Raw genomic sequence first — 1,153,433 nt, forward strand, 5'->3', positions numbered from 1 at the left:
AAAAAGAAAAGTGCGGAACCAAATCCCGGCAATTCGTTTCGTTACCGCCTTTTCCAATGCTGAGATTCCGAATTCAAGAAGACTGACCTGACAAATACATCACCGATGCGCCGTATTTCACGCCGGCCTCGGCCCGCGCTTCCGGACTGTGATAGCTGCCGCCAGTCGGGCGCGCTTTCGCAGGTATCGGGGGAAATGGAATATAAATTCCCGCTTTGACGTATTCGGCCCGGTAGCCAGGTGCGTCCCGCCCGCGGGGGAAGTGAGGCCCTGCAGGAATTATACGGGCAGCGGCGGCTGCACTGTGCGAACACGTCACTCGCCGAGTTACGGCCTCGAGTACGTCACCCGGCTGCAGCGCGAGTGATGCGGCTGTCGACCTCCTCCGGGAGAGGCAGTGCATCTGCCGCGCGTGTCCTCCCGCAGATTTCAATCAAGCATGCAAATTCGGGCCGCGGTGCAGTTATAACGGGCCGCCGGCTCTCTGCGAAGCATACGTGTAGTACGCGACGGAACAGTGACACCATATACGTGTCCCCTGAGTTTTTCGCGGAGGCATATCTGAATAAGACATCCTCGGTCTCCTAACCGCGTCAGTTTGAATAAAATTCTCGGTCGTTCAAGTGCTGTCTTCATCATCGTTGTCATAAAAATACGCTTCTAAAGATGATGGCGAAAGCTGAAGAGTTTTATTCAAACTGACTCTGGATGAGGACCTAGGATCTTTTTCACTAGCAGCATAATTAGCACTGAGTGTATTTTGTTTATTTAGTTATTTATTAAAGTGGTCAGATTAGGGGTTTAAGGCCGTCGAGGTGGCTTTAAATCTGATTGCTTCATAAATAGTAATGAAATGATAGTAGTAGAGTTAAAAATGATACCAATTTGTCTAATGCCATTTGAAATAATTAAGAAGTGGAAATGTGAAACCTTCGAAGTGCCATTTCTTCACAAAACACATTTTCAGTACTATTGTACCTAACTAGACTTGTTCCAGACGCAAAAATCGTGTAACAAAATGTTCCAAATAGATATCGTCTTTGAGCAAAGCACGGCTCCGTTCAGGAGTTCCGAGAGACATGCGCCAAGGTGCCTCCATTTAGTCCGAATGTGTGTGAATTCCCAAGGGACCAGATTGCTGAGGTCCTCGGTCCCTAGGCTTACACATTACTTACACTAAGAACAACATACACACCCATGCCCGACGAAGGACTCGAACCTCCAACGGGATTGGTCGCGCAATCCGTGACATCGTACCTCTAACTGCGCGGCCACTCCACGTGGCCTTCCCTATAGTTCATTCCTCAGTTTATGTCGTAAGCAAAGTGCATGTAAGTTTTTGTTTTCTGTCAGTGAAACGTCTTGGTGACTGAAGGAGACAAAGATGTCAAAAATAGTAAAAAAAACTTGAAGGCTGGAACAGATAAAAAAACTTGTGTCTGGGAAATATTACGTAAAGGAAAAGAAGAGAGACATAGTTAGTGATCAACAGCCATACAAAAATGAATTAGTAGTTCTTATCAGTGGTTCAATAACATGAACCTTCTGGTTTTACTTCAGTCAGATAACACAGTAGTAGTATTCATTTATCATTACTATTACGGGGAGCAGTTTCTATAGCTGGTTTATATTACTGTTTTAGGCTTCCTGCAAGTCTAGTTATAAATGAAATTATATACCGTTTACTGCAAGCTCAAATATCTGAATTGTTGTTACGTTATAAAAGAGGAAAATGATCAAAATATACAATGAAATGTGAAAAACTACTTTTGTTGACTACAGCTCCACTAGTTAGAATATTACAGCCGTATTTCTCTACTTGTGTTACCATAAACAAAAGGTATTACTTCGTATTAATTGCACTAGTAACGAATATTTTCTTATCGGCATTTAGAACCAGGCATTTTTCTGGTATGGCATCTAGAAAATTCTTAACAATCATTTCTATTTTCTATATTTTGCCTCATTACTTCTGCAGAAATAACGATAGCAGCATAGTACTGTGGTATCAGAAAAACTTGTCAATTTTTATGATAAAATCAAATTATGTTCAAAAAGTGACATATATGTTTTTGATTCTGGTGACAAATTTGAGATTTGGCTCTTAGAACGTTTGACATTTCTACTTTTCACTTATATTTCATAACAGTCTTCTCTCACACACTATCTTCGGATACGAGCTCCGAATTATTAGGTTTCCCCTTTTTCCTGTTTCTCAGGTCAAGGAGAATTTTTCAGTTTTAAATTATATTTTTTTATGTTTCAAATTGACAAATGTGGATCACGTCCCTTCGCTAATTCAATCCCTTTCTTTGTCCCTTCTCGCATTCCCTGTATTCCTTTATCTGTTCCCCATTATATCGTTCTCTCTCCAAACCATAATATAATGGCTGGCTTTATAGCAATAAAGAAGATGTGCACCTTACGTAGTATGCTATACTTGCGAGAAACCCAGTGACTGTATGAATATTAGGTTAATTCTTATTTAAAAAATGAATTCGGTTGCCAATCACTTCGTAATATACGTCTCATTTTTATAAGCTTGATAAGATTTTCAAAATGTTTCACGTTGCAATAAAAAATTCGGAACAAAAGGTAACGCTGCACATCGCTAACAAATAACAGATAACTAGACGATCACATATGGAAGTAAATGTACAAGAACAAGAACCTGACTGTGGTGATACATTCTGGAAACACGTCGTACTGGTGCGGTGAAATTTATCAGCAACACTAGCTGGAGTGTGAATGTGGCTGTGCATTGTGAAGGAGTAATTATGGTACTGATGCCATTTGTAAACAACGTTACTATCGAACGCTAATTATTATAAAACAATTATTTTAAAAGAGTAAAATAATTACAAAAGATCTTACTGTTTCCAAGTCATTAATAAAAATATCCAAAATACAAACGACGTTCTGTTAGAGAAAGAGCATTTCTCACAGTACGCTTATAGTGTAACTAAATCACTGTTCAACCTATCTTACAGAGCCTCATAATTCATCAAAGTGCCGAAAAAGCAATGTGCATTACTTGTTACTTAATTATTGGTTATATTATCTGGGTACGTCTATGAGCATAGACTTCAAGATCTTCCAAAATGTTCGAATCCATGCCCTTTTGTTCAAGGTATAGAGTATTTAAACTACTTTCAACAGGACATAATTGGTTGTTATCGTCCTCAGATGACAGCCTAGGGCACCGTTATTACTTGCACAATTGTGCTCCCTGAATCTTGTTCTAAAATCACTTTCCATTTGTCCTATGTAAGTATTGTCACAGGATCTGCATCTAGTCCTATAGACGCCTGCTTAACTGAAAGTATCTAATTTTTCATCCGAATTATAGTGTAGAATTATTCAAGTATTTTGCTTTGCACGGAACCCAACCTGAACTTTAACCCTTCCGAAAGCATTGGCAATTTTGCGGCACCAGGAGCCAAAAGAAGACATGGAAATGTGAGAGTCCTTGTCCGTAAGTGAAACTTTTCTACTTTATTGAAAAGCTTTTTACCAAATCTCGCATTGTTTTTCTCTGTAAAACCGTTCGCTAAACCAACCTGTACTATTTTATTAATTTATTTCTTAACTGTAACTAACTTTGCCACCCGACAAGAAACTGATGAAAAATACTCGCGTGGAGGTATGGCCCGTCAATGATACTAACTGAAGGCAGTTTGTTTATTTTCATACGCGTTTCGCTGCTTTTATTGGAAAGCATCTTCAGTGGCGATTTCGAGCACTGTTAACTCATGTACGTGGTCCTGGAGATGTATTCGTTAATTTCGATGCTCCAGCTGACCGATTTCTGGCTTTCTTTCGCCCACATTTGTCGCATCGCGAAAGAAAGCCAGAAATCAGCCAGATGGAGCATTGACACCAACGAATACATCTCTGGGACCACGTGCATGAGTTAAAAGCGCTGGAAATCGCCACTGAAGATGATTCCCAAATAAAAGGAAAGAAACGCGTATGGCAATAAACAAACTGCCTTCAATTAGTTGCATAGACGGACGACACCTCCAAGAATTTATAGCAACTAAGAGAAAGACGGAAAACAGAAAAAAATGACAAAAATACGCACGTTTATATGCAGATGGATGATAGGAAGCACCTGCAATAAATACATCTGTTATAGTTGGCTTATGAGAAAAATGTTTACATTCAGCTTTGAGTTCATCTGTGAAACTTGAAGATCTAGGAAATTAAACAAACTCTCATTTTCAAATTATGGCGTGAATCGGACTTTTTCATTCATGCAATTAAAAGCTTGAAAAGTTTGTGCTAAAGCCCGAAATCCGGCATAATTACCCAGATAAATAATGAAACTACTGGCATAAAGAAGACTATTTTATAAAGATCTTTGTAGGCGCCAGGAAATGTATTCTCTAAATAACTATTAAAAGTATCTGCAAGAATGTCGGATGACTAGAGCTCATTCCGAGCCCATCTTTACGTTGTAAATGTTTTTGATTGGGTGTGAAGTACTTAAAAGGGAGAGACAGTCTAATACGCCTAATGAATTTTATTGCTTTGGCATAGTCAGGTTTCCAAATTTAAAAAAGATCTAAAACAATTTCTAAAGTTTCTTCAATGGGAATATTTTGTAGAGATTCTTGATATGCAATGAGGCGAGTACGGTAGGTACGTGGAAGTTCCTAGCTTTTCAAAATATGCAATTTCCTAACGATTTTCTTCGAGTGATAAAAGTAAACAACTCTTTTGTCTTGCTATTACGGGAGCTATTAAGTAAGTAGATTATATTCTTAAGTATTCTTAAGTGAGTCGAGGGCATCCCCAAGCCTGCACTCTACATGGGTGCGGAATGCCCCATGTCTACATCTCTGACGGTCGCTGTATGGGGTCCGACTTTCCCCTCCTTATGAGCCGTTTGCGCCGGGAGACAGCAATAGTATCCACCGGCAGAGGTATTTCACAGTTTCTTGGCATGACTCGTAAGTTTTTGATACGGGAAGTTGAGCGTCTTGGCAAAGTGTCGCACCTGCGTTCACTTGGCCCGTCACACTCACACTGCAAACAAGGGAAACTAACTTCACTCCCTAATAACACACACACTTCACTCAGTAATGTGGGGTTTCGTGGGGATGGCTCTGAGCACTATGGTATTTAACATCGGGGGTCATCAGTCCCCTAGAACTTAGAACTACTTAAAACTAACTAACCTAAGGACATCACACACATCCATGCCCGAGGCAGGATTCGAACCAGCGAGCGTAGCGGTCGCGCGGTTCCGGACTGAAGCGCCTAGAACCGCTCGGCCACACCGGTCGGCCTTCGTGGGTATGCTACATTTTTAATTGTGCCCTTACATGACAAGCTTAGACGACTATTTCCACAAATCGTTGCCTTTGACAAATCGATACACACACAAATAAACAAAGATCAAAACAAGTGAACAGTACATGAGGAACACAAATTACACTGAACGTGATGATAAAGTAGCAGATGTAAATAAGACCTACACATAACAAGCATAGAATTATGATGTGAAAATAAAAATAAGCCATACACTATAATACTGTTCATTACAGAGATATACGTCTCAAATGATAATTGTACATACATACATGATACATGGAGTTAGGATGTGTACAGTTAAAATGAACTATGCCCAGTAATGATGTTCATCAACGAGTTACATGAAACAAATGCCGACATGAGACACAATACACATAGAGTTAAGATAGGTGTAACAAAAATGAACCTTGCAACATAATAATGCTCATTAACAATTTATATATCGTTAACGCCAGCTTGAGAAACACACAAGACATTGAGCATTAAAATATATGATACAAAAATTTACCTTGCAAAGTAATAACGTTCATCAACGACTTCTGTAAAATGGATACAATGTGGATTTCAGTTCGAAAACTTGGTCATACGAAACAATAAATACTGGTGACACTCTCTTGCACTACCATGGCCAGACCATATAGAACTGGATGGGTGAATCTCAATGATTTCACCAACAGTGAACCACGTTTCTTGTCATTTTTTTTTGTTACCCATCCCCAAAATATACAAAAATGAGATCCGTTGCTTGCTCTCCACCACACTCTCCACAGTCATTAAGAATAAAGTATGCATTGGGATGCATCTCTCTTATTCATTAGACTTCATAGTGCCACCTCGGCGTGCTGTGCAGACGGATTCGAATATCTACAATAGAAGCGTCATGAACGTACCTAACTCTGTACCTTACAGCGATTTTAACGTACCCTTAACTTCTAACATGCAAGATAATCCTAACATGCCTCAATCCATGTTCCATGCTCTACTTTTAAAAATGAAAAGCTTACTTCGCCGACTGGAAGGTACTTTTGGCGCGTCTCTATACGCTGCAGCAGAAATCTCACCAAGTACGAGTATTTGTGATCGTGTCTGGTTCTCAACATGCACACTCATTCAGTTCGATACACCGTATGTCAATATGATAGAACATGTACATATAATATTAAAATTAAGTATACAAAATAATAAAGAATCAGTAACACACCTAGAAATAGCATTCAACTAGCGTCAGTGTGCGCTTTAATCCCGTGCAACGGAATGTCTCATGTTATCGAATGCAGACAGCTTTTCCCAGCCTCGCACTCTGCAGTGCATCGCCGCACGGAATTCTTGTTTACACACATGTAATCATCGTATCGCCTCTCCACATACACAACACGTGCCACAGTCGACGCACACACAAAAAATAACTAAGCACAATAAATACATACTAATTACTGCAAGGGAAAATAGGTTTACGAAATATAAGATGTTGTTAACTGTTACCTGCAATGGTCTTTACCATTACCGCTGTACACTACTCTGCTGAGACAACTTTTTCTCTCAGGCTCTGGGCGTTAAATATCCCAACCTGGCGCTCGTCCTCATAAATACACACACCAAAAATGTTTTGCATCACGTCGGTCCCGAGAGTTCCGGAACCAGTACAGAAAATTGGAATAGAGATCAACATAAACATCATTTCTCACCTTTTTATTGCTCATCAAATCCGCACATTGCATGTTGTACCATCATACAGCGAGACCTTCAGGGGTGGTGGTCCAGATTGCTGTACACACCGATACGTCTAATACCCAGCAGTGCGTCCTCTTGCATTGATGCATGCCCGTGTTTGTCGAGGCAGACTATCCACAGCTCATCAAGGAACTGTTGGTTTAGATTGTCCCACTTCTCAACGGCGATTCGGCGTAGATCCCTCAGAGTGGTTGGCGGGTGACGTCGTTCATAAACAGTCCTTTTCAGTCCATCCCAGGCATGTTCGATGGGGTTCATGTCTTGAGAAGATGCTGGTCACTCTAGTCGAGCGATGTCGTTATCCTGAATTAAGTCATTCACAAGATGTGCGCGATGGGGGTGCGAATTGTCGTACATGAAGACGGATGCCTCGCAAATATGCTGCCGATATGGTTGCTGTATCGGTTGGAGGATGGCATTCACGTATCGTACAGCCATTATGACCCCTTCCATGAACGCCAGTGGCGTACGTCGGCCCAACACAATGTCACCCCAATACAGTAGGGTACGTCTATCCTGCTGCACTCTCTGGACAGTATGTCTAAGGCGTTCAGCCTACTGGGTTACCTCTAAACACGTCTCCGACGATTGTCTAATTGAAGGCATATGCGGCACTCATCGGTGAAGAGAACGTGATTCCAATCCTGAACGGTCCATTCAGCATCTTGTTGAGCCCACCTGTACCGCGCTGCATGGTGTCGTGGTTTTAAGGATGGACCTCGCCATGGACGTCCGGAGTGAAGTTGCGCATCGTGCAGCCTATTGCGCACAGTTTTAGTCGTAACACGATTTACTGTGGTTTCAAGAAAAGCATTATTCAACACGGTGGCGTTGCTGTCAGGGTTCCTCCGAGCCATAAGTCGTAGATAGCGGTTTTCCATTGCAGTAGCAGTCCTTGGGCGGCCTGAGCGAGGCATATCATCGACAGTTCCTGTCTCACTGTATTTCCTCCACGTCCGAAAAACATCGCTTTGGTTCACTCGGAGATGCCTGGACACTTCTCTTGTTGAGAGCCTTTCCTGACACAAAGTAACAATTCGGAGACTTGATTTTCAAATGCGGTTACTGCAGCCTGGAATACATCAGATAAGGTAATATCCGGCTATACATTAGCGTGCGTTAATATTGCTGGAAACGTAAATAATGACATGTTTCTGGAGCGTTTTCAGTTTAAGCTTTTTCAAAATTCTAACTTCTTTGACTTTTAGAATATTGTCATAATATGCATGAACTCAGAAAAGCATCTCATCGCTCTTTTTGCTTTCTTTTTAAAGTAATTAATGTGAGAGATAGTCTTGTGAAAAGTGTTCATTTCGTAAGCTTTCTGGTCTGTATCCAAATTACAGTAATGGTTAATAACAATGGTCATCAATGTACATGTGTTCATATTTTCAAATTGCGTTCGTGTTAGTCGATCATTATTAACCTGTTAATATGCAACTGAATCACAGTGGATTTCAAGTTATTTTCTACCGAGCCTTCACATCCCACTTACCTGTTCAAAAGTTTTTACTTGTGATTATCGGGACATGCATTGCATTTTGCGCGAACCGATTATTAGTGAAAGGTTTAATGGCTCTTGACTTATTTACATTGCTCTGAAGTGGATTATTTTATGAAATATCAAAGGCAGCCGATTTCTTCCAGCTCGTCTGGTGGCAGATGACTGTAGCTATGGTAGACATACACTGCAGAGCAGAGCTACATTTCCTTTGTCGCACAGGCAGATCACATTATTCTTAGTGACAGGTTCAGGCATTGTTCAGTACGTTTAGGGAACAGTGAATATTTATACGTTTTGCACAGATTCAAGTTATCTGCACCTACAGTGTATGTTCATCCTGCAAGTCTATCAATTACAGTTGTCACGCCATATGTACTGTCCACAGCTTGTGGTCTAGTGGCTAGCGTTGCTGCCTCTGGATCACGGATTCCCGGGTTTGATTCCCGGCCTGGTCGAAAATCTTCTCCGCCCACGGACTGAGTGTTTGTGTTGTCCTCATCATCATTCGGGTAGTGGTGAGACTGGAAATGGAAAGATTGGAACTGGTACGGGCGCCCCACAAACCATCATCATTACGTCATAAGTACTGCCGAATTCAGAGCACTGTGTTAAAAGAAACTGTGGTGTTCAATACCAAAAGCAGTGGATAGGTACATTTTACATGCAGTGAATAGTTCAGTCTTGATGGAAAGTGTGTGAGCTCCATAACTGTAATTACTCTCTTGTTTACGTTGAATATAAGCGAGGATATACCCCATAATAGTATCCCAAAAGACATCAATCAATAGAAATATGAAAAATATGTTAACTGATTGACTTCTATAACCCCAAAGTAGGCAGTTATCCTTACGGCAAAAGTAGCTGCACATAAACGTGTAACCAGGTATACTGCCGGATGTTTCCAGTTTAAGATTCCACCAATATGCGCAAGTAAGAACTTAATATTTTTGTAACCGGCGTATTACTCCTCGTAGAAATACTAGGTTAAAAGGAAATCGGATATGGTATACATTTTACAGTACAAAACTGAACTAACTGCTAACCCATTCGTGCTAAGCCATTCAGTAACTTTCACATTATTTACTATTTTCTCTATTGATTCTTAACTGCAATGCTTGTACCATCTGGAAACAGTACTGATTCTGCCTTCTCATTGAAATAAAATTATTGGTGATAATGATCTAACCCTGTAGGACCCAAACTGTAATTTCTGCTCTTGCAGAAAATGCGGCGTCCTCTTTGTATTGCTCGAGCAGCCCAGTGTATCTTTCTGGATGCTGTCTCTTAAAAAAGGACGAATCCAGGCATTTGCTGAACTATTTACCCGTGAAAGTCTAACTTCTCTAATAGAACATTGTGACTGGTATAATTAACCGCTTACGATAAGTCGCATAAGATCCCACCTGATGCCAACTTATCATTTAAATATTTTATTATGTGTTCAGTTAAATATATAAGCAACTAAAACAGCTGAAAGGCGTTTTTGAAAGGGTGAATATGATTGACGAAGTATCTCATAACTACATAGGTGGGTGGTGTACATCACCTTCTCAAAAATTTAGTAACATAATGTAGGGAGTGACAGTGGGCTTTGAATGACATCCGTGGTATCACACTCTTTCATAGAGAAGCTTAACAATAACATATTTCTATCAATGTGGGAAAACTCCATGAGTTAATCATGCGTTATGTAGGTCGCTAAGAAGGCGACATATGATAGGGGTCTCATCTATTTAGTGTCTTGTTGGAGATGTTATCCATCACGTAGTAGCTTTTACATATCAAGTTCCCGCACTAGAGTTCACGCCACAAGGGGCTTGAGGGATGTATGGACCCCTGAAAAGCCTGCCGCGATCGCAGATTAGTGACCAATAGAGCGGGACTGTGATGCGATAGGAAGACATGTACTCGCACACCAATACCCAGCCCGCAGTATTGAAGAAGTGACATGGAATGTGTTACACGCACAGCAAGAAGTTCCTCAAGCTATCATTCAGAAGCTGTTTGTTTCCATGTCACAGTGAACAAGAGTGTGTATTGAGGCCCACTGCGGTGATTGCTACGTTTGTGGAGGACCTCAATTCGGAAGTGAATGAAACTTGAAGCAACTAATTCTCCTTATGAAACGAACATGTTCATAATATCTGATAAATACCCAAACAGCGTTTCATAGTGTAACACTCCCCAATTAACTAAATTATATTTTCATTTGTGTCAGTTAATTTCTTATGATGGCTGTCACTGAGGCGATTTGACGCTCAGATCCCTTTGTCCTTTTAACCTCTGGGCAACATCACTTGCTTTTCTGAGATGGCATGAAGAAACGCTGCGGAGCTAATTATCAACTTTACAGGAAAAGCAACTTCAGATCTGTACTAACAGGTAACAGCGTGCGGGGTTGCTGTCACAGGACGTCCCACTCTTTATCACGCAGGCCAGATGTTCCCACCTCAACTTCTTTAAACGTACTATCCCAACGACGCACAGTACTCATATCAACACAATCACCATAAATTGCTTTCACTCTCTGATGAATCTCCTTTGGGGTGACACCTTCTGCTGTCAAGAATTCAGTGACTGCACGTTGCTTAAATCGCATTGACCGACCGTCTGCGTAGTCTTCCATACTTTAGACTGTTACAACACTACCGTACAGTGCTAAGGCTTCCCGCCAACCGGAGCTGTAGAGAAGAGGCTACAAGCCAGTACCTGCTGCATACCAATTGTGCCAACTGTTGAAGAATTGCGAAGGTGGAGGTATTACTTTTCAGTCAACCCACGCATCCTCTCTCGTGGTCGTTCTACATGACACAGGCAGTTGTTTCTTTTACCCACCCACCGATGGTACGTGTGTATTGAAAGTTACACTGACCTCCGACCACGTAGTCTGCGCTCTTCACATTTTTTTGTCACGCAGTGTAATTGTCGATATGTAGTGGCCATGATTTGAGGGATGGTTCTTTCTTCTTTTTGCATGCCGAAATCAATAGTTTCATACTGATAATGAGGGATTTCAGCTGTGATATTTAGATCGGTGTTGCAGATTGAGAAGCGTCGTAACACAGGGGCGCATATGTAATTGTTTTACATTACTTCCTACACAACAATAAGGAGAGGTAAGCTACATATTAGTGGCTGAACAAGAGCATAAATGAATAGCAAACATGTAAATACAGTAAACAGATGTTTTACTTAGCTTAGATTGGCTAATTGCTTTAAATATTCAGAAATGTAAAACTGTGTACTTCATAAAAGGAGAGAACATAGTATCCTATGTTCCTCAAAGCATTGAGATGGAGCTTTACAAAAGAACAGACAGCACTGAAGATCACCTATTGTAAAGAGCATCGGGTAGTGTGAGGCTCCTATCATTAAAGCACGAGCGGGCTGACAAAGGCTTGCTAAGACTGAATACTGCCGAAGACTGTGACAGACTGGCCGTGTAGCCGCCGGCGGCCATCATACATCGCGGCTGCAGAGGACGCTGAAGGCGGGGCTCAATGGGAACGCATCATTGGATCTGCTGGATCACCGCGCTAACGCTATTGGCGTCTGTCGGAAACATGTACTTCCGTTGCCAACCTGGAGACATCGGTGGGGGTGGTATCAATTTATGATATCACAGGAGTCACTGCAGAAATAAGTCGAGTGATTGTCGTGAGGCATATTGAAAGAAGAAAAAGCATCACTTACCAGCAACGTTTCTTATTGATTGTTGTAGGCTTACTTTCCAGTGAACCTTCATAAATTAAATTGTAGTTTTTCAGCTGACTCAGCAAAACTGTTGCTGTAATCCAAGAAATCACTCCTGAATCTCTAGAAGTGACACTGTCACAGAGTTGCTTAAGTTATTTATTCTTTCTACCAGTTTCAAGTATAATCATCATTTGGCAGAAAACTGCAAAGCTGGAATATTCCATAGAAATGAACACATCTTTGAAGTAGATGTATTCCATGTGCTACTTTAAAATATACGTGCACTTATGTTAAATGTTTTGAATTGCGATTTTTCCCCGGTGATAACTTTATACTTCGTGCAACTTTACAAAAAATTGTGATTGGTAGCCTTCTCTGAAATACCTGTTCACCAACTTTAACGAATATTCACGGTCGAAAGACAGCCAGTATAGCTTTGAAATCAGTTATATGAATTGAGGAGAAGCTGTTTGTGGCTATGTGGCTATCGCTGCATGATTTTACAAACGATGTTAAATTCATAACATTTCTGTCATTTTAATATCCACCAACGAACGGCTGTATCATTCAAAACACTGTACACATAATAATAAAATATCAGAGTGCCCGTGAGAGAACCGAAATTCTTACAATATTATTTCGTGACCGGCATCGGAGCTAGTTTACATAGTTGTGTTGTAAAGAAGGCTCGTACTGCTGCCTATTTCAATAAAGGATCATGGAGTCGTTCAGTTACGAATTCTACGAATTCCCATTTTTTTCCACAGCTGACTTGTTCGTCGTCATTTCCTCTCGCTGACGTGAGGGACCTGTGCCACGAAAGAGTGAACAAAGAACGGACATTTCCGCGGGTCCTGCGTGCACGCGACGTTGGCAACGGTCCGGTATGAATGTGTGTGGCAGTTGTTTACGGCGTCACAAATGGGCGGCGAAGACAAACACGGATCCGCTGTCGTCAGCGGACAAAGCCCGGCGGCAGGAAATACAGGCCGGTGGAGCGCGCGTTCCTAATTGATGTGGGCGCTCGCCGCGCGGCCGCCGTTTTGCTGACTTTGGCAGCCGCGCGACATCCGGCGGTGCGGGTCGTTGGCCTCTGGCGCGCTTTACGCGCACTGGCATGCCACAAACTCGCGCACCACACCAACGGGACATGCAGAGATGGAGACGCGTTAGCGGGTATAGCACGACTAATTATATAGGTCGTAGGCATTCTGCGAACTGCTGTTGGATTAAAAATGTTTTCCTGCCGTTTCAATAATATGAAGAAGAAATATTACGTATTCATTTTAAGTTATCAGTCATTCGAATCGCTGAATCTTGCCTATCATCTTAGCCAACACCCTACTTCCTTCTGTACTATGCATGTCTGTAACGGATTAATACAAGGCAATTATTCATCAAAACATGACAATTAAGGACATGGACAAGACACAAAAGATACAAACTTTGCAGCCATCTCTCTATCATTCGCAATATTTGTACTAAAATTTTTGCCACCCACACAGAAAACAAATATTGCCTTTAGATAACTCAAATCAACTAGCTGGAGATAGAAATGGATACGGCACAAAGAAGCATTTCCGGCTTGTAATTAAAGCTACAGAACGCACCAAAGGACTACTTTGCCTGGATTCCATCGATGTTGAGAACCTTTTTATTGGCTGCAGATTCCTCGACTTTCGCCATAGGGTGGTGGGGTTTCGGGTTCCTCTGGATAGGTCAGGAGTCCACTACACGCAGCAAGCGGCTACACGGGTAGCAGGGGTTGTGTGGCGTGGACTGGGCGGTTTTTTTAGGTTAGATGGCCTCGGGCAAGTACAGAAAGGGCTACAGCCTCAAAGGGTGCGGGGCAAAGTCAGGACATGCGGGGACCAAGCAGCAATCGGTATTGTAATTGTAAACTGTCGAAGCTGCATTGGTAAAGTACCGGTACTTCAAGCGCTGATAGAAAGCACCGAAGCTGAACTCGTTATAGGTACAGAAAGCTGGCTGAAACCAGAGATGAATTCTTCTGAAATTTTGACAAAGGCACAGATGGTGTTTAGAAAGGATAGATTTCATGCAACCGGTGGTGGAGTGTTCGTCGCTGTTAGTAGAAGTTTATCCTGTAGTGAAGTAGAAGTCGATAGTTCCTGTGAATTATTACGGGTGGAGGTTACACTCAACAACCGATCTAGGTTAATAGTTGGCTCCTTTTACCGACCTCCCGACTCAGCAGCATTAGTGGCAGAACAACTGAGAGAAAATTTGGAATACATTTCGCATAATGTTTCTCAGCATGTTTTAGTCTTGGGTGCAGATTTCAATTTACCAGATATAGACTGGGTCACTCAGATGTTTAGGACGGGTGGTAGGGACAGAGCACCGAGTGACATTATACTGAGTGTACTATCCGAAAATTACCTCGAGGAATTAAATAGAGAACCGACTCGTGGAGATAACATCTTGGACCTACTGATAACAAACAGACCCGAACTTTTCGACTCTGTAAGTGCAGAACAGGGAATCAGTGATCATAAGGCCGTAGCAGCATCCCTGAATATCGAAGTTAGTAGGAATATAAGAAAAGGGAGGAAGGTTTATCTGTTTAGCAAGAGTAATAGAAGGCAGATTTCAGACTACCTAACAGATCAAAACGAAAATTTCTGTTCCGACACTGACAATGTTAAGTGTTTATGGAAAAAGTTGAAGGCAATCGTAAAATGCGTTTTAGACAGGTACGTGGCGAGTAAAACTGTGAGGGACGGGAAAAACCCACCGTGGTTCTACAACAAAGTTAAGACACTACTGCGAAAGCAAAGAGAGCTTCGCTCGAAGTTTAAACGCAGCCAAAACCTCTCACACAAACAGAAGCTAAACGATGTCAAAGTTAGCGTAAGGAGGGCTTTGCGTGAAGCGTTCAGTGAATTCGAAAGTAAAATTCTATGTACCGACTTGACAGAAAATCCTAGGAAGTTCTGGTCTTACGTTAAATCATTAAGTGGCTCGAAACAGCATATCCAGACGCTCCGGGATGATGATGGCATTGAAACAGAGGATGACAGGCGTAAAGCTGAAATACTAAACACCTTTTTCCAAAGCTGTTTCACAGAGGAAGACCGCACTGCAGTTCCTTCTCTAAATCCTCGCACAAACGAAAAAATGGCTGACATCGAAATAAGTGTCCAAGGAATAGAAAAGCAACTGGAATCACTCAACAGAGGAAAATCCAGTGGACCTGACGGGATACCAATTCGATTCTACACAGAGTACGCGAAATAACTTGCCCCCCTTCTAACAGCCGTGTACCGCAAGTCTCCAGAGGAACGGAAGGTTCCAAATGATTGGAAAAGAGCACAGTTAGTCCCAGTCTTCAAGATGGGTCGTCGGGCAGACGCGCAAAACTATAGACCTATATCTCTGACGTCGACCTGTTGTAGAATTTTAGAACATGTCGTTTTTCGAAACCCAGAATCTACTCTGTAGGAATCAACATGTATTCCGGAAACAGCGATCGTGTGAGACCCAACTCGCTTTATTTGTTCATGAGACCCAGAAAATATTAGATACAGGCTACCAGGTAGATGCTATTTTCCTTGACTTCCGGAAGGCGTTCGATACCGTTCCGCACTGTCGCCTGATAAACAAAGTAAGAGCCTACGGAATATCAGACCAGCTTTGTGGCTGGATTGAAGAGTTTTTAGCAAACAGAACACAGCATGTTGTTATCATTGGAGAGGCGTCTACAGACGTTAAGGTAACCTCTGGCGTGCCACAGGGGAGTGTTATGGGTCCATTGCTTTTCACAATATATACAGGGTGTTACAAAAAGGTACGGCCAAACTTTCAGGAAACATTCCTCACACAAAAATTAAGAAAAGATGGTATGTGGACATGTGTCCGGAAACGCTTAATTTCCATGTTAGAGCTCATTTTAGTTTCGTCAGTATGTACTGTACTTCCTCGATTCACAGCCACGATTTCATACGGGATACTCTACCTGTGCTGCTAGAACATGTGCCTTTACAAGTACGACACAACATGTGGTTAATGCACGATGGAGCTCCTGCACATTTCAGTGGAAGTGTGCGTACGCTTCTCAACAACAGATTCGGTGACCGATGGATTGGTTGAGGCGGACCAATTCCATTGCCTCCACGCTTTCCTGACCTCAACCCTCTTGACTTTCATTTATGGGGGCATTTGAAAGATCTTTTCTACGCAACCCCGGTACCAAATGTAGAGACTCTTCGTGTTCGTATTGTGGACGGCTGTGATGCAATACGCCGTTCTCCAGGGCTGCATCAGCGCATCAGGGATTCCATGCGACGGAGGCTGGATGCATGTATCCTCGCTAACGGAGGACATTTTGAACATTTCCTGTAACAAAGTGTTTGAAGTCACGCTGGTACGTTCTGTTGCTGTGTGTTTCCATTCCATGATGAATGTGATTTGAAGAGAAGTAATAAAATTAGCTCTAACATGGAAAGTAAGCGTTTCCGGACACATGTCCAAATAACATATTTTCTTTCTTTGTGTGTGAGGAATGTTTCCTGAAAGTTTGGCCGTAGCTTTTTGTAACACCCTGTATAAATGACCTAGTAGATAGTGTCGGAAGTTCCATGCGGCTTTTCGCGGATGATGATGTAGTATACAGAGAAGTTGCAGTTTTAGAAAATTGCAGCGAAATGCAGGAAGATCTGCAGCGGATAGGCACTTGGTGCAGAGAGTGGCAACTGAACCTTAACATAGATAAATGTAATGTATTGCGAATACATAGAAAGAAGGATCCTTTATTGTATGATTGTATGATAGTGGAACAATCACTGGTAGCAGTTACTTCTGTAAAATATCTGGGAGTATGCGTGCGGAACGATTTGAAGTGGAATGATCACATAAAATTAATTGTTGGTAAGGCGGGTTCCAGGTTGAGATTCATTGGGAGAGTCCTTAGAAAATGTAGTCCATCAACAAAGGAGGTGGCTTACAAAACGCTCGTTCGACCTATACTTGAGTATTGCTCATCAGTGTGGGATCCGTACCAGATCAGGTTGACGGAGGAGATAGAGAAGATCCAAAGAAGAGCGATGCGTTTGGTCACAGGGTTATTTGGTAACTGTGATAGCGTTACGGAGATGTTTAGCAAACTCAAGTGGCAGACTCTGCAAGAGAGACGCTCTGCATCGCGGTGTAGCTTGCTGTCCAGGTTTCGAGACGGTGCGTTTCTGGATGAGATATCGAATATATTGCTTCCCCCTACTTATACCTCTCGAGGAGATCACGAATGTAAAAATAGAGAGATTCGAGCGCGCACGGAGGCTCTCAGACAGTCGTTCTTCCCGCGAACCATACGCGACTGCAACAGAAAAGGGAGGCAATGACAGTGGCACGTAAATTGCCCTCCGCCACACACCGTTGGGTGGCTTGTGGAGTATAAATGTAGATGTAGATGTAGATTCCGTATTCAAAGACAAGGCATTCACAGGATAACCAACATTCAGTGTAATGACAGGAACGATCATTCAGAGTAAAAAAGTGCAATAAACATGAGATCTAAGATGCATAGCTCCAGAGCTGTGAGCTCTCATTCATCTTCGATACTGTGAAGCAAGGCTCTTCTACTGCAAGCTCTTGGCTTTCCATATTTCGGGAATAGGTAGTGTGGTCCAAAACAAGAAAAAATTGTCTATTAAAGTGGGCTGTTAAAGGAATAACTTTAGAGATATGAGCAGTTCTGCAGAAGAAATGTGTTTCACAGTAGTGAAGATGAACAAGTGCTCATAGTTTTCAAGGTTAAGCACTTCGTAATGCATGTCTACTAGATTTTCTCTCTTTGAATCATCGTTCCTATCATACCCTGATTACTGACCATTACTTGAATACTGACTATGCATTCTTGACCATCCTCTGTAGTTTGTTAGTTTTCTCACAAAGTTTTGATTGAAGACCGTGCGGTTGTGGATCGACTGTCGGTCGACTAGGATTCACGAATGTTTTATTTCTGTCCGCTGCCAACATTGGCGATCTAGCAATGCAGTACTTCTGACTATCGGATTCGTTACGAAGTTTTTGTCGCTACCGACGGTTCATAACTAGTGAGCAGTCAGTTTGTGTCAGAAGTGGGTGAGGAAAGCTCAGCTTGTTCCCCCCTGAATCGCATCACTCTGCCTCTCCCTGACCCGACCCACTACCACGGATGGTGTATGCCTGAAAACCAAATACTGTTTATGACTAGAACATCGTAAATGAAACTGTACAAATTAGCAACTAAGTCACAGATGTACGTCACTAGTTTTTAGTGCACAGGGTGATTTTCATTAACATCGGTTCAGCCTAAAAATGGGACTGCGATTATTGATCACCATCTTGTGGGACCAGTCACCATTCAACGACGCCTCACGAGCGACGCGTATCTGCATTTTCTGCGTGATACTCGGTCCCTCCTATTGGAAGACGTGCTGTTGGTGATACGAAAGGTAATGTGGCTGCCACATGATGGTTCACAGCCTTCTTGAATTGTCAGCTAGAAGACTAGTACAGACAGAACATTCACAATTACCGGGCGTGTTCTGATGCGTGCTTTCAATCATTGAAAGCTGCGCAAGCGAAGATCTTATACCTCCATGCCCAGTTGGGAATACCTCCTCTGGAATGCGGTCCAATATGCTTGTCATCTTCTCGGATATAGTTTCCTGCAGTTTTTCCCCGTTTAGCGAAAGAGCCCTGTATAGAGCAGATGGAGATCCCGACAGGATGGAATATAGCACGAGGATGATGCGTACAATACTTTTCGTCAGTAAAAGCAGTTTTCAAAATGTTCAAATGGCTCTAAGCACTATGGGACAACATCTGAGGTCATCAGTCCTCTAGACTTACAACTACTTAAACCTAACTAACCTAAGGACATCACACACATTCATTCACGAGGCAGGATTCGAACCTGCGACCGCAGCAGCAATGAGGTTCCGGACTGAAGCGCCTAGAACCACTCGGCCACAACGACCGGCCCAGTTTTCAAAACCAAGCGTAGGGGTCGACAACTTATGGACTGGAAACTGCTACAGTTTCTTCGGAAGAGGGCCAAGGAACCTATGTGGCAGTACCTGACACGGTAAAACAGAGTTAATTACACTGATGAGCCAAAACATTATGACCACCTCCTTAAAAACTCATTTGCCAGCCTTCGGAACAGAATACATCACTGATTCTATGTGTCACGGATCCGACATTTTATTTGTAGATTTGTCGTCGTATGTGGCACTAGATGTCCACCCACAGGTAATGTAATTCGCGTCAATATGATCTGCGTATGCGGTGATGGCGTCCGACAGCGATCGATTGAGATCCATAGGATATACAACAGGCGAATTTGGTCGTCGAGATATCAACGTAACTACGATGCTCCTCAAAGCACTGTAGCATGATTCTGCCTCCGAGACACGTCCAATTATATTAGTGTAACATGACATCACTGTCGGGTAAGGCGTCAGACATGAAAAGATGGAGGTGTTTCACAGCTTGCAGCGTGTCGCCTATTACTACCACGGGTTCCCTGCAAGCGCAGGAGAACGTCCCGCATAGCATAGTATTGCTCCCACCAGCTTGCTTCCGTGATGCACTGAACGTTTGGAGCTACCGTTCACATCGATGACTGCGGTGTGGAGATGACCATAATCCTAGAGTGGGAAAACTGTGATTCATCCGAAGAGCCGAAGATTTTCCACTGATGAATCCCGATGGTCCCGTGCCCACTGCAATCGTAACTGACAATGTCGTGTGGTTAACATCTGAAAACCTACAGGTGGTCTGCTGCGGAACTCCATGTTCAACAATGAACAGTGTGCTCCAAAAAACTTGTGCACGCACAATCCTACTTTACAGAGCAGACAAGCCTCCGATGCTCCCGTTCTGCGAATCTGGACGTCCAACCATTTAGGGCCTAGCGGTAGTTTCACTGTTTTTCTACCTCTTTCCTTAGATGCTCACTACAGTAGCACGGGAACATTCGACAGCTTCGCCGTTTTCGGGATACTCGTTCACAGATACCGCATTATAATAATCTGCCCTTTGTCAAAGGTGCGTATCTCAACAGTTCTCCCCATTTTCACCCCATACCTTTGCAAGGGTGTTACCCCATCCGTGTCTGTTCCGCTTATACACTTTAGTTACCGCGTCACGTGTGCGCAACGGCACCATGAGGCATCCAACGTTGTGGAGAACAGTGGTCGTAATATATAGGTTTATCAGTGTATTGCTTCATTTATTTCTCTCATACATCTCGTCGCCGTATCTTCGTCGGCGGCTGGAAGCTTAGCAAGTCGGCGAGGAATCTGCTGAATTCAGTAGCTGGCTCAGGCTGCCGTGTCTCTCTGTGACAGCCCTGTGCTATGGCCGATGACTTCTAACAAGTGGGATCCTGCCCGTTATGGCTAAAGTGTGTCCCATCGGAAGCTTTTGCCCGCCGTTGGGACTGGCTTCCATCATACATGTCTACGGATCAGCCGTCATCTCGTAATGGGGCAAGAGTATGACCGTATTGGAAAAATCTCGTACAATAGATGTTACAACACAATAATCAGAGAATTAAATGCGAACCACATGACTTCCATCGATCCTACTGATCGACTGACTCTAAGTCTAGAGGATATGAACGATGAGGTCTTGCTGATCGCTTTGCTGTCTTCTGTGAAAATGAATAGTCCAATGAACTGAGAATAACAAAAGCAATGATTTCCATCCCTTCTGTGACTATTGCCACCGAGTGCAATGAGATAATGCTTAGTCCCCTTCCATCTCTGACCATCATCAACATTAGTGCGTAGCTAAACTTTAGTGTGGACAAGAATTTTCTTTCAACATTTTTATCTACAAGATGACGAAAGAAAACTGATATTAAGCTTTTATAAATGTTGTATTAAATAACGAAATAATGTGACAATGAGACAATTTGTACTGTATTTTTTCTAAAAATATTTTCTTACAGCTTGATGAAAAATTCTCAGCGACCGCGAGTCCTTCCTACAACTCATCTTCAGAAAAGAAAGTGGTCAGAGTAAATTACTCTTCCAGAGTCGGCAGCTCGTGGTCTTGCGGTAGCGTTCTCGCTTCCCGCGCACGGGGTCCAAGGTTCGATTCCCTGCTGGGTCAGGGATTTTCTTTGCCTCGTGATGACTGGGTGTTGTGTGTGTCTTTCATCATCATTTCATCATCACTGACTCGGAAGTCGCCGAAGTGGCGTCAGCTAAAAAGGACTTGCAATACGGTGGCCGAATTTCCCCGCATGGCACCTCCCGCTCAACAATGCCATACGATCATTTTTCACTCTTCCAGAATGTATACTTCCTATGCAGCAATTCACTCCCCGGCGACATTTAATTCTCCAAAATTCTGGACTCCCATCTACAATCAACCAAATTAAAATGTGTGTACTGTACTCAGGCCTATTGTTTGTAAATCACTTGATTTCTGGACTGCCATGCTTAGTGGCCGCGCGGTTTGAGGCACCATGTAATGGATTGCGCTGCCCCTCTCGCCGGAGGTTTGAGGCCTCCCTCGGGAATGGGTGTGTGTCTTGTCCTTAGCATAAGGTAGTTTAAGTAGTGTGTAAGTCTAGGAACCGATGACGTCGGTAGTTTGGTCACACAGTAATTCACACACACACACATTTCGGGACTCCTTACTTCTGAAAAGACAGGCTTCATACTAGGTGACTTCAAGTTGCCAGTACTGTTTGACTGACCGCTGCAACCGACAGTGATATTAACTATTGCAACAGAGTCTAGGTCCTAGAGGAGTGAAGTAGCCACTGTGAGTTAGAAAGTTTATTGTTGCAAAGAGAGGCAGTTTCTAATCCAATACAAGTCTTGTGCCGTACGAAAATACACTCACCAGCGCAACGGTGGCTTCTTTGGGTTGTTCATGGGAGTTGACTGAGCGTACCTGTAACACATGAAAGATCAATATCCACTTTATTACAATAAGTTTTGGTAAACAGTGTGTAACCCAGAATGAAATTTTCACTCTGCAGCGGAGTATGCGCTGATATGAAACTTCTTAGCAGATTAAAACTGTCTGCCGCATCGAGACTGGAGCTCGAGACCTTTGCCTTTAGCGGGCAAGTGCTCTACCATCTGAGCTACCCGAGCTCGACTCAGGTCCGTCCTCACAGCTTCACTTCCGCCAGTACCTCGTCTACTACCATCCAAACTTCAATGAAGCTCTCCTGCCAACCTTGCACAACTAGTACCCCTGGAAGAAAGGCTACTGTGGAGACATGGCTTAGCCACAGCCTGGGGGATGTTTCCAGAATGAAATTTTCAATCTGCAGCGGAGTGTGCACTAATATGAAACTTCCTGGAAGATTAAAACTGTGTGCTGGACCGAGACTCGAACTCGAGACCCTTGCATTTCGCGGGCAAGAGCACTTGCCCGCGAAATTCAAAGGTCCCTTATTCGAGTCTCGGTCCGGCACTCAGTTTTAATCTGCCATGAAGTTTCGATGAATAATCCATTTCCACAGCAATGTTATAAGAATTTACAGCTGTCTCTGAATAGTAAAGTACCACCTGATACAGACAATTTTACAAGACTCTTCAATTGAAGAATAACTCTCATAATGTTCACAATAATTTCTGACTCAGACATCTAACACTCTAGTGGCCTATCTAAGACGATGCTGGGGTAATCATTCCTATGCTCAGTCGCAAGTAGAAGAGCCGTTATGGCGACACTGAGAAGTTCTAGGAGGCGTAGCTACGCCGGCGTTTCTCATTCGTTGGTGTGGCGTGCAGCAAGTATATTCCCTCTCGGTTTCCTTGCGAGGCGCCGCGCTTGCTTTAGCAGCCCGCTGTTCGGACGACGTCACAATAATGACTACCTACAACCCAGTAAAGGCATTTTCAAAGGAAATTTACTCGCCACATGAAGTATATGTTTCAATTTTACTGTCATAGATGTAAGTATGTGTGTAGGGCGTAGGATAGATGTAAGTATGTGTGTGGTGCGTAGGCTATGTGAGGAAGATAACGTTCAAAATTTCGTTTCACAATCTCTAACCTCCACCACAAAGTGTCAGACGCATTTGAAACGAATACAATTATTTGTAACCTGTACTGCAGTGACAAAAGCCATGAGATACTCTTAATATCCTGTCGGACTTCCTTTCGGGTTTAGTGCAGCAGATCGAGGTGTCGTGGACTCAGGTCGTTGGAAGTACGCTGTGGAGTGTTGGGCCATGCTGCCTCTACAGCGGTCCATAGTTAGGAAAATACTTGCGGTGCACGATTTTGTGCACGAACGCACCTATATAATACTCCCCATAATGTTCTATGGGATTCATGTCTGGCGATTTGGGTACCCAAGTCATTGGCTCGAACTGTCCGGAATGTTCTTCGGACCAATCGCTACCAATTGTGGTCCATCGACATGGTGAATTGTGATCAACAACATTTCCATCGTTATTTGGGAACACGAAGTCCATGAATGGCAGCAAACGATCTCCAAGTAGCGGAACATAACTATTTCCAGTCAATGATAGATTCATTTGGACCAGAGGACGCACTCCATTCCACGCAACCACAGACCACCCGTTGGAGCCACCACCAGTTCGCACAGCGCCTTGTTGATAACTTCAGTTCATGGCTTCGTTGGGGCTGCGCCTCACTCGAACTCTGCCATCAGCGCTAACCAACTGAAATCGGGACTTGCCGAACCAGGTCACCGTTTCAGTCGTCCAAGCCCAACCGATAGCATCACGAGCCCAAGAGAGGCTTTGAAGGCGATGTCGTGCTGTTAGCAAAGGCACTCGCGCCAGTCGTCTGCTGCCACAGCCCATTAAGGCCAGATTTCACCGCACTGTCCCATCGGACACGTTCATCGTATGTCCCATATTGATTTCTACGATTATTTCACGAAGTTTCGGTTGTTCTGTTAGCACAGACAATTCAACGCAAACGCCGCTGCTATCGCTCGTTAAGTGAATGCCGCGAGCCATTGCGTTGTCCATGGTAAGAACTAATGCCAGAAATTTGGTATTCTCGGCACACTCTTGACCATGTCGCTCTCGGAATATTGAATTCCCTAACGATATTCGAAGTGGAATGTCCTATTGTCTAGCTCCAACTACCATTCCGCTTCAGTCTGTTAACTGCCGTCGTGCGGCCATTGACAAGAGTCACATGAGTACAACTGACAGTTCTACAAATGCGATCCCCTTTTAACCCTTGAGTACGCGATACCATCGCCATCTATATATTTGTATATCGCTTCCCATAACATTTGTAACCTCAGTTTATGTATTCAGTATTACATTCGTACAAAATAGTAATAATAGTGATCATCTTTTAAAATAATCTAGTTTCCTACCCGAAACACAATGGAACCCTTTCGTTTCTACCACTCACAAAATTACATTTTATCCCTCAGAGGGTAATTACACCCAGGTGTGAACCACAACCGGAAGAAAACGGAAGCATCGAGGAAGAGTAAAAGTGAGATCAGCGACGGAACATTTAAATTAGGGACCTCGTAGTAGATGAACTGAAGAAATTCTGTTACCCTCGAAGCAAAATAACGAGTGATGAGCAAAGTACCGAGGAGATTTCTAACAGACCAATACAAACAAACACAGCAATCACTTCCGAAATACGTCTCCTAGAATCGAACATAGGACTAAATTTGAGAAATAAGTTTCTCATTATACGCCCCTATAATACAGCATTGTTGGGAAGTGAATCATGGGCTGTGGAAAAATCAGGAAAGAAGAGATTCAAAACTCTTGAGATGACGTGTTACAGAAGGATCGGGGAAGTTTATTGTGCTGATAAGATAAGAAAAGAGGAGTTTCCCAGCAGAATCGGCAAGAAAAGGAATATCTACAGAATAATAACAGGAAAAAGTGGCGGATAATAGGACATGTATATAGACAGCACGGAATAATTTCACACTACAAGAGATAGCTGCAGTGGCCAAAAATTGAATGAGAAGGCAGATATTAGAGTATATCTAAAAATTTACTCACAGTATTAGGACGATGAGAGTATGTGCTATTTCTACATTTACTAAGAATGTCAAAACGCGTTTAACAAATGCTGACCCCGTAAGGAAACGGGAAAAGGCAACAGAGAAAGAAGAAAAATAAGTGGTAGACACAGCTACCAAACAGGCATTTCTGATGCACACTTTTAGATATTTTACTAACCGCTTCGGCACAGATCCGAAACAGTGATTACCTTACTGTTACAACAATAAAAATATTTTATGAAACGAAGTTACTTTCGCCCATTCCAAGTAAATCCTTTAAAAAGAACTCTTCTCTGATCCAGTATAATTTCGGACAGTTCTTGTTATTAACTGCCTCCTCTCATGCAACGGCAAAGATGCAGAAATAATCTTCAACTGTGAGCACTGATATCCAGTGAAGCTGCGACCAGGGCTATCGGAAGCAGGCCATGTCCGTGGTGGCAGCGGGACAGAGGGTGGGTATTCATTGCTCCCTGTGATTAATAACGCAGTGAATTTCACGCTCTTGGCACTTTAATTAAACACGCTAATTTTTGATGTGACTGTGATAAATTGTACTTTGGCGTTTGATGGAAGACGCAGTGTCGCGTCCAACAATAAGCTACCAGTGTAAAAGGGAATTCCTCGAAGAGACAGAGGCAAATATTGCCATTGGAATGACAGTTCACAGGTGTGAGGTAAGTGTTACCAACGGCGTAATAGCTACAACGGCGACAGGAATTACGTACACCTCTCTGGTGGTAAGTAAAATAAAATTCATCGGTACTGGATGAGACCTTTCAAATCTAAATCTACTCGGTGAGTGGAGTAGGTATTGCCCACACTACATAGGTGGAGGGTTAGCCAATTCCTCAATTTTTCTTTCTTTCCTATTTCTCTACTTACGTGTTATATATTTTTTGTACCCCTCTTCTCGTGTTCTAAAACCCACTGAATTCGTTAAATTGCATGAACTATATTGTTTCATTCATTGCATGTAGGTTCGGCCTTTTAAGCAAGACATTGATTTTTCAGGTTACCCAGACAAGTTTCGGCACATGTGCGCATTCATCAGTGGGTCTGTTTATTGAAAACTTCAATTCTACATAATACCGTTCTGCAGGACCATCTGTATAGCGTCCTGTACTAAAAGCTTGTCTCGTTTTGTTGCGTCTCTTCTTTCGTGTTGTGATACAATCGCTTACACCACATTCTGCGAACTATAGAGGCGTTTTTTTAAACCAAAATTATACAAAGTACATTTGGTATATGTGTGCAGTGCGCTCAGAACTCAAGAAGAAAAATGTGTCAAAACAAAACATGACAAGCTGCCAGTGCAGGGCACCGATCAGATTGTCCTGCAAAACCGTATAATTGTAAAATCAAATTTTCAATAAACTAAAGCCACTCATGATGGTACAGAGGTGGCGAAACATGTTTTGTAACAAGAAAAAGAGTGTTTTGTGTAAAGGTTGAAAACTATATCCAACAATTTTAATTACAAAGACGGAAAAAACGCAAGAGCTGCAAGTTCAAAATATGAATATGTTTGTTTCATTATCCGGAACAATGTGCTAATACTGAATAAACTAACGTTGCTAAGAAAAACTTTGTATCACACCGGCAACCTCAGATTAAATCCATGCTTAGTGTAAGAGAACGAGAAACAAACGACAAATTTCGGGCCTTGTGAATAGGTACAAATCGAGAAATAATGTTAGACAAGCAGTTTGTCTGTAACGATTTCAGTCAGACAATTCTCGGCGGTGCTGTTAGCCAAAGCGTTGACGTTGAACGTCGGTGCCGTTTGATGTTCAGCGTTTGTAGCAAATCTCGGAGAAAATTAAACATTCACGGGCATGGGTCGAAATTATTAATTTCTGATGACACTGTTTCGAGGAACTTGAAGATGTGTTGTGACATAAGTACGTTTTGCAAGAGCAACATGAAAGTTGTCGTACACTAAACAACTGACAGATATTCATCCACTGTCTGAAGGGAAATTACCTAAAAGGTAAACCTACTGCATTAACGTTTGGATCATACTTTTTTGTTGTTGCTGTTCATATGAATATTGATGACACATATTTCATAATTTAATGGCCTAAAATTACATCATCATATGCTTAAACCAAGCGTATCCAGAAAGTCAGGTAGTGTAGCTAGAAAATATTCTCAAAATATGTTTATATCTATATACCAATAGCATCATGGTGACATTGATAATTAAAAATAGGAAGTAGAAATACAGAGTACATCTTGCTGGATATCTACAAAATTATATGGCAGAAAATAACACAGATTTATATTCGATACAATGGAGAAACAAGATATCCAGTTTAAAAATGGCCTATACAACTGGTGCCATAATTAACACTTTGTTGCTTACACTGAACCTTGCGAACGGATTTATTGTGTCCTTAATAAGTCATTTTAACAACCAACCAGGTGCAATCCTCAAGGAAGAAACTGATCTATAAAGTATAATGTTTGTGTAGTTTTAATAACACTCTGCTCATAGCTAATCGAAGATAAACTGGCAGCTCTTTTCGTATTTTCCACTACGACAGATAATATTATTTGTCTTGTCTATACACTAAGTAAATCTTGTAAATATTCGAATTCTCTCGCTTTGTACCACCATATAGGTTTAACAATTTTATCTTTTATTGTACAATATTTGGGTGTACAAATTGACATACGTTCAGAGCTATTTGAAATTGTTAGTTCATCCACAGTTTTGTTCTCTTGTCAAGTCATATATTGCATATGATACCCATTCCAGTGCACCACCTGTCAATCCATTATTAATAATAATACAGTATGTAAGCCAACACGAACCCACATTTTGTGAATACACTGTCGTTTTCACACTCGTGGCATCTCCTCGTACATAACTATTTTTCCAAGTTACGTTCACAACACTGCGTTTTCATTTTGTGTCAGTAATACAGTGTGCATTTTATTCAGCAAAACAGTCAATAATGTTTTCAAAAAGCGGAAAATAGTTGTGGAAAGCAGCAGAGATTTAAGTAGGTACAGTCCATGTGGAAAAATGTCAGCTCCATTAAATAATGTCAAGGTGGTGGTGTCCACTATTAGTAAGAAGGAACTGAGAGTTTTACATAATTACTGTCACATATTGCGATGCTGCTATTTGTGGTGATATTTCATTTCGTTAATATAACTGAACGAACAGACCACTTAGCGAGACCACGTCTGTATTTTCTGATTGCTTAATTTATTGTTCCTTCTGTTGTTATCATTCGTTAAGCTCAGGTATGAAGGTTGGATCGTCAGCAGCCTGCACTAGTTCTGCTTTATAATTACAGAATGAAGAATCACAAATAGAGCGATAAAGCAAGCAGTCCTGAATTGAACATTATGGGACACCAGTAGCATACATCAATCGCTGCACGTATGCTAAATGCTGGTGGATTCAGGGGAAAAAACTGGCAATTATAGCGAAAAACGATGAAGCAATAAACTCTGTGCCTGCTAGTCAACGGAAATGGATCCTGTCAGGGGTATATCAACTGCTATACCGCCGTTACGGTTCGACGCCAGCACCTAATTGTAGAACTTCTGCATGCTATAGCTGAATATGCGCCTGCAAACTATCAAAAAGCGTTTATAAAATCACTGGTCGCAGTTATCTGTATCTACAGGGTGAAAAGTATTTAAACCGACAAATTCTGGGCGGTTGTAGGGGACATCAAATCAAATATTTTTCCCTAATGTCATTTTTTCCTATGAGGATTATTTAAACCGGTGGAGGCCGTATTACGCTCTTCAGTTGTTAGAGGCCGTATTAAGATCTTCAGTTGTAGGCAACTGCTGTCCACCAGTGTAGTAGTGCATTGTCTCTGTTTACTAATGGAGCGATACACCTGGAATGAGTACACTGATATGTTTGGTGCGTACTACGTAGCGCACCACAACGGACGAGCTGCACAGCGGGTTTATCAACAACAATATCCTAATCGCCGTATCCCGCATCATACGACCTTTGCTGCTGTGTACCAACATCGGCGTGAGACCGGGTCATTTAGCAGATTACCTCGACAGGGACGCGGTCGCACGGTAAGAACGCTGCAGTTTGAGGAATCTGTCTTGCAGCATGTGGAGCGGGATCCTTCAATCAGCTCTCGTGCAATTGCACGTAACATGGGGACGAATCAGACGAATGTAAGAACAGTCCTTCGAGAGCAATTGTTACGTCCATTTCACTTACAGCGTGTCCACAACCTGGAACCAGTTGATTATCCACCGAGAGCACAGTTTTCGCAGTGTTACCTGGAACAGTGTGAAATGCATCCTACATTTCCATCTTCTGTGTTGATTACCGATGAAGCAACGGTCGGGCGTGATGGAGTCTTCAACATGCACAGTTTGCACGTTTGGTGTGAGGATAACCCACATGCCACAGTTACTAGCGCTCATCACGTGCGGTTCTTCGTTAATGTGTGGGTCGGTGTTGTTGGGGGCTGTTTAATTGGGCCGTATCTGCTACCTAGGCCATTAAATGGCGGGCACTATTACAAAATGGTTCAAATGGCTCTGAGCACTATGGGACTCAACTGCGGTGGTCATACGTCCCCTAGAACTTAGAACTACTTAAACCTAACTAACCTAAGGACATCACACACATCCATGCCCGAGGCAGGATTCGAACCTGCGACCGTAGCGGTCGTGCGGTTCCAGACTGTAGCGCCTTTAACCGCTCGGCCACTCCGGCCGGCAGCACTATTACAATTTTCTCGCCAGAACATTGCCAGAATTGATGGAAGACGTCCGGCTCCTTACAAGACAACACATGTGGTTCCAACATGACGGGGCACCGGCACATTTTAGTCGTCGTGTGAGTCGATTCCTGGATCGACGGTTCCCAGAAACGTGGATTGGCAGAGGTGGTCCTGTACCATGGCCTACTCGATCCCCAGATATGTCCCCTCTGAACTTTTTTGTGTGGGGAGAGGTGATCAATCTTGTTTACCCAACTCTTGTTGCATCAGAAGAGGATCTGGTTGCCCGGAGAGTAGCAGCAGCAGGAACAATTCAGGATACTCCTGGTGTTTTTGCCCATGTCAGACACAACATGATCCGTCGGTGTAACCTTTGTTTACGTGTCAATGGAGGCATTTTTGAAAACCTACTGTAATTGAAATTGGATTGTGTTAATGTGTTGTCCCTTGGTCATAAAAAAATGGATAAGTTTTGTTGGTTTAATTAATTTGCCACCAAAGAAACCTTCTTCTACCGGTTTAAATTCACCTCATAGGAAAAAATGACATTAGGGAAAAAGATTTGTTTTGATGTCCCCTACAACCTCCCAGAGTTTGTCGGTTTAAATACTTTTCAGCCTGTATTCAGTTGATACAATGCTTTGTTCTACAGTATCCATAATGTATGAACTTCATCATCTTCAGATTTATAAAAAATATATTTCTCCAAACGAGTGTTGTGATTGGCACAGTCGAACGCCTTAGCTGGATCCCAAAATGTTTCCTTGGTGAAACTTCGTCATTCTGACATTTCAATACATGGCTGATGACTTGGTCGACGGCGTGTTCAATAGAGAGACATGGCTATAATACAAACAGTGACAAATGCAGGATCTCATACTTGCAGATACACTCAGTGTTCTTATCTTCGTACATCAATAGTTGAAATTGAGGACAGCGGGACGTCAGCTGGTATAAATTTGTATTAAAAATGAAGAAGTTCCTTCAGCTATATTTAAGGTGTCGATTTCATTTTGGCAACTAGTTTCTACGTTGTAACAACGTCATCTTCAGGTCCATACACGTGTTGGTGACAACTGCGTGTGGCTGAAACTAGAAGTCGGTGGTGAGATACGGACGTGCTCCGAATCTTCTTATGTAGACTCTACGTACCAAAAGATTGTAGAAGGAAGTTAACAGTGAAATGAATTGAGCAGGTTCAAAATGTTATTCTCTGTAATCTGGAAAGATATCTTGTGAGAACTATGCAGCACATATTGTTCAGTAAAACATCAATATTAGAGGTATATGAATATAATATTTTGCTTGAAATGTCGTCAACCCTAAGTTAATTGCTCTTAAGTTAGTTAATTACCCTCGTGATGTTCTAGGATGAAGTTAGGGTGACATCAGATTGACTGAAAGCCTGTTGAACTGAATTTCGATCATATGGTAAATTTTTTTTAACCTCACGATACTTTGTTTTCTTGCTATATACACTCCTGGAAATGGAAAAAAGAACACATTGACACCGGTGTGTCAGACCCACCATACTTGCTCCGGACACTGCGAGAGGGCTGTACAAGCAATGATCACACGCACGGCACAGCGGACACACCAGGAACCGCGGTATTGGCCGTCGAATGGCGCTAGCTGCGCAGCATTTGTGCACCGCCGCCGTCAGTGTCAGCCAGTTTGCCGTGGCATACGGAGCTCCATCGCAGTCTTTAACACTGGTAGCATGCCGCGACAGCGTGGACGTGAACCGTATGTGCAGTTGACGGACTTTGAGCGAGGGCGTATAGTGGGCATGCGGGAGGCCGGGTGGACGTACCGCCGAATTGCTCAACACGTGGGGCGTGAGGTCTCCACAGTACATCGATGTTGTCGCCAGTGGTCGGCGAAAGGTGCCCGTGCCCGTCGACCTGGGACCGGACCGCAGCGACGCACGGATGCACGCCAAGACCGTAGGATCCTACGCAGTGCCGTAGGGGACCGCACCGCCACTTCCCAGCACATTAGGGACACTGTTGCTCCTGGGGTATCGACGAGGACCATTCGCAACCGTCTCCATGAAGCTGGGCTACGGTCCCGCACACCGTTAGGCCGTCTTCCGCTCACGCCCCAACATCGTGCAGCCCGCCTCCAGTGGTGTCGCGACAGGCGTGAATGGAGGGACGAATGGAGACGTGTCGTCTTCAGCGATGAGAGTCGCTTCTGCCTTGGTGCCAATGATGGTCGTATGCGTGTTTGGCGCCGTGCAGGTGAGCGCCACAATCAGGACTGCATACGACCGGGGCACACAGGGCCAACACCCGGCATCATGGTGTGGGGAGCGATCTCCTACACTGGCTGTACAGCACTGGTGATCGTCGAGGGGACACTGAATAGTGCACGGTACATCCAAACCGTCATCGAACCCATCGTTCTACCATTCCTAGACCGGCAAGGGAACTTGCTGTTCCAACAGGACAATGCACGTCCGCATGTATCCCGTGCCACCCAACGTGCTCTAGAAGGTGTAAGTCAACTACCCTGGCCAGCAAGATCTCCGGATCTGTAACCCATTGAGCATGTTTGGGACTGGATGAAGCGTCGTCTCACGCGGTCTGCACGTCCAGCACGAACGCTGGTCCAACTGAGGCGCCAGGTGGAAATAGCATGGCAAGCCGTTCCACAGGACTACATCCAGCATCTCTACGATCGTCTCCATGGGAGAATAGCAGCCTGCATTGCTGCGAAAGGTGGATATACACTGTACTAGTGCCGACATTGTGCATGCTCTGTTGCCTGTGTCTATGTGCCTGTGGTTCTGTCAGTGTGATCATGTGATGTATCTGACCCCAGGAATGTGTCAATAAAGTTTCCCCTTCCTGGGACAATGAATTCACGGTGTTCTTATTTCAATTTCCAGGAGTGTATATTGGAACTGATAAAGAGGGTGCTACATGTTTGTTATGAACCATTTGTTCATTAACTTTGTTGTCTACAACGTGTTATTCTCTGAAAAGCCTCCAAGGTCAGCTTTTACTATTTCCCACATTGTTTTGATGATATTGTAAGAATTACAATACTTATGATTTGGAGATACCATCTATAAATCACTAGCTCATAGGTATTGACCACATGCAGCCATAGTAGAACTGTGTGCCACGCCTGTAGTCTTAGAACGATCCTTTGTAAGCATTTTATATCAACTAGTTCGTTTTAATTCTGAAGATGTAAGGCAGTACGAAGTACTCGTTTGTTCAGTTCTTTATAGTGACCAGTAGGGATATGTTATAGCTCTTCTTAACTAACAATTATCACAGAGTCAATACATTCGTCTGCAAAACTTAGGGTCTTTCTGATGATGTGACACTGCCGAGTAATATAGCAAGACGAAATTTGAACCATACATATAAAGAACCGTTACATTACAGTGTAGAAGGTAACTGAAAGAAGTACGGAATGAGATGATTCGGAATGACGCTTTTATTCAGAGACAATAAGCACACTCGTGTAACCGCGAGTTATGATGGTGCCATGGAAATGGGAAAAGGCGGCACGTGGGCGTTAATAATATGTTTGATCCCCACGGACAACAATGCATGCTCTGCAATGTGTTTCCATGCTGACAACAAGGTTAGTAAGGAATTCTTGTGGTGGGGCGTTCCATTCCTCCATCATTGCAGTTGACAACTGTTGGATAGTCGTTGGAGCATATGAAGCTGCTCCCAAACGCATCCCACACCTGCTCGATGGGAATTAAGTGTGGGTAACTGGCAGTCCAGTCCATTCGATGAATATTCAGTAGTTCCAAGAGCTACTCCATCTGCGTTGATCAATGCGGTTGTGCGTTGTTATTGAAAAATTAGATCAGGGCCGATTGAAGTCTGGAAAAGAGGCACATGTGGAATGAGTACCGTGTCACAATCACGTTGATTGATCAGTCTAAGTGTTCAAAGATCTGTATGTAAAACTGCAAATCTCCCCACACCATAAGAACTGGACCGGTTTCAACCTCCCGCCACATGAGGGCACATCTCACTTTGTCGAAAGTAATAAACAAGTCGAAGTGACTTCGCTGTAATTATTCTTTGAATAAATGTGTTACTTCTGTTCATATCTTTTCGTATTTCTCTCAGTTACCTTCTGTACTACAGAGTGGTCGAGCGGATGACGCCTCAGCACGATGTCAGGAATTATCTGGAAGGGCTATTGGTGCTTAGAAAACATGATCGTTCAGTGAATCGTTTACTGTAATAACATCACAAAGCGTTGTGCACTGTTGGCCGTTGTTGCCTCCAGTCCTGGTCGCAGACAGACTCTCGGTGTCGGACGCTGCACCAGTCCTCGCGCCTGCGTCCTAGAGAGATGGCGTTCCTCTTGCGTCGATACGGATGCTTAGCCCAGCCTGGTACCGGCTGAAGGAGTGTACTCGATCCCACCCCGTGCCTCTTCTTCCCTGGACCACCCCATCCGCAGTGTGGTGTAGGCGGTAGGCGTTGAACCCAGTAGTGCGGGCCTGGTAGGTCCCGCACCTAGAGGCACTTAGACGCACGGGTCGGTATTCCGTCGTCTCCGTCCCATACTGAGAGACTGCAGCGCCTGGTACTGCACGTCTGCTGGTACTTCATCAGCTCTCCCATTAGTAGTGGTTGGTATAACAAAGCATGTAGTTCGTCAGTGGAGTTCAGTTCTGCAGCAGTCAACGACTGGCTGATACTGCGCTGGTTGATCTGAGGCAAGACTTACTACAACACGGTCATGGAACGGAATGTCGTAGACACAGACTCCATTGTTCCCATTGACCTGAACCGTTCTCCCTTACTAGCGGCTGGGATTCCGGTATTTAAAGAGTTCTCTATAGTTCGGCGACGTCCGGTGTACTAGCGATGACCGCACGTAGCCTCGTTACTCTGCTACCCTTGCTTTAATTGTCTCTCAGCAGCTACTTAAATTGGTTTGTGAGTGTTTTCCCTAATCGTGGCTATTGCTTCTTGCGGCACCCCACCACGCGATTTCCACTGCGTGTGCTCTCTTTCACTCAGCCGCCGCACAGTAGCTGACTGTGCTGCCCCTCTGTGTTGCATTACCATGCTTCCTGGTCCGCCGCTAACCGTGGCGTATCCAGCCTATCTTACGTCAAGGTGGTTCAACTCCGTTAAAAATTTTGTAACTTGGAACACAGCCGTCCCCTTTATTAAATTCGTCCCGGCTTTTCAGCTTCTCTGGTTCTTAGTTAGCCCATATATTGTTAAACACTAATTTACATTTCTCCTTGTGCTAAGTTACAATGGGATATTGGATCTTGGTTGATTCCGCTATGCTTATCTAACTACAGTGTGTGTTTTCTGCTTCCATCTCATGACTAGTTTGTATTAATTTTACTGGCATTTGTTGGTTGCTGTTTCACTTGAGTGTACCATTTTACGTTTCAGACAGAAGTAGATTACACAAATAAATATGGGAAACAAGATTACGTTCATGCTTGACTAACTGTAAATAGTTGTCTTTTGCCTATACTTTTCACTATACCATTTCACATGCTGCAGTATTTGGTCTATTGAGATTTATTGGTTTTCGAAAATTATCAAGTTGTCTATCGACTAATAAAGTTGAATCCAATGAGTTTTTGATGACAGTAAGGTTTTGTTTGGATGGAGTGTGTGGGGTTTATCCTGTCCAATAGAATTTTGTTCTGAGCACGTTGATTCGTATAGTACCCATAATGGTAGCTGGAAGGTCAAACTGTCTTCCTGCTGTCTCGCGTCTAGTCCCATTTATTAGCATTCCGCTACCTTGTAATTTTATTTACGTAATTCCAGTAGATTTCCCATTTTCGTAGCAAGTAATGATTACTGTTTCTGACATAAACATACAATAAAGCCAGTGGTCTCCGATTCTTCTGAATTCCGTTTGTGGCCCTAAAACTTTTTTTCACACTCTGCCGCTTCCAGGTTGCCTAAAAACAATTGCATTTCACATGACTTTTTGTTGGCTTGTCTCGCCCTTGCTGGTTACTGGACAAATAATAATTCTTTCCTGAATGCAATCGTTGAAATCCGCTACGGACATGACAACATGAGCATCTCTTTTCTTAGAAACTAATAATATTTCTCGTGTTTGTAATTGTACCCATTTCTGAATTGTACTCCACTTTGTAGGATATGATGTACCGTGTAAAATTGGTATTGTGCATTCATTCCTTCTACTGGAAATTTAATTCTAACATGCATCTTAGCTTCATCACTGGTTACTTCTACAGTAAATTTACGATAAAATAAAGGTATATTCCTTCTTGTTATTAGTACAATATGCTGCAACCCCTCGGGATAGTATCTTTGTGCGTGTTGTAATGTTACGAGGATTTGCTGTGGACTTACTAATGTTGAACTGAACTGTCCATGAGTGGAATGATGTATTGCCTCATGTAATGTCTCTACCTCTACTCTTGCGTCGTTTAATGTGTTCGCTAGAATGCGTAGTGATGAGGCTATTAGCATTTTATCTCCTATACTACTCAACTGAGTTGGAATCTTCTCGAGATTACTATTCAAAACATTTCTGGATCTACGTGCATACCGCTCTAATTCAACTGTTGAATTTCTCACTGTTCTAATCACACTGAGTATTCCTTCCTCCATATTCGATATTTGTGTCGAGTGTCAGTCCCTCTTTTGTTCTGGTATCCTCCTCCTATTCCCGTACACTCTCAATCTTATTGTGGGTGTTCCCAACAACCTCATTGTCTGCTGTCACTAACACCGTTTTTAAGAGCTTTCCTCCTGCATCTAAACAACCTTGCTTCCTTTGCACTGATGCTCCCGGCACAATTTCGGTTACCTGAAGCAACTGAGTCCTCAGTTTTTCATGGTACCTACTTTTCATATCCCCCAACAGTCCTCCTCCAGCCTCCTCTTTCTGTAATGTTGCAATCCTGTCTTGTAGTCTTCGTATTTCATATCTCACTTCCCAAACATCAAACGCAAACTGTTATCAAATTATGGGTTGTTACTAGGACATCTGTTTTTCTAACGAACAGGATACAATTGTGCAGTAGTTGATTTTGCATTATATCCTGCTCTGCAACAATATAGCAGTGCTACGCACAGAAGAATTTTTCTGGCCAGCATCTCGGCACGTAAACTTACAGAAAGGTAAACATCATCACTTCCCTCCCACCTTTACAGAACTAACTAAAGACAAAACAGTATAATAGAAGCAAATGATACTAACGTAATAACAACAATCGTGATACTTGGATTACACTGGAGAATCCTACTTCCCTGACTCCTAGATCTATGTGTATAACGTATATCCTCCTTATGTAGTTGCTTCTTTCGTTCTTCTGATATTTTGGGATTGGTTGAAGAGATTTTTGGCAATGCACCACCACGTCCTTAAATACACTATCGAAGTCCTTGTTGGTAACTGCAATTTTACGTTGACTGTCAACAACTTGGTAAAATCCTTGATACTTAGTCAAAAATTTCTGAGTTTTGGCTATCGGAGTATAAGGGTTAGTGAACAATATCCAATGTCCTATTCTATACTATGGTAGTTTACTTGATCTTTGCCCAATATGCTCTTGCTTTCCTAACGCTTTTGTATTGGCACGTTTCACCATTTTACAAATTTCTTTTAACTTTTTTGCAAATTCTGTCACTGGTTCACCTTGTGGACCCAGTTAATGTTGGAGCACATCTAAAGGTGATGGCATTTTCCTGCTATATATAACTTCGCATGGCGAGAGACCCATTCCCGAATGAACTTTTGCATTGTAGTCACAGATGACTACGTTCAAGTAGACACCAAATTTAAATGCTGTGAGTTAATGTAGTGGTTTAACATATTAGATAACGTATAGTGAACTCGTTCAGTTCGCCCGTTTGGTTCAGAATGAAATGGACTGCTATATAACTTCTTAGTTTGTAATAACCGACATAGTTGTCTCAGTAGTTACTATACAAATAATTTTTCTGGTCTGTAATAACAGTTTCACGTATACCGTACTTCAGTAGCCGATTGTTCACCATTGCTTGTGCTAATGTACTAGCCGTTTGGTCAGGAATAGCTAACATTACCAAATAATGTGAAAAATGGACCAAAACTGATACAAAATATCTGTTCCCAGCAAGCGTTTTGTGAAAATTCCCCAGAATGTCTAATCCTAAAACAGAAAATGATCTATTTGTTTCAGGTAGTCATTGTAACTCAATCTTCTGATGACTTAAATCCGATCATTCCACCCACCGAAGACAGTTTTTTTACACATTCCGCTACATTATTGCGACGTGTCTTCCACCAGAATCTTTCATCTACTCTTCTATCGGTTGTACGTTTACCTCCGTGACCTGATAAAACATGGCCATGAGCCTGACGTAACACTTCCTGTCTCGGTGCTGCAGGAACGACAGTTCGTGGTCCGCAATTTGTAGTACTGCATAGCAAGCCTTCTATTTCAAACTGTGGCTGTGTGCAAAACAATGCACACTGTCCGTCCGATAGTTGTGATTTTATCCAGTCTGTCCACTCAAAACCTATTACTTGTAAAGCTGCAACCTTTCTGCTTAACGCGTCAGCATTTTTATTTGAAGCTCCCAATTTATGAATCACTTCATAATCGAATTCATTTAATTTCAGTGGTCATCTCGCCTATCGGCTTCATAGATCCTTTAACCCTAGTAACCACCTGAGAGAAGTGTGGTATATAACGACTTTGAATTTCTGACCATACAAATAACAACGAAAGTATTGTATGGAATTCCATATATGACAGCTAGGATTTCCTTCTCTGTCGTGGAATAATTTGTTTCTGCTTTATTTAACTGCCTGGAAGCATACGCCACTGGATGTTCATTTCTAACTATATTTTGACCTAATGCACAACCAAAATGCCAATATAAATTCAAGTTCAAAATCAGGAAACCCTAACACAAGATCTGACACTAAAATATTCTTACGTTTCTCGAAAGTCTCTTGACACTGTGGTGATAATTGGAAACCAGCTTGTTTCTTAAGCACCCTAGTTGATGGTCGTAAACTTTTCAACAAAACCCTTTACAAATTCACGGTAGCAGTTACATAAACCAAGATAATATTTCAATTGCTTAGTAGTCTTTAGCACTGGAAAATCACGTAATGGTGATGGAAGTCTAGGATCTGCTCTGCCTCCATCTCTTGTAACAATATTACCTAGATACTTTACTTGTGCTTGCGCAAAATGACGTTTCTCTACACTCCTCATAACCTACTAAACACTTCATTTAATCTTTTAATGTGTTCTCCCATTGTTTTGAATGTACTGTTACATCATCCAGCTAGACCCAACAAATTTTGTGTTTTAAACCATGAAGGACACCATCCAGTAGCGTTTGAAATGTAGCAGAAGCATTCTTCAAATCAAACGGCCCTCTCCGATATTGGTAATGTCCAGAATTGACTGTGAATGCAGTCTTATGTCTATCATCCGGAAACACTTTTACTTGGTGGTAAACACTTTGAAGGTCTGTAATTGAAAATTATTTACAATTTCCTAGGTTGTCTAATGTATCCATAATGTTAGGAACTGGATATGCATCCGTTGTAGTTCGGGTATTTAAAAACCGGTAGTCGCAGCTAATTTGTTTGTACCATCAACTGATTTTTGGGGACCGCGACTAAGTTGCTGGACGAAGCACTAACACTATGTTCTATGATACCGTCACGCAGCAGCTGGTCAATGAACTCGTCTACTAGTGGTTGTAGATGCTTTGCAATCCTATATGGCTTCTTATGCACTGGTGAACCATCCCCTGTTGGTATACAATGCTGTGTGATCAGTGTTGCTGGTAACCATTCGAATCAAACAAATCTATATGCAACAACAATAAAACTTCCATGCCTTCCCGTTCTCCATCCTTCAAGTGACTAATCTTGTTCCGTAGTACACCTACATTAACGGACTGTTTGATGCCACGATGACCGTGTGATCCGTCGATATCCTCTTCGTCGTATACCTCAAAGCTCGCTATGTGTAAACCTTCGGGAGATCCACTACATCTGCCCCGAAGTTATCCACGCTAACCGGAATCATCAGTTCCCATTAACATCTGATATCCGTGCAAGACTTCACCTTATAGAACAATGTATTTCATCCAATGTCTCATTTTTCTGCAGTGGCTCAACCACACATAATCTTTCCTGTGGAACATCGGTGTCTACTGATACCCAACTAACTTCCCTGTACCAGCAGGTACTTCGTCATGCGTAACTATCCTTAATGCATGTGTACGCAGTTAATTTGGTAACCCCTTAGCTAACGGTGCACCTTGCGTCATTGTAATATTTAAAATGTAGACTTTCACGGCCGGAAATATCATGTCCATTATAATTATCCAGGCTGTTATGCCGTGGTCGGTTGACGAATTCCGTGTCGATTCCCAACGTTTCGTCTCCGACTGAGGGACACATCTTCAAGGGGGTCCGTAGCTCAATGGAAGGTCCAACACACCCACTGGCTCGCTACTACTAGCGAGCCAGTGGGTGTGTTGGACCTTCCATTGAGCTACGGACCCCCTTGAGTATGTCTCCCTCAGTCGGAGACGAAACGTTGGGAATCGACACAGAATTCTTCAACCGACCACGGCATAACAGCCCGGATAATTATAATGGACATTGTAATATTTACAGCTGTCATACCTAAGTTTCTGCCAAGTTCGACTGTTCGCTGCGAAAGATTAATTTTACCATAACGCCTACCCAGGAAGTCAGGTCCAAAAATCACAGACGGAAATACTTCCATTTGCTCACAGAATTCTGTATTTCCACTGCAAAAACCGAGTCTTTTTGTCCCTAATGACACTACAGTATTTTCTCCTACTTTACGTAAATTATACCTTGGAGTCACTAATCTTCTCCTACACATGATATCTAGATTAACCACAGAAATACTTGCTTCTGTATCGACAAAAATCTTATACTGTTTAGAATGCCCATCAAACAACAGTCCCTCTCTGCCTTAAATTCTGCAGGATTTTGATTTACTGGGAATGATTTCCGACGGATGAAACATCCCCGTTGCGGTTTAACTCGTCCTGCCGTTTGTTTCCGCCATTCCGCCTTCTGCTCCTACATTCGTTCACTTTACGGCCAAAATGCCCCCACCCGTAACATTGTACTTGGCTGCTTTGTGCCCTGACGTGCCCCTTCTTTCCACAACGATATCAAGTTTTCTCTGTAACAAACAACCGTTTCTCTTTGCGTCCTCGTGTCGCACTATCTACTTCCTGGAAATGCATGGCAATACACAATGCTGCAGCTAAATCATCTGGATCTCCCATCCTATCTCGTCGTGACAATTCCACAGGAATACCCCTCAAAAACACATTTAAAGTCTTGTTCTCAGATTTCCGCACGATCGGCGTCTGGATTTCCCGTTATTTCATATGTCCGAGCGTTCACCTTACGTATTCGGTTCGAAAAAATTTATACTGTTTCATTTGCTTTCTGAGTTAACCGACTCAGTGGTTCTCTAAACAACCTAGCTGTTTACGGTTCCTCTGCCGCAAACCTTCAGCTAATTGCTTAAATGAGGCTGCTTTACCAAGTGTTTCATGGTATATGACGTACGTCTTCGCTTCCCCAACGCGGCGTAAATTCGCCATCCGTAACACAACCTCATCTGACCACTTATACATTCTGGCTGTAACAAAGACATCACTAATAAATACTGTGACATCCTCAGTTGTCTATCCTTAGAAATGTGTAATCAAATGAGCTACAGAAGGATCTGTTGCAAAGTGAAACTGCTCTACTAAAGATTTTGCTTCAACTGAACCTGGCTGTGAAATTTGTGCAGCTCGCAAAGCCTCTTGATTCCTCATGACCCACTCTCTTCTGTGCATTCTCTTCTAGCAAATGTGATACTCGATTTGTTAATTCTGCTATTGCCTCACTGGTAAATTTGACATTAATCGTAAGGTCTTATGGGACCAAACTGCTGAGGTCATCGATCCCTAAGCCTACACACTACTTCATCTCATTTAATTATTTACGCTATGAACAACACACACACCCAAGCCCGAGGGAGGACTCGAACCAGCGACGGGGGAGCCGCACGGACCGCGACAAGACGCCTAACAGCGCGCGTTTAGCCCGCCCGACGCCTCACTTGTAGAAACCGACATTGTGTCTGGCATTCTTGTGCAATTCAGTACCACAATACGTATCAGATATATGTGACTCTACACGAGAACAGACAACAAAATTTAATACTATAATAGGTAAATGGCAATGAATTACTCTCCACCCGACGCTGTAACCACTCTAGATCAAACTCCTTTCGCACCGTAACACTTAAACGTGACAGTCATTGGCACAACAACTCATATGGCTTAAACCAGCTTGACACTTGCTAATGAGCACACCTTAAAAATACATTTACGTAGAAGTACTATTTCCGCGATCCTATATCTACATATTACTATAATAATGAGAACATATGCCTACAACAAACTCACCCCGTGAGATAGCCATAAGAACAGGAAAAATGTTTTTATGATGATCACCATGTTACAGCTGCTGTTGCGAAGTCTGTATTCTTGCTGCGGTGCAAGCGTTGAGGTGGAGCATCTCCGACAGCCAACCTCCTGATCAAAATAGCGGAGTCGACACTTCTGACGCCAATTTACAGAGGGGCCAAGTGGATGATCCCTCTGTACAATGTCAGAAATCGTCTGGAAGCACTCGTGGCGCTAAGGAAACATGATCATTCAGTGAATCGTTTATTATAAAACAAAGCGTAGTGCACTGTTGGACGTAGTTGCCTCACGACTGACTCTCGGCGTCTGACGCTGCGCCAGCCTTTGAGCCTGCGTCCTATTCAGACGTCGTTCTTCTTGCGTTGATACGGATGCTTAGCCAAGCCTGGTTCAGCATGGATGGCTGCTAACGGCTGAGGGAGTGTAATCGATTCCACCCCGTGCCTCTTCTTCCCTGAACCACCCCATCCACTGTGTGATGTAGGCGGCAAGCGTTTAACCTGGTACTGCCAGCCTGGTAGACCCCGAACCCTGAGGGCCTTAGGCGTACCGGACGGTGGTCCGCCAGGAAGCCTGCTCGTAGTTTTCCGTCTCACACTCAGAGAGTACAGCACCTGGTAGTGCAGTTCTGCTGGTCGTTCATCAGTTCTCCCACCAGTAGTGGTGGTGTGACACAGCATGGAGTTCGTCAGTGGAGTTCTGCTCTGCGTCACTCAACGGCTGGCTGGTACTGCGCTGGTTGGTCTGAGACAACTTACTACAACAACATGGTCTTGGAACGGAATGTCGTCGACACAGACTCGAGCGTTCTCATTGACCTTAACCGTTCTCACTTACTTGGAGCTGGGGCTCCGGTATTTAAAGAGCTCTCTGTATTTCTGCGACGTGCGGTTTGCTAGCGATGACCGCATGTAGCCTCGTTATTCTGCTACCGTTGCTTTACTTCTCTCTCAGCAGCTAGTTAAATTAGTCTTTGAGTGTTTTCCCTAGTCGTGTCTATTGCTTTTTGCGGAATCCCGCCACGCGAACGAGCCTGCGTGTTATTTTGCTTAGTCTTTGTTCCACGTATTTCCCACTGCGTGTGCTCTCTCTCAGTCAGCTACTGCTCAGTTGCAGACTGTCTTGCAGACTGTCTTGCCTCACCATGCTTCCTGGACTCTGCTAATATTGGCGTAACCAGCATATCTTACGTCAAGATGGTTGAACTCCGTTAAAAATTTTATAACTCGGAACCCGTATTACTCTGTGCCGAACAGTACTACTGTAGCCCAAATTACATCGATCTGTGTTACTCTGCAGTGAAGTATCATCCGTAGGATACTTTCGCCCTTAGGTTTTGCACACATTGTATTGTGGTGCAATAGTTTCCAGAAACATAAAAAGAATCACATTTCTAAAGATAGCTGAGAAAGTTTGTTTGAAACATGGACATCGTGTAGAAAAAATGATGTCCAATAAATAAAGCATGAAAAAACGTAAGTAAATAATTTACTTTCCAACTTCATTCATAAGTGTAATAGACCCTTATTTGCGGATGAAAATTGTATTTTGTAATACAATTATTTTGTGTTGCAGTGTAAATGGGGCAATGATTGGAAGAAGAAGCTCTGAGAGTAGAAGACGAAAGACTCATAGAAATTCACTAACGGAGCTACAAAAGCTACTCTTGTCTTTAATAGAATGACTAATACGGAAATTATCTAGAGAAAAGAGAGCTCATGGAACTTTATTGCGTATTAATACTGTGTGCAGAGAAAGCGAGCTCAACTTCTGAGTTTGAGTCCTGGACCAGTTCACACAATTAATCTGCCACGGAGCTCCAAAACGGTTCACACTCTCCCATGGAGTGACAAATTCTTTCTAGACGTGAGGAGCTCAGACTATTGTACAGACAAAGGATTTGTGAGAGTATATGAAGAACACACGATAAAATAAAAATAAATGCACAGGATTATTCACAGATACAATCAATGTATCAGAAGACGACTGCACGAAATCTACAGGCACAAGATGTACAGGAAATAGACACAAGTGGGCGGAGCATCTAACATTATAGTTGCTCAATACTGACACACTTCACGATACAAAAAAGGTCAGTACGTGCTTGCAATCTAGTGAAGTCTTTGACTCAAAATGTCCAGGAAAGCGGGAGACAGCAGCTCGCTTCGGCAACCTGTTTAATTGGTTGCCTATCTGCAGGCGCAAACTAAATGATGTGGCAATATGTAGTGGATTATTTTTATACAGGTTCCGACACACCTGCCCTTAATGTAAGTACGACTCGGGGCATATTACTAACCCATACTTGGAAATATGCTCTATCGACTGAAATGTGACATTTTTCTGTATGTGTTGTAGTTTCCACGCGGTCGTCTTCTGAATTCCAGGAAATATTCGTGAATAACACAGTACTACACAGCGTTACAGAATTTAGTGATCACATTTTTGAATTCCCGTCATTCCCAAGCATTCCGATGTTTATGTTTAAAATGTGGCTCAAAGGTGCGTAATATCTTCCTCTAATTATAAAAGTGCGAAATCGTGGCGCACTGTGACGTCACCTTCGGGATCAATGATGCTTCAAAGAGCGAGGTGTCCACGCATGTGGAAAAGAAGAAAGAAAACACTGTTCAGAATTTTATGTAACATGTACGGTGAGTTATTGGAGCCCCATTGCCACCGAACTTCACCACTGTTCCACTCAACCTCGGGCTGGAAGAATCACATTTTTGGAAGGTAGTCACAGCCCGCTTACCCACATTTCACCCCTTCTTTTGACGCCTCTGTGATGGAGGTCAGATCTGTGACACACAACGTAAACATCACGTGGTTTTCTTATCAGGGGCCGAGGAAAACATTCAGGTCGCTCAGAATCGGCAAGGAAAGGGCTTAGAGGGTGGCATAAAGGACCTCAATGAAACAACCACTTTTCCCTGGGTGTTGATTTTCACAAATTTCGCTGTCGGAAGTTCACAGTGCGGTGAACAATAGGAAGACTTTCTTGACAACCTACGACACCGCTCACGCCCTCGTTCACTTCATCCTACTCTGACCCCTTTGCAGCGCACCACAAGCGCGATTTTTATTTTCGTGTACACATTTGAACCACTAAGGACCGTTCGCCACCATTCTACGATACTTGAACGTGATCAAAAGCAGCAAAGGGTTTCGGTTTCAGTAATCAGGTTATTTAAGAAGGGCGGGTGATTGGCCCACCGCTTTCGATTGCCTTGGTGGGGCTGCCACCTTATCGCCCAGGCACTGACGATGTGCCAGATGTTCGACATATGGAGTTGGCATTTCCTCCGTACCCCTATACGTGGTTTAATCGCGAGCAACGGTTAATTGGGGAGAAATGGGAAGGAAAAGAAAAGGATGGACTGGAGATGATATGCGCGAAAGTAACGCAAAGGGTTTTTCTAAGAATCCCCTTTTCATCAATACCCTCGGTGCCATCCACTCACCTTCCTTGAGCAACCTTAAAAATGTACCTGTACAGATAGAACCTGTGATGAGAGACTCAGGTGCCTGCCCCTAGGGTATGCTGCTGTTCTTGTGCCTGATAGTAGGCCATCTGGAATTTCAGATTGCTGAACGGGTTGCAGGTCAGCAAGCGCCTACTGCTTCATCGCAGGTTGCGTGTGTACAGGTAAATCTTCAAAATTTTGAGTCAAGCTTTAAAGGTCTCCCGAATGTTTTGACAAACTGCGAGATCTTAGAGGCAGCCATTGCCTTTTAATTCAGGCACGTTTCAGTGTCGCATCCTGCCATAACAACGCCTCAGGAGGACAGAAAACAGGAGTCCTGAAAAAGAATAACATCCTTCGCTGCTTCAGATCAGGTTCAGAATTCGTCGAACTATGTTTAAGGTCCTGAGTTTTTACAACCTGTACACGAGAACAAAAATTGTGGTTGTGCCGCATTCCAAAGAGGAGAGGTCACGTTTGATGGAGATGTTGACCCAAAATGTCATTAGAGAAGAATTTAAAAGCCAAGTGCGTCAGCAGTCTCATAATTTTTTAGGAACGTCTTTCTGCTGCTCATAGCACTGCGAACTGTCGTTATTGACTGCGAAATATATGGAAATCAACTCACCAAAGAAAGAAGTAGTTTAACTGACGCAATCATTCCACCGTCGCCCACACCCTGATAAGTAGGAATTTGGAGGGGAGGATCTCGGAAGGATTTGGGACACCACCTAATTGCTTGAGTGTTCATCATCTTTAATACAACAGTTGGGGTTACTGATGTCACACGAGCTTTAAAGACAATCAACAGTATAATTGACTAGGCATACTATTAACTAAATGACTAATTATGAACCCACCGTTACTGAGTAGACAGGAAAGGTATAGAATTTTTTAAAAAAATTAACAGTCATTGAATAGGTAGCAGGAGTTAATCAAACTTCCTTGATCAGATATTAAGCAGATAGTGTTGAAACAGTTATTAATTATGAATACTCTGTCATTCAGTACACAGAAATGTACCGAATTAAAGAAAAATTAACAGTTACTGAACAAGCAGTTGCAGTTAGCCTAAATTCACTGATCTGATTTTTAGCATATGATCTTCAAACAGCTGCTATTAATTATGAACACACTGTCATTCAGTAGACAGCAAAACGTAGAATATTAAAAAACATTTAAGAGTCAATGAACAAGCAGCTACAGTTAGTCAAAATTCACTGATCGGATTTTAAGCAAATGACCTTCAACAGGCTGTTATTAATTATGAACAGAATGTCATTCGGAATACATACGAGGTACAAGAGTTAAGAAGCAATTGAAAGTCATTGAACTGCCAGCTACAATCACCTAAGTTCCGTGTCAGATTTTAAGCGAATTGTTACTAAACAGGTGCTATTAATTATGAACCTAGTGTCATTCAGCAGATAGCAAATTCCAGAATTTTAAAAACAATTAACAGTCACTGAGTAGGCAGCGACGGTTAACCAAATTTCACTGATCAGCTTTTTAAGCAAATAACTTCGAAACAGTTGCTATTAACTACGAGTGGTGGTTGCATAAATCCCACCGGGGAGGGGAAGGAAAATAGTGAGAGATAAGGACATACACAGAATTAACTTGGACAAGGTTGCCACCGTCCATCCACTCCTTAATCCTACAAGTGACTGGACTACTGTCACTAAAATCGAACCGGCCAGATAACCTCCAAGACGCTAGTGTGTTATCGAAAATTTCAAGCCCACTCACGAAAATCCTGTGTGTTTTCCAAAATATCATGCTTACTCACGAAAACTGCTTCGAGGGGCAGGCGATAACCTACAAACGAACCCACCCTCGGCGTCTTCACAGAAGCCAATTCGTTCTCTCGTGCACCATCCAGAATTCCTAACCTCTCGCACCGCTGGGTGACACGCTCCACACACCACAGACTCACTGAAAAAATCTTCCGACTTTGCGGCTTTTGTTCCCATAGATGGTGCCACCAGCGTACCTCCAAAGTTATCCAGACAAAGATCGTCAACACGGGGTGAAATCAGTAGGGTCAGCTGGCATGGCTCAGCCTCCCCCACTGAAACTCAAAGACGCCTCACCAGGGTTCGGCACCAACGACAGACGGTAAAGATGGAGTTAGCTACCCACCTTAACCTGACTAACATGTACTCTAGCGTCTTCCTGTTCAATTCATTATGGGCCAAGGTAGTAACTGGAATCAGAAACCTTCAGCAGCCTACAAAATGGAGAGCCAGTCTATTAGAAGGGGCTGCTCCAGCCCTGGCTCTGATGTTAAACTTACCCACAAAAATATGGCCTCCAACATTCTCTTGAACTCGCGTCTCCCAAAATTGTATCTACACGCCTGGTGCCCGTTTGCGAGCTGTATATTGCGTCTGGTTCTCTCCCATTTGTACTGGATAGTTTGGGGGAAAGGGGCAACTTGCTCAAGTTGTAGCTCGTCAACGGTCCAAAGATTACTCAGGGGGAGGGGGGGGGGGGGGGAGTTTAATCGTACAGGCCATTGTTAATGTGGCCAGAGTAACTATTGTGGCCGCAGGCTGAGCGGCATTAAAAGCAAAATACAGCCACGGAATAGGAAGTTCTCAGTGCCTTTCGGACCCAGCACGAAGTATTAACAATGCAGCCTTCAATTCCTATTCATGCTCTCTGCAAAGGATAGCTGGGCTTGTGAGGAGTAGTGGTAATGTGCTAACGCCATTATCGAAACAAAATCTCTGGGATTTCCTAGATGTAAATGCCGGAGCATTATCATTTACTAGGTTGCTCAGTGCTCAGTGGCCGAAAGATGGTAAATATTTTGGTGGGCTATTGTATAGAATGACCACAAGTGACCCGGCAACTGGGAATTAATCAGCTAAAACGTGAAACCCGTCCACCACCACCAAGATGTGATGTTTGCCACTCCCCCCAACCATTTCGCGTACGTGGGAGGACTCCTACATAATCCACAAAGAAGGTCCATGGTTCTGCTCTCACTAGTAGGCTCGAGAAGACGCTTGTGTGAGAAGGAATTGTGTTTCCCTTGTTTGTATCGTAAATCATTACACTCAGATAGCCAAACATCATATTGACTAATTACAATCAAAGGTCTTACATAAACCTAGATGACTGAACACCATGGAGCTATAAAAATATCTAAAAGCAAATACCGAATGTGCGGTAGCACTAACACATTTGACACATGATGTTTTTATTAAGAACATACCAATCCATGTGCTCGCCGTTTAAAAACATTTTTCTTGTTTGGAAAACACGGGAATCTACTTCCCCTCGTCCCTCGAGGTCGCAAATGAGTTCAGGAACTTCAGTCAACACAACGCCGACCAAGGTAGTTTGGCTACCGTCCTCCATATGTTGCAGAGGCTCACAAGCTTCATACATGCTATTTAAAGCGCCGGTCACACTGTTGTCTAAACGCCTGATACGATGAACTTCAAAAGGAACTGAGGAGATGCAGAGGGTCCCTCGAGCAGCCGTACCAGATTTTCTGGGCAGGCCATTACTCAACTCATCGCCTCATTATGTCACGAGCAGAAATTCCCTATGCTCTAGGTAGAACTTAAACTTCTACTAGACGCAGAGAACTACTAAAGATTCCCACTCATACACTGAACATTTTAATTCACGGAAGATAAGCAGACGATGCGTAGGCAATAGGATGCCGCTCCCCCTGATGTTCTTAGAGGAGTACCGCTGCTACCCCAGAACTGAGTGCGTCGGTCTGGACAAATTCGGGATAACTGACACAAGAGGGTTGCTATGGGCGGCTTCAGTTGCCTCAAAGAAACCTTGATTCCTCTCCCCCAAAGGAAGGGCTCACATGTCTTGCGCAAGCTATTCAAGGACGCCGCCAACTGGGCGAAATCGGGAACAATTTTCTGGTCATCTTGAAGGCTTGGCAGGACGCTCGGCCTTCATAAGATGTACCTAAACTTCTTCGAGGTGGTCTAAACGATCCGCGAACGTGACACTGTAAACCATCACATCATCCAGATAGTTATAAACGGTTGTAAACTTAAAATCTCCCCAACAAGGTCCGAAAGACGAGACAACACGCCCTGGCCCATAGACAGTCTGAAAGAAATCCGATTACTCGTAAATGTAACTATCAGCTGTTGTTGTTGTTGTTGTGGTATTAAGTCCAGAGACTGGTTTGATGCAGCTTTCCATGCTACTCCATCCTGTGCAAGCTTCTTCATTCCCAAGTAACTACGGCACACTACATCCTTCTGAATCTGCTTAGTATATCCATATATTGGTCTCCCTCTACGATTTTTGCCCTCCACACTGAACTCCAATGCTAAATTGGTGATCCCTCGATGCCTAAAAAGACGTCCTACCATCCGTTCCCTTGTTCTAGGCAAGTTGTGCCATAAATTCCCCAATTCTGTTCAGTACCTCTTCATCAGATACATGATCCACCCTTCCAGTCTTCGATATTCTTCTGTAGCACCACATTTCGAAAGCTTCTGTCCTCTTCTTGTCTAAACTATTTATTGTCCACTTTTGAAATCTATACATGACTACACTCCATACAAATACTTTGAGAAAAGACTTCCTGACACTTAAGTCTATACTCGGTGTTAACAAATTTCTCTTCTCCAGAAACGCTTTTCTTGACATTGCCAGTCTACATTTTATATCCTCCCTACTTCACCATCATCAGTTATTTTGCTCCCCAAATATAAAAACTCATCTACTACTTTAAGTGTCTCATTTCGTAATTTAATTTCCTCAGCATCACCCGATTTAGTTAGACTACATTCCATTACCCTTATTTTGCTTTTGTTGATGTTTATCTTATAACCTCCTTTCAAGACTGTCCATTCTGTTCAACTGCTCCTCCAGGTCCTTTGCAATCTATTACAGAATTACAATGTCATCAGTAAACCACAAAGTTTTTATTTCTTCTCCAAGGATTTTAATTCCTACTCCAAAGTTTTCTTTTGTTTCCATTACTGCTTACTTAATATACAGATTGAATAACATCGGGGATGGGCTACAACACTGTCTCACTCCCTTCTCAACCACTGCTTCCCATTCATGCCCCTCGACTCTTAAAACTGCCATCTGGTTTCTGTACAAATTGTAAATAGCCTTTCGCTACCTGTATTTTACCGCTGCCACCTTCAGAATTTGAAAGAAAGTATACCAGTCAACATAGTCAAAAGCTTTCTCTAAGTCTACAAATGCTTGAAACGTAGGTTTGCCCTTCCTTAATTTATCTTCTAAGGTGAGTCTTAGGGTCAGTATTGCCTCACGTGCTCCAACATTTCTACGGAATGCAAACTAATCTACATCAAGGTCGGCTTCTCCAGTTTTTCCATTCGTCTGTAAAGAATTCGTGTTATTAATTTGCAGCCGTGACTTATTAAATTGATAGTTCAGTAATTTTCATAACGGCCAACAACTGATTTCTTTGGGATTAGAATTATTATATTTTTCTTGAAGTCTGATGGTATTTCGTCTGTCTTATACATCTTGCTCACCAGACGGTAGAGTTTTGTCAGGGCTGGCTCTCCCAACGCTATCAGTAGTTCTAATGGAATGTCGTCTACTCCCGCGTCCTTGTTTCGACTTAGGTCTTTGAGTGCTCTGTCAAACTCTTCACGCAGTATCATATCTCCCATTTCATATTTACCTACGTCCTCTAGCCATCCCTGCTTAGCCGTCTTGCACTTCCTGTCGATCTCATTTTTGAGGCTTTTGTATTCCTTTTTTCCCGCTTCATTTACTGCATTTTTATATTTTACATTCAACATCTCTTCTGTTTTCCAAGGATTTCTACTAGCCCTTGTCTTTTTACCTACCTGAATTTCCTCAGCCTTCACTACTTCATCTCTCAAATCTACCCATTCTTCTTCTACTGTATTTCTTTCCCCTGTCCTTGTCAATCGTTCAGTAATGCTGTCTTTGAAACACTCTACAACCTCTGGTTCGTTCAGTTTATCTAGATCACATCTCCTTAAATTTTCAACTTTTTGCAGTTTCTTCAGTTTTAGTCTACAGCTCATAACCAGTAGATTGTGGTCAGAATCCACATTTGCCCCTGGAAATGCCTTACAATTTAAAACCTGGTTCCTAAATCTCTGTCTTATCTTCCACTGTCTCCAGGCCTCTTAAATGTATACAACCTTCTTTCATGATTCTTAAACCAAGTGTTAGCCATGATTAAGTTACGCTCTGTGCGAAATTCTACCAGGCGGCTTCATCTCTCAATCCTTACCCCCATTCCGTATTCACCTACTACTTTTCCTTCTCTTCCTTTTCCTACTATCGAGTTCCAGTCCGCAATAACTATCAAATTTTCGTCTCCCTTCACCATATGAATAATTTCTTTTATTTTATCACACATTTCTTCAATCCCTTCGTCGTCTGCGGAGCTAGTTTTCATATAAACTTGTACTACTGTGTTAGGCGTGGGCTTCGTGTGTATCTTGGGTACAATAATGTGTTCATTATGTTGTTCGTAGTAGCTTACCCACGCTCCTATTTTTTTATTCATCTTAAACCAACTCCTGCATCACGCCTATTTTACTTTGCATTTATAATCCAGTGTTTACCTGATTAGAAGTCTTGTTCCTCTTAACACCGAACTTCACTAATTCCCACTATATCTAACTTCAACCTATGCACTTCCCTTTTTAAATTTTCTGTGTTATCTGCCCGATTAAGGGACCTGATATTCCACGCTCTGATCCGGAGAACGCCAGTTTTGTTTTTCCTGATAACGACGTCGTCCTGAGTAGTCCCCGCCCGGACATCTGAATGGGGGACTACTTTACCTCCAGAATATTTTACCCAATAGGACGCCGACATCATTTAACAATACAGTAAAGCTACATGCCCTCGGGAAAAACTACGGCTGTAGTTTCCCCTTGCTTCCAGCGGTTCGCAGTACCAGCATAACATGGCCGTTTTGGTTAACGTTACAAGGCCAGATCAGTCACTTATCACGACTGTAGCTCCTGCAACTACTGGAAAGGCTGTTGCCCATCTTCAGCAACCACACGTTTATCCGGCCTCTGAACAGAAACCCCTCCCTAGTGGTTGCACCTACGGTACTGGTATTTGTATCTCTGAGGCACGAATTCCTTCCCATCCATGGCAAGGTTGATGGTTCATGGAGGAGGGGGGGGGGGGGGGTTCCAATCAGTACAAAAGGCAATGAATCTTTGGTCAATGGTATGTGAGGGGGGGGATCCACTGAGGTGCACTACAGAGAAACAACGGGCATTCGTGAAACAGGTGAACTAACTGTGAAGGCCTGGCAGCGAAAACGATTCCAAGACGACCTTCTGGTTAAGTGCTCTGTAATCAACGACAAGTCGATAATCGCTACTCCGTCCTTCAGAAACATGAAAAATGGATGAAGCACACGGAGATGGTGAAGGTCTGATGACACCATCCTAGAGTATGTTATTAATTAGCCTGTACAAATTCTTCGTCTTAGTTGGGGATAATCTATAAGGCACTTGACGAAAAGAAATGTCGCCAACCAAAGGATCTTACGTCCGATCTTACTAGCGACGCGTAATTTTTGAGTGAGGACATCGGGAAATCGAGAAAGCACTCTCATCAGTTGCCCGTCCTTGCCAGGTTCTAAACGATCGGTGACAAACTTCAGATGACTCCGACTGCAAACCAATAACCAGTTGAGAGGGCCGATACGAACACAATGTTATCGTCTCATTAGGTAAAAATTTGAAATAAAAGGCGCCAGCTTCATAATCAGGAACAAGACCGATAAGCTCAATGAAATAACTCCCCAGAATCAAGTTAACTGATAAATTATTAGCAACTACAAGGTGGAAAAACCATGTAAAATCCGGCATGGATAACTTGCTCCGAAACTCACCTAGCAGAGATAACTCTTGTCAGTTAACTACACGACATCTCTGATATGAGGCACTTAGAGGAGGCATTTTAGATAAATTCCCAAATTCGAGGTACGGATCATAATCATTTAGTGAAACACAACTCCCAGAATCCTAAAGAGCACATGAAGGCTCATTATTGAAATGGGCATACACACAAGGAAGCAATAGATTTAGCACTGTTCTAAAGTTGGAACAACTGCTTACGCCAGTGTCCAATGGCTTGTGATGTTCGGACGCGGACCCCGCTTCACCAGACATGATCGCACTAAATGTATACTATCATCAAGCCTGAAACTGACCTTCGGTTTAACCTCACCGAGCGCAAAGCCGAAGGCCTCCTGTTGCTTCCCCTCAGGTGGAGTAACTGGGCGACTGCCCGCCTCCCGTTGCTCATTAACAAATCTTAACCTTTCCATCTCGGCAGCCAAGGTATCCAATTTCATGAAGGTGGTAGGTTTCCCAGAAAAAGACACACATAACCGGTCCTCAGGCTTTATGCCTTCTAGTATGGTCTTAACCACATCAAAAAAAATGGCTCTGAGAACTATGGGACTTAACATCTAAGGTCATCAGTCCCCTAGAACTCAGAACTACTTAAACCTAACTAACCTAAGGACATCACACACATCCATGCCCGAGGCAGGATTCGAACCTGCGACCGTAGCGGTCGCGCGATTCCAGGCTGAAGCGCCTAGAACCGCTCGGCCACACCGGCCGGCTAACCACATCACCTTCAAATATTTGCGACCACAGATCTAGCACAGGAGTGCAGATCTCATCAGTGTATTTATGGTATTGCAAACACCAAAAACGAGAGTTAACGGGTAAGGAAGTTGAAGAACACTGATATGTGAAATGCATTAGCATGAATTTCAAACCAAACCGTTAACCATAACACAAATTCAACCTGTTCAGCCTGCTCGATAGAGAGCTCGTTAATCCGATGTAGTAGGCTCGTAATGGGGTTTTCCAACCTAGCAAAAGCATTAGAGGAGATTACATTTACTGATCCCTCCGTGTCCTCCCCATTCTCCTGACGGAGCAGATTATCAACTACACCGTCTCTCGGGCTTAAATTAGCTAATTCGTCTAACACGAGAAGTCTCAAATCTATCTTTAGATTCTTAAATTTACTAATTAAGCTACCAACTGCAGCACTTTCGTCGAACTTCAGCGACGCCTGCTTTAAATCGCGAAGACGACTCACCCAATGTGTGGCCTGCGCTTGAATCATACACATTTGTTTGCAGGTGGGCTGACTGTCACACAAGAAGTTCACTTTTTCCCACAGTCCTACCAACGCCGACGGACCATCACTGAGAACAGCACCTATCTCACTAGAGGAGCCGCGCTTGAGCACCAAGGCTGTCCTCATGACAGGGCACAAACGAGCAACAAATTCAGGCACTGCGCCCTCGCTCGATGGCTGCTTAATTTGTAACTTTGTAAAGTTCTTTTAAAACTGATTTTGGTTGTTTTGACAATGAATGTGCAATGCGTAATGTTTGTCTTACGCAAATTTAAAATGTACTGGGTGATGTGTCGGTGAGCAGATGGTGTCCTTAATTAGTTTCATGTAATCCCAAAAAGAAAAAAAATTAATTCTGAAAACCGGTATGCAATGCCTATAACGAAATCAGTCCCCTTGAAATTTACTCAGTCTCATAACCACCGAGTTCTATGGCCTTGTGCAATAAACTGATAAAATTCCCTACCCAAATAAACAATTAAATAAATTTTCTCTAGCTCTTGAGTCGCAACGGATGCTATCTTGTTATTCTGTTCCCTCCACAGTAGGCATAGAAGATATTCAATCTTCGCACGGTGAAGTGCAATGCAGGCCATAAATAGCTTCATAAAAATAATATCAAAAAGTTGGTTGATGAATGAATAACCTTGCAAATGTTCAGTGAAAATACTGGATATTGCCTCAGTGCTCTCCACATAGGAACTGTTGCAAATATTAATACTTCCCTGATTCCAGCAGATAAGTGTTTTTCTGATTCTGATTCAAAAAAGATTTCTTTAATTCAATATTCATTGGATTGAAATAAAGACGGCATGAGAGAGGATGAGGTACTGATAAGCGGATAGCCTAAGACCAAATATTTCAGTTAGAAAATTGTATTCAAAATAAAGTTTCTCCTTCACAAAATCTGATATGAAACATTTTACATAAACTTCAAAACCAGTGAACTTCTAAATTGTTGTACAATTCTCACTTACTGTCGTAATTTAAAAACACCTGAATTTATACAAGACAAAAATCTGGCATCGCTTGACCAAATAGATTCCAAAATTTAACGTCTTTGTATCAGGATTACAAAATACAAAAAAAAAATATTAGAAATCGAGTGTACCTAATCGACCTATACATTAAGTCTGATGGAAAATACTTGTTTCCTACATTCAAGGGTCAGTACCGTAAAATTACAAAAACCACACTGCGATGCTGCATACTTAAAACTAAATTTACCAGATTTCATTACTTCACAAATTTGTTCCATTTCCTTTTCCTTTAAGTTACAGTATCATTCAACACATCATTTCATAAAAACTTAATTATGCCGCGTCCATAGACCAGCAACTGAATTCTCACAGCTAGCCACTAGCTTCAAGTCTTACATCCTACCTTTAACAGAGTGCAACGGCAACTGCTACTGCGCTCCGCGCGCCCCTGCTTACAATGGATTATCAGGTAACATCTTTGGTTGAGTGGTGTCAAAGATACAATCTCTTATACATATGACAATCGGTTCAGGTCATTTTTCATTAATCATATTACAAAATCGGGCTCCACGTACAAGTGGGCCCCTCACAACTTGTACAAAATGTGGTCCACCTTGGGGTAGCATTGCCAGGCTTCCATGCTGTCGATTACTACCTGGAAAACAGTGCATAATTAAACAAATATAGTTTACAGTTAACATGAGTAAGATAATAACTGAGAACACTGTTGGAAAACGGGAAAGGGTGGCGACTCCCTCCCTCTGGGTGATTCCACAAAAAGGAAAATAATCCCACTCTGGGTTACTAATTGATAACTAGGTATTCGCGTGAAAGTATCTGAGATCGAATCACCCTTATGGAATATTGAGGTTGCAACATAACTGCTTCAGCGTTCATCATCTTCACTGCATAACTTGCCCTTATTGAAGTGAAACGAGTTTTAGACACAGTCGGCAATAAAACTGACTGAGCAGACATTTAACTAATCGACCTTTAAACTAGTGCCATTAATTTTGAAACCACTGTTACTGACCTGATGGCAAAGATACAGAATGTAAGAAACTAAGAACAATCAACAGTCTCTGAAAAGTTAGCTACAGTTAATCAAACGTCCCTGATCAGATTTTAAGCAAATGATTTTTAAACAGCTGTCATTAAATACGAACACACCGTCATTCACTAGACAACAAAATACAACAATTGAAAAAAATTAAGAGTCACTTAATTAGCAACTACAGTTAGCCAAAACTCACTGATCTGGTTTTTAGCGTATGTCCTTAAATAGCTACTATTAATTATGAATCCACTGTCATTCAGTAGACAGCAAAATACAGAATTTTAAAAACAATTGACAGACACTAAATAAACAGCTAGAGTTAGCTAAAATTCACTGATATGATTTTAAACAAATGGCTTGTAAACACCTGGTATTAATTACGAACCCTCTATCATTCAGTACACAAACAAGGTACAAGATTAGGATACCTGTTAACCGTGACCGAATAGGAAGCCACAATTAACCAAAGTTCCCTGGTTAGATTTTAAGGAAATCATTTTTAAACAGCTGCTAACAGTCATGAACCCACTGTCATTCAGCAGTCAGCAAAATACATAGTTTTAATAACAGTTCACAGTAAACGAATACAGTCAGCCGCCGGCCGGAGTGGCCGTGCGGTTCTAGGCGCTACGGTCTGGAACCGCGAGACCGCTACGGTCGCAGGTTCGAATCCTACCTCGGGCATGGATGTGTGTGATGTCCTTAGGTTAGTTAGGTTTAAGTAGTTCTAAGTTCTAGGGGACTGATGACCTCAGAAGTTGAGTCCCATAGTGCTCAGAGCCATTTGAACCATTTGTACAGTCAATTAAAATTCGCTCATAAGCGTATGACTTATAAACAGCTGCTGTTAATTACCTGAGGTGGTTGCAAAAACTCCACCGCTGGGGGATGGAGGAAGGGGTTGGTGAGGGGAAAGAGCGAGAGGAAAGGGCATCACGGAAGTTTCTTAACTTCGTCAGGGTGACCGCCGTTTTTCCACTTCTTAAGCCTTCAAGAGACCAGACCGCTTTAACTGTTTCGAACCGGCCAAATAACCTCCACGTCACTGGTGTTTAAGCCGAAAAATTATGCCTGCTAACGAAAACCGCTTCGGAGGGCATGCAATTCGTTCTGTCGTATGTCGTATACCTCTCAGAACTGCAAACATATGTCCCCCCCCCCCCCCCCCCCCCGCCCGGGCTTCTCGTTCATCACACCACACACACACACACACACACACAGACACACACAGACCCACGCACACACACACACACACACACACACACACACACACACACAATGGTAAAATATCCCTACTTCACGGATTTAGTCTCCACCGATGGCGCCACCGGCCTACGTCCAAATTTATCCAGACAAAGATCGTCAAGGAGGGTCGAAATTGATTGAAGACCGAGCCTACACGGCTCACCTACCTCGGCCTTTTCGTGCAGATTCTGTGCGGCGGTGAGTGTGGAACGTTTTCGTGGGCCACTTATAAAAAAAACTGTATGATTCCAAAGCTGGGAGCTGCGTTTCTGCCCATTGCAGAGTCGTCAAAAGAACGAGTTAACTGTGCGTAAGACGAGCTGTGACGATCATCCGATCATGTGTGACGTCAAAAATGACTTTGAGCAGATTTGTGGTCAAATGTAGTGCCAGTATGACGTCATTAACCCACCTTACGCGTCACAACAAATTGGGAGCTGTGTTTTTCTTGTTTCCTACTCGTGTTACGACAGCTTGCTGTTTGAAACGACACCGAACTCGAAGGTGACGCCGCTGAGCGCCATGTTTTAGCACCATTACAGAGGAAGGTTGTATGCCTCTTTGAGCTAAATTTCTAACTTAATGAGGCGGCCGCGGGGGCGAGCGGTTCTAGGCGCTTCAGTTCGGAACCGCGCTGCTGATACGGTCGCAAGTTCGAATCCTGCCTCTGGCATGGATGTGTGTGATGTCCTTAGGTTTGTTAGATTTAAGTAGTTCCAAGTCCAGGGGACTGATGACCTCATATGTTATGTCCTCCTGCTCTGAGCCATTTGAACCGTTTTTTTTTTCTTTTTTTTCAAAACTTAATCGCCAGAATGGATGGAAATTACGGTTTTTCGAAAAAGTGATCTTCTGATTGTGTTGCACAGTGTGGGTACCACAGCATAAATATTCGAATGGACGTTCATTAAAATTATTAAACCGTGCCATGTTGTAAGAACACCTTATGTTTGTTGGGAGAGATGCGTACATTGTAAGAAGAATGTCTTTGGTGCTAATTTTGCTTCTGTTTCCAGTTGCTGTTTCTTTGCTCCTGAAGATTGGGAGACGGAGCTACCGTTTTCTTGCGCCTGTAGCCCGTGAGAAACCCGCAGACCTCAATTAAAGTCGCGGAAAGACCGCCATGTGTTGGGGGAGACGCAGCGTTGGTGGTGCCAAGTGGCGGAGAGGCGATTGCTCTTCCCTCCGCCAGGCCAAGCCGCAAAGTGGAAACAGATGAAGACGTAGCGTGGCTGCAATTCACTGGCGGACAAGCGCACCAGATAAGGCCGCCGAGAGATCTATTATGGGGCGAGCCGCCGCCTTGTCCAGATAGTAGGCGCCCGGGCCGCTCGCTGATATACGGCCCCTGATTCCTCCGATCGCGCCCAAGAACAAATTTCCTCCCGCTCTTACAAAAAAAGAGTTAAAGGAGTGCTCAACACTCTGCTTGAAGCTTCTCGTAAATTAAACTTAGGATGCTAAGCTCGGTTCTTCCGGTGTGCACTGTCTGTTGGCATCTACAAGTATATCGTCTTACTCATGTATTGGAAGCCTTTAGTAAAGTTGAATCGAGCTGTCATAAGCAGCTTCCGATGTGTTTGAAATTATAAGACTACTGTGTGTTACCAGTCTCGCCTTATGGCAGTGATACCATGTGCATTTGCATAAACATATGTTTCCGATGAGACAGTAACTTGTTGTAATACTTTTGTTTGCTGCTGTCTCCCTCCGTAGGGTTGCTGTACGGTTTCTTATATTTGTAGACTTTGTATGCAGTAATAGCTATAAGTCTATCCCTAAATGAGAAAAAAAAATTTATATTTTTTCTTTTTTTCAAAGAGAAAAAATAATGTGTCTGACGTTTCTATGGCTTTGTGTTACGCACTGAGAGGAGTGGAAGCCGTGTGAATACATGAATTACGGTTACACTTTTCATATTAAACGTGATACATTCAATATTTCAAGAAGGTCACATTGCATCTGAGGAGCGACACGGTGACTGTGTGGACGTGTAACATATTCTGTTGTTACTGACTACTAATTTGTCGTTTTCCTTTCTTTTTTGTATAATCGTGTACAATATAAGGATGTCAGATTTTTTCCCATGTACTTACAGATAATGCTATGAACATCTGAAGTATCAAGATATGCCATCAACTGCTCTTCTTAAAACATATTTACTAGCTTAGTGACCGAACAGATATATAATGTGGGGCTCAAAAATATGACTGTAGACCTTGTGAAACGTCCCCTTCGAAAAATTTCTGAATTACTGTGCTGATAAACCTCTTACGTTGTTTGATTTTCAGACAGCTGAGCAAAACTGAACGTACTCAGACATTTCTCTCTTTACTTATTCTAATCAACACTAAACTGACACACAATATTTTTAGCGCAACGCAATCTGACTTTCAGTAATCCCTACAAAATAATGGCCCTGACTAAGAATAACCTACACCTTTCATGAATCACTTACCTCACAAAAATCTTCGTTACTCGAACTACTGCAATACAGCGAGCGCCAATACTGCCAGCTTAAATAAAAGTTTCTAACTACTGAAGGCACTAACTACTGACAGGCATAGTTAGCAAATGAAAGATTTTGATATAGAACAAACAATGTATTTACCTTAATAGTGTTCAAAAGTCATAATATGTATATCAGTTCATGACATCCAGTCTTACAAATGTACTCTCTCTGATGGACACATGTCCAGATCATCCGCTCTCAAAACTTCGCCATCTCACTCCCCACATCCACCACTGCTGGCGGCTCACCTCCAACTGTGCAGCGCTACGCGCTGCTCACATCCAACTGCCCAAGACTAGAATATTCCAACAATGCAAACCAGCCACAGACTGCACACAGCACAATCAGTGATTTTTATACAGAGTGCTAGGTGACGTTACCAACATAAAAACCTAAACAGCCTTCTTACGCTTGTGGAAGTTCTTTTGTGGTCCTGTTAACACGAGGACGGTGTGGCTGAACAGTCTGATCACGTGTGTAAAACTTTTGTGGAGTAGTAGCAGTATATACGTACTAAAATTCTAATAAATGTTTATTGTATCGGGAAAGGAAGTAGCTGAGTGGTTAACGCGTCTGAGTGCCATGCACGGGACCTGGGTTCGATTCTCGTTACCACCAAGTATATTATTTCTTTGGTGGGGGCACTAGTACTGAATGTACTCAGCGTCGTGGAGCCAACTGAGGAGTTTCTTGTCCGATTGCCAGCAAATCCAAGGTCAAGAAACCCGCCATCGACCTTGACAGCTGTGTGATGACCACGTCCCCTTCCTTACCGCATCGAATGACGCATTTGGCAGACGATGACAGGGCGGTCGGGCAGGTCCGACTGCTCTTGTAAGACCAGAAAAACGGAACTTTAACTAACTTTCTAATTTCGTTTGCTAGTGATCAAATTCAGACTCAATGCCATTACCAGGTACTTATCTATTAACACAAAACGGACAAATATGATTCAAACATGTAACTTAAAAAGTTAATCTTAAAAAGGTGTTAGTTATATGTAAATGGTCAGAAATATACTGCTTGTACACTTCTTTTTTTTTTGTCATCAGGGGTCAGAGTGGTTTGATGCGGACCGCCACGAATTCCTCTTCTGCGCCAACCTTTCCGTCTCAGAGTAGCACTTGCAATCTACGGCTTCAGTTATTTGAGAGGTGTAGTCCAATCTGTCTTCCTCTACAGTTTTGCTCTAGTTCCCCATCTAGTGCCGTGGATATTATTCCCTGATGTCTTTACAGATTTCCTGTCATACTGTCCCTTCTGTCCCTGTTTTCCGTATATTCCTTTCCTCCTCGATTCTGCGGATAGCCTCTTCATCCCCTACCTTACCAGCACACCTAATTATCCACATTCTTCTGTTGCACCGTATCTCAAGTATTCCTATTCTCTTCCGTTCCGGTTTTCCCACAGTCCTCGTTTCACTACCATACAGTGCTATGCTCCAAAATTACATTCTCTGAAATGCCTTCTTCAATTTAAGGCCTATGTTTGATACTAGCAAACTTCTGATGACTTGGAATTCCATTTTCGCCACAGTTAGTCTGCTGTTTGTGTCCTCCTTGCTCCGGCCAAAATGGGTTATTTTACTGCCCAGGTAGTATAGCTCGTTGACTTCGTGATCTACGTTTCTGATGCTCAGTGTCTCTCTGTTTTCATTTCTGGTACGTCTCATTACTTTCGTCTTTCTTCAGTTTACTCTCAGCCCATATCCTGTACTCATTAGACTGTTCATTCCATTCAACAGATCCTGTAATTATTCTACACTATCGCTAAGGATAGCAATGTCATCAGCGTATCTTATCATTGTGTCTTTTCACCTTGTATATTAAGCCCACTCTTGAACCATTTTGTACTGGTTTTTCGACGTATAAATGTGAGGAGGATATAAGATGAACATCAACAAAAGCAAAACGAGGATAATGGAATGTAGTCGAATTAAATCGTGTGATGTTGAGGGAATTAGATTAGGAAATGAGACACTTAAAGTAGTAAAAGAGTTTTGCTATTTGAGGAGCAAAATAACTGATGATGGTCGAAGTAGAGAGGATATAAAATGTAGACTGGCAATGGCAAGGAAAGCGTTTCTGAAGAAGAGAAATTTGTTAACGTCAAGTATAGATTTAAGTGTCAGGAAGTCGTTTCTGAAAGTATTCGTATGGAGTGTAGCCATGTATGGAAGTGAAACGTGGACGATAAATAGTTTGGACAGGAAGAGAACAGAAGCTTTCGAAATGTGGTGCTACAGAAGAATGCTGAAGATTAGATGGGTAGATCACATAACTAATGAGGAGGTATTGAATAGAATTGGGGAGAAGAGGAGTTTGTGGCACAACTGGACTAGAAGAAGGGACCGGTTGGTAGGACATGTTCTGAGGCATCAAGGGATCACAAATTTAGCATTGGAGGGCAGCGTGGAGGGTAAAAATCGTAGAGGGAGACCAAGAGATGAATACACTAAGCAGATTCAGAAGGGTGTAGGTTGCAGTAGGTACTGGGAGATGAAGAAACTTGCACAGGATAGGGTAGCATGGAGAGCTGCATTAAACCAGTCTCAGGACTGAAGATCACAACAACAACAGATGTAACAGCAAGGGCGAAAGACTACATTCCTGTCATATACCTATTTCAATCTGAGAACTTCATTCTTTGCCGTCCACTCTTATTATTCACTCTTGGCTCTTGTGGGTATTGTATATTACCCGTCTCTCACCATAGCTTACCCCTGCTCTCAGAATTTCGAACATCTTGCACCATTTTGCATTGTAGAACGGTTTTTCCAGGTCGACATATCCTATGAAAGTATTTTAGTTTTTCTTTAATCTTGCTTCCATTATCAACCGCAACGTCAGGATAGCCTGTCCTTACATTTTCTGAAGCCAAGCTGCTCGTCATCTAACTCTTCCTAAATTTTCTTTTCCATTCTTCTGTATATTATTATCTTGTAAGCAAATTGGATGCTTGAGCCGTTAAGCTGATTGTGCGGTAAATCTCACACTTGTGAGCTCTTGCCGTCTTCGGAGTTGTGTGGATGATGCACTTCCGAAAGTCAGATTGTATCTCGCCAGACTCATACATTCTAAACGTTCGGTTGCCACTTCCGCCAATGGTTCTAAAAATTCGGATGGGATGTTAAATATTCCATCTGCCTTATTTGATCTTAAGTCCTCCAAAGCTCTCTTAAATTCTCATTCTAATACTGGATCCCCTTCCTCTTCTAAATCGACTCCTGTTTCTTCTTCTATCAGATCAGGCAAATATTTCTCTTCATAGATACTTTCAATGTATTCTTTCCACAAATCCGATCTCTCCTCTGCATTTAACAGTGGAATTCCTGTTGAACTCTAAATGTTATCACCCTTGCTTTTAATGACACCGAAGATTGTTTAGCCTTTCCTGTATGCTGAGTCTGTCCTTCCGACAATCATTTTTTTTCCGATGCCTCCACATTTTTCCTGCAGCCATTTTGTCTTAGCTTCCATGCACTTTATTTCATTCCTCATCAATTTGTATTTCTCTATTCATGAGTTTCCCGGAACACTTTTGTAGTTCGTCCATTCATCGATCGATTGAAGTGTTTCTTCTGTTACCATAGTATCTTCGCAGTTACTTTTATTGTACCTATGTTCTTCTAGCGAACTTCTGTAATGGCTGCTTTTAGAAATTCCCATTCCTCTTCAACTGTGTTGCCTCCTCAGCCGTTCCTTGTTGCTGCATCTATAGCCTTAGAGAACTTCAAACTATCTCGTCATCCCTTAGTACTTGCGTATACCACTTCTCACCATATTGATTCTTCCTGACTAATGTCTCAAACTTCAGCCTATTCTTTATCAGTACTATATTGTGATCTGAGTCTGTATCTGCTCCTGGGTACGACTTACAATCCAGTATCTGATTTCAGAGTCCTGGTCTGACCATGATGTAATCTAACTGACCTCGTCCCGTATCACCCGGTCTTTTCATATTATACCTCCTCCTCTTGTGATTCTTGAACAGAGTATTCGCTATTACTAGCTGAAACTTGTTGCAGAACTCAATTAGTCTTTCTTCTCCATCATTGCTTGTCCCAAGCCCATATTCTCCTGTAACCTTTTCTTCTTCTCCTTCCCCTACAACCGTATTCCAGTCTCCCATGACTATTAGATTTTCATATCTCTTTACATACTGTATTACGCTTTCAATATCCTCATACACTTTCTCTATCTCTTCATCTTCAGCTTGCGATGTCGGCGTGTATACCTGACTGTCGTTGCTGGTGTTGGTTTGTTGTCGATTCTGATAAGTTCAAACCTATCACCGTACAGTTCACAGTAACACACTCTCTGCCCTACCTTCCTATTTATAACGAATCCTACTCCCATTATACCATTTTCTGCTGCTGTTGATATTATCCTATACTCATATTACCAGAAATCCTTGTTTTCTTCCCGTTTCACCTCACTGACCCCTATTATATCCAGGTCGAGCTTTTGCATTTCCCTTTTCAGATTTTTCTATTATCCCTACCACGTTCAAGCTTCTGACACTCCACACCCCGACTCGTAGAACGTTATCTTCGGGTGATTATTCAATCTTTTTCTCATGGCAACCTCCCCCTGCCGGAGATCCGAATGGGGGACTATTCCGGAATCTTTTTCCAATGGAGAGGTCATCATGACCCTTCTTCAGTTACAGGCCAAATGTCCTGTGAATACACATTACGTATCTTTAATGCAGTGGTTTCCATTGCCTTCTGCATCCTCATGCCGTTGACCATTGTTGATCCTTGCACCTTTCCAAGGCTACACCCCAGATAAGTATCTTCAGGAAAGCTTTCCAAACACTAAAGTTTATAGTGGACGTTAATAAGATATTCTATTTCAGTAATGATTTTCTTGTTGTAGCCAGACTGCATTTCACATTCGTCTCCTTTAGTGGCAAATCTTACGTTCTACTCTTAGTGTGTCATTTTCTAATACTGTATAGTTCACCCAGCGTCGTCTAGTTGAATGACTACATTCAGTTTTTGTGAACGACAAACTGACATATCGGGCATTGCGCTGGTATTCATTTTGCCTGTTTTCTATTAGAAACGAAACATCTTAAGCACTCCTTCAGTGGACGAGATGTGAGACGATTCCAGACAAATCCTGTAAGCTGGGCGCAGCTGTCTTGTGTGTATACAACGTGGTTTTGTAAACGTCTCCACGGTAATGCGTCTTCATAGTTCTATAGACGGCTAACTGTATTCGCCCAAAGCCGTTCGTGTGTCGCAGTTGAAAGGTCTAAAAAGCGCTGCTAGATGAGGGGGGTTTCCTCGACACGATTCAAGAGAGTCTTAGTAGTACAGAACAAATGCATTAATAGTTCATGCATGGTGTGGCATTTCTTCACGCATCTCAGTGTTTACTACTTCAACTATCTTTCAACATTGTGTCGTATAATCAGATATTTGTGTACATACATTCAGCGGCATATGTGGATACTGTCTAGAAAACTTGTTGGGAGTAGAGTTCGTAGCAAAGAAGTCATAAATTTAAACGTTACGCACAATGCGGCAGTTTTTCACGCATCTAATTGTTCATGACGTCATGCCTCCTAAACTCTGATGGATAGGTAGTTCTTAGCACCACAGCGATAGTTCCCTGACAGAAAGGAATACGTGTACCAAGTTTGGTAGAAATCGATCCAGTGGTTTAGAAGGAGATATGGAACACACACACACACACACACACACACACACACACACACACACACACGCACACTCACAAGTACTCACGCACTTTATAGTCCCTTCTCTCTCTGTCCCCGAGATACACGTGTGAGAGGACACGTGCCGTATATGAAGCACCAACTCCTGTTTCCCATCCCTTCCCAATCTACCCCTGCACAAGGGCCAGCATGATATTTGTTTTTCAGACTCCATGAGGCAGAACCGTAGAAACGTATATGGCAACATAATACCTCCATTATCTCAGTCATAAAATATCTGAGTTGCGGAGATGAAAGTCTTTTCAAATCGTAACTATGTACGAGCTGTATTAACATCGCTGCGTAATAAAACGTTGTTCCGTGGAACACAGAAACAATAGCACTCTGCCGAAGAAGCTCTCTCAAAGAAGAGACATTACTGATTGTCGTAAAATGTTATGTTCTGTGAGAGCGATAAGCCTTCTGGATGATTTGTGACACGATGTGTATCTCCTTAGGTTCATTGGTGGATTTAGAGAACCGTTTATTTTCCAGTCCATTCAGCCGTGAAAAGGGTTCCGAGGACATATACACTGATGGGAAAAAATCGAAACTCCAAGGATGCAAATCAGGTTCGCGTTAAATACACGATGTATTGGTCGTGAGTGGTAGTTACCTCAGAGACTGAACATGGTGAGATGATGTTAGTCAAGAATCCCTTTAAGACGACAAAGATCTCATTATCAGCACCTCGCTGAGTTTGAACGAGGTTCATGTAATACGGGTACGAGGAGCAAGATGTATCTTTTGTGATGCTGGAGAATCACTTAGAAGAGATGTAGCCACTATACATGACTGCTTGCAGCGGTGGTCGCCAGAATACACGGCCGCAAGAAGACCGGACTCTGCACGGCCAAGTGGCACAGCCAAGACCATCCTGTTCGGCGTATGGTTCTCGCACATAGTACTGCGTGTGCAGCAGCAATTTGAGAGGCAGTTGGCACCACAGTGGGGTAAGGAACTGTTACAAATCAGTTCCTTTAAGGGCAGCTCCGAACCAGACGCCCTGTAGGGCGCATCCCACCGACCTCAGACCACCATAAGTTCAGGCTTCAGGGCTGTCAACCGAGAGCCCATTGGAGCGCCAGGTTAAGGTCAGTTGTCTTTCTGATGACTACAGGCTCCGTATCGGTGCCAGCGATTGCCCTGTGTCGTCATTTGCGTGAAAGAACCACTGGACCTACACCTGGAGTTTCGGTCTGGGCCGCGATTTCGTATGATACCAGGAGCACTCTCGTTGTTATCACCCGCAATCTGACGGAAAATTTGTGCGCAAATGTGGCGATTCAACTTGTTGTACTGACATTCATGAACAGCATTCCCGGGGTGTTTTCGAACAGGATAACGCTCGTCCAGACGCAGCTTTTGTAACCCAACAAGCTCTCCAGAGAGCCGATATGTTGCCTTGGCCTGCTCAGTCACTAGATCTATCTCCAATCGAGCGCATATGACACGTCATCGGTCGACAATTCCAGCATCCACAAAAACGTCATCATCAATCGTCCCTATACTGCCCGACCAAGTGCAACAGGTATGAAACTCCACGCTCAATGTACCGGGTGATCAAAAAGTCAGTAAAAATTTGGAAAATTAATAAACCACGGAATAATGAAGATAGAGAGGTAAAAATTTACACACGTGCTTGGAAAAACATGGAGTTTTATTAGACGGGTGAGAGGTACGCCGATATGTTTCAGAATGGCATCATCCCCAGCGTGGCTGATAAACACCTACTGGAACGTACGATGTTTATGCAGGATGGCGTTCCACCCCATATTGCTAGACGCGTGAAAGACCTCTTGCACGCGTCGCTTGGTGGTGATCGTGTGCTTAGCCGCCACTTTCGTCATGCTTGGCCTCCCAGGTCCCCAGACCTCAGTCCGTACGGTTATTGGCTTTGGAGTTACCTGAAGTCGCAAGTGTATCGTGATCGACTGACATCTCTAGGGATGCTGAAAGACAACATCCGACGCCAATGCCTCACCATAATTCCGGACATGCTTTACAGTGCTGTTCACAACATTATTCCTCGACTACAGCTATTGTTAAGGAATGGTGGTGGACATATTGACCATTTCCTGTAAAGAACATCATGTTTGCTTCGTCTTACTTTGTTATGCTAATTATTGGTATTCTGATCACATGAAGCGCCATCTGTCGGTAATTTTTTGAACTTTTGTATTTGTGTGGTTCTAATAAAATCCCATGTAATTCCAAGCATGTGTGTAAATTTCTACCTTCCTATTTACATTATTCCGTGATTCATTCAGTTTTCAAATTTATACTGACTTTTTGATCACGTGGTATTTCAGTTTGTTGCTTCCTCCTTATAGCTGTAATAAAAGCTACCTAAAGACAACGACGATGTGCCGGCAAGTGGAGTTTTAAAGAAGCATTTAGTAATTCCAGAAGATGTGTCGTCGAGATCCTGAGGACTGTTAATAGAAGACCTCTGGTCTACATAGTGTTTACTATTTATGAGACATAAACACAGTTGTCCGCTTACGAGAAGAGTAAACACTGAATAAAAGACTTTCTAGAAAATAACAATTGACAGGAAAGTAGCTATCGGCGTAACTCCGGCAGTCATGATAGTACGGGAGAGTATTGTAGTTTCTTACACTTTTCAGACATTCGCCTCTAGTCGGCCCTGTAATAGTAGTACGTTTTCTTATTTCAGTTTTAAATGATACCATTTCCTTGTTATGTGCTGCAGTAGCTGCTTGAAATTACAGAAATTACTTTGGAAAATTAACGTTTTTCAAAATGCGAAAAGTTTTCCCAAAGCACAAAATGATCATGTACCCAATATTCGATTGAAATTTTAAAGCGTTGCACTCGAGAAAATCCTGCCTATCTCTTACTTTATCACTATACTAAACACAAATAATCATTAGGTAAACTCAAATTAAGCCGAAGTATCAAATGATGAACATGAACAAAAGCAAAACGAGGATAATAGAACGTAGCCGAATTAAGTCGGGCGATGCTGAGGGAATTAGATTAGGAAATGAGTCACTTAAAGTAGCAAAGGAGTTTTGCTATTTGGGGAGCAAAATAACTGATGGTCGAAGTAGAGAGGACATAAAATGTAAATTGGCAATGGCAAGGAAAGCGTTTCTGAAGAAGAAAAATTTGTTAACATCGATTATAGGGTTAAGTGTCATGAAGTCGTTTCTAAAGGTATTTGTACGGAGTGTAGCCATGTATGGAAGTGAAACATGGACGATAAATAATTTGGACAACAAGAGAGTAGAAGCTTTCGAAATGTTGTGCTACTGAAGAATGCTGAAGATTAGTGGGAAGATCACATAACTAGACAGGAGGTATTGAACAGAATTGGGGAGGAGTTTGCGGGACAACTTGACTGGAAGAAGGGATCGGTTGGTTGGACATGTTCTGAGGCATCAAGGGATCACCAATTTAGTACTGGAGGGCAGCGTGGAGGGTAAAAATCGTAGAGGGAGACCAAGAGATGAATACACTATGCTGATTCGGAAGGATGTAGGCTGCAGTAGGTACTGGGAGATGAAGAAGCTAGCACAGGATAGAGTAGTATGGAGAGCTGCATCAAACCAGTCTCTGGACTGAAGACCACAACGACAACAACAAGAGCAGCTCCGAACCAGACGCCCTGTTGGATGCATCCCACTGACTCCAGAGACCACCATAAGTTAGGGCTTCAGAGCTGTCAAGCGAGAGCCCACTGTAGCGCCAGGTTAAGGTCAGTTCTGTTTTCTGATGACTGCTGGTTTCGTCTCAGTGCCAGTGATGGCCCTGTGTGGCCAGCTGCGTGAAAGAACACCTGGAGTTTCGGTCTGGGCCACTATTTGGTATGATACCAGGAGCACTTTCGTTGTTATCCCACGCAACCTGACTGAAAATTTGTACGTAAATCTGGTGATTTGACTTGTTGTACTGACATTCATGAACAGCATTCCAGGGGTGTTTTCGAACACGATAACGCTCGTCCACATGCAGCTGTTGTAATCCAACATGCTCTCCAGAGAGCCGTTACGTTGCCTTAGCCTGCCCAATCACCAGATCTGTCTCCAATCGACCGCATGTGGCACGTCATCGGTCGACAATTCCAGCATCCACAAAAATGTCATCATTAACCCTCCCTATACTGACCGACCAAGTGCAACAGGCATGAAACTCCACGCTCAATGTATTTAAGCTTGTTGTTCCCTCCTCATAGTTGGAATAACAACTACCTAGAGATAGGATGTGCTGATGAGTGGATTTTTAATGAAGTTACCAAATATGCAGCAACCAGTCGCAAAATCGCGTTTTATTTATTCACTTTTGCAAATCGATTTCAACTGATTAACAGCCATCTTCGGTGCTTTCAACGAATATGTGCACTGAGTAGTAATACTGTGTTAAGCAGCATTGCTACTCAGTGCACACATTCGTTGAAAGCACCGATGATGGCTGTTAATCAGTTGAAATCTATTTGCAAAAGTTAATAAATAAAACATGATTTTGCGACTAGTTGCTGAATATTTGGTAATTTTGAGGTTTACGGTCACTGCACGACTTTGGAACCACATGGAGCCCACCATTTTAAAGAAGCGTTTAGTAATTCCAAAAGATGTGTCGTCTAGATCTTGAAGACGGTTAATACAAGACCTCTGGTCTACGTAGTGTTTACTTTCTGTGAAACATAAACACAGTTGTCCGCTTATGAGAAGAGAAAACACTGAACAGAAGACCTTGTAGCAATAAAAAATGGACGGGGAAGTAGCAAACGGCGTATCTCCGGCAGGCATGATAGTACGGGAGAGTATTGTAGTTTCTAACACTTTTCAGACATTCGCCTCTAGTCAGCCCTGTAATAGGAGTTGACTAAGTTTTCTTATTACAGTTTTAAATGATATCGTTTACTTATGTGCTGCAGTCGTTGTTTGAAATCACAAAAATTAATTTGGAAAATCAAGGTTTTTCCAAATGTGAAAAGATTTCCCAAAGCACAAAATGGTAATGTACGTAATATTCGACTGAAATTTTAAAGTGTTGCAATCGAGGAAATTCCGTATTTACCGTATTTCCTAGACTGTCTCTTATGTTATCATTATACTACACACCAATAATCAGTAAGTAACATCAAATTAAGGCGAAGTGTCATCAAGTTGAATAAATTTAGAAACAGGAGCTATTGGAAACTACACCTACTTCGATTGCCAAGACAGTTAAAATTGTTAATACGAGAGCATGTTGAAAAGTAATGTCTCTTCATTTTTTATGTGAAAACTAATAAAGCTTTTTCAATAAATAAACATTATTAACTTACTTTCTTTCATGCCCATATATTTGCTTCCCTCTGCCGCTAGAGAGCTCTGAAATGCTTCGTGTAACGTGGCAGTGGGTACCGTAACTGTGTCAATGAGTGAGAAATAGCGTGCTGCAACTGAGTTTCGAATTCTATGAGTTCATCCACACATGGAGCACACTCTCCTTCAGCATGCCAGACCACAGACAAGCACTGTGACATCTGCTACAATTCGGCGTGTAGTGATCACTGTCATCGATCGTCCTCCATATAGTCCCGACTTAGCCGCAACCCATTTTCATCTGTTTCCAGTATTTAATGAATACTTTCGACGACTTTACTTGGATAGTGAAGAAGTGGTGGAAGCAGAGGTGAGATCGTAGCTCCGTCATCGAAGTTATAAATTGTACGGTAACAGTATCAACAATCTGGTCTCTCGTTAGGAGACTTGTGTTCTTTTCCAGGGTGATTATATTGAGAAATAAATATGTGAACATAAAGAAGCACGATTCAGGCTTATTTAAAAGGCTTTATGAGATTTCACATAAAAATTGAAGCATTATTTCTCAGCACGCCTTCGTACATTAAAGATACTTAGGTCATTTGCAAATATCACATGTTCTAGAATTAAAGACCTTCTGTTTCGGGGGACAAGATGGTGCACGACCAACGAAATACAGTTTAACTGCCTACATGCTATATAAATAGTTCTAAAAATATATAGTACTGTACTCACGATGAAATTATCCATCTGAGGAATTAACAATACATTCCAAATAGCTTTGATAAGCTGTACAGTACTTAAATGTGTTGAATACAACGTCTAGAAATGCTTCGCAAAACACAAGCTCATGTCTAACAACAACAAATAAACTGCAGTAAATAGGAGATACTGTTTATGGTGGTCTCTAGTGTGCATATCGTCAAAAATGGTTCAAATGGCTGTGAGCGCTATTGGACTTAACATCTCAGGTCATCAGTCCCCTAGAACTTAGAACTACTTAAACCTAACTAACCTAAGGACATCACACACATCCATGCCCGAGGCAGGATTCGAACCTGCGACCGTAGCGGTCACGCGGTTCCAGACTGAAGCGCCTAGAACCACTCGTCCACTCCGACCGACGTGCATATCTTCATCTGATTCTAAAATCGGTCACTAGACATAAGTAGCGACCAAAAACCATTGCTTGTACCTACAAACAGCATCCTCTAAGTACAATTCTCTTCCCTATCATCACACGAAGTCAATGCGAAATCGTTAACAAAAATTGTAAACATGTTTTAGATCAGCTAAGAAGTTTTTCTTTGGCTACTTTTGGTAGCCTTGATGAAACATTTTGTTTGTATTGGTGTCGTAAGGGATTTTTGTTGTAGATTCGCGCAAAGGAGACCCAAAACTTTTATCACACCAAAGAAAGCAATTATAAATATCTGTGGAATTCACTACCGTATCTGCAGCTATATGTTGAAGCAAATGAGAAGGTAAAAGCGGCACTGCTCTGGTAATATTTCAGATTTGAAGATGATAGTGATATTCTCGAATATACGAGACGCTAAAAGACATATACATGCTCTGTCCCCTGTTAAATGAGAGTGAATTGCATAGCTGCGAATGTCTTCAATTACGAATTTACAGAGCGAAAATATTGGACTGTGGACTGCAGCAGAACGAATTCAAATGATTAGGAGGTTCCCCTTGACAACACCCTCTCTCCCAGTGATATGTTCTTGAACAGAAACGAGTAGACAACTACAGTCCAGATAGGGGCCATCATATTGCCACATTTAAATACTAGTCTAATAAGGGTGTGTAATTATTACACACTACTTTTATCATTAAATAAATTTCCGGGAGAAATAGATGACTAACTAGGTTGACTTTGTCGCAGTCCCAAATGATGATATCTTTCATCATCCTACTTGTGAAGTCGTCCTAAACTTTTTTTCCCAGAGTAATCGTGATTGACATCACACAGATTCTTCATGCAACAGGTTTACCAACTCGTCGAAGAGTATTCCAGACGTTTCTCTTCTGAACGCACACACGAAACGACTTCCTTTCCCAGTTAAGAGCCTTATTCACCCTTCATTGGATTCGTACTGATTCAGTATGCTTTTGCTGTTTCCTGTCATATTACCTATGGGTACTGGAAAATGCTATGTCTTTACTGTTTGTGTACTTACACACAATGTTTTTCGAAATTGTTCAAATGTGTGTGAAATCTTACGGGACTTAACTGCTAAGGTCATCAGTCCCTAAGCTTACACACTACTTAACCTAAACTATCCTAATGACAAACACATACACCCATGCCCGAGGGAGGACTCGAACCTCCGCCGGGACCAGCCGCACAGTCCATTACTGCAGCGCCTAGAACGCTCGGCTAACCCCTCGCGGCGTAATGTTTTTCGGTTCTCGTGGTACTCTGCTATTTCTGATTACGTATTTCGGCACTCAGCCATTCTTAGTAATATCTAAGGAAAAAGTTTAAACATGGGATACATCGTAATAATTTGTATCCCACGCTAAGATTTGTTATTAATGAGCTTTCCCTGTTTATTCTGTTTGTCTTACGACAGAACCGACGATTGCTACATGGCAAAACACGTAACCAGAAATATTAAAGTGCGACCAAGGTAGAAAAATTATACATGTAAGAGCTAATCTCCACAAAGATTTATAGTTCATGATGACTTTCACTTGTCTGGAACTCGAACCCAGAAACTTTGTTTTCTAGGACATTTCTGTTCCAAGAGAATCATCCTAAAACGTCTCACGGATTCACGGACCGACTCAGAGCGTGATCCTGCCATTGTATGTTTTCTTTCCAAACTGCTCTCTCCATCGCTTTCAAACTTTACGGAACACAAGAACATCACCTTAACTACAACTCTGAGGCTGTGCTGAAACCGATTTTGTCCAAGAACTTCTTTTCATAGGAGAATTAGTCCACCTTGTATATCTACACTTACGGCTGAACCGCTCAAGGCGCCTTGCGGTTTGTGGCAGAGGGTACTACTATCATTTTTCTCCGCCCCTGCGCCTTTCTCGACTGGTTCGTGTCACTGTGTCCTCTTCGTTCAACTTTTACTTTTTAGTGCGCGACTCTAACATATGGAGGGGCTTGCAGTCAGCACACCACTTTCCCGACCGTAAGTCAGTTTACGAGACTGAAGCCGCTACTTCGAAATCAAGTAGCTCCTCAGTTTGCCTCACAATGGCTGAGTGCACGCCACGTGCCAATTGAACTCAGCAGAACGGATGGTATTAGTCGTCGTCACATTAAATATAATCATTCTAACTTTACAGAAAATTATAATGAGACGCGAACTAAATGATTGTTATGATTAAACGTTACTGGCTACTTATTTCCTTAATTGTGGATGTAATTGTATTGCGTACACTTATTCGTATCGAACTGCGTCTTCTTATTAAAATACTACCCAAGCGATCCTAATCTGTTTTCTACGTACGCAATATTTTAAAAAAATCCTAGTTATTTACTTCTACATCTACAACAGCCGGTGGACAAAAATGTGGAACCACTGCGAGAAATGCATACGTGCATAGATGCGGGTGGAAATAATCAAATATTAATTTACACTGTTCCATAATTGTGTCGACACCGTGTATTCTAATTCTGGATTTATGGACTTATTCCGTGAGTATTTACTATGGTTCTTGTATCATTTCTGTGAGCGATTTTAATTTTAATGAGCATTCATTTGTATCGGTTTTTACTATATTTATTTAAATATTTGGGGGTACGTAATTTCCTAATATTTGCCATAGCGTAAGTCTTGATTTGTTCATAAACTTTTCCATGAGCTATAAACAGAGTATATAGGGTTCCAGTTTAATTCTTTCCTTTTCTCTATTAACTGTTTTGCCGTGAATATGATATCTGTCAGTGACATCTAAATCAGCGTTGTTTTTCTCCAAATTTCTGTCTCCCTATTGTCTGTAATTTTCTTTTAGTTTGTTACAATTACTTTAATTTCTGTTGGCAGTAGTAATATTACCCTACAGTTTTCAGTGCAAATTAAAATAACAAAGATAAATAAAACGTTAATTCGTCGTCATGTGTCATTCTGTAGACCCCGTGAACAGACAGAGAGAGATGCACGTATTATGGTCATCATGATGATGGCCGTTACGACTCCGACGACAAATCACTGCGTATAATCGCAGCGTCGCTGGAGCGATGAGGGGACCGTCATTCGTCCCGAATCATTCCGCCTGAATAGAGATGGAGGACGTCAACCAGAATAACCCACGCTTGGCTAAGCTTCGTATTAAGCGACTCTCATCTGCGAATGCAGTGCGTCCGTATTCAGCCAGAATCGTATAGGCGGACAAGAACACAATAGCGAGTTACCGCTATAATGACTGAGTTAGTGGGAATTTGCTTCTCTTTATCTCCGTCAAATAGTCATCTGAAATTACCCGAAGATCATGATAAGAACATTTGGCAGTACTATATTACGCTAGAAAAGTATTTTCCTCTTTTTACGTGACCGTCAGATGGGAAGTTACAGTTCACAGGTTATTTCACAGCGTGTAGCATACTGAAGATACGTTATAGCTTGTATATTGTTATCATCCATAATACTGCGTTAGGGGCCACGCAATCTAAAATTATTTTTGCTTCTGAAGTATAAAAAACAACACCATAAACTACCTGGACTTATAACAACGACTGATTATAAGTACAAATTCGGGATATGCAGGAAATTCACACCTCGCACTGATGCCATAATGAATAGGAAAAGGTGACACTAAATGTGACATAAAAGAGCTGTCTTCACAAGTACGATATTAGTCTAAATCCGCTTCATGCTATAGTGTAAATAGGTAAGGAATTGAAAATTATTAAACAATTAGATAGCCCTAAAGAAGAACTGAGTACGTAAGAAATTAACTGAGTAGCACATAATTAACAAATATAGCCGGAATGAATTCTAGTTACGTTCACTGTCAAAAGATCACAGTATCTGAAGAAACAACTTTATAAAGACACATTAAGTGAAGGTTGGGAGTATGCGATATGTTAAGACTGCAGCTCGGACATGAAACAGGAAATAATAGAGACACTTACAAAATCTGGAGTGTACAAGATTACTTGTAACAAATATGGCGTGCGTTATACTATACACGAAAATGAATGAGCCCCAAAATTGAACTATTTTTTCTTTTGTATAACATGAACATGTACTTACAGACATTCAGGGACAGGAGTTCATACTACGCTTACGTAATACACAGGAATCTAAGTATACAAGACAGAAACATTCCGACTAAATTCTTAATGAAAAGGACATATCTAATGCCTTGCCTTTAATATGGAAATGCGCTGTATCTTCTTCAACCCTATTTCAGCAATTTTTGAAATTCGCTACATTAAGGAGTTACACAAGCGGCTGTTTACCTCCTATGAGCCCAAACACAAGTTGCCCATTCTATTGATACGTTGTTTACTCCCCGTTCAAATACCATTGACGTTCTATGTAAAGAAAAATGTACTTATCAGCAGAAAACCTAAAGCTATTTTTGGTTCACTTGCCACTTACCTCCTAAAACTTCTTTCAGTTCTTTAAATAGACCGTAAGGAATCATGCATAGATGTTATTTGTATTAACATACCCCCACCATACAATTTCTCTAAAACTTGTTCCATTTAATTTCAGAACATTTATAGTCAGATGGAAGAAATCATCCAGTTCTTCAGAGGAAGCATTCACAGTATATTTATTGGAGGGGAAAAGTATGTATCAGAAAACTTCACCAACGTAGATTACAGCAGTATCCACACGCACTCCCAGAGCTGATGATGGAGAGACTGTGTGGAATAACATTAAACACTGTATACGAGAAGTAGCGCTTCAAGCAGTCGGAAGAAAGAAGAATAGGATGAAAATGGATTGAGGATATGGAACTCAGGGACAGAGGTAGCCATGAAAGCAAAACAAAAGCTTATGAACTACTGCTACTAAGCAGAACGCAAGAAATAGAGCATCAGTATAAAAATAAGCGAAATCGCGCTAAAAATAGTAATACGAATAGCACACCAAGATTATTGAAATGATATGATTACAAACATTGTCCGTAACGTATATGGAAGGCTGAATTTTGAATAATGAAATGTTGAAGAAAAATCAGTCGGGAAGAGACAAAGCGAGAATTAATGTAACCAATAGAGAACAGTGGATAAACGTTACATAAATAATATTACAATGAAACTGGTGCAACAAGCAGGAAATACCTGACTCACCAATACAAGAAGAAGTTGACTCAGTAACATTGGACGAGCTCCAACAGGTTTTAAAAAGCCTAAGAAATCGTGAAGCATGAGGCCATGTTGCAATAAATATCGAACTTATTAAGCATCGACAGAAGCTTTGTGGCTTAAATATCGAACGTATTGACCATGGAGGGGCGCTGTATGAGTATGAATTCGCAGAATTCTGGCGAAGTTATCAAGTCCCTACTGAGGGAAGACCTCTGGGAGTAAGGTGTAATTTTAAAAAGAGGTACGGAAATGTATGTGACAATTACAACAATACAAGTCTTTCAAATGAAGTTTGTATAATTTTCCTGGAAAGGTTGTTCTGCCACGGAGGAGAAATGCTGACTGGTATGCTCTGGTCCACTTCATGGTTTAGTTGGATTATGTATCCGGCTACCTTGGTGTCAGTTTAACTTTTTATGTGGTTTTATGACTGATGGGTCACGTACTACTTTTAATATTTTCAATTCATGTGGTTTTATGACTGATGGGTCGCGTATCCAGCTACTTTAACGCAAATTGATGATGCCCCAAAAGTGCGAAACGCGTCATTGACATTAAATAATTTCACAACCGAGACTATTTTTGTTCTTAAATTACTCAAAAGCATTAAATAATCGCTTAAGAGGAATTGTAGATGTATGCATAGGAGAAGAACGAACTAGGTTTAGGAAAGGACGGATACTAAAAGATAATATTTTCAGTATTAAAGGAATATTAGGAAAACGACGCAAAATAAATCTGGAAACAATGTTGCTTTTATTGACATCAAACAAGCTTTTGACTCAGTGGGGAGAAACAGACTATAGACGATACATCTTATGCAGAAACCCAAAAAGTAATATGGTGGATCCAAAGTAATCGCAGGCCTAGGCACAACAAAAACAGGAAAGGTGAATCAAGGCGTCAGGCAAGGTTGTAGCCTGTCACCGTCACTCCTAATATCTACCTTAAGGATCTCATCAGAAAATGGAAAAATGAAGTTCGTGAAATGCGTGGATGTATACAACTGGAAAGAAGCTATTATTTGCACTCTTCATAGAGAATAAAGAAGTAAACTTACAACATTTGCTTGACACATTATATGAACTAGGAGAATATTGTCAGGACCTGAAAATATCTACCACCACAACTAATGTTTCGGTTCACTTTTGGAAACACCCAGTCCGATAAAAATTGTTATTGAGGGATTATCACTGGAGGAAGTCTCCGAATTTGTATAAATGAGGTACGATATCAACTTAATTAATGTTAATGATGCACAGAAGAAAACCAATAAATTTCTGCTTATTTGTGGAACTACAGATAAGACATTAAGGAACAAAACGAGTAAAGACACAAAACTAAAGTTTTCAAAACAATGACTGTGCCTGTCTTGTTCTATGGCAGTGTATTTTGGATTGAAAAAAAGAAAGACAAAACAAGCACACAATTTTCAAGTTGTGTGATTGATTGCTCGTGGGTGGATGCTATTAGAAACGAGAATTTAGGAGAAGAATTAGGAAAATGTAACTAAAATGACAAATTAGAGGAACGTGGGAAGAAGTGGAAGTAACTTGTTGAGCACATTGAAGAAGACCGAATTCCAGTAGATGTAAATGTGAACAAACTATAAGGAAAAAGAGAAATTGAAAGACCAAGAAAAGGAAGATCTTTCTAAAGTGAATTCAGAATAGGCATATTGCCTAAATCTAGAAGTGACGCTGAGGGAGAGAAGAACCTTCAGAATTCATTATAAAAACAAAAGAGGGTAAAATATTTTGAAAATAAATTGTGGTTACGAAGGCACACTACGAGCACAGCTGAGAAGTTGTGAAGGGTGGTGGCTGCATGGGTGAAGCGTATGCTGACCTTAGCAGCTGAAGAGTTATGGATTTTTAGGTTTGTATTTCATTCCTTTTGGTTTTGAAGAACAGTTCTTCATTCCTTGCAGTTATCCACAGAATCTCTGTATACGCACTGAAAATAGTTTATACAAAAGATTCATGAAACATGCAACTGTTAGCCCAGTAAACTAGAATACTATTACAGGACCTAATGAGAAGTTGATACCGTCTGCTTCTAGGGATATGATGTCTTATCCTGATTCTAATCACGAAACATGAAATGTTTGTAGCAGCTCTACAACTTCCGAGTTGTGTGTACTAAACGGAGTCTGCCCAATAACTACACTTTTAGGATGAACATCTTGATGACCTCAACAAGATGCTTTCTTATCTCATTTCACGAAATAGATAAGCAGGTTTTACTTGTGTAATACTCCTAGAATAGTTGCGATCAATTTCAATGTACAGCGTGTTTGAAAATTACATCGACTGACTTTGAAGGGATATAGATGGTGTCTTGAAGAGAAACTTAAGGACAGGGACCGGTGTCCGCATACGTTAACCAACGGTATTAAAAAGAGCCTGGCACCATGTCTCCGTAAGGCAGTAGGCTTGACGCTGTTCACGAACAGACCGCGGAAACGACGATAACTGTGGTTTCTTACGCGAAGGTTGGAACTTTAATAGTGACAACTATTTATTTACAGCTCGTACGAAATATATACCTGTTTCAAAGTTTCACTGACCTTCAAACAGTCACCAGCATTGTGTATAACCCATTGCCAGCAATGTGGAAGTCGTAGGATACTCTTAGCAGTGCCAGTTGTGTTGACAGTTCGAGTGGAGATGTCTATTGCCCGAAGAATTTGTAGCAGATCTGAAGTGAATGCCGTGAAGTGTTTCCTTCAGTTTAGAAATCGAGCTGAGTTAGGGGAGTGCAGTAGGTGGTATACCACTTAGCAGCCCCATCAGTCAAACAAATTAGTAACAGCTTGCACTGTACGTGCTTCAGCATTCTTCTGCAAAATGATGGCCATGTCCTGCAGAAAGTGTCATCAAAAACGGCTCTGAGCACTATGGGACTCAACTTATGAGGTCATAAGTCCCCTAGAACTTAGAACTACTTAAACCTAACCAACCTAAGGACATCACACACATCCATGCCCTAGGCAGGATTCGAACCTGCGACCGTACCGGTCGCGCAGTTCCAGACCTAGAACCGCTCGGCCACTCCGGCCGGCGAAAGTGTCATCACTTCTATGCTGTTCATTTTTATAACACAACCTACGGCCAGCTCAGAGACAGAAGTGATGACACTTTCTGCAGGATCATCATTTTGTCGGACAATGCTCAATCACGTACAGTGCAAGCTGTTACTGATTTGTTTGACTGATGGGCCTACTAAGTGCTATACCACCTATTGCACTCCTCTGACTTAAGACCTCGTAAGTTCAACTCGATTTCTAAACTCAAGGTATATATGTAGGGTATATATTCGAACACTTAGAAATAAGCGGGGATAAGGAAAATGTGATTCTCATTTGGAACCCATCCACAGTTGCCTTGACCGCATCCGTATTCGTAAGTATTTTATCCCCTTCCAATATGTTTACCAGTTTAACCCGTTGTCGGAACTCTAGTGGTGCATTTTCTGCTGACTTCAGTTTTTATCTGCTGAAGTAGCGCCTCCTAATCCACTGACTGGGACCATAGAAACCGACCGTGGCCGTATTTTAATACAACACAGAATATCATGTTTTCGAAAAGTTTCGTAAGGTACAACTTTATCCCCTAATCCATGAAACGGATTAGGCGAAAATTTCTATAGAATAATTCCGCATCATTGAAAAGTCAAATGATATCGAGCTACGAGTTCTGCTCTGATATCGGACAGTCTTTACTGGTAGTCCTATACAATGATCAGCCAGAACATTATGACCACAGACCTACTATTGATGTAACCCGTACAGGAGACAGCCGCGTCACCTGGTGGATAGTACCTGCTAGCCAGACACACGCATGGTGCGCGAAGAGTCAGTGAGCGTACAGCCAGTGCGTAGCATAGGGAAGGCGCAATGTATCTGAGTTTGACCGAGGACAGATTGTGATAGCCCGGAGGCTTGACACGAACATTTAGGAGAAGTGGACGACTTATCGGGTGTTCGAGGGGTGCTGTGGTGAGCGTTTTCTACATGTGGCGAAACCAAGGTGAAGCAACGTCCAGACGTCAGTGGATGGGCGGCCACGCCTCATTACAGGTGTCGAAGATCCTAAGCGTGGCAGACTGGTAAAACAGAACACGCGGCGAACTGTTGCGGAGCTAAAATTAGTCTGTAATGATTGGCAAAGCACAAGTGGGGCTGAACACACAGTGCACCGAAGACTCCACACGATGAGCATCCGCAGCCGACGACCTATGCATGTGCGACATCAGCCGCTACGACTGAAATGGGCAAGTGACTATCGGCAATAGACTTCGGTGCAGTGGCAGAGTGTTGCATACTCTGACGAAACCCGATACCTTCTTCATGATGCCGATGGGAGGATGGGAATCCGTGGTCTTTCATGGGAACAGCCCCGCGACGACTGTATTGTGGGACAGAGACATCACGAGTAAAGCGGTACCGTTTCTACAGAAGTCAGAAAACATATGATATTTACTGCCAGTTCCTCAAAAATGGGAATGGCTGTTGCATAGCATATCGTTACTCATTTCAGCGTCGATTCTACGTTACACAGTGGTGAAATGAGCTGCACTGAAGGACCATAGAAACAGGTACAGGCAAACGTATTCAAATAAGAAGATACGTAAATAGGCAGAATACAGTCAGACTGTCTACAAGTCCCGCGCGCTGTTGTTACATCGGTTGCTGTAGCTACAATGAAAGGTCATCAAGATTTAATTGGGTGGGAACGTGGTGTTATAGTTGGCGCACGAGCGATGAGACGCGGCATCTCCGAGGTGATGATAAAGCAGGTATTTTCCCGTACAACCATTTCACGAGTGTACCGTGAATATCATGAATCCGATAAAACATCAGTCTCCGATATCGCTACGGCCACAGAGGGATCCAGCAAGAACAGGACCTACGACCACTGAAGAGAATTGTTCAACGTGACAGAAGTGCAACCCTTCCGCAAATTGCACCAGATTACCATGCTGGGCCATCGACAAGTTTCAGCGTGCGAACCATTCCTGCATGTGAGCAGGGGACTGTTCAAGCTGGTGGAGGCTCCGTAATGGTGCATTTGGAGTCATATCGGACCCCTGATACGTCAATGTACGACTCTGACAGGTGACACGTACGTAAACATCCTGTCTGATGACCTGCATCCATTCATGCCCATTGTGCATTCCGACAGACTTGGTCAATTCCAGCAGGACGATGCGACACCCCAAACGTCCCGAATTGCTACGGAGTGGCTCCAGGAACACTCTTCCGAGTTTAAACACTTCCGTTGGTCACCAAACTCCCCAGACATGAGCATTATTGAGCATATCTGGGATTCAAATGCTGTTCAGAAGAGTTCTTCAATTTCTCGTACTCTTACGGATTTATGGAGAGCCCTGCAGGATTCTTGGTGTCAATTCCCTGCGGCACTACTTCAGAGATTAGTCGAGTCCATGTCACGTCATACTGCGGAAATTCTGTGTGCTCGCGGCGGCGCTACACGATATTAGGCAAGTGTACCTGTTTGTTTGTCTCTTCAGTGTAGTAACACATGGAAGTCAGTGAAGTTTCCACCTAAGTAAATGCTAACCCCCTTTCCAGGTGTAATCTTATGCTTTTAAAATGGATATTCTACCGACAGCGCCGAATGTTTCCAAATTGGTCCACCTCTCCACCTCTTTTCGCATGTAATAAATTGTCGCGATTCCGTGTTACATGGTTTGAACAAGCTCTTCAAAGCTTGAAAGGGATCGAATACATGTTGTTGTTACTCTGTCTCCAGAAAGAGTATAGGATGTTTTCGAAAACTAAGAGGCGGAATACCAATAAAGACGTTTTGTTGTGTGCGTCAACTCGATGATACTTCGCACATTACAGGGTGTTTCGAAAAGGACTTCACTGATTTGACAATTGATATAAATTAATTCATTGTACCCTCAGAGCTTATTGTAGTGTCACTTTGTAGGGAAATAAATAAAATTTTGTCTCGTGTAATTCGCTAGTGTGCAATCGCACCGTAAGGAGCGCTAGCGGCAGTTACGTTAAAGATGAATGCCTTCACTGGGCCCGAGCGTGCTAGCTGTGTGTTTTGGTTTGAAGAATCGAAGTCGGCGACAACAATTCAGCGTAATTTCTGTACCAAGTACGCTAAAGATCCTCCTTGCAGACCAACAATTTATGAGTGGCATAAATGTTTTGTAGAAACAGTGAGCTCGGTAAGACATAGGAACCCATCAGGTCGTCCAAGCACATCTGACGACGTCGCTGAGCGATGAGACAACAATTTGTCAACAGCGGGGCGTGCATCTCGCGAACTGCAAATCTCACATACGACTGTTTGGCGTGTGTTGAGAAACAGTTTGCATTTGAAACCGTACAGACTGACGATCGTACATGCAATAAAAGTCACTGATAAAATTGCCTGCCAGAACTTCTGTGCGGATATGTTAAATCCATTACATGAGGATGAACATTTCTTCGACAAAATCATCTTTTCTGACTAGTCGACTTGTCACTTAAGTGAGAAGGTTAACATACAGCACTGTAAGATTTGGGGCAGTGAAAAATCACAGTAACCATTGCAATACGTTCGTGATAGCCCTAAACTGAACGTTTTGTGTGCATTGAGCCAGAACAAAGTTTACGGCCCCTTTTCGTGCCCTGAGAGAACTATCAACGGGATAGTGTGCCTGGATATGTTATAACAATTTTTGTACCACAGATGGATAAGGAAGACCAAGAACGAAATGTTCTCTTCATGGAAGATGGTGTACCACCCCACAACCTGGATGATCTTCGAGATTTTCTCAATGACCTCTTTCCAGGTCAATGGATTGGCCATGATGCGTCATTTGCATGGCTTCCACGTTCCCCAGACCTGACACCACTCGATTTCTTTTTATGGGGATTCATAAAGCAGTCGTGTTTGCACCTCCTGTTCCGGCTTCTCTACCTCAACCTAGAGAAGGAATTTACGCCGCCACTGAGCAAGCTACACCTGCAATTCCACAGCGAGGTTGCGAAGGAATTGACTTCTGATGGGATGTGCGCAGGATAGCCAATGGAAGCCACATACATATTTCAATTATGCTAAAAAACTTGATGTGTTTCCCTACAAAAAAAAAACACTAAACCCAGCTCTATATCTTACATCAATAAATTTCTATGAATTTTTGAAGTTGAAAAGTCGTTTTTGAAACACACTGTACATTTCACATTTTCACTGTAACTTCAAACTCGTAGAACAAGTGCATTTCAGACAAATGGTACTACTATCCATCGAATTTCTAGCATAGACCCGAAACCTCCGAAACTATAGAACTGAAATTTCTATACACATTTCTGATGAGCAGAGCAATTTTTGAACTGGAAGACCATTTTCGTCTTCCATGAGAATCAGACAAATGCACACAAGATGGGAGTACATCACACACAAATTGCGAACTGTTAATAGTTATTTAACGCCATCCAACTGTCCCTAAACATAATTTACCTGGAGAGTTCCACACTCTGTGCTCACAGAGGGTTAAATTACCTTGAACACCAAATAAAACTTTGATTACGTTGGACATAAGCTATTTATATGTTATTGCAGGTGTATAACATCAGCTTTTTACGAAATTTACGTCCAATTACGCTTTGAAAAGTATGGTATATTCCTATAAAATTATCGTCAGTGACAGTTTTATGTACGTGACGAAACCGCAACATCTTACGAGAGCCATACTCTACTGTCTTCATATCCATAACATTTCAACATGGAAAGCAGTCGCTAGTGTCAGACACCATTCTACAGTGCACGCTTTATTTAACGCCAGGCAGAAGTTAGGAACTTTGATTTCCAATATCTACCTGACATCATAATGAAAGAGTAGTTAAGGTATATCCACCATAGACTGTCTCTCTACAGCGATCTTTATTGCAGGGTACAATTCACGCAGATTAAATACAATTGAACGCTTAAAGATGACAGAGACACATATTTGTTCCCACATTGCGCCGGCCGGTGTGGCCGAGCGGTTCTAGGCGCTTCAGTCTGGAACCGCGCGACCGCTACGGTCGTAGGTTCGAATCCTGCCTCGGGCATGGATGTGTGTGGTGTCCTTAGGTTAGTTAGGTTTAAGTAGTTTTAAGTTCTAGGGGACTGATGACCTCAGCAGTTTAGTCCCATAGTCCTCAGAGCCATTTGAACCATTTTTCCCACATTGCTCCATGTGAAAGTGGAACAGCAGAAGGGATCGACTAGCAGCGATGTAAGATATTCTTCACAATGTGTTGTATGCAGATTCTGAGCGTATACATAGTCGTCTTTCTAAGGTTTGAGACTTAGCAGAAGCAACATAAATGTCTTTAACTACACCCACACACTCACACGCCAGAAACCGCACGTTCCACCTCTCATTTCTGATGATTTTTAGAGGCACACGTGCAGGAAAATGTGCTACAGTAGTTCATACAGACATGTGGGTCGCTTTGGCTCAGTTGGTGTAGTACCATACCAATGGTTGTAGTGTAACAGTGGATTCAGTAAAGTAAAACAGTAGACAATGGTGAATTCATACTGCAGTAGGTCCCCAATTAGCAGTAGGATTTATAACCGGTTGTATTACAACGACTCACATACTCTTTCGATGGGTGGCAATATAACTTTTTAACTAACATCGATCTTCGCTGTAGGTACGCCTTGATGATATGGAAAATTGATATCAATGTAGACGAAATGTTCCTTCAACCATCATTGCTATAAACAGAATGTGATCTAATGTCCAGGCTGGTACTGCATTTTTAAGCGGTTCCTCACATACGTTATGTGTGTTTTGCGTTGTACATATGATATATGACATTCATAGCACATTTCTACCCATCACTCACCTGGCTCGCTACCCATCAAGAATATATTAGTCAGTTTGACTAACCTGATATAAGACTCCATTGCATTGGCTGAACTCACAAACCGCCAACTAGCACTGTAAAGACTGGAACACTCATTTGGTGGTGAGAATGTTGAGAGCTCTAATGATGACGAAAATGAAATGATCGTGAGTTCTTGATGGCCAGGAAGCCGCAATAAGGGAAGTTCGGCAGCCGAGCTGCAAGTCTTCTTTCAGGTGACGCCAAAGTGGACGATTTGCGTATCGGTGACGATGAAACGGTGATAAGGACAACACAACACCCAGTCCACGAGCGGAGAAAATCTCCAAACCGGCCGGAAATCGAAGCCGGGCCCGTTGCATGGTAGGCAAACACGTAACCACTCATCTAAGCAGGCAGACAAGATGATTATGGAATTTTTAGTTTGGGAAGTACTTTGCTATGGAATTTAGGTGTACTTTTTTGGGCAATGTGGCACATTTCCGAGACATTCTGGTACAATATGTTTTTCTGTTATATGTATGGGAAAGTACTATTCACTTATTATTGCTATCGGACTTCTGAATTCATTGGTCCATTATTGATACTGGAACATGCTGAGTGCATGCCACTTGCCTACAGCTGTCGCTAGACCCCGACGTTAACCCAGCCTAGTGTTGGCCAAGCCCGACAACACTTAACTTCGGTGATCTGACGGGCCCCAGTCATACCAATGTGGAAAGGCTGTTAGCAAAGCACACTGTCACTGTAGGTAAATTATGAGGTCGGCACGTGTTCTTCGAGGTCCAGAAACTCTGAATAAGTAAGTGTGAAACTGCCGGGGAAGCTATGTAGAGTCAGTTGGAGATAGGACGGAAGCTATGTGTCTCGTAGGCCAGTGGTCGAAACTTCTCATTTATCTGAGAGCAGTCGGCCTGCTTTTCGGGAGTAACCAGTAATCGAAGGTGGAGACGTTTGCCCCTCCTGTCATAGAATAAACTCAAGCTGGCGATCCTTACTGTACACATTTTCACTGTTACATCATTACATAAAGTTCACTTACGTCCACAGATAAAATTTTCCTCCACTTTCTGTGGTGCAGTTATATCACGTAGTGGAGGTTCCATGTATGTCATAAAAGTCTGAAGCGCGTAAATTGTGGCAAATACTTTTTTTGAAAAAGAAGAAGAAGATTGTGGTTAATCGCCCCGTCGACTACGAGGTCATTAAGGGTGGAGTAGGAGCTGTGATTAGGTAAGGATGAATAGAGGAGGTGAAGCGCATTGTTGTGCAGTACAGTGCTGTACTACTGCACCGACTTTAACCATCAACTTGTAGTCCCCTTCCAAGCAGAATTCTGACCGTGCTTTTGTCTTAGAATTTTATTACGTGCTGGTCCTAGCACGAATATTGTCCTTCTCTCCTTCAAATGTATTTTACCGGTGTCTATCCTACAAGCCGTCAGGCGAATTTCCTCTGGTGAATGAGCAGATATTTGCCATTTCGCTCTTGCAGTGCGCAGTTGGAATCAGCACAGACATTAAGCCTCTCATGCAACACCCATTTCAACGGGTGACGTTGGTTTGTATCCCGCTACAAGCGAAACTATTTTTAAATCGGAATACTACGTGCCTCTTCGACAAGGCTGTACCAAATTAGTCTTGCGCGGAATCCGTTTTGTTTGAAATGTATTAACAGGGACATTATAACACAAAAAATAGTCTAGAACTCCATCAGCAACGGGTTTTAGGCACATCGACAGGAAACGTTTTACTTTCTGATGTTTTCATCACTTCTCTCATTGCCCTCCTTTCCCTCATTTTCTTCCCTTTTTTTAATCTTTTATTTGTCATTTATGTAATGAATTTGCTTAAATCTGTCATGAAGCTCTCTCTGCTTCCGTAGAAACGTTCTACTGCGGTTATGAAACGTCGGTGCGTCTTTCCAGTCTCTTAAAACCTTGCTAGGGACCTACATGTCTAAGTCGTACTGAACAAAGCTTTAGAATTGTATCCGTGAACCATATCTTCACCCTTACGACTGAATATTTAACTTTGGTTTCAGTTACTGTGATTTCCAGTTTGGGAAAAACAACCGTTTCTGTAATTGCTGATACTCTGTCACCCTCCAATGTAGCGCCGTCAAATTTTACCCTAATAATGACGATTGCATGTGTGCGCTAGAAAACGTACGGGAAACAAACGTAATCAAATAAAACACATTTAGTTTCCAAGGTGGTATTCCAAGTTTCAATAAAATTGTATACCGTTGCGCTTAATAGAGTTTCCTCGTAACAAACACACCTTTGGCTTGGAGTGTACCTACTGAGGATATAATAATATCTCACATTTGTGTCATACAAATTTATTTCGTTTTCTTCACCGTCACTTCGTGTATGGTGTCGCCATACCGCCATTGCAGTGGTAGGCGAGTGTTCCACGTCTGTATGGTAGTACACAAAGCCTGCAGCTTATTTACGCAGGAAGGAGCAGCCGTTAAGACCAGAAGCTTCTCACTGGCCTTTCTTGTTCCGAGACCCGCTGTGTCGCCGCAGTCTGACTCCCAAATGAGGCTGGTTGGCCGCCAGGCGTGAGTAAATGCAATGCCTGGGTCTGTCGGGTTCTCTGCTGGATGCGTTGTCGCCGCGAACTCTGAGGGTACGAGTCAGCCAAAGCAACATACCTCAACAAAGAGGAATCTCTCGTATTGCATTTTGTTGAATTCTGTATCAAACGGACTTAACATTAACAGTGTTTCCAAATTCGCCGGTCCGGATAATATACAGCGATTTATATTAAATTTTCGCTGCTTGAGAAAGACACCATAAAAAAAGAGTTTTCATAGGACAGTGGAACGTTCTGGAAGCATTTGTAACGGCATGCAGAAGATAAGTTATGAATGAACCATCGAATGAAGTACATTCTGATTTCCACATGACAGGTAACATTTGTTAACTGCGTAACATACCGGGTGATCAAAACGTCAGTATAAATTTGAAAACTGAATGAATCACGGAATAATGTAGATAGAGAGGTGCAAATTGACACACATGCTTGGAATGACAAGGGTTTTTATTAGAACCAAAAACTACAAAAGTTCAAAAAATGTTCGACAGATGGCGCTTCACCTGATCAGAATAGCAATAATTAGCATAACAAAGTGAGACGAAGCAAAGATGATGTTCTTTACAGGAAATGCACAATATGTCCACCACCATTCGTCAACAATAGCTGTAGTCGAGAAATAATGTTGTGAACAGCACTGTAAAGCATGTCCTGAGTTATGGTGAGGAATTGGCGTCGGATGTTGTCTTTCAGCATCCCCAGAGATGTCGGTCGATCAAAATACACTTGCGGCTTCAGGTAACCCCAAAGCTAATAATCGCACGGACTGAGGTCTGGGGACGTGGGAGGCCAATCATGACGAAAGTGGCGGCTGAGCACACGATCATCTCCAAACGACGCGTGCAAGAGATCTTTCACGCGTCTAGCAATATGGGGTGGAGCACCATCCTGCATAAACATTGTACGTTCCAGCAGGTGTTTATTAGCCAGGCTGGGGATGATGCGATTCTGTACCTCTCACCCGTCACAGTGGCAGGTACAAAACCAGAACCACGCATTCCCTCGAAGAAAAAAGGCCCGATAACGGTAGATGTGGTAAATCCAAACCATACCGTGACTTTCTCGTCGTGCAATGGAGTTTCTACGACAGTTCTAGAATTTACGGTAGCCCAAATTCTGCAGTTATGGGCGTTGACAGACCCTCGGAGCGTGAAATGAGCTTCGTCGGTCCACAACACGTTACTCAACCAATAGTCATCTTCCGCCATTTTTTGAAACGCCCACGCCGCAAATGCCCTCCGCTTCACTAAATCGCCAGGTAACAATTCATGAAGCCAATGGATTTTGTGCGGATAGCATCCGAGGGTACGCCTAAGTGCCAACCAAACAGAAGTGTATGGAATGCCGGTGCGACGAGCGATTCCACGAGCGCTGACTTCCCCGTGCATAGACGAACCCGCTACAGTCTCCATTTCTTCCTGAACTGTCTCAGCAGCATTACGCCTTGTGCTCGGTCGGCCACTACGGGGTCCATCGTCTAAACAACTCGTGGCTTCGAACTTCGAAATCATTCTCGCCACAGCTGCATTTGTCAACGGACCTTTACCCGTTCGAATCCCCTTCCTATGACCATAGGATCGTAGCGCTGAACTAGCACATTCCCCTTTCTGATAATACAGCTTCACTAAAAGCGCCTTTCCAGGTAACGTCAACGTGCTGCTACTGCTGGCACATCTGATTCTCTCTCTCATTACATCTCCTTTTATACACAATTGTCATGCGCAGTCACTGACGTTTTGCTGTCTAGCGTCATCTGTCGGACATTTTGTGATTTTTTTTGGTTCTAATAAAACCCCATGTCATTCCAAGCATGTGTGTCAATTTTTACCTATCTGTCTACATTATTCCGTGGTTTATTAAGTTTTCAGATTTATACTGACTTTTTGATCACCCTATATTTACGTTCCAGGTTACAAACGTTGCTCAATGTGACAACCATGTGCATCCAAGACAGCCTCGCGCCGCTGTATAAATACCATCACACAACTGTTCGCAGCACTTTTCAAGGGTGGACCATGGAATTTTCAGCTGACGTGACGTAACTAGTACACTGCTTGAAGATGGCACACTGCATCCAGCATGCTCAAGCGTGGCAACAGTAACTTCTTCAACAATTTACGGTTCAATAGGCCTTCTCTCAGAAACAGTTCCGTAATCGCCAGTTAATTGTAACTTTCGAATCATATTCCTCAATCCAGGCGCTGAAGGGGGACCTCTACGTGTTCCTTTAGTGCGCCGATTTTCCTGTTGTGACGCAGAAGTTTGAAATTTGAGTAAGAGGTGCCTGCAGCCCTCCTCTGTAATGGTGCAAACGACATGTGCCCTGAGATGTCACTCTTAGGTTCGACTATGCTTCAAACATCAAGATTTCGACACACGCGAAAAAAAGGTCGGAGCTCAGAAGTTGATGTGAATCATAGAGTGGGTTAATGGTTCACATTGGCTCCTAATTTTACCATAATTCTTCCAAAATCACCGTGCACGTGTCAAAAGTTGGGAATATCGTCACACCCCTTCCTTACCACAAATCACGCCTTTCTTTGACATGTCTGTGATGGAAGACGGAACAGCGACGCTCAGCGTTGAAATCACGACATTTTCTTGTGGGTGGCCGAGAAAAGCGTTTCAGACTCATCGACGGTCATAATAGACACCACGATACTATCTCATGCGAGGTAGTATATGAGGACGGACGAAGTCTGTGAACAACACTGTGCCGTCAAATATCCCACAATCTCCACCTTCTGCGAGGTGAAGCTGTGATCGATGTTTCCCCATACCATGACGGCAGAATTAGCTCCGTCGCGTCTCTCCAAAACATTGTAGGAATAGGACTTCAAGCCAGGTCAGGCAGTGATCCTCCGTGGTTCTGAACCGCAATTCGTCGCTGAATATAGTACGACGTCATCCATCAGCGGTCCACCGTTCCAGACGCAGCCGTTTGTGTCGTGGCGTTAACGGCAGTCTGCGCCCTAGATAGTAGTTCCCAAGACCGGCTGCTGCTGGCCTATGACCGGTGGTGCAGGATGACACAGTGTTTCAGGAACTTTACTCCTTGTTCTCGGATGGTAGACGCAGATTTGAAGGGGCTACGATGTGCCTGGTGGATAATACGACGACCCTCCCTTGTGGTGACCAGACGTGGCAAACCAGAACCTTGGTGGCTGATATGCCCACCCTCACGTTTCCATCCAGTCCAGCCCACCGCCACATCGGAACACCCCACTATTCTGGATCGTACACTTCGACCAGCCGGCAGTATACATACTCACAACGAACCTCGTTCCAAACTGATAACGCAGTCTTACGCTAGTAAGTAGCATCTTCGCGACCTTTACAGTGATCATCCAACGTCTGAGACTGTGAACGCCTCGTATTTACCCTGTCACTAATGCACTCTCGTGGCCTTTCTACCTATCACAGAGAATTGCGAATACTAATCATTTTTACAGAAGCCGACTGGGTTCATGTGCGAAGTATTCGACCATGTCTTTTCTGATAGGCAGTGCAGACGCGAAATTGTGTTTCTGCAGCACATTCTTTCCCAAATAAAAACGTCTTGACGAGCGATTTTATATACCTGACGTGTCAAAGGCCAAGAGACGTTTCTCCGAAAATTTTCAAACGTGCAGCTCCAGAACTGTTAGTATTTTATGCTCTTGTTTGATCCTTATGAATGTCATGTATTATTCGCAAACTAGGAGAAGATGGAATAAATTACTTTCGTAAACACACTAACGGTCATTGTCACCTAACAGATCACTCACCATTTGATCTTAAGTCCCAGGCCTCGGACTTGGTCTCCTACTACAGGTGTTTCCTCGCCTAGTAATGAAAAAATGGAACAAAGGATAGCAAAGATGTTTCAGAACAATGAAAGTTAGTGGTGCTGGTAACTAAATAATTTACTCTGAAATCAGCATGCAAATGAGAGGTAGCCCTCCAAAAGGCCTTCCTGGCGACATCGCTCAAAAGTAATAGCAGACACGTTCAGAAACAGCAACGGTGCGGGTCTGTGTGTGCTATGTGTATCCTATAATGTCACACCGTCTTCTCTGCAGTTAACAAACAGTTTACCGTAGCAGACATAACAGAGATTGGAAGCGATAACGTTCCTGCAGCGTCGGCCTGCCGGGATAGCACCGACCTTCGACACCCAAACTGGGACACGTGTCTGGTCGCGAATTCTCAGATCGAAGGATGGAACTGGTAAGCCTCTGCCACCGCCTGCCTGCAACATAAATTTGAAATAACGGCCACGGCACTTTGATGGACGTTTCCATCATTAATTAGTTTGGGAACGTCAGAATGATCCTGCCCCTCCCCCACCCCAACTGATTATCATCTATTCATACAAAAGGCCATAGGTTTCTACTGGCCCGGAAAAATTAATTTGACGGTATAAAATAGGCAATTAAGTCTGGTGACTTCTTATTTAATCAACTGAATTGTCTGAGTTTAGTCTCAAATTATCCGTAATTCTATCTGGAGTCGGAATCTGTGATCAAAATTACATAGGTGATTTTACTTCTCCCTCTAACTCTGTGGTAGGGGCTGGTCTGGACAGTAACTGTGGCGTCGCCACTCGCGAGATCTGTGCTTACTAAACCCACTGCATTACAACTAAAGCTGTAACATAGGATTGTTAAAGCAATTCAGTGATAATTTCATAAAAAAATATTTATCTGTCGTATCCATAACGAGAAAAATCACAGAAAGTGCATAATTATTGTTAACATTGCTTGTATAGCAGGTGTTTCTTTTAATTTTTTATTTTAATGTATTATAAGACATAAATAAATTATGCAACTGTTGAATTTCATGTTCGCTTCATTTTCATCTTTCTGAGACAGCTTGTAATATCTCCACAGCTTTCCACTTTTCCGCAAGTAGCTAGTGACTGGATTCATGTAATAACTCTGACCATCCCATCAACCACTGACTGGTGAAAAACATCTTATATAAAATTAATAACTGTCAATGATTTAACTTGTGACATTTCTTTATGATTTAAAAAAAATCTGTTTATTTCCACTTGTGGATTTCTGTCGATTTTCCAGCACTTTTTTATAGTTGCCCCAATTACTAGTACAAAGCTTCTGATGTCTGCGATTAAACCATCATTTTCCAGTGACCATTATTTTACAGACAACTAGTAATTGAAAACCATGAATGTTTTTTTCACAGACACGAGTGTTATCTCGTGTAAATGAAGTGAAGACGAATGCGGCGTACTTGCTACGACTGCTACCTTCCTTTGAAAGTGAAAAACTACTGAGATGGTAAGGGTTGAGTCATAAAACAAAATAGCTCAATTCGCACTTCTCTCTCTCTCTCTCTCTCCTCTCTCTCTCTCCCTCTCTGCGTTACATAACCAATGTGATATCTGAAATCAGAACGCATCCACTTAAGGAGTCTTAATTAAGCAATGTATTAATTTATTATGCGGATGTAATATTTGGCGAGTGCGATTGGTTCCTTTCTTCTGAATTTTCCGCGTTGGATTGCCCAGGCCAACATCTCCTTTTGCGCAACTAACCTTCAATTTCTCACAACTCATTGTTACTGGAAATGTTTCGAAACTAGTGCGTATAAAAAGAGATAAAAGCGTTCCCAAAGTGTAATGACAGAGCCACTCTGGTGCACTGCCTACGAAAAGTTAGATAGGCAGCCATCCCGCATCACTATCATTGCGGGTTTGCAGCCATCTTCAGGCGCTTCCTCGTTTTTTCGCTGCGGCGTACCAATACTCCGGTTGTCACAAATTTTCTGCTTCCTCACAACAGCCAGCTTCAGATATGAACCGCCATGCCTATTGGTCCAGCAGCATAGCGCATGCCTGCTTACCGAAATGTCGCAGCATCGGCCCGCAGATGGACCAGTGTTTTTTCAGTCCGACTTTAACCTAGCATTCACCTCTCTGTGGTGTGGACATTCGCTAGGAACGACACCTAATTCGCATCCCATGTTAAACTGTAGGTCCCATTTCCCTGGATGGATAACTAGGGTACTCTAGCAACATGCAAGTTTCCTAGGTGGAGACGAAATAAAAGAGCTTAACACAGCCATTGAGCAACCCGAAATCATTGGTGTTACTCGCTGTGAGCCATACACGGAATGCTGGGCTGTCTCAGGCCTTAAGCGTTACGTATATGGTACAGAATTTTATTTTAAAACTAGGAAGGTTGAAACTGCTTAATCACTTTAAATGTATCTTTTTGAATGTAACAAATAAGGTCAGTCAAATAAATGTAAACAAATTTTAAATAATTCATTATGGCACTATTGGGATGAACATCCAACTGACGATCTGGATAAATGTGTCATTAGCAGTTTATGTGACATTAGAAACAATACAAAGGAATACATATTCTCAGAAAATTTCACAGCTTTTTTCGCACAGAAACGAACTTCTGGCACAATTTTTCTGAAATAAAAAAGTTTTTCTGTCCGTCGGCAGAATAAACCAGTCATTTGTGAACGAAACGACATGGTTTAAAAAAATGTACACTACATTTGAAATTGAGTGAACAGTGAAGATCCGAATTACATTCGCCAGTGATTTATTCAAGCGAAATGTGGACACATAAATGTTATTCTGTGAGTAACTGTTACAGTGCTTGTGTACGAGACGTACTCTCAAAAAAAAAAAAAAAAAGTATTTGCCCATTTTTAATTGCTTCTTATGCAGGTAACTGACGTATAGACGTGTAGCATACTAAGGCGTTCCAAATGTGGAAACACTGCAATATACACTGTTACTACTTCCTTTCCCTGTTTCCCAGTCACAAACACGATAGTATCACTCCTCTGTCCTGATCCTCGGTTATTCTGTCAGGTAATAATTACACTGAACAACAAATCTGAAGTAAAAGTGTGTATATTACATGATTTTGATTTAGTTATATTTATTTCAGTACAAAAAGATACAAAATTATTATCTTAATAAATATTTAGCTCTAGTTTTCTTTAAAAAATTAATCTACAATTTTGTATAAATAACTCACTAACTAAATATTCATTCATATTCCAAGATACAGCGTTACAAATTTTAAGTGAATAATTACTTGAATTATGCTATGTGTTATTCACTGATAAACTTCAATACCATTCTGGAAGTACAAAAGTAAAATATTAAGAAAAAAGAAGATAATATTACATGAATGGAAATACGTTGTAACTCTTCTTTGTAATAGAACTATATAAAGCACAAATGAAAATATATTCATTAACTGGTCACAAATATATATAAAGGATTACAAATGTTAAATGTCCATATGCACAGTATATACAATTACATATTTTGTTCAGAGATAATTTCAGAAGATGACCGTTTTCGTTTGGCTTGACATTTAAACACATACAAGGGAACATCCCTTATGACAGGCCAGCAGTAATTTTCCAACATACCTCTTGTCAAATGTGGCAATAATTTGATGAAATCGGTCCCTATGTTCATCACTTACTGCACCACTATCTTTGGGGAAGAAGATAAGACGAATATGTAAGAAAGGCATTTTCAATGACATGTTGCAACCAAGTTTTTCATAAGATGACAACATGTTATCTACAATCTCTTGTATTTTATTGCTCGTTTGTTCCCTAAGAACTGTAAACAGACTGTCTCAAAACATTCCCACGCATGCTCCTCATCACCATGTATGTTTCCATCAAAAGTATGGGCTCCAAAAATCTCTCGAATGTACGAAGATTCCCTACTTTACTTTGGCATCACTTAAGTAAGGGAATTTTAACCGTAAGTTCTTAAATGCGTCATCATGTTTGCTCATTCCCTTAACAAAGTTTTTCATGAGACCCAACCTGATATGCAAGGGCACGAGCAGAATCTTTTTAGTGTCTATTACAGGTTCACTGTTAATGTTATTTATACCTGGCTGATTTTCTGGTGGGTCATTAATGTTTACTGTTATGAGATGCATGATCTCGGCTATCCCATTCACAGAAAAAGCAGCAATATTTAGTAATACTCTAACTGCGTACGTAACAGCAGTGCACCCACTTTCAAGTCACCACGAACCTGCCATTGAAAGTCATTATACTTGATAGCTTCTAATAAAATTTTCCATTTTTTGGTAAGACTCTTTCATATGCACGCTATGCCCAACTGGAATGGAAGGAAGCTCATTACCAATATGTAAAAGCACTGATTTTAAGCTCAACTTTGACGAATCAGTAAAGAATCTCCACTCATCAGTGTTGTAATTAATTCCGAGAGCCGTCATTAGACCAATTATGTCTGCACATGCTACAAGCCTATCTTGTATGTTAAAAAAAGAAGTGAATTGTTGCACTCCTCTACGATAAGATGAAAAATTTACACTGCTTTCCAGAAAATTGAACTGCTGCAATCTTGATGCTAAAATCTCAGTCTTAGCTTTAGAGAGCTCCAAATCTCTAATGAGGTCACTTAACTCACATTGAGACAATTTTTGTGGATCATCAGTTGATTATATATTTGGAAGGAACTGTGGATCTTGTGACGTACATGTTTCAGGACATTCGTTATCCCCATCTGAAGTAATCTCGTATTCTGTCGATGGCTCAGGTATTGGCAGTCCTTCCCCATGTATAACTGGACGTATGGCAGATGAAAAGTTAAGATAGACCACTGTCCACTTCTTCTTCTTAGATATTCCCTTCTTGATAGAGGGAATCATACAGAAGTAGCAATCACTGACATGGTTAGGTGGCTTACACCAGACCATGGGCACTGCAAAAGGCACTGAACGTCCTTTCCCATGCATCTATTTCCTGAGGCGGCTGGCACAAGTGTTGCAGATCACATGTGGAGCCTGATCACCTATGTTGTACCCAGAATGACAACTGTAAGCTTTTTTAAACAATTGAGTTATTTGCTGTTTTTGTGAAGCAAATGTCCCTTCTCCACAGACATAACAAAATGTGTCAGCACTATTAACACATACTTGTGGCATTTTTGTTCACTTCACTAACAGTCAACTTGAGCAACTGGTAGTTAATCTGGAAACAAATGTGCAAAATTATTACATGCATTAATAAAGTCACAGAAGTTGAAGAGGAGGGAGACAAAAACATCACTAAAATTGGTTTTAAAATGTCTATATCCAAAATATTGCACACAAGTAAGACCAGGGACAATAATGTAATCCATTGTTACTAGTTATTTGACTTTGACAAACCGTTGTAATATCTGATTTGAAATCTAACATAAAAATCCGTATGGTAACTAACTCACCGTAATAAAACAGTGTAAAATCAAAAGTAAAACTAATTTTGAATTGTCTTTGTGATATTCGCGATCAGCACATTAGAACTGATAGGAATTGGCTATTTTCGTTCGATTAACAGTTTCATTTTAGCACAGTGCTATCAATCAGTCATATATTTGGATTGTCGTCGAGTTGTCGAAAGTGACACAGTCTCGTAGAGCAATTGGTGTTCCATTAGACATCCGGCCAAAGAATCTTCCGTTATTATTATTTTTCCAATAAATACAATGGACTGTTAGGAAAGTAGTGCAACCCGCTTAATGCCACTGGATACGAGTATGTGACTGTGATGCCAGTGAGTCATTAACACGCTGCAGTAGGAAACTGTTGTTAAAATTAATCATCCCATCAACAAGAGGTCATCAGAGACTGATGGCTGATTTGGACACTGATGTCGGACGAAAACGGGAAAGGAAGGGATATTAGGATTTAACGTCCTGCGTACAATATGGTTATCATTAGAGACAACTATGTATTATGCAAGAAGTGGACAGATAATAAATCGTGGGTTATACAAAAGAATTATACTTGCCCGTCAGACAAAGATAGGACAGCGAAAAAAGGAATTCGTGAAGTATATGAGAGCCGGATTAACTAACGAGAGCATTACTTTCTGTTAACACTGTATGTCCCACACCACGTTATTGCTTTGCTTTAACCATGCCACTAATCTAATATACAAAAATGACTGGTTGTTCGTTCGTGTTCTGTGAATTCTTATATAATTCAACCGATTCTGATGAAACTGCAGACAGTTGTGTGCCGGCGGAGAAGATTTCTGTGGTGGTAAAGACCATTTGCCGTCCGTATGGCATGAGGTGAAAAAAAGATGACATAGCAGTTTCAAATTTAGTATGTACATGACTAAATTGTATAACTGTTTCCATAGAAAGGCTGTCTGATTGTCCGCAGCTCGTGGTCGTGCGGTAGCGTTCTCGCTTCCCGCGCCCGGGTTCCCGGTTTCGATTCCCGGTGGGGTCAGAGGTTTTCTCTGCCTCGTGATGACTGGGTGTTGTGTGATGTCCTTAGGTTAGTTACGTTTACGTAGTTCTAAGTTCTAGGGGACTGATGACCATAGATGTTAAGTCCCATAGTGCTCAGAGCCATTTCCTTCTGTGGGATTAACGACCGGTGTTTGTACCTAATCATAGTTTCTAGAGTCGCTACATTTATACTTGACAGTCATGTTTCAGCTATAGAGTTGGGGTGGGGGGGAGAGGCATGTCCTTGTAACGTCTGGAGCAATTACTGCCAAAATTGGCACGTTTATCGCTTGACATCTGGAAAAATTTATTGTAGCAGTAATACGCCCATAGCACCCTTGCGACTGAGAGTTTAGTGTGAAAACGGTTGACGCAAAAGAACAACTCAGAGGCACCTGGAAGAATGTCAAGCACATTTGCTATGTGCTGTACATGGCACGTTATTTGTATAAAAATTGTTTTGGTTGGCAGGAGAGCTAACACCGTGTTACTAGAGGAGGCCGAAAGGCACGCGTTTTAGCTCACGCAGGCTGGCGTGTGGTCTGGAACAGGACAAGGAAATTAGAATTTAGAAAAACGGACGTAGCTGGTGGAATACTTAACTTTAAGCCGTTAATGAAGAACGTGGGTCTTGTCGGTACATGATTCACAATATCAATGGTAACTGATACTGGCGCCTTGCTAGGTCTTAGCAAATGACGTAGCTGAAGGCTATGTTAAACTATCGTCTTGGCAAATGAGAGCGTATTTTGTCAGTGAACCATCGCTAGCAAAGTCGGTTGTACAACTGGGGCGAGTGCTAGGAAGTCAGTCTAGACCTGCCGTGTGGCGGCGCTCGGCCTGCAATGACTGATAGTGGTGACACGCGGGTCCGACGTATACTAACGGACCGCGGCCGATTTAAAGGCTACCACCTAGCAAGTGTGGTGTCTGGCGGCGACACCACATTCCTCCCCCGCAAATCGGCGTACGGTTGTGGCATAAGGCTTCCGCCCGCCGTGGGGAGGACCCCATGTTGATGTATGCGACGAGGTGGGGAGCCTAACAACAGGCGAGGCTGTGCCACCCGCACCCTGCCATTCGGACCGCGGGGAGCTAGGAAACGCCTGAAAAACTGCTCCAGGGTGCACGCCAACATGCGGTGTATGCGCCCGCAGAGAGACAGGAGGGGCCGATGGGTTGACCTCCATCGGGCCGGGGCAGCCCACGTGCGAAGACGACATATGGTCCGGAGCGGGCAAGAGTTCCATGTCGGAGGACAACTGGTCACGGGAAGCAATCGGCAGCGCGTGACCCAGGGATGCGCCCGTCGGTTGCAGCGACGCGTCCCTGCGGGCGTCGCCGGCGGGAGAACAGGCGGCGGCCGCGGTGGCGGCGGCGCGTCGCCATGGGGCAAAACGGAAGGCAGCGTCGGTAACACCTGGGGCTGAGGCGAGCCAGTAGATGGGTCCCCAGGGCGCTGACCAGACGGCACCTTCGCTGAAAGCAGACAGTGAGCGGCAGATCCCGTGCGACGACAGAGGCGCAGCTGGTTGAGATGCCGGCGCACCTCACCGGAGGCCCTCAAAACCAGATACATAGCGCGTCCCAGGCAGCGAAGAATGCGCCCTTCGAGCCAACTCCGTGAACCTCGGTAGTGACGATTGTAGACAACGCCGCCTGGAACAAATGCAGGTGTCTGCCACTGCACAGGAACTTGATGCGGCGGATGTAGCAAAGACATCAAGGTTCGATGATGACGACCGTGGAGCAATTCAGCCGGCGAGCGACCATCTCGGGGCTGAGAGCGATACCAGGACAAAAAGAGCAATAACGCGTCCTCCCGAGAATGCGACACTTTCAACATCTGTGACTTGAAAGTCCTGACCAATCGTTCAGCGGCACCGTATGACTGTGGCGAAAACGGCGCGGACGTCAGATGTTGAATACCATTGCCCTTGCAGAATGACTGAAATTCTGCGGACATGAATTGTGGGCCTTTATCGGAAACAATAGTCTGTGTAAGACCTTCGATACAAAAGATAGCAGATAACGCTTGGATGGTGGCAGATGACGTCGTGGAAGACATCCGGACAACAAAAGGAACATTACAGAATGAATCTACCACAACCAACCATCGAGCATTCCAGAATGGACCAGCAAAATCGATGTGTAAGCGTTGCCCAGGGGAAGTGGCTTTTGGCCATGCAAAGAATTTCCGCGGTGGTGCTGATTGTTGTTCGGCACACACCATGCAAGAAGAGCACATATTCGTAATCGCGGCATCGATTCAGAACCAAGTACAGTGCTGACGAGCAAGTTGTTTCGTTCTCACTATACCCCAATGTCCTTGGTGGAGAAGCTGTAAGACAGAGGACTGTAACGAACGTGGGACCACGACCCTGGACTGATCATTATCAGAACGCAACAGCAAAACACCACTTCGAACAAAAAGTCTCTCCTTGTGAGCAAAAAATCGGCGAACCAACGGATCCCCGATCCGTGACTTTGACAAGGGCCATTGCGTAGCAACAAAACGCAGAACGGTAGCAAGGACAGGGTCGGCAGCTGTCGCAGTAGCTACACGACGAAAATCAATCGGAAACGATTCGACCACGTCATCCGTTTCCGAATCAATGAACATGCAAGCAAGTTCGGAGGAATCGAATGCTCTATCCTCAGCAACAGGCAAACGGGACAACGCATCGGCGTTTCCGTGCTTAGCAGTGGACCGATACAAGATATCGTAGTGGTACTGCGAGAGGAAAATAGACTAGCGAATGAATTTCTGCGCTGTACGTGGAGGTACAGGCTTGTTCGGATGAAAAAGCGATGTCAAAGGTTTGTGGTCTGTGCTGATGGTAAAGTGACGACCATACAAGAAATCATGAAACTTTGTAACACCAAATACGAGAGCCAATGCTTCTTTCTCGATCTGTGAATAATTTCTTTGCGCAGACGAGAGCAATTTGGACACAAAGGCAATAGGGCGATCGTGCGATTCATCTTTGTGCTCAAGCACCGCACCGATCCCGAAATCCGATGCATCCACCATCAACAAAAGGGGCTTCTGGGGATCGAATGGCGTAAGGCAAGTATTGGAAAGCAACGCCGATTTCAACTGGCGAAAGGCGCGTTCGCATTCCGTCGTCCAGACGAACGGAACACCTTTACGGCGTAAGCGATGAAGCGGAGCCGAAATGGAAGAGGCGTGTGGTATATAACGGTGATAATAATTAATTTTTCCCAACACACTCTGTAGCTGCTTCAAATTCTGCGGCGAAGGCAAATCTAGTATGGCACGGAGGTGCTCTGGAGTGGGATCTATGCCTTGTGCATTGAGTACATGTCCCAGATAGGGTAAGTCACGAGCAAATAACACACATTTGTCCTTCCGCAGGCGAAGACCATTTTGTCGCAAGACCTGAAATAATGTTCTGAGATTGGCGAAATGTTCTTCTTCCGTCTTTCCGGAGATCACAATATCGTCCAGATAGTTTGCTGCAGTAGGGACCGACGCACAAACAGTTTGTAGATATTGCTGAAACAATGCAGGGGTGGATGCACACCCAAATGGCAGTCGTTTGAAGCGATACAAACCAAGATGCGTGTTAACCACCAAAACGCGCTGGGATTCTTCGTCCAGCGGTATTTGCAAGTACACATCTGCTAGGTCCAACTTCGAAAAATATTTACCCGGGCACAGTTTGTCAAAAAGATCTTCCCGGCGGAGTAAAGGAAAAGTAACATTTGCAGCATGCAACGGAGGTGTGCTCAGCTGTTTGTAAGTGTCTTGATTGATCAGTGAGCCTGCAGCTCCGGTATCGAGCTGGATTGGTATCACTTTTCCGTTAATGTCCAAGTCTACAAAAAGTTTACTGTCCTGCTGATGACAAGAGCGACCGTCTCGTGCAACGTGAACTGACACTGGTACATAATCACTTACGACTTGACAGGATTTCCGGCGATGTCGACGCACACTATTTGTGGGACGAACACAGTCACTGTTAGAGAAAGTGGCACTGAGCGGAGTGGAATGAACTACATGAATTTCTGTGGGCGAAGTTTCGCTAGCCTGAGTACCCTTGGTTCGAATTCAGTGCGAAGCAAAGGGCCTGGAATGGTTGTGAGTTTCTGATCTGAGCTTTTTCTGGCAAACACACTGAACATGTCCTTTTTTATTACAGAAAAAACAAATAGCCTGGCAGGACGGGCAATTCTCATGAGAATGTCTAGTAGCACACAATGGGCATGATTTTAGCACTGCATTTGCTTGCCTGCGCGGCACACGTGGCTGAGAGCCTGGCGGCAGCTGTGCGGCCGGGCGCGAGGGCTGTTTATTGCTCCGTGCAGCTCGCCCGGCGGGCCAGCTAACCTGACACACGGCTGGTGAAGTTTCAAATGATTCCTGAGCAAAGTCAAGTGTGTCCTGTTGATCCATTATGTACATCACTTGTTGAAGTGAGGGATTGACTAGTTTCAAAACCTGTTCCCGTATACGAACATCAGAAACATTCTGTTCAATTGCATCACGTACCATAGTATCTGAATAAGGGAGTCCACATTGACACTCAAAAGCACAATCCCTAGTAAGGCCTTGCAAGGTTGCAACCCACTCCCAATTAGTTTGACCTGCCGTACGTTTTGTACGATAGAACGTATACCTTATCGCAACTACATTGACTGATTCTTTGAAATATGCATCTAATGCAGACAAAATTTATTCGTTGGGCAGAGTTGCTACGTCGCATGGGGGAAATAATTTGACTATCACACAGTACGTGTTCACCCCGACTGATGATAACAAAAAAGGCTGCCGCTCATTACCTTGAATTCTGTAGGCGGCGAAATGGAATCCAAGTTGGCGTGACCACTCCGTCCAGCTTTCCAGTGCAGCATCAAAAGGTCGAAAAGTCGGTGCAACAGCGTGTTGTGGCTGTGTTAGCAGTGGAGCGGCGGCTGCCGCATCGTTTTGCATTGCCCGTTGACCCTGGACGAGCTGTCCAAGGACATCCAGTAAGGCCTGCGTCTGCTGATTCTGTAAGCGATAAAATTCGGACAGTACATCTGGAGATTGTGGCGAAGCTATTACACACGTAAATCAGGGCAATATCGATAAGAACGCAGTTGTGCCTCGTCGCCAATGTTTTGGTTGGCAGGAGAGCCAACACCGTGTTATTAGAGGAGGCCGAAAGGCACGCGTTTTAGCTCACGCAGGCTAGCGTGAGGCCTGGAACAGGACAAGGAAATTAGAATTTACAAAAACGGACGTAGCTGGTGGAATACTTAACTTTAAGCCGTTAATGAAGAAGCTGGTACATGATTCACAATATCAGTGGTAACTGATACAGCGCCTTGCTAGGTCGTAGCAAATGACGTAGCTGAAGGCTATGCTAACTGTCGTCTCGGCAAATGAGAGCGTAATTTGTCAGTGAACCATCGCTAGCAAAGTCGGCTGTACAACTGGGGCGAGTGCTAGGAAGTCTCTCTAGACCTGCCGTGTGGCGGCGCTCGGTCTGCAATCACTGATAGTGGCGACACGCGGGTCCGACGTATACTAATGGACCGCGGCCGATTTAAAGGCTACGACCTAGCAAGTGTGGTGTCTGGCGGTGACACCACAAAAATACCGAGGGAGAAACGTACGCCTACTACCGCTAAGCGCGTGATGATGATGGGAAGAAATCAAATGTAAAAGTTTGTTCCTGTAAGTCGACTTGGAATACTTTAAAGTATGTAGTGCTATCTGTCTCTTATTTTCGTTGTTCAGTGCATGAACCATATCATGAGAATGAGCACTGCAGCTAAGCAATAATTTTGTCACAGTATTTCGACGCCAAATATCATGTCGCACAGCTCGACACCAACAATAAATTTAACGTCCTCTCCAGAATTGTGGTGCAGAACAGCGGAGAATCAGTTGCCAACGACGGTCCTTTTTCTCGATATGACCATCAGTTACTGGTAGGATTGCAAGTTTCCTTTTTTAGGATGAAATTGCTAGGCGAAATTCATTTGATAGGCGCACGAGATATGTGCACTTATATGTGTGAATTGTATTAAATTCATATAAAGTAAATGTATCATGGCTGGCCGCATCAAACCCTCAGAAGACTGATAAACAAAAAAAAAAAAAGAACAAAAAAGTGTCTTAAGCATATACGTGGATACGTGATACGTGATATATGCGTACACGGGCAAACCCGTTTTCCAGAAGCTAGATAATAAAATGCTTAAAAATCATGGTCTTTCACTCATTTCGTACATATAAAAATGTATCATCTGTGTAGGTGTATCCCATCTTAGAAACAAAAGAAGCATTTAACGCATTCCTAGCACAGCTGGAAGGATATAAATGCATTTAACGGTTCTTCCCCTACTGCATGTCAAGGTGAAAGTTCCAAATTTTTTTTGCCATTTCTCTTTTTCAAGTAGTGTTCCTTTACTATCACCAGGGTGAACCCGACGTAGAGCGACAGAATTTTGCAATTTTTTCAGATGTATTTTTTAAGTACTTTGGTGTTAGGGAAAGGTAGTCCCCGGTGACTACATGCAAAGCAGTAATATAGATATGATTTATTCTGCCTCTTATGCCAGTCACCTTTTTCGATGTGAAAATACTGCCACCAGTATGAAAATACATTCACAACAATGAAACAGTTCGTAATATGCAATAACCCTAAAGGTACAACACAAGACACACAATAATATAACAACCCTCAGGCAAAAAACGCATAGAATGAAATTTTTACTCTGCAGCTGTGTGTGTGCTGATATGAAACTTCCTGCCAGATGATAACTGTGTGCGGACCGAAACTCGAACTCGGGACCTTTGCCTTTCGTCGACAAGTGCTCTATCCACTGAGCTACTCAAGCACGACTCAGGCCCCATTCTCACAGCTTTGAACCTCTCCTACCTTCGAAACTTGAAAGAAGCTCTCCAGCAAACCATGCAGAGCTAGCACTCCGGAAGAAAGGTTATTGCGGAGACATGGCTTTACAGTCCGGAACAGCGCGACCGCTACGGTCGCAGGCTCGAATCCTGAGTCGGGCATGGATGTGTGTGATGTTTTATGTTAGTTAGGTTTAAGTAGTTCTAAGTTTTAGGTGACTGATGACTTCAGATGTTCAGTCCCATAGTACTCATTGCCATTTGAACCATTTGTCGTTTCGGTGAGGAATCGTTTTCAGGAAGAGTAACCACAGAACAGAAAACCCCTTTTATCGTTGGATGAGGAGGCTTGCTTAATCATCTAAGTATTATAGAAAGTGTGCTGAGCAGCTGTTTAGATAGAATTCTACGTTATGAAGTGGTGAAGCATATTTTTTGTTGTAATAAAAAAGTGAGCCTAGTGATGTGACACTTTTTTCATTTTTCTTATATTATTATGTAATACCAGACGGAGTGGTCAGGTAAAAAGGTTCCACAGGTGATGGTTCGCGAGTCCAGGTGCCGTAGGCAAAACATTACTATTTTACTTCGTTTCAATCTGAAAACTTAAGTGTTCGTCTCGTTAACCTATTTTGCTGTCACGGAAGGAAACTGAAAATGTTGTCTGACGGCATTCTGTAGCATAAACCTGTAGTTAAGACGCGGAAGTAAAACGACGGAAAGTAGGTATTCAGTCCTAAGCCTGACCGATTAAGAAAACCTTTCAAAGATAACGAGAAAATCTATTTCATGAATAGGCACATAGAACGCACAAAAAGAGAAATTAAAGTTTGCAGTCACATAAATAAAGTTTTCAGAAATTTTATTTAAAGAAAATGGTTCAAATGGCTCTAAGCACTATGGGTCTCAACGTCTGAGGTCATCAGTCCCCTAGACCTTAGAACTACGTAAACCTAACTAACCTAAGGACTTCACACACAGCCATGCCCGAGGCAGGATTCGAACCTGCGAACCTAGCAGCAGCGCGGTTCCAGACTGAAGCGCCTAGAACCGCTCGGGCACATTGCCCGGCAATTTTATTTTCAAGAGAATATTTGCAAACAGTGTTAACAGTAATTACTAAAGGAAATTAACACACTAGAGGTGTGATCTAATGTCAGGCTATCTGCCACAGTAATAAGGTAATATTTGTCAATTTATTCACCTCTCCTATGGGCTTCTCACATCCATTACCCCGATATCTTCGTTTATTACGACTGAAATATCTACGAGAGGAATGGAGGTATGAGCGACGTGAAATTTAGAATCCTCAACCCACTCGCAAAATGCAATCACAAGGAAACGCAAACACAGGTTTGTAGTTCACAAAGATTTATTACACATGCCCCCAAAAACAGTTTTACAAAACCTTTTGCAAAACCGGCCTTCCAATAGTCACCAATAACAAATATAATTAAAAACCTTATTCAGTCCTTAGAAGAGTATGTGGAATGAAACAAGATAAATAAAGGTCCTTCCTTTTAACTAAGTAACAAATAGCCCCAGATAAACATAGATGACAAGCATAACCGACCACAAATTTAACAGGAATTTACCGGGACTAAATCCCCACTGGTAAAACAAGTAACAGTACAGAATATTAAATAACGAATTTTCAGTAAAAGAGCTCATTCCCCAACGGGAAACTTAGACCATTAATCAGATCATAGAACAACGGAATTTCAGCAATTATATAGTGACTTATTCCACTGAACTCACTCGTGAAATCAGTTTCAAGAGTAAAAACAATATTTAGGCAGAAAAGACAGTTATTTTAATAGTCAGTTTAAGTTCCACGCAAGAGTGGGCACACCCCAACGGATGACCCACCCTAATACAAGTGTGACCAAACTACTAGGAACAGAGGACGCACCTTGGCGCAGCCCGAACACATTAACGAGAGAAATCTCCAAATAATTACACGAGAGAATACTCAACTTCTGTAACTACTGGGGCGAGTAGCGACTTTGACACGAAATAGCCAAGTCCGAAAGAACAGATACCATCTTCATATATGGCTCACCGGCCATTTGACCATCTTCTTCTGTGCTGATCCACAAACACTGCCCGAACTCTTACGGGAATCGGCGTTAAAGCCGCGAGTAATGAGTGTGATGGGCAGGGGCACTATGAATATAGTGCAGGGCAATAATTTGCGAATGTAGGTCTCACGGGAGACGTACCAGAGATAAGGCCCTGCAGTTGCACTATCCTCTGTGTCCTCGGTGGCTCAGATGCATAGAGCGTCTACCATGTAGGCAGGAGATCGCGGGTTCGAGTCCCGGTCGGGGCACACATTTTCAGCTGTTCCCGTTGACTGATATCATCGCCTGTACGAAGCTAAGGGTATTCATTTCATTGTATTTTCATTCTAATGAGCTGCATGGTCACCGATGGTATCTGTTCTTTCGGATATATCCGAAAGAACAGATACCATCTTCATATATGCAAACAAAGCTTTACTCCTCACCTGGGCCCGTCTACGGCGCGATTGGACTGTTTATGATTGGAAACATGTTACCTGGTCGGACGAGTCTCATTGCAAATAGTTTCTAGCGCATGTACGTGTATCCCTTGACCTTGCATGTCAGCAGGGGACTGTTCAAGCTGGTCGAGGCTCTGTAATGGTGTGGAGTGTGTGAAGTTGGAGTGATATGGGACCCCTGACACGTCTAGATACGATTCTGGAAGGTGATACGCATCGTGTCGTGATCACCTGCATCCATTCATGCCCATCGTGCATTCCGATGGGCTTGGGCAATTCCAACAGGACAATGCGACACCCCGACGTCCCGAATTGTTACAGAGTGGTTCCAGGAACACCATTCTGAGTTTAAACAGTTCTGCTGGTCACCAAACTCCCCAGACATTCGTCTGTTTATCAGGGTGGTGAAGCTGTTTTATGAATTTGGTATGCTCCGCATATAGAAAAGGCAAAACAACCTTCAGTGAAACTAAAATTAACAGTTGTAACATTAAGACCGCAATGGGAGTTCCACTGTTAAATGTTGAGGAGAGAGCAGATAGAGGCAGAGAGTACACTGAAGGCCTCTATGAGGAAAATGTTTATCTAATGACGTAATAGAAGAAGAGATAGGGCATCCAGTATTACAATTAGAATATAAAAGAGCTTTGGAAGACTTAAGCTCAAACGAGGCAAAAGGGGTAGATTACATGCCATTATAGTTTCTGAAGTTGGTGAAAGTGAAAACAAAACCACTATTCTCGTTGGTACGTAGAATGTATGAGGTTAGCGATATACCATCTGAATTTCGGAAAAATATCATCCACAGAAAAATATCATCCACACAATTCCTAGACTCCAAGAGCTTACAGGTGCGACAATTATCGCACTCAGCTTAACAGCTCGTGCATCCAAGTTATTGACAAGGATAATATACAGACGAATTTTAAAAAAATGAGGATGTATTCGATGACGACCAGTTTGGCTTTAGGAAAGGTAAAGGAACCCCAGAGGCAATTCTGACGTTGCGGTTGATAATAGAAGCAAGACGAAAGAAAAATCAAAACCCGTCAAGACATCAGGGAATAACTTCCATGGTACTAGAGGGAGCTGTAGAAGGTAACCACTGCAGAGGAAGACAAGGATTGGAATGCGTCCAGCAAATGGTTGAGGACGTAAGTTGCAAGCGCTACTCTGAGATGAAGATTAGAGGGATTCTTGGCGGACCGCAGCCGTCCGGTGGCAGGAGCGTTACATCGAACCACGACGTCTTCGTATCGATGCCTGAAGGCCAACACACTGATGAGAAAGAGCGCATTTCCAAAGCCCTGAGTAGCACCTGCAGGGCAATGGTGGCCAACTGAAGAGTGCTTAGCATCCTTGCAGGCCGGAGAGACAGAAGTTACCACAGCAGGTGGGGAATCCACAAAAGATTAGTACAAAGACGTGTCGATGTGCTGTTACGAGAATCTTACCTTACGATGTGACGTGTAGGGCAGTGTGCAATTTGGTTGAGCCATTAGCCGGAACGGCATGCAGATCACTGTGTCTGAAATCTTGTTGGTGGAGCTCATACTCGGCTCCCAGAAAATTAATGTTTATTACGCAGTACTGAGTATTACGCCACAATAATGGCCGCCTGATAGAGGTATAGACAGTTCGCGCAATACGTTGCATATGACTGCAGAGCTTCAAAAATATCGACACTCGTTCAGTATATTGCACAGCATATTTTACCGTGTTAGCGCGATATTGTGCAGTACATGGCAGTTCCTGAAAAGTGATGGATGGACGTGCAAACAACTACACCATGTAAATATTGTTTTTATCAGGAAAGTCAGAAGAAAACAGTCACCTGCTGAAGTGTATTCGGGACAGTGGTTTCATTATGTATGTAATACTTATTGAATAAATAGCTGTAGAGACAACTGGCAAAACATTTAATTACAGGGAAATAATACTGAAACTTTGTAATTGCTAGTTTGAGTGGCTCGATTTATGTATTACGGAAATACGTAACAGCACTACCTGAAGATCCTCTACTATAATGTACATTACCCTTTCCAGGTTTTCAAATCGCTTCCACAAATGTAGAAAGGAAAATCTGATAATTACAAGAGGAGTGACTTTTCTGTACAAAAGATGTAACGTAGTTCACCAATTCATTGAAAGATTCCTAATTCATCATTAAAAATTTCCAATAGTCGCCTGGGTCTGCTGCAAGTTTTCTTAGCACGTTAGCATGGCCGTGAGTAGAACGCCTTCCGAGTCACATTTTCACCCATGGGTGCTTCCTCTTATCATTCTTTTTGCAGCACGTAGTTCTATATGATACGTCGCCGTCAACTTGGCAACGAAAGCAGAGTTCTAACTGACGCGTGTCGGGCACAAATATTTCTGAATAAATTGTGCCTTTCTTGATCTCGCGCTTTCGTGCAGTATATTGACATAGTACTGTTGCTCAGTAAATATTGAGCATGTTGATAGACCCTTAATACAATTACTGATAGTTTTCTAATAACATCAAGAGCCCAAACTTTACGTGAAATCTAAAATAAAGGATCTTTCATTGTTTTAGTCTTATATGAGAGGCAGGTTGGTTTTATTCAGCATTTTATATTTCTTTAGTTTTGCTTATTCTCCATCACTCTCTTGGCTACGAAACCCTTTTTTTCAACATAAAATATAATCATCGTTCAGTTCCACCTTACTAGTAGGACCTACATGTCTACCATTCTAGTGGTCAACGTAGGATCCAACATGTTGCTGCATCAGTAACTTTCCATCGTCCGTGTACTGCTTTCCGTGGAGCCCCTCACTCATTGGGCAAAATGGAAATCAGAAGGTGTGGGATACTGGTTGTAGGGTGGATGAGGAAGAACAGTCCGAAGAAGTTCTATAAGCTCCTCTCTGTTGCTCAGTCTTGTGTGAGTACTTGCGCTGTCATGGAGAAGTTTGTTTACTTTTTTGTGGCGACGAACACGCCGAAGTCGTTTCCCGGGGGTATCACAACATACTTCGGAGTTCATCGTTGCACCATGAGGAAGGATATCGGACAGAATAACCCCTCCAGAGTCCCAGAAGACTGTCGCCATGACTTCACCGACTGAGGGTGCGGCTTTGAACTTCATCTTCGGAGGAGAGGTTATATGGCGCCACTCCATTGATTGCCGTTTTCTTTCCGGTCTGAAGTGACGATTTTTCATGGACTGTGGCGATGTTCGACAAAAAATAGTCACTATCAGCCTCGTAACTCACAAGTAACTCCACACACATGGTCTTATGTGTTTAACTGTGATTCGTTGAACATCTGGAGTGAGTGTCCGTCCTTTACAACATTGCAGGAGTCACAGCTGTGTGTGGCCCGCCGGCATACGGGATATCGGCCAGGTTTGTGAGACCATGTTGCGGTGATGACAAACTCCTCGCCCAACGACTCATTGTGTTTTTGTGCACTGACATGTCTCGCGTACATTCTGCAGGCGATTATGAACATCTGCGATCCTCTGGGTTTTCGCGAAAAGAAACTCAATGACAGCTTGGAACGCACGTCCGTTGCAGGCGCCATTCTGAGTGGTACGTATAGCGTCGCTACCTATCGTAACTTGGTAAAACTATAGGGGCTGCAGCGAGAAGATTCCACCATGTCCCAAAATAAATTTCACATTTTTCAATGGAACTTGGCTGATGAAGATATATGGTGCCTTACTTAGTGAAATCTCCTTGTTGTAGGTATGGTATACTAAATACTAAATAAATGAGGAAAACGTGTAGTTTCTGACGCAGAAAAGTTACAGTCCACGTTCTTTCGACATAAAGAAGGAACTTGCCCCCCTTCTTGCAGCGGTGTACCGTAGGTCTCTAGAAGAGCGTAGCGTTCCAAAAGATAGGAAAAAGGCACACGTCATCCCCGTTTTAAAGAAGGGACGTCGAACAGATGTCCAGAACTACAGCCCTGTATCTCTAACGTCGATCAGTTGTAGAATTTTGGAACACTTGTTATGTTCGACTATAATGACTTTTCTGGAGACTAGAAATCTACTCTGTAGGAATCAGCATGGGTTTCGAAAAACACGATCGTGTGAAACCCAGCTCGCCCTATTCGTCCACGAGACTCAGAGGGCCATAGACGCGGTTTCCCAGGTAGATGCCGTGTTTCTTGACTTTCTCAAGGCGTTCGATACAGTTCTCCATAGTCGTTTAATGAACAAAGTAAGAGCGTATGGACTATCAGACCAATTGTGTGATTGGATTGAAGAGTTCCATTTTCAATGGAGAGAAGTCTTCCGAAGTAAGAGTGATTTCAGGTGTGCCGCAGGGGAGTGTCGTAGGACCGTTGCTATTCATAATATACATAAATGACCTTGTGGATAATATCTGTAACGAATTGACGCATGGTGCAGGGAATGGCAATTTAATCTCAATGCAGACAAGTGTAATGTGCTGCGAATACATAGAAAGAAAGATCCTTTATCATTTAGCTACAACATAGCAGCTCAGCAACTGGAAGCAGTTAATTCCATAAATTATCTGGGAGTATATATTAAGAGTGATTTAAAATGGCATGATCATATAAAGCAGATGCCAGATTCAGATTCATTGGAAGAATCCTAGGGAATGTAATCCGAAAACAGAGGAAGTACGTTACAGTACAGTTGTTCGCCCATGGCTTTAATATTGCTCACCAGTGTGGGATCCGTACCAGATAGGGTTGATAGAAGAGATAGAGAAGATCCAACGGAGAGCAGCGCGCTTCGTTACAGGATCAATTAGTAATCGCGAAAGCTGCAGTGGAAGACTCTGCAGGAGACACGCTCAGTAGCTCGGTACGGGCTTTTGTTGAAGTTTCGAGAACATACCTTCACTGAGGAGTCAAGCAGTTTATTACTCCCTCCTACGCATATCTCGCGAAGAGTCCATGAGGATGAAATCAGAGAGATTAGAGCCCACACAGAGGCATACCGACAATCTTTCTTTCCACGAACAGTACGAGGCTGGAATAGAAGGGAGAACCGATGGAGTTACTCAAGGTACCCTCCGCCACACACCGTCAGGTGACTTGCAGAATATGGATGTAGATGTAGATGTAGAAAGATAAAGGCAGAACAGTATTGAGGGAGTAAAGAAAAGAATACGAACTGCTGTTGAGCTCGAAATACAAACTTCAGTGGAGATTGTGGACATGTGGGAGAGCTAGTATGGGACGAGAGCGTCACGAATGCGCATTACGCTATAGCCATGGAGCCATATCGTAAATACAGTAGTAGGTTAGAGCTAATGCCGAATAACGTCAGTTTCGCCAACAACTACGAGTACTGCCGGGTGTCCCATATTACCGAGAAATGCGCGCGTGGGGAGAATATTGTCACAAGTGTTTATGCTAACAGTGCTCTATTAAAGAGAACTGCCATTGATAATCATCCTTCACTACTATTCACAAACAATGCGACAGATAAATAATTACAGTAACGTTAATTCAGATGCGGAGAATAATGAGAATTTGCATAATGGTCCATTATAAAAATAATACCGAGTTTTGGTAGCGATGCCGGCCGCAATGAAACTGACAGCTGGCATCAACACGTGGAGGCGCAGATGAGCGACAAAAGCTCTGACGTTTTAACATGCCACGGACAATTGTCGTTTTGACGCTGGTAATGGGACCGCTGACGAGAGCTGACGGCTGCAGAATAATTCCATTATTCCAAACACCGCCGAGAGCAATTAGGTCAGTAGAAAATGCTCTGACCGTACGTAGTGTGATGGTAAACGTCGATATCTCCTGACCTGCATATCTAAACATTGTAGTTCACACTGTACACCCTAGAACTATATGACTTTTTATAACAAACAAATTCCTAACGATTCACAGAGAAAACAATCGTACCAGAACGTGTTCTGATAACATAGCGAAGTGTTGTCAGCGACTGCTAAAATGTAAACGTCACCATGCATTTTATGTGACCTTGTGTGTCTTTGACGGTAATTACATAAAACCATGGAGACAAAACATTCCTTTTTGATGGAAAACTGAACAACGACAAATTTAATATAACATACAGAAGACTAATGATATCGAGGTATCAGAATCTGCTGTCATATACCAAAATTTAAATAATTCTTTCGCTTAGTACCTGATGATGTGCTGTCTTAGTCATAAAAACTGACTTGCTCCCGACCGCCACAGAGACTAAGTCCGAGTCGTTCACTTAAGATGGCCAATAAAAGCGACCGCTGCCGACAACGCTAAGTCCGGCAATCTGCAAAATCTAGCAACACTGTAAGATGGGGAAGAGTAGGGGTGGAAGTGTTCTCTGCTTCCGCGATGTCATGTTGTGTGAGTGCGTGGTCTAGTGGTAATCGTTGTGCAATCCAAACTAAAAGTCGCGTGTTCGCGTCCAACTACATTTCGGCCCTTATCTAAAGATACGGGTGTGAGTCCTCGGAGATAATTCGCTTCACAGTTTACCAACCAGTGTTAACAAATACTTCCACAAACTATTCCGCAGGACAGCTCGTGGCTGCATCGCGATCAGAACAGCTTACGCTCGAGCATTTCTTCGAGCTGCAGCGGCTACCGGCCACCGGCCAGACGCCACCCTCCGCCTGAAATCCGGCGCCGCCCAGGCGAACGCGGCGTATGTATCAACTATAATTTTCGAATTTCAAGTTCTACTTATCATCTTGCAGCCAAGCATTGGATTTTCCATACTTAAAATTCATGAAGTATGGTTAAGGGTTGTAAAATTGGGTCGCAGGTGGAAGAAGGTGTAACATCTGCACCACAGTTTTTTACTTTTGGTATAATAGAGGGGTGGATGCAGAGGAGGCAGCTCGAAAGATTTGAACTGCGTGTGGAGTGAGTGCTTTTGGAGAAAATACGGCAAATAAGCCGCGCGGGATTAGCCGAACGATCTAGGCGTTGCAGTCATGGACCGTGCGGCTGGTCCCAGCGGAGGTTCGAGTCCTCCCTTGGGCATGGGTGTATGTGTTTGTCCTTAGGATAATTTAGGTTAAGTAGTGTGTAAGCTTAGGGACTGATGACCTTAGCAGTTAAGTCACATAAGATTTCTAAAAAAAAAAAATTCGGCAAATAAAGTTATTCTTGTTTCAACAAACATCGTTCTGGCATGAATGATTTTCAACATTATAGAAGTCTCGACTACTCTTGTAAGTGATGGATTACCATTTAACCACCATGCGACATTTGATTTCGACAAGCAAGGTTCAGAAGTCTCGTGTAGGAGTACTGCATACTCTAATTCGAAATAACAAACACCAACGGAGTGTCTCTTATTGCAGTTTTGCTTGAACGTCATGAGGTCGCTCATTGAGCATTCCTGTGCAACACTGTTACTGGCGACGAGTTATAATGTCTTTATCGTTAACTTCCTAAGAAGAAATGATAGGCTGATCTCCACCAAAGGATGTAAACTCGAGCAAAGAATAGTGTGAACATAATTTTTTTCCATCTGATGGCTCCAAAAGTGTGTTTTGCACTACAAATTCTTCCCGAAGGGTGTGTCCATCACAACTGGAATTTCTTGCCAACAACTGAGACACCTTTCGGTCGCAGTGCAAGAAAATCGATCGACAAAACTACATCACGTTTGCTACTGCATTACAACTCATTCTGTTGATTTGAGAAACAAAGCTATCCTGGCGAATCATATGAAGTCAACTCTTAGGCACCTCTCCTTCCGATCGTATACTGGTTAAATATTACTTTTCCCACTCATGATCGATGAAATGTCAAGACAATTCATTTTTAGATGAAAATGCTCTTCAAACTACTCCTGTTTCATGACATTGTTAGAAGCAGTAGGTTACTACAGGCGTAGAATTTGTAAACTACTTTAGTATTGCCAGATTCTTTTAGATATTGTGAATGAATATACTCTTGCTGATTAAATTCTCTTTGATGATTTCTGTTGTGTTCAATAAACAAGTGGGAAAATCAATTAAATTATCCATTGCATTAATGCTAATTAAATTCAACTTACTACAGAAACATCACGACACCAGCCTATCTTAAAGCATTGAGTTTCTGTAAGAAGATTGTGCCTATTTGAACAGAAATTAGTAGGATATTACCGACTTTTGAGTTCGAAACACTTTGTAAAATTTTTGAGAGGAGTAGGAGGCTATGTAAGTAGCCTGTTTCAATGTTGGTATGTTGACAGCGCTTCAGACTGCATTAATATCACTAACAGTGGGTTTTTTAAAGGCAGCTAGTGTTCAGCCGGGCACAGCAGAGCATTTCGTCAAGGTCACCCATACACTTCACGAAAATATTTACGAAAACAGTTTCAGTTACAATGACAGTTTCATACAAATAAAAAATTTCACAGGTTTAAAAATTACAGGAAATCTCATAAATAACAGTGTCCAAAGATTGCCGTCGGCATTGTGGTATTTACATTCACATATATACTCACTTTTCATAATGATCATGACCATATCTCGACGTCATAATACAGATTGTCGTCGTAAAAATATTGTTATAGCAGATGAATCAAATCTCAAAATCGTCGCAACATCCGCCAATAATCTCAAAATCTCTAAAAAAAAAAAAAAAAAAAGAGAAAAAATGCGAACAGGTCACCAAAATGTAGGCAAAGTGCAATTTCATAAGCGCAAAGTAATCAAACTGTGTAATTACTTAAATATGTGCCAAAGGTGTAGTAAGAAGTTTATTTCTCTCAGTTAAATGACCAGATAGCTGTGTAATTTTGTGTCAGAGAAATATGGTACCGATGTATAATATAGTATAAGGAAATATCATATTAGCTAGGGGCCCTTGCACTTGCCACACGCATGGTACACGAAATAGGTGTACCCCCTTTGAGGGATAACGTAATTGTACCTCAGATGTAACAGATTAAAACTGCGGAATGAAATGTGTCGCCAATGCTCAGTAGATTAAGGTATCTTAAGAGGGGGTATGCTATATAAGAAAATGAGTGATCATGATTTGGGAAGAAATGCATTGAGAAGCTATAAGGAAAAGATTTCGCCAAAGAGTATTTTATAGTGCGGAACAATTATTTTGAAATAGTGACAACTGGTTTAGGTAGGATTTTCCTGGAAAAGAATGATGTGAGAAGAAATATGTGAAAGTATAAATGGAGAAAGCTTTTTTAGATAGGATTTTTCTGGGAACAAATATTGAACTAAGGGAGATCTCCAAGAATTATATAAAGTGGATTTGGCTGAAAGTTAAAGACGGATCAGCAGGATGGATATTGTTGAAAGGAGAAAAATGAAAAAGAGGTATACAATGCTTACCACAAATACTGAAGTACCAAATGTTACACTGAAAACAGACCCTGTCCTTACCTTCTGTGTTATTCCACTATGCGTATATGTGTACCTTTGTGTGTTTGTGTTCTTCCTGCCTCTGTGTGTTTGCCTGATAAGATAAATTTGGTACAATTTTTTCTTTATAATACTAAGATGCATTCAGTATGATGAGGAATACTGTTACCCTCAAATCTAGTATGTTCAGACATTATTTTTTCTTTCATATTTTATTTTAATGCTCATGTGTCAAGTTAATGTTTCTAAGGATATTCTCATTTTTAATTTATTTACTTATGTCACAATTCCTGCAATACTCGTATATTTGCTTATATCTATTCTTTTCTAAAGCTTTTATTAAGACAAATGTCATCTCCATTACCATGTTCTTTACGGTAACGATGTTTTCCTTAACTTTGTAAGTGTATTCTTATGCTGTAAAACTGTAATTGCTTAGACACCAGTTCTTGAAGTTAAGTAAATAGTAGCGATTCATTTTATTGCACACATTTGCCTATTGGTCATACTTCATGTACAAAATCTCAAAGGTTACATGACTGTGTTAATGCTTACACGTTTGTTGAAATGCTGTTAAGCAGTCCTTTGCTGAATTATCTACTTCTAAGGATACTGCAAAAAAAAATTTGTCAGTGCACAAGTGGTCGTTCATGTGCTTACTACATTATTCTCAAGACTCTTCAGTTGTGGTTTTGCACCCGCACAGCCACAACGGATGGCTGCTGGCTATCACTACAAGGACTACAGTGGGTCTGAACCTTTGGTGGCCCATTACTACCATAATCTCTACAAGGACTACAGTACGTCTGCAACTTTGGTAGCCCAATACTACCATAATTTCTACAAAGAACACTGTAGATCTGATCTGTGCTGACCTACCAGTTCTATCAATATACTTCAAGACTTCGACTGACTCTGCTGTCGGTCTTCTCTGTCGTGGCCCATTACCAATCTTCATATCTTCATGTCAAGAGTCAGCAATGTGTTTCCGTTGGGAGGACAACACTACTTCTTCAAGACTACAATGAGGTCCAATAATTACGTGTGCATTTCCTGTTACTGCTCAGACTTTGTGCATAAAACTGTCATATACTACTCTTCTGATGAATGATTAGGACTGTCTTAAGGGACTGTAAGGACAATTTTTGCTTTATTGAGCAACAGTATATTACTAGTTGTGTGCATCTGATCTAATTTATATTGCTAATACAAAAAAAATCTCTCAAATTGTTCTTGGCTACTGCCGAAAAATGTTTGTAATTTTTTTTTAGAGGTGCAGGGTGCTATGTAATTAGCCTGTTGATGTGTTTGTATTATGGCAGCGCTATGCAACGCTATTGACTGCATTAATATCTCTAACAGCGGAGTGTGCCCTCTGTAAGAGGCTCTGTAGCTGGTCGGACTCGCAGTTAGAAAGTTAATACTTAGAAGTGATGGAGGTCGGAAATGTTAGCGCGAGCGGACGGTCTCGACGTGTATCCGTCATGGAGATTTAATATTGGTTGGAAATGGATTGTAAAATGAAGATGGATGTTTTTACTACGGTGTGAATGATGAAATTATTGATGATTATATAATCTTTTGAACTTGTTGTCACATGATTAAGGTAAAAATCTGCTAAATACATTGTTTGCTAGGCAACAAAATCTTTCCTTTGCTAACCACATGCCTATCAGTAGTTAGAGTCTACAGTAGTCAGAATCTTTTTATTTGGCTGGCTGTATACTTGGTGTATTTACTGTAGTTCGTGTCATGAAGATTTTCTGTGAGGTAAGTGACTTATGAAATGTGTGGGTTATTATTAGGATTTCTTGTAATTCAAGGCCGTTCTTTTGTGTTAATTAATGCTCAGATTGCGTTGCGTTAGTATATTGTGGGTTGTTAACGAACTGAATAAGTTTGACATGTATTTGTCAGGAATAATTCTGTAGGTCAAAAATGAAATGATAAAAAAATAGCAAAGTGACAGTACGTTCAGTTTCGCTCAGCAGTTTCAGAAGGTTCAGTTGCATTAAGCAATTTAAGTAAAAACGTACAAGTTTCAACATCTCAGTTATGACAGTTCAAGTCAAATAAATATTAAGAAGTTTCAACAACGACTGACAACCTGTACCATTCTCATCACACGGTTGTTACTCACAGTGATTAAAAATTGCTGATGTTTGTCAAGAACAGCGGGAAGCGCCTCATAAACTTGAACTTCCATTAGGATTACGCCTAGGACAGGGAGAACCCTAAATAACATTAAGAGGCTACCTAGCGAAGGGAAAAGTCCATATATTGTCTCGAGTTCTTGCAGTCTGATTTTAATTTAGTTCGCGATGGTTTCACACTAACGGATTCTTTTGGCTAATGGAATACTCATACGAGAATTAACAAAGTATAACTGCCAGAATTCTCAACTACCTTCGTAACGCCTCATTTTGGACTGAATATGACTCGTAAAGCCAGCCGCGGTGGCCGTGCGGTTCTAGGCGCTGCAAACCGGAACCGCGGGACTGCTACGGTCGCAGGTTCGAAACCTGCATCGGGCATGGTTGTGTGTGATGTCCTTAGGTTAGATAGGTTTAAGTAGTTCTAAGTTCTAGGGGATTGATGACTTAAGATGTTAAGTCCCATAGTGCTCAGAGCCATTTGAACCATTTTGACTCGTAAACCGATGTTAATTTGACGCTTCCGTCCGTCTCCTGGCGACTTACTGAATGAAGTCTGAAGTGCACTCACAGCTGTATTGCCCGCCGCATGAATTCTGTAAAGTGTTGTGGCATGAGGCAGTCAATGCTTAAATGTCTTTACTGCTCTAGGGAAACTCATCTTTGTTGCAATTTTTACATACAGTAATTAGCACAACAGCATAACGCTCATTCTGTTGAAGAACTTGACGCCCGGAAGTCCTTAAATAACAATCTACGACCGGTGGTAATGCATAAATGGAAACAGACTGTAGGACAAAAGAATGGAGAGCTTCCTGCTATTTGCGTTTCCGATACGGCCTACGATACGAATCTGGCGTCATATTACGCTTCTGAACCCTTAACTGTTTACTAAAGCAAAAGCTGTGACAAGAGGAAATGACTTATGATCTTCTCAGAAACATTAGTCTTTTTCTTTTTCCTTTTTTTCATTTCATACTGAAACAGGGCGTTTATATGAGAGGTGGAAATGAAGCACACGCTTCCAAGACATGATATTTCCTTGTGTGCTACTACTGCGTGCAAGAAAGCTCTGCAGTTAATTTTTGTGTCTTGAATACATTTTGATACGAGGGGCGTTCAGAAAGTAAGCTCCGATCGGTCGCGAAATGGAAACGACTATGAAAATCCGATAAAGCTTTGCACAGATGTGTTGGGTAGTGTCTCTAGTATAACCCCAATTAGCATCACGTCGCTCTTCTCATTTCTGAGCTCGCAGTGAGTGCGTAAAGATGTCTAGAAAATAGTGTCTGCCGCCAAGTACGAGGGCCTGGTGAGAAATTTCGCCTGAAGCTATGCAGCTAACATTACATAACTGTCGTGCTGTTTCTTCTTCAAGACAATTCTCAGCCGCATTCTGCAGGGGCAATGAAGATGCTCCTACATCGTTTTCAAATGGAAATGTGAGATAACCCACAATACAGTCCGCAATTGTCTCCCCCTGAGTTTCATCTCTGGTCACATGAACCGCTGTCTTTGAAGACAACATTTTGACACAGACAACGAGGTGTAGGCCAGCGTGGAGAATTGGCGGAAAGCACTGGCGGCTGCCTTCTATGATGAGGCTATTGAAAAGTTGGTACAACGCTATGACAAAAGTCTATGTCAGAACGGCGACTACGTAGAGAAGTAGCTGAAAGGTGTAGCTAATTGTTACAAGTAAAACATTTCTCATGTTCACTGTGGTTTCAATTTGGCAATCAATCGGAGCTTACTTTCTGAACAGGCCTCGTATCACCTCACATTACATTGTGAAAAGGTTCCTATTTTCTTGGGATTCCAGTAGAGTGGACTTTTCATCACTAGTTAATATTCTGAGTACTAATGACTTGATACCCGTTCCAGTTGTTCCATGGCACCTGTGAGTTGAGTCTCACGTTGGTTACTGTAAGAACATGCAGGCAGTGACGTCCGCTCACCGCAGTCAGAGTCAAGGTGATTTCTTTCTGTTTGTTGAGAAATGTCTGCTGCAGTGTCCACTGCAGTGGGCACTGCTAATCGCTGTACTTATCACCAGGCGCGACAACAGCGCACTGTCTCTGCTAACGATATTGTGGAGTTGATACACCTTACTTACTTAACGTAATACGCAGAACATGGGTTGGGTAAAAATTCAGTTTGTAACTCTCCGTCGCGTTAAAATACTCCACAATGCCGATTTGTAGTACCTCATTTGTTTTATGTCCTAAAGTTATTTATTTACCCAATATTGTTATTAGTTTCGTTTTTCATCTCTTTAGCCAGTTAAACTTGTGATTTCTTGTTTAGTACATTTGTGTTCGTCATTGTAACAATAAACTGTGTTCAGTTTAAGTAAGGGTGCTGATAACCTCGCCTTTGAACACATACACATGGTATATAAGTTGTGCTTTTCATCACAAAGGCACCAGTCATAATACATGCTCAGTGGAATCAACAGACAAAGGTTCGTGTTATCGCACTAATTGAGGACGGAAATTACCGTCTTAAGCCGGTGTGAGGGTCGGAGTACCGAAGAAGACAGCTAGGTGTTGGTGGAAAAACTATATCCAAACAGGCCGTATCGGGCGAAAAAGTGGGAGTGGGCGACCCAACGTCTGTTCGACAATATACACACCAATCCATTGCTCAGTTGCCGTCAACTGAAACAGGTTTCTCCGTTTTCTGGTAGTGCAAGAGCTGTGAGGAGGAGACAGAAAGATCATGGACTTTTATGCCGAAGAGCTGCTACAAAGCAACGCTTGACGGAGTAGCAGGATCGACCGTAAGGCTTTTGCGGAAGAGTACGTCTGCAGTAGAGTCATATTTTCCTACGCGAAAATATTTTCTACTTTTACCAATGCTCCGGTTCCGGTGAGATATCAGTATGGTGAACTAAACTGTTTTCGATAGAAGTGACTTTACGATATTTAAATGCAGAACAGGTGTAAAATACTTTTCTCTTTTTGTCGATAAATTTGTTTGGTACTGCCTTGTTACATACGTGGATGTGTTGAATTTCTCAGCGTTTTTATTAACAAATAAACACTTTTGATATTGTAGGTGTACCGGCCACGAGGAGAGCGTTTCAGTCCAAGCATCTCGTGGAAAGAGAGAGAAGTGGACACTTTTCTGTTGGAGTTTGGGGCTGCATCTCGGCTCGGGGGACAGGGCCCCTATGGCATACTGAGGGGAATCTCAACAGAGAGACATATTTCATATAGTGAAGCCAAGCGCTGTATCCTCAAGAAGGCATCTATTTCCTCCAGGTATTAACAGCAAGTAGCGTGAAAGCTCTTTCATAGTTCGCAAATACTGCTTCACTCTTTTCCTATGACCTACAGTTTATCAAAGAAACCATTACATGCTGTCGTTTGGTAGTCTCTTGATGTTCCCGATATCGTAGTTGCATTTTTTTCTGATCATGAAGTTCTGAAAGCAGAGATTCCGCTTTGCCCTCGTAACCCCTAACCACACACGTTGTCCGTTGATGAGGATGAAGATGTATATAAAAATGTGCCAAATGATTTGCATCTTCCTTCTGTTTATTTTCTCCGTTTGCCTTTCCTTTCATCTCGTAGTACTTTCAGGTTTTTCATTGTTTCCAGCCATATTGTCCAAGTCGCTGGCCCTTGTATGTAAGCTACTGTTGGTTCCAAAAAGTTCTCTGCTTGATACCCCAGAGTTATAGAGATGTAAATCACGTACAGCTGATTTTGCATTGCATTTATGTATTACCTCTTTGATGTGTTTAATTGTTGAAATATCTTGGCTGTAAATGATTGCTTAGTTACTACAACTTGTACTAAGCTTCTGTTACCGTTAACTAAAGACCACATTCACCGTGGTTGAATAGCTCGCTGTGATTAACTTTTAGTACCCAATGCTTTCCCGTCTGCGTTGATCTCATTAGTATTTTTCCTCATTGCCGTCCATTCTGAAGCGCCTAGGACCGCTGGGCCACAACGACCAGCGTATTGTACTTGGCATGAATATCACGTGCCCTATTAGAGCAGAGCTATCGTGCCTTGCGGATTCTGATGGATCTTGTGTATTTTATTCCCTGTGCAGCAGCAAATGTTTCAGCCAGAAATACGGAAACATTGGCTAGTAGTTGACACTTTGTGTCTCCTGCAGATTGCGAACAGAATAAAACGCATCCTTTACGATTTTCTGTGTACAGTCCGCAGCTCGTGGTTGTGCGGTAGCGTTCTCGCTTCCCGCGCCCGGGTTCCCGGGTTCGATTCCCGGCGGGGTCAGGGATTTTCTCTGCCTCGTGATGACTGGGTGTTGTGTGCTGTCCTTAGGTTAGTTAGGTTTAAGTAGTTCTAAGTTCTAGGGGACTGATGACCATAGATGTTAAGTGCCATAGTGCTCAGAGCCATTTTTTTTCTGTGTACAGGTCTGAGTCATATGTAAATACAGGGTGTTATGGGTATAATTGCAGATATTTTCATCATTGGTACATTAACACGCACCTACTGCAGTCTGTTAGTTGTTTTCTCCCTGCGTCTAACACTCAACCCACAAACACATCACATAATTTACTACCTGATGTTTTCTGCACTGTCGTAACAGCAACACTACGTGGACTACGCCTGCCAGTACAGATTAATCGTTTGGCGTGCACCTGTCCACACTTCATTAACTTGACCCGCCGCCCAGTGGAAAATAAGCATTAATGGCTTGCTCTTGCCGCAAATACTTGGAGGTACTAACCAATCGATAAACATGGTGCCCCTAATCGCTGTAATTATTAGTTTGTAAACGTTAGCACTGGTATAATGTTGTTCAGTACACCACCATCAATGACCAATAAAAATATCTGTACTTATATTTCTAAGACCCTCGCCGGACAAAGCGAGAGGAGGAGGACAGTCAGAGTGTGAGAGAGAGGCCGGTAGTCAGTCACAAGTAAAGTTCTATGCCTACATCTACTCTGGAAGCTCTGTAAGTAACTATGATCACTGACAGGGAGCATGGCACCGATTAGCTGTCCCTCTGAACACACAGCCAGAGGGCAATGTGTGGACTCTGCGACAGGAAGCGAGGCGGCAAGGGTTGTGATGGGAGCCTCGTCCGTTGGTAGCAGCGCCACCGTGTATGCATTTCGAATGCATCTACCACGTGTGATAAACATTGAAGCCTGTGTTCGACTACGCTGTGTAACCAAACGGTAAATTAATCTTGGGAATTTTCATAAGGCATTGTGAAGATTTACATTTACATTTACATTTATACTCCGCAAGCCACCCAACGGTGTGTGGCGGAGGGTACTTTACGTGCCACTGTCATTACCTCCCTTTCCTGTTCCAGTCGCGTATGGTTCGCGGGAAGAACGACTGTCTGAAAGCCTCCGTGCGCGCTCTAATCTCTCTAATTTTACATTCGTGATCTTCTCGGGAGGTATAAGTAGGGGGAAGCAATATATTCGATACCTCATCCAGAAACGCACCCTCTCGAAACCTGGCGAGCAATCTACACCGCGATACAGAGCGCCTCTCTTGCAGAGTCTGCCATTTGAGTTTATTAAACATCTCCGTAACGCTATCACGGTTACCAAATAACCCTGTGACGAAACGCGCCGCTCTTCTTTGGATCTTCTCTATCTCTTCCGTCAAACCGATCTGGTACGGATCCCACACTGATGAGCAATACTCAAGTATAGGTCGAACGAGTGTTTTGTAAGCCACCTCCTTTGTTGATGGACTACATTTTCTAAGCACTCTCCCAATGAATCTCAACCTGGTACCCGCCTTACCGACAATTAATTTTATATGACCATTCCACTTCAGATCGTTCCGCACGCACACTCCCAGATATTTTACAGAAGTAACTGCTACCAGTGTTTGTTCCGCTATCATATAATCATACAATAAAGGATCCTTCTTTCTATGTATTCGCAATACATTACAAAGCAAGGATATCGATGTTACGTCACATCAGTAGGGAGTGTATATTTTCAAGAACGTAACTGAATTGTTTTACTGCCGTATTTCCATACAAGTGTAACCTATCTGCCAAATAACTAGTGCGCTCGGTCTAATAACACTTTGTAATTGAAACTGGCAGTAAGACGTGCTGCTCCGAACTTTGAGTCTTACTCACCTCGTTAATGTTAAGACCAGAGAGAGACGATAGTGTCAGAAACCTGGCAGGTCAATAAAGGAGGATGGATACTACGAAGAGAGCTTAGTTATCTTTATTATAAGATTAAGCCTAAAGGCAGATTGTATTACACATGTGAAAATTGTCATTGTACTTAAGGTTATTCATAACAAAGGTCCTTATTGAACCTTCTGCAGTATAGTAAATGTTTTTACTTTAACTTCATCTCTTTAAAGACAACTTCATCCTCTATATTTTTAAAAATATTACCGCAGTGGTAACACCGGTTCCCGTCAGATCACCGAAGTTAAGCACTGTCGGACTGAGCTGGAACCTGAATGGGTGATCATCCGGTCTGCTGATCTCTGTTGGTTAGCGGGCTGCACTCAGCCCTTGTGAGGCAAACTGAGGAGCTACTTGATTGAAAAGTAGCGGCACTGGTCTCTTAAACTGATGTACGGCCGGGAGAGCGGTGTGCTGGCCACATGTCCCTCCATATCCGCATCCAGTGACGCCTGTGGTCTGCGGATGACACGGCGGCCGGTCGGTACTCGTTGGGCCTTCCAAGGCCTGTTCGGACAACGTGCAGTTTCAATCTTTTTAAAATGTTGGATAAATGACTATAATACATTTTTAACTAGCAAGAGGTTTTTATATTTGTTAAGGTTACTAATTTAATGTGATTTCTTTTGTGTACATATAGCTTCAAGTGAGCTTTAGTACCTTTTCTCATGCAGTCTGTGTTGCAAAATGTTAGTGCACTTAGTAAAGTATCAAATGAAATTCATTAAATTTAATGTGCGTTAACAGTGATGTGGTAGGACACAGGAGGATAAATTATTTTTACACGTTTTTAATTATGAAAAGTTTTGTATGTTCGTGATGGTTGGCAGTTTAATGTGATTACATTTGTGTTCACACAATCTGCAGTGAACTTTAGTAGTTTCTCATGCACTCTGCGTGGCAAAACATTAGTGCACTTTGTAAGGTATCAAATTAAATTCATTAATTGTTATGAGCTTTAACAGTGATGTGAAAGAGTACGGTGTAACAGTTCAGCGATTGTATACTTACGTCAGGCTGCTTAGTGTGAAATAGAATGTTTAAAATATTTCTTTGACTCCCCGAAATCAGCCTATACGTTGTTATTTTCTAAATCAGTATGTATTCCCAAATCAAATTGAAACCAAAGGGCTATTACCTACACCCTTGACCTAGTGACCCACTATCATCAAGCAGAGAACACTGATCTAATTATAAAATTTATATGGGGGAATTCTCATTCCATGATGAAATACAGTGATAAAGCAGATCTACTAGCGAGAAATGCAATTAGCTGTGGAAGACATACTGACATATAGCTCCCATACACAGATTAGATTCTGAAAATAAAACAACAAACGATTCTTTCGTTGCAAGAGAAACAGAAAGGATGTCAAAAAACTAGATGTAAAAGCTATATAAGGCCACTGCGATAAAAGACTAAGAGAAATGGTGGTCACTGAACTTAATTCACGAACTGAATTAACGGCTTTAATCTACTTGTAAATGTTAAATACACATACGATTTGTTTTAAAAAAGGATACCAGTACTAAAATATCACATATCTGTCTATCCACTGATAGTGAGTCAGCCGCACATAGCCGGGATCTTTCGTCTTTTACCCACATAAAAATAACTTGTTCATCTTCTGCAAGTATTGGCATTAACAACAAGGGGTAATTATGTCACCTTTTGCGTTGGCTTTTCAGTATAGTTAATGATGACTCAGTGCAACAACAGCGAAAATTACGGGTGTAGCCGCTGCTGAGTGCCTGAGGTTGAAGCAATTGTTTTGTCTCATAAGCACTGTTCTCTGGTTTAAGTAACGTGAATTCAAAATGGAGCCTGTTCGTGTAACAGGGCCGGTGGGTTTTGAAGACTTCAACGTTGCTTAACGATGGCCCGTTATACAGTTTCTCTCTGATGTCATAAATGATTGTGCTAGCATGAGCTATGCTTAAGACAAGAAAACCTGTAAATATCAACGAAAGAGAAAGGTTAAATACTTGTGACCGGGGTTCATCAACGCAGCCATGGATATGAATAGACCTAATTTTTTCTTAGTTCGAAAGGTGATCAGAGATGCTACTTAGAGAAAGAGAACATACAGCTTCCCAGATTTTTAAACTCGGTCTTTGAGATCTGAAGAGATTGTAGTGAAAGAATGGAGGTACTATAAAGTAAATATCTAGGTGTACAGAATATTGTGCGCATTATGTATTTAATTACCCTTAAATTTTTTAAACATATGAGACACTACCATGCTAATTTTGCTGCAGTATTGAGTTGCAAGTTGAAGTTATTTCTTCTGTTTCACTTATGAAGAGAACGAGATCTCTAAAAGAAGTAGCTTTCAACATTTTCTAGTGTCGCCAGCGTTGAAGTCAACGCCCTGTGGATGTGAAAGACTGACTGTAAGAAAAGGGCGTATAATGAGATTACCCAAAGTTCCTCTAGCTTGTTAACAAAGTAGCTTCAACTATGTGGGATTTAGCCAAAAGACAAGGCAATGATTATGGAATGTGGGGAATTTGCTACATATGAAGACATAGGGTGTTTTACCAAGTTAAAAAAAAAACAAAAAAAAAACAAAAAAAACACATTTACTTGTGGCGAGGACATTATGTGCACCACCAACGTTGTCCTTCACAAACCCCGATGGATTCTGCGAAATGTTCCGTTCCTAACTACGACTGTCATATCTTTTCCTGCCATCTTTGAAGGGCTCATACCTACATACCCATAAAAAGTCGTAATTCCGTTGTAGGAAACTGCATTTGTTTCTGTGTCATGATGGAGGATAACTTGCGAATTAACAGTACAGCATAATTTTCGCCAGTTTGAGTGCTGTCATTTGTGTAAAACGTTATTCTCAGATCTGCGTAACTATCAGAAGTACTTGAGATGAAAGATGAAATCTGTGACGCGCACGTATTGACGTTTGCCGCGTCACAACCGGGCATCGTACTGAGCTCTTGTAGTGTGAGTTTAAAACGTGGAGAGGTGCTCTACCCGCAGATTTTTTTTCTGTTTCCTGTACGTCTTGTAGTTATAGCGCAGTCGTCCTCTTAAACCGTGCAGGTGCTTAAGAATAAACCTGCATATACTAGCCCCTGGAAAATGAAATGGAGGTAAACAGTTTTTCATATTGTTACTTCTGAATCCAGCAGTAATAAAAACAATCATGTATTCATGTCCTTGACTCCGAAAGAAATGGTAGTCTGACAGTTAAAATGGTCAACTTCGATGACAGTTTCTCCTCCTTGGAAGAACAAAATTTCGCTTGTACAGGAGTACTGCGTTTTGTTGCAGTTAAACTTCATTTTCTGAATGTTGCGTCATTTATATTAAACGACTTTCACAATAACATTAGTGTCATTTCTAAATACAACTTTTTTTAATCATCTGTCACATTTTGTGACAGACCATTGATAGATGTCAAGAAAATCGACAGACGAAAAATAGAACACCGTGATATCCCTTATTTTTCATGATCTCAATCAGATACCAATTTCAGCATTATTTGATGACACTGAATGACGACGTTCTGCTATTTGCTTCCCAGATATGAAGTGAAATATTTTTAATCTTTTTCCTTAATCGGCTCACACACGACAGCGCACGCTACCAATAAGTTCAAAAAAGCCACGCGAGAAATTTGTGATTTTTCAACAGGTCATATCTTGGGTTCTGTTGATTGCAGAGATAACGGGTCAAGGGTGTCACACAGCCTTTGGCCTAGCAAACATACGTGTACCTATCGGAAGAACGGTCATAGTGTAGTCATCCAACACTACGTGGGCAAATTTTAACATTTCACATTCCTTCGACATAGAGGAATTGAGCTGATAGATTCGCCCCTTTGCATCCGGGGTGTGATCTAGGACAGACCTTAGGTAACCTGGAGAAGGATGTTTTGTTAGTGGATGGTTCTTGAAAAATGATTGAGATTGTATGCAAATTTTCGAGTTCTAATAACATTTATTTTTCAAAAGAAAATACAGACACACAAATTATGCTAAACAAGTTATTGATTGACTACCATGAACAACTAACAGGTGGTTTAAGACTACAATGGACGGGGATCCTGGGTGGCAGAAGTGAGTCAAGTACTCTGGCCCTAAAAATGTGGATAACGCAATCTGAACTGATCTAACACTGAGCAGACTTTGACTGATCAAATCTATTGTAGATCACTGGAAAGGTGCAGCTGAGAGCAAGTGGTGATTAAGATCTGTACGACCTGACAATGCCAGAGCAGCAGAACGTTACCCTGTTTGCTTCGTGCGGCGATGTAACTTGCAGCTGGCGAGATAGACGTGATGGAGGTGAGACGCGAGGCGGCAGCTGTGAATCGATCGCTGCCATGATCTGGCGATCAGGCAGACGGATCGCAATTTACTCTCTACCAGAGCCTGAGATCACGGTAGATTTCAGTGTGTGACACACCCGTTCGCTGGTCGTACCGTATACGAAAAATAGGTGAGAGAGTGACTTGTCCTCTCTCAGTACCAACTGTTGGGATTAATAGCAGATCGTCGAAATTATTACCATACGTTTTTAGTATGATACACTCTGGGAGCTTCGAAAGGTTTATCGATGTCACTATCCGTTACTGATATGCACAGGATCCAAGTTACCATACTTATGCAGGAAGTTGCAAAAACCAGTTCTAGCCATTTCTGCACGGTTGGCTCCAATTATCTAAACCTTTAATAATAGTAAATAGCTCAAATTTTAACTATGCATTCTGTAGACATTCATCTGGAAACACAATTTCCCCATTTTCGAAAATCTGTATCCATTATAAAGATACACCAGAAAAATTATGATTTTTGGCTTGCAAAAGTTCCATTTATGGAGATGTCCACATCTCTGCTTTCAACTAATGCCATATCGTTGAAATTTTTGTTATATGTTCTTAAGACAATGTTCTTGGGGAACCATGAAACATTTTTCGATACCATTTTCTGTTACTGAGGTCAGAGGTTCCAAGCTGCCGTAGGCCTGCGCATAAAAAATGTACGTAATATGCGGTGTGAGACGTAATAGTAAGTTTTAACTGACTTAGTGAGCAAATGGCAAGCGTTGTAGGGTAATCGAAAGGGTTAATAGTATACAAAACTATGTTTTAAGTCAGCATTTTTTCACAACGGGCACCTCATACCTACAGAGATTTGCTCATACCGGTATGACAAAAAATGTGCTAAAAGTTGAGTTAACATGCCTGAAAGGAACTTGTAAACACTGCCGAAAATAATATAAATCTAGGAAGACTGAAAATTGAGCAAAATATCTGTAATAACATTTTTACTGTTTTAAGGTACAGTTTATAAGCTTGGCGTTTTCGAGGAATGATGATCGAAGAGCAGAGTATCAAGAAAAAAGTAAGATAGGCAATTCTCTATTAATATTAAATTATGCTTCCGTGTTTGTTAATTATATGTGTCAAGATTTATGCACTGATGAGCCAGAACACAATGACCACTTCCCACCGGGAGACTGAATGACACCTAGAAGCGTTGCGGATGCATGACACATTAAGGACAGTATATAACTGGAGCAAAAACGAATAGAGAACCATTTACAGCAACGAAACTAGTTAAAAATGCGGGAATTCAATGGCTTAAGCGTCTCTGGCCAAGTGCAGATTGATGTAGTCTGGCGCCTGGGAATCTCGCAAACCGAGAAGCTGGTCGTCTGTGGATGTGCTACTGTCATGAGCATGTATGAAATGTGGTTGGAAAACGGCAATATCACGAAGAGGCAGCCAGGTGTCGGACGTCTGTGCCTCAGCAGGGAACCTCGCTGTCGGAGGCTTTTTCGCTCTGTAAAGTAGGGTAGGCGGCAACCCGTGGCAGACATGGCAGCAGAGTATAATCCTGGTGCAGGAACAAATGTTCTGGAGCACACCATTAAGTACACCTTGTTGAACATGAACCCTACAACGTCGTTAATCGTGATTGCAATATGTAACGGAAAATGGAGATTCGACTATGGATCTATGGAAACGTGTCGCCTGGTCGGATGATTCACGTTTCTTCTTACACCAGCGCAATATTCTTGTACGGACATGCCGTCAACCAGGCGGATGGCTGCTCGAAGCACACTTCATTCAAGGGATGCAGGCTACTGCGGCAGTATTAGGCTATGGGGCGACATTCACCTCCACTCCCATGGGACCTGTGTCAGTAATCCAAGGAACCAAGATAGCTGCAGACGACGTGAATATTATTGTGGATCACCTTTATCTCTTCACCTCGGTGTCTTACCCAACTGCGGTGGCATCGTCCGGCATGATAACTGTCCATGTCACGAGGTCAGAATAGTGCTACAGTGGTTTGAGCTGTGTGGTAGTGAGCTGACGCTGATGTCTTGATCACCGAAAACGCCTAATCTGAACCAGATGGAACATATCTGGGATGTTATCAGGCAGGTTCCCACCCATAAACCTACCTGCCTATAGTAAACTGTGTGACCTATGCATGAACATCTGGTGCCACATGCCTCTGGGAGACAACCACGGACCTTTCGGATTCATACCAGGCAGAGTCACTAGTCTAATACATTCCTAAGATGGACCAACACGATATAAGCCAGGTGGTCATAATGTTTTGGATCGTCAGTGTAAATGTGTCTAAGTACATAAATTGAGAGGCACCCACATGCCTTGCTCATACTGTGGCATCAAGCAGTCAGGCCTGCAAGATGAGTGGTCTGCCAAGCGTGTGGATTTATTCTTATTTATCGCAAAGCATCAATGACTGATTGTGAGCTCTAGTACCCACAATTAAGCTACAAATTATTCTCCTGTTTGAATATTACGGATAACGCACATCTGACTATTAAAATTTTACACTACTCAGATTGTTCACTACGCACTGGCAATACCACATTTTCTTTCTCACCCAACTGCTTTGATCAACACGTGGCCATCGCACTGAATATGAATGGCGCACACGTTATAAATTCTGGATATCATGACCACACACTGTTCGAAGAACAAGGCCACCAATCATTTTCTTTTCACTATCTTTTTTATTCAGATAAATTCTATTATGATTCACAGATAACCTAAACACACCATTACATTTTATACTACAATTAGACATGAGAAACTCCGCCCAGTGGGCATGGCTTTACATTGGTGATTATCTTATGGTCTCGTAATGATCTAACGGTACAGTGCACTTTCTGGATAGCATGGTGGATCTTTTGCTGTATCTCACACTTCGACTCTCACACGCGTCATCACGAAAATTTCCTCCAGGCCGAGCGGTACGAAAAGGAACATGCATAACACATTGCCTCTGAACCTATCTTGCTACTCTCCCATGCAAACCACACATACTTAAATTACATGAAGTACATCACCCTGGCAACTTAGAATACAACACAAATAATAGTCACAACGTTAGAATCACATCACTTTCAGCTTTCCCTCTTCAATTAGTATTCCTCCCAGTTTCACACGGCACTGCCGCACTTCGTAACTTTTCATTCCTACTACGATCTCTGGAGGATATATGCACGTCTTCCTGTGCAATGCAAGCCAAGCGGCGTTGCTGGATAGGCGGCTGACTCACCTTGCTTCTCTCTCAGAGTATTAGAGTTTGAATTTAGCGTCACTCGGAAACAGAACTCGCAAAGGTAATACTAAGATCATATTCATCTTTCCTACCACGAACTCTGGAGGATACATGCACGTCTTCCTGTGCAATGCAAGCCAAGTGGCGTTGCTGGATGGACGGCTGACTCACCGTACTTCTCTCTCAGAGTATCAGAGTTTGAATCTAGCGTCACACGGAAACATAACACGCAAAGTAATATTAAGATCATATTCATCACACACGCGAGTCCTCAACTGATACCATGGACGAGTACTTCTCTTTCTACTTTGTCTCATACACAATAGAGACTCACGCAGTACTCACTACGTGGAAGTACTCATCTCTAATTTCAAGTCCTGCACACGCCAGTTCTTAAATGTTTCCAACTTATAGTACACACGCTAGTAATTCAGCTTAACTTAAGCACTCAGAAGTATTTCAACTTATTGCTACACGTGGTTTCATTGCGACCATTGGTCACTTCCGAAGATTACTACGATCCCCTTAATATTACCTGCCTGACATTAAATTCTCCCCAAAAAAGATCCTGAAATAGAGAAATTATTGTTCCAAACTACTCTTAAGTATCTCACATGCATACCACGACTCCACTCTTTTGTCTTTACGGAGCACACCTAAGACAGGTCTTACCAACACTAGATCCAGCGCCAGAGTGCTGAAACATGGCCGTTCTTCAAGTCATCTCGCCCCTCCGCCAAGGTGGGGGAGCACCATGCTACCGTATTGGCGAGTCACATTTCAGGCGCTCAAAGCTAAAGTAAATTTCGTCTCTTTGGTTCCACCAAAGGTGACCAAAGGACCGTCTCAAAGATGATCATATATTGTACATTAACTATCTGCAGTTAGCAGACGACCATACACTCATTCATTTCACAGATCTCACCAAATTGGATGTGGGGATTTATTTTGTGGGAGTGCACATATGATCAGTTAAATAAATAGTCATTCTTTCCTACACTGATATCCGGCTTTGGTATATTAAGTGAAACTGAGTTATTATTACAAAAAATATGTTGTTCTGACAAGAATAATGAAGAATGCTGTACCTATTTTCAATGTCGGGCGTTACTGTACCCTTTCAAAACAAAATATCAAAACTTTACTGACCTATAAAATTCGTTGTATATAACCAACAGACCATTCTGTAGCAGAAAGAAGAAAGGAACCAGCGAAAAAAGTCAATAGTCGGATCACAGAAAAGTAGAATATATTCCTCTTTAAAATAATCTGAGGAACGAACCAACTGACTCTATCTTCATTCTGACCTCTTCAGAAAAATTTGTGAATGCGAATATATTCGCCCTTTTCTGTAGTGAACGAGAGTAGCAGAGAATTAGGGCCATGGAAGAGAGAGGTGGCAGTGCCAGTGTGAGAGGAAGACAGATGGATGAAGACAGTAGCAATGGCAGTCACAGAGACAGAACATAATGGTGGTCGGTGTGAGACGGTGGCAATGGCTGGAGATTGAAGCAGTAGCAGCAAAAGAGAGAGGAGACAGGGTAAACAAAAAATATAATGACTGGAGACCTTTCACTGTCAGTGCATTTTGAATAGAATTTTTAAACATGTGGGTGTGGGAAAAAAGTAAGTTGGACTCTCCAGAATTTCTGAGCTGCCGATATATTGTAGACTGTAGTAGTGGGAAAGAAAAAGGATACGCTTTTGTTAAATTGAAGATAAAAATCTGGTGTCCTCAATCTATCATCGTATCGAGCTAGTACTTCACATGCAAAAGAATCAATTTCAATTTCTGTAGATAATCTTTTTCTAAAGCAAAATGGGGCGTGTGACAGCAAATGACGCGTTCTGAAATGTGCAACTACTGCGTTTTACTTTGCTCTTTAAAAAGCGCTTACAGTATTGGAGCCGGTCGTTAATTGTTTATATTATCTCCTTCTCTTTCTTTATAAAATGTTTTCATTAATGCGCGTTTCAGTCTGTCGGGAAATTGGCTTCGTCTGAAATATGTATTATACAGCCGACTGAGTATAACGCCTTAGTAGAGCACCCTAGCTCCCATGAACACGGAACCATTACATTCTCTAAGAAAAATTGTACAAAATCATTTACTTTACCACATCTAACATATTTTCATGGGAGCTAGGTTGAAGAATTAGATCATTAGGTAGTGACCTGTAGATGAAGCTAAGTCTCCGAAACGTAACAGATAGAAACTGCAGCGACATGTTTGCTGACTGCCCTTACGATAAAGTTGATACAACTTCCACAACTTTTCATGGTTTTTTTCCGTCAAGTCAGGTTTAACACCCTATACTCTCCAGGAGTGTCCGTCGAAAGGTTTCTCAGGCAAAATTCGAGGAGTGGTGGCTACATTTGTATATCGTCAGAACTAAACTCGCCGTATTCCTTAAGCCACGATCCCTTTAGAGCTGAGAACGTGTATCGAAGAGGTATTCGCAGCTGCCAACGCCGCATCCCTCCAAAATTTGGACGGTCGGCGGACGCGAAGGTATTGCCACACAAGACCGCACCGCTACAATAACCCAACGGCTGCTTGAGGACGTAAACCGCAATCCGACAGGGAAACTCTCGGCTGGATCCGAACACAGCTGCCACACAAAAGCCGAAGCGGAGGGAGCGGGCAGCCGTGGATGATACACTGGCAGGGGCTGTGGGGCAGGGGAGGGGCGGCTGGTCGGAGGGTGGCGAGGCGTGGGCCAAGGAGGAGTGGCAGCGGGCTCCTCACAGGCGGGCGGCCCGCAACAGCTGCTGATTTCTGGGGGATGAAAAGAAGCCTCAGAAAGCCCTGGCGTGCGAGGCGAATATTCCTCCGGCCACCGACCCCCGGTACGCGCGTCGTTCTCTCGCCCTCTTTTGTGCCATAGCGGTATGCTTCAGTAATTTTTCCTTACAGGTGATAGAAGGTATTCTTCTGTAGGAGGTCATTGACATATAATACTCGGAAGCTCCCCCCGCCCCCTTCTTCGTTCTCTTAAGAGATTTACTGGTTTCACATACTAGAATCGTCAAGAGCGTAAATCGATTGTTTCAACCTATCTATCTACCAACATAAATAAAAAATCAATTGCCGCATCTATGAAACATCATCGCCTGAGAACGGCCTCATCGATCTGGTCGATTTTCATCTTTCATTTCGTTACTGTCAGGATGAGCTTCGTAGCAAAAAGTATTAAAGGGAAATCCTACGGAGAAGACGGAAATTAAAATCAGTTGTGAAACATCATAATTTGAGAACGTCCGGACCGATTTGGTTGATTGTGTGTGTGTGTGTGTGTGTGTGTGTGTGTGTGTGTGTGTGAGTATGTGTTCGTAATTGTGGATAGTGATAGTATGTTTTCGTAACAAAAAAATCACTTTCACAGTTACGTGAGAGTATACGACTGCATAATACGTAAATACGTATAGTATAAAGACGAAACGTTGTCACCGAAAATCTCGGGAAGTTCTTGACTTATTTACTATAAATTTTTTCACGACACACACACAGGCTGCATATTTTTGTAATATATATATATATATATATATATATATATATATATATATATATATATATATATATATATACGGGGTGAAGAGAACTTTGCGTACTACTCGGACTTCGCACGGCGATTTCTCATATAATAGCAACACAAAAATGTCCTGTGCATATTTTCGGCAGTAAATGGACGTTAGAAATTGTCAGTCTGGCAACACTGAAATCGCATGTAAGGAAACTACGTCGGCCAGAAATTACTACTAGCGGTGTGCAGTTGGTGTATTGGCTAGCGTTTTGGGTTTGCATGCAGGAGGTCGAGGGTTCAATTCAGGGCCGAGGAGTATTAGTATTTATTTTTCAAATGTAGTCTGCGTGATACGGTTTCTGGCGTCTATATAGTGATACAGCGATTTCCGTGGGTCTTCTACAAAACATATTCACCTACTTACTACGAACACAGAAATTGAACTACAGTCGTTTCCATTGGTCAGCTTTTAAAGGAGCATTTTGCACGCCATGACGTGTATAATTTCGCACCACTGTATCTACTAGATTCCAAACCTGTTTACTGAATACCCTCCCCCAGTGGTCCCATCGGTTATTATAAAATGTCTTTTGACTAGGGCCGCCCGTCGGGTAGACCATTCGCCGGGTGCAAGTCTTTCGGTTAGACGCCACTTCGGCGACTTGCGCGTCGATGGGGATGAAATTTTGATGATTAGGACAATACCAAGTTCCTGAGAGGAGAAAATACCCGATCCAGCAGGGAATCTAACGCTCGCCCTTAGGATTGACATTCTGTCGCGCTGACCACTCAGCTACTGGGGGCGAACATCGGTTATTATAAGTAGAAATGTTATTCTAGTCACGTTGTACTTGGGAACATGTTCCATTGTGTTAGGCAAATAGACTGAGAGGAACGCATAATATCTTCGTGTAGTCAGCCGGTCAGGCAACAAGTAGGGACCCAAACTCCTGGCTCCTAATATTCCGGCAGAGATGTTGATGCCAAAGCGAACTTGATATCCATGATCGCGGATGACGTACGGGTTAATGTCACGCCAATGGAGGGCATAGTGCACATTGAAAACACCCTCAAGAGTGAACAGTGATTCATATGACCACAGTACAGTGTATGGCATTCCGTTGTTGTTGGAATCATTTACAGAATACGCCGGTCTGCAGCATGAAGTTGTTGCGTTAAGGAAAAATGATTGGTGTATGATCTGCAGAATAGCTTCCTGGAGTACTGCTAGTCCGTGGATGACCTCTGTCACGCGATAGTGGAAGAAGAAAAGCTGTCTCCCGAAAGCTAACCTCCAGGTCACAACCACAATTTTATGTGGATGATATCGACCAGAATGTCCGTTTATTTATTTATTTATTTATTTACATGTCAAGTTCCGTAGGACCAAATTGAGAAGCAAATCTCCAAGGTCATGGAACGTGTCAGTACATGAACTTACAACATAAAAGTAATAACAGATAAAAATAAATATTCATGAACCTGAAAGGAAATCAGTCCATAAGTTTAAGCAAACGCTATCAGCAATACAATGAGAATCAGCTTAATTTTTAAAGGAACTCCTCGACAGAATAGATGGAGTGACCCATGAGGAAACTCTTCAGTTTTGATTTGAAAGCGCGTGGATTACTGCTAAGATTTTTGAATTCGAGTGGAATCTTATTGAAAATGGATGCAGCAGTGTACTGCGCACCTTTTTGCACAAGAGTTAAGGAAGTCCGATCCAAACGGAGGTTTGATTTCTGCCGAGTATTATCCGAGTGAAAGCTTCTTCTTGTTGGAAATAAACTAATATTGCTAACAAGAAACGACAATAAGGAATATACATATTGAGAGGCCAATGTCAAAATACCCAGACTCAGAGGTCGACAAAAGGTTCGTGAACTCACACCACTTATTGCCCGAACCGCCCGTTTCTGAGCCAAAAATATCCTTCTAGAATGGGAAGAGTTACCACAAAACATAATACCATACGACGTAAGTGAATGAAAATAAGCAAAGTAGACTAATTTACGTGTCGAAGTATCACTCACTTTCGATACCGTTCGAATAGTGAAAATGGCAGTATTAAGTCTTCGAACGAGATCCAGAACGTGGGCTTTCCACGACAGCTTACTATCTATCTGAACACCTAGGAATTTGAACGGTTTCACTAACCATATCCCCGTTCTGTGAGATTAAAACGTCAGGTTTTGTTGAATTGTGTGTTAGAAACTGTAAAAACTGAGTCTTACTGTGATTTAACGTTAGTTTATTTTCTACAAGCCATGAACTGACGTCATGTACTGCATTACTTGAAACACAGTCAATGTTGCACACACCATCCTTTACTACCAATCTGGTGTCATCAGCAAACAGAAACATTTTAGAGTTACCCATAATATTAGAGGGCATATCATTTATATAAATAGGGAACAGGAGCGGCCCCAACACTGTTCCCTGGGGCACCCCCCACTTGACAGTACCCCACTCAAATCCCACACCAGCCGTTATCAACATTGTGAATAATGACCTTTTGCTGCCTGTTGCTAAAGTAAGAGGTGAACCAATTGTGAGCTACTCCCCTTATTCCGTAATGGTCCAACTTCTGGAGCAATATTGTGAGATCAACACAGTCAAATGCCTTTGTTAAATCAAAAAATACGCCAAGCGTTCGAAACTTTTTGTTTAGCCCATCCAGTACCTCACAGAGAAAAGAGAATATAGCATTTTCAGTTGTCAAACGACTTCTAAAGCCGAACTGTACATTTGATAGCAAATCGTGTGATACAAAATGATCAATTAACCTTACATACACAGCCTTTTCGATAACTTTTGCAAACACTGATGGCATAGACATAGGTCTAAAATTATCTACATTATCCCTTTCTCCCTTTTTATAAAGTGGCTTTACTACTGAGTACTTTAAACGCTCAGGAAACTGACCATTCCTAAAGGAGAAATTACAAATATGGCTAAATACAGGGCTAACATGCGCAGCACAGTACTATAATATTCTACTAGACACCCCATCATAACCATGAGAGTCCTTAGTCTTCAGTGATTTAATTATTGACTCAATCTCCCTTTTATCTGTATCACAGAGGAGTATTTCAGACGTCAATCTCGGAAAGGCATTTGCTAAGAAATTTATATGATTTCCTGTTGAAACTAAAATTTTATTTAATTCACCAGCAATTCTCAGAAAATGGTTGTTAAATGCTGTACATATATCTGATTTATCAATAACAGAAATATTATTACTGCGAACTGACTTTATATCATCAACCTTGTGCTGCTGACCAGACACTTCCTTCACAACTGACCATATGGCTCTAATTCTATCCTCTGAATTAGCTATCTATTTGCATACCACATACTTTTGGCCTTGCTAATAACATTTTTAAGCACCATACAATACTGTTTGTAATGGACTACTGTAGCTTGATTGTGACTACTTCTAACATTTTGATATAATTCCCCTTTTGTTCTACATGATATCCTTATACCACTAGTCAGCCAACCGGGCTGTCCATTACTGCTAGTACCCCGTTTAGAATGTTCTAATGGAAAGCAACTCTCAAAGAGCATGAGAAATGTGTTATGGAAAGCATTGTATTTAATATCTATATTATCGGCACTATAAACATCTTGTCACTCTTGTTCCTTGACAAGTTTTGAAAAACTCTCTATTGCTGTTGGATTAACTTTCCTACGTAGTTTGTAATTAAATACGACATTGGTTTGAGTACAAAAACCTTTTAGTGTTAAAATTTGTGCATCATGGTCTGAAAGGCCATTCACCCTTTTACTAACAGAATGCCCATCTAGTAATGAAGAAAGAATAAAAATATTGTCTATGACTGTGCCACTGTTCCCCTGCACCCTAGTTGGAAAAATCACAGTTTGCATCAGATCATATGAATTTAGGAGATCTACCAACATCCTTTTTCTTGCACAATCATGTACAAAATTAATATTGAAGTCACCACATATAACTACTTTCTGGTACTTCCTACAAAGTGAATCAAGCACCCTCTCTAGCTTAAGCAAGAATGCTCTGAAGTCGGAGTTAGGGGACCTATAAACAACAGCAATTAGAAGTTTAGTTTCACTAAATTCAACTATTGCTGCACAACTTTCAAATACCTGTTCAGTGCAGTGTCGTGATACGTCTATGGACTCAAATGAAATACTGTTTTTTACGTACAGAGCCACTCCCCCACCCCGCAAGGAACTCCTTGAGAAACAGCCAGCTAATCTGTAGCCTGGTAAAGCAGCATACACACGAATGGCAACGCCAGCCTGGTTATCAGATGCACCAAGGACCACAAGCATGTCCACATATTCGTCGTATGTGTGTGCCATACTGCTGCCACACTGTTTTAGAATAACAGAAGAAACCCAGCGAAGTACACGTAGCGTAGCAAGGCAGCTGCGTGTCTCGGAACGCACAGTCGTTGACGTGCTGCACGAGCATGGGATGGATCACTGCCACTATGCTTTAACGCAACACCTGCGTCTTACAGACCGCCGTCCGCGGACACAGTTCCGTGAATGATTCCAATAAGAATAGGAAGCCAACGATGACTTCATAAGCATTCTGATATGGTCGGATGGAGCTGCGTTTTCACGTGAGAGTTTCTTCAATATGCACAATTCACACCAATGATATGACATTAGCCCATACGTCATCTGCGACCATGGATATCAAGTTCGCTTTGGCATCAGCGTCTGTGCTGAAGTATTTGGAGACAGGAGTTTTGGTTCCTACTTGTAGCCTGACCGGTTGACTGCACGAAGGTATCACGGACTCCTCTTAAACTACTTGCCTGATGCACTAAAATATGTTCCTTCGTGCAACGTGGCAAGAATAATACTTGTTACGAATATATGGGGCCGCTGGGTGAACGCATAGTGAAAACAGGTTTGGAATGTAGTACATGAAGTGGAGAGAAACTATTCGCGCCCACGGCGTGCAAATAGCTTCTTTAAGAGCTAACCAATGGAAACGACTGCAGTTCCATTTCTGTGTCCGTAGTAGGTAAAACCAAATGTTTTGTAGAAGATCCACTGTACTTGCTATATGACGATTAAGACAGCAGATACTAAATACAGAAAATATCCTGAAGAGAAACTGGTGCACCTGCCTACTATCATGTAGGGTCCCCGCTAGCACGCAGAAGTGCAGCAACACCACGTGGCATGGACTCAACTAATGTCTGAAGTAGTGTTGGAGGGAACTGACACCATGAATCCTGCAGGGCTGCCCATAGATCCGTAAGAGTGCAAGGGGCCGGAGATATCTTCTCAACAGCACGTTGCAAGACATCCCATATATGCATAATGTTCATATCTGTGGAGTTTGGTGGCTAGCGGAAGTGTTTAAACTCATAAGAGTGTTCCAGGAGCCACTCCGTAGCAATTCTGGACGTATGGGGTGTCGCAGTGTCCTGCTGGAATTGCCCAAGTTCGTCGGAATGCACAATGGACATGAATGGATTCAGGTGATCAGACGAAACGTGTCATCCGTCACAAACGTATTTAAATGTATCAGGTGAGCCATATCACTCAAACTGCACACGCCACACACCGTTATAGAGCTCGAACAATTCCGTGCTGACATGCAGGGTCCATGGCTTCATGACGTTGTCTCCATACCCGTACACAACCATCCGCTCGATACAATTTGAAATGACACTCCTCCGACCAGACGTGCTAATGATTGATACGCCAATTCACGTATCATATCGGTGACAGTCTCTCTCCCATATCTCTATAATACAAAACGAGCTACCCTTCTTTAAACTTTTCCGACGTCGGTCAGTCCCATCTGATGCGGATCCCATAACGCACAGCAATACTTCAAAAGAGGACTGACAAACGTGGTGTAGACACTCACTTTAGTAGAAATGTTCCACCTTCCAAGTGTTCTGCCCATGTATGGCAGTCTTTGGTTTTCTTTCCCACCAATATTATAAATGTGATCGTTCTAATTTAAGTTAATCGTAATTGTAATTCTTAAGTATTTGGTTGAATTTACAGCCTTTAGAGTCGTGTAATTTATCATGTAATCAAGCGGATTTCTTTAAGCACTCATGTGGATGACTTCACACTTTTCAGTGTTTAGGGTTAGCTGCTACCTTCACAATACACAGATATCTTGTATAATACGTTTTGCGATAGGTATTGATCGCCTGATGGATTTACATCCACATTACTTCTCTGTAACTCTCACTTATGCCCAGAATTTTCTTGAGGACTGCATCCATCCTTACTATAATTATTGAAAGTATACATTCGCTTTTGACTATTAATATTTTTACTTATTGCAATAAAGAGAATTTTAGACAGCCAAAAGCAGAGGGTCTACATTCAATATCCACACTTAAGCAATATGCAGAAATACTTTCAAACTTTTTTTCGACCATTCTGCACACTCATAGCACGTAGTTTAAACTGAACACTTTAATCTCTGTGCACAATCACTGACTTCTTTTCTTTTATTACAAGGTCATTTATAGCCGTTTATGTCTGAGAGAACAAAATAATTTCGCAGTTTGAGGAGAAAGTTGGTGACTGAAATTTCGTGAAAAAAATTCACCACAGCGAAAAAGACGTTTCTTACAATGGTATCCACCCCAACTGCTGTGTCATATCGATGGCACTCTCTTCCCTATTTAGGATACTGCAAAGCGAGCTGTTCTTCGTCGAACTTTTTCAGTTTTCTCTGTCAATTCTGTTTAGCAAAGTTCCGAGAAGTATAGCAACACTCAAGAAGAGGATGGACGAGCATACTGAATGCAGTCTCTTTTATAGATTTGTTGCATCTTCTGTTCTGCCAATCAAACGCAGACTTTTTTCTTTGCCTTCCCTATAAAATTATCGGTGACATGGTATCAGTTTAAGTCGTTCGTAATTGTAATCTATAAGTATAATGGAAAAACTGGCAGAAGCCGAACTCGGAGAAGATCAGTTTCCGTAGAAATGTTGGAACACGTGAGACAATACTGACCCTACGACTTATCTTAGAAAATAGATTAAGGAAATGCAAACCAACGTTTCTAGTATTTGTAGACTTAGAGAAAGCTTTTGACAATGTTGACTGGAATACTATCTTTCATATTCTAAAGGTGGCAGGGGTAAAATAGAGGGAGCAAGAGGCTATTTGCAATTTGTACAGATACCAGATGGCAGTTATGAGTCGTGGGGCATGAAAGGGAAGCAGTGGTTGGGAAGGGAGTGAGACAGGGTTGTAGCCTCTCCCCGATGTTATTGGCTCTGAGCACTACGCGACTTAAATTCTGAGGCCATCAGTCGCCTAGAACTTAGAACTAATTAAACCTAACTAACCTAAGGACAGCATACACATCCAAGCCCGAGGCATGATTCGAACCTGCTACCGCAGCGGTCGCTCGGTTCCAGACTGTAGCGCCTAGAACCGCATGGCCACTCCGGCCGGCCCGATGTTATTCAATCTGTATACTGAGCAAGCAGTAAAGGAAACAAAAGAAAAATTCTGAGTAGGTATTAAAATCCAAGGAGAAGAAATAAAAAATTTAAGGTTCGCCGATGACATTGTAATTCTGTCAGAGACAGCAAAGGGCTTGGAAGAGCAGTTGAACTGAATGGACAGTGTCTTGAAAGGAGGATATAAGATGAACATCAACAATAGCAAAACAAGGATACAGGAATGTAGTCGAATTAAGTCGGGAGATGCTGAGCGAATTAGATTAGGAAATGAGACAGTTAAAGTAGTAAAGGAGTTTTGCTATTTGGGGAGCAAAAAACTGATGATGGTCGAAGTAGAGAGGATATTAAATGTGGACTGGCATGGCAAGGAAAGCGTTTCTGAAGAAGAGAAATTTGTTAGCATCGAGTATAGACTAAAGTGTCAGGAAGTAGCTTCTGAAAGTATTTGTATGGAATGTAGCCCTTCAAAATGTGGTGCTACAGAAGAATGCTGAAGATTAGATGGGTAGATCACATAACTAATGAGGAGGTATTGAGTAGAATTGGGGAGGAGAGGAGTTTGTGGCACAACTTGACAAGAAGAAGGGACCGGTTGGTAGGATTTGTTCTGAGGCCTCAAGGGATCATAAATTTAGCATTGGAGGGCAGCGTGGAGGGTAAATATCGTAGGGGGAGAGCAAGAGATGAATACACTAAGCAGATTCAGAAGGATGTAGGTTGCAGTAAATACTGGGAGTTGAAGAAGCTTGCACAGGATAGAGTTGCATGGAGAGTTGCATTAAACCAGTGTCAGGACTGAAGACCACAACAACAACAACAAGTATTTAGCTAAATCGACAGCTTTGAAATTTGTATGATTTATTGAGTAATCAAAATGATATCTGATTCTTTTGCAATCATTTGAAGGACCAAAACATTTTTTATTTTTAGGGTTGCACCATGTAGATACCTCCACTAAATCATTTTACTTCACTGTAAACGACGACAGGGCTCCTCAGATTGTCTCCTAAATCGTTTATACGGATGAAGAAAAACAGGGTGTCTATATCACTTCCTTGGGAAATCCATCTTAAGGGCATGGCCTCTCATCAGCCACCTGCCTCGCAGGAAATCATGAATGAAGTCTGAGACCTGTGTGTTTCCCCTGACGTATACAACTTTCAGACAACTTACGGTAATGTAATTCTGCAGGCTTTCGTGGCCATTGTCACTGTAGTTAAAATCTGCTGGGTTACTAGGCCGCGTCGTATTTCTACTAAAATGATCGACGTTTCGATCCCTTTGTTGGATACTTCCTGAGGACGAAGATTTTATCGGCAACTACAACTTACAGGAATTGAGTTAGGTAATGTTTACAGTGACCACCGAAATTTCGGCGGAAGTACATCCCGCCATTTTCAAAGCACTTGTACATCGCCTGTCCGCTGCAGTTTGTACCTTGAAAATGGCGGGATGTACTTACGCCGAAATTTCGGCGGTCGCTGTAAGCATTTCCTGGCTGAATTCCCATAAGTTGTATGAAATCAGTCGTACAACTCAGATGATATTTCATAGACACGCAGTTTGATTAAAAGTTACTTGTGGGGAGCGGTGTACATAGATATATGAAATCTTTGTGATCGCTTGTCGATATCATTAATTACTTAGTGTGCGTAGAGGGTCACTTGTGTTTGGCATGAACGACACTTTCTGAATCTCAGCTGGCTGTGTGTCAATAGACCATATTTATCAACATCACGTTTATCATATTCTTCACTACACTAAGCATAAACTGAATTTTGTTTTGGACTCAAAGTTTCATGTGTGAACACGTACTTCTTGTGGGATGTTCTCGGTCTTCCTCTGCTGGAATTTTTACCACACTACCTAATGTATGAAGGGCTAACAGTTATTGATTATTGAAAAATCTAGTTCGTAAAATTTCTAAGTGATCATTGCGATTTTCGTGCCGTGTTTTGTCGCTTCACACTCACTCTTGTTGATATTGCAGGTCCTCAGGGTGTTCTTGGCCAGGTGCACACGCTATGCTAATGTGGCTGTAATCATAGCACTTCGTAAATTTGATTGACGCATCACATAATCTCTTTACTGTAATACTGGCTACCACAATCAACTTAAAATGGAACACATATGACTCGAAAATAGCTTGGACTTCGGAGACGATACATATTCACGCTCTTATGTTTTTACAATGCAGTTATTTTCTGATTTTGAAAGTTATATTAGCATATGCCAACATTAAAATTCCATCTACATTAAAATGGATGTTTTAAAATTTTATGCAGAAGAACTTATTTTACATAGAAAATACAAAATTTTGGAGGTGTTTAGTACCATTGATTTGGTTTACCTGTCAACATTTTTAAAACGCATGTAGCCTTACATAAATATTATTTTTTTCTGATATGACCCTTTATCGTTAAACATGGGAACTGATTTACTCCTAAAATGGCTATGGTTAAGAGACCTTTTTAAGTAAATACCTATGAACAGTTCAAGTACAACATTTATTAGGTCGCGTGTATTGTCATGTTGTGATCAGTTTCGTTTCATCTTCAGAACACCTCTGTTTTTACTTAGAAGTTTTCTGGAAAAATATTGCAAAATACATTTCAGTTTGGCCAGACATGTACCGTAATCGGTACCACCACTCATTAATTCCTGACTATACTACAACACTGTAATAAGAAGTAAATACACTATAAACGTGGTCTAGAGTAGCGTCATGGGTCCATGGTTTGAATAAAACTTGTCAGTAATGGCGGTCGAAGATTTCCAGTATAAAGAGTCACTCTTGTTCTGCCAACGGCCTCGTCAAAGAGGACGGAAGAGATGTCTGATTCTCGGGGCAATGTCTTGCCATATGGAAGAGAAACTGCCCCGAAAAAGCGGAACAAAGGTAATGATCTCGCCAAGAAGTTGCAGAAGGCTATGGAAATATTAAAGACATACAGTGTGTACCCATAGGACATGTGACTAGTAAACGAAGAAGTGTCATGACGATGTCTGCATTGGAAAACAAAATTTGAATTGGCCCCCATTTCGGATCTCGAGTTGACTGCCAAGGAGACGAAAACTACGAGAAACACTGAATAACCTACAGAATAGTAGCACTCCGCTAAATGGAGTCTGGAATGTCACACGTGCGGATGTGGTAGGGAAACTAGGAAATCTGAAAAGCGACGTACAAAGGCTCCATCTAGATGCAGTAAGTTCAATGAAGTGAAATGGAAAACAAAGCTGGAGACGAATATGAGGTAATATCAACAGCAATGGAATAGAATTCGTCATGAATAGGAGAGGTAGGTCGCATTGTGGGTTACTGAGAACAGTTCAGTAACAGAATTTTATCAACAAAATAGACAGCAGACAAACACCAACAACAATAGCTCAAGTGTACATGCCGGCGTCAGAAGAAGAAAATTAAAAGTTGGGGGATGTCTATGAGGATATTTAACGTGTAATTCAGTATGTAAAGAAGGGTAAAATTCTAATGATGATGGATGACTGGAACGCTGTGGTAGGTAGGTAATAGAAGACACTTTCGCTGATGAATATGGGCAGGGTAGTATGAACGAGAGAGGAATAAAACTAATTTTCTACAACAAATATCAGCAAATAATAGCGAATATACTGCAGGTGTGACGTAACATTCCAGTAGAAGGTATACTTCAAAAAGTTGTGAAGACATTGAATGATCCCATCTGGACGCTACCATTATCAGAATAACTGAAATCTTATTGGGCTGTAAGGCATACACGGGAGCAGATATAGACTCGGATCACAATTTAATAATGATCAAGTGTAGTTTAAGAAAGTCATCCAGAAAGATCTAACTGTCTGTGCAAAGTGCAAAGAACTGGGATAGTGAAGTACTGAAGAGTTTGAAACTGAAAAATAATGATCTGCATCAATGAATACCACGAATGCAGTTTATATGACGAAGAATGCCCAATTCTGAATGGGTAGCCACAGAAGTTGTATAGGTGAATTTAGGTGCAAAGAAATTGACTATGAAGGAAACTTAGGTGACTCGAGAAACACCTTGGTTAATCGACGAAAGACGAAAGTGGCAACATTTTCAGGAGCAGACAGGAATGCTGCAATATACGTAATTTAGAAATCAAATGAAAAGGAATTTCAGCGAAGTAGGGTGAAATGGCAATACAAAAAATGCGAAGTAAAAGAAAGCGAAATGTTTGGTGGAGTCTGACTCCGCGTGTAGATAAGTCAAAGAAGTTTCTGTGAAAACAAAACCAAATGCTTCACAGTAAGTGTGCAAGAAGAATTTTTCTATTAAATGGAGACGAAAGAGTGGATAAGAGGAATGAGTACATTAAAGATCTCTAAAAGGAGGAGGAACTGCCTGATGACCTAATAGAAGACGAATGGGGAGTCAATGTGAAAAACACAGAGGATCCAGTATTAGAATCAGAGTTCGACAGAATTTTTGAAAACCTGACAGCAAGTAAAGCGAGACTTGAGACCAGGTAAAGTGAAAATTCCTTAGAAATTTCAAAACTCATTGGGAATAGTAGGAAACGAACCAGCCATTCAAGTTCGTTTGTAGAATTTATGAGTCTGGAGGCATATTGAGATGTGACATGCCGTTCTCTTACTTTAACAATGTTGTCAGTCAAATTAAACTTCATATTTTAAGTCGTATTCTTGGCGACTTTTGAAGATGAGGAAATTGTGGGCAGAATGTTCTGCATGTGTAACCTGTGGAGAACGGGCCATATTAAAGGAGCTAGAGAACAGGGAGGGAGAAGGACTTGGGGCCATAAATGCTGAGGTTACCAGGCTGTGTGAGTGATTCTGGGAAGCGGCACACAGTGGATCGTACCTGCAGAGGGACTCCTGGGCATGGTACTCTCCTCCTTCTACTTAGGGTCGGACAGGAGGACACTGGTTCGCGAAAACGTTTACCTGGGCCAGGCGGTAGTCCAACACAAAGGCAGTCAGTTGGCAGAAAGTGGATGGAGGAAGCCATTTAAGAGAGACTGCTGCACACTGAACCTTTGTGCAAATGGCGGTAAAGTCATAAAAGTCCATTACTTCCTATGTTAGAAGTTGCGCCAGTAAGGACAGGGCGGCTAGCGCACACGTTTAGTGAAGGCAAAGCTGTAACTCCCCTGATGCCGGGAAGTCGCCAGGATATTTTAGCAAGCGCTAAAAAACATACATACTTCACGGGCATGACTATATGGGAAGCTTAACAGCCTTCTAGCAGAAAAAGGAAATGGTCAACCTGGGGAGATTAGAACTCACCGTAAATGAAGGACAGCGGTGCCACCTAGGTGGATGTTTTTTGCCCAAACATGGCCATGTTTACCTTCAGAACGGTACTTCTCTAGTCTAAAATCTTCTTTCTTCAGAGAAGAGATATTAGGTGTTGCTGAGTGCTTCTCTCAGGATTTGTAAAGAGAAGGCTTACTCCCCTAGCGTGGAAGCAAGGTACTGTATCTGGACAGGCTGCCAGGCGAACAGAAGTCAAGAGGCTAGATTTAGTGAGTAGAGGATACTTTGACTGGTTTGTGCAATGTAGGAGCGGTTTCACCTTTTCTAATTCGGTTCCTATAGCGAGGCTTGGTGGAGAGTGTTTGTGATTCTTTGCCTTCTTTATCTTCTGGTCCTTCCCTAGTGGATGAGATTGATGCCATTTGTAGTCTATGTCTTGTGGTGGACTAAGAGCCAGTGGAACTTTCCAACCACACTAACATCGGAACTGAATATTATGTCAGACATATTGTGTGTCACGAAGGTGAACTTGCTGGTCCTGAGTCGGTCATCTGACGTTTGACAATTGCAGCTCGCACTGTCGTGTCTGTGGCCAGACCAGTGAACGGGTGCACCTCACACTGAAATTTGCCACGATTTCAATGCTGTGATAGGGAAGTTTCCCGCGTTCTGATAGTTACAACGTCCGACCGCGTATTCGCAAATTTTCGTTGTCATGTCAGAAAATTACGGTTACCACAGAGCGCCACTTTCTGCTGTCGCCTGAATCAAGGTGAAAGGGTAAAGTACTGGTGCACCCGCGTAGGGTTTCTAAATGATTTCACAGCTTCCTGCTCCCAGGTGCATCTTATTTTGTGGTACAGTTAGTCGTAGTTGATTCCATTTGAACGGATTCATGCATACAAATTCTGATTGTCTTCTAAAAGGGATTAATTCAGGGGAGAATTTATATTGCTTCCACCCCAGTGAATGCTTTGCCAGTCGAACACCATCTCTTTTCTCCTTTGTGTTTGTCATTTTTGTGTAAGATTTATTAGCTCATTGCAGTTGTAAAACGATTAATAAGACTTATCATTATTCTGTGAACTTTAACATTCACACTTCGTCAGCCTTTCACAGATTTTATTTTACTGTGGTGGTACATGGGTACAATAGCAGTTTAGGCTTCAATCTTATTAAATTACTACGCAATGAAAATGCCTTGAATCAGTTCACTAATTTCAGATATATGAATTAAGGGTGTAGATCACGACTTGAACGTTATTGAGCAGATAATACTTTTCTGTAAGTAAGGATAATAACGTTTAGCATCTCTGAGGTATATATTTATGATTAAAGCAAGTGATTGCTTGCAATAGCTCCAGAAGTTCGGCAAAATGTCATCGACGCAATTTAAAAAAAAAGAAGTAAGGCTGATAAACGAGGCAATTCTCACAGCACCAGTTTCCACTTTCATGCATCCAATGCTGACAAGAATAATATACAGACGAGTGGAAAAGAAGATTGAGGATGTGTTATGTAACGACCGGAAAGGTATAGACGCCAGAGGGAGCTCTGACGTTGCGCTTGATAATGAAAGCAAGAATTATGAAAAACCAAGACACGTCCATAGGTTTTTGTCGACATTGTACAATGATGCAAAATGTTTGAATGTCCCAGGGAAACAGAAATAAGGTAGAGGGAGAACGGGTAACATTCAATTTGTATAAGAACTAAGAGACAAGTATAAGAATGGAATTCAAACAACGAAGTGATCGGATTAAAAAGCCTGTAATCCAAGTATACAATCTTTCTCCCATACTGTTCCATATATGCATCAATAAGCAATGACGGAAACAAAAGAAAAATTCGAGAATAGGATAAAAATACAGTGCAAAAGCTTATCACTCATAAGATTTGTGGATGAAAAGGTAGTCCTCGGTGAAAGTGAAGAAGATTTGCTGGATTCAATAAATGGAACACCACTCTATTGAGCACACCCTATGAATTGGAGTAACTGAAGAAAGGCGAAAGCAGTGATGAGTAATAGAAATGAAGTGAGCAATAAACTTAACATAAAAACTGGGTACCATAAAGTATATGAAGCAGAATAAACCATGACAAACGTCGCAAGGAGAGCATAAGAAGCAGATTAGCATAGATATAGGGGACGTTCCTGGCTAAAAGATGCCTACTGGTATAAAACACGGGCATAATTTCAGAAAAAAATCTGAAAATGTACCTTTGGGGCACTTCATTATACGGTTGTGTAGCATGGACTGTGAGGGAACTGGAAAAGAAGAAAATTTAGCGTTTGAGATCTGAGGGTATAGAAGGCTGTTGAAAATTAGGTGAAGCGATGTGTTGAGAAAGAAAGCTCTCTGAAGACTTGAGGTGGAGAGGAGCATGTGTACAACAATGGAAACTACCTCTCACACACGAATTTCGCGGACTGAGTCTTATCAATTAGGACGTTGGATTTGACAATATATCAAACATCAGAAACGAAGTTTGTGATACCACTGCAATACTGGCAGAACACATTTTCAGTCGCTTGTTTGTTACAAAGTACTTCTCAAGACAAGTTTTGTTCATCAGATATAATTGCCCAAAATATGTTATATATGTAAGACGTTACACAACAAAAATTCGTAGAACTATAGTTTTGGGAGCTATACTCGACGGGGTATTCCGTAAGTAATGCAACACATATTTTTCTGAAAGCAGGTTAGTTTATTCAGAATGTCAATACACAATATTATCTCCCACCCAACTACAAAACTCTGTTTTAACTCAATTTCTGTTCAATACGACGGCACTACACCACCGTACTGGGTGGAGGTGTATCCGCTCATGCTACGACTCTACTGGTCGACGCCGGAGCTAATGACCTGCAGCACCTATAAGCTCCACATCATCCACGTACTGCTTCCCGCGGAGTTCATTCCCCACAGACGATCCTACGTTGCTCTTTATGCTCCTCTGTTAGGCGGCGGGGACCCAAGCGACCAGGCGCCTTTGAGTACCCCCAACTAAAGTGCGCGTCATTTATGACGGCGGCCGAGTTTAGGTTCGTTCTGCGCATCTGACATCACAAAACAGAGTCAGCCAATGAACAGAGAACGACGTTGCCAGAGCTCGACTGCAGTGCTGAGCATGGACGAGTGTCTTCAGTTTTAGAAACGTTCAGTCATAAACAAAGTAATTGAACAAAAGCAATGTCTTGATAGCAGACTTACTTTTATAGAAAGTTTGGAAAAAGCATTCTTTATACCAATTGCTTCATATTCCATTAATTAATGAAACCAATCAGGCGATAGCAAGGAAAGGTGTTTGTATCATTCTCACTAATCGCTTTTTCGCAATAAAGAACAGCGGTAGTTGTTTATTTCCTATTGTACTTCGTCGAATCGTGAGTAATTCATAGTTATACCAACAGTGTTTGTCGGTATTTTGCGTGATAACTTAAAGTCCTCCGGGTGATTTATTGAAAGACAAGCAGTGGTAGTGTAGTGGTTAAAGTGTATGGCTGCTATGCGAGAGGTTCTGAGTTCAAACCTGCGTTGGTGTTGAGACTATTTGCAAAAGTTTCGTGCGTCTCACCCTAGGATGTTGCTCAGTTGCGTGCGACCCGTAAGAAATGGGATTAACAAGCAAAGTAGGACATATACACTAGGAAACGACAAACGTTGCAGATTTGTTTGACTTATGGGAGAGTATCGCGGAAATCTTGAGAAACATTAAATACCACAAGACTGAAGATAGATGCCAAATGGCCGGCCGGAGTGGCCGTGCTGTTCTAGGCGCTACAGTCTGGAGCCGTGCGATTGCTACGGTCGCAGGTTCGAATCCTGCCTCGGGCATGGATGTGTGTGATGTCCTTAGGTTAGTTAGGTTTAATTAGTTCTAAGTTCTAGGCGACTGATGACCGCAGAAGTTAAGCCGCATAGTGCTCAGAGACATTTGAACCATAGATGCCAACTATATCGAAAAAGCCGACTTATAGTTTCAAGACCCAGTATTGTGCGAGAAATCAACCAATATATTACAGCCTCCAACGTATCACGCCACCGTGGAGGAAAGATTACAGTAACTGCAGTGCACAGAGATCACTCTTGCCGCACTGCGTATACGAGGGAATATCCTACGCCATGCACTTCATAGTCATCGCTGAGAACTAATGTAGATGTTGTTAACTACAGCTTATTTCGGAAGCTAATCTCTCTGAACCGATTTTGTGCCGATCCATGAATAAAGATATGTGGTCTCATTGCCTTCCGAATAATCATGGTGAACTCTACTGCATAAGGTGAATTAGCGATGCAACGTAACGACAAACGCACTGGATTCGAACTGGGAGGGACAGGGTTCAAATCATCGTTCTCTCTTGATGATTTAGGATGAAGAATTTTACAAAAGCTGCTATAAATGGTAGGCATATCCGAACATGATTTGGCATGACCCTGCAGTTCCTAAATCTCATCCTATTTAACTCCCATTTACGTTTTTCCCTTCTGATAACATCATCGGGTTTCGCATCATGTTGTTTTGTAGTAATGTCTTGAAATACAGGGTGAACGTTAGTACAACCGACAAACTGCAGGGACAGATTCCTGACTGGAATTGGAGGTTCATATGGCTCTGAGCTCTATGGGACTTAACATTTGAGGTCATCAGTCCCCTAGAACTTAGAACTACTTAAGCCTGACTAACCTAAGGACATCACACACATCCACGTCCGAGGCAGAATTCGAACCTGCGACCGTAGCAGCAGCGAGGTTCCGGACCGAAGCGCCTAGATCCGCTCGGCCACAACGACCGGCTAGGAAATGGAGGAAAAATGTTCTTGTGAACATGTGTTCAGAGATGCATCGTTGCCGTAGTAGATGGCGTTGACGAATGGCAGTTCCTCTGATCACGTGCCGTGTGTTCACTGAGTGTAGCAGGATGTGTGATTGACGCAGCGTATCGTAAGCAGCAGAATGATCCGGTATTTACGCCGGGAACAAGCCGAGATGGTATTCCCGTACGGTCAAGCAGATGGAAACGGCTGAGAGGCAGCACGGCTACACCAAAGTAAGTACCCTCCCAGGGACCGACCATATCACACAAAATTTCAAGCTGTCTTTGGCCGTTTGTGTGATCATGGGTTCTTTCAAATACATTAACGTGAATGTAGGCGGTGCGCTGTACGTACACCAGATTTGGGGGACCGGACCCTACAGGATATGCCACCTCTCGACCATTTCCATCTGACTGGCCATACACTCACACCATCTCGGCTTGTTCCTGACATGAATACGAGACCACTCTGCTGCTTACAGAACGCTGCAGCCATCACACAGCCTACAATAAGCAAGGAACACACACCACACGGTCAGAGGAATTGTCATTCGTCAGCGCCATCTACCATGGCTACGACGCATTCCCAGAGTTGTAGAGGGTGCTTTGGAGAACAAATCTAGGATATGAACCCATATCCGGAAATATCATCCAGCGACGCTAAAGTGTCGCAGTTACAGGCACTGGTGCCTGGCACTAAGCAACCTGTTCGGTAGGAAGCGTGACTCTGTACGCTGACGGGCCGTAGAAGGAACACCTCGGAAAGTTGCCTGTAATTCACTGATCGCAACTGATTGCCACGACCGCCAGTGGAGAAAATGAAGGGAGGTGCGGCATGGAAAGGTTTAGTCTCCTATGAATGCGATGCTCTGTTGCTTCAGCGGATGATGGTTTCGGACACGGCTTTCCATCCGCAGCATATTTTTGTTCAGGGAACCTCTAAAATCTCCATTGATTTTGGGTACAATGCTGCTGGAAGGGTCGCCGAGCGGCAGGATGAGGTCACAGGACGCCACGCTGTCGCATCCCTATATTGATAGGCTGTAGGCATCTGTGAGCCAAATTTCAAACATCTGCCCCACAATGGAAGGTTTAAAAAAAGTGACCCTTTTATTGTGTATTAGACATACATCCACGTGCCATCAGGAACACGGCGAAATTCCTTGGTGATATACAGCAGATATTGAGGTTCTCATAGAGTAGAGTTAGTCGCGATTTTTCTAACTCGTTAGTTCATTAGCCAGTTTACGGAAGATGACTTGTCAATCGAAGGATGGGTAATAGGCGATCGAAAAACCTCTTAGAGTGCAAGAATACTTTGAACCATCGCAGAACTTTGCAAAATCTCTCATCCTCAAAAATTTTAGTTTTAACTAAGGATTAATTAACGATTTAATTTTAGAGGTCACTAATGGGAGAAGTAACAAGCGTCAGGAAGTGCATCCGGCCAGCAACTGTCACTAACATTGCCACAACCGTTATAACAATCCAGACTCAGAAAGAAAGAAGAAGAATCGGAAGACCGAATGGTCGGCGTAACATTTTCTAAATGTCACTCATTGTAATAAATATGAATTTAAGAGCGTTAAGGACCGTCTTACCTCTATTAGGATGTTACCTAATGTTTACAGTACAATAGTGTTAATTTACATATAAAATGGTAACCATACGGAGCAGTGGTCTTTACGGGATGCTAATATTAACCATATAATTACTATTACTGTATTATTATTATTACATCCTTATTGTTATTATTATTCCTTTTTTATATATATGTTGTTGTTATAGTCTTCAGTCCAGAGACTGGTTTGATGCAGCCCTCCATGCTGCTCTATCCTGCGCAAGCTTCTTCATCTCCCAGCACCTACTGCAATCTACATACTTCTGAATAAGTTAAGTGTATTCATCTCTTGGTCTCCAACTATGATTTTTACCCTTAACGCTGCCCTCCAATACTAAATTGGTGATCCCTTGATGCCTCAGAATATGCCCTACCAAACGATCCCTTCTCCTAGTCCAGTTGTGACACAAACTACTCTTCTCCCCAATTCTGTTCAATACCTCCTCATTAGTTATGTGATCTACCCATCTAACCTTCAGAATTCTTCTGTAGCAACACATTTCAAAAGCTTCTATTCTCTTCTTGTCTAAACTATTTATCGTCCACTTTTCACTTCCATACATGGCTGCACTCCATACAAATACTTTCAGATACGACTTCCTGACACTTAAATCTATACTCGACGTTCACAAATTTCTCGTCTTCAGTAACAATTTCCTTGCCGTTGCCATTCTACATTTTATATCCTCTCTACTTCGACCATCATCAGTTATTTTGCTCCTCAAATAGTAAAACTCCTTCACTACTTTAAGCATCTCATTTCCTAATTTAATTCCCTCAGCATCACCTGATTTAATTCAACTACATTCCATTATCCTCGTTTTGATTTTGTTGATGTTCATCTTATAGCCTCCTTTCAAGACACTGTCCATTCCATTCAACTGCTCTTCCAGATCCTTTGCTGACCCTAACAGAATTACAATGTCATCAGCGAACCTCAAAATTTTTATTTCTTCTCCATGGATTATAACTCATACTCCAAATTTTCCTTTGGTTTCCTTTACTGCTTGATCAATATACAGATTGAATTACATTGGGGATAGTTAGAAACCTGCCTCACTCCCCTCCCAACCACTGCTTCCCTTTCATGCTCATCGACTCTTATGACTGCCATCTGGTTTCTGTACAAATTGTAAATAGCCTTTAGCTCCCTGTATTTTACCACTGCCACCTTCAGAATTTGAAATTGGCTATTCCAGTCAATATTGTCAAAAGCTTTCTCTTATGCTAGAAACATAGGTTTTCCTTTCCTTAATCTATTTACTAAGAAAAGTCATAGGGTCTGTATTGCCTCACGTGCTCCAACATTTCTACGGAATCCAAACCGATCTTCCCCGAGGTCGGCTTCTACAAGTTTTTCCATTCGTCTCTAAAGAATTCGTGTTAGTATTTTGCAACCGTGACTTATTAAACTGATAGTTCGGTACTTTTCACATCTGTCAACACCTGCTTTCTTTGGGATTGGAATCATTATATTCTTCTTGAAGTCTGAGGTTATTTCGCCTGTCCTATATCTTGCTAACTAGATGGTAGAGTTTTGTTAGGCCTGGCTCTCCCAAGGCTGCTAGTAATTCTAATGGAATGTTGTCTACTCATTGGGCCTTGTTTCGACTTAGGTCTGTCAGTGCTCTGTCAAATTCACGCAGTATCTTATCTCCTAATTTATCTTCATCTACATTCTCTTCCATTTCTATAATGTTGTCCTCAACAACATCGCCCTTATATAGACCCTCAACATACTCCTTCCACCTTTCTGCTTGCCCTTCTTTTCTTAGAACTGGGTTTACATCTGAGCTCGTCATATTCATGCAAGTGGTTCTCTTTTCTCCAAAGGTCTCTTATTTTCCTGTAGGCAGTATGTATCTTACCCCCAGTGATATGCGCCTCTAAATCCTTCCATTTGTCCTCTACCCATCGATGCTTAGCCATTTGGAACTTCCTATAGATCTCATTTTCGAGACCTTTGCATTCCTTTTTGTTTGCTTATTTACTGCATTTTTTTTATATTTTCTCTTTTCGTCAGTTAAATTCAATATCTCTTCTGTTACCCAAGGATTTCTATTAACCCTCGTCTTTTTACCTACGTGATCCTGTGCCACCTTCACTATTTCATCTCTCAAAGCTACACATTTCCTTCTACTGTATTTCTTTCCCCCATTCTTGTTAATCGTTCCCTAATGCTCTCGCTGAAGCTCTCTACAACCTCTGGTTATCCAGGTCCCATCTTCTCAAATTCCCACGTTCTTGCAGTTTCTTTAGTTTTAATCTACAGTTCATAACCAATAGATTGGTTAGAGGCCACATCTGCCCCTGGAAATGTTTACAGTTTAAAACCTGGTTCGCCCGCATCTCGTGGTCGTGCGGTAGCGTTCTCGCTTCCCACGCCCGGGTTCTCGGGTTCGATTCCCGGCGGAGTCAGGGATTTTCTCTGCCTCGTGATGGCTGGGTGTTGTGTGCTGTCCTTAGGTTAGTTAGGTTTAAGTAGTTCTAAGTTATAGGGGACTGATGACCATAGATGTTAAGTCCCATAGTGCTCAGAGCCATTTGAACCAAAACCTGGTTCCTGAATCTCAGTCTTACCATTAAGTAATCTGAGACCTTCCAGTATCTCCAGGCTTCTTCCATGTATACAACCTTCTTTTATGATTCTTGAATCAAGTATTAGCTATGGTTAAGTTATGATCTGTGCACAATTTTACCAGGCGGCTTCCTCTTTCATTCCTTACTCCCATTCCACATTCACCAACTACGTTTCCTTCTCTTCCTTTTCCTACTATCGACTTCCAGTCACCCATGACTATTGAAATTTCGTCTCCTTTCACTATCTGAATAATTTCTTTTATCTCATCATACATTTCATCAATCTCTTCGTCACCTGCGGACCTAGTATGCATATAAACTTCTACTACTGTGGTAGGCGTGGGCTTCATATTTATCTTGGTCAGAGTAATGCGTTCAATATGCTGTTTGTAGTAGCTTATCCGCATTCCTATTTTCCTGTTCACCATTAAACCTACTCCTATTTGATTTTGTATTTATAACCCTGAATTCACCTGACCGGAAGTCTTGTTCCTCCTGCCACCGAACTTCACTAATTCCCACTATATCTGACTTTGGTCTATCCATTTCCCTTTCTAAATTTTCTAACCTAGCTGCCCGATTAAGAGATCTGATATTCCATGCTCCGATCCGCAGAACGCCAGTTTTCATTCTCCTGATAACAACGACGTCCTGAGTAGTCTCCGCCCGGAGATCCGAATGTGGGACTCTTTTACCTCCGGAATATTTTACCCAAGAGGACGCTATCATCATATAATCATACAGTAAAGCTAGTAAAGCTGCATGCCACACACACACACACACACACACACACACACACACACACACACACACACACACGTGTGTGTGTGTGTGTGTGTGTGTGTGTGTGTGTGTGTGTGTGTTTGTGTGTGTGAAGAGAGAGAGAGCGAGAGAGAGAAAATAGGTCAGATGGAAGCAACAAAATAAATAAATATTCCTGTTAGACGTTTGCTGTCAGCGCTTTCGACGCAGTGAACAATTACATAAAGTCCAGTATTTCATTGCTGTGAATTAAGCAATGGAGTTCCGTCAAAATTATAAGTGGTTATTAGCTTTGTTATTAAAAAGGTTCCTTTATTGTAATAATGATGTGTGTCAATTACAGAGAATCAATATTCGTTTTCTGCACAGATGTGTTCCATGTATGGTGTTGAATATTTCCGTCGTCACTGTTAATGTCTCGACAAAGGGCACAAGAGCAGCAGAATGTTGAACAGTTTCGTAAGACAGTAGGTATTCCACCATTTTGGTTGTTTGGCAACTACAGTTATAAATGCCATTTAGATAGGCTTGCCACATCTCCCGATTAATCTGTAATGTTCCGATATTCCACTTTTCGTTCAAATGGTTCAAGTGGCTCTGAGCACAATGGGACTTAACATCTGAGCTCATCAGTCCCCTAGAATTAGAACTACTTAAACGTAACTAACCTAAGGACATCACCCACATGCAAGCCCGAGGCAGGATTCGAACCTGCGACCGTAGCAGTCGCGCGGTCCCGGATTTAAGCGCCCACAACCGCTCGGCCACCGAGGCCGGCTCACTTTTCGTCCCACTGTCCCAAAAAAGCTCAACCGGGAGGCTAAATATCCTGATTTTCAAAGAACTGCCATCTGTTTACACGCATACTATGTCTAGTTGATTTGCTTGTAGTTGACAACGCTGTACAACTACCACTATTCAGTTGTTCATATTGTTGAGTAACACGTGTTCTGTAAATTTGTTTACCGTTCCAGTGCCCATGACGCTGGAAGCCTTCTCTTGATTTAATCATACATGTAGGTCTGAGTGAAGTCAAGTGTTAATATCTTTACATAAAGAAAGATATTATCTGGGCAATAGCCTCCAAAGCGTGTGCTACCCACATGAGTCTTGTATTTGAACTAGTGAATTTACTCATGGCACATTCGTTGCCCTATGCATGTAATCACTTTCAAGAGTCAAATTAGTGATCCTGTTACCTAATTGAATAATATTGAACTTTAAATTCCTGGTGTGCCCATGTACCACCACAATAAAATGTATAAATATTGAATAATACAGGGAGTATGAATGAAAACAGTGGAGTATTTAAGTTTTCAAAATAATGACAAGTCTTATAAAACCTTCATAATTAAAACACTCTGGTTAACCAGCTGATAAATCTTTCACAAAAATGACAAACACAAATCAGTTAATGAATGGTGTTTAATACGCAATGCGTACGTTGGGGTGGAAGCTACACAAATTCTCTCCTGAATTAATCCTTTTCACGACGCTGTCTGACTTTGTATTCGTGAATCCACCGTGAGGCTCGACTCTATTCAGACAGAATCAACTACGAGCAGCTGTACCACAAACCATGGTTTACCTTAGAACAGGAAACTGTGAATGTCATTTTAACAACTATATGGCGGTACAGCAGTACTTTACCCTTTCACTAGTCCGCCCCGGTAGCTGAGTGGTCATCGTGGCAGACTGTCAATCCGAAGGGCCCGGGTGCGATTCCCGGCTGGGTCGGAAATTTTCTCCGCTCAGGGACTGGGTGTTGTGTTGTCCTAATTATCATCATTTCATCCCCATCGACGCGCAGGTCGCCGAAGTGGCGTCAAATCGAAAGACCTGCACCAGGCGAACGGTCTACCTGACGGGAGGCCCTAGCCACACGACATTTCCATTTTTTACCCTTTCACTTCGATTCAGGCGGCAGCAGGTAACGGCGCACTGTGGGCAGGGAGCGGTGTGCTGCGGCAGATTTAATGTTCTGAAGCGATCACAAAAATATGCAAACTACGCAGTGTGACGTTCTGATTATCAGAACGCGGAATATAATTTGTTTCCCAATTATTCAGGACATGGTTTCTGAACGCCGTGGTTTTGTGTACCATATGACCACTTTCTTGAAATTTCCGGAAGATCATAAACGCGAGGCCAGAGCAGGACCTCTCCATGACCATACAAAAATACTCTGCTAGATTGAGGTGAGAAAGAATTGGTGCATTAACGAGCACTGTTTTGAGTGTTTGAAAGTCATCCGCAGTACATCGCCCCATACCCCTGTTCATTTCTTTCCGGTGAGTTGGCAAAGCCTTGGTATTGCCAGTTGTTTTATGTGTATGAACCTCTTGTATTAACTGACAGCACCAATAAATCCACGTAATTACTGTTTTTGATGTTGAGGTAGAAAATTTCGTTATTTCTTCTGTTTTCTATAGATCCAACGAGATTCCCTGTGCCGTAATGATGTAACATAGGAATGTTATTTTGGACCTCCCTACGCATGATTTGGGAACATCTGCTGTTACACCACACTCTCTGAAGGTACAGTGGATTTACCATAACATCATATTACATTGCCTCCATGTCGGCTCTGATGTCACTGGATCATCCACATAGCTGGTGATGTTTTGATTAGTAGAGCTACTGAGGATACTGTCTAGTCCCATAATTAAAACAGCTGAAGAGACATACAAACCAACATTCATTTCTTTTTTTAGTCTAGTCTTCTGACTGGTTTAATGCTGCCTACTATGAATTCCTCTCCTGTGACAACCTTTTCATCTCAGAGTAGCGTGCAACCAGCGTTGTCTACTATCTGCTATTCCAGTCGCTGACTTCCTCTACAGTTTTTGAACTCTACAGCTCCCTCATGCACCATGGAGGCCCTTCCCTGGTGTCTTAGCAGTTGTCATATCATCCTGCCCGTTTTTCTCGTCAGTGTTTTTCACATATTCCTTTCCTCTCCGATTCTCCCCGGAACCTCCTCACCCTTTACCTTATCAGCCCACTGAATTTTCAACATTCATGTGTAGCACCACATCTCGAATGCTACAAATCTCTTCTGTTCCGGTTTTCCCACAGTCCATGTTTCATTACCATACAACGCTCCAAACATACATTCTCAGAAATTTCTTCCTCAAATTAAGGCCTATGTTTCATACTAGGAGACTTCTTTAGGCCAGTGCTAGTCTGCTTCAATGTCCTCCTTGCTCCATCCGTTATTGGTTATTTTGCTGTCCTGGTCTTACACCTATTTTTCTCAGAATTTCGGACATCTTTCACCATTTTACATTGTGGAACGTTTCTTCCAGGTCGACAAATCCTATGACTGTGTCTCGATTTTTCTTCAGTCTTGCTTCCATTATCAACTGCAACGTCATAATTGCCTCTCTGGTAACTTTAACCTTCCGAAAGCCAAACTGATCGTCATCTAATACGTCCTGAAATTTTTTTCAGTTCTTCTGCGTATTATTCCAGTCAGCAACTGGGATGCATGAGCTATTAAGCTTATTGTTCTCGCACATATCAGCTCTTACAGTCTTCGGAATTGTGTGTATGATATTTTTCTGGAAATCTTACCAGACTCATACGTTCTACACACCAAAGTGAAGAGTCTTTTTTTTCCACTTACCCCAATTTAGAAACTCAGGTAGAATGTTATCGATACATTCTGCCTTACTTGTTCTTAAATCCTCCGAAGCTCTCTTATATCTGAACTGATAGCAATTACTGAACAAATGAAGTGCGATATATTTCAGGAATTCAGGTCGAAGGGCTTAAATCGATCCTGGAGGAAACGGTGACTCCATGGAAATTTTGTAGCAGCTCTTCTAGCTTTTTTGGTCGATCCGTCTCCGGCTCAATAACCGTACTGATTTGACGTGGATCTAGCATTAAGCGAATCGAGTCGCTTTGTCTCTCAGCCACAGCGATTGGATTATTGTAAGTGGAGGTCGCTGGTTCGATAATATCGTCGTCCAGCATTTTCTTAATCTCCACAACTCTCTGCCGGCATGCCAGTGGTATCTAGTAGGTAGACAAAAAATATTTGTTGTGTTTCTGTACCTGCATCGCATATTCGAAATTTCTAACTGCACCTGTCTTTGGCAAAGATATATCTGCGCTCTCGCTTAACAGACTCTCCAGATCCACCTTGTCGCATGGTGGGATATTGCCTATGTATTGTGCACCTCTTCCTGAATTTATGTCACCTCTTGTGCTGTCGATGTACGTCCTTGACGACGAGGTGCTGGTAAGTCTTTTTCCTACTGGTAGTGTAGTTCAGGTTTAAACACTCTGCCGGAATCTGTTTTCATATTGCGCGATCTGCAAATGACAAACTAACCGCGCCCTCTTTTTTCAGGATAAGTTGATCTTGCCCTACATCCAGAACGGCCTGTTGTTTGCTTAAGAAGTCCGCTCCAAATGCTACCTGAGTAATAGAGAGAGTGGGGATGACAAGGATGTTTGTTTCTAGCATATGGCCTAGGCAGTTACTATTGCAGGCACTCTAATATGGTCAAAGCATGGTTCCCTCTGTCGACAATGCCCGTCAGGCAGACGTCACCTGCGGTTACATGAATGACGGGGTGTAGATCCTGTCAGGTAATCACATCTTTTCTCTTCTTTTTTCAAGCAAAAATTTCTCTGTGTCCTCATACTCTAATAAGTTAATTTGTCCGCGCCGATAGTATGTTCGGCATTGTTTTGGCCTAAGGCCACAGTGGTCAGCTGTCAATTTCTAGGCGGATTTCTGCTGTGGTTTCTGTTTGTAGAGTTAGATGACCTCATTTCCACAACACCAGTCTGGTGATCATGTTTCAGACATCGCCTGCAAATCCTCCCATTACTCTTTATTTGCCCTGAGTTCCAGGCAGGCTGCATGAAGTGGTTAGAATTTTGCAATTTCTTCCTGTAACTATTTCTGTTTTCTTGAGAGTTACCACCATAAGTTCCCCGCTTGCTTGTGTCATACCACTGAGGCTCATTGTTAAAACTTTGGGCTTGGTTTTGATTTCTCGTCGTCCTGTTTCTATTTGTGTTTCGCCTGACATTATTTCCACCAGATCCATCTTGCGAGTTTCGTTCATTATATTTATATATATATATATATATATATACGAAGCATAGGGGTACCGTAGTTCGATAAAGTTTTCCGAGACAAATGTCAACAAGAACTGTTACCTGGATCAACTGTGCAGTTATAAGGAGATAATGCGACATTGCTACATGAAATTGCCATTGAGGTACCAGGAACTGGTCATCGCTAAACTTAATGACACAATGGATTCATTCAAAAGCGTTCTGCAAGAGCCATACTTTGTCAAGGAAGCACAAAACACGAGGAACCGCGGTAATGACACAATGGATTCATTCAAAAGCGTTCTGCAAGAGCCATACTTTGTCAAGGAAGCACAAAACACGAGGAACCGCGGTAATGACACAATGGATTCATTCAAAAGCGTTCTGCAAGAGCCATACTTTGTCAAGGAAGCACAAAACACGAGGAACCGCGGTAATGACACAATGGATTCATTCAAAAGCGTTCTGCAAGAGCCATACTTTGTCAAGGAAGCACAAAACACGAGGAACCGCGGTTCCTCGTGTTTTGTGCTTCCTTGACAAAGTATGGCTCTTGCAGAACGCTTTTGAATGAATCCATTGTGTCATTAAGTTTAGCGATGACCAGTTCCTGGTACCTCAATGGCAATTTCATGTAGCAATGTCGCATTATCTCCTTATAACTGCACAGTTGATCCAGGTAACGGTTCTTGTTGACATGTGTCTCGGAAAACTTTATCGAACTACGGTACCCCTATGCTTCGTAATCCTTCCCTAACATAATTTCCTGTCTATCCATTCTTCGGTGGCCTGTGAGCTGTAGGCCTTTAAGAAAGACTCTCTAAATTCACCGTAGCTGTGGCAGTTTTCTGCAACTCTACACATGTGCTCTGCTGTGTACCTTCCAGGTATCAAGAGACTTGTATACTAGTGTCCCTGACTCGGGTAGTAGCCTGTCATACTACCCAACACATGACTTGGGATGTAATGAATCGTGGCTCTCTTTGTACACTTGAAATTTGTAAACTGAGAGAAATTTTTTTTAGTTGAAATGTTCATAGATTTACGCCAGAGGACTGTCTATAAATTCCCTAAGATTTCATGGCTGACCGATCCCTGGACGCTGCTGTACCCTTGTCTCGCGTCATCAGAGTAATTTAGTAATGTTTCCGTACGTCTGAGTCGCGCGCAGTTGTGGTCTGGCTCGGTACTTGGTGCGCTACGTGCCACAGACAGCGCGAGCTCCGCCGAGCGCTGCACCCCGTATATCGGCCTGTGCCAGGGTGCGACTATGGGTTGGGTTACCAAATTTTTTCTTTGACGTTCCTGGTGACTAAAGAACTCACGGCGATGTGTTGTTTCTGGCTGAATTTCTACATGGGTGACCCGTTCACACATTTGTCTCATCTCATCCGCCAGTTCATTCTATCGGGAAGTGAGACGGGTTTTCTCGTTTTGATTGCTAACATTTTGCCTGTGTCTTTTCAACTTCTCTCTGTCCCAGTTTTTTTTCAAGAGCACTCGCTGTTAGGAGTCTGTCGACAATTCTGTCGTCCCATCTGACTTTCCCTAAAGCCTTCAACCTCTCATTTTACATCTTTAACTTCGTTCCCAAACTGATTTACGTTTTCGACAAACCAATTAGTCGTCCTTTGAAGTTCCTTTATTTCTTTCATGGCTATGTCCTGTCTCTTTTCTCCCTAGTTGTGTCATTTCTGAACTTCCCTACTTTCATTATTGATGATTTCCTCTCTGTGGTCTTCTTCCGGCCCTTTCTTTTCGTCCCTTCCCTTCCTCTGTTTTTCCTCCTCCTGTCGTCTATTCTTTACCTCTTGCACATATTGATTGATCGTTTCTAACTGCGTGCTTCCAACAACGTACCATGCAGACTCAACTATTCCATGGTACCTTGTCCGCAAAATTGGACCGTTGCCTTCCTGACTCTAGCTCTCTCAGTATTTACGGAGCCTACATGACCTACCGCCTCGGCATCGTATTCACTGTCAGTTCGTGAATGACCTGTACCCTCATCGTCGGAGTATTCTGCTTTTGACATTAGCACCCTGTTTGCAGACAGATTTAAAAAAACTTATTCCACCGTTATATCTTGTTCTGGCTCGTTTTCCATTTTGGACGGCATTAGTATGCAGCCTTTTTCACTATACAAACGAGCTTTGCTTCTCGTAAGCATTCAGGTCGATCGCTAATTCCGCCAGTTTCCGAATCAAACGCATCACTCTGATCTTCTTTTAAATAATTCACACGTTGATGCCTAACCCAATAAAAACAAAACCTGCTGCAAAATATAGTACGCATCCTCACAAATAATATTCTTCTACAAAAGCTTGCACAACGCTATTAGCAGCGACGCAACATCAGATAATAAGTGACGCAGAAGTCAGTGACCAAACACAATGACAAACAAAAAGAAGAATGATGCTAACAGTACACGCACTGAAGTGAAACGACTACAACGTATTACAAATTGCTGAGATACTACGAATAGCGCCAAATCCGAGTCTAAATTTACTTAGTCCTTTGAAAAAAAAGGAAAGACACGTGCCTGTTCCGCACCGCAACAGCGCCGTAATTCGAGACCCTGGCCAAACGACGCCAATGACAAGCCTTCTCTTGCTTTAATCGTAAATATAAGTCTGAGTGAAGCTAAATGTTATCATATTTACATAAAGAAAAATATTTTGTTGACAGTAACTTTTAAATTGTGTACTACAAACATTAGTCTTCTATATGAATTAGTAAATTTATTAATGGCACATTTGTTGCGCTATGCACGCAACCACATTTTTGAAAAGTCACATTACAGATTCAATTAATTAATTTAATAATACTGAACATTAAATTGCAGATCTACCCAAAAACCACCACAAAAAGATAAAAACTTTAAATAATAGAGGGACTATGAATGAGAACAATGGTGTATTTATTTTTACAAAACGAGGTAAGTTTTATTATACCTTTGGTAACTAGAACTTTCTTGAGAATCAGCTGATAAATCTTACACAGAAATGACAAACACAAATCAGTTAAGCAATGGAGTTTGACAGGCAATCTATAAATTTGGGTGGAAGCTATAAAAAATACTGTCCCGATTTCATCCCTTTTACAACGCAATCTGACTTCGCTTATATGAATTCCGTGTGAATCTGAACTCTGTCCAAATGCAATCAATTATGGCCAGTTTTACCACAAACCATAATTCACCTGAGAACAAGAAGTTCTTAATATCACTTTTCAACCCTACGCCAGAGCAGCAGTACTTTACTCTTTCACCCTGATTCAGTCGGCTGCAAGAAACGGGGCTCTGTGAGCGAGGAGCGGTGCTCTGCGGCAGCTGTAATGTTCTGGCGTGTCCACCGAAATATGCAGACTATGCGGTCTGGCGTTCTGATTATCACAATTCGACAAACTGCCCTATCAGATCAGTGATATATCAGCGTATTTCAGTGTGAGGTGCACCCATTCGCTGATCTGGCCAAACCAATTTGATTCATAGCCACTACAGTGCGTGCTGGAACTGTCAAACCTCAGAGGCCGACTCATGACGAAAACGTTCACCCTCCTGACACATGACATGTTCCAGATGATACGCAGTTCCACTGTTGGTACAGATGGTAACTACCACATGCTCTTAGTTCACCACAAGACACAGACCATAAGTCACAACCACTCTGGAAGATCTGAAGTTCTCCACCAAATGAGGACCAGAAGACGTAGAAATCGAATAATCACAACCACTTACCACCAAGTCACGGTACTGGGTTGAGAGTAGCAAAATGAGAGCGCCCACTCTCCTATTGCACATACTAGTAGAACTATGCTCTACTCATTGAATCTCCCCTCTTCATTGTCTGTTTTGGCCTGGTAGTCAGTCCAGGCTCAGCGCCAGGCTTTCCACATTGGGTAGCAAGCCTCTACTTTATATATACTGCGAGGACCCAATCAGCGATTCCCTATCTGTCTTGTATCAAAAGAGAAGATTTTAGATTAGGGAACGTCGTTCTCACTGTAAGCATGGCCATGTTTTGGCAAAAAACATCTACCTAGACACGACCCCAGCCCTCATTTATGAATGATCTTATCTTTCTGAGATGACCATTTCCAATTTCTGAAAGAATGCTGTACAGCTTCGCACACAGTAGTGTGAGCGAAATATATGTTTTCCCCGCTTACTAAAAGAACCTGGTACCTTCCTGGTGTCAGGTGGTGGGGGGGGTTAAGAACTAAAACAATTAGACACGTACATCAGGCACTCTGTCCATACAGTTCCCGCTTATAACAAGAGAATGCATGGAGTTTTATGACCTTTCCACCATTTGAACAAAAGCTCAGTTTACAAAATATCTCTTAAATGGTTTCCTTCATCCAGTTACAATCATTTGACCATCTTCTGTGATGGACTGGGGCCTGGCCCAGAAAAAATGTTTATCCTGTAGTGAAATAGAAGTGGATAGTTCCTGTGAGTTATTATGGGTGGAGGTTACACTCAACAACCGAGCTAGGCTAATAATTGGCTCCTTTTACCGACCTCCCGACTCAGCAGCATTAGTGGCAGAACAACTGAGAGAAAATTTGGAATACATTTCGCATAAATTTTCTCAGCATGTTATAGTCTTAGGTGGAGATTTCAATTTACCAGATATAGACTGGGTCACTCAGATGTTCAGGACGAGTGGTAGGGACAGAGCATCGAGTGACATTATACTGAGTGCACTATCCGAAAATTACCTCGAGCAATTAAACAGAGAACCGACTACATCTACATCTACATCTACATTGATACTCCGCAAGCCACCCAACGGTGTGTGGCGGAGGGCACTTTACGTGCCACTGTCATTACCTCCCTTTCCTGTTCCAGTCGCGTATGGTTCGCGGGAAGAACGACTGTCTGAAAGCCTCCGTGCGCGCTCTAATCTCTCTAATTTTACATTCGTGATCTCCTCGGGAAGTATAAGTAGGGGGAAGCAATATATTCGATACCTCATCCAGAAACGCACCCTCTCGAAACCTGGCGAGCAAGCTACACCGCGATGCAGAGCGCCTCTCTTGCAGAGTCTGCCACTTGAGTTTATTAAACATCTCCGTAACGCTATCACGGTTACCAAATAACCCAGTGACGAAACGCGCCGCTCTTCTTTGGATCTTCTCTATCTCCTCCGTCAAACCGACCTGGTACGGATCCCACACTGATGAGCAATACTCAAGTATAGGTCGAACGAGTGTTTTGTAAGCCACCTCCTTTGTTGATGGACTACATTTTCTAAGCACTCTCCCAATGAATCTCAACCTGGTACCCGCCTTACCAACAATTAGTTTTATATGATCATTCCACTTCAAATCGTTCCGTACGCATACTCCCAGATATTTTACAGAAGTAACTGCTACCAGTGTTTGTTCCGCTATCATATAATCATACAATAAAGGATCCTTCTTTCTATGTATTCGCAATACATTACATTTGTCTATGTTAAGGGTCAGTTGCCACTCCCTGCACCAAGTGCCTATCCGCTGCAGATCTTCCTGTATTTCGCTACAATTTTCTAATGCAGCAACTTCTCTGTATACTACAGCATCATCCGCGAAAAGCCGCATGGAACTTCCGACACTATCTACTAAGTCATTTATATATATTGTGAAAAGCAATGGTCCCATAACACTCCCCTGTGGCACGCCAGAGGTTACTTTAACGTCTGTAGACGTCTCTCCATTGATAACAACATGCTGTGTTCTGTTTGCTAAAAACTCTTCAATCCAGCCACACAGCTGGTCTGATATTCCGTAGGCTCTTACTTTGTTTATCAGGCGACAGTGCGGAACTGTATCGAACGCCTTCCGGAAGTCAAGAAAAATAGAATCTACCTGGGAGCCTGTATCTAATATTTTCTGGGTCTCATGAACAAATAAGGCGAGTTGGGTCTCACACGATCGCTGTTTCCGGAATCCATGTTGATTCCTACATAGTAGATTCTGGGTTTCCAGAAATGACATGATACGCGAGCAAAAAACATGTTCTAAAATTCTACAAGAGATCGACGTAAGAGATATAGGTCTATAGTTTTGCGCGTCTGCTCGACGACCCTTCTTGAAGACTGGGATTATCTGTGCTCTTTTCCAATCATTTGGAACCCTCCGTTCCTCTAGAGACTTGCGGTACACGGCTGTTAGAAGGGGGGCAAGTTCTTTCGCGTACTCTGTGTAGAATCGAATTGGTATTCCGTCAGGTCCAGTGGACTTTCCTCTATTGAGTGATTCCAGTTGCTTTTCTATTCCTTGGACACTTATTTCGATGTCAGCCATTTTTTCGTTTGTGCGAGGATTTAGAGAAGGAACTGCAGTGCGGTCTTCCTCTGTGAAACAGCTTTGGAAAAAGGTGTTTAGTATTTTAGCTTTACGCGTGTCATCCTCTGTTTCAATGCCATCATCATCCCGTAGTGTCTGGATATGCTGTTTCGAGCCACTTACTGATTTAACGTAAGACCAGAACTTCCTAGGATTTTCTGTCAAGTCGGTACATAGAATTTTACTTTCGAATTCAATGAACGCTTCACGCATAGCCCCCCTTACGCTAACTTTGACATCGTTTAGCTTCTGTTTGTCTGAGAGGTTTTGGCTGCGTTTAAACTTGGAGTGGAGCTCTCTTTGCTTTCGCAGTAGTTTCCTAACTTTGTTGTTGTACCACGGTGGGTTTTTCCCGTCCCTCACAGTTTTACTCGGCACGTACCTGTCTAAAACGCATTTTACGATTGCCTTGAACTTTTTCCATAAACACTCAACATTGTCAGTGTCGGAACAGAAATTTTCGTTTTGATCTGTTAGGTAGTCTGAAATCTGCCTTCTATTACTCTTGCTAAACAGATAAAACTTCCTCCCTTTTTTTATATTCCTATTAACTTCCATATTCAGGGATGCTGCAACGGCCTTATGATCACTGATTCCCTGTTCTGTACATACAGAGTCGAAAAGTTCGGGTCTGTTTGTTATCAGTAGGTCCAATATGTTATCTCCACGAGTCGGTTCTCTGTTTAATTGCTCGAGGTAATTTTCGGATAGTGCACTCAGTATAATGTCACTCGATGCTCTGTCCCTACCACCCGTCCTAAACATCTGAGTGTCCCAGTCTATATCTGGTAAATTGAAATCTCCACCTAAGACTATAACATGCTGAGAAAATTTATGTGAAATGTATTCCAAATTTTCTCTCAGTTGTTCTGCCACTAAAGCTGCTGAGTCGGGAGGTCGGTAAAAGGAGCCAATTATTAACCTAGTTCGGTTGTTTAGTGTAACCTCCACCCATAATAATTCACAGGAACTATCCACTTCTACTTCACTACAGGATAAACTACTACTAACAGCGATGAACACTCCACCACCGGTTGCATGCAATCTATCCTTTCTAAACACCGTCTGTACCTTTGTAAAAATTTCGGCAGAATTTATCTCTGGCTTAAGCCAGCTTTCTGTACCTATAACGATTTCAGTTTCGGTGCTTTCTATCAGCGCTTGAAGTTCCGGTACTTTACCAACGCAGCTTCGACAGTTGACAATTACAATACCGATTGCTGCTTGGTCCCCGCATGTCCTGACTTTGCCCCGCACCCGTTGAGGCTGTTGCCCTTTCTGTACTTGCCCAAGGCCATCTAACCTAAAAAACCGCCCAGCCCACGCCACACAACCCCTGCTACCCGTGTAGCCGCTTGTTGCGTGTAGTGGACTCCTGACCTATCCAGCGGAACCCGAAACCCCACCACCCTATGGCGCAAGTCGAGGAATCTGCAGCCCACACGGTCGCAGAACCGTCTCAGCCTCTGATTCAGACCCTCCACTCGGCTCTGTACCAAAGGTCCGCAGTCAGTCCTGTCGACGATGCTGCAGATGGTGAGCTCTGCTTTCATCCCGCTAGCGAGACTGGCAGTCTTCACCAAATCAGATAGCCGCCGGAAGCCAGAGAGGATTTCCTCCGATCCATAGCGACACACATCATTGGTGCCGACATGAGCGACCACCTGCAGATGGGTGCTCCCTGTACCCTTCATGGCATCCGGAAGGACCCTTTCCACATCTGGAATGACTCCCCCCGGTATGCACACGGAGTGCACATAGGTTTTCTTCCCCTCTCTTGCTGCCATTTCCCTAAGGGGCCCCATTACGCGCCTGACGTTGGAGCTCCCAACTACCAGTAAGCCCACCCTCTGCGACTGCCCGGATCTTGCAGACTGAGGGGCAACCTCTGGAACAGGACAAGCAGCCATGTCAGGCCGAAGATCACTATCAGCCTGAGACAGAGCCTGAAACCGGTTCGTCAGACAAACTGGAGAGGCTTTCCGTTCAGCCCTCCGGAATGTCTTTCGCCCCCTGCCACACCTTGAAACGACCTCCCACTCTACCACAGGTGAGGGATCAGCCTCAATGCGGGCAGTATCCCGGGCAACCACAGTCGTAGTCCGATCAGGGGATGTGTGGGACGAGCTGGCCGTCCCCGACAAACCCCCATCCCGACCCCCACAGTGATGCCCATTGGCAACAGCCTCAAGCTGTGTGACCGAAGCCAACACTGCCTGAAGCTGGGAGCGAAGGGATGCCAACTCAGCCTGCATCCGAACACAGCAGTTGCAGTCCCTATCCATGCTAAAAACTGTTTTGCTAAGAACGTCTGAACTAATCTACAGAGAGCGCAAACAAATCGACAAAATTTAAACGGTTATTAAAATACAAGATTGCCTAGTAAATGCAGTAATGCTGCTACTTGCGCACTGCTGACACTGCTCGGCGGCGGAAGGAGACTAAGCGAAATTACACTATTCAGGTACTAAAACACGATGCTACACTCTCAAATACTATAATACGCTCGAAATTTATGAATTAAACAATGCAAGAACCAAAAACACGCAAAGAAATTAAGAATTAAACTATGTAACAAATGAGTGAGCTAGGAGTATACGACTTGCTGCTCAGCTGCTTATCCAACGGCGGCAGGGAGCACACTGACTGCGACCAACCGACACTGGCCGTTCAAAACAAAACAGTAGACAAACGACTACGCGAATTTACACTATTCAGGTACTAAAACGCGATGCTACAACTCTCAAATACTATAATACGCTCGAAATTTATGAATTAAACAATGCAAGTACCAAAAACACGCAAAGAAATTAAGAATTAAACTATGTAACAAATGAGTGAGCTAGGAGTATACGACTTGCTGCTGCAGCTGCTTATCCAACGGCGGCAGGGAGCACACTGACTGCGACCAACCGACACTGGCCGTTCAAAACAAAACAGTATACAAACGACTACGCGAATTTACACTATTCAGGTACTAAAACGCGATGCTACAACTCTCAAATACTATAATACGCTCGAAATTTATGAATTAAACAATGCAAGTACCAAAAACACGCAAAGAAATTAAGAATTAAACTATGTAACAAATGAGTGAGCTAGGAGTATACGACTTGCTGCTGCAGCTGCTTATCCAACGGCGGCAGGGAGCACACTCGTGGAGAAAACATCTTGGACCTACTGATGCCAAACAGATCCGAACTTTTCGACTCTGTATGTACAGAATAGTGAATCAATGATCATATGGCCGTTGCAGCATCCCTGAATATGGAAGTTAGTAGGAATATAAAAAAGGAAGGAAGGTTTATCTGTTTAGCAAGAGTAATAGAAGGCAGATTTCGGACTACCTAACAGATCAAAACCAAAATTTCTGTTCCGACACTGACAATGTTGAGTGTTTATGGAAAAAGTTCAAGGCAATCGTAAAATGCGTCTTAGACAGGTACGTGCCGAGTAAAACTGTCAGGGACGGCAAAAACCCACCGTGGTACAACAACAAAGTTAGGAAACTACTGCGAAAGCAAAGAGAGCTTCACTCCAAGTTTAAACGCAGCCAAAACCTCTCAGACAAACAGAAGCTAAACGATGTCAAAGTTAGCGTAAGGAGGGCTATGCGTGAAGCGTTCAGTGAATTCGAAAGTAAAATTCTATGTACCGACTTGACAGAAAATCCTAGGAAGTTCTGGTCTTACGTTAAATCAGTAAGTGGCCCGAAACAGCATATCCTGACACTCCGGGATGATGATGGCATTGAAACAGAGGATGACACGCGTAAAGCTGAAATACTAAACACCTTTTTCCAAAGCTGTTTCACAGAGGAAGACCGCACTGCAGTTCCTTCTCTAAATCCTCGGACAAACGAAAAAATGGCTGACATCGAAATAAGTGTCCAAGGAATAGAAAAGCAACTGGAATCACTCAACAGAGGAAAGTCCACTGGACCTGACGGGATACCAATTCGATTCTACACAGAGTACGCGAAAGAACTTGCCCCCCTTCTAACAGCCGTGTACCGCAAGTCTCTAGAGGAACGGAAGGTTCCAAATGATTGGAAAAGAGCACAGGTAGTCGTAGTCTTCAAGAAGGGTCGTCGAGCAGATGCGCAAAACTATAGACCTATATCTCTGACGTCGATCTGTTGTAGAATTTTAGAACATGTTTTTTGCTCGAGTATCATGTCGTTTTTGGAAACCCAGAATGTACTACATCTACATCTGCATCTACATTGATACTCCGCAAGCCACCCAACAGTGTGTGGCGGAGGGCACTTTACGTGCCACTGTCATTACCTCCCTTTCCTGTTCCAGTCGCGTATGGTTCGCGGGAAGAACGACTGTCTGAAAGCCTCCGTGCGCGCTCTAATCTCTCTAATTTTACATTCGTGATCTCCTCGGGAAGTATAAGTAGGGGGAAGCAATATATTCGATACCTCATCCAGAAACGCACCCTCTCGAAACCTGGCGAGCAAGCTACACCGCGATGCAGAGCGTCTCTCTTGCAGAGTCTGCCACTTGAGTTTATTAAACATCTCCGTAACGCTATCACGGTTACCAAATAACCCAGTGACGAAACGCGCCGCTCTTCTTTGGATCTTCTCTATCTCCTCCGTCAACCCGACCTGGTACGGATCCCACACTGATGAGCAATACTCAAGTATAGGTCGAACGAGTGTTTTGTAAGCCACCTCCTTTGTTGATGGACTACATTTTCTAAGCACTCTCCCAATGAATCTCAACCTGGTACCCGCCTTACCAACAATTAGTTTTATATGATCATTCCACTTCAAATCGTTCCGTACGCATACTCCCAGATATTTTACAGAAGTAACTGCTACCAGTGTTTGTTCCGCTATCATATAATCATACAATAAAGGATCCTTCTTTCTATGTATTCGCAATACATTACATTTGTCTATGTTAAGGGTCAGTTGCCACTCCCTGCACCAAGTGCCTATCCGCTGCAGATCTTCCTGTATTTCGCTACAATTTTCTAATGCAGCAACTTCTCTGTATACTACAGCATCATCCGCGAAAAGCCGCATGGAACTTCCGACACTATCTACTAAGTCATTTATATATATTGTGAAAAGCAATGGTCCCACAACACTCCCCTGTGGCACGCCAGAGGTTACTTTAACGTCTGTAGACGTCTCTCCATTGATAACAACATGCTGTACTATGTAGGAATCAACATGGATTCCGGAAACAGCGATCGTGTGAGACCCAACTCGCTTTATTTGTTCATGAGACCCAGAAAATATTAGATACAGGCTCCCAGGTAGATGCTATTTTTCTTGACTTCCGGAAGGCGTTCCATACAGTTCCGCACTGTCGCCTGATAAACAGAGTAAGAGCCTACGGAATATCAGACCAGCTGTGTGGCTGGATTGAAGAGTTTTTAGCAAACAGAACACAGCATGTTGTTTTCAATGGAGAGACGTCTACAGACGTTAAAGTAACCTCTGGCGTGCCGCAGGGGAGTGTTATGGGACCATTGCTTTTCACAATATATACAAATGACCTAGTAGATAGTGTCGGAAGTCCCATGCGGCTTTTCGCGGATGATGCTGTAGTATACAGAGAAGCTGTAGCATTAGAAAATTGTAGCGAAATGCAGGAAGATCTGCAGCGGATAGGCACTTGGTGCAGGGAGTGGCAACTGACCCTTAACATAGACAAATGTAATGTATTGCGAATACATAGAAAGAAGAATCCTTTATTGTATGATTATATGATAGCGGAACAAACACTGGTAGCAGTTGCTTCTGTGAAATATCTGGGAGTATGCGTGCGGAACGATTTGAAGTGGAACGATCATATAAAATTAATTGTTGGTAAGGCGGGTACCAGGTTGAGATTCATTGGGAGAGTCCTTAGAAAATGTAGTCCATCAACAAAGGAGGTGGCTTACAAAACACTCGTGCGACCTAAACTTGAGTATTGCTCATCAGTGTGGGATCCGTATCAGATCGGGTTGACGGAGGAGATGGAGAAGATCCAAAGAAGAGCGGCGCGTTTCGTCACAGGGTTATTTGGTAACCGGGATAGCGTTACGGAGATGTTTAATAAACTCAAGTGGCAGACTCTGCAAGAGAGGCGCTCTGCATCGCGGTGTAGCTCGCCAGGTTTCGAGAGGGTGCATTTCTGGATGGGGTATCGAATATATTGCTTCCCCCTACTTATACCTCCCGAGGAGATCACGAATGTAAAATTAGAGAGATTAGAGCGCGCACGGAGGCTTTCAGACAGTCGTTCTTCCCGCGAACCATACGCGACTGGAACAGGAAAGGGAGGTAATGACAGTGGCACGTAAAGTGCCCACCGCCACGCACCGTTGGGTGGCTTGCGGAGTATAAATGTAGATGTAGATGTATCAGAACCTCAAAAATTGCCGAATTTTGTGTATTTATGGATTACTGTTACAGAGAACTTTCGTCATGCCCCACAACCAGGGAGCTGCCCTTAATCCCTGCAGTCGAGAGAGTGTTACAATTGCGGGAAGCTCTGAAATCTTTTTTATTGTGAGGAGAAAAACCGTCTTAGGTCTTGACAGAATTTTTATTTGCTCCTCTAAGCGATTTCAGTTTGTTTAATAAGCAAATAAAGGAAATTGAGAGTAGTAACGTGTCGATTATTGAAGATCATTGAGAATACAATAATTTCACTACGACCCAGTGAAAGAAAAATGTTGCTATTCGGATATAACATTATGGAACTTTTAAAAATGAACTAGATCATTGTTCAGATCTAACCATCAAAAGATTTTAGAGGGACTGAAAGGAATTACCATTACTTATCTTACAAACCGGTCTCATCAACTACCAGATTTTGACAGTTTTGAGTGGATATCTTTGACTAAGTTGAATGAGAAGACACAGTAAGGCCTTAGGTTTATCTAAATAGAAAGTAACTAGGTTATTGTCAGTCAACAATTTTTGATCAGTATATGCATTTGAAGAATTTTTTGGCTTCAAAAATTACAGAGGATAACTGGAACTTAGTACATAGTATCGGCCCTGAACAAATGACTGGAATTTTTGAAAAATACGGAGCTCAGCGTTCAGAAATCAGAATTGCTAATAAAGATGTGCCAGTATCCGTTTTCAGTTGTATAACTTAATTTTAATTTTGAGAGTATGTTTTCATTATGGAAAGCTCGATGGGCTGAGGAACAGAATCGTTTGGATGTACCAACAACTGAGAGCATTTTACAGTGTTCCTCTAACTTACAGATTAGCTGCACAGAGTTTTATAATTATGCAACTAAGCAAAGTAAACTTCTAAATGCTGTCAAATCGTCTGAGAATATGACTGGTCCACGAAATTATCTGTGTAAATTCTGTGCATGTAAGTAACTTATGTTATATTTTCTTCTTTTCAAATATATTTATACAAGTATTGTGCTGGTGTCAGCTGTCGCCAACACTCCGGTTGGCATAGATGTAGCAAGAAAATCGATAGTAGCCGCTGGATCAAGCACGCCCATTAGAAAGCAGACCAATAAAATACTCACAAGCAACACACTGCCAATGTTATCTCAATCCCAAGTAATTAGATCGTCGCCGCTGACCGGAGGGTTCAGTCTGTCTCAGTTACTAACTCACTAGCTCAGTCACTATCCTAGTTGGCGTCTGTCCGCTTCACATCACCGGCTACGAGAGTATATACTGACCGGAGTAGTGTTCATAGCGGGTCTTTTACTTCACTGCAATGGCGATGAAGAGACTACAAGTATTATTCTCATTGACAGTATTGACACATAGGTTAATTCTTCCGGGCGTTTAAAGTTTCTCGTCAGCCTCACCTTATGATTTGAATCTGTGGACTTCGTCCCGATTTTAGTACCAACATTTGTGGCATCCCTACATTTAGGTACAATGTCAAGTCTAAATTTCCCATTTACCGTCATTAAAACTCAGGACCAAGGCGTAAAGAAGTAGGAAGGACGGAGGAAACCTTGTTTGAAATCAATTCAATAACTTTCCAAGCAGCGGAGAGTCGATTTAAGTGGGCCAAGTGAAAATTCACTGGCGTTAACACAGGAATTTTCATTAAGAACTATCGTTTTAAAATAGCGGCACTAGGCCCTAAATCTTCGGAAAAACCGCGCCATTTTTAACTTGAAAGCGTTTCGTTATGAATTTATGAGCTATGTCTTGGTACTACAAGTTCAAGTGACATCAAAGTATGTTCGAAACCAAGAATGGATGTGTCAATAGTTAAATTTTGAAATAACAATAAAAAGAATGCTTCACGACGAAATTAATAATAATTACGGATGAGCACATGTTTTTAAAGGAGAAATATCACTGAGGAAGGAATAACGGCCAATGGCGATAGTAAATAAAATATTGAAACCAGTGGAAGCAGGAAGACCGTGGTAAACGGCAGTTCTACACCTTGGTTTACTGGAGGGATGAGTGTGAAGGGGGACCGGAGATTGAGATTATTTTTCACGTTTCCTCACTGCCTCTTTCCCCGCTTACTGTGCTTGGCTTCAGTGGCGACGCAGTCTCAGCGAGTGCTGGAAGCGGAACAAGGAGGCTGGGGCGGGGGGGGTAAAGGGGAGGGGAAGGGAGATGCCAGAGAGTACGGGTGAAGCGATATATCTTCATTAATGCTCCACAAAAAAAAGGACAGCGAATAACACGGCTCTCATATCATTTTTTGTTCCTTTATTTAATAATAATGGAAATTTCTTTGTTTGATGAAACGAGCAATACATGTCGGGATGGGCACACTTTGTTTTTGAAAACGAAGAGAAAAAGCCAGTTCATGAAATATTAAGTTGCGAGTACACATATTTAAAATAGAAAGGTCATGTGAATCGTACTTAAATGGTACTATATAGCACACCCCTCGTAACGTGTATTCCATTCACTTTTACAGGGCTGGCATAATAATACAGGTCCGGAAAAAATTGTAATAAAACTGACGCAGGATCGAACCTTGTTAATAAAACTCGCAGGGCATCCTGGAACTGTCCATCGTTGGCGCTGAAGCAGCGCTGTGTTAGATTTATCATACTGTTTACTCATGTGCAGTAGCTCTGCCTGAGGGATTGGAAGGACGTTACGTTCAGTGCGTCAAACTCATGTCACGCCACTGTGACGTGTAATCATTGTATCCACTTTCGCAATCGTTCGAGGCGCTAAACTGCGGCAGCCGTTCTTACAAGAAAATTAATGGTGCAGCTTATTATATATCGATTTGATTGCAATTTTGGAAGGTACTGCCTATCTTTCCTTTCTTTGAGAGCAAGTTCCTACCAACTTTACAAACAGGACATAACGATGTCTTAGTTGAAAGTTAAATAGCGACTTACGGTGTTACATCGCCGTGGGTCAGTCGTTTAAGTGGCGCTATGCGAAGGTGGGTGTGCTACGTTCTAATCGTCAGGAAGCCTAATTTCTTTCTTCGTTTTGCGAAAAATGTCGAAAACTTGCTCTGTGGTAGGGAATCCACGTTCAACTCGACGAGGACAAACTATCGAAATCAGAGTACTGAGAAGTTATGTCTGTAATGTACGACATGTTGGGCCGTTTACAAATGCCTTTGAAGTACATACGAATGCGCACTTGGCGCGGGAGTTTATCTCTGCTTTGAACTGCTGCCATTCAGAGGAGCTATATCAGTTGTGAATGTACGACTGGCATGCTGCTAGTGGCATCCACTCGCTGGTTCCTTACGTATTATAAAATAAAAAGTAAAATTGCTCGAAAGAACGCCTGTTGGCTTCTTCTTCGTTACTTTGCTGCAGGGTACGAGTGGGCGAGTAGTTCTTTGCTGTTCTAGGCGCTTCAGTATGGAACCGCGCGACCGCTGCGGTTGCAGGTTCGACTCCTGCCTCCTTAGGTTAGTTAGGTTTAAGTAGTTTTAAGTTCTAGGGGACTAATGACCTCACATGTTAAGTCTCATAGTGCTCAGAGCCATTTGGACCATTTCGAACCAGCCAGTTCCTTGCTCGAAGTTGGCGATGGAGTGGGTGAAGAAGATAGCCATTCAGTTGACAGAACACTTTACTGATGAACACCAACTGTCACAGTTCAGCGCATCTGAAACACACAGACTGCAAGCGACTGGAGGTGATCCTCGGACCCTCCACAATGGTACGGGCATGCCGACGCTTGCGTTTCCCGTGGACGGTAGCGATGGCCCGGCTTCCAAAGCGTGCTGGTAGATAGTGGCTGACGGCTGCGATCTGGTGGTGCGGAAGCGAGGCTACATCTGTGTCTACGCTGGACCTTCAGGTAGCAGTCGTTGGTTCGCGTCCCGACGGAGGCAGAGTCATAGATGCGACGACGACCGACACAGGTTCTGCGTCATCGCAGAGCCCAGCTGTGACGACTTGCTGACGGGCTGGTCCTGCTGGTTTAAATCCAGTTTCCACCTGCTGATAGTCGCGGAAGGCAATGAGGACGCGTCGAAACATCTGGAGCGTGGTCGATGGCCTGGTGTGGCGTAATTCGTAGGTCGATCGGTCGTGGGATGCAAGTCACAGCTGAGACGTCCGACGACGCAGAGCCTGAGTCGGTCGGCGTCGCATCTATGAGTCTGCCTCCGACGGGTAACGAACCAACGACCGCTGCCTGAATGCCCAACCCGGACACAGGGAAGCGGCCTCGCTGCCGCACCGCCAGCCCGCAGCCGTCAGCCGCCATCCACAACTGCGCTGTCGTAGCCGGTCCGCCGCTGCCGTTCACAGAAACGCCTACTTTGGCAAGCCCGTACCAGTGTGCTGGGGTCTGAGGCCCACCTCCGGTCGCCAGCAGTCTGTCTGTTTCATATGTGCTGAACTGTGGCACGTGGTGTTCATCAGTAAAGTCTTCTATCAGCTAACTGGCTGCTTACTTTGCCAGCTCCATCGCCAATCTCCAGCAGAGAACTACTCGCCCACTTCTACACTGTAGTAAAAGTATCCCAACCTCACCCCATGCCACCCCTTCCCACCCAACCGCCCCTTCTCACCCTTCCCTGTCTCACCACTCACTGAGTTTTGGCACATACCCCTTTTCATTCCTCTTGGTTTGTTATTTACCTTGTTCTGTTGACTTTTTCTGTCTTGTATGGTTCAAATGGCTCTGAGCACTGAGGTCATCAGTCCCCTATAACTTACAACAACTTAAACCTAACTGACCTAAGGACATCACACACATCCATGTCGGAGGCAGGATTAGAACCTGCGACCGCAGCGGTCGCGCGGTTCCAGACTGTCGCGCCTAGAACCGCTCGGCCAAATCGGCCGGCAGTTTTGTATGTTGCTTTATGTTCTTATGTCGAGGTGTACCATTGTTTCTGTTAGTTATGTGATGAGTGTTGCTGTTCTATGGTTCCGCATATTCTGTAATGTGTTTGTGTTCTTAATTACGTACCAATGAGTGACACAGACCAACAAAATGAAATCGATATAATTAAAACAGTTGCTCGTAATAAGGAATATAAACCCACAATAATAGAAAAGCTCCACAACAAAATGCAGACAAAAACCACAGATCCACTTCACAGCAGTCACTTCAAGCCAAATCAGTGTGCCACTGAAGCCAAACCTAAATGTGTTACTCTCACATACATAGGCCACCTTTCATACCAAATAGCAAACTTATTTAAAAAGTAGAAAAATATCACAATCAGCGTTTCCACAAATAATAGATTACAACAGAAAGTAATCCATGATGTAAATACCTCCAAGAGTCCCTACCGTAAATCAGGAATATACAAACTCAAATGTGATACATGCCCAAAATTCTATATTGGACAGACAGGCAGAAGTTTTTAAATTAGATACAAAGAACATATTGAAGCTCTAAAGACTTGGTAACTTGAACAAATCAGCATTTGCAGCCCATATTTCTGAAGAAAACCATTCAGTGGGAAACATTAAGGACAACTTAAAAATTTTGCATCTAGCAGGAAAAGGAGCCACTATGAATATATTAGAAGAATTAGAAATACACACACACAAAAACAGCACCCCAGACTGTACTGGTAGATAGGACAGCTTGGCTGTGGAAGTGGAAGGGTAGCCTACAACTTAGACAGACAAAAGTATTCACAATTACAAACACTCAAGCTTTAATGATCTTTCAGCAATAAAGGCTCTTAACAAATCTCAATTAATCAAGGACATAAACTTGGTTACAAACATATGTTAACCTTCAACCAGTGAATAACCCCAATAAAGAATTACCAATCAATAAAACGTAGATAAAGGACTGCTTTAAAAGAATGCTTAAATTAAGTAAAATCATGAAAGCTAAGTTACAAATTTTATGTTAAGCTTCAACAGGTGAATAACCCCAATAAAGAATTCTCATTTAAATAAAACAGATAGGAAAATGCCTTACCAAAATGCTTTAATTGTGTAAAATCATGAAAAGCTGAGTTACAACTTTTCTCACAAACTACTTAGGAATTTACAGCAAATAAACAAGTTTGATCTGTTTAACCAGAAGGTAACTGCCAAGTCCAAGCGACCGACGCCACTCAGAGCGGACGACCGCCCCAACGCTGGTCATCAACCGACATCGTCACGGCCCAGTGGCCACCGTGCTGAAACAGACAACGTTTCGGTAAGCGACCGACAGCATCACAGGAGTAACAGTGACATAGTCGGCGTACGCCTTACGAAACACGGCACACCCTGAAGCGGGAGCAGGCACAGCTGACTAGCGGCCATACAACCGCGAGCAAACAAATCACACGCCGCCCGTACTAACGCGGGAAATGATAGCGAGCGACAAGACGCCACGCGCAAAGCAGCAACCGTGCCTACCCCTCGACCACAGAATGTGCCCTGTCTCCTTGTCTTTGGGAATACAATTTGTAGCACACAAGAAACGATTTAATAATGGCATTAGTTCTACCCAAGAACAGTTAGCAGTTAGATCCAGTAAAGATTTACCAACGGATTTACCTTTAAACCAACTTCCGGACCACAGGCGGTAATTAGTAAACTTGGCATATGTTTTCACCAGACCGATAAACAAGAAATCTAAACAGTTGCCAAACATACAGTCACGATACGCAAGCCCTTCAAGACCTTGCTATCTTACCCACAGTTATCATTAACGGCGAAACATACACAAATGAATGACAAGAAATTCACCATTGAAACCAAAAAAACAACACACCACAAAGGTTAAATTAATTAATTTGCAGACGAGCCAGTCACTGAAAGGTCAGTTCCACATGATTAGGACTAACCCCACACGGCAGCAATACATTTGTCAGCGTGATAACTAGGTTGCCCAAACAGGACTCCAACACCTGTCACACGTTAGTTGTCTTGTTCTCGGATACTAGGCACCACCGGTCTAAGGCAATCAAGACGAAAAAACACTCTGAAATTACAGATGCCTGCAGCAAAACAAATGAGTCAGGGTGCATGAACGTAAAGCACAAGCCACTGTTCCAGCCGGAGCGTAACCTTTCCAATGCACGTACGGACAGAACAACACACGTGGGCATAAAGGGAGCAGCAGATGCGTACCAAGCAAACTATACTGCGCCAAAATGCGACCCACGTCACGTCCACAAACCGGAGCACTGCTCCCGGAGCTGGTGTCTGCTCGCTGTACTGCCGCAACTCTCTGTCCCTCGGAAAGCGATGCTGACTGCCGCCTTGCCCAACGCTCCCTTCTCGGCCGTGCACAACAACTCTTCTCTTGTCGCCTCAGAGTGCAGCCGCAACGTCCGTTCTCCCCTGCTGTCCGCCCCAGACTCTCTTTACTCGCACTCGCTCCCTCGTTAGGACCCGCTCCGACAGGAGGCGCTCGCGATCGCACGTAGTGCCAACCTCAACCAGAGGAGTAGTCGATAGCGTCTTGCGCCCGAGAGCCGCGCCACGGCTCACAGACTATATCTTTAACGAACAAACAGAGTTAGCTAACACCCCTTTCCTGAAAAATTTCCAAAAATTACTTTCCAGCCTCCAAAGCAAATAATATTAGTACACTTATCTGCAGATCAAGTAGCAAATTTATATGTTCCTATAATTCTCATGACGCTAAATGCAATTAAATAATATAATATATTACCTATACAGTTCTAAATATATATAAAAAACTTTATAATTAATTTAGCAATATCAACTCAAAAATTCAATGTCTCTGTACTAATGTAAAAGGCATTACAGTTGTGTAAATGAATATATGATCCTTTCCAAACATAGGACATCATCGTCAAATGTTACGATACATCATAGCATCTGTGATACATGTTTGTAAGCTCTTTGTATGCATCAAAACATGTGGTGCGTGGTAGAAATGACCTCAGCGACAAATCTAAAGTGTTCAGTGAGAAATATGTACGTCTGCAACAACGAGGATGCAGTGGGAATGCATTTATATCTGTTGGACGAATGTTATGAAAACAAACACTTGAAACCGACGTTCCACGTAAGTCACATGCAACGAAAATCTTTAACGCAACCATCTGTGTGTGGCGTGTTTATAATTATGTATTATTTATATTTTAGGACAATTAATCTGTAAACACACACCACATGTCATAAAGAGAGCGTGTAAACCGTCTGAGGATGAATCACAACGATTCGAAACCGGTAACGGTATCCTTCGAAAAAGGGAACTGAAAGCAAATTTGTGGCTGGTTGCTGTCCAAACACCATCAATACAGCGTCTGATCAAAAGTATCTGAACATTAATATGGGGTGCGTCAACCCTTCGCCTTTACGACGACTTCGTCTCTGCTGAGGACACTTCTAATGAGCTGTCAAGACGTCTGTGGACGAATGGCAGCCCGTCCATCCTCAAGATCTGAAACGACAGAACTTAGTGATATTGGACGCCACGATCGGGAGCTAAACAGACGTTTCTAAACATCAAAATGTGTTCCTTCGGGTACAGGTCGGGACTTTGGGCACACTAGAATGTTACTGCACACGCAAGAATGTTATTGCCAACAAGCCGTTGCCTCACAAATGCTACTTCATGACAGCGTTCATTGTCAAGCTGATAGAAACAGTCATCGTCTACGAATTGTTCCTGTAGCAACAGCAGTAACCAATTTATCGTTTTCTTAAGTGCAATAAAGGGACCACACTCTCACCACCAAAGCACCCCTACACCGTAACAGCATCTCCTAGTTGCTTCACCATTGGCACTGTGGTGTCACCGCCAGACACCACACTTGCTAGGTGGTAGCTTTAAATCGGCCGCGGTCCATTAGTACATGTCGGACCCGCGTGTCGCCACTGTCAGTGATCGCAGACCGAGCGCCACCACACGGCAGGTCTCGGGAGACTTACTAGCACTCGCCCCAGTTGTACGGACGACTTAGCTAGCGATGCACACTGACGAAGCCTCGCTCATTTGCAGAGCAGATAGTTAGAATAGCCTTCAGCTAAGTCAATGGCTACGACCTAGCAAGGCGCCATTAGTAACATTGCATGTATCTACAGAGTCTCACTTGTATCGTCAAGAGCGATGTACAACTATGGTGGATTAAAGTTAAGTATTCCAGCAGCTACGTACTTTTCTTTATAGCATTCATTACGTATCCTGTTTCAGACCTATCTCTAGCCTGCGTGGGTTAACGCGTGCATATCGGCTTCCTCACTCAGGTAGTGTTCGTAGTGTTGGCTAACTGCTAACACTACAGGCACTACTCATGAAGGCAGGTAATGTTCTATAGCATTTCGCCAAACCCAGACCCTTCCATTGGATTGCCACAGCATATGACGTGATTCATCACACCAGGTCCGTCCTTTTCCAGCCATTCACTGGCCAGCTGTGTCGCTCTACATACCACCTCAAGCGCCGCTCAGTACTGAGTACGGAAATGTGTCTCTTATGTGGAGCCGCTCCATCACTGTACTCCGTTCTTTTTAACTCCCTATGCACAGTGTTCGTACTAGATGGACTGCTGGTACAACATTGGAACTCAAGAGTGATTCCTTCCGCTTGTTTCATGCCAGTTTTTACAACCACCCTCCCTAATGTTCCACGGACCCTGTCTACATCTACATCTACATCTACGCGATTACTCTGCTATTCACAATTAAGTGCCTGGCAGAGGGTTCAATGAGCCACCTTCAAGCTGTCTCTCTACCGTTCCACTCTCGAACGGCGCGCGGGAAAAACGAGCACTTAAATTTTTCTGTGTGAGCTCTGATTTCTCTTATTTTTCCGTGATGATCATTTCTCTCTATGTAGGTGGGCACCAACAGGATGTTTTCGATATCGGAGGAGAAAACTGTTGATTGAAATTTCATGAGAAGATCGCTTCGCCACAAAAATCGCCTTTGTCTTAATGATGGCCACCCCAATTCATGTATCATGTCTGTGGCACTATCTCCCCTATTTCGCGATTGTAAAAAACGAGCCGCCCTTCTTTGAATTTCGTCAATATCATCCGTCAGTCCCACCTGACACGGATCCCACACCACACAGAAAGACTTCAGAATCGGTCGGACATGTGTAGTGTAAGCAGTCCGTTTAGTAGATCTGTTGCACCTTCTAAGTATTCTGCCAATGAATCGCAGTCTTTGGTTTGCTCTACCCGCAACAATATGTATCTGAGCGTTCCAATTTAGGTTATTTGTAATTGTAATCCCTAAGTATTTAGTTGAATTTACAGCCTTCAGGTTTGTCTGACTTATCGTGCAATCGAAAAAAAGCAGATTCCTTTAGTACTCATGTGAATAACTTCCCACTTTTCTTTATTCAGGGTCAATTGCCATGTTTCGCACAACACGGATGTCTTATGAAAATCAGTTTTCAATTCATTTTGATCATCTGATGACTTTCTATGATGGTAAATGACAGCATCATCTGCAAATAACCTAAGAGGGCTACTCAGATTCTCTCCTATGTCGTTGATATTGATCAGGAACAATAGAGGGCCTTAACACTTCCTTTGCAAACACCGGGTATTACTTATGTTTAACTCGATGACTTTCCGTCTATTACTGTGAACTGTGACATTTCTGACAGGAAAACACGAATCCAGTCGCCCAATTAAGGCGATATTCCATAGGCACACAGTTTGGTTAGAAGAGCCTTGTGAGGAACGGTATCGAAAGCCTTCTGAAAATCTAAAAATATGGAGTCAATTTGCCATCCCCTGTCGATAGCACTCATTACTTCACTAGTATAAAGAGCTAGTTGTGTTCCACAAGAACGTTATTTTCCGAATCCGTGCTAACTATGTGTCAGTAAATCGTTACTTCGAGTTACTTCGTCATGTTCGAATACAGTATATGTTCCAAAACCCTACTGTAAATCGACGTTAGTGATATGGGCCTGTAATTCAGCGGACTACCCCTATTTCCCTTTTTGGGTATAGGTGTGATCTGAGCAACTTTTCCAGTCTTTAGGTATGGAACTTTCTGTGAGCGAGCGGTCGTATGTGGCCGTTAGTACATGGGATCTCTCTGGCCTTAGTTTAACTGTGGTTCTAGTTCGCGTTTTCACTTCAAAATGACATTTAAATGTCTGAAGATGGCCTTGTAAGCCGAAAACCGGTTAGGAATAAAAGTAATATTGCAGACGAAAGCAAACTGGTGCTTTTCATTTATTATTATAAAGTTGTTCTACCAAGAACCGACGGAAGGTTCTGTTAATATGAGCTATAAAAGGCTTGTGATGTCGCTGATGGATTTGTGACTATTTTGACAGCCAATGACCAAGCCACGTTTGACGTCACTGTGGTCTCTTGACCGACCCTTTCGGCTGTTAAGTTACTCCCAGCCTCAGTTTATACTTGCGAGCACGCCTCTCGTGACATGAAGCCTAGAGTTCAATGACTTGATCTCAAATTAAAATTTCCTTATTATTTATAAACTGGAAGAAAAAATCCTTTTGCAGTACGCTCCTAAGTTATCTATAAAATAACGTACTAAGTAAGAGAAGTAAACCGAAGAACATTGCAAGTCAAACAAATTAGCCGGCTGCTAGATAATAGAGGAACAATTTATGTTTTAAAATTTCGATCCGTCCAACAAGTTTGGAGGAAGCTGTTGCGCAACGGAAAATACACGGAAAATATTCACAGTTCGAGTGTGTTGTTATCTGTAAATATGAGAGTTACTCTCTTCTTATATATATATATATATATATATATATATGAAACTCGAACGTGTTAAGGGTCTTAAAGGCACCAGACTCTTCGGCCAACGACAAAAAAAGTATTGGTGCGTTTTGAAGATGCAAGCATATGTGTACCCGTTTTAGCGAGGGTGCCACCGAGGAGGTAGGAAAATAAATTTCTCTCCGAAGGCAAGAAGCAGCCACCCAGGAAATGAAGAGATCAGTGGCTGGCCTGGCTACTGGCCCACTTCTTTCGCGAGGAGCGCAGCCAATCTCAGCGCCCCTTCCAGCAGAGGTATCATATTTCCCCATCTATTCGTTATCCACTACAGAGGCAACAGAGGAGAAAATCAGTGGGAATCGTTATCTCGGCTGGCTCCTGGTGTCACAGCAAAAGCCAGCTACGTCGGAATTGGTAATCCTTGTTGGAGACTCCGTTTTTATCTGCTCCCACCTCGGAAGCCACAAGTTATGATGAACTGGAAGCAACAAGGGAGAATGTGGCTGATGCGTAACATTTTATTCTTCCTCGAACCAAATTAGAGAAATATTTAGCTCGCATTCAACGAAAATATTACAGACATTCTAACAGTGACTCCTCCTATTTCTCCATTTGTAATGGAATTTGTTTCTTGCACTCATATGAATCAAAATTGCTTCTACCGCCATCTCCCACATTAATGTGGAACTGTGAAAAGCATGTATATAACTTTGTGTTATTATGAACGAAGATCTTGTAGATTTAATTCATCGACGTCATCAGTTAAAGGCGGCAACCTATCTTGGACCATGGTCTGATGCTCATAGAAGTTAAATCACAAAATTATCAACTGTGAAATGTTATCAAGTCATCCGGTTACCTTAGCAGAAACGGTTTTATAGCTGTTCTGCAATGCTTTCTTCTAAAGCAAAAACAGCTTTTCGGTTTTTTATATGACAGCTGACTGTTGCAACCACATATAAAGTGATCACATAGCATACAGAGAAAATGAGTACTGGTACAGAGCGGTGGCCCTTAGCTTGCCTCAGCATGGAACAAATCGTAAAAAGCAGCAAACGATTTAACTTTTCCTAAGCATTTCCTTTTGGAATGGTACCCAAATATTTTCTCGATTCACTTAAGAGAAGAAAAAAAGTGTTTCTATTTTCGACATTGTAACTACCTTCATGGTAGGAGAGTTTCGTTTTTCAATTACCTGACAAGAAAGTGATTGGAAAGATTCGATAGTTGAAACTTTGTCCAGGTTTTAATTTAAAAAAACAAAACGAAACAAAATTCGAACCTATTTCTCAGAAATGGAAACATACTTCCAAGAGTTAGTGGACGCAATGTATGGCATCATGAAACGCGACCCTCCAGAGAGGAAACTAGTACGCAGGAAGACTAGGGTTTAGTGTGCCGTCGACTACGGGGTAGTTACAGACGGAGGAGAATTTCAGAATGAGAGGGGTAGGCGTAGAAATCGGCCGTGAGCCCTAAAAGAAACCATCTCGCCATTTGTTTCATGGAATTTAGGGATACCCCAGAAAACGTATGTCTGAATCGTCGGGTGCGAATTAGAACCGCCACCTTACCGAATGGGAGTTCTGTGTGTTTATCAAAAATGGTTCAAATGGTTCTGAGCACTAGGGGACGTAACATCTGAGGTCATCAGTCTCCTAGAACTTAGAACTACTTAAACCTAACTAACCTAAGGACATCACACACATCCCTCCTCGAGGCAGGATTCGAACCTGCGACCGTAGCGGTCGCGCGGTTCCAGACTGAAGCGCCTAGAACCGCAGGGCCACACCGGCCTGCGTGCTTATCATTCTGTGTGCTTATCACTGGAAAGAGACTTTATGGACAACACAGTTTCCATTTATAACTTAAGAAGAATGCAGTCAAGAATGAGCCGAAGAATGGAAGCAAGCTCACTGAAATAGAATGCTATAATACTGAGCTATTGTTGAAGCTACGGGAAGAATCAAGAATTGAATTAATGGTCTTCGTATCAGTTTAGAATGCAATCGAAAAAACGATTCTGATGCGTTGACAGTATCAAAGAAGTTTCATCAGACTTACTTTCAAGTGGCTGTTGAGAGTTATTTTAATAAATAAAAAGATAAAAAAGTTTATGTGAACGTGCACCTGTTTGTTTTACTTCTAGACTGTCTCTTTCTGAACGTATAGTCTCTTTATGAACGTAAGTTATTGCATACCGAAAAATTCCATTCACAGAAAAGAAATATGTTAAAAACTAAATTTGTGTGCAAGAATGAGAAGTAAATCTGACTGCGGAAATGTAATTAAAATTTAAATCAAAAACACTTTTACAAACAAAAATTACTCTGTACTTATTGAGAATAATTAAACACTCTTAATTGACCCCTGAGACTAGAAAGTGGTATCGCATGTTTTTGTCTTACCTGTGTCTCATTGAAAAACGGCACTCAATGGCTCTCATAGAGAAAAAATAAAAGGCACATCTCAGTTTCTGAGCGGCAACTAACTGCAGAGAATCACGGTACTGCAATGCGGTCTCTGAAATACTTTCAATGCAAACTTGGTTCTCACAAAGTATATCTCTCATGAAAAAGAATATTCATCAGGTAATGGGAGCTGGATAATGATGCAGAATAATCTAGTTACTCTCTAGACAGAACTTACTCTCAAGAAACTGTATTATAAAAGTTGTGGGCTGATTCCCTACAAAGTCACCTCTAGAAAATATCTTGATACTACTCTGTTTACAAAATATCACTGTTGAAGGTCTAGCAAGCAATAAGGAAATATTTTATTACAAATTACAACTACGTTAAAGCAACACTAGGGAAATACAGAAATGTAACTTCACATGAAAATGTATTCTAACACAAAAGTCTTTAAACCAATGATTAAATTCTTTTCGTCTTTTCAAATCCATCAGCATTGCATGTGAAGAAAATTTATAAAAATAGCAAGAAATTCCTGATTTGGATGTGTGTGCTGAACCAACAATGCCTAAATAAATTCTGTCGCAATAAATCAAAATATGTTCACTCTTTACCTTAAATACCAGTCCTCTCAAAATAGTATCAACCTTGGTAAATCCACCTGATTCAGTGCATAATGATACAACTCATTTTGTAATAATAATATCTTCCATCAGTTCAATGAAATAGTTCCCGAGAGCGCCATGTTCTAATTCCTTCGTGTACGAGCTCACTGACACGACATCCCAGCTACAAGTCCCTATCTCCGTTCCTCGTGGTCGACACTTAACATCTTCAAATCTTCGCTGAAGAAAGATTACCTATCTAGCCTCCGGGCAGCGCAACGTCTCTAGCGAGGCTGCGTGCGCATAACTAAGCGTTACAAATATTACATGCTCGTTTTAAGACATCCGAAAACAGGAAAATTACCTATATAATTATTTACACGTATCTTTCACAGTCTCCGAATCACACCTTTGGAGACGGTAGCATCGTCATCGTGATACAGAAGTGACGCGGTTGCACATAGTTCTCTCAGTGTGGGAAACAAGATGTTCTCTACAGTTTATCCGTAAACATATTCGTTTTATATCAGCCACAAAGTCTGAACGGAGCCCAAATCAGGACTGCTCAAAACCACCGCACTTCGTCCAACGAAATTGTTATTAGGTGATTGGGTACCACATCAGTAAAAAAACCGCAGATTCATTGGTTCGATTGTGGTTAGCGCCAAACTTTCCTCACTTCTCTCTATATTCCAAATTTCGTCTCCTGGAAAACCTATAACAATATCGCGGACGCCTGCGACACACAGGGATGCAAGTCAGTACCAGATCAAGTCTGCCTCGCGGGTTAACGAAGAGAGCTGGTGAGTCTGTCATCCTGAATGTGTTTTTTAGGCAGTTTCTCATACTCACCGGTATAAATACCGGGCTGGTAGCAACATACCACCTCAGACACATGTTTGTGTAAAACGTTATCACACTTTAAAGAAGTATTTGTGGGGGGGGGGGGTTTCATAAATAGCATCTGGCCACAAAATGTCATTAGCACTGCCAAAACCGATTTATTACAGTACTGACCCTTAGGAAAACGAAAACAGGGCGGAAGGAAAAGAAGAGAGAAAAGATTTAGTATCAAATGGCAATGTTATTTAACAATTATAGATTAATAATTGGTTCCTATTAAGAAACTTTACTAGGTCTTAAATACTAATGTCAAGAGCAAGTAAATATTCGCAATAAATTAAATTTTTGTTCAAAAGTAAGAAACATCAAATAGAATATATGCATTTTTATTTCTAGGAACACAACAATACCACCAATGTGTATAGTTTCTTTGTTTAACAGTGAAGCATTTCGTATGACTGTCAATTTCCATTTTATTTTGGTGCGATTAGTAATTTTAAGAGATAGGTGGGTAATTTCATTAAAGACTCTGATTCAGTATTTATTAATTAACGTTTCCTTTTGATATCTGAATGTAGTAACTGAATGCTGCTAATAATTCAGCCCAACATCATCGGTAGCAGAAAACTGTTTCCCTGCTGTGCTTCGTTAATGATGATTATGTAATCACTTGATTGATGCCAAGTGGTTCCAGGCGCTACAGTCTGGAACCGTGGGACCGCTACGGTCGCAGGTTCCAATCCGGCTTCGGGCATGGATGCGTGTGATGTCCTTAGGTTAGTTAGGTTTAAGTAGTTCTAAGTCCTAGGGGACTGATGAGCTTAGAAGTTAAGTCCCTCATAACCATTTGAACCATTTGAACTTGCTTGATGAGATGGCGCTATAACAAATATGCGGCAACTCAATAAAAAAATAAAATATAGCCTCTGTTAAAAGAATGTTACAAAATGGTACTCAACTTTTGTACTATTTGATGTGTTGCACTTGATGTATTAACCTAACTGTCAGTGCCGTGGTGCACTAGGTTTCTCGTTTGAGGATCCATGGCGCGAACAGTTTGAAAGATGGCTACACTGAGTCACAGAGCCAGAGATTGCGCCAAAGATTATCATTCCGCCGCCTCCACTGGTGCAGTAGTAGGTCAGAGGCTGCTGTGGGCAGTACTTGTTGAGAGGCTGTCGAGGGCAGTACTAGTTCAGAGCATGTCGTGTGCAGTTGTTGTTGTGTTGGGCGAAAGAGTGGATGCTGTTCGGTTGGTGTAATGTATAGATGGAAGATGTTGCAATGATCACAGTGTATTTTTCGTCAATATATATGGAGGTAAAAAAAAGGTTTATTTCACCTTTCCCTAAAGATAATGCCTCTTGGTCACAGGTTCAGTCAACAAAGCATCTGGCTCGTGTTCATGTATTAGACTTGTAATTCTGGTTTCTATGTGGAATTATAGTATTTCTGGTTTTTCAATTACTTCATTGTAAATGGTGTTTAAAATTTCTTGTCGTATTGAAGAAGAACCGTGCCAGATACATGTACGTTGAATCACACTACCACACACAGAACAGTTACACTTGTGCTTTGTTGTTTCGTAGCTTTTATAGTTGCAGGGGTCTTAATTAATCAATTGTGTTAATGGAAATTTCCTTTCATTCTCTATTGTTATTTTATGCAGTCAGATTGCGTAGTAATATTACTTAGGGCCAACCGGTTACGAGACTTCGTAACCGAACACACAGCTACTAAAATTATTGCATAATAATTAAGCCCCCATGCAAGTTAGATAGAGGAGGTCCCACAGATTCTTGGTTTCATTTAAATCCCGGGAATCAAGTGGCCTGGGATGTACGGTAAACTCATCCTAGTGCTCTTCGAACCACGCATGAACACTGCGAGATGTGTAGCACGTTGCATTGTCCTGCTGGTAGAAGCCATCGTGCGTAGGGAAAACAAACTTCCTGTAGGGGTGGACATGGTCCCCAAGGATAGATACATACTTGTGTAGATCCTTTGTGCCTTCGAGAATGACGAGACCGTAGGGCACGCGACGAAAATATTCCCCGGACGATAACATTGGCTCTTACGGCCTGGACACTTGCGAAGGTTGTTGCAGGGCTATACACGCCAACAGCCATCTGTCCTACCACACATAAAAAATGATTCATCTGAATAGACCACCTGTCGGAAGTCAGTGGACGTCCAACTAAGGTATCGACCTGAAAATTCCAGCCTTCGTCACCAACGAACAGCACTTGCCTCGGCGTCAGTCTTGGATAGTACCATTTTACTATGCACTGTATACTTTAACCACTGCGGTACGCGAACGATTTGCAGACTTAGCCATTTCGGAAATGCTTCCATCCTTGTTCCGAAAGGAAATGACCACGATCTTTTGGATGTCAAATATATCATTCCGTTTCTTCATTAGCACAACTGCTGCACTGTTGCCCGCGTCACCCAGCCATGCTTTGTGTACTCTCCACTGTTCCTGCTGCCATCTGCGGTCTGTGAGTTGTTATTGCAGGCTAACGCCGAACGTAGGCGGTGGTTATATTAACGAGACTGGACCACATAAATCTGTGAAGAGAGCAGTATGCGTGCCGCAGCATTAAATTATCGTGGATCACAAGTTTAAAAAACTCGTTGCCTTTGTCATAGTATTAGCCATCGTGATTCAGTGAAATCTAGATTCGTTACCAGCAGTACAATTTTTGTGACATTCCATTCCGAAATTCCTTCACCAGGGAAGACGAATGGAATTTTACAGAATTTGAAACACGAACAGCTGCTAGCATGAGTTTCTTAGAAGTAGATACCTTAGGAATTGCGAAGCAACTCAAATCGCTTGATACGGGCAAGTCTTCAGGTCCAGATTGTATACCGATTAGGTTCCTTTCAGATTACGCTGATACAATAGCTCCCTACTTAGCAATCATATACAACCGCTCGCTCACCAATAGATCTGTACCTACAGATTGGAAAATTGCGCAGGTCGCACCAGTGTGTAAGAAGGGTAGTAGGAGTAATCCATCGAACTACAGACCTATGTCATTGCCGTCGGTTTGCAGTAGGGTTTTAGAGCATATACTGTATTCAAACATTATGAATCACCTCGAAGGGAACGATCTATTGATACGCAATCAGCATGGTTTCAGAAAACATCGTTCTTGTGCAACGCAGCTAGCTCTTTATTCGCACGAAGTAATGGCCGCTATCGATAGAGGATCTCAAGTTGATTCCGTATTTCTAGATTTCCGGAAAGCTTTTGACACCGTTACTCACAAGCGACTTCTAATCAAGCTGCGGGGCTATGGGGTATCGTCTCAGTTGGGCGACTGGATTCGTGATTTCCTGTCAGGAAGGTCGCAGATCGTAGTAATAGACGGCAAATCATCGAGTAAAACTGAAATGATATCAGGTGTTCCCCAGGGAAGCGTCCTGGGACCTCTGCTGTTCCTGATTTATATAAATGACCTGGGTGACAATCTGAGCAGTTCTCTTAGGTTGTTCGCAGATGATGCTATTATTTACCGTCTAGTAAGGTCATCCAAAGATCAGTATCAGTTGCAAAGCGATTTAGAAAAGATTGCTGTTTGGTGTGGCAGGTGGCAGTTGACGCTAAATAACGAAAAGCGTGAGGTGATCCACATGAGTTCCAAAAGAAATCCTTTGGAATTCGATTACTCGCTAAATAGTACAATTCTCAAGGCTGTCAATTCAACTAAGTACCTGGGTGTTAAAATTACGAACAATTTCAGTTGGGAAGACCACACAGATAATATTGTGGGGAAGGCGAGCCAAAGTTTGCGTTTCATTGGCAGGACACTTAGAAGATGCAACAAGTCCACTAAAGAGACAGCGTACCCTACACTCGTTCGTCCTCTGTTAGAATATGGCTGCCCGGTGTGGGATCCTTACCAGGTGCGACTGACGGGAACATCGAAAGGGTGCAAAAAAGGGCAGCTCGTTTTGTGTTATCACGTACTAGGGGAGAGAGTGTGGCAGATATGATAAGCGAGTTGGGACGGAAGTCATTAAAACAAAGACGTTTTTCTTCGCAGCGAGATCTATTTACGAAATTTCAGTCACCAACCTTCTCTTCCGAATGCGAAAATATTTTGTTGAGCCCAACCTACATAGGCAGGAATGATCATCAAAATAAAATAAGAGAAATCAGAGCTCGAACAGAAAGGTTTAGGTGTTCGTTTATCCCGCACGCTGTTCGGGAGTGGAATGGTAGAGAGATAGTATGATTGTGGTTCGATGAACCCTCTGCCAAGCACTTAAATGTGAATTGCAGAGTAATCATGTAGATGAAGATGTAGATGATTTACACTGTGAAATTACTTAACAGTGGCGCTCATGAAACTACACAATACGTAGAGCTAATTAGTTCTGCAGTGAGACTGATCCATTCGGATTTGCGATCATTTTCTTGTAAAGCTGTTCATATTCGTTTGTAAAATTTTTTCGTAGGCACTTTCGCAAAGAACGTGATCAGCACTACAATAATATCCAACTGATTAGCACAATCATTGCATCATGTCTGCGTAGTCGCGTGTGGAGTCGTTATCATTCTTGGCACTTCCACATCTCCCTTTACTGGTTCAGCATTATTTGGAACCGATTACGTTGTCCTCATATCTCTGAGTGCATCATAACATGGTCTCATGATTAACCAATCGGACCGTGGGGACGTCACATGTTGTTAACTTAAAATATGTATAGAATGATGATGACGCATTGTACTTTAATGCATATGCTCTAGTATGCATAGCGTGATAACATCCCAAACCGTCTACTGGGGTTGCCAATAGGCTATTGGCTTCATTAATGTATCTGTGCACTAAGAGCGTGACTATGAAACATCCATGTGACAGATCAGCAGGTTCTGCAATAGCCCTTGAGCATGCTGCTGATAGATTCTATTAACAGTCTGTTACATCTAACACTGAAGTACTGAGAGACTTTGAAACATCAGTGTTTCAAAAGTTATGTGACGAAACGTCACTCCCCAGTGCACAGTCGGAATACTGAACCCACTTATGGTACATTACTCATGTGGTTTTTCTCGACAACAACTGAGATGAATAGCTGATGCAATCAGCCCTGCTACGGGTGGTGCCACTGCTCCAAACATGACAGCCAAGAAAGGCAGATTCAATTGGCTCTAAGCACTATGGGACTTAACATCTGAGACCATCAGCCCCCTAGACTTAGAACGACTTAAACCTAACTAACCTAAGGACATCACACACATCTATGCCCGAGGCAGTATTCGAAATTGCGACCGTAGCAGTCGCACGGTTCCGGACTGAAGCGCCTAGAACTGCTCGGCCACAGCGGCCGGCAAGTCGTAACAGATCAGCACGTGTATGAAATGGAGAAATATGACGGAGGAAACCAGGAAAAGAAAAGAAAGGAATAGGCTACTACGGTAAGCATGATGGATAGGGAGTGTTTTACGGTAGTCCCATGTCCACAGAGATATGCGCAAAAGTTCTCTCGAGTCGCTGTGGTAATGTAATAGGAAAAAATGTCAGGAAGAGGAAATGGATGAATCCGGAACTGCCTGTAAGGTAGAGCACGGGGAACTGTTCTGTTGTAGATTTCATTTTAGAGTAACTCGGCGCTCTTTTATCTGTGTCACCTGGCCAGATAACTGCATTTGTGCTGAGGTTAATTTAATCAGTAAGTTTCCTTTGACAATCTGCAATCATATTTAGAGTTCAGGGACTGTCAACAAGATCGATATAGTAGGAGAAACGCATGATATACACTGTGTTGTCTTAAAATACATTTATTCACTGCCGATTTCTATTACGAACCATCTTCACACTGCTAACACAAGCATGAAAACATCTACATGTACATTGATCTCTGTAAGTCACACTTAAGTGCCTGGCAGAAGGTTCATCGAACCATCTACACAATAATTTTCTATTATTCCACTCTGGAACAGCGCGTGGAAAAAACCAACACCTATATCTTTTCGTGCAAACTCTGATTTCTCTTCATATATTATGGTTATCGTTTCTCATTATGTAAGTCGGTGTCAACAAAATATTATCGCATTCGGAGGGGTAATTTGGTGATTTAACTTTCGTGAGAAGATACCGCCGCAACGAAAATGCCTTTGTTGTAATGGTGTCCATACCAAATCCTGTATCATGTCCGTGACGCACTGCCCCTCATTTCGCAATAATACAGAAAAGTGCTGCTCCTAGTTGAGCTTCTTCGATGTACTACGTTAATCCTGTCTGGTAAGGAAATCACGAATCGAGTCAAATAACTGAGATGATATTCCATAAGCACTCAATTTCACTACATGCCATTTACGTGCTACAATGTCAAAGTGAAAACTGTGAGTCTCAAAATCCATTACATTTTCATGAGAATTATTAGTCAGCAAAATTAAGTACACTTACGAAAAGTATCTGTTATCAACCTCGCATACCATACATGCTATTTAAGCAGGAAGGCATACGTCATAGCTGACTTGAAAACGTAAGAATATTTATTCGTAACCGCTAATATAGGCTTAACCAAGCAGAAAACTACGTTGGAAACATGTAAGAGCAGGCAGTGCACAGCACCATTGCTCGAGCACAAGAAGGTCCAGTACGCTAACACAACTGTTGATCAAAGAAGTTACAAGCTAAGTCGAAGTGCATACGCCATAAAACAAATTACAAAGTATGTTTACACAGTAGTACAACCACGAAGAGTTACACAGGCACTTAAATTACGACACCAGTATACAATAAAAGAAGATACAGGTGTGTCTTAAATTTTTCATCTTGGACGAACAGCGGTCACAAGATACTAATGTATTTATAGTGTTATACCATGTGATATTATAATACTATCAAGTGATTATTATATTACATAAAATTGTACGGGATAAAAAAATAATTTAACATACATATGTATGTTATTTTATTGTAATTTGAACGCATATGTAGCTCTCTGTGACTTTACTATACTGTACACTTATTTTGTAATTTGTTCTTTGACCTATGATCTTTGACTTTGCTTGTAGCTTCTTTGATCATTTCTTGTGTGTTAGCCAATTGGGTCTTGTTGTGCTCGAGCAATGGTGCTATGCGCTGCCTGCTCTTACATGTTTCCAACGTTGTTTCCTTCATGGTTAAGCCTGTATTACTGCGTTGCGAATCTATATTCTTACTTCTTAATTCAGCAATGACATATAACTACCTGGTTAAATAGTATATGTACCACGTGAGGTTGATACAACAGATAAATCTCGTAAGTGTACTTAATTTTGCCGGCTAATAATTCTCATTAGAATGTAATGCATTTTGAAATTCACAACTTTCACTTTGTTACAAACAATCATGTCGGAGGAACATCCGCAACTGAGCATTATAGCAGGTTGGAAGGTTCTTTTTATTTAAAACACGACCGGTTTCGGGCTCTTATATGCCTCTCATCAGATGTTATACTGAAAATAAACAAGAGACCGGGCTAATAATAGTTTTTACATGCTGCAGTACTCATAGAAAAGCAAAAAAAGATTTCCATATTACAATTTTAGAGACCAGCGGTCGGTTTAGGTGCTGTGAAACCTACGTCAATGGCAAAATGACATCAGACAGTACTACGGGCGACTGCCTGGGTAAAGAAATGTGCTATAAACACCAGGACACTTACACCTTGTGCTGTGAGCCCAAGCGCCCTGCTGGACGAGTACAGGACGCGGTGTATCACCAGCGAGCGCACAGCACGGGCTGGCGTACACTAAGGGGGGAAGCGAACTGCAGCGTTCTACATATTCAACGCAAGGGGTCGGTTTTAAAAATTTGAGAAGAAATAGAAATTATCTACCACATTAACAGTGATCCACTGGTCATTTCGAACGAGCAAAATGCGGTTATACAGGCAGTCTTGGTAATAACTTCTCTTTTTTGAAACAGCGTGAAGCCTCATCTCTTTCTCCTTCTGGTTTCTGATTATTGTACGTCATACCTCTTTATTGGGTCAGTGTTTTTCGCAATTACTTTGATGGCCCTTAATTAGGCTTAGCCACCGTACGGTGTATGCTTGTCTCCCGTAGTAGGTCCACTCAGTTTATTTTACATAGCTGTAAAATGTCCTCTTTCAATAGAAGTTTATATATTTTTAATATTTTTTGTGGTGTCACCGCCAGACACCATACTTGCTAGGTGGTAGCCTTTAAATCGGCCGCGGGCCATTAGTATACGTCGGACCCGCGTGTCGCCACTGTCAGTGATCGCAGACCGAGCGCCACCACACGGCAGGTCTAGAGAGACGTACTAGCACTCGTCCCAGTTGTACGGACGACTTTGCTAGCGAAGCTACACTGACCGGTACGCTCTCATCTGCCGAGACGATAGTTAGCATTGCCTTCAGCTACTTCAATTGCTACGACCTAGCAAGGCGCCATAATCCTTTGCTATATATATTGTGGTTATAACATGTACCGTCAAGAGAGATGTTCTACAATTGTGGATTAAAGTTAAGTATTACATCATCTACGTACTTTATTTGCAATTCTCAAGATATTGTCCTGTTCCAGACCTCACGCCAGTCAGCGTGCAATTAAACACGTGCATTTCGGCCTCCTCTAGTGAAACAGTGTTGGCTCTTCTGCCAACACTACATTTTTCTTATGACTAAGGAGCGTTATTTTGCGTCATTATCTGTGTCCTCACTAACTCAAAATTTACTTGTCTGTCATGATGTAATATTTGTCTCAGGTCTCATTTTATGTAAGCCTCGTTTAGTAATCGACTTTTAGTATGCTGGTTTTCAATTGATCCAACTTTCGATGCGTCGCTTTAGTACTACTGCTGGTAACTATTAATTGGCATACTAATTTTTGACAGTGTGTACTGTAAGCTTTTGCTACCTTCCATTGTGTTCCGTAGCGAGATGCTTTTTAATAACAGGGGAACATGTGTATGTTCTCTAACACTTGAGCATGGCGCGTTGTTCCACGTCGCTTTATATATCCCATCGAAATTAAAAACGTCGAAAGGGAAAAAATTTAATTGTGTTTTATGGTTTATACATAAGCTTTAAGTCGCCGGCTTCTAGTTAAGTTTCATTGCCGCCGGCTTCTAGTTAAGTTTCATTGCCATGGTGTACTGCCTATATTCAGTGCCCTTCAAGGCATTTCGTGCAACTATCTTTTAACGTTTTTTTCCCTTTTGCATGTAAACCTCTCATTCAGCTTGCGAACGGCCCGGCTAATTGTTCCCCCGTTATTCTTCACGTCAACAGACAGCAGTACTGTTGCCTCTCTGGTTTACCAGTTTGCTTCCGCCATCGTGTACGCTACTCCGTGCTCTGCGCTCGCTGATGATACACCACGTCCTGTACCCGACCACCGAAACCCATGGGGTCGCAGCACAAAGTGTAAGTGTCCTGGTGTTCATTGCATATTTCGTTTCCCAGGCAGTCGTTCGTAGTATTGTCTGTTTTTTTTTGCGAATGACGTATGTTTCACAGCACCTAGCCCGACCGCTGGTTTCTAAAATTGTTATACGGAACTTTTTTGCTCTTTAGGAGCACTACTGCTTGTAAAAACTATTATTAGCTCCGGCCTCTTTGGTTAGTTTGAGAATAACACTTGATGGTGGGCATATAACAGCTCGAAACCTCCCGTGTTTCAAATAAGAAGAACGTTACACCTGAAGCGATATTTTCAACCTCTGCTTTCACTTTGTTTAAATTTTTATGTTAGCACTGTGAAGATGGGTCATGATCGAAACTGGTAGTGAATAAATGTATTGGAAGACAGCACATTGTGTATTATGTGTTTATCCAAGTATATTTAAAATTTTCACTCTTCCTAGCTTCCTTTTCTGGCGCTCTACAACTTTATATGTTTGTTATGTAACATTCGACGGTTACTGAAGAACGAATAAAAGAGTGAATTGTGTCAAACTTTCCGCCTATCACTTTTTCACAAAAAGCGTTTTCAGTCCGTAGTTTTCTCCGTGCTCCGTTACTAGACTAGACTAGTTCCAAGAGCCAAATAATGGTGAAAATTTTTCAGACATTGAGTGCTAGATAGGTATAGGTTTTGTGCCAAGCAGTGCTTCCCTATTCAGTTCCAAGATGTCTCAAGGTATCTTCTTTTACATACTGCAGAGTTCGTGTCATAAACAGAGTACATGTAAGGCTTTATTTATATCAGTTAAATATCTCCGTAATGGAAGGTTCTGCAATTACAAAGAACGAAGAAAAGTAAGAATTTGTTCCGCTAGAATACACAAAACTGTTGAGTTAGCAAGAGCCATGATCCCGTTCCATGTAATTCTATTGCTTACAACTACTTCGGTTTTAATAATGCTGCCGAAACATTGCTGTCAATGCTGTCGTGAAAGATTTCGAAATTTGGATACTAATCAGTCTCAAGTAACTATTAAAAATACTTACTCTGAAATAGCAGGATGGAGAAATATCAATGTATTCGAAAGAGGACCGACCATGGCTGATGCGTGCCATTCCGTACCTCCCCTGAGTAACCAGTCCTGTTTATCGTTTGCAAAGCAACATAAAGACCTATTGACGATGTTGCCCGTTCTTCCTCAACAATAACGTAAACTTTGAAAATCCTGATCTCAAAAAAAGAAGCCTTTTTCGTTGAATTTAATTTTGTTATTCTCTTGCAAAAATTTAAAATACGTGAGAAGTGAAGTTTGGCAATTACAGTTTCCCTAGTTCCAAAATTACTGTTGCATTCCTGTAATTGCATAATCACAAATAAAATTTTGGCATTTAGAACGTTGGAGAATTCCACCCTTCAAATGTGTTCGAGAGTGGATCGGTAGCTTGTTCGGTGTGATTTGTACATTTTGGATTCGTTCGTTGTGTGTTAGAGCATAGGCTCTGACATTAAACTCCAGTAATAACGTTGAGTTATTACTTAGGGACTTCAGAAAGCAAGTTACACACTTCGTTCCACGCTGAGACCATTTGGGCAACAAAAGTTAGGCATTGTCAGAGAAGAGCACAAGTTCGGGGTTTACTTAAAACCCTGTTTCCATTGTGGTATGGATAGCAGGTGCAGCACAATGTACAATTGAAATGGTGTGGTAAATGGAAACATTAAGTCCAAAGTAGCGGACTGTAAGACTCTTCTGCACAATACATCTGAACTGTGTGCAGGTTCAATGTATTGGTGGTATATGGACAAAATGCGCAAGAAGTCCGTATGTTGCACCATACGATACCCAACTCCTCGGCAAACTGAAAGACCATCTGGCGGCATAGAGGTTTTTCAACAATGGCGACGTACAGACACCGGTTTTCGAGTGGCTCCGTGACCAATGTTTGAAGTTGTATCGTTGAAGAGCTGAACGATTGGTGCAACGCTCCGACGATTGTTCCGAGAATTTTGGATGACTATGTTCAAAAATAGTGTCACGCGTCTGTGTCACTTTGAAGTGTAATGCGGCATTCAATAAAACTGACTTGGCCTTTGATAATAACTTGTAATTTATATATGAAACGCGTTCGTAACAGCTACACCGTTTAATTTTTACCTGCTCTTGCATGTCTTTTGCAGTTTACTCTTGGAGTGCAATTACGCAATAAATGTCAATTACATCACGGGCTATTTATTCTGAATTCTATTATTCAGGCCGTAGTTTGTCTCGCCCATTCCTTCTGCAATACTACTTTTTTTTTCTTTCATTCATCAGACTGGTTTGATGCCGCCCGCCAAAGGTTCCTCTCCTCTTCAACTCAGAGTAGCACTTGCAACCTACGTCCTCAGTTATCTGCTGGAAGTATTCCAATCTCTGTGTTCTCCTACAGTTTCTACCTTTTACAGATCCTTCCATTATCATGGAAGGTATTCCATAATGTCTTAACAGATGGCGTACCATTCTGAATTTCTTCATCTCAGTGTTTTCCTTATATTCCTTTCCTCTCTGATTCTGCGCATAACCTCCTCATTCCTTACCTTATCAGTCCACCCAGTTTGCAACATTAGTCTGAACCTTTCTTTTACTTCCGTCATTGCTTCTTTGAGCGTAGATGGAATAGTGGGGCGAAAGGCTACATCCCTGCCTTACACCTTCTTTAATTCTAGCACTTCGTTCTTGGTCGTCCACTCTCATAATTCCCTCTGGGCTCTTGTACATGTTGTATGTTACCCGTCTCGTAGTATAGCTTACGTCTACCTTTTGCAGAAAATCGAACATCTTGAACCATTTTACATTGTCGAGTACTTTTTCCAGGTGGACAAATCCTAAGAACGTCTCTTGATTTTTCAATAATCTTACTTCTGTTACCAACCATAACGTCAGATCTGCCCATCTGGTGCCTTTACGTTTACTGGAGCCGAACTGGTAGTCTCTAATGCATCCTCAATATCTTTCCATTCTTCTGTATATTATTCTTGTCAACAACCTGTATACATGAGCTGTTAAGCAGATTGTGCGACAATTCTCGCACTTGTCAGCTCATGCAGTCTTCGGAAATGTGTGTATGATATTTTTCCGAAAGTCGGATGGTACATCGCCAGACTCATACATTCCACACACCAACGCGAATAATGGTTTTCCTGCCACTTCCCTCCACTGAATTTCGAAATTGTGATGGAATGTTACCTATCCATTCTGCCTTATTCTATGTTAAGTCATCCAATGCTCATTTAAATTCCGATTCTAATACTGGATCCACTATATCTTCCCTATTGGCTCTTGCACTCTTAATATTGCCATCCCTGCTTTTCATGTCACTGGAGGTTGTTTCGACATTTCTTCCGATGGTCATTTCTCTTTCGACTTTTCAAGATTTTTCATGCAGCCATATCGCCTTAGCTCCCCTACGATCTCTATTTATTTCATTCATATGCAACTCTTACTTTTGTATTCCTTAATTTCTCTGAGCATTTTTGTACTTCCTTCTTTAATTGATTAACTGAATTTACTCATGGTTTCTTCGCAGTTACCTTCTTTGTACCTATGTTTTTCTTGCCAACTTCTCTGATTGCCCTTTTTTAGAGATGTCAATTTGTCTTCAATTGAACTCCCAAATGAGCTATTCCTTATCGCTGTATCTATTGTCTTAGAGAACTTTAAACTAGCAGGTCGAAATAACGTCTGCCTCCTTACCACAGTGGAAAAAAATGGTTCAAATGGCTCTGAGCACTATGGGACTTAACAGCTGAGGTCATCTGTCCCATAGACGTAGAACTACTTAAACTTAACTAACCTAAGGACATCACACACATTCAAGCCCGAGGCAGGATTCGAACCTGCGACCGTAGCAGCAGCGCGGTTCCGGACGTAAGCGCCTAGAACAGATCGGCCACAGCGGCCGGCATTTCTGTCATCGCTTCTGCGACCTATGGGATGACAATTGGGAAGGAGGTCTGTATTCCTGCCTTACGTGATTCTTAATTCGAGTTACTATCATTTAGCCTTCCATTCTCAATACTCGAACTTCCTTTTAGGTTGACTACTTCTTGGGAGTATCTAGATTTTTTCTTAAATCTTGCCTCCATTATATAGCGCCACATCAGAACTGCCTCTGTGGTGCTCTTATGATGATCATAATAGCATTAATGTCAGCAACTTTGATACATAAGTTCATCATTTTGCAGCTCTGTCGTTTGTCAGCCGTACCTTCCTTCGAGATTCTGTGGCTGATATTCTTCTGAGTCTGTTGAAATGTCTACTCTCTCGTACACACTACAAACTAACCTGAATAAAGATGTAGTTGCAATTTTCCTCAACGGTCTTAGAAATCCCGAAGGAATGCTATCTATTCCTTCTGCCTTGTTAAATCGCAGATTTGTCAAGCTCTAAATCTAATACTAGATTCTATGTATTATCCTAATCGACGCCAATATCCTTTTCCTCCTCTGGTAAAGAGCCTCAATACACTCTTTCTTCCCATCCGTTCCCCCTTCTCGCGTTGAGTAGCAGAGTAGATAAATGTGACGCCTTCGCTTTTAATTCCTCCGAAAGACATTTTGACCTTTCTGCAGGCTGAACCTGTCATCGCCATGACCATTTGCCTTTAGATTTCCTCAGATTTCTCTTGCAGCCATTTCGCTTTTGCTCCCATGCCATTCCCACTGATTTCATTCTTAATTGACTAATATCGCTGAATAATGTCTTCTGTCGTCCATTGTTTCTTGGCTGTTACCTTTCTTGTACTTATATTTGTCTGTCCAACATCTACTATTGTCCTTTTTAAGGATGTTCATTCTTCATCAGCAGGTCATCGTATTGCGGTAATAATTATCACATTATCTACAGTCTCTGGAACTCCAAACGCACGTCATCGTTCCTCGGCATTCTAGTGCCCAACTACTTCACAAACTAATTCTTCTAGACGATTTTCTTAAAGTTTAGTCCACTGTTTCTCATTACAGATTTGTGATGTTACTCTGAAACTTCTGCTCGGTACACATTGCAGTCCAATTTCTTATTTCGGAGTCTGTCTGAGAACGAAGTGATCCACATTCACACTTCTGACCTTCCACTGTCAGTCTCGATGATTTTTACTCTGCCGCTATTTTTCAATTTTTTTTCTCGTGGGCAGCCCTCCCTTCGCAGCCCCCTCATAGAGATCGAAAAAAGCCATCAATCTGGAATCTTTTCGCAGTGGAGAAGTTATGAAGACATGTTTTCAACGGCCATGTAGTGGTGGATACGAAATTAAGAACAGTCGGGCGTGATCAGTAAATGAATGGGTGACCGTCCGGCTACGCCGCGCGCTGTTGACAATTTTCCCGTTGGCATTTCGGCAGAGAGGAAAGGAGCGGTGATGGCGTTAACTCCATGATTACCAGTCTTTGCGCCTATGTCCTTCATTAAGTTACAAACTTCACTACGGTGTTTCACGAAGTGAGGTAATGCGACACGTTTGAAGGCGATCCTTCCGCAGAATGGGGATGTTAAGTTCGGCAGCGCCCTGAGTGCTCTTGTAGAGAAGTAGGCTATGTGTCGGCACCTGGTCCCACTTCTTTCTTCTCTCATTATCTCCACCACGAACAGTACACTACAATACACGAGCACCCATTACGGCGGTCACCGCCGGCCGTGGTGGCCAAGCGGTTAAAGGCGCTACAGTCTGGAACCTCGCGGCCGCTACGGTCGCAGGTTCGAATCCTGCCTCGGGCATGGATGTGTGAGATGTCCTTAGGTTAGTTAGGTTTAAGTAGTTCTAAGTTCTAGGGGACTGATGACCTTACCAGTTAAGTCCCATAGTGCTCAGAGCCATTTGAACGGCGGTCACCTACGTTTTACAGATACACCTAAAGCACGCAGATCTGCTACTTTTCGCTGGAAAGATACCTGCAGGCTCGAAGGACAAAGAACACGTTTTCAGTTAGACGGCTGAACCTACCCTTCGGCGTCTTCCAGATACTCAAGCCATGTTGCTCTACTTTTTACAATTAGAAACATATGACGCACGTTTAGTGTAGTGATTTCCACTGCTTTCTACATGCTCATACCGTTTATTTTTCCCGTGTCTTTCAACTCCAGGCGCACTTTAGAATCCCAAGGGCAAAGAGCTGCCCTGAACCTCTATCTATACCTTCACATGAGGGCGACTTCTAGAAACTGAGCTCTACAGCCGCAATATCTGACGTTAATTGTTAATGAAAATACACTCCTGGAAATGGAAAAAAGAACACATTGACACCGGTGTGTCAGACCCACCTTACTTGCTCCGGACACTGCGAGAGGGCTGTACAAGCAACGATCACACGCACGGCACAGCGGACACACCAGGAACCGCGGTGTTGGCCGTCGAATGGCGCTAGCTGCGCAGCATTTGTGCACCGCCGCCGTCAGTGTCAGCCAGTTTGCCGTGGCATACGGAGCTCCATCGCAGTCTTTAACACTGGTAGCACGCCGCGACAGCGTGGACGTGAACCGTATGTGCAGTTGACGGACTTTGAGCGAGGACGTATAGTGGGCATGCGGGAGGCCGGGTGGACGTACCGCCGAATTGCTCATCACGTGGGGCGTGAGGTCTCCACAGTACATCGATGTTGTCGCCAGTGGTCGGCGGAAGGTGCACGTGCCCGTCGACCTGGGACCGGACCGCAGCGACGCACGGATGCACGCCAAGACCGTAGGATCCTACGCAGTGCCGTAGGGGACCGCACCGCCACTTCCCAGCAAATTAGGGACACTGTTGCTCCTGGGGTATCGGCGAGGACCATTCGCAACCGTCTCCATGAAGCTGGGCTACGGTCCCGCACACCGTTAGGCCGTCTTCCGCTCACGCCCCAACATCGTGCAGCCCGCCTCCAGTGGTGTCGCGACAGGCGTGAATGGAGGGACGAATGGAGACGTGTCGTCTTCAGCGATGAGAGTCGCTTCTGCCTTGGTGCCAATGATGGCCGTATGCGTGTTTGGCGCCGTGCAGGTGAGCGCCACAATCAGGACTGTATACGACCGAGGCACATAGGGCCAACACCCGGCATCATGGTGTGGGGAGCGATCTCCTACACTGGCCGTACACCACTGGTGATCGTCGAGGGGACACTGAATAGTGCACGGTACATCCAAACCGTCATCGAACCCATCGTTCTACCATTCCTAGACCGGCAAGGGAACTTGCTGTTCCAACAGGACAATGCACGTCCGCATGTATCCCGTGCCACCCAACGTGCTCTAGAAGGTGTAAGTCAACTACCCTGACCAGCAAGATCTCCGGATCTGTCCCCCATTGAGCATGTTTGGGACTGGATAAAGCGTCGTCTCACGCGGTCTGCACGTCCAGCACGAACGCTGGTCCAACTGAGGCGCCAGGTGGAAATGGCATGGCAAGCCGTTCCACAGGACTACATCCAGCATCTCTACGATCGTCTCCATGGGAGAATAGCAGCCTGCATTGCTGCGAAAGGTGGATATACACTGTACTAGTGCCGACATTGTGCATGCTCTGTTGCCTGTGTCTATGTGCCTGTGGTTCTGTCAGTGTGATCATGTGATGTATCTGACCCCAGGAATGTGTCAATAAAGTTTCCCCTTCCTGGGACAATGAATTCACGGTGTTCTTATTTCAGTTTCCAGGAGTGTATAAGCAGTAGATACGTTAAAGCCTCGTACCCATGACTTTTTAGTTAATAGACATAAATGGTGACCTATAACATGATGGGAATCTTTCTACCTTTTTTTTCCTGACCGTTCTTCTTGTCAGTGTTTTTTAATGTCCTTACCGTGTCGATTCTACGGAGAACCACCTCATTCCTTATAGTTCACCTGCTTTTCAACATTCAGACGCTTCGGTTCTCTTCCAGTTTTCCCGCAGTCAGTGCTTCATTTCAAGACAATTTTGTATTCCAAACGAACGTTCTCGAAAATTTCTCCGTCAAATTGAGGCCTATATTTCACACTACAGTAGAACCCCTCTAATCCGACCTTGGATGGTCTGTCACTCCGGTTAGTCCAACCATGCTCAGGCTTGCGAGCCTGTGCCGACTCGTCACTGACTGGACGCCTGTCAGGCCATTGTTGGGGTGTCCATCGGTGTGCGTATGTTGTACGTTATTGTGCAGTTGTATACTTTGTTGGGATTAAAAAACGTCGTTGTTTGCTTTATTCCGTGTTGTCTACAGTACTTATTACTGTAGATTCATTGTGTGTACAGTTGTCTGTTTTTCAACATGTATGGATTAAAACGTAAACACGTAACTCTTTCATTAAATGAAAAATTCGCGGTGCTGCAAAGTCTGGACGTTTAGACTCACTTATAAAACTTGCAAAGGAACTGAATGTAGGTGTTACGACAACTAAGGATTGGAGGAAGAATCGGAAAGACATTGAATCCTATACAGTTACGATTGATGGTGAAAACACTCTGAAGAATCGCAAAACATTAAAATAGCCTAAACTTGAACTGCTTGATAACGCATTGTGGATGTGGTTTTGTAAAGAAAGAAGGAAAGGAACTCCAATATCCGGGACAGTTCTCAAAGAAAACGCGACAGTTTTGCACAAAAAACTGGAAGCCGAAAGTAAATTTGCTGCCAGTGAAGGCTGGATTGATCGATGGAAAACTCGTCATCGTGTCCGATTTGTTTCTGTTTCAGGTGAAAAACTATCTGCCGATGCCGCAGCTGCTAAGGAGTTTTCTGCTAAGTTTCAAGAAATTGTAGAAGAAAATGAACTGTTACATTGCCAAGTGTATAACATCGATGAGACAGAGCTGAACTTTAAAATGTTGCCAACGAAAACGCTCGCAGCTTCAAATGAATCCACGGTAGGAATGAAACTTATAAAAGATTGAATAACAGCCATTCCTTGTAGCTACGACGATGGTACCCACAGGCCCTCCTTGTTCATCATTGGCAAATCTAAGAAGCCAAGTGCATTCAAAAATATAAACTTGCCGGTTTATTACCGCAATCTAAAATCTGCTTGGATGGACTGCAACCTTTTTAAATCCTGGTTTTGCGACGAGTTTGTGCCATCAGTCGAAAAAAGACTTGAAGCAAAAGAGTCAGCCTGTTCGTGCTCCACTGCTGATGGATAACGCAATATCACATCCGTCTGAGGAAGATTTGGTGAAAGGGGACATAAAAGCTCTTTTTCTGCCTCCTAATGTGACCTCAACCAATGGATCAGGGCGTTATCCAATGGTTAAAAAGGCGATATCGCAGAAAAATATATCAGCTTAATCTTCGAAAAATCTGAAGGAGGTCATAACTTATTTGAGGCAATGAACTTCCTGAACATCAAAGATGCTATCTACACAATGGCTGCAGCAAGGGATGAACTGAAACCTGACACACTGCGGAAATCGTGGCGTAAGCTTTGGCCACAAGTTGTGACTGAAAATGAGCATACCGAAGATGAGCAAAACAACGACCCATTGGAAATCGTTAAAGATCTACAAACTCTGGAGCCGAACGTCCCTGCCAATGAAGTTGAAGAGTGGATCAACGAATGTGAGAAAGACTATGATACTTTTCAAGAGCTCAATGACGACCATATTATTGCCGCTGTTAGCCAGGAAACTGTGAATGAGGACTCGGACGGCGAAGACGAACCCCCCACCCGGATTTCACACAACGATACAAAAAACGCTATTGACATTGCCCTTCAACACATCGAGCAGAATTCAGCTTCCTCTCCAATGAACGTTTTGTGGACAAAAAAAAAATAATGGAGGGACACTGCAGCAAAATCTGGAATGGCATCTGCTAGACAAAAATGTACCACTGACTTTTCTTCCAAGTGATTTGTTTTCGTTTTTACTGTAAAAACAATGCATAAAGTATAATCATTTCTTATTTATACATACACTAGTTTATTTCTTTGTAAAAAATTTCTTTTTTAAATACAGTGCTATAAACAGTTTCTAGTTTACAGTATATATCGCTAATACGTTATTAGGTACAGTACAGTACTGTAATTTGTTTGTCGTTTTTCCTTTTAAAACCAATTCGTATTATAGTGTGTGTAGACGTTTTTTAGTTAATATATTGTTAACACTGTGTAAAAAACATCTTTTTATGTTACTGTAGACGTCTTTTAGTTCTTAATTCGTTTAATGTTTGTACTAAATGTCTGTTTATATTTTTTGTAATAAATATTAGATTTTTCGGATAATCCGACCTTTTCTTCTTTCCGACCATGGTCCCGGTCCCGGAGGTGATGGGTTACAAGAGTTCAACTGTAATAAACTTCTCTTCACCAGGAATGCCATTTTAAGCCAGTACTAGTCTGTTTTCTGTGTCCTCCTTGCTCCACCCACCATGGGTTATGTTGCAGTCCTTTACTTCATCTACTTTGTGATCACCAATGTTAAGTTTCTCCTGTTCTCATTTCTACTACTTATCATTACTTTCGACTCATTTCGATTTACTCTCAGTCCATATTATGTACCCGTCAGACTGTTCATTCCATTCAACAGATTGTGTATTTCGGTTGCATTTCCACTGAGGGAAGCAATGTCATTGAATTTTAATCCCACTCTTGGAAGTTTTTCTTATTTCCGTCATTGCTTCTTCAATGTATAGACCGAACATTAGACGCGAAAGACTATCCTATGTCACCTGAAATATGTTGGTTGCAATAGTTCTATGATTTTGTCGGTCGAATAAATATTTCTAGCTCTTTATTCACATGAAGTGCTGAGTGTTATTGACAAGGGATTTCAGATTGATTCTGTATTCCTGGATTTCCGGAAGGCTTTTGACACTGTTACACACAAGCGCCTCGTAGTGAAATTGTGTGGTTATGGAATATCGTCTCAGTTATGTGAGTGGATTTGCGATTTCCTGTCAGAGAGGTCACAGTTCGTAGTAATTGACGGAAAGTTATCGAATAAAACAGAAGTGATATCAGGCGTTCCCCAAGGTAGTGTTACAGGCCCTCTGCTGTTCCTTTTGGGAGACAATCTGAACAGCCGTCTTCGGTTGTTTGTAGATGACGCTGTCGTTTATTGACTAATAAAGTCATCAGAAGATCAAAACAAACTGCAAAACGATTTAGAAAAAATATCTGAATGGTGCGAAAAGTGGCAGTTGACCCTAAATAACAAAAAGTATGAGGTCATCCACATGAGTGCTAAAAGCAACTCGTTAAGCTTCGGTTACGCGATAAATCGTTCTAATCTAAAAGCCGTAAATTCATCTAAATACCTAGGTATTACAATAACGAACAACTTAAATTGGGAAGAACACACAGAAAATGTTGTGAGGAAGGCTAACCAAAGGCTGCATTTTATTGGCAGGACACTAGAAAATGTAACAGACCTACTAAGGAGACTGCCTACACTATACTTGCCCGTCCTCTTTTAGAGTACTGCTGCGCGGTGTGGGATCCTTACCAGATAGGACTGACAGAGTAAATGGAAAAAGTTCAAACAAAGGCAGCACGTTTTGTATTATCGCGAAATATGAGAGAGTGTCACAGAAATGATACAGGATTTGGGCTGGAAATCATTAAAAGAGAGGCGTTTTTCGTTACGACGGAATCTTCTCACGAAATTCCAATCACCAAGTTTCTCCTCCGTGTGCGAAGATATTTTGTTGACACCGAACTACATAGGGAGGAGCGATAACCACTATAAAATAAAGGAAATCAGAACTCGCACGGAAAGATATAGGTGTTCGTTCTTTCCACGCGCTATATACGACATTGGAACAATAGAGAATTGTGAAGGTGGGTCGGTGGACCCTCTGCCAGGCACTTAAATGTGATTTGCAGAGTATCCATGTAGATGTAGATGTAGAAGCAATTCAAGACAATTTTTTGTTATTTTAGTCCTTTTTAATTGTGTTTAATCCTGTTCTTCAGTTTTAGTCTCATTTTATACTGTTTTTGTGTTTATTTCTTCATATGCCTACTCCCCATACTTTCAAGACTAATATCATTTTTTAAAAACTTGGACTTAATGGTGTTTGAAAATAATGCTTTATTATCCGTCAGTACTACAGCGTTGTCTTGTTTAGCTCTCTTTCGCAGGAATGGAGTGTTCGCTCTATGATGTTAGTATTGTATCATGCGTAATTCCAAACCTCTATTTTTTTGTTACATTGCTCAAAGCATGCCGTCAGGATGTAGTGTTACTGGCAGCATTCAGATCTGAAAAAAAAAGAACAGTATACGCTAAAAGCGACTAACGTAACTCCGAGTGACTCTATACAAACCGACTGAAGCTGTTTCCATAGAGCTTAAGCGACCATCAAAAGGATACTTAAACAAGCTGGAGTATTTTCGTTTATAAAAGTCGAAAGAACGTTTGTATGGCTTAGAACCAAGGCCTGACATTGGCTTACGCTTAATATGAGTTCAAAATTCGCAGTCGAGGCCATTGCCAGTGGAATAATAGCGCTGAGCGGTGCGGACTTAACGGAGGCCGTGCGAGGGGAAGGGGCAATATTTCGGGAGGTATTAGCCAGCGACACAAAGGGGTGCGCCCGCGGGGGTGGCTTACCGGCACGATAACCTGCCGCGCTCTGAATAATAGCTCGCCATTGCTCTGCGCCAATGGATTCCCCAGCGCGCAATCCCAGCAAAACAGCAGATACAAGTGCGGCTTAACAGTAGGCACTAGTGCATTTATCAATGGACAGTAATGCGCTGTTAATATGCCACAGAATAGGCAGGTGTAATGCCTCATAAATTGAAAATGATTTCCATTACTTTGCTGATCTTGAGTGGTAAGGGGCGATCTCTTATAACTGTTTCAGAGAAGGTCAATTTCTGAACCAAGATCGTTTGTAAAACAGCCTTTATTGTCGATTACAGGTTTCGGTGATCACGGTTACGACCATCAGGTCTGCGAACGCTTTCATGCACCGTGAAATTATACAGAGATAAACTCAGGTGTAAATAAGCAGGTACATAGTAATAACTAACCCGTATTGCAAAATACTTCGATAAAAGGTTATTACATGTCTCCTACACCAGTTGTACTCCGGAAGAACGAGATGAACGATGCATAGGCATCGCAATATTATTCGTATGCGTGGTAACTAGTTCGATTGTCTTCAGTAGCGCAGATTGTTATCAATATGACACAGCGGAAACGCATCTTGTAACAAAAAAAAAAAAAAAAAAAAAAAAAAAAAAAAATGGCTCTGAGCACTATGGGACTTAACTTCTGAGGTCATCAGTCCCCTAGAACTTAAAATTACTTAAACCTAAGTAACCTAAGGACATCACATACATCCATGCCCGAGGCAGGATTCGGACCTGCGACTGTAGCGGTCGCGCGTTTCCAGACTCAAGCGCCTAGATCCGCTCGGCCACTCTGGTCGGCCATCTTGTAACTTAACGTCTGCCTATTCCTATAATTTTTATAATTCTACAGTTGTGTCTGCAGATTTTTCTAAATTACTAATTTAATTTATTGTATCTCAGTCTGTAGATATTGCACCATGCTCTTTTTTTTTTGATTGTTGAGGTCATCGGCCCCGACACTTACACACTACTTAAACTGATGCTAAGAACAAAACACACACACAAACACACATATGCCAGAGTAAGGACTCGAACTTCCGGCGGGAGGGGCAGCGCAATCCGTTACATGGCGCCTCAAACCTCGCGGCCACTTTGCGCGGGCACCATATTGTAAAGCAGTTTCTACACAGGCGCACTTTTGCTACCGAAAGTAATAAGAATACATTGTAGATTCCGTTTTAATAATTATTTTTCAATAATTTTACAAAAGTGTTTCGGGCTCTGTTATCGACACGTAACAGGAATCATGCTGTATCTGAAATACATAAATATTTGTAAGTACGAAATGCATGAATGCGTGAGCGACACCAGTACCGATCACCACCTGCCAGTCTAGCGGTGCCTTGGGTTGCAAATAAGTCCACTACAGTGTGTGATAGGGGACACGAGGATTTGACGAATTACACTGTAAGTGTTGTGGTTTTAAGCTTGATCTGTCGCTGCATCGTTCATCTCGTTGCTCGTCACCTGTCAGTGATTTAGAAAGAGTTCTTGTACAGCTGGTATAGGAGACTTGCAATAGCCGTTTCTCGAGGCATGTTGTAACGCGATTTTGCTATTGCTGTGCAACTGCTATTGTATACTTAATTTTATCTCTATATAACGTCACGTTGTATGAATGCATGCACTGATCTGAAGATGGTAACCATGCTTAGCGAAGCAGGTAATCTGCGGTACAGGTTGTTTACACTCTTGGCTAACAAGTTCACCTTCTCTCACGTGAAAATAACATGTTACATCAAAATAAATTAGCACTTGTCAATGAAACGATGGCTTCTATGTTACGCTCCACGATTCTTGTTTCACGTCGTGACTCCACTATTACATGTACTGAGTTGTGTATTATAATCACTAACCGAGGGGACAGTAAATTCTCTGAAATTTAATTTTTTTAAATAATATTTTTATAGCCTTGCGGCATCATTTTGCAACGTGATGTGATAAACAACCACCGGCAAGCTGGGCTGTATTCGAGTGGAGCAAGGAAGTTAAGCAAACAGGCTATTTGTATTAAGGATAAGGAGCCAGAAGGGTAACTCTTCACAACAAAGATTTAAAAATATTAGTGAAGTAGTCAAGAATAGAGATCCGTTAACAAGAACAGTCGAAGATGGTTTATTTAGGACACGACCGGACCTTACCTTGTACCCATCTATAGGTGACTGATTTTCATTTTCCCACATTCAGTGTAGAAATTCGCGGTTTAAATAAAAGACAAATTGCGTGATGCTGACTAAATAGACGCAAGTAAAAGAATCGAAGTTGCGCAGTAGCGTATGTTAATTATATTAACGTACTTACATACAGCAGTAACGTCCAAATCGTCACTACATATTTGTCACACTTTATACAAACACATTTCATACATTAATTACACATCTAATTATCTGAACTGCCATATCACACCTTTAACACAATAACAGAACTTCAGATGTTAACTACTTTAGACATCTAAAGTGAACCCCAACATTGAATGTGGAAACGAAAATGAATGTATAATCGCCTGAAGATAACCACGCCACCGAAATCAGTTCTGTGTTAAATAAATCACCATCAGTTGTGATAGACAGCGAATCTTAGTCTACGCCTTACAAAGGAATAGTCACGGAGTTCAATAGCATCAAATATGGACAATATTCATATTAGTAAAGTGTTATGAAAGTGAGAAAGTAGTCGAAACTCCTACTTTCTTCTCCACTACGAAGTAGAGATCATGTAAATGGTCTGAAACTGATGAATTAATCCCAGATTTACAGAATTTTCCCAAAGCTTAGGAGAAGACGTCCACTGCTGACATTTCGAGGTAATATATCCTGCTAAAATTTAGGAGCAATATATCACTTGCTTGTCATCGTCTCACAAGTTCCATAACAAAATATCTACCATCTCAGTAGAATGACAACTAGTGGCTACACTATATAAGTCTATAAAAAATATCATGAGAACATTAATCCCGCTTACACACGAAACAGTTGCTTCGGTATTTCAAACCACATATCATGTGTAAAAGTAATAACTCAGCCTAGCCTGAGCAAATGAAGCATCCAGTACTAACAATTGACTTGTAGTTTGTCTTGTGTCTTAAGAAAATAGAATTCCAGTCAGATGAAATTTGATTCTTTTCTCTCAAGAAGCTTTAGACTGTGCTATAGGTTCCAGCTCCCATAATTAACATCTCCTTCAACGTCTTCCAATACTCGTCCGCTCCACTATGAACTACACTGAAGAGCCACAGAAACGAGTACACCAGCCCAATATCGTGTAGGGCCCCCCACGAGCACACAGAACGCCGCAACGCGACGTAGCAAGAACTCGGCTAATGTCTGAAGTAGTGCTGGATGGAACTGACACCATGAATCCTGCAGGGCTGTCCGCAAAACCGTAAGAGTACGAGGGGGCGGAGATCTCTTCTGAACACCACGTTGCAAGGAATCCAAGATATGCCCAATAATATTCACGTTTTGGGAATTTAGTGGCTAGTGGAGGTGTTTAAGCTCAAGAGAGTCCCTGGAGCCACTCTGTAGCAATTCTGGACGTATGGGGTGTCGCAGTGTCCTGCTGGATTTGCCCAAGTTCGTTAGAATGCACAATGGACATGAATATGTGCAGGTCATCAGACAAGTCGCTTACGTACGTGCCACCTGTCACAGTCGTATTTAGATGTATCAGGCGACTCATATCACTCCAACTGCACACGTCCCACATCATTACAGACCCTCCACCAGCTTAAACAGTACCATGCTGACATGCACGGTCCATGGATTAATGAAGTTGACTCCATACTCGTGCACGTCCATCTGCTCGATACAATTTGAAACGAGACTCGTCCGACCAGAAAACGTGTTTGCAGTCATCAACAGTCCAATGTCTGTGATGACGGGCCCAGACGAGGCGTAAAGCTTTGTCTCGTGCAGTATCGAGAGTACACGAGTGAGCTTGCAGCTCCGAAAGCCCATATCGATGATGTTTCGTTGAATGGGTTCGCATGGAAACACTTGTTGATGGCCCAGCAGTGAAATTTGCTGAAGCTTGCGGAAGGGCTGCACTTCTGTCACACTGAACGAATCTCTTCAGCCGTCGTTGGTCCCTTTCTTGCAGGATCTTCTTCCGCCCACAGCGATGTCCGAGATTTGATGTTTTACCATATTCGTGATATTCACGGTACACTCGTGAAATGATTGTACGGGAAAATCCCCACCTCGGAGATTTTGTGTCCCATCACTCGTGCGCGGACTGTAACACCACGTTGAACCTTGCTTAAATCTTGATAACCTGCCATTGTGGCAGCAGTAACTGGTCTAACTAATGCACCAGATACGTCTTGTATAGGTGTATCCGACGGCAGGGCCGTATTTTGCAGGTTTACTTATCTTTGTATTTGAATACGCATGCCCACACCAGTTTCTTTGGCGTTTCAGTATATTTCCGTTGTTCTGCTATTTTACTTACTAGTCACATGATGCTTCCACATCTTTCTGCCACATTTAGTTTTATTGTTTAATATAACGTCCTGTATGACAACTTTTGCACCTTATGTTACAGTATCTTTGATATCGAAGTGCATTACACCTGTGTCGCCTCTACGGATTTCGTATTTCTTAGCGTTACCCATATTCTATTTTCATAAAGTGTCGGCACAAAAGCAATATTACAGAATTTTAACTCATTTTCTGTATTTGTTTTTACTTTCCGAGATTGCTTACTTATTTTGTACATGGTACCCGTTTAGCTGTTCTTTTATTCTTGTCATAGGTATAAATGATATCGCAGAGCAGATATCTTGAAAGAGAAACTTTTTCGACTGACTTATTGTCAATAGATACTTCTGATCTTTTGAATACCATTACTTTATTTCTTGATATCAGATTGCTGGTAGAGCAGATTTGATTCATTTAATGATTGGCGAGCTACAACCTATCATTTATGTCCACTACTACTGAAATATCGCCAGTTAAAGTAGGCATCTGTAACGTCCTGCTGTTGTCAAGTTCTACTCTTTTGAGTTCAAACTTTTTCCCTGCTATTTTCAGGTATCATTTAGATGCATGGTGAGAGTAGGTTGACGTCCGGCTCACATCAGACAACTGGAGTGTAATTGTTTGAGCACCACTTACGGTGGCCGACCGGTTCGCAGGTTCGAATCCTGCCTCGGTCATGGATGTGTGTGATGTCCTTAGGTTAGTTAGGTTAGTTAGGTTTAAGTAGTTCTAATTTCTAGGAGACTGATGACCTTAGATGTTAAGTCCCATAGTGCTCAGAGCCATTTGAACCATTTGAACAACGATGCATCTTGTTTCAAATATTCATGTTCTTGCAGGACCTGTGTAGGTATTTTATGACCATCCGATGAAAGCTTTTTCGAATTATGTCAATGCTCTCCGAGGAGCTAGATTAAATGCTATGTTTTTTAACTAGCTGTTTCGCACTAATAACATGATCTGCAACATTAATAAGAAAATTAGATTGTACTATAATGCCCTATATGCGGCTCATGAATGAAGTTCGGCTGTTGAAAGATACAGAGACAGCAAATGTATGCGAATGCACTGTTGAAGAACCAGAAAACATCACGAAGAAAGTGGACCCACTTGATGAGAAAGAATCGACTGTAGATCGACGTTGTACAGTTAGTTACAACCACAAGAGTAAGTCGATACCTGTGGTAGGAACTGAGTGAAGTTTTATCTAACTGTGGAGGGTGCTTCCTGGGAGGGAGGGGAGGAGGGGAGAGGAGGAGGTATGACAGCTCAAACATCTAAAAAGGAAGCTGCCGGCAGCTGTTTGGAGGGGTGCTACTATACCGCTGGAGTAGAAAAGATTCGACAATTAATGACGAATCCAACAACTATTTTTAAGACAGTCAATAGTGAAAACTATTCTCTCTAGAGAAGTTGGGGAAGGGACATGTTGGGCGGTGGGTGGAATAATAGAATAAATGTTTTGTATTTATGCTGTTTGCCGTTCTCAACACTGGCTCTCTAACTACAATATTGGCAACCAGAAAGTGATTAGCAAAACGTGAAGCCTGTAATTAGAATTCCTAGTGCCTACTTCATCTGAGAAATACATTTATCGCTACAGCTTACAGCTCTGAAGAAAAAGGAGGTTGTATGGGATTCATAATTAAAAACCATTCTCTCTAAAGTGTTCACAATATTCTGAAAGTCGCAGACCAGAAAGAATCCACACAATCCAACTACCAGAGCAGTTCAGAGTCTAATGCACTGATCCCACTATAACTGTTCAAATTAAATGTTTAAGTGAATGGTCGCCATAATTTGATGATAATGTTCATCAAACGCCACGCTAAGTAATGGTAGAATGTCTGTCCTGCGGCGGCACGTGAAAATACGACATACGCAAACTAAAGATAGATCATTAACGTCCTCCCAAAATTAACACTTCACTCGAAAACGATTTCATGGTTACGCGTATCCCGAGTAACTTATTACTGCATCCGAGGCTGTTTATATCAACGATACCGACGCGACGCGACTCCCGGCACAGGTGGTGCGCTAATCATCGTCTGCAGAGAACTGGGGCCTTCCTTTTTCTCGCCCAGCGTTCTAACATATAAAGCCGCGGTGTGGACGGCTAAGGGAACGCCTGATCAAATCCGTTCTCCCGACTAGCCGCTGGGCTAGTAATGCACCACTTTAAGTTATCGAATAAATCATTGCTTCCTTTGCTGAAGGCCGATGAAGCTTTCAATTTAATTGTGCAATCAGCACACAAGTAAGTAATCATAATAAAAGTCTGACGTGGCTAAGTCAAATATTTTGGGCGAGAGAATTAATTTAATTACACTAGACGCAGTAGACGAGCTCTGAACTGGCCCTTTGGAGATATGCTATCGCTATAGATTTATAGTTATTCTGCTGAAACTTCTCACATTTTTATGATTATAGTGGATCTCCCTTCTACTTAAATTTAAACATCCTAGCTTTATTTATTCGCCTACTTAATTTATCTTGCTTTCTTAATTTCTAAAACAAAAACCAGAAAATCATGAATTTCAACTAAAATTTTAATTTGTGAGATCCAGAATATTGTTTATACTAAATTATTATGCAAAAGGAATCTAAATATAAATTTTTAAGTTTCTAGCTCTTTTCTGTTGCACCAATGATTTTTACAGAAGAACATCCATATTTCGAAAATGGTTAAAGTTATTGAACTGATATCCAACACATATTGATTTTGTACTACTCCTGACATGCTAGAAAAGTTTCAGGTTATTTACGTCACTTTAAAGTATTGCACAATATTTATGACCTCAGAGCTCCCCTACATCACCATCTACTTAATTTTTTGAATGTAAATGAAAAAAATTAATTACAAAAAGGAAAGCAAGAGTACAGCTTAATGAAAATTGAAATGTAAACATATAGAAATATTAAAAGAAAACTTACTACCTACTTCAATTATTTAAATTGCTGGCATGTTCGCCGCCTCTTAAGCAACATTATCACTCAAAATTTAAGCAAAATCAATGAAACACTTTGGCATACATATTGCCTTAGACAGACAAACACATAAAAATATGTAAAATTATGAAAGTCTTAAATCCATCAAATTGTCTGTAAATATTTTCACATACACAAATTCAAAGAAAATAACACAGTTATTCTTGATACATAAACAAATAATTATATCTTAGCAGTCTTTTCTAAACCCGAAACAAAATTTCACAAATGAAGACAATTTCATTTTAACACACTTGGTTGTAGCCGCTTTGGCTGGCGTTCTACACTTCCATTCACAAGGGTTGAGGAGGGGAAGTTCCTATGGTGTGCGTCCTTCACGTCCACTCTAACTTACATGGGGAAAGGGGAGGGGTCACTATGAGTAGTGTCCAAGTCACTCCACACTTTCACGCAACTACCAGGCTGCCATTATCTGGTTTGTCCTGTAGAACAAACAATAAGAGTGTCTCGGACTCTGTTCATTTAAAATCTAAGGGTGGGTCACAATGAAATGGGGATATATATACATTTTATCTTTCAGTGTGTTGCTGAAACAAAGTTAACAGAACTTTTTCAATTTTACTCTCGCGGTTACTTAACTGTCATAAAATCGGTAAACAAACGGCTCAAAATTTCGCTAGTCACGTACTTGAGAAAATTTATGCTGAAGGCATACAATCATAAATCCTATTGAATCTCAATTTATTATTTCTGGGCCGGAACACTGAACTAATGCTCGGTACATTCCTGACAAATCTGTATTTTATTTACTTAACTGACTCATCTTCGATTACCTTACTCTTAAAGATAGTATGAGTATATTTGATTAGCAGTTGTCTTCTCAGCCTCTTTGTACATGTGAGTAACTTGTGGTAATAATACAGTTCTGAGTGTTCAAAACACACTACGTTTACTTGACTACTAAATCCACTTATTGGTCCTCTGCTGCTGTGTCAGTTTCACATCTGCAATTATGTACTTACTTTATTGAAGTGTATTAATGCTGAGCTATAAATAATGTATCCCGTCTGCCATTATGTACTTATTTACTTTGTTAGTGTATGAACTTAAGTAATACTCACTCCATTAGAATATAAAGCATAGGATAGCACAGTTATTTCATATCAATAGTGTATTGCAGCAGATCAGTTTGCTCACGTGGCAATCCATTTCCACTCGATCGGACGCTGGAACCACAGGTAGTCTCTCTCGACCTACCACTAAAGTGCATTAAGTAATTATGGACGAGCGTAATGCTAAATTCCTTAAACCTATAGGACACCATGAGCTGCTCTGTCTCATCTAACATAAGGGTATCAATGGTCGCATTCACGCCTCCAACTCATAACCTCAATACGTGTAGGTGTGTCCTGTCACACACTACACCAAATAACGGCCAGCTCCAACCTTATAAATATTTCAAGGACGCGTCCTTCACGTCTCAACCACAAACACTGTTCAGTTCTATTACACTGCCATTCCTTGCTACACAAGGTGAGTTCATTTTTACTACTTGTCTATTTTTCATAACACTAAGCAATCTCTTTTACTACTAATTAGTTAGCTCTACAGCACACAATAGGTTTCACTGCCACTTCAGATCCTGCTTGTACACGAATTTGTATATCTTTTTAAATTACTGTTGGTGGACCATTTCCAATAAAACAACAACTTTGTACTTATAATATTACCAGGGTTCTATACGTACTTGTTACTCAAATACCATTGTATCTTAATTACATCACACTTCTCTGTTGTTTATGTCACTGTTAGGTTCGTCACATTAGGTATTTTCTTCACTAATCATTGGATAGAATGGTTACAGAACTCATGGCTTGATAGCCATGACAGAAAATTTTTGTATTGCAAAGAAGGAGTCGAAACTTTGGTGGATAGGGAAGATGAAGATAGAGTGTGACCTGAAATGGGAAAGAGGATCTCACCCAGCTGGTACTGCACAGCTGCCACACTGTGTAGAGGTTACAGAACAACCTCTTCCCTACAGAATTCATTCACTACCTACGAACTTCTTTAGGTAGATCACGTTCCTGAGACTGAATAGCTTTTTACTCGTAGGGTACTCTATCCTATATGCATTGGCATATTATTTTTTCTATGATCCTGAAAGGTACTTGGTATACCAACATGAATTTCTTTGTTTCTGCATTTATTTTCTTTGATTTTTCCTTGGTTTTGACAAGGACTAACTGACCTATTCCAAAAGTAGTGGGTACAGCTTTTGCGTCATGACACTTCTTCCTTTCCAATGCTCTTTTTCTTATATTTGCCCTAGCCTTTAATTTCTTCTCGTCTGTGGATATTTGCGTTAGAATAGGGAATTCTACCATATCTGCAATCACATTGTGTGGTTCTTGGCCAAACATCAATTCGCAAGGTGCAAAACCTGTTGCATCATGCCTCTTTAAAACCTGTCTCAGTTCTTCCTTCTGATTAGCTGAAATTTTATCGATTTCCTGCAATTTAGCTTCTATTTTGTCCAAAATAATTGCTTCTTCTTTTTCTGTGTTTGCCTTACTTTTACTAAGATTAACACCTTCGTCCCAATATCTCCTATTTTTCAGAACTCGTATAGGCAGCTCCCAAGTTTCATCATTAGTTACTACATGTTTATCAATAAAAGTTACCGTAATTACTCCGGTTATCGGCAAGACCAATTTATTTGGCTTCTTTCAAAGTCAACAACACTCTGATATTTCGACAAGAAATCTATGCCAACTAAAACCTCAATACTGAGATTGTTTACAATTAAGCATGGATGATAAATTAAATTACCATTAATATCAAAGGGCAGTAAAGCTTCTTGCTTTACCGTTTTTGACACCTTGCCAGTAGCACCTATTATTCTTAGTCCTGATAACCTCATTACGGTAAGCTTGTCTTTACTAGGTAATGCATCAAAGACGGACTGAGATATCGCACTCACCTCACTTCCACTGTCTAAGAGACAACGTACATTGATACCCAACATATTCACTATTATTATAGGGTGGCCTATTCTAGGTGGTACAGGTGGTTCCTCAAACTCATCCAATTGTTCCTTTTGGATTTCTCTCCAACTAAAGTGATCGATCTCTGTCTTCATTACATTTAGGTCAAAGTGTGTATGGGTTTCCTGAACTACATTTTCAGCTGCCTTTTCCCGTCGGTCTATTAATTTCAAATCGAAACACCGCACGACTTCATTACATTTAGTTTGCTGAACATGACCCAAATTACTGTAGTCTGAGCAATTCTTCGCCTCCAGACTGGGCAGAACCCTAGTTACAGCTAAACCACTTTCACTATTATCGTCGGGTTCCTGCTGCGCCTTCTCTTTCTCTTCCCACTTAGAAAGCGTCTCTAACATGGTATCTATGAAATACTGTGAGTGACCTAATATTTCTGCTGTATGCTTAGATGCTACCGTCCCCTCATCCACATGTTCAGTCTGAGTATTCTGATCTGTCTTACCAATTACTGTAATTACTGGCTTAGGAAAAGTAACCGCCTGGTGAGCACCAGTGTCCTCATAGACGGGAACTAGTTTTCCTGCCTCGGCCTACTACTGTTTCCTTTATTTCCATTATAGTTAACTGGCACAGCATTGCTTTCCGCACTGTTATTTACTTGCATAATTTTGTTCAGAACAAAATTACTATCATTTGGATGCCATAGTTGGTTCTGATAATTATTTCTCCAATTCCTACCTCTCTTAGGATGGCGAACAGCTACTGTTCTGATGTTTACATTGCCATTCTGCTCGTTCTTAATATTACTACTAGTGTTATTACCATTTCTGTTAATATGTGCTTGCTCCTCATTGGCAGCAACACGCTCTACACGTTCCAAATACTCAATGAAAAGATCAAGATTGTCTCTAGGGGGAGATATAATTCTAGTTTGCCAATACCACGGCAGTTTGGCTTCAAGACCTAGTATTATCATTTCAGGATTCAGCTTTTCCGCCAAATGTGATAAACGTGAAATCCATGACCTAGCAAACTCTTTAATAGATTCCTTGCCTGCATTGAAGCGTTTTCCACTCCAAAATTCTCTCAACACTACATTTTGCTTATTGCTAGACCAATACTCATTACTGAAAGCTGTTTTAAATTCCGCTAATGTTTTACACTTCAACATAACATCAGCTGACCAACGCATGGCGTCACCTGCTAAATGGCTTCTAATAAATGAGATTTTCTCTCGTTCAGACCAAGTTGGTGGAATCACATCTTCAAAATCGTTCCAGAAATCTAGCGGGTGGATATTTTTATCTGGATCGAACCGCAAGAACTGCCGACATCCGATAAATGCGGCGTTTGCAGCTACAACTTGTTGTATATTACCATTACCAGAAATTACTGAAGCTACTTTACTCTCAATGTTAGCAATGTTAGTACTAATATTTTCTACTCGCATTTCAACATTATCTACTCTTTGCACAATATGAGTAGTATCAGTTTGATTGCATCTACTTCTGCTTGACATATGTTTACTTTTATATTAACATCGTTAAACCTATCTGAGCACAGTTCAGATTCCGCCTCGATCTTTTCTGTTAACTTGTGCTTCAGCTTCGCATCTTCCATTTGGAAGTTTTTGCGAACCGCAGCAACTTCGGATTTTACTGTTTTATACATTTCAGAAAATTGTTGAGCAACCATTTTCTTAATATCGTCATGATTGTAATCAATTTTATAATTCAAACTGTCCAGATCCTCTTAAAAGTTATTGCAACCAGCCTTGAAGGTATTGTCCATTACCTCCAATCGTTTATTAAAATTAGTTGGGCTGGCCACAATCTCATGCTTTAATTCGGCATTACTGCTTTTGACCTCAGTTATTTCAGACTTTAAATCAGCTGTCATTTTAGCATTACTGGTAGCTATTGCTTTAACATTTAAATCAATAGCCCCAGTATCTTTGGGTTGCTCACTAGCTTGTTTTCTATCACACTCAGGTGACGAAAAACTAGCTCCAATACCAGAATCATCAAAACGAAATAAAACATCTGATTGATCAGTCATATCTAACTTCTCCTTTTTAAACTCTACCACCTCTGATGAGTGTTTCGTTTTTAACTCATCAGATAAATTATCATCCAATATATTATCAATTTCTGACTTCTGCTTTACTACGGGGGTCTCTGTTATTGAATCATTGCCCCTTTTCACACCACTGTCAGGAGACAATACTTCATATTTCACTTTAGAATTACTATTTTCATGCATATTTACACTTGAACCGTTGTCTGGATTTACAGTTCGCTCAACAGACATAGGTGCTGATTTAAGTTTAACCTCAGTTTCTTCTGGCGGTTCCATCGCCGACAGTCTTTTAGTACAGGTTAGTAAAAATTTTAACAGCTTTTCACTTAACTTAGTTCCTTCTGCACGACGTATGGCGTTGCCGGCGCGGCGTACCAGGATTACTGATGCGACGTGGTGCGTTGAACTGGAGAAGGCACTTCGGCGGCTGCTGTGTGTTTGTGTGGCCCGCAACTGCAGGCGCAGCTCCAGTTGCTCCGGCGGACGACTGCAGTGAGGCAAAACTGGCTTCTCACGATGCCGACAGCGCCGCTATACTCAGTGCCAGCTCCGTCAATCCAGATGCGTTGTTAATCCAATTGCGTCGTCCACATGCACACGTAACACTATCACTGTTCTATTACTTAGTTGCGTAACGCATTTCACTCCTGAATCCGAATATTTAATAATCCCTTTCACTTTTACTCAGTTTCTTTCCCGGCCGATTAGCAACAACGTGGGGCGGCGGGTGGAATAGTAGAATAAATGTTATGTATTCATGCTGTTTGCCATTCTCAACACTGGCACTCTAAGTACAATATTGGCAACCAGAAAGTGAATAGCAAAACGTGAAGCCTGTAATTAGGATTCCTAGTGCCCACTTCACCTGAGAAATACATTTATAGCTACAGCTTATAGTTCACAATCAAAAACCATTCTCTCTAAAGTGTTCACTATATTCTGAAAGTCACAGACCAAAAAGAATCCACACAATCCAACTACCAGAGCAGTTCAGAGTCTAATGCACTGATCCCACTATAACTGTTCAAATTAAATGTTTAAGTGAATGCTCGCCATAATTTGATGATAATGTTCATCAAACGCCACGCTAAGTATTGGTAGAATGTCTGTCCTGCGGCGGCACGTGAAAATACGACATACGCAAACTAAAGATAGATCATTAACGTCATCCCAAAATTAACACTTCACTCGAAAACGATTTCATGGTTACGCATAGCCCAAATAACTTATTATTGCATCCGAGGCTGTTTATATCAATGATACCGACGCGACGTGACTCCTGGCACAGGTGGTGCGCTAATCAGCGTCTGGAGAGCATTCTTACATATAAAGCCGCGGTGCGGACGGCTAAGGGAATGCCTGATCAAATCTGCTCTCCCAACTAGCCGCTGGGCTAGTAAAGCACCACTTTAAGTTATCGATTAAATCATTGCTTCCTTTGCTGAAGGCCGATGAAGCTTTCAATTTAATTGTGCAATCAGCACACAAGTAAGTAATCATAATAAAAGTCTGACGTGGCTAAGTCAAATATTTTGGGCGAGAGAATTAATTTAATTACACTAGATGCAGTAGACGAGCTCTGAACTGGCCCTTTGGAGATACGCTATCGCTATAGATTTATAGGTATTCAAATGAAACTTCTCACCTCTTTATTATTATAGCGGATCTCCATACTACTTAAATATAAACATCCTAGCCTTATTTATTAGCCTACTTAATCTATCTTGCTTCCTTAATTTCTAAGACAAAAACCAGAAAATCATGAATTTCAACTAAAATTTTAATTTGTGAGATCCAGAATATTGTTTATACTAAATTATTATGCAAAAGGAATCTAAATATAAATTATTAAGTTTCTAGCTCTTTTCTGTTGCGCCAATGATTTTTACAGAAAAACATCCAAATTTCGAAAATGGTTAAAGTTATTGAACTGATATCCAACACATATTGATTTTGTACTACTCTTGACATGCTAGAAAAGTTTCAGGCTATTTACTTCACTTTAAAGTATTGCACAATATTTATGACCTCAGAGCTAGTTACAGCGGACTAGGCTGGCACACAATGGAAAGACTGATGTGAATTTTATAAGGCGTGAGTATGCTGCTTCCCTACAGACAGAAAGGGAGATATATTGGGAGAAAAAGACTTCTTGTGATGTATGAACTGTGATGCAGAGGGCAGAAGATACTGGGTGTACCAGTGATATAGAGAGACGGGAGAGCGAAAAGGTTGAGAATTTCATTGTCACCTCCGCCACCAATAGCTACACTTTTCTCCACCTTACTTTATATCCTTTATTAGCATTCTGGGATGTTACCTTGTCCCTTATCGTATTTGTTAAGAAGATAACTCAGGTATAACGATTTTCCGAGGGATTGTACGCTCAGTAATCAAGCCAAATGTCAACCTTAACAGAGGAGAGTCGTCACGCAGAATTAATGAGGTGCACGGATTCTAATTTTGTAGTTATCGGAGTCCAAGCGCAGAAGATTAGAGTTTTCTAACAGAAAGTTTAACCCATTGTCAGTATCCGGTAAGCACGATGGCGTTCAATATGTAATGTAATACATTTTTTCTTGGTCATTTTAGGTTCAAAAATTTCTTAATTTGTTGTGGGACGTCGTGGAATATTCCCACTTTAACCCCTATAGTGTCATTAAGTTCCGCTAGGTGGCAGCGCTATACGTAGCCCTCCAAATAGCATCTGCAACGGAGGCGCATCCCAAGCACAGAGATGTCATTGATTTTGATTTGGTGGAAAACAAGAGCATCGCAGGTATTCATAGGCGCTTGCAGAATATGTATAGAGACCAGGCAGTGAACAAAAGCACTGTGAGCCGTTGGGCGAGGAGTCTGTCATCACTGTTGCAAGGCAGCACTAAGCTGCCCAATCTCCTGCGAGCCGGCCGGTCGCACACAGCTGAGAGTCCCGCAGTCTTGCAACTTGCGGACACTCTCTTTCGAGGTGATCGGCGTATCATAATCAGGCACCTTGCTGGCCAAGTGGACGTCATTGTTGGTGATCCTGACACTCTTGTCCATCATCTATGGTACTCAAATGTATGTGCGTACTGGGTTTTTCAGTGTTCAACGGAGGACCCTAAAAACCAACGTAGAACCATCTGCGAGGAACTGATGACGCGGTACGAAGCTGATCGTGACTCGTTTTGTCGAATATCGTCACAGGCGATGAAACATTGTTTCATCATTTCGAACGGGAAACAAAACGGCGGTACATGTAGTGCCGTAACACCACCTCTGCTCCGGAGAAAAAGTTCAAAGCTGCGCCCTCAGCCGGTGAAGTCACAGCGACGGTCTTCTGGGACTGCCGACCGTTGTGGCCGAGCGGTTCTAGGCGCTGCAGTCTGGAACCGCCCTGCTGCTACGGTCGCAGGTTCGAATCCTGCCTCGAGCATGGATGTGTGTGCTGTCCTTAGGTTGGTTGGGTTTAAGTAGTTCTCAGTCTAGGGGAGTGATGACGTCAGGGATGTTAAGTCCCATAATGCTCAGAACCATTTTCTTCTGGGACACTGAAGGGGTTATTCTTATTGATGTCCTCGCTTACGGTGCAACGATCAACTTCGAAGTATACTGTGCTACTCTCAGGAAATTGAATAAACGACTTCAGAGTGTTTGTCGCCACAAAAATGTAAATTGCACTTCCCATTCTCCCTGAAAAGGTCTGCGCGCCAGAGAGGACCTCAATAAATTTTCTTGCCCTATTCTTCCTCATCCACCCTACAGCCCGGATCTCGCTCCTTCTGACTTTGATCGGTCAGGCTCAGTGAAAGATGCACTCGGTGGGTAGGATGAAAGGGGGCGGGGGGGGTTGGGGTTGGGTTATTGATGGAAAATACTTTGCCTCCAACGTCGACCAATAGAATGGTACCATCCTGAATACATGCCTCACCCATAAGGTGGCGTAAGCCCGCCACAGTGAATGGAGACTATGTTGAAAAATTGAGTTATGTAGCAAAAAGTGTAGTGTATGATATGGTGTACTGGAATCCTGCACAAAACCAACGTGCATTGAGAAAAAAAATGTGCTGCATTTTCCGGTGAACGCCTCTCGTATTTGATGTGCATCTTCATGTTTTCGCGGCGTAAAGACTGTTCTATAAAATTTCGAGCGGTAGCCTCTCGTACTATCTACTTCAGCCAACATTGTAGATCAAAATATGAAACTGCCCTGCAACTTGAATACGCCAAACAATCTGTTCTCAGTACAGTATTCTGTATTCCATTTTATCTTACGGTAATTAAGCGCCGACCGAGGTCTGTTAAAAATGACAGCCAAACGTAAAAACCGTAAACAGTCGTATGTGACATTCATAGTTAAATGATTTGTACATACGCTACTATAATGCTGATATTGACTACGTTACAAACTTTGTGGTTCAAATGGCTCTGAGCACTATGGGACTCAACTGCTGTGGTCATAAGTCCCCTAGAACTTAGAACTACTTAAACCTAACTAACCTAAGGACATCACACACATCCATGCCCGAGGCAGGATTCGAACCTGCGACCGTAGCGGTCGTGCGGTTCCAGACTGTAGCGCCTTTAACCGCTCGGCCACTCCGGCCGGCTACAAACATTGTGTTCGTCCTTGACGGCATTATGTGAATTACAGTGTATCTGATGACGCGAGCATAAAGGCATCTTACACGCACTGCCAGGTCATGTTGCATCATGGAGGTAGCAATACAGTAATTACTCGTGGAAAGTGCCGTTAGACGGCTTGTTGTAGACGCTTCTTCCGTCTGAGAGAGTATCAGTTGTCGGCTAATTAAATCCCTGGGGTCAGATAAGGAAACGACGCAATAAAAATAGTTCTCGAGACACTCGTCGACGTAACCAGAGCATTTCAGACACACACAACAGAAATAATGGCTCTGAGCACTATGGGACTTAACATCTACGGTCATCAGTCCCCTAGAACTTAGAACTACTTAAACCTAACTAACCTAAGGACATCACACAACACCCAGCCATCACGAGGCAGAGAAAATCCCTGACCCCGCCGGGAATCGAACCCGGGAACCCGGGCGTGGGAAGCGAGAACGCTACCGCACGACCACGAGATGCGGGCAGAAATAATGAAAGCACGCAATACTGGCCCTGCAGAATATGTGGAGCAGTCATAAACTGCTACGTATCAAATCGAAAAATTTAAGTTGCTGCCATGTAACTTGGTGATTGTGTTAGTTCTTCTGCAGATATTCACTCTTCAGTGCGACACATGTTTCCCAATTGTGGATCACTCGGTGAGTCATTAGTTATAGTGGTGTCCATTTCCCCCTTTGGGAGACGTTTCACATCGAGAATCATCTCGTCGTTATTATGGAATACATGACACGAGTGTGCTCATATCAGATGAACAGAGGGGTGGAGGGAAGAAAAAAAACTGATATTCCAGCAAAGCTACGAATGTGTCTTCTGTGCAGAATGATCTGCTATTGTGGAGGTAATACAGGAGTTGGAGACACGCTAGCCACGTCTGCAGGTTTCGATGTTGTATTTTACCACTAATAGTACCTGGCTAATCTCCTCTGTACGTTGAAAATGTCAGTGTGGGCAGAACTGTGTTCTGTGTAGTTGTGGGTGCGTTATGTGGGAGCTAAGTGAATTCGAAAGTGGGGACAATATAAATGCCATAGGAGTAGCTAGATGAAATTCTACGATTTTTGACTACTTGCTTCGTACTAACAACATAACCTGTAGTTGTAATAAGGAAATTAGATTTTACTCTAATGCCCTATAACTGGAACAAAAATTAGGTTCGACTGTTGGAAGATACAGGGACAGCAGCTGAAAAACCGAAAGATCATGAAGAAAGTGGAACCATTTGTTGAGAAGGAATCGAATGGTATGGATTCGTGCAGATCGATGTTGTACAGTTAGTTACGAACCTCAAGAGCAAGTCGATATCTGCCCTAAGAAATAAATTGGGTGAAGGTTTATCTGGCTCTGTATGGAGATTTCAAGCTGGATTTGAGCTTCGGGGGAGGGGGGTAGGGTAGTTAGGTTGATGATGGGAGCTTTACAACTAAAGAGGATGCTGCTGTAAGCTGTTTGGATGTTATGATGCTGCTGGAGCAGCTACTGGGAAAACGGACTCGACAGTTCACGACAAATTGAATAACGTACAGTGGACGCTACGGTAACCAAGGTAACGGCAGTGTTTGATGTTTCAAAAGCCGCCATACTGATGATCTACACCGCATTCATAGCATCATAACGCTGACGAAAGTGTATTTGCGTGATAGTGACAAACGGTCATCGAGGAGGGTAGTGAATAAAAGTAAGAGGACTACAGCTGCAAAAGTCACTGTAGAACTGAATGTCGCGATCGCGAACCCCGTCAGCACCAAAACAAAACGAAGACAGCTTCATAATTTGGGAATTGCAGGACGAGCTGGAAGTACAAACCTGCACACCAGTGATGAAAATGCCCGTAACAGGATGACTTTGTGCCGAAGGCAGAAAACCTTGACCCTGGAGCAGTGAGAGAATGGTATTTGGAATGTGGCAGGACAGGTCTTGTTTCGCACTATTTCCAACTTCTTGCCGAGTTTACGCAAGAATAATAAAGAACGTCTTAGGTGCGATGATGATTAGCGAGCTATATCGTCGTATTCTGTGGGCCCCATACTTACTGCAGAGAATCAGTGGTAATTTTGGCTGATCGGGTCTATCCCATTGTACATTGTTCGTTCCCAGATGTTGAAACTACTTTTCAATACGACATGACTCTTATTCACAAAGCTTGCATCGCCCAGGATTGGTTTCTCCATCACCTCTCAAGGCGATAACATTCACGAGATCTCAACATTCTTGACCCTTTGTAGTCTACTTCGGAGAGAAATGTCAGTGGTCAAGGTTCCTTCAACTTGCCACTGTTTTGCAGCAAGAATGGTATAAGTTTATGTGTTTTGAATGCCAACGGGTTTCCTACACCGTATTAGGTAGGTATATTTTTGTGCACCTCCCTGCACATCCCCACGGACAGCTTTCCGCCAAGCTTCGTCTTGATATTCTTCTGTACCCTGTCACGAGATTTCAGTATTACTCTACTTCGACGTTTGCCCCTTTCGAGCATCACACAGTGGCATTCTCAAAGTAACCTCGGCATCAACTTGCCCTCATGGTTTCGTATTCGTCTTTTTCAGGAGTGGAAAATCCATGTGTTTACACTGATTTCACTCTTTCTTTACGTCTGGGACAGTAATACACCCAGCACTCGTCCGTGGTGAGTAGGTGACACAGTTGCGACGTTTCGGCCGATGGTTCGGTTCGGTGTGGTTGTTTAGATCTACATCTACATGGATACTCTGCAAATCACATTTAAGGGGCTGGAAAAGGGTTCATCGAACCACCTTTACAATTCTCTATTATTGCAATCTCGCATAGCGCGCGGAAATACCACCTATATCTTTCCGTACGAACTCTGATTTCCCTTATTTTATCACGTTGATCGTTTCTCCCTATGTAGTTAAGTGTCAACAAAATATATTCGCATTCGGAGGAGAAAACTGGTGATTGGAATTTCGTGAGAAGATTCCGCCGCAACGAAAAACGCCTTTGTTTTAATGATGACCACCCCAAATCCGTATCATTTCAGTGACACACTCTCCCCCATTTTGCTATAATACAAAACGTGCTGCCCATCTATGAACTTTCTCGATGCACTCTGTCAATCCTATTTGTTAAGGATCCCACACCGCGCGACAGTATTCTGAAGGAGGGCGGACAAGTGTAGTGTAGGCGGTCTCATTAGTAGATCTGTTACATTTCGTAAGTGTCCTGCCAATAAAACGCAGTTTTTGGTTAGCCTTCCCCACAACATTTTCTATGTGTTCCTTCCAATTTCAGTAGTTCGTAACTGTAATTGCTAGGTATATAGTTGAGTTTACGGCCTTTAGATACGACTGGGCGGCGAGATCTGTCACCTTCAAAATGTCGTGCAAGGTGTTGAAAACTGATTTTACGAAAAACAGATTTTACTATTGCCACCATTATCTCGATTCTGATAAGACGGTCTTCTACAGATGGCGCACGAGAAACCGACTTCTATTACTATGCACATTGTCGCCAGCCAGTTGTCATCTACTGTTTCTAAACTGTTGCGACTACGTTTTGCATTGTCAGGACGAAAGCCGTTGCGACTTGGTTACGCCGTACGAAGTAATACGTATCTTAGCGAGACGTATCTCTTCAAGAAAGAATCGGAATGGTTGAGGCGTACGTGTCTGCCGGTGCATTTAAGGAAACGCGGGACATTCTTGCAAAGAAGTTTTCTAGCCCACTTCATGCGAGTAATGCTCTTGAATTCATGAAAGATTCGCAGAAGAAAAAGTTGTCTGCAAAGGGCTGTGGCCGTCGACTTCGCCGAACATAACGACTTGTCTCTTGTGTCTGTGGGCGACTTCAAAAGGGAAAGTGGACGCAAACAATCCAACAACGTCAGAAGACTTTTAGGACTTTATTCGCAATGAGATTAAGAGAACTGATGCGGCAGAATTGTTTAATGTGTTTATTAACATGTTAGAACGCATGAAAAACTTCGTTGAAGGACATGGTCGTCATTTACAGCACCTAATGTAATGTTATTTAAAAGACAGCATCAGTTCAGTAAATACAGACATTGGGATTAGCTTATCTGTTACTTATTTATTATCTGATTACTACATGTTTATCTACTTGTTGTTTATGCTCGGCGCGGGCAGCAATTCGTGCGTTATTGACGAGCACTCTGTATTCGCGACTGGTTTATCGAGCGCCATCCTGTAGCACCAATGCATCCACTCCTCTTGCATTTGCCGCCTCTTCACAGAGGTATGATGTTTCACTTCTCTCTTCGTAAAACGACCGCAACGGAAGAATCTATGCCATTTAATCACTGTGTCATATTATGTTGCGTTGTTGACATACATTTTCACCAGCTGATCATGGATTGTGGCAGCGTTGTTCCCCTTCAAATGCAGGAAACGAAATACCAAAAGATCAATAGGCTGCTGTATTTCGGTTTGGTCCTCTAGTGGCGTGCTACGGAACTGTGCACCAGAGCTGTAGTCATGTTCTTCGAATCAGACCAGAAAGATAATTATGTACCTTTTTCTTAGAGGCGATAAAACTCACACAATACCGGAACATCCCTATTCCACTAATTTTCACAAACGTAAACGCTAAAAATGATGCTGATTTTGTTGTTGTAGAGAAGTAAACAATACGTTGTACGTACTTCACTGTGAAAACGCTATGAAGCATAGACTTAAACAGCTCGGAAAAGGGAAAGGCTTCTGACAATCCTGAGTACACAGTTGAACAGCTGTATGAGTTAGAAAAAGTGTCGTTATATCTCATGTCACTTAATTGTAATTAGTAATATGCTGCATGACACAGTCACATCGATTGAATACCTTTGTGCAAAGTTGCAAAGAGATATGAAATGGAATGAATTTGTCAGGTTGGGAGTCGAGAATGCGAATGCTAGACTTCGTTTTAGTGGGATAATTTTGCGAAATCATAGGTCAACTATTAAAGAGCGGCATATACCCTGAACAGCCAAAGAAACTGGTACACCTGCCTAATATCGAGTAACCCCCGCGAGCACGCGGAAATGCCGTTATACGACGTGGCATGGACTCGACTAATGTCTGAAGTAGTGCTGGAGGGAACTGACACCATGAATTCTGGAGGGATGCCCATAAATCCGTAAGAACACGAGGGGGCAGAGATCTCTTCTGAACACTACGTTGCAAGGCATCACAGATATGCTAAATAATGTGCATGTCTGGGAAGCTTGGTGGACTGCGGAAGTGTTTGAACTCAGAAGACTGTTCCTGGATCCACTCTGTAGAAATTCTCGAAGTGTGGGGTGTCGCATTGTCCTGCTGAATTTGTCCACGTTCGTCGGAATGCACAATAGACATGAATGGATGAAGGTGGTCAGACAGGGTGCTTACGTACGTATCACCTGTCAGAGTCGTCTCTAGACGAATCGGGAGTCCCATATCACTCCAACTGCAACGTCTGACACCATTATTGAGCCTCCACCAGCATGAACAGTCCCCTGCTGACATGCAGGGTCCATGGATTCATGAGGAGGTCTCCATACCCAAACACGTCCATATGCTCGATACAATTTGAAACGAGACTCGTCTAACCAGGCGACCAGTCATCAACAGTCCAATGTCGGTGCTGACTGGTCGAAGCGAGGCGTAAAACTATGTGTCGTGCAGTCATCAAGGGTACACGAGTCGGCCTTCGACTCCGAAAGCCCATATCGATTATGTTTCGTTGAATGGTTCGCACTCTGACACTTGTTGATGGTCTAGCAGTCAAATCTGCAGCAATTTGCGGAAGGATTGCACTTCTGTCACGTTGAACGATCCTCTGCAGTAGTCGTGGCTCCTGTTCTTGCAGGATCTCTTTCCAACCGCAGCGATTTCGAAAATTTGATGTTTTAATGGATTCGTGACATTCACGGTACACTCGTAAAACGGTCGAACAGGAATACCCCCACTTCATCACAATCTCGGAGATGTTGTGTCCCATCACTCGTGCCCCGACTATAAAACCAATTTTAAACTCGCTTCAATCTTGATAACCTACTATTGTATGGCAGCAGTAACCGATCTAACAACTGCGCTAGACATTTGTTCTCTTATATAGGCGTTGCCGACCGAAACGCTGCATTCTACCTGTTTACATATCTCTGTATTTGAATACGCATGCCTATACCAGTTTCTTTGGTGTTTCAGTGTAGAATACTAGAGCGATGCTTCCTTCAACACTCCTCGAGTGTCTGATATCCCCACCAGTTTGCAATAAACAAGACATTGAAGTTTTTCAGAGGCGTGCCACTAGATCTCTTACCGGTAGGTTCGATCAGCACCTAGGTATTACGGAAATGCTTCGTGAACGCAAGTGCGAATCCCTTGGGGGAAGAAGACGCTTCTTTCGCGATGCACCATTGCGGAGATTTACAGAACTGGTATTTGAAACCGGCCGCAGTGCCGCATAAGGACATCGAAGGTAAGATTAGAGATATTACAGCTCGTACGGAGTTGGAAATTTGTGGTGAGATCTATGGGACCAAACTGCTGGGGTCGTCGGTCCCTAAGCGCACACACTACTTCACCTAGATTAAACAAACTTACGCTGAGGACAAGACACACACACATGCCCGAGGAGGGACTCGAACCTCCGGCGGGGAGAGCCCAGCGTACTGTGCATCGAGCCTCAGACCGCGCGGTCCGTACGGAGTTCTGCGAGTGCAGCAGAAGGGGAGTGGCACGTGGAACCAACCTGTGTGGTAGCTTGCGGAGTGTATATGCAACAGTAGATGTAGTTTGATAATTTAAATTGCAAAATCTGGACGTGTAGAGCTCCTTAATAACGACTGTAATCAGATCGACATCACTTCAAGCATTAGGATAGCGTACTTACGTCAAGGCTCTGTACATATTTCGGAACGGAAATGATGTTACGCTACAATCTAATTTGTCTCATTTTACACACTAATTTTGCTTGTTTTATTATTGTGATGCTCATGTGAGTGGTGTTTATAATATATTCATCTCCACTTGTTGGTGATGGTGCGCCGTAGTCTGGGGCGCGGAGGCGGCTGTCTCCATCGGGAGGGTGGTGTGGGACCCGGCACGTGCATTTTGGGGGCATTTTCGTGCTGTTGGTTCGATGCTGGCAGACTCTATTATTAATAAATGTGGATTTTCGTCTGCAACTTTAAGTTTGCCTTGGGATACTGGGCTTACCTACGTGGTAATTTATAATAAATATAGTAACTAATCCAACTACGGGAGAATTTATTATAGTTGCTAATCCAACTGTGGCAGAATTCGGTTACTGAGCTTACCTACCTGGTAGTATAAAAGAACTATAGTTATTTATCTAACTACGGGAGAATTTATTACAGTTACTATGCCAACTGTGGAAGAATTTACTGCACTAAATGCATATTACAAATTATTGTTGATAAATTTGGATATTCTTCAGTACGGACATTTACGTGTTGTTCGTTTGATGCAGCCAGTCCCGATTGTAGTTAAATGTAAAATTTTCTCTGCATACGTGGTAATTTATAACAAATACATTTACTAATCCAACTGCGGGAGAGTTTACTATACTAACAGCATCCGTCTGAAAATGCACTGCTATTATCGGCAATCTATGTCATCGTATATACTCCGCAGGCCAACATATGGTGTGTTTTTGAGGATACATCTGGTACCAAGATATTTATTTTATGAAGTACAGCAACAAGTTTTTATTACCTATCCCAATATGCGTTTAAGACTTTCGCTGATCTTCATTTGGCGTATATTTATTTAATTCCTCATTAGTACATCATCAATACGTCGACTGTAAATTGTATGCCATAGCTCCCCTGTCAAACATAAAAGCTTGCTTAGCTAATAAAATGGCTCTGAACACTATGGGACTCAACTGCTGAGGTCATTAGTCCCCCAGAACTTAGAACTAGTTAAACCTAACTAACCTAAGGACATCACAAACATCCATGCCCGAGGCAGGATTCGAACCTGCGACCGTAGCGGTCTTGCGGTTCCAGACTGTGCGGTGTAACGACGTATTAGTTTTCGTTTGATATATGTATGACCATGTGCAGACTTCGTCACCTACGTCAGTTACAACCCACTTCAAAAATGATTCATATTCTTTTAAATTGTCATAGGATGGTTCTTGAACGAAACTGTAAAACATCCGTTGAGTCGTGTGCAAAGAATTACATCACTTGGGCCAATTGGTTTTCGTAACTTTTTCGAATTTAAATTTCGTTTGTTTCTCCTCAGAAATTATATTGACACACGTTATCTTGATCTAATCGATATCAGAATCACACATTAAATAAACTTTTTAGATTCAAAGTTTCGGTGAACGACGTAAGAATTACTAATCTTGTCAAATATATTATTAATCCGTTCACACAATTCTTCATAAATAAATCTTCAAGACACGTGTTTCAACTTTAATAGCATACACTATTTTATTAGCTTCCTACACATACAGATGTGAACTTGAGCGTTGACAGACAGTGACTAACATCTCAATAAGATTAAGCTCATTATGACGTCATTGTTGTACAAAAAGAGTATAAAAATTCATTTTTTAATTTTTTAGAAACACGACGCAACAACTCGGTTCCAGGATCTTCTGTTGCTCCTTGGCTGTCGACCCGCGACGTATAGCGGCCAGCAATTTCCTCTCTGGTCGCGGCAACGAAGATGCTGTCCCCGTTCGTTGCGCCGATCTCTCCGTACATGAAACACATAAAAAAAATACAAAACTTTTAGATAATTCACATTTATTACAAATAATAAGAAAACACATAAACAAAACTAAATTAAACTTATAGTCACCTGCAAACTGGGCTGACTTTGGTGGATGGGTGACGCTTAATTTCGTCCCACTACATACCCCACCCACAAGCTCAGTTTGTCAGGTTTTAACCGAATTAAAACTTTTCAATATACAATATTTAACTGTTAATACATTTTTCTCACATTTTACGTAACCTAGAGCCCTTGCTCTTAGATAGATTTAATCCTTTTAATACGATATTGTTGTGACTATTTGTCATTTACTCTTAATTGTGCTATTATGGTAATTCGTAACCGAATATAGGGAGATTGTTCCTCTTCAGTTAATAGTTGCCAATAAATACTAATTTAGTACGTTCTTTAACGTTGTACATTAGGACAGAGCGTTCAAATTGTGATAGATTAGTTTCAGTTTCATTTATTTACTAGAGTTATTCTTTTCAAGAATGTATATTACTAATAAGTTTCTCACAATAACTAATAGTACTATTTACTTTACATCATTCTCTTCCCTAATGCCTTATTTATGCCTGAGGTCAAGAAGAAATCAAGCAAAACTCTCTTTAGAATCTCGGCACGGCTTTCTTTACCTTCGGACACCTTGTTGGGTAATGGCCATTTATTTAGGAGAAACAAGCGAGAGAGCCCCGTTTGGTGTGTTCTATATTAACACTATTGCAAACCTCTATTAAAGGCACTCTGCTATGTTCTCGTGAGCCATATAGCTCTGGACGCCCATGGTCCCTAAACTATTAACCATCCCCTTTGGTTCCTACTATCCGAGTAAATTTAAAATATGCAAAATTCCTTTTGACCTAAGAGCAAAGTTTCCTCCATATAAATCCCCCTTTTGGTTATCTTTCTCTTTTTGAAGTACCAGTAGATTATTGTAGAACACATGTTTAAGCTTTCTGTCATTTATTTAAAATAACACGTAACTATCACGAAAACTTCACATGAATAAACTATGAACGCTCTTCCGTATGTAACATATACTAAATATTAACTTATTTAGGAATGAAGAGTTTCATTTGATCAACACTATATAATCCTTTAATTACACCTGATGAAGGTTCCATAAGAAGTAATGCTTTGGGATGTACAATCTCATGTACAACATATGGACCTTCAAAGATAAAGAAGAATTTTCTACATTCCTTATCGATCTTAGAACTTTTAGGATGAGATCGTACTAACACAAGATCTCCTACCTGAAATGAGGGTTCTACAGCCTGTTGATTATAACTTTTAATTCTCCGTTCGGCATTTTTTACAATCTGTTCGCAAACTTTTTCGTCTGGAATATCTTGTTGTATCTCATTTACTGGTGGCCAAGGTAAAGCAGCTAGTAAAGGCTCACCTATAATTCGTTTGCCTAAAATTTCTATAGGTGATAATCCCGTCGTTAGGTGAGGCAATTCATTTAATATCTTTTCGAATTCAGGCATTAGTTTGGCCCACCGAGTATGTTTATGTGCACAATAAGTTCTACATAATCGTCCTAATTCTTTCATGACTCTTTCTACTAAATTACTTTGAGGGTGATATTTCGAAATTAAGATATGTTTGATTCCATATTGTCTTATCATATCTTGAAATCTTTGACTAATAAAGGCACTACCGTTGTCAGACATAAGTTGTTTAGGAATGCCCCAGTTAACAAAGTAATTTCGGGTGAGGCAGCGTATAACGCTTGCTGTATTCGCTCGTTTCAAAGTATATAGTTTCACATGTTTGGACCAACATTCCATTACAACAAACACATATGTTAATCCTCCTGAACTCCGAGGCAGAGGGCCGAAAAAATCTAATGATAGTAGATCCCACAAACCTCGAGGAATTACAGCATATAAGTTATAACGCTTGGATTTGTTATTAACTTTAACCTTTTGACAGGTTTCACAAGCCCTAATAATACTTCTCACAATACGTGACATATTTTTGAAATAATAATACTTCATTAAATGTTTAATACATTTATGAATTCCAAAATGCCCGTAACCTTCGTGAATATAAGTAATTAACTCGTCCACAACAGTTTTCGGAATGCAGATTTTCCCTCTGTGCTTTCCAATACAACAAGTCGTTAAAATATAACCACACACCCCGGGTGTTAACTGTTTCGTCCCCATTATTAAGGTTTTGTATAAGGTCCCTATATTGATCGTCATTTCTTTGATTGCATCTAACAGCAGTTACTATCCGTTTAACCTTACGTTCGTTCTCCTTAGTTAAAAGGAAATAAACATGATAATTTGTTCCTGGTTCTTCTGCAATATTAATATTCTCCATTCCTACGGGAAGCCTTGACAGAGCATCTGAAATTACATTCTGAGATCCTTTTATATACCTTATTTCGTACTGAAATTCTTGCAAGTATAATACCCAACGTAATAGCCTACGGTGAAGTAACCGGCAATTGTTCAAAAAGATTAAAGCCTGATGATCAGTATATACAATTGTTTTTCTTCCCATTAATAATCCTCTAAATCGTTGAAAACCCCATACCACTGCGAGAGCTTCCTTCTCGGATACAAAATAATTTCTTTCATGTTTATTTAAAGTTCGACTAGCGAATCCAATAGGCCGATATAATCCCTCTTCATTGGTCAGATCACCTTGGAATATTACACAAGACACACCATAATCAGAGGCATCCGTACACATACCAAAGTCCTGATCGAAATCTGGGTGGTATAACATTTTGGCTTTGGTTAACGCTCCTTTTATCTTATTAAAAACTTCCTCTTCCTTTTGTCCCCAGAGCCATACTGACTTCTCTTTCAATAAATCTAGTAATGTAGGATTAACAATATCCTGCCCTGGAAGAAATCTTCTCAGAAATCCTACCATTCCTAAGAATGATTTCAATTGTTTCCGATTTCTAGGACTCGGGCATCGAGCAATAGCTTCAATACGTGCTGGGTCTGGCCTAATACCTTTACTGTCCACTATATGCCCCAAAAATCTCACTTCCTCCTTTCCGAAGTAAGACTTAGATAATTTTAAAGTAATTCCTCTGTCAATTAAACGGTTAAACAATTCCCGTAATATCGTTACGTGTTCTTCCCACGTTTTAGTAGCTACCAAAATATCATCTACATATAAAATAATCTTTTGTAACAATTGCTGACCCAAAGCAGAATCTAATGCCCTAATGAAAGTTGACACTGATATATTAAGTCCAAAAGGTAAAACTTGGAACTGATATGATCTGCCTTCAAAAAGAAAAGCCGTATATTGCCGTGAATCCGGGTGTAATGTTACTTGATGGTAGCCAGAGGTTAGATCCATTGTACTCATATAACGAGAACCAGCGATCTTAAGAAGTACGTCCTCCATAGGAATAGGTCTGTCTCTTTCCATCTCTATAATTTTATTTAATTCACGGGCATCCAGAACTAGTCGTACCCCACCAGTGGCTTTCTTAACTACCCACAACGGACTGTTAAAAGCGCTACATGATCGTTCGATAATGTTTTGCTCTAGCATCTTACTTATTTCTCTACTAGCCGATTCTTTGAATTGCACTGGAATGGGATAAGGTTTCTTAAAGAACGGTTTTTTATCTTTAATCTTAAGTTTACAAACGTAATCTTTAATTCTCCCCGGTTCATCTGAGAAGACGGCTCTAAATTCTAACATCAAAGATTCCAACTCTTCCTTTTCTTGCTCGGATAGACAATTCGTAGATAAACATTTTTCTTTCACTTCGGTTTCGATACTATTACTAGCCTGACATTGGTATACTGCATACCCAAGATCACTAAAATCTGTTAATAGATTCACGGTCGGTGCGTACTTAATCTGTAAGGATTCGTAGCAATTTTCAGGTACTTGACTATTAGAGAACCTCACTTTAAAAGTACATGCCTCCTTATGGATGATTAAGGAAGAATCTTTAAAATCTAATATAGCTTTATATTTACACAGCCAATCTATACCTAAAATTATGGCCACATTTAAGTTGGCTACGACGAGTACAGAGTGAGCAATTAATTGTTTAGCAATTTCAAAAGTTACATAAACTTCTTCAGTAATATTTTGACTTCTTTTACCAGTAACTCCTACAATTTTCACCCCAGTTACAGGTAAAGTCGGGAAATTCCAATATTTTCTTTTAAGCTGAAATAATTCTTTGGATAAAATACTTACTTCGCTACCCGAATCAACTATAATATTTACTTCGGTATCTTTAATATAACCTTTAATAACGGGTTTATATGTTACATTCTCCCTTATCTGATTGTCTTCCTGAAGTAAATCTTGTTGCCAGTCACCGTCCTTTTGGCAGCTTAATGATAAATTGCAATTGGGTCTTGGATAATCTTGACCAATAGTTCCCTTTAGTTGACCCGTACTAAAGGACTTTACTAGTTTTCCGAACGTTCTATGATGACGTCACCTACCACTTGACCTTCCTTAATTACTTGAGGATGATTTATCTCATGATCGTTATTGTGTAATTTCCGCACTTTAGAGTTATTACCACGATTTTGCTGGCTCTCTTTATCTTTAGATTGACGTTTTATATAACAGAACCGACTATGATTGTTGTTATTAGCTTTTCGTGGTTCTGAATCATTATTATTATTTCGAGGATTGTCATTTCTACCAAATCTAAACTTCTCGTCTTCCCTTTCTCTATTAAGTATATCTAACTGCTCTAAATATCCTAACAATTCGCACGGCTGTGACCATTCTCTTTCTATCATTCTTTCCTTTACGTAATACGGTAACCTACTAATTAGGACTCGTATTAAGTGACTTTCAATAATTGGTTCTTCAATTAATTTGGCACGGTTTAAATGCCATTCAAAATAATTCCTATAACCTCCCCACCGTTTAGAATATGGAGGAGGGTCTAACAACTCTAAAGTTAAGTGTTGTTGTTTTCCTCTTGACCAATAATTTTGTTTAAACTGCTTAACAAAATCATCCCAATCCCTGAATTCAGTTCTATGCAGTACTGCCCACTCCGCAGCTTCTGCTTCTAAATGTCCTATTACAAATTGAATGCGTTTTTCATTACTCCATTTAGGAGATAATGATGTTTCAAAAGCTTTTATAAAGATTATAGGGTGCAGTTCGCCTCCTGGTTTGAATACAGGAAATCGACTTGCTACATTTGAATTTGTTGTTATGTCATCCAGACATTCTGCGAGAGAAATAGTCGGATTTTGTTTAGCTTGCAGAGACGGAGTTGCATCGGATTGGCTTGCCGTGATTGCCTTATTCATATTGTTGTCGTCCGTGCTAGCAAATTCGATGCGACTGTTGTCTCTGATTATGTTATTACCTCTGCTACCTGAAATGTTCTCGTTATTATCTAATTCCGATAACCGTTTAGCAATTTCCTGTACCCGCATTTCTGTATTGGATACGCGATTAGCTAATATCGATTCTTCACTGTGTTCACGATGTGAACGCTCTGTACCTTCGTCAATATTATTATCTTTGGCAGTCTCAAGATTACTGCATATCTCAGTAATTAAAAATTTCATGTTTTCGATTTCGGTATGGTCCTTTTCTACTTGATGAGTTAATGTCTCTAATTCTACATTATCTATTGAAGAAATCTCTATAGGTTTGGTAGAGACCTCTTTAATAGATTTCAATAATTCTCTGCGAACAGTTTCTGTTTGCATAGAAAATTCATCTCGTAACATATCGTTATTTTTCTGTATTTCATTTACAACTAAGATATTGACACTATCTAGTCTCTCGGTTAAGTCAGTGATATCGTTTCGCATGCGAGCTTTTTCCTCGCGCGATTCCTGGATATGTTCTTCTAACCTTTTACAATTATCAGCAATCTTATTACTAAGTCCTACTAGTTTTTCCTGCATTTCAACTTTAGAAGCCTCTATTTTATCACTTAATTCTCGACTGGTTTCATTAAGATGCTCCTGTAACCTGTCTGTCGATTTTGTTAGCTCCCCTTTAAGTTCCTCTTTTAATCTAGCCGTCGATTCGTCGTTAGACTGTTTTAATTTAGCCATAGATTCTTCGTTAGACTGTTTTAGTTCCTCTTTTAATCTAGCAGTAGATTCTTCGTTAGATTGTTTCAATTTAGCCATAGATTCTTCGTTAGACTGTTTTAATCTAGCAGTAGATTCTTCGTTAGACTGTTTTAATTCAGCTAGGAAATCCCCGTTAGATTGTTTTAATTTAGCGATCGCCCTAAAAAGGGATCTCATGCTCCTATCGGACATGGACTGCTCTTCGTCTGACATTTCACTTCCCGACATTATTGTAAGATATTAACTATCTACACACGCAGACTTGTAATCAACAATCCTGTAAAAGCACACTCCCTATATACAACACTCCACTTCCAACTTGAAACAAACTCACCGGACACTTAATATTGTAATTTGTAGTTCTCGATGATCAGTGTGCTGCTATGGGCTGCAGATGTAACAGCCGTCGATGCAGCCGCTGAGATGCTGCGACCCCGTTTCCGCAACCGGCAGGACGCTGAGTCGAACACCGGAAACGTCGCTGACTGCAACCACGCCCGGCACCGCCGTAGACAGGCGAAGCCCTCAGCAACACCTCTAATACCAGCCGGAGGAACGCCCCGCAGCTGACGTACTGGGCCTATTAGTTTAGGGAGAAAAAAGGTTGTCGGGGTTTGCAGCGTTCAGCTGCTGCCCAACAGATGCGCCTTCTCGTGGAACAACTGCGTGACCGTACTGCTTGGCTGCGGCTCCGTCAGATGCCCACACCCACGAAGTCGCCGCTGGCTGGTGCAGGCTCCACGAAAACTCGCGTTGACTTCCGAAGGACTCTTGATGTTTTGTTTCGTACCTGTGTGCCTTAGTTGCACACAAGTCCTGTTTCTAAGGTCGCCACGGTGCGGTGTAACGACGTATTAGTTTTCGTTTGATATATGTATGACCATGTGCAGACTTCGTCACCTACGTCAGTTACAACCCACTTCAAAAATGATTCATATTCTTTTAAATTGTCATAGGATGGTTCTTGAACGAAACTGTAAAACATCCGTTGAGTCGTGTGCAAAGAATTACATCACTTGGGCCAATTGGTTTTCGTAACTTTTTCGAATTTAAATTTCGTTTGTTTCTCCTCAGAAATTATATTGACACACGTTATCTTGATCTAATCGATATCAGAATCACACATTAAATAAACTTTTTAGATTCAAAGTTTCGGTGAACGACGTAAGAATTACTAATCTTGTCAAATATATTATTAATCCGTTCACACAATTCTTCATAAATAAATCTTCAAGACACGTGTTTCAACTTTAATAGCATACACTATTTTATTAGCTTCCTAACATACAGATGTGAACTTGAGCGTTGACAGACAGTGACTAACATCTCAATAAGATTAAGCTCATTATGACGTCATTGTTGTACAAAAAGAGTATAAAAATTCATTTTTTAATTTTTTAGAAACACGACGCAACAACTCGGTTCCAGGATCTTCTGTTGCTCCTTGGCTGTCGACCCGCGACGTATAGCGGCCAGCAATTTCCTCTCTGGTCGCGGCAACGAAGATGCTGTCCCCGTTCGTTGCGCCGATCTCTCCGTACATGAAACACATAAAAAAAATACAAAACTTTTAGATAATTCACATTTATTACAAATAATAAGAAAACACATAAACAAAACTAAATTAAACTTATAGTCACCTGCAAACTGGGCTGACTTTGGTGGATGGGTGACGCTTAATTTCGTCCCACTACAACTGCAGCGCCTTTAACCGCACGGCCACTTCGGCCGGCGCTTAGCTAATACCCTTCGTGAGTTGTTGCTTGTAGTAATCCGGTGGTGTAATCATCAACAGTTCTGCCTAGCAAGCAAGAAGAATTTTAATTCATTTCTTCAACTTCCATGATTACCGTAGATAAAAATGAGAAATGACTCGGGGAAAAGTTAATCGACTTAAAGAAATTGTTAACATATAGTCAGACAATCGGAAACATCATCCACACAATTCCGAAAATAGCATAGTGCGAGAATTATCGCACTGTCACCTTAACAGCTCATACATCCAAGTTTCTGAGACGAATAACATACAGAAGAATGGAAGAGAAAATTGAAGATGTTTGATGACGATCAGCTTGGATTTAGGAAAAGGTACTAGAGACACAGTCTTGACGTTGCGCTTGGTAATGGAATGAAGACTGAAGAAAAGTCAAGACACATTCATGGGATTTGTTGAGCTGGAAAAAGCATTCCACAAAGTAGAAGGTGCAAGATATTTGAAATTCTTAGAAAAATAGGAGAGAGTTGTGGGAAAAGACGTACAAGATACGTACAAGAATCGAGAGGCAATAATAAGACTGGAAGACAAAGAACGAAGCTCCCGTATTAACGTGGTGTTGGCAGGAATATAGGCTTTCACTTCCATTGTTCAACCTATACATTGAAGAAGCCATGACCTAAGTACATATTCAGGAGTGAGATAAAAATTTAGTGTGAAAGTGTATCATTGATATGATTCACTAGTGACATCGCCAGTGAAGGAGAAGAGGAACTACAGAATCTTTTGAATGCTATGAACACTCCAGTGGATAAGGATATGGCCTGAAAGGAAATCGAAGAAAGATGAAAGTAATGATAAGTGGCAGAAATGAGAATAGCGAGAAGTTGTGCATCAAAATTGGTGGTAATGACTAGTGTGAAGTTAAGAAACTCTGCTACCTTGGTAGCAAAATAACTCGCGACGGACAAAGGAAGGGGGCCTAATAAAAAGACTATCACAGGCAAAGAGGGCTCTCCTGGTCAGAAGAAGTCTACTGTTATTAACTATAGACCTTATTTTGAGAAAGGAAGTTCGAAAAACGTACGTTTGGATCTCAGCAGTGAATATTGGGCTGTGGGAACTCCGGAACAGAAGAGAATCGAAGCGACTGAGACGTTGCGCTACAGAAGAATGTTGGAAGTTTGGTGGATCGATCAAGTAAAAAAAGGTAAGATTTTCCTCAGAAGCCCCGAAAAATGGAAAATATGGAAAACACTGACAAGAAGAAGTGACAGAATGATAAGACAAGTGTTAAGACATCAGGGAATAACTTCTATGGTACTGGAGGGAGCTGTAAGGGGTAAAAACTGTAGGGCGACAGAGATTGAAACACGTTGAACAACTAACTGAACATGTAGGTTGAAAGAGCTATCCTGGAGGGTTGACGCAGGTGGGGAATTCGTGTCGAGCTGTATCACACAAGTCACAGGATCGATGCCTTCCTCTAGATATGTTTGATAGGGTTCATGTCGTCGGTCTTATGAAGACTGAGTTTGAGATGTACAGGGTGGGAAACGTGTTTGCGTTCTCAGATCATTCTTGGTAGTTCGTTTGCGTAGCTGATAAATAGGATGATATTACCTGCAAAGTGAAAACAGGAAACTGGTTAAAACGTTTCCCACCTCTGTTGATAGCTTCTGCTCTGCAGGACAGACACTTGAACATATCCTCCAGAGACAAGGTCAATAATTTGGATGACACTGTCTCTTTATCCAACGCCTCTTCTTATGCGGATCTTTCCAGCGACTCATTCTTTATATTCACGTGTAGACTGGCATTCGCCTAAATGTGGTAGATTCGGTTGGTATACCTGTAGTTAATGAACTCCACTCTCATTACCACCCAGTATTCGACAGTGTCGAACGCCTTTTGGAAGGCTACGAAATTGAAACGATGACATAGATTACTATGACATGAAGACTGCGATTTATCGGCATAACGCTTAGAAAATGGACCAGTTCCACTAGAGAGACTGCTTACACTACATTTGTACAGTACGTCCTCTTATGGGGTCTTGCTGTGCGTTATGGAATCCGAATCATATAGGATTAACGGAGGCCATAAAAAATGTTCAAAGAAGAGCAGCTAGTTAGATACAATTGCAAAATGTGGGAGAGAGTACCAGTAAAGCAAAAGCGTTTTTCATTGGAGAGGGTTTTCTCATGAAACTTCAATCACCTACTTTCTCATCAAAGTGTGAAAATATTTTGTTTTGTGCCATCTACATATGGACAAATGATCATCATAATGAAATAAGATAAATCAGAGCTCGCACGGCAAGATTTAGGTATTCCTTTATCTCCCACGCTGTTCGAGAATGGAATGGTAAAGAAATAACTTCAAAGTACTACGTTAAAACCTCTGATAGGCACTTACTTGTGAATTTCGAAGTTATCATGTAGATGTAGATGAAGGTCATGTGAACTGGGATATTAGATTTCGTACATTTCTGTATTTGTGCTCGTACTGCTTCGATAAGGTCAGTTGTACTGGAAACTTCACTCACTCCCGCCTGTTCGGCTGGCTGGTAAAAGTGAAATTTAGACTCAGGCAGTTCGTAATGTTTTTTGCTAGCCGCTTGTAAAATGAGGTAAAAGGCTAACAGGCTTTTAATTCTCGCTGTTCGTGTTGTCACCTTTTTTGAAGAACAGTATGGATTCTGTACATTTTTCTATGACTCTGAAATTCTTTCTCCAAACTGTCTTTTAATAGAATTACGAGTGCTGCATCAAATGTCTGTCCTCCAGTTTTAAGCATGATAGTAGTGGTCTGGTCGTCTCCTGGCACCTTACATTTCCTGAACTGTTTCAGAGCTACTGCCATTTCATTTTCATTCATAATGAGAAAATTATTTAATAATATGGGTAAAAAGGAAGAACAGGAATAAAGCCATGCATCGTGCACTTATTGATCATGGTGCTTTCTTCTGAAATTTCTAGCACTGTGGAATAAGCAAACACCTATCGTCCCTTATTGTAATGTGATATTTCGCAACCACTCCGCCACCAGGAAACTGGGGGAATGAAGAGTGAAAGGTAATGGCCAGGGGCGCCCTAGTTCATACTCGCTGGGGAGGGGGTGGCGGTGTGTTGGGTGGTTGGGGGACTTGGGGGAGGGGTGGCTTCAGAGTTCCGCAGAGGCGGTCCCTAATGGCCCGGAACTCTGCCGTGGAGTTGCTCTGCTGGCGGGATTGCCGGGTTATTCCGGTACCCACCGCCCTGGGGGCGCTGTTTGAGACGTTCCCGATCAGCCGCAGTGGCGCCCCAGGGAGCAGTTAAGCGAACTACGCCCTGGCGCCAGGAATCGCCCCCGCTCTTCCACCTGCCGGCGCCAGTTCCCTTGAATCTATGGCGGCTGAATTAATGCGAACGATTCGCCGCTAGTGAAAAGCTACCTCCCTGTATCTGGACGACAGCGGTAGGAGCACTTTATTTTCCTGACGTCTACCTCAGCCCGAACGGTAACGTAATTGGTGCTACAGTTTTTACTTTTTGAAGCAAACACAAGTGTGAAACTGAATAAAGATACGCATATCCTAGCATCCATGAGCATACGGAAAGGACAGGGAGGAGGGTTTATTGGTTCTACAACTACCTCTCCCCTCCCCCTCCCAAAAAAGTTTCTAAATAAGAGATGGGTTACCCATTATTGCATATATCTACTTTGCCCTAGCAAAATATCTGGGTCCTTCGTGTTCTCACAGTGACATTTACCGTATTTAAACAGCTCCCAATCCATTCCTATTACGAAAAGGCAGTCGCGTTGCCTACCAGACGAGAAGTAATTGACCAATGACATAGCGCACGCGATCATGGACTCCAGTGTTAGTGTTGTATGTTCCTTTGTTCACATGTGGCAGCTAAAGGTCTTTCTTTTTCGGGGATTTACTCACTTTTGTTAGTGAGCAACATGGAATAGGGCCTGCTCGGAAGCGAGGTGTAATGAGGACAAACCTAGATTGGTTGTTTAAAAGACAGGCTGTACTACATGTGTCAACTTTGTGCATAAACTGTTATGTGGGATGACTTAAAGCAGGGTTCATTCTATTTGATATCACTGAAGCTACTATCTGAAACAAATTCTAGGCAATAATGTCGGTGTTGTATTCTCACTTTAGTAATAGAGACGCTGGTTGCAACTCCATCATAACACACAGTTCCTGATGCAAAAGGATACATGCAAATAGATGTCACTAATCCGTTCACCTACAAAGCACATTCTCTCTAGTTGTAAGTAGGCTGTTTATGTTTTCTCTATGTAAGTAGGCTGTTTAGGTTTTTTTATGGTAACGCCACCTCTGTATGAAAATCACTGGCTGTGCTGTGTGCAGTCTGTGGCTGCTTTGCATTGTTGTAATACTCGCCATTGTAGTGTAAGGCAGCTGGCTGTGAACAGCGCGTAGCGTTGCGCAGTTGGAGGTGAGCCGCCAGCAGTGGTGGATGTGGGGAGAGAGATGGCGGAGTTTTGAAATTTGTCATGAACTGCTATATTTATATATGATGATATCAAGGTAAATACATTGTTTGTTCTCTATTAATATCTTTCATTTGCTAACTATCCCTATCAGTAGTTAGTGCCTTCCATAGTTTGAATCTTTTATTTAGCTGGCAGTAGTGGCACTCGCTGTATTGCAGTAGCTTGAGCAGCGAAGATTTTTGTGAGGTAAGTGATTTGTGAGAGGTAGTTTAATGTTAGTCAGGGCCATTCTTTTGTAGGGAATTTTGAAAGTCAGATTGCGTTGCGCTAACAAAATATTGTGTGTCAGTTTAAGCACAGTCATGTGTAATTGTTCAAAGGGGACGTTTCATAGTGTAGAACTAGCGACCTGCTGCCGAAAAAAATGCAGCTCTTGTCTCATAAAAAGGTATTAAGTTCACCTCATTGTTATCAGTTTATATGCTCAAACAAAAGTAAGCATTTCAATATCAGCATCTACATACTCCACAAGCCAATGCATGGTGCGTGGCGGAGGGTATCTTGTACCATTGCTTGATCCACTCGCGAATAGAGCGAGCCTTAATTTCTCTTATCTTTGTGGTCCTTACGCGAAATGTATGTTGGCGACGGTGGAATCGTTCTTCAGTGAGCTTCAAATGCTGGTTTTCTAAATTTTCTCAACGGTATTCCTCGAAAATAGCATCGCCTGTAATGTGAGTTCCCAAAGCATCACAGTAATACTTGCGTGTTCATCGAACCCACCGATAACAGATCTAGCATCCCGCCTCGGAGACATTCTTTAATTTGATCCGGTGGTGATCCCAAAAACTTGAGCAACACTCAAGAATTGTTCGCACTGCTGTTCTGCACGCGGTCTCCTTTACTGATGATTAATACTTTCGTGAAATTCTCCCAATATACCGAAATCGACCATTCACTTTACCCGCTACATTCCTTATATGCTCGTTAAATTTCATGTCGCTCTGCAACGATAGGCGTAGACATTTAACTGATGTGCCTGTCTGAAGCACCACATTACTAATACTGTGTTCGAACATTACGTGATTGTCTTTCCTACTTAGCTGCATTAACTTATATTTCGTATACTTGGAGCTAGCTAACGTTCATCACACAATCAGAAATTTTGTATCCTCCTACAGTCACTCAACTATGACCTTGCCGTTCACCACAGCCGGCCGGGGTGGCCGAGCGGTTCTAGGCGCTACAGTCTGGAACCGCGAGACCGCTACGGTCGCAGGTTCGAATCCTGCCTCGGGCATGGATGTGTCTGATGTCCTTAGGTTAGTTAGGTTTAAGTAGTTCTAAGTTCTAGGGAACTGATGACCTCAGAACTTAAGTCCCATAGTGCTCAGAGCCATTTGAACCATTTTCAACGTTCACCACAGCATGATCAGTCAACAGCAGCAAATTGCTGCTCACTGAGCCCGTCAGGTAATTTACGTATATAGAGAATTATAGCGGACCTATCGCTCTTCAATAGGGCACTCCTGACAATACTCCTGTCTCTAATCAACATTAACCGTCGAGGACGACGTAGTGAATTCTATTACTTAAGAAGTCTTAACATTATTCACATATCTGTATGCTACTCACGTATCTCAGATGAAGGGCTTATTTCAGTAGTGGTATAAGTCCATTACCTCCAGTTTTCTGCCTATAATGCTTCTGAAATTAACGATCCCAACAAACAGAAGGAAAGGTTCGTCTCTAGCAAGAAGCCATATGCTTTAATATTTCTCGTATCTCAACTGCAGATTTTTCAGTGCCCATTTAACTTTATGACTCTGTATCTCAAAAGGAACAAAAATGGACTTGTACCAATACTGAAATAAGCTCTTCGTATGTAACTGTATGTTTGTTCCCCGTCCACAGTGTTTTCGGAAGTGTAGGAATATGTAATCTGCATGTTGCCCTTCACCCATGATTCGCAGATGTCATGCGAGGAAAGAGCATGCTGGGTGTTGCTCAAGCTATCCTTTCTAAATCCGTGTTCATCTGTGGCAAAAGCTTTTCCTTCACGAGATAATTTGTTGTATTCGAACTGAGAATATGTTCTAGAAACAGCATACCGATGTTAAGGATACTGGTCTATAATTTTGAGAATACGTTCTTCTACCCTTTTCATACATTCTAGTCACCTGTCTTTTGGGATCTTCGGCTAGGCGAGGAATTCGCGATAAATGCAAGCTAAGTATGGGGCAGATGCCGTAGGGTATTCTCTGTAAACCATAACTTTCCGTTGCGTTGAAGACAGACGCCTCGTCCGATGAGTCATCGTGATTTGTTTCACTGCCCTGTCCCCGTAGACATTCTGCAAGCTCCCAAGAATATTTGTGATTCTCTGGTCTGCCGCCAAAAGAAACTCAAGGACAGCTTCCTACTCGGAACACAGAGGCTATGTATAGTGCGTTCAGCTATACAAACTTCGTCTGCATCTACATGGATACTCTGCAAATCACATTTAAGGGTCCGGCAGAGGGTTCATCGAACCACCTGCACAATTAATTCTCTATTATTCCAATCTCGTATACCGTGCGTACGAACGTACATCTATATCTTTAGGTACGAATTCTGATTTCCTTTTTTTGATCATGATGATCGTTTCTCCCAATGTAGGTCGGCGTCAACAAAATACACTCCTGGAAATTGAAATACGAACACCGTGAATTCATTGTCCCAGGAAGGGGAAACTTTATTGACACATTCCTGGGGTCAGATACATCACATGATCACACTGACAGAACCACAGGCACATAGACACAGGCAACAGAGTATGCACAATGTCGGCACTAGTACAGTGTATATCCACCTTTCGCAGCAATGCAGGCTGCTATTCTCCCATGGAGACGATCGTAGAGATGCTGGATGTAGTCCTGTGGAACGGCTTGCCATGCCATTTCCACCTGGCACCTCAGTTGGACCAGCGTTCGTGCTGGACGTGCAGACCGCGTGAGACGACGCTTCATCCAGTCCCAAATATGCTCAATGGGGAACAGATCCGGAGATCTTGCTAGCCAGGGTAGTTGACTTACACCTTCTAGAGCACGTTGGGTGGCACGGGATACATGCGGACGTGCAGTGTCCTGTTGGAACAGCAAGTTCCCTTGCCGGTCTAGGAATGGTAGAACGATGGGTTCGATGACGGTTTGGATGTACCGTGCACTATTCAGTGTCCCCTCGACGATCACCAGTGGTGTACGGCCAGTGTAGGAGATCGCTCCCCACACCATGATGCCGGGTGTTGGCCCTGTGTGCCTCGGTCGTATGCAGTCCTGGTCGTGGCGCTCACCTGCACGGCGCCAAACACGCATACGACCATCATTGGCACCAAGGCAGAAGCGACTCTCATCGCTGAAGACGACACGTCTCCATTCGTCCCTCCATTCACGCCTGTCGCGACACCACTGGAGGTGGGCTGCACGATGTTGGGGCGTGAGCGGAAGACGGCCTAACGGTGTGCGGGACCGTAGCCCAGCTTCATGGAGACGGTTGCGAATGGTCCTCGCCGATACCCCAGGAATAACAGTGTCCCTAATTTGCTGGGAAGTGGCGGTGCGGTCCCCTACGGCACTGCGTAGGATCCTACGGCCTTGGCGTGCATCCGTGCGTCGCTGCGGTCCGGTCCCAGGTCGACGGGCACGTGCACCTTCCGCCGACCACTGGCGACAACATCGATGTACTGTGGAGACCTCACGCCCCACGTGTTGAGCAATTTGGCGGTACGTCCACCCGGCCTCCCGCATGCCCACTATACGCCCTCGCTCAAAGTCCGTCAACTGCACATACGGTTCACGTCCACGCTGTCGCGGCATGCTACCAGTGTTAAAGACTGCGATGGAGCTCCGTACGCCACGGCAAACTGGCTGACACTGACGGCGGTGGTGCACATATGCTGCGCAGCTAGCGCCATTCGACGGCCAACACCGCGGTTCCTGGTGTGTCCGCTGTGCCGTGCGTGTGATCATTGCTTGTACATCCCACTCGCAGTGTCCGGAGCAAGTATGGTGGGTCTGACACACCGATGTCAATGTGTTCTTTTTTCCATTTCCAGGAGTGTATTTTCGCATTCGAGGAGGAAGTTGGTGACTGGAATTTCCGCAACGTAAAACGCATTTGTTCTAATGATGTCCATCCAAATCCTGTTAAATTTCAGTGAAACTCTCTCCACTATTTCGCGATAATACAAAACGTGCTGGCCTTCTTTGAACTTCGTCGATGTACTCCGTCAATCCTATCTGGTACGGATCCCACACCGAGCAGAAGTATTCTGAAAGACGACGGACAGGCGTAGTGTAGGTAGTCTCCTTAGTAGATCTGTTACATTTTCTAAGTGTCCTGCTGATAAAACGCAGTCTTTGGTTCGCCTACCCCACAAAATGTTGTGTGTGTTCCTTCCAATTTAATTTGTTCGTAATTGTAATTCCTAGAAATTAGGTGAATTTACGGCTTTTAGATTTCACTGATATATCGTGCAACCGAAGTTTAACGGATTCCTTTTAGAAATCATGTGAATGACCTCACACTTTTCGTTATTTAGGGTGAATTGCCAATTTTCGCTCCATACAGATCTCTTTTCTAAAATGTTTTTGCAATTTGTTTTGATCTTCTTATGAATTTACAAGTTGATAAACGACCCCGTCATTTGTAAACAACCTAAGATGGCTGCTCAGATTGCCTTCAAAATCGATTATATACATAAGAATCTGAAAAAGGGCTCTAACACAATCTTGGAGAACGCCAGAAACCACTTATGTCTTACTCGATGACTTTCCGTCACTTACTACGATCTGTGACACCTTTGACAGGAAATCACGAATCGAGTCACATAACTAGACGATATTCCATAAGCACGAAATATCACTACAAGCCGCTTGTGTGGTACAATGTCAAAAGCCTTCCCGAAATCCAGAATTATGGAAGCAATTTGAATCTCTTGTCAATAGCACTCAACACTTCATGCCAGTAAGAGCTAGTTGTGTTTCACAAGAACGATGTTTTTAAATGCGAGTTCACTGTGTGTCAGTAGACCGTTTTCTTCGAGGTAATTCATAATGCTCAAACACAACATATGTTTCAAAATCCTTCTGCATATCGACATTAATGATAGGCGACTGTAATTTAGTGGATTACTCCTACTATCTTTCTTGAATATTGGTGTGTCCTGTGCAACTTTCCAGTCATTAACCTGTATAGAGGCTGAACTGAGATCATTCCACGATGTTCCATGATAAATCCTGCATATTTTCAACAGAAACTTGCCGAGGAAATTAAGTGTTGCGTTACCAATTGAAGACCCGTCGTTCATTTTAAATAATGAACTATTGGCTTTGAGTGCACGAAATACCCTCAGTACACTTCCAGGTAGAGACTGGAGCAGAATGTGGGAGCGAGGACTTCATTAAGGCCTTATGAGAGCAATTAGCAACTCTAATATTAAGAAATCAGGAATTAACGGAACCTTTCCAAGCAAGACGGAAGCCGCTGCCAGTTCACAAAGTTGTTTGATTTATGCAAACCACCTCCGATGGGGCTGCAAGTGATAACACACTCTCCCTCTTTTGTCACACCCTAATCTGAAGACCAGTTTCCCTGCAATAAATTTCATCAGCTCTTTCTCTGAAAAACGCATTGAGAAAGTGAAAACCTTATGACAGAACGTTTGCTATGTCGATCGTATCTGTTTGTGGCCAGACAGCCATCTCCTGGATGTGACTCGCCTAAAGTTATAGGCACTTTTTTTCAGTTTCACTTTAGCGCCATAATCCATCCTATCCCTTTGTCTATGCCGTTTCGTGGCACCGAATGAATTAGAATTCTGCCTTGCAGGCACTTTGCTCCACAAACTGAGAACTTTATGGACAGTGCAAAACGATTTTCTGTTCAAAAACGCGTCTAGCAAGAAATTTCCGTCATTTAAATGTTAATTATTCATTTAGTTTACACAGTCATGATTTCGGCTTCGTAGCCATTCGCAAGTGCATGTTGAAATGTCAAAATATACCTGACGTGCCTGTGAGATGTCATCGCCCAAAAAAATATGTGTCTGAACTTGTACACCAGTTGCATTACACGATACGAGTACATATCCAAGACACATAATATGGCTGACATTGTGCACACTGCCAGCCATATTATGTATATTCCATATGCACTCGTGTCCTGTAATGCAACTGAGGTATGAGACAATAAATATGTTTTAATCGACGCTGGTATGTCACAGACTGGTCGGACATATTTTAAAATTTCAACATGCTCTTGAGAATGGCTACAAACCCGAAACCGTGACTGTGTAAAATAAATGAACTATCAACATTCTTTCAAGTAATTCTTTATTAATGCGGATCACCACGAAGAACAGATCGTCAATTTCTAGATAGAAACTGAGACCATTGGTGTAGAAGGAATGATTCGAACAGAGAACCTTGTTGGGAGTGACTTATTATTTCAAGGCTAGACACAGACGTCTAGGCTTTGAAAGATGTGCTCCGTATCATAGTTTCTGACGATCCTAGCAGAGTCTATCAGCTTACTAGAAGGAGTAGACGTCTATAGGCCAACAGGGCATTGTACAGTCATAAGAAGACTATTAGTATTAGCTAGGACGATCTGTGACATGCCGGAGTGTGGAACAAAAGGATTTACTTTTCGCTCTTCCATCGCCTTGTTTGTAACATGTCATTTTTACGTGATATGAGAATGAGAAATACTTTTATTCCGAATGGTGAGAAAATTTGTATGAAATGATATGGGACTTAACTGCTAAGGTCATGAAGCTTACGTACTACGTAACCTAAATTATCCTAAGGAAAAACACATACACCCCTGCCCGAGGGAGGACTCGAACCTCCGCCGGGACCAGCCTCACAGTCCATGACTAAAGCGCCTTAGACCGCTCGGCTAATCCCGTGCGGCGAACGGAGTGAGAGAGGGGAGAGAGAGAGAGAGGGAGGGGGGGGAGCAGGGGCGAATTTCTGACTGGAAATGGAGGAAAAAATGTCCCATGGACAAGTGCCTGGAAATGGCCGGTGTGCGTGCAACGACAACAAATCGTACCAGAACACAGTATATACTATCCACTCATAAGATATGTTCGAAGTGGCCTCCATAGGACTGCAGATGATAGGGGTAGTACCGGTTGTCATCCCCGATAGACATAATCGTACTTTGGTTTTCACCATGTTGGCGGGCCACTTGCCTGGAGCTCGTACTAAGGTTCATCTCAATATCCTGTGGAACCCCGTCCTCCAAATCTGGTGTACGCCCAGTTCTGAAAGGATCCATGATCTTACAAAGGCACAAAAAGGCTTCAAATGTTATGTTATGTGGTTGGTATCTGCGAGGGTACTATTTTTGTATAGACTCGTTGCCTCTCGACCTCTGCTTGGTTGTACACAAATATCATCTCGGCTTGTTCCCTAATACCGACCTTTCTGCTGTCTACAGTACGCCACGTCAATCACACAGTCTGCAGTATGCAAACAACTCACGGCACGTGGTCAGAGGAACTTTAATTCGTCAGTGCTGTTTACCGTGCAACGATGCTTTTCCAAACACATATTCATATGATCTTTTTTCCTCCATTCTCGCCGGCCGGAGTGGGCGTGCGGTTCTAGGCGCTACAGTCTGGAGCCGAGTGACCGCTGTGGTCGCAGGTTCGAATCCTGCGTCGGGCATTGATGTGTGTGATGTCCTTAATTTAGTTAGGTTTAATTAGTTCTAAGTTCTAGGCGACTAATGACCTCAGGAGTCGCATAGTGCTCAGAGCCTCCATTCTCAGTCAGGAATCCGTTCCTGCAGTTTGTCGGTTTTTTTTAATGTTCACACTGTATATACAATTTATGAAGTATACAGGGAAATAAAGTGAGGATGGTCAGTGCTGAAGATGAACTAATGTGAAGAAATAGAGGCGAATCCCTCTCTGGAAATATTATGGAAGTGTCGCGCACAAGTATTAGGACGGCTTTTTTTATGTTGGTATCTTTTCCCCTATTACCGTCAGTAGGAGCAGCGAGGTAATGGGAATGGTTATGTAGCGAATTACCGGCACAAAACGCCAGCCTCTGCCACCTATGAACACTTCCCACATGTGGCGGAGCGCACGGTGAACATGTGTATACAACTGTCGCATATGTTAAAACACCGACACACCAAGATGCTCCGCTACACCATCGACGCCATGTACACAGCCCCCATCGCTGCAGCCACTGATGTTATAAACCCTGCCTTCTCCACCGTCTACACATGGTTCACAACTGTGAAATTTAAAGCACACCAGGGATAACTGTGCCAGCTGAGTGCCCCACTGCCTCATACCTCAAACCACATGTCTCGTACCTCAATGCAATAGGAGCTATAATAAATGTTTTAACTGTTCTGAAAGGATCAATATAACTGTTAATGATGCAGAATCATGTGACACGAACCTAAATATATCACACTGTGTTAGAATAGTGTCTATTAAGTAAACTCTGCACTTAGTAAGACGTGGATATACACTCAGTTGACAAAAGTCATGAGATAGTCACAGGCATATACACAGATGGCGGTGGTATCACGAACACAACCTGTGAAAGGGCAGTGCAATGCGGAGCTGTCGTTGGTACCCCAATGATTCATGTGAAAAGATGATTATGATCGCACAACGGCAATTAACAGACTTTGAAAGTGGAATGTTAGTTGAAGCCAGACGCATGAGACATCCGATTAGTCAAGTACGTCAGGGAATTCAATACTCCGAGAACCACAGTGTCAAGAGTGTGCCGAGAATGCCAGATTTCGGACGTTACCTCTCACAACGGGCAACGCAATGGCAGAAGGCCTCCACTTAACGACCGAGCACAGCGGCGTCTGCGCAGGGTTGTCAGTGCCAACAGATAAACAACACTATGTGAGATAACGGCAGAAATCATTGTGGGACGTACGACGGAGGCATCCATTACGACAACGTGGCGAAATTTGGTGTTAATGTATCTTTGATAACAGCAAAACGTCGCCTGCAGCGACTCTCCTGGGCTCGAGACCACATCGTTTGGCCGCTGGACGACAGGAAAACCGTGGCCTTCTGAGATCAGTCCCGTTTACAGTTGGTAAAAGCTGATAGTTGGGTTCGAGCGTGACGCAAACCCCACGAAGCCATGAGTCCATAAAGACAGTCCAGATTGTTCATCACAGTAAAAATGCAGAGTTTTTCTCAAAGTCTGAGCAGTAAAAGAAAATGCACACGGAAGTAGTGGATTTCCATGCAGTCTTGAAGAAGTAGCGTTGTCCTTCCAACGGAAAGACAGTGCTGACTCTTGACATGATGACAGATAATGGGCCAAAACAGAGCAAACCCACAGCAGAGTCAGTCGTAGTTTGGAAGAATATTGGTAGTTAGGTCATCACAGAGCAGACCCACTGTAGTCCTGGTAGAAATTACGGTACTGGTGGGCCACCAGAGGTGCAGACCCACTGCAGTCCTTGTAGCAATTGGTGGGCCATCAAAGATGCAGACCTACTGTAGTCCTGGTAGAGACGGCCAGCAGCCATCTGTTGCAAATGTGCAGGTGCACAATCACCATCGAAGAGTCTTACGGACAATATAGCAAGTCCATAAACCACCACTTGTGCACTCACAAAGTTTCTGGAATTGTCCTTAGATCCAGCAATGCTGTTATCCAGTCCCTTGCTGAATCATTAACACACGTGCAAACACTATCAGTCCCTACTTCTCACATATTGTCCATGTACTATGACCAACAGAAATGTGTGCAGTGAAATGTTACTTAATTTGAATAACTGGTAACAATTACAATTTGGTAACATAAAAATACAATAACAAACGTACAAAATACATCATTAAAGAACATAATAATACAGATAACATTTGTAGTACAGGCATTACAAAAGAATAGAAATAAACAGATACATCAGTGTTACAGGAATTATGACATGAGTACAAAAATAAAAGATCAGAATCACTTTCGAAACATCAACTTCACACATGAGCATTAAAACAAAACAGAATAAATAATGTGTAAGCATATTTATAAGGTAAATAACATATTATTAATGCCAATTATATTCGAGGATAACAGTATTCCTCATCATAGTGAATGTAGCTTAATATTAAAAGAAGAAAAAATTCTATGAAACTACACAGAGACAGGAAGGAAACAAATACACAAGGGTACACAAACATATAGTGGGCTAACACAAAAGGGAAAGGACAGGGTTTGTTTTACTGCAGTATTTTGCATGGAGATCTCCCTTTGTTCATCATTATTCCCAAAAAGTCCTATCTAAGCCTGCTTTCTGTATTCTGTTCATATCCTCTTTCAAAAATAGTTTTTCTCCACTATACACTACTTCATTTATTTGGCCAAACCATTTTCCTATAGATTCTCAATGCACTTCTTCCAGTTCATCATAGTTAGTTTCTTATATAGTCTACCCCCTCTTAAGCTAACTTAAATCTACTGAGCTCAGATGCTAAACTAAGGGACGAGGCAATGCAACAGCACATAAAACAATTAATATAAACAGCAATGAAAAAAAAATGGAAAATCGCAAAGCAAGCTACAGTAAATCTAAATTACCAAGCAATTCAACATTACAACTAATATGAGGCAATGTGCAGCAAACAAAAAAATAAATCTGGCTTAGCAGAGTAACACAAATTAAAGTTCAGTAGCACTATGCCTGGCAAACAGCAGCTTATATCTAAAGATGACATAGCTCAAGCAAAAAAAATATTACAGTAAAGATAACAATGCAGATAAGGGAAATGTATAATCACATCTTAATGTCTAAGTAATTAAAGTGGTGCACCACTACAACTTATTGTAAAAGAAATATTACCATGTACTGGAAAAGAATATTATGTATGCAGTTACTGTTACTAGTCCCTTCTTATTGTTCTTTCCTTTCCAAGTGCTCCTTTTTTAAAGAATGTGGATCATAAAATAATTATTTAATACATCTGTTGACAGAAAGTGTTCACATTAGCAATTGCATTTCATTTTATAAAAGCAATGCTGCAACACAGCTGGAAACCAGATATCAAATGAAATAAGCAACTATGAAAAGCAAAGCATAAAAATATCATTCAATAGTCATTTGGCATTTCGTAAGTCAGTAGCTCTCAACTCTCATAGAAAGACACTTGTCATAATCAGGTGTGCAGATGTACGAATATTTCCCATCAATTCATAAGCATTTCAGTAATTAGCACAAAGTATGAGTAATCATATGTTTTCAGGTAATGAGTGTGTAATATTTGCGATGCTTTCTACAAGGGAATGTCAATAGCAAGGTTAATGGAAGTAATGAGGGTGTCGCATTTGCAATATTTTCTCTAAAGGAATGTCAATGGCGAGATAAATGCCTGCCTCTTTTCTTTTTTTTTTCTACCTGTGCTGGAAAGGCACACCCTAATGGCTTGTTCTCCAGGTGTTTGACACAGCTGCGTGCCCACGATGCATTACGTGCAGGTGGTCACTTAACTTTCTTACGGAAATATTTACGACACCAGTTTCCGCTACAGTGACAGTCTCATATAAAAATATTTCACAGGTCAAGAATTAGCGTTGCAAATCTGTAGAAAGAAAATCCTATAAATATAAGTGTCCAAATAAAATATTCGTCAGCATTGTGATACAGTCACGCATTTACGCACATTTCAAAACTCTTAAAGTACGAATCTTGGTTTCCAACAACCTTTTTCACAAACCAGAGTCCCTAAACACTACTCATTGTTCCTTACCATATTCGTCGATACTTCTTCAATATTTCATCATAACAGCTACGTGGCTTAATCAAATAACTCATATAGCATCAGCCTATTAATCATAAACATACCTCAGCAGCATAATACACATCGTCGTCGTAATAATAACATCATAACACCTCAGTCAAATCTCAAAATCGTCGTAGCTTCCTCCAATAATTGAAAAAATTCTCTGCTCATGCCAAAAGTGTCATCTGCCTCAAACGTACTTTAAAAATCATGAATCCATACCAAATACATCATTCAAAGCTCTCATAGTATCACAATGGTTCCAAAAAAAAAAAAATGAACAGTTTACAAAGTACAGACAAAATACAATTTCATAAGTGTGAAGTTATCCAACTCTGTAATTGCGTAAACATCTGTCACTGACGTAGTAAACAAAAATGTTTGTTTCTCTGTCAAATAATCAGGTAGCTGTGTAATTGTGTGTTAGAGAAATATGGTACCGAAGTGTAAAGTTGTATAAGCAAATACCGTATTAGCTAGGGCTCCTTGTGCTTGCCAAACACATGGTACATAAAGTGAGCGTGTACCCCCCTGAGGATAAATGTAATTATACTCCCAGGTGTTACAAATTACAGCAATGGAATGAAATGTATCACAGAAAACTTTCTTTGTAATTAAAAAATCTTTAAAAATAAATGTTTTAAGTACAAAATTAATCACTCAAATACGTGTCCTGTAGCGCTAAACTGTGCATCTTGTCGCAACATAATCTCTGTGGAAGTGTCGTAGTTATCGTCCTCCAAAAGCTAAGTTCTGCAGAAGTCAATGTACTTACCACATGATAAACAAAAGTGAAATGCTTTGCGTATAGATATCTTAGTTATTACGCTTATTGTTGAGGTGAAGAACGTACTGTGCTGTAACGTATTGTTGTGCTACGGAAAACCCTGTCCCATTGTAGCTATACTACAAAAGTTACTACTAAAACATGTTTTACTTTCCAGAATAAAACAGAAAAACTGTGCAGATATAAAACAGAAACACCGCAAAAGCAACATTGTATATTGTCACTCATTAGTAGCGTCGTGATAAAATCGTGTAGCTGTCACATAAACTAACCACTGGGTCATCTGGTATCTCACAGAAAGTACTTTAAATCCAGAATATATTTTCAAGTAAACCAAAATGTTGCATTAAAATCTCATTAGCAGTACTGGTAAATGTTCTAAATATGTAAGCCTTATAGTCGTTCCATAATCGTGCAACTAACAAGCAAGAATGTACACATACAATAACACTGTGACGTCTGTTCACTATAACAATGCATTCGTCATTTCTGTTTAAATAAGTTCTCTTGATTCTTGATTGGATATTTAACTTCAAACATTGTTGTATGTTAACAGATTCTAAGTCTGACAAAGCATATTAGTAATGTGAAGCGAAAAATTTTATGACAAAGACTAAGTTAAAAAGCAGATTATCTTTCAATAAACGGTTTTACATGTGAAATGTGGTGTAAACCTTTACTCTTCCTAGTACTCAGAGTTTGAACTTGAATGCAATTGTCACATGGTATTCGTCGGTAAAGAATATTGGAATTTTTTTCTCAAGGTAAGCGCCTATGTTGTTTTTCTCTGAGCCAGCCGGCGCACGCGGCTGCCTGCGGTGCGAGTCATTGTCTGTTCCTTTGTTGGCGCGCATCGTTATTGGGATTAGGAGACCTAGCTTCTACAAATTCACTTTGACGGGAAGGCCCTGCCCTGTTTGAAGCTCGCCAGTTCTGATGGAATTCAGGTCTGTCGTTTTGTCGGTAGTTTACACAGTTTCTTTCTTGTCGGCCACGTGGTGGAAAATTTCTCCCTGAATCGTAACTGCTTGCTGAACTGTTGCGTCTGAAATTATTCTGCCTCCCTTGACTATAATAGTTCTGGTTACCATATTGTCTATTTCTATGGTTATCTCTGTCATATTCATTTCTACGGAAATGCGATCTTTCTCTGTAACTATTATTCTGCCAGCGGTTGTCATAAGGGTGGTGTCTGTTTTGGTCACGATTTGTGTTGTGAGAATAGCCTTGTCGTGTCCTGTTATTACTTCTGTCGTCACGGAATTGTGACGGATGTGACCTGTAGTGATTGTTTTCCTGTTTTCGCATCCCGCGACTGTCTGTGTCAATTTCTAATTCTTGTAAGAGTCCTTGAAAAGCTTCAATGTCGTCTTTGCAACGCCCTGCCAAAATAATATGTCGTAAATGTTCAGGCAGTTTGAGTAAGCAAATGCGGATGAGTTCTGAGGGGCTGTATGGGTTTGAAAGGTACTGATTCTTATGCAACATGTCTCCAAAATATTTCACAAGACTGGAAAATTCAGATTGTTCGAAATGTTTCATCATTATGATGCCATGTTTTACTCGGTCTTGTGTGGCTTGAGACCAATATGCTGAGAGGAAGGCATGGTAAAACTCTCCTTCACTGTGGCAATCGTGAATTACCGATCGCATTCTTACAGCTGGTTCATTCTCCAAGTAGCCACACATAAATTCTAATCTGTGTTCTAACGACCAGTTGGGAGGAAAACAATGAGAGAATTGATGGAGCCATGCTTGTGGATGAATGTCGTTGCCAGAATTCTTAAATGTTTTGAATTTACGTGTAGTAATGAACAGCTTATAGTCAAAATCGTCATGTCGGCGAGTCGCTTGTCGGTCATTGTTACTTCGTTTCGGCGGTTCCATCTCAAAATCCAATGCGCCTTGCCAATTTCTTTCATAATTTCCGAAGTGTCCTGTGTTATTATTTTGTGGTTGTTCCGTATTTCTATGTCCCTCTTCCCGTATTGGAGCGCGAGTGTCCTCTGAAATACGTAATTCTTGTATTACCTGCGTCAACTGATCTTGTACTTCCCGGATTTCTCTTTTGTACTGTGTATTAATTTGATTTTGATTTTGTTTGAATTTTCTTATTTGTTCATACTCTTCTGTGTCAGTCAAGGCTACGGGTCTTGTGTCATTCAGATCATCATCTACCTTTGTAGATAAGTTATTGACCCGATCCGAAAGTTCGGCTACTTTCTCCGATAGTGTACTTATATCCTCCATGTGTCTTTCTGAACCAATTTTCAGGGTATCTACTGTGTCCTTTAAGTTTTCCTGAGTTCTTGCAAGTTGCGTAACCGAATCGGTAGATGCAACTGAGTCAATTTTAGCTTGCAAGGTCTCATGATTTTCATGAACAATGGTTTGCAGTTCTTTTATGGCTGCTTCGTGATTCTGTAATGCATTTTCATGCCGCGAAAAAATAGGTTGACAATGCTCACAAATTTGTGTTTTTACGTCATTACAGACTTTTTGACATTTCGATTCAATGTTATGTAACTCAGTAGTTAAATCTTCACGTGTTTGTTCAAGTGTGGTGTCTAACTTTTGAAGATTTTGTTCCATTGTGTCTAACTGTTGCTGTGTTTGTCTCTGGTGTTGTTCCATTGTGTCTAACTGTTGCTGTGTTTGTCTCTGGTGTTGTTCCACTGTGTCTACCTTTTGAAGCTTTTGCTGTGTTTGTCCCATTTGTTGTATTAATTGTAATAACAATGCATTGGTGTCTGAAACATGTTCCTCAGTGCTTTTCGGCAGTGAATTTACACCGGAAACATTCACATTTTGACAAGCAGAAAATGCGTCTTGACTTATTTGAGAAAACGATAATAACCCAAAACCTGAATCTACAGTATTTGCGAAATTGTGTCCTGTCATTTCGGATTCCTGAGGCGAGCTGTTGCCGACCGATCGATCGATAATGCTTCCTTGTTCACTACCTGTTTCACTGTCTACACCATTGTTTGCAGCCCGCTCCATTTCCCTATGCACAATTACCAAATTACTACTTTGAACATCAGTTAATTCATTACTCGCTGGCGCTAACACACTGCTTTCATTTTCACTGTCATTTCTCAGTTTACTTTGGAGCCTAGTATTACGTTTTTCACACGCCATTATTGTCACAATATTTCACACGACAACACAGAAAAGCACAATTTGAAGAGCAAAAATAAGAGAACACATTAACATAACACTGAAAATAATATCTAGTTAATTGCAGCTGCGAAATACTTGGTGCAAATCTACATGCATGCCACAACTGTTTTACTGTACAACAATGAAAGGCTACAACTACAAAGGAGATTCTCTCTACAATTACGCGCTAGCAATAAACAAAAGCTACACTAAATACACAAACTACAAGAAAAAATCAGAAGATTCCAGTGAGGTATCCTAGGCTAAGGGTCGACATATGAAACGTCCCCTTTGAAGAATTATACATGACTGTGCTTAAACTGACACAATATTTTTAGCGCAACGCAATCTGACTTTCAAAATTCCCTACAAAAGAATGGCCCTGACTAACATTAAACTATACCTTTCACAAATCACTTACATCACAAAAATCTTCGCTGCTCAAGCTACTGCAATACAGCGAGCGCCACTACTGCCAGCTAACTACTGATAGGGATAGTTAGCAAATGAAAGATATTAATAGAGAACAAACAATGTATTTACCTTGATATCATCATATATAAATATAGCAGTTCATGACAAATTTCAAAACTCCGCCATCTCTCTCCCCACATCCACCACTGCTGGCGGCTCACCTCCAACTGCGCAACGCTACGCGCTGTTCACAGCCAGCTGCCTAAGACTACAATGGCGAGTATTACAACAATGCAAAGCAGCCACAGACTGCACAGAGCACAGCCAGTGATTTTCATATTGAGCGCTACGTAACGTTGCCAATAAGAAAACATAAACAGCCTACTTACATAGAGAAAACATAAACAGCCTACTTACATAGAGAAAACATAAACAGCCTACTTACACTAACTAACCTAATGACATCACACACATCCATGCCCGAGGCAGGATTCGGACCTGCAACCCTTGCTGTTGATCGGTTCCAGACTGAAGTGCCTAGAACCGATCGGCCACTCCGGCCGGCTGAAAGATAGTGGTGGCCCTGGGCTGTGTTTGCAAGGAATGGATTGTGCCTTCTGCTCCAACTGATCATTGTCTGAAAATAGTTATGTTCGGCTACTTGGGGACCATTTGCAGCCATTCATGGACTTCATGCTCTCAAACAGCGATGGAACTTTTGTAGATGACAATGCGCCATGTCTGCAGCCGGCAGTTGTTCGCGATTAGTTTGAAGAAAATTCCGGATAGTTCGAACGAATGATTTGGCTACCCAGATCTCCCTACAGGAAACCCATAGAACATCTGAGGGACATAACCGAGAGGTCTGTTCGTGCACAAAATGCGGGGAAAATGTACCTATAGCAACAAATGCAGCCAACAGTAAGTGAAAAAATGATGAAATTTTATATCTAAAAAAATTTATTTTGTTACGTTTTTGCACTTCCACTGCTATGAGTGTGAATTCTGAATCCGTCCTGGTCATGCTGATAAAGTTTTATGAATTTATTTGTAAAAGTATAGACAGTAGAAAATAAAATGTCCTGTGGTGCCTCTCCTGCTCCAAGTCGGCCCGTTTGATGTTCTACCCCCCCTTAAGGTCGACTATAGGGGGGCAGCATGGCTCAGTATTTCTGTAGGGGACGTAACGCCTCCATATGCATTTGGAAATTTCGCTACAAAATCATGGTTCATGAATATTGCATTGGTCAGTGATAATTAATACTTCTATCATTTTCAGAAATATGATTTGTAATTCTATGAAAATTGAAGGAAGGACAATAATGTGATTGCGTATACAAAAATATTTACATGGTGTATAATGTGATTTATCTAGTACCATTGAACACTCTAACATCTTCGATGTACAATAAAAAGCTATTACCGAGTATTGTTCTCTCCCCTTCAGTATCTTGAATCAAGCATGTAAGCATTTGTTTTCATCCACTAGTGTAATTTCATTGGTTGAATAATAATTATTTCACATAATAGCTTGTTTTATTTCAAAGAGTTTGACACTGTATCCTGTTGATAAATATTACCAAGAATCTCTTTGTACTTCATCAGAATTTGGTAGCATTACGTTTACTATAACAGTCGATTAACGCCAAAAGCCACAGATCGAATTTTCTTAAAGTATAAATCTTATTTTAAAAGTAAATTTACTTTTTACGGAACAGATAACAATCAGATCTTTCCTAATCCAATGTTCATTCAGCACGGCAGTTGAAATTTCCCGCGTGTTGTCATTTATTGACATACTGATAACGATATGTTTTATACCCAGGCAGGAATAACTGGATAGAAATTATAAAGAGTTTTCATTCTGACTTTCAATGAAAATAATCATTTGAGGAATTTTTTCAAATTTTAGCACTTCTGTGTCTAACTAACCTATGTACCATTTCCGCCCTTCCATATCCGAAATACATAATTAAACTTCAGTCAAAGAAAATTTTGTTTTCATATTTTCCTACTTATGGAAACGTTATAACTTCCAGTGGCACGCTGATTCCATACCACATAGAGTTGCTGCACCACGACTGGAAAAAGGATGTCTGACACAATATTAGGAGGTATCCCGTAACCTGTGCCATCTCATTGTACATTAGCATTGTCATTCTGCCATGTGAAACTCCGAGTATCTTAACCGTACAGAATGTGGCCAACAAGAAACCTTTCGTACACATCTGATGTAATAGGACTATGCACTTTGTCGTTGAGTGTATAAGAATACTGTTTTGGGTGAGAATTATGGGTGATTCAGCGGTACTTAGCTATTGCTACATTTGAACTTCTATTTTACGGAACTAGGAAGAGGTATCGGTCCGTCCTCTGGCTCTCTGACCCTCGACGGCCAAATCCGGCCTGACTGACCGCCGAGTCATCCTCTACAATGTCGTCATTGGATGCAGAATGCATGGGACATATGGTTAGAACACCGCTCTCTGTCACTGTCGAGTTTCATGACACAGTTCTCCCCGTCACTGTCGCATTCCTTGACCTTGGAAACGCCATCTCTGTCAGTACCGGGAATTTAACTTGATGTTCTGCCTGGCAGTCAGCCAAGCTGATCTCTCAGGTACGGAGGCGAAATTAGGGCAACTGAAGGCAGCAACTTTGTGTTCATGTGATATAAAGAAACATTTGTATGCGGCGGTATAAGAGTGTCTACTTTAATGGAGCACTATTTCCTGCTCTCTGTCTGAACTTCTGTAGTATAAGGAGGTGAATCTAGTCTTTAAATAAGCTTGAAGAAATATTAACCTGCAATTTTCCACATAGTTTGGTCTCCCTATGAGAGCTGACATTTTGTCTGATTGGAAACACGCAGAACACCAGTCTGTGACCATACATCCCCATTAGTAATTGATTTTCTTCGTATTTTACTTATGACATACTATTAATTAATCTTGATGTCGTGTATGGCCCCCGCGAGCACGCAGAAGTGCGACAACACGATGTTCGCATGCATCTGACTAATGTCTGAAGTAGTGCTGAAGGAAACTGACACCATGAATCTTGCAAGGCTGTCCATAGAGCCGTAAGAGTACGAAGGGGTGGAAATCTCTTCTGAACAGCAGGTTGCAAGGCATCCCAGATATGCTCAATAGTGTTCATGTCTAGGGACTTCGGTGGCCAGCGTATGTGTTTAAACTCGGAAGGATGTTACTCGAGCCACTCTGTAGCAATTCGGGACGTGTGGGGTGTTGCGTTGTCCTGCTGGAATTGCCCGAGTCCGTCGGAATGCACAACGGACATGAATGAATGCTTACGTACATGTGACCTGTCAGAGTCGTATCTAGACGTATCAGGGGCCCCATATTACTCCAACTGCACACGCCCCACATCATTACTGAACCTCCACCAGCTTGAACAGTCCCCTGACGACATTCGGGGTCCATTGATTCATGAGGTTGTGTCCATACCCATATTCATCCATTAACTCGATACATTTTGGAAGGAGAATTGTCTGACCAGGCAACACGTTTCCAGTCATTACCTGTTCAATGTCAGAGTTGAAGGGCCCAGGCGAGGCGTAAAGCTTTGTGTTGTGCAGTTATCAGGGGTAGATGAGTTGGCCTTCAGGTCCAAAAACCCATATGGAAGATGTTTCAAAATGGCTCTAAATACTATGGGACTTAACATCTGAGGTCATCAGTCCCCTAGAACTTATAACTACTTAACCCTAACTAACCTTAGGACATCACACACATCCATGCCCGAGGCAGGATTCGAACCTGCGACCGTAGTGGTATCGCGGTTCCAGACTAAAGCACTAGAACCGCTCGGCCACACCGGCCAGCGGATGATGTTTCGTTGAATGGTTCGCACGTTGACACTTGTTGGCGGCCCAGCAGTGAAATCTGCAGCAATTTGTGGAAGAGTTGCACTGCACTCCTTTCACGCTGGACGATTCTCTTCAGTCGTCGTTGGTCACGTTCTTTCAGGATCTTTTTCCGGCAGCAATGATGTCGGAGATTTGATGTTTTATCGGATTCCTGATATTCACGGTATATTCGTGAAATGATTGTATGGGAAAATCCCCACTTCATCGCTACCTCGGTGATGCCGTCGCTCGTGCACCTACTATAACACTTCGTTCAAACTCACTTAAATCTTGATAACCTGCCATTGTAGCAGCGGTAACCGATCTAACAACTGTGCCACTCACTCGTTTTATATAGGCGTTGCCGACCGTAGCACAGTATTATGCCTGTTTACATATCTCGGTATTTGATTACGCATGCCTATACCAGTTTCTTTTCCGTTTCAGCGTATTCGCCCTTGTATTTTGGTATGCTTATCTTCGGGTAATTACAACCTAATATTTGACTGAAACCTAATGATTGGAGTATTAACACCTTTTAATTTTACAGTACACACTTTCATATTTTTTTCGTGCAAGAAGCCAGGATTTTTTGAACATTTTTGAGTGGTACGCTATCCTCATGCTACTGAAGTGGTGGGAACACAATCATCAGTCTGCCGATGTGCGCGTGGTTTTATATTTGTGGGCGACTGCAGTCCGACACTGCCCAGTTAATTTTGAGTCCAGCCCTGTTTATTCTTAGACTCTTACTCTGACACTGACTGTTTTACTGTTCCGTCAAATAAGGATCTTTGAATCTTCCCTACAGCACTAGATTTTTTTGTACCTTTGCTTTCAACTCATAATAAATGAAGCGTGTGCATCCCTGCTCACTGAGCTCGACTGGCGCACTTTCTTATCCATGTAATATTCAATTAAAACTAACATTTTATAGGTGGAATACTGTGTGCGTGCTTGATCTTAACTTCATCTTATGAGTTAAGTAAGCCTTCAGTTTTCTGATTGTGGTGAAAGGCATTTTATCTCCTCCACTGCTGATCACTATCACTGTGCTCTGTTCTGTATTAAGAAGTAAATCTTATTTAACACCACTGAGAACAGTACTAGGTTAGTAGATCGCAACAAGCCAACTATAGTGGCAATTACATTTGGGATTGTATGTGGTAGTCACATAAACGATTTTACATGCATTTATTTAGAATCAGAAACTGATGTGCTGTTACTTAACGGGATTTGTATCCATTCAAACAGAGAAGGTGTTTTACAGGTCTTTGGAAGGCTACATCAATGTATATATACCGAGCGAGGTGGCGCAGTGGTTAGACACTGAACTCGCATTCGGGAGGACGACGGTTCAATCCCGCGTCCGGCCATCCTGATTTAGGTTTTCCGTGATTTCCCTAAACCACTCCAGGCAAATGCCGGGATGGTTCCTCTGAAAGGGCACGGCCGACTTCCTTCCCCGTCCTTCCCTAATCCGATGAGACCGATGACCACGCTGTCTGGTCTCCTTCCCCAAAACAACCAACCAACCAATGTATATAAATACGAATTTCGATTTTGTTTATGTAACCGCTTCGTATTTTGTGAGGAAATTTGGATTTTACTATATTATTTACTGTAAAGTATAGTTAAGTGTTGGTGCTGGAAATTAAGTTCTGAGATATTAGAGCAACTATTTGTAGATAGAGATTTTTGAACTGTACCGTATCATCCAACAATTTCATCAACAAAATTTGGGTAGCTCTTAATAATAAGCTTCTCCCTTCAGCACCAAAGACGTAAAAATGTAAAAGATGCCAATCTAGTTTTTAAGTGTCCAAAGGGTCATCCTCCCACTAACATGGGTCACATGGAAGACTATGTACAACAAGATGTCTGAGCAGTCTGGGTTATCAGGAATAATCCATTAAAACTTAATCGACCATCTAAATTTTCTTTCGTGTTTGGAACCGTGAGAAAGCCCCCAACATGTGATCCCATAGTGTACTACGTACCTGATTGAACCTGTAACAGTAAGCATTACACAATGTACCTGATAATTTCAGATCAAACCAGCATCACCCCACCGCCACCACTGTTCTGAATCATCCACACACCTCTTAAGTGATAGCTTCAGAAGGTAATCAGTTACTAGCTGATGGCCATGTCTTGGGGAACAAAGGACAGTCGAATAGCTTTCTTGCAACAGAGCTTTGGGCAGACAGCTTCTAGCTGCTTGATCCTGTTCTCTTTGACCAAACATCAGCTTGCTTGAATGTGAACCACTCCCTCGCCTTTTCCTTTTGTATTACTCCATTATAGCCAGAGTGGAATGCACGAGCCTCTTATATGCCCGTCCTTCTAAAACCACAATGATGTAACAAAAGTCGACCCGCCTCAGTGGTCGGGGTCGAAAATGCATGCTTGTGAGGTGGCTCTCAAACAGGGAGTCTTCTTGTTCGAATCTTAGTGATGGAATTTTTTTTTACTGTCAAAATTTGGCCACCAAGGGAAGGTGAGGTAGTGGCGTATAGTTCCTGACTGCCACACTTGGCACTAAGGTACTGGTTTGAAAAGCAAACCTTTCTGCCGTGTCTCACGAACTGAGGGCATGTGGCACTGTTGATAGTGATCCGTGCGTCGGATGGGGTACGTTAAGCTCGGCGGTCCGCTAGGCGCTATTCGCGAGGAGTAGGCTATGTGTTGACACAGGGTTTGCCCCTTTGCCACGTCTCATCACCATCTTGCGCCACAAACAATACGCAAAACATACACATAAACCTACGCACCATACACACACACACACACACACACACACACACACACACACACACACCACATGGATGGGTACTGCAAATACTGTAATAGAGCATGTTGTAAATAAATAAACAAAAATGTGACAAAAGTCATGGAATATCTCATGATACCATGTCGGACCTCGTTTTCCAGGCTTAGTGCATCAAGTCGACGTGGCATGGACTCAACAAGTCGTTGGAAGTCCGTAATTCCGGAACTGTTATCGATGCAGAATTTTATGCACTAACTGACTTCTAGACTGTGTCCCATTTGGGGGATTTGGGTGGTCAAACCACTCGCTCCAAATGTCCAGAGTGTTCTTCAAACCAATTGCCAACAGTTGTGGCCCGGTGACATGGCGCATTGTCATGCATAAGAATTCCATAGTTGTTTGGAAAGGTTGTGAATGGTTTCCAAGTAGTGAAACGTAACCAATTCCAGTCAATAATCGGTTCAGCCCAAGAGATGCGCTACGAGCGATGTAGTGCTTTTAGCAAAGGCACTCGCGTCGGTCGTTTACTGCCACAGTCCATTAACACCACATTTCGCCAGACTGTCCTAAGGGATACGTCCTTCGTACGTCCCACATTGATCTCTGCGGTTATTCCACGCAGTGTTGCTTGTATGTTAGCACTAACACTTCTACCCAATCGCCGCTGCTCTCGGTCGTTAGGTGAAGGCCGTCTGAGATTGCACTCTCCGTGGTGAAAGGTTATGCCCTGAAGTTCGGTATTCTCGGCACATTCTTGACACTGTTGATCTCGGATATTAAATCCCCTAACCATTTCGAAATAAAATGTCCATTCGTCTAGCTCCAACTAGCATTCCGCATTCTAAGTCTGTTAATTCCCGCCTTGCCTCCATAATCACGTCCGAAACCTTTCCACACGAATCACATGAGTAGCAACAAAAGCTCAGGCAATGAATTGCATTTTTATATTTTGCGTCCACTATATTAACGGCATCTGTTTATATTACTATAGCTATCCCATGGCTTCTGTCCACTCAATTCATATTCAAAGTTCAGTTTATTACTCTCTTTCATTTCTTCCCTTTCAGCGTTCGCCTCTTCCATCCTTGACATGTGCCATCTCCATTTCTGGTACACATGCACAATTCAATGAGCATTTCAGCCAGGGGCCGAGCTGTTCTAGGCGCTACAGTCTGGAACCGCGTGACCGCTGCGGGCGCAGGTTCGAATCCTGCCTCGGGCATGGATGTGTGTAATGTCTTTAGGTTAGTTAGGTTTAAGTAGTTCTAAGTTCTAGGGGACTGATGACCTCAGAAGTTAAGTCCCATAGTGCTCAGACCATTTCAGCGTGGAGTAGACACGTTTATAGTGAAATTCAGATGAATTGTGATATTTTGTTGATTTAGTGGTTGGAACTTGTTGACTGTAAACAGTATCGTGCAAGTAGTATATTTGGAAGTGAGGGTAGAGTAGGTGACCAGGAATGCCACTGCAGTTCAGTCGGTAACCACACATACGCGGTGGTACCAAGGGTACAGCAGTTCACAACTACGCCAGGACACAAGCAGAAACGTCCGCTGGACGCTCTAGGTGTCCACCACTGACGAAATCTGCACGGGCTGGCGCGTGGCTCACAAGGACAAAAGTGGACGACTCCTATGTAAGCTCACAATCTGTTCTCTAATGACCAACGCATTTTGTTTTGTTCTACAAGCGCCGCAAATGTATATTTAGTTTTTTAGAGTTGTGATCATGTGCGCCGAGTGTCGACAATCTGATGAGGAGCTGACTGTCTCCCGAAAACGCGTTATTATATTAGGTGAAGTACAGTTAAAGTGGTTGAATGCTGCCAGTTATGACTAACAAAATATAACAACCTCATCTCACAACCGGAAATATAAAACACACAAAGGTAGCTTAAAAGAGTAATTAATTTGATCAATGTGTCATATACCCAGTAGGTACAGCAGCTTAGGAAAATATTACCATGAACACCTTTATACAATATTATTTGTCTTTTTTCAATTCACATCGAAAATTGGAAGTACAAGGTGTGTTCAAAAATAATTTCAATTCTATTTATCTTGGAAAGAAATTGCTTTAGTCTTCTACACGATGGTCATTCTCATAATAATAGCACTTGTTAGGTAATTTACGCTAACGCCAGCGCCTTTTTCAAACCACGAAAAAATTCAGTAACTCTATCTGAAGGATAATTTTCAGCTTTGTTAGAGGCGAGTTTTTAATCTAATATTTTCTACTAAAACGACAGCCCTTTGGGACTTCCTTTATTTTTTGTAAAAGAAACAAGTCACATGAGGCCATGTCTCGTGACAAGGCTGGCTGGGGTACAATTGTAGTGTTGTTGCCGGCCCCGGTGGCCGAGCGGTTCTAGGTGCTTCCGTCCGGAACCGCGCGACTGCCACGGGCGCAGGTTCGAATCCTGCCGCGGGCATGGATGCGTATGATGTCTTTAGGTTAGTTAGGTTTAAGTAGTTCTAAGTTCTAGGGGACTGATGACCTTAGATGTTGAGTCCAATAGTGCTCAGAGCCCTTTGAACCAATTTTTATTTTTATTTTTTTTTTGTAGTGTTGTTTTCGTCAGAAATTAAAGAAAAGCAGTTAGTGGAAACAGGTGATTTATAATGGAACAAAATCCGTTAATATTTTCGTTTGAAACCAGGAGGTCTATTTCCAGATTGCTTCACGCAGACAGCATTAAACTAGTAATTACTAATCCTTATTAATCGTCAATCACCCGATCTTGTAGGAGGAGCTTATCCACTTATCAAAAAAGTTTTGCATCACCTCGGTACCGAGAGTTCCGGAACCTGTACAGAAAACTGGAATAGAGATCAAAATAAACATCATTTCAGCCCTTCTTATTCCTCGTGAAAAACACACATTGCATGCTGTATCTCCATACAGCAGGACCTTCAGAGTACGTCCTCTTGCATTGATGCATGACTGTATTCGTCGTGGCATACTATCCACAAGTTCATCAAGGCACTGTTGGTTCATTCAGATTGTCCCACTCCTCAACGTAGATTTGGTTTTATCTCTCAGAGTGGTTGGTGGGTCACATCGTCCATAATAAGCCCTTTCCAATCTATATCAGGCATGTACGATAATGTTCCTCTTTGGAGAATATGTTGGCCACTCTAGTCAACGTTGTCATGAAGGAAGTCATTCACAATATGTGCACGATGGAGGCGCCAATTGTCGTCCATGAAGACGAATACCTCGCCAGTATGGTGCCGAAATGGTTGCACTATCCGTACATTCATGTATCGTACAACCGTTAACGCGCCTTTCATGACCACCAGAGGCGTACGTCGGTCCCTCCTGGTGCCATCCCAAAACATCAGAGAAACTCCACCTGGCTGCACTCGTTGGACAGTGTGTCAAAGGCGTTCATCCTGACAGGATAGCATCCATACACGTCTCCGGCGATTGTCTGGTTGAAGGCATATGCGACACTCATCGGTGAAGAGAACGTGATGCCAAGCTGGAGCAGTCCATTCGGTGTGTTGTTGGGCCAATCTGTACCACGCTGCATGGTATCGTGGTTGCAAAGATGGACCTCGTCATGGACATCGGGAGTGAAGTTGCGCATCATGCAGACTATTGCGCACAGTTTGCGTCTTAACACTAAGTCCTTTGGCAGCACGAAAAGTATTATTCAACATGGTGGCTTTGCTGTCAGGGTTCCTCCGACCCATAATCCGTAGGCAGCAGTCATCCACTGGAGTTGTAGCCCTTGGATGGCCTGAGCGAGGCATGTCATCGACTGTTCCTGTCTCTCCTGCATGTCCGAACAACATCATTCCGAGATGCCTGGACACTTCCCTTGTTGACAGCCCTTCCTGGCAGAAACTAACAATGCGGACGCAATCGAACCGCGGTATTGACCGTCTAAGCATGGTTGAACTATAGACAACAGGAGCCGTGTTTCTCCTTCGTGGTGGAATGACTTGAACTGATCGGCTGTCGGACCCCCACCGTCTAATTGGCGCTGCTCATGCATGGTTGTTTACATCTTTGGGTGGGTTTAGTGACATCTCTGAACAGTAAAAGGGACTGTGTGTGTGATACAATAACCACAGTCAACGTCTATCTTCAGAAGTTATGGGAAACGGGGTGATGCCAAACATTTTTTGGTGTGTGTAGTAAGGTAAGTCGTTAAAATCAGACAAGAGAGTGAACATAACCTTTACGTTTGTCTGCATTTTACATCTTGGTGATACAACTGCTTCCTCTGAGGATTCAGGTTTAGTAGCTAGCAATGTCGATTTCATAAATCCATTTTTCATCAGGTTTTGACAAGTTTCAGCAGTTCTGCGTCGTTTTTGGCTTCATTTAGAGCCTACTGAACAACTTACACTCTCCACAGTTTTGCTTTCAGCTTCTACAAAAATTTTGCTGCTAGACTTATTGTATACAAAGCATCTCATAAAAACTCAAAGTATTAGCCAGCTGATATGGAAACATCAGCAGCGACTTCTCTGATTGGGCGCTCATTTTCATTTTTCTATGAAGTCTTTGGTTGATGATGTACTTGGCGCAATAACTTCACGGCCTTCTTTGAAAAGCATATATCGTTGTAAGTCCTTGTTTTACACATAGCAGTTTCGTCAATCGTCAAAAGCAGTATTTTTAACATGCTGAACCTTACACGTTTCTTATAGCAAAATTTAAAATGAATTCTGTAATCTATTTTTACTACACATAAATAATCAAAAATGGTTCAAATGGCTCTCAGCACTAAGGGACTTAGCATCTGAGGTCATCAGTCCACTAGAACGTAGAATTACTTAAACCTAACTAACCTAAGAACATCACACATATCCATGCCCGAAGCAGGATTCGAACCTGCGACCGTAGCGGTCACGCGGCTCCACACTGAAGCGCCTAGAACCGCTCGGCCACATCGGCCGGACATAATTAATCGCCGACACTATCAAGACACATGGTAAACCTTTTGACAGCTGACAACAGGCTGAATATTCGATATGACCGACATTGCACAGGTACACTCCTGGAAATTGAAATAAGAACACCGTGAATTCATTGTCCCAGGAAGGGGAAACTTTATTGACACATTCCTGGGGTCAGATACATCACATGATCACAATGACAGAACCACAGGCACATAGACAGAGGCAACAGAGCATGCACAATGTCGGCACTAGTACAGTGTATATCCACCTTTCGCAGCAATGCAGGCTGCTATTCTCCCATGGAGACGATCGTAGAGATGCTGGATGTAGTCCTGTGGAACGGCTTGCCATGCCATTTCCACCTGGCGCCTCAGTTGGACCAGCGTTCGTGCTGGACGTGCAGACCGCGTGAGATGACGCTTCATCCAGTCCCAAACATGCTCAATGGGGGACAGATCCGGAGATCTTGCTGGCCAGGGTAGTTGACTTACACCTTCTAGAGCACGTTGGGTGGCACGGGACACATGCGGACGTGCATTGTCCTGTTGGAACAGCAAGTTCCCTTGCCGGTCTAGGAATGGTAAAACGATGGGTTCGATGACGGTTTGGATGTACCGTGCACTATTCAGTGTCCCCTCGACGATCACCAGTGGTGTACGGCCAGTGTAGGAGATCGCTCCCCACACCATGATGCCGGGTGTTGGCCCTGTGTGCCTCGGTCGTATGCAGTCCTGATTGTGGCGCTCACCTGCACGGCGCCAAACACGCATACGACCATCATTGGCACCAAGGCAGAAGCGACTCTCATCGCTGAAGACGACACGTCTCCATTCGTCCCTCCATTCACGCCTGTCGCGACACCACTGTAGGCGGGCTGCACGATGTAGGGTCGTGAGCGGAAGACGGCCTAACGGTGTGCGGGACCGTAGCCCAGCTTCATGGAGACGGTTGCGAATGGTCCTCGCCGATACCCCAGGAGCAACAGTGTCCCTAATTTGCTGGGAAGTGGCGGTGCGGTCCCCTACGACACTGCGTAGGATCCTACGGTCTTGGCGTGCATCCGTGCGTCGCTGCGGTCCGGTCCCAGGTCGACGGGCACGTGCACCTTCCGCCGACCACTGGCGACAACATCGATGTACTGAGGAGACCTCACGCCCCACGTGTTGAGCAATTCGGCGGTACGTCCACGCGGCCCCCCGCATGCCCACTATACGCCCTCGCTCAAAGTCCGTCTACTGCACATACGGTTCACGTCCACGCTGTCGCGGCATGCTACCAGTGTTAAAGACTGCGATGGAGCTCCGTATGCCACGGCAAACTGGCTGACACTGACGGCGGCGGTGCACAAATGCTGCGCAGTTAGCGCCATTCGACGGCCAACACCGCGGTTCCTGGTGTGTCCGCTGTGTCGTGCGTGTGATCATTGCTTGTACAGCCCTCTCGCAGTGTCCGGAGCAAGTATGGTGGGTCTGACACACCGGTGTCAATGTGTTCTTTTTTCCATTTCCAGGAGTGTACTTTTCAGGCAACACAACAACGAACTTGAGAGAATCGGACTAATGCGACACACTAAATTACAAAATACACATTCCTTTTTAAACACACCTCGTATATTTGCTGGCGAATTTTACTTTCGAATTGCGATAATGCCCCTGAAGCGGTGTGGTTTACTTGGTCTTGCCAGCCTTCTATGTGGTCAGCTATGGCAGTGGAATGTACGGTATAATTCGCACTACCGACTCACGTGTTCCACGCACAGTGTTCGGTCTCTCGGCGAGCGCGTTTCGCCCCATTGTCTTCCAGCACCCATCAGCGAGAGCGGGGCGGCTTTGGAGGCGGCGCCGCGCCGGCGAGTTCCCACGGCCAGAGTGTTGCGGCGACGGGCGATGCTTCTCGACGCGTGACGGCCCTGTTAGTGAGAACGGATGGGGGCGCGGGCCGGATTTACTGCCTGCCGGCGCCGGGCTAGCGAGAGGAGCGCGCCGCCCACATGCGTTACGACTGCCGCGTGCGTGAGCCACTGCGTGTGGGCGCCACGCGCTAACGGTCCCCGTCCAAACAGAAGACACCATACGTGTCCCTCGACAGGTGCCACAGCTCGCTCAGACGTGCTGCAGCCAGCGTTTGAACAGAATTCACGAGTCCCATCCACTCTGCCTGACAACTTTTTTCTCTTTTGTTTGATGCGGCCCGACACCAATTTCTCTCCTGTGCCAACCATTCCATTTCAGAGTAACAATTGAGCAATTGTAGACTACGACCTCAGTTATTTGCTGTATGCACTCCACTCTGACTTCCACGACAATCTTGCCCTGTACAGTTCACTCTAGTACCATGGGAGTCATTCCCTGATGTCTTAACCGATGCCCTATCAACCCGTCCTTTCTTCTTGTCAGTGCTTTCCATATATTCCGTCTTCGCCGATTCTGTGGAGAATCTCCTCATTCTTTACCTCATCACTTCACCTAATTCTCAACATTCTTCTGTAGCACGTAATCTCAAATGCTTCGATTCTTTTCTGCTCCCGTTCTGTCACAGTCCACGATTCACTACCACGCAATACCGTGGTCCAAAATTATATTCTCACAAATTTCTTCCTCTAACTAAGGCGTATAATTGACGCTTACAGACTTCTCTACGCCGAGAATGCTCTTTTTGCTAGTGTTACGTTGCTTTCCATGTCCTATTTGCTCCATCTTATGCTATTTTCATTTCTGGGTAACAGAATGTAATAGCTTTTGGTAATTTCATATATACACTCCTGGAAATGGAAAAAAGAACACATTGACACCGGTGTGTCAGACCCACCATACTTGCTCCGGACATTGCGAGAGGGCTGTACAAACAATGATCACACGCACGGCACAGCGGACACACCAGGAACCGCGGTGTTGGCCGTCGAATGGCGCTAGCTGCGCAGCATTTGTGCACCGCCGCCGTCAGTGTCAGCCAGTTTGCCGTGGCATACGGAGCTCCATCGCAGTCTTTAACACTGGTAGCATGCCGCGACAGCGTGGACGTGAACCGTATGTGCAGTTGACGGACTTTGAGCGAGGGCGTATAGTGGGCATGCGGGAGGCCGGGTGGACGTACCGCCGAATTGCTCAACACGTGGGGCGTGAGGTCTCCACAGTACATCGATGTTGTCGCCAGTGGTCGGCGGAAGGTGCACGTGCCCGTCGACCTGGGACCGGACCGCAGCGACGCACGGATGCACGCCAAGACCGTAGGGTCCTACGCAGTGCCGTAGGGGACCGCACCGCCACTTCCCAGCAAATTAGGGACACTGTTGCTCCTGGGGTATCGGCGAGGACCATTCGCAACCGTCTCCATGAAGCTGGGCTACGGTCCCGCACACCGTTAGGCCGTCTTCCGCTCACGCCCCAACATCGTGCAGCCCGCCTCCAGTGGTGTCGCGACAGGCGTGAATGGAGGGACGAATGGAGACGTGTCGTCTTCAGCGATGAGAGTCGCTTCTGCCTTGGTGCCAATGATGGTCGTATGCGTGTTTGGCGCCGTGCAGGTGAGCGCTACAATCAGGACTGCATACGACCGAGGCACACAGGGCCAACACCCGGCATCATGGTGTGGGGAGCGATCTCCTACACTGGCCGTACACCACTGGTGATCGTCGGGGGACACTGAATAGTGCACGGTACATCCAAACCGTCATCGAACCCATCGTTTTACCATTCCTAGACCGGCAAGGGAACTTGCTGTTCCAACAGGACAATGCACGTCCGCATGTATCCCGTGCCACCCAACGTGCTCTAGAAGGTGTAAGTCAACTACCCTGGCCAGCAAGATCTCCGGATCTGTCCCCCATTGAGCATGTTTGGGACTGGATGAAGCGTCATCTCACGCGGTCTGCACGTCCAGCACGAAGGCTGGTCCAACTGAGGCGCCAGGTGGAAATGGCATGGCAAGCCGTTCCACAGGACTACATCCAGCATCTCTACGATCGTCTCCATGGGAGAATAGCAGCCTGCATTGCTGCGAAAGGTGGATATACACTGTACTAGTGCCGACATTGTGCATGCTCTGTTGCCTGTGTCTATGTGCCTGTGGTTCTGTCAGTGTGATCATGTGATGTATCTGACCCCAGGAATGTGTCAATAAAGTTTCCCCTTCCTGGGACAATGAATTCACGGTGTTCTTATTTCAATTTCCAGGAGTGTATATATTACATCATTTTACTTCCTAGATCTAAGTTCTCAAACAAAAATGTTGATAAAAAAGACTTCATAATGCGTATCAAAAAATTTTGCGGACCAGCTTTTTAGGTTTCTATATGTGCAACACCCTTGCACTTCCTGTGGCTAAGTTCTTTGACCATAACCTACATGTTTCTGTGTGAGCAACATCTTTATGCCTGCTACGTCTAAGATCTTTGACCGTAGCCCACATGTTCTTAAGTAAACACAGTGTATTTCACGAGTGCACATCGTAATAGTGAAATTTGCAACTGAACTTTATAAAACTGAAATGTGGATGTGAAAATGATAGTAAGTGTGCAACTAAATGAAAAACTATAACCACAGCGTAACTATAATAATGATGCTTCATCTGTATGTAAGTACAGATATATTTTCGACAAATGCTGCATTGCCACTTACAGTTGTCCCACTTGTATTGTTTAGTCACTAGCAAATAATTCTTTTTTGTATTTATACAGTGATCTCCAGAAACATAAACGTGTACGTGAATGTATAAACACCTGAGGATGGGCACAAGCCCGAAACCGGTGGTGTGACAAGTAAATAACCTTTTATTGTGACTGGTAGCGGAAATTTTTCAACACTCTAGAATTCCTTAAGTCCATCTACTTCTTGATCCACAAATCCGACGTAAAGCTTCTCGTTTTCTCATTTCTGCTGCTTCTCACTACATTCGTCTTCTTTGATTTTCTCTCACTCCATCTCTTCTACTCATTAGAGTGTTCATTGTATTCAACAGATCTTGTAATTCTACCTCACTCTCACTGAGGACGCAATGTCAGTAGCGAATTTTTCCGTTGATACACTTTTACCTTGAATTTTAATCCCACTCTTGAACCTTTCTTTCATTTCTTTCATTACTTCTTCGATGTATACACTGAACAGCAGGGGCGAAAGACCACATCTATGCCTTACACCCTTTTGTAATACATGCACTTCGTTCTTAGTCTTCCTGTCTTATTGTTTCCTCTTGCTTCTCGTGCATATTATACATTAACCGTTTTCCCCTATAGCTTATATCTATTTTTCTCAGATTTTCGAACATGTTGTACCATATGCCGTCGTCCATCGCTTTTTACAGGTCAAAAATCATACGACCAGGTCTTCATTTTTGCTCAGTCTTGCTTCGATTATCAACCTCTACATGACAACTGCCTCTATAGTGCCTTTACCTTTCCTAAAGCCAAAATAATCTTCTTGTTTTCTTTTCCATTCTTCTGTGTATTATTCTTGTCAGCAGTTTGGGTGTATGAGCTGTCAAGGAGACTGTGTGCGATAATTCTCGCTACTGTCGGCTCATGCAATCTTTGGAATTGTTTGGATAATATTTCTCCGAAAGTCTGATACTACATTGCCACTGTCGTACATTTTACACACTACTTCCCGCAAAGAGTTTAGAACTCCGGATGGAATGTTATCTAGCCATTCTACCTCATTTGATTTTAAGTCGGCCAAAGCACTTTCAAATTCCACAACTTGCGACATGGGTGGCGAATAAAACAGTGACCCGAATACAGAATAAATTTCCTTTACTTTACGTCTATGGTCAGAAATGGCTGCAGTACACTAGGACCTGTTTTTATAAAACAGATGTAAAGATGGTCACCATAGACCGAAATCGGTAGTCTGATGACAAAAACTTTGTCACCATAAAAGAAAAATAATGGAAATTTATTGCACCTTTAAATTCTGATTCTCATACTCCCTTCCGCGGCGACTCCTGTTTCTCCTTCTATCACGTCATCAGACAAGTGTTTTTCCTGATGGTAGTGCCTTCAATGTACTCTTTCCATCCATCCTCTCTATGTTCTCCATTTATCACTGCGATTCCCATTGTACTCTTAATGTTACCACCGTTGCTTTTAATTTCACCGAGCTTTTTTTTTTTACTTTCCTGTATTCTGATTTAGTGCTTCCGACAATCATTTCTTTTTCGATATCTTCACATTTTTCATTCAGCCTCTTCTGTTTCGCTTCCCTGCGCTTCCTATTGATTTCACTCCTAAGTGATCTATATTTCCCTATTCCTCAATTTCTGAACATTTCTGTACTTCCATTTTTTGCCAATCAGTTGAAGTGTTTCTTCCGTCAACCATGGTTTCTTCGCAGTTGCGTTACTTGTACCTATATTTTTATTTTCATCTACTGCAACTGTCTTTTTAGAGCCGTCCATTGCTCTTCAACTATACTGTCCGCTGACCTACTCACTATCACAATGTCGTATGGTCTGCGATCGCTGGTAGCACACCGCGTCTTGCACTCGTCCACCGCGGCGCTCGGAGTCACAGCACCAAGTTACGACACCTGAAGGTGGGCGGATAAGAGCCCGAAACCAGTCGTTTTCTAAATAAAAGAACCTCACAACTGTAGGAGTATTTTTAACCTCTAGCTTTTTCTTGTAGACACGGCAGTGCGGTAGTTTCCATTGCCTTCTGATTCCTCATGTTGTTGATCATTGCTGATTGTTGCGCCTTTTAGTGAGATTTTCACACTCCAATGGCAAGGGAGTGCCCTGAACCTCAGTCCGCTCCTCGGTTCTCTCTAACAAAGCCGTTGACAGAAAGAGGATATCTTCTTATACTGGAAGTCTTCGGTCGCCATTGCTGATGATTTGTATTCAAAATTTAACAAGAGGTGAAATTCGAACCCGGGACTGAGGACGTTCTGATTACTAGTCAAAGATGCTATCCTCAGATAACGAGTGTGACCCTGTGACGTAATTTGGAGACCTCACAGCTATCTTTCAGGAACAATGTGATGACTCTCTTTCTTTTGTTATTTTTTTTTAACGTCTGTGGAAAACAGTGTCCTGACGTTCTCAACGACGTAGTTCGCAATGATGTGCTACCTCCGACACTTTAAATGTGATATACACTACCCAATCAAAAATATCAGGACACCTATTAATGGCCGGCCGGATTGGCCGAGCGGTTCTAGGCGCTACAGTCTGGAACCGCGCCACCGTTACGGTCGCAGGTTCGAATCCTCCCTCGGGCATGGATGTGTGTGCTCTCCTTAGGTTAGTTAGGTGTAAGTAGTTCTAAGTTCTAGGGGACTGATGACCTCAGAAGTTAAGTCCCAAAGTGCTCAGAGCCATTTGAACCATTTGAACACCTATTAATGGATTTAAAATGGCGTGTGTCCACTCTTTGCCTTTATGGCGGCTTATACACTGCTGGGGATATTGTGACTGGGGTGTCTGATTGTCTGCGGAGCCGAAACCAAGGAAAACTGTGATGTCGGACGCTGAGATCTAGAGTGATGTCATATTCTAACTCATCCCAAACGTGTACCATTGGGGTCTGGATACGACACTGGGCAGGTCAGTTCATTTCGGAAATGTTATTATCCATAAGCCATTGACTCATGGATGCTGTACTGCTCAACGGCAGCGGGCATTGTCATCACTAATGGTTCAAATGGCTCTGAGCACTTTGGGACTTAACTTCTGAGGTCATCAGTCCCCTGGAACTTAGAACTACTCAAACCTAACTAACCTAAGGACATCTCACACATCCATGCCCGAGGCAGGATTCGAACCTGCGACCGCAGCGGTCATTCTCATCACTGACTGCGAACTGTTCCTCTGCTACATGCAGTAGGCATTGTCTTCCACGTTTAGCATATTCTTAAGCGCAATAAAGAACCTACACCATAACCGTGGAAAACAGACCCATTCGCTGACACCACCTCCTCTGCACATCACCGTGGCATTACAAATGACGCTGGTTAACGTTCTCCAGACATTCTGCATACCCAAATCATCCATACGACTGCTACAGCGTATAACGTTATTGATCACTCCAAAGCACGCGTTTCCAGTCATCCACTGCCCAGTGATGTCGCTCTTTACAACAACTCAGGCGAAACTCAGAACCGATTACAGCAACATGTGGCTACCAGCAGGTCAACGCAACGTACGTGGATAGAAGACTACGAAGACGAGTTTACCTTCCTCCTCTGGCCACCAGACTACCCGGATTTACATCCAATCGAGAATCTTTGGGACACTTCGATCGGGCTGGTTGCTAAACAGAGCCTCATCCGAGGAACCTACTGCAGGCCACTACTGCACTGGAGTTGTCACGGCTTCTCATCCATGTCGGTACCTTCTACAATCTGAATGTCTCTCTATCTGCGCGACTCGCAGAGGTCCACGCTACAGAATGTGGTTATGGCGGCTTTTGACAGTTGTTCATGTTAATATGACTGGAAAGTGTAATTCTACGGTGCTGTGGCTATGGAAAATATATCCTGGAGGTATTCTTTACTTAAAGTACGATAAAGCCTGTAAAGCTTGGTACGGATACTACAGCGGATGCATTTAATAGCTACCACGCGCCAGCCGACACAGAATGAAGACTTGTTCAACACTTCACTGTGGGTGATATCGTATGAGTGGAATTCAAAAAGTAAGTTACACATGTCGTCCAATGCTAAGCTCACTGCGCATCAGGAGTGTGATATTATAAGAAGGAACTGCATGTTCTGGGTTTTCTGCAGACACGGTTATCCTGCAGTATGAATAAACGGTGCATGACAGCGTGGTGGGGAGGGGTAGGGTGGGGGGATGGAAGGGCGCGTCAACTGGAAGCGTACTCAAAGGTTTTAAGTACCCGGGACACTGAGAATCTTGTGGGTAAAACGTCTAAACTTCGCACAGATTCACCCTGAAATTTTGGCGGCACATGAACGAAATGCAGTGTCACGTCCCGACACAGTGAAACGGTGCAAACAATTTAACCAAGGGCGGAATGATGTGGCTGATATTCATCGGAAAGAAAAGCCATCGACATCATTCACACAAGACAATGTTCAGGCAATCGATCGAGGAACTGTTTCGCCGCAGCTACAAATATTCAGACGATGGCGACGTTCACACAGTATTCCTCGAATGACTCCGCTACCAAGGAGCGGATTTCTGTCGCCGAGGATCCAATCATTCAAATAAAAGAAAAAAAAGGAAATGACAGTTCGTTGCCGTCGGTGACCAGAGACGAAGCAGAAGTTCGGCATATAAGAATATCGAACGTGGCTTTTCAGAGGAACCATTCCTGTATCTGCCTTCAGCGGTCTATCGAAATCACGGAAAACCTAATTCAGCATGGCCGGTCGGCGATTTAAACCGTCATCGTCCCGAAAGCGACTCCAGCTTGTGAACAGCTGCGCCATCTCGCTGCGAACGTTGTTCACAGTGACTTTGTGACTTTGTTGAAATATAGTGTGATGTAAGTACCACACGTTGAGGTGTATTGCAGCATTCAATAAAAGTTACGTCATCTGCCGTAATAGTGTGTGACTTACATTTTGAGATTCTCTCGTATAAAATAAGTGATCAGAGTTGGGTTCACAAATCGAACATCGTGGGAAACACATTTTTCAGATACGACGTGTAACCTTATCTCTCTCTGGTAGCCGGCCGGGGTGGCCAAGCAGTTAAAGGCGCTACAGTCTGGAACCGCGCGACCGATATGGTCGTAGGTTCGAATCCGGCCTCGGGCATGGATGTGTGTGATGTCCTTAGGTTGGTTAGGTTTAAGTAGTTCTAAGTTCTAGGGGACTGATGACCTTAGAAGTTAAGTCCCATAGTGCTCAGAGCCATTTGAACCGTCTCTCTAGTACAGTTTATTTTTTTAATACTACTAATCAATTTCTGCTTCCTACTGACTCAGTTTTCTCATCAAATATATTTCCCAACAGTTCGTCGTTACCATCCCCGCTCTCTTATCTGTATCCCAGTGGTTCCACTCCATGTGAACATTGCGCTAGTACGACCAATACTACTCTCCAGTCTCCTCCCAGTGATGGAGGCTCTTCTTCGCGAATCAGATTGCTCGTCAGAATATCATTCTCCATTCTTCGCCGTCGTCATCGCCATTATTGTCGTATTTCCCACCGTCTTTCGCAACCATTTCTCTCGGCTGTCTGCCGTTTATAGTGAAACACGCACTGCATTTTCCACTGATCATATTATAAGAGCTTCTTCGCTTCCTGCAGCGCTGCATCGTTTCTGAGGACTGCTGATCTAATTTCGACCCCCGGCAGAACAACAGATTTCTCATTACTTTCTAGCTCAGGTTTATATCGATCCTGATTCCCATACTCCCGTCAGGTCCACATTCATTTATTTTCTCCTTCACTGCGTTCATTCCTTTCTCCTCCATATTGGTGGTCAATACACCAAATGATTGGCTGGTATGGATGTTGTTCAAGATCGACTCGATCACTCCTGAGTATCCTATCACGGCTCCTGATTCTGTTCCTCCCCCGATTTCTCACTCAAGGTGGTGAACGTATTCACTGCATTCATACCGACTAGTATGTAATTGGTCCTCTAGTGCAATATATTCCAACTCTTGAAGCAGTGTTTTAAGTACTTTGATATCATCTTTGCAACGCCCAGCAACTATAATTGATCGAAGGTGCAACGGTAGTTTCATTACAGATATGTGAATCAGTTCTACAGGACTATATGGAGCACACACTGCAGGGAAAGAAATTAATAAATCCTTTTAGAGGTTTCCCATTAACTTAATATTTATTGCTGCAACAACGAATATTGAGTGCACGAAATGATTAAATTTACATATCAATAGCGCAATCGGTTCTGAGGAACCAGGTATCGACTCATGGTGAAACACCCATATTAGTATGCGATGTAGCCTCCATTGGAGGCAATGCAAGTGTTGACACTGGCATCCAATCAGTCTTACAGATGGGGAATTCTGTGCTGCGATATATATTATGCCAAGCATGCTCGACTTGTTCTGTAAGAGCTGTTGGCTAACAAGTCGCTGGATTATAGACAAATACGGAAATCGGGCTGGCCGGACAGGTTGCTACATTTCTTGCATGTACATTGTTTCACAGGAAGTGTGTGGGTGAGCGTTATCCTCTAGGAACATTCTGCACGTACCGCGACAACTGGTTCCGTCCCATCCAGAAACACCAAAGGTAAACAAGAATTGTAGCTTATCACACCCCAGACCACAAGGCCTGCGATGGGGAAAGTGTGTCTTGAACGAATGCACTCTACGAGATACTGCTCGCCAGTCCTGCATTGTACGCTCTAACGACCATTACTTGCGTGCAGACAGACTCTGCTTTCGTCGCTGCAGACCACAGCGCGGCTCTCCAAATTCCAAGTGGTACTGTGACGGCACCAGACGAGTTGTGCACACCGACACTGTGGTGTGAGTGAAAGGGCTGGAGGTATGGCATGCCTGTAGTCCCTCTGCTAATACCCAGTTCTCCAACAGTTCGTGTTGCCACGTCTGGGCTCACAAATCCTCTTATCTCATCTGTGGTAGCTGTACCGTCTGCCACTGCTATCCTTACAATAAAACGAACCTGGCGGGCGTTTGTGTTGCTTGGACGTCCAGAACCAAGTCTACTGGTGTGAGAGTGTTCACGTGATCACTGACACCAGCATCATTGCACAACTAACGCAGCAAGTCCAACTTCTGTCGCAATCCTCCGAAAGAACCAGAACACCATTCGGAAGGCTACAATTTGATCCTTTGAAACTCGCCCATTTGACTGGGGCGAGGGGGTGGGGGGTGAATCTTGGCACGGCTGCCTGCTTGCTTCACACGTATGCACGACACTAACCCTTCTGGCAGCTATGCCAGATGGCGATCTGGTAGCTATGCCACTACGCAATCTGTTGGCGGAAGACGCTGAAACTGTCAGTAAATCTAGTATCTCCGAGGTGGCATATACTGTCATCAGATCAAAACCGACTTCGTCATTCCAGGTGTTTTACTTTTTATTCTGGCATTGTACAAGGACTTGTTCCGTTGATCATGTATTCGAAGAACCACGCAGTACTGGAATAGCCTGACAGGTAGGTTCCAAGCATTATTATCCATGCTTCACCCAACCTTGTCCTGCTCCCGACAAATATGGCGAAAGAAACGCTCGACAGAGCTTTCAAAATATTGAAGAGTCGTGAGCATTAGGTAGCATTCTCAGGGCTGTTTCACCTTGTAAATAATCACACACGAATTTTATTGTAAATATAATGATGTGTGTGATAATGAGAAGTGCAAGTATTCTAACCAGGACCTTGGACATATGCCATTATAACAGACTTCAGACTTCTGCCCTGACAGAAAATGCTTATAGTCAATGTTCCGTTGCCCTCCGTTGGACAACAACATCCTTGCAAGAAAACAACGACTGTGGTTTCTGCACGATGGTACCACCCCATTTTCTACGGATCGTGAGACGGTACCTTACCATAACGTTTCATGGGTTATGGATTGGTCAAGCAGGTTCTGTAGCATGGCCTTCCCATTAACTGCTCTTGAGTCCTTTGGATTTCTGGCTATGGGGGCACATAAAAGCTCTGATGGATGAACAGCAATCGACAATATGCAGATTTTACAGGGTCGTGAGACCAATGCAGACGACACTACCAGAATGTAGGCAAGTTTGTTTGCAAGACAGCTTGATAAACTGTGTTAAGTGGCGAGTTTTCTCTGAAATTATCATCCAACGTATTTCAGAGTTTTTAATGCACATTTCGGTAAACATGTAGTTATCATTGACAGTGCATAATAACTGCGTTTGAGGTTGAGGACCTTTAGTGACTATCTATTTTTATTTGCTCTTCATTCACTTCTCTTTATAGTACGGCGAGAGGGCTGCAAAACTGGAGCCTGTGAACGTGTTAGCAAAATATAAAAATGTTTTTAAGAGGAGTTGGCCAACATAAAAATGTCTGAGATGAAGTTGCAGCCTCAGGTAGACAGACAGGCGTTGAGTTTCCTCAGCCGACGCCCTTCAGGCAGGACATGGGACAAAAACTTTCTGTTAAAAAAGTATAGTATTATATACAGAAGCGTTCTGGCAGATAAGCAGTCTATAAACGGGTGTCGCTTCCCAGAGTTTCATACGTGAAACTTCGTTACCTCACGGACGACGTCTCGAAATAACATTTGCTTTTTCAGAATCAAGCATTGTAGTTGGTTCTTTCGGTTATTTTCTGTAGAGCACGCAGTTTCTTGGCATTGGTTATGTGTCAAACCTCTCATAGGTCTGTTGCCAAGTTAAGTCATGCACAGTGTGAAGAATTTTCTGTTTTCCTCTCCATCTCAGAACACCAACGGTAGGAGACAGCAAAAATCCGCATTAGCAGGGGATTGTTTAAAATCTTTACTTGAGTTTTACTGAACAGAACTCGCAATGTTTGTCACTACTGGTCGGTGAGTTCCGGCTCAGGCGAAAAGCAGCAACTTACAGAGCGTCGAGACAGAGAACGTTTCACGCTGAACGATGGAAGAACATATTGCATGTTAGAGGACACACTTTACACTAGGCGACGAAAGAGGATAATTCAAGGTAGGAGATGGGGGAGTAATGGTTTCACGTCAGGGTTTTAGAGAGTAATGACTTGCCCCTGGGAGACCGTGGTGTGAAGTGTTGCTCCTGGGCCAGTGATAAGGTGCGCCTTGCACTCACAGAGAAGAATGTTACCTCTCGAGTTCTGAAAACAGAAAGAGAGCCAAGCCCTGAGTACCCAGCTGCTACTGCGAGTCTCTTCTGCATTATGCTAACAGCATGTTAAGATGCGCTAGTGGTGCAATCGGATATTCAGTAGGGACCCGATATTAGTCACTTTCTTCAGGAGGCAGTCCGTCTAATACTTTGCGGTAAGCTAGTTAGCTTTCATTATGCGCTTTGACGATCTCACTGGTGTTCCGTCCTACTTTCCCATGATCACCGGCCGGAGTGGTCGATCGGTTCTAGGCGCTACAGTCAGGAACCGCGCGACCGCTACGATCGGAGGCTCGAATCCTGCCTCGGGCATGAATGTGTGGTGTCCTTAGATTAGTTAGGTTTAAGTAGTTCTAACAAGGGAACCTCCCCATCGCACTCCCCTCAGATTTAGTTATAAGTTGGCACAGTAGATAGGCCTTGAAAAACCGAACACAGATCTATCGAGAAAACAGGAAGAAGTTGTGTGGAACTATGAAAAGAATAAGCAAAATATACAAACTGAGTAGTCCATGCGTAATATAAACAACATCAAGGACTCTCCGAGTTCTTTAGCGCCGTGGTCTCGTAGTTAGCGTGAGCGGTTGAGAATCGAGAGGTCCTTGGTTCAAGTCTTCCCTCGAGTAAAAATTTTACTTTCTTTATTTTCGCAAAATTATGATCTGTCCGTTCGTTCATTGACGTCTCTGTTCACTGTAATAAGTTAAGTGTCTGTGTTTTGCGACCGCACCGCAAAACCGTGCGATTAGTAGACGAAAGGACGTGCCTCTCCAATGGGAACCGAAAACATTTGATCGCAAGGTCATAGGTCAACCGATTCCTCCACAGGAAAACACGTCTGATATATTCTACACGATACTGGTGACGGCATGTGCGTCACATGACAGGAATATGTTGTCGACCCACCTAAACTGTTCACTTGGCGAATGGGTAAAAATATTCTTCTACCTTGCTCGATTTAGGTTTTCTTGTGGATGTGATAATCACTCCCAAAAAAGTGATGAAAACATAAGAGTTTGTCACATAAACTGCAACAAATGAATGCAGCAGTTTCCCAGTCGCACAGTTTTCCCTGTGCTCTGTCAAAACATATGTTTTTAACGTTTTCATATTTCTCCGTGTGTAGACCGTCAAATCCTGCATATGTCCAAGCAAATCAGGACATGGCTTGGAATTTTGGAGAGCGAAGATGATTATGTGTGAGTGCCTCAGCTTTGATAATTGTCTGAAAATAAAATATTAAACTTTTCGCTCGAGGGAAGACTTGCACCAAGGACCTCTCGTTCCGCAGCTGCTCACGCTAACCACGAGACCACGGCGCTCTTTAGATCACAATTTCCTTGATGTTGCTTATTTTGCGGATGGACTACTCAGTTAGTATATTTTTCTTATTTTTTTCATAGTTCCACACAACTTCTTCCTGTTTTCTCGATTGATCTGTGTTCAGTTTTTCAAGGCCTATCCACTGTGCCAACTTATAACTAAATCCGAGGGGGGTGCGATGGGGAGGTTCCCTTGTAAGTAATATGGGACTGATGACCTCAGAAGTTAAGTCCCATAGTGCTCAGAGCTATTTGAACCATTTTGAACCATGTTCTTCTGGTAATTTATTAACAATAACTAGAGTCAATGGATTTTTCCATGTTCTTCCGGTAATTTACTAACAATGCCTAGAGCCACTGGTCGTACAGTTTACTAAGCACGCAAATTGCATTTATCGTTCCCACCCACCTATGCCAAGGTTATAGTTCGCCTTTAGAATCCCTTGTTCAAGTACTTAATGTTCTGTTGTTTATATCATTGGGGGTGCATGTGCTTTGCTTGGTGATGATCAGTCAGATTTTATTGTGTCCACCGGTGTCTGCTATAAATTATATGCTTCCCTTCTTTGTATGTCACCATAAATCGGAATTTAGCATCATAGGGTTATGTAAAGACTGATGCACCACAACTGCCACTAACGGCTGAAGGCTCTGTCAGGATGTGGGACAACAACATGCAGCACTGCATATGGTGTCTACTCTACTAACAGACAGATGGGATGAGAGGACATACCTAATTCTCAACAGGTATTAGTTTCTGGAGATATGATCGCAAGACATTTTCTTCAAGTTTTGAACAATTCAGCCTACTGTATAAATATAAGATTTTTCTTTTAACACGCTAATATGTTCTGTTTTCACCAGGATTCTTGTGTTTGTAAATTCGTCTACACTGTTAGCCCAGATGTTGTGAGGTAGCAGTTGAGTTTTTTAGCATACCCCTAAGATACTACAGATCCGACCCCCAGTCACATAGAGGGAAGGGATGCTCCTCATATGACCATGCTAATTTAAAAGGAAGAAGAATACACAATGGATACCACCTTGTTAGAGGAATTAACTAGGGGTGGCCCAATTAAGCGTACAAACGAAACCAAGAGTTTCGCCAAAGTGCAGGATGGCTGCAAATAGCTGACTGTGAAAATTAGATCTGCAAAAGGAAACCCCGATGAAAATTAATTAAATTCACTTTTCCCTCATCTCAGTTACTGCAACGATGACACGCGCTCACCACTCTTCAGCTGTGAAAATTCAGAAGGCAGCTGCAGTGTTGGCGGAAAATTCTAAGTTTGGTTCGGTCTCTGTACTCCGCTTTAAGTTGGTCACATCTCTCTCCGCAGCGCTCTGCAAAAACTTGGACCAAGTGTGTTCTTGACGGCGTCCCGCATCGAAGTATGCTTTACGGTATCACTAAGTGAAGTGTGTCCCGACATCACTCGCTGAACGTAGCTGATTCTGCCCACTTTCCAATTTGACAGCCAATTGCAGCCAACCAATGATAATTTTATAAACAAGTTTCACAGTTTTCTACTCTTCCGAACGTGACAGATTTTGAGTCATGACCTACCAAAATCCTCGCACGACCACATGTATGGTAACTCACCTCTTCTGCTGAATCAATTATTGCAAACCACTCTGAAAGTACCTTATTGGAATTTGAACAAACATTCTGGCAAGACATTTAAAAGCTCTGGGGCTGCTGCTTCATGACAAAGACTCGCGTTTTCACCGGAGTCTTATGATTCTTATATGTCTGAAAACGATTCCTTTCTGCTTGTCACACAATGTGATTTTTGTGGCAAGCCGCCCAGCTTTCTGGACACTCCAGATGCACGGACACAGCAGACTGTTTTCCCGTGTTCTATACCTGTGCAAAGAATGGCTTTCAGTGCCAAACAACTATATGACTTTCCTGGTCACTTCCCTTCCATGAACAATCTAAAAGCCTCAACAAAGCTGTCAAAATAACAAGACTGTCTCAACACATCAAGAAGAAAGAGAAATAATTAGCTATGCCATCATTGGCAATAATGAGTATTGTCTGCAGTTTTCACGCAGTGTTATTGGTTTGACTTTATCAACTACTAGCACCGGCATGTTGAATTATAAAACTGGATGCATTACAGCTAAATGACAATTTGAGCATAAACTGCCACATAACGGCACCCCATTTCATTTTTCATCTCTGGATTCAATCCATGATATTGCTATCCAACATAGTAAGTGGGATCATGAACCTCAATGTCTGTGGCTACTCTTTCAGAATGGTAGGGAGTAGGTTATTTAATTTAGATGGTAAGGTGTCAGGCGATGAGTAAGCACAGTTCTTGACCAGGACATTTGTACAAACAATTTTATTAGCTTGGATTTCTGCAAAAATTACAAAATGCTTCAACAAAGAATTACTTGGAAAACACAAGCATTTCATAAGAGCACAACATTTACTCACTTCATTTGTTATACAATAATTGTGATGTTAGTAATCAATGGAGACCTCGAATGGCTAGTTGAATAAACTAAATAACTTTTTCTTCAGCCCAGTTAAAAAATACATCTGAAATATTTGGTTTACATTACAAGACTACTGAAGCCTTGAAATAGTACTGAAATTAGTCGGGATAACAAATGATATGAATATGAAAAACACAGCAGAGAGCAGTTATACTTGATTAAATAACCAATGACTAAGTACGCCACATATGCTCTGCAAACATTTAAACTGTTAGAGCACTATACAAATTAAAGGTAGTTATGGTTAAGTTCTGGAAAAACTAAGATCTGTTTTAACACTACCTAATTTATTACAATAACGTAAAAAACAACAGTTTTGAAACACCACAAACTGTGGTAATAAATTAAAAACTACGAACATGGTAACCGAAAACTGGCGGCCGATCCAGAGGAAGGCAAGTCGCATACTGAAAACATCGGCAACTGTCGTTACTCGTACCAACGTTCAAGTGATATTAGTAAAAATGCTAATGAAACATTAGCCGTGGCAACCAGAAAAAGGTTCTCATTGAATAATTTTCCTCTGTGACCGTCTGAAGTAACCGATTCATAGCCTTCGATATAGTGTGCAAACTTAACCCACTCGGGCTAATTTCCTTCTAAGGTCTCGGTGGCCGTGCGGTTCTAGGCGCTTCAGTCCGGAACCGCGTGACTGCTACGGTCGCAGGTTCGAATCCTGCCTCGGGCATGGATATGTGTGATCTGCTTAGATTAGTTCGGTTTAAGTAGTTCTAAGTTCTAGGGGACTGATGACCTAAGATGTTAAGTCCCATAGTGCTCAGAGCCATTTGAACCATTTGAACCTTCTTAGGTCTCTTCACAAATTAGCTGCCTGGCCTGGACGGTAGGAAATGCGCCGAAAGTAGAAAGGCGCCAAGAAGAACTTTTGTCACTCTGCCGCAACACTGCATGATTTGTTAATGCACCGCGCCTAGCCAATCACCGATAATATTGTCACAACTCACTCCAGCACACGGCTCACTTAGCGTGCTCGATCAGTCTGCTTGAATCAGCATTGCGCCTGGTGCCCGCTGTGCCAGCGGCAAGTAAACATGTTATCATAGAATGAAGGCTTTCACGATCGGATGACCTAGCTGCTGGTAAACATTTCGGGATGTGATGTCGTAGTCCAGGACTGCGCTGGACATCCTCAGAGACTCTCCTCCGCTGAGGCTTACAATCTGACCGGTCGGACGTCCGAGAGCGACATACGTACTGTAGGAAAGGGGCGTGGTCGAAGTAACACGTGAAGATCAGAGATAATCCTTGTCAAAGATGAAACTCTCAGATAAAACTTTCAGGAGCAGAAGGGTTTTTTGGACCACGACCTCACATACCGAAAGGTTTACCAACAGCTAAGTTATCCGGTCGTGAAAGCCTTCAATCTACGATCAGAAGACTCTATGGGGAGAATTTCTCAAAATCAGTCAGATGTCTGGAATGGTGGCACCAGCAAATAAATAATGTAGTGGAAAGCAGTGTAAAAACGGATACCTTAATTTTTGATTATGTAGATTATTTTTAATGATCAGGAAGTTTGTAAACTAAGGTTATTTTGGTCTCTTATACAATGACGGGAAAAACTGCAACAACAAATAATAATTAATATACAGTAATGAAATTTCGTGAATACATTTGTCTAGGTAACATATTTAAGTGATTAACATTGCAAGATCACAGGTTAATGGAAGCGCGAGATAAGCCATTGCAGATGTGAAATACTGGTACATTATTAATCGGTGTAACCGCCAGAATGTTAGATGCTGTCATGCAGACGTGTGTCCATTGTGTTGTGCAGGTGCTGGATGTCAGATTGTGGGATGGAGTTCCAATGTTGAACGTGGCTGATCTGTACAGGGATGGTTAATGCTGCTTGTGGATGACGCCGTAGTTGTCGACTCATGCTCCATTGGAAACAGATCTGGTGATCGAGCAAGCCACGGCAACCTGCTGGTTCTGTGTAGAGCACGTTGAGTTACAACAGCGGTATGTGGATGAGCGTTATTATGTTGGAAAACATCTCCTGAGATGCTGTTCACGAAAGGCAGCACAACAGATCAAATCACTAGACTGATGTACAATTTTATAGTCAGGATGCGTAGGAGAATCACGAGATTGCTCCTGGTGTCACACGACATCGCACTCCAGATCTTAGCTGTAGATGTAGATCCAGTGTGTCTAGCACGCAGACTGGTTGCTTGCAGGCTCTCAATTGGCCCCCATCTAACCAACACATGGGCTTCACTGGCACTGAGGTAGGACCAGATTTCATCAGAAAACACAAGAGACTTCCACCATGCCCTGCAGTGAGCTCTTGCTTGGCGTCAGTGAAGTTTCCAACGGCGGTGGTCTGGGGTCACCGGAATGCGCGCTACAGGGCAACTATCTCGTAGCTGTCCTTCAAGTTACCGATTTGTAACACTTCGTTGTGTCACTGTGGTGCCAACTGCTGCTCAAATTGCTGCAGTAGATGCAATACGATACGCCGGAGCCATAAGCCGAACAGGATGGTCTTCCCTCACTGTAATGTCATGGGGCCGTCCGGACTCTGGTCTCTTAGCTGGCAGCAATCATGTACAGTAGCTACATTCCTCCCAAGTCTTTCTGCACAATCGCAGAAGTAACATCCAGCTTCTCGTAATCCTATTACTTGACCTCTTTCAAATTCAGTGCCGTGTTGATAACGGTGTCTTTGTCGCCTTACATCAAATTATAACATCCAGTATCAAAACTAAGTAACGCTCATGATCATGACAGTGCGTATTTGAAACAAACGTGGTTTGCATCCTCCCAGTGGTGCTGCTTTCGCCACTCTTACACGACCGGTAGAAAATTTGAATAGACATGGTCTCTCACATGTGATACACAATTACTAACTAACTTTTATGTTGCTCAACTTCTTCTTGGTGTTGGGATTTTTTTTCCCGTCAGTGTTCACTGAACAACTTTATACTGGACTGGTTTCAGCTGCAAATGATTCATCGCAGCGTAAAAAGTAATAAACATAGTTAGATACAGAACACCGGTTGGCATCACACATGGAGGAAAACGGGGTACCCATTTAAATAAATAAATAAAACCTGGAAACAAGATAAAGTTTTATTTTACTGCTAAAGTTATATTAAAACACAAATAAATTCTGAAATATTTTACTAAAGGATATGATAAACTGGTTTTTAACAAATTTGAATGTTTGACGAATTCAGTACATTTCCATGATATAGGAAAAGTACTCAATAATTGGTCCTAATAAGATACCAGGATCACACTTTATTAAGAACAGAAATCACAGACGAAGTAGTTTTCTTCTTGTTAATGAGTGCAGACACGACAAATTTGATGCCGTTCCATCACTCGTTTGAAAAGAGTTTGAATATGTCCCATTACAAAATACAAATGCTTCGTCTCTATCTTTCCATTTGTTTTCTTTCTCTTCATTTTTTTTTTTTTTTGGCTGATATCGTCTTAGAACTGTGGTTTCCTGTTTTTACGCCTTTTGTTTCTGCCTCACAATAATCTCTATTTTACCGTTTATTTCCTTCTTTACCTTTTAATACTTTTTCTACATGATCCAGATTATTTTTGTATCGGAGGTCAGCGTTACTGCTTTGGTTGCTTCTTTGCACTTTTTACCATGTCAACCTTTTAAGGCGACGTTAGAAGCTTTTCGCTACCCGATTTTGCCCCACAACCGGTAAATCCGATTTTGCCCCACAGTGCAAAGCTAGACAAAACTTGTCCTTGAAATACACTGGGAAACATGCTTAATAAAAATAGTTACTTCCGTATTTTTTATCAGGTTATGATTTTCTTCACGACGCTGCTCTAGAAAGCACGGTACTGAAGAAAATGTTAGCAAAAACCTTAGAAATATCTAGAAAGAAAATCAACATGCGACTGCTAGTGAGAGTTACTTACAACTCCAAAAGTGATGGTTTCTAGCAGTTCTGTATGTAATCGGTCTGATGGCAGACCTCCTTGAATAATGATAGCAAAACCAGCCGCTGTATTTGAGTCCAAGACAGTCTTTTTCACATATGCTACCTGTTTCGAGACCAAATGGTGCCATCTTCAGGCCCTAAACGTAACCTGACATCCACAATCGTTTTCATGAGCGATGAACAGAATCGCACGCAGCGGGCCAAAATTAATTGGTTTTCCGTATGTCCGTGGCAATAAGCCAGCGTGGTCAGCTGACCATTCATGGATTGTTATTGCCACGGAAGATATGGAATCTAGTTAGTTGTTGCCCATGCCAAGGAACGTGATGGGCTTCTTTTTTCAAATTCTCTGGATAGGGGCAGAGCTTTTCTTTATTTTTATCACAGTGTAGTTGCAGCTCACTTACCTATGCAGATCAAATAATGAACTGATATTTTAGCGGATGCTGTAGAAGAATGCTGAATATTAGATGGGTAGATCACATAACTAATGAAGAGGTATTGAATAGGATTGGGGAGAAGAGAAATTTGTGGCACAACTTGACTAGAAGAAGCGATCGGTTGGTAGGACATGTTCTGAGGCATCAAGGGATCACCAATTTAGTATTGAAGGGCAGCGTGGAGGGTAAAAATCGTAGAGGGAGACCAAGAGATGAATACACTAAGCAGATTCAGAAGGATGTAGGTTGCAGTAGGTACTGGGAGATGAAAAAGCTTGCACAGGATAGAGTAGCATGGAGAGCTGCATCAAACCAGTCTCAGGACTGAAGACCACAACAACAACAATTTTAGCGGAAGGAAATCTCGCAGCGATACGTTTTTCCTGTGTCTGGGACAGTTTGGGAGCCGCGTGCCGTTTATCAAAGCGGGTGCCCCTGCCCGCCAGTTTAGCAGCGGGTATGAAAACGTTGTAAAACGACCGGCTCTGCAACCGCGCCCCTCTTGACGGCGGACATCAAACGTCGCGGCCCGCGGATGTCGTCTACGGCTCTCCGTTTGAGAGAAGTAATACAGGAAAGCCAAATTCAAACAGCGCGGCCCGCCGGGGCGCGCGCAAACACAGACATCCCTTGCTGAGCCAACAGAGCGCTCCCCTGTCCCTCCCCGCCTCGCTCCCTCCGACCAAACAGTCGGCTGCGCTGTGTCCCGCTTGCCGGCTTCTGCAGCGGGCGCGCTGAGGAACCGCCCCCGCCCCTACCCCCGCCCCTGCCCCAGGGGCAAAGGCAGTCCACACAACCACGTCAACCTGTTGACACTGGCGGGCATACGACCCTGTGTAAGCCATTTGCGTAGCCAAAATTACATCTGCAGGCTGAAAGGCTTAGCGGACCACCTCTCCACCCCCTCCTATCATTGTTCACGTGATGTCAGTTAACTAACCTGTCACCAGCACTGTTGGGTCTAAGGAAATAAAAACGTAGTCAACGTCCAGTGATTCAAAGTACGTAGTGAGGAATTATGCTCCGTTTCCAGTTACAGCTCGTATTGTAGCGTGGCTGGCGGTCATCAGTACTGTTACTGATATGTTTTGTCCATCAGATGCCATTGGGTAGTTCTGTTAGTTCCATTATATCTTTTCAAAACGTACGTCCTTCACTCCTTTACCACTCCCGAGCTCCTCCCATGACCCCTACCCACCCGTGTTCCACAACTTCGTCAATAGTTAAGCACAGTGCCCAGATATTCCAAAACACTGCCGTAGTTATCAACGTTTCTTTTAATTTGTAAGTACCGAACAATGTGGCGCAGTAGTAAAACACTTAAATAGTACAGCCGTTCTGATTCCTGTTCCTGCGTGGTCATGCATATCAAGGTTCTGTGGGATGTCCTCACATCGCTCATGTCCCGTCCCAGCACAGTTTTGTCGTGCGATCGGAACGTTGACGACAATCAGGGTTGTCTGAGTGTCCACCTTTATTGTCGGAGATGAGAGGGAGAAAGTTCTCCGAGGTAGAACGGGGTGGTTATTGGCTACAGTGGCAATCTTTTAGGATTAATGGCAGGCTGGGTAAGTGGAAGAAATCAGTATTTATCTAGATAATATCTTTTTTCTCTTTGATAACTTATAAAAGAGGTGCCGGTTCCTAACCTATTTTTGTATTACTTGTCAGACTCAATTTACTCTTATCAAAAGGTCACTCGCCTAAGCTTACAAGATAACATCACTAATCTGTAAATCGTTCTTGTTAATTACGAAGCTACAAATGCTAGCTGTTCCTTGAGACAAAGACAGATCGCCTCTGTTCAGAGCTATTTCCTAGAATAGATAATGATTACTTACCCTGCAGTTGCCGTGTGTGTCTCCAGATCTGATCACCGACTTCTCGCTGCGAATATTACTTCTGCATACTCAGGTTGCGGCGGATTGGCGTACAACTGCTGTCGGACTCCTCCGTCAGACTACTCCATCAGAAGTCTCCATCAGACTGACTCTTCTAATTTTACCTCTTTCGTATATACCGTCTAAGTTGCGGCTGACCCTCGATAATAGCCTTTCGGGATACTTGCATTAGCTGGCGCCCTTGACACGTAAATACTTTAATGTCGGATTTCTCCTAGAGATTTCCGCTCGATGTTACCACTTACGTATACTGGAAAGCTTACATTGACGTCAGGGCTTGTATCCCTTGGCGCAGTCTCAAATAGTTCCATCACGTGTTTAGTCCGTCATCTGACAGGCTACTGGAGGTCCCTACTTTACATAACATGTCGAGAACTTCTGTTGTCGTGCAAGTGCGGTTCAAATAATGTCTTAATGTGATCGTATGCGTCTTATCTCGTCTTATCTCTCTCCCCTTCACAAATACCCTGCACTAGGGCTTCTCAAGGCTTAAACCCTGAGGCCTCTTAACTTCTTGAAGTGACAATTGTTCTCCGCTCATTTCATCTGACAAGTAGTGCTTAATAAAATCATTATTAATTGTCTTTTTTTCTTGGGACTGGACACTCAAGCCACATGCCAGGAAGGTTCCCTTGCGAGAAAACGGTTGATTTGCTTCTCCAGTCTTTCTCAGCCCGAACTTGTGGTCAACTCGACTGGCCTCGTCAATGACTGAACGTTAAACTGCAATCAATCTTGCTTCCTTCTTTGTATTTATTTCGTATTTAACTTTCAGTCCCAACAATACGAAAAAAAATCACAAATCTAACCTTCATTATCAGAGTAAGAAACGAATACAAGAAGAAAGTGGAAAAAATTAAACAATCAGCAGTTTTAAGTAAGTAATTTCTCTTTGAAATCCCTGTGATATACGGCTTTGAACCACACATTATACGTGTGCTAAGTCTGAAAGCGATTTCGCGTTTTTCAGAGACACGTATCTGACATCTCGAAACTTCCACGAACTCATAACGCCTAACACAAACTTTAGCGCTAATTAACAAGCAAAAAACTACCTACGTTTCATACATTTACATCCCATTACAAAATTTATAAATGTACATATTGCCCCAGTGATTTCATCTGGAAACACTTATAAAACCAGCAGCGAATACTCAAATTTACATTAGTTTCATTGTTACTGGTCTGCTCAGTGAGATCACTATAAAAAAGCCACACACCACAATTTCCTACAATCGCTTGGGAAAACCTCCGCTTCGACTCTTGTTTTAAACGCTGTAAGTGACTGCTATGATGCATTACATTGCACCTCAGTATGCCAATAGATTTGTCTTGCAACAGCATCGGTAAAAAAATGGCATTGGTGGCCTGGAGGCCACATCCGGGGAAGTTTGGACGCCGAGTGCGAGTCTTATTTCAGTCGACGCCACACTGAGCGACTCGCGTGCCGGTGATGAGGATGGGATGATGATGAGAACAACGCAACACCGAGTCCACGAGCGGAGAAAATCTCCAACACGACCAGGAATCGAACTTGGGTCTGCTGCATGGGAAGCTAGCACGTTTCCAGTCAACATTTTTTTTAAATGAAAATGAAAGTAGTTGTGTATGGGATTTTGTTTTTTTTTTTACTTTATTTAATTGGATTTTTGTTTTTTTGCGGTTTTGTAAGTATATTTTAATTTTCCTTTATTTATTTATTAATTTTTTATTCATTCCTTAATTTTTTAATTACATTATCTATGTACCAGAATTCCAGGAGCTGCTAGCGCGTTCCGATTGGTGGAACATCCAAATGTGTCTTCTCGAAACTTCAATGGAGATTTCGTTTGTTGTGCGCTCAGAACGTTATGTCGGCAAAAAAGTATCAGCAACTCATGGTTTGGACGTTCCAGGTGGAAGGCGGATCATGAAACAGGATCCGTAGAAAATTAGAAAAGAACTTCTCGTATCTCGGGTGGCGATCAAGTGCACAGTCTCGATCGTTAACGTACGTCCAATAACCTAGTTCTGATTTCTCGTCGGGGCAAAAAAGGTAGCGGCCCGTATGACCGCGTATCCAATTAACAGCGCTAGTTGCGGGGTAATGAATCACATCCGGGAATAAAAGCGTCAGGCAAGTGATCTGAGCAGGCGTCTGTCGGGTAAGAAAAGCCAAGATACGCTGCGCAAGCCTCCAGGCGTCAGTCGACGGACCACATGATAATCGATGAGCGTCTGTGTCCTATATACCACAGTGAAAAGTCGGGTTGTCAGCGAGGCGGATGCGGTGCAAACGAAACTGGTTCACCTGTTTCACTTTGACGGTGATATACCAAGTGGACTGGACGCTGGTGTCGAGATAACCAGAATGCACCGCATTCCACTCATGACGCCATATGATTTGGGGAAACTTGTCTTCGATGGAGTTGGGGGTTCGACACATTTGTAATGTGTCGTGTACAGTCTTTGTCCGGAGTATACGTGAAAGGGGTAAGGAGTGCAGGATGTAACTTAATTCAAGAAAGAGGTGACTACAGTGATACAATGAGCGTGGGATGTCTGATAACATGACTGGGGCTGACATGGAGGCTGGAGCATATTCATGCAAAGGCAGTCCGGTCAGGCTCGTCGGGGAGCAACGCCAGACATTCAGCTGGGAGCTAGCAGAAAGAGCCGTAACTCTGTCTGGCACATAGAAAATGCCCACTCTACCACGCTTCCGCGGGAGTGCAAGGGAGGAACATCGAGCTTTAAATCCCATCCCGCTACACACAAAGGATCCCATCACCATCAACATACAACGTGCGAGGGTAATCGGGACCGGCAACATTTGTACCACATGGGGGATGCGTGAGGCGTGGTAAACATTCACGTATGGGGCACGCTGTACAATGTCGAGGGGTCCAAGCCGGTGGTCCACAATGCCAGTCCTGATGGTTTGGAGCAGACGTCTACTATTGGTTGTCGCTGAACGACGGAGGTAATTCATAAAATCAATGCCCAAACAACGGACGCTCGTGGCCACACTTAGAGGAGCGACACATGTCTCAGGTAGACCCTCACAAATGAGCAGAACCTTCGATTTGGAAATGTTAAGAGAACTGCCCGATGCCTCCTCATATGCCGCCACCCAAGTCAGAGCCGCGCGAACATCTTCATTGCGGAGGCAGAGGACTAGATCGTCAGCATATGCTGTACAACAGAAGCGGTGCCCATGCAATATCAGGCCAGTAAGGCGTTGGCGAAGCCACTGCAGTAGGGGCTCTAATGCCAAAGCATACAATTGCGTGGAAAGTGGGCAACCCTGTCGGACAGAGCGCTCGATCGCTAGAAGCGCGGTGAGGCGACCATTACATTCTTGAAGTCGCGTCGCTCAAGAGCCCCATTACCACTGTTACTATACGAGCCGGAAAACCCATGTGTTGGAGGACTGATTTCAGAAACGTATGGTCGGCTTGACTGAAGTCAAGCGGTGCTAATGCGCCAGGTAAATGTTGCGACCAATCGAGCGCGATTATGTCCCTGTAACGGCAAAGGGCCAGTAACCTGTGGGGGCGTAGAAATCAGCGACGATCACTTCTTGGAGGAGAGCAATGTCGACATCAGCAGCATTAATGATCTCTCAGAACATTACCAGTTTGTGGGAAGGCCGAATGGCGGCCAGATTCATCGTCACGATGCGGTAGTGTTGTGGGCGTGCGAACACCATTGGCACAGATGTTCCGGCAGAGATGTCCAGCTGACGTGTAACATCCGGCACAGTTATTGTAGTCGCAGTCAGGTGGGTGAGGCACCTCCAAGGAGCACTTACTGATGGGAGGGCCACCATCTTGAGCTGCTCCATCGTCGACATTATCAGCCCAAGAGAGAGGAACTTGTGGCAAGCGACTGTCGCACTCATCAAGGACAAGTTATTGTGACGCTACTGTAGCGCGGTCCAGGGACTCTCCCTCAATGGGATCTATCGTTGTCGAGTGGGATTGTTCTTCGGATGGGCCATCAGCAGCGGCCACTCCTGTCGTCAGGGTCTTGTATCTGCTCCACTGCCTATAATGTCACATGAAGAAGTGTATCGTCGGATGGCGTCTGACTTCTTCTCTTCCGTTTTCGGAGCGACTGCTGCTTTCGGAGGTGCTGTTCGGTATCGGAATGTGGACGTTCAAATGTCCGAGATCGCGCCCGTCTGAAGAAAAGCAGAGGTAGGCACCGCACGCGCATCTATGTCCATCGCAGTGGGTGTGCTGGTCATCGACCTCTGGAAAGGTAGTGGTCTCGTAGCCATCGGAGGAGATGGTGTCGGTGAGGCCGTGGCAGCATCGTCATTTCTAGTGGGGAGTGCCGGGGGAAGAATAGGCGCTTCCTGAAGTGACTCATCGGGGCTGCGTACGGCTGTGGCGTAGCTATCTGGTAAAGAAGTGACCGTCGATTTGAGAGCTGAGTCACTGGTTGGGACCTGGAGCAAACGTTGGCGGAGACAGTCTGACCGAACATGGCCCTCTTGTCCGCACAAAAAATGGCTCTGAGCACTACGGGACTTGACTTCTGAGGTCATCAGTCCCCTAGAACTTAGAACTAATTAAACCTAACTAACCTAAGAACATCACACACATCCATGCCCGAGGCAGGATTCGAACCTGCGACCGTAGCGGTCGCCCGGTTCCAGACTGTAGCGCCTAGAACCGCTCGGCCACCCCGGCCGGCCCTCTTGTCCGCAACCGGTACACGTTTGCGGCTGGCCATCGTACATAACGATGGCTTGCACACCACGTATCAGCACATAGGATGGTACATTTTTGGAGAGTTCGATTTCGATTTGGCAGACACCATTAAATACGTGATATGTAGTGAAAGTCTGCCACATTTCCGCGATATGCCCCACAACATTGCTGTAAGATCGGAAAGCTTCGACGGCCACGTCTTGTGTCACTTGGAAACGGAGCTCAAAAGACCTGAATTGTTCCAAGACCGAAACCAGCGTGATCTACCGTTACCTCTACAATACGCCCGTCAGAATGCTTGAACTTGAGTCCGTGTATATGTTGTCGAACTACCTCAGCACATTCTGCAAATGGTTCAAATGGCCCTGAGCACTATGGGACTTAACATCAGAGGTCATCAGTCCCCTTGAACTTAGAACTACTTAAACCTAACTAACCTAAGGACCTCACACACGTCCATGCCCGAGGCAGGATGAAATCCTGCGACCGTAGCGGTCGCGCGGTTCCGAACTGAAGCGTCTAGAGCCGCTCGGCCACCGCACCCGGCAGCACATTCTTCCTCCATCGTTATTGCGTAAGTAGGCTGTTTGGGTTTTTATGTTGGTAACGCCACGTAGCGCTCTGTATGAAAATCACTAGCTGTGCTGTGTGCAGTCTGTGGCTGGTTGGCATTGTTGTAATATTCGCTATTGTAGTGTAGGGCAGCTGGGTGTGAACAGCGCATGGATTTTGTACTGTTGTATCTTCATAATCTTTATTTTATAATAGCGCTTTGTTTTAGTGACAAATTGGAGATGTTCCATGACGACTGGGATATTTTTTCCACTTTCTTACACAACCGAGGTCGTATGTCTGAAGGCGAAAAGTTATTTAGGTTTTACGATAACACAACGGCGCTGACGCCCACATTGGGTATGTATAAGAACATAAGTAGACGAAGCAAATTCCACCGTATGACATTTGAAGCAAAAAAGTCAGCTTTAATGAAGGAGTAAAATACAGTTGTTTATGACGTTACATAATGGATAAGTTTAACAGGCTTCATAAATTCGTTTGAAGCTTTCTTTGATGTGTCCGAATGTACATATATTCCCTAGCAAATAATTGTCGATGTTTTGAAACGTTGTCTCACTCTTCAGTAATTTACCAAACATAATGGATCAAGAACATAGGTTATAAAGTTTGCTTCGGCCATTGACAAATTTTGTCGTTGTTAGCTCCTCACTTCTGATACTATAACATTTTATGCATATTAGGGATGGTGACTCAAAACCCCAATTTCGCCGTTCAGTACTGTGTTAAGCGACTTGACGAGATGTGACATGAAAGACATTGTAAATACATGCTAACGTGAAGCTTCTGAGACGTCACGCTCGTTCATTTTGCTCTTCAAAGCTAAGAGCCCAATTTATTTCAAATATCAGACGTAAACTGCTATGGTGCCTGCAAACGTCTATACTAAATCGACAGCACTTACGAAGGGAATCTGTCTTTACTAGCGATATGACAACATTCAAAATTTATAGGACAAATGTCGGAGAAATCTACGGCGTCCCGAGATCACGTGGCCACTGTGGCAACGTATGTGGACAACACAAAATCTGTTCTGCGCATGTGAATGCTCACTCCAGAGATATTTCTACTCTATGGTCTCTAGGCTTCTCTGCGCGCAGACGTCGCACATCTTTGCCAAACAGAAAAGAGTAGGGTTATGTTGGCCAGTCAATCAGAACGCCAGACCACCTCATGCAGTCTGAAACACAAAAGCACACCCGTCTCGTCTCCCAAAGTGAGCAGCACAGTGAGGCATAAGTATTCAGACGCTTGTCTTTGGAATTTCATAGATGTGCATTTTACCAGCAAGTTTGACTGCAATGGTGAGATGGCAGCGAGCTGCGGGTATTCAGGTTGCTTTCACATAACTGGTTTCGCGACAGCATTGAAGTTAAGTAGAATCGTGTCCTCTTCGAGTTGCATTTCACATGAGGGCTTGCCATTCATAATGTTGTGTCTATCTTCTCGTTTTCATCTGCTTCAGAATACGTTGTGACGGGAATCCCTCTACGAGTTAACCGTCAGTAAATTCAAGTCACTTACAAAAAATTTTCTCATTCACTAGTGTGTTTGGTAAAGCTGCTTTTACGTAATACTGTGCTATTAATGTTCGAAAGGAATGTTACGAGATTGAATCAAATGAAAACTTTAAATATTTTTTTAAATACTATTTATTGTGCAGAAGTGATACAAAACTGTATCACTTTTTAACATAATCTCACCCACGCTCAATGCGATTCCTCCAGCCTTACAAAGTGCATAAATTCCTTTAGAAAAAAATTCTTTTGGTAGTCCGCGCTACCACTCATGCCCCGCGTGGCGTACCTCTTCATCCGAATGGAACTTCTTTCCTCCCATTGCGTCTTTGAGTGGTCCAAACGTATGGAAATCACTTGGGCCAAGGTCGGGTGAGTATGGTGGATGAGGAACACACTCAAAATGCAGGTCTGTTATTGTTGCAACTGTTGTATGGGCAGTGAGGGACAATGTATTGTCATGTTGCAAATGGACATCTGTTAACAGCAATCCACGTCGCTTTCATTTGATTGCAGGCCGCAAAATGATTTTTTAGGAGATCTGTGTATGATGCATTGGTGACAGTGGTCCCTCTAGGCATGTAATGCTCCAAAATGACGCGTTTTTCGTCCCAAAAGAGAGTCAGCACAACCTTCCCTGCTGATGGTTCTGTTCGAACAAAAACGTGCAGTAAGAGTTATATGTGGTGTGAACTCAAGAACATACTGCAGAAGCCTGTTTAGGGAACTAGGGATACTAACTACTGCTTCCCAATATATTTATTCCTTAATGAAATTTGTCATTAAAAATATAACACTTTTTCAAACCAACAGCTCAATTCATGGAATCAATACTAGAAATAAGAATAATCTTCACAAGGATTTAAAGTCACTTAGTCTTGTACAAAAAGGTGTGCATTATTCAGGAACACACATTTTCAATAACTTGCCAGCAGCCATAAAAAGCTTAACAACCAATGAAATTCAGTTTAAGAGAAGCCTAAAGGATTTATTGGTGGCCAACTCCTTCTACTCCATTGATGAATTTCTCAGTAAAACCAACTGATTTATATATATATATATATATATATATATATATATATATATATATATATATATATATATACAAAAGTACAATATAACTTCTGCGCAATTTCAGTGCAGTAATATTGTAAATCTGTGGTTGGTTGGTTGTTTTGGGGAAGGAGACCAGACAGCGAGGTCATCGGTCTCATCAGATTAGGGAAGGATGGGGAAGGAATTCGGCCGTGCCGTTTGAAAGGAACCATCCCGGCATTTGCCTGGAGCGATTTAGGGAAATCACGGAAAACCTAAATCAGGATGGCCGGACGTGGGATTGAACCGTCGTCCACCCGAATGCGAGTCCAGAGTGTAAATCTGTGTGTGTGTGTGTGTGTGTGTGTGTGTCTGTGCGTGTGTGTGTGTGTGTGTGTGCGTGTGTGTGTGTGAGTACAATCTAACTTCTGCACCATTTCAGTGCAGTAATGTGTTCATTGTAAATAAGTATTATAGTAATTGTATTACATCTTTATTACCTTATAAATAAATAAAAAACTCTTTTTATTTTGAATTCAGTGCATTAGTATTTGTAAAATGACTTTCATATAGTGTTCATTAAAAAATTACGATCATTCCACTTGGAGCCTGTGGAATGGTACATTAGCTTATTTGTTTTAGTTGTAAACATTTGTCATGTATTGTTGTTTTTCTGACATGTTCCACATTCTGGAGGTCCTCCTCACTACGGATCAATTGGAATGAAAGTAAATCTAATCTAATCTAATCTTTGGTTTTGGTGATGAGGAATGGCGCCATTCCTTGCTCGCTCTCTTCGTTTCCCGTTGGTGGAAGTGAACCCAGGTTTCGTCCCAATAACGATTCTTGCAAGGAAGCCATCACCTTCTCATTCAAAGCTCCGAAGAAGTTCTTCACAAGCATCAACACGTCGTTCTCTCATTTCAGGAGTCATCTGCCGTGGCAGCCATCTTGCAGACACTTTGTGAAACTGGAGCACATCTTGAACAATGTGGTGTGCTGTCCCATGACTAATCTGTAAACATGCTGCAGTGTCATTCAATGTCACTCGATGGTTTTCCTTCACTATGGCTTCAACTGCTGCAGTGTTCTGTGGAGTCACAACTCGTTGTACTTGACCTGGACGAGGAGCATCTTCCACTGAAGTCACGACATTTGCGAACTTGCTACTCCATTCGTAGACTTGCAGCTGTGACAAACATGCATCATCATACTGAACCTTCTTTCGTCGATGAATTTCAATAGGTTTCACACCTTCAATACGCAAAAACCGAATAACAGAACGCTGTTCTTCCCTGGTGCAAGTCGCAAGTGGGGCGGCCATCTTCATACTGATACTGCGACGGTATGTGTGCATCTACACTACGCTGCCACCTACAGGCCATTCTGCACGCTGTTTGTAGCACGCTTACCAACTTTCAGGATGACGGCGTGAAATTTCGATTTGTTATTACAAATTTAAGGTTTTCATTTGACTCACCCTCGTAATTATTCAGATTCTCTGTTTATTCTTAACCACAGCGGTTAACCTCATATATCCCACACATGTGAATGGCTCGAAGACTTTAGGTTATAGAACCAAGTTTGTTGTCCTCGACGGCGAGTGTTCATCAAGGGCATCGTCAGGACTGCTTCATGGAAGTGTGATAGGACCGCTGTTATTTTCTAAAGGGTGGGCAGCAAATCTGCTGTTTTTTGCTAATGTTCCTGTCGTGTACAGTAAGGTGTCGAAGTTGAATGGCTGTAGGAGGGTACAAGAAGACTTGGACGAAATTTCTTGATTGTGTGACGAATGGCAGCTTGCTCTAAATGTAGAAAAAATGTAAGTTAATACGGATGAGTAGGAAAAATATACCTATAACATTGGGATACAGCATCAGTAGCGTCCAGCTTGACACAGTCATGTCGTTTAAATAGCACTGCAAAGTGAAATGAAATTTACCAAGCATATGAGGATTGTGACAGGGAAGACGAATGGTCGACCTCGGCTTATTGGGTTGACAATGAAAAGTATGTCTGATCTGTAAAGGAGATCGCATGTAGGGATCTAGTGATACTTATTATTGAGTACTGATCAGGTGTTTCGGTTCCACACAGGTCAGATGAAAGGTAGACATCGAAGCAATTCCGAGACGGGCTGCTAAATTTGTTACTGGAAGGTTCGAACAACATGCAAGTATTACGGATATAGTTCGAGAACTCAAATGGGAATCCCTGGCGGGAGAACCGGCATTTGAAGCTGACTGCAGAAAGATTCTACTGCTACCAACATACATTTCGCGTAAAGTCCACGAAGATGAGATGCGAGAAAGTAGGGTTCATACGGAGGCATATAGATAGTCTTTTTTCCCTCTCCCTGTTCGCGAGAGCAAGAGGAAATGAAATGACTAGTAATGATACAGTATACCCTCCGCCACGTACCGTATGGAGGCTTGCGGAGTGTAGATGTAGATGTTGATATCACATATTCTCACGTATTACACTGGATTTTTTTATACATTTGAGCTCCATGAATAATTCACAATCTCACACTTTCTCTCTGATCACAAGTTCTACGGAGTGTACCTTATCTACATACTTGAATACACAATATTTGTATTATACAAAAGGTGCTTCATTCTCTTCTATTGCAATTTGCCCAGGATCTGCGCTACACAAGTCTGAACTCGTATTAACTTTATGTAAGAGATTTCACAAATCTAGGTAAAGCCATTTTGATGCACTTATTCGAATTACATGGCGACGGAGACGGCATCATCGTAAATCATTGGTTATACCACACTAGCTCTGAGGTATCGCCGGCAACAAACGACGAAAACATTTGTCCTACACATATTGAGCCCAAGGCGTGATTTTATTATCCTTTAACGCCATGTATTATGAGGCTTGTAGTTGATGTTCTAGTTCGTGTTCAGTTGTGTCATTCCTGAGCAAGACGCCCCCCCTCCCCCTGATCCTTCCGCCTCCCCCTTCCCCTCCCCACCACTTTCATTGCATTTCGCGTAAGTTTTGTCATCTGTAGACTCAGCATCAAAGTAAGATTGCGTTATTAATGGGCTTATAATTTAGGGCAGAAACCGAGTTCATAATCTTTTGTAGAAATAGTGCAAGCTTCTTAATTGTATAGTGATAGAAACGCTTTCAGTATCCGATCTGTGATAATATCAATGCAACACTGTATGAGAAAGTGTGGTAAGCCCCAAAGTTCTTTTAAGAGTGCCGATAATTAAGCTTAAAACTTCCTTTTTTGTAAGTCCGATTGGCTGGCCAACATAACCCTACTCTTTTCTGTTTGGCAAAGATGTGCGACGTCTGCGCGCAGAGAAGCCTAGAGACCATAGAGTAGAAATATCTCTGGAGTGAGCATTCACATGCGCAGAACAGATTTTGTGTTGTCAACATACGTTGCCACAATGGCCACGTGATCTCGGGACGCCGTAGATTTCTCCGACATTTGTCCTATAAATTTTGAATGTTGTCATATCGCTAGTAAAGACAGATTCCCTTCGTAAGTGCTGTCGATTTAGTATAGACGTTTGCAGGCACCATAGCAGTTTACGTCTGATATTTGAAATAAATTGGGCTCTTAGCTTTGAAGAGCAAAATGAACGAGCGTGACGTCACAGAAGCTTCACGTTAGCATGTATTTACAATGTCTTTCATGTCACATCTCGTCAAGTCGCTTAACATAGTACTGAACGGCGAAATTGGGGTTTTGAGTCACCATCCCTAATATGCATAAAATGTTATAGTATCAGAAGTGAGGAGCTAACAACGACAAAATTTGTCAATGGCCGAAGCAAACTTTATAACCTATGTTCTTGATCCATTATGTTTGGTAAATTACTGAAGAGTGAGACAACGTTTCAAAACATCGACAATTATTTGCTAGGGAATATATGTACATTCGTACACATCAAAGAAAGCATCAAACGAATTTATGAAGCCTGTTAAACTTATCCATTATGTTTTTTCTTACGTAAGTAACGTCATAAACAACTGTATTTTACTCCTTCATTAAAGCTGACTTTTTTGCTTCAAATGTCATACGGTGGAATTCGCTTCGTCTACTTATGTTCTTATACATACCCAATGTGGGCGTCAGCGCCGTTGTGTTATCGTAAAACCTAAATAACTTTTCGCCTTCAGATATACGACTTCGGTAGTGTAAGAAAGTGGAAAAAACATCCCAGTCGTCATGGAACATCTCCAATTTGTTACTAAAACAAAGCGCTATTATAAACTAGAGATTATGAAGATACTACAAAATCCACTATTATAAGGAGAATGAGCGCGGTGAAAATAGGTTAACTTAAGATGTTAACAGACTAGTACCGTTAAAATTTTCTTCCCAAGAAACCTTGACGTACCGTGAAGTGACATAACGTTCCGTTGACGACCTGTGCGAATGCCTCCATTCGAAAGGTATTGTAGAATGTTTTGGTGTTACGTGACGAGACGTGACGTTACCTGATGGCGGACGTGAATTGGCGTTAAACAATCGACGTCGTCCCTAGATCACGTGACAATTCCAGTTTAATGTTGACAACATGCGCAGGACGCAATGCTCGCTCCAGAGATATTTTTACTCTATGCTAGAGACGCAGTGTGACATAACAATCGCGACACACCGTCTCTTTTTTGTTACACACTGCGATAGCAGCGCACCAAGCGGCCAACAAGCGACACTTCTGAATACGATATCGTATGAGCGCGGGTACTATATTGATGTGTAACATATTTCGTATTTTAGGGAACGCCTGAAGTGCCATAAAGTTGACAATAACTAGAAGTGCCATCACATCTGTAACTCTTTAGTTGGAAAAGGATCCTGCTACGTTTGAAATGGTACACTGCGGGGCAGTTTATTTACGATTCTCTTGTAACGTACGGATACTTACTGAAGAATGTCGTTTTCCTTGAACAACAAAAAATTAATAGTAAATCTCAGAAGATCTGACCTATTATAGAAAGACGTCGTATGTATACTCAAAATCGAGAAGTTTTGTTCGCTCCACGTAGGAAACTGGAATGGAGTGCAATACCAGCATTATTTAACGTACCGAATAAACCACCACACATGTAGCTGAAGAAAAGCTAGTTACATTAAGAAAAATATTCATGTATCAGAAAGTTGAGAATTGTATAAGAATGGGCGAATAATTAGACTCCATGTAACCTTTTATGTGTTAAATAAAGTGTCCATGATAATAAGACCAATTGTTGTTGTTGTTGTCGTCTTCAGTCCTGAGCCTGTTTTGATGCAGCTCTCCATGCTGCTCTATCCTGTGCAAGCTTCTTCATCTCCCAGTACCTACTGCAGCCTACATCCTTCCTGGCCTCCAATGCTAAATTGGTGATCCCTCGATGTCTTAGAACACGTCCTACCAACCGATCCCTTCTTCTAGTCAAGTTGTGCCACAAGCTCCTCTTCTCCCCAATTCTATTCAATACCTCCTCATTAGTTATGTGATCTACCAATCTAATCTTCAGCATTCTTCTGTAGCACCACATTTCGAAAGAGTCTATTCTCTTCTTGTCTAAACTATTTACCGTCCACGTTTCACTTCCATACATGGCTACACTCCATACAAATACTTTCAGAAACGACTTCTTGACATTTAAGTCTATATTCGATGTTAACAAATTTTTATTCGTCAGAAACGCTTTCCTTGCCATTGCCAGTCAACATTTTATACCTTCTCTACTTCGACCATCATCAGTTATTTTGCTCCCCAAATAGCAAACCTCCTTTACTACTATAAGTGTCTCATTTCCTAATCTAATTCCCACAGCATCACCCGACTTAATTCGACTACATTCCATGAACCTCGTTTCGCTTTTGTTTACGTTCATCTTATACCCACCTTTCAAGACACTGTCCATTCCGTTCAACTGCTCTTCAAGGTCCTTTGCTGTCTCTGACAGAATTACAATGTCATCGGCGAACCTCAAAGTTTTTATTTCTTCTCCATTGATTTTAATACCTACTCCGAACTTTTCTTTTGTTTCCTTTATTGCTTGCTCAATATACAGATTGAATAACATTGGGGAAAGGCTACAATCCTGCCTCACTCCCTTCCCAATCACTGCTTCCCTTTCGTGCCCCTCGACTCTTACAACTGCCATCTGGTTTCTGTACAAATTGTAAAAAGCCTTTCGCTCCCTGTATTTTACCCCTGCCACATTCAGAATTTGAAACAGAGTATTCCAGTCAACATTGTCAAAAGCTTTCTCTAAGTGTACAAATGCTAGAAATGTAGGTTTGCCTTTCCTTAATCTTTCTTGTAAGATAAGTCGTAGGGTCAGTATTGCCACACGTGTTCCAACATTTCAACGATATCCAAACTGATCTTCCCGAGGTCAGCTTCTATCAGTTTTTCCATTCGTCTGTAAAGAATTAGCGTTAGTATTTTGTAGCTGTGACTTATTAAACTGATAATTTTCACATCTGTCAACATCTGCTTTCTTTGGGATTGAAATTGTTATATTCTTCTTGAAGTCTGAGGGTATTTCGCCTGTCTCATACATCTTGCTCACCAGATGGTAGAGTTTTGTCAGGACTGGCTCTCCCAAGGCTGTCAGTAGTTCTAATGGAATGTTGTCCACTCCGGAGGCCTTGTTTCGACTCAAGTCTTTCAGTGCTCTGTCAAACTCTTCACGCAGTATCATACCTCCCATTTCATCTTCATCTACATCCTCTTCCATTTCCATAATATTGTCCTCAATTACATTGCCCTTTTATAGACCTATATATACTCCTTCCACCTTTCTGCTTTCCCTTCTTTGCTTAGAACTGGGATTCCATCTGAGTTCTTGATATTCATGCAAGTGGTTCTCCTTTCTCCAAAGGTCTCTTTAATTTTCCTGTAGGCAGTATCTATCTTACCCCTAGTGAGATAAGCGTCCACTTCCTTACATTTGTCCTCTAGCCATCCCTGCTTAGGCATTATGCATTTCCCGTCGATCTCATTTTTGAGACGTTTGTATACCTTTTTGCCTGCTTCATTTACTGCATTTTTTATAATTTCCCCTTTCATCATTTAAATTCAATATTTCTTCTGTTACCCAAGGGTTTCTACTAGCCCTCGTCTTTTTACCTATTTGATCCTCTGCTGTCATCACTATTTCATTCCTCAAAGCCACCCATTCTTCTTCAACTGTATTTCTTTCCCCTATTCCTGTCAATTGTTTCCTTATGCTCTCCCTGAAACTCTGTACAACCTCTGGTTCTTTCAGTTTATCTAGGTCCCGTCTCTTTAAATTGCTACCTTTTTGCAGTTTCTTCAGTTTTAATATACAGTTCATAACCAATAGATTGTGGTCAGAGTCCACATCTGCCCCTGGAAAAGTCTTACAATTTAAAACCTGGTTCCTAAATCTCTGTCTTACCATTATGTAATCTATCTGATACCTTTTAGTATCTCCAGGGTTCTTCCATGTATACAACCTTATTTCATGATTGTTGAACCAAGTGTTACCTATGATTAAGTTATGCTCTGCGGAAAATTCTACCAGGAGGTTTCTTCTTTCATTTTGTAGCTTCAATCCATATTCACCTACTATGTTTCCTTCTCTCCCTTTTCCTGCTCTCGAATTCCAGTCACCCACGACTATTAAATTTTCGTCTTCCTTCACTGCCTACATAATTTATTTTATCTCATCATACATTTCATCAATTTCTCCGCCGTCTGCAAGCTAGTTGGAATATAACTTGTACTACTGTAGTAGGAGTGGGCTTAGTGTCTATCTTGGCCACAATATTGCGTTCACTATGCTGTTCGTAGTAGCTTACCCGTACTCCTATTTTTTTATTCATTATTAAACCTACTCCTGCATTACCCCTATTTGATTTTGTATTTATAACCCCGTATTCACCTGAGCTGAAGTCTTGTTCCTCCTGCCACCGAACTTCACTAACTCCCACTACATCTAACTTTAACATATCCATTTCCCTTTCTAAAATTTCTGACCTGCCTGCCCGATTAAGAGATCTGACTTTCCACGTTCCGATCCGTAGAACGCCAGTTACTTTCTCCTGATAACAACGTCCTCTTGAGTTGTCCCCACCCGGAGATCCGAATGGGGGACTATCTTACCTCCGGAATATTTTACCCAAGAGGACGCCATCATCATTTAATCATACAGTAAAGCTGCATGCCCTCAGGAAAAATTACGGCTGTAGTTTCCCCTTGCTTTCAGCCGTTCGCAGTACTAGAACAGCAAGGCCATTTTGGTTAGTGTTACAAGGCCAGATCAGTCAATCATCCAGACTGTTGCCCCTGCAACTACTGAAAAGGCTACTGCCCCTCTTCAGGAACCACACGTTTGTCTGGTCTCTCAACAGATACCCCTCCGTTGTGTTTCCACCTACGGTACGGCTATCTGTATTGTTGAGTCACGCAAGCCTCCCCACTAACGGCAAGGTCCATGGTTCATGGGGGGAGGCAACAAGAGAAATATATGCCTCTCATACTTGAAATATGTGCTTGTATTCTCTTGCTTTCAGCTGCAATCAGACGCATATTGGAAACGATTTCTTCAAGAACAAACTGTAGTTTATACTGTTCAGTCAGTGAGATTCGTCTGTTCTTATATTTATTTCGCGGCAATTCATGTCTCTTGGTAATTTTGTAACTCATGGATGTGAAAATATATAAAGTATTTCGTAAATTAAGTGGTAAAATAATTAAATCAAAGATTATCCTTAATATGCACGTGAGTGACTGCTTTCACTACTTGGAGCGCTAGTGTCACTCCACCTGCCAAACAGTAACAACTTCATTAGCAGAGAGAGTCACGACTGTGCTAGACACAACTGTGCGACAGAAAGTGACTTACGCCTAGCAAGGACGTGCAGGATATGAAAGGATCTTGCTACAAAGCGACGATCTATCAGCAGGTCCCTTCTCCTTAATTTGTCACATGTATGAAGTTCCCTCAGTATTAATTTGCAGTTCATAACCAACAGATTAAGGTGAGAGTCCACATCATCCCCCCTCCTACCTTTGGCAATATTTTAGGATTCTAAAGATGGTTTGGAAAGATGGTTTGGAAATCTCTGCCTTATACTTGCATAATCTATACAAAACCCTACAATGTCCCAAGGTCGCTTCTGCCCACGCATCCATGTTTCACGATTCTTTAACCAAATGTCAGCAAATTTTAAATCCTGCTTTGTAGAAAATTCTGACAGCAGGTATTTTCCTATGATCATGTCTCCCATTTCATGTTCTCCTATTATTTATTTTACACTTTATTTTACAGGTCCGTCTTGGTCACACAAATTTTTACATTTCACTGTTACCCGTTTCGACTACTGTCATCTTGAGCTGTGTTACAAACAAAAGTTTGCTGATGCTATATCTATAAAAATGCTGGTGCTGCGTAAGAAAGAGAAAGGGCGTTTTTATGAACAACATCCCTGTATACCAGTCATACATCCCATAAAATATTCTCATGTAGTATCAACGTCGAACTAAACATTTAGGTACATAGTAAGTGCTGGAGATGATCAGAATGCGTTCAAGTACTAATAATGTGAAGCTCCTATCGTGGCAAAATAATACATACAATTGTGTTAAACCCAATATAAAAAGTGTAAGAATAAAATAACATCTATAAAGTGAAATCTTCCATTATGACAAATCAGCTACCATAATTAAACAGTGACTATCAAATAAAATTTAAGAAAAAATTATAGTCGTTGATACATCCGAAGTGCGATTTCAATGGCGCCACGCCTTGGCTTCGCTGTGTGACCTTTTTGTTTTCCTGCTGCGGAACTTGCGGAGGAAGGCCCAGTCTCCTCGTCGCCGGCGGCCGCCGCTCACGACCGCACGCCAATCCGTTGGAGCGCTCGGCGTCGCTCAAAGCAGTAGGTTCCTGAATATATCAGAATCAGCAGTTAGGTTAAACTCATTCTGTTCGTTCAGCCGGAACTCTGGTAGGTGGTTCCTGTGTACATAAACCTACATTTCCTTGAGTAGGGTCAGTAACTGCCCTTGTGCGCCCTATGCCACAATTTCATATTATTCTCTATATTCCATACCGAATGCTTTTCTCCGTCCAAATGTATACCGAAAGCGCTCTTATTTTGGTCATACTTATGCTCTCTAAAACGAGTTTTGAAATTCCTTCTTGTCTGACCGATATAAAACTTGTCGCATTCTTGGCAGCTGATCTTATAGACACCTGATTCCAAATATCTGTTGCTGTTGCCAGCTTTGTGGCGTTGCCTACAACCAATGGTACCTTTCGTTTGAAATCCTGTATTTCGGTTTTCCTTTCTTCCTCGACTACCGAACTGCAGTCAACAACACAATTACATTTTCGTCTGCACTGACGATCCCATTTCTTTTATCTCATCATACATTCTTCCAATTGCCTCATCGTCTGCGTGGCAAGCAGACATATAAACTCGCACTACTGTGGTGTATGTTGACTTCGTGTGTATCTTGGCTATAATGATATTCACTACATTGTCCATAGAGCCTTACCCACATTCCTATTTTCTTACTATTTAGGGGGATACATCGTGGTCTAGGGGTAGCGTCTTTGATTCATAATCAAAACGTCTTCGGTCCCGGGTTCGATCCGCGCCACTGTCTAAATTTTGATAAATAATCAGCATTGGCGGCCGAAGACTTCCGGCATAAGAAGTCAGCCTCATTCTGCCAACGGCCTTGTCAAAGAGGGCGAAGGACCGGATAGAGGTTCAGGGCACTCTCTTGTCCTAGGGGTGGGAAATTGCCCCTAAAGGCGGAAGAATCAGCAATGATCAACGACATGAGGATGCAGAAGGCAATGGAAACCACTGCCTTTAAGACACGTAACGTGTATCCACAGGACATGTTGCCTGTAATTGAAGAAGTGTCATGATGATCTCTCCATTGGCAAAAGATTCTGGAATAGTCCCCCATTCGGATCTCCTGGAGGGGACTGCCAAGGGGGAGGTTACCATGAGAAAAACATTGAATAATCAACGAAAGGATAACGTTCTACGAATCGGGGCGTGGAATGTCAGAAGCTTGAACGTGGTAGGGAAACTAGAAAATCTGAAAAGGGAAATGCAAAGGCTCAATCTAGATATAGTAGGGGTCAGTGAAGTGAAGTGGAAGGAAGACAAGGATTTCTGGTCAGATGAGTATCGGGTAATATCAACAGCAGCAGAAAATGGTATAACAGGTGTAGGACTCTTTATGAATAGGAAGGTAGGGCAGAGGGTGTGTTACTGTGAACAGTTCAGTGACCGGGTTGTCCTAATCAGAATCGACAGCAGACCAACACCGACAACGATAGTTCAGGCACACATGCCGACGTCGCAAGCTGAAGAGGAACAGATAGAGAAGGTGTATGAGGATATTGAAAGGGTAATGCAGTATGTAAAAGGGGACGAAAATCTAATAGTCATGGCCGACTGGAATGCAGTTGTAGGGGAAGGAGTAGAAGACAAGGTTACAGGAGAATATGGCCTTGGGACAAGGAATGAAAGAGGAAAATCACTAATTGAGTTCTGTAACAAGTTTCAGCTAGTAATAGCGAATACCCTGTTCAAGAATCACAAGGGGAGGAGGTATACTTGGAAAAGGCCGGGAGATACGAGAAGATTTCAATTAGATTACATCATGGTCAGACAGAGATTCCGAAATCAGATACTGGATTGTAAGGCGTACCCAGGAGCAGATATAGACTCAGATCACAATATAGTAGTGATGAAGAGTAGGCTGAAGTTCAAGACATTAGTCAGGAAGAATCAATACGCAAAGAAGTGGGATACGGAAGTACTAAGGAATGACGAGATACGTTTGAAGTTCTCTAACGCTATAGATACAGCAATAAGGAATAGCGCAGTAGGCAGTACAGTTGAAGAGGAATGGACATCTCTAAAAAGGGCCATCACAGAAGTTGGGAAGGAAAACATAGGTACAAAGAAGGTAGCTGCGAAGAAACATGGGTAACAGAAGAAATACTTCAGTTGATTGATGAAAGGAGGAAGTACAAACATGTTCCGGGAAAATCAGGAATACAGAAATACAAGTCGCTGAGGAATGAAATAAATAGGAAGTGCAGGGAAGCCAAGACGAAATGGCAGCAGGAAAAATGTGAAGACATCGAGAAAGATATGGTTGTCGGAAGGACAGACTCACCATACAAGAAAGCCAAAACAACCTTTGGTGACATTAAAAGCAACGGTGGTAAAATTAAGAGTGCAACGGGAAATCCACTGTTAAATGCAGAGGAGAGAGCAGATAGGTGGAAAGGATACATTGAAAGCCTCTGTGAGGGTGAAGATTTGTCCGATGTGATAGAAGAAGAAACAGGAGTCGACGTAGAAGAGATAGGGGATCCAGTATTAGAATCGGAATTTAAAAGAGCTTTGGAGGACTTACGGTCAAATAAGCCAGAAGGGATAGATAACATTCCATCAGAATTTCGAAAATCATTGGAGGAAGTGGCAACAAAACGACTATTCACGTTGGTGTGTAGAATATATGAGTCTGGCGACATACCATCTGACTTTCGGAAAAGCATCATCCACACAATTCCGAGGACGGCAAGAGCTGACAAGTGCGAGAATTATCGCACAATCAGCTTAACAGCTCATGCATCGAAGCTGCTTACAAGAATAATATACAGAAGAATGGAAAAGAAAATTGAGAATGCGCTAGGTGACGATCAGCTTGGCTTTAGGAAAAGTAAAGGGACGAGAGAGGCAATTCTGACTTTACGGCTAATAATGGAAGCAAGGCTAAAGAAAAATCAAGACACTTTCCTAGGATTTGTCGACCTGGAAAAAGCATTCGACAATATAAAATGGTGCAAGCTGTTCGAGATTCTGAAAGAAGTAGGGGTAAGCTACAGGGAGAGACGGGTCATATACAATGTGTACAACAACCAAGAGGGAATAATAAGAGTGGACGATCAAGAACGAAGTGCTCGTATTAAGAAGGGTGTAAGGCAAGGCTGTAGCCTTTCGCCCCTACTCTTCAATCTGTACATCGAGGAAGCAATGATGGAAATAAAAGAAAGGTTCAGGAGTGGAATTAAAATACAAGGTGAAAGGATATCAATGATACGATTCGCTGATGACATTGCTATCCTGAGTGAAAGTGAAGAAGAATTAAATGATCTGCTGAATGGAATGAACAGTCTAATGAGGACAGATTATGGTTTGAGAGTAAATCGGAGAAAGACGAAGGTAATGAGAAGTAGTAGAAATGAAGACAGCGAGAAACTTAACATCAGGATTGATGGTCACGAAGTCAATGAAGTTAAGGAATTCCGCTACCTAGGCAGTAAAATAACCAATGACGGACGGAGCAAGGAGGACATCAAAAGCAGACTCGCTATGGCAAAAAAAAGGATTTCTGGCCAAGAGAAGTCTACTAATATCAAATACCGGCCTTAATTTGAGGAAGAAATTTCTGAGGTTGTACGTCTGGAGTACAGCATTGTATGGTAGTGCAACATGGACTGTGGGAAAACCGGAACAGAAGAGAATCGAAGCATTTGAGATGTGGTGCTATAGACGAATGTTGAAAATTAGGTTGACTGATAAGATAAGGAATGAGGACGTTCTACGCAGAATCGGAGAGGAAAGGAACATGTGGAAAACACTGATAAGGAGAAGGGAGAGGATGATAGGACATCTGCTAAGACATGAGGGAATGACTTCCATGATACTAGAGGGAGCTGTAGAGGGCAAAAACTGTAGAGGAAGACAGAGATCGGAATACGTCAAGCAAATAATTGAGGACGTAGGTTGTAAGTGGTGCTGTGAGATGAAGAGTTTAGCACAGGAGAGGAATTCGTGGCGGGCCGCATCAAACCAGTCAGTAGACTGATGACCAAAAAAAATGAGGCTTGCTCTTACATTAACCAGATAACAACGACCGTGTAAAACCTAGATCGCTCTTTTTATCCATGAGACCTGGAGACAAGTAGATACCGACTCACGTTTTGATGTCATATGCCTTGACTTGCACAAAGCGTTCTATACCGTTTCGCACTGCCGATGACCGTACCGCTTATCAGCTCAGTAGGGTTACTGGTGGGAACAGCTTGCCGTAAAAAATGGCTCTGAGCACTATGGGACTTAACTTCTGAGGTCATCAGTCCCCTAGAACTTAGAACTACTTAAACCTAACTAACCTAAGGACAGCGCACACATCCATGCCCGAGGCAGGATTCGAACCTGCGACCGTAGCGGTGACGCGGTTCCAGACCGTAGCGCCTAGAACCGCTCGGCCACTCCGGCCGCTTGCGTAAACAGGACACAGAATGTCATTTTCTACGGAGAGAAACCTTGAGTCGTAAAAGTAACTTCTCACGTACTCAAGGGAGTGTTATAGGACCATTACATTTCATGATGTATACAAATGACCTAGTGGATCATGTCGGAAGTTCCACGACGCTTCTCTTGGATGATACTGTTGTATGCAGAGAAACTGCAAAGCTAGGCCGGCCGGAGTGGCAGTGCGGCTCTAGGCGTTACACTCTGGAGTCGAGCGACCACTACGATCGCAGGTTCGAACATGCGACCGCTACGGTCGCAGTTTCGAATCCTGCCTCGGGCATGGATGTGTGTGATGTCCTTAGGTTAGTTAGGTTTAATTAGTTCTAAGTTCTAGGCGACTGATGACCTCAGAAGTTAAGTCGCATAGTGCTCACAGCCATTTTAACCATTTTGCAAAGCTAGAAAATTGCAGCGAAATGGTGGAAACCTGCAAAGGGTAAGCGCTTGGTGTGAGGTGTTGCAACTGACCATCAACGTCAGCAAATGTAACGAACTGCTCCTAAATAGGCAGAAAGACGCATGTTTACACGACTGCAGAGCTATCACTGGCAGCAGTCATTACCGTAAGTTACCTGGAGCATGCGAAAGGAGCGATTTGAAGTGAGACGATCACACAAAACTAATCACTGGTAAAGCAGTTACAGGACTGAGATTCATTGAAAAATTACTCAGAAAATATAGTCCACCACAAAAGGTCGTAGCGTCCAAGAGCCTCGTTCGACCAATACTTTAATACTGACCGTCATTCCTGGATCTGCACCAGATAGAATTGACGGAGAAAATAGAAAAGATCGAAGAAAGAGCAACGCGTTTCGTTACAGATTCATTTAGTAAGCACGAGAGGATCATGGAGATGTTCAGCGATCTTCAGTGGCAGACGTTGCAAGTGAGCCGTTCGTCAAATGGTACGGTGTAACGAGCTTTAAAAATTTTGTTGAAATACTTAAATTAATTCCTGAACTGGGAAAGGAAAAAATTGTGTTGTAACTGCAGCAGGTGTGCTTACTCTGTATTATTGTTAGCAAAACTTTACACGAACTGATTGGGCATTGCAACTCCCAATACCAATAAAGAAATACAGTCACTGCAAAATAAATTCAGCCCCTTGCGTACTGAATCCTATGGCCCTGTTCAAAACTACTAGCCTTGGTCCCTGTGCACACAACAAATTAATAAAGTTGTCTTACTTCTACGGCAGCAACGGCGGATCGCGATATATTCTGCTGTCTCATGAAGAAGAATAAAATATACTAGCTACAGACTCTACGGTGTTCAATGCTGGCTGTAATACTCCGAAATATACATGAAATTCTTTTGGCTGATAAATGGAAACGTTTATGAAAAATTCAATGTCTTTAAAAAACATTTGACCTGGACAGGGAGGCGGTAGTGATTTGGAAGAATTACGTCCTTTTTAGTATTTGAAAACCATTTTTGCTGATGTAGCCACAAACAATATTTACAGAGCAAATGTTATCTAGCAAAAGCATAAAGACGAAACATCAAATTACATATACCTGAGTTAACAAATCTTAGAAACGTCTTCACCTTCATCTTCTCTTCAGGTATTAGGCAGGAATTGCCTCTTACGGTACCGATCTCTGTCGAGGTCTTGCTCTGTCTCTCCTCCCATGGCACTTGCAATTCTTGTCTTTAAGGGAAGTCTCTCACTCTCCATTACTTGTCTATGTTCGTTCCATTTTCTTCTATTATCTCAAATTTTATCACTGAGGCTAAATATTTGCAGTTCTTCTCTAATATCTTGATTTCTTAGCCTGTCTTCTCCTGTGCAACCTTTAACACGTCTAAGGAATTTCGTTTCTTGTGCCGGCAATTATGGTTACAGTGAGCACGGAATCATCGGGATTGCACCGCGAATCAATAGAATAGTGTCGCCTTGTCGGATGAATCCCGTTTATTGTTAGGCCACGTCGGTGGTCGTTTCCAGGTACGCTATCACCCCGGTGAACGGCTGGTCGAAACATGCAGCGCTCCACGGACGCAGGCCGGTGGGAGCAGCATTATGCTATGGGGGTCATTCATCTGGGCTTCTATGGGACCTGCGGTAGTAATGAAGGCACCATGACAGCTGTGGAAATACCTGAACATTATTGGGGACCATCTGTAATCCCTTATGTTTGATGTCTCCCCCAACAGCGATGGCAACTTCTAGCAGGATAACTGCGCATGTCACTAGGCCAGAATCGTGCTGCAGTGGTTTGAGGAGCGTGACAGTGAACTCACGTTGATGTCTTGGCCAGCAGATTCGGCTTACCTGAATGCGACGAAACCCGACTGCGATACTATCGTTTGCCATCTCGGCGCCCAAAAACAAACCTCCCGTAAATTGCATGAAGTGTGTGACCTGTACGTAGGCATCTGGTACCACAAACTCCTATAAACGTATCATGTCCTTGTCGAATCCACAACACGCAGAATATGTGCAGAAATATGTTCCAGAGGTGGACCAACACGCTTTTAAGTCAGTGGACATAGTATTTTGGGTCATCAGTGCGCATCAGAAAATAGCTCCTCAGTTACGACAGGCGCAATATCAACATGGTTACCTGAAAAAACTGTCATGTCTATAGAACAAACGCCTTCGGTATCACAAGCGCGTGCTGATTCTGAGATAACCATATTCTGAGAAAAATGAACTAAAGGGTGTTCATTTCATTCGTTTTCTGCATTATCATTTTTGTCAATTACATTAAAAGGTCATTGGTATGCCTTATCTTCAAAAATGATAGTGTTACATGCAATGTTTCATTCAAAATTAGTAAAAACAATGGAACTTCAGCGTTTCCTACTAATGGGCTTATGTTTTTAATAGTGTAATTAATAATAATAACAGATATTACCGAGCTACTATATTTTCAACTGAGATTACTATAGGCTGAGAATACTAATATAATAAAATTCACCTGAAGATTATTACCAATACATCCACCTAAGGCACAGCTAGTCTGATGTTTGCATCTTGCTTCTGTAATGTATTTCTAATCATGTGATTCGGACGCTGTGGCCGAGCGGTTCTAGGCGATTCAGTCCGGAACCATGCGGCTGCTACGGTCGGGATGTGTATTGGATGTGTGCGATGTCCTTAGGTTAGTTAGGTTTAAGTAGTTCTAAGTCTAGCGGACTGATGACCTCAGATGTTAAGTCCAGAGTGCTTAGAGCCATTTTGAATCTAAGCATGTGACGTAATTCATCGAAGCTTGAGAAAAAATGTTCTGAAGTAGTTGAAAAATTTCGATTTATCCTCTCATAGTTCGTCAACAAAACGTGAAAAGCTGCTTGCAGTAACCGACTACGCACTATCGGATGCACACAGAATTTTCGGTGTATTTTTATCTATTACAAAGCTTTCTACCCCATTTTCACCACTACTGCAGTCTCGAGCATTTATGCTGACTACGAACTGGAAAAAGAAGAAGAGAAAAAACAAGAAATTCAGTCTACTTTCGTGGACTGCTCATGGTTACAAAGCGATCATCTTCGTTATAAGAATGTTTCTTTCTCGCTTGACTAAAACTGCTGTATCCAAGGTCTTCGCCTGCAACCACGGCTACTCAAATTACAGACGTGGTCGACAACTGGCCTGACCTCCAGATCCACAGGTGACACCCACTTGGCAGCAGTCATGGCGGTTATCGCTCAAACAACCGATTTTCGGTTATACCGTTTCTTTATCCACGCCAGTTTAACCCGGTTATTAAAACCGCTTAACATAACCGGTTTCTGAAATAATCGAGTTTTTTTTTTTTATTCCTGTTATTTCGGGCAATGGATTGAATAATTTTGACTCTCTCGTCTTCAAGATACATATAATAAAAATATTAAATTAGGCAGGCAATTAAAAGAAAATTTATCCACACCGTTCACTGCTTTTCCTGAAATGTGATCATGACTGATACTAAAATAGCGACCCGTTCTCTCCTATTGTTTCTAACTTTTTGAAATTGTGCTCAAAATCACGTTGTCATCGGGGATTGTACCACTACTTGGGAATTACAAATAGTCAGTGATAAAGAGTGAAAACTGAGGTTGAAGAATTTTGTTTTTAGTTTTACTTTGTCCCTTCTGAAGGGCTACAAGTAGATAAAGGCATATTATGTCGACGCATGCAGAAGATCAGGTACTTTCTATTTTTGTTGTATAATGTGAATGAACTGTTGTTAAGTTCTTAATTTCTTACTGTTAACATAATGTCCTTCCTCATTTATTATTTCGTAGAAAAGGCAGACAAGTCTTTAATCTTTTGAAGCAAACGAACCCCAATATTATATTGCTACGTCATTTTGTAAAAATATTTCACGACTATGGTCGGCGTCATTCTTCAATTCAACGGATAACAACAACAGGGAGAAGTTACCGTATAGATCGAGTAGAGGCGAGTCTTTCATAAATAGTTCAAATGGCTCTAAGCACTATGGGACTTAACGTCTGAGGTCATCAGTACCCTTGACTTAGAACTACTTAAACCTAACTAACCTAAAGACATCACACATATCCATGCCCGAAGCAGGATTCGAACCTGCGACCCGGACTGAAGCGCCTAGAACCGCTCGGCCACAGCGGCCGGCGGAGAGTCTTTAACACGCCACGTACACGCGTACCTTAAGCCATGATAGACTGCAACTGGACAATATTGTCTCAGCAGTATTGTACCAAATCTTACGCTATGTGTTTGTTGCTCGTTTTTTCCGGCTTTTTCATTAAAATCACGCTGATCAGTTTTTCAATTTTCTTCAATAAAGCTGTATTTCAAACTAATGCTAATTTTATGAGTAGAAATTGCTCCTTTTTTAAAAAGGTTTATATAAAAACGGAACATTCTGGCATTGCCACTATGGCTAATTGATATTTCAGTTTTTTCAGTCGGTTATTAGAAAAAAAGTAAAAACCACCTGTTATAATCGAGACCAAACAAATACCGAAAAATACTGATTATTCCGAACAAATTTACGAGTTCGGTATCAACCGATCGGTTTTATATCATTCCGTCTTGGTGGACGTGGGCGTCAACTCTACAACGTATACGGCCTATTAACCATAACAAGCTGGACTGTATCCAAAGCACGCCGGACTGTTTAGAACTCCATCTGGCACCACGGGAACATGCGGCAGCATCGAAACCAGCTGTGAACGTACGTCTGATATCAGCATCACAATCAGGAGCACTGCTTCACTTCCGCGAATCGCGAGCTATCCAAGCATGAAGCAGATATTAGCCCGTCGGGCGTGCATTAAGGACGACATTCAGCTGCTGTCTACCTGTTCAGTTCACTGAGCTATCGCAAGCAGTTCCACCACATAGCGCAGTCCATGATCTAAAACTCGCACTTCCAGTAGCCGTCCAGTCAGGAGGTTACCTCTTCGCATCCAATACGAGCAGCCAGACATCGGTCAGGGAAATTTGCCTCCTGCGACGTGGCCTCTCGTAGGACCGTGCTACAAGACTGGTATTCTCATGTCGAACTTAGTGTATCAATTGTGTTCAGTGGTTGCCGTTAGCAACAATTGTTGAGTGTGTGCTACCACGTAGGACATATGAAAAAGGAATAGTTTATTTTTTCTTCCGTGTACTGAATTCCTGTTATCATTTAGTCTCATGGCAAGTTGTTATCAGGCTTGATTTCTTCTCTTTTAAGAAAGTTTCTTGAATAAAGGACTGCACACGTGAAAAGTCATACACTTAATAGCTAAGTCTGCCCCTGGAACCACAAATGTCTATCTCTAATTTTAGTATGAAATAACGCTTAATACAATGTTAATTTGAAATGTGATTATAAATTATTTCTTTAACCACACGTGAAAGAGAAACACCATCAACAACTCAACATAGCGGGCCGCCACAACCTCTAAGATAGTATGTCGCAGCCCATCACAACCAAGCGTCAATACATATCACTTATTTATGCACGATGTCCTAGTCTTAAAAACAATTTCGATATGTTAGTTCCACTGCGCTGGTATGCAACGTTACATGATCTAAAATGTACCAAACGTATACTGGCCAGCGACAACATTTTTTTAACTAACTTTTCATAGTGTGCTCTGTGTGTTACTTCATTTGGAAGTATCAAAAGTACTGTCAGCAACAATTGAAAGAAAACTAGTTCTGTGCTATCTGTCTATAAGATGCGTAAAAATCAGTGATTGTTTATTGAAGAGTTTCCTCACTATCGAATGAGAAAGATGGCACAGTGTAGAACACACGTGAATTATAATCAGTGGTTTTAATTTTCTTACACTAAAAGTATAAGTTTTAATGGGAAACTAACTACATAAAAGGATGAAGCATCGTTTTTCTTACATAAAACAATCATTTTAGAGGCATAGCAGATGGCTCTATATCTGGTTCTACGCGTTTCGTTCTGCAGCTAGCAATACTGGTACAGAGCACTGTGTCTTGACGCAGTATGTCTTCCGTTGCGGGAACTCTCCGCTCGTTTGGTCCCAGCAAAAGGGATGTGCCATTACACGCTCCGACCTAAAGGATGCCGATTTAACTGCCCCAATAACTAAATATTAGTGCTTACTTCTCGCCTGGAGATCCCAACTGGGAACTATTTTAACTGCGGATTTTTTATCTACAAATATACTATTATGATCAATCCAGAGCTTCGCATCACCAGAAAATACATGGTGTTCGGGAATTCCCGTTAAACAATTCTAAAATTGACCGACATGATCCTTTCGTCCGCCCCCGTTAGCTGAGTGGTAAGCACGGCGGAATGTCACGCCAAGGGAAAGACCACATAGATAATATTGTGCGGAAGGCGAGCCAAAGGTTGCGTTTCATTGGCAGGACACTTAGAAGATGCATCAAGTCCACTAAAGAGACAGCTTACACCACACTCGTTCGTCCTCTGTTAGAATATTGCTGCGCGGTGTGGGATCCTTACCAGGTGGGATTGACGGAGGACATCGAAAGCGTGCAAAAAAGGGCAGTTCGTTTTGTATTATCACGTAATAGGGGAGAGAGTGTGGCAGATATGATACGCGAGTTGGGATGGAAGTCATTAAAGCAAAGACGTTTTTCGTCGCGGCGAGACCTATTTACGAAATTTCAGTCACCAACTTTCTCTTCCAAACGCGAAAATATTTTGTTGAGCCCAACCTACATAGATAGGAACGGTCATCAAAATAAAATAAGAGAAATCAGAGCTCGAACAGAAAGGCTTAGGTGTTCGTTCTCCCGCGCGCTGTTCGGGAGTGGAATGGTAGGGAGATAGTATGATTGTGGTTCGATGAACCCTCTGCCAAGCACTTAAATGTAAATTGGAGAGTAATCATGTAGATGTAGATGTAGAAGGGGCCCGTGTTCGATTCCCGGCTGAGGCAGGAGATTTTCTCCACTCAGGGACTGAGTGTTGTGTTGTCCTCACCATCATCTCATGCCCATGTCCGACGGGCAAGTCGCCCAATGTGGCGTCGAATGCAATAAGTACTTGCCCTCGGCGGCCTAACTTCCTCGGATGGGGAACTCCCGGCCCACAATGCCGTACGCTCATTTCATTTCTGTGGCGTCGATACTTACGGTGCCACAACGTAGGTGCACCCTCTCGTAAGTTGGCACTACGAGAGAAGACTAACTACGCCGACCACAGCGCCCTCTGGCTGACGCTCTGGAGCTCAGGGAGTGCCGTCTCGATTCCGGCCCCCATTTTCATCAAGAGCAGACGGCCTGGAAATATCGCTTCTACTACCGAGTGGGCTAGCTTGCTGTTGAGACTTTCTATCAGTTACGTTCAGTTAAAGTTTAGACAGCAACGAGTATTTGTTAGTTTTTAGATTATACAGAACAGTCATCCTAACTTCACAGGATTAGACATGGACTACGGCTCCACACATATTTTCTCATCCTAGCCATTAAGTTATGAATGCATTTGATATTTACTTGTGTTTTTGACTCTATTGTAACACCCTACCCGTCACTTATCTGGTTTTGGCGTGTGTTCACCCCAGCTAATTGACTAACAGATCAACAGAGTGTGCAAAACTGCTGCAATATCGGATAACGCAAAGGAAATAATAAGGCCCTGTGACTCCTGATTGGACTGCAGTGGCAGTGTTGACATTAATTGATTCAGAATTGGTCACTTTTATTTAAAAATTGGTGCACATTAATGTTATATTCAGCTACTGAACACCAGATGCAAATGTTGAACATAAAATTAATTAAGAAAGTGACTTGGGATTTCAACTACTTGATGGAAAACAGATGCAGTCGATAAGCACAAATTTATTTTAACTCCCGACCTTCAATCATCACATTACTTGACTATCCTAAGAGGTCTTGGTTATATATTTCCGTTTACGTGGAGTAAAGTGCGGTAAATCAAAATTAATTCCTATCAACTGACCCAGGAGTATTGCGAAGTGGGAGAAGAATTCCACAATATACAGCCCTTGAAACCCTCGTGGAAAATTTGCAGACATGATCCAACATATTAATCAGTGCCTAACTCATGCCAGGTGGGTGCAATATCACCGAATTCAGCGTGGCGGGGCGTCGTCGTTGTGCGGACATCAGCTGGCCTTGTGGTGCTGCAAGGCTGCCCTCGTCTATTCACTCCTAACCATCTTGCTCAGTACATAGCTGAACCGAAACTTTTTATCTCCTAGCTCAATCGTTCCTAAACTGCAGAGATGCTCACTTTCTCAGGAAATCTGAGTAAAGAACACCACGTCTGCACTCTAGGCAAGCTGGGAACAGAAGACCACTACTGACACTTCTCCCAGTCCACTCTTCACCTCGGTTTCCCCTCCAGCAAAATCACTTACGGCAATTGCAGTCACGTTAATTATGCATCGCTTCCCAGCGCTGACCAATGCCTGCTCTGGGATGTGAACAAATTCCCACAAAATTTCCCTTTCTCTCAACTTCTGCTATTTAGCTCCTCCCAGGCCACCCATCAAGGTTAGTGTCTGCACAAAACACCAATTTTTCCGGAAATCTGATTCCCAGGAGAGTACTTTAAATTCCTTGGTCCTACGTTCCCATCAGAGGCTGACGTATTTCATTCTGACGCTCTTCACCTGCGTTACTTCAGACTCTGCAGACCGTGAATTTAGCGTGAAGTTGCTATCGTCACGAACATACATATTTTGGCATCTGTTGACCGCTCCACCATAGCTTTGCGCAGCTTTCTAGCATGTTTCACTGAAAATGGGACGCCGGACATTTATCAACAGCCGTAAAAGTTCTCCATCTGCTTCCCGGTACACCAGCATGTGGTCAACCACCCACTCACTGTCACTCATCTTAAGGCAGCCGGAGGCTGCGCCCCATTACCCCTTTGAGCTGCCCTAAGCTGCCTATTGTCGCTTCCCTTCGCCACTCCCCAGCTGGCCATGTTCAACTCTGAATACTTCCCTGGGGTAAACTAGCCTCCAGCAAGTTGACGCGTTTCCAGAAATTTTTCATGTCGTGTGAATTACTTTACATCACCTGACATTAATTATTCCAGTACGTCCATACTAGATGCATTGTGTCTTGTCAGTCATTTTTGTTCAGCCCTACTGTTCGCTCAACGTGAGTTAGGTGATCTGTAATGACTTCATGTAAGGGGCATAGTTCTTGCCATCTTACACTATTAAAAGTGTTAAAGTTACCTGCAGTACCGAAGTGCTTCACCTCTCCTGCTCCTACTCGCTTCTTTCACTCTCGGCCTATGTTACAGAAGCAGTTCGCAGGAGCAGACCCATGCACCTCCTATCCAGGCGGGATACAAAAATTTCATGATCCTTTCGAATACCGCAGCAAACGGTAATGGAAGAGCTGCTCGTCGCCTTTGTTCTCCACAACGTCCGTCTTCATCGCTTACTCTTCTCGCCACAACCATGCAACGGCTTCGAGAAGGGATACCTTCACCATCTGCAGGCGTGACTGTGGTGCTTCAAGAACACGCCGCACACCCGAATTGGAAGAGGCCGTAGTGCATCACGTTGAAGTGAACACCTCAACGAGTGCACAAGTAATTTTTTGGCTATTAGTGAATGGAGCTGTAAAACTAGTCACGCCTAATCAGTTACTTGTAAAAGTGGTCGCGTTACAAACATGTTTTTAAATGATTATAGCACGGAAACAGTACGTATCCGGACACGAGTTCCAGTTGGAAATATTATCTACTCCCTCCCCTCTACAAGTCCTAAAAATTTGTAACTAGAATTTACGAACACCGAGTATAACATCTATAGCTTCCTCTTGATTATCATCCGTTCGCAGCATCAACGTGGTAGTGTTATGTAGACTATGTTACAAGGTCACATTGGTGAATCATCCTGGCTGTTTCCCCTTCAACTACCGTAAAGACCGCTATTCTTCTATGCGAACCGTATCTTAATCTACACCGCGCAAGAAAACTGCAAAATCACTTTTTAAGAACACCGAAATTGTTTCCCATTGCGACGCATAAGTTTGGAATTTGGTTCAGAAGTGTCTACAGCTTTCTTCTTCAATGATGCAAAAGCGTTGCTCCCTGTGACGTCAATCTCGGGTCGGCTGCACCTCAGACCGCAAGGCGTCGACACGTTAAAGAAAAGGCTACAGTGCCGAAATTCATTTGAGCTCTAAGGTGAGTTAATGTTATCGTATTGGCCCTAAATCTCCCCAAAACGCCACTGAGGATATGTCAGACGATGGGAAGGCTGTCCCGCCTTCCTTTCCCCCCATTTCACCCTTTCTTTTGACGCCTCTGCGTTGGAAATCAATACTGCGGCACCCAGCTTTGCAATAACATGATTTTCGTATGGTTGACCGAGGAAAACATTAATACCACACCGCCGTCAGAACTGACCCGAAAATGCCTCAGGGAGTGGCATAAAGGGCGTCAGTGAAACCATCCCTTCCCTCGGGACTTGATTCCCACAGATTTCCCGGTCTTCAGCTACAGTATGAAGTACGATGAGCAACGAGACGACGTTCTTGATGAAGTTCGAAACTGCTGTGACCCCCTGGTCGTTTCAACCTTACGCTAAGAATATCTTGAGACTGCAATCCCTTTCAAACTGATCTGAACCATCTGGAGTACACTGTGACCGAAAATTTTGATCAGGTACACTGAGTAGAATCACTTGGGACCGTTCAAACCCATCCGATGAAATCTGAGCGTGATCTGAAGCAACAAAGTGTGCCTGTGGTTTTTCAGTCCTACTGCCTTGCACCCTGTTGTGACGTGATCAAGGTGGGTACAATTTTAACATATAAGTGAATAAAGCGACAAAGAGTCCCTCAGAAACTCCCCAGTCCGGCAGCACCGCCAGTGCCATCAGCGCGGCTTTGTCGAGTACAAAAATGTACCTGTAATAATGAAGTGATCGTACGGCATAGTTGGCCGGGATGTATCAGTCCGGTTCGGCCGCCAAGTGTCTTATTTCATTCGGCGTCGTATTGGGAGACTTGCGGCTGGAGATGAGGATGAAATGATAATGAGGGCAACACAACACCCAGTACCAGAGTGGTGAAAATCTCCAACCCGGCAGGGAATCGAACCAGCGTCCTTTGCATGGGAGGAAAGCACGTTACCACCCCGCTAAGCAAGCAGACAATTTCCCATTTCATTCACGCATCTGTCTTTCTTGCCTTCGTTTCTGACGTGTATATTACGGACATGAACGCACAAAACTCCTTCCGCTGGAGCCAGTACCACTAAAATGTGGATTTGAACACAACACGAAACAGCTCACGTGCTGCTTGTCAACTGTTCTGTCTGAAGGAATAGAAAAAAAATCACTTTGTTACAGCAAACGAGGCGCCAGCAAACTGTCAGTACAATGTCAGGCAGCAGCACGGAAGATACTGCAGTATGTAAAAAGTAGTGACAACACCACCTTGCAGTCAGCATTTCCGTTTACAGTGTCGTTCTCAAACGTCACCAATAAAGAAAGCTACAGTTTGGGATATGATTGAAAGGAACGAGGTACTTCTATGGTCCTTCTTGTTCTGAAGAGCTGGAAGTGAAAGATGCAAAATAAATAAGAAACTTTCAGTGTGTGGTTAATTTCACCGCAGAGCATGTCGAGGAAATCGGTGACTTGACTCAGTTACACTCGCTAAAGAAACTCACACTTTGGCTGCACACTAACTCTTCATGCTGCAGTCTGGGGCGTATTGTGATAGAACCAACCAAACATACTTCCAAATTCCTTGTTCCCAACATGGTACCCAGGAAGCTTGCACAATTTTAGATCTGCAATTGCTGGTAGTCCTGTACCAAATACTTGACTTTAGTAACGCCTGTACGAAGGTTGCGACTTACTAGTATCTGCCGGAGTAACACTCACAGTATCGTGAACCGGTGTCCTCTAAATGTGCCTTTTAACACTAGTGAAGCCAGTGAAATTGCAGCTTCCAATCTCAGTTTGTGAGCAAAGTAGGAAGATTGGGTTTAACGCCTCGTAGACATCGAGGTCATTACAGATGGAGCACAAGCCGGTATTGTGTCGAGGATGGGGAATGAAATTGTCCGTGCCCTTTCAAAGGAACGATCCTGGCATTAGCCAGGAGCAATGCAGGGAAATTATGGAAAATCGAAATCTGGATGGCCGGACGTCCTGCGGAATGCGAGTCCAGTGGGCTAACTACTGAGCCACCTCGCTTGGTTTCTTTGAATGGCAGTTGCGACTGAAACAAGTGACGGATTCTGCCATATTTCTTGCACGTGTCTGTGCTTCTTTCATCACACCTAAAAAATAAAAGAATGTGGACCGTGGGAAAACAGGAAAAAATAGTTTTGAAACGTTTGAAATGTGTTTCAGAAATAAACTGAAAATTGAGAGGACTGATAAGATAACAATTGAAAAAGTTCTCATCAGAATCGTCTCGAAAAGAAAAACCTGAAGCTGCTAACTAGAAGAAGGGATAAGGTGATGCGGCGGGTACCGAGGCATCAGAGAATAATGTCCTAGGTACTAGAGGGATTTATAGCGGGAAAAAAATTTTGCGAGACAGAAATTAGAATACAGAGATTAAATAATTACAACGTTTTTTGTTGATACTGCTCTGAAATGAGGAGACAGGCTCGAGAGACGAGATCACAGTGGGCTGAATCAAACCATTGGGAAAACTGAGGCAAAAAAAAGGAATCCTACAGACGATAGGCATCAGGTACTGTGCTCCTGGTAGGACAAATAAAGACTGCTTTCCTCCACATTAATCGGAATTTGATAAAATGAGCAGAATGAAAGCGAGACTCCCGAGAAATTACACAATGGATTTTTATCCGAATTTTCATAGTCAAACCAAGGGTCGGAAATGAATAAATATGATATCAAACTGTCTAGGGTAAGTGATAGTTTCTCAAGAAAGTGTTCATTTGCTTGAAAGTAATCAAGGTAATCAAAAAGAACGCAATTAGTGATGTGAGGGAAAACTTAAATATTTCACGAACAATAGCTACTTACAGCTATGTAATTGAACTTAAAATGTTCACATGTTCAAAGTCTATATATTTTGCACACACACAAAAAAAAACGTTGCATTGGCATGACACTTAACTGTCAAGAAGCTTTCCTTCAACTCAAGTATCTAATTTAGAATATTTAGAGGACAGAAGACGCTAGGAAGGGATCTGAGGTATCAAAAGTTTCATGTCTTTAAGGCCTTGTTGTTTCAAGCATTAAATTAACTTTGGTGATATTTTCAAGTGTTAATTAAAAAAAAAAGTTGAGACAAATGGTCCAATGTTTCCTGACATGATTTGCCTAAAAGTAAGAAATAAAATGGACTAGAGAAACATTTGATGCACCTTTGAATGCTCAACATCATGTACGGTCATGGGGGTTATGGGGTGTCAACTGGTAATTTGAAGTGCAATTTTTAACTTAGAATTTTAAATATTGCCGGACAATATTTGTCTGATAGAATACGTAGACCATGCAGTCTCCTGTTTTGTGACCTTGAGATAGTACTACTGTGTGAAGTCAAGCAGTTAATCTGGGTATTTATTTATTTAATCGTGTCCATGCCATAGACAACCCACATATTACATGTACACACAAATACAAATACAATACACATATGTAAAAGTAAAACAAACCCAAAATGGGGAGTCACATTACAATATAAAGACAAACATAGTATATATATATCATATCACGTCCCGCCAAAATTCAGCGTATTTAACTGCCACTGCCGTAGCGTTTGCCAGATCTTCTTTCCTGCACACTTCCCCCATGTTGCTGCATTCCAGGAGGTGGTCCATTGTTTAGGTCTGTCCGCACTGGCACATGTCCGTCCCGTCTCGGTATCCCCATTTACACAAGTTTACGTTGCATCTGCCCACCCCAGTTCGTAGGCGGTTGAGGGTTCTCCATAATGGCCATTTTAGTTCATTTCCAGAGGCCAATTGTTCGTTGGGTGAGATTAGAGATGCCTGGTCTCCCGTAGGCAGTGTTGCTTTCCATTTTGACAATCTGGCCTTTTGTTTTGAGGTTTCGATCGGTTGAACTGAGGTGAGGAAACTCCGCCTTGATTTTAGACGTGTGTGTGGAGGGTTTTGTCCGAAGAGAGGACGGCGCTGGTCGCGCAGCTGCTTGAGGCGCTCTGCTTCGCTTGCTATAGCTCGTCTGATGTTGGGTGGAGCTATGCCACTAAGCAAATAAAGTTGGCTAACCGGGGTGGGTCTTAGGCATCCCGTGATTACGCGACAGGCATCGTTCAGCAGAGGATCCACTCGTTTCGCATGCGCTGATCTTTCCCAAACTGGGGCAGCGTATTCAGCAACCGAGCAGCAGAGTGCAAGTGCCGACGTACGTAAAGTATGTGGGTCGGCACCCCATTTTGTGGAGATGAGCTTACTCAGAAGGTTGTTTCTTGTTGATAGTTTGCCCCTGACCTTGTCTACATGATGTCTGTAAGTAAGTGTGCGATCAAGGGTGACGCCTAAATAACAAGGAGTGCTGCTGAACGCAATCCGTTGGTTGTTCCACGTGATGTTTAGGGTATGTTTGGCGTCTCGGTTTCGAAGATGGAATAGGCAGGATAATGTTTTTGTTGCATTCGGGCGTAGGCAGTTGGTTTCGTAGTATGGCGTTAGACCGTTGAGTGCATTCGTAAGGCTAATTTATATGTCGTTAAAGTTCCGATCCTGCACGGCTATTGCAAGATCATCCGCGTAAGCAAAGCTCGTAGTCCCTGGTGCACCTGGTTGATCATTCACATATATGTTGAAAAGAGTGGGTGCGAAGACACTGCCTTGGGGTAGTCCATTTTTCTGGATACGCCATCGGCTTCGCTTCCCTCCTAGGTTTACGATGAACCGTCTGTTGCTGAGAAGAGTTGATATAATTTGTATCAGCCCGAAATCATTAGTCATAGCGTATATTTTAGTGAGCAGCAGTTTGTGATTTACAGTGTCGAATGCGGATGAGAGTTCGACAAGTACGGCTCCAGTAATTAGACGGTTCTCGTACCCATGCTCTATAAACTGGGTATGGTTCAAGACCTGTCCAGTGCAAGTTTTCCCATGGCGAAACCCCGCCTGTTCCGGAATTATCTGATGATCAATATTAGGCACAAGTCGATTCAGCAGCATGCGCTCGAACACCTTGTACAAGCAACAAAGTAATGTTACCGGTCTGAAATTTTTTGGCTCGTCCAATGGTTTGCCGGGTTTTGGAATGGCTATGACCTTGCCCTTTCTCCAGATTTTCGGGATGTTGTTTAGCCGGATACAGGTATTGAAATGTAGGAGCAGCCAGTTTTTCGTGTACTCGCCCAATTTATGGATCTGTTCATTCCTAAGGTCGTCTAGCCCTGCTGCTTTGCCAGGTTTCAGAGATTTAAGTGCGGACTCTAGCTCTTCGATGGTAAATGGACGGCTGTAGTAGTTCGTGTCACTTTCGCCACTTCTTATTGGGATGGTTTTTGCTGGAGTCTTCGTTTTCCCATTAAGAACGAGTTGGTGCGCTATTTGGTTGGCTGTTACTCTTGGTACTTCCGTTTGCTGCTTAGGGTCATTATTTAGCTTCTTAAATGTCTTCCAGGCAATCCGGCTAGAATGTTTCATGTCTACACTTTCAATTAGATGTTGCCATTCTTCTCGGCGCTTCTCGATTAGCTGGTCGGTAGGTGCATTTGCAAGTTCAAGAGTTTCTTCAGAGAATGGGTTCTCCTCATACTTTTCCTTATATGCATCGTATAGTTGCCGGCTGTCTTTCTTTAGGCCCGGTTCAATCTCCGTTCTGCAGCCCCTACGGATAGACTTTCTTGATATATTCTGGACGATTTCTATGAACTTATCGTAGTTGCTGGGTGTTGGTTCTAGAGTTTGCAGCTTTTCGTTGATGCCAATTGCGAAACCTTCCCAGTTTGCCCTCTTGAAATTAAATCTTCGTCGAAATGGAATCCGCACTGGCACCAGTGCTGAAGTAACTTTGAGTTTGATGGGTCTGTGTTGGGAGTGTGGTATAGGACCCAGGACATCTTTCACGCACTCAGTTACCAAGTTCTGGATGACGAAGACGAGGTCAGGGTTGTATCCCCTTTGCCACCTGCCGCTGTTAAAAGATTGGGGGAGTTTGGCGTCGTGTATGAGACAGAGTGATTCAGCATCTGCCCATGTCTCCACCTTGAGCCCGTCTTCATTAGATTAATTGTATCCCCAGCGTGTATGGTGGCTATTGAAGTCACCCATTACAATACTGCCCGTGGGAAGGGGAATAATGCGCGGCAGGTCATATTCGAATGGCGTATTTGGAGGCTTATATATTGATGTTATTGTCATATGATTAGTCTCAACTCGGAGAAGTTCAATGTTGTTTTTGTCTGAAAGTGGAAACCCGTCGTAGGCTACTCCCTCTCGTATGAAAATTGCACTTCCGTATTGATCGTCCGGCCGTTCGATTGCCAGTTTCATGCCCGTAATTTTAGGTCTATTGCTGTTTGGGCCTCGGTGCGTTTCCTGTAGGCATAGGACGTGACATTCGTTCGATCTGCACAAATCAGCCAGTATATCCTGTTTGGCAGGTTATAATCCCTCCACATTTATGGAGATGTTAGTCAAACGTGGTCTTAAGAAGGACCGATGACGAGAGTCGTCATGCATTTTGTTCTTCCTTGTAATGGCTTGTCTGGGTTAAACATATAGTGCTCCACGAATAAGTACACCCGTGGATTTGGAGTATTCTTGTACATTTCACGCTGCTGTCACTGGAAGATGGTAGTTAAGGTATCGATTGTCACATCGGATGCTAGGCGCGGGAGATGTTGATTTTGCGCTAACGATTCTACATGGTAGGTTTACGACATGGATCGCTAGCTAGAAGAAACGGCCCAGCGGCCACTGTAGCCAAATGTGAGGTCATCAGGGCAGCACAGGGAACCGACGTGCTTTGAAGGACCCATACGTTGCAGTTACAACAGTGCCTAATGACCTGTGTGTAGCTGCTGAAACGGTGTCAGGAAATCTGACGTTGTATATAACAAAGAGCTCTCTACTTGTCCTCTCCAGAGGAACTTTGTAAGAGTCGTCGGGAAAAGAGCTCGAAGACCAAACCGGTCTCTCGCGTCGTCATTTTGTCCACGTCTAGATCGGGAGAGAATGACGATTGTCTAAGTTGCAGGCCGGCCACGATGACCTCCTGGCAGTGGATATCAGCGACCAACCGGCCCGGTGAAGCTACCTCCAAGCTCCGTTGCACGGACGCGTCATTGCTGTGGCAGGGAGCGTGTCGAACCTAGAGCTGCTCCGGCACGAGGAGCGAGTGGGCTGCTAGCCTCCGCTCTCTGGGTCACATCATCCGGCGGACTGCAAGCTACCGTCCGCAGGGGCGGGGTCGGGGCGCCTCCCGGGTGCAAGGATGTCTGCGGGCACTGAACGAGCTGCCCTGAGCGGACGGCCGGAGCTGCTGAGGATAATCACGACGGCGGTTGGCTACTTCCCTTCGGCACTCTACATGAAGTCCACGAGTCGCGCTTCAAGGAGTAGTCAGCCGGTTCACAGTTGACTCACGCGGCGGCCACTTAGTCGTGGTGCGAGCAGGATCACTAGGTCCACAAGGCGGCGCAACTGGACGCCAAAGCTGCAATTTCCAGTAGTCGCGTTAGTGCTGATCCACACACTCTGCGCGGCGCCAACGCCGAATTCAGCGCAAGACCGGATATGTACCTTCGATGCACTAAAGTCAGTGACACACTTGGCTGTGTTTCGACGTGAGTCGTCCCTCTCTCCCAAACTATACCTCTCGGTCGTTCTGACATGTTACAAGCTCGATGGCGGGGAGGGGATAGGGCCTTGTAACAAATATAATAATATATAATGTAATAACTTAAGACACAACTGAGATCTTTATTGCCAGTTTGCTTCTAGAAGTATGATAACTCAAACTGTTTTCTACCGTTCCTTGCCACAGTGCGCAAGTGCATAATTTCTTTATTCACGTAAAAGCACTTCAGTAGCCATGTGGACTCAGAAGACGTTCTGTGTACTCTCCCTCGCAGAGCTTAAGTCTCTTACACTAGCACAACGTCGCTTTCGGTGTGAATATGGACTGCAATCAATTAAGAAATGGAACAAGTGGCTTCGGGAAACTGGCAATTTTCCTTCAGTGTCGGAAAAAACGTGAAGCACGCGTTTCCAGATGCAACTGTCAAATTAATGCTTAAGTTCTTCCAGTGGAGACATCGTAAGTGAATCCGGCAAGCAAGTAGGCAGTTACAGTTATCTAGTTTCGCAGTTCATGATGTCATCCATAAAAGATTGCGCCTATGGGCGTTCGTACTGCAATTTCACCACAAAATGAGGCCTCAGAACATGACGTGACCGAAGTATTTGCAGAGACAATTCTGGCAAAAGTGGATGAAAACATGGCATTCGTTAAATGTCGTCTGTCTCCCCAACGGGGTTACATTCTACAATTCCGGTACGGTAAATTCACAAAATTGCTGTTTATAGGGAACTGAAAAACGACCCATTTCACAAATTTCAAGATTTTAAACATGGCTGCAGCAGCAACTGTTAAAATTCTTCACAATAAAGGATGGCAGCCAAAAACAGTTGCAGGATCCTGCAACTGTTTTTGGCTGCCATCCTTTATTGTGAACCATTTCACAAACGTCGACCCATTTCACTACGCTGACTCAATATAACAGATTGGGACATGCGCACCACATCGTAGCCCTGACTTATGTAATTGGTGGATGGTGATATGACCACCTGGCAGCGGTTCTGTCTCATCTGCAGCAGATCACTGTGCTATTCTTAAACAAACGCCTTCTGCGCAGGCCTTGAAGACCTATCATTACCGACAGCCCTCCATGTCATCCTCAGCACAGAGGCGTCACTGGATGCGGATACGGAGAGACATGCGGTCAGCAAACCGCTCGCCCGCAATATGTCAGTTTTCGCGACCGGTGCCGCTACTCCTCAATCAAGCGGCTCCTCAATTGGCTTCACAAGGACGGAGTGCACCGTACTTGCCGACAGCTCTCGGTTGACCTGGATACTTACCCATCCAAGTACTAGCCAAGCCCAGCAACGCTTAACTTCGGTGATCTGTCGGGAACCAGAGTTAGCGCTGCAGTGCGGCTGTTGGCTGCGCTGTTTATCCGGTGAGATTACCATTGTCAAGGAAAGGCAAGCGGTAACATAGTTTATCGACAGAGTTACTATTGCTATGCGAATCATAGCTACTACTTTTAATGTGTGTTATTACAATTAATTTAATCTGCATCTGACTGTCTGTAAATGAGGCTGAGAAGAAAGATTCGTTATCAGTAATAATGATTCAAATGGCTCTGAGCACTATGGGACTTAACTTCTGGGGTCATTAGTCGCCTAGAACTTAGAACTACTTAAACCTAACCAACCTAAGGACATCACACACATCCATCCCAGAGGCAGGATTCGAACCTGCGACCGTAGTGGTCACGCGGTTCCAGACTGTAGCGCCTAGAACCGCTCGGCCACCCCGGCCGGCATATCGGTAATACTCAGAATGACTTTGTCATGAAACATTCTCACAAAAAGACTAACTGTTGAAATGGTTCAAGTGTCTCTGAGCACTATGCGACTTAAGTTCAGAGGTCATTAGTCCAGTAGAACTTAGACCTAATTAAACCTAACTAACCTAAGGACATCACACACATCCATGCCCGTGGCAGGATTCGAACCTGCGACCGTAGCGGTCGCTCGGTTCCAGACAGTAGCGCCTAGAACCGCACGGCCACTCCGGCAGGCACTAACTGTTCCATAGCGAAAATGTACTCAATTAGAAAAAAAACGTATTACTTGAATTTACGTGAAATGTTGATGACGAAAAGCGTCTTCATTCGCTCTAAAAACGTTTTTTAGACTTTTCAATAGACTCATACCTTAGATTTAGGAGATATTTGTAGATTAAAACCCTTAATGATGCATAAAAAGCTCTAACTAACGTGAAGTATTATTTGTGCTCAACACTTTCTTTGTCACCATTGTCATACACCATAGTGAATACTTTTAACAGGCACTTTTTTAAACGACATAAAATTTACTCTTTTAGATTCCTAACGAAATATATTTAATCTAGGTGGAGGAAATTAATTAGGAGACTGAACACATAACTGATAATTATGCCTCGATACTAACTCGTAGGTTAAGACACAAAGCAATTATAAACATTGAAATCAAAATTTGTTCCAGACCGTGATTCGAACCTTGGTCTCCTGCTTAGGAGCTGCTCTTTTTATTTTTTTTTTTTAGTGTGACTTGCTTCTATTATGAAACGTCAGAAGATCATACTGAGATAATCACGTAATATAAGCTGCAAATGTGAGACAAAATTAATTAGCCTGTAACAAAATTTAAAAAAAATGTCCCCAGAACATACCCAACAAGCAACTACACAGGTCTCAACCTAAATATCAACAATTTGTATGTAAGTCTTTTATAGTTTATTATTTTCTAAAATATTTATTTAGTAAATTTTACAAATTTTTTAATTTTTTTGTACAGAAATCTAAATGCAGAAACACAACGGATCAGATTATATTCTAAATCGCAAAGTAAGCCTTCCGTCTAGAGAAATATTTTCGGTTTGATTGCAAGGACTATATAAAAAAAATGGAAATATATGGTAAGAACTATGGGACCAAACTGCTGATGTCATCGGTCCCTAGGCTTACGCACTACTTAATCTAACTTAAACTAGCTTATGCTAAGGACACACACACCCATCCCCGAAGGAGGACTCGAACCTCCGACGGGGGAAGCCGCGCGAACCGTGAAAAGATGCCTCAGACCTCACACTACGCCGCGCGGCGCTACGATTATATACGCTCATATGTATATGTACTTCATTTATACACGTTATACAATAGAACTGGAGCGATACTGAGGCAATGCACAAAACAAAACAAGCTGGGATATAAGGAGAGAAGAAGCCTGAGCAAACGAAATGGGAACTTACACTGAAGCGACAAAGAAACAAGTATTGGTATGCGTGTTCAAATATAGAGTTATGTAAACAGGCAGAATACGGCGCTGTGGTTGGCATGTGTCTGGCGCAGTTGTTGGATCGGCTACTGCTGTTACCGTAGCAGGTTACCAAGATTTAAATGAATCTGGACATCGTGTAATAGTCGGCGCACGAGCGGTGGGATACAGCAACTTCAAGGTAGCGATGAAGTGGTGATTTGCCCGTACGACAATTTTACGAATGTACCGTGAATATCATGAATCCGGTAAAACATCAAATCTCCCACATCTCTGTGGCCGGAAAAAGATCCTGCAAGAACATGACCAACGACGACTGAAGAGAAGCGTTCAAAGTGATAGAAGTGCAACCGTCCGCAAATTGCCGCAGATTTCGCTGCTGGGCCATCAACAAGAGTCAGTGGGCGAATCATTCAACGGGACATCATCGATATGGGCTTTCGGAACCGAAAGACCGCTCGTGTAGCCTTGACTGCATGACACAAAGCTTTACGTCTCGCCTTGGACAGTCAACAAAGACAATGCACTGTTGATAACTGGAAACATGTTGCTCGTCAGACGAATCTCATTTCAAATTGTGTCGAGCTGATGGACGTGTACGGGTATGGAGAAAACTTCATGAATCCATGGACCCTGCGCCGGCCAGGGCTCTGCAGTCTGGAACCGCGCGACCGCTACTGTCGCTGATTCGAATCCTGCCTTGGGCATGGATGTGTGTGATGTCCTTAGGTTAAAGTAGTTCTAAGTTCTATGGGACTGATGACCTCAGAAGTTAAGTCCCATAGTGCTCAGAGCCATTTGAACCATTTGAACCATGGACCCTGCATGTCGGCAGGGGACTCTTGAAGCTTGTGAAGAATCTGTAATGGTATGAAGAGTGTGCAGTTGGAATTATATGGGACCCCTGTTACGTCTAGATACGACTCTGATAGGTGACACTTACGTAAGCATTCTGTTTGATCACCTGCAATCCATTCACGTGTGTTGTACATTCCGATGGAATTGGGCAATTCCTGCAGGATAATGCGACACCCCACACGTTCAGAATTGCTACAGAGTGGTTTAGGAACACTCTTCTGAGTTTAAACATTTCAGCTGGCCACCAAGCTCCCCAGACCTGAACATTTTTGAGCATATCTGAGATCCCTGGCAACGTGCTGTGCAGAAGAGGTCTCCACCCTCTCATACTCTTACGGGTTTGTGCACAGACCTGCAGGATTCTTGGTGTCAGTTCTCTCCAACACTATTTCAGACATTAGTGGAGTCCATGCCAAGTCGTGTTACGGCACTTCTGCGTGCTGGTGTGGGCCCCACACGATATTAGGCAGGTGTACCAGTTCCTTTGGATCTTCAGTGTATGTAACAAGGAAACACCTATCAGCAGGAAAATGGAATTAACCAACAGCTTACCTCCCCCGGTAGCTGAGTTGTCAGTGCGACAGAATGTCAATCCTAAGGGCCCGGGTTCGATTCCCGGCTGGTTCGGAGATCTTCTCCGCTCAGGGACAGGGTGTTGTGTTGTCCTCATCATCATTTCATCTCCATCAACCTGCAAGTCGGCGAAGTGGAGTCAAATCGAAAGACTTGCACCCGGCGAACTGTCTACCCCACGGGAGGCCCTAATCACACGACATTTACATTTTACATTTAACGACGAAAAACTGGATTCATCTCGTTGACGAAGTATGTCTAATAAGCCGTGACCATGTACTGCCTGAAGGCCGTGTGATCTGTCCCCTCTCCTTCTACGAATTTATGAACAAAGTCCCCAGCAACCACGTTACGATATGGGTTTTCAGCCTTGGGAAGAGGAAGAATCTGTGTGCAATATGATGTCCGTAGTGTATACACTCTCAGAAGATCGAGTAAGAAAGGCCAGTTTGCCATATCAACTCCACAAGTAAAACGATGTCGTATCGTATCTGTAGACGTACGACGACTATATCAATCCGTGTCACTAAATCCATTACGGAAAAGTAGCTTGCTGGAAGCAAGCTATTTACTACCACATACCACGAGGACGCTGCGTGTATCGGAAGGCTGATATTGATTCAAATTGACGTCCAGATTGTTTGCGGCGATCCTCGTCCAACTAGCATGCCATACACCGAGAAACAAACAGGACGTGAATGTGAGAGTTTCTTGAGTTATCGCCAAAACAGTACGTCGCACATATAGCATCTATGTCTTCCTTCGTACATCAATCAGACTAAACTCCCCAGACAAACGAGCCTTCGATACCACCTCATACCACAAGTGAAAGCTGTGTCGTTTCCACAAGCAACAATCAGAGAACTATTGTAGTTTTTTCTCCATCATCGAGGGGAAGCGGATAAACTTGAGCTATGTAACAAGCTTTGAGAATCCCTTTCATGTTCTAGTATCTCTCCCTGAATTTTGTTCGTAATAGACTTCCAGTTGAGCATCGCCGTTTTGAGTGTGCGACGATCAATGATGGTACCGAGAGACGTGTAAAGATCCATAGCCGTAGCCCATGGAACAACTGCATCATCAAAACCTCGCGAAGTTAGAAGCTTGCATTTACCTTCATTAAGTAGAGCACCTAAACTACGACAATAGTAATCGATTACAGCATTCAGTCGATATATATCCGCCGGACTGCTAGTCTCTCCGGAAAGTGTCCAACCTTTCAGCTAGGGCACTCATCGACGGATATTTATCGGGGGCGTCTGTTGGCCATTAACCAACACCGATGCTGAAATACTTGTAAACAGACTTCAGACCACTTGTTGTGTGCCAACAGCAAAGCCAACAGTCTCCAGAATCAGAAGCAAAAGTCCTGATTAACAGGGTCAAATCCCTCATCAAAGTATACAAACGTAAGGGTTCAGGGGACGGACGTTACAGCAGCGACTGAAGCTACATCACGACACTCGACGAAGGGTTTAAATATGATACGACAAGGTGTTTAGCTTTGATGTTTTGCAACAATGGTCTCCAAGTGAGCCAACACCCTACTATAACTGCACTGGCCACATCGTTATAATCAAAGAGTAACAAAGTAAATGGGTCAAAGCTATCAGGGGTGGCCAGTCGAGGGCGTTTAGAGATTAAAACTATTTTCCACACTTTCAACACTTCTTTCACAAGGGTTGTAAACGCAGTACCCAACTGAGGCCAAAAACGCCCGTAAAATCCTTTGGGAAGTCAATCCAGACCCAGGAAGCATTGAGAAGGCGATCCAAAAATAAGTCTTTAAACTTCCTCAGGCTGAAAGGCAGCTAAGAGCATTTCGTTATGTTCAGATGCAACTGACATATCCAAGGTGCCGACTAGAGGGTCGTAAAAGTATCACTGGACGCATCGACGTCGTAGATGTGTACATAATATTGGTTTAAGACACATGTTGAATGTTGCCTAGTCGTCAAAGAAGGGATATCTAGGAATCATGTTTTCTCGGATCAGTAGACAAACGCTTCAAACAAACCGTATTAATGAGTTTTATTGCGAAAAGTACATGACGAGACTTAACTTTGAGAATTACATAGATGTTCGCAAGCAAAGGGCGACTGACAGATTAAGCAAGTATAGACAGTACGACTTAGTATTCGTACAAGCTAAATGACCAGTCTTGAAGGGGTTCTTGAACTGGGCCGCGTCCAATTGGGCGCGGCGATTATGTTGTATTCGCATAGAGGCAGCAGCTGTCGCGTTGTTGTCATGGAGAGGGGTCGGTCAGCCTGCAACTGGCTGACGTCTTCCTCACACCGCTCTCTGCTCTCTCGTTCCCGACTGGCGCGCCGGCGCTTGACTTCACGCCGTAACATTCCTCTCCCCCAAAGCGACGGACCGACGTCGTATAAAGAGAACGACGACGGGAGGGGAAGCAGGAGCGTGGATGCTGCGACAGACTTGAAGCTGTGACTGCAGGGGACGTCAGGCTTCCAGTCGTACCCCACCATCAGGCCTTCGCTCGTCCCCCAGAAAACGACCAGAAGGGTACGCGTCCACCTCCCTAGGCCCATAACCAGATGTCGAAGGCGTCGGCTGCTGCGGTGTAGGTGGGTTCAGCTCCATCGGTAGGATGAGATGGGTCGTCGTGAAGACACCCTCTAATGTCTGCTGAGACCGCGCTGTCCTCGGGATACGTGAATCTGGGGAGAGAGATACCGAAGGATCACCGAGTCTATGACAGAGGCGAATTTGATTGTGATGTCGGCGCTACAATCTGTCTGGGCCTGAAATGCATGCGCAAAGTCTCCTTCCGCTAAAAGTCCTTAAAAAGACAATATCATGCGGCGCGAAGCGATACTTGCCGCCTTCCTTTGGCGCCGGATACTGAGGAGAGTGGAGCAGGTGGAGCAGTGTCCGATGGCGGTGGTCGTGAAGCAATTCCACCGTTGCTGGTCCATCTCTTGGATGCGAACGATAGGAGCCTAGAAACAGTTCCAATGATTGATCCCTGCTGTGTGCCCTACGAAGTATGGCCATATGCTGCTTGAATATTATGAAAAAACGGTCGGCTTCGCCATTTGACTGTGTATTGAGCGGTGCACTAGTTAGATGTTGGATGGCATTGCGTTCACAGAATTTTTCAGATTCATTCGACGTGAACTGAGGACCGTTGTCTGACACTATGACTTTAGACAAACTTTCGAGGTAAAAAATAGAGGACAACGCCTGAAATGTGGGTGACGTCGACGAGTTCATTGGCGCACATAAGGAAACTTGCTATGAGTCGACCACAATCAACCAACAAATGTTACAAAAAGGTCCCTCATAGTTCATGTGCACGCGTTGCCATGGTGATTGCGACTTAGGCCAAGCAGAGAATTTTTGTAGCGAAGCGGACTGATTTTTTGCACGTGCGTAACACTGTGACGTCATCCGTTCTTTGTGAGATACATACCCTGCCAAGTATAGTGTCGACGCGCTAACTGTTTCGTATGAACAATCCCCCAGTGTCCTTGGTGAAGTAACTGCATCTTTGGGGGATCATCACACGTGACTGTCCGCTGTCATTTTGAACAATAATCACACCTTGCTGTACAGCCAGGCTATGTCGCCGTGCAAAGTATAGGCGCACTACAGAGTTCTTTACGCTATACAATGAGCGAGGCCAAGATGTGGGAATATACACTACTGGCTATTATAATTCCTACACCACGAAGATGACGTGCTACAGACGCGAAATTTAACCGACTGGAAGACGATCCTGTGATATGCAAATGATTAACTTTTCAGAGAATTCACACAAGGTTGGCACCGGTGGCGACACCTACAACGTGCTGACATGAGGAAAGTTTCCAACCGATTTCTCATACACAAACAGCAATTTACCGGCGTTCCCTGGTGAAACATTGTTGTGATGCCTCGTGTAAGGAGGAGAAATGCGTACCATCACGTTTCCGACTTTGATAAAGGTCGGATTGTAGCCTGTCGCGATCGCGGTTTAGCGTATCGCGACATTGCTGCTCGCGTTGGTCGAGATCCAATGACTGTTAGCAGCATACGGAATCGGTGGGTTCAGGAGAGTCATACAGAACGCTATGCTGGATCCCAACGGCCTCGTATCACTAGCAGTCGAGACGACAGGTATCTTATCCGCATGGCTGTAACGGATCCTGCAGCCACGTCTCGATCCCTGAGTCAACAAACGGGGACGTTTGGAAGACAATCACCATCTGCACGAACAGTCCGACAACGTTTGCAGCAGCATTGACTATCACCTCGGAGACCATGGCTGCGGTTACCCTTGACTCTGCATCACAGACAGGAGCGCCTGCGATGGTGTACCCAACGACGAACCTGGGTGCACGAATGGCAAAACGTCATTTTTTCGGATGAATCCAGGTTCTGTTTACAGCACATGATGGTCGCATCCGTGTTTGGCGACATCGCTGTGAACGCACATTGGAAGCTTGTATTCGTCATCGCCATATTGGCGTATCACCCGGCGTGATGGTATGGGGTGCCACGGGTTACACGTCTCGGTCACCTCTTGTTCGCACTGACGGCACTTTGAACTGAACAGTGGACGTTGCATTTCAGATTTGTTACGACCCGTGGCTCTACCCTTCATTCGATAACTATGAAACCCTACATTTCAGCAGGATAATGCACGACCGCATGTTGCAGGTCCTGTAGGGGCCTTTCTGGATACAGAAAATGTTGGACTGCTGCCCTGGCCAGCACATTCTCCAGGTCTCTCACCAATTGAAGACGTCTGGTCAATGGTGGCCGAGCAACTGGCTCGTCACAATACGCCAGTCAATACTCTTGATGAACTGCGGTATTGTGTTGAAGTTGCATGGGTGGCTGTACCCGTACACGCCATCCAAGCTCTGTTTGACTCAATGCCCAGGCGTATCAAGGCCGTTATTACGGCCAGAGGTGATTGTTCTGGCTACTGATTTCTCAGGATCTATGCACCCAAATTGCGTGAAAATGTTATCACATAACAGTTCTAGTGTAATATATTTGTCCAATGAATAAACATTCATCGTCTGCATTTCTTCTTGGTGTAGCAATCTTAATGGCTAGTAGTGTATTTTAGCAAAATGCTCAAATCAAAATTGGCTTCCGTGGCCTGTGCAACGTTCCGATATTTCAAAGGAAATGTCTCTATTAGAGACAAAATCCCACTATAACTGCACTCGCTACAGCGTTGTAATCAAAGCGTAACAAAGTAACTGGGCTATCAGGGGTGGTGGATCCAGGGCATTTTGAGATTAAAACAATTTTCCTCACTTTCAACACTTCAGCCAGGAGGGTCGTAAACGTAGTACCCAACAGAGGCCAAAAACGCACGTAAAATCCTTTGGGAAGTCAATCCAGACCCAGGGAGCATTGAGAAGGCGATCCAAAAATAAGTTTTTAAACTTACTCAGGCTGAAAGGCAGCTAAGAGCGATATGTTCAAATGTAATTGACATATCCAAGGTGCCGACTAGAGGGTCGTAAAAGTATCACTGGATGCATCGACGTCGTAGATGTGTACATAATATTGGTTTAAGACACGTGTTGAATGTTGCCTAGTCTTCAAAGAAGGGGTGTCTAGGAATCCTGTTTTCTCGGATCACTAGACAAGCAGTTCAAATAAACCGTATTAACGAGTTTTATCACGAAAAGTAGGTGAAAATACTTAAATCTGAGAATTACATAGACGTGTCGCAAGCAAAGGGCGACAAAAAAAATAAGCAAGTTTCTTCAGTATAGACAATACTACATAGTACAAGCGAAATGACCCGTCTTAACGCTATTCTTGAACTGGTCCGTGGGCAGTTGGGCACGGCACTCACGTTCTCTTTGCATAGAGACCGCTGCTGTCACGTTGTTGTCATGGAAAGGGGTCAATTGGCGTGCAACTGGCTGACGTCTTCTTCACAGCCCTCTCTGCTCTCTCGTTCCCGGCTAACCTGGCGTTTGACTTTACGCAGTAACAACACGCATTATATCAGATTGCACCATTATGATATGTCCATCATTTGTCATGAGAGAATGAATACAAGTGCATAGGTGGCTGGTCCGATACCAAAGAAAATGACATAAAGAAGTCAGGTACTCCGTCACCAATGAACGTAGCTTCTACCGCAGTTTCTCTTCAAGGCCAACAGTTTCGCCTTTACATGCATAACATCTACAATTCGCAGTGGTGTGTGATTCGTAGCATCACAAAGTTCGCACAAGATAGAATAGTAAAATTCGTAAGTTCTCCAAAATTCTCTCGCTTTAGCAGCACAAAAACTTATCATACTTCCCAGTGGACCGTAGAGTATGCTTCCACATGGCTCGCATCACGTCATCAAGAGAGGGGCAGCTAGGTGAGAGACATTAGCGATGCTATGGCAAGTGCAATAAATAAGAACCTTCCTAGTCGGTGTTCGAAGCAGAACTAACCACTAAATCATCCTGATGCAATGGTCATGGCAACTGCACAGATTACCCTAACATGCCACCCGTCAGACCCAAATTCTCAACTTATTCCCACACTACTCTGGTAGTGACCCTTAACCATTATCCTCATTACTCTTGGCATTTTACCGATTCCCATAAGAGTTTGACCCTGGTGTGCTTACGCACTGAAGAGATCATTGGCCGTCTGGCATGAGCTATATATGTCCGAAAGAACAGACCCCTCATATACAACTTGTAGACATTGTTAAAGACAATGGAATTTTTTACATTACAGTAATCACTTGCCTAGCGCTAGCAGGAAAATAAACTTACCTTTCACAAAACGTGGCATCTCACTGTAAAATCCTTTCTTAAAGCCCCCATTTATCCTTAACCCTCCATTGATGAATTCAAACAACAAATTCATCCTTGGTGCTGCATACCCTTCATCCATCCTCTTCACTCTGCAATTAAACAACACTGTGTCTCCCTCTGTTGTTAACAACTTGTAAGGGAGAGTGAATTAATGCCAATTTTGCACCTTACATGAGGGACTTTTTTTTTTTTTTTTTTTTTTTTTCGAATGACTGGGGCCTCCCGTCGGGTAGACCGATTAGGACAACACAACACCCAGTCCCTGGGTGCAGAAAATCTCCGACCCAGCCGGGAATCGAACTCAGGCCCTTAGGATTGACATTCTGTCGCGCTGACCACTCAGCTACTGGTGGCGGACACATTACGGATTATATGTCGTAACAAGGAGATGAATATGTTACCTGACATACTTTGGTGACAATGAGCATATTTGCCTATCAAAAAGGTACTGTATATAATGCAAAGGGATGACACTGAATTTAACAATATTAACATACCAAACACAAATCCTGCATGTCAAATAGCAAAAGGTGAAGAAAGCTTCTGTAGGAAAAGTTTTAGTTTGGGGGGTACATGTGAGTTGCGCCATCACAGCCAAGTACAATGTAAGGGTTCTAAAAATGTGTTGGTGACTCATGGCAAGAGGGACAATGAACCCACTGGGCAATACATCAAGGAGAGCAGCTAGTAGGCCAGCGCTGCTTGCAATGGAGAAATTCTTTAGAAAATTGTTGAGGAATTTCCAGATGGATACAAACAGCCCAAAGACGCAGTTGATGATGCGAAATGCTTGTGGTATGCTCATGATGTATGCTTGTATCTTTTAGGCACCAGGAGCAGGCACAAAATGTCTGACAGACTGAAATAAGCTCGGAAGGAGAAAATTGTTGTGACGCAGTTTAAAGTTAGGCCCTTTTGCGATTTGCGGGGATAGTTTCCCCAAGATGAAAGGAATGCTCCCATTGGTCTGAGAATGCCGTGATGTGAAGCCCAGAAGGACACAGGTGGGGTCAGTTTGCTACTAAAGACACAAGACCTAAAACTTCGAGGACTCTCCACTGAACCAGTGTGAAGTGTAGAAGAGGGCACCTCACGTTGTGTACGACGCCGAAATAGTAATTTTGTGTGAACACTGCGTTCGCTTTGGCTGACATTTAGCTAGAAATTAGCTGAAGAGTCGTTGAGCACCGATAGCAGAGAAACGAAACAGACATGTAGTTAGTTGTTGTTGTGAGAACTGAGAAGGCATTGAAGTATACATGCTGCACCATCTTTGCACGTGTATATCGCCATATTTTGCAGGTTATGGATGAGTGCCTGCTTTCTCACCTAATGAGAAACATTGGACAGTTTCAGCTGATAAAATCAGTAAAGATTTTGATTAGCTTTTTATGGGATTTTCAGAGGACGAGAGCAGCCATGCAGCTGACAGCACATAGCAAGGTAATTGCCACTGGCAGATGCGTAAACTTGTTGGTTCACCACCTTTCGTCCTCTGTGAACTTGAACAACCTTGAGTTATCTTTTGCTCATCTTGTCACAAAAACTAACCATCCTCCATAGAGTTGATTGTCATCCTGAATAGTACCGAACTTAGAACCAGAATCGGATGATTTGTCGTAATATTAGCCAACTTCACAGTGTAGTAGTAGGAATAATCTTGTACAGAAACTTCTATTGAAATCCGATATTGTTGTGTTCAGGGTTATTTCTGCTTAACACGACGTAATGCGTTATATTGACAACTATCCTGGAAGTATCACGTCACAATCTATGTAAATTCGTGTACTTCTTTGACAATAATTCTGAAATTAAACAAATTGTGTACAGCTAAACACCAGTGAGCTTTGTCCTAGAATAAGGGTCACTTCCAACCCCATTCACTGATTCTAGCGACGTTAATGCACTCACAGGGTGTTTTTGCTGAGATCTGACAAACCCGAAAAGGATTGAGTGTCAGAAGGTGCTACTGACTTCCCCACTCGCCCAAGTTTTACTCTGCAATACTGCAACCGCTGATAGCCAAAGAATACGTATCACTCACTTGTGTGGCATGCAAAGGAGCTGAAAGTGGTAACATTTCAGATCAACTCTCAAATATACCAAACACACAGACATATACATCTTTCATCACGTCTTCTAATATACACACCTTTCAGGGTGATTTTCAATCCATATACTGCTAAGCCCCACGAGGAGTAGGTTCGTTGATCTGGCGAGAACCAGTGAGCACAAAGAGCCAAGGCCATTAGCATTTAGCAACACACAAAATAATGATGAAGACGAGATCGATAGATAGATAATGGGGTACTGAGATGAACAGGTAAGAACAAAAATATATGGAACAATTTGACTAAAATGGAGGATCGTCTGATGGGGAACATCCTGTTGCTTCAGGAATCTGAGGTAGGAGGAAAGCTCGTGGGGCGCGTGGGAAGGGGGGGGGGGGGGGGGGGTTGGAAGAAAGGGGAAAAACTGTGGAGGGAGACCAAGACTACAGTAATCATTTGGATGTAGGTTGTGGTCAAAGAACCTGGCCCAGCGACCACGGCAATGCATCATTTTGAATTTTCCGCCGACATATACTTACGACAACACTCTATTTTCACAGGAACACATTAGCGGAATTGACACTTTTTTAAATTTCCCGCCAAAATCTGAATTTCCCTCTTTTTTGTGCGTAGGACAATTGGTCTTTGTCAGAGGGAGAGGGGTGGGAATGGGTAAAGCCCATGATATTATCGGTAAACCAAACTGTCAGAGAATCCTCCCAGAATACTTACTCATACTTTAGCAATCTAACAGGCATTAAAATACAAACATAAGCCGTTAATGGTAAATATTCATGTGGCTAGAAGCGTATCACAGGAAGACGTACTATCTAGCGGCCATTCTCTTTTCAGTTTCTTTCAGACACCTGCTTCAGAGGCCCACTGTTTGATATTGATCACAGCGAATAGACAGACGGGGGCCCTCGGGAATGGCGCGGCCAGTGGCGCCTCGTAAAGCACCATCTGCGTCAGCTGCCCCGCGTTCTCCTCGCGTACCGCCGCGCCCTCTGGCGCGCTGTATATGAGAATTAATTAGGCCCGCCCCACTGGGGCTCGCATTAGCGCCTCTGTGATGTGTGGAGCCGTTACGTCACCATCCTCCGGGCGAGTGAGGCTGCGCGCCGCTGCCCCAGAACAGCACGGCGCCTCCCCTATGGGGTGCATAACGTACGGGTCTGCGCAGACGGCAAGCGTGTGCAATGCAGACCGTTAAAGCCGCAGTGCCAGGAATGATAAGAAATAACGAAAATTTGCATGTCGTGCTTTCTACAGTATATTTGGAACAACAAATGATTAAAGTTGTACGTGATGTAGGGCGTACAGTGTACGAAATTTACTGTACAGAGACATGTCATTTCTGGGATTTTTTCAGATAAACCGAAACATCCTTTGGTTCCCTCCTCCCCCCCCCCCCCCTCCTCCTTAGGTAGTAATTTCCCTTTTGCGCTTTTAGTAAGACCTTCACAAATAAATCTGAAAATAGAGATAATTAATATGGTTTATATTTCCAAACAAATAAATATTACATACAAATTCTTCTATAACAGAAATAAATATCTCACTCTTACTCTAGTGCTAAATACTAAAAGAACAAACAACTCATTTTCAAACTTCTTAGCAAATTAAAACTGTGTGCCGGACCGAGATTCGAACTTGAGAACTTTGCCTTTCGCCGGCAAGTGCTCTACCAACTGAGCTACCCACGCATGACTCAGGACCCGCCTTCACAGCTTCGATTCTGCCAGTACCTCGTCTCCTACCTTGCAAACGTCACAGAAGCTCTTCTGTAAACCTTGCAGAACTAGCACTTCTGGAAGAAAGGATATTGCAGAGACATGGCCTAGCCACAGCCTGGGGGATGTTTCCAGAATGATATTTTCACTCTGCAGTGGAGTGTGCGCTGATATGAAACTTCCTGGCTAATTAAAACTGTATGCCGGACCGAGACTCGAAGTCGGGACCTTTCCCATTCACGGGCAAGTGCGAGTTCGAGTCTTGGTCCAGCACAGAAGTTTCATATCAGCCCACACAACGCTGCAGAGCGAAAATCCCATTCTGGTAATTTAGTGTCTTTTAACACAATTTATGAGATTTTCGACAGCTTTAAATGAAAACAGCAAAGAATTAGAACCATTTGCTTATCTAATTCAACAAAAATGTGCTGTCTATTAAACTATGTCGATAAAATGAAAATGTAAAATTTAATTCCTTTTTTTTAAATAATGGAGCTTTTCAAGCCATAATTTACAAATTATTTTACCTTTTCTCAGAAAAAGTGAGACAGAAACACAAAAATATCATTTAATTTTATACTGCCGTGTTAAACGCAAGACGCTATATAACTGCGTAAGTTGTGTTACATTTGAAAAAAACCCACTAGTTTATAGTTACATTTTAGAAAAAAACGCCATGTAACTAGTGGATTAACGTGATCAAAATGCTCGTGTACGCAAATGAAATGGAAAACACAAATTTGTATGTGATACGAAAGCTAAATATTTTATTAATGTAGTAATGTGTAATTCCAACAGTTCTTCATTACCCATATATGTACTAACAACTTTCCCAAGTATAAAACCATTGTGCTGACATATTTTAATGCCTCTATCTTATCAAAATCTTTAAAAATAGAATCTGAATCTACTGACTTCAAAGTATCGCTTTCAGTGGCAAAAATTAAAACTCAAAACAATGTTTCCCGAGAAAGTGTTCACCTAACACGTGTCTTAAGGTTCTATGAACTTTTACCATTACGCACAGGTATATATGAAAACAAGAGGATTTGGATACTTACAAGTCAATGAAAGTGGATTTTGTTGGATAATGAGTTTCATGAGGAATTTCCAACAGGAAGAATGACGCTAAGATCAAAACTTCGACTCATAGTGAAATTTCAACCCAAAGACAGACTTCTCAACTACATTTATACTAAGCAGCACAAAATATGATACTGAAATCACTGGTAGATTGTAACCACAAATTCGCAGTTATGTCGCAGACGGCTCCTATTTTGTGCTCGTATTTTCGCACACTTTCACTCCTAATTACGATACATGCTGCCTAATTGTGCTCTTGGACTCCCCAGGCGCCAGTGTCAGCTGTGCGCTCCAAGCAACCGCTTGTGTCTCTTGGCATTTAAACCGATACTGTGCAGGGCTGCACCTTTGGCTGCAACAATGGCTGGGCATCGAGGCGAACTGAGCTTCGATGAGAGATTCGGGTGCTTCATTCCACACTGCTTCTAACCTATGCCAGAAATCTATATATATTAGCCTATAAAAACTGATACGCGTATATTTGTGTGTACTCTGACCAGCCAGAACGTTATGACCCCCAAACTAATAGCCAGTATGTCCTCCTTTGCCACGGATTACATGGAATGATTGAGGCCTTGGTTGGTCGCTGGAGGGAGTTGAGGGAGTTGACACACATCTGCATTCACAAGACACCTGTTTGCTGTAAATTCCGGGGGACGAGGGCAATGAGCTCTGACGCCGTGTTCAACCATATCTCAGATGTGTTAGATCAGGTTCAGATTGCGGGACAGCATATCAGTTGGAACTCGCCCCTGTGTTTCTCAAACAACTACATCACACTCCTGGCCTCCTGGTATGGTGCATTATTTTGTTGAAAACTGTCACTTCTGTCGGGAAACATGATCGTGATGAAGGGATGCACGTGGCCTGCAACCAGGGTACGATACTCCTTGCCCGTTGTGGTGCCTTGCATGACCTCCACTGGACACATGGATCACCTCGTGAATGTTCTCCAAAATATAATGGAGTTTCCACCTGCTTGTCACTGTCCTGCAGCACAGGTGTGGAGGAGCTGTTCCCCTGTAAGATGACGGATTCGCACTCTCTCATCGGCATGATGAGAAAGGAATAGGGATTCGTAACACCATGCAAAGCTCTACCACAGCACCAGCGTCCGGTGGTGATGAATACGTGCCATTTCAGTCACAGTTACCGAGGTCGTCGTGTTAACATTGGCACATACATGGGTCCTCGCCTGTGGAGGCCCATCGTGACCAGTCTTTGGTGCGCTTTGTGTTCAGACACACTTGTACTCTGCCCGGCATTGAAGTCTGATGTTAGTTCCACAAAAGTTCGCCGTCTGTCCTGTTTTACCATTCTGCTTAGCCTATGACGTCCTACATCTGTTAGGAGGAGTGGCCGGCGAACCCCACTACGTCTGGATGTGGTTTCACACTTGAAGACACTTGAAGACATGTGGCGAGCATCCGACAAGCAGTGCAGTTTCCGAAATGCTCATGCAGAGCCCCCAGAGCGTCACAACCTGCCCTCCATCAAACAGACAGATCGTGTGCCTTCCCCATTCTGCGCACGGACAGCATGCACACTGAAACTACATACACAGTGTGTGTGTCTGACTAGCAGTCATTCCTCGCCAGGTGACGCTTCTGTCATCTGGACAGGTTATCGATACCAGGTCTGAGGTAATACTGTTCTGACTGATCAGTGTATGTATGTATGTATTTACATTGGTTTCCAAAATTAAAGCAGCAATCGGAAACTTTGCAAGATTGCTTTTATTTTGCCACAAAACAGTTTAAACATGTGATAGTAAAGTAGAAACAGTGTAAGGGATAGAGAATGTAAGCAACTGCAACATACATAACAGTAGACATAAACGTTCTTCGTTTTTCTAGAATTTAACGGATTTGTCCACAAATTCTGACAACTGATTAATGTTCTCAGTGTGGGTTGTGGCCATCTCTGATAGCAATACAGGCTTGATAACGATGGAGCATACTGGTGACTTAATCCCCTACCGAAATATAATGGATCTGAACGTGGCGATAATTATAATTCGTAATAATCGATGGGACCATTGGGGGAGGGTACACACAAAACAAGTCTGGAATCTAGTAGATGCAGTGGTGCGAAACGGTTTCTTTAAATGTTGACCAATAAAAACAGTTGTATTCCCAGTTCTGTGTCTGTAGTAAGTAACTATGGCTCTGAGCACTATGGGACTAAACGTCTGAGGTCATCAGCCCCTAGAACTTAGAACTACTTAAACCTGACTAACCTAAGGACATCACACACATCTATGCCCGAGGCAGGATCCGAACCTGCGATTGTAGCGGTCGCGCGGTTCCAGACTGTAGTACGTAACTGCAAATATTTTATAGAAGATCCACCGTAATCGCTTTATGATGATTAAGACGTCAGATATCATAACAAGCAGACTACTTTTAGCAAATAAAAAGAAAAACGAGCCTCGACACTGAAGCGAACCCTCGACCTGCCGCATGCTAACCCAAAATGCTAGCCACTGCAGCAACCGCACAGCAGTAGTGCCATGGTCTGACAGAGGTAGTTACAGCACACGTGATTACAGTGTTCCCAGTTTGTCAATCTTTAATGTCCATCTACTACACGAAATATGCACAGGACGAAATTTTGTAACAGACCTTCTGTATTGCTAGTGTGTAAGGAATCACACTATGAAGTTCGAGTGCGCGAATTTTTCTTCACCCTGTGTGTTAAAGACGTTTGACACTTGTGTACGTGGGAAAAGTCACAAGTAAAACGCTCTTCCAAAACCCATGGGATGATGTAAATCAAATTTGGTACACATATTAGTTACAATCTGGCAAGATATGTGCGTGTTGCTAGGGTCTACTGTCGGATAGACCGGTCGCCTGGCGGGATTCTTTTTACAGTTGATGCCACTTCGCCGAATTGCACGTTGTTGAGGATGACATGATGATGAAGATAACACGGCACCCATTCCGTGAGTGGAGGGAGTCTCTGTCTCGGCCAGGTATCGAGCCCGGTCCCTTCGGATGGCATTATACCGTGCTGATCATTCGACTACTGAGAAGCAGATCTGTAAAGAAATACAGTTAGGTGTATGAATCAGCAACCTCCCAGTAGGTTGCACGTGATAACGTGGAGAGAGATGGAGGAGAAGGACAGACAATGAGGAGCAAAAATTAAATTGGTAGGAGGAGATGGTAATAAGGATGGGAGAGTGAAATGGACTGAGAGAAGAGAGAGAAGGAGATCGACATAAGAAGGAAAAAAGAAGTGATCGATATAGACAGGAGGATGGAGAGACAGCCAGAGAGAGGTAGAGAACGAGATGAACATACAGGAGAAATGGAAGAGGAGGAGGACAGCAATGAGAGAGAGAGAGAGAGAGAGAGAGAGAGAGAGAGAGAGATGGTGCACAGAGAGAGTGAGAATGAGGAGATGGACTAACAGGTATAAATACAGACCCAAGCAATGCCAGGTATTCAGCTCGTAATCAGATATGATGGCTGGCGAATGATAACCTGTGACTAGATTTTCTTCGGTGACTGAGAGATATGGAGAAGGTCAATGCTCAGGACAACAGCCGAGCACTTTCTGTATTGAGGTAAGTCAGGACAGCATGGGCCACACGCAATCTTTTTACACTACCTTGTTGAATTACAAATTCATGAAAATCTCGAACGGGAACTGCTGTCACTGGCCTTAACTTGTCGGAATTTTAGCGGCTCCAGAATGAAGTTTCGGAAGTAGGAGACAAGGTACTGGCGGAAGCTGTGATAGAGTGTCATCAATGATTGGACAGCTCGGTGGTAGGGCAATTGCACATGAAAGTTAAATGTCCTAGATTCAAGTCCCAGTCCTTCAATCTTCCAGGAAGTTTTATTTTAATGGTTATTGTCCAAATTACCAGCTATGTGGAACAAAGGTGATCGTTCCGTGTACTCAGTGGCATCCAATACCATCACATTAAGTTCTACTAGAAAGCAATTAGGCTACATTTGGGTACATTCTTCATGATGTGCAAAGATTTAAGACTCGTCTCAAAATATGACATTGTGGCACTTTTTTGTCCAACGCTGTCCATCTCTATCTATGGCAAGGCAAGCCTTAAAAATAGTCGGCGTGCTGACAATCCATGGTGCTTCGGGCTTAGTAGCATTCATGGAGTACACAATAGCCATGCTGAAAAGAAACCCATATCATATAGCTATGTACGTGACTTGGCTGTATGATACTGCACGACTGAGTGAATAACATGTACCAGTGTGTCCTTTCGGGCACTAGTTGCATGCGGATGCTTTGATCCTACTTGGCTTTGAGTGATACTCTCGTAAACCCATTAACTGTAAATTCGCATGGCATTCATAGGATCCCTATGAACGCTAGAAGCAATAATGTGGGTTGATAAAACACTTTTTGTTTGTATTTTGAGAACGGACATCTAAAATTTACCTGGTTTCAAATACCAAAGCCGATGAACAAGTTGCGACACCTGTATTCCGGAACCAAGTCGCATGCAGGAAGCAGACGGAACAGAAGCCAAACACAGAACGAGAAATCAACTGTCTCTTAATAAATTTTTGAATTTAACTTTTGACTCAAAAGGCTTAAATTCTTCTTTATGACGAGAAGACCCTATAGAGCTTAACATTTTACTTTTATATAGTTTTTTGTTTGTCTTTCTATATTTTATGATAATGTTTTGTTGGGGTGACATGAAGGATAGATAAACTCTTCATTATGAAGAGTGCAGAATGCTTTATCAAAATTCAACGGATCTCACAAACACACTAAGTGATTCACACTGGTCTCCTATTGGCTCGTTCCTAAGGGCTCAGCATTACAGATTAACAGACAAGCCGTCATTCTACTAGTCAACTAGTCAAAGACTGGAACACATTAAGTAGTCGATATTCCTGGTACTGACTTCATTTGCTGTAGACCTCCGACTCTGAATTCACGTAAGAGTGAATAGTTTGTAAATTGACATTTAAACGAGAGACTTTCAACCTATTTTTTAAGCTGGCTTCTATGGGATAGTTTTCGACTATTTTCAGTCTTTTGCTAGTTAAGTTTTTCCAGTGGATATGATAATGATTCGATGAACATTAGTACCTGAGCCCAGGATGTCATACTTGGAGCAATGAATGGAGGCTCTCTTTAAATGTTGATAAATGATAGAAAATGTAACAACAAAGAGAATTGACCCGTTAGTACGCTATATTAGGAACCGTCATAGCAAATAAGTGTTAAGGTATTCCAGTAACAAGGGAACATTCCGAAATGGAAGTAACCGATCTTAATGGGACTTGGTTGATGTTTGCAGTGGGAAAAATAATGCAATACATATTTTTTGGCTTGTACCTAATTCCACTTTTAAAGAGAAAAACACAGGTTGCAGGTAATTTGGCATATTAGGTTTACGACGATACGTAAAAAAATTGTTTCCTTTCAGAGCTGAGCTGTTATTAGTGTTTCTGAAATCACTATAGTCAGTTTTTGTAAAAATTTTGCAAAATATCCCACCAACATTAAGTAATTTTGAAAAAAAAAACTTTTGTTACAATAGTTGCATGGGGGCTTAATTGTATATGATGCAAATATTTTTTAGTTTTAGTTGGCTGTAAGTCCGATTACGCTGTGTCTCGTAAACGGTTGGCCCTGACTAGTATTATTACGCTATCTGACTGCAAAGAACAACAACAAAGAATGAAATGAAAATTTTCATAAACACAGTTAATTAATTAAGTCCCCAGCAACTATAAAACCTACAAAACCCAAGCACAAATGTAACTGTTCTGTGTGTGGGAGTGTGACTCAACGAACACATCTGGCACAGTTCTTCTTCAACAAGACAAGAAATTTTAAATACCATTTATACAGAAGTAACTAAAGGAAATAAAAATACCATAATTACTCAAGAAAACCAGAATAACACTCTAATACAAGAACACAAGCCAGATGCTTTGTTGACTGAACCTGTCATGACGCATTATTTAAAACATGGAAATAATAAAAACAACACGCAATATTTTACCTTCATATATATTGACGAAAAGCACTCTGATCGTTACAATATCTTCATTAGAATAACATCTGATATCTCTCCCATCAAATAACTGGATAAAACATGGAACAAGCTCTCCTTACTACAACATCTCGACAAGCCTTGCCCACTCGCACATCTCAACACAAACTGTCTTCTACGAGCTCTGCCCACGCACTGACTTCTACGAGCTCTCAACGAGCACTGACTTCTACGAGCTCTCTCCAAGCACTGTGGAGGCGGCTTAATAATACTCTTTGGCGCAATCTCTGGCGCAGTGGCTCAGTGTAGCCACCTTTCATATGCCCCTCCTCCACAAGCCAGAATTTGATGGTATTTTTGCCAGCATTGGTGGCGAAAATACCACCAAATTCGTCCACAAAAATACAGACAAAACAAAAGATAATATTAATACCTAAATATCACATAATTATTTAAGATTTTGGCTTTGCACTGACCTTTCAATAACCTAATATATGAAATACAGTAAGCAATACAACTTCTTTTCATACATGTGACTTTACATAAGAGTTCACACAATACACAAAAAATCAGTTTATACAAATGTTCACATTAAATACTTTCAATGATTAGTTTATACAAAAAAAAGACACCAACAGGTAACATCTTTTCAGTAGAAGCAGTCCATCAGTGGCACCTAGTAAAGTTTAGCAGGTACACCCAGCAACAAGTCACATTAGTTCAGTAGAAGCAATTCATCAGAGGCGCCCAGCAATGTTGAGTAGGTGTAGACAGCAACAATTGACTTCATTTCAGTAGAAACAGTTCATCAGTTGCACCCAGCAATGTTGAGCAGGTGCAGACACCAACAAGTGACATCATTTCAGTAGAAGCAGTCCATCAGTTGCACCCAGCAATGTTGAGCAGGTGCAGACACCAACAAGTGACATCATTTCAGTAGAAGCAGTCCATCAGTGGCACCCAGCAAAGTTGAGCAGGCGCAGACAGCAACAAGTGACATTATTTCAGTAGAAGCAGTCCATCAGTTGCACCCAGCAATGTTGAGAGCAGGTGCAGACACCACAAGTGACATCGTTTCAGTAGAAGCAGTCCATCAGTTGCACCCAGCAATGTTGAGCAGGTGCAGACACCAACAAGTGACATCATTTCAGTAGAAGCAGTCCATCAGTTGCACCCAGCAATGTTGAGAGCAGGTGCAGACACCAACAAGTGACATCATTTCAGTAGAAGCAGTCCATCAGTTGCACCCAGCAATGTTGAGCAGGTGTAGACACCAACAAGTGACATCATTTCAGCAGAAGCAGTTCCATCTGTGGCACCCAGTAAAGTTGAAGAGGTACACACAGCAACAAGTGACATCATTTCAGTAGAAGCAGTCCATCAGTTGCACCCAGCAATATTGAGCAGGTGCAGACACCAACAAGTGACATCATTTCAGCAGAAACAGTCCATCAGTTGCACCCAGCAATGTTGAGAGCAGGTGCAGACACCAACAAGTGACATCATTTCAGTAGAAGCAGTCCATCAGTTGCACCCAGCAATGTTGAGTAGTTGCAGACACCGGCATGTGACATCATTTCCATAGAAGTAGCTTCATCTGTGCACCCAGTAATGTTGAGCAGGTGCAGACACCAACAAGTGACTTCATTTCAGCAGAAACAGTCCATCAGTTGCACCCAGCAATGTTGAGCAGGTGCAGACACCAACAAGTGACATCATTTCAGTAGAAACAGTTCTAACAGCGGCACCCAGCAATGCTGAGCAGGTGCAGACACCAACAAGTGACATCATTTCAGTAGAAGCAGTTCCATCTGTGGCACCCAGTAATGCTGAAGAGGTACACACAGCAACAAGTCACATTAGTTCAGTAGAAGCAGTCCATCAGTGGCACCCAGCAACGTTGAGTAGGTGCAGACAGCAACAAGTGACTTCATTTCCATACAAGTAGTCCATCAGTTGCACCTAGCAATGATGAGCAGGTCCAGAGAGCGGTCCATGATATTCACTATCACAGATCACACTGTTCATCAGAGTATATAAGCACAAATTAAACATGTCCTAGTGATACTAATCATGTAGAAAAAGTACAAGTAACAGTCCATAATATTCACTATCACTGATCACACTGTTCATCAGCAGAAATTAAACATTTCTAAGTGTCACACATCATGTTGAAAAGTGCAGGTAACAGTTCATAATATTTACCATCACTAATCAGACAGTTCAGGCACGAACAATAGTTTGAATGCACATACAAATGCTTTTACACTAAACATACAAATGATAACAAACACACAAATGAAGTCAGATAATTTTCATATTAACTATTACAAATACACAAATATTAGCAAACCTATAATATTTATGGGTGTCAGTGCAAGCCACAACAAACAAATAAAATAATATTTAGGAGATAGGTGGGTAGGATTAGGAAAGGAAAACACACAAAACACACTCATTCATCTTTCGTCCACATTAAGTACTACTGTGTAATTGAATAGTGTTGACTGTGTAAATGTAATTCTGTCAAAATCTGATGTTCATCATGTGTATCAAGTAGTAGTGGCAGCAATGTATAACAGTCAATAATAGTTAAGTCAACGTCATAGTCATCATGTCAAGACCAATGTTTGCCAAGCCAGATCAAATGTACTGTTGTTGAACAACTGTCAGTGAGCCAAGATATGCAAATACTTCCTCTCTTCAAAAAAAAAAAAAAAAAAGTATATACTGCTTAGTGATTTAACAAAGTTTGTGTATAGACTATCTTCCTTCTACTTTAGTGTTCTAGTCTGCTATCTTCATCCTCCTTGTTCCATAAGACCAACAAAAAAAATATGCATCTCACTTACTTTACCTCTTATCCACCAAAACTCCAATAATCATCAACTTCACACAATCTCAATAATACCTCTTCAATACGTCGATCCATATAAACCTTATTGCCAATATATGCTCCTCACTTACTTTACCTCTTATCCGCCAAAAACTCCAATAATCATCAACTTCACACAATCTCAATAATACCTCAATAATACCTCTTCAATGCGTCGATACATATAAACCTTATTATCAATATCATTTCACTTCCATAACAACTCGTTCCTTTAGTCAGTCTCCTCGAACAAGTACAGATAAAATCCTAGTGCAAACTTCAGTTCATCATCCCATACAGTCTGAAGACACATTGTCAACACACAACCTCTGTGTAATCCATCTGATCCAAATCTTCAACTCATTATGAATTATAAACAAAGAAATGCATACATTACCTCTAACAGGCTTAGTTCGAATAACTCTCAGTAATTAAGTACGATTAAGGAGTGTGAATGATTATAATTTTTCACAATGCGTACATCACTTCAAGAATTATGGCAGAAGCAAACATGTGGAGTATTTCTTGTGTCAAGTGTCACTTCCTATTTCAATTGCTCACGAAAAATGCAGTGTAATAACTGTTAATGGTCTAAACCTAGTATTGGTATGTCATGTCGTTAGCTTCCTTCCTATTAGCATAAATTTATACAGTTTCCATAAAACCTCCAGGTTTCTTGTACTAATGTCGTTCGTCGAATTATAGCAGTTCATTTTCTTATCTTAAAAAATATAAGGCACTGAGCGTAAGCGAAACAAGCACTAGCGAGTAAATATACCAGTAGAGAACAGAATGTCAACAAGTGGATGAAGCACAATTCTTACAACGAGGCTCTGCCAAGCGAACAATCTATAATTACCACCATACTGTAACCTAAACTCTATGTTCGTACACTGTACAACAGCATTGCTACACTCCTGGAAATGGAAAAAAGAACACATTGACACCGGTGTGTCAGACCCACCATACTTGCTCCGGACACTGCGAGAGGGCTGTACAAGCAATGATCACACGCACGGCACAGCGGACACACCAGGAACCGCGGTGTTGGCCGTCGAATGGCGCTAGCTGCGCAGCATTTGTGCACCGCCGCCGTCAGTGTCAGCCAGTTTGCCGTGGCATACGGAGCTCCATCGCAGTCTTTAACACTGGTAGCATGCCGCGACAGCGTGGACGTGAACCGTATGTGCAGTTGACGGACTTTGAGCGAGGGCGTATAGTGGGCATGCGGGAGGCCGGGTGGACGTACCGCCGAATTGCTCAACACGTGGGGCGTGAGGTCTCCACAGTACATCGATGTTGTCGCCAGTGGTCGGCGGAAGGTGCACGTGCCCGTCGACCTGGGACCGAACCGCAGCGACGCACGGATGCACACCAAGACCGTAGGATCCTACGCAGTGCCGTAGGGGACCGCACCGCCACTTCCCAGCAAATTAGGGACACTGTTGCTCCTGGGGTATCGGCGAGGACCATTCGCAACCGTCTCCATGAAGCTGGGCTACGGTCCCGCACACCGTTAGGCCGTCTTCCGCTCACGCCCCAACATCGAGCAGCCCGCCTCCAGTGGTGTCGCGACAGGCGTGAATGGAGGGACGAATGGAGACGTGTCGTCTTCAGCGATGAGAGTCGCTTCTGCCTTGGTGCCAATGATGGTCGTATGCGTGTTTGGCGCCGTGCAGGTGAGCGCCACAATCAGGACTGCATACGACCAAGGCACACAGGGCCAACACCCGGCATCATGGTGTGGGGAGCGATCTCCTACACTGGCCGTACACCACTGGTGATCGTCGAGGGGACACTGAATAGTGCACGGTACATCCAAACCGTCATAGAACCCATCGTTCTACCATTCCTAGACCGGCAAGGGAACTTGCTGTTCCAACAGGACAATGCACGTCCGCATGTATCCCGTGCCACCCAACGTGCTCTAGAAGGTGTAAGTCAACTACCCTGGCCAGCAAGATCTCCGGATCTGTCCCCCATTGAGCATGTTTGGGACTGGATGAAGCGTCGTCTCACGCGGTCTGCACGTCCAGCACGAACGCTGGTCCAACTGAGGCGCCAGGTGGAAATGGCATGGCAAGCCGTTCCACAGGACTACATCCAGCATCTCTACGATCGTCTCCATGGGAGAATAGCAGCCTGCATTGCTGCGAAAGGTGTATATACACTGTACTAGTGCCGACATTGTGCATGCTCTGTGGCCTGTGTCTATGTGCCTGTGGTTCTGTCAGTGTGATCATGTGATGTATCTGACCCCAGGAATGTGTCAATAAAGTTTCCCCTTCCTGGGACAATGAATTCACGGTGTTCTTATTTCAATTTCCAGGAGTGTATATACCAAATTAAAGAGTAGTTGTGACAACAACAGATATGTATAAATATGCAATCCATACGCAAAGCAGTAAACATGTCATTAGCACCATATCAGCATTAGCAAATAAATGTTCATATGTCATCTTAATAAGTAAACATGAAGGCGCAAGCAGATAAATCACAAAATGTAACTTACATACCTAAACACATCAGCACAATAAATGAGGTTACAATTATAATTTAAATAAATAAGCACAGCAGGCACATAATAGAAAAATATGACATCAGTGAAAAAGCAGTGTAGCCAAGCGATGCATAATATACACAAGTTACAACCCAGTTCATTAATAATCATTGTCAAAATCAGTTAACGTACACAAGCACGTCGCTTCACAAGGAAATTCATAGAACATGAAATTAGCACAAAGTTTGAATCACACAATCGCGAGCAGCAAATTACGTCTAAAGTACGTACCTAAGTGGAAATATGTTACCTGAAAAATAAACTCAATTAATAGTTACCCTTTTTAGTTTATTAGTTTCTTCCTCGAAATTACATTCTTCCTGAAAATTTCTCGTTAGCAAGTCGTCTTAACGTCGGAGACACACAGAGTTTACCTGAAGTTCTTAAATATTTTATAGAACCGTATCCTGAAAAATACTGAATGTTAATAACATAATTCATCAAGTCACTATAGCTTTATACTGAATTAGTCGGAGAAATTAAACTGTGTATTTGTTTACGGCTGTCAGTGCATTCGCACTGAGCGCTCGATCAGCTGTAGGCTCGTGACGTAGGAAACAATTGTTCGCGGTCAACGACTGCCTTGTGCGGCGCGCAGACTTGACTGTTGCTTTGAGTATGTGCCGCCGCCAAAACACAGCGCGGTATCCTTGTACTCTCCGCATGTTTACATGTAGCTGTTAGTTTCTCACAAGTATGTCATTCCACAAAAATTTTTACGTTAGATATATGATGTATTCCTTTAGAGCGTCGAGATTTAAGAGTTTCTACTTCGACAGTGTTATCATGTACAATTTTGCGAATTCTATATGGACCGTTATAAAGCAGAAAAAATTTGCGACACAAGCCTTTTCCTTTGTGCGACAAACGATGAGACTTAATTAACACCTTTTGACCAACTGAGAAGATTTTTGAACGACCAGGACGCTTAGCTGATTTCTCTCCTCTAGCAGCCACAGATGCAATATTTTGTAGAGCCAGGTTGACAACTTCAGAATGCCGCAGTTTCCGTGAAGGCGGAAAAGGAACGATTTCAGATATGCGATTTGTCGGTGCTTTATTTCTTAATACCAGTATAGGCGGTAAAGAAGTTGAATCATTAGAGAGTTCAATCAGAATGTTTTGAAAAATATGAAGATACTGATCCCACGTTCTGTGATTCTGATGACAATACAGTCGACACAATTTATTGATTTCCTTCATCCATCTCTCTGAAGCCTTAGATTGAGGGTGAAAAAGTGAAATGAAGATTGGTTTAATTTTACGACGCTGTAGAGTACGAAGCCAAATTTTAGAACGAAACTGTGATCCATTATCTGATATAACCTTATCAACATGACCAACTTCTTTAAGAAAATGTTTGATGAAATCATTAGATACTGAACGAGCTGTTGCTTTGCGTAAAGGTGTGAGACACACATATTTTGACGTCAACTCCACTGCTACGAAAATGTACGCAAAACCATTAGTAGAACGAACCACTGGACCGAACAAAACGACTGCAGCCATCTCCTTTAATTTCGCTGGAATGATAGGAAACAACGGTGCACTGTGAGAAACTGTTGGCGGCTTAGCCTTTTGACATAATCTGCATTTGGCCAGAACAGATCGAATACGTTTTTCCATATTACTGAAATAACAATTTTCTCGTAATTTGTGAAAGCATTTTCTGGGACCAAAGTGTGCATAACTGAAATGCGTATACCAAATCATCTTATTAACCCACTCATCAGGAATACAAACTAACCAAACGGAGTTGTCGACCGATTTTCGTTTAAAAAGGAATGTCATTGCGAACTGAATAGCATCTAGTTTCTCTGGATCAGGAAGAATACCTTCTGTAGCAATAATGTGACGGAGAAATTTCACCTGAGAACGACCAAATTCAGATTTTTCTAAGTTCGCTGTAATGCCAACTCTTGCAAAGACACGTAACAATGAATCCAAAATTTTGTTGTGCTCACTCCAAGAACGTTTAGCAATAAGAATATCGTCAACATGAGAAGTAATATTGTCAGGAAGATAAACAGGTAAAATTTCATCCAGGCTACGAAAGAATGCTGCTGAAGGCACAATAAGTCCACATGGTAATTTACAAAATCAATCTTAGGTACAATTAGTCATATCCGGTTATTGTCTACTTACTCACTAGATAGATTGATAGTCGAAGAGTTGGTTTGACAGATGCAAAGAATAGTAAAAGAGTAGGCAGCGGTACAGAAAACTAAAGGGGAAATAGCACCACTACAGCTCGGGGCCCTATGCTCGCTACGGCACATATTCACTTAGAGTAGTGAATCCCCTGAGGACACATATCCGGTTACTGTTTATCTACTGTCTAGATAGATTGATAGTCGAAGAGTTGTTTTGACAGATGCAAAGAATAGTAAAAGAGTAGGCAGCGGTGCAGAAAACTAAAAGGGAAATAGCACCACTACAGCTCGGGGCCCTATGCTCGCTACAGCACATATTCACTTAGAGTAGTGAATCCCCTGAGGACTTTAATAACTGCACATAATTTCTAGTTTGTGACTTAGTGGCAAATTTGGCGGAAGTGCGTACATAAATTGATCTAACCATGCACATGGATGTATGTCATTCTTAGAATTGCGGAAGATCTTAAATTTCCGAACAGTCAAAAAGTGTTTATAGTCAAAACTTTCGCCTCGTGGCGACAAAGACCTACCGCGTCTGTCCCAGTCCCAATGACGATCATTGTCAAATTCACGCGCCTGGCGCTCTCTTGTTGCATCACGTAAATGAAACAAATTATTTTCTTCAAACCCTTCTGCTAAACTAACACTTGTCAATTTATCTGAGATCTCCTCAACTCTTTCCGATGAGTCACTTAATTGTTCTTTCTGTTTATTTACGTCTTCTGTAAATGTCGCGACTCGGGTTTCGGTGATGTCACATTTAGCAGTTGACTGGTCACACTGTTGCGTTAAGTTATTTATTATGTCATTTGGTACGGATTCCTCGATTCTTTCAATTATTTCTTCCTTATCGTGTGCATGTTGTAAATTTAACTCTGAAAATTTCTGTCCTATCACGCGATCTTTTTCTTCCTGTTCCCTGCCCTGTTCCTCTTGTCTGATTTCTGTTGAAATTAAGTTATTATTGTGAGCATTCAAAATCGGTTGTACTTCTCTAATTTCTTTCTTTGATTCATCTTTCATGTTTTTGAAACATCGTGAGCCTAACTGTGTTTCCATTGTTTCCGTCTCGGTTTTACTTGTTCCTATTTGTGAGCCTAACCCTCTTATCACTGCTTTCATCTCAGTTCTAATTGTTCCTAACTCTGTTTTTAATTCAGATCGTAGTGAGTCTAACCGCGTTTCCATTGTTCCCATCTTTGATCCCAAATTTAGTATAGCACCCATCAACTGCTCCATTTCTTCTGTCGTTAATCTCGGATTCTGTGAATTTTCTGATTGAGAAAAATTTTGAAATGGTTCCGGACTATTTTCCCGATTTATTAAATTGTTTTCAACTCCATTATTCACGATACTGTTTTCCTCTGTTGGCGAGTTCGCCGTGTTAACAATTTCGTCATTCTCACTATCCATCATTTTTGCCTGTTTCATTGATCGCGTAATCATTTGCAAGACATACAAAACTCGTCACTGTGCGAAAATTACACACAATGCCTCCTTATCTCCAACAATACCATTTACGTGCAATGTCTCCCTCAAACACGATCAATCGAACAATTGAAATAATTGCACTAAATTGTCAAACCCGTAGACAAGACAACAACAAAAAATTAAATTTTGAAAAATACCATTAGAAGAATGCCAATTACCAAATCTACATATGCAATACAGACTATAATTACTAAACTCAAATTACTACAACAATACTACGGTCTACTATTTTTACAGTCAGAAGATTCCAAGGGACGATCCGAAGCAGCGGTCGCCACGTGCATGGGGGCTTAATTATATATGATGCAAATATTTTTTAGTTTTAGTTGGCTGTAAGTCCGATTACGCTGTGTCTCGTAAACGGTTGGCCCTGACTAGTATTATTACGCTATCTGACTGCAAAGAACAACAACAAAGAATGAAATGAAAATTTTCATAAACACAGTTAATTAATTAAGTCCCCAGCAACTATAAAACCTACAAAACCCAAGCACAAATGTAACTGTTATGTGTGTGGGAGTGTGACTCAACGAACACATCTGGCACAGTTCTTCTTCAACATGACAAGAAATTTTAAATACCATTTATACAGAAGTAACTAAAGGAAATAAAAATACCATAATTACTCAAGAAAACCAGAATTACACTCTAATACAAGAACACAAGCCAGATGCTTTGTTGACTGAACCTGTCATGACGCATTATTTAAAACATGGAAATAATAAAAAAAAACACGCAATATTTTACCTTCATATATATTGACGAAAAGCACTCTGATCGTTACAATATCTTCATTAGAATAACATCTGATATCTCTCCCATCAAATAACTGGATAAAACATGGAACAAGCACTCCTTACTACAACATCTCGACAAGCCTTGCCCACTCGCACATCTCAACACAAACTGTCTTCTACGAGCTCTGCCCACGCACTGACTTCTACGAGCTCTCAACGAGCACTGACTTCTACGAGCTCTCTCCAAGCACTGTGGAGGCGGCTTAATAATACTCTTTGGCGCAATCTCTGGCGCAGTGGCTCAGTGTAGCCACCTTTCATATTCATTAAAGAAGCTTTTAAGCCACATACACCCACGTGTAACATAGCTGGTTTTTGAGATACCGTTTTTTCTTAAATAAGCTGTGCATAATGTGCTGTCAGAATACTTGACACTAAACTTTCATAATTATTCCAATTATTTATTATACTTATATTTGTGTTGTATTTTATATTTTTATTTTAGGTTCACATCCATGTTTGGGATATTATCTTTCCATTTCATGTACATATTCCATGTTTGAAATTTGACAGAGTAACTCACTGTTATGATAGAAAATGATTACAGTAATGATAATCTGTAAAAAACGTGAATTTAAAATGTAAAATAACAATTTAAAACATAGAATCAACATACATGCAGTAAATAATTAGAATAATAATGAATGATTAATATTTTAATTGGGTATGTTAAAAATACTCTGACAGCACATTGTGTACAGCTCATTTTATAAAACTGTTGTTTCAGAAACCAACTTTATCTCACGTGGATGTATGTGCCTTGGAAGCTTCTTTAATTTATGTTGTAGCTTAAGTTTTCATTTTTCCAAATTAGTTAATGCTGTTGGGGTACTCTGAAAAATTTCAAATTATCACAAAAGTTGATATACAGTTTACAAAAATGTTAATTACACACCATTTCTACATGAAAAACATTTTTCTATATCTCATCTTTTGGAACATATTCCCTCGTAACCTAATGTGCCAAATTAATTTTCAGCGTATGTTTTACGCCTTAAAAGCGAAATTAACCACAAAAGAAAAACACGTATTGCATTATTTTGTGTCATCTACACACCTGCCAAGTTTTATGATCTTTGTTTACGCCTGGGAAGGTCTCTTGTGAGAAGCGATATGAAAAGGGATGAGCACAAGAGATCAGTAATAGTCAAGGTGAATGAATCTTTAAATCATTTAGAGGGGGTCTGAGGAAATGTGGTTCATTTGTGAAGGAAAAATCTTCATAAAATAACCTAAGTCTTCCATTTGCCTTCCTGATACTGCGTTCATGTGATCATTTCACTTCATATTACTTCTTACTATTATCCCTAAATATTTATATAACATTATGTGCTCATTATTGTCACAACCAATACTGGAATCGAATACTATCTCATACTTTGTCTTTGTTATGCTCATTATCTTAAACTTATCCACGTTTAATCATTGTATGAATGAGTCGCTGAACTCTTAAAAATGCATGAGGGGGAGTGGGAAGTCTGTAACACCTCCGCAGCAGAATAAACACAAAAAGCTATACACTGAAACAAGATTAACAGTTTATAAAATGTTGAATGATGTAGAATGAGAGAGAAAGTATTCATCATGTTACTGTGGCCTTCATTTTCTTACGTTACAGTGGGTTATTTCCATGTACTTCATCAAATATGGCATTGTGATGCACTGAAATGAGCACTTTGACGTTTTTGTCCTTTTGGGTACATGAGATGTATTTGACAAACTGTCTTCATTACTATGCAATAAAGATGAATGTTCTTTAGACTTGAGAGCGTTCATTTCTGGCAGAATCTCCTTATTGTTGTGTCTCAAAGTCCCAAATGCTGTCATCTTTTCCTATAATACTATCTCAAACCACAGACACTGAAAGAAATATCGATAGTAATGACATCTTGAAGTGTTGTGTAATGTGCCTGATATCAGCGTCGTTGATGCATGATATATCGACAATATGACTCATTCTCTTCATCAGGTGCTAACAGAGACTGTTCGTCGGGTGGAATGGGTCCTTGTGTTTACGGCCATTCACTTCAGTGATCGCTTCAGGGCGTTCCGTCTGCAGTCTGTTCCCGGAAGTATCACCCTTCGGCGTTCCCTCTTCGGTCCGATGCGTCTACCCGTGCTATGGCCTTCCGTTTTCGGTCCTTTGTGGTTCCAGGTGTTTCCCGTACTGTTCTCTCCCACTTGAAAGGTTTTGGGCAACCAGCATTACGTCCGTTGCGCTAAACCAAGCACTGATGTTTCGCTATCGGTCCAGTGCAACCGTCAGCGTTCTGACGTTCCGTTTTCGGTCTGAGGAGGTTATAGGTATTCCCTCTGGGTTCCACTCCCGCTAGAAACGCCCTGCGAAATAACATCTTCGGTCCAGTTGGTTTGTTGTTCTCTCTCTGGGGGCTGCTTCCAATGTCTACACCCATAGTGTTTCTTTCTGGGGAGTTCTGGTGGTGCCTTCTTTGGATTTTCAGCAGCTCCAGTGCCGAATCCTACGATTTACGAGTTTGTACCCAGTATCTCGATTCGTGAGGTTTTGCAACAATTTTATCACTATAGGGTCTCTTACAACACTGTCCCACTATCTGGGATCTGTGCGAGAACCTTATATACATCATAGTTCTGGAATGACTCAGCTCCAGACACTGCACAGCAATGCCTGATTTAGTTGCTTGTCTTAGGCAGGTGTGCCTCTGATGTTCTTTATATTGGATGTCCACACATTGGCGTTGTTCGGCCAATGTACGACATGCCACATATGGAGGCTATATTACAATTTGTTGATGGTCATACTTCCAGATCATCTTTCGCATTTCCCAATCGCCCTCTTATTGTGGTGATTGTACAAAATACACACTTGATGTTAAGCTTCTTGAGAATCCTGCTGATTCTAATAGAGATAGACCCCACATGGGGCAGGTACATTACAATCTCTTAATCATGATGCTCTACTTCCCGGACATGTGGTGGAATGATTTGTTGAATATCCTTTTGAATCTACTTGGCCGTGCATCCATTCTTGCAGAACACTGATTGTAGATGTTCTATATCTGCTGCCAAACTATCTGGGTCTCACAAGTGTGTGTCCTGTGGAAGGATATCTTCAGAGCTCCATTCTTTGGCACTAGGTTGTGACAGATGCTACATTTCGCGAAGAAATCAGCACGTAGATTTGGGATATACGCTGTGTCTAAACGACCTACCGGTTCTCCTACTAACAAGTGCATTCAAAAACGACAACTGGCCATTTCTTTCCAGTTCCATAGTGAACTTAACATCTGGAACGACTGAGTTAAGATGTTCCATAATGTCACAGCGCCTCTCCCTACCATTAGGCCGGAACACAAAGATATATCTGAAACTTAGCAAAATTGATGTTGACTGTGCTGATAAACGTCTTACATTAATAGATTTTCAAACAGCTGAGCAAAACTGAACATGCACAGACATTTCTTTCTTTGCTTATTCAGATCATAAATAAACTGACACACAACATTTTTGGCACAACGCAATCTGACTCTAAATAATCCCTACAAAAGAGTGGCCCTGACTAACAATAACCTATACCTTTCATGAATCACTTCACTCACAAAAATCTTCGTTACTCGAACTATTGCAATACAGCGAGCGCCAATACTGACAGCTAATTAAAAGATTCTAAATATATATATATATATATATATATATATATATATATATATATATATATATATATATATCAGTTCATCACATCCATTCTTACAAATTTATTGTCTCTGATGGACACATGTCCAGATCATCCGCTCTCAAAACTCCGCCAACTCTCTCCCCACATCCACCACCGCTTGCAGCTCACCTCTAACTGTGCAATGCTATGTGCTGTTCACATCCAACTGCCCAACACTACAATAGCGAATATTACAACAATGCCAACCAGCCACAGACTGCACACAGAAAAACCAGTGATTTTCATATAGAGCGCTATGTGGCGTTACCAACATAAAAACCTAAACAGCCTACTTACATAGTCCCCATGCTTCCAACAAACTATTTTACAAATTGTTTTGGGCACTGGCCTATACATATTTGTTAAAAAAAGTTATATTAACGCTAACAGATATATCAATGTTGGTCAAAAGCTAAAATTTTCTCACAATCCATAAAGACAGTCCTGATCATTCATCACAGTATGAAATACAATTTTTTTGCACAGATTCTGAGCACTAATAGAAGATGCACACAGAAGTAGTGGATGTCTATGCAGTCTTGAAGAAGTAGTGTTGTCCTTCCAACAGAAAGATAATGCTGACTCTTGACATGCAGACAGGTAATGGTCCACAGCAGAGTCAGTCGCAGTTAAAGAATATTGGTAGGTAGATCATCACAGAGCAGGCCCACTGTAGTCCTGGTAGAGAGTATGGTATTGGTGGACCATCAGAGATGCAGACCCACTGCAGTTTTTGTAGAGATAATGGCATTGGCGGACCATCAAAGATGCAGACTGAGTTTAGTCCGTGTAGAGATGGAGAGCAGCCATCTGTTGGGACTGCGCAGGTGCGCAATCACCATCAAAGTGTCTTTCGGATAATATACAAGTCCATAAACCACCAGTTGTGCACTCACAGAGTTTTTGGAATTGTCCTTAGAACTAGCAATGCTGTTAACCAGTCCATTGCTGAATTATTAACACATGTGCAAACACTAACAGTCCCAACTTCTCACATATTGTGCATATACTATGACCAACAGAAACGTGTGCAGTGAAATGAAACTTAATTTGAAGAACTGGTGTCTCTACAATTATAAATTTACAACATAAGAATACAATTACAAAGGTACAAAATACATCATTAAAGAACATAACAATACAGATAACATTCGTAGTAGTATAGGCTTTACAAAAGAATAGAAATAAACAGATACATCAGTGTTACAGGAATTATGATATAAGTAAATAAATAAACTAATGAGAATAGTTTTCGAAACATTAATTTCACACATGAGCATTGAAACAGAACAGAATTAATAATGTCTAAACATCTTTACAAAATAAATAACATTGTATTAGAAAAATTCTACAACATATCTCTTATCAGATAAACATATAAAGACAGGAAGAACACAAATACACAAGGGTACACAAACACATAGCAAAATAACACAAAAGGAAAGAACAGGGTTTGTTTTACTGCAGTATTTTGCAAACAAAACTTTCTTTACCTCTTGGCGATCTCCCTTCTCTCATCATTATTCCCAAAATGTCCTATCTATACCTGCTTTCTGTAATCTATTCATATCCTCTTCCAAAATAATTATTCTTCATTGTAGAGTACCCTTTTTTCAAAAAAAAAAAAAAACCTTTTCCTATAACTTCCGAATGCATTTCTTCCAGTTCATCGCAACTCATTCTCTTATATAGGCTGCCACTCTTAAGCTAACTTAAATCTACTGAGCTGAGATGTATAAACTAAGGAACAAGTCAATGCATCAGCACAAAACAATTAATACAAACAGCAATGAAAGAATGCAAATTGGCAAAGCAAGCAGCAGTATATCTAAATTAGCAAAGGAAATGCAACATTATAACTAATATGAGCCAATGTGCAGCAACAAGAAAAATATATCAGTACTAAAACTGGCTTAACAGAGTGATACAAAGTGAAATTCAGTAGCACTTTGCCTGGCAAACAGCAGCAGCAAATGCAATAACTTATACCTAAATATAACATACCTCAAGCAGAAAAAATAGTAAACTAAAGACAATAATGCAGATAAGGGAAACGCCTATTTACATCTTAGTGTCTATGTCATTAAAGTGGTGCACCACAACAATATATTCTAAGAAAAAAAATTACCAAGTAGTTGAAAGAAAATTATGTATGCAGTTACTGTTATTAGTCCCTTCTTATTGTTCTTTCCTTTCCAAGTGCTCCTTTCTCGAAGAATATGGATCATAAAATTATTATTTAATCGATCTGTTGACAGAAAGTGTTCACATTAGCAAATGCATTTTATTTTATTTTATCAATCCAATGCTGCAACACAGCTGTAAACCAGATATCAAATGAAATAAGCAACTATGTAAATCAAAGCATAAAAACATCATTCAATAACCATGTGACATTTCATAAATCAGTAGAAATTCTCCCAACTCTCGTAGAAAGACACTCGTCATAATCAGGTGTGCATATGTAAGAATATTTCCCATCAATTCATAAGCATTTCAGTAAGTAGCACAAAGTATGTGCTCCACAGTATAATAATATGTTTCCAAGTAATAGCGTGCCATATTTGCGATGCTTTCTACAAAGGAATGTCAATAGCGAGGTTAATGGACACTTTTTTCTCCACTTCATGGCTTTTTCTCCAGGCGACTGGTACAGCTGGGCGCCCATAACACATTATGTCAAGGACACTTAGCTTCCTTACCGAAATATTTACGACAGCAGTTTGCGCTACAGTGACAGTCTCATACAAAAAATTTCACAGGTCGAGAATTTGCGTTACAAATGTGTAGAAACAAAATCCTATAAACATAACAGTGTCCAAAAAATTTTCGCGAGCATTGTGATACATTCACGCATGTATACACATTTAATAACACTTAAAGTACGCTTGTTGGTTTCCAACATCCTTTTCCTCAAATCAGAGTCCCTAACCACTACTCATTATTCCTTACCTTATTACACAAATTCATATTCGTCAACACTTCTTCAATATTTCATCATAATAAATACATAACACAATCAAATTCCTCATATAGCAACAGCTTATTGATCATAAACATACCTCAACAGCATAATACACATCATCATCGTAATAATAACATAATAAAACCTCAGCCGAATCTCAAAAATGTCGTAGCTTTCAGCAATAATTTTTGACCTAAAAAAAATTCTCTGCTGATTTCAATAGTGTCATCTACCTCAAACGTCCTTTAAAAATCATGATCCCATACAAAATACTACATTCAAAGCTCTCATAGTATCACAATGGTTCTGAAAAAATATGAACAGTTCACACAGTACAGACAAAATACAATTTCATAAGTGTGAAGTTATCCAACTATGTAATTGCGTAAACATGTGTCACTGATGTAGTAAAAAAAAATGTTTGTCTCTCTCAGTTAAATGATCAAATAGATGTGTATAATTCTGTGTCAGAGGAATATGGTACTGATTTGTAAAGTTGTACAAGCAAATACCATACAAGCTAGGGCCCTTAGCGCTCGCTACACACTTAGTACACAAAGTAGGCGTGTACCCCCCTGAGGATTGAAGTAATTATACCCTCAGGTGTTACAGATTACAGCAATGGAATGAAATGTATCACCGAAAACCTTTGTATCTTTGTATTTCAAAAATTTTGAATAATAAATGTTTTAAGTACAAAATTAATCACTCAAATACGTGTACTGTAGCGCTAAATGTGCGTCTTGCTGTAAGATAATTCTGTGGAAGTGTCGTAGTTATCGTCCTTCATAAGGAAAGTTCTGCAGAAGTCAATGTACTCACCTCATCATAAAAGAAAGTGAAATGCTTTGCGTATAGATATTGAAGTTATTAAGCTTATTGCCGTGATGAAGAAAGTACTGTACTGTAACGTATTGTTGTGCTACGGAAAGGGCTGTCTCATTGTAGCTATACCACAAAAGTTACTACTAAAACATATTTTACTTTCCAGAAGAATTCAGAAAAACTGTGCAGATATAAAACAGATACACTGCAAAAGCAACAATGTAAATTGTGTCACACGTTAGTAGCGTCGTGATATAATCGTGTAGCTGTCGAATAAACTAACCACTGTGTTATCTGGGATCTCTCAGAAAGTACTTGATATCAAGAAAGTATTTTCAAGTAAATCAAAATGTTACATTAAAATCTCATTAGCACTACCAGTATATGTTCTAAGTATGTAAGCATTATAGTCGTTACGTCATCGTGCAACTAACAAGCAAGAATGTACACTCAATAACACTGTGTCATCTGTTCACTACAGCAATGTATTCGTAATTACTGTCTAAATAAGTTGCCCAGATTCTTGACTGGATAGTTAATTTTAAATCATTGTTGCATGTTAACAGTTTCAAAACGTACTAGTAATATGAATCGAAAAGTTTTATAGCAAAGGTTAAGTTAAAAAGCAGATTGTAACGTGCGCGTGGGGCACACAATACTCGTTAAAGCCCATACTATGGTAAGTGAGTAGGGTTCACCTTATGAGAAAGGATTTTCGTATAGATATCGACCGCTTGTACCTGAATGGTGGCGAATCAGACTTACATCCACTCTGTAATAACAATGATCCGTCAAGCAAGTCCGAAATGCAATTACACGTCAGGATGGACCAAAAGCAACACTGAAGATGCTACCAATTTAATATTAATATGGTCGCCAGCCTAATTAGGCATTAACTGAGTTTCTTCCCTGTACAAGTTGGTATATATACATCCAAAACAACACATAGTAACACTGCATAATATAGTAGAATTTTAGACCCAGACAATCTATTGAACTGATAGTTTCACGTTCTGTACTGTTATAGAAAAACCATGAATACATAACACTACACTATAATGTATACTACAAAACTTTATACTGTCTATTAATCTGATTAAAATCGGGCATAGGTTACCCTAGAAATATCACTTTCTTGCCACACACAAAATGTCAATTTTGATAAAGACAAAACACTGATAAATTTTGACTTCTATATTGACTTTAACTTTTGCTGGTCAAACCAATTTAGAACACTTCAGAATTCAAATGAAAAAAAAGAGGGGGTTCCTGAAACTGTTAAGATCACTGTGTTAAAAAAATTGATTACTGAATTTATTATGCGTTCAAGATTTCCAGTATGTAAGTTACTACTCTTTTCATCTTATTTACTGTTCATTTAAATACCTTCATATCTGTCTCGAAATAATTAAACTTCATTACTATATCAATATTAAAGTTATTGTTTCAACTTGGTGAGACCTTCGTTATTCATTTACTGGTTCATTAACAAAACAGTTCTTTAAACACCATTCCAACGTAACTAGGTCTGCAAGTAATTATTACTAACACAAAATATAATTTTTCATTTCGGGACACTCGGATTGCACAACACTAGGAAAGGACCCTGTGTAGGTTAGTTGTGAGGATAATTAAATGAGGGGAAAGTTCTGGTAAAATTTAGGTTATTATTGAACAGTTCACTCTATGGTCCATACGAAGACAGTACTAAAAGTTTCAACCTGCTTGTATCGATGCGGCGGTTGGTGAGCGGCGAGTTGGCGAGGCCCAGAGCACACATACAACCACAACTATGGCTCTTGACATATCGGCACTTTAATTCTTCTTGGCGTCGCAATACTTTTCCACTTAATGCCTATGGAATTTTGCCATGCTGTGTGGGTGTTGTAACAGCATACCTGAGGCTCAGTGAAACTACGTCTTCCAGGAGAGCCTCCTCGCTCCAGAAGGTGTTGCTCAGACCAATGCCAAACTCCAACTACTACTGCTGAGCCCGTTGTGCCGAGCAGTGCCCACGTGCATTTTCCCGCACTCGCCTGCCATCCACCTTTTACCGCTCCCTTACAGACAGGGTATTCACCTGAGGTTTTGCATTCTACATATCCTAACACATTTCCTACGTATGGACCAGATGCACAATTACAATTTTAAACATCTTACAACAGTTTCAACATTTGTAACATTTGAATTCTACTACAATATTGCTTGACATTTTACATAAACATTAATATTCACATTGAAACTTGTTTACAGTTTTCTTAACGTAATGGCATGAAACAAAAAAAAAAGAAATGAAATCAGAACATCAATTATACTAGTTCATCGAAAAATGAGATGGAAAAAAATTTACTTATGTGTACAATAGTACAGCATCGTTGTTGTTACACATGCCCCCGTTTCCAGTAATCTTTCCACTGATCTTTATATTTATACAGGGGTTCTGAATCTTTATGTGAATATAACATCATAAAATTTTATATCACAAAACTTCCTTTCACTCTCATTATATAGGTCTATACTTTTTAATATATCGAGGACATTTACCTATCATTTACTTAAGTGCCTTTGGCACAGTCCAACCTCCTATCACAACATGATTTAAATAGCAAATTACGTATCATTATTAAATTTCTCAGAGAAATAAAATCAAAATCTGGAACACAAACACTTAACTACAAAGCATATACAAATACCTATATACACTATAAAACAATTTGTTGCTGCTTTCATTGAATGGCAGTCCATTTCCTTGTTTACTAATAAACACAAAATACTATTTAAAAAAATCACTACATATATTTCCTGCCTAATATTCAGATTTGGGCAGTCCATTTCGCATCATTTTATCACAGCACCTGTACCACACTTACAATCCTCCTTTGACTATTTATCTGCCCTCTTTGGTGTTTGGCAGTCCTTTACATAATGACTCACGTACTGCCCACTTTGATTTTTTGCAGTCCCAATATTATCTGGCTTGCAGCATTTGCTTTTTCTTTTCAGCCCTGTTTTCCATACACCTTTACATTTATAGTACATTTGGTAATCTGAAACTTACATAAGTACATTAGCACTCTGACAATGGTATACATACATTTACAAATACTTGTTACATTTAGAATAAAATAATTTCATCTTGAGATAGAGCACATTTACTGCAGATTGCTTTCTGAGTGTGCTTTGGTCACTCACTCCTAGGAACATACAGTTTCAGGTCCACAACGTTTCTTACACATAAAGGTCTCTTGGATTTAGGGTAGATCAGGTAATAAGCATTATTGTGTGGTATATTCTGTATTATATACAGTCCATTATAAATGTATTTAAATTTGGAAATTTCATGGTTCCGTTCACTAGATTTTTCGTGGGTTTTTAAAATAACATAATCCCCAATTTTAAATTTTGAAATTTTTAGGTTTTTATCATGCCTTTTAGATCTAGATTCAGCTTTTTACTTTGCCATTTTCTAATTATTTCTTTTGACTCAACCCCAAGCTTGTACAAGGTGGAAACTCTAGTTTTTCCTCCATTAAACTTTTGCTGCCTAACAAAATTTCTTCCGGTGGGAACCCAGTAAATTCATGATGTAAGGTGTTCATGACATTGTCAAAGTCAGATATAAATCTGCCCCAGGCTCTAAATCATGCCCCTTCCTGTTTTTTCGACAACACGCCTTGGTCAACTGTGACATCCCAAGATACGTTCCTGACCTGTGAACCATTTATATCTGGTGGCTTTCTAGGTTTCTGGGGTTCAAAGACTTTGCTTACTTGAACTCTGCAAAATAGACACTGAGTCGTCCGGTGGCTCCTTTTTTCTGTGTTCAGTCTAAACATCTGGGTTTTGTTTTGAAACTTCATCATCAGTATGTACATTATCGCAATGAGCTGTATTCCCATTATTTTTACTGGTACCGAAATAGCCATCATCTGAATTATCGTCTGAATCCGGCCATTCTGGATCGCTTCCAGGTTCTAAGATTAAAGCTTTACTGAGACAGGCGCTAAGCTCTTCCTCTGCATTTTCGTCAGGCTTTGATTTTAACTCAATATCCTCTTTTGGCAAAACGGCCTCATTATCAGCTTTACTCACATCCACTGTTACTTCATATTTAGTGTAATCTTCGTGAACTTCAGTTACTCGTAGGTAATTACCTGCCCCTTCCCCACGGTGCCTTTCGGTAACAGCTTGTACTGTTGGCGGATCGTTACCAGAAGTTACTTCCTCATCAATGCTTAGGATTTCATCCTCCAATTCCTTCCTATCTTTAACCATCGTCCTATCGGCAGCACGTGTACTTTGCGCGGCGCTATTTACTCTGTCCTCTTCAAATTTGGGCCACGTCACCTTATCGACGTCCCTACTGTTTCCTTTTTCACTAATTAACCTCCTTCCCTCATATTACTTCTTAAAATCCTCCCACTCACATTGCTTGAGGCCCTTGTACAGATAGTCGATCTGCACACGCTGATCAGTTACTTCTGCTAATTCATTCTCGCCATTTACTTCATTGCTAACACTGCTATCCACACCTCTCTGTTTATCCACTGTTCCATCCACTATTTCCTTCGCCACGGAATTACCACTCGTAATGTATTCGGCAGCTCTTACGGCAATGTTTGTGCCTAATTCTGCCGTCTTGCTAGCGGCTTCTCTCTGAACAGCTGATCTGCTAGGCTGGGCCGTGGCCCTCTGATGCTCCAGTCACCTGTTAACATGTAGCGCAGTGCGCGGCGAAGATGAGTCATCTGCGCACGCACCTGACGCTTGCTTCGCCACAACACGCTGCGTCGTTCCACACCTGTCCCTAAGCTGTCTCATAACTTCACTGTCAGTCCGGTAATATTTCATAAATTAAGGCCGGTATGTTCTGTCCACTTCCGTTTGGCCCGCTGCGTTCGCGGAAATCAGTTTCCCGCGTCGTTTTTATTTTCTGCTGTGTACCCTCTACTGCGACCTGGATAACCCCCTATTCCTCTTCCTCTGCCTCTACCTCTCTGTATCATGTTGACGCAAAAATCATCGCCGTCATTCCTCTCATCATTATTACGGTTATTCCTGTTACTAAAATTCTGATAATTGGCACGATTTTCACGTCAGTGGTCTTCGTCTTCGACCCTTTCGAGAAACGCTTGGAAGCTGTGATGATTGCTTCCCACATATCTCTTCGAATCTTCTGGAAGCTTTTTATATAGCTCCAATACAATTTCAGAATTGGATCCTCTCCCTCTTAAGTGTGTCAACTTTCGGTACCAATATTCGCAGAAATCTTTCAAAGAATTCCTGCCCTTGTTATCATGTAGTTTCGCCATGATAAACTCGCGCCACAAATGATCCTGTTTTTGTTCGGACCAGCATTCTTCCATAAATTTTTGTTTAAACTCTTCGAACGTCATTAGTTCGGTATTCAAGTTAATTCCCCAGCGCTTTGCGTCACCTGCCAAGGCGCTAATTACTCGTTTATCTTCTCCTGACCAGACAAGTGTTCAGGACACATCCTCTCGCAATTTTTGATGAAATCCAACGGATGCCATCCGTTATGTTTCTTGGCGGGATCGAAGCACTCCTCACCTTCCAACAGCTTCGTAAGTGGCGTGCTATTACAGACAACATCAGGCCTATCTTTGATTTTACTCTCGAGATCGAAAATTTTGTCTTGAATTTTCGATGTATTTTGTTCACACTTTTGTACACATCCGGTAACCTTTTCGCCTAAATCTCTTTCAGTATCTGAAACTGCCTTTCTCAACTGTGATATTCCATGTTGGCATTCGTTTACGATCTCAGTTTTAAGACCGAAAACTTTTTCGTCTACTTTTGTTTCAACTAGAGGCTCTACTTTCTCTTGGATGTTGAGAATTTTAGCATCAAACCTACTGTTTATGTCGTCAATTTCCCCCCGCATGGTTTTCATATTTTTATTAATTGTGTCAATTTCAGGTTTCATAGTATTTATTGCAGAACTTAATTTACCCACTTTTTGTTCTACCTGTTCGATTTGTTTACCAATTTTAGTTCCTTGTTCTTCGACCTGTGCTTTAAGCTGACCAATTTGTGTTTTAAGCTGCTCGTCAACGTGTGTTTTAAGCTGACTAACCTGATTACTGACTTGTGTTTGAAGCGGATCATTCTGTGTTTTAAGCTGAACATCGACATGTGTTCTGAGCTGATCAACATGTGTTTTAAGTTCCCTAACCTGATTACTGACTTGTGTTTGGAGCTGATCATTCTGTCCTGCAATTTGTTTGGTTAATCGTTCAAATAAGTCGCTAATGCTTAAAATTTTCACACTGTCTTGTTCTACGGAATCGGTGCGTTCCGATCCTACTTCAAAATTTTCTGTCGGTTCTTTCTTTATCTGTGGTGAATCAAGCATGTCCTTGGATTCGATCATGTACCCACTATCATCTACAAAGTCATCCTCTACTTCCTGTTTTATTCCTTGCTGTATTCGGGGCGATCTCGACATTTCAATCTGTTCATTAACATGTTCGTGGTATTGTACGTACGACAATTGTCTACCGCTAACGCCATCTGTTATCTGGCTGCGTCATTGCCAGCTGTATTTTCCATTACGCTCCGCACATCTACTGTGTCTACGTACTTGTCCATACCGAACACAAACTACACCTCACTACAGCACTTGACGTTCAATGCTATTTACTGCACTGAATATTATTGCAGTTCGTGACACTGAACATCCACTGTTCAGTATCCATGTTAATTTTTGTCCGACAACAGCTATATGTCCTGTCACAGTCGCCACTAGTAACGTGCTCGTGGGGCACACAATAATCGTTAAAGCCTGTACTATGGTAAGTGAGCGGGGTTCACCTTATGAGAAAGGATTTTCGTATAGATATCGACCGCGTGCACCTGAATGGTGGCGAATCAGACTTGCATCCACTCTGTAATAACAATGATCCGTCAAGCAAGTCCGAAATGCAATTACGCGTCAAGATGGACCAAAAGCAACACTGAAGATGCTACCAATTTAATAATAATATGGTCGCCAGCCTAATTAGGCATTAACTGAGTTTCTTCCCTGTACAAATTGGTATATATTCATGCAAAACTACAAGTAGTAACACTGCATAATATAGTAGAATTTTAGAACCAGACAATCTATTGAACTGATAGTTTTACATTCTGTGCTGATATGGAAAAACCATGAATACATAACACTACACTATAATGTATACTACAATACCTTATACTGTCTATTAATCTGATTAAAATCGGGCATAGGTTACCCTAGAAATATCACTTTCTTGCCACACACAAAATGTCAATTTTGATAAAGATAAAACATTGATAAATTTTGACTTTTTTATTGACTTTAACTTTTGCTGGTCAAACCAATTTAGAACACTTCAGAATACAAATGAATAAAAAAAAGGGGTGGTTCCTGAAACTGTTATGATCACTGTATTAAAAAAAATTGATTACTGAATTTATTATGCGTTCAAGATTTCCAATATGCAAGTTACTACTCTTTTCATCTTATTTACTGTTCATTTAAATACCTTCATATCTGTCTCGAAATAATTAAACTTCATTACTATATCAATATTAAATTATTGTTTCATTTTAGTTAGACCTTCGTTATTCATTTACTGGTTCATTAACAAAACAGTTCTTTAAACACCATTCTAACATAACTAGGTCTGCAAGTAATTATTACTAACACAAAACTTAATTTTTCATTTTGGGACACTCGGATTGCACAACACTAGGAAAGGACCCTATCTAGATTAGTTGTGAGGATAATTAAATGAGGGGAAAGTTCTGGTAAAATTTAGGTTATTATTGAACAGTTCACTCTATGGTCCATACGAATACAGTACTAAAAGTTTCAACCTGCATGTATCGATGCGGCGGTTGGTGAGCGGCGAGTTGGCGAGGCCCAGAGCACACATACAACCACAGCTATGGCTCTTGATGTTTCGGCACTTTAATTCTTCTAAGCCTCGCAATACTTTTCCATTTAGTGCCTATGGAATTTTGCCATGCTGTGTGGGCGTTGGAACAGCATACCCAAGGCTCAGTGAACTACGTCTTCCAGGAGAGCCTCCTCGCTCCAGAAGGTGTTGCTCAGACCAATGCCAAACTCCAATTACTACTGCTGAGCCCATTGTGCCGTGCAGTGCCCGCGTGCATTTTCCCGCACTCGCCTGCCATCTACCTTTTACCGCTCCCTTACAGACAGGGTATTCACCCGAGGTTTTGCATTCTACATATCCTAACACATTACCTACGTATGGACCAGACACACAATTACAATTTTAAACATCTTACAACAGTTTCAACATTTGTTACATTTCACTTCTATTACAATATTGCTTGACATTTGACATAAACATTAATATTCACATTGAAACTTGTTTACAGTTTTCTTAACACAATGCCATGAAAGAAAAAAAAGAAATGAAATCAGAAGATCAATTCCACTAGTTATCGAAAAATCAGACGGAAAAAAATTTACTTATATGTGGTGCAATCCTTTACTCTTCCTAGTACGCAGAGTTTCAACTTCAACGCAATTATCATGTGGTATACGTCGGATTCTGTAAGGTCCATTGTAAATCAGTAATAATTTGTGACTCAAGTGTTTCTTCTTACGTGACAATGAATGAGTTTTAATGAGAACTTTCTGACCAATATATAATTTCTTTGCATTTGCTTTACCGTGTAGTTTTCTCCTTTTATCTGCTGCAGAATTTATATTTTTAATAGCCAAATCAATTATGTCTTTGTGTCGAAGTTTACATGTATTCAGGAAAGATACAAGCTCTCTGATTCTGTTAGGTGGTTCTTCATTCTTCAGTACAAGAATAGGTGGTAAAGCAGTGTAGTCGTGAGGCATTTCATTCAGCACATTTTGAAATAAGTGTAAATATCTGTCCCAATGCTAATGCTTTCTGTGACAATAAAGTCAGCAAAGCTTATTGATTTCTTTCATAATCCGTTCAGACGGGTTACGATGTGGTTTGTACAATGAAATAAAAACAGGTTTGATTTTATGTTTCTGAAGCATGCATGACCAAACATCAGACCCGAATTGCGGTCCGTTATCTGAAATGACTTTACTAATGTGTCCAACTTCACGTAAGAAATTTTTAAGAATGGCGTTGGATACAGATCGTCCAGTGGCTTTATGTAACTGTGTGAAAGAAACAAATTTTGAAGTAAGTTCAACAGCAATGTCCTTTAACGATGTGGTGATGAGGTTTTCAAAGGCTACTTTATGAATGTAAAGAGTACTGAAATTTTTCTCGAGGTTTCCTTCTGTTACTTTTCTCAAGCCCATCCGGTGCGCGTGACAGTGCGTCCACAACAATGTTCTGGTTGCCGGGAATGTAGATTACTATGAAGGGGAATTCTTCCAGAAACAATGCCCAACGTTTTAACCTGTCATGATTTAAATTTTAAGACATAGGAAATTGTAACGCACGATGATCACTGTATACTTTTATGTGCTTACCAGAAAGAAGAAAACGGAATTTGTTAAATGCTCAAAATATAGCTAAAGTTTCTAATTCAGTAACGGAATACTTTTTTTTCTGAACAGTAGTGTCATTTTCTATGTCTTCTTGAAATAAATGGGCACCAAGACCGATTTTAGAAGAATCCGTGCTAAGGCAGAAATCTTGTGACAGATCTGGATGAGATAGTATTGGCGCGTTAAGTAGCGCTTCTTTCAAAGAATTGAATTTCAACTGTGCTTGTTCGTCCCAGTTACAAATAGTATTTTTTCCAGTGAGAGAACAAAGTTTTGGTGTAACTAGAATTTGCATATTCAGAAAGCGACGGTAAAAATTTACGAGACCAAGAAAACTGCGGATTTTTTTTATGGATGGAATTTAAATGGCTCTGATTGCTTCTAACTTTTCAGGATCCGGCTGAACGCCTTCAGAAGAAATAATATGTCCCAAAAACCTCACAGTTGACCTACCGAATTCAGACTTTTACAAGTTAACTGTAATTCCAGATTCTGCAAAAATATGTAACACACTGTTGAGGATGCGATTATGTTGTTCCCATGAGGCTTCTGCTATTTGAATATCGTCCACATATAAGGTGATATGACATTTTAAGAACTCAAATAATATGGAATTTAGCCCGCAAATGAATGCTGATATTCTGGATGAAGTTCTATCTGATAAAAGCTGGATCTGAGATCAATGGAAGACAACACTTTTACACCATTAAAATTTTGAAGAAGTTCTTCCAGCGTCTGCGGCCTGTCTGTTTCAGGAATGATGATAGTATTAATTCGTCTCGCATCTAAGACAAGCCTGATCGATTCATTTTTCTTGTCAACAACATGTAATGGATTGTTGTATGAGCTTACTGCAGGCTCAATAATTCCCTCGTCAAGCATAGACTGTATTTCTGATCTAACATGGTCCCTATAATGTGCCGGAATTACGTATGGTATTACACAAAATTCAGTGTGCTCACGAACATGAAATTGGTATTGAAATCCCTTGATTGTTCCTGTTTTGTGAGTAAAAACTGTGAAATGTGCTTGTAAAATCTCAAAAAGATCCGGCCTATCGGTGTCATTAAAATTATCAGTTGTTTGAATTTTATTCTGAATTAACTCATTAGTATGAAATACGCCATCGATATCATCCCTCTCAATACTTGAAGAGTGATTGTTAGTGTCAAGTTCCGTCGAAAATTCCGAACTGTTGTCTAACAGAAAGTAAAGCCGATTAATTTCCTCATCATGGTTTGAGAGCCAATCTCCTAATTTCAATGCTATTGACTTACCTTCTTTCTCTAAACTTATTTCAGCATCGTGATAGTTTAAGATTGCTTTGTATTCATTCAAAAAGTCTACTCCTAATATAATTTCCGTCGACAATACTGGAACAATAAGAAAGTTCATAGAGATGCTGTGGCTTTGACAAAAGAATTCTATGTTGGTCTGGCCCCTTGTAATTTAATCTTACGTAACGGCAGTGTGGGACAATCGTTCGATTTGTTGCATTTTCTAAAGTCTGTTTCACTAATTACTGAAATAGGACTGCAAGAGTCAAGTAGTGCCATAAATTTTATGTCATTTACTGTAATGTGAATTACAGGATATGCAATGTTGTTATGTTTTACGTTGTGTTCCTGGAGTAAGACATCCCTAATGTCTTCCATTTTTACATAGTTACTAGCCACGGCGGCTAGGTCGTCAGCTTCATAAGTACGTTTTGTGGCTGCCAGCGGTGTAAGTCATTGCCTACAGTCTCTTTGTTGGCGCACGTCGTTATTGGGATTCACCTTGTCGAGAGGGCCCTGCCCTATTTGAATCCCTCCAGTTTTGATGAAATTCAGGTCTGTGGTTATGTCGGTAGTTTCCATAGTTTCTTTTTTGTCGCTCATGTTGTGGAGAATTTCTCCCGGAATCGTCACTGCACGGTGGACCGTTGTGTCTGAAGTTATACTGTCTCCCTTGATAATAGTTATTCTGGTTCCCACATTGTCTGTTTCTCTGATTGTCTCTGTGATAGTCATTACTGCAGAGCGGTGATCTTTCTCAGTAATTATTACTACTCTCCCAACGGTTGTCATACAGGTGGTGTCTGTTTTGGTCACGATTTGCGTTGTAAGAATAGCCTTGTCGTGTCAAGTTATTATTTCTTTCATCGCAGAATTGTGACGGATGTGACCTGTAATTGTTGTGTTCCTGTTTTGATTGTCAGTCTTGATTTCCAATTCTTGTAAGAGTCCCTGAAAACCTTCAATGGCGTCTTTGCAACGTCCTGCCAAAATAATATGTCGTAAGTGTTCAGGCAATTTTATTAAGCAAATGTGGATGAGATCTGAGAGGCTGTATGGGTTTGACAGGTACTGATTCTTGTGCAACATGTCCTCAAAATATTTCACAAGACTGGAAAATTCATATTGTTCGAAATGTTTCATAATTATGATGCTATGTTTTACTCGGTCTTGTGTAGCTTGAGACCAATATGCTGAGAGGAAAGCATGATAAAATTCTCCTTCACTGTGACAATCGTGAATGACCGATCGCATTCTTACAGCTGGTTCATTCTCTAAGTAGCCACACATAAATTCTACTCTGTGCTCTAATGACCAGTTGGGAGGGAAACAATCAGAGAATTGATGAAGCCACGCTTGTGGATGAATATCGTGGACAGAATTCTTAAATGTTTTGAATTTACGTGTGGTAATGAACAGCAAATTGTCAAAATCATCATGTCGGCTAGTCGCATATCGGTCACTGTTACTTCATTTCGGCGGTTCCATCTTAAAATTCGGTATACCTTGCCAATTTCATTCATAATTTTCGAAATGCCTTGTGTAATTATTTTGTAGCTGTCCCGTATTTCTATGTCCCTCTTCCCGTATTGGAGCGCGACTGTCCTCTGAGATATGTATTTATTGTATTACCTGTGTCAACTGATCTTGTACTTCCCGGATTTCTCTTTTGTACTGTGTATTGATTTGATTTTGTTTGAATTTTCTAATTTTTTCATACTCTTCTGTGTCAGTGAAGGCTACCAGTCTTGTGTCATTCAGATCATCATCTACCTTTGTAGATAAGTTAGTGAACTGATCCGAAAGTTCGGCTACTGTCTCCAATAATGCACTGATTTCCTCAGTGTGTTTTTCTGAACCAAATTTCAGAGTGTCCATTTGTGTTGAAAGCGTATCTACCATGTCCTTTAAGTTTCCTTGAGCTTTTGCAAGTTGCGTAACCGAATCAGTAGATGCAACTGAGTCAATTTTAGCTTGCAATGTGTCGTGATTTTCATGAACAATAGTTTGCTGTTCTTTTATGGCTGCTCCGTGATTCTGTAATGCATTTTCATGACGCGAAAGAATAGGTTGGTTCAAATGGTTCAAATGGCTCTGAGCACTATGGGACTCAACTGCTGTGGTCATAAGTCCCCTAGAACTTAGAACTACTTAAACCTAACTAACCTAAGGACAGCACACAACACCCAGCCATCACGAGGCAGAGAAAATCCCTGACCCCGCCGGGGAATAGGTTGAAAATGCTCACAAATTAGGGTTTTTACGTCATTACAGACTTTTTGACATTTCGATTCGAGTTTAAGTAACCCAGCAGTTAAATCTTTACGAGTTTGTTCAAGCGTTTGTTCAATTGTGTTTAACTGTTGAAGAATTTGTTCCATTGTGTCTAACTTGTGTAGCTGTTGCTGTGTTCGCTCCTGATTTTGTTCCATTCGTTGCATGAATTTCAATAACAATGTATTAGTGTCTGGAACTTGTTCCTTTGCGCTTATCGGCAGTGCATAACAGGCAAAATTTGCATTTTGAAAGGCAGAAAATGTGTCTTGACTTGATTGAGAAACGGGTAATGACGCAAAACCTGAATCTGCAGTATTTGCAAGATTGTGTCCTGTCATTTCGGAATCCTGAGGCGAGGTGTTGCCGACTGATCGATCGATAACGCTTCTACGTTCACTAATTGTTACACTGTCTACACCATTACTTGCCGCCCGCTCCATTTCCCTATGCACAATTACCAAATTACAATGTTGAACATTAGTAAATTTACTACACGGTGGCGCTAACACACTACTCTCGTCTTCATTGTCATTTCTCAGTTTACTTTGGAGCCTAGTGTTACGTTTTTCACACGCCATAATTGTCACAATATTTCACAAGGTAACACATAAAAGCACAACTTGAAGAGTAAAATACGAAAACACATTAAAATAGCACTGAAAATAATATCTAATTAATTGCAGATGCGAAATACCTGGTGCAAATCGACATGCATGCCACATCTGTTTTACTGTACAACAATGAAAAACTACAACTGCAAAGAAGATTCTTTCTACAATTACGCGCTAGCAATAAATAATAGCTACACTAATTACACAAACTACAAGAAAAAAATCAGAAGATTCCACCGGTCGACATATGAAACCTCCCCTTACAAAAATTGATAAATGACTGTGCTGATAAACCTCTTACATTATTAGATTTTCAAACAGCTGAGCGAAACTGAACGTGCACACACATTTCTCTCTTTACTTATTCAGATCATCAATAAACTGACACAATATTTTTAGCACAACGCAATCTGACTTTCAGTAATCCCTACAAAGGAATGGCCCTGACTAACAATAACATATACCTGTCATGAATCACTTAACTCACAAAAATCTTCGTTACTCGAACTACTGCAATACAGCGAGCGCCAATAGTGACAGCTAAATAAAAGATTCAAACTACTGAAGGCACTAACTACTGATAGGCATAGTTAGCAAATGAAAGATTTTGATAAAGAACAATGTATTTACCTTAATAGTGTTCTAAAGTCATTATATATATATATATATATATATATATATATATATATATCAGTTCATGACATCCAGTCTCACAAATTTACTGTCTCTGACGGACACAAGTCCAGATCATCCGCTTTCAAAACTCCGCCCTCTCTCTCCCCACATGCACCACAGCTCGCAGCTCACCTCCAACCGCCCAACGCTACGCGCTGTTCACATCCAACTGCCTAACACTACAATAGCGAATATTACAACAATGCCAACCAGCCACAGACTGCACACAGCACAGCTACTGATATTTATATAGAGCGCTACGTGGCGTTACCAATATAAAAACCTGAACAGCCTACTTACACATCCATTAACCAGAAAAGGTTGTTGATTTGCATCCAGTCATCTCTAACATCTCGATATCTCTGCATGAACTTATTCGCAGTCACTGCAGACAGAGAGCAGCCCGTGGCTACACCTTCTGTCTGCTCATAATATTGCACCCATACAGAGAATAAGTTGATGCCAATATATGCCTGAACTGGTCCAACAGAACACAGTCAAATTTTTCTGTAATCAAGTGGAATGAGACCTTCAGTGGCACCCAGGGGAATAATTGGTGGCAGTGGAACGCCATTTTTGTTTACATTCCGTAGCCTACACAGTCTAGGTGGAACTGGCACTGTTGGTCGTCCTTGTCGATGAAGAGAGCTCCGGTCTACTTGTCCAATTTGCCAGTAGAGTCATATTCCAAAGTCTGTAACGAGGGTCCTACAAGAGTAGAGGCACTTTCTCATCATAATCAGCATATTGCAAAAGAATGATATGAATTCCTTTGTCTACTGGCAATACCTTGGTCCTGCAATCTTCTCAGTGCTTCTTGAGTGTAAGCCTTTCCCCATTTGAGACGTTCAATTTCAGAGCATTTATCTTGCTGAGCCTCTTGTAGGTGTCCTGGCGAATTTCGTCTGCCACATTCGACGAATATTTGTTGACTAATTGCTCCATTGCACTGATGAATTCTGAAATGAACACATTCATAGGAGTAACTGCGAAGGTGAGTTTCTTTAAGGTGCTGTCATTAAACTCCTCGCCACTTCAGTTAATTACAGTGCAGGTGTCCTCCACCTACCGTACCTTCTTACTCATGTGATCAAACTTTGCAGACTGTCACTCTGAACCATTCTTCTTGGTACATACTGATAGAGACGAAGAAGCACTGTATACCTTGTCCCAATCTTCAACTATTAAGTAGGCTACCGTATACAGCTGAATGAACAAAAGCTCCCTGGGTAAAACATATACCCTATGGTCCATATGTCGAATCCTATCTCTCCCAAGTGCCAGGTTCCCCTGACGTTTTACATCATTTGCGACTCTGGAGGTGATGAGAAACTCAATCTGGACGGAAACAGGTACTACATCTTCCTCTGTCGAAGATTATCCTGATTCTTGATATTTTAGTACATTTCCTCCCCATAAAATCCCATGAATTAATTATTCTGACACTCCTGGGGATGTTTTGAAATACTGAGGTGTCGTATATTCTGACTGATATTAGTGATAGGGCGCGCGCCGCTATCTAGTGCTCTTGTTTAGAGCGCGCGCTATAATCGATTATAGTTCGCTGCTCTGGTGCGGGTGGCGCTCTGGAGGTGATTTGCTGTTACGTCGCCGGCGTGTGTTTGCGGTGGCCTGCGGAAAGGGAGAGGGTAGTCCATTTCCGGTTATTGCACGGAAGTTCGCTCTGCCTGACCTGCTGGTGACTAGCGCTAAGGCTGTTCTGCCTCGCAATATGAGCACAGTGGTCGGGGGCGGAGGCGACTCGCCGCTGTGCTGGCCATGCGGTGGTGGTTAATTGTAGTCGGCGTACTTGTTCTGCCCTCCTGTCTGACGTGGAGGTCCGGTGAGGTCCTGTGACACTCTGGCCCGAAGACAACTAGTTGCTGAATTTTAGAGTCGTGTGCCAGATTAGGGTCTGGACTCGGTTGGATCGTCAGATTTTCCGCTGGAAGCTCCAGCAGCGGTTTCTCAACTTCATTCTGATGTGGAACGGCGTTGTTGGACGTTTTTGCTGTGTCTTTGTGGCATGTTACGATATTTGTTGGTACCGGCACTAATTTATTTGCTCAACTGGAGTATCTTTTGGTTATCCCGTTGAGTGGGTCGTTGACCACCGGGTCTGCTCAGCATTACCTTTGGTGGTGCCTTTTAGTTCCTTTTTGAAGGAATTCACGTAGGTTGTTCCTGTTACCTGCCTGGAGTTGTGTTCACATATTTGGCATTTGAAGTGTTAGGTAAAATCTGCCTAAGAAAGGCCGTTTTGGACAGTATATGCATAGTGAATTACTGCTGCTTGGTATATGTGGTCTTCTGGAACCTCAACAACCCGAGCTCATTAATTTGGTTTGTGTAACAGCATTTAGTGGTATGTTCTGTATTTTTACCTCACTGTGTTATTATTAACTTGGTGGAATTGTCGCGTTTGGTATCGTTAAGGCACTTATAAGACTGTGGTTTGACTATTCATGTGCGCTTGGTCTTTATTGTTTTGTTTTAAGAAGCGAGAATTGTTTATTAAGATTTGTGTGTGTGTTGGCTTCCGGCACTTGATAAGAGCGCCAGAGTTAACGGCGCCGTGGCTATCATGTGCTGTCGGGATGTTATACTGTATTTTTTGAATTTTATCTTGTGTTGATATTATCTGTCGTGTATTACAGAACATAACCAAGGTGCGTAAGTGATGGGCGGTTGTGGGAGGCATGTCGGGGAGCTCTCAGCAACTTATTTCGGGGACCGTTTCCAGTGGGAAGGCTACGAAGTGTTGACAGCTCGCTCGTCTGTGATTGCGTTGGGAATGGCCCTTGCCCTTTGGTTGTGTCAAATTATTATTTTGTTTTTGCATTTATTGGTTGTGTGTTGCACGTCTTTGATTTTATGGTTCCAAGTGCCGTTATCTTTCTCAAATTCTTTTAATATAAATAATTTTAAATTGTAATGCCAAGTTAACTTATTATTTGATCTTGGTCTGTGGAGTAAAATCTTTTAAAGCACCATTGTAATTTGTTCTTGCAGAAGAAATTGCTCTTATTTTATGGTGCCAAGTTGCCATTATTATTATTTAAGGCTCATTCCTTTAACCATTTGTTAAGTTCTGTAAGTTATATGAATTTGTTGTTACTTAAAAGAGTTTATTATTGGCAGTTTGATAAATTGTGTACAGAGTCTGCTGTTTGGATATTATTGGGTGGAAATCCTTGGATAGTTGTCCTATAAGAACACACATTTAAATTAGCATAGTTCATGCATGATAGTTCGATGACGTGACGTTATCTTCATTAGGTGCTAATGGACTGGAAGGGCTCAAGTATTTACACGTGTGGGTTCCCTCTTCCTTGGCCAGTTCCAGGCATATTGTCTGGAATCCACTCCGACCCGCAACGCCCTGCGTTGTTCCATTTCAGGTGTCATCAGTGCAGTGGAAGAAGTAGCCTCAATTCTTCCCCCTTATGTGCCAGAATAAAATCAATGGAAGACCTACAGGGTGCTCACCAAGACAAGGAGTGCAAAAATGGACCATTTCAAGCATTGAGATGCTTGCACACAAGAGACTCTGAGAAGACAGCAGCATGGTGGTGTAGCCAACAAACAACGAGAACAGTCTTTTTGCCAGAAGCGAACTATGATGAGAAAGAGTTGCAGTTTGTGGAGGATCCTCAAGGAATATTTTTGGAATGTGACCCTACAAACAAAGAAGACAAGAAAACGAGAGCTCACGTGAAGGGAAACGGTATGCCGCGTAAGGCCTTTAAACTTCTACAATCGAGAGTGCCATTTCCACCTTGACCCATGTGGGCTGTCAAAAGTACACAGAGGATGTGCGACTGTGGCTAGTCCTCTCTAAAAACCAGAGACCTTCTTGTAGCGTGTCAACCAGCTGCAAACTATAGAATCCCAATGATGGTTAGTTTTTATATGGTACCCCTGTTGACCTGGGTACCACCGAAAGACTCACTGGGACAGATTGCCGAGAAAATTGCGACACTGCACTGGGCCTGTTCAGATACCTCCTGACCTCAACATACACTAAAGAGGCAAAGAAAATAGTATACCTGCCTAATATCGTGTAGGGCCCCTGCGAGCACTAATACGTAGTAGTGCTGGAGGGAACTGACACTATGAATCCTGCAGGGCTGTTCATAAATCCGTAAGAGTACGAAAGTTTGAACATCTCTTCTTAACAGCACGTTACAAGGAATCCCAGGTACGCTGAGTAATGTTCATGTCTGGGGAGTTTTGTGGGCAGCAAAAGTGTTTAACTGAGAAGAGTGTTCCTAGAGCCAGTCTGTAGGAACTCCGGATGTTTGGGGTGTCACACTGTCCTGTTGGAATTGCCCTAATCCGTCGGAATGCACAATGGACATGAATAAATGCAAGTGATCACACAGGATGCTTATGTACATGTCACCTGCTATAGTTGTATCTAGATGTATCAGGGGTCCAACATCACTCGAACTACACTCGCCTCACACCACTGCAGATCCTCCTCCAGCATGGACAGTCCCCTGCTGACATACAGGGTCCAAGGATTCATGAGTTGTCTCCATACCCGTACACGTCTAGCTGGTCGATACAATTCTGAAACGAGACTCGTCAGACCAGGCAACTTGTTTCCTGTCATCAACAGTCCAATGTCTGTGATGACTGGCCGAGGTGAGGGGTAAAGCCTTGTGCCGTGCAGTCATCAAGGGTACACGAGTCGGCCTTCGGCTCAGAAAGCCCATATCGAAGATGTTTCGTTGAATGGTTCGCATGCTGACACTTGCTGATGGCCCAGCACTGAAATCTGTAACAATCTGCGGAAGAGTTGCTCTTCTGTCAAGTTGATCGATTCTCTTCAGCCGTCGTTGGTCCCGTTTTTGCAGGCCGCAGCGATGTCGGAGATTTGATGTTTTACCGGATTCCTGATATTCACGGTTCACTCGTGAAATGATCGTACGGGAAAATCTCCAATGCTACTTCGAAGATGCTGTGTCCCATCGCTCGTACGCCGATTATAACACTACGTTCAAACTCACTCAAATCTTGATAACCAGCCGCTGGGGCATCAGTAACAACTGCACCTGACACTTGTTGTTTTACATAGGTGTTGCCGACCGCAGCGCCGTGTTCTGCCTGTTTACATATCTCTGAATACGCAAGCCTATACGTTTCTTTGGCGCTTCAATGAATTGTCCGTATAGGCGCCAATATTGAAAGCAGACGGATGGTGTTGCCATGTTAATCTCTCTGTCTCCAGTGGTTGCCAATATCTTCATGCAGAGATATCAAGATGGTGCAGTAAAGATGGTTGTATACTAACTAACATGCTTTTTCAGGTATAGGTATGATACCTTTGTAATCGGGACTCGTGCTAGGCAGATGTGCAGTGAGATTCTAGAACATTTTAACTCATCATGGATCTGGAATGGATGGCCACTTGCCTTTTCTGGATGTATTTGTCAAAAGAAGAGCACACAAGTCGTTTGGACACCGTGGGTATTGCAAACGAAATATCGTGAACCTGTCACGATCCAGCGCAGAAGAATGGAGTTCTGAAGACATTGCTCCACAGGGTACGCACTTTGTCAGACTCAGATGGTTTAGAAGCAGAAAGAGAGTATCTATAATCAGTGTTCTGCATGATGGCTGCACAGTCAAACGGATTCTGAAGAATCTTCCACCGGCCAATGCACCATGGTATCCAGAAGAAGAACAAGATGAGACAATGATTGTGGTGTGCAAGCCCTTTACAGGATCCCACCTGCCCTATGTGGGATCTGGTTCTGCAGAAAACAGCAGGGTTCTGAGGAACACAACATCAAGTGTATGTCTTGTCCACCTACCAAAAATAAGAGGACTACTGGGAAATCAGAAATGCAACCAGGAACTGTGAGAGTCAGCAAATTACAATGTAATACAGTTGCACTTCCTGTTACTAGTTCAGGTGGCATTTTCATTATACTGTGTAATCATATTCTGCTGCACGATTAACCTGTTTTACGGCACTGAGTATCATAGCAACCAATAAGGAAATCAGAATTTCTGCAGTCTGGCTTCACTTAGAATTTAGAAGACGTGGATTCGTTATCCTACGGACTGTCAGTGTTTGCGCAGCTGTCATTTTCCTGATCAAAAAGAGCTGCATCTTCGAGCCATTCAGGAACTGTTGGCTCAAAATTCTGATTACTATTACTGACTTCAGAAGATTTTCTTTTGCCGCTAAAAGATAATATTGAATACATGCTGTAATTAAAGGATAAATAATATCTTCCGTGATTATTATATTTAAGAAACTAAATTTGTACTAACCTGAAACAGTTTTGGTGCGATGAAATACATCTACCTAGTGAAAGAATACTCAGCTGTAGCATTTGCAATTCTTCTGACTTTTCAACAAAGAGTGTAGGTAGACCTAACTACAATATTAATTCTTGTCAGTGATCTTACAAGCATAATATGACGTTCAGACAAAAGACAGATGTGCAACTCGAAAGATAATATGTTCGGTAACGGATCGATAAGACTTCTGCCGTGTATTACTGTGTAGGATTACAAAATTATAAAGGAAAATAATTAATTTGACTTGCAACAAATAATGTTTCTCTTAAATAATGTCTACTGCACTTCCATGGCTTACATGGATGAACGAAAGGAAAATGAACAATTTGAAGACAGTTAACTAATAAAGTGGAAGACTATAGTGTACTAAAGTTCACTCTTATGCCTCCAAGGGTTAAACAGAGCTGCCATTCAATACACTAAGGGTGAATTTCTTTACGATCGTTCAAAGACGATACTTACCTGTGCTTACGATCACAGTCCGTGAGCTACCTATCCGATAAATCGTTTACGTATGAGGCGAACTTTGGTGGTACTATTTATTACGCTCAATTCGGGCTCAGCCGATTTTACATTCGCATCTGTGAAACATTTGCCGGCCAATTAACCAAATATTCTTCGAACCAGTCCGATATTTTCGAAAATACACGGCATGGTGGTCTCCTGATCAATGGTCAACGATACAGCACACAATCGTCTTTGTAGTTGCTCGGTATCTAGCAGCATTTTTCAGCTTGTAGGGTGATACTCATGTATACTGTTTGAAAATATGCACGCGAAATATTTTGTTACAGGAACTTTGAGCATTTAATTGTCTTCATTCTGTACCGGTTTTAATATACAACTACATTAGAAACTCACGACATTGCACAGTGCGACCATTTCCTGCGGGCATATAACTTCCAGCTGTTATCCGACAAGTACAAAGATTGTGTACAATCAAAGATTATAATTCACACAACAAATTAGCTTCTCACTGATGATATTTTCTTTGTAGTGGAACAAACAGTTTATTGTAATCAGTTTTGGTATCATTGATTTCAAATACTGTTATCAAATACTTCCAAAATCACAAAATTCGTCATCATTCATGACAGATTCATGTTTGCTCACATGCTTCGGATGTAAATGTACATACGCATCTGATTAACGCCTTTAAAACTCTCCAGAATTTGGGATTACAGTTTTAAGTGAGTGAGATCGTGTCGTTAGTTTATCGCATGTATCGAGTACACAAGCACATGGCAGACAGAGGGCCATTGACCAGTTCCATGGGAACCCGCATCTACTGTTTTCAAATTGTGCTACATGCGTTAAGCATGCTGTGTTTCACAAGAGTTATGTTTCCGGAATCAGTGTAAATTCTCTGAAGGAACTCTGTTCATCTCCAGCAATTTTCTTTAGGATTCTGCAACAAACGCACATCAGAGATATTGTTCTGTAACTGAGTACATCCGATCATTTACCTTTTTAGTGAATAGCAGTGACCTACGCATTTTTTTAGTTCCAGTGTATCTATTTGCGGCACAAGGGAGTCTCGATATGTATGAGCTAGGATAGGAGCTAACCGGTAATCCCAAATTCTTTAAAGAATCGAATTCTCATGTACAGACAAAGCTTCAGGCATCTGATTACTTTACAGATCAGTTGACGTATTAAAAATCTGACGCTAAGCGTGTAAAACCTTTATGGCTGAAATCGCTAAATTCTGGTTCAAACGGCTCTGAGCACTATGGGACTGAACTGCTGAGGTCATCAGTCCCCTAGAACTTAGAACTACTTAAACCTAACTAACCTAAGGACATCACACACATCCATCCCCGAGGCAGGATTCGAACCTGCGACCGTAGCGGTCGCGCGGTTCCAGACTGTAGCTCCTAGAACCGCTCGGCCACTTCAGCCGGCCGCAAAATTCTGCTTATCTTGCCTTTTTTAGTTTCTGCGACGACAGTTTTTCACCTAAGTCTTTGGTGGTATACATGAAGCCACATGCAAAACGAATAGCGAATAGCGTTAGTAGTAAAGTAGTAATTAGTTAAAACATCAAGCCTGTACTGAAGTCCTACTGCGTGAACAGCTAAAATGTAGTCAGCAATAAAAAAAAATTTTCTGTTATTATTTTGTGTGTGAATGGACGGGGATAGGGGAGGGGCAGGGAGAATGTCAGCAAAGAGAAATTAAATATAAATTTTGTTGGAAGTACAGGTAGCTACGTGCTCTCGTTCTCAAATACTTGATGGATGTAGTCTGGGTAATTCGCGCACTTTGAGTTACACTGCCTCAAGACACATTCTGTTTGTACCTGTAATACTCTACTTATTGTGACAGTATCACAAAGACAGTCAATAATTGTTTGGAATATAGTAAATCAAATTTTTATTGCTTCTGCAAGCTGCAACCTGCAACGCGAACCAGATGACAGTTTTGCACGTTGGAAGTATTGGTAGTGTATATATACAGTGTAAAATGTAGACGGAAATCCGTGCTCTGGTACCTTGTTCGCTTTAAGCAGTCTTGATTCTTTTTCTGCACCTTACTGCTAATGTCAAAGTGTGTCATTTGTGTGTCTTTGCAGTGATGAAGCACGGCTCGGATAGTATCATCATCGTCGGAAACATTTTGAAATGCAGAATCCGGTATTTATGATTTCTGACTTTTGTAACCTCACCGCAAATAATAAAGAAGGATATTACTCAAATGTAAATGGACATAGAGCTAAGTGTAAGCTCCCCAGAGAAAATTTGAAACACAATAATTGAATGTTAACTAGAATACAACTTAATGTAACCTCCCAGCAAATAAATTTAAAGACAATGACAATTAAATGAAAACTAGCTATCTGACCCAAGTATAAGTTCCTCGCAAAAAAAATGAAAGTCAATTCAGTGATAATAAAATCTCAGTGACAATGAAAACACAAACAGACCGAAATGTCGATCTTAGGCCCTGTTCACTAATTAAGCTGTAATTCTTACCTTAGTAAAACTGCATCTGCTCTTATTTTTCGCCATAGCTTGGAGGAAATTCATTGCAGACATTTTGAATTTAAGGGAAACTTTTCTCTAAGGAATAGCAAGGGAAATATTTCTTTCATTAAAGGATTCTTTGTTAAAAAATTGCTTTGAAAACAAAATTATTATTGGGGCGATTCTTGCACAAATTAGTTACAGTTAATTTACATCATTAGTTGAGCGCAATGCTGCTTCATTACCTTATTTAGAAATAATATACCTCGTCCTGAATCTTGACCAGAGTGCCATGTCGACGCCCGCCGCCTGCTCACACACAACTGCTAACCCGCAACTGAACTGTCTCGTATCTCGACTGCCACAGAACTCTCTCGCGGTCAAGTGCAGACTAGGCTCTCTGGTCAAAGATTTTATCATGCCTCACCATCGCTGCTACATTACATAAGTGTTTCATAATCCTCCACTGGGGGGGGGGGGGGGGGGGCAAAAATTTGGCAGCGATGGTGAGTCATTTGGACTTGCCATTGCAAGAAATTTTTTCTTTAATTAATCTATTTTTACAATTTACAGAACATTCAAATGTAGTACATAAATTAAAAGTGGTGCACACGCACCGAGTACAAAATATATCAGACAAAGACAAAATGAGTACAAAACATATCAGCAAATCAGAAAAATGTATATACTAATTATTTGATAGATAACAAAGTGCACACGCACTGAAAATTCTTTAGCATTTTCAGAACAAGTAAACAGAATGGCAAAAAATCATGTTGACAAGTGACATGAGTGCACATGCACTGTAGTTTAGAACATATCATCAAATCAAAAAAAATGTATAGGTCATGAATACAAACCATGTTAGCAAAATTTTTTTTTTCCATGTTACAAGCATTAGGATAGGAATGGGAAGGATTGCATCATGGGTGTAGCACTTAGTCTGCACATAGCTGCTCTGAAAGTCCATATCTTTCCACAGAAGTACAGCACCAAGTGACACAATTTGAAGTTCTTTTTCCATTAGTATTTATCAGCGTAGCCAAGACACTGAAATGTTGTAGTAATCTTCCATGTTATCATTTTGGCAGTACATCAGGTACACCAAACAGTGGGACCAACGTCTTCATCGCTCACGGTGGTGGACAGCATGTCGTGTCAACACCACACTCTTACAAGGCACACCAACGTAGAATTAGTGCAAAAACCAAATATAGTGCTCCATGATCATGAGGATGGACAGAACAAATGGATATTACAGTAATTCCAGGTAGTTAGGTCAGAAGGTGAAGGACATTAAGTCACAGACTAGTCTTGATTAGGAATTACATTAGTAGTTTGCGGCGTTCATAGCTTAGTTATTGAACATTTCTGTACCATGTATTTAGTATTACAGAATAATGTTCATAAAATTAAATTATTGGCATCATGGGTAATCGTATTACAATAAACAGTGGCAGTCTTTGGCCAGTTACAAAGCATATTTAGTATGACAGAATAATGTTCATCAGAAGTCTTCATTGAAAAGGAGAGTCAATAATTGGCTTAGCATTAACATAATACATTGAGATATACAAATTATTGGCACTCATTGGCCAGATACCAAAACATGAAAAGTCATCATTGAAAACAAGAGCTAATTAATTGCATAATTAATAACATAATTCATTTAGTGACATTAATTATTGGCACTCAGTGGCTAGTTATAGAACATGAAAAGTCATCATTGAAAACAGTAGCTAATTAATGGCATAATTAATAACATAATTCATTTAGTGACATTAATTATTGGCACTCAGTGGCCAGTTATAGAACATGAAAAGTCATCATTGAAAACAGGAGCTAATTAATGGCATAATTAATAACATAATTCATTTAGTTACATTAATTATTGGCACTCAGTGGCCAGTTATAGAACATGAAAAGTCATCATTGAAAACAGGAGCTAATTAATGGCATAATTAATAACATAATTCATTTAGTGACATTAATTATTGGCACTCAGTGGCCAGTTAGCAAAATATGAAAAGTGATAATTCATTTAGTTATATTAATTATTGGCACTCAGTGGCCAGTTACTAAAATATGAAAAGTCATAATTCATTTAGTTATATTAATTATTGGCACTCAGTGGCCAGCAAGTACTGAATAGTATAAAACATTGTTCATCATTCAGTATTATTCAGATCATTAAGAAGTCATTATTAAAAATCAGTTGATTACAATCATAGCATTAATAATCATGGGCATTATAAGTAGTCTCATTACAATAAACAGTGGCAGTTATTAGCCATTTACAAAGCATTATTTTATATATATATATTTATCATTAAGAAGTCATTACTGAAGTGACATACTATTCAGAGCTGATCAGTATTATTCATAATTCTCTTAATCTAGTAACATTATTTGGGACTGGTAATACTTTTTTTTTTTGTTTCTGTGCTAGATAGTTAGCATGGCATTGCTTTGGGTAATTATAAAGGAAAGCAAGAAGAAAAAAAAAATTGCCTCTGGGTTGTTCCTGTAAATGAAAAATGTGTAACGTCATTCGTCATGAGTCAGCTGTGGCAAGGTTGTGACAAAAGTGGGTAAAAAAAAATGCAAGTACTAGTATAGGCTTAATAAGCAACAAGTTTAGTAACTACACTCCTGGAAATGGAAAAAAGAACACATTGACACCGGTGTGTCAGACCCGCCATACTTGCTCCGGACACTGCGAGAGGGCTGTACAAGCAATGATCACACGCACGGCACAGCGGACACACCAGGAACCGCGGTGTTGGCCGTCGAATGGCGCTAGCTGCGCAGCATTTGTGCACCGCCGCCGTCAGTGTCAGCCAGTTTGCCGTGGCATACGGAGCTCCATCGCAGTCTTCAACACTGGTAGCATGCCGCGACAGCGTGGACGTGAACCGTATGTGCAGTTGACGGACTTTGAGCGAGGGCGTATAGTGGGCATGCGGGAGGCCGGGTGGACGTACCGCCGAATTGCTCAACACGTGGGGCGTGAGGTCTCCACAGTACATCGATGTTGTCGCCAGTGGTCGGCGGAAGGTGCACGTGCCCGTCGACCTGTGACGGGACCGCAGCGACGCACGGATGCACGCCAAGACCGTAGGATCCTACGCAGTGCCGTAGGGGACCGCACCGCCACTTCCCAGCAAATTAGGGACACTGTTGCTCCTGGGGTATCGGCGAGGACCATTCGCAACCGTCTCCATGAAGCTGGGCTACGGTCCCGCACACCGTTAGGCCGTCTTCCGCTCACGCCCCAACATCGTGCAGCCCGCCTCCAGTGGTGTCGCGACAGGCGTGAATGGAGGAACGAATGGAGACGTGTCGTCTTCAGCGATGAGAGTCGCTTCTGCCTTGGTGCCAATGATGGTCGTATGCGTGTTTGGCGCCGTGCAGGTGAGCGCCACAATCAGGACTGCATACGACCGAGGCACAAAGGGCCAACACCCGGCATCATGGTGTGGGGAGCGATCTCCTACACTGGCCGTACACCACTGGTGATCGTCGAGGGGACACTGAATAGTGCACGGTACATCCAAACCGTCATCGAACCCATCGTTCTACCATTCCTAGACCGGCAAGGGAACTTGCTGTTCCAACAGGACAATGCACGTCCGCATGTATCCCGTGCCACCCAACGTGCTCTAGAAGGTGTAAGTCAACTACCCTGGCCAGCAAGATCTCCGGATCTGTAACCCATTGAGCATGTTTGGGACTGGATGAAGCGTCGTCTCACGCGGTCTGCACGTCCAGCACGAACGCTGGTCCAACTGAGGCGCCAGGTGGAAATGGCATGGCAAGCCGTTCCACAGGACTACATCCAGCATCTCTACGATCGTCTCCATGGGAGAATAGCAGCCTGCATTGCTGCGAAAGGTGGATATACACTGTACTAGTGCCGACATTGTGCATGCTCTGTTGCCTGTGTCTATGTGCCTGTGCTTCTGTCAGTGTGATCATGTGATGTATCTGACCCCAGGAATGTGTCAATAAAGTTTCCCCTTCCTGGGACACTGATTTCACGGTGTTCTTATTTCAATTTCCAGGAGTGTATCATGAAAGGCTTCTCCTGGAAAAAATACAAAATGGATTATTGAGCTGAAAGAAGAAACGCATACTATGCTGAAAAGTAGTGAACTTCTAATTAACTGGTAGTGAAATGTGTATAAAATGTGTTCCATAGCTGTCAATTCTAAAACCTTCAGTCATCATACCATACGATATAAAACATACTGTCAAAACAAACTGCAACAAATACATAAATAACTACATGCATAAATACATAAACTTCAACATCATCCTCATCTGTAAAGAAAAACTTCATTATCCATATTCTTAACTTCATTATTATCATCACCTGTAAAGAAAAACTTCATTATTCATACTAGCATATTCTTCATCTTTACTCTTCATCAGCATTCATTATCATCTGCAAAAAGAAATCACTTCATTACTCATTACACAACTATTCCTTATCTGTAGCATATTCCATCACTAAAACTAAGATGTGTAGTTCTGTCTGACAGCTTGCATTAATCGCCTTGTATTCTGAAAGAAAAAATTAGTTAAGACTGCTATTCTACGATGAGTATAGTATATTCTTGTTAATGCTTGTTAATCCTGATCCATTTACTCTTCCTCATAAAGTTATTGCACCTTCTTTCGTTTATTGCGTAGGTGAAATTCCCATTTCTGTTTAATTTATTTCCTTTACACGTTATTTCTTTCTAAAAATGATGAACAAAGATTAATGTCTTGCATTTAAATCATATACCCATTAAATAATGACTGGTTAATGGTGACACAATTAAGCATACAGCATAACATGACAGAAAACGTAATATGTCAAAAGCATAGACAGTGTTCAAAGGCAAAAATGTACAGAGAATATCACAATGCAGCAGCAAAAAAAAAAAAAAAAATGTAAAACAGTCACGATGTTGAGATATCATAAAGCAAAAATGTCAAAGTCAACTGGTGTTTACTATGTCTTAGCTATTTCACAGTGCATACAAACAAAATATGAAAACAATCGTACATACATTAAAAAAATGAAAAATCAGCACGGTCTGATGTGTAACGACAAGAAGAGCGACCTGCTAACCTTACCTTGCCGGGCACTTGCCAAGAAAAAATGCGATAATCAACAGTAATTAGTCACGTGAATATAATTGCATAAGTGGTCATAAGGATTAGTCAATGGCATCATAGCATGTTACATCATAAAGTCGTTCCATTCAATAAAGGGTTTAACACTGTATACATGGTGGTTCCCCTTACTTTTTCTGGTTCTCAAAGTTTCGACGTGTACAACATTGGGGTGAGGAATGCTGCGAATCCGATATGGACCTGCGTACAGATGTTCAAATTTACTGCACTTACCTTTTATTCTGCTGGATAAATAGTGTGTACGTACTAATATCTTCTGTCCCACGCGAAAGTCTCGGCGTGTACAAACCTGTTTTTGCTGTCTTCTCCGGCGCTCTGCGGCACGTTTGATGTTGTTCAGCGCAATGTCAATTATTTCGTGGTGTCTTAGTCGACGACAGGTAGGGAAGTTTACTAATTCTTTAATTTTGTTTGGTGGTTCAACGTTTTTCAGTATAACAGACGGAGATAGCATAGTGGATTCATTTGGAATGGAATTAATTACATCTTGGAATGAGAGTATGTGAGTATCCCAGTCAATATGTCATTTGTGGCAGTATATTCTACACAGTTTACCAATTTCTTTCATTAGTCGTTCACAAGGGTTCGAAGAAGCATGGTACTTGGATATATAGATCGGAGAAATGTTTCTAGCTCTTAACATGCGTGTCCATATCGCAGAACGAAATTGTGATCCATTGTCAGAAATTACTTTCATCACATGCCCTACATGAAATAGAAAATGTTTTACAAATGCTTTCGAAACAGTTTTAGCAGTAGCTTTGCGTAACGGAGTGAAAGTAACAAATTTTGAAGTGAGTTCAACAGCGACAAAGATGTGGCAATAACCTCTATTAGTTCTCGGAATTGGACCAAAAATGTCTACTGCGGCCATATGTCTTAATTTAACAGGTACAATGGGATATAATGGAGGAATATGTGAAGTGGTGTCTGACTTAGCTTTCTGGCAAATTTTACATGACGCTAAAACTCGTCGTATACGTTTTTCCATGTTGGTAAAATAACAGTTCTGTCTCAGTATAAAAAAACATTTTCTGGCTCCGTAATGTGCATAACTTAAATGAGTATACCATATTAATTTATTAACCAGTTCGTCAGGAATGCATAATAACCGATTGTTGCTGTCAGGATGAGAGCGGCGAAACAGAATGTCATTGCGTACTGTGTAGTGGTTCCTAATCTTAACATTATTCTTACCTTGCCAAAGGTGTTTAATTTCTTTCCACACATTGTCTTTACTTTGCTCTCGTGCTATGTCCTGTAATGACGATGAAATAAAATTTTCAAATGCAACTTGCTGAATGTACATGACACTGAAATTTGCTTTGCAGAAGTTGGTTGCTACGTCTTGCTGATTGTTGCTGAGAGAACGCGATAGTGCGTCTGCTATAACATTTTGTGTGCCGGGTATGTGGACAATCGTAAAATTAAATTCTTGTAAATAACGTTTCCATCTACTTAACCTGTCGTGAGTAAATTTAGCTGAACGTAAAAATTGTATCGCTCTGTGATCCGTGTAAACGGTGGTATGTCTGCCATAAAGAAAGTGCCGAAATCTCGTAAAAGCCCATACAACACATAACGTTTCCAGTTCTGTAACGGAATAATTTCGTTCAGCAGGCGACAAAATGCGGCTTGCAAATGCGATGTTTTTAATTACTGTACAACCATCTTCTTCAATTTCCTGAAAAATATGTACCCCTAAAGCGGTGTTGGAACTGTCGGTGGCAATGGAAAAATTTCTGGTAAGATCTGGGTGCGATAAAAGTGGAGCATTCAACAAAGCATGTTTCAGGTTCACAAATTCAGAATGTGCTTGCTTATCCCAAGACCAAATACTGTTTTTACCTGTTAAATGGCATAATCTAGGTGTGTCTAAAGCAGAGTGATGAATAAATTTACGAAAAAAGTTAATTTAGCCCAAAAAACTGCGTAATCGCTTCTTCGTTGTAGGAACAGTAATATCACGTATAGCTTGAAGTCTTTCCGGATCAGGTGCAATGCCTTCTGCTGTCCAAGAAATTTTATAGAAGTTTAACCAAAATGCGATTTACTGAGGTTAACTGTGAGTCCTTGTGCATGAAAAGCTTGTAACAGTCGTTCAAGAATCATATTGTGTTCAGACCAGTTAGCTTCTGCGATAAGAATGTCGTCTACCTACGTCGTAATTTTGTCTTTAAGTTCTGTCGGAAGTATTGTGTTCAAACCGCGAATAAAAGCAGCAGAAGAAATTGTTAAGCCGAACGGTAGTTTACAAAATTGATAACAGTCGCCAAATCAGAGAAAGGCTGTGTATTTTCTGCAATTCGAATGGAGTTGAATTTGCCAAAATCCCGATTTCAAATCTAGTGTGGAATAAATAGCCGTACCATGAAATTTTTGTAGAAGTTCGTCTAGTGTCTGTGGTCGATGTGTTTCATTAATAATTATGTCATTGATGTGACGTGAATCAAGTACGAGGCGAAGTGAGCCATCTTTTTTCTTAACAATATGTACCGGGTTTATGTACGGACTAACTGCCGGTTCTATAATTCCTTGGTCAAGCATATCCTGAAATTCTTTTTGAACTTGTTCTCTATGAATATATGGAATAGGATAATGCTTAGCTTTAAATGTGTCGTGCTGTTTGACTTGAAATTCATACATAAATCCGGACATAGTACCAGGAATGTTGTCAAAAACTGGGGCTTGCTGTAAAAGAATTTTGTGTAATTGCGTTCGTTCGTCGTCTGTATTTGCACTGCTTTGTTTAACTTTATCGGAAATCATCTCCATTACGTCGTAGTCAGCTTCGTCCGGAGTATTATAGTTATGTACGTACGTGTCTGTGAACAATGCGGAATTACAGTCTATGTTACGTAACACGGAAATGACCTGTATACAATTAATTGTTTCCTCTTCTGCCGATAATGAGTGCTGAAACTCTAAAGCCAATTGCACATTTTCATCCTTCAACTTTAAATACGAATTCTGAAAATCAACCACTGCGTCGTGTTCTACGAGAAAATTAGTACCTAAAATAACGTCTGTTGTCAATAAAGGAACAATCCAAAAATTTGAGTGAAATGTGTGACCTGCGATACAAAATGATAAATGTGTCTGTCATTTAACGTCTACTCCTTTACTCGATACTATTCCTTTCACTTTCGTTTTGCCTAATGGTAATGTAGGATAGGTATTCTCTTTGTTACACTCGTTAAAAGTTTCCTCATTTATAACTGACATAGGTGATCCAGAATCGATTACTGCTGAAAATTTTGATGAACCAATTTTAATTTCGATAACAGGATGTGTAATGGTCTTTTGAACGAGTGGTCTTTCCTGCAAAAGAGTGTCTCGTATGTCGTCAAAAGTAATTACATTTTCATGAACAACATTCTGCGTGTCAAAATTAGTGCATGTATTACTGGAAGATGCGACCTGTACTGTATCTAGTCAAATCCTATCTGACGTGTTATTATTGTCAGGAGGATGTTGTGGCATTTCTACTATTTGAACTGTTCTATTACTTCTTCCAGACGTGTTACGCTCTGGATGATACCTACTGTCGGGTTCATTCATGAGAATAGGTTCTTGCGGATAATTCTGCTGTTGGTATGACCGACTGTTGTTAGATGTACCCTCAAAATTGTCCTCATTATTTTTACGTCTGTCATAATGGTCATTCCTATACGGTGCATTGCGATAGGAATTGAAATACTGTGTTTTCTGTACGTAGTTGTTTCCTTGCTGCCGTGCGTTACTATTTGTTGGATCTGGGACTAGACGTGCACGCGGCGAAACATTAAAGCCTGGTCGACCTTGTGCATTCCATTGTTGGTTAGGTATGCTAACCGGCTGACTTTCATGCTGTTGTGGTGGAAAACGTCTATTGTTACTAAAATGTGGTTCCTGTTGCTCATAATTTTGACGATACCGATAATTAAAATTTTGCCTGCTATAAAAGTTCTGGTGGTTGTCGTTCCTAAAGCGTCTGTTACTTTTGCTATTGAAACTACGTGACTGATCGTAATTACTGTAAGTTTGTTGGCCATGATAATTATACGAAAAATTTTTGTTTACAAAAGAATAATCAGATTGTAGTACTTCCAAGAGCTGTAAAAGATCTCTGAATGCCGAAATGTTTTCTTTTTGCTGACCCGTTAGAAGTGACACTCTTAATGATCGTGGTAATTTAGAAATGCATAATTGTATAAGTGCAGATTCACTGTACGGTTCACTTAGGTACTGGTTTTGTTGGACCATATGCTCAAAAAGTTGCGTAACACTGGGAAAATTTGAGTTCTCATAATTTGGTAAACTAATTAACTGATCTTTTATTCCGCGCTGTGTCGTCTTCGACCAATACGCTGACAGAAAAGCATTCTGGAATTCTTCTACGGAGTATCATTGTCTCGCGATCGGTCTCATACGAGTTGCCGGTTCGCCTTCCAAAAAACTGCAAATAAATTCAAGTTTATGTGTTACGGGCCAAGTCGGTGGAAAAGCAAAGCTAAATTGTTGTATCCAATCCAGTGGGTGAATCTGTGTTCTGTCATTTTTAAACACTTTAAACTTTCTCACTGACAGAAAATGTTTTTAATCAAAATTATCGTCTCTATATGACGGAACAGGTTCTGTATTGTAAGAGAATCTATTTGTCTGTGTCTGTTCGGAATCTAAGTCGTATACTCTCTGTTGATTACCTAGATTATACGCACTGCGTGGGTCTGACAAATGTTCGCAAGGTGGCGTCTGCTGTGATGTGTTATTTACTGAAATATTTTTCATCTGTGTCACTTCTTGCTGTAAAGTTGACAGTTTTCTACGCAACGTGTTATTAGACGAATCGATCTCATTAATTGTCTGCTGTAGATTTTGAAATTCAGGTGTTTGGTTAAATGAAACCGGTGAAGTATCGTCTGATTTGTTATCATTATTAGTTTCAATAACGTCAATACGACTGGCCAGTTCATCACATTTTTCAGTCAGTATTTTTACCTGACCATCGGTTTTAGAATCAGACGCATTAATCTGTTTTTGCAACTTACGTGTAGTTTCTTTCAGTTTTTTAACATCAGCTTTGATGAAATCGCAATCCTGTGTTAGTTCTAATTGTTCGAATCTGTCTGTCACTGTTTGAATATCTACTGCGTGTGTATCTGTTTTTGATTTAAGATCAGAAATTTCATCACGTAATTCCGCGTTCAACTGTTCGATAGTATTAATTTTGTCGGACACTGTAGTAATATTTTTGTCTACGTATGTTTTTGCTTTTGCAAACATTTTACGTTTGTCTTCCTGTCTCTGTGCTGTGATTGTTTCCATTACTTGTCGTTTTACTTTATTTTGATCCTGTATGAATTTGTGGAAACGCGTATCACTGTTTTGTATGTGAAGACTAAGACGTTCGTTAATTTGAGTGTTCTGTTGTTCGAATTTCGCGTCAATCTTTTCATCCATTGTGCGCGAAAGTTCTGCTGTCATTGCTTTAAACTCGTCGCGTAATTGTGTAGCCTTTTCAGAGCATTGTTTACCGACTGCGCTAATTTCTTCTCTAAGTGTTTCTGTTGTAACTGTTTGCATATCCTTTAATTCCTGAGCAACAGATCTAATTTCTTCGCTACTTTTCTTTGAACAAGCCTCAATTTCCTCGCGTAACTGTTCCTTGGTGTCATGACACTGCGCGGCAACGGCTCTAATTTGTTCACTAAGCTGCCTAGAATTGTTGTCTAATTTTTCATTTAAGTGTTTGTTCTGCTCACTAAGTTCTTGTTTGAGATCTTCTTTAAGACTGTCTTGTTTTTCATTCTGTTGTCTGAAATTGTCTTTAAATTGTATGTTATCTTCACTCTGTTTGTCTTGTTTTTCAATAATTTGGTTAATTCGTTGCAGCAATAGTGCCATAATTTGATCTGAGCCAAAATTAGCATTTCTATTCTCTGTGCTAATTAATGGTGGATCTGGAATTGTCTCGTTTTGTGTGACCATTTGGTCATTCTGTAATTTACAAAAACGTTTATCAGTCGGATGTACACTGTCAGACACTATTTCGGAATTAAATAAATCCCTCGTACTTTCAGTATCCTGTTCATTTTCATTAGACAAATTTGTGTGTTCGTCACGTGAATTTAGTAAACCGATTGTGTTAAGCTGGGCAGCGCTCATTACAATAGAGCGTTCCGCGTCATCGATTGTCGTCTAATCAACAGAGGACATAACCGAGTTCGTTTGTTCATCATTAAGATCTACATCATTATTAGTGGTTGGAACGCACTGATTGTCAGTGAACGCAGGATTGTCATCATTACACTGCGTGTCACAATTACTATCGGTTACGTTGTTTAAGTCGGTAAATTTATTCATAATACCTCGCGATACACTATTCATAGTCTTTCGCGGCATTTTTACAGTAGTCACAATTACTCACAAAAGAAATAAGCACAATGCAAAAGCAAAAAACACAAATACAACAGAGCAAAGAATTGCCGATGATCTGAGGAAAGAAATTCACAAATTAGTAAAAGCGTTGCGCCAAATCCTAATTATATTTAAGCAAATAAGAGCAGATATCTGGCTACGTATCAGAAGATTCTCAACGAAATACGATCCTGGACCGGATGTCGCCAAGTGTAACCTCCCCGCAAATAATAAAGAAGGATATTACTCAAATGTAAATGGACATAGGGCTAAGTGTAAGCTCCCCAGAGAAATTTTGAAACACAATAATTGAACGTTAACTAGAATACAACTTAATGTAACCTCCCAGCAAATAAATTTAAAGACAATGACAATTAAATGAAAACTAGCTATCTGACCCAAGTATAAGTTCCTCACAAAAAAAATGAAAGTCAATTCAGTGATAATAAAATCTCAGTGACAATGAAAACACAAATAGACCGAAATGTCAGTCTTAGGCCCTGTTCACTAATTAAGCTGAAATTCTTACCTTAGTAAAACTGCATCTGCTCTTATTTTTCGCCATAGCTTGGAGGAAATTCATTGCAAAAATTTTGAATTTAAGGGAAACTTTTCTCTAAGGAATAGCAAGGGAAATATTTCTTTCATTAAAGAATTCTTTGTTAAAAAATTGCTTTGAAAACTAAATTGTTATTGGGGCGATTCTTGCACAAATTAGTTACAGTTAATTTACATCATTAGTTGAGCGCAATGCTGCTTCATTACCTTATTTAGAAATAATATACCTTGTCCTGAATCTTGACCAGAGTGCCATGTCGACGCCCGCCGACTGCTCACACACAACTGCTAACCCGCAACTGAACTGTCTCGTAACTCGACTGCCACAGAACTCTCTCGCGGTCAAGCGCAGACTAGGCTCTCTGGTCAAAGATTTTATCATGCCTCACCATCGCTGCTACATTACATACGTGTTTCACTTTCCGTTTTTAATTTAAACCCCAGGGCGGGATCCACGATAGACAGATTGGAGGATATGGGTCTTTTCTTTGACCTTACCGTTCATAAGAGCTTCTTAGGATTCTCTCACAGCTGTCTCACCAGAATCTGTTTGAAAAAGTGTTGTACTTTTGACGCATGACCCTTGTTAGGGCAAACGAGTTGCTGTAAACTAAACTATAGTGACACCCGTGCTGTCTCTCTTGAAATGAGAGCAAAAAAATCTCCGAATGAAATCATGAAACCAGGTTTGTTCTTTTCCATCTTTTATTACTTTACTGGGAATGCACTTACATGGCATTTTGTTGCGTCTATCATTTTTAACCACAATGGTTCGACGTTTGACACATCGGAACTAAATATTCTCAGGTCCTCTTTTAACACTTTATGTCCAAACAATATGAGACAAAAATATAGATTTAAAATTTTGCACAAAATTGACCTCCACTGTCGTCGTAAGCAACGAAGTGAACAAGAAATCCTCAAAAAGGAAACAATCGGTTGTTTTATCGAGGTGGTTTCACTTTGGAACCACTGGAAAGTGGAGTTATCAACCTTCAATCTGTTCCTGTGGGAGGCCTAGAAACGACGAAGAGGCTTCGTCGCCCCAGTAGCCCTCAGTGGTACACAACGCCACAACAGGCTACAGCAGTCCACTTACCACAACACTGTTCCACATCGAACTTAGGGATATTGTGCGGTTCGGCCCCTAGCGGACGCTCCCGGGAATGTTTCATTCCAGACGAGTGTAACCCCAATGTCTGCGTGGTAGAGCAATTATGGTGTTCGCGTACTTGGAGAGAGAGTTTGCACTGCAATAGCCGACGTGGTGTAACTGTTGCGCAATGAGGGATAACCAGCTTGCATTCACCCAGGCAGATAGAAAACCGCCTTATCCACGGGCTGGCCGGCACACCGGACCTCCACACTAATCCGCCGGGTGGGTCCGTACCGGCGAGCGGCACGCCTTCCCGCTCGGGAAGCGGTGCGATAGACCGCACGGCCAGCCGGGCGGGCGGTTCGCAGCTTACATCGACATTCCTTCCGAGCTATTCACACAAGCCATGCATAGCTGCTAATTTGTACAGTGTAGATATTCTTATTTGTGAGGATATCATGACAGCCTCACGTTCACTGTCGGGCTAAAGATCGTCATGAACTGCATTTCGAGTGATTAGTTCAGGAGCTGGCAAAGAAGGCGATGTTCCTTATGTACTTAGCTGATGGAGAACATTCACAAAAGGATCCTCAGGATCACATTCTGCCTCAGATTTCTTTGAATCCTACATACTCGGAATTTCTTCTTATAAAAGACGGATGATTAGATCATGGATGACGTCTCTAAGCTTCTATGAAAACATAAGATCTAAAAGACTTTATAATCATAAACAGAAAGCAAAAAACAGGCATAAAATTTAATAAATTTGCATCCAATTACAAAGTTAGTTATAAAAGTACATACAAGCCGAGTGGTTTCCTGCCGAAGCCATTCATAAGAGCTGTAGTGCAAACTCAAATTTACAATACAATGCCTTCAGATATACTTACTTTCACTGTGAATAATCTCCTCAATACGATAACCCGTTGCTTTGAATGCTACAAGCAGCTGTTGCTGTGCACTACGTTCCTAGAAGTGCACAACTGGTCTCTGTCGTGCAACAGCACCGGTGGTTTCACTCGAAAGGTACTGATACTTGCGAGCTAGCATTCCAAAGATGTTTGGATTCACATGCGGTTCAACTTCGTCGAATTGTCTTGGTTCAAACTCTTCTAGGGTTTGAATCACACGTGTCGCATTACACGCCCTAAATTAGACACTTGTGACGCTTTGGTTAATTTGTCTGACTGGTGGCAAGTTTGTGAAATACAAAGTGAACATAACACATAGTAACAGTAATAATAATATTGGGAACTAAATTAACGACCTATAAATGATGTAGGCCACACAGTTGCGATTTGGTTGGAATAATGCTTGCTCAGAAAGAAAACTAATAGCGAAAGACATAGTTAGAGCATTCAGAATCTCATAGCGAAATACAAGTTATCTACGCGAAAAGTCAGAGTTAACACAAGGAGCTCAGCTGCTCACCTCTCGGAGACTTAAGTCCCACGATAAAACACAACGTGAAATTTTCTAAGTCGTATCACTTTCTAGCTGCCTAAAGAACGACTATCCGCTTTCGCGTCTCAATCCAAACTGTACCTATTCGTGTATCCAGCCGCACTGTCCGCTTTTGCGTCTGTCCCAGCACTCTGTCTCTCTCCACGTCCCCGGCTGCGCTTCCCGCGCGCCGTACATAGCCGTCAGCTGACTAGCGCAGTTCCCTTTCCTGAAGCCATCCATCAGGTTTGCTACAGCTTATTCTATATTATTTCACATTTTTACATATTTATATAATCAAAGGTTGACCACTTTCATGTCCTAAATAAAATAACAGTAACATCCATTATTAAATTCTTTTACATAAAACCAGTACAATATCCTTCTTAACTTTGAATGTCACGGCCATAGCCTTGCACCAATGTGCTTTCTGATAAATAAGCAAAGAACAAAAGTAAGTATTATGCACTAAACTTCACAACAAACATTCTATTACCTAATGATTCAATAAGGTGTCATGCTGTCATCGTTCAACGTGTTTTGTGTGAAGGAAATGATGATATTATGCTTAACTGAAAATACTGATAATTTAAATTAACTATATCTTTTAAACAAATGAAGCTACAGAGTTGATATTTACAACATTTGTCATTTTAACGATGCGCCTATATACGATATTTCGATCGTTTAAAGTCGACTAAAGCGTTCAGGTTTCAGCATTCAGTTCTTTGTTACAAAACTTGTGAATTTCACTTTAACAGTAAATCCTGAAATATTTTAGATATGATCAATATTCGAGTTTTATTGGGACCACCATGAGAACTTATGAAGGATGGTACATTAAAATTACCATGGCTTCATTTCCAGCATTACTACAGATTTAAATAGTTTTCATAAATGTTTCCCTTTATGGCTGGTCTTAGGTCCGCGATATTTAACACTGCTACGTCTCCTTGGCTACAAACGGCTTCTACTGGGTTTCCCAATGACGTAGGTTCTGGTCTGTCTCACTTGCACACTACAGTACATTAGACGCCTGTGAATTTACCCATCTCGTGGTGAATCTGCTCTCTTTGTGGTAAAAGGTCCTGGACGACAGGGTTCGTTTCACAAATTCTGAAGGCTGACTCGTTCGGCCTTATATTTCAATGAGAGCTCAATTCTCCTTAACTCACGTACTTCAGAAATCACTGAGGCTCAAAGTGTCAAATATACCAACAGCGCCTAGATATTTTTCTATTCACAACGCCCACCAGAGGAGGTAGATATACTTCCAGCATTTGTTAACAATAGTTGGCTGTATAGAGAAAAATTTATGCATTAAGACAGAGAGATGAATAGACGATATTTTCTATGGGAGACCTAAAGAGATGTGAATGTCTCAACAAATTAGAAAGAAGAGGACGATACATGGAGACAGATGAAAGATCGTTTCTCATTCGAGGTAAGATTTTTCCGTGAAATCTGACAATGCTAACATATCACTGTACCTTGGACTGCCTGTCTAAGCGGGTTGAAGGTTATACTAGAACTATATGGTATTAGCACTCGAAAGTTGTGTGAGAATGCTAACAAAATTTAAAGTGAAGAAGAAATTCGAAACGCTGCACGTGATATTCTTCTTGTAACTCACGGTTTCATTACAGCTACATTCGTACTCTGCAAACCAGTTTCAGATGCATGGCAGACTACGTCCCAGTGTTTCAGTTACTTGGATTTCTTCCTGTTCCATTCATGTATAGAGTGAGGGAGGAATGTTTGAATGCCTTTGTGCGCGTAGTAATTGTAATCTTATCTTCACGATCCCTATGTGAGCGATACGTAGGTGATGATGATGGTGTTTGGATTGTGAGGCGCTCAACTGCGCGGTTATCAGTGCCCGTACAAATTACCAACCTTTTCTCAGTCCAGCCTTGCAATTTGCATGAGTGATGATGAAATGATCAGGACAACACAAACATCCAGTCATCTCGAGGCAGGTGAAAATCATCACTGACCCGCCGGGAATTGAACCCGGGACCCCGTGCTGGGGAAACGAGAACGCGACGGCTAACGATACGTAGGTTGTTGTGGTATATTCCTAGAGTAATCATTTAAAGCCGATCCCGGAAATTTTCTTGACATTGAAACAAGTCAGTATGGGAAAACTGGTACAAGTTATGGAGAGATTTGTGCTCAGTTACGTGTAAGTACACAGTGACTCAGAAAAAGACAGTCAGTTACGAACAAAATTGGTCTTTCATCCACTCGACCTTATTCTCTGATTAGTTTCCACCTTCGCTTTTTTATTAGGTTTCTTGAGAGTTTCAACGAGACAAATATGACATGTAAGAATATACTGATTCATCCAACTCGCTATTGTTGCCAAACACGAAGTTCCTACAACCATCACAAATATCTCCTGATGGTGCCTGTTTGAAATGAAGCTCTAGACAGATGATTACTCGATGTTTTATTCCATTCTTCAAGAAAAACAAGAACACAAACACTTCTTTACAAGAGTTTAATACCGTCACTCCAAAAATCTATCGGTTAGCTACTGTTCAATTCGATCACCTGTTTTGTTTTGCGAGGACGTTATTTGTGTGGACGTTTTAAAATTTCACTTGTAATACTTTCAGGAATAATGATTTTTTCATGTGAAAACTATATATATTAGTTTTTGATCCAAAGCATCGATTGGTTTCGCACTATTTTTTGTTTGGTTTATGTCACATATCGGAAACCACTCTTGAGAAAAACCTTGTAGCAATCCCGTGTTTCCTGCATTGGACGCAGCCGTGACATCCCAGCTTATTCAAATGCGGCCCTGCATAAACATCTCAAGATTCTTCACTTTGCATGGAAACTGCGTGTCGTTTACAAGAAAAAGTCTCGGAATAACCGCTCAGTGACCACTTTATGGAAATTGATAGTAGCACGGCATCGCCTTCTTATCATTCATAAAGTGCGGCTATTTTCTTCTTTTTGTCCCTTCCCTTTACAGGAACACAGGCGAATTAAGGAAATGCGAACACGTTTGCTATCGACAGCATGCATATATTGGGCAGTTCTTACACGTTTCCGCTGATACGTCACCGTAGCATGCACACGTTTGGGAAGCAAAGTTCCGGGCAAGGAGCCCCCCATGAATATATATGGGGCGGAGCGTCACCCGACGCGATAAGCAGCTTATCTGGTGTCCCTTAGGGGTCTGTCCGGAGACCGGTCACTGTTATCGTTGGCTCCGCGCGGCACATCATTCAGCATTCATGAAATCGCCCTGCTCCGTCTCCGTGCTCCACGAAAGAGCTCGGAAAAACGGAAAAATAACAACGGCGGCACGCCAACGGTACGTCGAACAATAACATTCGCTTCGGAAGCGGTGGACTGTGACACTTGCACCTTACACGGATTTCAATGCTCAGTATAATTACTTTTTAATGAAACGATTATTTTATAGACTTCTCAAGGTATAGATGTTCCTCTCCTATCGAATGTGACATACTGTGCTACACAATGTCGTCATTTTTAATATGCCATAGGAATTAAATGAACGTATATGAAAACACAACCCGCCGAGCAGTTAGGCAGCAGTTTGCTTCTATCTTATGTCCGCTTTTGCAGTATAGTCTCATCTAGGACGCTACAGACGTGTCTTTATAGTACACTTCTCACTAGTAAATCTCTGGTCGTAGTTACAACATTCGGCGCTCTATGTCTGTCTTTTGAACTTCAGATGGTCAGTCTAAACTGTGAGTAATTGTTATTCGTCTCTAATTATGATGTATGACCTCTAAAATCTCACTACTATGGTTTTTTCACATCTGTTGCACAATTTTCACTGCATTTAGTCACTCACTACTTAACATAATACAGTAGTGAACATATCTTGATTTTTTTTCCATGAATTTCCCAGGTATTCTGCTATCACACTAGAAATTATCATTTCTCTATTAACTGATCAATGGTACAGGCACTGAAGCAAGGTTTATTGTATTGGCGAGGATCCTGTGACGAACATTACGTTTATAGGATCAGAAATTTCGTGATTACATGATTCTACAATCGAATACACTTCTATCAGTATGCGTTCAATATTCGCACAAAATGGTTTCATAATTAAATATTTTAACTTAAAATTTAAGAGCTTGTTTCTGGATTCTGATCGTCTGTTGGTATTGTCGAATAATTATTAGGAAGAGAGAAACACACAAATAATAATCAACACATTCTTCATACCCTCCTACTAGTTTTTCCTGCTCGGAATTTCTTACAATATTTAGTTGTAAAAACTCTTATTTTAGCGTTATGAGATGTATACACCAGAGCTATGCAGGATATTAGTTTCTGTACAAATGGCGTAAGGTAACGCACAGAAATAAGCAACTGCTCGTATACGTTGGAAGCAGAAAGTGAGATTCTTTGAATCGATACCAGTCTATCTGCATGTACGTTAGCGCACTGGTGAGACATAAAGAGTTTTTGCTCACTTTTCCCAATTTTCATCGCTTAGTTTTTCTTAGGCCCACCCCAGAGGACTTCGGATTGTATCCTTATCTTCTTCTGCTTTCACAAACCTTGTGATGCATAAGGAAGTACACAGTAATGTGAACAGCACACTGACGAACTGTCATGATTAGATGACACAGCGTTGATGATAATCATACTGACAAGGCCTCGCCAACGTCGAATTCCCGTCGATATTTAGTTCCGAATCCAAGGATTAGTTTATGCGGCGATGTCACTAAACAAACTACATGGTTTTCCCAGACTCTGCAGGTTTATTCGACATTACCTGTGGAGGATTTTTTTTAAAGAATCATTAATACAAACAAATTTGAACATGTGTTTCGTTACAAGCGTGAACCCTCTAACCGCTCATTTAGCAACCTAGCGTCAGCAATAATAGTAATACATCAGGTGGAATCGACCTGACATAACAATGATAATAACTCAGATGGAATCGACCTGACGTAACAATGACCAGTAGAGCTGAACACGTCACCCTTCTTATGGACATCGCTCTCCGAGAGAACTTGACACTGCATCCTTCACTCCGTAGGCAACTGCAAACAGCAGACGTACTAAACACCGTCAGAGAAGTGCGTTGGGTTCTTGAAAACATTATTAATCTAAGTTCGGAGTTAGTAAAACTACTTACAGATATTGCTAAAAGAAATCAAAACCTTACGAACCACGTTGCACGCTACTTGATATTAATGGAGCTATTGCTACGTTTATGAAGCACCACGGAAGAACTTAAGGCTAACTAATTTCTAATCAAATTGTAAAGAATTCACGGCGTTCTCTCTTCCACCCGAAGGAGGTTCGTTATAAAATATATAAAAGATATAAGTATAGCACCAAGCGAAACGGAGTCGAAAGTTTGGAAAGATCGCATTAGCTTCGCACTTGACCGGCAGCGCTACTTGGTTAATGTCGTTGAGCGAATGTGGCGTACTAACCCTATTATACGTCTCGCACGTTCTGTCAACACTAACCACAGTCTCCCAAAAACCTGCTTGTTCCGAGAACTAGACATGGCTAATTGATCTGGGTACATAACAGTTTGCAAAGGTCATTCCTGCAAACGAAAACTTCTACGTTAATTATTGACATACCTGTTTACAGAACATGAAAAAAGGAAAAAGATTTTTCATCTCAGTAGTCCGTCCACTCCGCAGGCGACACTCCTGCGCGCATCAGAAAGTCAGTCTGCGTATAGATGTTTTATGATTTTATTTCTTGTACATAATGCCACATTGAAAAGAAATGTAACGGAACTAGCCCATATAGTACAAGTAGGTCACGCCGCAGACGCCATGCGCATTTAAGAGCAGAGTCAAGTATGTAACAGAGACTGAGTTTAAAAATATTGTAATGTGTGAGAGAGGAAGAGAGAGAGAGTCAGAGAAAGAGAGAGAAAAGGAGCTTCATTATAGATTGGAGATGACTATGACTGAGGAAGTCAAAGACGGAACAGAAAACACTTTTCTCATTCGAAGCATTTATGATCAGTTGGGTGCTCCAGTTCGAAGTGACCACCACTTAGCTGCGCTACAGCTCGACTGATATTACAAAGCTTCAAACTGCAGTCTCTTTCTATTCTTGTATGCGTCTTTCGTCAACTCGGCCTCCAATAATTCGCGTCGATGTCGCAGCGATTACCCAGATCTACCCAAGGAAAATATCACCCACTTCGAGCAGAATAAGGAGGAATAAGGATGATTCAACGTGCCAAAATGTGCAATAAAATCATAGAAGTGTGACTAGCTATTTGGTAGTCCACAGGAATTAGCCTTGTACTTCGACAAATCATCAACAAATCGCTGCTTGTTGCTGCAGCATAGGAAAGCAAGCTGTGCCAGTGTAAAGATGACCTCCATACCGTCGGCTTTCGTTTGAGCAGAGATTTGTGATAAACTTTTTTGAGCAGTGAAGCTGCTAAACATATGTAGATACGACGCAGAATGAAAGCAGTATTGTGATTCGTTTATGATCCAACATCGAGTTGTACGAATGGTGCAGAAATTTTAAATGAGGCGTAACTTCTGCGAATGACGCACTATGCCCAGGTCATGTCTCACGCTCATCGACGGAAGAAAACACTGCGGCAGTGGAAGAACTTGTGGAAGAAAACAGGCGTATTTCTGTGCATGAAACAGCCACTATTTCGTATGTTAGTGCTGGTTGCATATTATTTTCGATGTGTTGTGTTTGAATAAGGTTTCCCCAAGATGGATGCCACGTCAAATGACTGCTGAATTGAGAGATCGTAACATTGATGCTCGTGAACAACTTCGCGTCATTTCCAGGTCGAAGACAATGGATTTCTGGACAGAACTGTTATAGGAGATAAAACCGGCTTGCACTATCACCAACCAGAAACGAAAAAAATCAAGAAGGGGATGGCAGCATTGCTCTTTGCTAAAACTTTAAACAATCCACACTCATCCGTCGCCTAAAATAGTAATTCTCATTCTCTTTTGGGTTGCAAAATGAGTTTGAGGCATTACATGGTCAGGGGACCAATAATTCAAATTCGTATCCGTTACGAAATCATCTTAGTCCTAAAATCAAGCGGTAATGAAGAGGTGTTTTGTTGCAACAAGGTAACGCTCGTCCCCCTACTGCCCGTTCGAACGTGTGATATTAAATTTGAATGTCTGGAAAATCCCCATTTCTCCCTAGACCGCACATCGAGCAACTTCCGTGTGTTCGAACGGCGCCAGAGGCAAGAATTTGAGAAGCGATGAACAGGTGAAAACCACAGTTCACGAGTGACTGCATTCACAGCCGGATTAATTCTTCTCAGGAGGTATTCATGCACTTCCGAAAGGGCGTAGTGCGTGAATTACGCATCGTGGGTACTAGATATAAATTTAATTTTTATATCACACAGTGCTGTAATAATTCTTAAGCTCTCCAACTATTTACATTTTTATCGCTTTTTAGTGTGTAATATTATGTCCCCCTGGTCTCGAGGTGGAATAAATGCAGAAAATCACTTCATAAAGAAGGGCAGCAGGACACAATAGAAATTCTAAATCTCTTATTTTTACGTAAGAGAATTAGCTGTTGTATTGCATCAGTGAAATACAATTATTTAGAAGTTAAGGTCAATGTCAATTTTTGCAAACAAAAATGGATGTGTAAAGATACCTTGCAATGTGTTTGTGTGATATTTGTTCATATCTCTGCTGAGTTGTCTGCATCTCCTAGCTGCGCTCCTTACTGGAACATACATTTCTACTCATTGTAGCTGCAAAGCGTGAGGGACTGTACAAAGTCCTTTAAAAAAGCATCTTATCATTTACTTCTATTTAACTTTCGTCTAATTGACAGCTGCACTATAAGATCAGGACGAAATAACACTTGGTCACACAGACCACAGTTATTACAATTTGACGTGATTGAATCAGTTACCACTCACATTCAAATGAAATTAAAAAAGTGAACGCCCCATTTTAAAGACACATTACCTCTAGAAGAAAATAAAAAAAAGTTCATAAGGACATATACGACACAGAAACGTAAATATTAAAAATAAAGTGCTAGAAAGTGAAGCCCTGCTGACATGCTGTCTAAAAGGCAAAACCGTCTGACCACTTGTAAAGTAATTTATCACTGAACATATCTACTGAAAAATCTTGGACAACTTCCCTCAAAGAACTGAACAAATCATGACGAAGGCTTGACAGACAAAAAACATTCAGAAGACTGTAAATGCGCTCTAATTCATCCACTGCACAGGAAAGGCGACGACACTGATACAAGACTGATTTAAGTAGCTATCGTGGGACCTAATTTCTGCACGTTACATACAAAATTCTATCAGCATTCCTCCTCGAAAAAGTTGAACAGTTACTCGATCACAAGAGTGTTGAATATTAATGTCAGTTCTATAATGTTTCGACAGCGCAGACTGGTCGAAAATTTATAGAACAAATATTCAATGATTAAAACTTCTCGTGTTGACAGCAGAGTCAATGCGTTGTTGTCCGGCAACGTTTCAGCAAGTTTCTCACTTGCCATCTTCAGGCGAAGTCTTCGCCTGAAGATGGCACGTAAGAAACTTGCTGAAACGTTGCCAGAGAACACCGCATTGACTTGGCTGTCAACCCGAGATGAATTTATCATCGTGATTCGCCGAGAAAGCCTGCGTTTTCATATAACATATTCAGTTTAAAGACAGCATTAAAATACAGAGCCGGCCGCAGTGGCCATGCGGTTCTAGGCGCTATAGTCTGGAACCGAGCGACCGCTACGGTCGCAGGTTCGAATCCTGCCTCGGGCATGGATGTGTGTGATGTCCTTAGGTTAGTTAGGTTTAATTAGTTCTAAGTTCTAGGCGACTGATGACCTCAGGAGTTACGTCGCATAGTGCTCAGAGCCAACTGAATCAGCCATTTTTAAACCATTTCATTAAAATACAGAGGGCTCAGTAGCAGCCGAATGACGTGCTTCTCTGGGGACAAGAAGGCGAAGAAAGGAATCGATCCGAAAAACGTAATTTTCACGAAAAGCACTGAGTAACACAACCTCCAAAATAAAATTCGATGGTTACGGTCAGAACCATTTTTGATAAAAACCGATGTTCGACTAGGCGATGGTCTCTCTCACATCCTCTTTAACCCAAGAATATTACAGGAGGGAAAATGTTACATTGCAACCAAACCATCAGAAACATTGCTACTGCAAATTTACTAGAAGGAAGTCATAATTTATAGGTCAAGCACTAGTTAAATACAGTAGTATCACATCTCCAATGGAATGTTACATATGAAATTACAAAATGTTATGTTTTATTTAAATATGAACATGATCAGTCACAAGCATAAGAAACATCTTTTTTTTTCAAAAGGCTACCCGCTTCGGTCTGTTTTAGACCATCTTCAGACTTCACACTAAAATATGTCCTTAGAATTAGAGGGATGTAGTAATATGTCAGATACATGTTGCATAACAAATAATAAAAGAAGAAATTATAACCATGCTGGGATTGTGCGGCAGTGAGCGGAGGACGCGTTACGACTCCATCAACGCAGACTGCTAAGGAGTGCAGTGAAGCTGATGCTAAGGTACACGATGCTCCGCCCACTGTCAAATGGTTCAAATGGCTCTGAGCACTATGGGGCTTAACAGCTATGGTCATAAGTCCCCTAGAACTTAGAACTACTTAAACCTAACTAACCTAAGGACATCACACAACACCCAGTCATCACGAGGCAGAGAAAATCCCTGACCCCAACGGGAATCGAACCCGGGAACCCGGGCGCGGGAAGCGAGAACGCTACCGCACGACCACGAGCCGCGGACCGCCCACTGTCCACCGAATTACATCAGCGATAGCTAATTAGGCACACAGGACGTAAATGACTGTTACAATAAAGCTTATACAGAATAGTTACACGAAAGCTAATAACAGATGAAGAAACAAACGGCTTATATAAAGTAACTGCTATAAACAGCATTGCGTGAATTGGCGATAAAAATATATATAAAGGAGATATTCAGTAACAATCTGTTGTGAGAACATCTATAACCATCTGTGAGGATTTATCGAAAACTCGTACATTGTATGGCAGCAAAGACGGCGATTAGGCAACGCTAATGGATCCCAGGAGATGCCGTGGTCATACCGATGTGGGCCATCCAGCAGAAGAGGATCTGAGAGTTCCAACACCCTCTGGATGTCAAATATGTATTCCATGCATGTCGACACGTAGAAATGCAGGCAAGTCGATGCGTATTGCTCTTCGTGAAAGTACTGCTTGACCGACGCCGTTATTTATCGTCGAAGTGGTTTAGAGGTGGCGACGTACACATTTCACAGGAGCCGATTTCAAAGTGGCGACAGCGACTACTTGTTGCTAACTATTGCCGTGCAAGTAAGACGACTGTCGTAATTCGTGGCAGATACCCCAAATGACATTAACCAAGCAACTAAGAAGATAACAAGTAAAGTATAACACCTAAAGCATAAAAAAGAAAAAAAATGTAAGTTACATCAAAAGAAGAATGTCACAAAATCTCATTGACCCATCGAGTTAGTCAAAGACATAAAACAAAGAGCATCAGGAAACTGAAGTTCAAACATAAACTGTGAACATAGTTGTTTACAACTGTTTTATAACAACTGCAATCGTAAATTTTACAGGGTTTATCTAGGATTAATCTGGTTTTGGACAAAGTCATCAGAGAGTGAGAAAAAGAACTTAAAAACCAAAACTATTCGAAACATATACGACTTCTCGTGCATAAAATGGTTTCAAATTTATTGCCTAGGTTTCACCAAGGACATGATAGTAATTAAACTGATAAAAACTCTCAAGGCATGCAATGAAAAAGTTGTCCTCCAAATATCCTTCCAAAAATCAAGTACAGGGCTATTACAAATGATTGAAGCGATTTCATAAATTCACTGTAGCTCCATTCATTGACATATGGTCACGAAACACTACAGATACGTAGAAAAACTCATTAAGTTTTGTTCGGCTGAAGCCGCACTACAGGTTTCTGCCGCCAGAGCGCTCGAGAGCGCAGTGAGACAAAATGGCGACAGGAGCCGAGAGAGCGTATGTCGTGCTTGAAATGCACTCACATCAGTCAGTCATAACAGTGCAACGACACTTCAGGACGAAGTTCAACAAAGATCCACCAACTGCTAACTCCATTCGGCGATGGTGTGCGCAGTTTGCTTCTGGATGCCTCTGTAAGGGGAAATCAACGGGTCGGCCTGCAGTGAGCGAAGAAACGGTTGAACGCGTGCGGGCAAGTTTCACGCGTAGCCCGCGGAATTCGACGAATAAAGCAAGCAGGGAGCTAAACGTACCACAGCCGACGGTTTGGAAAATCTTACGGAAAAGGCTAAAGCAGAAGCCTTACCGTTTACAATTGCTCCAAGCCCTGACACCCGATTGCAAAGTCAAACGCTTTGAATTTTCGGCGTGGTTGCAACAGCTCATGGAAGAGGATGCGTTCAGTGCGAAACTTGTTTTCAGTGATGAAGCAACATTTTTTCTTAATGGTGAAGTGAACAGACACAATGTGCGAATCTGGGCGATAGAGAATCCCCACGCATTTGTGCAGCAAATTCGCAATTCACCAAAAGTTAACGTGTTTTGTGCAATCTCACGGTTTAAAGTTTAGTGCCCCTTTTTCTTCTGCGAAAAAAACGTTACAGGACACGTGTATCTGGACATGCTGGAAAATTGGCTCATGCCACAACTGGAGACCGACAGCGCCGACTTCATCTTTCAACAGGATGGTGCTCCACCGCACTTTCATCATGATGTTCGGCATTTCTTAAAAAGGAGACTGGAAAACCGATGAATCGGTCGTGGTGGAGATCATGATCAGCAATTCATGTCATGGCCTCCACGCTCTCCCGACTTAACCCCATGCGATTTCTTTCTGTGGGGTTATGTGAAAGATTCAGTGTTTAAACCTCCTCTACCAAGAAACGTGCCAGAACTGCGAGCTCGCATCAACGATGCTTTCGAACTCATTGATGGGGACATGCTGCGCCGAGTGTGGGAGGAACTTGATTATCGGCTTGATGTCTGCCGAATTACTAAAGGGGCACATATCGAACATTTGTGAATGCCTAAAAAAACTTTTTGAATTTTTGTATGGGTGTGCAAAGCATTGTGAAAATATCTCAAATAATAAAGTTATTGTAGAGCTGTGAAATCGCTTCAATCATTTGTAATAACCCTGTACATCTGCTGAAAGCATCCTACTAGAGACTTCTACACTCCTGGAAATTGAAATAAGAACACCGTGAATTCATTGTCCCAGGAAGGGGAAACTTTATTGACACATTCCTGGGGTCAGATACATCACATGATCACACTGACAGAATCACAGGCACATAGACACAGGCAACAGAGCACGCACAATGTCGGCACTAGTACAGTGTATATCCACCTCTCGCAGCAATGCAGGCTGCTATTCTCCCATGGAGACGATCGTAGAGATGCTGGATGTAGTCCTGTGGAACGGCTTGCCATGCCATTTCCACCTGGCGCCTCAGTTGGACCAGCGTTCGTGCTGGACGTGCAGACCGCGTGAGACGACGCTTCATCCAGTCCCAAACATGCTCAATGGGGGACAGATCCGGAGATCTTGCTGGCCAGGGTAGTTGACTTACACCTTCTAGAGCACGTTGGGTGGCACGGGATACATGCGGACGTGCATTGTCCTGTTGGAACAGCAAGTTCCCTTGCCGGTCTAGGAATGGTAGAACGATGGGTTCGATGACGGTTTGGATGTACCGTGCACTATTCAGTGTCCCCTCGACGATTACCAGTGGTGTACGGCCAGTGTAGGAGATCGCTCCCCACACCATGATGCCGGGTGTTGGCCCTGTGTGCCTCGGTCGTATGCAGTCCTGATTGTGGCGCTCACCTGCACGGCGCCAAACACGCATACGACCATCATTGGCACCAAGGTAGAAGCGACTCTCATCGCTGAACACGACACGTCTCCATTCGTCCCTCCATTCACGCCTGTCGCGACACCACTGGAGGCGGGCTGCACGATGTTGGGGCGTGAGCGGAAGACGGCCTAACGGTGTGCGGGACCGTAGCCCAGCTTCATGGAGACGGTTGCGAATGGTCCTCGCCGATACCCCAGGAGCAACAGTGTCCCTAATTTGCTGGGAAGTGGCGGTGCGGTCCCCTACGGCACTGCATAGGATCCTACGGTCTTGGCGTGCATCCGTGCGTCGCTGCGGTCCGGTCCCAGGTCGACGGGCACGTGCACCTTCCGCCGACCACTGGCGACAACATCGATGTGCTGTGGAGACCTCACGCCCCACGTGTTGAGCAATTCGGCGGTACGTCCACCCGGCCTCCCACAAGCCCACTACACGCCCTCGCTCAAAGTCCGTCAACTGCACATACGGTTCACGTCCACGCTGTCGCGGCATGCTACCAGTGTTAAAGACTGCGATGGAGCTCCGTATGCCACGGCAAACTGGCTGACACTGACGGCGGCGGTGCACAAATGCTGCGCAGCTAGCGCCATTCGACGGCCAACACCGCGGTTCCTGGTGTGTCCGCTGTGCCGTGCGTGTGATCATTGCTTGTACAGCCCTCTCGCAGTGTCCGGAGCAAGTATGGTGGGTCGGACACACCGGTGTCAATGTGTTCTTTTTTCCATTTCCAGGAGTGTATATTTCAAGTACTTAGGCGAAAACCTCGGATCTACAGGGGGGGAGGTAAAATTGCACAAACCGTTTGATGCAAAAATTTAGAAGGGCGTATGGCAGAATCTACAACACCTACAACGAAAATATCCATAAACACGAAAATGAGGCACTCTAACACAATTATCCAGCGAAACGCTTACTTTCCGCAGGAAGTTCGAAATATAGAACGTGTTTCAATGCAAGATGCTTTTAATAATTTCCACGATAAAACTCTGTCTCGGAATCAGGCAGAGAACCCCAAGAGACTCTGGTCATACATAAAGCACACCAGTGGCAAGACGCAATCAGTGCCCTCACTGCCCGATAACCACGGTGAAGTCACTGATGACAGTCCCACTAAAGCTGAGTTATTAAACACGGTTTTCTGAAACAACGTCACCAGACAAGACGAAGCAAATGTTCCCGAATTCCAATCAAGAACAAGTGCCAAGATGAGAAACTGTAAGTAGGCTGCTTAGGTTTTTAAGCTGGTAACGCCACGTAGCGCTCTGTATGAAAATCACTGACTGTACTGTGTGCAGTCTGTGGCTGGCTTCAATTGTTGCAATATTTGCCATTGTAGTGTTGGGCAGTTGGATGTGAACAGCGCGTAGCATTGCGCAGTTGGAGGTGAGCCGCCAGCAATGGTGGATGTGGGGAGAGAGATGGCAGAATTTTGAGAGCGGACGATCTGTACGTGTGTCCATCAGAAAGAGAAAATTTGTAATACTGGATATCATGAACTGATATACAGGGTGTTTCAAAAATGACCGGTATATTTGAAATGGCAATAAAAACTAAACGAGCAGCGATAGAAATACACCGTTTGTTGCAATATGCTTGGGACAACAGTACATTTTCAGGCGGACAAACTTTCGAAATTACAGTAGTTACAATTTTCAACAGATGGCGCTGCAAGTGATGTGAAAGATATAGAAGACAATGCAGTCTGTGGGTGCGCCATTCTGTACGTCGTCTTTCTGCTGTAAGCGTGTGCTGTTCACAACGTGCAAGTGTGGTGTAGACAACATGGTTTATTCCTTAGAACAGAGGATTTTCCTGGTGTTGGAATTCCACCGCCTAGAACACAGTGTTGTTGCAACAAGACGAAGTTTTCAACGGAGGTTTAATGTAACCAAAGGACCGAAAAGCGATACAATAAAGGATCTGTTTGAAAAATTTCAACGGACTGGGAACGTAACAGATGAACATGCTGGAAAGGTCGGGCGACCGCGTACGGCAACCACAGAGGGCAACGAGCAGCTAGTGTAGCAGGTGATCCAACAGCGGCCTCGGGTTTCCGTTCGCTGTGTTGCAGCTGCGGTCCAAATGACGCCAACGTCCACGTATCGTCTCATGCGCCAGAGTTTACACCTCTGTCCATACAAAATTCAAACGTGGCAACCCCTCAGCGCCGCTACCATTGCTGCACGAGAGACATTCGCTAACGATATAGTGCACAGGATTGATGACGGCGATATGCATGTGGGCAGCATTTGGTTTACTGACGAAGCTTATTTTTACCTGGGCGGCTTCGTCAATAAACAGAACTGGCGCATATGGGGAACCGAAAAGCCCCATGTTGCAGTCCCATAGTCCCTGCATCCTCAAAAAGTGCTGGTCTGGGCCGCCATTTCTTCCAAAGGAATCATTGGCCCATTTTTCAGATCCGAAACGATTACTGCATCACGCTATCTGGACATTCTTCGTGTATTTGTGGCGGTACAAACTGCCTTAGACGACACTGCGAACACCTCGTGGTTTATGCAAGATGGTGCCCGGCCACATCGCACGGCCGACTTCTTTAATTTCCTGAATGAATATTTCGATGATCGTGTGATTGCTTTGGGCTATCCGAAACATACAGGAGGCGGCGTGGATTGGCCTCCCCATTCGCCAGACATGAACCCCTGTGACTTCTTTCTGTGGGGACACTTGAAAGACCAGGTGTACCGCCAGAATCCAGAAACAATTGAACAGCTGAAGCAGTACATCTCATCTGCATGTGAAGCCATTCCGCCAGACACGTTGTCAAAGGTTTCGGGTAATTTCATTCAGAGACTACGCCATATTATTGCTACGCATGGTGGATATGTGGAAAATATCGTACTATAGAGTTTCCCAGACCGCAGCGCCATCTGTTGTTGAAAATTGTAACTACTGTAATTTCGAAAGTTTGTTTGCCTGAAAATGTACTGTTGTCCCAAGCATATTGCAACGAACGGTGTATTTCTATCGCTGCTCGTTTAGTTTTTATTGCCGTTTCAAATATACCGGTCATTTTTGAAATACCCTGTATATATATAGCATGGGGGCTTAATTTAATAAAATGAAAATAATTTTTAAGTTTTTAGTTTAGCTGTATGTCCGATTACGCTGTTTCGTAAACGGTTGGCCCTGACTAGTCTTAGTACGCAATCTGACTGCATAGAACAACAACAAGGAATGAAAGAAAATTTTCGTTAACACAATTAATTAAGTCCCCAGCAACTATAAAACCTACAAAACCAAGGCACAAGTATAACTGTTCTGTGTGTGGAAGTATGACACAACGTACACATCTAGCATGGTTCTCCTTCAATAAGACAAGAAATTTCAAATACCATTTATACTGATGTGATAAAAAAAAATTAGAAATACTATAATTGCGCAAGAAACCCAGAATTACACTCTAATACAAGAATACAAGCCAGATGCTTTGTTGACTGAACCTGTAATGACACATTATTTATGACATTGAGATAATAAAAAGAAAAGATAATTTTTTTTTTCTTTTACCTTCATATATTGACGAAAAGCACTCTAATCATTACAATATATCTCCACACCGACTCTCTACTACCACATCTCAACAAGAACTCTCCACCACGACCTCTCGACAAGCACTCTTCACTAGCACATCTCAAGAAGCACTCCCTACTACGAGTTCTCCCAAAGCACTGCCAGTGGAGGCGGCTGAATAATACTCTTTGGCGCAATCTCTGGCGCTGTGGCTCAGTGTAGCCACCTTTCATATGCCCTTCCTCCACGGGCCAGAATTTGATGGTAGTTTTGCCAGCATTGGTGGTGAAAATGCCACCAAATTCGTCCACAAAAATACAGACAAAAATAAAAGATAATATTAATACCTAAATATCACATAATTAGTTAAAATTTTGGCTTTGCACTGACCTTTCAATAACCTAATATATAAAATACAGTAAGCAATACAAATTCTTTCATACATGTGACTTTACATAATAGTTCACACAGTACACAAAAAATCAGTTTATACAAATGTTCTCATTAAGTGCTTTCAATGATTAGTTCCAGCAGTAGCACCCAGCAATGGTCAACAGGTGCAAACACCAACAAGTGACATCATTTTAGTAGAAACAGTTCATTAGTGGCACCCAGTAATGTTGAGCAGGTGCAGACAGCAAGAAGTAACATTATTTCAGTAGAAGCAGTTCCATCTGTGGCACCCAGCAATGTTGAACAGGTGCAGACACCAACAACTGACATTATGTCAGTAGAGGCAGTTCGTCAGTGGCACCCAGCGTTGTTGAACAGGTGCAGACACCAACAAGTGACATTATTTCAGTAGAAGCAATCCATCAGTGGCACCCAGCAATGTTGAACAGGTACACACAGTAACAAGTGACATTATGTCAGTAGAAGCAGTCCATCAGTGGCTCCCAGCAATGTTGAACAGGTGCAGACACCAACAAGTGACATTATGTCAGTAGAAGCAGTCCGTCAGTGGCACCCGGTAATGTTGAACAGGTACACACAGCAACAAGTCACATTATTTCAGTAGAAGCAGTTCATCAGTGGCACCCAGTAATGTTGAACAGGTGCAGACACCAGCAAGTGCCATTATGTCAGTAGAAGCAGTTCCAATAGTGGCACCCAGTAATGTTGACAGGTGCAGACACCAACAAGTGACATTATTTCACTAGAAGCAGTTCATCAGTGGCACCCAGCAATGTTGAGCAGGTGCAGACAGCAACAAGTGACATTATTTCAATAGAAGCAGTTCTATCTGTGGCACCCAGCAATGTTGAAGAGGTACACACAGCAACTAGTCACATTTCTCAGCAGAAGCGGTTCCATTAGGGGCACCCAGCAATGTTGAACAGGTGCAGACCCCAACAAGTGACATCATTTCAGTAGAAGCAGTCCATTAGCGGCACCCAGCACTGATGAGCAGGTCCAGAGAGCAGTCCCTAATATTCACTATCACTGATCACACTGTTCAGCAGAGTTTATAAGCAGAAATTAAACATGTCCTAGTGGCACCAATCATGTAGAAAAAGTGCAAGTAACAGTCCATAATATTCACTATCTTAATCACACAGTTCATCAGCAGAAATTAATCATTTCTAATTGTCACACATCAATGTTGAACAAGTGCAGGTAACAGTTCATAACATTCACCATCACTAATCAGGCAGTTCAGGCATAAACAATAGTTTGAATTCAGATACAAATGCTTTTACACTAAACATAAAAATCATAACAAACACACAAATGATGTCAGATATATGTCATATTAACTATTACAAATACACAAACATCAGTAAACCTATAATATTTATGGGTGTCAGTGCAAGCCACTACAAACAAATAAAATAATATTTAGGAGATAGGTGAGTGGGATTAGGAAAGGAAAACACACAAAACACACTCACTCATCTTTCATCCACATTAAGTACTACTGTGTAATTGAATAGTGTTAACTGTGTAAATGTAATTCTGTCAAAATTTGATGTTCATCTTATGTATCAAGTAGTAGTGGCAGCAATGTATAACAGTCAATAATAGTTAAGTCAACGTCATAGTCATCATGTCAAGACCAATGTTTGCCAAGCCAGATCAAAATGTACAGTTGCTGAACAACTGTCAGTGAGCCAAGATATGCAATTACTTCCTCTCTCCAAAAAAAAAAAAAAAAATACGTGCTGCTTATTGATTTAACAAAGTGTGTGTAGACAGTCTTCCTTCTACTTGAGTGTTCTAGTCTGCTATCTTCATCCCCCTTGTTCCATATAGACCAAGAAAAAAAAAAAAAAAAAAAATATGCACCTCACTTACTTTACCTCTTATACACCAAAACTCCAATACTCATCAGCATCACATAATCTCAATACTTCAATAATACCTCTTACATCGATACATATAAATCTTATCATCAATATCATTTACCTTACCTCTTGTCCACAAAAACTCCAATAATCATCAACTTCATATAATCTCAATACCTCAATAATACCTCTTCAATACGTCGATACATATAAACCTTAGCACCAATATCATTTCACTACCATAACAACTCTAGTCAGTCTCCTTGAACAAGTACAGATAAAATCCTAATGCAAACCTCATCATCCCATACAATCCGAAGACACACTGTCAACACACAACCTCTGTGTAATCCATCTCAGCCAAATCTTCTACTCATTATGAATTATAAACAAAGAAATGCATACATGACCTCTAACAGACTTAGTTCGAATAACTCTCAGTAATTAAGTACGATTACGGAGTGTGAATGTTCATAATATTTCACAGTGTGTACACCACTTCAAGAATTATGTCAAACAGAAGCAAACATGTGGAGTATTTTTGTGTCAAGTGTCACTTGCTATTTCAATTGCTCACGAAGAATGCAGTTTAATAATTGTTAATGGTCTAAACCTAGTTTTGGTATGTCATGTCGTTAGCTTCCTTCCTATTAGCATAAATTTATACAGCTTCCATAAAACCTCAGCTCATGTGACTTCTATGAAGTTTCTTGTACTAATGTCGTTCGTCGAATTATAGCAGTTCATTTTCTTATCTTAAAAATATAAGGCACTGAGCGTAAGCAAAACATGCAATAGCGAGTAAATATACCAGTAGAGAACAGAATGTCAACAAGTGGATGCAGCACAATTCTTACAACGAGGCTCTGCCAAGCGAACAATCTATAATTAATACAATAATGTGACCTAAACTCTATGTTCATACACAGTATATCAGCATTTCTATATACCAAATTAAAGAGTAGTTATGACAACAAAACAGAAATGTGTAAATATGCAATCCATAAGCAAGGCAGCAAATATGTTATCTAACATAATAAACAGGTCATTAGCATCATATCAGCATAAGCAAATAAATGTTCGTATGTAATCTTAATAAGTAAACATGAAGGCGCAAGCAGATAAATCACAAAGTATAACTTACATACATATAAGCACAACTAATCAGGTGACAATTATAATTTAAATACGTAAATAAGCACAGCAGGCACATAATTAAAGAAAATATGACATCAGTGAAAAAGCAGTGCAGCCAAGCGATGCATAATATACACAAGTTACAACCCAGTTCATTAATAATCATTGTCAAAATCAGTTAACGTACGCAAGCACGTCGCTTCACAAGTAAATTCATAGAACATGAAATTAGCACAAAGTATGAATCACGTAATCGCGAGCAGCAAATTACGTCTTAAGTACGTACCTAAGTGGAAATATGTTACCTGAAAAATGAACTCAATTAATAGTTACCTTTTTTACTTTATTAGTTTCTTCTTCGAAATTACATTCTTTCTGAAATTTTCTCGAAAGCAAAGCCTCTTAACGTCGGAGACACACAGAATTTACCTGAAGTTCTTAAATATTTTATAGAACCGTATCCTGAAAAATACTGAATGTTAATAACATAATTCACCAAGTCACTATAGCTTTATACTGAATTTAGTCGGAGAAATTACACTGTGTATATGTTTACGGCTGTCAGTGCATTCGCACTGAGCGCTCGATCAGCTGTAGGCGCGTGACGTAGGAAGTAATTGTTTGCAGTCAACGACTGCCTTGTGCGGCGCGCAGACTTGACTGTTGCTTTGAGTATGTGCCGCCGCCAAAACACAGCGCGGTATCCTTGTACTCTCTGCGTGTTTACATGTGGCTGTTAGTTTCTCACAAGTATGTCATTCCACAAAAATTTTAACGTTGGATATGTGATGTATTCCCTTAGAGCGTCGTGATTTAAGAGTTTCTACTTCAACAGTGTTATCATGAATAATTTTGCGAATTCTATATGGACCGTTATAAAGCAGAAAAAATTTGCAACACAAGCCTTTTCCTTTGCGAGACAAACGATGAGACTTAATTAATACCTTTTGGCCAACTGAAAAAGTTTTTAAACTACCAGGACGTTTTGCTGATTTCTCTCTTCTAGCAGCCACAGATGCAATATTTTGCAGAGCCATGTTCACAACTTCAGAATGCCACAGTTTCCGTGAAGGCGGAAAAGGAACGATTTCAGATATGCGATTTGTCGGTGCTTTGTTTTTTAATATCAGTATAGGCGGTAAAGAAGTTGAGTCATTAGGAAGTTCATTCAGAATGTTTTGAAAAATATGAAGATACTGATCCCACGTTCTGTGATTCTGATGACAATAAAGACGACACAATTTATTGATTTCCTTCATCCATCTCTCTGAAGCGTTAGATTGAGGGTGAAACAGTGAAATGAAAATTGGTTTAATTTTACGACGCCGTGGAGTACAACGCCAAATTTTAGAGCGAAACTGTGATCCATTATCTGATATAACCTTATCAACATGACCCACTTCCTTAAGAAAATTGTTAATGAAAGCATTAGATACTGAACGAGCTGTTGCTTTGTGTAACGGTGTAAAACACACATATTTTGATGTCAACTCCACTGCTACGAAAATGTACGCAAAACCATTAGTAGAACGAACCACTGGACCGAACAAATCAACTGCAGCCATGTCCTTTAATTTCGCTGGAATGATAGGAAACAACGGTGCTCTGTGAGAAATTGTTGGCGGCTTAGCCTTTTGACAAAATTTGCATTTGGCAAGAACAGATCGAGTACGTTTTTCCATATTACTGAAGTAGCAATTATCCCGTAATTTATGAAAGCATTTTCTGGGACCAAAGTGTGCATAACTGAAATGTGTATACCAAATCAGCTTATTAACCCACTCATCAGGAATACAAACTAACAAAACAGAGTTGTCGACCGATTTTCATTTAAAAAGAACTTTCCAGATAGATCGCAAAAACGAGGTGTGGCCACATCGTCCAATCTAACAAAGCGTCTAAGAAAATTACAGACACCAAAGAAACTACGAACATCACGTTTTGTGGTAGGAACAGCATAATTACGAATAGTGTCTAATTTCTCTGGATCAGGGAGAATACCTTCTGTAGAAATAATGTGACCGAGAAATTTCACCTGAGAACGACCAAATTCAGATTTTTCTAAGTTCACTGTAATGCCAACTCTTGCAAAATACCTTATAATGAATCCAAAATTTTGTTATGCTCACTCCAAGAACGTTTAGCAATATGAATATCGGCAACATTGAAGTGATATAGATACGAAGATAAACAGGTAAAATTTCCTTTAAACTACAAATGAATGCTGCAGAAAATACAGTAAGTCCAAAGGGTAATTTCCGAAATCACTTTTGGGTAAAATAGTCATATCAGGTTATTGTTTACTTACTCTCTAGATAGATTGATAGTCGAAGAGTTGTTTTGACAGATGCAAAGAATAGTAAAAGAGTAGCCAGCAGTGCAGAAAACTAAAAGAGAAATAGCACCACTACAGCTCGGTGCCCTATGCTCACTACGGCACATATTCACTTAGAGTAGTGAATCCCCTGAGGACATTAATAGCTGCACATAATTTCCAGTTTGTGACTTAGTGGCAAATTTGGTGGAAGTGCGTACATAAATTGATCTAGCCATGAACAGGGATGTATGTCATTCTTAGAATTACGAAAGATCTTAAATTTCCGAACAGTCAAAGAGTGTTTATAGTCAAAGTTTTCGCCTCGTGGCGACCAAGACCTACCGCGTCTGTCCCAGTTCCAATGTTGATTATTGTCAAGTTCGCGCACCTGGCGCTCTCTTATTGCATCCCGTAAATGAAACAAATTACTTTCTTCAAACCCCTCTGCTATCTGTGATTCTAAATTTCTTCTACTGTCTTTTCCTACAATTTCGCCTTCGATTTGTTGACTTGCTTTCATAATGCCTCAACTTCCCTTTTAACGCGTTCATTAAATTTTCCCTGATTTTCCACATGTTTATTTATGTTCTGATACTCTTCGGTTTCTGCAAATGGCAATGGTGCTGTATCATCTGAATCTCTGTCCCCATTTAAACTAAGACTTGTCAATTTGTCTGAAATCTCCTCAACTCTTTCCGATAAGTCACCTATTTTTTCTTTCTGTTTATTTACGTCTTCCGTAAGTGTCGCGACTCGGGTTTCAGTATTGACACATTTGGTAGTTAACTGTTCTTATTGTTGTGTTAGGTTATTTAATCTGTCATTTGGTACAGATTCCTCGATTCTCTCAATTATTTCCTCCTTATCGTGTGCACGTTGTAAATTTAACTCTGAAAATTTCTGTACTATCACGCGATCTCTTTCCTCCTGTTCTCTATCCTGTTCCCTTTGTCTAATGTCTACTGCAACTAATCTATTATTGTGAGCATTCAAAATCGGTTGTACTTCTTCTCTGATTTCTTTCCTTAATTCATCTTTCATGTTTCTGAAACATGTCCCGATTCGTGAATCTAACTGTGTTTCTATTGTTCCCATACCAGTTTTAATTGTTCCTATTTGTGATCCTAGTGAGTCTAACCGTGTTTCAATTGTTCCCATACCAGTTTTAATTGTTCCTATTTGTGATCCCAAATTTAATATTGCACCCATCAACTGCTCCGTATTAACTTGTTCGAAATTATTTTCGCCCCTAACATTTCCCGCAAACCCAGTTTCTTTGTCATAGCTGTAAAGCTATCTGTAGTCGATACTATTCCAGAATCTTCTATCGTTAATCTCGTATTCCGTGAATTTTCTGATTGAGAAAAATTTTGAAATGGTTCCGGACTATCTTCTCCACTTATTAAATTGTTTTCAACTTCATCATTCATCATACTGTTCTCCTGTGTTGGCGAGTTCGCCATGTCAACAATTTCGTCATTCTGACTATTCGTCATTTTTGCCTTTTTCATCGATCGCGTAATCATTTACAAAATATACAAAACTCGTCACTGTACGAAAATTACACACAATGACTGTTTATCTCCAACAATACCATTTACATGTAATGTTTCCGTCAAACACGATTAATCGAACAATTGAAATAACTGCCCTAAATTGTCAAACCCATAGACAAGACAATAAAAATTTAATTTTGAAAAATACCATTAGAAGAATGCCAATTACCAAATCTACACATGCAAAATAGACTACAATTACTAAACTACAAATTACTACAACAATACTACTGTCTACTATTTTTACAGTCAGAAGATTCCAAGGGATGATCCTGGCAGGGTCGCCACGTGCATGAGGGCTTAGTTAAATAAAATGAAAATAATTTTTAAGTTTTTAGTTTAGCTGTATGTCCGATTACGCTGTTTCATAAACGGTTGGCCCTGACTAGTCTTAGTACGCAATCTGACTGCATAGAACAACAACAAAGAATGAAAGAAAATTTTCGTTAACACAATTAATTAATTAAGTCCCCAGCAACTATAAAACCTACAAAACCAAGGCACAAGTTTAACTGTTCTGTGTGTGGAAGTATGACTCAACGTACACATCTGGCATGGTTCTTCTTCAATAAGACAAGAAATTTCAAATACCATTTATACTGATGTGATAAAAAAAATTAGAAATACTATAATTGCGCAAGAAACCCAGAATTACACTCTAATACAAGAATACAAGCCAGATGCTTTGTTGACTGAACCTGTAATGACACATTATTTAAGACATTGAGATAATAAAAAGAAAAGGAAAAAAAAATTTTTTTTCTTTTACCTTCATATATTGACGAAAAGCACTCTAATCATTACAATATATCTCCACACCGACTCTCTACTACCACATCTCAACAAGAACTCTCCACCACGACCTCTCGACAAGCACTCTTCACTAGCACATCTCAACAAGCACTCCCTACTACGAGTTCTCCCCAAACACTGCCAGTGGAGGCGGCTGAATAATACTCTTCGGCGCAATCTCTGGCGCTGTGGCTCAGTGTAGCCACCTTTCAATATATATATGATCATTTTTAACTTTATGAAGGTAATACATTGATTGTGCTCTATCAAAATCTTTCATTGCTAACAATGCCTAAGATTGTGCTGTATCAAATTCTTTCATTTGCTACACTGCCTATCAGTAGTTAGTGGCTTCAGTAGTTAGAATATTTTATTTAGCTGGCAGTATTGGCGCTCGCTGTATTGCAGTTGTTTGAGTAACAAAGATTTTTGTGAGGTAAGTCATTTACGAAAGGTATAGGTTATTGTTAGTCCTGGCCATTCTTTCGTAGGGATTATTGAAATATTGCGTTGCGCTTAAAAAGAATATTGTGTGTCAGTTTACTGTTGATCAGAGTAAGTAAAGAGAGAAATGTCTGAGTACGTTCAGTTTTGCTCAGCTGTTTGAAAATCAAATAACGTAAGAGTATTATCAGCACAGGCATTAATAATTTTTCAAGGGAACGTTTCAAAACATAGACGTAGATATCCTCGGTGTAGCAAAGCAGTTTAAATCACTTAATAAAGGCAAGGCCTCCGGCCCAGATTGTATACCAGTTACGTTCCTTTCAGAGTATGGTGACACAATAACTCCATATTTAGCAATTATATACATGCGCTTTCTCATAGCAAGATCCGTACCTAAGGACTGGAAAATTGCTCATGTCATACCAATACCCAAAAAGGGAAATAGGAGTAGTTCACTGAATTACAAGCCCATACCACTAACGTTGATTTGCAGTCGAGTTTTGGAACATATACTGTGTTCGAACATTACGAAGTAACTGGAAGAAAATGATTTATTGACTCACACTCAACACGAATACAGAAAATATCGTTCTTGTGAAGCTCATGAAGCAATGAGTGCTATCGACAGGGGATGTCAAATTGGTTGCATATTTTTAGATTTACAGAAGGCTTTCGACGCCATTCCTCACAAGTGTCCTCTAACCAAATTACTTGCCTATGGAATATCGCATCAGTTGTGCTACTGGATTCGTTATTTCCTGTCAGAAAGGTCACAGTTCGTAGTAATAGACGGAAAGTCATCGAGTAAAACAGAAGTAATATCAGGCGATCCCCGAGGAAATGTCGTATGCCGTTTATTGCTCCTGATCTACATTAACGACTTACAAGACAATCAGAGTAGTCCTCTTACATTTTTTGCAGATGATACTGTCATTTGCCGTCTCGTAAAGTCATCAGATGACTAAAACAAATTGCAAAATGATTTAGATAAGGTATCTGTATGGTATGAAAAGTTGCAATTGACCCTGAGTAAAGAAATGTTATTCACATGAGCACTAAAAATTGGAAATTTGTGGAAAGATCTTATGGGATCAAACTGCTGAGGTCATCGGGCCAAAAGCTTACGCACTACTTAATGTAACTTAAACTTACTTACGCTTAGGGTAACACACACACCCATGCCCGAGGGAGTATTCGATTCTCCGACGAGAGGCGACAAGCGAGTACTAAAATAAATCCGCTAAATTTCGATTACACGATAAGTCACACAAATCTGATGGCTGTAAATTCAACTAAATACTTATGGATTACAATTACAAATAACCTAAACTGGAACAAGCACACAGATAACGTTGTGGGTAGAGGAAATCAAAGACTGCGATTCATCGACAGAACAGGTCTACTAAAGAGACTCCTTGCACAGTGCTTGTCCGCCCTATCCTGGAGTATTGCTGTGCTGTGTAGGACCCGCTTCAGGTGGGACTCACAGATGACATCGAAAGAGTTCAGAGAAGGGCAGTTCGTTTTCTATTATCGCGAAATAGGGGAGATATTGCCACAGACATAATACGTGAACTGGAGTGGCAATCATTAAAACAAAGGCGTTTTTCGTTACGACAGGATCATCTCACGAAATTTAAATCACCATTTTTCTCCTCAGATAGCGAAAACATTCTGTTGGCGCCCACCTACATAGGGAGAAATGATCATCACGATAAAATAAGAGAAATCAAGGATCGCACCGAAAAATTTAAGTGCACGTTTTTCCCAAGTGTCGTTCGAGAGTGGAAAAGTAGAGAGACAGCTTGACGGCGGTTCATTATCGCTCTGCCAGGCACTTTATTTTGAATTGCAGTGTAATCATGTAGATGTAGAAGATAGCGTAAAAGAAGAAAGCAAAATTCTAAGAAAGACACTCGGTCCCAATAGAATAGAATATAGTTAGAGACTAAAGTGCCAAAAAACAACCGAAAGACTATCGAATCTATAGGCAGACTTCGGAAATAGAACACCGACGTTTTAAGGGTACATCCAAAGACTCACAACAACAATCCTCACATGCAAAAGTGATGTACATGGATCATCTCAAAACCGTACCCTGAATTTATAAAAGGCTCATGTAAGCCCGTCAGACAGTATTGTCAACAGCGGACCTGGGACAAAGTGTACTGAAGGAAGGAAAAGAACCCACGGAAAAGAGTGAGAACTGCCTGGAAACTCCAGACATTGAAACACAATAGCTTTGCTTAATCCTATGGGTCCAATCGCACATAATACTACTACTAATACTTTTACTACTACCACTACTACTACTACTACTACTAATAATAATAATAATAATAATAATACATTAATTGGCTTCCTGTTCAACAAAAACCAAAGTAAAATATTGTTAAATACCCCTACATAACGTATTCATTATATCGCTGTAACAACAAAGCGAAAAGCCGTGACTCAATTCTAATTGTCCTGAAACCCAACAACGCAACGCATCACCACACTGAAATGGGATCGCAGTGGTATTACAAAAAGACACCCCATGTGAGTCCCTTTGGTAGCTGTGTTCAGAATTCATAGGTGGAAACATCAGAGAAAGTAAAAGAATCTGTTAGGTATTGTAATTGATACGGCGAATGCTCGCAGTAAGCAGAAAATCAAGGTTCAATCCCGGACTGGCACCAGTTATCAATTGTCGCACTATATTCATTACTCATCAAGTTCAGAATGTCTGGAAGGTTTTCACTAGTATCATCTCTCCTCAATAAAATTGCAGTAATTTTATTGATTTCATCCCCATTGGTCTATTCATTTCATTTTAGGGAACTAAATTCATTTTACAGTCGACTGACCGATACAGTTGTTTATACTTACCTCGATTACTTTGCTTAAAATGAAAAATAAATCAGGCGCCATCAAGCATGAAATATTTAGTTACAAATTAAGGCAATCAATTATACAGCAAACCAAATAAATATTTCAGTATACCGCCCCTTAAGGTTAATAGCCTATCACTGCAATTCCTATTACGCCGGAATGCCAAGCTACTCGATAAATTTCGCACCAAACTGACTCCACACCACCTTCACCTATACAATTATTCACGAACCGCATCTCTGTTACTACGTTCCATTAGTTGTGACGATGAGTCATAAAGGCATAAAGAATTTTTCTAGGATGCTGTTTTCTCGAATTTGTCATTGTGAATCTGACTGACAGCACTGAGCCATATATCAAGTTTGCTTTCATATGCATTGATCACTCGGTTATCACATTACATTCAGTTAATTAATGATCCATCTTTATCCAGCTGCCCATTTACGTTGTTAATAACTGTATATAGAAATCTTTCGGTGCAGCCACGGATCTTCTCCCAACAGATTTTTCCAGGACTACCCCACGTGATATATCACCTTTTTGAGAAACACCATGGCGTCGCTGCCTCGTAAACAATACAATAGTTTCGGCTTGATGGGATTCAGTGATCGGAGTTCTGGTTTGTGGGAACTTCGTCGTACATGACACTTGAATAATGTTTCCTGTTCTTGCAGCCGTCATTTTAGCATTGGGGACAGAGGACGAGCAAACACGTCACAATAAATCTCTTAGAACTGAAATTGATAAGTATTTACGAATTACAGTATTTACAGACAAGGGGGAGAAACCATTTGGAGCGAAAAAAGCCATATGTGCATGCCGTATTATAAAGCGAAACCTTATGTTTACTTCGACGAATTTCGTTACAGATATGAATGGAACATAACTGAACTATGCATGCTCATGCTCTCAGTTTAATACAAACGTGATCTCGTTTTATTTAACAACTGACTGAAGACCTTAAAGAGATGCAATTTAATGAGTGATGATCGATTGTCCTAGCTATGCGAAATTGTTATTGATACCGTTACACTTTGCGATTTACCATCTACTTACACATACACTAACACTTGTGTGATTGGTGGTCTTTGAGGGAAGTTACAAGTTATTTGACTTCTCATTTTTTAGATGTCTTACATTTTACTTTAAAATAAATTTTACTACCAATTTCAGCCGACAACACAAAGGCTTTAAGGTGTGTGAAGAATGAGAGTTTTCTCTAAACATGGTCTCGCTGTCTGATATGAAAAAGCTGTCCAATACTATAAACGGTAAAGCTTTGCCAGCATACGAACGACATATGGTAATCAACCGATCTAGTACTGCAATCCACAGCTTTAACCTTAAGAAACGTAAACTCCTAGCACAAACACACTATTGGAAATACTAAAGAAGTAACAAGCGTACAGTATCAGCTTAAATCTAAAATGTGTTATTTAGACATCTGTATTAATACTTCACAGTGCTATTAGTCTCCTACCACAGTTCGGTTGGATTTTGTCTAAGCACATGAGTGCTATGACAATGGAGGAACATTCATGGGGCGGGCCACTAGACATATTTGACTGAATATCTACCAGCAGAGACACAATATATGGGTGCTAGGGAAGCACTTAAGGAGATCATGGTACCCTCAGTGACTTTAGACAATTATACTTTTTCGAGAGTTGAGAAGTCTCGATATGTAAGTGGGCTGCTTCTGTGTTGGCAGCGCTGTGTGGCGCTTTGCATTGGATTTCTGACTGCGCTTTCTTTCAAAGAGACTCTGTGTCTGGTTGGACTCGTTGTTGCAAGTTAATCGCCAGTGGTGTTGGGCAGTTGGAAGTTAGTCGCCAGTAGTGATGGAAGTACTGTTGGGCAGATGGAGGTGAACAGCCAGCAGTGATGGATGTTCATCTACATCTACATCTACATTTATACTCCGCAAGCCACCCAACGGTGTATGGCGGAGGGCACTTTACGTGCCACTGTCATTACCTCCCTTTCCTGTTCCAGTCGCGTGATCTCCTCGGGAGGTATAAGTAGGGGGAAGCAATATATTCGATACCTCATCCAGAAACGCACCCTCTCGAAACCTGGCGAGCAGGCTACACCGCGATGCAGAGCGCCTCTCTTGCAGAGTCTGCCACTTGAGTTCGTTAAACATCTCCGTAACGCTATCACGGTTGCCAAATAACCCTGTGACGAAACGCGCCGCTCTTCTTTGGATCTTCTCTATCACCTCCGTCAACCCAATCTGGTACGGATGCCACACTGATGAGCAATACTCAAGTATAGGTCGAACGAGTGTTTTGTAAGCCACCTCCTTTGTTGATGGACTACATTTTCTAAGGACTCTCCCAATGAATCTCAACCTGGTACACGCCTTACCAACAATTAATTTTATATGATCATTTCACTTCAAATCGTTCCGCACGCATACTCCCAGATATTTTACAGAAGTAACTGCTACCAGTGTTTGTTCCGCTATCATATAATCATACAATAAAGGATCCTTCTTTCCATGTATTCGCAATATGTTACATTTGTCTATGTTAGGGGTCAGTTGCCAGTCCCTGCACCAAGTGCCTATCCGCTGCAGATCTTCCTGCATTTCGCTACAATTTTCTAATGCTGCAACTTCTCTGTATACTACAGCATCATCCGCGAAAAGCCGCATGGGACTTCCGACACTATCTATGTTAAATATGAGAAGTTAGCACTGATGGAGGGTAGAGGTCTGAAGTGTTAGCGTAGGCTAACGATCTGGAAGTATCCGACTTGGAAATTGAAAACTATCATGATTATATATCTGTCACATTATTAAGGTAAATATACATTATTTGCAGAATGAGATTTCCACTCTGCAGCGGAGTGCGCGCTGATATGAAACTTCCTGGCAGATTAAAACTGTGTGCCCAACCAAGACTCGAACTCGGGACCTTTGCCTTTCATATCAGCGCACACTCCGCTGCTGAGTGAAAATCTCATTCTGGAAGCATCCCCCAGGCTGCGGTTAAGCCATGTCTCCGCAATATCCTTTCTTTCAGGAGTGCTAGTTCTGCAAGGTTCGCAGGAGAGATTCTGTAAAGTTAGGAAGGTAGGAGACAAGATACTGGCAGAAGTAAAGCTGTGAGACCGGGCATGAGTCGTCCTTCGGTAACTCAGATGGTAGAGCACTTGCCCGCGAAAGGCAAAGGTCCCGAGTTCGAGTCTCGGTCGGGCACACAGTTTTAATCTACATTATTTGGTTTGCAACAAAATCTTTCCTTTGCTAACCACATGCCTATTAGCAGTTAGTGGTTTTAGTAGTTAGAATCTTTTATTTAGCTGGCAGTATTGACGCTCGCTGTATTGCAGTAATTCGCGTAATGAAAATTTTTGTGAGGTAAGTGCTCATCGAAATTATAGGTTATTGTTAAGATTTGTTTTTAGTCAGGGCCATTCTTTTGAATTAATTATTTCAAGTTAGGTTGTAATTTTTTTGAGCAGTCAGATTGCGTTGCGCTGTCATATTGTGGGTCTCAGTCATTCTGCAATATAAGTACAGACTCACACATTTAAATAAAGAAGTTTCAAATATCTCTCATCGGCAGTCACCCTTCAAATGACCTCTTGTAGAATCAAACAGAGATTAACGGCAACCCACAGAGCCTAGACTGCATTAAAAAACTTTCCCTCTCAAAGTTTTTAAATTGAATCTTCAACTTACCCCTTTAGTAAAGATAAGACCAGTGTTTACATATGTCTTGAAAACTTATTCATCAAAAGATATTGAAGGTATTGGAGTGTAGATGCTTTTGAGAAAAAGAAAATGTTAGCCCGTCCTGTGAAAGAAGAAGATGAAGAGTATAATTACCAGATACAAAAATCCACCTATTGGGAGAATTTCTTTCGCCCTCCACCATCAAATTCTATCTACTACTCCCCCCTCTTTTTGTCCATTTGTTCCTCTCCCATTCGCTGTCCACATTACGATCGCCACCCCCATTGGAGGTTGCTGGTTCTCAACCGCGCTGTATTTCTTTTTTTTCAGATAGCAAGCAATACATGAATCAGGTTTGGCTGAAACCAATCCGGAGCTTGAGAAGGAGCTTTTCACCCATGCCTCTGCCCACACACGTACATGTCACATATATATATATATATATATATATATATATATATATATATATATATATATATAACTAATTTCACACACATTTGTACACAGATTTCAGTAGCTCTAGCGAATTTCTCTTTGCACTTTCGTTTCCCTTAGCTCAGCGTTTATGACATCATATCTTCTGAACAATATACCGTACATTGATATACTTCTACAGGTGGTTTTGATGGTATGTGTGAATACTGTTTGCAAAAGGTGTTGCCAATAGAGTGTATAGTGAAGGACTAATAAACTAAAATGTGATGCCTGATGCGGCAGTTTTCACACATCTCAATGTTTATGACGTTACCTCCTGAACTATGTGTCGTATATATGTTTGCAGATATGTTTTGTGCTATGTGCGAATATTGTCAGCAAAGGGTATTGCAAGTAGAGTTTGTAATAAAGAACTAATATACTAGAACGACTTGCCTCCATGTGGCAGTTTTAGTGCACAAACAGCTATGGTGTAGTAAGCGATAAATCTTTTTCCTTTCATAATATTGTGAGGATATCGGCGAGAGAAAAGTCTCGTACAAATTTGAATCATATGTAAAGTTGGTTGCAGGTCTCCCAGTGCTCTCATTCTAAAGTATCGGATGAACACAGAATGAGTCGCGCGAGTGGTGAGCCATGCGTCTTTTTCATCCCCACCTTCACCAATTTGAGAATTAGGAGTGTCTTATCCCCACAGTGTTTCTTTTCAGGCAGTAAGTGATACTTGTGCAAAGAATGGTTGAAACTGATACAGTCGTCTAGGAGACGTGGAACACCCACACGGACCGGGCGCTGATGACTGCGCAGTTGAGCGCCCCACAAACCAAACATCATCATCATCGCACACACGTACATATATACATACACTTCTACAGTACGTAAAAATTTACAGAGTATTGCGCTAGTCTATTCAATACAAAGTGCAGGACCACGGTGTTGAGCTATAGTGAAGGCACTTAAACATTTCAGACGGCAGTGAGCGCAAACAATCAACAACCTACATTGCCGTGGATAGTGGAAAGATGCGAGGGAGCAAGATCCACCTTCGTCTTTAAGAACTGGCAGTTACTTTTGGTTCTGCAAAAGCAGAAGTGATACATCGTCAGGTCATGGAAGTCACACTTGAGTCTCTCGACGGACCTAGAGTAGTCTTTCCATTTATTTCATAATAAGAAAGCAACGTACAACTAATAAAACAAAGTAAAACACAGCACACAATGCATCAGTTAATGGCTTCCGCAAGTTTGTACTGAGGTTGGCATTGCTAGATTTTCGTTCTATTCGGATCACAGTTATATTTCTCTTCTTCAGCATTTCCCAGCTCGTAAGAGGTGAAAATGTTGTCGCAGGTAATATTATGCCCTTTCAACTCATAAGACAAGTCTGTTACAATGCTTAGCCGGTCGAAGTGGCCGTGCGGTTAAAGGCGCTGCAGTCTGGAACCGCAAGACCGCTACGGTCGCGGGTTCGAATCCTGCCTCGGGCATGGATGTTTGTGATGTCCTTAGGTTAGTTAGGCTTAACTAGTTCTACGTTCTAGGGGACTAATGACCTCAGCAGTAGAGTCCCATAGTGCTCAGAGCCATTTGAACCATTTGTTACAACGCTTACACCTTGGTTCTTTTCAGAAGCACTGCCTGGCCATTTCCCAGGATATGGCTGAATATTCCATACATTACGTGTTTCATTTTCACAAAGTACTCATACATTGCCGGTTTACTAGGCATAGGCTGACGGTTGTTTCCCCTGAACGCAACAACTTGTTCGTTTACTACAACAAACATAATGGGATTGTATAATTTAGGTAATATCTATATCCATTATTTTTCCCCACAAATCCCTAATAGGTGCAAACTTATCTCGCTCAGGTCTTCTTTGTCTTGTCTCTAATTCATCAAATCGAATAATCTTTGATATCTGTTTGAATGCTTCTAGTTACATCGTAGCTCTGAAAACTGGGCGACGTTTGTAATGTTCCCATAGACTTTCAGAAGACTCTTTGTGTGCTTATATACTCCTCTTAATAACAACAGATCTATGTAAACATCTATGTTAAGAACATCTAATTTTTCCCACTTATTTCCGTACAAAAGGATTCCTTCAGCATTAGAAATGGCGAGTGTAATGTTTTCAATTGATGGGGAAGAAACAATCTGAAAGCTGAGTATTCTTTTGTAATGCGGGAAGTGCAGTCAGGAGAATTATATTACATGCAGCTTGCTGTCCCAGCTCAGGTAGGGGTTCTGTCTTTCTTTAAGGTCGGTTTTCCTTTGACATCATAACTGCACTGCTTACCATTTGCAGTTTTGGTCTATCATCTCCACTTTCTAGTGAAGATGTAAGGATGCATTCTTAAACACGATCTTCATCCTTCGAAACTATTTCAATACCATCAAATACGTTCATCAATTTGCCTGCTATTTCATCTTCTTACAAAGAGGCCATTATCTCGAGAAAATAAAACTTACAAAATATGTCAATTGTAAAGGTAGAAACCTAGTGACCAGAATAGAAGTGAATCACTTTAGAAACTGATTTGGTTACAGGAAAAAACGACTCACTCTTCCCTCTTCCCTCCTTTGCACAGAAATAGACATTCCGTTAATCAAAATATCCACGGGTATGCTGCCGGTCTATAGTGTCCAACGGGCACAATATTTCGGCGATCATACATGTCGCCATCAACAGGTGAACTGACGGACTGAGCTCCTGTGAACGTGCCGGCATGGAGATCCGTACGCTATGGCTGCTCAGAGGGAACTGGGTTCGGTCGCGGCGGCGGCCGATTTAAATACCCTCCGCCCGCGGCGCGCTCCCTCCGACGTCCGCGCCCCGCGCCACGGTCGCGCGGTGGAACAGATTGCGACGGCGTCTGAGATGACGTCGGTGTGATGGCTCCGTCCGCCGTGGTCGTCACAACTATACGTTTGCTCGATTTACTCTTGATTAACCCGATCTCTGGTTCCCAAGCCTTGCTAAGATTATAGCCACAGTCACGGTTTATGAGGTCGTCATTGGTGCGAATTTCGATTGCCTCTCTAACAACGCTGTCCCAGTATCTCGACGTCTGTACCAGAATCCTCGTGCGGTCATACTCCATGGCGTGATTTTCCGACAAACAATGTTCAGCGACCGCCGACTTGCTCGGATACATCAGTCGAGTGGGCCTCTGGTGTTCACGGCATCGATCATCGACGGTACGCATCCTCTGACCAATATACGACTTGCCACATTGACACGGAATCTGGTACACGCCGGCCTTCCTCAAACCGAGGTCATCTTTGGCGCTCCCCACCAGTGCACGAGTTTTATTTGGAGGACAAAACACAGTTCCGACCCGGTGTTTCTTCAGAATGCGGGCGATTTTCCCCGAGAGTGCGCCTGTGTATGGAATAAATGCAGTGCCTACCTCCTCCCTCGTGACTTCATCCATCTCAACAGGTTGTGCTGCAGTGGTTGGGTGGAGAGCACGTTGAATCTGCCACTCTGAGTACCCATTTTTTCGAAATGCAGTTCTCAGATGTCCCAATTCCTGGGGTAGACTCTCTGCGTCTGAATCGTTTCACAGTACCACCAAAGAAATTATTAATTCATAATTATGTGATATGAAATAAATATGTCTTCCGTCATTCGTTAGCGGATATCAGACTTGACATTAAAACCTTCCAAAAGTCTTGGAATCTGAGGTGACCGATATCTTGCCAGTATCAATGACGATTCCCAGTAGAAATCGTCGAATTCGTTGATTACCGGAATGGTGGTCTACATATAAATAATTAAGTTTTTACAGACACATCACTGGGCTAGTCCTACTAACTCCTGTTCACTTTTCACTTCAGTGTGCACAACTCCCTCACCTTCCCTTAAAATTTTAGGAAAAATTAAAAAAAGACTGACCCAAAATACTAAACGGTGAATGTAAAATATCACGAAAAATATCGCAGACTTCCGGCAGAACAAAATAAACTTCATACACTTCGATGTAATGTCAGCGGCAGCAGAAGAATAAACAGTTCGACGCAGTGAAAGAAAAATACTTTGCTCCGAGTCAAGAGCGCGCTGCTCTTTTTAGCGATATTCCTGGAAGCGAAGCGATCTTTTAGGAGAGAAAAACAAAAAAATCATTTCCCATTCAGCGAGTGCAGAGCGGCTCCTGCTCGGCGCCGGCGAGGGCGCCACCTGCAGGCAGTTGGGACTAACGACCGCCAGGAGGCAGCACGCGCGCGCATTGTTCCTGGCGGCGGGCGCCGACAACAATGGCTGCAGCGTTAATGACGGACGTGGCCGGGCGTCCCGGGCTGAAATGAGGAAACGCCGGGGCCGTCCAGCGCCGGCGGCAGAAGGCGCGAAAATCACGAACCTGGGGGCCGGAGGGATGGGTGGGCGCGCCAAGCGAAAGGAGTCGAGCCGGCAGTCGCAGCTGAAACTCACTGTAACACTCCGTCTCGAACAACAGCCAGTTACGGTAATAAACGTGAGGAAGTACTTACACCCTAAGGACTTGATAATTATTTATAGGAAAATGTACCTTTATGGACACTCTCCTTATTTGGATAATGAACTTTTCTGTGTGTGAAATTGCCGTCACATCGAATTCCTTGTAACTGAGAGACTAATGATGCGAAAAAAGTGGTTGAGCCCGTAAAGGATAGAGCATTATGTACTGGTTTGTCTCGCTGTATATTTTTTGCCGCTGACTCCATACTACCAGCGTACATGCATGCGCATTATTGTTACGAATTAGCGTTGAATAACGTTATATATTGTTGCAGCGTGGGAACACATTTACGTAGGACAGTGATATGCGTGCCAAAGTACACTACTGGCCATTAAAATTGCTACAACACGAATATGACGTGCTACAGAAGCGAAATTTAACCGACAGGAAGAAGATGCTGTGATAGGCAAATGACTAGCTTTTCAGGGCATACACATAAGGTTGGCCATGGTGGCGACACCTACAACGTGCTGACACGAGGGAAGTTTCCAACTGATTTCCCATACACAAACAGCAGTTGATGGGCGTTGCCTGGTGAAACGTTGTTGTGATGCCTCGTGTAAGGAGGAGAAGTGCGTACCATCACGTTTCCGACTTTGATAAAGGTCGGATTGCAGCCATTGTGGTTTATCGTATCACGACATTGCTACTCGCGTTGGTCGAGATCCAATAACTGTTAGCAGAATATGGAATCAGTGGGTTCAGGAGGGTAATACGGAGCGCCGTGCTGGATCCCAACGGCCTCGCATCACTAGCAGTCGAGACGACAGTCATCTTATCCGCATGGCTGTAACGGATCGTGCAGCCACGTCTCGATACCGAAGTCAACATATGGGGACATTTGCAAGACAACAACCACCTGCACGAACAGTTCGACGCCGTTTGCAGCAGCATGGACTATCAGCTCGGATACCATGGCTGCGGTTACCCTTGCCGCTGCTTCACAGACACGAGCGCCTGCGACGGTGTACTCAACGACGAACCTGGGTGCACGAATGGCAAAATGTCACTCTTTCGGATGAATCCAGGTTCTGTTTACAGCACCATGATGGTCGCATCCGTGTTTGGCGACATCGCGGTGAACGCACATTGGAAGCGTATATTCGTCAACGCCATACTGGCGTATCACCCGGCGTGATGGTATGGGGTGCCACTGGTTACACCTCTCGGTCACCTCTTGTTCGCATTGACGGCACTTTGAACAGTGGACTTTACATTTCAGATGTGTTACGACCCGTGGCCCTACCCGTCATTCGATCCCTGTGAAACCCTACATTTCAGCAGGATAATGCACGACCGCATGTTGCAGGTCCTGCATGGGCCTTTCTGGTTACAGAAAATGTTTGACTGCTCCTCTGGCCAGCACATTTTCCAGTTATCTCACCAATTGAAAACGTCTGGTCAATGGTGGCCAAGAAACTGGCTCGTCACAATACGCTAGTCACTACCCTTGATGAACTGTGATATCGTGTTGAAGCTGCATGGGTAGCTGTACCTGTACAGGCCATCCAAGCTCTGTTTGACTCAATGCCCAGGCGTTTCAAGGCCATTATTACGGCCAGAGGTGGTTGTTCTGGGTACTGATTTCTCAGGATCTATGCACTCAAATTACGTGAAAATATAATCACATGTCAGTTCTAGTACAATATATTTGTCCAATGAATACCCGTTTATCATCTTCATTTCTTCTTGGTGTACCAATTTTAATGGCCAGTAACGTAAATAGCTTTTGGAGCACTACTAGGACCCAGAATGAGACAGTAAAAACATTCGCCTTTGAGCTGTAGCGGCTCGATCCGGTCTTATCTTCGACTGAAATCAATAGATCTCTGCCCGTTAGCCGCGACCAGTGGGTGGATGGCACTAGCGGTTAGAGGGTCCTGCTGTGGCACGCCTAAACGTAGTGGGGGGGGGGGGGGGGGGGGAAGGATCGATGACGAGTTCTTGTGTCTGGAGATGCTCGGGAAGTGATAGGCAGCTTGGGAGGCGTAGTAGCCTCTACTCTCATTGTGGTCTCCCTGGTCGTGGCTGAAGTGAAGACCCAGTGAGGGTCCTCCCTGATGGTGGACAGCCCATCTTCTTGCTGCTTCTGCAGTGCGGATGTGGCTTAATAGTGGAGCTTTCAGAATGAGCTCTTTGATGTAGCCGTGGTGTAGGGGTAGCATCTTCCTCGGTCCCCAGTTCGATTCCCGCCACCGCTTGCATTTTGATTACAGCACTGGCGGCCGAAGGCTTCCGGGATAAGAAGTCACCATCATTCTGCCAACGGCCTTGTCAAAGAGGGCAGAGGAACAGACAGAGGTTAAGGGCACTCTCTTGTCCCTGTGGTGGGAAACTGTCCCTAAAGGCGGAAGAATCAGCAATGATAAACGTCCTGAGGATGCAGACGGCAATGGAAACCAGTGAACTAAAGACAAAAAACGTGTATCCACGTGACATGAGGCCTGTCACTGAAATAGTGTCATGATGACCTCTCCATTGGCAGAAGATTCCGGAATAATCCCCCGTTCGGATTATTAGAAGGGGACTGCCAAAAGGGAGGTGACAATGAACGTTCTATGAGTCGGGCGTTAATGACAGAAACGTGAACGTAGTAAAGAAACTACAAATTCTGGAACTGGAAATGCAAAGGCTCAGTCTAGAAATAGTAGTGGTCACTGAAGTGAAACGGAAGGAAGACAGGGATTTCTGGTCAGATGAGTATATGGAAATATCAACATCAACAGAAAATGGAATAACGGGAGTAGGATTCGTTATAAACAGGAAGCTAGGGCAGAGAGTGCGTTACTGCTAACAGTTCAGTAATAGGGTTGTTCTTATCAGAATCGGCAGCAACCCAACACCGAAAAGGATAGTTCAGTTATACATGCCGACGTCGCAAGCTGAAGACGAAGAGATAGAGAAAGTGTATGAGGGTACTGAAAGGTTACTACAGTTCGTAAAGGGAGATGAAAATCTAATAGTCATGAGGGACTGGAATGCAGTTGTGGGAAGGAGTGGAAGAAAAGGTTATAAGAGAATATGGGCTTGAGACAAGGAATGAGAGAGAAGAAAGACTCACTGAATTCTATAATAAATTTCAGCTAGTAACAGCGAATACTCTGTTCAAGAATCATAAGAAGCGAAAGTATACATGGCAAAGGCCTGGTGATACGGGGAGATTTCAGACATCTTGGTCAGACATAGATTCCGAAATCAGATACTGGATTGTAAGGAGTACCCAGGAGCAGATATAGACTCAGATCACAATATAGTAGTGATGAAGAGTAGGCTGCAATTTAAGACATTAGTCAGGAAGAGGCCACATGCAAAGGAGTGGGATACTAAGGAATGATAAGATACGCTTGAAGTTCTTAAAGTCTATAGATACAGCAATAAGGAATAGCTCAGTAGGCATGACAGTTGAAGAGGGACGGACATCTCTTAAAAGGGCCATTACAGATTTTGGAAAGATAAAGATACCTACAAAGAAGGTAACCGCGAAGAAACCATGGGTAACAGATGATAAACTTCAGTTGATCGATGAAATGAGAAACTACAAAAATGTTGTTTGAAATTCCGGAATGCATAAATACTAGTCGCTGAAGACTGAAATAAACAGAAATTGCATGGAAGCTAGAACGAAATGGTTGCATGCAGAACGTGAAGAAATCGAAAAGAAATTATTGTCGGAAGGACAGACTCAGCACGTAGGAAAGTCAAAACAACCTTCGTTGACATTAAAGGCACTGGTGATAATATTAAGAGTGCAACGAGAATTTCACTGTTAAATACCGAGGAGAGAGCGGAAAGGTGGAAAGAATAAGTGGAAAGCCTCTATGAGGGGAAAGATTTGTCGGATGTGATAGAAGAAGAAAGAGGATTCGATTTGGAAGAGGTAGGGGATCCAGTATTAAAATCAGAATATAAAAGTGCTGTGGAGGACTTAAGAGCAAATAAGGCAGATGCGATAGATAACATTGAATCAGCACTTCTAAAGTCAGATCGGAAGTGGCAACAAAACGACTACCGACATTGATGCGTAGAATATATGAGTCTGACGACATAGATCCATCTGACCCTCGGAAAAAATACCATCCACACAATTCCGAAAACTGCAAGAGCTGAAAAGTGCGAAAATTATCTCACAATCAGTTTAATACCTCATTCACCCAAGTTGCTGGTAAGAATAATATACAGAAGATTGGAAAAGAAAACTGAGGATGTGCTAAATGACCATCAGTTTTGCTTTAAGAAAACTAAAGGTGTCAGAAAGTCAGTTCTGACTTTGCGCTTGATAATGGAAGCAAGATATTCGTACGATTTGTCTACCCGGGAAATGCGTTCGACAATGTGAAATGGTGCAAGATGTTCGAAATTATGAAAAAAATTGGAATAAGCTATAGGGAGAGACGGGTAATGTACAATCTGTACAAGAACCAAGAGGGAGTAATAAGAGTGGACGACCACGAACGAAACGCTGGATTAGAAAGGATGTAAAACAGGGATATAGTCTTTCGCCCCTACTTTTAAATCAGTGCATCGAAGAAGCAATGATGGAAATAAAGAAAGGTTCAGGAGTGGACTTAAGATTCATTGTGAAAGAACATCAATGATACGATTCGCTGTTGACAATGCTATCCTGATCGAAAGTAAAGAAGAATTACATGACCTGCTGAATGGAATGAACACTCTCGTCAGTACAGAATATGGATTGAGAGTGAATCGAAAAGATTCCGGAATAATCCCGCATTCGGATCACTGGGAAGGGGCTGCCGAAAGGGAGGTGACCATGAATGTTCTATGAGTCGGGCGTGCATGTCAAAAACTTGAACGTAGAAGAGAAACTATTAAATCTGGAAATGGAAATGCAAAGGCTCAGACTAGAAACAGTAGTGGTCAGTGAAGTGTAACGGAAAGAAGACAGGGATTTCTGGTGAGTTGAGTATAGGGAAATGTCAACATCAGCAGAAAATGAAATAACGAGAGTAGAATGAACGAAGAATTTATTGAAGAAAGATGGCAGTTTCAAAGTAAACAAATCATGAAATCGCAGAGACATTGCTACTGTGTAGCTAAAAATGACATAGGTATGTAGGTTGCAGTAAGTACCGGGAGATGAAGAAGCTTGCACAGGATAGAGTAGCATGGAGAGCTGCATCAAACCAGTCTCAGGACTGAAGACCACAACAACAACAACAACAACAACAACAATGTCAGCATGAAGAGACCACGTAAGCGCGGATCCAGTTTTTGCATACCCTTTGCCGCTGATCAACGCGTCTCCCTCTTGGGTTTTCTGTGGTTTGAAATGACGGAACAAGTACAGTAGCGCATTGCAGCTTCAATTACTCGCACTGAAGATGACTGGAAGATCCGCGCCTGAAATAGTAGAAAAAGAAGAAGTATAACGTGTGGGTAAATGTGTTTTAGGAGGGTATCCGCCTTGAGCAAAACACATTCTTTTTTATTTCCGTTTATTATCCTGTCATACTTTGCCAGAGTTTCAGCATCATCAATGAGTTCTTATTTTCATTCTTGTTACCACATGCATATGATGCTGAAAGTTCAGCAAAACATGGGTGGGTAATAGAAGAAAAGAGAAATGGTGTTTTGCTCAAGGCGGACGCCTCCTAAAACAAATGTATTTGTAAGCAAACAAGGACTGATGATAAACACTTATGCGGCTGCACTCCGACTTCACTAAGTACTGCAACACATTTGCTTTCTCAGCCAATTTCGGTTGAAAAAGTGGGGAATTTGTTGTGGGGCATCATGGAACATTCCCACTTCACCCACTATATTTTATGAAGTTCCGATAGGTGGCGGCGCTGTACACAGCCTTGAAAGTGACGTCTGTAACGGGGGTGCGTTCCAAGCAGGGAACTGTCATTCACTGTCTTTTCGCCGAAAACCAGAGTATCACAGGCATTCGCAGGTGCTTGCAGAATTTCTACGGAGACTTGGTAATGAACAAAAGCACGGTGAGTCGATGGGCGGAGTGTTTATCACTATCGCAATAAGGTCGGGCAAACCTGTCCGATCTTCCGATTGCCGGCCGGCCGATGCAGCTGTGACTCCTGCTACGTTGGAACGTGCAGACACTCCCAACCGAGGTGATCGACGGATGCTACGTCTAATTCTCCATGACAAAGCAGGACCTCACACAAGTCTGTGCACACGAGAAGAGCTCACAAAATTTCACTATTTTCCTGATTCACGGTACAGACCGGATCTCGCACCATCCGACTTCCATCTGCATGGCCCAAAGAAGGATGCACTCTGTGGAAAGCATGCGCGGAAGATGGGGAGGTTATGGATACAGCAAAACGTTGGCTCGAACGTCGACCAGTGGAGTGATAACATGCGGGCATACAGGGCCTTCCAGTAAGGTGGTGTTGGGCCGCTGGGCTGAAGGGAGATTATATTGAAAAGTATGGTTTTGTAGACAGAAGAAGCGGAATAATGAGGTGTATTAGGTTCCCGAATAAAACAGCCTGGTTTCTAAAAAATCTGTTACTTATTGTACGATCCTTGTATGAATATCCATAATTTGTCCATCCCTCGAATACTGACCTCCGCACCTGGGTCGCACTGTATAAATTATCTGAGCATAGGTTTCACCATTATGAGACTCTATATCGACATAAAGGCGTCTTTCTGCACGGCACCTTTATCTGTGACAACAGCTCCCGAACTCGAACAAGGGGTAGGAGTTTGTTTTTGAGCGAGCAGTCAACCTGTCTTCGAGTGGAGTATCGATATCGGAAGAGCGAGCGCTGCGGAGCGGAGCTGGGCAGCAGATAGAACTCTGGAGTCCAGGATGAAATATCAGCCCCCGGGCGCGCTGGAGAGGGTGGGGGCGACGCACGCCGCTATCTGTCTTTCTCCTCTGAACGATACCCCAGTTCCGCTGCCGGCAGAATAATGGAGACTTTTTGTGGCTGTAGCGCGGACTCGTCTCTCTCTCAAATAATCGATGCGGCCCTGCGCTCCATTTCTGCCGCTGTTGCTGTGGGAAGGAAAGCCCACAGTTCCGCTCTGGGTTTGCAGAGCCTGTTGTCAGCGACGAAATATATCAACCAACCGAGTGCCCTTCCCGTTTTCATAAGTAGTCCTTCTCGTAGGCGTTCGTATCAGAACGTCACTATCCTAGTAACTAAATATTGTTCTGAAGCCAACATGGAATGTTCTACAGCGTGTTGATGCAGTCTCGTGAATCTGGGGCACCTCTTTTCCCATGTGGTACAAGTAAACAGGTGACCGTTAATGAGATAGCTTCCGTCTTCATTCATTAAATGAATACTGAAGCAGTAGAAGAACGCACGTTGTATTGGCAATTGTTGTTGGGAACAGCGTAACTAAATATCTGGAGCGATGGACTTTTAGAAAATGTAAACTGCATATCGCGGTATGATAACCGCTTTATGGTGTGTGATTAGTTAAAATTCTCTGACTTCTTCTCCCAATGACTGGTTGTAAGAGAAGAAAAATATATTGAAAATTAGTAACAAAGTCACGCCAGTGGCAAATCGGTGCCACGTCGAAGTTTTACTTCTCTCCCAGTTAGATAACAGAAAATGGACCTAGCGGCACAATGATTATTAACATAAATACGTGCACCGGTACTGTGATAAGGTATTCAAACAAATTTTGAATGAAAGTTAGCTTAATATATTAGAAATTACTCAGAGCTACAGACAATGATGCTTACATGTCAAAATTAGGATGATAAAAGACAAAAGCGAACAGCCAAGAATGTCCTTGCGGTCCTCGAGAACAAACTGCATTTGGCGCCCTCGTTTATTTGTACAGATAGTGTAAGTAATACCATATGGTATCTCTCTGCTCCTTAATCGATATATCAGTTATATGCTCCTTTGCATAAGCATGCACATACTTTTATAGACAAAATAATATGTAGGAAGGAGATCTAACAGTGTACGGTACAGAGAAAGGGCATATTTTTTGTGTCACTCAGAATCTCTCTCTCCACCTGTCTCTGTCTCTCCGTCTCTCTCTCTCTCTCTCTCTCTCTCTCTCTCTCTCTCTCTCCCCATCTCACTCTCCCTTTCTCTCTCTGTCTCCCGTACACTCTTTCTCACGAGGACCAACAAGTAATCCACAAAAACCATAAGCACGATATTCACTAAGAAAGCTGAAATTAGTGAATACCAGTACCATTGGTGCTTCTTAACTCCACGAAATTCTTCGATACCATTTTATAGGTCGCCTAGTTATGAAACTCATGTTTACCGAATATCAGACAACCTATTCAATTGGAATGACCAGATTCTATCAGTTCGGCTGACAGTCTTGTAGTGTTTGAGGACACCATTGTCTTTCCAGTCTACCACTGCCACAGATATTGTATGACTGTGGCAACAATATACACCAACGAAAACTGCATAGAGACTGACATATACGAAAACATTTGATATTCAAACTAGATGATAAGCAGGAATAAGAGTGACACGCTGTTTAACTTATCCAAGTGTCACTTTCATCAGTCTTTCCTGACCCTTACATAGTCCTTACTGCGCAAGATGTACGACAACAAAATTTTATGGTCAGGTGTTAAACTGTAACAACTTTTCCAACTAAGAGTAATTTTTTAAATATACGAACAATAATTTTTTCAATGTGCAACTTACACAGTAGCCTGCACATTTTAAAGGCACATTTTCAGCCATAGCATGTAAATCAATTTTTTCTTAATCAGAGAACCCTGTTTAATAAAGCACGAAAGCCAATGCAAGTTATCTTGTGCGCGGTCGCATGTGATCGCTGGTGAGACACAGAAAGGATGTCTAGTCTTTTGTTAATCACTTCTTCTGTTATCTGTTCTGGAATGGAGTCGAGGGAGAGCCTCGCGCGTTCGACTGGCCGCTCTAATTTAAACTCTTTAATTTTATAAAAAGTCACTGCGTACTGCAGGCCGCATACTCGCGCACACTAGTAATTATATAAGGAAATTTCCACTGCGCACGGACGAGATACCGACGTGCGGATAACCAACATATCACTAGTGATTAATATTGTATTCCCAATGTAAGTAGCGTAGTGCACTTCAGTAATAATAGTTATGATTAACGCTATTGTGATTTCATTATTTGTTTAATCCATGATCCTAAAATTTCAACATTATATGTTAACTGTATTTTCAGTATTTATCTCATTTTAGCTCAGAAATAACGTGGCCCACGAACCTACTTCTTACTTCGACGAAATTCTCGAAGTATATGTCCCATGACACCTTATCATGGTTTAAATGTATTCACTGATTTTTAAATGTTTGCATCCATCTCAATTCAGTTCAACAAAAATTATAAACCAAAAAGCAAATAATATAAATAATTATATATATATATATATATAATTATTTACAACATTTTCTTAAAAGTCTTTAAGTTTGGCATACAGTGATCTAAATTATTTCTGAGCAAGACTGTTTCCTGTGAGAATAGAATTATGTGAGGGCATGTTTGGACTGCCTGGCAAAGATATTTTCTCCGTGTTAGAAAACCTGTCAACCAGACCAAAAAGTTCCTCAGCTCTATGATAATTATTACTTTTAAGTTCTTTGGTCATTATGGTTTGTCCAAAATAAATGAATATAAGTTACCGTCTCCAGTATTCCGAAATGTATCACGTAAAATGACGACTGAAACGTTGGATGAAACCGTTGTAGAGAGTAATTTAGAAAGGACCATCCTTCTTCAGAAGGCTGTATCCCATACTTAACTGAAGATAGCAAGATAGAGCTTTACTTATGCGTAAAACTATGACGTTTCTAGTTTCAAATAAACAGTCCGGTTTCCCAAGGAATACCTTTCCCTTGCATTCATATAGAATCTTGAGTTTTTTTCAACAATTGTTTTCATATAGCTTCCACAAACATATCGTTCGCCGAATGCACCATTCACTGTCATCCCCTGAATGAATCAATCCCGTAATTCTGGGAGTGTATCTGGAATCAAAGTAGTCACTGCTTTTGTTATGCTGCATTGCAGTTTAACAAAAACCTTGGATGTTAACGGTGGGATTAGAAATCTGTACCCCTATTAAGGCGTAGGAGGTTTACTGCCGAACCCTCGAGGAGACTGAAGCCTAACAACTGTGACTGCACAGCACCTACTGAAATGGAGAAAGCGAAACGCCTTCTGTTGCTGTGCTGTCGGCATCTCGAGACGACGCCCGTTGGAAAACGAATGAGCGTACATATTAGATACCGCGGGAGACTCCTACTAGAAAACTACATCAATTGGCAACTTACAGCTGTCACCACGATAAATTTATATTTTCGGGAGGTAAGCTGAAATCAAAAGTTTCTTCATTCAAATAATGCAGAAGATGGACCTATGAAATCGAGCGAATCTTTTGAAAAGACCGCGTACATCCTGGAAAATCGAGCGAGATGTCACACTTGTTAAGGCACTGCAGTTTTATCAGGGGGCACCAGGGTTCAGGCTTTTGCCTAGCTATCAAGACAGACAAGTTTTTCTCATCCTTGTCCATGTACATGTGCAGAGGTGGCCAGGACAGGCAGGGATGGGGATCCGAAGGGAGCAATTATGTAAAAAAATTAGTTAAAAGTTAATTTAAACTTCTTGGCAGATTAAAACTGTGTGCCGGACCGAGACTCGAACTCGGAACCTTTGCCTTTCGCGAGAAAGTGCTCTTGCGGGCAAGATCACTTGCCTGCTAAAGGAAAAGGTCCCGAGTTCGAGTCTCGGTCCAGCACACAGTTTGAATCTGCCAGGAAGTTCCATATCAGCGCACACTTCGCTGTAGAGTGAAAATCTCATTGTGGCTAAAAGTTAATTCGTTGTGTTCAGAACACGGAATACACATCTATGCACACAGGTCGGCCTGTGACGGCGTCAAGCAGTCACGGCAGCAGTCAAACTATGTTACCTTTAGCGTTGGAACAGAGTACGAGAAATAAGGGTAGTAGCGGGTGTGTCATGTCATTGCTAGCTGAAAGCCTCTGCCAGAGAGTCCAGCATGGTCCAGTGAGCATGTTTCACAGGAAGAAACAATCTTGCTCGAAAATGCAGAATAACCTATAAAAACAGCAATAATTTAAAATCAAAAAGGCTTCGGGTAGATATCTGTAATTAATATGCTAGATTGAAGCTATATTTCAATAAAAAATAAAAAGAGCACTATCGCTTGGATATTAATGAGGTGAGCATTCAAATGACCAAAGTCGTTGACTTCGTTCAGTGGTGTCCGGATCCGATATTCAGAAATGGCAACTCCAAACCATATGGTATCTAAAATTTTGTTATATCACAAAGCGTCGATATTATGTGAGCCAGGTAAATGATGGTGTCTTAAATATAAGCACAATCCAGGAGACACTGGTAACGTGGTTGTGAAGTATCGTAGTTGTGTTTAAAGCTTTCCCGGCGTACTGATCGTTCCATAAAAACACGGCAGAACTGCCGGATGTCAGTAACGTCCTGCCACGATATTTCGGAGCAGAGTCTTCTGGCCATCTTCATGTGAGTACCACTGTAGTAGCACTAGCAAAGTGGTACTCACTCACCTGAAGATGGCCAGAAGACTCTGCTCCGAAATATCGTGGCAGGACGTTAATGACATCCGGCAGTTCTCCCGTGTTTTTATGGAACTATCGTAGTTTTGTTGGGAAAGAAGCATAGTTCCAACCGCTAATGCAGAAATCGTTATAGGTACTAAAAACTGGCTAAAGGCGGAGGTAAGTACAGCCGATATTTTTACCATTGACCAAACAGTGTTAACAAAGGCTACACAGTCCCATCACATTATAGTGGCCACCTGTCAAAAGCCTGTATAACCACCTCCAGGAGCGCGAACATCAAAGAAGAGACTCAGTGAGGCTCTGAGAGGTACCGAAAGCTATGTGGAGCCATCTTCGTCGAACCACGCCATCTTCCATGCCGTGGATAACTGCACTAGGTTTCTCAGTTGAGGATCCACGGCGCTAACAGCCCGAACGAGGTGGTCCCACGGATTCGCCATTGGATTTAATGCCGGGAAGTTTGGTGGCCAGAGGAATACCGTAAACTCCTCTCAGTGCTCTTCAGACCACGCATGTACACCGAAAGCTGTGTGAAAGGTTTGTTTGGGCTGCTTGTAGATGCCGTCGTGCTGACAGAAAACAAACTGCAGGTGGGGTTCGACATCGTCCCCAAGGATAGATGCTTGATCCACTATGCCTTTCTCAAACCGTAAAGTTTAATCCTCCGGCCTGGATTCTTCCAACTGTTGCAGGGCCATACACGCCAACGGCGATCTCTGAGATGGAGCATAAGACGTGCTTCATCTGAAAGACCACCTCTCGCCACTCAGAGGACGTCCAGTTGAGGTATTGGCGTGTCAGGGGCGATCAAGAAGTTTCCGTTTGAAAGCCGTACAGTCCAATATCGGAAGGTCAGTCAACCAAAACTGCCGTAAGCTTTGAAGCAATTATCCCACCGACGCACCAGGTACCCGTTTGGTAAGTCACTGTACCCTACTGCATGAAGAAGCCCTTAACTGCCTGCTATACATCTTTCTCCGACAGGAATCGTCGGTCCTTGAAGACCTTTTTTAAGGGACCGAAAGCAAAATAGTGGTGTGAGCAGAGATTTGGACTACAGGGCGGGTGCTCGAGAGTCTCCCACTTGAGTCTCAGTAACTTCTGCTCTATGACACTTGCGATGTGGGTACGTACGTCTCCGTGGTGAGGAGACACCGCCGCCATGTTACAGGCAACAGTTCGAACCCTCTACCAGCAGATGGTTGCGACTATGTAGAGATACAGAATAAAGATGCAAAATATTAATAACTTTTATGCGTTTTCACCTTATCGCGGCGTAGTGAATAGTCCAATATTATCCATTATGGACATTAGTACATCCTGTATATCAGACACCAACACACACAAATCTATATCTACGTGCTATTAGGTATCACCCTTCACAGACCACAGGTGTCCTTAAGACCTTAGTGCATAGGGCGCACTGTATATCCGACAAAAATAAATTGCAAGAAGAGCTCACATACCTCAAGAGCATTTTTAAATGGAATGGATTTTCTCTGCAACAAATTCGTTGAGCATTCAATGCAAAACCTAGAATGCAGGTATGTGATGGGGTAGAAGATAGTAATTCCTTCAGGTCTAGCGCGTTTTTGCCATATGTAGGTGCTCTTTCCTCGAAGACAGGCCGTATTCTTGAGAGACACTGCGTTAAGGTGCTCTTCAGGCCCCCCACGAAGATTGCAGCTTTACTCGGCTCTATGAAGGACGATTTACAGCTTCGTGAAACGGGTGTGTATGAGATTCCTTGCGGAATTTGTGAGAAGTCGTACATAGGTCAAACAACAAGCATCGTTCATGAGAGACGTGTGGAGCATCGATAATACGCACGCTTATTACAGCCAGACAAGTCAGCTGTGGCCGAATATTGTTTTGATACAGGGCATTCCATGAATTACAGTGATGTGAAGATTTTAATTTCCACATTTTCCTTTTGGGAATCTGTCTTCGAGGAAGCTACAGAAATTAGATTAGCTAGTAATTTAATAATTAGAGATAATGGTTTCAACTGTGACATAGAATGGAATCCGGCTCTGAGGGTATTTAAACTGCAGAGAAGTCGTCATGGTGTCACCGTCGACGATCATACATCGATATCCGAATCGAATATCTGTACGCCTTCGCCACAGGCGGCGCATGTGTAAGCGTATTTCCTTACCACCGACCCGCATTTGTGACCCGCATGCGCAGTACCGCGGCGGTGGAGCATATAAGGCCACGCTTGGCATCTTGTTGTCAGTCTTGTGACCCGCTCTCAGGATGGCCGGACTATACGCAGACGACATATCAGTGGAGGAAATTTTATTTGCGCGGCTGCAAGCCCGAAAGTTAATGGACAATTAATGACTTCCGTTTTATTTAAAGAGCTTCAAGGATATTCGCGTTAAAAATTAGGAGGCTTCACTTTTATGAACACTCTCGACATCACACGAGCAGCTCACGGTCACACGATGGTCACACGAGTAAACTTCAGAATTATTTTGCTTTTGTTTCTTTTTTCAGCTTCTTTATTAAGGTTTCTCCCTTCTTCTAAATCTACATGACTACTCTGCAATTCACATTCAAGTGCTGGGCAGAGGGTTCATCGAACCACAATCATACTATCTCTCTACCATTCCACTCCCGAACAGCGCGCGGGAAAAACGAACACCTAAACCTTTCCGTTCGAGCTTTGATTTCTCTTATTTTATTTTGATAATCATTCCTACCTATGTAGGTTGGGCTCAACAAAATATTTTCGCATTTGGAAGAGAAAGTTGATGACTGAAATTTCGTAAATAGATCTCGCTGCGACGAAAAAGTCTTTGCTTTAATGACATACATCCCAACTCGCGTATCATATCTGCCACACTCTCTCCCCTATTACGCGATAATACAAAACGAGCTGCCCTTTTTTGCACCCTTTCGATGTCCTCCGTCAATTCCACCTGGTAAGGATCCCACACCGCGCAGCAATATTCTAACAGAGGACGAACGAGTGTAGTGTAAGCTGTCTCTTTAGTGGACTTGTTGCATCTTCTAAGTGTCCTGCCAATGAAACGCAACCTTTGGCTCGCCTTCCCTACAATATTATCTATGTGGTCTTTCCAACTGAAGTTGTTCGTAATTTTAACACCCAGGTACTTAGTTGAATTGACAGCCTTGAGAATTGTACTATTTATCGAGTAATCGAATTCCAACGGATTTCTTTTGGAACTCATGTGGATCACCTCACACTTTTCGTTATTTAGCGTCAACTGCCACCTGCCACACCATACAGCAATCTTTTCTAAATCGCTTTGCAACTGATACTGGTCGACGGATGACCTTACTAGACGGTAAATTACAGTATCATCTGCCAACAACCTAAGAGAACTGCTCAGATTGTCACCCAGGTCAATTATATAGATCAGGAACAGCAGAGGTCCCAGGACGCTTCCCTGGGGAACACCTGATATCACTTCAGTTTTACTCGATGATTTGCCGTCTATTACTACGAACTGCGACCTTCCTGACAGGAAATCTCGAATCCAGTCGCACAACTGAGACGATACCCCATAGGCCCGCACGAGAAACATTCTTGCACTGGTGTAACGCCTCTGTAGATTGTAAGCGATAGTGTCAGCGCGTGGGTGTGAGATGTACTGAGAGCGTAGCGTAGCCTAAGCTGACATTGCGTGGCATCTCGAGGAAGCGACGACTACCAATATCCTGTCCACACTTTGCCACGGGAAGCTTTTTATTCTTGAAAAATCAAGTTTGTCACTAGTAATTTTTTTTCTTAATATTACCGGTTTCGCCAGATCTACGTTGTCATCATCGTATCTCGCAAAGTTATCTGCTTTTGGCAACACAAAACTTCTTGTTGTAGGCGACTTTTACTGCCTTTCTGTTCTTGTAATCGTGAGCGCTTAACAATACAGCCACGTTATTAGAGAACGAATATAAAACCAACATCACAATCCGATGCACTCATAGCGTTTGAACTTGCTGAGTCATCTAGACAACGAGATACACCCCTACATAGGAGAGTCGAGCTATCTGTAAGCGAGGCGGCACATTGTTACCTCTTGCGTCCAGAGAGGGCGCCATACAGCAAGCACTATTTCGTGCTTGCTCCTTAGGACTTACAAATAATTTCCATGTTGTAATGACACATTCCGACGCAGAGACATACAATACCTTAAAGGCTGCGCCAAAGATTAAATTGAGAGGGATGTAGAATATAGTCTCTGTAATGTTCATATAAGATTCTCTTTTGTTTCATACTCCAAGAAGGAGATAACAGACACTTTCGATTGTTACCTTGTATTTTGTCTCCCTCGACCACGAAAAGGCATACGATCGTGTCTGGCATCCCGGTCTCCTGTTTAAACTCCAAACCTACGCCCTTCCTATCAACTACATCCGACTGATCTTCCACTCCCACCGCCCCTCCTATGTTGCAGTCCATATTGCCAATTCCCACACTTTCTACCCCTCTACAGATGTGCCCCAGGGCTCTGTCCTCTCCCCTCCCCTCTACCTCCTGTACACGGCAGATATGCCCCAACCACCCCCCCCCCCCCTCCAGTACACCTCTTGCAATATGCTGATGACACCGCATTCCTCGCCCTTGCTCCTACCCTCCAACGGTCCCTACGCCTTCTCCAGAATCACCTTGACCTTTTTGCTGCATGGTGTAACCAGTGGCTCCTGAAAATCAATCCTTCCAAGACCCAGGCAATCATTGTGGGTCGTACCATTCGCTCCTTCCGGCTCCTGGATTTCTCCCTTACTGTCTGCACCCGTCCTATGTGCCTCACCCGCACCCTCACCTACCTTAGCTTCACCATTGACCGTCACCTCACCTGGATCGCTCATCTCCGTCCATCCAATCCAAAGCCCACAACTGCCTCCTACTCCTCAAACTCCTCTCTGGCCGGACATGGGGGTTGCACCCCTTTACCATCCTCCACGCCTACAAATCCTTAATCCATCCCATCCTCTGTTATGCCAGTCCCGCCTGGATATCCCCCCCCCCAAATTCTATAAGTCCCTCCAGATCCTTGAGCGTCATGCACTCCACCTCGCCTTCCATATACGCCTCCCGACCCCCACGCGGATCCTTTATGACCTCATTCCTTACCCTGATCTGCTCCTATTCCTCGAACATATCCACATCCTCTACACCGCCTTGATGCCCCTCAACCCCTGGTTGCTCCTCTCCTCTCCCATCCCCGCCCCCTGCCAAGTCTTCACTGTTGTTTCCCCCTACCATCCATCTCTACACCCTTTGTCTCCTTTCCCAAGGTGGCTTCCATCAACTCCCCCTCCCAGATGATGCCCTCTCTCCCTCCATTTATCCCTCCTATCAACTCTGATCCTCACTCCCCCTCCTTTCCTTTGTGCTTTTCCCGGGTTCCCTCTCCCCCCTTCCATCCTCTTTTTTCCCCACCTCCCCACTCTCTGCCCCCTTCTCTCCCCCGAGTCCTTTTGCATTTCCCTCCTCTGCCTCTTCTCATTCCCTCTCGCATCTGCCCTTCCCCTCTCCCCCCTTATGAGTCCTCTCCCTCCTTGGTTCCCTCTTTCGTCTTTTTCCTCTCCTCCCTCCTTGTTTTTCCCCCTCCTCCAGGTCCCCCCCCCCTCCATCTGCCTTTGGCTCGGGAGTGTCATCTTTGTGCCGCCATTTTCGTGCAGTTTCACAGTGAGTGTTTTTACAGTGAGTGTTCCATGTTGTGTCTTTTGGGAAGTGTTGCGAACGGCCATCATACTGTCGCTGGGTGTGATTTTTTTATCTCTTGCGAACAGAAACCAGACTGTCGCCATGTTTTTTTAATTGTGTGTCTACTATGTTACAAGTCTGATTCATGTGTATTTTATTAACATTGCCAACCCCTTTTGCTTTCTGTGTTAACTTTCCGCATTTTTCCGCCATTTTACACTTTACATCACCGTTTTATCGCCTGTTTTTCTTGTTTCTTTTCTTCTTCCGTTTTTAAAAAAGTCTGTAGGCTGTAGAGCAGCGTACTAAGCTGCTGCCAGCCCGCCCCCTTCGGGGAATTGAAAATCAATAAAGAAAAAAAAAAGTTACCTTGTAGGGATGGACGTAACTTTTGGTGTGTGTGGAAAGGCAGCCATCTTGTTAGTATTTGTGGTTTGGATTATATTCTACATCCCTCTCTAGTTAATCTGTGGCGTAGCCTTTAAGGTATTGTACGTCTCTGCGTCGGAATGTGTCATTACAACTTTTCTTGTTTATTTCTCCACAAAGTGAACATCAGTCTGCCCACGCCCTACAGATCTTTGAACATCATGCGCTCCACCCAGCCTTACGAATCCGCCTACCCTCCCCCACCCGCAACCTCTACCAACGTATAAAATTTCCCTCCCTCTTATTGCATCTTGAATATCTACGAATATTCTTCGTTACCCGCAACTCGACACCACTCACCCCATAGTTTCCTCCTGCTTACTGCCCCTGATACTCTACCACACTACTATCACCACACTTCCCCAACACTACACCTCCACACCCTCTCCCGACGGAATTTTAATAACCTTTCCTTACCTGAACATGAAATCAGCTATCTTATTATCCAGCCTACCACATCTAAATGACCCCATCCCATCCTTCCCGGTCAGGGACCCCTTACTCTCAGCCCCTCTTCACCCACATCCCAAGCCTCGGTCCTTTATGACATCCCCTCTTTACTCTCCCGAATTTCTTCTCTGTCCATCTGCCTCTTCAGACACCCTCTTAAGCACTGACCCAAAATCTACATTCCAGTATACTCTCTTCCTAGCAATCTAATCTCACCCATCACTTCACACTGTCTTTTTAATACTTTAAACGTATGCTCTTATTCCTCTGTCTTTTATTTTTTGTGGAACATTCTCTTGTCGTTTCATCTGTGTCAATCTTTTAATTCCTCAACTGCTCCTCCTTTCATATCTTAAGCTGTGTACCTGGATCTATGTCTTTTTATTGTGTCAAACATTCATCTGTCAAAATGCCATGTCCAGGTGTAAACTCTGTTTTAATCTTTTTGCTCTCATATGGCTGAAGAGAGGTGACTTGCGTCCACTGACAGTTCAGGCGAAGTGAATGAAATGACAACAAAGAAAAAAAAATCATGCTACCAAACGCGGCTATAAGCTGACACAAGGTTCCAAGTAACAATGAGAACACGGCAAGTACCATAACCAGATCTTCCAGAAACTTAAGTCAGTGTTAAAGCATTCAAAATAAGCGGACACGTGTTTCGGCCTAATCCGTAGTTAATCGACCGTTTCTGGGAAAACGACGTTGAAAATTTACATCGTGTTTTAGAGAGCGATTAAATCAGCCGAGATAGTGGCACAGCGACTACTGGTCGGCGTCGCAGCTTTTCAGTTTTGCAAACTATGTTCCAAAAGCCGATTATCGTTTTTATTTATTTTATTTTATTATTTTTTTCCATTTATCTATCAGTGTCCGTTTCATTTCGAGTTGGGATTACAGTGACATTATATTAACTGTAAAATTACAACTGTTTTTCACAATAAATGTAATATATTTGTAATACACTATATTTGCGTATTGCATTTTCAGAGGTTAATATCTTCTTAAATTCTCATATTCTTGTATTTCATTCTTATAACAGTTCTTGCATTAATTATTATATTCTATTTTTATGCTTATTGTACAGGAAGTTTTGATGCATTCCTCTGGATGATACCAATCGTAGAAACATTCGAAACATAGAATTTCCGAACACTGCGAGCATCGTCCGAAGACAGGTTTGCAACAGTGACATTACTTGGTATAAATCTTACTCGAGAGAGAGACGTCATTAATATTGCTGAAGATTTCACGCGTTGGCAATAATTTCATGGGAAACTACGCATAACGGACCACTTTTCCGAAAACGGGCACTTGCGGTGGATTATGATTCGAGATAATCACAAGAATTACAGCGAAAACAGTTTCAAATGAATTCTATATAAGCAAATAAATTTCGTTTTGGACGCTACCTTAGGTTGTAGTACTTGTCTATTAGAAGCTCGTCGGTGAAATTTACAAGTTCCAATAACTCAGAGGTGCATGTTTTAACGTTGGCATCTCATATACATCTACATTACAACGTAGTAGCAGCATGAAATCGTGCAGTTATCTTCGAACGTATATGCTCAAAATTTACCTTACAGGTTTTCGTCACAGCTGTGTCGCCCTTCCTCTAAATATTACCATTCTATTGGATGTAGCGACCTGTTCTGATACTAGCAGTGCGATTGTGCCTTCGTTCCGTCTCTGTTCTGATAACTATTTGATAAGAAATCCGAACTGGTCTGACAAGCGTCTTGTATTTTATTTCCTTCAGATGTGCGTTGCGCTTTGATAGAACTCTTCCCACAAACCTAAACATTCCACCAGCCTTTCCTAATACCTACTTAACGCGATCGTATCGTTTCATATTACTTCTTAATATTACACCGGAAAATGTATATGACATTACATAGTCCAAATGTTCGTGACTACTTATTTACTCGCATACTTTCGGAAATTTTTTTTCTTAGTTACAGGTATCACACTGTGTTTTAAAAAAACAGCCATTCATTATACCAAGTTGAAATTTAGTCGAAGTCTTACTTCACTTACCTATGACCGTCAACAAACTTGTAGTGCTGCTGATTGTATCCGATTCATCATTTTTTGTGTACTGAGAACCTTAGTCCTAGTAATCTTCCTTGATGGCTCACCAGATAGTACTTTCGTTTCTGTGGAACATCCACTACGGAGTACAGTGTACTGGGTACTGGTCCTGGACTGGCTTACCATTTTCCGGTGAAAGGCAGAACATACTATCATATTTGATTTTTTTTTTTCATATTAATTTGACCTCAGTACAATAGTCAAGCCATTGTAGAAGTAAATTACAGAAAGTTTACATGACTAGTTTCGGTGAAGCTCAGTCACCATCATCGAATGTAGCAAGTATGAAATAAGTCCGCTATTAATTATGAGAACATGAAATAAAAGTAACACCTAACCACAACACCTTTGTCATGTTAAATTAAACCTCGTTGTGCAGTAATGGCCAAGAAGCCACACCATTGCAATTGATCGCTGCGAAGCCCTTGTCTGTACAGAACATTAAAATCGTCACGTCGTATATGTTCGCTTACGATCGGCGTTGACCAACTAGTTGCATAACGAACCTGACAAGTGAAAATCTTGTCTTATTAATCTTAGCAATAATGATGTTATTCGGAAGTATACGTCGTTGAAGTATGAGATGGAACCGTTAACTGAAATATCAGAACACATCTTGAGGAAGTTAATGAAATAACAACATTCATGCATAAATGCAGTATATTCTTACCTGTATATAGTGTCTCCAAAACAACTGGTCAACCCTCAGACAAACAACACAGCGCTCAATAGCGATCTGTCCAAGAAAATACTGTTTGCTTGGACGACACATACCCATCCGAGGTTACCATATTGTTCTCATAACTAAAAGCAGACTTATTTCATACTTGTTTCATTTGATAACGATACTGAGCTTCACCGAAACTAGTCATGTAGACATTCTGCAGTTTAGTGCGACTATAGCTTTACTACTGTATTGCAATGTCTTAGCAGTTTACTGACGCATTATACAATTTGTTCAACTATGTTTTTCACTAGACATGGTTCGTTATAATGCAGGCAGAGCAGCAAAATCCTAAAACAGGTCTATCTAAATACCTTTAGCTTCTCCCAACATGTTTTCATTTCCCGTTCTCTTCACACCACCTAACTGTTGGTGTTATCAGCAGTATAAATAAATAACTTTCCATCAGTCTCGTATTCTTTTGCACTTTTTAAAAGATACTGAATCAGTACTGTGGTGTCGTCTGATGAGTGAGGTCCCAGGCTACGGCTGGTATGTCGCGACGGCGCCACAAACTAAAGCCAGCCGCTGCCAGACGCAGCCACGAATGTGGAACGTCGGCGAATATACACACACATGAGGTTCCATACGGCGCCGCTGCTGGATGTCTACTTACGTCAGAGCGCAGCGGTGCTCGTCCCGTCCTGAGATCGTCGATCAAGGCTATAGCACGAACATAGTTCACATATGGCAGCGCTAATATTATTAGTCAGAAGTGCGTAACAATGTTTAAAGTCACATGTGCTTTAAGATGTGACTGTCCTTGGGTACTATTCAAGTACAAAGAGTTATTCTTGTACTTGGCGACAGTAACAAATTTATATTGACATCCAAATGGACATGAAATGCATCTAATTTAGGAATTCTAAGTTAAAGAGTCACTGTAAAATGAACTGCCTGCGAAAGGCAAAGGTGCTAAATTCGAGTCTCGATCGGGCACACAATTTTAATCTTACAGGTAGTTTCATATCAGCGCACGCTCCGCTGCAGAGTGAAAGTTTCATTCTGAAATAAAATTGTATGTTTGTAGTAGTAACCGCTCGAGCTCCTCCTGAAATAAATCTTGGCTTGCTACGAAAAACCACAGAACACATTTCAGCAGTTTTACCTTACACTTCATCGAAATTTAAAAGATTAACTTGAATCCCCTACTCCACACTGAAATATCCACGACAGTCGGGGAAAGTTTTACTTCACTCTGTTTCGGCTGCCTATCGTTACTGTTACCTAATTAATTTGTTCCAAACAACGCAACATATTATCATTGTAAATGGCGAAATAACGTTAACAGTAACTGCCCCGGTTTTGGCCGTAGCAGAGGAAAAATTTGAGAGACAGAACTTCTTAACCGATTCACATGTGCAGTCCGATGATTTGAAACCAAATTCGTGTGCAGCTGTGCGGTGCGTAAATATAGCCTCTTTATGAGGACAGTTACCACCTTCGGCTTTAAAAAGTATTTCATGTTTAGTGATTCAGTAGTGTTCATAGTAATCACATGTTTAGTAGTTTTCACGTGGTCGTTAACACCTCAGTTTGTGCAACAGGAGACTCTCCAGTACACACGTTCTTTATTAGTGTCATTACACAATTCAAAAAATTTGTTTTCCTTTTACAGGTTAACATTAAAAACACACTTTATTTTGACTACAGCTAAACGAAGAGACAAGAAACTGCATAGAGATAAAATGATCAACAGCGTTTAAAGGAGTTACTCCATATACGCGAACAGATGACCAACAGTAATCAAGTTTGTTGATATTGTGGAACAGGAGATACGCTATCTGTTGTATTTTTTTTATTAATGTTAGGGATCCGTAGCATTAATAAAAAAGACTAACAGTAAGTCAGAAATTGTGGCTGAAGAATTGGTAGCCACACATTCCTCCATCCCCCACCCCACACCCCACTCCGCACCACTCCCTATCAACATAGGTGCTTTTTCCAAGGACGCTTGACAGTGGGAGGGCCGTAAGAGAATGTTTAAAAACAAGACATCGAACATATAGGTCTAAAATTTAAAACAAAAGTCCTCAATAGTCTTAAAATTCTCAAATCCCGGGCATTTCTGCGAACCTGGGAAGCACTTAAAAACCAGAACGGTCCGAACTAATCCTAGCCATGTGCTAGGCATACTCTTGGAGTCACTCACATATCTGCGAAGATACTCCGTATTATGATGTCTTCCTTATTACACGACGATGTAGAAGAGTGTTCAAAGCTTTACGGAAATCTAGGAAAGTGGAATCTGACACCTGGTTACCTGCATTTATTATTTACGAGGTGTCGGGTGCGAATAAATCAACCTATGTTTTATAGGCATGGCGTTTCCAGAATCCGTGCTGACTCTGTAAAAGAAATTTGTTTTCATCCAGGAACGGCATAGCTTTTTAGCTTAGAATTTGCTGTTGGTTCCAGCAGTAGACGGTAGTCAATGTTATTTGTGAAAAATTCTGTGGAACCGACTTTCTAGCCATTTTGTGAACAACATTGTCCTATGCTCTTTACCAGTCAGAGTGGGCTATTTCTTACTTAAGAGATGAGCTGGATAGGACCTAATTACGCGGCGTATTCAGTGTAAAATATGACTGAAATTCAATCACGACACCCGAAGCCTTAATTACTTTAAGTAATCTTAACCATTTTTCACTGTCGGAGACACTAATAACGATACCTCTCATCATGAGCCTGTATGGTGGTGAAGCAGTGATATATTGGTAAGTACATTTAAACGCAGAAGGATACAGTTAAGGCTATTTTCCTAATCTGACAGATTCACGCATGAAAACTGATATTAGAAATGGTCTCTAAATACACTCGCACAGCTGTTATACACTGTCTGATCAAATGTATCTGGACTGATATTAGCGGACATTACTAAGGTGTCTGAATGTCTGTGTAGGAATGGCGGCCATACGCCTGCAAAAGCGGAAAGAAGATGTGGTACTGACGTTGAACGCTCAGGTTTGGAGCGAAGTAGACCTTCTGACTGATCCCGAAGAAGCTTCACTGGGTTCAAAAATGGTTCAAATGGCTCTGAGCACTATGGGACTTAACATCTATGGTCATCAGTCCCCTAGAACTTAGAACTACTTAAACCTAACTAACTTAAGGACAGCACACAACACCCAGCCATCACGAGGCAGAGAAAATCACTGACCCCGCCGGGAATCGAACCCGGGAACCCGGGCGTGGGAAGCGAGAACGCTACCGCACGACCACGAGATGCGGGCTTGACTGGGTTCGCGTTGGGACTAAGGCCAATAGATTTCCGGAATTTTCGTGGTGGAGAAACCATTGCCTGATGGATACTGAATTATGACAGGGTGCATTGTCATGCTGGAGCAAAAGGTGATCGTCTCCGAACTATTCCTCTTCTCTATGGAGGGAACAGTTCTTTAAAATAGCTTCATACCCATCCGCCTTTAGCGGTTCCTCAGTCATAGCAACGGAGAACATTCCAATATCGTACCACAATTCCCTCTGCCCTTCACAAAGAGAGTAGCGAGAGTCATTACTCCAAGTCTCTCGTCTCCAGTCATCCATTGTCCACTGGTGTCTCCCTTTACACCACCTCAAACGTCGCTTAGGATTTAATACATAAATGAGTGGCTTATGAGGAGGCTCTCGACCATTGTAAACGACTATTTTTAATTCTCTGAGCACAGGAATTGTGATTCCTGGACTACACGTAACACTTTGAAACTCACGAATCATTCATTCCGCTGATATAATGAAATTTCCTACGAAAACGCTACGCAATGCTCAACAGTATATCTGTACCTAAGGTCTAGTGGCTCTGGTTTAGAGTGTTCCTTCGCCGTCAGAGTTTAAAATCACATCGCCAACAGTCGAATTGGGCACCTTTAGAACGGTTGAAATGTCCCTGACCGGTTTCTTAGGTGACGCCCATTGAGTCCTGGCCAATACATTCTGTTTTACTCGTTCTCTATTGACAGTACTTCCCGTCTACTTTTGTACTGGGAATTCATCTCTGGTGATATCTATGGTCCATTCAGTATTAAACGGGGGTGTCTGGATTCTTCTGATCAGATAATGTAGTGGTTCGAGATTATCATATCCTTTGGTCCGACGTGGAATGAAAGAAAATAACCACTTCAAATGCAGTTCATCGCAGGACTTTTCTTTCGGCTAGTCCCAGGGCAACGAAGAATCGAATGGAACAGTCGTTCTCTTCGTAAGAAACACCACACCTTCTATGGGGAAGTCCTATGTACTCTACTGAGAGTCTAGAGCAACAGAGAGTTCACTTGAGGCTACAAACAGGGATCTAAGCCAATGGCACACCAGTTGGACACCAGTCAGCGACGGCGGGGGCGGACCATATCGGTATGCCTCAGATGGAGATTGAACATTCGGCCACGGTCGGCATACCGAGCTCCGAAATCAGGACAGCGGAAATGCGGAAGAAGGAGATAATCGAGAACTATAAAAGGAACGAAGTCCCCCTGACGCTTCAGTTCGTCAGGGAGCACATGATGATGAACAACGAGATTTGTTGTCGAAATATTGGTCCTAGAGGACAAAATAATACGACAGCGTAGCCAAGAGTACGTTATTCATGATCAGCGCTGGAAAAAACATGAAATCTCATTCATAATTTTAGATAGTTCTGCCTCCTGGGAAAGCTTTCTTGCTTCCATAGAAGGTTATCGCTACTTTCTATGAGCATGTCATAGCAAACGTTATTCAGCAAGAAATATAAATTAATATTACAATGGACTTGTTAACGTAAAATGTAATGAATGAATAAAGCATTAACAGACGAAACCTGGATTGTAAGTCTTTGTTTAGTATGGTGGAGATCTAACCAGCTATTTGAGGAATTAACGACATGTTTTTGTTTGATACCGTGTATGACATGAACAATGTATTACAGTACTTATCTACTCCGCTTTATAATAATTAAATCTGACTTCCTCTCCAATAGCTTTTCTTACTGAAACACGCACCTACAAACAAATACGTACAAAGTACCGCAAGACATTGCTTATTCACTTGAAACGATTCCGAGAAATGCTACAAATCTGAATCACAGTTATCAGACAGGGATCTGAACCAAACTCTTTCCAGACCTACGTCCAGTTTCATAGAAATAGATAGCGAGGTAATTAACGCGCAGCTTTATGTATGTAGCACTGGTGAAAAATTTATAATTATTGATGTGAAAGTGAGTTTGGTGACGGGAGGATGGAACTGATATGATAAAGATTCAGAGTTAGAGTTTGGGAATGTGTAAGTGAAAAGGAAGAGGAGAAGTAAAGGAAGTCCAATGAGAATAGCATATATAGTCTTCCAGTAAAAGAAATAAGTTAAACTTACGTCGATAGAGAATAAGGAAAAGTTTTCAAGTGGTATAGCAAAAGGTTTTGCTTCAGCTCATGCCTGACTTTCAAATCGTCCGACATGCACATATGTCATCGCCAAAGACTGGCTTTTACGTGTCGGACAATTTAATGTCTGACATGTGTTGAAGCAAAATATATCAATCGAAAAAATGTACCACTTGCTAATTCCCCAAAGGCAAAAACCGCAATTGTGAAATAAGTAATTTCTGCAATCAGCGGTGATTATGATATCTTTTATTGAATAAACAAGTTTTGCAAGTAAAAACTTTTAACGTTCAGACCGCAATTTTCCTATCACAATTAAAAGTTCGGTAACTAGTTTCAGTTGTTATCTGCAGCCATCTTCAGATTTGTAACACATGTCGGATACATGGTCTCACCATGTTGGGCTTCACTGATATACACTCCTGGAAATTGAAATAAGAACACCGTGAATTCATTGTCCCAGGAAGGGGAAACTTTATTGACACATTCCTGGGGTCAGATACATCACATGATCACACTGACAGAACCACAGGCACATAGACACAGGCAACAGAGCATGCACAATGTCGGCACTAGTACAGTGTATATCCACCTTTCGCAGCAATGCAGGCTGCTATTCTCCCATGGAGACGATCGTAGAGATGCTGGATGTAGTCCTGTGTAACGGCTTGCCATGCCATTTCCACCTGGCGCCTCAGTTGGACCAGCGTTCGTGCTGGACGTGCAGACCGCGTGAGACGACGCTTCATCCAGTCCCAAACATGCTCAATGGGGTACAGATCCGGAGATCTTGCTGGCCAGGGTAGTTGACTTACACCTTCTAGAGCACGTTGGGTGGCACGGGATACATGCGGACGTGCATTGTCCTGTTGGAACAGCAAGTTCCCTTGCCGGTCTAGGAATGGTAGAACGATGGGTTCGATGACGGTTTGGATGTACCGTGCACTATTCAGTGTCCCCTCGACGATCACCAGTGGTGTATGGCCAGTGTAGGAGATCGCTCCCCACACCATGATGCCGGGTGTTGGCCCCGTGTGCCTCGGTCGTATGCAGTCCTGATTGTGGCGCTCACCTGCACGGCGCCAAACACGCATACGACCATCATTGGCACCAAGGCAGAAGCGACTCTCATCGCTGAAGACGACACGTCTCCATTCGTCCCTCCATTCACGCCTGTCGCGACACCACTGGAGGCGGGCTGCACGATGTTGGGGCGTGAGCGGAAGACGGCCTAACGGTGTGCGGGACCGTAGCCCAGCTTCATGGAGACGGTTGCGAATGGTCCTCGCCGATACCCCAGGAGCAACAGTGTCCCTAATTTGCTGGGAAGTGGCGGTGCGGTCCCCTACGGCACTGCGTAGGATCCTACGGTCTTGGCGTGCATCCGTGCGTCGCTGCGGTCCGGTCCCAGGTCGACGGGCACGTGCACCTTCCACCGACCACTGGCGACAACATCGATGTACTGTGGAGACTTCACGCCCCACGTGTTGAGCAATCCGGCGGTAAGTCCACCCGGCCTCCCGCATGCCCACTATACGGCCTCGCTCAAAGTCCGTCAACTGCACATACAGTTCACGTCCACGCTGTCGCGGCATGCTACCAGTGTTAAAGACTGCGATGGAGCTCCGTATGCCACGGCAAACTGGCTGACACTGACGGCGGCGGTGCACAAATGCTGCGCAGCTAGCGCCATTCGACGGCCAACACCGCGGTTCCTGGTGTGTCCGCTGTGCCGTGCGTGTGATCATTGCTTGTACAGCCCTCTCGCAGTGTCCGGAGCAAGTACGGTGCGTCTGACACACCGGTGTCAATGTGTTCTTTTTTCCATTTCCAGGAGTGTATGATATCCTTTAAAAAATTCTACAGGACTATGAACCCTGACCATGGGGAGTTGATAAGGAAACGCTTCTACGAATACAAAGGTATCATGTGGAATGGTAACATAGTTGAAATTATGTGAGGAGGACATGCGGGGATTGTTTGGGTCTGGTGTGGGATTCCCAGTATCTGAAATTAATTGGAAAAACAATCTTGATAGCATGTAGCGTGGATGACTTAAGTGATTGAAATTTCATTGGGATACTACGTGTTGCGTGTATAACTGTTGTGTCCGCAGCTCGTGGTCGTGCGGTAGCGTTCTAGTTTCCCACGCCCGTGTTCCCGGGTTCGATTCCCGGCGGGGTCAGGGATTTTCTCTGCCTCGTGATGGCTGAGTGTTGTGTGATGTCCTTGGGTTAGTTAGGTTTAAGTAGTTCTAAGTTCTAGGGGACTGATGACCATAGATGATAAGTCCCATAGTGCTCAGAGCCATTATAACTGTTGTGTGGATCAGCTGTTAGAAATTACATTAGAAAAGAATGTAAAAAGTACGTCGATATAGTAAATATGTTGGGTTAGTGTATCAGGTTTGATGATTTTAAAAAAAATATATAAGGTGGTATTAAGTTTAAAGTTCCTTGTACACGAATGACTTTCTTGTTTCAATCGTCTACATATGGCAAGAGTCTAACGCATCCCCTCGGAGTGATATTCGTGTTATAAGATTGGCTTATTGATAATCATTTGTGTTTACACGTCTGCACCGAAATTATTCGTGTTCTGAGTGCTGCCTTTGGTGCAGTCTGAAGACCGTATTTCTTATGTTAACAACAATTCACATAGGCCGTCAACGGTATGTCACGGAACAGAAGAGAACGCCCATGTAAAATGGTGGTCTGCTCACACAAAACCAAACGCTAATGTTACTTCAAAAGTCGACTAGCGCAATACTTAATGAAGAAAGTGAAGTTATAAGGAAACTCACAAACAATCAGATATAGTAATCGCTTTATCCTTTATACTTTGAGTGTTATTTGTTACTGTCAAATGACTCTTGAAAAAAATTTTAATTAGTAAACAATCTTTTTCCTATTTACGTTCTCATTTGTGCAAAGTACATGCTGTCTCTGTGTCCACATGATGCGAAACCTAACTCACTGTTTGATTTCAGATAATTGGTTTCTCTTCGGGAGAATACTAGGGGAAGTACGTTAAGTCTTCATCTAATCACCACAATGTGACACGGAAGCAAAGCAAATAATAAAATAAGGGTTAGGAAGACAGATAAAACTAGAGGATCATTACTTCAACATGTGTGAACGAGGCGATATTCGGCTGACTTCCAGTACTATCGGTCCGACCTCCTCAGCTCCGTTTCTACACATGTGCATTCTGCAGCGTTTTATAACACTATACTTGACCCAAGAAATTGATTACTGTTGTCAGCGACCCACTAGCGATGAGCTTGGCGGCTGTTTTACCAGCAGCTAGTAGGTGACGCGCCCTGATAACGATTAGTCGATTTAGACGAGTAATGTATCTCACTTTACAAACTCGTGGACTATTTTCAGGTATTAAAAGTGGATAAGGAGAAATATAAGGGTTTTGTGTAAAGGAGGTTCAGTCTTGGAAGAGCATTTGACGTTCTAGGGTTGTGAAGGATTCAGCTAGTACGTGGCGCACACAGGTGACGAGTAGTCGATTTAGACGAGAAATGTACTCACTTTACGAACTTGTGGACTATTTTCAGGTATTAAAAGTGGATAAAGGGCAATGTAAGGGTTTTGTGTAAAGGAGGTTCAGTCATGAAAGAGTATTTGACGTTCTATGATTCTGAAGGATTCGTAGAATTTTAGCGAGAACAAAATACACAATGGATTTTACAAACAAACATTTTGCAATATCCCAGATCGCTCCGTTCATCCACAAGATCGAGAGTGCCGCAGACAAGGGCGCCCAGGTAGAGGACGTGCTCCTCGACTTCATGAAGGGATTCGATACGGTCACGCATTATTTTGTCTTTGGTATTTCACCCACTCTCGCCATATATGGGTGAAGCGGGGGCTGTCAGCGGTATAGTCAAACCGTTCTTCAGCCACTTGACAAGAAAAGTGAATAAGATGAAAAACACATTATATAAGGCGGTATATTTACACGGATTAAACAAAAAAAAAATTGAAAGTAAATTGGAAGTTTATAGAGAAAAGAGATATGAATTCCTTCGCTTTTAGTTAAAACCACTAATAATAAAATGTAAACGGAACAAAATACGAGCATATTTAAAACTCTTATACAGAACACTGATGCTGAAAAGAAGCACTTTATCCACACTAAAACTGGAACGATCTGCTCTTGGGTGGTTATTGAAACGGAAAAGGTTGGTTCTTTGAGGTGTGTAGAAGGATGGAGGTATAAGGATGGATGACTGGTGCGTAGTGTCGATGGGGTATAGTGGTTGCTGGGATACGAGAGAGAATATTGGGGTGGCTAAAATTTTATGAGAAATTGGGTTAAGGAAATAAGGGTGGAAGAAGAAAAGTTGGGCAGTTTGGAAAATATGGAGAAGGGAGGAGGAGGAAGCCCTGATGAGGTGGAACTGGAAGGGCATATTTAAGGTTGGTAGGACGGGTGAATGGCGGGACGGATTTCGTGAGCTGCTACTGATAGACGGTTGAAGTCTGGATGGCGCGCGGGTGTAGGGTTGGTGGGACGTGTTGGTAGAGGCGTGGCTGCGCACTACGTTTCGAAAGTAGAGAGGAAAGTATAGGATAATTGCAATCGAGCTGGCGGATGGTGTAGGTTGTTTCGACGTTCAAATGGTTCAAATGGCTCTGAGCACTATGGGACTTAACATCTGAGGTCATTAGTCCCCTAGTCACACACATCCATGCCCGAGGCAGGATTCCAACCTGCGACCGAAGCGGTCGGGCAGTTCCGGACTGAAGCGCCTAGAACCGCTCGTCCACAGCGGCTGGTTGTTTCGAGGTGTTCAGTTTGAGTGAGGAGAGGTGGGAATTGGATAAGCTGTTAAAGAAGCCTTGTGTCGGAAGCTAATAGGATATCGAAGGCGAGACGGTAAGAATGGCGTTCGAAGATCTGGAGGGACTTCAAGAACTTAGAGGGGGGAGGGGGGGGGCTAATATCCTTGTAATACTTGTGTAGCGAACGATGGTTCAGATCAAGGTGTTGTAGGTGTGGCGGTCGTTATTGAGTATCGGACTAGATTAGTGGTCTGAATCAGCTCATGTTAGCAACTAGAGGTTGACACGTCGTTCTTAAAGAAACAAAATCAGCAGATCTAAAATTATGCTCAGAGGTAATACAAGCGCGTGTGATACTGCCGCCATTATATACAATGTATGCAGTGGTTAGACAACAAACATTTACTCTCTTTTTCTAATCGTTTCTCTGTTGGTTGTAAGGCTTATTGTGCTCGCCAGCCGCTTGATGTCACTGTTATCGTCACTTGTGACAAGTTTCAGCGCTATCACGTCAGTTCGCGTAGCGTTCTCCGTTTACGTTAATGTACAGTGTTCTGTAATTCATTTTTTCGGGCTAGAATGTGTAACATGAACTGAAATGCATAGCCCCACTACAGTAATGGCAAAGTGTTTACCAGTGGCCTGATCAATTCAAAAGCGGCCGTTCATGCGTGAATGACGAGGACAGAGTTGGAAGCCCAGTCGAGACAACTGCTGATGCCAACGCTCAGCAAGTCTGCGACCTGGCTTCGAATAACCGATGAGTGACTGTTGTTGAAATGGCAAACCAAGTGCACATTAGTCAAGAGTCAGCACATAATAGCCGGCCGAAGTGGCCGTGCGGTTAAAGGCGCTGCAGTCTGGAACCGCAAGACCGCTACGGTCGCAGGTTCGAATCCTGCCTCGGGCATGGATGTTTGTGATGTCCTTAGGTTAGTTAGGTTTAACTAGTTCTAAGTTCTAGGGGACTAATGACCTCAGCAGTTGAGTCCCATAGTGCTCAGAGCCATTTGAACCATTTCATCAGCACATAACACCATCCATAACCTTCGTAAAGTGTGTGCGTACTGGGTCCCAAAATGAGCCAATGGAGAGCACAAGCGTAGTTTTGTGAGAATCTGAAGTTTGCATGAAACTTGCCCCAATTCTCCAATAAAATTATTTACTGGGTAAACTGACTGTGCTGTCGGCATGACCAGTTCGCAAATTTGCGATTGTATATACATTTACATTTTATACTTCAAATTACGACTTTTCTGTATCAGAATCTGCCTTCTGTTCACTCGGCTCGACTGGATTGTCGCCATCGACTGGAGTCTGGTTTTGATTTCCCAGATTTGCATCCATGATTTCAGGCTCACAATTAACCACAGAAGTTAAAATTATTTGCATAAATAGAAATAATTACATACTTATAAGAACAACAAAGAAATACATAAACACTGCAGAAAAACGATTTACAATTACGAAAGTCAACATGGATGCCTAATTTCAGAGGCAGCAGAGTGGCTAAATGTCAATTTTTCCGACACACTGTAAAAGAGCAGCCATTTTGGTAACTTCTGATACGACAATGCTTCAAAAAGAAAATCTAGTACATGAACCATAATCAAAATAGTTCCTCCCAAATATTATATTTAATGGGCCACACATTAAATAAGCGAATTATGAAAGAAATTGCTTAAATTAAATCGTGGGCTAGCAACACTGGCGTCCCTTACTTTTTTTGCAGCACGGCATGTGAGGACTGGAATCATTTTCTGGTTTCTCAGATATGCGAGGGTAACATTCAATTTCCATCCATACGCAGTATCTCCGGATTTTTAGACGAGTTCGTCTTCCCACGGACTGGATACATGAAAAACAAAGAACGAACATATTTAACTTATGTGTAATGAATTTTTCGCGCCCTACGTTGGGCGTCAGAATGATGCGTCTGCTCACGCAAGATTACTAAAATATGGTTTTAAGAAGAAACTGAAATTAATCACTTGAAACAAAACTGTTAATACTATCTGGAGCGAACGGCCATTGTTTATGGTGGATGCATTTCTGTTGGTGCCCAAAAACGTTGCGGGGCCCGTGTCTGTTAATGACGGGCGAAATGTAACTGTATCTTTGAGTCTGTGGCCAGATCTTTTAAGGTTTCACGCTTGTAGTCAAGTCTGGAAAACGCTTCGGACGGTCAACATTTAAGCCGAGGGACGTTGTAGGAAGTTGCAAATAAATAAATGTCAGCATACTAATTGTATTCGGCCATTGCGTCTCCATGCCACGATCAGTTAAGCTAGTATTGGTCCTTGGCTGTAACAATAGCACACTTCATGTATCTTCTATCTTTTAGGAGAACTGTGAAAATGAGAACTCATGAGACTTAAGTACTCGTAGTTTACATTAATTTCATTACAATTGATTCTGTAGGTACTCTTACATCGGATCTGTCTAAACAGAAGAAAGATTAGTCATTGGTACCCAAGGAACGCAGCTATAGTGCGCCCTATCAGTACAAGAGCGAGAGATCAAAGCAGGAACGCTCTTCACTTACTTTCTAAAACAAAGAAACCTATTATAATGGATCGGAATCAACCACAAGCTAACTGCCGCTATATCTCTGAAATATTATTTATGAAAGTTGAATTACATTTCACAAAATTGATGTACATAAATCACTTAAACATGAAATTGTTTACAGTAAAATTAATTTACGTAAATTACTTAAACAGTAAAAAAACAGACTAGTGCGCATTTCTGTGTTTTCCGTCGCTTTTTCTACACTACATTTAGACAAAATTGCGTGGGTCTATCCACGTAATGCTTCAAGCGGCTGCCGTACCTTCGTGTTAACGAAGGTGAAAAGTCTTTGAAACACATAATCACTGGAGATGAAACCTAAATAGACCACTTTTAATCAGAAATCAAATGCCAGAGTGGAAAACACTCAGGTTCTCGAGAAAAAATAAGTTCAAGAATCAGTTATCTGCAGGAAACGTGTGAATGAGTGGTGTGCAACGTCCAGTCACGGGATAATCGGTGCGATATTCCTCGAGGGCACGGTGACTACTGGACGGTACGAGAAGGTTTTGGAAGGTGATTTCATCCCCATTATCCAAAGTGGCCCTGATTTCGACAAGATGTGGTTCATGCAAGATGCAACTCGGCACCATCGAAACAGGAGAGTGCTTGATGTCCTGGAGGAGCACTTTGAGGACCGCATTCTGGCTCTGGAGTACACAGAGGCCACTGGCATGGGCCTCGACTGGACGCCATATTCTCCGGATCTGCGACTCATTTTTGTGAGGCTATAATAGAGACAAAATGTACATCAGTAAACGAAAATCATTGCAGAGCTTGAAACAGTCATTCCAGAGGTCATCGACAGCATCTATGTACCGACACTTCAGCAGGTCATGTATAATTTCGCTATTCGTCTGCATCACATCATCGCCAATGATGACAGGCATATCTAACGTGTGGTAACCTAAATCCGAATAACTGTACTGTCGTTTACATGTTGAATGAAGTGTGTGCACGTAGTAGTTTGTAACTAATTTAGATTTTTTCGTATGTTGTTGTTGTGGTCTTCAGTCCTGAGACTGGTTTGATGCAGTTCTCCATGCTACTCTATCCTGTGCAAGCTTTTTTATCTCCCAGTACCTACTGCAACCTACATCCTTCTGAATCTGCTTAGTGTATTCATCTCTTGGTCTCCCTCTACGATTTTTACCGTCCACGCTGCCCTCCAATACTAAATTGGTGATCCCTTGATGCCTCAGAACATGTCCTACCAACTGATCCCTTCTTCTGTTCAAGTTGTGCCACAAACTTCTCTTCTCCCCAATCCTATTCAATACTTCCTCATTAGTTATGTGATCTACCCATCTAATCTTCAGCATTCTTCTGTAGCACCACATTTCGAAAGCTTCTATTCTCTTCTTGTCCAAACTATATATCGCCCATGTTTCACTTCCATACATGGCTACACTCCATACGAATACTTTCAGAAATGACTTCCTGACACTTAAATCAATACTGGATGTTAAAAAAATTTCTCTTCTTCAGAAACGCTTTCCTTGCCATTGTCAGCCTACATTTTATATCCTCTCTACTTCGACCATCATCAGTTATTTTGCTCCCCAAATAGCAAAACTCCTTTACTACTTTAAGTGTCTCATTTCCTAACCTAATTCCCTCAGCATCACCCGACTTAATTAGACTACATTCCATTATACATGATTTGCTTTTGTTGATGTTCATCTTATATCCTCCTTTCAAGACACTGTCCATTCCGTTCAACTGCTCTTTCAAGTCCTTTGCTATCTCTGACAGAATTACAATGTCATCGGCGAACCTCAAAGTTATTATTTCTTCTCCATGAATTTTAATACCTACTCCGAATTTTTCTTTTGTTTCCTTTACTGCTTGCTCAATATACAGATTGAACAACATCGGGGAGAGGCTACAACCCTGTCTTACTCCCTTCCCAACCACTGCTTCCCTTTCATGTCCCTCGACTCTTATAACTGCCATCTGGTTTCTGTACAAATTGTAAATAGCCCTTCGCTCCCTGTATTTTACCCCTGCCAACTTTAGAATTTGAAAGAGAGTATTCCAGTCAATATTGTCAAAAGGTTTCTCTAAGTCTACAAATGCTAGAAACGTAGGTTTGCCTTTCCTTAATCTTTCTTCTAAGATAAGTCGTAAGCTCAGTATTGCCTCACGTGTTCCAGTGTTTCTACGGAATCCAAACTGATCTTCCCCGAGGTTGGCTTCTACTAGTTTTTCCATTCGTCTGTAAAGAATTCGTGTTAGTATTTTGCAGCTGTGACTTATTAAACTGATAGTTCGGTAATTTTCACATCTGTCAACACCTGCTTTCTTTGGGATTGGAATCATTATATTCTTCTTGAAGTCTGAGGGTATTTCGCCTGTTTCACACATCTTGCTCACCAGATGGTAGAGATTTGTCAGGACTGGCTCTCCCAAGGCCATCAGTAGTTCCAATGGAATGTTGTCTACTCTCGGGGCCTTGTTTCGACTCAGGTCTTTCAGTGCTCTGTCAAACTCTTCACGCAGTATCATATCTCCCATTTCATCTTCATCTACATTCTCTTCCATTTCCATAATATTTTCCTCAAGTACATCGCCCTTGTATAGACCCTCTATATACTCCTTCCACCTTTCTGCTTTCCCTTCTTTGCTTAGAACTGGGTTTCCATCTGAGCTCTTGATATTCATACAAGTCGTTCTCTTATCTCCAAAGGTCTATTTAATTTTCCTGTAGCAGTATCTATCTTACCCCTAGTGAGATAGGCCTCTATATCCTTACATTTGTCCTCTAGCGATGTCTGCTAAGCGATTTTGCACTTCCTGTCGATCTCATTTTTGAGACGTTTGTATTCCTTTTTGCCTGCTTCATTTACTGCATTTTTATATTTTCTCCTTTCATCAGTTAAATTCAATATTTCTTCTGTTACCCAAGGATTTCTACTAGCCCTCGTATTTTTACCTACTTGATCCTCTGCTGCGTTCGCTACTTCATCCCTCAAAGGTACTCATTCTTCTTCTACTGTATTTCTTTCCCCCATTCCTGTCAATTGTTCCCTTATGCTCTCCCTGAAACTCTGTACAACCTCTGGTTTAGTCAGTTTATCCAGGTTCCATCTCCTTAAATTCCCGCCTTTTGGCAGTTTCTTCAGTTTTAATCTACAGTTCATAACCAATAGATTGTGGTCAGAGTCCACATCTGCCCCTGGAAATGTCTTACAATTTAAAACCTGGTTCCTAAATCTCTGTCTTACCATTATATAATCTATCTGATATCTTTTAGTATCTCCAGGGTTCTTCCATGTATACAACCTTCTTTCATGATTCTTAAACCAAGTGTTAGTTATGATTATGTTGTGCTCTGTGCAAAATTCTACCAGGCGGCTTCCTCTTTCATTTCTTAGCCCCAATCCATATTCACCTACTATGTTTCCTTCTCTCCCTTTTCCTACACTCGAATTCCAGTCACCCATGACTATTAAATTTTCGTCTCCCTTCACAATCTGAATAATTTCTTTTATTTCATCACACATTTCTTCAATTTCTTCGACATCTGCAGAGCTAGTCGACATATAAACTTGTACTACTGTAGTAGGCATGGGCTTCGTGTCTATCTTGGCCACAATAATGCGTTCACTATGCTGTTTGTAGTAGCTTACCCGCATTCCTATTTTCCTATTCATTATTAAACCTACTCCTGCATTACCCCTATTTGATTTTGTGTTTATAACCCTGTAGTCACATGACCAGAAGTCTTGTTCCTCCTGCCACCGAACTTCACTAATTCCCGCTATATCTAACTTCAACCTATCCATTTCCCTTTTTAAATTTTCTAACCTACCTGCCCGATTAAGGGATCTGACATTCCACGCTCCGATCCGTTGAACGCCAGTTTTCTTTCTCCTGATAACGACGTCCTCCTGAGTAGTCCCCGCCCGGAGATCCGAATGGGGGACTATTTTACCTCCGGAATACTTTACCCTAGAGGACGCCATCATCATTTAATCATACAGTAAAGCTGCATGCAGTCGGGAAAAATTACGGCTGTAGTTTCCCCTTGGTTTCAGCCGTTCGCAGTACCAGCACAGCAAGGCCGTTTTGGTTATTGTTACAAGGCCAGATCAGTCAATCATCCAGACCGTTGCCCTTGCAACTACTGAAAAAGCTGCTGTCGCTCTTCAGGAACCACACGTTTGTCTGGCCTCTCAACAGATACCGCTCCGGTGTGGTTGCACCTACGGTGCAGCTATCTGTATCGCTGAGGCACGCAAGCCTCCCCACCAACGGCAAGGTCCATGGTTCATGTACACAGAAATAGAAGTACAATCGGTTTCAGTGGTCAGCTTTTGAAGAAGCCTTTTGGTCATCGTGGACTCGAATTATTTCACACCACTGCATCTACTAGATTCCTAATGTTTTATCTGTGTACCCTCCCGTAATAATCCCATCGATTATGTACCAAATATTATTCTTCCCACGTGCAGGTCCACTACATTTCGTCAGAAATACACTACGTAAATGTCGGATACATGCGGCTTAGGTAAAGATGCGTATTACAGTATTATTTGGTAGAATGAAATTGGCAGTTAAAAATAAGCACGCCTCGATCCGGAATCGAACTCAGGACCTCCTGTATGCTAACGCAAATAGCTGTCCACTGCACCTACACAGGACTAAGCCTGTGTACTGACAAAGATAGTTACCGTACATATGATTACAGAGTTGCCAAATTGCCAACGCTTAACTTCCATTCACTGCCGAAAGTATGTGCAGAATGAAATTTTGTGAGAGATACTTTTGTGTTGCTAGTATGTGAGGGATCGCGTTACGAAGTCAGAGTGCGCGTTATTTTGCCACGCTGTATATATTCCCGAATTTATTCTCCGCTTGAAGGAAAGCTACAATTAAATTGTTGTAACATATTAAATCCAGTATTTGGTATAAACGTTAACACTGCTAAAACAGATATACAAAAAAAACTGTTCGTAATTTCGTCCCCTCAGAAAAATTCACTAAAGTACATTTAATTTAAATGCATTTTTATTTTCTAACAATGAAGGGCTGTTTCACTACTATGAATCACTTGAATATCATGAATGAACAATTTTTTCATGTTTTTTCAGCCTTTGTAAGATGTGAACCCTATGAATTTGTATGTCTGTGTAGATAAACAGCATGTTTCGTGGTAACAAACTGAGCATTGCCTGAAACTAATCCATTTCACTCCCGTTGTGTTTCCCCAGATCTTTATAAATTGCAAATAAAATAAGAATTCCAAATTTGGTCCCAGGGACTAAAATTGCAACTGCACACAGGACAAAATAACGAACGTCCCCAGATTTGTAAATAATAGATTTCAGCTATCAGTCGTCCTTTTTACAATTTATTGGAAGATCTAGATTTCAGCTAGCAACTAACCATTCTCAATGCAGTATCAGTTTTGATCAAGGCATGTAATGCCTGTTAGTCGGGCTTCGTCCACAGTTCATTGGGTAATATTCAATGCCCGACCGACAGGCATTACATACATTGATCAAAAATGACAGTGCTTTGAGAATGGCTAGTTTCTAGCTGAAATCTACGTAGATCTGCCAATGAAATTTAAAAATGACGACAGATAGCTGAAATCTATTATTTGCAAGTCAATATAATGGTCGCTGAGTGCAACAGCCTTTTGAATGGAAGGTAACCTGATCCCCAGTGCTACAGCAGCATAGGCAAAACCCGTCACTATAACGATTACACACCAGATACTACAACACACGACTGAAATACAACCCATTATGTGAACACAAATCACTCCTCACACTAGGAACTGCAAGCTTGTTATTTGACTGCTACATCAACTCACTACAGCATAAACAAATGAATTCCTTCGCACACGCAAGCTCCATGTGCTCCACAAAACAAACTCATGAATTCAATGGACAGAGGTCTCGCATGTACTCCCAGCTAAACATTTGTTTCCAATTGTGGGAGTCGAAAATTTCTACGGGGACGAAATGAGGAGCGGGGGCCATATTAGGGCCCCTTGCCTAAGACCTACAGCTGTACTCTGTAACCCACATTATGGTGAGAGTGGTACTATATGCAACCTCCGCCACACACCATAAGGTGGCTTACGGTGTATAGATGTAGACGGTGGTGGCAATCATGGGAACTGTTAAAATAGGGGCAACTAGCTACAAAGGATAGCTAAAAGTTAAATGAAATATAGTGTAGCAGTCAGGAAGGAAACCTGTTCCAACGCTACGCTCAACCGTAACCCGTGAAGAACAGGGCGAACGCTCTGTTGTGAAGGAGGCAGTGTGGACCGTGACAAATTTAGCAGCCAGTGGACGGGATGTCGGCACGTTGTCGGATGTGGCGAGAACTCTGCCGAGGAACACATCTGCCCCGGCAGGCCGGCAGGGAAACCGCGGGAAGTGAGACACGCGAGCAACAGAACGGCTGAGGTGGGGAGGGGACTGGAGTGGGGGGCGGGGGGTGGAGGAGAGCGCCATCTGCGGCTGTCTGCACGCGTGAAAGCCTGCCTCGCCTCCCGCACCCCTTACTCCTGCAGCCATCAGTAACGCCCCGCATTAGAGAGGGACGGGAGACGGCGACCCCACGCCTGTGCCCGCCACCTCGGCTGCGCAACATCCTGCCGCCTCCTCTGTGTCTGCTCGCCCGACCAGAAGGCACTTCAAGGTCTGTTCGCGCTGCCAATTCAAGCGGCTGATCCCATCGCCGAGGCCGACGGAATGACGTCGCCGCATCCGGCAACGCCGTTTGCTGCACAAAGAACTAAAAATCGAACATTCAGTATCATTACGCAGTTATTACAAACAGGATATGTAACAAAAAAAATAGCCAGTAAACTGTCATAGGATTTGTCGCCACGCAAGTAGCGTATTGTGAATGGAGCCAGTGTGTATTAAATCCGCTGGCCTCTATAAGAGCGCTTCGAAGGTGAAGCTCAGTGATAGGGCTGCCCCTCTCTGATTCCAAGCCCCCTGAATGAAGCACACCATGTCTGATTTCAAGCCCGCTGAGTGAAGCAGGCTGCTGTAGAGCATCGTAAGAGTAGAGTACTGTAATTGTCCTGAGAGGATAGGTCAGCCGTGCCAACGGCCTGGCTGCAGTGGATACACTGGTTCCCATGAGATCACCGAAATTGAGCGCTGTCGGGCGTGCCCAACACTTGGATGGGTGACCATCCGGGCCGACATGCGCTATTTCCTTATTTTGGGGTGCAGTCAGGCTTGTGATGCCAATTGAGGACCTACTCGACCGGTTGTAGCTGCTCCGGTCAAAGGAAACCATCATAATGACCGGCAGAGCGATGTGCTGACCACACGCCCCTCCTATATCCATCCTTATCTGAGGATGACACGGCGGTCGGATGCTACCGATGGACCACTTGCGACCCGAAGACGGAGTGCTTTTTTTTTTCTTTTTGTTTTTAGAGCTTGGTTAGTCGTAACCGCATTACCTGTATGTCAGGTGTGTTGCATACCTATTGGGCGTTACCGCCTTTCGATTGCTTCGCTTGCAAACCCGATCAGTGTCTTAACAGATTCCCCTACAAACCGGAAACAGTGCACTCTCTATAAGCTGAATGAGAAAATATATAAAGGGCCGCATAAACTATGGAACATTTTTGTTCTGCATAATTATCCTCCCATCTGTTACTTAAAACTAAACATTATTTACAGTAAAACTGAAATTGTTAATGTTTAATTCAGGTTTTATTCGAAAATTGTTGATTTGTAATGTGGAATAGAAGGATTTTGTAGGTAAGGCAAACGAAACCATGTATATTCCTCATATAGTGCTAGCAAACAAAATTTCTTCAAATAAGGTATTATTAAAAGAATATATAACACATACACACATCAAACATCGCCGGCTAGAGTGGCCGAGCGGTTCTAGGCACTACAGTCTGGAACCGCGCGACCGCTACGGTCGCAGGTTCGAATCCTGCCTCGGGTATGGATGTGTGAAATGTCCTTAGGTTAGTTAGGTTTAAGTAGTTCTAAGTTCTAGGGGACTGATGACCTCTGAAGTTAAGTCCCATAGTGCTCAGAGCCATTTGACCCATCAAACATCGCCTCAGCACCTCCTCGAACTTACGTAAAACATTTTTCTGTTATTCATAAAATGCTTTAGCACTTAGCAAAAACAATAGGAAACACTTTTCTTTGTTCACGATGAACTTTTTGCTGAGTTCAAAATAACGTTAGTTATTACACAGTTTCTTATCATTGTGCATATAAACCCTAACTGCATTGTAGGTTACTGCTTTAGTTTCATAAAAGCGTAGAAGTTAGGCGTTCATCGAATTTTCATTACTTATAAAACGCTGTTTGCATTTTGTATGCCGGCCGCTGTGGCCGAGCGGTTCTAGGCGCTTCAGTCCGGAACCGCGTGACTGCTACAGTCGCAGGTTCGAATCCTGCCTCGGGTATGGATGTGTATGATGTCCTTAGGTTAAGTCCCATAGTGCTCAGAGCCGTTTGAACCATTTTTTGAATTTCGTAAGTTTGTGAAATATACAATATACACTGAACGAAGTGCAAGTCTTATAATGTGCAGGGAAAAAAAAACAAAGGTGAAAGGAAGTTATCGTCTCCCAGTTTCTCCCTCACACATAGGTTTACCTTTCCGACGATACCAGTGCTATCAATACTGTCGGTAATCTTACCATTTAACTACGTCATTTATGTACTGTACCAAAACTACTGAACCGTAGTTTTGGCAGAGTGGAACTCTACAGCTGAGTAAAATTTCTGATTGGTATTCCGAGGCATGCTGTCGTTACTGAGCTCTGAAATAAATGTGTTAACATCCACATGAATGCAGTCTGCCTCCATATCTCTGTGACTAGTGTGTCTGGCTGCCCATGCGGCGGACGCGGGTTCGATTCCCAATACTGCCAGAGATTTTTCCTTCGTGTGAGGACTCATATAGGGCGCATTCAGCCCCGTGAGGCCAATTGTTGAACTCCTTAGATGAGTAGCGAAGGCGTTAATGTCAAGAAAGGCGAAAATAGCCCGAGAGCGGTATACTGACCCCACATCCATGCATACTGTATCTAATGATACCATTGACAGAGGATAATACGGCTGTCGGTAAGTCACGACTGGCCCCATCAAGCCCACAACGCGTTGCTGCTACTTATGGAAGCAGATGATGTAACAGTTTTGGAAGAGAGTGAAGGTGAGCCATAGGTAGCTGTGTATAAACTACACCAGTTAGGGAAAAGAGACTATATTTCCCCATATCAATACAGAAAACTGCCGGCCGTGGTGGCCGAGCGGTTCTAGGCGCTTCAGTCTGGAACCAGGTGACCGCTACGGTCGCAGATTCGAATCCTGCATCGGTAATGGATGTGTGTGATGTCCTTAGGTTAGTTAGGTTTAAGTTGTTCTAAGTTCTAGGGGACTGATGACCTCAGCTGTTAAGTTCCATAGTGCTCTGAGCCATATGAACCATATGAATACAGAAAATACAAATTATACTTGATCGTGAGAACAGCCTTCCCCCCATCCTCGCTTGAACACGATTCCAGCTTTAACATTTTAGGATGTGAGAAAAGAAATCAAATGTAGACTGGGAGTGGCAAGAAAAGCGTTTGTGAACTAGACATATTTGTTATTATCGAATAGAGATTTAAATTTCAGGTAATATTTTCTAAAAGTGTTTGTATGGATAGTAGCGACGTAGGGAAGTGAAACATGGACAAAAAACAGTTTAGGCAAGAAGAGAACAAAAGGTTTTTAAATGTGCTGCTGCACAAGAATGCTAAATGCTAGATCTGTAGATCACGTAACTAATGAGGAGAAAGTGAACAATACCGGGGAGAAAACGATTTGTGGCACAAATGACTAGAAGAATGGATCGGTTGATAGGAAACCTTCTGCGACGTCGAGGGATCACCAGTATGGCACCGGAGGGAAGTGCGGGCCACAAAAATAGTAGAGCGAGATAAAGAGATGAATACAGAAAGCAGATGCAGTAGTAGTCGTAGATGTAGATTTGCACAGGACAGATTAGCGTGGAGAGCCGCATCAAACTAGTCATCTGAGTAAAGTCCACAACAACGACATAAGTAACGATATGGAAAATAAGATTAACAAATATCAGTCAAAATGCAGACTGATAAACAAAATCTTACAAAACAAAGTAAGGATGGAAATGAAATTAAAATTTTATTAAGCTACGTCTGAACCACTATTTCTTTATGGAAGTGAGTCATGGCTCGTTAAATACGTGGTGAAAATCAAATAGAAGCAGCAGCTGTGAGATCGGCGGAAGGTGCGAGATTCGGGATGCAGGGTAGATGAAGAAGAACAGCCCAGTGAACCTGAGTGAGCTCCTCTCGCCGGCCGCGGTGGCCGAGCGGTTCTAGGCGCTTCAGTCCGGAACCGCACGACTGCTACGGTCTCAGATTCGAATCCTGCCTCGGGCTTGGATGTTTGTGATGTCCTTAGGTTAGTTAGGGAACTAATGACCTCAGAAGTTAAGTCCCATAGTGCTCAGAGCCATTTGAACCATTTTGAGCTCCTCTCTGGTTCGCAGACTTGTGTGAGACCTTGAGTTGTCATGCCGAAGGGGAGGACCGTCTACATTTTTGTGGCGACGAATGGGGTGAAGCCGTTCATTCAATTTCCTGAGAATAGCACAGTACACTTCACAGATGGCTGTTGCGCAGTGAGGAAGGATATAAAACAGAATAACCTGCTCAGAATCCCAAAAGTCGGTGCTGTTCAGAAGAGTTGCCCACCCCCTCGTACTCCTACCGATTTATGGACAGCCCTGCAGAATTCATGGTGTCAATTCCCTCCAACAGGACTTCAGACACTAGTCGAGTCCATGCCACGTCGTGTTGCGACACTTCTGCGTTCTCTCTGGGGCCCTGCGCGATATTAAGCAAGTGTGCTAGGTTCTTAGGTTCTTCAGTGTAATACTAATTATCATAATATATGACACAGCTTCAAAATTTTTTTTTCATGTTGCCAGAGCTATTTGAACGTATACTGGGTACATTTGGTATGCTGAATCTGAATCTGAAAATGGATTTCCCCAAGCGGCTCAAGTTTCTTGGATACGTGCGACGTGTGGCGTTTAATCGTTAAATTATCAGTAAATCGTTCGTGAATTCCATAATTCTAATGCCTATTCCTTTTTGTATTTTGTGGTTGCATACGTACAAACGTTATATATTATATATTACACGTTATAGAGAATAAGGTGAGATTATGAGACGTGGTAGTAATTTGAGACACACTCTTATGTCACAGTTTCAAGGAGAGTCTGTTGGTAACACTGTCAGGGTTCCCCATGCCTTGTTTGTGCTCAGAGCGGCAGTCGAGTGAAGGACGAAAGTGTAAGAGGACGCAATTTGTGTAATAGGTGTTAACAGTTTTTGTTAGTGAAGAATTTGTCATCCATTGTTTGAAGAAAAAGGTATGTCATTACTACGCATTACATTATTGTTAGTTAAGTGTAAGTAGTATACATTGTAATATATATCGTCTTATTAGTTCCTCCTTATCATATTTATTATGATATATTTTTTTATCATATTTATTATGATATATTTTTGCTAATATAATTTTTATTTTATTCTTTTCATAGATAAGCATGAGTTCTGAGCACAGAGGTTGTTTCAACTCTCCTGATGTGTTCTGCCATATTTGTGGAGAATATACTCTCAAAGAACAACGGAAGAACATCACTGACTTAGTGAAACAGGCCTATCTTGCGTATTTTGGGATTAATCTGGGAGACCAAGATAAACACCTGGCTCCTCATAAAGTTTTAAAAAGCTGTGTCGAGTCTTTACGGCTGTGGACTGATTGTAAACTAAGGGGTTTAAACTTTGGAGTGCCAATGGTGGGGCGTGAGCCAAACGCCCTCCATAATGTTTGTCACTGTAAAAGGTTTCAATCGCTACAAGAAGCATAAGTGGGAATGTCCCAACTTAGAATCAGCAAGGCGACCTGCGCCACATAGTGATGAAATAACTCTACAGTCAGGAAGAGCTTAACGATTTGATAAGAAACCTCGGTCTTTCCAAACAGTCTTCTGAACTCCTGTTATTTAGACTAAATGAGAAGAATTGTCTACAACCATTAACTAAAACACAGCTTACCAGACAAGGGAAGAAGATCTACTTTTATATTCAGTCAAGATGATGCACTCGTTTACTGCAGTGACATCCCTGGTTTACTACTAAAAGTGGGACTACCAAAATGTCAACCTCGAGACTGGAGGCTCTTTATCGACTGCTCAACCAGAAGTCTAAAATGTGTGTTGCTGCATAATGGCGACGGCCATGCATCCATTCCAATTGGCCACTCGATGAAACTTCATGAAGAATACAAAAATATCCAGATGATTCTCCAGAAACTTCGTTATAGTCAGCATCAATGGCCTATCTTTGTTGATTTAAAAACGGTTAACTTTTTGCTTGGGCAGCAAAAAGAGTACACAAAATTCCTTTGCTTTATTTGCATGTGGGACAGCAGAACAAAGCATGATCACTTGGAAAATGTTCCACGGCCATCGAGAGATACCTTTACTGTAGGAGCAGCTAATATCCTAAAAGAACCATTAGATGACAGGGACTAAATCATTCTTCCCCCACATCATATCAAGGTTATTCTAATGAAACAATTTGTGAAAGCATTGGACAAAAATAGTGACTGCTTCAAATATATATGCAAATCATTCCCTGGACTCAGTAACGACAAATTAAATGCTGGCATATTTGATGGTCCCCAAATTGGGAAGCTTATACATGATTTGGAATTCATTAAAGTTATGAATTGCAACGAAGCATCTGCCTGGAGCAGTTTCGTCTCTGTTGTCAAGAATTTCTTGGGTAACTGCAAAGCACATAATTATGAGGAACTAGTGCAAAACATGCTCAGAAACTTCAAAAGCATTGGACAAAAATAGTGACTGCTTCAAATATATATGCAAATCATCTAAATATGAGCATTAAGATTCACTACCTCCACACCCGTCTTGATAGATTTTCGGATAATCTTGGTGGCTACAGCGTGGAACAAGGCGAAAGATTCCACCAAAATTTCCAGGTGATGTAAGATCGGTATCAAAGTAGACGGGACAAGCTTTTGGTGGAGACTACTGCTAGAATCTTCACTCTGACTGTCCTGACGATCAACACAAGAGAAAAAAATCACACAAGCGGAGATTTTCCATATGCTAACTGCAATGTTTTTAAAAGACTCTGGTTTTTCCTTTCTTCTTCTATTCAATGTTGAACAACAATGAAACAGCATTTTTGGGAACCCTTTCGTATGTTTTTCTCATTTTCATTTGATTACATACACTATGTATCTCAGTTAATATTTTGAATTTGTGTTTGTTTGCTTATGTACATATTGTACGTTACCACAATAAATAGAACCAATCTACCATAACGAATGACATATTTAAACCCGGGGCCATAAAGTTACCCTAAATTCACTGTCAATTAATTGGCAACAAAGTCACTGTTAGTCAGTGTTATTAATACAATAATTTGAAAGTAATTTCAAAGAAGTTCCTACTCTTCGCGCTTCGTGAACCACAGTCTTCGTCTTTGATTCACCTGAAAAATGAGAATACATATGTTTATGTTACAGCTAAGTAAGACAGTAGATGAATAATTTCGGTTCATACCAGATAATAACTAAATAATTAAAGTTGAATCGAATGTACACTGTTTCATACGATTATCAGGTCACGAGTTTTCAGTAAGGTAAATTCTAATAACAACAGTGTAATATTCCTTACGTTCGTCTATAGCAGTCTTCGTTTCAGTCTCCTGTTCCTGCTCTACTTCCATCACGGACTACTTCTAAGTCTTGCGCATCGAAGTGGCATTCTCACAAACTGTATCGCAGCTGACTCAGAGCCTCGAGCAGTGGAACGGCAGCTACTAGAGTTCTGCATTTTCATGCGGAATAACATCGGGTGACGGCGACTGAAGCACAGTGGTCTGAACCAGGAGGTACTTCGACCTTGTCTAACACTCAGGTTTTTTATTTTTGTCTAGTCACTGTTGTACCTGGTGATACAACCAGAGAATATGCTCGGAAGTAGTACCCTTAGTTGGAGTCAGAGAAGAGATATTGGTTGTTGTACCAAATGCCGATTTGATGTAGCTTCTGAATCTAGGATGGTTCAGAGACTTTACACCTACATCACCATACAACTTGATGAGGAATCGTTTACCGCGCTCCACTACAGCGTTCTTGTCCACTTTCGGGTCTTTCAGTATTTGTATGTCCTACTCCATTTGAGGGTTTCTCTTCTGTGTAGTGATGCATTTCACTTTGCCCTGTTAGTATAGGGCAGAAGTAGTGTCACAGCCACTTAATGCAAGCCAAAACAAGACATTCTATCAATCGGAGTGGCCAATTCGCTGAAGAGAGTAATACTACTGTGAGATTTTCCCTATCACCGTTTTCATCTATAATACATTACTTTGTTGATTAAAGACAGTTATAATGACGAGAAGGACCATTTCCCCGACAACTACGACGGTTGAATGTGTGGGAGCCAAAGATAATGTGGTGTTCATAATCTAGGTATCAGCATCTTTCAGAGCTTGCTTGGAAGTAATGCCTGCATGGCCAGTTGGTCCGTTAACACTAATATTAAGGGACCCTTGTTCTTTGAATTCGTTTCTCTGAAAACTATTTCCACAAGGCTGTGTTTGTGGGACCTTATCCCTCGCTCGTCTCCTTGGCGCTTGAAGCTCAATTTGTCAGGGTAGCCACCAAGTACTAAAAAATATCTTGAATTGTACTTTGCAAGAAATAAAGAATCGCAGCCGTCACAGATAATTGAAAATGACTGCCCACTGAGACGAACAACTCGATGCAACAGACGTCTCCCGTCACTGACATCTCACGTCTTAGCCCTCCACAGCGATAAGCATCAATTACTACAGTAACATCATGACACTCCTGGAGGATGGAATACGACCAAGGTTGCCAACAAAGCACGATAAGGACGCTTGTGTGAACGTCCTGAGATGGTCCACCTAAATTCAACACCCGCGGAACGGCATACGGTTGGTCTGACAAAGAAAGTAATTGAGACCAATTCTGTGGGAGATTTTACCCTCTTCATTTTAATAAATGGTCAACAATGCCGAAGATTGCGTCGTTTTCAAGTTTTAAGAGAAAGAATCCAAGAAAGCCCATTTTTCATGTTTTCTCTCACTTCGACCCACTTCCGGGCCGAAATTTTGATGGGATTTCAAGAATTCAGATTCAGAATTCTCAGAAAGGATACAAAGTTTGTCAAAAAAACTTATACAAAACTTTCCGTTGTTTGGCCTTTCTGACCAACACTTTACTGGACTGTCGATGGATGAAAAAAACATTACGACGCAGGTATTGTCAGAATGATGATGAGATGATTTTCAAGGTGAGCCAAGATGAAGAATTCTATAATCGGAGTCTCAGGCAGGTCATGAGTAATTGGGAAATGTCTGGCACTGAAGGGTGGATATATAGAGAAGAAAAAAATCGTCACCAAATTCCATGAATATTTCGATTTTTTTCGAGATGTTAATTAAAACCACATGATCATCCCCGACACTGTTGGAACACGACATTGGCTTGTTTCCATTAGAATCAGGGCTGCCTCTCTATATTAGTATTTAAAATCCATTATGTCCATCAACAAAATTAATACTGCTCATTACTGCAAGAAAGTTTGCTCGCCTTCACATTCCATCGGTCATCAAACCAAATTCCTTGCTATTTTGATGAAGATATTTCTCAAAGTTTTGCCCGAATATTACGATCATTGATGAACGTTCTTGAAGATCAAAAGACAGAATGAACAGAGGGACCTGAACAGCGTGTAGGACAATATGTTGTAGGTCTTCAAACATTCATTCTGTGAGCACGAGATCACAGTTGAAGTGTTTGCAACGCAACGTCAGCTCAGAGAGCCATAAAGCAAGAGGAGAGCTCGCGCTGCAGACAGATGGAACACTTCATCCGACGTGACAGCCTCCCCTGAGGACCATCCCGGGCCGTTCCATCCCCGCTGGCGGCCCAGCGCCTGGCGAATGCCGCTGCACAGCGCTCCCTACAGAACACTTCACAAGACCCCAGTTCGCGCACTCAAGCTCTGCAGCCCGCTGTAAAGATCGTGCCCGCTCTGAATTGTTTTAGAAGGCGTTGGTTAACATCGTGTGTAGTACGACTATCAGCGTAAGTGACATTAAACACTGATGTGACAAAAACCAAGCGATATGTCCTAATATCGTCTCGGGCGTCCTTTTATCCGGTGTACTGCAGCAACTCGACGTGGCATGGACTCAGCAAGTCCTTGGCAGTCCCCTGCAGAAATATTTAGCCATGCTACCTCTATAGCCGTCCTTAACTGAGGAGAAGTTACTGGTGCAGGATTTTGTCCACGAACTCATCTCTCAGTTATGTCCCATGAATGATCGATGGAATTCTTGTTGATCGATCTAGGTGGCTGGCCAGAATGTTCTTCTCACCAATCGCGAACAACTGCGCATGGCGCATTGTCATCCATAAAAACTCCATCGTAGCTTGGGCACATGAGGTCCATCAATGGCTGCAGGTAGGCGAACATAATCGTTTCCAGTCTCTTTTCTTTCTTTATTCTTCTTGTTTTGAGTCATCAGTCTTCTGACTAGTTTGATGCGGCACGCCATGAATTCCTCCCCTGTGCCCACCTCTTCATCTCAGAGCAGCACTTGCAACCTACGTCCTAAATTGTTTGACAAATGTAATCCAATCTCTGTCCTCCTCTGCAGATTTTGCCCTCTATAGCTCCCTCTTGTACCATGGAAGTCATTCCCTGTTGTCTTACAGATGTCCAATCATCCTGTCCCTTCTACTTGTCAGTGTTTTCCACATAGTCCTTTCCTTTCCAATTCGTCGTAGAACCTCGTCATTTCCTACTTTATCAGTCCACCTAATTTTCAACAATCGTCTGCAGCACCATATTTCAAATGCTTCCATTCTCTCCTCTTCCGGTTGTCCAACAGTCCATGTTTCACTACCAAACTACGCTGTGCTCCAAGTGAACATTCTCAGAAATTTGTTCCGCACAGTAAGGTCTTTGTTTGATACTATTAGACTTCTCTTGGCCAAGAACGCCCTTTTTTCCAGTTCTAGTCTGGTTTTGATGTCCTCCTTACTCCATCCGTCATTGGTAATTTTAATGCCTAGGTAGCAGAATTCCGTAACTTCATCCACTTCGTGACCATTAACCCTGATGTACAGTTTCTCACTGTTGTCATTTCTGCAACTTCTCATTACTTTCGTCTTTCTTCGACTTACTCTAAGTCCATATTTTGTACTCTTTAGAATGTTCATTCCATTAAGCACATCTTGCAATTCTTCTTCACTTTCTCCTAGGATAGCAATCGCATCATTGATAACCTTTCACCTCGAATTTTAATGCCACTCCTCAGCCTTCCTTTTATTTCCATCATTGCTTCTTCTATGTACGGCTTGAACAGTAGGGGAGAAAGACTACACCCCTTTCTTACACCCTTTTTAATCCGAGCACTACGCTCTTGGTCGTCCACAGCAATTGTTCCCTCTTGGCTCTTGTACATATTGTATATTACCCATGCCTCCCTGTAGCTTACCCCTATTTTTCTTAGAATTTTGAGCATCTTGCACAATTTTTAATGTCGAGTGATTTTTCCATGTCGACAGATTCTATGAATGAATCTTCATTTATCTTTAATCCTACTTTCATTACCAACCGCAACAAGAGAATTGCGCCTTTACCTTTCCTCAAGGCCATCTAACACATCCTCAATTTTCTTTTTTATTTTTCTGTATCTTATATTTGTCAGCAACTTGGATGTATGAGTTGTTAAACTGATTGTGAGATAACTGTAGCACTTGTTAGTTGTTGCAGTTTTCTGAATTATGTGGATGATATTTTTCCGAAAGTCACATGGTATGTCGCCGGCCTCATACATTCTACACACCAACGTCAATAGCCGATTGGTTGCTACTTCCCTCAATGATTTTAGACATTCTGATGGAGTGTTATCTACCCCTTCTGCCTTATTTTATCTTTAGTCCTCCAAAGCTCTCTTAAATTGTGATTATAATACCGGACCCCTTATCTCTTCTAAATTGACTCATGTTTCGACTTCCAATCAGCAAATCCTTCCCATCATGCAGGACTTCAGTGTACTCTTTCCAATTATCCTCTATTTCCTCTGCATTTATTAGTGGAATTCCTGTTGCCCTCTTAATGTTGTCACTTATGCTTTTAATTTCACCGAAGGTTATTTTGATTCTCCTATATGGTGAGTCAGTTCTATTGAGAATCATTCCTTTTTCGATTTCTTCACATTTTTCGTGCAGTCATTTCGTCTTAGCTTCCCTGCACTTCGTATTTATTTCATTACTCTGCGACTTGTATTTCTGTATTCCTGAATATCTCTGAACTTTTTGGTACTTCCTTCTTTCATCGATCAGCTGAAGCTTTCTCCTCTGTTACCCATGGTTTCTTCACAGTTCTTTGTGCTTGGCCCGCCGAAGTGGCCATGCGGTTAAAGGCGCTGCAGTCTGGACCCGCAAGACCGTTACGGTCGCAGGTTCGAATCCTGCCTCGGGCATGGATGTTTGTGATGTCCTTAGGTTAGTTAGGTTTAACTAGTTCTAAGTTCTAGGGGACTAATGACCTCAGCAGTTGAGTCCCATAGTGCTCAGAGCCATTTGAACCATTTTTTTTTCTTTGTGCCTATGTTTTTCTTTCCAACTCCTGTGACTGCCTTTTTTGGAGATGCCCATTCCACTTCAGCTGTAATGCATACTAAGCTATTCCTTACTGCTGTATCAATTGCCTTAGAGAGCTTCAAGCGTATTTCGTCATTCCTTATTAGTACTTGCGTACCCCCCTTCTTTGCATGTTGACACTTCCTGACTAATGTCTTAAACTACAGCCTACTCTTCATCACTGCTGTATTATGTTCTGAGTCTATATCTGTTCGTGAGTTCCCCTTTCGGTATCTCTGTTTGACCATGATGTAATCTAACTGAAATCTTTCTGTACCACCTGGCCTTTTACGAGCAGACCTCCTCCTCTTGTGGTTCCTGAACAGAGTATTCGTTATTACTAGCTGAAATATATTACAGAACCAAATTAGTCTTTCTCATCTCTCATTCCCAGTCCCAAGCCCAAATTCTACTGTAACCTTTTCTTCTACTCCTTCCCCTGCAAATGCATTCCAGTCCTCCATGACTATTAGATTTTCTTCTGTATTATATACTGTATTATCGTTTTAATATCCTCATATACTTCCTCACTCTCTTCATCTTCAACCTGCGACGTCGACGTGTAAACCTGAACTCTCGTTGTCGGTGTTAGTTTGCTGTCGACTCTGGTAAGAACATCCCTATCACTGAACCGTCACAGTAACACACTCTCTGCCCTACCTTCCCACTCATAACGAATCCTATGCCCGTTTATACCCTTTTCTGCTTCTGTTCATATTACCCTTACTCATCTGACTAAAAATCCTTGTATTCTTTCCATTTCACTTCGCCGACTCCAATATATCCCTGTTGACCCTTAGAATTACCCTCTTCTGATTTTATAGCTTCCCTACCGCGTTCATGCTTCTGACATTCCAAGCCCCGACTCGTACAACCTTATCCTTTCGTTGGTTATGCAATGTTTTCTCATGGTCACCTCCCCCTTGGCAGTCTCCTCCAGGAGATCCAAGTGGGGGACTATTCTACCTTTACCAACAGAAATCTGAAGTCATCTGACCAGGCCACTGGTTTCCAGTCGTCTAGGATTCACGTGATACGGTGACGAGTTCAAGAGAGGTGCTGCTGGCGATGTCGTGCTGCTAGCAAAGGCACTCGTGTTGGTCACCTGCTGCCATATCCCAATAACGCCAGATTTCGCTTTACTCACAAGTCGTGTACGTTCATCGCATGACCTACATTGATTTCTGGGGTTTTTACACGCAGTGTCGCTTGTCCGTTAGCACTGACAACTCTACGCAAACGCCGCTGTTGTCGGTTGTTAAGTGAAGGCAGTCGGCAACGGAGTTGCCCTTGGTCAGAGGTAATGCCTGAAACGTTGTATTCCCGGCACACACTTGACACTGCGAATCTCGGAAATTGAATTCCGTAACGAGTCCCGAAATGGAATGTCCCATGCGTCTACTTCCAACTATTATTCCGCGTTGAAAGTCTGTTAATTTTCTTCGTGCGGCCATAATCACGTCGAGACGTTTTCCACATGAATGACCTGACTGCAAATGACAGCTCCGCCAATACACTGCAGCTTTATACTGTTTGAACGCGATACTACAGCTGTCTGCGTACGTGCATATTGCTATTCATGATTTGCATCACCTCAGTGCATGGTATGGACAAACACCGATGCAGTCCAGAAAGGCAAGCGAACGACGTGGTGTGAAAAGCGAGTTAGAAAAATGATTTTTATTAACAGATTTACACATTCATTTGATGTAAGTTGCCTCGTTCAGTATAATAATGCTGATACTGTATGTACTATAATGGACTTCCTAATGCCAGTACCTAATTTCTGCAACTCATTCTCTCACTACTGACTTCTACTCATATGGTACTTATTTGTTATGAGGGATCTAATGAGCCAAAGTGAGTTGCAACACCCATCTAAAGCATTACGCATAACATTTTTTGGTCTAATGTGTGAGCAGAGCAAAAACAGAACTCCCCAGAAATCACAAAATGCATTTTGCCTGAATTTTCACAGCCAAACGAAAAGTGGGAAGTGGAAATATGATTGATTTTCCCTATAAAACGTTACGTTTCTATTGAAATTGGCAGTCTTTATTTCAAGTTAAAAGAAAAAATACCAAATTGCAGCAAATTAAAGCACAAACTGAAACATCTTTTTGATGTACATCTACATCTACATCTACGTGATTACTCTGCTGTTCACAATAAAGTGAATGGCAGACGGTTCAGTGAACCACCTTCAAGCTGTCTCCTACCGTTCCACTCTTGGACGGCCCGCGGGAAAAACGAGAACTTAAATTTTTCTGTGCGAGCCCTGATTTCTCTTATATTATCGTGAAGATCGTTTCTCCCAATGTAGGTGGGTGCCAACAGAATGTTTTCGCAATCGGAGGAGAACACTGGTGATTGAAATTTCATAAGAAGATCCCGTCGTAACGAAAAACGCCTTTTTTTTAATGATTGCCACTCCAATTCACATATCATGTCTGTGACACTATCGCCCCTATTTCACGATATTAAAAAGCGTGCTGCCCTTCTTTGTTCTTTATCGATGTCATCTGTCAGTCCCACCTGATGCGGATCTCTCACCGCACAGCAATAGTCCAGAATAGGGAGGACAAGCGTAGTGTAAGCAGTCTCCTTGGTGGACGTGTAGCACCTTCTAAGTGTTCTGACAATGAATCGCAGTCTTTGGTTTTCTCTACCCACAATATTATCTATGTGATAATTCCAATTTAGGTTATTTTTAATTGTAATCCCTAAGTATTTAGTTGAATTTACAGCCCTCAGATTTGTGTGACTTATCACGTAAACGAAATTTTAGGTGATTACCTTTAGTGCTCGTGTGAATAACTTCACACTTTTCCTTGACACTTTTCGCGCCATACAGATATCTTATCTAAATCATTTTGCAAGTCTTTTGATTATCTGATGACTTTGCAAGACGGTAAATCATAGCATCATCTGCAAACAATCTAAGACGGCTATTCAGATAGTCTCCTATGTCGTTAATATAGATCACGAACAATAGAGGGCAGGTAACACTTCCTTGGGGAACGCCGGATATTACTTCTGTTTTACTCGATGACTTTCGGTCTATTACTACGAATTGTGACCATTCTGACAGGAAATCACGAATCCAGTAGCACAACTGAGGCGATACTCCATAGGTACACAGTTTGGTTAGAAGACGCTTGTGAGGAACGGTGTCGAAAACCATCTGAAAATCTAAAATTATGGAATGAATTTGACATCCCCTGTCGATAGCACTTATTAATTCATGAGTATAAAGACCTAGTTGTGTTTCACATGAACGATATTTTCTGAAACCGTGCTTCGAGGTACTTCATAACGTTCGAATACAGTATATGTTCCAAAACCCTACTGCAAATCGACGTTAGTGATACAGGCCTGTCATTCAGCGGATTAGTCCTACTGCCCTTTTTGGGTATTGGTGTGACTTGAGCAATTTTCCACTCTTTAGGTACGGATATTTCTGTGAGCGAGTGGTTGTAAATAACTGCTAAATATGGAGCTGTTTTATCAGCATACTCTGAGAGGAACCTGACTGGTATACAATCTGGACCGGAAGCATTGCCTTTATTAAATGATTCATCTGCTTCGTTGCTCTGAGAATATCTACTTCTATGTTTCTCATCTTGGCAGTTGTTCTTGATTGCAATTCAGGAATATTTACTTCGCCTTCTTTGGTGAAGGGGTTTCGGAAAGTCGTGTTTAATAACTCTGCTTTAGTGGCACTATCATCAGTGACTTCACCGTTGTTATCGCGCAGTGAAGGTATTGAACGCGTCTTGTCACTGGTGTGCCTTATGTATGACCAGAATCTCTTTGGGTTTTCTGCCAGATTTCGAGACAGAATTTCGTAGTGGAAATTATCAAAAGCATCTCGCACTGAAGTACGCGCCATATTTCGAACATCTGTAAAAGTTGGGGATTTCGCGTTCTTTTAAATTTGGCATGCTTTTTCCGTTGCTTCTGCAACAACGATATGACCCGTTTTGTGTATCATGGTGAATCAGTATCATCATTTATTATCTACTCATAATAATAATGGAGTACCGACCGATATTTAAATATATGGTGTTTTATGCTTTCTGAAGAAAACTCAAAGAGTTTTATTCCGCCGCCTCCACTGGCAGTGCATGTTCAGAAGTTGCTGTTGGAAGTTGTAGTTCTAAGGTAGCCGTGGGCAGTGTTTGTTGAGAGTATGTCGATATCAGTACTAGTTGTGAGCATGTGGTGTGTAGCTGTTCTGATGGGCTAGACAGCCGATGCTGTTCGATTGGGGATGTTGTAATAACCAGAGTGTATTTTTCGTCAATATATATGAGGATACGGTTGTATAAAATATTTAAGACCTTCAGGTAAATGCTGTGTGTGTCCGACGTTAAGAGGACTTGCTATCTACAAAATTTTCAGGAAGAATGAAATTTCGAAGAAGAACTAATAAACTAAAAAGGTAACTATTAGTTGAGTTTATTTTACAGGTAACATATTTCCACTTAGGTACGTACTTTAGACGTAATTTGCTGCTCGCGATTACGTGATTCATACTTTGTGCTACATTTTATGTTCCATGAATTTACTTGTGAAGCGACGTGCTTGCGTACATTTGCTGATTTTGACAATGTTTTATTAATGAACAGGGTTGTTACTTGTGTATATTATGCATCGCTTGGCTGCTATGCTTCTTCACTGATGTCATATTTTTTATTATGTGCCTGCTGTGCTTATTTATTTAAATTATAATTGTCACCTGATTAGTCGTGCTGATATGGTTATGTATGTAAGTCATACTTCCTGATTTATCTGTTGGCGCCTTCATGTTTACTTATTAAGATTGCATATGAACATTTATTTGCTTATGCTGATATGATGATAATGACCTGTTTATTATGTAACATATATACTTGCTGCTTTGCTTACGGATTGCATATTTACACATTTTTGTTTTTTGTCATAACTGCTCTTTATTTGGTATATAGAAATGCTGATATACTGTGTACGAACATGGAGTTTAGGTCACACTATGGTATTAATTATAGATTGTTCGCTTGGCAGAGCCTCGCTGTAGGGATTGTGCTGCATCCACTTGTTGACATTCTGTTCTCTACTGATATGTTTACTCGCTATTGCATGTTTTGCTTACTCTTAGTGCCTTATATTTTAAGATAAGAAAATGAACTGCTATAATTCTACGGACGACATTGGCACAAGAAACATCATTGAAGTCACATGCGCTGGAGGTTTTATGGAAGCTGTATAAATTTATGCTAATAGGAAGGAAGCTAACGACATGTCATACCAACACTAGGTTTAGACCATTGACAGTTCTTACACTGCATTCTTCGTGAGCAATTGAAATAGCAAGTGACACAAGAAATACTCCACATATTTGCTTCTGTTTTGCCATGATTCTTGAAGTGGTGTACACACTGTGAAATATTACGATCATTCACACTCCGTACTCGTACTAACTTACTGAAAGTTATTCAAACTAAAGGTTGTTAGAGGTCATGTATGCATTTCTTTTATTTAATGATGGACAAGGTAACCAAAATGTATTTTATAATTCATAATGAGTAGAAGATTTGGGTCAGATGGATCACACAGAGGTTGTGTGTCGACATTGGGTCTTCAGATTGTATGGGATGATGAATTGAAGTTTGCACTAGGATTTTATCTGTACTTGTTCGAGGAGACTGACTAGAGGAAAGAGTTGTTATGGAAGTGAAATGATATTGGTGATAAGGTTTATATGTATCAACGTATTGAAGAGGTATTATTTAGGTATTGAGATTGTGTGAAGTTGATGATTATTGGAGTTTTGGTGGACAAGAGGTAAGGTAAATGATATTGATGATAAGGTTTAAATGTATCGACGTAAGAGGTATTATTGAAGTATTAAGATTATGTGATGCTGATGATTATTGGAGTTTTGGTGGATAAGAGATAAAGTAAGTGAGGAGCATATTTTTTTGTTATTCTATATGGAACAAGGAGGATGAAGATGGCAGACTAGAACACTCAAGTGGAAGGAAGATTGTCTACACACACACTTTGTTAAATCAATAATCAGTATATACCTTTTTTGGAGAGAGGAAGTAATTGCATATCTTGGCACACTGACAGTTGTTCAGCAACTGTACATTTGATTTGGCTTGGCAAACATTGGTCTTGACATGATGACTATGACCTTGACTAACTATTATTAACTGTTATACACTGTTGCCACTACTACTTGATATGCGTGTTGAACATCAAATTTTGACAGAATTGCATTTACACAGTTAACACTATTCAATTACACAGTAGTACTTAATGTGGATGAAAGATGAGTGAGTGTGTTTTATGTGTTTTCCTTTCCTAATCCCAAATAATTGGTACCAACCTATCTCCTAAATATTATTTTACTTGTTTGTTGTGGCTTGCACTGACACCCATAAATAATATAGGTTTACTGATATTTGTGTATTTGTAATAGTTAATATGACAGTTATCTGATATCATTTGTGAGTTTATTATAATTTGTATGTTTAGTGTAAGAGCATTGATAATAATTTTGTAAAAGCAATTGTGTGTGCAGTCAAATTGTTGTTCGTGCTTACACATATTAACATTGGTGGGTGCCACTTGGAAATGTTTAATTTGTGCTAATGAACTCTGATGAACTGTGTGATTAGTGATAGTGAATATTATGGACTGTTACCTGCACTTGTTCAACATGATGGGTGCCACTTGGAAATGTTTAATTTGTGCTAATGAACTCTGATGAACTGTCTGATTAGTGATAGTGAATACTATGGACTGCTACCTGCACTTGTTCATCATAATGGGTGCCACTTGGAAATGTTTAATTTGTGCTAATGAACTCTGATGAACTGTCTGATTAGTGATAGTGAATATTATGGACTGTTACTTGCACCTGTTCAACATTGCTGGGTGCCACTGATGGAACTGCTTCTACTGAAATAATGTCACTTGTTGCTGTCTGCACCTGTTCAACATTGCTGGGTGCCACTGATGGAACTGCTTCTACTGATGATGTCACTTGTTGGTGTCTGCACCTGTTTAACATTGCTGGGTGCCACTGATGGTACGGCTTCTACTGAAATGATGTCACTTGTTGCTGTCTGCACCTGTTCAACATTAATGGGTGCCACGGATGGAACTGATTATACTGAATTAATGTCACTTGTTGCTGTCTGCACCTGTTAACATTACTGGGTGCCACTGATGGAACTGCTACTACTGATGATGTCACTTGTTGCTGTCTGCACCTGTCAACATTACTGGGTGTCACTGATGGAACTGCTTCTACCGAGATAACGTTACTTGTTGATGTCTGCACCTGTTCAACATTGCTGGGTGCCACTGATGGAACTGCTTCTACTGACATAATGTCACTTGTGGGTGTCTGCACCTGTTCAACAATGCTGGGTGCTACTGATGGAACTGCATCTACTGAAATGATGTCACTTGTTGCTGTCTGCACCTGTTCAACATTGCTGGGTGTCACTAATGTAACGGGTTCTACTGACATAATGTCACTTGTTGGTGTCTGCGCCTGCTCGCCATTGTTCGGTGCCACTGTTGGAGCTGTTTAAATACTGCTGATGAAATGTTATGAGACTGCTATTTGCAGCTGTTGACCATTGCTGGGTGCTACTGTTGGAACTGTCAATTCCTCTTAGGAGTGCTACTTGTTTATTGAACTATTGAAACGATTTTATGTGAATATTTGTATAAACTGATTTTTTTGTGTATTTACTGTTTATGAAATATTATGAGACTCTTACCTACACCTATTTGTCATTGCTGGTGCCATTGATTGAATGATACTTGTGTAAACTATTATGTAAAATCACATGTATGCAAGCATTTGTATTCCTTACTGTATTTTATATATTAATTTATTGAAGGGTCAGTGCAGAGCAAAAATTTATTTAGTTATGTGATATTTACTTATTAATATTATCTTTTATTTTTGTCTGTATATTTTTTTTACGAATTTGGTGGTATTTTCACCACCAATGCTGGCAAGAATACCATCAAATTCTAGCCCGTGGAGGAGGGGCATATGAAAGGTGGCTACACTGAGTCACAGCGACAGAGATTGCGCCAAAGAGTTTTATTCCGCCGCCTCCTCTGGCAGTGCTTGTTCAGAAGTTGCTGTGGGAAGTTGTTGTTCTAAGGTTGCCGTGGGCGGTGCTTGTAGAGAGTATGTCGATAGCAGTACTAGTTGTGAGCATGTGGTGTGTAGCTGTTCTGATGGGCTAGACAGCCGATGCTGTTCGATTGGGGGTGTTGTAATGATCAGAGTGTATTTTTCGTCAATATATATGAAGGTAACAAAATTTTTTTTATTTCAAACTTCTTAACTAACAATGCCTCTTGGTTACAGGTTCAGTCAACAAAGCATCTGGCATGTGTTCAGGTATTAGACTGTAATTCTGGTTTCTATGTGCAATTATAGTATTTCTGTTTTTTTTAATCACTTCATTGTAAATTGTGTTTAATATATCCTGTCGTACTGAGGAAGAACCGTGCCAGATGTGTACGTTGAATCACACTTCCACACACAGAACAGTTACACTTATGCTTTGTTGTTTCGTAGCTTTTATAGTTGCTGGGGACTTAATTAATTAATTAATTGTGTTAACGCAAATTTCCTTTCATTCTTTATTGTTATTCTCTGCAGTCAGATTGCGTACTAATACTACTCAGGGCCAACCGGTTACGAGACTTCGTAACCGGACACACAGCGACTAAAATATATTTTCAGTCAAAAATAATTAAGCCCCCATGCAACTTAGAAATAAAAAACTAAAGAAAAGCGACCGGTAAACGTTTTGTAAAATGCTTTGTCAAAACAAGAGAAATAAAACAGATATGAGAAACATCTGAAGTGCCTCCTGTACATGATTTCGAGCGTCATTGAAAAGTGCACTGAAGCGCCAAAGAAACTGGTATCATCATCATCATTTTCTTAAGGCCTCTGTTCCACTTCAATACGGGGTCGGCCTTGTTACTATGGATTTGGCAACGTTAGTGTCAGATGTTGGCTGGATGCCCTTCCTGTCACCACCCCGCACAGCCCGGGACAGAAATTAGTGTACCCAGCTGCCTGTGTCTGATGTAAGCTGTGAAACAGTGCGAACATTTTTAAATGTCTGCGAGTCGTGTAACTGAGACGGGGCGTGAAGAGCAGCCAGGTATTCACCTAGTGGGAAGTGGAAAACCGCCTAAAATCCACGTCCAGGCTGACTGGCACACAGGCCATCGTCTTTAATCCGCGCGGCGGATTCGAACCGGGGCCGGTACGCCGACTTGAGTCCAGAAGGCAGCGCATTTGCGCTCTCGGGTAACCCGGCGAGTGTCCAAGAAACTGGTATAACCAGGCGTATTCAAATTTAAAGTTATGTAAATAGGCTCAATAACGACGGCGCTGCGGCCGGAGACTCCTTCATAGGACAAGTGTTTGGTGTAGTTGTTAGATCGGTTACAGCTGATACAATGGTAGGTTATCAAGATTTAAGTGAGTTTGAACGTGGTGTTATAGCTGGCGCACGAGTGATGAGACAGAGCATCTGCGAGGTAACGGTGAATTTGGGATTTCCCGTATGACGATTTCACGAGCGTGCCGTGAATATCAGAATCCTGTAAAACATCAAATCGCATCGCTGCGACCAGAGAAAGATCCTGCAAGAACGGGACCGACGACTACTGAATAGAATAGTTCAACGTGAGAGAAGTGTCATCCTTCCGCAGATTGCTGCAGATTTCAATGCTGTGTCATTAACAAGTGTCAGGGTGCGAACCATTCAACGACTTTTGGAGTTGAAGTTGCACTCATGTACCCTCGAATACTGCACGACACAAAGCTTTACGCCTCGTTTCGGCCCGTCAACGACGACATTAGACTGTTGATGAGTGGAAACATGTTGCCTGGTCAGACGAGTCTTGTTTCAAACTGTATCGAGCGGATGGATCCTGCATGTCAGCAGGGGACTGTACAAGCTGGTGGAGGCTCTGTAACGGTGTGGGTTGTGTGCAGTTGGAGTGTTATGGGATGTCTGGTACGGGTGGATACGACTCTGACACGTGACACGTACGTAGGCATCCTGTCTGATCGACTGCATCCATTCACGTCCATTGTGCATTCCGACGGACTTGGGCAATTCCAGCAGCGCTATGCCACACCCTACAAGTCCAGAATTGCTACAAAGTGGATCCAGAAACACCAATTCAACACTCCGCTGACCACCAGGCTCCACGAACATAAAAATTATTGAGCATAACTTGGGATGCCTTGCAATGTGCTGTTCAGAAGAGATCTCTGCCCCCTTGGACTTCCACGGATTTATGGACAGCCGTGCAAGAATCATGTCAGTTCCCTCCAACACTACTTCAGACACTAACCGAGTGCATGCCACGTCGTGATGCGGCGCCTCTGGGGGCTCGCGGGGAACCTACACGGTATTAGGAAGGTGTAACAGTTTCTTTGGTTCTTCAGTGTACGTCACATGTTGCTCTACTGTATTGTATTTGTTACTTGTAGACATATTATTTCATAAAACATCTACCTTTCTTTTTTTTCAAAAATTTCCTTTTGAGTAGAGGCAGACGCTACGCCCCTGACTTTGGTGCCATAAAAATACAATGGGCATAGCCATGTCGCTGAGAGAGACAAGGTGAGGTTAGGTCAGCTATGGATTAGCCTCATGCTTTGTATTGCTGTTGGCTATCAGTAATAAACGAAAAATGAGTATGTTGTCAAGGTGAGTTAATTGAAAATAATAATCGTAAAATTTGCAGAAACACAGTTTCGATAACAACTGACATAACCTTCACTCGAACAGACCTCGGAAGACCCAGCGGTAAGGATTGACGTCTGTGTCATCCTCTGCTTATAGGCTTCACCGAATCCAGCTACGGAGGGGTTTGTGGTCAGCATACCGCTCTCCATTTCCTCGTCAGTTCTGGTGATCGGAACCGCTCCTTCTCAGTCAAGTAGCTCTTCAATTATCCACACAAGGGCAGAATGCACCCTCTTTCCAACAGTGTTTGGCAGACCAGGACAGTCACCCATCCAAGCGCTAGCCAACAGCGCTTAACTTCGGTGATCTGACGGGATCTGCTATTACCTCTGCGGCAAGGCCATTTGCAAGAACGTAAATAATTGGAAATCATAAAACAGAAAATAGAAAATATGAGATTTCGGCTGGATAGTACCCACGCAGCGACCAACTGACTTTCCGCGCTTCAAAATCTACTTTACATCACCGTACTTTAGCGTACTTGAGGCATGTCGTCATTCAGATGTTGTGGAAATCTGCCACTCCTGTGCATGAATTTGTTTCTGCCAATATTGAGACACTCTAAAGGAAAGGCAGTGTACTACCGACGAAGTGTGGGTACAATAATAGAAATTTGCACTTGAATAACATTTCCTCGACCATTGTTTAGGAATACGTGCACTATTCTAGAAGTTGCATTTTAGTAGAATTTGTACAGAACAAAATATTTGAGTGATAAGCCCAAGTTATTCAAAGCTTCTTTGTGGATAAGCTCAATTTATTGCGAACAAAATTGCTATGCAGAAGTTCTGGATCTTTGGCCATCGTTTACAGGTTATTTCTATATCCAATTTTCGTTGGTCTTTGGACTTGTCAATGCGGCCAGCACAAACTTACGGACCTACCGTTCCACTGAAGGAAATATTCTTTCTTTTCCACAAACTTAAGGTACATTAACGGTAGTTTCCTAGGTTATCAAACCGATTTTTAAATGTACGTGTATGAGGCTATGTGCGACTGTGTATGTGTGTGTGTGGGGGGGGGGGGGGGAGGGCGAGGGGGGGCGGGAATGAGGGGAGGTGAAAGTAGTTTGCAAAGCAAGTATCGCAAATAGCAGATGAAGCTTCATTTATAAGAGACAAACAATGAATGTATACAGTTCGCAGCCTACACACTGAACTTCTTTTGCAGGAAAAAAGCGTTGAGTCTTTAACGATCCGAATTTTTCGTTTTCAGTACTGGGCGAATCTTATTTCTACTGACAAACTTGAAACAACGCAGTATGTTTATGTGCGCGTGTACTGATGAGAATTTGGCCGATACGAACGTCATGTATAGCTTCACTGAATGCAATGGAAGAGCCGACAGCGACATTAGGCCGAACTGATCTCGCATCAATCGTAACCAAATCACGATAGTTTATCGTTTATACATAGAAGCCTGCGAGAAACTATATCCTGTGTTTTGTACGATTTGGTTATTGCGTACCACAGGCTTTCTCACTATAGTGAAAATGTTTCGATGTTAACCAACCCCAAACACAGATCGAAAAAGTTCCACGAGAGTCCACAGATCCGTAATACCTAAATATCTCTGAACAACCTGACAAAATTTGTCGTTGCAGTTCGGGTTCACTCTGGACAATATGTACGGATAAGATGCGCAGTGTCTCATTCCGTTAGATTCTAACCCTTTTATCCTCAACTGAAATGTACGCAGAATAACATGTTTACTAAATGAAGACACATTTGTAACACATTAATAATTTTTTTTAAGAAACTGTAATGACAGAAGGAGCAGGTAGGACAATGTAGACAATAAGACCGCAAAACTGATGACAGTTTTATAATAGGTATCTCTCAAGCGTGACTGGTAGCTACGTTTTTCCTCCGAAGTTTATTCTTTTACGTATATCGTCAGTTACCGCTATGTTGTAAGGATCAGTTTGTAATTGCCGACTCTGCTGCATATGAGACGGCCACTTCTTTGAGAGGGAAGTAGGGAGTTTTGTTCACAGGGTACGTCTGGTCACCAAGTGACCCAAAATTTCACCAAGCGAAGTAACGCAGTTGTGATTGTCCTAAATCGCACCAGGGAAATGGCCGGATGGTTCCTTTGAAAGGGTTCGGCTGACTGCAACATTCGAAGCTTACGCTGGGTCTTGAGTGACTTGAATGTCGAAGTGTCGTTAACCCCTCACCTCCTTCCTTCCTTGCGTACTGCAATATATCAACATCCGTAATACTAAGTTCTTTTTAAACTAAAATATCCTAGTCTTGTGTGCAAGCAACGCTCAGTGAGATCGATAATATGAAACAGTGGGAACCAAATTGCTGCTTTGCGGAACATTTATTATATACGAGATACACATCTGTAAATATGCAAAGGAATGTGAGAGATGCTACAGCTTACAGCCGGAGCCACAGTAACTTTTTCACTGTTCTAACGACATCGTCTTACGAGAATAGTACCTCAGAAACCGGACACAGTTGTCATTGTGGTTAACTGCCTCTCAGCGCTCTGCCTCGCTGCTGTTCGAGGGTCTCCCCCCCCCCCCCACCTCCCCCCCCTTTCCACTATGTCAGTTGCGAAACCACGACAGCCATTTGGAGTTGCCCCACGTCCGTAAGCGCGGCAACTACCAGCAGGGGGTTATCTGCAGCTGTGGGCGTGCTTTGTAGTCGTAAAGCGTTCTGCAGATAGCGCCACATTTTAATTAAGCGGTCGCCAACTTCTCCAGTCTGCACTGGAGAGGCGGGACCGACCGTTCCAGCAGAAAAGCAGTTGGGGTGTGCTTCTGTACTTTAGAAGGGACGCGGGAGGAGATTCCCCTGTACAGAGTAAATGGCTCGAGCATAAACACGGACTGAGATTCTCTTCTGTGAAGAAACCGACCCCTTAACGTGTGTTGAATTGTTTTCTTACTGTGCATATACGTATATGGTAATTCATAAGTAACTGTACACTCTTCGTGAGTATAATTTATGCACCAAAATAAAACTATAACGCGAAACAGAGTTTCGTCTGATTTGCTTCGTTCTCGAGTTATGATGCATAATGTCATTTCTGGTAGGCACTGCATCATGTGTGTTGAGAACATCCTGTAAATGGTGCATGAAGGTCCAACCACAAGTACCCACCGTATAAGCACCACTGCAGAATTTCCTCAATCACCTGTAAGGCGCCTGCTACGGAGCCAAAAGTTCCGCCCTTTCGACCTACACAAGGTACAGGAGCCGACACCTGTAGACTACCCTGGACGTCAGAATTTCTGTCAGTGGCTACTGAAGCGCCATGCTGCTGATCCACTGCTCGGTCTTTGGGAACTGTTCAGGGATGAGAGCCTCTTTATCCTTGGGGGTGTCGTGATCGCAAATAACATTGAAACGTCCCCTTTGGAAAATTTTTAAATGACTGTGCTGATAAACCTCTTACGTTATTTGATTTTCAAACAGCTGAGCAGAACTGAACGTACTCAGACGTATCTCTCTTTACCTATTCTGATCATCACTAAACTGACACACAATATTTTTATCGCAACGCAATCTGACTTTCAATAATCCCTACAAGAGAATGGCCCTGACTAAATTAACCGTATTACAGATTTACTCTTTCTGATGGACACACGTCCAGATCGTCCGCTCTCAAAATTCTGCGATCTCTCTCCCCACAACCACCACTGCTGGCGGCTCACCTCCAATTGTGCAACGCTACGCACTGTTCACATCCAACTGCCCAACACTACAATAGCAAATATTCCAACAATGCAAACCAGCCGCAGACTGCACACAACACAGTCAGTGATTTTCGTACAGAGCGCTACGTGGCGTTACCAACACAAAAACCTAAACAGCCTACTTACAACATGCATGTGTGGATGAAAGAAACTCAACACGTAACTGCAGTAAAAGGATATCAACATCGTTTTGCAGTGAACACCTGGCGCGGTACAGTGGATAGTAAGTTAGTCAAAACGCATGTTAATCTACAGCGTCTGACCGACAGAGTGTATCTACAGTTTTTGTAACATGAACTGGCTGGTCTGCTTCATGATGTCCCACTCACAGCACGAAGCAATTTAGGGCTTTTGCACGACTGTGCCCCGGTATATTTAAGTCGGGAGGCAATAGAGTATATCAATGGTGCGTATCACGGATGGTGGATAGGTTGTGCAGGACCAGTTGTTTGACCCACCAGATCTTCGGATCTTAACCCCCTCGACTTTTACCTTTGGGGCCGTCTCAAGCAGCTCATGTATGGTGTTGCAACTAAGAATGTAGCGCAACTACAGCAACGAACTGAAAACGGATGTGCGACTGTGCAGAATAAGATGAACGCAGCCTGCAACCTTTGTAGAGCCGTAATATACCGAGCACGTCACTGCCTTCGTCTACATCGACAACCTTTTGATCACATTCTGGAGAAAATGTATACTTCATAGTTGTGTTGAATTTTGGGTCCCTTCTGGTCGTTGCTTTCTGAGAAGAATTGATTTTGTGTTATTTGTGTTGCACTTGTGATTTCTACTCTACTGCATATGTCGGAAGCGAAGCAATTTACTCTTATTTTGGTCCACACATTAGACCCACGAGGAGTGTACAGTTACTTTTGTATCACCCTGTGTGCTGCAGTCGCTAACACAGGGTGTAAAAACAGCGAAAACTGAAGCGGAAGAAAGCTTCCGATAGTAAAAGCGAAAACATTCGGGAACCCACTCTTCCTAAACGAGTGAACAGCAAAGTAACTGTGAATTTCTGGTTATTAGCCGACAGTGAACTCATTATGATATATTGTCCTACTTAGTACTTCTCGACTAAGTCGGCATCAACTGGTATCAGTTTCTTTCATAGCGTACCTTAACAAATAATGCAACGCTGGTTCGGCGCGCTACTTCCTACAATTTAATGTACACTCGTATCTGTCAAAGCAGGTATTCTGCGTGTCGCCTTCAGTACCCATGCAGTACTGCACTCCATCCTGCCTCCGTAACGAAAGTTTCAAATCGGGTCCTAGCCTGTCAACTATATTTTGCAATTTTTCGTACTGGGCAATATTATTGATCGTCTGTAGATCCGTTTGAAAGTTGTGTAATATTTTGACGGATCTACCGAAGTTTTACTTTTACTGAGCAGACTGCTTGCACTGCATAATCTGTGGCTAGAATTGTACATTTTTGTCCGCTAACTTGTTGATTTTGCGCAGTTTATTTTCTTGTGCTGTGGAAATGGCTTAGAAATCAGCGGAATACAGGTTCATTTGAGAATTAAGGGAAGTATACGCTGATCAGATAAAACAGTATGATCACTGCCCACCGGTACGTTGGATGCCACCTAATGGCTTTACGGGCACGTGACGCAGTAACAATAGTACCTAAGTGGAGCAGACACCGACGAGGGATCACCCTAGCGAAGACTTGGGCTGCAAATGGGAGAACTCACAGAGTTAAGCAAACAAAGGAAAGATTATTATTACGTAGAGCCTGTGAACGAGTATATCGAAACAGGCGCAGCTGACGAATGTTCACATGCTGCTGTCATGAGCTTCCACGGAAAGAGGTAGCACAGTGAAACTACCACTAGGTGCTAAATGGCTGGACATCTACGACACGTCACAGAACGTGGGGTTCAGAGGCTTCTCAGCTCTGTAAAGTAGGACAGTTGGTGGTCTGTGCCATCTCTGCCCAAAAACGCAATGCTGGTGCACGAACATCTGTTTTGGAGGAGACCGTTTGTCGTGCATTATTTAATACGGAGCTCTACAGAGGATCATCCCTACGTGTTCACTTGTTGACCGAATAACATCGTCAGTTATGATTGCAGTGAGCGCGGGACCATCTGGACTCGGTCGTCGATCAACAGATAGGTGTGGGCTCCTCGGATGAATCACATTATTGCTAAACTAGGTCGATGGTCCTTCATACGAACTCCGTCATCGAAGTGAAAGTTCTCTCGAAACGTGCATCGTGCCACGGACGCAGGCTGGTGGAAGCCGTACTGTGCTGTGAGAGACAATCTTCTGCGCTTGTTGGGGCCTGTGTTAGTAACTGTAGACACTCAGGCAGCTGCATACCACCTGCATTCCTTTATACTTGATCTCTTCACCGATAGCGATGTCATTTTTCAGCAGTATGATTGTCCGTGTCTCGGAGCCAGAACCGTGCTACAGTGGTTTTAGAAGTATTATAGTGAGCTCACATCGATATCCCGGCGACCAAATTCGCCTGTTGGAAATCCTATGGAACCCATCTGGATCGCAATGGGCACCATCACCACCTGTCCAAATAAGAGACTCGTTGTTAACGCGAATTACATGACCTGTGCATGGACTTCTAAAGCCACATATTTCCACAAATCTACCAACAGACTGTCGTATCCGTGACACTCAGAATAGGTGATGTATCTCGTTCCAAAGACGGGAAGAAGCTATTTAGCAGTAGTCATAATATTTTGGCTCATCAGTGTGTAGCGGTATGCCAGCCTTATGCTGTGTTAATTGAAACGAGTAAAGTAATAGACAAAAACAAAGAAAGAAAGAAAGAAGATGATGAAAATAATTGGATGGAAAGTCATCAACAGATGTACAAGTAACTTAGAACGTACCACAGGGAAGTGTGTTGGATACGTTGCTTTTCATGCTGTATATTAATGATCCTGCACCGATAATGTGCATAGTAATCTTAGACCTTTCGCATATGTGCAGTTATCTACAACGAAATACAGTCTCATCGAAGCTGTAAAAACCTCCAATCAGACATTATTATGATTTAAAACTGCTTCTAAAATTGACAGCTTGCTTCAAATGTTCAGACACAGAAAACTGTGCACTTCACAAAAAGAAAAAAAAAAAAAAAAGAAAAAGGATTAGCATCCTTTGAAAGTGTCTGTGAGCCACAGTGAAAATCGGTGAACTCATACAAACTCTTGGGTGTAACAGTTAGGTCATGAAATGGATGGATCACATAGCCTCAGTCGTGGGTAAAGTGGGTAGCAATTCGATTTATTCATAGAAGAGTTCAGAAAATCAATCACTCTGCTAAGGAGAGAACTTACAAATCACTCGTGAAACCCATCCTAGAATACTCAAGTGTTCAACATCCCCACGAAATAGTACTAGCAGTGGAGATTGAATGTATACAGAGAAAGGCATGAGTGTTATAGGTTTGTTTGACCCGCGGTATAGTGTCACAGAGTTGGTGGTAAATCTGGTCTGGCAGGCTCCTGAAGGTGGACCCAACAAAGTCTACTGTCAGAGGCTGAAGAACCGGCTTTAAATGATGACTCTAGGAATATGCAATAATCCTCTACATGTCGCTCAGATAGTGACCTTGAGGAGACGATTAGACTAATTACAGCACCCACAGACACATTTCAGCAATCGTTCTTCTCGCGCTCCATACGTGAATGGAACGGAAGAAAAGCCCTGGTACAGTGGGGCGTACCTTTTGCCTTGCACTTTACAGTGGTTCGCAGAGTACAGATCATTTACCTAAATGTTGGAAAATGAACTCGGAGGGAGATTAGCTTCAGTTTTTACTAAATCTTTAAATACATTTCGAGAAAATATAGGAAAGAACTGAAGAAAAAATTACGAGTGCATTGAAGACCTGGTGCAGCTGCTGACGAACTACTGGTGCCAGTCAATACCTTGGTAGTTTGTTGGACGAAATTTCAGCAATGGCAAGAAATTTTTTGTTCCAATTTAAATAAAAATTTATGTATTTCCTGTTTTCAAAACTGGATCTAAATAAATAAAAAATATGCAGGTATAATCACAATTTTAATCATAACCATTTGCAAAAATACATCAAATGAGCGAGCGTCCGTCCTTGGAAAGTACCAGTAATTTGTCTCGCTTATCCTCAAGTCGCTTATAAAAATTTCTTCAACTTCGTCTCTTCTTGGACCACTCTTTCGTCCATCTAGACTTCCTCTTTTCTTTACGTGAGCGTGAAGCCGGCCCAGGAGCCAAATAACAGCTGGCGTTCAAAAATGGTTGAAGTGGCTCTAAGAAGTTTGGGACTTAACATATGAGGTCATCAGAACTACTTAAACCTAACTAACCTAAGGACATCACACACATCCATGCCCGAGGCAGGATTCTAACCTGCGACCGTAAAAGCAGCGCGATTCTGGACTGAAGCGCCTAGAACCGCTCGGCCACAGCGGCCGGCTGCTGGCGTTCGTATTCGCCATGTTTTCACTATGAGATTTGACACAAATATTGCACAATATCGTTTTCCATTCTGGAGCCAATCGTCAAAATATGTTGCAAAATATTATTCCCCAACATTCTTCACATCCTAGAGACAACCGTAAGTAAGCCTGTGTAGTAGGAGTCGACTCGGAAGTAAGCTAGTTTGAATCCTAGTGGTGGATGATTATTTTTTTGTGTCGTCTCGTTGTCTCTGAAAGCTTGTACGATGGGTAGCAAGGAGAGGATGTTGTTTGGTGGCCAATATCCTTTTTGTAACACAACTGCATGCATGTATTAACAGGGTTCTTTATTCATAAGAGCAAAAGTTACTTAAGATAGTCCCGGTACTGTAGTACAAACTCTCTGTAATGGTCCACGTTAGCGTCACTGCTGGTGAAGTGCAAGCTGCGCTATGTACACTACTCTAGTCGCTAAGTACTGGCTGACTCTGAGATAGAAGCTGAGCTAACTGCGACTGCGACTCCCACTGGGCTGTCACTGATGACTCGACTTGTTGACTCACTGGATGACTGGCTGTTACTGACTGAGCCCTAGTGTCTGCGGCGGCGATCTAAATACTTCGGTCAAGAGGGGGTTGGTGGCGAGATGCTTGCGAGTCTCTATTTGGCCTCTCTCCTTCTCGCATCCTCTTTGCCGGCTGGAGTGCTGGCGACGGCTTACACTAGCAGAGTTTTCATGATCAACGTCTGGGCAACAAAGGGAGAAGAGATGGTTGCGTTCCCAATCACCAGTCTTAGGGCCATTGTCCTGGATTAAATTCGCTGGATCTCATGAACTGAGGGCGTGGAACACTGTTCATCACGATCCTCCCGATGGATGGGAATGCTGAGGTCGGCGGCACCCTAAGTGATTTTCGAGAGGAGTAGGTTATGTGCCGGCGCTGGGTTTTATCCTCTCCCTTCTCTCATAATCATCATACAACACAAAAACAGCACTACGCTGTTCTCCGACCCGCTACACTCACCTACACTCAAAAACACACATATGAGACAACTCTCACATTTCGTCAAGGAAAGAGGCGGCTGAATCCAACATGTTGGATTTCTCATCCAACACAGGCATAGAATAATTCCTTTTTTTTTTTACTAAGCTTGTCTCTGCAGTATATTACGGATTATGTAGAGCACCCCGGGATCATTTCTTAGTTTCTGACAAGATTATGCTATTCTCTGCTCAAAATGTTCTATCGTATCAACACTTCACTTTTGAGAAGATTGCAGGTGGGAAAACTGAGAGGACTGAAGTCTTATAACCTTGAAGACCATGGCCCTGACAGACATCTACTGCATCTTGGACCACTTTGGCACATTTTATTCCACCATCAGCAAAATGTGCCGGTGAATCGTGATGTATCTACCACATTTCCTTAGCACAAACAACGGGTGGAAATCGAACTTTCTTAAGTGGGGACTGCACAGTAAACATTAAATTGAAAGTAAGTACAGTTGGCAACATTTTATACCGAAGTCGTTGACGAAAATTAACCACACAGACACACTTCTCTGCATCTACATACATACTCCGTAAGCCACAACATGGTTCATGACCACTGTTAGTCTTTCAGTTTACTGTTCTACTCGCAAATGGACCGAGGGAAGGTAGACTGCCTGTATTCCCGCTCACTGACACATTTTTATTGGAAAATTTTTCCTCTGTCATCACCAGTGTCGGTCTTTACTATTAATTATTAAACGCCCTGTATAAAGAGTGAGTCATAAATAAGGAAAAATGTTTCCAGGACGGCATAACGATATACACAACGGGTCAGGAAACATTTTTTACCCATGTTGGATTTCTTGTTTAGAAAAATAAAGCAAAAAGTGAACCATTTAACGATGGAGAGGAGAACATCACTATATTGACGTAATATTCTACTACACAAACATCACATGACCCACCGCAGAGATAATTTGTATTAGCCAGTACGGGGCCATAGGGGGAGAAACTCATCTCATTGCAGAGTACGAGCATTTTTGTAAGAACTTGTGAAATGCACGGTGCCGAGGGTGCCTGTGTATACAGGCTCGTCTTACATGAAACTTTAGCGGCCGGCGTACGTTAATGCAATGCGGTCACGTTGAGAAATCTTACCGCTTTTACTTTCTGCCTGAGGCTGACGCACGCTATGACTCAAAAACTCCCTTTACGTCTTCTGATGCTCATTTGTGTTGATACTTATTGACATAGAAGAAATAGGGGAAAACTTTTTTTGCAATTTCTGATAACTATGCGGCACAATTTTTTACTCATTAATGACTAATGCAGCATATTTTATGTGTGCATCTGTATGTAATACGTGTTTCCAACAAAACAGCGTTGCATATATTGTGGCCTGTTCTGCGAACTTTTACTGCAAGTTGGCCAGCCGGAATGAGTGGAGCCGATGAAGACAGCACTGAGCCATGAGAGTGGGAGGGAGGGACTTGGTCGCTTACTCAGCTCAAATGGCAAGGGTCGTTGCTACCCTTCTTCCCGGAGATGGAATACGGAATAATATTGAGAAAGGACTCTTGAAAGTACTGAAATCAATGAAGGAATTTATTTGACTCTACTGCACACGCAGTAAGGCTTAATTCGAAATTGAGTAGTTGACGACCTTATACTGACTAATTACTGACTATAGTAGGTATTAGCATAGACTGACGATGGTCTGACAGCATGAAGTATTCTTTGATGTGTACCTTAGTTAGTCCATAATCCATGTTTTTCCTAATTGTATTTGTGTTCTCATTATCTGTGTCTGTGGCCATTACCCTTAAGTCTTTATTTCTTGTGTCTGATCACAAACCTTATGTGTGTCTTTGAAAACAGCTCTGTGCAAATTGCTCTCACAGAAATAAGGGGAAATTGAACGAGTGGTGAATTCTATTGATTAATCACTCGCCTATTCTTGAATTTTGTATAAAATTCTTACTTATAGTTCTTTAACTCATATTATTGTAAAGCTATTTTGCTCTTCGAATTTGTAACATGTTTTGATCGCTCCTATCCATAATGTTGAGAATTTTGTCCTCGTTCCATTTCTATCTGAAGAAACCTTCGTACAAAACTCCCCTCAGTCATCGATTTGCATATTAACTGATTAAGCTGTTTGATTTTTTTATACAAATTCTTCTAAAATCATTGTCCACCTCATTAATTGTAGTATTGTTCAGACCAAAGTTATGTGTAATCATCACGCGAAGTATTAGTGTCTTTTTCAATGTATATTTCATTCTAAAATCGTTGTCTTGGTGTATCATTTTATTTGAATAGTTACTCTCCCCACCCCACTGTTTGTGATTACGCGTTACAACATACTACAGTTAGAATGTGTATCCAGATACAGAAATGTAGCTTAGTCGTTGTTTGCTTGCTGTCTGCAGTTGTGCTTTGGAGAAATCTGCAACTATGTTGCCAAGACGCGAGGTAAGTGAAAATTTTTATTAGGACCAGATAATTGTTTTTCTTCCGTTGCGCGTTTAATACAAAGTAAGCTGCATTCAGATCAGTTGCAGTTCAGTTCATATTATGTTCCGTAAAGGTAGGCTAAAATTCAAACAGAAACCAAATTCCTCCATGAACACTCTGACACTTCATCTAAAGTGTCAACAGTAGTATTCAAGCGGTCATCATGGTGAAGGGCAGACGCACTGTATATAATGTCCACTAGCAGGTGTCTGGATACTTTTGATCAGACATCATATCTCATCACCCCATATTTCCATGTAAGATATTTTCAGACGTTTGACATTTGCTGATGCATAAAACATTGGGCTGTATTCCATTCTAAAATGACTAAGTGACCGATGTTGCAACAGTGGATATAATCAATAAGTAACTGTAAAAATAATTGTAATATGCAGTGGCGACGATGGTATCTTTCAATGTGTTTCGTTCGAAACATACTTTCGTATAGTCAGTCTCAGAGTATGTGAAGAAAGTTAAGGTAACAAAGACCACAATATTTCAAATCTCTTATGTTTGTACTTACAGTGATGAAACACGATTAATTTTTGTCGGAGATCAGTGGTCCAGCGACGGCATTATCACATTGTTGCTGATGGGCTCAAAGAAATTGGTTTCAGTCTGTAAGTACCCTTGCAGATATTTTGCAGAAGTCGTTTGAAAAATTTACTCTCCCCACGATTCCACTTCCGAAATGTGTCAACAATGTCTCAGATAATTTTAAAAGTTTGGTGTTGGTGTGTTATACTTACTGAACAAAATTAATACAGAAATGATTGCATATTCATTCAAATACATGCTCGAGAAACTAAAGGAAGCGTTAACACCAGTTGCCGGGATTGCAAAGGCAACTGTCATTCCGCCAGTATACACAGATTGTCATCAACATGTCATGCTTTAGGGGAAAGGACCACCACATACGACACTCTGAAACTAAAATCTTGTGGGAGTCTCGTCAGCAGTATGTAAGAGCATACAGAAAAACCACAGAGGCATGTGAATTGGAGAGACGTATCAACGGTGAAGAAGAAGTTTCCAAACTTTGTAAGGTGTACGTACTTGGTGTTAAACACAGAAAATATCGCTAATTGACCAATTTTGGCTCAACTTGGAGATCTTTCGGAGTATCTGGATGACATCATGAATAGTAGTTACTGGACTAACATTAAAAAGTGGTTGATCTGATCTCCCAGTTGCTTCCAGTAAAGTGGAATAGTCATAATCTGAATCAGTAAATATCACACAACTTAAACATGTACCTTTACAGCTGACAATGTCTTCCAATAATGTACAACAGTAAATTCTGCCTAAGGCAGTGATCTAGGTCCCAAAGTCTATACGTTACTAATAAATTCCTTAACAAAAGCTTCATGTGTTTTTTATTACTTTATGTTGTGCAGCTCTAACCTCATGTGTTAAGAGCCTACTCAAATTGTATAAATTTCTAGTTTCAGCCCTTTGCGCTGTTAGACAGGGAATTTGTTGGTTCATGCAAACAATGCTTTACTTCATGGGAGCATAAGGGCCATTGTGAAAGACTATTTTCGACTTGTATTTTGGAAAAACGTCTGACAACGCCACAAGCACATCCCTCCCCCTCCCCCCCCCCCCCCACCGCCCCCATCTGCAGTGACCGCAGTGCTTAAGAAAGGAGGTTAATCCATCACATTGCTCACGTGTTCAACAGGTGGTGGGGTGAATAGCTCTCTCTCTCTCTCTCTCTCTCTCTCTCGCTCCAGCTGGATAGCCTCAGCACCTCACAGAACCTTTGGCCGACACGTACAGGAGATCCAGACCTTCATCGCCACGAAGAGTAGCGAATTGCGTGCTCCCACTGATTCGTCGTAAACGACCATCATATTTTTTGTGACGTTGGCGTGCTTTCGATAATCACCAAAGTAATGAGCAGCGGCAGATAGTAGCTTCTCAGGCAATATGGCGACAAGTATTAATAATTTTCAAAAATTAGTGGTTGACGGTGTGTGACCCCTGCTATCAGGCTTCCCACGTTGATAGGTTATAAACATAGAAAGTAACAATGTAAGTTGACCGGTATCTGCAACATGTAGTTCGGATTATCCTCATGAAGTGAGAATATTTACTTTAGTCCCAGTAGTGCCGTCAAACAGCAGTTTTCTGAATATTGTCGTCTGTGGACAATGTCGATGGCTTTCCGTATTGAGCAGCATTACTCGCATCTGTGCGGCATTGGTCAAATTGAAGTCATCAGTTCCAGAGGAACACACGTCCTCTTTAGGAACTACAGGAGTTATTGGTATCAGTGTATTCATCGCACGCTATGCAAATCATTGACAGTCAGAACAGCACAAAATTCTCAACTTAGGGGTATTTTGTAGAGACAATGGTATCTATAACAGCACAGATCTATCAACTAGTGTCGCAGACACCTGGCTTTTGACTGTCATTTTGCCCTTATACAACTGTAGAAATGAAAGCAAGATAGTGTCAAGACACCAATAATATAATCATTGTTAATGCTCGGCAGCTCATGATCGATGATAGCATAAACATCTTTTACACATTGAAAACACCTGTTCCTCTGAAAAGGAATCCAGATAAGTGAAAAGCGACTACACAGAAAATGAAAGACCTCCGTAAGAACTGTGTGACCGCAATACTGCAAGTCGTCTGGTCACTGATACATTTCAGTTCTGACAGAAACGTATTCTTAATTACTGGTACCTTCAATGTGTTTATGATAACGATACATCAACAGAAGCTCCTGAGACCAAGGGCAAGCGGAAGTATTTAGCAGGAAATGATCCCCATCAACTATAATACTTTGATGAAGTGACACAGTAGCAAAGAACGTAGAAGCAAGAACACGCTGATTCAAAGAGTGAAATCTGAGACTAAGAATAAAAGTTTGAATTTATTATTCACACTATTGTAAACACATTTAAATCCAAATCAATACCCTTTCCGACTTTTCAATTTAATTTGGGCTCTCTTATTGTGAAGTAGCACAAACTCTAACACAGTGACTTCCGAAACAGCAAAGAAACATGATTTCTATGATTTCTTCACATATAAACCATCAATGGATTTCATGGATATGAGATAAGGTTAAATATACATACACTATGTGATCCAAAGTAACCGGACACCTGGCTGAAAATGACCTAAAAGTTCGTGGCGCCCTCCATCGGTAATGCTGGAATTCAATATGGTGTTGGCCCACCTTCAGCCTTGATGACAGCTTCCACTCTCGAAGGCTTACGTTCAGTCAGGTGCTGGAAGGTTTCTCGGGAGATGGTAGCCCATTCTTCACGGAGTGCTATACTGAGGAGAGATATCGACGTCGGTCGGTGAGGCCTGGCACGACGTCGGCGCACTGAAACATCCCACAGGTGTTATACAGGATTCAGGTCAGGAGTCTGTGCCAGCCAGTCAATTACAGGGATGTTATCGTCCTGTTACCATTCCGCCACAGACTGTGAATTATGAACAGGTGCTCGATCGTGTTGAAATATGCAGTCACCATCCCCGAATTGCTCTTCAACAGTGGGAAGCAAGATGGTGCTTAAGACATCAATGTAGGCCTGTGGTGTGATAGTGCCAAGAAAAACTACAAGAGGTATAAACTCCAACCATGAAAAACACGACCACACCATAAGGCCACCGCCTAAGAATTTTATTGCTGGCACAATACACGCTCGTAGATGACGTTCCCTCAGCATTCGCAATACCCACACCCTGTCATCGGATCACCACATTGTGGACCGTGTACGTTTTTCTACTGTTAAATCGTCTAATGTTTACGCTCCTTACACCAAACGAGGCGTCGTTTGGCATTTACGTGCTTATGAGCAGCCGCTTGACCATGAAATGCAAGTTTTCTCACCTCCCGCCTGTCATAGTACTTGCAGTGGATCCTGAAGCAATTTGGTATTCCTGTGTGATGGTCTGGATGCACAAATGTCTGTCTATTACCCATTACGACCCTCTTCATTGTCGACGGTCTCTGTAGGTCAACAGACGAGGTTGGCCTGTACGATTTTGTGCTATACGTGTCCCTTTACGTTTCCACTTCACTATCACGTTGGAAACAGTGGACCTAGGGATGTTTAGGAGTGTGGAAATCTTAAGACACAAGTGACACCCATTCACCAGACCACGTTCGAAGTCCGTGAGTTCCGCGGAGCGCCACATTCTGCTCTCTCTAGATGTCTAATGAGTACTAAAGTCAATGATATGGAGTACCTGGCAGTATGTAGCAGCACAATGCACCTAATGCCAAAAACGTATGTTTTTGAAGGTTTTCGGATATTTTTGTTCTCGTACTGCATATAAGTTCCATAGAAAGTATCAACATACACTGGGGAGCCAAAGAAATTGCAACACCTGAGAAATGTCGTGTAGGACCCCACGAGTACGCAGAAGTGCCGTAACAAGACGTGGCATGGACTCGAGTTTTGTCTGAAGTAGAGCTAGAGGGAAATGAGACCATGAATCCTGCAGGGCTGTCCATAAATACGAGTACGAGTGGCTGGAGATCTCTTCTGAACAGCACATTGCAAAGCATCCCAGATACGCTCTATCATGTTCATGTCTGGGGACTTTGGTGTCCTGCGGAAGTGTTTAAACTCAGAAGTGTTCTCCTGGATCTACTCTGTAGCCATTCTGGATGTGTGAGGTTTGGCATTTTCCTGCTGGAATTACCCAAGTCAGTCGGAATCCACAACAAACATGATCGGACGCAGGTGATCAGACAGGATGCTTACGTATGTGTAACATGTCATAGTCGCATCTAGACGTATCATGGCTCCCATATCACTCCTACTGCAAAAGCCCCACGGTCCCGGCATGTCCATGTGCTGCCGGACCACTCTGTGGCTCCATCCCAACCGAACTATTCACACACCACACCCAGAAAAACACTTCACGTCCTTCCAAAGATATTACGAGTACTAGATATCGAGAAATGCTTCTGTTGCCACTCACAAAAGGACAACGCTAGCAAACTTAGTGGCGCCAGTAAATAGAAGAAGAAAACAAGACGTCACTATCCCTATTACGCAATGCCAGCCTACCAATGGCACCAACGCAAGTCGGACACGGCTCACTCATGTTAAGTTTCTCACTGTTCTCATTCCTGCAGCGTCACATTACATTCGTCTTTTTTCAATTTACTATCAGTCCATATTCTGTACTCATTACAATGTTCATTCCATTCAGCATGACTTGTGATTCTACTTCACTGTCACTCCATATAGCAATGTCATCAGCGAATCGTGAAATCAATATTCTTTCACCTTGAATTTTAATTCAACTGTTGAAGCTTTCTTTTATTTCCATCATTGCTTCTTTGATGTACAGATTGAACAGTAGGGGTGAAACACTACATCCCCATCTCACACCCTTTTGAATCCGAGCACCTCGTTCTTGGTCGTCGACTCTTAGATTAGAGATTAGATTAGATTTACTTTCATTCCAATTGATCCGTAGTGAGGAGGTCCTCCAGGATGTAGAACATGTCAGAAAAACCACAATACATGACAAATATTTACAATTCAAACAAATAAGCTAATGTACCATTCCACAGGTCCCAAGTGGAATGAACATCATTTTTCAATGAACACTATATGAAAGGATCATTTTACAAATACTAATGCACTGAATTTAAAATAAAAACAGTCTTTTATTTATTTACAGGGTATAAACATGTAATACAACCACTATAATACTTATTTACAATGAAAACATTATTGCACTGAAATGGTGCACAAGTTAGATTGTACTTACACACACACACACACACACACACACACACACACACACACTTATTTACAATGAACGCAATACTGCACTGAAATTGTGCAGAAGTTATATTGTACATACAAATCAGTTTGTTCTATTGAGAAATTCGTCAATGGATTGGAAGCAGTTGGCCACCAATAAATCCTTTAGGCTTCTCTTAAACTGAATTTCATTGGTTGTTAAGCTTTTCATGGCTGCTGGCAAGTCACTGAACATGTGTGCTCCTGAATAATGCACACCTTTTTGTACAAGACTAAGTGACTTTAAATCCTTGTAAAGATTACTCTTACTTCTAGTATTGATTCCATGAATTGAGCTGTTGGTTTCTAAAAGTGATATATTTTTTATGACAAATTTCATTAAAGAATAAATATATTGGTAAGCAGTAGTTGCTATCCCTAGATACCTAAACAGGCTTCTGCAGGATGTTCTTGAGTTCACACCACATATAACTCTTACTACACGTTTTTGTGCCCAGAATACTTTAGCTTGGCTTGATGAATTACCCCAAAAAATAATCCCATATGACATTATGGAATGAAAGTAAGCAAAGTATGCCAGCTTTTTCATTTTTTATCCCCTATCTCTGACACAATTCGGATTGCAAATAGAGATCTGTTAAGACGCTTCAGCAGTTCTGTGGTGTGCTTTTCCCAGTTGAATTTATTATCAAGCTGTAATGTCAAGAATTTAACACTGCCCACTTCTTCTATCTGCTTGTCATCGTATGTTAGGCATATACTCATGGGACACCCCTTACAAGTTTCGAACTGCCTGTAGTGTGTTTTTTCAAAGTTTTGTGACAAAGAATTGGCTAGGAATCAGTGATTAATGTCCACAAATATTTTATTAGCTGATTTTTCTAAGACTACACTTGATTTGCTATTTATTGCAATGTTTGTGTCATCGGAAAACAAAAAACGAACTTGGCATCTGTTAATGTTACTGATGAAAGGTCATTGATATACACATGAAAAAGTCAGGGCCCTAAAATGGAACCTTGTGGGACCCCACAAGTAATTAGTTCCCAGGTGGATGATGCCTGATAGCTTGATACGTGTGTCTTTCCTAGTAACAGCATTTGTTTCCTGCCAGAGATACAAGATTTGAACCATTTTGCAGCATTTCCTGTTAGACTATAATATTGTAATTTGCTTAAAAGGGTATTGGGATTTACACAGTCAAATGCCTCTGAGAGATCACAAAATGTATCAGTTGCCTGCAATTTTTTATCTAATGAATTAAGCACATTTTCACTGTAAGTGTAGATAGCCTTCTTAATATCAGAACCCTTTAGAAATCCGAACTGTGATTTTGACAGTATGTTATTTGAGATAAGATAGTTATAAAGCCTCTGAGAGATGCCTCTGAGAGATCACAAAATGTATCAGTTGCCTGCAATTTTTTATCTAATGAATTAAGCACATTTTCACTGTAAGTGTAGATAGCCTTCTTAATATCAGAACCCTTTAGAAATCCGAACTGTGATTTTGACAGTATGTTATTTGAGATAAGATAGTTATAAAGCCTCTGAGAGATGCCTCTGAGAGATCACAAAATGTATCAGTTGCCTGCAATTTTTTATCTAATGAATTAAGCACATTTTCACTGTAAGTGTAGATAGCCTTCTTAATATCAGAACCCTTTAGAAATCCGAACTGTGATTTTGACAGTATGTTATTTGAGATAAGATAGTTATAAAGCCGATTGTATATTACTTTTTCTAAAATTTTTGAGGATGCTGGCAAAAGTGAAATTTGACAGAAATTAGATGCTATATCTTTATCTCTCTTCTTAAACAGTGGCTTAACTTCAGCATATTTTAACCATTCAGGAAATATTCCACTGATAAACGACTGGTTACACAGATAGCTTAATATGTTACTTAACTCAGAATCACATTCTTTAATTGGCTTTGTTGATATTTCATCATACCCAGTAGATGTTTTTGATTTTAAAGATTTTATGATGGACATTATTTCTGCTGGGGTAGTGAGGGTCAAATTCATATTATGGAAGTTACTTGAAATGTCTGGTCTGAGGTATTCCGTAGCAGCATCTACAGAACCTGACAACTCCATCTTTTCAGTAAACGTTATGAAATGTTTGTTAAAAAGTTCTGCAGCACTATACACATCTGTCACCAATTTATCATTTACTCTTAATGCTATTTGTCCCTCTTCATGTCTGGTTCTACCGGTCCCCTCCTTCACTATATCCTATATTGTCTTTATTTTGTTATCTGATATGACCATCTTTTCCTTGTAATATATTTGCTTTGATGTCCGTAGTACAGTCTTTAATATTTTGCCGTATTTCTTGTAATGTGTTATAGCATCGACATCGGAATTGTCATTCCCTCTTGGCTCTTGTTCATAATGTACATTACCCGTCTCTCCCCTATTTTTCTAAGAATTTCGAGCAACTTGCACCCTTTTACATTGTAGAACGCTTTTTCCAGATCGACAAGTCCTATAAACGTGTCTTGTTTCCATTATCAAACGCAACATCAGAACTGCCATCGTCCCGTTTACCTTTCCTACAGCCAAACTGATCGTCATCTAACACCCTCTCAATTCTCTTTTCCATTCTTCTGTATCTTATTCCTGTAAGCAACTTTCATGCATGAGCTGTTAAGCTGATTGTGCGGTAATTCTCGTACTTGTCGGCTCCTCCACTTTTCGTAAGTGAGTGGATGATATTTTTCCGTAAGTCTGATTCATACATTCTACACACCAACATGAATAGTCGTTTCATTGCCACTTCACAAATATTTTAAGAATTATGACGGAATGCTATCTATGCCTTCTACCTCATTTGACTTTAAGTCCTCCAAGGCTCTCTTAAATTCTAATTCTATCACTGGATCCCCTATTTCTTCTAAATCGACTCCTGTTTCTTCTTCTATCACATTTGACAAATCTTCCCCATCATAGATGTCTTCAGTGTACTCTTTCCATCGACCTGCTCTCTCCACTGCATTTAACGCTGGAATTCCCGTCGCATTCTAAAGTTACAATCCTTGCTTTTATAATTTCACCGAATGTTGTTTCGACCTTCCTGTACGCTGTGTCAGTCCTTCCGATAACCATTACTTTTTTGATTTCTTCACATTTTTCATGCAGCCATTTCGTCTTAGCTTTCCTGTACTTCCTATTTATTTCATTCCTCAACGACTTACATTTCTATATTCCTCAGTTTCCCTGAACATTTTTGTACTTCCTTCATTGATCACTCAACCGAAGTATTTCTTCTGTACCCTTGGTTTCTTCGCAGTTACCTTCTTTGGCCCTGTGTGTTCCTTTCCAACTTCTGTGATTGCCTTTCTTAGACATGTCCATTCCTTTTCAACTGAACTGCCTACAGAGCTATTCCTCATTGCCGCGTCTATAGCCTTAGAGAACTTCAAGCGTGTCTTGTCATTCCTTAGTACTTCTGTAGCCCACTTATTTGCGTATTGATTCTTCCTAACTAATCTCTTAAACTTCAGCCGACTCTTAATCGCTACTATATTGTGTCCTCCTGAGTCTCGATATCTGCTCCTGCGTACGCCTTACAATCCAGTATTTGATTTCGGAATCTCTGTCTGACGATGATGTGATATAATTAAAATCTACCCGTATCACCCGGCCTTTTCCGTGTGTATCTTCTCCTCTGTAATTCCTGAATATCGTTGCTACGACCTGAAATTTGCTACAGAACTCAATTATAGTCTTTCTCCTCTCTCATTCCTTGTCCCAAGCCCATATTCTCCTGCAACCTTTTCTTCAGCTCCTTCCCCTACAACTGCATCTCAGTCCGACGAATTTATAACTTTAGAAAAAAGACAAATTTCAGTCAATCAACACATGAAACAACACCATAAGAAGCATAGACGAAACACGGGTTATCAACCACAAGCATGATCTTGGTTCTAATATTTATTTGTGCAACTTACTTTTGTATAAGGCGTAAGATATCTCAATCAAATGAGGCAACCAGTCACCAGATACCTGCTGAGTGGATACGAGTGGGTAATAAGTAGTAGAAAAATAAAATGTAAGTAATGCGGTTAACCAGGCCAGTCTGACAAAGTATGTTAATTAAGCTAACTAAGATTCAAGGCTGTTCGATGAGCAACACGGGATGCAGTTGTAGCCTAATTTTTTGAAATATGAGACAGGCATCGACTAAGTAATAGTAACTAATACAGGGAAAATTCAGGAAGACTTTTGTTAAAGAGGAGGGGTCTGTTACAACACAGCCAAGTAAGGGGTTGAGAAGTAGAAAATTTAATTAAAATTCATTCACCTTGCTACAAGCAAAGTGCGGTCACGCCATAGGCAGAGACAGAACCACGAAACAAGCGGTACGTCCCAAGTTTATCAGGCCTCCGCACGTTACAACACCGCGCCAAGGGCAAGGGATGATGAGCTCAGCAAAACGCATGGCACACAAAACCAATGACAGCGTGACACGCATGTTCTTATCTCGTAAGAGATGTCGAATGAAACTGTACCTATTTCATAAGAAACAGTATCAGGGAACCTGCACAGCAGTAAAGAGCCTGTTATGCGAATATAGCACTTTAAGGAGGCTTGCGATCATTACGAACTGAGCATCACGTCATAGCCTCACGTTAACTCCCATTAAATACGCCAGCTCTCAAGGAGTTGATCACTGGAATCGATGGCGTTCACGGTAATACCACTGGATTCCATGATTGCGATACTGTAGTGAATCTATGTCCTAGATATTACAGAACAGTCTACAAACTAGTCGAAGTTGTACGTGAGATGTGGGTCTTCGCCTGCTGAACTTCGTACTGTTCGCTTCCTACCGATGCCGATGGAGAACACCACATCGCGGAGTGTTGGCAGCAGTGCGGTCCACGTCCTGTTCAGTAGTTAGGCGCCCGTGGTTGTTGAAACTTACCTGGGCGGTAGGAAGGAGACCGACCGACCACACGACTCCTGAAGTAAGTAGCTAGTGTATAACTCGAAAACCGCAGTTACTACTTCTTCGCCCAGTACGCAGTCTCGAACAGGGAACGCCGCTGAGTGCTGTGTCTTACTGACGGCAAGAAATTAAACAGCTGGACTATAGACGGCTCGTGCATGGGCTGATGATGCATGGGCTCATCCGAATGATCGGCTATATTTGAGGGATACACGAATTATGAATGAGGTAATGGAATAAAAATTACATAAACGTCGTTGAGAAATAATGCATAGATAATAATAATGACAGTTGACATACATTTTCGTCACTAATACCCGTAAGTTATACTAACCTAAAGGGACTCTTGAACGTTTAGTGGATTAAAAGAGGAACATGCAGGTATCTGATCTGCTGCCAATGCCCACTGAATAAACCTTAAAACTATAAAACAAGCTTCAAGAACTTTAAAATTCTAAAAATTATTGTTTCGTAAAACCGTTTTAAAAATTCTTCGAGTTGTTTTTTTTTTTTTTGAGAGTACAAGTATTTTAGATTTCTCATGTAAAACTATTTAATAGCTTTTTAATTTTTTTCAATGTCTTAAAATAATTTTAGGAACTTCTCATGTTGCAGGGTGGTTATTCATTCTGGATTTACTGCTACACAGATGTTCACCTGAGGATGTGGCTTTTCGTGCCATGATACCGGTAGTGACCTAAAAATAAAGGATTTAGTACAGCTGACGTGGTTTATTAATACGCAAGATGATTAAACGTAGCTGTGGTAGCCCTATCTGCAAGGTCATCTGCACTACTAAACTGTGGTTCATCAACATTGTTATTAACGTACTCCATTCTGTATCTTAGGCCTGCCAGTAAGAGATTCCATGGATCTGAACAAACTCTTTCGCTAATTCTACATCTACGATCACTGTATTTTCTTCAAACTACGATGAAGAGGACGACTGTTACATTTCATTGTACCGCATATGAGTGTGGCTTCTCGTTCCGTTCACCTATGGAGCGCGAGATTAGTGTCTGGTTAAATGCCTCTATCCGTCAATTTCATTCAGCATAATTAGACAACAGTCTTCCCCCACTCCCCCCGCCCTCTCGCCCTCAAATACTTTCCAGACAAATTTGTTAGACAAATTTCGGAAAATAAAGTACCATGAACATAGTCTCGAAATGAAAATTATCTGCAGACAGTTAAAAGCTGTTTTTAAATACTGGAAACTTATCATTCGCTGGCTTGAGGAATTTGTCAACTCAAGGGCTGCAGAAAGTATTCGAGGTGGGAAAAATCGTCTAGACAGAGGCTGACAGTTTCTGGGGTCAATAACAAATTGCATGCGGTACGTGTGCACCCAGGTAGAGCTGACAAATCACTCCAAGTCCAGTAAGGTAATCCAAAAGTGGAAAGGCCCTCCACAACGGATACACATAACAGAAACACTGAGTTCCCTGGCCTTACCATCTGAACATGACTCGAAAAATCAGCATTCCTGTCATATAAACGCTCGCAAAGACGAAGTCTGCAGACCTGTGTTCCGAGTCTTGTAGTTAGAGCTATAGAAAATACTGATAAACATGAGTGCACACTCTGATTATTCCTGTAAGCTAAAGTGATGTACTAAGCATTAACGCAAACAGCTTATTATCATTCTTCTTCTTATTCTAAAATATTTTATCTGTGCTTTTGTTACCAGTATTAAATTGTCGATAACTGTAGTTGGTACATTAAAAGTACAAGAACCAACAAAATAAATTTGGGGGAAGGAAAGACCAGGAGAAAATAAGAAACTGGGCACCTCATCCCATTCCAAAAATCCCTCGCTGGGTCAGTACCTGGCTGCAATTAGTATATATTTGCTTCCGCGATTCCTACACGAACTGAACGTTGAGAACTGAAGAATGTCCGTGGATTCCTCATTTAATATTGGTACTCGTAATTCTGTAAGGAGGATTTCATGGGATAGTGGAGCATCTGCCAGATCAGGTTTCTTACACTTTCCATGACGCTCTCCCGTGAGTAACACATACAATTCCTGCTACCACTCTATGTAAACATTCAATACCTCCAGTTAGTCCTGTTTAAAAGATAAAATACAAAATTTTATTTAAAAAATTAATAACACTTCCACCCAATTTATAAATAGTTATGTGCACTGCAACATATTGAAATTTCAGTCTTCTGTACATAAAGGTCCAAGATCCAAGATGGCTGGCGCTGTTTCATTTAATAGAGATGTCGTCTTGCTATCAGGCGACTTCTACTGTTTGTACGTTTTACAGACGTATCCTGCTTCCACTTTATTGTACACATCTTGGCGTTTAAACCGCCACTGACTGCCATTAATGTCAGTATCCCATATGCCACCTTAAAAACAAATCCGCGGCTGACGAAGTGGCTGAAAGCCAATGAAATTCTTTTGACCACACCTTTCCATAGTTCCCGGACTTGCGCAGCGTAATTTATTTCAGACACGTTTGAGCTATATTCCAGTACGAGCTGGACTTGACTTTTGTAACTAACCCACCTTGAATACTTTTTTTTCCTAGTACTATACCAATGAACGGAAGTCTGCTGCCAACTTTACCTAGAACTACACCTGGTGTTTATCTTCATTTCCTATTTCTACGAATTGTTACAGCCAGGTGCTTGTATTAATTGAATGACAATAGTTGGAAATCACCGATGCTGCACTCATACAGTAATAAGATTTGGGATTTTGTGAAGTGCACAAGTTTAAATTTCCGAACACTTAAGGAATATTGCAGTGTATGCACCATTTTTAAACTTTTCGAAATGTGACAGAATATCTCCACAGCCACTTTCTTTCACATATCACTTCATTACATATAACTCCAATCCTATAAAAATCAGAAATTACTATTTATATTCTCCAACAGCAAGCGTCCTCAATACGCCTCCCTGGCTTAAATCTGAAGTTCGTTCTTCATCTGTTGGTGATTCTGCAACAATAATACGTAGTGTCCTTGCTACCAAAGAATCCCCAATCCATAAATTTTGTTTGACACCACATGTCGTCGCACTTTCTTTAATGTGGGTTGATTCAGAGTGATGGCTCTGAGCACTATGCGACTTAACTTCTGAGGTCATCAGTCGCCTAGAACTTAGAACTAATTAAACCTAACTAACCTAAGAACATCACACACATCCATGCCGGAGGCAGGATTCGAACCTGCGACCGTAGCGGTCACGCGGTTCCAGACTGAAGCGCCTTTAACCGCACGGCCACACCGGCCGGCGATTCAGAGTGAAGTACTTTTTGTGAGTCATGACTACTGCATCCACCTTATTCCCCAAACTTATGGGATTCAGACAGCATGTTATGTGAAAAAAATACGTCAGTTGATCATCGGCTACAACAATGTATATCTCTGATCTTCCTGGACTCGTTTCCACTACTTTCTGTTGCCTGGTAACGTCTCAGTGACTTTGAGGGGCGATTATGCCAGCAATGATTTGGTGTTCATCCATCAGTGCTTGTTTTAGACACCTTGTTATTAACCAGCATTACTGAATTAATGCTTCGTCCACATCTCTGATGCGAAAACAGTTATACGACGACGGAAACGGAAATTATGTTGGAAAGTACAAACAAGATAGAACAGGAGATTTACATTTTTACCAAGACTGTTGAAGGTAGGTGATCACGGTTCCACTTTCAGTTTCTCGTAGTGTATCCTCAAAATCGGTGTAGTATTTAGACCAGTGGCTATATAATTGGAAATATTAACATAAGGCCGGCCGGTGTGGCCGAGCGGTTCTAGGCGCTTCAGTCTGGAACCGCACGACCGCTACGGGCGCAGGTTCGAATCCAGCCTCGGGCATGGATGTGTGTGATGTCCTTAGGTTAGTTAGGTTTAAGTAGTTCTGAGTTGTAGGGGACTGATGACCTCAGATGTTAAGTCCCATAGTGCTCAGAGCCATTTGAACCATTAACGTAAGGCGGAGCAATGCCATGACTCATCACCATAGACTTTGAATTTTTCAGCGGATGCTCAGCTGTCTATTTTTGTCCTCTGACTGGGAGCTTACATCCTGAATCCGTATAATTATATTCCATGCACAAAGTTTCTGTGGTAATTTTTCAGTCACCATTGCTACATAGAGTAAGACTCTATCATCCTGATTTGCTCATTTCGATGATAATATGTTGATGAAATTGTTCTACGTTTTGGCTTTCTACTTTATACTAATTTCCTTCCTGGTATTTTCGTCGCTACTTACGCTTTGAATTGATACGTTAGAATAAAAATATTATACAGAATGTTCGTTCGATCATAATAATAGTAATAATAATCATAGTAATAATAGTAATAATAATAATAAGACAGTTTTAACAAATATTAATTTCAAATTTTTATTCCATTCACATGTCTTCAGGACTATCCGCTTATTTTTCTGAGCATGGCCACAGATTGTTACACTGAAGTTCACTGTTTCCCGCACAGTCACGCTGAAATGACTCAGTATTGTTTCCTCCAGATTTCCTTCTCTGTACACGGTGAAGTTTAGAAATTGTGTTAATGGTCTAGGCATTAGTTCACTCGTTTCAAAAGAACACTTGGTATACGTTTTCGAGCAGATCTATGTTCCTGACGCCAGCCGTTTTATTTGCGCAACTTCTCTACATTTTTCTCTGAAATTTCTGCGTTCTCTCTCTCTCTCTCTCTCTCTCTCTCTCTCTCTCTCTGTGTGTGTGTGTGTGTGTGTAGGCGCGCGCGAGGCACGCGTTTCTGTGTGAGCCCTAGCGCTTCTGTGACTTCTTTTTTTGTATTTAAATTTACATCCAACTAGTTTTCTGCAGTCCTGTATACGATATAAAATGTTGCGAGACATGGAAATATGCCAAAGTAGGATATATTACACTCATGTTCAGAAAAAACGGAACACAATGGACGACTAGAGATAGGATGTTCATATCCACAGGGAATGTACATCAGTATGTTCTATGTTCTGCAGAAATGATTAGCATTTGGTCACCTCGGTTCAGTGTGTGTCCTGTTGCAAAGTAGGCACAGGATCCGTCATGGTCCGCGACAACTCATTCCATGTGTGATCGCGTCGACGCGCATAAGACGCGAATGGCCTACTATCGTATAGCCATCCATGTTGCATTCAACTGGTTCCAAAGTTCGCCTACGGTGGTTGACAGTGGGTCACAGTACTGCACCCGTCGTTTCACCAAATCCCTACACATTTTAGACTGACGACAAGCCTGGTGATCTGACATGCCAAGGCAAAAGATTGACATCCTGTGACACCAAGAAGGCACATGTTCGTGCAGCAGCATGTGGTCATGTATTGTTTTGCTGAAAAATGGCGTCTGGTTTGTTGTGCGGAAAAGGTACGGCTACAGGCTGCAGGATGTCATTCACATAGGTCGTATTGCTCACAATGCCCTGGTCACGCACCAACTGTTATCTATGGTTGCACCCAATAGCACCCCACACCGTAAGACCTTCAGTTGGCACTGTATATCTTCTGGGAATACAGTATCTGTGATGCCGCTCCTCCTGTCTGCGACGATTCAGTATGCGTTCATCGTTTTCAAACAAACAGAAGATGTCCATTAAATTTCGGGCAAGCAGCCGCGCAAATAAAATTTCCTCCACTGATATTTCGGCCGCGTATCGTCCGGCCATGCTCAGAGTGAGTCACAAGACTGACGACAAGGTGCCAAGCTCGGTCTTATATGCTTCACCGCGGCGGTACTGCGTTGCTTATCGATGTATGTTCGGCGACGGTGACACCACGACGACTTCTCTGCAGTTTAGTTACTCCAAGAGCCGGATTTCGTGCTTTGTCCAAATTGAAACAATTATCTCTGTTTATAAAATTTTAAGCTAATCTAATCTCTATAGCTTCCTTGAACATGGAATCCCAAAAGCAAGAGGTAGATGTTAAAATCTTCACACCACTGTAGCTTATGGAATTCCCTGTATAAATACAATTGACTTCAGCTGATTTAAAGGATGACAGAAGATGGATGCTGTGATCGGTTGAGATGAAGTTGTAACGAGCTTTGATTTAATGGTAGACTGGTGCTGCATTATAGAGAGGGGGATGTTGCTGCAGGTCATTTAGCCATTTTTTCCGTTGTTCTGTTGGGGTGTATCAGTTGTGTGGAATAACCTGCGTTCAACTCGTATACAACTGTATTTGACTTGGAGCACTATATACCTGCAGTCGATAACGTCATAACTCTCCATACCACAGTCATTCGAGGACTTGCTACTTATGTTTTATGATGATGAAGTTGGTTGATTGGTTTTGGGGAAGGAGACCAGACAGCGAGGTCATCGGTCTCATCGGAGTAGGGGAGGATGGGGAAGGAAGTCGGCCGTGCCCTTTCAAAGGAACCATCCCGGCATTTGCCTGGAGGGATTTAGGGAAATCACGGAAAACCTAAATCAGGATGGCCGGACGCGGGATTGAACCGTCGTCCTCCCGAATGCGAGTCCAGTGTCTAACCACTGCGCCACCTCGCTCGGTGATGATGAAGTATGTCCATTGGATTTCAGCAACCGACTCTAGACAAACGAAGATTTATGCGACGTAATCCATTCTCCTGCTGAATCTGGGGTATAAAATCGTGTATTCAGATTGATAACTACAGTAATTCCAAATTAGTGACAGGTGTTTGGTAGGCAGTGGAATACTCATGTGTACTGTTTACAGAGTTAGTAACATCATGATGTGTAATTTTTCACGTCAAACACCTCTGCTACACGTTTGTTTGTTCCCTTGTAGGAAGCATTCTTCATTAGTAACAATGATTTTTTTAATATGACTAATTCAAAGATAATATAGTTTCTGAATGTGATCGGATGTGAACGGTGGGTGATGTACACCGCTGGAAAGCTGTGTTGTGCATGTATCACATAGACTCTAGTTTGAAATTAAGTAGTTTTATCTTCTTAAAGTTTGTCACTGTACTCAGCAGGATAGAAATCTTTGACGATGGGTGTACGTCTCATGTTGGACACATACGCCCTGCATTAGAGCACATGTGTTTATGCTCTCTTTTACCAATACCTTCTTGGTACTGACCCCAGACACTTGAACAATACTTTAGAATTGATAGCGTAGTTGATTTACGTAAAATGCTTCAAACTCAGTCTGTCTGGAGCTACATCACGTGTACAAACGCCGGTCGGGGTGGCCGAGCGGTTCTAGGCGCTACAGTCTGGAACCGCGTGACCGCTACGTTCGCAGGTTCGAATCCTGGCTCGGGCATGGATGTGTGTGACGTCCTTAGGTTAGTTAGGTTTAAGTAGCTCTAAGTTCTAGGGGACTGGTGACCTCAGAAGTTAAGTCCCATAGTGCTCAGAGCCATTTGAACCAACGTGTACAAACCCCTATGTTCTCTCATCTTCTTCACTGTTTGTTAAATCATCACAGCACTTTCATATCTACTACTACCCAGTGATAACAGGTGCTAACCTCCTCAACATGCATGCATCTGGAGAAATCTTGTGCACTTGGATCGGTGCCGTCGGTAAGATTGACACAGATCAGCAGTTACGGACTTGGCTCACTCTGTACCTTCACGGAACTTGAAATGTAGCGGTCTACTTCTGGTCAGCTGCAGATTAAATGGGTGACTGTTGCAGGGAGGATTGATCAAAGACAATTCGAGAGGATCATTTAATCTCTAACTTTATTCTAAGAATGGGAGAACGCTCAGTGACTCCCATCTGTATTGGGAAAGATACACAGCCGTAATCGTAAATTTCGCACTATGATCGAAGTGCTAGAAATTTGTAGATATCTGCCTGGTATACTTTAGTATATATGCTCGAAATTAACAATGAATGTACGTCTGCACACGCGTCTACATTCAGAATGGTGCTCGCAAAGTAGTGGAGTGGTGGTTTAGCTATGGTACAGAAACTGGGAAGCAAGCTGCTGTGTCAGTGGCTGGCGTTGAAAATATGGAAAAAAAAGTAAAATTGCTAAAGTTGATCACACTATCAACTGTGATGCTTATTACAGTGTATCGATGGTGTCTTTTCCATCCCATCCGTCCACTGGTACGCTATTCATTATCGCATGATGATTCACTTACATCACTTGCTTGAGACGCAGAATGAGTCTTGCTGAAGAACGAACGCCGTCCAGGCATAGCTAGCACCGAAACAGTGGTGGTGAACCTGAACCTGACCGCAATATAAGGAATCAGCAAACTGCTACCCTGTCACTGTGAAAGATGTATTTAAATGTAGAGGCCAGCAATCACCTTCGGGCTGCTGTTTGGAAACGCTCCACAATGCCGAAAAACTCTTACAGTATCAATATCTTGAGATGTATTCTTCAGTTTTGTCAAAAAGAAACACCATCTCTGTCTTTTATTTCAATCATCTTGTGTGCGTTTGTGAGTAGCAGTATAATTTATGCCATACAATATCCAGTTTTCTGTGAGAACCAGCAAATAAAAACATGTTAATCTCAGTTTAGAACCAGACACAGAACATAGAGTCATGGGGGAAAAAACAAAATTTGTGGCAGTGTACAAAGTTGTATTCATAAACTGCTTGATGTGTTACAATAGAAAAACAATGTATCAAACAACTAAACAGGAACCCTCTCTTGTGACTGATAGTTTGTGGGATATGGCCCTCCTACAGTACAGGCCATGAAACTATGCACTGGGCTGTGCACGTAACATCCATCACTGATCACCTGCTCCAATGGATTAATACCTGTGCATTTAATGGGGTCGTTACATATCCTCAAACACATCACACAGACTACTGTTTTCGATATATATATTTATATATATATGTATACACACACACACACACACACATATATATATATATATATATATATATATATATATATATATATATATATATATACGTATATGAGAGAGAGAGAGAGAGAGATGAGAGAGAGAGAGAGAGGGAGAGAGAGAGAGAGTGATCTTCCGATTTCCCTTTCCTCGCTCGATATCCTGAGAACCATCGATCAACAGCAAGAATGAGTTTCCATATTTCATCTGGAACAGTGCCTCACGGCGGGCTGTTGACCTAGGTCGGAGAGTAGGTTCTGTGATAGGCGAGTGGCCTGAAGACTTTTGAAGGAACGGAACTCAGCACGTTGTTCTGAATGACGAGATTTCATCGGAGACAATAGTACTGTCAGATGTGCCCCTGACATAATTACATTTTTACATTAGAAAAAGGAAACGACAACGATCTGGAGGAATGGGGTAGCTAACAACTCGCGACTGTTGGTGGATACCGCCGTAGTGAGTGGCGAATTCGCGCCTTTGTGTAATTCTAGCAAGATGCTGACTGGCTTGGATAGAATCTGATGTTCTCTAAACAAGGAAAAATGTAAGTTAAAGCATATGAGTAGGAAAATCAGTACTGTAATATCAGTGATGTGCTGTTTGACATAGTCACATCGATTAAATACCTAGACATAACGTAGAAAAGCGACATGAAATACAAACCTCCATCAGATTATCTATAATTGAGACCGTTTACAGAATACTTGTGACAACTATTCTTCAGTATTGGTCGAGTGTGTGAGATCCTTACAAGGTCGGAATAAAGAAAGATATCTAAGCATGTTAAACATGCTCCTAGATTTGATACCGGTAGAGAAGAGTATTATGGAAAAGTTCAGTAAACTCAAATGGGAGTCCTTGGAGCGAAGACGATGTTCTTTTCACGAAACACTATTGAGATAAATTAGGGAATCGGAAGACTGTAGAACGATCATACTGCCACACTCATGTACATATCACGTTAGGACGGCGAATATAAAAGAAATTAGGGCTCCGACAGAAACGTACAGATAGTAGTTTTTCTCCCGCTCCGTTTGCGAGTGGAACGGGAAAGGAAATGATTAGCAGTGGTACAAGGAACCTTTCATCACGCTGCGTCCGAGTATGGTGACTTTCGGGATACGTATGTAGAAGTATATGTAGAAGTACAAAACACCGACAGTGTTTGCTAGAAGATCACTACTAACAAGTACCCGACTAACAGTGCAAATACTCTGGACGGTTTACGTGGCAGCTGCATTTGCAAGCTTGGGAAACAGCAGTACACTTAGTTCTTCAAAGAAGACTTGTATTTTCCTCATCACATATGGTCAAGTCACTGAAATATGTCATGCGGATTTTCATATACCACAGGCAGTATCTCGGGCTCAAGATGTCCTTGAGGTAGAGTTTGGTCTTTATAATGCCATCATGGCCTTCACATATAGATGTGACAACCGAATGTTTTATCCAACATTGCTACGAGTCATCACGTTTATAAGCAATCATGTCTCTACAATGACTGGAGAGAGTTAAGACTTTTCCCACATGTTGCTGATGCAGTGGTAATCAGTCCGAGGACTGATATGATGCTGCTCTCCACGCTAAACTACCCTGTGCAGACCCCTTAATCTCTGGCTAACTTCTAAACCTATGTCTATCTGAATCTTGTTACAGTATCCATGCGTAGGCCTCCTTGCACTATTTTTATCCCCGACACTTCCCTCTATTATCAAACTGACGATTCCTTGGTACCACCGGATGTGTCGTGTGAGCCGACCGCTATGTTTAGTCATATTGTGCCATAAATTTCTTTTCTTGCCAGATCGATTCACAGCCTGCTGACTAGTTATTGCATCTACCCATCTAGTCTTCGGCATTCTTTTGTAGCACCAAATTTCCAAGGCTTCTATTCTGTTTCAATCCAACCGAATGACTTTAGAAAAGACTTTCTAACACTTCAATTTCTGTTAGAAGTTAACACATCCCTCTTATTCAGAAATGTTTTTCTTGCTGCATTTTATATCTCCTCTACTTCACCCATCATCATTTATAATGCTGCCCAAACATCTTAATGTCTCAGTTTCTAATCTAATTCCCACGGCATCCCCTTCTTTTCTTCGACTGTATTCCATTTCTCTTGGTTTCCTTTTGTTAATGAACATCTTATGATTCCTTTCAAGAGAGTAACCCTTCGGTTCAACTGCTCTTTCAAGTTCTTCACGGCCTCTGCAGGAGTACAGTGTCATCGGACCAATTCAAAGTTTTTATTTCTTCTCCATGCACTTTAACTACTTTCCCAAATTTCACTTTGATTCGCTTTACTGCTTGCTCAATGCACAGATGAAATTACATCAGGGTAGGGCACAAAACTATGTCACTTTCTTCTCAATTACTGCTTCCAAAATGGCTCTGAGCACTATGGGACTCAACTGCTGCGGTCATTAGTCCCCTAGAACTTAGAACTAGTTAAACCTAACTAACCTAAGGACATCACAAACATCCATGCCCGAGGCAGGATTCGAACCTGCGACCGTAGCGGTCTTGCGGTTCCAGACTGCAGCGCCTTTAACCGCACGGCCACTTCGGCCGGCCAATTACTGCTTCCCTTTCATGCCTTTCGACTCATATAACGGCAGTCTGTTTTCTGTAAACGTTGTAACTAACATTTTGCTTCCTGAATTTTGTCCCTGGTACTTTTAAATTTGAAAGACTGAAGTCCACTCAACATAGTGAAAAGCTTTCTCCAAATCTACAAATGTTATACACAGTATTCCTTTCCTTCTTCCCAACCCATCTTCTAAAGTAAGACCTAACATCACTATTGCTCTGCGTGTTCTTACGTTTCTCTCGAACCTAAGCTGATCCTCCCCACAGTCAATTTCAGCAAGTTTCAACACTGATCTGTAAACAATTCATGCCACTATTTTGCAACCACCTTCTAAAACAGAGGTGACTGTTTATTAATTTATGGTCACTACTTATTTCTCTGATGTTCAGTTTTAGTCTGTTATCTTCAGTCTAAAACAGGCAATATGCTGCACACAGAACTGCATCTATATCAAGTAGCAGTGTCCATATTAGTAGCGCACTGGTAATATGTTGGTGTATTTCAGTATTATGCTGTTTTTGAAAACTAAACAAAATAGGTACAAGAGAAGAGCAAACGGGAGACAGAGAAAGAGGAAGTTGTCATGTGTTTAAGAGAAAATCTACCTCTCTAATTTGCCTCAAGCTATCACTGCCTGGTATGCTGAGGCATACTTCAGGGATCAACGTAACTTTGCCGTTGCCAAGCTCCTATATTCTCCATTGGCCTTGCGAGGGTGTACAGGAAGCAATATCCCTTCATATGTGGGCAGAAGATTTTGACCGTCCAAGAAATTTATTATATTTGGTCTTCGAATATTCTCAAGAATTCTGCAGAAAACTGACGTAAAGGGGATCCGATCTTTTACCCTACTATTACGCGGGAGTCACCTGCTGTCTTGTTCAGTTGCTTGGGATTGCGCTGGGCGAGAGATCACGATAAACGCAAGTTATGTAAGGAGCTAATGTCTAAGAGCGTTTCCTGTGAAACCTAACTGAGGCTCCATTTTTACCTACGGCGTATGTGTTTTCGTCTCTATCAGTTGCTTTTTAGCGCCGTTCTTTAGCTGCCTTTTAATTCCGCGGGTGCCTGTGTGAATGTCCTCCATACGGGAGTCTGTGAGACAGTCAGACGACGGTATGCGTCTACGATACTCTTGCGTGAATGACTTTTCAATAACGAAATTTGAAATTTCAGCTTTCCTCTTTGTGTTTGTAGAGCGGTATACAATCAATATGAAGGGACATTCCTCAGGCCTTATTTGTCATATTCCAGATGGGACAGGTCAACTCTCCGAATATCCTCGCGTTTGCAGATCTCCTCCACCTCCTCTGTTCGATGCGCTCGCCGATTTTCATCCATAAAAGTGAAGTCAGGGCCGAATACGCTGCTGAAAAGACGCACATACTAGCACATTAACATTGACTGGTGAGTGTGCCGTGATCAAAGACTTGGAGGTCAGTACAACAATGCAACATTACGCCTCCGCACACCATAACACCCGAACCATCAAGACCATCATGTTAGAAAATGATCCTTGGTGCATTACATTTTCCCACCTCTCGCCATATGAGGGTACGTCCGGAATCACATCTCGGGCTGTACTCATAAAAAAAGATCTCACGACCCCAATGCTTGGCACCGCCGCAAATGGAGCCGCCGATGTGCGGGTGACAACGGAACACAGTCTACTAGTCCTTGGGACCACCCCATGCTGTCGCCGAGCACTTGTGGAGAGTGAGACTGCTTGAACTGCAGTCCTGTTAAATGTGGTTGCAATTATACCCTTTGTCTAACGTGGGTCCCGTCTTGCCTGCTGCACAGTGTAACGGCCATGTGATGTTGCTGACTTTAATCGATCACTTACTCTCCTTCAGGCAGCAGTGCCTGTGGTTTGGAATGCTTCTCATGCACAAGAAACAATGCCGTGAGCAATACCAAACTCCTGGGCTACACTCGTCACACTTCGTCCGTCTTCTAGTTTCCTGATGATTCTTCCCCGCTTGAAGTCATCCAGATGTTACCTCTGGACCACATTGTAATGAAGATCACCACCAAAGCGGACAGTAACTGCTCACTGACAGACACAGACCGTCTTCTCCCTTTCCTTCAACGTCCTCGACTTGCGGGGCCAGCCCCATTTGGCGCTATAGTCATGCTGATGTCACATCGTGTGACGTCCAATGTCTGTGCACGACGGGGAGGCCTCTGGCAAATTGCTCCCACAGTTTTATTCATCTCCACCGATTTGTTAATATACACACATCAAAAAAAGTTTTGCATCGCCTTGGTTGCGAGAATTTCGGAACCTGTACAGATAAATGGAATAGAGATCAACATAACAGCATTTCCGCCCTTTTAATTACTCAAGAAAACCACACATTGCGTGTTGTAACAGCATACAGCGAGACCTGTGTAGATTGCTGTACACACCGGTACCTCTAATACCCAGTAGCACGTCCTATGGCATTGATGCATGCCTGTATTCGTCGTGGCATACTATCCACAAGTTCATCAAGGCGCTGTTGATCCAGATTGTTTCACACCTCAGCGGCGATTCGGCGTAGATCCCTCAGAGTGGCTGATGAGTCACATCGTCCATAAACAGCCCTTTCAAATCTATCCCAGGCATGTTCGATAGGGTTCATGTCTGGCGACCATGCTGGCCACTCTAGTCGAGCGATGTTGTTATCCTGAAGGAAGTCATTCACAAGATGTGTACGATGTGAGCGCGAATTGCCGTCCATGAAGACGAGTACCTCGCCAGTAAGCTGCCGATATGGTTGCACTGTCGGCCGGAGGATGGCATTTACGTATCGTATAACCGTTAAGGAGCCTACCATGACCACCAGCGGCGTACGTCGGCCCCACATAATGCCTCCTCGAAACAGCAGAGAACCTCCACCTTACTACACTTGCTGGACAGTGTGTCTAGGGCGTCCAGCCTAACATTGTTGCCTCCAAACACGTCTCTGATGATTGTCTGGTTGAAGGCACATGCGACACTCGTCAATGAAGAGCGGTCCATTCGGCATGTTGTAGGGCCCATCTGTACCGCGCTGCATGGTATCATGGTTGCAACCATAGACCTCACCATTGACGTCGGGAGTGAAGGTGCGCATCATGCAGCCTATTACGCATAGTTTGAGTTGTAACACGACGTCCTGTGGCTGCACGAAAAGACTTATTCAACAGAGTGTCGTTGCTGTTAGGGTGTCTCTGAGCCATAATCCATAGGTAGCGGTCATACGCTGCTGTGGTAGCCCTGGGGCGGCCCTAGCGAGGCGGATCATCGACAGTTCCTGTCTCTCTGCACCTCCTCCATGTCCGAACAACATCGCTTTGGTTCACTCCGAGACGCCTGGACACTTCCCTTGTTGAGAGCCCTTTCTATCACAATGTATGAATGCGGACGCGATCTATCCACGGCATTGACGGTCTAGGCATCGTTGAACTACAGACATATTGAGCTGTGTACCTTCTTCCTGGTGGAATGACTGGAACTGATCGGCTGCCGGACCCCTCCGTCTAATAGGCTTTGCTCATGCACGATTGTTTGCACCTTTGGGCGGGTTTAGTGACATGTCTGAACAGTCAAACGGACTGTGTCTGTGATAGCACACCTACGGTCAACGTCTGTCTTCAGGAGTTCTGGGAACCGGAGTGATGCAAAACTTTTTTTGATGTGTATACTGTGTTACTTTATCTACCTTGCCTTCAGGATTTGCAGAGCAGTATACACGACTGTCCTGGCTGACAAGATTCCAGCGACCACTAGCGGAGAACAGACTGCAATCCTAGCCTGTCCTCAGTGGTGGCACCAGCGCTGCACTCTTTCTCTGGAGCGCCGCCCCCTCGCGCACACAGCGACCACCCCACTAGGCGGCTCAGGCACGTAATCGGACGTCCCATCCTCCGCGACTCATCTCCGCCACGACCCATTGTTCAGTTTCCCAATACGCTGCGTCCGCTCTCCTCGTTTTGCCTCGCTTGCAGTCTGCGCAACGCAGCCACTGTCGGAATTAACCGCTGCAGACTCTCGAGCGCCGCTCCAGGTACTAGATAGCCGAGCCACGCAGTATTTCTCCGTTACGCTTGTCTCTCTCGCATTCGTTATCGATTGAACGGACTGGCTACCTAAAACACGAAACTTCAGGTGCTAAGCCATTAATTTTGTAGATGAAGGTGATACACTAATGTATTGGTTTTTCCTCTTTTAGGCCACACAAAAGGGCCTTAGAGTGAATACTTGTTATGTGCATATTGTAAGAGATGTGTATAGTAAGTGCATTTTCTAATAATAATAATAATAATAATAATAATAAATGGGTATAGCTATCGCTACGTAAGTGTTGTTATATATTTTATATGAACAGAGTGTTATATTAACGTCTCAATCCCTACAGTCGGTTCTATCTATGAATTCTGGAGGAAAAGTTCCTATTACGATATATCCGTAAACCAATACCTGTTGATGTATGGACTGATTTAATCCCTCATTTCCTTTCGCCTGTGACGTAGAAACTTTTCATAACTGCACCGTGTGCACATGTTTTGGCTGTGTTGGGGCGGCACGGAGTCACGGCCTCTACCGAAGAGGGGTATAATGCGCTTCAATCTGTAAATGTGTAAAAGATGCTTGAAACAGAGGCTGCAGTATACTTGCCAGCGACGTGCATAAAAATATCCGCTTCCCACTGCAAAGTGGCTTATTGTAACGGGCCTGAATGGTGCCAGTAAATAAAAGAAGCTACTGTCTAAACCTTCTGTGCTATATTCCCATTTTAAAGATACACATGCCGCTACCAAGTCCGACTTCAACACACGTAAAACCGTACAGGATGTTTAAAAGATGTCACATGTTCCTACAGTAGGTAGTATTGGCCACAACTATAGCAAAAAGTCTATAAAATACGTCGGGAAATCAGTTACCTGTTGAGGTATCGGCCTATTTGTCCTCTCTTTCCCATCTGTCTGGTACGTAGAAGTAGGCATTGTTGCGTGTGGTTACCACCGATGCTGACGTGTCAGGAAGGATCTGCGGTGAAGGGTCACAGGAAGAATGAAAGGAGGGCAGTCGCTGATTGCTGTGGCCCGATGGCTTAATGTGAATCGTTCTGTTGTTTCGCGGATGTGTCAGGATCGGTGGTAACCACACTGTGAATCACGCAATCTTCCAAACACACCTGGCTCCATTGCGTCACATCCATTGGTCAGAGCTCCATTTTCATTAGGCTGGGCACTTACCAGAGGCAAGACTCCAATGGATTCAGGTCGGGTGAACGAGGACCTGCTAATGGACCTCTTCGACCAATCCATTACACATGAAAGGTTGTGGTATGGTACAGTCGTACGATCCACAGAAAGTTGGATGTTACCCCCTCGTGCATAAGCCACAGTCACTGTCTGCGAGAATAATGTTCTCCAACAGCGCCGGTAACTCATCGCACAGAAATAAGAGGTACACAGGCCCTGTTAATCTGTGAAGCAAAGAATGTGGCCCGTACGTTGATAATGAAGCGCTTCTGATGCGAGCGCTTCTGCTGCCTCACCTCTATGATTGCTCGAGGATTTACGTTTGCCCACAAGTGTGTACTGCAGTAATTTATTGCGCAGTTATCAGATGATCTACACCGCTGAATACTAGAAATTACTCGTCAGAAGTAAAGCAGCCCATATCTCAAAAAGTACCAGACTTTCGGACATAAACTGGTGTCGAAAATTAAAGCAAGAAATCACTACTTACCCGTCCTGTATCTAATTCAAGATATAATCACACAAACTGTCAGAAGATGTCCGTACGATCGTGTCCTGCACGGAAGATGGCATTCCGGTCAACGGGCAAGCACGCCAATGATGTCGTAATGCACCTGTCAAACGGGATAGTGTTTTCTGGGTGCGCAATCGCTGTGTACGCTGTCACAGACGGTGCAGTATGGCACACAGAACTCGTCTAGCAGACTCTCTGGGGTAAAGGGACACAGGAAGAATGAAAGAAGGACAGTCGCTGACTGATGTGGCCCGACGGTTTAATGTGAATCGTTCTGTTGTTTCTCGAATATGGTGACAGTTTATAAGAGACCGAAGCTGTTTCACAAAGACTGGGGCAGGACCGACCACGCGTGTCATCAGGAGAGAGAACTGTTATTTTGGTGTAAGGACACTACGGTACCTGCCTTAGCACAGCACGGCCATTGGCATCGGACCTCGCAGCATCCACTGGACATGCTGTGCCGAGACAAACGGTGTACAGATGTCTTCGACAGAGTGGCATTTATTGTCGGACACCAGCTGAATATGTACCTCTGGCGCCTCTCCACAGAAGACAACGTCTAGAATGGAGACTTCAATATGCCATCTGGAAAGTCGAAGAGTGGGCTAATGTTCTTTTCAGAGATGAGACGCGATTTGGTCCGGAAAGTAATTCTCGACATCTGGAGGAAACGTGGAACACGGTATCGGGATCCAAGCACTGTGGAAAGAGAGCGTTATCGATAAGGACACTTAATGGTACGGGCAGGAATTATGTTGACATCTCGAACACCTCTTCGTGAAATCGGAAAGGTTGAACTACAGTCAGGTATCGTAAGGAGCTCATGTGGGGTTGTTGCGAGGTGCTGTCAGTCCCAACTTCGTATTGATTATGCTCGACCTCATAGAGAACGGGCAGCTGATTTTTTCTTAGAAACGGGAGATATTGCACGCATGGCGTGGCCTGCTCGCTCTGCCGATTTGAATCTCATGGAGCATGTCTAGGATGCACTAGGATGACGTGTTGCATCACTTCAGCATCCACCAACCACACTCCAAGACTACGAACATCTCTGCATTAAGAGTGGACGTTATTACCTTAACATGAGATCGATGGCATCATTGACAGCTTGCCTCGTGGCCGCCAGGCCTGTATTGCTTCCAGAGGTAGTCACAATCCATACTGAGCACATTAGCCAGTCGCCTCAATGTATGTGAAAATTCGTTAAGTCGGAGAAAAAATAAAAACGTTTATGTCTGCCGTTATGTATGTTGCAGTTATTTACGTTATGTATTCCTTATGTTGTTTCTACTTTACTATAACCTGTTTATACCGTTTTGTGGCAAAATAATCGCAACCTTAGCCGGCCGGTGCGGCCGAGCTGTGCTAGGTGCTTCAGTCTGGAACCGCGCGACCGCTACGGTCGCAGGTTCGCATCCTGCCCCGGGCATGGATGTGTGTGATGTCCTTACGGTAGTTAGGTTTAAGTAGTTCTAAGTTGTAGGGGACTGATGACCTCAGATGTTAAGTCCCATTGTGTTCAGAGCCAATTGAACCATTAGAAACGCAACCTTGCAAAATTTCCGCTAGTTGCTTTAAAATTGGACACAAGTGTACTTATAGGAACTTTCCTTCTACTTTTGTCCAACTGTCTCTTGTAACAATATGTAATACTTATTTTCAAAAACCGTGTATCCTATAGGTATGGATGATCACACCCTTCCGTAACGTATAGATTCCCCGTCGTGAATAAACCACATGCATTCTCTTTCTACTAGGGTAATGGACACCATAAAACGAAAAAAAATCCCTTGTCAGACAGAAGGAAGAATCAGTTACACGGGATGGTTGTACTTAAACTTCTGCTGTGTGAGCCAGTGCAGACGAAAAGCTAGTCACCACATTTACCACTCCTATACAGAAATGATTTTCAGACTGTGTGCTGCAGGATTTGCGTTGTTAGTAGTGTTAGTGTCGTGACTTGCCGTTAGGCGCCGGTACTGGCACTCGGACGTAGGGTTGAAACTCGAACATCACAGTTGCAGGCAGTCAACATGGGTCTGTACAAGGTGAGAAGGGCTTTATTCGTAAAGTCGTTTTATCAATACAACAGCGATAGTGCTGCTGCTCTTCGTGAGTAACGAAGCATTAAAAGGATACGGAGGTGTCCTCTTTCCTCACGGAGGTTGACGAACGTGATTCAGCAGTTCGAAGTAACTGGCGACTTGGGAATTGCTCCGGAGAGCAACAGTTACTGTTGCCAAGGCGGAGAGTGCTGGACGCAATGTGCGATTTTCGAGCAGTGCAGAAGCTGTATCACGACAGCTGAACATTGTATGGTCCACCGTTCGAAAAGCACTACGAAGAATTATTGTGACAGTGTATCTTTAGTGCGGTTCCAGACTGTCGTGGATGCAAACGGTCGTCACACAGAGCAAAGTTCGTAGCCTGCAGCGTAAACAACGTACGCAATTAACATATGTTACTCATGCGGAAAGTAAAATGAGTTTCCTTCTGTGATTTATTCGTTACTTCTCTTCTGCATGCCCTTACAACTGTTTACACAGCGTATCATTGTTCTACAATCACTCGTTTTTCACGGAGGCCCTCTCAGGAAGCGAAGGTTTAATTTTATTCACACTGTATATTGAGACGGAACTTCCACCCACGATAACAGATGACGCTCCGTGCTACTCTTCAATATAACGTGATTTAGGATGAAAAGCAGGTTACCACATAATTTCTATCAGAGTCGTAAGATGGGATAACATTTGGTAAGACTAACTAAACAATACTCGCGGTCGAATATACTCGATATTTCGCAATACGCCACCAAGCTCGAGACGGAATCAATCGTTGGTCGAACAGTGATGTGACATTGATACCCACGACGAAAATGCAAGGAGTACACAAAAACTACGAATGAGCCACAACATCAGGCTTTCGTTAGGCGTAAAGTAATATAATTTTGTGAAGCACAGTAACTAAAAAATTAAATTCTGTCAGTGTACTAACTCCGACAGGATTTTAACAAGTATGTAATAAAAGTTTCCGTACAAAATATGTGCATGTATAAACATCTATGGTAACTTTTAATTAAACCCAACAGTCAAAGCCGTAACCGAGCGGTCTGAGGCGGTTCAGACATGGACTGTCCCGCTGGTTCCGGCAGAGGTACGAGCCCTCCCTCGGACATGGGTGTGTGTGTTTGTCCTTAGGATAATTTAGGTTAGGTAGAGTGTAAGCTTAGGGTGTAAGTAGGCTGCTTAGGTTTTTTATATTGGTAACGCCACGTAGCGCTCTGTATGAAAATCACTGGCTGTGCTGTGTGCAGTCAGTGGCTGGTTGGCATTGTTGTAATACTCGCCGTTTTAGTGTTGGGCAGCTGGATGTTAACAGCGCGTAGCGTTGCGCAGTTGGAGGTGAGCCGCCAGGAGTGGTGGGTGTGGGGAAGTGAGATGGCGGATTTTTGAGAATGGATAATTTGGAGGTGTGTCCATCTGAAACAGTACATTTGTAAGATGGATGTCATGAACTGCTATATATATTATGACTATTAAGGTAAATACATTGTTTGTTCTCTATTAAAATCTTTCATTTGCTAACTATGCCTATCTGTAGTTAGTCCCTTCAGTAGTTTGAATCTTTTATTTAGCTGGCAGTAGTGGCGCTCGCTGTATTGCAGTAGTTAGAGTAACGAAGATTTTTGTGAGGTAAGTGATTTGTGAAAGGTATGGGTTAATGTTAGTCAGGGCCATTATTTTGTAGGGCTTATTGAAAGTCAGATTGCGTTGCGCGAAAGAAAATATTGTGTGTCAGTTTAAGCACAGTCATGTATAATTTTTCTAAGGGGACGTTTCATATGTCGACCCTTACCTGAGGATACCGCACTGGAATCTTCTGATTTTTACTTGTAGTTTGTGTAATTAGTGTAGCTATTGTTTATTGCTGGCCCGCAATTGTAGAGAGAATCTCCTTTGTAGTTGCAGTCTTTCATTGTTGTACAGTGAAACAGTTGTGGCATGCATGTAGATTTGCACCAAGTATTTCGCAGCTGCGCTTGCAATTAAATATATATTATTTTCAGTGCTATGTTAATGCGTCCTCTCATTTTTGCTCTTCAAATTGTGCTTTTATGTGTTATCGTGTGAAATATTGTGACAATAATGGCGTGTGAGAAACGTAACACTAGGTTCCAAAGTAGACTGAGAAATAATAGTGACGACGAGTGTAGCTTATCAGCACCACTGTGTAATGAATTAACCAGTGTTCAAAGTAGTAATTTGGTAATTGTGCATAGGGAAATGGAGCGGGCGGCAAATTACGGTTTAGACAGTGAAACAAGTAGTGAACAGGGAAGCATTATTGATCGATCGGTCGGCAACAGCTCTCCTCAGGGATCAGGAATGACAGAACACAATATTGCAAGTACTGTAGACTTAGGTTTTGGGTCCTCACCGTTTCCTTAAATGAGTCAAGACACATTTTCTGCTTGTCAAAATGTGAATGTTGCCGGTGAAAATGTACTGCCAGAAAGCATAGAGAAACAGATTCCAGACACTAATACATTATTATTGCAATTAATGCAACAAATGGAACAAAATCACAGACAAACACAGCAAAAGCTTCAAAAGTTAGACACAATGGAACAAAATCAGAGACAAACACAGGAAAACTTCAAAAGTTAGACACCATGCTTGAACAAACACGTGAAGATTTAACTACTGAGTTACATAAAATTGAATGAAAATGCCAAAAAGTCTGTAATGACGTAAAAACACAAATTTGTGAGCATTTTCAACCTATTTTTTCGCGGCATGAAAATGCATTACAGAATCACGAAGCAGCCATAAAAGAACTGCAAACTATTGTTCATGAAAATCATGAGACCTTGCAAGCTAAAATAGACTCAGTTGCATCTACCGATTCAGTTTCGCAACTTGCAAAAACTCAGGAAAGCGTAAAGGACACAGTAGATACTCTGATAATTGGTTCAGAAAGACACATGGAGGAAATTAGTTCATTATCAGAGAAAGTAGTTGAACTTTCGGATCAGGTAAATAATTTATCTACGAAGGTAGATGATAATCTGAATGACACAAAACCGGTAGTCATTAATGACACAGAAGAGTGCTAACAAATTAGGAAATACAAACAAAATCAGAATCAAATTAATACGCAACACCAAAGAGAAATCCGGGAAGTACAAGATCAGCTGACACACGTAATACAAGAATTACGTATTTCAGAGGACACTCGCGCTCCAAAATGGGAAGAGGGACATAGTATGGAACAGCCACAAAATAATAACACAGGACATTTCGGAAATTATGCTAGAAACTGGCAAGGTACACCGAATTTTGAGATGGAACCGCCGAAACGAAGTAACAATGACCGATATGAGACTCGCCGACATGATGATTTTGACTATAGGCTGTTTATTACCACACGTAAATTCAAAATATTTAAGAATTCCGGCAACGACATTCATCCACAACCGTGGCATCATCAATTCTCTCATTGTTTTCCTCCCAACTGGTCATTAGAGCACAGATTAGAATTTATGTGTGGCTATTTAGAGAATGAACCAGCTGTAAGAATGCGATCGGTCATTCACGATTGCCACAGTGTAGGAGAATTTTATCATGCCTTCCTCTCAGCATATTGGTCTCAAGCTACACAAGACCGAGTAAAACATAACATCATAATGATGAAACATTTCGAACAATCTGAATTTTCCAGTCTTGTGAAATATTTTGAGGACATGTTGCACAAGAATCAGTACCTGTCAAACCCATACAGCCACTCAGAACTCATCCACATTTGCTTAATCAAATTACCTGAACATTTACGACATATTATTTTGGCAGGACGTTGCAAAGACGACATTGAAGCTTTTCAGGGTCTCTTATAACAATTACAAATTGAGACTGACAATCACGGAATGCGAAAACAGGAACACAACGATTACAGGTCACATCCGTCGCAATTCCGCGATGAAAGAAATAATAACTGGACACAACATGGCTATTCTCACAACACAAATCGTGACCAAAACAGACACTACCCGTATGACAACCGTTTGTAGAGAAGTAATAATTACAGGCAAAGATCACCTCTCTGCGGTAGTGACTATCACAGAGACAATCAGAGAAACAGACAATATGGGAACCAAAATAATTATTATCAAGGGAGACAGAATAACTTTAGACGCAATGGTCCAGCGCGCAGTTACAATTCAGGGAGAAATTCTCCACCACGTGACCGACAAGAAAGAAACTATGGAATCTACCGACATGACGACAGACGATAAGATCGTAGCGACAGAGCTGAACTGCATCAGAACTGGCAGGATTCAAACAGGGCAGGGTCCTCTCGACAAGGTGAATTTGTAGAAGTTAGGGCTCCTAATCCCAATAACGACGCACGCCAACAAAGCGACAGACAATGACTTGCACCGCAGGCAGCCTCGTGCGCCGGCTGGATCAGAGAAAAATAACATAGACACTAACGTTGAGAAAAATTCCAGTATTCTTTACCGACGTATACCGCATGATAATTGCGTTCAAGTTGAAACTCTGAGTACTATGAAGAGTAAAGGATTGCACCACATTCCACATGTAAAACCGTTTATTGAGAGATAATCTGCTTTTTAACTTCGTCTTTGCCATATAACATTTCACTTTACATTACTAGTATGCTTTGTCAGACTTAGAATCTGTTAACATACAACAATGTTTGAAGTTAAATATCCAGTCAAGAACCAAGAGAACGTATTTAAACAGAAACTACGAATACATTGTTATAGTGTACAGACAACACAGTGTTATTGTGTGTGTACATTCTTGCTTGTTAGTTGCACAATTATGTAATGACTATAAGGGTCACATAATTAGAACATATACTGCTAATGGGATTTTAATGCAACATTTTGGTTTACTTGAAAACACATTCTTTATTTAAAGTACTTTCTGAGAGATACCAGATGACACAGTGGTTAGTTTATTTGATAGCTACACGATTATATCACGATGCTACTAATGTGTAACATAGTTTACATTGTTGCTTTTGCGGTGTATCTGTTTTATATCTGCACAGTTTTTATGTATTGTTCTGGAAAGTAAAATATGTTTTAGTAGTAACTTTTGTGGTATAGCTACAATGAGACAGCCTTTTCCCTAGCACAACAATACGTTACATTATAATACTTTCTTGATCACGGTAAGGTATGTAATAACTACGATATCTATACGCAAAGCATTTCACTTTTGTTTATGATGAGGTGAGTACATTGACTTCAGCAGAACTTTGCTTACAGAGGACGATAATTACGACACTTCCACAGAATTATCTTACAGCAAGACGCACATTTAGCGCTACAGGACACGCATTTGAGTGATTAATTTTGTACCTGAACCATTTATTTTTCAAGATTTTTGAATTACAAAGAAAGTTTTCCGTGATACAGTTCATTCCATTGCTGTAATCTGTAACACCTGAGGGTATAATTACATTAATCCTCAGGGGGGTACATGCTTACTTTGTGTACCATGTGTTTGGCAAGCACAAGGAGCCTTAGCTAATATGGTATTTGCTTATACAACTTTACACATCGGTACCATATTTCTCTAACACATAAATTACACAGCTATCTGATCATTTAACTGGGAGAGACAAACATTTTTTACAACATCTGTGACAGATGTTTACGTAATTACACTGTTGGATAACTTCACACTTACGAAATTGTATTGTGTCTGTACTTTGTGAGCTGTTCATATTTTTTCGTAACCATTGTTATACTATGAGAGCTTTGAATGATGTATTTGGTATGGGATCATGATTTTTAAAGTTCGTTTGAGCTAGATGACACTATTGAAATGAGCAGAGAAATTTTTATTAGGTTTCGACATCATTGCAGAAAGCTACGACATATTTGAGATTTGACTGACGTGTTATGATGTTATTTTTACGACGACGATGTGTATTATGCTGTTGAAGTATGTTTATGATCAATAAGCTGATGCTATATGAGGAATTTGATTATGCTATGTATTTATTATGATGAAATATTGACGAAGTGTCCACGAATATGTATATGTGTAATAAAGCAAGGAATAATGAGTAGTGGTTAGGGACTCTGGTTTGTGAAAAAGGATGTTGGAAACCGAGAATCATACTTTAAGAGTTATGAAATGTGTGTATATGCGTGAATGTATCACTATGCTGGCGAAAATTTTTGGACACTGTTATATTTACAGGATATTGTTTCTACAGATTTTCAACGCAAATTCTCGACCTGTGAAATTTTTATATGAGACTGTCACTATAGTGCAAACTGGTGTCGTAAATATTTCGGTAAGAAAGTTAAGTGACCACCTTCACGTAATGCGTTGTGGGCACCAAGCTGCGCGACAGTAGCCTGGAAAAAAGCGTTAGTGTGTGCCTTTCAGAGGCACAGGTGGACAAAAACAAGGAGGCCATTATCCTCGCTATTGACATTCCTTTGTAGAAAGCATCGCAATTACGACACGCTCCAACTTGAAAACATATGATTACACTGTGGAGCTCTTAGTTTATGATATTTACTAAAATGCCTAATGAAATGATGAGAAACACTTTTACATCTATTGTCTTTCTAGGTGAGAGATTGCTCAATTCGTTTAATATCTAGTTTCTAGCTCCACTGCAGCATTGGTTAAAATAAAATTTAATAGATGTGCTAATATAAATATTTTCTGTCTACAGATCCAGTAAATAATAATTTTATGATATACTTCCAAAAAAAAAAATCAAGGAGCACAAAAAGACATTTCCCTTCACAGGAACTGCATACATAACTTTCTTTTCAAGTACTTCGTAATTTATTTTGTAGAATAAGTTGTGGTACACCACTTTAATTAGATAGACATTAAGATGTGAATATACATTTCCCTTATCTGCATTGTTGTCTTTAGTGTAATATATTTTCTGCTTGAGCATTGTCATGTTTAGATATAAGTTATAGCATTTGCTGCTGCTGTTTGCCAGGCATAGTGCTACTGAATTTTAATTTGTGTTACTCTGCTAAGCCGGTTTACTTCTGATTTATTTTTCTTGTTTGCTGCACATTGCCTTAAATTAGTTGTAATATTGCAATTGCTTTGCTAATTTCAATAATGCTGCTTGCTTTGCAAATCTGAATTTTTGTCATTGCTGTTTGTGTTAATTGTTTTGTGCTGCTGCATTGCCTCATTCCTTAGTTTAGCTTCTGAGCTCAGTAGATTTAAGTTAGCTTAACATGGGGTAGGCTATATGAGAGAACTAGTTGTGATGAATTGGAAGAAATGCATTGAGAAGCTATAAGAAAATGGTTTGGCCAAAAAAGTATTTTGAAAGAGGATATGAAAAAAGTAGGGTTTAGGGACAACAGGTTTAGGTAGGATTTTCATGGAAATAAATGATGAGGTAAGATAATGGAAAATAAATAATGAGGTAAGAAATATGTGAACATATAAATACAGAAAGCATGCTTGGATAGGATTTTTTTGGTGGAAACAAATGTTGAAATAAGATGAAAGATCTATTGAATTAAGTTTTGGGTTGGACTGCAGTACCAAATACTCGTATTACACTGAAAACAAACCCTGCCCTTTCGTCTTGTATTATTCTGCTATGTGTTTGTGTACTGTTGTATATTTGTGTTTTTCTTGTCCTTATGTGTTTAGCTGATATGAGTTACGTTGTGGAATTTTTCTAATAATATGTTATTTTCTTTGTAAAGATGCTTAGACATTATTGGTTCTGTTTTGTTTTAATGCTCACGTGTGAAGTTGATGTTTCGAGAGTTATTCAGACCTTTTATGTATTTACTTACGTCATAGTTCTGTAACACTGATGTATATGTTTATTTCTATTCTTTTGTAAAGCACCTATTACTACAAAAGTTATCTGTATTGTTATGTCCTTTAATGATGTATTTTATACCTTTGTAATTGTATTCTTATGTTGCAAATTTATAATTGTATAGACACCAGTTCTTCAAATTAAGTATCACTTCACTGCACACGTTTCTGTTGGTCATAATATATGCACAGTACGTGAGCAGTTGGGACTGTTAGTGTTTGGATGTGTGTTAATAATTCAGCAAGGGACTCGTTAACAGCATTTCTGGTTCTAAGGACAATTAGAAAAAAACTTTGTGAGTGCACAAGTAGTGGTTTATGGACTTACTATATTCTCCGCAAGACTCTTCGATGGTGATTGTGCACCTGCACAGACGCAACAGATGGCCGCTGGCCGTCTCTACAAGGACTGCAGTGGGTCTGCACCTTTGATGATCCACCAATACTATTATTTCTACAAGGACTACTGTGGGTCTGCACCTCTGGTGGCCCACCAATACCATACTCTCTACCAGGACTACAGTGGGTGTGCTCTGTGATGACCTACCTATCAATATTCTTCAAAACTTCGAATGACACTGCTGTGGGTTTGCTCTGTTGTGGCCCATTAGCTGTCTGTATGTCAAGAGTCAGCACTGTCTTTCCGTTGGAAGGACAACACTACTTCTTCAAGACTGCATGGAAATCCACTACTTTCGTGTGCATTCTCTTTTACTGCTCAGACTTTGAGAAAAACTCTGCAATTTTACTGTGATGAATGATCAGGACTGTCTTTATGGACTGTGAGAAAATTTTAGCTTTTAATCAACATTGTATCAATAAGTGTGTGCATTTGATATATTTGTTATTGTAATTATGAAAAATTTTATCAAATCATTATTGGGAGAATGCCATCTTCCGACCGATAGTGCAACCATGTCGGCAGCTTATTGGAGAGGCATTCATCTTCATGGACGACAATTCCCGCCCCCATCGTGCACATATTGTTAATGACTTCCTTGATGATACAGATATCGCTCGACTAGAGTGACCAGCATTTTCTCCAGACAGGTATCCTATTCAACATGCCTGGAATAGATTGAAAAGGGTTTTTTTTGGACGACGTGAATCACCATCCACTCTGAGGAATCCACGCCGAGTCGCTTTTCATGAGTGGAACAATCTGGACCAACATTGCCCTGGTGGACTTGTGGATAGTATGCCAATACGAAAACAGGCATGCATCAGTGCAAAAGGACGTGCTACTGAGAATTACAGGTACTGGTGTGTACAGCAATCTGGACCACCAACTCTGATTGTCTTGCTGTATGGTGGTACAACATGCAATGTGTGGTTTTCATGAGCAATAAAAAGGGCGGAAATGATATGTATGTTGATCTCTAAAGAATTTTCTGTACAGGTTCACGAATTTTCGGAATCGAAGTGATGCAAAACTTTTTTTGAAGTTGTAACCTCCCCACAAAAATATTAATTACATGAATTTTATATATTGTAACCTCTGAACAAAATTGGTTCCCATTCATAATCTCTGTGCAGAAATGCATTCACATTCAATGTACCCACAAAATTCTTTTCTCATTTAATGTTGAGTTCGAAACAGAAAAATTACTAAACCTAAAATAATAAAACAAATTCAGTAACCTGGTAAATTTTATGACGACAGCAACGCTGCGCCACGGCCCTGTACTCTGAATAAAAAAGCAAAAATTCTTACCTCAATAAAAATTGCGAAAATATCTGCTCTTACCTAAAAAAAAATTTTGGCACAGCTTCATGCAATGCTGGCCTATGCTTTGTGATTCGTGAGAGAAATAATTATCCATTGGATAAAATCTTTAAATTGAAATGAATGCTTTTTTCTTTTTTAAAAAAATTTACTTTATATTATAAAAATTATTATTGGGGCATTTTTTAAAAGAAATTGGATGACAGAACATATGAGGATATCACAAAATGTATAGGCAATGAATACAAATCATATTAACAAATGACAAAAGTGCACACGCACTGTAGTACAGAATATATTAGGCAAAGACAAAATGTACACGCAATGAATACAAATCATATTAACAAATGACAAAAGTGCACACGCACTGTAGTACAGGACATATCAGGAAATCTCAAAATGTATAGGCAATGAATACAAATCATATTAACAAATGAAAAAAGTGCACACGCACTGTAGTTTTTTTTACTACTTTACAAGAACTAGGATAGGAAAGGGAAGGATTGCATCATGGTTGTAGCACATTAGGTTGCACACAGCTGCACTGAAAGTCCATATCTTTCTACAGAAGCACAACACCAAATGAGACAATCTGAAGTTCTATTCCCTGAAGTATTAATCAGTGTAGCCAAGACACTGAAACGTCGTATTAATATTCCATGTTATCATTTTGGTAGTACATTAGGTACACCAAACAATGGGACCATAATAACATCTCCATCGCTCAAGGTGGTGAACAGCATGTCGTGTCAACACCACGTTCTTGTAAGGTACACTAACGTAGAATTAGTGCAAAAACCAAATATAGTGCTCCATGAGCATGACGATAGAGAGGACAAACGGATATTGCAGTAATTTCAGGTAATTAGGTCAGAAGGTGAAGGACATTAAGTCTTATGCCAGTGATCATTGATAATTACATTAGTCTATCAACTGATTTGAGTAATTCGTGGCACTCATCGCCCAGTTATTGAACATTTCTGTACCATGTATGAAGTATTACAGAATAATGTTCATAAGTCAACTGTTTACAGAGAACATTGGCACTCACTGACCAGTTACAAACCATCAGAAGTCATCAATCAAAACAGGAACTAATGAGTGTAGCATCAAGCTACTGGTATTCATATATATAGCATAAAAGTGACATAATACAAATTTAAAATATAAGAACCAGTGGCATTCATTGGTCAGCAAGTAATGAATATTACAAAACATTTTTCATTATTCAAGTGACATATGACATATTTAAAAATAATTATTGGCACTCATTGGACAGTTACAAATCATCAAAAGACATCAGTCATAACAGGAGCTAATGAGTGTAGAGCATGCATGCATTATTACGAAATATCATTCACTATTACTAAGAACTCATCATTTAAGTGACATAAGACATAATTAAAATGTTACACTCTGTAACTATTACTCAAAGTCTGTGATTAGAAAAGATCATTCAGTATAACTCATAACTCTTTCAAATTGGTTGCATTATTTGCGACTGGTAATAATTTTTTTTGTGCATGCAATGCATTGCATTGGGATCGATAATTAATTGCTGGGGCATAACAATATTTGCTTTTGACTTATTGCTGCAAATGAAGATGGGTAACGTCATTCGTCATGAGTCAGCTGTAGCAAGGTTATGATACAAATAGAGTATATGTGATCACATTCATGAGTGACACAGGTTTAATGACCAACTGCCTATAGCACATTAATTTCATGAATAATTTCTCCTGCAAAAAATACAAAATGGATTATTAAGCTGAAAGAAGAAACGCATATTATGCTGAAAAGTAGTGAACTTCGAATAAATAGGTAATGAAATGTGCATTAAATATATATGTTCTCTAGCTGTCCTTTCCAAAACCTTCAGTCATCATACCATGCGACATAAGACATACTGTCAAAACGAACTGCAACAAATACCTAAATAACTACATAGCATAAATACATAAACTTCAACATTATCCTCATCTGCAAAGAAAAACTTCATTATCATTACTATCATCACCTGCAAAGAAAAACTTCCATATTAGCATATTCTTCATCACTATTCATCATCATTCATTATCATCTGCAAAAAAGTCACATCATTATTCATTATACAACTATTCATAGTATAGAGTTCCTTATTTCTAGCATATTTCATCACTAAAACTAAGATGTGTAGTTCTGTCTGACAGCCTGCATCAATCCCCTCGTATTCTGAAAGAAAAATTAGTTAAGACTGCTATCATACGATGTGTATAGTATATTCTTGTTAATGCTTGTTAATTCTGATCCATTTACTCTTCGTGACGAGGTATTGCATCTTCTTTCGTTCATTTCGAAGGTGAAATTCCCATTTCTGTTTAATTTATTTCTTTTACACGTTATTTCTTTCTGAAAATGATAAACAATGATTAATGTCTTGCATTTAACTCATATACCCATTAAACAAAAACTGGTTTCTAGTGATATAATTGAGCATAAAGCATAGCATGACAGAAAACGTAATATGTCAAAAACATAGACAGTGTTCAGATCCAAATATGTACACAGAGTATCACAATGTAGCAGCAAAAAAAATGTAAAATAGTCACGATGTTGAGATATCATAAGGCAAAATGTCAAAATCAACTGGTGTTTCTTACATCTTAAACATTTCATAGTGCATACAAACAAAACAGGAAAACAATCATACATACATGAAAAACGGAAAATGTGCACGGTCTGATGTGTAACGACAAGAAGAGCGACCTGCTAACCTTACCTAGCCGGGCACTTGCCAAGAAAAAATACGATAATCATCAGTAAGTGTTCATGTGAATATAATTGCATAAGTGGTCACAAAAGAAGTCAGGAAATGGCATTACAGTGTGATAAATCATAAAGCATGTTAATTCAATAAAGGGTTTGATGTTGGAGACATAGTGATTCCCTTTGGTTTTCTTGGTTCTCACAGTTTCGACGTGTACTACATTGGGGTGAAGAATGCTGCGAATTCGATACGGACCTGCGTATAGAAGTTCAAATTTACTACATCTACTTTTTCCTATATTAGATAAATAATGTGTGCGTACTGATATCTTCTGTCCAATGTGAAAGTCACGGCGTGTACAAACCTTCTTTTGCTGTCTTCTCCGGCGCTCTGCGGCACGTTTGAGGTTGTCCAGTGCAATGTCAATTATTTCATGGTGTCGTAGTCGACGAGATGTAGGAAAGGTTACTAATTCTTTAATTTTGTTAGGTGGTTCAACATTTTTCAGTATAACAGACGGAGATAGGATAGTAGATTCATTTGGTATGGAATTAATTACATCCTGGAATGAGAGTATGTGTGTGTCCCAATCAATATTTTTTTTATGGTAGTATATTCTACGAAGTTTACCAATTTCTTTCATTAATCGTTCACAAGGGTTCGAAGAAGCATGGTACCTGGATATATAGATCGGAGAAATGTTTCTAGCTCGTACAATACGTGTCCATATAGCAGATCGAAACTGTGGTCCATTGTCGGAAATTATTTTCAATACATGCCCTACATGAAATAGAAAATGTTTTACAAATTCTTTTGAAACAGTTTTAGCAGTAGCTTTGCGTAATGGAGTGAAGGTAACAAATTTTGAAATGAGTTCAACAGCGACAAAGATGTAGCAAAAACCTCTATTAGTTCTGGGAATCGGACCAAAAATGTCTACAGCGGCCATGTGTCTCAATTTAACAGGTATAATGGGATGTAATGGAGGAATATGTGAAGTCGTATCTGACTTACCTTTCTGGCAGATTTTACATGACGCTAAAACTCGTCGAATACGTTTCTCCATGTTGGTAAAATAACAGTTCTGTCTCAGTATAAGAAAACATTTTGTAACAGTTCTGTCTCAGTATAAGAAAACATTTTCTGGCTCCGTAATGTGCGTAACTTAAATGAGTATATCAGATTAATTTGTTAACAAGTTCGTCAGGAATGCATAATATCCAATTGTTGCTGTCAGGGTGAGAGCGGCGAAACAGAATGTTATTGCGTAGAGTGTAATGGTTTCTAATGGTAACATTATTCCTATCTTGCCAAAGGTGTTTAATTTCTTTCCATACGTTGACTTTACTCTGCTCTTGTGCTATGTCTTGTAATGACGACGAAATGAAATTTTCAAATGCAACTTGTTGAATGTACATGAAGCTGAAATTTGCTTTGCAGAAGTTGGTTGCGATGTCTTACTGATTGTTGCTGAGAGAACGGGATAGTGCGTCTGCTACAATATTTTGTGTACCGGGAATGTGAACAATTGTAAAATTAAATTCCTGCAAATAAAGTTTCCATCTGCATAATCTGTCGTGTGTAAATTTAGCCGAAAGTAAAAACTGAATAGATCTATGGTCTGTGTAAACGGTGGTATGTCTTCCATAAAGAAAATGCCGAAATCTCGTAAATGCCCATTCAACACATAATGTTTCAAGTTCTGTAACAGAATAATTGCGTTCAGCAGGTGACAGAATGCGACTCGCAAAGGCTATGTTTTTAATTACTGTACAACCATCTTCTTCAATTTCCTGAAAAATGTGTACACCTAAAGCGGTGATAGAACTGTCGGTGGCAATGGAAAAATTTCTAGTAAGATCTGGATGTGATAATAGTGGTGCATTCAACAAAGCTTGTTTCAGGTTCACAAATTCAGAATGTGCTTGCCTATCCCGGGACCAAATAGTGTTTTTACCTGTCAATTGACATAATCTAGGGGTGTCTAAAGCAGAGTAATGAATAAATTTACGAAAAAAGTTAATTAAACCCAAAAAGCTGCGTAGTTGTCTCTTCGTCGTAGGAACAGTAATGTCACGTAAAGCTAGAAGTTTTTCCGTGTCAGGCGCAATGCCCTCTGCTGAAATTACATGTCCAAGAAATTTTATAGAAGTTTTGCCAAAGTGCGATTTACTGAGATTAACTGTGAGTCCTTGTGCACGAAAAGTTCGTAACAGTTGTTCATGAATCAGATTGCTTCTGCAATAAGAATGTCGTCTACATACGTTGTGACTCTGTCTTTAAGTTCTGTCGGAAGTATTGTATTCAAACCGCGAATAAATGCTGCTGAAGAAATGGTTAAACCGAACGGTAATTTACAAAATTGTTGACAGTCACCAAAACAGAGAAAAGCCGTGTACTTTCTGCAGTCCGGATGGAGTTGAATTTGCCAAAATCCCGATTTCAAATGTAATGGGGAATAAATAGCAGTACCATAAAATTTCTGTAGAAGTTCTTTTAGTGTCTGTGGGCGATCTGTTTCATTAATAATAATGTCATTTATGTGCCGCGAATCAAGTACGAGGCGAAGTGAACCATCCTTTTTCTTAGCAATATGGAGCGGGTTTATGTACGGACTAACTGCCGGTTCAATAATTCCTTGGTCAAGCATAGCTTGCAATTCTTTCTTAACTTATTCTCTGTGAATATACGGAATGGGATAATGTTTGGCTTTAAATGTGTCGTGCTGTTTAACTTGAAATTCATACATAAAACCGGACATAGTACCAGGAGCGTTGTAAAAAACTGGAGCTTGCTGTAAAAGAATTTTGCGTAGTAGCGAGCGTTCGTCGTCTGTATTTGCACTGCTCTGTTTAACTTTATCAGAAATCATCTGTTTAACGTCATAGTCGGCTTCGTCTGGAGTATTATAGTTGTGTACGTACGTATCTGTTAACAATGTGGAATGAAAGTCTATGTTACGTGATGCGGAAATGACCTCTGTACGATTAATTGTTTGTTCTTCTGCAGATAAAGAGTGCTGAAATTCTAAAGCCAGTTGTACATTTTCATCCTTTACCATTAAATAGGAGTTTTGAAAGTCAATAATTGCGTCGTGTTGTACCAGAAAATTCGTACCTAAAATAACGTCTGTCGTCAATAAGGGAACAATCCAAAAATTTGAGTGAAATGTATGACCTGCAATATAAAATGATAAATGTGTCTGTAATTTTACATCTACTCCCTTACCAGATACTGCTCCTTTTACTTTAGTTTTGCCTAATGGTAACGTAGGATAGGTATTTTCTTTGTTACATTCGTTGAAAGTTTCTTCATTTATGACTGACATAGGAGATCCGGAAGCGATTACTGCTGCAAATTTGGATGATCTAATTTTTACTTCAATGACAGGGTGTGAAATGGTTCTTTGAATAACTGGTCTTTCCTGCAAAAGAGTGTCTCGGATGTCGTCAAAAGTAATAACATTTTCGTGAACATGATTCTCTGTGTCAAAAGTATCACTTACGTTGCTGGAAGATGCAACCTGTACTGTATCTAGTCAAATTCTACCTGACGTGCTATTATTTTCGGGAGGATGCTGGCATTTCCACTATTTGTACTGTTCTGTTATTTCTTCCTGACGTATTGCGTTCGGGATGATATCTACTGTCTGGTTCATTCATGATAATATGTTATTGCGGACGATTTTGCTGCTGATAAGACCGACTGTTATTAAACGTACGCTGGAAATTGTGCTAATTACTTTTACGTCTGTCATGATAGTCATTTCTATACGGTGCATTGCGATAGGAATTGAAATGGTGTGTTTTCTGTACGTACTGATTTCCTTGTTGCTGTGCATTACTATTTGTTGGAGCTGACGCTATACGTGCAGACGGCGAAACATTAAAGCTTGGTTGACCTTGCAGACTACATTGTTGGTTAGGTATACTAACCGGCTGGTTTTGTTGCTGTTGCGGAGAAAAACCTCTATTGTTACCAAAACGTGGTTCCTGTTGCTGATAATTTTGACGATACTGATAATTAAAATTTTGTCTCATATTTAAGTTCTCGTGGTTGTCATTTCTGGAGCGTATAAAGATAAAATGTCACTTTCGGTAAAACTTGTCTTATCAGGTTTTCTTTACACGTTTCTTAATGCTAGATAGACCGATAGTTGAAGAGCTGTTTTGATAGATATAAAGGATAGTAGAAGAGAAGGCAGCAGTGCAGAAGACTAAAGATGAAATAGCACTACTATGGCTCGGGGCCCTGTGCACGCTACGGCACATATTCATCGAAGTGTAATGAATCCCCTGAGGTCAATTATGCACTGCAAATAAATTTTAGTTTCTTCGTTACAGGCAATGCCGGTGAAAATTCAAAAACAAATTGTTGTATCCAAGCCAATGCTAGTTTCTGCATTACAGGTAATGGCGGTGAAAGTACAAAAATAAATCGACGTATCCCGTTCAAAGCGTGCATCTGTGCTCTGTCATTTTTAAATATCTTAGATTTTTTTACGGAAAAAAATTGCTTATAATGAACGTTATCGTCTCTGAATGTGTGAACAGGTTCAGGATTGCGTGAGAATCTGTTTGTCTGTGTCACTTCGTATTCTAAGTCACGTAGTCTCTGTACATTACCTAAGTTACACTTGCTGTGTGAGTGTGAGAAGTGTTCGAAATGTGGAGTATGCTGTGACGTGTTAGTGACTGAAACATTTTTCATTTCTGTCACTTTAATACGTTCGTCAATTTGACTGATCTGTTGTTCAAATTTCTTATCGATTTCCGTATGCAGAGTGCGTGAAACTTCTGCTGACATTAATTTAAGCTCGTCGCGTATCTGTGTTGCGTTTTCTGAACATTGTTCAGTGACTGCATTAATTTCATCTCTAAGTGATTCTGTTGTGGCTATATGTGTATTATTTAATTCTTGTGCAACAGATCTAACTTCTCCACTACTATTCCTAGCACAAGCCTCAATTCCGTCACGTAATTGTTCTTTAGTATCATGACGCTGCACGGTAACGGCTGTAATCTGTTCACTATGTTGTTTGTTCTGTTCATTAAGTTGTTTGAGAAGGTCGTCTTGTTCTTTCTTGATTTGTAGTAATAATGCTATAACTTGATCCCAGCCAATATTACCTACTCTATTCTCTGTGCTGTTTGATGGCGTACCTGCAATTGTCACGTTTTGTGTAACCATTTGGTCATTCTGTGATTCTTGAAAAGGTTTGCCAATCGGATGTGCACTGTTGGTCACTACACCTGAATTAAATAAATCTGACGTATTCTGACTACACTGTTCATTTTCGTTAAAAACATTTATCTGTTCGTTACGTAAATTTTGCAAACCTGGTGTGTCAAACTGGGCAGCGTTCATTGTATCGGAACGTGCCGCGTCATCAATTGTCGTTATATTACCACAGGACACAATTGAATTTGTTTGTTCCTCATTAGCATTAGAATCATTACTAGTGGTCGGTACGCACTGATTGTCTGTATTTGAAGGATTGTCATCGTATTTTTCATTGAGTTGTTTGCACGATTCATTATGTTGTTTAATATGGTTGTCCTGTTTTTCATTCAACTGTTTGGAATTTTCATTAAGGTTGTCTGGGTTTTCATTAATTTGTTTGAAATTGTTGTTTAGTTTTTCATTCCACTGTCTGAGTTTTTCCTCAAGTTGTAGCAATACTGCCATAACTTGATCCATGCCAAAAGTAGCGGCTCTATTTTCTATGTTCAGTGTTGGTCTATCTGCATTTGTCACGCTTTGTGTAACCATTTGGTTATTCTGTGATTCTTTAAAATGCTTGCAAATCAGATGTGCACTGTTGGTCACTACACCGGAATCAAATAAATCTGACGTATTCTGAGTACACTGTTCATTTTCTTTAGAAAAATTCATCTGTTCACAATTGAAATTTTGCAAATCTGGCGTGTCGAACTGGGCAGCGCCCACTGCATCGGAACGCGCCGCGTCATCAACTGTCGCCAAACCAACAGAGGACACAATTGAATTCGTTTGCTCATCATTAGGATCAAAATCATTACTAGTGGTCGGTAGGCACTGATTGTCTGCAAATAGAGGACTATCATTATTACACAAACTGTCGCTAGTATGATCGGTCAAATTATTCGAGTCGGCTATTTCACTCATTACACATCGCGATGTACTGTTAACAGTTTTTCGCGGCATGTTTCACAAATCAAATTTAAGCACAAATGAAACAAGGACAATGCAAAAATGCAACAAACACAATTACAACAAAGAGCAACAAATTGCCGATGATCTGTGAAAGAAAGAGTGACAAATTAGTAAATGCGTTGCGCCAGATGCAAACTACATTTAAATAAATAAGAGCTGATATATGACTGCTTCTCAGAAGATTCCCAAAGAAATACGATCCTGGCCGGATGTCGCAAAGTATAACCTCCCCACAAAAATATAAAAATGAACCATGAACCAAGTGTAACCGCCACACAGAAAATATTAAAATGAACCAAGTGTAACCTCCACACAAAAATAATAATTAAATGAATTTTAAATATTGTAACCCCTGAACAAAATTGGTTCCCATTTATTATCTCCGTGCAGAAATGCATTCACATTTGATGTACCCTCAAAATTCTTTTCTCATTTAACGTTAAGTTCGAAACAGAAAAATTCCTAAACCACAAAATAATAAAAAAAAATTCAGTAACCTGGTAAATTTTAGGACGACAGCAGCGCTGCGCCACGGCCCTGTATTCTGAATAAAAAAAGCAAAAATTCTTACCTCAATAAAAACTGCGAATATATCTGCTCTTACCTAAAAAATTTTGGCACAGCTCCGTGCAATGCTGGCCTATACTTTTCTGATTCGTGAAAGGAATGATGATGCATTGGATAAATTCTTTAAATTGAAATGAATGCTTTTTTTAAAAAAAACTTTATATTTTAAAAATTATTATTGGGGCATTTTTTAAAAGAAATTGGATGACAGTTTACATACATTACTAGATATGCGCAAGGCTGCCTCTTTACCTTCCAGAGTCCCGACCAGAGCAGACTACAGACAAGCGCAGACACGCGCACACACGCGCAGACTACTGCCGACTAGTGCCGACTCACGCAGACTACTGAAGACGACTGCCGACTAGCGACAAGCAACAACTAACTACATACTGCTCTCTGGTCAGAGACTCTCCTATGCCTTGCCTATTGCAGGCAGCGCATACATCGCATACCTCTTACAATGTGTGTATCAATGTCTGCCCAGCTGAAAATATGTGTGCCAAACCAATGTCTATCTTTGGTGTTTATTTGACAATCAAAAAGCGGTCTCACATGTCGCACAATTGCTAGAAATATTTCAAGAATGTACTCACAGTAGTTGCACCTCACGGCTACTGCGATTCCCACGTGTGCACGCACACACACACACACACACACACACACACACATACACACTCATCATAATGTTACACTTCTTGCCTTTCGTCTATGAATGAATCATGTTTCAAGATCTGATTGTCAGGTATCACGCCTTAAGGAATTACAATAGTGGTTTGAAGATATTGACCAGTCCTAGATGTTTGGTGGTGATGTGAGGAACGTATAATCCTTAGCTCAGTGAACAACGAAGTGGTACGGTCATTGCACGTTTCTGTCGCTGACAGACGAACTCAATTAACCTAAATGTCCTCTTCTTCTCATCAAATGCAATACGGCGAGTCTATCCTACCACCACGGTAGGAAGCGCGATTTGAAGCGCCCATTACTGAATTTTTGGCATGTCACCGGTAGTAAAAATTTTCGTTGTACGATTTGTTTAATATACCAGAAGGAGTGGAGGTATACAGGCGCGATACTCAGTATAGCAATATCCTGTGTTATCGCCAGATCTTTTCCATTCATGGTTCTGTATCTGTCTTAACGCTTGCAGCACATGGGATTACGAAATCAGAGTACGGGAATTTTCGTACTACAGATTGCCCATAGTGGTTGCTTCTTTCGCTGACTTGTCAGCTATTTCATTGGGGTCAAGTGCAGAATGGCCTTTTACCAACATGAAATAACTTCGCATTTCCTCTCCTATAATTACTCTGCGTGCGGGATTGTCTTATACGCCGAGGCGTTAAGGCTTTATTTGAGGTGGCTTTTCGCTGTCTGAAGTGCTGCTTGAGAGCCTATTAACAGAACTGTCTTCAGATCAGCCTTTTGCGAAAAGTGTTTCACTGCTGTCGAAACTTCTGCTATATATTTCGTCATAATCGATGATTCTGAGGAAAAATTACATCAACTTGCGTCTATGGAGGCGGAGGTTTTGTGCACGAAGCCAGTAATTGTGGAGTCTTTTTAGCCTCTGTGGAAACCATGTCATTAATTCCTAAGAGATTCTATAGGACACCCGTCGTAGGTACCCTGCAAATCTTGACCATCCCATAGACTTTACTCTACATACACACACAAATTAAACCCATCCATAGACTAGATTTAGGTGTTTTTTGTCTCCGTCAGAATGTCCCAAAATTTAAATAGCTTCCACCTTCTCATCTAAGGTTTTCTGGAAGTTTTCCTTGGTTCTAGTACGAGGTGCATTCAAGTTCTAAGGCCTCCGATTTTTTTTCTAATTAACTACTCACCCGAAATCGATGAAACTGGCGTTACTGCTCGACGTAATCGCCCTGCAGACATAAACATTTTTCACAACGCTGACGCCATGATTCCATGGCAACGGCGAAGGCTTCTTTAGGAGTCTGTTTTGACCACTGGAAAATCGCTGAGGCAATAGCAGCACGGTGGTGAACGTGCGGCCACGGAGAGTGTCTTTCATTGTTGAAAAAAACAAAAGTCACTAGGAGCCAGGTCAGGTGAGTAGGGAGCATGAGGAATCACTTCAAAGTTGTTATCACGAAGAAACTGTTGCGTAACGTTAGCTCGATGTGCGGGTGCGTTGTCTTGGTGAAACAGCACACGCGAAGCCCTTCCTGGACGTTTTTGTTGCAGTGCAGGAAGTAATTTGTTCTTCAAAACATTTTCGTAGGATGCACCTGTTAAGGTAGTGCCCTTTGGAACGCAATGGGTAAGGATTACGCCCTCGCTGTCCCAGAACATGGACACCATCATTTTTTCAGCACTGGCGGTTACCCAAAATTTTTTTGGTGGCGTAGAATCCGTGTGCTTCCATTGAACTGACTGGTGCTTTGTTTCTGGATTGAAAAATTGCATCCACGTCTCCTCCATTGTCACAACTGACGAAAAGAAAGTCCCATTCATGCTGTCGTTGCGCGTTAACATTGCTTGGCAACATGCCAACGGGCAGCCATGTGGTCGTCCGTCAGCATTCGTGGCACCCACCTCGATGGCACTTTTCGCATTTTCAGGTCGTCATGCAGGATTGTGTGCACAGAACCCACAGAAATGCCAACTCTGGAGGCGATCTGTTCAACAGTCATTCGGTGATCCCCCAAAACAATTCTCTCCACTTTCTCGATCATGTCGTCAGACCGGCTTGTGCTAGCCCGAGGTTGTTTCGGTTTGTTGTCACATGATGTTCTGCCTTCATTAAACTGTCGCACCCACGAACACACTTTCGACACATCCATAACTCCATCACCATATGTCTCCTTCAACTGTCGATGAATTTCAATTGGCTTCACACTACGCAAATTCAGAAAACGAACGATTGCACGCTGTTCAAGTAAGGAAAACGTCGCCATTTTAAGTATTTTAAACAGTTCTCATTCTAGCCGCTGGCGGTAAAATTCCATCTACCGTACAGTGCTGCCATCTCTGGGACGTATTGACAATGAACGCGGCCTCATTTTAAAACAATGCGCATGTTTCTATCTCTTTCCAGTCCAGAGAAAAAAATCGGAGGCCTTAGAACTTGAATGCACCTCGTATTTAGATGAAAAGCACTTGACGCTGGAGTGTCAAGTGCTTTTCAGCTTCATATTACATCCAAGGAAAACTTCAAAAAACCTTATATTACTGAATCAGTCCGCACTATGTCTTGGGTATGTATATATAAACTTGTTGAGAAAAAAAACAGAACACTTCGAACGACTAGAGATAGAACGTTAATATTCACAGGACGTGGCACATTAGTATGTTTTTCAGAAGCGGTTAGAATCTGACGAATTGTGTCGGACCGAAGCTTCATGGTTAACATCGAAATGACGGTGCAGCACCACCCACCTATAAAATGAGCCTGCGGCCTTCGGGTTCTCTACAAACCGAAGATAATGGATCATTGTGACTTGAGCAGACGAGCAGAATGCCTCGCAGACGTATGCACGAACCGTACCGTCAAAGAAAGAGGTCGCATTAATGGCATGAGATAATGTGATGCATCAATCCGGGATATTGCTGCTCATGGGTCAGGTTGCTCCACCCAGAGCACCCCCTGAGAAGATCGACACATCATCCTAACGGCGTTGGAGGACCGATCTGCGTGCTCTTCGGCTCTAGCGCAACAGTGGAACAGTGGAACACTTCGTACATTATCTACGGTTTAATACGGCACCTGTTACGTGCGCGTCGTTTACTTCTAAACCTACCTTGGACGAATGTGCAGAAGCATGTTAGATTGCACTGGTGTGTGGAAGAGCATCACTGTGGACGGGAATGGGATCAGATATTTTTTCGGACGAAACCTGGTTCTGTTTGTTTGAAAATTATAGCTGCGTTTTGGCTCGCAGTAGACACGGGGAATCGGCATCAAAGTGACAGCATGCTTACAAGACATACAGCTCCAACTCGAGGCCTTATGGTGCGGGGTGGTATTGGGTATAACCACAAATCACAGTGGTGCGTGTCCAGGGCACTGTGACCATTGTGATCTACATGAATGACATGCTGCGAACTGTAGCCATACCCTTTTTGCAGAACACCCCAGACGCCATTTTTCAGCATGCCACTGCAGGACCACGCATTGCTGTAGGAACACATGCCTTCTTGGTGTGGCGGCCGGTGTGGCCGTGCGGTTCTCGGCGCTTCAGTTTGGAACCGCGTGACCGCTACGGTCGCAGGTTCGAATCCTGCCTCGGGCATAGATGTGTGTGGTGTCCTTAGGTTAGTTAGGTTTAAGTAGTTCTAAGTTCTAGGGGACTGATGACCTCAGATGTTGAGTCCCATAGTGCTCAGATCCATTTGAACCATTTGAACCTTCTTGGTGTCACAGGATGTCAGCCCTTTGCCCTGGTCCGCCAGATCACCATACTTCTCGCCAATTGAAAATATGTGGGACATGATGAAACGACGGTTGCAGCGCCGCGACCCAAATCCAACCACCACAGATTATCTTTGGAACCAGGTGAATGCGGTATGGGTGGCTATACCACAGGACGTCATTCGCGCCTTATACGCTTCGATGCCATAACGCATGACACAAGCCATTAGGGCCCATGGCGGGCCTTGTGCCTGCTAGACAACAGGACACATGCCGAACCCAGGTGACTGAAACGCTAATCATTTCTGAAGAACATACTAATGTGCTTGTCCTGTGAATATAATCGAGATATCTCTAGTCGTTCAACGCGATCTGTCTTTCTGCACATCTCCTGTGCAGCAAGCTACGTAAATTTAAGCATTAACAGTGTTTTTATTACTTGTCACTTCTTTTTTCCGTGTGTTTTTGCTTTTAGGAAGCTTTAATTTTCGAGTACTAGTAATAGTGTTCCTTAGATTTCGTGTTTCTTTTGAATACAGTCCAGAGACAGTAACTGCTTATTGTCATTGTTTCCAACAAGAAGTGTTTAGTAACCACAGTTTAGTCAGGTATAAGCCGCCTTTTTAGTGAATTAGCAGTCTAGTTAAAAGTTGAATTCTTAACTCTCTACAGTAAATTGTGGATTTCTTAGTATGGATAGGCTGTGTGACTGCTGTGTTCGGATGCAGGAGGAGCTGGCTACTGCTCGCGAACAGCTGAACGTGCTGATGGCCGCCATCAGCCGTCTTCAGGATGCTGCCTCGGAGTGTAGCGGCAGTGAGGAGTCGGGTGTGTCGCATGGTACAGTCCAGGTGTTATTTGCCTCACCCACGGCTCCTGCTGTCGAGACATCTTCGCGGGTACCGGGCGCGGTTGGGCCACCCTCTCCCCAAGGGGAGTGGGGGGTTCAACGGCGTTCGCGTCGCACGAGGCGGAGGGTCAATGTGGAGGCTGGCCGTGTGGCATCGCCCGCTCTGCCTGTCAGTAGACATGTGGCCGCTCCTTCAGCAAGGTCCGAGCAGGCACACGGGGGGAGGGGTTTATTAGTGACTGGGAGCTTTAATGTTAGGCGGGTGGTGGAGCCCCTTAGGGAAACAGCGGAAAGATCGGGGAAGGCCAGTGCTTACTCTGTCTGCTTGCAGGGGGGCCTCATCCGAGGTGTGGAGGAGGCCTTGCCGGTGGCGATAGAGAGCACTGGGTGCACCCGACTGCAAATTGTTGCTCATGTCGGCACCAATGACTCCTGCCGTCTGGGTTCAGAGGTTATCCTCAGTTCATACAGGCGGTTGGCGGAGTTGCTGACGACGGAAAACCTCGCTCGCGGGGTGGAATCTAAGCTAACTATTTGTAGTGTCGTTCCCAGAACCGATCGTGGTCCTCTGGTTTTTAGGCGAGTGGAAGGCTTAAACCAGAGCTTCAGACGATTCTGAGGAGATCTGGGGGGTGCAAATTTCTCGACCTCCGCTACCGGGTGGAGAAATGTAGGGTCCCTCTGAATAGGTCAGTCGTGCACTACACGCTGGAAGCGGCTACACGGGTAGTGGAGTATGTGTGGAGGGCGCATGTGGATGTTTTAGGTTAGAAAATTCCCTTAGTAGACCCTACGAGACGCCTGCTGAGACGCGACCAGGTAGCAGTAGGCAAAACGCAACAGGGAATGACAGTAATAATCTGGTAATAGTAAACTGCAGACGTGTTTATACAAAGGTCCCAGAACTGCTCTCATTAATAAACGGCCACAATACTCACATAGTACTAGGGACGGAAAGTTGGCTGAAACCGGATGTAAACAGTAACGAAATTCTAGACTCTGTTTGGAATGTATACCGCAAAGACAGGCTGGACAGTGAATGGGAAGGCGTGTTTATAGCGATAAAAAGTGCAGTAGTATCGAAGGAAATTGACGGAGATCCGAAATGTGAAATTATTTGGGTGAAGGTCACGGTTAAAGTAGGCTCGAACATGGTAACTGGATGTCTCATAGGCCCCCTGGCTCAGCAGCTTTTGTGGCAGAACACCTGAAGGAAAATTTGGAACATATTTCGAGTAGATTTCCCGATCATGTTATTGTTTTGGGTTGAGATTTTAATTTACCAGATACAGACTGAGAGGCTACAATGTTTGTAACGGGTGGCAGGGACAACTGAAAACTACCTTGAGCAGTTAAATAAAGAACCTGTTCGTGGCAATATCTCGCGAAGAGACCATGAGGATAAAATCAGAGAGATTAGAGCCCACACAGAGGCATACCGACAATCTTTCTTTCCACGAACAATACGAGACTGGAATAGAAGGAACAACCGTTAGAGGTACTCAAGGTATCCTCCGCCACACATCGTCAGGTGGCTTGCGGAGTACGGATGTATGTAGATGTAGATATATATTCTTCGGGGTAAATTTTATCCCTGTGCGAACGAAAGCCAAATCACCGATGCAGGTAATGATGGGAACAATTTTTTTTTTTTTTTCCGCCACTGACCTCTGAACGTTTGGTCATTTTAGCAATGACCATCTTCAGATCCGTTTTATAACTTGTTCTGGGAACAGCAGAATGGAAGCTGTCAGTTCAGTCGATTAATGGAATACGATCGACTCATTTGGTTATACACAGTCGCGTTAATGCGACCACCGCCTATGGTCGGTTCAACGTGCAATAACCGCTCACAGACGGCAGGTGGCAGCACTAGCAGTGGAGGGTGTATAAAGCGTATCATGGGTGCGTGGAGAAACAGTGCAGTCGTCGTGGTAATGCGGAAACTGAGCGATTTATCTTATTTCCAAAAGGGCACGATCAGTGGCTGTTGGACCAAGGGTGGAACCATTTCCAAACAAGCTAAGTTTTTAAACAGTTCTCGTGCTGCCGTGTTTGCAATATACATTGAATGGCAAAATGGCGCTATTCAAAACTGTGGCCGAGGCAACTGTGGTGCACCGCAGGCCATATGTGACAAGGGCTGCGATGTGTACTGGCCAACTGACGTGCACCGATGGACCAAGTTGCTACCAACATTGTTTCCTCAACGACCATTCAGCCAAGGTTGCTTGTATGGTTCTACGCCGCCTGGTTCATGCATCCGTGTTCACTGCTGTTCATCGGCAACAAACGGTGGAATTAGTGAGCCAGTACGGCAACTGGACGTCCACTGAGTGGCGACAGGTGGCCTTTTTAAAAGAATCACGTTTTTTGCTCCACTGGTCGGGTGAATGGCGGCATGTACAGTGCGGAACACATGAAAGCAAACAACCGGCACCATTCCTCGGAAATGTCCATGTTAGAGAGCATTCCCTGGGTGATCTTGCCACGATGGAAGGCACGATGGATCGACACAAGTATCCATCCATCCTTGGGGACCATGTCCGCCACTGAATGCAGTTTGTTCCTCCTTGTCACAATGGCATCTCTGAGCCAGATGATGCAACGTATCACACAGCCCACAGTGTACGTGTGTGATTCAAACTGCACCATGGTATGTTTACCATACTCTCCTAGACACTACACTCTCCGGATTCAAACCCAATCGCGAATCTGTGGGACCACCTCAATCGGGCTGTTCACGTCACGTCACGTCATGGACCCTTAACCAAGAAACATAGCGCCGCTGGAGATGGCACGGGAGTCGGCGTAGCTCCACACCCCTGTCGGCACATTTCAGAATCTCGCTTACTCTTCCCGCACATCTCGTGACAGTCCTCGTTGCAAAAGGTGGTTATTTAGGCTTTTGGCAGATGGTCACTTATTCATTCATTAATTTGAGGGAAACCAGTTAGTAGGAGAACCCGAATGAAAGCAGCCGACTCATTCGCATGTAGCTTTACGTATCGATTGCATTATTCATTCGCTCTTTTTGACAAATTACAATATAGCAATAAAAATGACCTGCAGGCACTAGGAGCAGCAACAGTACACTCTCTTTTGGGTTTTGTGGAGATACTGCAGCCAAAATTCAGCCAGCCATGGGTTAACACGGCTGTTAGCCTCGTAAGAATATAGCTGAGCGGATTGCTTTTCACTAAACAAATTCTCATATCTGTGCTTTGTCTGTTGCTGTGATGAGAAGATGGGGATCCCTTAATCATGGCCTTCGCCTGAATAGGAGTGGGAAGCGAAGAATAATGAGTATCTTGCAGAAAGTGTAATAGGGCTTGCAAGTGTGCAAGAAAAAATCCCTGTGATTACTGGAGTCAAGGGGCACATTTATTCACTGTCAGTATTCGTGACAACTAACCAAGATACCAAAACCATCTGGGCTCCTAGGTTTCACCAAACTACAAGAAGCACAGAGTGTATTTTGTGAAGGTGGTGCACCACAGCTTGTCCTTATTTAAAAAATGTCATATCTAACAGCCAAGAGCTGCTAAAAATAGTTTTTCATTATAATCAGTTGCAGCCTTGTGACCATCATCAGCTGTAATACTGAAACGGGTCATCGTCAAAAGAATTGATTTTGTGATCAATGAATGGAATAAAAAACATTTGACAGTATTGGATCGCTGTTCATATACGCGGCTATTTCGCAGCTGGTGATAAATTATTATCGTTGTGTAGTAATATATATTACTTTGTCAGCAGTGGTAAATTTTTCTATTTACAGTGTAATATAGAGAGTGCTTTTCCTGAACGGAGACTATTTACAGGAAACGATCGCCGAAAAGGTAAGGAGCGAAAGAGGTCGTATGGATATCTGGCTGGAACTGTCCGGTGTCTACACTGAAAGGTATTTATTACTTCATAATGGTTGTACAATAAAATTCAGTGCTCGATATGACTGCTGAGGCCGCAGTTCAACAGGCCGTTAGAAGTGACCTCCACTTGTGTCTTGCATCTGTAAGTAGGCTGTTTATGTTTTCTTATAGGCAACGTTACGTAGCGCTCTGTATGAAAATCACTGGTTGTGCTGTGTACAGTCTGTGACTAGTTTGCATTGTTGTCTGCCATTGTAGTGTTGGGCAGCGGCAGCTGGATGTTAACAGCGCGTAGCGTTGCGCAGTTGGAGGTGAGCCGCCAGCAGTGATGGATGTGGGGAGAGAGATGGCGGAGTTTTGAAATTTGTAAGACTGTCATGAACTGCTATATATAATATGACTATTAAGGTAAATACAGTGTTTGTTCTCTATTAAAATCTTTCATTTGCTAACTATGCCTATCAGTAGTTAGTGCCTTCCTTAGTTTGAATCTTTTATTTAGCTGGCAGTAGTGGCGCTCGCTGTATTGCAGTAGCTTGAGTAACTAAGATTTTTGTGAGGTAAGTGATTTGTGAAAGGTACAGGTTAGTAAGGGCCATTCTTTTGTAGGGATTATTGAAAGTCAGATTGCGTTGCGCTAAAAAATATTGTGAGTCAGTTAAAGCACAGTCTTGTATAATTCTTCAAAAAGGGGACGTTTCACATCATGTACGGAAATGTCACAGTAGCGATTGACGCACGACTTCTAACGTGCCATCCTGCAACCTAACGGCATCACAGGTTGCCTGAAAGCGTTGTTTTAATGTCTTTACGTGTGAGACTGGCTCTACATACATGAACTCTTGCAGATGGCCGCACAAGCACAAATCTAAAAGGAAGGACCACGCGGCTGGATCATCTCATCCGATCCATCAGTGGGTTACATGTTATCGACATGACTCTGTGTGACGAAGTGAGTTGAAGCACGGGTACCTGTAGGGGCCACGTTACCCTTCGTAACACCAAAGGCACATCTTCCAGCAGGAGAGGTCTCGTACCTCGAGTGTGAGGCGTTGTGGGGAGGGATGACTGATACGACAATGCGTTCTCCAATAATTCCCGCGCACACATCGAGGCTGAAACGGTGCTGACGTGCGTTGCCACCATACCAAGAGGATTCTCCGTAGCACACAGATGAACGTTGTGAAGTCTGATGATACCGCATCTCATGAAGGTAGCCTTCCATACTGCTCAAAGGTATTCTGTAGAAGGCATTACTTACAGTTACATAAAGATAAATGTGAAATAGAAAAAAAACAGTCATTGGATAATTGTAAAGTATGTATCATAATCCATCGATCCAATTCATACCAGAGGTGCAGTTAGATTCGGATCCGGGCTATGGCTGGCGACTTCAAACGTTTGAGTTGTCCAGCTGAAATATCCAGTTACGTGCCACATTATTTCTCCCATGTGGAACCATATTCTTTTCTAAAATGTCGCTGTAGAGCAAACGATCCATTTGGTCTTCCACTTGGACTAGAAGACCAAAACCAAGTTTAGAAAAACATCTCCACACCACGACGCTGCACGATCGTGCTTAACGCTCGGTATCTGGTAGTTTCTTTGGTTTTTTGGTCGATGTACATATAGGACACCAACAGAAGAAAATACATTAAATTTTCTTTCATCACTCCATAAAACCTTCGACTAACGCGTATTATCCCCTGTTTGATATTCTTTTTTGAGTTTACGAATGGTTTACATGATAATCGTCTACCAATCATATCTCCTATTTCTAGGCAAAGATATACTGTAGAGAGATGTAGGTTCAATCCAACATGCTGCTCCAGATAATCCCTAATTTGTCAAGACAATTTTCTTGGATCAGCAGCCGACTGGTTATAAATGATTCTGTTGTTACTTTTCGAATATGACGTGATCTTGGATTATTGGCTGCTGTTCCTTTCCGTTTTTGCCATCTAACCCTCACTCCGATTAGTTGTGATTTTCCATAGTCTCGAGGAACGCTACACTGCGACTTCCAGTTCCTCAAAGCATCCAGAACAGCTTCTCTTGCGTCAACCGGGTATTCTTTGTGTTTTGACATGCTTCTGAGTATCTCTACAAATAATTAAATACTACCTGCATGCCTGACTAACAAAAGTTAGTGAGTACCATACCACCAAAGCAAATTACAAATACGTTTACGCTAATGGAAAACATACTTACATTGCCATATTAAAGTGGCGCGAAGATCTCGTTGGACTGACTCAGTTGTATGCGTTGCTTTGTTGTGATTGCATGCAAAAACTTCAGAAAACAAACAGCACAACTACAAAATACTTTTGAGCGCTACTGTATTTGTGAATAGGATGGAAGACAAAACTCCAAGCACTTTATAGGGCTTTGTGACGAACCAGCGACAAAAGCGTCGCCTTGAAGGCAGGTCCATTGATAATAAGACCGGCAACCATTGTAGGTGATACAGAAAGTGCCAATTCAGGTGGAGAATGTTCCCCACAGTCGTTTTTTTTACCCCATGCTAGCGGACCATCTGCCTGGTGCTGATACTTTGACCATATTACACACTGTTCAACACCTGTTCTCGAGCACACCGACCTCCTTGGTTATCCATTCTGGAAAACGTGCCTGGCTTACACAAACGACGGTAAACCAATGCACACAATTTATGGTACAGTCGCTTTTGGTGGAGGGACTTTTCTCAGTACAGTAGCTATGCCACCTGCCCATTGTAGGAGTCCAGTCCCAGATTCCTACAGTCCTCAGCAGAGAGCCAAAGGGACACGGTGTTGAGCACCTAGTTACGATCTGGAGCACCATGAAAACATTATTGACAAAAACACATTTATTAGGCAGTAACAGAGGACTGTCTTCCGAACGCCAAACCAATGCTGGCCCGGTCCAGCAGTGCCTCGTCAGCAGTGAAATGCCAGCATGGGCTCAACTCGTAGTAGCGCCAGGCCAGTGAAGCGGTTGGTGGTGGTTGTTACATCAGAGGACGGCCACCTACCCGTGGGCTCTAGCTCTACGAACCGATCTCCAAAGTACTGTCGTTGATGTCGAAGATTTTCATTCAGTTCATCGCAGGTCCATTTGAAGTAGTCACTGGCTTGCAGGTGGCGGCTCTCAGGCCCTGTTTAGGAGACAAGAGCCAGCAGCATCAGTATCTGTCACAGGAACGAGATGAGCAGCAGCAGTGCCTGCCCTCTCGAAGGCAGGTGATGGGCATGGTCTAGGTTATGCATGTCAAACCTCTACCAGATCTGCAGGGCGTCGGCGACCTCAACACCCCATCGCAGGTTCGAATCCTGCCTCGGTAATGGATGTGTGTGATGTCTTTAGGTTATTTAAATTTCAGTAGTTCTAAGTTCTAGGGGACTGATGACCTCAGATGTTAAGTCCCATGGTGCTCAGAGCCATTTGAACCAATGAAACCTTGTACCTAGCCTTCCTTACGAAACTATCCCTCTGCTTCCATAATGTCATTACGTTAGGCTTGCAGACTTGCACGTTTGGTCATTCCCCATACTTGCCCCAACTCGCTCAGCATTTCCATCAACCTGGCAGTCTAATGGTCATCGACACAGACGGTTCGGCCTCAGGAACTGCTAAGATAGAATTTTTAGTGTCTGTCAGGACTACTGTCCCAGGCCGTAACACAGTTGTCATTTGGCTGTCTCTACGTAAAGACTATGTCGATCTGCTCCCGGTTCATAAAGCGAGCCATCACTTCTGTCCGCTGCACTGCCCCACACTCGTCTGCACCAGTGAGAATCGGCAGCAGCAGTGATGTCGATGCTCCCCAGTACCGATGTGTAAGCACGCAGCCGTCATGGACAACGATACCGACCTCTTAAGTTTGTAGCTACACCAGTAGTACAGACAGAACATACCCACTTGCCTCGTGTGTCCTCACGTATGCCTTTAATCACTGAACTGTACACTGTCAAATATCATTCATCTTTGCTTCCATATTGGTGTACCCCACTGGAAACCGTTTCTCGCCATATGTGAATAAGACATTTTCTGCTCCTCATCCTCACAGACATCGTTTGCTTCAGGTTTTTGCCATTTAGTAAATCTTCCTGTACTTTACTACATGACGCCAGTGATTTATGATGCATTTGCTATTTGGTACCATACATAGTTGACATTTGGCTAATGATTGCTTGAAGAATAAACTGGCTGTTGTTGTTGTTGTGGTCTTCAGTCCTGAGACTGGTTCGATGCAGCTCTCCATGCTACTCTATCCTGTGCAAGCTTCTTCATCTCCCAGTACCTACTGCAACCTACATCCTACTGAATCTGTTTAGTGTATGCATCTCTTGGTCTCCCTCTACGATTTTTACCCTCCACCCTGCCCTCCAATACTAAATTGGTGATCCTTTGATGCCTCAGAACATTTCCTACCAACCGATCCCTTCTTCTAGTCAAGTTGTGCCACAAACTTCTCTCCAATTCTATTCAATAACCCCTCATTAGTTATATGATCTACCCATGTAATCTTCAGCATTCTTCTGTAGCACCACATTTCGAAAGCTTCTATTCCCTCTTTGTCTAAACTATTTATCGTCCATCTTTCACTACCACACATGGCTACACTCCATACAAATACTTTCAGAAACGACTTCCTGACACTTAAATATATACTTGATGTTAACAAATTTCTCTTCTTCAGAAACGCTTTCCTTACCATTGCCAGTTTACATTTTATATCCTCTCTACTTCGACCATCATCAGTTATTTTGCTTCCCAAATAGTAAAACTCCTTTACTACTTTAAGTATATCACTTCCTAATCTTATACTGTCAGCATCACCCGACTTAATTCGACTACATTCCATTATCCTCATTTTACTTTTGTTGATGTTCATCTTATATCCTCCTTTCAAGACACCTTTAGTAACTGTTGGTGGGTAACTGTAACGTCTCTTAAATAAAATGTGTAGCTAGGAAACGGATCTTTTACGTCATTATTTGGGTGCTAGTGATCTCAGATTTCTTACGGCTTAGACCCATAAGAAACAACGTAAACGCAGAACAAGTGTAATGTGCTGCACATACATAGAAAGAAAGATCCTGTATCATTTAGCTACAGTATAACAGATCAGAAACTGGAAGCAATCAATTCCATAAATTATCTGGGAGAAGGCATTAGGACTGATTTAAAATGGAATGACCATATAAAGTTGATCGTTGGTAAAGCAGATGCCAGACTGAGATTCATTGGAAGAATCCTAAGGAAATGCAATCCGAAAACAAAGGAAGCAGGTTACAGTACAGTTGTTCGCCCACTGCTTGAATACTGCTCACTGGTGTTCGATCCGTACCAGATTGGGTTGATAGAAGAGATGGAGAAGATGCAACGGAGAGCAGCGCGCTTCGTTATAGGATCATTTAGTACTCGCGAAAGCGTTACGGAGATGATAGATAAACTCCAGTGGAAGACTCTGCAAGGGAGACGCTCAGTAGCTCGGTATGGGCTTTTGTTGAAGTTTCGAAAACATACCTTCACCAAGGAGTCAAGCAGTATATTGCTCCCTCCTTCATACATCTCGCGAAGAAACCATGAGGATAAAATGAGAGAAATTAGAGCCCACACAGATGCATACCGATAATCTTTCTTTCCATGAACAATACGAGACTGGAATAGAAGGGAGAACCGATAGAGGTACTCAAAGTACCCTCCGCCACACACCGTCAGGTTGCTTGCGGAGTATGGCTGTAAATGTAGATATAGATCATATTAAGCCAGTGTGTAGTTTTAGTCGTTGTATACTGTGGGCGGTCTGCAGGATGGTTAGTGGGTGAGGATTTCCATCTGCTGGGCTAGCGGGCTCTGAATTCTGCAGTCATCTATTTTTCCTGCACTAAGTCGACGACGGACGATCGGGTTTATAAAAGCGTAAGCCAGCTTTCATATTAGTCTGGTAAAATGCCACTCGCAACCGCTTTCTGTCTCCACCCCTCGGCGCAGCTGTACGCAGATACACAGACGTCATCCGCAGTTCTCCGCCGCCTCCGCCAGCGCGCGCTCCTCGCTTCACCTCAAGAGGCCACCGGGCAGCCGAGACAGAGCGGAGTTGGCGCTGAGAGCTCCGCTAAATGTCCGCGCCGGCTGATTCACTGTGCAGTCGCGAGCAGCAGCAGCCAGCCCGCCCACGGTATTTCTTCCGTCCCGCCGCGCCGCGCAGACAACACTCGAGAGGGAAGCGCCGCGCCGCGCCGCGCCGCGCCGAAAGCCCGAGGCGGGAGAGGAAAAAGAAATAAGCAGCAGGAAACAACGGCTGAGACGTATTTCATATTTCCATCAGCGGCCGTAGCCGGCGGCGCATCGCCCCGGGATCCCATTTCGCCCGAGTCTCGGAAACTTTACAGCATCCTGCCGCTCCGGAATGAGAGAGGAAGTGACGCACAATGCGTCGGCGAGGCGGCAGTCAGCGGACGCACAAATGGAGACTCGGCAGGTGTCTGGTGGCCGTCTCTCAGCTGCAGCGGCGGGGGTGAAACGAGGAAGCAACCGAGGCGCACACTCACCTACTTATAGCTGTTCCAAACACTACCCTGCAAGGCGTAACACATTTCTTAAACTACTAAACCAATTTCTCTTTAACTCCATTGACTCATAATCAATAACGTTAATCACTTTGGCTGCAAAGGTCAGTTAGATAACGGATTGCAGTGGTCCGAAAAAAAAAATAATGAACAAACAAAACTACCTCTTCTGGTAAATAATTTAGAAGTTTGTTCGTTGAGAATTACCCCAAGAGTTCGATCATCGGATCAATATTGTTACATCCTACTGAGTGCCGCGCTGGGTTAGCCGAGCGGTCTAGGGCGCTGCAGTCATGGACTGTGCGGCTGGTCCCGCCGGAGGTTCGAGTCTTCAGTCGGGCATGGGTGTGTGTGTTTGTCCTTAGGATAATTTAGGTTAAGTAGTGTGTAAGCTTAGGGATTGATGACCTTAGCAGTTAAGTCCCATAATATTTCACACATATTTGAACCTCCTACTGACGGCTGCAGAGGGATGTTACATAAGAGGTTCCAGTGGTTCGAAAATGAACTTTATTAACAGACAAAAATGTCTCTTCTGGGGACCATTTTGGAAGCTGTTTTTTTTCTGTAGTACGCCAGGGTCGATCTTCGGACCAGTATTGTTACACGATGTCACTGCCATCTACCCTGCTGCTTTCACTTGTGCACGTATTCTTCATCACCACCACCACTCTTTTGACGTCTATTGCCGGCTACAGTGAGTTCCAACACTTCTCTGTACACTACAGTCTTCAGCTGTTTCCATCAATGCTGCGTCTAAATATTTACTGAAGGCATCCGCCCTTCTGACATTAAATTGTTACTTCCGTCTTTCTTACCTATTAGAATCACCCAAAGAATTTCCTTGGTCCATCAACCATCGTCTGGCGACATACCTCCATTTCATTTTCATTACAGGCGTAATCACGTTGGCAGACGCATGTTGAGCAACATTTTAAATTTATTTACGGTTCAGTTTTCTTTAGATCGTGAAACAGTTTTAACACACTTTTCGTATGGATATTCTATAATCGGTAACCGATGGATAGTAGCAGCTCCGTGCCTTATTTCTCTGTAAGGTACCACTCTAGGTGGGTAGCTCACTTCTGAATGAGAATGAGAGGAGCAAGTGAGGACACTGGAGCAGTTCGGAGGTTACGGCTGACGTCTTTGAGATATTTAGTGAGATAATTTCAGTTACCTGCCATGGCGTTTAATAAATTTCGGTCGAGAAATATTCACACACTTAGCCGGCCGGTGTGGCCGTGCGGTTCTAGGCACTTCAGTCTGGAACCGCGTGACCGCTACGGTCGCAGGTTCGAATCCTGCCTTGGGCATGGATGTGTGTGAAGTCCTTAGGTTAGTTAGGTTTAATTATTTCTAAGTTCTAGGGGACTGATGACCACAGATGTTAAGTCCCATAGTGCTCAGAGCCATTTGAACTATTCACACACTTAGTTTACTAGAATTTCGTGTGCTGAATTCGTGATGATTTTCGAACATCATCTGGTATTTATTGTTCACATCTACATCTGTATGAACGCCTACTTCTACAAGGCTAGTCTGCAGTTCACAATTAAGTGCCTGGCAGAGGATTCATCGGAAGACCTTCAGACAATTTCACTGTCGTTCCATTCTCGAAAGGCGCGTTGGAAAATCTAGCACTTCACATATTACAATGATCATTTCCCCTATACAGTTTGTCGCCAGTAAAAATTTTTTGCATTAGTGGAGAAAGTTTGTCAGATTGTGTTATAAAATCGATTATTTGGTCATTAAGATAACAAGACATAGCCCTCGTATGCCGGCACGTGGGAAACGGCGTGTGGTAATCGAATTTGGATTCCAAGAATTCGTCGTCTCTCGTTCAGTATAACAATGGCAGATCACACATGAGAGCTGCGCCATCTGCAACAATCCAACACCTTGGGTTCTCTGTCATCTCTCTTGCTCTACAAAATCACGATTTGGCCTCCTCAGGTTTTCGCCTGTCTCCGAAACTTAAAAAACACCAGGACTTGACAATTATAGTGACGAATCGGCGCTAGCAGGGGTGAGGTTGTGGCTCCGTCAACGATGTTAAATATTCTACAGTGACGGAGTCAACAAACAGGTTTCTCGTTGAGAGAAATGTTTTCGAGGGCCACCATGTTGAGAAATAAATACGTAGGCATGAAGAATAAAGACGTTAGAATGTTAGTAACATCTGTTTTATTTAAAACGATTTGACAGTTACCGTAATAAACAACTGGAAGGAATTACTTTTCAGCATGCCCTCGTAAAATTTATGAGGCTGGAGACATAACATTACACTTTTGGAGAAAAACCGTCCACACATTCCTGAAGATATCAAAACCAGATAAGTGTGAGAAATATCGGACAGTCGGCTAATGCGTCCACACTGTTGACAAGAGTAATGCACAGAAGAACGGAGAAAATGGAGAAACTGCTAGATGAGGATCAGTCTGGTTTTGGAAAAGGTAAAGAAACCAGAGAGGCACTTGTGATGTTGCATTTGATAAAAGAAGCAAGACCGGAGAAAAATGAAACGACGTTCATAGAATTTATCAGTCTGTTAATAGCTATCGACAACATAAAATAGTGCAAGATATTCAAAATTCTAATAAAAATAGTAATGAGCTATAGGGAAAGTCGCGTAATATGCAGTATGTACTTAAACCACGAGGAAACTGTATAAATAGAAGATAACTAAGTTCTCTGATTATAATGTGTGTAAGAGAAGCAAGTAGTTTATCGTCCCTATTGTTCAAATTATACCTCGGAAAAGCAATAATGGAAGTAAAAGAGAGGTACAGGAGTAAGATTAAAATTCAGAGTGAAAGAATATCAACAATAAGATTCGCCATGATATTGGTGTAGCTGAAAATGAGTTACAGCCTGTATTGTATGGAATGAAGTCTAATGGCAAGAGAATATGGATCTAGAGTAAACCAAAGAAATTTGAAACTAGTGAGGAGTTGTAAAAAATAGTCTTACGATAAATTTAACATCGAACTGTGGACCACGAGCTAAGGAATTCTGCTACCTTGGAATCAAAATAAAATGTAACAGATGAAGCAAGTAGAAGGCAAAGAGGGTATTCATGGCCAAAAGATGTATGACAGTGTGAAGAATCTGTCTTTATCTGAGGAAGAAATTTATAAGTACCTAGCTTGTTCTTGTATGTGATGGAGATACTTAACATATATGTCATCTCTCTTGGACGCCTATGTGCTACTTACGACAAATTTGCAAGGCCTGCGTTTTATAGGCAACTATTAATATCACAATTGTTTGCCTTGATGTTGTAAACTATATGTGTCATAAGATCCGATGATGGCGGCTCTAGTTTCGCCGAAACCGGTAATCATGGAATAAAATGAATTCCTGCAATCTTGGCTACCAGTTTATTGTTTTACTAGCATTTAGATCGCTCTCACATGATAACAATGTGCTCCCTACGAAATTTCTAAAAAATGTACGTATATAATACAGAATTTTATAGCAGTGAATCATGTTGTTGTTGTGGTCTTCAGTCCTGAGACTGGTTTGATGCAGCTCTCCATGCTACTCTATCCTGTGCAAGCTTCTTCATCTCCCAGTACCTACTGCAACCTACATCCTTCTGAATCTGCTTAGTGTATTCATCTCTTGGTCTCCCCCTATGATTTTTACCCTCCACGCTGCCCTCCAATACTAAATTGGTGATCCCTTGATGCCTCAGAACATTTCCTACCAACCGATCCCTTCTTCTGGTCAAGTTGTGCCACAAACTTCTCTTCTCCCCAATCCTATTCAATACTTCCTCATTAGTTATGTGATCTACCCATCTAATCTTCAGCATTCTTCTGTAGCACCACATTTCAAAAGCTTCTATTCTCTTCTTGTCCAAACTATTTACCGTCCATGTTTCACTTCCATACATGACTACACTCCATACGAATACTTTCAGAAATAACTTCCTGACACTTAAATCTATACTCGATGTTAACAAATTTCTCTTCTTCAGAAACGCTTTCCTTGCCATTGCCAGTCTACATTTTATATCCTCTCTACTTCGTCCATCATCAGTTATTTTGCTCCCCAACTAGCAAAACTCCTTTACTTCTTTAAGTGTCTCATTTCCTAATCTAATATCCTCAGCATCACCCGACTTAACTCGACTACATTCCATTATCGTCGTTTTGCTTTTGTTGATGTTCATCTTATATCCTCCCTTCAAGACACCATCCATTCCGTTCAACTGCCCTTCCTAGTCCTTTGCTGTCTCTGACAGAATTACAATGTCATTGGCGAACCTTAAAGTTTTTATTTCTTCTCCATGGATTTTAATACCTACTCCAAATTTTTCTTTTGTTTCCTTTACTGCTTGGTCAATATAGAGATTGAATAACATCGGGGAGAGGCTACAACCCTGCCTTACTCCCTTCCCAACCACTGCTTCCCTTTCATGTCCATCAACTCTTATAACTGCCATCTGGTTTCTGTACAAGTTGTAAATAGCCTTTCGCTCCCTGTATTTTACCCCTGCCACCTTCAGAATTTGAAAGAGAGCATTCCAGTCAACATTGTCAAAAGCTTTCTCTAAGTCTACAAATGCTAGAAACGTAGGTTTGCCTTTCCTTAATCTTTCTTCTAAGATAAGTCGTAGGGTCAATATTGCCTCATGTGTTCCAGTATTTCTACGGAATCCTAACTGATCTTCCCCGAGGTCGGCTTCTACTAGTTTTTCCATTCGTCTGTAAAGAATTCGTGTTAGTACTTTGCAGCTGTGGTTTATTAAACTGATTGTTAGGTAATTTTCACATCTGTCAACACCTGCTTTCTTTGGGATTGGAATTATTATATTCTTCTTGAAGTCTGAGGGTATTTCGCCTGTTTCATACATCTTGCTCACCAGATGGTAGAGTTTTGTCAGGACTGGCTCTCCCAAGGCCGTCAGTAGTTCCAATGGAATGTTGTCTACTCCGGGGGCCTTGTTTCGACTCAGGTCCTTCAGTGCTCTGTCAAACTCTTCACGCAGTATCGTATCTCCCATTTCATCTTCATGTACATCCTCTTCCATTTCCATAATATTGTCCTCAAGTGCATCGCCCTTGTATAGACCCTCTATATACTCCTTCCACCTTTCTGCTTTCCCTTCTTTGCTTAGAACTGGGTTTCCATCTGAGCTCTTGATGTTCATACATGTGGTTCTCTTATCTCCAAAGGTCTCTTTAATTTTCCTGTAGGCAGTATCTATCTTACCCCTAGTGAGATAAGCCTCTACATCCTTACATTTGTCCTCTAGCCATCCCTGCTTAGCCATTTTGCACTTCCTGTCGATCTCATTTTTGAGACGTTTGTATTCCTTTTTGCCTGCATCATTTACTGCATTTTTATATTTTCTCCTTTCATCAGTTAAATTCAATATTTCTTCTGTTACCCAAGGATTTCTACTAACCCTCTTCTTTTTACCTACTTGATCGTCTGCTGCCTTCACTACTTCATCCCTCAGAGCTACCCATTCTTCTTCTACTGTATTTCTTTCCCCCATTCCTTTCAATTGTTCCCTTATGCTCTCCCTGAAACTCTGTACAACCTCTGGTTCTTTCAGTTTATCCAGGTCCCATCTCCTTAAATTCCCATCATTTTGCAGTTTCTTCAGTTTTAATCTACAGGTCATAACCAATAGATTGTGGTCAGAGTCCACATCTGTCCCTGGAAATGTCTTACAATTTAAAACCTGGTTCCTAAATCCCTGTCTTACTATTATATAATCTATCTGATATCTTCTAATATCTCCAGGGTTCTTCCATGTATACAACCTTCTTTCATGATTCTTGAACCAAGTGTTACCTATGATTAACTTATGCTCTGTGCAAAATTCTATCAGGCGGCTTCCTCTTTCATTTCTTAGCCCCAATCCATATTCACCTACTACGTTTCCTTCTCTCCCTTTTCCTACACTCGAATTCCAGTCACCCATGACTATTAAATTTTCGTCTCCCTTCACTATCTGAATATTTTCTTTTATTTCATCATACATTTCTTCAATTTCTTCGTCATCTGCAGAGCTAGTTGGCATATAAACTTGTACTACTGTAGTAGGTGTGGGCTTCGTATCTATCTTGGCCACAATAATGCGTTCACTATGCTGTTTGTAGTAGCTTACCCGCATTCCTATTTTCCTATTCATTATTAAACCTACTCCTGCATTACCCCTATTTGACTTTGTGTTTATAACCTTGTAGTCACCTGACCAGAAGTCTTGTTCCTCCTGCCACCGAACTTCACTAATTCCCACTATATCTAACTTTAACCTATCCATTTCCCTTTTTAAATTTTCTAACCTACCTGCCCGATTAAGGGATCTGACATTCCAAGTTCCGATCCGTAGAACGCCAGTTTTCTTTCTCCTGATAACGACATCCTCTTGAGTAGTCCCCGCCCGGAGATCCGAATGGGGGACTATTTTACCTCCGGAATATTTTACCCAAGAGGACGCCATCATCATTTAATCATACAGTAAAGCTGCATGCCCTCGGGAAAAATTACGGCCGTAGTTTCCCCTTGCTTTCAGCCGTTCGCAGTACCAGCACAGCAAGGCCGTTTTGGTTATTGTTACAAGGCCAGATCAGTCAATCATCCAGACTGTTGCCCTTGCAACTACTGAAAAGGCTGCTGCCCCTCTTCAGGAACCACACGTTTGTCTGGCCTCTCAACAGATACCCCTCCGTTATGGTTGTACCTACGGTACGGCTATCTGTATCGCTGAGGCACGCAAGCCTCCCCACCAGCGGTAAGGTCCATGGTTCATGGGGGGGGGGGGGGGAGGGGGGGGGGCAGTGAATCATGAAAACCATAAAAGAAGAGAATCGAAGTTCTTGATATGCGTGGTAGAGAAGTATGTTGAAAATTAGGTGGACTGATAAGATAAAGAATGAGGAGTTTCTGCATCGAAACGTCAAAGAAAGGAACACATAGAAAACAATAAGAAGGAGAAGGGATAGGAATATAAGACATGCATTAAGACATCATGAAACCGTTCCAATGGAACTAAAGATAGCTGTAAGGGGTAAAAATTGAAAGATGCTACAGAGATTATAATACATCCAATATATAGTTGAGGATGTAGGGTACGAGTACTACTCTGAGTTGAAGAGGTTGGTGGAAACGAGGAATTCGTGGCGGGCCGCATTGAACCAGTCAGAAGTGTGATGGTTCGATCCGTACAAATTGAGTTACGTCTGTAGACAGTTAACCCATTACAGCAATCGAGAATGTTGACCAGTGATATTGGCAAGATATCGGTCTCAGACAGTGCAAGATTTTTGAAAACATTGACATAAAGTCGCGCAGTAAGCAGGCAACTGTTATTATGATAAACAGTAGTTCTCCATTCAGGTTGACTGCATCGCAATGGTAAAACTCAAACATCACGCAAGGAATGACTTTATTACTCACGTGAAACGCTTCGGAATTTGTCCAGGAGTGATTACCGCAGGTAAATATGGCGTTTCAGGTTGCACATGAAAAAAAATTTTCGCACTCTAGTCTGCAGTGCAGTAATCGCTCCTGCATATCTGATGATGGATAAATTCCGAAACGCGTCATATGAGCAGTAGAGTCATTCCTCGCCTGGTGTTTGACAGTTACCATAGCAATCCAGTCAGCCTCAGTTTCCAACTGCCACTTGTTTTAATTTGAAGTTTGACATAATGTAACAAATGACAAAAGATGTATTGTGTGATAAAATAACAAATTGACAATTTTCGGATTTGTCCTTTACTTGTACAGTGGAAACCTTGCGTTTTACCGGGTTCATGACATAAGTTTTGATGAGTGAGTTTACGAGTATCAAAATAAGTTACATAATTGCCTGGAGTTACAGGGAGAGTTCCCCAGCGGTGGCATCGACTGTTTGAAACAATCTGTTCGGCGATGTAGGTTAACGTTCAAGGAATCATACCCTGCAGCCTTTCTCCCTGGTGGGCTCTCGTTTGCGAGAAATGGAAGAAAAAATATTTCGGAATTTCGCGTAATTCTCTACATGTTTAAAAACTGTGAGAATTTATAGAATGGTAGTAAGGCGTAATGATGTAGGTACTGACCTCACATGTAGAATGTTAGCAGTTCGAATTTCATCCGGTATGCTTAATTTTTTATTTTTATTTTTGTAATGTTGTCAACATGACATTGATATTATTTTTTTCAATTACTTGGCGTAAATGTTATTTTTTCTTATCCACTTATCACGTCATACTAGTCTTCGTATAAAATACTGTACATCATTTGCTCCCGTTTTTCTTCCTATGAGCCATTCTCCACATGGTATACTTGTTCACATGATTTTGTTGTTGATAATTCTTCCGGGTTATATGGCCGTGGCCCATGGAATACTTCTATTCCTAACGTTTCGTCCAATACTACGTTGGACATCATCAGAGTCCTGCCGACTGACAGTATTCCATGGACCACGGCCATATAACCCGGAAGAATTATCAACAACAGTACCATCCAGTCGTGAAAGCCTTCATGTGTGATCATGTGATTTTGTTTATTGTTATGTATTAACATTATCTAGTTGCTTCCATTTTGTCACATGACATTTTCGTCCATGTTATTGCATTCAATATATCTATTTCTCATTTTTCTTATGTATCATTTTACTTACAATCCTTGCTGTCGTTTAAATCGTCATCCATATTGCTTTGTCCATAGTGTAATAAGCATTTAGGTTTAAAATATTTGTAAGACGATTGTCATCCAAAGAGAGGTACATCTTGTAACAAAATGTACATTCTTGACAGCGTTGCACGTCATATTAATAGATTATTCGTCTTTTGTTTTTCTAACAGTTAATTAACAATAATGAGATTCACATGTAGGAAGATTCCAAGTGGCAGAAGAACGATAGGAAGAATAAATAAGAGCACCTGAAGAAGCTAAAATGTTAATAAAATGATGTGACAAATGAACAGAAGAAATTAAATTTAAAGCATTTAATTGAATAATAATTATTAACAACGTCATTTCGATAAAGATTTAAAAATAAAAAAAATTTCAAGTTACCCGACGAAATCCGAACCAACAAGTTTGTACATACGAAGTCAGTACCTTTTCCTCTACGCTACGCAAACTGTTAGTTTATATTACCATTTTTAAAGACATAACATCACACGAAATTTCAAAACATTTATCGTCCATTACTTGCAAACTGGGGCCCACCAGAGGAAATGGTTGCAGTGAGTGACTTTTAGACCTATATCACCGCAGAGACTGTTTCAAAAAGTCGATTCCACCGCTGGGGAGTTCTCATTGTTAGAAGATTCAATATTTACACCACCAAGGGACCGCAGACCGCAGTATGTTACCTAAATATCAACTTCATACGTCTGTCCGTGCATGAGAAAAATGGTTTTTGACATTCGGAGGGACATAGAAACGGACAACGAAGTGATCCTGTAAGGGTTTCGTTTTTATCGACTGAGGTTCGGAAACCTAAAAAAATGGGTGGAAAAACAAATTATTAGCTTTTGTAGCAGCCCTTTTTCTGTTTTATCTTTTTCGTCCAATAGGTGAAAGTTTGGTTTTATGTTTTACAAATTCACTGTCATTGAAGGGTTTTACTTTTATTTAATATTGTCCCGGCTGAGTATCAGTTTGATTACTTTTAAAACCCAATGTTAAACGTGCGTCACTACACGTATAGTCTTCCCAACTCTGAGAGAAAAAATCTTTAGTAGCTTTACTACCAATGTTTACAGACGACGATACTTTAACCTTTCGTACAATTGTTTTAGTCACGAATCGCTTGTTTGTTCTTGGCATAGATCACGTAATCTTAACGTTTATTAATCTAAGTTAAGTTAATGTTCAAGACGTGTATTATGTTTGAAATTGACAACTTCAGTTTATTGACAAGAATTATTAATAAATAGGTTCACTCATACGATCTCATTCAAAGAAGTTCTTTAATTCGATGTCTAAGTAGGATTCCCGTTAGCGTCAGAGATGTTAGATAATATCATGTCACTTTTGATAAATAAGTTATTTCTATTTAATATCCGCAAACTGTCATTAACTATGATCACTAGTTGCGTCAAGTTAAAGTTTCCCACTATCACAATTCAAAGTCAGAATCCGGTTAAATTTCTCAATTCAGTAAAGCGTTTAAATATTCACACGAATTGACATTAAAGCCAAAGAGATTACTATTCACCTTCCCGTTTATCTAATCTTATAAATGTCCAAATTAAAGTCTTGAATTGACAATCCTCAAAAACAATCTCGTCACGATCTATTCTTGATCCCCGTTTAATAAAGTCCCAATCGTTGTTCTCTAAAGCTGTACGTCCTCAATAACTTCCGAACTATAACAGACTAGAGACTGGAATATCGTAATTACAACGTATGGCTATTTATACTTTAATAAACACTATCTTTGGTGTCCCAAACCTACGTTCTATGGCTATAATATTGATTTTCTTACGTATTGGAATAACTAATACTTTAATATTTTCTACTGTTTTTCCCTCTCCTCATCTTTCTAAAATTTAGAGTTAAATTTTCCTTTTTTTCTTTTGCTTTCTATACTAGATATTTCCCTCTATTTGTTTTTTCATTTTTTTCGTAATTACTACTTGTGGAGGGGCTTGGGTCATTTTGTGAATTGATATTTTAAGGACATGGGAGCTAATTTGGAAGCCATTTTTGTTTTTTCAACACCGAGAGGCGCTGTAGGTGTCACACTTTCCAAACTCAAATATAAAATTTTTCTACCAAGAATCGATATGTGTGGTGTAGATTCTTTAGGTTTAAGAACGATCATAATTGGCTTGCGCCATCTCTAATATTAAGTCATTAAAATTAATTGGGGAAATCCTACCATGGTGGTCACATAGTGTTATTTAAGTGTGATGATCGAATTCAGCATAATTTAGGGGTACACTCAGCGCAGTTAAGTATTTAACGTAACACGTAACGTAAAGGCAAACAGGCTGTTGATGATATGACTACGGAACATCACCCGAAGCACCCTTTTCAGCAAGTGGAGCATCATCCGACATTTAGCGATAGGCAGCCGTGCGGGGCCAGGTAGGGTGAGCGGCGCATCCGCCGGCGTGGACTGCCGCCGCCGCCGCAGCCGTCCATTACACGGGCAGACCGCAGCACAGCGCCGTGTTAACCGGGCGCATGTGTTCGCTCCACGTATTACGGCTCTCAGCGCGACTCAGATGGAAGCCGGGAATGGACATCAAATGTTTACGGCCGCGTCACGGCGGCCGCGCTTCGGCGGATAGCGCGAGTAGCGTATACATCGCCACAGGCAGCGGCCGGTGAGTTATCAGCCATTACAGGGCGGTCCGTGCTGCCGGAACGCGTCGATAGACCTTCACCCGCGTTTCCCAAATCTCTGTTTACTGCGTCGCCCCGGTCGGTTCAGGATTAGTATTAATGTGTCTCTTTCAGGCGTTATAAACGAGTGTCATGGAAAGGTCTCTCCGCACCTTTCAGCTTTTACTATCTTTCCAATTTTTGTGATATAAATACATTTCTGACCTCTAAAACGGCAACTCCCAGAAAAATGGCATGCGCCAGACTTCAGCAGTGTACAGACAGTGTATATCTTTCGATACGTAAATGACTATCTTTCAGCGAAACCGCACTAAGTAAAATTTTGCTGTCGGATCTCACTAAAAACACTAAGAGGTTTTGCTCTTAGAGATAAAATCAATTTTAAAAAAATGTTCAAATGTGTGTGAAATCTTATGGGACTTAACTGCTATGGTCATCAGTCCCTAAGCCTACACACTATTTAACCTAAATTATCCTAAGGACGAACACACACACCCATGCACGAGGGAGGACTTGAACCTCCGCCGGCAGATAAAATCAGAAACGCATCGAAATCATCTGTTCAGTCACTCAAGGACCATACTGGCACAGAATGGGAAGATGACACAGAGAAAGCTGAATTACTGAATTCGGTCTTTCGTAATTGTTTCATCGCGTACGATATTAATATGGTCCCTCCTTTAGACCGTGGTAGAAACATCGAACGCCAGATATTGAGATAAGTGGCAACGGAACAGGAAAGGAACTACAGGACCATAAGATTCTGCAGATGTTATAGGAAAGAACTTGCTCCCCCTCTAACAGCGGTTTATCGTAGATCGCTGGAACGGAGGGGGCCTAGCGACTGGAAAAGAAACCAGGTCATTCCCGTTCTCACGAAGTGTTCTAGGACAAAGGCACATAATTATAGGTAATTATAGGATTGTGTCGCTGACGTCAATCTGTTGAAGAGGTATGGAAAATGTATTACGCTCACATATTAGAACATTTTTGGAGGACGAACATCTAACTACTAAAAATCAACATGCATTCCGAAAATAGCGAGATCTCGTCGAACTCAGCACGCTCTCATCAGATCCAAAGTGCTGTCAGGTCTCGGGTTGATGCCGTGTTCCTTGACTTCAGGGTGGCATTTAACATCCTCGTGCACTGATGTTTAGGGGACAGTTACGAGCTTACCGTCTATCGTACCAAATTTGTGAGTAGATTCTAGACTTCCTTGCAGAGACTACTCAATACGTCGCTTCTAAAGGAACAAGGTCTACAGCTGTAAAGGCAGATTCAGGAGTACTGAAGGAAGTGTGATATAGTACTGTTGTGTTCATTCTAACAGAAATCATTAAAGTACTTCGAAAAAAACACCTCGGATAAAAAAGTAACGATTCCAGTATTTTTGTGTTTGAGGGGGGACATCCAACTATACCTCACCTGACACCCCACCCCACCCTGTGCTTGGATGACGGGGGCAATTTTCAAATCTTCAGTGGGAACCCCCGTTCTACATCTACATCTACATGACTACTCTGCAATTCACATTTAAATGCTTGGCAGAGGGTTCATCGAACCACAATCATACTATCTCTCTACCATTCCACTCCCGAACAGTGCGCGGGAAAAACGAACACCTAAACCTTTCTGTTCGAGCTCTGATTTCTCTTATTTTATTTTGATGATCATTCCTACCTATGTAGGTTGGGCTCAACAAAATATTTTCGCATTCGGAAGAGAAAGTTGGTGACTGAAATTGCGTAAATAGATCTCGCCGCGACGAAAAACGTCTTTGCTTTAATGACTTCCATCCCAATTAGCCTATCACATCTGCCACACTCTCTCCCCTATTACGTGATAACACATAACGAGCTGCCCTTTTTTGCACCCTTTCGATGTCCTCAGACCAATCCCACCTGGTAAGGATCCCACACCGCGCAGCAATATTCTAACAGAGGACGAACGAATGTAGTGTAAGCTGTCTCTTTAGTGGACTTGTTGCATCTTCTAAGTGTCCTGCCAATGAAACGCAACCTTTGGCTCGCCTTCCCCACAATATTATCTATGTGGTCTTTCCAACTGAAGTTGTTCGTAATTTTAACACCCAGGTACTTAGTTGAATTGACAGCCTTGAGAATTGTACTATTTATCGAGTAATAGAATTCCAACCGATTTCTTTTGGAACTCATGTGGATCACCTCACACTTTTCGTTATTTAGCGTCAACTGCCACCTGCCACACCATACAGCAATCTTTTCTAAATCGCTTTGCAGCTGTTACTGGTCTTCGGATGACCTTACTAGAGGGTAAATTACAGCATCATCTGCGAACAACCTAAGAGAACTGCTCAGATTGTCACCCGGGTCATTTATATAGATCAGGAACAGCAGAAGTCCCAGGACGCTTCCCTGGGGAACATCTGATATCACATCAGTTTTACTCGATGATTTGCCGTCTATTACTACGAACTGCGACCTTCCTGACAGGAAACCACGAATCCAGTCGCACAACTCAGACGATACCCCATAGGCCCGCAGCTTGATTAGAAGTCGCTTGTGAGGAACGGTGTCAAAAGCTTTCCGGAAATCTAGAAATACGGAATCAACTTGAGATCCCCTGTCGATAGCGGCCATTACTTCGTGCGAATAAAGAGCTAGCTGCGTTGCACGAGAACGATGTTTTCTGAAACCATGCTGATTACGTATCAATAGATCGTTCCCTTCGAGGTGATTCATAATGTTTGAATACAGTATATGCTCCAAAACCCTACTGCAAACCGACGTCAATGATATAGGTCTGTAATTCGATGGATTACTCCTACTACCCTTCTTAAACACTGGTGTGACCTGCGCAATTTTCCAATCTGTAGGTACAGATCTATCGGTGAGCGAGCGGTTGTATATGATTGCTAATTAGGGAGCTATTGTATCAGCGTAATCTGAATGGAACCTAATCGGCATACAATCTGGACCTGAAGACTTGCCCGTATCAAGCGATTTGAGTTGCTTCACAACCCCTAAAGTATCTACTTCTAAGAAACTCACGCTAGCAGCTGTTCGTGTTTCAATTTCTGGAATATTCCATTCGTATTCCCTGGTGAAGGAATTTCGGAAAACTGCGTTCAATAACTCCGCTTTAGCGGCACAGTCGTCGGTAACAGTACCATCGGCACTGCGCAGCGAAGGTATTGACTGCGTCTTGCCTCTTGTGTACTTTACATACGACCAGAATTTCTTCGGATTTTCTGCCGAATTTCGAGACAATGTTTCGTTGTGGAACCTGTTAAAGACATCTCGCATTGAAGTCCATGCCAAATTTCGCGCGTCTGTGAATTTTAGCCAATCCTCGGGATTTCGCGTTCTTCTGAACTTCGCATGCTTTTTCCGTTGCCTCTGCAACAGCGTTCGGACCTGTTTTGTGTACCACGGGGGATCAGTTCCATCTCTTACCAATTTATGGGGTATGAATCTCTCAATTGCTGTTGCTACCATATCTTTGAATTTGTGCCACATCTCGTCTACATTTGCATAGTCAGTTCGGAAGGAATGGAGATTGTCTCTTAGGAAGGCTTCTAGTGACACTTTATCTGCTTTTTTAAATAAAATTATTTTGCGTTTGTTTCTGGTGGATTAGGAAGAAACGGTATTGAGCCTAGCTACAACGACCTAGTGATCACTAATCCCTGTATCAGTCATGATGCTCTCTAATAGATCCGGATTGTTTGTGGCTAAGAGGTCAAGTGTGTTATCGCAACCATTTACAATTCGCGTAGGTTTGTGGACTAACTGCTCGTCGCATTCGGGAGGATGACGGTTCAATCCCGTCTCCAGCCATCCTGATTTAGATTTTCCGTGATTTCCCTAAATCGCTTCAGGCAAATGCCGGGATGGTTCCTTTGAAAGGGCACGGCCGATTTCCTTCCCAATCCTTCGCTAACCCGAGCATGAGCTCCGTCTCTAATGACTTCGTTGTCGACGGGACGTTAAACTCTAACCACCACCACCACCACCACTAACTGCTCGAAATAATTTTCGGAGAAAGCATTTAGGACACTCTCGGAAGATGTTTTCTGCCTACCACCGGTTTTGAACAAGTATTTTTGCCAACATATCGAGGGAAGGTTGAAGTCCCCACCAACTATAAGCGTATGAGTGGGGTATTTATTTGTTACGAGACTCAAATTTTCTCTGAACTGTTCAGCAACTATATCATCGGAGTCTGGGGGTCGGTAGAAGGAGCCAATTATTAACTTAGTTCGGCTGTTAAGTATAACCTCCACCCATACCAATTCGCACGGAGTATCTACTTCGACTTCACTACAAGATAAACCACTACTGACAGACAGAAACACTCCACCACCAATTCTGCCCAATCTATCTTTCCTGAACACCGTCTGAGACTTCGTAAAAATTTCTGCAGAACTTATTTCAGGCTTTAGCCAGCTTTCTGTACCTATAAAGATTTCAGCTTCTGTGCTTTCTATTAGCGCTTGAAGCTCAGGGACTTTCCCAGCACAACTACAACAATTTACAACTACAATTCCGACTTTTCCTCGATCCAAGCACGTCCTGTATTTGCCATGCACTCTTTGAGATTGCAGCACACCCCGTACTTTCCCGAGGCCTTCTAACCTAAAAAACCGCCCAATCCACGCCACACAGCCTCCGCTATAGTCTGTCTGTAAACTCAAGAGCGAGCAGCGCTTTTGGTGGGGGAAGTGGCCTTTCCCGGAAGAAACCTGCCACTGGCCTACAGGGCCACCCAAAATCAGTTGCCTGTTACCTGTCCAGCGGTGTAGTTCGGCGTGCAGTGATATACGTCGTTTCTGTTCGTGGCATCTCAGTTGCCAATCTCAGTTGCCAATCTCAGTCAGCTAACTTTGTATACTCACTGATATACTGCAGTATCCGGAAGTGATGCATAATCGCCCTGAATTTGCAAGAAAATGTGCAGAATACGAAGAAGAGGAGGTATTTGCGGAGAACGAGCGTTCGATCGTCTCTAACGTTATTACAGCGTGTGTTAAGGAGGCTACACAAAAGGAACTGTTCGCTAATATTACCAGTCCCAATCGTTTGTGCAAACGTCAGCCTCGCAACAATAAGACGCATAAGGAAGGAACCCGATAACAAGGCTCATGGTTTACTGGAATCGTCGCGAAGGAAAACTAATAATTTAGGGAGGAAACCCATCGTTATAGACAGTTTCACAAAATCTGTCATTCGACAAACGATGGAGGACTTTTTAAATAAACAAAAAAAAAAAAAATAGTGGCCACATTGCGGAAATTACTTACTGGCGTGAAACAAAAAATACATTTTCGTTGCAGAAAGATGTTTTACACAAGACATTGCGTGAAATGGGATTTACCTGGAAATACTTTTCAGACATGTTTACGAAGACAGTGACAAAAAAAGCAGTGCGAATCGAACTAATACAACACACGAAATTATAAATTTCTGGTTACATTTTGAACACTCTTCATGTTGCAAGAATTGTTAAGTTTCAATGCAGCCCTTCAAAGAAAACTTCTACCTTTTAGTAGAAACACAAAATAAGAACAAGCCTTAAATTCTACAGACTGATTGCACCATATCTGGTTCATCTTACGAATAAAGGAAAATACATTCATATGAATAGGCATTTGGTTCTATGTTTGTAGTAGAATCCTGACTTCCGTTCTAATGTTAATGTTATTTACTCCAAAAAGTTTTGTTTCAAAGAAGCTATCGTCTTTTGGTCTTTTGTTTTCCTTATACTCTCAAAGCATTTGTCTAAAAATGAACGCAGCCGGGACGTATCTGTACACGGCGTCGCCACAGATTTAAAGCGCGCGCCGCGGGAGGGACTGTTCTACGTGGTCAAACAGCCTGTAGAAGCGCCCTGTGACGTAGCAGGGTAGGCAGAGTGGGGACTCGCGCGCTCGCTCTTCAGTTTACCGACAGACTCTACCCGTGTAGCCGCCAGCTGAGTGTAGTGGAGTCCTGACCTATTCAGCGGAACCCGAAACCCCACCACCCTACGGCGCAAGTCAAGGAATCTGCAGCCAACACAGTCGCAAAACCGTCTGCACCTCTGATTCAGACCCTCCACCCGGCTCTGCACCAAAGGTCCGCAGTCGGTTCTGTCAACGATGCTGCAGATGGTAAGCTCTGCCTTCATCTCGTAAGCAAGACCGGCAGCCTTCACCAAATCAGATAGCCGCTGGAATCCAGAGAGGATTTCCTCAGATCCTTAGCGACACACGTCATTAGTGCCGACATGTGCCACCACCTGCAGCTGGCTGCACCGTGTGCTCTTCATGGCATCCGGAAGGACCCTTTCCACATCAGGAATGACTCCACCTGGAATGCACACAGAGTGCACACTGGATTTCTTTCCCTCCTTAGCCGCCATATCCCTAAGGGGCCCCATTATGCGCCTAACATTGGAGCTCCCAACTACCAATAAGCCCACCCTCTGTGATTGCCCGGACCTTGAAGGCTGAGAATCATCCTCTGAAACAGGGCTGGCAGCTGCATCTGGCTCATCCTGAGACTGTGCCTGAAACCTGCTTGTCAGACGCACCGGGGAGGCTTTCTGATCAGCCTCCGGGGACGTCTTTCGCTGCCTGCCACGCCTTGGAACGACCTCCCAATCAACCACAGGCGAGGGTTCAGCCCCACTGCGGGCAGCAACCGGGGCAACCACAGCGGCAGACCGATCTGGGGACAGGCGGGACGAGGTTGACATCCCCGTGATACCCAAGTCCGGCTCCCCACAGTGGTGCCCATTGGCAACAGCCTCAAGCTGCGTGACCGAAGTCAGCGCCGCCTGCAGCTGTGAGCGAAGGGATGCCAACTCAGCCCTCATCCGAACACAGCAATCACAGTCGCTGTCCATTCTAATCGATGTTGAACAACAGTTACTGAAACACGAGTCCGTGCCTAGATAACGCAAGGGAAACACGCAAAGAATATATTAACTAACCTGTACAAATGCCTAACGACTGCGCTACAATCTGCCTGAATTTACGAATATAGTAACTAAAACTCGAAATTACGCCTCCTATACGAAACTCACACGCAATTTAAATAAGAATCCACTATTCAGGTACTAAGGCGCGATGCTACAACTCTCAAATACTATAATACGCCCAAAATTTATGAATTAAACAATGCAAGTACCCAAAAACACGCAAAGAAATTAAGAATTAAACTATGTAACAAATAAGTAAGCTACGGGTATACGACTTGCTGCTGCAGCTGCTAATCCAACGGCGGCAGGGAGCACACTGGCTGTGACCAACCGACACTGGCCGTTCAAAACAAAAACAGAAGACAGACTTCTCTATTGCAGATTACGATTCTGCGGCATAATCTGCATTTTTTTTGTGTGAGTGTGAAGCATTTTCATAGTTTGGCGACAGATGGTGCTGGATTCATGAAATGAATTGGCTGGCCGAGACTATCAACTTGAACCCAACAGCACACCTTTGGGTGGAGTTAGAACGTCGGCTTTACTTCAGACCCTAGAGTCTTTTCTGATTTCGACTGTTTAGGAAGAACTGGCTGCCACTCAAGACATTCAGACACCTTATACAGAATGTTCCAGGAGGAATGATCAATATTCAGGGGTGTGACAGGAATGATCACTCTAAACAAAAATGTCAAGTAAACATGCTCTATAAAACGCATACCTTAAAAGCTGTGAGCAATTCTTGATCTTCGATAATGTGAAACAAATATTTTGTACTGCCAGCTCTTTGCTTTCCATATTTTTGGAAGTGGTGGTATGGACCAAAACAAGAAAAAAATGTACATTAAACATGTAGTCTAAAATGCGCACTTTAAGAGCTGTGAGCACTTATTCATCCACGCTACTTTGAAATACAACTCTTCTAATGAACAGGCAGTCATAACATTTAAGTGTTTCCACATAAATTAACTGAAATTATAGACGAACTGTGCGTAGTTTTATAATTCATTATAGGCCTTGCTTGTCTTCTTTAAGCAGATGACCGGGGTATAGTATTGCATCTTGCTATTATCGAATAATCCATTAAAAGTACAGTGATCTGCAACATGTACACACCGAGCTAAAATATACTGAAGAGCCAAATAAACTGGTACACCTGCCTAATATCGTGTACGGCTTCCCGACCACGCAGAAGTGCCGCAACACGTCAGGGATTGATTTGACTAACGTCTGACGTAGTGCTGGAGGGAATTGACACCATGAATCCAGTAGCGCTGTCCATAAATCCGTAACTGTACGAGGGAGTGGAGATGTCTTCTGAACAGCACGTTTCAAGGCAGCACAGACACGATTAATAACGTTCATGTGTGGGTAGTTTGTTGGCCACCGGTAGTGTTTTTTAAACTCAGAAGAGTGTTGCTAAAGCCACTCTGTAGCAATTCCGAACGTGTGGGTTGTCACATTGTCCTGCTGGAATTGCCCAAGTCCGTTGGAATGCACAATGGACGTGAATGGATGTAGGTGATCAGACAGGATGCTTACATACCTGTCACCTGTCAGAGTCGTATCTAGACGTATTAAGTGTCCCATATCACTCCAAAAGCACACGCCCCACGCTATTACAGAGCCTCCACCAGCGTGAACAGTTCCCTGGTGAAGTGCAGGGTCCATGATTTCATGAGGTTGTTTCCATACCTGTACACGTCCATTCGCTCCTTACAATTTAAAACATGAAATTACATGCAGCGCCCATGGTTTCATGAGGTTGCTTCCATACCCATACACGTCCATTCGCTCCATACAATTTAAAACATGAAATTACAATGAAATGAATACCCCTAGCTGCATACAGGGGTTGATATAAGTCAAAGAGAACAGTTGAAAATATGCGCCCGGACCTGGACTGGAACCCTGTTCTCCTGCTTACACGGCAGACGCTCAATCCATCTCAGCCACTGAGGACAGACAGGATAGTGCGACTGCAGGGACTTGTCTCTGGCACGCCTCCCGTGAAACCCACTTTCCCAACTCATTGTCCCGCACTATATTCATAGTGCCCCTGCCCATTATACTCATTACTCGCGGCTAATGCCGATTCCCATATGAGTTCGGGCACTGTTTGTGCATCCGTACAGAAAAAGAAGATGTTCAAATGACCGGTCAGCCTTAACTATATATATGTCCGAAAGAACAGATACTATTTTCGGATATATAAATTTAAATTACGACTCGTCCGAACAGGCAACATGTTTCCTGTCGTCAACAGTTCAATGTCGGTGTTGATGGGCCGAGGCGAGGCGTCAAGGCTTGTGTCATGCAGTCATCAAAAGTACAAAAGTGGGCCTTCGGTTCCGAAAGCCCGCATCGATGATGATTCTTTGAAAGGTTCGTATGCCGACACTTGTTGATGGCCCAGTATTGAAATCTGCAGCAGTTTGTGGGATGGTTTTCCTTCTGTCGAGTTGAACGATTTTTATTGATGTTTTACGCATCTCCTGATATTCATGGTACACTAGTGTGTGATCGTACCGGAAAATCCCCACGTCATCGCTACGTCGCATATTCTGTGCCCCACCGCTCGTGCGTCGACTGTAACACCACGTTCAAACTCACATAAATCTTGATAACGTGTCATCGTAGTGGCAGTAACCGATCTAATATTTGCGCCAGATGCTTGTTGTCTTATATAGGCGTTGTTGACCGCTGCGCCGTATTCTGCCCGTTTACATATCTCTGTATTTGAATACTCATGCCTAAGCCTATCCCCCCCCCCCCCCCCCCCATGAACCAAGGACCTTGCCCGTTGGTGGGGAGGCTTGCGTGTCTCAACGATACAGATAGACAGATAGCCGTACCGTAGGTGCAACCACAATGGAGGGGTATCTGTTGAGAGGCCGGACAAACGTATGGTTCCTGAAAAGGGGCAGCAACTTTTTCAGTAGTTACAGGGGCAACAGTCTGGATGATTGACTGACCTGGCCTTCTAACAATAACCAAAATGGCCTTGCTGTGCTGGTACAGCGAACGGCTGAAAGCCAGGGGAAACTACAGCCGTAATTTTTCCCGAGAGCATGCAGCTTTACTGTATGATTAAATGATGATGGCGTCCTCTTGGGTGAAATATTCCGGAGGTAAAATAGTCCCCCATTCGGATCTCCGGGCGGGGACTACTCAAGAGGACGTTGTCATCAGGAGAAAGAAAACTGGCGTTCTACGGATCGGAGCTTGGAATGTCAGATCTCTTAATCGGGCAGGTAGGTTAGAAAATTTAAAAAGGAAAACAGATAGGTTATAGTTAGATATAGTGGCAATTAGTGAAGTTATAAATACAAAATCAAAGAGGGATAATGCAGGAGTAAGTTTAATAATGCGTAAAAAATAGTGCAGGTAAGCTACTACAAACAGCATAGTGAACACATTATTGTGGCCAAGATAGACACGAAGCCCACGCCTACTACAGTAGTACAAGTTTATATGCCAACTAGCTCTGCAGATTACGAAGAAATTGATGAAATGTATGATGAGATATTAGAAATTATTCAGGCAGTGAAGGGAGATGAAAATTTAATAGTCATGGGTGACTGGAATTCGACAGTAGGATAAGGAAGAGAAGGAAACGTAGTAGGTGAATATGGATTGGGGCTAAGAAATGCAAGAGGAAGCCGCCTGGTATTATTTTGCACAGAGCATAAGTTAATCATAGGTAACACTTGGTTCAAGAATCATGAAAGAAGGATGTATACATGGAAGAACCCTGGGGATATTAGAAGATATCAGATAGATTATATAATAGTAAGACAGGGATTTAGGAACCAGGTTTTAAATTGTAAGACATTTCCAGGGACAGATGTGGACTCTGACCTCAGTCTATTGGTTATGAACTATAGATTAAAAATGGAGAAACTACAAAATGTTGGGAATTTAAGGAGATGGGACCTGGATAAACTGAAAGAACAAGAGGTAGTACAGAGTTTCAGGGAGAGCATAAGGGAACGATTGACAGGAGTGGGGGAAGGAAATACAGCAGAAGAAGAATGGGTAGCTTTGAGGAATGAAATAGCGAAGGCAGCAGAGGATCAAGTAGGTAAAATCACAAGGGCTAGTAGAAATCCTAGGGTAACAGAAGAGATACTGAATTTAATTGATGAAAGGAGAAAATACAAAAATGCAGTAAATGAAGCAGGCAAAAAGGACAACAAACGTCTCAGAAATGAGGCCGACGGGAAGTGCAAAATGGCTAAGCAGGGATGGCTAGAGGACAAATGTAAGGATGTAGAGGCTTATCTCACGAGGGGTAAGATAGATACTGCCTACAGGAAAATTAAAGAGACCTTTGGAGAAAAGAGAACCACTTGTATGAATATCAAGAGCTCTGATGGAAACCCAGTTCTAAGCAAAGAAGGGAAAGCAGAAAGGTGGAAGGAGTATATAGAGGGTCTATACAGGGGCGATGTTCTTGAGAACAATATTATGGAAATGGAATAGAATGTAAATGCAGATGAAATGGGAGATATGATCCTGCGTGAAGAGTTTGACAGAGCACTGAAAGACCTAAGTCGAAACAAGGCCCCGGGAGTTGACAACGTTCCATTAGAACTACTGACAGATTTGAGAGAGCCAGTCCTGACAAAACTCTACCATCTGGTGAGCAAGATGTATGAGACAGGCGAAATACCCTCAGACTTCAAAAAGAATATAATAATTCCAATCCCAAAGAAAGCAGGTGTTGACAGATGTGAAAATTACCGAACTATCAGTTTAATAAGTCACGGATGCAAAATATTAACGCGAATTCTTTTCAGACGAATGGAAAAACTGGTAGAAGCCGACCTCGGGGAAGATCAGTTTGGATTCCGTAGAAATGCTGGAACACGTGAGGCAATACTGACCCTACGACTTATCTTAGAAGTAAGATTAAGGAAAGGCAAACATACGTTTGTAGCATTTGTAGACTTAGAGAAAGCTTTTGACATTGTTGACTAGAATACTCTCTTTCAAATTCTGAAGGTGGCAGGGGTAAAATACAGGGAGCGAAAGGCTATTTACAATTTGTACAGAAAGCAGATGGCAGTTATAAGAGTCGAGGGACACGAAAGAGAAGCAGTGGTTGGGAAGGGAGTGAGACTGGGATGTAGCCTCTCCTCGATGCTATTCAATTTGTATACTGAGCAAGCAGTAAAGGAAACAAAAGAAAAGTTCGGAGTAGGTATTAAAATCCATGGAGAAGAAATAAAAACTTTGACGTTCGCCGATGACATTGTAATTCTGTCAGAGACAGCAAAGGACTTGGAAGAGCAGTTGAACGGAATGAATGGTGTCTTGAAAGGATGGTATAAGATGAACATCAACAAAAGTAAAACAAGGATAAGCGAATGTAGTTGAATTGAGTCGGGTGATGCTGAGGGAATTAGATTAGGAAATGAGACACTTAATATAGTAAAGGAGTTTTACTGTTTGGGGAGCAAAATAACTGACGGTGGTCGAAGTAGAGAGGATATAAAATGTAGACTGGCAATGGCAAGAAAAGCGTTTCTGAAGAAGAGGAATTTGTTAACGTCGAGTATAGATTTAAGTGTCAGGAAGTCGTTTCTGAAAGTATTTGTATGGAGTGTAGTCATGTATGGAAGTGAAACATTGATGATAAATAGTTTGGACAAGAAGAGAATAGAAGCTTTCCAAATGTGGTGCTACTGAAGAATGCAGAAGATTAGATGGGTAAATCACATAACTAATGGGGAAGTACTGGATAGAATTGGGGAGAAGAGGAGTTTGTGGCACAACTTGACTAGAAGAAAGGATCGGTTGGTAGGACATGTTCTCAGGCATCAAGGGATCACCAATTTAGTATTGGAGGGCAGAGTGGAGGGTAAAAATCGTAGAGGGAGACCAAGAGATGAATACACTAAGCAGATTCAGAAGGATGTAGGTTGCAGTAGTTACTGGGAGATGAAGAAGCTTGCACAGGATAGAGTAGCATGGAGAGCTGCATCAAACCAGTCTCAGGACTGAAGACCACGACAACAACAACAATTGAAAGGTGTAAGAGACTTGTTTCAAAACTGAATTATCTAAATCAGATTTTGATGTGACTGAATGTTTTCCTCGGAATGCTGTTATTTTCGTTTTATTTTTAGGAATTTGTAACTTGTATTTCTTGCATATTTAATTCAGCTGGTGTACTAATATTTGGAGGTCATCTTCGTCTTTTCGAATAACAACGATATCGTCTGCTAACAAAAGCACATTCAGGTATGCCTCATTCGCTGTCTTATTTCTTCTGTTCACTTGACAGTATTTTTCGTGTTACACGTTGTTTTCACCTAGCTAAACTCTTACTCCAGTCACGTTACTCTAGGGCAGAGTAGCCTTTTGGTGCCCCCTAGACAATTGAGAGCGTCACGCAACGTATATGGAGGAGTCTCTGTCATGGGCAGTCGTTTTTCAACCTCACCAGTGGTATGACATGCCAGGATTTTAGTGTAATGTGCAGTATTAGAAAGCCTTGATTGACGATGGAGTCTCGCCATCTGCAGACATGATGGGTCCAGCAACAAGGAGACACCATAGAAATAACAATCGTCTACGCTCACGTGTGACTTGCCGTGGGAAGTCGAGTGTTGACAGTCTGTTGATTAAGTAGAAAGTTGCATTCTCGCTAGACTCAGCGACGCCGAAATTGCGTACATAATCTGTGAGAACTTCCGTGGTTTAGTTAAGATGCTTTGGAAAATAGTCTGCGTGGTAAGGGAAGATGTGAACACTTGTTAATTTTTCATAGGCTAACACCGAGACGAAAGCTTTTAAGGAGTGTGTCAGAACTCTCCATTACATTGTGAAGAAGGTAGTCAACTTAACGCTTTTATTTTCATTGTGTAAGCATTCACATATGGACGGTAATAATCCGAGGGCGAAACACAGGGGCACGATTCTAAGCATTGTTGTCAGACGAGGTCTGTCTGCAAGAGTGGAAATAGTTGTGTCGGTGGAGAGCTCGGAGACAGAAGACGTGTCACGCTGCCCTCACATCGGTGATGCCAGATTTTACCACACTCAAGGCCTGATTTCATTTATATAGTCAGAAGAGATTTAAATGGCTTAACTAGGCTTGAAGATGGAATTCAAGGTAAAATTCACAAGCATTGAGCAAAAGTCATTGCAGGGGTAGGCTTGTGATTGTTAGTCCGAGTTTGCAATAATCCCACGTTTTTCTTGGCAGTGAAAGAAGTCTCCTTACCCTCAAAATAATAATAATTGTTTAATATAACTTTGAAATTGAAATAACTTGTTAATCTGGCACTCTCCCATTGTTGACACATAAGTCAATCTCATTGTCATTATTAATACTTGTTCATGATTATTCTGAAGTTTTAAAAGACTTAATTCATGAAATTCCTCCTCACAAGTTATTTAGTAGTTAACAGGAGCCAAGAAAACTCCTTTTTATTAAATTCATTCTTAATAACAGTAAGCTTTAGCCGCTGTTGCTGCATGCTGCTGCGAATTGCTGTAAACAACATGGAAAAATACAGTCATCTAAAGAGCTGACTGCAAAAGTTAGGGCCAAAACAGACTCACCGACACACCACAGCACGTCATGCACTCTGATCCAGTAAATTTCGTTGCACAAGTCAGATTCTGTATCACTTGCAAATTCTTGTTCAAAAGCGCAGTCAGATATCTTAGGTATTCATTATTATAGCTTCATTTGTTCCTATAGTTTTTCATATTAAAATACGCAGTCAGGTAGCTTATCCATATATTAGTTTTAAGGTTTTCATGTAACTATATGTTGGGGGCTTAAATGACAGTGAAACTGACAGTCATACAAAACGCACACAATGTTTTGCAGGTTAGATTCCGTTTACTGATAGCTCAGGTTGCTTATCGAGTCCAGTTTCACTGAAGAACATAGGCCCTATTTGTTGTACTACGTAACATATTGGTTGCATATACATTACAAGCTCTCTTTCCCTTCTTGTACACTGTCTAGTTACATTAATGTGACAACCAGTCAAAAGTCTGAATATCTTCCTTTTGAAGTGCGAACCGCTGTGAGACGCGCAGGAAGTCAGTCAGTGGGGTTCTGGAAGACGCCGATGGTGCACCTTCCAGAAAAACTAGATCACCGATGGAATGTTAAGAAAACATTTTTCAGATCATAACACTCGCTCGATTTCTGGAGGGTGTTCCCATTCAGTCTGATGGAGCGTAGGACATGATTCATCAGTAAAGGCGAACTGTCGCCACTCAGTGGTGTCCAGTCGTTGTATTGGCGGGTAAATTCTAGCCCTCGTCCCGATAAACAGCAGTCAGCATGGCTACATGAACCAAACGCCTGCTGCGGACGTCCATAGGTAGCAACGTTCGCAGAACGGTCGTTGAGGAGACACCGTAGATAGAACCTTGGTTCGTCTGGACGGTCAGTTACTCAACAGTTACACGTCTGTTCGCCCCTACACATCTCCGCAGCCGTAGTTCATCCCCGTCATCTTTGGCCTGTGGTGCACCACAAATACGTAGGCGCTAGTTTTGGACAGCTCCATTTTACCATGCACGGTACACTTTAACCATGGCTGCATACGAACAGTCTACAAACTTAGCCGTTTGGGAAACACTTCCACCGTTGGCCCCAAAGCCAGTGATCATGCCGTTTTGGACGTCAGATAAATCGCTTTGTTTCCGCACTACGACAACAAATGATTCAAATGGCTCTGAGCACTATGCGACCCAACTTCTGAGGTCATCAGTCGCCTAGAACTTAGAACTAATTAAACCTAACCAACCTAAGGACATCACACACATCCATGCCCGAAGCAGGATTCGAACCTGCGACCGTAGCGGTCACTCGGTTCCAGACTGTAGCGCCCAGAACCGCACGGCCACTCCGGCCGGCTTACTACGACAACAACTTCACTGTTTTTCCGCATCCCCCCGACATGATTGAATACCTTCCACTGCTAGTGCTACCACCATCCGTCTGTCAGTATTTACTCTACCTTGACGTCGATCATAGCCGTTGGTCACAGTGAGCTGTCCATGTATGTGGCGTGGATCTACACTACGTGATCAAAAGTATTCGGACACCCCCAAAAACAAACGTTTTTCATATTAGGTGCATTGTGCTGCCACCTACTGCCAGGTACTCCATATCAGCGACCTCAGAAGTCATAAGACATCGTGAGAGGGCACAATGGGGTGGTCCGCGAAATTCACAGACTTGGAACGTGGTCAGGTGATGGGGTGTCACTTGTGTCATAAGCCTGTACGCGTCACAATCCTAAACCCCTAGGTCCACTGTTTCAGATCTGATAGTGAAGTGGAAACCTGAAGGGGCACGCACAGCACAAAAGCGTACAGGCTGACCTCGTCTGTTGACTGACAGAGACGGCCGACAGTTGAAGAGTGTGGTAATGTGTAATAGGCAGACATCTATCTGGATTCTGGACCATCACACAGGAATTCCAAAATGCATCACGATCCATTGCAACTGCTATGGCAGTTAGGCGGGAGGTGAGAAAACTTGGATATCACGGCCGAGCGGCTGCTCGTAAGCCACGCATCACGCCGATAAATGCCAAACGACTACTTGCTTGGTCTAAAGAGCGTAAACATTGGTCGATTGAACAGTGGAAAAACGTTGTTTGGAGTGACGAATCACGGTAGAGAATGTGCGATCCGATGGCTTGGTGTGGGTATGGCGAATGCCCGGTGAACGTCATGTGCCAGAGTGTGTAGTGCCGACAGTAAAATCCGGAGGCCATGGTGTAATTGTGTGGTCGTGTTTCTCATGGAGTGGACTTGCACCCCTTGTTGTTTTGCGTGGACTATCGCAGCTGAGGCCTACATTACTGTTTCAAGCACCTTGTTGCTTCCCACTGTTGAAGAGCAATTCTGGGATTCCGATTGCATCTTTCAGCACGATTGAGCACCTGTTCATAATGCACGGCCTGTGGCGGCGTGATTACACGACAATAACATCCGTGTAATGGACTGGCCTGCACAACGTCGTGACCTGAATCATATAGAAGATCTTTGGGATGTTATAGAACGCCGACTTCGTGCCAAGCCTCACCGACAGATATCGATACTTCTCGTCAGTGCTGCACTCCGTGAAGAATGGGCTGCCATTCTCGAAGAAACCTTCCAGCACCTGACTGAACGTATGCCTGCGAGAGAGGAAGCTGTCATCAAGGGTAAGAATGGGTCAACACCATGTTGAATTCCAGCATTACCGATGGAGGGCGTCACGAACTTGTAAGTCATTAACAGGCAGGTGTCCGGATACTTTTGATCACATAGTGTATGTGGGGCTCATAAGATGAGAGGACGAGAGTCACATGGAAAATTTTCTCTCTTTTGATAGGTCAAAAAATAAGCACGAGCCCCTACTGGCTGACGGAATTTTTTTTGTCGAGACTGCAGCTTGGGAGAAACGGAAAGTACGGAAACCGTTCGGTGTTGGAGGCTGGTGGAGAGAACATTCGGTGTCAGATAGCAGTGGAAAAGCATGCTGTTTCAGAGAGAGGTGGGGACAAGGGCTTTCTGATTCTGAGACTGACAGAGAGCAGAATGTGTTCGTTCGAGATGCCAGACGGAAGCCGGAATGGTAACCTTTCCCCTCGCGGTGTTAAGACTTGACTGAGATCGGCACTGTCTGCAGTTTAACAACGTTAAGTTCAAGTGGGATTAGTTCTACACCAATGGTCATGTTTTTTAATTTTATCTTTTCATGTCTGTCATGGTTCAGTACCAAAGGTTTGTTACAGAGAACCTAGAGTTTCTACTAACTCTCCCAGCGCACGTATTCATTCTGTCCCATGTTTCATCTCACTGTTTGTCATATTAAGTCGATTCACCCAATATCTCAGGAAGTAATGCCCCTTTTATACCGTGTGTCCCAGTACCTTGTAGACCAACGATACGCATATTGCAGGAAACTAAGACAGCATAATTATTCATGTGTTTCTTGTTATTTTAAACAAAGACTTTCGTCATATTTAGCTTCTCCCATGTGTGTAGACTTTTGTGAAATAAATGTGCAGTAACAGAATTTCTATTGATAACATTTTGGCATCTAGTCAACGTCTTCACACTTGAAAGTAGATTCAACTGATGTCGCTTAATCTCTAGGGAGTCCGCTATCTTAAGGTAGCCAACTGGCAGTGCCTCAACACACAAGCTCAGTTGTGTGACGTCACACCTCATTTTGAATTTTTTTTAATTAACATTTTTCTGTATTATTGTGGTTGTAGGGTTAAACCTGAGAAACGTACGTCGAGATATTAAAATTTTATTGTTAGGTTAGGTATTCGTGGAACTTGATTAAAGCAAACACATGAGACCAACACCTAATGCATACGTGTTAACGGAAACTTAATGTGTGGCGGCATGTGGACCACGTCATGTTTAATAACAATCCAGTTATTTGTAAAAAGGCAGTCCCGATAGCCTACAGGTGATTTTATATATATATATATATATATATATATATATATATATATATACCTTTATTTTCATACAGTTATTGATGTTCTGCCCTCTTGTGACCCTTGTATTAGCTCATTAGAAGAAATATCAGCTTGCATAGTTCCTGCTCACATAGTGATAGTACCTATTTTAATTTTACACTTCCATTTGTGAACTATGAAGTCAATGAAAATATTAGAAAGGGTAATGACAGTCCACACTGTGGTTAATAATTATATCTGGCAGTTAATTCCCATCTATGTTTATTACAATGTGGGTATGTTTACAAGGACCTCTCACTAGCACTACTACGTAATAAGGATATCCACATTTGGTCATAACGTTTCATAGATTATCGTGCTCACAAAGCCGATAAAGGCCATATCGTTTCTGTAATATACTCATGCTCATAAATTAAGGACAACTGCAGAATGTGGTGCCACTCAACGTGGCATTACAAAAAACTGGTGCTAATACCGTAGGCACATAGGGGTCACACACGACACAGATCTGTGAGTCCACGGTATTGGTGATAAGTTGAGAAAACCGTCCCGAAACACATATGCCACAAAACACCACTTTTTCCTGCGCATGCAGCCCAAAATCAATATGGGATATGATCAGCATGCACAAGTAAGCAGGCAGCACAACGGGTTGGCATACTCTGGATCAGGTGGTCGAGCAGCTGCTGGGGTATAGCCTCCCATTCTTGCACCAGTGCCTGTCGGATCTCCTGAAGTATGGTAGGGGTTTGAGGACGTGCAGTGATACGTCGACCATGGGCATCCCAGACGTGCTCGATGGTGTTTAGGCCTGGAGAACAGGCAGGCCACTCTATTCGCCTGATATCTTCAGTTTCAAGGTACTCCTCCACGATTGCAGCTCGGTGGAACCGTGCATTATCATCCATGGTGTGACCCACTGCACCCCTGAAAAGGCGGACATACTGGTGCAAAATGACGTCCCGATACAACTGACCTGTTACAGTTCTTCTGTCAAAGACATGCAGGGGTGTACGTGCACCAATCATAATCCCACCCCACACCATCAAGCCATGACCTCCATACAGGTCCGTTTCAAGGACATTAAGGGGTTGGTATCTGGTTCCTGGTTCATGCCAGATGAAAACCTGGCGAGAATCACTGTTCAGACTATACCAGGACTCGTCCGTGAACATAACCTGGGATCACTGTTCCAATAACCGTGTACTGTGTTCTTGACACCAGGCTTTATGGGCTCTCCTGTGACCAGGGGTCAGTGGAATGCAGCTTGTAGGTCTCCGGGCGAATAAACCATATCTCTTTAGTCGTCTGTAGACTGCATTTGTAGAAACAACTGTTTCAGTGGCTGCAGTAATGTCCTGATGAAGACTGCCTGCAGTACTCCGTGGCCGTCTGCGGGCACTGATGGTGAGATATTGGTCTTCTTATGGTGTTCTACAGTATGGACGTCCCGTACTGTAGCGCCTGGACACGTTTCCTGTCTGCTGGAATCGTTGCCATAATCTAGACATCACACTTTGGAGAACACAGAGGGCCCGTGCTACGACCTGCTGTGTTTGACCAGCCTCCAGTTGCCCTGGTATTCTACCTCTCATATTATCAATATGTGTTCTTTGAGCCATTTTCAACACACAGTCAGCATTAGCACGTCTGAAACCGTCTGCACACTTACTCGCTGCACTGTACTCTGACATGCACCAAGACACCTCTGCATATGTGGACTGCTGCCAGCGCCACCGTGCGACGACCGCAGGTCAAATGCACCGCAACTTCATACCCCGAGGTGATTTAAACCCGCAAACCGCCCACCAGAACGTTGTTTCACCATGTATCAGCATTATACTTAATTTATGAGCATGAGTGTAACATTTTGTGTATTTTTCTATAGTGTTCTTAATTTCAAACACATTGTTCATGAACGATGTGATATAAATCTGTTTAGTTCCTCAGAAATAACAACTGCTGTCATACACTTCATGCAGTTATTAAATATCTTTGTTCATATAAGACTGATGTCAACATTCTTGCCACATTGGTAACACCGGCCCTCGTCGGGTCACCGACGCTAAGCGCTGTTGGGCTTTGCTACCACTTGGATGGGTCAACCGAACACAGCTGGCAAGGCCGGCCGCTGTGGTCGAGCGATTCTAGGCGCTTCAGTCCGGAACCACAAGGCTGCGACGGTGGCAGTTTCGAATCCTGCCTCGGGCTTGGATGTGTGTGATGTCTTTAGGTTAGTTAGGTTTAAGTAGTTCTAAGTCTAGGGGACTGATGACCTCAGATGTTAAGTCTCATAGTGCTTAAAGCCATTTTGACCATTTTTGAAATGTTGGCAAGAGATGCGCAGTCAGCCCTTGTGAGGCCAGTTGCGGAGAAGTAAGGGCTCTCTGGTGACGAGAGCTGCCAACAGCCGAGGGAGCAGGATGCTCATCACATACCACTGCATATCCACATCCAGTGACGCCTGACGGTGAGGATGACACGGCGGTCGATCGGTTCCGTTGGGCCTTCTGAGACCCCTTCTTTTGTTGTTTGTAGATGACTGATGCCACGATAGTTTCTACAGTCACTGCGTTTCTGTTTCTTGATTAGAGTGATTACTTCTGCTATATGCCAAGCGTCTGGAATCTTGCAGCTGGTCCAGCGTTCATTTCCTAATTGCAAACGTCTCTTCTCAAGTGTTTAGCCTCCATATTCAAATAGTTAGGATTTAATTCTGTGTATTCCGGTAGGTTCTCTGTTCTTCATGTCTTTCACAGCCTCGCGTCGGAGTCAACTGTCGTCTTAATATGTTCTGTTGCAACAACTACTTACAGGAAGAAAGACTTTAAGGCGAATATCACTGTTTTGAAGGCCATAGCTCGGAAACCAAGCATTTTCTGACACATGCTGCAACGAACTACACCCATGCTCGTAAATTAAGGATAATGATGATGCATGGTGAAACAATGTTCTGGTGGGTGGTTTGCGGGGTTTAAATCATCTCTGGGTATGACCATGCGGTGCATTAGACCTGCGGTCGTCGCACGGTGGCACTGGCAGCAGTCCACATACGCAGAGGTGTGTTTGTACTTGTCAGAGTACGGTGCAACGAGTAAGTTGGATTGGACTGAATTGTTTTGGGGGGAGGAGACCAGACAACGAGGTCATCGGTCTCATCGGGTTAAGGAAGGACGGGGAAGGAAGTCGGCCGTGCCCTTTCAAAGGAACCGTCCCGGCATTTGCCTGGAGCGATTTAGGGAAATCACGGAAAAACTAAATCAGGACGGCCGGACGCTGGATTGAACCGTCGTCCTCCCGAATGCGAGTCCAGTGTGCTAGCCACTGCGCCACCTCGCTCGGTACAGCGAGTAAGTGTGCGGACCTTTTCAGACGTGCTAATGGTTACTGTGTGTTAAAAATGGCTCAAAGTTTATGAGGGGTAGAATACTAGGGTGACTGGAGGCTAGTCAAACAGAGCAGGTTGTAGCACGCGCCCTCCGTGTGCCACAAAGTGTGATCTCAAGATTATGGCAACGATTCCAGCAGACAGGAAACGTGTGCAGGCACTAGAGTACGGGATGTCCACAGTGTGCAACACCAAAAGAAGACCGATATTTCACCATCAGTGGACGCAAACGGCCACGGAGAACTGCAGGTAACCTTGCTCGGGACCTTACCGCAGTCACTGGAACAGTTTTCTCCAGACACACAGTCTACAGACTACTGAACAGGCATAGTTCATTCGCTCGGAGACCTGCAAGAAGCATTCCACTGTCCCCTGGTCACAGCAGAGCCCGTAAAGTCTGGTGTCAAGAACACAGTACATGGTCATTGGATCAGTGGTCCCAGGTTATGTTCACGGTCGAGTCCAGGTATAGCCTGATCAGTGATTCTCGTCGAGATTTCATCTGGCGTGAACCAGAAACCAGATACCAACCCCTTAATGCCCTTGAAAGGGATCTGTATGGAGGTCACGATTTGATGGTGTGGGTTGGGATTATGATTGGTGAACGTTGACCCCTGCACGTCTTTGACAGAGGGACTGTAACAGGTCAGGTGTATCGGGACATCATTTTGCACCAGTATGTCAGCCTTTTCAGGGGTGCAGTGGGTCCCACCTTCCTACTGATGGATGATAACGCACGGCCCCACCGAGCTGCCGTCGTGGAGGAGTACCTTGAAGCAGAAGATATCAGGCGAATGGAGTGGTCTGCCAGTTATCCAGACCTAAACCCCATCGAGCACGTCTGGGATGCTCTCGGTCGACTTATCGCTGCACGTCTTCAAACCCTAGGACACTACAGGAGCTCCGACAGGCACTGGTGCAAGTCTGGGAGGCTGTTCCCCAGAAGCTGCTCAACCACCTAATCCAGAGTATTCTAACCCAACGTGCGGCATGCATACGTGTGTATGGTGATCATATCCCATATTGATATCGGGGTACATGCGCAGGAAACAGTGGCGTTTTGTAGCAAATGTGTTTCGGGACGGTTTTCCCAACGTATCACTAATACCGTGGGCTTACAGGTCTGTGTCGCGTGTGTTCCCTTTGTGCCTATGCTATTAGCGCCAGTTTTGTGTAGTGCCACGTTGTGTGACTCTACATTCTGCAATTATCCTTAATTTATGTGCATTTTATTTGTATTATCTACATATGTGGATATGATATACCTTACATTGTGTCTTCTATTTTTGAAATGCTGTGTTTTATGTTATTATTCAATTTATCATGATTAAATTAAAGTGTTTTATGTATCTTATTGTTTTAGTATTAAAGTCGTACAGTTCTTTGGCACGTTAAAACTAGACTGCCAGGAGGTTGTGTTTCGCAGGGAGGAAGTTGGTAGACAGTAGTGGTGGGCAGGAAATCGCGTATGTGTTAGAAATCACAGTAGCAACTTTACAGAATCTAACTGCGATTTCAGTCACAGTTAGCAGTCGCAAGTAGTATTTCACATTGAAAGACGTGAGCCATCTATTGGTCGAATTTAGCACTGCTTTCTGCGATTTCCGTGACAAGTCGCAACTAAGAGTCCTAAGTAGCAACTAAAAAGCGCGGTTAACAGTGGCATCTGTTGGCCAAAGTTCGTACTACGTCCATCTCTGCGGTACGCTATGGAGTCTAACTGCGATTTCCGTGACAAGTCGCAACTAAGAGTCGCAAGTAGCAACTAGAAAGCGCGGTTAACAGTGCCATCTGTGGGTCAAAGTTCGTACTACGTCCATCTCTGCGGTACGCTATGGAGTCTAATTGCGATTTCCGTGACAAGTCGCAAGTAAGAGTCGCAAGTAGCAACTAAAAAGCGCAGTTAGCGCTGCCATCCGTTGAGCAAAGTTCATACTACGCTATTCGCTACCGAGTCAAACTGCGATTTCTGTGACAAATCGCAACTAAGAGTCGCAAGTAGCAACTAAAAAGCGCAGTTAACATACTTTTCCTAGTGTCATCTGTTGACCAACGTATGTACTTCGTTATGAGAGCCTTGTGCTTCACGAGATCGATGTGCTGTGTGTGCATATGAAGGGCTTATTTCAATAGTGGTACAAGTCCATTTTTGTTAATTTTGAGATATAGAGTCGTAAAGTTAAATGAGTGCTGAAAAATCTGCAGTTGAGATACCAGAAATATTCAAGCATATGGCTTCTTGCTAGAGATGAACCTTTATTTATGTTTGTTTGGATCACTAGTTTCAGTAGCATTATAGACAGAAAAGTGTAGGTAATGGACTTGTACCACTATTGAAATAAGCCCTTCATATTATATGACGGCATGCACATTCAGCATCAGTTATGGTTGGTCAAATACTGCTGTGACTCTGAATGTATTATATTAATAAGAAGCAACATTGCCTTTTTCTCCTGAAAATATCAAGTAACGTAACAAATGTGTTTGATTCTGCTTCCAATATGACAGTTTTGGTTAATACTCCACATGCCTACAGGACTTTGCAATGTTAACACAGCAGAACTCAGACATCTGTATAAGTGTAGAGAAATGAAAACAGTCATATGAATGCCTCACTTTTGTTCCGACACAGTTCAAGACTCGGGAGAAAAGTTTTACACCTGGTGTTCTACATGGCAACTTCACACACAAGAACTTTTTGCCGACACTACTACCACCTACATAAGTAAGCTTTTCCTGTGTCACTTTCAAGTAATGCACTTAAGCTATTCCTGATTTAACTGGAAGATCTGTACTTCCCACTTTCATATCAACAGCCTCAAAATGCATATTGTAGACTTCGGGATATGTTACAGGTCAGTGTCACACCAAGATTGTGGAGAAAGGGGGGGGGGGCGGCATGTCACTCTTCAACAAGTGTTTACCAATAAATAAGTGGCGGAAAATTACGGGTATAGGACGGCTTAACATGTGGAAAATGATATTTTTATTATTCACTCAATGTATTTAACATTTATTATTCCTTTAAAATCGCACAACAACTTCAATAAAACACTTTAATCAGTCACACACTTATTTCATAATTATTTCACTTTTAAACTGCAAATCCTCTAAGAGCTGTCTTGAATCTTCACGAGTCTCTCTCAACAGCCTTGATGTGGATAGATATGTACAGCAACCAGTAATCAGTCAGAACTGCGTCTGCAAAAACACAAGGATTATTAAACAATTTTTGCTGTCACTAATTACTAGCAATATAATTGACAGAGTAGATTGCTAATATTTGCTATATCACATTTGCTAATATTTGCTATATCACATCCGCAAGAACGATCTCACTGAAGTAATTAAGTCCATCAAAACGCTTAGAAACTAACCTGTCGTCTGACGAAAACGGTCTAAAGACTGGCAATTTCTTCAGATCTGTTGACAACGATATTTTGAATTATCACTTTACTGAGTGACTGAAATGTAGTTCAGGTACCTATGAACATAACAATATGTTAGAAATCATTTTGTAAACACGAACTATTACGGTACTGTGCGGCTACTTACATATTAATTACACTATTAATATTTTCACAGTTGTTTCTTTAATACAAAATTAAAGCCAACGGAAGAATAAACGTAAAACATACTTACCAATGACAGGTTTGTTGAGATGCAATTTTCTGTGTGGACAGATGTAACTTTTTCATACGGTGGTACGTCGCAGAAATCGCAGGAGTCACAGAAATCGCAGAAGTAGCAGAAGTCACAGAAATCGCAGAAGTCGCAGAAGTAGCAGAAGTCGCAGAAATCGCGGAAGTAGCAGTGGCGGAGAGATGTGCGACTTAGGTTCCTTAGCTGCGACTCTTAACTGCGACAAATCACAGTTAAGAATAACAGTTACTGAAAAGTAGCATTCACAGAAATCACTGATATCGGAAAATCGCAGTTTAGCCCATCACTAGTAGACAGACACAATAACAATCTGAGACCTTTCCCCTGTATATCGCCACCCAAATAGTACCGAACCCGGGATCTGCACCTGCAATATCGAGTCACTTCGTCCTCGTGTAGCTGCTACGTACGATGCTAACGGCAGTAACTCTGCACGCTAACTAGACAAGCACACATGTTAAAATAACCCGGCAGTGTATATGAAAGCAGACTAGAACGCTCAGGGTGGATTATGTTCATACTGCAGCTGAAAACTGGAAAATGAACCAGCGCTCTACCTGAACCCTCCGTCTTGGCGATGAGGGAGCTTAATCCGCTTAAATGTCCTCCGTGAACGTGTTCGATATCTCGCTTGTAAAGCGACGAAGCGACGTGGATATACGCCGGCGAGAGGGCAGAAACGCCGCCCTGCAGCAGAAATCACTGTGCGCTCGAGACGGCTGCACTTGGGGGAGTTAGTTTGCTGGGCGGCCGCTTCTGGCAGGGCAGAGGCTGCTCGTAAAGCCGGCGCGACCTTTACGAGCGGCGGATGGGCAGGTAGCGACCGGGTAAGAGTGGCGCCGGCCCCCGGGGGTGGCGGACCTTTACTGCATATTGTGCGCGCCGGGACTGCCATGAGGGCGGGGGTGGGAGGCGGTATTGTGCGTTCGCGACTCACCTGTCTGGACGGCCAGACAGAAGGCGAGGGGGCGGCGACACCCACGCGGAGTCGGCGCAGGCCACAGTAGAGGTGGCCCGAACTCTTATTTCGGAGTATCAGTTGTCGTGGTTACGGTTACTTTTTTATACCAGTTACTTATAACAGTTATTTATAACTGCCGGTTCTTTGTACGTTTGAATTCCTCAGACAGGAGTACTGTGAACTACAAGCCCCCGCGAAATGTGACCTGCTGAATTTCTCTCAGCTTCAGAATAATTTCTTTCCATTATATTTCTTACGGAGGGACTTCCGTCGCTTAATCTCAAGACAGTCCGGTATCTTAAGGTAGCCAGTGGGCATTTCCTCGTCGCACCAGAACCAGTTTTGTGATGTCATATCTCATTTTGAAACATTTTGTTAATTGACATTTTTCATTTTGTTTGTTTGTTTTATCGTCGTCCTTTAGTTAAATATGCAAAACATGCGTTAAGATATTTAACCGTTTTTGCATGTTTTGGTAGCCACAGACACCTAACTTATACTCGTCTACTGATAGTTATTTCCATACTCGCGCCAATTGTCACTCTACGTAGTTAGGTAGCACGAAGTCGAAGTACACATTTCCGACAGCTATTTCCATGAGCTATGGAATACCTCATAAATGGTTAGTCCCTCTCATCCATTTATGAGGTATTCCATATCTCACGGAATGACTGTCGGAAATGTGTACTTCGGCTTCGTGCTACCTAACTACGTAGAGTGACAATAAGAAATTCGTGCGAGTATGGAAATAACTATCAGTAGATGAGTATCAGTTAGGTTTGTGTGGCTACCAAATCATCCAAAAGCGGTTAACTATCTTCCGACAGTTATTTCCATGAGCTATGGAATACCTCATAAATAGTTGGTCCCCCTCATCCATTTCTTTATCAGTGATGGGATCGATACGAAAGTACAGTAGACACTTCGTTAAAGATATGGCGCCACGCATTATTTTTACAAGCAGTTAATTAAATAGCTGCTAGTAACAGGTGAACGGTTATTGCAGTAACTGGAACTCATCAGTAGTTCGGTATTTCTATTAGTTCTTGTTTTACATCTCTGCAATCCAGGCGGCAGCGGCAACGCGTTGCTATCAACAGGAAAGCTTCATAGTCGAACCCATAACAGATTGTAGTTTGAAATGTTGCTACTGATCGACCGGTTACTTTCGACGGAATGGGAAAAAACTCATCACCTACACGAAAACATCACCAATTTGACTTCCTAAATTAAGGAGAAAAAAGTGCACTAGCAAGATATCAGCCCCAGGAATCGATCCCGAGCAAACATTTGGGCCATAATTTTGATCGTATAAATGTAGAGCTTTTAAACTTCGAGCACGCCGGTTCTTTCGCATTCTTCCTGCTCCACTCAAGCCGTCTAATGCCCGAGCAAGAAATAAACTGCACAGCGGTGTGAGTAAGAGGTTCTTGTTCATAATGTCAGTGAACCCACAAACAATAGTGTTTTGTTCATCCTGTGAAGAAGTGTAGCTTCCAACCTGTGGCTGGTGCCACAGATCGCTTTCCAATGCATAGTTTTACGCTGCGGTTGACAAATGCAGTGTAACTTAATGAAATGATTGAATGCATCATTAAAGAAGTAGCATAGAGCTGCTTAATTTTTAACATAGCTATTGTGCATTGTATTCTTTTTGTGTTGTTGTTGAAAAATAGACACTGTAAACGTGAAGGACACGATATTCTTCAATGTGATTTGCATGTTGCTGTTGTTGTTGTTGTTGATTTCGGTCCAGAGACTTGTTTGATGCAGCTCTCCATTTTACTATATCCTGTGCAAGCCTTGTCATCTCCAAGTAACTACTGCAAACTACATCCTTATGAATATGCTTAGTGTATTCATGTCTTGGTCTCCCTCTACGATTTTTACCCTCCACGATGCCTCCAATACTAAATTGGTGATCTCTTGATGCCTCGGAACTTGTCCTACCAACCCATCCCTTCTTCTAGTCAAGTTATGCCACAAACCGCTCTTCTCCCCGATTCTATGCAGTACTTCCTCATTAGCTACGTGATCTATCCATCTAATCTTCGCCACTCATAAGTCTATACTCGATGTTAACAAATTTCTCTTCTTCAGAAACGCTTTCAATGCCATTGCTAGTCTACATTTTATGTCTCTACTTCGACCATCATCAGTAGTTTTGCTCCCCAAGTAACCAATCTCATTTGCTACCTTTAAGTGTCTTATTTCCTTATCAGATTCCTTCAGCATCACCTGATATAATTCTACTGCATTCCATTATCCCCGTTTTGATTTTGTTGATAATCATCTTATATCCTCCTTTCAAGACACTGTCCATTTCGTACAAGTGACTGAAATACAATGTCATCGGCGAACTTTGAAGATTTTATTTCTTCTCCATGGATTTTAATTCCTGCTCCAAATATTTCTTTTGTTTCCTTTAATGCTTGCTCAATACACAGATTGAATAACATCGGGGATATGCTACAACCCTGTGTCACTCCCTTCCCAACCACTGCTTCCTTTTCATGCCCCTTGACTATTATAACTGCCTTCTGATTTCTGTAGAAACGGTAAATAGCCTTTCGCTCCCTGTATTTGACCTCTGCCACCTTCAGAATTTCATAGAGACTATTCAAGTCCACATTCTCAAAAGCTTTCTCTAAGTCTACAAATGCTAGAAACGTAGGTTTGCCTTTCCTCAATGTATCTCCTAAGTTACGTCGTAGGGTCACTATTGCCCCACGTGTTCCAACATTTCTACGGAATCCCTAACTGATCTTCACCCAAGGTCGGCTTCTACCAGTTTTTCCATTCGTCTGTAAAGAATTCGAGTTAGTGTTTTGCAGCCGCGACTTATTAAACTGGAAATTTTCACACGCGTCAACATCTGCTTTCCTTGGGATTGGGCCGGCCGAAGTGGCCGTGCGGTTAAAGGCGCTGCAGTCTGGAACCGCAAGACCGCTACGGTCGCAGGTTCGAATCCTGCCTCGGGCATGGATGTTTGTGATGTCCTTAGGTTAGTTAGGTTTAACTAGTTCTAAGTTCTAGGGGACTAATGACCTCAGCAGTTGAGTCCCATAGTGCTCAGAGCCATTTGAACCATTTGAACCTTGGGATTGGAATTGTTACATTCTTCCTGAAGCCTTTGGAATTATTATATTTTTCTTGAAGTCTGGCGGTATTTCGCCTGCCTCATACATCTTGCTCACCAGATGGTAGAGTTTTGCGAGCGCAGGCTCTCCCAAAGCTATCAGTAGTTCTAATAGAATGTTGTCTACTCCCGGGGCCTTGTTTCGACTTAGGTCTTTCAGTGCTCTGTCAAATTCTTCACGCAGTATCATATCTCCCATTTCACCTTCCTCTACTTCCTCTTCCATTTCCATAATATTGCCCTCAAGTATATCGCCTTGGTATAGACTCACTGTATACTCCTTCCACCTTTCTTCTTTCCCTTCTTTGCTTAGATCTGGTTTTCCATCTGAGCTCTTAATATTCATACAAGTCGTACTCTTTTCTCCAAAGGTCTCTTTATTTTTCCTGTGGCCAGTCTCTATTTTATCTCTAGTGATATATGCTCTACGTCCTTACATTTGTCATCTAGCCATCCCTGCTTAGCCATTTTGCATTTCCTGTCGATCTCATTTTTGAGACTTTTGTATTCTTTTTTGCCTGCTCCATTTACTGCATTTTTATATTTCCTCCTTTCATAAATTAAATTCAATATGTCTTCTATTACCCAAGGATGTCTACGAGCTCTCTGCTGCCTTCTCTGTTTCATCTCTCAAAGCCACCCATAATTCTTCTCCTGTATTTCCTTTCCTCCATTCTTGTTAATCGTTCCCTAATGCTCTCTCTGAAACTCTCTACAACATCTTGTTGTTTCAGTTTATACAGTTCTTATATCCTTAAATTCCCACATTTTTGCAGTTTCTTCAGTTTTAATCTAGAGTTGGTACCCAATAGATTGTGGTCAGAGTCCACATCTCCCCCTCCTTGTATTACAATTTAAAACCTGGTTGCTAAATCTCTGTCTTACCATTATATAATCTATCAGAACCTTCTAGTGTCCTCAGGCCTCTTCCGTGCATGCAGCTTTCTGCTATGGTTCTTAAACCAAGTATTAGTTATTATTAAATTACGCTCTGTGCAAAATTCTAGCAGACGGGTTGCTCTTTCATTCCTTAACCCGATTCCACATTTACCTACTACTTTTCGTTCTCTCCCTTTCCCTACTATCGAATTCCAGTCCCCCATGACAATTAAATTTTCGTTTCCCTTCACGATATGAGCAATTTCTTTTACCTCATCATACATGTCTTCAATCTCTTATCAGTGGAACTTGTTGGCATATAAACTTGTACTATTGTGGTAGGCGTGGGCTTTGTGTCTATCTTGGCTACAATAATGCGTTCACTGCGCTGTTCATTGTAGCTTACACGCGCTCCGGTTCTTTTTATTCATCATTAAACCTATGTCTGCCTTACCCCTATTTGATTTATAACCCTGTATACACCTGTAGAGAAGGTTTGTTCCTCCTGCCACTGAACTTCACTAATTCCCACTACATCTAACTTTAACCAATCCATTTCCCTTTTTAAATTTTAAAGGGATCTGAATTCCACGTTTCGATCCGTGGAACGCAAGTTTTGTTTCTCCTGATAATGACGTCCTCCTAAGTAGTCCCCGCCCAGAGACCCGAATGGGGGACTTTTTTACCTCCGGAATATTTTACCCAAGAGGACGCCATGATCATTTAACCATACAATAAAGCTACATGCCCTCGGGAAAAATTACGGCTGTAGTTTCCCCTTGCTTTCATCCGTTCGTAGTACCAGCACAGCAAGGCCGTTTTGGTTAGTGTTACAGGCCAGATCAGTCAATCACCCAGACTGTTGCCCTTGCAAATATTGAAAAGGCTGCTCCCCCTCTTCAATAACCACAGGTTTGTCTGCCTTAGCATGATTGTATAATAAACCGGAAACCCTTAACTCCGTTTCAAAACCATAGGAAACATGCTCCCATCAAAGCACAAAAGCATTTTTCCGCTGGTTGCCATCTTTTTCCTGCTGCAGCAGGACATGTCATTCATATGTAAAATTTTGTTTGTTTATTTATGTGAAACTGGTATAACGTGAAAGTAATTTCACACTTTGCATCGGATACTACATGCGTAGTTTACGTACACTAGTAGGGTACCACCGAACCGGATAAAACAGCAAGAAACTTTTTAAGTTGTTCGAGATCAGGATCTTAGGAATACATAAAAAGATATCGATTTTGGTAACCGAAAATCAAGTTTTTGGGGTGTTGCTGAATAACGCATAAATATTTTTAAAAGTGGTGAGAGGTTATTTCTAGATAAATGCCTAGAAAATATAACGTTAAAATTTGAGCAATTTTCTGCGCTTATTTACATTTAACATTTTGCCTCAGACCGGATTTCATGTAGGTATTTGACCTGTGCAATTAAGGTAACTTCGAACATCTCTACATCGGAAATGGATAAAGACATAAAGAAAATTTTCAATGTTGTTAGAGATCGGAATCTTAGGAATGTACTTGTTGGATGTTGGGATCTTAGGAATGCATCGCAAAAAAAAAAAAAAAAAAAAAAAAACAGTCATTTGCTGTGTGTATCGGGCTTGGACTCCGCGGCTCGGCTGTTGCAGGGTAGAGATAGCAAGACATAAGACGCTGTAAAGATATTAAAAGTGGGTGGCTATGTGTAAAGGAGAGCGGATCGAAGTTTGTGACCAGATGCACTAGTGATCACATCATTTGTTCTTTCAGAGACGTGGAGGTGTGTGCATCGTGAGCATATTAGCCACATACGTTGGAGATGGAGGGCAGTGTCCACATGAGTGGGGTCCACAGTTACTGCGATGCTGGCGCAACACTCATCCTCTACGCCAGAAGCATTCGCACGACGGTGCCATTCTGCACTGTTGTCAGTAAATAATTACGGTGCGTATAATTAGCAGCATGGGTGTGATAAGGCATTTTCTTGCTCCACAGTTGTGGTAATCAATATGGTCAACAGTCTCAGGTCCAGCACTGCTGTGGTGAATGTATGAGTTTTCTATTACTGTCTGGTCAACAGTCAATGTTTTTCGTGTGGAGCTAGCAAGAGTTGAGAGTAAATCTCACACCGCCTTTAGCGTTACAGGAGCACTTTTTTGTTCGATCAAGTAAAGCTGCAAATCAACATAACCATTAGTCAGAGGTTGCGGAAAGAATTTCTAATGCATGTTACATACTGTTCATTATCTCTGTGAATAATTATGCTTTTATTCAATAAATCACTGTGCTAGTAGGAGGTTGTTTCTTTTAAACACCACTATAGGACAAAATGGGTACCAACCCATTTCTTAGTGTTGGTTGCCTACATCAAGGGCAGTATGCACTCAGGGGCAACTCTACTGTTCTTCTTTGATTGACAGGTCCTTAACCTATTGGTCTGCTAAAAGGATCCTTCCTATAGATTGACACACACTTAGCCCTTTGTTCCCCAATCCCTTCCCCCCCCCCCCCCCCCACCCCTCACGTCCCTTCACCACCCTCACTGCTACTGGTACACTTTCTGGTCTGAGTTATTGAAATAGCTCCACTCACTCTTATCAATTTGATTGACTACTTAATTAAATTGATCAATTAATTAACCTAACCATCTCTTCTCCTCCCTCCCCTGCCCTCCCCCAGAAAATAGTAGCAACTTCAAATTCCATCAGTACAATGAAATCCACCACAGATACCTCCACTAACCTAAGAAAATGGTGGGAAAGTAGGTCACTTGGGCTACCTCCATTAACCTGTCATGCGACTGCCACCTCTTCCAAGGAATTAGCAGGAAGAGGACTCAGACTGTGATGGATAGGATGAATGCAAGTCTTTATTTTACAGGCAGTCTTTATTTAAACAATTTGAGGCAATACCGCCATCCAGTGTGTCCACCATGACGTCAGAGCCCAAGTGACCTAGTACACAGTACTGCCACCAGAAGGCGCTGTCATCTCTCCCATTATGTAATTTAATCTGTTGGTCTGCAGGGGGAAAAATGGCGTGAAAATGACTCAGTCTGTTTTGGACTGCTGGAGAAAGGAAGGAGTGTACTTTATTTATTCCAGAAAAATTTATTTAGAGATGGATTTGACAGAGTACATGTATTGCACTGATACAATACACTCACTCTGATGTGCTTAAAGTCACAGTAAATAGTCTACAGACCTGTAAAATATTTGTAAATAATGCAGTACACTGATGAACAGAGACACAAACAACTCTGCAGTACACATGTTGCATAACCCAATGTTTATCATTGTACTCTGCACATCTTAACTTAATGTCCGGACCATTGCTGGCACTTAACCTGTTGTTGTGTTACGTGGTTTCCCATGTCAACCCAATTTCCTTAAGCCATTGAACCACCTTTGATACCAAATTAAGTAATTAGTTACGTCGTCCCACACATTTTCTGGTACACTTTTCGAATTTCACATGCTTTTGAACGTCATTTCTGCCGTGTTCTTCTTTGTCACCCAACCCCTTGAACTATTGTATTGTGTTTTACATGAAAATTATGCAAATTAACCTTGTGTTCTGCACTTAGGTGCTGTTCTGCTCTATGCCACTCCCTCCCATTAACTATCGTACTGCTAACGCCATGCGCAGATAGAAAATTTATGCACATTAATTTAATCAACATTCTTCACATTTATGAGATTCTTTTTTTTTTTTTATTTGCAGCATCCTATTGGTCAGTGTAAACGACGGAATATAGTTTAAATAATAGATCGTTAGCAAAAAACGCATCTCATCATACCCTGTACTGGACCACACAGTATGCTACCACACAAGCTCTGCCGGCCGAAGTGGCCGCGCGGTTCTGGCGCTGCAGTCTGGAACCACGAGACCGCTACGGTCGCAGGTTCGAATCCTGCCTCGGGCATGGATGTGTGTGATGTCCTTAGGTTAGTTAGGTTTAACTAGTTCTAAGTTCTAGGGGACTACTGACCTCAGCAGTTGAGTCCCATAGTGCTCAGAGCCATTTGAACCACACAAGCTCTCAAGAGTTAGCATGCATTGGCAGCTCCTGCAAAGTGACAACACGACTGGCAGCTGCTGAACCAAACACAGATCTCAGAACAGGCCCTACAAGGATGAGGCGGTGGCATCCCTTTCATACTTGACACCCAAGAAATTCCTGGCAAAATACATGTTCACCTAGGCACCATTGCTGGCACAATGATGCAGAGCTTTGGGTCCAGCGCTATAGAAATCTATTTCAGTGTTTCCCAGAATAGCACAGAGTGCACTGTTCCTAGCGATTGTCATGGGACATGCAAGCTGCATCTAGCCATGCATGCTTGCTTACCTGCCCAGCATGGCTGATGCATCACCGCTAAATGTTTGTCCTGCTGTCAACATATGTGTCAGAAATGTTAAACGTTCTCACCACTAAAAGCATTCATCATGTCTGTGCATGTTTGTGAAAACATCGTTAATCATAGAAGCGTTCTTGCACTGACAGTTAAACCTTGCAAAAGAGGCATAGAGATCGTCAGCTACAGAGAGAATCTTACACAAATACACTGCTCTGCTGCTAGGGACAGAAACTTCAACATTAGAGCGTGAAACCGATCTCTAACCTGACAATATATCAACGTGTACTGTGCTGATGTACTAAAAATGCAATTCGTATCCTGCTCCATTAAAATCGCTCCATTTACATCATTCATATAGCTATCTGCCTCCAGACCCGCGTACATTTACCATGAAGATAGGCAGAATATGCTTATTCACTGTGTACTAGATATTTCCCACGAGACCAGGCGATCACCCACACCTGACACTTGACCAGTGCACCCTCAGTGGACTGAAGTCACTCTCAGAACTGTTCTACAAAACTGGGGTCGGCCCCCCCTTGGCACAAAGGCATTACTGCTTATGGCACCTACCTGCTTGCTTGCTTGCTTTTCTACACGCATCTCCAGACTCTGGGAATACAAGAACATATGTAATTTCGCATGGTTTGCTAGAATGTCATACCATTTTCGCAATACTTCTTGATATCAAGTATATAGCAATATCGCTCACGCAGCTGACATAAAATCGATAGAATTACGAAAAATGATGAGATATTATGTATAAATTGAGGGAATGTACACCGAAATGCAGTAAAATTGAGGAAGTACTTGTGGATTTTCTGGCTGGTGGAGAACAATTTGTAAATTGGAACAAGTATGCGACAGCAAGAGGAAACCATGGAAATGGCGACATGGAAGCAAACCAGGGAAGCAGTCACTTTTTTTCCATCAAGGCAGCATTGTACTGTATGTCTATTGAGGTAAAAGTGATACACACGAGTTGACTACTGTATTTGGTGCTTTTGAGGAAGACATAAAATCATCTCCCTCTAAACGTACATGCATCTGCATTAAAGAATAACAGAGAGTGGACGGGGTGATCGATTGAGATGGAGCTGTAACGATGTATTATTTAATGGTAGACTGACGATGCATTCTAGGGAGGGAAAAGTAGCTGCAGGTCAGTTTTTCAGCTGTTCTGCCAGGATGTATCAGTCGTATGACATAGCCAGCATTCAACTCGTATAGATCCACTTGCGATCGTTAATGGCAAACCTCTCGCTCGTCCGAGGTCTTCCATCTCATGAGCGATGAAACGTGACACACTCTTGATAACGAACTATGATTTATGAGACGCACTCCATCCCCCTTTCGCATCTTGGGTGTAAAATCGAGACCGCATCTTTATAACTAAGATGATTCTAATTTAGAGATAGGAGTTTGTGAGGCTCTGCAATTAGAGGCGGAATGACTTGTAATTTGACATGTCAGACGCTGCTGCTACGCGCATATGTGTTTCCTTGTAAGAGGTATTCTCTGTTACTAACAATCATTTAATACAGGACTCATGCGGGCATTTCTGAACCATGATTGGATGTGAGCAGTGGACGCTTTACATCTCTGGAAAACTATATTGTGCTCGTATCACACAGAACCAATGTTTTAAGGAAGAAGTTTTTTATTTTGCGGTTTGATACCATAATTTGTCGTAGAGGAAACGGGAAGAAGGGTGGATGTCATGTGCTGGAAATATATTCCTTACATTGGAATATTAACAGCGTTGCATTCCATATGACTGCTAGGTTGGAAACTCAAGCGATCTAACATTATAGCCTGTTTTAAGTGTGGAATGTTGTAGCCTTAAGAGTGCATGTTTTTATGTTCTGTCTTATCAATACTTTCCAGATGCTGATCGTAGGCTCTAAAACAAACTTTAAAATTGATAGCGTGGTTGATTTACATAAAAATGCTTCGAACTCCATCCGTGTGGAGCTCCATCACGCATAAAAATCACCCATTTCTTGTTCTTAACCATCTGTTATTACAGCACAACACTTTCAAATCTGTTATTATACATCGATAAGGAGTGCTAACCTCCTCGACATGGGTGAATCTGGAGAAATCTTGTGCACTTGGATGGGTGGGGACTCAGCAAGCTCCATTTATTCATGAGACATGGAATGTACGGTCTACTTCTTGTCACTCGCAGATGAAACTGGTAACAGTGCTGCAGGGCGCATTTGTCAGTGACAGTGTGAGGGGTCTTTCAGTCTCTAATTTTATCCTAAGACTGCGAGAATGGTCTGTAACGCCCATTCACATAGAGTTTGATCATAAATGAAGCACTTTGCTCGAGGTGTAAGAAATATGTAGACTGCTATCTGGTATACTTTGATGATGTTTGTGTCCAAGAATTAACAAAGAATGGACGTACTGGACAGCCATCTATCTACATTCGCTATGATACTCACAAGGTGGACAAGGGGTGGTTTAGCGATGTCACTGATATTGGGAATCATGCTGATGCACCATTGGTCGGTGTTGATATTACTGTAAAATTGTTAAATTTGTTCGCCTTATGAACTGTGATGCTTATTATTTCAGTACATCGATGGTGTCTTTTCCATCCCATCCATCCACTGGCATGCTGTTGGTTACCACACTTTGACTGATGCTATTTTGTCTAAAACTGACATCGCTTGTTTGAGTTGGAGAAAGAGCTTTGGTGGAGGGGCCACACCTTCTGGGGATGGCTAGCACTAAAACAGCGATCCCGTACATGACTGCGATATGAGGAATCAGTCGAGATGAAATGCTGAGCCATCAGCTATTCCGCCACTATGACAGATGAGTTTAAATGTAGAGGTCGTCAATCGCCTTCAAGTGGTTGAAATGGCTCTGAGCACTATGAGACTTAACATCTGTGGTCATCAGTCCCCTAGAACTTAGAACTACTTAAACCTAACTAACCTAAGGACATCACACAACACCCAGTCATCACGAGGCAGAGAAAATCCCTGACCCCGCCGGGAATCGAACCAAGGAACCCGGGCGCGGGAAGCGAGAACGCTACCGCACGACCACGAGCTGCGGACCAATCGCCTTCAGACTGTGGAATGGAAACTCTCCATAACGCCGCCAAACTCTTCCAGTTTCCTTATGTTGTAATTATCTTTTATTTAAAATCATCCAGTGTGCGTGGTGTGTTATGGTAGCAGCAGTAACATCATGATTTGTACCATGCGACATATGATTTTCTGTGAGAGGCAATGGATCAGAACGTGTTAATGTCAGATTCGAACCTGACATAGGCGTTAAAGTCGTGGCGGAAAAACTAAATGTATGGCAGTGTGCAAAGCGTGTTACAGCAGAAAAAAACAATGTTACAAACACCGAGACAGTGTCACAGGGAGCATCTCTTGCGACTTATGGTATAGTCTGCAGGATACGATTATCCTCCTACAGTACAGGTGGTGAAACTGTGCAGTTGATCAATACCTGTATGTTTAATACGATCGCCACATGTGGTCGATACCAGCATGGATGTGGTATTTGCTTTCGATATATGAGAGGAGAGAGATGTGGTAAAAATCTTCTCGAGTTCTCTTTCGGATGAATTTAGTTGAGCTTTTATAGTTCGTAAATTTCCTATGTTGGATGGTAAAGAACAACTATGTTAGCATGTTGGGGTGATAGATGTGACTGGGACCTAAGGCATATAAATCTGTAGTTCTTGCATGTAGTTTGGGAACGCACCACAGTGCAGTAGCAAAATCGTTATACTTCTCCCAGTTCGTGTATCCATCAAATTTTCAAAACACAGTCCTGTCGCAGTATATCAGCTTAGCCTCTTTCTACATGGATTGCAGAAACTTGTAGATATAGCTTTCTCCGACTGCTACCCAGTTCCAACTTACACTGGAACGATCACATGCGTGAAGCTGCAGAAATGGTAGCAGCTGCAAGATGCATAGGGACTACATAAAATGACATTGGAATTTTACTGTAACAGATAGGTTCGAGAAAGGTGACTGGTTTCGAGATATGAGAGTGCTATAAATATGATTCACTAATGGCTGTAATCACTAAAGGGTCCTATGCGGGTATGTGCTTGAATGGGGAGACATGATTCCAAATCTCAGACAGCATTTATAGCGGTTAGCGTAGCACTGAAGATATGAAAAGCTAGTGGACATTTCTTACAACCTCAATCAGCACACCATCTACTGTTTGTGATCCTGATCAACCAACCATCGCCTAAAGCCCAGTCGATATCTCACCGAACCTCTGACATGGCATCAAGACAGAATGCATTACAAGCACTTGAGAAATACCTAGCGGCGGCGGCGGCGTGAGGGAGTTGCAAATACCGGTTTCATACCACGTTGCTTAGCTGAATCACTTTCTAAGTTTGTTAATTTTATTACGAGGTTGCACCGCCAGTGTCGTGTAACCGCACTTTTGGTCTGACACTATAGAATCTGGCGAGCACTGTCTATATTCAGTGTCACGGAATTTGTCTGGAAAAAGCCTCTTCATTCAGAGGTAATGCCATACCTCGATTTATAAAGCCAGTATGGTTTTTAACGTGGATACTTGTACACAACTGTAGAACGAAGACCGCTTGTAATGGTAATATGATTGTGTTTTTTAACATCTGGTGGTTTGTAAGACGATTACGCCTCTCTTTCTAAGACACAGTGGTACCACTGGCCAGAAAACTTATGATTCATGTCCACCCATTGTTGATTTTCGGTCAGGATTATCTCGTATCGCCAGCAATCAGTTTTTGCCGAAGTATTACACTTAGTAGTAGGGGATGTGTCATAGTTTCACCATGAGTATCAGGCTTGTAAAGTATGTGTCTCTGTTTTGACATGTGCAAAGGATATGACTATGACCAGTCGTAAGGAATACTCTGATAGCAAAGGGAAGAGTATGTCAAGTCATAAGAATGGTACAGATATTCCTATTTCCGAGGCCACAGCCATCAGCAGAGTGTATTTCCGATACTTTTTTCATTGTTGTATGTCACTTAACTGAGACCACAATCGTAGGATTTAATTGTAAGAATTGCGATCAAATATACATGTGACCGATTTCCTAGGACGATGATTCTACCTATGCCTGCTTGGCGTGCAGTGCTGGTGGCCTGTGGCGGGAATGATTCACGTTTCCCATTAACGGCAGCAGCCATCTGACAGGAAAGGCCCATTGGGATGCAGGAATGTAGCTGTCTTAACTGTGTCGTCGTCTAGACGGCTTAATAGCAAACAAATATTTAGTATGTGTTAGGCAGCTTTCGTGATCGCTTGGAAATTTGAGATGATTCAATATGGAACTGTGTTTGTGCTAGAACATTATTCCCTCCCATGTAAAATGTTCAGTTGTCTGCTTCTGTACATTTCGCACCTTTATTTAGTTGAGGGAACATTGATTGTGGTGTGTGCTTCCAGTAGGTGAGAGACAGGTGGAAGACACATTTGCTGGATCTGTAGACATGAAGAACACCTTAGCTGGCTTTTTAAATTGTAGGAATGATTAGGAATCTGTTACAACACTGGCATCAGTATTCGTAAGTGGAAATATCAGTTTCCTCTTTTTTTTTCGAGTTTTCATGTAAAGTTCTATGCAGACAGAATACGTTTCTAGTTACTCAGTGGTTTACAGCATGCTTCACCATGCTAAAGTTTCGGGTTTCTAGAGAAATAATTTCCAGTCTCTATCTTCGAATTACTTTGCGAGGGCGATATTGCTATGTGCTTGAAATCGAGAAATACCGCAAAAATGGCACAACCTTCTAGCAAGCCATGTGAAATAACGTATGTTCTTGTAATCTTAGAGTCTGGAGATGGGTACAGAAAAGCAAGCAAGCAAGCAGGTCAGGGTCGTTAGCTGTAACGTTTGCGTGCCGAGGGGCCACCAACCCCAGAATTGTAGAACATTCTGAGAGTGACTTCAGTCCACTGAGAGCACACTGGTCAAGTGTCAGGTGTGGCTGATCGCCTGATCTAGCGGAAAATATAAAGTATATCGAGGAGTATACCTACAGTGCGTGTGCTTACGCTGTCTGTCTTCGTGGGAAATGTACAAGTGTAGGGTAGCCGATAGCTATATGAATGATGCAAGTGGAGCGAGTTTGTATGGTGCAGGATACGAATTGTATGCTTACTACACCGACACAGTACAGGGTGATATATTGTCAGGTAGCAGATCAGTTTCACGCTCTTGTATTCAAGCTTCTGTCCTCAGTGGTAGAGCAGTTTAACTGAGCAAGAGTCGTCCCGTATTTGACACTATGTATGCCTCTTTTGCAAGGTTTAACTGTCTGTGCAATATCGCGATCCGCACAAATTTATTTTGCTGCTGAAAGTCTCCACTGCAGAAAACAATCGCAGATGGTGCTCCCACACAGGCAGCAGCAGTTTGGCAGGTTAATTCAATACGGGCCAATCAGAATGCTCCATTCATTTGCAAGATGTCCTTCGTGCTGGGAATTAAGAGAGTCTGCAGAGTTTAAACAAAAACTATATTCCATCGTTTTCCCTGACCAATAGGATATGTTGTTGTCTCAGGACTGAAAACCACAACAACAACATATCCTATTGGTCAGTGAAAACGATGGAATATAGTTTAAACAAAAGATCGTTAGTAAAAAACACATCTCATCATACCCTGTACTGGACCACACAGGATGCTACTGTACAAGCTCTCAAGAGTTAGCAAATTAAAAGAAACTACGCCATAAATACGAAGAATGTCGATTTAATTACTTTGCGTAAATTTCGTATGTCAGCGTGGTGTTAGCAGTACGATATTTAATGGGAGGGAGTGGCATAGAGCAGAACAGCAGCTAAAGTGAAGAACACCAGGGTAACTTGCATAATTTTTATGTAGAACCCAATACAATAGTTTAAGGGGGTGGGTGACAAAGAAGAATGCGCCAGAAATGGCGTTCAAAATCATGTGAAACTCGGAAACTGTAACAGAAAATGGTGGGATGCTATAATAATTACTTAATTTGGTATCAAAAGCGGTACAATACTTAATCAAAATGGGGGTGACATGGAAAACCACTTAACAGGGCAATAGGTTAAGTGTTAGCAAATGGTCGAACATTAGGTGCTGATCATTGGGTTAAGCAACATGTTTGCCCCAGAGTTGCTTGCATCTCTCCACATCAGTGTACTGCATTATTTGCAAGTAGTCTGCAGTCTGTAGACAATTTTCTGTGACCTCAAGCACTTCAGGGTGAGTTTTTTGAATCAGTGTATTACATATAGTGTGTAAAATCCATTTGTAAATAAATTGTTCCGGAATAAATGAAGTACACTCCTTCCTCTCTCTAGCAGCCCAGAACAAGCTGAGTCATTTTCACACCATTTTCTCCCGTCCATACCGCCATCTTTGATTGTGTCACAGGAGAGACAACAGTGCCCTGAGGTGGCAGTACTGTGTACTAGGTTAGTTGGTGGACACATTGGATGGTGGTACTCCCTCAAAATGTTTAAATAAAGACTGCCTGCAAAATAAAGAATTATATCCATCCTATTTAGCACAGTCTGAGTTCCTTTCCCATCAGTTCCTAGGAAGAAGTGGCGGTCGGATGACATAGGTTAGTGGAGGTAGCCTAAGTAACTTATTTTCCCACCATTTTCTTAGGTTTGTGGAAGTATCTGTGGTGGGTTGCATTGTACTGATGGAATTTGAAGTTGCCATATTTTCTAGGGGAGGGCAGGGAGGGGGGGAGAGGAGATGGTTGGTTTAATTAATTTATCAATTTAATTAAGTTGTCAATGAAATTGATAAGGGTGATATTGGCTGTTCCAATAACTCAGACCTGAAAGTGTACATGTTGCAGTGAGGGGTGGTGGTTTCCTGAGGGGTAAGGGGAGGGGGCTGGGGAATAGTAGGCTAAGTGCCTGTCAATGAGAAGGAAGGATCCTTTTACCACAACAATAGGTTAAGGACCTGTCAATCAAAGGAGAACAATAGGTTTGCCCCTGAGTGTATATCAGCCCCTGATGTAGGCAACCCATACTAACAAAATGTGCTGACACCCGTTTTGTCCCACAGTGGTGTTTAAAAGAAACAACCTCCTATTAACACAGTGATTTATTGAATAAAACATAATTATTCACAGAGATCATGACACACACTTTGCTCTACTACTAACCGATTGATATTAAATAATTTACATGCGCAAACCTCCAATTTAGGTTCTATACTTAGGGACTTTTGTAATTTACACCGTCCATCAAAGTTTACCATAGGTATCTGTAGCTTAGATCTTTAAGCTGCGTTTGGATCTTAATATGTTGTGTGCATCATAGTAACATTACATACTCAGCGAGTTTCACAACAAATACTGTAATAGTTAATTTTCTCTTCCCAATAAACAGCACTGCAGTCAATGAAAACGAAAGGCAGCAGATATTACCGCCATAGTCTACTTGTAAACAGAACAGGGTAGAGAAATCTATATATGACAGCCAAATGCGCAATCCAATCAAAAGTAGCCGGACACACCATAATGCGGGATTGACCACTAGACGTAGCGAGAGGCGGATCTTCCAGTACAGAAGGAGGCTTGGACCATTCTGTTGCCAGTAGAGATTCAGTAATGGTGCAGTGGGTCGTTCAGGAGAGCTCAGTGAATTCCGAACATGGACTAGTCATTGAATGCCATTTGAGTAAGAAACCAATTAGTGATATTTCAACCCTTCTAATGCTTCCCAAGTCCACTGTTTGGGTTGTGAGTGAAAGCGAGACAACTAGAGCTAAAAAGACCAGACAGTCCTCATGTTTTGATGGACAAGAACGGTCGACAATTGCGGAGGACGGCTGTAGAAAATGGAATGAAATAATCGGAAGCAGATACTAGTGATTTTCGAAGTTTTACCCCACTCAGTTTAGTGCGAAGATTGCTCGTAGGAAGTTGAAAAGAATGGGGAACATTGATCGAACAGCCTCTCAAAGCCAAACATTTCTATAGTCAGTGGCAAGCGACTCTTGAAGTGGTGCCAAGAGTGACGCCACTGGGCTAACTTGAAACCAGTGTTTTGGAGTCACGAATCATTCTAGACCCTGTGACAGAACAATGGAAGGGTTTGGATTTGGCAGATTTCTGGAGAACATTCCTTGCCGTCATACGTGGTGCCAACAATAGCGTAGCGTAGCGTAGGTAGCGTTATGGTATGAGTTAATTTTTCATGGTTTAGCGTGTGGTCCTCTTATTGAGCTTAAGAAAACGCTAGAAGCGGAAGGATATGAACACATTTTACAGCATTGTGTGCTGTATACACTAGACGAACAGTTCGGAGACAGTTACTGTGTGCATCAGCATAATGCAACCTATCATAGAGCAGCGTCTTTGAGTCATTGGCTTGTGGACAGTAACATTCCCGAAAGCAATTGGCCTGTGAAGAGTCCAGACCTGAACAAAAAGAAACATTTTTGGATTGAGTTCGAGCGTCGACTTTACTCAACACCAGGCTAACTAGATTTCAAAGAGAAAAAACGGGAAAGATGTCTTTATACTTTATACTTAACTTCATTAGTTCACTTAGGCCTATCGTTATCGTGATATTTTGAAATCGATGATAGGCTTATGTCAATGAAACAGCTGGAAAATCCATAGCCAAATTGTTTCTTCACTTTGTGAAATGGAAAGGAACATGTAGCTATATCATATATCGATAAAATTATTGTTTTCGGAAATAAGAAACACTGATGTGTACCATTTTATTGTAATAGCCTGGATACACTTTCTTTTTCAACAGTTGGAAACTGACTGGAAGGATATCATTTACAAATAGGATGAGGCAACGCTACACTGGCATCCGGAAGTGCGGGAATTTTTAAATGAAAGGATTACTGAACGATGAATCGGTCGCACTGGACCATATGATTCAGCCTTCCATTACTGACCTCCAAGGTCCCGTGCCTGACAGTATGTCATTCCTTCTTGTGCGTGTTTGTAAAAGACCCGTTTATGTGCATCCGTTACCAACAACTATGACTGTATAGAGACACCGTGTAACATCAGCTATGATAGCTGTAATTCAAGACATGTTCTCTGCAATGTGGGAACTATTTGAATACCACATTGACATATGCCGTGCATCTCAAGGGGGTATTTTGAAGACCTATGAAAAGGTATGAAAAATGCTTTTTTAGTTTCCTGTTTATCAAAAAACAAAATTCCTTATATATGTTTATTAGTTTCAGAAATATGCACATATGATAAAAAATTTTGCATGATCTCGGTTCCGAGAGTTCCGGAACCTGTACAGAAAATTGGAATAGAGTTCAACATAAACATCATTTTCGCCCTTTTTATCGCTCATGAAAAACACACATTGCACGTTCTACCACCATACAGCGAGATCTTCAGAGGTGGTGGTCCAGACACACTGGTACCTCTAATACCGAGTAGCGTGTCCTCTTGCATTGATGCATGCCTGTATTCCTCATGGCATACTATCCACAAATATATCAAGGCACTGTTGGTCCAGATTGTCCCGACTCCTAAACGGCGGCTCGGCGTAGATCCCTCAGAGTGGTTGATGGGTCACGTCGTCCATAAACAGCACTTTTCAGTCCATCCCATCCATGTTCATAGGGTTCATGTCGGGAGAACGTGCTAGCCACTCTAGTCGAGCGATGTCGTTATCCTGGAGGAAGTCATTCACAAGACGCGCACGATGAGGGCACGAATTGTCGTCCATGAAGACGAATGCCTCGCCAATATGCTGCCGATATGGTTGCACTATCGGTCGGAGGATGGAATTCACGTATCCTCCAGCCGTTACGGCGCCTTCCACGACCACCAGCGGAGTATGTCGGCCCCACATAATGCCACCCCAAAACAGCAGGGAACCTCTACCTTGCCGCACTCTCTCGACACTGTGTCTAAGGTGTTCAGCCTGATCAGGTTGCCTCCAAACACGTTCCCGACGGTTGTCTGATTGGAGGCATATGCGACGTTCGTCGGTGAAGAGAACGTGATGTCAAAACTGAGCGGTCCGTTCGGCATGATGTTGGGTCCATCTATGCTGCATGGTGTCGTGGTTGCAAAGATGGACCTCACCACGAACGTAGGGGATTGAAGTTGCGGATCATCCAGCCTATTGCGCACAATTTGAGTCGAAACATGACATCCAGTTGCTGCACGATAAGCATTATTCAACATGGCGGCGTAGCTTCCAGGGTTCCTCCAAGCCATAATCCGTAGGTAGTGGTGATCCACTGCAGTAGTAGCCCTCGGGAGGCCTGAGCGAGGCATGTTATTGACAGCTCCTGTCTCTCTGTATCTCTTCCATTTCCGAACAACATCGCTTAGGTTCACTCCGAGATGCCTAGACACTTCCCTTGGTGAGAGCCCTTCCTGTCATAAAGCAACAATGCAACGCGATCGAACCGCGGAATTGACCATCTAGGCATGGTTGAACTACAGACAACACGAGCTGTGTACCTCCTCCCTGGTGGAACGACTGGAACTGATCGGCTGTCGGACCCCCTCTGCCTAATAGGCGCTGCTCATGCATGGTTATTTACGTCCTCGGACGGGTTTAGTGACATCTCTGAACAGTCAAAGGGACTGTGCCTGTGATACAATATCCACAATCAACGTCTATCTTCAGGAGTTCAGGGAACCGGGGTGATGCAAAATTTTTTTTCTGTGTGTAGATGCGCCAAATACGATGATTATTTTCTATACACCGTGTATTTTCTGCAATGTTTAGTCACTTAGTAGGTACATAGGCACAATTTGTTAAGCCGAAAGACTGCGTAACCTGACTGATCAGGAATCAAATACAAATGATATATTTGGTACTAAAATTTAAGATATCGTTTGGTTCCAGACCGTTAGGGCTAGTGTGCATATATGCCAAACAATTAGCTAACACACGCAGCATCATTCGCGTTCTTCACTAAATTAATTCCCATACGGCTGCAGTCCGGTTAAGAGAAATTGTTTAAGTGTTGCTCCTTTGTTTTACACTTTACTTGTCTCGATGGCCGTAAAGTGGATCGTTGACAAGTTAGTGACGGGAGAGGAGGGGAGGGAGGGGGGCGTTGTAGTAATTGCATTGCTTTTATTTTCAACGTATCTCTTACTCTTTCTTTAGGTATAATACGAGTTAAACGAAATGCCGTAGGTGACGTGTTACTGTGAGAGCCTATATGCCCTTATGGTAGCGCTCTACTGGTTGACGTCAGAGCCAAAGTGTTGCTGCACCAGTAACCATCCCATCATCCACATACTGCTTCCCACCAAGTCCATCCTTCATTGGGCCAAACTGATGGAAGGCAAAAGATGCGAGATCCAGGTTGTAGGGTGGATAGATAAGGACACTCCAATGAAGTTTTGTAAGCTCCTCTCAGGTAGGCGGGAGGCGTTGCGTTTTCATGGAGAAGCAGAGATTCATTTGCATTTTTGTGGAGACGAACACGCAGAAGTCGTTTCCTCAGTTTGCTGGCGGTAGCTCAGTACACTTCAGAGTTGATCGTTTTATCACGAGGGATGACATCGAAAAGAATATCCACTTCGGAGTACTAAAAGGACATCGCCAGACTTTACCAGCAGAGTGTGCGGCTTTGAACTTTCTTTACAGTGGAATGGTGTGGCACCACTCCGTTGACTGCCATTTGGTTTCCCGTTGGAAGTGATGAACCCATGTTTCATCACCTGTGACGATGTTTTACATAAAATTGTCAGGGTCAGCCTGGTAACGTGCAGGCTACTCTGCACGAATAGTCCTCCGTGGCTCTGTATGGTCTTCTGTTAGTCAGCGAGGAAGCCAGCGGGCACATGCTTCTCAGTACCCCAACTGATGGACAAACGTGTCAGTGCCACCTAGAGAAACGTCCAGTTCGACAACGATGTGTCTGGCTGGGATTCGTCGATCATCTCGAACGAGAATGACCACACATTCCGACAATGCAGAAGTCACAGCTGTGTGCAGCCGGCCGGCATGCGGGAGACTGGACAGGTTTACCCGACCTTGTTGCGATGGTAACAGACGCCTCACCCAACTCGCCATGTTTTTTTCCGTGACAGCTCTCCTTAGACATTCAGCAAGAGCCCATGAATATCGGCGATGCTGTGGTTTTCCGCCATAAGAAACTCAGTGACAGCTGTCTGCTTCGAACACACCTCTGTTCATATAATTGTTCAAATGGCTCTAAACACTATGCGGCTTAATGGGAGACAGAAGGCAATTTTATCCCTATTCTGCCAATGCTATTTTACTCTTTGAATTGGTACACTTTTCAAAAGAACTATAAGTGATAAAACAATGAAATTTTTACTACATATATATAACATATATGCCCCAATTTACGAGTAAAATGAACATAATACCTCTTATGGTTTTGAAGGAAAAAAATCTATTATTTCACTAGTAAAATTTAAATTTTTTGTACATTAATTATTATAAAACAGTTTCTGATTGCTTGGTGGTTCTCAACTTACTTGTAATAACGTATTACCATCTGCAGAACAGATTGACAACATTCCATCTTTCTAACCCCATTAGTACATCAGGTAATGATACCTGAAATTAAAAAAAATGTAGTTTAGAGAAAAATCCATTTAAAGTTTGATATTGCAATTCTAGTATAGTTATTGATGAGAATTACTTACCACTAATATATACCAGCACCAAACTGAGCATCATCTGAATCATACTGATCTTTTCTTCTCTTGGTCCCTCTTCGTTTCTGTCTGGCTTCCTTTGTGCATCTTAAATTAGCAATATCTGCTTTGCGGATTCTCTCTTTATCTATTTGCACCGAGGATTTTGCAGTATTTCCACTAGATTTTATGCCCAATAATTCCAAAGCATCCAGTGTTGTGTAATTACACCATCATTGAGGCATAAAATATCATCATAAACACCACATTTGAAGGTTGTAATCCGAACAAATACAGTTTTCGGTAACCGGTTCCAAATGGCAGAATTCACACATTCATTTAAATTTTAAGTTTTCCCATGAAGAAATTTCTTCAACAAGGTATATTTAGAAAGGTCTTTAAATATGGGTTTAGTTTCATTCATAACTGATGCAGGTAAAGAATGTTTGTGGTCATATCTGGCACTTCTCCTGTACTTGCACCAAGTGTCAGGATCATTCGGGCAAAGCCCGTGCACTGGATTTTCATGTGTGGAAAGCTTATGGGAAAAGGTAGACCATACAGATATTTTCATGTTTTCTAAATTCCCTACATTTCTTCTTATGGGCAAGCCATAATAGTTCTGTAATCCATTTCAACATTTGTCAGGCGACCTTTATCACCTATCTTCTTACCATCTTCCAATACTATTTTTGACATTTCTTTCAATAACCTTCTCAATCTGGACACCATTCTCTCTAATATAGAACTTGTGACATTAGGACCATAGGGTTGTTCTGCACATACCCGGTCATAAGCCGTGCTGTCCCCAGATTACAGGAAAACCATCATATCTCACGAAAAACTAGCCGTATTTATATAAAAAAAATTGTTTCACGCAGGAAAGACCAGGTATTTCAAATATGCTGAAACCTAAAAATCGAATTTTTGAAGCCCACTTACCTTCCGTACCACTTAACATCTGAGGTCCTCAGTCCCCTAGACTTAGATATGGCTCTGAGCACTATGGGACTCAACTGCTGAGGTCATTAGTCCCCTAGAACTTAGAACTAGTTAAACCTAACTAACCTAAGGACATCACAAACATCCATGCCCGAGGCAGGATTCGAACCTGCGACCGTAGCGGTCTTGCGGTTCCAGACTGCAGCGCCGTTAACCGCACGGCCACTTCGGCCGGCACACCTCTGTTACAGATTCCACTTTGAATGCTATGGACAGAGCTGCCATCTATCGGAACTATCAGGGCTGAAGCGGAAAACTGCACAATGTGTGATAAGAAATTCTGAATTTGTTCAGCCGAAATTGAGCGAGGAAAAAAAAAAAAGCCCCGTATAATTTGGGATTTACCGAAAGATGAGGAAAATGCAAACCACGTCGTCAGTCAGGCTCCAGGGACGTACTTCTTAACAACATATAGTCCTGCTCACTGGAGAACTGCTAATGAGCTGCCGCTTGGCCAGCGGTTAGGGATGCGCAGGCAGTCGCGTGATGGCGGTGTGGCGTGAGCAGACGCCCCACTATGTATTCCGTTCCACGGCTTAAAATTAATTCGGCACCGCTTAGTGGACGTCCCTAGAGGAGTAGAGGTAATTGGTCTCGTAATTTGGTTAGCTCCTTGGTGCAACTGTTTAACGAAGAATTAACGACGCGGAACAGGCAGCGAGCACAACTGGAATTCACACCAGCGCCGGCCAGGAAAAGCGGCAGCAGGAATGTGGCTGAGGGAAGTACGCGAAGCGTGGGAGGGTTTCACATTGTTTCTTGGTGACGATGACCTTACAGCCTGAATTAATGGGTTTATAAAGATGTATCAGTTCCTATTGGCATACACTGTCAGAAAAATATAACAACTTCATCCAGCTGAGAATCTTATTCTGCACGTTGTTACCGACTGTGATGGCAATGCTCCGAGTGGCCATCAAGTTGAACTGATTGCTGGCTACAACATCTGTTTATCAAGATTTGTATAGTGATTTCTACAAATAGTAATGTGAGTAGCGGAAAATGTAAGTAAGGCAGTAAATCGTACAAACAATATGCAGATGCTTCAGTGACAATAGTTACGTTCCGTAAGGACCATCGGAGGTCACCAGGACTGAGAAACCTTATAGGAGGCAATGGTAAACTGTGATTACTTGTAGAAGATAGTATCCAAATAAGCGTCGCTAATAAAATGCGAGGCAAAACAGCAACTCTTTAATACAGCAAGGACCAAACTTTCTGTTCTAGGAAAGTAACAGATTGGTTCAATTGGCTCTAAGCACTATGCGACTTAACATCTGAGGTCATCAGTGTCCTACACTTAGAACTACTTAAACCTAACTAAGCTAAGAACATCACACTCATCCATGCCCGAGGCAGGATTCGAACCTGCGACCGTAGCAGCAGCACGGTTCCTGACTGAAGCACCTAGAACCTCGCGGCCACAGCGGCCGGCCTGGAAAATAACAGCGCAAACATTGATTGTAATAGATACTTTCATCTTGCAGTAATAATCTGCTATTATTGGATCTTTTCCTCTCTACAGTGCTATTGCAAGTATAATCTCGTGTTGGCCTTATCATTCTTATCCAGTTATTGACCACGGCTCATAAAAATGATTTATTACTTGTATTTTTGTATGTCAATTTTTACTGTCTTATTATTGATTATTGTGATTATACATTGACATGTTTGAGGTTTACACTTTCTTCAGTCGCTTCATACCAACTCTAAACCATGGTGGTTTCTAGGGCGTCACGTGTGCTAAGGCACTAATAGACATTACGTACTGGCCATACAGAGAGAGAGAGAGTAATGATTCAATAAATTAATTTAAAATGCAATTGAAGTTTCAGTCAGAAGTGGAAATTAAATATCCAACGAATGCAATCATGGGTCCATTGCATAAATATTTAATGAGTACAAAATCATATGAGGGAGTTAATTAAGTATGATACATGAATTTTTTTTAAAGCAGGTGGTTTTGTTCTGGATTTCCCCACTTTTTTGGCTATAAAACTCTGTTTTCCGTTCGGTGCGACAACCCTACGCCACCTTACTAGGAGGTCCTGTACTCACGCGTGGCACCAATCTACTGGGCGACATCAAAGCCAATGTCTTGCTGATTCAATAACCTCCCATCATGGAAGTTCATACTTCATTGGACCAAACAGATGGAAGTCGGAAGGTGCGAGATCCGTATGAGGAAGAACAGTCCATTGAAGATGTGTGAGTTCCTCTTTGTGCGCAGACTTGTTTAAGGCCTTGAGCTATCATCTACAAGCAGAAGTTCGTTTTCATTTCTGTGGGGCCGAACACGCTGAAGTCGTTTCTTGAATTTGTTAAGGGCAGCTCAGTACACATCAGAGTTGGTCGTTGCACCATGAGGGAAGACATCGAACAGAATAAGGCTTTCAGAGTCCTAGAAGCCAAACGCCACTTTACCGGCTGAGAGTGTGGCTTTGAAACTTTTGTTCAAATGATAGGTGGTGTGATGTCCCTTCACGGATTGCCGTTTTGTTTCCGGTTCGAAGTGATGAATCTGTGTTTAATCGGCTGTGACGATGTTCGACAGAAAACACAGGACATCAGCCTCATACTCAGCACTAAACACAACACTGCCACCGGCCACGACCGCGTTACCTACCACCGTCTCAATCACTACCCTCCCTCCTTCCTTACAGTCCTTGCCGCCCTCTGCAACTTAATCCTTGCCACTGGCCTCTACCCCGACTTGTGGAAAGCCCCCCCAAATCCTGATGTTCTCCAAACCCGACAAGCCACCTTCTGATGCCTCTTCCTATCGCCCTGTGTGTCTCACCTCTCAAGCTCTTGGAATCAATCCTTACCTAGTGCATCCATCACCACCGCCACTGACACCACCAACTCCCCAACACCCAGTGTGGATTTTGACCTTCCTTCGCTGGTGATGACCAACTCCTATGCCTCACACATTCCCTCCAGCTTAGCTCCTGTTATCCCGCCATTTTCGTCTCCCTAGAATTCAAAGAGGCCTACGACTGTGTATGGTATCCCGGTCTCCTGTTTAAACTCCAGACCTACGCCCTTCCTATCAACTACGTCCGCCTGATTGCCTCCTTCCTCTCCCAACGCCCCTCCTGTGTTACCATCCATAATGCCGATTCCTGCACCTTGTACCCCTCTGTGGGTGTAGCCCAGGGCTCGGTCCTCTCCCCTCTCCTCTACCTCCTGTACATAGCTGATATGCCCCTACGCCCCTCCAGTCCACCTCCTGCAGTACACTGATGACACCGCCTTCCTTGACCTCACTCCTACCGTTCAATGGTCCCAAAGCGTTCTCCAGAATCACCTTGACCTTTTTGCCACGTGGTGTAACCAGTGGCTTCTAAAAATCAATCCTTCCAAGACCCAGGCAATCATCGTAGATCGTACCACTTGATCCTTCTGGCTCCTTGATTTTTCTCTTACCATCTGCGCCCATCCAGACCACCTCTTCCCCACCCTCACCTACCTTGGACTCACCACTGACCGTCATCTCACCTGGATCCCTCGCCTCTGCTCTATCCAATCCAAAGCCCACAACTACCTCTGTCTAGTTAAACTCCTCTATGGCTGTACATGGGGTTTGGACCCCTCTACCATCCTCCACACCTACAAATCCTTAATTCATCTCATCCTCTGCTATGCAGTCCTGTCTGGATATCCGGCCACTCACCTCAAATTCTTTAAGTCCCTCCAGATCCTTGAGAGCTATGCACTCTGCCTTGCCTTCCATATATGTCCCCCATGCCCCATGTGGATCCTCTATGACCTGATTCCTTTCCCCCATCTTCTCCTTTTCCTCGAACATATCTGAGTCCTCTACATCCCCTGCCAACTTCATCGCCCCCCCCCCCAATCTCCTAGTTGTTCCTCTCCTTTCCAAACCCAGCCCACTGCTGCACCTTCACTGTTGTGTCCACCCTACACTCCACCTCTAACCCCTCCTCTCCTCTCCCGCAGTAGCTTCTGTCAAATCCCTCTCCAAGATGATGCCCTCTCTCCCTCGATTTGTCCCTCCTATCAACTCTGATCCTCACCTCGCCCTCTCTCCCTCTGTCCTTTTCCCGGGCTCTCTCTCTCTCCCCCCATTCCATCCTGTTTCCTTTTCGCTGTCTACCCTCTCTTTGACTCCTTTCTCTCCCCTGAGACCTTTTGCTTTCCCCTCCACTGCCTTCCCCACTTGTTCTCGAGTCCGCTCGGCCTCTCCCCCTTTCCTGTGCCCTCTCCCTCCATCGGCTCCCCCCTTTTCTTTTGCTTTTCCTCTCCTCCAACTCATTTTTCCACCTCATCTGTCCGAGTCGTCCCCATTCTCCCATATGCTTTCGTACTCCATAGTACAGTGTTTCTGTGAATGTTTAGTGATGTGCGTCCCCCTTTTTCACTTTTGCGAACAGCCACCATACTGTCGCTAGGTGTGTTTTTAGCTGTTGAGAACAGAAACCAGGCGGTCGCCGTGGTTTTCTTTTTTTAATTGTGCTTGTCTGTTTAGTATGTGTTTTAATCAGCATCACCGACTCTTCGGTTTTATATTTTCTAAGCAACTTTTTCGCCATGTTTCAGTTTTTAACAGTCACCGTTTTATTGCCTATTTTTATTGTTATCATATCTCCTAATTCTCTTTTTCAACTTTTCTGTACACTGCAGAGCGGCGTATTATGCTTCTGCCAGCCCCTCCCCCCTCCCCACCCTCTCTGGGAGGGGGGGGGGGGGGAGAGGAGAGAGGAATCGAAATCCAATAAAGAAAAAAAAAACGTGTCTCTTCAGTACTTTGTATACTCACCTGAGGATGGCCGGACGTCTCTGGGCCGAAATATCGTGGTCTAATGTTGACGGGATCCGGCTGCAAACCCGAAAATTACTGTAAGAACTTAAATTTGAACTATCGCATAGGTAATGTTGGGGTCTCGAACGAACTTGTTTATTATTTCTAGTATTTTTATTTATATAAATTGTTTTTCCCGTGGAGAACAGATCACCGTGACTGATAAATTGAAAAATGTTTTAGCCAAGATACCTGTATGGTGCGAAACATAGCAACTGCCAATAAATAATGAAAAGTGTGATGTCAACCACATGAATACTGAAAGGAATTCGGTAAGCTTCTGTTAATTCAACTAATTACGTAGGAATTACAAGTGCGAGCAACTTAAATTTGAACTACCGCATAGATAAAGTTTTGGGGAAGCCAAATTAATGGTTGTGATTTATTAACAGAACACTTACAGGATTCAACAGGCCTACTAATGAGACTGCCTACACTAGTCCATCCTCTGCTGGAGTACTGCTGTACGGCTGGCGATCTTACCAGATAGGATAGACGGTGGATATTGAAAGATAGGATTGACGGGGGATATCGAAAAAGTTGAAAGAAGGGATAACTGATTTTGTAACACTTCAAATTAGGAGAGAAAGTATAAAGAGTGGACGTGGCAGTAATTAAAACAGAGCAACTGCTGTGTTCGGATGCAGGCTGAGGAGGCATCCCTTCGCTCCCAGCTTCAGGCAGTGTTGGCTTCGGTCACACAGCTTGAGGCTGTTGCCAATGGGCGTCATTGTGGGGGTCCAGATGGGGGTTTGTCGGGGACAGCCAGCTCGTCCCACGCATCCCCCGATCGGACTACGACTGTGGCTACCCGGGATACTGCCCACATTGAGGCTGATCCCTCACCTGTGGTAGAGTGGGAGGTCATCTCGAGGTATGGCATGGGGCGAAAGACATTCCGGAGGGCTGAACGGAAGGCCTCTCCAGTTTGTCTGACGAACCGGTTTCAGGCTCTGTCTCAGGCTGATACTGATCTTCGGCCTGACATGGCTGCTTGTCCTGTTCCAGAGGTTGCCCCCCCCCCCCCCCCCAGTCTGCATGATCCAGGCAGTCGTACAGGGTGGGCTTACTGGTAGTTGGGAGCTCCAACGTCAGGCGCGTAATGGGGCCCCTTAGGGATATGGCAGCAAGAGAGGGGAAGAAAACCAATGTGCACTCCTTGCGCATACCGGGGGGAGTCATTCCAGATGTGGAAAGGGTCCTTCTGGATGCCATGAAGGGTACAGCGTGCACCCATCTGCAGGTAGTCGCTCATGTCGGCACCAATGATGTGTGTCGCTATGGATCGGAGGAAATCCTTTCTGGCTTCCGGCGGCTATCTGATTTGGTGAAGACTGCCAGTCTCGCTAGCGGGATGAAAGCAGAGCTCACCGTCTGCAGCATCGACGACAGGACTGACTGCGGACCTTTGGTACAGAGCCGAGTGGAGGGTCTGAATCAGAGGCTGAGACGTTTCTGCGACCGTGTGGGCTGCAGGTTCCTCGACTTACGCCATAGGGTGGTGGGGTTTTGGGTTCCGCTGGATAGGTCAGGAGTCCACTACACGCAGCAAGGGGCTACAAGGGTAGCAGGGGTTGTGTGGCGTGGACTGGGCGGTTTTTTAGGTTAGATGGCCTCGGGCAAGTACAGAAAGGGCAGCAGCCACAAAGGGTGGGGGGCAAAGTCAGGACATGCGGGGGCCAAGCAGCAATCGGTATTGTAATTGTAAACTGTCGAAGCTGCATTGGTAAAGTACCGGAACTTCAAGCGCTGATAGAAAGCACCGAAGCTGAAACCGTTATCGGTACAGAAAGCTGGCTGAAGCCAGAGATAAATTCTGCCGAAATTTTTACAAAGGCACAGACGGTGTTTAGAAAGGATAGATTGCATGCAACTGGTGGTGGCGTGTTTGTCGCTGTTAGTAGTAGTTTATCCTGTAGTGAAGTAGAAGCTAGGTTAATAGTTGGCTCCTTTTACCGACCTCCCGACTCAGCAGCATTAGTGGCAGAACAGCTGAGACAAAATTTGGAATACATTTCACATAAATTTTCTCAGCATGTTATAGTCTTAGGTGGAGATTTCAATTTACCAGATATAGACTGGGACACTCAAATGTTTAGGACAGGTGGTAGTGACAGAGCATCGAGTGACATTATACTGAGTGCACTATCCCAAAATTACCATGAGCAATTAAACAGAGAACCGACTCGTGGAGATAACATCTTGGACCTACTGATAACAAACAGACCCGAACTTTTCGACTCTGTAAGTGCAGAACTGGGAATCCGTGATCACAAGGCCGTTGCAGCATCCTTGAATATGGAAGTTAATAGGAATATAAAAAAGGGAGGAAGGTTTATCTGTTTAGCAAGAGTAATAGAAGGCAGATTTCAGACTACCTAACAGATCAATACGAAAATTTCTGTTCCGACACTGACAATGTTGAGTGTTTATGGAAAAAGTTTAAGGCAATCGTAAAATGCGTTTTAGACAGGTACGTGCCGAGTAAAACCGTGAGGGATGGGAAAAACCCACCGTGGTTCAACAACAAAGTTAGGAAACTACTGCGAAAGCAAAGAGAGCTTCACTCCAAGTGTAAACGCAGCCAAAACCTCTCAGACAAACAGAAGCTAAACGATGTCAAAGTTAGCGTAAGGAGGGCTATGCGTGAAGCGTTCAGTGAATTCGAAAGTAAAATTCTATGTACCGACTTGACAGAAAATCCTAGGAAGTTCTGGTCTTACGTTAAATCAGTAAGTGGCTCGAAATAGCATAACCAGACACTCCGGGATGATGATGGCATTGAAACAGAGGATGACATGCGTAAAGCTGGAATACTAAACACCTTTTACCAAAGCTGTTTCACAGAGGAAGACCGCACTGCAGTTTCTTCTCTAAATCCTCGCACAAACGAAAAAATGGCTAACGTCGAAATAAGTGTCCAAGGAATAGAAAAGCAACTGGAATCACTCAACAGAGGAAAGTCCACTGGACCTGACGGGATACCAATTCGATTCTACACAGAGTACGCGAAAGAACCTGCCCCCCTTCTAACAGCCGTGTACCGCAAGTCTCTAGAGGAACGGAAGGTTCCAAATGATTGGAAAAGAGCACAGGTAGTCCCAGTCTTCAAGAAGGGTCATCGAGCAGATGCGCAAAACTATAGACCTATATCTCTGACGTCGAACTGTTGTAGAATTTTAGAACACGTTTTTTGCTCGCGTAACATGTCGTTTTTGGAAACCCAGAATCTACTCTGTAGGAATCAACATGGATTCCGGAAACGGCGATAGTGTGAGACCCAACTCGCTTTATTTGTTCATGAGACCCAGAAAATATTAGATACAGGCTCCCAGGTAGATGCTATTTTCCTTGACTTCCGGAAGGCGTTCGATACAGTTCCGCACTGTCGCCTGATAAAAAAAAGTAAGAGCCTACGGAATATCAGACCAGCTGTGCGGCTGGATTGAAAAGTTTTTAGCAAACAGAACACAGCATGTTGTTTTCAATGGGGAGACGTCTACAGACGTTAAAGTAACATCTGGCGTGCCAAAGGGGAGTGTTATGGGACCATTGCTTTTCACAATATATATAAATGACCTAGTAGATAGTGTCGGAAGTTCCATGCGGCTTTTCGCGGATGATGCTGTAGTATACAGAGAAGTTGCAGCATTAGAAAATTGTTTCGAAATGCGGGAAGATCTGCAGCGGATAGGCACTTGGTGCAGGGAGTGACAACTGACCCTTAACATAGACAAATGTAATGTATTGCGAATACATAGAAAGAAAGATCCTTTATTGTATGATTATATGATAGCGGAACAAACACTGGTAGCAGATACTTCTGTAAAATATCTGGGAGTATGCGTGCGGAACGATTTGAAGTGGAATTATCATATAAAATTAACTGTTGGTAAGGCGGTTGCCAGGTTGAGATTCATTGGGAGAGTTCTTAGAAAATGTAGTCCATCAACAAAGGAGGTGGCTTACAAAACACTCGTTCGACCTATACTTGAGTATTACTCATCAGTGTGGGATCCGTACCAGATCCGTACCAGATCCAAAGAAGAGCGGTGCGTTTCGTCACAGGGTTATTTGGTAACCATGATAGCGTTACGGAGATGTTTAGCAAACTCAAGTGGCAGACTCTGCAAGAGAGGCGCTCTGCATCGCGGTGTAGCTTGCTCGCCAGGTTTCGAGAGGGTGCGTTTCTGGATGAGGTATCGAATATATTGCTTCCCCCTACTTATACCTCTCGAGGAGATCACGAATGTAAAATTAGAGAGATTAGAGCGCGCACGGAGGCTTTCAGACAGTCGTTCTTCCCGCGAACCGTACGCGACTGGAACAGAAAAGGGAGGTAATGACCGTGGCACGTAAAGTGCCCTCCGCCACACACCGTTGGGTGGCTTGCTGAGTATAAATGTAGATGTAGATGTAGATTTATCGTTGTCGCGAGATATTTTCAAAAAATTTCCATCTCCAACGTTCTCCTCAGAATGCAAAAATATTTAGTTGACACCAACTTACTCAGGGAGAAATGATCATTCTAATAAAATAAGAGCAATCAGAGGTCGCAGGGAAAGATTTAAGTGTTCGTTCTTCAGGCGATCTGTGCGAGAGTGGAGCGGAGATAAATAGCGTGAAAGTGGTTCGATGACCCCTCTGCACATACTGAAGTGTGAATTTCAGACAAGTCATGTGTATGTAGTTGATCTGTCGGTTAGGACAGGTGGTTTTCTGACTCTGTGAGGGCTTCCTCGTATTTCTTTTTGTTTCATACAGGCAGTATACAGAGCTTAATAGAATTTCCTCCTCTCTGCTACTTGTCTGTAATCTTAACCGATGTCTCTAATTTTTCAAACACTTTCCGGCAGAAATACCTACAGCAGATTCCATTTCCGATGGCACCAAGGCCAAGGGACAGGAAGATCTTCCCAAGTAAATAGATATTTCTCTTAAGATAGAGGAAGAGATGACAGATCGTCAGGTACAATTGTCACATTCATTAACCTATCACCTATGAGATCCCGAAATTTCTGTTAATATCAGTTTTACTGTTGAGTCATACGGTCTACAGAATTTGTGAGCAATTCATATACGTGAACATATATACAGAGTTCACAAAAGATTTATGTTAACTCGATATATTTACTGCTGCGTAGAATTACAATAAACAATTCTCAATTTTGGTAGTGATTCTTGTTCCTGCATGTTACTTGGTAAACAAAACAGGCGTAATTACAGACCGTCCACGGGTATTTCCCCGACGTCCAAAAGAACTGATCACTTCACAATTGTTTGGCGCTCATTCACTTGACACGACACAATCCGAAGATATCTCCATTATGAAATCTAGTTGCTTGCTAGTTGAGAAGTTAAATGAAAAATGATTTGGCGATGAATGAAGTCTGTAGAAAATCTTTACCAGAGAAAGGGACAAGTTAGTGAAGTACTGCGACGACTGAAGGATCCAGGAGTATTTCTCAAAGAGCACGAGGCAGCAGTAGAGAGAAAATGAATCCTGGCAGTCAAAATGTAGAACATACCAACGGGTTATATAAGATCTTCGGTCTGAGAGTGAAAACATTTGCTCATTATAGGATGAGCTGCAAGACAGTTCCAGGCCAGTCTAAAATCTCTTGACGTAATGGGAAAATCAGATTTTTTCTATTTCTTACGTTACGAGTATAGTTTAGCTTTCCATGTTCTGCAAGCTCTTCTTCCCTCTTTTAGAAGAACATGCCCAACTTAAATGCACATATTGTGGATTTATACACGAGCTCAGCACCCTAGACGTGTCTGTTTTTCAGATAATACACACGCTAGAAGCACTAGATTTAGCGTGGATCAGAGTAGCTTAACTTGGCCAGAAAGCACTGTGCCGTGCCGTTAGGCACCGGATGCACCGTGAGGTAAGCCGGTAGAAGGGCGGAGCTGCGCGCAGTCAGACTCTGCTCCTTTGTTGCGGACTGTCTGCCCTACATTTCTCGTGAGCTGTCGTCTGCTGAAACAACTGCAGTGCAGAGCAGAGCACAAGTTCCACAGGATGCCGTGAGGTGTCTGTCTGCAGCCACCAGCCACACATCTGCAGATCTGTAGACGCCCTTATCAGAACAGTGCAGCGACAGCCGAGTTTCATTTGTTGAAGGACTGACGCACAGCGCTGCATTTCCGCGAGCGGGGCGACTGCAGAGAATTGGCTGCACATCTGAGAGATGTTAGCACGACTGCGGTGGAGATGTCTGCTGGAGCAGTAGGAAGCTGCTCGGTGCCTGCTTCCCTAACAGTAATTTTAACTTGCTCCTCTTGGCTTCGCACTGCAATGCAGATATTGCCGTACCGTGTTCAAAGAGTCATATGACTTGTGCACTAATTAGGTTAACGACACTGTTATGACATAACTGATAATACTGGGATAAGTTAAAAATTTCAATAAAATACTGAAGTATCTTAAATTATCGTCATCCCAATTACAGATTAAGTACTACTGCCTGTTCCAGTCTTCGTTTCAACGCTGTTCTTGGTCATAGGACTCATTCAGATTGTTTCGGCAGAGCCAATTTCAACAGGTGGCGTCGTTCCACTTGTAAAGTGCGTTGATGTCACTGTTGTCTACAGAATTAAGTGTTTGATTACATACATTTTTCTTTACATAATGTGTTATTATTGATGAAGTCTAGGGAGGATAGCACTGTGGGCTCCAACATAGATAAGGATATTTCTCAAAATCACTGATATGGATTTCCATTATCAGTTTATACATTCGCGCGACTTGTAATATAGCTCACCCATCACTCCCCTACTCCTGATGAACCACCTGCAATTGATCATGGTCACACAGGGGAGCCCCAAACGCCTCACCTCCTCCCTTTCCATCTCTTCCCTCTCCTCACACCTGGACCAATCAGAACGAAGCACTCCTGCCCTAGCTTCATCTTTTATAACTGGGGCACTTGACTGGGTGGGGATCACTCTGGAGCTGGACAGCATTGGGGAAGGACTGACTGTGTTTATTTGTTAATAAAAAATTACATTAAGCCCTGTCATTAGATGAACATTTGTTAATAGTAATGCAATATTACATAAATCGAGGCACCAGCAGAGACCACATCCTGGCAGGTTTTTAATGCTTCGGAGACCATGCACTTGTAAGAATATTGGACCTAGCAAACCGGCAATTTTTGCAGTTGCATGAAGCCTTGCGAGTACGCATGTAGTTGATGGATCTGAAAGAGTAATACATACTAAAAAGGGGACAGGCTTCCAGATTTACTATTCATATTTCTTTTAGTTCTTAGTTAGATCGCAGTGAAAGAAAGTATGCGAGTCATGAGCGAATTTCTTGCTCTTGAGCCTCCGAAAGTACTTCCTGACTGAACAAACGTGACGTATTTGTAGAAGAATTACAGAGAATAGCGGAACGTATCAAGTACACGTAAAAAGTTACGTCAGGGATCATATTGACTCAGACACTAACGACAGTAGCTATTACGTCCACTGTCTCTTTCGAAATAATTCAAGAAAAGGAAAAAACGAGGCGGTACCAGTCAAGAGGCGGGTTGCGAGACTTCCGTACGTTGTTACATGAAATGAGTCCACTTTTAAAGCAACTGGTGCCTCGCGCGTCAACACAATCGCTGCCCGATCTCTACTCGGGCGTGGTCTTTGCAACACAGTTGCGGCCCGAGCTGTGTTCGGCTTGGTCTCTAAAGTGTAAATAGTCTCATTTTTCAACAATTTTAAATATTTTCCACAATTTTTTTTATTTTCCATAATTTTACATCTTTTTTTACAAAATTTTATCTATTTTATCAAATTGCGGGAGATCCATTACACTGTTCCCGACATCATATCAATGTCATAATGCTCTCAGCCAATCACAGTGCAGCACGTGCCTCGATTATCTAATGTCATCCATTATTTGTATATATATATATATATATATATATATATATATATATATATATATATATATATATATATATATATATATACTCACACACACACACACACACATATATATATATATATATATATATATATATATATATATATATATATATATATATATATTCATTAGAAGTGAACAATTTGGTAGAAATAGCTGTAGATATTATTTATAATTTTAAGGCACTACAGCATTTTGATGTGAGGTTACACTGATGACATCACGGCATATTATGCAAATCGTAGTAAATATTAACATAAATTATGGTGTTGGACACTATAACAATGCAATATGTGGTTAAATTAATGACATCACAGTAAGTTATGCAAAAATGGATGAAAAATTTATCAACTATTTTAGAGACTAAAAAATGTTTATTCCAAAACAAGACATTATTTCTAAATTTGATTCTTGACCGTTTTTAGGTGTTTTCAAAGTGTTAGTGTATCCACACATTTTGGTTAATTGTGTACATGCATCATCTTAGTGAGGTTATCCAGATGGAAGCACCTAGCAGGAATACCGCAGCTCGAGATATCACCTCTTGCAAAGTTATCCTTACAGTGTTATTATGTATTACAACAAATTCATTCCCATATTTATATAAATAAAGAGGTCACGGCATATTTCAGCAAAAATTAACAAAATATATGCCACTAATGTTTGATGTCATAGGAAAATTCTGTAAGCACCACAGTTTTACTAATTTCCAATACTGTCAGCCCAAAAAATTTATAAATACAGTATATGTAACAATTAGCGCACTGCTACAATTCACATCTAGTTTAGAAGAAATTCCTCCTTCCATTTGCTGGATAATGCACATTGAACGAATCATTTAACATGCCAACATGGTATGGAATTTCTCCAGCTGGCACAACCACTATTGAAGCCCTAGCCATGAACGAGAGAGCTCAACATTACCGCCAAACAGTACATCAGACTATCTCTGCAGGAGTGGCAGAGAGATATGCGTTATTTAAACAAAATGCACTTTTAATAATCTCCTACACGACTGATCTAGTGGATATTACAAAAGGTGCTGCTATGAAAATCAGGTACTATCCCACCACAGCAAACCAGTCGTAATTCGAAGACGCCAATATATATATGAACGGAAATCTGTGGTGACTTTGCAGATAAGCATTGCCAAATATTTTAAGGGTCTAGCACTCCCCTTCCTCCCCGTTTCTTCTGGATCAATGGCAAACAAGCCATCCCTCCTCCAACAACCATGCCACATACAGGGCGGTCCATTGATCCTGACAGGCCCTAATATCTCACGAAGTAAGCTTCAAACGAAAAAACTACAAAGAACGAAACTCGTCTAGCTTGAAGGGGAAACCAGATGGCCCTATGGTTGGCCCGCTACATGGCGCTGTCATAGGTCAAACGGATTTCAACTGCGTTTTTTAAAATAGGAACCCTAATTTTTAATTACATATTCGTGTAATACGTAAAGAAATATGAATGTTTTAGTTGGACTACCTTTATCGCTTTGTGATAGATGGCGCTGTAGTAGTCACAAACATATCGCTCACAATTTTAGACGAACAGTTGGTAACAGTTAGGTTTTTTAAATTAAAATACAGAACGCAGATACGTTTGAACATTTTATTCCGGTTGTTCCAATGTGATACATGTGCATTTGTGAACTTATCATTTCTGAGAACGCATGCTGTTACAGCGTGATTACCTGAAAATCCCACATAAATGCAATAAATTCTCAAAATTATGTACGTCGAACTCAGTGCATTTAGGAATACGTGTAACGACATTCCTCTCAACAGCGAGTGAGCGAGCGGTTGTATATGATTGCTAAGTAGGGAGCTATTGTATCAGCGTAATCTGAAAGGAACCTAATCGGTATACAATCTGGACCTGAAGACTTGCCCGTATATAGCGATTTGAGTTGCTTCGCAACCCCTAAGGTATCTACTTCTAAGAAACTCATGCTAGCAGCTGTTCGTCTTTCAAATTCTGGAATATTCCATTCGTCTTCCCTGGTGAAGGTATTTCGGATAACTGCGTTCAATAACTCCGCTTTAGCGGCACAGTCGTCGGTAACAGTACCATCGGCACTGCGTACCGAAGGTATTGACTGCGTCTAGCCTCTTGTGTACTTCACATACGACCAGAATTTCTTCGGATTTTCTACCATGTTCGCACATGCATTGACAATGCGCTGACGGATGTTGTCAGGCGATGTCGGTGGATCACGATGGCAAATATCCTTCAACTTTACCCACAGAAAAAAATCCGGGGACGTCAGATCGGGTGAACTTCTGGGCCATGGTATGCTGCTTCGACGACCAGTCAGCGTGTCATGAAATATGCTATTCAATACCGTTTCAACCGCACGCGAGCTATGTGCCGGACATCCATCATGTTGGAAGTACATCGCCATTCTGTCATGCAGTGAAACATCTTGTAATAACATCGGTAGAATATTACGTAGGAAATCAGCATACATAGTACCATTTAGATTGCCATCGATAAAATGGGGGCCAATTATTCTTCCTCCCATATTTCCGCACCATACATTAACCCCCCAAGGTCGCTGATGTTCCACTTGTCGCAGCCATCGTGGATTTTCTGTTGCCCAATAGTGCATAATATGCCGGTTTACGTTACCGCTGTTTCTGAATGACGCTTCGTCGCTAAATAGAACGCGTGCAAAAAATCTGCCATCGTCCCGTAATTTCTTTTGTGCCCAGTGGCAGAATTGTACACGACGTTCAAAGTCGTCGCCATGCAATTCCTGGTGAATAGAAATATGGTACCAGTGCAATCGATGTTGATGTAACATTCTCAACACTGACGTTTTTGAGATGCCCGATTCTCGCACAGTTTGTCTGCTACTGATGTGCGGATTTGCCCCGACAGCAGCTAAAACACCTACTTGGGCATCATCATTTGTTGCAGGTCGTGGTTGACGTTTCACATGTAGCTGAACCCTTCCTGTTTCCTTAAATAACGTTACTATCCGGTGAACGGTCCGGACACTTGGATGATGTCGTCCAGGATACCAAGCAGCGTACATAGAACACACCCGTTGGGCACTTTGATCACAATAGCCATACATCAACACGATATCGACCTTTCCGCAATTGGTAAATTGTCCGTTTAACACGGGTAATGTATCTCGAAGCAAATACCGTCCGCACTGGCAGAATGTTACGTGACACCACGTACATATACGTTTGTGACTATTAAAGCTCAATCTATCACAAAGCGAAAAAAGTGGTGCAACTAAAACATTAATATTTCTTTACGTACTACACGAATATGTAACAAAAATGGGGGTTCCTATTTAAAAAACGCAGTTGATATCCGTTCGAGCTACAGCAGCGCCATCTAGCGGGCCAACCATAGCGTCATCTGGTTCCCCCTTTCAAACTAGACGTGTTTCGTTCTTTGTAGTTTTTTCGTTTGATGCCTATTTCGTGAGATATTTGGCCCGGTCACTATCAATGGACAACCCTGTATAGTACTTGAGCCTATGTCTGCGTTGCATCTATTTTGTTCCGTTCGACATAGAGACTAGATCATTATGAAACACTAGCAATAACGGAGATCAGTCAAAACTCCGACGTGTAATGAAGATACGAAACTCGAAATTAACTATTTTATTATTATTGCAGTGTGTGCCACTGCTAGAAGACACGTAAAAGATTCTGGTAGGAGAGCTACAAGTTCTTCTTTGCCCATCATCACACCCGGAAGATTAGTCTGGAGTTTCATTAAACGTGGGCAGGAGTGCCGAAATGCAACCAAACTGCTTTATCGCCCGTCTTCCGCTGAGTCCATACTGGGCGACATCAGCCAGTGCTACAAGGCTAAATAAAAAGACATGTAACTCTCGCAACATGCGTGTGCGACATCATTCATTATAAGACTCGTAAGTGGGAACAGGTTATATGTGCACGGCCCTGCCACAAAAAAGTGAGACTTAGCATGATCATGGTGCAGCAAAAATAAACTATTTATGCATACGAAATCATTAACTCTCAGAGAACAAGACATCTCCTTCCCTTTATTATTTTAAGAAATAATCAGCCACTTTTTTGTATATTCATTTAAACTAATACATTTTTTGGGCTTTCACCAATCTTCATTTAGCGTCAGAAACTTTTAAATCTTCAGTACGGTCATCATTAAAGCTGTTGTGACTCATAAATGATAATACATAATTGATGTATTTTAGCTGGTCGTGTACGTGTTGTGAATTAGTTTTTATGGATTATTCGGTAATGGCAGGATGCAACACCATACCCCCAAATTCGGCTTAAAGAAGACAGTAAGGACCTACAATGACTTATAAAACTGTGCAATATTTGTCTACAGTTTCAGTTATTTAATGTGGAAGTTTATTAGATACAGTGGTACTAACAACTGTAATGGCGGATTTCAGTGTTATTCTGTCAGGAGACTGAACTCACTGTGTCAGCCATATTACTGCCTGTAGAACCAAGTATGGGACCACTGTTTTGCTATGCAGTCACGTTTGTGAGTGGCTGAAACAAAGCCCACACTGATGTGTTACTGTTCCACGACTCAGTGCAATGTCAGTGCGATGCTGTAAATTAGTGCCTGCGTTTAACCATAGAATCCGTTAGTATTAATTACGTGTATAACATGTTTAGTATTTTCGTGGTGTGTTACGAAAAAAACACGGGGTTTATTCGTCATTGTGATCCATACCAGGTTGGATTAATAGACGTGAGATATAAGTATTGTGCAACCCATCTTAAATGCATGTTCCCTAAAAAAAGTACTTAGCTGAGCGCTACGAGAAGATATCAGTACAAGTATGGATTATGGGCATTTTACAAACGAATTGTAATTATTACCGTCTAATAAGAGAACGGAAAAAAACTACTTTCTGCAGCCTTATCCTCTCATTAGCACCAGATTCTGAATTTCACTCTGATATTAGCTGATTTGTGCTACATCATCAGTGACAGTGATGCGGGATTGGTTCATCGAGAACGTTGATGTGCTGAAATCTCCCCTTGAGATAAGCGTCAGACCACTGTCATCTGGCATAAAAACCCATGCAGTTCTACACGCAGAGAGCTAAACAAAGCAAAGACAAAAGCAGCTGTTCAACGCACTGTGCGCAAGTGCATCAGTTCCTATTGGGAGCAACTTTGCACTGGCGTACAGGAGTGTTTCACTGCTGGCGATATTGATGGTGCGTACTCGGACATCAAACAGACCATAGGACCCATTCCACAGAAGAGCGTACCACTCAACGAAATAGTTGGAAAAGTCATCGCAGATCTAAATCGTCAATTGCTCCGTTGGGTAGAACGTTACTCCAGCCTCTACTCACATCCCCTCAACATTAGCCCAAACGCAATGGATGAAATTCCTCAGTTTTTCCGCTGCTTTTCAACCTCTTACTGAAATGTTGGGCTGAGAGTACTGTGCCGCAAGACATGCGCGATGCCAATATTGTTACTTTACACAAAGGTAAACGTGATCGCGGTGATTTCAGCTGTCACCGTAGAATCTCACTTCTGAGCTTACCTGGAAAAACATTTGCCCGTGTGGTGTTGGGCAGACTTCAGAAGCTTGTCGAGCGCATATACGCTGAGGAATAATGTGCGTTTCGTCCCCAACGATCTACAGTTTATATGATCTTCACACTTCGGCAAATCCCAGAAAAGTACCGCGAGCAGAAAACCCCTGTGTTAATTGCCTTTATCGACCTAAACAAAGCTTTCGACACAGTTAGCACACAAGGACTGTATGCAGTACTTTTGAAGAAAGGGTGTCCTCCAAAGCTCCTAAAGATGATCATGACTTTTCAGTAAGATATAGAAGGTGCCGTGATCTTCGACAGAATCACATCTGACCCATTTGCTGCGAAAAAAGTGGTTCGGCAAGGCTGCGTACTGGCTCCCACTCTGTTCAATATGTTTTATCAGCACTCCTCAAAATTGCTTTTGATGAAACTAACCTGGGCATTCATCTGTATACCGGTGCTGATGGGAACCTCTACAACATTTCTCTACTCAGATCCAAGCGCTTCCAGTAGGTCTTGCTTGTAAATAGCCTTTTATTTACTGACGATGCTGCATTTGCCGCGCATACTCAAGACGCTTGTGGATAAATTCTCTACTGCATGCAAGCTATTCTTCAAGTCTATAAACGTAAAGAAGACGGATGTTATGGTACAAGGATACTCAGATCCGCCTGTCATTAAACTGGACGCCTCCTTGTTGAAGGTAGTCGATAAATTCTGCTACCTTGGTTCAATAATGATAGAAAATCTCTCCCTGGATGACGAGATAAATGCACGAATAGGAAAGGCTGCCAGCACTTCCGGAAAATTCCGCACACGAGCTTGAGACAACAAACATCATTTTGTCGACAAAAATGTTTGTGTATCAAGCATGTGTGCTGAGTACTCTCCTGTATGGCGCTGAGGCTTGGTCGTCGTATGCTAAAGCTCAACGCCTTTCACCTGCTGTGGTTACGGAGATTCTTGGGAATATCATGGAAGAATTATGCGACAGATTATATGATTCTGAAAACTGCTAAACAACATAGTATGACTGCCAACCTCTAGCAACGTCGCCTGCGGTGATTAGGGCATCTGCATCGTATGGACCACTCCCGTCTGCCCCAGCGCACATTACTCAGTGAAATAGCAGGAGCAAAGAGACCTCGAGAAAGACCTTCATTACTCTTTAGGGATTGCGTGCGCATTTAATAGTGACAGTGACGAGTGGGAGTAACTTGCTGACGATTGCAGCAAATGGACGAAACTGACTGCAGATGGAGGCAAGATGCACGACCAAGTATGAGTTAACAACTTAGCAGCAAAACGATCGCGCAGACATGAGCTTATGAGTAACCCTCCTGCTGGAGTGACTCATATTTGCCTCGCTTGTGGGCGCCAACTCGGCTCTCGTATCGGACTTCTGAGCCACCAGCGAAAATGTCTCCAGGATGCCAATTGAATCTTCCGACAGCAAGCACAAGGCCATTATATATATTTATTACTTCACCCCATCGATACACAGTGACACATAAAACAGTCCTCATTTGCATGAGCACACTACCCACAAATGGAACATATTACAGGATAAACTTATCACAAGGCGCAAAGTATAAATCTTACAATACACCCGTACTAAATACACTTCACTACAATTTCCCTTAAATTCAGGTACATTCATGGGTTGACTAGGTTTTGCTAAAGCAAATCTTAACCCGCAGCGTCCTGTTATGCACATGAACACAATCAAAACATATTCACGTGAGCAACAAAACTGTTGAGTGACTCAACCCACAATTGTTGTAGCTGCTGATGTGGCTCCAGTACGAAACACTTCATACAGACTTCCGATGCCGATGCTGCATGCGACAGGAGCGCGACCACTTGCTGAGACCATTTTTTGTAACAGGGCGATTGTTGGGAGGGTGGAAATAGAGGTAGTTTTGTGTGAGGAGGCACTTTTCTAGTTCACCCCTAGTCAGTTTTCCTTAGAAGGATTGTGGTGACCGAAGAAGGGGTACAGAATTAGTTATTAATTTTCGTAAGTTTGTAACCTCCCAACAGTAAAATATAGTTATGTATAGCATTCACATTCAGCGGAACACAGTTAAAAATACCTCCCAACAGTAAAAAATTATTATATCATTCACATGCAGCGTAACCTCCCAACAGTTTATTATTCCATAACCTCGCAATAATAACGTGTGACTAATCTCCCAATAAAATTGTGACTCGCTTATAACCTTTCAATAGTTGACTGTGAATTTAAACTGGTACATTTTGGACGTCAGCAGTGCTGCGCCATGACCCAGAAAGATCATACTGAATAAATTGAAAATTCTTACCCCAATAAGGTCGCCAGATAACGCATGTATATCTGCTCCTGTAGGAATTTTTTCTGGCACAGCCCAGTGCAATACTGGCCGATAGATTTGTCATGTATAAAAAGAAACAACTGATTTTTCTTTACAATAATCGGGATGACCATGGATTGGAGAAATTAGTAAATTCTTTAAATTGAGATGAATGATTGTCAAAAGTTAATTTTTGTAAAAAAGATTATTATTAAGAGATTTTTAAAAACATTTACATGGGACTTGACATAACGATAGTACATATGCGCGAGGCTGCTTTTACCTTATACTACATCGCTCAGGCACCACTATCGCTCCCCACGACCGGCCCAGCCAACTCCATACACACGACTGCTAGCCACTACTTACTCCTACTGCCACTGCTCTTACTACATACAACACTGCTCTCTGGTCTGAGATTCTCTTATAGCTTACATATCGCAGGCAGCGCGTGAGCAATCCATCGAAATTACATCTGCTCGAGTGCGCTAGCAATAAATTTCTTCGTCATGGACCTCTTACAAGTTGCAATAAGTGTTTGCACTTGCTGTTGTCGTTTGTGATCGATGCCCGTCGAGGATTCGCGTGCGTTGTAAGCGGGCTTCAGCCCGCTCTGGGTAGTTGATACTGCACTATCCGTTCCTAGCCGGCTGCTGCTATGGCGGTTCGCCGCCCGCGGTGGCTTCAGCACCGGTCGTACTTCGATGTCGCGGCAGTGGGTGAAGGAGGCGAGGGTATTGCACTTAAACACATCGATTTGAGACATGCCCTGTTACCTCTAGCCCACCACCATTCATCATCCGTTGAACAATGGCGACAGTTACCTTGTAGCCATGTGGTAGGACAACCTTGGCCTACCGTGCAGGGAGGTCCTGGTCAGTCAGCATAAGCACCATGAACGCTGCGATCCTGACTCAGGACGCTTACCCCCTGATCCATCCATCTGCGACAGCAGTAGCCTTAGGTGTTGAAATCTGTGACTGGTGATTTTTGTGAAGTAGACATCCCTCCCTGTTGGTAGCTGTCGTGTAGGGAACCTACAAGAGACTTGTACCCGATGCCACTTAACAAAAACCGAGGAGTCAAGTGCGAAAATCATATCAGTCCGTCTGACCTACTGCTTTATGAGCTAAAACGCTGGGATATTTATGGGGTGAAGTAGCGACTAATGTATACCCGAGGTCACTTGTCTTGACCACATAGATCTTGCTATTCCAAAGGTATCAACGGCTTTCACTCTGCCGTGCTTCGTTAGTGACTTTGTTATGGTATACGACTGGTTCGCAAAAGCTCTTCGCACGCAGTGTTGTGTTAGCAGTGGCGTTTCTTTCGCCACCTAACGAAGTTGCCGTGATATGATCTCGCTGCCCTGCGCCACTATATTTCTGCTGAGGTCCCCTGTCTGTCTCGCCAGGCTATTCCGATTATGACTCTCGGTACTTCTTGATGTTTTCACTACCGAGGGATTTTTATTGTTGGATGCCTCTACGAACTCTGTGTTCTTATTTTTCGTTCTTCGATTGGTTCAAAATGGTTCAAATGGCTCTGAGCACTATGGGACTTAACTTCTGAGGTCATCAGTCCCCTAGAACTTAGAACTACTTCAACCTAACCAACCTAAGGACATCACACACATCCATGCCCGAGGCAGGATTCGAACCTGCGACCGTAGCGGTCGCTCGGCTCCAGACTGTAGCGCCTAGAACCACACGGCCATCCTGGCCGGCATTTCGGTAGTGTATCATAGTTTCTTAATAAGATAATAATACATTTCCTTAAATGCTCTCTCTTTTTCGTTGCCCTTTTGAATTTCAGACCGTGTGTAGTCCCGAGAAAATATCCGACAAATACACATTTGCGTGTGCTTTGAAATAACGTTTCATGTCCTAATATTTAGTTTAACAGTCTAAATAAAATCTTCTATTGTCTCCAGGTTTGCGTAAGTATGGATTTTGCTTTTGTGGATTTCGAAGAGACTGTTTGCTTCATTCAGTTGCTGCAAGATAATTTGAGATACCAATATCTTATAAGGAATTTGGGTCACCTCGTTCTCGGCAACTAAATTTAACATATCCTTAGAACATTATCACTGAAAACCCATTTTTTATGAACCCTTCAGGAACTTTGAACCAATTTCGTGACTAGAACAGTGCATAATCCGTCAGATTACACTCCTGCAGTGTGTGAACGAAAATCTCAAGTTTCGGAAAATGTATTTCAAAATGTGAAGACTCTCACTAATGACGGTAGTAAATATTCTGTAGCTAATTGAAGACAGTGATCGCTAAATTCATTGTTTGTGCATTAGGCTCCAAATGTTATTCTGTTTTCGATGAATTAACAGCTATCTCGTCCCGGTAAATGCCTGCAGCAGGGGTGTTTCAACTTATAACTGTAGTTTTTAAGAACGAAGTTTTAATTTCGAAGTCCGCAGCTCGTGGTCGTGCGGTAGCGTTCTCGCTTCCCACGCCCGGGTTCCCGGGCTCGATTCCCGGCGGGGTCAGGGATTTTCTCTGCCTCGTGATGACTGGGTGTTGTGTGGTGTCCTTAGGTTAGTTAGGTTTAAGTAGTTCTAAGTTCTAGGGGACTGATGACCATAAATGTTAAGTCCCATAGTGCTCAGAACGTTATTTTCGAATGGGGACGGAGCTGAATCGAGAAGTGAAATGTGGCGTCTGAAGGGCGAAAATTACTTTTGTAATATTTCTGACTTCACACTCTTTCCATATCTAAAACGTAACCTAAGGACATTTCTGTACGAAGGACCTACGGTTCTGTACCTGAGAGGCGGCGAAGAGGACGGGTGAGGTAAAATGTCCTTTTTTCAGCAGCCGGTGCGATAACAGTCGTTGCTCGCAGTGGAACGCGAACGTATACCGATAGCGCGGTACGATACCACACGCCGATAAGGGCATGTGGAAATTTCAGAGCGTCGGTGCGTGGCGGTCGGTGGGGGTGGGGAGGTTCCGGGAGGGAAGGCAGATAGCGAATTCAGAAACTAGGAGACCCCTTACGTTCCTAACCACAAAGCTTTGAGGCAACCATTCTGCCGCGGCACACTGGGTGTATTGAGTATTTTAATTTGGATACAATTTCACGATGTTCAAAAACTCCCGCCACGAAACTAAAAAAACTGAATTGAAATGTACAGTCCGAACTTAATTACAGACCACAAAGGATACATGTGACTGAAACGAACTTTAATCCTGGAAAAACTTCCATCACAATACACAAGAAATAAACTCTAGGGCATTAACGGCTTGCACTTTATTTAAGAAACTTAATGTTGCATTCGGAAGTAAATTTTCGATACGCCTTGTACGGAAAATCCATAACCTGATTCCACTGCCAGAAGTTACTTGTGGAAGTGAGCAGGGACGCTAAACGTGCAAAACAGGTGAGAAAAATTGCTACTTTAGCTGCTGGTAAAAAAAAAAAAAAAAAAGAAAGCGTTGCTCACCAATCAGTGGAGAGATATATGTTGGGCATTATCAGAAGGAATAGAAAGGTAAATGGGAAAGAGGAGCAACAGGAGATGAAGACTATTTAGTGACTCTAACGAAACTGAAAATAGGCTGCTGAGCATATAGCGAGAGGAAAAGATTCAAGATCGACTAAGGATTTACTGTATTGGATTCACCGTAAAGAAAATGAGAACTAGAAATGACCTGATAGAAGATAGAATGACAATATAATGAGACAAACAGGACGAGCTTGAGTGCGGAAACCTGGAGATCGTAGTGAATGAAGAAGTCTTGAGGACGCCTGTATGCAGCCGTGGATGATCATGGTTGATGATGATGATGATGATGATGATGGTGATGGTGGTGGTGGTGGTGGTGGTGATGTAAGTGGTGATGGTAGTGGTGGTGATGGTTCAAAATTTCCATCATGAAATCAGAGGCAGGTAATAGGTAATCAATCTTCACGCGTTCTGTACGACGCTTCACAAGATATCAACAGCATCTAATGGAAAACTGCCATATACGAGTTGCTGTCTACACAAATCCAAAGAATTTAATACTATTGACATACTACAATGATGAGCAAGACACGAATGCTATGAGGTTTGTCGTTCTCCAAGAAGATTTATCTCCTTGTGTCGAATGTCACTGCATAAATATGCTATGTTAGGAGATTACACGGTGTTGGTCGTATACAATGGATGCACAAAAAACATGGAAACACGAAAAACACAATAAGTGACAGATTACAGTAGTCTTGGCAAAACAGATAAATACAGGTACTCTATGGCTTTCAAGAGAATATTATTCCATGATTCCTGCTAAATAGTCATCTCAGGCAACAATGACGGAGGCGGGTAGCGACCACACACCCTTCTATACAAATTATACCATAAATATTCGATAATACTGAGAGATGCTGACTGTAGTGGCCAGGGAAGACGCAACTATTCATCGTCGTGCTTACAAAATCAGCTGTGCGATCAGGAGCTCTGTGGTCTTGGTACTCACTATTGGTAGACGAACACTGTACCACATGCGATGGACCTGATCAATCGAAATGGAGTCATAATCGTTGGCAGTAACGTGACCTTGCAGAATAACAATGGCGGCCACGGGATACCACGATATGTCTTCCCAAATCATCGACCTCTCGCTATGTTTCCCTTTTGGAACGCAAACTCGGCCAGAAATTGGAATGAGTGTGAAACAAGAATCACCCGACCAATTAACTATCTTCCATTGCTCCATAATCCAGATTTCATGGCTTCACCACTACATTTTCCAGTTGTGGACATTTTCATCACTGATGAGTGATTTTGGGATTCCAGTTAGTCCTGCAGTTCCCAGATTACGGAGCTCCATTTATGCTGTATTTGGTGCCGACGTAGTTCACGGGTGCGACATTTACTTCTGTAGCAACTTTTGCAGCTGTCGTCCTCTCATTTACCGTCAGAATCTTCTTCAATGACCGTCTGTCACGATCACTCAACACACACTTTCTTCTACGGTGTGACTTGATGGATGATGTTTTCCCGCTTCCCTTGTATGGGGTATACATCTCTTGTACGGTACCTCTTGAAACACCAAATGCTTCGGCTATCTCAGTTACGGAAGCAACCACCATAGGAGCACTGAGCTTCGACGTTATGAACAACTGCATAGAACACTTTTCTAGCCACGGTTGAAACTTGCAATATGTTGAGGACAATGCATGTGTGCCATTCGTGGTTAAATGCGACAGCACAACCTGCACGCTTTGCCAGTATATTTACGTCTGGCGGTGCATTTCCCGTGATGTTTCCATATCTTGATCCATCTCTTGTACTTATGCCATAGGGACTGTCAGTCTAGTGACCCCGAAAATCAAGGATTCAACTCTGAAAGCAGTCGATGTCGATTACGTTTAACATCTCTTGCACGCATGCAACCCCACCGCTAGTGAGGGTATAGACGTTTCATTCTAGAGTACTTTGCCTATAATAGGAAACCATATGTGTACTTAATTTGTTCGAAGTTTCTACACACTGAACAGCTGGTTTTTGTATTTAGACCAAAAACCCTAATTATGAACTAAGTATTGTTTTAAAAACCTTACGTTACAATGAGTCTAAAACAAGGCGAATAACTACCAGCAGTTTTTAATTTTGACAATGAATTAGGATTTTGTAAAGAAAAAGAGCTACAATTCACTTAGCAACAGTTTGACATACGCATGTTGAGAATTGCTAGACGAGAGACACAACTGGTTCAGGAAACAAACTGGAATGGAAGGCGTAATTATCACCGAAATGAAACTGAAATGAGGGTGCATGTACCGAGAAGGTTCATTGCTAAGCACGTCGTGCCAAAAATTATTAGTTCACATGAGCCGTCACGCTAATACCATTGTGACACCGTCTGTAACATTGATAATGAACTCAATTGGGAGAGGAAGAGAGCTAGCAAATTTCTTCATAAGTGATACGTGTAGCTCAGCAAAGATAAGAACAAGTAGAGGTATCAAATTTTGGAAATGTAATTTCTTAAGTTTCATCCGACGTTTCAAACAGATCGTTTTTCCAACAGATCGTTTTTTTCGTTAGGTGAGATTGACGTTTAACAGGCCAGTCAACGTGTCGATAAGAGGCCCGAGTGCTCGTTAAATCAGGAGTGTCTGATGCAGCCCTATGACTGCTGTCATTTTGGAAGACAAGAGTGTTCTCAAGACACTGACTTGAAGATTTAGAGGCAAGGACAACGCTTGGCCTCCGATAATCCTGACATAGGCATGATCTTGTTTATTCACTGCAATTTGAATGACGAGGCCAAAGTCATGGCACGAATATATGCCCCTAAAACATTACACAACGACCTGAAAGCTGATCACTGGCTGTTCCTTAAGCGCTTCGTTGAGCCATTGGTGCACTCCACGAATTCCATCATTTTACAAGGTGAAAAATCGCGAGGTGCCCAACTCCAACCATCCACTGCATGCTGTTGTCTTTTTCTTGACCGCTTGGAAACTGCTTGAGATGGGCTCTCAGTCACTGGCAGTAAAAATTCCTGTCGGATTTTAAACAGAGTGTCACTGACACAACGAAACACTCATCTCGTGTACCTATCAGTTTGGGTACCTTTATTACTACTGTTCTTTGTGGCCACGAATGGTACATCGTTCCTTGCAAACACGTAGATCGATCCGCGCTGTCAGACCATCGAAAAAAGACAACGTCTGTCACCGTGAAAATGAGGACATCTGCAAGCAGTCAGTTTCCGAAATATTTGTGATTCTTCAGTTTCTCCCGTCGTATTTGTTGCTCGAACAGTCCAATCACTGCCGGTTCATAGTGGCCAACGGGCACAATATTTCGGCGATCAGACATGTCGCCATCGTCAGGTGGGCTGACGCACAGTTCGTCAGAGCACCTGACGATGGCGACATGTCTGATCGCCGAAATATTGTGCCCGTTGGACATTATGAACCGGCAGTATACCCGTGGACTGTTCCTGCCGTGATTTCATATATCCGCCTGTCATATACACGCCACTTAAATGCCGTCACTTACACTTTTTTCAAACAAGGATGGGGCCCCTCCACGCCCACACCAACGTGGTGACCAAACCAAAAGTTCTACTGTCACCTCCGTAAACATGTTAGTTTTTGAATCAGGCTTCACAGGATGCGGGCTGTGATGTTGTCCATGCGTTTGGGTAAGACTTGGTTCAAATGGCTCTGAGCACTATGGGACTCAACTGCTGTGGTCATAAGTCCCCTATAACTTAGAACTACTTAAACCTAACTAACCTAAGGACAGCACACAACACCCAGCCATCACGAGGCAGAGAAAATCCCTGACCCTGCCGGGAATCGAACCCGGGAACCCGGGCGTGGGAAGCGAGAACGCTACCGCACGACCACGAGATGCGGGCTGGGTAAGACTACTCATTAACATGGTCCATCAGGAGATAGAAGTGGTCGAAAACGATTGAAGGGTAGCGGTTGGAAGGGCAGAGGAAAAAAAGTGCCAAGGCAAGAGCCAAGGGAAAAAAAGCTCTGCGACAGTAGGACGGGTAGTAAGGGCAGTAGCGGCTTGCTATCTGCGACAGTGCATGCAAGGTGTGGTTGTGTTAGGTCGAGGTATCGTGCATCGTTACCTTTGTCGTTGTTGGAGCTTGTTGCGGCGTTTGCTGCAGTTGCTGCGTCCCTGCAACAGTTCAAGGTCGTTGTGGATTAGTGGGCGATCGGTCATAGATCGGCTCACGGACTGTGTAGGGGGGTGTGTGTGGCTGGTTTGCGTGCTGTGTACAGTACGGTTTCCCTGCGGTTGCCTGTTTTTCGGCTAGTCGCACATCTGGGTTTTCAGTAATAACTGTGTTGCAGGGGCTCGCCAGTACTGTCGTGTTAGCGTTCCATAGACCATAGATGTTCAGTTCCTAGCCAGTAATGTCTTTGGTCTGTTATGCTTCCATCTATGGTTGTGGTCGTAGTTACCCAGAGAAAGGATAAACGGGTTGCGCGAGTGTCTCGTGTTATTGTACAGTCGTGTGGAGAGTTTTTGGAATACCTGCAAGATAGTATCTAGCCGGTATTCCCGGTGAAGGTCCGCGATGCGTGTGTAGCGCGGAGCGTTGCTTATGATTTTGAGTACTTTGTTCTGTATGAGCTGCAGACGGCGCAGGCGAGTTGGCGCAGCGTATCCCCAGACAGGGGCTGCGTACGTCATCAGGGGTCTAATAAGTGTCATGTACATGGACCTAGACACCCTCCTGTTCAGTGTGCTACGCCTGTTAAGCATAGGATAGAGTTGTCTGAGCCTCGCGTTAGCTTTGTTGGTCACGCGTTGAATGTGGTCCCCCCCAGAGTAGTTTCCTGTCCAGCCAGACACCGAGGTATTTGACCCTCTCGCGGAAACGTATTGGGCGTGTGTGTAGTGTTATTGGGTTGCAGTGCTGATGTTTGCGCAGTTGCTTCGGTCTTCTAGTGAACAGAACGGCCTCGCACTTGTCGACGTTTACTCTAACACGCCATTTCACCAGCCAAGGCTCCGCCGTTCTGAGTGCGGTCTGTAGTCGTGAGTTAATGTTAGACGGCTTCCAATCTTGCGCAAGGATGGCAGTGTCATCCGCGTAGATTGCTACCGTCGTGTTATGTGTAGCTGGGAGGTCGTTGATGTAGAGGTTAAACAGTAAGGCCCTAGGATACTTCCTTGGGGTACTCCTGCCTGTATACCATGTCGTGTCGATTGTTTGCCCTGCACGTCAGTGTTGAAACTCCTGTCCGTGAGATATGAGTGTATGAGACGTACGAGCCCGTCGGGGAACCCTGCGTCACTGAGTTTGCGTATTAGGCCGTTGTGCCATAGACGATCGAAAGCCTTTTCGATGTCCAGGAACACCGCCCCAGTTGCCTTGCTTGTGTTGTATCCGTGTGTTATGTATTCAACGACGCGGAGGAGTTGTTGTGTTGTTGAGTGGTGATTCCTGAAACCGAATTGCTCCGGTCTCAGGGTGTCGCTTGTGATGCGGTGCCTGGTGAGTCGTTTTAATATTACCTTCTCAACGATCTTGCTGAGCACGCTCAGCAGACTGATGGGTCGGTAATTTTGTGGGAGGGAGTGGTCTTTCCCCGGCTTCCTGAACATCAGGACCTTGGCCGTCTTCCAAAAGGTGGGGAAGTGTTGGTGCTTGAGTATGGCATTCGTAATGTGTGCTAGGTAGTCTACAGCTTTGTCCGTGAACTCCTGGAGGACACGGTTTTGAATGCCATCGTGACCAGGGGCCTTCCTAGCGGTGGTATGCATGATGGCCCATTTGATTTCTGCTGTACTAGCTTGTCGGATGTTGTTGCGCGCTGGTTGGGCCAAGATGCGTGTGACCTCCTGGTCCGTATCAAGTGTGAATGCTGGGTCTGAGGGATCCAGGTTCGGTGTGAATGACGCTGCGAGTGTGAGGGCCATCGGTTCCGCTTTTTCTTCCGCAGAATATGCTGGTCCGTCAGGCCCTTGTAACGTGGGGGTGTACAGGTTCTCCCTGGTGAAGTGTCGGGCCAGCTGCCACACGCCAGGCCGCGCGGTGTCCAGCCCTTCGAGTTTCTGGTCCCACTGTTGTGTCTTGAATGTTTGTATTTTTTCCCGGATTATACCCTGGAGCCTGTTAATGTGCCGTTTGAAGTGCTGGCGCCTGGTACGCTGCCAGTGTCTCCTGAGGCGGTTCCTCATTGAGATTAGGCCCAGGATTTCCTGGGGTAGGGCAGCACTGTGCTGTTGTGGCGTGCGGATTGGATTGGTGTCGGCTATTGCGTCCTGGACGGCGCCGGTGAGGGTTTCGACTGCCTCGTCAATTTGGGCTGTCTCGTTAATCGCGTGAGTTGGTGGGATGCGACTGTCAAGCGTTTCCTTGAACTGGGTCCAATTCGCGCGCCTGTAGTCTAACATCCTGCGTTGTTCCATGTTCTGCAGTGTTTCTTCAATGTACAGTATAACGGGTTGGTGATTTGAGGGCAGATCGTTTTCAACGGCAACGTTGAGTGTCGTTGTTATGCCCTTGATGAGGGCCATAACTAACACGTCTGGCCTGTGTCCCCTCCGGTAGGGAATGTGCGTCGGTTCGGTCGGCGCTAGTGTGATTTAGTTTCGTCCTAGTGCGTGTTCGTATAGTTTCTTGCCGTTGGAGTTTCGTATTCGTGAGTTCCAGTCCGGGTGTTTTGCGTTAAGATCTCCAGCGGCTGTTACGCGCGGTGATATGTTGAGTATTGTGCTGATGTCGCGTGTTTTGATGTTTTTAGGGCTGTTGTATACTGACACCAGTGTAGTGTAGGCTCCGTTGAACATGACCCTGACGGCGGTTGCCTCTAGTTTTTCGAGTTCAGGGAGCACTATGTTTGTGTGTTCTATGTCTTTGTGTATGATGATGGCTGTTCCGCCGTGACCGGAGCCGTCCGGTCGGTCGGTACGATAGACGCAGCAGCCAGTCAAGTTTAGTTGGTTGCGTGGTTTGAGCTTAGTTTCGCTCAGCAGTGCGATAAGGATACCCTTACGCTCCATGAGCGCGGCGAATTCCGCCCTTTTGTTATTGATCCCGTCTGCATTCCAGAACAGGATCTGTGTCAGTGTCTGGTTGTTTGCGATGGGGGCGGGGTGTGGTGTGTTATCCATGTATGTGTGTAAACAGTGTGGTGAACGCTGTTTGTATGGCAGCCCAGTACTGCCCGGGTTGAGCAGTCGTGAGCTGTGTGAAGAGTGTGCCGACGGCCGCCCAGATCTTGTGAAGGATCTGGGTGGTAGTGTGACGGGGGAATAGTGTTTCCAATAAACCCCCAGATGTTGTGTTGGCGTTGTGTGTGTCGGCCTGTGGCTCGGTTGTGGTGTTGGCGGCCGCTGGTGCGGGTGTTGGCGTTAGGGATGGGCTGGCGCTTGTGTTGTTGTTATGTGGAACATTTTGAGGTGCCTGTGTGTCAGATGTGGTGGGGGGAGGAGTAGTGTGTGTGCTGGTGTCGCTGGCTTGCTGACTGTGTGTCTGTGTGGCATTGTTTTGCTGTCGGTGGGTATTTTGTTGTGGTGCGCGTGTGTTCCCGCTCCTGTTTCCACGTGTTCGCCTACGCCTTCTCTGGGTTTTTGGTTCTGGGGTTCCCTGTGTTAGTGTTTTTTCTTGTGTGTCATGTGTAGGTTCGCAGGCAGTGGCTTCAGGGGGTGGGGTCGTGTTGTTTCTGGGGGCTGGTGTTGGTACCGGTGTGGGTGCAGTGTCGTGTGTTGGCTGAGACGATTGTGTTGCTGTCGCAGCGGTTGTGATAGGTGCGTGTGCTGGGCGCAGAGGTTCCGCGGCCTGCACTGCTCCTCCAGGGCGTGTAGCCATGGCGAACGACACTCCGTTCCTGACAGGGTTTGGTGCGGGCCTTGGTCGTGTTATGACGTTGGGTGGCTTCGACTGTTGGTTTTTGCGCCTCTGCGCCTCTCTGTATACGTTGCAGCCCCTGTAGTTGGCCGCATGGGCTTGGCCACAGTTGGCGCAACGGCGTTTGTTTTCGTGTATTGGTGTGCATGCGTTGGATGCGTGTTTGCCAGCGCATCCGCGGCAACGGGGTGCCAGGCTGCAGCGGAGGCCCGAATGACCGAACCGCTGGCAGTTGTTACATTGTTGGGGGACCTGTGGCGGTTCGTAGATTTCTACCCTTACGTCCATCCGCAGAAGGCTTTTTATCTGCAGAAGGCCGCGGGAGGCGGCCGTGTCGGCCATCTCGACCAGGTAGTGTGGTAGACGGTGGTGGGAGCGGAAGCCTGTCATCCTGGAAGCACTTTTGCAGTCGAATCCAAGGAAGTTAAGCGCCGCTTGTACTGTGTTGTTTGGGGTGTTGGGGTCCACTCCCTTTACCACGTACTGCTGTGTCCGTTCTTCGGCGGTCCTGTACGTGTAGTGTTCGATTTCCTTTTCTTTGAGGAAGATAAGGAGATCTTTATATTCACTGTTACTTGATACGTACAGTGAGGCCCTATCCCCAGAGTACTTCGTGTGTAGCGTGCAAGGTGAGTGCCTTTCCGCGAATGTTGTGTTGAGGACGCTGAGGTCCCCGTAGTTCTGGATTACGACTGGGGGAAAACCAGTCTTCTGTTGTGCGGGCGTAGCTGCGGTTGGTACTTGTGTGGTGTTGCTGACCGCAGGTCGGGTCGTGTTTGTTGTTGTATTGGTGTTCCTAACCGGAAGTGCGGGTTTTGGTGTAGGTAGCAGCGCCTTTCGGCTACCTTGCGAGTGTGGTTGCTCGCTTGTTTGCGTGGTGTTTCTCTGTTTGCGTCGTGGGCCCTCCACCTGCCAGGGCCCAGTGTAGCCGACCGAAAATAGCTGGGCACCCTAATGTATTGCGGAATCAGCGTTAGATGACACGAGAGGCAGACGCAGTAGTATCAAAGGAATCAGCGGAAAAGCCATAACAGCAGATTGATTCGGTCAGAAGAGCTCAGCGACATCGAATGTGGACAAGTCACTGTATGTAACTTGAGTAACAAACCAGTCATGAACTTTGCAACCGATCTAAAACTGCCCATGTCGACTGTGGGTGATACGACTGTAAAGTGGAAAAGCAAAGAAACAACCACAACTGAATCTAGAACAGGCAGAATTCGCGTACTGTTGGACCGGAAGAGTTGAGAAATGTGGAATACGCTTCTGAAAAATCGCACTGAATCAGCGGAGGGAACCACTCTTGTTAAGTCCTACTAACAAGGCATCTAGCACAGTGAGAGTGCTTAGGCAGTTAAAAAGGTACAACAGTGGAAGAGCTCCGCGTAAACCGCAGTTACTATAGTCAGTGCTACGCGATCCTTGAGCTGGTGTAAAGAGAGACGCCATTGCACAATGCATCACAGAAGGCGCGTCATTTGAAGGGTTGACTCACGTTAAGCCGTGCGGCAATATTATCGACGATTTTTGGCTTGACAAATGCCTAGTGTTACTGGCAGTGTTCAGTGACAGCAGTGAAAAACGAGTGAGGTGGTAATATTACATGGGGTGTATTTCGCTGACACTTTGCAGTCCCCTTATTGCGTTTAAGGAAATGCTAAATGCAGAAGGATATAACGATATTTTACAGAATTGCGTACAGCGTGCAGTTGAGGTACAATTCGGAGACGGTGATTGTTTCAGCACGACAATGGGGCCAGTCATATAGCAACATCTGTGAGCCAATAGTCTGTGGATACTGTTCGCCCAGAGTTCCAATGTGAGCAGAACTTGGTGTAACGCCTTTGGGATGAGTTTGAAGGTCGACTTTGCTAGGGTCCAACACAATTACTTTCTCTGTTTTCGGCTCTTTAGGTCGAATGGGCTGCCCTCCTTCACAGACATTCAGATAGCTCATCGAAAATGGCCCCAGCAGAGGTTAAGTTGTAAGGGCGAAAGGCGGTCACACTCCATACTGATATCCACTAATACATCAGTCAGAAAAAACATGATGCTCCACGAAGCAATCATCCGAATGGATCGAAAATCGATGGATGTGATGTACATGTATTGACAAACAAATGTTTACAATGTCACGACAACTGGATTGTTTATTCAAGAGCAAGAGCTACAAGAACTGTGTACGTCAGTACTGCGTTGCTCCACTTATGGCCCTTACGCAAGCAGTTGCTCGGCTTGGCTTGATTGACAGAGTTGTTGGACGTCCTCCTGAGGAATATCGTGCCAGATTCTGTCCAGTTACTAAGTTATATCATCAAAATCCCTTGTTGGAGGACAGTACCCATAATTCTCGAAACGTTCTCATTTGCGGAGACATCCCGCTTACTTGCTGACCAAGGTAAGATTGGCAAGCACGAAGGCAAGTTGTAGGAACACTCGTTATGGCCGGCCGGAGTGGCCGAGCGGTTCTAGGCGCTACAGTCTGGAACCACACGACCGCTACGGTCGCAGGGTCGAATCCTGCCTTGGGCATGGATGTGAGTGATGTCCTTAGGTTATTTAGGTTTAAGCAGTTCTAAGTTCTAGGGGACTGTTGACCTCAGAAGTTAAGTCCCATAGTGCTCAGAGCCATTTGAACCACTCGTGATGTGTGGGCAAGGACTGCATTGTTGAAAAGTAAGCACAGGATGGCTTGCAATGATGGGTACCAAAACGAGGCCTGGAATATCATCGACGTACATCTGTGCTGTAACGGTGCCCGGGATGAAAATCAAAGGGGTCCTTTTATGAAAAAAGTGGCATGTCAGACTGTCATTCCCCGTATGCAGGGCGACTTTCAGGTTGGTATCTTACCACTACCTGTGGCGTCTCCAAACACGTCTTCGACGTGGAATCACATTCGCTGCAGTGCAGTTGTCTTCACCGATGAGCCTCACTTCGAAATGAGTCCTGATGACCAGCGAAATTGGAAATCTGTAAATTTGTAGCAAGGTCTTATGGGACTAGACTGCCCTAAGATAACGCACAACTTAATCTAACTACCTTCCGCGAAGGACAACACGCGGTCATGCCCAAGAGAGGACTCGAATCTGCGACGGGTGGGTAAGGGGGGTGGGGTGGGGGGCGCGGACAGTGACAAGACGCCTCAGACCACGCGGCTACCCCGTGCGGCAATGACCAGCAAAGACCTGTGAGGAAACGCCCCAGCCAACAGTGGGACACAAATCTGATTGTCGCCCGTCATACGGCCCGGCAACCTGGAGTGATTGTCCATGGTGTCATTTCGTTTAGTAGCAAGACCCCTTTGGTTCTCATCAGCGGCACCTTTACAGCTCATCGGAAGCTCGACGACGATTTGTTGACCTTCAAGACAAGCGATCCTGGAATTACATTTCAGCAAGATAATGCCCGCCCGAACATGGCAGGTGTCTCTACTACTTGTCTCTGTGCTTTCCGACGTTACCTTGGCCAGCAAGGGCGACGAATCTCTCCGCAGTGGAGAACGCTTGAAGCGTTATGGGTTGGGTCCTCCAACGAGCTCGGGATTTTGACGATCTATCTCGTCAATTGGACAGAATTTGGCACTTTCTTCCCTAGGAGGACATCCAACAAGCTTTACACTGGTTCAAAGCCATCGGCGCGCTCTCTTAATGTTGTATCCACGGACCCAACCAACCAACCAACTCGCGCACGCGCGCCCTGACCGTGACATTGCTGCCCACAGTTCCTGTCGCAGCCGTCGGCGTCTCAGAGCGTTACCGCCGACGGAAGAGGTCGCGCCATGGCTGAGCTCGGGTCCGCAGCTCCCTCTACCTTTTGCATATAAGGAGGAGCGCTGGTCACAAGACGGACAGTCTGTTGTCCATTGTCTATTGCTAGCCTTTCGTGGAGTTTATAGCGGAGCCATTGCAGGGTGATATTTGCTATTGTATTCGACTAGGTTCACAAGGGAACCTCCCCATCGCACCCCTCTCAGATTTAGTTATAAGTTGGCACAGTGGATAGACCTTGAAAAACTGAACACAGATCAATCGAGAAAACAGGAAGAAGTTGTGTGGAACTATGAAAAAAATAAGCAAAATATGCAAACTGAGTGGTCTATGCTCAAGATAGGCAACATCAAGGATAGTATGAGCTAAGGAGCGCTGTGGTACCGTGGTTAGCGTGAGCAGCTGCGGAACGAGAGGTCCTTGGTTCAAGTTTACTTTTGTATTTTCGCAAAGTTACGATCTGTCTGTTCGTTCACTGACATCTCTGTTCACTGTAATAAGCTTAGTGTGTGTGTTTTGCGACCGCACCGCAAAACCGTGCGATTAGTAGACGAAAGGACGTGCCTCTCCAATGGGAACCGAAAACATTTGATCGCAAGGTCATAGGTCAACCGATTCTTCCACGGGAAACCACGTCTGGTGTATTCTGTACGACACTGGTGACGGCATGTGCGTCACATGACAGGAATATATTGTCGATCCACCTAACGTGTGCACTTGGCAAATGGGTAAAAAGATTCTTCTACCTTGCCCGATTGAGGTTTTCTTGTGGATGTGATAATCACTCCCAAAAAAGTGATGAAAGCATAAGAGTTTGTGACATAAACTGCAACAAATGAATGCAACAGTTTCACAGTCGCACAGTTTTCCTTGTGCTCTGTCAAAACATGTTTTTAACGTTTTCAAATGTTTCCGTGTGTACACCGTCAAATCCTGCTTATGTCCGAGCAAATCTGAACATGTCCTGGAATTTTGGAGAGCGAAGTTGATTATGTGTGAGTGCCTGAACTTCGATAATTTTCTGAAATAAAAAATTAAAGTGATGACACGAGGGAGGACTTGAACCTAGGACCGCTCGTTCCACAGCTGCTCACGCTAACCACGGGACCACGGCGTTCCTGAGTTCACCTTCTCCTTGATGTTGCTTCTCTTGCCCATGGATTACTCAGTTTGTATATTTTGCTTATTGTTTTCATAGTTCCACACAACTTCTTCCTTTTTTCTCGATTGATCTGTGTTCAGTTGTTCAAGGTCTATCCACTGTGCCAACTTATAACTAAATCTGAGGGGGTTTGCGATGGGGAGGTTCCCTTGTCAGTACACGGATTACTCTTGGATATTACTTGGACTTGTATTGCTCGTGCACGTTTCGTCAGAAATAAAGATAAGTTATCTCCTCATTCTAGCTGGCGCAATTCTTGTCATTAATTATTTTTCGGCCAACAGACATAGCTACATCCTGCCCACTACCCACGCTTTATACAATTTGTGGTGGCTGCCACAAAAGTACCTCCGAGGACCTTGGGTTTGGGAGCCGTCACAAAACTTAAGATGGCGAGTAAACTTTTGCCATGTGAGATTATATTCCAAGAGACAAGAAAAGGCTGAGACGCCACCATAACAGAAAGATGATAAATAACATTAGGGAAAGTGCCGCAGGAAAATGCTGCATAACTGAAGGCCGTACAGATTCATGTGTTGAGTGGAGAAGAGGAATGTAAGAGTCTGGGATGCCCCGTAGCGGAATATTAGGGTGGCACGTGGCTGTCAGGGCGGGAGCCGGTGGGAGGAGGCGGACACATCCGGAGGCGCGTGTCCGCTAATGCGCGCGCAGAGTGATGGACGAGTGCGCGCGGCGCCGCCGTGACGCCGACAGACGCGGCGCCCATGACGGATGCCTCCTAAATGAGCGCGCGCCGCTTCGACACACCACCTCATTTGCCGGAGATGGGACGGATTTGACGTCGCCGCCGGCACTGCTGATTTAGAAACAGACGCGTGATCGAGTTAATCAAACGAAATGTACGCTCCACGCATACAGGTGCAGTTTGCTGACGCATAATGTTAAGGCGGTGAGCCCTCTCGCCATGAGGCACCGTCACCAGGACGTGCGCGGAGAGACAGCTGGTAGCAAACATGCGTTCTTTCGGTAAATGACGTGCTTTCGCAGATGGTAGGCATTTTTTAAAATAAAAATTGAAATGGGCTTCAAAGTGCTGGAAATAAGCGCGCACACTCTATACTGGAGGTATTCTGTTTCACTCTCGAAATTGCTTTATTTCTGTGATCGTAACCACAATCGAACAAAAAATAAAATAACTTTACGCACCACGAAGGATTTATCCGAATGGAACGGAAATGATTAGATGTGAAGTACAAGTACTGACAAACAAATGATTACAACTTCAGAAAAACTGGATGATTTATTCAAGAGAAAGGTCTTCTCAATTTGAGCAAGTCAATAACGCGTTGGTCTACCTCTGGCCCTTATGCAAGCAGTTATTCGGCTTTACATTGATGAATAGAGTTCTTGGAAGTCGTCCTGACAGATATCGTGGGAACGTCTGTGCAACTGGCGCCTCACATCGTCAAAATCACGGGCTGACAGGAGAGCCGTGACCTTGATGTTCCAGACGTTCTCAACTGTAGAGAGATCTGGAGACAAGCTAGCCAAAGTGGGACTCAGGAATCACGAAGACATGCAGCAGAAACTCTCAGTCTCTGCAGGAGGGCTTTATCTACCGGAAATGTAATCCGAGGATTGCTTGCAATGAAGGGTAACAAAACGCAGCATAGAATATCGTCGATGTACCGCTGTGCAGTAAGAAAGCCAAGGATAACAAACAAAGGCGTGCTGGCATGAAAAAAAAAATAGCATCCCACGTCATCAGTGAAGGTTGTCGGGTTCTGTGGCAGATTACAATCAGGTTGGTATTCCACTGCTGTCCAGGGTGTCCCAGACACATCTTTGGCTTGATATTTCATTCACTGGAAGAGAACTGTCTTCCGTCATGAGGCCCAGTTTACACTGAGCCCCAACGAGCAGCGAACACATGCCTGGGAGGTCTCAAACAGCGGCGGAATACCAACTTGATTGTCCTCCGCAATACAGCCCGACGACCGACAGCAATCCTGGGCTTACATTTCAGCAAGATAATCCCCAACCACACACGGCGAGAGTCTCCATGGCTTCTCCTGTGGTTACCAAACTCTACCATGACCTGGACTCAGTCAGTGCTGGGCTTCTGAATAGGACGGATGTAAGTCTTTATTTTTATGCACTGCATTATATTGTTTATTTAAGCAATTTTAGTTACCTTTGACTGAGCACTAGACAGTAGCTCCATCCAGTGTGTTCACCATGAGGTCTGGAGGCTAACTGACTTAGTTCACAACATCACCACCACAGGGTGTAGAGGGCGCTGTTAGACTTCCCCCTCCCCTGCCCCATCCCTCCGGTGATGTAGTCCAAAATGGCGGCCTGGGGAAGAATGGCGGGAAATACGCTCAGTCTGTGTCTAGCTGCTGGACTGGGAGGACCTCACGACGGTAGGCTGGTAAGCGTGCATAAGGCATTGTTTAAACAATTTGTTTAAGATTTGTTTAAGAATACTTATATTTATTTCTGAAATCGCAATACACCCCGAAATTGACCCTCATGTTTAAGCTATTTAGACGATGTTAAACCATTGTGGTATTGTTTTTCATTCCAATAGCGAAAGGAACCAAGTAGTTGGACTGTCACAGATCGCACTAAACGTATCTGAAAAGATTAGTCGCTCTTGCACCCTGTGCCGTACCGATCCACACCAGCCATGAGCCACCGGCCACTGCTGCCTGCAGGACAGTCACGTTAGGCAAATCCCGTCATGCTGGAGATACCCACAGCCTTCCTCCTCATCCCTGCTGCACTTTTGTTCTTTGTGGCACGAGGATAACCCTTGTCATCGAACATGAAGGCTTCAGAAGTTATTAAATTTTGAGTGTAATCAATGTCTGGAATATTGTCACATACATATCATGAAGCTGTCACAGGAGCTAAACGTACCACTGATCAAACAGATCAAACATAGACGGTAAGTCCTTTGCAGATGATGCAAGAATATTTTAACAGTTTGTGATGTAATTACATGGTTTACTCCGAGAACTATCGTCAAACTTGAACAATGACTCTAAAAATGTCGGTGCACACTTGTGAAAACTCCAGACTTCCGCCCCTGGACACTGTGGGCACTTTTTTTTTGGGAAATACCGCATCTTTCCCTTCCACTTGAACATGAGCTGCTTGAGGAGCTATTAAATCCAACTAAATATATCTCTAAACACACTTTCAAAAGATCGCTGCACAGTAGTTTGCTTCAGTTTCGCCATATATACTGCCACGCATGAACACAGACTCTAAAAGATTGTGCCACACTTCTGAAATCTTCCAGTTATCATACAGCCTTCCTCCCTGAGACATTTCGCGCGCTTTTGTGGGAAAGAGATCCCGAAACCGGTATCAGCTGCAGTACCCAATTTAACACATGTTTGGAAGTCGAACTATATATTTATGTTTTTTGAGTTTTAGCTGCTTGTATTAAGGCACAGCCAGAGAGAAACTATTTCTGACTCCTATAGCTGCTGTGGTATTCGTTACTGAAGAAACTACGTTTATATTTATTGCAGGAGTCAGGGATGTTAATGCTCCTAATTTAAGGTTCCTCACTTTTCGAAACACATTAGTGTCGAGGCACAGACAGGAAAATCAGGACAATTACATATCTGAAAGACCGTAACATATTTCGAATCACGCAAAAGATCGTGAAAAAGAACCACACACACACTGTCCTACAGCCAAGAAAAATGAATGGAATTGTTGGTGAATTTTCGATGTCCTACAACTGCTGGTTTGGAGATACTGTAAAGCCACAATGGCTGGTGGGGGACAGAATTCCACATTTCCGGACTAGAGCAGGCTGGTCTGCTCTGACTTGTCTCTGAACACTTGAACAAAGAAGACATGACATGACTCTCAGACATCATGGAACTTTCCGTAGATATGTTTCCTCTCTCTTGTTTGAACCAGTCTGTAGAGGCTCCTATACATCGCACAAAAGGTTTCTTGTGACTCTCTGATGTCATGGAACTTCTGTGAATGGAGCATTCTGATTGGTTCATAATTAATTTACCCACCAAATTACTGCTGCCGTTGTGGAAGCACTGTCTGTAATTTCTGCAGATGGACAATTTACTAGAATTCCAGCAGAAAAATATTTTCTGCAGAACGAAAAACATACATCAGCCGTACTGAACTGACAGTTAAACCCTGCAAAAGTGGTCTACAGATCGTGAAATACGAAAACTACCGCCAACGACACTTCCTCAATTACACTGCTCCGCTACTGTCGAGAAAAGCTTGAAATATTCCGCGTGTAACCTATCTCCAGCCAGCCTATATCACCGCAAACAATTGTACTACCATACCACATCAATGTAGTAAACATAATCTATATCCTGTATCATACAAAGTCATCACTTTAGCATCCAGCATAAAGCTATTGACCACTAGACACTCATACATATACGACGAAGACAGATGGATCCCAGAGAGACAAAGCTACATGCACCAATATAGTCACAGCACAACATATATCCCACAATGTTGGTCGATCACCCACCATAGCCAACGGTGAATACTCAACTTCTCCCCCACACATACTGGCCCGATGCGCTATCAGAGTGTGCTCTGCGGACAGCAGCCATGCTCCGAATTGGTGTACAAAGGCTGGGTACCACCAGCACAAAGGTGTCCGCTGATGGTACTGTTTCCGATAGGGCCTTCTTGATGGTGTGATCCCTGCAATGAGTTGCGATCACCTTCAGATTCTTGAACTTATTTTCACACGGTTTGCCAGAATATCATACCATTTACGTGATAGTTCTCCATATCAGACACACAGCGGTATGGTACTGATCGCTTGCGAAGTGTAATTTTGATGATAATGAGTGGAAGTTGTATCTCTTGAATCCTGAAACTTTTGCATGATCATTATATGGGACGGGCTGCAAATCACTGAGTAACTAAAGAGTTATCTCGTCTGTGATGATCTATATGGGAAAACTCGAAAATAGAAGAAACTGGTTGTTCTACTCGTATTTTTTAGCATATGGCGTTGTCAGCGACTTAACAGTTTCCCAATTATCCTTGTACTTTACAAAGTCAACTTATAGTTGTATGTGTTCCGCAGTCAAGAGAATCAGCAAATGCCTCTATATGTACACAATCACAATAAGTGTATGCTCAGCAAAATAAACACTGGAAATGTGTAGAATGGCAGCACAAGCAGTCAACCAATCAAACTGCATGGGAGGGGAAAATTGCCCAGCACAAACATGTGTCCATATTGAATCTTCTCAAATGTCCACAGAGAATACTCATAACATACGCAAATCACGAAGTCTGCCCAAAACATACTGAGTATTAGTTCACTGTTCACCCACTTAGAGAACGACCTGGTTACGCTAGCCACAGCCTGTCCTGTTTGGGTGGTTCAGTGATGGTTTATATCTCAAGCTAGAAACCTCAAGTCAGTCCAGCCACAAGCTGCCTCCATCATGCGCCCAGCAAGATAGGCAGAATAGTCCTAGAAAACCAGCCACATATTTAACAGCGTAACAACAATTAAATATTACTATCATAGTGCAAATATAGCGATACTTGACAGTAAGTGAAGTATTGGAAATACCCCCTTATAACAGCTGCGACTCGGAAAAAATCCTTAGAATGGCAATAATTTTCCACATAAAATCTTTAACTTATTTAACAGCTATCAGTATAATGAAATAGCAAATCTGAAAGTCAAATCCATACCTTCCCTCACGACAAGACAATGATTTTCTGTGCACATGTTGGAGCACTGACCACAGTAACTTTACACCCCAATTCACACGTTATAACACAGAGAATCTATCACTCATGCCATAGAAAGTATAATTCTTCGCCAATAACGGAATACTAGTAATACCAAATAATATTAAGCTAAAATTTGCGATGGGTGGGCATGTTAATTTGTTTTTCTTGAGAGTTCAAACGGTTCAAATGGCTCTAAGCACTATGGGACTTAACATCTGAGGTCATCAGTCGCCTAGACGTAGAACTACTTAAACTGAACTAACCGGAGGACATCACACACGTCCATGCCCGAGGCAGGATTCGAACCTGCGACTGTAGCACCAGCGCGGTTCCGGACCGAAGCGCCTAGAAGCGCTGGGCCACAGCGGCCGGCTATCTTGAGTGTGACACCAGTGTGTCTTAGGAAGAGAGACGTAATTGTCTTATAAGGACTAACTATTGAAAACAGTATCACAACGACTATGTTACTGTCATCCTGTGTAAAAAGCGGTCTTGTTGCTACAGGCGCACACAAGTACTGCTAAAGATATCTATGTTCAAAACTTTACATGCTTTAAAAATCGAGGTAGTATACTGCTTCCAAATGAAGTTGCCTTCCACACATGTGCCACAACATTGAATTGTAATGTGATTGCCACGATATGTATTCATAGATCGAAAGCTCAGGTGCATGTCGCCAGCTGTGTAAGCTCCTAATGAAATTAGCCTTCTCACTGAATTTAGAAAGTGATTTGGCTAAGATATGTGGTGCTAAGCTGATATTTGCAACTTCCTCATACCATGGCTAGATGTTTCTCATGAGGTGCTGTGATATATACACTGGGTTATAGGTGAGGGAGGATGATGATGGTTCAGTGAGAATGATCATGTGCAGTAGACAGTGTGATATGTGACGAAACACTTTAAAAAAATACAACACTAGATCAAAATTATAAGAAATGTACAAAATCCTATGACCAATACACCAGCTTTTCAGAGCTTTCTGGTAGATATGTTGTCTACGATTTGGAATCAAGTCTCTCCATTCAAACACATACACTTGTTTGCATCCTATGGAGATGTCTTTTAACAATTGCAGCCACCGGTGAATCATATTCGTGGCACTCTCACATCCAGAAATGAGACAACTTTTTCGAATCTGTCTGCTAAGGATAAGCGAAACTGCAATAAGGTTTCTGACAGTCCCTTTGCGTCTTGTAAGTGTTCATCAGTTTCTGCGCTGCCCTACCTGCAGCTTTGTCCATGTGATGGCCCTAATTTAAGTCAGAACTAAGCAGAAGTTAGACAGTGCTATATGTACCACCTTCGGCAAGATGTGAAGAAACAGTGAGATGAGTTAATGCAGCAGGTCGGTGTTTTCGTCACTCTGTGCAAATGAAAACATGTTGTTCTAGTTCCACCAAAAGTGTACAATGTATAAAGCTAGTGGCAAACGTAGCTATCTCCTGCATCACGAGGCTGTAGAAAACATAGTATGAGCAGTTTCAGGAGCCGGAAGAAGGACGAGGATTTCGCTACTGCATTGCGGTGCACCTCCAAACAACATACATGTACTGCATTCTGAAGGAGATCTGTCCCTTAGCGTGCATTCATGTCTGTCACCTAAATGTTCTCTCTGTCTTCATTATTTTTGCCATTCAACAGAGAAAAACTACGAATTATAAAAGACTCCACTAACATCATCCGATAGTGAACTTGATATGGCTTTATTGCATCTCTCTCTTCCAATATGCTCGGAATCATATACTGTCTACAAGTTGACACTGACTATGTGCGATGATTCAATTAAACACGCATGTATTGTTCCACTGGATCAGATGGCCAGTGATTGAAGTCACTTTCAGAGACAAGAGTAAAGTTTCATCGATGACTGTGGTGAAGGAGTGCCATATTCCACAAACTACCAGTTGCAAGTGAAGGGCCCTGTGTTATTGTTTGATACAACATTTTTTCTGCTGTAACATATAAGAGCAGCCAAGGACTACGGCTTTGTATACTGCAATATATTTTGTTTTTCCGCCATAAGTTTGTGACAGATGCTAAACTGAAATTGTGACATTTCGATCCATTGGCTCATGCAGGAAACTAGACATTGCTTAGTTTAACTTATGCTGCTGCTCGGACAATACACAATAGGACTGAAATAAAATAATGTGTTAATGTCAGTTTAGCACCTAACAAAGACCTAGAAGTCATGGTGGAAAAACATAATATTTTAGAAGATTCAATATGGACGAGCGTTTGCGATGGGCAATTATCCCCTCCCATATAAATTGACTGGCTGACTGCTTGTACTGCCGTTGTACACGTTCCTCCCCTCCCCCCCCCCCCCCTTTAGATGGTTGAGAGAACATGGACTGTGATGTGTGCTGCGTGCATCTTGATGGTGGAATGCAGATAGAAGAGACATTTTCTGGTTCTCTAGGCATGAGAGACATATACAATGATAAGTATTAAAACCTTAGTTGACTCTGTAAAGTACAACGAGGATTGGGAATCTGTTATGTAAATGATATCGGTATTCGTTAAAAAATATGAATGAAATTGCCAGTTTTGTCTGTTTTTGAGTTTTCGCTTAAGGATCTTCACCGTCGTGATAAGTTTCAGGTTACTCAGTGGTTTGCAGCACGTAGCACGTAATAAAAGCTTCGTGTTTATAGATATATAATTTCCACTCTTTATCTTCGAAATTATACTGTGCAAGCGAGAGTTAGCATACTTCTATGAGCTTTGGTATCTGGAATATTTAGGCCAAAATCAACCGCATAATGATGAATTGACACTGAATATACTTCATGAGTATTTACTGGGTATTTGCATGTATGGGACATGTGGTCTCTGGTGAATTGTTACAGAGTATCAGTGTAAATGTGACATACTGGGTTTCTTACTCCAGTTATCATTCCATTCTGACAAGGAAGGATCCAGTCACTCGCAGGCAGCCCTACGCCAATGCCTAAGTATTGTGATGTGGCTGCCGTCGCTGTGAGAACAGGTCACTCTTATACAAGCACATCAGCAAATTCTTCATCAGAAGACCTAATCATTCTACTTTGTATCGATGTTAACGTGCACCTAACACAGCTGGAAAAAAGAAAAAGACAAGTAGGACTCTCGCTCTGAGGTTTCCACACAAATTTATTTACATAAGTTGATCTGTAGGTTTTGATGAGCTGAGCCAAGAGACTGTAGAATTTGGTATTTACCATAAATTTTAGCTTGATATGTAACTTGTTCCACAGGAAAATCTGTCTTAACAGATGGGCGGATATACAGATGGAAAATAAATGACCAAATAAATTTCATGATGATATATTAACAAATTAACAATGTTCGAATATTTTCTTTACATGTTCCGTGAGAACCTCCTTCTTTTCAAATATAAAGATTCTAGGTGAACGGAAAATACCCTATAGATTTTGATGAGTGAGTTTGCATCAGAATATGTTAGATGAATTACTGTATCTTTTGACTCAAGTGGCTTAGAAGGATAAAATTTTTACCCAGCTGTGAGGCTGTAGAGGACGACTTAGACCTTACACTGAAGTCACAATGGTTGTGTGATAGCGATTTGCTCTTATACAGATGGCAGTGTTGCATACACGAGGATAGTGCAGTGACAGGGCTGCCATTTGTACCCAGGTGATACATGTGAAAAGGTTCTCGACGTGGTTACTACCACACAATGGGAAATGACAGACTTTGAAGTTGGAATGATAGTTGGAACTAGATGCATGGGACATTCCATTTCGGAAATCGTTAGAGAATTCAGTAGTCTGACATCCACAGTATCAAGAGAGTGCCGAGAACTCAAAAATTTCCTCAGTACCTCTCACCATGGACAGCACAGTGGCTGATGGCAGTCACTTAACGACCGAGAGCAGCGGCGTTTGCTTGGAGTTGTCAGTGCTGGCAGACTAGCAACACTGTGTGAAATAACTGCACATATCAATGTGGGATGTAGGACGGACGTATTCTTCAGCACAGTGCGACGAAATTTGGCGTTAACGGGCTACAGCACCAGAGGACCAACATGAGTGCCTATTCTAGCTAACAACCTGATATCCCCTGGATCGCCTTTCCTGGGCTCGTTACCATATCGTTTTGACCCCATATGGCTGGAAACCAATGTACTAGTCAGGTGAGTCACGATTTCAGTTGGTAAGAACTGATGGTAGGGTTCGAGTGTGGTGCAGACCCTATGAAGCCATGGACCCAAGTTGTCCATAAGCAATTGTGGAAGCTCTTCGCGGCTCCATAACCGTGTCAGTCTGAGTCCTCTGGTCAAACTGCACCTATTATTCACTGGAAATGTCTATATTTGGCTACTTGGAGACCATTTGCAAAGATTCATTGACTTAATGTTTCCTAAAAACGATGGAATTTTTATGGATGACAATAGTAAAGCAAACTATGTTCTAGTCCATTTGTTAGTGTGGGTTGCCTGCATCAGGGGCAGATATGCACTCAGGGACCAACCTATTGTTCTCCTTTCATTGACAGGTACTTAACCTGTTGTTCTGCTGAAAGTATCCTTCCTGTGAATCAAAAGAAGGATTATTTTAGCAGAACAAAAGGTAAAGTACCCGTCCATCAAAGGAGAACAACAGGTTTGCCCCTGAGTGCATACCTGCCCCTGATGTAGGCAACCCGCACTGTCAAATTGGAACAGAACATAATTTGCTTTAGTACTGATGACAAGGCGCAATGTTACCAAGCCACAATTCTTCACAATTAGTTTGAAGAACTTTCTGGACAAGAGGTCATTCCGTGCACCAACTATGGATTCGCAGTTATGGACGCCTATAGAGTCATCATGGCTCAGTGTTTCAGCAGTGGACTTCCACGACTTGTTGAGACTATGCCACATCGAGTTGCTGCACTACACCTGGCAAAAGAGAGTCCGACACAATGCTGGAAGGCTTCCCACGACTTTTGTCACCTCATAGTAGCATTTGAAATAAAGTTTAACTTGTATCTTCCACTGTTCCTGAGAAAAAGGATTTTTAACAGTCGCACAGACAGACGGATTACTAAGTAATCTTGTAAGTGTCCCGTTTTTAACGACTGAGCTGCGGAATGATGAACTAATCCATGCTAGAACCGAGCAGCACTGAGTGAAAGACTGAAGGTGAATATTATAGTGGATATTTCTGCTGTCAACAGCAGGCACCGTGACTGAATGGAACAGGTTTATTTCCGACAAGACACACAGCGCAAAGCATTGTCATTGTGGGTAATTCCAGTAGAATACCGTAGCAAAGATAAGAGGTGCAGTTAGTCTGCTGCCCACCACCAAGAGCGCCTTATAGCAAAATCCTTAGGAATTAACAAAGAATAAACTCCAAAATTTTGTCGGTAGTATGGGTTCACTGTATATACATAACTTCCACTTAGATACACATTCAGTTGGGAAAATCCCCTTGCACTCGTCGGGATTGCCGATGGATCGGGTGGATACTCTGCAACGACAAGACCTGTTTCTGCGAGACTTCTGTTACAAACAACATACATAAATAAATCATACTGTGGAAGACGTCGGATAATTTTCACCACATTTTGTGCATTTGTGACATATATAAGGGAAAAAAAGGCACTGCACTTCTAAAATACCCTAGGACTAGGATTTTGGTAGGTAAGCATACGAATGTTAATAAGAATAATACGGAAGTAGGCACACAGAAAAGTAAATTATATTACAGTGGTAGGAAGATACTCAGACCAATTCTATCAGTGAGAGCCGTAACGGAAAGACGGTGATGAGTAAAAATAATCAACAGCAAACTATATTAATGAAAAATACGTTTAGTCTATCTATAAATGTCCGGTGTCCTTAACAGTGGTCTGTTACTTCCAAACACTACTTAATATTTCCCACTTTATTGTTGATTCGTAACTGTTACGGCATAAAGTCAAGCGCCGGCGGGCCAGCTTGGAACGAGAGACAATAGAGGGCTATGAAGAAGACGTCAGCCAGTTGCACTCTGATCGACCCCTCTCCAGGACGACAACGTGACAGCAGCGACCTCTATGCAAAGAGCACATAAGTGCTGCGCCCGACTGGCCGCGACCCAGTGCTGCGAGAAGCATCAAGACCAGCAACCTGAATAGAAGCGTCAAAGCTCATTACTTTGCTCGTACATTCTATGTAGCTCAAATTTGGAATTGTTATACTGAAGAGGTTTATTATTCTGTCTGTCGCCCTTTGCTTGTGACGCATTAAGTATTGTTATCATTTGCTTTTGAAATACAATTCGTTAATAAGATTTGTTTGAGTGATGTGTAGCGGTCCCGGAAAGCATGTTTCCCAGACACATCATATTCGACGACTAGGCAGAATTCAACACAAAGAACTATAAATGAATTCCTGTTTGTCGAGGGAATACGTAATGTCCCCTTATATTCAAATTTACCGTTAAATGAATATTAAAACGAAATTGTTAATATTTACTGAATAAATTTAAACTTTAAAGGTATTACAAGTGATCACATATGGTCATGAATTCAGCTTCTGGTAGACTTGATGGGAAATTGAATTATGTTTTGTGAACGATAATACACAGGTGTGAAAGACTGAAGAAAGAAAGTCACTCTCGCATTAAGTGTCAGAGCCAAGTAACATGGCTTGATAAAACTTCCATGCTACACATAAAGATACAAAGAACAGCTACACTAAAGTAAAGACAAGAATACACAATGAGACGAAGAGTAACGACACTCTTGTTTTAAAAAAACTATAATGACATTATGGTCACCGTAATGCATGGCGGTCCCCAGTACATAAAAAAAGGGCGAGACATGTTTAATGATAGGGTGTATGATCATCATGGACGGTAATGCACACTGTGTAACGTGCTTACAGGCTGTCGTCAAGACTGGTAAGCGCTTGGAAACTGCTGGATGGTCGTTGGTGCTTGTGGATGTATGGTATTACGTCTCCGCAAGACATACCACACGTGATAGGTGGGATTCAATTTAGGTGCATGTGCTGACCAATCTTTTCGCCGAACATCCTCTCGTTCGAAGGGCTCCTCCATCCGCGCTGTCCCATGCGGTCACGCTTTGTCATCCGTAAAAGTGAAGCGAGGGCTGACTAAACCCCTGAAAAGACTCACATGGGTAGGGAGTACAGAGATAGAACAAAGTTGATCGGTGAATGACACATGCTCAAAGATTTGAAGATGTGTGTGCACAAGCAACATCTTGCCTCCACACACCATAAATCGTGGGCCACCGAAACAATCATGTTCTGTAGTATTCCTGAATGCACTACGAATCCCTTATATCACAGTAGGTGGGAACACGAAATGCTCCTAGGAACATTGTCGAACATGGTCGTTTCCGTAGTCCAGGCGTCATGGCGTGAGCAGACGTAGTGCTGCATCGGCTAGCTTAGAACATGGAACACTCGCCGATAAACGATATCAGACTGTACCCCCCTGCGTGTCTGTTTTGAGGTTTCTTCGCCGCTGATGCATTGTTAAATACGACAGTCTGTTGCTGCACCGAACAGTGCAGCTCTTGAAATGAGAGAATATTCAGCTAATGAACTGACCTGCCACTTCCGCCTGATTTGAATTCCATGGAGCACGTGTGGGATGTGTTGGGGATGCGTATTGCAGCAAGTTCACATTCCCCAACGACCACCTATCAGTTATCAGCCGCGCTGGTACAGGAATGGAATGCCCAACCACAAGAATTTCTCACAAACCTGAAAATCATGCACTGGTACCCATGGTGATGGCACCCCCTGTATAGTACCTCGTCCCCCCTTCTGTAATGTCCGGGCGATCATTATAAACCACGGTTCCTTCAGTGTAATTATTGTCTTTGTATAAAGGTGTCATTTCTGTTCGTCTCATTGCTTACTTCTTCCAGATACCTTCTGTGCTATACACGTACTGTTGCAGTTCTTTCTATGTATGATCCATGCGGAAATTACTTCTGTCATCAAGTTTTGCACGCCATTTGCTGTTTCTATGCGTTTTATACATAATGCCATGTCGTTGGTGATACACAAAGTAATGAGTATGCCAAACAAACTACTGCCGGTGTCACGTTTACTTTTATATAAGGTTACCCTTATGCCTGTGAAGACAGCGGAGTAGCAGCTCGATGACTGGTACCGCCTCAGAGTTTGAAAAGTCAAAATAACGCTGTCCTGAGAACATCTCTCTCCACACTGAAGTCACACCATACGCAGCACGGACAGTAGTCTGAAAGGTGCTGTTCACTCGGCGTTTTCATTTCTTCTCGTTATGCTAATGATCTTTGCCATACTTTAGCCGAAGCTATTACAATCAGTTTCGATTAATAGACAAAAGCACTGTAGCAATATCTCTGCTTGGTGACTGATCCAAATTTACGTCTTTGGCAGGTCAGTTTGCTTTCTACCAATGAGAGTCGTTCACGGGTTGGAGTCAAGATTCATTTGACTAAGGTTTGAAGGTTTCTTTGAGGTTCACCCGTGTTTGCTATTTAAAATTGGATTGTTTTGAAAATCAACCTATGCAAACACAATTAGTTTATTTTCATATTTACCCAGACATGTTACGATACCTATGTGTCATTTTCTGTGGGTGAAATTTTATCTCTGTAAAGTACTTTATAAAATTTATAATAATTTAATTGGTGCAGGCCCAAGAATTATAATATGTTCAAATTGCTTTGATTTTTTTAAGATGCTCACCTTAAAATTACGTCGCTAATGAACTGCAGGATGGGAAACATACTGAAGAAACCAGGGCTACAAATGTCATTCTATATAAATAACACAGTACAGAAAAATCTAAGCACTAAGAACACCTCAGCAGACAAATTCTCCAAAGCTGGAATACATCAGTTAACCTGTAGTTCATGCCAGTCTGTCTACATAGGCCAAACATGCAGAAACACCTCAGAGCCCTAAATAGTGATACACACACGCCACCTTTGCAGATCACCTAATACAAGAAAACCACCACCCAAATAAAATGGAGACTGATCTTAAGTTCCACAGAGAAAGCAACAATCTCTATCAAAACTCACAACAGAGAAGAACTACAGCATACAAATAGCCATAATATAAGGAAAGAGGGTCCTGAATGAAAACACAACACTGTGTAACAAAACAGTGGAACACAATGAACTACACAAATGCACCTCCCCACATGTAACATAACACTCAAACAGACTAAAAAAAACCTTCTGTTTTCTGTGTTCACTCCCGACCCCTCTTTCCAGCTTCCTTTCTCTCTTTCTCTCCCTCTCTCTCTCCTCTCTCTCTGGCTCTTATTCCACACACACACACACACACACACACACACACACGCGAGCGCGCACGCACCCACACGCACACACATACGCACACATATTACATACATTCAGCCCTCTCCCAGCAGTCACACCATGCCATTTCTGACGAAACATTGAAATTAGCACTACAACAAACACAAGACAACGATGAACAAGTGAGCAGCGGCAATAACGTAACGTATCTCACTGAGAATGGAGTTAGAAGTTTCTGCTCAGATCACATTTCACCACATTTTGTGTAACTGCATGGGAAGTGAACTAGTGAACGAAAATTGTGTGAAAAACGGTGTTGAAACAGTGCACTGAATAGCTGCTTATCGAGACACCAATCATACACGCAACAGGACGAAAAAAATGTAAGCACTGAAACGCACATAACCTCTACCCACGAAACAGTTCTTGATAAATACGCATTAATTTCATTCATGGCTAGTGTGCAGATGACATTCTGCCAAAAAAAAAAAAAAAAAAAAAAAAAAAAAAAAAAAAAAAAAAAAAAAAAAAAAAAAAAGCGGTGAAAAAGAGCACAAAAACCGGTGTATAACAATGCAGTTCATTTAACGATGTAATTTTCAGATGAGCGTCTGAACAAAACAAAGCAAACTGCACATGCTGTAGTTCTTAAGCCTAAAACAGTTAAATTGTTACAAATTTCATATTGTACATTACAAAAATAAAATTTGTCCGACAGAAGATAACACATTGGTGTCGAAACATAACTGGGTAAATACGAAAATAAACTTATTGTGTTTGCATAAGGCTGATTTTCAAAACAACCCAATAGGAGTCCATATGGTTTTGCTAGTCTGAAAGAGAATCCGACTTTCCATTCCACTCTAGTAAATGTTCTACTCCGGTTGACATCCGAACGATTTGGTAGAGCTGAGTGTGGAGAGAAGACTGGTTCTGTATGTTGGTGGTCCATGCTATTGTGCGTATCATACAGTGAATAAAGAATCAGATGAGAAAATTTCAGACCATTGGCTATGGTGAAGCTTAGTTGCTGTGGCAATGTTAGATTAGCATAGTAAGATCGTAATCGCTCCACTCGTATGAATTGGGCTGTATCCTTATATGTAGTAAAATAGGAACTCATAGGTTGTGATCAGTCAATTGAATGAAAGCTGATTACAGCGTTCTGTATTATTTACTCGCTTCGTCATACTGTAAGATATCACCCTCTACTAAATTGTAAAATGCCGGCGCTCCCCGGAAACGTTGCCCAATGGGACAACAGCCAAACCTTCCACCACCGGAAACCAATGCGATTGTAGTTTCCGGACACGAAGAAGTAAAAGTAAGTGTAAAATAGTTTCTACTTATTCAGATACCAAGGGATGAGAAAAGGATGTTTCTTTTGCTTGTCGTAAATCAAAATCGCGTTGTTGTTGGCTTGTGTATCCATGCAGTGCTGCAGATTTGTTTTCTTGTATTCAGTGACAATGTAGTTCCTTGTCAGCTACTTTTGAATTCTCTCCGAAATATACTCCATCACTTTTTCTATTAAGTCTCTAGAGCGTGCCAACTTCCGAGAATACCCATCGATTTACGAGGTAGAATCACGCATGATTCACTGAAAGACAGCCTTCGATCTCGTAAGATACAGATAATAAGAGAAATTTTTCTGCATTCTGCCGAAGCTTCAGATGCTTTCAAAGGTAGTTCGACGGGTGCTGTTTAGCTGATTGCCGCTTGTCAAGCACTGTTGTGCTACGTAATCACTTTCACTATTACGATTTTACATAAGACTGCGAATCGGGAATTAGATTCTCACTAAGATGATTTAATTAATTTTTGCTTATGATTACAAAATGCAGGACACATTCTCGCTGCACCAGCCGGATGCTATAAACAGAAAGCTAGCTCATGTTCATTTTAGTTTATTGCCTTTGTGAATCAGTACACACTGTGCAATTTACGACTATTAGATACGATTTTTATATCACACACACACACCTTTTAAGTTGTTTCTTTTTTTCGTTTTGTTCATAACTGTGGGTTTTCAGTAAGTTTCGTATATACATAAGACAAAAACCTCCTCAAGTCTGCCTTGTCAAGTAAACACATCCGTGCAGCTAGGTACTTACCTCCGCAACCTAAGATGATGGCTCTGCCTGCTGAGTGTGCGCACACTCATTGAATGAAAACGCCTAGAAAACCGGAATAACTCAGCCCGAAACTCACGCAGCGCGCGGGAATGTCACCCCGGTTTCACATGATTGAAATGACGACTGTATGCGGACACAATTTTTGTTTATAAGCGTTATCAAAGTCATCATATTATGTGTGTTCCTTTATAATGAACAAATTGAACAAATTCATGGCGCTGGTCGGTTTTTCATCATTTTTCATTGGAGCCAAAGTTACATTCCTTCTGTAGAAAATTCAGTGTCGTGTTTTCGTCTGGCTCTTTTTTTCCTGTTAATCAGTGTCATTGTCTACTAGCGTACCACAAAAGGGAATTACGAATGCAGCGATATACGTGTGATGTGTTTCTTCCTGGGTAGCACAACGTGTCTCGTCAACGGACGCTTTTCATGGGACTAACATTCAGTGCAATATCGTAACCGATATTCGGCAGCCACATCCTGGATGTATTCCTGTTAAACACAGCTCCATAATGAAATATTTGTCCTCAATATTTGAATGTAATTCGAGTGGAAGCCTAATCCCGCATTTCTATTTAATCAGCGGACGCGGTTATATCGGCAGCGGTACATGTTTGTTCCGTTCGGCTGATCGATGTCACGTATCGACTTCGGACGGTCCGGTTTCATTAACTGGCCGAAAAAGTTAGTTTGTTATTTACGTTTCCCTTCCTGCAGTGCCTCCCTGCTGTCGCCTAGGTTCGTACTTTTTTATGTGTTGTCTTGTAAATATTATTTAATGTAGTGTGGTGTTGATATTGGCAAGCTACTACCACGATCAGTTGTGACCTCCGATCGATGCGTCTGCTCTGGACTGTATTCACGGGTGATAAAGCATGCCGAAGCGCTTGTATATATCCACATCGTAATATTATATAACGTTCTTATTTTCTTCTCCCAAGACGGTTGTAATTCTATTATTAGTGACGACCAACGCTATAAAACTGTTCTGTTTGTTCTTTACATGTGCGTTCGTTTGTATACCTGTGCCCAAAGGGAAGACGATGGAACGACCATTAGTGCATTAAAGGGGAAGAAGGAGATCAATATTTAAAAATGGTTCAAATGGCTCTGAGCACTATGGAAGTTAACTTCCGAGGTCATCGGTCCCCTAGAACTTATAACTACTTAAACCTAACTAATCTAAGGACAGCACACACATCCATGCCCGAGGCAGGATTCGAACCTGCGACCGTAGCGGATCAGTATTTAGCGTCCCGCCGACAACGAGGTCTTTAGAGACGGAGCACAAGGTCGGATTAGGAAAGGATGGCGAAGAAAATCGGCCACGCCGATTCCGGCACTTGCCTGAAGCGGTTTGAGGTATCACGGAAAGGCTAAAGCAGGGTGGCTGGACGCGGGTTTGAACCGTCGTCCTCCCGAATGCGAGTTTAGCGTGCTAACCACTGTGAGAGTGACTGAAGAAGTGTTGAACAAGTGAGAGTCTTTTATTTGTAGCCCCAAGAAATCGGTTCACAAAGCAATCCGTGAATTAGCAGTTCCAGTGACATCTGTGTGGAGATTTTTAAGGAGACACTTACAGGCACGTCCTTATCGTTTGCAGTTCTTACGAGAGATGAAGCCTACAGACTACGCTATACGTGCCGATTCTACAAATAAAATGTTATGGCATGTCGACTTAGGTGATGAATGTGTACGTAGGCTGTTTAAGTTTTTATATAGGTAACGCCACGTAGCGCTCTGTATGTAAATCACTGGCTGTGCTGTGTGCAGTCTGTGGCTAGTTTGCATTGTTGTCTGCCATTGTAGCGTTGGGCAGTTGGATGTTAACAGTGCGTAGCGTTGCGCGGTTGGAGGTGAGCCGCCAGCAGTGGTGGATGTGCGGAGAGAAATGGCGGAGTTTTGAATTTTGTAAGACTGGATGTCATGAACTGCTATATACACTCCTGGAAATGGAAAAAAGAACACATTGACACCGGTGTGTCAGACCCACCATACTTGCTCCGGACACTGCGAGAGGGCTGTACAAGCAATGATCACACGCACGGCACAGCGGACACACCAGGAACCGCGGTGTTGGCCGTCGAATGGCGCTAGCTGCGCAGCATTTGTGCACCGCCGCCGTCAGTGTCAGACAGTTTGCCGTGGCATACGGAGCTCCATCGCAGTCTTTAACACTGGTAGCATGCCGCGACAGCGTGGACGTGAACCGTATGTGCAGTTGACGGACTTTGAGCGAGGGCGTATAGTGGGCATGCGGGAGGCCGGGTGGACGTACCGCCGAATTGCTCAACACGTGGGGCGTGAGGTCTCCACAGTACATCGATGTTGTCGCCAGTGGTCGGCGGAAGGTGCACGTGCCCGTCGACCTGGGACCGGACCGCAGCGACGCACGGATGCACGCCAAGACCGTAGGATCCTACGCAGTGCCGTAGGGGACCGCACCGCCACTTCCCAGCAAATTAGGGACACTGTTGCTCCTGGGGTATCGGCGAGGACCATTCGCAACCGTCTCCATGAAGCTGGGCTACGGTCCCGCACACCGTTAGGCCGTCTTCCGCTCACGCCCCAACATCGTGCAGCCCGCCTCCAGTGGTGTCGCGACAGGCGTGAATGGAGGGACGAATGGAGACGTGTCGTCTTCAGCGATGAGAGTCGCTTCTGCCTTGGTGCCAATGATGGTGGTATGCGTGTTTGGCGCCGTGCAGGTGAGCGCCACAATCAGGACTGCATACGACCGAGGCACACAGGGCCAACACCCGGCATCATGGTGTGGGGAGCGATCTCCTACACTGGCCGTACACCACTGGTGATCGTCGAGGGGACACTGAATAGTGCACGGTACATCCAAACCGTCATCGAACCCATCGTTCTATCATTCCTAGACCGGCAAGGGAACTTGCTGTTCCAACAGGACAATGCACGTCCGCATGTATCCCGTGCCACCCAACGTGCTCTAGAAGGTGTAAGTCAACTACCCTGGCCAGCAAGATCTCCGGATCTGTCCCCCATTGAGCATGTTTGGGACTGGATGAAGCGTCGTCTCACGCGGTCTGCACGTCCAGCACGTACGCTGGTCCAACTGAGGCGCCAGGTGGAAATGGCATGGCAAGCCGTTCCACAGGACTACATCCAGCATCTCTACGATCGTCTCCATGGGAGAATAGCAGCCTGCATTGCTGCGAAAGGTGGATATACACTGTACTAGTTCCGACATTGTGCATGCTCTGTTGCCTGTGTCTATGTGCCTGTGGTTCTGTCAGTGTGATCATGTGATGTATCTGACCCCAGGAATGTGTCAATAAAGTTTCCCCTTCCTGGGACAATGAATTCACGGTGTTCTTATTTCAATTTCCACGAGTGTATATTATGACCTTTGAACACTATTAAGGTAAATACAATGTTTCTTCTCTATCAAAATCTTTCATTTGCTAACTATGCCTATCAGTAGTTAGTGCCTTCCGTAGTTTGAATCATTTATTTAGCTGACAGTAGTGGCGCTCGCTGTAATGCAGTAGCATGAGTAACGAAGATTTTTGTGAGGTAAGTGATTTGTGAAAGGTATATGTTAATGTTAGTCAGGGCCATTCTTTTGTAGGAATTTTTGAAAGTCAGATTGCGTTGCGCTAAAAATATTGTGTGTCAGTTTAAACACAGTCATGTATAATTTTTCAAAAGGGGACGTTTCAAATGGACGTTTCACCTAAGTGGAAATGCGCTCGTCTGAGAGTCAGCAAATCCCCACGGGATGGCCCAGCTGCAATAAGACTCCCCTAAATTCAATGTGTTTTGACAGTATCCCGGCGAGATGAGATCCCGGTGAGATGGGTATTTCTTTTCGTGAAAACATTTAACTGGAATTTCCTATCCCGATACACTAGACCTATGGCTCTTTTCTCAATTAGCAGAAGCTAACTCAGAGAACTTTATTTTGTAGCAAGATGGTGTGCCGAGTCACTGCTTTACTTCAGCACACGATTGATTAAACGACATCGTACCCGGCCACTGGATTGGCCCCAAGGGGTCGGATGACATAGCTTCTTTTGCATGCCCCCCCTCCCCCACACCCACACACCCACACACCATCTGACGTCACACCATCACACACCACACACCTTTGGGGGCTCGTAAAGGATCGTATGTGCCTCCGCTACCAGCTGGTCTACCCAACTTTAGAAATAGCACTGTTGCAACAACTACTTCAGACACACTGATCGAGGTGTGGAAAGAACCGCCGGCAGAAGTGGCCGAGCGGTTCTATGCGCTTCATTCTGGAACCGCGCTACCGCTACGGTCGCCGGTTCGAATCCTGCCTCAGTCATGGATGAGTGTAATCTCCTTAGGTTGGTTGGGTTTAAGTAGTTCTAAGTTCTACGGGACTGATGACCTCAGATGCTAAGTCCCATAGTGTTCAGAGCCATTTGACCCATTTCTGGGAAAGAACCCGTCTATCGATTCGATGTGTGACGAATGTTGCTAACGTTGAACACTTGTAAGACAAATTGTTTAATTTGGTCTGTCTTTTGATATATTATTTATAATTGTAATTTAAATATAATAAATGCTAAAAAGCCTTGAAACTCGTATATCTCCGTAGTAGTACGTGGATGATGCGCAGTTTATTGATGCAGCAAGACGCTTCCTTCTACATCGACCAGCGGAGTGTTTGCATGCGACCACAAAGGCCTTCCCAGTAAAACAGTGTAAGGTCATCGAACTGAATGAAGGTTATGTTGAAAAATACGGTTTTGTAGCCAACAGAGCGGGGATTAATACGATGTATTGGAATACTGAACCAAACCAAACTGTTTGAACAAAAATAATGATGCATTACTTATTGAACACGCTCGTTAAACAGGAGTTTCACCACTTTACTATTGTTAATCTCATTACAAATTAAAAATGGTGGCTGTAGCCCGGGTCAAAGGAGGCACCTTGCGACCTGTCCTGGTTTGTACGAAGCATTATGCTGATTCATGGCTATTCCTGAAATACATAAAAATGGAAAACTGTTAGACAAAGAAAAGCCTAACTAACGACCCCTACATTATTTATTTTTCAATTTACAAAATCGTATCAGTGAATTAACCTATCGAGGCTTTAGATGGCTTCGCACAGAGACATGTTGTTTCGAGAAAACAACTTCAAAGTATAAAGCAAAAACAAATAAACAAATAAAATTAAAATTAGAAAATGCTCTGGTTCTGGATTTATCGCTGCATTTTTTTCAGTTCAGGCTCTTTTAACAAACTGAGAGATCCCTTACTCCGCAGCAGCCATGCTTTCCTGTCACATAACTCGTCCAAGTGTTTCTGTTGGTCTCTAAGACGATTCCTAACACGTTTTTGGTTGCGAGAATAGATGAATAATCTTTGCTGAATATACCTGCAGCCATCTATGCTGATATCTCAACAGGTTTTGCCTCGCAATGAAGATGTTCCGGTACCTGTTTCCCAATGCACGCTTTGAAGCTCTCGTTGTCATTTGGCGTACTGGTAGAGGTGCGTCTTTTAAGCAGTTTTTCATTCAGCAGAAATTGGTATACTGGCAGAATCTTTTCTTGAACTAATTCATCGAGCACCTAGAGATATCTATATTTCTGTTAGGGCACGGTTCCATTAAACACATTGTAACTTCTAAAATACTTTCACAATCAAAAATACTTTTACAGGCCATATCTATTTACTTCAGGTATGCAAAATATGTAAAAAAATCCGTTTTTTCGCCAGTCTCGACAAGAACCTCTCCTTCATGCTGGCTGCTGAATATTTGTAAGCAGTCCTTCACAGGCTGGTTGACACTTGTCATCAAGCGTCTGCTAGTCCACGTTTATCAGCGTTATCGTGATGCTCTCATGTGAGTCAAACAAACATGTGACCATTCGTGCTGCCCCTCTCTGTACACGCTCAATATCCGCCATTAGTCATATTTGGCATGGGTCGAAAAGATGTCTCGTAAGCAATCTCCTTTGGAAAATAATTGCATTTTCCCAGTATTCTGCTAATGAACGGAAATCTGCCACCTGTTTCAGCTACGATCTATTCAACGTGACTGCTATTGCAGAAAGCTTTCTCTTTATTAATTCTTCATGCTAAATTGATCATTTTTGTTTCATATGTGGTTAATCCGTCTGCTGCATCAAGGGATCACCAGTTTAGTATTGGAGGGTAGTGTGGAGGGTAAAAATCGTAGAGGGAGACCGAGAGGAATACACTAAGCAGATTCAGAAGGATGTAGGTTGCAGTAGGTACTGGGAGATGAAGAAGCTTGCACAGGATAGAGTAGCATGGAGAGCTGCATCAAACCAGTCTGAGGACTGAAGACCACAACAACAACATTCGATAACTACACTTTCTCAATTTTTTTCGCCCGTGGTTGCAACTGTAGGAAATCCGTCGGGTGGATCACTTTCAAAGGAAGCCGATTTTAACGACAATTACTATAAAAAATTATCCATTTGTCACTTGCCTTACGTAATAGCAGTCGGTAATGAAACAAGAAAAAGGAAAAAAAAAATCACTGGAATCAACGCCATTTCAGCATCTGTTGGGAAGTTTTTACCTCGCTTTCGTATGAGAATAGAATACAAAGAAACTATGTGCAACTGAAGAAGCGTTGTGCTAAGTTAGAAGGAAGCTGATGGGAAGACTGCATAGATATTATTATTATTATCATTATTATTATTACTACGCCATGTTTATATAGCGTACTTTACAGACTAACGAAATTCAGTCGGTTAGAAAGAACAAATATATGTGCTGTCCCAAACTAAACTGCAAGATCGCATGTCTGGAAAGAAGCAATTTCGTCTTCAGTGGCTGTAAAGGATTTCATTGCTGTGCACGGAGTAAGCTAGAACTGACATTAATTTGGAGCAGTGTGTAGTTCCTTCAAGTCACAATCTTCTTATTAGCCTTCCAGACAAGTTCACTAATTGTCCTTGCCCTTGCAATTTTAAGGTACTATCGGGAAGGGTCACCCAGTATATTATCTCTACAAAAATTGTATCCCATGGCGTAATCTATCGCATCTAGATGTTTGATTCAAAGACTTTGAAACACCCAGCATATAGCTGGAGCGTGGTAGGTGGAAACAAAGTAATTACAATTTACTACAGGGCTTTCAAAAAAAAAAAAAAATGTCTCTGAGCACTATGGGACTTAACATCTATGGTCATCAGTCCCCTAGAACTTAGAACTACTTAAACCCAACTAACCGATGGACATCACACAACACCCAGTCATCACGAGGCAGAGAAAATCTACAGGGCTTTCAGTTAAGAAGGAGAATATATCTTAGTGCCTCGAATAAATGCCAATTAATGCCACCCCATTTTATTATGCAAATCGGTTGCACAGCGACCCACCAGCGATATTGTGAACCACTTAGAAATAACATTATTTTCAGCCAGTATGTTCTGCGTCTGCGAGGGAGAGGAACAACGAACTGACTGGTACGTGTGAGGCAGAACTAGCTCGGGATTTAATGCAAGTAAATTCTTCAAACAGCAGATAACTGTACGATGTATAAGCCACTACAGCTTTCAGGTTGACTGCTGTGGAAGAATTACGATTGACCATGGCCGTAGCTCATTGCCCGATCACAGGTCACATGCCTATGAATGCATCTGAAACCACTATTAATGTCCCGGCTAATGACGTTAAGGGATTCGGCAATTTACCTTGGAGGGGACGGAAGTCCACAGCGCAAAATGGACTCGTCAGCATATGAAAGTGAAAAAGAAATATTCTGGAACGCGATTTCTGACTGACGAGGAAACATGAAAGTCTAGGCAGTTAGCACTGAAGGAGTATGTATAACTCAGAGGAGAGGTGGGAATTGTAAAATCGAGATTATATAAGCCTGTATTCTGGACAAAGACGATCAGTTTTTAGTATGAGATTTCCACTCTGCAGCGGAATGTACGGAGATATGAAACTTCCTGGCAGATTAAAGTTGTGTTCCGGACCGGGACTCGAACTCGGGAGCTTCTTTTTTTGCTCGTGACTGTTCGTTCTATTTGCTCGTGGTGGACGTCCCATGATGCTTGTTCAGGTTCATCGTTGATCCATTAACTCAGTTTATTTTATTACAGAGCGTAGTAGCACTCCGGCTTTTTGTCTTACGCGCGAAAGTGCTCTACCATCTGAGCTATCCGAGCACGATGCACGCTTTACTTGTCCCAGTATCTCGTCTCCTATCTTCCAAACTTCACAGACGCACTCCGGCGAACCTTGCCGAACTATCTCATCTGGAAGAAGGGGTATTGCGGAGACAAGGCTTAGTCACCTCTTGGCGGATTTCCAGAATGAGAGTTTCACGCCGCAGTGGAGTGTGCGCTGATATGTAACTTCCTGGCAGATTAAAATTTTGTGCCAGACCGAGACTCGAACTCGGGACCTTTGCCTTTCGTAGGGAAGTGCTCTACCATCTGAGCTACCCATGGACGAGTCACATGCTATTCTCACAGCTCTACTTCTGTCAGAAGTTTCATATCAGCGCACATTCCGCTGCAGAGTGACAATCTCATTCTAGAAACATCCCCCATGCTGTAGCTAAGCTATGTATCCGCAATACGCCGAACGGGGTGGCCACGCGGTCTGGAGCACCTTGCACGGTCCGCGCGGCTCCCCCCGTCGGAGGCTCGAGTCCACTCTCGGGCATGTGTGTTGTAAGTAGGCTGTTTAGGTTTTTATGTTGGTAACGCCATGTAGCGCTCTATATGAAAATCACTGACTGTGTTGTGTGCAGCCTGTGGCTGGTTTGCATTGTTGGAATTTGCTATTGTGGTGTTGGGCAGTTGGCTGTTAACAGAGCGTAGCGGTGCGCAGTTGGAGGTGAGCCGCCAGCAGTGGTGGATGTGGGGAGAGAGATGGCGGAGTTTTGAGAGCGGATGATCTGGACGTGTGTCCATCAGAGACAATAAATTTGTAAGGCTGGATGACATGAATTGATATATAATGACTTTTGAACACTATTAAGGTAAATACATTGTTTGTTCTTTATCAAAATCTTTCATTTGCTAACTATGCCTATCAGTAGTTAGTCCCTTCAGTAGTTTGAATCTTTTATTTAGCTGGCAGTAGTGGCGCTCGCTGTATTGCAGTAGTTCGAGTAACGAAGATTTTTGTGAGGTAAGTGATTCATGAAAGGTATAGTTTATTGTTAGTCAGGGCCATTCTTTTGTAGGGATTTTTGAAAATCAGATCGCGTTGCGCTAAAAATATTGTGTGTCAGTTTAGTGTTGATCAGAATAAGTAAAGAGCAAAATGTCTGAGTACGTTCAGTTCTGATCAGCTGTTTGAAAATCAAATAATGTAAAGGGTTTACCAGCACAGTAACTCATAAATTTTTCTAAGGGAACGTTTCAGGGTGTGTGTTGTCCTTAGCGTAAGTTAGTTTAAGTTAGATTAAATAATGCGTAAGCTTAGGGGCCGATGACCTCAGCAGTGCCGGCCGAAGTGGCCGTGCGGTTAAAGGCGCTGCAGTCTGGAACCGCAAGACCGCTACGGTCGCAGGTTCGAATCCTGCCTCGGGCATGGATGTTTGTGATGTCCTTAGGTTAGTTAGGTTTAACTAGTTCTAAGTTCTAGGGGACTAATGACCTCAGTAGTTGAGTCCCATAGTGCTCAGAGCCATTTTTTGAACCTCAGCAGTTTAGTCCCATAAGACCTCACCACAAATTTCCAGATTTCTTCGCGATATCCCTTCTTCCGGGAGTGCGAGTTCTGCAAGGTTTGCAGGAGCTCTTCTGTGAGGTTTGGAAGGTGGGAGACGAGGTACTGGCAGAATTAAAGCTGTGAGGACGGGCTGTGAGTCGTGCTTGGATAGCTCAGACGGCGTAGTTCCGCTTCGAGCGCCGAACAGGAAAGTTCTTGTTTACTTCACTTGCCGCAGCGTCGCTTGTGTGAAGTTTTCCTCGTTAGTATTGTTCTGTCTGCCGAGTGAGTCGTAGAGCCTTCGCTCCCCCTTTACCGTCGGTGTTCGTCAACTTGCAGCGGCGTCGGCCGCTCCGCTATGACTGACATAGTTTTGCACGAGTATTCCACGAAAAGGTACTGTGAGCTTTACTTTCGATAAAACAAAGCGATACGGGTAGCCCAGGTCTCTAGAAATCCACTGTTGGCTTGTCGATACAATTCATGTGAACTCTGATCAGGTCCACACTGCTTGTTTTGATACCGACGGGTACGTGTTTTACGTGAAATCTATTGATCCCCTTCACGTTGAAAGATTACAGTCGCGACATGGTTCTCAAGTTCCGTTCCAGCATCGTGATAATTTCGTTAGTATGGTGTCACTCGCAGATGCTGAACCCGAATATAGCAATGTTCGAGTGTTCAATCTCCCGCCGGAAATTGAAGACAACTTTCTAAAGGACATATTAACTCTTTATGGCAACGTGAAAACGTCCGTCGTGCACGCTGGTCTACTCAACACAGATTACAGTGTTACATTGGAATTCGTTCCATGGAAATGCATGTCAAACGCAATATTCCACCACATTTACAACAGTGTAGTTACCATGTCATGTATACTGGTCAAGAGAAAACCTACTTCCTATGTAATGAAAGTGGACACGTTCGGCCTAATTGTCCGCAGAGGGCTTTTGTTTTAAAGCCGTCATTAGTGCAGCGTCGCAAATTGACGGTTGCCGATCTTGTTCCTTCTACTCCCGTCATCGGCCCTACTTCTGCTTCGGATTATAATTAACAAACATTCAGTTCTGATAGTCGTGTCAATGAAATTCCGCCTTAACCTCCGCGACAGGTTCAGAATGCTATTGGCCCCAGGAAAGAACTTAAAACGGCAACAAACAAGCGACGTCGCACTCAGGATGATGATGGTGAGGATTTGACTGTGCCTTCTGCGCCAACCTCCTCCGCATCTATTGTGTCCCCTGCTCCTCTCGATGCTGCGATACCTCCCATCCGTAGTACGGTGAGTGGCAAAGAACTAATCTCCAGCATCCCTCCTGCTCACGAAGTGGCTGCTTCTGAGCTGCCTGTGTGTGACGAGGGAGCGGAGTCCCCCTCTTCGTCTTTGTCCTCCGTTACAGCCTGAGACGATGCAATGTCCTCCTGTTCATTCGTCTTCAGCCGCCGACGGTATCCTGCATTTGCCGCCTACAGTAACTCCACAAGAGAATAATATTAGCGACAAAGTGTCACCTGTTGTATTGGTAGTTCCACAGCATGCTTCCACCTTAGAGACTGGAACTGCATTACATAACCCTCGTTCTGGAGGGGAGGAAGCTATGTCTATGACCCCTCTCACGTCTGCAGAGACTGCCATCCAACGTAGCCGACAAAAACAGCGTATACAACCTGACAGTGCGGTGCCACGTAATAAATATAAGAAGAAAGGTTGCGATGACGGGGCTTCTGGTCCCCCGATATCTGATTCCTCTATTGATTCCTCAATGGACCTTGACTCTCAGCTGTCTACCTAATTCTACTCGGAGGTTCCGTACATCCCATTCCATCTGTGATCAATGACTCAAAGCTTCACGATCCTTCCCGTAAACGTTAATCGTGTGGAATCAGAATTGCGATTGGCTTCGCTGCGTCAGTTCATTTATGATTCACGTGCGGACATAATTTTCTTACAGGAGGTGTTATTTAGTAATATCTCCTTACCTGGTTTTCGTATGACCTTTAATGTAGCACTAGAATATTCTACGGGGTCCGCCATATTCTCTTGCGAAGGCATTCCTATTGCTGCGGTGGAAATGTTGGATTCTGGCAGGGGCATAGGTTGTCAACTTACCTTGGTTTTTTTATACACCCCTTCTGTCACTGGTCGTCCAGTGGATCGTTCGCGTTTTGTTTATCTGTTGCGTGAGAGTCCTTCGGGTATTCTGTTGGGAGGTGATTTTTACTGTGTATTGCGTCCTGCGGGTCAGTCTCCAAATTTTAATATCTGTCGCAAGTTACATGAATTGGTCCGTTCCTTACTCCTAAAAGACGTCTGGATATGTACCCGACGTTAGTTAAATTTACCCACTTTACTGCGACTTCTAGTAGCAGGTTAGATAGATTTTACATGTCGGACTGCCTAAGCGATTGTATACTTAATGTTGAAGTTTCCCAGCTTCCTTTACGGATCACTGTGCTGTGGCCACAACTTTCAACCTTGACCGGCAACCAGTAAAATTATTTCGCCCTCCATGGATGCTAAACGTCGCTCACCTAGCTGACCCGTCTCTCGATGACGTGATGCGAGTCGTGTGGGAGCGTACTCTGCGGTCCACTGGGAAATACTGTTCCATCCTTGACTGGTGGACACACCAAGCAAAACTGAGGCTCCGGCAAACATTGATACCTTTATGTGCTGCCAAAGCGTGCAACTTTCGGAGAACTTATGAATATTACTATTCCATCCTGCGTGAAACTTATGCTGCTTCGGATCACGCCCCTATGCGACTTGCAGATGTTAAACGTGTAAAGGAAAAATTGGTGACCTTGAAGAGAATACAAATGGGAGGTTTGAAAATCCGATAGAAAATACGTTCAATGGTGACGGAAGAACTGACTTCCTTATATCATCTGCTTCGGCAACAGACCCGCCGCCGACGCGCTTGTATTCATTCTCTCAAGACACATTATGGACGCATCGTAACGGCGCAAGATGATATAATGCGTGCCTTACACCAGTACTCAAAATGGTTCAAATGGCTCTAAGCACAATGGGACTTAACACCTGAGGTCATCAGTCCCCTAGACTTAGAACTACGTAAATCTAACTAACCTAAGAACATCACACACATCCATGCCCGAGGCAGGATTCGGACCTGCGAACGTAGCAGCCGCGTGGTTCCGGACTGAAGCGCCTGGAACCGCCCCGCCACAGCGGCCGGCGATACATCAGTACTATGTTGTCATCTACGATATCGATGAGTACAGTGAAATCTTTTACGACCCACTTGTCAGCATGTTGGATACGACAGTTACACCTCAACATAATAATATGCTCTTAGCTGCCTTTCAGCCATAGGAAGTTTTCAAAATTATCGTGGGATCGCCTTCTCAAAAGTCCCCGGGTCTAGATGGACTTCCAAAGGAATATTACGTGCGCTTTTGGCCGTTGTTGGGTGCTACCTTTACCTCCATTTTGAATGAAGTGTTGTAAGTTAGAGTAGTGGCACCCTCGTTCAAAATTTGGAAAAATGGTTTTAATCCCGAAACGCACTGGACCGGCTGACCCTGATCACTTCCGCCCACTTACTTTGTTAAACTTTAATTATAAGACTGTGACGAGGGCAGTTAATAGTAGGATGTCGGCTCTGATGGATACGATTGGTGTAAAACATCAAAGATGTGTACCTGGTCATACCATTCTTACTCCAATAGCCGAGTGTTTTAACGTGGTTTGGTTGCTGCTGTAACATCTGTCCCTTGTGCCCTTGCTTTTCTAGTCTTCAATAAGGAATTTGATCGTGTTAATCACGACTTTCTGCCTCGGATTCTGGAGGCAGTTCCTTTCGCTGTTGACGGCGATTGCTCTCAAATCTGTTTACGGGTATTCCGGCTTCGGTGGTTGTTAATAGCCAACTCACGCCCCCAATAAATATCCGTAAGGGAGTGCCTCAAGGAAACACGCTGTCAATGACTTTGTTTGTGTTGTCTCTGGAGCCCCTGCTTCGTATGCTAGCATCCCAACTGACAAGTTGGACACTTTCCGGCGGGACTATAGCTGGTCGTGCATACGCGGATGACATGATGGTTCTACTTCGCAATCCTGCTGAGATACCTCGAATGAAGGCTGTCATCGACGATTTTTGTCGGAGCTAAGGTGCAAAACTTAATGAAGGTTTGCGAGGTTTTGATGACGTGGTTGCTCCATGTGCTACTGCGGTGGATCGGCATACGTCTCTCGGTATCATCATTGATCTTTGTCCACTCAAAATGGCGGCGCTCAACTTGAAGTCTGTTACGGAAAAAAGTCAGGGAGTGACATTAGAGCATGAAAAGCGTTTTCTTACACTGCTCCATAAAATCCGAAAACTGGATACATATGTCTTATGCAAAGCTTATTACGTGGCCCAAGTTTATCCGCTTCCCTCCTTGACAGCAAAGAAACTACAACAATTGTCTGGTCGTTTCTTACGGAAAAGACGTATCTTTCGCTTAGGTATGAGGTGATCACGAAGCCTCGCTCCTTTGGGGGGCTGGACCTTACTGGTATACAAAGGAAGTCTCAGATGCTATATGTGCGGCTTACTATTTAGACAATGACGCACGTCTCATTTATTTCTCTGTGTCCTTCCTGCTAGTCTTGAACCCCCTATTCATGTTGGTCGCACAAATTATAACTTAAAACACAATCGTGACTTCTATCTTGCGGTGAGCTATTTCGGGGCTGACATCTTATGGATACCTGGCCTCACCGTGAAATTCCTACAGACTCGTGTGGAAGCAGTCCCTTGCCCGAACCTCGTTGAAAGAGACTCACCGCAAACAACTTGGACGACAGTTCGGTTCAAGATCAGTCTTCCGATTTTGCTGATGTTCGTAGCGTTCTCGTGCTATAAGGTAGTAAATAACTTGATTCCAACGAACGAGCAACTTCTCTGTATTGAGCTTAGTGACACGGATTTGTGCAGTCGTTGTACGTCTCCCACTATGACACGACATCGCCTTACTTGTGGAGGTCATAAGGCAAACTTGTCTTGAATCAACACACAATTCGCCTTCCTTACTCGATCGTATGAGACTGCCTACACTACGGACAACATATTAGGCGCAGATTCTGCTTTCTTTCCACGGTCGAAAACCCTTACCGTTATGTGGTTGCTGGGTTACTTCGTTCATTATGTTGTAAAAGACGTGGTAGACGATCACATGAACTTCGTGCAGTACATGATCACGGCCTGTTGGACATGCTTGCGAATGCCTCGATATTGCGATACTCTTCGCCAACATGTTGAATCTTGTTTTCCGTCGACAAGGTGTAGGTTAATTTAATTTGTTCTGATGATAAGCGTGTTTCTTTGTTACGTGTGTTCTCATCTGATCTGCTTCGGCATGTCTTGTCTTGTCCTGGTTTCCCTGTTTGTTTTGTTTTGTTTTGTTTTTTGACTCTGCATCGCTCCAGTTGTATTGTGAAATGTGTATCGATGAAGTATAGATACACGTGAGCCTGTACACTCCCTGCACTCAACTTGGGATTTTTCTTAGTTCGCATATTTCAAATGTACTCTTGTTTCGTTTTCCTTCTACGTATAGATTTAGTGACGAACTATAAAAATACATAAAAACATAAAATTAAAAAATTAAAAAATCAAAACATTACTAAAAACGATATAAAAATAATTGTTGATACATATCTTGTGAGACTGGGTGTTGTGTGCTGTCCTTAGGTTAGTTAGGTTTAAGTAGTTCTAGGTTCTAGGGGACTGATGACCATAGATGTTAAGTCCCATAGTGCTCAGAGTCATATCTTTTGAGTTTGGCGGTGGCTTGCCGGCTACGTCCTAAGGGTTTTTTTCTTTCATTTATTATTTTGTTATTATAAATTTTTTCTCCCTTTTGCAGCCTTTATTACATAATGATTTGACTATGGTCTACTGATGTGTCATGATAGTACCAACTCATTCTGATAATAAACAAAAAAGGACGGTAAGCACTTGCCCATGAAAAACAAAGATCCCAAGTTCGGGTCTCGGTTCGATACACAGTTTTAATCTGCCTTGAATTTTCATATCAGCGCACACTCCGCGGCAGAGAGTCGGTCGGTGTGGCCGAGCGGTTCTAGGCTCTTCAGTCTGTAACCGCGCGACCGCTACGGTCGCATGTTCGAATCCTGCCTCGGGTATGGATGTGTGTGATGTCCTTAGGTTAGTTAGGTTTAAGTAGTCCTAAGTCCTAGGGGACTGATGACATAAGATGTTAAGTCCCATAGTGCTCAGAACCTTTTGAACCATTTTCCGCTGCAGAGAGAAAATCTTATTCTGGAAATATACCCCAAGCTATGGCTGAGCCATGTCTCCGCAATATCCCTTCTTCCAGAGTGCTACTTCTGCAAGGTTCACAGGACAGCTTCTGCGATGTTTGGAAGGTAGGAGACGTGGTAATGGCGGAAGTAAAGCTGTGAGGACGGGGTGCGAGTCGTGCTTAGGTAGTTCAGAAGGTAGAGTACCTGCCAGCGAACGGCAAATGGTTCTGAGTTTGGGTCTCGGTCCAGCACACAGTTTTAATCTGCCAGGAAGTTTCGATGTGTTTTTGCTTAATGATCGAGCGCGGAAGTTATCGTCTGATACATCTGCACTCACACAGGTACTCAGCAAGCTACCTCGTTGAGAGTGTCGGATGGTACCTCTGATACCACTAACGTATCCCTCTTCTCTGTTACATTCGTAAAGGCTACTTAACAAGAACTATCACCCACGATCTTCGGTATTAGCTCTAAGTTCTCCGTTTTCGCGTCGTGGTCATTTCGTGACACATACAGGGTGGACCATTGATAGTGACCGGGCAAAATATCTCTCGAAATAAGCATCAAACGAAACATCTACAAAGAACGAAACTCGTCTAGCTTGAAGGGGGAAACATTATGGCGCTATGGTTGCCCAACTAGATGGCGCTGCCATAGGTCAAACGGATATCAACTGCGGTTTTTTGAAAATAGGAACCCCCATTCTTTATTATATATTCGTGTAATACGTAAAGAAATATGAATGTTTTAGTTGGACCACCTTTTTCGCTTTGTGAAAATGGCGCTGTCATACAAACGTATAAGTACGTGGTATCACGTAACATTCCGCCAATGCGGACGGTATTTGCTTCGTGGTACATTGCCCGTGTTAAAATTGACCGTTTTCCAATTGCGGAAAAGGTCAATCTCGTGTTGATGTATGGCTATTGTGATCAAAATGCGCAACGGGAGTGTGCTAGGTATGCTGCTCGGTATCCTGGACGACATCATCCAAGTGTCCTGAATGTTTGCCTGATAGTTACGTTATTTAAGGAAACAGGAAGTGATCAGCCACATGTGAAATGTCACCCACGACCTGCAACAAATGATGATGCCCAAGTAGGTGTTTTAGCTGCTGTCGCTGCTAATCCGCACATCAGTAGCAGACAAATTGCGCGAGAATCGGGAACCTCAAAAACGACGGGTTGTGAATACTGCATGAAGATCGATTGCACCCGTAACATATTTCTATGCACCAGGAATTGCATGGCGATGACTTTCAATGTCGTGTACAGTTCTGCCATTGGGCACAAGAGAAATTACGGGACGATGACAAATTTTTTGAACGCGTTCTACTTAGCGACGAAGCGTCATTCACCAACAGCGGTAACGTAAACCGGCATAATATGCACTAATGTGCAACGGAAAATCCATGATGACTGTGACAAGTGGAACATCAGCCACCTTGGCGAGTTTATGTATGGTGCGGCATTATGGGAGGGAGGATAACTGGGCCCATTTTACCAATGGCAATCTAAATGGTACAATGTATGCTGATATCCTACGTAATGTTCTACCGATGTTACTACAAGGTGTTTCACTGCATGAAAGAACTGCGATGTACTTCCAACATGATGGATGTCCGGCACATAGCTCGCCTGCGGTTGAAGTGCTATTGAATAGCATATTTCATGACAGGTGGATTGCTCGTCGAAGCGCCATACCATGGCCCGCACGTTCACCGTTTCTGAAGTCCCCTGATTTCTTTTTGTGGGGAAAGTTGAAGGATATTTACTATCGTGATCCACCGACAACGCCTGACAACATGCGTCAGCGCACTGTCAATGCATGTGCGAACATTACGCAAGGCGAACTACTCGCTGTTGAGAGGAATGTCGTTACACGTATTGCCAAATGCACTGAGGTTGACGGACATCAATTTGAGCTAGAATGAGATTTTCACTCTGCAGTGGAGTTTGGAAGGTAGGAGACGAGGTACGGGCAAAAATAAAGCTGCGAGGACGGGTCGTGAGTCGTGCTTGGGTAGCTCAGTTGGTAGAGCACTTGCCCGCGAAAGGCAAAGGTCCCGAGTTCGAGTCTCGGTCCGGCACACAGTTTTAATCTGCCAGGAAGTTTCATCATTTTGAGCATTTATTGCATTAATGTGGTATTTACAGGTAATCACGCTGTAACAGCATGCGTTCTCAGGAATTATAAGTTCACAAAGGTACATGTATCACATTGGAACAATCGAAATAAAATGTTGAAACGTACGCACGTTCTGTATTTTAATTCAAAAAACTTACCTGTTACCAACTGTTCGCTTAAAATTGCGAGCCGTATGTTTGTGACTATTACAGCGTCATCTATCACAAAGCGAAAAAAGTGGGCCAACTAAAACATTCATATTTCTTTACGTACTACACGAATATGTAATAAAAAAATGGGGGTTCCTATTGAAAAAATCGCGGTTGATATCCGTTTGACCTATGGCAGCGCCATCTAGCGGGCCAACCATAGCGCCATCTGGTTTCCCCCTTCAAGCTAGACAAGTTTCGTTCTTTGTAGATTTTTTTCGTTTGACGCTTATTTCGTGAGACATTTGGACTGGTCACGATCAATGGACCACCATGTATATGTGGGACCTGTAATGTGTTGCCCAACTCTTCTTCGTAGATAAGGTCTCACTTTCCCAACAGTTACCTTTCCTAGGATCCACAATACCTCTCTTGTAGTGACTGCCACTAGAGTTCGTTGAGCATGTTCGTAACGCTCTCTCACTTACTACCTTAGTTGGATATTCTCCTTCTCTTCTGTTAATCCTAGTTGGCAAGAGGGCCAGAACGATGAAAACCACTCAAGACTCGGATGAACCTATATTTCTTGGATAAATTCCATGTCCTCAAGATTCTTCCAATGAATCCTAGGCTGCTACTTGATTTTCCTACAATTTATTTTGCGTGGCCATTCACTTGAGGTCATTCTGGATGGTTACTGCTGGTTTTTTTTTACAGATGTTACAGTTCCCGCCAGACGGGGTGGCCGAGCGTTTCTAGGCGCTACAGTCTGGAACCGCGCTACCGCTACGGTCGCAGGTTCGAATCCTATCTCGGGCATGATGTGTGTGATGTCCTTAGGTTAGTTAGGTTTAAGTAGTTCTAAGTTCTAGGCGACTGATGACCTCAGAAATTAAGTCCCATAGTGCTCACAGCCATTTCACATTTCAACCATTTTTTTTCCAGTTCCCAGTGAATTTTCACCGCTGGATCTCTTCGCTTGTTTACATTTATTTACGTCCGGGGTCCACTGCTTTGGGATCTTCCTGTTATAGACAACAGCATTGTCTACAAAAAACCTCATAGAGCTTCCATCGTTTCCTCTAGATCATTTAAACACACCGCCGGAAAAAAATGTAACACCCTCACGGACAAACTCATGTAACAGCTACCTCATCATTGTAGGTGTATGTAACAACAAATCTAGGCCAAGTGAAACACACTTTCATAGTACGGCGCTGCAGTCATGGACTGTGCGGCTGGTCCCGGCGGAGGTTCGAGTCCTCCGTCGGGCATGGGTGTGTGTGTTTGTCCTTAGGATAATTTAGGTTAAGTTGTGTCTAAGCTTAGGGACTGATGACCTTAGCAGTTAAGTCCCATAAGATTTCACACACATTTGACCATTTTTTTCATAGTAAAGGGTGTCCAAACAGTCGCCTCAGTACACAGAGTAGTGCCCGCATTCGGCAACGCATGCGTATGTTCCAGCAGGCGCACGATCAAACAGGTGCCAAACGGCGTTCGGTGACAGATTCTTTAAGGCATCTTGCACGTTTGTTGCAATTCGGCAATAGTTCTTGCAGGCTCTGGTCAACGCCTAAGTTCTCACTTCACCGTGTCCCACACGCGTTTTATTGGTGAGAGACTTAGTGAACTAGCTCGCCACGGTACTTGTTGCTCACTTGGTGACAAAGAAGGAGCAACATGTACCCGCATTTCATCCGTGGTTATGTTTAGTCAGCCACCGCTGCTCACACGATGCGCCGATCTTACCGTGCTTCTGTACTACGCTCAAGTCCACAACCTGGTTACAGGTGAGAGAATGTTGCACAGACGGCTGTTGAAACCAGTGACACACCGTCCATACATGGTGCCCAAATATGAACCACTAACTGCGCGTAGGTCCTTAATGCGACCCTGTTCTAATGGCAGAGTTATTTAACAGGAGTACGAAATCATCGACGGAGCATGTTTGCACCCTAGAATTAATGTTGCAAATACTGTTCACTTCTCACCTTAGCACAGATACTGCCTGCAGAGTCGAAAGAAAAGCCACAGAGGCAGGCTTCCTGTACACCATGTGATCGCCGATGACCGTGACAAATGAATCACTACAGCTACAACTCCTCAGTATGCACTGGCGCCACAGAACACAGTCCTGGAAGGTGGTGTATTTTTTTTTTTTTTTTAAATTCCGGCAGTCAATGTTGTAAGCAGTAATGGCCCAACAACACTTCCTTGGATTGTTCGGAAATTACTTTTACTTCTGACGATTTCATTGCGTTAAGAACAAGTATTGGATTTTATCTTCTAGAACGATCTGCATCCCGTCCCAAATGGGTTCCGGTGCGTGGTAATCTCATATTTTTTTCACTAAATGAGATTGCTGGACTGCACGGAATATTTTCTTCAAGTCAATGAGCATGGCATCAATCTATAGACCGTTCTCAACGGCTCTCAGGAATTCGTGAACAAAGAAAGGGAGCTTTGTTTCGCAAGATCTCTAATTACAGAATCAATGTTTCTTTTTGTATACAGGAGGTTTTTGTTCTCTAGAAAGTCATGAGTGAGCACATAACAAGTTTCTCAGTTCTACAACGGACTAACGTCTGCAATATAGGGCTATTCCGTCTCTCCAAAAAGTTTTGAAAGTGGATTATGAGGAATAGAGGACCGTTAAGATGGTAGTTTTAAGGCTTCGGGTATTCTACATAGTCTCCTACACCCCTCATCTTCAGTAAAATCATGTGAAACTGTCAGAAAAGTCTTTCTTTTTAACGTCGTTCAACTAACGCAAATCGAAACAGATTTACACCTTACTCAAAAACATGCCAATAGACAGGAAAATCAGGGTTTCCCATCATGTCATGAACCTCACGAGGATGGTAATGAATAATGGTGTTGTGACTTGGCAAGACAGCCAAGCTACTATGAGATGGCCGAAAGGCACGCGTTTAAGCTCACGCAGACTGGCGTGAGATCTGGAACAGTTAAAGGAGTTGAGTCTAGTAAAAAAAGTACGTAGCTTCTGGAATACTTAACTTTAATCCATAATTGGTGAACATCGGTCTGACGGTACATGCATCACAAGATAAGTAGCAATTGATAATGGCGCCTTGCTAGGTCGTAGCAAATGACGTAGCTGAAGGCTATGCTAACTATCGTCTCGGCAAATGAGAGCGTAATTTGTCAGTGAACCACCGATAGCAAAGTCGGCTGTACAACTGGGGCGTGTGCTAGGAAGTCTCTCTAGACCCGCCGTGTGGCGGCGCTCGGTCTGCAATCACTGACAGTGGCGACACGCGGGTCCGACGTATACTAACGGACCGCGGCCGATTTAAAGGCTACCACCCAGCAAGTGTGGTGTCTGGCGGTGACACCACAAATGGATTACCACAGGGTTCGGCACTAACACCCATTCTTTTGGATCTATATAATGCCGACTTGCCAGCATAAAATCACGTAAATCTGTGTATTTGGACGACCTGGCCATCGTGTATCAAAGTAAAAATTTTAACCACATCGACAAAATAATGACCGCTGACCTGGAAGTACCGGACACCTACTACTCCAGATGGCATCTACATTCAAACCCGAACAAAACGACCAGGACCATAATGCACCTTAACAATAGAAACTCAAACAGACACCTACAACTCTCAATGAATGGGCAAAGAATAAGGCATGAGTATAAGCCTAAATACTTGAGAGTGAAATTAGATCGCTCACTAACGTATAGCTCTCGCGTAGAAGATACAAAACAGAAGCTAAAATCACGTAATTCTGTCCTGTCGAAACTGTCTGGAGAGACGTGGGGCTACGGAGTGAGCGCTCTGTGTATTTTAGTACTAGCCCTTGCTTTCAGTGTGGGTGAGTACTATTCCCCAGTCTGGATGATAAGTGCCCACGTAGCTGAAGTGGACGTCCAACTGAAAGAGACCTTTCGGATAATCTCTGGAACACTCCGGTCCACCCCTTGTGCCTGGCTCCCTGTCCTAGTAAACGTAGCGCCCTCTGAATTTGGCGATCACAGTTAGCCACAAGGTAATAAAGAAAAATCCTAGACAAGCCAGAACTCGACAAAGATCTAGCGCCTCCCGGCAGACTTAAGTCTAGGTCACCCTTATGGAAAAACGGCAAAGAACTGCAGGGCCTCGGCTCGAAGACAGCTTAGAAAAAACAGTGAGCTGTAATCCGACATAAGAACCAAAACTTGGTGGACGACCTCAACAAAAACATCGGTGAATTCAGCCTCTCGAGGAAACAGTGGACCGATTTAAATATTGTCAGGACGAGTGTCGATAGGTGTAAGGTTTTGAACATGTAGAGCAAGTAGAATATTTTAGTTACCACATTATGTGATGAATGCCTTTGTAAATACCGAACGAGTAAATAAATAAGTGCGTCACGTTGGCTCGAATTCTTATAATGTCGTCAACGTGTTGACTCTTCATGTGAATTCTTGCACTTTCAGGTTTTGGGGCAGAATCGTACATACACCAGTCATAAAAAGTTTTGCATCACCTCAGTTCCCAGAACTCCTGAAGATCGCCGTTGGCGGTGGACATTGTATCACAGACACAGTCCCTTTGACTCTTCAGAGATGTCACTGAACACGCCCAACGATGTAAACAACCATGCATGAGAAGCGCCTATTAGACGGATGGACGGAGGGGGTCCGACAGGCGATCAGTTCCAGTCATTCCACCAGGAAAGACGTACACTGCTCGTGTTGCCTGTAGTTCAACCATACCTAGACGGTCAACACTGCGGCCCGATTGCGTCCGCATTGTTGCTTTGTGCCAGGGAGGGCTCTCAACAAGGGAAGTGTCCAGGCGTCTCGGAGTGAACCAAAGCGATGTTGTTCAGACGTGGAGGAGATACAGAGAGACAGGAACTGTCGACGACATGCCGCGCTCAGGCCGCCTAAGGGCTACTACTGGAGTGGATTACCGCTATAAGGATTGTGGCTCGGAGGAACCCTGACAGCATCGCCAACAAGTTGTATAATGCTTTTCGAGCAGCCACAGAACGTCGTGTGACGACTCAAACTGTGCGCAATAGGCTGCATGATGCACAACTTGACTCCCGACATCCATGACACCATGCAGCGTGGTACAGGTGGACCCAGCAACATGTCGAATCGACCTCTCAGGATTGGCATCACGTTCTCCTGACCGATGAGTGTCGCATTGCCTTCGACAAGACAGTCGTCGGAGACGTGTTTGGAGGCAACCCGGTCAGGCTGAACGCCTTAGACACACTGTGCAGCGAGTGCAGTAGGTGGAGGTCCCGTGCTGTTTTGAAGTGGCATTATGTGGAGCCGACGTACGCCGCCTGTGGTCATGGAAGGCGCCGTAACGGCTGTACGATACGTGAAAGCCATCCTCCGACCGATAGTGCAACCGTACGGGCAGCATATTGGCGAGGCATTCGTTTTCATTGACGACAATTCGAGCCCCCATTGTGCACATCTTGTGAATGACTTCCTTCAGGGTAACGATATCGCTCTACTAGAGTGGCCAGCATGTTTTCGAGACATGAACCCTAACGAACATGCCTGGGATAGATTGAAAAGGGCTGATTATGGACGACGTGACTCACCAACCACTCTGAGGGATCTACGCCGTATTGCCGGTGAGCAGTGAGCTAATCTGGACCAACTGTGTCTTGATGAACTTGTTGATAGTATGACACTGCGAATGCAGGCACGCTTCAATGCAAGATGACGTGGTACTGAGTATTAGAGGTACCGGTGTGTACAGCAGTCTGGACCACCACCTCTGACGATCTCGCTGTACGTTGGTACAACATGCAATGTGTGGTTTTCGTGAGCAATACAAAGGGCGGAGATGATGTTTATGTTGATCCCTATTCCAATTTTCTGTACAGGTTCCGGAGCTCTCGGAGCCGACATGATGCAAAATGTTTTTTGATGTGTGTGTAATTCCAATTCTTGTCACTCGATTTTTTCCAGAAAAGAATTTTTGGCCTTTTGCATTTCAATTAAATGGCGTAAGGCGTAAAAACGCAGTTGTTTTTGTTAGCAAACGTGAGAGGTACAAACTTCACACGTTTCTGTTCTTCGAAATATTATGGAAAAGTGTTATTTACAGGTGTTTCTCCACTTTGATTTGTGACATAACAACGTTGACAGACTATGGTCGCACGTTCACCACTTAACGCTGCCTGTTCATAACTGTCTAGTGGAATTCATATCTGTCGTTTACAGTTGCTAATTCGTGCTGCCATGGTAGTTACTGCACAGACGTCACTTATACGTCAGGAATTTTTTAGCCGGACCATGTAAATTATGTACGTCAGTTTGGCAGCTCTTCTTTGGAATGATCTATTAGTTTTCTCTACGATCGCGTGGTACCTTTGATTGTTCCAAGGAAGTACAATATAGGACTTACTGCTGCTAAAAAGAGGAATAATTTTTTCCCTTCAGTCTATGTATCTCATATGGTCTCAATGCCTTTGCACTATTGAGCTACTTCATTTGATTTTCTATTCCGCGTTCACTTATCCCAGTATCTGTCATTTCACTGTTCCTGCGACAAATGAAAAAGGGAACTTCATCACGATCTTTACCGCGTTGAAGCGATTGCAGTGTTAGTGACTGTTCATATTCTTCTGAATGAGATCATTCTGCTGACCGAGCTCATGATTGAAGCTGAGGAAAGTTTACGTCGCCGATACCCACTGCGCGTTCATCGCAGTGGGAGGAAATGAGTCTTTTGATCCCGCAGTAAATAAAAACGAGTCTTACGGATTCTGGTGGAGGGTACAGACACATTCATCAGACGCTCAGCAACGTACATGGTTACAATCGACGTCGGCTTGCGATTTTTGTGCTACGTCGTACGGTGGCCGTTGATGTGATTGCTTCATCAGCTGACGTCGCAGTCGCTGAATTACGACGAGGTAAGGCTCCGGGCGCGCCTCTGACAACCTTCGTGCGCCTGTAATAATGTTTCCAGCACGCCTGAGCACTGTGCGTACCTCGGAAGAGGGTTGTCCATAGCGCCCGCCATCACCCGCAACCTGCCGAGCTAAGCCGCTGGTGACTTAATGCATTATTCGTGATACAATGGCTCTGTCAGTGAAGTGCGAATTACATCATCAATCGTCCTTGTTCACCGAGGGCTATTCACCTTAAACTAAGAACTTCACGTTTAGGTCGTTGTGCTACGGTCCAGCAGCACAAAACAGCCAAGAGAAACAAGGTAAGCGCCAGTGTATTGCCATCACAGTCTGTGTTCGAATAATCAGATCGACTGCAACTAATGTTACCTGCTTGAAGAAAATCAAATGCCTTTAGTACTACGCAGAAATACATCTCCCTGACATTCCCATTGGAACGTTTCCAATTCTTACAAGGGGCAATTAAAAAGTTTCCGTTAGAAGGCAACACACTCCAGAAACGGCCAATCAGGATAAATCGTCGTGGGCATTCAGTCAGTTATTCCGCCGACACAGAAGGTGAAAGATATCTGTCTTGTAAAACACAGTGTCCTGCTCGCTGAAGAAGTCTGTAACGGAATGCTACACATCCTAGTCTGACAGGAATCGCCGACAGCTCAAAGCCTATTTGAAGGGACCGAAGACGTGAAAACGCATGCAGAGGGATCAGGACTATAGGGCGAGTAGTAGAGAGTCTCCCACTTTAGTTGGCGGAGCTTCTGCGTTACGATATTTGCAGTATGAGGAGGTGCGTTTTCGTGAAGCAGCAACATCCCTTGTCGCAGTTTTCCCGGAAGTTACACCGTAATTCCACGCCGTGGTGTCACCAAAGTTGCGCACTAACGTTCCCCAGTGACGGAGACACTAGGTCCCTTGAAATCAATAAGCATTGGGCCCTGGTAATCAAAGAACAGGGTGAGCATCACCTTTGCAGCAGATGGATGACACTACTGCTTCGTAGACGATTTCGACTCCGGTTCCCAGTGTTGGCAGCAACTTTCGTCGCCTGCAAGCGGCCCTCAAATGGAACAATTTTTATTGCCCATTAATCATGATAGTTTATTGACAAATTTTGGAGAGCTCACTACCAAGTGCTATGCACACTGTTCCTGCGTAGCGACGAGCGCCGGCACGAAGATCAAGAGCGATAGAGCAGAGAGGGGTGAGGTATGACGTCAGCCAATAGCACGCTGACTAGGACGTCACCACGACAGGAGCGGACCCTACACGAAGGGAAGAAAAGCGGCGCGCCACCTAGTCTCGGCCGCACAAACATACCCGGACTAGATGAGAGCACTAGAACTGATGTGACTTACCAACTTGTGTGACTAATTTACACGGACGTTGATTATTTGCATGACACCAACTGCCTGCGACTCATCATGTAGAAACGAAATGTAAGCATTGTGATTTCAGTTACTGTAATAATTTCCATTGATATGATTTTCTTGTATGCTGTCTAGTTATCCATGAAAACAGCTTTCTAGTCACCGTATAAGAGACGAATGAACAGGACATCATACACACAGTTACTGGTCTATTGGCGTAACAAGAAGCTAGAACCCTTTGCATACTTTTACTTTCCTGCTTTGTCTTTCACTGAATACTTCACCTATCTATCTACACTCCTGGAAATTGAAATAAGAACACCGTGAATTCATTGTCCCAGGAAGGGGAAACTTTATTGGCACATTCCTGGGGTCAGATACATCACATGATCACACTGACAGAACCACAGGCACATAGACACAGGCAACAGAGCATGCACAATGTCGGCACTAGTACAGTGTATATCCACCTTTCGCAGCAATGCAGGCTGCTATTCTCCCATGGAGACGATCGTAGAGATGCTGGATGTAGTCCTGTGGAACGGCGTGCCATGCCATTTCCACCTGGCGCCTCAGTTGGACCAGCGTTCGTGCTGGACGTGCAGACCGCGTGAGACGACGCTTCATCCAGTCCCAAACATGCTCAATGGGGGACAGATCCGGAGATCTTGCTGGCCAGGGTAGTTGACTTACACCTTCTAGAGCACGTTGGGTGGCACGGGATACATGCGGACGTGCATTGTCCTGTTGGAACAGCAAGTTCCCTTGCCGGTCTAGGAATGGTAGAACGATGGGTTCGATGACGGTTTGGATGTACCGTGCACTATTCAGTGTCCCCTCGACGATCACCAGTGGTGTACGGCCAGTGTAGGAGATCGCTCCCCACACCATGATGCCGGGTGTTGGCCCTGTGTGCCTCGGTCGTATGCAGTCCTGATTGTGGCGCTCACCTGCACGGCGCCAAACACGCATACGACCATCATTGGCACCAAGGCAGAAGCGACTCTCATCGCTGAAGACGACACGTCTCCATTCGTCCCTCCATTCACGCCTGTCGCGACACCACTGGAGGCGGGCTGCATGATGTTGGGGCGTGAGCGGAAGACGGCCTAACGGTGTGCGGGACCGTAGCCCAGCTTCATGGAGAGGGTTGCGAATGGTCCTCGCCGATACCCCAGGAGCAACAGTGTCCCTAATTTGCTGGGAAGTGGCGGTGCGGTCCCCTACCGCACTGCGTAGGATCCTACGGTCTTGGCGTGCATCCGTGCGTCGCTGCGGTCCGGTCCCAGGTCGACGGGCACGTGCACCTTCCGCCGACCACTGGCGACAACATCGATGTACTGTGGAGACCTCACGCCCCACGTGTTGAGCAATTCGGCGGTACGTCCACCCGGCCTCCCGCATGCCCACTATACGCCCTCGCTCAAAGTCCGTCAACTGCACATACGGTTCACGTCCACGCTGTCGCGGCATGCTACCAGTGTTAAAGACTGCGATGGAGCTCCGTATGCCACGGCAAACTGGCTGACACTGACGGCGGCGGTGCACAAATGCTGCGCAGCTAGCGCCATTCGACGGCCAACACCGCGGTTCCTGATGTGTCCGCTGTGCCGTGCGTGTGATCATTGCTTGTACAGCCCTCTCACAGTGTCCGGAGCAAGTATCGTGGGTCTGACACACCGGTGTCAATGTGTTCTTTTTTACATTTCCAGGAGTGTATCTATCTATCTATCTATCGCTGGGGCTTGTGCCGCAGTTACGCAGAGTCAGCGATCGTGGTAATGTTTAAGGTGTGGCCAGATGCCCTTCCTGCCGCCACCCCGTACCCCCCGTGACGGAATTAGTGTACCCCAACTGTCTGCGTCCAGTGTAATCCATGGAAGAGTGCGAAAGTGTTCAGATGTCTGCGAGCCGTGTAACTGAGGCGGAACATGGGGACCAGCCTGGTATTCACCTAGCGGGATGTGGGAAACCGCCTAAAAACCACATCCAGGTGGGCTGGCACATCGACCCTCGTCGTTAATCCGCCGGGCGGATTCGATTTGGGGCCGGCGCCCCTACTCGAGTCGAGGAGGCAGCGCGTTAGCGCTCTCGGCTACCCTGGCGGGTCCACTGACTACTTCACCATTTCTCCAAATTTGAGCTGCTCAAATAATATGCAATATTTTTCTTGTCACTCTCCCTCACTAAAAGATTATCCAGCATTCTTAACATTTCTTGCATCACTTGTGGTCATTTACGTTGAGATCACTGATGGCCTCTTCAATTTAATATTGAGCAGTCCGATGTTGATACAGGTTTCTAGTGTAGATTTCCGCTATCCTCGCAGTGTGCGGCTCCCCGCAGTTTCTCACCGTGGTCGATCAGCAGAAAATACGAAGGGACTCATCCACAACGGAAACATAGATTCCAAGCTGCAGAGAAGTTTGTGAGGTTGTTCTGCCTCATTTTCAGAAATAATATTAGTAATGCAACTCGGTATAAATCAGATTTGCATAAGTAGTTAAATTCAGATTTCTTGCAGTATAGAGATAGTTAGTTGAATCAAATAAAACGTTTAATTTTTAATTTTTTCAGAACGTCTTAATCTAACACAGTAGTACAACACTGACACGCAATCCCGAGCAAAGCACTCCAATCATCAGAACAAAAGCTTCTATGCCCTTGCCTATGCTGGAAAGACAAGTAAATCAAAAACATGCGTGGATTAGAAAGCATATTTCGTAAAATGGTAACTAGTATTGTTGTACTATGTAATTCTTTAGACCATTTCGCCAATTGCTATGATTTTAAACTCAATTCATTTGTAAAAGTTGATTACCTGTTTCCTGTCTTCTACCAAGACAAAAGCTTATGCTATTTTTAAAATTTCTCTAGTGAATTATGGTACCACATCGCACAATGAAATCCAGCATTCTCTGCGTTCTACACTCCTGGAAATGGAAAAAAGAACACATTGACACCGGTGTGTCAGACCCACCATACTTGCTCCAGACACTGCGAGAGGGCTGTACAAGCAATGATCACACGCACGGCACAGCGGACACACTAGGAACCGCGGTGTTGGCCGTCGAATGGCGCTAGCTGCGCAGCATTTGTGCACCGCCGCCGTCAGTGTCAGCCAGTTTGCCGTGGCATACGGAGCTCCATCGCAGTCTTTAACACTGGTAGCATGCCGCGACAGCGTGGACGTGAACCGTATGTGCAGTTGACGGACTTTGAGCGAGGGCGTATAGTGGGCATGCGGGAGGCCGGGTGGACGTACCGCCGAATTGCTCAACACGTGGGGCGTGAGGTCTCCACAGTACATCGATGTTGTCGCCAGTGGTCGGCGGAAGGTGCACGTGCCCGTCTACCTGGGACCGGACCGCAGCGACGCACGGATGCACGCCAAGACCGTAGGATCCTACGCAGTGCGGTAGGGGACCGCACCGCCACTTCCCAGCAAATTAGGGACACTGTTGCTCCTGGGGTATCGGCGAGGACCATTCGCAACCCTCTCCATGAAGCTGGGCTACGGTCCCGCACACCGTTAGGCCGTCTTCCGCTCACGCCCCAACATCGTGCAGCCCGCCTCCAGTGGTGTCGCGACAGGCGTGAATGGAGGGACGAATGGAGACGTGTCGTCTTCAGCGTTGAGAGTCGCTTCTGCCTTGGTGCCAATGATGGTCGTATGCGTGTTTGGCGCCGTGCAGGTGAGCGCCACAATCAGGACTGCATACGACCGAGGCACACAGGGCCAACACCCGGCATCATGGTGTGGGGAGCGATCTCCTACACTGGCCGTACACCACTGGTGATCGTCGAGGGGACACTGAATAGTGCACGGTACATCCAAACCGTCATCGAACCCATCGTTCTACCATTCCTAGACCGGCAAGGGAACTTGCTTTTCCAACAGGACAATGCACGTCCGCATGTATCCCGTGCCACCCAACGTGCTCTAGAAGGTGTAAGTCAACTACCCTGGCCAGCAAGATCTCCGGATCTGTCCCCCATTGAGCATGTTTGGGACTGGATGAAGCGTCGTCTCACGCGGTCTGCACGTCCAGCACGAACGCTGGTCCAACTGAGGCGCCAGGTGGAAATGGCATGGCAAGCCGTTCCACAGGACTACATCCAGCATCTCTACGATCGTCTCCATGGGAGAATAGCAGCCTGCATTGCTGCGAAAGGTGGATATACACTGTACTAGTGCCGACATTGTGCATCTCTGTTGCCTGTGTCTATGTGTCTGTGGTTCTGTCAGTGTGATCATGTGATGTATCTGACCCCAGGAATGTGTCAATAAGGTTTCCCTTTCCTGGGACAATGAATTCACGGTGTTCTTATTTCAATTTCCAGGAGTGTAGATAAAAATGTGTGAGCTCACTCGGCCAGTCTGTTTACTTTTTTCGTGGGAAATGGTTGTCGTTCGGTGTTTGCTGTGGACATTCGTCTGAGCGAGCCGATATATCGCTGCAGTGTGTTATTGGATTAGGGAAATGCAGTTATGCTTGAATAGTGTTTCCAAAAGGCGCAGCAGACACGATTACGAACGATTCACTGCTTTTGGCTTTTAAAATTACGGATCAGAGTGTACATCAGCTCAATTTTGTAATATAAGCACACCAGCACTAGAGTTAGTAACCCACCAGGGAACGTAACGCAAATACCGTGTCACAATTCGTTGACAGTGGCCTCATTTCGGCGAGGAACAGAACCTCGAAGTTTCTTGAGTTATGCCATATCCAGCTCAAGACACTAACCAATGAGCAGAACCCAAAGTCCTATCCAAATGCAAAGATGTCGTTCGCTACGTTTCAGCTGCATGCTCAATTTAGTCCCAGACACTCCATATGGGTGTAAGATTGTGTAATTTTGCATTTCAATCGAGATGTTTTAGGGTGTCTTTTGTGTTCGCCAAACCATTAACAGGTGGCTGCAGCTCTATGTACAGGTCTTTTGGATGCTGAGAGTTGTCTACGGTATACCCACCATGAAGATATAGAAGAAAGAGCAATACATGGTCACCAAGAATGTTGGAATAAACATCTTCGTTAATGTTTAGATAACCTGGCTGAGTGGGTGCAAGAAATAGTAGGAAAAACACCCTCTTAAGAATACAGAACCATCTGTCGCCTGAGAAACACTCTCCACATATTGCGGATTAAACGCTTTATTGGACAGTCAGTGTACACGAAGCCTTGCTTCATTCAAAAAAATACAAAATCTCGTCTCGTCGGGCCGTACTATACGCCTATAATCAGTTACGTTCCAGCTTCTAGTTTGTTTGAACTGTTGAACATGTTGAACATTCACATCCTTACGTATCGCTACGAAGGTTGTTCTTTTGCGAGATACCCAACTCCAATCGTCCCTTGCATTCACTTCCTTTCACAAAGTTCGCTCTGGAACTAGATAATATGGACCTGCATGCACTGATACCAGATATTCCCGGCGTATTTGAAAGGCGTAACAGATCTCCGGTCCCTGTCGGTTAGAAACTGTTCATGACCGCTGTCCTCACTGTTAGTTACGTGCCTGTGAGATTTGAGTCGATCCTCTGAGTGTGCACGGATAGCCGAAGTGGTTAAGGCAACCGCTCGGGATAAGCTGGAAATCAGGTCCCGCACACATTTTTACTAGTCAGTATTTCGCACAATTGTGAATCGTCTTTCAGAAACATACGCAAGTGCTGCAAGCCTAGGCGGGCACAAGACGATAACAACATTAGTCTCGATTCCCCGTAGTCTCATTCTCCCTGTTACGGGAATCCAAGTGATGTTGCGAGCACTAGGTGGCGATTTCAGTTGACTGCGGTATAAGGATGCGCACGGCGTGACATATCTAGATTTATCTCAGTCCAGGGAGTGTGCACGGATAGCCGAGGCAGTTAAGGCGGCTTTTCAGTATAAGCAGGATATCTGGGTTCGAGTCCTGATTCGGCACAGATTTTCATATGTCGCTATTTGTTACTAGATCTATACTTAATACAGCTAACGTCAAGGAATTCGCAGTGAACGAATGGCAAGTTCTAATTATTTCGTACAGCTGTAGATGGTTTATACCGTCTGTTCTTTCAGACAAGCGTTTAAATATTTATTAAAGAGACTGCCTACACTACGCTTGTGCGTCCTCTTCTGAAATATTGCTGCTCAGAATGGGATCCTTACCAGATACTGAGATTTCTGAGCACATTTCTCGTGCAAAAACAGTCTGGCAAAAAGTACTTCAAAAATTTATTAAAAACATTATCGACCCCTGAAACAACGATTTCGTTGATAACTGGTTCCGGTCAGTGTTCGACCGCCCTCAGATCGACATATCATGACGGAAGGCAGCTGCGGTGACTTGAGCAGCTACTGTAATTCCACGAACGTCAACTACTTAGTGAACGTTCGTGTAGTTAGAGCATCTACTCCATTGACCGCCACTGCCTACTGTCATGGTATGTCGATCTGAGGGTGGTCGAACACTGCCCGGAACCGGTTATCACCAAAATAAATATTTTTGCGGTCGAGAATGTTTTTTAGTCCATTTTTAAACTTCCCAGATACGGCTGATGGAGGACACGAAAAAGTCCAAAGAAGGGCAGTTCGTCTTGTATTATCCAGAAATAGCCTATGGGACTGAGCGTCACAGCTATAAAAGCAGGTTGTGTTAGCAGTCATTAAATGAAAGGAGCTTTTCGTTGTGGAGAGATCTTTTCACGTATTAGCTGCTAACTCTCCACTCTGAATGCCGACATACTCGGTTGACTTCCACCTACATACGAAGAAATGACCACCGTAACAAAATAAGACATCAGGAGCTGGTATGGAAAGGTTTTTCTCCTGTGCTACTTCAGAGTCAAACGCGACAGAAATAGTCTGGCATTTGTTCCTGGAAACCTCTGCCAAACACTTAAGTGTGATACAAAATTGTTAAGGCTTTTGTGGCACTTGTTGAAAAACTGCCGGTTGGCTTCTGTCTCGGGATCTTCGGCCGATGTTCGTCTGATGATTTTTCTGACGTTTCGCCAGCACGGGTGGCTGGTATTGTCACAGTTTCACCTCCCAGAATGAGATTTTCACTCTGCAGCGGAGTGTGCGCTGATATGAAACTTCCTGGCAGATTAAAACTGTGTGCCCGACCGAGACTCGAACTCGGGACCTTTACCTTTCGCGGGCAAGTGCTCTACCAACTGAGCTACCGAAGCACGACTCACGCCCGGTACTCACAGCTTTACTTCTGCCAGTACCTCGTCTCCTACCTTCCAAACTTTACAGAAGCTCTCCTGCGAACCTTGCAGAACTAGCACTCCTGAAAGAAAGGATATTGCGGAGACATGGCTTAGCCACAGCCTGGGGGATGATTCCAGAATGAGATTTTCACTCTGCAGCGGAGTGTGCGCTGATATGAAACTTCCTGGCAGATTAAAACTGTGTGCTCGACCGAGACTCGAACTCGGGACCTTTACCTTTCGCGGGCAAGTGCTCTAGCAACTGAGCTACCGAAGCACGACTCACGCCCGGTACTCACAGCTTTACTTCTGCCAGTACCTCGTCTCCTACCTTCCAAACTTTACAGAAGCTCTCCTGCGAACCTTGCAGAACTAGCACTCCTGAAAGAAAGGATATTGCGGAGACATGGATTAGCCACAGCCTGGGGGATGTTTCCAGAATGAGATTTTCACTCTGCAGCGGAGTGTGCGCTGATATGAAACTTCCTGGCAGATTAAAACTGTGTGCCCGACCGAGTCTCGAACTCGGGACCTTTACCTTTCGCGGGCAAGTGCTCTACCAACTGAGCTACCGAAGCACGACTCACGCCCTGTACTCACAGCTTTACTTCTGCCAGTACCTCGTCTCCTACCTTCCAAACTTTACAGAAGCTCTCCTGCGAACCTTGCAGAACTAGCACTCCTGAAAGAAAGGATATTGCGGAGACATGGCTTAGCCACAGCCTGGGGGATGTTTCCAGAATGAGATTTTCACTCTGCAGCGGAGTGTGCGCTGATATGAAACTTCCTGGCAGATTAAAACTGTGTGCCCGACCGATACCCGAACTCGGGACCTTTACCTTTCGGGGGCAAGTGCTCTGCCAACTTTTTTTTTTTTTTTTTTTTTTTTTTTTTCTTTTTTGGGTCTCCTTCCTCCCCTTCAACCCATCCTTTACGCTCGCCAAGTGTTGCCTTCTCGGCCCGGCTTCTCCGCCTTTAAGAATGAATGTAACTTGATGATGTGGAAACGCGCTTCTTCTGAACGACGAACGAAGTATGCCCCTTCTGTTGCCTTTGTTTGCAACATGGCTTGAATAAAAATAAATGTAAATTCCATTGAGAAGGCAGTCTCATAATTGTTGTGGAAATGTAACTGCATCTGTAGATTTCGTTCTCCGTGCGTGGAAAAACGGAAAGAAGCCAACTCATTATTGCTGATAAGTATAATTTCCTTTTTCAGAAGGTAATGAAGTAAAATAGGCTTCTTCTGCTTGATTTTACACTTAATTAACATAAATGTGTCTTCTTGTGAAAAGAAAAGGAAAGAAAAACAGAAACTAAATAAATGGCGTATAACAGTTTCATCACTGTGTTTCTCCGAAACCAAAGTAATAGATACACATAGGCTTAATTGGTCTATACTGATGATCTTCTCTGACTACTTTCTGTTGGAAATCCTCCTCCTGCTACGTGAAGAACAAACTTTAACCAAAAATCATTCGTCTAATATACGAAATGCTTGAATGTGCAATGTAAATTACGCATTTCTAATGGTTACAGGATTGTTTTAGTTAAAAAGTTTGCGTAATTTTCTTTGTATTTTTTAGTACACATCAACTTGTGGTGCTCAGTTGTAAGGTATACCCAGAAGTCCTCCCTATTGCTTAATTCTTTTGTTAGGACGTAATGCATCGTTTGGCCTTTCAACCAGTTAATTGCATTTCGTTTTGTTTTAGGGTAAGGTATACCGTCAGGGTTTAAAAATTCAGCAGTCGTAACGGCATTGGGCGTAGTTCTGCTGATGCTCGCTATCTTTTGTCTTATGTAGAGCCATATTTCTTTTACCCTGTCACACAGCAATATATGCTCTTCGGTATCTGGTATTTTACATAATGGACACAGCGGTGACTCGGCCAATCGAATAGAGTGAAGTTTAGAGTTCGTCGTAATTTTTCTGTTTACAGCAAAGTACCAGGTCGATTTGACATACGTTGGCAAGTTCCGGCAGTGAATATTTTCCCATATTGTTTCCCAGTTATAACAAGGATACTTTTGTTCTATGTCGTTTCTGGGTTTGTCTTTCATCAAGTTATTATAAAGTTCTTTTACTTTCATGATGTCTTTTCCAGGAATCCTTGCCTGTATATAGCTGTATTCTACGAAAAAGTATTTCAAGTGGTATAGTCCGTTGGGTATGTGTTGGACATTTATAGGTGCACTGACGTCAGCAGGAACTATTTCGTTTAACAAATGTGCAGCAAGGGTACCACTTGGCTCTTTCCATTGTTTCTATGTGGTAGCAAGGTATAAGGCTTGCGCTTTTTTGCTGACATCGGTAAGATTTAACCCACCACATTTCGTAGGGAGCATCAGAATGTCATATTTGACTTTGAATATACGTCCGCGGCTCACAAAGTGTCCTAGTGCAGATGCGATGCTTTTCAACAAAGTCGCAGGTGGTGGCAGAACTTGTGCTACATAATTAACTTTGGATGTGATATATACATTTGCCACTGTTACTTTTTGAAGTTCATCGAGTTTCCTAATACTATGTGCTTGTACAGAGGCGCGTATGCTGTTAAGTAATTTTCGATAATTCGCAGCAATAGTGTGCTTGATATTTCTTTTAAAATCTATGCCGAGACATTTCATGGTTACAAGCTCGCGTAACAGATTCTGCGTTTGCGTCCCAATTCCACGGCCGATGTTGAAAATCCCCGATTTTGTTCTATTAAGTTTTGCACCAGATGCCTGTTCATATTTTGTTACTATTCGTAGTGCGCTCTGTACTTCAGCGCCATTCACGACTAGGAAGCCAACATCATCAGCGTATGCCTTGCACACGATCTTTTCTCCATGTATTTGTAGTCCTTGTAGATGTTTCATAAGGGAGGCAAGCAGGGGCTCGATGGCGATGGCGAAGAGTGCCATTGACATTGGACACCCTTGCCTTATGGAGCTGGTGACGGCAATCGGGCGGCTAATGTGTCCATTGATGACAAATCTGGCTGAGTTGTTTGTTACTGTATTTCTTACTACCGCAATGAATAGAGGTGGGAAGCCCATTGCGCCCATGGTGCGAAGGAGAAAACTATGATTAACTCTGTCGAAGGCTTTGTCAAAATCGAGTGAGATGAGTGCACATTTTATTTTGCAGACGTCGGCCGTTGAGATTAGGTCCCTGTAATCACAGAGGGTCTGGAGAATTCTTCTGTCTTTGCCCACACTTGTTTGATAAGGGCCAGTGACGCTGGTCATTGTGGTTTTCAGCCTGCGAGCGAGGATGCGGCCAAAGATTTTGTAATCGCTGTTTAAAAGCGTAATTGGCCTCAGAGCGCTTACAGATTTCGTATTGGTAGTTTTTGGCACTAGCACTACGAGTCCCTCACGAAATTCCTTCGGGATGTCATTCTCAGGGTTTAGCAGTTCGTTGCAGATGAGAGTAAACTTGCCTTTTACGAGGCCACTGAATCTGCGATAAAATTCTGTCGGAATTCCATCTGCCCCTGGAGCCTTATTTTTCGTGCTTCCATATATAGCTTCTTCGACGTCTTCTTCAGTCACTTCCGAGATGAGAGTTTGTGCTTCCGCGTGGCATACTTTGCCCTGGAGGTTAATCATTAACTCGTCTTGAAGCTGTTCGTCAACCGGCTGACTAGACATTAAGGATTCAAAATGCTGTACGATTGCTTCTTTAATCTCTCTTTGCTTCGTCAGCTTCCTTCCATCCTCAGTTGTTATTTCAGATAATATCTTGCGAGCCGCCCTTTTGCTTTCACGAATGACATGATAAATGGAAGTGACCTCGTGCTGGGCTAAGTTCTGGGCACGCGACCTTATTTGGTAGCCTTCCAGTTGTTTACGCCGTAGTGCTAAGATTTTTGCTTTAATTTTGTTAATTCTTTCGTAGTTGTCCACAACTGTTGCATCGCACTTGTACAAATCCCTTAGACACTGAAAGTAAAATTCTATAGTTGATTTGTACCAAAAGTTTTTATCTTTGGAGTAGTTTATGAAAAACCTCCGTATTTTAGGTTTGGCATGTTTCAGCCACCAGTCAGTGCCAGAGTTGTACGAGCTAAATTTGCTTTCACACTCTCTCCATACCTTGTGAAATGCCTCCTGACAAGCATGGTCTTCCAGATGTGACACATTGAGCTTCCATGTGCCTCGACCTCTGAATGTCCCTTGTTTTATCAGATTGATTGTGCATATGTAAGCAGCATGATCTGAAAAAACGGTAGGCCATACTTCGGACTGCAAAATGAGGTGTTTCAAATTGTGCGTTACATATATCCTGTCGAGACGGCTCGCCGAGTGACTTGTGGCGTGGGTGAAGCCAGGGGCTGCACCGTGCATATGTTCCCATGAGTCTATTAGTCTTAAGTCATTAACTATACGTTCCAGTTCAGTACACTTGTTAAAATTGGGAGTTTGGTCTTTGGCATGCAAAACACAATTAAAATCTCCTCCTAGGATAAGGTGATCATATCGAGTTCCAAATAGTGGGACAATTTCTTCTTTAAAGAACTCCGTTCTGCGGTGCCTGTTACTGGATCCTGAAGGGGCATACACGTTAATGAGCCGTATGTTGTTTATTGTGGCCGCTATGCCTTTACTGTTTGGTAGTTTTACTACATCTTGGACTACTATGCCCTCCTTTGTGAGCAGAGCCGTGCCCATTTCCGCTCCATGCCCTGGGTTTGTAATGGCGTTGAAGCCAGATACGTTACCAAGCTCAATGTCTGTCACTTCTTGTAAAAGTATAATGTCACTGTCAGAAGCATATATAAAATCTTTTAAGTTCTGTAGTTTAAAGGAACTGTGAATCTTATTAAGGTTTACTGTCGCGATTTTGTATGCTTGTATGTCAGACATTCTTCATTCTACTTGATCTAACTTTAAAAAACATTCTTCTGTTTTGTCTCGCAAACGTCAGCTTTAAAACGCATCTTAATAATATTCCCCGGTAGCAAATGTTTCAGCGGTGTGTCCTTGTTCTTTAGAATGTTCGTTCGCGGAGACGTCGTCGTTGAAGAAATCAACCACCTGTGGGGCTAGCTTACAGTCTGTCTGAGTTTCTGAAACTTCTGTCATTTCAGCGTCGGCATTGTTATGGTCGCTTTCGTCTGCCCAGCTGGTGGAGGTTGTCGTCGTGGGTGGGACGAGTGAAGCTTCATGAGAGTGACTCGTTTCTTGAGGGTCGTTGGATGCTTTCTTTGTTGGCTTTCCTTGGACGTCTCGTTTTTCCAGCGCAGAAGGGGAACGCTCCACAGAAACTGGTGTCGCTTTCGTGTTGCTACAGATCTGTTGGCGTAAGGTACTACCTATTTCCTTCGCTTTTTGTCGGAGTGTGGGAGCTGTCTCCTCTGCACCTTTGCGCGCCAGCCGGCGTTTCTTATTTTTCTTCGGAGAATTGCCTCTCGACGGACTTTCTTCAGTATCAACGTTAGTGTCGCTTTCCTGCAAGGTGTGTCGGTCTTCAGCTTCCGGCGGATCTGCTGCCTGTACAATTGCAGGTACCTGTGTCGGTGGAACTTCAACTGTTTCCGTAGATTGGCGGGACTCTTGTAGGTCGTTAGCTATGACGGCACTGACGTCCATCGGAATTTCAGTGTTTGGAGAATTTGTATTTGCACACGATTCAGGGGCTGAGGAGACAGTCAGCCGTTCGCGTGCCACGGCGGCGTAGGTTCCTGGCAGTGTTGTCATCGCCGGTGGCCTGGCGACCTCGCCGGCCGGCAGCTGTGCAACGCGCCGCTGTATACATTCTGCGCGAACGTGCCCAGGCTTGTTACAGGCGGCACAGGTTCGCGGTTGGTCGTCATAAATTACAATCCCTCTATATCCGCAGACATTGATGTACGACGGGATGTGCTTTTGTAACTCTACACGAAGCTGACGTACGCCATTTAGTACTGGGAATTTATGCGCGCTTGACCATTTCTCGGCAAAGTTGCTGAGCACTTTCCCGAAGGGTGAAATTACAGCATTAATTTGGTCTGTTGTAATCTCAAAAGGTAACTCGAAGATTCGAATTGTGCGAATGCCAAAACCAGCATGTGCAACGGTGACTTCACCAACGTTTCCATCTGAGTGCTTAAATTTCATGACACCTCCGGAAGACTCAACTATTTTCTCGCACAACTCGGAACTACGCATTTTAACAAACACGACACAAGTTACAATCGACAGGTGGATCCCAATTACATCATTAAAGGAGAGCTTCACATCTTCTTCTAACCAATTTTCTACTTCAAACGACTTGGGTCTGGCATATCGAGGATCAAAGGTAAGTTTCAACGTATCTTTTCGACTTGGTTGAGCCATCACTGCATGCTACTCATTACTTCTCGAAGCGTTCTATAAAAAGAGTTTTAATCCGCAGCAAGCGCAAGACTTACCACGCGGAAGCACAGACGGCGCAGCGCACACCACACTACGTCCTACCTCCACGCCGTCCGCCGGCGAACTGGCCAACTGAGCTACCGAAGCACGACTCACGCCCGGTACTCACAGCTTTACTTTTGCCAGTACCTCGTCTCCTACCTTCCAAACTTTACAGAAGCTCTCCTGCGAACCTTGCAGAACTAGCACTCCTGAAAGAAAGGATATTGCGGAGACATGGCTTAGCCACAGCCTGGGGGATGTTTCCAGAATGAGATTTTCACTCTGCAGCGGAGTGTGCGCTGATATGAAACTTCCTGGCAGATTAAAACTGTGTGCCCGACCGAGACTCGAACTCGGGACCTTTACCTTTTGCAGGCAAGTGCTCTACCAACTGGGCTACCGAAGCACGACTCACGCCCGGTACTCACAGCTTTACTTCTGCCAGTACCTCGTCTCCTACCTTCCAAACTTTACAGAAGCTCTCCTGCGAACCTTGCAGAACTAGCACTCCTGAAAGAAAGGATATTGCGGACACATGGCTTAGCCACAGCCTGGGGGATGTTTCCAGAATGAGATTTTCACTCTGCAGCGGAGTGTGCGCTGATATGAAACTTCCTGGCAGATTAAAACTGTGTGCCCGACCGATACCCGAACTCGGGACCTTTACCTTTCGGGGGCAAGTGCTCTACCAACTGAGCTACCGAAGCACGACTCACGCCCGGTACTCACAGCTTTACTTTTGCCAGTACCTCGTCTCCTACCTTCCAAACTTTACAGAAGCTCTCCTGCGAACCTTGCAGAACTAGCACTCCTGAAAGAAAGGATATTGCGGAGACATGGATTAGCCACAGCCTGGGGGATGTTTCCAGAATGAGATTTTCACTCTGCAGCGGAGTGTGCGCTGATATGAAACTTCCTGGCAGATTAAAACTGTGTGCCCGACCGAGTCTCGAACTCGGGACCTTTACCTTTCGCGGGCAAGTGCTCTACCAACTGAGCTACCGAAGCACGACTCACGCCCGGTACTCACAGCTTTACTTTTGCCAGTACCTCGTCTCCTACCTTCCAAACTTTACAGAAGCTCTCCTGCGAACCTTGCAGAACTAGCACTCCTGAAAGAAAGGATATTGCGGAGACATGGCTTAGCCACAGCCTGGGGGATGTTTCCAGAATGAGATTTTCACTCTGCAGCGGAGTGTGCGCTGATATGAAACTTCCTGGCAGATTAAAACTGTGTGCCCGACCGAGACTCGAACTCGGGACCTTTACCTTTTGCAGGCAAGTGCTCTACCAACTGAGCTACCGAAGCACGACTCACGCCCGGTACTCACAGCTTTACTTCTGCCAGTACCTCGTCTCCTACCTTCCAAACTTTACAGAAGCTCTCCTGCGAACCTTGCAGAACTAGCACTCCTGAAAGAAAGGATATTGCGGAGACATGGCTTAGCCACAGCCTGGGGGATGTTTCCAGAATGAGATTTTCACTCTGCAGCGGAGTGTGCGCTGATATGAAACTTCCTGGCAGATTAAAACTGTGTGCCCGACCGATACCCGAACTCGGGACCTTTACCTTTCGGGGGCAAGTGCTCTACCAACTGAGCTACCGAAGCACGACTCACGCCCGGTACTCACAGCTTTACTTTTGCCAGTACCTCGTCTCCTACCTTCCAAACTTTGCAGAAGCTCTCCTGCGAACCTTGCAGAACTAGCACTCCTGAAAGAAAGGATATTGCGGAGACATGGCTTATCCACAGCCTGGGGGATGTTTCCAGAATGAGATTTTCACTCTGCAGCGGAGTGTGCGCTGATATGAAACTTCCTGGCAGATTAAAACTGTGTGCCCAACCGAGACTCGAACTCGGGACCTTTACCTTTCGCGGGTAAGTGCTCTACCAACTGAGCTACCGAAGCACGACTCACGGCCGGTACTCACAGCTGTACTTCTGCCAGTACCTCGTCTCCTACCTAGAGCACTTGCCCGCGAAAGGTAAAGGTCCCGAGTTCGAGTCTCGGTCGGGCACACAGTTTTAATCTGCCAGGAGGTGTCATATCAGCGCACACTCCGCTGCAGAGTGAAAATCTCATTCTGGAAACATCCCCCAGGCTGTGGCTAAGCCATGTCTCCGCAATATCCTTTCTTTCAGGAGTGCTAGTTCTGCAAGGTTCGCAGGAGAGCTTCTGTAAAGTTTGGAAGGTAGGAGACGAGGTACTGGCAGAAGTAAAGCTGTGAGTACCGGGCGTGAGTCGTGCTTCGGTAGCTCAGTTGGTAGAGCACTTGCCCGCGAAAGGTAAAGGTCCCGAGTTCGAGTCTCGGTCGGGCACACGGTTTTAATCTGCCAGGAAGTTTCATATCAGCGCACACTCCGCTGCAGAGTGAAAATCTCATTCTGGAAACATCCCCCAGGCTGTGGCTTAGCCATGTCTCCGCAATATCCTTTCTTTCAGGAGTGCTAGTTCTGCAATTTTCGCAGGAGAGTTTCTGTAAAGTTTGGAAGGTAGGAGACGAGGTACTGGCAGAAGTAAAGCTGTGAGTACAGGGCGTGAGTCGTGCTTCGGTAGCTCAGTTGGTAGAGCACTTGCCCGCGAAAGGTAAAGGTCCGGAGTTCGAGTCTCGGTCGGGCACACAGTTTTAATCTGCCAGGAAGTTTCAGTTTCACCTCCCATTGCTGGTGGTGGACTGGAGCCGAGCTCGCGGCCGCAGACTATATGTACCTGGAGCTCCAGCATCCAAGGACTTCTTCGCGGTCATTTCAGGTGCGGCTCTCTTGCTACCTGTGACTGTCGTTCGCTGCAGCACGGGAAGCCAGAGTCAGGTTTTTTCTTTCTTGTTGAAGCTATTCTCGTGTTTCTGTAATTCTATGGCTTCTCTGAACAAGTGGGTGTAATAATTCTTCTGTATAGCCAGAACTTCCGAGTCGGCGAATTTTACTATGTGGTCGGTCTCACAGCCGATTTCTCCACCTTCCCCAACTTGCAATGCCCCTTATGTTCTGCGATCCTGGTGTTTATTTATCGTTCAGTCATTCCAACATAAACTTGGCTGCATGTGCATGGCATGCAGTATATTCCGACATAGCAAGTGGGTCCCTTTTCTCCTTTGCCAATTTTAGACACGTTTGGATCCTTTTTCTTTCGATTTGTAAATACTCTTTACTCCGTGTTTGAGCAGTATGCGGCCGATTCTGTCCGTCACACTGGGAATGTATGTGAACTGCAGAGTGATCATGCAGATATGGATGTAGCCGTAGACGCCATGGAAGTTTCAGGGTGACACGAAAGGAACATTTCAAAGTCACCTCTTCGTTTTGGAAGATCAAACTTGTGGAGAAACTCAAGGACGATTTCGTATCTCAGTACCTCGGTGTTCCCCGCTTCGCGACATTGGTGTACCTGGCATACACAGATTCATAAGGTTTACTTCCCTCTGCTTGGTGCACAAGATACAGCTAGCTCGCAGATGGCCTATATTTCTTCCGAGTCCGCCATCCGGCATCGTTTGCGAGATTCATGCCCGTTTATGGATCCCCAGAGGCGCGTCTGCCTTAATGGATAGGCGTGTGGCATTGAGGGGTGACTCGTGCCTCCGACGCCCGATGTCCGTATTAATACCGTAATGGGGATAAGGAAAAGCTCCAGCCCGCCTCCGACACACTGAAGAGACCTCGCACAGGGAACAAAATGCACATAAATAACATTTTGTGGCCAGGGCAAATTAAGGCTCTACAACACCGGCATCACGGCGTCTGTTTTCCCTGGAGAGCAGTCAGAACGCTGCTGTAATGAGGAGTTACTTCTGCCCAGTACGTGTATGTGACCTCCACAGTTGTCCGTGAAACCTGTCCTGCTACATCGTTGGTAACGATGTCACGCGAACGTTTAATTCCGTCTTTAATTTTCTGTCCCCTGTTGCTCTTTAACTGATTGTACACGACACACTGTAGCAACTACACTTCTCCACGGCTTTTAACGCCCAAAGGCGTGGTTTTAGGATCAGAATATTCAAACGAGGCCCATCAAAATACTGATGCCGTAAGGCTTTAGTAAGACACTATTGCTGCTGTCACAAAGCACCTCTACATTCCTGTAACTGTTCTTCTACGTTCTTTGCAGTGTATATCATTCAGTTGTAGCTGATGCACTGTGTTCAGCGAATTAGTGTTACTCTTCTGGATTGGTCTCTAGATTTTGCCCGGGGCTTTTTGTTTGAAAAGCGTTATCTATGAAACTGTTAAACTGAATTAAGAGTATGGTTTATTGTTGGTGTGTCTGCGAGTGTGTTGCTCGGAGATTGAGTGGATGTTACATTCGCAGCCCAGGGCATTTGGTCCACAGACACACAGAAGTGTCAGATGCTGCAAATATTCCAAATTATGGTCTACTGTCTACAGTATCCATTGTTGACAAATACCAGAATGTCAGTCACATGAAAGTAATTTTGAATTTGCATTTCTAGTGAGCTACAGATTTAATTAACAGAACTGGAAGTAGTCTATTAGCAGATGCTCATCCTTCACAAATGTTCCATTACCACAGCATAAGTTAACACAATGATTGTATACTATTGAGACTGAAGTTGTGTTAGTGTTGAAATGTAAATTTTATGTAGTCTAGTTTGTGTTTACATCTTCTTCTTAGGACTTCTACCACCAGGATAGTTTGCAACAGCTCATCATTTATTTCTGTCTTCGGCCTTTTTCTTGAATGCAGTATAGGTTGTAACCTCCATCATCTGATTGATATATTCTAGTTCGCTATTTTCAATGACACCATAATCTCTCAGCACATGGGCGACTCGTGTGTCCCTTCTGTGTTGAATAAGCTTGAAGGGACACGGATTCTCTTCCTCCGCCTTGTAGAGCACCTCTTTGAGTCTACTGTTAATATTAAAAAAAAAGGTTTTGGTATATTATACTGGAAGGAATTTTTATATACATCATATGTATAAAACAAAGAAGCTACTTTCTGGGACGTTGGATAAATATATTTTGATGTTACTGATGGAACACAAACAGTTGCAATTTCTAAGGATTTGTCGTAGATTAGTGAGCATGTCGTTAACATAAAAACGGCAGTGGCACATGACTTTAGTATAACTCAGTTCAAATTTTTCTGTAAGTTGACTCTTTCATATTACACGTGCCCTGTTTCTACTCATTTATTTAACTTATTAATAACGCTGATGGCGTATGGTTGATGTTGCTACAGATACAAATCGAAATGCATCTGACAAGGAAATGTCTCTTTCCGTAGATAAGTACCACAAAGTTATAATAGATTTAATACTAGTAATAGCAGTTTCTTGTGCTGCAAAAGATCAGACTCTCGGCATAGATGATTTAATGTGGAAGGGCTAATTTAACTTGCTGTGTGGCTACGTAATTTTGGGGCTATTGCTGGATAAATTCAGTATTGTAGGTGTGTGCTGCCAGTCAGTCCGTTGAATGCATAGTATTTCGAACAATTTTTCCCTTCGCGTAATATTTATGCATAAGTCATATGGCAACATGAGTCATTGCCTCCGGATTAAACGTATCTCCCAGCCATTGTGCTTATTTTAAAGTATTCGTAATTGAAACTATAGTACAAGTATCTAAGGTTTGGAGAATGTGAATGTGCAATTAATATTTTAATTTTCATGAAGATGTACGAATATTTCTAAAAAGTAAAACCGTAAAAATTTAGTACCTAAAAGTATTTCAAAGTGTGATGAATCACGAAAGTGCTGCCTGCCTTTTCTTCAAATTCGATATTCTCGAGACACTTTCAATTTCGTGTACCAGAAAATCATTTCGCAATGCTGACCCAGTGTCACTTATTAAAACAGGGACTCCACAAACTGGTAAAGTGCACTACAGAATCTAAAAACTAGAGGTGCCTACACCTCCTTCTAGCTATAACAAAAAATTAGTGACGTCTGAGTTGTGACACTTGCAAACTTAACGAAATGCTGAAGCATTTCTCTCTAAGAAGTCTTAAGCTAAGTCCATTTTCGCTGTGGAATACAATTTATAAAGAAACCCATGAAAAGCGCTTACGAAATCGACTATACTTCGGAATGGGATCTGTCTGTACGACCGATGTAATTACATACAAAACCTGCAGAGCGCTTATGGGCAACCCTATAAACCGTACTGTTCTCTGTGACTTTGGGCGCAGCCTATGTTGCTGAGAAAAATACCGTTCTAAGTACCTGAATGCTCACTCCATGGATATACCTACCCTACAGTAGAAGAATGAGATGTTGTAAATTGTGGCTGACATTTGTCGGCCGCTGTGGCCGAGCGGTTCTAGGCGCTTCAGTCCGGAACCGCGCTACTGCTACGGTCGTGGGTTCGAGTCCTGCCTCGAGCATGGATGTGTGTGATGTCCTTAGGTTAGTTAGGTTTAAGTAGTTCTAAGTCTAGGGGCTCAGAACCATTTGATCCTTTTTTTTCTTTTCTTTTTTTTCTTTGGTTGACATTTCGGACGAACTGCCATAACTTTTCAGAAAATCGTTAAAATCACCAATGAGTTTATGATGAACTACGAAATCAATCGAACTGATACTGTGACTTGTCCAATCTAAAAATTTGGCCAATGAAGTTATGTTGTAATGAGTACAGGCTAGGACAAAAATATAAAAACATCAAAAACGCAAAACAGTACCATGCCTAATACAGCTTCTAGTCGTCTCGGAATGGATAAATGCAGGCATGAACCATAGACCTTGCCGTTGGTAGGGAGGCTTGCGTGCCTCAGCGATACAGATAGCCGTACCGTAGGTGCAACTACAATGGAGGGGTATCTGTTGAGAGGCCATACAAATGTGTGGTTCCTGAAGAGGGGCAGCAGCATTTTCAGTAGTTGCAGAGGCAACAGTCTGGATGATTGACTGTTCTGCCTTGTAACACTAACCAAAACGGCCTTGCTGTGCTGGTACTGCGAACGGCTGAAAGCAAGGGGAAACTACGGCCGTAATTTTTCCCGAGTGCATGCAGCTTTACTGTATGGTGGCGTCCTCTTGGGTAAAATATTCCGGAGGTAAAATAGTCCCCCATTCGGATCTCCGGTTGGGGACTACTCAAGAGGACGTCGTTATCTAGAGAAAGAAAACTGGCGTTCTACGGATCGGAGCGTGGAATGTCAGATCCCTTAATCGCGCAGGTAGGTTAGAAAATTTAAAAAGGGAAATGGATAGGTTACAGTTAGATATAGAGGAAATTAGCGAAGTTCGGTGGCAGGAGGAACAAGACTTATGGTCATGTGAATTCAGGGTTATAAATACAAAGTCGAATTGGGGTAATGCAGGAGTAGGTTTAATAAAGAATAAAAAAATAGGAGTGCAGGTAAGCTACTACAAGCAGCATAGTGAACGCCTTATTGTGCCCAAGATAGACACGAAGCCCACGCCTGCTGCAGTAGTAGAAGTTTATATGCCAACTAGCACTGCAGATGACGAAGAAATTGAAGAAATGTATGATGAGATAAAAGAAATTATTCAGATAGTGAAGGGAGACGAAAATATAATAATCATGGGTGACTGGAATTCGATAGCAGGAAAAGGAAGAAAAGGAAACGTAGTAGGTGAATAAGGACTGGGGGCAAGATATGAAAGAGGAAGCTGCCTAGTAGAATTTTGCACAGAGCATAACTTAATCATAGCTAACACTTGGTTCAAGATTCATAAAAGAAGGTTGTATACGTGGAAGAAACCTGGAGATACTGACAGGTTTAAGATTATATAATGGTAAGACAGAGATTTGTGAACCAGGTTTTAAATTGTAAGACATTTCCAGGGGCGGATGCGGACTCTGACCATAATCTATTGGTTACGGACTGTAGAAGACTGAAGAAACTGCAAAAAGGGGGGAATTTAAGGAGATGGGATCTGGAAAAACTGACTAAACCAGAGGTTGTACAGAGTTTCAGGGAAAGCGTAAGGGAACAGTTGACAAGAATGGGGGGAAGAAATACAGTAGAAGAAGAATGGGTAGCTTTGAGGGATGAAGTAGGGAAGGTAGCAGAGGATCAAGTAGGTAAAAAGACTAGGGCTAGTAGAAATCCTTGGGCAACAGAAGAAATATTGAATTTAACTGATGAAAGGAGAAAATATAAAAATGCAGTAAATGAAGCAGGCAAAAAGGAATACAAACGTCTCAAAAATGAGATCGACAGTAAGTGCAAAATGGCTAAGCAGGGATGGCTAGAGGACAAATGTAAAGATGTAGAGGCTTATCTCACTAGGAGTAGGATAGATACTGCCTGCAGGAAAATAAAAGAGACTTTTGGAGAAAAGAGAGCCACTTGTATGAATATCAAGAGCTCAGACGGAAACCAAATTCTAACCAAAGAAGTGAAAGCAGAAAGGTGGAAGTAGTATACAGAGGGCCTATACAAGGGCGATGTACTTGAGGGAAATATTATGGAAATGGAAGAAGATGTAGATGAAGATGAAATGGGAGATACGATACTGCGTGAAGAGTTTGACAGAGCACTGAAAGACCTGAGTCGAAACAAGACCCCGGGAGTAGACAACATTCCATTAGAACTACTGACGGCCTTGGGAGAGCCAGTCCTGACAAATCTCTACCACCTGGTGAGCGTCCGCAGCTCGTGGTCGTGCGGTAGCGTTCTCACTTCCCGCGCCTGGGTTCCCGGGTTCGATTCCCGGCGGGGTCAGGGATTTTCTCTACCTCGTGATGACTGGGTGTTGTGTGATGTCCTTAGGTTAGTTAGGTTTAAGTAGTTCTAAGTTCTAGGGGACTGATGACCATAGATGTTAAGTCCGATAGTGCTCAGAGCCATTTGAACCATCTCGTGAGCAAAACGTATGAGACAGGCGAAATACCCTCAGGCTTCAAGAAGATTATAATAATTCCAATCCCAAAGAAAGCAGGTGTTAACAGGTGTGAAAATTACCGAACTATCAGTTTAATAAGTCACGGGTGCAAGATACTGACGCGAATTCTTTACTGACGAATTGAAAAACTGGGAGAAGCCAACCTCGGGGAAGATCAGTTTGGATTCCGTGGAAATGTTGGAACACGTGAGGCAATACTGACCCTACGGCTTATCTTAGAAGCTAGATTAAGAAAAGGCAACCTACGTCTCTAGCATTTGTAGGCTTAGAGAAAGCTTTTGACAGTGTTGACTGGAATACTCTCTTTCAAATTCTGAAGGTGACAGGGGTAAAATACAGGGAGCGAAAGGCTATTTACAATTTGTACAGAAACCAGTTGGCAGTTATAAGAGTCGAGGGGCATGAAAGGGAAGCAGTGGTTGGGAAGGGAGTGAGACAGGGGTGTAGCCACTCGCCGATGTTATTCAATCTGTATATTGACCAAGCAGTAAAGGAAACAAAAGAAAAATTCGGAGTAGGTGTAAAAATCCATGGAGAAGAAATAAAACCTTTAAGGTTCGCCGATGACGTAATTCTGTCAAAGACAGCAAAGGACTTGGAAGAGCAGTTGAACAGAGTGAACAGTGTCTTGAAAGGAGGATATAAGATGAACATCAACAAAAGCAAAACGAGGATAGTGAAATGTAGTCGAGTTACCTCGGTTGATGCTGAGGGAATTAGATTAGGAAATGAGACTCTTAAAGTAGTTAAGGAGTTTTGGTATTTGGGGCGCAAAATATGTGATGTTGGTGAAGTTGTGAGTATATAAAATGTAGACTGGCAATGGCACGGAAAGCGTTTCTGAAGAAGAGAAATTTGTTAACATCGAGTATAGATTTAAGTGTCAGGAAGTCGTTTCTGAAAGTATTTGTATTGAGTGTAGCCTTGTATGGAAATGGAACGTGGACGATAAATAGTTTAGACAAGAAGAGAATAGAAGCTTTTGAAATTACTTTCGTCTTTCTTCGATTTACTCTCAATCCATATCCTGTACTGACTTGATTGTTCATTCCATTCAGCATATCTTGTAATTGTCCTTCACTATCACTGAGGATAATAAGTCATCAGCGAATCGTATCACTGATATCCTCGCACCTTGAATTTTAGTTCCACTCCTAAACCTTTCTTTTATTTCCATCATTGCTTCCTCGATGCATAAATTTGACAGTAGGGGCGAAAGACTTACATCCTGGTTCTACGCCCTTTTTTAAACGAGCACTTCGTTCTTGGTCGTCCACTCTTATTATTACCTCTTGACTGTTGTACATATTGGATATGATCCATCTCTCCCTATACGTTATCCCTATTTTTCTCAGTATTTGGAACATCTTACACCATTTTACATTGTCGAACGCTTTTTACAGGTCGACAAACCCTATGAACGTGTATTGCTTCTTCTTTAGTCTTGCTTCCATTATCAACCACAAAGTCAGAATTGAGTCTCTAGTGATTTTACTTTCTCTAAAACCAAACTGATCGTCATCTAGTACTTCCTTAATTTTCTTTTCCAGTCTTCTGTATATTATATTTGTCAGCAACTTGGATTCATGAGCTGTTAAGCAGATTGTGCGATAATTCTCGCACTTGTCAGCTCTTGCAATCTTCGGAATTGTCTGGATGATATTTTTCCGAAAATCAGATGGTATGTCGCCATATTCATACATTCTACACACCAACGTGTAAAGTCGTTTTGTTGCCACTTCCCCCAATATTCTAGAAATTCTGAGGGAGTGCTATGTGCCTGTTCTACCTTATTTGATCTTTACTCCTCCAAAGCTCATTTAAAATCTGATTCTAATATTTGATCTCCAGTGTCATCTAAATCGACTTCTGTTTCTTCTTCTATCACATCAGACAAATCGTCCACCTCATAGAGGCCTTCAGTGACTTTTTTCACCTATCCTCTCTCGCCTCTGCATTGAACAGCGGAATTCCCGTAGCACTTCCCTCTTTCATCGGTCAGCTGAAGTATTTCTTCTCTTTCTTCGCAGTTACCTTCTTTATATCTATGTTTTTCTTTCCAACTTCCGTTATTGCCCATTTTACAGCTGTCCATTCCTCTTCAACTGTACTGTCTACTGAGCTATTCCTTATTGATGTGTCTATAGCCTCAGAGAACTTCAAGTGTGTGTCGTCATCGCTTAATACTATTGTATCTCACTTCTTTGCGTATTGATTTTTCCTGACTAATGTCTTGAACCTCAGCCAACTCTTAATCACTACTACATTGTGATCTGGGTCTATATCTGCTCTTGGATACACCTTATAATCCAGCATCTGATTTCGGAATCTCTGTCTGACCATGATGCAACCCAACTGAAATCTTCCCCTATCATCTGGTCTTCTCCGAGTATACCTCCTTCCGAGATACTGGCTGAATAGAAAAATTTCTACAACAGTCTGCCCAATTCGCATGAGAAGGGAGTGGAAAACAACACTGCTATACGTTTCATTTGTGTACAAAACTTAAGGACGAAATGACCCTTGGCATGACGTAACTTAGCCCACTGAAACTTGGACCATACATACTTGAGGAAGGAGTGCAGTATCACTGTATCCATGACCGGTGAGTCTACAGTTCTAGAAAATTTGAAGCTCTGTACGCCCATGCAACATTATTCCTCCATACATCATACCACTAGGACCACCAAAATGATCATGTTCGACGTCCCCACAGAAACACCCATACGACGAGAAGTGGGAACAGGTAATGCACCCAGCAGCATTTTCGAACCGCGCTGGTAGAGGAATGGAAAGCCTTACCACTAGAACTCGTTACCCGTCTTGTGATCAAGATAGCGTCGCGTTTCATAGCATTCATTGCTGTGCTTCGTGTTCACACACCACATTCAGAACCGTGTCCCGCCATGTCCAGGGGACCATCATGAATTGCGATGACTTCAGTGTAATTACTGTCTTCGAATAAATGTGTCATTTCTATGTGTCTCGTTGCGTATTTCTTTCTGTTACCTCCTGCGGTATGATGCAGCAGTCCTTTCTAAGTATACTCCTTCATCGCCCGTAAGTTTTGCGCCCCAGTTTATATACGAAAAGAAATGCTTCAAGCACACTTTCTACATAGCACAGTGGAAGTGTCTGGCAAGTCATCAACTTTACTGTGCATTATTGGATACAGTAACACATACACTACATTTTGTTTTGTTTTCATATTGCCCCAGAATTTTATTTAAAATCGGAGGTTTCCCTTGGATTTAAGGCAAATGCCGCAGGTGGGAACACTCTCCTAATTATTCCTAATTGGAATTCCCTCTGCCACTCCAGTAGATCATCTGGTAAGTGCCTCAATAGCAGCGCAACTCTAAAATGAGTTGATATTAAAAACTACTCGTTTGAGTAGTAAACAAAAAGAAAATTAATCCACGTGCATTTACACATCACAGACTTATGTCATTACGCTGCATCTCATGCTGTATACCGTCTGATTCTCACCTCTCGAATTGAGGATTCTGTGTATGCGTGAAACAAGTTATATCAAAGTTTTTATTTATAAGCTGTTTGCCTCCATAACATGCTATTTAACGCCGAACAAAGTTTTTACCCTACACGGAGAGCGCATAAATGAACTCTACACTTCCAAAAATTCGTCGAAACGGACCGGTACAAATTGTTCCCTTCAAAGCTTGGCCTGTTACCTCTGTGGTGTACGTGTCTACTGCAGTATACAGCTTCGTTTCCATTGAGTCCTACGGCTGCAAATGCACGCTGGGCAAAGCACCAGTAACAACTGTCCAGTGGAATGAATTACGTGCATTCGCAACCTCAAAACTGACTGAAAACGCCAAAAAGGAGATTATAATAGCTATCCACTGCAGTGGAAAGGTGCACCACGACGTTAATAGAGTGTCCGGAAGCTTTTTTACGTGTAGGCGAAATTTTATTGTTGCTAACTACCACCGCCAGAGACAATGACAAGCACACCACAACAGAAACGCTCGTGTGTCTCTCCGTTAACGAAACAAGAGTCTGTAACTGCTGTTCAACGAGCACTGCGCACACACATTATCCAGGAGCCATCCAGCAGAGTCTCCATTTATGGCTGGTACAGAAACTGTGAGGAGATGGGCTGTTTCTACACAAGCAAAAGTGATGGCCTGTCTCCTGTATCGGAGCTGTAGGTTGATCGCGTTCGAGCAACATTCCAGCGAAGCCAGAGCTTCAGATGGCACAAACAATCTTCGCCAAAATCCTGGAGGACGCACCAGCTCTTCTGTTGTGATGTACTTGCCGTTTTCTGCACTAGCACTCTCTGGTGGCGATAACCTGCAACAATACAACTGCGCGGCCACATGTAAAAAAAACTTCCAAAGGTACTATAATAACAGGACAACGTTTCAAGCGAATAAGTCATATCGTTTCGTTACTATGAATTTTTGAAAGTGTAAAGTTCTTTGGTGCCCATCCTGTATGATCAGAGGACTTCGGTTGACTGCGACATTTGGCTGAGGCATATGTTCACATATTATACCTTCGCACTTTCATGTATGGTACCACATATAACCACTGACGTACCGTTCCCAGATTTTTGTTATAACATATCGTACCAAAACGCACGTTTCGTGTAATGATTTACTTCGGCAGCGACCTAAAGGAACATGTATTCGTAGTTCGCAAGCTCTAAAAGAAAATCTGTCAAACAAGAAATTTGGACTTTAGTCAGCCGTATGTAAATATGACGTCTCCTTTGATCAGTTTGTGAGCTGGAAAGTGATCTTATATCGCACTGGTTTACGTTACGTAGCTCCTTGATGAAATCCAATCACACGTAATGTGGTACACGCGTGTGGGTGTTTCAAAACGCTGAATTCCATGTGTGACGTTAAAAAATTCGTCCGTCTCTAGATCGATGATAGCTTTCTGGTTTGTGTAAAGACAGCTTTGGGGAACTCGTTGTAACCTAAATCTCGGTGGCTGGACAGGAATCCGAATTTCTGAATATTAAGAGCTCAGATGGCAAGCCCATATCACGCGAAGAAATCTGGACGGAATATACCGGAGGTCTATGTCAGGAAAACAATCTTGAGGTCAATATTATACAAAGAAAACAGACAGTAGAAGAAGATAAAATGGGAGATATGATAGTGTGAGAAACAGAGTACTGAAGAACAACTCATCAAAACTATTGTGATCTCTGCGAGAGCCAGCCATGACAAAACTATTCCACTTTTTGTGTAACATACATGACACAGGCACATTACTCCTGAGACACTTGAGTTCGCGAAGAATGCAGTTGTACCCGTTCAAAAGAAAGCAGGTGACGATAAGTGTGAATTTTACCGAACATCAGTCTTAAGCAGAACGTTCGAAGCAATACCGACCCAACGACTTATATTAGATGATCGGTCAAAGAAAAGCAAATCTGCATTAATAGCACTTGTAGAAATAGAGAAAATGTGACCGTGTTGACTGGAACATACTCTTCGAAATTATGAATGTAGCGGCGATAAAACACAGGCAGTGAAAACTGAAAGATTATCTACAGTTTGTACTAAAACGAGAGGCATGGAAGGGAAGAAGTGATTGAGAAAGTAATGACGTAGGATAGTAACCTCTCGCTGCAAGCGATAAAGGAAACCAACGAGAGGTGTGTAAAGGGAAATTAAGTGCTTGGAGAAGAAATAAAAACTATGCTTTTCTCATGACGTTACACCACTGTCAGAGACGGCAAAAAAATAGGCAGAGCAGCTGAATGGAATAAACTGTATCTTGAAAAGATTTTATAAGATGAACAGCAGCAGAACTGAACAAGGCTAATGGAATGCAATTGAACTGAATCAGGTTTGAAAATAGTTTGTTCTTGCCCGCCTTTATAGGGGAAAATGATCTTGACATTAAAATAACAGAAATCAGAACTCGCACGGAGAGATTTAAGAGTTCGTTCTTTCCACGCGCTGTTCTTGATTGATGGAATGGTAGAGAAACAACTTGAAGATGATTTGATGAAAATTTGCCACGCACTTAATTGTGTATTGCAGAGCAATTATGTAGATGTAGACGTAGATGGCGACGGCTTTAGATTAGCTAATGAGACACTAGAAGCAGTCGTTGAGTAATCATCCTCTGATGTAGTCGTTGTTCTTATTTTCGTGCTCCCTAAGAAAACCGGATAAGGAATACCGCCTTATGCAAGTCACCTTTGCAGTTTTTTTTTTTTTTCACACAAACATGTTTAAGCACTTTTCTGCTATCTTACGTGGGTTACTTTTTTTCCTTCCTGTAAAACTGTTATTACATATTAAACGTTAGATAAGACATTTGGTACAAAATATTTACATCAAATTTCACAAATGTAAACATTTTGTACCAAATGTTTTCCCTAAACGTTTATAAAAATGGCTCTGAGCATAAGGCGAAATTTCTCATCCAGTGGTCGATGAATGTTTGCTGTTTGGGCAATAAGTAACAGAAGATTGCTGATGTGGACAGGATATAAAATTCCCACTGGCAATGCCAAGAAACTGCCTCGTGATGACTGGGTGTTGTGTGCTGTCCTTAGGTTAGTTAGGTTTAAGTAGTTCTAAGTTCTAGGGGACTGATGACCATAGATGTTAAGTCCCATAGTGCTCAGAGCCATTTGAACCAGCCAAAGTCTACAATTTGTGGCAGACCCGCACTCGAACCCGGATGTTTCGCTTAACGCGAACGGCTGTGTTAACCGCCTTGGACGTCTGGACACGCTTCCCGTCTGACCCCAATTTTCTCCACTAGTCCACACGCTAGCAGTGTCCAGCGTCCGTTCACCTACTTGCTTGCAGCGAGTCCTGTATTACGGCAAACAGCACGGACCCTGTTGCGTATCCCCACTGAAGTTATCAAGGCACTCATAACGAACGGATACACACTGAAGAGCCAAAAAAACTGATACACCTGTGTAATATCGTGTAGGGCCCCCGCGATCACGTAGAAGTGCCGCAGAACGACGCAGCATGCACTCGACTAATATCTGAAGTAGTGCTGGTGGGAGCTGACACCATGAATCCTGCAGGGCTGTTCGTAAATCCGTAACAGTACGAGGGGGTGGAGATCTGTTCTGAACAGAACGTTGCAAAGCATTCAGTTGCGCTGTGTAAATACGCCAATGTGTATTTTATGAATGAAAATTGGGATAGATGCTCTAACTACTGATATTTGCCATTTTTCTGTAGGGCTTGTAGTTTTTGCACAATAATCTTCACAAACCCAGGAGCTGTTTTTGAAAAACCCTTTATTTCTATGGGACATGCGGACATTACAATGATTTAAGCGAAAATTTTTTTGACGGACAGAGTGTAGTACGTAATTTCTCTATGGACAGTGAACCTATTTCAGTTTTTAATCAGGTATGTGACGGAAACATTAACAGACCCCATTATTGGTCATTGCCCACCCGAAAAAGTGTGACAGAATGTATGAACTACTGAGCTGACAGATTCTTGAAGGGAGAAAAACTGCTCTGAAATTTTCAAGAACTGATTTCATCGGTGACCTCTGCAATTAATTTTCACATCGGTTTCCCACAGATCGTGGGGATAAAGTCGTTCTTACAGCAGCAACCATAGCTGCTCTTTTAATGCTCACCCCGTGAATGGAATGTAAAAGTACAGAACAGTAAAGAGCACCTTCTGCCATTCACTTTGTAGTGATTCTCAGAGGGAAAATGTGAGATGAAAAACGTATACTAGAGGGTGAAAGCACTGTTATCTGACGAGGGCAAGACATATAATACGATTATTGAGGGCGATGAATATTAGTTAGCTACATACTTCAATGTTTCATGGGTCATTCTGCACGACATACTGTTGACGTGAAGGAATTATTTTATAGATTAAGAACTTCATTGGCGTTTCACTAACTCTGGATGGTGACCTTTTACCATTGTGTTCAGACAAGAGAAAACAATATTTAGTTCAGACACTGACCAATGTGTCACTTTTGTACTAAATCAGCTACAAGTTTCTAGATAAAAATTCGGATTTTGAGTAGAAGTAGTTGCCCAAACCTCTTTTCAACCAATTTCCAGATTTTGACATTTAATATGACGATTTATTGAACAAATATTGTGGTGGAAACATCATTAACCTTATTCTGAGTTAAAGCCAATTACAGTGTAGGATAGTGAATGTCATTTTTCTCCTAGAATGCCACATCCTTAAGAAGTTGTCAATTATGAGCAACACATTTTATTCCTATGAATACTTTTATGCAGTGAAGACTTTCTGTCTTAAAACGAGTTTCTCAGGATAGAATTGCACTTGAAATTAAAACAAATAGGCTAAACACATTAAGTTACTGATTTGTCACTACCTCAGGCTTGAAATGGCACAACATGTCAATTTGGCTGAACTTAGTTGTTAATGAAACTTTAAAATATATTTGTTCTAAATTTAAATTCTAGTCATTGTGTACACATAGATAGAATTTCCGTTGTATACTATCTCCAGCTCACGCTTTAAATTTAACACTGTTGCTGTAGCCTCTGAATTGCAGAACAGAATCTGTTGTGCTTTCTTATAATTAAGACAGAGATCATTTATAAGAAATCACCCAATAATCATTCCAAAAACAGCATTTGCGATTTCCTCAGCAGCTGATGATTTGTTGCAGTTGAGTATACTGTCAGTTTCATCTGTAAAAGAACCTAATTCTCCGTGATATTTATCAAATGTAAGCTCATCAATATGCGTGAGAAAGATCAGAGGACCCAGTATTGAGGAGCTACATTGATAGACACTTCCCCCTCCCCTGCCCCCTCCCCCATCCTTGCACACACCAGAAAAAAGTAAGCTGAAAAATATCCTTTGCCTGTAGATGAAATATGAAGTACAGCTCCTTGCGTTCCTTTTGTTAAGTACGTGAACCATGTGTTAATTATACCGTCATTTCCACAGAACCTTTGTTTTACAACAAAGCTAGCGGCGAAACCCGACGTTTCCAGGTAATTATTTAAAGCTTTGCCTCCACACCAAAACCATTCAGCGTCATTCAGTGACGTCTGTGAAATTTATTGCAAATATAGTCAGTGACAAAGAAGTAATCATTTTAAACGTCATGTGTATGCGACACCTTCTCATGCACCTCATTATGACGTCATACCTCCTTAACTATGTGTCGTACAATGATATAATTTTGCACTTGCATTCAGTTGTATGTGTGCATAATGTCTGTAAAACGCGTTGCGAATACTGCTAGTAGTAAAGAAGTAATAAAATATAACGCCTTGCCTTCTACTGCAAGAACAGCGGGAAAGTGGTAAGTGATAAACATTTTTCTTTTCTCCATTTTGTAGGGTTTTCACAGTGAAAAAGTTTCCTAAAAATTGTTAAATGTGTGTAAAGTTTGTTGCAAGTCGCTAAGTCCTCTCATGCTTAAATAATGGGTGATTAAAGTCTGGGAGCAGACACGTCGTGGGCTACGGGCTAAGCTTCCTTTTCATTTCCACCTCCCCCTCTCTTACAGACAGGTGGTTCTTACCCCCACAGCGACTGTCGCCGGACATATGTGTACCAAGTTTGGCTGAAATCGGTCCAGTGCTTAAGGAGGAGACGTGGAACACACACACACACACACACACACACACACACACACACACACACACATGTACATACAGTTTTGTAATATGTACGGATATCAAATGATTTGGATAGGCCACAGAAAATACCAACTGATGCTGTTTTGTTATTAAGCGACTGTAAAACATGTTTAGTGAATTTACGGTTAGTCGATGTAACAAGTTTATTACAAAAATAAATAATGGAGAAAGTACAACCAATGGAAAGATCTAATTACCACTGTAGGTAATATTATGCCTGCTATGCAGTGAGGAACATTTCGGAATGAGAGTATCTGAAGCTTACAAAACAGTAGAGAGAACGTGAGGAGCACACAGAAAACAGCAACAACTCTGATGAACTAAGCAGCCACGGAATACTGTGAAACGGCAGACAGCAACGGTTAACTTCTATATTCGAGGCTCCATTGTCCTATTCAAGAAAAGTTCCCCCCTGTGGGCCAACTCTTCATCAAGCGTCAAGTGGCGGTTATCATCCAGGCTAAGTATTACCGACCAGCTTAATTACAAGTTCCTGGGACAGCCAGAAGTTGCTAATTAATTAAAAGCCAGCCAACAAAATTGTATATACGGGAGCCATCAAATTCCGCATCAGTTACTGTCCGGGAGCAGTTAACTTTTGTACTCTCGAGAGCGAAGGCGGAAACCCCCCTTATCATTACCATCAAAAGTTGCCTGATTTCTTTTTTTCCCTTTTTGTTCCGACTTTCACATTCCGTCCAGTTAAAGCTCGTTACGGCGAATGGACCTAAATTAAATATAATCTATTTTATAATTTTTAAAGGGCAGACTTCTATTTACTTCTCTACCGCGCGCTAAGAATTACACACATGTGCAGTTTCCTGAGCGCGTTACTTGTTTACTGCTTTCGGTCTTAGAGCAGACATAAACCCATCTTGTGACTGTAGTCATAGGGCACCATTCCCTTGGCAAGTACGTACATCGCCTAAGACTACTGGAGACAATAGCAAAACTAATGTTAAAGGTAGTTAAAAGGCAGTTTCTTGCCAAGACCCTCTGCAGCCTACCCCCCCCCCCCCCCCCCCCGGTTCCCTTTTCCACACCCCTTCCTCTACCTCTATAACCTGCCATAATGGATCAGAAAAAAGTCAGACAAATAAAAGATTTATTGAAAAAACAGTAAAACTGCAAAAGTATGTATGAACAATGGTGTTCCCTGCCCTTCACATAGTAGTTCCGTTAAACCATGCCATTCAGTCAGTAGTTTGAAGTTTCTGCTGTTGCTACAGTTGTGTTTGGAGTGTCCGAAGTGAAACTGTGTAAAAAACTGCAATACGAACATGATGAACCTTCAAAAGGAAGAGCAACGCGGCGTACTATGTACGAGGATCGTTAAGTAAGAAATGCCCCACATTCTTTTGAAAAGCCATTAATACACATAGACAAGCGTCCTTGTTGGTGCTTCACATTTGTTGTTTGTTCTGTATGCCGGTGAAGTTTCGAACCGTTCTGGCAGATGGCAGAGCAGTAGTACAGCGTCAAAATGGCGTCTACATACGACTCACGTTAAAAGTAGCGTGGTGTTATTGAATTCCATAAACGTCTGCGTGCAGTGTATGGCGATTCTGCAGTTGATAGGAGTGCAGTTGGGCGATGGATAAAGAAAGTTACAGCCTCAGGAAATGCAGAAACAGAGCTCCATGGTCAGCCACGCTCCGGGCGTCCTGTCACAGCCACTGCCCTACACGTGGTGAATCGTGCGAATGCCATTATTCGTGCCGACCGGCGCATCACAACTCGAGAACTGGCTCTACAGTTGACGGTCAGCTTTTGAAGTGCGTCTGCAATGATCGAGACTCTCGGATATTGAAAGAGGTGCTCACGATGGGTTCCACGAATGCTCACAAAGGACCACAAGATTCAAAGAAAGGCCATTTCATCCGAATTGTTGGATCGTTTTGAGACCAACAGAGAGGCCTCTCTGTGACGAATCGTTACGGGGGACGAAAACTGGGTGCACCACTTTGCCCCGGAAACAACAAGGCAGTCCACGGAGTGGCATTATCCTCATTCACCACAAAAGAAGAAATTCAAGACAAACCCCTCTGCCGGAAAAACCATGGCGACAGTCTTCTGGGATTGTGATGGCGTCATTCTCGTGGATATGATGTCAAAAGGGTCAACCATCAATTCAGAGGCATACGCGAAGACTCTGAATAAACTCAAGAACCGTTTCCAACGCGTTCGATCGGGCAAGAATCGAGTAGAAATCTTGCTCCAACACGATAATGCACGTAAACACATAAGTCTGAGAACCCGAGAACGCATCAGCCAAACTGGGTTGAATATCATTGCTTCGTCCACCCTACATTCCAGACCTGGCACCCTCGGAATTCCATCTATTTGGGCAGCTTAAAGATTCTCTACGGCGAACACATTCGAAGATGACGAGAGTGACAGTCATGCATTGAAAACATGGCTACGCCTAAAGGACAAGAGCTTCTACCAGCAGGGATTGCATGCTCTTCCTTAACTTTGGCGTACGGCCATAGAACGTGATGGAGATTAAGTAGAAAAAAAGGACATGGACAAGACATGCTGATGTACATTGTCACCAAATTATAACTCTTAACGATAAATATGTTCTGAGAAAAAATTGGACATTACTTATTGAACGACCCTCGTAATTGTGTGTGACGCTTCGCGAATTGGCAACTGTGATTTATGAAACTTACGGAAAAATTCCCTGTCCAATGCTCAGGTGATCAGATGGCACAAGTCTTTTTTAGATGTCCAAGAAGAAGTTGAACAAAAAGCACTTGCTGGAAAATCATTAACCTCAGGAAGAGATGGCTGGAAAGAGTGAAGGATCTTTAGTTGTCAGGTCGTCGATTGGCGATAAGAATAATCGGTAGTGAGTTAAATTTGAATGTGTTTATCGTCCATTAAATCAATGCACATTATTTGGACACATGAAAGGTGTACGCACACAAAATTCGAAAGATTATCACAACTCAGTAGAAAGGTCTAGCTGATGTGTACCTTGGTTTTCTGGACCATCGCAAAAAGGGTAATATTTTATCAGCATGTTATCGCAGGTGAAGAATCACGGATTTTCGAGCTCTCCCCGTATCAAGAGAGCGAGAATGAGACAATCCAAATTCAAATCGCTGTTAATTATCACGACAGCTGGAAGATTGTCCATGATGAATTTGTGACACCAGAACAAACTGTCGATCAAAATTTTTATCGGTAAGTTTATGAAAAACTCTGAAAACGGGTGGCACATTTCCGACCAGGCATTCAACTCATTTTTATACTGCATTTCGGCAATGTGCCTTTTCGTACGACCACTTCCATCATCAAATTATTACCTATAAATAGTAGTCCCGTTGTTACTCAGTCCATTATACGCTACATCTCAGCCCCTGTTACGTTAATACTGATTGTGCCCATTCAAAAACCACTTAAATTGTACTTCAGGGTAATATCCAACAAAGGGTAACCAATGAACTGAAAGGTGTTTTTACAGTAGCATTCTAGAACTGCTATAAAAGCGGGGAATTACGCCGCCAGTGTGTAGTATTTTGATGGAAACAGACATTACGAACAAAAAGAATATAATCAATTACTAGTTAGATTTCTGATCAATTTCCTCTGTGTGACACTATTCACAGTAGCATTTATTTAAGAAGGTCTTCGGTGCCTGAGAGCAAATGACATTGGTTGGTGGAAACTGAAACAAGTGTACAGCAATGATACGTAAATTAGACACGCCGTGTATGTAGAGGATAGGCATCGAAATCAATTTCTGTGAATTACCAAAGCGAAAACAGTAACTTCTTCTCCTCCAGTCAATGGTCACAGATCTTGTACGTATGATCCGCATTTGTCAGGAGTTGCTAAATACATTTAGAGTTAAATGGATCGGTGACTCGTATGTTTCTCTTTAGGTACCTCAAAAGTGTTATGCATATTTATTTGCTGCTTGTCAGCTGACAGTTTTAGGAAACATTATTGACAATGTTTAAGTGTTGATGATGAGGATGTCAGTGTGTTTCGACATCTGATAACTTCAGTGAACATTTTTCCGTTTCTCTTAGTACTGAGATGTACGCGTTTCCCGCTCGCAGAGAGCCGTAGTAGAATTTTCCCCAGGAACAATATTCTGCAACAAGGAACAAAGTAAAAGACACAAATTTTCATTGTCTTGATAGGTTTCATCTGTGAATCAGTGAAAGAATGTGCTGTAATATTCATCAATAAGTGTGTTTAATAGCTTCAAATGATGTCGAAACAGTACAGCCTTGTTCCCCTGAGTTTCTTTTTTTTCTGCAGCTATTCAAATATTTCAGAAACTACTTACTTAAGCATATTTGAAGCTGACGGTAAACCTGTTCTTATTCTCTGCGGGAACTCACTTTCCACTTCTGAAATGTTTCTCGCCTTATTTGTATTCAGAACGTCGCCTCCTCCCCGTGCAACCCCTCCCCAAGGCTTTCCATTCTACATCCCTTCAAAGCACGTCCACTTTCTCTGCGCCCCCAATACACATCACTCACAGGAATCAATCGGGAGGGGAGCAAAAACTGGCTGCTGGTTGATATTTCACTCACTAGAAATACTGCTTATCACCGCGGTGATGTCTCGAGGCGGGAGAGTGAAATGCCTGCTGCGTTTATCCCCAACCCACGTGGCAGCTCTCATTTGTTTAAGTTATTCACGTCCTGCTCGGAGGTCGTATAGCTTCCTTCCGCCTTCTGTAGCGGTAAACAAATGTGCAGGGAGGCCAGAGACTTGCAATATATCTGTGGTCGTCTGTTGCGGTACCAAATCAACCAGAAGGGAGAGCAAGGGAGGATAAATTACCCGCCATTAGGAAGCTGTTTCCCTGAAAGGCCTCGGCGGGCTTGTAACTATAGGTTACTAGCATTATCCCCATGTGCATTTATTACGAATTCTTCTTATCGTGTGTCAAGGTCAGATCACTTCACTGCAACAAAGTGGAAATGAATCTTCACAATTACAAGTGAAATAAAGACACTCCATAACAATCAACAAGCATATAAAAGGATGTACACAACAAAATAACAGTGAAACCATATTTCTCGCTATTGGTTTACAAGGCATCCAGAAATAGCCGTCTCAAGTCACACTCTAAATAAATATCTTTGTGTCGGGTTGCGGTATTAATTTCTCGATTTATCATAAGTACTTCCGAGAAAAAAATATTGTAAGAATTAATAATCATAAAATCAGCCTACTTTTTATAAGCTCTGTACCGTGTTATTTCCTTGAATTCGTGAACTGGAAACAGATATGTATAAAAGGAATAAAAATATAGAAAAGATAATTGTTTTCTTCAGATTTAATTTTTCCGAGCTTGCGCTAAGGAACTAAAAAGTGACATTCATTATATGACGTGCAAGGAAGTTATATAGCACTTAGAAGCTAAACTATACAATGCATATCTGACCGCATAAAATTTGGTTGTGTGGTACTACAGTCTTAGTTTACATTTCTGGTTCTAAACTACAAATTGACCCATTACTTGTGCAAAATACGTAGAATGCTAAAATATTCATTACTGTATTCGTATTAACTGTAGCTAAAGTATTTGTTCTTTCGAAGTCCACGTGCAACACATGCACTATACTGATACGTGAATAAGAAAATTAAAATAAAGTATGTGGACTTAAGCATTCACTGCGCACGGAGCACGTCGACGGTCAAACTTTGCCATCAGTGATAACTGTAGGTAGCTTTGTTCATAATTCTTAGACCACTGACGTCCGCAGCTTTATCCTTTCCATTTCCTAAATATAACGTTTCAGCTACGATTTCGCCAGTTATTCATTTCATAAAGATTGCTTTCCCAAATGACGTGTTTTTCACGTAGTGATGAAACTAGTACGCTTTCCTTGTTTCAATATCTGTTATTCAACTTTATACCTCCTGCAGGAACGTTTCTCGCTAACATAGTTTCATATTTATAGCAATGTTATTGTTATTTTCCGCATACTGCATGTTAGACTTATCCGGTGCTTCTTTATGTATCAAACTGCGTTTGTCCATATTGACACACCGATAAAACCAAATCGCATAGGGAAATTAAGGATGTCCATTAAGGAAAGTTTGACTCTATGTTAAATGAAGTCTGCGAATAGCTGTCACTAATCACTCATGAAATACCCCTTTACTTTCATTTCTCGCTTGCGAGTCATTTCAGGATTGTTTTCATATGAGGCGTACGTAACACTACATGAGCATACTTGGCTCATGATGTTGGGCACTGGAGGCTGCTGCTTCACTGTGGAAAAATTTGGGAAAACCTTAGTAGCATGATGCACTGGAGGTTGATCCACTGCTATAAAGGATAGAAAGGTCTTAAATGTATGGTCATGTGCCGCATTTACCAAGAGATAACTTGTCAACCTAATACCACACAAGGCTATACGCTAAGGATTTTCTGTCTTTTATAGTGATGAAGCAACATCCAGAGCATCATGCCAAATAATTTTATAAACTTTTGTACGCGTCAGTTCAAGATTAGCTCGAGAAAACTCGGAAACAACATAATGAAAATTTAGTTTTTTTGATGTATAGCACCACACATGAAATCAGCAGTACAAGAAAAGGACGTAATTGATTAATACTGTACGTCACAATTGAATACATCGCCGCGGGTGAGGCAGAAAATTCTCTTACACTGAATGACTGATGCCGTCAACCGTCTTATCTGCAGTATTATAAATGTTAATACATTATGTATCTTATTTAAATCGCAGATAAATGTGATAAACCCGTCAACTTTGACTACCAGAATTACTAAGTGAGAGACAATACTTAAGGTTTCGTCCTCAAAAAGAAACATTACACTGCAGCCTTCTCTTCCATGAGAGATCGTTCAGATCGTTAGTAACTAATGGGTTGGTTGCGTTTTTTCCGTAAGGGTAGTAAACACAATATATACGCGTAGCGGAGACTTTCGTCATCAGTAATAGCCTATATTCTCCTTCAATATCTACAACAGTCTGCCAAGACTAGGGTAGCTTTTCGATTCCGCGACTGTATAAATCACGTGATTTTCAGACGAAGAGCGCATTAGCCTCCGTAAAGGAAGTTTCTTGAAGGTTATTGATGGAGAGCGGACACTAAATGTCAGCAGTAATTCTTACATTTTTGGTTACACCTTGGGAAAGTAATTCATAGTACACTACATCGTAGTTGTTCCACCAGATGCATAATAACATTATCTTTTGAGGATGCAAGAAACGGTTCTAGGCGCTTCAGTCCGGAACCACGCAGCTGCTACGGTCCCAGGTTCGAATCCTGCCTCAGACATGGGTGTGTGTGATATCCTTAGGTTAGTTAGGTTTAAGTAATTCTAAGTCTAGGGGACTGATGACCTCAGATGTTAAGTCCCATAGTGCTTAGAGCCATCTGGATGCACGAAAGTCTTTGTACTTGGAGTTGCTGCATGGTTTCTGCTAAACCATCCCTTTCATTTCCTTACATTATCGTAAAGACACCATTTCTCGTCACCTGTAAAGATACAGGATAGGAATGGTCGATGTCGTTCATGACGAGCAAGCAGAGATGCACATACGGCCAGCCACTTATTTTTGAAATTTTGGGTTTGAGCTTGCGGTACCCATAAACCCAATTTTTGAACTTTCCTCATTGCATGCAAATGTCGCACGATGATGGACTCATGGTATCGGCCAAGGGTTTAAACGACCTTCATCAAAGGCCGAAGGTCTTCCTGAACATGGAGAGTCACTAATGTCAAAACAATCCTCCTCAAAACGAGGTAACCATTTTCTTGCCGTGATCTTTCCAATGGGATTGTCCCCATACACGATGCAAATGTTTCATGCTGACTCCACCGCTATCACCCCTCTATAAAACTCAGCCAGATGAATGTTCCAATTTCTCCTCTTTGCACTCCGTTTTCTAGAGTCCACAGTTCCACTCACTATCTGCAAAGGACAATACGTAGTCTCAAATAGTAGTCGTGAACTACGAAAAAAATTACTATCGATAAATAAACCTATAGTAACCGGAATACCTACATGCAAAAAAAAAAAAAAAAAAAAACGCAATGGACTTAAGCACCAACTTAATACTTTTCCCCACGTTGCTGGCACCAGATCGAACTCTCGTTACTGTAGCATTACGAATACGTAAACGAATGCCTGTCTCAAACGCTCAGGCTGACCAGCGCCTCTTACTTCCTCTATTGATTGTGTTTTATTTTATCCAGCTCATTCGTGGTACATCACATTGCACGTGGTTGTTCGAGTAATGAGGGGGAAGTTACGGAAATAAAACAGAAAAAATCGTTGAAGCACATTCCTGAGGACGCCACTTTGCCCTATGAAGTAGAGAAAGTGGTCTAAGAGGCCCTTTCGTGTCTCGAGACACCTGAAAACCCCCCGCAATGTGCTCTGACGAACTCAGCGGCTGATTCAATGAGTGGTGAGATGGATGGCGGGCAAGAGCGGCCGCTTACCCTTCCCCCAAAAAAGCAAAAGCACAGCACTAAACACACAGGTAACAAATTTTTATGATTCTATTAAAAATTCTCTATATTAATTCGAATATACCACATAGAAACTACAGCAAATCAACGTCGGTCACAGCTCTTCGCGCTGATTTTTCTTTGCTCTCCGATATCCTTCGACAGGATCGATCCTTTGCAGTATCCTTTGCAGTGTAAGCGTCTGAGGAAGCTGTCAGAGTAATGGACCTGCCCAGACACCGTTGCACTCCACTTAAGACTCCATGCTAAATTACGCAAAGGAATCGCTGTCTTGAAATGCCATAACACAGAATCATAAGGTGTGAAACTGCAACAATCCTACTATATAACTATCCATTCAATCAGTAGAATAAATCAGTGAATTAAAGAGAACTACGCGCTGATTCAAATAAAAATACAAATGAAACATAAACCCATTATCTATTATATTAACCAATTACAATATATTTGCATTAGTATTCTACTAAGAATCAAAGTTAACTGCTGGCGACACCTGACAAGATAGGCAAGCGGAAGGATTTTGCCTTATCATAGCTGCACATCAAATCATTAATCCAGTACAAACCAACGCTTAAGTTAGAAACTGCAGTGGTCGACTGAACACCATATCAAACAATTACAAGGCACGAATCGGGTTTAGCGGCGCTGTGGCGACGGTAGAATTCTCCCATCTGGTCAGCGGTGCTGCTGTACAAAATAGTTCAAGTGGCTCTGAGTACTATGGGACTTAACATCTGAGGTCATCAGTCCCCTAGAACGTAGAACTACTTAAACCTAACTAACCTAATGACATCACACACATTAATGTCCGAGGCAGGATTCGAACCTGCGACCGTAGCAGTCGCGCGGTTCCGGTCTGAAGCCCCTAGAACCGCTCTGCCACCGCGGCCGGCGCTGCTGCACACGCTCACCAATCTGCTGTGGCAGTAAACCGGAAGACCACGCTCGTAGTGGAGAATTACAATCTCGCTCGTCAAGACTCGGACACCTCCAAGCGCTACGACGTCTCAAACCAGCGATCTGTGTCCATCCACCATCAAACCAAGAGTGACCCTTCCTCTTCCACCAGCTCCCGACTCGCCAATTTGCTCCAATCTGGCCGCAAACGCCGGTCAGGAAAAATATAACTCTTTTCCGTCAATAGCGTGTCAAAGCCACTTTTAACGAATCCCCAACCCGGAATGTCGTCAGTCATGGGCCAATCACAGCACATCATCTTCGCCACTCTGTCCTAGAAATTCCCGGCTGGCGTCAGACGACTATGGGCAAATCAGACCGTAGTTTAACATCCCTGAATTTTCCGAAGCCAAGCCACATTTTCAGACGTAGTTTCGAGCCGTGTATTGTGGTGTCCCAGCAATCACTTGAAACTGTTGCACGTGGCCATCTCTGCACAGCTTCTTTGAAGGAATCGACAGTCGGCAGTACTAGTCAATATTCGAATTTATCTACTGCAGTTTTGAGTGGATTGTACATGTCGCGACTGGGTGACATGCGTAAAAGTGTCCTTACAATACTTTAGAGTAAATGATAAAACATTGAATAGTGTAGCTGTCTAGTTGTTCGTTGATGTGCATTTTGTATTGTTATCTCTATCTAAGGTAGAACTATATGCCACAATTTTTAACTATACGCATGTCAACAAACCACAAAATTGGTTGTGGCTACTGCTAATCCCACTTTAAATTGTTCTTATTACTTTGTATTATCTTTTGTAGATGTTTGAAAATGGAATAATGCCGAAATTGCTGTCGTAAGATAAGACAATAACAGCTGAAAGTAAGGTAACATCATTTTAAATAATCTGCAGAAGCTGTGGTTCCATATTACAAGAAGGTAATTTGTATGACTTATAGAGTTCTTCATGTTGGGCAGCCGCATCTGTACAAGTCCATTTTGTAAATTGGAGAAATTGCACAACAGTTGCTGAATCTACAATATTTGTATTGCTTACGCGACCGGATTGGAGATCCTAAATTTATTTGTTTAACCTGACGAGATTACGGTCATCAGGCCCTCTCTTACAGCTAACCTGGTGTTCAACATATTTTACATTGCATATATTAGAGTAAGCATGTTATACTAGATTTAGAAAAATAAATAACTGCCATAGTCCAGATAAGAAACACATATATACAGTTAACATTCGTACATGATAAATACAACGATAATGAGAGATTACAATACGGTGGGTTTTTAGTTATGAGAGCTAGCAGCAATGTTTCCTCCCCGTCTCTCAGATACGAGTGCATAATATGGGATCCTAGAGAATGTGTTCTCGTTCTTTCGCTCTACTGGGGCTAGAGAGGTGCCCCTCCGTGTTTTGTGCGCTTTCACTTGTATTTTTTTATTCAATTCACCCATAGCCTCAGAATGTCTATTATATGCGCTAGTAGGGAACGCTTCTTAATATGTTAGGGATAGACCCGAAGGCAGCAATTTTACACTTAAATGGATGGTTCGATGTCACATCCAGGATTTAATCGCTAAAGGATCCCTTCCTATTAATGGCAAACTCTACCTTACGGCCGATTTACGTGATCTTCGAATTTAAGTATGGCGAAGTCCCATCGGTATGACAAAATACGGAAGGACATCACTCTTATCCCAGTAGAGTGGAAGCAAAAGAAAAGGTTTTCTAAGACCCCAATATCATGTATATGTACTTGAGAGGACTGGAAGCCAACTGTGGTCAGCCAGCATACTTTCTGCGTATTTTACACCAAAAATCTTGGCAACAGGTTAACGAATCATGAAGCGTTCAAAAAGTTATCCTTTTTCCTATCCCGGCGTATATCGTATAGATTGCGATGTAGGTCCGATATGTAACACTAGATACGTAGGTCAAATGGGAAGGTATTCTTACACGAGATTTAAAGAACACAATGATTCTTAAAATTCCAGGCCAACTTTGACTGTGGATTTGACCGATAACTAGCGTCATCTGTAGTAGTTTAGCGACAACTTAGTTGTCTGACATACTGCAGAGAAAGGTCGTATACTTGACGTGGAGGACGACGGTTCAAACCTGCGTCCGGCCGTCCTAATTTAGGTTTTCCGTGATTTGCTTAACTCGCTTAAGGCAAATACTGGCATGGTTCCATCGAAAGGGCATGGCTTCTGTCCTACTCCATCCTTCCCTAATCCGAGCTTGTGCTCCGTCTCTAACGATCTCGCTATCGACGGGACGTTAAACACCAATCTCCTCCTCCTCCTCCTCTTGACTGTATTAATGAATGCACAAGCTTGTAGCATGAAATTACGAGGCGTGGCTGCAAAATAACAGCACTATTGTTTTAAATCACTTTATTTAAAAAACATACGTATTTAGTTATAGTCACCCTCAATATGCTCCTCCGCAAACCTCCCCCTCCCCAACCACCACCCCTCTCCGCCACCTCTACCCCTACTACGCGCCATGCCCATTTTCCATTGATCGCGAGCCGATTTTTCTTTCACTGCTTCGACAGACTGAATTCTTTTAATGCAGATTTGGGGAATAGAAAAAAGCCACATCTTGCAAGGTCAGGCAAATAAAATGGGTGGACTAACACTGGGATGCTCTACTTTGTAACAAGTCTCTTAACAGGCAATGCGATATGATCGAAAGCGTTGTCTGGATGGAGAACGCTTAACTTCCTCTTCCACATTTTGGGTCGTTTCCTTCTGTTTTTCTCAGGGAGTTGAGCAAAAACGTTAAGGTAGTAATTTTGTTTATTAGTATGACCTTTAGAGACACATTAACATACAAAATTCCATGAATATAGAGAAAAAATCATTGCTCTAAATGTTAATTTGCTCATTCGAACTCTTTTCGATCTCGGTGAACTTAGGTGCTTGCAGCGCATGGATATATGCTTAGTTTCTGGATCATAAGTGAAGAACAAAGACTTGCAACGTGTTATCACTGTTTCCAAGACGTTAGGACAGTTTTCAGTGGTATTCAGTCACTTTGAACATTTTCATGAGCTTCTTTTTGTTCGATCGTGAGAGTTTTCGACACCAGTTCTGCACAAGCTTTCCTCATGTTGAATGAGCTATGTGAAATTTTCCTTACGCATTCTTTGCCTAGTCCTGCAGTTTCAGTAATCGATCAGATACTCAGCCGACGGTCGGATCGAATTAGTTCACCTATTCTTTAGATATTTTTATCCATTTTTAATGTTGAAGGGCGTCACGGGCATGACTGTTCTGCGTCGTCCTCTCGGGAATACTTGAAACGCTTGAACCACTCAAAAATTCGCATACATGATAACCAGTCTTCGCTGTACATCTCTTTTAGTGAAAGATAGGTTTCAGCAGTAGTTTTTCCCAGTTTCCCGTGAAACTACACGACAGTTCGGTGCTTAGTTATCACATTTATTGTGTTTCTAGCAAAAGAAAATAGCAGCTCTTACACAAACAAAGCACACGGTCACACTTGTTTGTCTACAGACACCAGAGATGCCACATTCGACTGAGAATGCTCCATAGTTATTGGCTGTTCGTCTTTGGCGCATGAATATTCACTCTGTGACAACCAGTCCCGTTGTTTTATAGCCATACCTCACATTTAAGTTAACTTCGCTACAGTTCAGGCCATTTAAGTTGTTATATATTTGGTTGTGTATAGGGTAAAAAAAAAAATTTCCTTCTTTCTCACATGTATAGCCTCTCTTCAGTTCTAATGTTTGGACATTCTCCCTGCCTTTCTTTCTCCACTGGGGTTTTCGCACCCTTGCGATTTGAACCGTTACACCCATCATAGCTGCAGTTTATACTGCGTCTGGCTCGCGAGCGGTGTGCGCCCTCACTACACATGCCAAGGAATTATTTACACTGGAGCCCCAAAGAAACTGGTATGGATTTGTATACACAAATACAGAGATATTTAAACAGGCAGAAAACGGTGCTGCGATCGGCAACGCCTATATAAGACAACAAGTCTCTGACGCAGTTGTTAGATCGGTTACCGCTGCTACAAAGGCCGATTATCAAGATTTAAGTGAGTTTGAGAGTGATGTTACAGTTGGTGCTCGAGCTATTGGACACATCATCCTCGAGGTGGTTATGAGATGGGGATTTTCCCGTGCGACCATTTCACTAATGTACCATAAATATCAGGAATGGGATAAAACATCGAATCTCGACATCGCTGCGGCCGGAAAAAGGTCCTGCAAGAACGGGACCAACGACGACTCAATAGAATCGTTCAACGTGACAGAAGTGTTGCCCTTTCGCAAACTGATGCAAATTTCAATGCTGGGCCATCAACAAGAGTCAGCGTGTGAACCATTTAACGAAACATCAACGATATGGGCCTTTCGGAGCCGAAGGCCCACTCGTGTACTTTTGATGGTTGCACTACACAAAGCCTTACGCCTGGCATGAGCCCGTCAACACCGACATTGGACTCGAAACATGTTGCCTGGTCGGACGAGTCTTATTCCAAATTGTATCGAGTGGGGGAAGTGTGCGGGTGTGGAGACAACCTCATTAACCAATGGACCCTGCGTGCCAGCAGGGGACTGTTCAAGCTGGTGGCGGCTCTGTAGTGATGTGGGGCGTATGCAGTTGGAGTGTTATGGGACTCCTGATACGTATGGATACGACTCTGACAGGTGACACTTACATAAGCATCCTGTCTGAGCACCCACCTCCATTGATGTCCATTGTGCATTCCGACGGACTTCGGCAATTCCAGCAGGATAATGCGATGCCCCACACTTCCAGAATTGCTACAGAGCTGCTCCAGGAATGCTCTTCTGAATTTAAGAACTTGCTATGGCCGCCTAGCTCCCCAGACACGAACATTATTGAGCATATCTGGGATGTCTTCCGACGAGCTGTTCAGAAGGGATCTCTACCCCCTCGATCTCTTACGGATTTATGGACAGCCCTGCAGGATTCATAGTGTCAGTTCCCTCCAGTACTACTTCAAATATCAGTCAAGTCAATGCCACGTCGTGTTGCGACACTTCTATTTTCTTTGGGGGCCCTACACGATATTAGGTAGATGTCCCAGTTTCTTTGGCTCTTCAGTGTACTATTCACGGTTATCCTGTTTTTGGGGCCGGCCGGGCAACACGGGAACTGCCCACGGAATCAGTGTAACATCTTAGATCCACAGTGGTTCAGTTGACTAATTTTTGCTTCATTGTAATATTGTTTTGGTAAATTCAGATACGTGACTTTTGTCGTATGACAACTTTGTGGGGATCCAAACAGAGGTATTAGCTGTCAGCGTTATCGGAGGCAGGGTGAATGTATGTGCTTAGTAGAGAGTAAGAACAACAGAATGGGAGTCTCAGGAGACCTCAGTTGAGTACCATAAACAGAACGAGTCTATCACAAGACCTCAGTGACTTGGAATGTGGACAAGTCACTGAATGTCACTCGGCCAAAAAAGCCATTAGTGACATTTCAACCCCTTCTTAAGCTACCCAAGTCGACTGTTGGAGATGTGATTCTGAAGTGCAAACGCGAAGGAACTACCACATCTAACCCAGTACCAACCTGACCACATGTTCTGTCGGAATTGTTGATTATTGCGGAGGATGATAGTAAAATATCACTTGGAATCATTGAAACGAATCATTCGTGACGTACAAAGTACTGGCAGTAGTCCAGCGAGCATAACGACTGTGTAAAAATAGTGCAGTGCTAACTGTAAAGTACAGGGCAGGTAGTGTCACTTCTGGGGGTGTTTTTCGTGATTGTTAGTAGAGAGTACAAACTACAGATTGGGTCTCTCAGGAGACGTATTCTACTTAAGATAACGCTACATGCAGAAGGATATGAACGTATTTTACAGATACAAGGGGTATTCGGAAAGTAGGGTCCGATCGGGCGTGAAATGGAAACGACACTGAAAATCTGATGAAGCTTTTCACAGATTTGTTGGGCAGTGTCTCTAGTAGGCCTGTCTATCGCTTCATGTCCTTCTTTTCAGTTCTGAACTCACAGTGAGAATGTAGAGATAGCTAGGAAGCAACATATCCCGCCAAGTATGAGGGCCTGACGAAAGATTTCGCCTGAAGCTATTCAACCCACATGACATAACTTTCATGCGTTTTATTCTACGTGACAATAGTAGGCCACACTCTTCAGGGGCATTGAACATGCTCATACAAGGTTTTCGATGGGAAGTGTTTGATCACTGACAATGCAGCCCCCTAATTGGCTCCCCCTGATATTCATCTCAGCTCCCAGTCCGCCCCGGCAGCTGAGTGGTCAGCGTGACAGACTGTCAATCCTAAGGGCCCGGGTTCGATTCCCGGCTGGGTCGGAAATTTTCTCCGCTCAGGGACTGGGTGTTGTGTTGTTCTAATCATCATCATTTCATCCCCATCGACGCGCAGGTCGCCGAAGTGGCGTCAAATCGAAAGACCTGCACCAGGCGAACGGTCTACCCGACGGGAGGCCCTAGCCACACGACATTTCCATTTTATCTCAGCTCACATGAGCCGCTGGCTATGAAGGAAACCTTTTGGCATGGACAACGAGCTACAGACCAGCATAGAGAAATGGCTATGACAGATGCCTAAGGCGGAACGACGACTATGCAGATAAGTAGCTGGATGTTGTAGCAAACTGTTGCAGATAAAACATTTTTGATTTTCCATTTCGCAACAGATCGGACTTCTCTTGTCGAATAGCCCTCATATGTATACTTTGAACAGTAGAGGAAAAATTCGAAGACGATGATCGTTTGCATTTGCATGACAATGGACACTTTTGTAAAGCAGCATGTGTCAGACAATGATTTGTGGCCAGTAACATTTGTGAAATGGAACAGCCTGCCCAGAGCCCAACCTGAACCCAATGGAACAATTTTGGGAGGAGTTAGAACATGGGCTTTGCTCTAGACCCCACTGTCCACAATAACTTACCTTTGTAGTTTCGGCTCGTATAGAGGAACAGGATGTCATTCCTCTACAGATATTCACACACAATGAAAGTGTTCTCAACAGGGCCGAAGCCGCCATACAGGCGAATAGCAGATAGACACCCTAACAATGTTCACTAAACTGTGTCCACATACGTTCGGTCAGGTAGCGTATTTTTCACATAATGACAGTGATGCAAAGGGCTCGTGGAAGAGAGCAAAGGCAATATTTCTGTTCCATTTCCATTGACAAATGGGATAGAAAATGCAGGGGAAGGAAAATTATGCTCATATGCTACCCTTCACCAAACATTGTACAGTTGTTCGTGGCGTATAGATGTAGATGTAGATTTAGCTCATAAGTGGACGAGAACACTAGGACCCCTAGGCCCTTGACGTGATCGCCAATAACCTCCATTAACACAACTAGAGTGAACCTGTTGTAAAACTACCGCGAAGGTAGTAGTGACAATGCTACATTATTCCTTTCTACAGCCATTCCTCCATTCAGATGATCGTAGGCATTGCTTACACAGCATATTATGAAACGAACTGTAATGGATTTAAATGATGAAAATTACGTCTCACAAAATGTGTTATTTATTATGAAAATTGTTCCTTCTTGAAAACTATTTCGAACTACACTCTTGTTCAAAAAAAGCCTTTGTCCCGCAAAACATACCTAACTCAGTCACACTAATAATTCATATATAATGGAAACGCTGTGCGAATAATTAGATTGAATATATTCTCGAGATGAGTGCAATTGTATTTCGATTATATCGAAACATACACATCTGAGTGCTGCCAACTACGCTAGGCTACTGCAGTTTGTTAAAATTTAAACGTAGACTACGGTAATTTTCCTAGTAGATTTCGTCAACTAAGATCGTAAACGCATTACGTGTACATTAGGTGTGTAGCATACCTATCGGGCGTTACCTCATTTTGGTCGTTTTGTTTGCATATGCGATCAGTCTTACTAGATTCCGGCAGAAACTGGAAGCAGTTAACCGTCTAGAAATTGAGTGAAGGAATGTAAAGGACTATGTAACTTAGGAAACAATTTTGTTCTACGTAATTATTCTTCTTTCTGTTACTTAAAGTATAGCAAAATTGCAGCTGCCAATATTTAATTCAGACTATGTTCGAAAATTGTTGATTTTAATGTAAAACAGAGGTATACTGTAGCACAAATAAAAAAACAGTACAGAACTTATCATGTAGTGCTAAATAAAGCTAATTCCTTCACAAAGATGTAACATTAAACAACTTTAGCCCCTTATCAACAACAACAGGAACTCTTGTCTTTGATCATGATTAAGAACTTTCTGCTGAGTACCAGAAACAACAACAATAAAACAATTTTTTTATTTTTGTTACATGTAAACTGTACTTGCATGGAGACTAATTGCTTTGGGTATATAGAAGCGTATAAGTTACACGATTAACTAATTTTTCTTATTTATAAAACGCAATGTATATTTTGCAAAGATACTGAACTCACAATGGACTAACAACTAACGGTGTGCGGTTGTAATTACGTGCAAAACAAACAAACAACCAAAAACAGAGAGAAGTCGCCGGCCGGAGTGGCCGTGCGGTTCTAGGCGCTACAGTCTGGAGCCGAGCAACCGCTACGGCCCAGGTTCGAATCCTGCCTCGGGCATTGATGTGTGTGATGTCCTTAGGTTAGTTAGGATTAATTAGTTCTAAGTTGTAGGCGACTGATGACCTCAGAAGTTAAGTCGCATAGTGCTCAGAGCCAAGAGAAGTCGTCGGCTTCCAGTTTCCGCCTCATACATTTGTTTATGATTCTTTTCCTACCAGTGCTACCAATACTACTAGTATGTCTATCATCTTCTACATCATATATGTACTGCTCCAAAACGAGCAAATCGCAGTTGTTCTTGAGTGCACAACTGCCGTCCAAACGCACTGACCCAAATATAACAACCATAGCCCCCGATACACGATAACAACAATAATTCACATGTCATTGTTCACAGGAAACAGTTACTACTCACTGCTGGATACCGCTTAACTAGTTGTTGCTGCATGACTATCTGCAGTACAATCAGTTCGCGGTAAAACTAAACAATAATCTTGGACAGTGCTAAAAAATGGAAACTAATTCGACGTGCAAGGACATGGAGTCCTCGTATACCTATGTTGATCGATTCTGTCCGACTTCGCCACATATATCCCGCTTAGCCTTCAGACTGTTGTAGCGGAGGTTGAAGGCATCGTTCATTGTAAAAGCGGCCGTATCTGTTTATAGCAGTGATAAGAATCCTGGAAGTGTGGTGATATTAAGACCAAATAATGACAAAAATGTTACTACAGAAGAAATTTCATCGGTTTTAAACCCTGCACCCGACGCAGGTGTAATGAAAAGGAAACAGTATTTTGTAAATGGCAGACTTACGCCTTATTGACGTCACGTTTGGCTGGTACCAAAACAAGTGAAAAATGTTCAAATGTGTGTGAAATCTTATTGGACTTAACTGCTAAGGTCATCAGTTCCTAAACTTACACACTACTTAACCTAAATTAGCCTAAGGACAAACACACACACCCATGCCTGAGGGAGGACTCGAACCTCCGCCGGGACCAGTCGCTTGGTCTATGACGGCAGCGCCATAGTCCACTCAGCTAATCCCGCGCGGCTCGCTGGTACCAACTAACGTCCACAACCGATTTAGTACGTTCATGACATACCTGCTCTTGTGCTCGTCCTGTACTGTTTATGGTCGCAGGCTCGAATCCTGCTGCGGGCATGGATGTGTGTGATGTCCTTAGTTTAGTTAGGTTTAAGTAGTTCTTAGTTCTAGGGGACTGATGGCCTCAGATGTTAAGCCCCATAGTGCTCTGAACAATTTGAACCATTTGCTTTCTGCATTGGCGACAGCCCGTGATGACTACAGATACATCTACATTTACATAGATGTTCCGCTAGCCACCGAACGGTACATGGCGGAGAGCGTCCACAGGTCGTTGTCCAGTGGCTAGCGTTGCTGCCTGTGGATCACGGGGTCCCAGGTTCGATTCCCGGTTTGACATTTTCTCTGCTCGAGGTCCCCCCAGGGGGTCCACAACTCTTTTGTGGATACGTGCGTGGCGAGCACGGGGCCCCGAGCTAGCACAGTTCTCCTTCCTTTCGGGCTGCCCTACCCCCGTTCCCCATCCATCCTCGTCCCCAATCCTCCCCTCCCCTATTACCTCCCCTTCACACTCCCTCTTCTTGGGAGTAATGTATTGAACCTTAGTCCGGAGACGGACGTTTGAACACTCCAGGATCCTGTTTCCTTTGTTTTTCACCGTTCTCATGTTTTCTTCCTCTGTCAGTCTTTCCCTACGTTCACTCTTCTCCTTGCTTTCGTGCCCTTACTTCTATCTCTACCTCATTCTCCTTGCCCTATTCTCCTTGTCTTCTTTTCCGTGTTTTATTCTCCTATTCGGCGTTTGAGATTCTTTCTTCTGTCCCTCTATCCCTCTCTCTCTTTCCTCTCTTTTTTCCTCCCTGTGCGTGTCTGAAGGCCGACCCACGTGTAGCCGGGGTAACGCGTAATTCCCTGCCCCAGGTAGACAAGTGAGGCATGCACGTACCCCCTGGTAAAGGCCAGGCTCAGGGAGGGGTGATTGCCTGAGCTGTTACCTTCCGAACGTGCCGATTGGTCCCTCCGTCTGTTTCTCGGGAGGTGTGACCTGAGGTGTGAACAATCACCTAAGGCGGGAGTGCCCTCTGAGGGGCCCCCCAAAAGGAAGGAGCGCGCCATCGGAGACGCTTGCAATCATGGGGGATTCATCCGCAATGGATTTCTCTTCTTCTTCTTCTTCCCTGTCTTCTGCCCAAAAAAGAAAGCTAGATTAAACTCCTGTTCCGAAAATTCTACCGCCAGCATCGAAGTTTCTTGTTGTCACAAGATCTGACAGTAACGATTTTTCACCACTCAACCCTTTTGTCATTCAGAAGGGTGTCGATGCGATTGCAGGACCTGTGAAATCTAGTACTCGGTTGCGCAACGGTACCTTGCTGTTAGAGAGCGCCTTCCAGGCCCAAAAACTACTTCGAGCCACTCTCTTACACACATTCCCTGTACGGATGGAGGCCCACCGCACCTTGATTTCCTCGCGTGACGTGGTGTATACCAGGTCACTCGACGGATCAACTGATGAGGAGATTCTGTCTTTCCTCTCTGATCAGGGACTGACTGCCGTCCATTGGGTCATGAAAAGGGTCGACAAGGACCTCATACCGACCCGAACCATATTCCCGACATTCGATTATGTGCATTTGCCTTCACGAATTAAAGCGGTTTATGAGATCATTTCTGTTCGGCCGTATATATCCAGCCCTACAACGTGTTACCACTGTCAGCGGTTTAAACATACACGGTAGTCTTGTACAAGTGCGGCTAAATGCGTTATCTGTGGCAGGGACGCACATGAGGGTGACTGTCCATCTCCGTCCCCTCGTTGCGTCAACTGCATGGGCGACCATGCTGCCTCATCTCGCGACTGCTCCGTCTACAAAGATGAGAAAAGTGTACAGGAAATTCGAGTGAAAGAGAAGGTGTCGACCTCGGCTGCTCGCAAGTTATTTGATAGCTGAAAGCTCACTGTGCTTCCGGCAGGGAAATACAGTACCGTTCTCGCCTCTCCTCGGCCTACCAGGGACGTAGCTACACAGACATACGATCTAACATTCAGCGATTCTGTTGTCAGATCCGCCAGTGCTAAGATCGCCCGATCAACGTCTCCTCTTCCTCCCACCAACCCTAAGGCTCAAACATCATCATCTGCTACTGCTAAGACGAGAACCTCTAAATCAGATGCTCGGACCTTCAAAAAAGAACCGACACGCGAAGATTTCTTGCGTACCCGAACTTCACAGCCATCAACTGTTCTTTCGACAAAACGTAATTCTTCAAAGAAGGCTCATAGTAAAAAGAGTTCTCCATTTCCGCCGAGTCGCTTTTCCTCTCCTGCGCCACCCAGCGGTTGCCGCCCCCGGCCATCTTCAGTTTCGCCAGGCTGCACCGCTGGTAGCCGATCATCTGGTCTTTCACCGGCGGAGGAAGCTGCCCCTCCTGACCAGCTCAGGAAGGTGGCAGACGCAACTGTTGAGTTGATGAACCATGACTCACCACCTATCGATTGCAGCAGCAGTGCTCCCTCGAAGCAAGGCCCTCAGCGGCCATCGAGGTGTCTCTTTCTTGTTTCCTTTTTTTCTTTTTTTTCTTTTCGTTTTCATAAAGACACTCTGGTCCAACCTCGGTCCAACCGAGGGGAACAAATCTTGCTCATTCGAATGCACTGCCCGCTTGTTGTAGGTCTCCAAGAAACGAAGTTACGCCCATGCGATCTTATTGACCTGGCACACTATACCGCCGTGCGCTTTGACCTACCCTCTGTGGCAGGTATTCCGGCTCATGGAGGAGTCATGTTGCTGGTTCGGGATGATCTCTACTACGATCCAGTCACATTGCACACAGATCTACAGGCAGTTGCCGTCCGAATTACTCTCCCCACTTTCACATTTTCCATTTGTACTGATTACACTCCATCATCGTCTGCCTTTACTAGGGCAGACATAGTACAACTGATTGCTCAGCTTCCTACACCATTTTTGTTGATTGGAGACTTTAATGCCCACCATCCCCTTTGGGGCTTTCCAGCATCCTGCCAGAGAGGTTCCCTTTTGGCAGACCTTTTCAACTACCTTAATCTAGTCTGCTTAAATACCGGTGCACCTACCTTCCTTTCGGACGCAACACATACCTATTCCCACTTGGACTTCTCAATATCCACTATCCAACTTGCACGTCGGTTCGAGTGGTATGCTCTGTCTGACACATACTCAAGCGACCATTTCCCCTGCATAGTCCATCTCCTGCATCACACTCCTTCTCCACGTTCCACTCGCTGGAACATCTCCAAAGCCGTCTGGGGGGTTTTCACCTCCCTGGCGACCTTCCATGATCAAGAATTCTCCAGCTGCGATAGTCAGGTCGCATACCTCACGGACGTTATTCTCACTGCTGCTGAATATTCCATCCCTCGTACTTCCTCTTCTCCCAGTCGAGTCCCAGTCCCCTGGTGGACTACGGCATGCAGCGACACTATTTGTGCTCGGCGACGTGCTTTACGCACCTTCCAACGCCACCCTACGATGGCGAACTGTATCAGTTACAAGCGACTCCGTGCACAATGTTGTCGTGTTATCAAAGAAAGCAAACAGGCTTGCTGGGTGGCTTTCACCAGCTCATTCAACAGTTCTACTCCTTCTTCGGTTCTCTGGGGTTGCCTGCGCTGGCTATCTGGCAACAAGGTCCACTCCCCGATTTCTGGCTTGACTGTAGCGCATGAAGTCCATGTGGATCGGCCGCTTTTTGCGGAGGTCTGGAGCTCTGCCCATTACCACCCTGCCTTCCTCCCCCGAAATCGAGCAGAGGAGGCATGGCCACCTTCTTTCCAATCTGTGAATCGTGAAAGTTACAATGCCACCTTCACCATGCGGAAACTCGAAAGTGCACTCGCTCGGTCCTGATCCTCTGCTTCGGGGCCCGATGGTATCCATATTCAGATGCTGAAGAACCTTTCTGCTGCAGGTAAAGGCTTTGTTCTTCGCACCTATAGTCGCATCTGGACTGAAGCTCATGTTCCCACACGCTGGCGTGAAGCGATTGTTGTTCCCATACCCAAACCAGGAAAGGACAAACACCTTCCTTCGAGTTATCGCCCCATCTCCCTTACCAGCTGCGTCTGCGAGATGATGGAGCGCATGGTAAATTCTCGATTGGTTTGGCTACTTGAATCTCGACGCCTTTTTACCAATATCCAATGCGGGTTTCGTAGGCGCCGCTCTGCTATTAACCACCTAGTTACCTTGTCGACCTTCATTATGAACAACTTTTTGCGTAAGCGCCAGACGTGGCTGTGTCCTTCGGTTTGGAGAAGGCTCACGACACCTGTTGGAGGGCGGGCATTCTCCGCACGATGCACACTTGGGACCTTCCCGGCCGCCTCCTTTTATTAATGCCTTTTTAATGGATCGAATGTTCAAGGTACGTGTGGGTTCTCTCTTGTCAGATGCCTTTCGCCAGGAGAATGGGGTGCCCCAGGGCTCCGTTTTGAGCATGGCCCTTTTCCCCACAGCTATCAATCCAATAATGAATTGCCTTCCAGCTGACGTTTCACGCTTCCTTTTCGTGGACGACTTTACGATATACTGCAGCGCTCAGAGAACATGTCTCCTGGAGCGCTGTCTTCAGCGTTGTCTAGACCGTCTATGTTCCTGGAGTAAAGCTAACGGTTTCCGTTTTTCTGGTGAGAAAACGGTCTGTATGAACTTCTGGCGCTACAAACAGTTTCTTCCACCATCCTTACATCTCGGTCCCATTGCTCTCCCATTCGTGGAGACAACAAAATTTTTAGGTCTTACATTTGACAGGAAACTTTGCTGGTCTCAACATGTGTCTTACTTGGCTGCTCGTTGTACCCGTTCGCTAAATGACCTCCGTGTTCTCAGTGGTACGTCATGGGGAGCAGATCGAATGGTCCTGCTTCGCTTATATCGGTCCATTGTCCGATCAAAGCTGGACTATGGGAGCTTCCTGCCCGGCCGTCTATCTTACGCCGTCTAAACCCTATCCACCATCGGGGGTTACGTCTGGCGACTGGAGCATTCTACGCCAGCTCTGTTTAGGGTCTGTATGCCGAAACTGCCGAATTACCGCTAAACTCTCGGCGCGATATGTTGCTTTGTCGGTACGCCTGCCGACTGATGTCAATGCCCGACCACCCGTCATATTTCTCTTTGACGACTCTCTCGACCGCCAATACGGGCTGTATGTCTCTGCCCTGTTACCTCCTGGAGTTCGCTTTCGTCGCCTGCTTTACCCTCCCTACGACTTTTCGAGTGGGTGAGAGCCCGACGCCACCTTGGCTCCAGGCTCAGGTTCACGTTCACCTTGAACTCAGCTCGCTCCCAAAGGAGAGGACCGCGGATTCGATATACCGCTCGGGTTTGTCGAACTTCGTGCGAGGCTCGCTCATAACGTCATTACTTACACAGATAGCTCCAAGACTATTGCTGGCGTCGGATGTCCCTTTGTCGTTGGAGATGATACCTTTCAATACCGGCTCCTTGATCAGTGCTCAAGCTTTACAGCTGAGCTTTTTGCTCTCTATCAGGCTGTTCAGTATATCCGCCGCTATCGTCATTCTCCCTATGCCATCTGCTCTGATACCTTGAGCGCCATTCAGAGTCTCCGTGACCCATATTTGGACCACCCTCTCGTGCAACGAATTCAACGATCCTTTCAGTCGCTACCTGATACCGGTGGTCGTGTCCCTTTTTTGTGGATTCCTGGCCACGTTGGTGTGCCTGGGAACGAAGCTGCTGATGCTGTGGCGAAGGCTGATGTCCTCCAAACTGATGTTAGTGGGGTTCTTTGTTGGCGCGTTTCGTCATTGTGGCGTGAGGCTTGGTCCTCTCTCCATGAAAATAATCTTAGGGCCATCAAATCGGTCCCGACGGCTTGGACGACCTCCTCACGTCCCTCCCGGCTAGAGGAAGTCATTTTGGCCAGGTTGCAGATTGGCCATTGCCGATTTAGCCACCGCTACCTGTTGTCCAGTGACCCCGCCCCGCTGTGCCCCTGTGGTCATCCATTGACGGTGCGCCATGTTTTACTGTCCTGTCCCCGTTTTACTCACTCTCGTGTTGTCCTGTGTCTGCCATATACCTTACAGGATATTTTAGCTGATGACGCTCGTGCAGCTGCTCGTGTCCTTCGTTTTTTACACTGACTGACTTGTCCAAAAAGATCTAACTCTTTTATTTTGTTTCTATGCGTCTTTGTCAATGCTTTCTGATGTTGCCCCGTTGTGTTTTTCTATGCTATTAGTGCACTAACGTTTGTGACTGGGCGCTAATGACCTTAGTAGTTGAGCGCCCTCAAAAAAATAAAAAAAATAAAAAAAAAATCTGCCGAGGACTGGGTGTTTGTGTTGTCCACGTCATTTCATCATCATCATCATTTGTGACAGTGACAATATTGATCTGTGAAAAAATTGGGATTTTTTACGGGCGCTGATGACCGCGCAGTTGAGCGCCTCACAAAGCAAACATCATCATCATCATCATGGAGGAGGGTAGCCTGTACCACTACTTGTCATTTCCACTCCTGTTCTATTGCAAATAGAGTATGGAAAAAAACATGTGAATGTACGCCTCCGTATGAGCCCTAATTTCTGGTATCTTATCTTCGTAGTCCTTACGCGCGATGATGTTGGCGGCGATGGACTCATTCGGCAGTCAGCTTCGAATGTCGGTTCTCTAAATTCTCTCGACAGTGTTTCTCCAAAAGACCTTTGCCTTCCTTCGAGGGATTCCAATTTGAATTCTGGAAGCATCTCCGTAACACTCACGTGTTGTTCGAACGTTGCGGTAACAAATCTAGCAGACCGTATCTGAATTGCTTCGATGTTACACAATGCAGCATAACGCTCATACGCAGGCTGACAGAATCTTTCTTTATCTGCTTTTAAGCATTCTGAAACTTATTTACTCTCTTTACCATACACTATGTGACCGTAGCCTGATTTCCTCTATGAGAAAAATGTACAAGATGGTATACGTCTATCAACAATTCGTTTTTGTCGTTGTGGTGTTCACTCCGGAGATTGGTCTGATGCTTTTCTCCTCCCTAGTCTGTCCTGTACAAGTGGCTTACTCAATGTATAACTACCGCAAGTTTAATCCATTTCGACCTTTATACTGCAGTCGTTTTCAAAAATTTATATCTCCAAAATTGTCCTCCATTTCCCAATTAACTATTACTTGATGCGCTATATGTCCAATACCTCTTCCTCCTTCATATCGTTGTGCAATATAGCTCTTTTCTCTTCAGTTACAGTAATTAGCTCTTTATCAGTTATCCAGTCTATCTACTCTCAAGCATTGTTTTGTAACACAGTATTCCAAAAGCTTCTGTTATCTTCTAGTGTGTACTATTTATAGTCCCAATTTCACTTTCAGACAAATATTTGCAAAAACACACCCTAACATATAAAGTTATGTTAGATGGTTAACAAACTTCCCTTTTCAATAAAACTTTGTTTCTGCTGCATTTTATAACCTCTTTACTTCTGGTGTCGTTAATAACTTATCAACCCTTGTAGTAAGACTCATCTACTACATTTAATGCCTCATTTCCTAATGAAATTCAGTCTCTATACGTTGATTTAAATCAACCTTCCTTTTACTTCATTGGTTTTGATATTTTAATTCGTCTTTAATACGCTGTTCGACAGGTGTACCAATTCATTTGCTTTTTCTGACAGCATCACATTGTCACTGACACTGAATAAAATTTTTATATCGTCTTCCTGACCGTTAAGTAATATTGGTACTTCTCGCTGGTATTCTTTACCGTTTGATCTATGGTCATACTGAATAACAAGCAGAATAGGCTACAAATTTGTCCTTTTTTAATCTTAACTGCTGTGTCTTAATTATATCCTCCAACTTTTTTAAGTGCAGTTTAGTGTCTGTACAAATCGCTGATAACCATTTGTTTCCTGTATTTTATCTCTGATAAAGTCAAAATTTCGAGTAGTGTATTTAGGTCAACATTGTAGAACTCTTCAGTAAATTGGCAATTTCTACAGGGGTATAGTATAATGTTTATCTTTCATAAGTCTATCTTAAAAAAAATCGCAGAGCCTGTATTGCACAGGACGTTTTCTCCGGAATCCAAATGAACGTTTCTCCAGGTCACATTCATACAGTCATTCCGTTATTCTTCAGATAGTTTGTGTTCGTAATTTTGCAACCATGGATTAGGACATATACGTACCGTATAACAGATAACTGAGGGTATGTTGGCAGATGTCATAAGGCCAGACCAGTCAAGCATCAAAAGCGTTGTCCCTGAAGCTACTGGTAACATACTGCCTTCCTTTAACAATATAATAGTGTGCCATCCTTATAGATACTCCTGCGACATGACTGCATCTACACTTCGGCAGTTTTTCAGGCATTAACGCCTCTTCATAGCGTTAAGTTTCGTGTTCCTGTGGGTTTTATGTTCCTGAAGTGGAAAAAAGGAGTTCATACCTTAAGGCACTCTATCCATTAACAGCTGACGTTGTTTATACTTATATACTTCATAGTGTACACGTATGTCTAAATTTCCACTTTGATACATCATATACCACGCCGCATTTTGCGAATGGCAGATGATTTTGTGTGAAATATTCCGTTTCTTAGGAAATGGAAATAGTATACATTCTGACGAGTACTTGTAATGAAAATGTGACTAAACACTCATGTGTTTCAGACCAGCGAGAAGAGTATGGTGTGACAGGATCCTGGGAACATGTACACAGAGAGTTAAAAATGTAGACAGAATGTTAAAAAGATATACAAGCGAAGTTAAAAGTTATTTACGTGTGTAGCGTAACTATTCATAAAGATTATGGATTATTGATTTTTTAGAACATATTTGTTTTTTACTTGTTTCCAACCACTGGTGTTTACCTTCAGATGTTAAAAAAATGGCTCCGAGAACTATGGGACTTAACTTCTAAGGTCATCAGTCCCCTAGAACTTAGGACTACTTAAACCTAACTGACCTAAGGACAGCACACACATCCATGCCCGAGGCAGTATTCGAACCTGCGACCGTAGCGGTCACGCGGTTCCAAACTGCAGCGCCTACAACCGCTCGGCCACCCCGGCCGGCCCTTCAGATGTCAAGGCATGTAAGACACTTCAAGTACATTTACGCTACTAATACTATTATCCAGATTATCGACATTTTATTTCGCAGTAGCGACGGTAATAATTAGCTCCAGACTCCATAACCCGGGTAAGTCTACGCACATGCAGGAACCGTAGGTTTAGAACCTAAGAAGAAACTTGCAACTCTAGAACAAAATAGATACAATCCAGGCAATTATCACGATCATAATCATAATCATCATTATTATTAATGTTGTTGTAATGTTATTTGGGTTATGTACCTTGACATCTGAAGATAGCAGCAATGGTTCGAAACGCGCTGCAAATAAATTAACGACACAAAGTCAAAAGTCAATCACTATTGTGATTGGTTGCCGTATAACAAGTAACCCTCATTATCACACAGTCACGGAAAACCAAAACTGCAAATAAGGCAAATGATTACAAATAGTGTTGTCGTGATGGTACTGGATACATCATGGTACGTCACGAAACTGCGAAGGTAGAGATCAAATGTATCGGCCAATTCGAGGTTTATAAGAGACTCATCAGCGTTCAACAGATAAACAGAAAAGTGACGTGACCTGTATTCCAACAGCTGTCCAATCAAAAGCCCAACGAAGGCTCTGCGGTCTTCTTAGTGAAGGGAGAGGGGCAATCTCGTTTCCCCGTGAGTCTCTCTGTGGCATACCGTATCACTGGACGCTTGCAGGAGCTTAATAGAGCTCCATTGTTCGTCTTCTTACCCTCTGACGCGATCAATCACGGAGTGGAAAGGCCAATCACAGCACCAAAATTCAATTATAGCTCCCCGCAAACCTCCAGGAATTTTCGGAATTCGTGCCATACCCTTCAGACTTCTGACACTGCAGAATTTTGTGCCCGTTTTACGTTGCGCGTGTTCCACAGCGTGCGAGATTGAAAACAATTTCCGTTTGCGTATGCTGTTGCAAAACTTCAGTGGGTACCGGGTCAGCGCCTGAATTTGAAATCTGCGAAGAGGCTAGTGCTTTTGGTATTCAATCTTAATTAACAGCTGTGGCGTATTCCATAGTAATATTTCTCTCGCCAGCGGAGCGGATGTTACCTGTTATGTTCAACCGAAAAATGTAGCCCTCACGCCAAGGTAGTATGTGAATCCTGTTTACCTTTGGTTATGCGCAGGAAAGTGTGGATCCCAGAATTTGAATAAAACTCCAATTCAGCTTTCAACATTCGCAGACAGCGTCGATAACTCGCTAATAAAATTTCGATTGCTCTCGATCACCTTTGCGGAACTTTCCTCTCGATAAAAACTTTTTGTAAACAAGGGTGACAACCTGTCGGACGCAAAAGGGCTGTTTACGGGGAAAGTTCCACGTCCAATTAAAGAAGAATTACGAAATTTCCCGCTAACGAGACCAATTGGAGCGAGTTATTCCGTCAGTTTCTTCGACGTATAAACTCATAATCGTCAAGGTAAAGCAGCATTCCATCATCATCGTCTTCACGAATTGTGAAGATAAATACGAAAGAAACGGAACGCATTTTTCTTTCTAAATGTGTCTGCGGTTTGAAGGTATACGTGTCACTTACAGTACGTTTATAGAATAAAGGACTGAGTCTCTACTTTCCAGCTACATGTTGCTTTATGCATTAGCATCATTACTGTCATCATATCACCATTAAGTTCCTCTCTCACATTGTATTATTATTGCTTTCTGCCCCGAATCATCCTATAAGTTCAACTTTAGCAGTTTCTCGTGAGGTTATTATTCCTTCATCTTCTTCGTGACCTGCACATTTTTCTACCATCGCTAGCAATGAAGCAGTTTTACAGGTTGCCGATTGGCATCCATTCAGTCGACGTGACATGCCCAGAGAACACTACTAATTATAGAGCATACATTGTTGGCCACTACTTTACACTTTCTTCATCTAACGTGTCTAGGAGAGGTGTCACACACTCTTATGTGTGCAGATTTTGTTTAAGATAAGATGATTCTTAAGACTTTTCGTTGAAATCAAAGTAAAATCCATCAGCGGGTGCATCATCACGTTGATCACCAACTCATATAATGTGTTCTCCGTGTAACTACTTCCAGTAATGCCACTTCAAATAGCAGGAGTGGATCGCTTACCTCTCTTTGATAACTGCTAAGTGCGATATATGTTTTTTGCTCTTAAAGGACCAATCCTACTCACGGCAGTTCTCATGGTCGTGCCTTTGCACGTAGACGCAATAACATTCACGTAGCCACAGCTGTCATGGTACCTTTGATTGTTACCACAGCTCACATGGAGGCCTGGGTGAATGTCCCCCATAGCCCAGTACTGTCCCCACCAGGCTGCACCCGTTGTGCTATGCGTATTACCCTTCCACTTTCATGATTTTGGTGATACTCTTTATTCTGATTTGGTCTCATCTTGAGAGTCAAGCATATAGTCTCCAGTATTCCTTTAACATGGGTATTAATTGGTCTTCTTTTCTCTTCCTTATTTCCCTAAAATTCTGACCCATATACAGGGTAAGAATTTTGGAAAACGTAGTTGGAAGAAAAGAGCGATGTATGCAAAATTTTTAATTTTTTTACATTATTCATCGCATAAAACATTTATCCAAATTACAACCGGTTTCAATCAAAAATTAATCATCACCAGACCAATTTCTGAAATATAGGAAATATCACAACTTACAGGAACACACAAATAATGAAAGATACAAACTAAAACCAATAAAATGAAACAAAATTAATGAAAAGATGTATACCATAATGTTGTGAATAGAGGTGGCAGGTGGCAAACGAATGATATGTGCAAAGACACAAACGTTGACTGCTGAGTAGCTTCAATACGCCGTGTGGTAAATAGGAGAAGGTCCGCCCAGAATCTGCAGTAACCCAATTTGAGCTCACTATTTAAGTTACAAGAACAAAATTTGACTATTTGTCCACTCACGAACAATGTAAGCTGTCCTTCTTATAAACTGAACAAAAATCGTAATGATATTTTCAAATCTCTTTATATTCATGAAAAAAAGTTTAATATTAAGACTAGCTATGCAGTTGTCCAATCAGTTTATAACATAGACATTCCCGATGGTGCTAGATCTTCCTGATTACACTTCAAAAATTAATACATCAACATATCAATTTGATTAATTGTAGATATTACTGAAAATAATTTACTAAGGTAAAACAGTGAGCACAAGAGAAAAATTTAACTTATTGAACTGGCTGACAATACTGTTGCTTCTATTTATTTTTCTTTCGATGATAAAATTTATTTAAAAAAATGTATTACCAGTAGAGAATTCCTTAGATGGAACTGTAAAAATCGTTTTTGTCATCCATGTTGAAATTAAAGTTTTCAAAGAAAACAGTTGAAATTACCAGTAAATTCATTTCTTATAGGAGGTATGTTGATGATAGTTTGTTGCTTTACAAAGCATCAAAGGATGAAATCTATGCTTAAGCTGAACTTCTGAATAATGTTCATCCAGCATTTTTATGGAAATGACAAAAGAATCAGTTTTCTTGATCATTTCTGACCATGGTGGCAAACATTACTTTGCCATTTAGAGAAAGCGAACTGCAGCAGGTGTTACCATAAATGCTACTTCTTGTCATCCACCCAAATATAAAAAGCGCTCTTTCATTCAATGCTTAACAGAATATTAAAATTGCTGCTAAAGTCAGGTGAAATGCAAAAGGAAAAATCTGTTCTGAAACAGATTTTCAGGGCCGACAATTTGAATACTAATGATGTTGATGTTCTGTTCAATAAAGTAGGAAATCAACAGGTTCTCCTGAGACAACAACTTTTAAATTTACTAATACTACTTCTGCAGGTAATATTTCTGATTAAAAAAATAAATTGTTTAAATATCCTGACATGACCATAACTTTCTCTACCAATACAGGCTCAACCATACCACTGGTATCTACGATAGCAAATACTTCAAATACTGGTGTTTACAAAGTTGTTTGTGATAGCAGTGACGAACGATACAATGGGAACTAACTACAGTTTCCATATCCGTTTTAGATAACGAACTACAGGTACTGCTTGCTGTAAATTGTTATTTTGCAAACACCTCATGGAAAATAATGCTTTTATTTATTTATTTACATGTCAAGTTCCGTAGGACCAAACTGAGAAGTAAATCCCCAAGGTCATGGAACATGTCAATACATGATATTACAACATGAAAGGAATAAAAAATAAAAATAAAATGTTTATGAACCTGAAAAAAGTTAAGCCATAAGTTTAAGTGAGGGCAATCAACAATACAAAAAATCAGCTTACTTCTTTAAGGAACTCCTCGACAGAGTAGACGGAGTGTCCCATGAGGGAACTCTTGAGTTTCTGGTTGAATGTGCGTGGATTACTACTAAGATTTTCGAAATCGAGTGATAGCTTATTGAAAGTAGATGCAGCAGCATACTGCACACCTTTCTGCACAAGAGTTAAGGAAGTCCTATCCAAATGTAGGTCTGATTTCTGCCGAGTGGTAACTGAGTGAAAGCTCCTTATTTTTGGGAATAAGCTAACATTTTTAACAAGAAATGACGTAAGGAATGCATATATTGAGAGGCCAATGTCAAAATACCCAGACTCGTGAACATGGGTCGACAAGAGTTTTGTAAACTTACACCACTCACTTATTGACCAAATAGCCCATTTCTGAGCCAAAGATATCATTTTAGAATGGAAAGAGTTACCCCAGAATATAATAATATACGACATAAGCGAATGAAAATAAACAAAGTAGACGAATTTTCTTGTCGAACTATCACTTACTTCAGATACCGTTCGAATAGTAAAAATGACAGCATTAAGCCTTTGAACCAGATCCTGAAATGGGCTTTCCACAACAGTTTACTATCTATCTGAACACCTAGAAATCTGAACTGTTCAGTTTCACTAATCATATTCCCATTCTGTGAAATTAAAACGTCAGGTTTTGGTGAATTGTGTGTTAGAAACAGTAAAAACTGAGTCTTACTGTGATTAGGTGTTAGTTTATTTTCTATAAGCTATGAACTCAGGTCATGAACTGCACTGTTATAAAATGAGCCAATGTTACACACAACATCCCATTCTACCAAGCTAGTGTCATCGGCAAACAAATATTTTCAAGTTACCTGTAATACTAGAGGGTATATCATTTATACAAATAAGAAACAGGAGTGGTCCCAACACTGATCCTTGTGGTGCGCTCCCCACTTGACTGTACCCCACTCAGACCTCACACCACAGACATTGTGAATAATGATCTTTCTCTATTGTTGCTAAAGTAAGAGGTGAACCAATTTTGAGCTACTACCCATATTCCATAACGGTCCAACTTCTGGAGCAGTGTTTTCTGATCAACACAATCAAACGCCTTAGTTAAATCAAAAAACTCGCCTAACGTTCGAAACTTTTAGTTTAACCCATGCAGTACCTCACAAAGAAAAGAGAATATAGCATTTTCAGTTGTTAAGCGACTTCTAAGGCCGAACATTACATTTGATAGAAAATCGTGTGATTTAAATGATCAATTATCCTTACATACACAGCCTTTCAAATAACTTTAGCAAACATTGATGGTATAGAAATAGTTCTAAAATTGTCTACATTATCCCTTTCTTCCTTTTTATAAAGCGGCTTTACTACTGAGTACTTTAATCGTTTAAAAATGGTCAGTTGACCATTTTTAAAGAAAAAATTACAAATATGGCTAAATACAGGGGTAACATGTGCAGCATAGTATTTTAATATTCTGCTAGGCACTCCGTCATAACCATAAGAATCCTTTGTCTTCAGTGACTGAATTATAGACTCAATCTTCCCCTTGTCAGTAACACAGAGAAGTATTTCAGACATCGATCTCGGAAAGACATTTTCCAAGAGAGTTATATGATTCCCTGCAGAAACTGATTTTTATTTAATTCATCAGCAATGCTCAGAAAGTGATGGTTAAATACTGTACATACTTCTGACTTATCAGTAACAGAAATATTTTTACCACGAACTAACTTCATATCGCCGACCTTGGGCTGCTGATCAGACACGTCCTTCACAAGTGACCATATGCTTTTAACTTTATCCTGTGAATTAGCTATTCTGTTTTCGTACCACATACTCTTTGCCTTCCTAATAACATTTTTAAGGACATTACAATAGTTTGTAATGGGCTACTGCAGCTTGATTGTGACTACTTCTAACATTTTGATATAACTCCCACTTTGTTCTACATGATATCCTTATCCCACTAGTAAGCTACTCGGGCTGCCTGTTACTGCTAGTAGCCTGTTTAGAACATTCTAGCCGCGCGGGATTAGCCGAGTGGTCCAGGGCGCTGCAGTCATGGACTGTGCGGATGGTCCCGGCGGATGTTAGAGTCCTCCCTCGAGCATTGGTGTGTGTGTTTGTCCTTAGGATAATTTAGGTTAAGTAGTGTGTAACATAGGGACTGATGACCTTAGAAGTTAAGTCTCATAAGATTTCACACACATTTGAACAAGAACATTCTAATAGAAAGCAACTCTCAAAGAGCATGAGAAATGTGTTAAGGGAAACATTATATTTATCATCTATGTTATCGGCACTATAAGCAGCTTGCCACTCTTGTTCCTCGAGCAGGTTTAAAAAACTCCCTATTGTTATTGGATTAACTTTCCTACATAGTTTGTATTCACATGTGATATTTGTTTGAGTATAAAAGCCTTTTAGTGTTAAAGTTTTCTGAAAGGCCATTCACCTTTTTACTAACAGAATGCCCTTCTAGTAATGAAGAATGGATAAAGAAATTATCTATGGTTGTGCTACGGTTCCCCTGCACCTTAGCTGGAAAAAACACAGTGTGATTCAGATCATATTAATGTAGAGGATCTACCAACATCGGACGGTGTCTTGAAAGGAGGATAAAGATAAACATCAACAAAAGCAAAAAGAGGCTAATGGAATGTAGTCGAATTAAGTCAGGTGACGCAGACCGAATTAGATTAGGTAATGAGAAATACTTAAAGTAGTAAATGAGATTTGCTATTTGGGGAGAAAAATAACTGATGATTGTCGAAGTAGAGAGGATATAAAATATCGACTGGGAATCGCAAGGAAAGCGTTTCTGAAGAAGAGAAATTTGTTACAACGAGTGTAGTTTTAAGCGTCAGGAAGTCGTTTCTGAAAGTATTTGTATGGAGTGTAGCCATGTATGGAAGTGAAAGATGGAGGATAAATAATTTGGGCAGCGAAGAATAGAAGCTTTCGAAAAGTGGTGCTACAGAGGAATGCTGAAGATTAGATGGGTAGATCACATAACTAACGAGGAGGTATTCAATAGAATTGAGGAGAAGAGAAATTTGTGGCACAACGTGACTTGAAGAAGGGATCGTTTGGTACAACATGTTCTGAGGCATCAAGGGATTACCAATTTAGTATTGGAGGGCAGCGTGGATGGTAAAAATCGTAGAGAGAGACCAAGAGATGAATACACTAAGCAGATTCAAGAGGATGTAGGTTGCAGTAGCTACTGGGTTATGATGAAGCTTTCAAGGGATAGAGAAGCATGGAAAGCTGCGTCAAACCAGTCTCTGGACTGAAGACAGCCACAACAACAACAACAACAACCAACATCCTTTTTCTTGCACCATCATACACAAAAATTGTATTGAAGTCACCACATATAACTAATTTCTGGTACATTCTACAAAATGAGTCAAGGGTCCTCTCTAGCTTGAGCAGAAATGCTCTGAAATCATAGGAGACCTATAAACAACAGCAATTAGAAGTTTAGTTTCACTAAATTGAACTGGCTCTGCACAACCATGTTAGGTCTGTGGACTCAAATGGAATACTGTTTTTATGCAGATAACCACTCCCCCATCCCACAAGATACTCCTTGAAAAATAGCCAGCTAATCTGTACCATGGTAAAGGTAGCTTCTGAATTGTCGAACTATTTAAGTGGTGCTCCGACATGCCAATATAAGCGGTTCACTAACTTTATCTCTAATACCTCTTATATTTTGATGAAATATGCTAATTTCGTTTCTACTTGGAAACAAGACATCCTCTGAAGGTGAGCCCGTAGTTAGAGGAACGTCCTTTAAGCAAGTATACCTACCAGCTGACTTCACGCTAAAAAAGGTGCAGCTCTATCACCCACTACTACAGGAATTTTTCCATGAGTTATCCTACCACCACCCACTACACTGTCACCTATAAGCTTTGCCAGCCTCCCCTTCCCATACCTGTCCAGGTAGAGACCTTGCCTAGTGAAACCTGATTTACTGATAGACCCAACTAGCACCACTGAAATGTGACCCATTCCCTGTGCCATCAGTGCCCTCCCCAGACCCATGTTAACGCGCCTAACAGTCAGATTAAGATGAGGCCGATCATGACGCTGAAACAGTTGCACGAAATGCACATTAGTGCCACCTGTTTGAGTAGCCATCTTTACAAGGTCACCACCTACATCATATTCCCCGTCAATATCAAGATTGTTCCCTGCTCAACCCTTTATCACTACCTGATCCTCCTTTGTAAAATTCCTACATAACTCTCCTATGACGTCAGTCACCTGAGCCAACGTTGCACTAGGCTTCACAATGCTGGTGACCTAGTACTCACTCCCCAACACTTCGTGCAACTGCTGGCCCACACCGCTACCGTGCGAACTACCTGGCAGCAGAACCTTCTTCTTTCTATTTGACTTTGCAACTAACCTAGGCCTCCTAACTGCTGTGAACTGCTGTATGTTCCCTACATCTACAGCTGAAGGCTCTGTTCAAAATAGCGTCAAAACTCTACATAATCCCCGCAAATAACACTTGCTTGATACCACGGGGAAAATTGTGATTTACGCACAGTACAAACTCCAGTTAACGTCTTTACTAAAAGAGCGTCTGGACGTCAGAGAAAAACCACCCTTGAGATCTTCAGATGTAGCGCGTTGTTTAAGATGTCGGACAGAAGCATGTCCTAAAACGGACGGACATCATATTGAGGACCTCGTTTAGTGATGGCTCACAAGTGAAGGTAATTGGTAACAGCAAGCAGATTACATCATAACCTCTGTTGTTTCGCAGTAAAACGTATTCTCATCTGATATCCGCCTTTTGAAGATTTTCGTAATAGCAAAGAGCTTGCAGTAAAAAGCTGCGTTTCACAGCAGCAAAGATGAACAAGTCCGCTAGCTCTGAAGGTATGAGTTTTAGAATTCAAGTTTGCACCAAATTTTTTATTGGTTTTTTTTCGTAGTACCATATCTCAAGATATGGAATGCTTTTTTAACACACTGTCTACATTAAATTTATGTTATTGTTTGCTATAAGAATTTTAGTTATAAAACTTCCTGGCGTATTAATTCTATGTGCCAGACTGTGACTCGACGCCTGGGACCTTCGCCTTTCGCTGGCAAGCGCTCCATCATCTGTGTTATTCAAAAACGACTGACAACCCCTCGCCAGTAGCTCTCTCCTACCTTTCGGACTCCATATAAGAAAATGTTCAGCCAGGTATTTGAGCCTTTGGTCCCAACATGGATTGCTTTTCTGGTACACTTATTAACTGATTTTATGATTTGTGATGATAAGTTTTCATGTTGTGTTGCATGCCTTCCACTCATTTTGTAAATCTGCCAGTTTGGCTACTATGAGCCATAAGGTAAAGAAATCATAATGGAAACTTACCTGGTCGCACTTAATCACTGCAGATTCTTGAATAGACTCTGTTGATTCATATTCCCCGTTACTAAAATATGAAAACAAACCAAAGATGGCGAGGCTATCTACAAAGCCATCTTAATTCTCACGGTCAAAATCGTTAGTTCTCCTTGTTGTTGGACTATTATACAGTTGTAAACTGCTTAAGTAATGAGTAAGATGGACCCATGTATACCAATATATATCCTTACTGATGGTGTCCGACCATTACTGGACTGTTATGTCCCATGTTTCATTCATAACTGATTTTAATTCATCACAATCTGAATTCTATCACTGACAGTTATTAATTGTTTAACGCCTGTAATAAGTAACTTCAGTGATTGCGACGATTAGGCTACTGTTCTGCTTTAACAATGGGATATCGCAGTATCTGTGTTATTCTGTACTATACACAAATACTGCAGTATTTTATTTATCCGCTGACATGTCTCCCCCTAACAGTTATAGAACCATGTTATATTAAAGATGTCACCCACGAACAGCTCGATAAAGAACCAAGTCGAATTCTACCAGGCAAATGAAAGAATCAAGACCCTATCAGATAAAAGGAAAAACAAAATCTGAATACGCTTGTTGTAGCTGGGACTCAGTCATAAAATTTTTTTTGAAGGACATCTTCTTTACGCTAGTGACTGTTATAAGTTTTTATTAGACCATTGCACTTTCGGCCTTAGGCTATTATCAAGTGCAGATGGCCATAATATCAGCACTTGATAATGGCCTGAGGCCGAAATTGCAATAGTATAATAAAAACTTATAACAGTCACTGGCGTAAAGATGATGTCCTTCAAAAAATCTGAAGGCAGATATGCTAGAATATCTGAACAAGCATCGGGATGTGACATTATTCACTCATATAGTTCCAGTGATGAGGGAAGTGTAAAACCAATGGAATGTGCAGACGATATAGACGATGAGGTATCCGCATAGCGTAACAGAAAATTACACTCATGGTCATACTCTCTGGAACATTCTCACTCTTAATACAAATAAGATTTCCACTGTCACTGAGATAGTTCCTCTTAACAACTTCACGTGGGAGATTAAACGTCATATAGCTGTAGTACAACATCATACATACAATACATCGTGACACTGAAACGAGGACCACAGAATTTTTACCGAGTGGACGTGGAACTGCTTGTTCCATTCATGATGTAACTCTTGTGAACGTTTATGCTCCAACCGATAGTGGAAACAAAACTAAAAGCAGTCGTTTCTACAGTCAGAACGTTGCCAGTTACTTCTTAGAAGCAACGATGAACTTGTCATCTATGGCGATTTCTACTGAGTGATTAGTAATCATAATCAGAAACCTGTTCCAAACAAGTGTAATGAACTTAAATCACTCTACGACAGTTACCATCTGGAATACATTGGAGAATTTTTAACCTCAACAAAACCGACTGGATCTATTTTTGTAGTAATGAACAAAGCAGAGTTGATAGTATAAAGGTATCATCTTCAATCCGAGGTCAAATCTTTAAAACTGAAACAAAATTGGTGATCTTCTTGGGTCATTTTCTTAATAAGAAAGACATTTGGAAGCTTAACATTAGACATTTTGAGGATCACATGTTGACACAAGGTCTATTAGCCATGTAGGAAGAGGTGCGACGCTAAAATGCACTGGAATGTTGGCTCAGGCAAGCCAAGCCTGCTATCTGAAATTTATCAACTATACTGCCAAGAAAGGCCAGTGGCTCTGATCAATCTCACATTTCTATCCGAGTTTTCCACAATAAGGCGTTAGTAAAATAACTGTTCAGCCGACCTTATTGCTGAGGTTGAGACAAATTAGGGTAAAACTCTCATGTGGCAGAAAACTGAAATCACCCGTACAAGGACTCAGATCATAGGTGGAGGCACAGAAGAACCTATTTCTATTTATCACTTAGACATGGAACGGGCAAGTGGCAGGAATTGTTTGACATGAGAATGGATAAAACATAACAGCCATAAAACTACCAATGAGAATGAAATCAAAGCTGCAGTCCCCACCAACTTTACAAATCTATTCAAAGAAAGCGACGTCAGCCCATCCGCAGTAAAGCGTATTCTTCAGGAAACACATGCTTACGGGATATCATCGGACGCTCTATAACGAGCCTTTCACATTGGAAATGAAGTCCCACGCGTCTAGACAGAGCATAGGGGAACGATGCGGGAGACCCGCGCCGCCGTACTAGTCAAGGTCCTAATGGAGGTGGTTTGCCGTTGCCTTTCTCCAGCCGTAATTGGGATGAATAATGATGATGAAGACGACACAACAACACCCAGTCATCTCGGGGCAGGTGAAAATCCCTGACCCCGCTGGGAATCGAACCCGGAACCCCCTGCTCGGGAAGCAAGAACGCTTCCGCGAGACCAAGAACGGCAGACCCTTTCGGATTGAACGATAAAAAATTAAATGATATGATCGTGTGGCATTGTTGACCGGGAGGCCCCGTCCGGGGAAGTTCGGGAGCCGGAATGCAAGTCTTACTTCAGGTGACGCCATATTGGGCGACTTGCGCGTCGGTGATGGTGAGAGGATGATGAGGGCAGCACAACACCCAGTCGACGGGTGGCAAAATTCTCCAACCCGCCCGGTCATAGAATCCGGTCCCGCTGCATTCTAGGCAAGTACGTTACCACTTTTTTGCATTTTTTTCGCTATTGTTCGTAGTATTTGGTCGTAGTGGACGTCACATGACATACGTTGTTGTTGATCCCATCATTCAGTTTTTTAATTACAGAGACCAACCAGCTCTCTGAACGAACACGCTGAGCTACCGTGCCGGCTAAATATACAAATGCTTCATATAGAATTAGTCATAAACATCTTGAAAAATGCGTGATTAGAATGGGTTGGAGACAAAATTCAGAAAGGAATTCAGAATATTTTTGGCAACGCTGTGTCTCAAATTATTATTAATGATATAACAAGTAAGAAAATTCCCATCAACAGATCAGTTGGACAAGGTTGTCCGTTATAGCTGTAGATCCTCTGCTCCCTACAACATGTTTTGAGAGTCAAGGAATTTCAATAAGAAATGAACGGCTCACATGCTGAGCTTACGCCGATGCCTGGGGTGTTTTCATGGAAAGTCCACGAGATGTTGACATCATACATAACATCTCCGTTGGCACGAAAAAGCTACAGGTGCAGATGTTAACCCCAAAAAGCCTGTCATGTTGCCAATTTCAAGTAACGGGTGGAATACACGGCAGAACTGGCTTATAGCCAAAAATCAACACCAAGTGTTTGGCGACAGTATGGCTAGTAACCTTCAAATACTGGAGGCTGAAATTGGTGGACGACAGTACATAAAATAAGAGCGAGGTTAAAAACTCATGGAGGTAGAAATTTAGCTATGAAGAAAAATTGAAGCTGTGCAGCACGCAAATACGCACTAAAGTATAGTACTTAACTCAGGTACTCTACATGCCGCCCCCCCCCCCCCCCCACATCCGGGCACAGCCGATTTCCTTCCCCATCCTTCCCTAACCCGAGCTTGCACTCCGTCTCTAATGACCTCGTTGTCGACGGGACGTTAAACACTAATCTCCTCCTCCTCCTCCTCCCCACATCCACACACACACAAATAGAGAGGGTTATACAGCAAGTGTTGTACTGGTGTGTATAGAGGGGTGGAATATTAAGGTTTTAGTGCAGGCTTGCACCCTCAGCTTGAACGAACATGAACTGGGACTAACGGAATTGCACATAAACCGCGCGGCACCACTCATCAACAGAATTCAGTGTGCAGTAGGAAAGGGATCACACTCGCTAACTGCTGTAGTGTTTCAAAATATCACCCGACATCAGAACAAGCGTCGGTTAACATTGTAAGTATCCCACACTCATTAAAAGCAACATACCGACAGACGTTCCGAAACAATGAGAACTTCGTCTTACGGCCATAGCTCTCAATGGAATACCAATTCGTAATAGATGGGAGCTGCGACTATCGGAGCGCAACTGGCAAAAAGTGTGGGAAAATTTAGCGATGAAAATAAGACCAGAATGCGCCAGATCGACTTGGTAGAAAGTGATAAACCGGACAACAGCGAAGAATTCAAGGCTTTTTCCAACCACTTAAAGCCGTCAGCCGCATGTGGAAACTGTTATTCGAAGGACACAATGGAAAATCGTTTTGACTGGCCGAAATTTGTCGAAATATGGCGCACACCACAGGACATGATTCGACTGACCGATAGAATGGATGTACGCAATATACATGTTCCTAACGCCATAATACATGAACGGAAACCGTTTCCCAAAACAAAATGACACGCATCAATGAGGATCATGGGTCACACAGTTCATATAGTTTTTTGATTAAACGGGCAATTTACAGTACGTGGCGCACTTATAGGATGAACACGAGAACGTAATTCGCCATCCTAGATACGGGCTTGCGCCTGGACTAGTTTATATCAATAATCACCATCAACGGCATGAGAATTCAGAAGGCAATGGAATCCTCTGCATTAAAGACACATAATGTGTATCCACAGGACATGTGACCTGTATTTGAAAAAGCCTCGTGCTGAAAGATGTGGTGTGGTCCCCCATTCGTATCTCCGCGAGGAGACTGCCAAGGGGAAGGTGACAATGAGAAACATATTGAATAACCTACGAAAGGGCAACATTCTACGAATCGAGGCGTGGAATGTCACAAGTTTGGACGTGATAGAGAAGCTAGAAATCTGAAAAGGGAAGTGGTAAGGCTCAATTAAACTATAGTGGGTTGTCAGTGAAGTGAAATCAAAAGAAGAGAAGGATTTCTTATTTTTGTGTTAGCAGAAGAGCCAACACCATGTTACGAGTGGAGGCCGAAATGAACGCGTTTTAGCTCACGCAGGCTGGCGTGAGGAGGGAAGAACTATACTGACGTGAGGTGTGGAACATGAAAAGGAATGAGAATTCATAAAGCGGACGTAATTAGTTTGATACTTAACTTTAATTCATTAATGATGAACGTCGCTCTTGACGGTACATGATTCACAATATTATCTGTTCAGAATACATTCTTGAAGATAGTAATTATAGTAACTGAATATGGCGCCTTGCTACGTCGCAGCAAATGATGTAGCTGAAGGCTATGCTAAACTGTCGTCTCTGCAAATGAGAGCGTATGTAGACAGTAAACAATCGCTAGCAAAGTCGGCTGTACAACTGGGGCGAGTGTAGGGAGTCTCTCTAGACTAGATCTGCCGTGTGGCGGCGCTCGGTCTGCAATCACTGATAGTGGCGACACGCGGGTCCGACGTATACTAACGGACCGCGGCCGATTTAAAGGCTACCACCTAGCAAGTGTGGTGTCTGGCGGTGACACCACACTTATCAGACGAGTGTAAGGTATAATCAAGAACAAAGAACCAGGGGTAATAGAATAAATCAGTTGATCGATGGAAGAAGGAGTACAAAAATGTTTAGAGAAAAACATCCTTTGGTGAAATTAAAAGGAAGAGTGATACCATTAAGAGTGCAGTGGGTATTCCATTGTTAAATGCTGAGGAGAGAAGAAAGTCAATATGTGGGGCAATAGTCTCATGACGTGATGGAAGAAGAGAAAGGCGACGACAGCTAAGAGACAGGGAATTCATTAGTATAATCAGAATTTAAAAGAGCTTCGGGCGACTTAAGATCATACAAGGCAGAAGGGATGGATAACATTCCATAGGAACTTCTAATATTGTTGGGGGAAGTGGCAACAAAACGACTATTCACTTTGGTGTCTACAATACGACACTAGGGATATATCAGAAAGAACAGAAAAGTGCGAAAATTATCACACAATCAGCTTAACTGCTCACGCATTCAGTTTGCTGTCAAGAAAAACAAACAGAAGAATGGGAAAGAAAACTGAACATCTGTTAGATGACGATCAGTTTGGCTTTAGGAAACGTAGAGCGCCTAGACAGTCAGTTCTGATGTTGTGGTTGATAATGGAAGTCAGTGTGAAGAAAACTCAAGACACACTCAGAGGACGTGTCGACCTGGAAAGAGCCTTCGACGATGAAAAATGGTGCAAGAAGTTCGATATTCTGAAAAAAATTGGGGAAAGCCATAGGAAAAGTCGCTTAATATTCACTGATAAGATAGTCAGTATGTACACCTTTGTCTCGCCTAAAAGCAGCAAGGCGTCGTGTCGTGGAAGCAATGAGGCCTTGATAGGTCGCTGGACGGATTTGGCACCACATCTGCACAATCAAGTCACCTAATTCCCGCAAATTCTGGGAAGAAGAACAATAAGCAGTGACGCCACATTAAATCACATCCGGGAGGTGTTCGATCGGTTTCAGATCTCGCGAGGTGAGGGGCCAGCGCACCAACAGGAACTTGCCACTATGTTTCTCGAACCACACCTTCTGGCTTTGTGACATGGCGCAATATCTTGCTGAGAAATGCCACTGCCAAATGGGATACATGATCGTCATGAAGGGGCGTACGTGGTCTGTAACCAGTGTACTATGCTCCGTGGCCGCCATGGCGCCTCGCACGAGATCCACTAGTCACATAGATGCCCATGTGAATTTTCCCTAGAACATAATGGAGCCGCCGCCATCTTATCTCCGTCCCGCATTACAGGTGTCAAGGAGCGGTTCGCATGGAAGATGATAAATTCGCGCCCTTCCATCGGCATTATGAAGAGGATATAGGGATTCATCAAACCATGAAATGCTCTGCTGCTGCGCCAGTGTCCAGTGTCCATGGTCACATGTCCAATTCACTCGCAGTAGCCGATGACGTGGTGTTAACGTTGGCACATGCACGGGTCGTCGGATACGGAGGCCCAACGTTGGGAGTGTTCTTAAACTCTGATGTTAGTTCCGCCACAGCTCTCCGTCTATCCTGTTTTACCAGTCTCCCCAGACTGACGTCCGACATCTGTAAAGAGGAATGGCCGCCCAACCCAACGATGTCTGGACGTCTGTAACAGTTCTGATACTAAATGTAACACTTCTGTCACTAAATGTAACTGGGTTTTCTCTTTTGATGCTGCCAATTGTCAGGATGAGCATTCTAAAGCATTCTGTCAGGGTGAAAATATTAAATAAATTAACGTTTCTCTCTTAACAACATGTGGGCAGGGTGGGTTCTTCCTTGGCTCAGGTATGAGGTAGAATGAAACAGCATTTTTACATAAGATAACCTTTATTGAATGTTTCGTACAACTGTATCTTACTGGACGTTCTGGTTCGGAGCGCGACAGCTGTGTCGTTTGCGTAGCCTTCTGCTGCGGCAGCGGCGGCGGCGGCGTCTGATTACGCGTAGCGGTGTGTATCTCGTGTCGCCGTCTCGCCCAGCTGACTGGAGACGCGCAGCGCGAGGTGGCCCGTTTAATTATTGCGAGCGAAGTCGTGCATCGGATGGTGATACCTTGAATGTGGCGTCCCAGTGTTTCTCTTCTCTAAGCGGCCGCGTGTGTTGTGCGTCGGCCAGCGGAGCGGCGCGGCGGGGGAAGGCCAGTGTCCCGGACTCGAACAACGGACTCCCGCTTGCCAGTCTTCGGCTGTCAGATCTTCATCCCAGCTCACAGGTGACTGCTGATGTGAGGCCGTCTCCTTCCCGTCCTCACGAGTCACCCGGGTACGTAAAGATCAGACTTCAAATACCTTTTAACTTCTGTCTTCTGGCGCCGAGGCTGCTGCTTGCTATTCCATTACAGCGGCGGACTTGGTGCGTCTGTGCATGATGCAGTCTCTTCTTGCATGACGGTCTTCAGCACCGAAACTGACTGAAAACAACTGCTACGCTTCTTCACTTCTTTGTCTTCTTCGTCGCTCGTCTCCGTCTTCGTCCCCGTCCTCGTCTTCGTCCCTCGGGCCCACTGCGACTCGCGTATTTATTCACTTCAGTTTACTGGAGGTAAACGACTTCACGGTCATTGCCTCTTCTGTCACGTTGAAAAGCTTCTCGAAGAATCTTCTTAACGTCGGTCATTGTCTCTTGGAATGTAGGCAAGGGCCTTTGCTCACATGTGACAACTGAGAAACACGTGAGCCGGTCATTGCCTCTTCTGTTACGTTGAAAAGCTTCTCGAAGAATCTTCTTAACGTCGGTCATTGGCTCTTGGGATGTAGGCGTGGGCCTTTGCTCACATGCGACGACGGAGAAACACGTGAGCCGATTGGGCGATGCCCTGACGGCTGAATCGACAGCGCCCGCTTATGTGGAACTTGCTGACTTCACGGTCATTGTCTCTTCTGTTCTGCTGTTTTGCCCGCTGTTTGCCAGTATATAACTCTCTAAACTAAACCAAGTTTTTCATTTATATTCTAATTTCTAGTTCACTTTGATTTCACTAATTTATTTACTTAAGTACCACTCAACACGTCATCTTACTTTGATTTCGCCACACGTTGAAGACATTCACCACAGCATTCTTCGAACAACCGACAATCTGCCAATGGCCAAAGTCAGACTTGTCGTGCACCTTCCCCATTTTACATACGGACAGCACGTTCAATGACACTACATGCACCGTGCGTGAGTCTGACTAGCACTCACTCCTCACCAGGTGACGCTGTTATCGCCTGGACGGGCTTATATCGATAGTAGGTCGCTGGTCATAATGTTGTGGCTGATCAGTGTACAATATGAACCAGGGCCAAGTGGAAACAACAAGACTGGAATACCAAGAATGCTGCTCGGATTAAAATGGATGTAAGACAGGAAAGTAGCCTTTCGCTGCCACCGTTCAGTTATACATGAAAGAAACAATGATGGAAATAAAAGAAAGGTTTAAGACTTGGATTAAAATTCAGTGTGAGAGGATATCAATGAGAAGATTAGCTGAACAGTCTAATGAGTACAGAGTATGGATTGAGAGTAAATCGAAGGAAGTCGGAAGTAATGAGAAGCAGCAGACATTGGCTCACCAAGAATTGTAACATCAGAATTGGGGATCTCGAAGTAGACGAAGTTAAGGAATTCTATTACCTGGCCAGCAATATAACCTATTATGGACGGAGCAAGGAAGACACAAATGGGAGACAAGCACTGGCAAAAAGAGCATTCTGGGCCAAGAGAAGTCTACGAGTTTCAAACACAGACCTTCATTTTAGAAAGTAATTTCTGAGAAAATATGTTTGGAGCACACCTCTGTATGATATTAAAATACGGATTGTGGGAAAAGCGTAACAGATGAGGATCGAAGCATTTTAAATATAGTGCTACAGAAGGATTTTGAGAATTAGGTGGACTGATAAAGTTGGGATCAAGGGGGTTCTCCGCAGGATCGGCGAGGAAAGTAATATGGAAAACACTGTAAATAGGATGGTAGGATATCTGTTAACACATCACGGAATAACTTCCATGATACTAGAGGGAGCAGTAGGGGTAAAAACTATAGAGGAAAACAGAGATTGGAATGCATCCAGTAAATAATTGAGGAAGTAGGTTGTAAGTGCTAGTCTGAGATGAAGAGGTTGGTACAAGAAGGGAATTTATGGCACGCTGCATCAAACCAGTCATTAGACTGATATCTGAAGTAAATACACAAATAAAATAAAGTAAAATAAAATCCAGGGCTTAGAAGATACTGCCCGCCCGCACTCGGCGAGAGTTTCTACTGTTTATCTCCGTGCTTGCCATGGCCTACTTTGTCCAGCAAGGTCCCTGGATCTCCCCCCAGTTGAGAACTGATGAGGTAGGGAGCAAAGCACAAGGCTGCTCGAGAGGATTGCTGAGCCATAATTTGAGGATACAGTAAAAGAAAATGACATATTTGTTTGACAAAACCGAGATGCAAACACTGATAACAACAGAGTCACAGAAAAATTCTGACATAAGCAGCAGGTGGTGTACCCACTGTTACAGAATGAATTAAAACAAAAGAAAAAGTTATCGCCTTTAAGCAAACAATTCTTGAAGGTGTGCAAGATAAACAGCCTCTCAGTCGAAAACTTTAATAAAAACAGGATTGCTGTTTCACAATTAAAATAAAAAAACTCTACTAGTGTTGTAAGTTGAATGAACTAATTTTGACCCAGGCTAATGGTAGTCCCATATGAAGATCAATGCGGTAACTCTGTTTATAACAAGCAAGGTTTCAAAGTATTCAAACGTAAATTGTCTGAACAGCAAGTCTATCGCATCTGAGCAACCCGTTTAGTAACCAAAGAACCTGCTGCTTACAGGCAAATGCATAACAACAAATATCGGGTGATCATTACACAGTGCAGTAGCTTGTAAAGACTAAAGGCAAATTAGCACACTACTGACGGTTGGCGTTCATCGCCGGCCATGCGTTTGAACAACAACCAGCGCGGGCTGTTCACAGACAACAGCTTCTATAACACAGAAAACCAACATGCATATACAATTCACTTAAACAAATCACAACAATGATAAAATACAAGATCAGCAATATAAATCGAGATAATAGTCGGCTCAAGCATTTTAAATTCGGTAGTGCATGATAAACTGAAGCTAACTTTGACGTTAATTCTGTCGTTAACACAGCTCCAATCAAATTTACATCCATAAAAATCTGTACAGCCACTCAGAACTTTGACCTTGTAAAGAACCAAAATCTGCACACAGTATTAATTACTAAAATTACCGCCCTTTGATGACACAAGGTTTTAAACAACCTACAACCGCCCATATGCAAAAAGTGACACAGTAAAATACAACTTCAGTTAAAAGTTAACCTTTAGCACGCAGACGAAGAATTCATTGACAAATAGTGAAAGTAGCAATTCTCTTAGATAAGATACTAATTTGGTGAATGTCGGTCACAAATTACAGCAATCAAGAACTGATAGCAAAATCAACCAGAGCACAAGCGAGTGACGTAAACTCAACACTCAAGCGACTTCGAAGAACACCCCTCGAACAAACAGAGTGGCCACACAGGGAAATCACCGTTTGAAAACAATCCCGCAGACAAAGAGCTCAAGAAAGTTTGAAGCATCATGGGCAGCGCCCTCCAATCAGTTCGGGATTTTGACGATCCAACGTGACAACTGTACTATTTCCCTCAGGAAGACACCCAGAATCCCTATTAACCAAGACCAGCGTAGCAACTGTTTGCATAAGGACCAGAGGTGGACCAACGCGGTATTAATTTGTGAAGCTCTTCCCCTTGAATAAACCATCCAACTTTTCAGAAATTCTAATCATTTGTTTGTCTGTTCAGTGGACATAGGAGAGAAGGAACAAGTTCGGTTCATGAAGAGAGAATTCAGATATTAATGTATTCTACTTGTAATATCAAACAATAAAAATAATACATAAATTTGTTGCTGAAGTTGCAGAATCAGTTGCTAACAGTAGATCTGAATGTAGAAATATACACTACTGGCCATTAAAATTGCTACACTACGAAGATGACGTGCTACACACGTGAAATTTAACCGACAGGAAGAAGATGCTGTGATATGCAAATTATTTGCTTTTCAGAGCATTCGCACAAGATTTTCGCCGGTGGTGACACCTACAACGTGCTGACATGAGGAAAGTTTCCAACCGATTTCTCATCCTCAAACAGCAGTTGACCGGCGTTGCCTGGTGAAACGTTGTTGTGATGCCTCGTGAAAGGACGAGAAATGCGTACCATCAAGTTTCCGACTTTGATAAAGGTCGGATTGTAGTCTATCACGATTGCGGTTTATCGTATCGAGATATTGCTGCTCGCGTTGGTCGAGATCCAATGACTGTTAGCAGAATATGGAATCGGTGAGTTCAGAAGGGTAATACGGAACACCATGCTGGATCCCAACGGCCTCGTATCGCTAGCAGTCGAGATGACAGGCATCTCATCCGCATGGCTGTAACGGATCGTGCAGCCACGTCTCGATCCCTGAGTCAACACATGGGGACGTTTGCGAGACAACAACCATCTGCACGAACAGTTCGACGACGTTTGCAGCAGTATGGACTATCAGCTCGGAGACCATGGCTGCGGTTACCATTGACGCTGCATCACAGACCGGAGCGCCTGCGATGGTGTACTCAACGACGAACCTGGCTGCACGAATGTCAAAATATCATTTTCATGATGGTCGCATCCGTGTTTGGCGACATCGTGGTGAACGCACATTGGAAGCTTGTACTCGTCATCGCCATACTGGCGTATCACCCGGCGTGATGGTATAGGGTACCATTGGTTACACTTCTCGGTCACCTCTTGTTCGCATTGACTGCACTCTGAACAGTATACGTTACATTTCAGACGTGTTAGGACCCGTGGCTCTACCCTTCATTCGATCCCTGCGAAACCCTTCATTTCAGCAGGATAATGCACGACCGCATGTTGCAGGTCCTGTACGGGCCTTTCTGGATACAGAAAATGTTCGACTGCTGCCCTGCCAGCAGATTCTCCAGATCGCTCACCAACTGAAGACGTCTGGTCAATGGTGGCCGAACAACTGTCTCGTCACAATACGCCAGTCAATACTCTTGATGTACTGTGGCATCGTGTTGAAGCTGCATGGGCAGATGTACCTTTACGCGCCATCCAAGCTCTGTTTGACTCAATGCCCAGGCGTATCAAGGCCGTTATTACGCCAGTGGTGGTGGTTCTGAGTACTGATTTCTCAGGATCGATGCACCCAAATTGCGTGAAAATTAATCGCATTCAGTTCTAGTATAAATGAATACCCGTTTATCATCTGCATTTCTTCTTGGTGTAGCAATTATAATGGTCAGTAGTGTATACAAATACAAAATATTTATAAATCTCTCACTCTTCAGTACAGCCTATTCAGAAGATGTCAAGCACTGGCGACTATGGAAGTCTGTAAATGTTATTCATCATAATGGGCTCAGTCCATGAATAATGTTCGAACCTAGATACACCTGCCGCTAGAGGTGTGGACAGGGGACACTTGCATTCCATTGGTAACAGCGTAATCGTTCGTGGTAGCGCCCTGTTGTCGCGGTGACGGCTGTAGGAATAAATGGCGGCAAGAGTCTTAGGTTGTGTGGCCGACAGGACAGCGGTCGATATTGCACATCCCAACTTTGTAATGGGTGTAAATCTGAAAACGCCTTGCCCTGCTGACTTGAGCTGCGAATGAAACGTACAAAGCAAAGAAGGGGAAAGAAATGTCCACATAATTTCGCCCTAGTACAGTAATCAATAATGCCAATTTTACGTCAGTGTAGTCATACTGCAATGCATTGCCATCACTGTATCAAGTTAGAGTGCATAGGTAGGGCCTCAGTATTTACTGTTATGTAGCTACATGTAAATCATTTCGGACTATATACTTAGTTTGTTATCCAGAGTATGAATGAGTCCGTCTATTAGCTGTTATACAGGGTGAAGAAAAATCCTGGCACTTAGACTTCGCATCACGATTCCTCACATACTAGCAGTAAAAAAAATTTCTGGCACAAAACTTCGTCCTGCCGGTATTTCGGGCAGTAAATTGGCGTTAAAGGTTGGCAGTCTGGCAACAACGTAATTACGTGTGCAATAACTATATCTGTCAGGATAAAGCAGTAGTGCTGTGCAGTTGGTGCTGTGTATAGCGTATTGGGTTAACGTGTAGCCCGTTAAGGGTTTGATTCTGGGTCGAAGCTTATTTGGATTTATTTTATAAAAGTAGTCTGCGTGGTACGGTATCCGGCGTCTTAATCGTCATAGAGCGAGTGCAGTGGGTCTTCTACAATACATTTGCAGTTACTTATTACGAACAAAGCAGAGGAAATACAATCGTTTTCACTGGTCAGCTTTTAAGGAAGTCTTTTGCATATAGTAGACTCGAATTGTTTCGCATCACTGCATCTACGACATTCCAAACTTATTTTGTTTGTACTCTCCCCCAACGGTCCTATCGACAAATACCAACTATTATTCTTTCCACGTTCAGGTTCATTACATTTCATTAGGACCTTACGTCATCAGTAGCGCCAGCAACGTGCTTTGCAAATAATTTCGATGGGGCCATTGGGGGAAGGTACACATAAAACAGATTTGGAATCTAGGAGATGCCGCGGCACGAAACGGTAAAAAATGGTTCTTTCGAAGAAGACCAATGAAAACGATTGTACTTTCATTCCTGCGTCCGTATTACGTAAGTGCTAATGATTTGTAGGAGACACACTGCAGTCGCTGTAAAGCGATTAAGTTGCCAGATACCGTACCACGCAGGCTACTTTTAGGAAATAAACCCAAATAACCCTCGGCCCAGAATCGAGCCCTCGACGTCCCACATGCTATCCCAAAACGCCATCTATTGCGCCAACTGCACAGCACTGCCTTGTCTGCTGGCAGAAGTAGTTATCGTATATACGATTACAGTGTTGCCAGATTAACGTCCATTTATTGAGCGAGATACGGGCAAGAGAAATGTTGTGAGCGACTTTTTGTATCGCCAGCGTGTGAGGAATCGGGTTGCGAAGACCGAGCGCGCGAAATTTTCTTCACCTTGTATGAGACTATACCTGTAATTATTTTTTAAACCAACGTTTTTCGAGTATCCAAATCCGAATAGGGTTGAATGTGACGTTTCTTTGTGCTTTATTTAAACTACAAGCATTATAGATTGATACGCTAGCCTTAAAGATGTATGTATTTTTTAAACCGAGAGAATAAGTAGCTTAAAGTGAGTAAAGGAATACTTACGAACAAATGACACATGATGTCTCAACCTATTTTCGAATACAAGGAAGAACGCACAGTTGCGTTTTTGCGAAACAAGCCGCAGCTCTTTCACCATTTGTTAATCCGCTTTCTCTCGGTCGTAATTACAGAAACTCTTTTTCACAACTTCTGAGGAGTTGAAAAAAGTTTTATACGCTGCAGCTAACGTAATTACTATTGATCATTCCTTGGAACAAAATTAATAAATGCACATCCGTAAATTTTCAGTGCACTTTTTCGCTTACGCGCCAGTTTATACAAAAAAAAAAGCACCGTTAATTACGTAAGGACTGACGTAATCTCAAAGCCAGGGCAAGTGCACTGTTAAAAGTACGGCGGTACTTCGTCGTTAATTAAAAACGGATTTCTGTTACGTAGGAATTTCTTTTTGAGTGCTGATACGCACCGAGTCGCTAAAAGAGAGTTTTCGAGTGGGTCAAGTACCAAGTGACTGCCGATATAGCAGCAACCCAGTCACCCAGCAATCCTTGCGGGTTGTCTGACTAGCAGGCGCTACCGAAGGCCAACGGACGGGTCTCGGCAGAGCTGTCTGCAGACAGCTCCTTTCTCCGGCAGACGAGGCGATGTGGAGAGGCTTCGAAGCGACTAGCGGCGCGGATCTCTGCGCTACTGCCGGCAAATGCTTAATTAACAAACCGAGGGCACCTCCTGCGGAACTTGCGTCGATGTTTCGACTGCGCTCACGACGTGCGCGGCACACCTCATTAAGGGGCTGCAGGATGACTGAAGAGGAGAGCTTGCTTGACAGGCCCAAGTTCAGTAATTAGTTACGCGACGGCGGAGCCGTTCTGTCGGCTTCACCGACGCCACGCCATCGAGTGAGTTGCCGGGAGCGACTTTTCCGTCTGTCCACACGAGAGAGAGAGAGAGAGAGAGAGAGAGGCGCCGTTCTGGCACAACCGAGTACCGAGAACACAGGTACGGTGCGGTGGTAGCGCCGTGTAAATTATGTGCTAGACCAGCGATCTTCCTGTCTCGTTAGGCTGCTTGTGGTATGAGAGTCTGCAGCAGTGGCCCTGGCGTATCATTCTCGTACTGAGACTCGTTTGGAACGAGTGACTACATTTGCATGCCTGTGCCAAATTGCATCTTTTCTCACTACTGTCTTCTGTGCCTGCCCGGCAAGCCATGCGGTCTAATGCACTGCTTCCCGAGCGGGCGGGCGTACCGGTCCTCGGACTGAATCCGGCCGGCTGATTAGTGTCGAGGTCCGGTGTGCCGGAAAGGTTGTGGATGGTTTTCAAGGCGGTTGTTTATCTACCTCGCCAAATGCGGCCTGGTTCCCCTTATTCCGCCTCAGGTACACTATGTCGACAAATGCTGCGCTAACACTGCCACAAGGTACGCGTACATCATAATTACTCTACCACCCAAACATTTAGGGTTGCACTTGTCTGGTATGAGATGCTGCCGGTTGGGTAGGGGTGGCGATGGGGGGGGGGGGGGGGTCTGCTGGTGGCCAAACCGCACAGTAACCCGGGGTTCGGTGTGCGGCGGCGGTGGGGTGGCTCAGCTTCTGTGTCCTGTTGCGTGTTGTGGGGTTGTTAACCACTGAGGGTTACGGCGGGACGAGACCTCTCCGTCGTTTGTAGGTCCACGGTTCAGTACACAATACACACTTTCTACTATACTGGGTGATTCATCTGGCTGTATTGCCGCGTTTTATGCAGCCTGAAGCCGCTTCAAACATCACGTACAAGATTTTCATACCCTCTCTCACTCACTACATGCAAACTATTAGTTTAAGTAAGAATTTAGATCTACTTGAATTTTGTACTGGGATACGTTTTCACCGGAGGCCACAACTTTCAAATCATTCAAGAAACATTACAAAATCGTTTTTCTTGAATAACTCGAAAAACGTGGCCTACAGCGAAAACGGACCCCAGTACAATATTTCACTACATTAAATTTCCTACAAAAAGGGAATATTAATTTTTTCTGTATGATTGATAGTTTGAGCGTAATGAACGAGAGAATATGATAATTTTGCGAGTGGAATTTGAAGGCATTGCAGACTGCATAAAACCCACCAGTCGGAGCAGCTGAATCACCCTATATATTTTGGACCACAATATCTTATAACTATGGACGATTCAGACGCATTTCAAGTGAACTTACTGGAACCGAAGTATCATCTCCGTGAAAAGTGCGACACGTCAACACACACACACACACACACACACACACACACACACACACACACACACACGCACGCACGCACGCACAAGCGCGGCACATGCACCCAAACGAGGCAAAACATTACGAATACCTATTTATTAGCGTCTTGATCCACTTTCGGAACCAAATATAGTACAAAAATTTGCGTACCATAGATTTGGGTAGCCCTCCATATGTTCATCACCAATAAAATCCGAAAATCGTGAGGATACGTTAACAAATTTGTTGAGCAGTATGAGAGGGCCTGTTACTGGTGAGGCATGAAGAATGTCGGTCAGTGAGAATGGAGGCCAACACAACGGTATATTTTCTGGATACCGAACGTCGAGCCCTCGGTAGGTTTTTAGAGCTATAGAACACCAGATGTCTCACAGGTCACTCAGTATTGAAACGCTCCCTTTGGAAAATTGTAAATGACAGTGCTGGAAAACCTCTACATTATTTGATTTTCAAACAGGTGAGCAAAACTGAACGTACTCAGACATTTCTCTCTTTACATATTCAGATCAACACTAAACTGACACACAATATTTTTGGCGTAACGCAATCTGACTTTCAGTAATCCCTACAAAGGAATGGCCCTGACTAACAATTACCTATACCTTTCATGAATATTTACCTCACAAAAATCTTCGTTACTCGAACTACTGCAATACAGTAAGCGCCAATACTGCCAGCTAAATGAAATATTCTAACTACTGATGGCACTAACTATTGATATGGCGTAGTTAGCAAATGAAAGATTTTGATAGAGAACAAACAATGTATTTTCCTTCATAATGTTCAAAAGTCATCCAGCTTTACAAATTTCCTTCCGTCTGGCGGACACACGTCCAGATCGTACGTTCTCAAAACTCTGGCAAAAGTCATCCAGCTTTACAAATTTCCTTCCGTCTGGCGGACACACATCCAGATCGTGCGTTCTCAAAACTCTGGCATCTCTCTCTCCACATCCACCACTGCTGGCGGCTCACCTCCAACTGCACAACGCTACGCGCTGTTCACATCAAATTGCCCAACACTACAATAGCGAATATTCCAACAATGCCAACCAGCCACAGATTGCACACGGCACAGCACAGCCAGTGATTTTCATACAGAGCGCTATGAGGCGTTACCAACATAAAAACCTAAACAGCCTACTTACAGTATCCGTAAATTTCGTGCAAATGGTTAGTGGGCGCAGAGCTGGCATTCCAGAGTGTCCTATATACTTTCATCATGTTCAGAGTAGGTGAATTTGGTGGCCAAGACATCAACATTAGTTCACTATCATGTTCCTCAAACTAATGTAGCATGAATCTGGCCTTGTGACATGGTTGGTTATCGTGCTGCAAGATATCGCCTAAAGTCGGAGGAAGATATCAAATTCGATGGAATACAGATCGTCCGTACTTATGTTCAAGAAGTTCAAAGCTTTCATAAATCCTTCAGTTACTACCACAGAGCCCATGGAAGCCTAGATTAATGTCCTCACACTGTAACACTGTCCTCATTACACTGTGTCTATGGCGCAGTCCATATTTCGAGCAGCCTTTAGTCTAGACCACTGCTTCCCAAACTGTGGGTTGCGACCCACCAGTGGGTCGCGAGACTTATTCAGGTGGGTCGCCGGACGATTTTTAAAATAACGAAGTAAAATATCTTACCGACTGAAAATATGAACTCTTATTTCAAGAGCAGAGTCTTATAATCTGAACATTTATATAAAAAATCGTTCTAAGCAAGAAACTATTGTGATTTAATAACGTGCTCTCGGCGAAACGAGAACAGCGCCGGCGCAGGACTCATAGGTAATATCGACAATGCAACACTGCTTTCCCTTCCACTTGCGACAATGTGATTCGTGACTCTGAGAGCGTGTGTCGTTTGTTTGTTGGTATCATGTCTGCATGCGTTTTGATTGTGGCGGCTTGTTTCATTTCACTATAGATGCGTGGATTAAAACAGGACAGTGCCGTAAAAGACAGATTCCATGTAATTACGACGAACCTTCCACAGCCAGTACCAATGCATCATGTAGTATACCTAAGGGTGACTGTGTTAGTGAACTGAACTCCTTCCAGAAGAAGCCAAAATTTTGCTTTCGTAAATGCAATGATGATTACTTGAAATATGGGTTTGTGTTTTCTGGCGTGGATCAAGAATCGCTTCCTCAGTGCGTTGTGAGAATTCAAGTACTTGCTAACGAGAGTATGAAACGTTCAAAACTGAAAAGCATTTACTAAAGAAACATCCTGAATACGTAAGTCAACCGATTTCTTCCAAAACAAAAGATAAGAATTTTTAAAGTCAAAATCAGTTATGGCAAAATCGACTTTTGGGAGCAAAATAAGCAAACTACAATCGCTTGATGCCGACTGTTATTATTGTAACAAAAAGGGGGCAGCTCACACCATAGGCGAGGGTATTATTTTAACAACAACAAAAATAACATTTGAAGCTTTATGTAGCGAGAAGCACACAAGACGACGAAATACCTCTATCAAACACAATGGCCAAGGGAAGGTTCGATGAAATGTCGGAATTTGAAAAACAGTCCATGATCACTCTTTTCAAGCAAAGTGACTATTTTTCACTACAGCTTGATGAAAGCACTGATACAGCCGGCGAGGTTATTCTACTAGCTTTTGTTAGGGTTGAATTTGATGCGAGTATAGAAAAAGAAATGGTCTTTTGTAAATGTTTGCCAATGACAGCAACAGCGGAAGATACTTTTAAATATCTCGATGGCTTTATGGTACAAAATGAAATAGAGAAAATGTGTTCCACTGACGACTGATGGTGCCCGTACTATATCTGGCGTTTGCTCAGGTTTGGCTGCCGGAGTTAGGGCAGTTGCCCATTCTGTTCAGTGGACAGACTGTACCCTCAACCGAGAGGCCCTTGCATGTAAAGGTGTGTCTGGAAACCTACAGAAACTCATTAATGAGGCAATGAAAATTGCGAATTTCATTAAATCTAGACCTAAAAATTCAAGATAGTTTGCCATACTGTGCGTTGAGATGGGCAGTGAGCACAAAACACTTTTCCTGCACTGTGAAGTAAGCTGGGTTGTGAAGAGGGAAAGTGCTATCAAGATTATTTGAGTTTCGAGATGAGCTGAGAATCTTCCTGTTGGAGCACAAAAGTGATGCGAATTCTGTGTTCTTGGACATGTTAAATGACGAAAACTGGGTAATGCGTCTTTCATTTTTGGTGACGAATGCAGTGCTCTTAATAGCCTCAATTTATCGCTCCAAGGGAAGGATGTCCGCAAGTTCTACGTTCAAGATAAAATAGAATCAACTAGTAAAAAGCTTGAAAGATGGTCCAGCAAAGTGAAAGAGAGCTGTTTTGATGTATTCCCATTCCTCAATGATTTCTTAGAAACATATGGAAGCAAAGTTAACGAGGTAACAGCAGCTACCGTGAAGGAACATCTTGAAGCACTGGCCTCTAGTTTCAGGTACTTATTCTGAAATAATTTTTAAAGTAATCACTTAGATTTGAAGTATTCCTTATTAAACATGCTTCTAATTTTCATGTTATTGTTTTTCACCCAACACAGAAAAGTAACAATAAAGCTCAACCACCTCCATTTTCAAAATGACAGTCAGACCGTTCCCACATAGCGAATTCAAAACAACCTGGTAGTTGTTTGCTTATTCAAGAGTGTTAGTTAATATTGATTTCTTGTTGTAGCTATTACTTTCCAAGAATTCCTGATGAACTGCGACATATAAGAGATCCGTTTGAAGAGGACAACCTTAAAGAGCAAAAACTGTCGGCATCTGCGGAAGACTTTCTGATGGAAGTATCGTGTGATTCTTCTTTGAAAACTTCATTTCAAGAATTAAGCCTAATCCCATTTATGATCAAATCAAAGAGAGAGTATCGCGTGCTTGCAATCTTGCTTTGAAGGAACTAATGGGATTCACAATTACTTACTTATGTGAGCGTGCTTTTTCTAGCTTGGGTTTTTTTTTTTTTTTATAAAACAAATACAGAAAGAAACTTTGTGTGTAAAACGATTTACGACTAAAACTAAAAAGCTTCAGTCCAGATACAGAAACTGTCATTAACACCCAGACTAATCAATACCACAACTCTCATTAAGTTCGCCATTTAATTTGCATAAAATAAAATTCTTATGGGCCAAAATATTGTTTCTTTTCTTTAATTATGTTCCCTTCAACGTTTTCAAAATTTTTACTCAGCAAAGCATTTTTTCTTACAATACTAAGCTCTGTTTCATATAATATATATAATTTTTATATTACTGTTTACTACTGCATAATGACTGTAACGGTAGATTATACATGCGCATGTACTGGGTGGCGAAAATGTTTCCAGAAAAATAGTGGGTCACGTTACAAAGAAGTTTGGGAACCACTGTTCTAGACGATACACTATCTGAATACGACTATCGACCTGATGTAAGAAGAAAAGTGACTCAGACGATCAATTTGCACGTTTACATTGATCCACAGCCATATTTCGAAACTCTAATGTTCACTGTAACCGTAATTCAGATGTTTTGGAACAACATGGGAACACGAAGGGTTCGTCTGTTTCACAGCCCCAAGCTTAATAATGTACACTAGATGGTGTTCTCCAAAACATTTGTGCCGGCACTAGTACTGTACTCTGTTGGCAGATCTGCCACAGGTGACCACCTACTCTGCTTTAGAAATCGGGTAATCCCCCGAGCATGTGTTGAGGCGTGGACGTCCAAAACGTTGTCGTCTGTTCTTGTTTTGATTGCCCTTCACCCACTTTCCGTGGGTGTTTATGACAGTAGGACGCAAACATCGGACCAGTTCCGCCGTTCCCTGACACCGGTCTGTAACGCACTGCCTTAGTCAGTGTCTCAGTTTTGCCTATAGGATGATTCCGTCGTGATGTTAAAAGCCTTTGGGAAGTTGTAGATGTGTAAATTTATCAGTTTAATTTAAGGGACTCTAGTCAGGAAACGACAGCGTAAAGAGGTAGTCACATTCCACCACAGCCTCGCACAGCGCTCTAACTACGGACTCAAACTTCCAAACCCTGATCATGATGTACACAACTCTCCCTGAATACTCCCGAATACGCTCAGATAAATTACCTTGTTGGTGGACTAATCACGCTCTCTTCAGAGAGACCGAAAACCGTCTACTACAGCAATAATGAATTCCATTTACTTGCAAAGATTTCACTAGCTGCTAAATTTACAACAGTGGTTGTTAATGGCGTCCCCCAGCGTCATTCCAGGCAGTGCATCGTCACACGAAGTTTGTGGTAGCCATTCTAATAGCTCTAGTGTCACTTGAATAGTGTCGTAGGTAGCGAGAATCCTTGCCAAAGATCCTCTTATGTGTACACAACTGTCTCGTACACAAGAAGTTTCAAATGGTCCCACAAAAAGGAATCAAATACGGTGAGGTCAGGTGAACGGGCTGGCCACGTAACGGAGCCTCCTGTGCCTATCCACTTTTCAGAGTTGTCAGATGGAAGTGTTCATGAGCCCTCAGCCCCAAGCGAGGTGGTGCTCCATCATGTTCGAACCACATCTATCGGCGAATAACGAGTTGGATATGTTCCAGGAACGTGGGTGGTAAGCCTCTGATAAACACTGTTTAGACCAGTGCATGTAAGTTGGGAGGAAGAAGAAACGTACCTAGTACGTATTCATTGACGAAGACTGTCCCCACGGAAACTGATAATCTGTGTTGATGGCTCTTCACAACAGTAGCGTGGGGATTCTCATAGGCCCAAGAAAGACTATTGCGACTATTTAGCAGTCTGCATCTGGCGAAACATGCATCATCCGTGAAAAATAGATATGCAGGAAAGTGAGGATCAACTGTAAGGCACTGCAAGAACCATTGGCCGAACATGACACGATGTCCGAAGTCAGCAGGAGTCAAAGTATGAACTCCCTGTGGAAGGTAGGAATGTAGGAGCGTTTCCCGTAATATTCGCCACATAGCACTTAGGGAAACATCCATTTCTCGCGAAACTGATCGAGTGCTCATTGCAGGTGCCTCATCCATTCGATCAAAGAATGCATCTTCTAGGTCGGGAGTCCATATAGTTCGTCGTCTTCCTCGATCGTTGTAGTGTTGTACCAAATCCTCCGTTACACTTAATCGTTAGTTCAATCTTGGAAACACAGTGTGAATATGCCTTCTACCCGGATATTTGATCCTGTACAACCTTTCCACTTCTCTGGTGCTTTCATTTTATTGCCCATACACCAAAATAATGTCTGCAAATTTCGTTACGACGTACAACTCCATTTGGTTAGGACTGAACGACATTAGTACTCTTTTAAACGCAGACTGCATTCTACTATAGTACAAACATTGTACACCAGGATTGCTCACGTTGGTACGGAGGACCTCATCTCTATTCGATTAGTTGATTTATTTCCCCAATTTCAACACCTAAGTGCTCGGCAAAATTGCCTACCCTACAATCCTAGCAACTACAGTACTGGTACATGTATTCCATTGTCGGAGGTATCGGAACAATTTTCCCCTGCAACTTTCCACTCAGTCGTTTCCGTACCAGAGTCCCCTACCTCAAATTATTACATTTATCCTTCTCCACCATTCCTGAAAGTTTGTGACAGCACGGCTGAATCACGCTGTATGCACGATGTTTGGGGTATAGGTATAGAGATATGTGATAATTGGTACCTCAATACGTACTCACCTAAGTGTTTTTGTTGTTTTTTCTGTGTGTGTGTAACGTCTTTCTGGAAGCAAATAACATCACTGACTCCCTGATCTTTTCTACACGATGGTAACTTCACCATGAAGGGGACTACTCTTATAAGTATATAACAAACCACGTCACAAGCTCACAACTCCACGACGCGACATTCAAACAGTCGATGGGCAGTGGTCATAATATTATGTCTCATGTGTATAGTCGGGCGTCCCTTAACCCAGTGCCAAATGACGAAAGTATGGTTCTGGGTTGTTCTTACAAACATTCGATGAATGAGATCAGCATAAAGGAGATACCAATGATTGCAGAATTTATTAATGACCTTTGCTATATTCATAAGGAATGTTCTTAATAATGTCTATGTCGTAAATCATCCATGTTGTTGAAAACTGAATGAAAGTAACGTTGACCGAATACTTTCGTTCCTAATCCTGATTTTCTCTTGAAGTTGTATACAGGGTGAAGCGAAATTCACGCTCTTGAGCTTCGCAGCGCGACTCCTCACATTCCAGCGATAAACAAGTGTCTCCCACAAAATTTCGTTCGGCGGGTACATCCAGCACAAAAAGGACGTTAGAGAGTGGCAATCTAGCAACACTGTAACCTCGCGTATGGTAATTACCTCTGTCAGCACACGACAGTTGTGCGGTAAGATTGGTGCAGTGTACAGAGCTTTTGGTTTGCAAGTAGAAGGTCGAGAGTTCGATCTTAGGTGGAGGCGCATTCTTTTATTTGCTAATTCCATTCTGACATTTCATACTGTAATATGCACTGTGTCTTGGATCAGATGTATCCTAAATTTACAAGAGTTTGCAACACTGAAAGTAACAAATACGTAGTTAGAAAAATGACGTGTCACAGGACAGCATAACTACAAAAACCATATCAGTTTCGAGATGCTAAAGATAATAGCACAGTAAACTAACACAACATATCCTTGTCATTTATATTACATGTAGCATGAGCATTCGGATGTCGCACATTAGCAACCAGTGACAATAATAATGTCTATGTTAATGACTGCATGACCTTCTCAACAGAATACGTTGTCCTCAGAACAACAAATGCTCAAAGCGACCTCCCTGCGCCGGACGGAGTGGCCGAGCGGTTAAAGGCGCTACAGTCTGGAGCCGCACGACCGCTACGGTCGCAGGTTCGAATCCTGCCTCGGCCATGGATGTGTGTGAAGTCCTTAGGTTAGTTAGGTTTAAGTAGTTATAAGTTCTAGGGGACTTATGACCACAGCAGTTTAGTCCCATAGTGCTCAGAGCCATTTGAACCATTTTTCGACCTCCCTGCAAGTCCAAACATTGCACAACCCACCAGATCATACAGCTCTGGACTCTTCGCAGCAAAGCTGCGTCCACAGTAACAAGAGCAACATGAACACGCGCTACCAATTTTTCCACATTCGTCAGTGGAGTAGAGTACATATGCTCCATTAGGTGTCCCCACAGGAAGAAATCCAGGGGGTTTAGGTAAGGTGAATGTGGTGGTCATACAAATGGACCTGCACTTCTGCGCCATTTCCCTGGAAATGTTCTGTCCAAATAATGTCGCACATTATTTCCAGAATGTGGAGGTGCACCATCATGTTGGAACCATATCCTCTGCCGAACATGTAGTGTAACATCTTCCAGCGCATCAGGCAGATAGTTTGAGAGGAATGCATGATTCCTTCGCGCAGTCAACTGGTCAGGCTACATGGAGGGGCCCAAACACCTGTTGCCCAATATTCCAGCCCAGACGTTGACTCCAAAGCGAAATTAATATCCACAGTCACAGATGATGTGCAGGTTAACCTCACACCAATGTTGGGCATTGTGGATATTCAAGACACCCTCATGAGTGAATGCTGCTTCATCTGAGGATATTACAGTGTTCACGAGGTCATGGTTGGCTCCCTGTTGTTGTTGGAACCATTCACAGAATTGCATCCACTGATGGCGGTCTGCAGGATGCAGGTGTTGCATGAAAGTATAATGACACGGGGGCAGCCCATGCTCGTGCAGACGTTAACGATCGTGTGTAGCGAGTCATGCAGTTGCCTACTTCTCTGAGGTTATTGGTGTATGACCTCCAGAATAGCTTCCTCAGTAGCTGGAGTATGGCGAGTCCGTGGACGACTTATGTCACGTTATGGTGGAAAGAGAGAACCTGACTCCGGAAGGCGCAGCTCCAGACGACGATAAGCATTTTTATCTGGATGGCGTCAACGAGGATATCTAGCTGATATTCACAAGTGACAACAGCATCCAGATTATCAGATGCACCAGGACCAGTAGTGTATCAAACATATTCAACATTTGTGTATGCCATACGTCTACCACACTGGTTTAGAGGTTTGCAATGAGAAAATTCGATACGTGTGCATATGCACACTGGAGGTTGTCAAGGGCGCATAACTCCGCTCGCAATTAGCCCTTGTCTGATGGACAGCGCATACAGTATAAACACGGCCTCAGTCCTGCGCACTGCTCCACCTAATGCTAATTACCCCTCTGACAGTATCGTTCTGCATGATTCATCCCGACACCATTAATTGTGAAATGTTCGGTTTCTAACTTCACTGTTTCCCTAACGGCAATAGACGTGATGTTTCCACACTCCCATCTGTACAATAATAATAATAACAATAATAATGCATTGAGGTATGTACTAAACGTCGTTTGATTACCAGATTCAATGCTGAAAGGCGTAAGTAGTGGGACGATGGTGATGAACATACAAACAATAACCGAGTTTGGCCATTATTCGCAAAGCACGTTGTCAGTCCTACTGGTAACGTACGGCCCTAACGAAATGTAATGGAACAACACAAGAATAATAATTGGTATTAATCCATGGGACAATTGTAGGAGGGTACAAAGAAAACTGGTTTCGCATCTCGCAAATGGAGTGGTCAAATAAATTCACCCTCACGACGCAGACCGGACTTTTTCCAAAGCTGACCAATCTTCAATTTCTACAATTGCAGTATGTAAGTGCAAATGTTTTCTAGAAGACCCACTGTAATCGTTGTTGATGATTAAGATGCCAGATACCGTACCACCCGGACTACATACACCAGACAAAAAACATATACCTCAACCCAGGATCGAATCAACGACCTCCTGCATGCTAACCCAAAACTCTATCCGCTGCACCAACAGTACAGCACTACTGGTACGTGCTGACAAGGATAGTTACTATACACGTGGTTACAGTGTTGCCAGACCGCCAATCTTAAATGTGCTTTTTCTGCCACATGTACTCGCTGGACGAAATTTGGCGAGAGACATTCTTTTCATCGCTGGTATGTGAGGAGTAGCGCTACCCCACCCTGTATAACCAGATTTTTACTTTTTGTATAGTTTCTTTAGCTTCTTTGCTCCATGTCCTCAACATTATTCTACTGATCATTTTCTTCTCCCCTCCAAAACCTCTCATGTTGGTTTTCTCGGAACCGGTGAACACTCTACCATTCCCTCTTTTTTATACCCGTTTAGTATTCTCATCAGCTCTTCCACACTTTACCCCTGCAAAAAGTGCACTTCACTCACTTTCTCATAGTCATTATTAACTATCTGACACCTGCTGCTGAGTGAAGAACATGTTAAGACTATTGTGTGCTTCGCGGTATTCAGCTATACTCATCCGAGTTACTCGCGATGTTTTCTATTAGGTCGTTGTTTCGGTCTTTTTGTGATACATCTGTAACTGGTTTATATCTTGTCTGTCTCCTTTCTTGGAAAGTAGACACATCACCAACGTTTCTCCAGTGTTGGTGAAACCTGTCCTTTTAAACATTCTATGCAGATAGTTTTTACTTTGTTTGCGGTCTAATTACAACTGAATGAATCACAACTTTTGTGCCATAGGTGTTTCATCTTCATTCTTTGCTAGACATTTTCGGTGGCGTGGAGTATGTAAATATTTTTCTTTATGCTGTTTACTTTACGTTTAGGACGTTGTACATATAGGTCACAAACAGTTGTGTCATTTTGTGCATTCCTATGATGCAGTCATAATTTAAAATTCTGCTTATAGATTAGACGGTTCATAAAGTAAAAATTGTCAAAGTAACTTTTTATAATATGCAACAGAGGACGGCACGACGACAAAAGTTCAAGATTCTATGGATAATTTGCAAGTTCTTTTGTATAAAGTTTGTTCCAGCTTTGACAATTTGTACTGATATACCATCATCATTAAGGGCCTTTCCTTTCTTCATACCTAGAATGGTTTGACACATATCATCAGCCATTACATCTAGGCTGTTATTATCTCTATTAATCCCTGTCTGTGTTCATCATTTATCATTTAAATTGTAGAGGCATTTAAATAAACTTATGAATGTTCGCACAACTTTCTCTGCTATTTTCTCTGAAACGTATCACGTGGCACCTGGACCGATAAAATGTGGTGTCAACCAACTCAAGTTTCGGTTTTGGTATTTTCCATAACGTTTCCATCTATTTTTCGGGCCTGGTTTTCATTGTATCGGAGCAGTTTTATTTAATTTCTCATATTCTAAGCTGTTTCTGTTGTCGCTTTGTTCAAACTGTCGCTTTGTCTTCAGTGGCTGTAACCAATTTTGCTGTCCACATAAGAACTTTCGTTAGCTAACTGCCTCGTTGTCTATGTATTACCCTTATTTCCTAATTATTGATGTTAAGAGTCTATAATGGCTTACAACTTAAAATACAACAGTCACATACAACACAATTACTTTATTTTCCTATGTAATATTGTCAAAGGTTTCAGGAACTACTGCAACCAATCGCCGTTTTTTCTTCAATTTTTATTTATTCATGACCGGTTTCGAATGGTCTGGCGATTCATCATCAGATGATACAATTTAGTTTGGAGTATTGTTGGGGTCGTAGATCTGCGACAAATACAGAGACGAAAAAGTGAGCACCGTATCGTTAAATATACTGTGCTCCCTTTTTCGTCTCTGTATTTGCCGCAGATGCACGACCCCCACAATATCCCAGACTAAATTGTATCATCTGATGATGAATCGCCAGGCGATTCGAATCCGGTCATGTTATGGTTATTTATTTTATGGCCCTCATTGGACCACTCTAGTCAAAAATACAAAGTTGTAAACAAGTTGTTACACAGGGATACAATTTGGCTCAACAATAACTTAATATGATATTTAGGTAATATAATTATTAGAGTCTATTCTTATATGAAAGGTGTTTTGCTTTTCTGTCTGCCCACTATTTCTTCATTCTTTCAGATATTTTCTTTCTTTCTTCATCTGAGAGCACTCTTCCTGTACTCCTTTTATTGACTTTCATTTGTAGTCTAGTTTGCGGGTCTTGCAGTATTCTGGTTTTCTCCGTTTTGTTTTTTAGGTCAGCTACTGTGATTTGGAGTTCTTTTGTATCTTCCTTAATTTCTGTGATCCATTTAATATCGCTCTTGCTATTTCACAATTTTTGTATTATATTTTTTGTTAATTCTGTATTCTGGAGTTCTCATCAGATGTCCAAAGAATAAGATGCGTTTCTTCCTGATCGTGCTCATGACTGGTTCTATTTTCTTATATACTGTTTCATTTGATGCTATTCTCCAATGTCCACTAATTTAATACTGTTTATTTATACATGTAATAATTATTCTTCTTTCTATTGAAAGGGTACAGTACCGCCCGACATTGAAAATAGGTACAACATACTTCATTATTTTTGTAAAATAACTCAATTTCAATTAATACAGCGAAGCCGGATACCAGTGTGGGAAAGAATGACAATTTATTTATTTAATTGATCACATGTGCACTCCCACAAAGTAAATCCCTACATCCAGTTTGGTGAGATCTGTGAAATGAATGAATGTATGGTCGTCTGCTAACCGCAGATAGTGAATGTGAATATACGATCATCTTTGAGACGATCCTTTGGCCACCTTTGGTGGGACCAAAGAGATGAAATTTACCAGAGCTTTGAGCACCTGAAATGTGGCTGACCAATACGATAGCAAGGTGCTTCCCCCACCTCGACAGAGATGGGAGAGGACCTCGAGAACGGCCATGTTTCAGCACTCTGCCGCTGGATCTTGTGCTGTTAAGACCTGTTTTAGTTGTGCTTCGTAATGACGAAAGAGTGGAGACATGGTATGCATGTGGAATATTTAAGAGTAGTTTGAAATATTAATTTCTCTATTTCAGGAACTTTTGTGTGGAGAATTAAATGTCAGGCAGGTAATATTAATGTGATTGTAGGAATCTTCGGAAGTGACCAACGGTCACAATGAAACCACGTGTAGCATTAAGTTGAAATACTTCCGTGTGCTTAAGTTAAGCTGAATTACTAGCGTGTGTACAATAAGTTGAAATATTTAAGAAATAGCGTGTGTACCATAAGTTGAAATATTTAAGAAATGGCGAGTGCAGGACTTGAAATTAGAGACGAGTACTTCCACGTGGTGAGTACTGTGTGAGTCTCAAACAGTGTATGAGACAAAAGATAAAGAGAGGTACTCGTCCGTGGTATCAGTTGAGGACTCGCGTGTGTGATGTTCTTAATATTACTTTGCGTGATATGATTCCGTGTGACGCTTGATTCAAACTCTGAGAGAGAAGCAAGGTGAGTCGGCCGTCTATCCAGCAACGCCACTTGGCTTGCACTGCACAGGAAGACGTGCAAATATCTCCAGAGTTCATAGTAGGAAAGTGGAATTATGAAGTGGGGCAGTGTCGTGTGAAACTGGGATAAATATTAATTGAAGTGGGAACGCTGAAAGTGATAGTGTTGTGACTATTTAGTGTTTTATATTTCTTATTGCAGTGTGATGTATGTCATGTAATTAGGGTATGTGTGGTTTGCATGGGAGAGTAGCAAGGTAGTTTCAAAAGATTAGTGGGTTATGCTCGTTCCTCCTGTACCGCTCGGTCTGGAGGAAAGTTTAGTGATGATGATTGTGAGAGTCGAAGTGTGAGGTACAATAAAAGATCCACCATCCTATCCAGAAAGTGCACTGTAGCGTTAAAAATAATTACGAGACCATAATATAGAGGTTCACCATTGTAAATCCATGCCCACTGGGCGGAATTTCTCATGTGTTATTGTTTTAGGTTGTAGAATTTGTGTGTTTGGGTTAGAGAATTTATCGGAATAAATAAGATAGTGAAAAGAAAAAGATTGGTGTACCTTTCCTTCGAATTGTATGTAGTCATAATGTCCCGAATTTATAATGTGTGCGCCATTCATATTCAGTGCGGTGGCCACGTGTTGACAAAAGCCGTTAAATAAAAGACAAAAAGAAAATGTGGTATTGCCAGAGCGTAGTGTACAGTCAGAGTTCTGTAAATTACTGATAGTCAGATGCGTGTTTCCGTTGCGTGTTAATCATATGGGAGGATAACTTGTAACTTAAGTGTGAGTACTAGAGTTCATGTTACTCGATAAATAAGAATGAATCCACTCGCTTGGCAGACCACTCATCTTGCAGGCCTGACTGCTTGATGCCACAGTATGAGCAAGGCATGTGGGTGCCTCTCACTATTTTTAGTATTCTGTCAATTTCTGCTGTATTAGTTGTTTTGAAAATAGTTTCAGCTGCATACGTTATTTCTGGTTGTGTAACTGTTTTGTAGTGTTTTAATTTTGCATCTATAGATAGGCTTTTTTGTTGTATGTAGTAATGTAATGTAGTGATGTAGTAATGTATGTGGTAATGTAATTTGCGTAGCTCAGTTTTCTTATTCTATTCTGCCATGATGACTTTTCATTTAGATTGTACGTTATTATTTCGCCTAAATATTTAAATTTATCAACAATTTTGATTTCCTGTTCTCCTAATGTAATTTTGTTTGCAAATGGTGGATCAATTAGCATAATCTCCGTTTTTTCAAATGATATTCTAAGACCTACTTTCTCTGCTATTTCTTGTAGTGATTTCACTTGGTACCTGGCTTCTTGAACGGTGTCGGCTAGGAGAGCAAGATCATCAGCGAATCCCAAGCAGTTTAAGCTAATATCATGTTTTGCAGTTCCTATTCGTATCATTTTTGGATTGTCCTTGTACCATTCTCTCATTATGTATTCCAGTGCACAGTTGAAAAGTAATGGTGATAGGCAGTCAACTTGTCTTAAGCCTGTTTTTATGAAGAATGGTTCCGAGATTTCTCCTCTAAGCTTCACTTTTGATTTGGTGTTGGTTAGAGTTAATTGTGTTATTTTAATTAGTTTTGGATGGAGTCCTAGATTTCTTAAAATTTTTAATACTGAAGGTCTGTGGAGACAGTCATGTGCCTTCTTAAAATCTACAAATGTTATTGCCAGAGGTTTGTTCCGTTTCTTGTAGTATGCCATAATCATTTTTAAACTAATTATCTGCTCTGCACAGTTTCTCCGTGGTCTGAAACCTCCCTGATATTCCCCTAACTCCTGTTCTAATTGCTCCTTGATTCTTTCATATAGGATGTTGCATAGAAGTTTGTATGTGCAGTCTAGGAGAGAGGTTCCTCTGTAGTTGTCTGGGTTGCTCTTATCTCCCTTTTTGTGTAGTGGGTGGATGATAGCTGTGGTCCAATGTTCGGGGATTCGTTCTGTTACCTAAATTTTTGTTAGGGCCATGTGTAAGGAGGTCTTGACTGTGTCACTTGCATATTTCAACATTTCAACAAAAACCTGATCCTCTCCACATGCCTTATAAGTTTTTTGTACTTTAAGAATTTTTTCTACTTCTGGGAAAGTTGGAGGTTCTACTTTGTTAAGTTTGGTTTTTATTGGGGTATTTATGTTGATTTGTAAGGGTTCTTTGGGTTCCTCGCAATTCAGCAGTTTGTAAAATGCTTTTGCCATGATTTCTGCATTTTCCTTGTTACTTGTGTCATTCTTCCATCTTCATCTTTCAGTATTAGTGTAGGGGACTCATATTGTTGTAGTGGTTTCCCAAAGATTTTGTAGTAGTTCCTGGAGTTGGTTTTATGATAATTACCTTCTATAGAGTTTATAATATCTTTATGGAATCCTCTCTTGATTCTTCTAATATTTTGTGTGAATTTTTTTCTTTCAGTTTTTAGGTTGATGGCATTTTCTTCAGTTTTATCTGTTTGAAACTTTAACCATACTTGGTGTCTGTCTTCATGGAATTTGTCACATTCTAATCTCCACAATGCATGTTTCCTTCGTGGGTTCAAGGGAGCTAGATTATCCGCTTCTTTTTTTAGATTAGGCACTAATTGTTCTAGATCATCTGTTAATTTGATGGTTTGTGTTATTTGTTGGTATTTATTATTTTTAATTAGGTGATGTGAGTAAACCTCCTTTTTATTTTATTGGTTTTTCTGGTCTTCTTCTTTAAGGGGCTCCGGAAAGGCTCAAAATCATGAAAAGTTCAATTTTTACTTTTTTGCTTTTTCTGAATCGGCAGACTATTACCTTTTAATAGATATATAATTTATTCAATTCCGAAGACTACAACTATTTTTAAATTTTTTTTGAAATATGTTCTACATGGGCTTGACCCACTGTGGTGCTGTTAAACTGCTGTCAAATGGTGTTATTATTAACGTCCGTGTTCATCGGGTACATTTTAGTGATGTGAGATAAAGTATGTGTTGTGGCTAACCTGTGATGGTTCAATATATATCGCTGGTGTGATTGTCGATTGTTTCATGTTTATTTACTCTGTCGTTATCTCGAAAATATTCGTAATTAATTCTGTTTCTTGAGTCTCTGTTTTGTTGAAGTATAATAATGAGTAAAAGTAAAGTTATTAGAAATCCTCTGAAGGCTTTTAAGAAAAGGAGAAATGTTGGAAAGCCAAAGGTATTTGTTATTACTGTAAACAATAAAGACGATAACCAAGTGAGTGAACCTAACCTCTCAAGTACACCTGCCCATAGCAGTCAAAGTGGGAAAGGAAATACTTCACAGAAGAAGCTTGGTTCAATGAGTGAAAACTATGAATGTTTTATGGGCGAATCGGATGTGAATGAAATATTTGATATGTCGGTTCTTAAAGGAATTTTTTCAAACTTTGTAAGATGTATTCATTGTAGTGAAGTTGGTCTGGAACTCTCCATAATAAAGCACGTAGGACTTGCTAGTGAAATACAACTGAAATGTGATAAGTGTTCATACATGACCACCTTTTGGAACAGTGTTGCAGTAACTGCAACTGAAGAAAATGGTAGCAAAATCTACGAACACAACAACGAGCGATGCTTGCTTTAGACAAGGAACGCCTTCGGGCTGCAGACAGGGCTGTAAAGAGTCTAGAAATACAAACAAGAGTAAACAGGAGGAGGAACAAGAGGAAGCTGGAGGAGGAGTTTGCAGAGGATGAAGATAATCCATCCTATGGACCTGGAATGCACTAAAAAGTTAATCCAATCTTTGTCGCTCGATTCCCAAAACTTTTATTTTCTCATACTAATTACATGTTTTCTAAGGATCTTCCAAACATATTTGTTTCAAACTTTCAGTAAATGTTACACAGTACCTTCTGCATAATTTAACACAGCCTTTTTCCAAAAAACTGTATATTTTTGAATATATAAATAAAAAATTGCAAACAAATGTTGTGAATTTTCATTACAATTGAAAAAAATTATCTTTAATAACTGAACTAAAATTTTGTAAAATCCCTGTGTTAAGTTGTAGCCCATACTCCAATAAATAATCTGTAAAAAGTTCAACTTCCTACCTCAAATACTTTGTGAGGAAAGATGTAATTTATAAGCGTTATTTTAACATTGCAAGTATAGGGCGTTCCGGAGCCCCTTAACGGAGTGAATTTGATTTTAATTTTAACTATATAGTGGTCTGAGCCTATGTCTACTCCTCTCAGTATTTTAACATTGTAGATCTCCTTATGAAAATTTTTGTCCATACAGACATGGTCTAGCTGCCACTCCCCCTTCCTCCAGTCTGGATGTTTCCATGTTTTAAGTTTGCTTGGCTTCCTCTTAAAGTATGTTGATTTAGATATGAGGTTGTGTTCTCTGCAGAGTTCTACAAGTCTTTGACCGTTTGTGTTCGTAAATTTATGTGGACTCCATTTTCCAATTATATCTTTATATTTCCTTTCTTTTCCCAACTGAGCATTGAAATCTCCCAATAAGATTCTTACATTCTTTTTATTTACTCTGTTCACAGTTTGTTCTAGAAGGTCCCAAAATTCATCTACCTTTTCCTTTGTTTTTGTTAGACAATTTTTTTCATTTGTTGGGGCATGAGCATTTATTATTGCATAGTTTTTATTCATTGTTTTAAAGCTTAGAGTCGCAATTCTTGGTGATACTGCTTGGAAATCCGTTACTGAATCTATTATTTTTATGTTTACTAAAAACCCTGTTCCAAACTGGGGACATTGTTTCATTGCCCTAGATCTTGGTTTCCCATTATAAATTCTGTATCCTTGTGATTCGAATGGGTCCTCTGTGGTGTTTCTCGTTTCTTGGATCCCTGTTATTAAAATTATTAGTTTATTTAGTTCATCTGTGAGCTCCTTGAGTTTTCCGGCCTGAAGTAGTGAGTTTATGTTGTGTGCTGCTATATAATTTATTTACTCATGTTTAATCTTCTTTTTGTGTTTTAGTGTGCATTTTGATGGTTGCAAACGCTCCGATTCGTTGCTGTCTTCTAGTTGGCTACCCACCGAATCCGATGTAGCCTTTTCCTGCCTTTTTGAGCAGAACGGTGGAATTTTTTTCCTAAAAGACCTTTCCTTTTTTGACTTTCAAAGGTTGTCAACCTTAGTTGGAGCAAGCTCCGATTTACAACTACGGTTGGTAACCGCAGAGGGTGTGTTTGGTCCGCGAGAACTATTTTATTTCACTCAAGTCCGCCGGTAAACCGGTGAGGTCTTCCCTATCCACCACCTGGGACGCGCCACGTAGGAGTATCACCTCTCCTCTTACTATGACAACACAGTAGGTTCGTGGGAAACCGGTCATGAATAAATAAACATTGAAGAAAATACAGGGATTGGTTGCAGTAGTTCCTGAAACCTTTAACAAGACAGTCGCAGTGTTCCAAATCCAGGATGGATAAAAAATTTAAAATATTTTCTGTTTTATTTCCAATTGGTCATTCCATGTTGATTTTACATCTGTATTTTTTCTGTTTTGCTATATGAACCGTAAGTTTTAAGGACAAATTAATGAACAACGAAGTACTTGAGGTGCAGTGAGTTTGTTTTCTGATGCGCTGCTCGCTACAAAATTCAAATATTACACAGCTGGCCATAAAAACTGCAGCACGACGAAGCCGCCATACAGTGGACATGGAAATTGGCACGCAGTGTACTAGATACTTAGATAGGTCAATGACAAACATTTCAGCTCAACTGCCCAACGTAGGCAGCAGAAACGCCATCCACATTGCGTATGCAGGGAAAGATTACGTTGCGAGTTTCTCATTCAGAAATTGCATTTCAATGTTGTTTGTTTGTCAGAATATCGTGCATATCTCGTGCAAGAGGAACAAATGTCTGACAGTAAGTGTTGACATTAGGCAACGACAGGGTAGTGGCTTATGGAGTTTGTGGATTATCACTCTGCGATGCTGCTGCTCGCCCTGGTGGGAATCGTACGACTGCCATGTGAACGTGGAATCGGTAGGTTCAGGAAGGCCTCCCCAAACCCATGGAGGCTCTCAATGGCCCAGGGCGACCGCTTCCGACGTTACTGAACTTCAGTGACCGAGCGAGAACCGACGTTTCCAACGTGGCAATACCGTTAGCTTATGAAACGCAGCTAACAGAGATATCAACGGTAATAGTGCTGTAGATGGATACGGCCGACTTGCATTAAGAAACCCTAATTTCTGGGTGGGCGTAAGTAAGATTCCTAACCAAATATCTCAAAGGAAACTTCTAAGGTTCGGCGACAAGAACAGTAGGAATTGTCGAAACATTATTGCTTTCTGGAAGAACATTTCATCGTTACTTTACGTATTGTAACTACCATTCTTTGTCTTCATACCCAAATGAAAAAATGCTGTGCCCACAGAACTCACATTCGCAGAAAATTGAGAGGGAGGCGCGGTAACACAACGACCATGGCCGCCCTGCCATAAATCGTTTATTTAATGGTGCGGGGTACGCAAACACAGGCCAGCCGATTAGGAATAAGGGGAAACAACATCGCAAGGCGCGTGAAAATGTCTGATTTATAGAGCTCTTTCTCATATTTAAAAGTCTGTTGTAATGGACGCCAACGAATTTACTTCATTTACTTCTGTTTTCTTGTATTAAAATAGTGCAATCTAATTTCCATTTCCTCCAAGCGACACAGACATTACACTCAAGACCATGGATAATGAAATATGCTCACAACTGGATGATTAATTAGTGACAACGAGATGTGCCTTCACATAGGCTTTATCGTTATAAGATAATATATTCATGTACACAAGATAATCGTTTTCTAACTGTGGTTTTATACCCACTCCCTCACTTAACGAAAAATGGAGCGCTTATCATATTTAGTCGTGCTTTGAAATTTCTTTTCCATGGCTTTTCACGATGCCGTAGAAGTAATTATTCGCTCGAGAATTTCATGTCCAAGTCTGAATGTACGGGCATGAAACACGGTGCACGAGACCACTGACATCGAGATGAGTGTGAACCTCAGTGGCATTTTCAGACATTCCGAATCAAGCGGGCGTATGAAACCCTCTTTAAGTTTAAGAGGATGAAGGACTTTTTCAAAATATGAACCTACACTCTGATCAAAATTATTTCAGAATTTATAATATTTTCTCGAATTTCTTTCCCCGGTAAGTAGTTAAATGTCCATTAACCTACAAGCCGAGTACTCCGCGGCCATTTTCAACCACTGACTATCTTTTGATTGAAACTTCCTGGCAGATTAAAACTGTGTGCCGGACCGAGACTCGAACTCGGGACCTTTGCCTTTCGCGGGCAAGTGCTCTACCGACTGAGCTACCCAAGCACGACTCACGCCCCGTCCTCACAGCTTTACTTCTGCCAGTACCTCGTCTCCTACCTTCCAAACTTTACAGAATCTCTCTTTTGATTGCTGCTGCCTTCTTTATGTAGCGGTGTTACGACCTGCGACATATAAGTTTGTCTTGTTTCGGAGACGTTATGTTCAACGCGGTCATCCCTCTCCTTTACATCACTATGATGATGTATCCGCGTCCAATTTCTGCTGTTAGTGTGTCTATCGACATTTGTGATTGTATCGAGTATGATCGCTGTCAGCCTCCAGTGGCCGAAGCCCAGATTCAGTCGTATACTTGCTGCCGTAACTATATGATTCTTGCTGTTAGACATAATGGTCGGTTGTGGTTTTGGATATTGATTTACTTCCAAGCATGAAAGAAATGTGTGGCTAAACACGTTGTGTTCATTTCAGCAATGCTCTTGGCAGATACACAGTCACTGTGTGTCCCTCATTATTATTAATAAGTCCAAACGTATTTATAGGTTGTGCACTAGTCGATAAGTTACATTTTCCTTTATTTTATTCAATATGACCTGTTTATTGACTACGTTTTAATTCGTATGTTAATTAATTCCAGGACCATATCCATAACGTAATATCTTCTAGTTTTGTACACAAAATTATATGTCGCTTGCACACCAGAATAGTTGATGAACTATTACCATAACATTTCCAAAACAACAAAAACATAGCAAATACGGAGTAACAAATTTGACTGTGGTCGACATTCTTGCACATGAATTAAAGCAACAACTTATATGTTGAAATTCCCATTTTGGAAACTTTTGCTGCCTTCCCTTCCGTTGAAAGCTGGAGTAGAGCATTCCGGTGTTACGTGACCTACATCCATGGTTGTTGTTGTTGTAGTCTTCAGTCCTGAGACTGGTTTGATGCAGCTCTCCATGCTATTCTAACCTGTACAAGCTTCTTCATCTCCCAGTACCTACTGCAACCTACATCCTTCTGAATTTGCTTAGCGTATACATCTCTCGGTCTCCCTCTACAATTTTTACCCTCCACGCTGCCCTCCAATACTAAATTGGTGATCCCTTTATGCCTCAGAACATGTCCTACCAACCAATCTCTTCTTCTAGTCAAGTTGTGCCACAAACTTCTTTTCTCCCCAGTCCTATATTAGTTATATGATCTACCCATCTGATCTTCAGCATTCTTCTGTAGCACCACATTCCGAAAGCTTCTATTCTCTTCTTGTCCAAACTAGTTATCGTCCATGTTTCACTTCCATACATGGCTACACTCCATACAAATACTTTCAGAAACGAGTTCCTGACACTTAAATCAATACTCGATGTTAACAAATTTCTCTTCTTCAGAAACGCTTTCCTTGCCATTGCCAGTCTACATTTTATATCCTCTCTACTTCGACCATCATCAGTTATTTTGCTCCCCAAATAGCAAAACTCCTTTATTGCTTTAGGTGTCTCATTTCCTAATCTGATTCCCTCAGGATCACCCGACTTAATTCACTACATTCCATTATCCTCGTTTTGCTTTTGTTGATGTTCATCTTATATCCTCCTTTCAAGACACTGTGCATTCCGTTCAACTGCTCTTTCAAGTCCTTTGCTGTGTCTGACAGAATTACAATGTCATCGGCGAACCTCAAAGTTTTTATTTCTTCTCCATGGATTTTAATACCTGCCCCGAATTTTTCTATTGTTTCCTTCACTGCTTGCTCAATATACAGATTGAATAACATCGGCGAGAGGCTATACCCCTGTCTCACTCCCTTCCCAACCACTGCTTCCCTTTCTTGTCCCTCGACTCGTATAACTGCCATCTGATTTCTGCATAAATTGTAAACAATCTTTCGCTCCCTGAATTTTACCCCTGACACCTTCAAGATTTGAAAGAGAGTATTCTATTCAACATTGTCAAAAGCTTTCTGTAAGTCTATAAATGCTAGAAATGTAGGTTTGCCTTTCCTTAATCTAATTTCTAAGGTAAGTCTTAGGGTCAAATGGCTCTGAGCACTATGGGACTTAACATCTATGGTCATCAGTCCTCTTAGGGTCAGTATAGCCTCACGTGTTCCAAGATTTTTACGGAATCCAAACTGATCTTGCCCGAGGTCGGCTATACTAGTTTTCCCATTAGTCTGTAAAGAATTCGCGTAGGTATTTTGCATCCGTGACTTATTAAAGTGATTGTTGGGTAATTTTCACATCTGTAACACCTGATTTCTTTGGGATTGGAATTATTATATTCTACTTGAAGTCTGAAGGAATTTCGCATGTCTCATACATCTTGCTCACCAGGTGGTAGAGTTTTGTCAGGACTGGCTCTCCCAAGGCCGTCAGTAGTTCTAATGGAATGTTGTCTACTCCTGAGGCCTTGTTTCGACTCAGGTCTTTCAGTGCTCTGTCAAACTCTTCACGCAGTATCGTATCTCCTATATCATCTTCATCTACATCCTCTTCCATTTCCATAATATTGTCCTCAAGTACATCACCCTTGTATAGACCCTCTATATATTCCTTCCACCTTTCTGCTTTCCCTTCTTTGCTTAGAACTGGGTTTCCATCTGAGCTCTTGATATTCATACAAGTGGCTCTCTTTTCTCCAAAGGTCTCTTTAATTTTCCTGTAGGCAGTATCTATCTTACCCCTAGTGAGATAAGCCTCTACATCCTTACATTTGTCCTCTAACCATCCCTGCTTAGCCATTTTGCACTTCCTGTCGATCTCATTTTTGAGACGTTTGTAATCCTTTTTGCCTGGTTCATTTACTGCATTTTTATATTTTCTCCTTTCATCAATTAAATTCAATATTTTTTCTGTTTCCCAAGGATTTCTACTATCCCTCGTCTTTTTACGTACTTGATCCTCTGCTGCCTTCACTACTTCATCCCTCAGAGCTACCCATTCTTCTTCTACTGTATTTCTTTCCCCCATTCGTGACGATTGTTCCCTTATGCTCTCCCTGAAACTCTGTACAACCTCTGGTTTAGTCAGTTTATTGAGATCCCATCTCCTTAAATTCCCACCTTTTTGCAGTTTCTTCAGTTTTAATCTACAGTTCATAAGGAATTGATTGTGGTCAGAGTCCACATCTGCCCCTGGAAATGTCTTACAATTTAAAACCTGGTTCCTAAATCTCTGTGTTACCATTATATAATCTATGTGAAACCTTCTAGTATCTCCAGGGTTCTTTCATGTATACAAGCTTCGTTCATGATTCTTGAACCAAATGTTAGCTATGATTAAGTTATGCTCTGTGCAAAATCCTACCAGGCGGCTTCCTCTTGCATGTCTTAGCCCCAATCCATATTCACCTACTACGTTTCCTTCTCTTCCTTTTCCTACTGTCGAATTCCAGTCACCCATGACTATTAAATTTTCGTCTCCCTTCACTACCCGAATAATTTCTTTTATCTCATCATACATTTCATCATTTTCTTCTTCATCAATTGCAGAACTACTTGGCATATAAACTTGTACTACTGTAGTAGGCGTGGGCTTCGTGTCTATCTTGGCCACAGTAATGCGTTCACTATGCTGTTTGTAGTAGCTTACTCGCACTCCTTTATTTTTATTCATTATTAAACCGACTCCTGCATGACCCCTTTCTGATTTTGTATTTATAAAGGTCTTGTTCCTCCTGCCAGCGAACTTCACTAATTCCCACTATATCTAACTTTAATCTATCCATTTCCCTTTTTAAATTTTCCAAACTACCTGCTCGATTAAGGGATCTGACATTCCACGCTCCGATCCGTAGAACGCCAGTTTTCTTTCTCCTGATGACGACGTCCTCCTGAGTAGTCCCCGCCCGGAGATCCGAATGGGGGACTATTTTACCTCCGGAATAGTTTACCCAAGAGGACGCCGCCATCATCATTTAACCATACAGTAAAGCTGCATGCCCTCGGGAAAAATTACGGCTGTAGTTTCCCCTTGATTTCAGCCATGTTACCAGATGAATAAAACACACACCCATGGCGGTGAGTTATCAGCAATGGCTGTCAGTACTCCACTTACTGACAATACCACACCACGAGATGTGAGCTGGGCGAGCCCCTATGCCTGTAAAGAACCGGCCGACTAGGGGCAACGTGACACTTGGGTAGCTGCCATCTGGTCCTTGGGGTCGACGCCCATCTGCCGTATCCACACGTGCCTCTGAGCCCTGTGGTGTGACAGCTGATGCAGTACAATGTGGGGTCGACATGACCCACATCCAGGCGGAATAGGAACGTCAGAGGCGAGGCGGTGACTTACGTCGCAGATGAACAGTCAACAGTCCCTGACAACTGCACATCAAGTCCTCCCACTATTGCCAAGTAGCCCGCATGGAAGTCCACACACATACCCCGAACCCATCAGTGTTTGGTGTGTGACCTGTTTTCCAAAATGCTACGAACATAGAGTGAATCATGTGTGTTTCCTATCAGCAGGACTGAAATTATGTAATGCAATTGTTCTATATTGTTGTTTTTCATGTGCTGAATGAACTTTAATCTACGTGATTTATTGAGATGGAATGTACACACTCTGTTCTCCTTAACAATTCAATGTGATTGACAGCAGGACTGATCAAAGATTATCAGATCTACTTCTTTAATGTTTCACTTGTGAAACTCATGAACTTCATTCTATTTGGATAATTCATGAGGCCACGCTTTTAGCACTATTAACCAATAACTAGATGTCCCAGTCTGAGAACTATTGATTAATCTCAGTTAAAACGAGTTAATGTTGTGAGGTAACTCAAAGTCCGGACTCTAGTATACATCCCTCCCGGAATGCGAGGAAAGTTATATTTTACACCACGTAAACACCATATGACATAATGGTTGTACTAGTTTTACCTGTTGCTTTTCATAAAATTTCATCGCCCAAACTTTATATTTTTATTTCTCTGTAATGTGCCTTTTTAACGGTGTTTTCTTTGTATGATGATTTTGTACATTTCTATGTTTCTGATTGGATAACACTTAGTTTTTACTGATGTTCTTTTTATATATTTCATTCATTTGATTTCTGGCCAAGATTGAATGCTCTCTGACAATTTTGTAAATGGTCGTCATCATGTATTCACACAAAATCTATAATTTGCACTCACTTGTTTTAGATTCTGCATGAAATAAAACGCTTAGTCTGTCATAAGATTGATACTGGAATGCTTGGCGAAAAAATTTGTTTCCCATTGACACATGTTAGTCTTTTCTCTGTGTTGTGCAAGATTTTCGTTTTGATAAAAAAAATGATAGGAAATGCCCCTCCATGGCATGGACACAGCCCGCTCATTTTTTCCCTCCGTAAAGGTAAGTTTATAAAACTTCTCCATGTGAGCCATTCCACTGATCTTTGGAAGCAGCCTTCGGTTTTGCAACAATTATTAATGACCCAAATGTTCTGTATAACCATGCCTTGAGAGACAGATAGACGAGAGTCTGTGATATTACAACGGAATTTCAACGCCAAAGGTGAATGTTTTTTTTTTTTCTTCAGTTTCAAATTCATAACTGTGTTCTGGATGTACCCGTCTAATCCGTTATCATGTATTCATGTCACATCTTTCCTATCCTCATTGTAGCCTGCTTGTATATGAATGTGTGGCTTGTCTGTAGCTGGCACTTCAGGTTTTCTTGGTTTCCGGGAGCTTTCCTTGAATGTTAAGGGCAGTTTCACCAACCCTTGTGTAGAGTTTTGAATACAGCTACATTGGGTCAGTGAGGCATTAGTGGTCACTGGTCAGTATGCATTGTGAGGTTGGTACAAGTACAAACAGCTTACGCTCTCTGAACCGTTCCGTGTGACTGTGTAGACCCCGATTACGGGGCAGGTTAGTTTTACTCTTCCCTAAGACGACGATAAGTAAGGATGCTTTGAGTATTCTGTCTAGTTGCTAGTTGAAATGTGTGAAAGTTAGCTTTGTTTGAGTTTCCGATGGTCACTCTGTTGGGTGCCATCGGTGATCATGCCGCACCAATTCTTTCAGTCAGAGAAGGGTAGTAATCTCATTAGCATTCCGTTTATTCGATGAGGTCCTTTGTCCAACTGCAACTTGAAGCGGAAGAGCGTTGTCGTCACGTGATGTACAGTTTTAGTTAGTTTCGTGTTTTATGTGTGAATGTGTCTTGTGCTTCGCGGATTGCTTGTGTTAAATTTCATTTAACTCACCGTCCAATTTGTGTTACATTGTCACGGACTTTGAAGCCCGTACTCTGTTGCACCACGTGCGTTTCTTTGTAAACCGCGAGGTTCCAACACTTCTCGTGTTCGAGTTGATGCCTCAGTTTCATCGCGGAGTAGATATGCTCCTTGGTAAATTTATTTACAAAATTACCGAGTGGTTCGGAATTTCAGCAGTGGGTTTTGTTCTCTGAAATTGATCGCCAAAGCCAATGGAGGTCTGACGCAGTGAGATTACATGTGGAGTAGGAGGATTTCTTTTAGATTCTATCTTTCGTCTTATGAGTGATCAGTGTGAAAACTGATACGTGTGATCTTGACAAATCGTAACCAGTAATTTAGCAGACATGCCTCGTAATTGTCCTTCAAGTTATTGCGTTGTGCAGTATGCCATATGTCGAGGTTCACGCGCTAGCATTCCAAGTAACTGTGTTTAAACTTAACATCTGTGTGTGTGTGTTTGTTACTTTTCACGAGGAAATAAATGTTAATTATTGCTAAGTTCGTTGCTATTATATCTCACAGCGCCATTCCGCTCCCTAACCAGAATTCTTAAAATCATTCAGTTTGCACCTTCCCTTAATAATGTTTCAAATTATCACGATTATTGTATATCTAGTATACGGATTGGTTTAAACGGTTGAGAAAACACACTTGCCCTCTTGGCAACAAATAATCCTGAGCTAATAATGAGCATAAAAACGGGTACAGGAAAAGCAGTTACAAATTTACTTGGCCCCTTTCTGAGAAACAAACTCCTCTGCTCCCAAATTAGCGGTGTAAGTGTAAAGCAGATCTGGCTTGAATTCAATGAAATAGTATCGACCGAAATTGAGAAATTTATGCCAAATAAATTAAGAAACGACAGAGCTCATTACTTTGGTACACAGAAAGGGTTAGAACACTGTTAGAGACACAACGAAGAAAGCATGCCAAATTTAAACGAACGCAAAATCTCTGAGATCGAAATTCAGCGCGGACATCAATGTGAGATGCTTACCCCATAATAGTTTATCTCGAAACCTGACAGAGAATCTAAAGAGATTCTTGTCGTATGTAAAGTATGCTAGCGGCAAGAGACAGTCAATGCCTTTTCTGCTCGACAGCAATGGAAACCCTATCGACAACACTGCTGCGAAACCAGAAATTCCTTCAGCAAAGAAGGCGAAATAAATATTCCAGTATTCGAACCAAGAACAGTTGCCAACATGAGTAACTTAGAAGTAGATACCCTTGGAGTAGTGAAGCAACTTAAATTACTTAATAAAAGCAAGTCTTCTGGTCCAGACTGTGTGCGAATTACGTTCCTTTCGGAATATGTTGATGCAATAACTCCATGCGAAACGATCATATACAACCGCTCGCTCAACAAAAGATCTGCACCCAAAGACTGGAAAGTTGCGGGGATTGCACCAATATTCAAGAAAGTTAGTAGGAGTAACCCACTAAATTACAGGCGCATATTATTAACGTCGGTATCAAGAAAATTTGGGAACATGTATTGTTGTCGAACATTATGAATTAGCTCTAAGAGAACGGTCTATTGACACACAGTCAACACGGATTTAGAAAACATCGTTCGTGTGAAACACAGATAGCTTTTTACGCACACGAAGTGTTGAATTCTATTGACAGAGGATTTCAAATTAATTCCGTATTTCTGGATTTCCAAAAGACTTTTGACACTATACGACACAAGCGGCCTGTAGTGAAATTGCATGCTTATGAAATATCGTCTCAGTTATGTGACTGGATTCGTAATTTCCTGTCAGAGAGGTCACAGGTCGTAGTAACTGACGGAAAGTCATCAAGTAAAAGACATGAGAACTCTGGACTTCCCCAATGTAATGTTACAGGCCATCTGCTGTTCATTATCCATATAATCGATTTAGGAGACAACCTGAGAAGCCATCTTAGTTTGTTTGCAGATGATGCTGTCGTTTATCGTCTACCAAACTAATGACAAGATCAAAAACAAAAAGAGAACAAAAATCTTTATGTTTGAAGCAAGAGGTATTCATACGACACACGTTGTAACTCAAAATTTATTAAATGTAAGCTTCAACAGAAACGACAAAATTCAATATGTCTTTCCCCTCCAGAACTCAATACGACCACGAAAGTCGACAGTCATACTAAACAGTCTGAACTGGGCATTTAAACACCATAGTGAATCACGGTAAAGTATCACCGACGTGAAACTAACGTCTTCAATTTCTTTCGTTACGCTCCCGTCGGGCCCGCTTCGACCCTCCGAATGTGGGCCCCAAGCTGAAGCGCAGGTCTTATGAGTTATGAAATTTTTGCTAGGGCCTGAAGAATGAATCGATTTCATGTCTTGCTAGGAGGTGGATAATCTTTCCTACTACTGAGCCACAGAACGGCAAAAACGCAAGCTTCTTCGTTGCTTCCTCGGGGGTCTTCCGCTTGCATCTCCCTGCAGTTTTGACCCTCCAGCACAACCACTAGCAACGTGGAAGCTATCCCCTATTACCAAAACACTTGTCTTCATCCTTGGCCGTGCGGGATAGCCAAGTGGTCTAGGGTGCCTTGTCACGGTTCGCGAGGCTCCCACCGTCGGAAGTTCGAGTCCCCCTCTGGCATGGGTGTGTGTGAAGTCCTTAGCGTAAATTAGTTTAAGTTAGATTAAGTAAGCTTAGGGACCTATGACCTCAGCAGTTTGGTCCCATAGGATCTTACTACAAATTTCCAAGTTTTCCTCATCCTTTGCTTGCTTCTTGTCATTGCTTTCCAGATGTTCATCTTCTCACCGAATCTGTGTGGAATAACCTTATTTGTTATCATGCTATATAATTTTCAACATGCTTTTCTAACATGCTAAAACGCTTGAATGCTCTTCTTTTCCGGTTCTCCCACAGTACTTCGTTCACTACCAAACAATGCAGTGCTCCAATCGTACATTCTCAGAAATTTTTTCCCCATATTGAGGCCGATGATTGACGTTTTCTTCCCCGTATTAAGGCCGCTGTTTGATACTAGCAGACTTCTTTAGGCCAGCAATTCACTCCTTGAATATGACAGTTTGCTCTTTATATCAACTTTGCATCGGCCGTTATACGTTAATTTCCTTCCAAGACTGCTGAATTCCTTCACTTCCTCTATTTCGTGGTCCCTAATTTTGATGGCAAGTTTCCCATTATCTCGTTTCAGCTATTCCTCATTACTTTCATCTCTCTTCGGTGTAAAATCACTCAACATCCCGTGCCCAGTAGACCGTTCGTTCTCTTCATCACATCCTGCAATTACGGTTGTTCCAAAAAGAATATACGTATTACAAAGTATTATTTTGTCCTAACTACCGATCGCTGCGCCTGGGCTCGGCTATTGGAGAAACCAATAAATAGTCTGGTTTATATTAATAGCCGCTAGATGTCAATGGTCTTCTGGTTTGCTTGGTAACCGTCATATGTTGAAAAGGGATACACCGCAGCAGAAATCATTTTGTGTTCTCGAGTTTGCGAAGTGCATTTCCGTGATTACTGTGTAAAGATTTTTCAGGTTGAGGTACAAGATCGATCCTCCGAATGGGTGGAACATTCACAGATGGTATCGACAGTTTCTAGATACAGGATGTGTATGTAAAGGAAAGCGTTATGGCCGCTCTCGTGTTCCTGAAGAAAACGTTGCACGAATTCAAACCGCTTTCTAACGTAGTCCTTCAAAATCAACTCGTCGTGTCAGTCGGGAGTTACAACTGCCTATAACAACCATTTGGCGTGTTTTGAGATGTCGGTCAGTTATGAAGCCGTGCAAGTTACAGCTGTTAGAAGCTCAGCGTCCTGATGACAAACGCAAACGTGTGGCATTTTGTAACGACATTCTTGATGCTATTGACAATGATTATACTTTCGCACAATGCATCGTGTTCAGTGATGAAGCGACTTTCCATGTTAGTGGTCAGGTTAACAAACACATTGTTCGAACCTGGGGCCTACAGAACCCACATGCAGCCATTGAAAATGTACGAAATCCGCCAAATGTCATTGTTTTTTGTGTGATATCCAGATCATCCATCTTTGATGGAAACAGGGTTAACGGTCAGCAGTATCTCGTTATGTTACAAAACAGATCGTTTCGGAGGCTGCACGAAGACAACTTCGTTTTTCAACAAGACGGGACACCCCCTTACTGGAGTCCCCATGTGCGTGAATATCTGAATAAAACTATACCGAACCACTGGATTTGTTGTCAAGGAGATGGTGACTTAGCATGTCTCAGGTCGGCTCCACGGTTACCGGATTTGACGCTTTGTGACTTCTTCCTGTGGGGTTTCGTTAAAGACAACGTTTATGTACCACCACTCCCACAGACCGTGGAAGAGTTGAAGAACCGGATCCGTACTGCCATAACATCAGTGACAAAGGACATGCTTGCTCAAGTATGGCAGGAATTTGAATGTCGCTGATGGAGGACATATTGAACATCTGTAATCTCTACTTCAGAGGTTCGTAAATACATGTGTAAAGTTTCATATTCGTATGTCTTGAAGTTTAATAAGCATATGCATTCGAAATACGTATATTCTTTTTGAAACACCATGTATTTCTCCCTTTCACGCTTTCACGGTAGATCGGAGTGCCTTCAGCGAATTTTATATCTGATATTGAGTCTCCCTGAATTTCAATCCCACACTGATCCTATATATTGATGTGGAGACGAACAGTAGCGAAAAAGGCCGCCTTCTAGTCTTACACTCTTTTCAGTCTGAGCACGTCACTCTTGGTCTTTCATTCTTAGCGTTTCTTCTTGGTTCTCATTCATATTGTACATTACCCAGTCATATAAATGTAACCACTTGTCAAATGCCCGAGTAATCACACACTGCATCATGGACCGCTGCGAAGCGCGCAAGAAGAGTCAAGGTGGTTCCGGGAGGGAAGCAGAGCCATGACGATTCCAGTGCCGTGGCAAGCTGTGCTAGGATTTTCGGTTGAGAATCCATGGCGTGAACAGTTCGATTGACGTGGTCCCACAGATTTTCTGTTGGGCTTTTATCCTTGGAGTTTCGTGGACAGGGGAGCACAAGAAACTCATCCTGGCTCTCTACGAACCCCGTAATACACTGCGAGATGCGTGGCACGTTGAATTGTCCTGCTGGTACAAGCCATCGCGCAGAGGGTAAACAAACGGCTTGTAGGAGTGGACGTGGTACCCAAGGATGGTATTCATCTGTTTTGCCTTCTAGAATGACTAGGTTACCCAAGAAATGCCATGATAACATTCTCCAGACTATGGTCTGCCCCAGTCTGGACCCTTTGCTTCGAAACGTTTCACGTTGTACAAGCCAACGGTAATGTGACCGATGGAGCATAAAGCGTAATTCATGTGAAGAGGACACCTGTCGCCACTCAGTGGTCGCCCAGTTGAGGCACTGCAGTGCAGATTCCAGACTTCGTCGCTGATGGACAGCAGTCAGCATGGGTGTATGGAACCACGCTCATGCTACAATTGCTGAACAGCTGCAGGTCTCTTCGCCTTCGCAGCCGTCGTTCACCCCTGTCATCTGTGACATGCACCGCAGTTGTCTCGGCGTCGATTTTGCATAGCGCCATTATGCCATACCTCATAAGGCAGCACGAGAACACTTACAAACTTTGCCGTTTAGAAATGCTCCTACCCTTGGCCCGAAAGCCAATGATCATGCCCATTTACACATTAGGTAAAACGCTCCGTTTCCGCAGTACAAGTGCTTTGTTTTTCTTGTCCTCCCGACATCCTTTATGTACCTTGCTCTGCTGGTACCGTCACCTGCCGTCGGTCAGTGGTTATTGCACGTTGACGTCGAACACATGCGGTGGTCACATTAACGTCAGTATAGCTTACAGTTTTACATTGTCGAATAAGTCTTCTAGGTCGACATATCCTAAAAAAGGGTCTTGATTTTTCTTCAATCTTGCGTCCATTATGAAGAGGTACATCAGAACTGCCTCTTGGTGCAGACAAGGACCTCGTCATTCTACTTCCCGACAAGGGGAACACTGCCATCGTGCTCTGAGGAACTGAGTACATCAGCAAGGTAAATGCATTGCTCTTTAAAGGCACATTTGCATGATGAGATTTTCATAGCATAAAATGTAATTATAGGTAATGAAATAAATAATTTGAGCCATAGATATAGTCCAATAGTCCACGGCTGTATAAAACATAAAAACTGGAAACATTTGAAGACTTTTGATCGTCATATTATTGGCGAAAGAGGAAGCGTCAGCTTTTGTTTTCTAGGTCTTGTCCAGATCGGACGTATGTGGCACACTGCCATCAACACATAAATATTTCATTATTTTATTCACGAGTTGCTCCCAAACGGCACTCTTAATCACATAATGTAAGTGTACTTTTAATTGTGCTTTTATTTCAGACTATAGTTATTACTAACCTATGTATGTTTTATTTTGTGTCTTTAGTCATTGTAAGATTGTTGGGTGGCTTGAAATGGCAAAAGGTTCGGTACTTTTGAACAAAAAGTAGTCCAGCTCAAACCACCGTCGTCTTCGGGTGCTGTCTTTTCACGAAGTCCGATATTAGAAAAATAGCACAGAGAAGAAAACGGTTAAAGATAAATGAACGAACGTTTAACGAAAATGCCATGCTCAAGCGCCGAGAGTTTGTATAAATTTTCTCAAATTGATTACTTTAATTCATTGTATAGTCTCAATCACGTTACGAAGAACCCAAAAAAAATTGAAGATCGACGATCATATACATCGCCAGCTAAGAGGATAAGATTGGCAAGACACAGAGAACAACAATAGACTTCCTCAATAAGAGTTCTATCACAGCTAATGTCATTAAAGGCCAGTGCCAACAAGCTGTGGTTCCCCCGAGACCTTACGATCTGCAAGGATGAATCCCAGTCGCCCTATAGTGCATAACCTCTTTTGAGTAAACGTATTATTTCGCTTTTGAGGCCTCTAATAGGTAAATGTGACAATCACGTCACGAATTCATGGGATTTCATAGGACACCAGAATACACTTAAACTACGACCGTATGATCTTTTGTTGAGATTTGATGTTGAAACGTTACTGATGAAAGTTTCTCTACAGGGCCCATTAGAATATTTTAGCAGCAGGTTCAGGGAAGAGATTGTGTCATTGTTTAAACGTTTGGTTACTTCCACCTAATTCTTATTTAATAGTCAGTATTTTGATCAAGTGGATGGTGTCCCCATGGTGAATCCCACGTATCCCATTGTCGCAAACTGTGTTATAGATGACTCTGAGGAAAAATTACCGAAGTTACCATCTCTCCTTCATCCCTACTCCCGGCAATATGTTGCCGACACATTTGTAGTGTGGCCCGGATGAGAGACACTGCATATGCTTCTGCAGCTTTTGAACTCGCTCCTTTCAAATATTCAGTTCCCCATGGAAGTGGAAAATAATGACAGCTTACTATCTGTAGATGTCGTCAGAACAAAAACTGATGGATCACTGTGGTACAGTGTCTACCGCAGACTGGCTCACAATTATTTTCGTAGAACAAAAGCTGTCATCACTCTACACAGTGCGGTAGTGTGTTACTCTCTATTGTAGGTGGAGAACATATGGTCTCAGCTCCTGATAGCCTTACAGGTGAAGTGGAACACCTAAGAACCGTGTTGCAATAAAACGGTTATTCTGATAAGCAGGTACATAATGCATTCTGATAAGGAAATCTACGATACTGTAGTCCAGAATCGTCTTCGTCTATCTACAACAGGTAATTACTTACATAATATAAATTCTAATGTAACACGTTTTAATGAATGAAGCAATGAGGAAATCTACCTCTTGATGCAATCAACAATACTCTCACTACAGAAGCTGAAGAGGAAAAGGATCCAGTGGGCAAGACATGTAGCCAGTACGCCAGAAGAAAGAAAGCCGAAGGAAGCATTTGAGGAGAAACCAAAACCCAGACGCACCGTAGAACGACCAAGGCAGCTCTGGATGGACGATCTGGCGAAGGATCTGGCAGCTCTGGCGATTGGAGACACCTGGAGGAACCGAGCGCAAAACACAAAGGAATTGAGGCAGTTTGTGGAAGCAGTGGGTGGTCTGCAGATCCTGTTACCGTTGGATATGTATGATGTAGGTTTTTAATTCAAACTACAAAGCGTAAAATAATGTCTTCTGTCCTGATACAGATTCCTTACGCCATTCATATAGTCCTGAAAACTAGGGCCATTGATTTTTTAATAGCTATAACTATACTTGTAAGATTTGTAACGAAAAGCGATAGATGAATGCAATACATAATTTATGTATGAATAGGTCACCTCATAAGTATTATCTACTGCATGCATCCCATGTTTTTCATAAAATTATTTTTGTATATACTATGTTTCAGTCTGTGGCTTCTACCATATACGTGTGTATCACATATATTGCACCCATTTCTTCCTCCGCTTCTCTACGTCCTTCTCACCTTCTTTGTCTTCTCGGCTGTGCCCCTCCTCTTGCATACCAACAGGAACGCATTCCGATACTACCCGTAGAATAAGCTGGTCCTCTGGGGCAGCAGAGATGTCAGCCATTACCAACCTCTTTTTTTCACTCCTACCGAAAAGACCGAGAAGAAAGCGAGTTAATATTGTCCTGTCTCCCAGTTGTTAGCTATGTTTAGAATTAAAGTCTGTAGCTCATTGGCAAGGCAGCTTAAAATCAACTGCAAAATTTGACCAAATAGACACACAGACAAGAAACCGACACAATAAAAACCTGTTAAAAAGACATAGAATTTTCTTCCACATGATGTACTGCCACGTAGACGTACTCAGAAAAGAGTTTTGGTTGCCTTTCAAGGACAATTATGTTTCCATTTGATGCAGCGTTACCGAGAGTAATTTTTCCTGCAAACAATTTTGTATGAAGTAAATGAATCTGAGCATTCGTCTCATTGACGGCGGAACGTATCCAGCGAGCAGCAGGCGTATTCCTTGTTGTACGCTGACTTAACGATAGTATTCCTTAATCGGCTTGGAGCATTTCAGTCATTAATCTTCTTATTTGCCTTCCTAGTTTACGAAATTCGGCGCAAAGTAGCCTTTTGTGTCTTCTTCGAGCCGTGTAATTATAAGCGTATTAACTTCCGTATGGCTGTCAGTCCGTGAGCTGTATCACTTCGCTTCCCTGACAACTTCAGCCGCTGCGAACAAAGCATCACACTCAGACTGAAGAGGCGAGGGCCTACTGAGGCGTTTAGCTGCTCAGGGAAGGGAAGGTATTACAGCCGGGACCCGCCGAGCGGCATTAATTAAACTGCAATTAGGGACCTCTGCAGCGAGGAAACGCGGAAGCCGATAATTGGTCTAAATGGACCAGCACCGGCACACCCCCGTGCCCAACTTCCATTGTTAGAGTTTCACATTGTTTAAAAACTTGTAGAAAAAGTCTGAAAGTAAAATCCAAATACAAAAGGTACTTATGCCGTTTCGCAAATTAACAGATTAAACATAATAAACGATCAATATCTGGAACATATTCACGATTTTAAACGAAACTAATCGTGGTAAGAATGATACCTAGCCGTGGTTCCTAACCTTTCTGGGACCATTACTCCTGAATGCAACCAGATTTTAGCTAGTTCACACCTCTCCCACCTCCAGGATCACAAAAGATTAGAATGAAAACGAATTTTCTTTGAACACTTGTACTTTTAAAATGACGAAAGACATATTTAGTTTTTGCGTTTTATTAAAACAGAAACTAATGACTCGATGAGACAGTTCGTATAACTTGTTTCATATTATGTCAACAGCTGGGAGCAATATGAGTTGTTGTGTTATTCCGAAATATCAGGTACGCTAAGATCGCTTGGAATTATTTTAATTGGTTACCAGTTTCGATAGAACATTAACAGAAGTTCACGAACTTGCACACACAGTGATGTTGCGTCGTTTTACAGTGAAAGGTGGCAATGGACATCAGCATGTCAAACATAAAATAACACAAATATAAAACATACACCGTGTTATTCTCATGCCCGAGCGCACTCGTTTACTTAACACCTGTGAAACGTCCCCTTAGAAGAATTATACAAGAGTGTGCTTAAACTGACACACAATATTTTTAGCGCAACGCAATCTGACTTTCAATAATCCCTACAAAAGAATGGCCCTGACTAACATTAACCTATACCTTTCACAAATCACTTACCTCACAAAAATCTTTGTTACTCGAACTACTGCAATACAGCGAGCGCCACTACTGCCAGCTAAATAAAACATTCAAACTACGGAAGGCACTAACTACTGATAGGCATAGTTAGCAAATGAAAGATTTTGATAGAGAACAAACAATGTATTTACCTCAATAGTGCTCAAAAGTCATAATATATATAGCAGTTCATGATATCCAGTGTTACAAATTTCTAAACTCTGCCATCTCTCTCCCCACATCCACCACTGCTGGCGGCTCACCTCCAACTGCGCAACGCTACGCGCTGTTCACAGTCAGCTGCCTAACACTATAATGGCGAGTATTACAACAATGCAAAGCAGCCACAGACTGCACACAGCACAGACAGTGATCTTCATACAGAGGTGGCGTTACCAATAAAAGAACCTAAACAGCCTACTTACACCTGTATGTGCTGCAGTTCAACGGCTAGACTGTCATGATTCGAGATCTCGCATGATCTGTGCACTAGTGTTCCTACGACGCTTTGTCGCCGTGAAGAGGGATTAGGCCTAAAGATGGAGGTATGCAAGTACAAATGTGTATGCGCCCATTTCTCGTAGACAGTGAGTTCTACTGTGCCATACGGTATTCGCCTAATGAGCACATCTGGAAACGGAAGTTGTTTGCTTAAAATTTTACAAAATTTGTAATTTATTTACTGCAGAGACACATTTAATTTGTTGAGTGCAACATTATTCATTAATGCAGTTCATTTAAGTAATATTATACAATAGTTCTTCATTTTTATTCGAACTACTTACAAAATTATAACATTTGGTAAAGTGGCCTACAAAAAATTTGAGGGAGTTGGTTTTACTAAAAAGAGGATGAGGGGGCGGTTTCAGTTTTCCAGGGTTGGAGGATCAACTCGGTATGGTTCTGGTTATATGTACACATACGCATCAAAACTCATCAGAGATTTATTCATAAAGTAATATATTGTTCCCCGATTTCGCCGTTCGCTAATAACTCGATATTCGAGAAGGAAGTACTTGTATGTTTTATAACTGAGGAATACTTACAGATCGACAACGCTTGGTGCAAAGATCAGCAGCTGAACTCAACATAACAAAAATTCCATACAAGTCAATCGTTGGCCCTAGGATGCATCGCAAACAGCAAGAATTAGTTATAGCTGAAGGAATTTAAGTTATCCATGAAATTAAATTATAGAAATATCGCAGCTAGCTGTTGTGTTATGGGAGTAAAATCTACCAAAAGAGCATAAATACATGGCCACATTTAATACATACAAGTTAAATTATAGAAATATCGCAGCTGGCTGTTGTGTTACGGGGGTAAAATCTACCAAAAGAGCATAAATACATGGCCACATTTAATACATACAAGTTAAATTATAGAAATATCGCAGTTGGCTGTTGTGTTACGGGGGTAAAATCTACCAAAAGAGCATAAATACATGGCCACATTTAATACATACAAGTTAAATTATAGAAATATCGCAGCTGGCTGTTGTGTTACGGGGGTAAAATCTACCAAAAGAGCATAAATACATGGCCACATTTAATACATACAAGTTAAATTAAAGAAATATCGCAGCTGGCTGTTGTGTTATGGGGGTAAAATCTACCGAAATGAGCATAAATACATGGCCACATTTCATACGTACACGTTAGGATGGCTCGCTAACGCGTTTCGTGGAAGATTTATTTTTATGACAGTTGTTTTAATTAGATCTGACAATGAAATTCAACATAATGACATCTGACAATGCAATTCAATAGCTCTTTTAGTATTTTGATGTTACAAGGAACGGGGAGAGGGGGGTGGGGGAAAGCTAAGTAAGAAACACTGTATTTCTTACAACTGTTGCAACCTTGTGATGAGTGCCGATTTAGGGCGAAATTTAAATGGACAAACTTCAAATTTATGTTTCGTTACCATTTTATTTAAAAGTTAAACATAAAAACACAGACTGTCAATGAATATTACGAGGGGGTTTCTGTGGGTGGATTTGGTTCTCTTCATTGCGAAAAAGAAGCAGAATGTACATATAAGTCTAACCATGGACATTATCGTAGCTGTAAGCCTGTAAAGTGGTGAAAATTTACATCGAGGCAACAGAAGTCTTTAAAAATAATTTTGCTACGAAGCTAATCAGGCAGTAGGTATATAAGTTCTAACTATAGACGAGTTTCCACACTGTCAACTTGATCTGGAAATCAGTGAAACTACGCAACCCTTCGCAAGGTGAAAAGCAGTATGGTAATTTGAGCTAACTGTAGATTCATTCGCTGAATGTTCCTCCTGAAAATAAAATGTATTTTCATAGTGAAAATGATGGCAAAATTACTGAGACTTTTATTTTTCTCCTTCATTGTGATGAATACTTTCTACAGTCATACTGCTTAAAAGCGGTTTTATTTCCACATCGGCTTCTCGCTATTCATTTTCTAAGTGACCATAATCTTTTACATGGAATCTGTCGTATTGTTGTTGTAAACCGAATTTTTTCTTTGTGTTCAAAGTTTTCAAGCACATGAATAGAACACTAAGCATATCGAGACACCGTCACATACAGTAAACATATAGACTAGATATCCTGCGCCTGTCCATTGACGTTGATGTGTCTGACCCCCTTGGAATTCCTAACCCGACCATCATGCTTGCTACTTTTGGTCCATTTCAAAACAAATTCTGTCCATTTCAAAAGAAGGCTCCATCCTAAAACATCAAGTTTTTTTTAAAATTAATGTCGAATTCTCATCTTTAGAGTGAATACTCTTAGATCCCGCAAGTACATCTAAGAAATGTTTGAAATACGGATTGTGAAAGTGGCTGTGGCACACTGAAAGATGCCAGAGATAGTTTCTGATTTCTGTCATCATCGGCAAGATTCTTAGATCCCCAAACGATTTGGCTGTATTCGAGTAAGAAATGTTTCAAATACGGATTGTGAAATCGGCTGTGGGACACCGAAATGAGCCAAAGATAGTTTTTGACTTTTATTATCATCGCCAAGATCCTTCTTTAATCCGAACATGGCATAAACTCAAACTGGGGAAAACAAGGTCCAAGGTTTCCAGGAAAACTGAAGCGAAACAATTAACAGCAAGTCATTGGAAATCAATGGCTTTGCCTGTTCACTGTGTAAATGTAAGTTTAGGAAATACAGGACAATCAACAAGCTCCAAGGAAACAGGCCCTGGCGTCTCCCTTAAGCACTGCGCCGTATCTACTGTTGTTCGTGTCTAATTCCGCAGCGAAGCTATTTATGTTCACTCCTCTGACGGCAGAACATTGTTTGCACCTACTGAAGAAGGCTGACAGCAGGTTCTCATTTAGAAATTACGAGAAGAAGCCTCATATAAGCAGGAAAAGTTAACGTTAGGGTGCCAGTGAAATTTAAAGTATGTGTCTTGTGGTAACCTTTATTTTTTGATATAATGTTAAAATCCATTTTACTATAAGTTCATTTTTCGAAGCTCACTGCCAACTTTTCTGTCATAAATATTCACGAATCTGAATTAAATGTTTGCAGGAAATAGACTTGATGTTTTTGCATACTTCTATTTATTAATATTATCGAATATTTATTTATTTTATCGTCATATTTATGTACCGATAATTAAAGATAATTTAATGCTGAAATTTTAAATAAGCGCTGAAAACAATTTTTTTCATTTTCCTCATAAAATGAATACACAGAACAGTTCAACTATACCTTGTGAATGTACCAACAAAATCTGACTTACAAAAATTTTGCTGTGTAAGTACCAAAGTTTGTTTTCAAGAATACCGGTACAATAACTTTAAAAATTTAAAACTCGTAAACCAGTGAAATTATGGACTTCAAAATTTGGGTACTACTACATCTTTACATAATAGAGTAGATTTAAAAATTCCGTAGGTATCAGCAAAGTAGATGAAGAGTTAAATTTTTGGGTGGCGTCTCCCTTAAGCACTGCGCCGTATCTACTGTTGTTCGTGTCTAGTTCTGCAGCGAAGCTATTTATGTTCATTCCTCTAACGGCAGAACATTGTTTGCACTTCTCCTGCGCTACCAATCGGCCGTTCTGCGCTGCATAACGATGTCTGACCGTCCCATATTACCGCTAGTGCTCACAACCAGGAGGCGAGCGAGCGTGAGTGCTCTTGATCCTCCAGCCGCATCCTCAACAATCTTTCTGTAGTCTCGTCACCTGTTACTACGAATTAGTTTTAACATACGCTGAAGGGTTGCAAAACTGCAACCGGTCACATTTTTTGATCATTTATTTTTTTTCTTTATCACTTCCATACTGGTTTGCTCATCTTCTAACGGAGGGAGAAAGTATGGATTTAATTGCATGTCATTTTCCTGCATTTCCGCTACAAAGATTTTGTATTCGGTGTGCGCCCATACAGATTTTAATTCTAAGAACCTTTCAAACAAATACTGCCGATGTTTTCAAGGAAAGGCTCAGCTTTTGAGATAATCTTGTAAGCCTTCATTAGGGAATATTTTACAAATTTCAAGAGACATATTGCCGACTTTCTTTCATTTCCAGGGAACAGCACGAAGATGTAATCTCCCTCAGCCCCTATTGAATTTATTTTCAAAATCTACAATGATTACCCCTTAAACTAATTTTCAAAATTTACAAATTTTTCAATGAATCTGTCGATTTCTTCATTATTGTAACTTTTCTGCTCACTCATAAATGATTTCAGGTTTCCGTCAATCTGGAGTTTGTTAAAAGCACCTGCAACCGTTTCGTCAGTCTTCATTGCTGTCTCTTTTTTCCCATCAAAGTTAAAAGTAGTCGGTCAGACTGGTGGCCGTGTATCTTCTCAAAGATTTTCAATGATGAGTAAACATTCGGATGAACTTTTGATTTAATGTATTTACTTTTCAGTTCCTTCTTCCACCGGAAGATGTGCTGGAGCAGAACACATTCTAATGTGAGAGAGTATTTCCTCGTTTTCCTTATAGGCTGGAACGAGGCTGCAGCTTGACATTTGTTTATACAAACATTAATTAAAATCTTTCTTCCAGGAAACAAACTGTTAGCTGCTTGGACCACGACAGTTTACAAGTCAATCATCAGAGATGCAGTGTTGTATTCAGGCACGTTAGTTTTAATAGCTTTAAAATTGTTCATATGGTTTTCGCTTTTTATTTGGGAGCAAAGCGTAAACAACTGGAATGTTGTTTGTTTCCTCCTCAGAACTACTAAGATCGGCGCTGAGTATAAACTGCTGTCCAAACTGAAAGTCTCTTCGGCTTTGCTGTCGGATCCTAAAATCAACTCCGATATTTCGCCGATCCAACTGTTCGTCATCTTCAGGTAGCCTCGTATGACGGCAATGTTGTACACACCTGTCATGAACTATGCGAGTCGAACGGCCGATGTAAGCCTTCCCACAATGACACGGAATTTTGTATACACCGGGGTCCTAAGCCGAGTAGTGCCTAAATCTTGGAAGGTGGACGGAACACTCTCTTAATTTTAAAATTCCTAAGAATTCTTCCAATCTTAATCGATATGCCCCAGCATACGAAATAAAGGCCACCGATCTATGCTCGTGTTCATGCACCTCCGGCTATGGTCCGAACTCCATACTCCGACGAATCTGCTTCTCAGAGTATCCATTTTTCATAAAAACACACATCAAATGTGCAAGTTCTTGGATTAAGCTTCCGCGTCGGAAATGACGTATGCTCTGCGTACCAAAGTCATAAGGACGCCACTAGGTTGGCGTGGTGGATGTCAGTTCTTAGAATGCAGATACCGAGCTGTGTACGTCGGCTTTCGGTGAATACTATGTCCGAAAGTACTATCTGGTTCTTTGTAAACCATAGCATCCAAAAATGGAAGCATTCCATCACTCTCAGCCTCTATGGTAAATTTAATGCTGGTATGAAGACAGCTGAAGTGGTCCAAAAATCTATTAAGAGCATCACGCCCATGTGGCCAGACGAAAAAGGTATCATCCACATATCTCAAGAAGCGCGTTGGTTGCAAAGCCGAAGTTCTCAGTGTCATATCCTCGATGTCCTCCATAAATAAATTGGCGACTATGGGTGATAAAGAGACTGCCCGTAGCTGCTCCATCATTCTGTTCAGAAACGTTGCCTTTAAATGAATAACACTTGCATGTAAGCACATGATGACAAAGCTTCACCAATTTTTCATCTAGTTTTTCACTACTCAAACTAAGGAACTGTTCCAGAGGAACTCGGAATAGTTTTAAGCATTTGTATGTTAAGTTTCAAACTGACTATGTAAATACTCCTCTTCAAAACGTTTGGGGTTTTCATTTTTCCAACAATGTCTTCATATCTGTAGAATAAAATATCCTACATTGTCAACCATTTCCAGGTTTTGTTGCAGGTCTACAGATATATTTGGGACCTGTTGATAATCACCAGAAAAAACGTTTAATAAACTACATTTTACATAGATCAATGTATTATTGTAAATGAATTTATATATGACTTATTTGAGCCAACATTAATACCATTTTGAGGGTAGAAAAGCGATTCAGGGTTGAATAATAATAGGCTCATTCTACCACTTTTGCTGGCTGTTGACGCATTTTTAAATCAACGTTTCTATATTGTTTGCTATGGATAAAATTGTAAAAAATATGAAATTTGAAAAAAAGTTTCCGGCAATCCGTACCTTTGAAGCTGCATGTTTAGACAGCAGTTTGAAGAGTAACAGAAACAATAATACTACACTTTGATAAATGGGCCATAATAGAATCTTTAGAGGTCAGTGTATGAACTAATAAATTAATGCACACTAAAGACACTGCTGCTACCTTGTGGAAATCCATATTAATAACATTTCTTGAGGAGCTGTTTCCCTTGAAAACAGATCGAAAATTTTTGCCGTTTTGGACTCAAGATAACCTTTAGGGCTCAAGTAATCTTGGTTTACAATATTTAGTTCTGTATAAGGACTTTATCACATACTTCTGTTGATGAATTTTGAAACCTTGGCGATATTCACAGTGCACTGCGGACATATTTTTCTTTTCAATCTTCAGTGTCTCATCGTCAGACTTCATCAGAAAAGTCAGTAAATCAGTAATTTAATAAAGGCCGCCCAGTTGCCCTAAGGGGCGTAACATGTATGGCTCAAAATACTATGCAGAAGATATCCGATAAGAATATTCGGCTATGATCTTCGATTACATTCCTATGACCACTTTCCTGTTAAATTTCAATATACGTACATATTTGTCAAAGGCCTTTGTCAAAGGCTACTTTGCAGTAGCTGTTGCAGTTAGGAGGAATTTGACTTGAAACAGTTTTTAGGAAAACGTCATGGACATTATTGAATTTTGCGAATTACTAGATAATAAATGTTCTAGAATCTGTTTAACATCTCTAATGAGAGGAAGAAACATTACAAAGTGCCAGAAGAAATTTGAAAATTATGTACCCTGGACGCTCTTTGCACCATAATTAAAGAGCGAACAACGGTCACTGTGGAACATGGACTGAAACTTTACAGATATACCTACAAGTAGTTAGAGATTACGCCTTCTCCGTCTGAGAATTGGTAGCTAAGACCAATGCGGAAAAATTACAACGCCTACAGATGGAAGAGCTCCGACACATGTAACCACTTACTTAGGCGTCACGTTTTGTATCATTGCGAAATAGGGGAGAGAGTGTCACTAAAATGATACAGGATTTGGGGTGGACATCATTAAAACATAGGCGTTTTCGCTGCGGCGGAATCTTCTGGCGAAATTTCAATCAGCAACTTTCTCTTCCGAATGCAAAAATATTTTGTTGGAACCGACCTACATAGGGAGAAACGATCACCATAATGACATAAGGGAAACCAGAGTTCGCACAGAAAGGTAAAGGTGTTTTTTCCGCTAGATGTACGAGATTTGAATAATAGAGAATTATTGTGCAAGTGGTTTGATGAACCCTCTGCCAGGCACTTAAATTTTATATGCAAAGTATCCACGTAGATGGGGATGTAGATGTAGAGATATCCCTGTCTCTCACTAACATGAAACAGCAGGCAAAATTCTCGTGCCATGACTACGCCAAGAAATTCTGCAAGATATGAAACTCGCGTATCTCCGTAATTCGTCCCCTCGGACAGTTGAAAGTAAATATAGATGGCTGTGACCGTGTTTTGCACGTCCTCAGGATGACACTGAATTTGTGGTATCAACCCACCGCTATCATAAAACTACACAATAAACTAAGGGATGACAGTACAAAGCAATTAGAGTAGCAGTTAATGAGCGGAGGAATGAATGTAGAGGACAATACCAGAGGTAATAAATAGTACCCAAATTTTGTTTCTCTTTTCAGTGAGTTGAGGTAATCAAGGTGGCCCTTCAAATTGTTCAGTGCTGTAACATCTCCATACACCATTCAGAAACGAATCATGTAAAACGCACAAGGAACACAGAAAAATGAGAATCTGAACGAGTGTCTTCTGTAGGGTATTTGTTGCGGTTTGTGTGTGTGTGTGTGTGGGTGTGTGTGTGGATTTAAGGCGTTCAACAGCAAGATTACTAGCGACCACTGGTGCTGCTAATGGCATCTGAAATGTGACTGACAATGATGGCAGGAAGTTCCTACACAGATCCAGCTGGACCTTTTAGTGTCCACTACCGTAAAATTCTCCTCTCGAACTAACAGTGCGTTTGTTATGACTTTGACTTTGTTTGGACTAGAGCCCTACTACAATGCTTTTTCTACCGTCCGTCTTTTGTGGACTACTTCAGACTGTCGAGTGCGACAAGGGCGCAGTTAGCCGTGAAAGACAGATGTCAGCGGCGTGCTGACAATATAGTAGAAAAGGTTTCCCATTCCTCACCGCCCACAGTGAAGGCGTTCCGAGGCCATTGTTTGGCCACGCACGGCCCAGCCAAGGTCGCGACTGCCCACGGCTGGAGTCGTCCGCCTATTCTGCGTGCTGGCGAACTAAGCACCGCGACGGAAGAGGGCACACAATGTCGCCTCGGCGACAGTGCAACGGCAGAGAATACAGGGACGGGCAGACTGAGGCGACAGAAAGCCGCCTCTAGGCCCATTGTCCTTCCTAAGGTCAGCTCGACTTTCCCTCACCGACGCAAATTACGTCGCACTGCGTGAACTGTCAGTTTCACTGAAACTACGAACGAAAGTTGCTCTCAGTGAAACAACATTTCTGAAGCCTTGTTTGCACGGTTTCGTGCTCGCTTCTACTGTCACAAAACGGCCGGGCGGGGTGGCCGAGTGGTTCTAGGCGCTACAGTCTGGAATCTCGCGACCGTTTCGGTCGCAGGTTCAAATCCAGCCTCGGGCATGGATGTGTGTGATGTCCTTAGGTTAGTTAGGTTTAAGTAGTTCTAAGTTCTAGGCGACTGATGACCTCAGAAGTTAAGTCACATGGTGCTCAGAGCCATTTGAACAAATGCATTTAAATGAAAACATTTCGATTACGCACCCATGCAATTGGGCTCAATTTCACCCATGGCCTACCTTGACAAGAAATGCAACACGGACTGAGCAAGTTAAATATTGCAAGCAACGAAACACTCTCACTTCCTAAAGCAGGTGTTGGATGTGCTGCCCTTGCATTTGCGTGGAATAGTACCTACGTTTCTAGCATTTGTAGACTTAGAGAAAGCTTTTGACGATGTTGACTTGAATACTCTCTTTCAGATTCTGAAGGTTGCAGGGGTAAAATATGAGGAGGGAAAGGCTATTTACAATTTGTACAAAAACCAGATGGCAGTTACAAGAGTCGAGGGACATGAAAGCGAAGCAGTGGTTGGAAAGGGAGTGAGACAGGGTTGTAGCCTCTCCCCGATGTTATTCAATCTGTATATTGAGCAAGCAGTGGAGGAAACAAAAGAAAAATTCGGAGTAGGTATTAAAATCCATGGAGAAGAAACAAAACTTCGAGGTTCGCCGATAACATTGTAATTCTGTCAGAGACAGCAAAGGTCTTGGAAGAGCAGTTGAACAGAATGGACAGTGCCTGGAAAGGAGAATATAAGACGGACATCAACAAAAGTAAAATGAGGATAATGGAATGTAGTCGAGTTAAGTTGGATGATGCTGAGGGAATCAGATTATGAAATGAGACACTTGAAAGTAGTAAAGGAGTTTTGCTAATTGGGGAGCAAAATAACTGATGATGGTCGAAGTAGAGACGATATAAAATGTAGACTGGCAATGGCAAGGAAAGCGTTTCTCAAGAAGAGAAATTTGTTAACATCGAGTATAGATTTAAGTGTCAGGAAGTCATTTCTGAAAGTATTTGTATGGAATGTAGCCATGTATGGAAGTGAAACATGGACGATAAATAGTTTGGACAAGAAGAGAATAGGAGCTTTCGAAATGTGGTGCTACAAAAGAATGCTGAAGATTAGATGGGTAGATCACATAACTAATGAGGAGGCATTGAATAGAATTGGGGAGGAGTTTTGGCACAACTTGACTAGAAGAAGGGATCGGTTGGTAGGACATGTTCTGAGGCATAAAAGGATCACTAATTTAGTATTGGAGGGCAGCGTGAAGGGTTAAAATCGTACAGGGAGACCAAGAGATGAATACACTGAGCAGATTCAGAAGGATGTAGGTTGCAGTAGGTACTGGGAGATGAAGAAGCTTGCACAGGATAGAGTAGCATAGAGAGCTGCATCAAACCAGTCTCAGGACTGAAGACCACATCAACAACAACAACAACAGTGCACTCGTCGGTGCAATCAGTTATTACACAGGTTTGCAAACGTTGAGGACGAAAGTAAACTTCCCATGATGTGACACTGCCAAGCAACTGGATGAAGCTTCGATCACGCAGTATATTATACTGCTACAGTACAGTAATAGGCAATGACACCAAAATAAAGGACTGTTTTATTCTAAGATCACAGCAGTTAATTATGGTCCCCTGTACATTACAAATCGCGGGACGTGCTTCTTAATAGGGTGTGTGATCACCATGAACGGCTGTGCACGCTCGGTGACGTGCTCCTATGCTGGCCACAAGGCTGATGAGGACATCTTGTGGCAGGGCGTTGGATTCCTCCACCATCGCGGTTGATTGCTACAGGATGATAGATAGTTGGTGCATGTGGACATGCTGCAACACTGTAATATTGCTACATTAATTTGGTATGATGAAAGCGGTACTGACTGACAATAAAACCGGGTTAAAAGCTGTGATCTGTCTGGGGACGTCAACCGTGGATTACTGGGCAACTGTTTTTTATCAGATATTTAGTCTAGGTTTACCAAGCAGACTAACATTAATGATAATCTTTTAATAGTCATACAAAACCGATAATATATATATATATATAAAGAGAATTTAAATAAAAAGAAAGAAATCAGTTTATATTCGGAAATTTATTTTATGATTGTTCATTGAAATTTCAGCATATTATACGTGAGTTATAACTGAGCTGGTGCCTTATTTACGATTGAAAAATGTGAGATTGTAATCTTACGGAACACATAAAATATGGAGCCAAGATTGGGAGACTGCATACGACACTGCATTCATAAAATAACTCACGAAGAACATTGAAACATAAGCAAGAAGAAATTAACCACAACCAACAGATTCAGTTTTTACCCAAAGAAATTACGTTCATACCACAATCCTGTCCGTCATGTAATTACCACACACTGGTATACTAAATTCATATTAACTCTTTGTGAAATCTTCCCAAAAAGAATAGCTGAGGGCTACTTTGATGATTACACCACATGCTCCACGTGGTCAACTTGGTTTACACAAAGCGTACAACTCCACAATAATTTTGATAATTAAAATACGTTAGATCGAAAAGCAATTGACAAAAGCAAAACCTTGAACTGGTTACTAACGTCTTACTATTAACCTGATGGGTCAAACAGTTATATAAGCACGTGGTACTGGTCTCGCAAAGTACACTCCACGTGGGTTGAACATAAAGAAAAGCATAAAGAAAAGTTGTTATATTGTAAAATACTGTCAAGACGAGACGTTATAATCACACAAGCATTCACATTTAAGATTGATGAACTTAGTTAGAGTTACTGATCAACACGTGGTTCCACTTTACTCGCAAAGTAATGACAAAGCAACTACCCCAAAATAATCTGAACTTCACACGAGAATTACACTACGCTGCAATTTAAGATAACCTTAGATATTTTAGAGCTAAACCCGAGATAAAGATGATTAAATTTTCAGTTAGGCTGAACTTAACAAATCCATTGTCCTATGGACTTAGCAGACACGCGCTTAGCCGGAGATCTTACCACTTCAGACGCTCGCCACCGCCAGACTGCAACTGCCCTACTGCCGAGTGTGCTTCCTGAGGGTGGCTCACAAAGACCAACGGAAGTGGCCAGAGGGGCAGCTTCCTATACCAACATGACAACGGACGGACAGAACCATACTAAGGATAGAAACCTCTTTGCTTTTAGGAAGCGTAGCTACCTGTTCCGACGTTGGTCCTACTGTTCTCTAGCAGACAGGCTTGTCTGCTACCCTCAAGCATGCAACTACAAATACATTTGCTCATTCATCCTCTCACACAGAAGGGAAGAGGGATGACAGTATCTTATCATACACAGTATATAACAGAAAGCGGATGTAGGTTCCGTATGAGACTGTGTGACATGAATTACATATAAACTGTGTTTTAAAGTGTAGTAGTGTGACAGATCGTTCTTGTTTATGTGTAAAAGTAACACGTTCCACAACTCAGTCTCCTCCCAGATAGTCAGAAACGCCACAGTAAATTTAGGAGAGGAATTTACTCCATAAATGACAACAGATTTAAGAAATTAAACATGAAAGGAATCCAACAGAGACCTTTCATAACCCCAACGCTCCGGGAAAAGACTGTGCAGGGAATTTTCTGGCCATGCTAGGACATTCCCAAGCAGGCTTCTCACACCCTACTTAAACCAAAAATGTAAAGAAAAGGCAAAAGGTCACCAGCTACTTGCTGAAACACAATAATTTCAACAAATCTTTAAAATCTACTAATTTCAAACAAAAAAAAAAACACAATCTGTGACACCTATTTAAAAGATAGTGTAGACCTAATTCGGTCAGCAAGTAAAAACAATGGTTCCTGTGTCATAAATATGAAAACAATTTCTGGTTGTTACCCTTATGGAGTTCACCAGTATTTGCTCATTGCAAGAGCCAACTGATCACAGGCAAATTTATGACTGTTTATTAACAAGCAAAATTTATGAAAATAGCAAAGGTGCCACAGCAATTAATAAAGAACATGAAATAACATCAGTATTATAAAGCAGAACATTACAATGCACAATCCGCAAAAGCAAAAATTGATAAGAAAAAAAAAACATGTTTTACAAAGTGGTTATCAAAAAAAAATTCTATATCTTATAAAACTAATAATTTGTAGAATTAACATAACTATGTGGCATTAATTTAATCACTCTACTATATTTCAGTTAGTTAGCAAACAATGAGCACTGTGTCATTATACTGAAAATACAATTAATTATGTGATTGTTTCCCTTAAGGGGTTCCTCACTATAAATATGCCCCATGCAAAGGCTAATCGATCACAGTCCAATGAGAATGAATAGCAATCTGACTGATAAACGAAGCAATGCCACATGAATGAATTTACGAAACAAAATAACACAAATCTAATACATCACACAAGAACAAACATTGATCAATAAAACAGTACAATAGTCAATATCTAATAAAAAACACCAATAAATAAAACACCTGCAAAATACAAGAGTCAAAGTCTAAAATAAACAATAAATAGAACACCTGCAAAATACGAGAGTCAAAGTCTAAAAAAAATTAATAAATAGAACACCTGCAAAATACGAGAGTCAAAGTCTAAAAAAAATTAATAAATAGAACACCTGCAAAATACAAGAGTCAGTCTAGTAAACACCAATAAATCGAATCCCTGCAACACACGAGTCAAAGTTTCTGTGACAGAAACACACGTATATGCATTGAACTAAGAACCGTATAATCACTGTTCACTGATACACTCACTAGTTCCACTGTTCCGAGGCACAATATAAGGGGAGGGGAAGGGGGTGCGTCGCCGCAGCTGTCAGTAGGGATTTTTGTCCATCTGTTGCGTGCAATCCCGCCGTCTCTGCCCTCTCATGAAGTTTCTCTTGGTGGTCTGTGTCACGTACATCTCGATTTGGTTCCATGTTTGTATTGTCAAATTCGTGCGGTATCCTCGATTGACACGCCAGGTTGATATTCCTGGGCAAGGATGACACTTAATGGCTCTTCTTTTGTGCCACCCTTAGCGACCAGAGAACATCGCACCATGATTTACTGTCGCTTGACAGTGGGCATCCGTCAGGAGATGTTGATAGGCGTCGTTGAAGTCTGCCAGTTTCTCTGGACAGTATGTGTCAAAAGGCTCTACGCCCTTTGTGTTGTTTCTCCGCGGCCGTCTCGTCACGGTCGCGTGCGTGTGGTGCGTTGCCAGCAGATGGATTTCCGCGCGGTGGACCGCTCGCCCATCTCAGGTCATCGCCTCGAGGAAGGGTCGCCCGGGGCGGCCGCCCATTAGCTCCAGGTGGGAGGGAAAGTGTTTGCCGCGTACCCTTCTTTTGTTGTCGGCCGCGCTCCCGAAGTGGCCCGGTTGACAGTGTGTCCTGCTGGGAAACCCGCCAGTTTACAACTAGTCCGGCTGCTCCCGCTGTCTCGTAAGAGTTTAGCCGGTTCGCTTTCACGTTCTCAACTGCATTCACAGAAAATTTTTTTATCGTAGTTATGTGATTACACAATGTCATACATAATACCACTTAGTATTGTCTTTCACAATTTTTAAGAACAAAGTGAGACTTAATTTTTTTTTAATAAAAATAATTAGATGAATCGACAATATAAAATAAAATTTAAATGACTTGACAATGTAAAAAAATAAAAGTGAAATGACTTTACAATGTAAAAAAAATTAAAAATTAAATGAACTGACAATATAATATTTAAATCCACATCACTAATGTGGTTCACTTACGTTTTAGTAAATCCAATGCTACTTATTAATTCACTAAAATGAATAGGATTATGCCTTGTGCAAGTATAGGTCAGGACAGCATAGGGTTCACATGTTATTTACACACACATACATGCACACCTGTTGTCTATTCTACAAACTAACTACCCATAAACATGCATTACTCAATATTCTACTTCTATCCACTACTAGTTAAGCCAATAAGCTACTTCAATGCTATTTCAACACCGTGTATATACCACTACAACATTGTTCTAATTCGTCCTCTTCTTGACGCTCGCGGCATACGTCTTGTCACATGATAAATATGGAGAAACTTTCCTTAAACATACACAGTAAAAAAAAAACAATGGTTATTTACACACCAAAACATTTATACCAGTTCGCACACCTGAAAAGAGACTCGCAATTATACATTTATCATACTCATATATTCACACATAAAACAGTAAGAAAATTTCATCTAAAATTACGTTATCACAAGAATTAATCACACAGATGGCTCTGAGAACGGTAAAAATGTCTGCACTATACCGGTTATACTACATTTTCTTACCCATTTTGCTGCGATTTCGTTCCTTCTTTAAGTTACCTCTCGCTTCCAAATCAGTCATTTCGCCTGTGGTGGTTATTCTGGATTCATTTCTCATGAATGGCAAAATTGTGGTCACCTCTATTCTGTAAAACAGTATCATCTTAACATATTGAACTTACAACAGACACAAAAGATCCGAATCCTCCTACAGTTTAAATGACAAATGTTTTGCTTCATCCTTATTACCTTAAACCAAGCTTTCCTTCGTTCCCATAATCAAAATTATTTAATCATCCTCTACCTTCAAGAGGGAAATTTCCTCAGTACAAATCATATAGGCTGCAGTGCATCCCGCACCAGCGAAAACGGTAAGCTGTAATGCTCACAGCATCAGCAAAAATACATAAACGTCGCTTTTCTAGGACAAGTATTAACGCAGAATAATTTTTTTAGGCTCTGGCTCAACATCAGTGAAGACTACAAAAAGGATCCACATTTCCGTTCCATTCTCCATTTGCTGGAAAACTGCTCGTATTTGACTGCCACAATAATATTTCAGGGCGACGTAAATTACACAAACCACAATTCTTGTTTCACCTTGAAGGGAATCAATCTACTTACGAAATCCACAGACAGCACTTTCCGTACTCAGCTATAAAGAACAAAAAAGACATATATCATCAATATTAACATATCATCGCATATTGGGAAGCCAATGGTTAAACAATCGTATTATCGCGTCCTGTTTTCAAGATTCCAGATTTACTCATTCCTTTCTCAGAGTTCTCCTGTCTTAAAATATTCATACAGCACACATACTATAGTAAGAGATCCTCATTTATACTGACAGATATAGAATAGTAATAGATAGATAGTAGCACTGAAAGCAGAAAATCGGAAACAAGGCTACTAACAGCTGGGGACCTGGGTTTGCCAGACCCATAATACCCACAGATCGGATATTCCCCTGAGTTTTGCAATAATTCAACACAGATCTTGCTTCCCTCAGGAGCGACTCTTTTCAATTTACACAAAAACAAAAAAAAACATAAACAGCATTTCACTCGTTCACAAAGAAACCTTTTATCTTCACATTTGAACCAACCTAAATCCTAATTGCACAAGGAAAGAAAACAAATTAACAACATCACTTCAATCAATCACATAAAAACATCTTTATCATGAATTTTTACCAACATATTATTCAAAATGCATGTCACAAATTTAAACTAATCAATCCATTCTCTGCACCGTCCTCTCTACTCCCCACTGCCCTTTCTACTCAATGTATGGTTTTACGTTTGACACATGGTGTAGCCCTTTTGATTTCTTCGATCGAAGAGTTTCCACTTCTATGGCGTTTTCATGGGGAATCTTCCTTATCCGATACGGGCCGTTAAAGAGATTAAAAAATTTCTTGCAGACACCTGACCGTTTGTTAGACAGCTTGTGTGATTTGATAAGAACTTTTTGTCCTACATGAAACACTGTTTTTCTCACGTGTTTCTTATACGCCTTGACTCTGGCTTCTGCTGCACGCTTGATGTTGCGTAAAGCTAAGTCCACAATTGCGTTCCGGCGTAGTCTCGGCTCTAGTGGCCAAGGCACCACCTCTTTGATTTTGCTTGGGGGCTCCTTGTTTTTTAGCACAGTGATTGGCGGAAGCTTTGTTGACGTATTGGGCAACTCATTAATTATGTTCTGAAATCCTTTTAGGTGTATGTCCCACGATCGGTGATCACGACTGCAGTATAACCTACATAATTTTCCTAATTCACGCATAATACGCTCACTGGGGTTCGAGCTGGGGTGAAAGAGAGAGATATATATAGGTTTAATTCTTTTTCTTCGAAGCATCCGCTGCCAGTATTGCGATCTAAATTGTGGTCCATTATCCGAGATAACCCTTTTCACGCTCCCAACTTCATGCAGAAACTGCTTTGCAAATGCAGTTGCCACTGCACTTCCTGTGGCTCGCTTCAACGGAGTCAGACACACAAACTTGGAGGTTAGCTCTACCGCTACGAAAACATATGCAAAACCTGCTTTAGATCGTATTAGTGGCCCAAATAGATCCACGGCCGCGAGGTCACAAAGTTTGCTTGGTATTATCGGGTGCAATGATGCAGCATAAGTCACTGTGGCCGCCTTTGCTCGCTGACAAGGTCCGCACACTCTAAGTACACCACGAATACGCCGTAGCATGTTATTAAAATAGCATGTCTCTTTCAGTTTTTCACAACATTTCTGTGCTCCAAAGTGACCATAACTCAAATGTATATACCATATAATTTTGTTTACGAGTTCCTCCGGAATCACCAACACCCATCTGGAGTCGTCCGGGGCTCGTTTCTTGAATAATATTCTATTGCGCACTAAGTAGTACTGGCGTATTCCTACATTCTCCTTGTCCTCCCACTTCTTCTTTATATCTTTCAGTACTGCGTCCTTATCCTGTTCGTCCGCTATACTTCCTAAAGAGGTGGTAACAAAATTCTCGAACGCTACATTCTGTAAGTATAGGATGCTAAAATTATTTTCACCGAGTTCCCTTTCTTCTGTGTGAACCAAACCTATAGGAATGCGCGATAAAGCGTCAGCAATTACATTTTTCTGTCCAGGAATGTATTCTACAGTGAAGTTATAATCCTGTAGATATAGTGCCCAGCGTCCTAGTCTCCCATGCGTGATTTTTGTGCTCATCAGAAATTGGAGTGCACGATGGTCAGTGTACACCTTGGTGGTCCTCCCAAATAAAAAATACCTAAATTTTGAGAATGCCCAAACTATCGCGAGTGCTTCGAGTTCCGTCACGGAATAATTTTTTTCACATCGAGAGAGCACCCTGCTCCCAAACGAGATTGTTTTCCAAGTTGTAATATCATCATTTCCTTCCGTTTGAAACAGTACCGCACCTAATCCTGACAAGGAACTGTCCGTCATTAAACAGAATTCTTGTGTCAGGTCGGGATGCACGAGGATGGGAGCCTCTACCAATGCCTTTTTCAATTTATAAAATTCATCCTGTGCCTCTTGATCCCAGACCCACAAAGCGTTCTTCCCTGTTAGACCACATAGACGGGGTGTACCAAGTACACTAAAATTTATAAATCGCTTATAAAAATTACACAGGCCTAAGAATGCTCGCAACTGTTTTTTACTTGTCGGCATTGCACACTCCGCTATCGCCGCAATTTTCTCCGGGTCAGGTTGTATTCTATTTGCTGAGACAATATGGCCTAAGAATTTTATGTTCTCTCCTCCGAACTGTGACTTATCTAAGTTGACTGTTACACCTGCCTTCTCAAAAACATACAGTAGTCTGTTCAGAACGTCATTATGGTCCTCCCACGACTTTTCCGCAATTAATATGTCATCCACGTAAATTGTCACTCGCTGTTTCAAATCATCAGGTAAAATGCTATTTAATCCCCTTATAAAAGCAGCTGATGAGACGTTTAGTCCGAACGGGAGACGCCGGAATTGGAAACAATTTCCGTAACACAAGAACGCTGTATAAAATCTGCAAGATGGGTGTAGCACGATTTGCCAAAAACTCGAACGGAGGTCGACAGATGATAGTACCTTTATCCCGTGGAAACGTTGTAAGAGTTCCTCAAGGCTCTCAGGCCTGTCCGTTTCCGACATAATAATTGTGTTTATCTGTCTCGAGTCTAGCACCAAACGAACTGAGTTGTCGCGTTTTGGCACGACAAGCAAGGGTGAGTTGTACGAGCTTACTGCCCGCTCAATTATTCCTTGTTCTAACATCTTGTTTATTTCCTTCTCCACCTGGGCTTTATACGCCACGGGAATAGGGTATGGTCTAACAGAAAACTTCTGATGGTCACGTACTCTGAATTGGTACGTAAAACCCTTAATAGCCCCCGGAGTCTCAGAAAATACCCGTTCATGATTCCTAAGTAGGCAATACAATTTCTCCTTTTCCCTGTCCGTGGTTCTGACACCCGCGATGCTCTTTCTCAGTGCATCAGCAAAAGCAACATCTTTCCCCTGCTCACCAGACGTAGAGCACGACTCACTTACATAGTTCACGAGTAGCCCCAGTCTGGGTTGCGACTCGGTTTGAGCTTGAAATTTTAGGCAACTGATTTCTGACTCTGCACGTAATATGCATTCATCAAATACTAAATTCATTGGCTGATCCCCAACTTGAACTGTCATTACTCCTCCACCCATGTCAATTACTGCATGGTGGGCATTCATGAAGTCATTTCCTAAAATCATTGCCACATTCAGCATTGGGAGCACAAAGAAGTTGTACTCAAACTCTCTTCCCTGGCAGGTAAAATTAAGCCGAGTTTGCCTTCGGATTTCTATGCTCTTACCGTAGATTGCGCCCTTCACCTTTATTCCTCGCACTTGAAAAACGGACCAAGTCCCAGTCCCTTCGCATTTTTGAAATGCTGCCTCGCTTACTATCGAGAAAGGGCTTCCAGTGTCAATGACACACTTAAAACATATTTCGTTTACTGCAACTGTCACGACTGGATTTATTCCCGAAATTTTAGCACTCGTAGTTTCTTGCAACAAATCCTCTCTAATATCTTCCCTCTCTATATACCGTATGCACTCCTTTGCCATGTCGTTCATTGGTTCCGATTGGGCGCCTTCTGCGCTGATCGTTTGTCATTGCCGGTTTTGTTCATTTCCATTTGCTGGATTATGTCTAGGGTTAGCCGGCCGAATTTCAACATCATGAGGTGCTCCGCCTATAGTCCTATTCCCACCGTGTTCACCGTGATATCGATTCTGGTTGCCGTAACTGTTCCGTTCGCGATTCTGTCCACGTCCTCGATCATTTCTGTTGTTCCACCTGTGTTCGCGACTGTTATCCCAGTTTCTATACGGCCGGTCCCGATTATTGTTTCGTTCGCGTCGCGACGACCAGTCACGCCGTTGATTAGTAATACGGCCACGACTGCGGTCGCGCTGCTGTGCCCCGTAATAACTTTGTGCCTGATTAGGCGGGCATTCTGCTGTATTATATTCCAACTCTTGGAGAAGTGTTTTAAACGTTTCCACGTCCTCTTTGCATCGTCCCGCAAGAATGACGTGCCGCAAGTGCATCGGCAATTTGGTGATGCATATCCTAATTAGTTCCGCAGGCCCGTATGGATCGTATAAAAATTGATTTGCCTGCAGCATGTGGTCGAATAGGCGTGCAGGGCTGCCGAAACCAGACTGGTTCAAATTTGGCAGCATAATTATGCCACGTTTGACCCTATCTTGTGCCGCTTCCGACCAATAGGCGGAGAGAAAGGCTTGTCGAAACTCCCGAGTGGAGTTGCAGTGACGCGCTGCCGACCTCATGCGAATCGCCGGTTCGCCTTCCAAATAGCCACACATATATTCTATCTTATGTGAACTTGACCAGTCGGGGGGAAGACAAAACTCAAATTGCTCGAGCCATGCACGTGGATGTATTCCTTTTTGCGAATTTCGGAATATCTCAAACTTTCTTACCGTAAGGAAATGTTTGAAATCAAATCCCCGCATTTCCTCCTGTCGAGGCCCTTGAATGTTTCTATTTATTTCATGTCTGCCCCTCAAATTACATTCTTCCCTGTCGTCAAAATCTCCCTCGTGGCCGGAGTCCCTCTCTGCACTGTTCGTATGGCTATTTTTAGTGCTATTGGCGAGTTCGGAATCACACGCCATGCGGTTTTCCAGATGCGCCACGCGTTCTTGTAATTCGCCTGTTACAGCCTTGTGTTGCCTGTTCACTTCGAATTGTCCCTTCTGAAATCTCAGAAGCGAACGCACTTCTTCGGTCTCTGCGGCCGCTACCGGTGTAGTATTGTTCTCGCTTTCCGTCAGCTTCATCGTGCCTACAATGTCCGCTAATGCCGCAATCTTATCATCTATTTGTCTCTTGTCCTCCGCCCCAGTCTGCTTCAATTGTTCTACTTGCTGTTCCAACGCGTGGATCGCTAAACTGTTGTCCGCTATTGTGTTGCTAACGGACGTGGGACAATGCGTTTCTGCCTCTTGGACCCTCGAGAGTACCTGCTGATGTTCCCTTTGGCATTCTTCCCTCAGCTCTTGGAAATTCCTAAGTAGCCGTTTTTCGCTTTCTTTAGATTCGGCATCGCGAATCCTCTTGCTCTGTTCTAAGGCTTGCAGACGATCATCGATTTGTTCAAATGTACGGCCTAATTCTTTCATAATATCACTATTTATTTCACTTGCCAGATTGTTTATTCTTTGTGAGATATCATCGGACACTCTCTGCATCGACTTGTCGACTTTATTTGTCTGCTGGATTAGTTTTTCGTCTATTTGTTCGCCTAGCTCGCGGATCGATTTTTCGGATGATTCTTTTTGTTCTCGGAACGATTTTTCTGATTTCTGCGTCATTTGTTCGCCTAGCTCGCGGATCGATTTTTCGGATGATTCTTTTTGTTCTCGGAACGATTTTTCCGATTTCTGCGTCATTTGTTCGCCTAGCTCGCGGAACGATTTTTCGGATGATTCTTTATTTTGTTGCAATAAGGCTTTCATGAGTTCTGCCAAATCAATTTGGTTAGTAGGAGGCAAATTTATTTCTGGCTCTGCTGTGAGCCCGTTCGTGCTGTTTTGCATTTCGTCTGAAGTATTCCCCATTGCATTTTCGGAACCGCCCGACGCGTTAATATTGGAAATCAAATTATCCCCTTGGTCCATGTTGCTTAAGTTGTTGGACCGCTTACTTTTAGCTTGGTTACGTGTTTGCATTAGTGCAATTTATACTCAGTACGCAACCCACTAATCACAATAAATGTGTCCCCCAAAAATTACGACAGTCACACGAAAGATACCCAACCTAGTACACACTTTTTCACATGCAAAACAAATTTTTATCTTTGATCGAAACAGTGGAATATACAAGCGAGAATAAAAAACACACAGACATATAAAACACACAAATATAAAAAACAAAACAAGACAAACAACGCAACGCCGATCAACAACGCCGTGAATCGTTTGAAAGTCTGCTCGGAAACAACACAGAAGTTGTTTGAGCGCTGTAGAAAAAAAATTAAGATTATAACACGCTCGCAATCTAACGTTTCAGAGATTCCAGAGTCTAGCGGAATCGCAGAACAGGGTCGCCATGTGTAATATTGCTACATTAATTTGGTATGATGAAAGCGGTACTGACTGACAATAAAACCGGGTTAAAAGCTGTGATCTGTCTGGGGACGTTAACCGTGGATTACTGGGCAACTGTTTTTTATCAGATATTTAGTCTAGGTTTACCAAGCAGACTAACATTAATGATAATCTTTTAATAGTCATACAAAACCGGTAATATATATATATATAAAGAGAATTTAAATAAAAAGAAAGAAATCAGTTTATATTTGGAAATTTATTTTATGATTGTTCATTGAAATTTCAGCATATTATACGTGAGTTATAACTGAGCTGGTGTCTTATTTACGATTGAAAAATGTGAGATTGTAATCTTACGGAACACATAAAATATGGAGCCAAGATTGGGAGACTGCATACGACACTGCATTCATAAAATAACTCACGAAGAACATTGAAACATAAGCAAGAAGAAATTAACCACAACCAACAGATTCAGTTTTTACCCAAAGAAATTACGTTCATACCACAATCCTGTCCGTCATGTAATTACCACACACTGGTATACTAAATTCATATTAACTCTTTGTGAAATCTTCCCAAAAAGAATAGCTGAGGGCTACTTTGATGATTACACCACATGCTCCACGTGGTCAACTTGGTTTACACAAAGCGTACAACTCCACAATAATTTTGATAATTAAAATACGTTAGATCGAAAAGCAATTGACAAAAGCAAAACCTTGAACTGGTTACTAACGTCTTACTATTAACCTGATGGGTCAAACAGTTATATAAGCACGTGGTACTGGTCTCGCAAAGTACACTCCACGTGGGTTGAACATAAAGAAAAGCATAAAGAAAAGTTGTTATATTGTAAAATACTGTCAAGACGAGACGTTATAATCACACAAGCATTCACATTTAAGATTGATGAACTTAGTTAGAGTTACTGATCAACACGTGGTTCCACTTTACTCGCAAAGTAATGACAAAGCAACTACCCCAAAATAATCTGAACTTCACACGAGAATTACACTACGCTGCAATTTAAGATAACCTTAGATATTTTAGAGCTAAACCCGAGATAAAGATGATTAAATTTTCAGTTAGGCTGAACTTAACAAATCCATTGTCCTATGGACTTAGCAGACACGCGCTTAGCCGGAGATCTTACCACTTCAGACGCTCGCCACCGCCAGACTGCAACTGCCCTACTGCCGAGTGTGCTTCCTGAGGGTGGCTCACAAAGACCAACGGAAGTGGCCAGAGGGGCAGCTTCCTATACCAACATGACAACGGACGGACAGAACCATACTAAGGATAGAAACCTCTTTGCTTTTAGGAAGCGTAGCTACCTGTTCCGACGTTGGTCCTACTGTTCTCTAGCAGACAGGCTTGTCTGCTACCCTCAAGCATGCAACTACAAATACATTTGTTCATTCATCCTCTCACACAGAAGGGAAGGGGGATGACAGTATCTTATCATACACAGTATATAACAGAAAGCGGATGTAGGTTCCGTATGAGACTGTGTGACATGAATTACATATAAACTGTGTTTTAAAGTGTAGTAGTGTGACAGATCGTTCTTGTTTATGTGTAAAAGTAACACGTTCCACTACTCAGTCTCCTCCCAGATAGTCAGTAACGCCACAGTAAATTTAGGAGAGGAATTTACTCCATAAATGACAACAGAGTTAAGAAATTAAACATGAAAGGAATCCAACAGAGACCTTTCAACACGTCTCCCCAAATCACTTCACTCGAGTTCGATGATTTATGTCAGAGGACCTGGCAGGCCGGTCCAATCGTCGAATATCCTATCGTTCCTAGAGCTCCTTCACTTGCATTTTTCAATTACAGGTGGGCAGTCCGCTCCTGACTTGATTAAAAAAGCCAGATCCTTCAATCGATAGGTGATGGATAATTCGGAAAAAAATAAATGGTAGCTTAACTGATTGAAAATGCGTCTGTAGTGGTTGCAATGAGCGGAATTAAAATTCTGCGGTATGCTTGATGTGTTATTCCTTTCGACACATCGAAATTAAACACATTACCAGTTTGTAGTTGCCATACACTTCTTTACTACAAACACATGCTCTTAATGAAATTAACAGTCACAACGATTATAATAAAAGGCACCTACCTTACAGAACCACCAGCAGGACTCAGATTAAAGCATTAATCCTTTTAGGTCCGATAGATACAGATCTCTCAAGATTTACTCATCCAATTTTCACTAATTAAAAAAAAGTTCATAAACCACCATTAATCAAATTTAACTGACATAACTGAATCACGCAAACCTTTTAACATGCTTCATGACCTAAATAGAAACTGGCTTTCACATGTTGTTGTTGTTGTGGTCTTCAGTCCTGAGACTGGTTGATGCAGCTCTCCATGCTACTCTATACTGTGCAAGCTTCTTCCTCTCCCAGTAACTACTGCAACCTACATCCTTCTCAATCTGCTTAGTGTATTCAGCTCTTGGTCACCCTCTACGATTTTTACTCTCCACGCTGCCCTCCAACACTAAATTGGTGATTCCTTGATGTCTCAGAACATGTCCTACCAACCGATCCCTTCTTCTAGTCAAGTCGTGCCACAAATTTCTCTTCTCCCCAATCCTATTCAATACCTCCTCATTAGTTATGTGATCTACCTATCTAATCTTCAGCATTCTTTCATAGCACCACATTTCGAAAGCTTCTATTCTCTTCTTGTCCAAACTATTTATCGTCCATGCTTCACTTCCATACATGGCTACATTCCATACAAATACTTTCAGAAATAACTTCCTGACACTTAAATCTATACTCGATGTTAACAAATTTATCTTCTTGAGAAACGCTTTCCTTGCCATTGCCAATCTACATTTTATATCGTCTCTACTTCGACCATCATCAGTTATTTTGCTTCCCAATTAGCAAAACTCCTTTACTACTTTAAGTGTCTCATATCCTAATCTGATTCCCTCAGCATCACCCGACTTAATTCGACTACATTCCATTATCCCTGTTTTGCTTTTGTTGATGTTCATCTTATATCCTCCTTTCAAGACATTGTCCATTCCGTTCAACTGCTCTTCCAATTCCTTTGCTGTCTCTGACAGAATTACAATGTCATCGGCAAACCTCAAAGTTTTTATTTCTTCTCCATGGATTTTAATACCTACTCCGAATTTTTCTTTTATTTCCTTCACTACTTGCTCAATGTACAGATTGAATAACATCGGGGAGAGGCTACAACCCTGTCTCACTCCCTTCCCAACCACATAGCTCATATCAAATTCTAAAACTGCGTCCAACAACTAAAGACATCTTCTATGGACTGATCTTAAGCAGTTCTAACAAATTATCAGATTAATACACTTAACTTGGCTTCTCTTTAATATTACTTACAGGTGCGAGGTTCACATTTCATTCCCAGAATATAATAATTGCATATTAAATAGTCTTAAAATGGGGCCGTTTCAATATTACTTTGAAAACTTGTGATTGATGCGAGGAGACCGAAAGGATCTAACAGATACAGGAGAAACTTCCTCGCAGATTAATACTGTGTGCCGGACCGAGACCAGAAATCGGGACCTTTGCCTTTCGCGGGCAAGTGCTCTACCATCTGAGCTACCCAAGCACGAGTCACGCCCCGTCCTCACAGCTTCACTTCAGTCAGTATCTCGTCTCCTACATTCCAAACTTTACAGAAGGTCTCCTGCGAACCTTGCAGAACTAGCATTCCTGAAAGAATAGATATTTGAAGAGACATGGCTTAGCCACAGCCTGGGGGACGGTTCCACAATGAGATTTTCACTCTGCAGCGGAAAGAAAGAAGGTAGGAGACGAGATACTGGCAGAAGTAAAGCTGTGAGGACGGGGTGTGACTCGTGCTTGGGTAGCTCAGATGGTAGAGCAGTAGGAGCACATCACAAAGTGACCCAGGCATCACTTTCCTCCCAATAGTTCGACACTTCCACCACTTTCACTGAGCTGATCGTACGTCATGAACTAGCTCACTGCTCCCCACCACTCTCAGGAATCAGATTACAAGGCAGGTCATTAGCTCACTGCTCCCCACCAGGGACCGAGCGAGGTGGCGCAGTGGTTAGGTACTGGACTCACATTCGGGTGAACGACCGTTCAATCCCGCGTCCGGCCATCTTGATTTAGTTTTTACGTGATTTCCCTAAATCACTCCAGGCAAATGCCGGTATGGTTGCTTCCCTAATCCGATGAGACCCACGACTTCGCTGTCTGGTCTCCTTCCCCAAAACAACCCCAACCTACCAGGGATCGGATCACAAACTAGCTCACCACTCTCCACCACTCCTACGGATAGGAGTGTAAGGTAGCTTCCTGCTCCCCAGCAGACTCATAGATGACGTTACGTGGAGCAGATCACATGGTGACTTGAAGCATCACTTTGTTCTCTACACTCTTGGCACAGTGAATCAGTTTGCAACTAGCTTTCTTGATTGAGCACCAATCCATCTGATATCAGCTTTTTGTAAAAATAACGGTATTCACAACCTAATTATATTAACATAAATGGTAGTCCATTAATACAGGTTGTCTCACGAGGAACGATCAATATTTGGGAATATGACAGGAGTGATCATTTGAAGCAAAAAACTAAATATCAACTTATGCCTTATTCCAAATTTTTTTTGAGGCAGAACACATTTATAGTTACTTTTGTAAGTTTTTCTTGAATAACTCGAAACTGTGGCCTCTTTTGAAAACGTGTCACCGTACAAAACTAAACTACATTATTCCTTTAAAAGGCCCTGTTCATTTTTTTCTGTAGAACTTACAGTTTGCATGAAGTGAGCGACAGAATAATGAAAATCTTGTGCGCTGAGATGTGGGTAGGTTTTGTAAGCCAATTTTAGATGGTTTCCTGACTTGATAGACCATACATACTATGTGAAATTATTCGTCTCGACGTCGTCTACACTAATGCGATACGTTGTAAACCATGACAATTTACTGAATAATAAAGAAAATAAATGACAATCTACATAAAATACGTTCTGTCTTGGAAACCACTGAGAATAGTATATATGTCCACATGGAGCTTTTTGCGTCAAATGTTCATTCCTGTCATTCCTGGGTATTGAGCATTCATCCTGGGATGACCTGTATATTGTTCTTAATTTTTTAATTATTCATTTAACCTAATCCGATTAACGCCTTCAGCACCCCTCTTACATCAGAACCGACTTAAATATGTAATTAAAAAAGTTATTAATGTCAGTTACTTAAAAAAAATCAATATTTTTAATGTGATATCTCTTCTTCTTCTCTCTGCATGTATTGGGCATTTTTCTGTTGCGTCCTATTGGTTGAAATGCTGATCTGAAGGATTTTTCGACGGCATTGTCCCCTCAAGACAGACGTTTTCGCGACTGCCGTTACTTATCTCGTGAAATAATCTTTAAGTCTATGTTTTGTTTACGGTTCAATGACGGTTATCGCTAAAGTCAAGTACTGGTCTAGTTTCTTGGTTGCGACAACGAGATCAGCTGCAGCTTGTGCTTTGCCTATCACTTTCTAGATCACACAAACTTTTCCATGGAGTATCTGGTCTTCATATTTTAGATTAATGTATTGGCATGCCTTAGTTATCGTTTCTCTTAGACTGATTGACTATGTCTGCTAATTGTTTGTAATCAGTTTTATTTTTCATGTCTGGAGGTCGTTTGCAAATCCAGTGTGCATTGTCTCTGAGATTTATGAACTGTTTTAGCTCTTCCTTTAGCCGAGGTGCAGGTTTTCCCTTCAGTTTCCGGCCTTTTTTGGGGTATATTTACTGTGTAATCGAGTTAGTTTAGTAGTAAATCCATGGAGTTTGTCTTTAAAATTCAGGAATGCAATGGAATTTGTCTCCCAAATTATCTCTTGCGCTTCCGCTGCAAGTTCAGGTAAGTGATACAGTTAAAGTCGGCTACACGTTATTCCTCGGATGCTTAAGAGAGTAAGTCCTGAATATGATCTACATCTACATCTACATTTATACTCCGCAAGCCACCCAACGGTGTGTGGCGGAGGGCACTTTACGTGCCACTGTCATTACCTCCCTTTCCTGTTCCAGTCGCGTATGGTTCGCGGGAAGAACGACTGTCTGAAAGCCTCCGTGCGCGCTCTAATCTCTCTAATTTTACATTCGTGATCTCCTCGGGAGGTATAAGTAGGGGGAAGCAATATATTCGATACCTCATCCAGAAACGCACCCTCTCGAAACCTGGACAGCAAGCTACACCGCGATGCAGAGCGCCTCTCTTGCAGAGTCTGCCACTTGAGTTTGTTAAACATCTCCGTAACGCTATCACGGTTACCAAATAACCCTGTGACGAAACGCGCCGCTCTTCTTTGGATCTTCTCTATCTCCTCCGTCAACCCGATCTGGTACGGATCCCACACTGATGAGCAATACTCAAGCATAGGTCGAACGAGTGTTTTGTAACCCACCTCCTTTGTTGATGAACTACATTTTCTAAGGGCTCTCCCAATGAATCTCAACCTGGTACCCGCCTTACCAACAATTAATTTTATATGATATTCCACTTCAAATCCTTCCGCACGCATACTCCCAGATATTTCACAGAAGTAACTGCTACCAGTGTTTGTTCCGCTATCATATAATCATACAATAAAGGATCCTTCTTTCTATTTATTCGCAATACATTACATTTGTCTATGTTAAGGGTCAGTTGCCACTCCCTGCCCCAAGTGCCTATCCGCTGCAGATCTTCCTGCATTTCGCTACAATTTTCTAATGCTGCAACTTCTCTGTATACTACAGTATCATCCGCGAAAAGCCGCATGGGACTTCCGACACTATCTACTAGGTCATTTATATATATTGTGAAAAGCAATGGTCCCATAACACTCCCCTGTGGCACGCCAGAGGTTACTTTAACGTCTGTAGACGTCTCTTCATTGATAACAACATGCTGTGTTCTGTTTGCTAAAAACTCTTCAATCCAGCCACACAGCTGGTCTGATATTCCGTAGGCTCTTACTTTGTTTATCAGGCGACAGTGCGGAACTGTATCGAACGCCTTCCGGAAGTCAAGAAAAATAGCATCTACCTGGGAGCCTGTATCTAATATTTTATAACGTTGCGAGCTGATTCCAGGAACGAATATCTTTGCTTGTGTATTTCGTGGCAAGTATGGGAGAGTGACTATGGGCTGCATTACGGGTAGGTGCAAGCTGAAATACTGTTAAATTTGAAGAATGAACTGGACACTTGAATTTCAAAGTGAAGTGGCAGTATATTTATGTGCTACTTTCGTTATTTTTATGTTCAAAAACCGAATCGAATTTTGAAAGGTCAGTTTTGAAACACGCTATCCTGCCTCCTTTCGGAGAGCTGTTAAGAACGCAGATTAGGCAGATTTTGTTAAGGAGTTTGTTATTTACGAACATATATTCGACTTGTTTGGCTTCATTACTATTGGTTGTGAACAGCATGGTGTGTAATAAGTCAAAGTATTTGTGTGCCGCTTCTCCACTTACTTACCTGTTACTTTCCAAGATGCTATTCCAGGCGGGTGGAAAAATGGATGTGCACACCGGAAAATACTGAACGGTCCTACTGTTCTCTAGCAGACAGGCTTGTCTGCTACCATCAAGCATGCAACTAGAAATACATTTGGCCCTGTATGACTACCCAATCTGTCTTAGGATCTCTCAATGGCGATATTACCTCCTCCTTCTTGCTCTTTAACATATAAATTACAACATAAACATAAATGAATGATTAAGGGAACTAGTAACTACCTAATAATAAATGCTGTTTCCGCTTATACATTTACTGTAGATTAAAACCCATTTACATTACAAGTGTTTATATATCAATGTAAAATGCACATAATGAGATATAAATGAATTTCCTAACTGATATGATTGATCAGTTGCCCAAATCTTCCCCTATTACGCCTACGCGATGCAATATAAATGACGCGAGATGATTGACATCATCTACGTACCAAACACTAGAAGACACTACTTTCCAAGATCATCTACAGTGGTTTACAACCTCAGTGGAAATAAAATGTACGTGACCACAGCTTTATAGCCCTAATAAGCCGAAGCAATTAGCAATGTCACCGTATGTAGTGCGTCCGATGCGTCGTAGTGATGGTTCTTGTACATGTCTGAGACGATGGAGGAACTCCAGTCACAATATAAAAGAAACCTCTTTCAAACACTAGGACAGCAGAAGGCGGACATCTGTCTAGTATGATCTAATAGTGTCATCTCCTCTCTGTATTCTACAGACAAGAAACGCGAACTCCCAGCCACAGGGATGGAATCCAGATAACATCTCAACGTAAGTATAGACGTAAGAAGTGCTCTCAATCACTGAACGCTGCGTACTCAACGACGACACTGTAATGGTGATGCATTAATTTGTTCTGAAAGCGGTGCTGATATTCAACACAATAAAAGTGGATTAAAAGCCGTGAGCTATCTGGGGAAGTTAACCTTGCAATACTCAGCAACTGTTGCACCAGGTATCCACTCTAGCTTACCAAATTTCCAACCAGACTAACATTAATTACAATCTTTTGATAGTCATCTTACGATAACCGGTGATTATATATATATAATATATATGATATTACAAATTCAGATTTTCACAATCCTAAATAAGGCACCAGTTTAGTTATGAATCAAGTTTAATAAGCTGAAAATTTAACGGAACAATGATCAATGTTAAAATAAATGTCCAAATATAAACCGATTTATTTCTTTTTATTTAAATTCTCTTTATATATATTATTTAAATAAAAAGAAATAAATCAGATTATATTTGGACATTTATTTTAAAATTTATCATTGTTCCGTTAAAATTTCAGCATATTAAACTTGATTCATAACTAAACTGGTGCCTTATTTAGGTTTGTGAAAATGTGAGTTTGTAATCTTATGGAACACATCAATTACGGAGCCTAGATTGGGAGACAGCATACAACACTGCATTCATATAATAACACACAAAGAACGTTGAAACATACGCCAGAGAAAATTAACCACAACCAACAGATTCAATTTTCACCCAAAGAAGTTACGTTCGTAGTGCAATCCCGTCCGTCATGAAAGTGACACACTCTGGTTTACTGAATTCATGCTAACTCTCTGTGAAATCTTCCCGAAAAGAATAGCTGAGGGCTACTTTGATGATTACACCACATGCTTTACGTGGTCAACTTGGTTTACACAAAGAGTGTAACTAAATAATAATTTTGATAATTAAAATAAATTACATCGAAACGCAATTTACAAAAGAAAAACCTCGAACTGGTTACTATCGTCTTACTATTAACCTGATGGGTCAAACAATTGTATAAGCACGTGATACTGGTCTCACAAAGTACAGCCCACGTGGGTTGAACATAAAGAAAAGTTGCTATATTGAAAAATATTGTCAAGAGAAGACGTTAATCTCACGCACATTCGCATTTAAGATTGATGATCTTAGTTAGAGTTACTGATCAACACGTGGTTCCACTTTACTCACAAAGTAGTGACAAAACAACTACCAGAAGATATTCTGAACTTCACACTCGAATTACACTGCGTTACTATTTAAGATAACATTAGATATTTCAAATATAAACCAGGAATAAAGGTGATTAAATTTTCAGTTAGGCTGAACTTAAGAAATCCATTGTCCTATGGACTTAGCAGAGACGCGCTTAGCCGGAGATCTTACCACTTCAGACGCTCGCCGCGGACAGGCTGCCTGGGCCCCTGCCGAGGGTGCTTAACAGATACAAACGGAAGTGACCAGAGAGGCAGCTTCCCCATAACAACATGACATGGGACGGACAGGACCATACTAGGAATAGAAACCTCTCTGCTTTTAGAAAGCGTAGCTACCTGTTCCGACATTGGTCCTACTGTTCTCTAGCAGACAGGCTTGTCTGCTACCATCAAGCATGCAACTAGAAATACATTTGCTCATTCATCCTCTCACACAGAAGGGAAGGGGGATGACAGTATCTTATCATACACAGTATATAAAAGAAAGCTGATGTAGGTTCTGTATGAGACTGTGTGACATGAATTACATATAAACTGTGCTTTAAAGTGTAGTAGTGTGACAGATCGTTCTTGATTATGTGTAAAAGTAACACGTTCCACTGCTTAGTTTCCTCCCAGATAGTCAGAAACACCACAGAAAATTTAGAAGTGGAATGTATGCCGTAAATGTCAACAGTTTTAAAAAATTAACATGAAAGGAATCCAACAGAGACCTTTCAACACCCCACCCTGAGGCGGAGTCCAGATTAGTATAAGTTGCCCACAGTACAGTACTAGCGGTTGTAACTATAAAATCTCCTAATAGCAAGACAGCAAGTAAGTCTGTACCAACAAAAGCCGATACTGAGCGACCGTCAAACACAAGTGCTCAAAATGGAAGACCTCATTCTCTCCACCGCTGGCTTCACAGCAAAGCTGGACTCCTCTCCCTCGTAACTGAAGAAGGCGAATCATATTCTCGAAACCACTGAATATTCTCCCTCTCTACAGATTCTCCCGGTCCCCGACCAGCCATAGTTTAGTCTTTTGTCGTTCAGCGCGGATAGTTAGAGAGGAAATACCTGTCCCCGTTAATTAGGAATCATACAATGGAACGCTTCTCAGAGTAAAAATCCTCGGAAATAACGTAGCCTGCGTGATTTCCAAAGTAACGCTTCCTTGTTCCTCTCTGCTGCGTCAAAGATTTTCAGAGTTTCTAGTTATCCTTCCTGCCTAGTTACAACAACGGCCAGCCACCACTCTATTGTGCTTCAGAGCTCAGGTGCCCTGACCGTCCGACTAGGGATACTTCCTCTGTTAAACAGGACCAACACACCTGTGCGGGCACTTCCACCCAGGGCCCTAGTTAGGCCTTTCGTTTCATTTCCACTGCCGTTCCAACCTCTACTAGTATAATCAGTCATTCATTTCCGCCGTTTTGATAACAAAGACATTCTATTACCTTTCATGCAATGAGGGTAACAACTATTAACAAAGTGTACGTGACAATGCCAGTCTTCTTTAAATATTCATATATACCATGTACAACCTATCAAATGATACCTAATTCCGGTTGTAAATCACGGCAGAGTATGTGGATGAGTGCTTGTAAGGTGCGAAATTATAGCTGCCTTGCAACTTCTATGATGTCTTAGGACAATGGAGTTTATATTTTCGGAACTGGAAAGCATGCTTGGCTTGAGCCAGGTGTCAACGTTCGTTAGAAGAAAGACGTGGATGTCAATATTCTGAAATATATGGCAGAGTTCCTCGAAATGAGTTAAAAGTGTTGGCCAACTGCGTTCTGCAGTAAGAATACAGACACACTGCTACTAGTGTCTGCTTGGGTAAACTGTAGTTCCCAAAGCACAAGCTTTGGAGTTCATTTGCACTGCATTTTTCCAGCCTTTTTCCGCACCATTATTCTGCCACCTCTTCTTCACACGCTATGTAGCCCAAATTCGTGTATCACATAATTCAAAATTTTTGTTTTTCAGTAGGGAAATCATCCTATATTGTCAGACTTGTCTTCGTGAGATTATCACTATGTTTCAGACCTTTTCCTATATGATGCAAACTTCTCGATAGTGGGTCTAGATTTCACAGATCATAGCGTCATACATCCTGCTGTATAACATCTGATTGTAGAATGGGCTGCATGTATATTTGTTTTCACTTTAATCTTTTATAATTTAAAATGCCTGTATTGACAGTAAATATTTTAATTTTTCTAGCGTACTTTTCAGTGCCACACAACATTATGTCAATCACATTGCCTTCGAGTGGAAGAATTACGAGCGCTGTACGGTACGATTTTACCAAAATGGAGAAAAAAGAAAATGCCGCCACTGTCAGCAGATAATTTCCATGGCCTCTGGCTCACCATCAAACCTGAAGAGATGTCTAAAATCGAAGCATCCCACTGTACCTGCGGAAGTAGCTGGGTCAGGAAGCCGATAAATATCGCCATCAATCGAAGCAAAAATTCGAGGTATCATTTCTCTCGAATCATTCTCACTGACACCTGCTTGCACCTCGGGAGAAGGCACCCTCTCAGAAAGGCAAGTTGAGTCTCATGCTGTATCCATTCGATAAGTGGCGTCAATTTCTGGGCCAAGTCTCGATTTATTTCCTTTTGTGATGGGTTCACCCGCTATTGCTTTCATTTACAACAACCAATAAGTCAATGTTTTAAAATTATAAAGCCGCTCACATTAAATAAAACTACGACATTAGATGTACAGCTTTTAAAAAGGTTTTTCAGAGAATACCGTCCTTTCTCTGTAGTTGAAGACACACAATTTAAACACACACACACACACACACACACACACACACACACACACACATATATATATATATATATATATATATATATATATATATATATATAAAATTATTCGATAAAATTAAAAAATGATTTGGTTACCGCAAAGGCTCTTTGCGTTACGTCTGTTGCGTGAACAAGTGTAAAATTGGTTCAAATGGCTCTAAGCACTATGGGACTTGACATCTGAGGTCATCAGTCACCCAGACTTAGAAGTAATTAAACAGAACTAAGCTAAGGACATCACACTCATCCATGCCCGAGGCAGGACTCGAACCTGCGACCGTTGCAGTAGCGCGGTTCCGTATTGAGGACCCTAGAACCGCTCGGCCACCGCGGGCGGCCAATAGTGTAAATAAAGTTAGTTTCTATGCCTTTCACAATTCGAAGACAAACGCACTGTAGAAAATATCTCAATCGGGATAAGGCTTGTTATTTACAAGTACAATATTAGTTTTAAAATCATTTCCATAATAACAGACAATGCGTCTAATATGGAATTAACTGTCAAGCTTCTCAAACTTCCAAGTATCCCATGCTTTGCACTTTATTTAAACCTCACTGTGCAACACGCTGTCAGAAGCCCATACAAAAAGTGGTCGACGAGGCCAAAAGGATCGTTATGTTTTTTAAGGTGAGACCGTCTGCTGTAAACAAACTGAACGAAATGCAAACAAATTTTTAAAAGAAATGGATGGCTGAAACTGAAACAAGATGTCCCAACCAGGTAGAAATCTACTTGCGAACTGTTGCAGAAATTTACTTTAAATAAACATTCCATAATTTCGTGGCCCGCTATTTTAGGTGGAAATTCGATTACCTTAAACTTAAAAGACAGACTAGGAAATAATGCAACAGGCTTTACAGATTTTGAAAGTTTACGATGAGGTAACCAAAGAGACGTCCTCAGAAAAAAAAGTATCGTCTCAGTTTTAAAACCGAAAATCTTGCCAAGATTAATGGAACAGGAAGACCAAAATGAAGAATGTCCTCAAGAAATAGAGTCACTGGTTTATAATTTCCTTAAATGGTTATCAGATCGGTTTGGTGTTATCTCCAGGAACGAATTGATTGGTCAGGCAATGTTACTGGACCCACGATTCAAAATGCAAGGATTTTAAGCATACAAAACATTTCAGGATTGCTGTATGAAGTCTATTGCAGAAACGAAAACGTTGGTTGTTCAAAAAAAAAAAAAAAAAAAAAAAAAAAAAAACACTACTCATTTCGCAACCAGTTTCCAACGTAATGCATGAAGCTTCCTGAATCTCGGAGGAGTTTTATGAAACTATTGTCAGCTTCAAGGAAGTCACGACCCAGTTAGTGCAGCTATTGTCGAATTGGATAAATGCTTTGCGCAGGAATATTTGCTTAGAAATATCGCTCTGATAAACTGGTGGAAACAAGGCCAACGCTGTATACTAAAAGTATTGTGTGTCGAAGCAACAGCAGTGTCCTGTGAGCGAATGTTTTCAAAAGCAGGAGGAATACACACTGAGAAGAGAGACAGACTCACATCGACTAAACGGGTCAAATTTTATTTATAAATGACCATATTGATTAATTTTTCCGTTTCTTGGGTAAATGTGTGGTAATACTGACTGTAAATGACGACTGCAAATATACTTTAGTTACAGTTATGTTTTAATTATTGTATTGTATTTTTCCAATAAAAGTATCAAAATACAGGGTGATTCAAAAAGAATACCACAACTTTAAAAATGTGTATTTAATGAAAGAAACATAATATAACCTTCTGTTATACATCATTACAAAGAGTATTTAAAAAGGTATTTTTTCACTCAAAAACAAGTTCAGAGATGTTCAATATGGCCCCCTCCAGACACTCGAGCAATATCAACCCGATACTCCAACTCGTTCCACACTCTCTGTAGCATATCAAGCGTAACAGTTTGGGTAGCTGCTGTTATTTCTCGTTTCAAATCATCAATGATGGCTGGGAGAGGTGGCCGAAACACCATATCCTTAACATACCCCCATAAGAAAAAATCGCAGGGGGTAAGATCAGAGCTTCTTGGAGGCCAGTGATGAAGTGCTCTGTCACGGGCTGCCTGGCGGCCGATCCATCGCCTCGGGTAGTTGACGTTCAGGTAGTTACGGACAGATAAGTGCCAATGTGGTGGCGCTCCATCCTGCTGAAATATGAATTGTTGTGCTTCTTGTTCGAGCTGAGGGAACAGCCAATTCTCTAACATCTCCAGAGTGTGGAACGAGTTGGAGTATCGGGTTGATATTGCTCGAGTGTCTGGAGGGGGCCATATTGAACATCTCTGAACTTGTTTTGAGTGAAAAAAAAACCTTTTTAAATACTCTTTGTAATGATGTATAACAGAAGGTTATATTATGTTTCTTTCATTAAATACACATTTTTAAAGTTGTGGTATTCTTTTTGAATCACCCTGTATGACAGAAATCAGTCTTCATCCTTAAAATTTTTCCACTTGATAAAAATATTTAGGGTTTTGTTGTAATATTTGTATATTTTACAACAGACGATATGTAAAACTTGTGTCTATATTACTAGGCACATAACGCAAAATTATTTCTCCTCTTGATATGTTCTTTCAAAATAGGACCAAATCAGATGAAAGTACAGGTTTAGTGACCTGAATTAAAAAGACAATGTGCCTTTCTTTTACTTAGTTTTGTGAGTCATGAAAAAGAACAAACTAATTCATTCCATTGAGTGACAAGTTCTGCAGAAAAGAACAGTTTTGTTCATCTCTGTGTTCGATGCGGCCACGCATTGTCATTCATAAAAATGAAGTCGTGCCTGAATGAGCCCTGAAAAGACACGCATGGTAAAGAAGTACTGTCACACAATAACACTGAGCGGTGCATGCACCACGCAACTGGAGGTGAGTGTGGCCATGCAACATTATGCTTGTCGACACTAAAACTCGATATCGTACATCCAGGATATTTCAGTTACCATCTGTACTATATCGTAGGATTCGTTCTCTATATAGTCGAAGTATCATCGAACTTTGGTATGTGGCCGTGACACATCATGGGATAACTACGTACATTCTTACGTCCCCACTCCTTCTCCACCCCCCACCCCCCACCCCCCCAGACTAAATATGACAAGATTATACAATTTGCTGCTCCATTTCTTCAACTCTGTCACTTCTGAACTGAGGTTACCGCAGACTGCAGGAACCAGGTCATCTCTGATGCCAAGGCACGAACCCTCCTTCGAAATACGTAAATAGTACACCGCCCTTATGAACACTCCGCCTCAGATACATGCACCGCATTCAGTGGTAAGTTCCTATGGAACCAACCTGCTGAGGTCATCGGTCTCTAGGCCTACAAGCTACTTAATTTAAGTTAAACTAACTTACGTTAAGGACAGCACACACACACACACACACACACACACACACACACACACACATGCCCGATGGAGGACTCGTGCCTCCGACGGGGAGCAAGGCACCTCAGACCACGTGGCGGGGGAAGGGGGAGAGGGGGAAGCAATGGCTTCAAGGGGAGTATCCGGTCATCAACTCTCACTAGTATTGTCACAGCTCAAATAACAGTCCCGACCCCCTAGGCTAATAGACAAGGAAGAAGACGAAGGACATTAAGACTTCACCACATTCTCACCAGATCCTTAGCGTTTCTACACATGACGCTCCACAAAGACTTTCACTAACATGATGATGTCCTCAGTATCGCCATAAGTAATTTGCTTTCGTTGTGTATGTGTTCTACTACTGGCGTATTTAAATGTTTCTATTTACGACAGTATTTAATTAAGTAAACTTTTACTTTATTTCAGTTTCTTAACCTTTTCACAGCTCGTAGAGATGGCCGATGCTGGTCAAAACCGCTAACCGTCGAAATTTTTTTTGTGATTGTTGCACGTCCATGGGCAGTTTCAGAAAGCATCAACAGCAGTCTGAAATTCCCTTACAACAGGAAGGTTGGCCTCCGACAGTGAGTGAATTGTTTCTCCGAGTTTTCCAGCGCAGAAAAATCTGAACCGGCCGCGTTGAATCAATACCAGGAGCTCTTAACTGTTTCCCAGCGACGGTAGTAACTGAAATATGTAGGTATCTGAAGATCTGTAGAACGACTAGAGCAGTTAACTGTGATTGGCTCTTGTTTTTATTTGCTGGAGTTGTCGGAGGACATAAATTTGCGACATGTTAGCATACAGTGATAAATGTCGACCCCATACGAATAGAATTAAATTTCGCAGACGTGTTAACGTAAATACGGGGCCATTGTCGTCATCATCATCGTCATCGTCATCATCAGTGGTCTGTTCTAGAGCGGGTCTTCACACGTAACTCACCGTGCAGTCCTGTCATTTGTTACCTTCTTCGATTTCTCAGAATTGTGAGTCTGAAATATGCCACATTGAAAAACTGGACTTTTTTTTGTGAACTGTAAATGAATGAAGTATACGATTTCAGTTCGTTAATAGAATAAAAATGTAGCCATTTTATAAAAGAGATTGTGCGTATGAGCAATCCTATAATATTGCTCTGTTGTGCGGGTCCCAACCATATAAGACCAACAGGGGATATTGAATATGCACAAAGAAGAGGGAAAGGTACTAATTGCCAAAGGTTTCTATCACTGTTGGGGAGAGCGTCACGAAAATAACAGAAAAACTGAGCAACTTGATACTTGAATACAGACATAAATAATCCCGCGACATATCAGAACCAACGTTTCAACAACCAGTATTACATGGGGAATCTCGGAAAGTACAACTGATGCCCACGCATCGGCCCCGCAGGGATCGCAAACACGAAATTGATTACAGCGTGCACAGATGCATTTAAACGGTAGTGCTTGAATGAGGCAAAGTGAAAAAGTAGTCCCTGTGCCATGCAAAACTATAAATACACAGCGCAGATTATACATAGCTATCAAATTCACCGCTAACGTCGCAGGTTCGAATCGTGCCTCGGGCATGGATTTGTGTGATATCCTTAGGTTAGTTAGGTTTAAGTAGTTATAAGTTCTAGGGGACTGATGAACACAGATGTTAAGTCCCATAGTGCTCAGAGCCATTTGAACCATTTGAACTATAGAGAAACTGCAGTAAAAGTTCCACGGATATGATACTTGATTTGGGTAACCATGAAAAAAAGTGGCGATTTTCGTTGCAGCAGGATCTTCTCATGCTATTTCAATTACCTGTTGTCTCTACAGAGTGGGATTTTTTATGTGCTCACGCGTATTTACCGCAAAATGTTTCGGGAGTGCATTATGCCTTTACTAAGTACTATAAACAAAGAAACTGAAAACTATACATCGGAACACTACACATACTGACTACCAGGAAAGTATCTGAATCGTTCTGCAGTATAACACTGACCCACCAGCTTAGCCGTGGCGCTAATGCGCTGCATCCTGGACTCGGGTAGGCGCGACAGGCACGGATCGAATCCGCCCGACGGGTTAACGACGAGGTCCGGCGTGCTGGCCAACCCGGACGTGGTTTTTGGCGGTTTTCCACATCCCACTAGGTGAATACCGGGCTGGTCCCCACGTCTTGCCTCAGTTACACGACTCGCAGACTTTTGAAACACATTCACACTAGTTCACGGTTTACACTATATACATCGAGCTGGGATTCATTGATTCTGTTCTTGGGGGTATGGGGTAGCGACAGGAAAGGCAACTAGCCACCCCTTCAATTAACCATGCCAAATCCGATCGTAACCATGCCGACCCTGCGAAAACTGCGGCACAGAGGCACAAGCAAAAGAAGAAGTCCTGCAGTGTAACATACTTTAAAATTACTTTATAGTACTTAGTAAACGGAGGACTTACTCCAGAAATATTTTGCGGTAAATACGTGAGATGTTCAGAAAGTGTACTGTGACCATGCGGGCTGTGGTTTTTTTTGTTTTGTGGGTTGGTAACACTGAATAGTACAGGAGATTCCCTGACCACACCGAGCATCGCAGGAACACGGTAGTACGTAGGTCATGCTGTATAGTCCACCTGCGTGAAAGATGTCGGTAGGAAATCCGGCCAAGCGCGAGTCATGCTGTGATCCGCTTTCTATTGGCGGAAGGAAAAACACCTACCGTTTTTTTTGCGAATCAAAACGGTTTACAGCGAGGGTGTTATGAACAGAATGAGTGTGTTTAAGTGATGTAGGGAGTTTAGTGGAGTCAAAACTAATGTTTATGACTATAATGGTACTTGAATTATGTAACCATTACGGCACCTCAACTCAACCTCTCGATACTAGCGATATTCTACTGTGTTTCTGTTAACTACTTAGCATATTTCTGAGACAACATTCAGATTTAATTTCATTTGTGATACATCCATATGTTTATATTGCAATGATATTATTCTTATGTGTATTCTTTCTTTTGTCACTGTGATGTTTGACGTACTTGTAACTCTTGATTTTGGGGCCCGTAAGCGATTATTAGTTAGTAGTTAGAGTCGGACCTTGAGAAAGTCAAGTCTTGGACGTCATGTTGGAAAGACGCATATCGTCGCCAGTTTATAAAATGCGAACTTTAACAGTGAGGAAGATGTTTTCAAGTATGTTTTGTATTGTGAAGTGATGTTTTGTGTGTTACGTGCTATCGCAACAAAAGCAATAAAAAAGAAATGTAACTTAAATTCGGAGTGCAGATTATTTTTTTACATCACCATTGTGCTAACTTTGAAAGGTTTAATCTTCAAGAATGGTTTGTGAAGCGCATCTACAAAACTTTTGAATATAGCAGAATAAAACCTAGGCCTTTTTGCATCCGAGCTTGGAATCATCATCACCTAGATTTTCGACGATTGAGCCATGATTTTACAACGAGACCATCGTTGGAAACACGAAAAGATGAGTGCCTAGTTTATTCATTATTACATGAAATGACTTTAATAACTGTGCTCTAATGACATCTGCCACATAATAACTATGTTGTTGCCCGAAAATGCAGTATTTAGCAGCGTGAGCAACACCACAATCATTATTAAATTTTGACCTTTCTTGTGGTAGGTTTGTTAGATGACGAACAGGGGACTGAAAGACCTTCCTATCTGAGTGATAAGTAGGTGCAAAAAATCGAGGAAACTGATCGGTGAGTCAGCCGGTTGAAATTGAATGAAATTTCTGCTATGGTTCCACAACTGTCCAGAACTCTCTTATACGAGACACTCACAGAAAGGCTGGGATACAGAAAACTGAGCACAAGATAGGTCTGAAAACAGCTCACAGAGCAGCACAAATAAAATGGGGTCAGTGGCGCCCGCGAGCTCTTTTAACGACTTCTATTGGAAGCAGAGAATTTTCTGAACCCTTTTGTGACTAGGAATGAAGCGTGGTTGGCTCATTACACATCCGAGACAAAGAGACAGTCACCGCAGTGGTGTCGCACCAACTCCCCATGTGCCAAAACTTCAAAACTACAATTTCGGGCACAAAAACAGAAGTGGGCTCAGTGCTTTGGAACCGGTAAGATATAATTTTTGTTGAATTTCTGCATCACGGGGAGTCCACAAATGTACAACGATATTGTTAGCCCTTGAAAGAACTCAAAGGAGCGTTGAAAACGAAAGGAGGCGAATACCGATGAGAGGAGTGTGCCTATTGCACCACAGCGCCCTTCGTCACACAGCCTTAGCCACTACGGCGCCCTTGGACTCATTTGGTTGGGATTTTTTGAACCAGTGCCGTATTATCCTGACTTGGTGGCTTCAGCGTAACATCTTTCCACGTCCCTGAAGGCACACAAGAGTGGAATTAAATTTTTAACCGACGAGCATGTGCAGACAGAGGTTCCGAAGTGGAGAAGGCCTAGAGGGAGAGTTCTTCGAGGGTGCATAAAGGAGCTTGTGCCGTGGCTCACCACATGCATTGAATTAGAGGCGATTATGCGGAAAAATAGGCAACACGTATGTCAACATTATGCTGTAATTACTTTCACATACATTTTTTCTAAAAAAAATATAGAAACCTAGTTCATTACTTCTGCTACGTGCCTCTTACATCACACATTCGACAATCGGTACATAACATTCAGTAGTAATACGAAATATATGTAATGATGTTGATGATGCTGATGACAAAGGTCGATTTTACTGGAATGTGAAGGGTGTCGACATCTGTTATTGTTTCTCCTCTTAACATCGAATTTAGAACGGAAGTGGAGGGAAATCTGAAATGCGGAGGTGCCTGCGGCGAGAGTGCAGGGAAGAACAAGGGCTACAGACCTCAAAGGGCCGCCCGCTGTTGGGAAGGCTCAAGGGCGCCTGCCTCGGCGAGCCCTCGCCCTTTGTCGGCGCACCGCCCGGGGCGAGGTGACACCCCGACACAACAACGCAGGCCGCAGAGCGGCGCCGATACACAAGGGCCGCTCCTCTTGTCCGCCGCTGAATGGCACTTTGGCGTAAGCCTCACTTGCCCTCTCGCTGGAATCTCCAGACACTGTCCCCGTGCAAAGTAACGCCTGGAGGGAATCGCTATCTGTTACCGGAGCCGCGTTAGTAGCAGCTGTTGAAGGTAATTGCTGTGTTTGTTGACAGAAGTGGTCTCCAAGACGAGGGTCCTTTATTGGAAACCTGCTTCGCATCTCGAGTTTTCATATCCGCTACTCTGTTGTCCGACTGTAACCATCAGCAGAGTGGCATCAATAACTTCTATGATTATTCCGTGGTGACTACGACACTTACTGGAGGTGACATTGAACACCAAACGTGCTTACTTGTGAAAACTATTAGCCCTTCTGCTGCTACAGACGTATTCTCTGCATTCCGTGGAGAGGGCGGCCTTTGTTGTAGCTGCACTGCTCGCTAACGTCAGGTACCTGTGTTACAAGGGGGCGTTCTGGCCGGTATGAAATAGTTATCATCAGATTTTTCGAAAAGTATTAGGTGAAAAAATTGGTTTTTGCACCTCTTAACAATCCGACATCTTCACTCGATAAATAAATGAATTTCTGTTGGTCGGCAGCCATACTTACTGCGCTGTATCGAATTAAATAAAAAATTGAACGAAATTTCAAAGAGTTTGCAGTGACAAAAAACGCCTTGAGTAAACTTAGCAGATGGCTCATTTTATCTCATACATTCCACTGACTGAAATGTAGATAAGATATCGAAATTTTACTTGAAATTGAGAGCAGAACAATATCTGGTTTTGCTCTCGAGTTATTAGGTCTTGTATCCGATGGATACATCATATCTCGTAAGCGATTTAGTATCTCGAATGAGGTTCTCTGCGAACGATAGCACGCAATGAGGCATATTTGCTTTATGATAAAAACTCGAAACTTTTTTTTTCATTGAGGTATGGAAGTAAGTCGTCCGCAGCAGTGAGAAGTTGGTGGCAACCATAGCACTGTAGGAAAACAAAAGGGGAGCGTGTATACACGTCCACAGCACCTGGAGTACGGCGTAGCAGGATGTGTACACACGTCCACAGCAGCGAAAGGGTTAGCGGGTGAGGTAGTGCAATCGCCTCGCACTTTGGAAGAGTGGGTTCCAGATCCCCATGTAGTCAAACAGATTGAGATTTCCTGCTCATCTAATCCTCTGTAAAACCTCTGTAAAACACTTAATGTGAATGTCATGGTGGTGACTATTTTGCCGCATTCCTGATTGTGCTCTGTCCCTAGTGAATCTTTGTCGAAAGGACTCGAAAACCTTATTAGTTCTTTACTTCTTCCTCAATTATTCTGAGAAACGGTGTGAATGTAAGGTATCTCCGCTGTACAGTGGCTAGTTACAGTGTATGTCGTTCGATTCGTCACTCCAGCAATTTTCGTCATCGTAGAAAGGTATCTACCCAAGAGGGATGGGGTGTTCTTGAGTGTGCTGAACCCCCAACACACACAAAAATTTTGTTAGCAGCAGCGTTTATATTTTTACATAATCAGTATCCAAATTTTCCAGCTACCTTTCTGAGAATGGAAATGGCATGGAATTCTACAACTTATAGGCTAAGTGCTACACACGACACATTTCAGTTTCTTGCGTGATGACTCGCCCACAAAAAGAATGACTTCTCGAATGTGAGTGTAACTGGCTGAAAGGAGAACATTCCCTTTAGTTACGGGATCACACAGCCGTAGTTCGCAGACTGGTGTTCACATTCAGAAAGCTAATCAAAATGCTGTTAATTATGAGTGGACGCATCGAGTTTATATGCTGTAAAATGTGATGTTACCAAAGTTGCTAGAATTCGTTATTATAGATCATAACTTAATTTCGTGACGCATATACTTCTCACATTCTCAGCTATATGCCTTTCGAAGGCTATATTTTTTTGTTTTGCAGTTTCTTTGCTGTCATGATAAAGCAACGTACGAGGGCGTTCTGAAAATAATGTGCCCAAATTTTTATGTGATAACTCATAAGGTTTTTTAAATAAAACAATCTTCATCAACGTTGTACACACTCATTTCTCGTGTCTACATATATACTTCTCAACATAGTCTCCCAGGCGAAGAACACATTTCTCTCAACGAGAGACCAGTTTGTTGGCACCGCCATTGTAGAGCATTTGAATTTATTGACTGAGCCACGGCCTCACCTCTACTTACACCGCTTCATCGCTATTAAAGTGAAGTTCTCGTAGGTGTTCCTTAAAATCTGAAAAAGATGAAAATCGGATTGGGCCAAATCGGGACTGTATGGCGGACGATCGACGACTGCTAACCCAAAGTGGCAGACTGTTGTCGGAGCTCTCATTTGTGGTCTGGCATTAACTCGATTACAGCACGCTGTTTCTGACACAACGATATAGTTACGTTACATAACGCCTTTTTATGCGCTACAATTCGGAGCCCTCTAGCGGCAGAGGGCAGGAAATATGTCGACACACAGAATAAAGACGTAAAGTGATAATAACGATTCTTTTATTTAAAAAGCTTTAGAAGTTTCCTTATAAAAATCGGAGGCAATACGTTTCAGCACACCCTCCTGTTATTCACTGATATAAACAAATTGTTATTATTAAATCAGAACATTTTATATATTATATGGTATTAATATTTACTATCATTCTGATAACGTACTATATATACAGGGTGTTTCAAAAATGACCGGTATATTTGAAACGGCAATAAAAACTAAACGAGCAGCGATAGAAATACACCGTTTGTTGCAATATGCTTGGGACAACAGTACATTTTCAGGCAGACACACTTTCGAAATTACAGTAGTTACAATTTTCAACAACAGATGGCGCTGCGGTCTGGGAAAATCTATAGTACGATATTTTCCACATATCCACCATGTGTAGCAATAATATGGCGTAGTCTCTGAATGAAATTACCCGAAACCTTTGACAACGTGTCTGGCGGAATGGCTTCACATGCAGGTGAGATGTACTGCTTCAGCTGTTCAATTGTTTCTGGATTCTGGCGGTACACCTGGTCTTTCAAGTGTCCCCACAGAAAGAAGTCACAGGGGTTCATGTCTGGCGAATAGGGAGGCCAATCCACGCCGCCTCCTGTATGTTTCGGATAGCCCAAAGCAATCACACGATCATCGAAATATTCATTCAGGAAATTAAAGACGTCGGCCGTGCGATGCGGCCGGGCACCATCTTGCATAAACCACGAGGTGTTCGCAGTGTCGTCTAAGGCAGTTTGTACCGCCACAAATTCGCGAAGAATGTCCAGATAGCGTGATGCAGCAATCGTTTCGGATCTGAAAAATGGGCCAATGATTCCTTTGGAAGAAATGGCGGCCCAGACCAGTACTTTTTGAGGATGCAGGGACGATGGGACTGCAACATGGGGCTTTTCGGTTCCCCATATGCGCCAGTTCTGTTTATTGACGAAGCCGTCCAGGTAAAAATAAGCTTCGTCAGTAAACCAAATGCTGCCCACATGCATATCGCCGTCATCAATCCTGTGCACTATATCGTTAGCGAATGTCTCTCGTGCAGCAATGGTAGCGGCACTGAGGGGTTGCCGCGTGTGAATTTTGTGTGGATAGAGGTGTAAACTCTGGCGCATGAGACGATACGTGGACGTTGGCGTCATTTGGACCGCAGCTGCAACATGGCGAACGGAAACCCGAGGCCGCTGTCGGATCACCTGCTGCACTAGCTGCGAGTTGCCCTCTGTGGTTGCCGTACGCGGTCGCCCTACCTTTCCAGCACGTTCATCCGTCACGTTCCCAGTCCGTTGAAATTTTTCAAACAGATCCTTTATTGTATCGCTTTTCGGTTCTTTGGTTACATTAAACCTCCGTTGAAAACTTCGTCTTGTTGCAACAACACTGTGTTCTAGGCGGTGGAATTCCAACACCAGAAAAATCCTCTGTTCTAAGGAATAAACCATGTTGTCTACAGCACACTTGTACGTTGTGAACAGCACACGCTTACAGCAGAAAGACGACGTACAGAATGGCGCACCCACAGACTGCGTTGTCTTCTATATCTTTCACATCACTTGCAGCGCCATCTGTTGTTGAAAATTGTAACTACTGTAATTTCGAAAGTTTGTCTGCCTGAAAATGTACTGTTGTCCCAAGCATATTGCAACATACGGTGTATTTCTATCGCTGCTCGTTTAGTTTTTATTGCCGTTTCAAATATACCGGTCATTTTTGAAACACCCTGTATTTCATATCATTGTTACTAAAACCGTAGAATTTTTTGGCACGTTAAAAGTAGGGGTGAGGAATGGCAGACTGTATTATTTTTGTATTTGGAGTGGGAAGTGAGACAGTACCAAGTTCTATACTCACCCCCCCCCCATTCCCCCCTCCCCGCACCATCACCAGCACCACCACCGCCACCGCTACCGCCACCTCTAGTACGGAACCCTGGACGCACGCCAGCGTAGTATTCACTCCTGAGATCCGCACTGATAACTGCCGGGGGTCGTCGTGCCGACGGGCCTGGATGTAGCGTTTAGGTGGTTTCCCACAAAAGAATACGCTGGTACCCATGTCCCACCTCAGTTATACGAGTCACCGAAAACACTTCGAAAACGTTCTCACACTTTCACAGGGCAAGAACATAAGAAAGAAGAGAGGTAATACTCGTTGCTGGCAACAGAAATTCTGTCTTCACGTACGCTACATACAACTTTAACCCTGACAAGAACTGGGCATTATAACGTGCAAAGGGTCACTTACGAGAAAAAAGGTATATAACAAACATTTTACAGCACATTTACTTGTTCAAAGCGTCGAGAGCTGTAATCAATGTATAGTGTACAGTATTGGAAAAAGAAGCTGCATATTATGTACCGTACGGCATTGCGACTTGATAAATTACATTTCATTCTGTAGGTTTTCGTTCCTGTTCATGTACATACGATATTTGTTTTGACTAACTTGATACTGGGGTCACGGTGAATTGAAATTACTATGCCAAATAACACACTAGTTTCGCTATGTGTTTCATAATTTGTAATTTTACACAACCTTCATTCGGGACTACAAACGCATTTTACAATGTTAATCTTGTAGAGACATTCATGTCTATGAAGGTGAAACATTATTATCTCGAATTATTAAAAAAGGAATTAAGTAGTGCTTTGAGAGACTGATTGTGCAACATACAGGGTGTAAGAAAAATGTACGCACAAACTAGAGGACACATTCCTCCCACGTAGAGGAAACAATTGTGTTAAACAAACATGAGTCTGGAATTGCTTTGTTTCATGTTACAATTCATTTTCTCCAACTCATTATTCATGGGAAACTTTCATGAACGGAACGCACCAGCATACCACGTGAAACTCTTTCAGACAGGAAATGTTCGGTCAGCCCTGTGGGGGCATTGGATACATGCAGCAACATGCAGTCGTAGTGAATCTCGGATGCGCTGGTGTATCACCAGAGTATTGCGTATGGTTTCGCAGCCTCCCATTATACTTGCATGGACACTCTGAAGATCTACTACAGGGGTTCCATACACAGGAGCTTTCAAATTCCCCCGCAGATAGAAGTCCAGTAGGTTTAGGATCGGAGAGTGTGAAGGTCAGACAAATGGGCCATCTCTACCTGTCCATCAGTCGCCGAATCTGTTATTTAAAAGCTGAGGGACATTAATACAAAAATTAGGGGGTTTTCCATCGTGCATGAAGTACATGTTTTGTCGCACAGCTAAAGTCACATCTGCTAACAGATCAAGTAGTGCATTTTACAAGAAATTATAACTTTGCTGCTGAGCCTCGACTGGAAGGTAGTGAGGCCCTTGCAAACAGTTACCAACAATGCCGGCCCAAACATTGACAGAAAATCTTTGTTGATGACTATTTTCAACAGTTTGCGTGAGGACTAATGTTTGCCCATTCATGCTGACTGTGAAAATGTGCAATTTGATCTAGTTGAAGCGTCGTTACACTAAAATTAGGGTTGACACTTTGTTGAATAAATCGTTCCCTGAAGAATAACCGTGCACAAATGTGAGCTATTGATAGTGACTGCACACGCTTTAATGTATGAATACAGCTGGTCGTCGTGCAACACTCACCAGTAATATGGTCAACGTTCAGTGTTCCAGCTACATGTCTTGACTGACACTATAGTCGACATCATCTGCATGAAGAATTGGCGCCTCCCGTTGCAGTGTCCTTCCCCGGTCGAGAGTATCGGGCTTAAATGCCCCATGTTTCCTAAGTCGATAATCAATGGGCTCAAACGCTTTCCTATCGAGGCATCTTTAACCTGTAAATCTCTCCCAGTATAAACGCCCAGCGCTAGCGCCATTGCCGTCAGCTAATACATACATCAAATTGGAATCTGCCATCTCTGCATTTGTGTACACGGCCATTGCACTCTACGCAGTGACACGCGAGCGTGCAGGGATAGCACTGATCGCTGGAACAGTTGATGTTGCGTGTAAAAAAGCAATGACGGACATCGCATGGCAACAGGGACATGTAAAACAAAAAACTGGCGATGCACAACTTAACCAGCCGTCACCAAGAGTGCATGTTCCGATGATTCGAGCTTTATGTTCCTGTATGTTTCCCATAATTAAACAGGTGAAGTAAATGAGTTGTAACATAAAAAAAGCGTTTCTAGACCCATGTTCACGTAACATAAATTCTCCGTCTACGTGTGAGGAACGTGTACTGCAATGTGTGCCGTACAGTTTTGTTACACCTTGTATATTAGATTATGCAGCGTTGTAAATACAGAGCTCCTCATAACACAATGTGGGGTTTACATAAAATCACATGTTGAACATTGAGTTCACCTCAACACAATATTGACAAGATGTGTGTCTTTAGATCATTTGTTTCATGGACCACCACGCGCTAAGAATAACACCTTTGACTCAATAACACTGGGACCTGGACTCGTTGTTCGTAACCAGATCATATAAAATCAAAAGTTGCGAGGAACAGGTAAAATAGTTTAATTCCTTGAGTGTTTTACCATTGCTGTATTTTTATGTTTGGTAGCGTGGAGTGATCTGATTGTAAATAATGACCTTAATATGTATTTCTGTTTCGACAGGAACATTTTAGGTTAGTCTTTACCATGACTCTTGTTGACATCAACTGAAACAACAAGTTTCCTGTTACCAGTCACTGCTTATTTATCTCCACGACGCGTTCGTCACGCTCATCGGTAGAGCTTTCTCTACTATCACCCATGTTCTCCCGAGTAACAATCTGATTATATTCTGCAGTTGTCTTGGCCTTTCCCCTCGTTATCATTTGCACTTTTATGTTACACAAAAACTCAAAACCCAGGTACCCCTTACTCTCAATAATTAGATAACGCAAAACATATATCAGGACACAAATTGATACACTGGGTGTGAGCAGTGACCCGACAAACACTTCATGAAGCATTCCCCCAAAAAGGCTAATAACAATGATTGCGTTCTGTGTGCTCAGCATCGGCTGATTACGGCACTGCACATCATAAGTACTCCAACAAATCACAAATACAATGCACAGGCACCTATAAATATCAGTTTGAAAGAACAGCACGTGAAGAAGACAATATAACTTATTGTAACTAATACTACCCATTTTTTTTTTTCAATTAAAAAGGGCTAAGCAATGAATCACGTGGAAAAATTCCCTTTTTCAAGACTACTTCCTAGCAAATCTCGAAGTATCGTATCCTGGCATGGGTCAGCCATATGTAACACCCCACCCGTCACTTATCTGATTTTGCTGTGTGTTCACCCCAGGTAATTGACTAACAGATCAACAGAGAGTGCAAAACTGCCGCAGTATCGGATAACGCAAAAAAAAGTAATAAGGCCCTGTTACTCCTGACTGAACTGCGGTGGCAGTGTTGACAATAATTGATTCAGAATTGATCACTTTTAATTGATAAGGGTAGCACACTGATGTTATATTCAGCTATTGAACACCAGATGCAAATGTTGAACATAAAATTCATTAAGAAAATGACTTGGGATTTCAACTACTTGACTGAAAACAGATGCTGTCGATTAGCACAAATTTATTTTAACTCCTAACCTTCAGTCAACACATTACAAGACTCTCCTATCAGGCAGTGATAATAATTTGCGTTTGCGTGGAGTAAAGCGCGATAACTCAAAAGTAATTACTATCGACTGACCCAGGCGTAATGCGAAGTGCGAGAAGAATTCTACAGTACACGGCTCATGAAACCCTCGTGGAAACATTGGCGTAGTGATACAACAAAGTAATCAGTGGCCGGAGCGGGCGCAATATCACCGAATACAGCGTGGCGGAGTGGCGTCGTGCGGACGTCGGCCGACCGCGTGGTGCTGCAAGGCTGTGCTCGTCTATTCACTCCTAGCTATCTTGCTCAGTACATAGCTGAACCAAAACTTCCTATCTCCAAGCTCAATCGTTCCATTTGCTAAGTCCTAAACTGCAGACATGCTCACTCTTTCTCAGCAAGCTCAGTAAAGCACGGCACGTCCGCACTCCAAGCAGGCTGGGAACGGAAGACCTCTATGGAGACTTCTCCTAGTCCGCTCTTTGCCTCGGTTTCCCCTCCAGCAAAATCAGAACTCGCGTTAATCATGCGTCGCTTCCCGGTGCTGACCAATGCCTCCTCTGGGAAGTGAGCAAATTCCCACAAAATTTCCCTTCCTCTCAACTTCTGCTATTTAGCTTCTCCCAGGCCACCCATCAAGGTTAGCGTCTGCACAAAACACCAATTTTTCCGGAATTCTGACTCACAGGAGAGTACTTCAAATTCCTCGGTCCCACTTTCCCCATCGGAGGCCGGCGTATTTCATTCTGTCGCTCTTCACCTGATTTACTTCAGACTCTGCGGTCCGTGACTTCAACGTGAAGTTGCTATAGTCACGAACACGCATATTTTGGCCTCTGTTGACCGCTCCAACGTAGCTTTGCGCGGCTTACTCGCATGTTTCACTGAAAACGGGACGACGGACTTTTATCAAAAGGTGTACAAGTTCTCCATCTGCTTCCCGGTACACCAGCATGGGGTCAACCACCCACTCACTGTCACTCTTCTTAAGGCAGCTGGAGACCGCGCTCCGTTACCGCTTTCTCAGAGCTTGAGCCACCCTAAGCTGCCTATTGTCACTTCCCTTCGCCACTCCCCAGCTAGTCACGGTCAACTCGAATACTTTCCTGGGATAAACTAGTCTCCAGCAAATCGACGCGTTTCCATAAACTTTTCATGTTGTGTGAATTACTTTAAAACCTTGGCCTCACATTAATTATTCCAATACGTCCATACTATACCCTCTACAAGATGCATTGTGCCTTGTCAGTCATTTTTGTTCAGCTCTACTGTTCGCTCAGCGTGAGTTAGGTGATCTTTAATGACTACATGTAAGGGGCATAGTTCTTGCCATCTTACATGCGGAACAAACACTGGTAGCATTTGCTTCTGTATAATATCTGGGAGTATGTGTACGGAACAATTTGAAGTGGAATGATCATATAAAATTAATTTTTGGTAAGGCGGGTGCCATGTTAAGATTCATTGGGAGAGTCCTTAGAAAATGTAGTCCATCAACAAAGAGGTGGCTTACAAAACACTCGTTCGACCTATACGTGAGTATTGCTCATCAGTGTGGGATCCGTACCAGGTTGGGTTGACAGAGGAGATAGAGAAGATCCAAAGAAGAGCGGCGCGTTTCGTCACAGGGTTATTTGGTAAGCGTGATTGCGTTATGGAGATGTTTAGCAAACTCAAGTGGCAGACTCTGCAAGAGAGGCGGTGTAGCTTGTTGTCCAGGTTTCGAGAGGGTGCGTTTCTGGATGAGGTATCGAATATATTGCTTACCTCTACTTATACCTCCCGAGGAGATCACGAATGTAAAATTAGAGAGATTCGAGTGCGCACGGAGGCTTTCCGGCAGTCGTTCTTCCCGCAAACCATACGCAACTGGAAAAGTAAAGGGCGGTAATGACAGTGGCTCGTAAAGTGCCCTCCGCCACACACCGTTGGGTGGCTTGTGGAGTATAAATGACGATGTAGATGTAGAAAGTATTATTTCAAAACATGGTTTTTGGTTTTTAGCCAAAAAATCAAACGTATATCTACCGTAAAAATAAAACAAGTAAAATACACTACCTCCAGTGGTCACAGGTTCCTTTCACTGTCGTAACACATCACATGTATACTGTCATATTTTTGAAAACAAATACGCCGTGTGGAAACCATTAGGTGCAAGAATCATATATCAAGAGAGAAACATTATCATAAGTACGAAGAATATACATCATTACAGTAAAAGCTTTAAAGATTTTGAAGATCTTTGTTTTGAGGTGCCGGCCGATGTGGCGAACAGTTCTAGGCGCTTCAGTCTGGAGCCGCGCGACCGCTACGGTAGCTGGTTCGATTCCTGCCCCAGGCATGGATGTTTGTGATGTCCTTAGGTTAGTTAGGTTTAAGTAGTTCTAAGTTCTAGGGGACTGTTGACCTCAGATGTTTAAGTCCCATAGTGCTCAGAGCCATTTGAACCAGATTTGTTTTGAGGTGTTGAATCCGTGATTTGGAATAAATGGTTCAGATTGTATATAGATCCGATTTTGTCAAGTTTATATAGCTTAAACTTCATACTTGTTTATATAATCGCCGCGCGGAGTGGATGTGCGGTTGGAGGCGCCATGTCACGGACTGCGAGGCCACTTCCGCTGGAGGTTTGAGTCCTCCCTCGGGAATGGGTGTGTGTGTTATTCTTACCATAAGTTAGTTTAGTAGTGTGTAAGTCTAGGGACGGATGACCTCAACAGTTTGTCCCTTAGGAATTCACACACATTTGAACATTTACATAATCAAGTGACATGTTGGAAACCTTAACTACAATAATTATGTTGACTACAGTGCTAACATGATACACAGATAACAATTTTGGTTGGGATTCACAGATAGGAACCAAGGGCTGGAGGCAGAAGGTGAGGAAGAGAAAGAGAAAGAGAGAGAGAGAGGGAGGGTGGAAGGAGTGATTGGATGAGAGCACATTACATGTGTTACATGAGAGCAGATTATATCTGTTATATGTAATAATTGACTACAGGTTGGGGAACACATTGGTTAATGCGGATATATGTTCAGTTTGTGTCATTAGTTGATGTACATATAGTTTCAAGCTGACAGGGGAAAACCTGCTGGTGACATGGTATATTTGTAAATGAGATCAATCCCTTGTACATTTGGGATGTGTCATGGTAACATAACTAAATATTCAAGGTTAATATTAGGATATATACGCACGCGCTGTGTGTGTATGTGTGTGTGACTGTGTGTGTGTGTGTGTGTGTGTGTGTGTGTGTCTGTATCCATTACAAATTTAATAACTTAGGCAGTTGCTGAAAACAGAGATGATACTATCGTAAAGATTGTAGTTGTTTCGTTTAAGATAGCTTCAAGTTGTTTTATTTGGTGTTTGTGTATTTGGAGGGTATCAATGATGTCTAGTTTTTTGCCTTTAGATTGGATGTGTATGATGCTGATACTTGTGTTGTTATCATGAAGTTTTGTTTCATGCACGTGAGTGACTATTGCTGATATGTGGTACTCTTCGCTTTTCAGTGCTGTCATGTGTTCTTTGAGTCTAATCTCAAATGAACTACCTGTCTAGACTATGTCACCTTTTGTGCCATTGATTAAAATGATGGTATCCTCTACATATCTGCAGTAGTAGATGATATTTTTGGAGAGGCGGTGGTAGGAATTCAGGATTTTGTCTTCTAAATTACTTATAAATTTTTGACCTAACAATCCGGAAAGATTTAAGCCCATCTCCTGGCTATCTGTTTATTTGTAGATTTTATTGTTAAATCTGAAATAGATGCGTGAAAGTATGAATTCGAGCTGGTCCATTTGTTCAGTAATGTGAGTTGAAGGGTTTCTTTTTTGCGTGTTTGTAGATTGGCATTAATTATCTGTAATGAGGGATCTATTGGCACAGTCATGGTAAAGACTACCCTAAAATGTTCGCAATTAAAGTTGACCTGACCAATCAAGAAATCAAGAGTATTTTCGAGTCGAAAAACACACCCAGAAAAGCTTTCAATGCCGACACAGCATATTCACTTCAATAGAAATGATCTCAAACATAACGTCATTCCTAATTAAGTTAAGATTACCGTGAAAACAAACACAGCACCTGCGGGATGAAATTTTCACTCTGCAGCGGAGTGTGTGCTGATATGAAACTTTCTGGCAGATTAAAACTGTGTAACGGACCGAGACTCGAACTCGGGACCTTTGCCTTTCGCGGGCAAGTGCTCTACCAACTGAGCTACCCAAGCAGGACTCACGCCCCGTCGACACAGCCTTACTTTTGCCAGTACCTCGTCTCTTACCTTCCAAACTTTACAGAAGCTCTCCTGCGAACCTTCTAGAAACATCCCCCAGGCTGTGGCAAAGCCATGTCTCCGCAATATCCTTTCTTTCAGGAGTGCTAGTTCTGCAAGGTTCGGAGGAGAGCTTCTGTAAAGTTTGGAAGGTAGGAGACGAGGTACTGGCAGAAGTAAGGCTGTGAGGACGGGGCGTGAGTCGTGCTTGGATAGTTCAGTTGGTAGAGCACTTGTCCGCGAAAGACAAAGGTCCCGAGTTCGAGTCTCTGTTCGGCACACAGTTTTAATCTGCCACGAAGTTTCACAACACCTGCAAACACAACGTTGTAAAACGCGCTAAAGCTTTGGGTGAAAAAGAACTGAAATAACTTGCTGCTTAAAAAGAAATGTTCACCACACTGCTTTATAATGCAGAGATACATTTTGGAAAGTTGCTTCATAGACTAGATTATGATTCCATAACCGAAAAAGTCAGAAAGTACGCCGAACTCCCAGAAGATACAGCACACCTTCTGTGTTCAGATCTCATGAAAGTAATTTACGATACATCATATTCAGTGTCCAGGAATCGTGATAAATACTATACGGGACGTTGAAGGTTGTTTAATGGTGTTCTGCACAGGCACCGCCCTATTAGTGGCTAAAGCGGGGGCTGGAAGGGGTGACAGTAAGCAGTGTAAGCTACGTATGGATTGTTCAAAGTAAAGTTTGAAAGCAGTATTGATACCTATGGGAAATAACCTAGCATCACTTCCATCTGCGTATTCAGTAAGAAGAGACATACAGTACTGAGAAAATACTGTTTCAATATGCAAAGCATGTAGAACTCCACTGGTTCGTATTTGGTGACTGTAAAGTGACTGGCGTTCTCTCGGGCAGCAAACTGCGTGCGTCAGGGTGCCTTGCTGTATGTGTGAATGGGCCAATACAGCATACCATGAGCACTGGAGTAGGGGAGAGAGGCCAGCGAGAAAAAAATCTGATAATTGCCTCGGAGAATATTGTGAATGAGCATTTGGTTAATCCTTATCACATTTTATTGACTTCACTGCACGTAGAATCAGAACTGACGAAACAGTATGTGAAAGTTGAATGAGGAATCCGCCTTATGCAAGACATCTTTGGAGTTTTGGTTTACCAAGACATGTTTCAGCAATTTTTGTGCTATCTTCAGTGGATTACTTTTTTTTCTCTAAAATTATTATTACTTATTAACATCTAGAGAAAACGTTTGGTATAAGATATTTAAATTTGCGAATGAAGTTATTGTTGTCAAATAATATACATGATTAGTTTACAGTTCACAACTGAGATATGTACTGCTGGGCTGATACACTGAATGTTGTTTATTACAATATGTCTTTATAGTTTATTTAGAAAAACGGTGGATGGGTGCATTAGTTTTCACACCTTACATGAAGCTGTTGAATGGTTGAAATGGTTCAAATGGCTCTGAGCACTATGGGACTTAACTGCTGAGGTCATCAGTCCCCTATAACTTAGAGCTACTAACTAACCTAAAGACATCACACACATCCATGCCCGAGGCAGGATTCGAACCTGCGACCGTAGCGGTCGCGCGGTTCCAGACTGTAGCGCCTAGAACCGCTCGGCCACCTCGACCGGCTGTTGAATGGTTATGCCGATAGCTGTAAATATGCTACACAGTCTACAACTTGGAATCTGCAAACAGCGAATCGAAATTTTTATTATTGTTTATAATGGATTTCGGAACTTATATCAGTATGTATTGCGTTATATGCATTTTACTTACGACTTTGATGATGTCGTGTTTGTCTCCTTTGTTAGTGGTGTGGTAACACGCTGATTTTCATCACTTTTGTCGTCTCACAGGTATTTTCTGCGATTTGTAGAACAGCGTTTTAGCCTCCATTACGTGTTGTTGTGGCTATGTAGTATTCATTTGTTTCATGACATGTTAGTCTGGGTGATAAGTGTAGATTTCAAGTGTTTTTTGGCGTTTACATACTTATTGTAGTTGGTGATACATTGTATTGTATTGTATGTTAACCAGGGACCTAGAAACGACGGAGAGGCTCCGTCCCCGCCGCAGCCGCAGTGGTCCACAACCTCACGACGACTACCGCAGTTCACTTAACCCCTCTGCCGCCCCACACCGAACCCAGGGTTATTGTGCGGTTCGGCCTCCAGGGAACGTCTCACACCAGACGAGTGTAACCCCTATGTTTGCGTGGTAGAGTAATGGTGGTGTACGCGTACGTGGAGAACTTGTTTGCGCAGCAATCGCCGACATGGTGTAACTGAGGCGGAATAAGGGGAACCAGCCCCCATTCGCCGAGGCAGATGGAAAACCGCCTAAAAACCATAATCAGACTGGCCGGTTCACCGGACCTCGACACAAATCCGCCGTGCGGAATCGTGCCGGGAACGAAGCGCTCCTTCCCGTCCGGAAAGCAGTGCGTTAGACAGCACGGCCAACCGGGCGGACTTGGTGATATATACTCATTTTCGTTCTAAAATGCATAATAAACAAAAATAAAAATTACGCTTTGCTGTTTGCAGATGATAAGTTGTAGATTGTGTAGCAGACTTACAGCTACCGACATAAACATCCAGTAGCTTTAAGTACAGTATGTAAATTAATGAACACAGCCACCCTATTTCAAAACAGTCTGTAAAACCAGATATTTAGACGTTCTGTAATAAACAATATACAATCCATCAGACCAGTAATACATATCTCAACTGTGAACTTTAAACAACCCATTTTTAATATTTTATAACATTCACTTCATTAACAAATGTAAATATTTCGTACCAAATGTTTTCTCCATGCGTTAATAAGTAATAACAATTTTACAGGAAGGAAATGAAATAACCCATTTGAAGGTAGCACGAAATGATGAAAAATATGTGGCTAAACCTTAACTCTAAAGGTGTCCTGCATGAGACGGAATTCGTCATTCAATTTTATTAGCAAGCACGGAAATAAGAAGAACTGAAGCACCTCATGATTATTATTTACACGTCTAGCCAAGTGTTTTCTTCGCAGCTCTTCAACAAATTCCAGTACATATCCATCAAACTTCAAAAACCCATGCTTAACATAAAATTCAACAAACTATGTTTGGCCTATAAAATAGTACCAACCTATGTAATCATAACTGTAAACAGTATGTCATCTGCAATAGACAAAACGTAAATCTCAAGTCATGAGGATAAGGCGAGAAATCCTGTCTTTGTATTCCAAACGATAGGCATTGGAAACTTAACTATACAGATTGCATATAGAACTAGCAAATCGCATAAAACACCCACAAATTTTTGATGAATTAATGCACGGCGTTAGAACACGCACAGATACCATAATTGAAAGAAAACATACAATACAATAAGATAACTCATTGAAAGGATAAATCACACAAACACTTATCAATCACATCCCCAATTTAACAAGCATAAAGTTGTCTGAAAAAGAGAGCAGACAGCTTAAGAACAGTCCCAAACATATCATAAATACAGTGGTGTCACAGAGGACGATGGAGAATATCATAATGGAACCCAGACACATCATAAAACAGCAATGAATACTAAACACACCTGAATTCAATGCACATCTGACAAGAGAACTAGCTGCCCAGGAAATAAGAAACAAAATCGAAGAGAACAAACCCACTCTGAAAGAAAACACAGCAGCAACTGAAACAAAACCCACAGAAAACTCCAGAAAAAAATAATGCAAGAAAATGTCATTGTCACAAAATCCAACAACGGTAATTAGTCTTAGTCATAAAAGAACAGTAATACATTGACAAGACATTAGAATTCATCCAAAGCACCAACATCACAGAATTAAACAAGTGCTCCAACAAACTGACACCAAAGAAGCTTACAGAAAACTCTGAAAAACATAGAAACATTTCTACAGACAAACAGGCGAAAAGAATGATACAGAAAAATCCCAAGGCCCCACCCCAAAATCATAGCCTAAATTTCACAAACCTGGAATTCATGTATGTCCATTGATAAACTTAAGCAAAGCACCAACATACTACTTCGCCAAACACAAACACACTCTGCTACAGGCCATATACAAATACACTGAAAACAGGAGTCTAAAAAATTCGTCACCTAATAGAAAAAATAAGAAACGAAAACATACCACACACACCAACATTAATTTCATTTGACATAATTTCCATATACGCACACATCCCAACAGAAGAGACCATCAAAATCATACAAAGGAATCTGCAACTACAAGGAAACATTTCCACAACAAAAGTAGAAGACGTATCAGTCATACTCAGGCTCATCAGAGGGACAGACTACTTCACATTCAATAACAAATTTCACTCTCTACAAGGTGGACTATGGATGGGAGCCACAGTCAGTGGCCTCCTATGTGACATTTTCCTCATTCAGACAGAGAAGCAAATCTTTGACAAAATATTAATGCCACAGTAGTTAAAATAATATATATTGGTACAGACATGTAGACGACATAATATGCCTAGCAGATGAATCACAGCCTCTTATAAAGAACTTTTTCAGAACATAAACACCGCCATCTACAAATACAGTCACCATTTATACGCAGATTTCCTAGACCACACCATACACAAGAGAAGCAATTCACTGGAAACCCAGAATCATAACCTATTATTCATAACCAATCCAATCACCCTAAAACTCATAAAGAAGCCAGTTTCGGATATTTACTACACAGACTGAACAACACAGCGATGAAGAAACATAATTATACAGAAGAACTGAATACAATGAAGAAAACTGCATAGGGGAACGGATGTGACACAAGCGAGTAGCTAAAATAAACCACAAAATACAAAAACGGGCAACACGTAATCACGAAACACATACACAAACACAACACAAGATACAACAAATCAATAGACAGTCAGCAACAAATGGCATATAATGGCTTCCAACGATAAAGTCACACACAGGGTGAGCTATATACTGTACTAACAAGGACTCAACATAGCTTACAGATCTAACAACACAATACAAAACAAACTTGGAAGAAATGCCACCAGTACTCATAAATACAGCCAGTCTGGTATACACCAACTAACTTGCAACTGCTGTCAATTTGTATGTGTGGGTCAAACATGCAAGAACTTCAGAACCACGTACACAGTACATCTCAGAGCGCTGAAAGGCAATAGCTCACGCTCAACATTCGCAAATCGCCTGATAGCACAGAATCACCCCCCAACAAACATTGAAACTGACTTGATGATTCTTAAAAGTTGCAACAGCTTATACCAAAAATTAACAATAGAAGGAACTATCACATCTAAAAACCAATACACCAGGGAAAGACAGTACTAAATGAATACGCATCACTGTGCAATAAAACCTCTTTGCACCAACTGCAGAACTATTTATATACCTAACACCCAATCCAAAGCCTCTCTCTCTCTCTCTCTCTCTCCTCGCAGCCCTGAACACACACACATACAAAAACCAGACAGACACGCAAACCAAGCATCATAAAAGCCAGCAACACTTCAAATACGCACGCCTCACCCAGACAAACACGCTACGAAACAAATGAATGATACATAGCCACAACAACACGTAATGGCGGTGAAAACACTGTGCAAGCACGAAAAATTGCAGAAAATGCCTATGAAACGACGAAAGTGGTGGTAATCAGCGTGTTATCACACCAGAAATAAAGGAGACAAACACCACAACGTCAAAGCCTTAAGAAACATGCAAAATAACGCGATACATACTGATTTTCGTTCAGAAATGCACAATAAACAAAAAAAATTACGTTTAGCAGATGACAGGTCGCAGATGGCAAGTTGCAGACTTACAGCCACCAACAAGACCATTCAAGAGCTTCATGTAAGGCATGTAAACTAATACATACGTCCCCCTTCTTTCCAGATAAGTTACAAAACCAGAACTTTATAAAAAAACGTACAATGTATCATCCCAGTAATACATAACTGCCGGCCGCGGTGGTCTAGCGGTTCTAGGCGCGCAGTCCGGAAACGCGCGACTGCTACGGTCGCAGGTTCGACTCCTGCCTCGGGCATGAATGTGTGTGATGTCCTTAGGTTAGTTAGGTTTAAGTAGTTCTAAGTTCTAGGGGACTGATGACTACCCCATAGTGCTCAGAGCCAATACATAACTCAACTGTGAACTGTAAACAAACCATGTATAATATTTGACAAGAATCACTTCATTCACAAATGTAAAGCTTATACACCTGAGAAGCGTGGTGAATAGTTCCATCAGGAACTTAAAACTATTGAACATCGCTATCAAGGTCGTTAGGTAATAAATGTGATGTCTGACTACTGCTGGTGCAGCGCACATGAAGGAGAAATGACACACTCAAGAAAATACGTCCAGCATACATTCACAGGAAAATGTGAAAGTAAGTAATACCTTCACCTGGTAAGTGACCAAATTACCACATTAGCTTTCTCTAATTCCAATGTCTCTCATGCATTTTTTTTTACAGTTTTATTGTTCAATTGCACCTGCATTTTCCTATAACTGTTTTTAGGTTTCAATGTATACAGATTTCGAAGGTAATGATGATGATGCTAAAACCTTAGGTGCTGTAAGCTTCAGATTGGTGATCATCGCAAACTCTGTTTTTATTATAAAGCATCAGTATCGTACACAATTACAAGTTTTTAGAAAATGTAGAAACAGCTAATCAACCACGTTTCCTATATCCACGGGTCTACTGTGCTTATCTGATACGTCGAATGTAACCTACTGGTTTACAACGTACGAGGGAATCTCATGCAAACCACTTCTTTTTCTGAAAGCAGGTAGGTTTTATTCAGGATTCCAATAAACCATACCATTTCCCACACTTTTGGCTACAAAACTCGACGTAATCTCCATTCAATGAGACGTCCTTAGGCCACCTTACTGTGAAGGCATGTATGACCGCAAGTTTCCAGTCTGCTGCGTGACGTCAGAGCCAACGTCTTGGTGCATATATAATCTCCGTATGATCCACATATCGCTCCCCGCTTAGAGCATCGTTCATTAGGCCAAACAGATGGATATCTTGTTTTAGGCGGCGAGGAACCAACTGGCACACATCTTTAAGTACCCCAACTGATGAAAGAATGTGGTGGCACCACCAACGGAAATTCCCAATTCAGCAGCGAGGTGTCTGACTGTGATCTGTCGAATGAGAGTGTTCTCATGTTCCAATATCTCAGGTGTCTAGGCTGTGTGTGGCCAGCTGTAACCTGAGAGATCGGATGGGTTTGCGTGACCATGTTCCGATGATGACAGACGCCTCTTCCAACGGCTCCCCGCGCTTTTTGTTCACTGATAGGTCTTCGTAGACATTCTGCATGCACCTTTAAATATCTGCGATGCTCTGGTTAACCGCAAAAAAATAGCCTCAATGATATCTCTCTGCTTGGAATGCACCGCCGTTACAAACGCCATTTTGAAGCCTACGAATACCGCCGCCACCTATCGGAATTTCATGAAACCGTAGGGGCTAGAGTGGGATTATTCCGCCATATCTCTAAACAAACTCGGCATTTCTTCAACCGAAATTGACCAAGGAACAAAGTGTATTGCATTACTTACTGAACGTCCCCCGTACTGTTTTCATTCAAGCCCCAGACAAAAAGTCAAAATTTGTCGACCGGCGTTTTCAGTCGTAGGCGTCGATGCGGTGCGGAATAAAAAGCATTTCCAAACTGTAGAAACAGTTATTCAACCTCGCTTCCTCTGTCCACGAGTCTGCTGTGTTACCTGTAAGACGCGTATATTTCTATTGTCTATTGTCAAATCACAATTTATGAAAGATGTTTATATTTTATTAATTAATATTTGTCATGTTGGAAATAATTGTGGTAGAAGGGAATGTCTGCACCAAAGTACTGTTGACAAGAGAGTCCGCAAATTGATATAATTTTAAAAAGGGCGGGAGAGACCGCGTATGGATACATTTTAAGAAAAGAGCAGAAAAGACAGCGCATTGATACATTTTGTAGAGGTAGCAGGGATTGTCTGTACCAGAAAACATTGTTGGCAGGAGAGACCGGACTTCAGCGTTCGTAGGAAGTCAGTAGTAAGCGAGAAGTGAAGCGAGTCGGTAGCAGGTCTGAAGCGAGAGGTTGAGAGGAGCGGTCTGCCTGCCAGCCACTAGCTATGATTTACAAGAGATTATAAGCGGATGTACAGAGACATCAGCTAACTATTATAACAAGAGGAACTAATATTATTGAATTATTTTCTTTGCGAAACTCAAGACTACTGATGGTATGTTTGCGCAATGATAGTTGTAAGATTATTGTAAAAAGTAAGTCCCTTTTGAACGTTTGTAAAATCATTTCATTCAGAATATAATTAACTTTTGCCAGCAATATTGCATTTCTAACTATAATCCATCCCAAAAACCATCAACGTAAAACTTTGCAAAATTTTATTGTTGTCAAGAAAAAGTTTAACTATGAATTACGTAACTTACGTCAAATTAGTTAAAGAATAACGTCAGCTTCGCTATTAAAGAATAACGCCAGGCCGGCCGAAGTGGCCGTGCGGTTAAAGGCGCTGCAGTCTGGAACCGCAAGACCGCTACGGTCGCAGGTTCGAATCCTGCCTCGGGCATGGATGTTTGTGATGTCCTTAGGTTAGTTAGGTTTAACTAGTTCTAAGTTCTAGGGGACTAATGACCTCAGCAGTTGAGTCCCATAGTGCTCAGAGCCATTTTGAATAACGCCAGCTTTGGTAATAAATACAGCCACTTATTATGAAAGCCCACCAGCAGCTAACAGAGTATAGTAAAACAGAGTAAGTATATTCATGTCGCAGTTCGATGTAGCAGTCAGATGGCGATCCAGTAACAGTAAAAAAGGTAAGGAACAGTTTTGGGTTATCGCAGATAACGACCGAGGGCCACACGACGACGTCACATTCTATGTTTCGTCGAAATAATCAGAAAATCACTTTTAATAAGCAGCAATTAAATTTGTATGCGACGATTGAGCACGAGAATAAATTTCAAAGGGAAGATTTCATATGTTATTATTAAGCAAGAGATAAAAATCCTAAGGGAAGGTTACATAGGTTATTGTAAAAGAGAAGGTTATCATTAACAGAAGAGGTATAGAGGAGACGGGAAGGTTTCATACCTGATACGTAGAATGTAAGCTAGTGGTTTAGAATGTAAATTACGCTTTCGAGGCCATTACCGGACTGGCCATGTTGTACGCAGCATGTGGCAGGATACGGTCGCGCGCCTTTTGATGCCGAGGGCCGACCCAGTGGGGTCCCCGCATCGCCGCCCCTCCCAGGAGCTCGTACACCCATTCAGGCGAGCCCCCAGTGGGGGTCCTAAATCACAGTGGCCTGCCAGGGTCGTGTTATGGGAAGGCGGTGTCGGCCGCCTTTCAGGGAGCCGCGTTACTGATCGCCGGGTGTCGCTCTGCCTTCCTCAAGGCGGCGATGCGGACAGACCCAGACCTGGCCCAAGTGCAGTCGGGGAAGTAGAAGCAGAGGCACAGCTGTTCCCGACGCGGTGATTTGTGCACCTCGGGCGGGGAGAACAGCGTTTTTGCCGACAGCCGGCCCAGAGCGGGAGATTTCCGTTACACGTGCAGTCGTCTGCAATATGGCCAGCTTGTTAGCTGTAGGGGCCTGCTAAGGTGGCAACCCGGACGTGGTATGCGCGAGTTCATTCAGTAATCGTCACTCAGCTGTAAGCACTTGTCCCTCAACCTTGTGTTCCTTCTCCTAACAACACACGAACCATTAACCTGAAGTACATGTCTATTACTCACTGAAGCGCCAAAGAAAGCATATACTGTATTCAAACATTATGAATCACCTCGAAGGGAACGATCTATTGATACGTAATCTGCATAGTTTCAGAAAACATCGTTCTTGTGCAACGCAGCTAGCTCTTTATTCGCACGAAGTAATGGCCGCTATCGACAGGGGATCTCAGGTTGATTCCGTATTTCTGGATTTCCGGAAAGCTTTTGACACCGTTCCTCACAAGCGACCTCTAATCAAGGTGCGGACCTATGGGGTATCGTCTCAGTTGTGGGACTGGATTCGTGATTTCCTGTCAGGAAGGTCGCAGTTCGTAGTAATAGACGCAAATCATCGAGTAAAACTTAAGTGATATCAGGTGTTCCCCAGGGAAGCGTCCTGGGACCTCTGCTGTTCCTGATCTATATAAATGACCTGGGTGACAATCTGAGCAGTTCGCTTAGCTTGTTCGCAGATGATGCTGTAATTTACCGTCTAGTAAGGTCATCCGAAGACCAGTATCAGTTGCAACGCGATTTAGAAAAGACCGCTGTATGGTGTGGCAAGTGGCAGTTGACGCTAAATAACGAAACGTGTGAGGTGATCCATATGAGTTCCAAAAGAAATCCGTTGGAATTCGATTACTCGATAAATAGTACAATTCTCAAGGCTGTCAATCAACTAAGTACCTGGGTGTTAAAATTACGAACAACTTCAGTTGGAAAGGCCACATAGATAATATTGTGGGGAAGGCGAGCCAAAGGTTGCGTTTCATTGGCAGGACACTTAGAAGATGCAACAAGTCCACTTAAAGAGACAGCTTACACTACACTCGTTCGTCCTCTGTTAGAATATTGCTGCGCGGTGTGGGATCCTTACCAGGTGGGATTGACGGAGGACATCGAAAGGGTGCAAAAAAGGCAGCTCGTTTTGTATTATCACGTAATAGGGGAGAGAGTGTGGCAGATATGATACGCGAGTTGGGGTGGAAGTCATTAAACCAAAGACGTTTTTCGCCGCGGCGAGATCTATTTACGAAATTTCAGTCACCAAATTTCTCTTCCGAATGCGAAAATATTTTGTTGAGCCCAACCTACATAGGTAGGAATGATCATCAAAATAAAATAAGAGAAATCAGAGCTCTAACAGAAAAGTGTAGGTGTTCGTTTTTCTCGCGCGCTGTTCGGGAGTGGAATTGTAGAGAGACAGTATGATTGTGGTTCGATGAACCCTCGGCCAAGCACTTAAATGTGAATTGCAAAGTAGTCATGTAGATGTAGATGTGGAAACTGCTATAGGCATGCGTATTCAAACAATTTGTACAGAAAGCAGATGGCAGTTATAAGAGTCGAGGACCATGAAAGGGAAGCAGTGGTTGGGAAGGGAGTAAGACAGGGTTGTCGCCTGTCCCCGATGCTATTCAATCTTTATATTGAGCAAGCAGTAAAGAAAACAAAAGAAAAGTTCGGAGTAGGTTTTAAAATCCATGGAGAAGTAATAAAAACTTTGAGATTTGCCGATGACATTGTAATTCTGTCAGAGACAGCAAAGAACTTGGAAGAGCAGTTGAACGGAATGGTCAGTGTCTTGAAAGGAGGGTATAAGATGAACATCAACAAAAGCAAAACGAGGATAATCGATTGTAGTCGAATTAAGTCGGGTGATGCTGAGGAGATTAGATTAGGAAATGAGACACTTAAAGTAGTATAGGAGTTTTGCTGTTTCGGGAACAAAATAACTGACGATGGTCGAAGTAGAGAGGATATAAAATGTAGACTGGCAATGGCAAGCAAAGCGTTTCTGAAGAAGAGAAATTTGTTAACATCGAGTATTTATCCAAGTGCCAGGAAGTCGTTTCTGAAAGTATTTGTATGGAGTGTAGTCATGTATGGAAGTGAAACATGGACGATAAATAGTTTATACAAGAAGAGAATAGAAGCTTTCGAAATGTGGTGCTACAGAAGAATGCTGAAGTTTAGATGGGTAGATCACATAACTGATGAGGAGGTATTGAATAGAATTGGGGAGAAGTTTGAGGCACAACTTGACTAGAAGAAGGGATCGGTTAGTAGGACATGTTCTGAGGCATCAAGGGATCACCAATTTAGTACTGGAGGGCAGCGTGGAGGGTAAAAATCGTAGAGCGAGTCCAAGAGATAAATACACTAAGCAGATTCAGAAGGATGTAGGTTGCAGTAGGTACTGGGAGACGAATAAGCTTGCACAGGATAGAGTAGCATGGAGAGCTGCATCCAATCAGTCTGAGGACTGAAGACTACAACAACAACGTGGCTTCTTGCTAGAGATGAAACTTTCTTTCTGTTTGTTTGGATCATTAATTTCAGAAGCATTATAGGCAGAAAAATGGAAGTAAGGGACTTGTACTATTGAAATACTATTGAAATATGCCCTTCATGTATAAACAAGCAGAACACGGCTCTGCTTTCGGCAACGCCTGTATACGGCAACAAGTGCCTGGCCCGGGCTTACATTGGTTAATGTAGTTGTAATGGTAGGTTATCAGAATTTGAGTGAGTTTAAATGTGGTGTTATAGTTGGCGCACGAGCGGTGGGACAAAGCATCTCCGAGATAGCGATGAAATGAGGATTTTCCCCGTACGACCATTTCACGAGTGTACCTTGAATATCAGGAATCCGGTAAAAAATCAATTCTCCGACATCACTGCGACCGGAAAAAGAAGAACGGGACCAACGACTACCGAAGAGAATCTTTCAACGTGACATAAGTGCAACCCTTCCGCAAATTGCTGCAGATTTTAATGCTGGCCATGAACAAGTGCCACCGCGCGAACCGTTCAACGAAACATCATCGACATGGCCTTTCGGAGCCACTTGTGTACCCTTGATGACTGCATGACACAACGCTTTACGCCTCGCCTGGGCCCGTCGGCAGCGGCATTGGACTGTTGATGTCTGGAAACATACGAATCTGACAGGTGACAAGTACGTAAGCATCCAGGCTGATCACCTGTATCCATTCTTGTACAGTGTGCATTCCGACGGAAATGGGCAATTCCAGCAGGAGAATGCGACACCCAATATGTCCAGAAAAACTGCTAAAGAGTTGTTCAAAAGACACTCTTCTGAGTTTAAACACTTCCGCTGGTCACCAAACTCCCTACACATGAGCATTATTGAGCTTATCTGCGATGTCTTCCGATGCGCTGTTCAGAAGAGATCTCCATCCCCTCGTACTCTTAGGCATTTATGGGCAACCCTGCACGATTCATGGTGTCAATTCTCTCCAACACTCTTTCAGACATTAGGCGAGTCCATGCCACGTCGTGTTGCGCCACCTCTGCGCGCTCGCGGGGGCCATACACGATATTAGGCAGGTGGGCCAGTTTCTTTCGCTCCTCAGTGTAAATGATTCTTTCGTTTTCAAAGTTTTATGCTTTTCAAAGTATTACGTGTAAAAATATGACTGCTGCGTCAGTAGACTCGTAAACTCAGCAAGATTGCATTTTACACACGACAAGTGATGTGTGATCGCTTCTCTGGCCACATGGCACACGTCCTAGAGGTAATCAACTTCGTTCTATACCTTATGTAGAAATATAAGTTTAGTGGTCACCAAAGTAGCGGGGATCGTTCTCCGAGTCACTATTCTAGGCAGCTGCGACCTGTTTTACATGAAATGTAAAATTTTGCTCTTCCCAAATCACACAAACATAAGAATCCTGTGATCTGCTGCGCTATGCACAGAGTCAATAATGATGTTAGGGAGTCGTCGATTTGCAATTTGGTTTATGTGTGATTGTTAGATGATGGATAACTGGTTTTGTGAGACTCGCCAGAGATTGTTTCCCATTTCACTTGAGTTCCAGTAATCACTCTGTCGGTAATCAATCGAGGGGAAACTTGTGAGTTGCTTTCGTATGTGATATGACAAAATACTTTTCCTTATTTCTTGCCAGTTTGGTCTTACCTCCCAGTATTTCATCTGAATGTTAACATCATTATTTTGCAGTTCATGATGTGTTCTTTTGCACAGTGTAATTTTGTTATAACTTGCTATTCCCTAAATCTTTGCTAAGTTGAGGTGTGCCTTTTGAAACAATAAAATTGTAATACCGTAGACGTTGAATTTCATGTCATGAATTGCAACTTCCTATTATTGTTTGTGAGGGCTCCGTCGCCTTAACTTTGTTACTAAGGCCTAGGTTTTGATTACATTAATTTCCTAACAGTCGGGGTAGTTGCTAGCGCTTTCATGGAGAGAAAATTTCATCGTAGCTGGGTGAATTGGAGCGTTTCTTTCACAAGCGTCCAAGCAAGGCAGACAGTTAAATCGAATTTTTCCTCGAAGTGAGTGTTGCTTATCGTATAATGTACGCATTAAAATTTATAATTTAGAAATCGAAGGTTATAGAGATGGTCGTTTGAAAATAATCGGGATCGGTTAAACACTTTTGTTTTATCAGCTGAGGGGTCATTTCATAGTGAAGTAGGTTGCTCGAAAGCTCTTCCTTATATCTCGAAATATGACCTGTAGATTCAAAGACATAATTTTCAGACATGATGTGAGTTACTTAATGGCTTAACAAACAAACCAAGTTCGTCGATTTAATGTGATAATGAAATTATTAGAGGGATAGCAATTTTTAATTGGAAAATAATAAAAAAACACAATTAATGTTACATTTTTAGTTTTGCATTGAATAAAACTTTGAAAGAGATAGATTTTGTTCCTTATTTTGGCAGGACCCTATTCAGCCCAAAAATCAATAACTAAAAAGAAAATAAGATTAACATTGCTCTTCCTAATCACCTCATTCTGCAGGATGACTAGAAACAGCAAGTTTTTATTTATTGTGTCATAGAAGTATGAGCTACGTCCCAAATATAACTATAAGCTTAGAGTTAGACACAAAGCCTATAATTCCACATAATTTTGATTTTCCCATTTCTTCTTAAGACTTATATATGTCTTTCTTTTAACGCTGAAAACTGTTTCTATTGGCCCCATTTTACTGTAATTATCACTGTGGATACGACAGATATATCCTCGGATATCGATTTCAGCGCACTCTCGTAACCGTGTAGTGTATTTTCCTCAGGGCTGCTTTAAAGTTCAAGTGATACAAACGGCCGCTTGTGGCACCAAGCTAAGAGGGGTGCGAGAGTCGCCGCAAGGGCATAACTTGTGTCCTGAGTCTATCGTAATTAGTAATGAAAAATTGACACATCTGAAACTGTGCTATAATGTAAGGAAAAATGTTCCAGTAAACATGAGTCTGCAAATGACCCATTTGCATGATAATTATGGATGTGTGATTATGAGCAACCATTGCCCTGGATGCAGATTCTGAATATAATTGGATGGAGACTTAATAGAATGGTTTATATTTCAATTACATTTGCACTAGCTAGGACAATATGTCACACTCAGTGGCAGCTCATGGCTAAACATTCACAAATATGTTCCATACAGCATACTTACGGACCCATGTCTCCAGGAAAGATTTTTCTTCTGTTATCGCACACACTAAAACCTGTGAGTTTTTGCTATTAATTGTGATTCAACCTACGTGTTTCATAACAAAATTTTATTAAAATAGTTGTAGGTAGTTAAATAATAATGTGGTGTGCCTCAGAGCTTGATGCAGTTAAACAGTGCCTTGTGTTTATCACGTCAGTATAAAATTAGATGTTATTTTTTGTGTTTCATTCCCTTTTTTCCAGTGAAAAGTGAAATGAATTCTAAATTACGTATTTAGAAAGTTCGATTCATTGATCAATGTTCTGCCCTGTGCCAACTCTTCATATGTAGCTCTCTATGAAATGCTGTCAATTTCTACCCTCTTTGTTTTCTAATAATTGTTTACTATCCTTGTACCATCAACCATCTGGCATCTTCTGCATCCTTTTCTTTTTCCGTTCACTGTTCCTTCCATAGTATTCGCCAGTAAACAATCACTTCTCACCAAGTGTCCTACCCAGTTGTGTTTCCCATATCTGATTACCTTTAAAATTTCTCTATCTTCGTTCGCTCTTCTCAACATCTCCTCATTTCCCTCTTTGATTACTCATTTTATCCTTTCAATCCTCTTCCAAATCCACATCGTTATTGCTATATGTGTATCGTACAAACATACCGCCCTATTAGTCTCGTACAGATTCCCGTATGGAGGACATAGTGATAGACATCCCTGGGGTTGTGAACCAGCTGAATGTGTTGAAAATAAATAAATCGCCAGGGATTCCAATTCGGTTTTACAGAGAGCACTCTACTGCATTGGCTCCTTACTTAGCTTGCATTTATCGCGAATCTCTTGCCCAACGTAAAGTCCCGAGCGACTGGAAAATAGCGCAGGTGACACCTGTATATAAGAAAGGGGGAAGAACGGATCCTCAAAATTATAGACCAATATACTTAACATCGGTTTGTTGCAGGATTATCGAACATATTCTCAGTTCGAATATAATCAATTTACTTGAGACAGAGAAGTTTTTGTCCATGCATCAGCACGGTTTAAAAAGCATCGCTCCTGCGAAACGCAACTCGCCCTTTTTTCACATGATATCTTGCAAACCATGGATGAAGGGTATCAGACGGATGCCATATTCCTTGACTTCCAGAAAGCGTTTGACTCGGTGCCCCACTGCAGACTCCTAAGGTACTAGCATACGGGATTGGTTCCCAAGTATGTGAGTGGCTCGAAGACTTCTTAAGTAATAGAACCCAGTACGTTGTCCTCGATGGTGAGTGTTCGTCGGAGGTGAGGGTATCATGTGGAGTGCCCCAGGGAAGTGTGGTAGATCCTCTGTTGTTTTCTATCTACATAAATGATCTTTTGGATAGGGTGGATAGCGATGTGGGGCTGTTTGCTGATGATGCTCTGGTGTACGAGAAGGTGTCGTCGTTGAGTGACGGTAGCAGGATACAAGATGACTTGGACAGGATTTGTGATTGGAGTAAAGAATGGCAGCTAACTATAAATATAGATAAATGTAAATTAATGCAGATGAATAGGAAAAAGAATCCTGTAATGTTTGAGTACTCCATTAGTAGTGTAGCGCTTGACACAGTCACGTCGATCAAATATTTGGGCGTAACATTGCAGAGCGATATGAAGTGGGACAAGCATGTAATGGCAGTTGTGGGGAAGTCGGATAGTAGTCTTCGCTTCATTGGGAGAATTTTGGGAAGATGTGGTTCATCTGTAAAGGAGACCGCTTATAAAACACTAATATGACCTATTCTTGAGTACTGCTCGAGCGTTTGGGATCCCTATAAGGTCGGATTGAGGGAGGACATAGAAGCAATTCAGAGGCGGGCTGCTAGATTTGTTACTGGTAGGTTTGATCATCACGCGGGTGTTACGGAAATGCTTCAGGAACTCGGGTGGGAGTCTCTAGAGGATAGGAGGCATTCTTTTCGTGAATCGCTACTGAGGAAATTTAGAGAACCAGCATTTGAGGCTGACTGCAGTAAAATTTTACTGCCGCCAACTTACATTTCGCGGAAAGACCACAAAGATAAGATAAGAGAGATTAGTGCTCGTACAGGGGCATTTGGGCAGTCATTTTTCCCTCGTTCTGTTTCGGAGTGGAACAGGGAGAAAAGATGCTAGTTGTGGTACGAGGTACCCTCCGCCACGCACCGTATTGTGGATTGCGGAGTATGTATGTAGATAGAGATGAAGATGTTTTCACTTCCTTATTACATCTCATGTCACCCGAAATAATGCTTTGCCCATATTTGAAAACGTTAACTTCTTTTGTCTCTTCCTGTCCCTGCTTTATAGTTGTTCTTATTTTTCTTGCACGTATCTCCATATGTTTTGTCTTTTCCTTATTAATTCTCATTCTGTTCGTAAACGGAAAAAAATAACAAACTTTATTTTTTGATTCTTTGCGCACGCCTTAATTGAGATCAAATTTATGATGAAGGTAGAACACTACACTAGATCTAACCCTCTCTGCTTACAATCAAAGGTTTTAAAGATCTCAGAAGTTACCTTAAATGAAAATGAATAGGTTCCCCTTTCAATATTTAACACTCCAGTAGGATTCAGATATTAATTTCTGGTACAGAGGAATATCAAAAATGGTTCAAATGGCTCTGAGCACTATGGGACTTACTGCTGAGGTCATTAGTCCCCTAGAACTTAGAACTAGTTAAACCTAACTAACCTAAGGACATCACAAACATCCATGCCCGAGGCAGGATTCGAACCTGCGACCGCAGCGGTCTTGCGGTTCCAGACTGCAGCGCCTATAACCGCACAGCCACTTCGGCCGGCTACAGAGGAATATCTACGCAGAATATTTTTTTAAGAGAAAGCCGTATTTACTGTCATTAGATTTATTTGTAACGGTGTTACTAAGAGCCCAACACAACGAAAGGAGCTAATGCGAGAGGGAGTGAGACGCGACTGTGGAGTTGTGGTGGGAGGGGTGGGGGTGGTGGGGGAGGGGGGGGGGAGGGAGGGACAGGAGCACCTAATGTATCCAACCGACCCTTCAGAGATCCGCATCCATTTGGAGAATCTGAAACAACATTCTCGCAATTGTGGCCTCGCCATCGGTGCTGAAGACATTACGTTGACTACAAGCTTGCCCTTGGCGTTGCCTTTACTGCCACTGTTGTTGTTGTTGTTGTTGTTGTTGCGGAGTTGCTCTTAGTGTTTCTCTTGGCAGGCCACGGATGCAGCAGTGAAGCCGCGAGCCAACAAGGCCGGTTGTTGCCAGAGGTCGCGGGTACACAGAATGCCGCGGCCAGGGTTTTGATAAGATCGATCTCTGCGCTCCTGCTCACCCCGCTGCAGCGTCGCCTTTTGTGAGCGCCGGGTGTCCCTCGGTAAGCCGATTATCATTTAGGAGCCCTCCCCGGGCTATGTATATTCATGAGATGCGAATTTCCGGATATTTTGGTTTCCCACCAAGCTGAAATTTCCCCGAATAATGTTGCTTACCTCTTCGCCTTTCTAACATCGAAATAGAGGGCACAAAAAAACTAAATTAAAACTTGGAAATAATGGAAGTCGAGAGATTGCAGGCGGTACAGGGGATTAAAAACTAGTATTCCCGTTGATTACAAGGAGACTCTCAGCTGAGATGTTGCGAAAAAATGGTTCAAATGGTTCACAGCACAATGGGACTTAACTTCTGAGGTCATCAGTCCCCTAGAACTTAGAACTACTTAAACCTAACAGACCTAAGGACCTCACACACATCCATGCCCAAAGCAGGATTCGAACCTGCGACCGTAGCGGTCGAGCGGTTCCAGACTGTAGCGCCTAGAACCCATCGGCCACTCCGCCCGGCTGAGGTATTGCAATTAGTACTTGTAAAATGTGTACTCGATCTGCAGGTACGGATAAAACTGGCGACGTATTAGCTGAAGAGAAAATATCATGAAGTGTGCAATTTTATAGGAATACAGGTCGGAAGCAAGCAGAAAATTCAAAATCAGTTCCTTCACCTATGCCATATGAAGAGGAGAGATTGGGAATGAAGCACCTGAATCTACATCTACATCCATACTCAGCAAGATACCTGTGTCTGGCGGAGGGTACCTTGTGTACCTCTATCGGTTGTCCCTTCTATTCCAGTCTCGTATTGTTCGTTGAAAGAAGGATTGTCGGTATGCCCCTGTGTGGCCTCTAATCTCTCTGATTTTATCCTCATGGTGTCTTCGAGAGATATACGTAGGAGGGAGCAATATACTGCTTGACTCCTCGGTGAAGGTATGTTCTCGAAACTTCAACAAAAGCCCGTACCGAGCTACTGAGAGTTTCTCTTGCAGAGTGTTCCACTGGACTTTATCTATCATCTCCGTAACGCTCTCTCGGTTACTAAATGATCCTGTAACGAAGCGCATTGCTCTCAGTTGGATTTCTCTATCTCTTCTATCAACCCAATCTGATACGGATCCCACACTGCTGAACGGTATTCAAGCAGTGGGCGAACAAGTGTACTGTAACCTACTTCGTTTTCGGATTGCATTTCCTTAGGATTCTTCCAATGAATCTCAGTCTGGCATATGCTTTACCGACGATCAACTTTATATGATCATTCCATTTTAAATCACTCCTAATGCGTACTCCCAGATAATTTGTGGAATTAACTGCTTCCAGTTGCTGACCTGTTATATTGCAGCTAAATGATAAGGGATCTTTCTTTCTATGTATTCGCAGCACATTACACTTGTCTACATTGAGATTCATTTGCCATTCCCTGCACAATACGTCAATTTGCTACAGATCGTCCTGCATTTCAGTACAATTTTTCATTGTTACAACCTCTCCATATACCACAGCATCATCCGCAAAAGCCTCAGTGAACTTACGATGTCATCCACAAGGTCATTTATATATATTGTGAATAGCAACGGTCCGACGACACTCCCCTGCGGCACACCTGACATCACTGTTACTTCGGAAGGCTTCTATCCATTGAGAATGACAAGCTGCGTTCTCTTATCCAGGAACTCTTCAATCCAATCACACACTTGGTCTGATAGTCCATATGCTCTTACTTTGTTCATTAAACGACTGTGGGGAAATGTATCGAAAGCCTTGTGGAAGTCAAGAAACACGGCATCTACCTGAGAATCTGTCTATGGCCCTCTGAGTCTCGTGGACGAATAGCGCGAGCTGGGTTTCACACGATCGTCTTTTTCGAAACCCATGCTGATTCCTACAGAGCAGGCCTGATTCACTTGATGATTGCCATCGAGCTGATAGAAGACAGACCTTCGAGGATACCTGTAGTGAAGAGGGTACGCCAGAACATTCCACCCGTGGATAACCGACGTATGAAGATATAGCTGATACTGATCGGTAACAGCAGGATATGAACGGAATACTCGATGTCAAGAACAATATGTAATAGAATCGCAAATCTTTTACAACAGTTCTGCTGATTTTTCAAGAAAGGCTTGTGTAGCGCGTTATCTCATCAACCTACGCCTGTCTCACGCAGTACGAGAGGTTGCGACAGAAGATCGAGAAGCAACGCAGCCAGGGAAGCTGAGATCAACAGATGCGGCAGAAGACCGGCCAACATCATATGCGCAGCCAACTTACGAACACCGAAGACGAACAAAGTCGTTGGCAGTGTTTGGCCACCCAAGAAACCTGAAGAAGGTGAAGTGGGCCGGCGTGTGGCTGCACTCGTAAACGACAGCAACTATTCTCCCTTGGAACAGAGGAATCCTTCCCTCCAATCAAGGAGTTAACAGACAATGTAAGAGGCAGCTACAACCATTAAGCCCTCCAAGCGCCCGAGAAACCGACAGGGAATGCCTGTGGACTAGGGCTACTGATAAAATACCGATATTTTTTCCAGCAAATATCGATGTATACCGACGACATTTCTCCGCTGGTATATCGATACCGACATGGCACTGCCAAGTGGTGATATTTTTATTTCATATTATACTTTCTCACAAATTTCGGTAGATATTTGAAGTTGTTCTTTTGAGATTGTACTAGAGCATAATTTACTATCAGTGTGTGAAGGAGTCTTACTATTTTATGAGCTTTCGTCACGTGCAATCTTTGTCTTTGACTGTCTGGAGCAAGTATATGTGGCGCATAAGAAGAAGTCCGAATGCACCGCGGTGTGGCGATGTGTATGTCACAAATTAGATTTTTGATGTGGGGAAACAGCACATCAGTTGCGTTAAAAACAATTTTTAACGAACTTAGTGATCTATTTCTTCGCTTTGTAATTCTTCCAAATACAGTTGCTAACAATGATGAACAAAAATCTAAATGACAAGAATAGTTTCCACGGTGGAGGGAGACGTGTGAGATGAAATGCTGACGTAATCGGCACTCGGCGCTACCAACAGAAACTGCGACGTTAATGTTCAGCGCGCAATTTTGATACTACAACTGCTAGGGGGCTGGCGTTGGCAGAAACGAAAAAAACAAAAAACAGGTAAGTCGACGTAAGTGTTCCGAACAAACCGAGACGTGTGACGAGACCGAACGACGGATCCATCGGACATTATTTGTCGTGCCAATTACGTTAAGTTACCATTGGCAGCAAAGTGGTAATCGCCTACCGCGAACATGATTCATTTTCCTTTTATTTGCTCTAATGGGAATTGGCAGGTTGTTAGCCTGCAAAGAATATCTAATAATAAATCAATACTTCAATATTCAGCTCTAAAACTGGCAGTATATTTACGATGTGCTGCCTATATTTTTCAGAGGCAGATATCTCGATGTCTGTTACGTCGATATATCCATAAATTTCTTCGATATGTCGTAAGGCGATAATAATACAATTTTAAAGATCGATATAGCGGATTCACGATATTTTTAAAAATATCAACAGCCCTACTGTGGACGAGGGAGAGGAGATCCACGTCAGTGTACTGGAGAACTGCCAAATGTGATGAACTCTGATCACTCCATTATCGCTGGACATTGGCACGTAATGGGGAAGGTTCAAAAAATTGGATGAATGGGTACCGCACGCTCTAAGCCGAAACTGAAGTTATCATAACAGTATTAGACATAGATTTGGTAGTAGGTGTAGTTTCTTATTTATAGTAGAACACGTTTTATAAAATTATTATTAGTGGTAGTAGTAGCAGAAATAGTTATGGTGCAGCGGGGCCGTAGTCTGTACGTAAAAAAAAAATTATTAGTAGTAGTAGCAGCAGAAATGTTTATGGCGGAGGAGAGCAGTATTCTGTAGGTATAATGAAGCGTTAACGAGTATTACGTAATTTCTGTAAGAATTAATACAGATTATGTTTAAATTACAGGCAACAGGCTACTATGCACAGAAGTAGAATAAATAAAATAATATAAATACATAAAATTATAAGAAAAAGAAAAATACAAATATAAATAAATGTCGAGCAATTTCGCATATCAACATCATTTACTAATAACTTTGATGTGAGTCCTGTTTCCTCACACAGACGTTGTTGGAGAAGAAAATATTGCGAAATGTTTAATTTTACTATACAATTTTATAGATACAAGTCAGTGATTGTTATATTCAGTCATTGTAGCAAGTATCAGTTGTGATGAGACTGACAAAAGCGTCAGAAGTGTTCGGCTGTAAAACAAGACGAGGCCTTTCTGTTAAACTTATTTCATATTATGACAATGATGTCACGGCTTAAGAAGACAGCTCGATGATCAGCACCTTGAATCTTGAATCGCATTACAATAATAAGTGAATATTAATCGTAAAGTGTGTTGAAAGATGCTAAGCAGTAACATTTGTCGGTAAAATTTTGGGTATTTTGTGATGTAATGAAAAAGGTCTACTTAATTTTACTCCCACCAGCCATTATGCATAACTTCAATAGTAAAAAATTTGACTCTTTCCGTTAAATCAGAACTTAACAATAAAATCGTTAAATCAGAGACAAAATTGATGTATTACAGGCATCTTTCCACCTAATACAACTATCGGTGCCAAAACCAGCGTATAACAATGCTGACTCCGTACAGCAACGGGAAAGGCAAAAGAAGGTGAAGAATAAGAAATCTGATCGATTACTGCTGGGATATGTATCCATTATATTGGTCCATAAGTTTGTAGTGTTTTCGTTTTTCGTGTTGGTATTCTAGTTACTATGACAGATTACAGGGCACTCTCACTTCTGATTCAGTGTTATGCCGCTTCCCACTATCTTCAAATGACAAAATGAAAACATGTAAAGTCAAATAGCATGTATGAACTACAAACAAAAATTGACAATCGATAAGTAAACCCATAGTGTAAGGTGGCGTTATAATGCCGCTTCATGTTCTTAGGTAATATGATCTTTATTGCAATTTGACTTCATACATGATGGTGATATGGTGGGCAGTAGTTAATGCTCTTGCTTGCGTGCTCTAGGGAAATAATAACAGTATGCTTCACCTGCATTTAAAGGAACTCGGTGCCGATTTAATAGTGAATGGAACTGTGCGCTCTAGAAAATGGAGTACGTCTTCTGTCTGGCCAATAGAGGGGTAGACAGGTGCGGTGGGAGCCACACGTATCTGCGCCATGTATGAGGGTAATGCCACTGGACAGAGTACGGCAAGAAAATGGTTTCCTCGTTTCATGTTCAGAAGACCTTCGGTGTTTGATGAAGATCACTTAAAGTCATTAATCTACAATCATTCACGCCACTATACTCGATAACTGGCAAATGTGATGAACTGTGATCATTCCACCACCGTGTGACTAAAATCGGGTGTATCGGTACCGCATGCTTTAAGTCAAAATCACAAAAATCAGCTGGTGGCCGTATATTTTGATAAAGCAGCTTTGCTAGTAAAACCCGGCTCACCTTTTCTAGACCCATGCTGATTGTCTGAAACTGTAATGCACACAGCGGTTTGTGTTTCAGCCTTACATCGCCGTTTCAGTACTAGCGCCTAACGGCGAGTTATGACACTAACAAAACAAATTCTGAGGCGTAAAATCTCAACATCATTCCGACCAGCACAAAAAAGCTCCAATCGGAGCACAAAAAATGCGAATATGTTCCTGTTTAACTAAAAGTCTCTAATTGAGAAATGGAGTACCAGCTGCCTCACTTTATCTTCCTCGGCACCATTAAATATTTCCTAAAATTTTTGGAATGCGAACATATTCACGCTCTTTTTAGCATGCAACTCACCTCTAACTCCCACAAGTTTCCACAAACGTAACTCACTCACATCCGCTAGTCCATAACTGTAAGCCGGCCGCGGTGGTAAGCGGTTCTAGGCGCGCAGTCTGGAACTGCGCGACTGCTACGGTCGCAGGTTCGAATCCTGCCTTGGGCATGGATGTGTGTGATGTCCTTAGGTTAGTTAGGTTTAAGTAGTTCTAAGTTCTAGGGGACTGATGACCACAGTAGTTAAGTCCCATAGTGCTCAGAGCCATTTGAACCATTTGAACCATAACTGTAAGTCGCTCACTCAAATCCACAACCACTTGCCCTTTCTCAATAGCTCATTCAACTCAACTCATTGTCATTAACTCTTTGTGTCTCTCTGTCATTGTCTCCTGTATCTCTCCCACAGTACCCTTCATTCTGTCTTACTACTACAGTCTCCTCTCACGGTCAGTGTCTCCCTCTTTCTCCCTCCCGCTGCTAATATCTCATTCCTTCCTTCCTCATGCTGCAGACTCTTCTCACTGTCACTATCTCTATATTCCTTCTTGTCATTGTCGTATACTCTAGCATTATCACTGACTCTCACTCACTTCCACTTTTCCACTTTCTTTCTCTTTATTCCTCCCTTTCCCCTCCCCCCCCCCCCCCCCCACCGCTCCCCCGGCACTGTTCCCTTCACTCTTTTCCCAGTATTGTTCTGTCATTTAACTATGTTCCAATGCCACTGCATTCCTCTCTTTCCCTCACACTGCCAGTGCCTCCTTCGCTCTATCTACAACACAAACTCTATCTTCCAGTATTTATTACTTCTCTGTTTCTTTGCCCCTGTCACTTCTTCTCTCTCAGGATAAAAAAGATCGATTATGTGCGCCTGCCCAAATTTTTGGGAAAATTGTTAAAGATGCTGAGGAATGTAGAATGAGGCAGCTGGTATCCCACTTTTCAGTCAACGTCTTTTAAATAAACAGGAACACGTGCTCTGATAGAAGTATTTTTCCGCTGGTTCCCTTTTTCCCTACTGCAGCAGGGTATGTAACTCTTATTGAAGGAAGTTATTGGCCAATAAAATTTAGAAAGTTTTCTTATGTGAAATAGATATAATGAAAAACCAATTTTACCACTCAGACTTCATTTTACGTGCAAAAATTTTTGGATCTGCTTTATTGCTACAACATGGCGTTCCCGAACACTTTACAACATATTTCTCCGAGCTACATCTCTTTATAAACTATATTTTCGCCTCTCACTGGATTTTAAGTGCCAGTTTTATGTGTACAAGCAAGGTAAATTTGAACATCTGTATATCGGAAACAGATAGAGATGTGAAGAAAATTTTCAAGACTATTCGGGATCGGAATCTTAGGAATACATCGGAAGAAATCCAGCCTTTTTCTGTGCATATAGGCTGGGTTTTGGTCCACTGGTGACGGCGAAAATATAGTAAAAGACCCTTTTTGTGATGTTTTCCGAGGAATTGCCCAATGGTGCCTCAACAAGTCCCATCAACCTCACCGTAGACCACATGAAATGCAAAAAGAGCCAAGCGATTTGCCTCATCTACCTAAACGGGAGGAAGTGTACAGTATTCATAATTTCTACTGTAGGATAGTGACAGTAAGATGATCTTTTCCCAGCCAAAGGCCATCCGAAACTCTTGACCCCATTACAGAGTTGGTCCTGCAAAACCACACAATGTAAAATCATGGGAACAATCAAAACAAACAACAACTAACTTTAGGCCCCACTTTGTTAATTCAGTTACGGTCTAAGATATTTTCTCTTTTTACAGCGTTTCAATAAACAAAAAAGGCCACTGATTATGGTACAGAGGTGCTGAAACATGTTCGGCTGAAAAGAAAAAGCAGATTGTTTCGAAGAAGGTGGAAGCCATATCCTATAATTTCACTGCAAATGTGGAAACAGATGACGGGAGCTGCAACCCAAAAGATGGACATTGACCCCACCATTCTATCATCAACGGAACCCGAGGTGAGAGCACCGGATAATGTTGTCTTTATGCGCGGTTTTGTAAGATATTAGGTACGCATTTACCCATACGTTAAATAGTTTTCAGTCTGCACTAGCTAGGAAAGCATGAGCTGAAAAAGTTTAGTGCTACTGCCAAGCGTAAAATATCAGAAGAATGGAAAATACTCTCGAAAAGAAAGCGTTCGCATACAGATCTTATATTACAACGGAAAGAATTTTGCTGCAAATTTTATTTCAATTTATTCTATTCATGTTACTAGAAGGGATCTAATAGACACTGTAACCATGTTACGTTAGATGTGTAACAAAAAATAAGAGAAGCCATATGTGTAAATTCAGCAAAATAACTGTACATCTGTTATTCAAATCTTTTTCAGACAGTTTTTTAGAAGAAAGATTCCTAATAGTCGGAATATCTGACGGAAAAACACTTAGCTGTCAGAAATTACGTGTCGGCATCACACGTTGCTGCCCATAAACCTTATTCCAGTAGCCATAACATCACGGCCCGTAACAGAAACTGCAACAGTAATTGCCGTTTGGATGTGGTCACTTTTTTCACGAGTTAGTAGAGTATAACTTATTCATTGAATGAACATATAATCTTGAAGTAATAAATATATTAGGCACAGAGATCACGCTGCCTGTTAACTGCGCTGCACTTCACAAATATTTCACACTCAAACTTCTTAGTTTATATGTTAATATTTTCAGATAGAAGTTTGTGACAGGAAGCATTTCAATACCTGTGTATTCATTGTTAACAGCACTTGCTCAATGTCACAAACATTCTTCTTAGTAAGCCTTTAACCCAACTGTCCAAGCGTCGTAGCTTTCAAATAATGGCGTGAGGTACTAAAGTCTATAAACAAAAAAATTTTTATGTATTTATACCTTCATTTCTCAGTTCTCGCTGTTCATTCAAAACAGTCCACTTACTAAAATTTCATCTCGACTGTCCAAACGTCGCCTTCTGATCTGTGTGCTTCGTCTGTTATGAATGAAACATTCTCTGTCCATTTCGGCTACACTGCAGGAATGGAGACGTTTCCACAATCGCTGCGCTGGAACTTTTCTCATACGATTTTAAAGAAACTGATCAATAAAATAATTATGATTCTCTCGTAGCTCATAGCCTCATCAATCAGCTCCTACATCTACATCTACATGTAGATGTAGATGTACATCCATACTCCGCAAGCAGGGTACCTTGAGTACCTCTATTGTTCGTGGAAAGAAAGATTGTCGGTATGCCCCTCTGTGGGCTCTAATCTCTCTGATTTTATCCTCATGGTGTCTTCGCGAGATATACGTAGGAGGGAGCAATATACTGCTTGACTCTTCGGTGAAGGTATGTTCTCGAAACTTCAACAAAAGCCCGTACCGAGCTGCTGAGCGTCTCTCTTGCGGAGTCTTCCACTGGAGTTTATCTAACATCTGCGTAACGCTTTCGCGATTACTAAATGATCCTGTAACGAAGCGCGCTGCTCTCCGTTGGATCTTCTGTATCTCTTCTATCAAGCGTATCTGGTACAGATCCCACACCAGTGAGCAGTATTCATGCAGTCGGTTAACAAGTGTACTGTAACCTACCTCCTTTGTTTTCGGATTACATTTCCTTCGGGTTCTTCCTAAGAATCTCAGTGTGGCATCTGCTTTACCGATGATTAATGTTATATGGTCATTACATTTTAAATCACTCCTAATGCCTACTCACACATACTTTATGGAGTTAACTGCTTCCAGTTGCTGACCTGCTATATTGTAGCTAAATGATAAAGGATCTTTCTTTCTATGTATTCGCAGCACATTACACTTGTATACATTGAGATTCATTTGCCATTACCTGCACTATGCGTCAGTTCGTTGCAGATCCTCCTGCATTTCAGTACAATTTTCCGTTGTTACAACCTCTCGATATACTACAGCATCATCTGCAAAAAGCCCAGTGAGCTGCCGATGTTATCCACAAGGTCATTTATATATACTGTGAATAGCAACGGTCCTACGACACTCCCCTGCGGCACGCCTGAAATCACTCTTACTTCGGAAGACTTCTCTCCATTGAGAATGACATGCTGCCTTCTGGTATCTAGGAACTCTTCAATCCAATAACGCAATTGGTCTGATAGTCCATATGCTCTTACATTGTTCATTAAACGACTCTGCGTAATGGCCGTGCGGTTCTAGGCGCTACAGTCTGGAACCGCGTGACCACTACGGTCGCAGGTTCTAATCCTGCCTCGGGCATGGATGTGTGTGATGTCCTTAGGTTAGTTATGTTTAAGTAGTTCTACGTTTAAGGGGACTTATGACCACAGCAGTTGAGTCCCGTAGTGCTCAGAGCCATTTGAACCATTTGAACTGTGGGTAACTGTATCAAACGCCTTGCGGAAGTCAAGAAACACGGCATCTACCTGGGAACCCGTGTCTATGGCCCTCTGAGTCTCGTGGACGAATAGCGCGAGCTGGGTTTCACACGATCGTCTTTTTCGAAACCCTACAGAGTAGATTTCTAGTCTCCTGGAAAGTCATTATACTCGAACATAATACGTGTTCCTAGATTCTACAACTGATTGACGTTAGAGATGTAAGTCTACATTTTTGCACATCTGTTCGACATCACCTCGAAAACGCGATGACCTATGCCCTCTTCCAATCTTTCGGAACGCTACGCTCTTCTAGAGACCAACGGTACACCGCTGCAAGAGGAGGGCAAGTTCCTTCGCGTTCTCTGTGTAAAATAGAACTGGTATCCCATCAGGTCCAGCAGCCTTTTCTCTTTTGAGGTATTGGGTATGGGAAGCAAAAAATTAAATTGTCAATGAGTATTGCTATCTGTTCAACTAAATTACGTATCATGGATGAAGTATGGACGATCTAGACGGAGTAGAATTACCATCACCATCAAGACAGTAGAGGTGAAGAGGCAGATTTCATGTGTGAATTGCACGAAATGTAAACAAATTTTCTTACTGTACCGTTCCTCATATTCTTGGATCCTGATTTTATTAATAACTGTAAGAAGTCCGGATACACACTTCGTTAGCACTGGGATTTTTCAGTATAACGCTATCAAACACTATATTGGAGAAAAATTGCTCCTTTAGACTCGTGGATTCCTTTTGCATATGATGTGTTAACCACAACATAGACCATACAGAAAGGGATTTGAATTGGTTGATAAATAATAACTTTAGATATTTTGAGCTGACCAAAGAGGCGAATAGATTCAAGAAATTTTAGCTTCATATTGCGTGGTATTCTCTGAGGTGCCTGGTACACTTAGAAATTTTGTGTATTGCTTCAAAGTTAAACAATAAAAGAATCTTTTCATGTGAGAATATCCAATCCCATTAAAGTATAAGCTGCAAGTGAGAAACGAGCTATGATTCACGGTCATGAATCTAATTATAGAAACCACAAAAAACTCCTACTAAAGTCCTTTACGGGAAACATCTCGCCTGATCGGACGAGTCTCTTTTCAAATTGTATCGAGTGGATGGACGTTTACGGTTATGGAGACATTCTCATGAATCCATGGATCCTGCATGTGAGCAGGGGACGGCTCACGCTGGTGGAGGTTCTGTAATTGTATGGGACCTGTGCAGTTGGAGTGATGTGAACCCATGACACGTCTAGATACGACTCTGACAGGTGAGTCGTACGTAAGCATCCTGTCTCATCATCTGCATCCATTCATGTCCATTGAGCATTCCGACGGTCTTGGTCAATTCCAGTAGAACAATGCGACACCCCCACACGTCCAGAATTGCCACACAGTGGCTCCAGGAACACTCTTCTGAGTTTAAACGCATCGCTGGCCACCAAACTCCCTAGATATGAACATTATTGAGCATATATGGGATGCCTCGCAACGTGCTGTTCAGAAGAGATATCCACCCCCTCGTACTCTCACGGATTTAGGAACAGCTCTGCAGGAATCATGGTGTTAGTCCCCTCCAAGACTACTTCAGACATTAGCCGAGTCCGTGCCACGTCATGCTGCGGCACTTCTGCGCCCTCGCGGGGACGCTACACGATATTAGGCAGGCGTACCAGGTTCTTTGGCTCTTCGGTGTATAAGGTTATATTTTTTAGTTAAAGTTTAGCAAGTTAAGGTGGATAACAGTTTTTGGGGACATAGTTATTGCTAATACGTAGATTTTATAGAGCTGGAGGTAAAGTTGGGCTAAATTTCAGACAGGTACAAATATAGCGGGGAGGGTACAAAGTTTGTGATGTTTTCTTGTTAGTGTTATCCCTAAATAATTGTGCGAAGTGGCACCCTCGAGATGTTCACTTGTAATCAGATACTAATCGTTTCTGTCTGTTTATTATAGGCATTATTTTACATTCACCCACATTTAAAGAGAGCTTCTATACGTTACACCAAACGCCAATTTTGTACATCATCGGTGTACCTGTAGAACTTTCTGTTTTGAATCCGTTGTCACGTGCCAGGGAAGCCGGCACAGTGTTTGGAAACACCCGCGTGGAGAAAGAGATACTCCGGCTGTACACACAGTGTGAACTACAGGGTGGCGCACGAAATGCGTTACCATTTTGTTTTTGAATATAAACTTTATTGTCAATACAATCTGAAAGGAACATATACTACAATGAAAAGCCGTCCATGGAGTTTTGTTCTAACTCAGCACATGCACAATATGTCCACTATTTCGTTTCCTAACTTGCTTCAAACGAACACTTAAGTTAGTGATTACCCTACGGCACATGTCTTCCGTAATTTCACTGTAAGTTTGAAGATTAAGTCTTCTGAGCTCCATTATATCACGTGGACGTTTCGGGAACATTTTTTTCCTTTACGTACCCCCAAAGAAAAAAGTCACATGGATTGAGGTCTGGACTATTGGGGGGCCAATTTTGTCCGTCATTGAAGCGACCTGGAAACCTGAGTGAAATGATCCGCATGTCGAAATGCTCGTGTAAAAACTCCAACACAGTGTTTGCAGTATGTGGCCTTGCTCCATCTTGCAAGAACCACTGCGTGTTGAAGGGCAAGACAGTAGCAAGAAGCTGTGTAATGAAGCTATTGCGAAGCATGCTCAAATAACGCTCGCTGTTCAGTTTCTTCAAAGAAAATGGGTTCCATAAGTCCGTGACTGGAAATTGCTGCCCAAGCTGTAATCCTCTTAGCATAATGTTGTCGTTCATGAAAGCTCTTGTGGGTTTTCAGTGGCCCAAAAGCGTACATTTTGTTTGTTAACCACACCGTCTAAGTGAAAATGCGCCTCGTCTGAAAACCAAACGTTGTTGAGAGTTTCTTCCCTATCCTCCGTCCACTGAGCAAACAGTAGTCTCTGCTGCTTGTGTTCTTCAGTGAGCTTCTGTGCACAGGTCATCTCGTATGGGTACACATGGAGGTCACTTTTAAGAATGCATTGGACGGAGCGTCTGCATATTCCCAGTTGCAGTGCTGCCTTTCTACACGATTTCCCGGGTCTTCTCTGTACAGTAACTCGTACCGCTTCAATATTCTCCGGCGAACAAACAGGCTTAGGCCGAGGTCGCTTCGCTTTCAATACTGTACCTTCCTGTACAAATTTATCGTACGACCTGTGGATGGCCTTCTTGGAAGGGACCCATCGTATGTTAAACTGTTGTCGAAAACGCCTCTGAGACATAACAAGGCTCTTCGTTTCATGAAAAAGTAACAAAATTGCCGATCATTGCTGTGTCGTCAGTTTTCAATTGTCAGCCATTGCTGGTTACTATAGTTCAATTCTTTTATCTTGGCGGTTCGCGCATGCCCACCCAGACGTGGGAGATTGCTGTGTTGCCAGCTCCACGCGCCAAGCAAACTTACGTTTAGGGGGGAGCGCGCAGTTTATGAAGTAAAGCCACCACGGCTGCCTTAACCCTTTCGCTGTTACAGAGACGTGCTCCCTGCATTCCGCGCTGTGCGCGATTTTGTCATCACTGCACTCGCCTGGGCAGACACATGGTGTTCCGACTGCTTTCACGCACTTATCATTCGATTTCACAAAAACTATTTGGTCCAAAAATTTGATTTTTATACATCTTCTTGACTGATACCCTCCCCCCATCAATGACTTAATATTGTTTCGATGTTCAACGCAATTATTGTGCAGCATTAAATGTAGTAAACCATTGCACGAAGTTTTGAAGAGTTTGCAGAGGTAAAAATCCATAGCGTATACTTTCTGTATGGTCGATTTTAGCTCCCACTAGAAATTTAAATAAACTGCATTCAAACGAACAAAATTCGTGAAGTAAGACACTTCAATATTGTTTGTAAATGAAGAAAATATTAAGCGCCGTACAGGGTTTGAATTCAGGACCTTTCGCTAAGCAGCCAAACACTTTAACCATTAGGCTAATGCAGCTCTTCATCCAACAGACTACCTGGAGGATTTTAAAATATGACGCAAAATACAAACACTGTTGGTATGACTATGAATTACTCACGTTTCGTCAAAGTACAATAGGAAATAAACAATTACCACTGTTCTTTATTGCGAAAAAGCGGTTAGAGAGAATGATACAAACACCTTTCCTTGCTATCGCCTGAATTAGGAGGCTTATTGTTTGTTTGGTTTAATTAATTAATAGAATATGAAGCAATTGGTATAAAGAATGCTTTTTCCAAACTTTCTATAAAATAAATTCTGCTATCAAGACATTGCTTTTGTTCAATTACCTTATTTATGACTGAACGTTTCTAAAACTGAAGACTCTCGTCTGTGCTCTGCAATGCAGTCGAGCTCTGGCAACGTCGTTCTCTGTTCATTGGCTGACTGCGTTCTGTGACGTCAGATGCGCAGAACGAACCTAAACTCGACCGCCGTCGTAAATGACGCGCACTTTAGTCTCCTAGCGGCAGTATCGTGTATGACACCCGATTTCGTAACTCATTTGTTTTTCCAAGCTCTGCTGGTACTGCTGTAGAGATCGCAGCAGGATATCTAATGTGCGTCGTAAATTGTGAAAGATACAATTGGTAACACATTTCGTGCCCCGCCCTGTGTCTGAGGATGTAACAGAAAAGCTGCGAGCATTTGGGCACAACTTTCGGTGCAGCAGCAGCAGCAGCACGGCGCGTGTGAGCAGCAGCAGCAGCTGGCGCCATCGCGTATAAGCCTCGCTTGACGGAACCGCGCGGAGTGCGCCTCCGTTATGAGACGCAAGGCTACTTGCGACGTGGTTCAGGCGGTGGCGGGGTCTGCATCAGCGAGCACGGGCGTCCGCTCTGCAGAGGTGGCCGCCCACGACGCCCCGGGGACTTGGGAGGATCCCGCTGGCTGGCTTACGAGCGCCCAGCCGCGTCAGCGCTGGCGGGGTGTGGTGGGCGTTCTGGCAGATCGTGCCGGCTCAGCAGCAAGCACCCCGGAATTGCCGCCACTCAATCCGCGCGTACCCTGCCTATCGGGAGGGATTGACGAAGAGAGCGATTCACAAAGGTGGCAGCAGATAACTCTCGATTTATGCTAGATGCGAGCAAACTGTGGTCACTGGTAATCGATGAGAAAACAAGGCATACGATAGTCTCTCCTCGACAGAATGATATGAATGCCATCAGTATAGACGGTCAAAAGTTTGAAAGAGTTGAAAAATTCAAGTATCTGGGGTCGAAAAAAAATGAGATAGAGAACGGAATTCGACAATGAATCATAATTGCGAACCGGGTGTACTACATTTTAAACCACCTACACATGTCACGCATCGTATCCCAGGAAACCAAAATACTGATATACACGCCACTAGTAAAAAAATGTAAACGTCGTGTGACTAGGGCCTCCCGACGGGTTGACCGTTCGCCAGGTGCAAATCTTTCGCTTTGGCGCCAATTCGGTGACTTGCGCGCCGATGGGGATGAAATGATGATGATTAGGACAACACAACACCCAATCCCTGAGCAGAGAAAATGTCCGACCCAGCCGGGAATCGAACCCGGGCCCTTAGGATTGACAGTCTGTCGCGCTGACTATTCTTCTTTTTTTATTTTGTCCGTTTTTGATCATTGTGTTTGGTCGTTCCGGACGTCACATGACATCCGGCCAAGTTCGTTTGTTGATCCGTCCGCTCAGTTTTATTTTATTAAGAAGGACAACCAGCTCTCTGACCGAACTCGCTGAGCTACCGTGCCGGTACTCAGCTACCGGGAGCGGATACGGCAGTAGTGCAGCCGGTTATACAGGGTGTTACAAAAAGGTACGGCCAAACTTTCAGGAAACATTCATCACAAACAAGTAAAGAAAAGATGTTATGTGGACATGTGTCCGGAAACGCTTAATTTCCATGTTAGAGCTCATTTTAGTTTAGATGCTCAATGGAACACGTTATCATGATTTCATACGGGATACTCTACCTGTGCTGCTAGAACATGTGCCTTTACAAGTACGACACAACATGTGGTTCATGCACGATGGAGCTCCTGCACATTTCAGTCGAAGTGTTCGTACGCTTCTCAACAACAGATTCGGTGACCGATGGATTGGTAGAGGCGGACCAATTCCATGGCCTCCACGCTGTCCTGACCTCAACCCTCTTGACTTTCATTTATGGGGGCATTTGAAAGCTCTTGTCTACGCAACCCCGGTACCAAATGTAGAGACTCTTCGTGCTCGTATTGTGGATGGCTGTGATACAATACGCCATTCTCCAGGGCTGCTTCAGCGCATCAGGGATTCCATGCGACGGAGGGTGGATGCATGTATCCTAGAGACTCTTCGTGCTCGTATTGTGGACGACTGTGATACAATACGCCATTCTCCAGGGCTGCATCAGCGCATCAGGGATTCCATGCGACGGAGGGTGGATGCATGTATCCTCGCTAACGGAGGACATTTTGAACATTTCCTGTAACAAAGTGTTTGAAGTCACGCTGGTACGTTCTGTTGCTGTGTGTTTCCATTCCATGATTAATGTGATTTGAAGAGAAGTAATAAAATGAGCTCTAACATGGAAAGTAAGCGTTTCCGGACACATGCCCACATAACATATTTTCTTTCTTTGTGTGTGAGGAATGTTTCCTGAAAGTCTGGCGGTACCTTTTTGTAACACCATGTATAGTGAGACACGGGCAAGTACACTGACAATGGCAGAGCGCATTCTCACGTTTGAGAGGAGGATTTTAAGGAAGATTTATAGCCTCGTTTACAATGCAGAAACTGAAAGATGGGACAGAAGGCATAACGAAGATCTATACCCGCGGTTCAAGAAAGCTGATATTGGCAGAGCTATTTCCAGAAGAAGGCCACAGTGAGCAGGATATGTTCTAGGAGAAGATGCCACTATCCCTAACAGAGTATATCTTCACCAGCCAACTGCTATAAGTCCAACTGTTTGTACGCGAACGAGATCGAGATACAGGACCTTAGTAACCCTGGAAGAAGCAAATCCAATAACCACCACTGAAGACAGAAGTAAATGGGCAAACGTATGTATTGCAATTCTGTGACGTTACCATTATTTTGTCATGATTCGTGCACTTGATGTATTAGTCATTTCATTGTGTTCTATGTATGTCCTGTATTTGTGAATTTTTCTCTTCTACCATGGACCTTCAAAAATGGCTCAGAACACTATGGAACTTAACATCTGAGGTCGTCAGTCCCCTAGAACTACTTAAACCTAACTAACGTAAGGACATCACACACATCCATGCCCGAGGCAGGATTCGAACCTGCGACCGTAGCGGTCGTGCTGTTCCGGACTGAAGCACCTAGAACCGCTCGGCCACAACGGCCGGCTGCCATGGGCCTAAATGCTGTGTGTATGTGCAATAAATGATGATGATGATCCTACGTACTAAGTAAATCACTAGAGATTAAATATGTCTATTATCTGAAGGTTTGTCTGTATGCCATAGCTAGTTATTTAATTTGTAGTTAGATAGTCACATTTTAGACAGGCTTAGTCAAAAAGTACTTCAAAACTTTGGAATTATATGCAAATTTATTGGGAAAGCTTGCAGAATCGGTGGATGTTTCATTTTGTAGCAAAGAACCTCGCATTTGATTCACATAGTGCATCAGTACCTCATCCAGTCAGCAGGACCGCCATCGTAGTGCACAATTAAAATGGCTACTTTCACTGGTGCGGAGTGTGCTCGCTCTGTGCTTTGGTTTCATGAAACGAACTCTGAAATACAATTTCGCACCGAATACGCCAAAGAACCCCCCAAGCACACCTACAATTTACTCTTGGCTCACGAACTTTATTGAATAGGTTTGTTGAGTGTGGCATGATAAATAACCAGGTCGACCGCGTGTTGATGATTATACCGAACAGGTTAGGGAGAGCTTTGCCCACAGTCCACAAAGATCAACACAATGTGCGTCTCGCGAGACTGGCATTCCTCAAAAGATTGTCTGGCGAGTACTGCGTAGACATTGAAATGGGTATATATAGTGAAAATGGTAAATTTTAACTAATTATCGAAGAGCATAAGTGATATTTCGATTACAAAGATGCACGTGTGAAAGAACGCTGCGAGACAGCTATCGCTGAGGCAGGTATGTGTAACAAAGAGCTTTTGTAAGGTCGTGCTGTGGTGGACAGTTGTTGCTGAGGAGGAGCAGCAGTAGTGCGCCAGAGGCTGGCAGGTAAAGCTTATCATTATTCCTTCCCTAGAGCACGTAAGCAAGAGCATTAACTACTACCCACCATTTGATCATAATACATGAAGTCAAATCGTAATAAAGATCATCTTCCCTAAGAACATGAGCAACAACACACCAAATCAGAAGTGAGAGGGCCTCTATACTAAACAAGTGAGACTATTACCTTCACAGTTGCTATCTACAATGTGTAAGATGGATAATATCAGATCACTGGTGCATACAGAATATTTCAAAGCCTTTGCATCAAACGTCTGGGGGCCATATTTTATTTATTTATTTATTCTTCGTAATTAGAACCCATTATATGAAAAGCAAAAATAGGCCATACAAATCACGTTTCCCTGGACAATAATAAATTTATGTATTAACTATTTACTATTCATAATTTTTATAATACTGAAAAGTCTCTGTTGGATTCCTTTCATGTTAATTTCTTAAATCTGTTGTCATTTACGGCATAAATTCCTCTTCCAAATTTACTGTGGTGTTTCTGACTATCTGGGCGGAGACTGAGCAGTGAAACGTGTTACTTTAACACATAAACAAGAACGATCTGTCACACTACTACACTTTAAAACACAGTTTATATGTAATTCATGTCACACAGTCTCATACGGAACCTACATCCGCTTTCTTTTATATACTGTATATGATAAGATACTGTCATCCCCCTTCCCTTATGTGTGCGAGGATGAATGAGCAAATGTATTTCTAGTTGCATGCCTGAGGGTAGCAGACAAGTCTGTCTGCTAGAGAACAGTAGGACCAACGTCGGAACAGGTAGCTACGCTTTCTAAAAGCAAAGAGGTTTCTATCCTTAGTATGGTCCTGTCCGTCGCTTGTCATGTTGGTATAGGAAGCTGCCTCTGTGGTCACTTCCGTTTGTATTTGTGAGCCACCCTCAGAAAGGGACCAGGTCAGTCTGTCCGTGGCGAGCGTCTGAAGTGGAAAGATCTCCGGCTAAGCGCGTATCTGCTTAGTCCGTAGGACAATGGATTTCTTAAGTTCAGCCTAACTGAAAATTTAATCACCTTTATTTCAGGTTTAGCTCTAAAATATCTAATGTTATCTTAAATTGCAGCGCAGTGTAATTCTCGTGTGAAGTTCACAATATATTCCGGTAGTTGCTTTGTCACTACTTTGTGAGTAAAGTGGAACCACGTGTTGATCAGTAACTCTAACTAAGTTCATTAATCTTAAATGCGAATGTGCGTGAGATTATAACGTCTCGTCTTGACAATATTTTTCAATTTAGCAACTTTTCTTTATGTTCAACCCACGTGGGGTGTACTTTGTGAGACCAGTACCACGTGCTTATACAATTGTTTGACCCATCAGGTTAATAGTAAGACGTTAGTAACCAGTTCGAGGTTTTTCTTTTGTAAATTGCTTTTCGATCTAATTTATTTTAATTATCAAAGTTATTGTGGAGTTACACTCTTTGTGTAGACCAAGTTGACCACGTGAAGCATGTGGTGTAATCATCAAAGTATCCCTCAGCTATTCTTTTCGGGAAGAGTTCACAGAGAGTTAGTATGAATTTAGTATACCAGTGTGTGGTAATTACATGACGGACACGATTGTGCTACGAACGTAACTTCTTTGGGTGAAAATTGAATCGGTTGGTTGTGGTTAATTTCGTCTTGCATATGTTTCAACGATCTTCGTGTGTTGTTTTATCAATGCAGTGTTGTATGCAGTCTCCCAATCTTGGCTCCATATTTGATGTGTTCTGTAAGAATACAATCTCACATTTTCACAATCCTAAATAAGGCACCAGTTTAGTTAGAAATCAAGTTTAATATGCTGAAATTTCAATGATCAATCTTAAAGTAAATTTCCAAATATAAACTGATTTATTTCTTTTTATTTAAATTACCTTATTTTTATATATATATATATATATATATATATATATATATATATATATATATATATATATATATATATATATATCACCGGTTGTGGTATGACTATTAAAAGATTATAATTAATGTTAGTCTGGCTGGGAATTTGGTAAGCTAGAGTGGATACCTGGTGAAACAGTTGCTCAGTAATGCAAGGTTAACTTCACCAGACAGCTCACAGCTTTTAAACTGCTTTTATTGTCAATCAGTACCGCTTTCATAGCAAATTAAACAACAACGTTACACATGGCGACCCTGTTCTGTGATTCCGCTAGACTCTGGAATCTCTGAAACGTTAGATTGCGAGCGTTGTATAATCTTAATTTTTTTCCCTACAGCGCTCAAACAGCTTCTGCGTTTCTTCTGAGCAGACTTTCAAAAGATTCACGGCGTTGTTGAGCGGCGTTGTGTTGTTTGTCTTGTTTTGTTTTCTATATTTGTTTGTTTTATATGTATGTAGTTTTTTTTTCTCGCTTCTAAATTGCACTGACTTCGATCAAAGATATAAATTTGTTTTGCGTGTGAAAAAGTGCGTACTAAGTTGGGTACCTTTCGTGTGACTGTCGTAATTTTTGGGGGATACATTTATTTTGATTAGTGTGTCGCGTACCGGGTATAAATTGAACTAATGCAGACACATAACCAAGCTAAAAGTAAGCGGTCCGACAATTTAAGCAACATGGACCAAGGGGATAATTTGATTTCGAATATTAACGCGTCGGACAGTTCCGAAAATACAATGGGAAATACTTCAGACGAAATGCAAAACAGGACGAACGGGCTCACAGCAGAGCCAGAAATTAATTTGCCTCCTACTAACCAAATTGATTTGGCAGAACTCATGAAAGCCTTATTGCAACAAAATAAAGAAAACGCAGAGAAATCAGAAAAATCGTTCCGAGAACAAAAAGAATCATGTGAAAAATCGATCCGTGAGCTAGGCGAACAAATGATGCAGAAATCTGAAAAATCGATCCGCGAGCTAGGCGAACAAATAGACGAAAAACTAATCCAGCAGACAAATAAAGTCGAAAAGTCGATGCAGAGAGTGTCCGATGATATCTCACAAAGAATAAACAATTTGGTAAGTGAAATAAAAAGCGATATTATGAAAGAATTAGGCCGTACAGTTGAACCGATGACCATCTGCAAGCCTTAGAACAGGGCAAGCAGAGTCGCGATGCGGAATCTAAAGAGAGAGAGGAACAGCTACTTAGGAATTTCCAAGCGCTGAGAGAAGAATGCCAAAGAGAACACCAGCAGGTACTCTCGAGGGTCCAAGAGGCGGAAGCGCATTGTCCCAAGTCCGTTAGCAACACAGTAGCGGACAACAGTCAAGCGATTTACGCACTGGAACAGCAAGTAGAACAATTGAAGCAGACTGGGGCGGAGGACAACAGACAAATACATGATAAGATTGCGGCATTAGCGGACATCGTAGGCACGATGAAGGTGACGGAAAGCGAGAACAATACTACACCGGTAGCGGTTGCAGAGACCGAAGAAGTGCGTTCGCTTCTTAGGTTTCAGAAGGGACAGTTCGAAGTGAACAGGCGGCACAAAGCTGTAACAGGCGAATTACAAGAACGCGTGGCGCATCTGGAAAACCGCATGGCGTGTGATTCCGAACTCGCCAATAGCACTAAAAATAGCCGTAGGAACAGTGCAGAGAGGGACTCCAGCCACGAGGGAGATTTTGACGACAGGGAGGAATGTATTTTGAGGGGCAGACATGAGAAAAATAGAAACATTCTAGGGCCTCGCCGGGAGGAAATGCGGGGATTTGATTTCAAACATTTCCTTACGGTGAGAAAGTTTGAGATATTCCGAAATTCGCAAAAAGGAATACATCCACGAGCATGGCTCAAGCAATTTGAGTTCTGTCTTCCTCCCGACTGGGCAAGTTCACGTAAGATAGAATATATGTGTGGCTATTTGGAAGGTGAACCGGCGATTCGCATGAGGCCGGCAGCACGTCACTGCAACTCCACTCGGGAGTTTCGACAAGCCTTTCTGTCCGCCTATTGGTCGGAAGCGGCACAAGATAGGGTCAAACATGGCATAATTATGCTGCCAAATTTGAACCAGTCTGGTTTCGGCAGCCCAGCACGCCTATTCGACCACATGCTGCAGGCATATCCATTTTTATACGACCCATACGGGCCTGCGGAACTAATTAGGATATGCATCACCAAATTGCCGATGTACTTGCGCCACGTCATTCTTGCGGGACGATGCAAAGAGGACGTGGAAACGTTTAAGACACTTCTCCAAGAGTTGGAATACAATACAGGAGAATGCCCGCCTAATCAGGCACAAAGTTATTACGGGGCACAACAGTGCGACCGCAGTCGTGGCCGTAGTACTAATCAACGGCGTGACTGGTCGTCGCGACGCGAACGGGACAGTAATCGGGACCGGCCGTATAGAAACTGGGGTAACAGTCGCGAACACAGGTGGAACAACGGAAATGATCGAGGACGTGGACAAGATCGTGAACGCTACAGGTACGGCAACCAGAATCGATACCACGATGAATACGGTGGGAATAGGACTGTGGGCGGAGCACCTCGTGATGTTGAAATTCGGCCGGCTAACCCAAGACATAATCCAGCAAATGGAAATGAACAAAACCGGCAATGACAAACGATCAGCGCAGAAGGCGCCCAATCGGAACAAACGAGCGACATGGCAAATGAGTAGAAAGGACAGCGAGAAGTGGAGAGGACGGCGAGGAGAAAGAATTGATTAGTTCAAATTTGTGACGTATGCATTTTGAATAATATGTTGGTAAAAATAAGGATAAAGATGTTTCTATGTGATAGATTGAAGTGATGTTTTTAATATTTTTTCTTTCCTTGTGCAATTAGGATTTAGGTTGGTTCAAATGTGAACATAAAAGGTTTCTTTGTGAACGAGTGAAATGCTGTTTATGTTTTTTTTTTGTGTAAATTGAAACGAGTCGCTCCTGAGGGAAGCAAGATCTGTGTTGAATTAATGCAAAACTCAGGGGAATATCCGATCTGTGGGTATTATGGGTCATGCAAACCCAGGTCCCCAGCTGTTAGTAGCCTTGTTTCCGATTTTCTGCTTTCAGTGCTACTATCTATCTATTACTATTCTATATCTGTCAGTACAAATGAGGATCTCTTACTATAGTATGCGTGCTGTATGAATATTTTAAGATAGGAGAACTCTGAGAAAGGAAAGAGTAAGTTTGGAATCTTGAAAACAGGATGCGATAATACGATTGTTTAACCTATGGCTTCCCAATATGCGATGATATGTTAATATTGATGATATATGTCTTTTTTGTTCTTTATAGCTGAGTATGTAAAGTGCTGTCTGTGGATTTCGTCAGTATATTGATTCCCTTCAAGGTGAAAGAAGAATTGTGGTTTGTGTAATTTACGTGGCCCTGAAATATTATTGTGGTAGTCAAATACGAGCAGTTTTTCAGCAAATGGAGAATGGAACAGAAATATGGATCTTTTCTGTAGTCTTGATTGATGTTGAGCAAGAGCCTGAAAAATTATTCTGCGTTAATACTTGTCCTAGAAAAGAGACGTTTATGTGTTTTGCTGATGCTGTGAGCATTACAGCTTACTGTTTTCACTGGTGCGGGATGCACTGCAGCCTATATGATTTGCACTGAGGAAATTTCCCTCTTGAAGGTAGAGGAAGATTAAATAATTTTGATTATGGGACCGCAGGAAAGCTTGGTTTAAGGTAATAAGGATGAAGCAAAACATTTGTCATTTAAACTACAGGAGGATTCGGATCATTTGTGTCAGTTGTAAGTTCAATATGTAACTGTTTTACAGAATAGAGGAGACCACAATTTTGCCATTCATGAGAAATGAATCCAGAATAACCACCACAGGCGAAATAACTGATTTGCAAGCGAAAGGTAACTTAAAGAAGGAACTAAATGGGTAAGAAAATGTAATATAACCTGTAGGATAAAAAAAATTACCCTTCTCAGAGTCATCTATGTGATTAATTCTTGTGATAACGTAATTTTAGATGAAATTCTCTTACTGTTTTATGTGTGAATATATGAGTATGGTAAATGTATAATTGCGAGTCTCTTAGCAGGTGTGTCAACTGGTATAAATGTTGTGGCGTGTAAATAACCATTGTTCTTTTTACTGTGTATGTTTAAGGAAAGTTCTCCATATTTATTATGTGACAAGACATATGTGGCGAGCGTCAGGAAGAGGACGAATTAGAACAATGTTGTAGTGGTGTAAACACTTTGTTGAAGTAGCATTGCAGTAGCTTGTTGGATTAACTAGTAGTGGATAGAAGTAGAATTTTGAGAAATGCATGTATATGGGTTGTTAGTTTGTAGAATAGACAACAGGTGTGCATATGTGTGTGTAAATAACATGTGAACCCTATGCTGTCCTGACCTATACTTGCACAAGGCATAATCCTATTCATTTTAGTGAATTAATAAGTAGCATTTGATTTATTAAGACGTAAGTGAACCACATTAGTGATGTGGATTTAAATATTATATTGTCAGTTCATTTAATTTTTATTTTTATACTGTCAAGTCATTTCACTTTTATTTTTTTATATTGTCAAGTCATTTAACTTTTGTTTTATATTGTCGATTCATGTAACTTTTTTTATTAAAAAAAGTTAAGTCTCACTTTCTTTCTTAAAAATTGTGAAAGACAATACAAAGTGGTATTATGTATGACATTTTGTAATCACACAAGTATGATGAACAATTTCTGTGAATGCAGCTGAGAACGTGAAAGTGACCCGGCTAAACTCTTATGAGACAGCGGGAGCAGCGAGGAGGAGGGCTAGTTGTAAACTGGCGGGTTTCCCAGCAGGACACGCTGTCAACCGGGCCACTTCGGGAGCGCGGTCGACAACAAAAGAAGGGCACGCGACACACACATTCCCTTGCACCTGGAGCTAATGGGCGGCCGCCCCGTGTGACCCTTCCTGGAGGCGATGACCTGAGATGGGCGAGCGGTCCACCGCGCGGAAATCTATCTACTGGCAACGCACCACACGCACGAGACCGTGGCGAGACGGGCGCGGTGAAACGACCGATGACAGGGGATAAAGGGGCGTGGAGCCTTTTGACACCCACTGTCCAGAGAAATTGACAGACTTAACGACGCCTATCAACATTTCCTGACGGAGGCCCACTGTCAAGCGACAGTAAATCATGGTTTGATGTTCTCTGGTAGCTAAGGGTGGCACAAAGAAGAGCCATTAAGTGTCATCCTTGCCCAGGAATATCTAACTGGCGAGCCATTTGAGGATAACTCAAGAATGTAACGACACAAGGGGCGTGGAGCCTTGTGACATGCACTTTCAAGAGAAACTGGCAGACTTCAACGACGCCTATCAACATTTCCTGGCGGATGCCCACTGTCAAGCACCAGTAAATCATAGTTCGATGTTCTCTGGTAGCTAATGGTGGCACAAAGAAGAGCCATTAAGTGTCATCCTTGCCCAGGAATATCAACCTGGCGTGTCAATCGAGGATACCGCACGAATTTGACAACACAAACATGGAACCAAATCGAGATGTACGTGACACGGGCCACCAAGAGAAACTTCATGAAAGGGCAGAGACGGCGGGATTGCACGCAACAGATGGACAAAAATCCCTACTGACAGCTGCGGCGACGAAACCCCCCCCCCTTCCCCTTATATTGAGCTTCGGAACAGTGGAACTACTGAGTGTGTCAGTGAACAGTGATTATACGGTTCTTAGTGCAATGCATATACGTGTGTTTCTGTCAGAGAAACTTTGACTCATGTGTTTTGCAGGGGTTCGATTTATTGGTGTTTATTAGACTGACTCTTGTATCTTGCAGGTGTTCTATTTATTGTTTTTTTTTTTTTACACTTTGACTCTTGTATTTTGCAAGTGTTTTATTTATTGGTGTTTTTTTTAGATGTTGACTATTGTACTGTTTTATTGATCAGTGTTTGTTCTTGTGTGATGTATTAGATTTGTGATATTTTGTTTCGTAAATTCATTCAAGTGGCATTGCTTCGTTTATCAGTCAGATAGCTATTTATTCTCATTGGACTGTGATCGATTAGCCTTTGCATGGGGCATATTTATTGTGAGGAACTCCTTAAGGGTAACAATCACATAATTAATTGTGGTTTCAGTATAATGACACAGTGATCATTGTTTGCTAATTAACTGAAATATAGTAGAGTGATTAAATTAGTGCCACAAAGTTATTTTAATTCTACAAATTCTTAGTTTTATAAGATATAGAAAATTTTTGTGATAACCACTTTGTAAAACATGTTTTTTTTCTCTTATCACTTTTTTTGCTTTTGCGGATTGTGCATTATAATGTTCTGCTTTATAATACTGATGTTATTTTCATGTTCTTTTTTAATTGCTGTGGCACCTTTGCTATTTTTATAAATGTTACTTGTTAATAAACAGTCATAAATTTTCCTGTGATCAGTTGGCTCTTGCAATAAGCAAATACTGGCGAACTCCATAAGGGTAACAACCAGAAATTGTTTTCATATCAATGACACAGGAACCATTGTTTTTACTTGCTGACCGAATTAGGTCTACAATATCTTTTAAATAGGTGTCACAGATTGTTTTTTTTTCCTCCTTGAAATTGGTAGATTCTAAAGATGTGTTGAAATTATTGTGTTTTAGCAAGTAGCTGGTGACCTTTTGCCTTTTCTTTACATTTTTGGTTTAAGTAGGGTGTGAGAAGCCTGCTTGGGAATGTCCTAGCATGGCCAGAAAATTCCCTGCGCAGTCTTTTCCCGGAGCGTTGGGGTTATGAAAGGTCTCTGTTGGATTCCTTTCATGTTAATTTCTTAAATCTGTTGTCATTTACGGCATAAATTCCTCTTCCAAATTTACTGTGGTGTTTCTGACTATCTGGGCGGAGACTGAGCAGTGAAACGTGTTACTTTTACACATAAACAAGAACGATCTGTCACACTACTACACTTTAAAACACAGTTTATATGTAATTCATGTCACACAGTCTCATACGGAACCTACATCCGCTTTCTTTTATATACTGTATATGATAAGATACTGACATCCCCCTTCTGTGTGAGAGGATGAATGAGCAAATGTATTTCTAGTTGCATGCTTGAGGGTAGCAGACAAGCCTGTCTGCTAGAGAACAGTAGGACCAACGTCGGAACAGGTAGCTACGCTTTCTAAAAGCAAAGAGGTTTCTATCCTTAGTATGGTCCTGTCCGTCGCTTGTCATGTTGGTATAGGAAGCTGCCCCTCTGGCCAATGGATTTCTTAAGTTCAGCCTAACTGAAAATTTAATCACCTTTATTTCAGGTTTAGCTCTAAAATATCTAATGTTATCTTAAATTGCAGCGCAGTGTAATTCTCGTGTGAAGTTCACAATATATTCCGGTAGTTGCTTTGTCACTACTTTGTGAGTAAAGTGGAACCACGTGTTGATCAGTAACTCTAAGTTCATCAATCTTAAATGCGAATGTGCGTGAGATTATAACGTCTCGTCTTGACAATATTTTTCAATATAGCAACTTTTCTTTATGTTCAACCCACGAGTGGTGTACTTTGTGAGACCAGTACCACGTGCTCATACAATTGTTTGACCCAATTTGTAAATTGCTTTTCGATCTAATTTATTTTAATGATCAAAGTTATTGTGGAGTTACACTCTTTGTGTAAACCAAGTTGACCACGTGAAGCATGTGGTGTAATCGTCAAAGTAGCCCTCAGCTATTCTTTTCGGGAAGATTTCACAGAGAGTTAGTATGAATTTAGTATACCAGTGTGTGGTAATTATATGACAGACAGGATTGTGCTACGAACGTAACTTCTTTGGGTGAAACTTGAATCGGTTGGTTGTGGTTAATTTCTTCTTGCATGTGTTTCAACGCTCTTCGTGTGTTGTTTTATGAATGCAGTATTGTATGCAGTCTCCCAATCTTGGCTCCATATCTGATGTTTTCCGTAAGAATACAATCTCACATTTTCACAATCCTAAATAAGGCACCAGTTTAGTTAGGAATAAAGTTTAATATGCTGAAATTTCAATGATCAATCTTAAAATAAATTTCCAAATGTAAACTGATTTATTTCTTTTTATTTAAATTATCTTTTATATATATATCACCGGTTGTCCTATGACTATTAAATAATTATAATTAATGTTAGTCTGGTTGGGAATTTGGTAAGCTAGAGTGGATACCTGGTGAAACAGTTGCTCAGTAATGCAAGGTTAACTTCACCAGACAGCTTACAGCTTTTAAACTGCTTTTGTTGTCTATCAGTACCGCTTTCATAGCAAATTAACCAACAACGTTACAATACTACATCTATGTCTATTACTACAAAAAACCAGTTACCCAACTATTATTACTACAATAAGCTCTGCAGAATCTGTTCTCTGTTAGTTCAAACTAATACTACTATAACTCCCGCAGAATCTGTTCTCTGTTCATTTAGTTTGCTGCATTTAACTTGTAGGTGATTGTTTCCACTACTTGATCCGCCCTCATTTTACCCCAGTCAACAGCCTCTCTCTGCTGAAATCCCGGGGCGCTGGACAGCATGTCAGCATTGTTTTCAATGCAGCAAGCAATACCACCCATCTCTGTTACGTCTTAAGATCCACACTTCGATGATAACTTGCACCAACGCAATGTAGAGTCTTTTACTCGGTGGTTGCCAAGCTCAGTTGTCCTTTCTCCATCTCCAGGCCATGTTGTCTATCCTGGATGGCAGCATGCTGACTTATGGTTGAATGCCTCGTGAAGTCTTCCATGGTCTTCCTGGATACTGTAGCTGCTTGTATAGTCCAAGATGTGTCATTTCGACTCGTTCCTTAGTGCTGCTTTGAGAACCAAAATCCTTAATATCTGAAGTCCATTACCCGCCGCATTTTGATAGAGAGTGCAGTCCCACCATGTGTTACCTGGTGTGCCGGAGGCGCATCTGTCATTCATCTCTCTTCCGATTTTGTATGGATGCGTAGCATACGAGCCATGGGCAGTCAGGTAATGTATCAGTCTACTCGATAGGTTAAGAAACTTATTTTTTAGTCTTTCTCTGATGTTAGGGAGAAATTCGTATATTCTCCTGTCTGTGCCTGAAGTGTCCCATTCATTTTTCATAGTTGTAATATGCGATCTTTTATTACCTTTATCGAACTGGCTTCAGTTCCAAGCACCCTTCGTAGTTCCATTTGATTGCCTTTCTTTGACCAATAAAAGCCCCTCCCCCCTTTCCCTATTTTCAAAGTACAGTGGGCATATTCATAGAATTAATAACAAAGCATTTGGGGTAGTGCAATAAGTGCCCATTAATCATGGTAGCAATTCTCATTGAACTCTTCTCAGTAAGGACGCTTTCTTCACTAGCTGCAATCTATGAGCCCAAACGCGGCACCATGCCGCACCATGCTGCACCACTGATGCTGATATACGAGAGAAAGTCAATAACTAAAGCGAATTTCGAGAAAACGAATATTTATTCTAATGACAGAAAACTGAATCATACATTATTTTCGTACATGACTTCCTTGTACTTCAACGCACTGTATCCAACGTTTCACAACTGTTTTGAGTCTGCCAGAAAAAAGTTTCTTAGTTGCACCTGTAACCAATTTTGTACCACATGAACGACTTCAGCATCGTTTCCCCTGAGCGCTTCCTTCAATGGCCTAAACATATGGAAATCGCTTGGAACCAGGTTTGGACTGTATGGAAGGTGTTCCAGCAATTCGAATCCTAGTTTCGTTCATCCGTTTGGCAAACTGTGGCCAAGCGTTATCTTGCTGCAGGATGACACCTTTTCACAGTTCTCCGCGACGTTTGGATCTGATTGCTGGTTTCAGTTTAGTTCGCAACACACTACAATAGCTCCCAATATTCACATTTTTCACCTCTTGGAGTGAAATGAACGGCTACCACAACCTCCGTGTCTCAGAACGATTTGCCCCAAAAATCCATCTCCCTCGCCATAATATTGGGACAAATGTTTGCGACTTATACTGCGCTGACATTTATTTCGATACCCCCCTGCACACTTCCCAAAAATTTAGCCTCTCATTTTAAGATGGAATATGCTGAACCATGACTCATACGTAAAATATTGCTGCTTTGCTCCACTGTGATTCGTCTGTTTTCCATCACCATATCTTCAAAGACTTCCAAATTGCCCTGAGTTGTTGACGTCGATGGCCTGCCCGATCTTTCCTCGACACATAGAGAAGTTCTTCATTGTTTGAAGCTCTCTATCCATTCTTAGATCTCGCTTCGCGATTGACAGTTGTCATACACTGCGCTTACATTCGACGTATAGTTCCCGCAGGCTTAACACATTCCACAAACAAAAAGTGCATCACTGCCTCATGTCCTCCTTGGCGCAGATCGACAGTCCAACTGCCATGTTTCATGGTCTGCTAAAGTACAACGACTAACGCTGATACGTGGTATAGATTTGTAGCAGAAGACAATATTTCAGCCCTGGATGCTAGCAGTGTGATCAAGCCCTGTGGAGAGAAAATGCTAAAGTCTCTTTACTTTTTGACTTCCCGTCTTAAATTGGTGGCATACTCTGTTTTCAAAGGAAGATGAAATTGCCTCTTTGTAATCGTTATAATTTTATTCATTACTTTTGTACCTTTTCTGCATGCTGCCTCTACATAATGTCCAAAGTTATGACATAAGCTCAGAAATACCCCTGGATACCTCGTTACTGCGAATCTCCTAATCGTTACACCACTTGTAGGGAAGCAGCCAACTCACGCTGTAGTAAATTCACATCAGTCTTTCCATTGTGTGCCAGCCAGTCCGCTGTAACTAGCTCTGACGTCATAAATGTTGCGCAATACTTTAAAAATCAAGCAAATAACGTAAAACATTTCTAGAATGTCAGGAGTAATACTAAATTAATATGTGTTGAATATCAGTTCGACAACTTTAACCATTTTCGAAATTTGGACGTTTTTCTGTAAAAATCATTGGCGCAACAGAAAAGAGCTAGAGAATTAAAAATTTATAATTAAATTCTTTTTTCATAATTATTTAGTAAAAACAGACTTCTGGATCTCACAAATTAAGATTTTAGTGGAAATTCATGATTTTCTGGTTTTCGTCTTAAAACTTATGGAAGCAAGATAGATTAAGTAGGCTAATAAATAAGGCTAGGGTGTTTATATTTAAGTAGAATGGAGATCCGCTATCACCATAAGGATGTGAGAAGTTTCATTTGAATACCTATAAAACTATAGCGATAGCTTATCTCCAAAGAGCCAGTTCAGAGCTCGGCTACTGCGTGCAGTGTAATTAAATTAATTCTCTCGCCCAGAATATTTAACTTAGCCACGTCAAAATTTTATTATCAATACTTACCTGCGTGCTGAATGCACATTTAAATTAAGAGCTTCATCGGCCATCAGCAAGAGAAGCTATGATTTATTCAGTAACTTAATGTGGTGCTTTACTAGCCCAGCGGCTAGTCGGGAGAGCCGATTTGATCAGGCGTTCCCATAGCCGTCCGCACCGCGGCTTTATACACTCCTGGAAATGGAAAAAAGAACACATTGACACCGGTGAGTCAGACCCACCATACTTGCTCCGGACACTGCGAGAGGGCTGTACAAGCAATGATCACACGCACGACACAGCGGACACACCAGGAACCGTGGTGTTGGCCGTCGAATGGCGCTAGCTGCGCAGCATTTGTGCACCGCCGCCGTCAGTGTCAGCCAGTTTGCCGTGGCATATGGAGCTCCATCGCAGCCTTTAACACTGGTAGCATGCCGCGACAGCGTGGACGTGAACTGTATGTGCAGTTGACGGACTTTGAGCGAGGGCGTATAGTGGGCATGCGGGAGGCCGGGTGGACGTACCGCCAAATTGCTCATCACGTGGGGCGTGAGGTCTCCACAGTACATCGATGTTGTCGCCAGTGGTCGGCGGAAGGTGAACGTGCCCGTCGACCTGGGACCGGACCGCAGCGACGCACGGATGCACGCCAAGACCGTAGAATCCTACGCAGTGCCGTAGGGGACCGCACCGCCACTTCCCAGCAAATTAGGGACACTGTTGCTCCTGGGGTATCGGCGAGGACCATTCGCAACCGTCTCCATGAAGCTGGGCTACGGTCCCGCACACCGTTAGGCCGTCTTCCGCTCACGCCCCAACATCGTGCAGCCCGCCTCCAGTGGTGTCGCGACAGGCGTGAATGGAGGGACGAATGGAGACGTGTCGTCTTCAGCGATGAGAGTCGCTTCTGCCTCGGTGCCAATGATGGTCGTATGCGTGGTTGGCGCCGTGCAGGTGAGCGCCACAATCAGGACTGCAGCCGACTGAGGCACACAGGGCCAACACCCGGCATCATGGTGTGGGGAGCGATCTCCTACACTGGCCGTACACCACTGGTGATCGTCGAGGGGACACTGAATAGTGCACGGTACATCCAAACCGTCATCGAACCCATCGTTCTACCATTCCTAGACCGGCAAGGGAACTTGCTGTTCCAACAGGACAATGCACGTCCGCATGTATCCCGTGCCACCCAACGTGCTCTAGAAGGTGTAAGTCACCTACCCTGGCCAGCAAGATCTCCGGATCTGTCCCCCATTGAGCATGTTTGGGACTGGATGAAGCGTCGTCTCACGCGGTCTGCACGTCCAGCACGAACGCTGGTCCAACTGAGGCGCCAGGTGGAAATGGCATGGCAAGCCATTCCACAGGACTACATCCAGCATCTCTACGATCGTCTCCATGGGTGAATAGCAGCCTGCATTGCTGCGAAAGGTGGATATACACTGTACTAGTGCCGACATTGTGCATGCTCTGTTGCCTGTGTCTATGTGCCTGTGGTTCTGTCAGTGTGATCATGTGATGTATCTGACCCCAGGAATGTGTCAATAAAGTTTCCCCTTCCTGGGACAATGAATTCACGGTGTTCTTATTTCAATTTCCAGGAGTGTATATAAGAACGCTGCGAGAGGAAGCAAGGCCCCAGTTCTCTCCAGATGCTGAATAGCACGCCATATGTGTCGTGAGTCGCGTCGCGTCGGTATCATTGCTACAAACAGCCTCGGATGCCGTATTAAGTTACTCGGGATACGTGTAACCATGAATCATTTTTGAGTGAAGTGTTAATTCTGGGTTGACTTTAATTATCGATCTTCAGTTTGCGTATTGTCGTATTTTCACGTGCCGCCGCGGGACAAACATTCTACTATTATTTAGCGTGGCGTTTGATGAACCTAATCATCAAATTATGGCGAGCATTCATTTAAACATTTAATTTGGACATTTATAGTTGCATCAGCGCATTAGACTCTGAACTGCTCTGTTAGTTAGATTGTGTGGATTCTTTTGTTTTCATCTGTGACTTTCAGAATACAGAACGTTTTTTTTTTTTTCACGACCGTTTTTAATTAGAAATCCCAGACAATCTCCTAATTCCTCAGAGCTATAAGCTGTAACTATAAGTGTATTCTCAGATGCCGGCCGAAGTGGCTGCGCGGTTCTGGCGCTGCAGTCTGGAACCGCGAGACCGCTACGGTCGCAGGTTCGAATCCTGCCTCGGGCATGGATGTGTGTGATGTCCTTAGGTTAGTTAGGTTTAACTAGTTCTAAGTTCTAGGGGACTAATGACCTCAGCAGTTGAGTCCCATAGTGCTCAGAGCCATTTTTTTATTCTCAGATGAAGTGGGCACTAGGAATTCTAGTTACAGGCTTCACGTTTTGCTAATCACTTTCTGGTTGCCAATATTGTAGTTAGAGAGCCAGTGTTGAGAACGGCGAAAGACAGCATAAATAACATTTTAACAACAGTAATTCCACCCGCCACCGCACATATGGTTAATCGGCCGGAAATGCTGTGTTTCAACATTCAAACTTTTATATAACAATTAATTCTATCCGCCGCTCCACATATAGTGCATCGGCCGGGAAGTGTTTCTACATTCTACAAACATTTATGAAAACAACATTATTTTCAAACCGCCGCCCCACATATGGTGCATCGGCCGGGAAAGAAACTGAGAAAAAATGAAAGTGATTTTTATATATTCGGATTCGCGAGTGAAATGCGACATGCAGCTGAGCAATAGAACAGTGAAAGTGTTACGTGTGTATGTGGACGACGCAATTGGATTAACGACGCATCGGGATTAACGGAGCTGGCACTGAGTCTAGCGGCGCTGCCGGCATCGCGAGAAGCCAGTTTCGCCTCACCACAGTTATCCGCCGCAGCAGCCGGAGCCGCGCCTGCAGTTGCGGGCCACGTAAACACACAACAGCCGTCGGAGTGCCGTCTGCAATTCAGCGAGCTGCGTCGCATCGGTAATCCTGGTGCACCACGCCGGCAACGCCATACGTCGTGCAGAAGGAACTAAGTTAAGTGAAAAGCTGTTAAAAATTTTACTAACCTGCACTAAAAGACTGTCGGCAATGGAACCGCCAAAAGACACTGAGATTAAACTTAAATCAGAACATATGTCTGTTGAGGGAACTGTAAATCCAGACAACGGTTCAAGTGTAAATATGCATGAAAGTAGTAATTTTAAAGTGAAATATGAAGTATTGTCTACTGACAGTAGTGTAAAAAGGGGCAATGATTCAATAATAGAGACCCCTGTAGTAAAGCAGAAATCAGAAATTGTTAATTTATTGGATGATAGTTTCTCTGATGAATTAAAAATGAAACAGTCATCAGAGATGGTAGAGTTTAAGAAGGAGAAGTTAGATATGACTGATCAATCAGAAGTTTCATTTAGTTTTGATGATTCTGGTACTGGAGCTAGTTTTTCGTCGCCTGAGTGTGGTAAAAAGTCAGCTAGTGAGCAACCCAAAGATACTGGGGCTATTGATTTAAATGTTATATTACAAGCAATAGCTGCCAGTAATGCTAGAATGACAGCTGAGTTAAAATCTGATATAATTGAGGTAAATAACAGAATTGTGGCCAGCCAAACTAATTTTAATAAACGATTGGAGGTAATGGACGATACCTTCAAGGCTGGTTGCAATAAGTTGAAAGAGGATCTAGACAGTTTGAATTATAAAATTGATTACAATCATGTGGATATTAAGAAAAAGGTTGCTCAACAATTTTCTGAAATGTATAAAACAGTAAAATCCGAAGTTGCTGAGGTTCGCAAAGACTTCCAAATGGAAGATGCGAAGCTGGAACACAAGTTAACAGAAAATATCGAGGCGGAATCTGAACTGTGCTCAGATAGATTTAAAGATGTTAATATAAAAGTAAACATATGTCAAGCAGAAGTAGACCCAATCAAAACTGATACTACTCATATTGTGCAAAGAGTAGATAATGTTGAAATGAAAGTAGAAAATATTAGTACTAACATTGCTAACATTGAGAGTAAAGTGGCTTCAGTAACTTCTGGTAATGGTAGTATAGAACAAGTTGTAGCTGCAAATGCCGCTTTTATCGGGTGTCGGTAGTTCTTGCGGTTCGATCCAGATAAAAATATCCACCCGCTAGATTTCTGGAACGATTTTGAAGATGTGATTCCACCAACTTGGTCTGAACGAGAGAAAATCTCATTTATTAGAAGCCATTTAGCAGGTGACGCCATGCGTTGGTCAGCTGATGTTATGTTGAAGTGTAAAACATTAGCAGAGTTTAAAACAGCTTTCATTAATGAGTATTGGTCTAGCAATAAGCAAAATGAAGTGTTGAGAGAATTTCGGAGTGGAAAACGCTTCAATGCAGGCAAGGAATCTATTAAAGAGTTTGCTAGGTCATGGATCTCACGTTTGTCACATTTGGGCTAAAATCTAAAACCGGAAATGATTATACTAGGTCTTGAAGCCAAACTGCCATGGTATTGGCAAACTAGAATTATATCTGCCCCTAGAGACAATCTGGATTGTTTCATTGAGTATCTGGAACGTGTAGAACGTGTTGCTGCCAATGAGGAGCAAGCACGTAATAACAGAAGTGCTAATAACAATAGTAGTAATTTTAGGAACGAGCAGAATGGCAATGTAAACATCAGAACAGTAGGTGTTCGCCATCCTAAGAGAGGTAGGAATTGTAGAAGTAATTATCAGAACCAACAATGGCATCCAAATGATAGTAATTTTGTTCCGAACAAAATTATGCAGGAAAACAACAGTGCCCAAACCAATGCTGTGCCAGTTAATTATAATGGAAATAACGCAGACAGTAGTAGGCCGAGGCAGGAAAACTAGTTCCCGTCTATGAGGACACTGGCGCTCACCAGGCGGTTACTTTTCCTAAGCCAGTAGTTACGGGAATTGGTAAGACAGATCAGAATACTCAAACTGAACATGTGGATGAAGTGTAGGTAGCATCTAAGAATACAGCAGAAATATTAGATCACTCACAGTATTTGATAGATACCGTGTTAGAGACGCTTTCTAAGTGGGAAGAGAAAGAGAAGGCGCAGCAGTGTAACGATAGGGAGGAGCTACAAAATACCGAATTGTCAGGTGAAGAAGCAGAAGAAATTCATGCTCATATTTACGATGAGGATGATGTGCTCTTATCTAAAGTGGCTGTGCAGGATGTTGATACTGTACTAATAGATTTAGGACAGGAGGTAAGTGAGAATGTAGAGTATAGCCTGTTGGGGGTCGATGAACCCAAAAGCTGTGACCAGTTGTCACTTGAGAAGGAACCCGACGATAATGGTGAAAGTGGTTTAGCTGTAACTAGTGTTATGCCCGGCCTGGAGGCGCAGAATCGCTCAGACTACAGTAATTTGTTTCATGTTCAGCAAACTAAATGTAATGAAGTCGTACAGTGTTTCGATTTGAAATTAATAGACCGACTGGAAAAGGCAGCTGAAAATGTAATTCAGGAAACCCCTACACACTTTGACCTAAATGTAATGAAGACAGATGTCGATCACTTTAGTTGGAGACAAATCCAAAAGGAGCTATTGGATGAGTTTGAGGAACCACCTGTACAACCTAGAATAAGCCACCCTATAATAATAGTGAATATGTTGGGTATCAATGTACGTTGTCTCTTAGACAGTGGAAGTGAAGTGAGTGCGATATCTCAGTCCTTTGGAGCATTACCTGGTAAAGACAAGCTTACAATAATGAGGGTATCAGGACTAAGAATAATTGGTGCTACTGGCAAGGTGTCAAAAACGGTAAAGCAAGAAGCTTTGCTGCTCTTTAACATTAATGGAAATTTAATTGATCATCCATGTTTAATTGTAAAAAATCTCAGTATTGAGGTTCTAATTGGCTTAGATTTCTTGTCAAAATATCAGAGTGTTGTTGACTTTGAAAGAAGCCAGTTAAAAATGGTCTTGCCAATAACCGGAGTAATTACAGTACCTTTTAGTGATAAACATGTAGTAACTAATGATGAAACTTGGGAGCTGCCTATACGAGTTCTGAAAAATAGGAGGTACTGGGACGAAGGTGTTAATCTTAGTAAAAATAAGCTGAACACAGAAGAAGAAGAAGCAATTATTTTAGAGAAAATAGAAGCTAAATTGCAGGAAATCGATAAAGTTTCAGGTAATCAGAAGGAAGAACTGAGACAGGTTCTAAAAAGGCATCATTGTCAGATCGCCGTGGAGTGGTCAAAGGTTATGAATGAATGCTGTAGGGAGGAGGTTGTTCTGTAACCTCTACACAGTGTGGCAGCTGTGCAGTCCCAGCTGTGTGAGATCTTCTTTCCATTTCAGATCTCACTCATTCTTCATCTTTCCTGTCCACAAAAATTTCGACCTCTTCTTTCCAACACAAAATCTTCCGGTATGACTATTAAGTCAGCATTAAGTCAATGAACGCTGTAGGGAGGAGGTTGTTCCGTAACATCTACACAGTGTGGCAGCTGTGCAATCCCAGCTGTGTGAGATCTTCTCTCCTTTTCAGGTCTCACTCACTCTTCATCTTTCCTATCCGCAAAATTTCGACCCCTTCTTTCCAATATGAAAAATTTCTGAAACCAGTGAATGCTGTAGGGAGGAGGTTGTTCTGTAACCTCTACACAGTGTTGCAGCTGTGCAGTCCCAGCTGTGTGAGATCTTCTTTCCCATTTCAGGTCTCACTGAATCTTCATCTTTCCTGTCCCCAAAAATTTCGACCTATTCTTTCCAACGCATTAAATTTTCCGTTATGACTATCAAGGCAGCATTAAGCTAATGAATGCTGTAGGGAGGAGGTTGTTCTGTCACCTCTACACAGTGTGGCAGCTGTGCAGTCCCAGCTGTGTGAGATCTTCTTTCCTTTTCAGGTCTCACTCACTCTTCATCTTTCCTGTCCACAAAAATTTCGAGCCCTTCTTTCCAATATGAAAATTTTCTGAAACCAATGAATGCTGTAGGGAGGAGGTTGTTCTGTAACCTCTACACAGTGTGGCAGCTGTGCAGTCCCAGCTGTGTGAGATCTTCTTTCCTTTTCAGGTCTCACTCACTCTTCATCTTTCCTATCCACAAAAATTTCGACTCCTTCTTTGCAATACAAAAATTTTCCGTCATGGCTATCAAGCCATGAGTTCTGTAACCATTCTATCCACCGATTGGTGAAGAAAATACCTAATGTGACAAACCTAACAGTGACATAAGCATCAGAGAAGTATGATGTAATTAAGATAAAAAGGTATTTGAGTAACAAGTAAGTATAGAACCCTGGTAATATTATAAGTACAAAGTGTTGTTTTATTGGAAATGGTCCCACAATAATATTTTAAAAAGATATACAAATTCGTGTATAAGCAGGATCTGAAGTGGCAGTGAAACCTAGTGTATGCATTAGAGCTAACTAATAAATAGTAAAAGAGATTGCTTAGTGTTATGAAAAATATGCAGATAATTTGTAAGAATAAACTCACCTTGTGTAGCAAGGAATGGCAGTGTAATAGAATTGAACAGTGTTTGTGGTTGAGACGTGAAGGACACGTCCCTGAAGTATTTATAAGGTTGGAGCTGGCCATTATTTTCGTGTAGTGTGTGACAGGACACACCTACATGTATTGAAGTTATGAGTTGGAGGCGTGAATGCGACCATAGGTACCCTTATGTTAGATGAGACAAAGCAGCTTATGGTGTCCTATAGGTTTAAGGAATTTAGTATTACGCTCGTCCATAATTACTTGATGCACTTTAGTGGTAGGTCGAGAGAGACTACCTGTGGTTTCAGCGTCCGATCGAGTGGAAATGGATTGCCACGTGAGCAAACTGATCAGCTGCAATACACCTTAGATACGAAATAAATGTGCTATCCCTATGCTTTAAATGTTAATGGAGTGAGTATTACTTAAGTTCATACACTAGCAAAGTAAGTAAGTACATAATGGCAGACGTGAACCATTATTTATAGCTCAGCATAAATATAATTCGATGAAATAAGTACATAATTGCAGATGTGGAACTGACACAGCAGCAAAGGACCAATAAGTGAATTTAGTAGTCAACTGAACGTAGTGTGTTTTCAACACTCAGAACTGTACTATTACCAAAAGTTACTCACATGTACAAAGAAGCTGAGAAAACAACTACTAATCAAATATACTCATACTATCTCTAAGAATAAGCTAATCAAAGATATGTCAGCTAAGTGAATAAAATACAAATGTATCAAGAATGTACCGAGCATTGGTTCAGTGTTCCGGCCCAGAAATGATAAATTGAGATTAAATATGATTCATGGTTGTATGCCTTGAGCATTAATTTTCTCTAGTAAGTGACTAACGGCGTTTTGAGCCATTTGTTTACCGATTTTATGACAGTCAAGTAACCGTGAGAGTAATATTGAAAAAGTTCTGTTAATTTTGTTCCAGAAAAATATTGAAGGATAAAATGTATATATCCCCATTTCATTGTGACCCACCCTTAGATATTAAGTGAACAGAGTCTGAGGCACTCTTTTTGTTTGTTCTACAGGACAAATCAGATAACGGCAGCTTGATAGCTGCGTGAAAGCGTGGAGTGACTTGGACTCAACTCACAGTGACCCCTCCCCTTTCCCCATGTAATTTAGAGTGAACGAGAAGGACGCACACCATAGCAACTTCCCCTCCTCTACCCTTGTGAATGGAAGTGTAGGACGCCAGCCAAAGCGGCTACAACCACGTGTGTAAAAATTATTTGTGGAATTTTTTTTCAGGTTTAGAAAAGACTGCTAAGAGATAATCATCTGTTTATGTATCTTGAATAACCTTTTTTTTTTGAGTTTGTGTATGTAAAAATGTATTTAATGGATTTGAGATTTCCACAATTTTATATATTTTGTGTGTTTCTTTGTCTAAGGCAATATGTATGCCAAAGTGTTTCATTGATTTTGCTTAAATCTTGAGCAATAATGTTGCTTAAGAGGCAGTGAACATGCCCGCAATTTAAATAGTTGAAGAAGGAAATCAGTTTTCTTTTAATGTTTCTATACGTTTACGTTTCAATTTTTTTATTTTTATAGGAAGTTAAGCTGTACTCTTGCTTCCCTTTTGTAATTAAATTTTTTTTCTCGTTCATTAACATTCATAAACAAAAAATTTAAGTAGAGGGTGATGTAGGGAAGCAGCCTACTCACGCCATAGTAAATTCACATCAGTCTTTCCATTGTGTGCCAGCCAGTCCGCTATAACTAGCTCTGACGTCATAAATGTTGCGCAATACTTTAAAAATCAAGCAAATAACCTAAAACATTTCTAGAATGACAGGAGTAATACTAAATTAATATGTGTTGAATATCAGTTCGATAAATTTAACCATTTTCGAAATTTGGACGTTTTTCTGTAAAAATCATTGGCGCAACAGAAAAGAGCTAGAGAATTAAAAATTTATAATTAAATTCTTTTTTCATAATTATTTAGTAAAAACTGACTTCTGGATCTCACAAATTAAGATTTTAGTGGAAATTCATGATTTTCTGGTTCTCGTCTTAAAACTTATGGAAGCAAGATAGATTAAGTAGGCTAATAAATAAGGCTAGGGTGTTTATATTTAAGTAGAATTGAGATCCACTATCACCATAAGGATGTGAGAAGTTTCATTTGAATACCTATAAAACTATAGCGATAGCTTATCTCCAAAGAGCCAGTTCAGAGCTCGGCTACTGCGTGCAGTGTAATTAAATTAATTCTCTCGCCCAGAATATTTAACTTAGCCACATCAAAATTTTATTATCAATACTTACCTGCGTGCTGAATGCACATTTAAATTAAGAGCTTCATCGGCCATCAGCAAGAGAAGCTATGATTTATTCAGTAACTTAATGTGGTGCTTTACTAGCTCAGCGGCTAGTCGGGAGAGCCGATTTGATCAGGCGTTCCCATAGCCGTCCGCACCGCGGAGGGATTGAACTGGTTTGACTAACCTCACTCAACTGTTTAAATAATGCATTATTATCATTTTTAAGCTGTGCTATTTGATTAACTAAGCTCTGAATAGCTTCATCAGTAGAAACCGCTTGTGGTGCTGACTCTGACTTTGTACGATTTCGTGTCATCATTTTACAAACTGTTAGTTACACAATCTTACTACACTGAATGCAAAAGATGTTTAAATATTTCCGACAAACTCTTAAAATCATGAGAGAAAATACACTTCTAAATAAAGAAAATATTACGACTGCTATGCAAACCTCTATCTCTTCACACATTAAAGAATACTAACTGTGGACCTTTAGTGACTGTCATTCACACCTCATATTGAGCCAAGGGTTTTTTCTCTGACACCAAGTGTAACAACTAAAACGGCTTCTGGCACCCAAATGTAACAGTTGTGTTACTAAATGTGACACTTCTGTCACTCAATGTAACTGGGTTTTCTCTTTTGATGCTGTCAATTGTCAGGATGAGCATTGTAAAGCATTCTGTCAGGGTGAAAATATTAAATAAATTAACTTTTCTCTCTTAACAACATGTGGGCAGGGTGGGTTCTTCCTTGGCTCGGGTATGAGGTCGAATGAAACATCATTTTTACATAAGATAACTTTTATTGAAGATTCGTACAACTGTATCTTACAGGATGTTCTGGTTCGGAGAGCGGCAGCTGTGTCGTTTGTGAAGTCTTCTGCTGCGGCAGCGGCGGCGGCGGCGGCGGCGGCGTCTGATTACGCGTAGCGGTGTGTATCTCGTGTCGCCGTCTCGCCCAGTTGACTGGAGATGCGCAGCGCGAGGTGGCCGGTTTAACTATTGCGAGCGAAGTCGTGCATCGGACCTTGGATGTGGCATCCCAGTGTTTGTATTCTCTAAGCGGCCGCGTGTGTTGTGCGTCGACCAGCGGAGCGGCGCGGCGGGGCAAGGCCAGTGTCCCGAACTCGAACCACGGACTCCCGCTTGCCAGTCTTCGGCTGTCAGATCTTCATCCCAGCTCACAGATGACTGCTGATGTGAGGGCGTCTCCTTCCCGTCCTCACAAGTCACCCGGGTACGTAAAAATCAGACTTCAAATACCTTTTAACTTCTGTCTTCTGGCGCCGCGGCTGCTGCTTGCTATTCCATTACAGCGGCGGACTTGGTGCGTCTGTGCATGATGCAGTCTCTTCTTGCATGACGGTCTTCAGCACCGAAACTGACTGAAAACTACTGCTACTCTTCTTTTCTTCCTTCGTCTCTCGTCTTCGTCTCCGTCCCCGTCTCCGTCTTCGTCTTCGTCCCCGTCTTCATCCGTCTTCCTCCGTCTTCATCTGTCTTCTTCTGTCGGGCCCACCGCGTCTCGCCTATTTATTCACTTCAGTTCACTGGAGGTGAACGACTTCACGGCCATTGCCTCTTCTGTCACGTTGAAAAGCTTCTCGATGAATCTTCTTGACCTCGGTCATTGGCTCTTGGAATGTAGGCGGGGGCCTCTGATCGCATGTGACGACTGAGAAACACGTGAGCCGGTCATTGCCTCTTCTGTCACGTTGAAAAGCTTCTCGAAGAATCTTCTTAACGTCGGTCATTGGCTCTTGGAATGTAGGCGAGGGCCTTTGCTCACATGCGACAACTGAGAAACACGTGAGCCGGTCGGGCGATGCCCTGACGGCTGAATCGACAGCGCCCGCTTATGTGGAACTGCTGACTTCACGGTCATTGTCTCTTCTGTTCTGCCGTTCTGCACGCTGAATGCCAGTATGTAACTCTCTAAACTAAACCAAGTTTTCCATTTATATTCTAATTTCTAGTTCACTTTGATTTCACTAATTTATTTACTTAAGTAACACTCAACACTCGTGAGTAGCGCTGTCAGCAATCATGTACAGTGGCTACATTCCTGCTAGGTCTTCCTGCAATATCGCAGAAGAAACATCTAGCTTTTCGTAGTCCTATTAGATGAGATGTAAAACTCAGTGGGGCGTTTATAACGGCGTCTTTCTCGCCTTAAAGGCATCATTAAGTAACACCAGCTCACGATGATCATAGAATGAAGGTTTTCACGGCAGGTGTTGTCATCACTTAACAGTTCCGGGCTGAGTCGCCGTGGTCCATACATAAGACTCTCACCTGACGTTTCGCCTTCGACTGCGGAAGTCATCCTCCGAGGACAGTTCACCGATTGTCGTTGGAGGATGCCTTCCGCAGTCGAAGGTGAAACGTCAGGGGAGAGTCTCATGTATGAACAACGGCATCTTAGCCAGGAAGTGTGAAGTGATACCAACTCACAATGTCTAATCTCAAAGTAACTAACGCTCACGACCGTCCCAGCGTGTAGTTAAAGTAACCCTGATCTGTATCATCACAGTGGCACTACTAGCGGTATTCCTAGGCGACTGGCGCAAAATTTTAATAGACCATATTTTTAATATGTAAAGACACGCGTACCAAATTTCTTTCATATAGCACTACTTCTTCTTGATATTGCGACTTTTTTCCGTCAATGAATGTCGTGTAGCTGTCTATGGTCAATGGTATCTGTTCTTTCAGACATGCATTTGAGTATCCACCATGAATTTAGCTTGTGTTAGCCGGCCGGAGTGGCCGTTCGGTTCTAGGCGCTACAGTCTGGAACCTCGAGAGCGCAACGGTCGCAGGTTCGAATCCTGCCTCGGGAATGGGTGTGTGTGATGTCCTTAGGTTAGTTAGGTTTAAGTAGTTCCAAGTTCTAGGGGACTGATGACCTCAGAAGTGAGTCCCATAGTGCTCAGAGCCATTTGAACCATTGTTTAGCTTGTGTTACTAGTTAACTATATTATCACTCCTGGAACGACCTTCCTGGCTGAATTTTGATATTTTCGTAAAATGGATGTTCCCTCATAAACTCAGTGCCACCGCTGAGTTGGTAAACCGCTAACTAGACAGGTCTGACAACACTCGGTATTGTGGCACAGCTGCGCTAACGAAAGCGACCACTGGTGACAGACGAGACCCAGCAGAGGAATAAAACGCAAAGGGTGTTGCAGCAGAGATACACATACGAAGTAGTCGATTGAGACAGGAAAATCGCCCGTCTAATCGGCGCCTGACAACGAGACCGAGACGGGAACGAGATCAACCTGATAGGACCGTACCTTAATACTCGTTTATCGCTCGTTTCGTTTATTGTAGTGAAGCGTCCCTTCGTGAACGAACCATTCGCGCAGGACTGAACCGGCGGTGTGATCGCCTTTAACTGCGCAGCGTGGGCCGGGCGCTGCAGAGCGCGCTCCACGCCCACCGCCACCGCCACGCCGGCAGCGGGGCAGGCTCCTTTGTGGAGGCCCGCCCTTGTGTGCGCCGGAACCCGATACTGGCCTGTGTCCGCTCCGGCGCGACACCCCGCCCGCTGCCTCCCATTACAGCGGGCGGCGGGCCGGCAGCTCCTCGCCGGCCGTGACGTATCGTAAGCCTCGGCTGCGCACATGGAGAGGCAGCTGGTACACTCGACAATAGAGCCAGAGAGCGAGCAAGTAGATGAGGAGCCTCTAACCATTATGGTTAGAAGCCGGAAGTCGAAAACATTTTGAATAATCATTTTTTAAATGTTGTAGAGAAAATAGGATCTAAATGTTCATTAGAAGAAGCAAGGCAGTTAATGGAAGAGCCTTACCCACACCATTTGATACAAATGGAAATTCCACCCATCTCTCCTGCTGAAATTAGGAAACTAATAAACTCTCTCAAGAAAAAAATACCTTGCAGTGAAAATTATGCAGTCTTTAATGAAAAATCTGAAGTTCCCTGATATATAGGGTGTTACAAAAAGGTACGGCCAAACTTTCAGGAAACATTCCTTACCCACAAAGAAAGAAAGTATGTTACGTGGACATGTGTCCGGAAACGCTTACTTTCCATGTTAGAGCTCATTATATTACTTCTCTTCAAATCACATTAATCATGGAATGGAAACACACAGCAACAGAACGTACCAGCGTGACTTCTAACAATTTGTTACAGGAAATGTTCAAGATGTCCTCCTTTAGCGAGGATACATGCATCCACCCTCCGTTGCATGGAATCCCTGATGCGCTGATGCAGCCCTGGAGAATGGCGTATTGTATCACAGCCGTCCACAATACGAGCACGAAGAGTCTCTACATTTGGTACCGGGGTTGCGTAGACAAGAGCTTTCAAATGCCCCCATAAATGGAAGCCAAGAGGGTTGAGGTCAGGAGAGCGTGGAGGCCACGGAAATGGTCCGCCTCTACCAATCCATCGGTCAGCGAATCTGTTGTTGAGAAGCGTACGAACACTTCGACTGAAATGTGCAGGAGCTCCATCGTGCATGAACCACATGTTGCGTCGTACTTGTAAAGGCACATGTCTAGCGGCACAGGTAGAGTATCCCGTATGAAATCATGATAACGTGCTCCATTGAGCATCTAAACTAAAATGAGCTCTAACATGGAAATTAAGCGTTTCCGGACACATGTCCACATAACATCTTTTCTTCATTTGTGTGTGAGGAATGTTTCCTTTTTGTAACACCCTGTATACTTTCAATAATGAAATATTAAATGCTCTGAGTAACCGGAAGTCACCCGTTGGGATTTTTTGTGATCTATCAAAGGCTTTTGATTGTGTAAATCATGGAATACTTCTAGATAAGCTCAAGTACTCTGGTCTGAAGGGGACAGTGCTCCAATGGTTTAAATCATACCTAACTGGAAGAGTGGAGAAAGTTGAAATAAGCAGTTCACATAATATGCAAAAAACTGGTGATTTCTCAAACTGGGGAACAATCAAGAATGGGGTCCGCAAGGTTCGGTCTTGTGTCCTCTGTTGTTCTTAATATATATTAATGACTTGCCATTCTATATTCACGAAGATGCAAAGCTGGTACTTTTTGCCGGTGATAAAAGTATAGCTATCACACCTGACAGACAAGAATTAACTGGTGAAATTGTAAACGATGTTTTTCAGAAAATCATTAAGTGGTTTTCTGCAAATGGGCTCTCCTTAAACTTTGACAAAACACGGTACATACAGTTCCACACAGTAAATGGAATGACACCATTGATAAATATAGACTTCGATCAGAAATCGATAGCTAAGTTAGAATATTCAAAATTTCTAGGTGTATGCATTGATGAGGGGTTGAACTGGAAAAAAACACACTGAAGATCTGCTGAAACGTTTGAGTTCAGCTGCTTATGCTGTTAGGGTCATTGCAAATTTTGGCGATATACGTCTGAGTAAATTAGCTTACCATGCCTATTTTCATTCTCTGCATTCCTATGGCATCATATTCTGGGGTAACTCATCATTCAGTAAAAGAGTGTTCATTGCACAAAATTGTGTAATCAGAATAATTGCTGGACCTCATCCAAGATCATCCTGCAGACACTTATTTAAAGAGCTAGAGATCTCCACTGTAGCCTCACAATATATATATTCACTTATGAAATTTGTTATTAACAATCCGAACGAATTCAAAAGTAATAGCAGTGTACATGTCTACAACACTAGGAGAAAGGATGATCTTCACTACTCAAGGTTAAATCTAACTTTGGCTACGAACTGGGTAAATTAAGCTGCCACGAAAGTCTTTGGTCACTTACCTAATAGCATCAATAGTCTGACAGATAGCCACATAGCATTTAAAAGGAAATTAAAAGAATTTCTTAATGGCAACTCCTTCTACTCATTAGATGAATTTTTGAATATAATAAGTGTGTAATTTCCCCAATCCCCACAAAAAAATTAAAAATATTTTGTTGTTGTTGTTGTGGTCTTCAGTCCTGAGACTGGTTTGATGCAGCTCTCCATGCTACTCTATCCTGTGCAAGATTCTTCGTCTCCCAGTACCTACTGCAACCTACATCCTTCTGAATCTGCTTAGTGTATTCATCTCTTGGTCTCCCTCTACGATTTTTACCCTCCACGGTGCCCTCCTATGCTAAATTTGTGATCCCTTGATGCCTCAAAGCATGTCCTACCAACCGATCCCTTCTTCTAGTCAAGTTGTGCCACAAACTTCTCTTCTCCCCAATCCTATTCAATACCTCCTCATTAGTTACGTGATCTACCCACCTTATATTCAGCATTCTTCTGTAGCACCACATTTAGAAAGCTTCTATTCTCTTCTTGTCCAAACTAGTTATCGTATGTATCGTAACTATATTTTATGTAATGCAATATTTTGTATAATGTAATATCTTGTATAAACACCTTTTATTAACCTGACACGTTCCAAATCATTACGAAGTGTCGTATTCATGATCTATGGAGCAAGTGCCAATCCAATCTAATCTAGTGTTACCAAGGACATGTGGCGACCGCCATGTTCCCTACATATCTGCAGAGCTCCTTTCCCACACTATTGTCCTAATAGATCAGTTGTGGTGAGGCTACTATAGCACACCTGGGGTCACATTTGTGCTAAGTTGGACATGTAGCATCATGTATCGATACCGCCAAATGGGCGCCAACGTTGGCAAGAGAATTTAAAATTTCCGTCGTGTTGGATCCGGCGGACGCAATGCAGCACGCCCGCTGAGACAAGTCTTCAGTGGCTCTGACCCACGAGCGTCTTCTGCTGCCGCAATATAGGAAAGGCGGCGGCAGTCACATGGCCCCACTCCAACTGGGAGCCTCTTTGCTACATGACGCTATTGCAGGCGCCTCCTAATCGTGGCTTTGACACCGTCTTTCTTGCTTTACTTCAGTGAGTATCATCCATGTTGTCGTAGGGCGCTGGACTCTGTTACTGCGTTATTTTTAATGAGTCTTCATACCCTTGGTGAAATACTACACTACTGGCCACTAAAATGCTACACCAAGAAGGAATGCAAATGATAAACGGGTATTCAATGGACAAATATATTATACTAGAACTGACATGTGATTACATTTTCACCCAATTTGGGTGCATAGATCCTGAGAAATCAGTACCCAGAACAACCAGCTCTGGCCGTAATAACGGCCTTGATACGCCTCGGCATTGAGTCAAACAGAACTTGGATGGCGTGTACAGGTACAGCTGCCCATGCAGCTTCAACACGATACCACAGTTCATCAAGAGTAGTGACTGGCGCATTGTGACGAGCCAGATGCTCGGCCACCATTGACCAGACGTTTTCAATTGGTGAGAGATCTGGAGAATGTGCTGGCCAGGGCAGCAGTCGAACATTTTCTGTTTCCAGAAAGGCCCGTGCAGGACCTGCAACATGCGGTCGTGCATTATCCTGCAGGGTTTCGCAGGGATCGAATGAAGGGTAGAGCCACGGGTCGTAACACATCTGAAATGTAACGCCCATTGTTCAAAGTGCCGTCAATGCGAACAAGAGTTGAGCGAGACGTGTAACCAGTGGCACCCTATACCATCACGCCGGGTGATACGCCAATATGGCGATGACGATTACATGTTTCCAATGTGCGTTCACCGCGATGTCGCCAAACACCGATGCGACTATCATGATGCTGTAAACAGAACCTGGATTCATCCGAAAAAATGACGTTTTGCCGATCGTGCGCACAGGTTCGTCGTGGAGTACACCATCGCAGGCGCCCCTGCCTGTGATGCAGCGTCAAGGTTCAAATGGCTCTGAGCACTATTTAGTTATGTTTAAGTAGTTCTAAGTTCTAGGGGACTGATGACCTTAGATGGTAAGTCCCATAGTGCTCTCAGCCATTTGAAGCATTTGATCCAGCACGGCGTTCCGTATTACCCTCCTGAACCCACCGATTCCATATTCTGCTAACAGTCGTTGGATCTCGACGAAAGCGAGCAGCAATGTCGCGATACGATAAACCGCAATCGCGATAGGCTCCAATCCGACCTTTATCAAAGGCGGAAACGTGATGTTACACATTTCTCCTCCTTACATGAGGCACAACAATAACGTTTCACCAGGCAATGCCGTATAAAGGCACATTTGCATGCCGTGCGTGAGTTTCCTCGGAAACACGAAATCTTAATTAAATAATTAATCTCTGACAAATAACTAAAGCCTATGGCACAGAACTGCAGCGCTATGTCGCTGATAAAAAAAATGCAATTATGACACTCTTACATTTCATTAAGAAGAAGTAGGTCTTGTACAATAGCTGGTGCGGGAAGCACGTACATTTTGCTAACTGTCACACCGCCATATTTGATGTTATATAAGAACACTGCTAGTTGCAGTCTCACTAGGCACTCGACTCTGTAAAGATTCTATATTTATGAAAGTAAGTTGAATTATTTAACTGTAGGCTCATTCGTTGAATATATCCGATTTAACAAACTGTGTAAACTTTTTTATGTTTAGTAGACAGCCAGCTCTGTACGACGTATTGACATGGCTGGCAAATTATTCTAATGTTGAGGTTTTGAGTCCGCACCTACCGCAGCAGTCTTTGGAAACGATTTAAATACGAAGTCCGATTATTTGAGTTACATTTCACGGTCAACTACGATTAACAATGCACTTACGAAAAAGCCATTGTCAAGCGTCTGATACAAAATAATTAAACGTCCACATTCTAGACAAGCAAATATTAATTACAGCCAATCACTATCATAGATGTATAATAATTAATATTTTACTTTATTTTTTTATTTTATAGCCGGTCAACTGCTGTTTGTGTATGAGAAATCGGTTGGAAACTTTCCTCATGTCAGCACGTTGTAGGTGTCGCCACTGGCGCCAACCTTGTGTGAATTATCTGAAAATCTAATCATTTGCATAATACAGCATCTTCTTCCTGTCGGTTAAATTTCGCGTCTGTAGCACGTCATCTTCGTGGTGTAGCAATTTTAATGGCCAGTAGTGTAGTTAAGTTAATCTTCTGTTTACTATGGTAACTTGTTCGCTAATAGTTTCTACTCCTGTCCACCTTTCCTATAATGACAGTTGCTGCACGACTCTGTAGCCTGCATACGAAGTCATACACAACAGGACGCAACACCATTCCATTAATGAATGCGTGCCATTTTAATTTTCTGGCGGCTGCATCGAGTGGCATCGCTAAACCATACAGAGGACGTGGTTGTTCCTACTCGCGCAAGGGCAGATGGACTCCCACGGTGGCAAAGTCTTCTGGGCTGAGGCGAGACTGAACGGGATCGAACACGTGATCGTAGCCATGATTGCTGCTGGGCGAAAGCATCGACCTTGCCCGCCGATCAAGCTGGAAGTACTGCTGAACGTGGTGGGGCCACTATACCAGTAGTTCTGAAACAGCTAGCAGCTACTGGTGATAAACTTCTGGAGACAGTTTTCTAATCTGAATAGAGTTGCTAAAGGCAGCATGTAAGTTCACTAAACACATACTAAAAAGTGTCAGTTGTAACCTGAAAACTGATGGTAGTGCTTGATTTAACTGTTTTATCTTTAATTTTTTAAATTCACTTTGACGCCTGATTTTGTTGTGTTTTTAAGTGGTCCATTATGCCTGATAGCTTTTGTGGAGAACATGTAACACCATAGCTCTAATACTCTACTGATTTATTTTGTATTTGTTTTATTTAATATTACATCGTTGAGCTTCTGTAAATGTGTTTGTTTGAATCGATAACACAAAATTGTATACTCCTTTCTTTGTACAAACTTTGATGTCATGGTTTGGTTCTATGCAAAGTAGTGTGTCTGTCATTTAAATTCTTTGTCCCATTTGGAGGGAACAACACTTGCTGTACATAATTGTAATTTCTGTGTGAATAATGTTTTGTAGAAATGTCAATATGTGCAAATGTTCTGTTTTATTTAACGCGTTTGGTTGCTGTTATGTATATTGCTGATCCTCACTTAGGATTCTTAGTTATTCTGTATGTAAAAGTTGTTGTGGTTCCCCTCGGGAACGGAGCTGTGTAGCGCGCGCAAATTGTGGTTTAACTAGATAGAAATGGTGGAACAAGAGTCAGTCGGGGACGAGCTACCAAACTGTGCACTGCCATGTAAATGTTGCGTATTGTGCTGGTTCCGAGAGAGGCTTTTTCTGTTACTTTCCAATGCCTTGGATGGATGAATAAATAGGTGGAACGATTCTGGAATTAGTATTCATCATCGCCACCAAGAAGGTGTCAGAGTCCAGCAATTCTGTCTGCAAATCCACATACCAACATGCAGTGGCCACCACATTGCGCAATCACTGTAACGGAATGCTATAATAATGTACTGTGAAGGATCAGCTTATTGGGTGATTTAGTGTGCACAAATATAAGGTAACTTATAACTGAATTTATGTACCTATCTTAATTTTTTCCTTATCATAACACCTCTCAGGTTCCTCTCCGTTTGAACTAAAGTGATTACCGAGTGTCCCTACTGAAAGAACATTAAAGACCAGTGTTTTGCTAATTAATTCCTCTTGAACATAGTAAAAAGAAAGTTTAAGTTAATGTGGCAAGAGAGTGAGTTAAAGTAAATGATGCTTACTGAAAATAATTTTCCTATTAAAGCTGCTTATTAAAGTGTTGTTGCCAACATCAAAATTAAAAGTTCTTAAGACTTAGGCTTATAAAGTTTTGCTTAGTAAATAATCACATTGCTGCCTGTTGTCAATCGTAGAAGGTGGGTCAGTTTCTTGTAAATTTGTCAACATTGTGTTTCACTGTAGTAAAAGCGGAAAACTGCAATAGTAGAAAATTATATGTTCATGGTTGCTAAGCACTTGTTTCTTTTGGGTATTGAAAGTGCATACTAATAGTGTAATAAAATCCGCAGGTTATCCTTTACCATTATTTATGAAAACAATAATTTCTTTATTCAAAAGACAGTAAGAAATAACCTGTTAGTGAATTCCATGTAACTTTCATTCTAAACAGAATAGCATTTGGTTGAGAGATACTTAACCTGTGACCAGTTCATAACTTTGCAGTGAACTACATTTATAATTTCATGCCAGCTAGGAAAATGTTTAAACAATAATACTGAACCTATGTCCAATTAATGATCCTGCAGTGAATGTTACTAATTATGTTATAAAGACGATTCAGTTTGAACAATCCCTGAAAGTAATAGTGTGTTTCGGTATCTGTTACATTTTTGCAAGTAGTGTGAGCTGCTCAAGCTGTTAGCTTCAATCTTACCGTAAACATATGTATGTGTCAGAGTTCATTGCACTCGCGTGCGGCCAAGTATAGGTTGTGTTTGTCCGTTAAAGTTACTCATACGTACTTTCTTAAACGAGAATGGTTATCTTTCTCTTGCCTAATTAGGCTGGCGACCATTTTCCTTATTCTTTAAACAGTATAGCTAGGCAAAAATATTGTTTGTTACTGTTCGAATATTTACGTAATTCTAAGTTTCGTTTCCGATTAGCTATTTCCGTTAGGTACAACACTGTCAACTTAGCAAAATTCCTCTCAGAGGGTAACACTGTCCTGTTGCGTTATACCATAATTGCTTTAATAAGATAGTTTTATTTCACGACCTGCCTCCAACGTTAAGGTTATGGTATTGCTGTAACAGACGGTAGTGTTATAAACAGTTTTTTTTCTTAAATAAATATTGCGGAGAATAGCCCGTATGATTAGCCTAGTCCTTCCACCTACCTGTCGTACCGCTACAACAATCGTCTACTGAGTCTCGCTTGTCACACGTGATCGCTTCCATTTACACATCAGAGTCAAAATTATACGTGCTGCAAGAGGTTTCTGTTGTGTAATCTGGCATCTGAACGATCAAAGTGCAGTTACTAAGGGACGATAAAAAATGGTTCAAATGGCTCTAAGCACTATGGGACTTAACATCTGATGTCATCAGTCCCCTAGACTAACTACGTAAACCTAACACAGCTAAGGACATCATACACGTCCATGCCCGAGACAGGTTTCGAACCTGCGACTGCAGCAGCCGCGTGGTTCTGGACTGAAACGCCTAGAACCACTCGGCCACAGCGAAGGGACGATCCTCTTTTACGAAAACGTCTAAATGTAATTACAGAGTATAGGAATAAGCAGTGACAGTAAAGCTCATTTATGACCAATGTATGTTCTTGATAAAGGTCGTTTTTTAAATTGTCCACTGGAGAAGTGAAATAATAAAGATATGTATCGTCTAAACATTAAAAAAAATCTACATTTCTCTATTAAAAATATGTATTTACTAGGATACACAGCTTAACACGGTTACCAGCAAGTATGTACAGCCAGTCACCTTGTCTGACATAGCAGTAATTTTATTTTCTGGTCACTGCACCGAATTATGATTAAAATTCAGAGAAAAAACCTCAGGTAATCAAATATTAACTTTAGATTCTAGTATAAGTTCTTCTTCAACACTAGGAGTTTGCTTATAGCCAGTTCGAGCCTTCCAAAAGCTACTTTCCCCCTTATCTTGTATTTATCTTTCCTGAAGGTCGATAGTATGTTAGATGTCTCACTGTTCTTTCCGTCTCCATTATTCCAATATGTTTCTTCGATTTTCCTGACTTCATGTAAAATATATTTAATCTTTCTTAATTTCAGAATTCTTTGTTTGTTCTCACTCTTTTCTATAAAAAATTCATTTCAGCTGAGTGCATTCTTCTTTGGTCTTTCTTAGTTATTGTCCTGATTTCACTTCAGTATGTCAATTTTGTAGAATTTTGTTCCTGACCTTCCTGGTTTTTATTGGCTAACGCTCTCTGTGTAGTGCAACATATCATTTGTACTTTTTCAGCTTATTGCAGGTGTTGCTACCATATTCATAACTGACATTACATCCTAACAGCTGAACGTGAGACCCCTGTTCTACTGTTTTTCTGTTTACCATTACATTACAACGCATTGGTTATTTTTCTTAAAAAGCATCATGATTTTACTTTGTGAAATCTGGAAATTTGTGGAAACTTACGCTAAGGACAACACACACACCGATGGCCGAGGGAGCACTCGTCGCTATAACGGGGGGGAGGGGGTGTGATAAGATAAGGCTCCTCAGACCACACGGCTACCCTGCGCGGCTTATTTTCTGATATTTTCAAGTTATAGAGTTTCCCTAGGTCCAAAGGATGTAGATTATAAACCATCCCGGATCTTTTGTAAAATTATATGGTCATCAGAAAAGAGTGCAGATTTTAAATGTGTTTTTTATGAACAAATTTTACTCCTGAGTTAACTTCTTGTTTCCATTGTCTAACAATTTTGTCAACGTAATATATATATATATATATATATATATATATATATATATATATATATATATATATATAAAGGTACGGCCAAACTTTCAGGAAACATTCCTCACACACAAAGAAAGAACATATGTTATGTGGACATGTGTCCGGAAACGCTTACTTTCCATGTTAGAGCTCATTTTACTACTTCTCTTCAAATCACATTAATCATGGAATGGAAACACACAGCAACAGAACGTACCAGCGTGACTTCTAACAATTTGTTACAGGAAATGTTCAAAATGTCCTCCTTTAGCGAGGATACATGCATCCACCCTCCGTCGCATGGAATCCCTGATGCGCTGATGCAGCCCTGGAGAATGGCGTATTGTATCACAGCCGTCCATAATACGAGCACGAAGAGTCTCTACATTCGGTACCGGGGTTGCGTAGGCAAGAGCTTTCAAATGCCCCCATAAATGAAAGTCAAGAGGGTTGAGGTCAGGAGAGCGTGGAGGCCATGGAATTGGTCCGCCTCTACCAATCCATCGGTCACCGAATCTGTTGTTGAGAAGCGTACGAACGCTTCGACTGAAATGTGCAGGAGCTCGATCGCGCATGAACCACGTGTTGTGTCGTACTTGTAAAGGCACATGTTCTAGCAGCACAGGTAGAGTATCCCGTATGAAATCATGATAACGTGCTCCATTGAGCGTAGGTGGAAGAACATGGGGCCCAATCAAGACATCACCAACAATGCCTGCCCAAACGTTCACAGAAAATCTGTGTCGATAACGTGATTGCACAATTGCGTGCGGATTCTCCTCAGCCCACACATGTTGATTGTGAAAATTTACAATTTGATCACGTTGGAATGAAGCCTCATCCGTAAAGAGAACATTTGCACTGAAATGAGGATTGACATTTTAATGGATGAACCATTCCAGAAGTGTACCCGTGGAGGCCAATCAGCTGCTGATAGTGCCTGCACACACTGTACATGGTACGTAAACAACTGGTTCTCTCGTAGCACTCTCCATACAGTGACGTGGTCAACGTTACCTTGTACAGCAGCAACTTCTCTAACGCTGACATTAGGGTTATAGTCAACTGCACGAAGAATTGCCTCGTCCATTGTAGGTGTCCTCGTCGTTCTAGGTCTTCCCCAGTCGCGAGTCATAGGCTGTAATGTTCCGTGCTCCCTAAGACGCCGATCAATTGCTTCGAACGTCTTCATATCGGGACACCTTCGTTCTGGAAATCTGTCCCGATACAAACGTACCGCGCCACGGCTATTGCCCCGTGCTAATCCATACATCAAATGGGCATCTGCCAACTCCGCATTTGTAAGCATTGCACTGACTGCAAAACCACGTTCGTGATGAACACTAACCTGTTGATGCTACGTACTGATGTCCTTGATGCTAGTACTGTAGAGCAATGAGTCGCATGTCAACACAAGCACCGAAGTCAACATTACCTTCCTTCAATCGCGCCAACTGACGGTGAATCGAGGAAGTGCAGTACATACTGACGAAACTAAAATGAGCTCTAACATGGAAATTAAGCGTTTCCGGACACATGTCCACACAACATCTTTTCTTTATTTGTGCGTGAGGAATGTTTCCTGAAAGTTTGGCCGTCCCTTTTTGTAACACCCTGTATGTATATATACATATATATTAACTTTGTCCATGTAAACTCTATAACTTGAAAATATATATTCCACATATATTTAAAACGTTTCACATGTATTTGTAATCTTATTTCACCTGTAACTCTATCGAATTTCGACCTTCAATGTCATTTTTCACGCAGGTCAGTGTTCTTGGTATGTAAATGGCATAATTTTTCACATAAATCCTGTGGTATATTTATCTAGTGTCAGCCAAATTTGCTGTGAATAGAGCTGGTAGTAAGAAAGTAATAAATGAAAAAGTTCAACGTGACGCGGAAGTATTTCAGGAATCTCCGTTTTTATGACATCATTCAAGGCTATTTTTGTCAGGATATTCAGCGACAAATGTGGATACTGTATGTGAAATGCGTTGACAATACAGTTAGTAGTCAAAAAGTAATAAGTTAAAACGCCATGCATAATTCAGCAGTTTCGCATGCATCTCAGTATTTGACGTCAAAGTTTCTTAACTATGTGTCGTACAATGGCGTAATATTGCAGTATATTCAGTGGAATATGTAAATACTGCCTGAAAAATGTGTCATGAATACAGTCAGTTGCAAAGAAGCAATAAATTAAACATGGTGCTTCGTGCGGCAGTTTTACTGCATGAAGAACGAAAATGTGCTAAGCGACAAACATTTTCGCTCCATCATTTTATGGGGACCATCTGCCAGAAAAAGGTTTGTAAAGATTTGAAATTACGTGTCAAGTTTGTTGCAAGTCTTTAGAAGCTCTCATCCTCAGTTAATTGATTATTGAAGTATAGATATTGACACGTCGTAGGCTACACTGCCCCTGGTATGGATAGGTGGTTCATACTCCCACAGCGAAGATTCCTGGACAGTAAGAGATGTGTATACCAAGACCGGCTTAAATCGATCCTGTGGTTTAGGAAGACATGTGGAACATACATACATACATACATACATATACACACCCGTTTTCACAATATGTATGGATATTACGTTGGCTACTCCCCAAAGAGACGGGTATCATATTCCATTTACAACAATCTTTTAATAAATGCAATATTTTGATACTCCACATCTCTTAAGTTTTGAATCGGTGTCATCGGCAGTTGTGCTTTTCATTCTTCTGCTTTAACAGTTCTTGTATCTCCTCTAATCTGACATTATCTCTTTGGTATACTTCATCATCTTTTTATCTGTCTTCGTCCATTTTTGCTAATTCAGATTTATTACTTTTTTGCATCCATAACACTTTATAGTGTTCTACCTAAGTTTCCTTCTGTGTTACCTACACAGGATTCTTGATGGAATTCTGTCACTATTTCCGTAGCATAGCTACATTTGTCTTTATACTACGCTTTCGTTTCCGCTGTAGTGTGCTGTAGATTTGTAATGTAAGCTTATTGTTTCTCTTTAATTGTATTTGCTATGTCCAGTACAGCTTAAACGATTTCAGAAACGAACACTGGAGAGTTCTAGGAGCCACGACTTAATCGACAAACATAATCATAGTTCAGCCAGGTTGTAAGAAATATTTACAAATTACATGTTGAAGGCTTCCTCGAGGATCAGTCTCTTTATAAGTGAAATCCATATCAAAATCCTTACTGTAGAACCTGTAATTCTTCTTCCCATATAGAAAAGAAAACGCGACAAGTGACTAATGTACAATATGTAGTGACTATTTCGGGGAATTCAAACCCAAAAGAACGCTGGGAAAGGAGTCATATGGAAGGACTGAACCCAAGGGGTTTTCTTTTCAACAACTTTCGCCATTTTACCAAAAATACAAATACATATCGGTCACACGAGCAAACATATTCCAGAAACAAATATGACAGAGTAAATAACTGAAATAACTTAAAAAAGAGCCCTAATAACAATTACACTAAAGCACCAAAGAAAATGGCATATGCAAGCATATCAAATACAGAGATATGTAAACAGGCAGAATACGACGCGGCGGTCGGCATCGCCTATATAAGACAACAAGTGTGTGGCGCAGTTGTTAGATCGGCTACTGCTGCTACTATTGCAGCTTATCAAGATTTGAGTGCGTCTGAACGTGGTGTTATAGTCGGAACATTAGCGAGGGAACACGGCATCTCCGAGGTAGCGATGAAGTGGAGATTTTTCCGTTCGATCATTTCACGAGCGTTCCATGAGTATCAGGAATTTGGTCAAACATTAAATCTCCGACATCGGAGCTGCCGGAAAAAGATCCTGCAAGAACGGAACCAACAACGACTGAACAGAATCGTTCAGCCTGATAGAAGTGCCACCCTTCATCAGATTCCTGCAGATTTCAATGCTTCGCCATCAGCAAGTGCCAGCGTGCGAATCATTAGACGAAACATCATCAATATGGCCTTTCGGAGACGAAGGCCACTCATATACCATTGATGATTGCACAACGCAAAGCTTTACGCCTCACCTGGACCCGTCAACACCGACATTGGATTGTTGATGACAACAGATACGTTGTCAAATCGGACGAGTCTCGTTTCAAATGGTTTCGAGCGGGTGGGCATGTACGGGTATGGCGACAACTTCATGAATCCATGGATCCTACATGTGGGGGCTCTGTAATTGTGTGGGGTGTGTGCGGTTGGAGTGATATGGGACCCATGAAATGTCTAGATACGAGTCTGAAAGATGACACATACGTAAGCATCCTGTCTGATCACTTGCATCCATTCATGTTCACTGTGCATTCTGACGGATTTGGCCAATTCCGTCAGCACAACGCGACACTCCTACACGTCAAGAATTGATACAGAGTGGCTTCAGGAACAGTCTTCTGAGTTTAAACAGTTCCGCTGTCCACCAAACTCACCAGACATGGATATTACTGAACATATCTATGATGCCTTGAAACAGGTGATGATGATGATGATGATGATGATGATGATGATGATATTTAGTTTGTAGGGCGCTCAATTGCGCGGTCATCAGCACCCGTACAAAGTCCCAATCTGTACACAGTCGAATCTGGCCGCTTTCACGAATGATGATTTAATGATGAGGGCAATATAAAAACCCAGTCCCCTGTTGGAGAAAATCCCCAACCCGGTCGGGAATTGACCCCGGGACCCCGTGATCCAGAGGCTTCAGCCTTGCAACATGCTGTTCAGACGAGACCTCCACCCTCACGTGCTCTTACGGGTTTATGGACAGCCTTGCAGGATCCATGATGTCAATTCCCTCTGACGCTACTTCAGACATTAGTCGAGTCAATGCCACGTCGTGTTACGACACTTCTACGTGCTCGGTGGGCGCTAGACGATATTAGGCACTTGCACCAGTTTCTTTGGCTCTTCAGTGTTGCTGGCTCAGACTTGGCAATAAGGACAGATTTAAAGGTGTCTAAACATTCGGAGCCAATACAGGCTTTCCTTTAAGCTAAAGACAGAAGCAAGAAATCGTTACACAGTTTAGTAATAGGCGAAGAATTTGAAAAAAAATTTTCTGTCCTTAACAATACAAAGTCAGAACTCTGAAATTGTGAGTGAGGCTCTTTTGTTACATAAGATTACCCGATATACAGAGTAAAATACAATAACAACAGTCTTAGTCACTACTGCTAATCCCCCAAGACTGGCAAAGGCCAGGGCTCATTTAAAGAGAGAGAAAAATTATTAAAATCGACACACAGATGAGTCAGTTACCCTCGATTTGAAATTTAATGAAAGATAACTTCTCTGTAGAGATCTGAAGCATTGGGCTTTAATTAAACAATGGGGACCCCTTGCCCCGTTACATGCACGCCTTCCGACACTGTCTGTCTGGATTACAGATACCGGTGTAACCGACCGATCACTCCGGATGGCATCCGTGCTTGCTCAGTCAGCTGCAAGGCCTGTCGAGGGCAATCACGCGGCCAACCAAACTGTACCAAGTCATTTGAATAACAAATACGACTGGCGCACTTTAAGTACAGACTGATTTGTTAGTTGAAGTGCAGATATTACGCCTCCCCCCCCCCCCCCCCCCCCGAAGCGCTCGATAGCTAATGTGCAAATTTTGATTACAAACGACTGCCCAAATAAGCTACAAGGTACGGGGATACAGATTTCTGAGCTGCTGTCTACCTAAAGGGGGAGCTGGAACAACGTTCCGTGGATATTGCTTATGGTCGAGTTAACAGAGACGTGAAACAAATCGGCCTAACTGCAGGTGCACCTTCAATTTAGGGATTTCTGTGGCACGTATAGAGTGATCAACACAAAACAGTAATATCTCAAATATTTTTCGCTTGTGCGGCATAGCTAGGCCGAAATGGCCTTTCCAAATAAGCAGCTTTCTTAGCATTTAGGATTTAAAAGCAACATCACTAAACTTTAAAACCACTTACAGCTCAGAGCCTTGAGGGGTCATATATCACAGATTAAAATACACATGGCGCCACGTTACTGTCGCCTGTGAGGTAACACAGGAGGACACTGGAAGTCCGTGGGACACAGATGTGTCGCCATGGTTCCCTCAGTAATTACCAGCCATAATCTGACGTGATACTCGATGGTTATTCACATCATGTGGCCAATACTGACACCGCTGTGACTCTCCAAAATATTTGAGGAATGGGATGTCTTCCCAGGCCTTAGCCAGACCCACTGACAATGGTCATACGTGATAAAGAAAAGCCACGATTCATGCTGAATACAATGCGAAGCCATTATTACAGTAATTAAAGTAAGGATATCTAACGCTCACAGTATACAGCGCTTGATGAAACGAGATGTACCCAAAATAGCAGCAAGAAATAAGGTGAAATTTCACGTGTTAGAGGGTATCTAATGTTATCCCAATGATTACACTGTTATTTTTGTGGTATTCAGTCCGCAGACTGGTTTGATGCAGTTCTCCACACCACTCTACCCTGTGGGAGCCTCTTCGTCTCCGAATAACTACTGCAATCGACATCCTTCTGAATCTGCTTACTGTCTCTTGGTTTCCCTCTGCTCTTCTTACCCTCGACACTTCCCTCCAGTACTCCATTGGTGATCCCTTGACGTCTCAGAACCTTTCCTATGAAGGGATTCCGTCTTTTACTCAAGTTGTTCCAAAAATTTCTTGCCTCCCCAATTCCAGCCAGTACTTTCTCATTAGTTACGTCTTCTATCCTTCTAATTTTGAGCTTTCTTCTGTAGCACCACATTCAAAAGCTTCTGTTCTCTTCTCGCCTAAGCTCTTCAGAGACTGCATGGCTACATTCCATACAAGTACTTTCAGAAAAGACTTCCTAACACATCTACACTGAAGCGCCAAGGAAACTGGTACATTCAGGCGTATTCAAATAAAAAGATATGTAAACAGGCAGCATACTGTCTGGCGTGGCTTACAGTCGTCGGACGAGCGTTGGGACGCAGCATCTCCGAGGCAGCGATGAAGTGGGAATTTTCCCGTAAGACAATTTGACGAGTGTACTGTGAATATCAGGAATCTGGTAAAACATCAAATCTGCGACATCGCTGCGGTCGGTAAGTGATCCTACAAGAACGGGACCAACGACGACTGAAGAAAATCGTTCAGCGTGACAGAAGTGCTAACCTTACGTAAATTACTGCAGATTTCAGTGTTGGGCCATCAACAAGTGTCAGCGTGGGAATAAACGAAACAACATCGATATCGGGTTTCGCAGCCGAAGGCCCACTCGTGTATCCTTGACGACTGCACGAAACAAAGCTTTACGCTTCGCCTGGACCCGTCAACACTGACATTGGACTGTTGACGTCTGTAAATATATTGCCTGGTCGGACGAGTTTCGTTTCAAATGGTAACGAGCGGATATATATGTACGGGTGTGGAGACAACCTCATGAAGCCACGGACCCGACATTCAGCAGGGTACTGTTCAAGTGGTGGAGGCTCTATAATGGTGTGGGGCGTGTGCAGTTGGAATGATATGGGACCCCTAATACGTCTAGATATGACTCTCACAGGTGACACGCACTTGAGCATCCTGTCTCACATCACCTGCATCCATTCATTCATATCCATTGTGTATTCCTGCGGACTTGGGCAATTACAGCAGAACAATGTGACACCTCCACACGTCCAGAATTGGTACAGAGTGGCTTCCGGAACACTCTTCAGAGTTTAAACACTTCCGCTGTCCACCAAACTCAACATACATGAACAATATTGAGCATATCTATGATGCCTTAGAACATGCTGGCGGGCCGGTGTGGCCGTGCGGTTCTAGGCGCTTCAGTCTGGAACCGCGTGACCGCCACGGTCGCAGGTTCGAATCTCGCCTCGGGCATGGATGTGTGTGATGTCCTTAGGTTGGTTAGGTTTAAGTAGTTCTAAGTTCTAGGAGACTGATGACCACGGATGTTAAGTCCCATAGTGCTCAGAGCCATTTGAACCATTTTTTGAACGTGCTGTTCAGAAGAGACCTCCACCCCCTCGTACTCTTACGGATCTATGAACAGCCCTACAGGAATCATGGAGTCAGTTCCCCCCAGTACTACTTCAGACATTAGCCGAGTCTATGCCACGTCATGTTGTGGCACTTCTGCGTGCTCGCGGGGGCGCTACACGATATTAGACGGGTGTACCAGCATCTTTGGCTCTTCAGTGTATATCCCATGTTACCAAATTTCTCTTCTTCAAAAACGCATTTCCTACCATTGCCTGTCAACACTTTATATCCTCTATACTTCGGCCATGATTAGTTATTTGGCTGCTCAAATAACAGAACTGGTCTACAACCTCATGCGTATGTATTGTATAATATGGCCAACTGGCTGAAACCAGATTTTAGATTTAACTGGTTTCGACACCGACTGTGGCTATTTTAGTCTAATGCCACCCCCATCGTCTGTTTCCTTTTACTGCCCTGAGCAGCGTACAGTGTGCTACATCATAAGCTGTAACGTTACTGAGAATCATCAATTTCATGTCAGATCCAATACTGTAATCTTTAAATGCTTTAGATATGATCTCCTTATGAAGTTATTTTATATGACGAGAGCATTTTCTTCGAAAATCTGTTCCTCAGTTACTAGATGTAATTGTTTTCGATTTTCTGATGAAGACAGGCATAGTCGATGTCGAAACCAAGCTAAGGTAAAATCTTGTTGTAACCGATACGAATCATAATCTTGTGCAGTTGCTGAGTCACAAAAATGTTTAAAGTTGTACTTTAAATGTCTCTCTTCCTGATCTGATTCCCTCGGCAGCGCCTGATTTAATTCGACTACATTCCATTTTCCTTGTTTTTCTTATATCCTCCTTGCAAGTCACTGTCCGTTCCGTTTAACTGCTCTTCCAAGACCTTTGCTGTCTCTGACTGAATTACAACGACATCAGCAAACCTACAAGCTTTAATTTCTTCTTCTTCGACTTTAATTTAAACTCCAAATTTTTCTTTGGCTTCCTTTACTGCTTCCTCAGTGTACAGAGTGAATGACATCAGGGATAGACCACAATCCTGCGTCACTCTATTCTCAACTATTGATTCCCTTCCATGCCCATCGACGCTTACAACTGCCATCTCGTTCCTGTAAGTAGCCTTTCGGTCCCTGTATTCTACCCCTGCCTCCTTCAGAATTCCTAAGGGAATATTCCAGTCAAAAATGCCTAGAGCTTTCTGTAAGTCAGCAAATTCTAGAAACTTAGATGTGCCTTTCCTTAAGCTATCTTGTAAGGGGAGCCGTAGGCTTAGTTTTGCCTTACGTGTTTCTAAATTTCTCCATAATCCACGCTGATGTTCCCCAAGGTCTGTTTTTACCAGTTTTCCATTGTTCTGTAAATAATTCGGCAATATTCACACCTGTCAGCATCTGCTTTCTTTGGAATTGGAATTATTACACTCTTCTTGAAGTTTAAGGGTATTTTGTCTGCCTCATACATCTTCCACACCAGATGGAAATGTTTTGTCATGGTTGGCTCTTGTTTCGACTTAAGTCTTTCTGTGCGCTGTGCAGTCCTCGCTGTATCAGATGTCCCATCTCATTTTGTCTTTCAGTACTCTGTCAAATCCTTTGCGAAGTATCGTACATCCCATCTCATCTGCATCTGCATTCTCTTCCGTATTTACAATATTGCCTTCAAAACATCTCTCCTTCATTGACGCTTAGCATGCTCCTTCTACCTTTTAGCTTTTCCTTCTTTGTTTATAACTGGTGTTCCATTTGAGCTCTCGATATTCTTGCAGCTGTTTCTCTTTCCTCCTAAGGTCTCTTTAATTTTTATGTAGGCGGTATCTGTCTTCCCAGTGTCATAGGCTTCGAGATCCCTACATTTGTCTTCTAGCCATTCCTGCTTAGCGATTTAGCACTTCCTATCAATCTCACTCTTTGGACGTTTGTATTCCCTTCCGCCTACTTTATTTGCTGAATTTTTATATTTTCTCCTTCCATCAATTGAATTCAGTATTCTTGTTTACCCAAGTATTTCTACTACGCCTTCTCTTTGATCCTCTGGTGCCTTCATAATTTATCTCACAACTACCCAATCTTTTTGTATTCCTTTTCCTTGTTCTAGACAACTCTTGCCAAATGCTCTCTGTGGAGCTCTCAAGAACCTCTCGTTCTTTCAGCTCATCCAGGTCCCATCTCCTCAATTTCTACCCTCTACCAATTTCTTCAGTTTTAATCTACACCTGGAAATGTTTTACAATTTAAAATCTGATTTGGAGATATCTGTCTTAACATTATACAATGTCTGAAACCTTCCAACGTCTCCATTGTGGTAGTGGTGTGGTGAGTCTTCAGCACAGCACCTGTCTTTTTCTTACTAAATGATGTAACTTGTCGCCTGGGGCGTGCTGAAACATAATGCCTCCGAATATTTTGTATGGAAACTCTCAAAGCTTTTTAAATGAAACCAAGATTATTAACATCCCAGATCTTTATTCTTCATGTCCACGTATTTGCAGCCGCGTGTTTCTAGATCTGTCCGAATTGTAGCGTGTTAAATGGTGGTGTGTAACGTAGCTATGTTGGTGCGTGGGAAACAGAGGGCTGTAATCGAGTTTCGAATTCGAAGAGTTCGTCCATATGCCCCTGCTTCACCCTGTCAATGCCAGACTACACACATCTGTAACAATCCGACGCCTTGGGTTCCCTGTCATCAATCACCCTCCTTACTGTTCTGACTTGTACCCATCCGATTTTCATTAAACTTGAAGAACACCTTCGAGGACATCAGTTTGATAGTGATGAAGCAGTGGAAGCAGAGGTGAGGTTCAGGCTACGTCAAGAAAGTCAAACATTTTACAGTGAGGGTGACAACAAACTGGCCTCTCCTAGGGAGAAATTCGTTCGTCACCAGTGTGGCTATGCTAATAAATATACAGGGTGAGTCACCTAACGTTACCGCTGGATGTATTTCGTAAACCACATCAAATACTGACGAATCGATTCCACAGACCGAACGTGAGGAGAGGGGCTAGTGTAATTGGTTAATACAAACCATAAAAAAATGCACGGAAGTATGTTTTTTAACACAAACCTACGTTTTTTTTTAAAATGGAACCCCGTTAGTTTTGTTAGCACATCTGAACATATAAACAAATACGTAATCAGTGCCTTTTGTTGCATTGTAAAATGTTAACTACATCCGGAGATATCGTAACCTAAGTTGACGCTTGAGCACCACTCCTCCGCTGTTCGATCGTGTGTATCGGAGAGCACCGAATTACGTATGGATCCAAAGGGAACGGTGATGGACCTTAGGTACAGAAGAGACTGGAACAGCACATTACGTCCACATGCTAACACCATTTTATTGGTCTTTTACACTGACGCACATGTACATTACCATGAGGGGTGAGGTACACGTACACACGTGGTTTCCGTTTTCAATTACGGAGTGGAATATAGTGTGTCCCGACATGTCAGGCCAATAGATGTTCAATGTGGTGGCCATCATTTGCTGCACACAATTGCAATCTCTGGCGTAATGAATGTCGTACACGCCGCAGTACATCTGGTGTAATGTCACCGCAGGCTGCCACAATACGTTGTTTCATATCCTCTGGGATTGTAGGCACATCACGGTACACATTCTCCTTTAACGTACCCCACAGAAAGAAGTCCAGAGATGTAAGATCAGGAGAACGGGCTGGCCAATTTATGCGTCCTCCACGTCCTATGAAACGCCCGTCGAACATCCTGTCAAGGGTAAGCCTAGTGTTAATTGCGGATTGTGCAGGTGCACCATCATGCTGATACCACATACGTCGACGCGTTTCCAGTGGGACATTTTCGGGCAACGTTGGCAGATCATTCTGTAGAAACGCGATGTATGTTGCAGCTGTTTGGGCCCCTGCAATGAAGTGAGGTCCAATGAGGTGGTCGCCAGTGATTCCGCACCATACATTTACAGTCCACGGTCGCTGTCGCTCTACCTGTCTGAGCCAGCGAGGATTGTCCACGGACCAGTAATGCATGTTCCGTAGATTCACTGCCCCGTGGTTTGTGAAGCCCGCTTCATCGGTAAACAGGTAGAACTGCAACGCACTCTCTGTTAACGCCCATTGACAGAATTGCACTCGATGATTAAAGTCATCACCATGTAATTGCTGATGTAGCGACACATGAAACGGGTGAAAGCGGTGACGATGCAGTATGCGCATGTCACTACTTTGACTCAGTCCACCGGCTCTCGCAATGTCCCATGTACTCATGTGTGGGTTCATGGCAACAGCAGATAACAAACCAACTGCACCCGCTTCTCCTGTGACGGGCCTGTTACGGACCCGTTTGCGTGCTATGACCATATCTGTTGCATACAGTTGGCGGTAAACGTTTTGCAATGTGCGGCACGTTGGATGCTCTCTGTCCGGGTACCGTTCTGCATACACCCTGCAGGCTTCAGCTGCATTTCGTCGACACTCGCCATAGATGAGTATCATCTCCGCCTTTTTAGAGTTCGAATACACCATGGTCACAGTTCCTACAACACTACACTATCACAGACGTCTGGTAACATGGTGTACTACAGTTGGTGTGCGTGCGGAGACGAATGCAGAATAACAATAACAGCAAGCGCTACATGCGGACACTGCGACAGCTAGACCAAACCACAACAGCACATGTTCCGCGTGCACAAGTACATTTACAGAAAATGTGGGATTCCACAACGATTTTAATGACGAAGTCAAATCCAAACACATTAGTTACAAAATAAAGTTCCGAACTGCATTAATAACGGCATAGTATTGACCGATGTCTCAAACAATTTTACTAGTACGTGGTACTGCTACTACAAAGCACACACCACGTGGGTTGAACACAAAGAGAAGTTATTCCGAAACCAATACTGAAATTGCACTGCATCCCGATTTCAAATAATATAAAAAACATTTTCGATGGAGATCTGTAAGAAAAACAATTAATATTTCAGTTAGGCTGAAAACTTAAGAATTTTTTTTGTCCTTCGGACTCACCAAACACGCGCTTACCCGGAGATGTTACCACTTGAGAAACTGCCCGTAGACTGACTAGCGTGGACCCCGTCCGATGGTGTCCCACGATACAATAGGAAATGACCAGAGAGATAGCTTCCTTTACCAACCTGACAAGGGACAGACAGAACCACACCAAGGAGAAAAACCTCTTTGCCTTAGAAATCGTATCTACCTACTCAAATGTTGGTCCTACTGTTCTCTAGCAGACAGAAGTTCTCTGCAACCACCGAGCATGCAACTACAAAGTAATAATCTCACTCATTCATCCTTTCACACCAGAAGGGAAGGAGATGACAGTGTCTTAAGACATCATATACACTACGTAAAGGAGGTAGATGTGGATTTCATAAGAAACTGTATTATAAGAATTACATATAAAACTGTGTTTGAAAATGTTGTATGACAATTTTTTCGTGTTTATATGTCAATATAACATATTCCATTACTCACTCTCCTCCCAGATAAATTTAGAAATACCACAGTAAATTCAGAGGTGCAAATGTATGACGTAAACAACAATAAATCGAGGAAAATAGCCTGAAAGGAATTTAACAGAGACCTTTCATCTAAATGTTTCAGACGAACACGTATCAGGATTGTGGAGTCATTACTTGAGAGCAGAGCTACCGAATCCTATACTGTGTCGTGCCGTTTAAATATTGCGTACATACAAAGTCGTATCCGCACACTTTTCCAGAAGCCCGAACTAATATAGCTTACTACACTTCTTACGTGGAAATTAATACAGTATCCTCATGGTCAAAGAATGCTCTGAAACAATGAAGAGGTACAATAGCCGCCATGGTCTGATACTTCACGCGATGTCAATAGTAAGAAAAAAAGTAATCCAGAGAGGATAAATACAATAATTCAACTGATGTATGTTACATTGATGATTGCGTCGTACCATCGCCCTTGTAACGTACTTTTCCCGAGGCAAACCATTCTTAAATGCGCTACAAAGGTTTTTATCCTGGCCATAAATGTTTTCCAAGTTTCATTCTGCCAGCAAGGAAAAGTTACGTTACAGTGTGGGGCAATGGAAGAATGCCTTCTTAAATGCGTATGTGAATGCTGTAATTGGTCTAATCTTATCAGACTAACGAAAATCGTCCAGCGCCAACAAAGTACTTCTTCCGCTTAGGGAAGCTGACAACGAATGTTCATGAATATGTATGAGGTTAAAGTGTTTGACATCATGTGACGCTTCCTGACATAGGAGCATTCTTCAAAATATTGACATTTAAAATTAGTCTTTAAACAGAAAGTTTAATGTCTTAACTATTCTTCACTTGTTCTCCACTTCGAAGAATATACACTACTGGCCATTAAACTTGCTACACCAAGAAGAAATGCAGATGAAAAACGGGTATGTATTGGACAAATATATTACACCCATGTGATTACATTTTCATGCAATTTGGTTGCATAGATCCTGAGAAATCAGTACCCAGAACAACCACCTCTGGCCCTAATAACAGCCTTGATACTCTTGGGCATTGAGTCAAACAGAGCTTGGATGGCGTGTACAGGTACAGCTACCCATGCAGCTTCAACACGATACCACCGTTCATCAAGAGTAGTGACTGGCGTATTGTGACGAGCCAGTTGCTCGGCCACCATTGACCAGACGTTTTCAACTGGTGAGAGGTCTGGAGAATGTGATGGCAAGGGCAGCAGTCGAACATTTTCTGTATCCAGAAAGACCCGTACAGGACCTGCAACATGCGGTCGTGCATTATCCTGCAGGGTTTCGCAGGGATCGAATGAAGGATAGAGCCACGGGTCGTAACACATCTGAAATGTAACGTCCACTGTTCAAAGTGCGTCAGTGTGAACAAGAGGTGACCGAGACGTGTAACCAATATCACCCCATACCATCACGCCGGGTGATACGCCAGTATGGCGATGACGAATATACGCTTCCAATATGCGTTCATCGCGATGTTGCCAAACACGGATGCGACCATCATGATGCTGTAAACAGAACCTACATTCATCCGATAAAATGAGGTTTTGCCATTCGTGCACCCAGGTTCGTCGTTCAGTACACCATCGCAGGCGGTCCTGTCTGTGATGCAGCGTCAAGGGTAATCGCAGCCATGGTCTCCGAGCTGATAGTCAATGCTGCTGCAAACGTCGTCGAACTGTTCGTGCAGATGGTTGTTGTCTTGCAAACGTCCCCATCTGTTGACTCAGGGATCGAGACGTGGCTGCACAATCCGTTACAGCCATGCGGATAAGATGCCTGTCATCTCGACTGCTATTGATATGAGACCGTTGGGATCCAGCATGGCGTTCCGTATTACCCTCCTGAACCCACCGATTCCATATTCTGCTAACAGTCATTGGATCTCGACCAACGCGAGCAGCAATGTCGCGATACGATAAACCGCAATCCCGATAGGCTACAATCCGACCTTCATCAAAGTCGGGAACGTGATAGTACGCATTTCCCCTCCTTACAGGAGCCATCACAACAACTTTTCACCAGGCAACGCCGGTCAACTGCTGTTTGTGTATGAGAAATCGGTTGGAAACTTTCCTCATGTCAGCACGTTGTATGTGTCGCCACCGGCGCCAACCTTGTGTGAATTCTCTGAAAAGCTAATCATTTGCATATCATAGCATCTTCTTCCTGTCGGTTAAATTTCGCGTCTGTAGCACATCTTTGTCGTGTAATAATTTTAATGGCCAGTAGTGCAGATGTACTTAGGAAAAACAGCATGACATAAAAGTCCTCCACTTTTTAGTGCTTTTGGTATCTGGATTACTCGTGCCCCTTCCAATTTTGTTGCGATTCAGTGGAATTTTATTTCATTGTTGCAAGCTACACCGCTACCACTGACACAAAATCGTTTGCTGGGGAGCGACAACCGGATACGTAGGGTGCTTTGAGTACCGAGAGCTAACATTTTGTCGTCAGCCCGGTGCACGAGCGTTCCGTGCTGCGCGGGGTTGAAATATGAAAAGCATCAAAGGCAGCGGGCAGTTGGAAACTCTGCGTACGAACGTGCTCTGTTCAGCAGCCAGGCGGCGCTCGCAAAAAGCTGTTCTGTGAATGACGCCGAATGAGGCAGGGTGCACAGAGCAGGCGGGCCAGGCGGGGCTTTTCGCTAATGAAAGAGCCCGTTTTGTTTATCATTTTGCCGGGGACCGCGCGACGTGTGTTGCAGACCTGCAAGAACCGCGCGATCTGCCGCTGTTCTCGGAAAGCAGGCTGATAATGCTTACCGGCTCCCAGGGGAGGAAGGAGGGGCGCGGGGCTGGCTGTTCTGCGATTTCTTTTCACCGTACCTGTATTGAACGTGGTTGGTGTTAAACAGTGCGTTTTACTATAGAGCTTTAAGCGATGTTGGGTTTATAGGTAACGTCTACAAAATTGATTCCGTGGAATGACAACTTTGTTACACAAAGTACAGCGATTGAACTGCTAGAAAGGAAGGTTCTCCTGACTAAGTTTTTATACACATCCTGTACATTTTATCGATTTATATTACCATATCAGCACAGTCACACTCTGATGAGGAAGTCGTCTTGGAAAGCAATTACATTTTCTTGTGCCATATATGAGGGTTGGCCCTTTAATGGTGGCAACTATTTATTTGCAGCTCGTACAAAATAGATAAGTGTTTCAAAGTTTATCTGACCTTCAGAGTAGTCACCAGCATTATGTATAACCCGTTTGCCAGCGATGTGGAAGTCTCAGGATACTCTAACAAGGGAACCTCCCCATCGCACCCCCCTCAGATTTAGTTATAAGTTGGCACAGTGGATAGGCCTTGATAAACTGAACACAGATCAATTCAGAAAACAGGAAGAAGTTGTGTGGATCTGTGAAAAAACAAGCAAAATATACAAACTGAATAGTCCATGGGCCACATAGGCAACATTATGCACAACGTGCGCTCAGGAGCGCTGTGGTCCCGTGGTAGCGTGAGCAGTTGCAGAATGAGAGGTCCTTGGTTAAAGTCTTCCCTGGAGCGAAAATTTTACTTTAATTTTGCATAGTTATTATCTGTCCGTTCGTTCATTGACGTCTCTGTTCACTGTAATAATTTTAGTGTCAGTGTTATGCGACCGCATCGCAAAACCGTGCGATTAGTAGACGAAAGAACGTGCCTCTCCAATGGGAACCGAAAGCATTTGATCGCAAGGTCATAGGTCAACCGATTCCTCCACAGGAAAACACATCTGATATATTCTATACGACATTGGTGACGGCATGTGCACCACATGATAGGAATATGTTGTCGACCCACCTAACTTGTGCACTTGGCGATTCTTCTACCTTGCCCGATTTAGGTTTTCTTGTGGATGTGATAATCACTCCCAAAAAAGTGATGAAAAAATAAGAGTTTGTCACATAAACTGAAAATAAAAAATAAAAATTTTCACTCAATGGAAGATTTGAACCAAAAACCTTTCGTTACGCAGCTGCTCACGTTACCACGAGACCATGGCGCTCCTGCGATCTTAATGTCCATGATGTTGCATATGTTGCCATGAACTACTGAGTTTGTATATTTTGCTTATTTTTTCACAGTTCCACAAAACTTCTTCCTGTTTTCTCAATTGATCTGTGTTCAGTTTTTCAAGGCCTATCCACTGTGCCAACTTATAACTAAATCTGAGGGGGGTGCGATGGGGAGGTTCCCTTGTAAGCAGTGCCAGTTGTGTTGACAGTTCGAGCTGCGCAGTCTATTGCCCGACGAATTTGTAGCAGTGCTGAAGCGAATGCCGTGAAGTGTTTCCTTCAGTTTAGAAATCGAGTTGAACTTACGAGGGCTTAAATTAGGGGATTGGAGTAGATGGTATAGCACTTAGCAGTCCCATCAGTCAAACAAATGAGTAACAGCTTGCACTGTACGTGCTTCAGCATTATCCTGAAAAATGATGGTAAGGTCCTGCAGAAATTGTCATCACTTCAGTCTCTATGCTGTCCATTTTTGGAATACAACCTACGATCAGCTTAGAGACAGAAGTGATGACACTTTCTGCAGGATCTGACCATCATTTTGCAGGACAATGCTCAAGCACGTACATTGTGAACTGTTACTGATTTGTTTGAATGATGGGGCTGCTAACTGCTATACCACCTACTGCACTCCCCTGGCTTAAGCCCTAGTGAGTCCAACTTGATTTCTAAACTGAAGGAAACACTTTGCTTCAGAACTGGTACAAATTCGTCTGGCAATAGACCGCGCCGCTAGACCGCGCTGCTCGAACTGTCAACACAGCTGGCACTGACGACTTCCACGTCGCCGGCAACGGGTTGTACACAACGCTGGTGACTACTTTGAAGGTCAGTAAATCTTTGAAACACGTATCTATTTTCTACGAGCTGTAAATAAATAGTGGCCACTATTAAAGTTCCAGTCCTCGTATTACAATCGTGTTGCGGAACTGTGAGAAATGATAGTGCTTTGTTTCCATGTATTTACCTTTTTTGAACTTAGTTTTATCACATTTTTGGTGCGGATGTCACATATTGTGACGATATAATGACTTGTACATTGTTAAACATAAGGCTCCTGGAAGCCAGCAAAGGCACTCCAAGACATGAAATCAGAGACACAGTTCAAACAGCAGACGAAAGTAGTAGCGTTTATGTTTCCGGAGGTCAACAGTAACGCTAGAGGACTGCGAACTGCAGACACTCCGGACACCTATCCCAGGGGAGAAGTTTCCCTTTAGACAGTTAACTCTAACTCTATGCACCACGTAGACACTGTTGCAAAGGCCTCACAATTTAAGGTGGTTACAAAAGGGCACGTCTTAGCAGGCGCAGCAAGCTTGCTACTTGCCCTTGAGAACCGCAAAGTCAGTGAGTTTACACTGGACAGAGTGCTACACCAGCGGTCCCCACTTACAAAATGTCTGAGAGTGGGGCCAGGTGACGTAAAACACTGTTGTTGCTGACTATGAGAGAAAGGGCAGTGCCATTTAGCTTTCAGATGAACGCTGTTGCTACCAAACTTGGAGTTTGTTAATGCAAAATTCAGGCACGTCCCTACCTACCGAGTACACGAGTGGGAGGAATCTGAATTTGGTTGGGCAGAGGCCCCCTGCTCTGTAGCTGCAGAGCCAATCGTCAGATTGACTGATGCCTGTAAAATGCCTGTGGAATAGTGAGCCAATTATGGGTATGGAGAAATGCTGCCCCACCAGTCCTTCAAAAACCCATCTCTCTCAGATTATTGGGACTCCAACTGTACGTCGCTTGTGGCCAGCCTCAGTAAGCTCTGGTTCTCTCGTCTACATTGCTTCTCTCAAGTTTTGTATTTAAAATGCTGTTAGTATACAATGCTTCTGGTAGCAGTCACTTTATAGGCTCTAAACTGGCGTCTGTTGAGGAACTAGCACTTTTTGTTTGCCGTCTAAGAAGCCTGCATACTCAGTTCGCTGGACAAACATTCAAACAAATCGTATTAATGAGTATTATTACAAATTGTCAATTACAATACTTAACTTTTGAGATTACACAGATTTGTCGCAAGGAAACGGCTACATACGAAATAATTAATCTTCTTCAGTAAAGATAGTTCCAAGTCTGTGCTGCATAGAGAGTACAAGCAAAGTAACTCGTGTTAACGCTGCTATTGAACTGGGGCGCCACCAGTCACTCGCAGCGCTTATGTCCTCTTCACATAGGGATCGTTGCTGTCGCATTGTCGTCCTGGAGGGAGATCTAGGCAGTTTGCGATTGGCTGACTTCTTCGCACAGCCTTCCCTTCTCTATCGTTCCCGACTGGCTTGTCGACGTTTGATTTTACGCCGTAACATTCCTGCCCCCTCCTCCCAAAGCGACGGACCGTCGTCCTATAGGGGGCACAACAACGGCTTGGGAGGCAGGAGCATGGACACTCTGAGTTAGCGGAAGCTGTGGCTGCAGGGGACATCAGACTTCCGGTGGTACCCCGCCATCCGGACTTCGCTCTGGCGGAAAGGCCCACCTGAAAACACTGATTTGCAAAAACCACTATAAGATACACTTTTAGAACATGTAAACACACTCCTGCGAAGAAAAGGCGAAGTAGAATCAAGGCGCCAGCAAAACACAAAAGCCCACGACAAAAGAAAACTGTTTCAGCTAGGTTCTGGGTTGTCGCTGTGGTATTCGTCCAACTCGTCGCCAAATGTGTGTTGTCTAGGAAGCCTGCGTACTCGGTTCGCTAAAAAACATTCAAACGAATCGTATTAATGAGTTTTATTACAAAAAGTGCATTACAATACTTAGCTTTTTAGATTACACATATGTGTCGCAAGCAAAGGGCGACATACGAAACAGTTAATCTTCTTCAGTATATACAATTCCAGGTCTGTGCTACATAGAGAGTACAAGCGCAGTAGCTCGCGTTGACGCTGCCATTGAACTACGGCGTCACCAATCGGTCGCGGCGCCTATGTGCTCTTCACATAGGGGCCGCTGCTGTCGCGTCGTCATCCTGGAGGGAGCTCCGGTCAGCGCGCGATTGGTTCACTTCTTCTCACAGCCTCCCCTTCTCTATCGTTCCCGATTGGCGTGCCGGCGCTTGACTTCACGCTATAACACTTTCTTTTTTCTAATGTTTAGAATTAGCCTTCAATATAGTAGTTAGTTTCATTGTAATTAAATAGTGTTAATCAGACCCCGAGTAATCTTGAGTCTCCTGCTGCGAGCTCCATATCGAGTCTTGAGACCTTCACCTCCCGTAAGTGGCTTTTGCCAGTGCTTGGCGTTACTGCAAACAATCAACCTGCCTTCACTGGGAGTTCGCTTTCTGCATCCGCTCCGAACCGCTCCGAGATTGCACACTGACCTGTAACTCCTTGTCTCCCCTCTGTCCTGCGCTAGGACATGATACCGATTGTGGGGCCATTTTTGTAGCAGCCGTTTTGTCAAATTCTATTTCATTCATTACACTTGAGTGGGGAAACCTAATCTGTATATCACTCAACCAATACGTAAAACGACTTTTACTCATCACTTCAGGATGTTATATCAGTCCAGTTACATTCATTTCAAAGTAAATAGGGACAGTGCTAGGTGGGATCTGAAAGGTTCTCACGTAAGCGGGCGGATTGCGGGACATTCCCTGATTGCTGTGGAGTTTCAGCAGCGAGAGAAGGTTTTTCTCAGACTGGGTGGCCTTCTGGGGAGGTTTTCAAGGCCTGCTCGCCACTTTTCTAGCCGGCCGTTGTTGCCGAGCGGTTCTAGGCGCTTCAGTCCGGAACCGCGTTGCTGCTACGGTCGCAGGCTCGAATCCTGCCTTGGGCATGGAAGTGTGTGATGTCCTTAGGTTAGTTAGGTATGTATAGTTCTAAGTCTAGTGGACTGATGACTCAGATGTTAAGTCCCATAGTGCTTAGAGTCATTTGAACCATCTGAATCTACTTTTCGAACGTTAACCCCTTACGCGTGACCATAGGGATGTCGTAGCCTTATAACCGCTCAACTGTGACACAGCAAGTATTTACTCAGCGTGCATTCCATTAGAAATCCAGCCTCTCCGTTCCAATTGTAACCTCCCCGCAGTATTTTATCTCAATGATAATAATTAAATGTTAATGGACATCGTGCTAAACGTAACCTCCCAGCAGAAATAAAAGAAAAGTCTATGATAATGAAAACGAACCAAATGTTTGCTCCCCACAAAACATCGTTAAATTGAAATAATGGCAACTGTACCATCGCTACAAAAATATTGAAAAATAATAGCCCAATGTAAACTCGCCACAAAAATTAAGAAATGAAGATTGATCATTAAACCCGCAATAATAGGGCAGCAGCGCCGACCTTAGGCCCTGTGCAATAATTAATCTGATAAATTGATTCTGGGAGGAAAAGCATAGGAAATATTATTTCAATTGGAATGATTCTTTTCTTAAAAACGATTGATTTGAAAACAAAATTATTATTGGGGCATTTCTTGAACAAATTAATTACAATTAACATACATTACATTATCGAATGTGCGCAATGCTGCTTCATTACCTTATTTAACAATATACCTCGTTCCGAACCTTGACCAGAGACCCATGTCGACGCCCGCCGACTCCTCACACACAAGTCCGACTGAGTACAACTCGCAACTAGCACTGACTGAGTGCAACTAGCAACTGAACACTCGCGCGGTCAAGCGCAGACTAGCAACGATAAACAACTCTCTGGTCAGAGATTCTGTCATGCCTCGCCATCGCTGGTACTGTTTCACAATTAAACGTGGGAAATTTCACACCAGTATTTTTGTTCATCCAATCCTCCAGTTTCCTCCTCTTCGCTACACATTATGTGTGTTACATCAGCAAATAGTGAAAGACAGTTCAAACTCTGCGTATTTGTACGCCATATCAATGACATTTCTGCACCGCTCCCCTACATCTCAAGCTTAGAGACATTTTCACTTTCGTCCCATCGACTACAAGCATGCTGTCAGACGTCCTCACTGTTGTCCCCTGCTGACTGTGCAGCTGCAAGATGTGAACTGTCGCTCCTGCTAATGGCATGAAGTGTTTCTTTTATATTTCAGAGCCGGTAGTCTCAGCAGTTTGCAATTAATTGGTTCTTTGTTATCTTGGATATCGTTGTTCTCTATGATTAATTTGAAAATGCAACTTATGCAGATGAGAACTCGGGGTTTATTCTTCTGTGAGCACTGCTTACGGTTTCATCAGCCCCTCCCCCCCCCCCCCCCCCCTCCACTAGTTAAATTCAGTATTTCAAGTTACTTTTCTGTGTTTTTGTTTTTCAAGATTCTTACTGCCGTAATATTTCATATTGGTTTAGAATAAATGTTTCATAATTTTCGTATTGACTTCCATTAATGAATGATGAATGATTATTCCTTACTCTGTCGGACAGATTGGGGTGTACTTCGTGAAACGTCAGAAAGCAGACACCCTGTAACAAGCGTCGGAAGGGAACGTTTCCGTCGCATTCCCAGGGTGATCTCGTCTTTCTGGAAGACACAGTGGATCAACACAAGTATGCATGTATCCTTGGGCACCATGTCATGCCGGCTGCTTTTCCTCCGGACAGTGCCATCTACCCGCAAGACAGTGCCGCGTGTCACACAGCTCGCAGTAGACATGTGTGGCTCGTACATCACCAGGATGACTTCACCGTACCCCCTGGCCACCACACTCCCAGGATTCAAATTCAATAGAGAATATGTGAGACCACTTGACGGAGGAAATTGAGAAGATCCAAAGAAGAGCGGCGCGTTTCGTCACAGGGTTATTTGGTTCAAGTGACTCTGAGCACTATGGGACTCAACATCCGTGGTCATCAGTCCCCTAGAACTTAGAACTACTTAAACCTAACTAACCTAAGGACATCACACACATCCATGCCCGAGGCAGGATCCTAACCTGCGACCGTAGCGGTCACGCGGTTCCAGACTGACGCGCCTAGAACCGCACGGCCACACCGGCCGGCAGGTTTATTTGGTAAGCGCGATAGCGTTACGGAGATGTTTAGCTAACTCAAGCGGCAGACTCTGCAAGAAAGGCGCTCTGCATCGCGGTGTAGCTTGCTGTCCAGGTTTCGAGAGGGTGCGTTTCTGGATGAGGTATCGAATATATTGCATCCCCCTACTTATACCTCCCGAGGAGATCACGAATGTAAAATTAGAGAGATTCGAGCGCGCACGGAGGCTTTCCGGCAGTCATTATTCCCGCGAACGATACGCGACTGGAACAGGAAAGGGAGGTAATGACAGTGACACGTTAAGTGCCCTCCGCCACACACCGTTGGGTGGCTTGCGGAGTATAAATGTAGATGTAGATGCAGATAGGGCTGTTAACGCTACGAATTCTCACCTGCGCTCTAGAGTCGGCTTACAGGTGACCACATTAACGTTACTGGACAGTTTATATTTGTTCGATTACAGGAAATTTAGAAAAAAGGAATAGACGCTACTCTCTCTGTGATGAAATGGAATAACAAAACGAACTTCTTATAGCAGCTTAGGGTACAAAACACAATTGCACACATTAACTCTGCATGTCAGGGGTATGAACTCAACCAGTTCTCCATATGATGAATGATACAACACGCGTATTACACAGCCGCAACTGAAAACCTGGGATCAAAGAAAACACTTCATGAACAGGAAATCCTCAAGCGTCAGTGTGTGCTTACTGTAAATTTGTATTAAATTGCTAAACGCGTGAAAAGTGGACTAGACTCGTTTCAACCTTTAAGAGCTGTATTAGCATGCAATAAATGTGTGTGCAGGCTTTCTGCTCAAGGATCTCATATCTCCAATGTCCGATCGTTTTGCATTATCCTGCTGTCTTCCGTGTTCCACAACAAACTCCAGAGGCGTATTGTCGTGTCCTGGCCCAGGACAGGGGGAAGACAGGGGGGTTATGGTCAGTCTGCAGTTTCCGAAGGGTGGCAAGTTTCCAGTGATGGCAGGTTGATGACATGGATGAGCGCCAAACATTGTCGCATGACATATACAAGAGATGAGATGCTGGGACTCGACAGGATGCTTGGAGCATGGAATCCAGGGGTCTCGATAACACTGTTTATTTGTGACGAGACTAACTACTACAGGGAAGGCTAATTCTAAACATCAGAATTAGCCTTCCCTGAAGTAGTTAGAGAAAGGAAAGGAGGCAATTGGTCGCACAACGGAAGTCAGTGTCTGAAGCCACGGGGCAGATGCCAACAGAAGGCGCGAACACTAGCAGCACGTTAAGTACAAATCTGAGACCGGCGCTCCAAGTGAGACAAACAGACGTGTTAGAGCTTACCGAGGCTGGTCACGAGCGACACGGAGTTGGCACCCCTGCGATCTGAGAACTCCCTCTGAAAACAAAAACATGGGTTTTTAAATAATCGTGGCGGCGCACCATTTCCCCCTTCCTATAGACGACACACTAATCCACCGGCACTTATGAAGCTTCGGCCTATCTGGCGAGTCATTTATCACCTCCAGGGCTCCTCTGGCCAACCACATTTACATTACCCCCATACTCCTACTCGGTAGGCGGGGCTGCTTCTGGATTTTACATTAGCAATCTCGAAGTTTGGTGCCAGACCTATTATAGGAAGCTACGGCAGTATTTTACGTCACTTGACCCCTCCCTCCGCCCTTCTGTGGGTGGGGATTGCTGCAGATGTGCACTAACCTGTGTAAACCCACTGACGTTGCACTTCTCAGGCGCAAGTATCAAGCTTGCTGCCTCTGCTAAGACGTGCCATTTCGTGGTCGTATTCTACAGTGACGCCTTACGAAAGCTTGCAGGCGGTGCATGGAATTACCAGTTAATTCTCTGAAGTGAAACTTCTGCCACAGCTGCACAGATCGTCTGCAATTTGCACGGCGCTATTGTTACTATTTCTCTTCGGAAGCCTAAACGCTACCACTTTTGCCTGTTCTCTGCATTGTGTCTCTGATTCCCAACCTTGGAGTGCCCTTGACTGCTCCAAGTAGCCTCAAGCGTGATAACCCACAAGTCATTACGTCGTCTATATCTGACAGTATGTACACAGTATGCTCTGGGTCTCCTTTTTTTGAGCATCTGGTGCTGGTCCTGTGGAATGCATTCTGATTATGTGTGGGTGGTTGTAATAGACATGGTCGTCGGCTATGCACGCAAAATCGACCATCAGTGACGCCATTGTAGGACCTAGTTATCATACAATTTAGAACGTCCGCCTCTGCAGCCAGATATTTCGGAATACAGTTCGAGGTGTTTTGCAATGCTATCATGTTTCAAAGGAAACCGCAACAGTAATACTATAGACTCTTATCTGACGGTATGGCATATGAAATTCGCGTCTGGCGGTCCCCAGTTAGATTTCTGTTGATTTTCCAATATTGGTTAAGGCAAATGCCCAGATAATTCATTCGCAAGGGCACAGTGTTTTCGTTTCCTACTTTTCTCCATTACGAACTTGTACTCATTCTGTGCTGACCTCGTCGCTGACGATAGGCTGAACCACAAAATTTTCATGAAACGTAGACTGGAAAGCAGTATGCTCTCCAGCAGCCCATCTACTATTTAGCGCCCTCTTAGTTGTAGAGGACTCTGTGGTTGTGACATTGGCCTTAAACTGCGCTGTTAACATGATTATATTACGCATTATGGCTGATATCACTGCGCTGTAATCGTGACTGAGATCTATATAACATTGTTTGCTATGTAGCGACTCCATAGAGTTGTAAACGTTTCATGGTTTCTAGATGTTGAATAAGTTGCTACAGTCACGTCCCTAGAGGTATTGAATCTAATGCCACGATAATTATTCCGCGTGAAAATCGCCTACCTCTCACGCTAGTGGATGAAAGGCTAAAACTGTCTCTAGAAGAATAGATCTGTGGTAGCTGTGAATTTTACAACGTGCTGATAATGAAAACCATATCAGAGTGGATAAAAGTTAATCTGTCAAGTGAATAACGACTGAAATATCAGATCGACTTTGGGATACACCCAGAATACGAACATGCAGGCACCAACTTTATGAAACATCCACAGCTTTGAACACTCCACTCATAATGTGACCATTTTGGACAACGGAATCATCATCATATTGTAAGAGCATCTTAGTGTATTCCTGATAACATTTGTTAAATAAGAGTCCCTAATCATTGGAGAACTGTACAAAGTAGGGTTCATTAATGGAAGTCGATTTCACACTTAAAAACAATTCTTAAGATTAAAGAAAAACAACATGAAGTATCTAGTTCGTTCATTATTGATTGGCAGTTCGGAACATGTCGACGTATGCGTGCAGACAGACTGTAGTACTGTTACCGCCACCAAACCGTTTTGCTGCTCTCCATAACTTGGACATTGCAGCAGCACTTCTTCCAGCTTGTGAATACGGTGTTGGACACCGGTAAGACAACACTGTAGCAAACAAGCGTGGGCGCAAGTGGTTCAAATGGCTCTGAGCACTATGGGACTCAACTGCTGAGGTCATTAGTCCCCTAGAACTTAGAACTAGTTAAACCTAACTAACCTAAGGACATCACACACATCCATGCCCGAGGCAGGATTCGAACCTGCGACCGTAGCGGTCTCGCGGTTGCAGACTGCAGCGCCAGAACCGCGCGGCCACTTCGGCCGGCTGGGCGTAAGTGGCCAGTGTGGTTTCTCTGGAGGGAAGATGTGACTGCTTCAGACGTTCCTAAGGGGTTAGTAGACATACGTGGAAAAACAGCACCAAGTGACAAATTCATGTTTCATTGGTTACCATATTTCAGAGATGGCAGGGACTGTGCTGAAAAACGTAAAAGCACTGCCAACCAAACAAGCCCATCGAGTCAATGAGCTGATTTTAGGGGCACAGGTGACTCACGTCTAATGAACTATAGGAGGCAACAGGTCTATCATGGGGAACCCTCCACACCCTTACCCATGCGGATTTTAAGATGAAGGAGAGGTATGTGCAATGGGTACTCCATTCCCTCACCACTGCGCAGAAGCACTTGGAGATACACCAACAATTAGTGCAACAGTGTAGTGCAGATCCAGTGGAATTCTTTGAGAGACTGGACATCTTCGACAAGTCATTTGTTCTTCCGCGAGATTCCAGAAAAATGCATCATATCTGTGGAGTAGAACTAGAGTCGGAGCCCTTGTTCAAAGAAATCACGGTTGTGACTATTCGTACAGAAAACAATGGCGAGTATCAGGAATGGATATTGCTTGTGTACTGGCTCCCTCCAAATACGATGCTGAACAGTGATGGGTACTGCAGTTCACTGAACCAACTCCGACGACACATTCAACAACGCCACCACGCAAAATGGGGCCGTGGCGTTATACACCAACCCAACAATGTAGCCACATGTCAGTTGCCAGACTACTGCCACCGTGTGTGAGACACAACCAACCCTTTTGGGTTGTCCTCCCTCATTTACTTTCTTTAATTGCGCTGTCGGGGATGACGATAAGAAAGTGATCGTGTATCACAGACATTAATTACTCTTTACTCGAATTAAATCAGGTGATGGGTCTTACTCCATTTGCTAAACTTTCCATGATCTCTTGGTGGACATTCTGTGTGGGAGAGGCAGGGCAGTTGTGTGCAACCACGTCTGCTGCGCTCCAGGAAGGTAGGGCCCAGATGACAATAGCAGTGGTTGAAAGTGCTCTCTTTCAAAAACACTTTAAGCTTTCACTCAGCCAGAGGGAAAGCAATAACTGCGTGGAATCAGCCAGTGCGGTAGTGTGGCTCCTGGACCAGGGTGGTCGGGCTTTGTAACGTTGCGTTCTTAGAATCACGCGACGATGACAGGTGGGGCGTCCGCCAAGCCGGCGTCTCATGTAGGCACAGTAGTTTGCTATATCGGTTACACTTCTCACGCCGATGTCCCCCTGCTTACACTTTAAAAATAGTAAGCTGACTGGGAGACAGTTGGTGATGTTTGCTGACGTAACAAGGTTCAAAATGGCTCTAAGCACTATTGGACATAACATATGAGGTCATCAGTCCACTAGACTTAGAACTAGTTAAACCTAACTAACCTAAGGACATCACACACATCCATGCCCGAGGCAGGAATCGAACCTGCGACCTTAGCAGTCGGTCGTTTCCGGACTGAAGAGCCTAGAACCGCTCGGTCACAGCGGTCGGCTGGGAGCTCCAACAAAGTAGGGACTCAGTCAATTATTTTGACGTCCCCAGCACAGCGCCTGCCAGCGTAGAACCCACAGCAGATCTAATTTACATGTGGGATCGTACAGACGAGCTGTGTTACTCGATCACTGTCCCAAAATTTAGCGAATTAGCAGTTTGTTAGGATAACCAGCGCACTAACAGGAGACGAAAGCGAACTATAATCATTTCATAGACCTCCACTTCAAATTTGTCAACCTATTGTTCATGGAAATTTGTTGTTATGTATTTGAATAGACACATGTTGTCATAATCTTTGCAGATTGAATTTATTTGTTATTTAAACTAATAAACCTAATTGTACTACTACATCCCACTTTCAGAACAGTAATTATAGAACTACAATTGAGTAACATATACTTGATAGTATTTTTGTGGGCGATTATTCAGTATATTGTAAATTACGTGGAAAGGTCAACCCATGAAGTGTCATTAAAGACAGTAGTGCACCACCAATGACGAACTTCATGCAATTGCCCACCAGTGGCGCTCGGATACCACAAACAATGGTTTGCTAAGCTAATACGGGAGCTGGCAGAACGATGAAAAAGGTTCCCAGATATTGGTCTGGATTGCCTGCAATATAATCTGTATTCGTTTGTTCAGTAAATCGTTGTTATGAACACAAAAAAGTTGTAGCGCCAATCGTTTTTTAACGCCTTAACTAACATGAAATACTGAAGCAAATGATATGGGACTTCGATTAGCATCTTTAGGAAGACTGAAAGACGAGTTCCTTCTTTGAGCACTCGCGCTTTCAAATAGACAAGACGAAATAATCCACTTAACTCCGCAGTCCAGACGCACAAAGAATCAGTTAAATGCTAGCTCCTCTGAGTACCGACTCTGAAATATGATACTAATGCCTCACGTTATCAGCAAAAGCGACACTTACATCCTCAGATTGCACAGCCAGCGTGGGACGGCAGCGAGGCAGAGAATGATAAAAATGCTATTCTCTCTGTTCTCAATCCAGACAGTGTTAGAGGGGAAAGAGCATGTTTGTAGCCTATGAGACGAACGTGAAAATATATATGCATATGAAAATGGTATGTGTTCTTCTGGACATGTCTGAAAGAACTGATACGATGTACATATAGGTAAGGCTTACCGGCCAATGATCTTCTTCAATGCGGCTGCACTCACATTGGTCAAACTCTTACGGGAGCACTATGGGACTTAACATCTGAGGTCATCAGTTCCCTAGAACTTAGAACTACTTAAACCTAACTAACCTAAGGACATCACACACATCCATGCCCGAGGCAGGATTCGAACCTGTGACCGTAGCGGTCGCGCGGTTCCAGACTGAAGTGCCTAGAACCGCTGGGTCACACAGGCCGGCAAACGTAGTGTGTGGGCAGTAAATTGGAAATGTGGGTCTCATGGGGAGCGTGACAGAGATACGTCCCTGCAGTGACACTATTCTCTGTGTCTTCGATGGCTCAGTTGGATAGAGCGTCTGCCATGTAAGAAGGAGATGCCAAGTTCGAGTCCCGATTGGGGCACACATTTTCAACTGTCCTGTTTGATATTTATTATCGCCTGTATGCAGCCAATGGTCTGGATTTCATTGTAATTTAATTAAACGTGAAAATGTCTCTAAGCGAGGGCAACGCTGCATAAATTTCCCTGATATGGCGTTCAAGTACGGTGGTTGTCCAGAAAGTATGCTACGATCGGTCGCTAAATGGAAACCACAATGAAAATCTGAAACATTTTATTTGCAAGAGTTAGATACACTTTCCAGATACTTCTCTAAATAGTCGCCGCTCCGACTTAGACATTTGTGGGAGGGTTATACCAATTTTGAACACTATCGTCATAGAAGGCAGCTGCCAGAGCTTTGCCATAGACCTCTGCGCTGGTCTATAGCGCGTAGCCACGTGTTGTCTTTGTATCTAGCGTTGCATGTGAACAGAGATGATACTCAGGACGAGCCAATTAGGGCTGTGTTGTGGGTGATCGAACACTTCCAATCGAAAAGGCTGCAGGAGCGTCTTCACTGCCCCTGCTAGAGTGCGGCTGAGAATTGTCATAAAGAAGGAAGTGCGCGGCAGTTATGTTAGGTGCGCTAAGGCGAAGCCCCTCAGCAGGCCCTCCTACTTGCCGGGAGACACCATTGTTCTAGGTGCGTTTACTCGCTCACAGTGTGCTCACAACTGAAAAGAGAGTCTTGGTCCGTTCGACGGTCATACTGGAGACACTACCCAACACATCTGTGCAAAACTTCATCGGGTTTTCACTGTGGTTTCCATTTCACGACCGCTCGGAACTTACTTTCTGGACAACCCTCGCATGTGTAAACAGTTTGTTAACTTGGTACTAATTCTGAACGGTCTTTTACTGTTGGCTGAAATAGAGCAAACACTGTCTAGAAGGAGTGGCAATATAGTGGGTGGGTCGGACAGAAATTCTGTTGAGATGTTAAGAAATTTTTTATGGTAACTGCTACTCCACAACACGACGAGAAGGCTCTGGGAATCTCCCGTGGTTGCCTCTCGACATCTGAGTAAAGCTTTCCTGCCGTAACTCGACAGTAAACCGGAATTTTCCCAGAATTCGCGTCGTTACGTGAAGCCTCCCAACAGTATGTATTGCCCGCTTTAATTATGAAATAAATGTAACTCAACTGGTACAGAATCATGAAGGGGTATGTATAAGCCATTTTACACGGTGATGGTTTTCCTTCTTTAAGGACCTAATACGTTCAATTCATAGTGATGCAGAATGCTACTGACGCAAGCTTGTTGGAAACGCTGCTGCAAATATTGCTCACGTAACACCATTCCACTCGCGCAACGCCAGAGTGTTATTTAGACTAATGAGATTCCTCCGCTAGAAAGTACCCCTTGTTTGTCGCCGAGCTGGGAAATTCGGCGCGCCCGCCTTCTTCGCGCGTCTGGCTGCTGCTGTTGCTGCTGCCCGGCCCCCCACCCTCTTCCCAGTCTTTCGTTTCCCGCGTTCCCCATTAACAGACGCAGCGACCGGCCGCCATAACTCGCACTCTGCTTTCGTCGGGTCCCCTGGGCGGGCCGAGATTAATGACGTATTAAGTTTCACGGTTAGCAAACGCAGAGGGTCTTTCATCAAATTAGGCTCTTTTTCACGGGAGGTGATAAATTAATCCTCGTTGAGGGTGCTTAATCTGTGAAGTGCGGTATCTAATAAAATCCAACGGCGAGAGAGTAAGGTACACATTGCACACGGACACAAGTGTACTTTGTGGCACAGGAAACTAACGAAACGAGAATCCACGAGTAAGTAATTTCCAAAATTTACTGTTGCAACATAAATAAGCAGCGATTAGAATTTGTTTAGCATCGGTGATCGGTGATATTCTCTCTCTCTATATATACACTCCTGGAAATTGAAATAATAACACCGTGAATTCATTGTCCCAGGAAGGGGAAACTTTATTGACACATTCCTGGGGTCAGATACATCACATGATCACACTGACAGAACCACAGGCACATAGACACAGGCAACAGAGCATGCACAATGTTGGCACTAGTACAGTGTATATCCACCTTTCGCAGCAGTGCAGGCTGCTATTCTCCCATGGAGACGATCGTAGAGATGCTGGATGTAGTCCTGTGGAACGGCTTGCCATGCCATTTCCACCTGGCGCCTCAGTTGGACCAGCGTTCGTGCTGGACGTGCAGACCGCGTGAGACGACGCTTCATCCAGTCCCAAACATGCTCAATGGGGGACAGATCCGGAGATCTTGCTGGCCAGGGTAGTTGACTTACACCTTCTACAGCACGTTGGGTGGCACGGGATAGATGCGGACGTGCATTGTCCTGTTGGAACAGCAAGTTCCCTTGCCGGTCTAGGAATGGTAGAACGATGGGTTCGATGACGGTTTGGATGTACCGTGCACTATTCAGTGTCCCCTCGACGATCACCAGTGGTGTACGGCCAGTGTAGGAGATCGCTCCCCACACCATGATGCCGAGTGTTGGCCCTGTGTGCCTCGGTCGTATGCAGTCCTGATTGTGGCGCTCACCTGCACGGCGCCAAACACGCATACGACCATCATTGGCACCAAGGCAGAAGCGACTCTCATCGCTGAAGACGACACGTCTCCATTCGTCCCTCCATTCACGCCTGTCGCGACACCACTGGAGGCGGGCTGCACGATGTTGGGGCGTGAGCGGAAGACGGCCTAACGGTGTGCGGGACCGTAGCCCAGCTTCATGGAGACGATTGCGAATGGTCCTCGCCGATACCCCAGGAGCAACAGTGTCCCTAATTTGCTGGGAAGTGGCGGTGCGGTCCCCTACGGCACTGCGTAGGATCCTACGGTCTTGGCGTGCATCCGTGCGTCGCTGCGGTCCGGTCCCAGGTCGACGGGCACGTTCACCTTCCGCCGACCACTGGCGACAACATCGATGTACTGTGGAGACCTCACGCCCCACGTGTTGAGTAATTCGGCGGTACGTCCACCCGGCCTCCCGCATGCCCAGTATACGCCCTCGCTCAAAGTCCGTCAACTGCACATACGGTTCACGTCCACGCTGTCGCGGCATGCTACCAGTGTTAAAGACTGCGATGGAGCTCCGTATGCCACGGCAAACTGGCTGACACTGACGGCGGGGGTGCACAAATGCTGCGGAGCTAGCGCCATTCGACGGCCAACACCGCGGTTCTTGGTGTGTCCGCTGTGCCGTGCGTGTGATCATTGCTTGTACAGCCCTCTCGCAGTGTCCGGAGCAAGTATGGTGGGTCTGACACACCGGTGTCAATGTGTTCTTTTTTCCATTTCCAGGAGTGTATATATATACGGGGGGTGAGTCACCTAACGTTACCGCTGGATATATTTCGTAAACCACATCAAATACTGACGAACCGATTCCACAGACCGAACGTGAGGAGAGGGGCTAGTGTAATTGTTTAATACAAACCATACAAAAATGCACGGAAGTATGTTTTTTAACACAAACCTACGTTTTTTTTAAATGGAACCACGTTAGTTTTGTTAGTACATCTGAATATGTAAACAAATACGTAATCAGTGCCGTTTGTTGCATTGTAGAATGTTAATTACATCCGGAGATATTGTAACCTAAAGTTGACGCTTGAAATCTCCGACGTTCAGTTGCGTGTTGTAACAAGCACTTCATTGCAGGGGCCCAAACAACTGCAACATACATCGCGTTTCTACAGAATGATCTGCCAACGTTGTTCGAAAATGTCCCACTGGAAACGCGTCGACGTATGTGGTATCAGCATGATGGTGCATCTACATCTGCACAATCCGCAATTAACATTAAGCTGACCCTTGACAGGATGTTCGACGGGCGTTTCATAGGACGTGGAGGATGCATAAATTGGCCAGCCCGTTCTCGCCCGTTCTCCTGATCTTACACTTCTGGACTTCTTTCTGTGGGGTACGTTAAAGGAGAATGTGTACCGTGATGTGCCTACAACCCCAGAGGATATGAAACAACGTATTGTGGTAGCCTGCGGCGACATTACACCAGATGTACTGCGGCGTGTACGACATTCATTACGCCAGAGATTGCAATTCTGTGCAGCAAATGATGGCCACCACATTGAACATCTATTGGCCTGACATGTAGGGACACACTCTATTCCACTCCGTAATTGAAAACGGAAACCACGTGTGTACGTGTACCTCACCCCTCATGGTAATGTACATGTGCGTCAGTGAAAAAGACCAATAAAAAGGTGTTAGCATGTGGGCGTAATGTGCTGTTCCAGTCTCTTCTGTACCTAAGGTCCATCACCGTTCCCTTTGGACCCTACGTAATTCGGTGCTCTCCGATACACACGATCGAACAGCGGAGGAGTGGTACTCAAGCGTCAACTTTAGGTTACAATATCTCCGGATGTAATTAACATTTTACATTGCAACAAACGGCACTGATTACGTATTTGTTTATATGTTCAGATGTGCTAACAAAACTAACGGGGTTCCATTTAAAAAAACGTAGGTTTGTTTTAAGAAACATACTCTCGTGCATTTTTGTATGGTTTGTATTAACCAATTACACTAGCCCCTCTCCTCACGTTCGGTCTGTGGAATCGATTCGTCAGTATTTGATGTGGTTCACGAAACATATCCAGCGGTAACGTTAGGTGACTCACCCTGTATATCTCTCTGTCTCTTTCTCTCTCTGCAGCAAATGTCAACGCTCTACGGGACCTCTGGCTAATATCACTCATACGAGTTCAGTTTTCATGACGGACCATCAAAAACCTTCCATTTGAGGACACTGCTGCAGCATACATGCAGTGCAGCACGATTCCGATGCGAGTATACGAGGTTTGCCCGGAAAATACGTATAAAAGTTGAATAATAACTTCATTTTACAATTATTCAGGTATTACAATATGGTCTCCTTCAAAGTACTCGCCCTGAGACGCGATACACTTCTGCCAACGCCGTTTCCACTGTTGATAACATTGCTGAAAGTCTTCAGTTGTGATGTTGTTCAGTTGCCGTGTCGTTTCCGCCTTGATGGCTTCCACATCTCCCAAGTGCCACCCCTGAAGCATCATTTTGCATTTCGGGAACATGAAGAAGTCACACGGGGCTAAATCGGGTGAATAAGACGGGTGGTCTGTCACGGTGATTGAGCTTCGGGCCAAAAACTCGCGCACAACGAGCGACGTGTGAGCGGGCGCACTGTCGTGATGCATCCACCTGCCCCCTTTTGCCAACTCCAGTCGAACTCGGGCCACACGAGCTCTGAGGCGTGTCAGAACTTCAACGTAAAAATTTCCATTCACTCTCTGGCCTGTAGGGGCAAATTCCTTGTGAACAATGCCCCTAGAATCAAAGGAAACAATCAACATTGTCTTCACATTGGACCTTGATTTTCGCGACTATGTTGTTCTCGGTTTTCCCGCTAGTTTCCATTCCTTGCTTTGAGATTTGAGCTCCACGTTGAATTCGTAAAACCAGGACTCGTCTTCAGTGATGATTCGGTTGGGAAAGTCGCCTCGTTCATCTGCTTCCAACCAATCATCACAGCACTCAACCCTCTTTGCTTTCTGTTCTGGCGTCAAGAGCTTCGCACACAATTTCTTTTGTGTCAGGATTTCATGAACGATTGTTTTGGGGATTGACAGCTCATCAGCAATCTTTCTGACTGTCAATCTACGGTCTTCAAGAACACAAGCCCGAATTCGTTCAACATTTGCATCGGAACTCAATGTCGACGGGCGTCCCGGGCGAGGGTCATCGTTCACTTCTTCTCGGCCATCTCGGAACCTTTTTAACTACTTGTTCACGGTTGGTTCCTTCAGAGAAGTGTCTCCATAAACCTGTTTCAAACACTCAAAAATCTCACGGCCATTCTTGCCTAGCTTTGCGAGAAACTTGATGTTGACACGCTGTTCCTCAATCAGAGAGAGCTCCATGACGACGGCAGGTGAAAAAGGGTAACTGTCAACAAGCTGCCGCACACTCCCACCTTCACGCAGAGTGCTCTGACTCGAATTGAGCGTTGATGGGATTGATTACAGCAGTAGTCCCACCTGGCGGTGACTGCAACCTGTAACATAAAGACGTTATTCAACTTTTATACGTATTTTCCGGACAAACTTCGTACAAGCAAAGACATGTAGGTACGGGTTTAGTGTCGAATTCACTCCTTTCCGACGTGCATGCGGTAAAAGCGGAAACGTGAACTGCGGCAACGCCTAATATTCCAGGTGTTGCTAACTATGGCGACGTTACTACCAAATCTGTCCAAATATTACTAAAATGTTTTCATTCTTATCTTGGATGCCAAAAGACAAAAACCGGTAGATATCCGCGGAGAATGAAGAATGTATATAAGGCAGCACGTCTGTCGAAAACCACCTTCGTGCAATATGCGACGAGAGATTAAGCTGTTTCATGATATCGCACGTCCCCATATCGCAAACGTCGTATCGCAGAAAGTAGGCGAACTAGTGGGAGACGCTCAAGCACCCGCCCTATAGTCCTGATCGGTCCCCATGACGTTATCACGCCTTCGGTTCCTTTATGAAGACTTCGAAGATTCGACGATTTATGTCGGACCAGGATGTGCCGCAGGTAGTTACGGACTTCTTCACGTGTATTACCAAGAGGGTATCTTCAGCCTCATGTGTCAGTGGGATGTCTGCCTTAATGATAACTCTGATTTTATCTGACTGGCACACCGATTCTTGACTGTACAGTCTTCCAACGGAAACTTTTTGATCGCCCCGCATGCTACTACTTGTGAAGTGTGATAATACTCTACAGATCTGAAATCATCTTTACTACAGTACTCCACTGATTCTGTCAAATACGTTATACAGACAATCCTGTAAGTTTCGGCACAGATTTTTAGCACAAGCAACAAATTTCGTTCTTTCTTGAGCAAATATGGATTAACCCAAACTGTTTTCCGTGGATCGCTGGTGTTCTGGTGGAAGTGAGTAAGCGATCCACGAAAAGACTATACTAATCGACAGTTTGACGATACTATTTATTAAATTTAACTGTGGTTTCTTTGTTATTAGTTACGATTAAAATGGAAGTAATCACTGAATAAAGCAAATTTTTTTCTATTTTTAGAACATTTTAATAACTTCTAAATATACAGGTTGACATATATTTCTGCAGTAGAAGTTTTTTTTTTTTCTTTTCAGTCGTTGGCGACAGTCAGTTCCGTGTACGTGGCTTCCGCGAAAATGGGCGTTGGTTCTTTTGCACAGTTTTCCAACGCACAATACCGATAAAATTCACCAGTTTTTGGCCAGAGACGGATAACAGTACTCGAATGTGTGCTTTCCCAACCCTTCCGTCCATACGATGCTGATTTGACCCCAGCAGACTTCATACTCTCGCCCATAACTCAAATCTATCCACCCGACGAGCAATTTGAAGACGCTAAATCGGTTAGTAGGAATGGGACGGTGATCTGAATAGTATTATCACAGACTAATCCCTTGCCAAAGCGTTCCAGAGTCTCTTAGATCGATGATGAGTGTGGCAAGAGAAAGTAACTGTGTAGATTTACAATATGATTTAGATTGTTACTGTGCCAAATATCTTCTACGCCTAAATGAAGTTGTTTTACATATGGATGATTCATATGGAATCACCACTACCATGATTTTCGAAACGTGATGTGAAACCAATGTGGTATATTGACAAAATAAAAGCACGTAAAAATTCGTAACGTACTATTTCGAATCCTGTTGCGACATGATCTTGGCATTTTAGTAACTCAGAAGTTCCATAGAGGCATTAGGGCTAATGGTTTGGGGTGAAAGCCAGGAAATTACGGGTTGATTTTCCCTAATCTCTCTAAAAGTGAGATGTAGGTGGAACTCATAATGAAAACTGATGGCTGTGGCCCGCTTACGTTAGGTTAAGGAGTTAAGACTCTCCCATGACTCCAGATATTTTCCAGTAGGGGAGAGTTTTGTACCTAGAGAATTGTGTTTCCATGCGTCCAAGACGATTTGTAGTCATGTCTACAGAAATGCGCAATAGGGACCGTCATAAGCAGTTTTCGCCATTTTCTACAGTTTTTGTTGTTGTTACAAACGAAGTTACGTTTTACGCTACATTTTTAAATATTTCGCTTCCTACACATTTGAGTTCTGTGTTATATGCTGTAGCTGTTTTGAATGTATTGTTCACTCTTTAGGTACAGAATTTTATGGTGAGAAGAATACTACATATTTTTAGATCTATTTATGTAGAATGCAGAAATCTTAAGCCGTTCTATGTCGGTCGAGCATCATCTTGTACCTTCAAACATTGGAAGGTCTTTTATCATGCAACATGTGATAGCTGAAGTGAACTGAGTTTCTTTAATGCCTCAACAATTTTACCTGTCTTGAATATGGAAATCTGTAGCTGATTTTTGATAGTACTTCTGCTTAATTTGATTTTACTTACTGATTATTGCTGCATAGTAGAGTAACAGTTTAGCAGGTAGACTATTATACACAATGTTGATGTTTTTTTTCGATTTCAAGCCCTTTAAACTTAAACAGAATATTTGTTGTCAGGTATATTATCACGTTGTACCTTAGAATATGTTTTCACATTTGGAAAAAACTTTCACCTTCCGGAGTAATTTCAGAAAGAGGTTGTAGCACATAAAAAGTGAATGTTTTCATTTAAAAATGGAGTAAGAAAATACATTAAACTTCTGTTACAGGGCTGACTAGAGGCGAAACAATGAGGACTGTACCAAGGTACGACACGCTCTCCTATCGTTTAAGTGAGATTTAACCTGACGAGACTTCTTGATATGTGACAGCACTTTCTAGAAGAGGCAGAAGGGGCTGGCACGTAACAGCCTAGTAATTACAATCTCTTCAGTTTGTTATTCCAGTTACATTATTTCCTGTACAAATACCTTTACTATTGTGAAAAGAGCCTATAATATGAAATTCGTGTAAATCGGAATCCTTTATTCTCGAAGTCGCCAGGTGCAAAGAGTTCTATGATATCGATGTGGCAACAGCCCAGCGTAGCTTCATTACGCCACTTCCACTGCACTCAGTGAACCCACACACGACCTGCATGTCGGTTCGCTTCACATCAATAAATCTATCCATACAGCTGTGTAGCACTATTAAGGTATAAGCAACAGTGATGGAAAAGCAAACCCGGGACAGAACCAAGCTGAGCGCTGTATCGTTTTAAGAGGTACAGAGGCGAAGGAGTGTGCCTGGGCTTATCACAGTCCATTATTACCAGCGCTACGTCGGCATAACGCGCCATAATTTAAGAGCGAAATTAATATAACTTTTCTATAGTCTCTTCATCACTGCATGCTTAAGTGTATTAATGTTGACACTGTAAAGTCTGAGAATGATCCAATGAATATGTTAGGCAAAATATACGATCCAGAAAAAAAAGTGGCGCTGAATAATAAAACTAGAAAGTGGAAAACTGATCAGAATATTCAAATGTATGCCACAATTAAAAGTTACAAGTCTCAAATTAACAACAGAAATATTTTGGTTAAAATCGGCGTTTTTACGAGAAACTGAACCCGCTAAATATTAGACTCAGAAAACTGGAAAATCATATGTTGCCTGAGATTCATGTAAAAACATTTTACACCAGTAAGCTACCCCTATTAGTTTTCAAGTTATTTACTAAAAATCAAATTTGGAATCAAAGAGTCGTTATTCATGATAGGTTATCATTTCCATTTATAATATTAAGTTTTCACTACAGCACTCGATTACATTCGTCAAATAATGCAGCTGTGCCTAGTTTCAAGATGTATAGTAAATAACAGTGGTTACAAGAATCTTAGAGAGGCGGTTCAGAGATCATGTTCACTGTCAGTTCCGTTCTAAAAATTGTAGCTGGCAAAGTTTAATGCGGTCGAGGTAAAGTTTTTTCAGTAACTATGCACCCCGTCTTCAGGCCACGAGTGGTCTACCGGGACCGTCCGACCGCCGTGTCATCCTCAGTGGAGGATGCAGATTGGAGGGGCGTGGGGTCAGCACAACGCTCTCCCGGTCGTAAGATGGTATTCTTGACCGAAGCTGCTACTATTCGGTCGAGTAGCTCCTCAAGTGGCATCACGAGGCTGAGTGCACCCCGAAAAATGGCAACAGCGCATGGCGGCTTGGATGGTTACCCATTCAAGTGCCGACCACACCCGACAGCACTTAACTTCGGCGATCTCACGGGAACCGGTGTAACCACTGCGGCAGGGCCGTTGCCCTTTTAGTAACTAAAGTAAACCTAATTTTATTTATACAATAATTAAGAAGATTTTAAACTGTTAAACGACAGAGTTATTAATTAAAACATGTCCGAGATAGGGGCCATTTAGATATTGCTACCCGTTCCTAGAGCGGTTGATGGCAGACGTTCCGTTTGGCGGTCCGCTGCGCCCCCATATAAATACAGCCAGACGAACAGTGGTACGGCACACTTCTCACTAAGATATCAAACTATCCGAGTCACTCAAATACCCGCGCGTGTTGTGCCTCGCATGACGACAGCGCTGGACAGGCTTGAAAGCATTTTCGGTAAAATTAGGAAATGAATTCGTGAGGACTGTATACCATCCTGCAACGCTTAGATTTCATGTAAGTAAACTGTCTATATGCCGCCCATAATGTTGACAAAACCACGGGGCAAGTGGCGAGACTATTTTCCGCTTTTAAGTCGAGCAATTAACTTTTGGTGATTAGAAGCCCGGTCGATAGACCTTGTACTTGGAACTTCCCATAGTAGCCGCTTCTGAAGTGCTGTTTCCGATAGGGATGGTAGTTACAATACTGGGACCTACATTTTGTGTGTGTGGACTTCTACAGAATAGATCAATCAGTTAAATCTCAAAACTTTTATTTTTAGTCATAGTTTCTGATCCTCTTGAGTAAATATCAGACAGGAGCATTTTCTTTCAGTGAGCACAAAGAGTAATATGGACTTGCAGACGCCGGCCGAAGTGGCCGTGCGGTTAAAGGCGCTGCAGTCTGAAACCGCAAGACCGCTACGGTCGCAGGTTCGAATCCTGCCTCGGGCATGGATGTTTGTGATGTCCTTAGGTTAGTTAGGTTTAACTAGTTCTAAGTTCTAGGGGGTCTAATGACCTCAGCAGTTGAGTCCCATAGTGCCCAGAGCCATTTTTTTGACTTGCAGACTAGAAATTATGGCGAGTATGTTCTCCATCGCTTTCTAGCTGAGAGCAAAAATAGTTTTCCGGCTCCCATAGACGGTGAAGGTGGATGGAAAGCAAACATAGGCAATTCAACAGTATCTTCATAAAGACATAAAGAGAAACTTAGGCCATTTTATAATTACCTCCGGCCGGAGTGCCCGTGCGGTTCTAAGCGCTACAGTCTGGAGCTCAGCGACCGCTACAGTCGCAGATTCAATTCCTGCCTCGGGCATGGATGTGTGTGATGTCCTTAGGTTAGTTAGGTTTAATTAGTTCTAAGTTCTAGGCGACTGATGACCTCAGAAGTTAAGTCGCATAGTGCTCAGAACCATTTGAACCATTTTTTTTATAATTACCTACCACCCAAATGTTGTCAACAATAAGTACCTTGTGTGATTGTAACATGTTCGTTTCCAAACAAGGACACAGCGCGTTTCTTAGACATCTGAATTGTTGTTGTGATATTTTCAGGGCAGTACGGACACATTGATAAATGTTGTTGTTGTGGTCTTCAGTCCTGAGACTGGTTTGATGCAGCTCTCCATGCTACTCTATCCTGTGCAAGCTTCTTCATCTCCCAGTACTTACTGCAACCTACATCCTTCTGAATCTGCTTAGTGTATTCATCTCTTGGTCTCCCTCTACGATTTTTACCGTCCACGCTGCCCTCCAATGCTAAATTTGTGATCCCTTGATGCCTCTAAACATGTCCTACCAACCGATCCCTTCTTCTAGTCAAGTTGTGCCACAAACGTCTCTTCTCCAAAATCCTATTCAATACCTCCTCATTAGTTACGTGATCTACCCACCCTATCTTCAGCATTCTTCTGTAGCACCATATTTCGAAAGCTTCTATTCACTTCTTGTCTAAACTAGTTATCGTCAATGTTTCACTTCCATACATGGCTACACTCCATACAAATACTTTCAGAAACGACTTCCTGACACTTAAATCTATACTCGATGTTAACAAATTTCTCTTCTTCAGAAACGCTTTCCTTGCCATTGCCAGTTTACATTTTATACCCTCTCTACTTCGACCATCATCAGTTATTTTACTCCCTAAATAGCAAAACTCCTTTACTACTTTACGTGTCTCATTTCCTAATCAAATTCCCTCAGCATCACCCGATTTAATTTGACTACATTCCATTATCCTCGTTTTGCTTTTGTTGATGTTCATCTTATATCCTCCTTTCAAGACACTGTCCATTCCGTTCAACTGCTCTTCCAAGTCCTTCGCTGTCTCTGACAGAATTAAAATGTCATCGGCGAACCTCAAAGTTTTTACTTCTTCTCCATGAATTTTATTACCTACTTCGAATTTTTCTTTTGTTTCCTTTACTGCTTGCTCAATATACAGATTGAATAACATCGGGGAGAGGCTACAACCCCGTCTCACTCCTTTCCCAACGACTGCTTCCCTTTCATGCCCCTCGACTCTTATAACTGCCATCTGCTTTCTGTACAAATTGTAAATAGCCTTTCGCTCCCTGTATTTTACCCCTGCCACCATCAGAATTTGAATGAGAGTATTCCAGTTAACATTGTCAAAAGCTTTCTCTAAGTCTACAAATGCTAGAAACGTACGTTTGCCTTTTCTTAATCTTTCTTTTAAGATAAGGCGTAAGGTTAGTATTGCCTCACATTGATAAATAAGAAGCAAGAAATCAAATGAAACTAATCTGTAAAGAGTATAAGTCACCACTTTGACGAGTAAGCAACAGCCTTCATACCAACTTAACATTTTTTTCCATATGGATTGTTAACATTGCGTAGGCATAAATTTCCTTTCTTGTAAATTTATTTATTTATTTGCTTTTGTTTGTGTACTTTTTTATTTGTAACGCGAAACTGGCATGTTAGTAAAGTGATCTGAGCTGTAATTTTATCTTCAGTGCAATCATGTATATTGTCTGTATAGTTCTGGAAGCTTCAGCCCACTAGGGAATATTTTTTTCTGTGTAATAAAAAAGAAAGTGTAATAAAAAAGAAAGTGACAGTCGATGGACGAATCATTTCTAGCAGGGACGCATCAGTGTGCAGACGTTCGGGACGCTGGGGCGAGGCAGTTTTGGTAGAGATTTAATTAATTACGGAAGGAGCGTCAGTTTTAGTAAAGGTGAAGTTTGTTAGAAATCAGGGACAGTGTCATGAGATGGAGAACATAGTTATTTAATCCGGAGAGGAGAGTCGAAATTAGTCCAGAAGACAATTAAGATTTTATTTTTCGGATATGAACGCAGGAGAGGAATCGCCAGTGTTGAAGACGTCGGAAAAAGAGAGAAGAAAGATTTTAGAAGATCATCGCAGAATCCGGCGACAAGAAGATGCTGAAATACGTCAGTCGACAGCCTGAAGTAATCACCTCAGTAGGTCGCAAACACACCATGACCTCTTCGATCTAGCAGTGACCTATTATCGTGTTATTTCGACCGCAAAGAAAATATGAGATTTAACCGTTCTATGGACTTACCAGAGGAAATCGATCGATAGTGTTTCGTGCATCGAACTGTGAATGGTTTTATTTAAAACCGTGTTTTAACAGTGTAAGTTTCCGGCCAATTAATTTTGTGTGAAACACTTTCCAGGCGGTTTAGTAATTAAATTCATATTAGCAGCCGTCATGCCGGCCGCTGTGGCCGAGCGGTTCTAGGCGCTTCATTCCGGAACCACGCTGCTGCTACAGTCGCAGGTTCGAATCCTGCCTCGGGCATCGATGTGTATGATGTCCTTAGATTAGTCAGATTTAAGTAGTTCTAACTGTAGGGGCCTGATGACCTCAGATGTTAAGTCCCATAGTGCTTAGAGCAATTTGAACCAGTTATTATGGAAAGTGGTAAATCTGTGTACTCTAAATTTATTAACCTGACAATTCCGGTCCCGAAGCTCTTGGAAATTAAAGTTTTATGTAGGTTGTCTTCTACTACGAAACGACGTGCCGGAGCAGCTAAAGGATTCTATTGGGATTGGATCATAAAATTAGCTAATTAACAAGATCGGCATCGAAATCTCGCAACAGCTGTGCCATCGCCGAAAACAGCAAAGTGCCGGCTCCAGAGAACTTCCCAACATGAGACAGGCAATATCATTGGCAATTTCAGTGACTCATAGGTCAGTTATCGGTCGCCAGCTTCGTTGTAATGTCGCACGAAAACATTCTTCATACAAAATATTACACTGAAGTGTACTCATTTAAAAGAGCAGTGTTAACATTGCAGTAAGACAATACATCGTCGGATTGCACCGATTATTTATTACAACAACGGTAACGTTAATTTCTCTTGTAGCTAACGTTTGCAATCATTTGACAATACCAGAACTATTACTACTCTTGATTCATGAGTTCTTTTAGAAGTACTTTAATTCTTTTATTCTGTGAACATGTGATAGAGAAAGACGATAGTGCCTCATTTAGATTCACACAGCTGAAGAGTTAATTTATCTTCCAGTCTCTTTACGTCGAGACCTCGTATAGAAGTGCTGTTCACTTTTACTGTGGCAGCGTGGAGTGGCCACGTGGTTTGAGAGGCCATTTCACTGACAGCGCGGTCCCTCCCGCCGGAGGTTCGAGTCCTCCCTCGGGCATGGGTGTGTGAGTTGTTATTAGCATAAGTTAGTTTAAGTTAGTTCAAGTAGTGTGTACGTCCAGGGACCGATGACATCAGCAGTTTCGTCCCATAGGAATTCACACACATTTGACATTTTTGGCAACTTTCACGGCATTTAAGTTCTAAACAGTATTACAATTAATTTAACTTTACTTCGGATTTACATCATCATGTGCTACTAGTTCGTACTACACTGAAGCACCAAAGAAACATAAGCATGCGCATCCAAGTACTGAGATATGTAAAGAGGCAGACTATGGCGCAGCGGTCGGCAACGCCTATATAAGGCAAGTGTCTGATGCAGTTGTTAGACCGCTTACTGCTGATACAATGGCAGGTTATTAAGATTTAAGAGAGTTTGAACGTGGTGTTATAGTCGGCGCACGAGCGGTGGGTCACAGTATCTCCGAGGTAGCGACGAAGTGGGGATTTTCCCGTACGACCATTTCACGAGTGTATTGTGAATACCAGGAATCCGGTAAAACATGAAATCTCAGACATCGCTGCGCCCGGAAGAAGATCCTGCAAGAACGGGACCAACTGAAGAGAATCATTCAACGCGACAGGAATGCAACCCTTCCGCAGTTTGCTGCAGAGTTCAATGCTGCGTCATCAAAAAGCGTCAGCGTGCGAACCGTTAAACCAAACATCATCTATATGGGCTTTCGGAACCGAAGGCCCACTCGTGTACCCTTGATAACTGCACGACACAAAGCTTTACGCCTCGCTTGGGCCAGTCACCATCAACATTGGACTGTTGATGAGTGGAAACATGTTGCTTGATGGGACGAGTCTTGTTTCAAATTGTATATAAAGGGTATACGTGTAAGGTTATAGAGACCACCTAATGAATACTTGGACGCTGCATGTCAGCAGTGGTCGTTCAAGCTGTTGGTCGCTCTGTAATGGTATGGGGCGTGTGCAGTTGGAGTCATATTGGACCCCTGATACGTCTGAATACGACCTTGGCATGTGACAAGTGCGTAACCACCCTGTCTGATCACCTGCATCCATTCACGTCCGTTGTGCATTCCGACGGACGTGGGCATATCCAGTAGGATAATGCGACACCCCACACGTCCAAAGTTGTTGCAGAGGGCCCCAGGAACACTCTTCTGAGTTTAAATACGTCCGATGGCCACCAAACTCGCCAGACATGAATATTATTTGGCACAAATGGGATGCCTTGCACCATGCTGTTCACAAGAGATCTCCAATCCCTTGTACTCGTACGGATTTATGGGCAGCCCTGCGGGATTCATGGTGTTAGTTCTCTCCACCACTACTTCAGATATTAGTCGAGTCAATGCACGTCGTATCGCAGCACTCCTGAGTGCTCACGGGGGTCCTAAACGATGTTACCCAGGTGCAGTAGTTTCTTTGGTTCTTCAGTGTATAATCAAAATTTTGTTATTACAACAGATCTGAACTTTCGTTACACAGATCTGTCAACTCGGTACAGTGAAGCAATTCTATTCGCTTACTCTGTGCACTACATAAAATGTATCCTTGTTGCTAGCCCACACATCCGCTTTCTATAGCCTGCATTTTAACATCCATTATCATTACAACGGTGATCTAGTGGCTTTTATATATTTAGACCTATTTATGTATTTAATTGCATTCATTGTTCTGTAAGAGCGAATGCTAATATGTGAATGTGTTAACTTACTTCTCCCAGTCGGACATGGAAGAAAAGTGAGCCACTAAGCTAATGCGGAGTCCTGTTTAGCAGGATTTTAAACTTTTTGTATTTAGTCCAAACTCTCTGAAGGGGCGTAGTACCTCAGGTTAGTTGTTAGGGAAGACACGTCGTGTACTGAAGTAGTAAGCAAATGTGACGGCGTAGTGTATTTTTGTTATCAGTGCATTATATACAATGTACAGAGAATGCTGATTCCGAACATACCCGTTAATTACAGTCAGGGCTCTCCCAGAGCACTACAGCGACTCATTAACTTCACAAACGTTTAGTAAAACTGTCTTCACCCGTCGTTATAGAGTCAGAAAGCAGCCAGAAGGTACAGGCAGAGTAGGTAGGACTGGTTTATAGCAGCCGGAGACCACTGTTCCCTAATATCAAAATAGTGCGAAAATATACCCGAACAACCTAAGAAATTTTGTCGGAAGTGTTCGGGTTCACTCTGCACTCAACGATGTGTTCTGGTAGCGCTTGATATTTTCCATTCATAGTACGATTGGTTTCCGAACGTTTTCCTGAATTGGATTGTGAAATCTGAGTACAGGCTCTCATCATAGCGCCTGTGGTAATCGCTTCTTTCACTAATTTGCTAGCTATTCCATTGCCGTAAAGGTCGCAATTCGCCATGACCCACATGTAAATATTTCATTGTTCCTTCCAACATTGGAATGTCCTGCATTCTGGGCTCTTATGAAGTTGCTTGCGACGTAATTGTAGCACCCTTAGTGCTGCTTGAGAGTCCTGTCAGTACACTAGTCTTCACGTAGACGTTTTGTTAAACATACTTCAGCAGCGCCAAGACTGTTTTTACTCCGGCTGGAGGCAGTATTGCTGGATATTGGTTCTCAGTTTGTAACGCCGGAAATGCATATCCACCTATTTCCATCTATTGTACTATAATTTTTTTCCCTTATATTGTTACCTGAAGATATGGCATTTCTGTGTCTTTATATGTTGTAATTGTTTTACTATTTGTATATTTATATACATTTATGTCGATGTATAATTTGTAAATATTATTTGTATTTTTACGCTGGGTCTTGCCTAGGGAAAACTATGCTATCGAACGATTACATCGATAGGTCGTGTGGAGAACTAAGGTGTTCAGAATCTTTAGTTGTGTTAACGCTGCCGCGTGGAGCGCGGGCAGAGCGGGGTCTGGCTGGAGTAGGGCGGTGGAGCAGGTGTGTTGTGTGACGCTCCCGCGAGTTGCCGCGCTTTCGGGGTTTGGCAGCATGTAATTGCGCTCGACTTGCTATGATACTTTCTGACACGGTGTCGCGGACGAGAAGCATTAGCTGGCGCTCATCAAGAGCCCGTTTCATCTGGTGACAGTTTCGAGAAGAAGGCCCGCCAACATCCAGCTTCTGCAACAGCGATGGCCGACAATGAGTGACTGTCGCCACCTCCTCGGCCGACGACTTCAAACCTTCAATCAACCAACAAGGAAGACTGGAAGCACGTAAAGTTTTAGAACTGTATGGCAGACCTCAGCTTTTAAAATTGTTCTATTTGCCTCAAAAAAATTACAGCAACTTAGCATGAACCTTTGTTGCTCATTGTCCCAATTGCATTACCAAGCAGGGTCCCTTCCTTTTCCGGAATGAACCCGAGAGTCGTTGAAATTCAAACGCCAGCATTAATGTAATATTATTCCATTTCACTGCTTTAATTTCAAAGTTCAGTTAAGGTATTCATAGCTGGCTACAATATTTAGATTACACAAGCACAAATTAAGAGTGCGAGTTTTGTTACCATATTTTAGCTTGCCTGTGACTGCAGCTCAACTTGGTACGTACTAAATTTTACTGTTGTTAATTGTTCGGAATCATTTAATTCAAGTTCAAAGTTAAATCTCTTATTTCTAAATTGTGTAGATTCAAGTAGCTTTTGATATGATTGTTGAGGTAGCCCAAGACTAACCTTATTTTACTGAATTTCGTAGTGCGTCAGAAACGAAGCTCACTACTAATTTCAGTCACTAAATTAACTTCCAATTTTTCCGGTTTTATTAATTCCCTTGCTAAATTAAGTCGGGGTGTAGCGAAATTTATTACTTCTGACAAACATTCAGTTTTCACACAACATGTGTCAACCTTCACTTACCACGCTTTTAGTGTTAATTATATGTGCAATAACCTTTCTTTTTCGGTTATTATAGTAGTTGTCCATAGGACTGGCGACGATAGTTTTTCCCAGATCTCAAATATCTAATTAACGTCAGTTAATTGTTAACGTAACGACTGCACATTTATTTTCTTTATTGGCTTTATCTCTTCTCAGAATTAATTTCCACTAATTTCATTTACATTTTTCCTTTCATTTAGATGTAACCCTTTCCTCCCTCTTCACTGACAGATTAACTTCGATGACGATTGCTTTTCCCAAATTTCCATTAGGTACACGTGGTTTAATTTTTACTGTCATTAAGGTCGGTAAGTGAGGGGGAGATTACACGTGGCGACCTGGTGACAGGACAATCTTCCGATTTAAGGTTGTTCTTAACACGAATTTTGCATTGTGCAAATCTCGTAACAAAATACTGGTTATGAACAGGTCGTTACATCAGCGAGAATAAGTAGTGGGAGGAATCCTAATTAGATTTGAGATTTGTCATTTATACAGAAAATTTGTAAAATGAGTGAAGGCCACAATTACCTGAATTTGGTAGACTTGGGTACGGAACAACAGTGGGAAACGAGCACCGCGGAACCCATTGTTCAGGGGCAGGCGGCTAACATGAAAGACGCGACCGCCGAAACGCAACAAAGAGTAGAAATGGAATTCCAAACTTTAGAAAATGTTTGGAATCGGAAGTGAAAATCAAATCTGAACCCCTTGATGACGAATACGGGGGGACACATATAGAGGAACCAGCTACAGAAGTAAAACCAGTAGTTTCCGGGAATTTAACTGATTTATTGAATGTTTTGACTAACGAAATCAAGAGTCAATCGGCAGAAATTAAAGCTCAGTCTGAAAAAATTGACAGGAAGCTAGACAATCAGAACAAAGCTATTAATGTTGTTAACAACAATGTTGGAGTTGTTAACACAAAAGTTGATAAAATCAAAGAAGGTATTGTTGTGATTAATACCGAAATCGGTAATCTTAAACAGGAAATGATAGGAGTTCAGGCGGAAATTGTGAGCAAAAATACTCGTTTTGATTCCGAAAATAGCAGAATCGAGAAAATTGTAGGAGAAGCAGTTGCTCCGATCATCGAGAATAAGGTGACGGAACAAATTCAATTAGTGAAAAAAGAGGATCAACAGAAGGTGGAAACTTTAAAGGCTTTAGTATCCGAAGTAGATACTAAAGTGAGGAAGCAGGCTAATACCTCAGAAGAGAAAAAGAGGGAAGTGGAAACGCTTGCGACAACCACTTGCCAAGTAATCACGAGAGTGTCGGAATTAGAAAAGAAACTTGACGAAAAACAGAGCCATGTGCCAGCCTGTGCACATAGTTTGGAATTGTTGACTAAAGAGGAGCGGTTCGACCCCTTGAAAAAAGGCGGTATATACGCGACGGATTTCATTAAAATTTGTGAAAGAGTTTTACCCAGATCATGGACTAATGAGAGAAAATGTAATGCGGTTATTGACGTGTTGGCTGGTGATGCCAAGCGTTGGGGCTTAAACCTCAACATCACGAACCTGACTTTCGACGAGTTTAAAAATTTGTTTCTGGCTGAATACTGGTCAGAGCAAAAACAACAAAGAGTCTGGCGCGAATTTGTCGTATCGAGGCCTTTCGATATGAATTCTCGCGGCTCGATGAAGGAGTTTTGTGAGGGCTGGATCCGTAAGTTGGAATATTTGCGTGATCGCCGCACAGAATCCGAAATTGTCTGGGAACTCTACAAGAAGCTACCAGATGATACAAAACGCTACGTAGGAAGCAATTACAGGACAATCAATGATTTCCTGGAAAGAGTTGAGGACGAGGACAATTGGCGCAATAATCACGACAGTGGTGGAGGCCGTGGTAACAATAACGGGTACCACAACAACGATATCCATAGGAGTAATGCATACCGCAACCTTGGCAGCAATAACAATAGTGGTTCGGGCCGCAATGACAATCGGTACAATGTAAATAATAACAGGAATGACGGAAACCAGTATCATACTATCGTGATACGGGCTTCGCAGAATGGTAATAACACCAGAGGGTGTGATCAGCCGCCTCAGCAGCATCCGGGGAGCGTATCTGCTGGGACGAGACAGGGAAACCAATAGTCGCGCCGGTGAGGGGCCGACCGGGCGTGGAGAATTTTGGTGGCCCAATAGCAATAGAAAACCCAGGTGTCGTCGTTATGAAAATTCCGTATGGAATAATCAACGGCGGGAGAGTGTGCCAGTGTTAGGAGAAAGGAGTGCGCCCATAAGTAGTAGATCAGTTGTAGACACGACAGTAGAAAATACATTCGCTGTGAGTGAGAACAATTTAAGTAGTGTTCCGGAAATCGATTATAAAGTGGCAGCTGTAACGCCCACAGCGGAACTGGAGATTGAGTTTAAGAATCATTCGCAAGTGTTTAGAGAAGATCAGATGTCGGATAAAACGCCCGTCATCGAGCGAGGGGATGCAGAGAGGGATGAGGTCTGGTTAAGGCAGTTCGGTCGCTTATACGACGAGCTAAGAGATTTTAGGGGCCTGTACGGGAGAAGTGTTTATGGGGAGCGCGGGCAGGATTTGCCGCGTCTCGTCCTGCAGGAAGATAGTGTTTGTGAACCTTCACTTACCACGCTTTTAGTGTTAATTATATGTGCAATAACCTTTCTTTTTCGGTTATCATAGTGGTTGTCCATAGGACTGGCGACCGTAGTTTTCCCCAGATCTCAAATATCTAATTAACGCCAGTTAATTGTTAACGTAACGACCGCACATTTATTTTCTTTATTAACATTACCCCTTCTCAGAATTAATTTCCACCAATTTCATTTGCATTTTTCCTTTCATTTAAATGTAACCCTTTCCTCCCTCTTTACCGACAGATTAACTTCGGTGACGATTGCTTTTCCCAAATTTCCATTAGGTACACGTGTTTTAATTTTTATTGTCATTAAGGTCGATAAGTGAAGGGGAGGTTACAAGTTGAACTCAAGTATCATCTGTGGCCACTTAACATCTGAAAACAAATTTGAGAAGTAACGACCCGTCCCGTATATGGCATACTGTGAGGTGGCAATAACTCTTGGGTGTCACTGCCTTGATTACGACGTAGCTCTGGGTGGAGTAAGTTCGTGTAAGATTGCCTCCAGCAGGTTTTTGTGTAATAAATTTCTATTTGTTTATGCGTTTTTTTATTGTGAAACCCATTGATTTTTTGCCTCATGTTGGTCATCAGCGTATCTTTGTTTAATTTCGAACTCAAGGCCTCCCAGCAGTTGATTTATTTCCTTTTAGATATTGGGTCTGATTCTGTGATGATGTGTTAGTTATGTAGATAATTTTCCCATGTAACGTTTGCTGCATAGTTCCGAAGTACTTCTTTGCACTTTGTAATTGCCTCCTAGTATTCCGCGTCCCGTCACACGAAGGATTCCCAACATCGTAAACGTGTTACTTTCCGTCGCTTTCGAAGCGGCATTTTCGATGGTTTTGTACACATTTTGGTTGTCTCGTTCTGGGTCACCGCTTTTCTTCTCCTGTGCTAGACATTCGTCAGCGTGTCGACTATGAACTTCTCGGTCTGCCTTTCTGAGATCCCTTTCATATTTGGAGTAGGTTATTGTAAGATAAGTGTCTCTAGTCGATAACATGATTATAATGGGTAAGTGGACTGACAGCAATGTTTGGTCTTCTAACACTGCCACTGGCGTCTTTCAAGCTAGGTTGATCGATGTGATTGTAACGTCCACTGCCCACTGCGATTGGTGTGGTGGCCCGTTTCTCGTCATTGTTCCTCTGTTCAGGAGCATAAGTTTTTTTTTTCATTTTTTAATTACATAATTATCTGTTACAGTATATTGGTCTTCGAGAAATACCGTGACATGTGTTGGGCACTGAAATAATCAATGAAAATTTTGGTGCTTGTACTTTATCAAAGTACGGTGCTGGTTGTGAGGAAAACCTGATCTCTTCCCCATATGCGACGGTTTGCCCACAAAGAGATGAAGGTGACTGAAAATATTCTAGTCACATTAAATTTCATGTATTGACCGTCTCGGTAGAGGTGTGAGTACTCCAATAAAACATGCAGTTCCATACATTTAAATTCATTACATCCATATTAATAAAGCTTTCAGAACAGCATTAGCACAGCCTTCAAAGCACGAGCGCTTCTAATACCTTGCTTCTTTGAGAAAGCATTTCTCTTAGTATTTATAAACACTAATGTTCATCAGCTATAATAGAAACATCATTTTATCTTGCGTTTTGTGGGCAGTAACGACACCGTTACCAGTTTCCAAGGTTGCATACCACTCCACCTTCAGTTCACCAAATCTGCTCGAGAAACGAATGCCATCATGTCTCTGCTAAAGGACAACTGTACCAAAGAAGTGCGACACGATTATGAACAGATGCCACGCCCTGTGAAATGAACACTTCTTCAGGGGCACCACCCCATCAAAAGGAAGACATATGCCGCCCTATCTACTTTTGCTACTACTTTTTAATATTTTCTTACAAGAAATTCTGCTTTTTACATATCAATCACATTCTGTCTTCAAGCACTATTTCTCTGTTCTAAACATGAATTTTAATTATTGGTATGTTATTTTTATGGTTATCTCTGACTATGTCCTCCTATGAGTGTAATTTTCTACTGCATTTAAAACTCTAATAAGTGAGTCTTCGTTACTTTATGCGAGATATGTAAATTATTTTCAACTCTTCCTGCAATATTATACAGATTCATAGAGAATGTAATGTTATTGTACTTTTGATTACGCACTCTGAAACGAATGGCGAAAGTTTTCAGCGATTGACAACAATGGTATCGTTTACACTTAATCCAGTGAATCTAATCGACCTGTGATCTGACATACTTTTCCATGGACCTCTGATCTGATATACTTTTCCACTATTTAGGGGTAGTTTTGCGTAGTGTTAAAAAAACTAAAGTGTACATCGGCTTCCAAACAACAGGCAATACTGGCTCTAGTGGGGTACATGTATTAAAGAGACGACGAGATATTTTGTGTCGGAGGATAAAAAGTTGCTATCCTGGGCTTGTATTCATACTCTGTTTGACAAAGGTTTGTAATTTTAATGTTTTTCTTTATTTTTTAAGCAGAATCAGATTATGGTCACTGGAGGAAATTGTATAACTGCACTCCCATTTTCTTTGTGATCTTATTCTTAGATGTGCTCTAATTCCCATTCGAAGTGAGGAAAAAGGGTTTTTGTTTTCCATTTAAGTGGCTTTAAGAGACTCCTGGACAATTACTGTACTGAGGTTCTCATTAATGTCTCTACTAGCTACTATTGTGCCTATAATTAAGTCGATGTAGTGTACTCACCATTTTATGTTCACTTACTTCAAATAGGTTTTCTTCTGGTTTCTTGAAACATTTATAAAATACGATACACATTCACGAATGGATACCTCAGCTTCTGTCCACAAATCAGCACAGTTATAGAAAGCATCACTCGTGAGGAACTCAGCTAGCCCTTTTCTCATATGAGATCCTGTGATCCATTGTTGGAGGAGCCCGCATCTCGTGGTCGTGCGGTAGCGTTCTCGCTTCCCACGCCCGGGTTCGATTCCCGGCGGGGTCAGGGATTTACTCTGCCTCGTGATGGCTGGGTGTTGTGTGATGTCCTCAGGTTAGTTAGGTTTAAGTAGTTCTAAGTTCTAGGGGACTGATGACCATAGATGTTAAGTCCCATAGTGCTCAGAGCCATTTGAACCATTTGAGCCATTGTTGGAGGACAACAGACGTATTCCATATTCCTAGATTTCTGTATGGCATTTGACGCGGTGACACTCTGACAACTGTTAACGAAGGTAAAAGCACTTGTAATAGGTCTCCAGGTACGAGAGTGTTTCGAAGACATCTTAAGTAAGGGAACCCAAGATGTTGTCCTCGACGGCGAGTGATCATCAGAGACATGGGTATCGCAGGTGTGCCAGAGGGAAGTATGATAGGACAGCTGTTATTTTCTATATGGATAAATGCTGCAGCTGTTTGCTCATAATGCTGCGCTGTATGAGAAGGTATCATCGTTGCGTGATTGTCGGAGGATACAAGATGACTCAGACAAAACTTCTAGTTGTTGTGATTAATGGTAGCTAGCTCTAAATGTAGAAAAATATAACTTAACACAGGTGTGTGGGAAAATGAAATCTGCAAGTAGAGCATTAATAGTGTCCCGCTTGACACAGTCACATCGTTTCAATATTAAGGCGCCCTGGTGAAAAGCAATATGAAATGAAATGGGCGTGTTAGGATTGTAGTTGAGAAGGAAAATGGCCGAGTTCGGCTTGTTGGAAGAATTTTAGGAAAGTATGGTTCATCTGTAAAGGAGACGGAAAAAAGGAAGCTAGTGCGACCTATTGTTGAGTACTCTTCGGGTGTTTGGGATCCACACCATGTCGGTTTAAAGGAAGACATCGAAGTAATTCAGAGACGGGCTGCTAGATTTGTTACCGGTAGCCTCGAACAACACGCAAATATTACGGAAATGCTTCCGGAACTTGAATGGGTATCGCAGGAGGGAAGGCGACGTTCTTTTAGAGATCTGATATTTAAGCCTGATTGCTGAACGATTCTACTGCCGCCAGAAAACATTTCGCGTAAGGGCCATTAAGGTACGATTACAGAGATTAGTTCTTGTACGTATGCAAACAGACAGTCGTTTCCCCCCGCTTTATTTGGGAGTGGAACAGGAGAGAAAATGACCCTCAGCCAAACAACATACGGTGGCTTCATGTACATGCATAAAACCCAGAGAACCACCAGGTGTAGATACTTGTTATGAGCGTTCTGCGTCGATAAATGTCTATTCTACGCTGCGCCGAAGCAAAAGAGGGTTCCCTGCCGTTACCTTCTGAGCGCACACTGATAGGAGAGTACAGGAAGTCGGCTGTGATGGATCCTCCGCAGAGCTGAGAGTATAGGGGTGGTGTCGTGGGGGTTGGGGGGGGGGGGAGGGGAGGTGAAGCGACTGTGGAAGTGCCACAGAGATTCCTGTCAGCGCCGGGGCCCTACTCTCTGTTCAGGTACAGACTGTGGAGTGGAGTACCCCATCGAAACGCCCAAGAAAATACGTCGGCAAACTGTCACGGGGTACATTCCCTAAAAACAGTGTTCAAGACAAAAGATATTGTGGAAATAGAAGTCTACATGTTCGTCTATTCTTGGTGAATCATCTTAAGATTGTGGCTGACGAGGCTTTTTCTGGTCCTGTATACTTTCTTCGTACTCGGTTTGTAACACGCCCAGGGGTACAAATGGATGGGGACCCTTAAACTGGTTGTCGTTTCGACCGTTTCTTGAGCATGCGCCCTGTCCACACCACGTACCTGATAATCCCGCTGCGGTCGTATTGTTCTGCTCCACACTGCTGCTGGCTTGCCTGACATTATCTATCGAAATACGCAAGCGGGTTTATGGGAGACACTCAACGTTAAAACACAACACTGCTCTACGTCTGGTATGAACAGCTATACTCAGAGACGATAAAAGAAAATAGCAGGTTGCACTGTTTACATTCTGATTCATAAGTGTTTATCCCAATTAATGGGTGATTAACAGTCCACAATATCACTCAGACGAGCGTACGCGTAACCGACACGACGCGGGTGATTGTTGATGATGCGGAAGCCGAATGATCGCACGAATGGTTCAAACGGTTCAAATGGCTCTGAGCACTATGGGACTCAACATCTGAGGTCATCAGTCCCCTAGAACTTAGAACTACTTCAACCTAACTAACCTTAGGACATCACACACATCCATGCCCGAGGCAGGATTCGAACCTGCGACCGTAGCAGTCACGCGGTTCCGGACTGAAGTGCCTAGAACCGCACGGCCACCGTGGCCGGCGCACGAATGGTCTTACGCTTGTCACGCATATACAAATATTTTGGTACCAGTTCTCCTTGCCACTAGCAATAAATTTTAATACTGTTCACAAAGTTAAATTTACAGTTCACAGTTCTCAGTTGTACGAGCGTGCCGGCCGCAGTGGCCGTGCGGTCTAGGCGCTACATGCAGTCTGGAACCGCGAGGCCGCTACGGTCGCAGGTTCTAATCCTGCCTCGGGCATGGATGTGTGTGATGTCCTTATGTTAGTTAGGTTTAACTTGTTCTAAGTTCTAGGGGACTAATGACCTCAGAAGTTGAGTCCTATAGTGCTCAGAGCCATTTGTACGAGCGTGCGCGTAACCGTCGCGGCGCGGTTGATTGTTTATGATGCGGAACGCGATGATCGGACGCCCGTTCTCACGCTCGCTACAAGACACTGGCACTTAAATGCTCTCTTTTGTGGTAAATAATATTACTGATTCACATTAGTTCATTCTTGGAGGCCGAACACGGCGCGGATGGTCGATGAACGGTGCGACGTGTAACGAGAAGATACAAAAATACGTCATTGGCGGCACTGCTCACTTTTAATTATATCATTATGCACTTTCCTCTGAATCACTTCCATATTCCATCACTTTACTGTAATAGCACTAGCAGCAACACTTTAACTTCCATAATAACAATGCTTCTTACATGCTGAGCTACCCATAACACAACATAACAGTTCCGTGTCCCGCGCTCGACTCACAGACGCGGCTGCCCGCAAAGATACTCCACAACTAAGCCATCGATATGACAATACGCTTACAGGTTCACAAATCGTGTGGGGGAGAATGATTTTTTAACATCCGTTGGTGAGCTTTTCCTTGCCTAATTTTATCCGCACTGTCTCTACCAGAACAGACAAGAATGGGAATGAAGAATTCTCGTAGTTTCTGTCTCCAAAGCCGGCTCGTGCAGTTTTCCGAGCTGGCTATCACAAGATGTACCATGTCTTTCTTCATGTGGTTATTACACGCCTACACTCGACGTCAACGTGCGATAGCCATTGACGCGTCGCAGGTGGCAGCACTAGCAGTGTAGGGTATGTAAAGTGTGTCAGGGTGGACGACGGAAACAGTGCAGCCGTTGCCGTAGCACGGAAACGGAGCGATTTATCTGGCGTCCAAAAGGGCGCGGTCATTGGCTTTCGGGTCAAGGGTGGAAGCCTTTCAGAATAGGCTAAGTTTGTATAGCAAAATGGCGCAATCCAGAACCGGCGCCGAGGCAACTTAGTGCACCTTCGGCTATAGATGCCAGGGGTGATGGACGGCTGCGAGGACGTGTGCTGGCGACCAGACTTGACGCTGTTGAGCAACTGACCTCACAGATGAACCGAGGGGCTACCAACAGTCTCTCCTCAACGGCAGTTCAGCAGAAGTTTTTGCGTGTGGACCTCAGCAGCAAGCGCTTGGTTCATGCACCCATGCTGACTGCCGTTCATCCGAAACGAAGGCTGGAAATTGCATGCCTGTCCCACAAATGGATGTCCACTGACTGGCATCAGGCGGATTTTTCAGATGAATCACGTTTCATGCTACATTGGATTGGTGGTCGTAGGCGTGTACAGCGTGAAACGTCTGAGCGTAAAGGGTCCAGGCCAGAGTAGTAGGTGTTATGGTCTGGGGGATGTTTTCCGCCATTCTCTGGGTGATCTCTTGATTCTGTACGGTACGGTAGATCAACACAAGAATGCATCTATCCTCTAGGACAATGTCCATCCCTACATGCAGTTTGTTTTTCCTCGGCACTACGGCGTCTATCGGCACGACAATGTGAGTGTCACACACTTTGCAGAGCCATGCATGGTTCGAAGTGTACTAGGTTGTGTTGACTGTACTCCCCTGGAATCAAACTAATCGAAAATCTGTGGAACCTCATCGATTTGTTGGGTCCTTAGCGGAGAAAGCTTGGATGCCGAATGGCTCCACATCCCTTTCGATATCTTCCAGAACCTCACTGATTCTCTTTCTGCACGTCGGCGTTAGAAAAGATGGTTATTCAGGCTTTTGATGGACAATCACATTAATGTGACTGGAATATGTGTGAAACTCAACCAACTGTATACTGCGCATTATGTAGTTAACCGTAGTCTTCTGTTTCAACTGAGAGAATGCAAATATGTCTACACCCGGAGCACCTCCTATAGTATCCATTAATATTTTTAATGTGCCTCTGTGTAATTTTTTATATAAATGCGTAGTGTCTGTTCTTTCAGACATGTGTGACGGAACAGGTACCACGCATTCATGTAATTTGATTGGCCTAGCTGGGCAATGGATCCACCTTCTTCAGTACGGTCGCACAAATACGTCCGACCTCCTGTGGCAATCACAGAGTAGCGAATAGTGAAATTAATCGACAGATAGATGGCGCTCGATTGGAGTGTCAGTCGGCGGTGAGGCGTGTCAAGATCGTCTGTGCATTCCCAAAAAAGCAGTATGCCACATGGTGCTGTTGTTAACGCACCTGCCTCGGAAGCATGTAAGGATACAGTACCCTTACGTAGTATCGATTATGCACTATGCAGAAATCATACATGGTTTAAGCAAAGACTGCAGTGCAGTCAACAATGTGCGAGTGGGTAAGCAGTAGTCGAGTGTTGGAGTCCGTGGGTGACAGTCGGGTGTGGGAGGCTAGAGAGAGAGGTTGCTCGGTAGCGAGGCCAGAGATGAGTGGCAGAATGGCACACAGTGTTTGATGTTCATAAATGTTTATAAATTAAGTGATTTAATTAATAAATTCCAGCATTCAAGAAAGGAGATGTTATCATTTAGTAAGTTTTCACAGTAACGGAAGTGGACAACAATGAGTATCATGACAAGGAGGAAACATATATATTATGCTAAAATAATTAAAATATAACTTCACCTACAGCGTAAGCGAATAATATAGTTCGGTGCGAAACTGGGGGGAGGTTACAAGCAGACGATGCTGGGTTCGAATCCCTGTCCTAGTACACATTTCCTCTTGTCACTGCTGATTCCGCGTAATGTCCTGATACAGCTGACAGCAGTGATCTCCACCCGTTCCTTCGTTTTCCCCACCTTCAATTTACTTAAATATAATTTTTGCTCAGTAACTTATGACTGACGATCAAAGCAAACATCTTAAATACTATATCGCTAAAGGGCGCCCGTCGTCTAGCGTTCGTCTTTATTACCAGTGCGATACTATTCGGCATTCAGTATTCACATTTCTGGCCAGATTCTGTGTGTGAGGAGGACGCAAAATTCTAATGTTCCCATAGCAGCAGATCATAAATTTCAAAAATAATGTTTTGTGCTCAGTATTGACTTAGAATCGAGTCTTTTATGTATAAATGTTATTTTAGAAGATTAACTACCGAAGGTAAAAATGCGTCGAACATTTATTTATTTTCGTAACAACTTTATTCACATATTGTTATTAATCATATTTATATGTCCAAATGTGATTTACTGAAGGTGTATTTAGAATGTAGTGTACCGTGAAAGGATGATTTTTGGCTGTCACCAGAGAAACTAAGTAATTATTACGCAGATATTTCCTTCCTCGTCGAAGAACTATATTAGTGGTAATCAAGGATCCTGCGGATATACGCTTAGGGATAGGAAGCCTTTCATAACCATTGTTTACTAAAATAAATAATGATAACATTTCATGTTTATTATTACGAATTGTGCAAGTTACTGAACTACATTTTATTTTCGCGACCGCTACTGGCTGACTGGCTCTGAGCACTACGCGACTTAACTTCTGAGGTCATCAGTCGCCTAGGACTTAGAACTAATTAAACCTAACCTAAGGACATCACACACATCCATGCCCGAGGCAGGATTCGAACCTGCGACCGTAGCGGTCGCTCGGTTCCAGACTGTAGCGCCTAGAACCGTACGGCCACTGCGGCCGGCTCGCGACCGCTACTGTCCCTGGGTCTATTCACTTGGCGAGTATTCTAGAATGTGTGGTCGTGTTCAGAAATTAGGTGAGTAATTTAGTGTCCTAATATTTACCTCTGATTTTTCGTTTTTTGGATATGACTTAGTAATACAGTAACCCGATATTAATAATGATATCATTTGTCTGATGGGTGACGGAAATATATAATGAAAAAATGTTTCTCTAAAACAGCATCCTTAGTCTGTGTAAGATTTTTCCGACTTTCAGGTTTAGACTCTCGACAGTGAAACAGTTCTGTGAATATTCGACCCGTACTTATTTGTGTACGCTTAACGTATCCTGTTAGTCCCGCCTATAATAAGTCGCATATTCGTCAGCAGTATACAAGTATTCTTGTACAGTTGTTCTGCAGGCAATCTATTTTGCAAACAATCTGAGTTACCCTGCCAAAGAATCACAACCTATCATTTGCTATATCTATAAATGACACTATTTCGTGGCCCCTCCTCACACATCTACCCGCTGTTACTATGAAACACTTGTTTGTGACTCTGTTAGTGACCGTCATGGAACGTACCACGGTGTTAAGTTTTGGGACTTGTTCAACTTCGCATTTCTCTGCATTAACAACTGAAATCATTGCGGGTGCGGCACCCCAAGTAATTATCCAAGTTCATGAGTAGTGTCTATGAGTGTGGAGACACACCATGAGACTTCCGGAAAAATATGATCCACACAACACCGAAAATACGAGTAGAATAAAGAAGTAAGTGAGAGCTCTATAGCACAATCAGGTTAAAAGCTCATACTCAGAATTGCTGACAGGAATGATAATAGAAGAACGCAAAAATTAAGGATTTATTAGATAACGATAGGTGTTGCTTTCGGAAAGGTAAGGCCACGAGAGTCACAGTTCTGACTTTGCGATTGATAATGGAAGCAAGACTTAAGACAAATAGAGACTCCTTCATAAGATTTGTCGACCTGGAAAAAAGAGTTCGGTGCTGTAAAATGATGTAAGGTGTTTGAAATTCTGAGGAAAATGAGAATCAGAAAAGACGGGTAATATACAATATGCACAAGAATCAAGGTGGTCAATAACAATGGAAGACGTAAAACGAAGTACTCGGATGAAAAAGGATGTAGGACAAGGAGGCAGTCTCTTGCAACTAGTGTCCAATCTATACCCTTTCATCGAAGAAACAATAACGGAAATAAATGAAGGATTGAAAGTGGGAATAAAATTCGGCGTGAAGGAACATCAACGATAAGATTTACTGATGAAATTGGTATCGTCAGCGAAAGGAAAAAAAAAACAGTGGACTTATTGAATGGATTGGTCAGTCTAATTAGTTCAGAATATGGGTTGAAAATAAACCGTAGAAAGGCGAAAGTAATGAGTAGAAGTGATGAGATTAGCGACAAACTTAACATCAAAATTGGACAGCTGTAATTAAACAAATTTAAGGAATCCTCGCACATTGGAGACAAAATAACAGATGACGGGCGAAGTGAAGAAGACATAAAAAGGTGCTTAAGACAGGCAGACATGGCATTCCCGGCCAAAAAAAGTCTCTTAGTATCCAACGTCTGCCCCAATGTGAGTAAACGTTTCCTGTGAATGACTATTCTTCGTACCAGAATAATATTTCGTCAATCCATAGTAGATTGTTACTGCAGTCTCTGACCGATTCCTCCCCTCCCTCTCTCTCTGAGTTCTTCCTCCCTCCCCCCCTCTCTCTATCACTTTCTTTCTTCTCCTCTCCCTTGTCTCTGTCCATCTTCTCCTTTCTGTCTCCTCCTTCCCCGTCTCTCTGTCCGTCTCCTCTCCTTCCTTTCTGTTGATCTCCTCATCTACATCTCTTACGTGAACTCCCGTTTCTGTACCCATCACCCCATTGTCACTTCGCTCTCCCGTAACAATAGGAAGTTGGTAGTTTTTATCCTCACAATACTTCGCATGGTAAGTCATAGAGCTGATACATTTGGTTGAAACTGCTCCAGATTTACCTGAGATTCTCTTCAGTGTCATCCCCCTTTCCATTCCCAATCCTGTAGGATGTAGACGGTTCTCATACTCACTGTGTTTCTTTTCAGATATTAAATGAGCAATAATCCCCTGATTGTTTAAAGAATCTAACTTCCCTATACACAACTACTTCAAACTTCTAACTGTTTTGTAAATGAGTTATGTGTTAAGCATTTTACGTTAACCACATAAGCGAGAAAAAGCTTAGAGAAGCTTTAAAATTATGTGTAAACTCGTAAGTCACTAAGCACTCTCAATCTCAAATACAGGATGAATATACTCTGGGTAGCTGCGCTCAGTGCGTTACACCTCTTTCTCAAACGTTTCTCCACCCATTTGAGCGGTAGGTGGTTCTTAACCCCCTTCCTCCTCCCCCTCGCCGCCCCCCCCCCCCCCCCCCCCCTCCTGCAGTTCTTCTTTCCAGACAGCAACTGATATATGTACCAAGTTTGGTTGAAGTCGATTTAGTAGTTCGGGAGATGTTGAGCAAGCACACATACATACTTATTTGTAAGATGCAGAAATACGGATTTCGTTTCAAAAATAAACACATCAGAGCGCATCATTCATACTACACGTGCTTGAAATTTTCATTGTAACACAACACGCCTGATTAGCATACGGTAAACATTCCTTACTAGAAAACATGTTCACATAGTAGAACCTAACACCCGTTGTACACTTCACCAGTTAATTTGCCTTACAGCTGAGGGTAATCTTCTGAAAACCTTTCTCAAAACATTGGAATCTGACCTTTTTTTAATTTAATTCTGAGACTACAATCGAGATGGCGTGAGAAGATCCTCGACTACTGAGAGAGCTGTTGAAACCTGTCAGCTGCGAAGGGCAAATGACTGCAGGAGGAAACAGTAGCCATCTATAGGGCTCCCACAACAACAAGGCTTTGCCATAGACACGTTTACAAAATCGCGGTAGGTGACTGGTTGAGGCAGACGTACGATGCTACATCACCCATTCCACCGCACCTGTCAGGAACTTTCTTACGCCGTCTAGACTATACTATACGTACAAGTGTATTTTACTTAGAGTCTATTTCAGATCCAGCCCTTTGTAGAATCGTGGTTCTGGGCAGATCGACTTAAGTTTGAATTACTACGTAGATTTAGTATTGGGAAAGGCAATCATCTGATTATAATTCATCACAAGAACCCTATGGAAGTTTAATTAGTCCACGAAGGGCGTGCGTGACCTGCAAAACGCTCATTTGAACTAATCCTGAGTATTGTTCAGTTGTGTGGGAACCTTATAAGGTTTCATTTCTGAAATTGGCAGAAAAGATTCAAGGAAAGCTTGTGCACTTTGTCAGACGTTTGCTTAGCCACGGCTTGTTATCTACAAAAAATATAAATAAATTCCAGTAGGAAAGGCCTGACAGTGACAAAAAGCCCAACAAATTCCAGCAGGAGATGTTACATGAAAAGCACTCTGCATCACAGTTAGTCCTGGTCCCAGGAATTCTGAGAACCCACTGTAGCATTTCAGTAGTAGTAGAACTGACATAGCTTCGCTATCAAATGGTTCAAATGACTCTGAGCACTATGGGACTTCTGATGTCATCAGTCCCCTAGAACTTAGAACTACTTAAACCTAACTAACCTAAGGACATCACATACATCCATGCCCGAGGCAGGATTCGAACCTGCGACCGTAGCGGTTGCGCCGTTCCAGACTGTAGCGCCTAGAACCGCTCGGTCACCCCAACTGGCGCTTCGCTATCGCCGACGTATTTACCACCAGAGGTTTTCAATTGTGTTGATATTTAAGAAGTATCGTTTACTCAACCAACTGAGTTGCACTTTTTTATATGACGTGATTAGTTTCGATCAAACTTGATCATCGTCAGATCATTGTAATTTGCTAATCAACTCATCGTAACTACTTTAAGTATAGTACGCGAGGTGCAGATCCATGTGGCTAAAATGAGATACATACGCAACTAAATAGATAAGAGGATGACCAGCTTTGATCATAAATAGTCATGGTGCAAAAATAAATCAACAAGTGAGACAACTAAATAAACGATTTTTTGTAAATAGCATATTTTCATTATTTTTAATTAGCTCTTTATAGCAAGGATCATAAGAAGACACCACAAGCACAGAAGTGAAGTGTTATTACGAACACATGTAGTGCGGCTTTTTAGAAGCGTTACTCTACTCGTTCACACGTGAGCGAAGAGCTATGGCTCAGTTCAGTGACAGGTGGCTAATCAAAACTGATGATTGAGTGGGCCGCAACTGAAAACTTAGACTATGCTATGGCTGGGGCGGACTATGAGGAAAGACATTAAACTGCAAATAATTGTTGTTTGTTATTAACTGATACCGATAACGGGAGAGGTCTCAGGAAACTCTGTTTACTGATTATGATACAGTAGTATGCAAACATCAGTACATCGCTATTAATATATTAAATTATAGTTTGCAATGTGGAATGCTAACCTCCCAATGAACGCGAAGATACACAAACTCGGGAATACGTACATAATTACCAGAGGTGAACAGTAGTTGTAAAGCTGTAGAGGGTTAAGTGATTAGAGTAATTAAGGTAGGAGTTTCACAGTAATGAAGTTAGTTAAAATGTGACAGAATATTGGTAGCCATAAGTCGTATGTGTGTTGCCTTCTGTTGTGCAGCTCAGTGGCAGGGTGCAAGTGGGTTGGCATAGCTCCGAGTTAAGCAACATGAAGGAGGACATTGCGTCAGTGGCCTGCGGAGGATGTGACAAGAAGCAGCTCGCTGCTTGCCGGGGTGTCAGTATCGAAAGCGGTAATCAGGTCATTTATGCCAGCCAAGCAATACCAGAATATTCCACCGAGTTATCGCGAAGGAAGAACTGCAGACGTCAGCGGCAAAAAGCCGTATTTAAGGACCGGCAGCCAGCTCGTCATCATCCTAGATTGTGAGGCATCTGAGTGATGCTGAGCCTGTGTCACTCAGCGCCGCCACCAGTTCGGAGTCAGCATTTTCAGTTCATTCACTGTAGTCATGACCGTCACTATTGTCCGACGCTGTCGGCTGGCATCCTTTGTTGTCGTAACTCACTGTCGCCATCGTCCTGGTACGCTGCCTCCACAACCGCCGTGGCCCACAGATGCCAGACAACCACCGCACCACCGCAGGGGATGGTCGCTGAGACAGGGCACCGACCTGTCCCAGCGCAGACACTGCCACCGAGAGTATTACTAGCGGAAGCAAACCTCGCCGAGAGGGCCAACAATCAATGTATTGCAGCTGATCAGATGTTGTTATTTCGTCTTCAGGACCCATCGGTGGACACACCCCATCATCCTCTTCCTCACGCCCATCAGAGAATACACGTTCGAATCTGGCGACGAGCAGTGGAGTCCTGTACCTGCTTAATGCTATGATATTATAAGCACATGCTTGTCAGGTTGATATCATATAATCACATTGCTCATTGTGCTAAAGATGCTAAACGCGCAGACCATGAACATGCTACATGGAACGTTTCAGTTCTTACACTTGAACGGCCGGTCGCACGAGTGTTTTGTAAGCAATCTCCTTTGTACACTGACTGCTTTGCCCCAGTCTTCTACCAACAAATCGCAGTCTGCCACGTGCTTTACCCACAACTTGGCCGGCCGCGGTGGTCTCGCGGTTCTAGGCGCGCAGTCCGGAACCGCGCGACTGCTACGGTCGCAGGTTCGAATCCTGCCTCGGGCATGGATGTGTGTGATGTCCTTAGGTTACTTAGGTTTAAGTAGTTCTAAGTTCTAGGGGACTGATGACCTCAGATGTTAAGTCCCACAGTGCTCAGAGCCATTTGAACCATTTTTGCCTCAGCGTTCACTACTGTGTCTGTGTTTACAGACTGTAGCATGACACCTCCAGCATGTTTACCATTTAACTGATTGTACAAGCCTAATCCTGACTTACCTTCACTGGACTACATGACGCGCCCTGGGAAGGTAATTACTTCGCACCTTCTTCCGGTTTTTCCTCCTTCACTTTATGAACTATAACTTTTATGAAGAAGATCGGTTGCAGTTTCTGTATTTTCTAGTTCATTCCGTTTATTTCAAGGTTATCGGATCTACATCTACATCCATACTCCGCTAGCCACCTGACGGTGTGTGGCGGAGCGTGTATAGGCCTCGACTACTTTTCTTATACAGGATGAGAGCAATTTGTGTATTGTGTATCGAACCGGGTACCTAGAAACGACGTAGAGGCTTCGTCCGGCCGTAGCGCTCAGTGGTTCACAACGCCACAACAGGCCACAGCAGGCCACCCACCCCACCGCCGCCCCACACTGAATCCAGGGTTATTGTGCGATTCGGCCCCCTTGGGAACGTCTCATACCAGAGGAGTGTAATCCCAAATGTTTTCATGGTGGAGTAATTGTGGCGTACGCGTAAGTGAAGACAGTGATTGCGTAGCAATCGCCGACATACTGCAACTGAGGCGGAATAATGGGAACCAACTCGCATTCGCCGAGGAGGATGGAAGCTCACCTTAAAAACCATCAACAGCATGGCCGGTACACGGAACCTCGACACTACTCCGCCATGCGGATTCGTACAGAGGACCTGTATGCCTCGTCGATAGCCGTAACTTGAATATCACGATTTAAGGGGAGGTAAATTTTTTTCTTTTCCTAATCCCTAGATATGTTCAAATCTTTGTAATTCAGTTGTATTTTAATATAGGCCAGTCTGAAGATGCCTTGAATTAGGTGAAACGGGCGTCTTTGATTAGTAAATAAATAGCAATGTCAATATCTCAACGAAAACTGTTTTCTTCTCCTCATTCTACATACTGGTGTTGTATCACCACACCATGGCGTGGACAAGCCATTTACAGTAATCGTATCGTTTAACTTCATCTTCATAGGACAAACGCACCGGTATTCTTGTGCTGTGAATAACACCCAGTTTGGATCAACAATCATTCTACCAATCACGTAGTACTGGGATGACTGTGAAATGCAGAACTTCATTACACACTTCACATGACTCTGATAAGAAAAGAAATTCCTGAACGTATGAGTCTTTCAGCTCCGTTCTGGAAGTGGGTCATTCCAGAATACGTCAGTAAGGGCGGGGTTGTACCTGAGTAATAATGTACCTAGATTGTATGACACACACTAGACACCACCATAAGCGGTTTTCGAAATTTTTTCTTTTGTGAGACATGAGGTTCTATTTTGTGCAGCGGTTGTAAATATTACTAATTATACGTATTGAAGTGCTGCATATGTACATATTAGAGCTTTTGGAATATATTGTCAATCCTTCAGATACATAATTTTACGGGTAGTAAAATGCTGTATATTTTTAGAACTTTATATAACGTGTGGGTTTGTAGAGGAGTAACTTAAATGGGAACTAGAAAACCTGAAAACTGAGGGACCAGCAAAGCGCTATGCTCATGAGACAGACAACCTAGTTAAGAATTTTCAATATGGTGGAGTAAATAAAGTGGGATCAAATTAAATCTGGTATATACAAAGCAGCAGAAAAGATAGTTGCAAGAACTCAACCAAAAAACAAGAGGAAATGGATTACAGCAGATATTATTGAGCTTATACAAAACAGGAAATTCTACAAAAATGCAACAGATGAACAATGAAAAGCTGAAGACAGAAGGCCAAGGAAGTTAGTTAAAAGAGAAGCTAAGAAAGCAAAAGAAAATTTTCTTGAGGGAATGTGCAGAGAAGTGGAACAAAATAAGCAAAACGGAAGAACTGATTTAGCCTACAGGACAGCAAATCGGTTTTTAACAAATGTAAAACAACCCTCTCAGGTACAATAGAAAATAAAGAGCCGTAAATGCTGTTTGGTGAAGAAAAAATGGTTCAAATGGCTCTGAGCACTATGGGACTTACCATCTATGGCCATCAGTGCCCTAGAACTTAGAACTACTTAAACCTAACTAACCTAAGGACATCACACAACACCCAGTCATCACGAGGCAGAGAAAATCCCAAACCCCGCTGGGAATCGAACCCGGGATGTTTGGTGAAGACCTGGATAAGAGATGGAAAGAATACATACAGGAGTTGTATCCCGGAACACCTCTTTCGGAGGAAGTAGTAGGAAGAGAAGAGCAAGTAGACGAAGATGACAAGGGAGATGACATTATGCAAGAGGATTTTGACAGAGCGCTGAAAGAACTACGGGACAACAAAGCAACGGGTATTGATGACATCCCTGCAGAACTAATAAAGAATGCTGGTGACAGCATGAAAATGGTGTTGCTTAAACTTATTAGGTCCATCTATAACATGGGAGGGATACCGACGGACTTCCAGAAATGTATCATTGTTCCTACACCAAAGAAGGCAGCAGCTACACAATGCGAACAGCACCGAACTCTAACAAGGGGAGACCGCCAATTGTGAAATTCAGATTCGATTCATACTGTGCATAATGAAAGCTCATGGCCAGAGGTGTAATGTGGCAAAGCACCAAGATGCACTTCTCAGCCGTTGTCGAGAAAATCGACAGCTGAAAGAAACCGTTGCGGTGAAATACTCTCTACCATTAATAGCTTTCTACAGCGTCGTGGCGCAGCGGTAAGCGCTCGGGTTCGTAATCCGAAGGTCGCCGGATCGAATCTTGCGCCATGCGACTTTTTCTTGTGTTTGTTTTTTGTAATTCAAAAAAAAATATATATATATATATATATATATATATATATATATATACCCGGCAATCAGTTGCAACAATTATGCATATAATAAGCTGTTGAAAGTCGTTTGTCGTGGAAAAACTGGCGACTTCGAACATCATTATGTTTTCCGCAAACAAAGTTGTATTTCACAAATATTATTAATTGACTTCATAATCTTAACCACGTATAGTTAACGGAAGACGTAGAAGCGATATTCCGAAACGAATACGTATAGCGTAAGTCAAACGTTCGAATTAGAATAGAGACCCCACGAACACAAATTTGCTGTGGCGTAGTTGCCTGCTAACTTCGAAAGAAGGTAGATGCGGTCCCTAGCGCAACTTATAACATCGTTGAAAATCAGTGCGGACGGGAGCTTTGGTACACCCTGTTAAAAAAACGGAAAAATGGAGGCGGTGCAATTGGAGAGCGATCCGCCTTCACCAACATGCATAAGAAATTCATTAATAATTTATTTATATATATTTGAATTACAAAAAACTAATAATAAAAAAAGTTGCATGGCGCGAGATTCGATCTGGCAACCTTCGGATTACGAACCCGATCGCTTACCGCTGCGGCACGTCGCTGTAGAAAATTGTTAGTCGTAGAGAGTATTTCACCGCAACGGTTTCTTTTAACTGTCAATTTTCTCGACAACGGCTAAGAAGTGCGTCTTGGTGCTTTGCCACATTACACCTCTGGCCATGAGCTTTTATTATGCGCAGTATGAATCGAATTTGAATTTCACAACTGGCGGCCTCCCCTTGTAAGCCTAATATCACATGCATCAAAAATTCTCATAAAAATAGTTCTGAAGATAATTGAAGAGAAGGTGGAGGATATGCTGAGTGAAGATCAGTTTGGTTTCAGAAGGGAATTGGGAACAAGAGACGCGATCCTGGCACGGAGACTCGTTATCGAAAAGCAATTACAGAAAAATAAACCAACTTATATTGCCTTTGTAGACATCGAAAAGGCATTTGATAACGTTATCTGTTAAGAGATGTTCAGAGTGCTGTGGAAAAGTGGAATAAAGTACAAAGACATCCGTGTGATACTCAGTTTCTTACAAAACGCTTGTTCGTCCGATTCTTGAGTATTGCTCGTCAGTATGGGACCCTTACCAGGTTGGATTAATAGAAGAGATAGACATGATCCAGCGAAAAGCAGCGCGATTCGTCATGGGGACATTTAGTCAGCGCGAGAGCGTTACGGAGATGCTGAACAAGCTCCAGTGGCGGACACTTCAAGAAAGGCGTTACGCAATACGGTGAGGTTTATTATCGAAATTACGAGAGAGCACATTCCGGGAAGAGATGGGCAACATATTACTACCGCCCACATATATCTCGCGTAATGAACACAACGAAAAGATCCGAGAAATTAGAGCAAATACGGAGACTTACAAGCAGTCGTTCTTCCCACGCACAATTCGTGAATGGAACAGGGAAGGGGGGATCAGATAGTGGTACAATAAGTACCCTCCGCCACACACCGCAAGGTGGCTCGCGGAGTATAGATGTAGATGTAGATGTAGAATGAGGTGACAGTGATTAGGAACTGTCACCATGAACAAGAAGCAAATATTAGAAAAGGGGTAAAGCAAGGATGTGCTCTCTCTCCTCTTATATTCAATGCTTACATCCAGGAAGCTATAGACCAAATTCGAGATACGACTGAGGTGGGGATCAAAATTAATGGGCAGAAGATAGACATGCTACGTTATGAAGATGATATTGCTATAGGTACGGAGACCAAAGAGGATCCAGAGAAAGTCCTCAGAACAATGGAAAAAATTCTGTACAATCAGTATGGAATGAAAATAAACAAGAAAAAGACTAAAGTGATGGTATGCAGTACAGGAACAGAATAGGAAACTCTGAGAATGAGAATTGGAAGAGAGGAACTGGAAGTGATAGAGGAATTTTCTTACCTGGGAAGCAAAATCACAAGAGATGGTAGAAGCCGGAAGGAAATTGCGACCAGGATACAAAAGGCCAAAATTGCATTTAATCTGAGAAGGAACTTACTCACCGGCAACAACATCAGTCTGAAAATAAGGAAACGTATCATGAAAGATTTCGTTTGGAGTGTCGCCCTATACAGATGTGAAACTTGGACAATTGGAGGAGACGAGAGAAGACGGCTAGAGGCCCTGGAGATGTGGTGCTATAGAAGGATGATGAAGATCAGCTGGAGAGAGAAAGTAACAAATGAAGAGGTCCTTAGAAGAGTGCGGGAAACGAGATCTCTGTGGAGGCACATCCAAACAAGAAGACACAAACTTATAGGGCACATACTACGACACAACAACATCATTAGAACAATAGCAGAAGGAGGCGGCGGCGACCAAGGATATCATACATTCAATAGATCATGAGTGACGTTGTATGTAACACATACGTGGAAATGAAGAGGAAGGCAGACAGAAGAGAGGAATGGCGCTCTGCTGCAAACCAACCTCATGGTTGAACACTGAAAGAAAAGAGAGGAGTAATAAAGTGACACGCAGACTATTAAATACAGTACTGACAAGACTGCAACATTTTTAAATTTCAGTCGAATATTTGTGCCTAGGTACATGACCATGTAATACCTTGGAACAGTTTTTCGCATTTGAAAAGACCTTACTTTTACGGGATAATTTTTACAATTTCAGAAAAAGACTGCAGCACATATACAGTCAATGCTATTGTTTCAGAACAGAAAAAGAAAATATAAACTGACGGAAAAAGCTTCCAATATCAAAAAGGCGTTGTGCGAGATAAACTAAAGTTGGTAGATTGGATTGCACATCTGAAAGATGTCGTTTGTTCAAATTTGCGATCAGTCGCAAAAGAATGCTGCTATTAATGCCACTACGAGGACGCAAAACAGGTTTGCTTTAATTGCGCACTGTAAATGACGGGAGCGTCAGTTGCCTTTAATATTTGACTTATTGAGATGATGTTAGTAGAGGATGCTTTTAAGATAACGAATACGCCATTAGCAACAGCTCACTGAGCTTGAACGACGTGGCGTAATAGGGCTACGAGAAGCTGGACATTCCAACCACAGTATTGCAGAAAGATTTGGCTGGAATGTTATCACTGTACGTGGTTGCTGGCAGCGATGGTCACAGGAAGGTATGGTCGCAAGAACAGCGGCCCCCGGACGGCCACGTGGTGCTACTGAGAAGGAAGACCATCGTGTTCAGCGTATGGATGTGAGCGCAGCATACTGATTCTGCAGCAGCAATTGGAAAAGCAGTTGGCACTACAGTGACACAACGAACTGTTACAAATCTTTTATTTCAAGCACAGCTCCCAGCTAGATGCCCTGTAGCGTGCTTTCCACTGACTCCAAACCACCGCCTTTGCGACTTAAGGGTGTCTAGCGTCAGCTCGCAAGAGGGCGCAGTGTTACAATAAACATGTTTCGTTGACCTTGACAGCGTCAGCTCGCAAGAGGGCGCAGTGTTACAATAAACATGTTTCGTTGACATTCATATTATATTTTATTTATTTATTTATTATAACCTTTGCCTTCTTTCGTGGTGATTCTTTATTCCCATAAAATTCCTTGCTTTCGTCTGAAGAAACACTGATGATTACTCTTTCTATTCACCCCACAAATTCTGAAAACACAACCCGATCAATTAACTGAAACACAAGTCAGGTTATAGCATACTTTAAAATTGAACGTTTAGTTAATGATACATGATTTTCAATTTGCGTACCATGCACTTAGGTTAATACAACAAAGTTTATATTGATACTTCTAAATAAAGCTTTATGTACGCAAATTCTGCACCACATTCGATGCCTGTCATACAGTGAACAATTTATCGACTGACAGTGTCGTCAACTTTGATCTTAATAATAATTTACCTGTCTCAATAGTTCCCTACCAAGCTGGATATCCAAATCTTTGTATAACAGGCACATAGAGGCAAATACATACAAATTAGTACAATTAGTGCTGTGTGTGGTCACCGTATTGGCTGAAGACACAATAACCATAGACTCTCAGTCTTGTACACTGTGAGCCATCTCGGCCCCCATACAAGATGATTACTTACTGCCCTTAAGTTTGTTCATTGTTTTATGTAAGAAGTTATCTGGTTCTTAGTAATCTGTTAGTACCTTGTTCCGCTTAATTGCACTTAATATTTCTATTACAAACATGTATGCTTCTTTTACGTATGAATCCACAGTGCCACCTATCGGTATGTAGTTATCTTGAGACGCCAAGCATGTAGTTATCATTCATTCTGTTCGCTTCGCCGAATTGGGCTCACATCATTGTTGTCGACTGATACAATACTACAGGTGCAAGTCTGCTCACTGCTCAGTATTGTGTAGATAACACACGTTATTAAGTGGTACAATGGCTCTGTGCAGCGTGTATGGCGTTCTTAAGTGTCTAAATAAGAAAAGTTTTTTTTCATGTAGTGTTCTGGTATCACTTACGTAATTTTTCATAGATTTGTAAGACGGGAATCTTTTCCAGTGGTTAGTTTCTTGCACTAGCATGTTTTATACTGATGACAATCTATCTATATATCTTCATCAAGTCTCGTAGTTAGACATTGCTCCTCTTTTTTATTTTTTTTTTAAATTGGTATGTATTTGCCTTCATTCACCTGTTGTTAAAATTATTAACGTACTTTATACTATTCCCCCTTTACGTTCAGTTTTCTGTGCCCTTTCCGATCTGAAGGTAGCTGCTAGCTCAACCGAAACTAGTGATAAATACTTGTTAAAAATTTCGATCTGGACTATTAAATGATTTTATATAAAAAGATCTTTCACGTTTAATATTTTCATAGATAGCCTGACTATACCCCGATCATGTCAGTAAATAAGAAAAAATTCCACATTGAGACTGAAGACCGCTGGACATTTCTGTTTTTCGATGTCTCGCAGAAACGATTTGTGAACGCTTGATTATTGTGTATCGTATTTTTAGTGTCTCATCTGGTTGTAAATAACTCGTGCTATCGGAATCGTAGCTGTGTAACATGAGTAACCGTAAAAGTACACGTATTTTGGCCTCATTGAGTATGGTCTAGCAGCTGGGGAGTGCCCCAGATGAACAAATTTACTCCCGGCATTATTCGACTTATGACACGGTAAACAGCGGGGGCGCTTTTGGAATTCACAGCTCATCCCCTGAGGAGAGGTCCAGCAGCGGCTGCCTACCGCAGTCACGGCGCGTACAGTGCCACCCACCCTCCGCCACACTCCTCGCCTTCCGCCCCCGGCAGGAGCGGGCGCAGGAAGTTGTTCCGCCCCCGGCAGTATCGGAAACCCGGCCCTCTTCTCTTTGAAGAGTTCTCCTCCAAGAGTTGAAGCTCCACTCTTAAAGAGAAAGCGGCGAGCTGCCGCAAACTGATTTCGGGTACGTTCCAGCCACATCTCGCCGGCGGTTCCGCGCGTACGCACGGGTACACTCTCGCCATTCCTCGGGAACTTCTCACAGTATACCACAACTATTCTTTTCTCTTTTCCTCACGGACATTTCCAACTCATGCACACACTCTTCGGATGAGATATCGGGACGAATTTCGTTCAACGATGGAAATGTGTTGGCTCTAATGGACCTGTGTAGCACACGATAATAAATGAAATTTTTGTTGTCGTTCTCAGCTGCGTCCAATATTATGTTGATAATTAACGCATTATTTCAGTTTCATTACGATTGTATAAAACTAATTTTTCCTGACATACACGCTTTGCGTTTATTATTTGATAGGCATCGTCAGTCGCAAATTTTGTAGGTCTTGCTCTACTATACGTGTATTAACAAGAAACTCGCAGCCAAGAAGTAAATTGCAGTTTACTTTTCAGTCATAGATAGACCTTCTTCAGAATAGTATCTGTTTTCCATTGTTGGCGTGTGGAGTTCATGCGTGAAGCGGTCGTGTGTGCTAAGAGGCATCTTTCGTCGGCTGTAAAAAGATACATTTAAATTATTTCCTGTTAGCTCAAGAAGCTACTAGCCTGACGATTTCTTTTGACATATATTCTTTAAAATTCTATTGATTTTAAAATGTTTTCAAATACTAACGTTTTATTTGTAAATATGTCTCTGTCCTTATTCACATAGCCGGCCGCGGTGGTCTAGCGGTTCTAGGCGCGCAGTCCGGAACCGCGCGGCTGCTACGGTCACAGGTTCGAATCATGCCTCGGGCATGAATGTGTGTGATGTCCTCAGGTTAGTTAGGTTTAAGTAGTTATAAGTTCTAGGGGACTGATGACCACAGTAGTTAAGTCCCATAGTGCTCAGAGCCATTTGAACCTTATTCACATATAAATATTTACAGCAAAACGACGGACATACTGCGGAGCCCACTTCATGTACTGGCTTCCTGCACCCTAATGAGCGTTCGTTTCCTTGGTTATTGACGGCGTCCTGCTCTACACATCTTTGCATCGATGTCTGCGTTCCTTACGACATAATTCAGGGCGAGTTAAAAGTCCTTGGACACCTTCATAAGTTCGAAGATTAAAGGGAAAATTGAAATGTGATGATGGGAACATAGGTTTGATGTGGGGCCGCAACTTTTGGCGTGAATGTCATTCATGGCCGCCATTTTGAAATCCGCCATTTTTAATTCAAGTCATTTTCTTTTTAATGGTAATGGGTCGGGGGGGGGGGGGGGGGGGGAGGGGTGTATGACACATCAAACTACACTCGCTTGAGCTCTGGAATTGAGTGGTGTAATTTGTTTTTGTCTATCTTGTACAGTTTAGAGGTTATTAATGTTGAATGTTGGGAAATTACCTTAATACCGACTGCTACAACACATGTTCTACGTGTTGTCCATCCCATGCAATGCACAACTGTAGTCGCCGCAACCACTCTGACAGCACACGGAGGAGAGTGTCTTCTGCAATTTGGTCACAGGTGTGTTGTATGCGTTTTTCCAGGTGTATCAAATCACGGATGCTCTCAGCACACACTACCTGCTTAAGACGTCCCCACAGGTAAAAATCACGGTGGGCTAAGTCAGGGATCTGGGCGGCCACTCCACGGGACCACGGCGACCAATCCACTTCCCTGGCAGTTGTACCTCCAACCATTCACGGACACCATTGCCATAGTGTGGAGGAGCTCCATCGTGCTGAAAATAAGATGGGAAAATGCCGTCAGCGTTCAGTGTGGCAGGGAACACAAGGTCCTGCAGCAGCATCAGATACTGTGGTGCAGTTAAGGTGTTGCAAACGAAAAATTGCCCAATGATGCGGATGTCCCATATGCCACACCACACCATCGCCTTCGCTGGGCTATGTTCTCGAATTGGAGCAACCCAGTTCGGATTTGCGTCACTCCATTATCGACAATTATGTCGATTTTACTCCGCGTTCAAAGTGAAATACGCCTCGTCACTGAACACTATGCCCTTGGCAAACGAAAGATCCAGTTCGTGTTGTTCAGTAGCCCACAGGCAGAACTCCAACCGGCGATCAGGGTCATCCTCGTTAAATCGATGTTGCATCTGCAGCTTTAAAGGATGCCACTTATTGGTGGGCAATGTGCTAGGGCCACACGACGGGTTCAAAAATGGTTCAAATGGCTCTGAGCACTATGGGACTTAACTTCTGTGGTCATCAGTCCCCTAGAACTTAGAACTACTTAAACCTAACTAACCTAAGGACATCACACACATCCATGCCCGAGGCAGGATTCGAACCTGCGACCGTAGCAGTCGCGGGGTTCCAGACTGTAGCGCCTAGAGCCGCTCGGCCACTCCGACCGGCCACACGACGGGTACTTCGTTTAGAACTTTTCACAAACGACGCAACAACCGCAGTTGCAGTTTCCTCATTGACGGCAGGCCTTGTTCGCCCACTACGTGAACAGAGCGCGTCTGCCGGAATTTGGTGATAATGTGAGCCACCGTGCTGTGCGATACCGGTTCCCTGTCTGGGTGCCGACTGTTGTAGTCACCTGCTATTGTTCGGTAGCTGCGTTCCCCTGATATAAGGATGATTTCGATCTTCACGTGTCGGGCCCATTTTAGATCACCTGGAACAAAGAGAGACATGAGTCGGTATTAAGGTAACTTTGAACAACAATAACTTCTAAACTGTGCAAGATAGACAAAAACAAATTACACCACTCAGTTCCAGATCTCAAGCGAGTGTTATCTGATGTGTCATACACCCCCATTCCTATTTTTAAAAAATGACTTGAATACAAATTGGCGGATTTCAAGATGGCGGCCATGAATGACACTCACTCCAAAAGTTGCGGCCCCACGTCAAACCTATGTTCCCATCATCACATTTCAATTTTACCTTTAATCTTCCAACTTATGAAGGGGTCCAAGGACTTTTGACTCGTCCTGTATTTGGTAAGATATACACGATCCAACAGTTTCATCCATTGCACACAGAGAGCAGTTCATCCTGTTTCAGTAACTTCTTGTGGCTTCTCTCATATTTAGTCTTTTTTTTAATATATTTTGAAAAAGTTTTATGTCTTTTATGAACTAAAAATAGTGTTTCAGTCTCTTACGTATACCATAAAAATTAAGCTTTCCAAACAAATTGATTTCAATAATTAATGCAACACATTTTTCTGTAAACAGGTTGGTGTTATTCAAGATTCCAATACACTACATTATTCCCCACGTTTTTGGCTGCAAAACCCTATTTCTCAACGTAATCTTCGTTCAGTGCCATGACATTAAACCACCGTACTGTGAGGGCTTATATGCCCGCATGATAGCACTCTACTGGTCTACGTCGGATCCAGCGTCTTAGAGCACCAATAACCTCCCCATCATTCATGTAATGCTTGTCACAGATTGCATCCTTCATTGGGCCGAACAGACGGAAGGTCTGAGATCCAGGATGTAGGGTGGATAAGGAAGGACAATCCAATGAAGTTTAGCGAGCTCCTCTCAGGAGCGCATACTTACGTGAGGCCCCACGTTGTCATGGAGAAGGAGAAGTTCGTTTCCATTTCGTGGCGACGAAAACGCTGAAGACGTTTCTTCAGTTTCTTAAGGGCAGCGCAACACACTTCAGAGTAGATCGTTGCACAGTGAGGGAGGACATCAAACAGAATAACCCCTTCCGAGGCCCGGAACCCCGTCGCCATGACTTTACCGGCTGATGGCGCAGCTATGAATTTTTTCTTCGGAGTCACAGTTGCGTGCGACTCGTTGGCACGCGATTGATCTGAGAGGTTTGTGCAATCTTGTTGGGATGATGACAGACACCTGGCTCAACGACACACGTTGCTTTTGTTCACCGTTATTCATTCAGAAAACGCTTTTAAATGTATTAAGTGATGCTCTGGTTTTCAGCCAAAAGAAACTCAGTGACAGCTCTCTGCTTGGAATGCACCTCCCTTAAGGCTAGGCGAAAATTGAAATGCGTAAGGCTAGGCGCAAATTGAGACGCGTATAGCGCGTGTGGCGCGAGGCAGCGCAGCGCGCGTTTTTGTAACATCACGGGTTCAAATGGGACCGCGCAAATTTCTACGCGACGCGACTGGGACGCGACACGTGCCTGCGCCAGGTCGCGCGGCGCTGTGGTTGCGGCACAGTTTCTCGCGCCGCGCGTCGCGCGTGCCTCGCTGGCACCGTGGGAAATTTGAGGCGGGGAGCGGAGAAGTAGCCCGGCCGTATGCTCACATCGGAACGGCGCATATCAGCAGTGGTAGTATTGCCCATACGATAAATATTGCCTTACTGTATACTAAATTTTATTGCCTTCAGGTAAGTGTTTCCTTTTTCGACAATTAAACGCTCCAGCTTTCTTTGTTAGTATATCATACTTTTCTGTTATTTGTATCTCTATTGTTTTGTTTTGACTTTCTTCTGTCAAGAAAAATGCATACTTCAGTAACTGGTGAGCCATTGGCCGCTACGGTTGTACCATAGCCTCTGCGATGTTTTCAGATCACAAGAAGGGACAGGGGGGTAGTGAATAAGCAGGCAAGGAATATTATAAAATCATGTGATTAAGAAGCAAGGCAGGAAAGTGAAACAAGGTTATCTTCTCGCTGCCTAGTACGTTGGCGTATCTGTACGATCTGTTACAAAAATTTGGAAGGGGTAATCTCCTGGTAAAAAGCGTCCAAGATCTGAAGTATAGAAGTCTCACTGTGATTACTTGGATATGGATGTAATAATGTAATACGACACACTGTACTACACCCATGTGAATGTTGTGTCTAGGCAAGACAGCCTAGACACAATGCGAGGAAGCCGAAAGGCGCGCTATAAGCTCACGCAGGATGGCGTGAGGTCTGAAACAGGATACGTAATGAATGTTATAAAGAAAAGTACGTAGCTTCTGGAATACTTAACTTTAATCCATCCTTGGTACATTGCTATTGACGATACAAGTGAGACTCTATAGTTTCAGACAATATACTGCTAATGGCGCCTTGCTAGGTCGAGCCATTGACTTAGCTGAAGGCTATTCTAACTATCTGCTCTGCAAATGAGCAAGGCTTCGTCAGTGTGCATCGCTAGCTACGTCGTCCGTACAACTGGGGCGAGTGCTAGTACGTCTCTCTAGACCTGCCGTGTGGTGGCGCTCGGTCTGCTATCACTGAAAGTGGGGACACGCGGGTCCGACATGTACTAATGGACCGCGGCCGATTTAAAGCTACCACCTAGCAAGTGTGATGTCTGGTGGTGACACCACAGTGAATATCACATTTTCACTAAAAGCTAGAAACAGTCGAAAAGCAGTCACAAATAACTGTGCTTCAACTGGTTCTCCATGATGAGAAAAAGCATTTATGTTGTTGCATGCACATTATCATCATTAATAAACTAATTATACAACAGGCTACACAAATGAAGAAAATGGTCGGTATTATTACGATAGTAGGAATATCCTAAGAGAGTGTCCTGATTAGATATATTTAATTTGTTGAAATGTACTGCTGACAAAGGCAGATCTACTTTCATGAGAATGTTTTTCGAACTCCAGCTCACAAGGCACACGTGGCTAGCTTCTGCATTCTTGTTGCGCGCATTATCCTCCGATGCTGACAATATACTGACCATTGTATTGTGCATCAGATCAATGGTTTATTTTTCTCAATAACAACTATTTTATTCACGATCACACATTGTCAGTTTGGCAAGCCGTAGGTGAGTAACCAGTATCTGGCATGCGTGTATCATTCCGCCTGAAGGAACGCTCGTCGTTATTTTAATACTGCTCAGATCAGGAGAAGGAATAAAATCCTTTGGTAAGTTTCCAATCCAGTCGCTCAGAGTTAAAAATACGATGGGTTACGGGGATTCAACCAAAATTCCAACAGAATTGGCAATCTATCTTTGTGTTTGTTGTTAAAATTTTCTCATTCGAAGAAGCATCACCATTTATGAGTATCGGCCACATTTCTCTTGGTGACTAGTTTAATTGTACTTCCTCTGTCACAGTGCAATTTGCCAAACGCATCTCGCAGCAGCTATTGCGAAAGAATTTCGAAACAGAGTGCCTCATTAAACAAGTAATTGGCAATCACAGTGCTCAATAGCTTACGAAAAACCTCGTAGTGTCGTTTTGCAGTAACTGTATGCCAGCATACTAGGCAGCGAGAAGATAACCTAGTTTTACTTTCCTGCCTTGCTTCTTAATCACATGATTTTATAACATTCCTTGCTTCCTTATTCACTACCCTCTGTCCCTTCTTGCTATCTGGAAACATCGCGGATGCACATGATACAATTCAAGGGGCCAGTGGCTCACCAGTTACTGAAGTATGATATTTCTTGACAGAAGAAAAACAAAGCAAAACTATACAGATATAAATAACAGAAAAGTATAATGTACTAACGAAGAAAGCTGGAGCGTTCAAACGGCCAAAAACGAAACACTTACCCGAAGGCAATAAAATTTAGTATACAGTAAGGCAATATTTATCGTATGGACAATACTACCACTGCTCATATGCGCCGTTCCATTGTGAGCATGTGGCCGGGCTACTTCGCCGCTGCCCGCCTCAAATTTCCCACGGTGCCAGCGAGGCACGCGCGACGCGCGGCGCGATAAAATGTGCCACAACCACAACGCCGCGCGATCTGGCGCAGGCGCGTGTCGCGTCCGAATTGCGTCGCGTCGCAGTTTGCGCGGTCCCATTTGAACCTGTGATATTACATAAATGCGCGCTGCGCTGCGTCACGCCACACGCGCCATGCGCGTCTCAATTTGCGCCTAGCCTAAGGTTACACGATACCATAGAGACTGAAGCACGAATATTCCACAATGCCTCACAACCTATTCTGCATTTTTTTCACCAAAATTGGCCGAGAAAAGAATCTACTTCATTACTTATTGAACGCTCCTAGCAATTATACATATGCTGTTTTGTATGTATTAACGTTATAAATTGTAGAGCTGTTCACGCAGTTCTCTCTTTAGAGCCCATTGAATCCGTAAGTTACTCAGCAGTTGACGGCAGGTACTTCTAGGTGCGTATAACGGCTACTCGCATCGATTCAAATGGTTCAAATGGCTCTGTGAACTCTGGGACTTAACGTCTGAGGTCATCAGTACCCTAGAACTTAAAACTAACGAACCTAAAGACATCACACATATCCATGCCTGAGGCAGGATTCGAATCTGCGACCATAGCAACCACGTGGTTCAAGACTGAAGGGCCTAGAACTGCTCGGCCAACCCGGCCGGCCGCATCGATTCCATTCTCACAACTGGGTACAGGCGCGATCTACTGTGTAAATGTGTTATTCACCTAACATACGTAAGCTGAATAATTGTATTACTCCTGCATTACTTTATTAATTACATAGATACATACTGGTATGAGGATGGTCAATCTATGACTGAAACCGGTTACCAGAAAAATAAACACCACTTACGATCTAGACAGGCCTTCTCCTCAAGTTACGATGGAAGAATGCTTTTTGGCTGTTATAAATTCAAAAATTATTGATCTACATGTATTTTTACTCTGTTTCCAGAGCTATTCTTCATTTGCACAGCACTAGCAAATGAACACTTACTTTATGATACCACAACACGTAGTGGGATAAGAACAGCTCTAAAACCAGAACAAAACACACCTGTAGAGCAGCATTACAAAATTTGCCGCTGGTGATGCCTATCAAATAATAAAGGCTAAAGGTGTACGGCAAGATAAATTCGTTTTATTCAGTTGTAGCTATACGGACATAAAGTGATAATTATCAGCATAATCATACATGGATTCATGCAGTAGTTTAATTTAATTACAAATGAAACTGAAGTGACTCCTCCCTTCGGTTGCTCTGAAGCAATAAAAGTTTTTTGAGAGAATATTTAATTCGCATAACTGAATGAAATGACATGAATATAACACGTGTAGACAACAATCGCGGTAAGAAAACAATAGTGATGGGGGTAAATAATTCCGATATAGCACGGTGTTCGGAAAAAAGTGGCTCTGTACAGTATGTGCCGTACAAAATGCTGAACGTAATTAGTATTAATTTTTTCTTTCGCTGACTTTTAAAGTAAAATAGAGGGGCCTGGTGTCGAAGACAGACAACGACACCGACTGGAGACTAATGGCCTAATGTTTATCAGCATAGCTTTATCGAAAAATCACTGAAAGATGCTTAAATGATCGATGATACTCCTATATATTGAAACCTTCCCGTCTCCTCTATACCTCTTTTGTTAGTGATAACCTTCCCTTTTACAATAACCTATCTAACCTTTCCTTAGGATTTCTGTCTCTTGCTTAATAATGACGAATGAAATCTTCCCTTTGAAATGTATTCTCTTTCTCTATCTTCGCATACAAATTTAATTGCTGCTTATTTTCTGATTATTTCGACGAAACATAGAATGTGTCGTCGTCGTGGCCCTCACTCGTTACCTGCAATAACCCAAAACTGTTACCTTTTTTATTGTTACTGGATCGCCATCTGACTGCTACAACGAACTGCGACATGAATATACTTACTCTGTTTTATTATACTCTATTAGCTGCTGGTGGGCTTTCATAATAAGTGGCTGTATTTATTACCAAAGCTGACGTTATTCTTTAATAGCGAAGCTGACGTTATTCTGTAACTAATTTGACGTAAGTTACGTGATTCATAGTTAAACTTTTTCTTGACAACAATAAAATTTTGCAAAGTTTTACGTTGAAGGTTTTTGGGATGGATTATAATTAGAAATGCAATATTGCTGGCAAAAGTTAATTATATTCTGAATGAAATGATTTTACGAAAGTTCAAATGGGACTTACTGTTTACAATAATCTTACAACCAGCAATGCGCAGACATACCTTCAGTAGCCTTGAGTTTCTCAAAAAATTAATTCAGTAATATTAGTTCCTCTTATTATAATAGTTAGCTGATGTCTCTGTACATCCGTTTGTAATCTCTTGTAAATCATAGCTAGTGGCTGGCAGGCACACCGCTCCTCTCAACCTCTCACTTCAGACCTGCTACCGACTCACTTCACTTCCCGTTTACAACTGACTTCCTACGAAACCTAAAGTGCAGTCTCTCCTGCCAAAAATGCTTTCTGGTGCAGACAATACCTGCTACCATTACAAAATGTATCAATGCACGGTCTTTCCCGCTCTTTTCTTAAAATGTATCCATACGCGATCTCTCCCGCCCTTTTTAAAATTATATCAATTTGCGGTCTCTCTTTTCAACAATACTTTGGTGCAGACATTCCCTGCTACCACAATTATTTCCAACATGACAGATATTAATTATTCGTACTTAATCCTATTAATAAAATATAAAAATCTTTCATAAATTGTGATTTGACAATAAACAATAGAAATATACGCGTCTTACAATATCTAGGCCTCTTTGTAATTTTTTCAAAGGCAGATTAATGTCTGAACACGGTACGTATTCCCAGTAAATCGCTGCCAATTCCGCTGTCCCAGCCGTTGAACATTCCGAAAAATAGTATATAAACGCAAATAATCGACTAAGTCCGAGAGAACGAAATTTGTATTCAATGATAAAAATAAAGTAAATTTACAGGGTGAAGTTTAATGTTAATTAAATCCAACGGTATATTACAAAGAGGAGATGCACTTACATAATGTGTCTCCTCTGCAGCACACATCGAAGACAAGACAGAAGTCAGCCACCGCTCAAATAATGGGGCGAAGCATTATCTCCTATTTTGTTTTTGCAACGAATACTTATAATAAATATAACTGATATCTTTGCAGAATATTTGAGTTTTTGCAACATCGATTTGAATAAACTTTCTGCTTACTTAATTAAAAAATGGGGACGCACACACGCACACGGGCTGGTCTCTACTCTTGACATCAGTAAGAAATAATTATATGTTCTAAAAACATATTTTAATAGTGCGAAACACTAAGAACATACTCCTTTAGATAGGAGGACTGCTTCTCGAGGGGTGTTTTTACTTTTTTATTTTTCGTACAGTGATAGAAGTAACAAACAAATATCTGCAGGGTTATGCTTTCCAATATCTGTTTCATTCTGGGTTATATTCTATTTGATCTGAAGTTTATATGTCAAGATCCCTTGGCTAATAAGCCATGGTAAAATAGTTTTATGTACTGAGACTATTTATATTTTGATATCCCTGCCTCTATGTTTTATCTTTGTATCACGCTTATCGCAGTACTGTACACTAAGTCCAAGCCAAATGAAACAGAAGAAACAAAAGTGGCGAGGTAACTATTGAGACATTTTCAGTCTGAAGTTTTGTCTGGAGGCGTTAGTCTCTGGGTCTTCGATGATGCTGTATCTCACAGTCACACATACACGGACCGGAATTTACTTAATCTTTCAAATTATCATCTGAGGAAAGGACAGCAACATAATAAAATCCTTGTAATACGTGCGAGTAGAATACGTTAACCGCGACGAGGTACAACACGAAGAACAATTAATGCCACACGAAGGACATCACATGGGTGAAAGATTGAGACACAATGTGAAATGTGATTTTACAGAGAAAACTCTGAGCTCTGGCTTCTTGTCATACTTCTCCATGGCCACGATATAATATGCTGAATACTCCGAAAATACGGTACAAAACCAGTATTGAAACCGACCAAGAAAATCAGTGCCTCAGATCGACCAAAGACATAATGTCACCAACTCGCACCTCCAGAGGTTTGTCCAATAGCACGCGCTTGTGGCATGGTATACATCGAACTGTGAAAGAGAAGAACCGATAACACTAGGATAAGGGAACATAAATCGAAGTTGCAATGTGCGACAGACGCAGAGCATACACTGAGAGATACAGAACATCGTACACTGACAAGTTACATTTATATAACCATCTGTCAAAAGCGTGATTAACTAACATTCGCAGAGCAGACCGCTGCAAGACGTTCCAGAAGAGAGTCATTGAGATTCTCGAAGGTACCGATGGGGATGTGGAGCCGTCTGGACTCCAGTGCAGTGGCCAGCAGCTCTATGTTTGTGGGTTGAGGATCCATGGCACGAACAGTTCGATCGAGGTGGTCCCGCAGGTTGTCGATTGGGCTTAAGGGGGGTAGGACGTCAAACGGGCCGACTTGGGCAGGAGAGGCACCATAGGAAATTTTAATTTCCAGTGTCTACACTTTTACAAGTAAATTCATAAAACTTTGTCAGCATGACCAGGAAGGATTCAAGATTCACACTCGTAGCAGCGGAAGTTCAAAAACATAACTAAATAATTTTTTCACATGTGAAATTTCGTCATTTTTTTTACTTACTATTGGCTGCATTTGTTGCTATAGGTATACTTTTCTTCATACGTATGAGAGACTGTTCGATGAATTTTGCACAGCATACAAGCCATACTAACAGGTGTCTGACACTCTAGAATCTATTTAATTTATGAAAAAATGAATGAGTTGTTACGTTTTAAACTTTATGTTTAGAAAAAAATTCTATTTTGTAGTTAATTATCTCAATTTTTACCACAGTTTTTAATGGATTTGGAAAATTCTAGAGTTTCATACACCTGTAAGTATGGTTTGTATGCTGTGCAAAATTCATCAAAGAATCTCTCTTACTTGTGAAGAAAAATGTACCTATAGCAACAAATGCAGCCAACAGTAAGTGAAAAAATGATGAAATTTCGTATCTAAAAAAAATTATTTTGTTATGTTTTTGCACTTCCACTGCTGTGAGTGTGAATTCTGAATCCTTCCTGGTCATGCTGACAAAGTTTTATGAATTTATTTGTAAAAGTATAGACAGAAAAAAAGTAAAATTCTCTGTAGTGCCTCTCCTGCTCCAAATCGGCCTCTTTGACGTCCTACCCCCCTTAAATCCAGGGAGTTTGGTAGCCAGGTGAATACTGTTAACACATCCAGATGCTCTTCATACCACGCACGTACACCACGAGCTGTGTGACAGTTGCATGCTCCAGCTGGTAGATGCCAACATACCAAGGAAAAGCAAAGTACATGTAGGAATGGACACGGTGCCGAACGACAGATGCATAGTTTTTTTGATACATTGTGCCATCCAGAGCGACGAGATCACCCAGAGAATGTCAGGGAGATACTCCACAGAACTTAAAGCGCCGACGATTGTTGGAGGGTGTTTGCTTTCAGACACTTCACACCGTACACTCCAACTGCGATATGTCCGATTGAGCATGAAACAAGATTCATCTGAACAACACACGTGTCGTCGCTCGGTGGACATCCAGATGGAGTACTGACGAGTAAATTCCAGCCTTCATTGCCGATGAACGGCAGTCAGGATGCGTGCACGAATTGGGCGCCTGCAGCAAAGGTCCATACGCGGCAACATTCGCTTCACAGTTCTTGAGAAGACACTAATGGCAGCCCCTTGGTGTATCTGGGGCGTCAGTTGCTCAACAGTTCCACGTTTCCGCAGCCTTCACCCTCGTTTATGGCACGTGGTGCACCACAGTTGCCTCGGCGCCAGTTTTGAACAGTTCCATTTTGCCATGCACGATATACTTTAATCACAGCGGAATGCAAACAGTTTAATAACAGCCGTTTAGGAAATGCTTTCACTCTTGAAATGAAGGCCAACGATCGCACCCTTTTGGACGTCAGATAAACCGCTCCATTTCCCCACTACAACAGCTGCTCTATAATGAAATAATGAGCAATCATTTGCATAAAAGGTATTTAATTTCTTTTCCAGTTTTGGGCACTTAGTGTCCTTCTTCAGAAGGGCATTTCTATCGAATTATTTGCGACTGTCGACAATAAAGTTGTAAGGTGGCAGAATAAATGAAGGTCAATTTCGCACCTTACATAAGAGTTTTTTATACATCGTAGCATTAAGTAGAATATGACACCTGACTTACTTCGGTGGTAATGAGCAGATTTGCCTATAAGTATGTAATGCAAAAGGGATGACACTCAATCGACGGTATTAACACACCACTCCTATATAATGCATGTCAATGAGCACAAGGTGAAACAAACAGGGAGAGGAAACGTTTTGTGTGGAAACCAACATGGGCAGATGCAGAGGCCACAACCCGGGAGGCACTATGGAAAGCTCTTAAGGGGGGTGTCCCGTGGCAGGAGTCAGAGAGTGGACAGGTGACGCATACTGCAGAGGGAGTAATGGGCCACCAGAAGTAGGACAGAAAGAAGCTTTAAAAAACTGAGTTTTGGAATTGAAAATGGATACGAACAAAACCTGTGACACAGTTGATCTCATGAACAGCGAATGGGACGCATGTCAGCGGGTACAAAACATCCGATTGGCAGAAACAAACTAAGAAATAGTAAAGTGCCAAGATTTTTATGCAGTTCAGTGGTAGGGCCCTTGAGATTGTTAAAGACAGTTTCCACAAAATAAGAGGAATGCTTCTATTGGTCGACAAAATCCGTGACGTGTAGAACAAGAGAACCCAGGTGGGGACAGAGTTTGGCTACGAGAAAGACGAGAGCAAAATTTTCGTGGGACTCTTCTCTGAACTCGCGTCAAGTGCAGGATGGCGCGCATAACGCTCTGTACGGCGCAGAGGAGAAATTTGAGTGAACACTGCATTCACTGCGGCTGACATTCAGCTAGATATTAGCTGTAGCATCGTTAAGCTCCCACTGTAGAGAAACGAACCAGCCAGTTAGTTAATGGTCCTTCCAAGGACGGAGAGGGCATTTTAATATGCATTCTACTCCAGCCACACATGTGCATATTGCCATATTCCAAGACTAGGGATGGGTGCATGTTTTCTCGTATCACGAGAAACATAGGGAGAATATCTGCTGAAAAGTATCAGCAAAGGCTTAATTAGATTTTATAGGAGTTTCAGTGGGCGAGAGCAGCCATGCAGCCGACAGCTCATCGCAGCTAAGGTAAATACGGTGCACAGAGGTGTAAACTTGTTGGTTTACCAGCTTGCGTCCACTGTAAACTCGAGCGACCTTGGGCAATCTTTTGCTCAACTTGTCACAAAACTAACCATCCTCCATAGACTTGATTTTCGTCCTAAATAGTACCGAACTTTGAAGCAGAATCAGATAATTTATCATAGTACTGTCCAACAATATGACGTAGTCGTAAGAATAGTTTTGTAAAGAAACTCCTAGCTAAAATTTACCATTGTTGTGTTTAGGATTATTTCACTTTCTGGGGACGAGTTGCACTGATTTGACGACTGTCGTAACATTGTCACATTGTAATCTGTGTAAATGCGTCTATCTCTGTGATAAGTTTGTAACATTAAACCAAAGTTACTTACAGCTTACACAGTTGTTGTCGATCAGACATGAAACTTACAAACTGTATACTGCAAAATGCCGTGGTCATGTAGTTCAGTGTCTGCACAAACTGCCCTAATATTACATTGTAATGTATTCAGTGCTGTGCTTCTATGATACTAACAAGTCGGTACAGTCCATACTAAAGTGTAACAGAGATGTTCATGAAACTTAAAAGAAGCGAGACTGTCTCAAGAAATCCTGTTGGGTTCATTTTTAGAACTGCAAGACTTTTTACGTTCCTGCAGCAACTATCGTACGGCTCGCATCAGAGAATATGACAAAAGACAATGGCACAAGCTCATATAGCATGTTTTTCCTCGCTGAATATTCACATAATAGAACAGAATATGGCTAACATTCATATGAAATACACTTCGCTTCGCTTCGTACTGCACACTGGTTTGCATAGTGTATGCCCAGATAGAGATACACAATATTTTGTGTCGTACGTTAGTCAAAGTAGGTCTTATTCTCGCGGTACTATTTTTACTTCTTTCTAATTATAATGTTCTAGTAATAGTTTATTTTATTTTCACCCTGCTTACAAGCGTTTATTGTGGTGTTACGTATTTGAATGAAATAATTTCACAATTAACATCATCTGCGAATGTGATGGATCGCACGCTGCAACCGATTAGAACTTATATAACAAATACCTACTGTATCATTTATCTATAAGATACAGTCTCCTAAGTAAGAGCGAGGTCGAAGTTAGACACAGATGATAAGTGACATCGCTTCAGTTCTTTCCCATTACAACAAAGGAAACCTTTGTCCTTCATACAATGTCCATAAAGCATTAGTTTACTTTGAGTTCTTGACTGACATACACAAGAAGAGACATGAATGCAGCTTACGTGTAGCGTTTATAAAAAATGTTTGGTACCGACTGCTAAACGTTGGTTCATAAAAAAAATGAAGATTGGATACTGCAGGAAGATAATGATCCGAAGCATCACAGCAAGCTTTGCTGTGACAGGAAAAAGCAGGAAAGTGTGCAGGTACTGGCTGGTCCTCACAGTCGCCTGACGCTATTCGTATTGTTAAAGTATGGTCTAACATCAAAAAAAGTTGCAAGGAAACAAGATCTTCTCTTTGAAACAGCTGTCAATGCGAATTCGAAGCAGTTGGAAGTCTCTTCCACGTGAATACGCGGAAAACTTGAATCCAAGCATGCCTCGGAGATGCCAAGCAGTTATCGATGCTGCGGGCTACTGAACGTATTATTAATTGGAATTCCGTTTCTCTTTTTCTCATATATGATTCATGTATTGCATGTATATGTTTTAATTTGTTGTCAACTACATTTTTCTACTGATTAACCCACGACCACGATCTTACTTACGTTTTAGCAATCAATGTTCAACAGATATTAGATGGACTATTACATGAATAATCTAAATGCCGAGCAGATATTCAATTTGAAATCAATAATCTGCCGCCGTATACTGAATTTCTAAGATGCAATTGATAACAGCTGTGGATTTGAAAAACGTGCTCGTGCCTTTTAATGAAATACCTTCAAACAAAAAAACTATAGAATTAGAGACATATGTAATTTGTGAAACGTGAAGGCACAACACAAACATGAAATTCTTACGTATATTTTTTAAATCTTCCAAGTAAATGAAAGTACCAGGGAAGTAGAAGGAAAAATGATTATAATTTAACGTTCCGATGAAAACGAGATCCTGAGGACAGAGGGCAAACTCGAATTAGGGAATGATGGAAGTAGACTGTCTGGTCCTATTGTTTGAAGTATCATCCCCGCATTCCCCTTGATCTTTTTAAGGACAGCAGGGAAAACGCTAACCTATTGTCAGTTTGGGATTCGAACTTCACTCCTTCCGAATTCGAGTCCAGTATGTTAAACACTTCGCTACGCTGCTCGGTACCGGTTAAGATGTCTATTTTTAGTCCTTTTCATTGGCATCCCAGTGTAACTTTACAGAACTGGGAAAGAAAAATTCGAAGAGTATAAAGCATTATCAGTAAGGTGGACAAATTTAAAACGACTTATGGAAGTAAACTGATTTACTTTTTTAAATGAGCGTACGCCCTAAAAGTCTAAAACACGCTGAAATACTTACCTGACCCTTGGAATGGACAATAAATAGTGAAATCTCAAGGATTCATGCAGGAAAAACTGAATGTTTCAGTAAAAGAAATGTGGAATGATATTTATACCAAAAAACACTATGAAAGTTGATGTGTTTAATACAAATAAATCAAGAAAATGGTTCAAAAAATTTTATGATAAGTGAAAAAAACCACAAATGGGAGGAGCATTGGATTAATCAAGAAATTTACTATATAAAATGTCTTCCGAAAATAAGACAAAAAATAATCGCGAAACAAGACTGCATCAAAACAAGTGAACCTTCAAGATGACTGTAATTAGAAACCAATCAGAAGTGTATAAAAGAATCTCGGAATTCTCGCAGTGTCAGTTCTGGTTAAAACATCGAGCTTTCGACATCTTCTTCGTGAGCTGCTCCTGCATCTTTGGATAAACTTCGTGTTCATACAGTTAGAAATATTGCATAGGAATTTTATGGGAAAAATTTGAAGTACTCCAATAATTACATACAGGTAGGTAGTCATTACGAAGCAATGGCGAAACACGATGAGACATAGTAAACGACGATGGGCACTCATACAGAATGGGTGCCCATGGGTTAAAAATCGTATGTTAAAGTATCCCTCTGGAAGTAATAAGCTGGATTCGAGGATTTTAAAAATAAAAATATACGACAGCAAAGGATCTGCGATATAAAAAAATATTCAGAATTATTTAGTATACGAAGGCAGTAGTAGTAAAATGGTCTGAAGAAATAAAAAGACGTAACATGGAACGATGAATGAATACTGGAGGGAAAAGAGAACTACAAATGATAAGTAAGTAAGTAAGTAATAATAATGATAATAATAATAATAAAAGATAAAAAGTACGTGGTCCTTAAACGGCTACACCATAATATTAATAATAATAAAAGATAAAATGTACGTAGTCCTTAAACGGCTACACCAAAAATGAGAAAAATATCTTAAGGAATTGATTTTTATTGATTAAAACACATTCCTTGATTTTACCATGAAAGTAGCTCCGGACTGAAAAACTTTTGCACCCAAGTCAATGGTCTTTTCATTAGATAAACTGCTAGTACATCAGTGTCTTATTTGCACAGGCTGTAGAGGTGGAAACTTTTGGAGCGTTTCGTGCATTACGCGCCTTGGTGTAAAACAGCCCCAGGATACACGGTGTTACTTGCACGGCTCTCAAAAACATCGCCTTGTTGTTTACAGAACGGCATCGCCGTTAACGGCTTTTCCCGTTTGTTTCTGTTGTAGGACGGCACAGCTATTTGCATAATGTTCACTTTCTTGCGGGGGAGACATAAAACTCGCATTAAGCCGCTTTGTGGTGGGCTGAAGCAGAGACCATCACGCGAAATGAAGGCGCTTCGCGATCGTTCCTCCTAATAGCCGTGCCATCAGCTAGGAGGTGTACATCCAGCACAGAGTTCCGAGGGAGTCTATAAGAAACGAAGGACAGCCGCTTGTTGTGCTAATAATCCTGTGATGCTGCATTCGGATGTGACGAAATTAAATGAAATTTTATCATCTGAAATCAACTATGTTTTACATAATGCTCCACCTGCAGTTATTTTGTACTGCGAAATGAACTCACAAAGCTCATACAGTGAGACACTCCCTAAAATACACAACGTCGACACGCGTAAATTTACGAAATAGGAAACAGGAATAAGATCAATTGGTTCCAATATCAGTAAACACTGATTCCTTTAAGTACCGAACTCCCATGTTACAAACAGCTTGAAACTTCTGATTACTTTAGAACGGAAATAATGTAATAAATATTTGACCTTAAACGAGTAGGCCTAAGTAAGGAAAAAGTTGAGAAAAAGGTTTGACACTATTTTAAAGTTTTCTGAGGTCACGAAGTGTGCTCAGTATCAGAGGCTGGACGAGTATAATCTGGATAGTCTCTATTTTTCGTTTGTTTCGATACAACATGGTCCACTACAATATTTCTAATGCTACCTGTGTGTCGATAATGATGATGATGCCGGAAGAGCGACGTACGATTAAAGTTGCGGCCTCGTTTTTAAGCACGAAATACCATGTTGCAAGCCTGTGTTGATTCCAGATGCTCTGCAATGTTCTTCAGACATGCATGTATGTGTGAAGAACATTATAGAGTGCAATGGGAACAACACAAGCCCTACAACGTGGCACTTCCTGCCTAAAAATGTTTCCCACTGTACGAGGTTCGGAGTCTCTATGCGAGTATAGGAAGTAGACAAAGCGGTGACATATGGGCGTTTAGGGTCTGTCTTGGTAGCGTTCTCTGACATCCGAAGCTGTTAAGGCGACTGCTCATATGAAGCAGGATATTCGGTTTTGAGTCCCGCTGCGGCACAGATTTTCATTGTCCGCAGTACATTTTACCAAATTAGCACATGTGAATATAATTCTTGGGGTGATAATCTTTCTTGTCTGTCAGATTACAAAGAGTTACAAATGCAATCTCCTGTTATGAGTGATTGCGTCTAGTCACCTGAGTAACAGTCAATATCTTCTATGTGTCAGAATATAAAGAGGAACGAAGACTATCCCGCACTTGCCCCATTTCGGTTACGATATTTGATTGTGTTCTGTCTAAATGAATTGTGAGCGCAGTTCTCGTCTCTGATAGCGAAAGGTAGAACTCAAGATGTGGTAGTTGCTGGAAAGCTTGCTCCAAAAAGTGTGCGCTTACTGTCTATCCGATGTCATATGCGGTTGGATAGCAAGTTTTCTAACACACGGAGTGCAGTATGCCGTCCTGAATGGGGTGACTTCAACAGAAACAAGCGTAACTTCTTATAAACTTCATTGCACCTTCATTAGGAAAACTGTCATTTGGACCCACGAGAACTGATGACCTCAGATGTTAAGTCCCATAGTGCTTAGAGTCATTTGAACCATTTGAAGCAAAAAATTAATTGAAATAAACAATCTAAAAATTGAGCATAGATGTTACCTGGTCATTTTAAGGAAGATATTTTAATAAAGAACACCGTATTACTGTGTTTTATGTACGTTTCTGTTTTCAGTGTGCACATATGGGCTACATAAGCCGCGCGGTTCGAGACGTCATGGCACGGATTGCGCATCCCCTCCCGCCGGAGGTTGGAAACTTCCCTCGAGCATGGGTGTGTGAGTTGTTCTTAGCATAAGTTGCTTTAAGTTGGTTTAAGTAGTGTGTAAGTCTACCCACCGATGACCTCAGTAGGTTGTTCCCTTAGGAATTCACACACACATTTATGAGCTATGTAAGTAGTGACTAACACGTGGCACGTTCTACGTGACACGGCGGTCAAAATTCTGTAAGCAACACTGCTCTACTGTCGTGCGAGAGGTAATCTGCGTAAATAAAAATTGTGACGGGCGGCAGAAAATGGTTAACTATTTGTAATAATTGAAGCGTAATAACTAGGTAAATTTATTTAAATGTAAAATGCTTTCGGAATCAAGAACGCCCGCCTATAGGCAGTTTACTGAGTGAACACTGCTAACGGAATGAACAAATGTCTCCAATGGAACTGCATAGAGGAGCAGGGGCTTTAGGAAGGGAAAGAGGGTGGCGAGGAGCTCATAGTGGTAGAGAAAATGAAACATGGCGACATTTGTCAAGTTATCGAAATGCTGGATGACGGTATTAGTCACGCTCTCCCGAATGAGTCTAGTGTGCCTGAAGCGTTCCTTCTACTCTTCGGAATCTAGGGTATTTTATAAATGCATGCAGTGTGAGAGAAATTAGCAAATAGGCCTAGACTAAACCTCCGATCAGTAAGATAACGTTAATCAGCGGACTGGCATCAATTCTCGACATCGCAACACTTTCCAACAGCGTAAATAGAGGTTGCCACTCCTCCTTCGACCAGCTAGTTACATTTACACTGAAGAGCGAAAGAAACTGGTACACCTCCTTAACATCGTGTAGGACCCTCGCGAGCACACAGCAATGCCGCAACACGAAGTGGCATGGACTCTACTAATGACTGAAGTAGCGCTGGAGGGAATTGACACCATGAATCCGTAAGAGTACGAGAGGTTGGAGATCTCTTCTGAACAGCACCTTGCAAGGCATCCCAGAGATGCTAAATAATGTGTATGTCTGGGGAGTATGGTGGCCAGCGGAAGTGTTTTAACTTAGAAGAGCGTTCCTGGAGCCACTCTGTATCAATACTGGAGATGTCGGGTGTCGTATTGTCCTGCTGGAATTGCCCAAGTCCGTCGGAGTGCAAGTGGATATGAATGGATGCAGGTGATCAGACTGGATGCTTACGTATGTGTCAACTGTCAGAGTCGTATCTATACATTTCAGGGATCCTATATCACTCCAGCTGCACACATCCCACACCATCACAGAGCCTTCATCAGCTTGAACAGTCTCCTGCTGATACGCAGGGTCCATGGATTCATGACGTTATCTTTGTACCAGCACAAGCCCATCCGTGCAGCAGTTTGCGGAAGCGTTGCATTTCTGTCACGTTGAACTTTTCGCTTCAGTCGTCGTTAGTCCCGTTCTTGCAAGATCTTTTTTCGGCCGCTTCGATGTCGGAGATTTGATGATTTACCGGATTCCTGATATTCACGGTATACTGGTGAAATGGTCATACGGGAAAACACCCACTTCATCGCTACCTCGGATATTCTGTGTCCCAACCTCGTGCGCCTGCTATATCACCACGTTTAAACTCACTGAAATCTTGATAACCTGCCATTGTAGGAGCAGTAACCGATCTAAAAACAGACAGTTGTTGTCTGACATTGGCGTTACCGACCGCAGTGCCGTATTCTGCCTATTTACATATCTCTGTATTTGAATACGCAAGACTATACCAGTTCTTTGGGGCTTTAGTGTACGATACTTGCATCATCCTATGGCGTGTGGCAGAGAGTATTTTTTAAACCACTGTCACTTCCACCCAGTGACTGCTAGCACGGCATGCGTGTGATCTTTACAATAAAGAATTTTCAGCCTATTTGTGAGCATTTAAATACGTTTGCTTATGTAGGTCAGCTGGTAATTCTTGTACCAAGTTAGTGTAAAGGATAAAAAACGTAAACTGGCTATGGCAGGAAAAGCGTTTCTGAAGAAGAGAAATTTGTCAACATCGAGTATAGATTTAAGTGTTAGGAAGTCCTTTCTGAAAGTATTTGTATGGAGTGTAGTTATGTATGGAAGTGAAACATGGACGAAAAGTAGTTCACACCAGAAGATAATAGAAGCTTTCGAAACGTGGTTCTACAGAAGAATGGTGAAGGTTGGATGGGTAGACCAAGCAACTCATGAGGAGATTCTGAACTGTATTGGGGAGAAAAGGAATTTGTGGAACTCGACTAGAAGAAGGGGTTGGTTGGTAGGACACGTTATGGGCATCAAGGGCTCACCAATATAGTACTGGAGGGAAGCGTGGAAGGCAAAAATCGTAGAGGGAGATGAAGAGTAAGCGAATTCTGAAGGATGTAGGTTGCAGTAGTTACTCGCAGATGAAGAGACTTGCACAGGATAGAGTAGCACGGAGAGCTGCATGAAACCAGTCTCTGAACAACAACAACAACAACAGCATTCCCTTGGGATGAGCCCGAAATTATTTTCAGGTCTGAAAATTCCTCATCGTTAAAACTACAAGAGTGGTGGACTTGCTTGAACCTCTTTAATTCACTAGTCCGATATCACTTTATCTTGCTTTTTTTTAAAAAAAGAACAAACAAACGACAATGCGGAGTTTCAAGTAGCACAGGATCAACCTAGTGCACCGATGTATCCTGGTCTCGTGCTTTCGTGGACGAACAGGGCGAGATGGATTTCACACAGTCCAAGTTTATCCCTACAGAGGATCATGAAATGTGTTTCAAAATCACACAACAGACTGACGTCAGAGATACACTGATGAAACAAAATATTCTGACCACCTATTTAAAGGCGTTTTGGTTCATATTTGGAACGCAATAAAGCAGAGATTATACGTGGCATTAAATTTGTAAGTCTCTGGTAAGTTTCCAGAGATACAGATCTCTATGCACATATCGTGTATTTCCCGTAAATTATGGGCCGGTGTCTATGTAAGCGTAGAGCCGATGCACGCTATCGTCCCAGATTTGTTCTAAAGGGTTCATTTCAGACAACTCTGGTGGCCCAGACGTCATACTGAGCTTATTTTTATCCTCTTAATGCCTCTGTGGCCCAATTCTGGTCTTCTGACATACCTATTTTGCTGGAAGATAGCCATCGTCGAAGGAGAAGACAGTAATCATGAAAAGATGCACGAGGTCTGCAATAAGGTTCACATACTTCACAGCTGTCCTGGTGCCTCCCAGCCGCTGTGGCCGAGCGGTTCTAGGCGCTTCAGTCCGAAACCACGCTGCTGCCACGGTCGCAGGTTCGAATCCTGCCTCGGGCATGGATGTGTGTGATGCCCTTAGGTTAGTTAGGTTTAAGTAGTTCTAAGTCTAGGGGACTGATGACCTCAGATGTTAAGTCCCATAGCGCTCAGAGCCATTTGCACCATTTGCACCTGGTGCCTCGGTTACAACCACAAGACACGTGGAAGCCTGCTGAATGTGTCCCATAGTACAATACTGCTTCCACATGTCTGCGACTGCGGCGTGTTGCATTTTTCCAGTAGCCGTTAGCCTTGATGCCGGCGTATCCGGAGAGGAATATGGACCCAGTATATCAAGACACGTGGTTCATCCGACCAGGAGAAGCGCCTGCACTGATTCACAGGACGATCTCGATCATCCTGTGCCCACTCCAATCGCGACTGGCGACGTCATTGGGCCAACATGGGAACACGCAGGGTTCGTCTCTTGTGGAACACTATGTTCAACAGTGTGCACTGAACGGTGTGCTTTACAAGACTTGCACCTGCACAAGCACTGTAGACTGTCATCAACTTCTGCCATAGATCCTGCTTTATACAGCAGGCAAACGTCCGATCTCCAACTTATGTGATGAGGTGTGGACCTGCAAAACCTTGTCGCCTACTTGTGACTATACCTTCCTTCAACCACATCCCATAGATGCTCATGGTGATAGAACGTGAACTGCCAACTAGCTTAGATGTTTACAACTTGCTCGTCAGTAACAACATGCCCTTAGTGGAAGTCATTTATGCATGTGAGTCCGTTCGAGGACCGTCCTTTAAATGGGAATGACTAGCGCTTTCTCAGTCACTTGGATGTTTTCTCAGATCTAGGGCAGAGTTCTGATAAAAGAGGAGCATTTCTTTCACATGTAGATTCGTTGGTTCATGGTGTGGGTTCCTGTAGTCATGTCCTAGTTCATGAACCACGGGCAACGTATGATTGGCCAAGTAAGTGGTCCCGCCAGTCGGGATACCAGTTACTTTGGAATAAGGCTGGGCATCTCGGACATATTCTGAGTCGTGGTCACCTTTGTGCTCATACGGCAAAGACTACCAAATCCACCGGTTAGTCCCTCAGCCGTTAGGGGTAAAACCCAATGGGCTAGCAACCTGCTTCCCTGGTACTTTAAATATGATGCTGGCAACAATCAGAGCAAAATGCCTCGGACCTTTGGAGGTGACGGAGTCCCACCTCTAACTGACAAACCAGGGACTCCTAAGATACGACTTGGCAAACAAATGGTAATGAGATGTGGAGCTATTAATATCAATGGGGGCTACTCTGGGAAGAAGGTAGAGCTGGCAGAGGCTGCAAGTAAGATGGGGCTGGACGTTTTAGCTGTTAGTGACATTCGGGTAAGGGGTGAGAAAGAAGAGGAAGTGGGAGAATACAAGGTCTACCAGTCAGGAGTCAAAGCAGGAATAGCACAATGGGGTGTTGGGCTTTACATCAGGAAAGAAATGGAACCCAGCATAGTTGCAATAAGGTATGTAAACGAACGACTGATGTGGATAGATTTGACAGTGTCTAGCAGGAAAATTAGGATTGTGTCAGTATATTCGCATTGTGAAGGGACAGATCAAGATAAGATGGATAGTTTTTATGAGGCACTCAGTGATTTAGTTGTCAGAGTAAAGGACAAGGACAGTGTTCTGCTCATGGGTGATTTTAACGCCAGGATTGGAAATCGAACAGAAGGGTATGAAAAGGTTATGGGTAAATTTGGAGAGGATATGGAGGCCAACAGGAACGGGAAACAACTCTTGGATTTCTGTGCCAGTATGGGCTTAGTAATCATAAACTCCTTTTTTAAACATAAGAACATTCACCGGTATACTTGGGAAGGCAGGGGAACCAGATCTGTCATTGACTATATAATGACAGATCAGGAATTCAGGAAGGCTGTGAGGGACACACGTGTATTCAGGGGATACTTGGATGACACTGATCATTATTTAATCTGCAGTGAAATTGGGATTGTGAGGCCGAAAGTGCAGGAGGTCAGGTCCATATGTAGGCGGATAAGAGTGGAGAAACTTCAGGATAAGGAAATCAGGCACAAGTACATAACATCGATCTCAGAAAGGTACCAGTTAGTTGAATGTAGTCAATTACAGTCATTAGAAAAGGAATGGACAAGGTACAGGGACACAGCACTAGAAGTGGCTAAAGAATGTCTTGGAACAGTAGTGTGTAAAAGTAGGATGAAGCGAACAGCTTGGTGGAATGATACAGTCAAGGCAGCCTGTAAAAGGAAAAAGAAGGCGTATCAAAAGTGGCTACATACCAGAACCCAGGTAGACAGAGAAAGTTATGTTGAAGAAAGAAACAAAGCCAAACAGATAATTGCAGCATCCAAGAAGAAATCGTGGGAAGACTTTGGAAACAGGTTGGAGACTATGGGTCAAGCTGCTGGAAAACCATTCTGGAGTGTAATTAGCAGTCTTCGAAAGGGAGGTAAGAAGGAAATGACAAGTATTTTGGACAGGTCAGGAAAACTGCTGGTGAATCCTGTGGATGCCTTGGGCAGATGGAGGGAATATTTTGAAGAGTTGCTCAATGTAGGTGAAAATGCGATCAGTAATGTTTCAGATTTCGAGGTAGAATGGGATAGGAATGATGATGGAAATAGGATCACATTTGAGGAAGTGGAAAAAGTGGTCAATAGATTGCAGTGCAATAAAGCAGCTGAGGTGGATGAAATTAAGTCGGAACTCATCAAATAAAGTGGAATTTCAGGTCTTAAATGGCTACACAGGATAATTGAAATGGCCTGGGAGTTGGGACAGGTTCCATCAGACTGGACAAAAGCAGTAATCACACCAATCTTTAAACATGGAAACAGAAAAGATTGTAACAACTACAGAGGTATCTCTTTAATCAGCGTTGTGGGTAAAATCTACTCAGGTATTGTTGAAAGGAAAGTGCGAGTATTAGTTGAGGACCAATTGGATGAAACTCAGTGTGGGTTTAGGCCTCTTAGAGTTTGTCAGGACCAGATCTTTAGCTTACGGCAAATAATGGAGAAGTGTTATGAGTGGAACAGGGAATTGTATCTATGCTTTATAGATCTAGAAAAGGCATATGACCGGGTTCCTAGGAGGAAGTTATTGTCTGTTCTACAAGATTATGGAATAGGAAGCAAACTTTTGCAAGCAATTAAAGGTCAGGCAGCAGTTAGAGTTGACGGTAAATTGAGTTCATGGTTCAGAGTAGTTTCAGGGGTAAGACAAGGCTGCAACCTGTCTCCACTGTTGTTCATATTATTTATGGATCATATGTTGAAAACAATAGACTGGCTGGGTGAGATTAAGATATGTGAACACAAAATAAGTTATGGATCATATGTTGAAAACAATAGACTGGCTGGGTGAGATTAAGATATGTGAACACAAAATAAGCAGTCTTGCATATGCGGATGACTTAGTTGTGATGGCAGATTCGATTGAAAGTTTGCAAAGTAATATTTCAGAGCTAGATCAGAAATGTAAGGACTATGGTATGAAGATTAGCATCTCCAAAACGAAAGTAATGTCAGTGGGAAAGAAATATAAACGGATTGAGTGCCAAATAGGAGGAACAAAGTTAGAGCAGATGGACGGTTTCAAGTACTTAGGATGCATATTCTCACAGGATGGCATCATAGTGAAAGAACTGGAAGCGAGGTGTAGCAAAGCTAATGCAGTGAGCGCTCAGCTACGGTCTACTCTCTTCTGCAAGAAGGAAGTCAGTACCAAGACTAAGTTATCTGTGCACCGTTCAATCTTTCGACCAACTTTGTTGTATGGGAGCGAAAGCTGGGTGGATTCAGGTTACCTTATCAACAAGGTTGAGGTTACGGATATGAAAGTAGCTAGGATGATTGCAGGTACTAGTAGATGGGAACAATGGCAAGAGGGTGTCCACAATGAGGAAATCAAAGAAAAACTGGGAATGAACTCTATAGATGTAGCAGTCAGGGCGAACAGGCTTAGATGGTGGGGTCATGTTACACACATGGGAGAAGCAAGGTTACCCAAGAGACACATGGATTCAGCAGTAGAGGGTAGGAGGAGTCAGGGCAGACCGAGGAGAAGGTACCTGGATTCGGATAAGAATGATTTTGAAGTAATAGGTTTAACATCAGAAGAGGCACCAATGTTAGCACTGAATAGGGGATCATGGAGGAACTGTATAAGGGGGGCTATGCTCCAGACTGAACGCTGAAAGGCATAATCAGTCTTAAATGATGATGATGTGATGATGATGATGATGTACATTCGTGCAGGTACTCGATCATGTGTTGTCGCATTTCCACTGTCCAACAAAATTAGTCGATTTTTTAAGATTTTCGGATATGTTAGTAGGCTTAACATTGTCACTACACTGATAAATGGCCTGTAGCAATCTAACTGCGTTCAGAAAGATACCATGGCCCAATCAGTGGACTAAAACGAAGGAAATCACTAATAGTCAAGGCATAGCCCCAACTTCTGCCTTGCAACTTCGACATTTACCTCCATGTGGATAAATAATAAAAACGGGGCAAAGTTATATAAGTCGAGAGTCACACCAAAATCAAAACAGTTCATGTTCCACGGAAATAATGCAGTCTGTTGACTATAATTACGACCATGCCCACTCACAACCAAGAAGGCTGATAGACGATTTTTTTAGTTTCATGAACTTCAAGCAGCTTCCCGAGTTGTTTAGTCATTGGGGATCCTCAACAAATAGGACATAGAGGGTAATGGGCTTTTGATTCTAATGCATGCAGTACTATTTGGTAACTCGTTACCCCTCTAACAACTCTCCTTTATAAAATGCTATCTCCTACCAAAATTTCTCACAACATTATTTTCCTTTTAATGCCTGTAGGAGCATACTTGCTGTCTAAGGAAAAAATAACCTTGAAGCCCAACTAGTAGCTTCCGATCACAACAGTCAGCATCCAAAGAGTGTCTTTCCTTTAGCACGCTCCACGTTTATTAGGAAAAACCACCACTTCAGTACAAGATTGCCGACTGGGCTAGCAGTTAATCCACAGGGCCTGGAAACAGCTTTCGTGTGAATTCCAAAGCATTCGAGATCATGTTTCTGTGGACAACGTCTAAGGGGTCTGATTATACACTCCTGGAAATGGTAAAAAGAACACATTGACACCGGTGTGTCAGACCCACCATACTTGCTCCGGACACTGCGAGAGGGCTGTACAAGCAATGATCACACGCACGGCACAGCGGACACACCAGGAACCGCGGTGTTGGCCGTCGAATGGCGCTAGCTGCGCAGCATTTGTGCACCACCGCCGTCAGTGTCAGCCAGTTTGCCGTGGCATACGGAGCTCCATCGCAGTCTTTAACACTGGTAGCATGCCGCGACAGCGTGCACGTGAACCGTATGTGCAGTTGACGGACTTTGAGCGAGGGCGTATAGTGGGCGTGCGGGAGGCCGGGTGGACGTACCGCCGAATTGCTCAACACGTGGGGCGTGAGGTCTCCACAGTACATCGATGTTGTCGCCAGTGGTCGGCGGAAGGTGCACGTGCCCGTCGACCTGGGACCGGACCGCAGCGACGCACGGATGCACGCCAAGACCGTAGGATCCTACGCAGTGCCGTAGGGGACCGCACCGCCACTTCCCAGCATATCAGGGACACTGTTGCTCCTGGGGTATCGGCGAGGACCATTCGCAACCGTCTCCATGAAGCTGGGCTACGGTCCCGCACACCGTTAGGCCGTCTTCCGCTCACGCCCCAACATCGTGCAGCCCGCCTCCAGTGGTGTCGCGACAGGCGTGAATGGAGGGACGAATGGAGACGTGTCGTCTTCAGCGATGAGAGTCGCTTCTGCCTTGGTGCCAATGATGGTCGTATGCGTGTTTGGCGCCGTGCAGGTGAGCGCCACAATCAGGACTGCATACGACCGAGGCACACAGGGCCAACACCCGGCATTATCGTCGAGGGGACACTGAATAGTGCACGGTACATCCAAACCGTCATCGAATCCATCGTTGTACCATTCCTAGACCGGCAAGGTAACTTGCTGTTCCAACAGGACAATGCACGTCCGCATGTATCCCGTGCCACCCAACGTGCTCTAGAAGGTGTAAGTCAACTACCCTGGCCAGCAAGATCTCCGGATCTGTCCCCCATTGAGCATGTTTGGGACTGGATGAAGCGTCGTCTCACGCGGTCTGCACGTCCAGCACGAACGGTGGTCCAACTGAGGCGCCAGGTGGAGATGGCATGGCAAGCCGTTCCACAGGACTACATCCAGCATCTCTCCGATCGTCTCCATGGGAGAATAGCAGCCTGCATTGCTGCGAAAGGTGGATATACACTGTACTAGTGCCGACATTGTGCATGCTCTGTTGCCTGTATCTATGTGCCTGTGGTTCTGTCAGTGTGATCATGTGATGTATCTGACCCCAGGAATGTGTCAATAAAGTTTCCCCTTCCTGGGACAATGAATTCACGGTGTTCTTATTTCAATTTCCAGGAGTGTATATATATATATATATATATATATATATATATGTTTCACTTCCATACATGGCTACATTCCATACCAATACTTTCAGAAATGACTTCCTGACACTTAAATCTATACTGGATGTTAACAAATTTCTGTTCTTCAGAAACACTTTCTTTGCCATTGCCAGTCTACATTTTATATCCTCCCTACTTCGACCATCATCAATTATTTTGCTCCCCAAATAGCAAAACTCCTTTACTGCTTTAAGTGTCTCATTTCCTAATCTAATTCCCTCAGCATCACCCGAATTAATTCGACTACATTCCATTATCCTCGTTTTGCTTTTGTTGATGTTCATCTTATATCCTCCCTTCAAGACACCATCCATTCCGTTCAACTGCTCTTCCAAGTCCTTTGCTGTCTCTGACAGAATTACAATGTCATCGGCGAACCTCAAAGTTTTTATTTCTTCTCCATGGATTTTAATACCTACTCCGAATTTTTCTTTTGTTTCCTTTACTGCTTGTTCAATATACAGATTGAATAACATCGGGGAGAGGCTACAACCCTTTCTTACTCCCTTCCCAACCACTGCTTCCCTTTCATGTCCCTCGACTCTTATAACTGCCATATGGTTTCTGTACAAATTGTAAATAGCCTTTCGCTCCCTGTATTTTACCCCTGCCACCTTTAGAATTTGAAAGAGAGTATTCCAGTCAACATTGTCAAAAGCTTTCTCTAAGTCTACAAATGCTAGAAACGTAGGTTTGCCTTTCCTTAATCTTTCTTCTAAGATAAGTCGTAAGGTCAGTATTGCCTCACGTGTTCCAGTATTTCTACGGAATCCAAACAGTGATATAAATGCACGGAAATTATAAGTGACTTAGTATCTAAGCGCCACCTTTCGCAGTGGATACGACTGACGTTAAAGTAAGGGCATTTACTTTTTGAACAATAAGTAAATAATTAATGATGGTTAGTGATCAGACAGTGGTTTCAGCCGGTAATATATCGTATAATATACAAGCAATAGAACAATAAACTGAAATTGAAATTTGTAAAATTCACATCTACAGACGTATTTAGTTCTACGCATCTTGGTAATGATTAAAAGCAGTTCGAACGATCAGCCATTTAGTTTCCGGCGTATGAGGGAGCTAGATGTCAAATACTTACAGATGACTACAAAGATGAGACCACAGAAAGAACTAAGTGTCTTTCAGGATTAAGTTCTCTGTAGGACAGGAAGTGTACGTTTTGTTAGGAGCTGGGGATGAGAGATAAAGGTGGTACTGATTTTATGATCTGAAGACGAATAATCATTCCATGCATGGTGTCTCACCGCTTCTCCAAGGTCTTATAAAATCGAGAGATCCCGAGAAGAACGGGATTTCGTTAACCCTAGATTTGGGGTTGACAAGAGTTTCGTTCTCTACTTCAAGGGGTAGGGAAGGCGGTTGGCGGTCAGGTCAATTTAGAGCCGCTGTTGTTTTCAACCACATTTCAGGGTAACATTTTGTAGGACACAGGATTTTCCATTTCGGAAAAAATGAGATGAAGTTACCAGTTCTGGCATTTGCCCTATAACGAAGCGGACACCTTCTTATACGGTTGTCGGAATTGGTTTTTGGGACTATTTTTATATCTGCGACAGCTGTGACGAAGAACTAATTCTCCTTGTTTATCTGGAACACATAGTTAAATTAATTGCGAGCAGTAGTTTTAGATGACTGAAGAGCTTAGAAAAGCCATTAATGAGAACAGAAAGGAATCTAAAAGCAGTTCAAATAAACCGTACTAAAACTGATCAATACATTTTCATAAAATGTAGTTTATGATCATAATGGACTGGATTACGTAATGAAGCCCGGAAATGGCACCATTCACATTCTGATAGTCTGGTCTAGTGAAGGTCAAGCATAGGAGTTAACGACTTGAGAAGTAAGTCATGGTGAACGAGGCTATGAAAAAGGCACTGCGATCCGAAGCTGGTTTTCTTTTCAGAGATTCAAGAGATGTCTTCAGCGATGGTGCAACATCTTTCCTAACGAGAATTAGACTGAGTACAACTTTGTACATGAAATTAATTATTACAACTAAACATTCAGTTTTTCATTATTTTAGAGAGAGAACAATTTACGTGATATCTTTTTTTTTAGATTAGAAGGTTCAGCTGATTAAAAAAAAGCAAGTTCTTTTTTGGTCCCATAGTCTCCAAAATATCTAGAGACCACCCTTATACTTAAGAATCTAAAATGGTTTTTACATAATACCGTCAAGGAAAGGAGGAAAATAATAATTACGTGCTTTTATTTTTCTTCTACACTCAAACGTCACGCATCTGCCTGTCGCGATACCTATCTTTACCTCGATCTTGCTTGATTGCTTCTCCCTTCAGGTCTGTATGTACGTATGTATGTAGTGAGTTAGTGAGGCAATACGACAGGGATTCTATAAGTAATGCAAGATACTTTTTTTTGTCGCCCAGTTTCGGTTGCAAAAATGTGGAACTTGTTTTGGGACATCGTGAAGTATTACTGCTTCAGTCCCTGTAGTTTCACGAAGTTCCGGTTGGTAGTGGTTCTATACGCAACCATCCAAAGGGGGTGCGGAGGTGTGTTCCAAGCAGAGACCAGACAGTGACTTTCTTTGGGTGGAGAACCTGGGCATCGCAGATATTCATAGGCGCTTACCGAATGACTACGGAGACCTGGCGATGAACAAAAGCATGGTCAGGCCTGAACATACAACTTCAGAGTCTCTGTTACCAGAAAAACACTGTAACGTTGTTACTTTAATTTGAGGTGTAAGCGGTGCTGATAGCCAATAAAAGCGGTTTAAAAGCTGTGAGCTGTCTGGGGAAGTTAATCTTGCATTACTGAACAACTGTTTCACCAGGTATCCTGTATAGCTTACCAAATTCCCAACCAGACTAACATTACTTATAATCTTTTAATAGTCATACGACAACCGGTGATATATATACACTCCTGGAAATTGAAATAAGAACACCGTGAATTCATTGTCCCAGGAAGGGGAAACTTTATTGAAACATTCCTGGGGTCAGATACATCACATGATCACACTGACAGAACCACAGGCACATAGGTGACAGATCCGGAGATCTTGCTGGCCAGGGTAGTTGACTTACACCTTCTAGAGCACGTTGGGTGGCACGGGATACATGCGGACGTGCATTGTCCTGTTGGAACAGCAAGTTCCCTTGCCGTTCTAGGAATGGTAGAACGATGGGTTCGATGACGGTTTGGATGTACCGTGCACTATTCAGTGTCCCCTCGACGATCACCAGTGGTGTACGGCCAGTGTAGGAGATCGCTCCCCACACCATGATGCCGGGTGTTGGCCCTGTGTGCCTCGGTCGTATGCAGTCCTGATTGTGGCGCTCACCTGCACGGCGCCAAACACGCATACGACCATCATTGGCACCAAGGCAGAAGCGACTCTCATCGCTGAAGACGACACGTCTCCATTCGTCCCTCCATTCACGCCTGTCGCGACACCACTGGAGGCGGGCTGCACGATGTTGGGGCGTGAGCGGAAGACGGCCTAACGGTGTGCGGGACCGTAGCCCAGCTTCATGGAGACAGTTGCGAATGGTCCTCGCCGATACCCAGGAGCAACAGTGTCCCTAATTTGCTGGGAAGTGGCGGTCCCCTACGGCACTGCGTAGGATCCTACGGTCTTGGCGTGCATCCGTGCGTCGCTGCGGTCCGGTCCCAGGTCGACGGGCACGTGCACCTTCCGCCGACCACTGGCGACAACATCGATGTACTGTGGAGACCTCACGCCCCACGTGTTGAGCAATTCGGCGGTACGTCCACCCGGCCTCCCGCATGCCCACTATACGCCCTCGCTCAAAGTCCGTCAACTGCACATACGGTTCACGTGCACGCTGTCGCGGCATGCTACCAGTGTTAAAGACTGCGATGGAGCTCCGTATGCCACGGCAAACTGGCTGACACTGACGGCGGTGGTGCACAAATGCTGCGCAGCTAGCGCCAATCGACGGCCAACACCGCGGTTCCTGGTGTGTCCACTGTGCCGTGCGTGTGATCATTATCATTGCTTGTACAGCCCTCTCGCAGTGTCCGGAGCAAGTATGGTGGGTCTGACACACCGGTGTCAATGTGTTCTTAATTTCCATTTCCAGGAGTGAATTTAAATAAAAAGAAATAAATCAGTTTATATTTGGAAATTTATTTTATTATTGATCATTAAAATTTCAGTATATTAAACGTGAGTCATAACTAAGCTGGTGCCTTATTTAGGACTGTGAAAATGTGAGTTTGTAATGTTACGGAACACATCAAATATGGAGCCAAGATTGGGAGACTGCATACAACACTGCATTCATAAAACAACACACAAAGAACGTTGAAACATATGCAAGAGAAAATTAACCACTACCAACCGATTCAATTTTCACCCAAAGAAGTTACGCTCGTAGCACAATCCTGTCCGTCACGTAATTACCACACACTGGTATACTAAATTCATATTAACTCTTTGTGAAATCTTCCCGAAAGGAATAGCTGAGGGCTACTTTGATGATTACACCACACGCTACACGTGGTCAACTTGGTTTACACAAAGAGTGTAGCTCCACAATAATTTTGATAGTTAAAATAAATTAGATCGAAAAGCAATTTACAAAAGAAAAACCTCGAACAGGTTACTATCGTCTTACTATTAACCTGATGGGTCAAACAATTGTGTAAGCACGTGGTACTGGTTTCACAAAGTACACCTCACGTGGATTGAACATAAAGAAAAGTTGCTATATTGAAAATTATTGTCAAGACGAGACGTTATAATCTCACGCACATTCGCATTTAAGATTGATGAACTTAGTTAGAGTTACGGATCGTCAACACGTGGTTCCACTTTACTCACAAAGTAATGACAAAGCAACTACCGGAATATATTCTAAACTTCACACGAGAATTACACTGCGCTTCAATTTAAGATAACATTAGATATTTTAGAGCTAAACTTGAATAAAGGTGATTAAATTTTCAGTTAGGCTGAACTTAAGAAATCCATTGTCCTACGGACTTAGCAGACACCCGCTTAGCCGGAGATCTTACCACTTCAGACGCTCGCCACTGACAGACTGACCTGGTCCCTTTCTGAGGGTGGCTCACAAATACAAACGGAAGTGGCCAGAGGGGCAGCTTCCCATACCAACATGACAGACGGGACCATACTAAGGATAGAAACCTCTTTGCTTTTAGAAAGCGTAGCTACCTGTTCCGACGTTGGTCCTACTGTTCTCTAGCAGACAGGCTTGTCTGCTACCCTGAGGCATGCAACTAGAAATACATTCGCTCATTCATCCTCTCACAGAGAAGGGAAGGGGGTTGACAGTATCTTATCATATACAGTATATAAAAGAAAGCGGATGTAGGTTCCGTATGAGACCGTGTGACATGAATTACATATAACTGTGTTTTAAAGTGTAGTAGTGTGACAGATCGTTCTTGTTTATGTGTAAAAGTAACACGTTCCACTACTCAGTCTCCTCCCAGATAGTCCGAAACGCCACAGTAAATTTAGAAGAGGAATTTATGCCGTAAATGACAACAGATTTAAGAAATTAACATGAAAGGAATCCAACAGAGACCTTTCAACACAAACGAACTTCTTCTTCTCCATGACATCGCAAGGCCTCACAGAAGTATGCTCACTCGAGGGGAGCTCACAGATCTTCATTACACTTTTCTTCTGCGTGCTCCCTACAGCCCGTATCCGCCAATTAGAGTTCCATATGTTTGGACCAATGATGGATGCACTATGCGGGAAGCAGAACGTTGAAGATGGAGAGGTTACTGATGTGCAAGACGTTGACCCAGGTGTCGACCAGTAAAGGGATACACTATTTGATCAAAAGTGTCCGGACACCTGGCTGAAAATTACTTACAAGTTCGTGGCGCCCTTCATAGGTAATTCTGCAATTCAATATAGTGCCAGTCCACCCTTAGCCTTGACGACAGCTTTCACTCTCGCAGGCACACGTACAATAAGGTGCTGGATGGTTTCTTGGGGAGTGGCAGCCCATTCTTCACGGAATGCAGCACTGAGGAGAGGTATCGATGTCGGTCGGTGAGGAATGGCACGAAGTCGACGTTCCAAAACATCCCAAAGGTGTTTTATACGATTCAGGCCAGGACTCCGTGAAGGCTAAATCCAATACAGCGATATTATTGTCGTGTAAGCACTCCGTCACAGGCCGTGCATTATGAACAGGTGCTCGATCGTGTTGGAAGATCCAATAGCCATCCCCCAATTACTCTCCAATAGAGGGAAGCAAGAAGCTGCTTGAAACATCAATGTAGGACTGTGCTGCGGCAGTGCCTCGCAAAACAATAAGGGGTGCAAGCCCCCTCCATGAAAAACACGACCACACTATAACACCACCGCCTCACAATTTTACTGTCGGCACTACACACGCTGGCAGACGATATTCACCGGGAATTCGCCATGCCCACACCCTGCCATCGGATCACCACATTGTGTACCGTGATTTGTCACTCCACACAACTTTTTCCCCCCTGTTCAATCTTCCAATGTTTACGCACCTTACACCAAGCGAGCCGTCTTTTAGCATTAGCGGCATGATGTGTGGCTTATGAGAATCCGCTCGACCATGAAATCAAAGTTTTCTCGCCTCCCGCCTAACTCTCATAGTACTAGCAGTTAATCCTGATGCAGTTTGGATTTCCTGTGTGATGGTCTGGATAGGTGTCTGCCTTTTATACGTTATGATCCTCTTCAACTGTTGGCGATCTCTGTCAGTCAACAGACAAGGCCGACTGTGCGCTTTTGCGCTGTACGAGTCCCTTCACGTTTCCACTTTACTGTCACTACGGAAACAGTGGACCTAGGGATGTTTAGGAGTGTGGAAATCTAGCGTACAGACGTGTGATACAAGTGAGACCCAATCACCTGCCCACGTTCGAAGTTCGTGCGTTCCGCAGAGCGTCCCTTTCTGCTCTCTCACGATGTCTAATGACTACTGAGGTCGTTGATATTGAGTACCTGGCAGTAGGTGGCAGCACAATGCACTTAATAAGAAAAACGTATATTTTATGGGGTCTCGGATACTTTTGATCACATAGTGTACAAGGCGGGTATACAGGTCCTCCCAGTAAGATGCTGTAACGTCGTCACATTGAACGGAGACTGTGGTAATATGTTGTATTGGAATCCTGTATAAAACAAACCTACTTTCATAAAAAACGAACGATATTCCGGTTTTTCTACTCATTCTGTTTATGTCTTCAAATCATTTTGTTTTGTTTTCGCGCATATTATTTACTAATTTACACGTAGTCTATTCATTCCTAATAGCAACATCTCTTTACTGCTGTAAGAAATATCATTTCTGCTATCTGAATTCTACTGTCTTATATCCGACCCATTACTCACTTCCGTACTGTAAACAGGAGAACAGCCATGCTTTTACAAAATTCGATTTGTCACTTTCTATATTTGTTTTTCGGGCACCTATTTATTGTTCCAGAGACTTTAAAAATTTTTAGTAGTTTCTTCTCTGTGTCTCTATCACATTAATCCGTAAAGTCACATCCTAGACAGATCAAATATTTAATTTGTTCTAATGTCTCATTATTAATAACAATGATAATTATTTCGCGGTCCTTTAACTTAAAAAACATGGATTTTTATTGTCCTGCTGATTCCTGTAGCTTATAGTCTTTATATATTCTTAGTTGGCCAAAATGTGGCCTTGTCTACATATGAGACCGATAAAATAGTGTCTATGTCTGTCAGAATACCTGCACCAACTGGGACATCCTATCTCGTACTGCACCGACTAGAATAATGTCACCATATTATCGACTTTTAAGCGCATTATCATTTTGTTTCTAACGAGATAACCTGAGTACGATGTATGAATTTGACAAAGCCATTGTGTTATTTACAGAAATCCGGGCAGTCTCTCTCGAGAGTCCTTATTATTATAAAAGAGCTTACACGGAGTAGCGCAGATGAATTTTAAATTTGGCACCCAGAATACGCAATGAGGCCATGCCGTATGAATTTATTCCGCGATGAATCGCGTCTGGCCCTGTAATTGGGCCGTGATCCCGCATCTGCAGAAGCAGCCGCCCTCCTGCCAATTAGTATTCCCCTCGGCGCGGGTCTTGAAAGGCAGCGCAGTAGAATTATATTACTCAAAATTTCACTCGGCTTACGCATATGAATTTCTGGCTGCGGATTACAGCCTCTCCGTCCTCAGCTTCTTATGCTTAATTGACATCTTTTTCCCGGTCCGCATACCAAACGACCAAGGTAAGTAGAGGCAGAGTAGCTTCATGCTGAACGGGGAGCTATATTTTTATGGTAAACTATCGTCTGTATGGAGAAGAAAATCTTCTGTCTGTCAGGTTCCAACCATTGTATCAACTCTGGTTAACCGTCAACAAGAACTGTTCACACAAGAGCCAGTGTAGGCAGTGTTGCTTAATTAAAAGGTTTGGACTCAAAGAAGGATTGGAGCAAGTACATCAGATAACCACAGTGTTCGAATGGATCATTACACTTGCAGTAAACGACGATGGAATCGCATTACTAATGGGGAGCTTATGCACGTGATATTATGGCGTTGAGATGTAACTTGACTGATGACATAACCCAACAGCTTATAAACGCTGGTGTATAAAGGTACAGATGGGAAACGTACAGATATCACGAATGGGGCAAAATAAGACCCCATAGTCTACAGCTGAATGGAGTTACAATAACATTGTAGGCATTCGGCCAAAGACTGAGATAAAATCTGTAAAGGAGAAGACATGAGGATTCTTTCTGACTCAAAAATTAGCTGAATTACAATCTCCCATCGTACGTTCTACAAAAATATCTTGAGAGCATTTGACTGGGTGTTTAGAGGACTAGAAGAATTTCCAAAAAACTCTTAGCGTTTTCCCGGCTTTTGGTCAATCAGTACGATTAATAATGATGATATAATCTGCCAGGAAGTTTCATACCATTTTATAGGTTTCCAGTTACATCTATTCTCGTCTTACCTCGGTCTCCATCACCTATTTGATGAAGTCCTTGTTTAGTTCTATATTTTGTGTATTTCTTTGTTTTATAGCACTAATGATATGTGAGTTTGTGTAAGCTTTCGCTAGAACACCGGTCGGCAAAGATGTAGGCAGAGTATCGATAGCAGGCGCAGGATCAAGCAAACCTATCAGGAGAGAGGCCAAAGACAGACTCGCAAGAAACATGCCGCCAATGCTCTCTCGACAACACGTATTAAGTTCGCCGCGCAGGCCGAAGGGCTCTGTCTCAGTCAGTCTTGGCCGCAGTCAGTCTCAGTCACTAGCGCACTCGCTCAGTGACTAGCTCAGTCACTGTCGCACCAACTCACATCCCGTTTGGCGTCTATCATACACCGCCTAGTGCGACTTTTACTTCAAAGCAGTGGGACTGACGTGGACTATTAAGGAAGAGAACTTTTAAAGATGCACTATGTGATCAAAAGCATCCGGACACCCCCAAACATATATGTTTTTCATATTAGGTGCATTGTGCTGCCACCTACTGCCAGGTACTCCATAACAGCGACCTCAGTAGTCATTATATATCGTGAGGGAACAGAATGGAGCATTCCGCGGAACTCACAGACGTCTAACGTGCTCAGGTGATTGGGTGTCACTTGTGTCATTCGTCCGCACGCGAGATTTCCACACTCCTAAACATGCGACGGAAACATGATGGGACACGTATAGCACAAGCGCACGGCCTGACCTCGTCTGTTGACTGACAGAGGCCGCCGACAGTTGAAGAGGGTCGTAATGTGTAATAGACAGATATCTATCCAGACCATCACACAGGAATTCAGAACTGCATCAGCATCCACTGCAAATTCTATGACAGTTAGGCGGGAGGCGAGAAAACTTGTGTTTCATGGTCGAGCGGCTGTTCATAAGCTACACATCACGCCGGTAAATGCCAAACGATGCCTCGTTTCGTGTAAGAAGCGTAAAAATTAGACGATTCGGCAGTGGAAAACTGTTGTGTGCCGACATGTGTAGTGCCAACAGTGCAATTCGAAGGCGATGGCGTGGTGTTTTTCATGTATGTGCCTTACACCTCTTGTTGTTCTGCATGGCACTATCGCTGCACAGGTCTACATTGATGTTTTAAGCACCTTCATGCTTCTCACTGTTGAACAGTAACTCGGGGATGGCGATTGCATCTTTAAACACGGTGGATCACCTGTTGATAATGTACTGCCTGAGGCGGAGTGGTTACACAAAAATAACATCCCTGTATTGGAATGGCCTGCACAGAGGCCTGACGTGAATACTATAGAACACCTTTGGGATGTTTTGGAACGCCGATTTCGTGCCAGGCCTCACCGACCGACATCGATACCTCTCCTCAGTGCAGCATTCCGTGAAGAATGGGCTGCCATTCCCCAGGGAGTCTTCCAACACCTGATTAAACGAATGACTGCGAGAGTGGAAGCTGTCATCAATGCTAAGGTAGGGCCACCTCCATACTGAATTCCAGCATTGACAATGGAGTGTGCCACGAACTTGTAACTCATTTTCAGTCAGCTGTCCGGATACTTTTGATCACATAGTCTAAGTAGCTTTTTGTTTACGTAAATAAAGAAGCCTGTTAATACATGTGTGCAGTTGTGTAGTAGAAAGAGGATACCGGCCACCAAACAACATCTTCTCCCTTGATTCCTACGGTACGAGAGTCAGCAGTGGTGACGAGGACACTACAGTGGCGACGAGGATAATTCAGTGCAAATCGAAGTTAATTAATTTGGCCGACGATTTTGCATGCTTCTCTTTTGCTTAACTTGCAGGGGTGCTCACTTCTATTTGCTCAATTGGTTTTGTCTTGTTACGTGTATCCCAGGAGAAATAATCAAATTTCTCCTTTCAGAGGCTCTGCTTGCTTTTTTGCAATAACATATTTGTGCAAACTATGGCTACTCCACCACCTCCACCCCCTGCCCCATGCCTCAGCTGCCAATGTAATGGATCTAACACAAACTTTTCAGTTTCAGAACCAACAAATTTCGGCCTTGCCGACGACGATACAACTGCTGGCTGCACAATCTGCGTCGTCCGCATAAACAACGAACCAGCCCAACAAGTGCCGACCTTCCGTCAATTTAACGACACTGAAGAGGAATGGCTCGAATACCTGTCACAGTTCCAAGCACATTGTGAAGTTCATCGTGTTCGAGGTACTGTAAGGCGACGATAGTTTCTTTCGACTGCGTTGTCCCCAATGTTCAGGTTAATACAAAAACTATTTCCAACAGCTTCGCCCGACGAACTCAGCTATGACGAAGTAATCGCTGCATTATCTCAGTACTATGTCCAGCGAGTTCAAGTAGCTGCAGCCAGATATCAGATTTTTGCTTGTAGAAAAATCCGGAGTAGAAGTACCGTCAATGGTACACAGAATTAATTAGAATATCTGCTTGGGATCGCTCCACGGTGACTAAATATGCCATCGTTCAACGGTACGGTACATGCGCCTCATGGTCCGTTGAACGATACGCCTTACCGATACCAAGAATTTAGTCTAAATACTAAGAAGTGGCACGAGCAGATTTTTTAAGTGATAGAAGCGTTTCACGTAGATTTGTCATTATCACTTCCGATATGTCCGGAGGAGGCCATTCCATAGTCAGTTGAGCAATTGCTAATTTCACGACCATATTTTAGAACTACTGACGGCCTCGGGAGAGCCAGTCATGACAAAACTCTACCATCTGGTGAGCACGATGTATGAGACAGGCGAAATTCCCTCAGACTTCAAGAAAAATATAATAATTCCAATCCCAAAGAAAGCAGGTGTTGACAGATGTGAAAATTACCGAACAATCAGTTTAATAAGTCACAGCTGCAAAATACTAAGGCGAATTATTTACAGACGAATGGAAAAACTGGTAGATCCCGACCTCGGGGAAGATCAGTTTGGATTCCGTAGAAATGTTGGAACACGTGAGGCAATACTGACCTTACGACTTATCTTAGAAGAAAGATTAAGAAAAGGCAAACCTACGTTTCTAGCAATTGTAGACTTAGAGAAAGCTTTTGACAATGTTAACTGGAATACTCTCTTTCAAATTCTGAAGGTGGCAGGGGTAAAATACAGGGAGCGAAAGGCTATTTACAATTTGTACAGAAACCAGATGGCAGTTATAAGAGTCGAGGGGGATGAAAGGGAAGCAGTGGTTGGGAAAGGAGTGAGACAGGGTTGTAGCCTCTCCCCGATGTTATTAAATCTGTGTATTGAGCAAGCAGTAAAGGAAACAAAAGAAAAATTCGGAGTATGTATTAAAATTCATGGAGAAGAAGTAAAAACTTTGAGGTTCGCCGATGACATTGTAATTCTGTCAGAGACAGCAAAGGACTTGCAAGAGCAGTTGAACGGAATGGACTGTGTCTTGAAAGGAGGATATAAGATGAACATCAACAAAAGCAAAACGAGGGTATTGGAATGTAGTCAGATTAAGTCGGGTGATGCTGATGGAATGAGATTAGGAAATGAGACACTTAAAGTAGCAAAGGAGTTTTGCTATTTAGGGAGTAAAATAACTGATGATGGTCGAAGTAGAGAGGATATAAAATGTAGACTGGCAATAGCAAGGAAAGCGTTTCTGAAGAAGAGAAATTTGTTAACATCGAGTATAGATTTAAGTGTCAGGAAGTCGTTTCTAAAAGTGTTTGTATGGAGTGTAGCCATGTATGGAAATGAAACATGGACGATAACTAGTTTGGACAAGAAGAGAATAGAAGCTTTCGAAATGCGGTGCTACAGAAGAATGCTTAAGATGCGGTGGGTAGATCACGTAACTAATGAGGAGGTATTGAATAGGATTGGGGAGAAGAGAAGTTTGTGGCACAACTTGACTAGAAGAAGGGATCGGTTGGTAGGACATGTTTTAAGGCATCAAGGGATCACAAATTTAGCATTGGAGGGCACCGTGGAGGGTAAAAATCGTAGAGGGAGGCCAAGAGATGAATACACTAAGCAGATTCATAAGGATGTAGGTTGCAGTAGGTACTGGGAGATGAAGAAGCTTGCACAGGATAGAGTAGCATGGAGAGCTGCATCAAACCAGTCTCAGGACTGAAGACCACAACAACAACAACATTTGTATTATCTAGGAATGTGTGTGACTGGTGCATGAGTGTAAATGACCCGGTTTGTGGGGATGTTGAAAGTAGTTTAAATGTTAGGTTGCGAGGGCGCAGTGATATCCCATCCCACGTTCACATTGACTTAAGTATAACAAAACAGAGAGGAACCATAGTTAATATAAGACTAAATAAATGAATACAATGAAGTTAGGTACATGTCTCTGATAAGTAGCGGTCGCTTCATGTCACACGATTTTGGAAACGGTAATTTCTCAGCATTAATAATTTTGTAACATTCCCAATTTCCCACCATGTTTATTTGCCATCAGCAAAAATTTACTCATGCTTAAAGTAGATATAGAATGCTTCAATTAACATTCTCGTCTCAGGTTGAAAAGTTGAAAACAATAGTGTTTATCCGTTGCGCGACAAACGATAAGAAACACAATCAAAGTTGTTGATAGAAAATTAACGTCTCAATTACTGCATAGCTGAGGCCATACTTGGACTTCTAATAGTTTACAAACTTAACGTCGCACCAGCAAAGAGAATGTTGCGTGAACGTAACTATAAGACTAAAATATGATGTACGATACAATACTTTTAAAAGCTATGCCACACATTTGAGGGGTCCCACTGAGATACACATGAGTAGGAATACCGGAATGTAGCCTAAATTCAGTAATCGGATCCCATAACACGAGAATTATTAGTGGAGGCTTCTACGAACCATTTTTCAATAATTTAACAGGCTTCCTCTCAACGTATGTCTGGGAAATCCATAAAGTGCATGTTTTCCGGCATGAGCCCTGCGGAAATGCAACGCGAAGATGAATCGTCGTCGCTCGCATGAGTTTTAGACCTAACGGGAATTGTATCAGAACGAAAACTTCCTGAAAATGTTTGCCGCTTAATCGATCTACAGAAGCAGTTCTCCCACGGAAGCGATTGGTTACTCTGTTATGTCAGATCTGGCAAAAATTACGGCTCTCTTCCGCGATCCGATCAGATGAGTTGTGGGCTATAAAACTCGACGGGGGCCTCAGGAGCCCTGAGGACATTATTTGGGCACTGGCGGCAATGATAGCGACAGAGCCGCTCGTGCGGCGACGATTTTAACAGCTGAATTAATGGCCGCTTTGATAACTGCTTATCTGAGCGTCAAATTTGCTAGCAGGTACGCCACGCGACACAGCACCGCTTTGCATTCGACAGCGGTGGTTTGGGGTCGCTGGACGCACGTGTCTGTAGAATGTGCGAAATGCAGCATCGCGAGAAAAATTGTAATGAGCTGGCAACGGGATTACGCCGTTAATAATCCTGCGGAAATTCATAATTTATCGTCACGAGTTTGGCGGTACTAGAAAGCTTCCATTTATCGAAATAGGTATTTGCTCCAATATGCTTTGACACGTCATCAGTTTTACTGCCAAGGATTTATACGTGATTTTTGTTGTAACAGTTACTGAATAGGTATAAATAAGCTTGTCAGTAACCCGACCTCGTATACATTACCATCCAGAATGAGCGATTCACTGTGCAATGTCGTGCTTTCTGTTGTGTAACTACCTGATGCATTAATACTGTTGACAGAAGAGTACTCGAACCTTGACTTTTGCCTTCACGTGCAGTGCTATCATCTACCAAGCAATACAGGGGTGACACACAGTCACCGTTAAAGCATCAATTCTGTCAATACAAATGGTTCAAATGGCTCTGAGCACTATGCGACTTAACACCTGAGGTATAAGTCCCCTAGAACGTAGAACTACTTATACCTATGAAACTTCCTGGCAGATTAGAACTGTGTGCAAGACCGAGACTCGAACTCAGGACCTTTGCCTTTCGCGGGCAAATGCTCTACAAACTGAGCTACCTAAGCACGACTCGCTTCCCGTCCTCACAGCTTTTCTTCCGTCAGTACCTCGTCTCCTACTTTCCAAACTTCACAGAAGCTCTCCTGCGAACCTAGCAGAACTAGCACTCCTGGACTCCTGGAAGTGCTAACTAACCTAAGCACATCACACACATCCACGCCAGAGGCAGGATTCGATCCTGTGAAAGTAGCGGTCGCGCGGTTCCAGACTGAAGCGCCTAGAACCACTCGGCCACACCGGCCGGCTCTGACAATACCTCTCTGTTAATTTACAGTCTGCGTAAGCTATTCTCTGTATCAGGTACAAAGACCTTCACAATGCCTTACTGTTCTAGGCGCGACAGTCTGGCACCGCGCCACCACTATGGTCGCAGGTTCGAATCCTGCCTCGGGCACGGATGTGTGTGACGTCCTTAGATTAGTTAGGTTTAAGTAGTTCTAAGTTCTAGGAGACTGATGATCTCAGAAGTTAAGTCCCATTGTGTTCAGAGCTATTTGAACCATGTGAACCTTACTGCTGTTCGTGTTTAGTGTTGTTAGGATAAGAGGCGTGAACAGGGTCAGATGTGACTGATCACAGTGAAGGAGGCGACGATACCTCCTATTCGTGTGAGACAGCATGACCTCATTATGGTTCTCCATTAGAAATGGAAATTTGTGGTAAGTCCTATGGGACCAAACCAAGTCCTATGGGACACTCTACTTAGTCTAATTTACACTAAGAATAACACACACACACAAAAGCCTGAGGGAGGACTCAAACCTCCGACGGGGCCTGCCACTCGATCCGTGACAAGGCGCCTAGGACCGCGCGGCTACCCCGAACGTCTCTCCATAAGACCTGCTGCTCGAATGACGCAGGATCCACATTTCGCATGTGATGTGTCACTAGGCCTATGTTGGTGCGGCACGTCTGACGGTCACAACGGAGGATCGCCATATTGTGAACCGAGCACATTGTAAACCCTTCACATATATGCCTGCCATTCGAGAGCGAGTAACCGACTTCCTCTAACATTCTGCCTCATCCAACACTCTTCGTGGGAAACTACCAGCAGCCGGAATAGGTTACTGTCGTAATAAGTGTAGGTTGCCGTCAACACCACAAGACAAACGGCTGCAGTTGGTGAGGTTTAGTGATCAGGAAACATGGACTTCGCATTTTGTTCAGCTATGGATAGCAGTTCCGCACTGCATCAGATAATCATCGTCGATAAGTGGTTTGGCGACCTGGAGGGATCCCTCCCTTCTAATGTTTTGAAGAGGTGCAATGGCGTTATTCCTTACGTCATGATGAAGCCGTTGAGTATGAGTTCTGGTCGTGACTGGCGGTGATTGAGGGAACCCCGATGCCACAACGGTACGTCAGGAACATCCTCCGTCCTCATGTGTTAAGTCCTATCCGACACTTTTATGGTGCAATATTTCAACAGAACAATCCACGTCCACAAGTGGCACGTATCCCTACGTCTTCCTGCGGTATGCTGAGGTACTCCCGAAGCCAGGAATATGCCTAGCGAGACCAGCTCGGGTATCGACTTCATCCCAGTGCCAATACCCAGGATATCAAGGGCCAATTACAGCGGTTGGTTGGCATTACGACAGCCTTTCCAGCCGAATCAGTACATGTATCCAGGGAGAGGGGAGGTGCAGCGTCGTATTGATAAGTTGGCTGACTCTGCCGAGTTCTATGTAAATCTGATGCGATGATGTAGTCACTGATACATCATCACACAACCTCCTTACCTGTGAAATCCCCGCTTCTACCGGCTTCGCATTTTTGTCAAGCAGTGTATATTCCGACTGTTCTGTGAGGAGGATGCTCCTTCAAAACCTCATTTTCATCATTCAGCATCGCCTTAAGCGTCGTGATGTTATGCTGACCTTTTGTCTAGTATTAAAACACCACCATTTGATGGAAACATTCCCTTCGGTTCCGTGACATCCCATGGACGTCCGATTTGAATTTTCTCTAGCCCTAAAAATATGGGTGCCAAACAGTACAGCAGAGAGCACTCAGCATCAACGAAGTTTCGTTGCAAACGTGTTAACACAAATAACTGTTCTTGACAAGTGAGTGACAATACTGGACTAGTATGAGAAGTCGATTTAGACAACAAAGCCGCTTGTGTACCGACCATGAGACTGAATAGCAACACTGGACTCGCAGTCGGGAGGACGACAGTTCAATCCCGCATCCGCCCATCCTGATTTAGGTTTCCGTGATTTCACTAAATCGCTCGAGGAAAATGCCGGGATGGTTCCTTTGAAAGGACACGGCCGCCTTCCTTCCCCGTCCTTCCCTAATCCGATGAGACCGATGACCTCGTAGTTTGGTCTCTCCCCCAAAACAACCAAACTGAACTGCAGAAGAACAACCGAGAGTCGCCGCTGGCTCCTGCTTAAGAAAGGTTGCGGAAATCGTCTCTTCAGCTGAATGAAACCGTAACCCAGAAGCGAGTGGCCAATCTACAAAATTTAAAAGGAATTGTCGTGAATTCTGTGCAGGTTTTTCGAGCGGTGCAGGTAATTACTGGTATATATCAAATGATACTCATTCCTGATGACACTGGGCACGGTTGGTGGTACAGATCCGGGCTGCTGCTCTTTTCAGTTGTTTCTGCTGTCTCGAGGCATAGAAGCTTGTATGTCCCTAGCCGCATATAAGTTTTAATAGTCAACTTTGGAATGATATAGAAATGTATTGAGATAATTTACAGAATCATTAGATGTGTCATTTTGGTTCGATGTCACCATCACATGTGACGTGCAAAGCATCCCACCGGTAATCAATTTCTCTCCACACTCGCAGCAGAAAATCGGCCGTAACTTGTGCAGCGGCAGAGTAGATTCTATTTTTCAAGACGGCTAAATTGTTTGGTAGCGGTGGAAAATACGCATGACACCAAAACACAAAGCGAGCACGCTCCGCACCAATGAAAGTAGCCATTTTAACTGTGCACCACAATGGTGCTCCTTTCGGCAGAATGGAATACTGACGCACTACATGAATCAAATTTCAAGTTGTTTCTTAAAAAATGAATCATCTACAGATTATGTAAGTTATCTCAAAAAACTTCTATATCATACCAAAGTTGTGAAGTCCTTTTTGACTCACCCTGTATTTCGAATGAAGTGTTACCAAAAGACGCAGGAGTAAATTCAAGAGTGCCCAATGTTAAGTGTGCTGAGACCCTTGCTGTTCATGTTGTATATTAGTGACCTGACAGAAAATATTAATATTAACCTCCGACTTTCAATACATTATGTAGTTACTAATGATGTCTGAAACAACTGCAAAAATATTGTCAGATCTCGGTATGATTTCATAATGCAGCAAAAAATTATTAATTATAAACACCTGGATGTATCGATTTCTGAGGAAATGTGATGTGATAATACCAAAGGCTCAGTCATAGGTATACGAAATGACAGACGTTACGAGATCGCAGTGCCTGTGTTGTTAAGAAGAACAACGCAACAGGCACTGCACCTACTACAGCCGTTATGAAACAAGTGAAGTGTATTTGCAGCTGTGTGTACGAACAACCATCGGCTGTTTACGGTATGACGACAGTGGAAATTTGTGCTGCACCAATATTCCAAACGATTCCCCGCTTGCCGGCCGGTGCGGCCGAGCGGTTCTAGGCGCTACAGTCTGGAACCGCGTGACCGCTACTGTCACAGGTTCGAATCCTGCCTCTGGCATGGATGTGTGTGATGTCCTTAGTTTAGTTAGGTTTAAGTAGTTCTAAGTTCTAGGGGACTGATGATCCCAGAAGTCAAGTCCCATAGTGCTCAGAGCCATTTGAACCATTTCCCGCTTTTTGGGAGCCGTCGCCTTCACCGCAAACATTTTATTTTTATTTTTTGAGCCATTGCTTTGGGGTGGTCTTGGGCAAAGTGGTCTGGGATTGCAACTCGAGACCTGGCCACCATGTCCCGTTCTCCTCCTCAGAACTTACTAAGTTGCAGTGCATAGGATCCAAGAGGGCCAACATGGATCAAGGGAAAGGAGGAAAAATTCTTTTGTTTTATTGTTATATACATAGTTTTTTATTTATTTCGTTTTGTACCACCACGGATGTGTTGCAAAAACTCGTGCTATGGCATGCCTCATACTACCGAGGGAAAGGTGAATGAAAGCCAGTCCTCGTCCGCTACGATACAAGAAGAAAAACAAAGGAGGTCTTCTTGTTACGACTTGAGAACGCTCCATGGTGCTGCTCGCTGCGGAATTATTGACGCATGTCTTCTCGTTTCAATGTGGTTGCCGTTGATGGTTCAATCGTAACGAAAAAGGGGGGGGGGTGAGTGAGTGGTTCATCTTGTCCTGTCAAGCTGCCATGGATAATCCAGCTGCGAAGTGGATTATGGAACGCACACCAGAGAAAATATGAGAAGTGTGGTGGTACCTGGTGTTCTCTGCGATTGCACAGTGTCGTTCGTTTGTGTAGAGCCAAAAATCGAGAACTATCTTCTCACCTTCACCGAACAAGTAGTGGACGGCGTGGCTGCGTATCCATTTCACAGAATTCGTGTTTGCTCTCGAAATATACGTATCATCCGAAAAGATTCATGCTTCTAAGAAATGTCAACATCTAGCGCACCAAATGCCAATTCTTTGCCGATCCGCAGATACGGAGATGGTCATCCGTATTCATCACTCAGCAAGTGACACACAGTGGAGAGTCCGCGAGGTGACAATGGCACATCTGGTTCCCATTAACAGCTACGTAGCACACGGACTGAACATCCATATCAAGAATGGCGACGCTCGCCGCTTGCCATACAATATCCCACTGTATATGACGGTATTTCCTTTCGGTCACGTTCGACGCCCACTCAGTTATAGGATATTGTATATCACACTCGCCGATGTCGAGTGTGTAGGCAACGTTGCAATTCCGATGTAACTTAGTTCATGGAAGAATTTGTCAATGTAGAAGAAAGGCTCTGGGATGCCCAATAACTGCGCTGGTGGAGAGAGAGAGAGAGAGGTTGGCTGTAACGACTCCAGCAGCAGGCTTGTTAGACATGTTGGACAACGTCACCACATCTCCACGTCAGAGCTAACAAATAGGATTTATGCTCTTTCCCCGACATGAAAAAGATTTAAGCCCCCTCTGTCCTTCCGGAGGCTGAGGGACTCGTAGAGGATCTTAAGAATTATTCCCACGCTAACAAAGAATTCAACAGCCACCAGCATGTGATAGACCAGAGATGGCGGAATCGGAAGCGTCTGTGCAGCAGGGGGAATGCACGACGCCAAATAGACGATGGCATATCGTGTCCGTTGCAGAATATCTAGATGGTGATCAGTTAGCCCTGCTCCAAAATCCAGACAGTGATAACTTAGCCCTGCTCCAATATGGTTTGATAGATGCCTACAGTTGATGGCTATCGAACGCCGCGGATCAGCTGTGAAATCAATGCGGAAGAAATGTATCGTCTCACTTACTCGTAAGGGGGGCGACACACCCATCGGGCAACCTCTCACCTATAAACAGAGCGTGCAATTTTTAGACGTTGAGACTGCTGGCCACTGCTGCGCCTTAGGACGCCACCGACGCCAATACTGCGCGGACATCTTCGCCTCCAAGAAGGAGGAGTACCAGATTGTCGGCATAGGCACTGCAGCAAAAAGAGTGTCCGTCAAGTATCATTCATCATCCCCGCCAGGTGTTAGTGGATGCCACACAGCTGTGATTCCAAAGCAAAAGCGTACAACATCGCTGTGACAGGACAGCCCTGTGCTGGATGAGGATAGGCGGCGTGAGACAGCCGTTGCGCCACACCCTGTACGTGAAACCGTGAAGAACACGCACGAATACCTCTAGGATGCTGTCTGGGTACCCCATTTGTCATATTACCGCTCCGCGCGGTTAGAGACACCATGTCACGGATTGCGCTACCCCTGCCGCCGGAGGCTCGAGTCTTCCCTCGGCCATGGGTATGTGTGTTTGTTCTTAGCATAAGTTAGTTTAAGTAGTGTGTAAGTCTAGGGACCGATGACCTCAGCAGTTTGGTCCCTTAGGAACTCACACACATTTGAACATTTCATATTACCGCTGGTAAGAAGTCGTACACAATCCTATCCACGGCCTGGCTGAGGTCGACGATGGCCGAGATCCTAGGCATTTGGCGAGCCTTGGCTATTGTAGTCATGTCGTGTTACTGACACAGTGCAGTGCGAATGTTATGATCGCCTCCTAACGATGCCTGGTCCTGTGAAACGACATAACAGCTCATTCGCGTGAGTTTTGCCAGGAACAGTAGAGTGAAAATATCCGTGTCACTGTATTGTAAGGTCAAGGGGAGATAATCACAGATTCTAGATCCGCCACGTGGTTTATGTTTTGGTATAACCAGTCGCTAAAGGTAGGCTTCAGGGAGCTGCCCTGTGGGAGTCAGTGGATTGCGGCAAACTTTTGTCAAGGCTGTCACCAGCGATTGCTGGAAAGCTTGGTAGGACTCTAGTAGGAGACGGTCGGTCCCGGCAACTTAAGAGAAAGTTATGTATTTCTTCAATGATCTCCGCCTGCATTATATCTTCAATCAAATCCGTTGCAGTAAATTTTGAGAACATGTCTCTCTTGAGTACAGCGCTTTATTTAATATTTAAAAATGCACATAAACAGTCACAACCGTAATTAACTTCTTTTATATAAGGTCCGTTTTAGACCATCTTCAGACCCACACCATGATGCTAGATGGTGGCTGCGAACCAAGTAGGCACTACATCTCCACGAACGGTAATTGCTCAGCGTTCGTGGAGCTGTGGACATGGCCATGAGACTACAGAGCGTAGTTGAACAGCTTAGTCGACGAGTAACTCACAACCCTGCTACAGTGCTAGTGGTGTTCATACAAAACAGAGCAATGGCAGTGAGAAACAAAGTAAACATTGCATTATATCTACAACAACAGTTGCCGAAGTTGACACTTCGTCAGAAAGGAACCCAAGGAATTTCACAGGGTGAGAAATAAATCGCAGATGAAATATTAGTATTTCTGCAAGATGAGTCAGTGGAATGTGTGATGCGTTCTCTCGACTGTGCAGACAATGTACATGAGAAGTACAGTAATGACAACACGCATTTAACAAGTGAAAACGATAATAAAACAGGTTTCGATCCATGTAGTTAATCACCGTTGTTGAAAAGGGAGCCACAAATCCCATCTCCAGTGAAACATAGTAAAGACAAATAAACTTTCTGGGAGGACAATCGTTTTGCAATGAACGGGTACTAAACATAATTACGTACATGGAAAGTCATCTGCATCATACAAAAAAAATTGTGAACAGAGTTCGAATAGATCCGCAGCAATATCACAGTGTAGTGCATAAAAAAAACTACGGATATTCAAGGGAGGACAAGGTGCACTTGTTACAAAGACTAGTGTTTGCGCGTGTCAAGAATGCTAGGTACAGTTTACAGGATATGCATGATCATAAACACATGGATTAGAATGATTTCAATGGAACCAGTGGATGGCTGCATACCTTCAAACATTGCTACAGAGCTGGAAGACGTAAGGTAACGATAATTCAAATAAAAGGTCTACCTAACGACACCCAGAAAACTGCGGAATCGGCTCGAAAGTCTGTAAATGAGATAAACTTACGACATAGTTGAGTAAGGAATTTGTTTTCAACTCCTACCAATCGGGGTTTGAAGAGGAAATGCATGTAAAAGGAACCCTGGTAGTTAGAGGTACCAAGAGAGTTGAATCAAGGTCAACTAACATCAATGCCTAACGCATTTGTATACAATTATGCCGACTTTTAATCTGGGTGGTAAATTGGCTGGAAAGTTATTTATTGTGCTGCGAGAACTTTGAGGTACTGTGCCTTCTACGATTCTTTTTCATGTGCGTAATCGTGGAACGGCAGTAGAGAATATTTACGTCGTACCAAACAAGAGAGGGAAGATGGGCGTCAGCGAAGTAAATTAAGGTATTAGCTCTACTTTTGGCCAGTAGCTGGTCAAAAGAACTTGCTTTTGCTTAATTCCTGGTCTACGCATTGAAATGATACTCATTTAGGACCTACTAACCCTACTGAAACGTTTGTGACATTGCAGTTCATACTACTTGGAACCATTGGACAAATTCAGTCTATGGATATTTCATTTTTCCGTACCTATGATACATGTAATCGCACTAACTACAGTTTTGCTTTAAAGGGCAGCCAGTTTCACGATAAACTCCACAACAGACATTTTCGCATTCGGTTGTATGCCATCACATTTCATCAGTTCCTATCATCCCCTTAAACCAATATGCCGACCGCGGTGACCGAGCGGTTCTAGGTGCTTCAGTCCGGAACCACGCGACTGCTAGGGTCGCTGGTTCCGATACTGCCTCGGGCATGGATGTGTGTGATGTCCTTAGGTTAGTTAGGTTTAAGTAGTTCTAAGTTCTAGGGGACTGATGACCTCAGATGTTAAGCCCCATAGTGCTCAAAGCCATTTGAACCATTTGAACGAATACGATTTTACTCGAGTGTATGCATTCCTTAAGAATCGATATGTAGCTGAACGTCCCACATGGTTTGTAATCGCCAAGGAGTTCGCCTTCGATCTTGGTGTTGCGAACCTCTGTGATCACTGTGGCGCGCGATTTTTCATTCGGTGTTCATAGTGCAGGTTGTTAAAATGAACATAAAAAGTCTCGGCCGCAAGAAGCCTTTATTTTTGGGGTTACCGGCTTTAGTCAGTTACTGACAATCTCCAGATCTTATACCACCTTGGTAGGCGGTGTGAGACGTGAAGATGGCCAGCAACTGACCGAAACCGATACTCAAATAAAGTTTTCTTGAAGTCGAGAATGTCGTTTTATAGTACTCGTAGAAACCCCTGTTCTACACGACAAATGTTCTCAAAAATTATCAATGGTTTCTTCTGAACATTTCTCGAATGTCGGCGATATCCATTTTGTGAAGTGAAATACGTCTCTCTCATAAAAGTTTGATCTATGTTCCTCCTGGACACTACTCTTCTGTCGCCCTCCTGATGCACAGGGTGAGTCAGTAGTAGCTAATATCTTTCTTTTCACAACTGTTAATTGAGCACTTTCAAATTAGCCTTACCAAGGATTGTACTTGCGACCTCGCACTGGGTTTGAGGAGGCCAAACCCGGGGTGGTCTGTCGAGACGGCACCTATATGGCCTTTAGAATACCTAAGTTTGAGATCAAAAGCGTGTCTTCGCACGGCATATGAGAACACTCAAGCGCCAAAGAAAGTGTTATAGGCATGCATTTTCAAATACAGATATGTAAACAGGCAGAATTCGGCGCTTTTGTCGGAAACGCCAACGTAACATGTCTGGCGCAATTGTTAGATCGGTCACTACTGCTACAGTGGCAGGTTATCAAGATTTAAATGAGTTTGAAAGTGGTGTTATAGTCGGCGCACGAGCATTGGGACACAGCATCTCCGAGCTAACAATGAAGTGGGGATTTTCCAGTACGACAATTCCCCGAGAGTAACGTGAATATCAAGAATACGGTAAAACATCAGATCTTCGACATCGCTCAGGCTGGAAAAAATTCTTGCAAGAACGAGATCAACGACGACTGAAGAGAATCGTTGAATATGACACAAGTGCAAACCTTCCGCAAATTGCTGCAGATTTCAGCGCTGGGCCATCAACAAGTGTCAGCGTGCGAACTATTCAACGAAACATCATCGATATGGGTTTTCGGAGCCGAAGGCCCTCTCGTGTACTCTTGGGGACTCCCCGACACAAAGGTTTACGCCTCGCCTGGACCCATCAACCTCGACATGGACTGTTGATGACTGGGAACATGTTGCCTGGTCGAACGAATCTTGTTTCAAACTATATCGAGCGGGTGATAATGTACAGGTATGGAGACAATATCATGAATTCGGGGGCCCTGTATGTCACCAGAGGACTGTTCAAGCTGGTGGATGCTCTATAATGGTGTGTGGCGTATGCATTTGGAATGATATGGGACAGCTGATAATCTAGATACGATTCTGACAGCTGACACATACGTAAGCATGCAGTCCGATCACCTGCATCCATTCGTGTCCATTGTGTATTCCGACGGACTTGGGCATTTCCGACAGGACAATACCGCATATATCCAGTATTGCTACAGAGTGGCTCCAGGAACACTCTTCTTAGTTTAAACACTTCCGCTGGCCACCAAACTCCCCAGACATGAATATTATTGAGCACATGTGGGATGTCTTGCAACGTGCTGTTCAGAAGAGATCTCCACTCCCTCATACTCTTACGGATTTATGGACAGATATGAAGGATTTGTGGTATCACCGCTAGACACCACACTTGCTAGGTGGTAGCCTTTAAATCGGCCGCGGTCCGTTAGTATACGTCGGACCCGCGTGTCGCCACTATCAGTGATTGCAGACCGAGCGCCGCCACACGGCAGGTCTAGTCTAGAGAGACTCCCTAGCACTCTCCCCAGTTGTACAGCCGACTTTGCTAGCGATGGTTCACTGACTACATACGCTCTCATTTTCAGAGACGACAATTTAGCGTAGCCTTGCGCTACGTCATTTGCTACGACCTAGGAAGGCGCCATATTCAGTTACTATGTATCCTGAACAGATAATATTGTGAATCATGAGCGACGTTCATCATTAATGGATTAAAGTTAAGTATAAAACTAATTACGTCCGCTTTCTGAATTCTAATTCCTTGACATGTTGCAGACCTCACGTCAGTATAGTTCTTCCCTCCTCACTCCACCCTGCGTGAGCTAAAACTCGTGCATTTCGGCCTCCTCTAGTAACACGGTGTTGGCTCTTCTGGCAACACTACAGGATTCATGGTGTCAGTTCTCTCCTGCAGTAATTCAGACATTAGTCGAGTCCATCCCACGCCATGTTGAGTAACTTGTGTTTGCTCGCGGGGGTCCTACACGGTATTAGTGAGGTGCACCAGTTTCTTTGGTTCTTCTATGTATCATATAGCAGTTCCTGTGTTGCCAGGAAGAACAACGCAATGTTTCCTCCCACATGCATAAATACTATAACGGATGTAGTCGCTGCAGTGCCTGTTCCTTCGGACACTTACGCGTGTTCGATGGAATAATGCATCGTTCTTCTTAACTACTCAGGCACTGCAATATCGTCTTTATCTGCCAATACCAGGCAGCGACTTTCAATTAAAATGTCCATCCCTGTGCAGGACTTACATAATGTGTTTACAAGTACTGACTGTGACGCAGGAGCGACGACATATGGAAGTTTGGTTCTGGGCGTGGATCGTGCACGGGTAGTCAAAGCGATTAAGGCGGCCGCTTGCGTAAAGCTGGCAATCCTGGTTCGAGTCTGGATCCAGCACAAACGTTCATTGTCGTTCTTCCCTTATACAGCTGATGGCCGTTCGCATTCACAACCGCTGACACATTTTATATATGGCATACGTAAGTTCATTGGAGGGCAATGGAAAAATGTAGTTATAGACGAGATTGCTTACTAAATACCTGTGTGACGTATGATAATTATAAAATTGTGTGAGACTCATACTGTAGAGGACTAACAGAGGATATTCATCGTTTACAAAGTAAATCATCGAGAATCCATAAATATCACAAAAATTCATGTACATATATATACATACTCGCATTTACGTGTTCTACATTTCCTACTAAGCTCTGCACCGATTTCAACGAAACGTGCATGCAAATTATCGTTAAGGTTGTAAAACCACCTGCCTACCAAAGGGATGGGGATGGGGTGGAGGTGAAAAAGCAGTGCAGACCACGACGCGTGAATAACCATGCATTAGTCACGCAGTATATGAGGATCAGAGCACTCCAGTAACTTGGGACAAGGTTTACATTTAATTTAAAACACTTACAAAACTTTTACTCGCTAACATCGCCCAAAAAATAATGACAGCAAAAACGATTTGCACTTTCGCTGTTCGTGCAGTTGTACTGCCCCATGAAGCATGATGTTTTAATTTATTACTTTTTTACTGCTAACTGATTTCACGATAGTTTTTTTTTTCAGGCTGTATTTACATACACCGCAGAACGTACCAGCGAAGTTATATTATTGAAGGCACAGAGTTCGGGAGAAATGACATTATGAGCACTGAGATGCGTGAAAAACTGTCGCATCATGCAAGACATTTAAATTTATTTCTTCGTTGCTAATAACTGTGCTCGCAACACTTTTTTCAGACAGTATTCAGATATGCCGCTCAATGTACCTACAAAAAATAAATGCTTATTTCAGGAGATACGACGTCGTAAGCATTAAGCTGCGTTGAAATAAAGGTGATTAATGGAATTCGCTGGAGATATAGATGAAATATGCGTACAATTATGAATGAATTATGTAAAATGTATGTGAAACATATTTGACATGAGCGTACGCGAGAAAATCCATGGGTTGAAAGCTCCACCTAATCTCCTACTACGACTTCAAACAAATCTGGCACACATATTAGTTTCGATCTGGAAAGAAGTTCTGTGAAAGAATGATCAACATCCTATTGGAAGTGGACTTGGTAAAACGGTGAAAGAAGGGGGCAAGGGGGAGACGGACAGAAAGAGGGGGAGCTGGAAATGGACAGAGAGAGGAGAGAGAAAGAGATGGATGAAACGAGGATACAGGGGGAGGAAGAGAGAGGCAGAGGGACAGGGCAGGGAGAGATGAACAGAGGGAGCAGGAGGAGGACGAGGAGGAAGTGGACAGAGAAAGGGAAGAGGAGTAGATGTACGGAAAGAGGGGGTGAAGAAGATAGACAGAGGAAGGAATGCAGAGGAGATGACAGGTCAGAAGCAGAAGGAGCAGACGGACAGAGGAAGGTGGAAAATGTGATGGGGAGAGTGTGAGGGTAAAGGATGAGATGAAGGAGGGGGGAGGAGTTGGATTAATAGAAGATTGCAATATATACGTACCCGGTCAATGCCGGTAATCAGGTATTCGTCATACATTTGTTTAACTCGTGGCAGAGCGTCTTGGAATTACCACTCGTAGCAGACTCTTTACGGAACACGTCAACTATCCCATAAAGTTCTACTTAGAAAGTCTTAAGAACTAGCTTTAAGTGAAGAATCTATGCATATACTGCAGCTCCCCACGTAATTACTCTAATATATTATAAGAGTAATTACGGTACGCACGGAGATATTTAAGCAGCCATTCTTGTTTCGCTTTATACGCGAATCTAATTAGAAAAGACCCTAATAATTGGTACACTCATAAGTACCCTCTGAGATGCATTTCACACCGGAATAAAGATTATAAATGCAGATGTAGCTACCGGAGGAATTGCCTTTTGGAAATCCTGAGAACGGTTTTGATTACAATGCAATCTGTGTACTGGCCACGGCACGTTGTAGTTCTCCATTCCCGCAAGTTGCTATTTAAGCTTCTTTTGTGCCTTGGTGTACTTGGTTCTTTTGGATTTGACACAGGCTTTTATGGTTTGGGATCTGGGTTATATTTAGACGTAAATCCGAACTACTAAATTTTAATCTGAATAATTTGGAGGTATTTCCGAATGATTAATTGTTATTATGTCTCTAATGAAGTGCCAAGTTTATTGAAAATGTTTCTTGATTTTGCACCTTTAATTGTGATTAAGAGGATCCATGGCCCAAGTAAAATTGTAGACTGGTAACTTATCTGTAGCACGTCGTCATAACCCAGATTCTAATTTTATGAAGGAATTTTACTGGAAATTTAATTTCAATTATTTTCAGTTAATTTATTCAGATGAGCTATACATTCAGAGAAAGAAAATCAAAAAGATAAACACTTTCTGTTATTTGGGATCCATTTTAGAAATCGTGGGAAAATCAGAGTCAGAAATCGATAAAAGAATTAGTAGTGGACGGAGGGTCATTGGGATGCTTAACTCAGTCTTGTGGAGCAGGAATGTAATGAGCAGAACTAAAGAATTAATATACAAATCCATATTAGAGAGTGTGGTTCTGTATGGAACAGAGACCTGGACAATTAGCATGAAGCACATTAAAAAATTACAAGCTCTAGAGATGGACTTTTGGAGAAGATCGTCAAGAATCTCCAGGAAAGAAAAGATAAGGAACACCGAAGTAATAAGGAGAATGGAAATAAAAGAAAGAATATATGACGTAATGGATAGGAAGAAATTACAGTGGCACGGACATGTACGACGAATGGAGGAAGACAGAATACCAAAACTGATACTGGAGTGGGAACCGGAGGGGAGCAGAAGAAGATGACGACCTATGACCACCTGGCTCCAAAATGTACAGCACACAATGAGGAGAATGGGCGCAGAGGAAGAGGACACACAAGATCGAAACACCTGGAGGAGTATTTTGAGAATATAGTTTAAGAACGTTTATTGTTTGTGTTTTAATTTCCCAGTAAATTATTATGTTGGAGATAAGCCTCTGTAATGAGGAAAAGCTCAAAATATAAAAAAAAGTTAAATAATGGTTGGGCTGTTTCAGTGCGTAATTCTAATACACTGTTATTACAATAGAGAGAAATACGGAGATGAAATTTTATTTATTGGGTATTCTGTGTAAAAATCTGCCTGCTTCTTTTCGTATTATTCGTCTTATTAACTGCAAAAATAAAGAGATTTAAGTTTTCAACTCCATGATGACACTGAAATCTTAGAGACAGTGCTGCAAACACCCAAACAAAAAAAAATACGTTACATTTCTCTTTATCAGTGTAACAATTTACTGAATAAACACCTACAAGACCGTACTACGAGTAGCTAAGAGTTAGCTATTGTTTTACTGTTTTCCCTTACGGCATGGTTACCTTATCCCAAGTTACTGTAACATGTGAGAAGTGATGGTCTTCTACGTACACCAGCTTACTGGGCTTATTTGCTGAATCTGAAATTAGTATCATACGACTGCTGCGGTCAGTCGCGAAAATGTGACTTGCGTTTGACATTCCAATACGAACTGGTCGTACAGCAACACATTCACACTCCTAGTTAACGAAACATGCTGGTGAGCAAGGCACTTTGATTTGTGAGATTAACGTTGTTAAAGTGTAGTACGGACTGGCATACCCATGATGTTTTGATGAAATGACGTAATTTCAGAGATTTTACTGGCTCATACAAATATAATTTTATGTATATATACTGGAGCAGTGATTGAAAATTTGTACCAAGGGCGGGAATCGAACTTGGGTCTACTGCTTACTAGGCAGGTGCGTTAGAGACTGAGGTAACCCTTGCAGTTGCGCAAACCGCTGTGTTAAGGTGACTTAGTGGCTAACGCACCTGCATGGTGAGTGGGACACGCGGGTTCGATTCCCGGCCTTTGTACAAATTGCTGCTTCAGTCTACATACACAAAATGATCTTTTTAAGGTTTCCAATAATAAATCAAGGTAGTGTTTCCGTTTCATAACCGCAACAGTCAGTACAATTATAGCGTTGCTTATATGGCTGGATGACACACGTAGTACTTCACATTCCACCCGTCAGGTTAAGACGAAGTAGAGTTAGGAAAAGAACCCCATTGGCGCTCAGTGCAAACTGGAACAAAACAGTGAAAGCGTAACAAATTTCTAAATGATGTAAACAAGATATCTACCAAAGCTGCTAAAATAATTGCATCCAAAACTTCAGAAACGCTTGTTATGGAAGTCAGCACTAAATCTCAATCATATAATTGTTTCACTGAAATAATTGTTTACGAGAGCTTCGTTTCATCAAACAAAACGTGATTCATACACTGCAAAACAGAAACTTAGAGCTGAAGGCCTGAACCGAGTTGTATCGCTATTCTCTTACACAAAGACGCCGGCATTGCTGTCTGAGTGACGGTGATAAGGATATTATTAAAATCTAGCGTTGTAATTAATTTGATCATTTTTCAATAACTCTCGTTTGGTGTTCTTAAAATTTAATAACGTTCTGTGCACGCCCTTCAAAATTAATTTCACGTGGTAACTGTGTACATAAAAGCAAAAGGACCGAAATTAAATTTCGCAGTTAAGTGGCTCCGGTGAGAGGGCGTATTATCTGAGGAGCAGAGGGCGGGACGCACCAGTGCATCTCAAATTAGGAACTAGGTAGCAACTACTGTGATTTTTCTCAGTAAACAGGTGTCACAAATTGCTGGAAGAATTTTGCACGTTAGAAGAAAACATGAAATTATTATTTTTACATCAAAGATGTGGTAGACAAGGAAAAGTATTTGAGAACTGCAAACGCAATAAACGTGCATAACAAGCGTAAAAAGTATTTAATAGAAGCAGTTGCTCGTTATGAGCATGTAATGTGTTTTAGGACTTTCAAAGTACGAACTACTACTGTGGCGCAGGAAACGGTAGGACTGTACATTGACTTTGGAAAGGAGGGTGGGATGATTGCGAGTGCTTAAAAACTTCAGTACTTAAGAAGTTTGAAACATATTTATTCGTACCATTATTCAATGAATCAGATGGCACAAAGGATTCAATGACCAGTGTTTAGTCCATAAACACTCATTAAATATCTAGTGTAACATTCCGTACGGCGAAATTCTTCCCTTTCAAATAATTTTGGCTTTATACGAACAATGGGGGCAAGAAATAACAAACAGTCATGTCACTAATATATATGAAAGAAGGAAGGAAAGGCAAGAAAAATAAAATAAACAGACTGTCTCAGGACACAATATCCATGAATAAACCAACTAAACCCAACACACCAAAGCTCCAAGACACAGCTTGAAACCAGTCAATGTGAGGCGTTCCATTGTCGCTATTGAACTACATTCAGCCTTTATGTACTTACTTGCACCTTCACCGGTCGATACGTCTGCGTTTTCGATTCTGGACGGAAGGTTCAGCAGCAGAGTGCTTCATGAGACAGCCACAATGACATCTTAATGGAAAAATATGGCCATTTCTCAGTTTATGCTTTACACTTCATACATCTATTGGATGCCAGGAATATTTACGGTCGTGTGTTTCCTTTTCCCACCCGTTGATTACGTTCTAATGTTGTACTGTATTTCTGTGTTTATTTTTTATATGCCTTGTCTCCTCTGCCAGAGAGGGCGTGTGAATTCCTCTGTGAGATGCTTCCAGGTACTTTGGTTCTTGGGCAGAGATTCTTTGGGTGGCAGTGACAAACTTTTGCTTAGGGACTAAGTATCTTCTTGCTGAGCCAAAGAGACATTAAGGAGAGTGGTCAGCAGCTATTGTACAAGTTAGTACTGGCGGCCGTAACGTATTTTGTTGTTGTGGTTGTTTTTGGGGGAGGAGACCAAATAGCGAGGTCATCGGTGTCATCGGATGAGGGAACGATGGGGAAGGAAGTCGGCCGTGCCCTTTTCAAAGGAACCATCCCGCCATTTGCCTGAAGCGACTTAGGAAAATCACGAAAAATCTAAATCAGGATGGCCGGATGCGGAATTAAATCGTTGTCCGCCCGAATGCGAGTCCAGTGTGTTAACAACTGCTCGCTGCTCGCTGTAACGTATTTTCTCTACCCATTTGCCCTACTACCTACGGACCTTTGTCCAGTAGCGTGGAACGTCATTGTTCGCTGGGCCATCGGAAGGTGAGGTCGTCTGCTCTGATCATCTCTCATTCTGTAAGTTTACATAATTTTAATATTAAAGATTTCGCTGAGAATGATATGCTAATGGGCTTCTCGGAAGTATAGTCATGGTAAATCACGACATACTATCTGTGCCATGACGTTTACTAATACTTCAGTTACTTAATGCGACTCTTGTTCTACCGCTACATGGCGATGGGAGAGTGCTTGGTCCAATTAGGGTGGGTATGTCAGAATGCGTCGTGTATGTGTTATCCGTTTGACACATTGGAATTCTTTTTCCACGTTTCAATCCTAAATTCATTTTGTGAGTTCGTTGTTTCTTTGTGTTGGTTCCCTAAACTAGACTGTTTGCCTTTCTGCCACGTATAGAGCCTTCAGCTCAGAGTTATAATTCATTTAAGCGTATTAATCGACTCAGCGTGTTGTTCAACTTAAATTTCGAATTCTATGATGATTTGAGCCCATCTTGCATACATCCGTTTTTTTTGTTTTTGTTTTTTTGTGTACTTCCGAGATGGGGAATTTCTACGGGAGTTGCGGAGCAAGTGGTTGATCGGTGCAGCTAATGTTTTTCCTCTGGGTATCCGGTTTTAATCTCGTGTATGCATTCATCTTTATGGTCTCTTCTTTCCATGTGTGTGTTGTGGGATGAACGTGCGTGTTCCTGTAGATGAAACGAATCCTTCCTTATATCCAACCGGGGTTTTACTCAAGCGTTTAGGAATAGTTCCTTAAATAATTCCCTTAGTACAAAACAATATGAAGCATTCCTTTGGTGATCATTGTTTTGTGATTGAAGTTACTTGTGATTTTATTCACATATATATTTAACGGTTTTTAAATTGTGTTCGGTAACGTTGCTTGTGCAACCCAACCAACTTTTAGTCTGGTTCCCTCAGAGGAATCTGATTAGATTGTTTGAAATTTTATTATATTATTTATGTTAATACGAATCTCTTATACTGAATCTAACAAAATGCTAGCCAGGAAGATAACATCCCAGTTATTAGGCGATATCTTAATTGATGAAATTTTCAACCAGCTCATAAACTTAACTTGATTGAGACTTATTCTATGCAAACGAGCACTACGCTCGCTTTCAATCTGAACATCGGCTGGAATGGGTAGTTGAAGCACGTTTAGGTATTATTGAGAGTAATCAACAAGAGAAAGTGGAAAATGGATAAAGTTCACAGAACTCGTCTATACAGGGCTGCCCTTAGAACAAAGGAAATTACAGGCTGTATCAAAAAGAATCACCCGATTTGTGACATCTTTATTTCTGAAAGTAGTGAACACATACAATGACTTATGTTTTATCATGAACGGCAAACTCAAAAAAAATTTTTCGTAACTTTTTATTGGTGTTAATGCCCCCTTCAGATGCACGGCATTTGTCAACAGGTATTCAAATTGTTCCTACACTGCAGTGCACATGGCTTTGAGTTACAGCTTCCACAGCTGCTGTTATGCGATGTCTCAGTTCATTCATTGTTGTTGGCAACGGAAACACATAACCAGTGTCTTTTATAAACCCCCACAAGAAATGATCACTTGCAGTCAGGTCGGGTGACCTTGGAGGCCAGTAATGTAAGGTTGAATCATTTGGTCTAGTGCGAGGAAAAGAAATTTCTCAAGCATTTCGAGCATATCTCGGCAAAGAAATATGGATCCTACATCTTTTCCAGTGAAACTGCACAAACCACATTAAATTTTCGAGAGTCCCTCTCATGTTCTACAACATCATGTGGTTTTTCCATATCCCATAATCTCACGTAATGACTGTTCACCTTTCCATTTAAATGAAATGTGGCCTTGTCACTAAGCACTAAGTGTCATCCTCCATCTTGCCAACAATTAAATTACAGATCTCCACACATTGTTGATTGTCGCCTTCACGAAGAGCTTGCAGTACCTGAATTTTGGATGGCTTCATGTGTAAACGTCGACGCAACACACGCCATATGGACATCGGGGGAATGTTGAACAGTCGAGCTGCACGGCGAACGGATTTCTACGGACTCCTGGTGAAACTGTGACAGATGTGTTCGACGTCTGTGTTAGATACTTGGGGACGGCACGATTATTGCTTTTACACAAACAACCTGTTTCTCGGAATTGTTCACGCCGTCGTCTAATGCTCTGTGCTGTACTGTACTGTGCTGTGTTAGTACGACCGTCATGGTGAACAATTATTACTGATCCGCACTGCACAAAATGCACAACACAAAACGCTTTCTGTTGACCCGAAACCAATTATACTAGAACTAAAGTGGGTGAACACTGCTGCTACCCAGCGGAAACCATGCAAAACGCGAGAGTTTGCTCCTTTCATCAGTACGTTCATCACGCACATATCTCAAATACCACAATAGTTCCGATTTTTTAAAAATCGGATGATTGTTTCTGATACACCCTTTAGATCAGAAACTCGACAAGAGTAGCAACAGAAGTGAGAGAGGAAAATCAGTTAAGAACAATTGGTAATGAAATAGGACGCACCCTTAGGATACAATTCGCACGAAATTCTATCCTACTAAAAATGTCAGTTAACAACACTATTCCTTGCAGCAGCCACACTGTTATGACATTATAATAACCAGCAGATCTTAAGTACAAACGCAGCTAGACATAGGCGTCTACACTGCCAAAATTTTCTGTAGATCACAACATTCTACTTGAGCGCATAGAGGACAACAGTATTTTTACTTTACTTTCTTATTTTAATGAAATTTTAGAGCTGATATAATAGTCTGACTATAGAATATGTTATATATAATCAGAATAGAAATTTCGGGTTTAAAACGCAAAATCATGAAAACTGTATCAGTTAAACTTCACAGGATCAGAGTGAGTGACAGGAAAAACTAACATTTACCTTTTGCCTGAAAACTTTCACCTATTAATTACTTCGTTACCTTTCCTCCGCTTGGCCTTGTGTGTTACGATGTATGTAACGTTGTAAATGTATTGGTGAGAATAGTGTAAGTAGGCTGTTTAGGTTTTTATGTTGGTAACGTCACGTAGCGTTCTGTATGAAAATCACTGGCTGTGCTATCTGCAGTCTGTGGCTGGTTGGCATTGTTGGAATATTCGCTATTGTAGTGTTGGGCAATTGAATGTGAACAGCGCGTAGCGTTGAGCAGTTGGAGGTGAGCCGCCAGCAGTGGTGGATGTGGGAAGAGAGATGGCAGAGTTTTGAGAGCGGACGATCTGGACGTGTGTCCGTCAGAAAAACGAAATTACTTTTGAACACTATTAAGGTAAATACATTGTCTGTTCTCTATCAAAATCTTTCAGTTGCTAACTATGCCCATCAGTAGTTAGTGCCTTCAGTAGTTAGAATCTTTTATTTAGCTGGCAGTATTGGCGCTCGCTGTATTGCAGTAGTTCGAGTAACGAAGATTTTTGTGAGGTAAGTGATTCATGAAAGGTATAGGTTATTGTTAGTCACGGCCATTCTTTTGTAGGGATCATTGAAAGTCAGATTGCGTTGCGCTAAAAATGTTGTGTGTCAGTTTAGTGTTGATCAGAATAAGTAAAGAGAGGAATGTCTGAGTACATTCGGTTCTGCTCAGCAGTTTGAAAATCAGGTAACGTAAGAGGTTTATCAGCACAGTAATTCAGAAATTTTTCCAAGGCGATGTTTCAATAGTTACATTTTTATACCATCAAAGACTATTGTTTTATTATTTTTTGTTATTTTAATCTGTTACTTGTTTGCATATCCCATATTGAAAAGATGTGTCAAAGAACTTTATTCGCACAAAGACCCTAAGAAATGCTTTTCTGAAGTACATGTAAATCACTAAAAGGTGAAAAGCAAACAACAGGCTCAGGAACTGCATTTTATATGCTAAATTAATCATCACTGAATATATTCAAACTATGACTTAACCAAGGTAAAATAAAAATGAACACCTGCTCTCTAATTTCTATAACATGAATGATCTCTTTATCTCTGCGACACTTTTGTTATATTTTACGATGTTAGTAATAATGAGATTTTATGGGTAACTACAATGTGGTAAGTAAGGGTAGGCATAAGTCCATTATTATTTTTAGGATGACTTTGTAAAATATGAATTTAGGTGTAGGTTAGTAAAAGTATGGAATACTGGGAAGGGATGAGTGGGTCGACATTCCATAAAGAATGTGATTTACTGATGGATACGTAAACAGGTATTTAAGGATTTTTGTAAAATGAGTATGTAGTGAAGTAGATGCTGTCTCGAGTAGAACAGGTAAGATTACCTATCCATGTTAGTTAAAAGACAGATGCTAACAGTCTCAGAGGTCTGAATGAATTAGTGATGCAGTAAGAAAAGCCTATACTGATCCAAGTTTAACTGTGTCTACTGATACAATAAATATGAATAGTCTAGTCTTAAGCCTCGATCCTAAAATTTCAAGTACTACTCATTTACAAACGTTTTCGAAATTATTCCAGTTGTACTCTGTAGATCCAAGGAAGCTTCTTACCACGTAATAACAGGAATACAGAACCAAGAACAGTGGGAGTAATTTAATTAATGGAATGCGATCTTGTAGTGATATATGGATCTCTTTGTCTAATATATATATATATATATATATATATATATATATATATATATATATATATATATATATATATATATAAGAAACTACCTCATGTTAACATACGAAAGTCTTAAAAGTATTTATAATGAACTCTGACAATAAAGAAGATGCGTTCATAATGTAATCAAGAACTGAAGGAGACTTCAGTCATTACAAATAGTAGGAGTAAATTGTGCTCTACCTACAAAATAAAAATATAGCATTATATATCATGAAATTACTGCTATCACCTATTAAAGAAAAGTTATGAGTGCATGACGGTCTGATGGTATTACTGGAACACAGTGACTGAATAATCTTCAGTCCTGTATGTAGGGGGGGGGGGGGGAGTAAGTAATAAGGACTTTGTCCGTTTGTATTAACAGCTAAGTAAATTTAATTGATGCTTGGTCTATCACGAATATGTCTCTGGTTGAGGTGTTAAGATAATGTTGATTGAACTGTCTCTTATTTCCATGAGTTATGTAAATATATACATATAAATTTGTAGTCAGCAAGTAAATAATGAGACACTTGAACAGTTATTAGACTCTCAACTAATATGTAAGTGAAAGATTAAAGTCACGGTTTTAAAATGCTAACTGGAAATAACCAGATGAAATGAGTTTACACTAGTGTTCCCTACTTATCTTGATAGACGAATGAGTAAGTAAGTGGTACTACGAAATCCCGTGTAGAAGCCACAAATAATTAGATTTTATTCCTATTTTTTCTGTCGGTGAGCTCCGAGGCTACAATTTTCGTTCTTTGTCTCCTTCGATGAGACCGATGTTTGCACACTTTCGTTCGTGTGCTAGGATTTTTTTGCCTTCACTTTTAGATCAATGAAGGAGTGCTATTGTCTTACTCAGTAAAGCTGACGAGTACACTATATGCACTAAACTATGTTCCCATCCACGCGGAATTGAAGCACGAAATATTAATACTGAGATCACTCGGATGATGTCCCAGTACAGAAAAATAAAGCTGTAAATGTATCAAATTCTGTAACACAATGTGGATGTAGCAGACGAACACTTGGCTAATTAGTAGGCAGCTACTCATGAGGGAGGCCTAAACGTGTATAAAATGTTCTATAAGTATGGCGAGGAGGAGAGAATAAATTTGGTTGATTCACTCTTGGCAACTAATTGTGTTATGTGCTTCTAAGACAGTTTGTGATGGATGAACAGCAAAATAGTGATAGGTGGCGGTGCGAAGTTACTGTGTCGCACTATGAACAAACTATGTGACTACGAAGTACATTTCTCTTACCAGCGGTGGGACGTTGTGGAAGCGAGCGGCAGCTGCAGTCACAAGACGAGTATTCGCTTCGGCCAGTGAATAATACCAAGAACTGTGAATTGCTGGAGATAGACTCATCTTGAACGTTCTCTAAATCAATAGGACGCGTGTATCCGCCACTCATTGTGGAAGAATGGCGCAGTTCAAACAGTCGGCTACCCGGTTTGGTACAGTGAGACGGTGTGGTGATGTAAGACGGTTTTGTGATTCAGATGCCTATGTTCTTAACGATCAACAGATATATAAAAGGTCCTTCAAAAAGAGAAAACGATGCACAGACACTGTATGCTACGCCTATGTTTAGTTATCCCTAGACTGAACATTCACTGTGATCTAAGAACTATCTACAGTATTCCGTAAACAGAACATGCTAAACTAAGACTGGAATGGTCATGCAAGAATATAGCAGCTTCAGATTTATATTCACGAGATTTCCTTACAAATAAAATCCGTTGCAAATGGTAATGATTAGTGTTAAGTGAAAAGGAAACAAATGACTTATACTCTAATATAAACTTTTCTTATGCCGTACGCAAGAATATTGTGTGTGCAAAAACTCTAATTCACTCGTCTGTGGTTGCATAAGTTAATCAATCAGTCAAGAAGGAAAGGAGGTGGTTTCTACTATACAGAGCAGATAAGAAGTTGTTAGCATCTCACTTAGGCAATGAACTGCAATCATTTAGTCCAGTATGATGTACACAGAGAAATTAAGAGCAAAGATTAAACAGATTATATATCGTGCTCTTAACAAACAAGTGCCTGCTAAGCGGATTAAGGACGGAAAAGGCCCATTGAGGTTTAGCGACGAAATTCGGAAAACGCTGAGGAAGCAAAGGATGTTACACTCTCAGTTCCAAGGAGAACGCGCAATTGACTACAGCTAAAGGTTATTAGCGATTCTAATGCTTCCATCCAGGCACTCATTGACAAGTCCGATGTGGGCGTTGAAGATAGCAACGAAAGCGGAAGTTTTATATTTCGCGATTAAGAAAGCGTTCTTACAGTACAATCGTACAAACATACCGTCTTTTGAAAATCACAAAAAGTCCCGTATGCATGGCATAGTAATAAACAAGCCTGCCGCAGAGATACAACTGAAAGAGTTGACAACAGATAAGTTGCCAGGTCTAGATGAAATCCCAGATCGATTTCACAAAGAGTATTCTACGCCATTGGCCCCTTACTTGCACTTATCGCGAATCTCTTGCTCAGCGCAAAGTCCCAAGCGACTGGAAAGAGCGGACGTGACTCCTTTGTATAAGAAGTGTTAAAGTGCGGACCCATAAGATTACAGATCAATGTCCTTAACATATTCTGAAGTAGAATTCAATAAATTTCCTACAGACCGAAAAGCTTAGGTCCACGGATCCACAATTTTAGAAAGCATCGCTCGTGCAAAACTCAGCTTGCCATTTTCGAATACTGCGAACTGTGAATGAAGGGAATCAGGTAGATTCCATATTCCTAATTTCCGAATAGCTTTTGATACGGTACCCCGCAAACTTCTTAAATAATACAACCCATATCGTTAACGTCGATATGCAGCACGTTTTTAGAACATATATTGTGTTCGAACATTATGAATAACCTCGAAGAAAACGGTCTATTGGCACACAGTCAACATGGGTTTAGAAAACGTCGTTCCTGTGAAACACTACTAGCTCTTTATTCACATGAAGTGCTGAGTGCTATTGACTAGGGATTTCAGATCGATTCCGTAATTCTGGATTTCCGGAAGGCTTTTGACACGGTACCACATAAGTGGCTCGTAGTCAAATTGCGTGCTTATGGAATATCGTCTCAGTTATGTGGCTGGATTTGTGATTTCCTGTCAGAGAGGTCACAGTTCGTAGTAATTAACGGAAAGTCATCGAGTAAAACAGAAGTAATTTCTGGCGTTCTCCAAGGTAGTGTTACAGGCCCTTTGCTGTTCCTTATGTACATTAACGATTTTGGAGACAATCTGAGCAGCCGTCTTCGGTTGTTTGCAGATGACGCTGTGGTTTATCGACTAATAAAGTCATCAGAAGATCAAAACAAACTGCAAAACGATTTAGAAAAGATATCTGAATGGTGCGAAAAGTGGCAGTTGACCCTAAATAACGAAAAGTGTGAGGTCATCCACATGAGTGCTAAAAGGAACTCGTTAAACTTCAGTTACACGATAAATCAGTCTAATCTAAATGCCGTAAATTCAACTAAATACCTAGGAATTACAATTACGAACAACTTAAATTGGAAGGAACACATAGAAAATGTTGTGGGGAAGGCTACCCAAAGACTGCGTTTTATTGGCAGCACACTTATAAAATGTAACAGATCTACTAAGGAGACTGCCTACACTATGCTTGTCCGTCCTCTTTTAGATTACTGCTGCGCGGTGTGGGATTCTTACCAGATAGGACTGACGGGGGTACACCGAAAAAGTTCAAAGAAAGGCAGCACGTTTTGTATTATCGCGAAATATGGGAGAGAGTGTCACGGAAATGATACAGGATTTGGGCTGGACATCATAAAAAGTCTCTCACGAAATTCCAATCACAAACTTCCTCCTCCGAATGCGAAAATATTTTGTTGCCACCTACCTACATAGGGAGGAACGATCACCAAGATAAAATAAGGGAAATCAGAGCTCGTACGGAAAGGTATAGGTGTTCATTCTTTCCGCCCGCTATACGAGATTGGAATAATAGAGAATTGTGAAGGTGTTTCTATGAATCCTCTGCCGGACACTTAAATGTGATTTGCAGAGTATCCATGTAGATGTAGATGTAGTATATTGTCCTCAAGAGCGAGTGTTCATCACAGACAAGAGTATCCTCAGAAGTGAAGTGTCCCAGGCACATGTGATAGGACCGCTGTTATTTTCTCTAAACATAAATGATCTGCAGACCGGTTGGGCAGCTATCTGCATTGTTTGCTGATGATCCTGTGGTGTATGACAATGTGTCAAAGATATGTGATTGTAGATGATACAAGAGTAGTAGCTTAAGGACAGTATGATGACACTTTTGATATCAAATTAATATGCAAATTAATTAAAGTGGTCAATTAATTAACACCCTACACCTACCCACAGAGGACATCATGTGTTTCCCTCAGACTGTATATGCGGGAGAAAAGGCTGGAGTGGAAGGTACTATATTTTTTTCGGTGTAAAATATGTTCTGCTGATAATAAGGTAGTATTGGACAGAAAGGAGTTTAACAAATGTATTACTTGTAAGCATACAGCACAGGACAGTATCTATCACTGTTTGACTCCAGAGTTCGCTACAGACACCTCACCCAGCAGCCCAGGTAATCGAAGTCAAAACATACTACCACCATTGATGGAAAATGCTTCCCTGCTCTGACTACATATCGGACTTATTGCGAAAAAAACCAGCAGTCGTAGTGAATGGGTCCTAACACAACACCTGTACGGGGGAAAATCGTCGTCCCAAAAGACTGCAAATGGACAGCAGCTGAAGATGCTTTCTCCTGAATGTATTACCACAAACTGCCTAAATTAGAGGCCCTCTTACCTCCTCTCATCCCTCCCCTTCTCTCCCTCCCTCCACATATGATGGGAGTAAAGGCTTTTTGAAATGGCGAGCTGCTGCCACTTCCATGTGCCACGTCCTGCTTTGCGCCCCCACCACCAGTCTGCCGGCAGATGAGCTTGTGGTCGCTGACCGCCTTGAGGTGACAGTGCTTCGCCAACACAAAACTCTTTAAAGCAAACTAAACCACAGGAGATAAATGGAAGGCCTACCGAAGTGCAATATGTTTGTTCTTATAAAATTTAGTGCTACAGTCACATCCTTCACACCACCCCCTGCGTAGCTGCCTACAGCGACCACACACCACCCCTGCCAGTGTCTGCTGTTCTGAGGAGGAAAACAATTCACTGTAGCAGTTGTATTTAACAACAACACATCAATTAAAAGGCATCTATTAAAAAGGAAAATAAAATCGTGACGATAATAAAGTGCTCTTTCCCTAGGTGCAATCCATTTTCTTTTAGTTTTATGAGCGAAGTCATTATAGTTTTTATGTTAGATGCAGCGATACAATTCATATCTTATTATTTTGTGACATACAGCGAGGTGCAATGCTGACAATTATAGATGACCAAAATTCAGAGGTCGGACTATACAGTTCCTGTACATGTCCACGTTGCATAAAATTGTGAAAACATTTCCACTACTTTGTGGGGAAAACTACCGATCACCACAAAATGTCCTCGTCATTTCGAAACTGTCATCAAGGCTATGAAGGAAAAACGTTTTTATTATGCAATTTCTTTCAGCTTGATGGACAAATAACATGACCTGAGAGCGTCTCCCACAATCAAATCAGTGTCTGTAAATAAATTGATACGCACATGTGTATTACAAACATTTCAGGTGCGTGAAATAACATTAGAGAATACAATTTTTCACGCCATTAGCTACCAGTCATTTTACAATCGACAGCTACTATCTATAATTCAAGAAGGCATCGCTGTTTCGTACACTATGGCAGGTCCTGTTTTCCAAAGTGTTCTGTGTCTCTCTCTTTCAATAAATCGAGAACAAATTGCGCCAGTGTGCTTACATTTCACATTTTTGCTTCGTAACTACCCTCTACCGACATATCAGTAAAGTTCCTATCATACAGCAGATTCTTGCATTCTAGTTTTGTAAGCTATTTGATGATCACGTCCTGTTTCATGCAATCTACTCACATGTTGAGAAACACACTATCAATTCTAGGTTTCACAATGAGCTGTGATTCAAGTGGTGTCTACTTTACAGTTAGGGGTTATGGATTATGAGATAACACTGAACTATTGGTAACACTTGTTTTTAAACATACAATTCTGACGATACTAATAAAAGCAGTCATGATTCCAAAAGAATAGATACAATCGATTTCTATTAGTTTTATGAGCAAAACTGGTCTAGTTTTGAGAGACCTATATGCAACAAAATTTTAACGAGCTATAGCACTGTTACAGATCCTCATATAAAATTTTATCACATCTCTATCTCTCTCTCTCTCTCTCTCTCTACAAAAAACAAATACCATCTGCGTGTTAACATCGAGCATATTACATATACAGGTATCGCTGCACTGGAGCAGGTGGCCAGCGCTCAAAGTTGATTGCACAGATCTGTATAAAGTTTTCTCGACTGTACCTGAGGAAGACCATATCCTACAGACTATCAGCCACAAGAGAGTTTTCCTGTATTGTTCCTTTATAAGCAGTTTTGTGCATTGTTCTTCGGCTCTAACACATCCTAGCAGTGTATGACTACGGCCTTGTACACAGCCCTACTCTTTGTTTTTTCACCTTGTCCCTTAGCTCTCTGTTAGGTGCTAAACAAACATGTTTTGATTCATTTGTTCTCACTGCAAGCTGAACTCATTGGTGTAAACTACACAGCTCATTCATCACACACTTTGGTAGAAATAAAAAGAAGCGACGTTTCTCATTGACAAAAACGTGGAAGACATTGCAACATATGGAAAGTGGCAAAGTTTGCAGCATTGTAGAGCGTTTCCAACAACTATCTGTAGGTGATCACTTGTACAGTTAATCTCATCTTCCACAGTGATGGGGTAGTAGAAGTCTCAAGTTCCATTTCGAAAAGCATTTTTTCCTCATTTTCCGGTCATGTACATGATTACTGTTCTGGTGATGACCATTGTCAGAAGCTGCTGTTCACAACATGCACGAAATAGTAGAAATAAAAAGAGGTACTGTTTTCTTAGTGGTTAAAGAAAAACATGTGGAGGGCATCACAGCATACGGAAATGGATGAGTGTGCAGCATTGAGCTTCACTACTAAACAACTGTCTGAAGGAGATACCTCTACATTAAATCCCATGGTCCACAGTGACAGCTAGCAGATATCCAGTGTTCTGTCAAGGCACCCTCCATCTCAGCCAAGTGGTGTCAGTCAGTCATTATGTGGTAATTAACAGTGTGCCAGTGGCTGGACAAGATGGGATGATGCACTGTCATGTGTACTGCAGTTGACAGTGCGATCAGTTTTAATATTTTTACCAGCTGTTCCATAATTTCTGCACCAGCCAATGACACAAGAGACTACTTTCCAGTTTCTGTATCATCGTTAAGTCACCACTCCACTACTTTGCAAGTTCCATGTACAAGATTGTGAATGCCGATAGCGGACTTTAAGTGTGTACATTCAGTCATATACATCAAAGTATACAAGTTGTTCTGTAATTTCGCCGGGCGCGGTGGTCTAGCGGTTCTAGGCGCGCAGTCCGGTACAGCGCGACTGCTACGGTCGCAGGTTCGAATCCTGCCTCGGGCATGGATGTATGTGATGTCCTTAGGTTAGTTAGGTTTAAGTAGTTCTAAGTTCTAGGGGACTGATGACCACAGTAGTTAAGTCCCATAGTGCTCAGAGCCATTTGAACCATTTTTTTTTTGTTCTGTAATTTCAACACCACCAGTGATACAGAAGAACTACTTTCCAATTTCTGCATCATCGCTAAATCACCCCTCCGCTACTTTGCAACTGCCATATAATAGATTGTGAATGCATATAGATGACAGTGCAGTTCGTCTGTTTGGTCATATACATCAAAGTATACCAGTTGTTCCCTAAATTCAACACCAGCCAGCGACACAGCACAATGCTTCGCATTTTCTGTATCTTCTCTAAATATCACTCCACCATTTCTTAGGTACAATATACTAGATTGTGAATACAGATAGATGACTGCGCAGTACATCCATTTGGCCGTATATATCAAAATATACCAGACAGTGTCCTGCACTGATGCAATTAGGTTATCTACGTATTTCCAGTGCATCAATTACAGTGTAGAATATTCGATTACGACTGGCCGTCTTTCCCTGTGTGCGTTGGTATTATTGTGTGTGGGTGTTGGATAAAGATGGAGATTGAAAGATCCCTCCCGCATTGTCCTTGACCAGTCCTCCCTCCAACACCAATCTTACCCATAGCATCCATCCAGATGCACAAGATCTCTCTAGATGTATGCATGTCAAGGAGGGTAGCACCTCTTATCGGTGTATGGTAGACATGAGAGTGTTGTGGTGATATAACAGATGCTTAAGGAGAAACATGGTTTATACAAGATGGAGCTCCAGTCGGATGGAGTTTGAAATATTTCATGTAAATCAACCATGCTATCAATTCTGAAGCATTATTCCAATGTCTGTAGTCAGTACCAAGAAAGTACCAGCATAAGAGAACATATCGTAGAGCAGTAACACACACTCCTATGGCTACACGGTTCTGCACCTAAAAATAATATATTGTTAAAGCCAAATGGTTTCCAAGTTATTAGTCATGCTGAATGCAACGCTCTTAATACTCTAACGCAGAATATATTTGAACAACATTAAACATTCAACCACTCCACACATTTCCTGCCCCAATCACTACCATGGCAAACTCTAAAATGATAAAACTAGTTCTTCTGTACTACTCTGGTGTCCTAGGAAGGCATTGTAAGTGAATATCAGCTACTTGAGCTGCTTATAAACCAACTACAATGATTTTAGAAGACTGCTGTTCCGCCTCTTAGGAACTTAACTGATTTTATATGTCTTTTTAGTTCAGAAACAAACATACCCTCAATGACACTTCCCGTATCAGTCGTGCTAATAATTAGTAGTAGTGGTATCAGTTTTGATGGCTGTGACTACGCCTCACTAGGAAATAGAGCGAGGAGAAACCGACATGAATATTTTCGATAGCTGATTCATTGATGTGCCACCTACGCCCTGCTGCAGGAAAATGCACACGAAGAAGCAGGAAGTTCTTACGAGGGAGAAAGCACCACAGTCAGTAGCCAAAGGAGCTGTAACAGTCTTATTGCTGTTTACAGTAGCATCACCACAGCTCTGGTACCATTCCTCTTGCACAAAGAAGTCTTGGTCTGATGTTAGAAAGTTTTGCTCACCTGTAGTATAATATAGCAATTTTGTCCTAACGCCACGTCTCTCAAGTACTCCATCCTCACGCTATTAAATGTGATGTATGTGGCATTGGTCCACTCTCCTACAGAGCTCTCTAGGGAATGGCTTAAGTCAGTTAAACACATTGATTCTTTTCCCTAATACTTAAGGAATAACATTGCTTGTGAGAATTAATCATAATTCAGTAACATCTGTATTTGACTGCAAGTGTGAGAACACAGTTATGGATTGTGACACACATGTTTTACATAATATAATATAGCGCCTCTGTGTAATATTTATGTCTGCTTTGGTGAAGTATGTGTTATGAAAACCTACGTAGTGGGATGGGAAAGGTTGAAACTGAATGCAACCAGAATATAATTTTTAAGCTTTTCTCGGTCTTGAATGTTCAGGTACACGCAAACCACCACAATTGCCTGCATTTCATTGCACTTTTTCTCTAATTCGCTAATTTTCATCTATAAATTACATTGTCGGGGGAAGGGATGGGGGGGAGGGGGGGGGGGGGGGAAGCACACTCTGGAGCAGATTTGTCAAATGTAAATATGCAGCTGGTATTCATTCTCGATCTATTGGAAGAGAGAGACTCGGGAAAATCTTATAGGAGGTTCTATTACAATACAGGCTGTCACGATTTGTTCTGCAAACACCAGTGTGATGTAGCATTCCACTGGTAACAAGGGACTTGCCATAATGTACAAAAAAGGAAAGTTCTATTGAACTATAGCTTATTGTTGTTGAACGTAAAATGACTGTTTTTTCTCCAACATGTGAGATAATTTGTACATCAAACTGAAAGAAATTGCTTAATACATATGTTTCTTCTTCAGAGATAAAATTCTCGCTTTTTCTTTATTTCGATGCTAGTTTCAGAATAATGAGGTCATTCTGTGGTGATCAGTAGTTTTCGCAGCAAAATGGTGGAAGTCTTTTTCCTGATTTTATAGAGGGTGGACAGACCTCTGACCTCTGAATTTTAGTTATCTGTAATCGGCAGTGGTGCACTTCACTGGGTGTCGCAAAATAGTGAGATGCGAATTGTATCCCGAAGTTGAACGTAAATACTATCACGAGTTTGATCATAAAACTAAAAGAAAATGGGTTTCACCTAATTTCATGCAAAGAAGATATTTATTATCATCCCAATTGTGATTTCCTATTTAATAGACATCCAATTATAAGAGATGCATCCGCTACGGTCGCAGGTTCGAATCCTGCATCGGGCATGGATGTGTGTAATGTCCTTACGCTAGTTAGGTTTAAGTAGTTCTAAGTTCTAGGGGACTGATGACCTCAGACGTTAAGTCCCATAGTGCTCAGAGCCATTTGAACCATTTAAGAGATCCATCGACATTAAATACAACTGTTACAGTAGTTTTCCTCTTCAGAATGGCGGGCACTTGCAGAGGCGGTGTGTTGTCACTCTAGGCAGCTGTGTTTCGGGCAGAGGGCGCCACGTATGGCGGGGCTGTGCTGCTACATTTTAGATGAACAAGTTGCACTTGGGATGGCCCTCCATTCATGTCCTGTTGTTTACTTGGCTTGACATGTTTTTGTATTGACGAAGGACCGTCACCTAATGGCCGCAGCGATTGTGAGCTTGTCCACTGGCAAAAGGGCGATAGGCCGCAAAGCACGGCGTGGTACACAGAAACAGTAGCAGCTGGCTGTATCAAAAGGCCTATACCCCCATCTTTTGAGGCGGGAGGGAGGGAGGAGGGGTGAGGAGAGGTAATAAGGCCTCTAATTTCGAGAATTGGTGATCGTACACTTAGGAGAACGCATTTTCAACAGCCTCCCATTATGCAATCTTTTGGGACAGCGATTTGCCTCAGTACACATGTAGCATCATGACCTGTTCATAATGACTGCTAGTTTTTTCACGACATTTCCATCATGCAATTAGAGCAGTGAAGCATTTTGTATCAGTTGCAGTAGCGTGTTTTGGCTTCGATTACCTGGCCCGCTGGGTGTGGCGTTTGTAGTGAACTCTGATGTCAAACAGCGATAGATCCAGTCCCCAGATGTATGCTTACAGGCAATACACTTATTAAACTCCTGTCTGTCCAGTGTCAGCATCTCGTCAGTTGAACATATTTTACACAAAAAAGAAATAAAAATAAAAATAGTGTCTCCCACTGCAGCCTTTTTTTCCCGCCAGCTTGTAGGTGAAGGGTAGAGTTAGAGTGCATCTCTCAGTACTTTCGAGTGGTATTATGAAAATTCCCACCAGGGTAACACCAGTTGTATAGCATCGTCAGATTTAGCGATTTTAGGCAGTCCTTTTGTAGTGCTGTGCATATAATTACGTAATTAGGACTGATCTTCATAATTAATTACATAATTAGAACTGATCTTTACTTCAGTTTCCCAACCCAAATAAACAAAATACACTAACCTAACATTCCTCTCCTGCTTCTGCACAGTTTCCATGTGTTACAGGGATGCATTCGCGTTTTCCATCCAGAAGGACTAGGGTTCGAGTCTCAGAGGGGCACCGCCAGTTTTATCCCTCGCACCACACACTGGGGTCCTAGGGGCCCTAACATAATTTTTGTTGTATATTAGAAACAGTACGTTGGCTACAATTTATTGAAACTTAGTGCATATTAGGTTGGTAACACTGCCTACATGTATGCGATGTTAACTCAAACATTTGCATTGTTTTTGCGGTAATGTCAAGCTGTAAAGATTGTTGAACGTCCGTGGGGTCTTGATTACCCCAGTGTGCTTTCCGTGTAGCTCATTTATCCAGATTAAAAATAATAACTTGGTAAGTATACAATATTGAAATATATATTGTGTGTAACCTGTAACTGTTCCCTTTCAATGTAGTCCTATATTATTTTATTTTTCAGGGACAATGCGTTAACGACTCATAACAGACGACGATATATGTAATGCACTTGTGAACAAGTTGGACCTGGAAGACGACTGATTTGGAGGTCTAGATTCTGATGATGATCCTGATTTTGTCTAAATACAGAATCCATCAGGTTCAGAAGAGAATGGAGAAGACGATGATGGTTGTAATGGTAGTTCTTCCAACTCAAACATCCTGATAGATATGAATGGCTATAATTGGTCTTCAACTACACCGTCTAAGAGAGGAAGAACCAAATCCATATATTTTGTTACTCCCCTCCCAGAACCAAAGGGTCAAACAAGGTCTATTTCTAGTTCAATTGAAGCACGGCAATTATTAGTGACAGATGAAATGCTGGACATGATTGTCACTTACACGAATAAAAAAATTACTCACATACATTCTACAATTCGAAACCCGTAAAATTAGTACAACACTACAAATATTCTAGAGCTAAAAACTCCCATTGTACTCTGGCATCTCTGTGGAGTAAAGACTTCTCACACAAATTTAGAACTTCGGTCTCCTAAATCTGGCAACACGCTCTTTCGCGCTGCAATGTCCCAAAGGCGATTTCAGTTTTAGACTAGTTGTCTAAGATTTGATGACAAAGCAAACCGCATGTAAAGAAAACAAGAAGACAAATCTGCACCCATTCCAGACATCTGGATTAAATTAAATTGATATCTGCAAATCCCTATACACCCCTTTCGAATACCGTACGATAGACGAGCAGCCAATGGGCATCCGTGGCAGATATCCATTCAGAATATATATGCCTTCAAAGGCGGACAAATGTGGTGTTAAAATTTTGATGATGAATCATTCCAAGACTTATTACATGCTAAACGCTTTTCCATACATTGGCGAGGTAGTAACAGAAAAAAATTAAGCTGTCCCATCTTATTATGTGAGAAAGTTATCGGAACCCATTCATGGCATAAATGGGAACCTGATTGTTCCAGTAAAACATCACATTTACGACATCGCTGCATCCTGTAAAAGATCCTGCAAGAACGAGACCAAAGAAGACTGAAGAGAATCAAATTCAAATGGCTCTGAGCACTATGGGACTTAACACCTGTGGTCATCAGTCCCCTCGAACTTAGAACTACTTAAACCTAACTAACCTAAGTACATCACACACATCCATGCCCGAGGCAGGATTCGAACCTGCGACCGTAGCAGTCGCGTGGTTCCGGACTGCGCGCCTAGAACCGCGAGACCACCGCGGCCGGCACTGAAGAGAATCGTTCAACGTGACGAAGTGCAACCTTTCTGCAAATTGCTGCTGGTTTCATTGCCGGGCCATCAACAAATGTCAGCGTGCGAACCATACAACGAATCATCATCGGTATGCGCTTTCGGAGCCGAAGGTCTACTCGTGTACCCTTGATGACTGCACGACACAAAGCTTTACGCCTCGCCTGGGCCCGTCAACGCCGACGTTGGACTGTTGCTGACTGGAAACATGTTGCCTGGTTGGACGACTCTAATTTCAAACTCTATCGAGCGGATTGATGCGTACAGGTATGGCGGAAACCTCATTTTATTTTTTTATTTACACCTTAAGTTCCGTAGGACGAAATTGATGACCAAATCTCCAAGGTCATGGAACGTGTTGGTACATGAAGTTACAACATAACAGTAATAACAGATAAAAATAAAATGTTTATGAACCCACAAAAGGTCAAGCCATAAGTTGCAGTAAACACATTCAACAATACAACATAAGAATAAGCTTAATTTTTCATGGAACTCCTCAATAGAATAGAAGGAGTGACCCATTAGGAAACTCTTCAGCTTGGATTTTAAAGCATGTGGATTAGTGTTAAGAATTTTTAATTCTTGTGGTAGCTTATTGAAAATGTGTGCATCAGTATACTGCACACCTTTCTGCACAAGAGTTAAGGAAGTCGGATCCAAATGCAGGTTGGATTTCTGCCGAGTATTAACTGAGTGAAAGCTGCTTATTCTTTGGAAGAAACTGATATTGTTAACAAGAAACGATAGTAAACAATATAATATAAAGCGAGGCCTCTGTCAAAATACCCAGGATAGTGGGCAGGATTCGACAAGAGATTCACGAACTTACACCACTTATTGCCCGAACTGCTGTTTCTGAAACAAAAATATCCTTTTAGAATGGGAATATTTGCTCTTAAATATAATACCATATGACATAAGTGACTGAAAGTGAGCAAACTAGACTAATTTTCGTGTCGAAAAATCACTTGCTTCAGATGCCGTTTGAGTAGTAAAAATAGCAGCATTAACTCCTTGAACAAGATCCTGCCCGTGAGGTTTCCACGACAGTGTACTATTTACCTGAACACCTAGAACTTTGAACTGTTCAGTTTCACTAATCACATGCCCATTCATTGAAGTTAAAACGTCCGGTTTTGTTGGATTATGTCACAGAAACTCTAAAAACTGAGTCATACTGAGATTTAGCATTAGTTTATTTTCTACAAGCCACGAACTTTTGTCATGAACTTCTCTGTTTGAAACCGAGCCAATTTTTCACACAAAATTCTCTACTACCAAGCTAGTGTCATTATCAAAATGAAAGATTTTCGAGTTACCCGTAATGCTACACGGTATAGCATTTATATAAATAAGGAGCAGGAGTGGCCCCGACACTAATCTCTGAGCCCCTCCCTCCCCATTTGACCGTACCCCACTCAGGCCCCACATCACAGCCATTCTCAACGCAGTGAATAATGACCTTTTGCTGTCTGTTGTTAAAGTAAGAGGTGCACCAGTTGTGAGCTGCTCCCCTTATTCTGTAATGGTCCAACTTCTGGAACAAGATTTTGTGATCAACACAATCAAACTCCTTAGTTAAATCTAAAAATAAACCTAGCGTTCGAAACCTTTTCTTTAATCCATCCAGTACCTCACAGAGAAAAGAGAAGATAGCATTTTCAGTTGTTAAACTACTTCTAAAGCTGAACTCTAAATTTAATAGTAAATTATGTGATATGAAACGATTATTTACCCTTACATATCCGCCTCCGCTAGCAGAGCCGGCACTGTAGCTCAGCGTGTTCAGGCTAGCTACCCTCTGAAATAAAAAAAAAAACTAAAATAAAAAAAAAACTGAGTGGATAGATCAACGAAGAACCTGAGCGGGTGTCATGGGACGTTCGCCCCGAACAAATACAACGAACAATTTAGAACAAAAAGAGATCAACAAAGAATTAAAAAAAAACTGGTCAGCGCGGCAGAATGTCAGTCTTAAGGGCCTGGGTTGGATTCCCGGCTGGGTCGGAGATTTTCTCCGCTCAGGGACTGGTTGTTGTGTCGCCCTAGTCATCACCATTTCATCACTATCGACGCGCAAGTCGCCGCAGTGGCGTCAAATCGAAAGACTTACACCCCGGTGAACGGTCAACCCGACGGGAGGCCCTAGTCACACGACATTTACATTTATTTACCCTTACATACGCAGCCTTTTCAGTAACTTTAGCAAACACTGATGGCATAGAAATAGATCTAAAATTTTCTGCATTATCGATTTATCCATTCTTATAAAGCGGCTCTACTACCGAGTACTTTAATCGTTCAGGAAACTGACAATTCCTAAAGGAAAAACTCAAATATGGTAAAGTACAGGGCTAACACGTGCAGCACAGTACTTAAATATTCTGCTAGCCACTCCTTTATATCCATGAGATCCTTAGTCTTCAGTGATTTAATTACTGACTCATTCTCCCCCTTGTCTGTATCACAGAGGAGTATTTCAGACATCAGTCTCGGAAAGGTATTTTCCAAGGGAGTTGTATGATTTCCTGTAGAAACTAAATTTTTATTTAATTACCAGCAATGTTCAGAAAATGATTGTTGAATACTGTACGTATATCTGATTTATTAGTTGCCGAAATATTTTTACTACGAACTGATTTTATATCATCGACCTTGTGCTGCTGACCAGACACTTCCTTCACAACTGACCATATGGTTTTAATTTTATCCTGTGAATTAGCTTTTCTATTTGGCAACTACATACTCTTCGGCTTCCTAATAACATTTTTAAGCACCTTACAAGACTGTTTGTAATGGGCAACTGTAGCTTGATTGTGAGGACTTCTAATATTTTGATATAATTGTTGATATAGTTGTTCTTCATGATATCCTTATCCCACTAGTCAGCCACCCAGGCTGCCTTTTACTGACAGTATCACATTTATAACGTTATGATGGAAAGCAATTCTCAAAGAGCATGAGAAATGTGGTAAGGAAAGTATTATATTCGTCATCTATTTTATCGGCACTATAAACATCCTGTCTCTCATGTTCCTTGACGAGTTTTAAAAAACTCTCTATTGCCGTTGGATTAACTTTCCTACATAGTTTGTAATTATATGTGACATTTGTTTGAGTACAAAAGTCTTTTAGTGTTAAAATTTTTGCATCATGGTCTGAAAGGCTGTCACCCTTTTACTAACAGAATGCTCATCTAATAGTGAAGAATGAATAAAAATGTTGTCTATGGCTGTGCTAGTGTTCTCCTGCACGTTGGGAAAAAAAATTGTCTGCATCAGATCATATGAATTTAGGAGATATACCAACATCCTTTCTCAGGCACTATCATATAAAAAATTAATATTGAAGTCACCACATATAACTAATTTGTGGTACTTCCCGAAAAGTGAATCAAGAACCCTCTCTAGCTTGAACAGAAATGCTCTGAAGTCATATTTAGGGGGCCTATAACCCACAATATTTAGAATGTTAGTTTCGTAAAATTCAACTGCCCCTGTACAACATTCATAATTTGTTCAGTGCAGTGCCGTGATAGTCTATGGACTCAAATGAAATATTTTTTTTGTGTGCATGGCCACTCCATCACACCGAAGGAACTCTTTGAAACACAGCTTTGCCGCACGGTTAGAGGGGCCTTGTCACGGATTCCGTGCCCCTCCCGCCGGAGGTTCGAGTCCTGCCTCAGACATGGGTGTATTTGTTGTTCTTAGCATAACTTAGTTTAAGTAGTGTGTAAGTCTAGGGACCAATGACCTTAGCAGTTTGGCCCCTTAGGAATTCACACACACTCTTCTTTTGAAAAACCGTCCGCAAATCTGTATCCTGGGAAAGGAAGCCTCTGAATTGTCAAATTATTTAAGTCGTGCTCCGATATACCAATAATTTCAGAGTCAACATCTATAAGCAATTTACTAACTTTATCTCTAATACCACTTATATTTTCATGAAATGTGCTAATTCCTTCTTTACTTGGAAACATGGCGTTCTCTGAAGGTGATTCCTTAGTTACAGGAACTTCCTTTAAGCCGGTATACCTACAGCTGACTTCAATCTAAAAAAGGCACAGCTCTAACACCAACTACTACAGGAGTTTTTTCCATGAATCCATGGACCATGCATGTCAGCAGTGGACCAATCAGGCTGGTGGAGGCTCTGTAATGGTGTGGGGAGAGTGCCATTAGAGTGATATAGGGCACCTGATACGTCTAGATACAACTCTGACACGTGACATGTGCGTAAGCATCCTGTCTGTTCACCTGCATCCATTCCCATCCATGCAGGTTCATTGTGAATTCCGACGAACTTGGCCAATTCCAGAAAGACAATGCGACACCCCACACGTCCAGAATTGCCACAAAGTAGCTCCAGGGACATTCTTCTACGTTTAAACACTTCCGCTGGCCACCAGAATGCCCTTATATGAACATTGTTGAGCATATTTGGGATGCCTATCAACGTGCTGTTCAGAAGAGATCTCCACCCCGTCGTAATCTTACGCATTTATGGACAGTGCCAGTTTTCTCCAGCACTACTTCAGACATTAGTCGAGGTCATGCCACGTCGTGTTGCGGCACTTCTGCCTGCTAGTGAGGGCTCTACACGATATTAGGCATTTGTACCAGTTTCTTACGCTCTTCAGTGTATAACACTTGTTTACAAACAACATTTTTCATTTTGTTTTCCGGAGTTTATATTTACAAATTTTTCGAATTTCCTACTCGACATATAGTTGACCGTGAGATAAGCAGGAGTCTGAGATTGATGCCGTAATACAGTATAGTTTTTCCTTGAGCTTTGTTAATGGTAAAACTGTAGGCTTCCGTTTAATGCTGTTTTGAATGTGTGAATCAGTTGATTGTATTGTGTAAGATCCTCTGTACTTTACGGACTACTTTTTTTGTCAGTCTACTGATTTTCGTGTATCGTTGAGCGATGTGATTCTTCATTTCCAATGAATAATACTTGCATAAATTTCTGGTCACCGTTGGATAGTGGCTGTTATGATCCAATATTTGATAGATTTGTCCTTGAATTGAAAAGAATAATCGATTTCATCTGTGTTAATATGGGTCGAAGTGAGATCGAATGAAGTCATCAGAAAGCAGGCGTTCTACGCTTTTATATTTTGAAGAAAGTGTTTTATTCCTGAACTATCGCCTGCCATGAAAAGTAAAAATTCCTACAGAGGTGCTTCCAGTGATGGTAATCGAAATTTTCCATTCATGCTTCAGAATCCTGGTGTTTCTCTACTGAACTTCTTCGCGTTGCAGAATTGGCAGATGTCATCAATTTTTCCGATCACGACGTGTCCATGTTTGTTATACACTTTCATCGGGTCGTAGTGGAATGCTTCATTTCTTAGGTTGTGCTGTTTCTTGTCCTCGTGCGCGCTTCACGACATTTTCATGGATGGCTTCAGTTCGGAGTTTTATTATTAGATTGTTTCGCAATTCTTTTCAGTTCGCTCATTTCGCTGTACTTCGGTTTCTCTGCTTCTCACGGTGCTCATTCTCATTCCTTGGGAACTTACACGTATTTCGCGCTATTTATTTGTTTTGTTTCTTCGCTGTTCTTTTCGTATTCGCCGTTTCGCTTCAGAACAGGCTTGATCTTCTCTTTTACGTTTG

Source organism: Schistocerca americana, chromosome 8 (genome assembly GCF_021461395.2).
Source record: "Schistocerca americana isolate TAMUIC-IGC-003095 chromosome 8, iqSchAmer2.1, whole genome shotgun sequence".
Classification (NCBI taxonomy): domain Eukaryota; kingdom Metazoa; phylum Arthropoda; class Insecta; order Orthoptera; family Acrididae; genus Schistocerca; species Schistocerca americana.